The sequence below is a fragment of the Homo sapiens genome, chromosome 16 (genome assembly GCF_000001405.40).
Source record: "Homo sapiens chromosome 16, GRCh38.p14 Primary Assembly".
NCBI lineage: Eukaryota > Metazoa > Chordata > Mammalia > Primates > Hominidae > Homo > Homo sapiens.
The window spans coordinates 1,115,567-2,142,372 of NC_000016.10; the positions used below are offsets into that span (position 1 = coordinate 1,115,567).

Consider the following 1,026,806-nt stretch of genomic DNA (forward strand, 5'->3'; position numbering starts at 1 on the left):
AGGCTGTGGGCAGCGCCGAGCCTCTGTGGCTTCTGTCCTCCTGCTGCCGGCCTCTCGTTCTAGGGCCGCCTGAGGCTTGCTCAGCAGAACCATGGAGGAGACCCACACTCCCCCACAGGCTGGTGGTGGGGTCGGGGCCCCTGGGGGACCTGGGATGAGGAGTCCTTCTCTTGGGGTGTTGGGGGGCCTGACGCCCACCAGAGCTGGGCTATAACAAGGCATATGGCTGGGCAAGAGGGTGAGAGGCCAAGGCCAGAGGACAGTTTGAGCCCAGGACTTTGAGACCTGCCTGGGCAACATAGGGAGACCCCGTCTCTACAGAAAATTTCTAAAATTAAAAACTTTAGCCTGACGTGGTGGTGCACGCCCAGGGTCCCAGCTACTCGGGAGGCTGAGGCGGGAGGATGGCTTGAGCCCGGGAGGCCAAGGCTGCAGTGAGCCGAGATTGCACCACTGCACTCCAGCCTGGGCCACAGAGCGAGACTCTGTCTCAAAAAAAAAAAAAAAAAAAAAAATGGAAGAACTGTCGTCCATGTGCAGTGTGACCAGGCAGGGGGGTCCCTACACCCCAAACACACCCCCACACGGGGTCCCCTCAATCACCTTCCGGTGGCTTCCCAAGCCCCAGGGAGCCCCCCACACCATGTCCTACTCCCTACAGCAGTGACTGCCAACTGGGGTGACTCTGCCCCCACAAGGGACATGTGGGGGTGTCTGCAGAGGATCTCAGCTGTCATGACGCGGGGGCGGGGGAAGAGGCACTCCTGGTACCTGATGGGTAGAAGTCAGGAATGCGGCTTAGCTGCCTGCCACAGGGCCCAGGACTGCCCCACCATGGGGGTGAGCAGCCGGAATCCCGGCAGTGCCCAGGTGGGGAGGCCGCTCCGGGGACAGCCCCCTTTCCTGCTGGAGGTTGTGAGGAAACGGTGGGAAAGGAGCGTGTGCTCCCTAGAACTGGAGCACTCCCTGGGCTCAGCAGGCCCGAGGGCAACTCCAGTGCATCGGAGGGACGCCAGGTCTGCGGGCGGCAGGCAGATAGCCTGGCCAGGCCCTCACATGCCCACCGCCAGCACCAGCCTGGAAATGGACCTGGAGGGGCCGGGCTCCACCCGGCACTTAGACCAAAGAGCCCTGAAAATAGACGCAGAGAAAATCAGCCACGGCTCCCAGGCCCCAGAGGTCCTCCCGGGAGCAGGACGTGGCCTGGAGCCACTTAGCTGATGGAATGGGGCGTTCAGAGCTGTGCTGTGGTCTCCACCTCTCTACCGAGGAAGCAAACAGTCTGGGGTGCGGGGGTTAGCAAGGTCACCGCGCCTGGCCCCTTCCCCGCCCCCCTCTGCTCCCCCGGCCTCCCCCGTTCGCTCCCCCCGCCTACCCTCCCCAACTCAGGGTCCTCAACCCCCAGGATGCCCCCCCACAACCTCCAGCCCATGATCTGTGGTCCAGGGGACCCTCCCCGCCCCCACCTTCCTTTCCACAGGGGCGGCCTTGCCCTGGAGGCCCCACACCCTCCCCTCTCCCCTGCCTGGGTGCTGGATCACCCCTCACCCTGTCCCCACAGGCCCAGGATGGCTGAGGCCCTGCCCCCACCCCTGCCGAGGTGGGTCCCCCCAGCCTCCCACAGCTCCATGTGGTCACCATCGACCCCACAGACGAAATTGAAGCTGGAGTACGGGGAAGGGCCCCCCCAGCTGCGGAGCCTCCACCTGCAGGAGCTGCCAGGAGGGAGGGGCGGGGACGAGATCCCAGGCCGAGCCCAGCCATCCCGCGCCCCCGCCTTCCCCCAAGGCCCTGTCTGACCCTGCAGACGGACTCAATCTCCAATCCCTGCTTCCCTGGACAGATGCTTCTGGAAGGTTCCCTCAAGGAGGACAGCTGCCCCCTGTGCCTGGTGTTCCTGACTCTGAGCCAGGGCCGGGAGGGAGCCCCTCCCCTCCCTGAATGCTGGGGACGTCCCTGTCACAGGGTCTGCTGGAGGCTGCAGACTTCCCGAGGCCTCGTCTTCACCAGCCTGAGCCAGGGAGTTGGTCGGACGGGAGAGGGACAGAGGGGAAAGCAGGGAGGGACGCCAGGGAGGAGCCCCCGTGCCTCTGAGTGTGGCTTCTGGGGGCCCGGGCGGACCCCCACTCCCCACCGCAGGACAGGGAGGCGGTGCCACCTGGCCCTGGACCACCGAGGCCAAGGTCTCACAGGAAGCTCAGCCTCCAGCCCCTGCAGATCCGCACGGCAGCCGCAGACATCCTGAGGACGACGCGTCCTGGGGTCCCAGCTGCACGAGGCTCAGGACAGAGCTGGGGGTGTCAGCGACAATATTTCCCTCGCTCGTACATTCCTTGGTAATAAAAACACAAGCGGAACACAGTCTGATGACTCCTTTTGAGAATCAGGTCAGATTGTTCCCAAGGCCAAGAGCAAGGGAGGAAGGGAGCCCGGGGCCGCTCAGACGACCCGGCAGGAGAAGCCCCGGACACGGCTGGACACCGCGGCCACACAGGGAAGCAGGGGCTGGGTGGGGTCTTCCAGCTGGGAGAGGGGCCAGGTGCAAAGGTACGGAAGGGTGTCCCCGAGACCCCGGGGGCTGGGGCTACAGGGTCAGGAGGGCCTCCGGCCAAGGCTGTAGACCCGGCTGCGCCCACCTTCAGCCACCCCCACCGCCTGCACCCCCCCAGGCTCCCCCGCCTGTGCCCAGACCTCCAGAGCTGGCCAGGCCACGTGCCCGGCTCCACAGGCCCATGTGGGTCCATCGGGAAGGGACCAGGAGGGGTCAGACGGGCTCCTGCCCACCTGTGGGGGGGCCAGGAGTTCAGGTCACTGCGGTGCCCCCACCTCCTGGGGTCCCAGGGGAGGCCTGGGAAGGCGTGGCTGGCTGGGGGGCCTGGAACCTAACCGGAGGAGGAGGAGGAAAGATGAAGGCTCCACTCCCATCCCAGCCTGGCCTTGTTTCCCATCCGTAAGGGTCAGCTATCTCCAGCTGCTGTGCCGGCCCCTGCGTCAGATCCTCTGACGTGGGCTCAGGTGTGAACGCAGCCCCTGTGCGTGGATGCCTCTCCCGGCACGAGTCCTGGTGAGTCTCCACCTCCCCCAGGCTGGGTGGGGAAAAGGACCGAGAAGGCTTCCAGACACTGGGGCCCGGAGCAGAGCCTCCAGGGAGGCACAGGGAGGCCCAGTCTTGGGTCCTGAGCCCTCTGGAGGCCAAAAGGGCAGTGAGGAGGCGAGAGGGGTGCTCTCAGCCCTGGCCCCAGGGTCCCCAGGCCCCTCTGCCCAGCCTGGCACCTTCGCCAGCCCTGCCTGCTGAGCGTGGAGCAGCCTCCGCGGAAGGTGAGCTCTGCCCAGGTCCTGGAGGTGCGGCCTCTGCTCCATCGCGGCCTGGGGCCCAGGAGGCCAGGAAGGAGAGCGAGTGGGCGCTGGCAGACAGTGGGCAGGGCCAGGGCCTGCGGACAGGCTCCAGCACCAGCCTGTGAGCAGCTGCCCAGCCTCTTGGCCTGTGAGCCCTGAGCAGGTGTGAAGACGGAGTTGAGGTGGGGACCCCCACCCGTCACAGACACCAACGACAGTGATTGCAGCCAATTCTCTGAAACCGCTGGGCCCTCGACAGTGTCTCTGGGTGCCGCTGACCAGGTGCCTGGCTGGCGTTGGCCCTCTTGGGCCCTCGAGAGGTGCAGGGAGGGTTCTTGGAATTGGGGCCCTCTTTCCTGGGGGAGAGATGCAGGCATGGCCTCCCCAGTAGCCACCGGGGGAAGGTGAGGTCTCCCCATGGCCCTGCGGGCCGAGCAAGGCCAGAGTCGGGCCCCTCCCTCCAGGCCCCGGCGCGGCTCTGTGTGGATGTTAGTGAGGGATCGCCCCTTGCCCGCAGCCCACACAATGAGCCTGAGATGATGTGGCCGATATGGCCAGCAGGGTGGGAGCAGGCCCCTCCCACGGCGGTAACGCACTTCACGTTGTTATAAATCTTGATTTCCTTCACAAAAGAGGAAAGGGCACTCTGGGACCCCGCCTTGGCAAGGGACAGGCGTCTTGGTCTAACAGACAGCACTTACTCTGGGTGGACAGGAAATTCTTTCCCAGTAGGGCCACGGCTGGGCTCTGAGCCTACCCCCAGGGACCAGCCACACACCCCCAATCCCCACTCAGAATCCTGTCTCCCTCCTCCCATCTCTCTGGCATCTTCAGGCCCACCCAGGACCCCCTCCTGATGCATTCCACGGCTGCCCCAGCTCCCCGATGCCCCCCTGCTGCCCCCAGCTCCATCTTGTGCACCGAGCAGCCCCGCAAGGCACAGCTGAGCTCGCTCCTGACCAAGCAGAGGGTCCTCCAGGGCTTGGGGCGAGTGGCTGAGGGCCCCCCGCTGCAGCAGGCCTGGGGCCCTCCTCCAGGGCACGTCTTGATCACGGCCAGAGTCCCAGAAGTGCCACCACTCAGCCCTGGCGTGGGCATGAGGCACGTCAGGTCTGGAGGAGCTGCCTGCACACCCTGGCCTGGAGAGGCCTGGCCACCTGAGGCCACCAGACCCTGGACAGAGGCCCTGACGCCACCCACTTCCCCAAGGGCCGGCAGGAGTCATAGGATGGCAGCGGGGGCTGCGGGCCCATCTCATCGGAAGCGGGTGGGTTCCCTTGAGATAACAGCATTTGCATTTTTTCACATTTGCCATAAGCTGCCAGCCACCTGCTCTAAGGATTTCCCCGATAATCATTGCTCAGGGCAACAGATTAGCTTCCTAGGGCTGTCCTGACCGCAAGCCACAAACCTGGTGGCTAGAACAACAAACTGTCCTCCCAGGCGCTGGAGGCCGAGTCCGATCTGGGCATCGTCAGGGTGCGGCTTCCTCCAGAGGCTCCAGGGAGGATCCTTCCGGCCTCTGCCGGCCCCGGGGCCCCCAGTTCCCAGCCTTGTGGCTGTTTCCGGTGCTGGGGCCCAGAGGGGCTCAGGTGTGGCGTGTCCGGCCAGGGGCTGCAGCCGGCGCGGTACAAGGCTGTCGTGGGAGACCGGGTTGGGTGGAGCTGGGGCCACAAGATTTGATTTCCGTGCCGTGGGAGACGCACAGGTGGGGCCGGGTGCCCCCAGGGGCCTGACTCTGTTTGCCCGGTTAATAGACCTGAGGACGCAGGGGTCCCCACCCACCGCAGGCCCTGGCCAGAGAGGGACACAAATGGCCACGGTGTACTCTGGGAATGTGGCCTGTTTCTATGACGACGAGGCCCTCCTGATCTCAGCGGAGAAATGCTCGCCAGGCTGGGGGTGGGGGCCGAGCCGGACCCCCACTGCCAAGCAAGGGTCGGGGCTCCCACAGGGCCGCCTCCCTCCCGCCGGTGTCCGGGGCTGCCTGGGGTTCCTTGAGCTGGGGGGCCTGCCATGCAGTCCCGTCTCCCGCGGGTCCCCTCGCCCCGACATCCCCTCAACATGTCCCGCAGGCCCGGGGTCCTGTCAGGGGAAACCGGCTCCCCCGGCTCCCGGGTCTCAGTTCCGACATCACCTGCACCTCAGCCTCCCGGCTTGTGGGCTGGAATTCTCCATCTTGTCCTAAATGTTTCCCATGAAACTCCCTCCCATGCACAACAGGGAGGCCTAGAAGCTAAGCCCCTTTCCCCGGAGCCCCGAGCCCGGCCGGGGAAGGTGTCGAGTCAGTGGCAGAGTGGAGGTGAGGGCGCGTTTCAGGGGCGACACCCCTCCACGCACCCGTAGTGGCCAAGCCCACCTCCGGGGGTTCCCGGGCCCCAGAGTGGACACGAGTGCCCAGGGGGCTGGGCCCAAGCCAGGGAGGGTCTGTCGGCCCCTCCCCACCCCGGGGACCAAGCGTGCCTTTCCGAGGGCCAGATTCACACATCCCCCGGCCCGGGGGGTGACTTCTCCGTGCCCTGGGGTTCTTAACAAAGCGCCCGATGTCCTGCCTGAACTCTGGTCTGCGGTGTCGGTGATAAATTGATATTTTTAAACTCTTTAATGGTGTGCGAGTGACATAATGGCGCTCACCATCCCATAATTGTCCCGGATCAATAGGGACCATTCAGCTTCAGCCAGGCCGCCCCTCGGGGCCCCCGCCTATCCCCACAGCTCCGTCTGGATACCCCGGACGGCACCGGAGACTCAGAGGCCAGGAAAATCATTTCTGGGAGGACACAGTTGCTGGAGTCGAGAGAGGCCCAGGGAGGGTTTGGCTGGGCCTGGGTCCCCGAGGGGCTGGGGGCTGAGGGCCACAGCCCTGGGCAGGATGCATGTCCTCATCTGGCAGCCGGGGCCACCCCAAGGTCCAAGCTGAGGCAGGTTCCCGTGCAGCCCCGGGGGTCCCGCCTAGAGGCCCTGGTGAGAAAGCACTCTGTGTGTGAGGGGCACAGGGATGCTGGGGCCTGGGTGACCAGCCAGCCCCTCGCCGAGCCCTCTCGGGTCCCTGGGCCTGTCCCCAGCTCTCCTGGTGATGTCAAAGGCCTGAGTCATGCATGAGAGGCAGCCTGGAGCGAGAGGGGACTCCGTCCGCAGCCTCTGCTTCAGCCAAACATTGAAACAATCGCTCCTGAGGGTGACGTGTGAACACGCTCAGGCAGACAAGACATTGTTTGGGCCCCGATTATCTTCAAGAGAGAGAAACAGGGTACTCTGTGGGGCTGCTCTGACTGGACGGACATGAGAGGAGGTCCTGATGCCGGGCTGATGTACCCCACGCGCAGGCGTGAGGCGAGGACGTCCCAAAGCCAGGGGCCTCCTTGTGCTCCTCCCTGCCCACCTAGAGACACAGGTGCGTCTTGTGACCTGCCCACTGGCCAGCTGTTTCCCACAGTTCCAGGGTGGGCAGGGCCGTGTCTCAGCTCAGAAGGAAAAGTCCTAAATTCTCTGCCCCAAGTGGCAAAAGTCCTGGGCCCAGCTCTGCGGTACGGTGTGAGGGAGGGCAGGGGGCAGGGACCCCAGAGACCAGGGGAGTTTCTGCAGGGGGTTCCCCGGGAGGATTCCCAGAGAGGCACCAGGGTGGGTGCTGGGCGACTGGGGGAGGGCCGCCTCCGTGACACGGACATTGGGGAATGGAGGGAGAGCGTGTGGGGGGACGTCCCAGCCCTCTTGTTCGGGGTCTGAGATGGGGGAGGACTCGTCCCCACACGCCGCTGGACCCCCCTGCTTGCCCTCTCCATACCTGGACAGGCCCAGTCCCTGGGAGCTCGCAGCCTCCTTCAGGAATCAACTCCTGATCCCTTCACTCAAGGACCATCTATGGCTCCCCACTGCCCATAAGAAAAATGTGCCCTCCCCTTAGCTGGCACCCAAGCCCTTCGATGACCTGCAACAGCTCTTTCCCTGCTGAGGCCTCAGGGCTGCTGTCGCCCCGTCCCGCCTGATCAGTCTCCCCCCAGGCCTGAACAAGCATATCAGCCCTGGTCCTACCTCCATACCCACCCACAGCCCCTACCCAGCCTCCCCTGGCGCCCTCCCACACTCCTCAGCAGCGCGGCCCTGTCCTCTGAAGGCCCCTGGAGAGGCTGAGGTCCTGGGGTCTCCCCCATCAGTAGAGGGGGCCAGGCCAAGCAGGCTGGGAGGGTCCTGGGGATAGGGGGCTCAGCTCCCGCTGCCACAGGGCTGGGGGGCTGAGCCTGCGGGAGCCCCGTCCCTGGTTGCAGGTCAGCCAGTTGGGATGGGGGCCCAGGTCCCAGGCTGTGGGGCAGGCTCAGGGCCCTCCCTCTGCAGTCACCCCGCCCCCCAAGTTCTGAGCAGCCCCCGGCACCTGGGGCCGATCTACAGGTGCATTTTGTACATAGAATCTGACCCACAGGTTGTTTGTTGGATAAGGGGAAAATCCCGGAATCCAGGAGGCCCGTGCGCCTTCACCTCCGGCCTCCCGCGCGCCTTCACCTCCGGCCTCCCGTGTGCAGTTGAGGGTCTCGTCGGCCTGCAGGTCCAGCGGCTGCAACTGGGCAGCCCCTCCTCCTGGGAGTGGCGGGGACTGGCATTTGTGGTCTTCGGAAGCCCCTGGACCCTCTGCAGGAGCCTTGGCTTTGGGCTTCTGGGGTTCCCGGGTGCCCGGATTCCTGGCTGCCCTGTGCCTCCAGGACCCCAGGAGGGAGAGATGGCCTGACCCAGGCCTGGCCCCAGTGGGGAACCCAGCAGTGCCAGAGGGCGGGGGCAGGAGGTGCCCTGTGGGGCTGCCCTTTGAGCTGTGCCAGGCCTCTGGGCACTGCACGCCTGGGAAAGCCCCTCTGTTGCCCCCAGGACAGACCCTTGTACAAAGCTGGGACTTCCCTCCAGGGACCCCTCCCTGCCCGGCCAGGGGAGCCTCCCCCGACTGCCTGCGCTGCCCCCGGGACCCCAGCGTCCAAGGTGGGTCAGGCTGGACTGTGGGGCTGGGGGAAGCCGGGCAGCTCTTCTGATCGGCTCCTGGGCCAGCGCTGAGTTCAAGTTTAAGTTGCTGGAGCAGGCACTGCAGGCCTGGGGGAGGGGCTCGGCTCTGTTCTGTGGGTGAACCCTGGGCCCAAAGCTGTGACGTTTAGATTTAACAGCAGGAGGTGAGGGTGGTGGCGGGAGGAGCCCTGGCCATCTGGTGGATGGAAGGACAGGAGGCCACGGGGGCTCCAGGCACAGCTGTCCCTGCGTCGGCGGGTGGAGGGGCAGGGTGCAGAGGTCCCCATCCCTGGACGTAGAAACCAGGGCCAAGGGGTCACCATGCACCGACACCTTTCAAGCCCACCCCACCCCGTAATCCTCTCCGCCCCTCAGCATTTCCTGCCTCTCCCTAAAGCTCCCAGGCCAAGGGGAGAGAAGAGGGAGGCTGGGGCCAGTGTGGCCTGGGCCGAGCCCCCGTTGGGCTGGACGGGAGAACACAGTAGAGGGGTCTTGGTGCCAATGCCCCTCCGCCCTGCTGGCCGCCCCAGCTGGTACCTGAGCAGGGGACCCCCCCAGGCCCAGGAGGCCCTGGTTGGCACAAGGATTCGGAAGCACAGGTAGCGGCCCAGGTGGGCAACCAAAGCCCAGGCCACCGGGGGACCCGGGGGCTTCCCCTCGGGGCGGGCAGGTCGGGGCACCGGCCACTGGGCCACAGCTGTTTAGAGCGGGTTGGGCCCCCTGTTGCCAGGGAAGACTGAGGCTCAGCGTTGCCTGCAGCGTGGGGGGCTGGGGTCCCTCGAGGTCGTCCCATGGAAGGATGGGGCCACACCCAGAAGCCCCCACCCACATGGAGGCCTCCCCTCCACCCAGGCCCTGACCCTTCCGGGGGATCTGCAGGACTGACGTGCAGGGAGCACCCCACTCCTAGCCTGAATTGGCAGGAGGTCTGAGTTCAGGAGAAAATGGACCACGGAAGGTGCCGGAAGACCCTGCCCCCCACCCAGCAGGGTCCTGAGTGGGCCCAGCTGGGCGCTCCAGCTCCCCTGGCCAGGTGTGGGGCTCGGCCCTCAGGGAGTGCACCACGCTGGACCCCTGGCCAGCAGGATTGACATCCTGGGGCTCCCATGCCTGGCTGGAGGCCCCCACCGCCCTCACCACAGGAAGCCCTGGAACAGTGTCCCAGGACAGTGGGGACCTCCCGGGTGGGGCCGCCTCTGACACCCTGATGTTCCTCTCTGGGAGCCTGTGGGGCCCCCATCCTCTGGCCTGCAGGGCCTCTGGGCTGTGGTCACCCCGGACTGTCGGAGCACCGCCAGGCCACCCAGGATGACCACTGCACTTTTGGGGAAGCTGAGGCCTATGGAGATGGGGCTAAACCCTGGTAACCCCCCAACCCTGCTCTGCACAGCGGCCCATGGAGACCTGGCCTTGCCCGAAGTGGCCCAGGAGGGGCTGCACCCAGCACGGCCTCTCCTCACTGTGGCCCAGGCAGAGGGGACAGGCAGCTCCTGCTGTCATTTTGGGTCCAGCAGGAAGGTCCCCTACCACCCCCTGAGCCTGGAGTTCCACCATCGAAGCTGCTTGGCCTCTCAGCTCTAAGCCACAGCAGCCGCTGGGAGAACTGTCAGCCCCTCCCGGGAGCAGGACTGGGAGTGGGAGCCTGGAGCTCCCAGGGCCACCCCTTCCTCCAGGGCCGGCGGGCCACGCCTCCCTCTCCCAGCCATCCAGTGTTAACACCGCCTCGCCTTAGCAAGCGGCAAGACATAAATATTGGAACCTGGGTTCCTCCGCCCTACGGAGATGGTGACGCCGGATGCGCGAGGCAGTTGCCTGGCAACCCTGCTGCCGGCACCCACGCAGGCCCAGCCCTGCCTCCACTCAGCACCTCCTGCTCGGGGCTCCAGCTGGCCAGGCTCTGAGGGGACTGGGTGCAGACCCCCTCTGGAGATGGGCCAGGCTGACTCCCTGTCCCCTGGGGTGGGCTTCGGCCCATAGGCCCCAATGGTGGAGCAGAAGGGGGCCCTGGCCGAATCCCTCTGGACGGGTGGGGTGTCTGCCAGCCGACTCTCCTATCCACAGCGGCCTGTTGCCCCAGGGCACCTGCCCCCAAAAGACAAAGAGAAAGCCAGAGAGTCCCCACCAAGAGCACCCTGGCCCCACTCCAGCCTGAGTGACCTCTGGAGCTCCGGCCTCTTTGCCATCCTCGGATGAGGAACTGAGGCACAGAGGCTGGGCCAGCCCGTGGCCAGGTGGCGGGTTGGCCCCATCAGGGGCAGGACCGGCTGATTTGAGAAGTGGAAACCCAGTTTTAGACCGGAGGGTGATGTTGCCCGTCCCCGTGTGATGAGTGATCCGAGGCAGACCTGGGCGAGGGGAGGCTCCCAGTGAGACATCAGTGACATTGCAGCAGAGGCTGAGGGGCCCTCGGGCTCCAGCTCCCCGGTGCTGGAACCGACTCCATGGTCACCTGGTGAGGGAGGCCCAGGTGCTGAGAGCCACCTGCAATCATACGGCCGGGCCAGAGCTGGAACTGAGAGGCCCCTGCCCCTCTCCCCACCGCCTGCTGTCCGGAGGGGGCTCTGGGGACCGAGGAGCCCTCTCCCCACCCAGGACTCACCCACCTGGAGTCCCTTTGCTGTTTCATCTCTGCAGAGGCCTCTGCAGCCCCACAGCCCCACTTGCTCCCCCTCCCAGAGGGGCTCAGGGCCCTCCCCCCGCCCTCCCCCCACCACCCTCCCCCCTCCCCTTCAGGGCTCCGGGCCCCTCTGCAGCCAGTCTGGATGGTGAAGACACTGTGGGGACAGAGTAGGCAGAAAGCCCTGCAGGAGAGAGCTGGGGACGTAAATCTGGTGACAGACCCCAGGGACTGGTTCAGGGCAGGGAAGGAGGCGGCCAGGCATTGGGGGTGGGGCCGTCCTGAGCCAGGTAGCGGAGGCCCTGGGGAAGGTGCCCGAAGGTCCCCGAGGAGGGGGAATGGGCTGCATGGGGAGGGGATGGCGAGGGCAAAGGCACAGGGTAGCCTGAGCTCCCTGTGCAGGGGGTGGCCTGAGGCCAGTGCAGACGGGGCCACCCCATCTTCAGGAGGAGGCGGACATGAAGGGTGCAGGGCTGCTCCAGCTTTCTTGGGACAGGCCACCAGCAAGCTCAGCAGGCTCGGGGAGGGGCCGTTCCTCAGCTCTGCTTCCCACAGATAAAGCTGGACAGAGACCCCGCGCCACCCAGCTCCAGGGACAGAGCCGAGCTCCAGGCCCAACCGAAGCTCCAGGGCCCAGCAGAAGCCCCACCACACCAGGGCCTCCCCTCCCTTAACTTCCACGGCCCTGGGCGCCCTCCTGTAGCCCCCACTGCAGTCTGAGGCCCTCTGCTGTCGTCCCACCTCCAGCCCCCACTGCAGTCCGAGGCCCCCTGCTGTCGTCCCACCTGGACGGGGCACAGAGTCCAGCGTTTCCCTCCTCCTCCCAAAGCGATCGAAGTGGCCTTCTCAGCCCCGAGAGCCCTGTGTCCCCTGATCGAGGAGGCGCCCGGCCCTGTCCTCCTGAGACCCTGTGGCCCCGTCTGTAGGGTGGGGGGTGAGGGCCTGTGCTGGGCCCAGGCAGTGGTTGGTTCTCAGATCCTGAGCCTCTGTGCCCTCTACTGAGGTGGGGACGCACCACCCTCCCGTGTGGATGGAGCTGGGGCGGGGTCTGACGTCCACTGCATCCAGGCTTAGCCCCGGAATCTCAGGTGTCCACTGGAACCCGGAGCAGAGGCAGCTGGGGGCTGTGGGGATCACCCTGATGGACCCCCGTTCCCTACTGCAGGGCCCAGGTGCCCTCCCAGGACCCCCTCGTTTTGCCCAGGAGGTTGGCAGGGGCAGTGGCTCAGCCCAGGGTCGGGAGACAGCCTGTAGGGCCCCTCGATGCCCAGGACCCTTCCTGAGGCCAGCCTGGGACAGATGCCCCTGAGGGACCCTGCACAGCAGGCATGACCCTCCAGAAGCCCCTCCCTCCAGCCTGGAGAAGGCACAGGTGCGTGTGGGGGTCCGGGCAGTTCTGCAGTTAGGGTGGTGTGTCTCCATATGGGTCTTGCTGATTAGGAGGAAGCCACATCTTCCAGTCTCGGGTGGGCAGCAGCACCAGGCCCTGGTGACAAAAGGACCCACGATAGGCTTTGCAGATCTGACACTTGCCTGGGGACCCCTCCATCTTATTTGAGAAAGTGCTGTGGGCTTTGCCGGGAACCCCCCTGCTGTCCTGCACCTCTTCGGCGGAACATCTGAGCATCCAGCATGAGAACGTCACCAGGACCCTTGGAGTTGCCGCTCACTAGAGCACCACAGTTCTCCCAGTCCAGGAAGGCTTCCTGGAAGAGGAGGCGCTGAGCTGAGCAGGGTGGGGAGTGACAGTTGGGGGTCCTGGGGCTGGAGGGGGTGTTCATTCCTGGGCCACACCGCACACTCTGAGCACCTACTGAATGCGAGAACGGCTGGGCAGGGTGCAGGGAACGCTCCGGAATGGCCCGATTCAGGTGGGGGGAGGGACCGGACAAGACAATAGAGGAGGTGTTGATAAGGACTTGGGAGAGCGCAGGAAGGAAGACGATGGGATGAGAGGCGCCCCAGGCGGCCCCCGTGTCCCCAGGACACCCCCATCCCCACTGCTGTCCATGGGAGCCATCAGTGTCGCCGGGCTCTGGGTCCTGGGGGGCCCCTGCCGAGGTGCGTGGCTCTCCGTCCACGTGTTCTAGCCTCACCCGTGGTGACCAGGCCCCACGTCCCAGCCTCGCCGTAGCCTGGGCATCAGTTTCTTGCGGGTTCTGACTGTGAGGATGAGGGGTGGGGACACGGCTCTGGAAACACCCTCCAAGTAGGCCGCTGTGTCCCTCCCTGGTCTCCCATAGGGCCCCTCCTGAGAGCCTGGGGTCCTTGGGCAGACCCCAGGGAGCCCAGGCTGACCCCTAGAACCAGCCTTTTCCAAGGTCCTCCAGGGCCTCTGGGTCTGAGCCTGCATTTCTTCACCCATAACACGGGCAGTGGGGGCCACGCCCTGACTTCTGGGGTCCTCCACGCAGCAGCAGCAGATGAGATGCCCTGGCCTGGCTCATCGGGGGACGGGCACAGTGGATGTGGGAGGACGGGACAGTTACCCGGCCCAGGGATCCTGCACAGACGCCTCCCGGCCCAAAGAGGCGAGTTTTGGAAACAGAGGTGATATTTGCCTTTCAAGGCAGCAGCCCCGGAAGCCGAATGTTTTACTTTGGGATCAGGCTGCCCAGGCCACACCATGCCAAGTCCACCTCCAGCCTGTTTGCGGGGCGGGGGTGAGGACTGAACCCCACAGTCCTGAAGCCTTGGTGTGCCTGCCTGCCCCGAGGAGGCCGGGCGGGACTGGGGACACGTCGCTCATTAGCAGGGTAGTGCCCGGGGCCTTCCCCAAACCTCCTGTGCCCGCATGGTGAGCCCCAGGGCGCTGAGGGCCCTAGCCAGGGACCACTGGGGTGGGGTCTAAATATCCCAGCTCCCTCCTGAACAGACACGTGGGGAGGCCCGTGCCCACCGCTCTGGGGCCTCCTCTGTGGCCCTCGCACCCAGCCTGGCCGCCCTCCGCCCGGGCCTGCCCCTGCTGCGGGGTTTTCCTGGGAAGGCTGTACTGAGTCAGGATCTGCTTCCGGGAGGATCTGCTTCCGGGAGGATCTGCTTCCGGGAGACCGGCAGATACACCCAGGGACACTCAGCCTTCCTGCACTTCAGACTCCCCTCCCTCTGCTTGCCCCCGCTCCGTGCGGGCTGCCGCCCCTGCTGGTACCTGCACAGCGGCTGTTTGCAGCCCCCCACCCCAGGCTCCGGCTGAGTCCACAAGGCGGGTAGCGTGCTTCACCCTCAGGTGAACCCCGGGGGCCTCGTGCCTCGCTGCTGGGGCGTCTGCGCCATCGTGCGGGCTGAAGACGGTGTGCGTGGAGGGCTCCCAGCTGGTGTGTGTCTCCTTGCTGGGTTCTGCCTCGCCCACCATGCCCCGGGGCCCCTGCGGCCGCTGTGGAGAGGGCAGACCCCGGCAGCTAGCCCAGGGCCCAGCACCCGTGAGCGCACATTACGTGCCGGTGGACTGGGAGCCTCACTCCAATGCACCTGGGGTCCCTGTCTCATCCTGCCCCCGCCTTCCTCCAGGCTGCACGCCCTGCCCAACTCTGCTTGCGCCCCTGGGAAAGGGCTGGCCCTGCCCCCAACTCCCCGCGAGCTCGCCTCTGCCTCAGGGGACAGCTTTGCCCATTCCCTGCGGCACTGGATGGTGTTTCCTGGGGGCCAGAGGCACAGCTCATTTAATATGAACAAATGGATGGAGGGCCCTCAGGGACCCCTGCCCCTGTCCTCCAGGCCCCTAGCCCGCCCGAGGTGCCTCAGGGCCTGCGGTGGCCACAGCCGTCCCTCCTGGGCTGTGCACCCTCCCAAGGGACAACCCATGTGGAGGCTGGGGACGCCTTCACTTCGTGAGAGCTGGGGCCAGGCCAGGCTCCTCAGAGACCCCCAGAGGCTGCCCAGGAGGCTGGGGGAGAAAGACCAAGGGTGTGGTCTGGGGTCCATCTGGCGAGGGCCGGGGAAGGCTATGGCTGAGGGGCCAGAAGGTCCCCGGGGCAAGCACTGCCTCAGGCCCCTGCATCCCTCTCCTCTGAGGCCTGAGTGATGGGTGGCCCCACTCCCAGGTCACACTGCAATGACCTTTGACCCCCAGTTTATCCATCACCCCGATAATGCTGCCCCCCCAGGCCACCAGCACCCAGGAGGCTTTCCTGGGCCCACCTGTGGATGTGTCCCCCAGCCCCACACCAGGCAGGCCCTGGGAAAGACAGCGGATGGGGACGGCAGAGGGGGCCCGGTGCACGTCAGCTCCTTCCCAAAGTGCCTGGCCCCTCTCTTGCTGTCTGCACCTAAATCATCCTCCAAGCTGGGTGAGGCTCCCCTGGGTAGGCCGGGGGCAGATGCAGTGGGGGGGGCCGGAGGGTGCAGTGGGGGTGGGGGGGGCCGGGGGCCAGATGCAGTGGGGGGCCGGGGGTGCAGTGAGGGTGGGGGAGCAGGGATGCAGTGGGGGGGGGCCGGGGGTGCAGTGGCGGGGGAAAGCCAGGGGCCAGATGCAGTGGAGGTGGGGTGGACAGGGCACAGTGGGGGTGGGAGTCCCAGGGGCCAGATGTAGTGTGGGGGTGGGGGTGGACCGGGGACGCAGTGTGGGTGGGGGTCAGGGGATGAGCTACCCTTGTGCCCGCCCCTGGTCCACCATACCCAGCAACACCCTCTTCCTGGCATGGGGCTGTTCCTGGCTCCAGAGACTTCAGTATCGATCCCAAGACCGAGACTGCTGTCCGGGCCGCCTGCCCACTGCCTTGTGGGAACCTGGGGCCAGGTCCCTGTCATGTTCCCAGAGCCCGGCTCCAAGGAAGCTCTGAGGCCTAGGCAGCCTGGACAAATATGCCCCTCGGGTCTTCCCCAGGCCTGGGCCTGCCTGAGCTAGCGGCTGCAGAAAAGCCTTCCTGGGGGTGAGGTACCCATGGGGCAGCCCACCCAGCCTGCAGCCCCCAGACCAGGCTGCGGCACGGAGATCCCCAGACTCCCACCCACGCCCCCTGAGCCCATTCCTGGCCTCTGCTGACTGGCCGCCAACCGGTCCCTGGCCTCTCCTGCCCGTGCGCCGGCCGGTCCCTGGCCTCTCCTGCCCGGGCGCTGGCCCGTCCCTGGCCTCTCCTGCCCGTGCGCCGGCCCGTCCCTGGCCTCTCCTGCCCTTGCGCGTGCCCTTGGCGTGCTTCCCCTTGGGCAGGAGCGACACGCCACCTTCCAGTGCAGAAATCCAGGTGTCTCCGGGCGCTGGGTCCCCACCTTCCTTCCAGGCCTAGGGACGGTGTCCCACACAAGAGAAGGCACACGTCCCAGGTGAGGGTCCAAGTGCTAGGACCCCCCTGTGCACACCTGGACAGGCTTCGGGGCCTCCCTTGGCCCTGCTGGGGCCCACGAGCAGGGCTGTGGCTGCTGGTCGGGAAAGCTCTGCGCTCGGCCCGTGACTGGAAGCTCGGGCGATGTGTTGGGTTCCTGGGGCTCCGGTGACACAATGCCACCCCCGGGGGGTGTCAAACAGCAGAAGCATCCTCTCTCCCAGTGCTGGAGGCCAGAAGTCCAGCGTCGGGTGTGGGCACGGCCGCATGCCTTCCGGAGGCCGCAGGGGAGGTCCCTTCCTGCCTCTTCCAGCTCCGGAGGGCTCCTGGCGTCCTGGGCTCTGATCTCTGCTCTGACTTCTGAGGACGCCAGTGTGGGAGCGAAGGCCCATGTGGACGGTCCCACCTGGGCCTAGTCCTTGACTAGGCCGCGTCTGCAAAGATCCTTTTCCCAAGAATGTCGCCTCCACAGGCTCCAGCTGCAGGGTGTGCTCACGTTCTGGGGGGTCCACCGCCCACCCCTCCGCAGGTGACAGATCAGGACTGGTTTGCAAGAGAAGGCACAGCCCACAGAGAGAACAGCCCACAGCCCACATGCTGCTGCTGTGCCCCTCCCCAGGCTCCCCACCCCACCAGGACAAAACCCCCCAGCACTGGGACCACCTCGTGTCCCCTCCTGCTCCCCGTGGGGCAGAACCGCCGGGTCTGGGGCCACCTGCTTATTTCCAGAGCAGCTCCCTCCTCTGATCAAACAGGGGCGTGAGATCAAACAATTCATTAGGAACCCGTCCTGGGGGAGCGTCTGCTGCCGGGAACTGACTAGCCAGCGAGGGGCGGAGGCCAGGCTGGGGCCGGGAGACGCAGAGGGGACTCAGTGGGGATTTGGTGGGGGGTGTTGGGGCTTAGTGGGGCCGTGTGGGAGCCACTTGGTCTGCATGTGGAGGCTAGGAGGGGGCGCTTGGGGGCACATGGGATGCCATGTGGGGGCTGCATGTGATCTGCCTGGGATCTGCGTGGGGTCCCCATGGGGTCTGTGGGCCCACATGCTCAGCCACGCCTGCAGGACCACAGCACCCACTGCCCCATGTGCACGGCCACACGAGGTTAACACCTTCTAGCACATTCTGGGGCTCACCTCCTGTTGGCCCACGGCTGGGACAGACGCTGTGTCCACCACTAGCTCTACCCTCCCAGTGGGACCAGCGTCTGCCCAGGAAGGCCCCCAGGGAACCCAGCCTGGTGGGTCCACCTAAGCCCCTGAAGCCCCAAGGGCAACGGCCGCCCCTCCAGGCTTGGCTCAGAGCAGGCCCAGGCAGGCTGGGCCAGGGGTGCTGCTGGGAGACAGACCAGGGCGGAGGCCTCGGCGGCCTGGACAGGGACTCGGGCTGGCCTCTGGGTGCTGGGGGAGCTGACCGTTCCACTCTTGCTTACAAAACACAAGAAGGTCCGAGTAACAGGCTTCACACTGCCCGGGTCCCCTCTGCGTCCCCCTTCCCAGGCCTGCGTCCACCCCCAGGTGAAGGGAGTGAGGGCCAGTCCAGTCTAGCAGAGAGGAGACCCCGTCCTGCACCTTCCAGGCCACAGGCCCCCACCTCTGCTGTCCCTGTGGCCCTGGACGGCGGCTGTGCTGCCAGGACACCAAACCAGAGGCGTGGTCCCCTGGGAGGCTTGCGGCTTCCCCCAGCCCTGCGGGCCTGCTAGCGCGAAACCGGGTTGTCCAAACGCACCTTACCTGCTGGGTGTTCCCTGGGGGTGGGATGGGAAGACCCCCAACCGCAGGGCCTCGCTCCTTCCCGGGCTCTGCCCAGCTTCCCTCTGTCTGTCCTCCGGCAGGAAGGCCTCCAGAGATAACCAAGGCGTGGACACGCCAGGCACCCAGGTCTCAGCCAGGCACACGGTTCCCGTGTCTCACAGCCGTGGCCACCCTCTGCACAGGAACAATGACTACACCCCTGTCACAGGTGAGGAGACCAAGGCTCAGGAGGTAAGGACACCTGCCCAGGTCACGCAGGCAGGAAGGCCATCATGCCTCAGACCCAGATCACCTCTGAGCGGCCCAGAGAGGCCAGGGCCGGGGGTGCCTGGTCCCCGCGACGGTGGGGCTGTCAGAGCGTCCGTGAGGCTCGGGCTCCCGCTGTCTTGAGGTTTCTTCCTCCCTGCCCTGTTTCTCCTCCAGCCCTGGTCACGCCCTGAGGGCCAGCCCAGGGCCTCCAGACACAGGAGGCCTCAGGAAGCGCTGGGTCCACCTGGAAGGCAGCCACGGGCCTGGCCTGCGTGTGGGTTCTGTCTCCCGTTCCTGGGGCCGGCAAGACATCGGGAGGCCTGCTCACCTCTTACTTCCTCCAGGCTGATACTCTGCAGAGCCGACTCACCCCAGCCCTGGGGGCTCTGTGCCAGAAGCCACCCCACAGGGAGACCCAGAGCAAACACCCCAGGGACCCCATGGTCACGAGGGCCCGCCTGCCAGGCAGTTGGAGTGGGGACGCAGGACACCAGGACTGCAGGGCCCCCGAGGGGTTCCTGACACCACACAGCCTACCATGGCAGAGCCGGCCAGGCCACGCTGGGAGGGACTTGGCTGAGAGCACGGGGCATCCTAGGCCCAGGACGGGCATTGCCTCCCCTCAGTGTGTGGGCAGAAGCCCTGCTGGGCGGGGTCTTCAGGGATCACGGAGGGCAGGGGGACCAGGCACCTGCCCCACCCCACCCCACCCCGCTCTGCGTCCCTCTAGGAGTCCGCTCAGGAACACTTTTGGGGAAGGTGGGTGGGGCGGTGGCTGCCATCTGGAAATTCTAGGAGAGCCCCCACCCCCAGCCCTCTCCGGGGGCCAAAGATGCACCATTCCCAGGTGTGTGAGGGAGGATGAGAAGGGGCTGGTGGCTCATCTTCTCCTTGGGAGAGCACGGTGAGGGATGGTGTCTCTGAGGAGCTGACTAAGGTCTGGACCCTCCCCAGAAGGAAGCCCCAGCCTCTCCCGCCATCTCGGCTCCAAATTCAGGGGCCACACCCTCCCAATCCATCCATGGACTCTGACCAAGAACTTTGAGTGAGCCAGCCCCGCTGCCACCTGCACACAGAGACAGAGAATGAAGTCCTCCCCTCAAGCCCGCCCCTCTGAAGGGAGGTTGGGGAGCACCTGCTGTATGCCCGGTAGGCAGGGCCCGGGTGCCCCACACTGGCATCCCTCCTCCCAATTTCAGGGCCCGTCCCCGCCGCCTCCCTGGCCGCCGTGCTCCATCAACTCCTTCTGTTTAAATATTTAATCCAGTTAAATATTAAACCCCTTCCAAGTCCCAATTATAGCCAATCGATTCTCCACCACAGCTGTTGGGGCCAAGCTGGCACTCTGCCTCCCCGCCTGACGTCGGGGCAGCCTGGGGGATTGGGGTGGGGGGTGCCTGGAGGCGGGGGCTCCTGGCGTGGACCCATCGCAGCTCCGCCCCCCTATCCTTGACCTGTGAGACCCCCGCCCAGCACGGCTGCCCCACACACAGACGGCTGGGCAGGGCAGGTGAGCCGGGGTCCCAGCCCTAGGTCCCCTCTAGGTCCCAAGGACTCCATTGACTAGAAACACGAGAGAACCGTTCTCCGCAGCTCACTCCACGGTCTGCCCTGACCCCGGGGCCTGGGATCACCCGAATTATTCGCAGGGTTCCTGTTTTCGTAATCAGGGCCGGAGCTGGATGAAACCTTCCCTGGGGTGAGGCTGGGCCACAGAGGGGGGCCCTGAGAGCCAAGACTTATTTCTGTTCAAAATTGGTTTTTTTCTTTTCTTTTTCTCTTTTCCTTTTTTTTTTTTTTTTTTTTTTTTGAGCCAAGGTCTCACTGTGTCATCCAGGCTGGAGTGCAGTGGCGTAATCACAGCTCACCGAAGCCTCCACCTCCTGGGTTCAATTAATCCTCCCACCTCAGCCACCCAAGGAGCTGGGCCCACAGGTGCAGGCCACCATGCCTGGCTAATATTATTATTATTTATTATTATTATTATTATTGAGATGGGATCTTGCTTTGTTGCCCAGACTGGTCTCGAACTCCTGGCTTCAAACACTCCTCCTGCCTCCACCTGCCGAGGTGCTGGGATGACAGGTGTCAGCCCCTGCGTCCAGCCTCTAAGATCTTTTAAATATATTGAAAAGTACGGAAAACAACCGTACTAACCGTGCACCCCCTCCAAGGTCTAGGCCCCCATGGTGGGGCTTCAGGGGTGTTTAAATTCCCAGGAGCGGAAACCCTGGACTTCACCTGCCTTTCGCCGGCTGCCCTTCTCACCCTTCACGTGAGGGAGCCCCCCACAGGTGCATAAATGTGCGCATTTGTAGACGTGCAGCAGCTTATTGTTAAGCTTTACTGAGGTAAGGCATGTGTAGCACATGATTTACAAACAGTCATAAAATATGGGATAGGGCTCTGTCGTAAACCCCACATGGCTGATGGGTTCTGACGGGCGCCTCGGCTTGCTTCGGCCCGACTCTTAACGTTGCAGCCAGCCTGAGACTCCACAGCGCGAGGCTGCTCCCCACCTGCCGATTCTTGCCCCGATAAGTGTGTCATCCGTAAATCTGATCTGTGATCCACTGTTCAACTCTTTCTCACCCTGGTACAAGTGCTATTCGTGAAACGGAAGCTTCTTCCAGCTTCAACACTAATTGTAAGTGTATATGATTTAATTTTTAGTTGTAGCTGTTTAACAAGCAGCTCACTCATTTCTTAGGTATTTAACCACTGGCTCTTATGAACTGGTACATGTCGGCCCCACACGTGGTTGAGTCACCTGTGCAGACACCTGCTGGCCTGGCTCTCCCACGTCCCTGCACTGCGACCCTTCTGCTGGGGGTGTGGGGACGCCTGCCCAGCGTTAGTTCTGCCTCCTCCTCTCCTTGTCTGTTCCCCTGGTGTTTTCATGACTTTGGCTTGGCGGTAAGCCTTGAAATCTGCCCTTGTTATTCTTTGTTGAAATTGAAATTGGTGGTCGGGTGCGGTGGCTCACGCCTGTCATCCCAGCACTCTGGGAGGCCGAGGCGGGCGGATCACGAGGTCAGGAGATGAGACCATCCTGGCTAACACGGTGAAACCCCGTCTCTACTAAAAGAAAAATAAAAAAAAAATTAGCCGGGCGTGGTGGCTCACGCCTGTCATCCCAGCACTCCGGGAAGGCCCAGGCGGGCGGATCACGAGGTCAGGAGATCGAGACCATCCTGGCTAACACGGTGAAACCCTGTCTCTACTAAAAAAAATACAAAAAAATTAGCTGGGTGTGGTGGCGGGCGCCTGTAGTCCCAGCTACTCGGGAGGCTGAGGGAGGAGAATGGCATGAACCCGGGAGGCGGAGCTTGCAGCGGGCCGAGATCGCGCCACTGCACTCCAGCCTGGGCAACACAGCGAGACTCTGTTTCAAAAAAAAAGTGTGATGTATGGGCCGGGCACGGTGGCTCACGCCTATAATCCCAGCACTTTGGGAGGCTGAGGCAGGCAGGATCACCTGAGGTCAGGAGTTCAAGGCCAGCCTAATCAACATGGTGAAGCCCCATCTCTACTAAAAATACAAAATATTAGCTGGGCATGGTGGCGGGTGCCTGTAATCCCAGTTACTCGGGACGCTGAGGCAGGAGCATTGCTTGAACCCGGGAGGCGCAGGTTGCAGTCAGCCAAGATGGTGCCATTGCACTCCAGCCTGGGCAATAAGAGCAAAACTCCTTCTCAAAATAAAATAAAATAAAATAAAATAAATAAAGTGTGATGCATGTACATGCCTGTGAAACCACCACTCCACCAAGAGTGAAAACGTCCATTGCACTGAAAGCTGGAGCCCCTCGCTCCCCACCCCACCCCCAGAAGCGGCCCCCCTGCTCTCCATCACGGTGGGTGAATCCGAGGCCCCAGGATGGCGTGTGAGCGGGATCAGCCGCATGCGCTGTTTTCCTCTGGCTTCTCCCACCCGGCACAATGGCCTTGACATTCACCGCACTTCCGCGTCCGCAGCTCACTCATCCCTGGTGCGGTTGAGTCATGTCTCATGGTCTGAACGTCCGCGGTGGTTTAGCTGTTCTCCTGTCGGTGAACACGTGGGCCGTTTCCAGCTCGGGGCTACTGTAAGTCAAGCTGCCACGAGCACTGACGTAGGGAACAGCGTGTGACACATGCTTCCATTTATCCAGGGTCAACACCTACCCGTAGAGAGACGGGATCATGCACCCAATACACATTTTTTTTTTTTAGACAGAGTTTTGCTCTGTCACCCAGGCTGGAGTGCAGTGGCGCGATCTCGGCTCACTGCAGCCTCCGCCTCCTGGGTTCAAGCAATTCATCTGCCTCAGCCTCCCCAGCAGCTGGGATTACAGGCACGCGTCCCCACACCTGGTTTATTTTTGTATTTTTAGTAGAGACGGGGTTTCACCGTGTTAGCCAGGCTGGTCTCGAATTCCTGACCTCAGGTGATCCACTCGCCTCGGCCTCCCAAAGTGCTGGGATTACAGGCGTGAGCCACCGCGTCTGGCCAGTGGGAGCATATTTAACACTTTAAGGAATCCCAGCACTTTGGGAGGCCAAGGCAGGTGGATCACGAGGTCAGGGGTTCGAGAATAACCTGACCAACATGGTGAAAACCCATCTCTACTAAAAATACAAAAATTAGTCAGGTCTGGCTGCGGGCGCCTATAGTCCCAGCTACTGGGGAGGCTGAGGCCAGAGAATCGCTTGAACCTGGGAGGCGGAGGTTGCAGTGAGCTGAGATCGCACCACTGCACTCCAGCCTGGGCAACAGAGCAAGACTCAATCTCAAAAACAAAAACAAAGCTGGGCACGGTGGCTCATGCCTGTAATCCCAGCACTTTGGGAGGCCGAGGCAGGCAGATCATGAGGTCAGGAGATTGAGACCGTCCTGGCTAAGACGGTGAAACCCCATCTCTACTAAAAATACAAAAAAATTAGCCGGGTGTGGCGGCAGGCACCTGTAGTCCCACCTACTCGGAAGGCTGAGGCAGGAGAATGGCGTGAACCCGGGAGGCGGAGCTTGCAGTGAGCCGAGATCGCGCCACTGCACTCCAGCCTGGGCGACAGAGCAAGACTCCGTCTCAAAAACAAAAACAAAAACAAAAAACCACTTTAAGGAACTGCCGAACTGCTTTCCAAAGTGGTTGCACCATTTCACATTCCCAGCAGCCGTGCCAAGAGCTCCGCTTCCCACGTCCTCACCAACGCGTGGTGCCACCGTCCCACCCTTGAGCCCCTCCGACAGGCAGGAAGGGTCGTTGAGTTGTGGTTTCCCTGCGTTCTCCCCTCATGACCTGTGACGTGCAGTTTTGCTCCTGTGCTTATTTGCCATCTGTAAATCTTAGGTGGCATATTTATTTCAGTCTTCTGACCATTTTCAAATTGTGTTGTTGTCTTTTTAATATTAATTTTAAAGGGCCAGGTGCAGTGGCTCACGCCTGGAATCCCAGCACTTTGGGAGGCAGAGGCAAGAGGATCACTTGAGTCCAGGAGGTGGAGGCTGCTGGGAGCAGAGCTTGAACCGCTGCACTCCAGCCTGGGCAACAGTGGGAGACCTTGTCTCAAATGAATTTTTTTTTTTTAATTTCAGCAGTTTTTGGTACATTCTGAGTACAAGCCCTTTGCCATGGATCTGCACTGTGAATATTAACTCCCAATCTGTGGCTTGCGTTTTGAGTTTTTTTTTTTTTTTTGAGAGGAGTCTCACTTTGTCACCCAGGCTGGAGTGCAGTGGTGTGATCTCGGCTCACTGCAACCTCCGCCTCCTGGGTTCAAGCGATTCTTCTGCCTCAGCCTCCCGAGTAGCTGGGATTACAGGTGTGCACCACCACACCCAGCTAATTTTCGTATTTCTAGTAGAGACGGAGTTTCGCCATGTTGGCCAGGCTGGTCTTGAACTCCTGACCTTAAATGAATCCTCCCACCTCGGCCTCCCGAAGTGCTGGGATTCCAGGCCTGACCCACCGTGCCTGGCTTGATTTTGTGGGGTTTTTTTGTTTGTTTGTTGTTGTTGTTGTTTTGAGAGAGTCTCGTGTTTTTTTGTTTGTTTGTTTGAGAGAGTCTCATTCTATCACCCAGGCTGGAGTGCAGTGGCATGATGTCAGCTCTCCACAACCTCCACCTCCCAGGTTCAAGCGATTCTCATGACTGAGCCTAACGAATAGCTGGGATTACAGCATCGGCCACCACGCCCGGCTAATTTTTGTATTTTTAGAAGAGACGGGGTTTCGCCATGTTGGCTAGGCTGGTCTCGAACTCCTGACCTCAGGTGATCCACCTGCATTGGCCTCCCAAAGTGCTGGGATTACAGGTGTGAGCCGCCGCGCTCAGTCTGTGTTTTAAGAAATATTTGTCTCCACCAAGATCACACGGATATTCCCCTCTAATTTCCTATGGAAGCTTTGCTGGTTTTCCTCTGGTGGGCAGTTAAGAGCGTGTGTGTGGCGTGAGGCAGGGGTGGCAGCTCATTCCGGGTTATTCCGGTTTCCCCAGCACTGATTGCTGAGAAGCCTCCTCCTTCAGTGTCTGTAAGGCAGCTTTTCTTGCTCTCTGCTTTCAAGATTTTCTCTTTATTTTTAGATTTCAGAGGTTTGACTGAGTTGAGCCTGGGAGTGGTTTTCTCCGTATCGATCCCGGTTTGGGGTGGTTGAGCCTTTTGGATCCATAAATGCTGACTTTCCCGCACATTTGGGAAATCCAGGGCCTTGCTCTGAATTGCTTTTTCTGTCCTATTCTTGCTCCTCAGACTCTGAGGCTCCACCCACATGTGCATTAAACCACTTGAACCTCACAAATGTCTCTGAAACCCTATTTCCCTCCTGCCACTCTCCCACTCCAGGGCTGTCTACTGTCCCTCATGGCCTGACCACTGAGACTCAAATCCATTGCTCAAGGCTCTCGCGCATGCCAGAGTGTGAGGCCGAGACCCCCAGGGACGGCTGCCCTCAGACAGCCCGGCGCCTCCTTCTCCTGGCGGCACTCAGGCCTCCCACCTGCATGCCGCCCACGCCAGCTCCCACCTTCGCCAAACGCTGCTCACTCGCAGCCCCCACGTCAAGAGCCACCCCCCAACACTGGGCATCCGGCCTGAACGTCCGGGGTCTCCCCATCCCAGGCTCACCTGGCCTGGCTCTTGTCTCTGGTTACTGACATCTCACTGGGTCTGAGAGCAGGGGCTGCTTCTCACTTCTCGAGCCTGACACTCAGGTCCCGGCCAGCACGTCCTGGGCTCACGTGGGATGCTGGACCTCCCAGGAAGGTGCATCCTCCTTCCTGGCATCCCCAGACTGGGTGACTCCAGAGTCCTCTTTACAATGCAGCCTCAGCCCACCCAGATACGGCGGGCTCTGATGGCCAGTGGGGGTGAGGACAGCCAGGACCCTTGGACCTGTGGGCAGGGGCTGGACCGGGCTCTCCACCGCCTTGGCCCCTCTGCCGCCCTGGCCCCTCCTGAGGCCTGTTGGGCCGATCAAGGGGGCCAACAGACCCTGCCCCACTGGCCCAAGCCTGCAGATGCTCAGGGACCCTCCCAGGTGTCACCCAGTATGCCTGCCCAAGAACAAGAGGTGCCGCTGTTGATCTGCAAGCCATTCCACATCCCCGAGCAGCCCGATGGAGGGGGGCCCTTTCTGCTGTCCTTATCTCAGTAATAAAGCCACAGAAGAGGCTATAAATCCAGGAAAATTAAAGCTTCAGCATCTCCCGGGGAGAAATCTGTGTCGCCTGCAGCTGCTTTCTGACCAGGGGAGGGGCAGGAGCTGGAGGAAGGTCAAGGGAGGCAGGGCGGGTGGGGGGGGGGGTTCCTGAAGAGGACATCCTGTCATCGTCCCCAGGGCCTCCACACTGACCCCTGGGACTGGCCAGGGGTCCACCCCCACCCATCATCCACAAGGCCTGTCCAGCAAGCATTGCCTGTTCCCCAAGCGCCCAGCCTGTGCCTGGGACGGGGGCTCAGGACCCAAATGGAGGGCCAAGGGGTTGAACCTCCAGCACAGGCCCAAGGCTCAGCCCCGGGCTGGGCCCCCGGCTACACCCAGCACAGGCCCAGGTGTGCAGGTGCCCCCATACCCTCCTGAGACCCTGGCAGTGGGCAGGCTCATCCCAGAGCAAGCTCCACTTCAAGGTCCTCCTTCAAGTGGGCCCTGTACTCACCGTGGCCACTGCAGCTGGACCCTTGGCAGAGCCCACCCGTCCCTGCTGCCCCTGAGTCCTCACGCTCTGAAAGCATCCCCTGCAGGCCTGAACCCCCTGGTTCCACCAGCCCATCCCTCTGAGCTAAGGCCGTGCCTCCCTGGGGCTGGGCGGGGCTGTACGGGGCTGGGGGCAGCCTGCAGGCTGCTGAGATCTGCAGCCTTACTTTCCAACCCCAGCCCTGCGCCACGGCACTCACACTCCCAGATGACCCCGAAAGCACCTGCCGCCCCGTCCCATCCTCTTCCTCAGAACCCCTGCTCTCTGCTGTCAGTGGCAGGAGAGGGCCTGAGAAATTCATTCATGCTGCAACAGCCATGGCTGCTGCAGCGTGGTACACGGCCCCTCCTAGAAGGATGTGGCTTTTGAAAGGAAGAACCTAAGCCTGGGCAACGTATTGAGACCCGTCTCTACAAAAATGGAGAAAATTACTGAGTGTGGCGGGCGCCTGTGGTCCTCAGGAGCTACTCAGGAGGCTGAGGTGGGAGGATCACTTGAGCCCAGGAGGTCGAGGCTGCAGTGAACCGTGACTGCACCACTGGACTCCAGCCTGGATGACAGAACAAGAGCCTGACTTTAAAAAAAGAAAAAGGCGGCCGGGCGCGGTGGCTCACACCTGTAATCCCAGCACTTTGGGAGGCCAAGGTGGGCGGATCACGAGGTCAGGAGATCGAGACCATCCTGGCTAACACAGTGAAACCCCGTCTCTACTAAAAATACAAAAAATTAGCCGGGCATGGTGGCAGGTGCCTGTCGTCCCAGCTACTCGGGAGGCTGAGGCGGGAGAATGGCATGAACCCGGGAGGTGGAGCTTGCAGTGAGCCGAGATCATGCCACTGTACTCCAGCCTTGGCAACACAGCAAGACTCCGTCTTAAAAAAAAAAAAAAAAGAAAGAAAGAAGAAGAAAAGAAAGAAGAGCCCAGGTCGGCCACACTTAATACTTAACCTAAAGGAATGACGTACTAATGGTGGGGCGAGGGGAGTCTTCCCAATGCCAGCACAGCATGGCAGGAGTCCCGCCCTCCAGGCAAGAACGGAACACCCGCTGGCCCTCCAGGGGCCACAAGCTGGTGGCTCCACGGTGGTGTGGGCGTGATTGACTTAGCAAGGAGCATCCTGTGTGTCCCGCAGGCAGCTCTGCAGCCCACGAAGATAGAGACCAGATATACGAGGGGTCCGTGCACCCCAGGCGGCGGCCGGCTCGCTGAGCGAGGGGCCCTGCCAGCTCCACGACAGATGCTCGCCCCCCTCACTGCCACTGCTGCTGCTAGAACACTTAGATCCGCAAAAAGTTGCTGTTTTCTTTTACCTTCACCTCTGACAACAATTAGAAACTGATTTAGGGCCAGATACACCAGCTCGCACCTGTAATCCCAGCACTTTGGGAGGCTTAGGCGGGTGGATCACCTGAGGTTAGGAGTTTGAGACCAGCCTGGCCAACATGGTGAAACCCCATCTCTACTAAAAATACAAAAAAAAAAAAAAAAAAGGTATCTGGGTGTGGTGGCAGTGCTTGTAATCCCAGCGGCTGGGGAGGCTGAGGCAGGAGAATCACTGTGAACCTGGGAGGCGGAGGTTGTAGTGAGCCAAGATCGTGCCACTGCCCTCCAGCCTGGGTGACAGAGCAAGACTTCGTCTCAAAAAAAAGAAAACAAAAGCAAAAAACAAGAAATTAAAAAATGAAGCTGATTTACTAGCGCTAGAGGGAAGGAACAACAGCCTCTGTCCTCCCCTTGCTGTCTGAAGCCCAAAGGGAATGAGGGGGGAAATTATCAGGGCGCTTGATGCAGCCACGCAGCATGGAGGGGTGAACACGCTCGTCATCCTAGCTGGAGCAAGGGCTTGGCAGCTGTGCACATGCGCCAAAGCTCATCGAACTGCACGCTTTACACACGTGCGGCTTGTTGTGTCTCACAACATGGCACTGTTTCAAAGAATGCACGAGAATGGACAGACTCTGTGCAGTGAATCTGCAGGGTGGACTAGTCCTCAGCCCCGAAGAGGAAGTGCTGACCTACACTCCCAGGATGCACCTTGAAGCACCACGTCCAGAGAAAGAGGCCGGCCTTGCACACATCGCAGCCAGGCAGGGAGACAGGAGGCCAAGGCGGTTAGACAGCCAGGCGGGGAGACGGGAGGCCGGCCTTGCACACATCACAGCCAGGCAGGGAGACAGGAGGCCAGCCTTGCACACATCGCAGCCAGGCGGGGAGATGGGAGGCCAGCCTTGCACACATCGTAGCCAGGCGGGCAGACAGCCAGGCAGGGAGACGGGCGGCCCCCATTTCCCTGGGGTAGAGCAAGGCTGGTTTTGGAGGCTTGCAGGCATCCTCCAGGGCCTGGATGAGAGGAATCACCAGAGTCACTTGGGCTCAGACACCCCCACCCAGGATGGCCTGGACCTCATCCCACATGGGTGACGGGGGCCAAGGCCATCAGAGTGTGGCCCAGGCCCCAGCCGGGCCTGGGGTACAGGAAGGGTGACTCACCCAGAGAAGACCCCTGTGCCCTGGAGTCCACTGAGTGAAGCCACACGGCTGGACTGCCTTGCACCTGCCATCGGTCCGCACACCCCATCCTGCGCCAGCCTCCAGGACACAATGGCTTCCAGGAAGCGCCGGGGAGGGGAGAGAAAAGACTCGCAACAATGGCCCCGGCCGGCCTGTTCTGCCCTGTCCCGCCCCAGCCTGCCACGAGACCCTGCCGAGTCCCCTCTGAGGCCGCCACTGGCACCCCAAGTGGCCAAGGCCCCCGGAGACCCTTAAGGGCTGGGAACCCCAAGGCTCCCGAGGCTGGGGCTGCAGAGTCTCGGCCCCACGGCCAGTACCACGGCCCCCACTTCTGGGCCGGAATGGAAGGAACAGGCCTTCTCTTCAAGGCTCCCAGAGTGACCTGTCGTCACCCTCACACCTGAGGTGCTGCTGTGGCCAGCTCTGGCCCAGGTGGCCTCGTTGTCCCTGTGTGTCCTAGCTGTGGGAAGCGGGAGCAGAGAGAAGGTGTCTGTCCTGCCAGCTTCCTGCTGTCCGGTGCCGCCTCCCGGGGAACGAAGGTGCTGATCCGGGGTGCCGGCCATGTGGGGGTGCACAGGCTTGGGCAGGCAGCTGGGCAGGGACAGCCAGAGTGGTGTCTGGCGCTCAGGGCCGGACTACAGCTCTGGTGGGCTGATTGCCTGGCCTGGCAGCACCCTGCTGTCAGCCCTCCCTCCCTGAATGCGGTCAGCTGCCTGCGACATGGCCTGGCCGGCAAGCCCAGGAAGCCGGTATGAAGTGGAATCAGCAGAGCATTAAACAAGGTACAAATGATTTGCAATAAATTATATAAATGCTGTCGGAGCTGTCGGGTCGCGGCCTCCAGAGCCCGTGAGGTCTCCTCGGGCAGCCCGGGGGCACAGGCGTCCGGCACCCCCATGGCCATCCCCGGGGCAGCTACGCGGCCTTTGTGGATGCCAACCTTTGTCACAGCCAGGAGGGGGCCTCCCTCGGGAGGGGCTGTTTAAATATTGGCAGTTGACGACTTAACTCAGTTAACCGTAAAGATGAAAAACCTCCCGGGTGAGTACAAAAGGAGCAGGAGTCAGAGTGCCTGGCTGCACAGCTGGGGCCAAGCCTCTCTCTGCAGCCACTGCGTGCGGGGCCGGCCCCTCCACTGGCCACCTGGGGATCGTAGCTGGCTCCTGTCCAGTTCTCCCAGGTGACGCAAGCTGCGGTGTGGGGGCCGCCCCCCGTGCCTGACCCCGGCCCCTCCGCACAGGCCCCCGCCCCGGGTCTGGCTCAGCTGGTTCCTCAGATGTCCCTGGGCGGCCTGGCACCTTCTCTGAGGAGCCCCCGGGTGAAATTCCCCCAAAAACACACACTCTAGGCCCACGCGTGGTCATCTGTGGTTCCAAGGGCCTCGCCTGGCCGAGCCGAGAGCTGGGGCACCCGGCACCTGAGGGTTGGAGGGGTGACGGACCCGGGGCTGCCTGCAGACCCACGTTTCAGGGGCTCCTCTTGTGTGGATCTCCTTGGAGCTCCCGGGGCTGGGCCTGGGCTGGGGTAGGGCGAGGTGGGGGTGTTGAGGGTGGTCTGGTGGCCAGACCTGGGATCTGGGGGACCTGCTGCATTACCTCTTGAGGACTCCCTAAGAAAGGACCCCGTGACTCTGCACCAGCTCAGCCCTTCCTGCAAGCAGAGGGGCTGTGCAGAGCTGGGGGCTGGTGAGGGAACCAAGCAGGGGAGAGGGGCACCCATGTCTGCTTTGCGCCTTCCACGGCCCCTTGAAGTCTGTCTGGAAGCACCCGGCCTGGGCTCACCCCATCCTGTCACTTTCCCTCCCAGGTCAACCCCTCCTCCTTCCCACTCCACAGTGATCCGGGGGATTCAGCAGCTCAGGCAGAGTTGGGTGCTGCCAGGCACGTGCCCTCTGCCCACCCCCACACACCCCAGACTCAGCTCCCTGCCCCCCATGCCCTCGGAGGAGGCTTCCCTGACACATTTGGGTCCAGGAGACTGAACCAGACGTGTCCACCCCGGCCTCAAGGCCTTGGCCCAGGCCAGAGGCAGCCCCACCCCTAGGGCCTCCGAGATCCTGCGGACCCCAAGGGACAGGCTGAAGGCTCTGCTCCCCCAGCCCAGCTCCATCCTGGGTTCTGTCTCCTCCCATGAGGCCACGCCCTCTGGCTCCGCCCCCACAGGGAGCTGTTAAAAATGGCCTCCCTCTTTCTGAGCCTTTGTCACGTGCGGGCTCCCATCCTTCATGACTGCTTTCACAGCCTGAGGCGGAGCTCACACACGGACGGACGGCTCACCCACTTATGGGTGAGTTTTCAGTGCACCCAGCGGTGCAGCCGTCTCTGCAGGTCTCGCTCTGTCGCCCAGGCTGGAGTGCAGTGGCACAATCTCCACTCACTGCAGCCTCGACCCCTCAGAGTCAAGTGATCCTCCTACCTCAGCCTCTCGAGTAGCTGAGATCACAGGCACCACCACCACACCTGGCTAATTTTATTTCATTTTTTTTTTTTTTTTTTTTGTAGAGACGGGGTTGGGTCTCAGTATGTTGCCCAGGCTGGTCTCAAATTCTTGGGCTCAAATGATCTTCCTGCCTGGCCCCCATAAAAGCTTGGATTGCAGCTTTTATGGTGGTGTCAACTGTCACCGCCCTAAAATAAACCCCTTTCTGTGTTAGTCTGTTTCGTGTTGTTGTAAAGGAATGCTTGGGACTGGGTGATCTCTAAAGAAAAGAAGTTGATTTGGCTCACGGTCCTACAGGCTGTATAGGAAGTACAGCGCAGGTATCTGCTTCTGGGGAGGCCTCAGGAAGCTTCCAATCATGGCAGAAAGGAAGGAGAACCCAAAAGTCACATGGAGGGAGAGGGTGCCAGGGAGAGGAGGAGGTGCCAGCTGCTGTGTGAACTACTGGAGCAAGAAAGCACTCATCATCACTGGACAGCAGCAAGCCACTCCTGAGGAATCCGCCCCTGGTGCAGACACCTCCCACCAGGCCCACTTCCAACCCTGGAAGTCACGTTTCAACATGAGATTTGGAGGGGGGGCCACACATCCAAACCAAACAAACCCTCTGCTTGCTAGACGTCTCCCCTCCCCCACCCCCCCTCCCCCAGCCCTTGGCAGCCACCCCTCTTTGTTCTATGGATTTACCTGTGCTGAAAATCTCATCTAATGATCCTATGATGTTTGTCATTTTGTGTCTGGCTTATTTCACTTGGTGTGATGTCTTCAATGTTCATCCACGTGTGTCAGAATGTCATTTTTTTTGAGACAGAATGTTGCTCTGTTGCCCAGGCTGGAGCGCAACGGCGTGATCTCTACTCACTGCAAGCCCCACCTCCCGGGTTCAAGCGATTCTCCTGCCTCAACCTTCTGAGTAGCTGGGACTACAGGCGCCCACCACCATGCCCGGCTAATTTTTGTATTTTTAGTAGAGACAGAGTTTCTCCGTGTTGATCATGTTGATCAGGCCGGTCTCAAACTCCCAACCTCCTGATCTGCCTGCCTCAGCCTCCCAAAGTGCTGGGATTACAGGTGTGAGCCACCGCGCCCGGCTGTGTCATTCCTTTTCATGGCTGAATAATATTCCACCATATGAAGAGGCCACATTTTATCTGCTTATCTGTGGGATACTTGGGATGTCTACACCTTTGGCTTTTGTGAACGATGCTGCTGTGGACACCCGAGTCCACAGTTCTGTGTGGACACACATTTTCATTCCTCTTGGGCACACCCGGAACAGAAATTGCCAGGTTGCATGGTAATTCCATATTTAATCATTTGAGGAACTGCCTGTTCATGATCACTTTTTATTTGATGAAGCATTGATTTTCCAGAGAAGGAAATTTAAGGCTCAGAGAGGGTAAGACACATGTCCAAGGCCACACAGCCAGGAAGTGGTGGAGCTGGCATTTGAACCCAGGCCGTGCGTCTGCAGAGCCAGAGAAAGGCCCGGAGCTTCCCTCCCCAGGTCCCCAGGCGGCCTGCGGGCCCCTCCACAGCCCAGTGATCCTTCAAGCACTCCCAAGCCCAGCCTCCGCCTGCAGCCCCTCCACAGCCTGTCCAGGGCAGGGAAGGGCCACCTCACAGGCCACGGCCTCTTCCGCGCAGTGCCTGGGGGCCGGTCTTGGGGACAGTGGCGTGGTGCCCCTGCCTCTCCCGTCTTCCACACAGACAACTGCGAAGGTGAGAAGGGTGAGCGGCGTCTAGACGGCGCTGTCCACCCAGCGGCAATAAAATCGGATGTTTCCGCACACAGCACCGTCACAGGCTATCACCGTTTAACACGGCAACTCTTAAAATCATTGCTGCTGCGTCTAAACCGTCCTGAGCTCACAGCTGAGCCCAGGAAAGGGCTTGGGGTGCGCGCCAGCCGGCAGCCACCAGGCTCCCCATCCCACAGTGTGGGGTCATGCTTCCCGCCCAGCACGGTCTCGAGGGTGGTGGATCCCAAAATTCCTTGGGATGCCAGCGCAGTCCCTTCAGCCACCCAGTCAGCAGGTATTTATTGGCACCTACTGGATGCTAGGCAGGAGCAAAGGACACTCACCTGCTCCCCACTCCAGGGTCTCGTGTCTCTGACTCCATGGCAGGACAAAGGTGAGAGCCCGCCATGCTTCGGGGCGACCTACCGGGCTCCGTCCTGCCCTTGAGTCTGCGGCTCAATGGGGCCCCACCGAGGCTGCTCCCAGGGAAGAAGCATTCTGGCCAGGCAGGGCCCGAGCCTGTGTCAGTGAGAGGCCCTGTTGCCTGCCCTGGAGGCCGATCCCTGCAGGGGCCAGTCTAGGCAGGGACGCCCCTCTTGTCTGCATATTCCCGGGGCCTGGCTTCCTGGCCGCGTGGGCAGCCTCCTTGGTGGCGGTGACCTGGGTCCCCGGCTCACAGGCCACACGTAGCAGCAGAACCCAGAGCTGGCTGGGAGAAGGGGTCTCACTGGACACCAGGCAGTGACCGCCACGGCTGGCTCTCCAGGCTTTGCCAGGAGAGGACTCTGTCCACCAGCCCTTGGTCCAGATTCTGGCAGACCAGCCACGGGCCCCACTGCTACAGGGAGCTGAGGACCAGTCAGGGCGTGCCTGTCCCATCGCTGCCATGCCGGGCCCCACTGCCGACGTCCTCCTTCCCCTGGGCAGCGTGGGGGATGCTGAAATCCGTGGGAGACCCCGAGAAGCCCACCCCACCTTCTTGGGTTCCGCCACATGATGGCTGAGCTAGGAGGTCACTTGTACTCTCTCCCCGCAGCTCTTTGTCAAAGAAAAGCATTGCCCTTAAAAACAACCCCGGCCAAAAAAAGAAAAAAGGAAACAGCGAAAACCAGAAGCAAATTTTCCAGAGACCTGGAGGATTAGAAACAATACATCTGAACGTTCTGGAGTTGAATTAAACCATCTCAATGCCGGTTTCCAACCGTCCTGGGCTTCTCTCTGACGCTCAGCGAAGGGCGCGCATCACGGCATCACCGCTCTCAGGACGATTTCCCGTCTCGTCTCACTGGACCGTCTGCCGTTTATGTCCTTTCTCGGTGGAGGCCCTCACGTCGCGTTGAGGTGGTCCCCGCTCCGGCTGCGTGAACGCGGCCTCAGCTGCCTCATCTTCCGGCAGATGGATGTTCAGAGCAGGGAGCATCCATGTTCCAGGCGTGCGGGCACCTGTCCCGCCGGACGTGGAGCGTGCAAGTCAGTGGGCAGCAGCCCAGGGGACACAGAGCCCCCAAGGACAAGGTGGGCACGCCATCCGATGGGCTGGAGTGAACGGAAAGCGGTGGGAGGCAGCCTCCGTCCCAGACCTTGAGCTGGAAAATGCCCGCCCGGGTGCTGGAGAGGCTCCAACTGGTCTGCAAATTGTCCGTGGGATGCCTGGCGACTGCACGCTTTCTCAGATTACAGACACTTTCTTTAAAAAAAATCTGTGGGCCGGGCGCGGTGACTTACGCCTGTAATCCCCATACTTTCAGAGTCTGAGGCAGGCGGATCACGAGGTCAGGAGTTCAAGACCAGCCTGGCCAACATGGCAAAACCCCGTCTCTTCTAAAAATATGAAAATTAGCTGGGCATGGTAATTACATGCCTGTAATCCCAGCTACACGGGAGGCTGAGGCAGGAGAATCGCTTGAACTGACACCAGGAGGCGGAGTTTGCAGTGAGCCGAGATCACGCCACTACACTCCAGCCTGTGATACAGAGCGAAACTATGTCTCAAAAAAAAAAAAAAAAAAAAGTCTGTTATAGAAGTCCGTGGTCTTTTTCCCTTCTGCCGACATCTGGAGGACAGAGTGTGGCCGGGAGGGCAACAGCTGCTGTGTTCAGAATTCCAAGATGCTTCCCAGGCGCCCTCTGGGTCTTCCCGCTCCCCGGCTCCCTCCGGCCTGCCACAGGGCCTTTGCATGGGCTGCCGTTGCTGCTGGAAAGAGCCTCTGCTCCTCTTCCGGCTGCCGGCTTGTCCTCACAGAGGCCCCGCCCTCGTCTATCTGGGCGCCCCCTGGCACTTAGTTTGGAAACTGTTTTCTCCTCCCCATAAGACGGAAGCTGCAGGCATGAGAACCGGGTCTGTCTGGTCACAGCCAAGGCACCTCCACCCTCCAACCGGGCCCCGCGCACTGTCCACCCTCAACTACCATTTGTCCAGCAAATCAACGACAGCCCCCAGCTAGAATCTGGAGCTTCAGTCTGTGGCTTTGCCTTAGCTTTAATTAATTAATTAATTAACTTATTATTTTTTTGAGGCAGAGTCCACTCTGTCACCCAGGCTGGAGTGCAGTGGCGTGATCTCGGCTCACTGCAACCTCTGCCTCCTGGGTTCAAGTGATTCTCCTCCCTCAGCATCCCGAGTAGCGGGGATTACAGGCATATGTCACCATGCCTGGCTAATTTTTGTATTTTAGTAGAGACGGGATTTCACCATGTTGGTCAGGCTGGTCTCGAACTCCTGACCTCAAGTGATCCACACACCTCGGCCTCCCAAAGTGCTGGGATTACAGGCGTGAGCCACTGCACCTGGCCCACCCTAACTTTTAACGAGCAGGGTGTTGATAAAAAGATCAGAGGTTCCAAGTGCCCTCTGGACCGGACTCCGATTCAGCGTTTGTGTCTCCCCACCTGCTCCAGCCTCCCTCCACGGATGTGTCCAAAGCACGGGGCTCTCCTAGGTCCTGCTCCTCTGTGGCTGGAACCTTAATTGGACCTTTGAAGGCCTAATTCACCAGCTGTGGCCCTCCATCGCTGAGTAGTTGCATTAAAATAGACTGAATGTTTTCCTTTTCTTGAAAGTTCCCGTATACAGGAGGAGGTGCTGCTGAAAGGACCTGTACCCCAGCCAGGCCCCCACACTCCTGCCTTCCAGTTCCTCGGCCCACCCCAGGTGCTGTGTGTCCTTCCGGGCCCCAGCTGGGCAGGGCCTCTTCTTCACCCTGCACGATGTGGCCCACCCGGGGGAGGTCCTGCTTCTCTGCTGCTCACCCGCAGGTGGGAAGCCACAGCCGCCCCACAGCCTCTCCGGGTCTGGGGTCTCAGGGTGCGCCCTGGAGCAGGGCCTCTTTGTCTGGAGGGAGAAGGGGTCTCTCCCACTACCAGGGGCCCCTTGTTGGCGGGCGTGCTGAGGTGCACACCTGGGAGCTCAAGCTCCCTGGTGCACAAAGCAGTGGTCCCAGAAGCAAAACCACCCTTCCAGCCTGGAGGGGTGCCCTGGGGGGAGTCAGGAGCCTGGGCACCTGCCCCCACCTGCTGGCACCTCGAGGTGCGGCCAGCCCTCCCTGGGACAAGGGCCTGGCCATCCCCAATGTCTGAAGGGTCCACCCCTTCCCGACCAAACCACTTGCTCTGAGGGTCCAGGGGAAGGCCCTTCTGCTGGCCTGGCTGAAGGAGCAGCTGCTGGCAGGGGGAAGGGGCCTGCACTTCTCCTCGGGGGCCCCTGGGTGAGTCTCGCTGAGGCAGCGGGGTTGGAGGATGCAGGAGCACCAGGCTGCCGTCCCCAGGGTCCCCCAGATCCCCACGCGGGAGGGGACCGGAGACGAGGACAAGTTCGCGGAAACTGCCCGTGCGTGTCGGGGAGAGATGCGAGTGCAGGAGCGCCCAGCCGTAAAGCACACCCCCGCCCGCCCCCGCGCCCCATCACACACGCGCGCGCGGGCACACCCGGGACACACACGCGGCGGGGAAGGGGCACGCAGCCTCTCGCCTTCCACGCCCGCCCGGTCCCCGCCCCTCCGCCGACCCGGGCCCGCGTCGTAGTGGGGGTGGGGGTGGGGGCGGCGGCGGCGCGCGCGGCAGCGCGAAGGGGGAGGGGGAGCCGGAGCGGGAGGGGGAGGGGCGCGGCATCGGCGGCTCGGCCGCCCCCGCAGTTGGGGGCAGGGAAGGACGTAGGTGCTCCCCCTCCCACCCCGCCGGAGCCTCCCGCGAGCGCCCCCTGGTGCACCCCACGCCCGGCATTGTTGGGGAGCACGAAAAGCGGGGAGCCCAGTGCGGGGGCGTGGAGGGGGCGCGGGCGGGGTCCAACTTCCCGCACCCGGGGGGGGGCGGGGCGCCGGGCGGCGACAGGGAGGGGTCGCTCGGGCGCGCGCGTCTCGGGCCGGGGGCGGATCCTCCCCAGTACCCCCCCGCCCGCCCCGCCCCCGGCCCCGCCCCGGCCACGCTGGCCCCGCCCCGGTCGCGCCGGCCCCGCCCCGCCCCGCCCCCCGCCGCTCAGCCCGAAGTTTCCTGCGCCGCGCGCGGACGGGCTCGAGGCTCGCTCGCTGCCTCACCGGTCCCCGGCCCGCGCCCCGCGCCCCGCGCCCCGCGCCCCGGCCTCACCCGTCCGCTCAGCGGCCTCCACGCCGCGCCGAGGCCGCCGCCGTCGCCTCCGCCGGGCGAGCCGGAGCCGGAGTCGAGCCGCGGCCGGGAGCCGGGCGGGCTGGGGACGCGGGCCGGGGGCGGAGGCGCTGGGGGCCGGGGCCGGGGCCGGGGGCGGAGGCGCTGGGGGCCGGGGCCGGGGCCGGGCGCCGAGCGGGGTCCGCGGTGACCGCGCCGCCCGGGCGATGCCCGCGGGGACGCCGCCGGCCAGCAGAGCGAGGTGAGACGCGGCGAGGACGCGCGCCCGGGACCCTCTTCAACTTGCGCGAAGCGGGCCGGGGAGCCCCTCGGGGTGGGGGTGGGGCCGCTGGAGGGAGGGAGGGGGCGGGCGGGGGCGGGGGGCGCGTTTGTCTCTAATAAGAAAAGACAAAGACATCCCGGCGGCCGCGGCTGTTCCCGCAGCTCCGCGCCGCGGGAGGCAGGGCGGGGGCGTCGCCACCGGCCCCGGGTCACCCCCTGTCCTCTGCAGGTGCTGCCGGCCGCCACCATGACCGAGGGCGCACGGGCCGCCGACGAGGTCCGGGTGCCCCTGGGCGCGCCGCCCCCTGGCCCTGCGGCGTTGGTGGGGGCGTCCCCGGAGAGCCCCGGGGCGCCGGGACGCGAGGCGGAGCGGGGGTCCGAGCTCGGCGTGTCACCCTCCGAGAGCCCGGCGGCCGAGCGCGGCGCGGAGCTGGGTGCCGACGAGGAGCAGCGCGTCCCGTACCCGGCCTTGGCGGCCACGGTCTTCTTCTGCCTCGGTCAGACCACGCGGCCGCGCAGCTGGTGCCTCCGGCTGGTCTGCAACCCATATCCTTCCCGGCCGGCGGGGGGCGGGGGGCGGGGGGCGTGGGGAGGGTGGGGGCCCGGGGCGCGGGACTCCCTCGGCATGCGCCCCCGCGCGCCCCTGTTGGTGGGACCTGGCGTGGGCCGGGCGCGCGGGGGTGCAGGGCAGGGGCTGGAGGACCGCGCTCTAATTTCTGAGAGTGGCGGGCTTGGGGGGCCACCGGGCGCCTCCGGACTCCCTTCCCCAGGGCCGGCTCCGGACGGAGAAGGTGGAAGCGAAGCGGTGAGGCCCCCGCGGGCTTGGAGGGGAGAGGAGTCGGGGAGGGAGGGAAGGTCCTAACTCCTCGCGGCCCCAAGGGTGTTGGCCAGGACGGGAATTTCCCCCTTGCCCACCCCTCACTGTCTGAAGGTCCTGCCCGAGGCAGGCCCCTCGCGGGGGAGGGGGAGGCCAGAGGAGCTGGAGTCAGGGGCGCAAAGTTTTCAGCCGGCGCCTGGTGGTTCCGAGTGCGTGGGGAGACCCGTGGGGCCTGTGAGCGCCGCCAGGGCCTTTTCCGTGGAGAGAGGCGGTGACGTTGGTTGTGAACTCGCTTTTTCTGGCTGAACTCGGTGGCGGGGCTGACTTAAGTCATGCGCAGCTGAAGGGTAGGGGGCAGGGAGGCAATTGGCACTGCCAAGGGGGAGTCTCATCTCCCCAGCCCCTTCCCTGGCTGGAGAGGAAGAGGCAGCCTCTTCTACTCTCGGCCAGAGCGGCACAGACTGCAGAGAAGGTTCCAGAACAGAGTTGGGTCAGGGCCAGGGGCATTTGTGGGATGTACACGGAGGTCCAGGGGGCCCCCCAGCAGGTGGCCTTGGGGGCGGGTCTCCGCGTGCCCTGAGAAGGGCCTTGCGTGGTGCCTGTGTCAGGGCCGGGTCTCCCCACCGGCCCTTCTGAGCCGGCAGCTGGGGTGGCCAGGCCGTGGCTTCTGCTCCGGGCCTGGGGACGGGTGGAGAGACCCTGCCCGCAGACGTCCCCCGTCGGAGGTGGGGAGACAGGCTGGCAGCAGGAGCGGCCTGTGTACACTTCCCTACCTTGTGTGTTTAACTGTACAAATATTAAACACGAAAGAGGAATCTGTACAAAAAAAGTCATAAAGCCCGTGTTTCTCCTTTCTCAAATCCAAACATCGAGTGAGTCAGACTCATCTCTGCTTGTAGAGGAAGAGGAGGCTGCTGTGGTCCCGGGGGCAGCCGGCCCCGGCCAGAGGGCTGCCTCGGAGCCCCACACCCGCTGCCCGGGCGGCCTAGGCCTCTGTAGCCTCAGGGTGGTGTCTGCGAGTAGGTGGGTGTCCCCGGGAGCCGAGGTGCAGGCCCGGCCTTGAAGAGCGGTTGTAGGTTTGTCTCCTCTCTAGAACCAAGGCGGGAGGTGGTCATGCCCCTTTGTTCTGGTAGGAGGTGACTGGGTGTGGGGTTAGTCCGGCGGTGCCAGCAGGCCATGGGGAAGGGTCTGGAAGGGACTGCATGGGTTGGAATGGGAGGCTGGCCCCGAGCCAAGGCCTGCGTTCCTTGTTTCCCAACGTGTGCAGACCGGAGAAGGGAAAGAGTTGAGCAAGCCTGGACTCTCTCCTCACAGCCCCGGGCCTGGCTGCCCCATCCCCAAGCAGGGCATGGACTCTCTTCACAGCCCCGGGCCTGGCTGTCCTGTCCCCTCTCGGCTGAGAGAGTTTTGGAGCCTGGCCCCGGTGTTCTGGGCTGGCTGTGTGTCTCAGGACTTCCAAGGAGGTTGTTTGCGTTGCTGTGTGCAGGGAAGGTGTTGGCTGGGTGGCCTCATGCAGGTGGGATGAGCTCTCCAGGGGGAGAGGAGGGCTGGGGCCAGCGGCATCACGTGACCCAAGCGCTGTCCCCCGGTGTCCTGAGGAGCTGTCCTTTTGGGCTTTGTGACCTGACAGGAGTATGCTCTGGTAGCCCGAGAGGGACTTGGGTGCTGTCCTGGTCTCGGGGGCTGGATGGTGCTCTCAGCCTGGGAAGAACAGAGCATGCCCCATCCCTGGTGTCCCCAGGGCTCTCTGGGCTGGGAGAGAATGGGTGGTCGGCCTCCTGCCCTTCGATGGCATCCCTTGCTTGGAGCACTGGGTCTGCCTGCGGCACGGCAGGACCCCCCACCCTCCTCGCCGCCAGCACCTCTGGCACGCTTTGGCTCTCCCAGCTCCAAACGCAGTGATGGGGGGTGTCCCCACTCCAGGAGACATGGGAAGCAGAGCTTAGACCCCAAGCTTGGTTCATTCTTGGCCCCGTGGAAACGCCCGTCGGTCAGGTGGAGTGGGCTTGTGGAGGCCCCGGCTGCATGGGGGTGGGTGTGACCACCAGCAGATGCCTGGCCTGTAGCGAGGGTGTGTGTCCTGGCGTCAGAGAGAACCTAAAATAAGCTGGCAGGCCTGGACAGGTGGGGGGATTGGCTGAGCCGGGGAAGCCCATGTGGGCCATGGCTGAGGCTTTCCAGAGCGCTTCAGATTCCTGGGAGTTGGGAGGGGGAGGCTTTGCAGGAGGCGGCAGGGGCGGTGGGCGACTGGTGTGGCTGGGGTGTGTCCCGTAGCAAGAGGGTGCTTCCTGGGCCTCAGCCTCCCCTCCCTCCGCAGGGCCCCGCATCCCTCCTGAAGAGGGTGAACTCTGAGAGGGAGGGATAATCGGATTTGCTCAGGGAACCCACACTCAGTAAAGTGACTCCATGCTCCCGGGGGTTGGCAGAGCCCCAGCTGCTGTCCGCCGGGCCCAGCCTGAGCCGGGGTTCAGTCAGCACAGGAACCTGGGGGAGGGCCCGCGTTTATCCCTGAACCTCTCCTGAACCCCGGGGTAGACGCTCAGCACCAGGGAGCACATGCGTGCTGGCTCCATCTCCAGGGTGACTCCATCCCAGGCAAAGGAGCCTCCAAGGACGCCCTTATCCTTATTGATTGGTTTCTTAAAAATATAATTGTCTTAGAACTTTTGGGGCGAGCGCTGCTTCTCCTCCACAGGTTTATTTATAGAGAAAGGTGGGTGGGATCTGTGTGTTGTCGCCCGGCTGGGTTATGTGCTGCCCGGACTCCCGGGGTTCCTGACTCCGCGTTCGCCTGCGACACAGCTGCCGCCGTCCCGGCACACGGACGGGGCGGGGCCCCCGGGAATGCTTGGAGGCCAGGAAGGGGGACCCTGCTTCGGTCCCTGCGAGAGCGAGGGAGGCGGGCTGTGGGTGTGTAGGGACCAGAAGGTGACCAAGGGGTGCTTGGGGGCTGGGGGTTGGCAGGACCCCCTGGGAGGCGTCTCCCGGGGCCCAGGCTCCAAACACCCCGTGTCACGGAGCTCTGAGATGGGGAAGGATATATCAAGGTCATCGGGATGCTGAAGGACAGAGCTGGGTGAGCCCATCCTGGCTCTGAGGGCCACGTGTTTGGCAGAGCGCTGCCTGGGTGGGGACGAGCTGCGGGAGCCTGAGACAGCCCTTCATGGCATCTCTGAACACTCGGCGCTGGGGCTGTCACGCTGCTCCGCGGGCGTCCCCCGGGAGTGTGAGAGGGCACCCGTCTGGAAAGGGCCAGTCCCGCCTGCGCCCGCCTCCCCGGGCTCCACGTGCCCCGCAGGCCTCTCGTGGGCAGGACGGGGCTGGTCGTCCCCTACTGACCTTGCATCGTGGGGACCCTCTTGAACACTTTGTCTTAGCAGCGTCCGGACATCCGAACTGGTCTCAGAGGGGCTGCCTCAGTGGTCGGAAGTCACAGGCCCAGGAGGGCCCAAAGCTGTCCCTTGACCCCTGGGCCTGAACTCCAAGCTGGGGGTCACTCAGCAGGGTGGGGCTTGGCAGAGTCTCCGTTACAGACTGGACGTCCCGTCCCTTCTGCCTGGGTGGACCAGGGTGTGAACTCGGCCGTTGCGCCCGACCCACGGCCCGGCTTCTCTCGGCCGTGCTAGGGCGCGTGTCTCCCGGAGACCCTGGGCTGCCCGTGCCTTGCCCGTGGCGCCCTTGCCCGTGGCACCCTTGCCCGTGGCGCCCTTGCCCGCATTCTGACGGGAAGGAGAGTTGCAGGGATGGATCCATTAGTCTCTGAAGCCACCGACTGGCATTGCAGTGTTCCTGGGACAGGTGTGGGTTCCCACTGAGCCCTACGGCCTACCCACGAGAGGGCTGGATGTGTCCCTGCCTCCTGGGCTAGTACAGGGTGGGAGAGGCTGCCTCCCCACCCCCACAGCTGATCCTGCAAGGAAGCAGAGACACAGATGGGGCTGAGACTGGGAGCGTTGCAGGGCTCAGGGGGAGGGGCCTTCCCACTCACCAAGAGCTGGGGGAGCCGTGGGGGCAGCTCATCCTTCCTGGGGCGATGGGAAGAGAGGCCCCCGGGGGTGACGACAGGGTAGGGGGTCCGCCGAGCGCCTGGGGGCAGCTCATCCTTCCCGGGGTGATGGGAAGAGAGGCCCCCGGGGATGATGGCAGGGTAGGGGTCTGCCGAGCGCCTGTCGTAGTCATTCCCTCCCCTTCATGGAAGCATCAGGGCCGCACGCCCCGTGGGACGTCATCTTGTTCCCGCCAGGAAGTGGGCGTGACGCCAGCAGGCTGAGCTCACCCTCCGGGTCGGGGCTACCCCGATGGACTCGGGACTCAGGCCCCGCTGGGGAGGAGGGAGGAGATGGAGCCCAGAGCAGGCCGGGCCCTGGCAGGGACCGTGCGCCTCCCAGACCCGCTTCTGCGGCCGGGGCTGCCGGGCATGTGACCTTGGTGCTCTTGGGAACGAGTTTGCCGAGAGAGCTCTAGTTCCACAACCGCTCCTGCCCCGCCGCACCCCCGGCCCCGCAGGGCGCCACTCAGCCCGCACCCCCGGCCCCACAGGGCCCCGCTCAGCCCGCACCCCTGGCCCCGCAGGGCCCCCGCTCAGCCCGCACCCCTGGCCCCGCAGAGCCCCCCCGCTCAGCCCGCACCGCTGGGACCGGGCAGGGGTCTCGGGTTTCACCGTCCGTCTGTCGCCCGGATCCTTCATCGCTGGGATCGTCCTTGGCACTGACTGACCTCAGGGCCCCTGTTCGCCTGCCTGAGGCACTTCAGGGTGGAGGGAGTCCCTGAGCACAGCCTTCAGGCCCTGATGGGGGGACTTGGGGAGCCGTGCAGAGTGGGGAGAGCCTCTGAACGCCTTGGCAGACGTCTTCATGGCCAGTTCCCCGCAGAGTGCCCGGGTGTCCGTATCCCGGGGTAGAACGAGGCTGGCCTGAGCCCTGTGACCGAGGCATGGTCGGGGCCCCTCGGACGGTGGGGTGGGCCCGACAGGGGCAGAGTCCATGAGCCCGGTGGGCACAGGAGCCTGTGCGGGAGGAGGCGTTCGGACTGAGACCTGGATGGGGTGTGCCGAGGGAAGAACGTCCAGGCAGGGGGACAGTGCAGGCCTTGAGGTGGGGGGATGTCTGTATAGCAGATGAGAGGGAGGGTGAGGGGCAGGGTGGGCCGTGGGGAGGAGGTCTGGGCGCGTGGCGGTGGCACACCGGTGTGATGACCCAGTTCCCGAGCCTGCCCTCGGGAGCTTGAGGGCTGTGAGGAGGCAGAGTGCGGGTGGGGACAGCAGGTGGTGGGCTGGCCTGGGGGCCCAGGGCTCAGCTTGCCTCCAACTGGCGTCACAACTGCTCCTTAGGGAGGGGAGGCCTGGGGGCCGGGCTTAGCAGGAAGTCGATGAGAGAGACGGGGCTGGAAGGGCAGGTGAGGGCCGCACAGGGACAGAGGCTGGGAGTGGGGAGCACTGGTGTCCCACACACTCAGGCCCAGAGGGCGTGGCTGCTGCCAGCCCCTGAAGGAAGCTCTTGGACTCGTGGGCAACACGCTCCAAGCACCCGAACTTCATTCTTGCCGGGGCCAGCTGCGGGCACCCTCCCTGGCCTGGTGGAACGCTCAGGGGTGGTTCTGCATACTCCCCTCACCTCCCCCAAGGGCTGAGAGCCGAGGGCGATGCGGCCCCACCAGGCCGGGCTCCTGGAGCTGCAGAAGAGACGTCCCGTTCCGGGGTCAGGACAGGAGGAATGCGGGGGAGGGGCCAGCCTGTCAAACACTCCGGGGATGGATCCACAGCAGCTCTGCTGGCTGAGTCCAAGCCACGGTCGCACAGTCAAGGTCAGGCGAGGAACGCGTTACCTTTGTTTATGCAGATGTCGGCCAGGCCGTCCGTCCAGCCGCCTGTGCCGAGCCCGCTGTGGGAAGGGCGGGGACTGTCCCTGCCTGTCCTCGTCAGTGGGCATTCCCCTCCCTGGCACGGAAGAGGAGTCTCTCCTCAGTGGCTCATGTTGGCGTAACTTGGAACAACTCTAAGTCACGCGGGCCCAGGTTGAATTTCCAGGGTGGAGATTAAGGAGCGACCACTCACCCTGGGCAGATACAAGGGGTGAAGTCAGCCGGTCGCGCCCTGAGCAGTGATGGACGGCCGCCTCGGTCAGAGATGGTGGGGGCGGGGCTCGGGGAAGGAGCTCTGCTGGCTCTCAGCCCCTGCCCGGCTCAGGAGAGCTGGCAGCAGGTCTGGGCACCGTCCCCAGAGCACTGTGCCCGCCGAGGATGACAGATGGGGACGGAGTAGCAGCTTGCCGTGGTGCAGGGGGTGTGCCGCCACGTGGCCGCTGGTGTCCCTGGCCTCCGTGCACACTCCTCGCGGGGCGGAGGTGGGCCCGGGCTGACGGGAGAAGCGGGCCGTTGGCGGGGCCGTGAGAGCCCCCGGGTTTGATGAGCCGGACGGTTGATGAATGTGCTCCACGAGGCCTCCTTTGTCCTCTTGCTGCCGCCCGGTCGCTTGCCGGGAGCGGGAGCTGTGGGCAGAGAGATCCTTGGGTGGGTGTGGCCGCCGCCTGCGTTTGGAGGCCCCGTGCAGCGTCAACCCGGGACGCCAGAGCACCCCATCCTCGGGTGCGCGGCCGGCGAGGACCGAGGCATCAGCCCAGTGCGGCCCCCCCCCAGCCTCGGTGCAGCCCTGGGCTCTTTGCCCAAGTTGAGAGCAGGGCTGGCAGGGAGAGGATCCGGAGGCCCCCACGCTGCCTCGGGGTGAAGAGGCTCCTCTGACCCCCAAGGTGTGTAGACCTGACACAGTTGCACCCCCAGCCCTGCTTTGATGTCTGCAGAACTGGCTCCTGCAGAAAAGGCCTTGAGCGAGACCTCAGCGTCTGCTGGCCCTGCTGGACTCGTCTGACCCTGGGCTGCTGGTGGTGTGGGTGCTTCTGCCGTTGGCGACTGATGGGAGCGAAGCTGTTCCTTTGTGGATGGACCGTTAGGTGACACGGGATGTTGGCATTAATGAACGCTGTCAACTGAGCCGGTGGCAGAGGTGGGGGCAAGCCCTCGCCTCTGTTGACCGCCAGGCCGCCCTGTGTTCTCACCCCTTCTCCCCTCCCCAGCTGTCTGCACCTGGGCAGAGCCCCCTGGCCGGAGGTGGTTGTCTCTGGGCCCCTCACTGGCCTGAGGACTGAGGTGGGGATACCTTGAGGCCTTTTTTTGGGCAAGGTGGTCTTTAGTAGCCCCAGATGTTAAAGACTCAGCCTCAACTGGGTGGAGCCTCCTGGGATTCTGGGGTCTCCATGGCCACAGGAGGGGGGCTAGCGACCCCTGCCAGCCTGGGCAGTGCCTCCACGTGGGCCTCAGTTTCCCTGTCACACCACTTTGGTCTGTCATCTCGGTCACTGATGGAGTGAGGCTCCCAGCAGGCGGGTGAGAGAAGGGGCCAGATGCGGTCCCGGGAGATAGGCTGTCAGCCCCGTCCAGTCGGTGGGTGGCCAGTGCGGCGGCTGATGGGGGACAGACCGCTGGCCAGGCCCCACGCCAGCCCTGTCCCCATCTGTGAGCAGCACCCGGACCTCCTGGGTCCCCTTGCCGCAGCCTGCCTGTGGGGTGGGTCCGTGGGGTGGGCCTGGTCGGACGCGTTAATGGAGCTGCAGGCAAGGCTCGGGGCAGATCTTTCTAGAAGGCAGCAGAGCCATCACGGTGGGTCAGGCTGTGTCCCGTGAAGTCTGAAGTGGACTGGCAGAGGTGGGCACTGAGGTCCCTGCTCCGGACCCTGTCGGGGTCGTGTCACCTCCTGGGCGTTGGTTTTCTCATCTGTGAAATGGGCCTGCTGCCCTCCTGGCCTCTGGGTGTGTGGCGGGGACTCCTCGTCCCCACTCAGTCCCATGGGTGATGCAGGACATGGGATCCTGTCAGCCCCATGACCCCTCGCCCTGGGCCTCTGGCCTCCAGAGCCCCAAGAGGCCATTGCTGTCTGAGGCCCCTACCTGTGGCACTCTGTTACAGCTGCCTCCTGCCAGGGTGCCCCCACCTGCCCTCACAGCTGCGAGCAGGGGTGCAGGTGCCTGGGGGAGGCCCCCAGCACCTGCTTGGCCCTTTCCCCACCTCACCTGTGGGCCCCCCCGGAGGGAGAAAAATGGCCCATGAGCAGGAGGTGCTTGACGCAGTAACAGGAGTCAGCCCCTTTCAGGATGAATCGCGATTGGTCGCCCACTGTTGTCAGGCTCCTCCGATGAGGAGCAGCCCCCAGAGAGAGAGGACGCTTAGCCGTGAAGTGGGTCATTCGGAGCCTCGGTTGGCACGGGGGCTGGTGCTGCAGTTGTGTCTCTGTGCCCTGGTTAGAAGCTGCCCCGCACGGCCAGCTCCTGCGGACACCTGGAGTGGGGGGGGGGGGTCCATCCTAGGAGGAGCCGAGCGTCTTGGGACCCTGTGAAGGGGTCTGGGGGCCGCACTTGGCTCTGGTGAGCAGGGAACAAGATGGATGAGACCCGGGCCCCACTGACGCTGGGAGGACAGTGTCCAAGCTGGGGGACCATCCGCCAGGGCTGTGGCGTGAAGGCCGAGGGAGTATGAGCAGGGGGTGGGATAGTCCCAGGTGGCTGGAAACAGCTGTGGTCAGGTGGGCGAGCAGAGGTCAGTGGCCCCAGGTCCCTGGAACGCCTCTTCTCACGGCCACTCCACGGGTGCCTGGCCCTGCGGCCACGCGGAGCTATCCTTGGCTCCAGCCTCAAAGGCTGTGGGGGCACAGTGGCCGGTGCTCTGCCTGCCTGGACCTTGGGCTCGTCTGACTCTGTGTTTGCTGTGTGTCCCTCACTCGTCACCCAGCCTCTCTGTTCTGGGCAGGTGAGGCAGCCTGCAGAAAGGTGTAGGTGTGGGCCAGTCTGCCCTGGGGAGCCGATCCTGGGTCCGGAGAGGCGACAGCCACCTCCCCCAGCTCGGCCATGGACCTTGAGGCTTGAGACTGTGCCCTGGTGCCCGTCTGCAGGGCAGTGGGGGTGGCCTCGGCCCAGCAGGGCCAGGTGGGTGTCGGGCGTTGAGTGGGGCCCAGTTGGAGCAGGGCCTGGGAGGCCGGCGCCGGGGTACGGTGTGGAGCTACGAGTCTCCCCATGGCACCTCGTGCTCCCGGGAGGGGGTGCTGGTCTGGCCTGGGAGTGTCCAGTGAGCTGCCGGCCTGTGCCCAGCCCCCTCTGAAGCCGCAGCCACACACAGCCCGGCCTGCCTCAGAGGGGAAACCCGTGTCCAGATGGCCAGAGAGCAGCCACGACCTGCCGGGAAGGTGTGGAGGGGCGAGGGTCTCTCTCAGGGCCACACACACGGTCCCTGCCCTGGTCTTTGCGGGCAGCCGCCAGCCCTGGCTGTGGTCTGATGAGTCAGCCTGCATTAGCGCCTCATTGAAATGGATGGGAACTTGTCCCGGGCTGCTGGGGGAAGCTGGCCGCTGTGTCTGAGGATGGCTTAGGGTACTGCCTTGGCTGGTAGCTGGGACCACGCTTGCCCAAGCCCACTGGGCCACGGGCTCTTGTGCCAGTGCTGACCTCACACTTGGGTGCCAGGGTGAGAGGCCCCGGGATGCCACCTCCTCTCCCTGGGAAGCCTGGTCGTTGTGATGAGAAGCTGGGCTATGTGGCGGCCACCTCGAAGGCCAGGTCTGGGGACCCTCCCGCTTGTGACTCAGCGGCTCAGCTTCTTGGTTAGTGAAGAGGGGAGAGGCCGTGTCTGGCTCAGCCGCCCCTGCCCCAGCCGAGGAGCAGCCGATGGGTGCGGCCTGTTGGTGCTGCTGGGGTGTGAGACTGCCTGGCCGCCGGCCGGGTATGGAGGCCGGCACAGGTGTGGGGGCACTTTTGCCTCTCCCAGAAGCCACAGAAGCAAGGGCCCTGGGCCTGAGTCCCTGACACAGAAAACCCAGGATGCCCGTTCAGTTATGTTTGGATTTCAGTTAAGTAAGAATGTCTTAGGGTGAGGGGTGTCCATGCATGTTTGAGACGGGCGGCAGTGTCGTCAGTTGCAGGGGTGCAGTCCAAGGCCCCAGGAATACCCGAAGCCTCAGATCTGATGAACCCTGTCCTGTACGTACTGTTTTTTCTTTTCTTTTTTGAGACAAGGTCTCACCCTGTCGCCCAGGCTGAGTGCAGTGGTGCAGTCACCCCTCACTGCCACCTCGATCTCCTGGTTCAGGTGACCCTCCTGCCTCAGCCTCCCCAGGTGCCAGGATTACAGGTGTGAGCCACCACGCCGGGCCTCATACTCTGTTCTCTCAGCCTGATAACTGAGATGGCTGCTAAGTGGCCATCAGGTGGGCAGTGGCCTGCAGCGTGGGCACAGGGGCGATTTGGACCCCGGGCGGTGCCGAGCGTGGCTACACCAGGCTCACTGCTGCACAGAATGGGGCACAGTTAAAACCTGGGAGTGAGGCCTTTCCGTCGGAGACCCTTCGGATCTCCCTTCTGTGAGATCTTGGCCCTCAAGCCCCGCAGAGGGGCCTCCTGGGGTTCTGTCGGTGGAGCTGGGGTCTGGTGGTGCTGCCCTCACTGGCCGGGCTCCGGATATGCTGCTTGGGGTGGAGGGCGGCTGTCCACAGCCCTGGGGTCTGGAGGAGGTGTGGGTGAGCCCGTGGCCCCGTTTGGGTTTTTGGGGGTGGGTCGAGTCGCCCCTTTTGCTGGTCCCTGGCTTGGCAGATGTGTGTTTTCTCCTTGGGTGCAGCAGGTGGGGCCCCTCGGTCCAGCATGGGCTGACCTCAGGGTGATTTGTCTCCGTGGGGTTCTGGGGCGTGAAGGACACCTGTGCAGGGGTGGGAACAGTGGCGCTCACCTGACCGGGGCAAGGAGGGGGCTGATGGGGCAGGAGGAGCGGAGAAGGTGCTGGCATGTCTGGGCCCGGGAGTGGGTGGGGGTGCGGCAGGCACCAGCTGACCACCGTGGCGCGATTGCTGGGGAGACGGGGGGAAGAGCAGAGAGCACACGAGGCACAGGCCCCATTGGAGGAACATTCTAGAAGCCAGATGTAGCGTCACAGGAATGGCTTCAGCGGGCCTGGGGGCAAAGGCTCAGAATCGGCAGACCCAGACCCCAGTTGGTGTGTTTGAAAGCTGAGCCTGCTGGTCCTCCCGGGCCACGCTCTTTCGTGACAGCACAGAGTTTTTATTTTCTAACCTTCCGTGGAAATCTGGGTCACTCAAATAAGGAGGATGAGGCCTATGGTCTCAGGGAGCCGCGTGGGCCGAGCCCCCGTCCTGCGCACTCACAGCCGGGGAGCTCCAGGTGGAGAGAGAGGCGCCTGGGCCCCCCTCCCCACCTGGCCTCCGGTGCATCTGGGCATGGGAATTCAGGCAGCACAAGCCGGCCCGGAGCTGAGGCACCCTCCCTTTTCCCCGCCAGGCACAGCTGCGTCCCCCCGAGGCCATTGCCAGGTGGCTGCACGCTGGGGTCACCCCTCCTGAGGATGTAGAGGGGCTGCCTCCCTGCCCCCACCCCGGCTCACAGTGCGGGTGGCTCCCGGCTCTCCTGAGTTGTGCTGGCCACCTCACGTTCCCCACCAGATGAACCCATCAGCCCATGGTTTCCTTTCTCCCCAGGAGGTTTGGGGCTGGGAGCTGGTTCCTCTGCTCCCCTTGGGAGAGGGGTGGGTCCTCTGGCCCCTGCTTGGGTGGTGTGTGGGGCCCGGCCCGGCCGTGTGGGGCAAGAGTGGTGGGCACACCGGCCCGTGCATCTTTTAATTGTGGTGGCTCTTTCTGGGCTGAGGTCCCTTCTCGGTCCTCCTCGTCCTGTTGGCACCGTAGGGGGACACATTCCCATTTGTGACTTGGAATTGGGTGACTCTGAGAGCTGACGCCGAGATTTCTTGTTTGTGTTTTCTCACTCAGACTCAGAGGATGGTGAGGCCTGGGGAAGGGGCAGGCAGGCCTGAGAGGACAGTGGGTGTTGGGGTGAGGGTGCCTCTTGCCCCTGGGGGCAGGCAGAGTGTCCACGAGCAAATCCTTTGCGTCCGGAGTGGGGTCTTCACTGGCTGCTCCATTTGTCTGCGTGGGGAGCGGGAGACAGGAGCTCCCTGTGGCTCAGACCCTGCTCAGCTCCGTGGCTCCAGGCCAAGTAACGGTGCCCTGAATCCCGGCCCCTGCCTTCCTCTCAGCCCTGCAGAGGAGGCCGCGCAGCGTACAAGGCCCTCTGGCCAGCCCGGCACCAACTCATTCCTGTTGTTGGTCTTTTCCCAGTTTTATTGAGAGGTAATTTATCCACCACCTAACTCGCCAATGAAGGGTCCAATTCGGTCGTTCTCCCTGTATCCTCGCGGTGGTGCAGCCCCAGCAGCGATGGGTTCCAGAATGCTTTCCTCGCCCCGAGAGGAAACCCTGCAGTCAGCTGTCTCGGCGTCTCCCGCTGGCCTTTTCCGTCTCCGAGGTTGGCCTGTTCTGGACGTTCCCTGTATATGGGATCCCACGTGGTGTGGACTCCTGCACCGGCTTCTCTCGAGCTTTGTGCGGGCCGGTCGTCCATCCTCCCCGCAGAGCCCTGACCCTTCCACGGTTAGATGCGCCCTCATGTAGACGGGCTGCGGTGTTTATCTCTTCACCGCTGGTGGATGTCTGGGCCGTTTCACCCTTTGCTGCTGTTCATGGCGCTGCCGGGCCGTCCCTGCTCCAGGTTCGGGGGAAACCCTGGCTTCGTGTCTCTTGGACGTAAATCTGGGAGCAAAATTGCTGGGTCAGGCGGAAACAGTGTTGAGTCCTCGGAGGAATGGCCAGGCTGTTTTCCAAAGCGGTGCCCACCTGTTGACCCACCTCTCGCCCCCAGCTTTTGGGTCCCTGAGTGGTGGTTCAGCAGCAGTGAGTGCTGACAACCACACCCAGCCGGAGTCCAGGGCTGTGGGAGTGGACACGGCCCTTCCTTTCCTCGCCGACCCTTTGGGGCGTCTCCCATCGGGAAATGGCAGCCCCTGACCTGCCCCGTGGGGATGAAACGGGCTCTTTGCGGGGGGCCTGTGGGGTATGGGCCTCCTGTCAGCAGCCCGTCCCGGTGGGTGGGGCTTGCCGGCCGCCCGCGAATGTCAGGAACCTTGGATTCCTGACACACGGGTGCGGGGGCGATATCGGCGCGGAGCGGGCGGGGTGGCGCCCGGGCCGCGGGTGGGAGAATCTGGCGTGTGTGTTTGCACGGCATCCATCCCTCCATCCGTCCTCTGGAGAATTTCAACACCCACACTTGGAATAAAAAAAAAAATTATTAATGAGCTTGGTGCGGTTGCCATGGGAACCTGTTGCTAATGAATCTCTGGGGTTTCCTGTTACCTTTGCCAAGTCGAGGAAGGCTGGAGCCACACTCCTCACCGCGGCGGTGCCACTAATGGGGTTGCCGTGGCAACGCCTGTCACTAATCCCCAGCTGCTCCTGGTTGACCGGCCCGGCCTGTGTTACATAAAGCGGTTTGGCCCATGCAAGCCGGCTCCTGGCTAGGGACCCCGAGACCCCTCCTTTGCTTCCTGAAAGGAGCCCACCCCTCCTTCAGGGACACACCCAGACACGGGAAACGGGACACCTGGAGCTGTGGCGCTGGTGTGTGCTTAGAAAGTGCACCTGCGAGGTTGGGGCGTGGCCTGGCCGTCCGTCCGCGGGGCCCGGGCTGCCCATGGCAGCAGGTGCTCAGTAAGCACTCGCCCCACCAGTGCGTGGAGCACGTGGGGCCTCAGGAGCCAGGCCTGTTCCCCGGGGCTGCCTGGAGGCGGCCGCTTGTCCCCAAGGCCTGGTGACCGCACCTCTGTCTGCCCTAGGCCTTCGAGTTGGGGGACATTTTGTAAGGAGCCGCTGTGCCTAGGCCAGAGATGTTTTCGGAAGGGGTGCCTGTACCCCGAGAGGTGGACCAGAATTCCCCTGGGGCACGGTGGCGGGAGACCAGGGCGGCCTCTGGTGCCCCCGCCCCCTCCAGTTGGGGCGGTTGATGTGGGATCCCCCCCCCCAAGTGACAGTTTCTGCCCAGCTCACCCCGATGAGCCCACCATGTCCAGTCTGTTTGGACGCTGGCCATCCAGCAACCCCCATCTCCTCCCTCCTAGGGCCTGAGGCCTGCAGTTCCCAAAGCAGGAAGGTCTGAAGCTGGTAGAGTCCATGCAGTCCGACCACCCACCCCGGGGCGTGGTTCTAGGATGGGGCCAACGATGTGGGGAGGCTCCTGGGCAGGCGGGGAGGCTGCTGGACTTGTGATTGTGGCTCCTGCTTGGGCTGCTCTGGGGGACCCTCCAGCTTCCCTGCCGGGTGCCCAGGTCACCCCAGAGCTGGGGAGATGCACCCTGGAGGCAGGGAGGGCTCCCTGGAGGTGGTGACAGGTGGGGTCGTGGTGGGGAGGTTGATGATCCAGTGTGTCTGGTGGTCCTCAGTGTCCCCCGAGCCCCTCATGCATCGTGCTCGGCCGAGTTGGCCCTGTGTCAGGAGCCTGCTGGGCCCCACTCATTGCCCTCCAGACCCTTCCAGAGTCCCAGGGCACCATGCCCCACTCTGGGTGCCTTGTCCTAGGGGGATCATGGCGCCCCCCAGCCTTGCCCTCCAGGCCTCTCCTGGAGCCTGAGGCCCGAGGAGGGGTGAGGCTGTCTGCATCGGGTACTCCCTCCTCCTCAGCCCGCTCCCCACTTTAGGGGCCGCAGGGGGTGCCCCGCTCTGAAGTACCCTGGCCTGTGAGCCTCTAGGAGGTGGGCTGGGGCCGCCCCCTGCCCGCCTGGGGTGAGTCTGCCCACAGTGGAGTCTTAGGGTGATGCCAGGGCGTTCTCTGCCAGGGTTACGAGTGCGTGGGCTCGGGTGCTCCATAAGCATGCAGCCTTGGCAACAGGAGATGGAGGGAGGAAAGGTTCTGGACTGTTCCAGATACCAGAACGCTGGGTGTGCATCCCAGAGCCTGCCTGGCAGCGGCCAGTCTTCCTGCGGCGGGGTGGGGGTGGGGGTGGGGGTGGGGCTTGCTGGGGGTCTTAGCCTGGAACGTGGACGTGGACGTGGACGGGCTTCCTTTGCCGCTATGTTCACTGTGGGCGGCACCGTCGCTGGTGGCCGAATCTGCCCCAAACAGCACTTGGTGAAGGGCTGGCATCAGATGATGCATGGGCTGGCAGAACCCCCGACCTGCCCTCCCACCCTCTGACACAGGTGTCGTGGACTGGGCTGGTGGGTTGGGCCCCGAGAGGGTGGCAGGGGCATTCGCCTTGGTCCTCGCCAGCATGCCCGCGGCCCCCGCGACGTTCCCCCAAGAAGCAGCAGCAGGGCTTGGCGGGCACAGCGCGTGTCTCGGGTTCCCCGTGGGCAGCGACCCCAAGCTCCAGCCTCTCCCACCGAGAGACACTTCAGAGCTGTGCGGGCCGTGCTTTCGCCTCCGCCCATCAGCCGGCTCCCGGGCTCCCGGTGCTTCCCTCGGAGATCAGGGAGGCCCCAGCCCACTTGTCTGGGTCGGCCACAGGCCGCTGGGGGCAGCTGACACCACTGTGGCTGTGGGAGCTTCAGGCCAGCCGGCTGGTGCTTGTTCCCAGGAACGTTTGTCCGTCTGCCTCCCAGGCCTGGTCCCTGGCCCCTGGCCCCAGGGTGAGCAGGGCCCATCTAGAGCCCAGGACCGGCTTCCCCGTGAGGCCGGACATGGGCGTGTGCGACCGCCCAGCACTGCAGTCACGCTGGGAAGCTCGGGTTTGGAGCTGGGCGGCTGGGGTGTTTTTCTGAGCGTTTGAAATATGGCCTGCCCACGGGTCGGGATCAAGGATGTTTTAATTCCTAATTTAGACTGTTTATGTGCAGGGCTCAAGTCCCGGTGGGAAGAGACAGTGTGGGCTGAGCCCCCCTCCCCCGCTCGCCTCTCCAGGGCGGCCTCCCGGCTTACAGCGAGCTCCCAGCAGCTGGGGGGTGCAGGGTCTGCCTGCAGGTGTGCCAGGGGAGGGGCCTGACCTCTGCACCCTGACCCCAGCCCACCCGGGTGTGTCCCAACTGCAGGGTTACCGAGGCTCAGCCCACCCTGTTCCCACTCAGTGCAGAGCCTTCTTTGTGAGGGGCGGGCCCCTCCCCACGCCTTCGGGCCTTTCCCTGGGTTGGGGAGCTGAGGTCGCACCATGGCTATGGGGCAGCAGGGCTCCCTGGGACGGAGCCAGCGGGACAGGGCCCGAGGAATCCGGGGTAACACTGGGCAGAAGCAGCTGTCAGCATGGTTTCCCGTAAAAGAGACTGGGAGAGAGACAGAGGCAGGGGAGGGGAGCGGGTGGACGGGAGGAGATGGACCGTGAACAGTGAAAGACGTACCCCGACACCGGCCTGCGGACCCCCACAAGCCCAGTGGCCGTCAGCCTTGGGATTTTGGGGTTTTCCAACTTTAATCAGGGAATGTCTGTCTCCCCTGCATGAGTGATCTGTGGAGCCTGGTCGGCATCCTGATTGTCATGCCGACCGAGTTTGTGGGGCCCTCCTCGTGCCCCCACGATCTGGACAGGGATTTCGGGGTGAGGGAAGCTGGGCTGGGTTGGGCCCCCCCACCGCCGTGTGCAGGAGGAAGAGGCCAGGAGACCAGGGCATGATGGGGCAGCTCCCCACTGCACCCCTTCTTTCCTGTGGGCTGTGCAGGTTTTCTTTTTGTTTTGGGTGCTGGCCCCGGTCCTGTGGGTCAGGGTTCAAGGCGCCAACCCCGCATTGTCTGCTTGGCTCAGTGGTTCCCGTGTGGAGGGTTGGGGTGCCTGGTCTGGGGGCCTTCTGCTCCCCAGGGGGACAGGTACAGCCAGGTGTCAGGACAGGGCAGATCCTCTCTCTAGCTCTCCCCCCAACCACTGCACCCATAGCCCGTCCCTCCCTCTTCCTGCACACCCTTGGCTCCCTGTCCCACTCCACGGCCAGGCCTTTGTCCCTGCTGAGCCCCTCCCCTCCCCTAGTGCCTTCCCACCCGCACCCCTGGGGTGCTCTCTGGGGAGCCCTGGAAGTCCCTGCCCTGCCCAGCTGTCTGCTCACCCCCGCGCCGCCCAGGATCACCTCCTCGTGGGGAGGTCTCTCGGGCAGCCTGCTCTGTGGGGCCCTCCTGGGCGGGCTGGGCGTCTGGGGGGATCGTGGGGCTTTGGGGCTGTCAGCAGCCCAGGGGGGTAAGAGGACGAGGCCCAGATGGGCCAGTGGCCCTGGGGACAGGCTTTCCTTAGAAAGTCACTGGGTTCCCGGGCAGAGAACCCCCGCAGCCCACTTTTTGGCCCTGGGCTCTGACCACAGAGTCTGCAGAGCCTGGAGCCCGGAGGAGGCCCGCGGGAAGCTTCTGGAAACAAAGGTCGAATGGAGATGGGGGTCAGGGTGGGTTTTATTTTCCAGGCATTAAACTCCCTTGGCTGCCGCAGAAAACCAGAGGCGCCTCAGGCGGCTTTTGTCCCTCGGAGCTGTGGGGTTCCCTCATTTCCAGTTTGCCAAGGCCGCCTGGGGGCTGCCTCCGTCCTTCCCGCCTCCTGGGCCGTGCCTCGGCCCACAGAGACCACCACCCTCCCTCCCTCCTGGAGTCCCTGGAGCTCTGGGCAGCCTCCCACCGTCCACAACTTTGCCACCCTCTCAGGCTGGGCAGACACTACCCCCAACTCGGCTCCGTCTCCGAGCGCCAGCTGGGTCTGAGGCGTCTGTTCTGGGCTCTTCTCGCCCACAGACGAGAGGGTCAGGGCAGAGCCCAAGGCCAGGGAGCAGTGTCCACGGGTGGGGGCATGTTCACAGGCCAGGCGGGCGCCAGGACGGACGCTGGGGTCCAAGTGCGGCATGGGGTTCGCGTGGGCCCCCCGCCAGGTGCTGTGGAGTCCGAGTGGGTCGGCTCAAGGTCCTGGGGTCCCCAGCAGCCTTCACTGAACTCTGAAGCCAGCCTGCAGGTGTCAGACGTCACCGGGATGATGCTGGGGTGGACGGGGCCCCGGGCCGCAGGGCGTGGGCCGCACACGGTGGGTGTCAGGGGCGAGAGTGGCTGCGTGCCTCGATCCGGCTGGCCCAGGGCGAGTCTGCCTTTCCTGCCTGACCCCGCCCCTGGAGCTTGGCAGGGAGTTGGGGCTGGGGCTCCCCCCACAGTGCATCACCGCAGCCTTGCCTGTTGAGTAGAAAGGAGCTCGGGGAGCCAGGCCGTGCCATCCCCAATGTTCCAGGCTCTACCTGGGCCCCTCTCACGCCGTCCCTAGGCTGCCCCCAGGCGTCCTCCCCTCTTAGACGGTGGCAGCGCGGCTGCCCTCACCCTGCCCTGGGCCTGGCCCGCCTCCGTCTGGGGTGGTCGTGGGGTCCCCAGCAGGACACGTAAGTACCTGTGTGTTGTCCCGAGCATCACCCGCTCTGTGGAGGGAACCCCGAGGCGTGGGAGCAGTGGGTAGTCTGCACTCCACACCGCTGGATCCTAGCAGGAGCTCCCGGCTTCTGTAATTAAACGATTTATTATTAAAGCAGCCGCTTTCCCATAACCGGCTTCCTGTAGCCACAGGGGCAGAGCCACCCGCATGGGTGTGGGGCAGGGAGGTGCATGGGGTGAGCTGGGGCACCCTTCTCCCCGGGGCACCCAGGGGCGGAGTGGGCTGCTGCTGCCTGGGTGCCCCCGAGGGCTCCTGTCCAGGCCCAGGGCTGTGGGCTGGGAGGACTCACGGCTTTGCTCCTCCGAGGCGGGGCAGGGGCTGTGATCAGGGCCAGGACAGCCCCGTGGGGACTCTCGCAGTCACTGGCCCTAAGCCTTGTTGGTCCTCGGCAGCTGGCCCCAGGGACACCAGGTCCCTGCAGGTGGGTGCTGCCTGGGAGGGAGGGGAGGGGTGGGGCCAGAGTCCCAGGGCCGCAGACCTGCCCTGGGTGTGGCGTGGAGAGCCCTCTGTGTGGCCATGGGCCTGGGGAGCTGGGAAGCCCAAGTGTCCTTGTGGATATTGGGGTGTCGAGGTGTGGGGCAAGTTGGAGGTCCTAGCGTGTTTAAGCAGCTGACGGGCGCGAGGTGGAGGTGTCCAAAAGGCCGAGGCTGGAAGGGGGCAGTAGATGGGGTGCTGGTGGCCAGGCAGGGAGGAAAGGGGTGCGGAGCTTTGCAGGGGTTTGGGTGGGTGGCATCGGGAGGCCCAGCAGGCAAAAGGTGGCCAGAGCCCTGGGGTAGTGGGATGCCCTTCCGGAGTGTGGGATGAGGCGTGCTCCCCCACAACCTCCAGAACAGCGGCTGCGCCTCCAGGCCTCGGGCCCCTTCACGCTGGTGCGGACGGACGAAGCCCAAAGCCTCTGCTCCTGGGTTCTCTCTCTCGCTATTTACTTTTTTAGTATTTAACATGAAAAATTTTAAAAAATTGTTTACTAACTTAACCACAATAATAAGCCCTTTGTGTGTTAACATAACACGTCCTTTTATGGAAAAGGTTATATTTCTCAAAACGTTAAAAACTCAGTGAGAAGAGGGGCTGTGTTTTGCAGTTTTGCAAGACCCTCTGCCTGGCCTGGTGGAAGCATCCGGGAACGCCCGTCGGAGGGGTGAGGGAAGGAGGGTGGGGCTCCCCGGCCGCCGTGCTGAGAACCACTGGTCTAAACCAGCAGGCTCACCCCGGGAGAATTCCCCTACTCCTGAAAGGCTGTGGGTGTTGACCTGTGCACACAGTGGGGCCTCACACCACATGGGAGTTGTGGACATTAACCTGTGCACACAGTGGGACCTCACGTCACGTGGGGCTGTGGACATTTACCTGTGCACACAGTGGGGCCTCACACCACATGGGAGTTGTGGACATTAACCTGTGCACACAGTGGGACCTCACGTCACGTGGGGCTGTGGGCATTGACCTGCGTGCACAGTAGGGCCTCACATCATGCGGGCCTGTGGAAGTTGACCTGTGCATACAGTGGGCCTCCTGATACGGGGAGCTGTCACCTAGCTGGCCTCACAGTCCATGCAGCTCTGAGACCCACCACAGAGCCGTGGCCCCTCAGATGAGGGGACTGAAGCAGAGAGTCTCCAAGGAAGGGCAGAGGTCCTGGCGGCCTCAGTTTGCTCCTCCCTCTCATGGCACCCGGCTGAAGTCTCCTGTGGGGCTCCTGGGTTCAAGGCCACCCCATGGCCACGGGCCAGCTGCCTTTCTCTCATTTCTCCTGGAGCGCACCCTTGGTGGGAGCTAGACCCCAGAGCCCAGGATATGGAGGTAACTAATGTTTCACAGCAGCCAAGCATGAATTTAGCCCATTGCTGCCAGGATGGGGGGCTCCATCTCGGGGTGCTGGCATGAGGCTTTCAACAGCTGCGGTCAGCACAGCCCACCTGGCCCAGCCTGGACTCTGCAGGGTGGCAGCTGGGGTGTGGCCATGGGGAGGGAGGGAGGGAAGGAAGGATGGGGTCACTGTAGCTCTCGAAGGGAAGCCCCTGCCACGCTCAGGGCTGTCTGGGCCCCTCCCCAAGCAGGGGCAGAGGTACCTTCCAGAACACAGCAGAACAGCGTGTGTCCAGCCCCCAGCTGGGAGAGGAGAGGCGCCCAATGTTAGTTTAAAAAAAAATGACTCAGACAGTTCACAGAGCCTTCCTTTTCCTGCTGGCTTCCAAGAATTCCGATCTGACTTAATGGATCGAGTCGTTGGTGGATCGATTCAGACATGGACGAGAGCCAGGATGGCCGAGTTGGCGTGGCCCTGGCCTCGAGGCTCCCCGGGGCCCAGGTCTGCAGCCAGCTGGCGGTGGGCAGGCAGGGGGCCGGCGGGAGGCCCCCACCCGCACCTTCACCCCCAACCCCCACGTCCACCCCCCCACCCCCCACCTCCACCCCCACCAGCCGGGCCTGGCCATGGCTCCGTGGTGGGTCTCAGGGCTGCATGGACTGTGAGGCCAGCTAGGTGGTGGCTCCGTGTATCAGGAGTCCTACTCTACGCACAGGTCAACTTCCACAGGCCCGCGTGATGTGAGGCCCCACTGCGCGCGCAGGCCAACGCCCACTGCCCCACGTAATGCCCTACTGTGCGCGCGGGCCAACGCCCACTGCCCCACGTGACGTGAGGCCCTACTGTGCGCACAGGTTAATGTCCACAGCCCTTATGTGGTGTGAGGCTCTACTGTGTGTGTAGGTGTGCCTACCAAGGGAAGCCCTCCTGCATGTGGGGTCCCCTGCTGGGTTCTGGGGAGCCCCGGGAGGGCCACTCACCTTCCCCGCAGGTCCCTTTGGTAGTTTTGCATTATACAGGCTGGTTGTGGGGCAGGGCTTTGAGGGGGTTGACAGGAGACAGGGTCTGGGGCCCTCAGGACTCCCCACTGCTGTGTCGTCGCTCCTGCTGGGCCCTGGCCTGGGCTGGATGCACCCCTGCCCCTCCACCCTGTAGCCTCCAGCTCCTAAGCACCACCCACTCTAGGTCCCCGTCTGCTCGCCGTGTCCCGAGCTTGTCCTTCACTGTTGCCGTGCCCACTGCTGACAGCTGGCCCCGTCCATTTACTCTCATGTCCGAGAATCTGAAGCGGTCCCTGACACACACTAGTTACTCCGCAGATGCCGGAGGGAGGAGGAGGAGACCAGATCTCCTTCCTAGAGGAAGATCCTGGGAGTGGGTTTTGAGGGCTGCGTAGGAGTGTTCCCAGGCTGGGCAGGTAGGTGGGCAGTGGGCGTTGCAGGCCGCGGGCGAGTTGGGCTGGGCTTGGGATGGTGCGTTGAGGGGCGTGTGCCAGTGGCCCCTGCCCGTCTCGGGCAGACCTTGGGCTGCCATTCCTCCTGCCCGGACCCCCAGTGCAGGCTCTGCAACAGCCTGGAGTTTGACCCCAGTTCCTCCGTCTGGACCTGGCCTGGGGGCTGCCATGCTCCCAGGACATCCTGGTGGCTGCTGGGTCCCAACCCCGTTCGTGGAGGCGCCTCCCACTCCCATCGCCCAGTCACAGGACACACCGTGTCTAGCGGGCTCTGATCTTTACACCTCATCGCAGATTGGCTTGCATAATGGCTCAGCTGGGTTCTAGACTTTGGGAATTTCAGCCTAACCCATTAAACATAAACGCTGTGTGGTTACAGATGCTGTGTGGTTAGAGATGTTTGTGCTGGAGCTGCCCTGACTGTCGGTTCTGAGCTTGGAGCTCTAATTAGTGCCCGACGGGGCATCTCACCCACCACGGGAGGGCAGGGGCGAGGCGCAGCAGCAATGTCTCGGAGCTCCCCTGCCCATCCTTGGGTCCAGCTGTGAGGACAGCCAGGCATGGGTCTGGGAGGGCTGTCCCCGCAGAGTGGGGTCGGCCGCTCCTACTCTCGGCAGCACCAGGGTCTCTGCATGGACCCCAGCTGCCGTCTCTTTCTGCAGGTGGGCATGGCAATGACCTGTGGCTCGGGCTGAGGAGGCCTGGGGCCAGTACTTCCCCCCATGCTCAGAGGTGACGGGCCTGGGCTGCTGTGGGGATTCCGAGAATGGAATCTGGGTCTCAGGTGACCCCCCAACCAAGGGGTTCCGGGTTTGTCTGCACAGGCCCCGGGACCAGCCACTGTAGCAGTGAGCAGGGGGCTGATGGGGGTCCGGGGGCCGGCTGGGCACCAAGTCTCTGTGACCCACAGGGGATGCTCATGAAGCTCAGTTTATCAGCCCAGAAAATGATGGTGCTGGGAGGGGAGCGGGGCCGCCCCGCCGGGGAGCTGCCTCTGTCCTGCCTCCCCTCGGCCCTTCCCCCGCGTCTCTTCACCCCAGGGGACGGGGAGGGGGTCCTAAGGATGATGTGGCTTTCTGAGGGCTGAGTGTCTGCTACGGCTGCTGTGAGGATGTTCCGTGGACAGGGTGGCCTGGGTTTGGCTTAGGTGGGGGCAGAGTCCCCAGGCTGGGAGGAGGCGCTGGAAAAGGCCTGGGCAGCCTCACTCCCTCCCCCCAGGAGCTTCCCCCAGGCCCTCCGCACCTTCTCTGAACCCTACACTGAACCCCAAAGGTCACTGACTTCACAGGCTGCCACCTTCAGGTGTCTGTCCTGGGCGGCCCTTTTTGTCATTCCACTGACATTTACAAAGGACATCTCGGACTCTCGGACCCTTGGATTTCTAAGTGACACAGGCTGGATGGAGTTTGACTCCACCAGGGGCTGCTGTCCCCCAGGCCTCTCCCAGGGCCGATCCCCTCCAGGGCCGGGTCCCCTGCTGCCCGGGCCTCAGCCCCGGCTCTGACATTTACACACTGCAGCCGCCGGCACCCTCGGAGACAGCCTGAAGTTCAGGGCCGAGGGCCCTCCTCATGGTACGGTGCGGGGACGGCGTCTGACCGAGGCCCACCCTGCCGTCGCCCCGGAGTCCCCCAAGCTGGCACAGCTAGCGGCTCACGGTCACACGTCTGTCATAGGTTTGAGGGCTGAATTCTGACCGGGGCAGAGAGTGGAACGAGCTCCAAGTGAGAAATGGGGTGTTGGGGTGGAAGGGAAGGGGCCCCCCAGGACAGGCTTGGGAGGGGGCGTCCTAGTGTGCTTGGGCTGTGACAGAAATTCTGAGGACGTGGTGGCCGGGGACAGAGGGAGTGTGTTTCTCGGTTCTGGAGGCTGGACGTCCCAGGGAAGGGCTGGGCAGGATGGGGCTCCACGGGGGCCACTTCTGGGTGCAGACGCCTGCTTCTGCCTGTGTCCTCACCTGGTGGGAGGTGGAGGGGTCTCTCGGGGTCCTTGTTACAAGGGCATTAACCCCATTCCTGAGGGCTCCGCCGCTCCTGACCTCACCTCATCCCAGTCACCTCCCAAAGGCCCCACTGGGTCTCAGCGTCTGAACTCCATGGGGACACAAACTCTCCGTCCCCAGCAGGTGCCCGGGCTGCGGGCACCGCCCTTTCTCCCTGGGACCCCCGGGGTCTCTCCCGCCCCCTCTCCCTGAGGCCTCCCCCACTCCCTCTCCCTGGGGACCCCATGGTCCCTCCCCCACCCCGGAACCCCCCCCCCCATGGACTCTCCTGCCCCCTCTCCCTGGGGCCTCCCCCGCCCCCTCTCCCTGGGGACCCCATGGTCACTCCCCCACCCCGGAAACCGCCCCCCCATGGACTCTCCCGCCCCCTCTCCATGGGGCACCTCATGGTCCCTCCCGGCTCTGCCTGGGATCCCCCAACGGGCTCTCCTGCCCCGGCTCCTTGGATCCCTCCATGGTCCCTCCCGCCCCCTCTTTCTGGACCCTCCCCCACGGCCTCCCCAGCCGCCTCATTTACGGGCTTCTTCTGGTGCCCCCATATTCATATCTCAGAGTCCTAACCCACCCCCGAGTCCCCATATTCATATCTCAGAGTCCTAACCCACCCCCCCAAGTGCCTCAGAATGTGACTGTATTTGGAGATAAGGGCCCTTTCGAAGGGGGTTAGGACTAGGTGAGGCCACAGGAGGACACAGATGCAGAGGGGTGACAGTGGCGTCTACAGGCCAAGGACAGCAGCCGCAGGAGGAGCCGGCCCTGCCCACAGCATGGTCTCGGACTCCAGCCTCCAGGCTGTGGGAGAGTGAGCGTCTGTTGCTTCAGCCGCCGCCATCCAGCAGACCAGCATCCAGCCCCAAAGGGGCCACACTGTCCCTCGGGTCCCTCCCTGACCCCTGGCCAAACCTGGCTCACCCCCGGCCAGGAGCTCCTGGGCAGGTTGGGCCCAGATGCCCCTGCCCCTGTCTCCTCCAAGCTCCAGAAGTCGGGGTTGGGGTGAAGAGATGTGGCGGAGTGGCCGGGGCAGGCAGGTGTGGCTGCCAGGGCAGAGGAAGGACCGAACGGTGGCATCTCCCCAGCAGGGTGGCCCCGCGCCCTTGCCAGCCCCGGAGGACCAGATGGTGGCATCTCCCCAGCAGGCTGGCCCCGTGCCCCTCCCAGCCCCACCATTTTCCTCGGGATAAACTGAGGCTCTGTGACCTCTGTCAGGTCACAGAGACCCTGTTGGGTGGTGAATGGGTGACCCGTGGACACCAGGCTGTGGCGGGTGTAGGGTTCAGCCCTCCCTGCACACTGTTACTCAGACCTGCCTGGGAAGCAAAACCACAGCAGAGCCACCCCTGGCTGGGCCTGGCCGTCGTCTCCCCAGGAGTGAGAGCTGTGCTTTTATCTGACGCGCCTCCCGGGACTGGTGGAAGGGGTGTGTGGCGGCCCTGTGGGTGGGGTTTGGCCTCAGGGGCTCCTGGGTAGGGTGAGTTGGGGGTCCCTGACCTCAGTCACCAGGCTGTGGTGGACGGAAACCCTGGCTGACCAGGCATCGGGGATTGGGGGCCCCCCCATGGACTCTCCTGCCCCCGCGAGGTTGGGGAGGTGGGAGAGCCGACCGAGCCGCTGCTGAGTGGCTGTTCCGTCCTCCTCATTTATTTATTGATGTGTGTGTGTGTCGTTGTTGTTGCTGGTGTGATCTCGGCTCACCCCAATCTCCGCCTCCCGGGTTCAAGCGATTCTCCTGCCTCAGCCTCCTGAATAGCTGGGATTACAGGCGCCCGCCACCATGCCTGGCTAATTTTTGTATTGTTAGTAGAGACGGGATTTTATCATGTTGGCCAGGCTGGTCTTGAACTCCTGACCTCAAGTGATCCACCCGCCTCAGCCTCCCAAAGTGTTGGGATGACAGGTGTGAGCCACCACGCCCGGCCTCTTTTTTTTTTTTTTTTTTTTTTGAGATGGAGTCTTGCTCTGTCGCCCAGGTTGGAGTGCAGTGGCGTGATCTCCGCTCACTGCAACCTCTGCCTCACGTGTTCAAGCGATTCTCCTGCCTCAGCCTCCCACGTAGCTGGGATTACAGGCATGTGCCACCACGCCCAGCTAATTGTTTTGTATTTTTAGTAGAGACGGGGTTTCACCATCTTGGCCAGGCTGGTGTTGAACTCCTGACCTCATGATCCACCTGCCTCGGCCTCCAAAAGTGCTGGGATAACAGGCGTGAGCCACCATGCCCGGCCCGGCCTTGTTTTTTAATATACATCTGGTTGCCGGGTGATACTGAGGGGGCCGGGCTCTGCAGGCACAGGGCTGAGGGGCGTCGTGTGGATGGACGGCCAGCCCGTTGGGTGCCCTGGCTGGGTCCCTGTCCCTGCACACCGGGTCAGCCGGCTCCTGGGTGCACAGGCAGGTGGTGTGCGTCCGCATTGCAGAACACGGGGCGTTGCAGGCCGGAGCTGGGTTTTCACACAGATTGAGACCAGGCGTCGCCCACAGAGCATAATGTGAGGCGAGAGGGACTCGGGCTGCTGTGGGCTGGGGAGGACGGTCCCATAGCTGGGGGCAGAGCAGGGCAGGCTGGGTGAGGAGGGGGCACCCCAGGTGTCTGAACCCCAGGTCTGTGGAGGCCCGAGGTCTGAAGGGAAATCCCCAGTGGTGGGACTGGAGGTGCCGTGGAGGGTGGGCCTGTGTCCTGGTGTCCCTGGCGTCCCCATACCCCCTCCGAGGCACAGCCACAGTCTCTGGGTCCTGAGCAGGGGCTGCAGTCACAGCCAGGCCGTGGGGGGGCCAGGGAGGAGGGGCTGCTCTCCATAGTGTGTCGGGTGGGGAGTGGCCCACCTGGCCTTGGCTTTCCCGGGGCAGGTAGGGAGGGGCCTGGGCAGGGCGGGGCAGGGAGGGATGAGGTGCAGACTGGGGAGAGTGCAGGGTGTGCAGCGGGGGCTGGGATGCCGCCGAATAGGGGCCTGTGGCTCCCACAGGGAGGCCCCTTAGGTGAAGAGGACCAGAGTGAGGTCAGCCCTGGTCCACAGCCACCCCGCCCTGGACTCCCCGGGCCAGCACCCGACCTGGCCGCCAGCGTGCTGAGGACAGACCTGCTGGGCCGCGTTGGCAGGGGCTCACCCCGTCTTCCCGCAGGAAAGCGCCTTGGCGGGACTGCTTCCGCCAGCTTCCCGGCCAGACCCAAGGGTGGAGCTCCAGGCCACGTTCCCATGGAGGGAGCGCCTGGTCCCCTGGGGTGGTCTCTAATTTGGGCCACGGCAGCTGTGCAGTGGCGCTCAGGCAGTTATTTCTGGCCTGGAGAATTCCAGCTCGGAGCAGGCCCCACAGGCCCGTCCCAGGGGCAGGCGGCCGTCTTCCCCAAGGTCCCCTCCTGGCTGGGTTTCTGCTGCCCACGCCTTTCCCTTCCAAGCCTGGGGGCCCGCAGCACCCTCATATGGGGACCAAGATGGGCAAGGGTGAGGCCAGAGGAGAGGAGCTCTCACCCGGCATGGCCGGCCCCTCCACCTCCCACTCCACTGCCAGGACAAAGCCAGCCTGACCAGGTGGCCCTGACCGGGGACAGCTGCCGAGCCCCCGGCAACGGTGGGAGCTGAGCCAGCGCTTTGACGCCCGCGTCGGCCAGGAGAGTCTGGGGGTCTGCTCCAGTTCCGGCAGAACATCCTGGGTGGTCGTGCCCCCGAGGTCCTTGCCGGTGTGGCTGCACGCTGCCACCAAGTGGCTGGCAGGGCCTCAAGCTTCCCGCAGGCACGGAGAGGAGGGCTGGGATCAGGCACTTTTCCACTCAATTATGCCTTGAAAAGTTCCCAAATCAAGCTCTTTATTAGAGATAAATAGGTATATTAGGTCTCTTTCTAATTAGCATGGCTTTTAAAATTGTGCGCAGTTAGAGGGAGCTGTCCGCGTGTGCTCCAGCTCCGTGGTGGTGCTGCGAGCCAACCTCTCCTTTCATTCCTGGAGGTGGGGGACCCGCCCTCATCTCAGGCCTGAAGAGGGCTGTGTGTGAGTTCTCCACTTGTGTGTGGGGTGAGCCCGGCCCATGCACACAGCTACACACACATCACACACCCACACCCGGACACGCGCCTCAGGTCCCCACACTGCCCTTACACACATGCGCCCCTCACACATGCATGTCCCCTTTGCACACACGCCCCCTCGCACACGCATGCCCCCTCGCACACGCATGCACACAGGCTCACTCTGCTGCCTGTCCCTGGCTGCTGTGTGCTTCCGGCCCTCCCTGTCTCCCCACACAGATGGACACAACGCTCCCCAGGGTGAGAAGTGGCCGCCCAGGTGAGCCTGGTGTTTCCCCGGGCTGTGGCAGGGGCAGGAGCAGGGTCCGTGCCTGAGACAGCGCAGGTGATGTGATTGTTTTGGCCCCTCCGGTGGGTGGCAGGTGGGAGGCTCTGCGGGGTGGAGGAGGCGGGCCTCAGCCCACCTGGGTGCAGCCTGGCGGACATAGAGGCGGAGGCCAGGGCCGCTCTCTGTGGGGCCAGAGTCTCCCGAGGCCATTGCTCAGGGAGGAGCTCTGTTGAGATGGAATGTTCCGGCAGCCGGGAGTGAGCCGTCCACTCATGCATCAGTGATTTCAATCCCCCAGGTGGTGGCCTGTGGTGGGTGTGGGCTCCCCGCACCCCTGCGCTGGGGGCGGTGCTCTCCCACGGGCAGCCCAGCCCCCGTGCCCTCCTGTGACCCGCGGCGCCGGCTGGAGACAAACACTCCATGTTTGGCTGCTGCCCGGGCTCCCCACCCCCAACTGCCCGTGTGAGTCACGCAAGTCCAGGCGGCTGGCTCCGGCCACGTTCCCCTGGCCAGGCCCCTGGGGAGAGGGGCTCCCACATCGGGGGCCTGGCTGGGGTGAAAGCTCTGGGCAGGCTGCACATTGAGACTCAGAGCAGACTGGGGGTTGGCTGGGAGAGGCCAGGGTTGAGGACCAGGACAGAGGCCAGGAGAGCTCGCAGCCCCCCGACGAGGCTGTCAGTCACTGTGGCGGGGACCCCCACCCTGGCCCTCCTCTGACGTTGCCCAGACCCTCTGTTCCCTGCCTGGGATGGGGTGCAGGTGACCTCTCTGGAGCTGAGTCCTGAGTCCTGGGCCCAACCTGAGAGCTCCCCAGGTCAGGAGTCGGCCACAGGGTCCATGGGCACTGCAGGTTCTCAGGAGGGCAAGCCCACCTGTCCCATCTCTGGACAACTGGGTTTCCAGGGCTGGTACAGGTACCTGTGAAGGAGGTCTGGGCCCCACCCACCACCCCCGCCCCCACCCTCTGTGACCCGACACCCCCAGCAGCAGGGACTGGGGTGGGACACGGTGGGGCCCCAGGTGGCGGTTTCCAGGAAGTTCTGTGTCAGGCATGGAGCCCTGGAACCCGGTACCCTCCACCCCCGTGCGGCTGTGGGAATCCTGGGGCTGCCCTCGGGATCTGGCCTCTGGGACCCCTGACGGGTTCTATTGCGTCTGATGGCGCCGCGTTCCCCCAGTTTTCCCCCAGCACAGAGGGGTTCTTAGGACCTCACCCCTTCCTGAGTTAAAACCCTGCGGTGGCTTCTCCCGAGGAAGGAGACGGGCGTGGGGGCCGCCCTCAGCGTGGAGCCGGGAATCCCTCCTGGCCCCTCCCCCCAGCCCTGACCGGGCTTCCTCCTCCCTTGTCTCCATGGCAGCGGCCTCCGGGGAAGGAAGAGAAACCTCCTTCAGTCAGCGCATCCCCGGCAACCCTGATCCTGGATCGTGTGGCTGCCTTGCCCTCCCCCTTCCCACCCAGTTCCCTCCCGCTAAGAGGCCCCGCTGGAGAACAGGACACGTGCCTGTCGTGGCATTGGGGTCGGGGGTCCGGGGGAGGCGCCGCACTCAGGGCAGGCTCTGGAGCTCCCCGGGCACCGTCCCGTCCTGCAGGTTTGATGTACTTTCTGTCATCTACCCTGTGAGGCTGGGGGGCGGCCCTGGGGGGAGCGTGCAAGAGCACATGCGTATACACGGGTGAGCACGTGACCTGGCGTGTTGCTCCCCCAGTGGGGTCTGTCCCGTCCCACCTGCTGGGAGACTCCAAAGTCTGCAAACATCTGGCTCCAGAATTTCGCCACTGCAGAGGGAGACTGAATTAATTCCCTCCTGGATCGGTTAATTAACGACAGGTGCCCTGGAGCCGTGTCCATGCCGCCTGGGGAAGGTGCGTCTGCCTCGGCAGCTGTGGCTGCCCCGGTGCTTCATCGGATGCCAGGGACAGAAGAGTCAAGGCCAGCCGGGCTGTGCCTGGCCCATCAGGCCTAGGTGGAGCTGGTAGGGGAGATGGGACACCAGCCCATTGCACAGGGTGTAGGCGGGACTGCTCTAGACCCCAGGGCATCACTCCTGCCCACAGGGGGCTTCCGGTGCTTCAGGAATGGTCAGGCCCAGCCTGCCGCATGCATGGGGCCCCTCCCCGAGCCCTGAGACCAGGGAGCAGACCCTGGCCAAAGCTTCCCCTGCAGCAAGCACTGAGTCCTTGAAAGCTTTGGGCCTTACTGCCCGAGGCAGAGGCCAGAGGCCGGACTGTGGAGGCCGGCAAGCGTGGGACCGAGGCTCAGGGGTGAATGGGGCCAGCAGCCCCAGAGGACTCCAGGCGGCTTGGCCTGGGCACCTGCACACAGCAGCTGTCCTGTCTTTGAGAGGCATCCGTGGGGAGGGCTCATCACCTGCCGGCCTGGGCTGCTCGTTTCCCGGCCCTCACCCTCATCCTCTGTGAGCCTGGGAGGAGGCACGGATGCCGCATCAGCCTCCAGGCATCCCTGCCCTCTCGTAGGCATCCAGGCCCCCTGGTGGAAGGCAGGTCTCAAGGGGCTGGAGGGTGCCAGGAGTTGTCACGTGGCCGGGTGGGTCTGGGGCATGTGAGGGCCTTCTGCTCAGCGAGAGTGGAGGCCACGTGGCAGGAGGAGGAGACACCCCCACCAACCTATGCCTGCCCATGTGCCGGGTCTCAATTCCTGGTCCAAAGGGCGCCTTCAGTGGCGACTGCAGACAGGTGCGGGGCTCCAGCGAAGGGAAGCTGCCATTTAAAGGCAAAGCTGGGAACGCAGGCTGTGGTGATGACTGAAGTGAGGTTCACGTACCATGGGATTAGCCATTTTTTTTTTACTTGTTTATGTGACGACCAGCGGATTTTAAAGCGCACGGGTTAGCGACCTTCGTGTTGTTGAACCATCACCTCTGCCTAGTTCTGGAATGTTTCCCTCACTCCAGAAGGAAACCGCATCCCCATCAGCCCTCGCTGCCCAGCCCTGGTGGTCTCTACCCCGCTTTGTCTCTGGGTTTGCCTGTGCGGGACTTTCCGTGTGACATGTGGTCCTTCTGTGCCCAGTTCTTCCCAGCATCATGTTCCCGGGTTCACCTGTGTTGTGGCGTGTGGAGCTTTCTTCCTTTTCATGGCTGAGTAATATTCCAGCGTGTGACCAGACCACGTTCCGTTTGTTCACGGGTCTGTTGGTGAACACCAGGGCTGTTTCCATCACAGGCCATCGGGGTCAGTGCCGCTGTGGACACGTGTGGGCCCGTCTGTCGTGAGTGCCCGTTTCCTTTGTCCCTGGTGTAGGCAGGATTGGCGTTCATAGCCTCACCCACCGGTTATCCGGAGCTTAGACGTGCCCGGGTGGCAGCTGGACTCCTGGACGGTGTCTGTGGGTCCTGCCAGCGGCAGCCAGACTCCCACATGGACGCTGCCATCTGCAGAGTCCCCCCCCCCGCCGAGTCTGCTTTTCTGGGGAACCCTGGAGATGCTCAGAAAGCCTAGTGGGGCACGGGGGTCCATGGCGGGTGAGTAGACGGTCAGCGTGCGTAGGGGCCGGAGGCGGGGTACGTGGGGGGCGGGCGAGTAGACGGTCGGCATGCATAGGGGCCGGAGGCGGGGTGTGTACGGGGCGGGTGAGTAGACGGTCGGCGTGCGTAGGGGCCGGAGGCGGGGTGTGTACGTGGGCAGGTGAGTAGACGGTCGGCGTGCGTAGGGGCCGGAGGCGGGGTGTGTATGGGGCGGGTGAGTAGACGGTCGGCGTGCGTAGGGGCCGGAGGCGGGGCTGTGTACGGGGCGGGTGAGTAGACGGCGTAGGGGCCGGAGGCGGGGTGTGTACGGGGCGGGTGAGTAGACGGCGTAGGGGCCGGAGGCGGGGTGTGTACGGGGCGGGTGAGTAGACGGCGTGCGTAGGGGCCGGAGGCGGGGTGTGTACGGGGCAGGTGAGTAGACGGCGTGCGTAGGGGCCGGAGGCGGGGTGTGTACGGGGCGGGTGAGTAGACGGCGTAGGGGCCGGAGGCGGGGTGTGTACGGGGCAGGTGAGTAGACGGCGTGCGTAGGGGCCGGAGGCGGGGTGTGTACGGGGCGGGTGACTAGACGGTCGGCGTGCGTAGGGGCCGGAGGCGGGGTGTGTGCAGGGCCAGGGTGTACCGTGCTGGTCCTCCCAGGGCTGCTTGGGGAGAGCCTGTTTCCTTAGTGGTGTTTTGAATAAGAATGCGCGGCTCCCTCGAGGTGTCCCAGTGGGGCTGTTCAGAAGCTGGGCCCAGGGAGCCCTGAAGGCAGGGGTCCAGCCTGCCGTGACCGCACAGGCCCAGATTCCTGGACGTTTCGCTTTCGTAATTGCACACGCAGGGCCTGGATTCGCCGTGCAGAAAGCCGGACGATGCCGCGGCGTGGGGTGAACGTCAAAGGGTCACTGTGGACTCTGCCCACGTCCTGAGTGCCCTCGTCTTGTCCCTCTCCACGGCGTTCTCATCCTCCGGCGATTCCCTGGGAACGTCTCTGTACCTCTGCACACGTGCCCACACACATGCCCCTCGAGATGGCCTGCACTGTGGCTTCTGTCGTGAATGTGGTCACGTGTCCTCCGTGACTCGCTCCTCCTGCCCCGTGTGCCCTGGACCTGGCTCGGTCCCGATGCCCGTGGCACCACCGCCTCCTCAACGGGTGGCCACGTAATGCTTCCTGGCCGGTGAATGTGCCACGGCAGTGGAGATATTCTGCCCTTCTAGCTCTTCTGTATACAAGCAGTGCGCCCTGGTTCTCAGGGCCGTGACCACCACCATGACCGGCAGACTTCAGGGCGGTCCGTCCCACTCCCGTGGCCTCGAGGGTCCTTTGGAGCTGCCGCGGTTCTGAGTGGGGGTGGACACGGACACAGGGCTGGTTCCCGGGGATCTCCTGTACCACCCACTGACTCCCAGGGTCTGCGGCTGGCCCGGCCCCTCCTGGGTCTCTTGATGTGGGACCAAAGCTGTTGCTTCCTCTGCGGCAGAGGCGATGGAGTCCCTCAGAGCCCGCGACCGTCCCCTCCGCACTGCGGGCTGATAGCGCCTGTGGGAATGGGCTTCCCCGGTGAATACACATAGGTCGTCTTCTTGAGCAAATTGGAAAAGTAAGGTTGAGCGTTCCTGAGAATGAGGGGCCGGGAGGGGAGGAGGCGGCCAGCGCCGCGTGGGGCCGTGGGCAGAGCGGACAGGGAGGGAGCGGCCTCAGCCTTGGCACCCTCTACCCAGGGCAGGGAGGGGTTTGCCCAGCCAGGGGTGGGTACAGAGAGGGGAGCACGTGGCTAAGAGTCCTGGTTGCCTGTGACCTCAGCTGCAGTCTGTGCCCTGCAAGGCATGGGGTCCTGAGTGGGGGGCTGTGGCCCACCTTGCTCTGGGCTTCTCCTTCCTGCTGTGGGTGCCTTTCCCGCCCACACCCCTGCCCCTGGCTCAGGCCGCTTGTGCCCAGCTGTTGCAGATTTGGCCTAATGGGGCTCAGCTGGCTGAGCAGATTGCTCTAGGGGACAGCGGGTGGGGCAGGAACGGCCCAGCCTCCCGATCCTCCCAGCTGCAGAGCTCTGCCACCCCGGCACTGATGTCAGGATGCAGCCGAGCAGGGAGCCCTGCTGGGATCCCTGGAGGCCACAGCCCTGCTTGGGGGCCACTCTGACCATAGAGGAGGAGCCAGGCAGCAGCCGCACCTGGAGACGTCCATCCCTTCGCTGGGCTAGCGCTGCTACAGTCCCCTCCCTGGTGGTCTGAGGAGCTGAGGCTGGCCTGTGGCTTTGATGCCTTAACTATCTCTTGAGGAGGGGCACACAGCCCCGCCTCCGTCCCTCTGTAGAAACATCTGTCCTGACCTTCCTTCGGCAAACGTGGAGGTCTTGGTGTGGTGAGAACGTGTCCTCCAGGGCCAGCAGGAGCCAGGCCGAGCCGTGTCAGTCAGGAGAGTAGATGGAGGGGCTTGTTTTGCAGGAAGGTCTGCATAAAACCTGTCAGCGCCAGAAAGATGAAATAGCCCTTTTGTACAGATGGGGAAGCTGAGGCTTAGAAAGGGGGAGGCACAGGTGGAGGTAGAATTGGGGTCAGGCTCTTGCCCCATGGCCCTGGCCTGAGGATTAGTCACGGGGCAGGGTCGGGGAGGCCCTGGCCCCAGGATACGTGAGCCAGCGGGTCTGGGCGGTCCTGGGAGCTGATGTTACCTGGGATGTTAGCTGATGTTTCGGGTTGGGGTTGTCCAGGACCACCCTTTGGGCCACGCTGGTCCCACAGCACACGGGCTTCTGAGGAACCCCTGTCCCTACCCAGGACCCTGGAGACCGCTGGCTCTGGGGAGAGGGGTCCCACAGCACCTCAGGGCTCAGTCGGCACTGTTTGGGGGTCTGGCAGCCCCGACACTGGCTGAGCCGCCCTGAGACTGGCTCCTGGCCCCAAGAATCCCAGGTCTCCAGCATCTTCGGCGCAGAGATAGCAGCTGCCAGGGTTCCCGCCACTCGCAGACACTCCCCCTCACCCAGCCGCGGGAATGCAGGCCTTGCTGCCCCCCACACAACAGTCAGTGGCTCTGGGGCTGCCCACGCCCGCGCCCAGGGGCCGGGAGAAAACGGCGCCTTCAGAGCTATGCGCTTTCAAGCTGGGAAGAGCAGTTTGGGAGTCTTTTTCCTCCTCGACTACCCCCAGATGAGAAAACGGGGGTCAGTGGAGCAGCTCCACTGAAGCTCTGTGTTTCCGGCCAGGAGGCCGCTTCCTCGCCCCCTCCTGGATGTGTCCCCCCACACCTAACCCCGGCCCTCCCAGCCCTGGTACATCCAGGACAGGCCCAGGCGAGGCTGCTGATTCAGCACCATGGACAGCAGCCGCTGCAGCACTGCCCGCCCTGCGTCCACACCTCCTGGCCCGCCAGGGGCTGGCATCTGCGGTGCACTGGAGCTGGGCCCCTTGGAGGGCCCCCCCAGGTCCTGAGAGCTGAGGGGCTTCTGTGGACCTTGGTGTGAGCCACCATGGCCACAGGCGGTGCCCATGTGGGAAGGGGAGCGCTTACTGCCGCAGAAAGGAGGCTGGGGGGCTGCCTTTGTTCCAGGGTCCCGAGGGAAGTGGCGGTGTGCAACAGGAAGCCTGTAGGGGTGAGAAAAGCTGTTCTCCTCCCGGAGACTGAGGAGCTGGTGTCCCTGAAGCGTCCTGGGCGGGACTGGTTTTCTTCATGGGTGCCAGCTGGGGAGGCCCAGCCCCTGGCAGGGCTTCAGGAGTAGGAAGGGGGCTTAGCACCTGCCCAGCCCCTCAGAAGTGCACAGGCTTGGAGATGTGAGGAAGGGGAGGTGGCCAGGCTGTGCTGGACCTGGCAGGTGCCCTGAAGAGTGTCCTTTTTTTTTTTTTTTTTTTTTTTTTTTTTTTTTTTTTGATATGGGGTCTTGCTCCGTCACCCAGCCTGGAGTGCAGTGGCACGATCGTGGCTCACTGTAGCTTCCACCTCCTGGGGTCAAGCGATCCTCCCACTTCAGCCTCCCCGAGTAGCTGCCACCGCACCCCAAAATTTAATTTTTTTGTTAAATATTTGTTAAATATTTTGTAGCAATGGGGTCTCACTGTGTTGCCCAGGCTGGTCTCAGACTCCTGGGTTCCAAATGATCCTCCTGCCTCAGCCTCCCAAAGTGCTGGGATTATGGGTGTGAACCACCGGGCCCAGCCTGAGAGCACTGATTATAGAGTGTGGGGCTGAGGGACAGGATGGGTACTGTGCCTGAGGAGTATTTCAACAGACAGGGCCCCACCACCGAGGGGGTCTTCAGCCCTGTTCCCCTGTTCAGGCCTCTCTCTGGGGGGTTTTCATCGTTACGAGCCCCTGGCTCGTGAGCCCAGTCCAGTGGGGGCTGCCTGGGGAACATGTCATCCAGGCCAGACTCCAGGGGCTGGAGAAGGACAATGTGGTCCCCACAACCTTGGTCTGTCAGAAAAGAGGAGAATCACTGAGGTCCTGGGGCTTGGTCCAGGGAGATGAAGGAGGGAGGGTGAGTGGGTGCATTGCTGCTGGTTGGGCCTCAGGGTCTGGTGGAGGCTCCCTGCCTGAGGGAGACCCCGTAGCCAAGACCACCTCACTGCGCCACTGCCCGGCCCTTCCCTGGCTGGGTTCCCTGACCGTTCTGCCGCCCTGCAGCCAGCAGGCCCCCTCCCAGGGCTGTTCCCGGCTACGTTGGCCTGCTTCTCCGACCCGCAGTGGAAATTGATTCTAATTTATAGAAGTTGATTTGAAATCTAAAGGAATTTTTAATTAAAACCCAGAAAATCCATCTGTATGATTAAGCCTCCAGAAGTCACCAGGCTCCGTGCGACACAGCCGGCAGACACTGCCTGTCCTCAGCTGCCCACAGAAGTGTGACACATGAGGGCCAGCCTGCTCAGCCCAGAGCTGCCCGAGCCCCTGCTGGCCTGTGCGGGATGTGGGACCTCGGCTGACTGCTCCCCTCTCTAGGCAGAGCCCCAGGGGGGCACTGGGACCTGGTACATCTGGCAGTCCCTCTCCAGGGCAGGGAGGGCTGGTGGCTGGGGTGTGACCCGGTTGGGAGGCGCGCAATACGCCTGCCTGTCACGTCCTCTGTCGTGAGAGGCCTCCTTGGGGCCCCCCAGACCCTGCTATACCACCGTCCCCTCCAGAGCTGCCCCACAGGCACAGGGGTGGGGTCCTTGCCATTGGAGGAGCTCTCTGGGATTGTGGGGCTAATTTTGGGTGGGTGCTGGGGGAAGGGGAGGCAGAGGATCTACGATGGGTAGGGGCCCTGCAGACCCAAGAGCTGGGACCCGTCAGGCTGGCCTGGCTGTGTGGCCTCAGGCACACTCGGGGTCTCTCTGACCCAGCAGGCTGGCCTGGCTGTGTGGCCTCAGGCACACTCGGGGTTTCGCTGACCCAGCATGCTGGCCTGGTTGTGTGGCCTCAGGCACACTCGGGGTTTCGGTGACCCAGCAGGCTGCCCTGGCTGTGTGGCCTCAGGCACACTCGGGGTCTCTGACCCAGCAGGCTGGCCTGGCTGTGTGGCCTCAGGCACACTCGGGGTCTCTCTGACTCAGCAGGCTGGCCTGGCTGTGTGGCCTCAGGCACACTCGGGGTCTCTCTGACTCAGCAGGCTGGCCTGGCTGTGTGGCCTCAGGCACACTCGGGGTCTCTCTTACTCAGCAGGCTGGCCTGGCTGTGTGGCCTCAGGCACACTCGGGGTCTCTGACCCAGCAGGCTGGCCTGGCTGTGTGGCCTCAGGCACACTCGGGGTCTCTCTTACTCAGCAGGCTGGCCTGGCTGTGTGGCCTCCGGCACACTCGGGGTCTCTGACCCAGCAGGCTGGCCTGGCTGTGTGGCCTCAGGCACACTCGGGGTTTCGGTGACCCAGCAGGCTGGCCTGGCTGTGTGGCCTCAGGCACACTCAGGGTTTTGGTGACCCAGCAGGCTGGCCTGGCTGTGTGGCCTCAGGCACACTTGGGGTCTCTGACCCAGTAGGCTGGCCTGGCTGTGTGGCCTCAGGCACACTCGGGGTCTCTGACCCAGCAGGCTGGCCTGGCTGTGTGGCCTCAGGCACACTCGGGGTTTCGGTGACCCAGCAGGCTGGCCTGGTTGTGTGGCCTCAGGCACACTCAGGGTTTTGGTGACCCAGCAGGCTGGCCTGGCTGTGTGGCCTCAGGCACACTCGGGGTCTCTGACCCAGTAGGCTGGCCTGGCTGTGTGGCCTCAGGCACACTCGGGGTCTCTGACCCAGCAGGCTGGCCTGGCTGTGTGGCCTCAGGCACACTCGGGGTTTCGGTGACCCAGCAGGCTGGCCTGGTTGTGTGGCCTCAGGCACACTCAGGGTTTTGGTGACCCAGCAGGCTGGCCTGGCTGTGTGACCTCAGGCACACTCGGGGTCTCTGCGAGCCGTCACCTGTGCAGCACCGCAGGTCCGGGAGATTTGGGGTTCCATTGTCGCCAGGCTTAGCTCGGGAGGCCGTCTGCAGCTGGCGTGCCTGCAGGCCCAACCTTGCCCCTCTATGGTCTTCTGCTGTGTGTGTGATTTTGGCGGAGGGGGATGCACCTGGATGGGAGGGGCTCACTGGAGCCACACCCCTGCTTGGAAAAGACAGCACCCCATCCCCCACTAAACCAGACGGTCCGAGAGGTCGGGGAGGGGCACCCAGGCCCCCTCCTGGCTTCCCTCGCTGCCAGTCACAAAGGCTTGGGGTGGGTCTCAGTGGCATGGCAGAGGGGGCAAAGGTGTCCAGGTAGGACCCTGGCCTGGGGACCCCTAGTCAGCTGTCTTTGAGGAGTTGCTAGGCACTGGGTGCCACCCACCCCTGCCAGCCCCTCTGCCGTGGGCAGCTTTCATGGTGACTGGCACTGATGGGCCCTGGGCTCTGACACCATCCACTCCACTCTGCTGGCTGGACAGTCTTAGAGATGGCTGGTCAGGGGTGCTGGCCCCTTCCCTTCTGTCCCCATTGGGCCCTCCGCCTCAGGGTCTGGGCCGGGTCCAGAAGTCAGCATTCCCCTCAGTGCCAGGAAGGCCATGCCGTAGCTTTAGCTCAAAGTCCTGAGCTGGCTAGGGTGGCAGGAACTGCCAGGGTCAGGCAAGTGGCTGGGGGCCAGCTGGGGTACAGGGAGGGTGTGAAAGGCCTTGTGTCCAGGTAGCCCCCTAGCCTAGGGCACCCTCTGCTCCAGCCTGGACATTTCTGGGGGGTCTCCGGGGTGATCTGAGAGCAAACATGGGGCAGGCCTGGGAGAAATCGGGCAATGGCTGGAGACATCTGGAGGCGGGTCTCAGCCCTCAGTCCTGGAGTCCAGGGGTGGCTGGAAATTGCCTGCTTTGGTAGTGGAATGTGTGTGTGCTGGTTGGGAGCCGGCCCAACTTGAAGGAGAGTGTGGAGAGAGGAGACAGAAAGGCGGTCCGAGGCACCCACAGGACAAGCAGTCCCACCACCCCCCATTGGGTAGATGGGTAAACTGAGGCCTGGGATGCCCTGTGCCCAGGGAGAGGCAGTGCCACCTACAAGACCCCTGGCTCAGCCAGGCTGGGGTAGAGTGCCGTGGGGGCTCAGGTCAGGGAGCACCGTTCCCCACACCTGCCTGCTGTGTCCTGTTTGGGCCGGGTGTCTTTGAGCTCCTCCCCGCCAGCCTGTTCCGTTTACCCAAGAAAACCCCTCCCCTCGGGAAATGATGGCCCTCAGAGATGCACAAAGACAGTCCCCAGCCACCCCCGCAGAAAGGTGCTATTTGCGGCAGTTAGGGGACAAAGGTGCCCGAGGCTGGGGGCGGAGCCGCCATCCACCATCGCTCCCTTGCACTAGTGCCGGGTCAGGAGGCTGGGAGAGGCCAAGGGGCCTGGCACGGCTTCCACAGCAGGGCCTCGGCTCCTGCCCCCACCACCTTGACCAAGGCACGCAAACCCCACCCCCACCTCGTCCAGCAAGGACTGTGCTCTGAGGCTTGCCGTGAAGGCGCTCACACACTCTGGCCGCTGGGGTCGCAGTGGGTGCGTCATCGGTAGGCGGCAGTGCGTGCTGTGGCCTTGCCCACCTATGGGACAGCGCGTGGCTGTGCCAGCATGCCAGCTGCCTTGGCGGGAGGCTGATTTCGGCTTTCTTGCAGCAGTGTTACAGCAGAGGCGCCTGTTACCGCTGAACCCATTAAGTGTAATTACCGCACTCTTGGTGGGAATATGTAATTACATTGGTGGCCTGGAGCCGTGGCACTGGCATCAAATGCTGACCTGCTAGGAGGCTGGGCCCTGGCTTGGTGGGAGGGAGGGTTCCAGGATGAGCTGCTGGGGTCCCTGGGGGAGGGGCTCCAGGCTGGAGTGACAGGTGGGGGCAGGGAAGGCCCTCGTCACCAAGCCTGTTCCCCTCCTACCGTGGCAGCTGCCCTTCCTGTGATCCCTGAGAGTTTGAGACACTCAGACCCTGACCCCAGTGCTGCACGCAGCACCCAGGACCTCCGCTGTAGTGAGCGTGGCCCGTGTTGGGCAGGGGGCGCTGCTGCCACCATCATCCGGGTCCCAAGCAGGCCTGCCAGGGGTGAGGGGGAGCCGTGGGCGCTGAGGCCTGTGGTCTGCGCCAGGTGGGTGCTGGGAAGGGCGGCCCCCGAGAGTCAAGCACAGGCCCAAGTCCAGAGCCAGGGGTGGGGGCGGCCACCGGGCTGCCCCTGAATCAGCTGTGAGAGGATGCCCAGCTCTGTCTCCTCCTCGGTTCCCACGTGTTGGTGACGGCAGGGACTGTCAGAGCTGGTGCCTGACTTCCCAAGGCTGTTCGCTGACAAGTTGGTGCTTTCCAAATGCCGGCTTCTACCTTAAGGAAGGTCCCTCCTGGGTCCACAGTCAGCTGACGGATTGCCTCTCCCTCCTTCCTCTGGTTCCCTGGTCAGGGTGGGGCCGCGCAGCCCTGGGACAGGGGCCCTGGAAAGTCTGCCCCGAGTTGTGCCACCGTCCAGGCCTGGAGGGTGGGACGGGGAGTCCTGTCCGGTGGGTTGCATGGCGGTGCCCCGACATTCCCCCTGCCCTGGGGCCCTCCCAGTTGCACAGGGTGCCCTGCCTACAGCCCCCCAGCGCGGGAGCCCTATGCAACCTGGGCCCCATGTGGGCAGCTAGGCCCTGGGAGTCTGAGTGGCCCTCACTGGGGCCTCACTACCGATGCGGCCAGCCCACCGAGGGCTCCTGCACCCCGCTTTCCTGATGAGCCAACGCCGAGGGCCAGGGGGCCGGGCCTGGGACCCTCACGGAGCAGAGCCCGGCCAGGCGCAGGCCCCAGGCGCCACCTGGTGGCTGCTTTCAGGAGGGGCGGCCGTCGGTCCCGAGTCCCCCACCCCATCCTGGACACCCCCACGCGCGCACACCCGTGGCGGGGCTCCGGCTGACCGGGTGGGCATTTGGAGGGCCCCATGGGAGCGGGTCCCGGGCCGCGCCGGTGTGCTCCTTAACCCGCGGCGACACATGGTTCGAGCACGTGAGCATGCTGGTAATCATGCTCAACTGCGTGACCCTGGGCATGTTCCGGCCCTGTGAGGACGTTGAGTGCGGCTCCGAGCGCTGCAACATCCTGGAGGTGAGGGGCGTGGGTCGGGGTGGGGAAGGAGCGTGGGTCGCTACGAGGTTTATGGTTCAAGGCGGAGTGGGGCGGGGGCGGGGCAAGGTTCAAGGTGGGGCGTGGAGTGGGTCAGGGTCGGGGATCAGGGCGAGGTTCACGGCGGGGCGCGAGGTGGGGCTGGGGGTGGGGCAGGGCGAGAGGCGAGGTTCAAGGCGAGGCAGGGCTCAGTTCCTGGGGCTCAGGGCGGGGCAGGGGCGGGGCGAGGGGTGTGGCAAGACTGGGGGCCGGGCTCTTGCGGGGCTGGGGTTGGGGGTTGTGGGCTGAGCTGAGCTGTTCCACGGGCCCTCCTGATGCCTCCTCCCGCAGGCCTTTGACGCCTTCATTTTCGCCTTTTTTGCGGTGGAGATGGTCATCAAGATGGTGGCCTTGGGGCTGTTCGGGCAGAAGTGTTACCTGGGTGACACGTGGAACAGGCTGGATTTCTTCATCGTCGTGGCGGGGTAGGCCCCGCCTGGGAGAGGCCACAGCGCTGGCGAAGGGGCCCCGCCCACCCCACAGGGATCCCTGTGTCCCACCTGTAAAGAAAAATGGGAGGTGTGTTCTAGAGGGATCCAGGTAGAGCCAGGGACCCTGTCTGGGACTCCGGAGACCCTCCCTCCTGGGCACAGGTGAGGGAGGTGGCCTCCTGATGTGACCAAGCGTTGTGCTCCTGCTACCTCGGGGCCCTTCCTGGCCAGTACAAGGTCCTCCGGGTGCCGGGCTGGCCGGTTCTATGCCTGCCCACCCTACTTTGCACCCCAGCCCCACCCTGGACCACCTGGGCTCCTTGTTGAGCTGCTCCCCCTCGGCCCCGCCCCCAGCATGATGGAGTACTCGTTGGACGGACACAACGTGAGCCTCTCGGCTATCAGGACCGTGCGGGTGCTGCGGCCCCTCCGCGCCATCAACCGCGTGCCTAGTAAGTGACCGGCCCCGACTGGGCTTGAGATCAACAGGCTTGCGTGTCCGCCAGCCCTGCAGAGCTCTCAAAAGGGCCCCCAGGAGCACAGGACTGGGAAATGAAGGTTACCAGGCACTCCGGCCCCAGCCCAGACCCCAGCAGTGGGGTGGCCCCTGCCGCTATCCGTGGGCCTTGCATGTCAGGGGAGAATCAAGCTGCGGTGTGGTGGGCAGTCAGCATTCACAGGGTACCTGGCTCCCACACAGCCGAGTGACAGGGGCCACTCCGAACCTCCGGTTCCTTCTCTGCATGGCATCTGGGGCAAGGCTGGAGGCCGAGCAGATCCCTGGTGGCTTTGCTGTCTGGCGCATCCTGGTGTGGCTCGTGGTGGAGACACTCTTGTGGGTGTGGCTCAGCTCACCTGGGGGCTCTGTGAAGCCCCGCCTTCACACCCACACAAGTGAGGGGAGAGCCTGACACCTGTCCTGAGGACACCTCGCTCTCCCCACCCGCCACTGCTTCTGGCCCCTACTCTCCTGCCAGGATCCCCACCTAAGGAAAGGGGAAGTTGGCTGGCCAGGGCTGGGCCTCCGTGTCCCCTGCTGAGCAGCTGATTTTCTAGAAGGAAGGCTGGAAATCCTTCAGGATTTGGCCAGCAGGTGTGAGGAGGGGGCCTGGTGGAGAGGAGCTGCTGTGTGTCTGCTGTGCGCTGGGTGTGAGGGGAGGCGGAGGAAGAGCTTCCAGGAAGTCATATGCCTGCTTGTTTGGGAAACATCCTGTCAAATCCGGGCCACCCACCTGCATCAGGGGATGGGGTGGGATCGTTCTTTAAGCACTCAGGGCTACATTCAACTGCTCTGGTTCCTGGGGGTCGGCGCGGCCCCCACGAGGCCGTACCAGGCGCGAGTGCATACTGCGTGTAGATGTGGCCCCGTGTGTGCACGTGCGGGTGTAACACAGCCTTTCTGGCTGCCTGACCTGGGTCCTGGTGGCCTTGGCACTCAGGGCTTGACCTGCAGCAACCCCCCAAAGTCACAGACCCCCAAGGCTAGGCACTCCTTCCCATGGGGCCTCTGGCTTCCCGAAGGGCAGGTGGGTCATCCTCGTGCCGCTGGTCCCTGAGCCTGCCTTCCACCTGCCTGCCTTGGCTCTACTGTGTGGCTCAGATAGGGCTTGAATACTGTGTGACTCTGAGCAACTAGCTGAGCCTGAACCTCAGTTTCTCCTGGAATAGTGCAGTACAGGAGTAACCATGACCCCAAGGGTGGCTGAGCGTGCGGTGAGGGGACGCGTGTGTGGCTCTTGGCCCTTTGCCCGGCACCCACTGTACGTTCAGTCTGCACGCCGGCCTGGCCCCACCTGTTGAAGCGTGAAGCAACCCAGCACACACAGCCCCTTCCTTCCATGGATGTTTACTTTTCAGGTTAAATTGCCAGAGTGGCCCTAATTGTCGCCAGCAGCCTGGCCTCCTGGGGATCTGCTCCTGTCTCTAGGAGAGAACTAGGGAACTCTTCCAGACTGGATAATACGCTTCTCATAATGAGGACACGCTCAGGGCTGCATCCTGTTCTGTTGGCTAGGGGTCCACTCTGACCTCTGGGTCATCTGTGATCTTTGAGGCGGTTGCGGTCTGGCCAGGGCAGTGCTCACTGATTGTCTGCTCCGGTCGGCTCTTTTGACACTTCAGTGCTCCTCCTGGCTCTGACTCACCCTTGTGACCTGAGGGGCCCGTTTTGCCATTGATACCCCTGGGTGCTGGGTGAGAACTCAGCGTCCCCAGGTTCCTGGCCCAGGGCTTTACCTGCTGCCTTAGCCTGGCCCTTGATTAAATTTGAGGGAAAGGACGTCTTGGGGGAGCAGGCCCAGGATGGAGCGAGGGGCGCGTGGGGCTTGGCTGACCCACTTGCTGGATTAATCTGGAGTTCACGTAGCCCATAGCACCCAGGACCGATGGCTTCAGTGCTACCTCCTGAAAAGCCGCTGCCGGTCCTCCCCACCGCCTCCAGCAGCCTCTCTCTGAGATGGGGCTCTGTTCTGGCAGGATTCTCACTGGGAATCAGACAAAGTTTTCAGGATCCCAGACCTGCTGCAGAGACCCCCAGGAGGCAGCCCACCACCTGAGGTTCTGGGGCTCCCAAGGCTCCTGCTGCCTTGGTGGCAACTTCAGGGTGTCGCCAGACAAGCCTCGAGGGCCACTGGGCTCCGCCTGGTCATCCCGAGCCCGAGATGCCACGTGGTCAGACCTGCCGCAGCCAGTTCCCTGCCTCGGCCAGTCCCCTGCCTCCACTCCTGCCCCTCCACACCCCAGCCCTCCAAAAGCAGCAGACCTGCTGCCCTGGGATGGTTGGAGGTGGAGACCTGGCGCCCCGCTGGATGCACGTCAGACCCCAGGGTGTCAGTGTCCCTGGAGGCCGGTGGTGGTAGGAGGGGAGTCCCGATCACACTAGGGGTGCGGGAAAATCACCAGGGGGTGGCCCGAGTCAGTGTGCAGTGGGCGTGGACACCCACTGTGAACAGTGGACGGGGCTCGGGGGTCCCGGGAGGGGCTGCAGCCCCGAGGACACTCCTGCAGGGCTTAGCAGTGCCAATCCTGGCCCTGCTGCCCACAGGCATGCGGATCCTGGTCACTCTGCTGCTGGATACGCTGCCCATGCTCGGGAACGTCCTTCTGCTGTGCTTCTTCGTCTTCTTCATTTTCGGCATCGTTGGCGTCCAGCTCTGGGCTGGCCTCCTGCGGAACCGCTGCTTCCTGGACAGTGCCTTTGTCAGGTGCCCAGGCCCCACCCCCGTGAGGCCCCTGCCCAGATGGCCCTGCCCACCATGCAGATAACGCACCATGTGGCTCCACCGCCCCACGTGGCTCTGCCCACCGTGCAGTCACCCGCCCCGCCACTGCTGTCCCCGTCATGGCTCCGTCCACCATGCTGTCTCCCGCCCCCACCCCCCATCATGGCTCCGCCCAGCTGGCAGTCACCGCCCCACATGGCTCCGCCCACGGTGCAGTCGCTGCACATATGCCCCACCCCCCACCATGGCTCCGCCCACCGCGCAGTCGCTGCACATATGCCCCACCCCCCACCATGGCTCTGCCCACCACGCAGTCGCTGCACATATGCCCCACCCCCATCATGGCTCCGCCCACCGTGCGGTCGCTGCACATATGCCCCACCCCCATCATGGCTCCACCCACCGTGCGGTCGCTGCACATATGCCCCACCCCCATCATGGCTCCGCCCACCGTGCAGTCGCTGCACATATGCCCCACCCCCCACCATGGCTCCGCCCACCGCGCAGTCGCTGCACATATGCCCCACCCCCATCATGGCTCCGCCCACCGTGCGGTCGCTGCACATATGCCCCACCCCCATCATGGCTCCGCCCACGGTGCGGTCGCTGCACATATGCCCCACCCCCATCATGGCTCCGCCCACCGTGCGGTCGCTGCATATATGCCCCACCCCCATCATGGCTCCACCCACCGTGCGGTCATTGCACATATGTCCCACCCCCAGTGCTGCCACCTCTCAGCCCCCAAGACAGGTTAGTCCCAACACTTCATCCCCTCCCCACACCCCAGAGTCCGTCACACCTTACCCCAGGGTCTCCCCTCGGCCCTTGCTCTGCAGTCTCTCCTCAGCCCTCACCCCGGGGTCCCCTCAACCCTCACCCCGGGTTCTCCCCTCAATTCTCACCCCCGAGTCTCCCCTCAGCCTTCACCCCAGGGTCCCCTGAGCCCACACCCCGGGGTTCCCTGCCCTCAGCCCTCACCCCTGGATCCTCTCAGCCCTCACCCCAGGGCTGCCTCCTTTCCCTCACCCCAGGCTTCCCTCCCCTCGTCCCTTGCCCTTTGCCCCTCATCCGCTTCCAGGAGTTGCTGAGGTCTGAGCCTGGGTTTCTGGCTCTTGGGTCTCCCTCCCTGTTTGTCTGTGCTGTTCTTTGTTGATTTCTCTGTCCATCCCTGTTCTTTGTGTGTTTGTCTCTGTGGACTTGGGCTGAGGAGAGTGTGGTTTCTGCAGCACCACTGTGTTCTTGACCCTGGTCCTGGCTGTGTCCCCTGATCCGGGTCTTGACCCTCAGTCCTATCATGCCCCCTGACCCTAACCGTGCCTCCCTAACCATGATTAGTCCACTGGCCCTGACCCTGATCACGTCCCTGACCTTGATCACGTCCCTGATCACAATCGTGCCCCCGACTCTGACCGTCCCTGACCCTGATTGTACCTTTTGGCCCTGGCTGTGCCCATCCCCAGGAACAACAACCTGACCTTCCTGCGGCCGTACTACCAGACGGAGGAGGGCGAGGAGAACCCGTTCATCTGCTCCTCACGCCGAGACAACGGCATGCAGAAGTGCTCGCACATCCCCGGCCGCCGCGAGCTGCGCATGCCCTGCACCCTGGGCTGGGAGGCCTACACGCAGCCGCAGGCCGAGGGGGTGGGCGCTGCACGCAACGCCTGCATCAACTGGAACCAGTACTACAACGTGTGCCGCTCGGGTGACTCCAACCCCCACAACGGTGCCATCAACTTCGACAACATCGGCTACGCCTGGATTGCCATCTTCCAGGTGGGCGGCAAGATGGTGGGACGGGGACCCTGGGGCACGGCAGGGGAGCGGGTGCAGGACTCGCCCCCCCCAGCCCAGACCCCAGGGGCACGGGGAGGAGGAGGAGGGGTCGTGCGGGCCCAAGTCAAGCCACTGCCCCCCCAGGTGATCACGCTGGAAGGCTGGGTGGACATCATGTACTACGTCATGGACGCCCACTCATTCTACAACTTCATCTATTTCATCCTGCTCATCATCGTGAGTGTGGGCGGCAGTGTTCGCCATGATGGGCCCTGGTGTTAGCTGGCTGGGGGTGGGGTGGGGTACCTGGGTGGTCATAGGGGCTCCTGTCTGTCTTCCAGCTGAAGGGAGCACACAGGGGAGGGAGGCAGAGCTTGCGGGGGTGGGGAGGTGTGGCTGGGGACCCCAAGAGGCCATGGCATCACCTAGACAGGGTCCAGGCCTGTGGGTGCTGGCTCAGGGCTGAAGAGCCAGGAACACCCTGGGGAGTGCATAGCCTCCCAGCACCGCTTTCCACGGGCGTGTGTGGCCCCAGGTGTGCTCCTTAGCTGGTCCTCTCATAGGCCCCAGTGGGTCCTGGCAGAGTTGGGTTAATCAGGCCGCAGACGTCTGTGGGGTCCTAGGTATACCTAGAGCCACCCTGCGGGGACCTAGTAGGTAACAGAAGCAGACAGACGTCCCCAGCTTGTTCTGAGAGAGCAAGCGAAGCGAACGATTAGAGACTTGCTGCACGCTGGTCCATGCTAAGGAGGAAACGCACCTGGGGTGCTGGGGAGGGGAGAGTGGCCACCGTTGAGAGGGTCATCTCAAGGCCAGATCTGCAGGTAAAGGAGGGGCCGAGCCACATGGAGAAGCAGGAAAGAGGGTTCCAGGTCTTTTGTCCAGATAGGCACAAAGCAGCTACTGTATGCCGTCTGCTCCAGACGTGGGGGCTCAGCACTGAACACCGCAGCAGCCTGCCCATAGCAGGGCACCTCGCCCACTGTGCCTGTGACGCGGCCCCCACTCGAACAGGCAGCGCACAGTAGGGCTCAGTGGCGAATCAGAGACTCGCTCACTCACTGCCACTTACCCGCCCGCCCCCGTCACAGGTGGGCTCCTTCTTCATGATCAACCTGTGCCTGGTGGTGATTGCCACGCAGTTCTCGGAGACGAAGCAGCGGGAGAGTCAGCTGATGCGGGAGCAGCGGGCACGCCACCTGTCCAACGACAGCACGCTGGCCAGCTTCTCCGAGCCTGGCAGCTGCTACGAAGAGCTGCTGAAGTACGTGGGCCACATATTCCGCAAGGTCAAGCGGCGCAGCTTGCGCCTCTACGCCCGCTGGCAGAGCCGCTGGCGCAAGAAGGTGGACCCCAGTGCTGTGCAAGGCCAGGGTCCCGGGCACCGCCAGCGCCGGGCAGGCAGGCACACAGCCTCGGTGCACCACCTGGTCTACCACCACCATCACCACCACCACCACCACTACCATTTCAGCCATGGCAGCCCCCGCAGGCCCGGCCCCGAGCCAGGCGCCTGCGACACCAGGCTGGTCCGAGCTGGCGCGCCCCCCTCGCCACCTTCCCCAGGCCGCGGACCCCCCGACGCAGAGTCTGTGCACAGCATCTACCATGCCGACTGCCACATAGAGGGGCCGCAGGAGAGGGCCCGGGTGGCACATGCCGCAGCCACTGCCGCTGCCAGCCTCAGACTGGCCACAGGGCTGGGCACCATGAACTACCCCACGATCCTGCCCTCAGGGGTGGGCAGCGGCAAAGGCAGCACCAGCCCCGGACCCAAGGGGAAGTGGGCCGGTGGACCGCCAGGCACCGGGGGGCACGGCCCGTTGAGCTTGAACAGCCCTGATCCCTACGAGAAGATCCCGCATGTGGTCGGGGAGCATGGTGAGGACCCAGCCCCACCCCACGGAGGAGGCGGTGGGACCTAGGCAGGGCGGGCAGGGTCTCCGGTGTGTCATTCCCACACCCATTGTGGGCACTCTGATGAGCCCAGCTTTGACTTGTGAAACAGACCAGCTATGCCTCTGGAGCCCATAAGAAGGGGAAAGAGGCAGGTCCCGCCCCTGACAGCGCCAAAGCAAGCTCCCGGTGGCCCACAGCTCATGGCAGGAGTGGTAGCCGCGGAGGTGGGATTTTGAATCTGACAAGGCTTGTCAGACCCTCCTGGGGCAGCATCCCATTGCCCCTGCCTGGCCCCGAGAGGGACCGTATGCTTGTGTCCACAGCCTGGACGCTTCCCTGGAGGACGTGCAGCGTCCTTCGTGGCCATTGAGGCTGGCCCCCCTTCTAGGTGGGGACGCTGAGTGGGGGAGTGTGGGGGAGGCACCGTCGCAGAGTCACCGAGAGTCAGGAAGAGAGGCTGGCGTGGGGTTCTCCTATGCGGGGCCTGGGCCTCTGTCCACCAGGTGAATGGGAGACTCCAGGGCCCCCAGATGGTAGGGTTCCACACGGGCCTGGGGGCCCTTCCTGGTTCTGTACACAGATGTAGAGACGCAGGCGGGGGTGTGTCCCCCGTGGTGGGGAGAGGTGCGAGCGAGGGTGCCGAGGGTGCCGGGATGCTGTGTGCCCTCATGCGCTGGTACCCAGGGCGTGCAGACGAGTGTCGGGCGCATGCTCCTAGCCCTTGAATTGTGGGAGTCCAGCCGCTGTGTGTTATAAGAGGCACACGGGCTCCAAAGACAGCACGAAAACATCACAGGACGGCTCGATGGTCATTTTCATGTCAGTTTCGTGTTGGAGTAACCATGGTTTGCTCGCATCGAGTCAAACAGAATCCCGTAGCTAACTTCGCCTGTGTGCTGTGGCTGCTGGGAAGTGGCTGCTGTTATATTTCTGTGGATGGCACAGCCCAAGGCAGGCAAACGTCTCTGCACCTAAGTGTGTCCCTGCCCCAGTACGTGAGCAGGAATGCGGCTGTGGGGGTTGGGTGTGTGTGCCCAGGTGTGTGCCCAAATGTATGGTTTTTCTGATGTTTGTGGCTGCTGTACCCACGAACTAGTGGGTTTAGAACAGCGGAAAATCACTCAGCTCTGGAGGCCAGTGCTCCAAAATCCAGGCCTTGCAGGGTTGCTTCCTCTGGAGGCTCTAGGGGAGAACTCTCCTCGCCTCTCCTAAGTTCTGGCGGTTTTGCAAGTCCCCGGCTTGTCGACACGTCCCTGCGGTCTCTCTGTCTTCACATGGCTCTTTGGTTTCTTCTTATTGGAACAGTCGTGGCTCAGGGCCCTCCCTACTCCGGGATAGCTTCATTCCTCATTGTAACCCATGACACCTGCAAAGATCCTGCTTTCTGTGAAGTCCAGTCACAGGTTCTGGAGGTTGGACTCTGGATGGATCTTTCTGGGGGGGACACATTCACCCCACCGCTCCTGTGTGTGAGGGTTCCCGGGCCCTTGTGGCAGCACCACTGAGTGGGCCTGCCCCTGTCTGTGCCCTCTCCCGCAGGACTGGGCCAGGCCCCTGGCCATCTGTCGGGCCTCAGTGTGCCCTGCCCCCTGCCCAGCCCCCCAGCGGGCACACTGACCTGTGAGCTGAAGAGCTGCCCGTACTGCACCCGTGCCCTGGAGGACCCGGAGGGTGAGCTCAGCGGCTCGGAAAGTGGAGACTCAGATGGCCGTGGCGTCTATGAATTCACGCAGGACGTCCGGCACGGTGACCGCTGGGACCCCACGCGACCACCCCGTGCGACGGACACACCAGGCCCAGGCCCAGGCAGCCCCCAGCGGCGGGCACAGCAGAGGGCAGCCCCGGGCGAGCCAGGCTGGATGGGCCGCCTCTGGGTTACCTTCAGCGGCAAGCTGCGCCGCATCGTGGACAGCAAGTACTTCAGCCGTGGCATCATGATGGCCATCCTTGTCAACACGCTGAGCATGGGCGTGGAGTACCATGAGCAGGTGCGGGCTGGCCTGGCCACGGGGTGGGCTCCCTGTCAGGCTTGCAGGGCCTGGGGAGTCTCAGGAGGCTTCCAGCAGCCCCGATGCCTGACCTGATGGTAGGACGGTCAGGCAGGGCTCTAGAAAGCCGGGGATGGTGAGGATAGGAGACCAGGTGTGCCGAGCCTCCACTGGAGGGGATCTCCTTGGATTCCTGGCCTCCTCTCTAGACGGCAGCTGATTAGGCTCCTTTTGAGATGCTGCTGCAGCCCTCTTGACCCTTTGGGTCTTGATGCAGCCAAACCTGCTCCCAGATCAGTGCCGGGGAGGGGTGGGAGCCGTGGGTGGGGCCCCAGATCAGTGCCGGGGAGGGGTGGGAGCCGCGGGTGGGGCCCCAGATCAGTGCCGGGGAGGGGTGGGAGCCGCGGGTGGGGGCCCAGATCAGTGCCGGGGAGGGGTGGGAGCCGCGGGTGGGGCCCCAGATCAGTGCCGGGGAGGGGTGGGAGCCGCGGGTGGGGGCCCCGATCAGTGCCGGGGAGGGGTGGGAGCCGCGGGTGGGGCCCCAGATCAGTGCCGGGGAGGGGTGGGAGCCACGGGTGGGGGCCCCAGATCAGTGCCGGTGAGGGGTGGGAGCCGCGGGTGCGGCCTCCTGAACTGTCCCCACCTCTGCCTGCAGCCCGAGGAGCTGACTAATGCTCTGGAGATCAGCAACATCGTGTTCACCAGCATGTTTGCCCTGGAGATGCTGCTGAAGCTGCTGGCCTGCGGCCCTCTGGGCTACATCCGGAACCCGTACAACATCTTCGACGGCATCATCGTGGTCATCAGGTGGGTCCCCACCCTCTCCCCAGGAAGAGGGGCCCGGGAAGCTCCACTCTCTGGCAGAAATCCCACCTGCAGAGCAAAACCCAGAGCACAGGAGGAAGTACGACGATAGCTCTTTATGACAGGCCGTGGGAAGCAGGTGCTTGGTGACCCCAGTGGCCCAAGGGACCGTCCTGGGCAGAGTCCCCTCCCCAGACGCTATGCTTCCCTGCAGGCACTACGGGGTGCGCACCTGTTAGGTCAGCTGCGTCTCAGATGTTTCTAGAAACTAGCGGAGCTGTTTCCTGCAGGAACAAAGCAGGTGTGGGGTGGCCTCAGGGCCGAGCGAGAAAGACCAGCTTAAAAGGCTGAATCCTGCTTGCTGCTGGAGGAGCATTTGCTACAAGAAAATTAAACCAGAAAGGATTGGGAAAATTTGAGGGGAAACGCCCCCGGTCTTCCCCTAGGAGGACGCTCATCCCTCAAGAGTAGAGAGGGGTGCAGGGTCTCCCATCCTGGGGCGGGGAGGGAGTGAGCAGAACGGACAAGCCAGGTCTGGCTGTGGAAGGCCCAGGATAGGAGAGCGCCCTCGGCGAAGGAGCTTCCCTGCCCTGGCCAGAGCCAGGCTTCTTTCCCAGGGGGCACTGGGGGCCGGGTAGCCCCCGGGGCCATCAGCGGATAAGCGGCTTTTGAGGTGCTTCCGCAGCTGTTCATGCACCTTGATGCAGCCATACCCTCTCCCATCTGTGGGATGCAGCACAGGCCGCTGTGGCTCCCTGGCTGGTGACCCTGCTTCCAGTGGGACGAGGGCCTGGGGTCAGGGATCGTGGCCCCGCTGACCCTCGCCCCCACCTGTCCGCAGCGTCTGGGAGATCGTGGGGCAGGCGGACGGTGGCTTGTCTGTGCTGCGCACCTTCCGGCTGCTGCGTGTGCTGAAGCTGGTGCGCTTTCTGCCAGCCCTGCGGCGCCAGCTCGTGGTGCTGGTGAAGACCATGGACAACGTGGCTACCTTCTGCACGCTGCTCATGCTCTTCATTTTCATCTTCAGGTGGGCGCAACCCCCCTCCCGGCCCGCCCAGTGTCTCACCCCAGGGCAGCTGGGAGGCAAAGGCCCAGGGCACCCCCCGAAGGAGAAGGAGCCCTCCCACCAGCAGCCCCAGAGCATCTGCAGACACTCGGCCTCTGCTGCCTTCATTTGAGAAGCACTGATTGGGCCCCTACTGTGTGCCACGTGTTAGACATGCAGGGAGTCAGATGGCAGGGGTCAGAGATGGGCCGCCAGGTGGACAAGCTGGGGATTTACTCAAGAGCAGAATACCGGGGGTGGGGGCAGGCACCAGGCTCCAACTGGGGTGTTCTGAGCGCCTGCTGTGTGCCCGTCTAGCCTGGAGCTCAGGGTCAGGGTCGGCTGGAGGCTAGGCAGCCAGGCAGGCCGGGCTTTCACAGTCCAGAGAGGCTGAATGAGGCAGGTGTCCCAGGTTCCAGTTGCCACCCAAATCCAGAGTGGCTTCCCTCTGTCTGTCCCGCCTCTGGTCTTGGTTCTCTCGCCTGTGGAATGGACACTACTGAGTTGTAGGGCAGGAAGTCCCTTTTAAGCTAGAGAGCTCGGGCGCCCAGGGAGGGTAGGAGGCCAGGAGAGCCAAGACGGGCAGAGCCAGTCCTGCCCCTCCCTCCTCCCACCCCCCTCCCGCTCCCCCACCTTCTTCCGCTCAGCACACCCCTGCCTCCACCCTCAACACGCCCCTGCCCCCACCCTCAGCATCCTGGGCATGCACCTTTTCGGCTGCAAGTTCAGCCTGAAGACAGACACCGGAGACACCGTGCCTGACAGGAAGAACTTCGACTCCCTGCTGTGGGCCATCGTCACCGTGTTCCAGGTAGTGCCCGGGGTCCCCGCAGCAGTGTTGGGTGCTGAGTGTGGTCCCCAGAGAGGTGGAGGTGCCGTCCTGCGCATCCATAGCTGCCTCTGCCCCAAGGACTTGCCGGCATTTCGGGGCTGGGGTGACCACCCCAGGCCCCCTGCTATCCCCCAGATCCTGACCCAGGAGGACTGGAACGTGGTCCTGTACAACGGCATGGCCTCCACCTCCTCCTGGGCCGCCCTCTACTTCGTGGCCCTCATGACCTTCGGCAACTATGTGCTCTTCAACCTGCTGGTGGCCATCCTCGTGGAGGGCTTCCAGGCGGAGGTGAGGGGGCAGGGAGAGGGGCTGCCAGGAGGAGGGCGATGAGAAGAGAGACGGGCTTCAGGTCGAGGGGAGGGGTGTGGGGGGCCTGCCAAGAGGTGAGGGATAGAGAAGGGAAGCTGGCTGCCATGAGGAGAGGGGAGGCCAGGAGCCCAGCGGAGTGGGCAGGGGTCGGTCGGGAGAGGCAGATTCCTCACCTACCTGCCCACCCTGGCAGTGACATCATCCTCTGGGCCCTTCTGTCCACACCCCACCTCCCAGGCCAGCCCAGACTTCTGTCCGGCATGAAGGGTCCCCACTCACGGGGCCCCTCATGCCTGCCTTGTGCTTTGTTGGGTTTAGGGCGATGCCAACAGATCCGACACGGACGAGGACAAGACGTCGGTCCACTTCGAGGAGGACTTCCACAAGCTCAGAGAACTCCAGACCACAGGTGCGTGTGGTCGGTGGGTGGTCCGGGTTCTGGCGGGTGGAGTACGCTGGGCTGGCCGGGCAGGGCCCCCATAAGGCAATCCCTAGGTTGGGGGATTCCTGGTCCTGGGAGCCTGGCAGCTCTAGGGGCCCATTCCTCCCTCTGTCCCGCAGAGCTGAAGATGTGTTCCCTGGCCGTGACCCCCAACGGGCACCTGGAGGGACGAGGCAGCCTGTCCCCTCCCCTCATCATGTGCACAGCTGCCACGCCCATGCCTACCCCCAAGAGCTCACCATTCCTGGATGCAGCCCCCAGCCTCCCAGACTCTCGGCGTGGCAGCAGCAGCTCCGGGGACCCGCCACTGGGAGACCAGAAGCCTCCGGTAGGGACCATCTCCTGCCCCAGCTCTCAGGCCCCTTCAGGTTTTCCCTGCCTGGCTCCTTATGGCCTTCCCTGAAGATGAGTGAGGGCCGCACCCCCCACACCCTTGAAGTCCCAGCCTGTGCAGAGACTGAGAAAGAGTGTTCTGGTTTCCGGAAATGGAAGCTGTGGCTGCTGTTGTGTGAGGCCGGTGTGAAGGGGCAGACGCGGAAGCTCTGTGCGCCCAACAGTCTAGCAGAGTGCACAGCGCACAGCACAGAAAGACCGAAGCAAGCAGGGGCAGAAGCGTGCCCGGCAAGCAGACGGCAGGCCAGGCGGGGGTTCCGCTGCCACCAGAAGCAGCCCGATTCCCTTTACGGCCAGGGCATCTCTCTGGGTCCAGGGGGACTGGAGGGGAGCAGTTTTGAAACGAACTCCAGGCAGTACCACCCACAACAGACACGGAGGATGGGAGTGAGCCAGACGCCCTAGCAGGGGAGGAAGCGGGGCAGCTGTGAGGCAGAGCCGCAGGCCCAGTGTGCTCCTGGGGACACGGGGGCCACCCACACTTTGTCTGGTCCTGGGCTGGTTCTGGCCCCTGACCCAGCAGAGCCCAGGGCATCACCCCCGCGAGGCGGACACCCTGACCCTCATGAGCTACGCCTGTGGCTGGCTCGGTGTCCCCCTAAAATCACAGCCTCCACCGTGCCTCCCTGGCGGGGCTATGCATTAAATGATCCACGTGTGGCTTGCACACAGTGGGTGCTCCGTAATGACAGCGGTCGGTGCTAATAGTGATGCCACCAGGTCACTGACTCCCGCCACCCCCCAGGCCAGCCTCCGAAGTTCTCCCTGTGCCCCCTGGGGCCCCAGTGGCGCCTGGAGCAGCCGGCGCTCCAGCTGGAGCAGCCTGGGCCGTGCCCCCAGCCTCAAGCGCCGCGGCCAGTGTGGGGAACGTGAGTCCCTGCTGTCTGGCGAGGGCAAGGGCAGCACCGACGACGAAGCTGAGGACGGCAGGGCCGCGCCCGGGCCCCGTGCCACCCCACTGCGGCGGGCCGAGTCCCTGGACCCACGGCCCCTGCGGCCGGCCGCCCTCCCGCCTACCAAGTGCCGCGATCGCGACGGGCAGGTGGTGGCCCTGCCCAGCGACTTCTTCCTGCGCATCGACAGCCACCGTGAGGATGCAGCCGAGCTTGACGACGACTCGGAGGACGTGAGTGCGTGGCCCTGGGCCCACCGCCGACTCGCCTTCGTCTGTCTGGGGCAGGTTCCCTCAAGTGGGGTTTGAGATGGGATTCAGGGCGTGTTGTTGACTGAGGGGATTCAGAAGGGGAGAGAAGCAGGCCAGGCCAGGGAGGAATCCAGCAGTGTTCAGGGATTCAGCCACAGATGATCCCAGAGTCCCCCCTCTGCCGTCTAGGGGCTGTGAGCTAAACGCTCCACGCACGGCCTGCATACGGGGGCTGGGCTCTGCGCCGTGGGTCAGCCACTGGCCGAGAGCTGCTGCCGAGGCAGGGCCAGGCATCCGCTAGGCTCTCAGGCTTCCGTGGGTCAAGGACCACTCCCAGAGTCAGGGACCCAAGAGCACCCGCTCACCTGGCCCCGTGGACTCCAGCACGGGTCACTCTGCCGTCACCAGCGTAGGGAAGGGGGAGGCTCCACGGTATGGGCCCCAGAGGCCAGAAAGCCAGAGCCCAAAGGCCAGCGGGTGAGGAGTGAGGATGGAGAAGGCTGAGAAGGTGCTGGGAGGGGTGGCCGAGCTGAGCACAGAGGGCCCTGATGGGGGGCCGGGCAGGCAGGCGCAGGCTCTGAGAAGCCGCCGCCTCATCCCACAGAGCTGCTGCCTCCGCCTGCATAAAGTGCTGGAGCCCTACAAGCCCCAGTGGTGCCGGAGCCGCGAGGCCTGGGCCCTCTACCTCTTCTCCCCACAGAACCGGTGAGGCGGCCGGGTCAGGAGGCTGCATGGCTAGTTCCACCCCACGGGACCCCCGCCCCCAGGTCCCTCCTGGGTGGGGCTAGCACATGGTGGATATTTCCGAGTGGGCACCCCTTCTCACACCGCAGGGACCGGGGCTGAAGTGGAGGCGTGGCCAGGGCTGTCCTGCAACCCCCATCCACTCTGCCATCCACGCCGCCCCGCCCCACCTCTCACCCGCCCCCGCCCACCCAGGTTCCGCGTCTCCTGCCAGAAGGTCATCACACACAAGATGTTTGATCACGTGGTCCTCGTCTTCATCTTCCTCAACTGCGTCACCATCGCCCTGGAGAGGCCTGACATTGATCCCGGCAGCACCGTGAGTCAGCCAACCCCATCGTCCCGGGCCACCACGACCCCCAGGGAGGGGTGGAGTGGACACAGCCCCCCACCGTCCTCTCCCGGCAGGAGCGGGTCTTCCTCAGCGTCTCCAATTACATCTTCACGGCCATCTTCGTGGCGGAGATGATGGTGAAGGTACCGCGGGGCCCGGGGACTGCCCTTGTTCCCAGGTCCCCGTTCTGCCCTCATCCCCACCCCCACCCAGCAGCGCGCCAGCTCCCCAGACCCCCCACGCCTGAGCCTGAGCTCAGTGCCATTGGCCCTCCGCAGGTGGTGGCCCTGGGGCTGCTGTCCGGCGAGCACGCCTACCTGCAGAGCAGCTGGAACCTGCTGGATGGGCTGCTGGTGCTGGTGTCCCTGGTGGACATTGTCGTGGCCATGGCCTCGGCTGGTGGCGCCAAGATCCTGGGTGTTCTGCGCGTGCTGCGTCTGCTGCGGACCCTGCGGCCTCTGAGGTGGGGGGCTCCCCGTGGGCTCCCGGGGCAACCTGGAAGCACAGTCCCCTGACGCCACTGCCCATTACTCCTCCCGCAGTCCTGGGCTGTTCGCAGGCCGCCCACTCGGCCCCACCTTGGGACCTTTGCTGAGCTCTGCCGGCGCCTGGCAGCTGCTGCCATAGATGACTGCAGTGTATCCTTCACTCCCCTCCAGGGTCATCAGCCGGGCCCCGGGCCTCAAGCTGGTGGTGGAGACGCTGATATCATCACTCAGGCCCATTGGGAACATCGTCCTCATCTGCTGCGCCTTCTTCATCATTTTTGGCATTTTGGGTGTGCAGGTGTGTGGCCCCCACGTGCCCGGGGGTCTGCCCCGTCGCAGACAGGGTCTGCCTTCCCAGCGTGGCTCCCAGCAGCGCCGCTGCGGGACGGGGAGGGACAGCTCGGGCCTCACTCGCGCCCCAGGAAGTCCGGTGTGGGGTGGGGCACAGGCCAGGCCCTCCGCGGTGACCGTCGCACCCCGTCAGCTCTTCAAAGGGAAGTTCTACTACTGCGAGGGCCCCGACACCAGGAACATCTCCACCAAGGCACAGTGCCGGGCCGCCCACTACCGCTGGGTGCGACGCAAGTACAACTTCGACAACCTGGGCCAGGTGGGCTGGGCGGCCGGGCGGGAGCTGGGGGTCTCCAGGACACCCTGGAGCGAGAGGGCCGGCGACCCCAGCTCTAACCCTCGCCAGTGACCCTGGCTCTGGCCCTCAGGCCCTGATGTCGCTGTTCGTGCTGTCATCCAAGGATGGATGGGTGAACATCATGTACGACGGGCTGGATGCCGTGGGTGTCGACCAGCAGGTGCGCACAGGCGGGTCGAGCTGGGTCACCTCAGGGTCTCCCGCGAGCGGCTGCCTTGGCCTCTGGGGACTCGGGGGGCCATCCTGGGTAGGGCCCCTGGCGGGGCAGGCGGGCGGGGACCCACCGCCTCTGTGCCACAGCCTGTGCAGAACCACAACCCCTGGATGCTGCTGTACTTCATCTCCTTCCTGCTCATCGTCAGCTTCTTCGTGCTCAACATGTTCGTGGGCGTCGTGGTCGAGAACTTCCACAAGTGCCGGCAGCACCAGGAGGCGGAGGAGGCGCGGCGGCGAGAGGAGAAGCGGCTGCGGCGCCTAGAGAGGAGGCGCAGGAGTAAGGCGCTCCCGGTGGCGGTGGCGGTGGCGGGTCGGTACCTGTGTGCCCACCGGGCCCTCCAGCCCCTCCACTCCCGCCCCGGCCTCCCCGAATGGCTCTGCACGCCACCCGCCTTGCCTGGGCCTGCATGGGGGCTGGGCCTTGGAGGGGCTGGCCCGAGAGGGCCGTCGGGGAGCCCGCCATGGCAGGAGAGGAGGAGACACCCCCAACCCCATCCCCAGCGCCCAAGAGGCAGGTTCCCCACCGAGTCCTCACTCCACGAGGAGCCAGCACAGCCCCCGAGACACGGGGGCTGAGGGAGAGCAGGGAGGGCTCCAGGCCCGAGTGCGCCACGCCCTCGGCCCTCAGACCATCTCCTTGTCTTTCCAGGCACTTTCCCCAGCCCAGGTACCGGCCCTGTCCCGCATGCCTCAGGCCCCGCTTCTGCGGCCGCTGCTCGGGGAAGGGCGGGCATCCCAGGCCTGCTGGGGTCCTCCGCAGGGTGGGCACAGGCAGCCGGAGGTGCTGGGCGTGTGGCGTGAGGAGGGGCTGCGCTCGCCCGCCAGTGTCCGGGCTGCTGTGTGCGTGCACGCGTGCGGCTCTGCCCGGCTCACAGTCTGCCTGCATCTCCGCCGTGCGCCGGGACACCCAGAGCAACGAGGGGCCGCCCACACCCCTGCAGGCTTGTGGCTGTCCTGTGTCCTTGCTGGTCCAGCCTGACTGGCCGCGGGCCCTCTCCGGCTGCCCGGGCTGCGCTGAGTGCTTCAGTGACTGCATGCCGGCCGCAGAGCATGAGGGTCGGGTGGCGGGTGGATCCTGCTCTTCCAGGCCCTGGGCCAGCAGTCCCCACCCGTGTGTGGTTCTGTGGCCGAGGCAGGTCCTGGGGTGTGGTGGCAGCTCACGCCTTCACCCGCGGGAGCTCCTCCTCGTACGTGGAGGGGCCCTGGAGGCTGAGCATTCAGTGCACACCTGCCTGGGGGACACACGCAGATGGCGGGCGCCGACTTCAGATGGTCTGGAGTCCGGCAGACCCTAGACCACAGCCCATGGCCCCTTGGAGGATGGGGAGGGGAGGTACTTGGGCTGGTGGCCAGAGGAGGGCAGGTTACACTCTCGTCTCTGCTCCAGTGAGGCCTTGTGGGCCCAGACCCAGAGATGGAGTGGGGCTGCCCTGCCCAGCCCTTCATCAGTGTCTCAGCCTGAGGCCAGGCAAGGAGTAGACCACAGAGGCCCAGCCACGTGCTGCGCCAACTTGGGAGCTCCAGGGGGGCGGGCCCTGCCAGGCACCCAGTTGGGATGTGGGGGAGCCATCTCAGCTTCATACCCACTCCTGGGGGCTGCCTGGCGCAACCGCGTTGCTGAGGAGGAGGTTAGTCAGTGGCCTGCCCCGAAGGCCTGCTCCAGCCCAGGCCTCCTGGCCTAGCCAGCTCCCCAGGGAGCTGCATCTCACCTAGAACAGGGTCCTTTTCCTGAGAGAGTCCCCCTTCTCCAGTCTTATGTGAGCCCTGCCATGAGGCAGGGCCAGCCCCATCTTCACATGAGCCGTGGGCCCCCAACTTCTACCCTACACTTGGCCACCTAGGAGGAGAATGGAGTCTGCAGGAGCCAGGAGCGCCGGGCGGCCCTCCTGCCCGGCGCTCATGGCCGCCCTCCCCGCAGAGGCCCAGCGCCGGCCCTACTATGCCGACTACTCGCCCACGCGCCGCTCCATTCACTCGCTGTGCACCAGCCACTATCTCGACCTCTTCATCACCTTCATCATCTGTGTCAACGTCATCACCATGTCCATGGAGCACTATAACCAACCCAAGGTGGGTGCGAGGGGGCCGCGAGGGGCCCAGGGGCTGGGGCACCCCCAGTGGGGCAGCCAACACAGTGGGCACAACCCTGGACCGGCGCTCCGCTGAGCCCTCGCTGGGGTTTGCGTGGGGATGTGGGGTTTTGTGTGAACACGGGTCTTTTAATGTTGATTGAAACTCCCCTCCCCCTGTCCTTGGGGCCCCTCCCCAACCTGGCCGTGAGTGTCCCACCCAAGGAGGGGCTGGCGGGAGGTGAGTGTCCCACCCAAGGAGGGGCTGGCAGGACGTGAGCATCCGACCCATGGGGAGGGGCGGGAGCCAGGCAGGCCTGAGGTGGAGTTTTTCTTTATTCGGGTCCCCCTGCATCCTCTCCTTTCCTCAGCGGAAGGACTTCGTCCTCCCAGCCTTTTAGAAGAAGGAGGTAGCCTCTGGGTAGCAGTAAGCTTTTGAGGCTGAACAGACTCAGCTCTATGGAAAGCGTTTTGTGTGGAGCCGAGGATGGCCGTGGCCAGAGGCCAGGAGCCTGGGCTGGGAGGGGCAGGATCTTCCCTCTCCGGAGGTTCGTCCTCAGAGGGTGAGGGGCTCCCAGGTCCATCTGGGCAGTACCTCCCAGCCCAGCCCAGGCTGCATACCGTCGGTGCTCAGAGTTGGGCCCTGTGAGCCCATGTCCCCATGTCCCCGAGGTGCTCAAGTCAGTAGAAGACAGGGTGGGAGGTCAGGACACTGCCATCGGGGTGCACAGACGGCTGCAGGGTGTGAAATGGGCTGGGGGCTCAGGGTGGCTTCCTGGAGACAGTGGCATTCAGCTGGTCTTGTGGATGCTGGGAGGGTACCTTTCACTCATTCACCTGATCAGACACTTACGGAGCACTTCCTGTATGCTGGGCTGGAGGAGGGCCGAAGAGGCTCCCGGTGCCCAGGGAGGAGCTACTGAGCTGACCTGGGAGCCTCCAGGGCCGGCCAGCGGGGGCACTCGGGCGTGCAGAGTGGGAGCCAGGGGGAAGAGGGGTGGCCCCAGCCCCACCTCAGCCAGCCCGACCCTCCACCCCCAGTCGCTGGACGAGGCCCTCAAGTACTGCAACTACGTCTTCACCATCGTGTTTGTCTTCGAGGCTGCACTGAAGCTGGTAGCATTTGGGTTCCGTCGGTTCTTCAAGGACAGGTGTGTGTGGTGGGGCCGTCTTGGGTTCTGGGGGCCCCTCAGGGCTCTGGGGGCTGGGGGCAGGTGAGGCCGCAGGCTTTCCCACGGAGGTCTGCAGAAGCAACGCTGCTGAGCCGAGGCGGGGACCCCAGACGTGTGCGCTGAGCCTCCGGCCACACAGGTGGAACCAGCTGGACCTGGCCATCGTGCTGCTGTCACTCATGGGCATCACGCTGGAGGAGATAGAGATGAGCGCCGCGCTGCCCATCAACCCCACCATCATCCGCATCATGCGCGTGCTTCGCATTGCCCGTGGTAGGTGCCCGCGTGCCCGCCAGGTTCTCTCTGCGGGTGGAGGGTGGGGGCTCAGCCATGGGTGGGAGTGAGGGGCGGGGCGGCCAGGGTCCCCGCGCAGCAGGGAGGGTCCGCCCAGCCCTGCTGACGCTCAGCTCCCGGCCCTAGTGCTGAAGCTGCTGAAGATGGCTACGGGCATGCGCGCCCTGCTGGACACTGTGGTGCAAGCTCTCCCCCAGGTAGGTGGAGCCCGCGCCATCCTCAGCGCAGGCCCCCGGAAGACGGGGTTGCAGGGAGCGCCTCGCCGTCCCCCTCTCCCCCTCACTCGTTTCTCTGGTCCCTCGGTTGTGTGGTGGCTGAAGCTGCGTCCCTGCTGTGTGCAGTGCATGGCTTGGCTGGGCTGGCAGAGGTGGATCCAGCCGCTGCCCTCTGGCCTCAATCCTCTGGGCAAGACTCATAACCGGGGCCCCCTCCCCGGTGCACTTCCAGAGGCGGGGGCCGTGGAGAGCCAGAGGGATGCAGGCAGAGGGCAGCAGGTGGCCAAGGTGGGTGTGTGTGGGCACAGGAATACACCCAGGATGCAGGCGTCGGCTGCGGGCCCGGGGCCCCCTCGGAGCCCACATGGGCCCAGCCTCCCTGCTTCCTGTGCCCCTGGCCCCTGCCCAGATCCTTTCTGTCCTCCAAGGCCAAGAGACCCAACACGTTGTCCCGTCCGTAGCCTCTAGTCCACCTATCCAACCCCCGTGTGTCCGTCCATCCACCAGCCCAGCCATGTTCCCAGCCACCCCCAACCCCCACGGCTGCCTATGCACCCGGCACCTCCTCCTGTTCCCACCCATTTCCTGTCCCTGCGCCATCTGTCACTTGCCCCCTGCCTGTCTTCTGCCTCCCACCTCAGCTGTCCCCACTCACCCTGTCCTCAGCGGCGTGCCTAGCTTCGTCCAAGTAACACTCCCGAGGGCCAGGTACCACTCCACCAGGTGCTCAGCTGTGCAGAGAAGGGGCGTGGCGTAGGACAGGCCTGGCCAGCCTTGGAGGGTGCGCCGCCCAGCGGGGCAGTGTGTGCAAATGCTGGGGCTGGTGGGTGGCTCACAAGAGAGCCGTGGCAGGGGAGGGGTGAGGCCCAGGCCCACCTGCCGGGACCCCTCAGTCAGCTGCGTGCTGGCCTGGGCCCCGCCATGGGATCTCTGAGGTAGCCGCTGAACAGGGCGGGCCAGAGCCCCCAGGAAGAGCATGCTAGGCCTTGGGGAACCTGCTGGGCAGAGTGTGGAGTGGGCTCTGGGCCAGAGGCTGATGCTCAGGGGCAGGGCAGAGGAAGAGAGAAGCCAGTGCGGGCCAGCACAGAGGGGTGGGCTCTGTCTACCTGGTGAGGTCATGGTGCCCCGAGAGGGGCATGGGGCTGAGGAACAGGGGTCCCCGCCCAGCTCTGGGAACTTGCTTCCACTTGGCCGGGCCCGGAGCACCTGGAAGAAGGTGGGCAGGTGGGGTCTGGTGGCCGAGGCGCCGAGTGCCCTGCAGGGTGGGCTGAGGCCTCCCTGCCCGCCCGTCTGACCCAGCTCTGCTTCTCTCTTGTGTAGGTGGGGAACCTGGGCCTTCTTTTCATGCTCCTGTTTTTTATCTATGCTGCGCTGGGAGTGGAGCTGTTCGGGAGGCTGGGTGAGTGGCTCCTGCGCCCTCCTCCTGGCACACATGGGGTCCTGACAGGCGCCCCTGTGCCCATCCACTCACACGCAGGCACATGCTTGCAAATAGCGTGGGGCCTGATCAGGGCCACACGCCTCCTGGGCGTCCTCACCCGGCCCTGCTTCCGGAGCCTTTTCTGCACGAGGCCGAGTCTCGTGTTGACGCAGAGGCATGTGCCCAGGCTTGTGACACGTGTGCGGACGTGCACACAGCAACACAGACACAGGGATGCCTGCCACACGTGAGGGGAAGCAAGAACACCTAGAGACGTGCACACACAGACATCTGGAAACACACGCCATGCCCAACGTCACATGGTCCCAGGAGACAAATGTTGGCTGTCTCCCCTTACCTGGTGGCCGTAGCCTCCTGAGGCCCCCACCCAGGCCTCAGCCTCGGCCCAGGCTGGGCGGGGCAGGTGGGGACCCTCCTTAGACGGCCCAGCCCTGCCCCTGCCGGGTTCCACTTCAGGCAGCCCAGTCCCTGCAGGGCCCTCCCCCGGGCCCTGTCCCGACGGTGGGTGTGGCGTTGCCACAGTCCAGTGTCTGTCCACCAGGTAAGCTTGATTTTGGTCAGCCGGCGCCTACTCATCCCCCGCCACGCGCAGTCACAGACACACACAATAATGATTCTTCCATGGCAGCCGCCAGGCCTGATGAGCCCCAGCCCAGGTGCGGCAGCAGGGGCCTCGGCCCAGGGGCTCCGACCTCACACCCAGGGTCACCCTCTGCCAGGCAGGGCGAACCGCCAGGGCCTCGTCATCCACATCCTCCGGGCTATCCTGCCTCTGGGCTCCCCAAGGGGCATGTGGAGGCTGGGTGCATGTCCCGCCTCCACCCGGAGCGGGCTCGGCTGACCGGGCGGGGTCTCCCTCCCCGCAGAGTGCAGTGAAGACAACCCCTGCGAGGGCCTGAGCAGGCACGCCACCTTCAGCAACTTCGGCATGGCCTTCCTCACGCTGTTCCGCGTGTCCACGGGGGACAACTGGAACGGGATCATGAAGGTACCCGCCGCGGCCATGCCTCTGGCACCTGGCAGCCCCAGCGGTTTTTCAGGCTCTCCCAGGAACGGGTCGGATCCGTCCTTGCAGGGCAGGGGGAAGGGGACGGCACTGCCAGGGTGGCACCCGCGGGTGGGTGTGGACCCCGGCCCACAGCTGTCCCCCACCGCAGGACACGCTGCGCGAGTGCTCCCGTGAGGACAAGCACTGCCTGAGCTACCTGCCGGCCCTGTCGCCCGTCTACTTCGTGACCTTCGTGCTGGTGGCCCAGTTCGTGCTGGTGAACGTGGTGGTGGCCGTGCTCATGAAGCACCTGGAGGAGAGCAACAAGGAGGCACGGGAGGATGCGGAGCTGGACGCCGAGATCGAGCTGGAGATGGCGCAGGGCCCCGGGAGTGCACGCCGGGTGGACGCGGACAGGCCTCCCTTGCCCCAGGAGAGTCCGGGCGCCAGGGACGCCCCAAACCTGGTTGCACGCAAGGTGTCCGTGTCCAGGATGCTCTCGCTGCCCAACGACAGCTACATGTTCAGGCCCGTGGTGCCTGCCTCGGCGCCCCACCCCCGCCCGCTGCAGGAGGTGGAGATGGAGACCTATGGGGCCGGCACCCCCTTGGGTATGGTAGCCAGCAGGAAGATATGGGCTGGGTGGGAAGCAGGACAGGGAGGAAGATGGGGGCAGGTGGGAGGGAGGATGGGGTCAGGCCAGAGCAGGGCAAGAGGAAGGATGGGCGGGAAGGAGGATGGGGGCAGGCAGGAGGGAGGATGGAGGCCAGATTGAGGAGGCTGGGTGTGGGCAGGTGAGAGAGAGGACGGGTCGGGCTGGGGCTGGCCAGGAAGGAGGATGGTGGCAGGTTGGGGGAGGACGGGGGTGGGTGGCAGCTGGGCAGGAAGGCAGGGGCAGAGCTGCCAGCTTAGATTCTTCCCTGCCCCAGGCTCCGTTGCCTCTGTGCACTCTCCGCCCGCAGAGTCCTGTGCCTCCCTCCAGATCCCATTGGCTGTGTCGTCCCCAGCCAGGAGCGGCGAGCCCCTCCACGCCCTGTCCCCTCGGGGCACAGCCCGCTCCCCCAGTCTCAGCCGGCTGCTCTGCAGACAGGTAGGAGAAGCCGTTGGCCTGCAGCAGAGGCTGGCGGGGATGGGGGGCTTGCAGGGATGCCTCGTCTCATCTGAAGGACCAGCAGACGAGGACAAGGCAGGAGGAGGGTCGCACTGGGTCCTTGGGGCTCCGAAGGTTTCTGCCTGCTGCTTGGTGGATCTTGGAGCATTGGGCCCAGGTGCGTCTTCAGGCCTGTGAGCCTGTGGCTACAGAGCTCTTGGCTACAGGGACCTGAGTCTTCTTGGACCCACAGCTTCAGGCCCCACGGTGGGCAGACAGCGGTTTCTCAGGTCCCGTGGTGGGCAGACAGCAGTTTCCCAGGGCCCACGGCGGGCAGATGGCAGTTTCTCAGGCCCCATGTGGGCATGGGTCCCGTGGTGGGCAGACAGCGGCTTTTTCAGTCCTGGCTTGTGTTCAGATGTCCCAGCCTTGCCCACCTGCAGCCTCAGCTCCTCTTCCTGCCCTTTCCTACCTCTTGCTGCCCAGTACAAGACGCCTGTACCGCACAGGAGCAGTTAGGAGAGCCCCATCCTGGGGGTGCCCAGCTGGGCTGCTGATGTCCAGGGGTGGGGAGGTGGCCTCAGCCTCAGCTCTGTGCCCCTGGGGGCCATGGCATCTCTGCCCACAGAGCAGCGGGTACAGGCTTTCCCCGGGAGCCTCACAGGTCAGGAGTGAGACTAGGACGTCCACACCAGCGGCTTCCAGCCCCATCTCGAGGGTCAGGAGCCACCCAGGGGACCTGCCCAGTTTGGCCTCTCCAGTACCTGGATGGTGAGGGGTCTCCGAGCCCTGGCCACTGACAGGGCTCTCCCAGGGCCCCGCCCCTCACTTTGACTCTACGCCCCCACAGGAGGCTGTGCACACCGATTCCTTGGAAGGGAAGATTGACAGCCCTAGGGACACCCTGGATCCTGCAGAGCCTGGTGAGAAAACCCCGGTGAGGCCGGTGACCCAGGGGGGCTCCCTGCAGTCCCCACCACGCTCCCCACGGCCCGCCAGCGTCCGCACTCGTAAGCATACCTTCGGACAGCGCTGCGTCTCCAGCCGGCCGGCGGCCCCAGGCGGAGAGGAGGCCGAGGCCTCGGACCCAGCCGACGAGGAGGTCAGCCACATCACCAGCTCCGCCTGCCCCTGGCAGCCCACAGCCGAGCCCCATGGCCCCGAAGCCTCTCCGGTGGCCGGCGGCGAGCGGGACCTGCGCAGGCTCTACAGCGTGGATGCTCAGGGCTTCCTGGACAAGCCGGGCCGGGCAGACGAGCAGTGGCGGCCCTCGGCGGAGCTGGGCAGCGGGGAGCCTGGGGAGGCGAAGGCCTGGGGCCCTGAGGCCGAGCCCGCTCTGGGTGCGCGCAGAAAGAAGAAGATGAGCCCCCCCTGCATCTCGGTGGAACCCCCTGCGGAGGACGAGGGCTCTGCGCGGCCCTCCGCGGCAGAGGGCGGCAGCACCACACTGAGGCGCAGGACCCCGTCCTGTGAGGCCACGCCTCACAGGGACTCCCTGGAGCCCACAGAGGGCTCAGGCGCCGGGGGGGACCCTGCAGCCAAGGGGGAGCGCTGGGGCCAGGCCTCCTGCCGGGCTGAGCACCTGACCGTCCCCAGCTTTGCCTTTGAGCCGCTGGACCTCGGGGTCCCCAGTGGAGACCCTTTCTTGGACGGTAGCCACAGTGTGACCCCAGAATCCAGAGCTTCCTCTTCAGGGGCCATAGTGCCCCTGGAACCCCCAGAATCAGAGCCTCCCATGCCCGTCGGTGACCCCCCAGAGAAGAGGCGGGGGCTGTACCTCACAGTCCCCCAGTGTCCTCTGGAGAAACCAGGGTCCCCCTCAGCCACCCCTGCCCCAGGGGGTGGTGCAGATGACCCCGTGTAGCTCGGGGCTTGGTGCCGCCCACGGCTTTGGCCCTGGGGTCTGGGGGCCCCGCTGGGGTGGAGGCCCAGGCAGAACCCTGCATGGACCCTGACTTGGGTCCCGTCGTGAGCAGAAAGGCCCGGGGAGGATGACGGCCCAGGCCCTGGTTCTCTGCCCAGCGAAGCAGGAGTAGCTGCCGGGCCCCACGAGCCTCCGTCCGTTCTGGTTCGGGTTTCTCCGAGTTTTGCTACCAGCCGAGGCTGTGCGGGCAACTGGGTCAGCCTCCCGTCAGGAGAGAAGCCGCGTCTGTGGGACGAAGACCGGGCACCCGCCAGAGAGGGGAAGGTACCAGGTTGCGTCCTTTCAGGCCCCGCGTTGTTACAGGACACTCGCTGGGGGCCCTGTGCCCTTGCCGGCGGCAGGTTGCAGCCACCGCGGCCCAATGTCACCTTCACTCACAGTCTGAGTTCTTGTCCGCCTGTCACGCCCTCACCACCCTCCCCTTCCAGCCACCACCCTTTCCGTTCCGCTCGGGCCTTCCCAGAAGCGTCCTGTGACTCTGGGAGAGGTGACACCTCACTAAGGGGCCGACCCCATGGAGTAACGCGCCCGGCCCCGATGCGAATCAGGCCTCCCCTACATCTGGGGGCGTTGGCCGCGAGATTCCCATTGACACCTTTGTTTCGTGTGCTTTTAAATTCAGGTTAAATGTTGCAATAATCTGATGCAGAAGACTCAGCTTCTCAAGGGAGAGGGAGGGGGCGGAGCGGAATAAATAGTAACTTATTTAAGAAATGCACTTGGATTCCTGCCATCAGTCAGGGGCGGGGAAGGGAGTACCATCCGCAGATGGGTGCAGCAGGCACTTGGCCAGCAGGACACAGGAGACTAGCAGAAGGAAGAGGCCGGGGAGGAAGAAGCCAGCCAGGAGGGGGAGCCTGGGGTACCCAGACTCTGAGCCCCCTGATGCTGTGATGTGGCGGCGGATCCAGTTCACGTAGGCAGGGACACGAGTGTAGACTCCCGGCCTGTTGGGGCGGCCGCAGCCCTCACCCCAGCTCACAGTGCCAGCCTGCACCCAGGCACCGTTCACCTGGCAGACCAGAGGCCCCCCGGAGTCGTCCTGAGGACAGAGAAGGCGAGCATTGGGAGCCGAGAAGATGGGGAGCCCCTCCCTGGGCTTCAGCCGCCCCCATCCTCTGTCACGGCCTGGCAGGCTCACCTGGCAGGCATCCCCGGGGCCCCGGGCACACAGCATGTCGGGCTGAAGGATGCTGCCCCCGGGGCCGGGATAGTCCCGGCGGCAGGTCTCTGTGTCCACCACGGAGACTTTCACCTCCCGCAGGCTGTACGGGGGTGGCAGAGGCTCTGGGGTGGGGGGAACAGGCTTCAGAGAAGGTTGGGGCACCAGGCCCTGCACTGGGGGGATGGGAGACCTTGCCAGACACAAGTCCCATGCCACCACGACCCTCGTCACGGCACGTGGGTTGTGATCTGACGTTTGGCTGCTGCTTTGGATCCACACGACAGGCTTTGAAAAGGGACAGCCGATAGGGGCGGCCTTGGCTGGGTGTGGAAGCCACCAGGAGCAGGTGGTAGCATCAGCATCCCTCAAGCCAGCTCTCTTCCTGCCGCCCTTGCCTTCCTCCATCCCAGCATCCCCACGGGGGCTCCTCACCTCCCTCCCGCGTATAGCCCCAGCCGGTCACCCAGCACCGGATCCCAGGGCAGAAGTCATCTGAGGCCTCCGGGAGGCAGACGGGCAGGATCCGGCTGGAGAGGGTCACGGGGACACTGAGCTCCACCAGGGCGATGTCCCCGCTGGTCCCCGGCTGTCCTGAGGGGCTGGAGTGCAGGATGATCTGCCTCACGGTGGAGAAGTGGGGAGACAGAGTGATCTCCAGTTCCCCCAGGTGCACCTGGTAGTCGGATGAGTTCAGGGACCTGGGAGGGAAGGTGGCTGGGTGAGAGGGGCCAGCTGCGGAGGCTGGAGGTCAGTGTCGGCCCCGCCCAGACCCTACCCTTGCAGGCATCCGAAGCCCAGCTCTTCCCTCCTAGGCTTGGGACGCAGAAAGCCTGGGCAGTGGCCTCACCCTGCAGGGCCCAAGGACCACGGCAGCACCTTGGGGTTCCTGCCAGCCCCTGGAAAAGCCAGCAGCATGCCCGACACCAGCAGGGGCTGGTCAGGAGGCAGATTGCAAGCTCAGCTCCACGTGAAGAGACCGAGGGGAGGGAAGGAGGGAGGGAGCTGTCCATCCCTAGAGGTGAGCAAAGAGCTGCAGAACCTCACAGAAGGTGGGCAACCAGCTCCTCCCTTTCCATTGGAAGGAAGTAGGCTCAGAGTTCCCAAGCCTCGGAGTGAGTCAAGACCAAGTGGAGGCCTCTGCGCTGGCGCATGCCCCACTGGGGCCTGGACATTGAGACTGCCCCTGCCCACCCGGACACTCACCCGGAGAAGCAGTGGGCAGCTGTGAGCACCCACTGGGGGCTGAGCAGTGACCCGCCGCACACGTGCACCCTCCGCAGGCGGAGGCTGGCCTGCCATGGCCATGCGCCGGCCGGGGCAGCGTGACCCCCCACGATCCGGCCGCCTGCATCCGAAACCTGCGGCCGGCCACACCCTAAGTCGAAGGAGGAAGGGGTGCCTGGTGGGGATCCCAAGAAACCCACTGCACTTCCTCCATGAAGCCTTCCCTGACCACACCTCCCTGCCTTCTTGGGGACTTTGCTCTTCAGCTCTCTCGTCTGCCAGACTCTCCCCAGAAGCATCGTGGGTGCAGCAGAAATGACGTCTCAGGAGCAGTGAGCGCGCCTGGGGCTCAGGTCGTCCTTTCTAAGCACCATGCTCCACAAACTAACCAGGGCTCCCGGAGGCGGTGGAAAGGCTGCAGAGGGCCCCTAGGCGGCTAGAAAGGGGCTCAGAACGGTGGAGCCCCCGAGAAGGCCCGGGGTGCTGGGGGTGGCTGCCTAGTGGGCCCCGGTTTTCCTTCAGGGGTGGTGGAGATATTCGAAGCTGGATAAAATTCGGGGGGCGGGGGGCAGACAGCACTGTCCAAGGTGCTCGGGGCCTCTGAATTGGACGCTTGATAATGTAACTTTATCTTCTGTAAACTTCACCTCAGTAAGTTAAGAAGAAATTAAGAGGAAGTCAGCTGGAGACCCACTGGCCACACCTGGGTCTGCCTGAGCTGGATAATTGTGCTGGTGATGGAGTGTGGCCACTGGGCTGAATGGAAGGGAAGCTGGGATGTAGACAGACAGAGATGTTTATAGATAGGCAGCGGGTGTGGGGTGGGGCACCGGCTCTCCCACACGGCAAAGCCCCCAGCTGGTTCCAGGGCCACGGTGGGGACGCTGTGGGGAGAAAGTTCGAGGAGGGCCAGGTTGTTTCATGGCCTCAGAGCATCTCCCAAGGTACAGACTGACTACAGTGGTGGTGGGGGAGACAGCCCTGCAGCACACCCCGACCAGCCCCACTCAACCGAGAGATGCGAGCAGAAACCACGGCGACAAACTATGACCTCCCCGGGCCCCCATTGGGACCCCAGGGAAGGAGAGGGTCACCGAGGCCCTCCTGCCAGGCCTTGCCTGCACCCTCCCCCACACCCCACACCTGTCAGAGACGTACCTGGCTGCAAAGTCCTGAGGGACACACCTGTGGGAAAGACGAAGGGCCCAGGATGGAGGGGGCTGCCAAGGAGAGGGGTGTGCGGGCTCCAGAGGCCCCTGCCAGGCCTCAGGGCGGCACTGGGGTGGGGCCTGGTCCTGAGCAGAGGGGCCCGGCCTGGTGAGGCTGGGTCAACTGCTGTCTCACTGGCCCAGGGCTGGGTGGGACAAGCCACAGGCCATAAACGGCAGCTGGAGGCCGGGAGCTTGGCCTCAGGCCTGGGCCTCCTCCCCGCCCTCCAGGTCCTGCTCAGGAAAGAAATCACCAGTGTTCTAGGGCCTGGGACTCCTGGCACCCCCAACTCCCACCCGCACCCCCAACTACCACCCGCCCTGCCAACTCCTGCACCCCCAACTCCCACCCGCACATCCCTCCTGCCTCTCCCCAGCACGGACAGCTGGGCCTCCAGCCAGGGGTGCAGTCTCTTCAGAGGAGACACGGGGCCCCACAGGGTGGGGACTCAGCATGTTTCTCCGTCTCAGACCAGCCCCCAGTTTCACCCCCATCAGGGGTCCAGGCAGGAAGCAGATGCCCCCCCATCCCCACACCCAGGCCAGGTCACCCACCGGGCACAGCCAGGAGCAGCAGGAGGCCACAGGCCCCAAGGGCCATGGTGTCTGCCCACTGTAGGGAGAAGGAGGGCCAGCCTGACCCTTGGACCTGCTGGGCGTGGGGGATAGGGGTGGCCACACACCTGCTGTCAGGCAGGGCGGGAGGACGGAGGAGGAGGCCGGAGCTCCACAGACGGCCCCACCTGTTCCTTCTGCACCTCAGAGAAGGGTCGTCACCTCCATTTATCCCTGTGTGGACGCCACAGCCCTGGCACCAAGTGGCCGGCTCCGTCAAGGGAAAGCGGGGAAGGACAGAAGGCAAAAGTACTTCTCACCTTGTCTCTGCTCCGGGGCCAGGGCTGAGGGAGGGGTGAGTGTTCCTCTGAGTGCCGCCCCCTCCAAAAATTACTCCCTGGTTCCCTCGGGGCACGCCACCCCCTCTCCTTCATCCTCTGGGAGCCCAGTCCTGGGGGTTCTTCAGGAGGGTCCCAACTCAAGGCCCAGCAGCCCTTTGGAGACAGCTCAGGCCCTCGTGACAACCACTCTTTGAGAAGTCCCTGTCCCCACGTCCGGCAGCAGGTCCTGTGCTCGTGCGGCAGATCAGATGGGCACCACTTCACGGCCCAGCCTGGGTTGGCCCTTCCTAACCGTCCTGGCTGCCCCAGCCTGATGACTCAGCTGATTAGGGGCCCTGGGCAGCGCCCGGGACTTTCCTGCCGCCCTCCCCAGATCCAAATCACAGGCCAGGCTGGAGGGTCCAGCTGAGACCTTCTAGGTCAGGGATCCCCTCTTTGATGTGGGGAAACTCAGCCACGGGTTGGGGGGAGTTGCCTGACCACCCACCAGGATGTGGCCTCCCAGGCACAGACGTGGCCGCCTGCACGCCAGCACGTGGGGTAGCCAAGGCTCAGAACTGGAGGTTCAGTGTTTTTCCTGGTGACCAATAAGGACAACACCAGCATGCGGGGCCAGCAGTGCACCCACGGCCGGGCACCCTCCTCCCTCACGGCAGCCGCACACCTGGAGGGGGCGCCTCAGGGGAGGCAGGACAGTCCCACCCCACACAAGGGAGCGGGGTCTGAGCCACGAGTCCCCGGCCCAGGGTGCCCCTAACAGGGCGATGTCACCCAGTGGGGAGGGAGCCTGAGGGGCAGGGTCTTCATGGAACCAGGTCCTCTAGTCCTGACCTCTAGGGCTGTCCCCAGGTCCCCACAGGTGGGGACTTCAGGGCCCTCACCTGTCCCAACTCAATTCACCTGCAGCACTGGGGACCCCGTCTTTCTGCCTGTGCCCCAGCACGCCACTCCCCGCAGAGTGCTCCACACGACCCAGATTGCAGGCCTGCTGGGGAGGAAGAAGCTTCAGGCACCATCCCCTGAGCCCCAGCAGTCCTGTGACATGGTGCCGTTCACCCCCACCATTGGACAGGAGAGCCAACTGAGGAACCGGGAGGGGGGCCTGGCCCTGGTGATTGCCCCCAGCTTGGTGGGGTCTCCTGTTGTCCAGGACCCTGGGAGACCTGGGATTGCTTCTGTCTGCGGTGGCCTGGCCACCTGGGTGCCGTCCCCTCGGTGGGAACCCTGTCCCCCCCACTCGCCCTCCGCCTCACACCCCCCTGTGACGGGGAACCAGGGCCTCCTGCCGGCAGCCACGTGGGTGACCTTGGAGCAGGTGCCCCCGTCCCAGTCAAAACGCAGGTGGCTGCAGCCCTGGCCAGCAGCCTGCCTGCCACGTCCTGAGAGACCCTTCCTGCTGAAGCTGACGCTCACATCTGCCAGTGTCACTGGGCTGAGCTTCACTGAGCTTCCCAGGGATCTTAGATCTAATTTGGGAAGCTCTGGGGCTGGAGCCCGCCCTCCCCCTCCACCCAGTGACCGGCCCCTGCTGTCCACCTTTCCTTACACCGGCAGCCCTGTCCTGAGGGGCCGTCTTGCTTCCCTTCGGGGTCTCATCCCTCCGACTCCCACCCCGCAAAACCTCCAGTGGGCGTGTGGAAGTGCTTCTAGGGGCTCAGTGTTCCCTGGGGGTCACCCCGTGCTGTCTCTGTGATCCCTAGAAGGTGGGATGGGCCAGAGGGAGGAAGAAGGGCCCGAGTTCCAGGTCCATCTTCATTAACAAGACGCTGGGCCTGCAGAACAGGAGCCGAGGGATGGGCCTTCAGGGGCTGCAGAGGCAGAGGTCACGTGGGGCTGGAGAGGGCACTGGGAGTTGAGTCCACCCCTTGTGAGGACAGAGGTCATTTGCAGAGATTCGGGAGACTAAATGCACATCTCTGCATCTAACAGTTGGAAGGAAAGAGTGAATGTTTCTTTAGAGAGTTGTTTTCAACCAGAACAGCCCCGCATTTCATTCCTGAGTGTAATCATGTTCAAATATAAAATGCAAACAAGAGCCCGGGATAAAATGCAACACTCGCCAGACGCAGAGGGCTCACCTATTGATGTAGAGAAAGACCTCAAAATGAATTTGAAAATGTCAAACTCAGGCCGGGTGCGGTGGCTCACGCCTGTCATCCCAGCACTTTGGGAGGCCGAGGCGGGCGGATCACTTGAGGTCAGGAGTTCGAGACCAGACTGGCCAACATGGCGAAACCCCATCTCTACTGAAAATACAAAAATTAACTGGGCGTGGTGGCTCACTCCTGTGGCCCAGCTATATGGGAGGCCAAGATGGGAGGATCGCTTGAGCCCAGGAGTTAAGGCTGCAGTGAGCCCTGATCACACCACTGCACTTCAGCCTGGATGACACAGCGAGATCCCGTCTCAAAGCAAACAACTAGGCAAAGCACAAGCAGTGGACGGAGGGGCCGGGAGAAGAGCTCGTGGGAAGCGTGGGGTAGGGGCTCGTGATGGGCAGCCCTGGGGCTCCCGGTGACCATTCTCTGTCTTGACCCGGTTGCAGGGACCTGGCTGTCCTTTATAATCAACTGAGTTGCCCGAGTGGCTCTGTGTGACCCGAATGCTGGATGCATCGTGTGGGGAGAAGCCAGCCTCGGGGACCAGGGCTGCCCAGGAGGCCCCGTCCCACGGTGACTGGCTGTGCCTTGAGGGCTAGGACCTCACACTGTGGCAGGTGTCCTCAGCACACCTGGACCCCTTCTCTCCCAGTGACATCCACAACCAGAAACACAGCGATGCACACCAGTGATTTCCATGCACTTTAATGAGGTCCAGCACTCAGGAGGATTAGCGCCCACCACCAGCTGCCTGGGCAGGGGAGGGCCGGAGGGCCCGGTGCAGGCGTCAGGCTTAGGACAGGGAAGGGGGCTCAGGATGGGGAAGGGTCCTCAGGACAGGGGAAGGGGCTCAGAAGAGAGCAGGGGGCTTAGGACAGGAAGGGGCACTCAGGACGGGGCAGGGAAGGTGTGGGGGGCAGTCGCCACCTGGGTAGGAAGCAGTGGTGTTTTGAACAGGAGGGGCTGGCTCTCCAGTGACCCAGGTGGACACCCCAGGCCTGACTCACGGCTTTTTGGGGACATAGTGGTGGATCCAGTCCAAGTAGTAGGTGACACGGGTGTAGATGCCAGGCCGGTTGGGCTGGGCACAGCCCTCGCCCCAGCTGACCACGCCCGCCTGCAGCCAGGTGCCATTCACCTTGCACACCAGGGGCCCTCCGGAGTCGCCCTGGGAAGGTCAGAGGTCAGCGCTCGCCGAACAGGCCTGGGAGTGGGGGTTGGGGGGCGGGGGGCGGGGGACAGGCGGGGCCCACCTGGCATGAGTCCCTCCGGGTGTTCCCGGCACACAGCATGTCGTCACGGACGATGCGGACGTCGTCTCCCGTGTAGGCGCCAAGGTGGTATTTTGCGTCACAAATGTGGTTTTCCATTATGGGGACCTTCACCTGCTTCAGAGGAAATGGCGGTGGGAGGCGCTCTGCAGGTGGGGAAGAGGGTGCAGCCTCAGGAGGGGGCCGGGCAACCCCCACCTGGAGCCCAGAGGGAGCCCAGGGGCTGGGCTGTGGCTAAGACCCTGGCCCCACCTCCACTGTCCCCAGACCCACCATCATTGTCCACATCGCCCCAGCCAGTGACCCAGCACGGCATCCCCGGGGGGAAGGTCTCTGAGGCAGGGGGCAGGGTGACCGTGTGGACGTGGCTGGAGACGTTCACCGGCTCCTCCAGCTCCAGCAGGGCGATGTCCGCTCCGATCTGGGCGGTGTAGAACTGTGGGTGCACGATGATCCTGCTGACCGGCAGCAGCTGGTCCTGGTAGTAGAGGTGCTGCTCCCGCAGTTGCACCCTGAGGGCGGCCAGATCCTTGACGTCCCTGGGCAGCGGAGGATCCCACTCAGGGCCCTGGGCAGCCCCCAGGAGCACCCGGGAGCCAGGGCTCACATCCAGCCCTTCCCCACCCTTCCAGGCCCCGGGAGACTCACGGTCCCACGCAGTGCGCTGCGGTCAGCACCCACTGGGGGTGGATGAGGGAGCCCCCGCAGAAGTGCATCCAGTATCGGTCGCGGACTCTCAGGCTCACCTGCCAGGGCCACTTGCTCCTGGGGGCCTCCTGACCCCCAACGATGCCCACTCGCTGCAGGGCCTGGCCTGGGGCTGGGGCAGGTGCCAGGTCAGGACCAGGAAGCAGCCCCAGGCCTGGGCCCAGCCCTTCCCTGTGTGGGGGCCAGCCCGACCTCCCCAGAACCCACCCAGGCCCTGACCTGTGGAATGTGGTGAGGGGCAGGGTGGACCCCGGCTGGGACTCACCAGGGGCCGCGTAGGCGCGGCTCGCCAGGACGGGCAGCGCCAGCAGCAGCAGATTCAGCATCTGGGGAGCAAGGAGGAGCATCGTGGGCCTGGCCGGGCCTCACAGGGCAGGGCTGGGGGCTACAGATTGTGGGGTGAAGAATGGAGCTGGGACGGGGGGACCGGGGTGGGTCCAGGCCTGCAGGCCTGGGTCTTGGTGCTCTGAGTCTGAGGCTGGGCCACTCTGCTCCAGGTGACGCTGATGTCAGGGTCTCTGAGAGTGGGGACTTACCCTGGCCGCTCCCTGTTCCTTCTACCCAGTGGGCTCTCCCCTCCCCATTTATGCTTCCAGATCAGGAGGGGGCGGAGGAGGGGCGCTGGGTCCTCCCATCCAGACTCGGAGGAAGTGGATGACTCAGACCCAGGGCCCCCGTGTAACACGTGCCCCCGCCACCCCGATGCCCTCTGTGTGTGGGGCTGCCAGGCAGGCCCCGCTGAGGGCTGAGCACTGGAGACTGGCAGCTCCACCTGTCAGCTGGTGGATCCCAGCACTAGAACCCACCACCTTCCCGCTGGTGGGATCTGCTCCTGCCCCTGTCTCGGTGCCAGGAGGCCTTCAGGCATTGCTGCACCCAGGTGGCCTGGCTGTCCCAGGCTACAAGACCCATCGCTCCTGAAACCTGTTTCCCCAAGAGGGACACGGGGTGAGGAACTCATGTCCATGGGCCACCCTCCAAGAGACGGGAAGGTGCCCACGGGGTGGGGACATGACGGGTGACACCCCTCTTACGGACTCCGAATCCACGGGGGTGGCGCCAGCCCTCCTCGACTCACTTGGTGGGAGGCTCACATGAGACCCCTTTGTCAGATGGGGAAACAGCCTTGAGAGGGGACAGCACCAAGTGTCCTCAGCCAGGAAGGGGCCCTGCTCCCCACCCGCCGTATGAGACCCAAGTCCTCCTACGAGTCCTCAATGTCCACCTCTGGGGCTGTCCGTGCAGGACCCCTGGTCTGCAGGTGCCTCCTTATCATGGGATCTGAGCTTCATCGGCAGAGGGAAGGGCAGACAGGAGTGCAGGTGCAACCCCAGGAGACCCAGCCCAGCTCCCCATGGACTCACCCCCAACCCCAGCCCAGCTCCCCATGGACTCACCCCCAGCCCCAGCCCAGCTCCCCATGGACTCACCCCCAGCCCCAGCCCAGCTGCCCATGGACTAGTCCCAGCCCCAGCCCCAGCTCCCCATGGACTCACCCCCAGCCCCAGCCCAGCTCCCCATGGACTCACCCCCAGCCCCAGCCCAGCTCCCCATGGACTAGTCGCAGCCCCCGGCCCCAGCTCCCCATGGTCTCACCCCCAGCTCCAGACCCAGCTCCCCATGGACTAGTCCCAGCCCCAGCCCAGCTCCCCATGGTCTCACCCCCAGCCCCAGCCCAGCTCCCCATGGACTAGTCCCATCCCCCGGCCCCAGCTCCCCATGGTCTCACCCCCAGCCCCAGCCCAGCTCCCCATGGTCTCACCCCCAGCCCCAGCCCAGCTCCCCATGGACTCACCCCCAGCCCCAGCCCAGCTCCCCATGGACTAGTCCCAGCCCCCGGCCCCAGCTCCCCATGGTCTCACCCCCAGCCCCAGCCCAGCTCCCCATGGTCTCACCCCCGGCCCCAGCTCCCTGTGGACTTGCCCCCGGCCCCAGCTCCCTGTGCTCTCCATCCCATTCAGCGCTGACACTGTCCCTGCAGGTCCGTCCACCCCACCTCCTGACTCCCCTGGGCCTGTTGGTCACTGGGGCCTCCAGCCCACCTCCTCCGCTTCTGAGCCCCAGGACCCCCTGCCTGCCCCCCGACCCCCAACACAGGGCCACTCCAGGGCTCCTCCTGCCCCCACCCTGCCTGGGACCAGCCTGGTTTGGGGCTGACTCTGCACTGCGGGGCCATATGCATCTGGACTCCTTCCGGGCTGCACCCCCCGGGGGACAGGCAGGGGTGGCCCAGACCGCTCCTGCTCATGACCCTGCTTCTCCTCCATTCTCTGGACAAACTCCCCAGAGGCCTCCACCTGCCCCGTCCTGGTTCCATGAATGAGGCCCACAAGATGGGACCTTCAGGAGCCCAGGAGGTGAGGGGATGGGGTGACGGGGGACACCAGGGATGAGGGTGTGGCAGGGACACGGGAGACACCAGGGCTGACGGTGAAGAAGAGACTCAGGGGACACCAGGGCTGGGAGAACCCAGGGACACACGGGGACACCGGGGCTGTGGTGTGCAGAGGGCTCTGGGACCCCCGAGTCAGGGGCTCTGGGGCCGCTCCTCCTAGGAATGCTCCGATTGGGTCAGGCCTGGGAGGCGGACCAATCAGCACCATGGGGATGCGAGAGCCTTGATTGGCTAACACTGGGCCAATCAGGGCGCGTCCTGGGCACCCCGCCCCGATCCCCGGCCGCTCCCCTGGGGCTGCTGCAGGGCTGGGGTCCCAGGCCATTGACAGACACTGGGCAAGAGGCCACGTGGGGCAGTGTCCCCGAGAGAAGGGTGGGGAGTCGGGTGAGACGACAGTGGCCGCGCCCAGACTCAGGGCAGCGATGGGAAACTCAGCCCCAGGAGCTTGCTGGGCTGGGGAGACGCACCTGGCGCGTGCAGAGGCCCCGGCAGCCATGACTCACGAGGCGGAGAACTGCACGGAGAGCTCCGGGCATCCGCAGGGGGTTCCCCCCGGCGTCCTCGGCCGAGTGCCGGAGATGCAGAGAGACGTGGGAGCCGCGTCGGAAACGAGAACCACCAGATGAGAGGGGCGGAGTCCGGGAGTGCGCGCGGGGCTGGGGATATCGCGTGTTCCCAGCAGCTGAGTGGAGAAACCTTGTCAGAGGCAGGCACTGGAGAGTCCTCGGAAGGGTATGGAAGGGTACGAGGGGAGAAAGTAATCCCGAAACCAAAGGCTTCTCCGGACCCACCCTCACAAAGCTGAAAAGCAAAGCCCAGACGGATCCAAATGATTGCAAGTGACTTAACTGCCTGTGAGAACACATCTCAAAACGATGTCAAGGAATAGAACACAACCCAGCACGCAACAAAACACTCCAGAGAGTACTCACGAGATCCGGGGGCTAGTCAAGAACGAGCGGGTGGCCGGGCGCGGTGGCTCACGCCTGTCATCCCAGCACTTTGGGAGGCCGAGGTGGCAGATCGTGAGGTCAGGAGAACGAGACCAGCCTGGCCCACATGGTGAAACCCCGTCTCTACTAAAAATATAAAAATTAGCCGGGCGTGGTGGCACGTGCCTGTAATCCCAGCTACTCGGGAGGCTGAGGCAGGAGAATCGCTTGAACCAGGGAGTCAGAGGATGCAGTGAGCCGAGATCGTGCCACTGCACTCCAGTCTGGCAACAAAGCAATACCGTGTCTAAAAAAAAAAAAAAAAAAAAAAAAAAAAAAAAAGCAGGCATGAAAAAGGATGACCTCCCGATAAAAAAAATCAATCATGTTCGGGCGTGGTGGTTCACGCCTGTAATCCTAGCACTTTGGGAGGCCGAGGCGGCTGGGTCACCTGAGGTCAGGAGTTCAAGACCAGCCTGGCCAACGTGATGAAACCCCATCTCTACTAAAAATACAAAAATTAGCTGGGCGCGGTGGCTCACGCCTGTAATCCTAGCACTTCGGGAGGCCAAGGCGGGTGGATCACCTGAGGTCAGGAGTTCGAGACCCCCCTGGCTAACACAGTGAAACCCTGTCTCTACTAAAAATACAAAAAATTAGCCGGGCGTGGTGGCGGGCACCTGTAGTCCCAGCTACTCGGGAGGCTGAGGCAGGAGAATGGCGTGAACCCGGGAGGCGGAGCTTGCCGTGATCCGAGATGGCGCCACTGCACTCCAGCCTGGGCAATGAAGGAGACTCCGTCTCAAAAAAAAAAAAAAAAAAAAAAAAAAGAAATGTGAAAGGAAGTTCTGCAGGAAGAAGATGATAAGAGATGAACATCTAGACCTAGACTAAGGGAAGATAAACTCTGGAAATGGAAACAGCTGTGACTGTGTAAGACAGTTTTCTCTCTCAAAAAATATTTGAAAGAGAATTGGCAGTTTGAAGCAACAACAGCAAAGCGAGTGCAGGTATCGTGTGGTTTATGGAATACACAAGGGTGCGGCGTGTGCTACAGTAACAGAAGGATCCGGGGAGACTAAAAGCAGGCTGTTGCAAGTTGAAATTGCACGTGAAGTTGTGGTGTTTTGGAATTAATGCACTTTATTTTTTAGAGCAGTTTTAAGTTTACAGACAACTGGGCAGATAGTACAGATCGTATCCCCCCACACACACATCCCCACACACAGAGTTTCCTGTTATGAACATTTTGCATTACTGTGGGTGCATTGTTACAGCTGATGAACAATATTGATACATTATTACTAACGAACTCCCACAGTTTACATGAGGGTTCACTCTGTCTGTTGTACATTCTGTGGGTCGTGGCAAGTGCACAAGTCATGTGTCCACCATTACCGTATTATGCGGAATACATCCCCTGCCCTCAAAATCTCGTGCTCCACTGCCTCTCCCTCTCCCCATCCCCTGGAAACCACGGATATTTTCATTGTCTCTGAAGTTTTGACTTATCCACTATCAACGATACACTATTAACTTTTTCCGACTAGCTTCTTTCACTGAGTAGTAGGCAGTTATGGCCCCTGTATGTCTTTTCAAGGCTTGATAGCTCCTTGCTTTTATTTATTTATTTATTTATTTATTTATTTATTTATTTATTTATTTTGAGACAGAGTCTCGCTCTGTCTCCTAGGCTGGAGTGCAGTGGTGTGATCTCGGCTCACTGCAAGCTGCGCCTCCCGGGTTCACGCCATTCTCCTGCCTCAGCCTCCGAGTAGCTGGGACTACAGGCACCTGCCACCATGCCCAGCTGTTGTTTTTTTTTTTTTTTTTTAGAGATGGGTTTTCACTGTGTTAGCCAGGATGGTCTCAATCTCCTGACCACATGGTCCGCCCGCCTCAGCCTCCCAAAGTGCTGGGATTACAGGCATGAGACACCGCACCCGGCCAGCTCATTGCTTTTTGTCTCTGAATGATATTCCATTGTCTGGATGTACCACAGTTGTTCTACCCATTCGCCTTTTGAAGGACACTTTGGTTCCTTCAACTTTTTGGCAATTATGGGTAAAGATGCTATCAACATCATGTGCAGGTTTTTGTGTGGGCATAAGTTTTCAACTCCTTGGGTAAGTAAATACCTAGAAGCACAATTGCTAGATCATATAGTAAGAGTATGTTTAGCTTTGTAAGAAACTGCCAAACTGTCTTCCAAAGTGGCTGCGCCATTCTGCCTTCTCATCAGCAGTGGATGAGAGTTCCCGTTGCTCCACCTCCTTGTCAGCACTTGGTATTGTCTGTCTTGGGGACTTTAGTCATCCTAACGGGTGTGTAGTGGTATCTCATTGTTATTTTAATTTAATTAATAACGTTTGATGCTGAGCATCTTTTCAGGTGCTTATTTGACATCTCTATATCTTCTTTGGTGAAGTGTCTGTTCAGATCTTTTGCCTACTTTTTTTTTTCTTTTTAATTCTTTCAATCTCTTTGTTAGATTTATCTGATGCCCACTTTTTAATTGTGTTGCTTGTTTTCTTTTTCCTTTTTCTTTTTTTTTTTTTTTTGAGACGGAGTCTCACTCCGTCACCAGGCTGGAGAGCAGTGGCGTGAGCTTGGCTCACCACAACCTCCGACTCCCTGGTTCAGGTGATTCTCTTGCCTCAGCCTCCCAAGTAGCTGGGATAACAGGCGTGTGTCACCACACCCAGCTAATTTTTATATTTTTAGTAGAGACGGGGTTTCACCATGTGGGCCAGGATGGTCTCGATCTCCTGACCTCGTGATCCTCCCACCCTGGCCTCCCACAGTGCTGGGATGACAGGTGTGAGCCACCACACCCGGCCAGGTTGCTTGTGCTGGGATGACAGGTGTGACTCCCTGCCCGGCCGGGTTGCTTGTTCTCTTTAATGTTGACTTTAAGGGTTCTTGGTATATTTTGGATAATCATCCTTTATCAGATATGAGTTTTGCAGAGATATTCTCCCAGTCTGTGGCTTGTCTTTTCATTCTCTTAACAATGTCTCTTGTAAAGCAGAGTTTAAAAAAAATTTTTTTTTGAGATGGGGTCTTGCTCTGTTGCTCAGGCTGGAATGCAGGGGTGCAATCCTAGCTCGCTGAAGCTTCAACCTCCCAGGCTCAAGCGATCCTCCCACCTCAGCCTCCCGAGTAGCCACCGGTCTGTCCGGTTTGGGGGCAGTGCTTTGTCCCGTGAGCTCGGTTCTCAGAAGGCTGTTCAGCTGCGTTTCAGTTGGCCCAGCGTTTCCGATGTGGTTGTGAGGTTGGCTTCCAGTCCCTTCGTATGTCCGAGTGGGAACTGAATGTATAGATATATTTTTTTATTGAGAGCAAATTAAATAAACAGAATGCACAGACCTGAAATGTCCAGTCCAATGAATTGTGATGATTGCCAAACCTGTGTAACCATGGCCCAAAGCAAGACGTATCACCCTAGGGTGTCTACTCCCCGCCCCTTCAGGCAGGTGACCGAGAGGTGAGGAAACCTCTAGGGTGATGAAAATGGCCCGTGCTCCTGTCTCTCCACCTACGTAGGGCTTTGAAATCTCCTCCCAGCAATGTTTGTACTTTTTGGTGTAGAGATCTTGCATGCCTTCCCTTAAATGTATTCCTGGTGTTTGATTTTTTTATTCTGTAGCAAAGGGTATGGATGTTCGCGTTTATCGTCCAATATTCATGGCTGGCGTTTAGAAACACAGTAATCCTTTTGCATATTGGTTTTGTATGTCACAGCCCTGCTAAGTCCATTACTCCAGGGTCCATTATTCCTGGATTTTCTACGCAGCGATCACCGACTTTTCTCTCCCTCCGGAGCGCTGCACTTCCCCGCGTCTCCAGCAGAGGGGGCCCCTGACCATGCAAAGCGGAGCCCGGGCGCGGCCGAGGCAGGCGCTGGGAGGAAGGCGGGGCGTTTGCGGGAGGGCGGGGCGGGGGCGGGGAGGGGGCAGGGCAGGTGCGGGGAGGGGCGAGGAAGGGGCGGAGAGGAGTCAGCTGCCCCGCCCAGCCCACCTGCCCGCTGGGTCGGGTCTCAGAGCCCTGGAGCTTCCAGGGCTGGGATAGGCCTTGCGTGTGACCGTAGCAGGTCACGGCGCCCTCTCTGCCTCAGTTTCCCCACGGGGAGAAGAGGCTGCACTGGGGTGCGAGCCGGGGCTGTGCAGGCCTGGAGCGGGGTCTGCCTCCAGGCCTAGGCTGTGGCCATCGCCCTCCACTCCTCTGGGAGGAGGGAGCTGGAGGGGCTCATGCAGGTCAGGGGCCAAGGGTCAGAGGTCGGGGGAGGAAGAGCCACTGCGGCTGGCCCAGAGGTCACTTAGCCACCAGATGCAGGAGACAGCCAAGAGGAGGACGAGTTGGAGGAGGAGGAAGAAGTCCCCTGGGAGGGGGCCTGGGGAGCCGCCTGAGCCCCCGATGCTGGGATGCGGCGGTGGGGCCGGCTCACCCAGGCAGAGAGGAGGGTGTAGACCCCTGGCCAGCGCCCGCAGCTGTAGCTCTTGACCCAGCTCATGACGCCAACCTGCCCTCAGGAACCATGCGCCTGGCAGACCAGAGGCCCTCCCGAGTCACCCTGAGGGCAGAGAAGGCAAGGACTAGGAGGTGGGGGGTCCCGTTTCTGGGCTCCGGCACCCCCACGCTCCGTGGCCAGCCTGGCTCATCAGGTTGCTCTCGTCGGGGAACCGCAGAGTGAAGCCGCAGGGAGAACCCACTTCACACCCACCGAAACGGCCAGAAGCTTTTTAAACAGTCAAGCTCTGCTCACATCTCCACCCCACCCCTTCCCTTTCCCTCCAATAGATTCTGTCCTAAAGCCTAGCATGGGGCAGGTCCCAGGGTGGACCTGGGGCGCCACAGCCACACTGGCCCAGAGTGGGGGGCACACGGGGGATTGATGAGATCAGTGAATTGGGGGTGGAACCAGCTCCCCGCTGCTGGAGAAGGCAGCCCGATGGGAGAGGAGAAACGCAGAGTAAGCCCTGTGGGGTGGAATCACAGCTGAGGCACTGTGAGAGCTCATGGTTTTCATTATAGATATGGCCGTGTAGATGTGCACGTGGGAGTGTGTGTGTGTCAGTGTGTGAGTGTGCCTGTGTGTGAGTGTGCATGTGTTATGTGTGTGCATGGGTGAGTGTGAATGTGTGTGCATGTGTGTTCGTGTTTGCATATGAACATTCGTGTGTGCATATGTGCATGTGAGTGCACAGATGTGCATGTGTGAGTGCATGTGTGTGTGCATCAGGTACATGCATGTGTGTGCATATGTGTGCGTGTGTGCATGTGAACATTCGTGTGTGTGCATATGTGCATGAGTGTGCACACATGTGCGTGCATGTGAGTGCATTGTGAGTGTGCATGGATCAAGTGTGTGCAGGTGTGTGCATGTGTGAGTGTGCATCTGTGTGCACGTGTGAGTGCATGGATCAAGTGCGTGCACGCATGTGCATGTGTGTGAGTGCATGGATCAAGTTTGTGCATGCGTGTGCTCTGTCCCCTGAGGAGGGCTGTGAGCAGTAACACCCAAGAGCGATGGGCAATCCCTTCACCTACATCGTGGTCTCTAAATACCGTTTGCCACCGACAGGAGCTGGGCCTCCTGGAGGACTGCCTGGCGCAGAGGCGGATATGAGAGGAGCCCAGAAGAATCTTGTAGGAGGAAAAGTTCAAAGATGGAGACATGTCAGACGACACAGAAGCCAGCTCGCAGGAGCTCCCAGTGTCCGCATCAGGATGAGTTTGCATATTAGAAAAATGATTGGGAAAAAGAAAGAAATTAAAATAATTGAATAAAACAGGGGACCATGAGTCTATTCAGTTATAAATAAGCAAATGAATACATAGTCTGATGAGAACTTGGCTAGTTACAGGGTCTCAAGGAATCTTTATTCTGCGTCTTCATTCTGAACTGGATGGAACCTTCCTGAGCGCAGAGTCCTTTCCACTGTGAATTATGGGTTTGTTATCGTTTTTGTTCGTTGCTGGTTGTACGTGACGGGAGTTCAGCTTTTTGCTGCGGGACGGCAGAGATAGGATGCGGGGCTTCCTGAGAGGCGCCGGGGCAGGGCCGCACAGGTCCATCCACCTCCCCTGGGACCCCAGCCCTGCAGCAGCCCCAGGGGAGCGGCCGGGGATCGGGGCGGGGTGCCCAGGACGCGCCCTGATTGGCCCAGTGTTAGCCAATCAAAGCTCTCGCATCCCCATGGTGCTGATTGGTCCGCCTCCCAGGCCTGACCCAATCGGAGCATTCCTAGGAGGAGCGGCCCCAGAGCCCCTGACTCGGGGGTCCCAGAGCCCTCTGCACACCACAGCCCCGGTGTCCCCGTGTGTCCCTGGGTTCTCCCAGCCCTGGTGTCCCCTGAGTCTCTTCTTCACCGTCAGCCCTGGTGTCTCCCGTGTCCCTGCCACACCCTCATCCCTGGTGTCCCCCGTCACCCCATCCCCTCACCTCCTGGGCTCCTGAAGGTCCCATCTTGTGGGCCTCATTCATGGAACCAGGACGGGGCAGGTGGAGGCCTCTGGGGAGTTTGTCCAGAGAATGGAGGAGAAGCAGGGTCATGAGCAGGAGCGGTCTGGGCCACCCCTGCCTGTCCCCCGGGGGGTGCAGCCCGGAAGGAGTCCAGATGGATATGGCCCCGCAGTGCAGAGTCAGCCCCAAACCAGGCTGGTCCCAGGCAGGGTGGGGGCAGGAGGAGCCCCGGAGTGGCCCTGTGTTGGGGGTCGGGGGGCAGGCAGGGGGTCCTGGGGCTCAGAAGCGGAGGAGGTGGGCTGGAGGCCCCAGTGACCAACAGGCCCAGGGGAGTCGGGAGGTGGGGTGGACGGACCTGCAGGGACAGTGTCAGCGCTGAATGGGATGGAGAGCACAGGGAGCTGGGGCCGGGGATGAGACCATGGGGAGCTGGGGCTGGGGCTGGGACTAGTCCATGGGGAGCTGGGGCTGAAGTTGGGGGTGAGTCCATGGGGAGCTGGGCTGGGCCTCCTGGGGTTGCACCTGCACTCCTCTCTGCTCTTCCCTCTGCGTATGAAGCTCAGATCCCATGATAAGGAGGCACCTGCAGACCAGGGGACCTGCACGGACAGCCCCAGAGGTGGACATTGAGGACTCGTAGGAGGACTTGGGTCTCATACGGCGGGTGGGGAGCAGGGCCCCTTCCTGGCTGAGGACACTTGGTGCTGTCCCCTCTCAAGGCTGTTTCCCCATCTGACAAAGGGGTCTCACGTGAGCCCCCAACCAAGTGAGTCGAGGAGGGCTGGCCCCACCCCCGTGGATTCGGAGTCCGTAGGAGGGGTGTCACCCGTCATGTCCCCACCCCGTGGGCACCTTCCCGTCTCTTGGAGCGTGGCCCATGGACATGAGTTCCTCACCCGTGTCCCTCTTGGGGAAACAGGTTTCAGGAGCGACGGGTCTTGTAGCCTGGGGCAGCCAGGCCACCTGGGTGCAGCAATGCCTGAAGGCCTCCTGGCACCGAGACAGGGGCAGGAGCAGATCCCACCAGCGGGAAGGTGGTGGGTTCCAGTGCTGGGATCCACCAGCTGACAGGTGGAGCTGCCAGTCTCCAGTGCTCAGCCCTCAGCGGGGCCTGCCTGGCAGCCCCACACACAGAGGGCATCGGGGTGGCGGGGGCACGTGTTACACGGGGGCCCTGGGTCTGAGTCATCCACTTCCTCCGAGTCTGGATGGGAGGACCCAGCGCCCCTCCTCCGCCCCCTCCTGATCTGGAAGGATAAATGGGGAGGGGAGAGCCCACTGGGTAGAAGGAACAGGGAGCGGCCAGGGTAAGTCCCCACTCTCAGAGACCCTGACATCAGCGTCACCTGGAGCAGAGTGGCCCAGCCTCAGACTCAGAGCACCAAGACCCAGGCCCGCAGGCCTGGACCCACCCCGGTCCCCCCGTCCCAGCTCCATTCTTCACCCCACAATCTGTAGCCCCCAGCCCTGCCCTGTGAGGCCCGGCCAGGCCCACGATGCTCCTCCTTGCTCCCCAGATGCTGAATCTGCTGCTGCTGGCGCTGCCCGTCCTGGCGAGCCGCGCCTACGCGGCCCCTGGTGAGTCCCAGCCGGGGTCCACCCTGCCCCTCACCACATTCCACAGGTCAGGGCCTGGGTGGGTTCTGGGGAGGTCGGGCTGGCCCCCACACAGGGAAGGGCTGGGCCCAGGCCTGGGGCTGCTTCCTGGTCCTGACCTGGCACCTGCCCCAGCCCCAGGCCAGGCCCTGCAGCGAGTGGGCATCGTCGGGGGTCAGGAGGCCCCCAGGAGCAAGTGGCCCTGGCAGGTGAGCCTGAGAGTCCACGGCCCATACTGGATGCACTTCTGCGGGGGCTCCCTCATCCACCCCCAGTGGGTGCTGACCGCAGCGCACTGCGTGGGACCGTGAGTCTCCCGGGGCCTGGAGGGGTGGGGAAGGGCTGGATGTGAGCCCTGGCTCCCGGGTGCTCCTGGGGGCTGCCCAGGGCCCTGAGTGGGATCCTCCGCTGCCCAGGGACGTCAAGGATCTGGCCGCCCTCAGGGTGCAACTGCGGGAGCAGCACCTCTACTACCAGGACCAGCTGCTGCCGGTCAGCAGGATCATCGTGCACCCACAGTTCTACACCGCCCAGATCGGAGCGGACATCGCCCTGCTGGAGCTGGAGGAGCCGGTGAACGTCTCCAGCCACGTCCACACGGTCACCCTGCCCCCTGCCTCAGAGACCTTCCCCCCGGGGATGCCGTGCTGGGTCACTGGCTGGGGCGATGTGGACAATGATGGTGGGTCTGGGGACAGTGGAGGTGGGGCCAGGGTCTTAGCCACAGCCCAGCCCCTGGGCTCCCTCTGGGCTCCAGGTGGGGGTTGCCCGGCCCCCTCCTGAGGCTGCACCCTCTTCCCCACCTGCAGAGCGCCTCCCACCGCCATTTCCTCTGAAGCAGGTGAAGGTCCCCATAATGGAAAACCACATTTGTGACGCAAAATACCACCTTGGCGCCTACACGGGAGACGACGTCCGCATCGTCCGTGACGACATGCTGTGTGCCGGGAACACCCGGAGGGACTCATGCCAGGTGGGCCCCGCCTGTCCCCCGCCCCCCGCCCCCCAACCCCCACTCCCAGGCCTGTTCGGCGAGCGCTGACCTCTGACCTTCCCAGGGCGACTCCGGAGGGCCCCTGGTGTGCAAGGTGAATGGCACCTGGCTGCAGGCGGGCGTGGTCAGCTGGGGCGAGGGCTGTGCCCAGCCCAACCGGCCTGGCATCTACACCCGTGTCACCTACTACTTGGACTGGATCCACCACTATGTCCCCAAAAAGCCGTGAGTCAGGCCTGGGTTGGCCACCTGGGTCACTGGAGGACCAACCCCTGCTGTCCAAAACACCACTGCTTCCTACCCAGGTGGCGACTGCCCCCCACACCTTCCCTGCCCCGTCCTGAGTGCCCCTTCCTGTCCTAAGCCCCCTGCTCTCTTCTGAGCCCCTTCCCCTGTCCTGAGGACCCTTCCCTATCCTGAGCCCCCTTCCCTGTCCTAAGCCTGACGCCTGCACCGGGCCCTCCAGCCCTCCCCTGCCCAGATAGCTGGTGGTGGGCGCTAATCCTCCTGAGTGCTGGACCTCATTAAAGTGCATGGAAATCACTGGTGTGCATCGCTGTGTTTCTGGTTGTGGATGTCACTGGGAGAGAAGGGGTCCAGGTGTGCTGAGGACACCTGCCACAGTGTGAGGTCCTAGCCCTCAAGGCACAGCCAGTCACCGTGGGACGGGGCCTCCTGGGCAGCCCTGGTCCCCGAGGCTGGCTTCTCCCCACACGATGCATCCAGCATTCGGGTCACACAGAGCCACTCGGGCAACTCAGTTGATTATAAAGGACAGCCAGGTCCCTGCAACCGGGTCAAGACAGAGAATGGTCGCCGGGAGCCCCAGGGCTGCCCATCATGAGCCCCTACCCCACGCTTCCCACGAGCTCTTCTCCCGGCCCCTCTGTCCACTGCTTGTGCTTTGCCTAGTTGTTTGCTTTGAGACGGGATCTCGCTGTGTCATCCAGGCTGAAGTGCAGTGGTGTGATCAGGGCTCACTGCAGCCTTAACTCCTGGGCTCAAGCGATCCTCCCATCTTGGCCTCCCATATAGCTGGGCCACAGGCGTGAGCCACCACGCCCAGTTAATTTTTGTATTTTCAGTAGAGATGGGGTTTCGCCATGTTGGCCAGTCTGGTCTCGAACTCCTGACCTCAAGTGATCCGCCCGCCTCGGCCTCCCAAAGTGCTGGGATGACAGGCGTGAGCCACCGCACCCGGCCTGAGTTTGACATTTTCAAATTCATTTTGAGGTCTTTCTCTACATCAATAGGTGAGCCCTCTGCGTCTGGCGAGTGTTGCATTTTATCCCGGGCTCTTGTTTGCATTTTTTATTTGAACATGATTACACCCAGGAATGAAATGCGGGGCTGTTCTGGTTGAAAACAACTCTCTAAAGAAACATTCACTCTTTCCTTCCAACTGTCAGATGCAGAGATGTGCATTTAGTCTCTCCAATCTCTGCAAATGACCTCTGTCCTCACAAGGGGTGGACTCGACTCCCAGCGCCCTCTCCAGCCCCACGTGACCTCTGCCTCTGCAGCCCCTGAAGGCCCATCCCTCGGCTCCTGTTCTGCAGGCCCAGCGTCTTGTCTATGAAGATGGACCTGGAACTCGGGCCCTCCTTCCTCCCTCTGGCCCATCCCACCTTCTAGGGATCACAGAGACAGCACGGGGTGACCCCCAGGGAACACTGAGCCCCTAGAAGCACTTCCACACGCCCACTGGAGGTTTTGCGGGGTGGGAGTCGGAGGGATGAGACCCCGAAGGGAAGCAAGACGGCCCCTCAGGACAGGGCTGCCGGTGTAAGGAAAGGTGGACAGCAGGGGCCGGTCACTGGGTGGAGGGGGAGGGCGGGCTCCAGCCCCAGAGCTTCCCAAATTAGATCTAAGATCCCTGGGAAGCTCAGTGAAGCTCAGCGCAGTGACACTGGCAGATGTGAGCGTCAGCTTCAGCAGGAAGGGTCTCTCAGGACGTGACAGGCAGGCTGCTGGCCAGGGCTGCAGCCACCTGCGTTTTGACTGGGACGGGGACACCTGATCCAAGGTCACCCACGTGGCTGCCGGCAGGAGGCCCTGGTTCCCCGTCACAGGGGGGTGTGAGGGGGAGGGCGAGTGGTGGCGACAGGGTTCCCACCGAGAGGACAGTGCCCAGGTGGCCAGGCCACCGTGGACAGAAGCAATCCCAGGTCTCCCAGGGTCCTGGACAACAGGAGACCCCACCAAGCTGGGGGCAATCACCAGGGCCAGGCCCCCCTCCCGGTTCCTCAGTTGGCTCTCCTGTCCAATGGTGGGGGGGAACGGCACCATGTCACAGGACTGCTGGGGCTCAGGGGATGGTGCCTGGAGCTTCTTCCTCCCCAGCAGGCCTGCAATCTGGGTCGTGTGGAGCACTCTGCGGGGAGTGGCGTGCTGGGGCACAGGCAGAAAGACGGGGTCCCCAGTGCTGCAGGTGAATTGAGTTGGGACAGGTGAGGGCCCTGAAGTCCCCGCCTGTGGGGACCTGGGGACAGCCCTAGAGGTCAGGACTAGAGGACCTGGTTCCATGAAGACCCTGCCCCTCAGGCTCCCTCCCCACTGGTGACATCGCCCTGTGAGGGGCACCCTGGGCCGGAGACTTGTGACTCAGACCTCGCTCCCTTATGTGGGGTGGGACTGTCCTGCCTCCCCTGAGGCGCCCCCTCCAGGTGTGCGGCTGCCGTGAGGGAGGAGGGTGTCCGGCCGTGGGTGCACTGCTGGCCCCGCATGCTGGTGTTGTCCTTATTGGTCACCAGGAAAAACACTGAACCTCCAGTTCTGAGCCTTGGCTACCCCACGTGCTGGCGTGCAGACAGCCACGTCTGTGCCCGGGAGGCCACATCCTGGTGGGTGGTCAGGCAACTCCCCCCCACCAGTGCCTCAGTTTCCCCACATCAAAGAGGGATCCCTGACCTAGAGGGTCTCAGCCGGACCCTCCAGCCTGGCCTGTGATTTGGATCTGGGGAGGGCGGCAGGAAAGTCCTGGGCGCTGCCCAGGGCCCCTAATCAGCTGAGTCATCAGGCTGGGGCAGCCAGGACGGTTAGGAAGGGCCAACCCAGGCTGGGCCGTGAAGCGGTGCCCATCTGATCTGCCGCGCGACCACAGGACCTGCTGCCGGATGTGGGGACAGGGACTTCTCAAAGGGTGGTTGTCACGAGGGCCTGAGCTGTCTCCAAAGGGCTGCTGGGCCTGGAAGTATTTCTGTGTCTTTTTATTTAAAATACACTTATTATTTTAGGACAGGTTTAGATTTATGGAAAAGTTTCGAAGATAGTATAACAGAGCTACCCGCATGCCCCGGGCCCGCTTCCCATTCTTCCTCAGGAAAGGCTCATTGGCCATAACGGACGAACCAGCAGGATTCGTTACATTAACTGAAGCCCGGAGCTTACTTGGGTTTCCTTACTCTCCTTAACCTCCCGTTCCTGTCCCAGGACCTCACCCCGGATCCTCCTGTCTCCTCCGGCTCCTCTTGGCTGTGACCGTTTCTCTGGCTTCCCTTGCTTTTGACCATGTTGAGGAGGGTTGGTCAGCGATTTTGTAGAGTGCCAATCAATGGGGATTTGTCTGACGTTGTTCTCATGCTTGGCCTGAGGCCGTGGGTTTTAAAAGGAAGGGCACGGAGGTAAAGTGCCTTCCCGCCCGTGTGGTGGGGTCGCGTGGGGTTGCATGGCGTCGCGAGCCGTCAACCTGATTTACCCCCAGCTCAGGCGTAGCTGGTTCCTCACCGTGCAGCCCCTCCCTGCCAGCCTCAGTACCACAGTGCCCGTGGAGGTGGGGTCGCCAGCCATCAACCTGATTTACCCCTGCCTCAGGCGTAGCTGGTTCCTCACCGTGCAGCCCCTCCCTGCTGGCCTCAGTGCTTCAGTGTTTGGAAGGAAGTTCCCCTGAACAGCCAGGTGGGGGTTGGGGGTTCCACTGTGCCCTGCCTCCATGAGAGGGGAGGGCTGTGACATTATTTTGAATTCTGCGTGGAGATTTGTCTCTTCTCCCCACTTATTTACTTATTCAACTATTTATTTATATCAGCATTGACTCATGGATTTTTTTCTCTATCTTATTTTATTTATTTTTTGAGACAGAGTCTCACATTGTTGAGGCTGGAGTACAGTGGCACCATCTCAGCTCACTGCAACCTCTGCCTCCCGGGTTCAAGCGATTCTCCTGTCTCAGCTTCCTGAGTAACTGGGATTACAGGTGCCTGCGACCATGCCCGGCTAATTTTTGTATTTTTAATAGAGATAGGGTTTCACCCTGTTGGCCAGGTTGGTCTCGAACTCCTGACCTCAAATGATCCGCCTGCCTCAGCCTACAAAGTGCTGGGATTACAGGTGTGACGCCGGCCGGCTCATGGATATTTATCTTATACTTTGGTTATAATCCAGTAACATTTTATTTATTTGTTTAGAGACAGGGTCTCACTCTGTTGCCCAGGCTAGAGGGCAGTGGAGTGATCTCGGCTCACTGCAACCTCCACCTTCTGGACTCAAGCAATCCCCCTGCCTCAGTCCCCCAAGTAGCTGGGAGTAGAGGCATGAGCCAACACACCCAGCTAATTTTTGTATTTTTTATAGAGATGCGGTCTCACCACGTTGGCCAGGCTGGTCTTGAACTCCTGACCTCAGGTGACCCACCCGCCTCAGCCTCCCAAAGTGCTGAGATTACAGGCATCGGCCACTGTGCCCAGCCATAATCCAGTAAGATTTTATTTTTATTTTTCTAAGAGACAGGGTCTCACTCTGTCACCCAGGCTGGAGTGCAGTGGCGCAATCTCGGCTCACTGCAGCTTCAACCTCTTGGGCGAGAGGATTGCTTGAGCCCAGGGGGCCAAGGCTACAGTGAGCCCTTGACTCACAGCCAAGGCTGCAGTGAGTAAGACCCTGTCAAAAAAAAAAAAAGGAAGGAAGGAAGGAAAGAAGGAAGGAGGGAGGGAAAGAAAGAAGGAAGGAAGGAAGGAGAGAAAGAGAAAGGAAGGAAGGAAGGAAGGAAGGAAGGAAGGAAGGAAGGAAGGAAGGAAGGGAGAGGGGGTTATCCCGTAGCTCTGCCGTATAGCCAGTCAGCCCTGAAGTAGCTGTGGGCATCCTACTGACATGTAATTCTCAATCGCCAAATCCAAGTCCATCAGCTCTCCCAAAAATGTCCTTGGATGGAAAATGTCCTGCCTAGGATCAGGAGGCACGCTGGGCTCTGGAACGGGTCCTCGGTCTTTCCTCAGCTCCTCTGACCCTGAGACCCTTGAAGATTTCGGGCCATCGTTTTGTGGAGCGCTCCTCAAGCCGGGCTGATATTTTTTCACGATTAGATTGAGGGGATACCCGTTTGGCAGGAGCATCACAGGCCCGGCTCTGAGGTCCGCCTCCTGTCAAGGGCGTGCACGACCGACTTCTCCAGTTGCTGGGACATCCACTCTCATCTCTTGAGCAAGGGGCATCTGCCCGGCTTCTCCCCGGGAAGCCACTCCTTCCCCTTAGTGATGACTGCGTGTTTTGTGGGGAGATTCCTTGACACCCTGTAACTAGCCAAGTTCTCATCAGACTATGTATTCATTTGCTTATTTATAACTGTATAGACTCATGGTCCCCTGTTTTATTCAGTTATTTTAATTTCTTTCTTTTTCCCAATCATTTTATAATGTGCAAACTCGCTCTGATGCGGACACTGGGAGCTCCTGCGAGCTGGCTTCTGTGTCATCTGACATGTCTCCGTCTCTGAACTTTTCCTCCTACAAGATTCTTCTGGGCTCCTCTCATATCCGCCTCTGCGCCAGGCAGTCCTCCAGGAGGCCCAGCTCCTATCGATAGCAAACGGTATTTAGAGACCACGATCTAGGTGAAGGGATTGCCCATCGCTCTTGGGTGTTACTGCTCACAGCCCTCCTCAGGGGACAGAGCACACGCATGCACACACTTGATCCGTGCACTCACACACATGCACATGCATGCACACACTTGATCCATGCACTCACACGTGCACACAGATGCACACTCACACATGCACACACCTGTACACACTTGATCCATGCACACTCACAATGCACTCACATGCACACACACTCACATATACATGCACATGCACACACACGAATGTTCACATGCACACACGGACACACATGCACACTCACACATGTACACATGTGTGTGCACACACGCACACATATGCACACATGCATATACCTGATGCACACACACATGCACACACACGCACATCTGTGCACTCACATGCACATATGCACACACGGATGTACACATGCACACATTCACACACACACATGCACACACACATGCACACACACGCACATCTGTGCACTCACATGCACATATGCACACACGGATGTTCACATGCACACACGAACACATGCACACATTCACACACACACATGCACACTCACACAGGCACACTCACACACTGACACACACACACTCCCACGTGCACATCTACACGGCCATATCTATAATGAAAACCATGAGCTCTCACAGTGCCTCAGCTGTGATTCCACCCCACAGGGCTTACTCTGCGTTTCTCTTCTCCCATCGGGCTGCCTTCTCCAGCAGCGGGGAGCTGGTTCCACCCCCAATTCACTGATCTCATCAATCCCCCGTGTGCCCCCCACTCTGGGCCAGTGTGGCTGTGGCGCCCCAGGTCCACCCTGGGACCTGCCCCATGCTAGGCTTTAGGACAGAATCTATTGGAGGGAAAGGGAAGGGGTGGGGTGGAGATGTGAGCAGAGCTTGACTGTTTAAAAAGCTTCTGGCCGTTTCGGTGGGTGTGAAGTGGGTTCTCCCTGCGGCTTCACTCTGCGGTTCCCCGACGAGAGCAACCTGATGAGCCAGGCTGGCCACGGAGCGTGGGGGTGCCGGAGCCCAGAAACGGGACCCCCCACCTCCTAGTCCTTGCCTTCTCTGCCCTCAGGGTGACTCGGGAGGGCCTCTGGTCTGCCAGGCGCATGGTTCCTGAGGGCAGGTTGGCGTCATGAGCTGGGTCAAGAGCTACAGCTGCGGGCGCTGGCCAGGGGTCTACACCCTCCTCTCTGCCTGGGTGAGCCGGCCCCACCGCCGCATCCCAGCATCGGGGGCTCAGGCGGCTCCCCAGGCCCCCTCCCGGGGGACTTCTTCCTCCTCCTCCAACTCGTCCTCCTCTTGGCTGTCTCCTGCATCTGGTGGCTAAGTGACCTCTGGGCCAGCCGCAGTGGCTCTTCCTCCCCCGACCTCTGACCCTTGGCCCCTGACCTGCATGAGCCCCTCCAGCTCCCTCCTCCCAGAGGGGTGGAGGGCGATGGCCACAGCCTAGGCCTGGAGGCAGACCCCGCTCCAGGCCTGCACAGCCCCGGCTCGCACCCCAGTGCAGCCTCTTCTCCCCGTGGGGAAACTGAGGCAGAGAGGGCGCCGTGACCTGCTACGGTCACACGCAAGGCCTATCCCAGCCCTGGAAGCTCCAGGGCTCTGAGACCCGACCCAGCGGGCAGGTGGGCTGGGCGGGGCAGCTGACTCCTCTCCGCCCCTTCCTCGCCCCTCCCCGCACCTGCCCTGCCCCCTCCCCGCCCCCGCCCCGCCCTCCCGCAAACGCCCCGCCTTCCTCCCAGCGCCTGCCTCGGCCGCGCCCGGGCTCCGCTTTGCATGGTCAGGGGCCCCCTCTGCTGGAGACGCGGGGAAGTGCAGCGCTCCGGAGGGAGAGAAAAGTCGGTGATCGCTGCGTAGAAAATCCAGGAATAATGGACCCTGGAGTAATGGACTTAGCAGGGCTGTGACATACAAAACCAATATGCAAAAGGATTACTGTGTTTCTAAACGCCAGCCATGAATATTGGACGATAAACGCGAACATCCATACCCTTTGCTACAGAATAAAAAAATCAAACACCAGGAATACATTTAAGGGAAGGCATGCAAGATCTCTACACCAAAAAGTACAAACATTGCTGGGAGGAGATTTCAAAGCCCTACGTAGGTGGAGAGACAGGAGCACGGGCCATTTTCATCACCCTAGAGGTTTCCTCACCTCTCGGTCACCTGCCTGAAGGGGCGGGGAGTAGACACCCTAGGGTGATACGTCTTGCTTTGGGCCATGGTTACACAGGTTTGGCAATCATCACAATTCATTGGACTGGACATTTCAGGTCTGTGCATTCTGTTTATTTAATTTGCTCTCAATAAAAAAATATATCTATACATTCAGTTCCCACTCGGACATACGAAGGGACTGGAAGCCAACCTCACAACCACATCGGAAACGCTGGGCCAACTGAAACGCAGCTGAACAGCCTTCTGAGAACCGAGCTCACGGGACAAAGCACTGCCCCCAAACCGGACAGACCGGTGGCTACTCGGGAGGCTGAGGTGGGAGGATCGCTTGAGCCTGGGAGGTTGAAGCTTCAGCGAGCTAGGATTGCACCCCTGCATTCCAGCCTGGGCAACAGAGCAAGACCCCATCTCAAAAAAAATTTTTTTTAAAACTCTGCTTTACAAGAGACATTGTTAAGAGAATGAAAAGACAAGCCACAGACTGGGAGAATATCTCTGCAAAACTCATATCTGATAAAGGATGATTATCCAAAATATACCAAGAACCCTTAAAGTCAACATTAAAGAGAACAAGCAACCCGGCCGGGCAGGGAGTCACACCTGTCATCCCAGCACAAGCAACCTGGCCGGGTGTGGTGGCTCACACCTGTCGTCCCAGCACTGTGGGAGGCCAGGGTGGGAGGATCACGAGGTCAGGAGATCGAGACCATCCTGGCCCACATGGTGAAACCCCGTCTCTACTAAAAATATAAAAATTAGCTGGGTGTGGTGACACACGCCTGTTATCCCAGCTACTTGGGAGGCTGAGGCAAGAGAATCACCTGAACCAGGGAGTCGGAGGTTGTGGTGAGCCAAGCTCACGCCACTGCTCTCCAGCCTGGTGACGGAGTGAGACTCCGTCTCAAAAAAAAAAAAAAAAGAAAAAGGAAAAAGAAAACAAGCAACACAATTAAAAAGTGGGCATCAGATAAATCTAACAAAGAGATTGAAAGAATTAAAAAGAAAAAAAAAGTGGGCAAAAGATCTGAACAGACACTTCACCAAAGAAGATACAGAGATGTCAAATAAGCACCTGAAAAGATGCTCAGCATCAAACGTTATTAATTAAATTAAAATAACAATGAGATACCACTACACACCCGTTAGGATGACTAAAGTCCCCAAGACAGACAATACCAAGTGCTGACAAGGAGGTGGAGCAACGGGAACTCTCATCCACTGCTGATGAGAAGGCAGAATGGCGCAGCCACTTTGGAAGACAGTTTGGCAGTTTCTTACAAAGCTAAACATACTCTTACTATATGATCTAGCAATTGTGCTTCTAGGTATTTACTTACCCAAGGAGTTGAAAACTTATGCCCACACAAAAACCTGCACATGATGTTGATAGCATCTTTACCCATAATTGCCAAAAAGTTGAAGGAACCAAAGTGTCCTTCAAAAGGCGAATGGGTAGAACAACTGTGGTACATCCAGACAATGGAATATCATTCAGAGACAAAAAGCAATGAGCTGGCCGGGTGCGGTGTCTCATGCCGGTAATCCCAGCACTTTGGGAGGCTGAGGCGGGCGGACCATGTGGTCAGGAGATTGAGACCATCCTGGCTAACACAGTGAAAACCCATCTCTAAAAAAAAAAAAAAAAAAAAACAGCTGGGCATGGTGGCAGGTGCCTGTAGTCCCAGCTACTCGGAGGCTGAGGCAGGAGAATGGCGTGAACCCGGGAGGCGCAGCTTGCAGTGAGCCGAGATCACACCACTGCACTCCAGCCTAGGAGACAGAGCGAGACTCCGTCTCAAAATAAATAAATAAATAAATAAATAAATAAATAAATAAATAAAAGCAAGGAGCTATCAAGCCTTGAAAAGACATACAGGGGCCATAACTGCCTACTACTCAGTGAAAGAAGCTAGTCGGAAAAAGTTAATAGTGTATCGTTGATAGTGGATAAGTCAAAACTTCAGAGACAATGAAAATATCCGTGGTTTCCAGGGGATGGGGAGAGGGAGAGGCAGTGGAGCACGAGATTTTGAGGGCAGGGGATGTATTCCGCATAATACGGTAATGGTGGACACATGACTTGTGCACTTGCCACGACCCACAGAATGTACAACAGACAGAGTGAACCCTCATGTAAACTGTGGGAGTTCGTTAGTAATAATGTATCAATATTGTTCATCAGCTGTAACAATGCACCCACAGTAATGCAAAATGTTCATAACAGGAAACTCTGTGTGTGGGGATGTGTGTGTGGGGGGATACGATCTGTACTATCTGCCCAGTTGTCTGTAAACTTAAAACTGCTCTAAAAAATAAAGTGCATTAATTCCAAAACACCACAACTTCACGTGCAATTTCAACTTGCAACAGCCTGCTTTTAGTCTCCCCGGATCCTTCTGTTACTGTAGCACACGCCGCACCCTTGTGTATTCCATAAACCACACGATACCTGCACTCGCTTTGCTGTTGTTGCTTCAAACTGCCAATTCTCTTTCAAATATTTTTTGAGAGAGAAAACTGTCTTACACAGTCACAGCTGTTTCCATTTCCAGAGCTTATCTTCCCTTAGTCTAGGTCTAGATGTTCATCTCTTATCATCTTCTTCCTGCAGAACTTCCTTTCACATTTCTTTTTTTTTTTTTTTTTGAGACGGAGTCTCCTTCATTGCCCAGGCTGGAGTGCAGTGGCGCCATCTCGGATCACTGCAAGCTCCGCCTCCCGGGTTCACGCCATTCTCCTGCCTCAGCCTCCCGAGTAGCTGGGACTACAGGTGCCCGCCACCACGCCCGGCTAATTTTTTGTATTTTTAGTAGAGACAGGGTTTCACTGTGTTAGCCAGGGGGGTCTCGAACTCCTGACCTCAGGTGATCCACCCGCCTTGGCCTCCCGAAGTGCTGGGATTACAGGCGTGAGCCACCGCGCCCAGCTAATTTTTGTATTTTTAGTAGAGATGGGGTTTCATCACGTTGGCCAGGCTGGTCTTGAACTCCTGACCTCAGGTGATCCAGCCGCCTCGGCCTCCCAAAGTGCTAGGATTACAGGCGTGAACCACCACGCCCGAACATGATTGATTTTTTTTATTGGGAGGTCATCCTTTTTCATGCCTGCTTTTTTTTTTTTTTTTAAGACACGGTATTGCTCTGTCACCAGACTGGAGTGCAGTGGCACGATCTCGGCTCACTGCATCCTCTGACTCCCTGGTTCAAGCGATTCTCCTGCCTCAGCCTCCCGAGTAGCTGGGATTACAGGCACGTGCCACCACGCCCGGCTAATTTTTATATTTTTAGTAGAGACGGGGTTTCACCATGTGGGCCAGGCTGGTCTCGTTCTCCTGACCTCACGATCTGCCACCTCGGCCTCCCAAAGTGCTGGGATGACAGGCGTGAGCCACCGTGCCCGGCCACCCGCTCGTTCTTGACTAGCCCCCGGATCTCGTGAGTACTCTCTGGAGTGTTTTGTTGCGTGCTGGGTTGTGTTCTATTCCTTGACATCGTTTTGAGATGTGTTCTCACAGGCAGTTAAGTCACTTGCAATCATTTGGATCCGTCTGCGCTTTGCTTTTCAGCTTTGTGAGGGTGGGTCCGGAGAAGCCTTTGGTTTCGGGATTACTTTCTCCCCTCGTACCCTTCCATACCCTTCCGAGGACTCTCCAGTGCCTGCCTCTGACAAGGTTTCTCCACTCAGCTGCTGGGAACACGCGATATCCCCAGCCCCGCGCGCACTCCCGGACTCCGCCCCTCTCATCTGGTGGTTCTCGTTTCCGACGCGGCTCCCACGTCTCTCTGCATCTCCGGCACTCGGCCGAGGACGCCGGGGGGAACCCCCTGCGGATGCCCGGAGCTCTCCGTGCAGTTCTCCGCCTCGTGAGTCATGGCTGCCGGGGCCTCTGCACGCGCCAGGTGCGTCTCCCCAGCCCAGCAAGCTCCTGGGGCTGAGTTTCCCATCGCTGCCCTGAGTCTGGGCGCGGCCACTGTCGTCTCACCCGACTCCCCACCCTTCTCTCGGGGACACTGCCCCACGTGGCCTCTTGCCCAGTGTCTGTCAATGGCCTGGGACCCCAGCCCTGCAGCAGCCCCAGGGGAGCGGCCGGGGATCGGGGCGGGGTGCCCAGGACGCGCCCTGATTGGCCCAGTGTTAGCCAATCAAGGCTCTCGCATCCCCATGGTGCTGATTGGTCCGCCTCCCAGGCCTGACCCAATCGGAGCATTCCTAGGAGGAGCGGCCCCAGAGCCCCTGACTCGGGGGTCCCAGAGCCCTCTGCACACCACAGCCCCGGTGTCCCCGTGTGTCCCTGGGTTCTCCCAGCCCTGGTGTCCCCTGAGTCTCTTCTTCACCGTCAGCCCTGGTGTCTCCCGTGTCCCTGCCACACCCTCATCCCTGGTGTCCCCCGTCACCCCATCCCCTCACCTCCTGGGCTCCTGAAGGTCCCATCTTGTGGGCCTCATTCATGGAACCAGGACGGGGCAGGTGGAGGCCTCTGGGGAGTTTGTCCAGAGAATGGAGGAGAAGCAGGGTCATGAGCAGGAGCGGTCTGGGCCACCCCTGCCTGTCCCCCGGGGGGTGCAGCCCGGAAGGAGTCCAGATGGATATGGCCCCGCAGTGCAGAGTCAGCCTCAAACCAGGCTGGTCCCAGGCAGGGTGGGGGCAGGAGGAGCCCCGGAGTGGCCCTGTGTTGGGGGTCGGGGGGCAGGCAGGGGGTCCTGGGGCTCAGAAGCAGAGGAGGTGGGCTGGAGGCCCCAGTGACCAACAGGCCCAGGTGAGTCAGGAGGTGGGGTGGACGGAGCTGCAGGGACAGTGTCAGCGCTGAATGGGATGGAGAGCACAGGGAGCTGGGGCCGGGGGTGAGACCAAGGGGAGCTGGGCTGGGGCTGGGGGTGAGTCCATGGGGAGCTGGGGCCGGGGGCTGGGACTAGTCCATGGGGAGCTGGGCTGGGGCTGGGGGTGAGACCATGGGGAGCTGGGCTGGGGCTGGGACTAGTCCATGGGGAGCTGGGCTGGGGCTGGGACTAGTTCATGGGGAGCTGGGCTGGGGCTGGGGGTGAGTCCATGGGGAGCTGGGCTGGGGCTGGGGGTGAGTCCATGGGGAGCTGGACTGGGGCTGTGGGTGAGTCCATGGGGAGCTGGGGCTGGGGCTGGGACTACTCCATGGGGAGCTGGGGCTGGGGCTGGGACTAGTCCATGGGGAGCTGGGCTGGGGCTGTGGGTGAGTCCATGGGGAGCTGGGCTGGGGCTGGGGGTGAGTCCATGGGGAGCTGGGCTGGGTCTCCTGGGGTTGCACCTGCACTCCTGTCTGCCCTTCCCTCTGCGGATGAAGCTCAGATCCCATGATAAGAAGGCACCTGCAGACCAGGGGACCTGCACGGACAGCCCCAGAGGTGGACATTGAGGAATCGTTGGAGGACTTGGGTCTCATACGGGAGGTGGGGAGCAGGGCCCCTTCCTGGCTGAGGACACTTGGTGCTGTCCCCTCTCAAGGCTGTTTCCCCATCTGACAAAGGGGTCTCATGTGAGCCCCCAACCAAGTGAGTCGAGGAGGGCTGGCCCCACCCCCGTGGATTCGGAGTCCGTAGGAGGGGTGTCACCCGTCATGTCCCCACCCCGTGGGCACCTTCCCGTCTCTTGGAGGGTGGCCCATGGACATGAGTTCCTCACCCCGTGTCCCTCTTGGGGAAACAGGTTTCAGGAGCGACGGGTCTTGTAGCCTGGGGCAGCCAGGCCACCTGGGTGCAGCTATGCCTGAAGGCCTCCTGGCACCGAGACAGGGGCAGGAGCAGATCCCACCAGCGGGAAGGTGGTGGGTTCCAGTGCTGGGATCCACCAGCTGACAGGTGGAGCTGCGAGCCTCCAGTGCTCAGCCCTCGGCGGGGCCTGCCTGGCAGCCCCACACACAGAGGGCATCGGGGTGGCGGGGGCATGTGTTACACGGGGGCCCTGGGTCTGAGTCATCCACTTCCTCCGAGTCTGGATGGGAGGACCCAGCGCCCCTCCTCCGCCCCCTCCTGATCTGGAAGCATAAATGGGGAGGGGAGAGCCCGCTGGGTAGAAGGAACAGGGAGTGGCCAGGGTAAGTCCCTACTCTCAGAGACCCTGACATCAGCGTCACCTGGAGCAGAGTGGCCCAGCCTCAGACTCAGAGCACCAAGACCCAGGCCCGCAGGCCTGGACCCACCCCGGTCCCCCCGTCCCAGCTCCATTCTTCACCCCACAATCTGTAGCCCCCAGCCCTGCCCTGTGAGGCCCGGCCAGGCCCACGATGCTCCTCCTTGCTCCCCAGATGCTGAGCCTGCTGCTGCTGGCGCTGCCCGTCCTGGCGAGCCCGGCCTACGTGGCCCCTGGTGAGTCCCAGCCGGGGTCCACCCTGCCCCTCACCACATTCCACAGATCAGGGCCTGGGTGGGTTCTGGGGAGGCCGGGCTGGCCCCCACACAGGGAAGGGCTGGTCCCAGGCGTGGGGCGGCTTCTTGGTCCTGACCTGGCACCTGCCCCAGCCCCAGGCCAGGCCCTGCAGCAAACGGGCATTGTTGGGGGGCAGGAGGCCCCCAGGAGCAAGTGGCCCTGGCAGGTGAGCCTGAGAGTCCGCGGCCCATACTGGATGCACTTCTGCGGGGGCTCCCTCATCCACCCCCAGTGGGTGCTAACCGCGGCGCACTGCGTGGAACCGTGAGTCTCCTGGGGCCTGGAGGGGTGGGCAAGGGCTGGATGTGAGCCCTGGCTCCCGGGTGCTCCTGGGGGCTGCCCAGGGCCCTGAGTGGGATCCTCCGCTGCCCAGGGACATCAAGGATCTGGCCGCCCTCAGGGTGCAACTGCGGGAGCAGCACCTCTACTACCAGGACCAGCTGCTGCCGGTCAGCAGGATCATCGTGCACCCACAGTTCTACATCATCCAGACCGGGGCGGACATCGCCCTGCTGGAGCTGGAGGAGCCCGTGAACATCTCCAGCCACATCCACACGGTCACGCTGCCCCCTGCCTCGGAGACCTTCCCCCCGGGGATGCCGTGCTGGGTCACTGGCTGGGGCGACGTGGACAATAATGGTGGGTGTTGGGGACAGCGGGAGGCCGGGCCAGGTGGGCACCAAGTCACAGCCACAGGCCAGTCCGTGGGGTGACAGGGTCCCTCAGGGCGGCTCAGGGAGGGGGACTGTGGAGGCCAGGATGGATGGAGCAGGCGGTGGCGAGAGGCAGCAGGTGCCCTGAGCAGAGACGGTGAGTCCAAAGGGCCTGGGCGTCCCCCACCCCAGGGGTTTGGAGAGTCCCTTAGCACCTCCGTGCCTCGGTTTCCCCTTGCCTGAAAGGGTGCATCAAAAGTTTGTACGTCACGGACTTGCTATGTGGAGAGAGAAATCACACGGGGGTCTTGCTGGAAGGAGAGAGACCGGTGCTGGGATGAGACCTGCCTGCCCTCCATCCCTGTGCTACAGACAAGGCAGGGGCCTGGGAATCGGGGTCGTGGCAGTGCTGTGGGGGGCTGGACGAAGCTCACTGTGGCCCTCCACGAGGCACATTTTCACTTCTAGAAGGTCTTGTCCCCATTTTATCCACAATTCAGAGCAAAGCTTTGGGGTACAGCCTGAGCGGCAACCCTGGGCTGTGACCTCTGGGTCACTCAGAAGGGGCCTGAGCCACTGTCCCGCTATTCCGCCCCACACAGCGGGGAAGCTGAGCCCAGCGCCCTGTGTTCCCCTCGGCTAGGGCCAACCGTGGACCATGGGCCTAGCCCAGACGAAAGTCAGCTGAGCCCAGGGGGAGACACGGGTCGGGCTCTGCACCCCCGTGCCATGGAGCCCAGCTTGGCAACCTCCAGGGCCCTCCCCTCCCTTCCCCAGATGGGGCTTAAATGAGGCCAGGGACCCAGGACCAGCCTCAGCGGAGGGGCCTGGACTGCATTCACCGCCCCTTCCCCGGGGCTGCAGGCACAGAACAGCACTGGGCCCATGGTGCCATCTCCCCTGCCCGTGACTCTGCCACCAAGTCCACGAAGCAGCACCCAGCCGGCCCCAGACCCGGCTCCACGCCCCCCTCCGCCCCCAGTGCACCTGCCGCCGCCATACCCGCTGAAGGAGGTGGAAGTCCCCGTAGTGGAAAACCACCTTTGCAACGCGGAATATCACACCGGCCTCCATACGGGCCACAGCTTTCAAATCGTCCGCGATGACATGCTGTGTGCGGGGAGCGAAAATCACGACTCCTGCCAGGTGGGCCCTCGCGTCCCCCACCCCAATCCCCGGAGCCTGGCCAGCGAGCGCATCCCTCATCCTGACCCCCGAAGCCTGGCCAGCGAGCACTGACCTCTGACCTTCCCAGGGTGACTCTGGAGGGCCCCTGGTCTGCAAGGTGAATGGCACCTAACTGCAGGCGGGCGTGGTCAGCTGGGAGGAGAGCTGTGCCCAGCCCAACCGGCCTGGCATCTACACCCGTGTCACCTACTACTTGGACTGGATCCACCACTATGTCCCCAAGAAGCCCTGAGCCAGGCCTGGGGTGTCCACCCGGGTCACTGGAGGGCCAGCCCCTCCTGTCCAAACCACCACTGCTTCCTACCCAGGTGGTGACTGCCCCCCACACCTTCCCCCATCCTGAGTCCCCTCTCCCATCCTGAGCCCTGTCCCCTGTCCTGAGCCCCCTCCCCTTTCTTGATCCCCTCCCCCATCCTGAGCCCCTCCCCCACCCTGAGCCCCTTCCCCTTTCTTGAGCCCCCTCCCCCACCCTGAGCCCCCTCCCCTTTCTTGAGTCCCTCCTCCATCCTGAGCCCCCTCCCCTTTCTTGAGTCCCTCCTCCATCCTGAGCCCCCTCCCCTTTCTTGAGCCCCTCCTCCATCCTGAGCCCCCTCCTCCATCCTGCCCCCTCCTCCATCCTGAGCCTCCTCCCCAACCCTGAATCCGCCCCTCCCGGCCCCTCCGGCCCTCCCCTGCCCAGGCAGCTGGTGGTGGACGCCCATCCTCTCTAGTGCTGACTCTCATTAAAGTGCATGATGGAAAGCAGGTGTGGCCGTCACTGTGTTTCTGGTCGTGGGTGTCACGGGGGAGGAAGGGTCTAGGCATGTCTCGGGGCAGCTGCAGGAGCTGCGGGGTCCTGGACCCCGAGGCACAACTAGTCACTGTGGGGTGGGGCCTCCTCAGCTGCCCTGGTCGGCGAGTGGGGGCACAGGTGGCTCCCGGTTTGGAGGAGGAGCAATTAATTTCGGTCTCCTCCCGGCAGCGGGAGGTGATTTCTCCGTCAAACACGGAAGCCTGCCGTGGCCGCACTGAGGGTGTGAGTGCTCGGCTTCCCGTCTGGGTCTTGGTGTCCTGTGAGTCGCACAGATCAGGGGCTGCAAGGGAGGGACTCTGAACGCTGCCAGGGCAGAGCAGGGTCCAGCGGGGTCCGGCTGGGCGGGGACGTGGCTCGGAGGACTTGGGAATGGCACTGATCACTGCCCGCTGCCTGTCTTAGAAAGCCCAGGGAGCCAGGGCAGTGTGGGAGACCCAGGAGCCCCCTGGGAGGTGGCGGGGTGCAGCTGGACCCTGGACCCCCGCCGAGAGCGCCCTGGGACGCGGGCTGTGGTCACGTCCCCTGAGGCCCTGGGCTGTGTCCAGCAGGTCTCACCCTGGGTTTAGAGCAGCCGGCAACCTGGCCTGGGGCTCCCCGCTTTCTCCCAGGAAGGGAAGCATGAGGAGTGTCAGAGGCAGCCAGCTCCCCGGGAAAGAAAGGGCAGTGCCCTACCCGTCCACACCCCGGGAGTCTTTCCCCCACTGCCTTGAAGTGCAGTGACTCCCCCAGCTGGGGCGCCCCAACTGCTCTGCTCTGCCCCACTCTGGAAAGACCAGGGGCGTGGGAGAAAGTATAAACCCAGATGTGGTTTCTGCGCGGAGGCTCAGAGCCTGGGTTTGCCCTGAAGCCCTTGCCCTGTGGGGATCCTCCCGACCCTCATCCCCGGGAGTGACAGGCAGGGCGGGCGAGGGCAGGTGGGAGGGTGAAGGCCAGTCCCCGAGCCGCTCACCTGCAGAAACTTCTGCGGAGGAGCCAGGAGCCTCCCCAGACCCTCCCTTTTGACCTTCCACCTCTTCTCTGCCCTGCAGAGGTCCCGAAAGCACAGGGGCAGAGGAGGAAGCCCCTGGTTTTGGGGGCCCGGGGGAGCGGACGCCAGAACCACACATTGACCTGCAGCCTGGGGTCTGGGCGCTGAGTCTGCCTGGTCCAGGTGCAGAATGAACACGGGGCGGAGGAGGGACGGGGCCGTTCTGGGCGTCGCCTGCCCCTCAGAGCACTGCTCTCCCTGCCCACACTGGCCTGGCCCTTAGAGGAAGCGCCCCAGGAAGGCACCCCATGCGGAGGCTGGGCCTCTCGCGGCCGTCCACTCCCGTCTCGCCCTGCGTGGTGGTGTCTGAGCTCTGGGACCCATGGCGTCGCCCGGTACAGGAGGGAGTCGGGGCAGGAATCTAAACCTAACCACTGCCCTGGGAGGCCAGGGCCCGGGGACGCGGAGGCCCCAGCACAGGAGCAGCGTGCAGCGTGCCGGCCTGGGTCCCCCGAGCCCCAACCCACTGCGCCTCCATCTCCGGTGACTTTCCTGCCTCGGTTTCCTCATCTGGAACCTGGCATTGAAGCAGCACCTGTGAGTGTCGCCCCCAGAGGACAGGAAACACACTTCCACACAGAGCCCGGAGACGCACGTCCACACAGAGCCCGGAGACCCACGTCCACACACAGCCCGGAGACCCACATCCACACACAGCCCGGAGACCCACGTCCACATAGAGCCCAGAGACGCACGTCCACACAGAGCCCGGAGACGCATGTCCACACAGAGCCCGGAGACCCACGTCCACACACAGCCCGGAGACGCACGTCCACACAGAGCCCGGAGACCCACGTCCACACACAGCCCGGAGACGCACGTCTACACAGAGCCCAGAGACGCACGTCCACACAGAGCCCGGAGCATGAATGTTCTCAGCATCTTTATTACCATAGCCAAAATGTGGAGGCCTCCAACAGGAGGTGGCTGAGCAAACCGCACCTGGCTGCAGCTTGGAATGCAAATCCATCCCACAGAGACGCCACACACTCTGCTCTTGCTCTTTAATCAGACAGAGACGCAGCGAGGCCCCCACCCTCCCTTCCCCGGCCCCTTCCCCACCCCGGCATCAGGGAGGTCCTGGGCGCTGAGGAGCCAGAGAAGCCGGGCTCAAGACGGTGGCCTGCAGCGGAGGCCGAAGCGGAGATCGCTGGGAGGAGGAAGGTCCTGGTCCCTCCTCAGCCGACCCAGGTGGGAGCCCAGCCCAGCCTGCTCAGGGCAACTCCCCGACTTGCTGCAGGATCCAGAGCACGTAGATCTGGACGTGGGTGTAGACGCCGGGAAAGTCCCGCAGGGTACAGCCGTAGCCCCAGCTGACCACCCCCACCAGGCGCCAGGACCCCCGCAGCCTGCAGACCAGAGGGCCGCCGGAGTCACCCTGAGGAAGGGAAGGAAAGGGGTCACCGCTGAGCTCTGCGGTGGGAGCAGGGCAGGCAGGCAGGGCGGGCCGGGGGCACTCACGTAGCAGGAGTCTCGGCCCTCGCTGCCGGCACACAGCATGTCATCCAGGATGAGCTGCCGGTCGCCAGTGTGCCCTGAGGCGTTGCGGTAGGGCTGCTCACAGACGGCGTTCTCCAGCACCTGCACACTCGCCTGCTGCAGGCGGTAGGGCGGCGGCAGCGACTCTGGGGAGAGAGGTGACCCCGGCTGGCACAGCGGAGACGCCCCTGCCGTCAACCCAGCAGCCCCAGCACCTCCCCAGGTTGGGAAGGAAGGTGGCTCCCTTGTGGCCAAGGGCCCCTAGTCCCGGCCTGAACCTCCCAGCCTGAGCACGGTGTGTGGGACCCCAGGAGGTGGGAGGGCTCGTGTCTCCCTCTAAACTCCCAGGGCTCGCAGTCGGACGGACCAGAGAAAAGTGGAGGGATGAGTTTTTCTGTTTTTTTTCCTCCAAAAAATGCCTTTTGGTTTTGAGGTGTTTTCGTTTGCGGTGTTTTTTCTTTTCTTTTCTTTTTTAGAGATGGGGTCTTGCTATGTTGCCCAGGCTGGCCTCAAACTCCCCGGCTCAAGCCATTCTCCTGCCTCTGCCTCCCAAAGTGCTGGGATCACAGGTGTGAGCCACCGCACCCAGCAAAAAAATTTAAAAACCTTTCCTAAGTAGAAAAAAATGAGAAGTATTTTCCCCTCTGAATAATGAGTCTGGAGCTTGGTGTGGCCATTGGCACTCGCAGGACCCCCGAGTCTCTGGGCCCGGGCAGCACAGAGCTGTGGGGAAAAGCAGCCGGAGGTGCTGCATGGCGGTGAGCAGCTCCGTCTCTTCCCTTTCTGGAACTCACCCACCCCACCACCACCCCCGGAGCCCTGGAATGAGGCGTTTTGGGCCCACAGCCCGAGTCCTTCCCCAGCCTCCACCCAACACGCCCCGAACATCCTGATCGCTCCCCAGCCAGTCACCCAGCACTGGTCCTTCGGGGTGAGCTCCAGCGAGACCGGGGAGAGCTTGACCGTCCTGACATTAGCGGCTCAGATCATGGGGCTCACCAGCTGGAGCAGGGCCACATCCGCACCCAGCCCCGCAGTGACATAGTTGGGGTGGACGATGATCCGGCTGACGTTCAGCAGCCCCCGGCCCCCGTAGAGATACACGTCCCCAGCGTGGATCCGGTAGATGGACGGGTCGGTGTCCTTCCTGGGGGAGGACGGATCCAGGCTGCTCAGGGGTCCTGGTCTGGGGCGGCCCCACTCCCACCTCCCCTCATTGGGGTCCCAGGCCCGGGACTCACCAGAAAATGCAGTGGGCAGCAGTCAGCACCCACTGGGGGTGGATGAGGGAGCCCCCACAGATGTGCGCCCAGGAGGCCCAGTGGTAGCTGTAGACCCTCAGGCTGACCTGCCACGGCCACTTCCCCGGGGGGGCATTGTGGCCCCCCACAATGCCCACCAGGTCATTCTCTGGGACGGGCACTGGGAACAACCAAAGGAGGTCAGGGAGCCGGGCCCCACCCTCCTGCAATGCCAGGAGCTTCCAGGCCCTGCTCGACGAGGGGGTCAGCTCTCCGTCCTAGCCCAGTCCCTGAGGGTCCAGTGTGGGATTGGGCCAGGAGTCACCTGGGGTCTTGGACATGGAGCCCCCCCAGGCAGGGGAGGGTCAGGAATAGCAGCCACAGCATCTGCGCAGGGAGGAGAGGGCTGGCTGGAAAGAGCCAGGAGGGACCTGGGTCTGGAGGCCACAGGTGGCTGCCGGTGGTCAGTGTCCTCACCGTGGTCTGTGGCCACAGCTGCCCTCCCGGACCCTCCCGGAGCTGCTTTCTCTTCCTTGCAAAGGAAGTGGGTGGGGCTCAGTCAGACATTCTTTTCCCAGGGTGGGGGCAATAGCTCCTAGCCCAGGCTGTAAACAGGGTGACCATGAGGATAGGGGCCACCCCCAGCCCCTCGCATCCCCTCTGCTGGGCCAACAGAGGTCCTGTACCCGGGTTCCCTGTCTACACCAGTGGCTCCCACGGGTGACTATGTCCCCCAGGGGACATTTATGCTTGTCAGGGATATAGGGACACCACCCACATCTAGTGGGAAGAGGCCGGGGTTGGGGGGCTAAATGTCTACGGTGCACAGGATGGCCCCACTGCAGAGGGCCCCTGGCCCCAAATGCCCACAGTGCTCAGGTTGTCGCCATGCTACCCATTCTCATGGCCAGTGCCACAGAGGCCAAGGAAGCACCTAGTAACCAGCTCTCCCGCAGCCTCTCCTGCCACCCGGGACGGGACGGGCACTTGTACACACCTCCACGGGTGCAAAAGTATCAGCCAGAGGGCCTGCCAGAGGCACTTGGAGCCTGGGCCAGGGGACCCGCCTGCTCCATGGTGGCCGCCCCAGGCCCAGGCTCCAGTCCTTGGAGGGAGTTTGTGGAGCCCACACAGGGAGATCTTCTGGATGGGCTCCAGGAACCTGTTTTAATCAGTACAAACCTCAGGTTGCAGGAGGGGCACACTCTGCTCTGGGAGAGGGGCCGTCACCTGCTGGGAGTCTCAGAGGGTGGGGAGCTGCATTCTCAGGCCAGGGCCCAGCCCCCTGGGCCCCAGCTGCCCACTGCTGTGCCTTGGGGCTCCGGCAGCAAATGCCTGTTTCAGCCCAGGTGGCAGACACGTTCTGGGGCTGACAGGGGCAGCAGAGGCCGAGGCCCAACCCTACAGCCTCTCCTCCAGAAGTCTTGCTTTGCCATGAGATTGTAACCAGGGTGATTGTGGTGGTGTGGGAACACAAGGGAGCACTGTGAATGGGTGGGGGTGTGGGGGGTGCCTGTGTGTGTGTGCATACGTGTGTGGGCATGGGGTGTGCACATGCCTCTGTGTGCATGTATGTGTGTGCATGTGTGAGTATAAGTGTGTGCATGTGTGTAAGCATGTGAGTGTGCATGTGTGTGTGTGAGCATGTGTGTGCATGCATGTGTGCATGTATGTGTGGATGTGTGTGTGCCTGCATGTATGAGTGTGTGCATGTGTGTACGAGTGTGTGTGTATGAGTGTGTATATGGGTGTGTGCGTGTGTATATGTGTGTGTGCATGTGTGTATGAGTGTGTGCATGCTGCTGTTTGTGTTTGCGTGTGTGTGCGTGTGTTTGCATGTGTGTGAGTATAAGTGTAAGCATGTGTGTAAGTGTGGGTGTGTGCATGCGTGTATGAGTGTGTGTGTGCGTGTATGAGTGTGTGCATGTGTGTATGCGTGTGCATATGTAAGGATGTGTGCGTGTGTGCGCGTCAGTTTGCATGTGTTTGTGTGCCTGTGTGTGCGTATGAGTGTGCATGTGTGCATGTAAGCATGTGTGTGCATGCATGTATGTGTGTGCATGTGTATGAGTGTGCGCATGTGCGTGTGTGTGCATGTGAGTATGAAAGTGCGTGCATGTTTGAAAGCATGTGTGTGCGTGCATGTGAATGTGTGTGTGCATGTGTGTATGAATGTGTGCATGTAAGCATGTGCATACGTGATGTGTGCATGTGTGTGCATGTATGAGTGTGTGCATATGTGTGCATATGCATGTGTGTATGAGTGTGTGTCTGCATGCATGTGTGTGCATGCTTGTGAGTATGAGTGCATGTGTGCGTGTGTGCATGTATGTGTGTGCACGCATGTGTGTGCATGTGTGCATGCATCAGTGTGTGCATGCGTGTATGTGTGTGCATGCATGTATGAGTGAGTGTGCATTGAGTTTGTACATTGTGCGTGTGCATGTGTGTGTGCATGCGTGTATGAGTGTGTGTGTGTGCCCGCATGTCCTCCAGCTGGAGCAAATCCAGCCTTCTCCATGCTACCAGCAGCTTCCTGGTGATGCCTCAGGATTCCCCGGAGGCTGAGGGAGTGGGTCCCCGAGGCTGGGCCTGCAGCTGTGAAATCCTCTGCAGCCAGACTTCCACCTGCATGCCCAGCCCTGCACCTCCCTGCATGGGGAGGAGAGAAGCCCCAGGCTGCCCGAGATGGACTCCCAGCTGCCCCGTCCCTCCCTCCTGGCCGCATTCACCCATCATGGGCCAGGACCTCTGGCTCTGTGCCTTGGGAGCCGCTGCACCCCTCACTCCCAGAGGGCTTGGCCCACGCCCACTTCAAGCTGCTGCCCAGGCCCATGGAGTGGGCAGCTCCATCTGAAGATGCAAGAAGGAGACAGGAGAGCAGCTGGAGGATGGGAGGGCTGGGAGGCCAGCCAGGTGAGGCCAGGAGAGGCTGATGGGAGGGAAGCTCGGGTCTGGATCACCTGGGTTCCTTGTTTAGAGCCAGAGGGCCGAGGAGAAGAGAGGACAGCTGCTTAGCCTGGGGGCTTTCTTGGTGATTCCTCTCCCTCCCGGGACACGAGGATAATGTGGCAGCTGCGTCACGGGTGCAGGACTCTCCTGGTCCCCCACCCAGCTGCCGGGAGGCAGGGTCCAGGAGGCCCAGGTAAGGCGGGGACGGCACCAGCCTCGAACCAGCCAAGATCCGCGAAGCACAGCCAGTCTGAGGGCTGCGGGGCGAGCGTGGCCAGGGCTTCCAGGGAGGCCTGGAGCCTACAGTCAGGGGTCCTGGGCTGCGGGGGGCTGGGGGAGAGGCCGAGGACCCCTCGAGCCCCAGCTGAGTCCAGGTTGGGTGAACCAAGCTTGCCCGGGAGAGGCCAAGGAGCCCTTGGGCCCCAGCCGAGTCCAGGTTGGGTGAGCCAAGCTCGCCCTGTGCAGAGACAGGAACGTCGGATTCTCACGTGGAGGATGCAGGTGACACTTTCCTTTTATCTTTTATTCGGTGCTTTATACTTGGAATCAGATGTGAGGTCGGCCAAAATTGGGCATTGTTGTGTGGAGAAGGTTCTACAAGTTGCCCAGTGCTGTGTCTGCACAGGGAGGCTCCTACAGGACGTGCAGGTGAAGGAGGAAAATACCTCCGGGGTCAGGAGCCGGGTGCAGTGGTGAGTTGAACTGCATTTGCCGAAAAGATACGTTCAAGCCTGAGCCCCAGGAACTGTGAACGTCACTTGATTCCGAAATGAGGCTTTTGCAGACGTAATTGAGGATGTCAAGATGAGATCATTCTGGAATTAGAGTGGGCCCTAAATCCAATGACAGGCATCCTTATAAGAGAAAGGAGAGGGGGCCTGAGACCTAGAGCGGTGGAGGAAGGCCGGGGAAGGCAGGCAGGGATGGGAGTGATGTGGCTGCAAGCCAAGGACAGCCAGCAGCGCCGGACACGAGGAGACAGGCATGGAGCGGCCCCTCCCTCCAAGCCTCTGGAGCAAGCGGCCCTGCTGACACTCCAGGATTGAGAGAGAATAAAATTCTGCCCCTCAGTTTGCAGCACTTTGTGCAGCAGCCTCAGGACACTGATACGGGTGACAAGAGATGGGGCGCAGGCTGGGCACCGTGGCTCACGCCTGTCATCTCAACGCTTTGGGAGGCTGAGGCAGGCAGATAACTTGAGGTCAGGAGTTCGAGACCAGCCTGGCTAACATGGTGAAACCCCGTCTCTACTAAAAATACAAAAATTACCTGAGCATGGTGGCGCGTGCCTGTAGTCCCAGTTACTTGGGAGGCTGAGGCAGGAGAATCGCTTGAACGTGGGAGGTGGAGGTTGCAGTGAGCTGAAATGGTCCATTGCACTCCAGCCTGGGCAATGGAGCAAGACTCCATCTCAAAAAAAAAAAAAAAAGGAAAAAAAAATGAGGCAGAGTGGAAAAACGTCAGTAACACTTACTGTTGGGAGCCGGGAGCAGTGGCTCACGCCTGTAATCCCAGCACTTTGGGAGGCTGAGGCAGGAGGACCGCCTGAGGCCAGGAGTTCAAGACCAGCCTGGGCAACAAAGTGAGACTCCATCCCTACAAAAAATCAACAAAATTGGCCAGGTGTGGTGGCACACGCCTGTAGTCCCAGCTACTGGGGAGGCTGCCTCAGGAAGACCACTTGACCCCAGGAGGTTGAGCAGGGAGCTATGATCACACCACTGCACTCCAGCCTGAGTGACAGAGCAAGACCCTGTCTCAAAAAAAAAAAGTTAGGGGACCTGAATAAGGAACGAGATTCCAGTTGCATCTCTCAGGCCACTCATGGGCTCAGGCATCCTCTGTTCCCTCTGGGAGCTGCCTATGCTGCAGCTGTATGGAGACAGGCTCTATAACAGGAAGCAGGAACCAGACTCACTGTTTAAGCAGAAGAGAATTTAAGAGAAGGAATTTGATTTTTTTTTCTTTTTTTTTCTTTTTTGTTTTTTTGAAACGGAGTCTCACTCTGTCGCCCAGGCTGGAGTGCAATGGCGTGATCTCGGCTCACTGCAACCTCCGCCTCCCGGGTTCAAGTGATTCTGCTGCCTCAGCCTCCCAAGTAGCTAAGATTACAGGCATGCACCACCACGCCCGGCTAATTTTTTGTATCTTTAGTAGAGACAGGGTTTCACCGTGTTGGCCAGGCTGGTCTCAAATTCCTGACCTCAGGTGATCTGCCTGCCTTGGCCTCCCAAAGTGCTGGGATTATAGGCATGAGCCACCGTGCCCGGCGTTGTTGTTTTTTGTTTGTTTTGGGTTTTTTTTGTATTTTCAGTAGAGACAGGATTTCACCATGTTAGCCAGGATGGTGTCGATCTCCTGACCTCGTGATCCACCCACCTCGGCCTCCCAAAGTGCTGGGATTACAGGCATGAGCCACTGTGCCTGGCCGGATTTGATCTTTTAAACATCACTGGAGGCCAGGCCCAGTGGCTCACACCTATAATTCCAGCACTTTGGGAAGCCAAGGCAGGCAGATCACCTGAGGTCAGGAATTTGAGACCAGCCTGGCCAACACGGTGCAACCCCATCTCTGCTAAAAATATAAAAATTAGCCTGGGATGGTTGTGGGCGCCTGTAATCCCAGCTACTCGGGAGGCTGAGGCAGGAGAATCACTTGAACCCCGGAGGCGGAGGTTGCAGTAAACCAAGATTGTGCCATTGCACTCCAGCCTGGGTGACAGAGCGAGACTCTGTCTCAAAATAATAATAATAATTACTAATAATAAACATCACTGAGGCCGGGTGCGATGGCTCACTCTTGTAATCCCAGCACTTTGGGAGGCTGAGGTGGGTGGATCACGAGGTCAGGAGATAGAGACCATCCTGGCTAATATGGTGAAACCCCGTCTCTACTAAAAATACAAAAAAAAATTAGCCGGGCGTGGTGGCGGGCGCCTGTGGTCCCAGCTACTCAGGAGGCTGAGGCAGGAGAATGGTGTGAACCCGGGAGGCGGAGCTTGCAGTGAGCCGAGATCGCGCCACTGCACTCCAGCCTGGGTGACAGAGCAAGACTCTGTCTCAATAATAATAATAAATAATAATAAACATCACTGGAAATTGGGATGGGCTGGAATCGAGCCCCCGGGAGCCACAGTGGAGCCCAGGGCGGAGCCGGCTCTGGGGTTGGGGGCAGGTGGAATGTGGGGCCCAGCATGGGCGTGGTTTTCCATCCTTGGGCCAATGACAGATTCGTTGCCGCTTCTGGTGGGCGGGGCTCTCTTTTTTGTTTTTTTTTTTTTCCTCACATGGTCTTGGATATGGTGGCCCTTTCTCCTCTGAAATCATGAGACTTCATATTGTGCTTTCAACTTAAATCCGACAAAATCTGTTTCTTTCCCCTCCGCAGTGGTGTGGAGGCAAAACTAAACCAAGAGTTTCGGCGTCTTCCCAGCCAGCAAGACGATTTGCGTCTGGATGATATTCCTGCCGGGGAGCTCACGTGCAGGAGGTCCATGAGGGTGGTGAGTAGGTGAATCTTCAGAAGTTAGTGGGTAAGTTTCATTTCTGATGAGAAGTATTGCTTAGAGCTTTAAATGAACAAAAAGCAATTTTCTTCAACAAACACTGGAGCCAATACAATTGTTGATAAAAACGGTTTTTGGGGTTTGTTTTTTTTTTTTTTGGACACAGGGCCTTCCTCTGTTGCCCAGGCTGGAGTGCAGTGGCAAGATCTTGGCTCACTACAGCCTGAAATTCCTGGGCTCAAATGATCCTCCTGCCTCAGCCTCCTGAGTAACTGGGACTACAGGTGCACGCCACCACATCTGGCTAATTTTTGTATTTTTTGTAGAGATGGGGTCTTGCTGTGTTGCCCAGGCTCTGCATGGCTTAAAACAATGTTTTTATAGAGATAGACTCACTATGTTGCCCAGGCTGGTCTTGAACGCTTTGGCTCCATCCATCCTCCTGCCTCAGCCTCCCAAGGTGCTGGGATTACAGGCGTGACCACCGCGCCCGGCCTAGAAGCCCCGTGTATCACCAGCTGTTGGTCTTGCATTGGTGTGGATCAGCTGCCTTGCTGCGCTCGTGCCCTGACACTGTCTGCAGGTGACCTTGGATGGTCTATGAAGACCACTGCATTGTCAGCAGACACTGCAACCCCGTCCCTTTCTTTCCGACCCTGACACTTTTTATTCATTTCTCTTTGTTTTTTGTTTCATTTTGGTGTTTTTGTTTTTGTTTGAGACAGAGTCTCACTCTTCTCACCCAGGCTGGAATACAGTGGCACAATCTTGGCTCACCGTAACCTCCGCTCCTCCGGGTTCAAGTGATTCTCCTGTTTCAGCCTCCCAAGTAGCTGGGATTACAGGCATGTGCCACCAAGCCCGGCTAATTTTCATATTTTTAGTAGAGGCGGGGTTTTACCATGTTGGCCAGGCTGGTCTCAAACCCTTGACCTCAGGTGATCTGCCTGCCTCGGCCTCCCGAGTAGCTGGGATGACAGGCGTGAGGCACTGCACCTGGCCTGTTTCTCTTCATGTATGTGCTGCGCGGGGCTGCATGCACTGAGCTGGGCAGGGGGAGGGGTGGCTGTCCCTACCCATCCCTCACTCACAGAAGGGGCTTCCCGCGGTCCACTGTTAAGTAGAATGTTTGCCTTGAGCTTGGGTGAGATCTGCCAAATTTGCTAAGAGTTTTATTGCAGTTGGTGGTTGAATTGATCAACCCAGAGAATCAAATACTTATCGATTAGATTATCACATGGTTGTTTATCTCTGCTCCGTTAACTGGCAAATTAGACGGTTAGATTTCCCGAGCGTTAAACCCACCTGCTTTAGACCTGTTTAGGTTTTGTTGTAATTCTGAGCACATTTTCAGAGTCAGCTTGTTAATGATTTTGGATGTTTGAGTCAATGTTCGTGAGTTAATTCGGCCTGAAGTTTTCCTGCTCTCTATTAGTCCAGGCTTGCTCTGCAGGCGACGCTCATCGAATCTAATCAGTCAGGACATTCGTCTCTTTTTTCTAGTCTCTGGAAGAGTTTGTTTGAAATGGGGATTATTTGTTCCTTGAAGATTTAGTATAATTGTCACATAAAACCATGCAAGATAGATATATACACAACTACGTACCCACAACAATTAAAAAATTAAAAAAATTGAAGTAATTGGCTGGGTGCAGTGGCTCACGCCTGTAATCCCAACACTTTGGAAGGCCGAGTGGGGGACGATTGCTTGAGCTGAGAAGTATGAGACCAGCCTGGGCAACATAGTGAGACCAGGTCTCTACCAAAAATATAAGTATTAGCTGGGCATGGCGGTGTGGCCCAGAGCTTCACGAGATGAGGCTCAGGGCACATGTGGTAGACATGGGGAGCAGACAGATCCCAGGCCTTCCCGGCAGAGCAGTGGGAAGAATACAGTGGCAGACCCCCTCAGCCTGTCCCTGTGGGGCACGGCTCTGCCCAGGGGCTGTCCAGAGGCTGTCAGACCCAGGAGAGGGTGGGTCACAGCGTTGAGATGACCCAGGGACAGGTACAGGACGCATCCGTGGGCCTGCATCCTCTATGAGCGGGGGGGGGGGGGGGGGCGACGTCAGTGAGATTCCTGTCCCTCATCAGGGTGGCCCCTTTGTCCCTGTGGCAGGGCCTGAGAACAGCTATCGTGTAGCAGGTGACATGGGTGATGGGCCTGGGGACGGCCATCGTGTAGCAGGTGACGTGGGTGAGGGTGCTGGGGATGGCCGTCGTGTAGCAGGTGGCGTGGTTGAAGGCCTGGGGATGGCCATCGTGTAGCAGGTGATGTGGGTGAAGGGCCTGGGGATGGCCGTCGGGTGGCAGGTGACGTGGGTAAGGGTGCTGGGGACAGCCATTGGGTAGCAGGTGATGTGGGTAAAGGGCCTGGGGACGGCCATCATGTAGCAGGTGATGTGGGTGAGGGTGCTGGGGACAGCCATCAGGTAGCAGGTGACATGGGTGAAGGGCCTGGGGACGGCCGTCGGGTAGCAGGTGACGTGGGTGAGGGTGCTGGGGACAGCCATCAGGTAGCAGGTGACATGGGTGAAGGGCCTGGGGATGGCCGTCGGGTAGCAGGTGACGTGGGTGAAGGGCCTGCAGACCCACTCCTGGCCCTGGCCCATGTCTCTGGGCCTCTGCATGGTTGGCACCCTGCCAGCTGGTCTCTGGGCGTCTGCATGGTTGGCACCCTGCCAGCTGGTCTCTGGGCGTCTGCATGGTTGGCACCCTGCCAGCTGGTCTCTGGGCCTCTGCATGGTTGGCACCCTGCCAGCTGGTCCTGGGCCTCTGCATGGTTGGCACCCTGCCAGCTGGTCTCTGGGCCTCTGCATGGTTGGCACACTGCCAGCTGCCGCAGCACCCACCCCAGCACCTGCCCAGCTCTGCCTCCAACTGCAGTGCTGCAAAAGGGACCTGCGCGTAGTGGGCTCTGTGCCGTTGTCCAGGCTGCATCCTGCTTTAGGCACGGGGCCCTCACCACAGTTCTGATCTGTCCCTGATCTCCCCCCGCACCCCACTGTCTGAATACAGAGGCCCCCTCCTCTCTACTGGGGAGCCCAGACATCTAGCCCTTGCCCTGTGTGGTTCTCTCCGGGTGAGGTGGGAGGGACCTGCCGGGAGAGACAACATCCCTGCTGCTTCACTCACGGTGTGAAGCCGGAAGGGACCAGACTCAGACCCCCTCCCGGGCCAGCCTCTCCGTGAAGCCCCTTTCTCCAGCAGGAGAGTGTAGCTGCCCCTCTGGGTGCTCAGGGGCCTTCTCAGCCTCACCTGACCCTCACCTTGGGGGTGGGGGGTGCAAGAGAAAGGAGAATGAAGACTTCCCCATCTCAGGTTGAGGATGCCTGGTGCCCCGTCACAGCCCAGCAGCCTCCCTGACCCAGCCCTAGTCCCAGACCTTCTGCGAGGCGGGCACAGGGCGGCCATATGGGAAGTCTCAGTGCTAAATGCTCCAATGCCCCAGGGCAAACAGTGGCCCAGCAACTAGGGATGTAAACCGTGCTTGGGTTTCCTCAGAAGCCTCCTGTGCCACACCCTGGAGATGCCCTGGGCACTGGGCATGGCTGGGCAGGGCTGCAGGTGGGCACTGGGCAGGGCTGGGCAGAGCTGGGCAGGTTAGATGGGTGGGTGGGTGGACGGACAGATGGACAGATGGACGAGTGGATAGATTCGTGGGTGGGTGGATGGATGGGTAGATCAATAGATAGGTGGATGGATGGATGGATGGTTGGATGGATGGATGGATGGATGGATTGATTAATTAGTGGATAGGTGGGTGGATGGATGGATGGATGAATTGATGGCTGGATGAGTGGATGGATTTAGTACGGGTAGATGGGTAGACAGATGGTAGATGGTTGAAATTTGGTAATGAGGCTGACCTGTTCTTTTAGTGGAGGGCTGGGCTGGGAGCTGGGCCCCCAAGAGTAGAGTCATCACTGAGAATATTTCCCCTGATCTTACCACCCCATTCATCATTTCCCTCCACCACCAAAGAATGTCTGGTCTGGAGCAGCCATTTCTACAGTGCAACTGTCCAGAGCAGATGCACCCACGTCAGGAAGCCCCCGGTCACTGCCCGCCAGCCGCACCCACACTCAGGAACACACTGGCCACTTTCTGGTTTGCCTTGCTAACAGTTTAACGAGACGATACTGCAAACTGGCTCCAGGACTTCCATCCCTAACCTCACCCCCATTCAAAGCACCTTCCATGCCTCCTCCTCCCAGTGTGAGGGAGGAAGGTGATAGGTCTGAAAAGGTGGAGGGGAGTGAGGACCATGTGCGATGGAGGAGCAGAGAAGGTGGGTGCTGGAAGGCGCAGGGAGCGGAGGGGCCAGGACGAGGAAGGAACTGGATTCTTGGGGAGCTGGGAGGAGCCTGGGGCTTAGAGGTGCATTTGCTGCAGGATCCAGGGCACATAGGTCTGGACTCACGTGTAGACGCCAATGCTGGGCCGATCACTGTAAAATCCCCAGCTCACTACTCCCGCCTGGAGCCAGGTACCCTTCTTCTTGCAGACCAGGGGGCTGCCTGAGTCACCCTGTGGAGCAGAGAAGGCCCAGCTTGACCAGAGACCCAGGACCCTGCACATCCAAGTCCAGCATCGGAGCCGCAGACAGGAAAAGAGATGGCAGGAGAGAGGCGCCAGGTCTCACCTTCCAGGTGCGGCGGCCCGTGCGGCCGGCACAGATCATGTCATCCTGGATGAACTTTCTGTCTCCAGCACCAGGAAAAGCATCGTAGGTCTGCCGCTCACAGTCTGCATTGCTCAGTGTGAGGACCTTCACCTGCTGCGGGCGGTAAGGAGGCGGCAGCATATCTGCAGAGACAAGCCACGGGTGGCGGGAGCAGCTCAGGAGGGGCCCCCAACCAGCACCATGGCAGGACCCCTCCCTGCCCCCAGCCTCAGCTCAGGACCTGGGATGCTCAGCCTACACAGCCTAAGGTGGAGTCAAAGGGGCTCCACCTCTAAAGCTGCAGGAACCCAGAAGGGAAATGCCAGGGTAGGGTACAGTGGCATAATCATAGCTCCCTGCAGCCTCCGCCTCCCAGGCTCCAGCGATGCTCAAGCAATCCTCCAGCCTCAGCCTTCCAAGTAGCTGGGACCACAGGCCTACACCACCATGCCCAGCTAATTTTAATTTTTTTAAGATGGAGTCTCACCCTGTCGCCCAGACTGGAGTACAATGGCACAATCTCTGCTTAGTGCAACCTCTGCCTCCTGGGCTCAAGCAGTTCTCCTGCCTCAGCCTCCTGAGTAGCTGAGATTACAAGCACCCACCACCACGCCCAGCTAATTTTTGTGTTTTTAGTAGAGTCAGGGTTTCACCATGTTGGCCAGGCTGGTCTTGAACTCCTGATCTCAAATGATCCACTGGCCTCAGCCTCCCAAAGTGCTGGGATTACAGGTGCGAGCCACCATGCCTGGCCAATATATATATTTTTTAATTTTTTGTGGAGATGGGGTCTCCCTGTGTTGGCCAGGCTGGTCTTGAACTCCTAGGCTCAAGTGATCCTCCTACCTTGGCCTCCCAAAGTGCTGAGATTACAGGTGTGAGTCACCGCACACACTCCCCCACCACCCTACCACCCCCATCCACCAATACCTTTTAAATTGGGAGCAAAGGGAGATGGGACCCTACACACACACTCTAGAAAAGAGAGGCGGGACCTATGCACACACTCTAGAAAAGGGAGGCAGGACCTACGCACACACTCTAGAAAAGGGAGGCGGGACCTACACACACACTCTAGAAAAGGAAGACAGGACCCTACACACACACACACTCTAGAAAAGGGAGGCAGGACCTATGCACACACTCTAGAAAAGGGAGGCAGGACCTACGCACACACTGTAGAAAAGGGAGACGGGACCCCCACACACTCTAGAAAAGGGAGGCGGGATGTACACACACACTCTAGAAAAGGGAGACGGGACCACACACACACACACACACACACGCTCTAGAAAAGGGAGACGGGACCACACACACACACACACGCTCTAGAAAAGGGAGACGGGACCACACACACACACACACACTCTAGAAAAGGGAGGCAGGACCTACGCACACACTCTAGAAAAGGGAGGCAGGACCTACGCACACACTCTAGAAAAGGGAGGCGGGATGTACACACACACTCTAGAAAAGGGAGACGGGACCACACACACACACACACACACACTCTAGAAAAGGGAGATGGGACCACACACACACACTCTCTTTCTCCCTAGAAAAGGGAGGCAGGACCTACGCACACACTCTAGAAAAGGGAGGCGGGATCTACGCGCTCTAGAACAGCACCAGGTATTGCCTTTCAAAGAACAGAGGCCCGAAGCAGGAAAGGAAGAAAGCTTCAGGGTCTCTGCAGCCTTCAGTGGAGGGATGGACAGATGGATAAATTCGTGCCCTCTTTGAACCCATTTTCTTTTCCACAAAATGAAGAAAATGTCTTGCAATATGTCTATGGGTAAGATACGTGTTCCACACACACACGCACAGCACAGTCAGTGGCTCCTGCCACCCACCCCAAAGGCTCATTTTCTTTGCTCCCTGTTTTATGAGCTTGAATTCCCCAGGGCAGCTCACCTGAACCCTGCACCCCAACCCTAGCAAGAGAAACCCCAGAATGTGCAAACCAAGGGCTTGTCTTTCATGAGCCTTCCCAGGACCCCCCCGCACGCCCGCCCCACGTCCCTCTGGTTCTCACCCAACAGGCCGACCATGCCCCAGCCTGTGTTCCAGCAGTTGTCACTGTCAGTGAACTCCAGGGACTATGACGGCAGGGCGACTGCCGCGAGAGTGTTTGTTGTTCTCACACTGGTGGCCAGCTTCAGCAGGGCGATGTCTGCCCCCAGGAAGAAGACAGAGTAGTTGGGTGGACGACGATCTGGCTGACATTCAGCAGCCCCCGGCCCCCGTACAGATACACATCCCTGGTGTGAATCCGGTAGGTGGACGGGTCGGTGTCCTTCCTGGGGGAGGACAGACCCAGGCTACTCAAGGGACCTGGTATGGGGCGGCCCCACTCCCACCTCCCCTTGGTGGGGTCCCCGGCCCAGGACTCACCGGAAAATGCAGTGAGCGGCGGTCAGCACCCACTGGGGGTGGATGAGGGAGCCCCCGCAGATGGGCACCCAGGAGGCCCAGTGGTAGCTATAGATCCTCAGGCTGACCTGCCACGACCACTTCCCCTGGGGGTGTTGTGGCCCCCCACAATGCCCACCAGGTCATTCTCGGGGACGGGAGCTGGGAACAACAGAAGGAGGTCAGGGAGCCCGGCCTCTGCCACCCGAGCCTCACCCCACGCCTGCCCTCGGGCAGGAGCCGGGCCGTGCACGTGTCCCCTGGATCCTGGGGACGGGGTGGCAGAGCCCCTGGGAAGGGAGGGCTGTGTGGGGTCGGGACTCACCTGGACTCCCAGTGCTACAGCTCCCCAGGGAGGAGACAGCCAGGAACAGCAGCAGCAGCAGCTGCGGGGAGAGGGCGTGGAGTGCGGGCTGGGGGCTCAGACCCGGGGTCAGGGGTGGAGGGCGTGGGGTGCGGGCTGGGGGCTCAGACCCGGGGTCAGGGGTGGTGGGCATGGGGTGCGGGCTGGGGGCTCAGACCCGGGGTCAGGGGTGGAGGGCGTGGGGTGGGGGCTGGGGGCTCAGACCCGGGGTCAGGGGTGGGGGCCAGGAGCCGCCCGCAGGCATCAGGGAGGGGACGGTGCCCTTACGGTGCCGGGACTCAGCTGCTCTCTCCCCCGGCCCCTTGGAGCCCCTTTATCCTCAGCCACAGGAGGAGGGCAGCGGGAGGGTGGGGCCCTGTGGTGGCCTCAGGTCTCTTCACCCTCTCCTCCACTCTCTCTCCCACCCACCCTCCAAGTCTCCACCCACCCCGCAGCCTGGGCTGGCAGGACAGGGGTAAGAGGAGAGGGTGAGGGCAGAGAGCGGCCGGGGCGGGGTTGGGACCCTCCAGCCTGCCTGTTCCTCCACGAGGACGTCACAGCATCACAGGGCTGGTTTGGACGGCAGGGCCCTTGGAAAAATCTCAGATCTGGAGCTCAGGAAGGAGCCCGAGGCAGCGGCAAGCCTCTGCCTCCCACCATGGGGTCCCCAGGACAGTTTCCAGCAGTTCATGAGCTGCAGCACCCCATGAAGGTGACGGGTAGCCCCGTGCGGAGGTGCGGCTCGCTCCCGGGACAGGGGCCACAGGCCCAGCAGATTGTCCGAGCGAGGTACCCACCATGGTGGTGCCCACCACAACTGGCCAAGCCCACTCTGGCCAGATGTCCTCCGGCTGGCTCAGCCTGGGGTCTGCACGTGGAGACACCTCCGTGTTGGGTGTGGTTGGGGTGAGGTCCTCCGTCCTCAGAGCGGCCTTCGGGACACAATTGAGTCAGGGTCTGGCTCTGTCGCCCAGGCTGGAGTGTAGTGGCATGATCACAGCTCACTGCAGCCTCCACTTCCTGGGCTCAAGCGATCCTCCCACTCAGCTCTCCCAACTAGCTGGGACCATAGGAGCACTATGCCCCAGAGACAGGAGAGAGACCCGTGCAGTGCTGACCAGAGGGGCCTAGGGGCAGAAATGCCGTCCTGGACATGCCATGGCTGCACCCTGGGTCTTGGGCAAGAGCTTCGGAGGTGTGGTGGCTCCGAAGCCGTGATTCTCCAAGGGAGCAGGGGGCTTCGGGGACAGAGCCAGGACCGGCAACCACAGAGGCCGCCGGAAAGGCAGTGAGGGAAGGGACGGAGAGGAGAGATGTAGGGAGGAGGGAGGGAGGACCCAGGAGGAGACTGGGACTTGGCTGTCCCGTGCTGGAGGATTCAGCGTGCCCACGTCCTGCAGCCTGGGCCGTCTGTCCCCAGCCTCGGTGAGAGCTGCTCCTCCTCTGGGGCCCCTCCACCAAGAGGTCACAGGCACCCTGAGAAAGGCCTGGAGCTCCAGGCCCATCCCCCCACCGGCGGGTGCTGGGACCCCAGCCGGAGCTAATGAAAGGGGGCTCAGGGGCTCACATCCTGCCCAGAGTGTAGGGAGCCTGACCCTCGTGCTCCCTGAGGCTGCATGGTCCCTACTCCTCCCTCCCTCTCTGGCCTGGGCCCCCACCTGCCCCCAAACTCTTCCTAAATCCTTTTCTCCAGTCTTAAGCCTTAAGCCCCTCCCCCATCTCTGTGTGCCCCCCACCCCCACCGCACACCTCGGGCTTCCCAAGTTGGAGGCACATGTAGTTGGGGTGGGGCAGTTGGCACTAAAAGCCAGAAGTTCCTCTGCCGGAGGTGAGGTCAGTGATCCCCCGGCCCCTCGCCTGTCAGGAGGATGGACAGACGATCCCATCTGATACTCACAGCCACCGCAGGGCGGCGGGGCCTGAGAGCATCAGGCCACCCAGGGGGACCCTCCCGCTGAGGCCCAGGGGCGGAGGCAGCCACTCTCCGCACCCCCTGCCTCGTCCATCTCAGAATGAAGCCGTCCTGCCCCAGCCTGGAGGCTGGCGGGGGAGCTGACGAGGCAGCCAACTACCCAGAGCTGGAGAGAGGGCGCCACGGTGTTTTCCCAGGCGTTTCTTCACTGAACTTTCTCAGCCGTTTCTCCTCATGCCCCTGATAACAGAAACCTGATCTGATGTGCAGTCTGGGGACATCCAGGTCCACCCGGGGTCAAGGGCCCTGTAGCCCCATGCAGGCCCCCCTGGGGTCCCAGGAAGCCTGGGCTGTGAGAAGAATCCGGAATCCTGGTGGGGCCAAGAGGGGATGCAGAGAGACCCCCGAGGAAGCTGTCCTCAGGCCCCTATTGTGGAGGAGACCCTGGGGGAGGGGGTGGTCAGTGGATTCCGGGGGGAAGTGGATCCCTTGCTTCCGAGGGGCCCAGGGAGCAGGAGGGGCTCAGCAGGGTGAAGGCCGGGCCTCCCTGCGGCTCCAGGAAGCCCATGCAGTGGGGTGCTCCCGTCTCCCCCAAAAGTGGGGGACAGAGAATGTTGTTCCCAGATAAGTGGGAGTGGCCACAGCTCACCAGGCAGGGGCTTTGGGACCACGGGGCCTCGTGGTGCGCAGGCTGTGGCTGTGGCTGTGACAGGACCACTGTGTCCCGTTCAGGGTCTTAGGGGCAGCTGCGGGGACCCACGCCCACAGTGGCTCCTCTGCCTGGAGAGGAAGGGTGAGGGAGCAGCTGCTCAGGGGCAGAGCTGGGGTCCGCCAAATTCCAGGGCAGCCAGCTCCACGGAGACCCCACAGTTCAGGGAGGCTATGTCCTCAGCTGACCCCGAGACTCCAGGAGGTCCGAGGAGGAGGCACGGCCGAGGGAGCAGGCTCAGGCTGCTGGCCCCGCAGTGCGGCTCCGGGTCTGAACTGGGGTGCAGCGCGGCTGGGTTTGATGTCACAGATTTGGGGGAATGAGGGAAATGAGCAAACAACTGTCCAAACCAGGGATGGGTGTTGGGGAGAGGACAGCTAGCTCATCCGTGGGCTCTGGGAACCCGGGCGGGGAGGCTGAGCTGCCCAGGGGCTGCCTCCGGGAAGCGGAGCCCTCCCCACTGGCCCCCAACCAAGCGTGAAGGTGCAGTCACTCGAGGCTGGCCCTGAGCCCTCCAGAACCTTGAGATGTGTACCAGGAAGTCCCCACCACGGCCCAGGACACATCAGAGAATCAGAGACTCAGAGGCTGCTGTTCACACAGTTTAATAGCATGGCGGACCCAGGCAGGAGGCAAGGTCCCTGGGTGCATCCTCCCTCGCCCACATCCACGGGACACCAGCTTCTGAGTCTCCCCTGCCGCTGTGTCCTCACCCCCAGGTCAGGGAAGGACGGGGTACTTCAGGGGCCAGGCGGGGTGGGCAGGAACAGGGCCTGGAGGCGGGAGGAGGAGCAGAGGGGAGGCCCGCTCCCCAGCAATCAAAGCCTCCTCAACGCTCTAGCGGGACGTGCTGGCGGACCCAGGATGAATAGGTCATTACCCAGGTGTAGACACCAGGGTAGTCCCCATGCCTGGAGGCCACGCCCCAGCTCAGCACGCCAACCTGGAGCCAGGTGTCCAGCCGGTAACAGACCGGGGGGTCCCAGCATCACCCTGTATGGGGAGGACAGTCAGGGGACAGCCCCATGGCAAAGCAGCTCCCACAGCCGACGCCGAGGGCAGAGGGCCGGGGTCTCACCTGGCAGGAACCCTGCCCCTTCCTCCCTGCACACGGCGTGGCAGCCTTGATGATGGTGACCTGGCCGTGGGCAGTGGGGCCTTTGTGATACATCCTCTCGCAAGCTCGGGTCCTCATGATGGGGACCTCGGCCTCTTGCAGGTCGGGGGCCGGGGGCAGCGGCGCTGTGGGGAGGGACTGGGTGAGCATGGCTGGTCCTGGTGGGCTCAGGCCGTCCGTCCATCTGCCAGGGAGCCTGGGCTGGCAGCCCCTTTTGGGCTCATGGTCCCGCTCAGCAGAAACAACACACTCAAGCTCCAACGGAAGCCAGAAGGGAATCACAGGGCTGCAGTGCTATAGAACGTGACGTTCCCAAAATTAAAGACGGGAGCTCCAACAAATAGGAGAAAAAGCCATCTAGAAAAGAAGCAACAGCCACACTGAAGCCGTGGGTCACACTGAGAGCTGTGCCTTCTGTCCCAACCTGCGATGGGTGTTGGGGAGAGGACAGCTAGCTCATCCTTGGGCTATGGGAACCCCGGGGGGTCGGAGGCTGAGCTGCTCAGGGTTCTGGCTTTTGGAAGATCTCGCTACTTTATTACCAGTCAAGAAAAAAAGTTGCAACATTCTGGGCCTGGAGACAGCTGGCGAGGCACCTGCAGCTGGGAAGGCCTCCTGGAAGGGAGCCTCAAACCCAGACCTTTTTTTTTTTTTTTTTTTTTTGCAGCAGGGTCTCGCTCTTGCCCAGGCTGGAGTGCAGTGGCATGATCATAGCTCTCTGCAGCCTTGACCTCCTGGGCTCAAGCGATCCTCCCACCTCAGCCTCCCCAGTCACTAGGAATACAGGTGCTCCCCACCATGCCCTGCTAATTTTTTTTTTTTCTTAGAGACAGGGTCTTGCTATGTTGCTCAGTCTGGCCTGGAACTCCTGCGCTCAAGTGATCCTCCTGTCTGGACCTCCCAAAGTGCTGGGATTATGAGCATGAACCAGCGCACCTGGCTGCCAGACCTCTTTAAAAGAATAAGCCAGAACTGGCTCTGGCGGGGTCTTGTGATTCTGGGGAGCAGCGAGGTGCAGTGGCCTGTCTTTGACAACCGCCGTAAAGAGGATTTTTGGGAAGAGAAACCACATCGTGAAATTCTCATCATCGTACGTAAGTCCCAGAGGAAAACACTCAGAGCCCCGGCTCTTCATAGGGACTGAGGGGCCGAGTCCAGCATACGATTCCCCTGCGGTTACCAAGGTCGGAACTACGAGTGGCCAATGACACAGGTCAGGTCAGCAACAGCAGGTCCGGGAGCCAGGGCTGAGGGGGGAGCCTCTCTGAGAAGCACGGCGTGGCTCCGTGACCCTGGGCACGCCCTTCCCCCGCCCTCCAGCCTCAGTTTCCCCACCTCAACGCCAGGCATGTGGACAAAGGGAGTTCTCAGAACAAGCACGGACTCTACAGTTGAACAGCCTGAGAGCACAGGGCCAGGAAGTGAAACAGGAGCCCACTGTCCCCCAAGGATCTTCCATCGGAAAAGTACAGACACAGATGTGCCTGGGCAGCGAGGCCAGACAGCCATGGGCTGAAGGCACGGCCCTGGGTACAAATCTTTGGCCAGCCCCTGGGAGTCCTGCCATCCAAATGTATCACTTGCTTTGACAACTGCAAACCGAGGCCAGGCGCAGTGGCTTATGCCTGTAATCCCAGCACTTTGAGAGGTCGAAGCAGGTGGATCACCTGAGGTCAGGAGTTCGAGACCAGCCTGGCCAACATGGCGAAACCCTGTCTCTACTAAAAATACAAAAAATTAGCCGGGTGTGGTGGTGCACACCTGTGGTCCCAGCTACTTGGGAGGCTGAGGCAGGAGAATCACTTGAACCTGGGGGACGGAGGTTGCAGTGAGCTGAGATCGCACCACTGCATTCCAGCCTGGGCAACAGAGTGAGACTCCGTCTCAAAAGAAAAAAAAAAGGACTGTCACCATGACCGGAGGGAGTTCCCTGTTCCTGGGAGAGGCCTCCGATCACTGAACCTGGGAGGTGAGGGACCAGGGTGGAGGACGCCAGTGGGCGCCAGTGTCCTGGCCACGACCTGTGAGTGCCTTCCCTCGCTGCTGGGCCCCACCCACGCTGGGGTTCACGGGACCACACCCAAACCAGTGACGGCCTGAACAGAGAGACTCCACCCCTGCCAAGACCCCTCAGGGGGACTCCCCACACTCCAATAACCACACACACTCAGGATGGTCCTGCCGCAGGCCCTGCCTCGGGAGGACAGGGCCCTGGTGACTGTCCTTTGGAAGACCCTGGGGCCCAATGTACAGAGAGGGTTCCCCGGGAGGCTGGGCTGTGTGGGCGCATATGATCAGCAGGCCCCTCAAACACCCGATGTGCAGGGAGAGTGCCCGGGAGGCTGGGCTGTGTGTGGGCCCATGTGATCAGGAGACCTCTCAAGGGGTTCATGTTGTGGTTTTGCAGTTGTGAAAGAATTGGGGAAATGAGGACTTTTTTATTTTTATTTTATTTTATTTTTTTGAGACGGGGTTTTGCTCTTGTTGCCCAGGCTGGAGTGCAATAGCATGATCTCGGCTCACTGCAACCTCCACCTCCTGGGTTCAAGCAATTCTCCTGCCTCAGCCTCCTGAGTAGCTGGGATTACAGGCACGGGCCACCACGCCTGTATAATTTTGTATTTTTGGTACAGACGGGGTTTCTGCATGTTGGCCAGGCTGGTCTCGAACTCCCGACCTCAGGTGATCTGCCCGCCTCAGCCTCCCTAAGTGCTGGGATGACAGGTGTGAGCCACTGTGCCCGGCCTCTTTTTTATTTTTTCATATTTATCTGGGTTTTTTAAACAGCATTATTGAGATTGAGTTCACAAAAACCTACAATTCACCCATTTAAAGGGTTCAACAGCTTGCGGCTGTCACCATTCCCAATTTTACAACATTTTTATCGCCCTGAAAAGCCCACACCCTTCTGGTGGCTGTCGCTTCCCATCCCTGTCACCCCCTCCCCCGGGCCCCACAAATCTTCCGTCCGCCTCTGCGGATCTCCCTGTTCTCTCGACCTGTGGCCGTGGTGCCCGGCTCCTCTCATGGAGTGGGCGGGAGAATTTCGGGCTCTTTCCCTGTGTGGTGCCCTCCCCCGCCCCAGGAAGCCGGCTCAGCCCCAGGACTTCCTGTCACCAAAGACCTCCTGGAGACACCTCGCCTGGCCTGTGAGGAGGCCTGGGTCACCCGTGCCCAAAGGGGCTCCGGTGGCTGCAACAGCCCACAACCGGGCTATTTACACACAGCAGGGATTCATTCCTGATGACCCCAGAGAATGGAGGTCCAAGGTCAGGGAGCCAGCGTGGCTGGGGTCTGGGGAGGACCCATCTCCTGGTTCATAAACGGTGCCTTATCTCTGGGTCCTCCAGTACTAGGAGGGATGAGTGAACTCTCTGGGGGTCCCTTCTCTAAGGGCATGAGTGCCCTGTTCGCCTCCCGAAGCACCCACCTCCTGATCCCATCACACTGGGAGTTAGGGCTTCAACATCTGGATTTGGGGGGAGCACAAATCTTCGGACCACAGCAGGGGTCTGAGCTGAGGGGCATGGCCTGCAGGAGTGGGGAAGGGGCTTTCTTTCTCCCATGCCCAGGGTGTAGGGGGGTGTCTGTGCACCCCTCCGTGACCCACCTCTTCCCACTGAATCTGGAGGGAGTGGGGTGTGGAGCTGGGGAGGAAATGACCTGAGAGGCCCCCGGGAGCTGACTCTGGGCAGAAGCTCCAGCTGTCTCCAAGATTTCTCCGCATCATGGGAGGGAGATCAGCTGTTGAGCCTTCAGATTTTGAATGGCCGCGTGGCTCCCAAAGTGACATTTTGGCACTGATGGGAGGGGACTGAAGCATGGGGGCAGGTCCTGCCAAGCAGAGCTCTGCCTGAGATTCTTGGGGCCTGCACAGGAGGGCAGCCCCAGGATGCCCGCAGGGAATGCCAGCTCTGTGGGGCTGACCTCCAACAGGCCGTGCACAGATGGTGATGGGGGAGGGAGTGGCTCTCCGGCCCTGACGTGGCCCCCCGCCTGCCTTTCTGGACACCCCTGCTCTGCCGGCTCAGCAGCCCCAGCACCCGCTTCTGAGCTCTGGGTTCAAACAGAGATTAATCAGAGCGTCGCTCAACTGCACCCCAGCCCCAGGACCCGGCCACCATGTTGCATCACCGCAGAGCCAAGGAGCCACAACCAACCCCACCCAGCATGAGGCCAATGCAGCCCAAGATAGGGGGACAGGACCCCACGGCCCGACTCAGGACAGACAGCAGACTCTTTCCACTAAAGCTATTTGTCCCAGAGGTTCCCAGGGGACAAGGGGCCGGTGTGGAGCCTGGAGTCAGGTAGAGACCAGCCAGGTTACAGATGGGGGCCCTGAGCTGCCCACCCCTCCCCATTGTGCTGTCCCCATCCCAGGGCCCTCTCCACCACCCCCAGGAACCTCTCCACTATTGCAGGACCCTCTCCACCACTCCAGGGCCCTCTCCACCACTCCAGGGCCCTCTCCACTATTCCAGGGCCCTCTCCACCACTCCAGGGCCCTCTCCACTATTCCAGGGCCCTCTCCACCACCCCAGGGCCCTCTCCACCACTCCAGGGCCCTCTCCACCACCCCAGGGCCCTCTCCACCACCCCAGGGCCCTCTCCACTATTCCAGGGCCCTCTCCACCACCCCAGGGCCCTCTCCACCACCCCAGGGCCCTCTCCACCACCCCAGGGCCCTCTCCACTATTCCAGGGCCCTCTCCACCACCCCAGGGCCCTCTCCACTATTCCAGGGCCCTCTCCACCACCCCAGGGCCCTCTCCACCACCCCAGGGCCCTCTCCACTATTCCAGGGCCCTCTCCACCACTCCAGGGCCCTCTCCACTATTCCAGGGCCCTCTCCACCACTCCAGGGCCCTCTCCACTATTCCAGGGCCCTCTCCACCACCCCAGGGCCCTCTCCACTATTCCAGGACCCTCTCCACCACCCCAGGGCCCTCTCCACTATTCCAGGACCCTCTACTTCCACCAGCACCCCCAAGAATCTCAGGCTCCGGGCACTCAGAGGCACCTCCCTGTGCCCCAGGCCAGGTGTCCAGGGTGACCAGCAGGACGTGTCACAGCCAGAAAATCCGGAGGCACCCAGGGGACCCCTGCTTCCCAGGCCCACGCAGCCCCTGTAGGAAGCATGTCTGGGGTTGGGACTCTGGGGTCACATTTGCAGAACGCAAACCAGAGAATCTTGACTTACGACTTTTGAAATCCAAAAGAGAGGAGTTTGTGCCAGAAAAGGAGGAGGAAGTCTAGAGTTGACTGGAAACACTGTCCGGGAGTCGAGGGGCCCAGAGCAGCGGGAGAAAGAACCGGGCCCCATGGGCACCGGGACCCCCACACTGTGCCACCTGCTCTCAGGGCCACATCTTGTGGGACCAGGAGGACCCTGGTGGTGGGTCAGGACCCGGGGGTTCTAGGAGGAGGTGGCTCTGGAAAGCAGAGGGAGGGAGAAGTCCGCCAGCCTGGGACTGACACTCCAATGTCAATGGCGCTGACAGACCTGGGCCGTGGAGGGGGGGACGGAAGGAAGCCGTCCCCTCCCAGCCCTGGGGCCCATCCCTCTTCTCCTGCCTGGCCTGAGAGTGCCAGGACACTCTGTGACCCCCAGCTGCTCCCACAGTCCAGACACACACCACAGACCCGGAGCGGTTTCCACACTGTTTAATGGAGTCAAGTCACAAGCAGCCGTCTAGGATTTCTGGGATTCTGTTTCCACTCCCGACTCATCTTTGAGGGCCCCTACCCGGCTCCCCGAGCCCCCTGCTGGCAGGGAAACACAGAGCCTTGAGAGACCGAGAGGAGCAGAAGGGTCTCGGGGCAGGGATCTGCGGGAGGGTGAGGCTGAGACGGGGGAGCAGCAGGGGTGTCCACAAGGAAGACGGGCCCTCCTGGATCATGCAGACCCCACTGCACCCCAGCTAGCGTCTGGGGAACGGCGGGACGTACTGGCGGATCCAGGACACGTAGCTCGTCACGCGGGTGTACATGCCGGGATAGCCGCGAAGGCCGCAGAGTTTGCCCCAGCTCACCACCTCCACCTGGACCCAGGTGCAATTCCGCCTGCACAGGAGGGGGCCCCCGTTGTCGCCCTGTGGGGAGAGATGGCGCTCAGCGAGGGCTCCCCATGTGCCTCCCCATGTGTCCCCCCTAGGAGGGGAGAGACAGGTGGGTCTGGGGTCTCACTGGCCAGGAGCCGTGGTTCCCGTCCCCGGCACACAGCATGTCGTCCTTGATGAGCCGCTCAAACCGCTCAGTGTGGTTGGAAGGAAAGCGGCGGCGACAGGTCTGGTTACAGAGGACGTTGCTCCTGACCTTCACCGTCGCCTCCCACAAGCTGAGGGGCCAGGGCAGTAGTTCTGCAAGGAGATGCGAGGTGAGGCGCAGGGGCCTGGCGGGGACAAGGCTGCAGCTTCTCGTTTTGTCCAGAGCTGAGGCATACAATTCGCTCAGAGCTGGGCCTTCCCTGGCCAGGGGGTGAGCCCCAAGGCTGCAGTCCTGGGCACAGGAGCCTGGAACCTCAGGACTCACTCTTAGAAATGACTAGGGGCCGGGCGCGGTGGCGCACACCTGAAACCCCAGCACTTTGGGAGGCCGAGGCGGGTGGATCACTTGAGCCCAGGAGTTCCAGACCAGCCTGGCCAACATGGTGAAACCCCATCTCTACTAAAATACAAAAATTAGCCGAGCATGGTGGCTGACGCCTATAATCCCAGCTACTCAGGAGACTGAGGTAGGAGAATCACTTGAACCCAGGAGGCGGAGGTTGCAGTGAGCCAAGATCACACCACTGCACTCCAGCCTGGATGACAGAGAGAGACTCTGTCTCAAATAAAATAAAATAAAATAAAATTAGCCAGGCGTGGTGGCACACACTGGTAGTCCCAGCTATTAAACGCTTGGAGGACTGAGGTGGGAGGATCGCTTGAGCCCAGGAGTTTGAGACCGGCCTGGGCAACACAGCGAAACCTCATCCCTACAAAAAGAAAAAAAAGCCCGGCGTGGTGGCTCGCGCCTGTGGTTCCAGCCACTCGGGAGGCTGAGGTGGGAGGATCACTTGATCCTGGGGGTTCGAGGCTGTAGTGAGCTGTGATTGCACTATTGCACTCCAGCCTGGGTGACAGAGCAAGACCCTGCCTCAAAAACAAGTTTTTAAATAAAAAATTTTTTAAAAAAGAAACTATTTGGGAAAAGCATGGGACCAGGACTCCCCCTGGACTGTGTTGTGGTGGGAATGAGACGGTTCGCTCCAGGTGCTGATGCTGCGGGGCCCAGGAGTTCCCGACCTCCCTTAGTTCACGGTTTCTCTGATGCAAAGGAACAGCAGGCAACTGAGGGTGACGCTGAGGATGGAGTTAACTCACAAAGTGCCTGTTGGGAGGTGGGCAGGGGCACCCCTACGCCATAACCCCAGAACTTGTCACTGTGACCTTATCTGGAAAAGGACCTTTGCAGATGGAATTAAGATGAGGTCAGTTAGATTAGAGACACCATAAATACCATAAATACAGCACCCAGTGTCCGTAGAGGAGGAAGGAGAGGGGAACCTGGAGAAACACGACCGCAAGCCCAGGGGCATGGGGAAGGCATGGAACGGACCCTCCCTCAGGGCCTCTGAAAGGAACCAACCCTGCCCACGCCTGGAGTGTGGACGTTCCGCCTGCAGAGCCGTGAGATAGTACATTCCTGCTGCTCTGAGCCACCTGGCCTGTGGCCATCCGTCTCGGCAGCGGCAGGAAGCCATCCAGGACGCGTCTGGAGCCCAGGCCTGCACCGACATTCCGGGTCATCTCTCCACATCCCACCCAAGTGGTCCTGCTCCTGACCTCCACGTCCAATGACACCCCAGCCGGTCACCCAGCAGGTCTTCCCCGAGGGCACGTCCCGGGAGGCAGACGGGAGCGAGACCGGGTGGATGAGCTCAGACAGCGGCACCGGGGCCTCCAGCTTCAGCAGGGCGATGTCCGCACCGCCCTGGGCAGACAGGCTCTCGTTGTACTGGGGGTGACGGACGATCTCAACCACCTTCGTCCGCTGGTCGTCCTCATAGAGCCTCAGCTGCCCCACCTGCACTCTAAACGCGCAAGCCTCCAACTCCTCCCTGGAGAGAGGAACGGGCACCTCTCAAAGTAAGGCCAGATGCTCAGGACCGGGGCTTTCCCTGAATCCTGGGAGGGGCCCCCGGCACACAGGACACCTGCCCGTCCCCACCCCCACTCCCACCCGCCGAGGGGACAGCAGGCTCCACTCATGGCCCAAGGCAGTGGGCGGCGGTCAGCACCCACTCTGGGTGGATGAGGGAGCCCCCACAGATGGGCTCCCACAGACCCTTCTTCATGCTGTAGAACCTCAGGCTGACCTGCCAGGGGTGCCTCCTGGCCGAGACGTCGCAGCCCCCAGTGATGCCCACCAGCTCACGCCCCGTGCCGGGCTCATGAGGGGGACGGACGAGGGTCTTCCCAGAGCTCAGGGGCACCAGGAGAGACCGGCAATCAGATGGTCCCCACCCACCCCAGGGCTGGCACTCTGAGCCCGGGGCAGGGCAAGGAGGGGGTCCTGGGCAGCAGGGGCATTGGGTGGGGCGGACTCGCCTGGGTTCCTGGGCACAGAGCCCATCAGGCAGGGGAGGGTCAGGAGCAGTAGCCACAGCATATGTGGGGAGAAAGCCGGGGCCTGGGGTGAGGCGATCTGAGCCCCAGCTGGGGTCTGGGAATGGAGAGGGGGGTTCGGAGTGGGCGGCATACTCGTGCCCCAGGTCTCTCTGCCTCCTCCCTGGCATCTCTGGGAGCCCATTTATCTCTCATACAGAGGAAGTGGGTGGGCGGGGCAGCCCCCTCCTGGGCACATTCAGAGTGCTGACAGCAGGTGGGGCCAGGCGCTGAGTTCCACTGGGCGGGACTGGGTCTGGGGCTCAGAAGTGCAGTGTGTGAACCAGGGCCACCTGACCTGCAGGGGCGGGGGGAGGTCTGAGAAATGGTCAACACCACGAAGAGAAGCAGCAGCGACATCCCAGCTGGGAGTGGGGGGGAGGGGGGAGGGAGGGAGGGAGGGAGGGAGGGAGGGACACACGTGTTAAAGGACAGCCGTTCCGTTCTCCGGCCAGGTCTCCTCCCTCACCCTCACCTGGGACACCCACCGTCCTTGGGAATGAAGGGTTCACTTCTCGGTGCCTGGAGCCTGTTCTCCTCTTTGGCCCAAAACGTCCACCCCCCCGAAATAACCCCAAGTGCCCTTACCCCCGTGACGGCCTCGGCTGCAAGAACCAGCTCCAGGAGAGTGCAAGTCACCAGCCAGGGGGCAACAGACACAAGCCCAGGATGCAAGGAGCGGCCCCGGTCCCCGACCTCTCTCTGGACCTTCCGCTGCCCTGAGGTGCTGGGGTCGGGGCAAGAAAACATGACCCATTCTGGACTCGTCAGCAGCTCCAAGGAATGAGGACTTGACATCCCCTTTAGTCTGTTTCCAAGACCCCAAAGTGCCATGGTGTTTTGTGCTCACCCAAGGGAGAGGGTCATGAGGACCCAGGAGCCCTTCCCCACTGACCCCCCAGCACCAGTGTCCCCAGAACATCAGGATGCTGCTGGAGGTGACTGTCCCGGTGCCGGTTCCCCTGTGGAGACCCCCCTGGCTGCTCTCAGCCTCACCCAATGCCCTTCTTGGCCCTGCTGGACACAGAGCTGCAGACAGAGATGAAGGAGACAGCGGTAGCCGCAGGCATTACCCAATGCAACCCCCAGCCCCCGCCCCTGCCCACGTTGCATCACAGCCGACCCGAGGAGCCGCAGCTCCCAGAGGAAGACACGGTGGGGCCGATGCAGATGCAGCTGGAGATACAGCCTGGTCTCCCTCCTCTGGGTCAGGTCTCCGGCGCCCTCCCGCCGGCCTGCAGGGCTGCATTAGGATGGGGAGTTTGAGCTCAGTTAGAGACCAGCCCCAGAAACGCAGAGAGAGGGTGCAGCGCCGTCCACAGCCCTCTCCCCGCTCTCTCTCCTCCCCTGCCCGCACAGCCAGCAGCCTGGTCCAGCTCTCTGCGTCCCATCGCCAGGGTAGTATCCTCCAGGTCTGCGAGCGACAGCAAATGCACGCGGATCTGCAGCAATCTCAATTCTTGCCTCCTCAGAAGAAAAATTCAGCTGAGGGGCAGAAGGCAGAAGGAGAGACTGAGGCAAGTTTTAGAGCAGGAGTGAACGATTATTAAAAAGCTTTAGAGGCCGGGTGTGGTGGTTCATGCCTGTAATCCCAGCACTGTGAGAGGCCAAGGCGGGAAGACCACTTGAGGCCAGGAGTTCAAGACCAGCCTGGCCAATGTGGTAAAATCCTGTCTCTACTAAAAATACAAAAATTAGACGGGCGTGGTGGCGCATGCCTGTAATCCCAGCTACTCGGGAGGCTGAGGCAGGAGAATTGCTTGAACCCGGGAGGCGGAGGTTGCGGTGAGCCGAGATTGCGCCACTGCACTCCAGCCTGGGTAACGGAGTGAGAACCTATCTAAAAATAATAATAATAAATAAAAATAAGCAGCTTTAGAGCAGGAACAAAATGAAGGCAAGTACACTTGGAAAACGCCCAAGCAGGCAACTCGAAAGAGAAGTCTGCAGTTTGACCTTTGACTTGGGGCTGTTTGTTTTTTGAGACAGAGTCTTGTTCTGTCACCCAGGCTGGAGTGCAATGGCGGGATCTCAGCTCAGTGAAACCTCCACCTGCCGGATTCAAACGATTCAGGCATGCGCCACCACACCCAGCTATTTTTTGTATTTATAGCAGAGACAGGGTTTCACCATGTTGGCCAGACTGGTGTCAAACTCCTGACCTCGTGATCCGCCCACCTCGGCCTCCCAAAGTGCTGGGATTCCAGGCATGAGCCCTCGCGCCCAGCCTGACTTGGGTTCTTATAGGTTGGCATGCTTCCAGGGCCTCGCATCCCTTCTCCCGAGATTCCTCCCGTGAGTGGGCTGTCTGCGTGTGCCATGGCCTGCTGGCGCTCGGGAGGGGAGCGTGTGTGGTGCGTTTGCCGCAGTCGTGCGTGTGCTCACTTGAGGCGCTCTTCATGACCAGCCGCAGGTCCCTTGAAGGCCATAGACCAGTTAAACTCTGCCATTTTGCCTCTTAGTGTGCCTGCTCCAGCCCCCTCGCCCAGCTCCTGAGATCTTACCGGGAAGCTGCTGATCACCGGTTTCAGGTGTTTGCTGTCTATTGGGAGCCTGCCTTTCCCTGGTGCCAGCTGCAACAAGTATTATGTTACACAGGCAGTTAACAACCGCCTGACCATCGCCCGAAGGACGACTGATGCTCCCGGTGTGTGGGAGGGGAGCCCTCTCCTGCCCTGCCCGTGCCTGACCAGCTGCTGCTGTCATGGGCCCAGCAATCGTAAGTGACCAGCAGGACACGCTCCTGTGACGAACAGCCCCACCCGGTGAGTTTGTTTCCCACCCGAAATCTCCTTCCTCCTGAAACCTGGGTGGGCGCCGCTCAGCCCACTCGGTCTGGCTCTTGGTCCCTCTCGGTCCTTCTCTCTTGCTTCCTCCTTCACCGTGGGATACCCTGGCTCCCCCTTGGCCTTCCGCCACCACGGGAAGCTCCCGAGGCCTCCCCAGAAGCCAAGCAGATACTGATGCCGTGCCGTACAGCCTGCAGAACTACAAGCCTCTTTTCCCTCTCCTTTCCTCTTTTTTTTTTTTTTTTTTTTCAGATGGAGTCTCGCTCTGTCACCCATGCCGGAGTGCAGTGGCACGATCTCAGCTCGCTGCAACCTCTGCCTACTGGGTTCAAGTGATTCTCCTGCCTCAGCCTCCCAAGTAGTTGGGATTACAGCGCACGCCACCACACCTGGCTAATTTTGTATTTTTAGTAGAAACGAGGGTTTCACCATGTTGGTCAGGCTGGTCTCAAACTCCTGACCTCAAGTGATCTACCTGACTCGGCCTCCCAAAGTGCTGGGATTACAGGGGTGAGCCACCGCACCCAGCCTGACTTTCCTTTCTCCTCTCCTTTCCTCTCCCCTCTCCTTTCCTCTCCCCTCTCCTTTCCTCTCCCCTCTCCCCTCTACCGTCTCCTCTCTCCCCTCTCCTTTCCTCTCCCCTCTCCTCTCTCCACTCTCCTTTCCTCTCCCCTCTCCTTTCCTCTCCCCTCTCCTTTCCTCTCCCCTCTCCCCTCCCCTCTCCCCTCTCCTTTCCTCTCCCTTCTCCCCTCCTCCCTCTCCCCTCTCCCCCTCCCCCTCCCCCTCTCCCCTCTCTCCTCTCCCCTCTCCCCTCCCCCTCTCCCCTCTCCTTTCCTCTCCCCCCCCCCACTTCCCCCTCCCTCTCTCCTTTTCCCAGGCTATTGCTCTGTCGCCCAGTGGCCTGATCTCAGCTCACTCAACCTCCACCTCCCAGGCTCAAGCCATCCTGTCCTCAGCCTCCAGAATAGCTGGGACTACAGGCACATGCTATCACGCCCGGCTAATTTTCTTATTTTTAGCAAAGACAGGGTTTCACTGTGTCACCAAGGCTGGTCTTGAACTCCTCAGCTCAAGCAATTCTCCCACCTCAGCCTCCCAAAGTACTGGGATTACAGGTGTGAGTCACTGCCTGCACGGTGGGCTGGGTGTGGTGGCTCATGCCTGTAATCACAGCACTTCGGGAGGCTAAAGCGGGAGGATCACTTGAGGTCAGGAGTTCGAGACCAGCCTGGGTTACACAGTGAGACTCCATCTTTTTTTTTTTTTGAGACGGAGTCTCACTGTGCCCAGGCTGGAGTGCAATGGTGCCATCTCAGCTCACTGCAACCTCTGCCTCCCGGGTTCAATCAATTCTCCTGCCTCAGCCTCCCAAGTAGCTGGGACTACAAGCACCCGCCCCCATGCCCAGCTCATTTGTTTGTATATTTAGTAGAGACAGGGTTTTGCCATGTTGGTCAGGCTGGAGACCCTATCTCTTAAAAAAAAAAATTAAAAATTAGCCAGGCACGGTGGCACACACCCGTGGTCTTAGCTATTTGGGAGGCTAAGGTGGGAGAATGGCTTTGTTACAGGAAAGGGGTGCCAATCCAGACCCCAAGAGAGGGTTCTTGGATCTCTCACAAGAAAGAATTCAGGGCAAGTTCACAGAGTAAAGTGAAAGGAAGTTTATTAGGAAAGTAAAGGAGTAAAGAATGGCTACTCTGGCTGGGCACGGTGGTTCACACCGGTAATCCCAGTACTTTGGGAAGCTGAGGCAGGCAGGTCATGAGGTCAGGAGTTCGAGACCAGCCTGGCTAGTATAATGAAACCCTGGCTTTACTAAAAATACAAAAAATTAGCCGGGCATGGTGGTGGGTGCCTGTAAGCCCAGCTACTCAGCTCGGCTGAGGCAGGAGAATCACTTAAACCCAGGAGGCAGAGGTTGCAGTGAGCCAAGATCATGCCACCGCACTCCAGCCCAGGCAACAGAGCGAGACTCCATCTCGAAAAAAAAAAAAAGAATGGCTACTCCATAGACAAAGCAGCCCCGAGGACTGCTGGTTCTCCGTTTTTGTGGTTATTTCTTGATGATATGCTAAACAAGGGGTGGATTATTCATACCTCCCCTTTTTAGACCATATATGGTGACTTCCTGAGGTTGCCATGGCATCTGTAAACTGTCACGGCTGGTGGGAGTGTGGCAGTGAGGACGGCCAGAGGTCACTCTTGTCACCATCTTGGTTTTGGTGGGATTTGGACGGCTCCTTTGCTGCAACCTGTTTTATCAGCAAGGTCTTTATGACCTGTATCTTGTGCTGACCTCCTGTCTCACCCTGTGACTCAGAATGCCACAGCGGTCTGGGAATGCAGCCCCACAGGTCTCAGCTTCATTTTACGCAGCCCCATTCAAGATGGAGTTGCTCTGGTTCACACGCCTCTGACAACTTGAGCCCAGGAGGTTGAGGCTGCCATGAGGCTACACTCTATCTCAAAAAAAAAAAAAAAATTCCAGGAACATGAAGATAATGAGTGATGGTTACATTGTGCATCTTGTGGTAACATTTTAGGTAATTTATCAGCTAGTCTGAAACTACAGGGAAAGAAAGGCAAATTCCCTGAAACAGCTTCCCTCCTCGCACAGGCGCAGGGGCTTCACACGCCTCCTGCTCAGGTCTCTCTGGGCCTGATCCAGGTCACAGACCTCACGTTTCCCAGGCTCTCTGAGCCACATCCATGGGGTGGGCCTGGTGCACCTTCCAAACCTCACCCTGAGTATCTCTTCATCTGCCCGCTCATTTTTATCCTCTAAGACATCTGCAAAACAAAAATAAAATTATAAGCCCCCAACTGATGAAACAGACCCCTCCTCTCCTCCAAGGGGATTCGAAAGTGGCTCAAAACACTAGTTCAGGCCACGCTGGGAAGGGGGATTGGACATGCCTCATTACACCCTCCTCCCTTTGGGATTCAGGCCCCACTGACCAGCCTTAACATTAAAACAGATTTTTTTTTTTTTTTTTTTTTTTTTGAGAGGGAGTCTCGCTCTATTGCCCGGGCTACAGTGCAGTCACATGATCTCGGCTCACTGTAACATCCACCTCCCGGGTTCAAGTGATTCTCATGCCTTAGCCTCCTGAGTAGCTGGAATTACACGTGCCCACCATCATGCCTGGCTAATTTTTGTATTTTTAGTAGATATGGGGTCTCGCCATGTTGCCCAGGCTAGTCTCGAACTCCTGACCTCAAGTGATCTGCCCACCTTGGCCTCCCAAAGTGCTGAGATTATAGGCGTCAGCCACTATGTCCAGCCCCAAAATATATTTATTTGATATATTTTTAAATGGCCCTGCAAAGCTGCCTCTTGTGGGGGAAATTTACACTCTGCAGAGAATCGTCTTCCCTTAACAGGTCTCTTTTTTTTTTTTTTTTTTTGAGATGGAGTTTCACTCTTGTTGCCCAGGCTGGAGTGCAATGGCGCGATCTTGGCTCACTGCAACCTCTGCCTCCCAGGTTCAAGCAATTCTCCTGCCTCAGCCTCCGAAGTAGCTGGGATTACAGGCATGTGCCATCATGCCCAGCTGATTTTGTATTTTTAGTAGAGATGGGGTTTATCCATGTTTGTCAGGCTGGTCTCTAACTCCCAACCTCAGGTGATCCGCCTGCCTCAGCCTGCCAAAGTGCTGGGATTACAGGTGTGAGCCACCGTGCCCGGCCCTTACTAAGTATTTTCAGGAGAGTCTAGCACCTTTTAAGCTCTGGTAAGAGACATTTGCCATCTATTCTCTCTGAAGCCTGCTACCTGGATGCTTCATCTACATAACAAGAACCTTGGCTTCCACAATCCCCCCTGAATTTAGCCCCATTTTTTTCTGCAGACTTCAACTCTTTAGGCAAAACTTAAGTCTTTCAACCAACTACCAGCCCGGAAATCTTTGAATCCACCTATGACTGGGAAGCTCCCCTCAGACATTCCACCTTTCCAGACTGAACCAGCGTGCACCTTGCATGTATTGACTGATCTCTGCCTATAACTTTGGTCACCCTAAAATGTATAAAACCAAGCTGGAGGCCAGACGAGTGGCTCACACCTGTATCCCAGCACTTTGAGAGGCCGAGGCAGGCAGATCACTTGAGGTCAGGAGTTTGAGACCAGCCTGGCCAACATGGTGAAACCCCGTCTCTATTAAAAATACAAAAAAAGCTGGGCACAGTGGCTCACGCCGGTAATCCCAGCACTTTGGGAGGCTGAGGAGGGTGGATCACTTGAGGTCAGGAGTTCAAGACCAGCCTGGCCAATGTGGCAAAACCCCATCTCTACTAAAAATACAAAGATTAGCCAGGTGTGGTGGCAGGTGCAGGTAATCCCAGCTGCTTGGGAGGCTAAGGCAGGAGAATCGCTTGGACCTGGGAGGCAGACGTTGCAGTGAGCCGAGATTGCACCACTGCAATCCAGCCTGGGCAACAGAGAGCCAGACTCCATCTCAAAAAATAAAATAAAATAAAATAAATTGCCAGGCATGGTGGTAGGTGCTTGTAATCCCAGCTACTTGGGAGACTGAGGCAGGAGAATCACTTGAACATGGGAGGCAAAGGTTGCAGTTGTTAGAAACAAATGCTTGTTCCTTCATGCCAAAAAGAAGAACTAACACTCAGACCAAAAATTTTCTCACCAAGACAATTTACATTTTTTTTTTTTTTTTTTTTTGAGACAGAGTCTCGCTCTGTCACCCAGGCTGGAGTGCAGTGGTGTGATCTCGGCTCACTGCAGTCTCCACCTCCCGGGTTCAAGTGATTCTCCTGCCTCAGCCTCCTGAGTAGCAGGGATTACAGGTGCCCTCCACTACGCCCAGCTAATTTTTGTATTTTTACTACAGACGGGGTTTCACCATGTTGGTGAGGCTGGTCTCGAACTCCTGACCTCGTGATCCACCCGCCTCAGCCTCCCAAAGTGCTAGGATTACAGGTGTGAGCCACCATGCCCAGCCCCAAGACAATTTACTTCTATAGAAGGGTGCATCTCACGGATGGAGCAATGGCGAGAGCACACCTGGACAGGGGAGGGGAAGGGGTTCTTATCCCTGACGCCGGCAGCCCCTCCTGCTGTGTGGTTCCCCTATTGGCTAGGGTTGGACCACACAGTCTAAGCTAATTCCAATTGGCTATTTTAAAGAGAGCAGGGGTACGAGTCGGAGTGGCAGAGTGAGTAGTTTGGCAGGAAGGACAGTTATAGAACAGGTGACTCAGGATGTGTCAGGGCAGAGCAGGTGACAGGGTGACTCAGGGCAGAGCAGATGACCAGGGAAGAGATGTGAGCTACTGATTAGAACTGGTGGGAAAGTTGTTTACTGAAAGTAGAGGCAAGGGAGCAAAGAACCAGGAAGTTAAGCTTTAAAATGGAGAATCAAAGAATAAGAGAGCTGAACAAACTGACATGCTGATTCTTTGAAGAGAAACTCGGAGTTCACTATATTTAACACAGTGAGCTGATACAGTGCCACTGCATTCCAGCTGGCAACAGAGCAAGACTCTCTCTCCAGAAAAAAAAAAAAAACAGCTGTAGCCCAGACACCTTCACACATTCTCAGGACCTCCTAAGGCTGTGTCATGGCCAAATCCTTAACCCTGGCAAAATAAACTTCTAAATTGATTGAGACGTATCTCAAATACTTTTTGGCTTACATATCCTTTGTAATAAATCTGTAATAGTAAATAAAGCATTTCCCTGAGTCCTGTGAGCCACTCTAGCAAATTGTTGGGCTCAAGAGGTGGGTCCTGGGAATGGCCTATTTGTAGCCAGGTCAGACAGAAATCGTGGGTAACCTGTGGGTAACCACAGTCCAATGCCTGGCAGGTCAGCGTACCAATGCCAAGGGCTGTGGCAGGGAAGCGTTTTATTTTTATTATTTTTTTTAAGACAGAGTCTTGCTCTGTTGCCCAGGCTGGAGTACAGTGGCATGACCTCGGCTGACTGCAACCTCCACCTCCTGGGTTCAAGTGAGTCTGCTACCTCAGCCTCCTGAGTAGTTGGGATTACAGGTGCCCGCCACCACGCCCAGCTAATTTTTTTATTTTTACTAGAGATGGGGTTTCACCATGTTGGCCAGGATGGTCTCAATCTCTTGACCTCGTGGTCCACCCACCTCGGCCTCCCAAAGTGCTGGGATTATAGGCGTGAGCCACTGTGCCCGGCCTGAAATTCCTTATAGACGCATATCTCCCCCCACAAAAGATGGCTTTGCAGGGCCATTTCAAAATATAGCAAAGAAACATAATTCGGAGGCCAGGCACAGTGGCTCATGTCTGTGTCTTTTTAGTTTTTTGTAGAGATGGGATCTCACTGTGTTTCCCAGGCTGGTCTCAAACTCCTGGGCACAAATGATCCTCCCACCTGGGCCTCCCAAAGTGCTGGAATTATAGGTGTGAGCCACCGTGTCTAGCCTGAGAAAGGGGAACGCTTGTGTCCTAAAGATGGGTGTATTAATTTCCTGCCACTGCTGTAACAAATTACCACAAACATGGTAGTTTAAAACAGTGGAAATTATTTATGTGTTTAAGTCCTGTCTTTTCTTATTGTCATGATGGCTGTGCCACTCCCTGCTGCCTCCATGGCCACGCTGTCCCCTCCTGTTTGCGTCCCCTCTGTGGAACCCTCTTTTTTTTTTTCAGGTGAAGTTTCACTCTGTCACCCAGGCTGGAGTGCAATGGCGTGATCTCCACCTCCCGGGTTCAAGCGATTCTCAGGCCTCAGCCTCCGGAGTAGCTGGGATTACAGGCCACCACGCCTGGCTGATTTTTGTAGTTTTAGTAGAGACGGAGTTTCACCATGATGCCCAGGCTAGTTCCAAACTCCAGACCTCACGTGATTTGCCCGTCTTGGCCTCCCAAAGTGCTGGGATGATAGGCGTGAGCCCCCGCACCCGGTGAGCCCCTCTTATTAGAAAGATGCACAGGATCCCGGTGAACCCCTCTTATTAGAAAGATGCACAGGATACTGTTCAGAGCCCACCTGGATGATCTCCTCTCAGCATCCTTCACTTTTTCACATCATTGGCTACATGAGACCCAAAGGCTCCGGGAATTAGGACACGGACATATCTGTGGGGAGCCACCATTGAGCACGCCACCGTGGGGAGGGGACAAGCATGTACAGACACCCTGGAAGATAATTCAGCCACACTTAGTGAAATTAGGGGTACTCGTGTCCCCTCCTGGACAGACTGTGCCCAGAGAAAATTCTCACACAGAAGAAGATCAGGTACCATTCGAACAGGAGTGCATCCAGAGACGAGGTGGGAGGAAGCCACAGATGTTCACTCAGGGGTTCACTCAGCACCATCACTCGATTCCCAAAGCACGGTGCTGAGAGGAAGATGCCCCCGAACAAGAATCCTTGCCTCAGGCTCTGCTCCGGGGGAGCTGATGGGAGACCCAGACCTAGAGCAAACCCTGGGAAAAGTGCCCAGCTCACGCTGCATTCGAGTTCTGCCAGGGAGCACAGCAATGAAGGGTGTGATGGCCCCAAGTGGATTTCACAGCACTGGGGAATCCGAGAGGTTCCGTCCAATCGCCGGATCCTGGCCCAAGGAGCACGGGCCCTGGTTCTTTCCTCCAGGTCCCGAGGCCAGCAGGGTTTCTCCTTCGATGGTCCTTCTGTCTGTCCCCCAGGGCTCCCTCCTCCTCCCCCAGCTCCGCACAGCAGGCTGCCCCAGCTCCCTGCCCTCTTCACCGGGTCACCCCCCGCACCCGTCCCCCGGGGTGGGAGGACTACTGGACGGCCAGCGGCCAAACCTACGCATGTGACCTACAGCGTATTTCACCACGTCAGGTGAAACCTGAGAACCGCGGGGGCAAAGGTAGAACTTTTTTCTTTTTTCTTTTTTTTTTCCTTTCATGTCTAGTCCTGCAGAGATAACTTTTATTTTCTAAGTGAAATAATTTTTCCCTCTCAAGCTCTAAGTCTGTTTGATTCAGTCAATTGAATCCAGACATTTTCAGTCAACGGCCAGCAAGGTTCCGGCTGGTTCGTTCATTCATTCATTCATTCATTCATTGATTCATTCATTCATTGCACGGATAACTCACTAAGCACCCGCCACAGGTCAGGCACTGCTCCAGACACCAAGAATACGGCAGTGAACGCACAGGCAAATGTCCCTGCTCTCCTGGATCCGCAAGAGGGCACGACCCAGGGAACAGGTTTCAGAGCCAAATTACCCCAGCTTCCAAAAGGTTGAGAAATGCTGTGTAGCTAATGCCCCCCTGAAACGCCTGCACCTGTATACAGGTGCAGTGAACATGCCTGTGTACACCCGCTCCAGCGCACACACACTTACATAAGCGGGTGTAAAACGTGAGCGATTTCTGTAGCCCTGAAAGCCCGTCTAAGAAGCTGAAGTTTGTTTAAAAAAAAAAAAAATTTTAACAGTGCCAGGGTCGCGCGGGAGGCCGGGTGTGGTGGCTCACGCCTGTGATCCCAACACTTTGGGAGGCTGAGGCAGGCGGATCACCTGAGGTCAAGAGATGGAGACCAGCCCTGGCCAACATGGCAAAACCCCATCTCTACTAAAAATGCAAAAGATGAGCCAGGCCTGGTGGGCGCCTGTAATCCCAGCTACGTGGGAGGCTGAGGCACAAGAATCACTTGAACCCAGGAGGCAGAGATTGCAGTGAGCCGAGAACATGCCATTGCACTCCAGCCTGGTCCATAAGAGCGAAACTCAGTCTTAAAAAATAAAAAAAAGCATCAGTCTACCTTGCTAAGAAGCTGAAGTTTCACACGTCGGCTTCAGATGGCGGCTACAGCATCTGACCCACCGTCCACGCGCATGGGAATCCCAGGAGCCCAACCCCACCTGGCTGCAGCCCCATGTCAGGAGACCTGGTCCAACCCGCTGCCCCGCCTCCCCACGCCCTCCTGCTGGGTGGGGTGAGGGCTGAGAGCCCACACGCCCCGGTGTGCGACTCTGCAGAGGAGTGACTGCAGGTCTGCCTGCCCTGCCTCAAGCATCTTAGACACCAGTCAGTGCCCCACTGTCCTGGCCAAAGCGTGTCCTTCGTGCCCCAACACAAGCACAGCCCACTCTGCAGGCGCGGCTCTGGGCTCAGGCATCCGGTGTCCCTGGAGGGGTCTCCACAGGCTCAGGCAGAGCCCCTCCCGGGGGCGGCCCCACGGTGACACCCACTCCAGGGCCATGGCCGTGTCCCCTGAGGCACCAGCGTTTCACGGCAGGGCCAGCAGGGGGCGGCAGGCAGCCCAGGAGGCGGACGGACTCCCGGCAGCTCTGCCCGGCTGGCCGTCTGTGGAGCCCTGTTGACAAACCTCCCCTGGTCTCCTGCTCCAGCGTCCACCCCGCCGCAGGCCCCTCTGCTGACCCCTGCTGCCGTCGCTTGGGTCCCGGCACAGCCCTCTTGCCTCTGCCCGCCCCCTCCCGGGCCGCCTCCTCATGGGGCTTCACGCACCTGCCCAGCCGGGACAGCCAGGTCTGCACTCCACCGGGTCCCAGGCTCCGGGAGCCCAGCAGGACCCAACCTGAGCTCCCCCCTCGACCCTCGGCCACCCAGACCTGCGGACCCGGCATCCCCCAGCCACGCAAACGCTAGGCCAGGGGGTCACCCTGGACTCCCCCTGCCCTCCCACTCCCTGCAAGTCTGAGTCCCAGGTACCCCTCCATCCACCTCTCTGCGTGGCCCTGTCCACACCACCGAGCCCCCACACCCCAGATTTCTGCAGGAGTTCGGCTGAGAGGTTTCCCGCGAGGGTCCTGCCCCTCCCAGCTGCTCCACAGCTCTGATCCAAGCAGAATGCCAATCGCTTGTGTTATGAAGACCCTACTCTGGTGCCCCTCTGCCGGCAGGGGGGAGTCCGAATTCCTTGCTGGGCTCGATTCAGGCAGCCCCCACCCCTGAGCCCTCAGCCTGGCCATTCTGAACCACGCCCTGGCCCACTCTCTCTGACCTCACCCTTCACCGCTGCATCCCGGAAACTCCATGCCCACCTCAATGCCACCTCCTCTAGGAAGGCTGCCCGGACCTGTGAGGGTGTTGGGGCCTCTTTCACTGTCCTCACAATAGTGTGGCTCTGGCTCTGCAGCAACTCCCCCCTTGCTGACCATCTCCCCAGCGGCCTGTCAGCTCAGGACGGAGGTGGTGGCCGGAATGGATCCTCCTTTACCCCAGCACGGTGCTGGCCCAGCATGAACACACATTCAGGGAGCTTCTGCTGTCTTGAAAACAACAGAGAGTAAATATGAAGTTGGGTCGGGCACAGTGGCTCATATCTGTAATCCCAGCACTTTGGGAGGCCGAGGCGGGTGGATCACCTGAGGTTAGGAGTTCCAGACCAGCCTGGCCAACATGGTGAAACCCCGTCTTTACAAAAATACAAAAAGTAGCCGGGCATGATGGCAGGTGCCTGTCAACCCAGCTACTCGGGAGGCTGAGGCGGGAGAATCGCTTGAACCCAGGAGGCGGAGGTTGCAGTGAGCCAAGATTGCCTCACTGCACTCCAGCCTAGGCGAAAGAGCGAGACTCCATCTCAAAAAATAAAAAATAGGCCAGGCATGATGGCTCATGATAGCTCATGCCTGTAATCCCAGCACTTTGGGAGGCCAAGGCGGGTGGATCACCTGAGGTTAGGAGTTGGAGACCAACCTGGCCAACATGGTAAAAATACAAAATTAGCCAGGCGTGGTGGTGTGCGCCTGTAATCCCAGCTCCTCAGGAGGCTGAGGCAGGAGAATTGATTGTACCCAGGAGGAGGAGGTTGCAGTGGGCCGAGATTGCGCCGCTGCACTCCAGCCTGGGAACAGAGTGAGATTTTGTCTCAAAAAAAAAAAAAAAAAAACTAAAACAAACAATAATAAAAATGTTGAATTATAGAGTGGGCAGGGCACAGTGGCTCACGCTGCAATCCCAGCACTTTGGGAAGCTGAGGTGGGACGATCGCTTGAGCCCAGGAGTTACAGACCAGCCTGGACAACGTGGTAAAACCCAGTCTCTACAAAAGGTACAAAAATTAGCGGGGTGTGGATTAGTAGGGTGTGGTAGTTCACACCTGTAGTCCCAGCGACTTGGGAGGCTGTGGTGGGAGGATCGCTCGAGACTGGGGATGTCAAGGCTCCAGTGAGACAGGATTGCAGCACTGCGCTCTAGCCTGGGTGGCACAGTGAGACTCTGTCTCAAAATTAAATCAAATTACATTAAATTAGCCATGCATGGTGGCTCACACCTGTAATCCCAGCACTTTGGGAGGCCGAGGCAGGAGGGTCCCTTGGGCCCAGGAATTTGAGACCAGCCGGGGCAACACAGGGAGACCCTGTCTCTAAATGTATTATTTATTTATTTTTGAGACGGAGTCTCTCTCTGTCACCCAGGCTGGAGTGCAGTGGTGTGATCTCAGCTCACTGCAACCTCCACCCCCCCGGTTCAAGCAGTTCTCCTGCCTCAGCCTCCTGAGTAGCTGGGATTACAGGCGCCTGCCACCACACCTGGCTAATTTTTGTATTTTTAGTAGAGATGGGTTTTCACCATATTGGTCAGGCTAGTCTTGAACTCCTGACCTCAAGTGATCCGCCCACCTCGGCGTCCCAAAGTGCTGGGATTACAGGTTGTGAGTCACTGTGCCCGGCCAAGGGCTGCGATTTAGAGGAGGCCGGAAAGAGCCACCGGGCGGGTGAGGTGGGAGGGCGGGGCATGTGGGTGGGGCACTGCTCAGGGAAAGGCATGGAGGCAGGAAGCAGCCCAGGTGTGCAGGAGCCAGGCTTGGGCAGAGGGACGACGTGGAGGGAATACGGCATGGGCAGGCCACTCCTGCCCTATCCAAGGGCTCCTGGTCTTAGCAGCATCTATCAGAGGCAGAACAGGCTGCAGTCGGGGAGAGAGAGGAGGGTACCTGACCCGCCCACATGTACCAGGACAAGAATGCTGCACGCAGGGCCAGGTGGGAGGAGGAAAGGTCACGCCCCATGCACCCCGGTCTGTGGGCTTTTCCGTCTGTTTCAGAGGGTTGGGGGCCAAAAAGTCCTGGCTCCTGGCTGGACTCTCCCTGCATGGGTTTCCAGGGGCTGCCACGACTCCACCGGGCGCTCTCTTTATTCTCTGCAGTGCTCACGACGGTCATTCCAACTGTGCTGGCCACGACCAGGACTGGAGACCCATCCCTCACCCCAATCTGGTCCCGGCCTCTCTCTTCCGCGACAGAGGTGATCAATTTGGGGATTGGCAGTGACAGGCATCCAATGAGGCCCACCTCTTTGAGAGTGCAGAAAATCAAAGCTGTAGGTCACGGCACAGGGAAACAGAAACGGCCCCAGACTTTGCTCCTACCCCCACCATTCTTCTAGCGGATGGGGACCTGTGAGCCTGGTGACCACCACCAAGGAAGCGGCACAGTCAGGAGCGAGGGAGCGGGCTTTGCTCCTTCTCCCTACTGAGCCTCCCAGCCTGGGGAATTTGAGACTAGAAGACACCCCCTGCACTCTCTGGGGCCAGCCAGAGGCTGAGGGCCCAGGCCTCTACAGTTAGGGGGTTCCCCCAGGGAGCTCGGGAGGAGCCCTGCAGAGCACAGTAGGATCGGGGCACAGCTGGGTCACAGCCTCTGAGCAGTATCTTCTGAAACCCTCATCCTGGCTGGTTGAGCTGCAGGGGAGACCCCCAGAGAGTCGAGGGCGTGTCCTGAATTGGAGGAGGAAGTGAGGTACATCCGGGCTGGAGGGGCAGGAACCAGAGTCTTTTTTTGTTTGCTTGTTTTTTTTTTGTTGTTTTTTTTTGAGACGAGTCTCGCTCTGTCGCCCAGGCTGGAGTGCAGTGGCGAGATCTCCGCTCACTGCAAGCTCCGCCTCCTGGGTTCACGCCATTCTCCTGCCTCAGCCTCCCGAGTAGCTGCGACTACAGGCGCCCACCACCACATCCGGCTAATTTTTTGTATTTTTAGTAGAGACGGGGTTTCACCGTGTTAGTCAGGATGGTCTCGATCTCCTGACCTCATGATCTGCCTGCCTCGGCCTCCCAAAGTGCTGAGCCACCGCGCCCGGCCTTGTTTTGGTTTTTTTGAGACGGTGTCTCACTCTGTCACTCAGGCTAGAGTGCAATGGCATGATCTTGGCTCACTGCAACCTCTGCCTCCTGGGTTCAAGCGATTCTCCTGCCTCAGCCTCCCCAGTAGCTGGGATTACAGACGCCTGCCACCATGCTCAGCTAATTTTTGTATTTTTAGTAGAGATGGGGTTCCACCATGTTGGCCAGGCTGGTCTTGAACTCCTGACCTCAGGTGATCCACCTGCCTCAGCCTACCAAAGTGCTGGGATTACAGGCGTGAGCCACTGCGCCCGGCCCTCCAGAGCCATTTTCTTATTGATGTAGGGATTTTCTATATCCCAGATTTTTTTGTTATTTTTTTGAGACGAAGCTCATTCTGTCCCCCAGGCTGGAGTGCAGTGGTGCAATCTCAGCTCACCGCAACCTTCGCCTGCCGGGTTCAAGCGATTCTTGTGCCTCAGCCTCCCCAGGAGCTGGAGTGGTGTGCACAACCATACCCAGCTAACTTTAGTATTTTTTAGTAGAGACGGGGTTTCACCATGTTGTCCAGGCTGGTCTCGAACTTCTGACCTCAAGTGATCTGCCCACCTCAGCTTCCCAAAGTGCTGGGATTACAGGCGTGAGCCACCGCGCCCAGCCTATTATCCTGGATAATAACTCCTTCTCAGATATGTGAATTTTTTTTTCTTTTTATTTTTAAATGAAGTCTCGTTCTGTTGCCCAAGCTGGAGTGCAGTGACGCCATCTCGGCTCACTGCAACCTCTGCCTCCCGTGTTCAGGAGATTCTCCTGCCTCAGCCTTCGAAGTAGCTGGAATTACAGGCGTGCACCACCACACCCAACTAATTTTTGCATTTTTAGTAGAGACAGGGTTTCACCATGTTGGGCAGGCTGGTCTCAAACTCCTGAGCTCAAGCGATCTGCCCTACTCAGCCTCCCAAAGTCCTGGGATTACCAGCGTGAGCCACCGCGCCTGGCCCGAGGCTGACTTTTGAGCTGGTTTTTGTGCGTGCTCCGGGGTAAGGGTCCACCTTCACTCTACTGCAGAGGCCCTTATTCCTCTGGGGGAATCGGCCCTCAGTGAAGAGGCCTCTGCTCTCAAACCCCTGTGCAGAGCCTGGCCCCAGCAGGCCCCGGAGGGGGCACCCAGGGCACTGGAGGTCCCGCCCTACCGCAGGCAGCTCTGCATCACACTTCCTGCTCCCCTCCCAAGGGGACCAGGGCAAAGGTGGGCGCGTGCCTGGCACAGTCAGCCACAAGCCTTGCCCAGGATCTTATAGTTACTGATTCAAACCCCCCACCCTCTCCAAGCCTCAGTTTCTCCTTTGTACCCAGGGAGCTGGACCCAACAAGTCCCCTCTCCTTGAAAACGTGTGCCAGGTGCAGGCTGCTCAAAGGACACTTGTGGGCTGAGGATGCACAACTGAGGGAGCCTCTTCCCTCCCCCACCTGCTCCATGCCCCTCACCCCCACCTGCTCCATGACCCTCACCCCTACCTGCTCCATGTCCCTCACCCTCACCTGCCACAGCCTCCCCAAACCCCAGCCCCTCCTGGCACTACTTCCCACCAGGACAGGAATTCTCTAGATGCCTGAGCCATGTCTCCTCAGTCCCTCACCACACACACACAGGGAACCAGGGCCTTGTCTTACTTCTCCTGTTCCACAACCTTCTATGGCTCCCATGGCCCACAGGTTCAGGCCCAGGCCCTCCCCAGCCACACACCACATCCAGTCAGTCTCCCCAAGCCCCACTCATGACAAGCCCCCCACCTCACCAGCCCTGCCCTCTCTGTGCCTGAGGCTGCAGCGGGATCCACCGAGGCCCGTGGCTGTCTTGCTTTTCTTCAGCCACGGCTTTTACTGGCTGACGCCTCCCCACACAGCCCTGTGCTGGCATCTTCGCCAGAAAGATGGCGTTGGAACCTTAGCCCATGTCAGGAAGCCAAAGGGCCATATCCCTCTGCCAGGCTTGCCCAGGGGGCTGGTTAAGAATGCAGATTTCAGCTGGGCGTGGTGGTCCACACCTGTAATCCCAGCACTTTGGGAGGCCGAGGTGGGCGGATCACTTGAAGTCAGGAGTTTGAGACCAGCCTAGCCAACATGGTGAAACCCCGTCTCTATTAAAAATACAAAAATTAGCCGGGTGTGGTGGTGCACGCCTGTAATCCCAGCTACTCGGGAGGCTGAGGCAGGAGGATCGCTTGAACTCAGGAGGTGGAGGTTGCAGTAAGCCAAGATGGCGCCACTGCACTCTAGCCTGGGCAACACAGTGAGACTCCATCTCACAAAAAAAAGGAAAAAAAAAAAGCAGATTCCCAGGACCTCAAGGCTGGGGGCCAGGACAGCAGGTGTCTAGACAGGCCACGGAGGCTCTGAGCCTGGGAGTTGCAGCCAGGCCAGGCCCCCGCTGGTCTTGGTGGGACAGGGCTGTGCATGGCTTCCAGGGACTGGATTCTGGGGGAGGCTGCCCCTGCTGCCCTGGACCCACATCCCCACGGCTGCGCCTCCCAGGCAGGCAGACCCAGGGTGTGTGGCTGCCCCTCCTGCTGCAGGTGCCTGACAGGGAAATGCCCGCTGGGGACCCTGTGGGAGGTGGTGGGGGAATGAGTGAGGGAGGGAGGGAGTGAATGAGTGAAGGAGGGAATGAGTGAGTGAGGGAGGGAATTAATGCATGAGTGAGGGAGGGAATGAATGAATGAGGGAGGAAGGGAATGAGTGAGGGAGGGAATGAATGAGTGAGGGAGGGAATGAGTGAGGGAGGGAATGAATGAGGGAGGGAATGAATGAATGAGGGAGAGAGGGAGGGAATGAGGGAGGGAGGCAATGAGTGAGGGATGGAATAAATGAGTAAGGGAGGGAATGAGTGAGGGAGGGAGGGAATGAATGAATGAGGGAGGGAGTGAATGAATGAGTGAGGGAGGAAGTGAATGAGGGAGGAAGGGAATGAGTGAGGGATGGAATGAATAAGGGAGAGAATCAGTGAGGGAGGGAGGGAATGAATGAGTGAGGGAGGGAATGAGTGAGGGAGGCAGGGAATGAATGAGGGAGGGTGGGAATGAATGAGGGAGGGAATGAATGAATGAGGGAGGGAATGAATGAATGAGGGAGGGAGGGAATGAGGGAGGGAGGGAATGAATGAATGAGGGAGGGAATGAACGAATGAGGGAGGGAATGAATGAGGGAGGAATGAGTAAGTGAGGGAGGGAATGAGTTTGTGAGAGTGGGAATGAGTGAGGGAGGGAGGGAATGAATGAATGAGAGAGGAAATGAGTGAGGGAGGGAATGAGTGAGGGAAGGAATGAATGAGTGATGGAGGGAATGAATGAATCAGTGAGGGAGGGAATCAGTGAGGGAGGGAATGAGTGAGTGAGGGAGGGAGGGAATGAATGAGAGAGGGAATGAGTGAGGGAGGGAAGGAATGAATGAGGGTGGGAATGAATGAATGAGGGCGGGAATGAATGAATGAGGGCGGGAATGAGTGAGAGTGAGAATGAGTGAGTGAGGGAGGGAATGAATGAGTGAGGGAGGGAATGAGTGAGGGAGGGAATGAGTGAGTGAGGGAGGGAATGAGTGAGGGAGGGAATGAGTGAGTGAGGGAGGGAATGAGTGAGTGGGAATGAATGAGTAAGTGAGGGAGGGAATGAGTGAGTGAGGGTGGCAATGAATGAGTAAGTGAGGGAGGGAATGCGTGAGAGAGGGAAGGAATGATTGAGTGATGGAGGGATCGAATGAATGAGGGAGGGAGGGAATTAGTGAGGGAGGGAGGGAATTAGTGAGTGAGGGAGGGAATGACGGAGTAGGGGAGGGAATGAATGAATGAGTGAGGGAGGGAATGAATGAATGTGGTCACTCCCCGCGGTCCCCAAGCACCCGGACACCGTGACCTTGGCTGCGGCCCCGCCGTCGGCGAAATGCGGGCGGGGGGGCCGGGAGAGCCCGGGGGCCAGCACGGTCGCGCGTTGGCGAACGGACTGTCCCGCGCGCTCGCGGGTCTGGGGGCCTCCCGACCCGGTCCTGCTTGTTGCGTGGGCGGGAGGGGGGACCGGAAGCGCCCCTCCCCCACGGGCTCGCCCCGCCCCCGCCGCTCGCGGTCCCCCACGTCCCGCCCGCGCCCCGGCCCAGGGCCAGCCCCCGGTTTAGGGAGCATCCACACTTCTCCTCCCGTCGGTCATGCTCGCATTCGGCCTTTTGTACGGGGTCAGCTCATTGGGCGGATGAGAAGGTGTCCCCGCCTACCGCCCCGAACTGGCCAATTGCAAGGGGTTTCACAGGGCGCTGAACTCGCGGGAGCGTCACCGTCCTGCGACGCTTCAGAGGATCCTTAGGCCTCAGTGGTCTTTGACCCCCGGCCCCAGGACCTGACCCCAAGGAAACCTCCGGGACCTGTGGCTGGAGAGGTGACCGCCAGGCATCCGGGGAGCCTTTGGAGATCTCGGCTTCCTTTTTCCCCCGCTGCTTGCCGGCGTGTCCTCGGGTGGACGCGGGCAGCCCGAAGGGGAGTTTACAGACGCTCCCTCACATCGGGGACGCGGCTCCTTTAAGGGCGTAGGTGTCCAGGGCGCCGCCTGACTGGAAAGTCGCCCCCCGGCCGGGCTCCTGGGGCGGACCCGGGGCGCGGGCGCGCGGCGGCGGGGCGCGGGCAACGGGGAGCGCTCGGCGGCGCGGGAGGCGCTCGGGGCCGGGCGGCAGGAGCGGCGCGCGAGGCAGGCGTGCAGAGGGCAGCCCCGCGTTAGGCCCCGCCCCGCGCGCCCCGCCCGCGCCAGGGTCCTCGGAGCTGCTCTGGCTGCGCGCGGAGCGGGCTCCGGAGGGAAGTCCCGAGACAAAGGGAAGCGCCGCCGCCGCCGCCCCGCTCGGTCCTCCACCTGTCCGCTACGCTCGCCGGGGCTGCGGCCGCCCGAGGTGAGCGCGTGCGGGGGCCGGGCCGGGGCCGCGGGGCGGGGGTCGGGCCGAGGCCTCTACTCCTGTTGGGCCCGGGCCCCCGACTGCCCCGCGCCCCGCCCCGCCGAGCCGGGCCCCGCGCCGCGGCCGAGCTTTCCGGGGAGCCCGAGAGGCCCCGCGCTCGGCGCCGGCTCGGTCCGCGCTGCTGGCGCCGCTGGGCTGCGGCCCGAGCGGCCGGGCCGCCGCAGGCCTTCGGGGCCGGGGCTCCCCCACTTCGCCCCCGAGGTGCGCCTGGCGCGGGGCCGGGGCAGCCACCTGCAGCCGGGGCCCCGCGAGGCCGCGCCTTCCTCCTGCGCGGGGAGCGGCTTCCGGGGTCACGGTCGCCCCGCGGACGGATAGGATGGGCCGCGGGGGGAGAGTCTTGGATTGCAACATCGCTGGCTCGCGGGGGTGGGGGCCGGCGAGCGGGCTTGTTTTCGGTGCCTTAAAACCAAAACAAGTGTAAGTTTTCTTGTGCCTCTGAAGATGCTCCGCTGGCGCTTGCTGGGGCCCTGAACGTGAGCGCCTCGCTGGAGGGGGAGTTTTATTCTGTTTTGGACATCTCTTTTTATCGGTTGAATAGTAGTTGGTTCTGGTAGTTAACGTGCGTAGGAGGAATGTAAGGGAATGATTAGTTGGGCTTGTGATCGTGGCCTGTAGTCACGCTTGAATCGCAGAATGAAGTGGTTTTGTTTGTATAATTGGAAGTTACGCTTAGTTTCTCTGTTTGCAAAGTGCCTGTCTTTGGGGAGTTCGGTTTGTTTCCTTTTACAGGACCTACCCCAAGTGTTTCTTGCTCTTCAAGAAACGTTGCCTTTGGGTAGAGAACCTATGCAACGGAAGACGGGACGGATCCTCAGTTTGCCCTGATTGCTCATTCAGAGAGGTCCGTTCCCTAGGCCACTGGGTGATTGCTGGTGTGCGCTTGTATGGTGTCTCAGGGTTTGGGATCTTGCTTCAGAAACATTCTCGGGGCCTGGGGCAGATCAGGTGCGGCCAGGTAAGCGTCTCCCGACTGCAGGTGCTTGGGTCTTGCAGAAGGGAATACCTCCCCAAGCCTGGGAGAGTTTGCATTTGGGTGCAGGAGGGCCTTTAAAGGCTTCTTGTGCCAGCCTGTCGTGGCGACCACCCGTTGTGGAGATCAGTGCGGTGGAGTTGTGGGAGGTGAGTGCTTTGCTCACCCTCAGCCAGGAAGTTGCTCTGAAGTCGGTGCTGTCAACCAGCAGAGCAAGGCGGTGATCCGAGAAGCTAAAGCTCAGCCGGTTGCGGGCGCCCAGCAGGAGGACAGAAGGCAGACTTTCGGGCCGCTCCTGGAGTGCCCGGCCCTGTCCCCGTTTCTGCAGTGTCTGGGCCTTGCCTGGCTCTAATAGATGAGGGTTGTTTTTGTCTTTGCATCATAAAAGTTTCTTGCTCTGAAGCGTTTAGTAACTACTAGCCGTTCACTAAGTGCCTATCTGTGAATTTGGAAGGGCAAATTCGATTTTCAGCGGAATTTTGAACGCTTGATCTGTGTTGTGATTACATTGTAACAGATTGGCCGCTTTCTCCAGAAGGCCAGTAGGAGGGGGTGCAGGGGGAGGGGCCTGGCTTCTGTCTGGGACACGGTGGGTGTGCACCTGTGGCTCCTTGCCCTGGCGGTGCAGTGCCTGTGAGACCACCCCGTGGTGCTGAGTGCTTTGGGGCAGGGGACACAGCAGCAGCAGCCAGGTCTTGGCAGGAGGTCTCGCAGGACCACCCCTCACGACTTCTCACACCTGAGACAGCAATAGCTAGGTGCTGGGACGGGGGCCTCTAGGCGGCTCTGTCCAGTCCTCAGCAGGAGGGCTGCCTGTGGCAGGGTCCCAGGCCCGTCTGGCCTCTCTGTGGCCTGGCCTTGCCTGGCTGTGAGGATAGCCTTGCCCATGGTCCTTCAGTGTCTGGAGCACTGGCCTGAGGCTTCAGAGACTTGCCTGATGCCTGGCCTCGCTCAGACCCCGGGCACCTGGGAGGTCGTGCCTCCTTGAAATGGCCACTCGCCAGGCTGCTTTGCACCGCACCGGGCACAGGCTGCGGCCACTCAGGAAGCCCATCCTGGGGCTGGGGAAGCGAGAGCTGTGAGTCCTCAAGTCGCAGCTGGGCTGCTCCACGTGGGAGTGGAGGGTGGAGGAACGTGTGGAGTTTCGGAGTCCAGCCCAGTGCGGAGACAGCCTTGAAACCGTGGTTGGCGGGCGCTCCACTCCGCTCTGGGCTCGAACCCTGCCTGACCATAGCTGTGCCCCCCACTTTCTCCCTGTCTGGCCCCTGGCTCCCCCCCCCTCACTTAGAGGAGGGCACGGGGAAGGGCAAACGGTCCAGAGGGCGGGCGGCCTGCGGGCTCCTCTGCATCATGTGAGGAGGGCGTGGGGAAGGACATCCCGGTGGGGCCCGGTCTGGGGCTGCCTCCAGCCCGGGCTGCCTGTCTTGGACTTAGTCGTGGACCTGGAGGCCAGTGCCCGGCTGGCCCCTGTCACCCTCTCGCTGTGACGCCAGCGCCTGCTGACTGGAGGACCCAGGTTCCTTCGCCTGCTTTTTCTCAGGCTGCCCTGAGGATCTGTGTTTGGTGAAAAGGAGCCAAATTCACCTGCAGGGCAGGCGGCTCTAGCAGCTTCAGAAGCCTGGTGCCCTGGCGACACTGGACCTGCCTTGGCTTCTTTGATCCCAACCCCACCCCCGATTTCTGCTCTGCTGACTGGGGAAGTCATCGTGCCACCCAGAACCTGAGTGCGGGCCTCTCAGAGCTCCTTCGTCCGTGGGTCTGCCGGGGACTGGGCCTTGTCTCCCTAACGAGTGCCAGGTGAGGCTGCGGCGGCTCCGACGCAGGTGGAGCTGCTGACCTGGCCCCTTTCTGCGGCTGCGAGGTGTGTGAGGTTCGTGGGCCTCCACAGGTGTGGGAGCCATCCAGGTCCCCAGGGCCCTTGTGGCTATTCTAGGACAGCCCAAGCCGTAGTAGGGACGGCCCCCCACAGCTTAGAAGACCTGGCTCAGTCCCCCAGCTTTGTAGAGGTGGCTCTTGTTTGGTGTTGAGATATCAGACTTGGGGGTAGTAGCTTCAGTGTTCCCATGGACTTTGAAAACCAGCACACACTTAGGTTTGAATTCTTGGGCAAGTTTTGTATCTTGAGCGCTGTTTTTCGTGGGTAAAGGTGGCCACCAGTAGGGTGACAGTTGAGGGTGGCATTGAGGCTGCTGGCCCTGTCTGCCTGGTGTCCCCAGTGACAGTGCTGGCCGACAGGCTCCCGCCGAGAACGCAAAGGCGAAGGTGCCAAGCCCCCGAGGTCCCGTGCAGATGTGTGGAGCTGGAATCTGGCGTGTGTGCCGCTGCCTCTGATCAGGGACCTGGTCCCCTACCCCATGCTCCTGCCCTGCCCTGCAGGACCCGTCTGTCCCCTGAAGCCACAGGGACGTGGTAGTGGCTGCACGGTCTGGGAAGGGTGTCCCCGTGGAGGGCTCCTCTCTCAGTGAGGCTGAGCCTCTGCCCTGTGGTACTTGTTCTGCTCTGTCTTCAACATGGTGAAACCCTATCTCTACTAAAAATACAAAAATTAGCTGGGCGTGGTGGCACACGCCTGTAGTCTCAGCTACTCGGGAGGCTGAGGCAGGAGAATTGCTTGAACTCAGGAGGCGGAGGTTGCAGTGAGCCGAGATCGTGCCACTGCATTCCAGCCTGAGCAATAGAATGAGACTCTGTCTCAAAAAAAAAAAAAAAAAAAAAAAAAAAGAATAACAGGTGTCCCCTGGCCCAGCCTGAGTCTCAGTTCTGAGCGCCTGATACTAAGGCAGGGACCCAGCACCCCACATCCATCTGGGGCCCCAGCCCTGCCTAGTCCCCACCTGATGGTATGGTGAGGACCCTGCCATGTCAGCCACCACAGGGTGGCAGCTACCCCCCAGCCGCAGCGGCCCAGCCTCTGAACATCTGTCTCCTCACCTTCGAGCAGAGGCCGCAGCATGTGTCGCAGACCAGGGCTGGGTTGGGGCCATGGGGAGGGGTCCTACCTGCCCCCGCCTCCCGGTGATCTGGGCGCCGCTCACAAGGCCTCCCCTGGTAGACCCCCGGGGTCGGACGACGGCTTGCAAGAAGAGAGTCCCTGCTGGGCCAGGCCACCGTATGTTAGGAGCAAGCCTGCCTGCTGCGGGCCACGTGCGCGTGCTGGGGTGGCAGGAGCCCGCTCGCCTCTCCTGACCCCGTGCTCTGCCTCCTGTGTTCCAGGGACTTTGAACATGTCGGGGATCGCCCTCAGCAGACTCGCCCAGGAGAGGAAAGCATGGAGGAAAGACCACCCATTTGTAAGGAGGGCTTCATTTCTGTGTGCAGTGCCGCGGACAGGCTCCCTCGGCTGAAACCGCGCCCTCCCTACTGGGAGGGAGCTGGTCGCGTGCCTGGGCTGGGCCGGTGGGACTCGCAGGCCGGTTCTTGGTGGTTTTGCTCAAACTAGATGCCGCCACGCTGATATGCTTTTGTGGTTGTTTTCTTTTCTCTCAGGGTTTCGTGGCTGTCCCAACAAAAAATCCCGATGGCACGATGAACCTCATGAACTGGGAGTGCGCCATTCCAGGAAAGAAAGGGGTAAGGGGCGCTGCCGGCCTCCTGCCTGTCGGGGCTCAGCAGATGCGTGCGGCAGTGCCATGGGGATACTCCGCTCAGATCCCTGCCGTCCGTGACGGCCACCCTTGTCACAGGCCGCGGTCAACAGCTCAGATCCCCAGCTGTGGCCTGGCCCCCGCCCCGTGAGGACTTGAGCTCAGAAGGTGGTGCTGGCAAGGTTGGGGTGACAGCTGTGTCCCTACCGAGGGCATTTCTGGTTGAGAAGGAAGCAGGCTGGGCCTGGCCGGGCACAGGGCTGAGCTGTGGCAGAGGGGAAGGGGCTCTGATGTGTGTTGGGAGCAGGCCTGAGGGGCGGGCAGCCTTTGCGTGCTGGAACCCGGGATTCTGCTGTGTCCTTCCAGGTGTGGCTCAGGTCGCGGGAGCTGGGTTTGCAGGAGAGCCACCCCGGCCTAAAACCGTCTACTGGAGAACCTCCTGGGGCACAGGGACTGGCGGCAGCCACCTAGGATGCCTGCTTGGGGCCCCGTGTGTCTGTGGCAAGCAGGGCGGCCCATGTGCCTGTCCTCTTTGCCCGGCTCACATGAAGTGCTTGGCCAGGGACTCCAGGCCGGCTTGCACATAAGGTTCATGCTCGTGGACTCTGAAGGAAGGAGAGATCCCTGAGGTGTTGGTCCTGCCCGAGGCCTTGTTCCCTCCGGCCCATGCCAGCCTCTGGGTTTCGCTCTGAAACTCACAGCAGCTCCGGCCCCCTGAGCTGAGCAGTCCCAGCAGGACTCAGCTTTGCCCGAGACAGGATGTGGCTTGGATTTGTCACTTGTCTGAGGCTCTGCTGAGAACGTCCCTTGCCCTTCACATTACGGCGAGGCAGGTGCGCGCGCGGCCCCAAGGAAGACGGGAGTGGTGTCGGGTTGTGGGGTGGCAAAGGCGCCTCATCCAGGCGGGACCTGGGGCAGGGGCTTGCAGAACACCCTGGGGTGAGGGCACGGGTGTGCTCTTGGCGCTGCCGGCCCCAGTGTGCGGCACTCGTTGCCCCCCAGCCCAGCCCCCGACCCCCGTCTCCTCCTCTCCTTTCCAGGAGGGCCTTTCCGACTCACTCTCTGGGCATGGCAGAGGTCCTGACCGCCCCCTTGGTGGGGCTGGTCCAGGCTTCAGGCTGGTATGGGAGCCGCCTCTGTCGGGCCTCTGGCCCCCGGTGTCCTCGCAGTCCTGGAGGTTGTGTCCTAGAAGCGATCCCCTTCCTCCTGGGCCGGCCTGCGGCAGGCAAGCAGCCCATCTCACCACGGTTTATTTCCCCACAGACTCCGTGGGAAGGAGGCTTGTTTAAACTACGGATGCTTTTCAAAGATGATTATCCATCTTCGCCACCAAAATGTAAGTAGCTCCCTGTTCAGTGTCCTGGAAGTCGGCCTGTTCCTGCGGGGATTGGAGTCCTCTCCAAAGAGGCCCGTGGCTGTGGCCGTGGCGCCCTGGTCCGGGCGATCCATGGAGCTGGGAGGGAGTGAGATCACAGATTTGGAGGTCGGCTTTGATCCCTGATCCCCGCCTCAGGCTGCAGATGCGAGTCTGTTTCCAGCTCCACGGGTGGGCGGTGCACGTAATAGACTTAGTCTCTCATCCCAGCTAATTGGCTGGGAAGCTCCAGAGTCCTTTGCAGGGAGAGGCTGTGAGATCCAGGCTGGAGCTCCTGGGCTAGGAGTGCCTGGACCCTCAGTGATTGTTGGCGATGAAGACAGGATTTGGTGCCCACAAGACCCCAGCCCTGGATGGGATGGACGTGCAGAAGCGCCACCACTCCGAGTCTCACTGGAGGGTTTATCTTGCCCCACCTCACTGCTCTTCCTGTGGGCTCTCGCAGTCTCTCCCACCCGGGGCTGCGTCTGCAGCCGGGCAGGCATAGAGCAGGGGAGCAGCAGAGAAGGCGCGAGAAGAAAGGGCTGAGGCCAGGTTCGACTTTGAGCCTACAGCTAAGTTAGTGATCTCAGTCAGTTCAGCAAAACTCAGGAGAGGGAGGAGAGGGCCGCCACGTCCCTGCCGTCCCATAGCTGGAAATCGGCAGGCCCTTTCTGTGGTGAGTTCCACGCATTAACACGTGCCCAGCACCTAGACAGCGCCTGGCCACGGTGAGGCGAGAGTGCTGTGTAAAAGCTTCCACTGCAATTGTCACTCAAGACACACAAGTGTTTTCCACAGTGGCAGTGACCAGAGGAGCTTGAGGACTGCTGACAGCACCAGCTGGTCGAGACTTGCTTCATTTTTGGATTGTCCTTTGCTGTTTGATTTTTTTTTTAAACCATGAGCAGGTATTACTTAAGATGACTTATTTTAATTAAGAAAAATATAAGAATGAGACACAGTAGCTGCTTTCATTGATTCTGTTCAACCGTTGATTGGAATTCCAAGCAAATGCAGCAAGACAAGAAAAAGAAGTCACAACGGAAGAGGTGGGGAGGAAGGCCAGGACAACAGCTCAGTAAAGCTGAGGTGCAAGGCTGGGCACGGTGGCTCACACCTGGAATCCCAGCACTTTTGGAGGCCGAGGTGGGAGGATCACCTGAGGTGAAGACCAGCCTGGACAACATGGTGAAACCCTGTCTCTACTAAAAAAAACAAACAAACAAACAAAAATTAGCGGGTGTGGTGGTGGGTGCCTTTAATCCCAGCTGCTCGGGAGGCTGAGGCAGGAGAAGTGCTTGAATCCAGGAGGCGGGTCCAGTGAGCCGAGATCGCGCCACTACACTCCAGCCTGGGCAGCAGGGCAAGACCCTGTCTCAAAAAAAAAAAAAGAAAAGAAAAGTAGCACAGGACCTGGTAAAGGAAACAAAGCTAAATAATAAATATAAAAATGAAGTCGAGATTGAGGTACACAAATCTGCTTTTATATCATTTCAGCGAGCAAGGTTTTAAAACTGCCATTTATAGTAGCATGAAATACGTTGGAATAAATGCAATAAAAGATTGGTTCAGGACCTCTGTACCGAAAACTGTAGAATATTGCAAGGGAAACCAAGGCCGGCCTGAGCGGTAGCTGAGCTCTGCCGTGTGTGTGGAGGGGAACACACGACATTGTACAGACAGCCCTTCTCTCCAGGCTCGTCTGCAGATTCCATGTGATCCCAGTTGGAGTCAAGCACATCTTGTTGGAAACTGTCCCATGGACCCAGGAAATGCAGAAACGTGGAGGCCTTGGCTTCTTGGTGGGGTGGCGAGACCCAGGCTGAGGCTCCGTGGGTGCAGAGCACACCCACCCACCCCCCACTAGACCTGCCACGGGACACGGTGATGGAGACTGCAGGCTTGCTGAGAAGACAGGCAGGCAGACCCGCGGACAGAACGAGGAGTCCGGAGGCCACGCATGTGGTGGTTTGGGCTGTGACACCTGAGGGATATTCCAGCAGGAGAGACGAGCTCTGCCTCCCACCATAGAGAAACAGCTTCCAGATGGCTTGTGGTGCCCAAGCAGGACAGCGTGGAGAGGAAGACCCGGGATGGTGTCCGTGAGCCCTGGGCAGGCAGGGATCTCTTCACCAGGGATGCAGTGAAGTGCTGGCCGGAGGGAGATTGACGAGTTGACTAAGTTGAAATTAAGAATCTCTCTTTATCATAAAGACTGCAGTTGGCGCCGGGCAGGAGGGCACACTACAGTGTATGTACGTACCTCAGCCCTCACCCTGAATCTACCAAGAGCTCCTGGGAATCAGTAAGAAGGCTGCCATGACGTCCAGCGTGTCCCTCACAGGAAAGGCCTCCACCCAGCCAGCAAATGCGGCAGGGATGCCTGGCTTTGCCAAAGAGTGAAAGCCTCCCCAGTGGGATCTGCCGTAGCGCACAGGGGAGCAGACGGAGCCGCGGCGCAGGGCAGCGGGAGCCTCAGCCACCGCTGGAGAGAGCGGATGTTCTGAACGTTTCCCCTGGACGCTGCCTGCCACACCAGTGGAAGCTGAGCTCATGCTGTAGGACCTGGCTGTTCACTTGAGTCAGTCGAGATTCACAGAAGCACATACATGTGTCCACCAGAGGCACAGATGGGTGCCGGTGTCACCCCCACTTGCCCCAGCCCAGACGTCCTAGGATGACAGGTAGGGAAGAGTGAAGAGGCCACATGATGCCTGGCGGACAGTCCAGACAGGAGGGCACCCCCTTTGTGTTCCTTCTTTGAAGCGCGGGAGCGGCCAAGCCGGAGGCCATGAGGAAGTAGGAGGCAGCCTCTACCTTGGGAGGGACAGGTGGACCTGGCAGTGCTGGCATCCAGCATCTGTGCCTTTCTGCGGGTAAGTTGTGATCGGCAGAAGAAACGAGATTGAGAATCAGATTAAATTGAAATTAGGCAATTTTTGTTTTTGCCAAAAGATTCCCTTAGAAGAGGAAAAGGTCGGGCCGGGCGCGTTGGCTCACACCTGTGATCCCAGCACTTTGGGAGGCCAAGGCAAGTGAATCACTTAAGGTCAGGAGTTTGAGACCAGCCTGACCAACAGTGGAGGAACCCCGGTTCTAATAAAATAGAAAAATTGGCCAAGCTTGATGGCGGGTGCCTGTAACCTCAGCTACTCTGGAGGCCAAGGTGAGGCGGGAGAATCACTTGAGCCCGGGAGGTGAAGGCTGCAGTGAGCCGAGATCCAGCCTGGGCACCACAGTGAAACTCCATCTCAAAAAATTAAAAAAGCAAAAAGTCAAGCCCCAAGCAGAAGAGCCCTGTAAGACGTATCGCTTGAGGAACTTCTGCGAAGCAGTCGCCAGGAAGCAGCCTGGGCCGAAAGGGGCGCTCAGCGGTCACCAGCAGGCGCAGCGTAGCACCACGGAGTGGCTGCCGTGCACCTCACCCGGTGGCTGGAATCCGCCAGCGACGCAGCCTGCGTGAGCAGCCTGGAAGCAGCACGGCTTGAGGGCCAACACCGTCACCCCACATTCCACAGCAGCGCGCTCACGCGTGTTCGCACTCAGGACAGCCACGCAGCTGCTGGTGTCGCCCGTGTGCTCCTGCGGTGTGGGATGGTCGCGGTGTGGGACGGTCTGCGGTGGTGTCTTCGCGTTCCCCAGGGAGTGTGCCCTGTGCATCTCCATGGTACCTGAAGTCCAGGAAGCTGCCTGCGGATGTTGCAGTTGGGATTACGGGGCAGATGCAGTGGTCGGTAGGAGCGAGTGTTCGGGGAAGCTGTAGGTGTTCGTGGCGCGTTGGCTTTCTGGTAATTCCTCCGGCTGCACTAGACATGCCGCACTGTGTGTCCTTCCGTAGCATTGAGAGAGAAGAGGGAGGATGCCCAGGTAAAAGATGGGAAATAGCCTAGAATATCAACTGTGATGGTCCCTGGTGGGGCTAATGGTGGCAAACTTTTCTGCTTTTTTGTAAAGAAATAACACAGGGTCCTAAAAGCCCGTATATCCTGGAAGCAGAGGGTCTGCGTCGGAACAGCCGACTCTGGAAGGGCGTTGGCTATGTCCCTGGACGTCTCCTGCAGCTCCTCCCATCTCCCCTGAGTCTGGCCCAGCTGGAAAGGATGTGGGGGCCACAGGTTAAGTGGCCACCCTGGGGCCTGTGTTCCCAGACTGCCTGGCTGTGCTGGGAGTTCTGTCCTGGGAGAGACACAGCTTCGTCTCGGCTGCGGCCGTGTCCCCAAGGCTCTGTTCCCTGTGTGCAAAGGTGGATATGTCTTCCTTTAGTCTCCTCATGGCCACAATTTAATTTTTTTGAAAAGTTTTTGGCCAAATAACCTGGCTACCAACCCGGGGCCCCAGTGTTGGGAGGAGGGTGATGTGGGGAAGGACGTGACTCTGGGACAGTGCCTGCCTCCAAAAAGTGCTTCCTTTCTTCCTCTTCCTCCAGGTAAATTCGAACCACCATTATTTCACCCGAATGTGTACCCTTCGGGGACAGTGTGCCTGTCCATCTTAGAGGAGGACAAGGACTGGAGGCCAGCCATCACAATCAAACAGGTACGGGGCCTCCGCCTCTGGCACCGGCAGGGCTGCCTTAGTCTCCCCTCCGGACACGTGGGTCTGTGGTCATTCTCTGTGGCTGAGGCCGAGTCTCACGGTGTCTCCCTTTCAAACTGCTCACACCCGTCTTGTGTTTTTGTCTCTGGCACAGATCCTATTAGGAATACAGGAACTTCTAAATGAACCAAATATCCAAGACCCAGCTCAAGCAGAGGCCTACACGATTTACTGGTTAGTAGCAGCCCTGGCCCCGCTGGTGGCAGCTCCTCCCCGTCCCAGCCAAGGCCGCCTGGCAGGACGGGAGTGGAGGACACAGGCTCACCCTACGGACAGCCAGGGTCCACGCCTCTGTGGGGAAGGTCGGGGGGCATAAACCCTGTGGGCAGCAGGCACCGTTGCACACCGTCTGCGGTGGGCATGGATGGCGCCGGAGCCGTGTCCCGGGGAGGGAGCAGGCCAGGTGACGGGCTGTCTTGGGCCACTGCCCCAGTGAGTTGTGGCCAGCTAGGAGGGGAAGGACCCTGGGCGTGGGTGCCAGAGGAGGCCATGCTGAGAGGCCTCTCCACCGGCTCAGCCTCCCATGGACCCCAGCCTCCCGCGCCGCCCTTGCTGCTTGTCCCCATCCCCTCTACAACTTGGTTCCTTCTGTGGGGGGGCCCAGCCCAGCAGGGCTCAGTGACGTGATGCTGTCACACGGACCCTGGGCTTCCACCCTGTCCCTGTGAGGTGCTGCTGTGGCTAGAAGGGTCCCCGTGGGCCTGGGGTCCTGTCTGCACCGAGGAGGGCCTGGTGTGAGTTAGGATGCAGACGACAGCCAAACAGTGCTGGGGAAAGCAGGGAGGACCCTGCCCTGAGCAGAGGCCATGCGCCCGCCTGTCCTGTTCCCTCTGCAGCTGTTCTGGGCAGGTCCATAAGAAGGTGGGTTGGGGCCTCCGACCCCCCACTGCTCCGCCTGCAGCGTTGAGAAACCCAGCCCCATCTCACCACGGGTCCCCACACCTCTGAGGGGGTCTCAGGGCCCCCAATGGCCAGGGACCCAGAAGGCTCACCTGCAGCCACCCCACACATCCCTGCCACTGTGGGCATCAGAGGCCCTCTCCCTCCAGGGTGCATCTCCTGGTCAGGAGGGGGGAGGCTGAGGGGTCCCGGTTGCCTTAGGCCCGGCCTGCACAGGTCGTGAGGAAAAGCACCTGGTTTCGGCCGGGCGCAGTGGCTCACGCTTGTAATCCCAGCACTTTGGGAGGCCGAGGTGGGTGAATCATGCGGTCAGGAGTTCGAGACCAGCCTGGCCAACATGGCGAAACCCTCGTCCCTACTAAAAATACAAAAAATTAGTTGGGCGTAGTGGTGGGTGCCTCTAATCCCAGCTACCTGGGAGGCTGAGACAGGAGAATCACTTGAACCCGGGAGGCGGAAGTTGCAGTGAGCCGAGATCCTGCCACTGCTCTCCAGCCTGGCGACGGAGGAATGCTGTCTCAAAAAAAAAAAAAGCACGTGGTTTTGGAGAGATGTGTTTCTCCCTGGATGCGGGCCCAGCCCAGGTGTCTGCAAGGTGCCCTCCCTGGTGGCCGAGGGTGGCACAGAGGCCCCAGGCAGGGAGCAAGTATCACAGCAGCCACCCCAGGCTCAGCCTGGCTCCCCTGCATGGTGGTGCACACCTGTAGTCCCAGCTATTTGGGAGGCTGAGGTGGGAGGACTGCTTGAGCCCAGGAGGTTGATGCGCAGTGAGTTGAGATTGCAGCACCGCAATCCAGCCTGCTTGACAAAGCGAGACCCTGTCTCAAAAAAAAAAAAAAACTCATAGCCGCTCAGTCAGCCAAGCCATTGCTGGAAGTGGCTCGTGGGACGTGGCGTGACCTGGGTTTGTGTGCTGGCCTGCTGTGCCCTAGGAGTCCGTGAAATGCATTCCCTTGGACAGGAAGCCACAGTGCTCGTGGGTGTCCACATGGCCCTTGAGGCAGAAAATGTTTTCTTTTTTTTTTTTTTTTTTTTTTTTAAACAGAGTCTCACTCTGTCGCCCAGGCTGGAGTGCAGTGGTGTGATCTCAGCTCACTACAACCTCTGCCTCCTGGGTTCAAGTGATTCTCCTGCCTCAGCCTCCCAAGTAGCTGGGATTACAGGCACCCACCACCACACCTGACTAATTTTTGTATTTTTAGTAAAGACAGTGTTTCACCACGTTGGCCAGGCTGGTCTCGAACTTCTGACCTCAGGTGATCCACCCGCCTCGCCTCCCAAAGTGCCGGGATTATAGGCATGAGCCACCGTGCCTGGAAAATGATTTCTAGGCCAAGTGTGGTGGCCCAACACCTGTAATCTCAACACTTTGGGAGGCCAAGGTGGGCTGATTGCTTGAACTCAGGAGTTCATGACTAGACTGGGCAACATAGCGAGACCCTATCTCTACAAAAAATTAAAAAATTTGCCAGGGGTGGTGGCTCATGCCTGTAATCCCAGCACTTTGCAAGGCCACTGTGGGACGTTACCTGAGCCCAGGAGTTGGAGACCAGCCTGGGCCACATGGCAAGACCTGCTCTCTTTAAAAAAAAAAAAAAAAAAAAAATTAAGCCGGGGATGATGGTGCATGCCTGTAGTCCCAGCTATTTGGGAGGCTGAGGTGGGAGGACTGCTTGAGCCCAGGTGGTTGATGCTGCAGTGAGCCAAGATTGCAGCCTGGGTGACAAAGTGAGACCCTGTCTCAAAAAAAAAAAAAAAAGCATGCCGGGCGCGGTGGCTCACGCCTGTAATCCCAGCACTTTGGGAGGCCAAGGTGGGCAGATCACGAGGTCAGGAGATTGAGACCATCCTGGCTAACACGGTGAAACCCCATCTCTAGTAAAAATAAAAAAAATTAGCCGGGCGTGGTGGCGCACACCTGTAACCCCAGCTACTCGGGAGGCTGAGGCAGGAGAATGGCTTGAACCTGGGAGGCGGAGCTTACAGTGAGCCGAGATCACGCCACTGCACTCCAGCCTGGGCAACAGAGCCAGACTCTGTCTCAAAAAAACAAAACAAAAGGCAAATGTTTTCCTGCCTAGCCCTTAGATGGTCTGCCATCCCCAGCATGGTGTGGGCGTGAGCTCTGTCTGGCCTGCACCCCATTTGCCGACCATCTCCAGAGCTGGGCTGTGGCTCCCATCTGCGGCGTGGGCTGGGCAGGGTTGCAGTCCCCCGCCCCGTGTGACTCTCCCCAGCGTCTCCTGGGCTTGGTGCCTGCTGGGCTGCACTGTACACTTGCGTGCACGTAAACAAACGTTCTTTCTCCTACACACATCCGCTTGAAAAGCACCCTTTGTGAAGCATGTGTGCGGGTTTCAGATCGTTTTTCCTGGGTTTCCTGGAGGCCTTGGACCGTGTTCCTGCCCTGGCAGGTGCCTTTTCTCGGGGCCTCTGCTTGGTCAAGGAAGAGCTGGGACGTGTAGCCACCGCCTCTGGTTCCTTCCACGCCCACCCAGCTGAGCTGCTCTGCCCTGGGGCCGGCTGGTGGCCCAAGGAGGGCGCTGGGGTCTGGGCTGCGGTCCAGGCCCTTGGCGTGGGTGGGGGTGGCACCGGCGCTGCTGCCGTCCTGGGCTGTTCCACCATGCAGAGTGAGGCTCAGTGTCTCAGACCAGGTCCAATCCTGGCGAGACTGGCAGGACTGCGACCCCAGGAGCCACCTCCATAAATGTCATGGTGTTCCCCCATCCTCAGGGTCACACTGCACCCTGTGACCCATCAGCCCCTAGGTGCAGCCTCGGCCGCCCTCCCGCCCACCTGTTTTGCCCGGGCAGTGTGTGCCATGCCACTCTCCTGGGCAGCTGCTTGCAGGCTGAGCCTCACTCTACCCAGCTCCAGACCTGTTCGCTGATGCCCCTGCACTGCCCAGCTCGGGCACAACGCCTTCTCAACCAGGCCTGCCTTCCCACACCTTTGCCCCTGCGGCTGAGAGCCTCATGGAAAAACCCTCCAGAAATTGGTGTCTATTTTTGGGAATTAACAAAAACAGTGGCAAGCAGTCAGTGTTTTCAGTTTATTAGGACTGTCCCCAGACCTACAGAAAAGAGAAGCTGCTGATTACTAGTTAGGACCAGACTTGGCATCGGCAACGATGTTGCAGGCCCTGGCGTGGGCCCTCTGGGCCTGAGCCCTCCTCGCAGCCCTGCGGGACCCCTCTGTCCCCCTTGAACACCACGTTCACCCAGCGTGGGTTCCTCTCCTCCCTGCCCTTCTGCCCCCGTCAGACCACGGGACAGTCTCAGCCACGTCAGAGCCAGCATGGGCTCCCCACCACGCAGGCCTCCCTGCTTCTCCGGGCTTCTGCTTCTGTTACTATGACGAGCTCCACACTGCCCTCCCCCAGGAGGTCCCATCCTGCAGCCTGGTCTGCCCAGCTGGCTCCGGGGCGAGCGTGAGGGCCAGGCAGCTCAGCCCTCTAACACGTCTCTTCTCTTTTGACCTCCTCAGCCAAAACAGAGTGGAGTACGAGAAAAGGGTCCGAGCACAAGCCAAGAAGTTTGCGCCCTCATAAGCAGCGACCTTGTGGCATCGTCAAAAGGAAGGGATTGGTTTGGCAAGAACTTGTTTACAACATTTTTGCAAATCTAAAGTTGCTCCATACAATGACTAGTCACCTGGGGGGGTTGGGCGGGCGCCATCTTCCATTGCCGCCGCGGGTGTGCGGTCTCGATTCGCTGAATTGCCCGTTTCCATACAGGGTCTCTTCCTTCGGTCTTTTGTATTTTTGATTGTTATGTAAAACTCGCTTTTATTTTAATATTGATGTCAGTATTTCAACTGCTGTAAAATTATAAACTTTTATACTTGGGTAAGTCCCCCAGGGGCGAGTTCCTCGCTCTGGGATGCAGGCATGCTTCTCACCGTGCAGAGCTGCACTTGGCCTCAGCTGGCTGTATGGAAATGCACCCTCCCTCCTGCCGCTCCTCTCTAGAACCTTCTAGAACCTGGGCTGTGCTGCTTTTGAGCCTCAGACCCCAGGTCAGCATCTCGGTTCTGCGCCACTTCCTTTGTGTTTATATGGCGTTTTGTCTGTGTTGCTGTTTAGAGTAAATAAACTGTTTATATAAAGGTTTTGGTTGCATTATTATCATTGAAAGTGAGAGGAGGCGGCCTCCCAGTGCCCGGCCCTCCCCACCCACCTGCAGCCCCACCGCGGGCCAGGACCAGGCTCTCCATCTGCTTCGGATGCACGCAGGCTGTGAGGCTCTGTCTTGCCCTGGATCTTTGTAAACAGGGCTGTGTACAAAGTGCTGCTGAGGTTTCTGTGCTCCCCGCATCTGCGGGCTGTAGAGCGCTGGGCAGCTAAGATCTGCATAGGTCGGGATTGGCATCGAGACCCTGGCAACTGCACCGGTGCCAGCTGTCTTGGGGGCCACAAGGCCAGGTCCAGACCAGGGCTGGGGGCTGCCTGAGGACTCCTATCCGGGCAGCCTGCTGGCGGGGGTTCCCCTCTTCAGTGGCCAGGTCACAGGGATGGAGCTGCGCTGTGCATAGGGTGCCACCTCAGGTGTCTGTCCCTTGTGTCCTCAGGAGGCAGCCTTGCTACCACCCGTGGCAAACGCCAGGTGCTTTTTCTGGGAGAGCCCACAGCCGTGGCCCTCCAGGGCTTCCCCGACCCTTAGCGCCAGGTAGAGGGCCCTGGGCAGCCTGTGTCTGGAATTCTTCGTCCTGAGGCCACCTGAGTGTGGTCTGTCCTGGGGAGGCTGTGCGCCTCAGCAGCCGTCCTGACGCTGAGCCCTCTGCAAAGGTTGGGCCGGCCAGGCCTCTTGGGGCTGCCTGAGCCACTGCAGGAAGTGGCCTGGCTGGGAAGTTGGGTGCCGGTCACCTCCCAGCAGGAAGGCACAGTGGACAGAGATGGGAAGCCCTGGGGGACACAGCCCGGTGCTCCCAGCCCTCCAACCTCTGGCTCCCAACCCAGTCTCCCCATCCTAGCGAGCTTGGCCCTCCTCAGTTTCGTTTCAAGCCTTGGGGCTGGAGCTGGCCCTGCTGCCCTGGCACCCCCCGGTGGCTGGAGCTGGGTCCCCGTGGCCCAAGTGCAGGGTCCCAAGAGGGCAGGGCGGGGCTCCCCAAAGGAGCAAAGAATGCAGGGAGGGCGGTCCAGGGCCCTGGGAAGGGGAGCTCGGCACCCTCCAGGTCCGTGTGGGACTCCAGCCGCTGTTGGCTGGGAATCGAAGTTAGAGGTGACTTCCAAAGGCCCCCCGAGCCGGCAGTGCCCCCCACCACCCCTCCAGCGACTCTGCGGTGCCAGTGCCTTGTTGGCTTTTCCGGCTACGCACCCTGCAGTCACTGAGCTCTCGGTCTGACGTCTGATGTTTGTGGTTTGTTTATAACACGGGGCCTTACCTGGGGAATTCAGCTGGTTTGAATATTTGTAGCCCGCTCCCAGAATGTCTTATTTTGTAATGACTGAACTACATTTAGTAATAGTTACACATGTATATGGTTAATACATATGGAAATTCAATATATTTTGTAGTTAACGTATTCTGAAGTAACGGATGTTTCTCGCCAATCGTAGTGACTTCAGCTAACGAAATGTTCTTTTGTAGTACCACGGTCCTCGGCCTAACGAAGGACGTGAACCTTGTAAGAGGAGAGCTCTGAAACGCGGTCACCTTTGTTTAGTGGAAGGGAAAGTGTGTTCCCGGCATGAGGTGCCTCGGAATTAGTAAAGAATTGTGGGCAATGGATTAACCACTGTATCTAAGAATCCACCATTAAAGCATTTGCACAGACTGCGGCCTGCCGGGTGTGTCCTTTCCTGCCCTGTCCCTGGCTCCCCTGGGCTTTGGGGGTGGGAGCCCACTGGGGCCACAGGGCGTCCCCCGACCCCAAGGCCCAGCCCTACCCCCCAGGGCTTTGTTCTGGTCCTGCTTCCAGCCCCACGTCAGCCCCTCCGGGTGACATCCCCTCTAGCCAGCCTCGGGGTCTCTTCACCTGCACCTCCCTGGCCTGCTCTACGGGTCTCCTCCCTGGGACTCAAGGCTGCTCTTGCTGTCCCTGGCAGGGGACCTCCTTGGGGAGCAGGGACCCCAGGTGTCCAGAGAGCTCTCCTCACAGGGCCCATCCAGGGCTGGCTGGAGCCACCAGGTAGGAGTCTGGTGCACAGGTGCAGGGACCCCAGCCCCCTGCGGGACGGGCTAGCCAGGCCTGAGCTGGCGCCGGGGGAGACCTCCCTTGGCTTTGGCAGTCGGGCTAGCCACAGGTGCCCTCCGTCTCTCAGGTCCCTTGGGACCTGGGTCTGGCTGGGCCGGAGGAGGCTAGGAGACTTGGCCACCATGCTGGCCGCTGCCCGCAGGAATGCAGGCTCCTGGCCAGGCTGCTGGTCCCCAGGTCGCCTCACCTTCCTGGACCTGAGGCCTGGCCCCGCCATCACTCACTGGGATCCGCTGATGGGAAGCCTTCCTCATGATTACCATGACGACAAGTTGCCAGGTTGGAGGGCCTTGCACTGATTCGGACTGGCTGGAGCTGGTTTGAGCCAGCTCCAGCAGGGAGGGGCCTGGGAGTGCTGGGTTTGGGATCCATCCCCAGCCGACCCTGATTCTGGGTCTGGGAGTGTCCTGAAGCACCTGCTCAGGAGACACAGCCTGAGATCCCCAGGCACCACCTGGTCTGAGGAAGCCATTGGGCCCAGTTGGGGTGGGGGCTCCTGGCTTTGGCCCATTGGGTGGGAAGGGGCTGGGGCAACTGGTCCCATCCACCCTGCCTGTCTCTGGCCCAGCCTGGTCCAAAGGCTTCTGCACCTGCCAGGAGATCGGCTTATCCGGCTCTTAGGAAGAAATAGGAACAGGCACAAGAAAACCACCGAGCACGTGTGGCTTGGGCTCTTCCTTCCCTGGGCCTCTGCCCTTCCTCCAGGATGCCCTCCGCCGAATAAGGCAAGTTCCCACTCCTCGATGCGGGCTGTGCCTTATTTATTTATTTAGAGATGGAGTCTCACTCTCTCGCCCAGGCTGGAGAGCAGTGGCATGATCTCGGCTCACTGCAACCTCCGCCTCCCGGGTTCAAGCAGTTCTCCTGCCTCGGCCTCCCGAGCCTGGGCTGTGCGTTTAAGGAGGGACTCTGAGGCCGGGCGCGGTGGCTCACGCCTGTAATCTCAGCACTTTGGGAGGCCGAGTTGGGAGGATCACCTGAGGTCAGGAGTTCAAGACCAGCCTGGCCGACATGGCAAATGCCCATCTCCATTAAAGATACAAAAATTAGGCCGGGCGCGGTGGCTCATGCCTGTAATCCTAGCACCTTGGGAGGCTGATGCGGATGGATCACAAGGTCAGGAGTTCAAGACCAGCCTGACCAATATAGTGAAACCCTGTCTCTACTAAAAATACAAAAATTAGCCCTTTGAGGAAGACGTGGTGGTAGGTGCTGTGAATCGCTGATCCGCACGCTCCTGCTCCTGACTCACCACTGTCCGCTCTCGCCAAGGAACAAGCTGGTCAGGAAGCCACGCAGCAGCTATGGCTTTATTATTATTTTTTAAAAATTTATTTATTTTTTGAGACGAAGTCTAACACTGTCGCCCGGGCTGGTGTGTGGTGGGGCGATCTCGGCTCGCTGCGGCCTCCACCTCCCGGGTTCAAGCGATTCTTCTGCCTCAGCCTCCCGAGTGCCTGGGACTACAGGCACACGCCACCACACCTGGCTAATTTTTGTATTTTTAGTGGAGACGAGGTTTCACTATGTTGGCCAGGCTGGTCTCGAACTCCTGACCTCGTGATTCGCCCACCTCGGCCTCCTAAAGTGCTGGGATTACAGGTGTGAGCCACCACGCCCGGCCTAAAAAATTCTTTTGGCTTTTAAGGATACCAGAAAAACACCCAAGGAGCCGGAGATGGCAATTCACCAAAATTCACCAAATTCACCAAAATTCACCAAATTCGCCAAATTCACCAAATTCACCAAAATTCACCAAATCTGAATCACTCTAACGAGCTACAGCATAAAATCACTTGAAAAGGTGTGTGCTGACTTGATCAGAGGCACAAAGGAAAAGAATCTCAAAGTGAAAGGACCGGTTTGAATCCTACCAACACTTTGAGAATCACTACAAGAAAAACTCCAGATGAGGCCAGGTTACAGCTCACGCCGGTAATCCCAGCACTTTGGGAGGCCGAGGCGGGCAGATCACGAGGTCAGGAGATTGAGACCATCCTGGCTAACAGTGAAACCCCATCTCGACTAAAAATACAAACAAATTAGCTGGGCATGGTGGCAGGTGCCTGTAGTCCCAGCTACTTGGGAGGCTGAAGCAGGAGAATGGCGTGAACCTGGGAGGCAGAGCTTGCAGTGAGCCAATACCGCGCCACTGCAGTCCAGTCTGGGCGACGGAGCAAGACTCCATCTCAAAAAAAAACTTATAAAAAAAAAAACTCCAGATGAGCATCCATAAGCAACTCATTGACTTGCACAGTCCTTCTGAGATTGTTAAGCAGATTACTTCCATCAGTATTGAGCCAGGAGTTGAAGTGGAAGTCACCATTGCAGATGCTTAAGTCAACTATTTTAATAAATTGATTACCAGTTGAAAAAAAAAAACAAAAAAATACAAAAATCAGCTGGGCATGGTGGCGGGCGCCTGTAGTCCCAGCTACTCGGGAGGCTGAGGCAGGAGAATCACTTGAACCCAGGAGGCAGAGGTTACAGCCGAAATCACACCACTGCTCTCCAGCCTGGGCAACAGGGCAAGACTCCATCTCAAAAAAAAAAAAGAAAAGGAGGGACTCTGAAGCCCCCAGAGCTGGGAGGAGTCGCCTCCCAACCCCAGCTCTGCACAGAAGGATGCACACTGAGGGCCTGGCCTCTCCCTGCTGGGCCCCTAACCACAGTGAGCACAGAAGCCCATCTCGCTGGGAAGGGGCCTCTGACACCCCCACCCTCAGGCTGGTGGGAGGCGGGGCCAGGGGACAGGGTGCCATCCTCCCTGCCATCCAAGCCTCACCGCAGCAGGGGCTGTCCTGCCTGCAGGGCTCTGGCACACCAATGGCCTTTGTTTGGGGGCTTGGTAGGACCCTGTCTTGGGCCCACTTCTTTGTCCCTGCCCTGCCCTGGACCCCTCACAGATGCTGCTACTAGCACGGAGGCCTGAGAGAACTCCAGCGTGACACTGGGTGGTCACCTCCAGCCGGCCCCACCTGTGCACGCGTGGCAGCAGGACTCCCGGAGCTTCTGGTGTGGGATCTGGAGACCAGCATCTCAGGCATGAGGCCAGACTTGGGCTGAGGCCCTCCCACCCAGAGCCCCTCTCTTGATGGGGCAAGGAACAGGTTCTGGCAGTCTTCAGGGTCCTCCAGCTCCGGGGCAGGCAGGGTCCCTGGCCAGAGTCCCTGGGCTCTGACCCCACGAGCTCTCCAAGGACCCTGCCCTTCCTTGCTTGGGTCCTCAGAGGGAAGTTGGGGGCAGATTCTGGGAGGCTGTGCCTGCAATTTCTAGGGCTGCCACCAGAGGGTGGTAGCACTGGGCCCTGCGCTGTGCTCATGAGCGTGGAACAGGAGGGGCTGTCTAACTCTGCCATGGCCTCACCTGTGTGCTTCAGCGGCTTTGGCGCCTGCGTATCCAGAGCCTGGTGTTTTTACCTGCCCCCCCATCTCCGCCCCCCGCCACCGGCCCGGCCCTAAGGAGGAAAAGCTACTCTCCCTGCCTGCCAGACCCTTTCCAGCACAAAGTCCTGAGAATGTGAAAAGAGCCAGGCTTGAAAAATGGCTTTTCTCAGCTTTGCACAAGCAGCCCTGGTGCCCCAGCAGCCTCCTCAAGCTCTGACCCCGTCTGGGCAGGGGGTCTCGTGTCCCGACACATCGGTGGGAGGTGTTCCTGCACCTGCGCCATCCCCTCACTGTCCCCGGAGCACGGCAGCTGTCTGCACTCCGGTCCGAAGGCAGAGACGCCAGGGTAGCCCCTTCAGAGTGAGGCCTGGGGCTCAGGGTGGGGAGGGTGGGCGGCCCACTCTCCTGCCCTCTCTCTTAGTGGGAGGGGACTCACGCGAGGATGGGCTTCCAGCCCCAAGCTATGGAAAGGTAAATTGGGTCACTGGAGGGGCCGGAGTTCTGGCTGGGTGGCTGCAGTTCCCATCCCCACCAACTGGGACTGAGGCTGACCTGCTGTGAGTTGAGACTGGCTCACTGAGGTCCCCCAGCTGCACCCAAGGTGGGTGCTGCTGTTGTCCCCATTTTACAGAAGAGGGAAACTGAGGCCCGGGCAGTGGAGGGTCGCCCTGGGGCAGGGGTGAGCAGGGTGCTGGGACTTTGATCCAGGTCAGCCTGTCTTCAGCCTCAGAACAAGTTGGAGAATGAAGGCCTTGGTCACTGAGTGGGGTGTCGCTCGGATCGTTCATTCCTCGACTCCTCACCAAATGTTTGTGGAGGGGACAGTCCTAGTGACCGTCCTCTCCTGGGGAAACGGAGGCCCAGGGCTGGTTTGGGACTCAACCTATCACTATGTGGCCCTGGAAAAGCCCTTTCCCGTCTCCGGACTCCAGTCTCCCTACCTAGAAAAGAGTGGGGAGAGGTCTCCAAGGGTGCTCCCGCACCCAACGGACTGCAGTGTTGGTTTCAGGGTTGGTGCTCTCGTAGGGGCCGGAGCAGCGGCTGCCCCTCCCAACTTCCTGTTTACCGTAGCTGCAGAGCCTGTCCCTTCACTTAAAGCCAGTGTGATCACCATGGCAACCGGCCTGTGTTTGTTCCAACAGGTGGGCAGAACCTGGTGCAAGACCGCAGAGGCAGGGGCGTCACTCCCAGACCCGGTCTCCAGACCCACCAGCCCCTCAGGAGAACACTGCTACAGAGTGGGGCTGAGGGCCCAGGCCCCCTCCCCTGCTTCCCCCACCGCGTCCCTGTCCCAGCCAGTCCCTGCATTTCCTGCAAGCTCCCTGCCCTCCCCCACCGGCCTGGCTGTGCTGGGTCAGGATCCGGCAGAGCCTGGGCCGAGCGTCCCGAAGGAGAGCCCACCCAGGGGTCCTGCCCCCGATCCTGCACAGACAGGTGTGGGGCGGGCATGGATTTGAGTGAGTTGGGATCCAGAAGCCAAGACAGTTGTTGGCAGACGGGCCCCCTCCCTTTGAAGAGCTGTGTTCTGGAAGCCTGTCTGGCCTTGGGCTGCCCAGGTGCCCTTCGGGTGAAAACTCCAAAGTCTGACCACCCCCCACCCCTTGTCCCCAAAGGGCTGCGAGTGTCCAGCTGTATTCGACCAAGGGCAGGTGCGACCGGGGGGCCGCTGCGCCCTCGGCAAGTCTGAGAGCCTCAGGCCCCCGACAGGACCATGCTTAGCACGGACTTCTCAAAGTGTGGTCCCTGGACTGGCGGCAGCAGACTGGAGCTGGGAAGTGCAGGCGCTGGCTGGCGTGGGGACCACACCTGTGATCTCAGCGCCTTAGGAGGCCGGGGAAGGGGGATCCCTTGAGCCTGGGAGTTTGAGACCAGCCTGGGCAACATAGGGAGACCCCCATCTCCACAAAAGAAACCAAAAAACATTAGCCGGCGGGTGGTCCCAGCTACTGGGGAGGCTGAAGCGGGAGGACCACTTGAGCCGGAGAGTTCGAGGTTGCAGCGAGTGGAGATGGTGCCACTGCGCTCCAACCTGGTTGAGAGCTATTTTTGAGAGCTTTTTCGAGACTCTGTCTGAAAAAAAAAGGGAAAAAACGCAGATCGCGCCCCCACCCAGACTTCGGGACCAGCGGGTTGGGGACAGGACCCATCAATGCCTTAACAAACCCTGCAGGAGACCGCGGGCCCGCTGGGGTTCCAGGACAGCGCAGCGGAGGAAGAGCGGGGAGCCACCCGGGAGGGGCTGGCGGGGTCCAGTGCAGACCCCAGGGGCTCCGGGGGCTCTGGCCGGCTGTGACCCCACAAGCGCCAACTGGGCCCTCACCAGAGCCCCAGGGACGATCGCCCCACAGACCGTCCGCGTGGGCGTGGGGCGTCCCGAGTGGATCCCTGCAGGACGCATCCCCGCCCCGAGAAGAGAGCGGCGGGGCCCGCGAGGTGTCCCTGAGTCAGGCCCTTCCAGAAAGGTCTGCACCGCTGCTGGTCTTCGTGACCGTGGCTTCCCTGGGGTCCGCGGAGGAGACCCCGCCGACCACCCCCTTCTAGACCCCACGCGCCACGGGGAGGGCGCGCGCGGCCAGGCGGGGTCCCGAGGCAGCCAAGCCCGCTCCCCGTCCCGCAGCCACCTGTGGGTTGACTCACAGCCCCGCATCCCGGGGGAGGGGGCTCCGGCCCGGCTCAAGGCACGGAGACCCCGGCCGGGTCCCCTAAGGCGCCGTGGACGCGGGGGGCGGGGCGAGCGCGGTCAGGCCCCGCCCCGGTCAGGCCCGGCCCCGCCCCCAGTCAGACCCCGCCCCCGCAGCGGCGTCCGCCCAGCAGTTGCTCAGTCGTCGGCGCGCGCGGCTGGGAGCGGTAGCTGTGCCTCGGCGTCCCCGAGCTGGTGCCGAGCGCAGCGCCCCAGGAGCCCCCCCATCCCCGCGCCGGCCCACGGTAAGTGCCGCGGGCTGCGGCCAGTGCTGTTGGGCCGCCGTCTGGGCTCGGCCCCGCGCCCCAACCCGGACGGACCGACGGCCGCCGCCCCCTTGGTCCGGGTCCCCCAGGAGGCACGGGGGTGGCCTCCGAGGCGGGGGGCGGTGGGAAGGTCTCGACGTCCCCTCGGCCCTGGGGAAACTGAGGCCGCGCATGCTTGGAGGGGCGGGGTCTCGGGGGCATTTCCCCTCCGAACGCGCAGGAGAGGGTGCGGCGGTGGGGTCCGCACTGCGGAGCGGACGGGGAGGGTATCCGGGCGCTGGCGACGGCCTCCCCCGCACTTGAGCCGCCAAGCGAGGCTTCGACCCCCGCGCCTCCCTCCCCGGGGGAGCAGACGGGCCCGGGGCCTCCCAGCACCCCTCCCGGGCGGGCTGCACCCCCCAGCGTCCTCGTCCCTTCCCTCCTCCCGCAGGTCCTCGTAAGGCCCTTTAGTCCCCCCGAAATCCCTGCGAGTGCAAAGCGGCCCCTCCTTCAGCCCCACTCGGCAAAGGGCTGTGGGCTCTTGCCTGGGCCGGGGTCTCCGGGGGAGGAGTTTAAAGTGACACACTAGACCCGCCCCCAGACTCACCCCGGACCGCCCGCCCCCTCCGAGGGGAGAGACCCCCATAGAACTGGGGGTGTGGCTCCTGCGGGCGCCCGGGGCCCCGGGAAAGGGGGTGCCGCGAGGCGGGGCAGGGAGGGGGTCGGTGAGCAGAGGGAGGAGGGAGCGCTGCGCAGACACGGGCGAGGGGAGGAAGAAGGCGCCTCGGGCTCCGGTCTCCTGCGCTCCTGCTGGGCGCCAGCGGCTGGACCTTGGCAGCCGTCTGAGGCTTCGGGGAGCCCAAGGCCACCGGCAGCGCTTGTTAGAATGCAGATTCCCGGGGTTCGACTGGAATGAGACCCCGGGGAGCAGCGTTTGCAGCGGGCCCGCCAGGTGACCTGCACCTGGGCACCGCCATCGGCTTCGCAGGGGCCATCTGGAGGAGTCGGTGAGACCAGGGAGAGATTCCTGCGGGAAACCCCCAGGGCCTGGTGAAGGGGAGTCGGGGGGCTGAGGGAGGAAGAGCAGGGAAGCTGGAGAGAAGACCAAGAGGGCAGCGTGGAGAGCCAGCCTGTGGGGCAGATGTCCTGCCACCTCCCGCCCCAGGCACACACCCAGGGCACCATCAGCTAACCCCCTGCCCCAAATGTGGTAAGAAGGGCGCCCCCAACACGTTGAAGGCGTTTGTTCCTAGACAGCCTGCACTGGGGAGGAAGGCTGACCCAGCCTCTGCTCCGCTGCCCCCAGACTCAGCTGCCTCACTGCCCCCAACCCTGAGCCCCCAAATGGCCTGGCAGGAGACAGCTTGGCTTAAGAGTCCCAGGTTCACATCTGGGCTCTGGGCAAGTCGCCCCCACCCTGGGCTGTGAAATGAGATGTGCCATCCTCCTTGCAAAATGTCATTCCCCATTCAGCCCAGGCCTGGGGGACAGCCAGGGAGCAAGGTGGGATGGGCAGGTGTGGCTCAGCCCCAGTGCCACAAGGCAGGAGCTCCTTGGCGGTCCTCCCTCTGCTCACTGGACAGATGGGAGTGTGGTTCTGGTCCTGGCATCAGGCATGAGCAGAGTATGGGGGGGTTCATCCTGCCTCATGCTACTGTCCCAGGGTGAGAGACTGGGAAGGAGTTACATCACGTCTGGGCCCACGGGAAAGACGGGGGGTCCCCTGCACCTGGCTCACTCCTGCCCCGTAAGTGCTGAGAGCCACCCAGGCAGCCAGTGCTTCCTGTACTGGTCACAGACAGATGCATATGCCCACCATTCACAGCAGCTCCGGCCTCTGTGGCAGGTGGCTCCCAGGGCCCACGCAGTTGGCTGCAGCCAGGCTATCAGCTGCCCAGGAAGCCTGGGGTTTCCAGGGGAACCAAAGGGGTTTCTGCGCACCCAGGATGAGCCAAGTCTTCTGTACACCTGTGCCAAGACGCCATTATTGCACCCATCCTAGCAACGGGCAGTGGGAGGGGCAGGAGCTGCAGTTGGGGTCAGGGGGGCTGGCCTAGCTGGTTGCCCCAGGAGCTTAGCACTGGGGACACCAAAGAGACCTTGACTGCCGTCCCCAGCCCACTTGCTGGCTCTGGGACCTTGGGCGGGCTCCCAGCCCTGCGCCTCCGTTTGCCCATCTGAGATGCAGGGAGCAAAGGGCACCCCTCTCGGGCCGCTCTGGGGATGAGGAGGTGAATGTGGAGAGGAAAATGCAGGGAGGGTACCGAGCCCCCTTTTTCTGCCTGGAACATCTTGTTATCACAAAGACACCCCCTCCCCAACCCCGCAGTTCAGGCCACTTGGCTCCTGCGTCACATTTGTCTCCAGGACTGCGAGCCCCCATCGCCCCTGTCACACGCACATGCCGCGGCGGTTGCCCTGGCAACAGCTCCAGCAGCGGCTGCTCCACTGGCTTCGGGGGACAGCAGGGGGAGCAGCCTCTTCCACCCAGCAAGGGAGGGGAAGGGGGCTTGTGACTCCCAGGCCCCTGAGGATTTCACGACTGGCTGTGGGGGTGACAGCTTCCAGAAGCACTGTACCCAGCCTACCAAGCCCCCCCATCTTTTGGGGGGGAGGCTCACAGGGGAAGGCACTGATAGGTTTGAAGGAGGTGAGTCCCCCCCGCAAGCATTGCCTCTCACAGGGTGGGAGACGCAAACCCTCCTTCCTGTCCTCAGCTCTAGGGTCTGGTCCCGTAAGAGCCTGCACCCAGGGCTCGGGGGCTGGCAGGGACCCTGGAATCAAGACGAGATATCCGGGAATGGTGTCTGAGCTGGTGTGGGTATAGCTTGGGGCTGGTGACCCTGAACCCCCACAGACACAGCAGGGGCCCGGGAGCTGGCTCGACAAAGTCCGTTTGGAACCCACCACTGGCATGGTGTGCTCAGGCCCCCACGCTGCCCACTGAGCTTATGAGTCTAGTGCCACTGTGGGGAGCTGGCCTGGCATGCAGGGCCAACTGTCCGTGAGAGCCTGAGTGGGCGGTAGAACCTGCTGGTCTTCGTTTCCTCTCCTGTCCCGTGAGAATGACTATGCCCTTTGCGAGGGCCAGTGTGCCCAGCCCGGAGGCACCCTCCGCAGGTGGATGAGGGAGCACTGGCAAGGGAAGGGACCCAGACAGCAAGGCCAGGACCCCGGGGGGCTGGGGGAGCGCGGTGTCCTAGAAATCAGAGGCCGGCAAGGCTGGGACAGGAACCCAAGAGTGGGTACCTCTCTTGTGGTGGGGCAGAGGTGGCCTGGCTCTGGGACAGTTTCCATGGAGCGGGGAGGAGACCTCCCTGGGGCTGCTGGGGGGCAGAGGCAGTGCAGAGGTGGAGGGTCTGCACCTGCACCCATGCAGAGGAAGAGGGTCTCAGGAGGCTACGGTGTCTTAGCCATCATCCTACCCCTGTTGAAGGGGGTGTGCAGGGCAGGACCACCCGGCCTTCCTCCCTGACACAGGTGGGCTGGGCGGTGCTGGCTCATGCCTGTAATCCCAGCACTTTGGGAGGCCGAGGCTGGTGGATCACCTGAGGTCAGGAGTTCAAGACCAGCCTGGCCAACATAGCGAAACCCCGTCTCCACTGAAAGTACAAAAAAATCAGCTGGGCTTGGTGGCGGGCGCCTGTAATCCCAGTTACTTGGGAGGCTGAGGCAGGAGAATCGCTTGAACCTGGAAGGCGGAGGTTGCGGTGAGCGGAGACTGCGCCACTGCAACTCACTTGAACCTGGAGGTGGAGGCTGCAGTGAGCTGAGATCATGCCACTGCTCTCCAGCCTGGACTCCATCTCAACAAAACAAAACAAAAAGTGGGTGGGGCCTTCCAGGGGGCTTCCGGGTCTGCCTGGGCCCAGGCTCCGGGCCTTGGCAGAGGGCAGCTCTGTCCCAGCGGTGACATCTGGGCTGCTGCTGCTGCTGCTGCTCCAAGCAGGAGGCTGACAGGTTGGCTCAGTTGTCATGGCAACATGAGGGGAACTGACGCTGGATGGACTGGGAGGGAACTGTAGCCCCTACACCCGGCATTTTCCAGCGGGGCCCGGCTCGCTTCATGTTCTCGTTTGTACCAACTATGGGGAGCAGGCCCTGCTTTGTGGGGACACTGCCCCCCACCTTCTACTGTCCACCTCAGGTTTGCTGACCAGCTCCTGGGGTGAGGAGGGGGCATTGACCCCCGCTGTGCTTGGTGAGCGAGGACCCCCAGGCAGTCCCCTCCAGGGCCTCCTGGCCACATGGGCATCCTCCACCCAGGATGTCAGGGTTCTGGCGAGTTTTTACCTCCTACATAGGAGAGCTGGGTACCTGGCATCCGTCCTGGCCCCAGAGTCGGCACGGGGGCTGGGGGAGCTGAGTGCTGTGGCCCAGATCTTGGTCCTCTTGATGCAGCCCCAGGAAACAGGCGCCTCCTGCTGTGCTGTCGCGGGGAGGGGTGTGGGGGGCGAGTGTGGCAACCGCCTCCCTCGCCAGTGAGACCCCATAAGTCCCTGATGGACCCCCAGCTCTGGGTGGGCACCAGCCCCGCCTTTGACAGCATTTGCTACCTCCTCCCTGAAGCCGCCCTGCAGGGGGCGCAGGGACTTAGCCGGTCACCCAGCAGGTGTGGGGACAGGAGCCCTCACCGCCTGACCAGGTGCCCAGCGCCATCCAGGCTGTGGGTGAGCTCCCAGGCCTCTGCCCCACCTCTTCCCGCCCCACCCCCCCACCCCCCCGCCTGCTGTGGTGCACGGAGGGTTGAGTGGACGACCTGAGGCTGCGGGCTGTGCTCTCTGCTGTAGGTCACCCGCCATGTCGACCTTGCTGGACATTAAGAGCAGCGTGCTCAGGCAGGTGCAGGTGTGCCCGTCCTTCCGCCGCAGGACTGAGCAGGACCCAGGGAGTGCCAGCGCCGACCCGCAGGAGCCTGCCACGGGGGCCTGGTGGGTGCCGAGGGGCCCAGCCCCACACGCCCACAGGGCCATTTCCCGCCAGACTTCACACATGGCCGCCCCTGCCCCAGCACCCCTGGGCGGGAAGGAGGGTCTGCAGTTAGCTGTGCCACACTGTGGATGTCACATGGCCCTTCCTGCCCCTGGAGTCGAGGGTCCCAGGCAGGGGCCAGCGTGCTGAGAGCTGTGAGCTGACCCGGCTCTTTCTCCAGGAAACCCGGGGATGGCGTGGAGTTCTTTGCCCACATGCGCCTCATGCTGAAGAAGGGGGAAGGCAGACAGGGCTTGCCGTGCCTCGAGGTAAGGGTGCCACCCCCAGGGCCCGATACCACAGCCCAGCATGGGGCTCCCCCTTTGCTCCTCCCCGCTCCCTCCTGCCCTCGCTCCCACCTCCTGGGGCACCACCTGTCTTCCCTGCTGCAGGCCTGGGGCTCTCCCTGCCGTCAGAGCCCTCACCCTGGGCCCCACACACAGGTCCCCCTGCGCAGTGGCTCGCCAGCACCCCCGGAGCCTGTGGATCCCAGCCTCGGCCTGAGAGCCCTGGCCCCAGAGGAGGTAAAGGTGGGGGTCGGAACCAGGGGCAGTCGTCTGCAGCGGCTGCTCCCTCAGCCGTTTAGAGGCACCTACTGTGTGCACAGGGTCTGGTGATGGCAGAGAGCCAGGGTGAGTGGGTGGGTGAGTGAGGAGCGGAGGGGCTCCTGGTGCAAAGAGGCAGAGGTGGGGCCTGGGCTCAGGCAGACAGGAGGTGCTGCTGAGGGCTGGGGGCCTGGGACGCGGCACTGTGGCCGCCCTTCCCCCACCTGCAGGTGGAGATGCTCTACGAGGAGGCCCTGTACACGGTGCTTTACCGCGCGGGTACCATGGGCCCTGACCAGGTGGACGACGAGGAGGCCCTGCTCAGCTATCTCCAGCAGGTCAGCCCACCCTGACCCCGACCCAGACCCTGACAGCTTCCCCACCTCAACCCCTTCCCCACCCACTGACACCATCATCACCCAAACAGTATGCAGAATCTCCCCGATCCGTGCACAGCACACAGAGACGGCTGCAGGTGCACACACACACACGCACACAGGCTGCAGGTGCACACAGACACACGCACACAGGCTGCAGGTGCACACAGACACACACACAGGCTGCAGGTGCACACAGACACACGCACACAGGCTGCAGGTGCACACAGACACACGCACACAGGCTGCAGGTGCACACAGACACGCACACAGGCTGCAGGTGCACACAGACACGCACACAGGCTGCAGGTGCACACAGACGCACGCACACACACAGGCTGCAGGTGCATACAGATGCACACGCACACAGGCTGCAGGTGCACACAGACACACGCACACAGGCTGTAGGTGCACACAGACACGCACACACACAGGCTGCAGGTGCACACAGACACAGGCACACAGGCTGCAGGTGCACACAGATGCACAGGCACACAGGCTGCAGGTGCACACAGACACACGCACACAGGCTGCAGGTGCACACAGACACACGCACACAGGCTGCAGGTGCACACAGACACACACACAGGTTGCAGGTGCACACAGACGCATACGCACACAGGCTGCAGGTGCACACAGACACACACACAGGCTGCAGGTGCGCACAGATGCCCAGGCACACAGGCTGCAGGTGCACACAGACACACGCACACAGGCTGCAGGTGCACACAGACACGCACACAGGTTGCAGGTGCACACAGATGCACGCACATAGGCTGCAGGTGTACACAGACATGCACACAGGTTGCAGGTGCACACAGATGCACACGCACACAGGCTGCAGGTGTACACAGACACACGCACACAGGCTGCAGGTGCACACAGACACGCACACACACACACAGGCTGCAGGTGCACACAGACACACACAGGCTGCATGTCTACACAGACACACACACATACATGCACATAGGCTGACAGACGCACCTCGAAGGACGCTCCCGGCTTCCACCTGCATGTGCTCTGAACTCCCCTGTCCTCCCGTGGCCCCCATTCCCACGCATGCACTTGCGTGGCCCTCATCACACCCACCATCTCTGGGCATGCCCAGGCCCCTTGGCACAAACCCTCTGCCGCTGCCTCCCAGGCTTCCCCCAACCCTGCACCCGTGAGGACTGAGGTTGGGTGTCTGTGACGGGCTGAGCCCGAGGTCCCAGCACAGTGGCCAGCCTCGCTTCAGGGGTTGCCTAGGCCCTGCCAACCCAGCCACCCTCCACAGGTGTTTGGCACCAGCCTTGAGGAGCACACTGAGGCCATCGAGCGAGTGAGGAAGGCCAAGGTGAGGCCGCCACTGCCTGGGCAGGCACTGACCAGCACGTGCCTGCGTGGCGGGGGCACGGGGCAAGGCCCTGTCACCTCCATGCTAAGTAGGGCATCTGGGGGGCAGCTCAGCCTCACCAGGCCCCCCACGCCCCTCTGTCCACAGGCCCCCACGTATGCCCTGAAAGTCTCTGTCATGCGTGCCAAGAACCTTCTGGCCAAGGACCCCAACGGTGAGTGGGGACCCAGCAGACCTCGGCTGCGCCGAGGCCTGGCGGCCATGGAGGGCCAGAGGGCGTGGGGCCAGGGCTGAGACGCCTGCCGTGCCCAGGCTTCAGCGACCCATACTGCATGCTGGGCATCCTGCCTGCCTCGGACGCCACGCGGGAGCCCCGTGCACAGAAGGAGCAGCGCTTCGGCTTCCGCAAGGGCAGCAAGCGCGGTGGACCCCTGCCTGCCAAGTGCATCCAGGTCACCGAGGTGAAGAGCAGCACCCTGAACCCCGTCTGGAAGGAGCACTTCCTCTTGTGAGGCCCTCGCCCGTCTGGGTGCGGGAGGGGGGCTCTGCCTGGGGTCCAGAGCTGGGCTGTGCCTGGAGGGTGGTGGCTCGCAGCAGCTCCCGGTCTCTTTGGGGCCGTGTGCCCACTTTCCAGAGGAGAAAACTGAGGCCCAGAGATGGGCGTTGTGCCACCGGGGCCACACGGCTGGCAACACCTGGCGGGATCAGGATTTGGACCTGAACAGCCTGTCTGGAGAGCGGGTGCTTGTGGCCTGGTCCCTGCTGCTTCTGGACTCCCTGACCCCGGCCTGGGCAGAGCCTCGCCGGGGACCCTCATGGGCATCTCTGTTCTCCTTGTAGCGAGATTGAGGATGTGAGCACGGACCAGCTGCACCTGGACATCTGGTACAGGCCCCTGCGCCATGCAGGGCGGCGGGGATGCACACCTTTTGCGGGGGAGCAGGACGGACTCAGGGCCCGGCTGCGGGCTCCAGACAAGCCAGGTCCTCCCCTGTCCCCACCAGGGATCATGACGACGATGTATCCCTGGTAGAAGCGTGCAGGAAGCTGAATGAAGTCATCGGCCTGAAGGGCATGGGCAGGTATGACTGCTGGGACCTTTCTACCCATCACCCGTGCCCTCAGCTTGGTCATGGGGCCCGGCGGGCAGTGGCTCCCCAGGAGCCATCAGCGTGATGCTCACCACCTGTGGTGGCCAGGTACTTCAAACAGATCGTCAAGTCAGCCCGCGCAAACGGGACAGCAGGACCCACCGAGGACCACACCGATGACTTCCTGGGGTGCCTCAACATACCTGTCCGGGTGAGTGGGTGTGGGGTGGGGCTGGTGACACTTAGAGAAGGGCCTGGGGAGTGTCCCAGCCTTCAAGGGGCAGGGCACTGCCTGGAGAAGCTCCTGCTTTTGGGCCTCCACTGAGTGCGCTTGTCACCCTCATTCCCCGGAGAAGGGAAGCCCAGGCCATGTGGTCTCTCCAGGGTCTCACAGAGTCAGTGTGGAAGGGGAGGGGGAGGAGTCTGGTGGGCCTGACCCCCATGCTACCCCCAGGAGGTGCCTGTGGCTGGCGTCGACCGCTGGTTCAAGCTGGAGCCACGCTCCAGTGCCTCGCGTGTGCAGGGACACTGCCACCTGGTTCTCAAGCTGATCACTACGCAGGTGGGGAAAGTGGGCGTCCCCGTCCTCCACCCCCGTCCTTGGGGCGGGGGCAGAGCTGGTGACTGGGTGGGCTCTGCGTTGCAGAGGGATACGGCCATGAGCCAGCGCGGGCGATCCGGCTTCCTGTCCCACCTGCTGCTGCTCAGCCATCTGCTGCGGTTGGAGCACTCAGCAGAGGAGGTAGTGGGTGCGCCTAGGATTGGAACAGCCCGGCAGGGGGCCTGAGGAGGGGATGTGGGGCTGTCCCGCCTCCACCCACGACAGACCTCCTCCCCCAGCCCAACTCCAGCAGCTGGCGAGGAGAGCTCAGCACACCAGCCGCCACCATCCTCTGCCTGCACGGAGCCCAGAGCAACCTGTCACCCTTGCAGCTGGCCGTGCTGTGAGTGGGTGGAGCTACGAGTGGGCGGGGAATGTGGGCGGGCGTGAGCGAGTGGGGCATCGGGGGCCATGCGGTGAGTGGATGTCGTGGCTGGGAGGGTGGGGCAGGGAAAGGGGCGGTGCTGAGTAGGTGGGGCTGCGCTGATTGGGCGGGAAGGGAAGGGGGCGGTGCTACGGGTAGGTGAGGCAGCGAAAGGGGCGGTGCCATGAGTAGGTACGGCAGCGCTAATTGGAGGGCAGGGAAAGGGGCAGTGCTATGAGTAGGCGCGGCAGTGCTGATTGGGTGGGGCAGAGAAAGGGGTAGTGCTGTAGGCGGTGCTGAGTGGGCATGGCAGGGGCGGGGTTCATACCCTTTGACCATGGGCCGGGCCCCACAGGCACTGGCAGGTCAGCAGCCGCCACCATCAAACCTGCACGCTGGACTACAGCTACCTGCTGGGGCTGCTGGAGGACATGCAGGCACACTGGGAAGAGGCTCCTTCACTGCCCCAGGAGCAGGTGGGTGCAGCCGGGACCTTCTTGCCAGCCATGGCGAAGGGAGTGCTGGGGACTGGGGTCGCTCAGTGCCGGTCGGCGAGGGGCAGAGTCCTGCCCGCGTGGGGGTCAAAGACAAATGGACAAACTGTATGACGTGGGCGAGAGCCAGCGCTCTGCAGAAAGGAGACGGGAGACTCGTGGGAGTCACCTCGGGGGGCGGCCAGGACTTAGGACAGGGCTGGGGAAAGCCGCCAAGGTGGCGCCCATCTGAGCGACAGGAGGGAGCGGCCCTGGCAGGACGGACGTGGGAACTGCAGGGGCACAGGCCCTACGTGAGCTGCGTGGGTGGAAACCGAGGCTGGGACAGGCCGTCTGGGACAGGCCGACTGGGCCTGTGGAGGGTGCTGCTCAGAGCAGAGCTGGGCTGACCATGCCCGGGGAAGGGTGTTGCGGGCCAAGGCAGGGAGGATGTTTCTCCTCATCAGTGGCCGGTCGGGGCTGCTGGCACTGAAGGGCCCTGTCCCCACAGGAGGAGAGCCTGGCTGATAGCCTTTCCGCCTTCTCTGAGTTCGGGCTGCAGCTGCTGCGCCAGCTCCGAGACTACTTCCCTGCCACCAACAGCACCGCTGTCCACCGCCTGGAGCTGCTGCTGAAGTGGGTGCAGCGCCGCGTGTCAGCGTGGGTGGGGGCGGCTGGCAGGGCAGGCCCCACGTCAGCGTGCTGCCCCCACCCAGGTGTCTGGGCAAGCTGCAGCTCTTCCAACCCTCCTTTGAGATCTGCCCCTTCGAGTCGGAGCTGAACATGGACATTGCTGCGGCCCTGAAGGTGTGTTCCAAAGCCCAGTGGAGGCCGGCTGCTAAGCCCTCCCTTCCCCTTCCCTGCCTTCCCGTCCCCTGCACCTCTGCACCACGGTCTCTTGCCCACCTCTTCCTCTTCCCTGCAATCCACCATGCTGTCTTGGTGGTGTCTGTTGCAGAGAGGCAACCGTGAGTGGTACGACAGGATCCTGAATGACAAGAGTCCCCGAGAGCAGGTGCAGTTGTGGGGGACCCTGGCCATGAGGGGTACGGGCAGCCGAGAGGTGGGTACGAGCTAGGCTTCCTTGCAGCCAGGACCACAGCGCCTGCCTGGGCTGGTTGTGCTGGCTGACGCCGTCTATGATGACCTTCAGTTCTGCTACAGTGTGTACGCCAGCCTCTTCCACAGGTGGGCCTGGCCCCTCAGTGCTGTCCTGGGGCTGGGGTCGGAGCCAACAGGGCCTGCAGGTGGGGCGCAGGTGGATGAGGTGTGTCCCTTGCTCTGCAGCATCCTCAATGTGGACGTCTTCACCCTGACCTTCCGGCAGCTGGAGCGTCTGGTGAGGAGGGTCCCTGACCCCGGGTGCCTGCCAGGCATGGGGAAGTGGGCAGATGCCCTTGGCTAGGACGGTCCTGGGATTCCTTGCTGCTGGAGGCCTGATCCTGCTGTCCCGGACAGGTGGCTGAGGAGGCGTGGGTGCTGACGGAGGAGCTGAGCCCCAAGATGACCCTGGAGGTGGCCTCGGGGCTCTTTGAGCTCTACCTGACCCTGGCTGACCTCCAGCGCTTCTGGGATAGCATCCCTGGCCGGTGGGTGCCCCGTCCCTATCTCTTGCAGACAGACTTTGGGACCAGGGCCCCAGGACCTGTGAGGGGGACGGTCCTGGAGCTGTGAGCCTGGAACGTGCTGGTTAAGGTGTCTGAGTCAGGGCCGAGCCCTCACAACCCTCCCACCACAGGGACAGCCGCTCTCTGGCCCTGGCTGGCATCCACGCCCCCTTCCTGCCTGCTGTGAAGCTCTGGTTCCAAGTGCTGAGGGACCAGGCCAAGTGGAGGCTTCAGGGAGCCGTGGACATGGACACGGTGACAGCTGCCCTGGCCTGAGGACACTGGGGCTGGTCCAGGCCCCCAGCCTCCCCCGCCTCCCCAGCAACCCCAGCCTCCCCAGCAACCCCCAGCCTCCTCCGCCTCCCCAGCCTCCCCCTCAACCCCAGCCTCCCCGGCCTCCTCCGCAACCCCAGCCTCCCCAGCAACCCCAGCCTCCCCAGCAACCCCAGCCTCCTCAGCAACCCCAGCCTCCCCCGCAACCCCAGCCTCCTCAGCAACCCCAGCCTCCCCCACAACCCCAGCCTCCCCGGCCTCCTCCGCAACCCCAGCCTCCCCCACAACCCCCGCCTCCCCCACCTCCCCAGCCTCCCCTGCCTCCCCAGCAAACCCAGCCTCCCCTGCCTCCCTAGCTGGAGCCCGTGGACGCCTCCTCCAGGCACAGCAGCTCCGCAGCCACTGCTGGTCTCTGCCTCAGCCACATCCAGGAGTTGTGGGTGCGCCTGGCGTGGCCTGACCCTGCCCAGGCTCAGGGGCTGGGCACCCAGCTTGGCCAGGTGTGTGGGTGGGCCCTGGGGGTGAGGGGAACGGGTGGGAGAGGAGATGGGGCAGGGGAGGGCTCCATGGCTCCCCACCGCCATCCCCTCCTCAGGACGTGTGTGAGGCCACCCTCTTCTATACGGAGCTGCTTCGGAAGAAGGTGGACACTCAGCCAGGGGCGGCCGGTGAAGCAGTGAGCGAGGCGGTGAGTGACCAGCTGGGGAGGGGAGCCGGCAGGAGGTGGGGGGCCATCACCAGGCCCCGGACCCATCGTTGCCTGGCCACACCTCCTCCAGCTCTGCGTGGTCCTCAACAATGTGGAGCTCGTGCGCAAGGCTGCTGGGCAGGCCTTGAAGGGCCTGGCATGGCCAGAGGGGGCCACGGGGCCCGAGGGGGTGCTCCCCCGCCCTCTGCTCAGCTGCACACAGGCCCTGGACGATGATCTGCAACGGGAGGCCCACACGGTGACAGCGCACCTGACCTCTAAGGTGGGTGGGGCCTGGAGACCAAGGCGTGGAGGCAGTCCCTGGTGCCCCCTGCCCGTGCTGAGCACTGCTCCTGCCCTCAGATGGTGGGCGACATCCGCAAGTATGTACAGCACATCAGTCTCTCGCCTGACTCCATCCAGAACGATGAGGTGAGTGCCGGGGCGAGGGGCCGTGGAGGACTGTGTGTACTGGGGGTAGGGCAGAGGTGCGGGGTAAGCCTGGCCTGACCACCCCTGCCCGCAGGCCGTGGCCCCGCTCATGAAGTACCTGGATGAGAAGCTGGCCCTGCTGAACGCCTCGCTGGTGAAGGGGAACCTGAGCAGGTGCGGGCGGGTGGGGTGGGATGGGCTGGGCTGGCCCGTGGTCACTGAGGCCGCCCTGCAGGGTGCCGGAGGCCCTGTGGGAGCTACTCCTCCAGGCCATTCTGCAGGTGGGGCCAGCGGGGCAGGTGGGGCTGGCCCGTGGTCACTGATGCTGCCCTGCAGGGTGCTGGAGGCCCTGTGGGAGCTACTCCTCCAGGCCATTCTGCAGGCGCTGGGTGCAAACCGTGACGTCTCTGCTGATTTCTACAGCCGCTTCCATTTCACGCTGGAGGTAGAGCTCTGTGAAGGAGTCCTCCCCGCCGGCCCCCGCCTCAGGGCTGCTCTGATCCCTCCCTTTGTCCCCACTGGCCTGCCTGGTCTCCTGTGGCTGGAGAGCAGCCACTCCAGGGCTGTCCACAGCGCCTCCTCCCGTTAATGCCGAGGTGTGGCCTCTGGTGATGGCCTTTCCCCACGCTTCCTGGGAGCTTCCGATGCCCGCCAGGGTGTGAGAAAGGGCTCTGCCCTTGGCTGCTGAGCCCCCAGTGCTGCCTGGGCCCCTTTGTGCTGGGGGTCTCTACCTGTCCCCAGCACAAGCCAGGCTCCCTGACACCTCTGCCTTCTTTCCCTGCCCCAGGCCCTGGTCAGTTTTTTCCACGCAGAGGGTCAGGGTTTGCCCCTGGAGAGCCTGAGGGATGGAAGCTACAAGGTGAGGTGGGACCCTCTGTGGGGCGGGGGTGTGGATGAGGGGACTGAGTTCAAACTGCAGCCCCACACGGGCTGTGTCCTTGAGCATGAGGTGGCCCCACGGGCAGTCAGGTCTCCAAGTGCCAGCGCTGACCACCAGCACCCAGGGGCCCCTCCTGATGCGCTTCCCCCTGCAGAGGCTGAAGGAGGAGCTGCGGCTGCACAAATGTTCCACCCGCGAGTGCATCGAGCAGTTCTACCTGGACAAGCTCAAACAGGTAGGGAGGCGCCAGGGACAGGGTGCTGCCTCCGAGGCTCCCAGAGCCCAGCTGCGCTCACCCGCCTTTCCGCAGAGGACCCTGGAGCAGAACCGGTTTGGACGCCTGAGCGTCCGTTGCCATTACGAGGCGGCTGAGCAGCGGCTGGCCGTGGAGGTGCTGCACGCCGCGGACCTGCTCCCCCTGGACGCCAACGGTGAGTTGCAGCGGGGACGGGTCGGGTGGTGGTGGGATGGGGGCAGGGGGGCTCACGACTGTGCTCCTGCAGGCTTAAGTGACCCCTTTGTGATCGTGGAGCTGGGCCCACCGCATCTCTTTCCACTGGTCCGCAGCCAGAGGACCCAGGTGAAGACCCGGACGCTGCACCCTGTATACGACGAACTCTTCTACTTGTGAGTGTCCTAAGCCCCAGCCCCAGCCCCAGGCTCCAGGCTGCCGGAGCGAGACTCCCGACTGGCCTCTGTCCGCAGTTCCGTGCCTGCCGAGGCGTGCCGCCGCCGCGCGGCCTGTGTGTTGTTCACCGTCATGGACCACGACTGGCTGTCCACCAACGACTTCGCTGGGGAGGCGGCCCTCGGCCTAGGTGGCGTCACTGGTGTCGCCCGGCCCCAGGTGGGCGGGGGTGCAAGGGCTGGGCAGCCTGTCACCCTGCACCTGTGCCGGCCCAGAGCCCAGGGTGAGTGAGCATCTGGGTGGAGGCAGGGGCAGCGGGCCTGACCCCGGCCCCCACACACCTGCCCGCGCTGCTTGCAGTGAGATCTGCGCTGAGGAGGCTGGAAGGCCGCACCAGCAAGGAGGCGCAGGAGTTCGTGAAGAAACTCAAGGAGCTGGAGAAGTGCATGGAGGCGGACCCCTGAGTCCATCAGCTGCCAGCCCCGGCCCTGGCCCCCACCCCAAGTTCCCTGAAGCATCCTCCAGCTCACTGTGGCCAGCTTTGTGCAACCAGGGCCCACGGCGCCCCTCCTGTGCTGTGACGTGTGTGTCGTGGCTGGCCCCGCGGCGCCTACCGCCCTGGCCGTGTCTGTCTGGTGTGTGCTGTGAACCCCTGCACCCAACCCCACATCTGGGTGGCCAACTTGGCAGGACTTGGCCAGCAGCTGCCCAGGACACAGTGCAGGCCAGAGCGGGCTTGACCACCTGGTGGGCCTCCCTGCCCGCTTCCTTGGGCTCCCCGGCCCTGGGTGGGCGGTGGGCAGCTGGTCTCCAGGGACTCAGTGAGTGGCTGTGCTCTCTGCACAACGGGCAATGTGCAGACGCATTTTTGGTAATCACAGCTGGGGAGTGAAAAGGGTGCCACTGGCACCACTGGGTGGATGGTCCAGAGCCTCCACCCACAGAGGGGATGCAAAGGGCAGGTGAGTCAAGAACCGCATAGGTCTCCAGTCCCCACGGGGCTCCCAGGCCGGGGAAAGGTTCCCCTGAGGTCACTCTGAGGCCAGGGACGTCACCCAAGGCTGGTGGTCAGTGTGAAGGGCTCCGTGCCAACTGGTCAGCTGTCCTTCACGCACATATCCGTGGCCACCTGAGACCTGCTCCACGACCCTTCCAGGCAGAGCCGAGAGTTCGCCCCAACCCTTCCCCAGGCCCAGTGTGAAAAACAGACTCACAAGGGGCTTCTTGGCCTGCAGCTTCATTTGCGAGAGCGCCGAGGCAGGACACAGAGCACAGCTGTGCTGGAAGTGTGGGGAGAACCCGGACAGCTCAGTCCTGCCAGCAGCCGCAAAGAGCCGAGGCTGCCAGGCCCATTTATGTCCCTCATGTCTCTAGATTTTCTCGTCACCCAGCCTCAAAAATATATGTGTCTGCAACCCTCAGTCTCTCTGCCGTTTCTTGATTCCTTTCCAAACCTCAGCCGGGGCCCTGGCCTCAGCCCCCCGTCCCTGCGTCTGCTCCTCTTCACAGCAGCTGCTGCTGGCTCCTCCGCGCTCGGCGCCAGGCCCTGGGTCCTCAGACGCATCACTGTCATCAGTGTCCGAGGGCAGCCTGGGAGAGGAGGGGGAGCACGTTCCCAAATGACGTCCTCCCTGGCTAGCTGGAGTCAACGTCATCCACAAAAAGCCCCCAGCCGAGGACAGATTCCTCTTCCTCCCTGTGCTCTCCACACCCAAACCTCTCCAGTGGGACATGCACTGCAGGTTTTCTAGTCAGAAGACCATCGGGGTGTTGTTTACAACACCACCCCCAGGCAGCAGGAAGGGCTCAGGCCAGAGGTAGAAGAGAGCCCTGGGTCTGAGTGATCATGAAATTAAGCCCAAGGACCTACCGGGTGCTGGCCACAGGCCTGTTGGGGTTTCCAAACTCTCTCCCTGAATCCACATCGAAGGGATCTGAGCCGAGAGAGGAAAGTGGCCTCTAAGTGAGCTCAGAGCAGGACCAGGCCTCCCACCCCCCAGGCTTTGGAGGGCCTTGGTTCCCACCCCGCCAAGGCTCACCGATCTCCTCCTCCTGGGGGCTCTCCTTGGCATTGGCCAAGAACTCCTGCTCCGCCTGCAGCACCTCCTCCGGGCTGCCGCAGGCCGCGTACTTGTCCAGGAGCTGGCGGTTCAGGTCCAAGAAGCCCTTGCCCCATTTAAACTTCCGCAGCAAAATGACAGCAAGGTCTGGAAAGCCTGACGGTGTGAGAAACAGGAAACCCAAAGAAGTCGACGGTCCCCTCAAGTGCCTCCTGATCACCCTGCTGCCGGATGGCGGCGCTCTCCCAAGTAACCGCAGGGTCCCCAGCAAACATCAGCTCACAGTCCTGAGAACCCGTGCTGCCCCCAGCCTGCACCTCCCTTGCTACAGTCCACACCTCTGCAACCGACCAAGTCCCCCTCCTTTGCTGCGAAACAAACATTCCCACCAAGACTGCCCCACGCCTCATCAGGGCCTCTTTAGATCAGCAATTCAGTAAGGAGGACGTGGAGGATAAGGAGGATTCTCTGGGCAGTGGTGCCCTGATAATGAATGGCACCCCACACACCGGCCCTGATAGAACAGCGATCCCATTCTGCCTCTACTGCAACTCCACAGGCCGAAAACCTGAAGTGACAGTTGGGGCTGGAACCGTGGTCTGTCTGAACTGTTCCCCTGTCCGTCCCTTATGCTCCTCCTGGGGTCTGTCGGCAGGAAACATGATGCTGGGAGCATAGCAGGAACAGCAGGCCGCCGGGTCACACTGCTGTGGGGCCCCTGGACTCACCTACGATGCAGAAGGTGGCAGCAAACGCTTCCACGCAGGAAAGTCTGTAGGGCCGGCCATAGTTCACGGGGTTGGCGGCCACCAGGTAGGGCAACAGGCGCAAGTGGCTCCCTCGCATCTTCCCAAACGGTGTCTCGTCCAGCCTGGCCCAGGAGCAGTCGATGACGGCGACCCCAGACTGCGCCACCAGCTGTCTGCCAGGGACAGCATGGGATAAGTTCAGGAGCCAGCACTACCCAAGGTGGAGCATGCCCCGGAGAATGGCCTAGCTAAGGGATTCAGGGACATCATTCCGCCATCCCCAAACACCCTCAAACGGACTTCACGAGCAAGCTTTTGAGGCAGCTGCTTGGGGCACCTGGAGCATGTGTTTATTCACTCAACAAACGTTTATTACCCCAAAACCTCCTTTATCCCAGGCTCTGCGCTACGCAACGGAGGCAAACTAGACAGACGTTCCCTGCCCACGTGGGTGTGGATGTGGGTGCGACATACAAGTGCCACTAAACCATCCCTGAAGGGAACCACGCGCTGGAAATGAAGACGACCTCGGGCAGGCCTCCCGCGCCTACCTGTCTGCGGGGGACGCGTACTGCTTGCCCACGGGGCTCAGCACCAGACCGCCGAATCTGTGGCCCAGGCGCAGGCAGCGCACCAGCCCCAGGCGGGCCAGCTTGCGGCCCGTGCAGCGCCGGGGGTCGCAGTGGCCCAACTCCCACATGGCCAGCGTGCAGGGCAGCGCCGCCGGGCCCGGGCCGCCCTCGCCGTCAGCCGCCCCTGGCTCCACGGAAGCTGCACGAGAGAGAGAAGGGCACTCGGCCTCAGCGTGGGACCCCCGGGCAGGCCCTCAAACCCTGACCCGCTCTCCCCATCACGCCTCGCTCACCCTGCAGCGCGGCGCCGACCTCCTCGGCGAAGGCCTCCAGGGAGCGCGTCGGGAGGTGCCGAGGGCGGCCGCCTTCCGCCCCCGGCCCGCGCGCTGCCCTCCTGCGGCCCATGGCGCGGACCTGGGGTGCCGGGGACTCCCCACCCCACGGCCGCGCCCCTCGGCCTCCCAATGGGCTGTGCGGCTGCCAGCGCTTGCGCCGGACGCCACTTCCGGTCCCCGTGGTCACGTGACCGTCACTTCACGTGACCGCGCGGCGGCCGCTGCGGCGCGATGGCGGCGGGGCTGGCGCGGCTCCTGTTGCTCCTCGGGCTCTCGGCCGGCGGTGAGTGGCCCGGCCGTCCGCGTCCCCAGGCCCCGCGCGCGCTCTGCACCCCGGCCTCCCCGCTCACGGTCTCGCTCCCCGTAGGGCCCGCGCCGGCAGGTGCAGCGAAGATGAAGGTGGTGGAGGAGCCCAACGCGTTTGGGTGAGCAGCCTCGCGGGCTGGCGGCTCGAGCGGGGGACGGCCCGGGCCCGTTCCCCGCTGACCTTGCCGCTTCCCGTAGGGTGAACAACCCGTTCTTGCCTCAGGCCAGTCGCCTCCAGGCCAAGAGGGATCCTTCACCCGTGTCTGGTGAGTGAGGAGCGCTGTTGGCCGGCGCGGGGGTGGCCGCGGGGAGCAGCAACAGTGGAGGATGGATGAGTGACCCTGAGAGTTACGGCCCGGAGTCTAAAGCATTGGTTTGTCAGCCTTCTAAAATTAATGTGGAAGTACGAGAGAATATACCAGAACGTTCTTGTAGCGAATTAAATTATCTCCAGACTTAGTCCTTCCTTTCCTTTCCGAGAGGTAACTGCTGTTAATAGTCTGGTGACTTTGCAGACGCGTTTCTGTGCTTTTACGTGCGTGTCTATGCAACTGGAAAACGTATAGTTTTTGTAATCTAATCGCTTTTTTAAAAAATCATGCTGCGCGAGTATTTGGCTGATTTGTCGTTGTCACTCGCTGTATCTCTCGGGACGCTTCATGGTGATGATATAGGTCTTCGTTCTTTCTCTTGGTGCTCAGCACGCGATAGGATGGCACTGCACTCCCCGATTGTATTTAGGTTCTTGCCATTTTTTTGGCCATTAGAAATAGTTCTGTGGAGAACATGCTGTGTAGGTGCTTTGGTTTGCCCTCAGGTGAGCGGTTTCCCAGTGCAGGATTCCAGAAGTGGAATTGGTGGGTCATGAGTATATATATCATTTAAACGCTGAATGAGTATTAAATATAATAGACAAAAATCCAAGAATTTTTTTTTTTTTTTTTTTGAGACAAGAGTCTCGCTCTGTCGCCCAGGCTGGAGTGCAGTGGCACGATCTCGGCTCACTGCAACCTCCGCCTCCCAGGTTCAAGCGATCCTCATGCCTCAGCCTCCCGAGTAGCTGGGATCACAGGCATGCATCACCATCACGCCCAGCAAATTTTTGTATTTTTAGTAGAGATAGGGTTTATTTCACCGTATTGACCAGGCGGGTCTCGAACTCCTGACCTCAAGTGATCCGCCCATCTCGGCCTCCAAAAGTGCTGGGATTATAGGCGTGAGCCACCGCGCCCAGCTTTAGTAATTTTATTATCGAATACCTTTATGTGTTAGGGTCTGTGCTGGGGTTGCAGAAACGAACACAGATATACCAATGCTTGTCCTCATGGAGCTGACAGTCTAATGGGGAGGGATGGAGGAACAGGCACTGAGCCTGTAGAATTAGATAAAATACATAGAATGGCCAATGATGAAAAATGCCATGTAGATGTGTGAAGCAGAGGAGGGAGTGTGTGTATGTGTGTTAGAGTATTGTTTGGGGGATCGCTTTTTTTATTTTTTAGAGACGGGGTCTTGCTCTCTCACTCGGGCTGGAGTGCAGTAGTGCAATCATAGCTCACTGCATCCTTGAACTCCTGGGCTGAAGCAATCCACCAACCTCAGCTTCCTGAGTAGCTGGGACTACAGGTGCACGCCACCATGCCCGGCAAATGTTAAGTGTTCTTGTAGAGATGGAAGTCTCACTATGTTGCCCAGGCTGGCCCCAAACTCCCAGCGTCAAGCAATCCTCCTGTCTTGGTGGGGATTGCTTTAAATAGGGTGCTGAGGAAAAGTCTAAGAAGTGACATTTCAGCCAAAAGCTAAAGGAGAAAAGGGAGTAAAGCTGTGGCTATTTGGGGAAAGGGATCCAGGAAAGGGAGTGGCCAAAGGCCTTGAGCAGGACAGCCAGGGCCAGAGGGGATTCAGCTGGGGTAGCCACAGATCAGAGATAAAGGGGATCAGATGGTGCCGCACCGTGTTGGTAGGTTTGGTGGACTTTGACTCCAAACACATCTTTTTAAGTTTTTTGTTGTGTGGCTGGGCGTGATGGCGCACCTGGGGTTAGGCTCACTTCCCTGCGGCTCAGAAGCCATGGGATGGTGGCTTCCCAGGGCCTGAAGTGCTGGAGTCGGGCCACCACCTATCCCAAGAAGCTGGGGAGGAGGCAGGCCACTGTGTAACAGCGCAGTTCCCGACCGAACCCCTTCCAGTAGGAGAGAGGCAGCCTTGGCTAATGGGACCACGTCTTTTTGGAGGTGAGAGTCCTGGAAAGAAAACAGAATATGCTGGTCGTGGTGGTGCGTGCATGTTGCTCGGGAGCCTGAGGTGTGACGATCGCTTGAGGTCAGGAGTTCGAGACCAGCCTGGCCAACATGGTGAAACCCCGTCTCTACTAAAAAAAACCACAAAAACAAAAGTTAGCCGGGCATAGTGGTATCCTCCTGTAATCCCAGCTGCTTGGGAGGCCGAGGCTGGAGAATTGCTTGAATCCAGGAGGCGGAGGCTGCGGTGAGCTGAGATCATGCCCCTGCACTCCAGCCTGGGTGACAGAGCAAGACTTCGTCTCAAAAAAAAAAAAAAAAAAAAAAAACCCATAAAAATTTAGAAAAGAATACCTCTTCTAGTTTTCCCACCCCCATCCCCACATCAGGGCCAGTCAGGTTCACATGTGCATTTGGTTCATTATGTGTCTTTAGTGTTTTAATTTGGAACAGTTCTCTTCCCACCTTTGGATGTAAGTGGCACATTTGTTTCCCAGTTTCCTGATCTTTTTGTTTTGTTGATGGTGTTTTTCTCCAGACCATTTTTTCCTGCGCCTGTGGGGTCAGGCGTGGATAGTCCCCCGCGTCTGTAGGGCTGGGCGTGGATACTCCCCCGCGTCTGTAGGGCCGGGCGTGGATTGTCTCCCACGTCTGTGGGGTGGGGCCGGGCGTGGAAAGTCCCCCGCGTCTGTGGGGTGGGGCCTGGATACTCCCCCGCATCTGCGGGGTGGGGCGTGGATCGTCTCCCGCATGTGCGGGGTCGGGTGTGGATGGTCTGCCGCGTCTGCGGGGTCGGGTGTGGATGGTCTCCCGCGTCTGCGGGGTCGGGTGTGGATGGTCTCCCGCCTCTGCGGGGTCGGGTGTGGATGGTCTCCCGCGTCTGTGGGGTCGGGTGTGGATCGTCTCCCGCGTCTGTGGGGTCGGGTGTGGATCCTCTCCTGCGTCTGTGGGGTCGGGTGTGGATATTCTACTTGTTTTTTCTGTCTTTGATGTAGCGCTCCTTCAACATCAACGTGTGAGGCGGATTGTGTGCAGTGGGTAGGAGAGTGTGGTCTGTGGAATGAGCTGAGCAGAAAGATAATCAGGCTGAGAAACTCAGGGGCGTGGTGATTGTGGCCTAGGGCTCAGAAGGTCCCCGCAGAAGAGTGTCTGCCAAGGAGAAGGAAGGGGTGGGCTTGCCAGGGCCGAGGCTGGTGGGGCTGGGCTGGGCAGTGGGCAGCTCCATGGCCTCCACCAGATGAGTCGGGAGCCTCGTCCCTTGACAGCAGGAGGAGCAGAGGTTGGTAGGTCTGTGATTTGGAGACAGTGTCCCGCTGTGGCATGGAGAGGGAATGGGGCACGGTCAGTGTGGTGGTCCTGCCAGCGCCCAGCAGAGTCCAGCATAGCCCAGCACACTGTCCAGGAGGGAGCTCTGCCTCGGTGGCGGTGGGAGGGAGCGGCCAGCTGGGCAGGACTCTGGGGCCTTGGCAGGGTCCTGGATCTGGGGAGGGGGCGGGGGAGGAGTAGAGTGGCCCCGGGATCCTGGCTAGAGAAGCCATGGCAAGTGCGGCTCCCAGCATGTGAGTTGCAGGGGTCAGGCTGGGAGCTTGCTTTCGGCTGGGGCCGGGCTGGGTCTGCCAGGCAGTCCCTGGTGCTTGGAGAGGGTCACGGTGGGCACAGGACTCACCAGGGGGTGCGTGAGGCCGGAGGGTGAGGGTGAGGTCCCCGGTGAAGTTCTTGGTGGCGTGTGGGGGTTGTGGAGGTTGGGAGGGTACTGGGACCAGGTGTGGGGCCGGGCCAGGGAGCAGCGTGGGAGGGAGGACCACCCTTGAGAAGGGATTGTCACCAAGAGACGCAGCCCTAGGGGGAGTGCTGCCCACCGAAGCCTGACCGGGGCAGAGGGGAAACGGAGTCCAGGCTCAGCCAAGCTGATGGGCCTTGAGCTGTGGCCTCGGGTGCAGGGACAGCTGGCAGTAAGGCCACCTGGGCCCGCGGGAGCCAAGGGCACCGGCGAGTGTCCTGGCCATGCAGGCCGTGAACACGGAGCCTGCAGGGGACGTGCGGGTGAAGCAGGAGCAGAGGAGAAGCCTCCCGGCAGGGGTGGTGGCATTTGGGGGTGGTGGTATTTGGGGGTAGAGACTCCCGCTCAGGTATGGCTGTGTCTGGCCCAAGAGGCGTGGAGGGGCCAGCCCCCACCTGTCTCAGGAGGACAGGCTGCTGAAACCTGAGGGCCAGGCGGAGGGGAGGGGCCGTGGCCGGGGTTCTGGTGTGGGCCAGCAGCAGAGGACCTGGGGTACTGGGCACTGCCAGTTGGGGGCTTGTGGTACCATCCCCTGCGGGAGGCTGCACCTCAGCCAGTAGGAGTCCACTGAAGCTGTGGACAGCACCCAGGCAGAGGCCTCCTCCCAGCTGGGGAGCCAGGCCAGGCCCCGCTGCCCTCACACAGTCCTGTTTAGACGGATGGCCCTGCAGGTGCAGAGCTAAGCCCGGCGCCCACGCCCCTCCTGGGGTGTCTCCAAGCAGTGTCTGCCTGGGGCAAGCCTGGGAACGTGAGTTCCCAGGACACAGGAGCTTGACCAGCCACCCTCCCAGCGGGAGTGTGAGAGCGGGAATCTGCGGGCGGGGGTCTGCGGGCGGGAGTGTGCGGGCGAGAGTGTGCGGGCGGGGGTCTGCGGGCGGGAGTGTGCGGGTGGCGGTCTGCGGGCAGGAGTCTGAGTGGCAGATGGGTGAGGGACACATCAGGGTCTCTGGGATGGCTCCAAAGGCTTCCCTATGTGCCTGTTGGGCAGGGCCCTAGGGCCAGACTGGAGGGACCAAGCCCAAGCACCCCAGGCTGTGGGACAGCAGGTGTGACAGGGCTGAGGTAGAGCCCCCAGCGGTCAGGCTGGGAGGACAGTGGGTGAGCCTGGGAGTAGGGGCCACCCAGATGGTATTTGACAAGGAAGGACCAGGACCTTTCTATATCCACAGCCCCTGTCCCCTGAGCAGGGCAGCCTGGCCATCTTGGTCTCCATCTGTCTTGGGAGGGGACAGCCCCAGGGGTGAGTGGAATGTCAGGGAACAGAAGGCCAGGCCGGGCCAGCACCCCAGAGGTCTCAGTGGCATTAGCCTCTGCCCTCCGGGGGCGGGGGCCAGGCTGAGGGTGGCCCCAGTGTGGCATCTGGCTCCTGGGCTGGCCAGATTCCCAGGGAACAGTCACCCAGCACCTCGTGTGTATTTCGACTTTATTATTATTATTATTATTATTATTAGAGCCGAGTGTCGCTGTGTCGCCCAGGCTGGAGTGCTGTGTCGCCCAGGCTGGAGTGCAGTGGCGCGATCTCGGCTCAGTGCCAGCTCCGCCTCCCGGGTTCACGCCATTCTCCTGCCTCAGCCTCCTGAGTAGCTGGGACTACAGGCGCCCGCCACCATGCCCGGCTAATTTTTTGTGTTTTTAACAGAGACGGGGTTTCACCGTGTTAGCCAGGACGGTCTCGATCTCCTGACCTCGTGATCTGCCCGCCTCGGCCTCCCACAGTGCTGGGATGACAGTCATGAGCCACCGCGCCTGGCCTCGACTTTATTATTAATACGGTAAAACTACAGAGAGTTTGAAACATCAGTCTGGGGCGTCCTCCTCTAACCAGTGCACTTGCTGCTGCAGCGCAGGCCCTTCAGGGGACGGGGATGGGGGCCAGTCCCCTCCCTGCCTCCACGGCCCAAGCCCCAGCCTTCCCCACAGTCCTGGAGGATGGCCCGTGGCTGACAGTCTCGGTGGGCGCTGTGTTAAGGTGGCGTCCCCAGCCAGGTCCCGACTCCCCAGCTTAAAGAACAGGGTGGCTGCTGTGGCTTGACTCACGAGTTGCCACTGGCCTTGATGTGTACACGCCCTTGCTCTAGCACTGCCTGGGGCTGGCCTGGCTGGAGGGTAGGGACGCTGCACGCCTTCCCTCTTCCCCCAGGCGCTGGTGACACTGCCCTGCAACCGTCAGCACCATCATCTCCACAACTTGCTCTGTCCCCTTCAAACCCTGACTCCCAGCTGCCCCGCTCCCCCAGCCCCGGCACCCACCATTCTGCTGTCTCTGAACTTGGCTATTCATAGACGTCACATAGGTGACTCATAACTGTGTGCGACCTTTTGTGTCTGACCAACTCCTCTTGGCACAGTGTCCCCAAGGTCCCCCAGGCTGGAGGCTCTCAGTGCTTCCTTTTTATATGGCTGAGGACTGTTCCACTGCAAGGACAGACCACGTTGTTGTTTACCCGTCATCTGTCCATGGACACTGGAGTGGCTTCCACCCTCTGCCTGGGAATAGGCTGCTGTGAACTTGGGTGTAAATATTTGAGTCTCTGCTTCCAATTTCTGAGAGTAGCTTTGCTGGATCTTATTAGAATTCCATGTTTAGCTTTTTGAGGAACCACCAAACTGTTTGCATAGTGGCTGCACCGTTTCCCATTCCAGCCAGCATTGCACGAGGGGTCCAGTTTCTCCACATTTTCACCAACACTGTTTTTTGCTAACAGCCATCCTAGTGGGTGTGAAGCGGTACCTTAGGGTTGTTTTAATTTGCATTTCCCTAATGATCAGTCATGTGGGATCTTTTCAGTTGCTTATGGTGTTTGTCCTTTTTTTTTTTTGAGATGGAGTCTCACTCTGTGGCCCAGACTGGAGTACAGTGGCGCCATCTTGGCTCACTGCAAGCTCTGCCTCCCAGGCTCAGGCGATTCTCCTGCCTCAGCCTCTCAAGTAGCTGGGATTACAGGCGTGAGCCACCACACCTGGCTCATTTTTATTTAGTAGAGACGGGGTTTCACCATGTTGGCCAGGCTGGTCTCAAACTCCTGACCTCATGATCCGCCTGCCTCGGCCTCCCGAAGTGCTGGGATTCCCGGCTTCTCTGCCCATTTTTAACTTGAGTTTATTGTTGGGCTGTAGTTCTGTGTTCTGGATGTGAGTCTCTTACATACGTGGTTTGCCAGTGTTTATTTTCTCCCATTCTGTGGGTTGTCTTTTCACTCCCTTGATGGGTTTGTTTTTTTTTCCATATAGAGTCTAACTCTGTAGCCCAGGCTGGAGTGCAGTAGCACGATCTTGGCTCACGGCAACCTCTCCACCTCCCAGGCTCAAGGAATTCTCCTGCCTCAGCCTCCCGAGTAGCTGGGACTGCAGGCATCCGCCATCACGCCTGGCTAATTTTTTTGTACTTTATTAGAGATCAGGTTTCACCATGTTGGCCAGGATGGTCTCGATCTCCTGACTTCGTGATCCGTCTGCCTCGGCCTCCCAAAGCACTGGGATTACAGGCGTGAGACCCTGCGCCCGGCCTCTATGCCAGTCTTTATGCCAGTATCACACTGTTTTGATCATAACAGCTTTGAAGTAATTTTTGGAATCAGTATGTACGAGTCTCTCAACTCTGTCTTTAAGATTTGTTCGATGATTTGGGGTCCTCTGAGACTCCCTATGAACTTTAGGATGTGTTTTTCTATTTCTGCAAAAACTGTCATTGGGGTTTTGATGGGGTTGCATTGAATCTGCAGATCACTCTGGGTGGTATTGTCATCTTAAAAATATTGAATCCATCAGGCTGGGCGCTGGGGCTCACGCCTGTAATCCCAGTACTTTAGGAGGCTGAGGCAGGTGGATCACCTGAGGTCAGGAGTTTGAGACCATCCTGGCCAACATGGAGAAACCCCGTCTCTACAAAAATACAAAAATTAGCCAGCCGTGATGGCAGGCACCGGTAATCCTAGCTACTGGGGAGACTGAGGCGGGAAAATCGGTTGAACCCAGTGGTGGAGATTGTAGTGAGCCAAGATCGTGCCACTGCAATCCAGCCTGGCGACAATGCTAGACTCCGTCTCAAAAAAAAAAAAGTGGCGTATGGATGTCTCATGTCAGCTTTATGTAGTGGGTGGCACTGTTTGTGCGTGGATAATTGTGGTGTCTTGGCACATTGACCCTTTTATCAATGTATAACATCTTTGTCTCTTAAAATAGTTTCAGCCACTTCAGCTCTCTTTTGCCTGTTTATATGAATACTTTTCCATACCTTCACTTTCAACCTGTTTATGTCTTTAAATCTGAAGTTAGTCTTTCAGGCCGGGCATAGTGGCTCACACCTGTAATCCCAGCACTTGGGAGGCCAAGGTGGACGGATCACTTCAGGTCCACAGTTGCAGACCAGCCTGGCCAACACAGTGAAACCCCGCCTCTGCTGAAGATACAAAAATTAGCTGGGCGTGGTGGCGGGCACGTGGGATCCCAGCTACTCGGGAGGCTGAGGCAGGGGAATCACTTGAACCCAGGAGGCGGAGGTTGCAGTGAGCCGAGATCGCGCCACTGCATTTCACCTTGGGTGACAGAGTGAGACTGTCTCCAAAAGAAAAAAAAGAATCTAATGCCTGATGAGCTGAGGTGGAACAGTTTCATCCCCAAACCACCCATCCCCACCCCCGGCTGGTAGAAAAACTGCCTTCCATGAAACCAGTCCCTGGTGCCAAAAAGATTGGGGACCACTGGTTTAAGTCCTGTAGCTTTACAGACCATAGCTAGAAAGGCAACTGGTATTAATTCACCCTGCACGAGGACCTCCGTCTGCCTCCGCTGAGCTGCTGTCTGCTCACTTCCCCGGGTGGCACACCGGCCTGCATGTAACCAACTCCTGAAGCTTTTATCTGGGAATGTCCTCTTTTTTGGGGGGTGGGGAAGACAGGGTCTTGCTCTGTCACGCAGGCTGGAGTGCAGTGGTACGATCTCAGCTCACTGCACTCTCCACCTCCTGGGTTCAAGAGATTCTCCTGCCTCAGCCTCCTGAGTAGCTGGGATTACAGGTGCGCGCCACTACACTCAGCTCATTTTTTCTGTGTGCTTTTTGTGTAGACACGGGGTTCTCACAGTGTTGCCCAGGCTGGTGTCATACTCCTGGCCTCAAGCAATCTTCCCGCCTTGGCCTCCCAAAGTGCTGGGATTACAGGCATGAGCCACGATAGCAAGCCTTAACTCTAATTTTTGAAGGGCTATTTTTAGAATTCTCGGTTTTGTCAGTTTCTTCCATTGAATGGTACCTGTTTTCCTGTTTCTTTGAACGTCTTGTGCTTTTTGTTGAAAACTGGTCCTTGGCCGGGCGCGGTGGCTCAAACCTGTAATCCCAGCACTTTGGGAGGCCGAGGTGGGTGGATCACGAGGTCAGGAGATCGAGACCATCCTGGCTAACGCGGTGAAACCCCGTCTCTACTAAAAATACAAAAAATTAGCCGGGCATGGTGGCGGGCGCCTGTAGTCCCAGCTACTTGGGAGGCTGAGGCAGGAGAATGGCGTGAACATGGGAGGCGGAGCTTGAAGTGAGCCAAGATCATGCCACTGCACTCCAGCCTGGGTGACAGAGTGAGACTCCATCTCAAAAAAAAAGAAAACTGGTCCTTTGAAAACAGACTCTGCCAGTCTTTGCAGACAGGTTCTGTGCTTGGACCCTGGGGATCAGTGTGAGGTCTCTTCCAGGACCCGTGCATCTCTTCCGACTCTCGGGCAAGTGCTTCAGCCTGGTGGAGTCCACGTGAGTGCAGGGTGGGTGCGAGGGTGGGCTGGGGCGCAGCCTGCGGACCCCCCTCATGCCATCTGTGTCCCCAGGTACAAGTATGAGTTCTGCCCGTTCCACAACGTGACCCAGCACGAGCAGACCTTCCGCTGGAACGCCTACAGTGGGATCCTCGGGTGAGTGGGGCCGGGGCAGGGATCCCAAAGCAGCAGCGCAGCTCCCCACCCGGCCTCACGTGCCGTGCCCGTGTCTCCCCAGCATCTGGCACGAGTGGGAGATCGCCAACAACACCTTCACGGGCATGTGGATGAGGGACGGTGACGCCTGCCGTTCCCGGAGCCGGCAGAGCAAGGTGGGGCCTCAGACGGGAGCCCGGGAAGAGGGGCCCCAGTCTCCCCAACCCACCTACCCACGTTCCCTCCCCAGGTGGAGCTGGCGTGTGGAAAAAGCAACCGGCTGGCCCATGTGTCCGAGCCGAGCACCTGCGTCTACGCGCTGACGTTCGAGACCCCCCTCGTCTGCCACCCCCACGCCTTGCTAGGTAGGGGTGCGGGACGCAGTTGAGCCCAGTGGGGTCAGCCGCGCACGCAGCCCTGCTGGAGGCCCTGTAGTGCTGGGGGCCAGGGTTGGGACATGGGGTGCAGCTGAGCCTGGCTTCTCTTGGGTCCTCAGTGTACCCAACCCTGCCAGAGGCCCTGCAGCGGCAGTGGGACCAGGTAGAGCAGGACCTGGCCGATGAGCTGATCACCCCCCAGGTAAGCGTGCGCTCGGGGTGGCCCCTGGTGGGCCTGGCTGGGAGCTGGGTGCTGCCCCTGCATCCTCCACCTTCAGGGCCATGAGAAGTTGCTGAGGACACTTTTTGAGGATGCTGGCTACTTAAAGACCCCAGAAGAAAATGAACCCACCCAGCTGGAGGGAGGTCCTGACAGCTTGGGGTTTGAGACCCTGGAAAACTGCAGGAAGGTACCGTATTGGGGGGAGGTGGTGGCACGCAGTAGCCCTCCAGCACCTGGGCTTTCCCTTGAACTCTTTTTGTGGTTGGTAGGCTCATAAAGAACTCTCAAAGGAGATCAAAAGGCTGAAAGGTTTGCTCACCCAGCACGGCATCCCCTACACGAGGCCCACAGGTGAGTCACCTGTGGGGAGAGGGCCAGGCTCACCATCACACTCGCCACCTGTGGGTCCAGGTGAGGACTGGCCACCTGGTGTTTTGGCAGAAACTTCCAACTTGGAGCACTTGGGCCACGAGACGCCCAGAGCCAAGTCTCCAGAGCAGCTGCGGGGTGACCCAGGACTGCGTGGGAGTTTGTGACCTTGTGGTGGGAGAGCAGAGGTGGACGCGGCCGAGAGCCCTACAGAGAAGCTGGCTGGTAGGACCCGCAGGGACCAGCTGACCAGGCTTGTGCTCAGAGAAGCAGACAAAACAAAGATTCAAGGTTTTAATTAATTCCCATACTGATAAAAATAACTCCATGAATTCTGTAAACCATTGCATAAATGCTATAGTGTAAAAAAATTTAAACAAGTGTTAACTTTAAACAGTTCGCTACAAGTAAATGATTATAAATACTACCTTCTGGGTTAAGAAAATTCCATTCAAATAACATTCTCATGTAAATACTCAAACATACAGATTGAGGCTTCCAGAAATTAATCCACTTGAGGCGTCCACGCGGAACAAGGTCTGCTGACCACAGTTACACACGTCGTGACACCACTGTATCACGGCGAATGTCGAACACTAGAGTTACAGACGACAGGCAACAAGAACATGCAGAGCCGGCCGCCAGCCAGCTCCTACGCCCCGTGCCCGCCATGGCCACAGGGGGGAGCTGCTGGGCGCGCCTCCACCTCAGCCTCCACGGGGCACCTTCCAGCCACTGCTGTGCCTCAGCCACCTAGGAGCCATCCCTGAGGCCATGGCCACCAAGACAGGTGAGGGAGGCCCCAGGGCACACAGCCCCAGGATCTTGCCCCCATTTCCAACCCTGGCAGCGCTGCCAGCCATTCTTTGGTCTTCCCACTGCTCACCTGTCCTCAGAGCCAGTACTGATCTAGGGGAGCAGGTGCCACCTCCATCTCCCAGCTGTCCCCCCACCCCTGGGGCTCCCCAGCTCTACCACCCCGGAAGCTGAGCCCTGGAGACACCCTGAGGGGCGGGCGCCACCTCCTTCCCAGAAAGAGCAGAGCAGCTGGCAGACTAGAGCTCAGCTGCTCCTGACCACTGACAACCGGGAGATGTCTCGGCAGACACCACTTATCCCAGAAAAGACCAGAGGCTCCAAATGGGAACCAAGTGCATAAATACAAATAAAAACAGAGTTTACACATCGATGACAGTAGCACAAAATATACGTAATTTCTAGATACTGAGCTAATAAATCACTGTAGTTAAAAACAAAATAGATTCACTGAAACCAAGTCGATAGTTACCTTGGAGTAGTGGACTAGCTGCAGAATGTCACGGACCCACTTCCTTTAAAACAACAGAATGTTGCTATCAGTTTGTCTTACGTTAAAACAGTTCTTAAACCACCTACTATATTAAATACATTCTAATTTGGTCACTGATGATAAAGATTTTTACCTAGACGTTTTGCACTTAAAAAATGCTATTAAAAGTCTTTGGCAAAGCCACGGTCGGGGAGAAACACGTCGGTGCCGCTTCCCACTCGTGTGCCCTCACCACCCACGTGGCCCGCGGAGAGCCAGGTCGCCGTAAACCACAGATGCCTGTTCCTGCTCAACTCCTAGGGACAGTCCCAGCCCTGAGCAGAAGGGTCAGGTCATCGCGGGGATGCGTTCTCAGTCACGTTTCTGCTGCGGCCGAAACCACACTGTCGCTCCAGGGGCAGACGGGACAGGGGACCACAGCAGAGCCGGGACCTGGGGGGGGTCGCTTCCCCCGTGTGCTCCAGGCCACTGAGAGGCTGTGGCCGGGTCCTCTCCTGTGACCTCACTGGCCACATGGATGAGCTCCGATGATAACTGGCAGCGCGGGTCAGGTGACTGCCACATACACCCGGCACCCCGGACCCTGGCGCACACACGGCCCGAGCATCTCCCACACGAGCAGGACCAGGGTGGTCACGGGTGCTGGGGAGGCAACCACTCTCCCAGTTCACTGCCTGACCCCTGCCAGGACGCCCAGCGACATCTCCAAGGAGCTACAAAGCACCATTGCCTAGGACAGCTCTGAGTAATCAGAAAACAGCTTTTTTTTTTTTTTTTTGAGCCAGAGTCTCGCTCTGTCACCCGGGCTGGAGTGCGGTGGCGCGATCTCGGCTCACTGCAACCTCTGCCTCCCAGGTTCAAGCGATTCTCCTGCCTCAGCCTCCCGAGTAGCTGGGACTACAGGTGCCCGCTCTCACGCCAGGCCAATTTTTGTATTTTTACTAAGACGGGGTTGCACCATGTTGGCCAGGCTGGTCTTGAACTCCTGACCTTAGGTGATCCACCCGCCTCCCAAAGTGCTGGGATCACAGGCATGAGCCACCGCACCCAGCCAGAAGACAGCTGCTTAAAAAAGTAATTCTAAAAGCTCTGACGTCGGATCCCCTCTGCTGCGTTTTTTGTTAGTATCAAACTGTCTTTCAGAGGGTTAAGGGAGAAAACAAAACCCATGATGCTCCTTCACTTGCTCTCCGAGGCGCAGGCGCACAGAAACAGCGGCCACGGACCACAGAAATGCAGGACGGAGCTCTCCTGCTCCCACGCCACGAGGCTGGAACATCAGCCCCAGTGCCTGGTGCACACACAGGCTCAGGAAAACTAGCTCCTTCCATCAAGTTAAAAACATCTCAATCCATAATCACTCTGCTTATAAATACTATTTGCACTTAATTGGAAAATGTAAAAATCCTAGGTCTTACTACTAGATAAACACTCATTTCATAAGTACTAGTTTCAGAATATGAAATCTAATATATTTAGCATACTATGAATTGACAATAAACTGATATGAAATATTTAAGTTCACAGTACACATATAAAGCTTCATATTATCGCATATTAAAAAAAAACAGAAAGCAGCTTAGAGCAATTTATAACCTCTAACTAAATTCCTCGGTTTACAAAGTGCTTTGAAAGACCCCAGCTCCCAGTGGCCTAGTCACAGTAGTGTCAGGACCACAAACTGCTGTGATCACAGCGCCGCGTGGATCCCGGAGGCACCAGGCCCCTCAGGGACAGGCAGGCGGGTTCTGTGGGTTTGCATTTAAGGTTTTTGAGGAAAATACCTTGAAACCGTCGGTAGGACTAGATAGGTGACAACGTGTGACAGGAAAGGCTGTCAGGCCAAGCGCAGGCGGGGCTCCCAGCCTCATGATAACGTGTAACAGGAAGGGCTCCCAGCCTCGGTCCTCACGTCGGTGGCACCAGAAGCGAGTGACGACATGTCCGTGGTCAGGAGGAGCGCTGGAGCCAGGGTGCCCAGCAGGAGGTGGCTGTCCCCGCTGAGGTCACCACTGCAGGGGCTGGCCCTTGCAGTAGGGGCACTCAGGTGCGGTGGCCGCACACGGCTCACAGAGGATGTGGTGCTGACAGGGCCGCAGGACAGCACCGTGGGCCCGCTCCCGGCAGGCCACACACTGCTTGGCGCGGAGCTGGAAGATCACCTGCAGGGCCAGAACAATGACGGGCTCAGGAGGCCCCTGCCCAGGCTGGGCCAGCTGGGGAGCCGGAGGGCCTTCCGGGCAGGACTCAGCATCTCAGGCCGCCCGGCCACCAGCTACAGAGACAGGGTCAGGGAGACGCCCCAGCCAGGGCCACCTCAGGGAGAAGGCAGCTGCGGGGTCAGGGGGTATGCTCTGTCTTAAGAGCCCTGGGCAGAGGACAGCCTCCTGGGGCCACCACAGACACGGCAGTGGCCAGACAGGCCAGGCCCCTGAGGGCAGCTGGGTGCCCAGGATGTGGGCTACGCAGGACCCTCTGTCCTATAGCAGCGAGTCCAAGAGCCCACCCTTAGCAGGCGAGGTGAGGAGGGGCACGCCGAAGTGGAGGGGTCATGTGTGAGGGTCACAGCTGTGAACAGGGAGGGATGGGGCCACGGGGAGCAGTGTGGCATTCGCTGACAAGAGGGAGGGGTGAAAGGGCAAGGGCCAGCCTGACAGGAAAGGCGGCTCCCAGGGAGACAGGCAAGGAGGCCACAGGGGGCTGTGCTGGGGTGGGGCACCGTCTCCTCCTCCCTAGGCCCGGAGCAGACCCTGGGGCAGGGGAGGAAGGGGACACCGCACCAGCCAGGGCCCTCCCCAGACAGGGACAGCAGCCCTGCAGGCAGGCTGGCCCCTCACCCTGCCCAGAGCAGGACTCACGCCGTCCACCGCCTCCAGGTCCAGGCGCAGCTGACTCTGCAGCGAGTGCAGCTTCGGCAGGGGAATGGTGCCGATGTCCCCACAGCCCCGCAGCCCCGGCAGTGTGGAGGCTACGCCCAGGCCCTCCAGCTCCTCCTGCAGCTGCTTCACCTGTGCCTCCACCTCCTCCTTCTTCTGCAGCGCCAGCTGCCGGTCGCTATCGGCCACACGGGCACGCTCCTTGGCCTCCTGCGCCTCTCGCTGCCAGGCATCGCAGACCTGAAACCCAGGGCCCGTCTCAGCACCCCCCACCTCACCTGTGCCACCTGCAGACCCTCTTGCCTGTGTCACCAGCGATCCTCCCCTCCCCTCCCCAGCATCAGCTGTGGCCCCCTCACCTGAGACCCCTGCGGCCCTCCCTCCCTCCCTCCCTCCCTCCCTCCCCCTCCCGTCTCACCCCCCACACGCTCACCTGAGTCACCTGCGGCCCTCCCTCCCTCCCCTCCCATCTCACCCCCACACGCTCACCTGAGTCCCCTGCGGCCCTCCCTCCCCCTCACCTGTCTGGCCCCCCCACACACTCACCTGCTTCACCTGCTGCCAGGACTCCTCCCACTGCCGGATCTTCCTCTTGGCCTCGTCCAGCTGCCGCCTGACCCGGGCCAGCTCAGCTCCGTTTGGACTTGCACTCGAAGAGGATGGGGGGCCGGCACTCAGGATGGGGGAGGGGCTGGGGGAGAAGCTGCCGGAAACAAAGTCCCAGATGCTCCCGGGGACACCGTTCAAACCTGAGTGTGAAACGGTCGATGACGGCCCAGCCCTGCTGTGCTCGCGGCCTGGTGGGATTGGTGGGTGCTATGCCCCAGGCCCCACCGCTACGTGGGCACCCTCTGGGGCTCACCTGCCCTGGCAGCAGGGGTGCAGCCACGCCTGCCCCTTGCCCCACTCCTGGACCCCACCAGGCTCAGGAAGAGGCGCTGACAGTGACACCTGCCCCGGCCGGTCTCCCCACCAGATCTACGCCTTCCTGGCCACCTGAGGAGTCTAAACAGAGAGGAATTAAATTCAAGTTCCTGGGACCACACCATGAGGTGGGAGGGGCAGTGGTTCTCAGACTCCACTCCCAGGAACCCCTCACACACTGAGACTCTCAAAGACCCCACAGAGCTGTGTCCATGTGGTGACTGCCAATGTCTATGCAGCTTTAGAGACTATGACTGAAATAGTTTAAATGTTACTTAAAAAAAACAGGCCGGGCGCGGTGGCTCACGCCTGTAATCCCAGCACTTTGGGAGGCCGAGGCGGGTGGATCATGAGGTCAGGAGATCGAGACCATCCTGGCTAACAAGGTGAAACCCCGTCTCTACTAAAAATACAAAAAATTAGCCAGGCGTGGTGGCGGGCGCCTGTAGTCCCAGCTACTCGGGAGGCTGAGGCAGGAGAATGGCGTGAACCCGGGAAGCGGAGCTTGCAGTGAGCCGAGATTGCGCCACTGCAGTCCGCAGTCCGGCCTGGGCGACAGAATGAGACTCCGTCTCAAAAAAAAAAAAAAAAAAAAAAAAAAACAGGCCTGTCATCCCAGCACTTTGGGAGGTCGAGGCCAGCAGATCACTTGAGGTCAGGAGTTTGAGACCAGTATGGCCAACATGGTGAAACTCCATCTCTACTAAAAATACAAAAATTAGCCTGGCGTGGTAGCAGGTACCTGTGATCCCAGCTACTCGGGAGGCTGAGACATGACAATCATTTTAACCCGGAAGGCAGAGGCTGCAGTGAGCCAAGATTGCTGGAGCCTGGACGACAGAGTGAAACTTTGTTTTAAAAAAATAAAAACTTTTAAAATTTTGTATTTTTTTGTAGACTCAGGAGTCTCACTATGGTGCCTAGCCTGGTCTTGAACCCCTGGCCTCAAGTGACCACCCACCTCGACCTCCCAAAGTGCTGGGATTACAGGCTTGAGCCACTATGTTGGCCCAAAGTATTAGTTTTTTTTTTTTTTTTTTTTTTTTTTTTGAAATGGAGTCTAGCTCTATCGCCAGGCTGGATTGGAGTGCAGTGGCACAATCTCAGCTCACTGCGACCTCCGACTCCCGGGTTCAAGCGATTCTCCTGCCTTAGCCTCCCAAGTAGCTGGGATTACAGGCATGTGCCACCACGCCCGCCTAATTTTTGTATTTTTAGTAGAGACGGGGTTTCACCATGTTGGCCAGGATGGTCTCGATATCCTGACGTCGTGATCCGCCCACCTCGGCGCCCCAAGTGCTGGGATGACAGGCGTGAGCCACCACGCCGGGCCTTTTTCTCTTTTTTTTTTTTGAGATGGAGTTTCACTCTTGTTGCCCAGGCTGGAGCATAATGGCACAATCTCAGCTCACTGCAAACTCCACCTCCCAGGTTCAAGCAATTCTCCTGCCTCAGCCTCCCCAGTAGCTGGGGTTACAGGCATGCACCACCACACCCGGCTAATTTTGTATTTTTAGTAGAGATGGGGTTTCTCCATGTTGGTCAGGCTGGTCTTGAACTCCCAATCTCAGGTGATCCGCCTGCCTCAGCCTCCCAAAGTGCTGGGATTACAGGTGTGAGCCACTGCACCCGACCAAGTGTTAGTTCTTTTACAACGTAACAAATAGCCGGGCACGGTGGCTCACTGTCATCCCACACTTTGGGAAGCCAAGGCAGGCAGATCACGAGGTCAGGAGTTTGAGACCGGCCCGGCCAGCGTGATGAAACGCCATCTCTACTAAAAATACAAAAACTAGCTGGGCGTGGTGGCGCCCGCCTGTAGTCCCAGCTACTTGGGTGGCTGAGGCAGGAGAATTGCTTGAACCTGGGAGGCGGAGGTTGCGGCGAGCCGAGATCGTACCATTGCAGTCCAACCTGGGCGACAGAGCGAGACTCGGTCTGCGGCGTGGGGGAACCTGTGAGCAGCAGGTCATGTGGTTTGCCACCACAGATAGGGCACAAGGTTCCGTGTGAGGCCCCTCAGTCAGGACGGCATCTGGGAGGGAGCCCCACGGAGGCTTCACGGCAACGCCAGCATGGAGGGAGCCGGCACTCACCTAGGGGGCTGTAGGATGAGGCTGCAGAGCCCAGTGTGCCCGGCTCTGAACGCAGGGGTGGCGGCTGCTGGGGAGGCGTCATGGCTGAGGAGCCCACCGGCCCTGGGAGGGGCTGGGACAGCGAACCGAGCGGCGAGGTGGACGCAGAGGATGGCGAGTGTAGCGATGGTGCTCTGGGCAGGGAGCCGGGGATGGCGACAGGTGCAGAGCCGGCCAGCGACCTGGGACCTGGCGGGGGCGGACCAGTCAGCGAAGGGAGTACCGCCAGGCCTCTGCCCAAACATCTGCCATGGGCGGCAGCCGTGGAAGACGGACCCTGCAGGTGGTGGTGGTGGGGATATGGGGGGTGGGAATATAGGGGCCAGGCCAGCCACCACCATCTATGTGTTTGGAGCCACAGCGCCCCCGGTGGCCATGTCCAACACAGCTGGGCAAGCCATGGGCTCAAAGGGATTCCAACCAGAGGTGGGGAGACGGGGGTTTAACATGGGCCCCCCCCAAAGAGGCCGGACACCCACCAGGCCCTGCCGGCCAACTAAGCCATTGGCACGGTCCTCCCAGCACTTGTCCAGGCCCCCTGAAATGGTTTACTTTCTTTTAAAAGAAAGAAAAGATACACTTTTAGGCTGAATGAAAAGATGTTGTATACGATGTTAAGATACATTTGTATGGGGCCGGGCGCACTGGCTCACGCCTGTAATCCCAGCACTTTGGGAGGCCAAGGCGGGCAGATCACGGGGTCAGGAGATGGAGACCATCCTGGCTAACATGGTGAAACCCCGTCTCTATTAAAAATACAAAAAATTAGCTGGGCGTGGTGGCGGGCACCTGTAGTCCCAGCTACTCCGGAGGCTGAGGCAGGAGAATGGCGTGAACCCGGGAGGTGGAGCTTGCAGTGAGCGGAGATCGCGCCACTGCACTCCAGCCTGGGCGACAGAGCGAGGCTCTGTCTCAAAAAAAAAAAAAAAAAAAAAGATACATTTGTATGGATGTCAATCTTTTGTCTACAATGTGAATACATTTATCCTTCGGGGACCATCAAGACTTTCAGGAAAGGCCCCGCCTGTCTCTGCGCGGCCACTTTGCTGGGACAAAGGTCAACTGAAGAAGTGGGCAGGCCCGAGGCAGGAGAGATGCTGAGGAGTCCATGTGCAGGGGAGGGAAAGGGAGAGGCAGTCAGGGAGAGGAGGAGGAGGTACCGCCAGAAGGGGATCCTCCCGCTCCGAAAACCAGACACCGGGTCTTGCCCTGTGGTCCAGGCAGGAGTGCAGTGGTGCAACCTCAGCTCACTGCAGCCTTGACCTCCCCGGGCTCAAGCGATCCTCCGGCCACAGCACTTGGCTGTTCAGCGGCTGGAGGAGCAGGGCCCCAGGTCCTCCCCACCCTCACCTGCTGCTCCCAGGTCGTGGCCGTCTTGCTCTTCCAGGTCCTTCTCTAGGGATGCAATATTCACATTGCTAAGATGCAGGTCTAACGCAGAACCTGTCAACAGAGCCCCCCATCATCCACAGCCCACCCAGCGCTGCAGAGCTCAGGAAGCCTAGCTGAGGAGGACGACCGTCCCACCTGGGCTTAGAGTGAGACCAAGGGCAGAAGGCGTGGGAGTTGCTGGGGCAGCCAGGGAAGGACACCCCCAGCCCGTCCTCGCAGCCCCCCACAGGCAGTGTGAGGCTTGGCTGTTCCTCCGGCAAAACGAGCGTGCTCAGGTGGGACGCCCCGCACCACAGACCAGCAGCTGGGTCCTCGCCTCTGACACGCTGCTGCTGCCCCTCAGAGTTTAAATACCTAAGTGTGTGTTAGCATCTGTCCACGTGTGCACATTCGACTGTTTAAAAAACTTTCCAGGGCCGGGTGCGGTGGCTCACACCTGTAATCCCAGCACTTTGGGAGGCCGAGGTGGGCAGATCACAAGGTCAGGAGATCGAGACCATCCTGGCTAACACGGTGAAACCCCGTCTCAACCAAAAAAAAAAAAATACAAAAAATTAGCCAGGCGTGGTGGCGGGTGCCTGTAGTCCCAGCTACTCGGGAGGCTGAGGCGGAAGAATGGTGTGAACCCCAGAGGCGGAGCTTGCAGTGAGCCGAGATCGTGCCACTGCCCTCCAGCCTGGACGACAGAGCAAGATTCCATCTCAAAAAAAACAAAAACAAAAACAAAAAAAAAACTTTCTGTGAGGGTGATTTCAAGGAGCAGGTGTTCACGTGCAATTTCATGCCAAGCACCAAGACCTCAATTCCCAAGGCTCAAGACTGAGTGGGAAGGACCCGCCTCAGAGTGGCCTCACCCAGCCAGCCCTGCCTTCCAAGGCTGTCCCCACACATCCCTGCAGGCCGTGGGGCTGCCCTCCTGCACGGGCCCTTCCCTCCCAAGTCCCCACCCCCAACCCCGAATGGCAAGCAGGGACCCCACTGCCCCTTCCTAGAATTAGGAAGCCATCATGAGGAGGCTGAGCTCAGGCCACCAGCCCCTGAAGCCACAGCGTGTCTCAAACTCCCGCAGCCACTGCACAGAAGTTGGGTTGGGGGTGAGGGGTGACCAGAGGATCTGGGATCTGAGAGCCCACGTGCCACCTGGGGCAGACCAGAGGACCGCAGCGGCTGCAGGAGCTCTGGGATACACCCTGTGGGCCGGCGCCGCCTCCCCAGCCCAGCCCAGTGTTGTGGCCAACACCGCACAGAGACCTCAGCAGCGTGGGGCACACCGCACAGGGACTGCCGGCCTACACTGCACAGAGACCTCAGCAGCGTGGAGCACACCACACAGGGACTGCCGGCCAACACCGCACAGAGACCTCAGCAGCGTGGGGCACACCACACAGGGACTGCCGGCCAACACCGCACAGAGACCTCAGCAGCGTGGGGCACACCACACAGGGACTGCCGGCCAACACCGCAGAGACCTCAGCAGCGTGGAGCACACCACACAGGGACTGCCGGCCTACACCGCACAGAGACCTCAGCAGCATGGAACACACCACACAGGGACTGCCGGCCAACACCGCACAGAGACCTCAGCAGCATGGAACACACCGCACAGGGACTGCCGGCCAACACCGCACAGAGACCTCAGCAGCATGGAACACACCGCACAGGGACTGCCGGCCAACACCGCACAGAGACCTCAGCAGCGTGGAGCACACCGCACAGGGACTGCCGGCCAACACCGCACAGAGACCTCAGCAGCGTGGAGCACACCACACAGGGACTGCCGGCCAACACCGCACAGAGACCTCAGCAGCGTGGGGCACACCACACAGGGACTGCCGGCCAACACCGCACAGAGACCTCAGCAGCGTGGGGCACACCACACAGGGACTGCCGGCCAACACCGCACAGAGACCTCAGCAGCGTGGGGCACACCGCACAGGGACTGCCGGCCAACACCGCACAGAGACCTCAGCAGCGTGGAGCACACCGCACAGGGACTGCCGGCCAACACCGCACAGAGACCTCAGCAGCGTGGAGCACACCGCACAGGGACTGCCGGCCAACACCGCACAGAGACCTCAGCAGCGTGGAGCACACCGCACAGGGACTGCCGGCCAACACCGCACAGAGACCTCAGCAGCGTGGAGCACACCGCACAGGGACTGCCGGCCAACACCGCACAGAGACCTCAGCAGCGTGGGGCACACCGCACAGGGACTGCCGGCCTACACCGCACAGAGACCTCAGCAGCGTGGAGCACACCACACAGGGACTGCCGGCCAACACCGCACAGAGACCTCAGCAGCATGGAACACACCGCACAGGGACTGCCGGCCAACACCGCACAGAGACCTCAGCAGCGTGGAGCACACCGCACAGGGACTGCCGGCCAACACCGCACAGAGACCTCAGCAGCGTGGAGCACACCGCACAGGGACTGCCGGCCAACACCGCACAGAGACCTCAGCAGCGTGGAGCACACCGCACAGGGACTGCCGGCCAACACCGCACAGAGACCTCAGCAGCGTGGAGCACACCACACAGGGACTGCCGGCCAACACCGCACAGAGACCTCAGCAGCGTGGGGCACACCACACAGGGACTGCCGGCCAACACCGCACAGAGACCTCAGCAGCGTGGGGCACACCACACAGGGACTGTTGCGCAGGCGCCCTCCCCGCTGCCCACCTTTGGCATCCACTCTCCCATGTGCGCTGTGTGGGGTCTCTCCTGGGGGGCCCTGCCCTGTCGTCCCTGCTGGCTGCAAGTTCTTGGACCCTCACTGATGCCTGGTACTGGACAGTGTGCTGCTGAGGCCTGCTCTGAGACAGGCAAAGCCACCCCTGCCTGTCCCTGAAGGGCCCTAGACCCCCTTCCTCCTGTCCTCACCTGGGACCGATGGTCCCTCCATGGCCCCAGGCAACCGCACCCCGGGGAAACCTGTCAGACCCGACCGTGGGGGTCGGCGCGCCGGGAACCTCCACAGCCTGGCCAGCCCCTGCCTGGTGCTCGGTTCAGACAAGCTGGGGCCCAGCAGAAGCAAAGAGGCGGTCACTGCCCCACCTACCCGACATCGAGTCCCGCCCTCGCAGACCTCCTGCAGCCTCACTCCCCACAACCCACCCCACCCAGCAGGGAGCTGGCTGAGCCAGGCAGGGCTGACTCGTCAGGACTTGGTGGCCATGTCAGGGTGACAGCAGGTTCACCACACAGGGGGCATCCCAAAAAACAGCTGGAGAAACAAGGACTCGGCAGCCAAGGGGCCGCAGAGGGACAAAACCCCACTCTGCCGGGGAAGACAGCTGGGGCCTTTCCAGACATTTTCAGCATAATCAGCAGGAAAGGCAGGAGGGTGACTTCTGAAGAAGAACGCTGCCCTAGCCGCACATGAGATTTGTCGGGAACACAGCTGTGGGGCACGTGGCCTGCACCTCACCCCTCTGCCCAGGCCTCCGCTTCTCCTCCCTGGAAGCAGCTGGCACCAGTCAGCGCCACGGGGACCATGGGAGCAACCACAGGGTGGCGGGTGGCCCCTCGCCCGAGGCCTGGCGCTCGGCGGTCACACCCCCCGAGCCCCCCAGGGCAGCCGGAGTATCCTCGTGCCGCGGTGGTGGCCCCAGCGGAGCACAGGCAGAGGCTGGCGTGGACGTGGCGCAGCTGGCAGGTCCGGGCCTCTGAACTTCACCCCGAATCTGGCCGCGCTCAGCAGCCACACTGTGTGGAGACCGTGCTCCACCACCCAGAGCGGCAGGCGGGAGAGAAGCCTGGCTCGGGAGTGGACGGTGGACTCCAGAGGCCGCAAGGCAGAGGCCACCCCCACCCCACTCCACCGCACAGCACGACCCAGACTCAACCCTCGTCCACACGCCAGCCGTGAGGGAATTTCCGGGGCGTGGAGGCCGGGCTGTGGCGCCACCTGGCAACACTGTCCTTCCCCATCCCGTCACAGAGGCAGCAGGGCCCAGGGCAGAGAACCTGAACCCCTGGGGCGTCCGGGACGGCACACGGCGCATGCGGGAGTGGCCTCCACTCCCACGGAGACACCGTTCCAATGAAGCTTTTAGGGACTTTCGAAGGTCTTATCCAGAAACTAGAGTAACAGGTTGGGGGTCGGGGCAGCCAGGCCAAGACCCCCTGGGGACCAGGAACCCACAGTAGCATCCGAAAATGCCTCAGCCCTCAAGGATGCTCATCGGCGGAGCCAAAGGCAGGCCTTGGGCCAGCCGCACCCAGAGCCATTCACTCCTCTCCTTCCCATTCACAGGACGGTGGCGTCCCTGAGCGGACATCCACCCTGGCCTGCAGGGTGGGCCAGCCCTCCCGGTCGCTGTCATCCACTTGACGTTCTCAGGCCATGGCTGAAGAGGGCAAGACCTCAAAGCCTGACTGAAGTCGTGCTGAGCAGCAGAGCCGAGACACTGCAGGCAGTGGCAGAGGACCACGCACTGAGCGGCCTTGGACAGGTGGCTCCAAGGCTGAAAGTGAGATCTGTGGCGGGCAGGGCCTCTTCCCTCCTCCCTCCAGGGCTGGGGCGCTCCTCCTCCCTCACTCCAAGGCTGGGGCACGCTCCTCCCTCCTCCCTCCAGGGCTGGGGCGCTCCTCCTCCCTCAGTCCAAGGCTGGGGCATGCTCCTCCCTCCTCCCTCACTCCAAGGCTGGGGCATGCTCCTCCCTCCTCCCTCCAGGGCTGGGGCGCTCCTCCTCCCTCTCTCCAGGGCTGGGGCACGCTCCTCCTCCACTCTCCCTCCTCCCTCCAGGGCTGGGGCACTCCTCTTCCCTCCTCCCTCACTCTAGGGCTGGGGTGCTCCTCTTCCCTCCTCCCTCCAGGGCTGGGGCACTCCTCCTCCCTCCTCTGAGGGCTTGGGGATGCTCCTCCTCCCTCTTTCCAGGGCTGGCACACTCCTCCTCCCTCCAGGGCTGGGGTGCACTCCTCCTCCTGGCGTCCATCCTCCTTCATGGCTGGCAGCTGCGTGGCTCCAGTGTCTGCCTCTGCTCTGGGGGCCACCTCTTCCGAGTGTCTGTCCAAGTTTCTTCTTATAGGGAGACTGGTCACTGGCTCAGGGTCCCACCCTACCGGCCTCATTTTAACCTGGTTATGAGGACCCTGCAGTAGCACCCTGCGATCTGTAGCAGGGGGATACATTCCAAGACCCCCCCATGGACGCCTGATGCTGCGGATAGCACGGAACCCCTATATACCAAGCTTTTTCCTATACGAACGTCCTCATTTGCACGTCAGGCCCAGTAAGAGATTAACAAGATTAACTGGTAACATAGATTTCAGCACCGCACAGTAATAAAAGTTACCTGCGCAAATGCTGTACACTGCTGTCCTGAACCCAGACCTCGCACCAGCAAATGAGGCAGTGGACAGCGAACCCTGGGATAAGAGGACCTGCTGTGTTTCCCTGCAACGCCACGTACCTAGGTGCGACGCCTGGGGTTCAGGTGCATCTTCCCCCGCCACACCCAGCCCCCCCAACCGAGATAGAGTCTTGCTCTGTCACCCAGGCTGGAGTGCAATGGCGCGATCTCAGCTCACTGCAACCTCCGCCTCCCAGGTTCAAGCTATTCTCCTGCCTCAGCCTCCTGAGCAGCTGGGACTACAGGTGCCCTCCACCACCCCCAGCTAATTTTGCATTTTTAGTAGAGACAGGTTTTCTCTATGTTGGTCAGGCTGGTCATGAACTCCCCACCTCAGGTGATCTGCTTGCCTCATCTCCCAAAGTGCTGGGATTACAGGTGCAAGCCACCATGCCCAGCCTCAAATGCAACTTTCAGGGGACACAATTCAACCCAGGACATGGGGGCCCACCTGCAGATGCCCCTGTTGGTCCTGCCCGTCCTCCCCAGGCCCCTCAGGACTCTGTATCAACAGATCTGGCCCCTGCTGTGCACAGCCCTCCCTCCCTGAGTCCTCCCTCAGAAAGGAGACCCCCCCTCTGCCTCCACTCCCCCTGCAGCTGTTTTCTGGGGCCTCCTCACCACTCACTCTGCCCACCGCTGCCCCGGGCCCTTCCCTCCAGCCCTGCGCCTGTGCCCTGAACTGCCTCTTGTCATAGGCACCAGCTTCCCTCCCAGGCCCACCCTCCTCCCTGAGGGCTGGCAGCCTCTCCTGTGGCCTGGACCCGCCCAACACAGTGGCTCTGCAGCCCCGAGCCCAGATGTCCAGCAGGGGCCAAAGCCCTTCCTCCTCCCTGGCAAAGGATCCCTTGCTTGTTCCCATGGCCCCACTGCAGGCCCTTCCCAGACACCACGTGTGCAGGGGCTGCTGGAAGCTGGCACTGCAGGATCCCTTCCTCATGGGCTGCTCGCTCAACCCACACCCCCTGAGGCCCATGCCCAGCCTGCCTTCATGCATTGCAATAGTAACCTTCCTACCAAGAAAAGCCTCATTGCATCCTGAATCCTGACCTGCAAGAAAGGAGGAAGCTTGTGCCCTTGCGCGTGCCGGTCACCGCTTCCCAATGGGTCCTTTGCCGGGCTCCTAACCTGCTGTGCCACTGCAGGCTCAGCCTGGCTGTGCCTTCCATTCAGTAAGATCAGCCACACCAGTCCCCAGAAAGCTGCTCGGCCTCCAAGCCCTGCATGGAATGCCCCCCACTACATCCTTGCAGGTGTCAGCCTGAACCATGTCAGGGCCCTGGACAGACTCACTGAGGACAGGCACCGACCCCCCAACCCGCAGGCCTGCCCACAGCCCCCTCATGCTCCCATACGGGGGCTTGATGACGGGCAGGGCCAAGCGGTTTGCCCATAGTCAGGTCAGCCAGGCTCGGGAACCTGGACCTGCCCTCTGCACCCAAGTCCCAGGATCAGGATATGGCAGCCCCTTCAGAGCTCACCGCCCCTCACACCTGGCAGAGATCCAGAAACTCCTCATGAAAATCAAAGACGCAAAGAAGTTGGGGGACAGGAACGGAGGCGCCTTTTCTCCCCTTGGAGTGGGGTGATCCCACCAGGCTCCGTGCTAAGTCGGCAGAAGCTTCACCCACCAGCTGCAGAGTGCGCAGCATGTGGAGGGGCTAAGCTGCCTTCAATGCTCACCCGACAAACTACGGCTCGCACTCAACTCAGAGGGCGTCAGCCACCACCTACCTCAGCCAAGTCACCTGTGCTGAAGCCCGGGAAGCTGCCTGGAGAGGGGACGTTCAGGGAGCGTGTGGGTGCCCCCGAGAGACTCCGGCCCCGCTTCAAAGCCAAGTGCCCCTCATCCAAAGAGAGCACCGGAGAGGGTCCTGGAGGCTCCACCACCCCTAGGGTGCTATCTAGGGCTCACTCCCAGAAATCAAGGGGGGAGACGGCTGCTGCACCGTCCTGGCCCACTTTCTCACCCGCAGCTTCTCCCCCACCTCACCTCACTGTTTCAAGGTTAGACCCAGATCTTCTGAAACATTCTCAAAGAAAGAGCTGACCCTTGTGCAGAGGCAAAATCTAGGTGAGGCTGGTCACCTAAGCGAGTACAGCTGGGTCAGGCCAGGCTGCCTCAGCCCCGGGCGTTAGGAAACCACCGGCCCCGCTGAGTCACCGCGACACAGCCCGGCTCTGCCGTGACACAGCACATTCAAGGCGCCGCGGTCCCCCGGGGTCAGGGACACGCGAGGACAAGCTACAGACTGCTCGGAACTCAGGACAGGGCGGGGGAGCCGCCGACGCCAGGGAAATTCCCGTACCACGCGGGCTGAGTGCAGGCGGGCCAGGCCAGGACGCAGGGGTCGGCCCTCCCCCGCCCCGTTCCCCTGCCCTCTCCTGCCCCGCTCCGCTCCGCTCTCCTGCCCCGCTCCCCTGCCCTCCCTCGGGGCACCGACCCCGCCTAGCTAGGGGACGCAGGCGGCCCGAGCCCGCGCTGGGAAGCGGCGAGCGCCCGGCAGAGGCAGGTTCCGAGAAGGCGACGCCTTCGCCTCGCTCCGGGCCTCTGAGAAGCCCGGGCCCACCCCGCGGCTGTCACACCCGGCTCCGTGACGCGGGGGACGCACCTGGCGGGGGGCGCACCTAAGGGAGGGCCCGCTCCTGACCGCCGAGTAACGAGACCCGCACCTTGGCGGCGCACGGCTGCCACGCGCTGGGGCCGCCGCCAATGCTGACTCACGGTCCGCGGCCGCCCCGCGCCGCCGCCGGGGATTCAAACCCGGCCCGCGCCCCGCCCCCTCCGCGCTGGCCCCGCCCCGCAACGTGACTCGGCCCCGCCCCCGTCGCACTGGCCACGCCCCCCGCGCTGCCCTCCCCCAACCTTCCCCCCGACTCGGGCGCACCCGGTCCCCGCGGCTCCTGGCTACGAGCTGGGCGGGCAAGTGGGCGCGGGCAGCGGGGGCCAGAGGTCTTCAGGCAGAAAGCCCCAGAGCTGCCCCGCTGCCCGGCTCCTCCTGCCCTGCCCACCTGCACCTGCAGCTGCTCCGGGCGGACTCAGGTGAAACACGGTCGACCCAACAGGGGCGCTCGCGGGGCGGGGCGGCGTGAGCTGGGGCCGCTGCCTGCCCTGCAGGACCCTCCTCCCTCCCAAGTCCGCGTGCCTGCCCAGCCCCATCTAAACGCGGGGTACGGAGCTCGCAGGTCTCTCTTAATCTGAAACCTGTTCCTATGAAGTGTAAGATGAAGGAAAATGGAACCTATCAGATGGGTCTGAAATGATCCCACTAAAAATCCCTTAAATACAGAATCCGCTCATTTCTTCTATTCCGTGCTCCAGTCACAGTACACCTACAACCTGAAGGAAACTGTACTATTAACACAAGGAAAAAACGACCCAGTCTACACACCAGCTTTGTCCAAAACCCTCTACAACAGCTAATAAAATACACACGCAGCCAGGCGGGCCTACACCTGGGGCCAGACAGTCCCGGGAGCCATGGGCAGGGAGTCCCTGAGCCTGGGGCGCAGGAGTGCCCTGGGGTCAGCGGGCAGGACACTGCCTCCAGTGCCTGTGGCTAGTGCAGGGATGTAACTTTACAGCGATGTCTCAGACATGGACAGAGGAAAAAAGTGAGGCTGGCACTGGGTGGCAAAGCTCACAATTTCAGCCGCAGCAGCAGCAACAATACATTGCCTCTAACTAAGGCAGTGTCGATCCTGAAAAAAAAAAAAAATCCATCTCTTCACCTCTGAGTAGCTGGTTCAGGATTTTTTTTTTTTTTTTTTTGAGAACAAGTCTCGCTCTGTCACCCAGGCTGGAGTGCAGTGGCACGATCTCAGCTCACTACAACCTCCGCCTTTGCGGTCCAAGCAATTCTCGTGCCTCAACCACCTGAGTAGCTGGGATTACAGGAGCAAGCCACCACACCCAGCTAATTTTTGTATTTTTGGTAGAGATGGGGTTTCACCATGTTGGTCAGGCTAGTCTTGAACTCCTGACCTCAGGTGATCCACCCGCCCTGGCCTCCCAAAGTGCTGGGATTACAGGCGTGAGCCACTGCTCACGGCTCAGGAAATATTTAAGTAAATGAAAGAGTGTGCTTCAAGATCGCGAGTGACATACTAAAACAGGTCAAAAACGTACCTCAGATACGAAAGAATGGTTGGAAAAATGACTACAAATGTGCTAACTCCAGTCCATCTGAAGGTCAGCTACGCGGATGCAGCCACGCCTCTGTCAAGCACACAGGCACCTGGGTCGACTTTCCACCCGAGTGAGCACAGTCCAAGATGGTCTCTCTTGTTTGGGATTTAATTTTCCTAAATATTTTTCTGCTATGCTCAAATTCTAGCATTACTACTTTTAGGTTGGGGAAGAGAAACTTTATTTAAAAAGAATGTGTGCTTATTTGTTTAAAAGAAAAAAATAAGTGACCGGGTGTGGTGGCTCACGCCTGTAATCCCAGCATCTTGGGAGGCTGAGGTGGGCGGATCACCTGAGGTCAGGAGTTTGAGACCAGCCTGGCCAACATGGCAAAACCCCGTCTCTATTAAAAATACAAAAATTAGCCGGGCATGATGGCACACACCTGTAATCCCAGCTACTCCGGAGGCTGAGGAGGGAGAATCGCTTGAACCCGGAAGGCAGAGGTGGCAGTGAGGCAAGATTGTGCCATTGCACTCCAGCCTGCACAACAGAGCAAGAAAAAAAAAGAACCTGCTCAGAGGCCAGACCCTCATGGAGCTTTAGCCACTGTGTAGACTTCATCCCTGACCTCTGAGTTTCTGAAGGGGATGTGTGAATTTGAGGGTGTGATTTAGTAAGATCCAGGGCCCTGGATTATGCAACCCATGTATGATAGTGATCTCAAATTAAAACTAGCATGTTCTCACCGGGCCCGGTGGTGCCTGCCTGTGGTCTCAGCTCTACTTGAGAGGCTGATGCAGAAGCATCTCTGGAGCACAGGAGTTGGAGGCTGCAGCGAGCTGACTGTACCACTGCACTCCTGCCTGGGTGACAGGGCAAGACCCTGTCTTAAAAAATAAAACCCCAAAATGAACAAAAACAAACTCAGGGAAGGCCGTCACCTGTGGTGATCTCCAAGTGCTCTGTCCCTGGGCTGGGATGGAATGGGATGGGGGTGGGCACCCCAGCATATTCAACTCATGAGACCTCTCTGTTCAAGAGGAACAACATGTACGCCCTAGTTTCAAACTGAAAACACATGTGGGCTTGTTTCTGCCTGAGAGAAAGCTTAACACAGCACACAGCACTCCCACCCATGGAGTATTCACAGTTTTAAAAACCTACCCTTTACGGTGAAGCCCTAACAGGAGACATCCCACACCACATGCTTCCTCCTCCATAGAGGCTCCGAGAGAAGATGACTTCCAAAACAGGCCGGAGGGCGGAAGTTTGAGTCCTGTCCTGAAACCAGGTGAGCCCTCCATGGCAAGGCAGAAATGAGGAGCCCTTCCCTGGGCAGGGCAGCCCCATACTCCCAGCCAGTGAGGACGAAACAAACGCAAACACTGCTTGCGCCTGTGCCCCTGCCCCCGCCCCGACCAAGCCCCACCACTGGGCGCTGGGTCCATCCAGGATTCCCACTCTCCCCATGGCCTCCTGAGGGAGGGACTGGCCCTGGATTCTGGAGGGTTCTCCGGCAGGTGCACAACAGAGCCCACATAGGAACACCAGGGCTGCGAGGGGGAGATGCACACGGCCACAAAAGTTCCCAGTATTTGTGAAAGAGACCCTTTAAAAAATGCAGGTCGGGCACAATGGTTCACACCTGTAATCCCAGCACTTTGGGAGGCCGAGTTGGGAGGATCACCTGAGGTTGGGAGTTCAAGACCAGCCTGGCCAACGTGGTGAAACCTCATCTCTACTAAAAACACAAAAAACGGCCAGGTGTGGTGGCAGGCGCCTATAGTCCCAGCTACTCAGGAGGCTGAGGCAGGAGAATCACTTGAACCCAGGAGGTGGAGGTTGCAGTGAGCCAAGATTGTGCCACTGCCCTCCAGTCTGGGTGACAGAGCGAGACTCTGTCTCAAAAAAAACACACACACACATGCCGGGCACAGTGGCTCACACCTGCAACCCCAGCACTTTGGGAGGCCCAGGCGGGCAGATCACGAGGTCAGGAGATCAAGACCAGGCTGGCCAATATGGTAAAACCCGATCTCTACTAAAAATACAAAAAAAAAAAAAAAAAAATTAGCCGGGCGTAGTGGCAGGTGCCTGTAATCCCAGCTACTCTGGAGGCTGAGACAGGAGATTGGCGTGAAGTCGGGAGGCAGAGGTTGCAGTGAGCCAAGATCACGCCACTGCACTCCAGCCTGGGCAACAAGAGAGAAACTCCGTCTCAAAAAAAAAAAAAAAACAAAATCAAAACAAAACAAAACCCACACACACACAAAAGAAAAATGTAAAGGCCTGGGCTCAACCCCAAGCAGATGCAGGGATGGGACGGCCCAGCAGCAACACAGGCCAAGAGCTGTGCCCAGAAGATGCACCTGGTTGCAGAGGTGCTGAGAGCGGGGCCCTGGGTGCTTGGGGGACTGAGGACCGTCCTGGGGCCTCAGGAGCTGCACCTGGCTTTCCTCGCAGACACCACTCAGGATGGGACTGGTCTAGTGTCCTGCCGATGTGTGGTCTGTGGCCTAAGTGGCCGCTGGGAAGAGTCTCTCTCTCCTCGGCCTCCTTGGCCGGCATCGTCTAGGAGTTGCTGGGGGCTTGCAGCTGGGCCTGAGCAGTTCCGTGTGGGGCAACCACCAACGACCAGAAGCTGCGGCTCTCGGGCAAGAGTCATTGCGGGTCTGGCCGCCGGGCCGCCGCCCACATTGACGCGGGTCCTGATGGTGCTGGGGTCCCACTCCAAGTCCCCAGAGTGTGTCCAGGCAGGGACTGCAGCGAGGGCCCCCACCACGTGGCTCCAGCAGCCCTGTCCTCCTGATCCCATGCCCAGCTCCCCCGCCACACCCTGCACAGCAGAGGATGTAGGAGAGGAAGGGGTGGGCTCCAGGGCTGCAGCAGCAGAGGCCAGACCCGGGCTGAGCTGAGCAGGGCCCGGCCTCACTGTACCCCCAACCCCATCCCATTCCACCCCAGCCCAGGGACAGAGAACTTGGAGACCACCACAGGTGGCCTTCCCTGAGTCCCTCACTGTCACTGTCAGGACAGAGAGGCAGGTTTGGGTCCCTTGGGCGCTGGTGGCCATGGAACATGGGGCTTCAGCACATCCCATCACTCACCAAGCGTCTCTGCAAGCAAAGCCCTGCACGGGTGTGGCCAGGTGTCCCCCACCACCCCAACACGGTGGGTGTCCCCCACCACCCCAACACGGCAGGTGTCCCCACCACCCCAACACGGCCTTTCCCCAGGGGCTGAAAGGGACCAAGGACACACACAGCCCAGCTCCTGGCACTGTCTTGCCCCCAGCTCTGCCTGCTGCCCACTCCGGGCTTCTGGAAGAATCTGCCCCCCAGGGTCTGGGCTCCCAGCCAGGCCCCCACGGGTCCCCACAGCCCAGCACCATCACGTGTCTCAGTGCCCAGTGACTCCCTCCAACTAAAGGCCTCCCAAAGCTGCCAGCCCAGGTGCTCACAGCTGTGCCCCCGACTCCAAGCCTTCACTGGACTCCCCACCCCATCACTGTCCCCCACCCTCAGTGCCCTCACTGGCCCACAACCCCTACTTTCAATTTTTTTTTTGAGATGGTCTCACTCTCTCACCCAGGCTGGAGTACAGTGGTGTAATCACAGCTCACTGCAGCCTCGACCTCCTGGGTTCAAGGGATCCTCCCACCTCAGCCTCCCAAGTAGCTGGGACCACAGGTGCGCACCACCATGCTTGGCTAATTATTTTATTTTTAGTAGAGTCGGGGTCTCACTATGTTGCCCAGGCTGGTCTTCAACTTCTGGGCTCAAGTGATCCTCCTGCCTCGGCCTCCCACAGCGCTGGGAGCACAGGCGGCCAACTCCCACAACTCCCATCATCTGTCAACAACCTCCCCGTTCTCAGTCCCTGAGCCGGACGGCGCCTGCTCTGCCTGGCTCCTGGGAGGCTCCTCGTCCCCAGCGCCTGCGGCACCCAGGCCAGGAGCCTCTCTGAGTCAGGGCTTGTTTCCACAACCACACGTGCAACACAACCAAAGTGACAGATGACTGAAAATACGCGTCTGGCTTCTCTACAAAAATGACGATTCTGTAACATGTCCTGAAATAGAAGCGCTGTCCCTGAAAAGCTACAGCATGAACACAGAAGGAGGTCAGGGAGAAAGGAGGACGGTGCTGGACTTACCGAGGACGGCCTCCACAGTGCTGCTGGCGGGGCCGAGCGGGAGGGCACGGGCGGGGGGCGCGGGCAGCGCAGTGGGGGAGGAGCTGCCGGAGCCGGCGCTGGACGCCAGGCTGGACGCCACGCTGGAGCTCACGCTGGGGGCCGGCGGGTGGACCGCTGCAAACACGGCCAGGTGGTTCTGTTCAAAGACATAAACACCGTGAGCGCGCACCCCCTGCGTGGAGGAGGCAGCGCCACGTCGGCACCCTGCAGAAAGCACCGCGGGACGGCGGCCAACTTCTACGCCCTGGCGAGGCCCAGGGAGAGCTTCCCAGACCCGGAGGGACTCTGACCGCACCGAGGAGAAACACCAGGACGGCAGGGCAGCGGGCTACGGTGCACTTGGGACAGGCACAGACACCTCTGGGGAGTGTCTCGTGAGCTTTTCTGCAGAAAACGTTTCAGGAGTAGACATTTGCCAGTAAAAATCAATCTGGCACGTGCAGAAAGATGTGTCAGCGGCCAGGAGCCCGCCAGCCCGAGGGGCAAGCCGTGCAGCCTGCCTGCCCTTCTCCCCACACCTCCTGGGTGCCCCCGCCCCGGCTCTCGCCCAGGACTGGCTCCTGAGCACCTTGGGGGGCCCCCAGAGAAATGTCCTCCCAGGGACTTAAAAAGAGATCCAGCACCACTTCCAAAACATCCATAGCGTGGTCCTGTGACCTCGTCACCAGGGAAAGTAAAACACAGGGCAATTCACATGATCTGTATTTGGTGGATAATAGATCAAAAGAAAAAGAGCAACACACAGAGCAGTGCTGAATAAAAACCCAGTAACGGGGAGGGTGCTGCTCACAAGAAAACACCCGACACAAAAGACCCAGAGCCACCTACGAGGTCACTGCAAAACCAAGCATCAAAAGCTGGATTAGAATGAGTTTCTGGCTGGGCACAGTGGCTCATGCCTGTAATCCCAGCACTTTGGGAGGCCAAGGTGGGCAGATTACTGGAGGTCAGGAGTTCGAGACCAGCCTGGCCAACATGGCGAAACCCTGTCTCTACTAAAAATACAAAAAAAATTAGCCAAGGCCGGGCGCGGTGGCTCACACCTGTAATCGCAGCACTTTGGGAGGCCGAGGTGGGCAGATCACCTGAGATCAGGAGTTCGAGACCAGGCTGCCCAACATGGAGAAACCCCATCTCTACTAAAAATACAAAAAATTAGCCGGGCGTGGTGGTGGGCGCCTGTAATCCCAGCTACTTGGGAGGCTGAGGTAGGAGAATTGCTTGAATCCGGGAGGCAGTGGTTGTGGTGAGCCGAGATCGCACCAATGCACTGCAGCCCAGGCAACAGAGAGACTCTGTTTCCAAAAAAAATGAATTGCATCCTGAAATATTACAATTCAAATGGTATGATATCTGGGTTTTGCTGCAAAGTAATGCAGAAAAAGTTAACCTTGGGAGGTGTGATTTTACTAGTTTGTCTCCTTAAGTAAAACTGTCCATAATGAAGAAATTTTAATGTGCATTTCCTAAAGATCAGAAATCCCCGACAAGAACGCGCCTGGCTCCTGGCTTCTGTGACCTAAGGGTCCTGCTGCCTGCCCTGGCTTCCTTCTGGATACCAGATTTGCCCCTCAGCCCACGGCCCAGGAGGTGCACAGAGCCCCCCGTGACTGACTCTGAAAACAGTCCCCTCCAGCTGCAAAGTCTGGAGACAGCCACCAGAGCTCCCTGCCCAGGTGCGAGAAGGGGCCTGCCCCCTCGTCCATAATCCACTTCCTCTCCCTGGCCCAGAGACCACTTTTCCTCAAGCCATGAAAAAACGGACCACAGTCCACCCCGTGAGCATCAGGGACGGCGGTAACTCCTGCACCCTACACCGCAGACCCTCCCAGCCATGCAGCACCGGGGACCCTCCCAGCAATGCAGCACCGGGGACCCTCCCAGCCATGCAGCACCGGGGACCCTCCCAGCCATGCAGCACCGGGGACCCTCCCAGCCATGCAACACCGGGGACACTCCCAGCCATGCAACACCGGGGACACTCCCAGCCATGCATGGTGCTGCCAATACCCCCTATCAATCCCCCATGGTGAGCCTGGTGACAGGGTTGCTGGAAGCCTCATGTTCTCCAGCAAGCAGCCCAGAAACACTATGGGTGATTCGAGACCTGGTGCCATCTCAGTGGCAACCCGCCCCCTATCCCTTGCACTTCCTGTCCCTGCTTCAGACCCTCAGTGTGGCCCCAGGAAGGCTGAGAAGGACCTCTTGACAGACGTTCTGGTGACCAGACATCCAGGAGCAACGCACACCTGGGAGCTCCTTGTACCCCGATGGCTTGGATCGGGGAGGGAGCCGACCTTCTCTACCAGCAAAGGACAGGGCCACCTGGGCTGTGGGGCTGAGGAGGCAGGCACCAGCAAGGGGTGAGTGACGTGGGGCGGTCTGCTGAGCTCACCGCATCCAGCAGCTATCACTCAGAACCAAAAGCTCAGGATGGCAACGCACGGCCCTCCGGGGACGTGGACACTGCACAGCCGCACGGCTGCCCGGCCCTCCGGGGACGTGGACACTGCACCGCCGCACGGCTGCCCGGCCTGCGGAAGCCCTCCCCCACCCCCGCCTCATCCCATCTCTTGGCAGCCCACCCTGTGTCCCGGGGTCTGCCCAGGTCCGTGCTCTGGGGCACGGTCCCTACACACAAGCTGCCCCTGCTCAGTCAGGCTGAGGTTCCCCATGTCCTGACCCACCAGTAGCCTAGAGGCCACCGCCCGGGTCACAGTCACCCCTGTGGATGTCCTCTCAGCTCCATGACCCCTGTGGGCGTCTCAGTCCTTGCCTGAACCCAACTCCAGAGCATCACCCAGGCCCAGAGGCCACCTCCCATGTAAGGGAGAGCTGAGGGACTGTTGCCTGGAAGGGCCCCGGGCCCACCAAGAAGCCGTGGACGACGCTGGGGTTTGCAGAGCAGGCCTGCCCCGCCCTGGGTCGGACAGGGAGTCTGTGCCCCGCACCTGTGTCTGCATAGAGCCCAAGAATGCAGAAAGCCAGGAGGCACCACAGTGCAGGTGCCACGTTTGCCCCCAAAGCAGCACTGATCTGAGGGCTGGGCACGGGCTGACCCTCGGCTGGGACAGGCAGCCTCAGGCTCCCAAAGCGCTGCCCGGCCCAGGGTGAATGCAGCACCCTCAGAAGCCAAGGCCGCCTCCTTCCCGCCTGTCTGCAGGAGGGGACTCCACCCCGGAGGCCTTCCCCAGCCTACTGGAGGCCATAAACCAACAGGGACCAGAGAGGAAGCCTCAGCCCTGAGTGACCCCCCAGACCCCATGCTGACCCTGCCCGGGAGCTGGCCAGGGTGATGCGCACACTGTGACTTCAGCCCAAACGATCACCTGAAAATCATCAACATCCATGTCACTCCTTGTACCCCAAGGCACAATGGCCACAGATGACGGGCCTGGTGTGGGAGTCCATCCACATGAGGGATGGGCACAGTGAGAGGGGTCAGACGAGAGCTCCGTGAGGATCCCGCACCTTCACTAACACCGGCACCGTTCTCCCCGTGGGGACGCCACACCTCCGCTACCACCAGCACCGTTCACACCATGAGGACACCGCACCTCCGCTAACACCAGCACCGTTCGCCCCGTGGGGACAGCACACCCCAAGCTACCACCAGCACTGCCTGCCTGGTTTTTCTTCTCTGTATTATAGTGAAATATAATATAAAATTTGCTACAGTGGCCATGGTTTGGTGTAGTACGTGGCATGAATTCCATCCACACCGCTGTGCAGCCATCACCGCGTCCACCTCCAGAACTCCTCATCTTCCAGCCGGAAGCTCTGACCCCGTGAACACTTGCCCCCTCCCCCGGCCCCGGCCCCGGCCCCCACCATGCCACCTGCTGTCTGTGAATGTGACTCCACTAGAGACCTCCTGTGAGTGGAATCACGCAGGTTTTGCCTTTCGGTAACTGGCTCATTTCAGTCAGCACAGTGTCTTTGTTATGGACCAAACGTGTCCCCCCCAAATTCCTACGTGGAAGCCTTGACCCCCGGTGTGACTAAATTTGGAGATAGGGCCTGTGAGGAGTAATTAAGGTGAAATGAGTTCTTACTCCAGGCGTGGAGGCTCACACCTGTAATCCCAACACTTTGGGAGGTCAAAGCAGGAGGATTGCTTGAGCCTAGGAGTTCGAGAACAGGCTGGGCAACCCCATTTCTAAAAAAATACAAAAATTAGCCAAGCCTGGTGGTGTATGCCTGGGGTCCCAGCAACTCAGAAGGCTGAAGTGGGAGGACTGCTTCAAGCCTGGGAGTCCCGGGCTGCAGTGAGCTGGGACTTGGCCACTGCACTACACCTGGGTGACACAGCCAGACCCTGCCTCAAAAAATTTAAGAATCTGTAAAAACACAACAGCAACAATGAAATGAGGTGTGGGGGCAGGGCCCTACGCAGCCACTGTCCTCAGGAAGAGACCCCAGGGATGCCCACGCACAGAGGGGTGACCCCAGAGGACACGGAGGAGGCAGCATCTGCACCCGGGGGGCCTCAGGAGCCAGCTCTGGACAGCTCAAGCTCGGACTCAGCCCCCAGAACTGAGAGAGTCAAGTGCTGCTGCTTGGGGATTGGTTTTGGTTTGGTTTGAGACAGGGCCTCACTCTGTCGCCCAGGCTGGAGTGCTTGGCTCACTGCAACCTCCACCTCCTGGGCTCCAGCAATTCTCTTGCCTCAGCCTCCCAAAGTACTGGAACCACAGGTGTGAGCTACTGTGCCCAACTAAAACTACCTCATTCATTCATTCATTCATTCATTCAGAGACAGAGTCTCACAGTGTCACCCAGGATGCAGTGCAGTGGCACGATCTCGGCTCACTGCAATCTCCACCTCCCGGCTTCAAGCAATTCTCCTGCCTCAGCTTCCCGAGTAGCTGGGACTACAGGCACGTGCCACCATGCCTGGCTAATATTTTGTATTTTTAGTACAGATGGGGTTTCACCATGTTGGCCAGGCTGGTCCCGGACTCCTGACCTCGTGATCCGCCCACCTTGGCCTCTCAAAGTGCTGAGATTACAGGTGTGAGCCACCGTGCCCGGCAAGTTCTGCTGTTGGAACGGCCCCATCTGCATCCTTCCCTCGCAGCCCAAAAAAGTAACACAGATGGGCTCCAAAGGGCCCCTCTTATTTCCCCGAGCACGATGTTGTGGCTTTGTTTCCAAGGTATAACACGAACGTTTCAAACAGACAAACACGGGGGTACCAGGAAAGAGCTAATTCTACAACAAGCGGACGTCAACCAGATGGCTTTGCGAGCCGAGAGTGGGCGGGACCAAGGATGCATGAGCGCTGCCCTAACGCGATGCCACGGGTCAGGCACGAGGGCGGGAAGCCTCAGCCCTAACGCGACATCAGGCACGAGGGTGGGAAACCTTGGGGGCCTGTACCTGCTTGCTGTCTTGCTCGCTGCCCCTAGGGCCACCCTCGGCCGGCGAGTCTCTCCGCTTGGCCTGCAACATAAAAAACAGTCATATGTGGAAAAAGCAGGGAGGAAATGTAAATTAAAAACATACAATTCAGGCTGGGCACAGTGGCAGCACTTTGGGAGGCTGAGGCGGGCGGATCATCTGAGCTCAGGAGTTCGAGACCAGCCTGGCCAACATGGTGAAAACCTGTCTCTACTAAAAACACAAAAAATAGCCAGGCGTGGTGGCACATGCCTGTAGTTTCAGCTCCTCGAGAGGCTGAGGCAAGAAAATCGCTTGAACCCAGGAGGTGGAGGTTGCAGTGAGCCGAGATGGCACCATTGCACTCCAGCCTGGGCAACAAGAGTGAAACTCCGTCTCAAAAAATAGAATAAAAAATTTAAAAAAGGATATCGCTTGAACCCAGGAGGTGGAGGCTGCAGTGAGCCAAGGTCATACCACCGCACTGCAGGCTGGGTGATAGAGTGAGACTCTGTCTCCAAAAAAAAATACACACACACACACACACACACACACACACACACAATATATATGTACCTATTCAGCAGTACTCTTGGTCCCTTAAAGATACACACACACACACACACACACACACACACACACACACACACACATAAGCTCTGCTCAGAATTTAGACGAATGCTATTTTTGGTTTTGTTTTGTTTTGAGACAGGATCTCGCTCTGTCTCCCAGGCTGGAGTGCAGTGGCATGACCTCCCTGGCTAAAGCAATCCTCCTGTCTCAGCCTCCCAAGAAGCTGTGAGCACAGGCATTTGCCAGTGGACCCAGTTAATTTTTCAAAGCTTTCTGTAGAGACAGGGTCTTGTTATGTTGCCTAGGCGGGTCTCGAACTCCTGACCTCGAGCGATTGTCCCACCTCAGCCTCCCAAAGTGCCTGGTTTACAGGCGTGAGCCACTGCAACTGGCCAAAGATGCCAAATCTCGAAGGTCTCATGAAACAGAAGAGATGCCTGAACCTGCTGGCTCCCTGTCGGTTCTCCTGAGTTCCATTTCTTTTCTTTTCATTTTTTTTCTGAGACAAAGTCTCACTCTGTCATCCAGGCTGGAGTGCAGTGGCGCGATCTCAGCTCACTGCAAGCTCCACCTCCCGGGTTCAAGCAATTCTCCTGCCTCAGCCTCTGGAGTAGCTGGGATTACAGGCGCACGCCACCACGCCCGGCTAATTTGTGTATTTTTAGTAGAGATGGGGTTTCACCATGTTCATCAGGCCGGTCTCGAACTCCTGACCTCAGGTGATCCACCCGCCTTGGCCTCCCAAAGTGCTGGGATTACAGGCGTGAGCCACCGCGCCCGGCCCTGAGTTCCATTTCTTACATTTGAACGTGGCTCTCTGACCTTGGGTTGGTCCGTGTGAAGGCAGGGTGCCAGCTCTGCACTCCCTGAACCAACCATGGCATCAAACCCCAAACCGAGCCATTCACCTAAGGCAGAGGCTCAGGTGAAACTGTTAAGAAATATATGAAGGGAGTCAGAGTGTGCCACCCCAAAACATGCCACTCTTTGACAAAAAGATTATTTTGAGTTGAAGGCAGCTGAGAAACAGTAGATGCAGGAGCAGCTCTCTGCTTCCTTCCTGCCTCGAAGCCGGGCGTGAATTCCCTCTGTGAAGGTGTCCTCTCCCCTCTCCACACCAGGAGGAGAGACTGCAGATTGAGGCTGCATAACCAACCTCACTGAAGTTGCTCTTACCTTCCGCCAGTCTCCCCCATAGCCTTACCTTCCTAGAAGCCCAACCCCCTCTTCCCCCCTCTTTTTTTGTTTGAGATGGGGTCTTATTCTGTCACCCAGACTGAAGTGAAATGACGGGACCTCACCTCACCACAACCTCCGTCTCCTGGGTTCAAGTGATTCTCCCGCCTCAGCCTCCTGAGTAGCTGGGATTACAGGCACCCACCACCACACCTGGTTAATTTTTGTATTTTTAGTAGAGATGGAGTTTCACCATGTTGGCCAGGCTGGTCTTGAACTCCTGACCTCAGGTGATCCACCCGCCTCAGCCTCCCAAAGTGCTGGGATGACAGGCGTGAGCCACTGCCCCCAGCCTAGTGGCAAGGATTTTTCTAGACTCTTCTAGAAGAGCCACGAACTCCACAGACTGCCCACGACCACATTGCTGAAAACTCATATCCATCCACATCCCTAAGAGTTCAATTAAACCAAAGGACACTGGGCATTGTCCTGGGAAGGCCGTTCACTTACATTTCCCGGCTGGCCGCTGCCCGTGGAGGAAGGACTCGTGAGGTGGAGGTCGTGACAGCCCCATTCATTCACCATCCCCAGGCTCTCTGCAAGGACAGGGGAGCAGCAGACTCTGAGGGCCGCTGGTGGGCGACAGTGACACGCAGAAGTCTCCGCACCACACGTCAGGGCCGAGTGTGCGCAGCCTCGTCACAATCATCCCTCAGGGGTGCGGCAGAGGACGGCTGGGCAGTGGTGGGGACACTCAGGGCAACAGGACCCTCTGGTCTTAGACCAGTTTTTCATGTTTTTAACACTAAAAGCAATGTTTAAAACGTGAACAAGAATAGCTGCCCTCCCCACTAAAATAAAAAACAAAGGAAAATTTGAGCTTGTGACCACACACACAAAACCTGGAACCCAAATCCTAGGGCTGGGAGGAGGAGGCCGTGTGGGTTCCCACTGAACCCAAACCCCAGGGCTGCGAGGAGGAAACCCACTGCAGCGTGGAGGAGGCCGCATGGGTTCCCACTGAGTCCAAACCCCAGGGCTGCCAGGAAACCCACTGCAGCGTGGAGGAGGCCGCGTGGGTTCCCACTGAACCCAAACCCCAGGGCTGCCAGAAGGAAACCCACTGCAGCGTGGAGGAGGCCGCGTGGGTTCCCACTGGGGCTTGTTTCTGCTGCTGGGAACTTATTAGGGACCACATAATCGCCAAAGCTAAGCCCTCATCCCCTGGACAGCAAACGGGCTCTGGAAAGCACAGGGTCACCCTGAGCAACCCTGCTTGAGGGTCTCTGCTGTCTCCCCGAGCTGGGGCGGACAGACCCCCTCTCTCCACAAGGGAGGTGGTGCTCCTGGGTGGGTGCCTGGCAAGATGGCAGTCTCGGAGCAAGGCCCAGGCAGTGGGTGGCAGAAGGACCCAGCTTGGATGCCCAGGAGGCAGGTGGAGGTGCCAGCCAGCCCACACCAGGACTCAGCCTCCAGGCTCAGGGCCCCAGCGTGCCTGAAGACAGGGTCCCTGCAGATTCCACCAGGCCTGGCCCACGCCGGCGTGGAGGGAGCCCAGCCTCACATGGCACAAACACCCCAGGGAGCCTCCACGGGCATGTCAGGGACCCCCAGCCCCCAACCACGGTGCTGAGCTCCTGCCCGCCTTCCAGGTCCTCGTGGGCAGCTCCGGGTCATCGGTAACTCCAGTGAGGGCCTGCAGAGCCGCGGAACCTGCTAAGGTGAACCTGCCACAGGGACGGTTACTCACTCTCAACGTGTGCAAAGGCACAGAAGGGGCCGCGCGGGCAGTACCCGGTTTGGCGCATGTCGTTGCATTTTGTAGATTTGTAGATCTGGGGAAAAAAGTGAAATAAAGAGGTTGGATTGGAAATGGGATTCTGTGGAAAGACCACAGCTGGCATCATCCCAAGGGAGAGGATTAAGCTCCAAATCGTAACAAGACACCCCTGAAAAGGGGGGCGTGGGCCCTGCCCTCCTCCACGTGTGCCCTTGGTCCCCACATCCCTCCTCTCTGCAGAGCCGACCCACAGGGAACACGCACACATGTGGGGCCATTCCCGCAGCATCTGCCCTCCCATCACAGGCAAAGTCATTTCCCCGCTTGATATTTTCTGAAAGATGCACCAAATTCAGAGTCTGGTATGCAGCAGGTGCCTAATAAGTGCCTATTAAAAGGAACACGTGTGTCTGTTCCCTGATCAGACCCACTGACCCTTCACCTAGGGTGACAGCCCCTCTCATGAGGTCAACAACACTTAAGACCCGGCAAGGGACAGACCAGCCTGGAAGCCCCCAGTCGGCCTTGGGAGGCCTGGCCCAGCCCCTCCTGCTCCGTAGCTCTCCGTAAAGGACACGGCACCTGGCACGCCAGGCCTCCAGTGCCCACACCTGCCTGGGTCCCAGCAGGAAGCCTCTCTCCTGACCTCCGGCCTGGCCCCACCCCCCCATGGCCCTTCCACCACGTCGGGCACCCGGTGGGGTCCCGTTTGCTTGTTCATTTTGTTTGTTTTTTGAGAGAGAGTCTCGCTCTGTCACCCAGGCTGGAGTGCAGTCGCAAGATCTCGGCTCACTGCAACGTCCACCTCCCGAGTTCAAGTGATTCTCTTGCCTCAGCCTCCCAAGTAGCTGGGATTACAAGCATGTGCCACCACACCTGGCTAATTTTTGTAGTTTTAGTAGAGATGGGGTTTCGCCATGTTGGCCAGGCTGGTCTCAAACTCCTGACCTCGGCCCCACAAAGTGCCGGGATTACAGGCGTGAACCACCGTGCCCGGTCTGTTCATTTTTTTTTTTTTTTTTTTTGAGCCAGAGTCTGGCTCTGTCGCCCAGGCTGGAGTACAATGGTGCCATCTTGGCCCACTGCAACCTCTGCCTCCTGGATTCAAGCAATTCTCCTGCCTCAGCCTCCTGAGTAGCTGTGACTACAGCCATGAGCCACCAAACCTGGCTAATTTTTGTATTTTTAGTAGAGACGGGTTCACCATGTTGGCCAGGCTGGTCTCGAACTCCTGACCTCAGGTGATCTGCCTGCCTCGGCCTCCCAAAGTGCTGGGATTACAGGCGTGAGCCACTGTGCCTGGCCTGTTTGTTTTTAATACAAATCTGAGTATGGTCCCTTGGCAACTACACGGCTGGGTGTGAACACAGCCTCCCTGTACCGTCCATACCCTGCACCTTCTAGTGGAGGCACAGGCCTGGCTCCATCTCAGGCTGCCCCTTCCGCCCCAGGAACCTCCTGCCTCGGAAGAGTCCTTGTTTACCTGGGGCGGGGCCCAGGCGGGAGGGTTTATCTCCCTCAGGATTTATGGTGCGGCTGTGGCCCACGTGGTGCCAGCTCCACTCAGCTGGGTACCAGAGACTGGGGTCTGCAACCAGGCCTGCGTGACTGAACACAGAAAACGCCCCGGACACCGGACTCCCGACAGGCCCCTGGTGACACCATTGAGTGTGTGGTCACCGACACCCAGAAAGCATGATGCGCGTCTGTGACAACATGAGTCAAGAAACGACGGGAAGCAGCGCCTGGTCCTTCCCAGCCCCTGCACGCCTCCCCCTTGGCTGAGGATTTTACTTTTTTTAGATAGAGTCTTGCTCTATCCCCCAGGCTGGAGTGCAGTGGCGCACTCTTGGCTCACTGCAACCTCAGCCTCCCAGGTTCAAGTGATCCTCGCGCCTCAGCCTCCAAGTAGCTGAGACTATAGGCGCGCACCACTACACCTGGCTAATTTTTGTATTTTTAGTAGAGACAGGGTTTCACCATGTTGACCAGGCTGGTTTCGAACCCCTGACCTCAAGTGATGTGCCCACCTCAGCCTTCCAAAGTGCTGGGATTACAGTGTGAGCCACCGTGCCTGGCCTGAACATGTGTTTTGTTTTGTTTTTTTTCCTTGAGATGGAGTCTCGCTCTGTCCTCCAAGCTGGAGTGCAGTGGCGTGATCTCGGCTCACTCTAAGCTCTGCCTCCCGGGTTCAAGCGATCCTCACGTCTCAGCCTCCCAAGTTCAAGTGCTCCTCGCGTCTCAGCCTCCCGAGTAGCTAGGACTACAGGCGCGCACCACCACACCCAGCTAATTTTGGTATTTTTAGTACAGACATGTTGACCAGGCTGGTTTCGAACCCCTGACCTCAAGTGATTTGCCCGCCTCTGCCTCCCAAAGTGCTGAGATTACAGTGTGAGCCACCGTGCCTGGCCTGAATATATATATTTTTTTCTTTTTCTTTTTTTTCCTGAGGCAGAGTCTTGCTCTGTTGCCCAGGCCAGAGTGCAGTGGCACGATCTCAGCTCACTGCAAGCTCCGCCTCCTGGGTTCACGCCATTCTCCTGCCTCAGCCTCCTGAGTAGCTGGGACTACAGACGCCCGCCACCACGCCTGGCTGATTTTTTGCATTTTTAGTAGAAACGGGGTTTTGCCAGGATGGTCTTGATCTCTTGATCTCGTTATCCAGCTGCCTCAGCCTCCCAAAGTGCTGGGATTACAGGCGTGAGCTACTGCACCCAGACCTGAATATGTATGTTTTTAATTGACATTTTCTCTCTGCTTTTTTCCCACATGACTCTTTCTTCTGTTACAGGCCAAGTGGAGAGACTCGCTGGCTGAGGGCAGCCCGAAGGCCAGCAAGCAAGACAAGCAAGCAGGTACAGCCCTCATGCCTCCACCCCCAGGCTTCCCGACCTGTGCCAGCCCTCGGCCAAAGTTAATCACTGTTCCTTCTGTGTGATAACCACGCTGTGAACCCCACAGCTTCTCTGGGACCTTCCAGCGACCCCTACGCCTGGGGGGTTGGAGGGACGTACCTCGGGATGGAACTGCTGCTCCGTGCGGGAGTGGCAATACTGGCAGCCGTCGCCGCCATCGCAGCGTGAGGGTTCCCCCCACTCATCCCCGTGCTTCACACTGGGGCAGGGCGTGGACCTGGGGATGAGGAGGTGTCAGGGGGACACAGAGGACTTGGCTCCCCGCCCCCCACCCCCGTGCTTCACGCTGGGGCAGGGCGTGGACCTGGGGATGAGGAGGTGTCAGGAGGACACAGAGGACTTGGCTCCCTGCCCCCCACCCCCGTGCTTCACGCTGGGGCAGGGCGTGGACCTGGGGATGAGGAGGTGTCAGGAGGACACAGAGGACTTGGCTCCCCCACCCCGACCCCCGTGCTTCACGCTGGGGCAGGGCATGGACCTGGGGATGAGGAGGTGTCAGGGGGACACAGAGGACTTGGCTCCCCCACCCCGACCCCCGTGCTTCACGCTGGGGCAGGGCGTGGACCTGGGGATGAGGAGGTGTCAGGGGGACACAGAGGACTTGGCTCCCCCACCCCGACCCCCGTGCTTCACGCTGGGGCAGGGCATGGACCTGGGGATGAGGAGGTGTCAGGGGGACACAGAGGACTTGGCTCCCCCACCCCGACCCCCGTGCTTCACGCTGGGGCAGGGCGTGGACCTGGGGATGAGGAGGTGTCAGGGGGACACAGGAAAACATGGTTCCTCGTGTGCCCAGGGGTGTCTGCCTCCCACCAGGAGGGGCCTCGGGCATGGGGCCCTGGAGTGACAGGCAACGCAGCTCTGCGCTCACGGACACGCAGGCCCGGCCAGTGCCAGGATGGGGTCAGGAGCCCCGGGGCTGTTCTTCACAGAATTTAACTTGAGTCTCAGTCAGAGCCACCCTCACGGACGTGGAGAACGCAGGGGAGAAGCAGCCGAACCTCCTGGGGACAGTGAGGCCGGGCGCCCAGACAGCACGGGGCTGTCTCCTCGCCAACTTTCTATAAAATGGAAGCGAGAGTTTTGATCCCACAATTTAAAACTCCGCACCAATTTCAAATTACCTATGTTCCTACTGCAGTGAGCTGAGACTGCACCACCGCACTCCAGCCTGGGCCACAGAGTGAGACTCTGTCTCATAAAAAAACAAAATCCTCTACTCTTCGTGGAATCTCTAGCTGCTTTATTGTAACTGATTTGTATTTATGGGACACATTAAGTGCCTGTTGAAAAAATAATTTTTATTTTCTTTCCATGACGGGCGATGACAAAATCTCAGACACTAATTTGTGGTTTGTTCTACAGCCGTTCAGGTCCTTTACTCGGAAGCTGCTCAGAGGGAGACTGAACGTGGCATAACAACAAGGAGTGGGGCGTCCTTCCCAAAGGAAGCACAGGTGCTCTCCGGGGCATGCGAGGCAGCACCAGGTCATTCAAAAGAGGCGAGGGTGGCTCTCTGCTCAAAGGAAGAGCTGGACACAGACAGGGCCTCAGGGAGGCCAAGGCCATGGCCCAGGCATCCAGACACCCTGTGGGGTCTGCACCCCCCCACCCCCCTCTCAGGTGCAAACTGCAGACAGGAGGCAAGCCAGGCCAGGCACAACCAGAAGGCCGGGCTGGAGCAAGGAGGAGAAAGGGGCTTCAGAGGCAAGCAGGCTGCGAGGTGCCAAACCCACAAGCCAGACCCAGGGGACAGCTGGGGCTCAGGCGGTGGAGGAAGGTCCTGTGTGCACCCTGGGCAGGGCGACCCTTGGGTTGTTGGCCCTGGGACTCAGCCTAAGGACCCGGCGTCCCAGCTGCCAGCTGTGAAGACAAGATTGAGCCCAGGTGACGACAGTGCCTGAGCCCCTGGCAGCTTGGGTGAGGAGACAGCATGCAGCCCACAGGCTGGAGAGCGTGGCTGCAACCAGAGGCACGGGTGGGGCACACGGGGGTCCCAGCTGGGCTTGGGGTCCCTCCTGCAGTGCTCCGTCCCCTTGCCTGGCAGAGGGGCCCCGGTAGGGGACTGCATGGGAGACACTGAGCGTAGGTGGGGAGGCCCATCCCCAGGACAGACGCGTGGGCCTCCATGGCACCTCCCACAGCCACTGTGCTTGGAGATGCCCTCCCCTCCCGGGGATGATGGTGCCACAAGGGCAGCCCTCCCATTAGAACCCCGGGGTGGGCAACGCGAGCCACGGGCCGGGAAGGACGCCCACCAGCCGGAGTCCTCTGAGCACGGTCCCGCAGGCTCACCTGTACTGGAACCGCCGGGGGTTGCGCCGCCTGTCCCGGCTATTGTGGTAGTGTGGGCACGCATAGCCCTGGCGGCACAGGCGTGGCGGCTTCGGGCACTGCTCCGTCTTGTAGCTGCCCAGCACGAAGTTGGCATCTGAAAAATGGGCCACACGGTGCCTGAGCAGCGCGACTGGAAGCAATGCTGGGCAGAGGAGACCAAAGGTGGAAGGACCTGGCTGTCCCCCAAATGGAAGGGGCTGCAGGAGGACTTGGGGAGCGCAGACACACGCCACGGCACACGCTGATGTCAAAGGACTCGCGCTCCATGAGGGAAGCCGGGCCAGAAGGCCACGTGGTGTGATTCTGTTTATGTGAAAATGCCCAGAACTAGGGAACCCACAGAGACGGAGTGGAGCCGAGACCACCAGGGCTGGGAGGGAGTCCTGCTGTGGGTGTGCGGCTTCCTTGCTGGGGGATGAAAATGTTCTCCAACTAGAGAGAGGTGATGTGTGCACAGCTTTTGAGAATATGCTAAAATCCAGAGACATGCACACCCCGAAATGCCGCATGGTGAGCCTCATGCGCACCACAGCCTCTGGGTGACAAGCACACATCAGTGTGGGTTCACTGTTGGTAAAGAGCGTACCTCGCAGTGCAGGAGGTGCACGGCAGGGGAGGCTGAGGGGGCAGGGGGTGTTTGGGAAATCTATTTTTCTACTCAGTTTTGCTGTGAACCGGAAACCGCTCTAAAAAATAAAGCCTATTTTTAGAAGTCATTCACTGGGCCGGACGTGGTGGCTCACGCCTGTTATCCCAGCACTTTGGGAGGCCGAGGTGGGTGGATCACAAGGTCAGGAGTTCAAGACTTGCCTGGCCAACACAGTGAAACCCCGTCTCTACTAAAAATAAAAAATTAGCCGGGCATACTGGTGCCTGCCTGTAATCCCAGCTACTCAGGAGGCTGAGGCAGGAGAATTGCTTGAACCTGGCAGGCGGAGGTTGCAGTGAGCTGAGATTGTGCCACTGCACTCCAGCCTGGGTGACAGAGCGAGACTCCATCTCAAAAAAAAAAAAAAAAAAAAAAAAAAAAAAAAAAAAAATCGCTGCCATACGCAATGTCCAGAATACACAAATTCACAGAGATGGGATGCAGGCCAGTGAGTGCAGGGACCAGGGAGGGGATGGGGAGGAACTGCTCATAAGCAGGGGGGTTCCTTCTGCAGGGATGGAATGTTCTGGAACTAGAGAGAGGTGGCAGCTGCACAACACTGCAGACGTGCTAAATGCCACTGGACTGTACACTTAAAAATGGTGCATTTTATGTTGTGTGTATTTTACATTTTTTTTTTTGAAACGGAGTCTCACTCTGTCACCCACACTGGAGTGCAGTGGCGTGATCTTGGCTCACTGCAACCTTCACCCCCCGAGTTCAAGAGATTCTCCAGCCTCAGCCTCCCAAGTAGCTGGGATTACAGGCGCCCACCACCACAACCGGCTAATTTTTTGTATTTTTAGCAGAGACATGGTTTCACCATGTTGGCCAGGCTGGCCTCAAACTCCTGACCTCAAGTGATCTGCCCGCCTCGGCCTCCCAAAGTGCTGAGATTACAGGCGTGAGCCAGTGCTCCCAGCCTTACCACGTTTTTTTTCAAATCAAAATCTCCCCTGCATATAACCTCATCTGTGTGCCAGCCAGGAATGCAGGTCCCCCAGCCCCGAGGGACAGCCCCCTGGTCCATATGTTTCTGGCCAAGCTCAGGGATTTGAAAGCTGCTGTCTAGAGCACCACCCCAGAGAGGCGCAGGGCTGGGGGCTCTGCTGGGCATCCTGGTGGGTGCCTGGTGGGCTGGGGGCTCTGCTGAGCATCCTGGTGGGTGCCTGGTGGGCGCCCCGGCTCTGGGACAGGACGCCTCACGAGTTCCGGTGGGAGTTGTGCTACCTCCTCGGCCACTTGGTCAATGGCTGGCCCCACTGAGATGCCAGTTGCCGCAGAGATTCAGAGCAGGTGCGGGGGAAGGCGCCTGGGCCCAAATCCCACTCGGCACCCACCCCCTGTTGGGGAGGGCTTGGTATTGGACTCCACGAGCCTCGGTTTCCCCATCTGATCACCTTGCACGTAAACTGAAAGGCACAGGGAACCAAGTGGCCCGAGCTGTTCTCGCGCTGTGCCCGCCCCCCCCACCACCGCCCTCAGCTGCGGCCGTGGAGTTACCTTGCCACCGGGGGTCCTCGCTCAGGATCTTCTCAATCATGGCCTGGCTGGCCAAGACCCCAGGCTGCAGATCCGGGACCCCTTCCCCGCCGCCCAGCTGGCCGTTCTGCAAGGCTTCCTGGGCCTGCAGCTCCCTGCAAGCCGAGGACACAGTGGTCACAGCTCTGCATCTGGAGCCTCCAAAGCTGAAACGAGGTCACTGGAGGGCACGCTCCCCTCCCACCACTGCACAGAGAGGCTGCTGCCGAAGGGTTCAGGACGGAGTCTCAGTGTGTGGCGCTCCGCTGTCCTGGCCCGCAGTCCTCATCCAAATCCCAACCACTTCATTTTGTTTGCTTTGTCTTGTTTGAGACAGGGTCTGGCTCTGTCCCCCAGGCTGGAGTGCAGTGACGCAATCACAGCTCATTGCAGTCTCCATCTCCCGGGCTCAAGCGATCCTCCCACCTTGGCCTCCCAGAGCACTGGGATTACATGTATGGGCCACTATGCTCAGCCCCACCCAAGTAAGAGCGGAGTTTTGTGTGGGCAGGATTCGCTTTTCTGCAGCCCCAGACCATGTGCTGAGTTCGTTCTCCTGGAAAGCAGCAGTGCCTCACGGCCTCAACCCCAGTGAGCTGCCCTCCGGACCCAGAAGAGAAACACACAGTGAGAAGAGCTGAAGGACTGTCTGCCCCAGACTGTGTGCTGAGTTCGTTCTCCTGGAAAGCAGCAGTGCCTCACAGCCTCAACCCCAGTGAGCTGCCCTCCGGGCCCAGAAGAGAAACACACAGTGAGAAGAGCTGAAGGACTGTCTCATTAGAAATAACATCCAGAGGCCAGGTGCAGCGGCTCACGTCTGTAATCCCAGAATTTCAGGAGGCCGAGGCGGGCAGATCATGAGGTCAGGAGATGGAGACCATCCTGGCTAACACAGTAAAACCCTGTCTCTACTAAAAATACAACAAAATAACCCAGGCATGGTGGTGTGCGCCTGTAGTCCCAGCTACTCGGGAGGCTGAGGCACGAGAATGGCGTGAACCCAGGAGGTAGACGTTGCAGTGAGCCAAGATCACGCCACTGCACTCCAGCCTGGGTAACAGAGCGAGATTCCATCTCAAAAAACAAAAAAAGAAAAGAAAAGAAAGAAATAACATCCAGAGGCCAGGCGCAGTGGCTCACTGTAATCCCAGCACTTTGGGAAGCCAACGTGGGTGGATCACAAGGTCAGGAAATCGAGACCATCCTGACTAACATGGTGAAACCCCATCTCTACTAAACATACAAAAAAAAAAAAAATTAGCTGGGCGTGGTGGTGGTCACCTGTAGTCCCAGCTACTCGGGCAGCGGAGGCAGGAGAATGGTGTGAACCCAGGAGGCAGGGCTTGCAGTGAGCTGAGATCGCGCCGCTGCACTCCAGCCTGGGTGACAGAACGAGAATCCGTCTCAAAAAAAGCAAAAAAAGGACTAACATCCAGACTCAGAAAGAAATTCTGGAGGAGAGAGATTTGGGCCAGCAGAGCCTGCAGCAGCAGGGAGGCGAGCCACTTGCCGAGTTCCTGCTCATCCAGCAGAGCCCACAGCAGCAGGCAGGCCAAGTGCCCACTCGTGGATGCCCACTCACCTGACGTCACACACGGGCGGCCGCAGGTCCAGGGGGCCGTGCGCGAAGGCACAGTGCAGCCCATTCTTCACGCAGTGGCCACGTGCGTCTGTCTCGTGGATGCAGGTTCCTGTTTTGTAGTAACGCAGGTGGTACTTGCGTTCTGTGTCCCCCGTCGTCCGGTGCAGGTAGGGACACCTGGGGAGCAGAGAGGCACGCAATGCCTGGTTATCATGGACCCAGAGGCAGCCCTAAGCTCCCTGGGTCCACGCCCTGTCAGCACGTGGCAAGCAGTGAATTCCCTTCCCTTCTTCCAGATTCCTGTTCTAATCAGAAGGACGGACACACTGGACGCAGCACCTGTCCCCAAATGTGGAACCGCCCAGGTACACAGACCACCGCAAACCCCCAGTCAACCAGTCAAACACAGTAAGAAACACAGACCATCGCAAACCCCCAGTCAGCCAAACACAGCAGGAAACACAATGCTGAATTTCCACAAAGCTCATCCTTCCTAATGTTCCAAATAAACCTTTAAACCTGTGTGGGAATGAGAGTTCATGCCCTGCACGCAGGCTGCGTCACCTTCCTTACCCGTCGCAGTCACAAAGTGGGGGCCCCTCCTGCCCAGCGTCCTGCTGCTTTCAGGGACCCCAGGAGGGAGGTAGGGGAGGGAACAAGCACAGGGCCCTGGACGCGGCTTGGGGGACACGAGGGGGATGGGCAGAAGAGGCGGCAGATGGCGTGGTGGGGAACACAGGTGAGGTAGCATCACCATCCCATGGGCCACCTGCAGGCCCAGAGCCATGCTCCTGGGGAGTCACAGGCAGCTCCTGAAGCACGATGGGGTGCAGTGGAGAGGGGAAGCAGCTGCCAAGGCTCAAGTCATAGGCAGGCAGCAGCGACGGAGACAAGGAGACGACACAAACCGCTCTGGCATTCCTGGGCGCCTCCAGGTAGGTCACTCCAGAAGGAGGCAAAGGGACGCACAGAGGACCCTGAGTCATCAATGGTGTCGAGCCCTGGCTGGTCACAGAATCACCCTGAGTGGCCCAAGGGCCAAGGCAGAGGATGACATGGGCCGTCACTGCAGGCCCCCAAATGTAAGGACTGAAACCTTCACCTCCAGCTCCAACTGGGGAGCTCCGTGAGGGCCCCGCCCACCTCACTGTGCACAGGGCTGCAGCCTGGGCACTAGGAGCTCCAGCCAGGGATGGCTGGGGACCAAGAGCGATTCAGCAACACCAGGTCTAGCCCCATCCTCTAAGGTCAGGAAACAGAGACACAGAGTTCAGAGAGGCCGACCCAGGCTCCGCTGGGCACCTGTGATGTGCCAGACACTGAAAGCTGAGGGTCGACAGAGGCAGAAGAAGGGGTGCCTGGCTGGCTCTCAGGGTCCCCAGGAGCCAGCCAAGCAAAAGTCAAATTACAACGCTACCTTGGTACCCAGCGATCCTGCTCCTAAGTACACATCCAAAAAACCTGGAGGCAGGGTCTTCAGGAGACACCTGCACACCCATGTTCACAGCAGCGTCATTCGCAAGAGCCAAGAGGCAGAAACCACCCAAGTGGGCGCCAATGGAGTCAATAAGGAAAGCGCGGGCTTCCATCCACACAACATGGTTAATGCGGGCTTCCATCCACGTGACGGGGTACACGCAGGCTTCCGTCCACAAGACAGGGTAAACGTGGGCTTCTATCCACACAATGGGGTAAACGCGGGCTTCCAGCCACACAGTGGGGTATTTTTCAGACTTAGAAGGAAGGACTGGCACACTGGCTGACATCTGTAATCCCAGCACTTTGGGGGGCAGAGACAGGAGGATTGCTTGAGGCTAGGGGTTCAAGACTAGCCTGGGCAACATGGTGAGTCCCCATCTCTACAACAAATTTAAAAATTAGCCCGGCGTGGTGGTGGACACCTGTGGTCCCAGCTACTTGGGAGGCTGAGGAGGGAGGATCGCTTAAAGCCCAAAAGGCCAAGGCTGCAGTGAGTCGTGATTGTGCCACCACACTTCAGCATGGGCAACAGAGCAAGACCCTGTCTCAAAAAAAAAAAAAAAAAAAAAAAAAAAAAGGAGGCGAGGAAGGAAGGGAGGGAGGGAGAGGAAAGAAAGACAGGGAGGGAGGGAGGGAGAAAGGAAGGAAGGCAGGCAGCCAGCCAGGCAGCTGGGTACAGTGGCTCACGCCTGTGATCCCAGAACTTTGGAAGGCCAAGGCGGGTGGATCACGAGCTCAAGAGTTCAAGACCAGCCTGGCTGGTCTACTAAAAATACAAAATTTAGCCGGGCATGATAGCAGGCGCTTATAATCCCAGCTACTCGGGAGGCTGAGGCAGGGAATTACTTGAACCCGGGAGGCGGGGGTTGCAGTGAACCGAGATCGCGCCACTGTACTCCAGGCTGGGTGACAAGGGCAAAACTCCATCTCAAAAAAAAAAAAGAAACTGGAAAAAGTTTTAAGAAAATGCCTTACTCTTACGGACACCTAGGAGGTGAGAGGGAATACCTAAGAGAAAGCACAGAGCCATTGCTCACGGATGCCCAAGGAGGGGACGCACGAGCCCCCGGGGGTCGGGTGACAAACACGGTTCTCAAACTCATCCGAGACAATCAGTGAGCAGAGCCACGTGATTACACCCAGCACATGGGCACCGCTCTGCCTCACGCTCCAATGCCCTGGACCCACCGAGACCAGAGGATAGGAGGCAGCCAGATCCTGGAGTGCAAGAAGCTGCCCTTCCCTCAGGAAGCTCTCACCTGAACCCAAGGAGGGTCCACCAGACCCCCTTAACACATTCTCGAGACTGCGAGCCACATGCATCAAAATCACCTAGGAGGCCCGTGGCCCATGTGGTCCCCCCAGCTGGTGTGGACGAGGCCCGTGGATCTGCACTGCCGGCTGGTTCCCAGGGAACGTGCGAGAACCACCGGGCTTAGGAGACAGGCAGTGTACACGACTCCCTTCCAGCTTAAGGACGCAGGCATAGGTGGGGGGCCCAGAGCACAGCACTGAAACAGCTGGGGGTGATGGGAGGAACAGGCGTACTCCCATGCCGGGCTATATTGCTAATTTTTTTTTTTTTTGAGACAGAGTCTCACTGTTGCCCAGGCCGGAGTGCAGTGGCACAATCTCAGCTCACTGCAACCTCTGCCTCCTGCGTTTAAGCGATTCTCCTGCCTCAGCCTCCCGAGTAACTGGGATTACAGGCACCTGCCACCATGCCTGGCTAATTTTTGTATATTTAGTAGAGACAGGGTTTCACCATGTTGACCAGGCTGGTCTTGAACTCCTGACATCAGGTGATCCGCCTGCCTTGGCATCCCAAAGTGCTGGGATTACAGGCGTGAGCCACCGCGCCCGGCCTAATTTTTTTGTAGAGACAGAATCTTGCTGTTTCCCAGGCTGGTCCCAAACTCCTGGGCTCAAGCGATCCACTTGCCTAGGCCTCCTGAAGTATTTGGACTGCAGGTATGAGCCACTGCACCCGGATGCCTCTGAGTTTTAAAGACTGCTCGCACGTCCCAGGCCGGCCGTGGGCTTTCCTCTTGCTCCCAAAGCCCAAGCTCATCATGAGATCAGTTTAAACAGCAAATTCTACACACCCTGAAGTGAGTGGAACTTTCACCTACGCCTTAGGTCCTAAGGCATTCAACATTTTAAAATTAAATATTGCAAGAGGATCTTTTAATAGAAAGATCAGACTCCTGGCCGGGCACAGTGGCTCACGCCTGTCATTCCAGAACTTTGGGAGGCTGAGGCAGGTGGACCACCTGAGGTCAGGAGTTAAGAGATCAGCCTGGCCAACATGGTGAAACCCCATCTCTACTAAAAATACACACATACACAAAAATTAGTTGGGCATGGTGGCGCACGCCTGTAATCCCAGCTACTCGGGAGGTTGAGGCAGGAGAATCACTTGAACCCGGGAGGTGGATGCTGCAGTGAGCCGAGATCGTGTCACTGCACTCCAGCCTGGGTGACAGAGGGAGACTCGATCTCAAAAAAAAGAAAGAAAGAAAAAAAAAAGATCAGACTCCAGACCCGCCAGATACAAGCAGCAACAGTTAATCTTAGAAATGGATACTTGGAAAAGTTTCTCCTCCCACCAGTTACTCACAGAATGCACAGTGGAGACCCAGCTAGGCACACCCCGGACCCATCCAGACAGGAGTTCTGCACCTGCCGGACGACAGAGGCCTGGGGAGGCGCACAGGGCAAGCGGGAAGTGTCAGGTCTGTCAGGTGACACCGCCAAACAGAGCTCTGGAAAGAAGACAGAGGCCGGGCGCAGTGGCTCATTCCTGTAATCCCAGCACTTTGGGAGGAGAGGTGGGTGGATTACTTGAGCCCAGGAGTTCGAAACCAGCAAGACCCCACCCCTACAAAAAATACAAAAATTCAGCTGGGCGTGGTGGTGTGCGCCTATGGTCCCAGCTACTTTGGAGGCTGAGGTGGGAGGATCACTTGAGCTCAGGAGGTTGAGGTTGCACTGAGCCAAGATCACACCACTGCACTCCAGCCTGGGCGACAGAGTGAGGCCCTGTCAAAAAAAAAAAAAAAAGGACAAACCTGTGTCTGTGTGTCAATCTGGAAAAGTGGCACCACAGGAATGGGGCAAGCCTGTTTTTTCTGAGAACGAGACCCAGGGTGGCTGCAGGGCCACAGTGCAGGAGCGCTCTTCTGGACAGGGGTGGGCTGGCAGATGGCCACTCGTTCTGTGGCTACACAGCTGCAGGCCACGTGTATTTTTTTTTCCCAATGAAAATGGGCCTAGAGGCTGGGCATGGTGCCTCAGGCCTGTAATCTCAGGACTCTGGGAAGCCTAGGCATATGGATCGCTTGGGTACTCCGGAGGCTGAGGCACGAGGATCAGCTGAGTCCAGGAGGCAGAGGTTGCAGTGAGCCAAGATCGAGCCACGGCACTCCAGCCTGGGAGACAGAGCCAGACCCTGGCTCAAAAGAAAAACAAAAAAAAGATGGACCCTGGAGAGGCCCGGGGTCCCGCGGGGCGCCTTTTCTATTTCTTTACCGCAATCTGTTTAAAGAGAAAAGCAAGCGCCTGCCCCTCAGCTACACCCCCGGGGCCTCAAGGCCACGCCCACATGGGAGCTGCCCCCCCCCCCAACGACCAGGACGGTTCCCACGGGGGCGGGGCTTCACACGTGACCCGGGACAGCCAATCGCGGGCGCGCAGCGGAGGGGCGTGTCGCGCGGAACAAAAGGCCTTTCCCGAGCGGGGCGGGGCGGGGCCGAGATCACGCTGATGCCCACAGGACCGGCACGGCGTGGGGTGCAACAAGGGGCAGCCACCCACCTAGGAAAGGGTGCACAGTGGGGGCACCCACGGGGGCAGGCACCGGAGGGGGTGCCCACAGAGGATAGAGGACGCCGAGAAGTGACCTGGGGAGCCATAGGATGAGGAAGAGAGAAGAGATGACAGCAGGGGCTGTAGGAGGTCACCCTCCACGGAGGGAGGGGTGACGGCAGAGGCGTCCGCAGGAGCTGGTACCGGTGGGGCTGCCCCCAGGGGGGGCTGACAGAGGCAGCAACTGAGCAGGCAGGGGTGGAGCGAGGTGCCAGCCTGCCGTGGAAAGGAGACGCCAGCAGCGGGGGGCCCTCCTGGGGTCCCAGTCCTGCTCTGCCCCACAGCTCAGCCCCAGCACCTCCAGCCACAACCAAGAGCAACGCCTGATACGGGCTAAGGGTCTCTGCTCTCTGATACACATTCATGTGTAAAATAACAGGTTGGTAGTATCAACACCCAAAATAGAAATTTCTTTTTTTTTTTTTTTGAGTCTTGCTCTGTCGCCAAGGCTGGAGTGCAGTGGCGCGATCTCGGCTCACTGCAACCTCCGCCTCCCACGTTCACGCCATTCTCCTGCCTCAGCCTCCCAAGTAGCTGGGACTACAGGTGCCCGCCACCATGCCCAGCTAATTTTTCTGTATTTTTAGTAGAGACGGGGTTTCACCATGTAGGATGGTCTCGATCTCCCGACCTCGTGATCTGCCCGCCTCGGCCTCCCAAAGTGCTGGGATTACAGGCGTGAGCCACCGCGCCCAGCCAAAATAGAAATTTTAAAAACCAATGAACTAAAGAAAAGGAAGGCCCTGTCCTTATTCTGAACGTTCCTTTATTTACAAATTCCGAGGCAACCCTTAATGAGAACCAGAACGGGTACTTCAATAGGACAAACTGGCTATTCCCTTTGTTCAGCGATGAGAAAGTCCCACTCCCGTGGAATGAAGGATAATTATGGAGGAGAGATCTCAGGGGAGGCAGCCTGTCAGACACTTCCTAAAGGGCCGGTCGAAGCAAGTCATTCACACGCTACAAACAAAATCTTAAATAAAATAAGGAAATTTCCTTACTATGTGTGCATATACCCAGGTATCCAAAACAAAACACCAAACAGGCATCTTAGCCCCACTTACCACCCTCAATTATAAACTGTAAGCCATTCAGACAGCAGGCTAATATTTTTGTAATGATGTTATGGAACTGCTACTTGAGCACAGCTTGAAGTGACCACCTAGAGGCAGGCGCTTACTACAGCACTGTCCATCCCTGTAAGAACTGGATACCACCCTGTGCCTAGCAGTGAGGCTGAGTCCACACCAAGACACCCAGACTCCGCAACAAAAACTTATGAGGCCGGGCGCGGTGGCTCATGTCTGTAATCCCAGCACTTTTGGAGGCCAAGGCTAGCGGATCACCTGAGGTCAGGAGTTCAAGACCAGCCTGGCCAACATGGTGAAACCCATCTCTACTAAAAACACAAAAATTAGCCAGGCATGGTGGCACACGCCTGTAATCCCAGCTACTCAGGAGGCTGAGGTACAATAATTGCTTGAACCCAGGAGGCAGAGGATACAGGAGCCCAGATCGCACCACTTCACTCCAGTCTGGTAGATAAAGCGAGAGCGAGACTCCATCTCCAAAAAAAGAAACAGTTATGAAAAGATGCTTTCTCGCCGGGTGCAGGGCTGCACACCTGTAATCCCAGCACTTTGGGAGGCTAAGGTGGGAGGACTGCTTAAGTCCGGGAGGTCGAGGCTGCAGTGGGCTGTAATGGCACCACTGCACTCCAGCCTGGGTGACAAAGCAAGACCCTGTCTCAGAAAAAAAAAAAAAAGAGAGAAAAAGATGCTTTATCTTTATGCATTAAAAGCATCACCTGGCCAGGCACGGTGGCCCATGCCTGTAATCCCAGCACTTTGGGAGGCCGAGGCGGGTGGATCACCTGAGGTCAGGAGTTCGAGACCAGCCTGACCAACATGGAGAAACCCCATCTCTACTAAAAATACAAAATTAACCGGGCGTGGTGGCACATGCCTGTAATCCCAGCTACTTGGGAGGCTGAGGCAGGAGAATCGCTTGAACCCGGGAGGTAGAGGTTGCGGTGAGCCGAGATCACGCCACTGCACTCCAGCCTGGGTGACATAGAGTGCTGCCAATCAGTGCCCTGTATTCAACACTGGAGTGGGGTCAGACAGGCTGGGTGCTCGTCTTCACACTTCCAGGACCCCCACACCAGAGTTAAGCAGCAGTGGCCCTACTTGCAACTCAGGATCCCAGGTCTGGGCAGATAAGGGGCTTGACCAAGGGAAATCAGGGGCTGAGCCCAGACATCAACTAGACAAATACCTGCCTTTGAAAGCCCCATTTGCGGAAAACAGTGGCTTAAAAACCAATTCAATTATGCACTTTCAGAACCGCCTTGAAGTACATCACCATCCTAACCAAAATGGGCTGACTACATTATTTCAAGTTTAGGCATCAACCTGCCTTAACAACACTATGGCCGGGTGTGGTGGTTTGCACCTATAATCCCTGCACGTTGGAGAGGCCAAGGTGGGAAGATCGCTTGAGGCCGGGTAACACAGCGAGACTCCATCTCTACAAAAAAATTAAAAATGAGCCGAGGTGTGTGGTGGCTCACACCTGTAATCCTAGCACTCTGGGAGGCTGCGGTGGGAGGATCTCTTGGGTCCAGGAGTTTGAGACTGAGACCAGCCTGGACAATGTAGCAAAACCCCTTCTCTACTAAAAATACAAAAACAATTAGCCAGGCGTGGTGTAGAGAGTCTATAGCTCCAGAGGCTGAAGTGGGAGAATCACTTGAGCCCAGGAGGTAGAGGCTGCAATGAGCTGAGATCGTACCACTGCACTCCAGCCTGGGCAACCAGAGTGAGACTCGGTCTCAAAAACAAAATAATAAATAAAATAAAATAAATTAGCCAGGAGTGATAGAGCACTCCTGTGGTCCCAGCTGCTCAGGAGGCTGAGGCAGGAAGATGGTTTGAGCCCTGGAGGTTCAAGTTGCAGTGAGCCGTGTTCATGCCCCTGCACTCCAGCCCAGGGCACAGAGCAAGACCCTGTCTCAAAAAACAAAAACAGCCGGGCGCGGTGGCTCATGCCTGTAATCCCAGCACTTTGGGACGCCGAGGCGGGCAGATCACGAGGTCAGAAGTTCAAGACCAGCCTGACCAACATGTAGAAATCCCGTCTCTACTAAAAATACAAAAATTAGCTGGGCGTGGTGGCACGCGCCTGTAATCCCAGCTACTCGGGAGGCTGAGGCAGGAGAATCGCTTGAACCTGGGAGGCGGAGGTTGCAGTGAGCTGAGATGGCGCCACTGCACTCCAGCCTGGGTGACAGAGACTTCGTCTCAAAACAAAAACAAAACAAACACTATTTAACTAATGTACAATTAAAAACATTTCAGTATTTAAAGTTTCTAGCGTCCTTAAAAAAAATTTTTTTTAATTTATCGCCTAGGCTAAGCACTGTTGAAAAAATAAAGGAAAACAGACTTCACAAGGATCTCCGTGCTGAAAGCAGCCTTCAACAGGAAGGTCCCTGGAGAATCAGCTCCTTCCAAAAGATCAGGGGATGAAGACTTCAAGACCGCAACTGCTGCTGTCTCACCCCTAGGCAGGAATGGACCACCCTCCGCCCTCCACCCTCCGCCAGCAGCCCACAGGAAGCAAGTAGAACCTGATACCACCTCCCGCCAGTCTGTGAATATATAATCTGACTTGTATTTTCCCTGTTTTCCCATTTTGCATACTTCAGAATAAAGACATCTGTTCATAACACTATTAGGAACCTTGTAAAAAAAGAAAAAAATCAACCAAAACAAAACCTTGATTTCTTAACTTTAAAAGTGCTACATAGGGGCCAGGCGTGGTGGCTCACGCCTGTAATCCCAGCACTTTGGGAGGCCAAGGAGGGAGAATCACCTGAGGTCAGGAGTTCGAGACCAGCCTCGCCAACATGGCGAAACCTCAACTCTATTAAAAATACAAAAACTTAGCTAGGCGTGGTGGCGGGTGCCTGTAATCCCAGCTATTCAGGAGGCTGAGGCAGGTCACTTAAACCTGCACAAGGCAGAGGTTGCCGTGAGCCAAGATCAAGTCACTGCACTCCAACCTGGGTGACAGAGCGAGACTCAGTCTCGATGCTACATAAATGAGCCTGCACATAAAAACTTTACTGTCTTAAAATTAAAATAAATACGTAAACATCAAGAGACGAAACATCCCAGATATATTCTACAGCGTGAATATTCTAACAAGCTCTCTGTGTGGAAAGCAACCGACCACTACAAAACGCTTCAAAACCTGGCCGGGCGCAGTGGATCATGCCTGGAATCCCAGTACTTTGGGAGGCCAAGGAGGGAGGATCGCTGTGCCCAGGAGGTTGAGACCAGACCAGGCTACAGCAAGAACCCTGTCTCTATAGAAACACAAAACAAGGCACTTGGCCAGAGGTTGGTTCTCATGCAGGAACTGTGTCAAATCAGAGTGGGAAACAGCTAGGCACAGTGGCTCACACCTGGAATCCCAGCACTTTGGGAGGCTGAAGCAGGAGGATTGCTTGAGCCCAGAAGTTCAAGACCAGCCTGGGCAATGTAGTGAGACCCCATCCCTACAAAAACTATGCAAAATTAGCTGGCATGGCATGAGCCTGTAGTCCCAGCTACTTGGGAGGCTGAGAAGGGAAGATCACTTGAGCCTAGGAGTTGGTGGCTGCAGTGAGCCGTATCCTATCATTGCACTCCAGCCCCAGCGACAGAGCAAGACCCTGTCTCAAAAAAAAAAAAAAAAAAAAAAAAAAAAAAAAAAAAAAAGTGGGGCCGGGTACGGTGGCTCATGCCTGTCATCCCAGCACTTTGGGAGGCCGAGGTGGGTGGATCACCTGAGGTTGGGAGTTCGAGACAAGCCTAACCAACATGGAGAAACCCTGTCTCTACTAAAAATAAAAAATTAGCTGGGCATGGTGGCACATGCCTGTAATCCCAGCTACTCCGGAGGCTGAGGCAGGAGAATCACTTGAACCTGGGAGGTAGAGGCTGCAGTGAGCCGAGATCATGCCATTGCACTCCAGCCAGAGCAACAAGAGTGAAACTCCGTCTCAAAAAACAAACAAAAAAAAGTGGGAGGTGAAGCAAAATTGGTTTGAGTCACACAAGGGTTACCCCTAAAACACACATAATCCCTCGGGAACTGGCCTGAGAATAGGAAATGCCGCCCCAGCATCCCTGGTCACTAGAAAATTTCAGCGTATAATTACGACTCCCTCTGCAGGGGCCAGGTATGGACACTAAGGCGTCCGCTGAGGGTCCCGGCCGCATCCCCGGGTGGAGGCCCCCCACCTCCGCCCAGGCAGCGGCGCCCCCTCGCGGCCGCTTACTCGTCGCCGTCGGGGCACACGCCGGTGGCTTCGTTGTACTTGGAGCAGTACACGTCGGGGCTGTAGTTGAAGGTGCCGTCGCGCCTGCGGAGGGGCCTGCGGCGCCGCTGGTTGAGGAAGTGCCAGTGGAAGCAGGTGAACGGCCGGTGCTGCGCGCACTTGTGCTGTGAAAACAGGGGGCACTGCTCCGTCCTGAACTCCTTCAGGTACCTACAAACACAGACAGCGCCGCGGCTCGCTTCCGGCAGCACCTCCAGGGACTCGGACTCGTGGGCGGCGGGACCCACCGGCCTCAGGAGCCTCAACCCAGGGTCGACCCGTACTCACATTCCCGGCGGGCCCCAGGCGCTGCGCCCACCCCCATCCCGACTCCAGACGCGACCCTCACCCGACCTCGTAGCCCAGGCGCTGACCCTGGTCCCCAAGCCCAAGCGCCACCCCGGACCCTGGGCGACCCGCTGTGACCTCACGGTCGGCAGCCGGAGCAGAGGGTCCCGGTCCCCGAGCCCAGGCGCAACCCCCAACCCCGGGGCGTTCCTCCCTCCCCAGAGGCGCGTGGACCCCGGAACCAGGTGCCATCCCAGACCATGGGCGCCGCGCTCCGACCTCAGGCGGAGGCCGCCGAGAGCAGAGGGTCGTGGCCCCCCCAGCCCAGGCGCTGCGCGGAGGCCGGGGGGCGCGGGGGCGGCGGAGGCGGCGCGAGCCCCGGCGGGAGGCTCCGAGCTGCACCGGGCGCGGGCGGGGGGCCGCAGGCCGGACGGGCGCTGACCTGTAGTGGGTCGGCTTCTCAGTCTGCGGGGGGGACCCGCTCAGCGCCGCTGCCGCCGCTTTCGAAACCGACGGCATTTTCAGTCAAAACAATGCAGCGCGCATGCGCCGCGCCGGCGCCCCCGCCCCCGGATATCCCCGCGCGCCCCCGCGGCCACGCCCCCCGCGGCCCCGCCCCCAGCCCGCAGACCCCGGCCCCGCCCCAGCCCCGCGCCCCCCGCAGCCCCGCCCCCGGCCCGCAGACCCCGCCCCAGCCCCGCGCCCCGCCCTGCCCTGCCCTGCCCTGCCCTGCCCTGCCCTGCCCTGCCCTGCCCTGCAGCCCCCGGCCCGGGACGCTGGTCCTGCCCGGGGCCGCGCGTGGGACCCGCGATGGTCGCCCCTGCTGTGACATGACCCGACATAACCGTGTATTTTACATGAATTAATCACAAGAGTTGTATCTCAATAGAGCTGCTCTTCCACAAACGAACCAAGAGGCTGATGTCAGGGGGAGCCAGGCACCGGGCGGAAGGGCCAAGGGGTCCTGGCCTTTGTAGAAAGGAATTTGTTCCATTTCGAACCTTGACCTCAAAAACTTATACTCAGAGATTTATCTACAAAGGTAATTATCACAGTTATTTTGCAAACACTTGAGGTCCCCCTTCCCCCAACAGCGCAGTAGCTGAGAAAAGGGAAAACTCTAAGTGCTCTGCGTGATTTGAAACAGTGCTTCCGAAGAATTTTTAGTGGTAGGAGGCCGGGCGCGGTGTCTCACGCCTGTAATCCCAGCACTTTGGGAGGCCGAGGCCGGCGGATCAGCTGAGTTCGGGAGTTTGACAACAGCTTGGCCAACAGTGAAACCCCGTCTCTACTAAACATACAAAAATATTAGTGGGGTGTGGTGGCTTGCGCCTGTAATTCCTGCTACTCCGGAGGCTGAGGCAGGAGAATGGCGTGAACCCGGGAGGCGGAGGTTTAGTAGTGAGCCGAGATTGCGCCACTGCACTCCAGCCTGGGTGACAGAGTAACACCCTGTCTCAAAAAATAAAAAAGAAATTTTTAGTGATATGAAAAATGTGCCCATTGGCCGGGCGCGGTGGCTCACGCCTATAATCCCTGCACTTTGAGAGGCCGAGGTGGGCGGATCACGAGGTCAGAAGATCGAGACCATCCTGGCTAACACGGTGAAACCCCGTCTCTACTAAAAATACAAAAAAAAAAAAAAAAATTACCCGGGCGTGGTGGTGGGCACCTGTAGTCCCAGCTACTCAGGAGGCTAAGGCAGGAGAATCACTTGAACCCAGGAGGCGGAGCTTGCAGTGAGCCGAGATCGCGCCACTGCACTCCAGCCTGGGCAACAGAGCGAGACTCCGTCTCAAAAAAAAAAAAAAAAAAAAAAAAAAAAAACGAAAAGAAAAATGGGCCCATTTAGGTTGAAAGCAAATCACTTCCTACAGATTTGTTCCAAGTATCTCAGGGTTTTTTTTAATATTAATACTGTAAAACAACAAAAACTATCATTTGCTGGTAGGATAAATTTCTTCATAGGTTCACATTTTCTTTTTCTTTTGGCGGGGGGCGGGGGGAGGAAGGAGTTTTGCTCTTGTTGCCCAGAGTGGAGTGCAATGGCACGATCTCGGCTCACTGTTGCAACCTCCGCCTCCTAGGTTCAAGGAATTCTCCTACCTCAGCCTCCTGAGTAGCTGCGATTACAGGCATGCACCACCGCGCCCAGCTAATTTATTTTTCGTAGAGACGGGGTTTCTCCACATTAGTTAGGCTGATCTCGAACTCCCGACCTCAGGTGATCCACCTGCCTCAGCCTCCCAAAGTGCTGGGATTACAGGCGTGAGCTACCGCGCCAGCCAGGATCACATTTTCTTAATGAATTATCTCTACAAACATTACATTTAAATCTTAAAATGATAATGAAGAACATATTTTCAAGTGAAGTCAAGCAGGAAAATGAAGTCAAGCAGGAAGGGCAGGGCCTGCAAATTCTTCAGAGACGAATAAACAGATCTTGAAGACTCCCAAGGTGCTAGGAATGGAAAGGGAGTCTAGGGTGACGCCCAGGTCTCTCGCTTGCAAGGATACAGAGCAAGGGAGAAGAAACAGGTTTGGGGGAGATGAATTCCATTTTGGAGTTTAAGGAGCCTGTGAGCTGTCCAGCAGAGGTGTCTAGGGAGCCTGCTAAAGCTAGGAAACAGATTTGGAGCCTTAGGGTTTAGGAATTTGGGGATCTTTGCTGTAAAGGTATGAGTGAAGACACCTGCTGTTCCTCCACACCCTGGGGGCATCTTCCTTGAAGAAATCAAAGGAAACTGATGTAAGACTTAAGGATTGAAAGTATCATGTTTTTTCATGCTTTGGAAGAAATGTTCTTTAAAGTCTAGGGTGGTACCTGAGTTATATAGACAGTTCATCAGCTTAGACGTGACCATTTGGTTAACACCTTCCTTGAAAGAATTTTTTGTTTTTGTTTTTGAGATGGTTTGGTTAACATCTTCCTTGAAAGAATTTTTTTTTTTTTTTTTTTTTCTGAGACAGAGTCTCACTCTGTCGCCCAGCCTGGAGTGCAGTGGCATGATCTCAGCTCACTGCAAGCTCCACCTCCCGGGTTCAAGCCATTCTCCTGCCTCAGCCTCCTGAGTAGCTGGGACTACAGGCGCCCGCCACCACGCCTGGCTAATTTTTTCTATTTTTAGTAGAGACGGGGTTTCACCATGTTAGCCAGGATGGTCTCGATCTCCTGACCTTATGATCCGCCCGCCTCGGCCTCCCAAGGTGCTGGGATTACAGGCATGAGCCACTGCGCCCGTTCAAGAATTTTTGTTTTAAAACAATTTCCGGCTGGGTGCAGTGGCTCACACCTGTAATCCTAACACTTTGGGAGGCCAAGGTGGGTGGATTACCTGAGGTCAGGAGTTCAAGACCAGCCTGGCCAACATGGTGAAACCCCGTTTCTACTGAAAATACAAAAAAAAATTGCTGGGCGCAGTGGTGCACGCCTGTAATCCCAGCTACTCAGGAGGCTGAGGCAGGAGAATTGCTTGAACCCGGGAGGCAGAGGTTGCTGTGAGCCGCGATCGTGCCACCACACTCAAGCCTGGGTGACAGAGCGAGACTCCGTCTCAAAAAAAAAACAAAAAAACAAAAAACAATTTCCACCTCCTGCCCAGCCATTTGTCATCTTAGGAATCGCTGCAGCTGCGTCTGTTCTAGCATGCTTACAATGGTCTCCCTCTCAAATGCTTATCTGGGGAGGTCAGTGTGCCATGTACCCTGGGGAAAATAAAAGCTACAGCCCAGTTGGGAAAACAAGACAAACACACTACAAAAATAGTTAAATACAACTGGGCGCAGTGGCTCCTGCCTGTAATCCCAGCACTTTGGGAGGCCGAGGTGGGCAGATTGCCTAAGGTCAGGAGTTCAAGCCTGGCCAACATGGTGAAACCCTGTCTCTACTAAAAATAGAAAAATTAGCCGGGCATGGTGGTGCACGCCTGTAATCCCAGCTACTCAGGAGGCTGGGGCGGGAGAATTGCTTGAACCCCGGAGGCGGAGGTTGCAGTGAGCCAAGACTGTACCATTGCACTCCAGCCTGGGCAACAGAGCAAGACTCCATCTCAAAAAATAATAATAAATACTAACTGTACTGAATTAACTGTTCACCTATCAACCTGCTCTGTTGCCATCCTTTGAAAACTCCAGGAGTAGGGAAGATCCGCCCACCATCCCCAGCTGGCCTTGGGTCTGTCTACGGCACAGGTGTGAGGTCAGCAACTGGAAAAGCCCTCCCAGATCGCTGCCCTGGAGGCACTTGGGATCTGCTGCATGTCTCTGAAACATGTATAGGTATATATGTATGAAAACAATTGACCGGGCGCAGTGGCTCATGCCTATAATCCCAGAACTTTGGGAGGCCAAGGCGGGCAGATCACTTGAGGTCAGGAATCTGAGACCAGCCTGGCCAACATGGCGAAACCCCGTCTCTACTAAAAATACAAAAATTAGACGGGTGTGGCGGTGCGTGCCTGTAATCCCAGCTACCCTGGAGGCTGAGGCAGGAGAGTCGCTTGAACCCAGGAGGTGGAGGTTGCAGTGAGCCAAGATGGAGCCACTGTACTCTAGCCTAGGTGACAGAGCAAGACTCAATCTCAAAAAAAAAAAGAGAAAACAATCTGGGGCCGGGCGCGGTGGCTCCCATCTGTAATCCCAGCACTGTGAGAGGCCGAGGAGGAGAGATCACTTGAAGTCAGGAGTTTGAGACCAGCCTGGCCAACATGCCAAAAGCCCGTCTCTACTGAAAATTTAAAAATTATCCGGGTGTGGTGGCACAAGCCTGTAGTTCTAGCTACTCGGGAGGCTGAGGCAGAAGAACTGCTTGAACCCAGGAGACAAGAGGTTGCAGTGAGCCAAAATTGTGCCACTGCACTCCAGTCTGGGAGACAGAGTGAGACCCTGTCTCAAAAATAAAAACAAAACAAAACAAAACAAAAAAACAAAAAACAATCACTTAGGTAACCCAAAATAGTGCCCATCATTTGTGAAAAGAAATACTCACTAGTTGTATTCTACTCAGAAAATGGTTGCCTTGCTTAAAAAGTTTTGCAGAAAACTGCAAAAGTTCCTCATTTCTGGTACTATTCGGTAATATATATGTAGGTTTCTTTCCTCAGTTCCCACTCTGGAAAAAAAAAAAAAAAGGAAAACGAAACTTTTTTTTTTTTTTTGAGACGGAGTCTCGCTTTGTCGTGCAGGCTGGAGTGCAGTGGCGCGATCTCGACTCACTGCAAGCTTCGCCTCCAGGGTTCACGCCATTCTCCTGCCTCAGCCTCCGGAGTAGCTGGGACTCCAGGGGCCCGCCACCACGCCCGGCTAATTTTTTGTATTTTTTAGTAGACACAGGGTTTCACCGTGTTGGCCAGGATGGTCTCGATCTCCTGACCTCGTGATCCGCCCGCCTCAGCCTCCCAAAGTGCTGGGATTACAGGCGTCAGCCACCGCGCCCGACCGGAAAAGGAAACTTTTAAAAATAGCTGCTGGTGCAACTAACTTACGTGCTCTGGTAAACAAGAAGAGATTAAAATAAAAAACAATAGCTGCCCAAATACCCCCTTTTTAAAAACTAGATGCAAAAAAAGGGAATCATCTAATCCCATATTATAAAATTAAAATTTATTTTCATTTGTTGTTGTGTAAAACTCACATGTGGAAGTGTTCCTTGCACAGGCCGCAGCATGCAATACAGTTTCACACTTCTGCCAGATATTCTATCTCAGAAAGCAAATTACCTGCAAACTAACACTGGATGACAAGTGTCACCAGAAGTGCTTTGGAAACATGATTATGTTATACAAAGACTTGGCAAATCCAACAGCATACAGTGCAACTGAAACCTTCCCCAAGGATCTGAGAAGTCTTGCCGATGGAATCCTTGGACATCAAGAGCCAGGCGAGGAGCAGTTTCCGATCTGCTGAGATTCTGCTCCGCCTTCACGCGAATCAGCATAGCCAAGTGCCCCATCCACCAGCCAAGTCCTTCAGTGCTGAGGACGCACGCATAGCCAGGACAGTCACGGGCAAACGTGACATCAAATCCGAAGGGCGGCTGTCGGCTCCCTTCCTGCCAGCCCCAGCGGGCACCCCGTCAAGTTCTCGCTCTGTAGGCAGCTGGAGTCTCAGGCTCCTCAGAACGATCACTGGGCTCTGGCACCTCTCCCCACACCTGTCTCAACCACTGGTCCGCCTCGCTCTCCTCCCTCAGGTAGCACCAGATGATCAGCGCCACGAGGAAGCAGCTGAGGGGCAGCACCTTCCACCAGGGCCGCTGATGTCCCTTTCCCATGGTATGGCCCACCGACCAGCGGTGAGGGTTGGCTTTGCTGGAGGAAAACTCAATGGGGCGGTCAGGGTCGTCCTCTTCCTCGGCGGCAGGGTGGGCCCGATCCCGGGAACCGGGCAACGGATGAAGGCTTCGGGAAGCCCAGCCTATGAGCCTCAGCGCCCGGACGGCCCTGGAAGAGAGAGAGCAGTAAGCGCTCCGCCCGCCCGCCGGTGTCTGCCCTCGGCCCTCCGAGACCTTGAGGAGCTCACCCGGCCGCCGGGGCACACAAGACACGATTCATTGCTGCCTTGACTCCTCGACTGACGCCTTGGCGCGCCGTGATAGCGTCACTTCCGTCGCCGGAAACCGGAAACCGGGCGCCATACCAGGCCTCCGCTCACGACTACAGAACGTGGTCCCAGTAGCGCAGCGGAAATGACGTTCGGCTGCGAAGAGCTCTTTCCGTCGCAGGCCCGGAGTGCGCGATGGCATGCCGGGAAATGTAGTTCTCCGTCCCTTTCGAATAGGACCGACACCCCGGTCCCTGGCCCCGAAGAGAGGCGGGCGCCGCGGGGGCGGACGTTGTCCTCAGAGAGTTGTCTGAGTTTGCCTCGGAGCAGTTCTGAACCGTCATGAAGGTGCGCGGGGCCTGGTTGGGGATCCGCGCCCTCAGCCCTGCCCGCCTGCCCTGGGCTGGGCGCCCGCACCTCTCTGCCGGCTTCCCCGAAGGCCGTGGCACCGCCCTATTTTTTTTTTTTTTTTTTTTCCGTTTAGTTCTTTTCGTGAGACAGGGACTCTCTCTGTCGCCCAGGCTGGAGTGCAGTGGCGCGATCTCACGTCACTGCGGCCTCTGAAACCGCCTTTGCAAAAATTATCACTGAGGAAATGACAGTGGAAGAGATGAGACCTAAGGGGCTCCGTCGTGCTTCCCACCCTTAAGCTGTCCTGGTTCATTCCTGGGCGTGGGCAGAGCTAACTTTGGGAAGGATTTCAGTTCATGGTTTCACTCTGAATCAAAGTCAACAGCCCTTTCCAGAAAAAACCCCCGTCTTGCCTGAAGACCAGTCTGCCTTTGCAGGACTAATAAATCAGCTGCAAAATTAGAAATTGGCCGGGCGCCGTGGCTCACGCCTGTAATCCCAGCACTTTGGGAGGCCGAGGCGGGCAGATCATGAGGTCAGGAGATCGAGACCATCCTGGCTAATACGATGAAACCCTGTCTCTACTAAAAATACAAAAAATTAGCCGGGCGTGGTGGCGGGCGCCTGTAGTCCCAGCTACTCGGGAGGCTGAGGCAGGAGAATCGCTTGAACCTGGGAGGCAGAGGTTGCAGTGAGCCGAGATGGAGCCACTGTACTCCAGCCTGGGCGACAGAGCGAGGCTCAGTCTGAAAAAAAAAAAGAGTCTGAACCTCCCCAAATTGCTCCTGGGGATAACATCACTATTGTAAAATCTAAGATCAGGCCGGGTGTGGTGGCTCACGCCTGTAATCCCAGCACTTTGGGAGGCCAAGTCGGGTGGATCACGAGGTCAGGAGTTTGAGACCAGCCTGGCCAGTATGGTGAAACCCTGTCTCTACTAAAAATACAAAAAGTAGCCTGGGGTGGTGGCGCTCGCTTGTAGTTCCAGCTACTTGGGAAGCTGAAGGAGAAGAATCGCTTGTACCCTGGAGGTGGAAGTTGCAGTGAGCCAAGATCATGCCATTGTGCTCCAGCCTGGGTGACGGAGCAAGACTCTGTCTCAAAAAGCACAACAACAACAAAAACCTAAGCTCAAAGATCAGTGCCTGAAATATTTAGCAGAGCGTGCACTGGATGGATCAGCTGGTACCACCCAGACCGGTCATCTGGCCCAACCGGTTCTGCCATGCCCGCCAGGAACAGAAGAGTCTGAACGTGAGTCCATCTCCAACCTGACCAACCAGCACTCCCCACTTCCCAAGCCTCTACCCTCCAAATTATCTTTAAAAATTCCTATCCCCAAATGCTCCGGCTGACTGATTTGAGTAATAATAGAACTCCTGTGTCCCGCACAGCCAGCTCTGCGTGAATTACTCCTTCTCTATTGCACTCCCCCTGTCTTGATAAATTGGCTCTCTCTAGGCAGCAGGCAAGTTGAACCCATTCGGCACTTAGACCTCTGCCTCCCGGGCTCAAGTGATTCTCCCACCTCAGCTTCCTGACTGGCTGGGACCACAGGCGCCCACCACCAAGCCTGGCTAATTTTTGTATTTTTAGTAGAGACGGGGTTTCACCATGTTAGCCAGGCTAGTCTCGAACTCCTGACCTCAGGTGATCCGCCGGCCTTGGCTTCTAAAAGTGCTGGGATTATAGGCGTGAGCCACCACGCCCAGCCTTTATTTATTTACTTATTTATTTATTGAGGAGGAGTTTCATTCTCATCGCCAGGGTTGGAGTGCAATGGTGGGATCTAGGCTCACTGCAACTTCTGCCTCCCGGGTTCAAGCGATTCTCCGGCCTCAGCCTCCCAAGTAGCTGGGATTACATGTGGGCACCACCACACCCAACTAATTTTTTTGTGTTTTTAGTAGAGATGGGTTTTCCCCATGTTGGCCAGGCTGGTCTCAAACTCCTGACCTCAGGTGATCTGCCCACCTTGGCCTCCCAACGTGCTGGGAGGTGAGCCACTGCACTCCGCTAATTTTTTTGTATTTTTAGTAAAGACGGGGTTTCGCCATATTGCCCAGGCTGGCCTCGAACTCCTGGCATCAAGTGATCCACCCACCTCAGCCTCTCAGAGTGCTGGGATTATAGGCGTGAGCCACCATGCCCCTCTCTGTTTTAGGAGAGACTCTAATTCCCCTAAGTTGGGCCTCTACCCTACTCCCGTTCTTTATTTTTTATTTTATGTTTTTGAGACGGAGTCTTGCTCTGTCGCCCAGGCTGGAGTGCAGTGGCGCGATCTCAGCTCACTGTAAGCTCCACTTCCCGGGTTCATGCCATTCTCCTGCCTCAGCCTCCCGAGTAGTGGGACCACAGGTGCCTGCCACCACGCCTGGCTAATTTTTTTTGTATTTTTCAGTAGCGACGGGGTTTCACCGTGTTAGCCAGGCTAATTTTTTTTGTATTTTTTAGTAGCGACGGGGTTTCACCGTGTTAGCCAGGATGGTCTCGATCTCCTGACCTTGTGATCCGCCCACCTCGGCCTCCCAACGTGCTGGGATTACAGGTGTGAGCCACTGTGCCCCGGCCCCACTCCCATTCTTTACCGGAGACCTGCCACTTACCCAGAGTCGTCCAATCAGGGCTGCAGAGTCTTCTATTTCCTTTGGGTCTGGGGTCCCCTGAGTATTGTCCCTTCAGGGTTCACCAGAAAGATGTTACAGGACCCCAACACTTTCCCAAAGTTAGCCTTTGGGAAGGGGGCTTCCACACGACAGTCTCTTCTGTGGTTCCCCAGAAATATGTTACAGGAAAGGGGTCCTGATCCAGACCCCAAGAGAGGGTTCTTGGATCTCACGCAAGAAAGAAGTCACGTCAAGTCCATAGAGTAAAGTGAAAGCAAGTTTATTAGGCAAGTAAAGGAGTAAAAGAATGGCTACTCCAGGGCATGGTGGTGCGCGCCTGTAATCCCAGCTACTCCGGAGGCTGAGGCAGGAGAATCACTTGAACCTGGGAGGCGGAGGTTGCAGTGAGCCTAGATCGCACCATTAAACTCCAGCCTGGGCAACTCCATCTCAAAAAAAAAAAAAAAAAAGAATGGCTACTCCATAGACAGAGCAGCCTCACCAGTGCCTGAAAAGCCCGAACCTTGGCGCCTTTGGGGAGACTGATGTGTGTAATGACTCGTCTCCTGAGTGGCGGGGCCTGCCTCAAGTCAATTAAAGTCTTTCTTTACTGCAATGCTGTGGTCTCAGTGAATTGATTTTGTCTGTGCAGCAGGCGGGACGAAACCTTCCGGCGGCTGCATTAACCCCTCACCATGAAGGCTTGACAAGGAGCACCCCAAAGCAACGGGACCCCCCCGTTTTTTGTTTGAGACAAAGTCTTGTTCAAAAGACCAGGCTGGAGTGCAGAGGCGCCGTCATAGCTCACTGCAGCCTCGACCTCCTGGGCTCCCACCATCCTCCCACCTCAGCCTCTCAAGTAGCTGGGACTACAGGTGGGTGCCGTCATGCCTGGGTAATTTTTTTTTTTTTTGAGATGGAGTCTTGCTCTGTTGCCCAGGCTGGAGTGCAGTGGCGCAATCTGGGCTCACTGCAAGCTCTGCCTCCTGGGTTCAAGTGATTCTTCCTGCCTCAGCCTCCCAAGTAGCTGGGATTACAGGCACCCACCACCATGCCCAGCTAATTTTTGTATTTTTAGCAGAGACAGGGTTTCACCATAGTGGCCAGGCTGGTCTCGACCTCCTGACCTCGTGATCCTCCCGCCTTGGCCTCCCAAAGTGCTGGGATTACAGGCGTGAGTCACTGTGCCAGGCCTAATTTTTTTTTTTTTTAAATTTAGAAAATAAGGCCAGGCATGGTGGTTCACACCTGTAATCACAGCACTTTGGGAGGCCAAGGTGGGCAGATCACCTGAGGTCAGGAGTTCAAGACCAGCCTGGCCAACATGGTGAAACCCCGTCTCTACTGAAAATACAAACATTCGCCAGGCGTGGTGGCGCATGCCTGTAGTCCCAGCTACTAGGGAGGCTGAGGTGGGAGAACTGCTTGAACACGGGAGGTGGAGGTTGCAGTGAGCCAAGATCGCACCACTGCACTCCAGCCTAAGCGACAGAGCAAGACACTGTCTCAGGAAAAAAAAAAAAAAAAAAAGAAAACATGTCATTTCTGTGTGTGTGTGTGTTTCCATCTTTTAAAAATTTATTTTATTTATCTTTTTTGCAATGGAGTCTCGCTCTTGTCACCCAGGCTGGAGTGCAGTGGTGCAATCTCAACTCACTGCAACCTCTGCTTCCCGGGTTCAAGTGATTCTCCCACCTCAGCCTCCCGAGTAGCTGGGATTGCTGGCACCCACCACCATGCCCGGCTAATTTTTTTATTTTTAGTAGAGACATAGTTTCACCATGTTGGCCAGGCTGGTCTCGAACTCCTGACCTCAAGTGACCTGCCTGCCTCAGCTTCCCAAAGTGCTGGGATTACAGGCATGAGCCACCACACCCAATACATCTTTTTATTTTTTATTTTTGCAATATGTCTATGTAACAAAAACGTGTCATTTCTTATGCCCAGAGTTTGAGAGGAATTCACATTCATTCCCGTAGAGAGGTTAGTTGGAAGCCTGGACGTGCCTCCAATGAATGGGGAAAGGTGAAGTGCTTCTTTCCTCTCAGGATGGCCCTGGAGCTAGAAGGCCTGCTCCTGACTTCCGGTGCAGGTCACCCCTCCTGTCGCCCGGGTGGTGGCGGGGACCTCGGCCCATCTGCTGCACTGTGTGTGGCCGGATGGCCCTGGACAAGCCCCTTCCCCTGAGCCAGAATCTGCTCGCCTCTGGAGCACCGGCTCCTGCACGTGCTTCCCAGCAGAAGAAGCGCCAGATCTGGGACCAGTTCTGTTCCCCCAGGAACTCTTGGCATCAAGGCCAGGAAGGGGGGCTGGAGGTGTCCTGAGCTCAGCAACACCTGGGCGGCCTGGCCCCAGACTGTGTTTGGGGCTGCTGTGTCAACAGAGGCACCTGTTTGCCCAGGTCCTCCTCAACGGGCCCTGCCCCACCTGTTCTACCCCAGAACCCCACCTGGAATCACTGCCAAACCAGTCCCCCTGTAGGGACCTGGGAGCACCCACTGTTGTGGGAGGAGGGGGCTCAAAGTGTGGTTGGGGAGGACTGGTCAGCCTCATCCTGGTGTGCAGCCCAGGGGGGCTTCCTGAAGGAGGTGGAAATCGAAGGGCCCTCTGGTTAGCCATGGAGCCTTTGGGTTGGGCTGGTGCACCTTCCTGGTTGTTGTGGTTTTGGGCAGTTGCGCACAAGCTGCCCCAGGACAGCAGAGTCAGGGGCAGAGCTGGAAGGTACAGGCAGGGGCTGAGGCTTCACTCGGGGGGCGGGCCAGCCTCTGAGGGGCCAGGCCACCAAGTTAATCTCAGTCTCAAACAGAAATGAGACACCTGGGAAGAGTGTGAAATGGGCATCCCCCGTCCCACTCAGCCCACTGTGAGGACTGGAAGACGCCACCCCGGGTTCAGCAGTGCCCCAAATTCACGTCCCCTCAGAACACAAGAACTTGACCTTGTCTGGAAACAGGGTCTTTGCCAATGTCATTAGTTAAGACGAGGCCCTTCTGGACCAGGGTGGGCCCTAAATCTAACGACACTTCTACTAACGACTAAATCTACTATCTCTTCTAACGACTAAATCTAATGTAACACTTTGGAGGAGCTGGGACTCCAGGCGTGAGCGCACCGCCGGCTCCCGTGGTGCCCATCTGCCCCCAGTGGCCATTGACTGGTGGGCGTTGACTCCCTCCCGCCCCCCGAATGCTGTGTGTCTGCTTGACCCCGGGTGGGAAAAGCCACAGCCGGATGTGCCGGGGCGCCTGTGTCCCCGGGGCCCTGCTCTCCTTGGTGAGTCCATGTGGAGCTGGCACTGGCCCTGCCCAGAAAGCTGCTGTCATCCTCCCCCTCCCCCAGGGACGTAAACCAACACCTCGGCCTTCATTATCTCAAAGCACACAGAGAAATTTCGTGGGAGGCCTAATGTCCCGCTAATGGGCGGCGGAGGCTGCAGCCCTCGTGTGCCTAATGGCGGGTGACTAGCCGCAGAGCCTCTTGAGAGCTGGCATATTGGAGCTATTGATTTTCTCCAGGAAGATCAATCTGGGGTCCGTGGGCACAGCAGGCATGCTGCACTCGGAAGGGCAGCGCCTTCCTCCCAGGCCTGAGGCCCCACAGCAAGGGTGGGAGCCGGCGGGGCTGTGGGCCGGGAGCTCGGTTGGGCCCGATGCTGCCCCCCGACGAGAGGCGCGCTGGCCGCAGATGCTGGAAGACGCCCGGGCCCAGCCCCACTGCCGGGGCCTCCTGTGCTCCTCGGCCTGGCCCCGGCCGCCCCCCCCACCCCAGGCAGGACACAGGCAGGCAGTGGTGTGGGACGTGCATTTCTCCACCATCCCAGATGCCCCAGAGGCTGCTGCCCCACCCAGCCTCACCAGAAACCGCAGTCACCTCCTCCTGAAGGCCTCCTGAGTCTCAGAACTCAGGGGTAGGGGGCTAATTAGCGAGGAGCTAATTCATCCACCCGTCCCCCAGGGGGTCCCCATATCCCACCCTCGCCCCTCCGGCCACCCCTGGGTTCCCCTTCGCTGCCTGCTTGGACCGGTGCAGTGGCACTGTCACCCCTGAGCCTCAGGCCAGCTCCCCGGGTGTCCATGACAGTCCCACACTGCTCTGCCCCAGCACCTCCTCCCAAATGCCTGTCTGCTCCGGTTTGCGCCCACTCTAGAATTTTCCATTCCAGACTAGGGTTTTCTCTGTGGTCTCCTGTCAGGCAGAGACGAGCATCCAGACAGCTCCGGGACAGGTGGGGTCACGGGCGGGGTCACAGGCAGGCCCCCAGCACCCGAGTCAGAGGACAGCGGGAAAACCCAGGGCCCTGGGGCGGGAGAAGCGTGCGGCCTTGCTGGGGAAGCAGGTCACCCCTCTGAGGCTTTCTCTCCAGGGGCGGGGGAAGCGCCGAGGTTCAGGCAGCCACGGCTCACCCCCCTCCAGCATCCAGAGGCTCCCGCGTCCCGGCTCCTGGCCGCTGCCTCCAGCTCCAAAGCCAGCAGCGTGGCCTCTTCCATCCTCTCAGCCTCCTGCCTCCCTCCAACAAGGATCCACCAGGTGACCGCCTGTCTCCAGGTCCTTCGCTTAGCCACGCCCGCCGTCCCTCAGCTGTGTCGGTGCTGGGGGTTCGGGCGCGGACGTCCTGGGGCCATCACAGGGCCGGTGTTTCCAGGCTGTCCGCTCCGCGGGAACCCCTTCCGCTTCCCGAGGGCAATGCCCGCCGAGCCCCCGCACACGCCTCCTTCACGAGGGGCTGGGTCTCATTTCCTCACCCTTGGCGTCCAGGACAGTGACCAGCACCGACGAGGCCGAGCTGAGGTCCACCTGCGCCCGAAGCCTGGGCTGGCCATTTCCTGCCGCCCGCGCCTTTCAGGACAGAACACAGGGGCCCAGAGGCCCTTCTGGGTCCTCCACTGGAGTTCCCTCGGGGCCCCGGCTGACCCCATCCCTGCTGAGACCCGCAAGATGGAGGCCTGCAGTGCCCAGACCCCAGGCCGGGTTGGCTCCCGCCCTTCCCTCCGCAGGCCCCGGCCATTCCACAGCATGCGGCAGAGGGCGCCGCAGCCACTGCCAGGAGCGGCAGAACCCCCACCCTCTGCAGGTCCGGCCCCGGGGTTCTGAGCCACGAGGGCGGGCGCACCCAGGGCCCCCGGCCGGAAGCTCCCCGGGTCGGGAGGGCCAGGGGCTGTATCTGGTCAGAGATGGGGGCCTAGGGCCCTGAACCCCAGGCAGCCGCAGGTCCTCAGCCACAGCTGGATCAGAGGGGAGCTGGTGAGGCTGGCAAAGCCCCCCACAGCCAGGGCCTGGCCAAGCATCCTCAGACCCTGGAGTCTCAGGGCGGCCCCCATGAAGCCAGGGACAGAGGCCCCTACATGGTTTGGACACTCAGGGCTGAATACGGCCAGATGCACCTCACCTGGGGCATGGGCTCCCTGGGCTGTGGGCTCCCTGGGCTATGGGGTCACCTGGCTGTGGGTCACTGGGCTATGGGGTCACCTGGCTGTGGGGTCGCTGGGCTGTGGGCTCACTGGGCTATGGGGTCACCTGGGCTGTGAGCTCACCGGGGCGTCGGCTCGGCTTCTGCCTGTGAAGGAGCAGTAAGGAGAAGCCGTAACTGGTGGCTGTGCCGATGCTGTCCCTGTCCCCACTCCCAGCAGCCTTTCCTGGGACCTGCAGGTGACCCCACCCCTCACCATGAGACCCATGTGGAGGCCGCCGGCCTGCCCTCTGCAGAATCTTACTCTTAAGTTTGAACTTTTCGTTTCCTGTCCCTTCCCTGGAAGCTGGGGGTCCTGACTGCAGCCCCGGACACTGGGTGATTGCATTGACTGCCTGAGGCCCCCTGGGATCTCCTGCCCTCCGGGTGCCCAAGAAATCAAGGCGGGGCCAGAGGTCCCCAGGTGCAGACAAGGGCTGGGCCTGTGTCCAAATCTCTGTGTGTTGGATGTCACTGGGTGAGAGGAGCTGGTCTCCCATCTGACTGGGGGACGCCTGGAGCGTAGGGGTGAGGACCGGGGTGGGGGGTAGCATCCAGAACCCTCCTGGCCCCTGGAAGGTGAAGGCCCAGGAGCTGGGGGCTCGGGACAGGGGGTGCTGGGGCCAGGCCAGGCTGGGGGCTGCTGTCCCGTCCTCAGAGCCAGAGTCCCTGGGAAGGACACTGTGGAGTCCTCCCAACCTGGGCCACTTGGGGCTGCTCTGGGGAGTACAGTGCCAAGCGGGGGCACACCTGGCGAATGCCAAGGTCAGGGACAGTCACATGCGGGTGGCGCCTGTGCGACCTGAGCCATGTCCCCACAATGCGTGTCTACCTTGAGTCTCCGAATGGGACCTCATTTGGAAACGGGCACCCTGCAAGTGTAACTGGTGAAGCTGAGGGCACACTGGGTGGGCGTTGGCCCTAAATTCAGGGACGGGGTCCCCCTAGGAGGGCAGAGGACACACACAGGGAAGACCCCGTGAGGACAGAGGCAGAGACTGGGGAGACGCAACCACGAGGCAAGGAGCCACTCCTGGAGGCCCTGGACCAGGACCTCTGGCCTCCTGACCTGTGTTCCAGGCTGCCTGAGTTGTGGTCATTGTCACAGCAGTCCAAGGAAGCTAACATGGCCCCCACAGTGGACCAGCTGGGGCCACCCAGGAAGAGCCAGGGAGTCGGTGGGAGCGGCAGAAGCCCTTGGGGACGCTTCTGGGGGAGGCTTTCCTGGGAGCAGTAGGTGAAGGGAGGGTTCCCAGCCCCCCATTTCCCACCCCAGGGGTGGCTGCAGCTGAGGAAGGAAGGCCCCTGGGAAGAAGCCTGGGGAAGAAGGGGGTTCCGCCATTAAGGATCAATTGCAAACACCTCTGAGCTCTGGGCAGGTGGGCGGCAGCAGCCCAGCAGGCGTCCTGGTAACCACTGGGCCAGTGGAGATGGTCATGGCTGTCCGGGAGGTCCCGATGGCCGAGGGAGCTGGGCAGGTGCTCCAGGAGCCCCACCTGCAGCCCACACACCGGGCCCTGGCTGGGGGTCCCTGGGACCTCGCTTCCTTCCCCTCCCCCTTCCCCAGGGTCCTCCTGCGGCCGGGAGTGCTGTTCACCCCGCTGGCTGCAGAGGCAGGATGTCCTCTAGAGAGGCCTACTCCAGAACTCAAAATAGCATGAAATTTAATTTTCCGCTTATTTGACAAGGCTGGGTCCGGGCCCCAGTCCACAGCAGAGATAAGGGTCCCGGGGCCCGGGGGCGAGCCAGCTGCGCCTGCACAAACACTCCACGGTCCCCAGGCAGGCCGCGTGCAGGTGAGGCGGGGGGCGTGCTCCCCCCTCGGGGCCCTGGTTGCCGGGCGCTAAAGCAAACGGGCTCTATTTGCCCAGTCTGCGATGACAATGCTGTCGCCAAATATTTGCCAGCCCCTGGCGGCTGCAGAGCGCGGCTATAAATGCTTGTGTCCGGGTGAAGGTCTGCCTGTGGAGCAAGAGCTGTCGGCCCCGGCCAGGTAGGAGCCAGGGCCTGGGGGAGGCAGACGCTGCTGGGGACACCACAGCACTGGGGATCTGGAGTCTGTGAGTCCTGCCCAGGGCTCTGTGGGGAGCACCCACCCCTGGGAGAGACCCCCAGACCACTGGGCAGGCCCAGGACTGGGCCGGCATTGGGGCAGACAGGCCGCCATGGGAGGGCACCTGCATCTGGGCTGTCCGTGAGCAGTCAGCCCCAAAGTCCAGCGCTCAGGACACTGGATGCCTCCTGCGAGGGGGACCCCAGTACTTCAGTGAGATCAGGACCACAGCTGGGCAGGCCAGGGTCGGGAGGCCTCGCAGTTCACCTCCCCGACAGCCAGCGGGGAAACATCCTGACCCCGAGGAAAGCCTGTCCCAGAGCCGTGGATGCTCCCCACAGTCCTGCCCGCTCCCCACAGCCCTTCCTACTCCCCGCAACACCCCTCCCTCCCTGAAGCCCTCCCCCATCCCCAAAGCCCTCCTCCCTCCCTCCGCCCTCCTGCCACAGGCTCCGGACAAGATGGGTTCAGGCTACCTGACCCCAGGGGCACCCACGTGTCCCCTCGAGGAGGGGCTGGGCAGCCCTTGTCTGTGTGGTGGGCACTACCTGGCAGCTGGCCCAGAGGAGAGCTGCACCCACCCCACAGTCCCCATCCAGATACCCTCCTGCCAGGCCCCTGACCCAGATACCTCACTTGAGTCGTCCTGGCCAGGTGCAGTGGCCCCTGGAGCCCACCCCTGCAGGGACCTCCCACCCCAGCCGCCTTCACCATCGTGGAGACTTCCTAGTTAGGACCACTGGGGTGCTGCCTCCCGCTCCCTTGGGACTGTGATGGCCGGAAGAACCCCACGGGGGCTGCACGGGCTCTGGGCTCAGTTACAGTGACGCCTCCACTTTGATCAAGAGCCATGGAGCCCCTGGTTCTGACCCACAGCAGCCCCAGCCCGGGACCCAGCTCCGGCTCAGCAGCGCCAGCACCCCTGCCCTGGCCTGCAGGGATCCCTGTTCCCCTGCCTGGCTTCTCGAGGTCCCTTCCCCAGGGCCTGCCCTCTCCTGCCCAGCGTCCTCCCCTCCCAAGTGACCACAATTCTAGTGTCCCCACAATGTCCCCATGTCCCCAACTGCCCCCCACGACAGGACCCCACTGCTCCCACCCAGTCACCATCCTGGGCCAGCCGTCCAGCAGGTCTCACAGCACCCCCTGGCCGGCCATCCCCCTCATGCCACGGCCATGCGGCCACAGTGCCCACCCCATCTCTCTCCATGCCTCACTCCTGTGGCAATCCGTGCCCTCGACAAGCACAACTGGGCACCCAGGAGCGGAGGAAGGTCTCTGCGGGAGGCCACAGATGTGTGAGATCCGAGGGCAGCAGTCGAGGGCGGCGGGGGCATGGCCAGGCCTGACAGGGAACCTGCCCCTCTGTCTCCCTCCCCAGCCAGCGCCTGCTGCCCCGGAGGCCCCAGAAGCGTGGGACGCGCGGAGATGGCCGCCGGTGTGATCCGGCCCCTGTGCGACTTCCAGCTGCCCCTGCTGCGCCACCACCCCTTCCTGCCCTCAGATCCGGAGCCCCCAGAGACTTCGGAGGAGGAAGAGGAGGAGGAGGAGGAGGAGGAGGAGGAGGAGGGCGAGGGCGAGGGGCTGGGGGGCTGCGGCCGGATCCTCCCGAGCTCAGGCCGGGCAGAGGCCACGGAGGAAGCAGCCCCCGAGGGTCCCGGCAGCCCCGAGACCCCGCTGCAGCTGCTACGCTTTTCAGAGCTCATCAGCGACGACATCCGGCGGTACTTTGGCCGCAAGGATAAGGGGCAGGACCCAGATGCCTGCGACGTCTACGCCGACAGCCGCCCACCCCGCAGCACTGCCCGGGAGCTCTACTATGCGGACCTGGTGCGCCTGGCCCGTGGCGGGTCCCTGGAGGACGAGGACACCCCGGAGCCCAGGGTACCCCAAGGGCAGGTGTGCAGGCCGGGCCTCAGCGGGGACAGGGCGCAGCCCCTGGGACCCCTGGCCGAGCTCTTCGACTACGGGCTGCAGCAGTACTGGGGGTCCAGGGCAGCGGCCGGCTGGAGCCTGACGCTGGAGCGGAAGTACGGCCACATCACCCCCATGGCCCAGAGGAAGCTGCCCCCATCCTTCTGGAAGGAGCCGACCCCTAGCCCCCTGGGCCTGCTGCACCCTGGCACGCCGGACTTCAGCGACCTGCTGGCCAGCTGGTCAACCGAGGCCTGTCCTGAGCTGCCCGGCAGGGGAACCCCAGCCCTGGAAGGGGCACGGCCAGCCGAGGCCTAGCGAAGCGCCGGGGTCAGAGCTAGCTGGCGGCAGCAGGGCCACCCCTAAGGCACTGGACTCTCCTCCCATCCTCCTGGGAAGAGCCTCCTCCGTCCCTCGCGGCCACCACAGGGCAAACCCAGAGGTCACCAGGGCTGGGCTGCAGTGGGAGCAGCAAGGGTGGTGCCCAGACCTGGCCATGCCCTGGCCTTCAGCCCCAGCAGAGCCCCTGGAGGGGCACAGGGGCCCCCAGAGCCCTGCCCACAGAAAAGGGAGGCTTGAGCTCAAGGGGCTCCACCCACCAGGGCCCCCAGGTGAGGCTGAGGGCCCAGCCCCAGAGATTCCAGGTGAGCAGCAAGGGGCGGTGGAGGACAGAGCCCCCCGAGCCAGCCCTCCCACTGCCTGCCCATCCCACCGAACCCCTAGGACTAAGCGGCCCGGAACCTGTGGCCCCTCCCCTGAGCCCCCGGCAGCAGACGGCAGGGCCGGCGACCGCGGGATGAGCGAGGGCTTTCTTGGAGAGGCAGGAAGAGGGGCCCACTGCCCGACCGAGAGAGCAAACAAGGGCCGTCTCCTCCCCAGATGCCGGAAGGCTCTTCCACTGCAGGGCTGCTGGGCTGGAGGGGCTCTGAGGCAGAGCCAGGGAGCCCGAGTCCAGGGGGCTTCCCCGGGTCCTCCTCACAACCCGGGCAGGGGCAGCTCACAGCGGGTCCTGGCGGGGGCAGGCCTAGGTGCTTCTGCGCAGGCCCTAGCCAAGCCCCTTCCACCCCGGGGGGCTCTGGCAGCCCTAGGGGGCCTGGCAGGGAAGGAGAGAGGCTGCTAAAGTGCCATGGAAAGCAACAGCCTGAAGCCGGGCTGGGTTTGGGCAGGACAGGAAGAGTCATGGGGGTCAAGAGACTGGGTCCCTCCAAGCTTGGGCACCCCCGCTGCCAGGGACCTCGCCACCCCGCTCAGCCCCACAGGCCCTGGGTAGGCTGTCTCCCAGCACACATCAGGGAACCTCAGCTCTAATGAGTACAAAGCCAGCACGTTTATTTCTGGATAAACAGTGAGGGTGTGAGCTGCTGCACCTGCTCCTGGCTGTGGGGCTTCTCCAGGACCCCTCCTGGCCTCCGCAGGGCCCTGAGCTTTATGAGGGACGCCTTCCAGCGCAGCCACCTGTCCAGAGATGCGGCACATGGCCCCTGCACCCCCGCCCCACCCCCCATGGCCCACCTGCTGCCTGTGGGCCCCCAGCCCTGAACCCCGGCCCAAAGGCCCAGGAGGCCGCGCCGGGATCCCTGCTGCCCACCTCACAGCCTGGTACACGCCCCAGCAGTTCATGGGCACCACCTTGCCAGGCGCCATGTCCTTGATGAAGACCCGCGGCCTCACCAGGGATGGGAGCGCCTTCCAGCTGCCCAGCGGCGTCCGCGGGCCCTCCTCACTCCACAGCCGGAGCACACTCTCCCACAGGGTGGCCATCTCCTGCGTGCGCTGTGGGACGGGGATGCTGGTGTCACCCAGGAGCCAGACCTCCGGGCAGGGGATGGCAAACGGGGGCTTATCTCCCACCGGGAGCCTGGAAGCCATTTATCTTCAGGGAAACCCTGCCCATGGCCAGACACTTGGACAGACAGACACTGGCGCCTGCAGCAGGGCAGGCGGGGAGGCGGCAGGGCTGAGGGAGCGGGTGGGAGCTGGGCGGTGCCGGCCGGGCAAGGCCTCCTCACCAGCCGGGCCTCAGTGTTGAACCTGAGGTTCTGGATGGTCTTGTTGGCCTGGACGCAGTTTTCCAGCTTCATTATTTGGTTCTGAAACTAAACATGGCCCCCATTTGGGCACAGACAGGGCCAGTCTGCTGGCATCCTGCTGTCCCCACAGGCACCCCGATATCCACTGTTGAGTGCTTACAGCTTGGGCAGGGGCCACCTGCTGAAATGCTGGTCCTCGTCCCCACTGCAGGGCCCAGGACAAGCTCCGCTGAGGAAGCGGCAGCCTGAGAGTGGCCCTGCGGGGACCTGGCCAGGGCTCAGGGTTGTTCCGGCCCTCGTGGCTGCGGACGGCACCCCGGTGTGGGGGCTCCAGGCAGGTGCCTCCACTTAGAACTGCCAGAGGCTGAGACAAGCTGGGGTGGCCCAGGGACAGCTGTTTTTGTTTTTGTTTTTGTTTTGTTTTGTTTTGTTTGAGATGGAGTTTCACTCTTGTTGCCCAGGTTAGAATGCAATGGCGCGATCTTGGCTCACCGCAACCTCCACCTTCCAGGTTCGAGTGATTCTCCTGCCTCAGCCTCCCGAGTAACTGGGACTACAGGCATGCGCCACCATGCCTGGCTAATTTTTGTATTTTTAGTAGAGACAGGGTTTCTCCATGTTGGTCAGGCGGGTCTCAAACTCCTGACCTCAGGTGATCCACCCGCCTCGGCCTCCCAAAGTGCTGGAATTATGGGTGTAAGCCACCCCGCCTGGCCTCCGACAGGTGGTTTTCTGAGCGTCTCCTGCTGGCTGGAAAATGCCCCGTAGGCTGGGGGTCCTGCCTCTCCGCACGGCTGCCCCGTCTGAACCTGATGGCTCCCCCTCTCTCCCAGCTGGGTGCGGGCAGCCCCAGGACTACCGTGGCCAGCTTGCCCTGCATCTCCGCGATCTTCCGCCCAGGGTTGTCTTCCTTTAGCAGCTGCACGGATGATAGTAGCGTGGCCAGCTCCTGCCGCAGGGCCCCAACCTTGAACTCCCTATGGGCACCAGAGGCCGAGGCTGGCTGTCGGGTGTGCTCGGGGGTAGGGCCAGGACCGGGGACAAAGGCCACTCCCACAGCCACCACAGGGTTAAGGAGGCTCGAGGGGGCTCAGCCCTGTCACCCCTCCAGTGGGGAAGGTGGGGGTCCCCAACGGGGGGTAGAGGGAGGGGCTGGAGGCGCCTCAGAGGCTGCACCAGGGTGGCAGGGTGAGCCCGGTGCTGGGCCAGGCCCGGGCTCAGGGGGAACAGGTCTGTCACGATACCAGGGGATTGTGGAGAGTAGCGTGGGGACCGGCCCAGCCCAGTAACGGTCAGCAGAGCCCCTGCCCCTCTCCCAGGGCCTGGAGGCTGTACCTGGCCTTGCCTTCGGCGGAAATCCTGAGGTCTGAGTCGCTCTTATGAAGCAGGCACTTGTCGGAGACACTCTCTATCTGAACACAGAGCCGGGAGCGGCGGGCAGCCCCAGGGCGCCATCTAGGACCAGCCTTGGCCTCGACCCACACAGGGAGAGGGAGGAGGGGAGAGGACAAGGTGCAGGGAGAAGGGTCCCACGCCACCTCCAAGGCCCAAGTACACCAAGGCTGGCTGTGCCTTCGCCCACCTGCTGGGGGAGGCCATCCACCTTCTCCCGCACCCCTCGCAGGTGTTCGGTCACCTCCTTCCGCCACCTGGCCAGGTCCTCCAGGGACTTCCTCTCTGCACCTTCCCATTCGGTCTTTGCCTGGGGTACAGATGCCCAGTGAGGGACAAAGCCAAGAGAGGGGGGACAGACAGATGGAAAGACGGACACGGGGAGCTCTGGGGAGCAGGCGGCCCCCACCCCCACTTCCAGCTCTGAGACATTTGTGCACAGGCCTGCAGGCGGCTGGGATGGCCTGGCCGGGCACGCTCTGGAGACACACATGCCAAGGCAGGGCCTGGGCAGCCGAGGGCCCGTGGGGGCTGTTCCGACCACACAGGTGCCCGAGGGAGGCAGGGCAGGCCCCGGTGGGACCCAGCCCCGAAACGCAGGGTGTCGCCCACGTTTGCAGCCGCGCTCGCGTGTCGGTGGATGAGCGGGAACCGGGGGGCGGCGCCTACGCAATGCACGTTACGCCGCGGTGGAAGGGGTGAAGCTCTGCGCACGAGGCCCCGAGGAGCGGGAAACGGGATGCCCGTGGGTGTCACCGCCACAGCGGCCGCACCGTGCGTGGCTCTGTTTCCTGGAAACGTCCAGAACAGGCAGCCCCCGAGACAGGGAGGGGCCCAGCGGTCGCCAGGGGAAGTGGGGATGGGAATGAGTGCGGATGGGGCTGAGGTTCTTCCTGAAGGATGAATGCTCTGAAACTGTGAATAGACACACGGAACTGTGCACGTTCACGGGTGAACCGTGTGGGGAGTGAATCCATCTCAACAGAGCTGTTACACAGTGAACAAGAGCACGAGGGGTGGAGGCCGCTTGTCTGCCCCGCCGTGAGCTGCCCGCATGGCCGGGCCGTGGGCCGAGGCTCCAGCTCGGGCCTCACGGGCTGCAGATGCTGGGCCGAGGCTGCTCAGCGGCTGTCCTGCCCCACACAGGAGTCTCTGGGGCTCGGGGTCTCCCAGGCCCTGGGGACAGTCGCTGGGTGGGACGGGAGGCTTGGGACCGGCCTGTCAGGCCTCTACCCTGGGGGCAGTGGTGGGCTGAGAGCTGGAGGGGTGGGGACTCCCCATAGCCCCGCCTGCCCCCGCCCGCTGCCTGGCGCACCTCGGACAGCCTGAGGCCCAGCATCTGCTCCTGCAGATCGAGCCGGCTGCTCAGAGCCGGGAGATGGCCACTCAGCTCCTTTAACTGCCCGGCCAGCTGCGCCACGGATGCCTCCAGAGCCCGGCTCTTCTCTCGGAGCTGCAGGGGACAGGTGGGCACGGGGAGGCCTGGCTGAGCGCCCATCCCGTGTGCGTGGGAGACCCCGTTGGGGACATGTTGCGCTACCCCCTCACCAGCACCAGCTCTCCATGCATCTCCTGCCGGGCCAGCTCGCCAGCCAGCTGTGCGGCCTCCAGGTTCTCCTGCACATAGGCGGCCAGCTCCCCAGCCCGGCTTTCCTCCAAGCGCCCCTTGGCGTCCCTAGGGGTTGGGGACACATAGACACCCTCAGTGGAGCCTGCCCACCTCTCAGCCCTGGGCCAGGGAGGGGAGCTTGGCTGCTGGCTCCAGAACCTCCCAGGAGACCCTGGGATCGGAAGATGGGGTGCGGTCACAGTGCCACCAACACGGGTTCACTCCCCATGGCCACCAAGATGGGCGTTCACTCCCCACGGCCACCAAGACAGGGGTTCCCTCCCCATGGCCACAGCTGAGTGCCCCAGGGAGGGCAGGCTGGGTGAGGGACAGGAGGCCCCACAGGAGGGAGGAGGGTTCGCACCATCCAGCTGCAGCCCTCGGGGTCGAGCACTCTGCTCGGGGGAGGCAAGGTCATTCCCTGCTGAGTCGGCCACTGCGGCCCCCTCCTGAGTGGGACATCAGGGGTCCCCCCGCCTGACAGCACCTGAGGCCCCAGGACACCCACCAGGCTTTCTCCTCGGCCAGTAGGACACGGTTCAGCGACGCCTGGTTCTGCTGCACAAACTTGGTCAGCTGGGCCACGGCAGCATCCAGGCCCTGGCACTGCTCCAGGAGGTGGCTCTCCTGCCAGGGGGTGGAGGCCGCCCTGAGACCTGCACCCCGGCCCCGGCCCCACCTGCCCGCCGCCCGCCCGGCCCCACCTCATGCTGCCCCTGCAGGGCCCGCAGGCGCTCCTCCATCAGCCCCCGAAGCTTCTCCCACCGGCTCTCCAGCTCGCCCCGCAGGCTGCCCTCCAGCTTCAGCCGTGAGCTCTCCGAGGCCTTCATTCTCTGTGGGGAGACCCCACTGTCAGCTGCAGGTCTGCGTCTGGGAAGGGGGGCAGGGCAGGCCAGCCGCGGGCAGGCTCCCACCTTCTCCAGGGCCAGGAAGCTCTTCTGCAGGAAGCCGCACAGCTTGGCCTCCCTCTTCAGGAAGCGCAGGCTCACCTCTTCGCCGAGCTTGGTCACCTGGGCCTGGGGCGGAGGCACATTGTCCCGTGTGCAGCCTCTGCTGGACACGCAGCCGGTCCCCCTCCTGCCCATGGTCTCCATCAGAGTTGGAGTCCCCTGCTGTCCCCAAGCCCTGAGCCCGGCTGAGCTGGGCCTGCCACACCCTCAGCCGGAAGAAAGCCACGGCGGGCAGGACCACTCTGTACCCAGACGACCAACCAGGCATGGGTTTGTGAAGCATGAGAAGGCCACGCTCAGGTGGGGTCCAGACACACTTGGCACCCACCACCGAGGCTGCCCAGGGAAGGCCCCCCAGCCGCCACCAGGCCCGGCAGGGAAGCAGGAGTGTCGTGCAGGTGTCCCCATGCACGGGGAGCCAGGTGGGCTGGGCAGAGCCTTGGGGCCTTGTCTCCACACCAACAGCTGCTTTCCTGCCGCCCTGAAGGGGAGGGGAGGGGGGAGGCGCAGCCGGCCCCATCCCTGCATCTCATACACGCAAAGGGTAGGCAGGCGGCACAGGCCCTTCATCAGCCACGGAGAGGCGCCTCCCGGGAAACTTCCCCTCCACCCAAGCCCCTGCTGGCCTCCTGCCCCCCAGGAGGTCACCTTAGAGTAGATATTTTTCTGTAAAAAGCCAGATGGTACATGTTCCCACCTCATGGGATCTCTGTTGTAACCCTCTCAGCATGGCGGTTACAGCCCCCACAGTAGACATTGACAACATGTAAAAAATGTTCCTGTGTGCCAATAAAACTTTATTTACAAAAACAAGCAGTGACTGGCGCAATGACTCACTCCCACTTTGGGAGGCCGAGGCTGGTGGATCACCTGAGGTCAGAGGTTCAAGACCAGCCTGGCCAACATGGTGAAACCCTGTCTCTACTAAAACTACAGAAAGTAGCCAGACATGGACAGCTGTCTGTAATCCCAGCTACTCTGGAGGCTGAGGCAGGAGAATCGCTTGAACCCAGGAGATGGAGGTTGCAGTGAGCTGAGATCATGCCACTGTAACTCCAGCCTGGGCGACAGAGCGAGACTGTCAGAAAAAAAAAAAAAAAAAAAAATGGCCGGGCGAGGTGGCTCACGCCTGAAATCCCAACACTTTGGGAGGCCGAGGTGGGCGGATCATGAGGTCAGGAGATCAAGACTATCCTGGCTAACACGGTGAAATCCTGTCTCTGCTAAAAATACAAAAAATTTAGCTGGGCATGGTGATGCGTGCCTGTAGTCCCAGCTCCTTGGGAGGCTGAGGTAGGAGAATGGTGTGAACCCGGGAGGTGGGGCTTGTAGTAAGCTGAGATCACGCCACTGCACTCCAGCCTGGGCAACAGAGCGAGACTCCATCTCAGAAAAGAAAAGAGAAGGGAAGAGAAGAGAAGAGAAGAGAACAGAAAAGAGAAGAGAAGAGAAGAGAAGAGAAAAAAGAAAAGAAAGGAAAAGAGAAAAGAAAAGAAAACTTTTTGGGAGGCTGAGGCAGGAGGATCACTTGAGCCCAGGAGTTTGAGACTGGCCTGGGCAACACAGTGAGACCCCGTCTCTACAAAACATCAAAAAATTAGCCAGGCGGGCTGGGCGCAGTGGCTCACGCCTGTAATCCCAGCACTTTGGGAGGCCGAGATGGGCAGATCACGAGGTCAGGAGATCGAGACCATCCTAGCTAACACAGTGAAACCCCATCTCTACTAAAAATACAAAAAAATTAGCCGGGCGTGGTGGTGGGCGCCTGTAGTCCCAGCTACTCGGGAAGCTGAGGCAGGAGAATGGTGTGAACGTGGGAGGCGGAGCTTGTAGTGAGCCGAGATCGTGCCACTGCACTCCAGCCCAGGCAACAGAGGGAGACTCCGTCTTAAAAAAAAAAAAAAAAAAATTAGCCAGGCATGGTGGCATGCGCCCGCAGTCACAGCTACTGGGAAGGCTAAGGCAAGAGGATCACTTGAGCCTGGGGGGTTGAGGCTGCAGTGAGCTGTGATGGCACCACCACGCTCCAGCCTGAACAACCAGGCAATACCCTGTCTCAAAACAAAAAACGAGTGTCGGCCTGGCTTTGCTGCCTCTGGCCCTAGAGAGCACTCAGACACCCGGACTCAGGGAAAGGCAGACGCCCTCATGAGCGGCAGCTCCCCCACACCTGGCACCTTGGGAATCCTCAGCCCAGCACCCCTGCCTGCTCCACACGGCCACTCAGTAACTTCCTGAAGGGCAGTGAGAGGGAGGCTGCCGGCTCCGGGCAGTGGAGCTATGTGGGTGGCAGCTGGGTGCCCCGGCAGTCCTGGCCCCTCACCCAGCGTACTGCCTGATGCGCACGGGAGCTGGCTGCAGTCCCCGGTCTCTATTTGTGGAGCTCAGACCCGGGCTGCTGAAATGTGCAGCTGCCCGTTCCCTCCCCACCCACAGCGGAGGCCCCTGCTGAGGCCACAGCAGGAGGGGGAGCCACTCCAGCCCCGTGGGTGGGACCCTGGCTTCTAGGAACTCGTGTCCTCGAGGAAGGTGAACTCCGCTTTGTGTGCAGGGAAAGGTGGAGCCCGAGAGTGGCCGTGGAAGGGGCTTCGGGGCTGCGATCTGTGGACCCGGGCAGGCGCTGGCTGTGTGGGGAGGGGTGGAGGCGGCAGGACACAGGCAGCTTCCTGGGACGAAGAGCGCCCAGATCTGCAGCTGCCGGCCCCACGTGGCAACTGAGCTTTTTTTTGAGATGAGGTCTCGCTGTGTTGCCCAGGCTGGTCTTGACTTCCCAGGCTCAAGCGATCCTCCCGCCTCGGCCTCCCAAAAGTGCTGGGATTTACAGGCGTGTGCCACTGCACGTGGCCTGAGCTTTTGTTTTTTTGTTTTGTTTTGTTTTTTGAAATGGAGTCTCACTCTGTCACCAGGCTGGAGTGGCGCGATCTCAGCTCACTGTGACCTCCTCCTGCTGGATTCAAGCAATCCTCCTGCCTCAGCCTCCTCAGTAGCTGAGGCTACAGGTGCCCGCCACCACACCTGGCTAGTTTTTTGTATTTTTAGTAGAGATGGGGTTTCACCATGTTGGCCAGGCTGGTCTTGAACTCCTGACCTTGTGATCTGCCCGCCTCAGCCTCCCAAAGTGCTGGGATTACAGGCGTGAGCCACCGTGCCCAAACAACCTGAACTTTTGAAATGGGGCATGTGCGGCTGAGGAATTGAGTTTTACATTGTCTACAACTATAGCTGATTTCAGTGGACACAGATACATGGTGAACGGCCGCTGTATCGGATGGCACAGGCCGAGAGGGTTAGGGTCTCCTCCTCGGCCCTCTGGGCGGCCCCCCTGAAGCCTGGGCCTGGTGGTACCTGCATTCTGGCCACCTCCAGGTCCACCCTCCGGCTGCTGTCCTCTTGGTTCTTCTGCAGGGCGCCGCAGGCCACCTCCCGGCCCTGCTCCTCCTGCTGCAGCAAGTCGGTCAGCTTGGCCAGTCTAGAGAAGTCGGCTGTGGTCACACCAGCCCAGCTGGCCGGAGGGCCCAGCAGGGTGAGGCTGACCCACAGGCTGGCCAGGCAGGAGGTGTACGACCCCCGCCCCCTGCCCCACCAGAAAACAGAGGAATGGGAAACACAGCACCGGTGGCAGGGAAGGGCTGCTGCGAGTCTCTTCCCCACAGAGGGTCCGCAGCGGGCCCAGGCTTCCCAGCACGCTTGGCACCGAGGGCGGTGCCCCGCCGGGTTACTGGGGACACACGGCAGGGGGACCCGTGTCTTGGCTCAGCCAGGGACTCTCAAATGACCCCACGCAAGCTCCGGAGCCAGCCACGGGCGGTGGGCGCCCACCTGAGGCCGGCCTCTTGCTCGGCGCCCCTTCTCTCCGCCTCCTGTTGCACCTGCCTCCTCCTGAGCCGGGTCAAGGCTTCCCGGACCTCCACCAGCCTGGGACACAACAAGCCATTCCCGAGAGGCCCAGGCGGGCTGAGCAGCCTCGGCGGGCTGGGGGTCTGGCCAAGGGGCCCCTGTGGCCACCTCCCATGGCTTTCCTGGGCCTCTGAAGGCCGCCCAGGCACGTACAAACCCGGCCTTTTCTAGCTGGACCTGGATGTGTATCCCCCACTCCAGCGACACCCAGCGGGAGATGTGGACCCCCCACCACACCTGCCGCTGCTTTCTCGCCACCACCTCCCCGCCCTGGGCCTGTGCCCCTAGGTGTGTGGGGGGTACCTTTTGTCCAGGGCCTGCATCTGGTTCTGGAGACCAGAGAACTGCGAGGAGGAAGAGGAGGCTGTGGGCTGGACCTAGGCCCGGGTCTGGCACCTGCCCCTGGAGTCCACCCAGCTCCGGCACCACTGGCCCCTGGGAGCTCTGGGCCTGGGCAGCAGGGGTGAGCTGGGCTCCAGGCCCAGAAGCAGCTGCCCCCAACACCCAGGAAAGGGGCAGCTCGACCTGTGGGTGGGGGAGCCGCTCACCTCCGGCGCCTCCTTTTCGGGGGCCTGGGCTGCCGGCCGCGCCTCCTGCTGCAACTGCCTCAGCTCTGAGCCCTGCAGCTGCACGCGGGCCCGCACCTGGAGCAGCTCCCGCAGCAGGCTCCGCGTGGCGCGCTCACAGCGCTGCTTGTGCTCCCGCAGGCAGGCCACCTCGGCCTGCAGCTCCACCACCCTGGCCGGGGCGAGAGTGGGCGAGTCTGGCGGTGCCCGCCGTGGAGGCGGAGGCGGCGGCGACGTGGTCCTCCCCCGCCAGCACCCCCTGCAGGGCTCACCACTGCTCCAGCTGGTTCCAGTGCTTGGCGGTGTCCTGCTCGGGGACAGAGGCCGTGGATGTCGGATGGCTGGACTCATACCTCTCCGAGAGCTCCTCCAGGCTCAAGGGCTCGGGGCTGGCCAGGCCTCCTGCCAGGAGGAGCCCCAGGTCTTCCAGGGTGACGGCTCTCAGCTGGGAAGGGGCCGATGCCCCTGAGGGTCCACTGTCAGCCAACTCTACAAGGAGGCATCTTGGGAGCTTGCCCCTTGGGGCCCGGCCCCCACTGGAGCTTACGGGAACAAGGCCCCAAACCCCCGCAGGACCCTCGCCCACCACCCAGAGCTCAACGCGTCTCCTTGGGTCACACAGGATCCAGACGGGCTTGGCTCAGACAAGTCCAGGGCCCTGCCTGAAGACACACAGCACTGGGCGGCAGGAACAAGCGAGCTGGAGGGAGCCCGGGGTCAGAAGCAGAGCGGTCCCCACCCTCACACCTGTGGCAAGCCCCTCCCTGGGCCCCGCTCCTCCGCTCTGGTCACCTGACATGGCTGCTGGGCTGCACCGGCCACCCTGCCCTCGGCTGTAGCTTGGGCCTTGGGGCCTCTGAGGTTGCCCAGAGCTGGGCACAGGCCAGGGGGGTCAGGAGCCAGAGGAAGTCCCGTGAGAGCTCTGGGCCTTGAGGGACGAGCTGCTGCCCTCGTCTGGCTGCCTTCTCAGGGTCCCCAGGGAGGCAGGTGTGGGGCAGCGGGGCCGTTCCAGAACCTTCCTTCTCTCCCCAGAACCTCACGGCTTCACAGCCCAACTGCCAATGGAACTCTAGCCCTCAGCTCTCCCACTCCCGCAGGGCCCCCCAACTGCCTGCTTCTGGATGGATCTGAGGGGCCCCACTCCCGAGAGGGCGCAGACACGTGTCCTCTGGCAAAGGGGACTTCTTCAGCTGCCGAGGGAGGGGAAGGAGGCCCTGACGAGGCCTGGGCACGCCGGGAGGGACGCTGGGAGCAGGGAGGCCGAGAGCCCCAGGACACCCCGGACACAGCCAGGCCCACGTCCGAGCGGAGCCCGAGGCCTGGGCAGCGCCATCGGGGTGAGGGGCACAGCCGGGCTCCACGGGAACCCATCTTGCTCAGCAGCCCCATTAAAAGGCAAGAAGCAGCGATGTGAATCCTAACCGCTGATTTTATTTAACCGAATATATCCAAAATATGATCACTTCCAGGTCCTCAGTACACAACCACCACGAGGGAAACCCAGACCTAGGTTTCCGGCGCCGACTCTGAGGCCCGGGAGTTTTCTTCTTGCGTCACCCCAGCGTGGGCACCCCGGCCCGCCCCCCTCCACCTGGAGCGCCTCTGCCTTGCCCCCAGACCCACCAGCCAGGAGCCAGAGGAGGGAGGCTGAGGGGCGGGGACGAGGAAGAGGATGTGGCTGGTGCCCTGGGTGGCCGCAGCCGCTGTCTTTCACGCCTTTCTCACTCCACACGGTGCCCCGACCCCAGGGTCCCGAAAGTCCCAGGCTGTTGGACGTGGTCTGGGTGGGGTGGGAGGGACGACGCTGGCAAAGGCGGGCTGAGAGGATTTCTTTATTTCGCGTTCAGACCCAACACACTCGGACACCTTGGGGCCCTGTGAGGGCTAAGCAGGGTGGTGGCGTCAGCTCCCGGGGAGGCCCCACTCCCTGGGGAGGAAATACACGGCAGGGGGCCGCACCCAGCCCCCCACGGAGGGACCCGTGTTGCTCTAACAGGGACACTGAAGTTGCCTCTGCCGCCCCGTGAGGGGCCTGTGGCGGCCCCAGACCCAGCCCAGCCAGGCCAGAGGAGCCTCCCAGGGGCCCTCAGGTGGTGAGGTGGGGGCTTCCCGGCCCCGGTGCCCACCGGCCCTTCTAGCTGCCTGTGCTGGGCCAGGTGTCCTCTGAGGCCGGCAGGAGTCTGGCCCCCGCTGCACCTGCGCTTGGTGGCTGGCAGGGGCGGGGTAGGGAGGTCACCCTCGAGGCCGGGGTCCCCATGTGCTAGGGGAAGACCTGCCTTCCCAGCCAGTGTCCACAGGGCAGCAATTCCACGCTCTGAGGCTCAGGGACCAAGGCAGGGCTGGGTGTGGGGCCCAGACTCCAAGCTCTGGGGGTTGGGGGACCAAGGCAGGGCTGGGCATGGGGCTCAGGGCCTTGGAGGTTTTTCTCAGCTCTCAACATCACAGCACAGGGCCCGTGAGTCACCCCAGTCCTCTGGGCCTGTGTACCCAAGCCGGATGCAGGCCGGGGAGTGCACGTGGGGCTCCTCTGTGGCGCCAGTGTGAAGCTGCTCTCCGGGGCGGTCGCAGCCTCCAAACCCTGGTGCTACGAGTCCGTGCCTCAGGCCCAGGGACCACAGGCCGTCTGCTCATGGCTGAAAATGAGGCCAAGCAGCTCCCAAGTCTCGAAGACTCCACTGGTGTGGAGGCAGAGGGGCCCTTCCAGGGCAGGGCAGCCCTCGGGGCAGCAGCAGGGGCAAGGGCTCTGTCTCACGCACACGGGCACAGGCACGCAGGTGCCGGCCCTGCCGCTGGCTCCCAAGAGGCCGATAGCCCGGTAGGGAGGTCACACACACACAGCTGATCCCTGGAGGTAAAGAAACCTAGACGAGGAGAGTGGAGGCTGGGCCTGCGCAAGGAGGCGCCAAGGGGGGAGACCACTGCCCACAACAGGGTCAGTCCCGCGAGAGGGTCAGTTCCGCGCCTGCCGCCTGCCCGCCCAGCTGCAGGGTGCTCGCCATTGCCACTGCTGGGGAGCATGGTTTGGGCCGAGAAACCAGTGACTCCGGGAGGAAATGCAGAAGGGCCGGGGTGCCAGCGCCAGTGCCCATTATGGGCAGGGCTGGGCCTCACGTCTGGGCCAGCGAGAGCTCCTCCAAGCCTCTCTTTCCCAGGCGGTACCTGGCGAGGTCCTTCCTGGTCACCAACCCGACAACCTGCAGGACAAGTCCAGGCCACAGTGACACACGGGTCGGCTCCCGCCTGCCTGTGGAGCTCCCTGCCTTGTGTGTGGCTGGGGCAGCACAGGCAGGGGGCCCTGGGGGCTTCAGCACAGCCCCCGAGCTGAGCACGGGGCTGGGGAGGGGTGCAGCCATGGGGCATGGGCCGACTCGGTGCTGGGTCCTGTGCTTCCGTGTCCCCTGCCGGGAGCTGAGAGTAAGCACGGGCAGGAGGCAGAGGGGAGCCCTGCACGGCATGCCTGCACCCCCACCGCCCCCGCTCACCTGATTGCGGTTGTCCACCACCACCAGGTGCCGCAGGCCCAGGGCCCGGAACAGCTTGAACACCCGTGGGAGCGACGCCTCCTGCAGCAGGGGCACAGCTGTCAGTGCCCGCCCACACAGCAGAGGCAGGCGGGACCCTCACCCAAGCTGGCTCCCTGCACCCCCCACCACGGCGTCCAGGCACGTCCTGAGCCCCCACGCCCGTCTGGCCAGCCCCCTCAGCCCCTTGACTTCAGCTCTAAAGCCTGCCAGGCCCTTCACAGGAGACAGAGTCACCGAGTCCTCTCCGCTGTGGCCCCCCCCGGCTGCCCCTCCCCGAGGCTCTGGACCCCACCCCCTGCTGTTCAGTCCCAGGCCCCACGCCCATGCCCATGCCCTGCACATGCCTGGGGCACCGTGTAGGGGGAGGGGTTCATGAACTCGGAGAGGTCCATGGTGCACTCCCGCTCGTCCTGGGACACGTGGATGGACTGGATGGGTGGGAAGCGCGGGTAGGCGTCTCGGAAGTCCTTCAGCCTCAGGCGCCGCTGTACCAGGCCCAGGTTGGACCGCTCCACAAACACCTGCGGGCGGCAGAGCCCTGTGTCAGGCACCCAGGCAGCACCCCCGGGGCCCCCACCCGCCCAATGGCCCGGAGCCTGGCACGCACCTTGTGCTTTAGGAGAACGATGAGCTGGGAGCGCAGGATCAGGCCCTGGAGCCGGGCAGGCTGCAAGACAGGCCCGCGGTCAGGGCCACGGGCCCGAGGGTGGGAGGCTGCGCTGGAATGCTGTGTCGGGCCCCGCTCTGACCCTGTTCCGGCCAGATTTCCCATCTGGGCATGGGCCCCGTGTCGGTGGCTACCTGCTCACACCAGCCTCGCCATGGCATCCCACACGCACAATGCCACGGGACCCAAGGATCGGCGACAGGGTAGCGGGGCCTGACCGCGCACAGCAGAGAGCCAAGGGCCCAGGGATGGTGGCTTTGCTGCAGGGCAGATGCAGCCCCACTGGGTCCCAATAAAAACCAACCTCCAAACACCCAGTGTCCACGTCTAAAAGACACACAGCAGTGGCCGAGCTGTGTGTCCTGTCAGGGCCTCCTGACAAAGTCACGGCCCCCAGTGCCACGGCTCTCAGCCCAGCCTGGGTGCCAACCCCAAGACCCTGCCAGGCCGCAGCCCCCCCCACCAGCCTCAGCGTCCACACAGCCCTCCATGGCTGCACACTCAGCTTCCGGCACTCCTGGAACTGCCAGTGCACCCAAACGTGCAGCTTCCCCATCCTGCAAACCTTGCCGTGTGCTTCCCACCAATGGACTCGACAGAGGTCACATAGGCAGGACCCTGTCTATGGGGTGCCCGGTACCTGGGTGTCATCGGCATGCTCCACCACGGGGAAGCCGTTGTGATTGGACGCCGTGTCGCTCAGCACGTCCACAATGACGCCGACCTTCTCACGCCGCCTCAGGCAGGTCACTGGTGTGCTCATCACCTCCCTGCCGGAGGAGCCCGGCCACACATGCCCGTCACACGCCACCAACTCCCACAGTTACCTCTGCGGGCTGGTGAGGTGTGAAGCCGCTGGACAGGAAACGCGGGGCTGCCTGGAGCCCGCAAGCCGTGCACCCTGCCCCTGTGCAACAAGAGGCCGCTGGACACCCTCCCCACCCACAGGTGTCCTGGGCGCTGTACCTGGCAGTGAGTGAGTGTGAGGTGACCGGGGCCTCCCAGTGCAGGAAGGGCACACTCTGCAGCTGAATGTGCATGTCGTACAGGCCCTGCGGGCGGGGCGGGAACACAGGGCTTGAGGAGTCCACACCCACCCCTGGAGCCCCGAGCCTACCCCTGGGAGCCCAGAGGCCGCCCCCAGAAACCCTGAGCCTACCCCCCGGGACCGGCTGTTTGGAGGCTCACAGGGGCCCCTCCCCTATGGCAGCACCCACGCTCTCAGGGTGAGGCTTCGAGGCCCTGGCGCACCTCAATGAAGACGTCGCCCACGATCTTGGCGGTCATGAGCACCAGCATGATGGGGAAGCCGTAGGTCACGTTGCTGGTGGCCTCCATCATGATGACGGTCAGGCTCAGTGTCATCCGCACAATCCCGCCTGCGGGAGCCATCATGAACCCCAGCACGTCCACCCTCCTGGCTCAGGGTCACGTGGCCACTGCCTTCTCTGCAGCACCCATCCCATCCACCTGCTCCCAGACCCTAGCCCCGCAAGGACAGCCATGGCCCCCTCCAGACCCCGTGGAGCTCCCCACCCATCGGGCAAGAGCTGGGACATACCCAGCTGGGCAGCAGCTCCCATCAGGGCGTATTTGCCGGGGTCCGCCCAGATCTGTGGGAGGTGACACGGAGGAGGTGTCAGTGTGGTGGCAGGCCCAAACCCACCAAGATACACAGACGGAGGAGGCCCTGCCCAGGCCCAGCAGCCCCACAGCCAGGAACAAACCTCGTGGCCGCGTACATACACACAGAACAACCTAGCACAGTACACCCTGCTGCGGAGGCTGCATCCTTGGCCTGAACCAGGCGCTCAGCACCCGAGCAACAGGGGAGTGGCAGGCATGGAGGATGCAGAGGGCACAGTCACCACGCAGCAGCCCAGGCCAACTAGGGAGCACCGTCCAGCATGAGGAGTGAAACCCCGGCACACACGACACAGAGAGCCCCGGGAACATCAGGCTGGGCCACAGAACCCAGGCATGGAGGCTGCAGAAAGCGGGGCACGAGGGTCGGTGGGCACAGGGTTTCCATTCTGGGATGACGGAACATTCTAGAAGTGGTAGTGACGGCCGCACTGCCTCGTGAACGTGAGAAACGCCGCTGAACTGCCCTCTTTAAAACGATGAGTTTTACGGTATTTGAATCATGTTTCAATTTTAAAAACCAAACCAAACCCTTGTGCGGAGGGAGATGGGCAGAGCACACGGGCCTGGGGAGCAGGAGTGGGCGCTTCCTGCCGGGGATGAGAAGCATGGCCGGGGGCTTCCTGCCAGGGCCTCTTACAGGTTTTCAGTCTTATTTAAGCGACTGAAATGAGAAACAGAAGACACATAAGAGAACCCAGTCCCAGCAGAGGCAGGCAGAGAAGGAAGGCCTGCGGGGGCTGAGGTCTGGAGGGCAGTGTATGCCGCTCTGGCCCCCGGCCTCACAGAGAGCAGCCCTGGCCGGACATCCACCCCATGGAGTCTAGAAACAGCTCTGCAGCAGCCCACAATCACCTCTGCTTTTCATCACATTCTCAAGAATAAGGACACGAGCCTCCGCCCCCTACCTTCGCCTGGTCCAGACTCCACACATGGGCTGCGCTGCCACAGTACACGCTGCCACCACAGCAGGACAACGCCCACGGCCCGTGAACCACGCGAGGACAACGCCCACGGCCCGTGAACCACGTGAGGTGCGACACTTTTGTCCTGCCCTGGGACTTCTGCTCCGGCCCGCGATGCCGCAAGACCTGGCTCAGCTGCAGGGCCCCACAGCCTCCCCTCCGGCCCCACTCACCGCCGCCCCCGTGAGGTAGGACAGGGAGATCCCAAAGAGCCGGCCCCAGGCAGCCCCGATGAGCAGGGACGGGATGAAGACCCCGGCAGACACCGTGAGCCCGTAGGTCCAGCAGGCCAGGAAGAAGTAGACCAGCGTGAACAGGCCGAGGGTCAGGGGGTTGTAGGAGCCTAGGAGAGAAGAGGGGCTGACGGGGCCTCCACGACTCCCGCCTCCGCAGGACTGCCCTGCCCCGCTGCCCAGTCTCGGGCCTCACAGTCACCTTCCAGGAGCCCAGCAACCTGAGCTCCCGAGCCCAGCGGTCCCCAGAAGGCTCCCTGTTCTCAGCCTCCCTGGGAAGCAGAAAGGCTAAAAGGATCCCATGGGGAGGCCACAGGGGAAGAGGCTCTGCGGGGCCCTGATGCCAGCAGAAGCAGGAGCCGCGTCCAGCGGGGCGGCCCAGCTGGGTCTAGCAGCGCCAGGTCTACACTCCATGGGTGTGCACCGTGGTGCAGCTCGCAGCCTGGCTCCGGGAAGAGGGTGCCCCCCACAGCCTGGGGTTCCTTTCCTGGAGCAGGCAGCACTGTACTGCGTGCAGGGCGGGTGAGACCGCCAGGGACACAACTGCAGAGGTGAAAGGCCGGCACTCCAAGGTCGCGGTCTGCGCTTCCGTGAAACACTTGTGGTCGAGCGAGGCCAGGCCGTGGTCTTGGTGTGGGAGTCACCAGGCTGGGTTTTCTTTTGTTTTTTGAGAGAGGGTCTCGCTGTGTCACCCAGGCTGGTATGCAGTGATGTAATCACAGCTCATTGTGGCCTCAACCTTCTGGGCTCAAGCAATCCTCCCGGCCCAGCCTCCCAAGTACCTGGGACTGTGGGTGTACTACCGTAGCCAGATAATGTTGCTTTTTTGCAAAGACAGAGTCTCGCTAAGTTGCCCAGGCTGGTCTTAACCTCCTAGGCTCAAGTGATCCTCCTGCCTTGGTCTCTCCAAGTGCTGGGATTACAGGAGTGAGTCCCTGCTATGATCCATGCTAGGGATGACCCCCCAGCCCAGGGCTGCAACCTCAGCCCACAGGGGACACTCAGCCAGAAGGCATCACCCAGGCCCTGATCCCAGGGCCTGCCCAGCGGCACTGCCCACACACACCTGGCGGGTCGTGGAAGAGGCTCACCACGCTCTTCTCCGGGGTGTTGAAGAAGGCCGCAGCCATGGAGTTGTACTCGCCATCTGCACAAAAGAGCTGTGGGGTCGGGAGAGAGCACACGTTGGGAGGGGAGATGAGCTGGTGGGCTGCAGGCACAAACCTGGTGTCGCCGTGAGAGGCCGTGTACCCTGTGCCTGGCCAGCATCAGGCGCGAAACCACACGATCCTGCCATTGGGTCAGGGCCACGGTCACAGAGGGCAAGGAGGACACACAAGGCCCAAGCCATGGTCACGGAGGGAAAGGAGGACACACACGGCCTAGGCCCAGCAGGGGGCCGTGTCTAGCCCTGGGGGGTGGGTTAGCAGGACCATGGGCTGAGACGCTGTCCATCCCTGGTGCCGGGGAAGGTGGGCCCAGGCGCTCACATGAGCTCCTAGAAGAGGCTGTTGGCGCCCCGGTGCCACAGGCCCAGAGCCTCCTGGGCTCCAGCAGCACAGGGGGTGTTATCCACGGGGCTGGAGCAGAGTGTAGCAAGGCTGGTCAACCCCATGGCCCCGGGCCTCCCACGTCTCTAACGGTTCACACCTGACCCGTCCCATCCTGCCCACTCCCGCCGTGGCACCCACTGGTCTGCTGGGCCTCTAGGCTCTCCCTGTTCTGGATGTTTCATGTTAATGGGGCTACGTCGCGTGACCTCACGTGTGGTTCCTCTGAGCGTAGTGCTTTCCAGGGCAACCGTGTCACAGTGCAGATGGACGCACGGACGGCGGTGAGCCGTGAGCGCCAGGCACAGGTCCAGTTGTGGACGGAGGTTTGCATTTCTCCTGGGTCCACATCTATGGTGCCCCCATAGGGCGCCTGAGGCTCGCCCCGTCAGGCTGCCATTCTGGGAAGAGGACTGGGGGGAGCCTCTGGCCCCCATACCACCGCCCATTCCCCTGGCACCTCAGCAGACACCTGGCCTCCTCTGAGATCTGGGTGGACAGGACTAACCCTCTTTGAGACACGCCAGCCCATGCGCTTCTGGAACTCGGCGGGGTGGGCAGCCCTCCTCCCGTAGCCTAAGCGAGCCTCCTGGAGGCCGCCCTGTGGCTGCCCTGCCTGCTGGACCCCGCCCGGGCCCAGCCTCCCACCTGCAGCGGGTAGGACATGGAGCCCCCCTGCAGGGGCTGGCAATCCCGCGACGAGTAGATCAGCACGAAGGCAACTGTGGCCGTGACGGCGGCCACCAGCACGGCCTCAATCACCTGCAGGCAGGGCCGGTGGATGTACCTGGAACCAAGAATCAGGCTGCATGGCAGGCAGGACGGCAGCGCGGCCCCTCCGCAGGCCCCATGGCAACTCGAGTCCCTGATGGAGGACACTGGGCCCGTGGTGCTTTTTGTTTGTTTGTTTTTGTTTTTGAGACGGAGTTTTGCTCTTGTTGCCCAGGCTGGAGTGCAGTGCTGCGATCTTGGCTCACTGCAACCTCCACCTCCCAGGTTCAAGCAATTGTCTTGCCTCAGCCTCCCGAGTAGCTGGGATTACAGGCGCCCGGCTCTACATCTGGCTAATTTTTTTTTGAATTTTTTAGTAGAGACGGGGTTTCTCCATGTTGGTCAAGCTGGTCTAGAACTCCCGACCTCAGGTGATCCACCCGCCTCGGCCTCCCAAAGTGCTGGGATTATAGTCGTGAGGCACCGCGCCCGGCCAGGCCTGTGTTTAATCATCAATCAGGCACCCAAATGTCCTGGGGTCGTCCTCTTCCCTGGGGTAAAGACTCCTCGGCAGCAACTTCTCCAGATGTGTGGGAAGTGGCGCTACCCGTGCCCCGGCTGTACCCGACAGTATTGAAATCAGCACAGACCAAGAAGGAAGAAGCCGGGGGGCCCCGGTGTCCCAGGACAGCTGCGGTTGCTACCAGGCAGAGCCAGGCGGTGAAGGTTGGGCATGCCTCGCCCAGGCCCGATCCCACGCAGGGCCTCACTTCCTACCCAGGGGCCGTCCTCCAGGAGCCCTCGCACTCCTAGCCTTGGGCTAGTCCGTCACCCTCCAGGCCCCGGGACACATCTCTGACCAGCTCCACCGGGGAAACCATCAGGAAGGACGCTGCATACACAGCCTTTCTTTCGGCTGTGGCCTAGGAGTGTAAACCCCATTCCACCACGTCCGCTTTCAAAGGGCCTGTGTGGCCACGCCTGCCAACGCGATATGCAATGCGGTTTCTCCTCACCTGATTCGAAACATGGTCAGCCAGTAGTTCAAGGCATTGAACACTGCTCCAAGCACACCGCCTGCGAACAGGGGAAAGGCCAGTCAGCGACACCGGAGGAAAAGTGCGGGCCTCCGCCCGCCGGCTCCCAGATGGCAGGAGAAGCTGGAGGGTTTGCAGAGGGAAGGGGACGGCAGGGGGCTAGGGGGTCCTGGTAAGATGCTTCCTCCACATCATCACACCCTGAGGGCTGGGGGAGCTGTTTCTCAAAGGCTCTGCCTTCCTTCCAGGGCAAAGGTGTCCAGCAGAGCAATAAATACTGGTGGGAGCAATTCTATCTCTTACAGGAAATCCCATCCATCCCTGCAGCCCTGTGGTTTTTGCCAACAGAGATAAACAACGGGAAGCCACAGAAGCGAAGCTTTGGGCTCCCCACTCCCCACGTGTACTGCCCATGGAAGAATCTGGAGGCCCCCGGGTGGCCCTGGGATGAGGGCAGGCTCCAGGGAGCCACAGCCTCCAGTCCTCGTCTCTATGGCCACGTCACAGCTGAGCCAGGCCCGCAGGCCGTCCCTGCGGTGCTGGGAGAAGCCCTTACCCACCACGCCCATGGCGATGAAGACCGGGATCTCGTGGATCGTGTAGGCCATTTTCTGTGCAGAGAGAGGGAGAAGGCAGAGGATGTGAGGGAAAAGGCCCACAGCTCCTTTCTGCTGAAACTCAAGGACCACCATCTTAAGAGAGCTGTCCCCACAGAGAGCCTTCCCGCCCTTCCACGCAGGCTGCGGAAGTCCACAGGGGAGAAACACACTGGGTGTTCTGAGCAGGCCTGGCCCCTGCCTGGCGGGGTGGCCAGCGAGGCTCTCAGAGACCCTGCCACCCTCAGCACCCGGGGCGGGGAGGGCCCCAAGCACTGGGAACATAGCCCGTGGTCCCCCAGTTTCCTGCGCACAGAGCCGCCCTATCGATGGCACGGAGAGTCTCCCCAGCCCAGGCCCCAGGCTACCCTGGAAACTAGGCCTGAGCCCACCTGCCCCGAGAGCGGCTGCTGCACGTGCCCCCAGGCCGTGGGAGGCCCCATGCACGCAGCAACTGTGTGACATCCCAGGTGCCCTGCTGGTCACATGGTGCCCTGACCTGAGGGGCAGCTTGGGGTGTCTTCCTGCAGCCCCTCGGGGCCCTGGAGCTTACACAAGAGCTCTCAGCTCCACAGCTATCAACCAGAGTTTTCTAAAGGACCAAATTCTCAACCTGGGCCTTAAGCAAACAGGGTCCTGGACCAGGATACGAGGTGGGCGAGGTGGGCGATGGGGCAGGTTACCTCCGAGTCAAACCTTCCGAAGTTGATGAGGCCTGGGCTGGACAGGTCCCACATGTTCCCGTGGTAAATGCTCAGAACAAAATTCAGGGTGAACGTGGAGATCATGGAAGCAAAGAACTGCGGCAGAGGGCAGGAAACCAGCGCCCTCAGAGCCACGCTCCCAGCCCAGGGCTCACGGACCAGCAGGGACCATCGCCCCTCCTGTCAGCCCCGGGGCCAGGAGTCTGCAGACCCCGCCCAAGGCAGAAGGGAAGGGGCTGGAGCCAGGGGTGGGCGCACTGTGCGGGCAAGGAGCGGCCCAGCCCTCTCTGGACTTGCCAGTGGAGAGCAAGAGGGGAAGGTGGGGCAGGGCTGGGTTCCCGGCTGTTTGATCCCCTACCCGGGAGCCACCCAGGGCTGGCAATGGTGCCCAGGACCAAGGGCGAACTGGGCAGCAAAGGCAGGACCGCTGCTTTGGGCAGGACCAAGGCCTGACAGACCCACAGGGGGTCCAGCTCCAGCCGCAGCTCGATGGGTGGCCCCAAGGTGGACCCCATGGTGGGAAATGAGAGCGCAGCATGCACCCTGATCAGGAGGCAGCCATCAGCAGGAACTTACGATCCTCCAGGTCAGGAACTGGTTCCAGAAGGACGCACCCTCCTCCAAGCTGAACAGGACCCCACCTGGAAGGCAGGCGGCCGGCTCGGGTGCCAGCTGGACACAGGGCACCATGCCCACCACCAACTCCCTCCCCCAGGCTCCAGGGAACCCAGACCACGTCAGAAAGAAGCTAATGGGGTGGGCCCCAGCCACACAGAGAGGGACCCTGAGGGAGGTCTGAGGGCTGGACCCAAGTACACTGCCGGCCGCTTCCAAATGCCCCGGCCGTGACTCCAAGCCTCTGCCACCCTCAGCGGGCACTGGGCCTACAGAGAGGAGACCGTTCCTTCCAACACACAGGGCGAGGGCAAAGCATTGGACCCGGTGCGGCCCTCCTCACCCACGGGGGCTCCAAACGCCGCTGACACTCCGGCCGCAGCCCCTGCGGAGACGAAGTCCCGCTTCTCTGTGTCTCTGCGGAAGTACTCGAAGATCTGCAACAGGGACAGACCAGGGTCGGGGCAGGTTCCTTGAGGGCACGGCTCTCAGAAAGGGAGAGCAACTGCCAGGACAGGGGCTGTGCAGGGGAAGGGGCTTTCAGGACAACCGAGTCAGCAGCTCTGATTCCTGAAGAGCACCGTGCTGCAGACCACGGCAAGAGACAGCAGGGTCAGCACCACCACCGGCAGCCCAGGGAAACACGCAAACACCCAGCCAGGAGCTCCACTTTCCAGCGCACGCAAGATTCCAAAAACCTCTACCCTCTAACGAAAAGCGCACGGATGGAAACCCAGCCTTGCTGTTCTTTGTCCTGCGGGACGCTGCCTGCCTCTAAATTCACACATGGCCGGCGCGGTGCCTCACGCCTGTCATCCCAGCACTTTGGGAGGCCGAGGCAGGCGGATCACCTGAGGTCGGGAGTTTGAGACCAGCCCGGCCAACATGGCAAAACCCCATCTCTACTAAAAATACAAAAAACTTAGCCAGGCGTGGTGGCGGGCACCTATAATCCCAGCTACTCGGGATGCTGAGGCAGGAGAATTGCTTGAACCTGGGAGGTGGAGGCTGCAGTGAGCTGAGATTGTACCACTGCACTCCAGCCTGGGCAACAGAGAGACTCCATCTCAAAAAAAAAAAAAAAATACAATCACACACAAATGCAGCTCAATCCCCATCAACATGCTGGGGACTTTTTTGGGGAAAAAGTGTTCCAAAGTGTGTCTTGACAAATAAACAACAGGTGGGCACACTTGGTCTCAGGTTCTGCACTCCTCTGAGAAGCCGCTTGGAGCCACAGACCCTCCCACGGGAAACACTGATGCACGTGTGGCAGGGGACCCAAGGAGGGAAGCAGCGGGCCGTAGGGAGGCCTTGCCGGGCAGGGACTGTGCCCGCTGGCTCTGGGAGCCACCCGCCAGGCTGTCCTCAGATGGGGCTGGGGCTCTCGGCCTGGGGGTGCTGAGGGAAGCCCATCTCCCTGAGTGGTGCCCGTGCCCGTGCCCATGGCATCTGGAGCCCACCCACACAAGATTTCAACTCACCTTGAAATCTCGTTTCAGTGACGTTGACCTTCCCTGAGAGATCCCGGCGGCAATCACTGAACCTGAGTGGATCATCGGCCCTTCCTGGAGACCAGAAGGACCGGTGCTCAGAGACACGCGTGACGCGGCCCTTCCTGGAGACCAGAAGGACCGATGCTCAGAGACACGCGTGACGCGGCCCTTCCTGGAGACCAGAAGGACCGATGCTCAGAGACACGCGTGACGCGGCCCTTCCTGGAGACCAGAAGGACCGGTGCTCAGAGACACGCGTGACGCGGCCCTTCCTGGAGACCAGAAGGACCGGTGCTCAGAGACACGCGTGACGCGGCCCTTCCTGGAGACCAGAAGGACCGGTGCTCAGAGACACACATGGGCGTGGCGGCCCTCGCGGGCCCGGCGGCCTCAGGCTCCAGCTGGAGTGGCCATGTGCACTTTGTTACCTTTCCCACGGCCAGGCCCCCGACCACGGACAGGATCACACCGGACACTTTGATCACCAACGTCTGAAACACAGGGAGACGCATGGCCTCTGATGAAAAGGCAGGCGCTGTCTTTGGACCTGAGCCGTAAAACAGCACACACAGCCCCGATCAGGCAGAGTGGCTGGGACACGGGGCCTCCGGGAGGGGGCCAGCACCCCCAGGCTGGGTCTCCCCATGGCCACAGTGGAGCTAAACAGCAGCCAAGCGTCCCCCGCACTCACTCGGGGGACCTGCCCTCTGTGGCCTCAGCACTGAGCAGGCAAGGGGTTCTTTCGTTTCCTTCCTTCCTGAGGCAAAGCTGGGCCGCCCACCGCATCCTACAGGCACACCTGCCTCCGCCAGCGTGGCCAGCACAGGGGAGGTGTTCCCGCTAGCCCCGCCTAGCAAGGCTCCTCATACACCCCTGGCACTGGAAGGCTGGTCACCTGCGGCTCCACGATGCCCCCTCTCCCTTCGGCTGCTCCCCGCCCCCAGGGGCCTCATCCTCTCCACCTGAGAAGGTGTGTAAGGTGTTTATCAGCCTCCCTGCCCCAGGGCAGAACCCACAAGGGCGCAGACCCTAAACACAAGGGCGCTGAGTGTGTGGGGGAGGACTGTATGTTAAAGATGCCGAGCAAACTCAACCCTCAGCCAACAAAAGTTATAGAGCAACATCCAAGAAGGTTCAGGCCAGCCTGGCGCGGGTGACAGGCGGGTCGCCATTCCCAGCTGCTCCAGTAAACCTGATCTCCCACCACAGGGCAGGGGCACCCCAAGGTCACCTGGGAGCTTTCGCCAGAGGGGACACACTGGTCCCGCTCCTTGGCCACGGGGACCAGGCCCCGGAAGCACCCCCAGGGGGCAGCGGCCATGCTGCCCACCCATCCTCAGACGGGACGGGGCTGCGGCAAGTCTCAGGCTAAGGAACGATGGCGGCACAGACAGAAGCAACCACAGCGGAACTGGGTCAGGACTCCCAGCACCTCCAGAACCAGATGCTCTGATAACACCAAGTGTAAATGACCATGAGGCAAACTGAAAGCGGGAAACTGCTACACGCCCACTACCACGACAGCTTCCACGGTGAATCAGTCACCACCACGCAGCCCACAGTCACAGACGCGTCGCACAGCTGTGTCACACATGCACCACGCAAGCATTTCTGTATGACTACTCATTTCTTACGTAATTTAATATGTGCAAATACCAGTTGTTACCACTTTCAGAAAAAAAGGTGACCCCTTCACACCCAGCCAGCCCATCTGCACACAGTGCCACCAGTACACAGGGTGGCTGAGGCCAGTTCTGGAAGGCAGGCAGCCAAGAGAGCTGCTCCTGAACCAGCAAAGAGCGGGCGCCCACCCTGCCCAGCCAGGGCCACCGCACCCTCACCTTGAGCCGCACCACGTGGGGGATCTTCACCCCGTTGAGGAAGCACTTGATCTGGGGGATTCCGCTGCCAGCAGCCACCGGCTGAAAGAGGGGAAGCACGGCTGAGTGGGTCACGGCCAGGCTGAGACAGATGCAGCCCCTCAGCCCCAGGAGCCCCAGGAGCTGAGGAGAGCAGCAGACACGTCGGGGCCTCAGGGAAGGGGAGCTCAGCACACAAACGTCGGGGCCCCAGGGAAGGGAAGAGCAGCACACACGTCAGGGCCCCAGGGAAGGGGAGAGCAGCGCACACGTCGGGGCCCCAGGGAAGGGGAGCTCAGCACACACGTCGGGGCATCAGGGAAGGGGAGAGCAGCACACGCGTCGGGGCCTCAGGGAAGGGGAGAGCAGCACACATGTCGGGGCCTCAGGGAAGGGGAGCTCAGCACACACTTCGGGGCCCCAGGGAAGGGGAGAGCAGCACACATGTCGGGGCCTCAGGGAAGGGGAGCTCAGCACACACTTCGGGGCCCCAGGGAAGGGGAGCTCAGCACACACTTCGGGGCCCCAGGGAAGGGGAGAGCGGCACACACGTCGGGGCCTCAGGGAAGGGGAGCTCAGCACACATGTCGGGGCCTCAGGGAAGGGGAGCTCAGCACACACTTCGGGGCCCCAGGGAAGGGGAGCTCAGCACACACTTCGGGGCCCCAGGGAAGGGGAGAGCGGCACACACGTCGGGGCCTCAGGGAAGGGGAGCTCAGCACACACGTCGGGGCCCCAGGGAAGGGGAGCTCAGCACACATGTCGGGGCCTCAGGGAAGGGGAGAGCAGCACACACGTCGGGGCCTCAGGGAAGGGGAGAGCAGCACACACTTCGGGGCCCCAGGGAAGGGGAGCTCAGCACACACGTCGGGGCCTCAGGGAAGGGAAGAGCAGCACACACGTTGGGGCCCCAGGGAAGGGTCTCATGTCGTTGGGGTAGCTGCTCTCACTCTTCCCAGCCCAGACACAGATCAAGGACGTGGTGGAGGCGGAGGTGGAGATGGAAGGAGGGGAGGGCAGAGTGAGGAGATGGAAGGAGGGGCGGAGTGGGGTGAGGGTGCCCAGGCCTGTGCTGGTAGGTCAGGAGCAGCACCCCAGGGCTCTGGGGGTGAAGAGGCCCTGGTGTGTCTGCTCCTCCTGAGGTTGTGAGTCTGGACCACGTGATTCTAAAAGTGCCCGGGTTGTCAGCCAATGTGATGGTGGGGGTGGGTGAGCTGCAGGGGTTCCCGCCCATTCACCAAGACCCCCAATCCTTCATGGGGTCCGCCATAGCTGCGGCATCCTGCCACCCACCTCTATGAAAGCCACAATCACAGAGCCCACGAGCACGAAGGCGGCGTTCAGCGTGGCCCACAGCAACAGGGAGAAGGACAGTCCGCCCTTCTCTGTGAACTTGTCGATATCTGGGGCTCATCAAGGAGGGCTGGCTGCTTCCCCGTCATGACCACCCAGCCCAGACCTCAGCCCTGCCCCACAGACCAGCCTGGCAGATGCCACCCTGCTGGGTGGAGCCATGATGTTCACTGGACATCCCAGAGACGTCTCACGGCCCAACCATGACAGGGACACAGCCAGCCTGGCCGGGCCGCCTCCACCTGCACTGGAACACGCTGGGCTCAGGACTTCTGCCCGGGACTCGGCCCAGGCCACGCCCCCCTCCCAAGCTGCAGCGGCCGCACTGGGAAGGATACTGCCCTTGATGACCCTGTACTTGAGGCCAGCCAGGTTTTCCACCACGATGTCAATGAAGCAGGCCACGAGGCCCGTGAGGATCCCAATGAGGGCGCAGATGACCCAGCGCTTGATCTCCACCGTCCGGAAGGCCTGCAGGGCGCGGTCAGGGCGAGGGTCAGGCAGGGCCCTGGCGCAGTCACTCTGGCAGCAGCAGGACCGCCCAGACCGCCTGCAGGCCCCGGGATTATGAAGGGCCCAGTGTGCACGGTGCGCTGAGTCCCACAAAGGACAGTTTCTGGCCAACATCTGAGGCGCACCCGGGGCCCGAGGGTGACTCGGGGAGGTGGGTGAATTCCCAACAACTTCACAGCCAGCGGTTGTTATGCTGGGCACCGCATCTGGCGGCCGTAAGAGCAGCCTTCTTGGTTACGGTGACCGTGACCCTCCCACTGTCTCTAGAAACCAGACGAACCACAGGCCTCAGAGGCGGAGTCAGAGGAGGAGGGAGGAGGTGCGTCACCTCACCCCGGCAGAAGAGCAGCCCCAGGCCCGGCCGGCACCAGGCCCCGCACCGTGGGGCCCTGCAGGGAGCGGCGTCCAGCTCACCGTGTGATTGATCCGCCGCTCCTCCTCCAGGAACAGCTGGTTCTCACTGTTGTCATAGTCCAAGCTCTGCAGGCCGGGACAGCAAGGGCAGCACTCAGCACCGAACCCACGCTCTGGGTGCGGGCACAGGGGACCGGGAGTGGGCTGGCAGGGGGCAGAGGCCGGGTCTCAGGGTCAGGGGGACAGAAGGACGCCCACCTCATACTTGAGGGACAGGAGCTTCTCGTTGTGTGGGATCTCCTTGGGGAAGGGATGTGGAGGGTCCATATCCTGTGGCAGAAAAAGGCAAAGAGAGAAGCACAGTTGACAAGGCCACAAGGAGAGAGGCCCCTCTCAGCTCACACACGAGGCCATTATCATCCCGACACCAAGGACAAGGACACAGCAAGAGAACTGCACATGGGGCGCGGTGGCTGACACCTACAATCCCAGCACTTTGGGAGGCCGAGGCAAGTGGACCAGCTGCGGTCAGGAGTTCGAGACCAGCCTGGACAACAAGATGAAACCCTGTCGCTACTAAAAATACAAAAATTAGCTGGGCGTGGTGGTGGGCGCCTGTAATCCCAGCTACTCAGGAGGCTGAGGCAGGAGAATCGCTTGAACCCGGGATGCAGAGGTTGCAGTGAGCCGAGATTGCGCCGTTGCACTCCAGCCTGGGTGACAGAGCAAGACTCCGTCTCAAAGAAAAAAAAAAAAAAGAGAACTACAGACCAACACCCCTACAACCACGGATGCAAAGATCTTTGGTAAGACACAAGCAAAGTGATTCCAGCAATGCCAGGAGCAAGGTGAATTCAGCCTAGGAATACAAGTTAGTTTAACATCCAAAAATCAATCCATGAGGCCGGGTGCGGTGGCTCACACCTGTAATCCCAGCACTCTGGGAGGCAGAGGCAAGAGGATCAACTGAAGCCAGGAGTTCAAGACCAGCCTGGGCAACAGAGTAAAACCCTCATCTGTCTTTTTTTTTTTTTTTTTTTTTTTTTTTTTGAGATACAGTCACTCTTTTTGCCCAGGCTAGAGTGCAGTGACGCGATCTCAACTCACTGCAACCTCCGCCTTCCAGGTTAAAGCCATTCTCCTGCCTCAGCCTCCCAAGTAGCTGGGATTACAGGTGTGCACCACCACGCCTGGCTAATTTTTGTATCTTTAGTAGAGACGGGGTTTCACCATGTTGGCCAGGCTGGTCTCAAACTCTTGGCCTCAAGTGATCCACCCAGCCTGGGCAACACAGTGAGACCCCAACTCTTAAAAAAAAGCCAAAAAAAAAAAAAAAAAAAAAACCAGGCATGGTACTGGCATGAAGATGGCCACAAAAGAATGGAAGAGAATTGAGAGAGTCCAGAAAGAAATCCAAAACATGTACGATCAATTGATTTCCCACAACAGTGTCAAAACATTTCAACAGAGAAAGGTAGTGTTTTCAACAAATGGTGCTGGTACAACTGGATTTCCACATGCAAAAATGAAGCTGGGCCGGGCGCAATGGCTGACAGCTATAATCCCAGCACTCTGGGAGGCAGAGGCAGAAGGACTGCTTGAGGCCAGGAGTTTGTGATCAGCCTGGGCAACATAGTAAGACTCCATCTCTACAAAATATTAGCTGAGTATGGTGACATGCGCCTGAGTCCCAGCTACTTGGGAGACAGACAGGAGGCAGAGGCTGCAGTGAACCATGATTGCACCACTGCACTCCAGCCTGGGTGACAGTGAGACCCTGTCTCAAAAAAAGAGAGAGAGAGAGGGAGGGTATGACGTTGGACCCTTACCTCACACCACATCCAAAAATTAACTCAAAAGGGATGAAAGACCTAAAACTGTAAAATTCTTAGGAAAAAACGGGTCAGTCGTCATACTCTTGGGTGAGGCAATGGTTTCTTAGATTTGACACCAAAAGTACAAGCAACACAAGAAAAAACAGATTAGCTGAACCTCAGCAATACAACCTGTGCGGGGTGTGATGCACCTGTGGTCCCAGCTCCTCAGGAAGAAGCTGAAACGGGAGGATTGCTTGAGCCTGAGAGATGGAGTTCAGCCTGGGCCACACAGTGAGACCTCATCTCAAAGAATAGTAATAATTAATTTTTTTAGACAGGGTCCCGTCTGTCACGCAGGCTGAAGTACAATGGTGTGATCATGGCTCACTGCAGCCTCAACCTCCTGGGTTCGATCAATCCACCTGCCTCAGCGTCCTGAGTAGCTGGGACCACAGGCGCACACCACCACACCTGGCTAATTTTCGTTTTTGTTTTTGTTTTTTGTAGAGACAGGGTCTCACTGTGTTGTCTAGGCTGATCTCCAAATCCTGGGCTGCAGCCTTGGTTTCCCAAAGTGTTGGGATTACAGGTGTGAACCACCACACCTGCCCAGAAAAAAAAAAAAAAATTTGAGGCAGGATCTCACTCTGTCACCCAGGCTGAAGTGCAGTGGCACCATCTCAGCTCACTGAAACCTCCACCTCCTGGGCTCAAGTGATCCTCCAACCTCAGCCTCCCAAGTAGCTGGGACTACTGGTGCCTATCACCAGGCCCAGCTAATATTTATATTTTTTGTAGAGACAGGGTTTCACCATGTTGATCAGGCTGATCTTGAACTCCTGAGCTCAATGAATCCATCTGCTTCCCAAAGTACTAGGATTACAGGCACGAATCACCTCCCTTGGCCAAAACTTTTTTAATTAAATAAATTTGAGCAACAAAAGACACCACTGAGAAAGTGAACAGAAAACCCACTGAACGGGAGAAAACTTCTATAAATCATGTATTGGATGAGAGATTTGCATCTATGTATAAAGAACTCCTGCAGCTCAATTATAAAGACAACAAACCCAGTTTAAAAATGAGCATAACCAACACGCGTGTGGCCGGCCAGGCACCCGCTCCAGGGTTGAGACAGGAGAGGACTGATTGCTGAATCTCACGTGCTGGCTTTTTCCCTTCTCTCCCAACTCCTGCCCCTCCCAAAGCTGACACCAGAGCAAAGGCTTTGAAGTCCAAAAAGGCAGTGCCGAAGGCGCCCACGGCCACGAAACAGATCTTCCGAAGGCCTTGTGGCTCCAGAGGCAGCACAAACGTATCAGAAGGGCAGCCCCGGAAGAGGCGCTGCTGGCTGTACAGGACGGCATCTGAGCACGGCGCCGGCCTCGGGAGCGACTGCGGCAGAGCTCAAACGGACGCAAGGCCGAAGAGCACCCGGACAGGTGGACTGTGAGATGCCTCAGCCTCTGACGTGGCCCAGGGCAGAGCCAGGTGGGGCCTGATGGGGAGAAGGAGGACGCCCGGGGTGTTGCCAACATCAGGATCATCTCAACAGGAGTCCCGCACAGACATCTACCCAGAGACGATGAGTGAACGGCCAGCGGCAGCAGAGGACTCCCGGCCTCACCAGCGGCTGGGGGAAAAACCGAGGCCGGCGGGAGATGCCCCCGAGGGGAAGGAAGACGAGCACGCTGCCGCTGAGCTCAGGACTCCCAGGGCAGCCACTGGCACGGGAACATCTAAACCCCTGCCCTCTGAAGTCAGAGGCATCCGGCCCCCTCTCACTCTCCTGGGGCTCCTCACTGCCCCCCCAAGATCCCTGTCCTTGCCCTGTCCCAAAGCCAGGTCCAGCCCCCTCGCTGCCCATGCTGTCACTGCTGTCCTGACCGGCTTCCTGCGCCCTGCACTCCTCCGTCTGAGAGCACTTCTGCCCAGCTGCCTCTGCTCACTTGGCGTCAGGGACCATGTCCCCCCAAGGAAATCTTCCCTGAACCCCGGCCCTGGGGCCCCACTATCTCCCTGCCGCTCGGCCCGTGCCCATCCCTGTCACCCTCTGCTAAGATGCAGCTAGCTCTGCGGGAGGACGGGGAACACCCCCAACTCACCGGGTCCAAAAGTTCATCATCCAGCTCCACGCTGCTCATATGTCCGACTCGGAAAAGCGCAGAACGTGGTGACTAAAAGCAGAAGAGAAATCATGAGGGCGCTCAGGCGTCGCACGCTCTGCTCCGTGGATTCTCACTCCCGCCGCCGCACCCTGGCCTCGCCTGACCCTGCCCGGGAGCTCAGGAATGGGCTAGGCCAGGCCTGCCTGCTGGGTGGGGGCAGCAGGGCTGGGACGGGCCTCCCTGGGCCCTGGAAGCAGAACTGATCCGGCTGCCCCTCGGCCTGTCAGCGACACGTCCAGCCCGAGTCCAGGGCGCAAGCTCCCTGCTCTAGACTGAAAGCGAGGCACCTGCCACCCACCAGGAAAGAAGGGCTGGACAACACGCCGCCCCCAATGCAGTGCCCGCCACAGCACCCTGGGCCATCCTGCCCAACCCTGCTCCCGAGGCCCTGCTCAGCCACCTGCCACCTCCACAGAGTCACCTCCACTGCAGCCTCTCTGGGTCTTGAGACACAAACGGCTCCACAGTGTTCACGCTGCCCTCCCCACAGGACGCCCAGCTGTCAGGCAGAGCTGGGTGGGGTCTCAGCCACCTAAGGCTTTGCGGCCGCCCCAGCTCAGGGCAGGGGCAGGGCAGCGGGCCCTGGGTGGCGTGGTGCAGATGTGACTTACGGAGCTCCCACCCCAGTCTCCGGCTCCTTACTAGAGCCAAGGCGCTGAGGCCAGGCTAGGAGGAGCCAAGACCTCAGCCTCCTTTCCCCAAAGAGATCCTTTGGAGACGACTCCAATTTCCACTATCTCCTGAATCTTTAGCAACATCTGGGGACATGAAGGGAAGAAGGGCTGCCTTCCAGGTGGAGGGACCGCATGCGCAGGGCGCCCGCCATCTGCATCAGAGAGCCCGTGCGCCTGTCAGGAAAGTGTTGGCGGAGGAGTCCAGCGGCTGGTACCGGCCGTGGGAAGACCAACGAGGCTGCCGCCCGCCTTCCCTGGGAGCAGCCCTCCCGGCCCCCAACGCCGTCCCCTCCTCATCCCCCCATCTCTCCCTCCACCTTCCTCAGGCTCGGCCTCCCGCACCAGGTTTCAGCAGGGCCTGGAAGTGCTTCTTGGTGATAGAACGGCAGGTGATGGCGCCAGGAGCCCACAGGGCCGAGGTGGGGACGGGGAGACGTGCAGGAACGGCCTGCACTGGGGCCCAGTTTTCCCTCAACCTCCACCTATCCACGGGGATCACGATTACCACACACAGGCAAGGACACAGAAGCAGAGAAGGAAGGTTTGGGATCTGAGGTCACTGCGAGCCAGGGGTGGGGGTCCTGCTTTCTCTGGAGTGCTCACCCCTGAAGGAGACGGGCTCCCCAAACCGCCATCCCAGAAACTGCCTTCAGAACCAGACCTTCCCGGCGGGGTACAGTGGCTCATGCCTGTAATCCCAGCACTTTCAGAGGCTGAGGCGGGCAAATCACTTGAGGCCAGGAGTTCGAGACCAGCTGGGCCAACATGGCGAAACCCCATCTCTACTAAAAATACAAAAAGTAGGCGGGCTACTTGGGAGGCTAAGGCGGGAGAATCGCTTGAAGCCGGGAGGTGGAGTCTGCAGTGAGCTGAGATCGCACCACTGCACTCCAGCCTAGGTAACAGCAAGACTCTGTCTCAAAAAAAAAAAAAAAAAAAAAAAAAAAAAAAGAACCTGACCTTCCAGCCCACTGCCCTCCAGGGACCCCTTCCCCAACCATCGTCCTGTTACCAGCCACCGTCGCCCTTGCTGTACACCCCCCGTGTTGATGACCCGGTAAGTGGCCCTGGCAGGGGAAGGAACCTGGGCACGTGCCACTGGCCCTTGGCAGACACCAGTCAGAGCCTCCTCCTCTCCCCAGGCAAAGAGCACTCTCAGGCCATCCCCATCAAAAGCCAGGAGCAGAGGCCAGACAGACAGACAGACAGACTCGCAGGTGTCTGCCGTGGCATCTCCACGCCCAGGGGAGAGTGTGGGAGGGGCTAGAGTGCACAGGTCCTGCTGGACACAACCCTGAGTCACAGGGCGCCTGCCCCTCCTCTTCCCCCAGCCTTGCCACATGCCAGTGGCTCTCCCTGAGCCCTCAGTCACAGGCGAAACTCACAGCTTGAGTCTCCTGCCACACGGGCTGACGGTGGGAGGAGGAAGGTGCCACGGTCCAGGCATGATGGAAGCAGTGGCCTGGCCAGCTGCCCACTCCCTCTTGCTCACACTCACATCAAAGCCCCTGGACTCCAGGTCTCACCACCAGAAAACAGCCCTGGGACCAGCGCTGGGCCTCTGACCCCCACCTCCCAGGTGGACAGGTGCCCCGATGCCCCAAACAGAGACCACGGAACCCAAAAGACCCATTTCACCATGAGGAAGGACCCCACGTCCAAACAGGCACCCTGTGGGACACACCCTGCCCAGAGGGCCACCCTCTCCATCACTCAAGATGTCAGCACTTCTCTCTAACGCCACTCAAGGCCTGCCGTGCTTCTCAGGCTATTCCTTGCTGGAAATAACGGATCATTCTGGCCGGACGTGGTGGCTCACGCCTGTAATCCCAGCACTTTGGGAGGCTCAGGCAGGAGGATCGCTTGAGCCCAGGAGTTCAAAGCCAACCTGGACAACGTAGTGAGACCCTGTCTCTACAAAAAATCAAAATCAGCAAGGCATGGTGGCGTGTACCTGTGGCCCAAACTACTCAGGAGGCTGAGGCAAGAGGATCGCTTGAGCCTGGGAAGTCGAGGCTACAGTGAGCTATGGTTGCACCACTGCGCTCCAGCCTGGGCAACACGGCAAGACCCTATCTCTAAAATTAAAAAAAAAAACCCAAACAAAACGAAAACAGCCACAGTCACATGTCCTGGGCGCCAGGCCTGGGAGGCCTTGAGGAGGGCCACCGTCTACACCACGACAGCACTGTCCCACAGCAGCAGGCAGAGCCGCACATGCATTCAGGCCAAGGTGAAGGCTGCCGGTGCAGTATGTGACCAGCGGGCCACCCCCACCGCCGCCGCCTTGGCAGATCCGAGAGGGGTGAGGGGTGAGGGGTTGCCCCCCAGCAGGGCATCAGCTGCCCCTGCCCGGAGTGAAAGGATGGGGCTCCGGCGCCTTGCCTTCCCAGCATCTCTTTCCTTAACTCTGCCAGGACTTTGAGAAGGTGGCTTTCGTAATGGAAGAACACGACGTTTACTTCAAGTTCAGCAATGCATTCCGTGCGGTTACTTTCTTTTTTAAATGCAAGCTCTTATAAATTAAACACTAGATGCTGTTCCTCAAACTCCTGCCACACACGGCAACCTACACGGTCCCAAGCGCCGGACACTAACTAAAAACAGACAGGCTCAGGAACACGTGAGCCAACACTCCCGAGAGGCGAGACTCGGGCCGGACGGGAGGCGAGGTCATCAGGGTTGGGAGTGGGTGGGACTAGAAAGATGGGTCTGAAAATAGCCTGCACCCCCTTCCTGGTGCTTACGCGGATCTACACGCATTGCACCGACACTCTCTTGGTTTTGGGGCTGCGCTGTTACGGAAAGGTAAACATTGGGGGGAAACTCGGTGAAGGGTACACAAGCCCCCTGTGCTACCTTTGCTGCTTCCTGTGAATCCAGAGTGATTTAAAAGTCAAAAAAGGGCTGGGCACAGTGGCTCACGCCTGTAATCCCAGCGCTTTCGGAGGCCAAGGCGGGCAGATCACCCGAGGTCAGGAGTTCGAGACCAGCCTGGCCAACATGAAGCAACCCCGTCTCTACTTAAAAAAAACGAAAAAAAAAAAAAAAAATTAGCCGGGCATGGTGGTGCACACCTGTAATCCCAGCTACTCGGGAGGCTAAGGCAGGAGAACTGCTTGAACCCGGGAGGTGGAGGTTGCAGTGAGCCGAGATCCTGCCACTGTATTCCAGCCTGGGCAACAGAGCAAGACCCTGTCTCAAATAAATAAATAAAATAAAACAAAATAAAAGTCAAAATAATGTATAGAGGGGAACTACATCAAACTTTAAAACTTCTACACATCAAAGAAAACAACAGAGCAAAAGGTAACCTATGAAACGAGAAAATATTTGCAAATGTGATAAGGAATTAATATCTGATAAGGGATTAATATTCAGAATACATAAAAAAACTCAGGGTCAGGGGAGGTGGCTCACGTCTGTCATCCCAGCACTTTGGGAGGCTGAGGCGGGCTGATCACTTGAGGTCAGGAGTTCAAGACCAGCCTGACCAATGTGGCGAAACCCCAACTCTCCTAAAAATACAAAAATTAGCCGGGCATGGTGGTGGGCGCCTGTAATCCCAGCTACTCAGGAGGCTGAGGCAGGAGAATCACTTGAACCCAATAGGCAGAGGTCGTGGTAAGCTGAGATCACACCACTGCCCTTCAGCCTGGGCGACAGAGGGAGACTCCGTCAAAAACAAAAACAAAAATAAACAAAAAACCAAAAACCAAAAACAAACATAAAAAAGCAGCGTCTGAAAGTCCCACTTGCACGCCATGTTCACAGCAGCACCGTTCACAATGACCAAAATGCGGAAGCACCTGCTGTGCCGATGGATGAGTGAGTCAAGGAAATGCAGCCTCTCCCCGCAATGGAATAATTCAGCCATAAAGAGGAATGACCACCGACCCGTGCTGCAGCACGACGGGCCGGAGGACACTGTGCCCCGTGAAATAAGCCAGTCAGAAAAAGACAGCTCCCGCAGGTCCACTCGCAAGAGGGCCCTGGAGCCGTCAGGTCCCCTGAGGCAGATGGCAACGAGGGGGCTGGGCAGCAGGAGGAAGGGAGAGCGTTGAATGGGTGCAGTTTCAGTTTGGCAAGGAATGGGTTGTGTAACACTAAGAGCGTGCTCAACCCTACTGACTGCACTCACGGATGATTAAACGGTCATTAAACAAAATGTTTTTTAGAAACAAGGTCTTGCTATGTTGCCCAGGCTGGTCTCTAAGTCCTGGGCTCAAATAATCCTTCCGCCTTGGCCTCTCAAGTAGCTGGTATGAGAGGCGTGCACCACCATGCCTGGCTCAAAATGGTAAATTTATGGTATGTGTTCTTTACCACAGTTTTTTTTAAAACTTAAAGCAGGATTAAAGACCATTTGCTGTTCTGCTCGGCCTGTGTTGCGTCCTAACATTCAGCAGGCCTCTGCCAGGACCAGGCTAGACGCTAGGCACAGAGGATACAGCAGCTGCCCCGCGGGGGGATGGGGGTTACAGTCAAAGGAAACAAGGTGACACACAAAGGCCACAGAGACCAAGGAGAGGCCTTTGCTGTCCATGCAGTGTCCCCATGGCGTTAAGGCAGAGACCTAAAGCAAGACAGACACTGAACAGCAATGCTGGAGGGCAGGGAAGGGCAGGGGACAGCAGGGGAACCCTCCCAGGCTGGCAGAGGACTTCCTGGAGGCCAGAAAAGAACCAAGGGGCACTTCCTCAAGTACAGCAGAGCTCAAGGGGCCACTGGCGACGACCCCAGACCCTCCCCCGCAGCCTTGCTGCGCCCACAGTTCTTTCTCAGGCTGCGGTCTGTGGCTCCGGGTGCCCAGGCAGGACACAGTCCCACACTAACCCAGACCCCTGCCCTGCCAAGGTCTTATGTGGAGTGTCCCAACATGAGTTCCCAGGGATGTCCTGCAAATACCCACCTCCCCTCACTGCCCCCTGAGACCCAAGTGTTTCTGGCTCCAGCCGCTTTCCCTCTCAGTTCTCAAGGAGTTCTGCTTCCTGCCGCCCACACACGGCCAGGGCTGGCTGACCTCACCCTCGCCCTGTCCCAACACCACCAGATGAGCAGTGACTGGCTTGGTCAATTCACCACTACACCACACAAAGCAAGACCGGCCTGAGAACAGGAACAGCAACCCACAGGCAGCTCTGAAGGGCCTGGGCTTTCAGCGGGCACCCAGCCTCCAACAAGCCACTCCACAGTCTGCCCTGCCCAGGGCAGCCACCTCATAGTGTTTGGCCAGCTGTGCCCACGCTGAGGTGGCAACGACACCACCAGCCAACCTGAAAATCCTGCAACAAACCCTAAAGAGCCTGGAGGCAGCTAGGACCAGTTCTCATGTTCACTGGAACAGTCCCGTCAGCAGGGGATGGCCTGGGTTGATATTTTAGCTCAAAACAGCTCTGGAGGCCTTGAACCCAAGGGCAGCTTACAGTACCCCGTCTGTGGCCACACTGGGGTGCGCCTGAGCCTAACTGTGAGCTGTGCCCACCAGTCAGAGCAGACCCTCCCCCAGAAAAGCAGCACCAAGAAATCCAGTAGCTACTCAGGAAGTTGGACAGGAAAGTCACAACGAACACGAATCCCTCTTGTGTTGCTGGTTTTAACACGACCGGGCACGACTCACGTTTCTTCAGAGCGTAGTTTGTGACAGGCACCGTGCTCAGCGCTATGCATGCGTTAACTTTTTCGCAGACGGGAAAACTGGGCAACAGGGAGGCTACAGGCCTTGCAGGAGGCCATCGGCGAGTCCGATGCTCAGAGCACAAACGCCTGGCCTAAGAGGTGGTGTCTTGGCCTCTAGACTCCGCCTCTCCAGTCTGTCTGCAGGGGAAGGCTGGGGCCCTTCAGGAATGGGGTCCTAGCTTCCCATGGGCTCCCCTAGAGATGAGCCAAATTCAAAGCCTGTTCATGTGCGCAGCAGGGCTGACCTCCAGGCTCCACAGCGCATCCCAAACACACACTCCCTCTGTCCTTTCCCCCCGTCCGCCTGCCTGAAGATCTTGTGCTCTTCAAGCCCAAGCCTTGTGACTGCTCCTGCCCCAGGGGCCCTGCAGACCATCCGCACAGGGCACTGGGCCTGTCTCCAGCAGGAAGGAAGCAGCTTTATGCGCCTGCGTCCCAGGCAGCCACAGAGCAAGTGCACGATAAACTATTTTTTAAATTGCTTGTAAGCAGAGTATCCGCTGTTATTAAATGCAAACAAACAAATAAGCTTACAATGACTTTTAAGGGAATAGTTTTTTTATTTTTATTTTTGAGATGGAGTTTTGTTCTTGTTGCCCAGGCAATGGCGTGATCTCGGCTCAGTGCAACCTCTGCCTCCTGGGTTCAAGCGATTCTCCTGCCTCAGCCTCCTGACTAGCTAGGATTACAGGCGCTCACCACTATACTCGGCTAATTTTTCTATTTTTAGTAGACATGGGGTTTCACCATGTTGGCCAGGCTGGTCTCGAACTCCTGACCTCAGGTGATCCACCTGCCTCGGCCTCCCAAAGTGCTGGGATTACAGGCATGAGCCACCGTGCACAGCCGGGAATACTTTCTAAGGTTAAGAGATCAACAGATTATTTCCCAAAAAATCAACTCTTCTATTTGCAAAGACAGACAGGAAACCCCAAGCACATTCAGTCCCAAGAGAAACTCAAATTCAACCTCCATCAAGGTTCCTAATCTTTACCTTTCAGCCCTTAAAGTTGGGTTTATTCCTTCTACCTTGTGAACTTCAGATTTCTTTAATTAAAAAAATTTTTTTTAAATTTTTTGAGATAGGTTCTCAAACTCCAGCCTGGGCAAAAGAGTGACAAACTACCTCGGAAAAAAAAAAAAAAAAGCACCTCACTGCAGCTTCAACCTCCTGGGCTCATGCGACTCCTCTGCCTCAGCCTCCCGAGCCAGTAGCTGGGACTACAGATGCATATCACCACACCTGGCTAATTTTGTTTTTTTTTTTTTGAGACAGGGTTTCACTATTTTGCCCAGGCTGGTCTTGAACTTCTGGGCTCAAGTGATCCTCCCCTACCTTGGCCTCCCAAAGTGCTAGGATTACAGGCATGAGCCACCACACCTGGCCTTTCTTTTAAAACAGAAACACACACACACACACACAGAGGCATACACATACACACACAGGCATACACACAAATAACTAATCACCCATGGCCCCATCACTTCAAATTAACCCCTTCAGATCACTTTTCATGCAGACTACAGCACGGAGAGCAGGAGGGCCCACTTCAAAGGGAGCTGAGCTGCTGCTTCTTATCAGCAAAAGGCAGACTATGACCTTCTTTGTCTGGTGCGTTTCTAAGGAATTGGGAAAACCTAAATGTAGGTTCTATGGAAACAGGCTGATTTTCGTGTCCTTCCTAAACTTTTTTTTTTTTTTTTTTTTTTTTGAGACGGAGTCTCGCTCTGCCCAGGCTGGAGTGCAGTAGCGCCATCTCCGCTCACTGTAAGCTCCGCCTCCCGGGTTCAATTGATTCTCCTGCCTCAGCCTCCCGAGTAGCTGGGACTACAGGCGCCCGCCACCACGCCTGGCTAATTTTTTGTATTTTTAGTAGAGACGGGGTTTCACCATATTAGCCAGGATGGTCTCAATCTCCTGACCTCATGATCCACCCGCCTCGGCCTCCCAAAGTGCTGGGATTACAGATGTGAGCCACCGTGCCCTGCCGTCCTTCCTAATCTTTAAGCACAAGACAAGTGTTTAAAGGACTAGACAAGAGAAAATGTAAAGAATAACTGCAAAGCAGATTAAGACCCATCAACAAAACGGTCCATTAACTCAAAAGTAACACAATACGGCCAGGCGCAGTGGCTCACGCCTGTAATCCCAGCACTTTGGGAGGCTGAGGTGCGGGGGATCACGTGAGGTCGGGAGTTCGAGGCCAGCCTGACCAACACGGAGGAACCCCGTCTCTACTAAAAATACAAAATTAGCCGGGCGCGGTGGCGCACGCCTGTAATTCCAGCTACTCAGGAGGCTGAGGCAGGAGAGTCACTTAAACTCGGGAGGTGGGGGTTGCAGTGAGCCGAGATCGCGCCATTGCACTCCAGCCTGGGCAACTACAGTGAAACTCCGTCTCAAAAAAAAAAAAATATTAAGACAATACACAGACAGGGAAACAAATGTACCCGCAACGGTTCTCCAGACCTTAACACTGCTCAGACGCACGCTGCAGGGTGACATGCGGAACGCATTCCAACCTCTGACTTGCTGCTTATTGTGTTTGCCTGCACATTGCAAATTCAACTCGGTGCGAAGGGAGACTGAGTACAAATACTCGTCACTCCCAAGATCACCTGAAAGTCGGGACTGATCCCCACACAGAAAGATGGCAGATAAAGGCGCTCAGTCATTCTCACTGAAAGACAGTGACCCGGCTGCAATCTTAACTGTTTCCATCTCCCAGGGGGTCAAAAACGCAAACAAAATTAGTTGCTCGTGTAGGATGACAATTTTTAAAAGTCACCTGAACAGAAAGCCACTTGCACCCCTTTAGGGCCAGTCTGGGGGACACCGGAGGGAATGAACGTGCGCCACGGCTGCCCCGGCGCCCCTCAGCGCCCCACATTCCGCGGGGTCTGGCGAGCTCCGCCTCGCCCACGCAGCCCTCCCGGCCACCGAGCCCGGCGCGGCCTCCGAAGACTCCAGACCCCAGGCGCCCCCGCCAGCCCGGCCCCGCCGAGGAGCCCCGGGGCGCGTTCCCGAGTCCACCGCGCCTCGGTCGCCTCCAGGACCGAGACACGCGGCGCCGCCAGAAGGCTCACGAGGGCGCGGGCTGCGGGGCGCACGAGGGCTCAGTTTCCCCGCCTGCGCCCTGCCCGGCCTCACCTGGCGCGCAGCCCCAGGCCCAGCCCCGTTCAGCAGCGGCGTCCCCCCGCCGGGCCGCGCCGTCCTCCGCAGCAGCGGCGCCGCCTCCTCGTCGTCCCGGTCCCGGCCGGACCAGGACACCTTCTTAGAGACGTTGGCCATGGCCCGCCGCGGAGCGACACCGGCCGGGAAGCGCCGGCTGCCCCCGTGTTTGTTCTCGTGACCCGCGCCGGCGGCCACGTGACGCGCGACGGGGCCACGTGATGAGCGACGGCGACCATGTGACCTGCAACGGCAACCACCGAGGCCCGGTCGCGCGGGGGCTCCTGGGAGCCGCGCTCCCGGCGGGTCGTGGCGCCGCCCGCCCTAGAGAATCGCCGCGGCCCTGAGGACCCCGTTCTGCCCACGCGACTGCAAAGGCGGCCCCGTTGGGCTGAGCGCCGAGTGCTTGGGAGGCGAATGGCCGCCCCCGGGACCTCGGGCCCGGGAGTCGGGGCGAGGGAAGCGCCCGGGGCCTGAGGGCAGGAGCCGGCTGGAGGGGCTCCCCCAGGCCCGGTCGCCCGCGCCGATCGTGACGGAGCCGCGGTGGGGAAGGGAGGAGGGAGGCAGGGGCGAGGGCAGGCCTTTCCTTGCCATAGGCGGCGGCTAAAGACGTGAAGGATGAAATTAGAAGTCCCGAAGCATGCATCCGCCCTCGCAGTAGGCACTCGGGCGAGGGTCGGAGTGGAGGCTTCCTCCAGGCAGCCCCAGAGGGTCCTCCCGCCTAATGAGAAAAGAACAGAAGGCGAGTCCTCTTCAACGATCAGGCCCCAGAGACAGTACAGGAGGGTCGCCTCTGGAAACTGCCGGCTACTACGCAGATAGCTGTGAATTAGCCAAATAGCCGCCCGGACCCTGTACCCGCACCAGGGCACAGCCCATCACTAATCAATGGTATTTCCATAAACCAAAGAGAATTCTTGACAGCTTTACATCAGCCCCCACCCTGTCCCCACCTTCTGGGTCATTTATTTATTTATTTTGAGACAGGGTCTCCTTCTGTCGCCCAGGCTGGAGTGCGGTGGTGCGGTCACAGCTCAGTGCAGCCTTGACCTCCTGGACTCAAGCCATCCTCCCGCCTCAGCCTCTGGAGTAACAGGGACCACAGGCCTGCACCACCACACCCGGCTAATTTTTGCTGTGGAGCTCACAGTGTGTTGCCCAGGCTGTTCTCAAACTTCTGACCTCAAGTGATCCTTCCACGTTAGCCTCTAGAGTAAACTCTTTATATTTTGTGCCTCATCCTCTTCCTTTTAAAAGGTCGATATTTTTATTATTGAGACGGAGTCTCACTCTGTCGCCCAGGTTGGAGTGCAGTGGCCCAATCTCGGCTCACTGCCTCCCGGGTTCATGCCTCAGCCTCCCGAGTAGCCGGGACTACAGGCGCCCGTCACCATGGCCGGCTAATTTTTTGTATTTTTAGTACAGATGGGGTTTCACTGTGTTAGCCAGGATGGTCTCGATCTCCTGACCTCGTGATCCACCCGCCTCGGCCTCCCAAAGTGCTGAGATTACAGGCGTGAGTCACGGTGCCCGGCCTTTTTTTAAATTATTATTATTATTTTTTTATTTTTGAGACACAGTCTCACTTTGTCACCCAGGCTGAAGTACAATGACAAGATCATAGCTCACTGCAGCCTTGACCTCTTGGGTTCAAGGGATCCTCCTTCCTCAGCCTCCTGAGTTGCTAGGACTCTTCGTATGAGCCACCATGCCCGGCCATGGTTGGCATTTCTTTTTTCTTTTTCCTTCTTTTTTTTTTTTTTTTTTGAGACGGAGTTTCACTCTTGTCACCCAAGCTGTAGTGCAATGGCGCTATCTTGGATCACTGCAACCTCCGCCTCCTGGGTTCAAATGATTCTTCTGCCTCAGCCTCCCGAGTAGCTGAGATTACAGGCACCCGCCACCACACCTGGCTAATTTTTCTTTTTTTTGTTTCCTTTTGGTTTTTTTTGAGACAGAGTGTCGCTCTGTTGCCCAGGCTGGAGTGCAATGGCGTGATCTTGGCTCACTGCAAGCTCCGCCTCCCGGGTTCACGCCATTCTCCTGCCTCAGCCTCCCAAGTAGCTGGGACTACAGGCGCCCGCCACCACGCCCGGCTAATTTTTTGTATTTTTAGTAGACCCGGGGTTTCACCGTGTTAGCCAGGATGGTCTCAATCTCCTGACCTTGTGATCCGCCTGCCTTGGCCTCCCAAAGTGCTGGGATTACAGGCATGAGTCATGGCGCCAGGCCTAATTTTTGTATTTTTAGTAAAGATGGGATTTCTCCACGTTGGCCAGGCATGTCTTGAACTCCTGACCTCAGGTGATCCACCCACCTTGGCCTCCCAAAGTGCGGGGATTACAGGAATGAGGCACCGTGCCCGGCCCAGGGTCAGCATTTCTTAACGGTGAAGGGAAAAAAGAAACCTAGCAGGCGCCACCTGAACCAAGCAACCCAGTTCAGCATTGCTGGTGATGGGATAAGGTGGCATCGTGTGCCTCCTGATGTGATGCACCAGGAAGGACACAACGTCCCTTCCGGAGCATTCCTGCAAAACATGCTCACCTTGAGTCCACTCATAAAGGGGAAACACCAGATAATCCCACTTTGAGGGACAGCCTGCTGAACATCTAGGCCATCTTCTTCCACAATGTCAGTATTGTGAAAGAGACAAAGAGAGGCTGAGGAGACAACCTCACGTGGGTCTGGCATGGTTGAGACAATTGGCAAAGATTGGACATACACTGTATGAGCTAACGGTGTTGGAGCAGTAGTAAATCTCCCACGCGTGATCATTATATTGTGGTTACGTCAGGAAAGCTCCCCGATCTTAGGAGATACATACTGAAATACTTGGGACCTTGTGTTGCTATGTCTGCAGCTTACACTCGGACAATTCAAAACCTGACAATAATCATAATGAGTAGCAGCCTTCTGAGAGGGAGGGAAAATGGCAATGTTAACATCTGGCCCTTGGCTGTCTGCACCACCATGCAGCAGGCAAGAACGAGCACCTTAACCGAAGTGGCAGGAAGGGAGCCAAGAAGAAAGAGGTTGGTCCACTGTCTGAGAGAGACTGGCATGAGGCGAAAGCACCAGCTGTGCTTGGCATAAGGAGTATGGAAAACACCAGGCACAGGGACGTCAGGAACCAAAATCACACCCGATGGCCTCAAGGGCCGTGTTTTTGAAGTCAGTACTGCTCATCTGCAGAATGGTGAAGTTGCATCTGGAAAATTCAAGCTAATCACTGAGGATGTTCAGTGCAAAAACAGCCTGACCAGCTTTCATGGAAAAAAAAAAAGACCATGATTGAAGCTCATATGGTTGTCAAAACTACAGATGATCATTTGCCTCATCTGTTCTGTGCTGCTTTTACTAAAACAGTGCAGCAAGCAGATTGGGAAGACCTCTCACAGGCAGCACTGGCAGGCCCGTCAAATCCAGAAAAGATGGTGGAAATCATGGCCCAAGAGGTGCAGACAAATTACTCGAAAGAAGTGGCCCATGAATTGATGCTAGACAGCACTGGGAGAGACACAGAGAAGGTTCCCCAGTCTATCCAGGTATCCTCTCCAGGATGTCTTCCTTAGAAAAGTAAAAATGCTTGGGAAGCCCAGGCTTGCATTGGGAAAACTCAAGCTTTGTGGTGAAGGTCGCTGTCCTGGAAAAGCTACTGGGGATGAGACCAGTGCTAAATGTGAATGAGCTGACGGATATGAGCCCCCAGCCCAACAACCTGTTTAAAATTCAGGCTTTGAATGTTGATAACCAAACTAACATTTGACCCAGCAATCCCCTTACTGGGTGTATGCCCAAAGGAATATAAATTGTTCTATCATTAAAACACATGCAGGCCAGGCGCAGTGGCTCACACCTGTAATCCCAACACTTTGGGAGACTGAGGTAGGTAGATCACTTGAGGTCAGGAGTTTGAGACCAGCCTGGCCAACATAGTGAAACCCCATGTCTACTAAAAATACAAAAATTAGCCAGGTGTGGTGGCAGGCGCCTATAACCTGAGCTACTTGGGAGGCTAAGGCAGGAGAATCGCTTGAATCCAGGAGATGGAAGTTGCAGTGAACTGAGATTGCACCACCTCACTCCAGCCTGAGTGACAGAGCGAGACTCTGTCTCAGAAAAAAAGCAAAACCAAAAACACACGCACGCGTGTGTTGATTGCAGCACTATTCACAATAGCAAAGACATGGAATCAACCTAAATGCCCATCAGTGGTGGACTGGATAAAGAAAATGTGGTACATGTATACCATGAAATACTATGCAGCCATAAAAAAGAATGAGATCGTGTCCTTTGCAGGCACATGGATAGAGCTGGAGGCCATTACCCTTAGTAAACTGACCCAGGAACAGAAAAGCAAATACCGCATGTTCTCACATAAGTTGGAGCTAAACGATGAGAACACATGGACACAAAGGGAAAAAAACAGACACTGAGGCCTATTGAAGGGTGGAGGACGGGAGGAGGGAGAGGAGCCGAAAAAAATAACAAAATATTGGGCTGGGCGTGGTGGCTCACACCTGTAATCCCAGCACTTTGGGAGGCCGAGGTGGGTGGATCACTTGAGGTCAGGAGTTTAAGACCAGCCTGGCCAACATGGTGAAACCCTGTCTGTACTGAAGATACAAAAATTAGCTAGGTGTGGTGGCACACACCTGTAATCCCAGCTACTTGGGAGGCTGAGGCACAAGAATCACTTGAGCCCAGGAGGCGGAGGTTGCAGTGAGGGGAGATGGTGCGGCTGCACTCCGGCCTGGGCGACAGAGCGAAACTCCATCTCAAAAACAAATAAAAATAACTGTCCAGTACCAGGCTTAGTACTTGAGTGAGGAAATTATGTGTACAACAAACCCGCATGACATGAGTTTACCTATATAAAAAACCTGTACATGTACCCCTGAACCTAAAATAAAGTTTAAAAATAATAAATAAAGCCGGCCGGGTGCGGTGGCTCACGCCTATAATCCCAGCACTTTGGGAGGCCGAGGTGAGCGGATCACGAGATCAGGAGATGGAGACCACGGTGAAACCCCGTCTCTACCAAAAATACAAAAAAAAAAAAAAAAATTAGCTGGGCGCAGTGGCAGGCGCCTGTAGTCCCAGGTACTTGGGAGGCTGAGGCGGGAGAATGGTGTGAACACGGGAGTTGGAGCTTGTGGTGAGCCAAGATCACGCCACTGCACTCCAGCTTGGGTGACAGAGTGAGACTCTGTCTAATAAATAAATAAATAAATAAAATAATAATAAAGATAACACTTGAAGAGTCTAGAATAAATATATATGATGTGCAATGTATTCATCTGCAACTTTTTTTAGGCTTGAAATTTTTCCAAATCAAAAGTTTAAAAGTTCCTTAGAGGCCGGGCGCGGTGGCTCACGCCTGTAATCTCAGCACTTTGGGAGGCCGAGGCGGGTGGATCACGAGGTCAGGAGATTGAGACCATCCTGGCTAACACGATGAAACCCCATCTCTAGTAAAAATACAAAAAAATTAGCCAGGTATGGTGGCGGGCACCTGTACTCCCAGCTACCAAGGAGGCTGAGGCAGGAGAATGGTGTGAACCTGGGAGGCGGACCTTGCCGTGAGCCGAGATCGTGCCACTGCACTCCAGCCTGGGTGACAGAGCAAGACTCCGTCTCAAAAAAAAAAAAAAATAAATAAATAAATAAAAGTTCCTTAGAGCCTCTAAAGCTGAGAAGATAATGGAACCCTCCCTTGCTTATATCAAAATAAAACCAAAACTAAGCCCAAAATAAGAGGAAGGAAATCTAAAAGGGTTTTGAATTCCCCAGTGATTACACTACAATACTTTTTCTGAAATACCATGAACAACATTCTTTGAAAAAAGGTATTTTTCTCATGGGTGTGCCCTGCCTTTGTGCTTGTTTTGTTTTGTTTTGTTTTTGAGATGGAGTCTCGCTGTGTTGCCCCGGCTGGAATGCAGTGGCATGATCTCAGCTCACCGCAACCTCTGCCTCCCAGGTTCAAGCGATTCTCCTGCCTCAGCCTCCCGAGTAGCTGGGATTATAGGTGCGTGTCACCAAGCCTGGCTAATTTTTTGTATTTTCGGTAGAGACGGGGTTTTACCACGTTGGCTAGGCTGGTTTTGAACTTTTGACCTCAAGTGATCCACCTGCCTCAGCCTCCCAAAGTACTGGGAGTATAGGCGTGAGCCACCACGCCTGGCTGGCTTTGCCCTTTTGAGGGATGGTGACAAGGGCATTGCACCCCCATGTCATACAGGACAGCGAGCGTTAAAGATGAGAATGAAGCTGACTTTTCCAAGGCTCCCCACAAGCAGGCAGGAGTTGAACCTGGGTTAGTTTGATTTCAAAACTCTTGCTCTCAAATGCTTTGAGTCAAGGACTGACAGCAAGTCCCCTGGGGGGTTCAGAGGTGGGACAGTTCCCCTCCCCAGGCTTCTCAGAGGCAGGCACCATGTTGCCTGACCCAGTAGGAGTGCAGCACATTGTTGATTGAATTGAATGGATGGACTTGGGTCTTGTGGGTTGAGGAGGGTTTGGATGAAGATACCCAGGTGGGCAGAGAGCTGAGCAGAGTGCTGGAGTGGGGCATGGTGGGGCTGTATGCAGAACCCACAAGAACAGAGCTTGGGAAGAAGGGGTCATGCTGGGGAGGGGAAGCCAGGTCCCAAAGGCCATCCTTCTCAGCCCAGGGACCTAAGTGTGTCCTTTTCTGGGACAAGTGGCTGTTTCAGAAGAGGAATGGGCTGGGGGGTGGGTAGGGTGGGGGAGGGGCTCCTTGTCGGGAACTGACTTCCCCAGCAAGACAAGGGCCCCTGTAGGTTTTTTGTCTGTATTTTTTGTGGTTTGTCCTCCTCACCCGGAAACGTAACAGACTTGGTGAAAGGTGGGATTCAGTGGGCCTTAGAGGTGGGTGTGGTTCACACCTCAAAATGCACAGGTATGATTCTGCTGAGAAAGATCAAAAAATACAATGAGAAAGGAAAAAAGAAATGAGCAGGGGGCTTTGTTGCTGCTCCCAGTGGGGTTGGTGAGCCACATGAGATGGATGCCCAGACAGCCCTACTCCAAACCCAAGACTGGCCCCAAATCCCCACAATCCCCAAGCTGCCCCCATACTCCCAAGTCCAAGCCCTTGCTCTGCTGTTCTCCCACCTGGAGTGAGCTGAGCCCTCCCCGTGAAGCATCCTGAACGCCCACCTCTGCCGAGTCCCTGAGGCTTAGATTCTGTGGCCACGCAGCTGAATACCGCTGTGGCCCGGGCGACATCTTGGTCCCCCAGGGCGCTGGAAGCACCCGCAAGCTGGGGAGGGGCTGCACCCATCTGGGGGCCACTAGAGCCTTTGTCTCAAAGCCCTGCCCCAGTTCACCTTCTTGGGACCCTGGGCAAGACAACTGTGCTAAGGACATCACTGTCACAAGAAATATTTGTGACCCGAATGACCAATCTTTCCCCAAAAAAGACGTCCTATGGCTCCCTCCTCAAAGGCAGAGTGGGGTGGAGCAAGGGCGTTCCAGAAAGCATCTGAGGAGGCTGGGGAAAGAAAAAGGTTTGGGAAGGAGCTGCCGTCCATAGAGTTACACACTGTCATGCAGAAGCACAACTCGGTGAGTGACTCGGGGAACCGTCACGCCGGCATCCGCGGGGCTTTCCAGCTCTAAAATCCCATCTCTGACCTTGAGTCATGCACAGGTGGCACTGGGGGAGGCGGGCTGGGCTGATCTTGACCTGAAAGCCCAAACTTGCTGGGGTCCAGTTTGGGTCTACAGGCTGCTCTGCAGAGACATTGCTAGGAGACTCCAGGGACTGACTTAGGGCACTTTCCCCACGGTGCCAGCTGGGCAGGGTCCAGGCATCCGCAGAGCTGAAACCACCTACGCACTGGGCGGAGGGGCTCGGGCCCCTTGTGGATCTGCTAGTGAAGGCTGTGGGACCTCTCTCGTCGGCCTCCTCACTTTTCAGATAGGAAGAGGGAGAATGGGAGGGATTGGCAAATTCTGAGAACCAGGCCTGTTCTCTCGATCAGCGGATTTGGGCCCCTCCCCTGCCCCACCCCACCCCACGCCCCGCTTTCTCCTGTCTGCACCAGCTGACTTTTGGATTCTTGGAGATCTTGTGTTTGGGCCTTTCTTGGGAATCTCCAACATCATGAAGTCAATTTACACCAGACTGAAACTTCAGTACAAGTCTGTTCTAATGGTCAATGCAAATTTTGTTTTTTACCCTGCCGTGATTTGGAATTAAAAAAAAATTATCAAAAAGAGAGGCTGGGCACAGTGGCTCATGCCTGTAATCCCAGCACTTTGGGAGGCCGAGGCGGGTGGATCACCTGAGGTCAAGAGTTCAAGACTAGCCTGGCCAACATGGTGAAACCCAGTCTCTACTAAAAATACAAAAAAATTAGCCGGGCGTGGTGGTGGCAGCACCTGTGATCCCAGCTACTCGGGAGGCTGAGGCAGGAGAATTGCTTAAACCTGGGAGGTGGAGGTTGCAGTGAGCTGAGATTGCGCCATTGCACTCCAGCGTGGGCAACAGAGTGAGACTCTGTCTCAAAAAGAAAGAAAGAAAGAAAGAAAACACAAAACCAAGTGTGGACAAGGATGTGGAGAAACAGGAACCTTCATAGATTGCTGGCGGGAATGAAAAATGATGCAGCAACTTTGGAAAACAGTTGGGCAGTTTCTCTGAAAGCCTAGACATGGGCCGGGCCTTGGGGCTCACGCCTGTAATCCCAGCTACTCGGGAGGCTGAGGCAGGAGAATCGCTTGAACCCGGGAGGCGGAGCTTGCAGTGAGCTGAGATTGCGCCATTAACCCCAGCCTGGGCGACAAGAGTGAAACTCTGTCTCAAAACAACAGGAAGCCTAGACGTGAATTTACCATAAGACCGGCAATTGTACTGCTAGGTATCCACCAAAGCGAAAAAAATGCCCACACAAAGACTCGTCTGAGAGTGCTCAGAGCGACTTTATCCGCAGTAACCCCAGCTGGAAACTACCCAGATGTCCACCAGCGGATGAACAGATAAACGAACTGCGGTCCATCCATACAACGTGACATGCTTTGGCAACAACGCAGATGAAACGCTGAGACATGCCGCGGCGTGGACGAAGCTTGAAAACCTTGTGCTAATTAAAAGAAGCCAGACACAAACAGACAATTGCTTTTGGTTTATTTGTATGCAGTGTCCAGAACAGGCAAATCCATAGAGACAGAAAACAGGCAGGTGGCTGCCAGAGGCTGGGGAGGGTGCGGGGGACCCAGGAGCAATTGCTACACTTTTTAAGGAAGGGAACAGAAAGGTCCTAAAACTGGGTTGTTAACGATGGCTGTACAACTCTGTAAATTCACTACAAATCTTTGAACTATGCGCTTGAAACGTGAATTTTATGATATGTAAATTTTACCTCAATAAGGTTTTGTTTTGTTTTGTTTTTTGAGACAGGGTCTCACTCCGGTTGCCCTGGCTGGAGTGCGGTGGCGCGATCTCGGCTCACTGCAGCCTCAGCCTCCCAGGCTCAAGTGATTCTCCCACCTCAGCCTCCCAAGAAGCTGGAACTACAGGCACAGACCACCACACCTGGCTAAATTTTTTGTATTTTTTTTAAGTAGAGATGGGGTTTCCCCGTGTTAACCAGACTGGTCTCAAACTCCTGGACTCAAGCGATCCACCCGCCTCTGCCTCCCAAAGTGTTAGGATTACAGGCGTGAACCACGGCGCCAAGCCAATAAAGTTGTTTTAAAAGCATTGCCTGGGCCAGGCACCGTGGCTCACGCCTGCACTTTGGGAGGCCGAGGCAGGTGGATCACCTGAGGTCAGGAGTTCGAGACCAGCCTGACCAACAGGTTGAAACTCCATCTCTACTAAAAATACAAACATTAGAGCTGGGCATGGTGATGCACACCTATAGTCCCAGCTACTTGGAAGGCTAAGGCAGGAGAATCGCTTTATCCCAAAAGGTGGAGGTTGCAGTGAGCCAAGATTGCACTACTGCACTCCAGGCTGGGCAACAAGCAAGACCCCATCTCAAAAAAAAAGAAAGAAAAAGAAAAAAGAAATAAAAAATTTTCAGCCAGGCGCGTTAGTGTGTGCCTCTAGTCCCAGCTACTCAGGAGGCTGACGTGGGAGGATCAGCTGAGCTCGGGAGGTTGAGGCTGCAGTGAGCTATGATTGTGCCACTGTACTCCAGCCTGGGCGACAGTGTAAGACTCTGTCAGAAACAAAGAGAGAGAGAGATAAAGAGAGAAGAGAGAGAGAAAGAGGAAGAGGGAAGGAAGGAATGGAGGGAGGGAGGGAGGGAACGGGAAAGGAAGAAGGAAGGGAGGGAGGGAGGGGCCAGGCGTGGTGGCGGGCACCTGTAATCCCAGCTACTCAGGAGGCTGAGGCATGAGAATTGCTTGAATCTGGGAGGCGGAGGTTGCAGTGAGCCAAGATCATGCCATTGCCCTCCATCCTAGGAGACAGAGTGAGACTCCATCTCAAAAAAAAAAAAAAAAGATAAGAAAGAAAGGGGCCGGGCACAGTGGCTCACGCCTGTAATCCCAGCACTTTGGGAGGCCAAGGCTGGCAGACCACGAGGTCAGGAGATTGAGGCCATCCTGGCTAATATGGTGAAAACCCCTCTCTACTAAAAATACAAAAAAATTAGCCTGGCATGGTGGCAGGCGCTATAGTCCCAGCTACTTGGGAGGCTGAGGCAGGAGAATGGTGTGAACCCGGGAGGTGGAGCTTGCAGTGAGCTGAGATCGCGCCACTGCACTCTAGCCTGCACAACAAAGTGAGACTCCGTCTCAAAAAAAAAAAAAAAAAGAAAAAAAAGAAAGGAAGACAGTGCAGGAAGTAAGAATGCCGTGGTGATGGAAGAAACATGGGCTTGCAGGCCACCCTGACCCCAGGCTCTCTCTGTCTCTGTTCGCTCCCTGTCCACCTCCCCACTCCCCAGGATGGAATAGGCACCCCTATGTGAGGGCGCAGGTGTGCAAAGCCAGGACGGGTGGGGGTGGCCTTTGTAGAATGTGCTGGCGGGGAGGGCGGTGGCGGAATGTGGATGGGGGCATGCTGCCCTTGCTGGCCTCAGCCCCCGTGCGGCTCGGCCTCAGGGACAGCGTTCCAGGCAGGTGCAGTTGGCCCCCTGCACAAATCCGCCTGCTAGTGCAGCATTGGCCAGCGTCAGGATGGCACCTGTCGGGAACTCTTTCCCGATGGCAAGGTTTGCAACTTCCCCGGGAACCAGCGCCCGATCCCAGATAGCCAAGCCAGACATGCTCCCCACGAAGGCCTCGGAGCTGTCGAATCCGCCCCCCACGCTGTCTTGTTCCTGGCCCAGCACGAGGGACCCTCCGGGGGGGATCTCATAGCCCTCCCTGAAGCGGGAGCCGGTGGCCACCAGCCTGCGATCCACGTGGAGCCAGTACCTGCCCTGGGTGGACGTCCAGATGACACAGATGTGGTGCCACTGGCCGTCCAGCAGCAGCTGCAAGGGCAGCTCCCTGAAGGCCGGGTCCCCGATCACGAAGTGGATGGATCCGGGCAGCAGGGAGTCTCGGCCGTGCAGCACCAGCTTGTTGTCATTGTCCTCGGTGGCGTAGGACAGGAGGGTGCCCAGGCGGCCGGAGGCCGTGCGGACCCAGCTGCAGAAGGACAGGGCTCGCAGGGCAGTGACGAAACCAGGGCTGAGGAAGACCACGTTCCTGGTGGAGGCGTTTGGGAAAACGAGGGTGGGGCCCACGCCGCAAACTAGAAACAGAGGAGGGAGGGTCAACCCCTTGCAGGAGGCCGAGCAGAAGCATCCAGAAGCACACGTGCTGTGGGTGCCTGGCCTCCCACTCCCGGCTGCCACCCTTCACGGAGCACTGACTCTGCGCTGGCCCTGCCGATGGCTCCCCTGCAGCGTCTCCTTCACTCTCTTGATGGGATCACCCCAGTTCCACAGGCGGGAAGACTGAACATGAGGGCCGTACTCGGGAGTGGCGGGGTCCTGCTAGGAGCCCTAGCTGTCGGCCCACCCAGCTGAGCCAGCGCCCCTCACTGCCAGGGAGTCTCTGCAAATTTCATGACTCACAACAGCGCAGGTTTAGTGTTTCACATTTCTGGCGGTCACAAGGCCAACACGGTCTCCCAGGGCTCAAATCAGGTGTGGACAGGGCTGGTTCCTCTGGAGGCTCCAGGAGAAACCATCTCCCGCCCTTTCCAGCTTCCAGAGGCGCCTGCACCCTTCGGCGTGGGGCCTCCTCGTCTGTGCATCCCGCCACCTCTGCTTCTGCCCTCACGCCCTCCTCTGACTGTGTTCCTCCTGCCTCCCCTTAGAAAGCCTCTGTGATGACGGTGGGCCACCCCCCCCGATGATCCGAGACCCTCTCCCCATCTCCCGGCCCCTAACTGAACCTCTTTTGAGAAGCCTTTTCCAGGGGGCCTGGTCTAAGGAGGAGCTGGAGGGAAGCCTGGCCGTGAGCTGGGAGCCTGTGGTACTTACTCTCTCCTGGCACCTGGGGGGACCATGCCTGCTGCCGAGGGTCTTTTGGGGCAGTCCCACTGAGTACCCGATGGCTGCCTGAGGCTGGAGGCTCCCGCCTCCCTTGGAGAGGGGCCGAGGAGTCCTGTGGGGGGCCCCTGTGCTCAGAGGCAGCTCGGAGCTCCTGCCTGTCCCTCTGAAGCTTCAGGGAGGTCGGGCCCAGCTCCTCAGGCTGGGTTGGGGTTGGGACCAGGGCCGGCCCGAGGGCTGCAGTGCCAGGGTGGGCCACGGGCAGCCGCCCCTCCAGAGCAGCCAGCCTGGCGCCCTGGCTGTGGACGAGGCCCTCCAGGCGTGCCAGTGAGTCCTGCAGGGCGTCCCTCTGGGCCTTGTGTGCCTTCCTTTCCCGGGCCCGCTGCTGGCTCCTCTCGCCCAGGGTGAGGTCCAAGGCCCGCAGCCGCGTGTCTACTTTCCGGCCTCGGCGCTGCAGCTTCCTCACCCAGGCCTTGAGCTGCGCCAGCTCCCCCTGCACCGAGGCCTGTGACCGGTTGACTGCCTGAGCCACAGCCTGGCTCTCTTCCGCCAGGCTCCGGAACCGGACGTCAACGTTGTAGGACACGTTGTAGTTGCTGGCGATGTTCTGCAGGTGTGTCCAGGTCACCTCCTGGAATCTCCGGAACTGTAAGGAGGACACGGTGATGATGGGGCGGGCCGGGCCGGGCCGGCTGGGCGGGACGGGAAAGGCTTTGCCCTCTCAAGTTGGGAGCAGCGGCCGCGTGCCCGGGCCACGGCCAGCACTGGCTATCTGCCCACCGATTTGATCCCCACTGCGATGCCGTGAGATGTGGTGGGTGCCAGGGACTGACCCCAGGCCATGCAGCTGCACCACGTGGGGTGTGGACTCCAGGCCCACAGCTGGGGCTCTGATCCCCACCGCTCACCCCATAACCACCGGCAAGTCACTTTCCCTCGTGATTCCAGCTCCTGCCTGTGAGCAGGGGACGGCAGGGTGGCCTCATGAGTGCTTTACGAGGCCCAAACAGGAAGCACCCAGCGCAGGCCCGACAGGCCCACAGCACTCCGGAACTGTCCGTGGACCCCGCGTGGGAGTCCGGGAGGCCGTTCACACCGACTGCCACAAGGTGGACCTGTGACCTCCCAGTTTCCACTCCCCATGACACTACCCGGCCCCCATGGCCCCCAGTTCCCCTGACTCCCTTCCAGACCCCCTTCTAGCCTCTGGCCCCACCTGACCCCCACATGTTATGAGGCTTGTGTCCTGTGTGAGTGGAGCCCAGCTCAGCTCTTCCCTGGTGTCCAACTGCAGGTGAAATAATCTTCATGGATGGAAAGAGCGTCACACGCGGTGTTCGTGTCCGCCAAGCCCTGATGTTTACCAATCTGCTTCTGTAACATCCGTCTTCCATCTGCTGCCAATTTAAAAACCCGACTGCGCCATGTCAGGGGTATAACTTGCCTGTTCCTCCAGCCTACGGAGCCTCTCGAAAAACGGTTTCCTGGGCCCCACTGGGGCGGCTTCCTGCGATGAAGCCCCATGTAGATATATAGGCACAAAAACAAGGAAGAAAGACAAGGTCTTCCTCCACGAGCAACCCATCCGGAGAGACGGCAAGGCCCCAGCAGTCTCCCTCCAGCCGCAGGAGAGGGTGAAGGTGGCTCCGTGGGTCTGTCTTGTGTCTCGTCCCCCCAGCTCTCCTGTTGAGTGGTTTTCCTTCTTTGGCCCTGGCTGGATGTCAGGTTCTTCCTGCCGCCTCCATGAAAGGCATCTGCCTTCAAGCCAGTGGGCTCTGAGACTTGCAGGTTCCTAAGGAGACAAGCTTAAAACAGATGCAAACAGTTTCTTTGAAGAATCATTCAGCTGGGTGCAAGCCCGCGGGCAGGAGGCGATGGCTTTAACAGGAGCACATGGACTTGTGCTCCCGAGAAGTCGAAGCAAGACAGGGAACCCGACGGGGGCTGGGGAGTCAACAGAGCCAGGTCTGCACAGGCACCCATCACCCAGGCCGTGCACGGCTGCATCCTGGGAGGCCCCGTCTCTCTCAGTAAAGCAATGGAAATGTGACTGGGAGCCACCTTAATTAATTAATTATTATTATTATTTGAGATGGAGTCTCGTTCTGTTGCCTAGGCTAGAGTGCAATGGCGCAATCTCAGCTCACTGCAACCTCTGCCTCCCCGGCTCAAGCGATTCTCCTTCCTCAGCCTCCTGCCTCCTGAGGAGCTGGGATTACAGGCGTGCTTTACCATGCCCGGCTAATTTTAGTATTTTTAGTAGAGATGGGGTTTCACTATGTTGGTCAGGCTGGTCTCAAACTTCTGACCTCATGATTTGCCTGCCTCAGCCTCCCTAAGTGTTCGGATTACAGGCATGAGCCACTGCGCCTGGCCAATTAATTAATTTTTTTGACGGAGTCTTGCTCTGTCACCCAGGCTGGAGTGCAGTGGTGCGATCTCCGCTCACCACAAGCTCCGCCTCCTGGGTTTAACGGATTCTCCTGTCTCAGCCTCCCAAGTAGCTGGGATTACAGGTATGTGCCCCCACATCCGGCTAATTTTTGTATTTTTAGTAGAGACGGGGTTTCACCATGTGGGCCAGGCTGGTCTCAAACTCCCGACCTCAGGTGATCCACCCGCTGTAGCCTCCCGAAATGCTGGGATTACAGGCATGAGCCACCGCGCCCGGCCAATTTTTGTATTTGTAGTAGAGACGGGGTTGCCCCATGTGGGCCAGGCTGGTATTTTTGGTTACAGGTTGTGTACTGGCTTGAATGAGACCCTCCTAAAAACACACATAAGCCCCAGGCAGGGCCTTATGTGGAAAAGGTCTCTGCGGATGTCATGAAGGATTTTGAGATGAGACCATCCTGGATTATCCAGGTGGCCCTAAAGCCAATGACAGGGGTACAAGAGACAGAGGAGGAGGCACAGAGGACACGGCCTGTGAAGATGGGGCAGAGACTGGGGTGACGCTGCCACGAGGAACCCCCAGAGGCCCCAGAAGCTGGAAGAGGTAAAGTGGGAACCCCCAGCCCAGAGCCTTCGAGGGAGTGTGCACCTTCACTTCAAGACTTCCAGCCCCCAGAACTGTGATAGGACTCATTTCTGTTGTTTCAAGCCGCCCAGCTCATGGGAATAAGATCATCCACAAAGTTGTCCCACTGGGGGCATCCATCATTCCCAAGGTGGCATGAGCCAAGAGGGTGCCAGGCCAGGAAACCATCGGTGGCCCCCAGGCTCCCCTTGTCAAGCGTCAGAACACCATGGACATGGAGAAGATGCAGAAAGCATCGGAGAGAACATCCTGGGCACATGGACGGGGTTGGGGCCTTAGGCCCCGGGGGACTGGCAGCCACCAGGACAGCGACGCTGGTGCCACACACAGAGCGGCGGATCTCGCAGCTTCCAACTGACAGTGAGTTCCATTTATTTATGTATTTATTTTATTTCGGTAGAGAAGGGTCTTGCTATGTTGCCAGGCTGTTCTCAAACACTCCTGGGCTCAAGCAATCCTCCCAGCTCAGCCTAGCCAAAGTGCTGGGTTTACTGGCGTGAGCCACTGAGCCTGCCTGATTTCCATTTAAAGTTGTGGGTCGGGGCAGGGTGTGGTGGCTCTCTCCTGTAATCCCAGCACTTTGTGAGGTCAAGGTGGGCAGATCACTTGAGTCCAGGAGATCGAGACCAGGCTGGGCAACATGGCAAAACCCCGTCTCTACTAAAATTACAAAAATCAGCCAGACGTGGTGGTGTGCACCTGCAGTCCCAGCTACTTGGAAGGCTAAGGCGGGAGGATCGCCTGAGCCGGGGAGAAGGAGGTTGCAGTGAGCTGAAATCGCGCCACTACACTCCAGCCTGGGTGACAGAGCAAAGAATAAAGACATTTTCAGACACACAAAGGCTTGAGAAATTTGTCCTCCAAGCACCCACTGTTGGATGCGGGGCTTCAGGAAAAGAAGGGAATAGGGAAGGACGGAGCTGCCGTGGGCACTGGCGAGGGCTGGAACCCAGCAGCGGACGGAGGAGGAGTTTCCGGGATGATGGGATGCTGCCTGCCCCATATCCCATCCATCAGCTCTGCCTGCAGAGACATGCCCTGAGTTCAGCTGCTTCTCTACACCCCCATTCCGCCCCAAGCTCATCCTCACAATGGCCACCTAGTCCCCTCGTCCGTGTCGCCCCCCTACCGTCTGCTCTCCTAACTGCACCAGCATGGACCCGTGCCTTCAATGGCTCCAGGAGATGCCTGCCACACAAGCAAAATCTTAGTCCCTGCGAGGGCCTTCTGTGGCCTGGCCCACTGCCTCACTCCCTCCAGGCCTCACCCCTGCATATGCCTCCCTCGGCTCCACCTCCCGGGCAACAGTTGCGGCCTCAGGCCTTTGCACCTGCCGTTTTCCTGCCAGTGAGACTCTTCCCTGGCTGTCAACACATTCAGGGCTCTGCTCTAAGGTGTTCTGTTCAGAGCTCTCACCTTACGTAAGACAGCACCCACTGCTCTCTGGCTCTTTTCTTTTTTTTTTTTTTTGGAGGAGTCTCGCTCTGTCACCCAGGCTGGAGTTCAATGGCACAATCTCCACTCATTGCAACCTCTGCCTCCTGGGTTCAAGCAATTCTCCTGCCTCAGCCTCCCAAGTAGCTGGGATCACAGACACATGCCACCACGCCCAACTAATTTTTGTATTACTATTATTATTATTATTATTCTTTTTTTAGGAGAGACGGGGTTTCACCATGTTGGCCAGGCTGGTCTCGAACTCCTGAGCTTGTGACCCACCCGTCTCGGCCTCCCTAAGTGCTGGGATTAGAGGTGTGAACCACTGTGCCCGGCCACTGGCTCTTATTTTCTTACCCTACCGGTTTTTTATTTTGATTCCTTTTTTTTTTTTGAAACAGGGTCTTGCTCTGTTGTCCAGGCTGGAGTGCAGTGGCAGTGAACATGGCTCACTGCAGCCTCAACCTCCCGGGCTCAAGCCATCCTCCCACCTCAGCCTCCTGAGTAGCTGGGATCACAGGCTCATGACACCGTGCCTGGCTAATTTTTAAATTTTTTGTAGAGACAGGGTCTCACTATTTTTCCCATTCTTGAACTTCTGGGTGCAAACGATTCTCCCACCTCAGCTTCCCAGTGCTGGAATTACCGGCGTGAGCCACCGGGCCCGGCCTCTGCCAGTTTTTCTGCTCGAGGCCTGTCACCTGGCATATTTCGTATGTACTTTATCTGTTCCCCCGATAGGTGAGCAGGAACTTTGCATCATTTGTTGCTCAGAAGGCTTGGTGCACCAAGCAGGCATTTAATCAATGTTTGTTGAATGGATAACTGTTCCCCAGCTTTTCCCACATCCATCACTGCTGAAATGGCGCCTCTTTAGGTGTCTTCCTGGATTGCCCCCTCCACAAAGATGAAGCCCCCCACACTCCGCTGCGGTGTACAGAAGGCACTGCATGTTGTAAATGTTCAGTGTCCGGCTGTCCAGCCTGGCGGCCACAGCCAAAGGTAGTACCGAGCCCTTGAGATGGGGCTAGTGCTGCAAGGGAACTGGACTTATTTAACTTCAGTTAATTTACAGAGCCACATGCGTCTAGCGCTTACCCTACTGGTCGCAGTTTTTATTCCACGACCCGGCCTCATTTACGGAGCTGCAATTGTTCAGATCTGACATGATCTCAACTGCTCTTTTACTTCCTTGTGTACCGTGCGTTTCCCTTACTGGCCTCTGACCCTTGAAAGCAGAGCCTTACATCCGGGGAAGACGAGCCAGGCCTGTCTTGGTAAACATCTGCCTTAGAGCGAACGCTCGGCGTTCTGGAGAGAATGTGGGACCCGAGGCGGAGGGAAGAGACGGCTGACATCACTCCAGGGTAGGGACGACCGAGATGGGAGAAACTAAGGCGAGAACCCACCACCCGGGCGCAGCGAACCCAGCTCGCAGCCACGTGGGGAAGCGCGGCCCTGCCCTCAGGCCCCGCCCCACTCACGCGTCAGGCCCCGCCCACCCCACCGCCCCCCGCTCCCGCGTCCAGGCTCCGCCCCGTCCCCGCGCAGCGCAGGCGCAGATGCGCCCTCCCGCCTGGCGTCCTCCGCAGATTCGCGCTGAGAGGCCCGCGGAGACCCGCCCCAGAGGCTCAAGAAAACCCGCGGGAGCCTCGCCCGGACCCAGGAACTCGTGCTCGGGGCCAACCGGCTGGGCCGCGATCGCGTTTCGTCCGGGGCCGCGGCGGCCGTGGGGAATCGGCTGCAGCGAATCGGTGGCGCGCGGCGCCTGAGCGCGCTGCAGTCACCCGGGAGCCGGGTCCAGGTCGGGTTGGGGGTCGGGGATCGGGGATCGGGGGTCCGGTTGGGTCGGGTTGGGCTCCAGGTCTGGTTGGGTCGGGTCCAGGTCGGGTAGGAGTCCGGTCGGGGTCCGGGTACAGGTCGGGGTCCGGGCCTGGATCGGGGGCGGGTCCGCGTGCGGCTCCTCTAGCCCCGAACCCGTGTTCCCCGTAAGCTGTTGGTTTCTAAGGGGCGGAGGAATGGCGACTGGAGCCACCTCTCACCGCTCAGGGAGCCGGGAGGGCCGGCAGCTCCCGCGGGCCGAGTTTCCCGCCTTGGGTGCGAGGACGCGTGGGGCCGCGCTGTGCCCGGGGAACACTCACCAGCATCTCTAGCCTCCACCTCCCTCTCGCGCCAGTGGCACTCCCGGTTGAGACAACTGAGAATGTTCCCTGGGCACAGTGGCCCGGGTTGAGAAGCCCTGCAGTGGCTGGTAGCGTTGGGGTCCGAGCGGAGGAGCGAACTCTGGGTGGAAACCGGCAGGCACTGGAGGGGAAGGAGGCGGGACAGGGTTGGGTGGGACCAGGGTTGAGGGGTGTGGGGTCTCGGGGCGCTCACCGAGGGGCTTCCTGAGCTTGTGTGGATTATTTCCGTGCCCCAAGCTGAGCCCTGTGTCCATGTCACAGGTCGTCTTCCCGTGACGCCCAGATCTGTCCTGCAGGATGGAGCCAGCACCCTCAGAGGTTCGACTCGCCGTCCGGGAAGCCATTCATGCCCTCTCGTCTTCGGAGGATGGCGGCCACATCTTCTGCACCCTGGAGTCCCTGAAGCGGTATCTCGGTGAGATGGAGCCTCCAGCGCTCCCGAGGGAGAAGGAGGAGTTTGCCTCGGCCCACTTCTCGCCTGTCCTCAGATGTCTTGCCAGCAGGCTGAGCCCAGCCTGGCTGGAGCTGCTGCCCCATGGCCGCCTGGAGGAGCTGTGGGCCAGCTTCTTCCTGGAGGGCCCGGCGGACCAAGCCTTCCTGGTGTTGATGGAGACCATCGAGGGTGCTGCGGGGTGAGTGGGCTGGGCCCATCCTGGGGTTGCCGGTAGCCTCAGAAGTGATGAGAGTGGCTTGAAGGACTGGACCAAGAGCCTCTCTAGTCCCTGTGAGGGGCTAGAGAGAGAGCCTGCTCCTGGCTGAACCCCTGAACAGAAGAAGCGGTCTGTGTCTGTCTCCTTTGCGACGGGAGGCACCTGCTGTGTCTCACAAAGTCCCCCACTTGCTCCCCGTCCGGCTGTGTCAGAGAGGGATGGGGTGGGAGTGTTCACATCCCAGGCGGCAGAGGCAGCCCGTCAGCTGGGGACGTTCCAGGTTTTCCAGGGAAGCACAGCTGTCATCACTGACACGTGTCCCATGTGGACTCCCAGCCCCAGCCGGCTCCCAGGCTCAGCCTCAGATCACACTGCAGTCCTTGCCGGGACACTGCATCTTGAGAAGCTGGGTTTTCAGAGGTTGCTGTGATCAAAGCAAGCACTGAGTTATCCGCGTCAGCAGCAGGGGAGGGGTGTCCAGTGAGACTCCAGGTTGGGGAAGCCGCTCAGGGCCCCGAGAGCTCTCACACAGTAATCGCAGTTATTTAGGAATGGATTAACAGATTTTCCCATCCGGCTTGTGGTTTTGGACTTCACGCTGGTTATGTTGTTGGGGCTGCCCGTGTAATCCGGGCTGCTGGTTCCTTGTGGCAGGAAGGGGGCCCCGAGGATGGGGGTTGGCGGCTCTGCCCAACACGCCCGTATCTTCAGCCCCAGCTTCCGGCTGATGAAGATGGCGCGGCTGCTGGCCAGATTCCTGCGCGAGGGCCGGCTGGCAGTGCTGATGGAGGCGCAGTGTCGGCAGCAGACGCAGCCCGGCTTCATCCTGCTCCGGGAGACGCTGCTGGGCAAGGTGGTGGCCCTGCCCGATCACCTGGGCAACCGCCTGCAGCAGGAGAACTTGGCCGAGTTCTTCCCCCAGAACTACTTCCGCCTGCTCGGCGAGGAGGTCGTCCGGGTGCTGCAGGCGGTTGTGGACTCTCTCCAAGGTGAGGCCCTGCCTCGGGGACCCCCTTTGCCACCCGTCTTCTTGGGTCCTCGTCCCCTGCCACCCTCTGGTGCCTCACGGCCTCTGGAGACTTTGGAGTCTCTGGTTGATGCCGTCAGGCAGGTGGGGATGTCCCTGTCCCGCACAGTAGTGACCGGCAGGGCTCATCCGCTGTGGGCTGAAGTCCGCTGCCCTCCACGCGGGCTTCTCTTGTCCCTGCAGTCCCTTGGGTTTCCAGGGCCCAACTGTGCTGTGGTGGCCAGGTGGGGGATCTCGAGGTTCTCAGGTCTGGAGGCAGACGCTGGCGGTGCCCTGGAGAGGGGGTGCTGTGGGAACGGCCTTGCCCGCTGCTGGGCTGCAGGGCCCCGTGAGCGCCCATGCTCGCTCTGTTTTCCCTGGGGCGCCAGATGGCGGCTGCCGCGAGTGTGCGTTTCACTAGCGAGAAGGAGGCTGGGCCGGGGGCCTGCACAGCACCCGGAGCGTCTGCCTCTCCCTGCAGGGTGACCCCTTCCTTCTCTTGCCTTTCCCGAGCTCCAGGCGACAGCTCAGACGCAGGTCGAGCACCTGGGTCCGGACTCCACCCTCCACATGCTGCCCCGACCTCGTTCTGAAACTCCCTCCCTCGCTCAGGGGCACCCTGGGGTCCTGGAGCAGCTCGGCGCCCCCTCAGAGCCCAGGAGGAAGCCGGGCCCCTCGAGTCCCTGCGTGGGGCCTGTGTGGCCCAAGCCCCCTCGCCTCACCTGGGGGTTCCTGCAGCAACCTCCTGAGCCCCTCCTGTCTTTTCCGAACGTAGCCCTAGGCTTGCAGCTGCTGCTGTGCATGGGCCCATGTATTAAGGAGGCTTTGGGAACATCTCGGACACATGTGGAATGCGGCTTTTTCACGTGTTCGGGGTTGGCTGGGGCCGTCCTGGTCCCCACGCGGCTCTGTGCTTTCCGCTGCCCCGCGTCCCAGCTCTTCTGTGGGGCTGGTACAGCCCGGCCCCTCCCGGTTCCCCACGTTCCCTGGAGTGCGCTCCTTCCCTGTGGGCGGCCGTGGTGGTGGTGCTGCTCCAGGGTCTCATGCCCGGCTCAGGGCCCAGGCCTACCCTGCGTGGCTGACCCAACTTGGCCGGGCCCTATCGATGCTTTCTCTCCTTCCTCGGCAACATCATACCGGTCCCGACCTCCTACACCATCGTGACGATTAAGTGGGCTAAGATGGGTGAAGGTTTGAAAGGATTGTGATTTGCTTGTCAGGTTCCACGCACTCCTGTTCAGATTTGCTGGGTAGGCTGATGGGCACCAGCCGTTGTTTTGAGTGAGTTTTGCTGTCGGTTGGAGTCCGCCTGACCGAGAGCAGCTCTCCCCACACCTAGATGTTCTTTTGTGCCTTCCCGCCGGCTTCCTCATCAGGCCTCCCTTTCTGTCCCAGGTGGCCTGGATTCCTCCGTGTCCTTCGTGTCTCAGGTCCTTGGGAAAGCCTGTGTCCACGGGAGGCAGCGTGAGTAGAGCAGTGCCTTCCTGCCCATCCTGCCCCGACCCTCACAGCCCATCAGCCTTCTGCAGAAGGCCGAGAATCCCTCCTGACCCTGGCCCTCTGCAGGGTCCCCTTGCCCGGTCCTGTCCTGGGCCCGTGGGATCTGGGGCTCAGCTGTGCTTACTGGGGAGCTGTGGGACTGTCCTTGCTGGACCCACACAGCCCCAGACACCAGGTGGGTGCAGCTCCCCAGGCTCAGGTCCTCCGTCTGTCCCCTCAGAGGAGATCCTGGGCGTGCTGGTACCCCGGCTGGCAGCGCTCACCCAGGGCAGCTACCTGCACCAGCGCGTCTGCTGGCGCCTGGTGGAGCAAGTGCCGGACCGGGCCATGGAGGCTGTGCTGACCGGGCTGGTGGAGGCCGCACTGGGGTAAGCAGCCAGGCTGTCCTCCAGCTGCACTGGCTTCTGGGGTCTGGACCCCCAGAGGCTGCCATTCCTTCACGCTACTTCTCCTGGGCGCCGTGCTGCAGCTGGCACCCCCATGTAGGTGCCACAGGGTGTGGGTGGTGCCCTCTCAGTTCCCGCACGTGCTGATGGTGACCTCTGTATCAGAGGGTCCCTTTCTCTTATGAAATAGCATCGATGCTGTGAACAGCCCACACCGTAAAGGCGCCTGTACCTTGGGCCGTCCACCCGTCCTGCGCCTGTGGTCCCCCTCGCACACGTGTGCACCATGTCCAGGCTCTGACATGGTGATGGGCGGTGACTCACTTCCCCACGTCTTTGTGCAGGAGAATCAAGGTTGCATTTCTGGAAGCAGGACTGCCGGCCATTTACCCCCACAAACCCTGCCAGCTCACCTGCCTCAGATGTCTCCCCTCCCTTCAACGTGTGCAAGGACATACCTGTCTCTGCCCAAAGTATTTCCTCCTCTTTTTTTTTTTTTTTTCTTTTTGAGATGGAGTCTTGCTCTGTCACCCAGGCTGGACTGCAACGGTGCAATCGGCTCACTGCAACCTCCGTCTCCTGGGTTCAAGTGATTCTCCTGCCTCAGCCTCCTGAGTAGCTAGGACTACAGGCGCCCGCCACCACACCCGGCTAATTTTTGTATTTTTAGTATAGACGGGGTTTTGCCATGTTGGCCAGGCTGGTGTTGAACTCCTGGCCTCAAGCAATCCACCCACCTCGGCTTCCCAAAGTGTTGGGATTATAGGCGTGAGCCCCTGCACCCGGCTGACTTTGCATTCTTGATTCTGGGTGAGGGTGTGTGTGTGTTTAAGGCATTTGTATTCTTTTCTCTGTGAACTATATAATCATGTAATCACATTCTATTTTATAGTTTGTTTTGGTGTTGTTGTTGGGGGGGATTGTTTTTAGAGACAGGATCTTGCTCTGTCTCCCAGGCTGCAGTGCAGTGGTGTGATTATAGCTCACTGCAGCCTCGACCTCCTGGGCTCCAGCGATCTTCCCACCTCAGCCTCCTGAGTAGCGGGAACACAGGTGCGCGCTATCATACCCAGCTAATTTTTAAATTTTTTGTAGCGACGGGGCTCACTTTGTTGCCCGGCTGGTCTCAAACTCCTGGCCTTAAGTGATCCTCCTGCCTTGGCCTCCCAAATGTTTTTTTAACCGTTATTTCTTTGTGTGGAATTTTAAGTGATAAGTGAGGGAGAAATCCAGCCATATCTGTTTCCACACTGGCTGGATAGACTTGTGGGGCTCTTTCTGGAGACCCATAACCTCTCACCGGGAGGACTCTTTCAGTCTGGACCAGGGGCCTACAGGCTACTTGGACAAAATTTGGCCCGCTGCATGTTTTTGTAAATAAAATTTTTTTGGCACTGTCAAAGGAGGCCTTCGAGGGTGGACCCGCCTCCGCCCGGGCTGAGGTGCAGGGAAGGAGGCTGTCGGGGGTGGACCCGCCTCCGCCCGGGCTGCGGTGCACGCGCTCTCTGGGTTGTGGCATTTATGCCCCAGAGAAGGGAGGATGAAGGCCCAGCTCAGGCAGTCGGAGGATGGAACCAGAGGCTCGTGGCTAGGAATTGGCAGGCCGGGAGTCAGGCCGCCGTCTGTGGGCATCGGAGTTCACGCTCTCGCTCCTCCCTGTCTCCAGGCCGGCTTGCAGCTCTGGCCCCTGACTCTGTCTTGCAGGCCTGAGGTCCTTTCGAGACTGCTGGGGAACCTGGTGGTGAAGAACAAGAAGGCCCAGTTTGTGATGACCCAGAAGCTTCTGTTCTTACAGTCCCGGCTCACGGTGAGGACGCCACGGAGGGTGCAGGCTGCTGGCTGCCCCATCACAGCAAGAATGGCTGCAAAACATGGGGTCGGAGCGGTGTCTGCTGCCTGGGAGACCCTGCCTGTGATTTGGCAGTGGCTGGCAGGAGTTGGCGAGGCGGTGGGTGCCTCCCTGCCCTGATGACAGGCCCTGCTGTGACGGCTCTGAGTGAGGGCTTCTCATGTGTCAATCTTCTAGACTCCCGAGAAGCCACCCGCCCTAGCTGCGTTCTGTGCCAGGGGCCTGAGGGGGTGGGGTGGGGTGGGTGGGGGATAGGTGAGGACACAGAGGAGGTCGTGCATTTCCGGGACTTATGACTCCCGTCCCCATGGCCTGGAGCCCGGAGGGGGTGAGCCAGGTCCCCTGAGCCCAGAGTGGGTGAGCCGGGTCCCCTGACTCCCGGCCACATCTTGCTTCACCCTCCTCCTTTGCTCACACGAGAACTTAAGATGGCGAGGCCCTGCCCCAGCACGGCAGCAGCTGCATCCTACGTTTTTATATGGAACCGTTTTATCACGTTCAGTTCAAAGGAATAGAGGCGGGTGGGTCGCTTGAGCCCAGGGGGCAGCTTCTGCGGGAGGGGAGGGGTCCCGCATTCCAGGAGGCAGTGGCCGCCCCCATGCTTGTCCGTCTGCTGCCCTCAGTCTGGTCCCAGTCCTGGCATGGCTCTTGGCCTTGGGAGCCCCGGGCTGGCCAGGCGGCGGCCTCAGCCCAGTGGACAGGCATGTGCTTTTATTGCAGACGCCCATGCTGCAGAGCCTGCTGGGCCATCTGGCCATGGACAGCCAGCGGCGCCCGCTCCTGCTGCAGGTACGTGCCTCCTGGCTCTCCGTCCCTGCGAGGCCCTGGGAGAAGAGCCGTGCGGGGCTCACCTTTTGGGCGGCAGGGTGAGGCTGGCTGGGCTGGGGCGGAGCTCCCTCAGAGTGGCTGTGGGCCTGGCGGGGACAGACTGGCCCCGAGCCCCACACAGTCGTGGGCCATGCCACCTGCAGGTGCTGAAGGAGCTGTTGGAGACGTGGGGCAGCAGCAGTGCCATCCGCCACACTCCCCTGCCGCAGCAGCGCCACGTCAGCAAGGCTGTCCTCATCTGCCTGGCGCAACTCGGGGAGCCGGAACTGCGGGACAGCCGGGATGGTGAGCGGGTGGTTTGGGCTCCCCCCGGCCTCGGGCGCCCCGAGGTGCTCAGGGGGCCTGTCCGGTGCTTGCAGAACTGCTGGCCAGCATGATGGCGGGCGTGAAGTGCCGCCTGGACAGTAGCCTGCCCCCCGTGCGACGCCTGGGCATGATCGTGGCAGAGGTCGTTAGTGCCCGGATCCACCCCGAGGGGCCTCCCCTGAAATTCCAGGTGAGCGGGCCGTCCCCTCCGCGTCCCCGTGTGGCTGGCCCGGGTCTCCCGAGCGGCTGCCTCTCCAGCCCCAGGGTCACCGCCTCTTCCCGGGGTCCAGACTTGCGGAGCGTCCGTGTGGACTTCTCGCAGGGCTGAGGCTGGAAGCTGTGGCAGGTTCTCAGCCCTGAGCTCCTGGGGCCACACAGGGTCGGGTGAGCACAGGGCCCCCAGAAGGATTGCCTGGACACGTTCACAGACTCTCTCTAGACGGGGGCCCGAGGGAGGCTGGGGTTAAGGGGGCCACCCCCTGCAGTTTGTCCGGCCGGGGCTGCAGGGCAGCCAGGTCGCTCTGGGTCGGTGGCCGTGGGTGTCAGCCTCTCTGCTGCCGGCTGCCTGGCCATGGAGGAGCCCTGTCTGCCTTCAGGCTGTGGAGGTGACGGCCTGTCCTCTTATCTGCTGAGAACCTGGGATCTCTCTGGGGCATTGGCCTTGGGGGAGGCCCAGCTCCTTCGAGAGGGGCCACGGCCCCTCAGCTTTGAGCACTCCCAGTGCTACCCTTGGCCTGAGGTGGAATCTTAGAAAGTCGCTTTTAAAAAGACACCTGGCTATCCAGGGCCCAGCCACTGAGTGAGACCGGGCTGCGAGGGAGGCCACAGTGGGGAGTGGCTCCCGTGGCTCCGTCTCGGGGAGGGGCGCTGCAGCCTGGCGGATGCCGCTGAGCCTGCTCCCCTGCTGTAGTACGAAGAGGATGAACTGAGCCTCGAGCTGCTGGCCTTGGCCTCCCCCCAGCCTGCGGGTGACGGCGCCTCGGAGGCGGGGTGAGGGTCTCTGCCCCCCGGGACCCCACCGCGTGCACATCTTACTGCTCTGGATTCCGCTGCCGGGATGGGAGGGGGGAAACCCTTTCTTTCTGTCCTGTGAGTCCTGAGACCAGAGGCTCGAGGGGCCCCTAAAGGATTTTTGTTCCTTGTTTCCTTAAAGCACGTCCCTCGTTCCAGCCACGGCAGAGCCCCCTGCAGAGACCCCCGCAGAGATCGTGGATGGCGGCGTCCCCCAAGCACAGCTGGCGGGCTCTGACTCGGACCTGGACAGGTAGGGGCTCTGCCACCCCAGTGGGCAGCGTGCAGGAGGCCGGGAGGCGAACCCCTCACACTCCAAGCTGCGGCCCCGTGGGGGGCTCCCTGCCTGCTCCGTGCTTCTTCTCTTTCGTCCTCATGTGAGGGCCCGCAGCTCCCAGCTCCACCGTAGGCGCAGGGGCCGAGGCGTGAGCTCCGCATCTTGGGGAGGAGAGAGGGGCTGGCTCTGCCGTTGGGCACTTCCTGTCACAGGCCATGGGCTGCTCATGTCTGCTTTGCTCTCCCACAGCGATGATGAGTTTGTCCCCTACGACATGTCGGGGGACAGAGAGCTGAAGAGCAGCAAGGCTCCTGCCTACGTCCGGGACTGCGTGGAAGGTGGGCACGGGCCCCTGGAGGGCCTTGCTGGGCTGGGCATGGGTCCCGCTCACAGCCTGGTTCTGCCTCAAGGGGCCACCGGGAAGCCCTGGGCCCGGGGTGCCGCCCGTGCTGCTGGCTCTCATGGGTTCAGGGTCAGGGCTGAGGCTGACCGAGGCCTCTCTGGGTTCTGTGCAGCCCTGACCACGTCTGAGGACATAGAGCGCTGGGAGGCAGCCCTGCGGGCCCTTGAGGGCCTGGTCTACAGGAGCCCCACAGCCACTCGGGAGGTGAGTGGGGGGCGGGAGTGGGTGGGGAGGCCCAAGATGGTAGCTCCCTCAATGCCATCTGTGTCCTGGCCACTGAGGGTGACATATGGCTCCCGTGTGTGACAGGGCTGCTGCCTCTCCCGGGGGGCCTGCGGCCTGGGGCCTCTGCTGGGGTGGGTGGCTCCGGCCCTGTGAGCCTCGGTGAGGCCTCGGCGGGCAGCTGGGTCCGACAGGTTTCCCAGCCCTAACCCCTGCGTGCAGGTGAGCGTGGAGCTGGCCAAGGTGCTTCTGCATCTGGAGGAGAAGACCTGTGTGGTGGGATTTGCAGGGCTGCGCCAGAGAGCCCTGGTGGCCGTCACGGTCACAGACCCGGCCCCGGTGAGTTCCCGCACCCGTGGCCCTGGCCAGTGCAGGCACAGCGGGAAGCACTGGGAGCTGCGGTGCCTGAGTCTCGGTCCTGTGCTGGAGCTGGCTGTGAGGTGCCCGGAGGTCGCCCCGGGTGGCCCTCAGGTCCCGGACCACAGCAGCCTCTCCCCTGTGTCCTCAGGTGGCCGACTATCTGACCTCACAGTTCTATGCCCTCAACTACAGCCTCCGGCAGCGCATGGACATCCTGGATGTAAGTGCCTCCTGGGCCTCAGTCCCCCTGGTCTGGCCCAAGCTGCCCTAAGGTGGGGCTGCCAAAACCTGGGTCTCCTTGTTGCTGGGCCCCAAGGGCTCGTGCAGGCCTGTCCACTGCCTTCGTGAGTGTGTGACCCGGCAGGACTCAGCAGTGGGGGAGTCAGGGCTCCCGGGGCAGAGAGTTTTGTTTGTTTAAAATAACAGCTTTACTGATATAATTCACACGCCATAAAATTCACCGCTTTAGGGTAAAATGTGTGCTGCGCAGGTGAGGGAATATTATTTAGCAATGAAAAAGAAAAATTTGAATCCCAGCACTGGAAGGCTGAGGCGGGAGGATCGCTGGAGCCCAGGAGTTCGAGACCCGCTTGGGCACCACAATGAGACTCCATCTTTATTAGCCAAGTGTGGTGGTGGGCGACTGTGGTCCCAGTTACTCGGGAGGCTGGGGTGGGAGGATCCCTCGAACCCAGGAGGTGGAGGCCGCAGTGGAGCTGTTTGCACCACCGCACTCCCGTGTGGGTGAGAGAGGGAGACACTGTCTCAAAGATAATTCGACTCTGATACGCACTGCCACACGATGAGCCTTGAGAACATTTAGTTAAAGCAGCCCCAGGGCCTGTATATCGTTCGATTTCACTTAAGCGAGCCGTCCGGAGGAGCTAGTTCACGGAGAGCGGACGGGGCTGCCGGGGCTTGGGGAGGGGATGTGGAGTGAGGGTTTCACGGGGACAGTTTCAGCTTGGGAAGGCAAAAGAGTTCTGGCGAGGGCGGAGGTGATGGTTGCCCATCATGAACGTACTTATTAATGCCACGGAACTGTACACTTAAAGATGGGGAAAACGGGCTGGGCGCGGCGGCTCATGCCTGTCATCCCAGTGCTGTGGGAGACCAAAGTGGGAGGATTGCTCAAGCCCAGGAGTTTGAGATCAACCTGGTCAACATAGCAAGACCCTGTCATCTCCACCAGAAGAAAATTAGCTGGGAGTGGGGCGCCTGTGGTCCCTGCTACTCTTGAGGCTGAGGCAGGAGGATGGCTTGAGCCCAGAGGTTGAGGCTGTCGTGAGCCGTGATGGCACCACTGCCCTGCAGCCTGGGCAATAGAGCAAGACTCTGTCTCTTTAAAAAAAAAAAAAAAAAAAAAAAGCAGCCGGCCACGGCGGCTCACACCTGTAATCCCAGCACTTTGGGAGGCTAAGCCGGGCGGATCATGAGGTCAGGAGTTCAAGACCAGCCTCGCCAACATGGTGAAACCCTGTTTCTACTAAAAACACAAAAAATTAGCTGGGCATGGTGGTGCATGCCTGTAGTCCCAGTTACGTGGGAGGCTGAGGCAGGAGAATTGCTTGGACCTGGGAGGCGGAGGTTGTGGTGAGTCAAGATGGCGCCACTGCACTCCAGACTGGGCGACAGAGCGAGACTCCATCTCAAAAAAAAAAAAAAAAAAAAAAGGGAGGGGAGGGGTTAACGTGGTAAATCTTGTATATATTTTACCACAATAAAGCAAAAAAGACTGAGAACATGAGAACAACTCACCGTAACTGGTCTTTTTTTTTTTTTTTTTTTTTTTTGAGACAGAGTCTCGCTCTGTCGCCCAGGCTGGAGTGCAGTGGCGCGATCTTGACTCACTGCAAGCTCCCCCTCCCGGGTTCACGCCATTCTCCTGCCTCAGCCTCCCGAGTAGCTGGGACTACAGGCGCCCGCCACCACGCCCGGCTAATTTTGTGTATTTTTAGTAGAGACGGGGTTTCACTGTGTTAGCCAGGATGGTCTCAATCTCCTGACCTCGTGATCCGCCCGCCTCAGCCGTAACTGGTTCTAAGGTGCACACTTGGGTGGCGTTCGGAACATCCACAGTGTCACGCAGCCGCCTCTGTCTAGTCCCAGAGCGTCCTTATCACCCCAGAGGGAAACCCCATCCCTGTCAGCAGTCGCCCCGACCCTCCCAGCCTGGGAGCCTCCGGTCTGGCGCTGGCCTGTTGAGAAGGTGTCCTAGAGATGGAGGCGCACATGGGTCCTTGGTGCCTTCTCTGCAATGTTCTGAGGTCCCCCCGCCCGTGGCACGTGCCGCTGCAGCGTTGCTTTTGCTGTGAGGCCGACTTCCTGGGATAAGGGCATGTGGCTCTGGCGTGGCGGGACTGCGTGGCTTTAGGATGAGGCTGCGCTCGGCCCTGGGCGTGTTCTCATCTCCTGGAGCACGGTGCCCACCTTCCCCACCTTCCCGCCTACCAAGGCGCGGTTGCTGTGAGCTACGGGGAAGTGACTTTTCTCCTTGTTCCCAGAACACACCTTCTCCCAGGCTGGGCGGGCCCCCGGGCCCGTTTCTGGGGCTTTGGCTGACTTGACTCTTGGGAAATGTTCTTCCCTGGAGCAGTGGCGACGGCCCTGGGCCTGTCTCCCTCCAGGTGCTGACTCTGGCTGCCCAGGAGCTGTCTAGGCCTGGGTGCCTCGGGAGGACTCCCCAACCTGGCTCCCCAAGTCCCAACACCCCGTGCCTGCCAGAGGCAGCCGTCTCTCAGCCTGGCAGTGCCGTGGCGTCTGACTGGCGGGTGGTGGTGGAGGAGCGGATCAGAAGCAAGACCCAGCGGCTCTCCAAGGTTAGTGGCGCCTGGTCAGCTCCTCACGGGCATGGGGACCGTGGGTGGGTGGGAAGGGCGGTCAGACACCTCCAGGCGCTGTCTGCAGCGAGGGGCGGCCACATTCGCTGGGGATGGTGCCTTTGCCGGGATTCCTGAAAGGCAGGGTCCATGGTTTGCACCGAGGAACTGGATTTTGGCTGTAGGAGACCCAGACTGGGCTTGGGGACATGATAAGTGACAGGTGTCCTGGTGGTGCTCTGTCCTCAGAGCCCATCTAGGCCAGGGGTGGTGTTGCTCCACCTGAGGATGTTTAGGGGCGTCTGGAGATGTTTTTGGTTGTCACTAGGGGTGGGTTGGAGGCCACGGAGGCATCCTGCAGTGCCCAGGGCGGCCTCCCCAGGACGCTCCTCCAGCCTTGAATGTCCTGCCTGCAAGTTCGGGAACGCCTGGTCTGCTGTCCAGGCATTGGCCGCGGAGCCTGAGTCCCGTCACCAACCCCATGGGGCCTGGGAGCTGGGCGGGGCCGGAAGAGTAGCCCGGGGAGGCAAGGCGAGGCTGAGGTCCACGCTGCTTTGTGGGATCCTCTCGGGCTAGGGGTGCCGTGCCCGCTGCCCAAGCCTGCACCTCCGTGATCGCTGTAGTTGTGTCTGGCAGGGTGGCCCGAGGCAGGGCCCGGCAGGCAGCCCCAGCAGATTCAACTCCGTGGCCGGCCACTTCTTCTTCCCCCTCCTTCAGCGCTTTGACAGGTGAGTGGGTTTTCCGTGGGCCTGTGGACTTGGGGGACAGGGACCCTGGACGTACCACTGTGGCCAAGAAGTTCGGGCTGGGATCTGAGTGGGTTTGGGTGTGAACAGGGTCGTGCTTTGCTGTGGCTTTTTGTAAGCCTGTGTTAAATGGCAGGGAGCGTCCCGCAAGATTCCTCTGTGGTTGAGCTTTGCCATGAGGCACCAGGCATCTGCTCCGATGCTGGGCTTGTGGCATGGCCGGCAGTGCCGCCCGCACGTGCCCGACGCCATCACCTGCTGGGCCCTGCTCGCCTCCTCCTGCCTCAGCCGGCGCTGCACTGGCCCCACGTTCAGGGCGTGAGGCTCTCGAGATGGCAGAGAAGTGTGGGGCCTGGGTTGTGCTGCAGCAGGGGTGGGGGTCTCGGCGTTGGGAACTCCTGGCCCAGGTGGACTTGTGCCAGACAGCCCTGCAGGGGGAGTAGGCACCCGGAAATGTCTGCTCCTACGATCTCGGTGCAGGCAAGGCGGTGGGCACGGGAGGAGGGGCTGTGTGGGGCTCCCTCGGTCTCCCACGGTGGCCCAGGAGGTTGGGGACCTGGCCCTGAGGCACCCGCTGCACCTTGGGCTCCATCCTGTGCTCTAGGCCTCTGGTGACCTTCGACCTCTTGGGAGAAGACCAGCTGGTTCTCGGAAGGCTGGCGCACACCTTAGGGGCCCTGATGTGCCTGGCTGTTAACACCACGGTGAGCCGGGAGAGGTCGCCGGGCGCCGGCCTGTGCTAACCATGGATCAGGAGCGCTCCTCAGCCTCACCTGCGCCCAGGGATGGGTGTCTGAGGGAGGGGCTGCCTGTGTGGGCCCCCGGGCAGCGGGAGCATCCCCTCGGCTGTCAGGCAGGCCCTGTCCCTGCTGCTGCCCAGCAGCGGAAGCCGCCCATGGGTGCTGGGATGTGGGGACGGCGTCGGGACCCCACTGACTGTCCCTCTGCTGGTGTCCAGGTGGCTGTGGCCATGGGCAAGGCCCTGCTGGAATTCGTGTGGGCCCTTCGCTTCCACATCGATGCGTGAGTGGCCTGTGGGGCTGGGCCAGGCCAGGGGTGCAGGCAGACACAGGGGTCTTATTGTGGGGGCCCCGTGGAGCCTCGAGGTGGCTGACAGGCAGCCTGGCCTGGTACTTCCCAAATAGGAAGTGTGCCAGGCAGGGCCGCAGCGTGGGTGGTCTGCCACACTGAGGGGAGTGGGAGGTCTGGGGTGTGGTCCCTGCCGAGCTCAGCCCCCGCCTTCTTGCCGGCAGCTACGTGCGCCAGGGGCTGTTGTCGGCCGTCTCCTCCGTCCTGCTCAGCCTGCCTGCTGCGCGCCTGCTGGAGGACCTGATGGACGAGCTGCTGGAAGCCCGGTCCTGGCTGGCGGGTGAGTGTCGGCCTGCGGTGTGTGTGTGAGATGTGTGTCGGCCCGGGGTGTGTGTGTATGTGTGTGTGTGTGTGTGAGAGATGTGTCGGCCCGGGGTGTGTGTGTGTGTGTGTGTGATGTGTGTTGGCCCGGGGTGTGTGTGTGTGTGTGTGTGTGTGTGTGTGTGTGTGTGTGTGTGATGTGTGTCGGCCCGGGGTGTGTGTGTGTGTGTGGGTGTGTGTGTTGCAGCTCCTGCAGGCCAGGCTGCCATGACTCCTTGGGACCCACACAGGCAGAGTGTGCAGGCCGGAGGTGCAGCCACCCCAGCACTGGCCGTTTCCCTCCTTTGGTCCTGATCCTAGACCCTGTTGGGGTCCCTCTGTGACCCCGCCCACCCGCCTCCCTGGGCCCCTCCGGCCGGTGCAGTCCTGGCAACTTTTTGTTTGTTTGTTTTTTAGACAGAGTCTTGCTCTGTCGCCCAGGCTGGAGTGCCGTGGCACAATCTTGGCTCACTGCGACCTCCGCCTCCTGGGTTCAAGCAATTCTCCCGCCTCAGCCTCCTGAGTAGCTGGGATTACAGGTGCCCACCACTGCGCCCAGCCAATTTTTGTATTTTTAGTAGAGATGGGATTTCACCATGTTGGTCAGGATGGTCTCAATCTCCTGACCTCGTGATCCACCCGCCTCAGCCTCCCAAAGTGCTGGGATTACAGGCGTGAGCCACCGCGCCCGGCCAGTCCCAGCACCTTTTGTTGTTTGCTGGCCTTTGTGGTCCAGTGGTTGGTTTGTGGGGCCCTTAAGGTGGCTTCATGGATACCGCCTCGGTTTCCACGTTTGTCAGGAGGGTCCCGGGTGATACGGGTCCTTCCCAGGGACTTGTGCTCAGACCTCTGTGCTGGGGGGCGCTGGGGGATGCTTTTGGTGAGGTCACCTTTCCTTTCCCGTGGGGCTGGGCTGTGTGCCTCTTCTGCCCCAGCCATCTCCCCTCTCCCCACCTGGGCGCAGTGCCAGCCTGCTGGGTGTGAACGGGTGTTTCCCATGGGGAGTGGAGCCAACGAGTCCCCGGGGACGGGCTGAAGAGCAGGGCACGGTACCGATGGACACGGGAAGGGCAGGCCCAGCTCTGCCCTGTCCCTTCCCAGGACCTGTGCTCAGGGTGGCCGTGAATGTCTTCCCACGGAGCAGCTGGAGGGTCCTGGGCCCAAAGCGTGGGGAGTGCTGTGCTGGGCTTTGCTTCTTTCAAGGGGGGTGAGGCCCCCCAGACACCAGACCCTTGGAGCTGCTGCCCAACCCCTCCTCAGCATGCTGTCGCCCACTCGCCCTGCCTGGAGGAGGAGAGGTTCCCCTTTGGCCAGTGGAGCCACTGATGGGGCTGGGTGGGCGGGCACATTCCCTGCAGTTCCTGGCCCACCTCCTTCCCCAGAGACTCGGTACCTGCGACGTCATCATCTGGGGGCCTTGGGGGCCTGAAGCACCAGGAGGAGCAGGGGGGCCCTGTCCCTCAGCCGATCCCTTTCCACTCGGCTGGCGGGGTCCCGACAGGGTGTTCTCCTTTCACAGGCACCTCCCACAAGGGTCTACAGGTGCCTCCTCACCCTGCGATTCTAGCCCAATCTGGGGAGGAGCTGTGGCCAGCAGAGCCCCCCCAAGGCTCCCCGGGGCCCCAGGCTGCAGGAGGCCTTGGTGAGGGTCCCAGCACTGCGGGCAGCCAAGAGCTCTGGCAGTGTGCGGTCCCAGACACCCAAGAGGCCTCCCCACAGGCGGGTGGCACGCCCACCACCCGGATTCCTACGGTCTTCCACCTCCGACCACAGCCCTTGTCTGCCGTCCAGCAAGGAGCAGGCCCTGCTGGTGTTCCCGGGTTCCCCGGTTGTGCGCCCCACCCCAGGCCCCTTTCCCATGGCTGCCTGTCCCGCGGCTCAGGGCAGCCCTCCATGTACAGTGCTGCCTGCACAGAGCCTGTGGCATGCAGGCCCCAAGGCCGTGGGGAGAGTCCGGGGTCACTGCAGACCCGAGCCCCCTTTCTTCCATGGAGTCAGGCCTGGCGGGGCTGGTTCAGGCAGACTGAAGACAGGAGGAGGGAGAATACGCCCTCCACGCTGCCTCAGCTTTGCTTGTCACTCTCGTCTGGCAGACGTGGCTGAGAAAGACCCGGACGAGGACTGCAGGACGCTGGCACTGAGGGCCCTGCTGCTTCTGCAGAGACTCAAGAACAGGCTCCTCCCACCCGCGTCTCCCTAGTCCCTGGAGGCCTCCCCAGGACCACCCTCGCCGACAGCAAGGCAGGCGGCTGAGCAGCGGCCTGGAGCAGCAGAGCCAGGCTTTGTAGCGAGGCCAGGTCTTCGGCCGCATCCGGTACGGAGAGTGCAGATGCAGGAAGGCCCGGCCTGCCGCTATTTATAGTGCAGCCAGTCCGCTAAAAATACACTGGGCCTGGGCACTGCCCGCCGGGACATGGCAGCCTGGACGTGGGGCTGGGGCTGTGGGCGCTGCTGGCGGGGTTGACTCTTCCAGTGAGGGCAGAACCAGGCTGGCAGGAGGGGAGGACGGTGTACCTGCTGCTCAGAGCCCCCAAGGCTCTCCTCTGAGAGCCACCAAGCAGGACAGAGCAGCTCTTGTCCCAGGTCCCTCGGGCTGAGCGCCGTGTCACCAGGAGAATAGTGCTCACAGCCCAGGCAGGGTGTGTGGCTCCTGGATGGGCTCGTGGGGCGGGATGGGACAGGGCACGGGCTCTCAGAAAATAAACTGCTTTATTGGAATTACAGGAGTGTTGGTGGCCGGTGGGCAGAGCCTAGCAGGGGGTGCAGCCGCCAAGGCCCGGGTGTCCCAGCTGTTGCTCAGGAGCCGTGGGCCCTGCAGGAGTATGGGGAGGATATGATGTGTGGGGAGCAGGGGGGCAGGTGCCCCAGCCCTCCAGCTGCAGCTTCCTGAGGTTCTAGAAGTTTCTCAGGCTTTACAATGTGTAGTTGGGAGAATACGATGGAAGGGTGAACCCGACTCCCTTCAAAGGAATGAATCCAAAAATCTAGTGGAGCTGCCGGGCACCCAGAGGCAGGTGGGACAGAGCAAGGTGCAGACGGGTCACACCCTCCGCCGGCCCGGGCCGCTGCGTTCTCGCCCAGCTCTGTCGCGTATTCCAACACAGACATGTTTTTTCCCAGCAAAAATGCTGGCTTTGCCACAGCTGACAAAAAAATTCCAGAAGATGCCTTTCTGCAGCAGCACGCTGGTCCTGGGGCCCAGGCCCCTCAGGGGTCGTCATCTGCCTCTTCCACCACCTCCTCGTCCAGCTCCCTGGCGTCCTCCATGCTGTTGTGGCGGACCTGCTCGGGGACGGTGCGTGGCAGTGGGAGACCCAGCCCCCGGTGCACGGCGTCCACGGCCTGCGGGCTCACGTAGTAGGACATGTTGGCCAAGGGAAGCCGCCGCCGCATCTCCTCCAGGAATCTGTAGGCCTGGGGCAGAGGAGCAGACATTACTCAGCTTTCCTGAACAACCAGGCACGACCCTCTGCCTGCAGGCCAGGCACGTGCTGCTGCCCCTGGAGGCGGGTGGGGGTGCCTCCGCGCTGGAGGACACGGGGTGCACTGAGGCTTCCCATTGGTGATGGGGGAATGTGGTGATGAGGGGATGCGGTGCCCGCGGACCGCACACATGCCATGTGTGGACACTCAACAGGAAGCTTCGGTCAGCATTTCAGCTGGAAATGCAGAGCCAGGGCCCTGGAAAGTCCCTCAGCAGCTGTGCACAGGCCTGCTCACCGTGCGTGTGCGGGCAGAGCCTCCTGGGGAGGCAGAGGCCCCGCGTTCTGCACTCGAGTCTTGCGGGTGGACATGCATATGTCAGAGTGGAGGGCAGGCAGCGATATCTACTGGTTTGGCTTGGGTATTTTTTTTTTTTGAGATGGAGTCTCAGCTATGAAGATATAATAAGCTTGTTGGATGGCCCCTCCCATCACCTGGCAGTGGACCTGCGTTTAAGGAAGGCCTCAGCTGGGGTGGGCGCTGGTGGAGTGCAAGCCTTCCACACAGTCTCAAACGAGAGGCTGAGGGCAAACATCCACACCTGAAAAGATGCTGCCTTACATGCTGACAAACCACCTGCCATGTGCCAGGCGCTGTGCTGGGGACACAGGGGACACAGGACGTAAGGGCACAGAACAAGCTTGGGTAATGCTGTAGTGGGGAGCCAGGTCAGGCCGAGGTCCTGCAGTGGCAGAATTCAGAGAAGGGCTGGCACAGGGAGGGAGAGAGAGGAAGGAGCTGACCAGGGTCGAAGAGGGACCCTGTGGTCAGAAAGGGCCGGCGTCCTGATGCAACCAGGGCCTGGTGCGTGTGACTGCTCTGTGTGCAGAGCTAGCTTCGGAGAGGGCAATCAAGTGGTTTCCAGAAGGCAGGCAGAAGGTGCGGAGGGCGGGTGAGGGGTGGTGGGGGGCAGGACAGGCGGCATAGGTGGGTGAGGGGTGGTGGGGGGCAGGATGGGGGGCAGGACAGGCGGCATAGGTGGGTGGGGGGCAGGATGGGGGGCAGGACAGGCGGCGTAGGTGGGTGAGGGGCGGTGGAGGGCAGGACGTGGGGACAGAAATGTTGCCGGTCTCCAGCATCAGGAGGGTGTGTGCGGGCTGTGCTCAGATGATGGATGATGGCGGGAAAGCTGAGCGGATATAGGAGCTGTGGCCTGGGTGAGGTGGTGCACGTGACCCCGGGTGGCGCTACAGCAGCAGCCAGGGAGCGTGTGCCTGGGCATTCTCAGTTTAGCTGCGCTTCCCAGTTTCTTTTTTCTTTTGTATCTCGAGTTACTAAATTCCACAGGCTTCAAGCAACCATAGAGAGAATAAAGAAGTTGGCGAAATATTTAAAATGTGGATTTCCTGTTAATTTTGAGGATATAGCAGTCTGGGCATCTCTCTACTCCAATTTTGCTTTTATACGGAAAACTATAGTTCTCCTAGAAATAGAAACCCCGTTGGAGCAGGGCGCGGTGCTGCACACCAGCCACTCACGAGGATCCCTTGAACCCGGGAGGCTGAGGCTGCAGGGAGCTGTGATTGTGCCACCGCACTCCAGCCTGGGCGACAGAGCAAGACCTCGTCTCAAAACCAAACCAAGCAACAACAAAAAAGAAACCTTGTTAGGATTAGACTTGAGTTGTTTTTTCCAGCAGCAAAAGGGGTCAGTGAATGGAAGTGGAACGGCGCAGAGGGGAGTGAGCAACCGGGCCAGGAAGTCTGTGTCTCACGGAGCTGACCTTTCAGCCCTGAGGGAGAGCCACTGCCAAGGAGCTTTCCTGTGAATTCTGGAGGCTGCAGCCCAGCGAGCCCGACACGGTCGCCAGCATGTTTCCCAAGCTCATTTCTCGATACTCAGTTTGTGAGTCCCGGGAACTATCTAATAGGGCAACACAACTGGTGGGTGCAGAGGCCCTGCAGGCATCGGCATAGCTGCAGGGTCTGACGGATGCAGGCGCGTGCAATTCTCTATGTTGGCTACAACAGAATTATGGTTGAAAAAGAGGCCGGGCGCGGTGGCTCACGCCTGTAATCCCAGCACTTTGGGAGGCCGAGGTGGGCGGATCACGAGGTCAGGAGATCAAGACCATCCTGGCTAACACGGTGAAACCCCGTCTCTACTAAAAAATAAATAAATAAATACAAAAATTAGCTGGGCGTGGTGGCGGGAACCTGTAGTCCCAGCTACTTGGGAGGCTGAGGCAGGACAATTGCTTGAGCCCAGGAGGCGGAGGTTGCAGTGAGCCACGATCATGCCACTGCACTCCAGCTGGGCAACAGAGCAAGACTGTCTCAGAAAAGAAAAAAGAATGAGAAGAGAGGCTTCTGACAACAGCAGCACGACTCCTGTGAGAGCAGCCCTCCCCCTAATGACGACGGACACATGGAAAGGCACTGGGGGCAGCCGTGAGCAGGCTGATGCTGGGAGTGGGTGGCACTGGGCAGGCTTCCTGCTTCTCACAACTTTCTTTTTTTTTTTTTCTTTTTTGAGACGGAGTCTTGCTGTGTCGCCCAGGCTGGAGTGCAGTGGTGCGATCTCTGCTCACTGCAAGCTCCGCCTCCCGGGTTCACACCATTCTCCTGCCTCAGCCTCCCAAGTAGCTGGGACTACAGGCGCCCACCACCACACCCGGCTAATTTTTTGTATTTTTAGTAGAGACGGGGTTTCACCGTGTTAGCCAAGATGGTCTCCATCTCCTGACCTCATGATCTGCCCGCCTTGGCCTCCCAAAGTGCTGGGATTACAGGCGTGAGCCACTGCACCCGGCTGCTTCTCACAACTTTCTGCCTCAGGGTAGGCCCAAGTCAGGGCCAGTGTGGGCATCAGCCACCTCGAAGCCTGCCCTCTTCCAGGCTTAAAGAATCAGAATCAAGATTTTTGTTGGCCAGGTGCGGTACCTCACGCCTGTAATCCCAGCACTTTGGGAGGCCAAGGTGGGTGGATCACGAGGTCAGGAGATCGAGACCATCCTGGCTAACACGGTGAAACCCCGTCTCTACTAAAAATGCAAAAAAAATTAACTGGGCGTGGTGGCGGGCGCCTGTAGTCCCAGCTACTCGGGAGGCTGCAGCAGGAGAATGGCATGAACCAGGGAGGCGGAGCTTGCAGTGAGCCGAGATCACGCCACTGCACTCCAGCCTGGGCGATAGAGCGACACTCCATCTCAAATAAATAAATAAATAAATAAATAAAAGATTTTTGTTGACCACAGCAGCTGGAATGTGAAGGTGGAAACGTTGGGATGCAGCAGGCATAGAGGGGATCCCAAATCCTGAGCATATGCTGCCCTCGTCACTAGTTGCTCCCACACTACACATGAGGCAGGGGAGGTGCAGACTTTAAGCCAACTCACGCTACAAGCAGGGATTTCAGCTGCTATCCACCACAGGGGAAAGAGTTTCGGCTCTGAGCTGAGCAAAGGTGATTGCCTAATAAAATGAACCAAAAAAAAGCAATACTCTTTGGAGGAATGTAACAGAATCCAGAGTCTCTACAATGGATTATCCACAATGTCCATGATACAAAAAAATGACTAGACATAAGAAACAGGAAAATTTGACCCATACTCAAAAGGCAAGTAATGGAGATCAATCCTACATGACCCAGATATTGGAACCGGTAGCTAAGATTTTACAGCAGCAGTTACAACTCTGCTTTAGGATATAAATATAAAATATATTTTAAACAAATTAACAAATAGGGAATTTTAGCCAATAAATAATAAAAAGAACTAAGTGTAAATTCTAGGGCTGCAAAATACAAGCTCTAAAAAGATTGCTGGAGAGGTTAACAGCAGATTGAAGATAGCTAAAGAAAGTCTAGATAAATACAAATTAATCCAAAGGACAGAAAAAAAGAAAATAATGAGCAGTAATCACAAATGTGTGTCTACTAGATATGGAAGACCTAACATTTAATTGGAGTCCCAGAAGGAGAAAAAGAGCAAATTTCCCAAATTTGGCAAAACACAAATATAGATCCCAAAAGCCCAGGATAAATACAATGAAAACACCTAGGAACATCATTATCGCACTGCTGAAACACAAATTCAAGAAGAAAGTCATGACAGCAGCCAGTGCAGTGGGAGATGGAGAGACACATGACATGTAAGGGCCCCACAGACAGCCCATAGCTGACTCTTCCAGAAACAATGGAGGCCCAGACAGGGAAAACATTCAAGTGCTGAAAGGAAAAAAATCTGTCAAATCAGGATTTTTTTTGAATCAGGATCTTGCTTTGTCACCCAGGCTGGAGTGCAGTGGTGCTATCACAGCTCACTGCAGACTCAACCTCCTGGGCTCAAGCAGTCCTCCCACCTCAGCCTCCCAAGCAGCCAAGACTGCAGGTGCATGCCACCATGCCTTGCTATTTTTTTCAGAGATGGGGTCTCACTTGTTACCCAGGCTGGACTTGAACTCCTGGCCTCAAGAAATCCTCCCACCTTGGCCTCCCAAAGTGCTGAGATTACAGGCATGAGCCACTGTGCCTGGCCTCAGAATTCTCTATCTGATGAGAACAACCTTGAAGAATACAGGCAAAATAAATACATTTCAGATTAACGAAAAGTAAGAAAATTCATCATCAGGAGATCTGAACTAGAAGAAATGTTAAAGGGAGCTCAGGCTGAAGAGGAGTGATACCACATGCAAATCGGAATCATAGGGAAGAAGTAAGAACACCAGAAATGACGCTTTGGGAGGCCGAGGCAGGCAGATCACCTGAGGTTGGGAGTTTGAGACCAGCCTGACCAACATGGAGAAACCCCATCTCCCCTAAAAATACAAAATTAGCCAGGCGTGGTGGCGCATGCCTGTAATCCCAGCTACTCCGGAGGCTGAGGCAGGAGAATCACTTGAACCTGGAGGGTAGAGGTTGTGGTGAGCTGAGGTTTGTTGCCCACTCCAGCCTGGGCTACAAAGAGCAAAACTCTGTCTCAAAAAAAAAAAAAAAAAAAAAAAAAAAAAAAAAAAAAAACACCAGAAATGGATGGTAAATATGTAGGTAAATGTAAAAGACTATTTCTTTCCTTTTAATTTCTTCAAAATACATATGACTGTTGAAAGCAACAATTATAACACTATACTGTGTTTATAATACATGTACATGTTACACATACGACAAATACAGGTGGGGACACGGGTGGGAAATGGACCTACCTGCTAACTCTAGTGTGGTAAGTATGTTTATGGTAATCTCCAGGGCAAACACTAGAAATACAATGCAAAGAGGAGTAGAGATAAAAAGCTGATAGCTAAAATGAAATTATAAAAAATAGTCCACTAAGGCCAGGTGCGGTGGCTCACGCCTGTAATCCCAGCACTTTGGGAGGCCGAGGCGGGCGGATCATGAGGTCAGGAGATCGAGACCATCCTGGCTAACACGGTGAAACCCTGTCTCTACTAAAAATACAAAAAAATTATCTGGGCGTGGTGGCGGGCGCCTGTAGTCCCAGCTACTCGGGAGGCTGAGGTAGGAGAATGGCGTGAACCCGGGAGGCAGAGCTTGCAGTGAGCCGAGATTGCACCACCGCACTCCAGCCTGGGCGACAGAGCGACACTCTGTCTCAAAAAAAAAAAAAAAAAAAAATCAACTAAAAAGAAGGCAGGAAAAAAGGTTTAAAGTAACAATAATAAAAACTGGTAGAAAAAGTTGACTGGTAGAAAACTGACATGAAAAAGATGGATGGGATTACCATCAGAGTGAGACACTGCAGAAGGAAAGCTGGTAAACTTGAAGCAACAGAAATGGCAAATCCCTAAAATGAAAAACAGAAAAAGTCCTTGGGGGAGAAAAGAAGAGCATCAGTTGAGCTAGGGGATGGTACTGTATATACAAGTCATTGGAATTTCAGAAGCAGAGGAAAAAAGGAATAGAAGGGAACTTCGGCCAGGCGCGGTGGCTCACGCCTGTAATCCCAGCACTTTGGGAGGTGGAGGCGGGTGGATCACTTGAGGTCACGAGTTCAAGACCAGCCTGGCCAAATGGTGAAACCCCATCTCTACAGGCATGCTGATGCACACCTGTAGTCCCAGCTACTTGGGAGGCTGAGGCAGGAGAATGGCGTGAACCCAGGAGGCGGAGCTTGCAGTGAGCCGAGATCGCGCCACTGCGCTCCAGCCTGGGCAACAGAGTGAGACTCCGTCTCCAAAAAAAAAAAAAAAAAGTACAATAATAAGAAAACCCAATAAAATGATGAGAAGAGACTTGAAGCCTTCACAGAAGGTGTGTAAATGGATAATAAGCACATGAGAAGGAGCTGCACATCACTACTCATCCAGAAAATGTGAATTTAAACCTCAGCAAGGTACTGTTCACCCCCTAGGATGGCTACAGTTCGAAAGAATGATCAAATGTTGGTGGGGATGAGGAAAACGCTAGAACACTGCGGCTGAATAAGTGATTAGCTGGTCACTTTAAAGTGACTACACGCTGTCTCTAAAATTAAAAAATAAGCGACTAAAAAATGGAACACCATTTTCTTTTTTTGTGAAAATCCCTGAAAAAGAAATCGTGGTTATTCAGACTCGGGTACATGCAGACATTTCTTCACAAATAAAGTAAGTCTGTCGCTTTCCTGCGACACTGCTAGTAACAGCCAGTAACAGCGTGAGACTGTTACTTTTTGCTACCGACAGATTTTTTTTTTCTTTTGAGACAGGGTCTCGCTCTGTCACCCAGGCTGGAGTGCAGTGGCGCCATCAGATCTCACTGCAGCCTCAACCTCCTGGGCTCAAGGGATCCTCCCACCTCAGCCTCCCAAGCAGCTGGGACCCCAGGTGTGAGCCACCATGCCTGGCTAATTTTTCCCCTTTTTGTAGAGATGGGGTTTCACCATGTCGCCCAGGCTGCTCTTGAACTCCTGGGCTCAAGTCATTCTCCTGCCTCAGCCTCCCAAAGTGCTGGGATTACAGGAGTGAGCCGCCACACACAGCCTCAGTTTGAGCCGTTAAGCCTTCGTTTCAGGAGCCTTGTGTGGCGGGATGCTGCTAGTGAGCAGCACTCAGGCCTCACCGTCTGGTATTCCTCCTTCCGCACGTAGTGCTCCACCAGGAAGCCATAGACGTCCCCGATGCGGATGGTGCTGTCCAGGTCTGGTTCCTCCAGGAGCAGCTCACACTGCTTGATGGACTCCTTGGGGTCCTCTGTGTACGTCCTGCCGAGAGCAGAGATGAGGCCTGGGCCCCGAAGCCCTGAACACCTACTGCTATCAGAGGTCAGAGGAGACTCTTGGCCTGTAAGAGGAGCTCTCCGGAATGGCAGGAGGAAACTTTCTATGAAGTTAAATTCATTAATTCCTTAATTTGTTCATTCATAAATTAACTCATCCATGTAACATTCTTACTGATCACTTGAATGCTGGGTCCTATGCTTGGACTGAAGACCAAAGACTTCCGACCCCTAGTTCCTGCTCTATGGAACAGTCCAGAGGGGGCTAGAAACCTCTGCACAAAGCGTGACCCAGAGGGGATGTGGTGCATGTGGACAGGGTACACGGAGAGGCGCACGGCACCCCTTGCCCAAGGCCGCTGGGAAGAACCCTCCAAGCAGAGAGGCTGCCCGCACACAGGCTGCGTGTGTGACCTGGCGTGAGGGTCTGTGGCAGAGCAGGGTGTGTGGCCTGTGAGCTGGGGTGACACCAGGGAGGTGAGCCTGCTGGAACACAACATGGTCCAGGGCAGGTGACTGGAGCCGTGTGGAGCTCAGGCTCCCATGTCAGGAGGGTCCAGGGCCCATCTGGCCACCCACTGACTCGGCCATTCCAGACAGGCGCCTGGCCTGCCCTCTGACCCCTGGCCCATAGAAGGTTGCCCACCCTGGCCCTCACACGTCGTCTCCCCTCCACCCACGTCCTGTGCTATCCCTGATGACCAGCTGCTATCGATTCTCCTCCGCTCCTGCCCTGTGGCCTCAGCTCAGCAGACATCTGTGAGACGCTGATACCCCAGAATCGACACGTGCAGGTGGACCGTGCCCTTCCAAGGGGCACCGCTTTGTACGACCTTGTTCAAAGGACTTCTGGAACTCTTGTTTTGGAAAAGGTTCTCCGATAAGGAAAACAGCCCTGCCAGCTGAGACAGAAGCTGGGCCCTGAAGCGCACAGGCGAGTGCCCACCGTGGTGGCCACACAGCAGCTCTCTGAAAAGCTGAGTCACCTGCCCATAATAAAGATGGGGAGGTGTTCAAATAAACTTAGCATCTTGGCCTCTCCTGAAAACCGAGACCATCGGCTGGCTGCCTGGGTCTCCTCTCCACAAGCTTGGAGCTGGTGGCAGTTGACCTGTGGAGAGGCATGAGCCCTCTGGTCACCATGGTCCCCCAACCCCAGGTCACACAGCGGCACTCACTCAGGACTCCCCTGCCCGGCCCCTGCACACCCTCAGCAGGTCTGTGGCTCCCCAGACACACCCTCTCCTGCTCCACATCTGCCTCCTCCTCCCACTCCCCCACCAGGTTTCTCTCTCAGCGTCTCTGGTGTTTCCAGAACACCTTCCCAAGGCTGTGCCCGGGCTCTGAGGGCTCCCAGGAGGAGGTGGGGTGTGTCTTCAGCAGTAGTGCTGTCCCAAGTGAGCTCCCATCTGCTGTCCTGCCCTTTTGCTGGCTGGGGTTTCTCGTGGTCAGCCCCGGCCCTGTAGTCACATCTGCCCTGGCCTGTCCCCGCTGGCCCCGGGGGCACACCTGCGGGCCTGGATGAACCTCTTCACCAGTGCCATCCTGCTCTGCAGCTGCGCCAGCCTGGTCTCCTGGTCCAGGGGGCTCTTGGCCTTGGCCTTGGCCAGGCACTTGTAGGCCTCGGTCAGCGCCCCGTGGGCTTTGTCGTAGTTCTGGTATTCATCAATCTCCACCTGTACAGATGAAACCCGTCAAGACCTGCCGGGCTCCACAGCCCTCCCCGGGGCCCCGCTGGCATGCCAGGGAGGGCCTGCACCTGGGCACAAGCGTCATAAAAGCCAGCCAGGAGGTCCAGGGCCCGCCCCTTGGTGTAGAAGCCGATGATGTTCTTCATGATCTCCGGCTCCTTCCGCCAGTCCAGGGACTGCAGGTAGTTAGCAGCCATGATGTAGATTTCCTTCTGCCTGGACACGCTCGCGAAGAACGTGATTTTCTCCGTGTCTCCGGATTTGAGCAGCGCCCTCATGGCCTAGGCAGAGAGACAGCGGGGCTCAGGCAAGCAGGGGCTGGGCCGGGACAAGCACAAGGGACCCCGAGCAGGAGCTCTCACAAGAAGAGTGGCTCAGGGCTGCCCGGTAGAGAGAGATCTTAGTGGTTGTGCTCTTCCTGGCCAGAAAGGCTCAGCCCTAGCTTGGGGTCATCACGAAGGCAAATGGAGATGCGTGCAGGGGGCCCGCAGCCTAACTGCCTGTGAGGTAGCCGCGGGCTGGGGCCGGGAGAGGCTCACCTTCAGCTTGTTGCCGGCCTGCGTGTACTTCTTGGTGGCCAGGTGGTAGCTGCCCTGGCGCATGCAGCAGTCTGCTATCTGCTCCAGCAGCTCCCGCCGCGACTCCTCAGGCAGGTCCGAGGAGTCCTTGGCCACGGTCATCTTTTCCGCCATCTCCTCGGTGATGCTCATGTTCTGCCCCAGGCACAGCTGCAGGGCTTCCTGATACTGCAAAGGTGCAGAAATGGGACGGGGCTGCCGAGGGGGCCGGGAACTGAAGTGCGCCCCTCATCTGCCACCGCTTCAGAGGAAACCAGGCCCCTCGGCTCAGCGGCGGCTTCTGTCTAGCTGGGGTGGGTATGGAGGGGACAAGGATGTCTCCCCTGCCTCACCAACCTACAATCATTCACGTTACTTTCTCACGCTGTTAACATTCCAGAATGGAACGAAGGAAACAATAGTCTCAAGTGATATATGCTCAAGAGAATATTACGTTTGGGAGAAAAGGAAATTGGTAATTTTCTTCTATAATTCTGAATTTTTAAAGTTAAATTTTTGAGACAGGGTCTCACTCTGTCCCCCAGGCTGGAGTGCAGTGGTGCAGTCACGGCAGCCTCCACCTCCCCAGGGTCAGGTGATCTTCCTACCTCAGTTTTTGTATTTTCAGTAGAGACGGGGTTTTGCAATGTTGCCCAGGCTGGTCTTGAACTCCTGGGCTCAAGCAATCCGCCTGCCTTAGCCTCCCAAAGTGCTGGGATTGCAGGCACAAGCCACCGTGCCGGCCTGATTTTCCTAACATTTTAAGAAATATATATATTTTTTTCTGAGGTGGGGTTTTGCTCTTATTGCCCAGGCTGGAGTGCAGTGGCACAATCTTGGCTCACTGCAACCTCCACCTCCCGGGTTCAAGCCATTCTCCTGCCTCAGCCTACCAAGTAGCTGGGATTACAGGCGCCCGCCACCATGCCCGGCTAATTTTGTAATTTTTTTTAGTAGAGACAGGGTTTCTCCCTGTTGGTCAGGCTGGGCTCAAACTCCTGACCTCAGGTGATCCACCCACCTCGGCCTCCCAAAGTGCTGGGATTACAGGCGTGAGCCACCACACCCAGCCCTCATTTTAAGAAAAATTTTACATTCTTCACTTGAGAATATGTCTTAGGCCGGGCATGTTGGCTCATGCCTGTAATTCCAGCACTTTGGGAGGCCAAGGTGAGAGGATCACTTGGGCCTAGGAGTTTGAGACCAGCCTGGGCAACACAGTCAGACCCCCATCTCCACAAGAAAAAAAAACAGTAATAACCCACAAATATATATGAAGTAATAACACATTTATATTTAAAAAAAAAAAAAAAAAGAATATGGCTGAGCATGGTGGCTCACACCTGTAATCCCAGCACTTTGGGAGGCCGAGGTAGGTAAATCACCTGAGGTCAGGAGTTCGAGACCAGCCTGACCAACATGGAGAAACCCCGTCTCTACTAAAAATACAAAATTAGGCTGGATGCCATGGCTCATGCCTGTAATCTCAAGCACTTTGGGAGGCTGAGGAGGGTGGATCATGAGATCAGGAGATCGAGACCATCCTGGCCAACATGGTGAAACCTCGTCTCTACTAAACACAGAAAATTAACACAGGTGTGGTGGTGGGCGCCTGTAGTCCCAGCTACTCGGGAGGCTGAGGCAGGGGAATTGCTTGAACCCGGGAGGCTGAGGTTGCAGTAAGCCAAGATTGTGCCACTGGACTGCAGTCTGGGTGACAGAGAGAGACTCTGTCTCAAAATAAAAATAAAAATAAAAATACAAAATTAGCCGGGCGTGGTGGTGCATGCCTGTAATCCCAGCTACTGGGGAATCTGAGGCAGGAGAATCACTTGAACCCGGGAGGTGGAGGTTGCGGTGAGCTGAGATCGCCCCATTGCACTATAGCCTGGGCAACAAGAGTGAAACTCCATTTCAAAAAACAAAAAGAGAATATGTCGGCCAAGCATGGTGGCTCACGCCTGTAATCCCAGCAATTTGGGGGGCCGAGGCAGGCAGATCACGAGGTCAAGAGATCGAGACCATCCTGGCCAACGTGGTGGAACCCCATCTCTACTAAAATACAAAAATTAGCTGGGTGTGGTGGCAGGCACCTGTAGTCCCTGCTACTTGGGAGGCTGAAGCAGGAGAATCGCCTGAACCCAGGAAGTGGAGCTTGCAGTGAGCCGAGATTGCGCCACTGCACTCCAGCCTTTCCACCCTTAGTAGCCCAGTAAAAAATGGCATCTCCGTGAATTTTGATATGTATTTCTATCATGAATAAAGCTAAGCATTTTATATTTGGGAACCACCCATATTTCCATTTGAATAAACTGTTCCTGGCCAGTCACAGGGCTCACATCTACAGTCCCAGTGCTTTGGGAGGCTGAGGCAGGAGGATTGCTTGAGCCCAGGAGTTCAAGACCAGCCTGGGCAACACAGCAAGACCCTGAGTCTATGAAAAAAAATTTAAAAAATTAGCTGGGGATGGTGGCACACTCCTGTATTCCCGGCTACTCAGGAGGAAGGAGGATTGCTTGAGCCTGGGAAGTTGAGGCTGCAGTGAACCAAGATGGCACCACCACAGTCCAGCCTGGGCAACAGAGCGAGACCCTGTCTCAAAAAAAAAAAAAAAAAGGCTAAGATGGTAAATTTTGTGTTCTGTGTGTTTTTACCCCCCACCATAGGTGAGTGCACCATTCCCTGTGTATGATCAGATGCCAGCGTGAAGGATGGCGAGTCTACACTTGCGGACCTCCTGGGTGTGCCGTATGTGAAACCTAGGGCAGGGGGCACCCACCGCAGCCTTCCTGGAGAACTCATAACCAAGCAAGCAGCCATTCCCACAGCCTCTGGGGACAGGAGACCTGAGCCGTGGTGCCTGCGTGGAGCCGAGCCCAGGCCCCGCTGGCCCCGTACCTTCCTGGCAGCCAGCAGCAGCTCTACCGCCCTCTCGTACTGACTGTGCTCGATGAAGAAGTCGGAGCAGCGGGCCAGGAGCGCAGGGTCTGACGTCTCATCCAGGTCCTCTGCTATGAGCTGTAGGGCCACAAACTGCTGGGTGGCAAAGGCCAGCTCCAGGGCCTTGGAGAAGTGGCCAGCCTGCGGATACGGTGGGCTCTGAGCAGCTGCCCGAGGCCTGGGGGCCCGAGCACGGAGGCCTCGCACAGGCAAGGGCCCCCTGGCTTGCTGCCCCTCCCCCAGGTCCCCACCGGTGGCCAGCCCTCACCTTGTGGTACAGCATGACCGCCCTGTCCATCTGCACGCCCTTCTCCTCGTAGTATCGGGCCGCCTCGATCATGTCCTCGGGGGAGCTCAGCAGGGCCAAGTTCATGAGCTGGTCGTCCAGGCCGTTCTCCTGCAGGGAGGGAGGCAGGGCCCTGAAGCGGCTCCCACTGGCTTCCCCAGGTCCGCTGAGATTCTGGAATGTGGCCGGGTGCGAACCCGCCCCTTCACTTTGACACACTGCTCAGCGATCTCTGCGGTGATGGGTTTTAAGGAGCTGATGACTTACTGGGTTTGTCTACAAGGATTTTCCGATGCTCTGGGTTCTATTTCACAGAGCACTGCAAGAAATACCTGACACGGGAGATGCTTCTGGAAGCGAGAGCCCAGGTTGGGACATTTGTGTGGTGCAGAACGCCCAACAGCTATCTAGGAAGGGTCTGCCGTCTGCAAGGCCATAGGCCGTGAGCAGCCTCACCACCCACTCAGGAGCCCTGGAGCCTGGGAAACATCTGGGGACAATTCAGTGCTTTGCAAACAATGTCAGATGGAAGCGGCCAGGGGTGGGCAGAGGGGTGGGCGGGTGAGGCAGACGGGGTGAGCAGTGAGTGGCAGACACTGGCCGGACCACGTGTCACTGACACGATTCTCTCTGTCCACTTTTCCACTTGAAGCTCTCCTCAGGGGACCTCGAGAAGCGCCGGCTCCCCACCCCGGGCCCGTGGTACCTTGCACAGGCGGATGGCATTCTTGAAGGCCTGTGCCCGGGTGTAGAAGTGCACCGCCTGCCCGACCTCCTCCTGGCTCTCGTACTGGCGGGCGAGGTGGTAGGAGGCCGCCAGGTTTCCTGTCTCGTTGGCTATTTGCGCAGCCTAGAAAGACAAAGAACCCAAAGACGAGACACGGTGGCCTTGTGTCTGCCTCGTGTCCGCCTGGCCGGCTCCCCTGCGGGGACCTTACCTTCTGGACATTGCCCTGGAAGCAGTGGATGCGGACCAGGGAGAAGTGGTCCCGGGCCAGCTCGTAGTAGTGCAGCGCGGCGTCCATCTCGCCCTGGCTCTCCAGGTACTGCGCCCACCACCGCCACAGGGTCCTGCGGGCAGCCCAAGACCATGGATTCTCCACCCGAGCCCCGCTCCAACCCGGGACGGCCCCCACCCCGCCCCTGTGCCACCCTTAGAGTGCATGTCACCTGACCTGCAAACAGGCTGGGCCAAGAGTGAGGACCCCTGGCTTTGTCCAAAGGGAGGGCCTGGCTCAGGGCCCTGGCATGGCTCTGAGGAGCCGGGAGGACGCTGCCCACTCGTGCAGGAAGCACGGGAAAGGGAGCCGTCTCAGCAAGCCCTGGGGTCCCTGCAAACCTCCAGGATGGAGTGCGGTCCCACCAGCCCTGGTGGGGACACTCACTTATCCTTCATTTTATTCACGTAGAGCTCCAGGGACGGCAGGTCCTCCGACAGCATCCTGGGCACCTCGAAGCGGTGCGTGTCCGACTTCTCGTAGCTGTGAGAGAAGGAGACAGAGGTCCTCGTTCCCTCCCATCCCAGCCCCACGGGAACCGGGTGGGCTGAGGGGCAGCGTCGGTGAAACGCATCAGAGCGGTGGCCCTCGGGGTGTGTGCTCCTGGCCTGCAGCTCTGCAGACCCTGAGCACACGTGGCCAGGGGGCAGTGGGGGCTTCCTGCACTGTGGGGGCCCGGGAGGCGGGTCGCCCATCCACACCCCGGGAACGGGTCTAAGAGCAGCTCCTCCTCTGGAGAGGGTGACATGGGGTTTGTCTGTCCTCAGGAGACATCAGGCCCATCTGTGCTCGGCAACTGACACCACCAATGGGACAGACATCTTTCTGTCTCCTGCCTGGGAAGCTGGGTGGCCCAGGATGGAAGGGGCAACCCCACATCTCCGAGACTCCCAGAAGCTTCCTGCCGAGAAGGCTGCCACCACCCTGAGACAGACGCCTCCTCTAAGAACCTCCCTGGCCACCTCACCACAGCACACACAAGAGGCCTCACAAGCCAGGGCCATCCAGAGAGGCAGGGAAGAGGCCGCGAGGGCCGCACTCACTAACTGAGGGCCCGGCTGCAGTCGGCGCTGGCCTCCAGGTGCCCGGCATAGCGGTGGTAGGTGCTGCGCAGGTGCACGCGATCGTGGTGCTCGGCTACCTGGAGGGCCTCCTGCCACCGGCCCGCAGCCTGGTAGAACTTGTTCAGGAGGTCGTGGCGCTTGCACTTCCTGTACAGCTGCTCGGCGTCCTCCTGAGGAATGAGGATGGGCAGGTGTCGTGCAGCCTCCACACACCCACGTCTCAAACACACTGTTCCACGCCAGGCCACCGGTCACCGCACCTTCCCACACCGCCAAGCACACTGACACACGGGGCCGCTGTGGGCACAGCAAACGCCACACACCCACGGGGCATCCCCGTCCCACGGCTGGAGAGTGAGATGCACCACCAAGGGGTACCCCACCTCCCACAGCCCCCCTCCCACAGCCCCCCCTCCCACAGCCTCCCCAGAAGTCCCGTGCTCAGCCCTGCTGACCTGGGGGTCTCTCGGGCGCTCTGTTCCAGGCCCACACACCTGACAGGCACACACCCTGGAGAGCCGGCGGTCGCCTAGCCTCCACCCACCTCACCTCCACCGCCGCTGTCTGCCCAGCTCTCCTGGGTCATGCCTCTCGGCTCTGCCCACATCAGTGCAGGCTCAGGCCGGTGGGCGTGCCTCCTCCTTCCCCAGGGGGCCGTGGCTGTGGCAGGCGTGGTGCCTTCCCACCCACCCCATGGCGGGCGCCCCTCACCAGCATGCCCAGCTGCGTGGCCAGCACGGCCACGCGGGCCTCTAGCTCCGGCTCCTGCTCCGCCTCACGCAGCGCTCGGGCCCCGCGGGCATGGCCCATGTTCCCCAGGCACACCTTGGCCACGTCCAGCCGCTGGGTCTTCACGCACATGCGCGCCATGTTCTCCCAGACGGCCTCACTGTGGGCAGACGGGGGTCTGTGAGGCTCCTGCCCAGCACCTCAGGGCCCCCTGGCCCTACGGCCCCTTCTCCTGGGGCAAGTAGTCATCAGGCACAGCTGCCAAACGGGCATGAGGAGGGGCCTTCACCCATCGGCTCCGCCCCTGGGCAAGACTGCAGGCCATGCAGAGAGGTGCCCGTCACGAGTCCCACGGCCTTCCTAACCCCAAGAGGCAGGGGCCGGGTCCCATTAAAAGACAGAAGGATCTCTTATGCAGATCACCAGGCTCCTCCTCCTTTTTCCCTGCTCTAAGCGGCTGTCTGATCAGGAAATGTGGGCTTCCTGTGTTGCTTGCACACACAGGACCTGCTCTGAGACAAAGCCTCCTGCTCTCACCTGAGCCTGAGATTGCAGGGCCCCTGGTAAACCAGCCCTGCACAGCAGGGACCCTCACCCGACAGTCTGGCAGCCAAAGGGTGGAGCCTGGGGGACGGGGTACAGGGCCCAGACCCTGACCCAGCCCTGGAACCTGGAGACAGGCCTGTCTCCCCAGGAGACGGTGACCCAGCCCACGCAGGGTTCTGCAGAGCCCTGGAGGTCTGCCGAGCAGAGGGCCCTGGAGGCAGGCCTGCAGACGGGCTGACCAGTGGGTCACGGGGGACAGCACCTTCCACCCCAGCCCTGTGCCCCACTCTCGGGCAGTGAATTTTGTGTGTGTGAAGGAACAGGGTGCCAAGTGGGCAGAGCTGCGTCAGGGCACAGGTGCAGGGACGGTGGAAGTCACCCTGCCTCTTAGGGTTTTTTTGTTGTGTAAGACAGGGTCTCCCTCTGTTGCCTAGGCTGGAGTGCAGTGGCACAATCACAGCTCATTCCAGCCTCGACCTCCTGAGTTCAAGTGATCCTCCCACCTCAGCCTCCCAAATAGCTGGGACCACAGGTGTGTGCTACCACACCCAGCTAAGTTTTTGTATTTTTTGTAGAGACAGGGTTTCGCCATGTTACCCAGGCTGGTCTCGAACTTCTGAGCTCAAGTGATCCACCTGCCTTGGCCTCCCACACTGCTGGGATGACAGGCATGGGCCACCGCGCCCAGCCCCCCGCCTCTCCATGAGGTTTCCTGCATTCTTCCCCTGCTGGCGCTGATCCAGGCAGGACCAGAAATGACTGAGGACTTGGTTTGTGTCAGCTCCAGGGTAGGCAAAGGCTGCTGACAGCCACTCTAGGGACATGACGCTGCATGAGAACCGTGTGTCCGCATGTGTGTGGGGGCACTCAGCCAGGCCTCCTGGTGGGGCTGGGCGGGAGGTGGGTCCAAGGCCATCCAGGGAGATCCCGCCCCAAGGGCCTTGGGGCCGGGCTGGCCTGCGGCTTCAGCCCTGACGTGGGCTCAGGGCTTCAGACAAAGGCCCTGTTCCAAGACACAGCTCAGTGTGGTCACCGAGCAGGGACAGGCAGAGGACGCACTGGTCACTTCCTGAATCTCTCTCCTCTGCCACACGCGCCTCCCCTACAAGCCCCACCAAAGCCACACACACACGCACGCATGCACGCACGTGTGCACACACACGCATGCACGCACGTGTGCACACACACGCATGCACGCACGTGTGCACACACACGGATGCACACACATGGACGCACATGCACACACAGATGCACACACACATTCACATGCATGCACACACACATGGATGCACACACAAGCACATGCACTCACATACACACACATGCAGGCACACACACAGGCACACACAAGCACATGCACGCACATGCACACACACGCACACACATGCACGCACGTACTCCCACAAGCACAGGCAGCACACCCTGCAAGTGGCCTCGGAGCATCCCCACCCAGGGCCACCCTCGCATTCCAGGCTGCTCCCTGCAGATAAGCCTCAGTCCAGCCCACAGTCTTAGCAGGGCAGCAGCCCTGCAGCCTCCCCGCTGGCACGGTCACAGGCCGCTCTGAGGACTGGAGGGACCAGCCGCCCACAGAGCCCCGAGCCCGTGGTCCCGGTGAGTGAGCGGAGCTGTGCTGCGTGCAGCTGGGCGTTTTCCTAACGGCCCTGCCCCTGTGAGAAGGAGGGGCTCGGGAGGACAGCCAGGGAGCCCAGTCCCACGGTGGTACCTCCATCTCCGGGAGGTGTGGGCTGCCCACATCTCAGCTTCCCTGGCTCCCACAGAATCACAGGGCAATGGCTCCGAGATGGTAGCCCCGGGCAGGCTCGGTGCACTTGTGTCTGAGTCTAGGGGCTGGACGCAGGTTCCTGGGATGGGCCCTGCGGTGGTGTCTGTGGCTGCAACGCGGCATACCCAGGTGCCCGCTCCCGAAAGCCAGCAGGTACTTTGTGCCTGGTTTTACATGTACTCGGGTGAATTCCACGGACGCATTCCACCACCCAGGGACGCAGGGCGGGCAGGTGCATGTGTCTTAGCAGCAACCAACCTGGCAGCCCCTGCCATGTGGCACAGTCATGCCTGGAGCCAGGAGAGGGTGTGTCCAAACCCACGGGCCAGGCCCTCGTGGGGGTGCCAAGCGTCTGGGGGGCCGGGAAGTGAGCCTGCCTCCCTGCCACTGCCATTGCATGCGTGTCCTCTGATGGCCTCACATGGGGCTCCTCACAGCACCTGGGTGCACCCACTGGCAGCTTCCTGGACGCTCAGTCGGCGCTGCGGTGAAGGTGACACCGGGTGCATGGGACCCCAGGGAGGTGCCCCAGGCGCAGCGTCCTGATCTCCGATTCGCGCTCCTCAGTCTTTTGGGTTCGGAACTCTTGCCACCAACTCAGCACAGGGAGAGGCCTGAGCACCCGGCCCACCAGCCCCTCAGGCTGTGCTGCCCTCGGTCCTCTAGAGCTCCAGGCAGGAAGTCACATCTTTACAATGAAACTTCTTTCTAACAGCAGAAAACCAAGGCTTGTCTTTCTCCTTTATGCTGAGGTCCTGGGTAAAAATCCACGTGGAAGGACCCATGCGTGTAAAACTAGTTTATAAACGGCTCAGACACAGCTGCCCCGTGCTGAGACACGCCTCAAGACTGGGGGTCCAGGGCTCCCCAGAACGCTGCTGGGCCTCATCCGTCAGCAAATGATGCACGTGGAGTGCAGTGCAGGGGTCACATCTGAATCTCAAAAGAAACACTGTGTCCTCACTGCACAGCTTCCAGTCAGTTCTACAGATCGGATGGAAGGGATGCCACGGCTCCTCACAGACGTCTCACTTCTCTAACATCTGGGTGGTGGCAGCACTGGGGCCTCAGTGCGTGAGGCGTGATGGCCGCTTCGTAAACACCACGTTGTAAGACATGCAGTCTTTTTTACTCTCCTGTCCCAAAAGACTTCACGACGGGAATCTTTTTTTTTTTTTTTTTTTTTTTTGAGACAGAGTCTCACTCTGTCACCAGGCTGGAGTGTGGTGGCACGATCTTGGCTCACTGCAACCTCTGCCTCCCGAGTGATTCTCCTGCCTCAGCCTCCCGAGTAGTTGGGACTACAGGCATGCGCCACCACACCCAGCTAATTTTTGTATTTGTAGTAGAGATGGGGTTTCATCATGTTGGCCAGGATGGTCTCGATCTCTTGACCTTGTGATCTGCTCGCCTCGGTCTCCCAAAGTGCTTGGATTACAGGTGTGAGCCACTGCGCCCGGCCCACAACTGGAATCTTTAAAAAATCTCCCGATTGTGCACACCCTCTCCCGAGGCCCAGGTGTGGGGCTGGACAGGGCTGGGACCTGCCTCTACCTGCCCCGCGTGGCTCCTTTCCTCTCCCTTGTCCTGAAAACAACTGGTTCCTTCCGTCCACATCCAATTGCGGTGGAAAATCACAAACAAGCACAGGAATGTGGCAGCTGACTTGGGTCCCAGACGGGCTCCCCTGTGCTCTGAACGCCCCGTCTCTCCCACGCGGAGGCCACCCGTGGGGAGCGGGAGAGAGCCCGCCCGTGGGGAGCGGGAGAGAGCCCGCAGGCCGGCCCTGGTTTTGCTCTGGTTCCTGGGGCCCATGTGTGACCGAGGACCCAGCCAGCACACCGTCAGATGCCCGCACTTCCATGTGCCCTGTCCTGGGCATTAAGTCTGCACCATGCGGGCCTTGGAGAAGCATGTGCTGTATGTGCGGCCACCAGTGGAGGCTGGACACGCCCTCCTACAGGCCCCTGCCTGCCAGGCCGAGGCTGCTGGGAGAACCCACGGGAAGGGCGGTCACAGACCCGCCAGAAGCGTCCAGACCCAGGCGCTCTCTGCAAGCTCCTTCCACAGCCAGCCTCCTGCTCGAGGGCACCAGCCCCGCGTGATTCCCACATCCTCTCCGCGACGGCCGGCCAGGGCTCTCGGGACAGCCTCCACTCCGGTGTGGGGTTCTGGGGTTTGTGCATCTGACATAAATTCCAAGAAGTAAACACCCTCTTAGTTCCCATCCAAGTCTTGAGAATTTCCTGTTGTCCCGGCCAGTCTGTGGAGTCACCCACATCTGCACTTCATCAGCCCCGAGGCACTGGAACAAGAAGCAGATGGGCGGCAGGGGACGCAGCCTTCAAAGGTCCTGCAGAAGCTCTGCCGAGACCACTCTGTGTCAGGATGAGGGTGGCTGGCGAACAGCGGCTTGACGATCATGCTTGCCGAGGCCGCCCCCTCCCTCCGTGTCCCTGTTCTGTGCTAGGGCTCCCGCTCTGCTGGGTATATGGGAGCCGCAGGCACATATGTGGGAGGGGGCAGTGGGACTCCACCGTGACCAAGACCCCAAGCAACAGGGAGAGCAGGAGGGTGTGATGCACTGTGGGGGAAGCCCACCGCCCAGCTGCGAGTCCCCTTACTGGGAGTCACCCCCCGAGAGCCACAGATCCTCCCAGGAGGGTCGCTCTTAACTTACATGCTGCTCCCAGGCCTTCCGCCCTCCCGCGCCCAGCCTGCCATAGCGCGCAGGGTTAGAAGCGGCGTGACAGCTGAGGGCACAGGGACCTGGAGCACCCCAGAAGTGCCAGGAGAGTGGAGGCCGATGCTGGCCTCTGCGAACCAGGACTTCTGGGGGTGCTGCCGCTGTGTAGGAGTCTGGCCGTGGCCTCCTCCCCACTCAACCTGAGGAAAGGACCAGAGCGGGCCGCTGAGACAATCAAACGTGTCCTCTGGGCTCTGAAACCCAGCATTGGCTTTTTGTTGGAAGTTAGCCATTTGAAGACTCCCGAAAGATTAATGGTTTAGTTAATTAAGGAGGAAATAAATTCTTCCCCCATGGAAACTTTTGGGAGACTTCCCTTTCAAGGCCCCCTTCTGCACCGTGTGCTTAGGAACACTGAGTGTTTGAGACACTGCACCCCCGTCCACCTCCGAGGAGCAGGGCACAGGCAGGAAGGGCTGGGGACATCCCCCCAGGGCCTTCCGAGCCACCCGGGAGAGTGGGGGCCGGCAGCACCACTGTGCCCCGCACGCCCCGTCAGGTTCCGGGGGCTGAGAACAGAAATAGAAACAGCAGCTTTTCCCTGGGCACAAGCCAAGGAAGAGGGGAAAGGAGAAACCTGACGGACACGTCTGCGACAAATCCCCGGGGAAAATCCCCCCCAGGCACGTCCCTCAGGAAGCCAGTGGAGAAACGCTTCTCAGGACCCAGCACGCACCACGGGCTGGTGAGGACGGAGCTGCTGCCTTTCTGGAACAGACACAGGGCGTGTGTGGGGAACCTTGCTTCACCTGTGGATATACAGAGCCACATGCCAACGTGTGAATGGAGACTGGTCCCAGGAAGTGGCAGCTCTCGGGACCGCCCTGAGCCAGGGCCCAAGCACGGGCAGTGCAAGGACAGGAAACGGTCAAAGCTCTGCTGTTACCACAGGCTGGGAACAGGACTCTCTGTCCCAGCACTGTCTTGGGCGTGTGCCCATGAACAGTTTGCACGGATGTGGGACACCTGCATTCACGAAGCTTTGGAGCCTGGGTAGGCTGGGAATCCCATGCTGGGTTTCGGGTCTCTGGAGATGGGACAGAGTAGGAGACCCTCTCGTGGTGTCTGCCCAGCTGGGCAGAATAATTCTGAGCAGAATAGACGAAGATGCTTCTGAGCTCCCTGGCAGCATAAGCTCTGCCCGAGAGCCTGACCACTCACAAGGTGACCTGCCTAGTCCTGTCCCCAGCTGTGGGGGGTGACCGTTCCCATCAATAGCAGAGGTGGCCCAGGCCCCACGTGACATTCGCTCTGTCCCAGGCCCCGCTGAGAGCCCCACCCAGCACATCCAGAATCTTACCCTTCTTGCCACCTAAGAATGACCTGGCCTCGAGGTCCTCCAAGTACAGGTCCCTGGCCCCGAGGTCCTCCAAGTACAGGTCCCTGGCCCCAAGGCCCTCCAAGTACAGGTCCCTGGCCCCGAGGTCCTCCAAGTACAGGTCCCTGGCCCTGCAGGTCTGGGTGAACTTGCTCCCTCCAGGCACACGGGTCTCTCCCCTTCCCAGCAATCCTGTGATATCTGCCCCCCTTTTGAGGGCAGCATTCCCGTGGCGGGGGCAGGCCTGGAACACACGGGCGGGGGGAGGCTTGTGGTTCCTATGGTCCTGGGGGTACCTATGGTCCTGGGGGCAACTGGATGGCTGGGGGGTGTGAAGTCCCCAGGGCAGGCAATAGTCGCTCAGTACCAGCCTCCAGGCCCCGGGGGCCACCAGGCTTAAAAGCAACAGGCGAGACGAGGGATCTGTCCCGCACCCGGCATCCCTGGCCTCTCCTCTGGGACAGGAAGATGGGGAGGGGCGGCAGGAGGTGGGCCTGGAGCAGGGCCTCAGAAGTCTCCTGGCCTTTCCCATCAGGAAGCACATCCTGTTGGTGTCTGGCTGCCGCGGCAGGGCCGCTATTTGTTGCGGTTGGCTACGCCTTCCAGCTCACCAAAAACAGTCTCAAAAACAACCATTTCCTCTCTGCTGAGAGCCAGGGAAGGCGAGCTCTGCGCACACGGGCGTCCCTGCAGCAGCCACTCTGCTTTCCAGGACCGGCCAACTGCCCTGGAGGCATCCACACAGGGGCCCAGGCAGCACAGAGGAGCTGTGAACCCGCTCCACACCGGCCACCCTGCCCGGAGCCTGGCACTCACAGCAGGCCGGTGCTAAGGAGTGTGGCGCGGGCTCGACTCCCACTGCTGCCGGCCTCCCGAGTGACTCTGTTTTCCACTGCTGCAGGCGAGAAGAGGCACGCGCGGCACAGGCCGGCCTCCGCTTCCCGGGAAGACGGCGCACTCCTGGCCCTGGGTTCTTGCTGCTGCCCACCCTCTGCTCCCTGGGATGGGCCCCGAGGCGAGCAGCTTCAGCACAGGCCTGGCCCTGCTCCAGGTGCAGGAAGGAGGATAAGGCCGGGCCGAGAGGCGGCACACCTGGACCATCCCATGGGCCTCCGCCCGCGCCGCCCCGAGGATGAGTGGTGATGTCCTCTAGCCACCCCTAGCAGCGTCGGCTCTCCCTGGACGTGCGGCCGCGGACTGGGACTTGGCTTTCTCCGGATAAGCGGCGGCACCGGCGTCAGCGATGACCGTGCAGAGACTCGTGGCCGCGGCCGTGCTGGTGGCCCTGGTCTCACTCATCCTCAACAACGTGGCGGCCTTCACCTCCAACTGGGTGTGCCAGACGCTGGAGGATGGGCGCAGGCGCAGCGTGGGGCTGTGGAGGTCCTGCTGGCTGGTGGACAGGACCCGGGGAGGGCCGAGCCCTGGGGCCAGAGCCGGCCAGGTGGACGCACATGACTGTGAGGCGCTGGGCTGGGGCTCCGAGGCAGCCGGCTTCCAGGAGTCCCGAGGCACCGTCAAACGTAAGTCCAATTGTTTTCCTGATGCCTTCAGCGTGGCCGAGGCTCGAGGGCACATGGGAGATGTTAGGCGCGGACCTGGTGAGCGGGTGGGGAGGCCTGGCCCCTGCTCTGCCCTGAGCGTGGCCTCTGGGCAGGCAGGAGGGGGCACTGTGTCTCCCAGGGAACCAGGCCCCAAGGCCCCCTCTCCCTGGTGAGTGGTGGCCCCACACACTCCTCCTGCTCAGCACAGAATCTGCCTCCAGCTCTTTTACACAGGAATTCATCTCAGGCATTTGGGGGGCCTCTCTGCCGTTACACATAGTTAAGAGATGGGTACATTAATCAAATCAAGGAAAGGCATTTTTCCTTGGTTGAAAATAATTATTACGGCTGGGCGCAGTGGTTCACGTCTGTAATCCTAGCGCTTTGGGAGGCTGAGGCGGGAGGACTGCTTGAGGCCAAGAGTTCAAGACGAACCTAGCCTACATAGCGAGAGACCCTGTCTCTGAACATAAAAAAAAAATGAAAATGCTCTTTCTTTACTCATGAGTAAAATAAACAAGAAGTTTAAAAATACACGGGTGAGTTCTGGCTTTGTTCTCACGGTTGTTGGGGTCTTTGAGGCAGAGAGCAGCAGCAGGATCCCCAGGGATGAGCTTCAGATGGGACGCTGGAAAGGAGACAGGGAGGCCAGGACGCTCGGAAGGGGACAGGGATGCTCAGTGGTTGCAGAGGAGAGGAAGGGGCTCAGAATGATGCCACCGCACCGTGGGGTTTGAGTGGCAGGTGTGAGGCTGCATAAATAGGAAGGCGCTTACAGCCCATGGGGTCATCTCAACAGTCACGGCACAGGGACACAAGGTCTCCCAAAGGCCGACTCTCTGAAACTGTCAGCAAGGTTTTGACTCGCAGACACCCCAAGTCTCTGCTGCAGAGCCTCACAGACTCGGGGTTGGACGCTCCTTCTGCTCTGAAGATAATGCTGGTCTCTGAGGCAGTGCCTCTGCTCCAGGCTTCCGAGGGAGTCCCGGAGTACTGGGGTAACACACATCACGTGTGCCTCAACCACACAGCTCCATCCCCAACCTGCCGCGCTCAGAACCCTCAGCGGGGAATGTCATCCCCACTTCACAGGCAAAGAAACTGAGGCTTTGCAGAAGGCATGTGGCTTGGACAAGGTCCCACGAGGGAATTCAACCCCCTTGTCCACTCAAAGGCCCTCGGCTGCACCGCACAGCCTGGACTGCGCACTTCCTCTCGCATCCTTCACCAGCAGGGACCAACAGCCGTCTTTTAAAAAGATCAAAGCCTATGAATAACTTCAAAGCTTCCACCGGCTCTCAGAACTCGGTGTCTTATGGGAAGCCCGAGGCTTGGGTCTCCGCGTGACTCCGGCCAGGCGCCCTTCTTCCAGACTCTGCCTGCTCTGCTGAAGAAGGAGCCGCAGCCCCGTTACTGTGCTGAACCTCTCGCGGGGGCAGCGGCTTTAGGCCCCTGGAGGTGGGGCCGGGCGCTCATGTGCTTTGGGACCATCACTGGCGTCCAGCCCACAGAGCACCCCCGGGGGAGGGAGTTCCCAGCCGGCCCTTGGCCGCAGCTCTGCACCTCCAGGCCTCCTAACTGCTGCCACCAACACCCACAGGTGGCCCAGGCAGCCCAATCTCAGGGCAGCTGGAAGCCTTGGCGCCCCTCCCTGTTGCTACCTCTTGCGTTCCTCCAGTCACAGGGCCGCGTGTAGCCTCTGGCACGACCTATGCATCCGTCCCAGGCGCCCGGCTGTCCACTTGCTTAGGCCTGCTCACCTCAGGCCAGCAGGACACACGAGGCCCCTCACAGAGCCCCCTGGACTGCCTCCTGCTCACCTGCCTGCGTCCACTGCTCCTCCCTGAGCCCTGGTCAGCCCCTTGGACAATATTTACAACATCCTCCTGCAACTTGTATGGCATCTGCAGGTGGCTGACCCTCAGTGAACCTGAGCAGCGAAGGTTTGTCCACACAAGGGAAGCGTCACGGAAGCTCCTTGTAAACGGGACTCAGCTCAGGAAAAGGAACAGGCTCAACGGGTAACTTTTCTTTAATTTTAAAATTTATTTTAAGACAGAGTCTTGCTCTGTCACCCAGGCTGGAGTGCAGCCACCACATCCCCCAAGGCCCCAACACGGGGACGCGCCCAGAGTCTCCCTTGGCCGTGCTGGTGTCTTCCTCCTGCCTCTCTCGCCTTCTCCTTCACCGACGTCCATCTGCACTGGTGCCCACCTCTCCAAGCCCACGTGCTGCTCTCCCACGGGGTGGCCCCTCTGTCCACAGCAACATTCGCTGCCCCCACTCACGTGCACCCATGTCCCCAATCGGGTGAGGGGCTGCTACCTGCCACCACTGCACATCAAGCTAGCCTATGAACCTTTCTGCAAAATCCTGCCGTGTGACCTAGGCAGGCCTGGGAGTCAGCCCTGGCTGGGGGCAGCAGCTCTAGCCTGGCCACCCCACTGAGTCCAGCCAGCTCCTAGCGTCTTCCTTCCTGCCTTGGCCAGTGTTCCTTGTAAAATCACCCAGCACGTATGATGGGCTGCGACCGTCTGTGCTGTGAGGCTGGGTGCTGGTTTGCTCACAATTCCATCCCGAGAACCAGTCTAGGGTCGGGGTGGGGCAAGCCAGGGAAGACAACGTCACACCGCGTGCCTCCTCACGCAGGCCAGGGAAGACAACGCCACACCGCGTGCCTCCTCACGCACACCAGGCCACCCTCGGGGTTTCCGGATGTCGCTGAGGCCCGCGTGGATGTCTCCGGACGGCTCTGTGCCCTGAGGCCCTGCCCCATGGGGCACATGGAGTCAAAATCATCCAGCGCTCGTCACTCGCAAACATCACCAGGAGCCTGCCTGAGGGACAGGGGACGCGCCCCGGACATCCTGAACTCTGGTCAGGGCAAAGAGGGCTGGACCCAGGGCAGAGGAGCCCGGTCTCGACTTCATCCAGGTTCAGGCCCTCCCGTGCCCCTGCCAGGGGTGTCCTGTGGCCTGTGGTGAGTGGGACTTTCATTACGGATCAGGGGTGCTCTTTCCCTGTGAGGAGCTCGGGGGACCAGGGAGGCCTGAGGTCCACCTCACATGCCATGTCCAGAGGGGGTCTCAATTTCTCCTCCTCACTTCGTCTCGTTTTGGATATTTACGTCATCTCTCTGTATTTCGTGCGTTCTGTCAGGCATCTGAAACAAGGTGGCTTGGGAACAGATGACCGTGTGATTGAATCTCGAGGCAGGCGAGCCAGAGCCTGGCGCTAGCTGAGGGGGAGCCCCACCCCTCTCTCCGGTGGCTCCACGTGGCTCCGTCACCACGCATGCCCCGCCACACATCAAACGGGCACGTAAGACCCTGCCTGAATACAGGTGGAGGACAGAGCTCCCGGGCTTCACCCCCTGCTCGGCCAGGACCCAGCTGAACCACGTTCTCACCGACACCTTTAAAAGTCAGCTGCTACCACGCACAGCCACGCAGAGCCACGCAGAGCCACGCACACAGGCAGCACCCCAGGAACCCGTATAACACCCAAGCAGTGAACGCCAGCTCCAAACAGCTTTCTTGGGGCAGGCGGGAGCGTGGCTCAGACAGGAAGGCTCGGGCAGGAGTGCCTCCTTCCTGGCAGGGCGGTGGGTCTGTGGGTGCCCTTGTGGTGAGCCATGCACCCTGGGGACTTGGAGGCTGCAGAGTGGCTTGTGGGGCACGGCTGCTGCACAGAGCCCCTGCCATGGTGTGTGGCACAGGGCTGTGTGCCTGGAGCTGCGAGGAAGGAAGGCTGAGAGGCCAGGGCTGAGGGCGAGAGGACAGGTCAGGGGTGCGTCTGCTTATTCCCAGCTCCCAGGAACCTTGGTCACTCACCCTCACCACAACTACACGTGCAGCTGTGCCTGGTGCTCAAGCCCACCTCGGTCATGCCATTCTGGGCTATGCTCCTCCCAGGGCAGCTCTGCATCCCTCCTCCCCCTTCATTCTGGTCTTTCCTCCCCTCCAGGGCAGAGCGCAGAGCCCTGGGCAGGGAATCTGAGCTGCTCCTCTCTCGAACATGACCTTCTGCGTGATGTTTTAATGCCTCCCTCATTTTGCAATGTTTAGAGAAGCAGAGGCTTCTGAATGGAAGTCATTGCCAAGACAGTTAAGAGCAAAGATGGCACAGCACCGTGCCACAGATCCTGCTGGAAGGGGCCTCCAGAGCTCACACACGTCCCTAATGTGTGGACAGGACGCCCTCAAAATGCAGGCCTCACTCCGGTCCCTGCAGGCTGTACGTGGTCACTGCTTGGGGCTGGCTGTGGAGTCCGTTGGAGCAGTCAGGAAGGTCCTGCCAGTCAGCCAGGGCAGTGTCTGCCTCAACCCTGGCTCCTGCTGGTCCCATCTGCACAGGCCCTAGGGCAGGTGAGAAACCCAGGGCAAAAGCGCCCCCTACCTCAGGCCTCACCAAGCTGCACGGTGCCACGCGGCCCCCCACCTCAGGCCTCAGCAAGCTGCACAGTGCCAGATGGCCCCACGCCTCAGGCCTCAGCAAGCTGCACAGTGCCAGATGGCCCCCCACCTCAGGCCTCAGCAAGCTGCAGAGTGCCAGACGGCCCCACGCCTCAGGCCTCACCAAGCTGCACAGTGCCACGCCGCCCCACGCCTTGGGCCTCACCAAGCCACACGGTGCCAACGCCGACCCAAGCCTCAGGACTCACCAAGCCACACGGTGCCAAGCCACCCCACACCTTGGGCCTCACCAAGCCGCACAGTGCCAGTGACGTCCCATGCCTTGGGCCTCAGCAAGCCACATGGTGCAAATGCCGCCCCACGCCTTAGGCCTCAGCAAGTTGCACGGTGCCAGGCTGAGGTCAAGCACATCTCTGCTGTCCTCTGGCATTTCCAGTGCCCTGGGCTCTGCCCCTTCCTCCAAGCACTCTGGCCCCACGGCCACCTATGCCCATGCTGAGCCAGGTCCTCACCTGCTGCCAGGCTTTCCCGCTGTCCGTACGGGAACCCCTTGGCCACCAGGCTGGCTCTCAGCCCCCGCGTCTTCTGTTCCTTCTTTAGAGAGAACCTCGCGGGAGCGCTATGGTTTCTAACTCTGCAGTTACTTTGGAGATGAAGGAACGTGAGCTCTCAGTTACGTGGCAGTGACGCTCACTGGGGTGTCTGTTTTGCTGCGAGAAAAATGAGCGAGGGGCAGCTGCTGCCGCTTCCCATGGCCCTGTCAGTGGTGCCTGCCTGTCTGCGGGCAGGCAGCGTGCTCCGCTCTCCCCCTTGCCAGCGGAAGGCTCATGGTGCCATGTGCTGGCTGCTCAGACTCCTCAGCAGCCCGGGGACCCCGTGCCCCAGGGTCCTTCATGCCTCCACTCTCTGCGCACTGCCCTCACACCCTGGAGGTCTCAGGGCTGGGGGCGCCACCCAGGCCGGAGCGGGCACAGTGGAAAAGCCTGGCATCCAGGAAGGAGAGCTCCCTCCGCCCCGAGTGACAGGAGGGGACGCTGTGGAGGGAAGCAGCTTGAAATACAGTGGGTAGGACGGCGGGGGGACCCTCAGTGGCGAGGAGCAGTGTGCCTCCAGGGATGCTGGGACGCCGAAAGCCTAGACTGAGACGATCCCACACACCACCTCAGCCTGGGGCCGGGGCAGATGTGAGCGCTGGAGCAGCACCCAGCCCAAGGGCCAGGTGGGAAGCAGATGCCTCGGCTCCAGAGCTTTGAGGTTATTCTGTGAATCCAGATTGCATTTCAATAAATGTTGAGGTTGAACCGTGTGGAATTGCTAATACTGGCAATAGTGGTTCCAACGGATACTTCTAACCACGTAAACACTCACGAAGTAAAGCAGCCCGCATCCCCCACCACCCCTGAGCCTTGATGCCAGCGTGCCTGCCCCGTGCACGCGTGAACCTCGACAGCTTCCCCTGCTGGGCTGGCTTCCCACAGGCGTGCTCTGAGGAGGCAGCTTGAGGATCTCCCCATCCCCTCTCGGCCTCCACCCAGGACACACAGCAGTCACCCTAGAGGCCAGCACCTTCAGGGCTCTTGGGACATTCTGCTGCTCCCTGGATTCTGGTGTCTGTGATGAATGCGGGCACAGGGACCTGCTCCTGAGCCTGGATTCTGGTGTCTGTGATGGATGCGGGCGCGGGGACCCGCTCCTGAGTGGTGAGGCTGCTTCCCTCTTAGATTCCTGCATCAGTTACCTGAAGAGTGCCCTGAAATTTCAAGGCAAGTCATTTAAAAAGGTGCAACTGTTTATAACGACTTAGTTTTGGGAATCGAATTTCCCAAATATTGTTCAATAGAAAACAAGGCATGGCGATGACAGGCTAGGGACTCTGTGGGGCTGTTGCTTCACATGCAGTCCCTGACTCCAGGCTGAGTGTCTGTCAGCACACACATTGTCTGCTCTGCAGCGTGCAGGGGCCTGGGAACACACTGCTTCACCACCACCTCATTTGGGCCCCTGTGTAAGGTTTTATTTGCGGGAGAACATTTCTCTGCTACAGAAACGTGACGAGCCCTGGTCCCTGAGGGCAACAAACGCACCTCCCTCTGAAGTTCACTCACAGAAGGCTCCATCTGCCCCTGACCACGCATCCATGTGCCCTGCCCACCTGGCTCCTGCAACCAGGTGTAGGTGGGGGACAGAGAAGGCTGGGCACAGGCCTGCTGTGAGTGGGGAAGCAGGCCCTGACTTAAGCCACTGAGTGAAAGATTTGTGGCAGATGGGGTGACGGGGCCCCAGGAGGTGAGGGGGGCAGGTGGGGGGCACTGGTTCAGACCCATGTCTGACCCCTGCTCAGCCCCTTGCTGGTTATGAGGGGCCCAGATGAGCTGCTTCTCCTCGGTCCCAAGTCCCTCAGCTGCTGGGAGGAGGGAACACCACCATGAGCCGCTTGGGGGTCGGGCAGCTGAGCACGCAGGACAGCACGCCTGAGGAGCTGGCCCCCCGCGGAGTCTCCGGTCAGGCAGCGCCCTCGTCTTGGATGCTGTGAATTCAGTGACAGGGAAGCCGGTGTTGCTGGTGGGCTTCCCCTTCCCACCTCCACCCCCACGCCAGCGCCTTCAAGGGTCAAGTCAGGCAGAGAGGAACAGCTGTCTCAGGAAGACAGAAATAGCAGAGTAGGGCCCGTCCCTGCAGGGATACGACCACTGCAGCCAGGCCCGGCGGCTGGGATGAACCCTTCCCATCAGGAAGACATGGGACCCAGGGCTTGCAGGCAGGTGAGGGGGAGGGCGTGATGCTTCCCGAAGCCACTGCCCAATGGAGGCACAGCCTGTGCCGACCGCCCTTTCCGAGGCAAACAGAGACCACGAAAGTGGCGTGACGGCTGGCGTGGCCTCTGGAGCCCACCTGCACTCACCACTGCCTCTCTGCTCTTGGCCCACAGTGCAGTTCGACATGATGCGCGCCTGCAACCTGGTGGCCACGGCCGCGCTCACCGCAGGCCAGCTCACCTTCCTCCTGGGGCTGGTGGGCCTGCCCCTGCTGTCACCCGACGCCCCGTGCTGGGAGGAGGCCATGGCCGCTGCATTCCAACTGGCGAGTAAGTACCTGGGCGGGTGTGGCCACCGCGCCCTTGCCCCCTGTGGCCTTCTGGTGCCACAGGAGGGTCCTGAGGCCTTGGGTGGCCTGGGGGGAAGCTGCAGGCCATACCTCTCAACATGGCCACAGGCCACTGAGAAGCCCCATGGGGCATCCTCCCTCCCTCTTGCTGTAGGCAAGAATGATGAAAGACAGAAACACACCCAGGCCAAGGAGCAGGGAGGCTGCGACCACCTGGCGTGTCTGTCACACCCTTTTCCACTTTAAAGGCTGAGGCACTTTGCTTTCCTGAGTCTGTGGGGTCTGATTGCTGACTGGCCCTTGTGCAGTCCACATGGGGCAGCCTGGGTCCTGCCCCTTCCTCAATGCTGAGGCAGCTGGTGGGGAGCAGCCCCTGGGCAGAGGCAGAAGAGCCCATGCCTGGCCCTGACCTTCCCAGCTAAGAGGCCTAGAACAGGTCAGGCCTAGGAAGGCCAAGGCATGTGCTCTGTTATAAACGCAGCTTCCTAGGACCTGCCTGGGGTCAGCCTGGGGTCAGCGCAGGCCCTTTCCGTGAGCGGGACAAGACAGAGTGAGAACACGCTAGCACGTTCCACACTGCCTGAGCCGACAGTGAGGTGCCTGCACGAGCACATGCTGTGTGCCTGGCTCGGACACTGATGCAGACGGCAGGACCATCACGAGGCCCTGGCTTCCCCAAGCCGCCATGTGAGTTGGGGAGGAGGCCCGGCCTTGCAGGCGAGGGGCCATTGGTGCTCAGAGCCTCCTCTCAACGCTCTAGACCCAGCAACCTGGGACAGGTCTTGAGAAGACCTGGCGTCATAGAGGGTGACAGTGATGGAGTTGTCGTCAACGACCTATGGAAGGGTCCTGCGGTGTTCTAGACAAGTGCTTGAGCCACAGCAGTGTCCAGCCATGACCCCCAGCGACCCCAGGGGGCTCTGCTGGTCTTCTGTGGCTGACTGAGAGGTTTGAAGACTGTGGGCATCTGGGGCAGGCTCAGGTCTCCTGCTGCTCACTGGGACAGGTCAGCCCGGTGCCCGCAGAGACAGGGACACAGAGAAAGCGAGCATGTCGGCCCATGGCTGAGCATGACCAGCACGGAGCTGCCCGCACCCTCCTTCTCCTCCTCGAGGCCGGTGCAGCGTTCTGCAGGTTGCCCTGCAGTTCCCACAGAGGAAGTGGCAGGAAGTCCAGAGTGAATCATTCTAGGAATAATGATCCTGGGCCCTTATCTTTCTTAAGAAATACAATTTCCAGAAGGAGGCTGACAGACTGTGGGGGCAGGTATTCCTGTGCTGGAAAGTGCCCTGAGCGAGTCAGGCCGGGCTCTCTGAGCGCTATTAATAGCATGGCGTGGCCCTGGGCAAGTCACTTCCCCTGGCGGGTAGGGGCGGGAAGGGAGGGGCCTCGAGGCTTCAGTGGAAGAGCACAGGGCGTGGAGCCTGGAACTGGAGCTGTGTCTTGGCTCCATCACCATCGACGTGGGGTCAGGCAGATGACTAAACTAACGTGAGCCTCTGCATGCCCAACTTCGAAAAGGGTAATTTCTGCCCCCACCCAACTGACTGTAAGAACGAATGAGACAGGGATGTGGGACCTAGGACTGACTCCGCCTCCTCCCCTCCTGCATGACTGCAGGGAAAACATGAGACTCTCAACGAGGTACCCAGGCTAGGAAAGCTCCCACGGGGCCCTCTGCTGACCCGAGGGCCATAAAACAGAGAAGTGGTTTTCCTGTCTCACTGAAATGGCCAATCTCTACCGCGTGCAGGAATCGGAAATGCCGTGGCTTAAAGAAGGAAATGGAAGATTTTGAAAATGTAATTGGAAATGCTGGGTCAGAATAAAGATATTTTAGCGGCATAGAGAAAGCAAAAGCAATAGTTTTTGATTCTGAAAATAACTCCTTCTGTAAGATAACCCAATGGATCACTACATTTCTTTTTTTTTTTTTTTTGAGATGGAGTCTTGCTCTGTCACCCATGCTGGAGTGCAGTGGCGCAATCTCGGCTCACTGCAACCTCTGCCTCCTGGGTTCAAGCGATTCTCCTGCCTCAGCCTCCCGTGTAGGTGGGATTGCAGGCACCTGCCACCACGCCCCACTAATTTTTTTTTTTTTTTTTGAGACGAAGTCTCACTCTGTCACCCAGGCTGGAGTGCCGTGGCACAATCTCGGCTCACTGCAAGCTCCACCTCCCGGGTTCACGCCATTCTCCTGCCTCAGCCTCCTGAGCAGCTGGGACTACAGGCGCCCGCCACCATGCCCGGCTAATTTTTTTTGTATTTTTAGTAGAGATGGGGTTTCACTATGTTCGCCAGGATGGTCTCGATCTCCTGACCTCGTGATCCGCCCACCTTGGCCTCCCAAAGTGCTAGGATTATAGGCGTGAGCCACCGCGCCTGGCCACGCCCCACTAATTTTTGTGTTTTTAGTAGAGACGGGGTTTCACCATGTTGGTCCAGCTGGTCTCGAACTCCTGATCTCAGGTGATCCACCCACCTCAGCCTCCCAAAGTGCTGGAATTACAAACGTGTGCTACTGCGCCCAGCTGGATCACTGCATTTCTTTTTCTTTTTTTTCTTTTTTTGAGATGGAGTCTCGCCCTGTGGCCCAGGCTGGAGTGCAGTGGCGCGATCTCGGCTCACTGCAAGCTCCGCCTCCCGGGTTCACGCCATTCTCCTGCCTCAGCCTCCCGAGTAGCTGGGACTACAGGCACCCGCCACCACGCCTGGCTAATTTTTTGTATTTTTAGTAGAGACGGGGTTTCACCGTGTTAGCCAGGATGGTCTCGATCTCCTGACCTTGTGATCCGCCCGCCTCGGCCTCCCAAAGTGCTGGGATTACAAGCGTGAGCCACGGCACCCGGCCCAGATCACTGCATTTCTTAATAAATCTCCTTGAAACTCTTGTTTAGAATTATTAGGACTACTGTGGATTTGGCATGTCGAAAATGACAGCTTACTTCCTGCAAAATCTTATTTCAGGACAAGATAGTGTTTCTAAATGTATTTTAAAAAATCACACATGGGGGCGAGCACCCTGATGGACTAAACCGAGCTGTCTTACAGCATTCCCGGGGGACAGGGCTGGAGGCCTTCGGAGGCCTGTCCTGGTCAGGAGGGATGGTGGCGGGGGCGGGACTGTGCTCCAACACGACCTCTGACAAGGTTGGACCAGGCTCTGTTCAACAACCGCCAGAACGGCAGGCACCAGGGCGAGGGCCAGCAGCACCAAGAGGGCCCCTGGTGTCTCGGTGGCTTTTCTTGCCCCCACAGGCCACCTCTCCCCCTCAGTGTCCAACCATCACCCCTAACGGGTCTGTTTTGCCCAAAAAGGAAATGCATTTTGGCCCTGTTTAGACTTGTTTCATTGACAAACAGGACAGAAAGTAGCTATGTGCCTTTCTTCTATCATGTTGCTAATTTTAGAGTCGGGTTTTTTTTCCTGTACTCGCGTCTGTTTTAAACAGTCAGGGAGAGACTGAAGGGCGCCAGGATGTCCTGTCACAGGACAAGGAAACGCCTGCTATTACCTGTTATGCAAGTGAACCTCGATCCCAGGGCTCGGCAGAGGTGGGGTGGGCAGTGGGGAGAGAAGATGCTCATGAAAGGAGGAAAAGTACATGGAATTATGGGGAGGCTGGAATACCCTGGAAAGCCAGAGTGCAGCACACTGAAAGGAAGGCTCCTTGTCAGCTCCAAAGAGAGGCGATGGGGCCTGTGCTTTTGCTCTCGCTCCATGAATGTTTCTGGGCTCAGTGCCATGCTCAGCACGACGTCTGGGTCTGCAAAGGGACCACCCTCCTCGCCCCTCAAGGCTCCCTCTTCCCTGCTCTGACACCCAGAGAGAGCAGCTGAAATGTGCGGGGACCCCACTGTCCTGGCTTGGCTGCCGCTGCCCTTGGCATTCTATTCAGAGCTTGCATTCTGCTCACTCCACAGACCCCTAGCTTCTCCCCTCTCCTCCTCGTGGCCTCTTTTCTCTGCACTGCACCTCTGTTCTTTCACAGTCTGTGGTCTTGTTGATTTGTGCAGATAGGCACGGGCAGAGAGGGAAAGGAGTATTGAAGGGGGTCAGGGCAAGTTGCCAATGGAAGGTAAAAGGTCATTACAGCCTCTGATGGCTGCAGCCACAGCATGACCCTGGCACCTGACGCCTGAGTGGCACAAGGCTGAGGGCGACTTCTGCAGGCAGCCTAGGCCGGGAGGCTCCCTGGCACTCTCCGGTGCCTGAGGATGCTCCGAGCCCTCAGGTGTTTCCCAGCTGGATCGCTGGCTGGTTCTGCAGGAGCCCAGAGCAGGTGGCCTGGGTTCTGCTCCTGGCTCTGCCCCTGGTCAGCTGTGAGTGCCTGGACGAGCCCCCCTTCCCCTGGTGTGATCTGTGCAGTGGAGAGTGACCACTCCAGCGCACAGATGTGCCCTCGTCAGCAATGCTCGCAGCTGTTATTCCAGCGTCTCTCTGAAGCCCTGCTGGGTAACATGCATGCTGAGAAGCTTCAGGCCCGAGGCGCATCCCACGTGCTCCCTGGTGCAGCACCTGTGCTCCCCACCTAGGCCTGTCTCCCTCGGGGGCGCAAACTGTCCTCTTGGCAAGAACACTGCCAGGATCCGTTCATGGAGCAGGGCCCTCCCGCCCGCAGCTCTGGCTTTCACACAGGGCCCGGGCCTCAGGGTCTGCTGTCCTGAGCCCGGCCTGAAGAGAACACTTTTCGGTGGTTTGATCCAGCAGCCCTGCAGAGCTCTGTACTTGGGTTGAGTCATATCTTCAATGGGCAACTCCTCAGCTGTTGCTGGAGCCCCAGGGCAGCTGTGCTGTCTTACTTGGGCTAGCATGAGGAGGTCGTGGCCATGCAATGGGGTCAAGCCAGTGAAGTCCCCGCCGTCCCCCAGTCGGTGCTCACATGACACTCTCTGCATCCGTGTGGGGACCTGTGGCATCTTTGCTATAAGTATGCTGGGCTTAGCTGGGTTTCCCCTTGTTTTGGTGCCAGAGAGGTGGGCATGATGCCGAAGGCTTCTCGCCTGCTTCTTCCTTGAAACAGTCCCTCTTTCCCACTCCCCATTACCTTGTAATTTGTATAAATGACTTCCAATCCTTTTTGGAAAATGGTGGCATATAACCCAAAATTCCCTGGACATGACATCGGGGCACCAGAAGGACACTAGAAAGGGCACCATGGATGGCACTGGTCCGTCCCGATGCCCCGTGACACACTGAGAAGCTGACTTGTAGAAGTCCGCTCTTCGTGTTTTATTCTGAACTGCCTTCAAAATGGCATTTAGGTTTTCCTGGAGACGCTGACTTTATCAGTCCTTAAATGGCCAGCAGGGTTGATACTCACTGACATGGAATCTTGCTCGCTGGTGAGAAAGTCTGCTGTTCTCTTAGACTTGGGAATCGTCTCGTGGAAATATACACTTTTTTGTTATTTACAATAACCCGGTTCTTTGCTTGGTCTGGATTATTTATTTATTCGAGATAGGGTCTCACTCCGATACCCAGCCTGGAGTGCAGTGGTGCAATCTGGGTTCAATATAAGTTCCGCCTCCCAGGTTCAAGTGATTCTCCTGCCTCAGCCTCCCGAGTAGCTGGACTACAGGCATGAGCCACCATGCCCAGCTAATTTTTGTATTTTTGGTAGAGATGGGGTTTCACCATGTTGGCCAGGCTGGTCTCAAGCTTCTGACCTCAGGTGATCCACCCACCTTGGCCTCCCACAGCGCTGGGATTACAGGCGTGAGTCACTGTGCCTGGCAAATCATCTATTTATTTCTTAAAGCATAGATGGGGTCTTGCCACGTTGCCCAGGCTGGTCTCACACTCCTGGGCTCAAGTGATCCTCCCGCTTCAGCCTCTCAAAGTGCTAGGATGAAGGTGTGGGCCACTGCAATCAGCCTGGTCTGGATAGCTCGCTTGCCTGTCTTTGGTACCCACTCCCCAGGCATCAGTTTATGTCCCTTCGTCTCTTCTTTCCCTTCCAACTTTGGCTGTTGAGAGCTTCGGAGCCTCTCGCTCTTCCCTCCCAGGGCCTCTCCCTCTAGAGAGGATTGTTTGGGTCACCGTCATCTTGTTGCTCACAGGTGGGAAATGCCAGCCCCAGCAGGGACTTGAGGTGGCCAGGGGGCCGTCTGCTCCGCATAGATTCTCTTTAGAGCCAGTTGCACCCAGTTTGCTAGCTCTGCAGCTGTACGAAGAGCATCAGGGGTCAGCCCTGGGGTCTTTCCACTCTGCCACCTGTGTGCATGTGTGACAGCCATTCCAAAAGGAAGGCCTGTGACAGAAGCTGAAGCCCCAAGAAGCCGCAGGAAGGAAAGGAGAGGGGAAAGGGCTGGCTGGGCTGCAGAGCTGTAATTCACACTGTCCGGGCGGCTCACAGGAAGAGGTTGTTTGCTTTGGCAACACAACTTCATGAAATGGAATTGATTCCATGGGCAGAATTTCGTGTTTGCTAAAACTCTTCCCTTACATTTGTTTCTAGACAAACTGATGAACATGATTGAAGTTTTGGGAGAAAAGTCTTCAGGAAACAGGACAATGAGGAGAGAGGGAATCTTAATATAAAGATGGTGGGAGAATGGAAAACTCAAAGGTTTAGGGCCAGCCCCAGCCCTGTCTCCTTCCACCCCTTCCCATCTCCCCCACGTAGGGAAGGTGGGAAGGACAGAAGTAAAAGGCTTCAGAACGGCATCCACAGCGCAGTGCGATCATGCAGCTGACTCAGTCACCTTCTTACGCGCGTCTGGAGGCCAAGGTTAGAGCAGCACAGCGAGGCATGTAGCTACAGGCGCCTCTGCATTTCCGTGTATTTGTTGGCTTTTTACTGCTGACAGGTGGAACACACGGAAGGTTCCCTCATGCCAGGCATCTGTTCACGACGTGAACCTTTCTTCGTCAGGGTAGGATCTGGGCCACCGTCCTCCGCAGGAGCCACCTGGCGCTCTCCAGCAGCGGTGCCCCTGCCTGCTCTGGTGCTAGGACGAGGGCAACGTCCCGTTTTCACCGCATGCCTAGGGCCGCGCAGGTTCATGAGGTTCAGGGCCTGGTGGCGCCTCTGGGTCTCACTGGCGTCCGAGGGCGCTGTCCTAACCTTCCAAACCCCTCTCTACCCTAGTTGTGCTCCAAACAGAACCAAAGACAAACAAAAGCCGACGCTGCTCTCCACACAGAAGTCACGTAAATGCAAAATTTTACTTAGCCTTTTTTCACACAAGGTACAGACCTAGAATTTTCCCATCTGCTTCTGTGGCAACAAAAATGCCAAGTAAGCTCCAGCCTTGGAGCTGTACCACCAGCGAGTGAAGCGCGGCTCCCAGAACGCGGCTCCAGACGCACCCCAGGTGCTTTTCTTTCTTTCTTTGTTTTTTGAGACTGGCTTTCGCTCTTGTTGCCCAGGCTGGAGGGCAATGGCGTGCAATCTCGGCTCACCGCCGCAAGCTCTGCCTCCCGGGTTCAAGAAATTCTCCTGCCTCAGGCTCTTCAGTAGCTGGGATTACAGGTGCCCGCCACCACGCCCGGCTAATTTTTGTACCTTTAGTAGAGATGGGGTTTCCCCATGTTGGCCAGGCTGGTCTCAAACTCCTGACCTCAGGTGATCCACCTGCCTCGGCCTCCCAAAGTGCTGGGATTACAGGCATGAGCCACCACGCCTGGCCACTTGTTGCTAGATTTTCAAAGACACAGCTTTCTAGACTCATGACTCAGGGTTGGCCTGCCCTGTTCCCTCCTGCTTTGTGACGGTCCCTGCCTGTTAGGCTTGCTGTTTACACCTGATCTGCCACCTTGATTACTTTTCCACTCACACTTTTAGGATGTAGGGCCCATGTCCAGGTTGCGTGTGGACATGTGAACTCATACTTCTTTAATCAGTTTATCTACATTCTGAGTCTTTTTTTCTTTTTCTTCTTCTCTTTTTTGTCGCCCAGGCTGAGTGCAATGGTGCAATCACGGCTTACTGCAGACTCGACCTCCTGGGCTCAGCCTCCTGAATAGCTGAGGCTACAGGTGTGCACCACCACGCCCAGCTAATTATTTGTACTTTTTTGTAGAGGCAGGGTTTCACTATGTTGCCCAGGCTGGTCTCAAACTCCCGGGCTCAAGCAATCTGTCCACCTTGGCCTTCCAAAGTGCTGGGATTACAGGCTTGAGCCACCGCCCCAGCCCCTTCGTCTTCTATATTTAGAAACAGTGTTCTTGGAAGCAGACAGATGCTCTGAGGCCTGAGCTCGTGTTTATGGCAAGCAACACAGCCAACCATGCACAGGGAGGTCATGTCTGGATTAGAATGGTCGACCCATTCTAATGCTCTAAACGACGCATTTTCAAAAGCTATGACACTGATCTTAAGAAAATAAGTAAAACTCCTTTGTTACAAAAAGCACTTAAGAAAATAAATAACAATAAAACAACAGTTCAGGAAGCAGCGTGTGATGCTGGCCAGTGCCAGGCAGGCAGAGGGGCTTTCCAGGTGGGCCTCGAGGGACCCAGCGTCTCAGGGCTGGGGTGGCTCCACACTGCTAGGGCACCCGGCAGGCTGCCTCAGGGCAGGAGGCCGGGCTCAGTTCTGCCTACCCGCTCTGTGCTTTGCTCCATGGTTTAGCCTTCCCACTTTTAATTTAGAGTCTGGAGAGCCTTCCCTGCAAGCTTGACCCTCCACATAGGGCAAGGCCCTGCCAAATGCCACCCTCTGGGGACACAGAGATTAATGACTTCCCCATCTCTCTAAGAGGAATGCCAGTTCCCCAAGGAAAGTCAAGAGCGCCCTAGCCGTCTCTGTGGCTGACGCTGACCCTAGCGTGGTCCCCGGCGTGCCAGTGGAGGCTGAACAGGCCTGTTGAGTACAGGGCCACGTAGCCGATGCCAGTGGGTCCTTGGGAATCGTGCTGCCCCTCCGTGAGCATTCGAGGGCACCAGGGTAGCGGCATCTACGTGATCTGGCCAAAGGGCTCTGTCCCTTTGAGGGGTCCTGGTCACTCAACTGCCAAGGCTGCTGTTCCTCCTCGCCTTTCCCGCAGCTCCACACTGCATTCTGTTCTGTTTCACGTCTACTTTGGTCTCCTCAAACGATTAACTCAAAAAGTAATTGCGGAGAGACTTCTGGGAAGCTGTGGTCAATGGTGGGGCAAGTTCTGGCCCCGGGGAGCCTGCCCTGTGGCGGGGGAGAGCGGCCAGAGCCACCCATGGGTAAAGACACAATGACCACGGCTGGCAGGGGTGGGCAGGTGCAACTCTAAGCCGAGGCCCGAAGGATCAGCAGCAGGAGGGGCCCCTCCTCCCCAGGGCCAGTCAAGCCGGGGACAGTGGCACGAGGAGAAGCCCAGAGTAGGTGGACCCAGTGACTGAGAGGGGTGGAAAGGGCCACTGGGCCCCAGGGTGGCAGAAGGGCGGCCGCAGGTAGCAGGGGAGACCCTAAGGCGATGGGAGCCACAAGGGTGCTGAGTGCTGGGGAGACAGGATGTGAGTTTCATACAGATCAGGGTGCAGCGGTGGAGGGAGGGCCGCCTGCATCAGTATCCCCAGCAAGGTCACCCGGCACTGCTGCAGACACCTTGAAACGTCCAGCACATTCCTCACTGTCGAACCCAACTTCAGGACATGCTTGTTCACGGAAGAGCCTAAGATCAGCGGCACTTCAGTCTTCTACGGGGTTTTGTTGGGAGCTACCTATACAAAGGAGGCCACACCACACGTGCGTGGTCCGGCAGATCCGGCAAGATCAACTCTGCGGGACCTCCCACCCGGGCTGGTTGCCCTGTGTTGCCTTAGAGTTTTCTTCCCGAGGTTTTCCTAGAAAGCCACTGTAAATCCGAGCTGTGCACTCAGAAGCCTCCCGGGTGTGTCCCTGGTGATGTCCCCGGGGCCTCTCCCTGGTGACGTGTGGCCCGCGCTGTCCCCCTGCAATGACGGTACCTCCAGGTCCCCTATGTGTGGAAACTGACCCCCACGGCAACCGCAGACCGTGAGGGAGGTTGACCCTGGAAGCCATGGGGGGCACAATCCCTTTCCACTGTTCCATTCGGATGAATGATGTGTGGAACTAGAGGCCCCCTGAGATTTTAAACACGTTTCTGTAACACCCGCAAGTAGAAAGGAAGCCTGGTGAGGGGGAGAAACAGGCTGTGGCCATGGCGGGCTGGAGCCTGATGAAGGCCAGTTACTGCCGGTATAACCTCCTCCCGCCCTCGAGGGTCTCAGGGCTTGCATCGCCCCCCTGCTGGGCTGGGACTCTCCCCAAGGCTCCCACTGTCCCTGCCAAGAGCGCCCCACCCCTCCCGCTCGCCTCTGTCTCGGGTGTCCTGAGCTCTCCGCTGTGCCTGCCCTGCCTCCAGGACCACCTCCTCTGAGCCCTGACACCAGCACAACCCACACCCCACCGGCAGAAAGTGCCAGACCCCGTAAACATGAGTGGACGCTGTTCAAAGTGCCCTCATTTTCCTCACACACAACACAGGCTCATTCCTTCACCCCAGTAACACAAGCATCGATACCACACAATCGTGAGCAGAGGGCACATTCCGCACTGGTAGAAATGCCAGAAGTTTCCTTTGTTAGTATTCATTACAAAGAGAATGCTTTTTTTTTTTTTTTTTTGAAATGGAGTCTCGCTCTGTCGCCAAGGCTGGAGTGCAGTGGCGTGATCTCGGCTCACTGCAACCTCCGCCTCTTGGGTTCAAGCAATTCTCTGCTTCAGTCTCCTGAGTAACTGGGATTACAGGTGCCTGCCACCACACCTCACTAATTTTTTTTTTTTGTATTTTTAGTAGAGATAGGGTTTCACCATCTTGGCCAGGCTGGTCTTGAACTCGTGACCTCGTGATCCACCCGCCTCAGCCTCCCAAAGTGCTGCGATTATAGGCGTAAACCACTGTGCCTTGTCTAGAATGTTATTTTTAATAAAACAGAAGTATCCAGGAGCTACCCATGTATAAGAAGCTCCATGAAGTATTATAAAGAATGAACACAGAAACCAGTCACTGTCATTGTTCAGGACAAAATGGAGATAGATAAATGCTTAATTCATACTTTCTGGAGGGTACAGTGATGATGAAAAGATAATGCTTGGGTTTTTAGGAAAAACAAGGCTGGTTACCCATCTCTTGCTCTCTGTCTCTCCTTCCCTGTGTCTCTGTCTCTGTCTCTCTCTGTCTCCATCTGTCTCTGTGTCTGTCTCTGTCTCTCTGTATCTCTCTTGGTCTCTGTCTCTCTGTGTCTCTGCCTGTCTCTCTGTGTCTCTGTCTCTGTGTCTCTGTCCCTGTGTCTCTTTTTCTCCCATCCTCTCTCGATGCTGGGGCCACACAGGGCAGGGCATGATTTGGTTTCCTGGGGAATGCAGGGGAGGCGGTTGGGAGTGGAGAGACCGGCATGAACAGACGCACAGGTGTCAACATGCAGGCCAGGCGGAGGGACAGCAGTGGGGCTCGGCGTGGCCGGAGCCTGGGGAGGGACATGGACAAGTCCTCTATGGACAAGAGGGGCTGGAGAGTTTAATCTGGACCAGTGTAAGTTACAGAGAGTCTCTGGCACTTTGGGTACAAGAAACAGACTCACTCAGGTTACTGTAACAGAGAGGGAGGGGTGCTGGGTGGGCAGAAGCGGGGCTGGGGCTGAAGGCTGGCTGGAGGCCCCATGGCCTCCAGGACAATCTGTGGCCACATCCCCATGGCTGTAGGGGATGAGGAGGGGCAGGGCCATGTGGACAGCCTCTCCTCCATCCTAGAGCCTATGTTTCCAGCTGGATTAGGACGCCCGGCTCCATCGCTGCGGCCACAGTGTCCTGTTATCCTAGTTGGTAGACTCTAGTCACGAAACCCTGATTTTCCTGTTGTAAGAACTAAAAAGGTCTTTGGAGCTCCTCAAAGATAAAACTGTAAGTGAAACTGTAGCATCAGCGACTAACTAGACGGGAACAAGCTGCGCCAACCAAGGGTTGCTCACGGCCCACCTCTCCTTCTCTGGTTTCAGGCTCTGGAAAGAGAGGGGAAAGCATGGAAGGAAAATCTGCCAGGGAGGAGGGAGGGTCTAGAACGAGAAGCACTGACTCGGAAGTGAGGGAAGACACCAGATATAGCCAAGGAGCCCTAGACAAGGCCCTGGCCCCATCTCCGCCCTGCCTGAGCTGCAGACTCCAGGCCATCTGGAGTTCCCAAAGCAAAGGCCAAGAGCAAGAAAACTGTCAGAAGCATAGCTCTGGGCGCGATGAGCACCAAACTGACCTGTTTCCAGATAAGACTTAGAAAAGTCTTTTCTTTGAATGAATTAAGCATTTACAAAAGTCAGAGATGGATTTAACACAAAATTACTGCTGAGTCTGGGGGGCTAGGAAAGGCCCCCCCAAGTTGGTGTTGCAAGCATCAGTGCTGACCTGAAGAAAAGGCCTGCCGCCTGGCCAGGTCCCAGGAGCAGCACGCCAGGACAGAATTAAGCAGACACATACCACCCCTCCACAGCCGCCAGAGCCTGAAGTCCTAAGAGCCACAGAAGGGCTAATACAAGGTGGCTCAACACCAGGGCAGCCGCCCCGTAAAGCAGGAACCCGCTCTAGGACAGAGGGCTGGGGAAGGATAAAGCAGGCTGGAACCCGCTCTAGGACAGAGGGCTGGGGAAGGATAAAGCAGGCTGGAACCTGCTCTAGGACAGAGGGCTGGGGAAGGAGTGGAACCCGCCTTCCTCTCAGACAAGGCCTCTCAACCCTTCTCTCATCTGCAGGTTTTGTCCTGGTCATCGGGCTCGTGACTTTCTACAGAATTGGCCCATACACCAACCTGTCCTGGTCCTGCTACCTGAACATTGGCGCCTGCCTTCTGGCCACGCTGGCGGCAGCCATGCTCATCTGGAACATTCTCCACAAGAGGGAGGACTGCATGGCCCCCCGGGTGATTGTCATCAGCCGCTCCCTGACAGCGCGCTTTCGCCGTGGGCTGGACAATGACTACGTGGAGTCACCATGCTGAGTCGCCCTTCTCAGCGCTCCATCAACGCACACCTGCTATCGTGGAACAGCCTAGAAACCAAGGGACTCCACCACCAAGTCACTTCCCCTGCTCGTGCAGAGGCACGGGATGAGTCTGGGTGACCTCTGCGCCATGCGTGCGAGACACGTGTGCGTTTACTGTTATGTCGGTCATATGTCTGTACGTGTCGTGGGCCAACCTCGTTCTGCCTCCAGCTTTCCTGGTTAGCGCAACGCGGCTCCACGACCACACGCACTTCAGGGTGGAAGCTGGAAGCTGAGACACAGGTTAGGTGGCGCGAGGCTGCCCTGCGCTCCGCTTTGCTTTGGGATTAATTTATTCTGCATCTGCTGAGAGGGGCACCCCAGCCATATCTTACACTTTGGTAAAGCAGAAAACCAGGAAAATTTTCTTAAAATATCCACAATATTCCTTGAGTGAGTCAGAATCTATAGCCGGTTAGTGATGGTTTCAGACAGAATCGTGTTCGTGTCTGTTTTGCTCGATTCTTTTCCTAAGTTAAATAAATGCAAGCCTCTGAACTCTGTCTATAACTTGTGTTCTATCCATCTATACTGCGACATGGCTGAAAAACATTTGATCCACTTTTTTGTGATTTTTTGGGGGCTCACACTAAGGGTCAAAAAGACCTTTTCAGAGACCCCGTAGGCATACACACTCTTATCCACACTTCTGTTCAACCAAGTCTCAGAAGCCCAAGTCCTTACAGACTCTCTGATCAACAACTAGTAGAATAAAAGGGATGAGGTCTATTTGCTTAAAAACCTTCAGTCAGCCTGTGCGCGATGGCTCACACCTGTAATCCCAGCACTTTGGGAGGCTGAGGCGGGCAGATCATGAGGTCAGGAGTTCGAGAGCAGCCTGGCCAACATAGTGAAACCCTGTCTCTACTAAAAATCCAAAAAAAAATTAGCCAGGCGTGGTGGCGGGTGCCTGTAGTCCCAGCTGCTCGGGAGGCTGAGGCAGGAAAATTGCTTGAATCCGGGAGGTGGAGGTTGCAGTGAGCCGAGATTGTGCCATTGCACTCCAGCCTGGGTGACAGAGCAAGACTCCGTCTCAAAACAAAAAACAAAAACAAAAAACCTTCAGCCTATCTTTAGCGAAATGCTTGGTGGGCTACAAAATTCCTGCATGATGCTGCACTGGGTCCAAACAACCCCGTGTCCTAAATCTGTTAAGAGAGGAACAAGCTGTAAGTCCTTGAGTTGGGCAGAAAACATCTAACATCTACATCTGAGGGGTCAAAACCGGCCCATGCCCCCACCCAGAACCCAGAACCCAAGGCTGCCTGGCCACACTACAACCAGCGCTGCAACCACAGTCCTGGTGCCTGGCCTGGCGCCTCCTCTGCCTGGGTGCGGCACTGCCTGGCCTCATGCCCTGCTGGCATCGGCCAAAAGGAGAAACTGCTGTGACGTGTACGGTCGGGGCCGGGCCATCAGGCCACCCGCTGCTAATATAAATCTTTAGTTTGGCTGCTTCTGGCCTTCTAGCGAGTTGAGGGGATCAGTTTGGATTGTGAGGCCCGTATTGCTCCAGGAATTGGTCTTCAACTGCTAAAGACTGGAAAGCATTTACGGACTGACTGTCTATGACACACTCAGCACACAGCGTAGAAATACCAGATTCACGTCCACAGTACACACTAGCAGGGATAGTTGACTTTCATCTTCCCCTGCTCAACTTTTTTATGACAAGGAATTTTTATTTTTTATGACAAGGAATTTTTAAACCAGAGCAGGCTGAAAATAATTGTTTTTTGTTTTGTTTTGTTTTCTTTTGGACGGAGTCTCACTCTGTCACCCAGGCTGGAGTGCAGTGGCGTGATCTTGGCTCACGGCAACCTCCACCTCCCGGGTTCAAGCAATTCTCCCACCTCAGCCTTCTGAGTAGCTGGGACTTCAGGAACGCACCACAACTGCCTGGCTAGTTTTTGTATTTTTAGTAGAGATGGGGGGGCGGTTCTCCATGTTGGTCAGGCTGGTCTCGAACGAACTCCCGACCTCAGGTGATCCACCCACCTCAGCCTCCCAAAGTGCTGGGATTAAAGGCGTGAGCCACCGTGCCCCGGCCATATTGAAGGTTTAAACTGGCCACAGGGTCAATTATGGTCTGCGACTACCTTTATATGAAGTCAAAGTAATCCAGAGGGGCCGGGCGGTGCTGCTCAGCCTGTCCGGTGCATGTGCAAACCGGAAAGAGCTCATCTGCACAGCTAGTGTGGAAGGCCCGGCAGGGGGAATGAAGGATTGGCCATGCTGCTTCAGAAGGACGACAGCGGGCCGGGGTCCTGCACCCTCTCGGACACCTGTGTGACAGGCATTATCACTGCACGTTGAGGGAGGGCTTGCTCCGGCAACCTAAGGCCACACCCTCCTTTTACCTCTTTAGTTTCATTCTTCGATTTTCTACCCTTTGGACATTAAAATCTGTGAAATGCTCTTGTGAAGATGAAAGAATTTCTAGATTCTCTCAGGAATGGAGAAGAAGGTGCTTGCAGACAGCCCTTGATTGATACCCTCTTTCAGAGCATTTTTAATTGTGTTTCCACCTGGCTGTTTTTAGTGTTTACTTGTCCAAACTTCTGTTTAGGAGCAATTATTCCCAGAGGGATGGGTATTATAGATGTTTAGGAACGGCAGAACTTTCCACTAGGAAGCAGCTAAACAGCCCGAGAGGCTCCCAGCACCAGAGAGGCTGAGAGCTTCCCACGTGGCATCTGCAAGCTGGGCAGCATTTCATCGAGTGGGAAGACCATGAAATACACCATGACGCAGTCATGAGGAGTCAAATATTTCAACAGGCGAACCAAGAAGGCAAACAGGGAGAAAGGAAAGAGCCGTGAGCACGCGCTATCTCCCAACATCCCAGTGGTCGGGATCCTCACCTTTTGATGAGCTTGATGGATTTGAAGGCTTCGTCCATGTCTCCTATGGTGACAAAGAAGCTGAAGTGGAGCATGGCGTCCCGGGTGGCCTTGTCGCAGTCCTCCAGCCCCACAAAGTCTCGCAGGGGTCTCCTGGACACCATCTGAGGGATGTGGTGGCACCCAGGCTCCACCTCGTCTTCTCTGTCTGCTTCTTCGGGCTAAATGACAAAGGACCCATGTGTTTGTTAATTCATATGTAAAGCTGAAGCCCTCACCCAGACCTCGTCCTCTGGATTTAGCTCCCTTATGGGGGAGAAATCCCTCTGCAGACAGACAGATATTTACCAACAGGCCCAGTCCCTGCCAGATGCCCTGAAAACTTTTAGGGTCACTGGCAATGGTCAGAGCTTTTGGCTCTGGCTTCAGATAATGGGTAAGCAAAGGCTGCCCGTGCAGGAATTTGTTTTTTAAACTCTCTTAAAATTAAGTAACAGGAGCATGATTTCAGGTAGAATTTTCCAAAACAATAACCTGGATTGGCTGTGTACCCTCTACGGGTATTTTTCAGGAGAGCCCTCAGCCTGGGCAGTGAGGCCCCGCATGGCACAGGGAGGGACGCGGCTGTGGGCCCAGTGTGGGAGCACACTGCTATGGCTTGCTGGAGGCCCATCCTCACCTGGGCATCTTCTTACACCCAGTTCCTGGAAATCGGTGCTCCCGAGGGACCACTGGCCCTCCACGAGCCCCTCCAACTGCTTGCCTCTTCTTTAATCATGGGTCCCTTCCTCCGTGGGGCAGGGGCTCTGCACGCGCTCTCTGGGCTCTAGCCCTGCCCCTCATCTGGATCCCGTTTCTCTGAGAGCACACGCACTCCCCCGTGTGAAACGGATCACGACGCAGCCTTCTGGGGTCAGGCTTCCCTGGTCTTGTATCTGCTATTCTGTGACTTCCTGAAGGGTGACTCCAGCCACCTGCCTCCCCAGCTGCGCTCCCATCAGCTCACTGCTCCTGCAGAAACTGACTTGCGGCCCCGGTGAGTAGGCCTCATGGGCGAGACGGCACTTGGCCTGGGTCTCAAAGAAATCTGGGGGATTTGTCAGACGCAGTTGTGATGGGGAGGCCCTTCTTGGCACAGTGCAGAGCATAAGCAAAGGCCCCGAGGCCCTGCAGAGAGGCGATGGAGTGGAGGGCCTGAGGACGGATGTGACTGGGGCCCATCTGCAGGGTGCTGAGTGCTGAAGGGTTTGGACTGCTTCTGCCTTGAGTGGAAACTGTCAGAAAACGTACACGCACAAAAACAACAGGGAATTCCTGCCTGCTCTGGTTTAATAAACTGCAAGGAAGCGCCCTGACCTCTGATAACAATGTCAGCTTGGTGTGGACAGAATGGGTACCCAGTTCGCTGTGTGAATGGGAATTCTCATCATTCACCATGTCCTGCTCACAGCTCTGTGAGGGAGGGACTGTCTATCCCACGTCACAGCTGACCAGTCACACGGTGCAGAGGCAGGGTCCTAAGAGCTGCTGGACCCGGATCCACCCTCATACCTCGGAGAAACTAGGCCGAGCCGTTTGAAAATGTGAACAAGGGCAGCGTTAACAGACAAAAGACGTCATGGCTAGTCCTCACTAGACTTGAATGGCTGAGTTACGAAAACTCCCTCTATTGCAAATGTAGGTAAACTAAGTACTTCCTGTGTCCCACACAGCAGAGGAAAGAGCTGCTGTGTCACATGTCCCAGCCATGACCACAGCTGGCTCCTGATGAGCTTTGCTAGGTGAGAGGCATCCTGCTCAAATAAAGAGAGCTGACACTGAGTGTCTCAGGCTTCCAATAGACCTCGGTAAAGCGAACATGCAAGGTAAGCAGAAAGTATCGGTGCACAGACAATTGTACTGAAAATAAGGGAGGAAAAGGATCTCAGGAAAACAACCCGGTGAAGCAAATGACACACGACCTGGGCGTCTGTACTTACGACTGCGTCATACACGCCTGCTCTCTGGAACAACAACTATGAGGAGTGGACGCATGCGGGAAGGTGAGAAATGAGAGAGAAAAGAACAGATGCATGAGTGTGTGCAAGACACAAACGCCACCATGCAAAATTAATGGGGAAAAACTCAACAGAAATAATGTAAAACATTGTTAATGCTTTGAGTTCTGAAATAAAAGAGAAATTAAAGCACATAAGAAACGTAAAGCCAGCATGAAATTCGGAGGAACGCCAATCTGGTGACACTTGTCTATTAAAATACGGGAATTAAGGAAACATGCATTGACAGAGCAGGGAGCCCTCCATTTGGCGAATCACACGATGCTTTCCCAGTCTTCATGAAGCCAGACTGCCTCCACCGCAGGGAACAGTGTGACGCATAAACCAGCACCACGCCGGCCTCTGCTGGCTGTGCAGCCTGGCTCTACATGGTGACCAGGAACACGGCCGCCAACCGCACCCAGGTTCGCGTTTGTGTGAATGCTGTTAATTCATCACTGCACACAAGGTTCCAGCAGAGCCCGAGGACCAGAGGCCAGCACACACCTGGTCACGTCATTGTCACAAGTTAGGCAGTGCCCCACCCCACCACCACCGTGTCCTTTATGCCAGGTCCTATGAAGGTGAATGCCAGCTCAGGGGTGTGTGTGGAGCCGGTGCGCCCGCGGTCCACCGTGGTGGCTGCTGGTGCAGTAGCATCTGTGTTGGCTTCTGTGGCCATGCAGGGCTGCCTGTCCTTCCCCTTCTCGGAATGTCCCTCTGGGGTCTACGCTCCCTCTGTCCCAGTTTAAATGCTCCCTCGACCCACCTTGGGTTATAAAAGTAACACAGGCTTACTGAAGAAAATTAGAAAAGTACAGAGTTCATTCTTAACATCGATAAGCCACTGCATGTGGAAATTCAAAAGCAATCCAGGTCCGAGTCTACAGGGTTTAGTCCTTCCTCTGATTTGACAGTAAACAGGAAGAGGCAGAGAAGACTCTGTGCGTGTTGTTTGCTGACGGAGTGTGTAACAGGAGAGAAGCTTCCATGTTTCACAGAAATAAAAGCAGCAGCAGCTGGTGGCATCCTAGGTCCCGAAAGGTGGAAGCTGGTGGCCCCCTGCCTCCCGCCTGCAGAACCCCTGTGGGGCTCACAGGCCGGCGCCAGCTGGGACGTGAGTCTGAGCCTTAGGTCAGCCAGGCTCCTCTCTGAAAAATCCCCACACGTGACTCGGGATGCTCCCAGAGGCTGAGAACAACAGGTCAGTGAAGCGAGGGGAGCAGCTCTCTCAGAGCCAGGCACTCCACCGTGTCTCAGAATGCTCGTGGGGCACACATGGGCTGCTGTTCTGCAGAGAAGCTGCAGATCCTTTGATCAGCACGCCCTCTCAGAAGCAGAGAATGACTGTTTCAGGTCCAAAAGGGACCTTGGAGACACGGGGACCAAGTCGCAGAGAAGGAAATAACTTGTTCAAAAGAACCTACTGGGGTGTGTGTACTGATGACGATCCCATTCTCTCAGTAATTTAAAAACACGTCCATGCATGAGTCACACACGGACGGGTGTCCAGAAGCCAGAACCCTACTGAAAGGAGCCACCAGCCTGCCCACAGTGGCTGCCTCCAGGCTGGGATTATGGAGATTTGTACTATTTGGGTCTTTACTTCATTCTTTGTAGTTCCTAAGATCCCTACAGTGAATATAGAAATGCATAATTTTAAGAAGGCAGCTAGAATTTTAGAAAGACAGAAAAGCTAAAAAGGTGTTCAGCATTCGGGGAAAAGGCAAGGGGGAAGGGTGCAGAGTCCTGAGTCCTGCCCGAGAGCTCCTTCACCCGGAGACAGCACTCATTAGCACGAGTTCTCTCTATCCTGAGAGCAAAACCACTTCCAATTCTCCCCAGACAGACCGCAGTGTTTGCTGGAATTTCAGGCGACAAGTGAGACTGGATGGCTGATGCTGTCTACGGAGAGGGAAGCCCGGCAGAGCCACGAGGGCTAACTCACATTTCAGCTCCCTGGGACGCTTGCAAGAGCCCAGCCAGGCAAGGGGAGAGATCAGAAGACACCTGTGCGGATGTCGTGGCTTCGTACCTTTCTTGTGAAGTAGTAATAAGGCACTTCCATCCCCAGGAGACTGTGGGAGGTGGCAGGCCGGGGGAAGCTCTCATGAAGCAGGAAGCCGTGCTCTTCGGAAATGAAGAAGGACAGGATCAAAACATCTGCCTGGGAGAGAAAGAAAAGTACTGTTCTGTTTTTTTTTTTAACTTACATAAATTTCTGGGGTATGAGTGCCATTTTGCTACACACACTGCGTCACGGTGGGGTCGTTGCTACACACTGCGTCATGGTGGGGTCGGGTGCTTTGCTTTGATTACACCACCTTTTATCTGCTCCACTTGGGAAAAACCAACACGCCTACTGGAAGGACGCACCTCGTCCAGCTTGCGACCACTGGACTCTCCCAAGTGACTGATTTTCTTGCAGCAAAGGCTCATCATTCCCACCCTGAACTGGTGACTGCAACTCAAAAGAGCTTTCATGGTTTAAAAGTTCTCCCTCTTTGGCGGCTTTACTCTGATTTAAAAATCAACAGTAGCAGGCTGCGCACAGTGGCTCACGCCTGTAATCCCAGCACTTTGGGAGGCTGAGGTGGGCGGATCACGAGGTCAGGAGTTTGAGACCAGCCTGGCCAACGTGATGAAACCCCGTCTCTACTAAAAATACAAAAATTAGCCAGGCGTGGTGGTAGGCACTTGTAGTCCCAGCTACTTGGTAGTCTGAGGCAGGAGGATCGCTTGAACCCGGGAGGCAGAGGTTGCAGTGAGCTGAGATCATGCCAGTGCACTCCAGCCTGGGTGACAGAGCAGGACTCCATCTCAAAAATAAAAGAAGAAAAAAAAATCAACAGTGGCACCACCAACAAAGAGCCCCGACCCTGCTTTCAAGGAACAGGGAACACGCAGCACAGAAACCACATGCTCTGTGGGTCCATTGCACAGAAGCAGAACAAGCAACACCAGGACATGCGCCCATACCTGCAGCTGCTCTGGACAGGAAACCAGAAGAGGTGAAGGGAAGGCAAAGCCTTTCCTTGCTACCTGGTGTGAGTTCAGACAAGGGCGCATCATCACAGAGCAGACAAAGAGCCCTAGGATCAAACTGCCAGGAGACGGCCCTACCTCCCTGCCACGTCTCCATCTTCCCCGGGTGTCAGCCCGCCCATCCTCCCAACTGCCTGGGTCACCCCCACAGCCTGTATCTTGAAGTGGCGCCTCGGGCAGTGTCTTCCCCTCCCTGCTCTGGTGGTGGAGATGCCACCTGGACGTGTCCTCCCGCTCAGCGCCTGAGAACCAAGGGTGGATTTGCTTCTGAACTCAGGGTATCAACACTGACTGCAGATAACTTTTTTTTTTTCTTTTGAGACGGAGTCTCACTCTGTCGCCCAGGCTGGAGAGCAGTGGCGCGATCCCGGCTCACTCCGCCTGGGAGGCGGAGGTTGCAGTGAGCTGAGATTGCACCACTGCACTCCAACCTGGGCGACAGAGAGAGACTCAAAAAACAAACAAAACAAACAAACAAAAGATTTCTTTCCTAGAGAGAGAATCACATGTAGCAGTTGAGACAAGAGAACCAAAAAAATGCCATTCAGGTCAGACCAGACAGTAAGTGTGGAGCTGGCCCATGGGCATAAACCTCAAAGAGGAGACACCACACACCGTGGCTTTTCTGCATAGCTCAAAACAGACCTAGCAATGGCAAATCCATAGAGGTGGCATCGAGGTTACAGTGACGCTGCCATCAGTGGGAGCTGTGAGGCAGATGCTCTACTCCACGTGAACGAATTTTCAGGACCCCTTTCCCAGACCCCATGCTAGGAAGATTTTTTTTATTAATTCTTATTATTATTCTTTTTTAGAGACGAGGGTCTCAATATATTGCCCAGGCTGGTCTCGAACTCCTGGGCTCAAGCGTTCCCTCCCGCCTTGGCCTCCCACAGTGCCGGGATCACAGGCGTGAGCCACCGTGCCCAGCCCATGAAGATCTTAAGTCTGTCAAATGGCCACTGAGTGTGTCTAAACTCAAATACAACAGGCAGAGCGTACCGCAGGGCCAGCGCGCCCATCTTGGGGCTGCCCGTTTGCAGACTGAGGCTGGGAGCGCGGCGTCTCCTGCACGGCTTCGCATACAAACAGCCGGGGCTCACTCTGGTCCCAGAAGTGGTTCACGGGAACATAATTTTTCAGTCCCTCATCCACAAAGAGGTGGCTCCTAAAAGACAAAGGAAGACCCGTTTCAACCCCAGGGCGGGCACTCCTGCTACCAGTCTCCCTCCCACACACATTCCCGAAGCCTCCAGGTGCTGTCCCAGACCATGGTGTCCACGCGCTCAGCTCTGGGAGAACTTTTGGGGTCTCACTGCCATGCGCCCTACTGGAACATGTTCTCAGATTTTAACAACTGGGCTAAGGGTCCGAGCAAAGCCCAGTTTGAAAGAACCACAAAAAGATGACGCTTTGATTCTGGAGGCCTTATGGGGGCCCAGAAGAATCCCCAAAGCAAAAGGGACCCTTTTCCTTTTCCAGGACCAGCAGGCCAACCTCGAGGTGGGATGGCACCCCCTGCTGGGCGGGGTCGAGGCTTTGGCTCTGTGGTCATGCCGGGTTCCTTGTCCCCACCGGTCCCTGTGCCATGCTGCCCCTTGGACCCAGGTCCCTCCCATCTCTAAAGTTCTATGTTGGATGGGTCCAGAACTCAACAAAATGCTGTGGGGAAACACAATGATGTGCCGGCAGACGACACACAAGGTTTCAAGAGAGAGCAGGTGCCCAAGGTGAGGAGGCCTATGAGCCTCATTCGCCGCCCCCAGGGTGTCACGAACCCAGGCTGCAGAGTGGGACCCTGCCGGGCAGCACGACCCATGGCTGCTGAAGAAGGACAGGACCCGGTGCTGCAGGACATGAAGATCCCCTAGTAAGCCACTGCACCCAGCAATGGAGGTGCCCTCACAGCCACGTTCGGCACCAGTGCAGAGCAGAGCAGAAAGCAGGGCAGAGGGGCGAGTGCCATGCTCCAGACAAGGCGGCTCTGAGGCCCAGAGAGCCCGGGGACACAAGCTGGTTCCCGTGAGGTGAGACCGGCCTGGTACGGGACGGGAACGGACAGAAGGCAGGGGGCAAGATTCGAATGCAGAAAGGAACTCAGAGGCTCCCACAGCTCCCAGGGGAAGCCACACACGGCAGGCGCAGAGTCGAGAGGGAAAAGCATGAATGAAAAGACATTTTGGTATGAGAAACGCTGCGGACCTGGGTGACGGGCAGTGGGGACTAGAGGAAGGGTTCGAGGAGCGGCCCAAGAACAGTGGCAGCAGGGGGAGAGCTGGCACTTGGCCAAGTCAGGCATCATTGTCTGAGGTGGGAGAATGGGGCCTGCACTCGGTGAGCTGTGAAGATGGAGAGTTCCACAGGAAGTCACTGGCAGAGGGATGAAATGAGGCCACCAGGTGAAAGAAGGTTCCAGCACTGGATCTGAGGCGGAAGGTGTGTGGGAGAGGCAGGGGGAATCCAGGGGGGCTGGACAGAAGGGGTGTGTCTGATGGTGGTCAAGTAATGGAGGAGGGAAAAAAAAAGAGAGAAAACCACCCCCGAGCCCAGCCTTGTAACTGCTCTGCTCCTCTGTGAGCATATGCAGGCCCCAGGGTGCCCGTCCTGCTTTCCTGCCCTGCAGGCCTGGCTCACGCAGGCTGGGCGGGCTCAGCTCCGTGGCCCACTTTGCTTTTGTGCTTCACTTTGTGCAGAATCAGCCATGAACTGTGAGTGAACTATCATCAGCACTCAAAGTTCTCCAAATGCCCATTCAGTCACAGAAGGAACTCCAGATATAGTGAAGACAGACGATTGTTCTCCCCAGAAGTACATTCTTTAAACAGGCAAATGCCCCCCTACATGAGAGACGCGGATGGGTCTGAGGTCACCACATTTCTCTCCCTGCAGTGACTCATGGGCCACTTCTACAGATTCCCGGCCAGAACCCTTCCAGAAGTTCCAGTTTCCACTCAGCTAACTCCAGAACCTTCCACCTGAAGGACAGAGACTAAGAACTCCAATCTACCCACTGCCAGAGTGTGCTTCTGTTTTCCTCTTTCTTTTTCCTACTGGTGCCTGCTGGGGCCTTTTGAAGGCGCGTTAACTTAGCAACAACCCGCCCAGAAGCCGAGAAGTAACTGAACATCATTTTTTCCAACAAAATCCTCCTGAACCACAATCTTACTTATTAGTCTCTTGCTCATTAAAGGACAGCGTCTCTCTCCGATCAATTTGTCCAGTCTTGAAGTCAAAGACGGTCACTGTGTCCATTTCAACATCGTAGAAGCAGATTTTGGAATCAGGGCTGTTGTCAGCCTAGGAGAAGAGAAAACCAGAAAGCTCACGGAGCCTGCCCAGACCAGCGGGTTGGTGGGCTGTGCTAGGGGACTGACACAGCACATGTCAAGAGAAACACACCCAGTGTCACCAAGTCCACAGGCCACTCATCTTCCAAGGACTAGCATGCTTTCAATATTCATAATTTGTTGGTTTTGGTGTTTTTTGAGACAGGGTCTCGCTCTGTTGCCCAGGATGGAGTGCAGTGGTGCGATCTTAGCTCACTGCAGCCTCCGCCTCCCGGGCTCAGGTGATCCTCCCACCTCAGCCTCCCCAGCAGCTGGGATTGCAGGTGCGGGATAACCGTTCTCAGCTGAAACTCCTTTATTACAGCTGAACTTTTCCACTGCTTCCTTCTGCCATGGTCAAGTAGGCCCCTTCTGCCAGCCCCTGCCTCCTCCCAGCCCCGTGTTCTCCCCCATGGCACCTCCGGGACCCTGTGCTTTCTCTCTCTTTTGGGTCTTCCCGTCAGTGTTAACCCCTCAGAATGCACCCTCGACCTTTTTGAGGCTCCTGGCTGCCTCCTTCTCCCAGTGGCCCCACCTCCCTGGCGGCACCTGCTCACCTGGCTTCCCAGGCCCCATCTGGGTTCTCAGGGCCACAGTGGCCACTGTTTTTCCTCCTTGGGGACATCCTCTCGCCTGTCCCTTGAGCTCCGCCTGCAGCCCTGGCCCTCCCTTCTGACCAGGTGTGGGACTGCCCACTGGCTGCCTCCCAGGCACCTGCCCTTCTGCTCATCCACCTTTGCAGCAAACATCTCCTCACCCAGTTTCCTTTCCCACCTGGCTGCAAAGGTTAGAAACACCTTCTGCAGCCCTGTCCTGCCCTACCCCTCCGCCAGTCCATCGTCAAGCCCCACTGCAGCTGCTCGAGCCCTCCAGTGGCTGCCACGGGGACCAAGTAGGCATCTGCACCCACCGACCCTTTGATTCATCTTCTAGAAAGAACCCTCTAGAAAGATGATATTGACATTATCCTCATCCTTCTGCCCTGAGGTGAAAGTCCCACCTGCATCAGCCTTGGCCCTGCCCTTCACCACGAGTGCAGACCCTCGATGAGGACAGGCTTTGCCAATGCCGGCCTCTGCCCTCTGCCCTCTGCTGTCCCCACCAGTCCTCACCCGCTCACTCTCGCCCCAACCTTGGCTGGGCTGTCACCCCCTCAGCAGGCCTGGCCGGAGCTCCACAGCAGCGCAGTGCTGTGCAGTTCCACACCCTCCAAGCACACGTGCCTCCTTCCCTGCTCATCCACAGGCAGTGGGCGGGGTCCTTGTGCTCACCTGAGCACCTCTGTGTCCGTGGTGCCTAGCACAGCGTCTGGCCCACGGCAGGAGATCAGTCACGGCCCTTGAACAAGCGAATGAACAAGGGAACCCGCACCAGCGGAAGGGAAGGAACCAGGGAAGGAACCAACCGGCTCCAAACAGCGCTGCCATGCCCTGCCACCCCTGCCAGACCCTTCCATGTGGCTGCCGCTGGCCCTCTGCACACCAACATCACCCTGCCTCTCTGAGTGGGACGCCTGAGGGCTCTCCAACAGTCCTGTGCCTCCTCGCGTGCCAAAGAAAACTGAGTGGGATGAAGAAGGCAGGGATGAAGAGGAAGCGAGCAACTCTCCAACAAGGAATCGACTGTTTCGATGAAGGAGGACTTGGAGAAAGGCAGGGGACAGAAGATGGCAGGTCGGGGAGGAACAGAGGCTGGGTGAGGACCATGCTGGGGAGGTTCCCGGAGAAGGTGGGAGGGAGAGACCCGGGGAGACGAGGGGAAGGAGAGTGGGGCTGAACAGAACACAGGACAGGAAGACTTGCACAGGAGGAGAGAGGCACGAGCAGGCAGGAGGCCTGGCCTGGGAGGACAGAGGTGAGGAGGCGGAGTGGGCGAGTGGACGAGGGGTGGCCTCACCTTGCTGGGGAGGATGCTGATGGTGCTCCCGCTGCTGCTGCACCGCAGAGAAGCGATGCCCCCCACCCCAGGGACCAGCTCCGCCAGGCTCCTGCAGCTACAGTGTGCTTTGGCCTCTCTGCAGGGAGGAAGAGGGACCTCAGTGCCCGCCAGAGGCCCAGTTCCCAATTCTCCGCCCACCCTGAAACCTCTGTTCACCGGATGAGTGCTGCACAGCTCTTAGGCTGCTTCTCACCCTGGGTGGCGCGTGTGCACCATGAGGTGGGGCAAACGCAAAACACAGGGTGAGTTCTTCCACCTCAGGTACTCTTACGAACAAGGACGAATATGAGTGCTTCGTCCCCTTCCTCTTGTTCAAGTAGCTTATTAAAAATGCTGTTCTAGGCCAGGCGTGGTGGCTCACACCTGTAATCCCAGCACTTTGGGAGGGTGAGGCAGGCAGATTATTTGAGGGTTGAAGCCAGGAGGCGGAGGTTGCAGTGAACCGAGATCATGCCACTGCACTCCAGCCTGGGCGACAGAGTGAGACTCCATCTCAAAAACAAAAAACGAAAAAAAACAAAACAACGCTGCTGTACGCCGTTCTATACCTGGAGTTTGTGCCTTATGCTCTGTTTCCGCGATTTTTCGTAGCACGTGGGGACTGCTTCATCGCCCGCTGTGACAGCTGCACAGTTTCCCGTCATAGGGACACACTGAGCTATTTAACTCGTCCCCTGCCAGTGACATTTAGCTGTTTCTAGTTTGTTGCTGACATAATCAATACAAAGTATGTAGTGGTAGCTTGTTTTTTTTTTTTTTTTTTTGAGACGGAGTCTCGCCCTGTTGCCCAGGCTGGAGTGCAGTGGCGCCATCTCGGCTCACTGCAAGCTCCGCCTCCCGGGTTCACGCCATTCTCCTGCCTCAGCCTCCCGAGTAGCTGGGCCTACAGGCGCCCGCCACCGCGCCCGGCTAATTTATTTTTGTATTTTTAGTAGAGACGGGGTTTCACCGTGTTAGCCAAGATGGTCTCGATCTCCTTGACCTCGTGATCCGCCCGCCTCAGCCTCCCAAAGTGTTGGGATTACAGGCGTGAGCCACCGCGCTCGGCCGTGGAATTCTTTTCTATGGGACACCTGTCTCTTCTCCTCTATTTATTGACTTACTCATATCATTCGGACTCACACTAGTCATTTTTTTACTTTGGTATATAATTCAAGCTTCTTTCCTTCCTCCCTCCCTCCCTCTTCCCTTCCCTCCCCTCCCTTCCCTTCTCTCCTTCCTTCTTTCCCTCCTCCCTCCCTCCCTTCTTTCCCTTTTTTCTTTCTTTCTTTCTCTCTTTTTGTCTTTTCCCTCCACTCCCCTCCTCTCCCTCCCCTCCCCTTCCTTTTCTCTCTCCCTCTCTCTCTCTGAGACAGGATCTCTCACTCTGTCGCCCAGGCTGTAGTGCAGTGGTGTGATCTTGGCTCACTGCAGCCTTGACCTCCTGGGCTCAAGTGATCCTCCTGCCTCAGCCACCTGAGTAACTGGTACTATAGATGCAAGTCACCATGCCTGGCTAATTTTTTTTTTTTAAGAAATTGGGTTTCACCATGCTGCCCAGGCTGGTCTTGAACTCCTGGGCCTAAGCAATCCACCTCTCTTGGCCTCCCAATGTGCTGGGACTTGCAGGATGAAATGGGCCACCCAGAAAAAAAAAAAATAATAAATAAATAAAATGCTGGGACTACAGGCATGAGCCACCGCATCTGGCCTGCTTTATTTATTTTGTTGCTCCAATTATTCCAGCTTTGGCTATTAGGACCTCTTTTGGTGGGGTCTGTGTCTCTGTGACCCCCACCCTGCCATCTTTATGAGGTTTTTTGGTTTGCTTTGTTTTTAGCACTTCCTCACTTTCGGGCAGCACAGATGCTGCCAGCTCATTTGTACATTTCCTGTCCTGGTCCTAGAGTCAGCATCTCTCCAAGGATCCATAGCTCCTTTATTGGAGGATGGTGGTAGAAACCAAGGTCTGGGCACCAGGTGTGCCTGCTGGGACAGGGTTGTTGCTTCTAGGCCCTCTCAGCTGACAGAGTGAGGAAATATGTGTGTACCAACGGGTACATTGATACAGACCTACGATTCTGTGTATGGAGTCATCCCTACCTACATGAAGCCAGGGATTTGTTCATGCTGACACCTCTACCTCTGATCCACTCTCCCAGGGCCTATTCTAGTCCCTCCACTTGCTAATCTGTAACTCCCACTCCCACTCCCACCACGCGATGCCAGGCTCCTGCCATCTACCCTCCATTTGCTCAGCTGTCCAATTCCAGTGCACACGCATCACAGGATCAGCGTTGCTCATCCCAACCCCTGTGGGGAGCAGAATTCTCCACTAGAGAGCCGAGCTCCTGTGCAGTTCCTTCGGCCTAAGTGCTCGCCAGGGCCTCCCCTCACTCCCAGAGCCACTTAGGTCAGCACTTTCCCCCCACACCCTTTAGTGAAGCTGTTTCATACATTTGGTAACACAGTGAGACTGTTTTGTTACCTTCTGTGTTCCGTCCTGGGGTCCTCTAACATTCTAAGTGATTTTTTTGAGACAGGGTCTCACTCTGTGGCCCAGGCTGGAGTGCAGTGGCACAACCACAGCTCACCGCAACCTCGATCTCCGAGGCTCAAGCAATCCTCCCACCTCAGCCTCCCAAGCAGGTGGGACTACAGGTACGTGCCACCATGCCCAGCTAATTTTTAAAAGTTTTTGTAGAGACAGGGTTTTGCTATGTTGCCCAGGTTGGTCTCAAACTCCTGGGCTCAAGCAGTCTTCTCGCCTTGGCCTCCCAAAGTGCTGGAAATACAGGTGTGAGCTACCCTGCCCAGCCTGAATGATTTTTTAAACATTTGTATACATTAAGGTTCACACTTTGCACCATAAAGCGCTATGATTTCCAACAAATGTACAATGTCATGCACTCATCATATAGAAGCTTCCCCACCCTCACCACTCCCTGTGCTTCAACTATTCAAGCCTCCTCTCCCCGACACGGCTCCACCACCAGGCAAAGGCCAGGAACTGAGCCCCAACATGAGGCATTCGAGAGCACAAGTGGCATGTCGGTGTTAAAATGGGCACCTAAGGAGTCTTCTGGCTTCTAACTCACTTTCTACCCATCACACTGTCTCCTGACTGACTAAAAAAATGTTCACACTTCTATTTGGAAAAAAAATTTACCTTCGGGAAAGATCAAAGCTTTTAAAGTGAGCCAAGTCTGTCCCTACAACCAGGAAATTCCCACAGATGTCCAAGAAGCAGGGATTCCCCTCAGTCTCCGAGAAAAGGAGGAGTTGTTTGACAGTCCCCTGAGGAAAAGGAACAAGAAATGGATATATTTCATGTTAGTTACTGAACATTGTTCACAGATAACCTTGTACACACAAGAAATGGATATATTTCATGTGAGTTACTGAACATTGTTCACAGATAACCTTGTACACTCCACTCATTCACTCGCTCAGTGTTTACTGACGGCTCAGAGTGTGCCCAGCACTCTGCTGGACTCTAGTGCTGCGGGGGAAGGACGGGGCCCTGTCCTCAGGAGAGCTCTGGTGCCTCCAGTCTAGAGGGGAAAACAGACAGCAGTGCGGTCGACAAACAAATACATATGTAATCTCAGCTGAGTAAGTGCCATGTAGGTAAAGAATGGGATCTCAGGAAAGTGCCAGGCACGGAGAGAGGGCGAATTCCATCCACTGGGGAGCTCTGGGGGGCCCTGTCTGTGGAGGCCCTGTCATGTGAAAGCCGCAGGAATACTTGTTACGTTGTGTCACGTGAATGGTTACCCTGGGTGAGGCGGTGGGGGAGAGGAAGGATGCTAGTTACATGCTGGCAATGTCCCACCCGCGAAAAGCCCCTGCACCGTACGCTTAGGCACGACGCACCCACTCTTTCTAAGTGTGTGGGTATTTCAGTAAAATGTTTAAGAAGTCAGCCAGGTGGGCAGAGGCCACAGGGGCGTTCCTGCAGGCTGAGGGGAAGAGTGAGATTTCCTTCTAAGTGAAACTGGAAGACTGCAGGGTTTTGAGCTGGGAAGTGATTTCGCATCATTTATATTTTCAAAGCATCACCTTGGCCTTTCCAGCATGTTAGAAAGCACGTCCCACAGTCGGCACGTTAGAAAGCATGCCCCACAGGCCGGGCGCGGTGGCTCACGCCTGTAATCCCAGCACTTTGGGAGGCCAAGGCGCGTGGATCATGAGGTCAGGAGATCGAGACCATCCAGGCTAACACGGTGAAACCCCGTCTCTACTAAAAATACAAAAAATTAGCCGGGTGTGGCGGTGGGTGCCTGTAGTCCCAGCTACTCGGGAGGCTGAGGCAGGAGAATGGTGTGGACCCGGGAGGTGGAGCTTGCAGTGAGCCGAGAACATGCCACTGCACTCCAGCCTGGGCGACAGAGCAAGACTCCATCTCAAAGAAACAACAACAAAAAAGAAAGCATATACCCCACAGTCACCCCACAGTTGCGCTGGAGCAGACCTCATGCTTTGTGGTGTGTCTTTTAGGGACTAACCTTAATCCTCTGAGTTTCAAAGCGAAGCTCTTGGCTCAATTCAACCAATGCCCAGTGAATGCCTACACCCTGCCCAGCAGTGGGTTGGGGGAGGAGCATCACAAGTGAGTGGCACATCCCCAGGGCACTCCACGTGGGGGCAGCGAGTCAGATGCGAACGGCTGAATGCATCCTGGGGCCAAGACAGGCAGCAGGGAAGGCACAGATCTAGTGCATGGGAGCTGCACAGAATCTGAGTGGCAAGGCAGGCTGGAAGGTGGGCAGAGCTCCAGGAGAACTTAGTGGGCACGGAAATCTAAACACAGACTCCAAAAGCCAGCAAAGGGGCAGGAGCCTGCACAGTGTGTTTAGGAAACTGAGGGTGAGGGACGGATGGCTGGAGTCAGGGTGGGAGTATTCCAAGCTGAGGAAGCTCACTTCATTTTGATGTATCCAGTGGGAGCCTAATAAATGCTTATGGAATGAGCAAGTGGCTGCTTGAACACAGGATAAAAAGAGCAGGGGGAGCGGACTAGCTGATGGGGCCAGGGCTGACACTATTAATGATGACAGAGAGCACTGGAGGCTCCTCGGTGAGCTCACTCCCTGCCCTGCCCCTTACCTGCTGGGTCCCGGGTTCAGATCTGAGCTCAACTCTTTTACATTCTTTAACATCTCTATGTCAATACATTCCCAACTCCCAAAGTACTGTCTTCAGGGCACTGACCCAGCTCCTGACCTCCAGAGCTTGTATTTCCAACTGTCTCTTAGACACCCCTAAGGGCTCTCCAAGGCACCACGAACTCGAACTTGCATCCTGCCCTGCCCCCTATGCCAGCTCTGCCTCTGGAGTTCCTGTCTTAAAGGTGCCACGACAAACCCAACCTCTCAGGCTAGAAAACTCAGAACATCCTCAGTTCTATACTCTCTGTAGCCACCCATCATGCAACTAGTCACCCCCCTTATAAGAGCCACAGTGCCCCTCCACTCCAGCTCTGCTGGTGGCTGCTGCCTGGGGCCAGGCTGAGCTGCTCTCCTGCGGCGTCTCCCACAACTTCACTCTTCTCCACCCTTAAGCTTGGCTCCCCACTACGCTGGCACAGAAGTTACTTTCTAGGGAGAAAATAACACAAAGCCAAGAAAATAAGTCAAAATTGGGGAAAGGAAAGAACTGTTATCAGAGGAAGGTAAGTCCTTTTCAGGGATCAGGCCCCCAGAGACCTTAAATGAGGCAGCAGCCACGCCCTGCTCTCCCTTGAGCTGTGTTCTTCTCTGGAAACTGCCTGCTGCCGCCACAGGTAGCTGAGAACTAACCTGATAAGCTGCCGCAGACCATACCTGCACCAATGCTCAGCCCATTGCTAATCAATGGCATTTCCATCAACCAAAGAGGATTCCTGACCAACAACCTGACATTAGCCTGTGCCCGGTCCCTCTTTTCGGCCTTAAAAACCTGCCTGTAACAAACGTAAAATGGAGCCCAGGCCCAGTGTTCCTCGGGGCTGAGTTTTCTGGGCAGCTGCCTTTATCCTGGCTCAGGTAGACTACTCACTTAATTACTTATTTATTTTTGAGACAGTGTCTCACTCTGTTGCCCAGGCTGGAGTGTAGTTGTACAACCACAGCTCACTACAACCTCAACCTCCCTAGGCTCAGGTAATTGTCCCACCTAAGCCTCCCAAGTAGCTGGGACCATAGGTTTGCCACCATGCCTGGCTAATATTTTTGTATTTTTTTGCAGAGACGAGGTCTCACTATGTTGCCCAGGCTGGTCTGGAACTCCTGGGCTAAAGCAATCCTCCCACCTGGGCCTCCCAAAGTGCTGGGATTACCGTCATGAGCCACCATGCCCAGCCAAGTAGACTGTTTAAATCACATTTTGTGCTTCAGTCTCTTTTTGGTCAACAAAATGTACCCTGTCACTCCTAGCTTCAACCCCAACTGCCCTCAGGGTGACCAGCCCTCCTGCCTCCCTTCCCACCTCCCACCACCAACTGGTCCCATATCCCACCCCCTTCCATGGCACTTGACCTTTGCATGGGAGGCCCCTCCCTCAGGTTCTCCATGGGGCAGATGTGACTCCCTGAAACATACGCAGGGCTGGGGCCCCAAAGTTCTGGCCTAGGAAGCTGTCCTTTTAAGGACTGGAAGCTCCTAAGTGTCTGTAGTCACTGCGTCCCTGACACAAACACTAACAGCAGCCATGCATCTGCATCCTGAGGAGGGATAGTGACCTGGAAGGACATGCTGGGTGTCCAAGAAGGGTCATGAGGGATCACTAACCCACCCTTACTCACGCCAGAGCCACCTTACTAGTTACAACTGACATGTATTCCTTTTGTAACTTAATAAATTAGTGGCCAGGCATGGTGGCTCACACCTCTAATCCCAACACTTTGGGAGGCTGAGGCAGGAGGGTCACTTCAGCTTGGTTCAAGACCAGCCTGGGCAACATAGTGAGACCCCATGTCTACAAAAATATAATAATAATAATAACAAAATTAGCCAGGCATGGTGATTGGCACCTGTGGTCCCAGCTACTTGGGAGGCTGAGGCAGGAGGATGAATTGACCCCAGGAGTTTGAGGCTGCAGTGAGCTATGATGGCACCACTGCACTCTAGCCTGGGCGACAGGATGAGATCTTATCTGTAAAAAAATAAATAAAAATGAAAATAAAAAAGTAGCCAGGCATGGTGGTGCATACCTATGGTCCCACGCTCAGGAGGCTGAGGTGGGAGGATCGCTTGAGCCCAGGAGGTCAAGACTGCAGTGAGCTATGATTGCCACTGCAGTGCAGCCTGGGCAACAAAGTGAGACCCTGTTTCTGAAAATAAAATAAAATAAAAAATTAACAGAGGAATAAAAGGACCCAACTCCATGGCAACTGTTGTTAGGTATCTTCCCAAGCTCTACAAGTAGGACTTCTCAGTGGGCCCACTGTTATTTCCCATCATGCCACTAGTGTTCTCCCAGCAGGCCATTCACCCTTTCCCATCATGCCACTGGCCTCTCCCAGCAGGCCATTCACCCTTTCCCATCACACCACTGACCCTCTCCTAGCAGGCCATTCACTCTTTCCCATCATGCCACTGGCCCTCTCCCAGAAGCCCATTCACCCTTTCCCATCATGCCACTGGCCCTCTCCCTGCAGGCCACTGGTGCCTGCACAGCCCCACCTCTGGAGGTCTTTTCTTGGCAAACACAGGTCTTGAACAACACAGGTCTGATTTTCAAGGGCCCACTTACATGAACTTCTTTTTTCAATAAAGATATTTAAAGGCCAGGCGCAGTGGCTCACACCTGTAATCCCAGCACTTTGGGAGACTGAGGCGGGTGGATCACCTGAGGTCAGAAGTTTGAGACCAGTCTGACCAATATGGTGAAACCCCATCTCTACTAAAAATACAAAAACTAGCCAGGTGTGGTGGCACATGCCTGTAATCCCAGCTACTCGGGAGGCTGAGAAAGGAGAACTGCTTGAACCTGGGAGGTGGAGGTTGCAGTGAGCCGAGATCATGCCACTGCACTCTAGACTGGGCAACAGAGTGAGACTCTGTCTTTAAAAAAAAAAAAAAAAAAAGTATGGCCGGGTGCAGTGGCTCATGATTGTAATCCTAGCACTTTGGGAGGCCGAGGCGGGCAGATCATGAGGTCAAGAGATCGAGACCATCCTGGCTAACACGGTGAAACCCTGTCTCTACTAAAAATACAAAAAAAATAGCTGGGCGTGGTGGTGGGCGCCTGTAGTCCCAGCTACTCGGGAGGCTGAAGCAAGAGAATGGCGTGAACCCAGGAGGCGGAGCTTGCAGTGAGCCGAGATCGCACCACTCCACTCCAGCCTGGGTGACAGAGGGAAACTTCGTCTCAAAAAAAAAAAAAACAAATTTTGACTTTTTTTTGGAGATTTGTAACAATTTGAAAAAACTCAGACAAACTATGTAGCCTAGAAAGAACAAAAAAATTAACAGGTATGTCGCGTATGCATAAAATATAGGTAGATACTAGTCTTTTATCAGCCACGTCCATAAAGTATACACAAATGTGCACATGCTTCCAGAGATGGCACTATGTGCAGCTGAGCGAAGTGTAAACCAACAGAAAGATGCGATCTGCAATCATAACTGCAGACAGGGAGCTGTGGCCCACATCGTGCTCCTGTCGGCATTTCACAGCTGCCTCCTGTTGCCACTGTGCTCAGTTTCACTCAAGTGTTTCGAAGATCCCCTTAAAATGTTGTGCAGTGCTAATCACCTCCGAGTGGGCAGCTCCTCTCTCCAGCAAAATGCACATCACATTAAAAAGTGACCTCTCACGGTTCTAGAGGATTTTTCATGCATTTCGTGCAATACTGTAAAAGGTGAATAACCCCAGGGGGACCCATGTGACATGCCACTAGTGATGCTGGAAGTGCTCCCGAGAAGCAAGGGAAAGCCGTGACATTACAAGAAAACGTGGAATTGCTTGATATGGACAGTAGATTCAGGTCTGCAGATGTGGACGCCACCTGTGGATGCCACCATTTCAGAAAGATGATTCATCCTATAGACTTAGGGTATCGATAAACACAGTACAGTACTATGAATGTATTTCTCTTCCTCATGATTTCTTAGTAGCATTTTCTTTCCTCTAGCTTACTTTACTGTAAGAATGCACTATGTAATACATAGAACATATGAAATATGTGTTAATCGACTGTTCATGTTGTTGGTGAGGCTTCCAGTCAATGGTAGGCTGCGAGTACTGCAATTCTGGCAGAGTCAACAGTTATATGGGGATTTTCAACTGCTCAGGTGGTTGGCGCCCCTACCCCTGCATTGTTCAAGGGTCGTCTAAGCAGCTGCCCCTCATCTGTCCTTAAGAACACAGCCTGGCCGGGCCGGCACTTTGGGAGGCTGAGGCAGGTGGATCACCTGAGGTCAGGAGTTCGAGACTAGGCTGGCCAACATGGTGAAATCCCGTCTCTACCAAAAATACAAAAAATTAGCCGGGCGTGGTGGCGGGCACCTGTAATCCCAGCTACTAGGGAGGCTGAGGCAGGAGAATTGCTCGAGTCCCAGAGGCGGAGGTTGCAGTGAGCTGAGATTGTGCCACTGCACTCCAGCCTGGGTAAAAAAAGCAGAACCCCAACTTAAAAAAAAAAGCCTTGCTGTACCTCCCTTTATGTCCACAACAGATGCCCACATGCAATGGGAGGAGTCAGAGAGGCATAGGTAAAAAGACGGAGGGGTGGGCAGGGATGGCAGCAACAAGTGTGCTTGCTCTGGGCTTGGGATGCCCAGAAGGCTCTCAACTACTCCCTTCCAGCTTTACTGCCTCCCCTCGCACCCAACAGGCTGCAGGAAAACATGTGGTCGCGGCAGCTCCCTCTGCCCGTACTTCTCTCCCAGCTGGCACTGCAGCCATGCGGCTCCTCCCCATGTCTTCCCTCCACCTGATTCAGACAGAAGTCCTACACAGAGGGGCCCACCCGCTTCCGTCTTCTCCTTGGCACTTATCGCTGACTTGTCTCCCGTCTGGATGCCAACGAGAATTGACAATCCATGATGGGAGCACACAAGCACCATGTAAGGTACAAGGACAGGAATGTGGCCGCCCCAGGCAATCAGACGCTGGGTCCCAAGAAGGAACTTGGAGATGGATAAAAATCACAACGATAGCTAAAATCAGGCTCGTGACAAAAGCTCTCAACCTGGTCACAGAACCTTGCTGCACACAGTGGGCTGAATGGTGCCCCTCCCAAAGATATGTCCACTCAGACCTGTAGTCCCAGATGCTTGCAGGGCTAAGGCAGGACAATCACTGGAGCCAGGAGTTCAAGTCCAGCCTGGGTGACATAGTGAGATCCTGTCCCTTAAAAAAAAAAAAAAAAGACATGGCCGGGCGTGGTGGCTCACGCCTGTAATCCCAGCACTTTGGGAGGCAAAGGTGGGTGGATCACGAGGTCAGGAGTTCAAGACCAGCCTAGCCAATGTGGTGAAACCCCGTCTCTACTAAAAAGAAATACAAACATTAGCTGGGCTCCGTTGCCCAGGCTGGAGGACAGTGGTGCAATCATAGCTTACCGAAGCCTTGACTGCCCAGGCTCAAGCCACCCTCCTGCCTCAGTCTCCTGAGTAGCTGGCACTATAGGCGTGCGCCACCACACTCAGCCAATTTTTTTTTGTTCTTTAACAGATGGGTCTCAATATGCGGCCCAGGCTGGTTTCAAACCGCTGGGTTCAAGTGGTCCTCCCACCTCGCCCTCCCCAAAGTGCTCAGATTACAGATGTGAGTTACAGCGCTCGGCCTTTATATAACTTTTGACTTCCCCAAAACGTTAACTAGTAACAGCCTATTGTTGACAACAAGACTTACCAATAACGTAAGCAGTTGATTGACACATATGTATATGTTGTATGTATCATATACTGTTTTTCTCACAATAAAGTCACCCAGAAAAGGAAAATGTTATTAAGAAAATCGTAAGGAAGGGAAAATATGTTTACTATTTGTGAGGTGGAAGTGGGTCATTATCGAGCTCTTCATCCTCATCATCTTCACACTGAACAGGCAGAGGAGGTTGCTGATCTTGGTGTCTCGGGGTGGCAGAACCAGAAGAAATGTGCATCTAAGTGGCCCCTGCAGTTCAGACCTTGTGGTTCAAGGTCAAGTGCACAAGCCAAGGAACAGCAAAGCCTGCCAGCGCCACCTCATGCTGGAAGAGGCAAGGTGGAAGAGCTGGAGGCTCACCCTCAGAGCCTCCAGAAGGCACCAGCCTGGACAGCACCTGGATTGCAGACTTCTGGCTTCCAGAACTGTGAGAGAAAAAATGTCTGTGTCGGAAGCCCCTCGGTTTGTGGTAATTTGTTAGGGCAGCCACAGGAAATCAACACACTGTGTCTGCCCCCAGGTTCCAGCCAGTGTGTGTGGGATGCAGACGGGGCAGTGGATGCCTGACTTTACTCAGAAGGGAACCTCCTGGCCAGGCGTGGTGGCTCACGCCTGTAATCCCAGCACTTTGGGAGGCCAAGGTAGGCAGATCACGAGGTCAGGAGTTCGAGATCAGCCTGGCCAACATGGTGAAACCCTGTTTCTACCAAAAATACAAAATTAGTTGGGTGTGGTGGCGCACACCTGTAGTCCTAGCTACTCAGGAGGCTGAGGCAGGAGAATCGCTTGTACCTGGGAGGCGGAGATTGCAGCGAGCTGAGATCACGCCACTGTACTCCAGCCTGGGCGACAAAGCAAGACTCCATCTCAAAAAAAAAAAAAAAAAGAGAACCTCTTAGAGGTCGCCCTGGCCCTCCCACAAGACACATGCGGGAGACAGCCTGGCTAAGGACATTATGTCCTGAACTGGAGCCACCCAGCCAGCCGTCAGGGTGCACGTTAAGCCCAGCAAGGATTTATTTTCTTTTCATAGCCCCGTGTATTCAAAGTCCTGCAAAGTCATCCTTTTCACTGCAAAAGGTCCTTGCCTTGTCTCCCGATTTCTGAAGTGACAGCCACAGATTAAACAGCTGTCCTAGGATTCATTTTCACCATCAAGCACCTGACGCGGGAAATCCCATCTAGCGAGGTGATATGGTTTGGTTCTGTGTCCCCACCCAAATCTCACGATGAATTGTAATCTCCAATGTTGGAGGTGGGGCCTGGGGGGAGGCGACTGGATCATGGGGGTGGTTTCTCACAGTTTCCTAGTGTGTTCTGTGATAGAGATCTGACGAAATCTGGCTGTTTAGAGTGTGGCCCCTCCCGCTTCGCTCTCTCTTCCTCCTGCTCCGGCTATGTAGGATGTGCCTGCTTCCCATTCGCCTCCCACCAGGATTGTAAGTTTCCTGAGGCCTCCGCAGTCATGCTTCCTGTAAAGCCTGCAGTAATGTGAGTCAACAAAGCCTCTTTTCTTTATAAATTACCCGGTCTCAGGTAGTTCTTTACACAGTGTGAGAAAGGACTAATAACCTTAGGTGAAATCAATAAACAGGCTTTGTCTCAATTGAGAGGCAGGATTTCAAACTCTGCTCTGGTTTTCTTGCAGTGGAGCAGCAACTTACCTGCCAGGTTCGAACTTGAACTCGGTTTGACTCCACCGTGTAAACGTTTTCTTCATGCATTGCTAACACAGGCGTCTCACACAAGAAGGTCCCTAAAATGAAAGACGAACATCAGGATGGCGGCCGCTCATCCGCCAGACTTGCTGGGAGTTTCAGGAGCATTCCCACACACGATCCCTAATTAATCTCAGCCTCACCACAGCTTCATAGGGGTGCACTATCTGCACCTCGCAGATGAAGAAAATGAGGCTCTGAGGCACAGGGAACTGTCGTGGCCACGGCTAGCAGTGGCAGTGCGTGCGGGTCCTGGGCTGATGTGGAGACTCCATGCTGGGCTCTGGGCTCCCTGCCCTTCACCCCTCCCATCTGGCAGCTGGTGCTCCCAGCAGCACAGCATCTATGACAACACACCCAGTTAAGCAAATGTTTGCTCATTTTAGGTGGAACTCTGGTGGCCACAAGCCCTGGTCCCTGGACCTAACTATTAGGGTTGGTGCAAAAGCAGTTTTTGCCATCAACCACAATTACTTTTGCAGCAACATAATAGATAAGAATCTAGAGGCGGGCCTGGTGGCTCACACCTGTAATCCCAGCATTTAGGGAGGCTGAAGCAGGTGGATCACATGAGGTCAGGAGTTTGAAACCAGCCTGGCCAACATCGTGGAATGTTGTCTCTACTAAAAATACAAAAATTGGCCAGGTGTTGTGGTGCATGCCTGTAATCCCACCTACTTGGGAGGCTGAGGCATGAGAATCGCTTGAGCCCAGGAGATGGAGGCTGCAGTGAGCCGCCATCACACCACTGCACTCCAGCCTGGGTGACACAGCAAGACTGTCTCAGAAAGAATCTAGTTAGGGAGATGATAATATACACAAAACAAAAAATATCCCAGCACCTGCTGTGTTGGTTCTACTGGGGGAAATAAGAAGTTCACCCTTGCTCCTAGGGAGTCTACAGAGGAGAGGGGAGGGGAGGAGCGGGGGAGGGGAGGGGAGCGGGGGGTGGGGAGGGGAGGGGAGCGGAGGGGAGGGGAGGGGAGTGGAGGGGATGGGAGTGGAGGGGAGGGGAGGAGAGGGGATGTGAAGTGTCGGTACAATCCTGGACAGAGTGTGAAAAATGTTATGAGAGAACTTTAAGCAACAAAGTGTTAGCAGAGAAAAAAAAATGTGGGAAAGATCTGAGGGAGAGGCGGAAACTAGTGATGGATGTGCCTGAAGAGGTGGGGGCGTTCAAACACACGAGGGGGCAACCGCCCTGGGAAGAGCATGACACGCGGCCTCCTGTGTGGGCAGGCGGCTGAGGGGCAGGGTTGGTGAAGGTGATAACTGTGGAATGGGGGGAGCTGAGCTGCACATCCTGGTGGCGGGGCCACTGCAATGGGCTGGGAAAGGTTCCCTAAAGATGCCAGGTCCTGCTCCCTGGCATGTGTGAATATTACTTTATATGGCAGAAGATGGTAAGGTCTTGGGATGGGGAGATTATACTGAGTTATCCAGGTAGGCCCTAAATACACTCACGAGTGTCCCTGTAAGAGGGAGGGAGGCAGATTTCAGACCAGGGGCAATGTGACCAGAGAGACAGAGACTGGAGGTTTGTGACCACAAGCCAAAGACTGCTGGCAGCCACCAGAAGCTGAAACGGGTTCTCCCCTGGGGCTGCAGAGGAAGCGTGGCCCTGCTGACGCGATCACTTCTGTCCAGTGAAAAGTGAAACTGATTTGGGACCTCTGGCCTCCAGAACTATGGGAGAATACATTTCCCACATCTTTGTCTGAAGCCACCAAGTTTGTGGTCCTTTGCTACAGCTGCCTCAGGAAACTCCCATAGATGTGCTGAAGAGAGCAGGAAGAAAACAATGGCCAAGGCCGGGCGCGGAGGCGCACGCCTGTAATCACACCACTTTGGGAGGCCGAGGCAGGCAAATCACCTGAGGTCAGGAGTTCGAGACCAGCCTGGCCAACATGTTGAAACCCCGTCTCTACTAAAATATAAAAATTAGCCGGGTGTGGTGGCACGCACCTGTAATCCCAGCTACTGGGGAGACTGAGGCAGGACAACTGCTTGAGCCCGGGAGGCGGAGGGTGCAGTGAGGTGAGATTGCACCACTGCACTCCAGCCTGGGCAACAATGGCAAAACTAACCGCAGAGAGCTGGAGAGATCTTGGGGACCTAGAAGGGTGTTTGAGATTAACGGAGCATGTCTGAGGAGCCACCTTGAAGTTTCAGACAGAGGCTGGCCTTGGGTCAAGACACCACAGGTCTCACTGCTGTGCATGGTCTGGAAACATTTCAGAAGATGGGAGGCAGCCACCTCCTCCCTGGAAGGAACCCCACAAAAGCACGGTGGTTGTTTACGCCCACACAGCAGGCCCCAGGATGCACTGGCAGCACGGGGCCACAGCTGCAGCCCTGGCTCTGGAAGCGCAGGCAGTAGCACAAGGGTCTCCCCAGCCCCTGTGCCAGCCCTCAACTGCACCACAGTGGCCCTCTCATTAGGCAGGGAGGAAATAAAGCCAGGTAGTGGGAGTGCCTCTGTCCGGGTGAAAAGAACCCACCTGCACTCCGTATCGCGGCTCCAGAAAGCTCGAAGATCGCCACCTGCCTTCCGTTCCAGACTGCGACAGCATCCTGAAAAGAACCACGGACATTCGAGGCAAAGGGCGGGAAAAGTGAGGTGCAACTGTACACCCCACTGCACACCTCGAAAGCCTCCTCTAAACACTTCTGAACACTGCTGCTCCATCATCCTACGACTATGAGATCACTGGGTCCTCTGTGGACAGGCTGAGGCTGTTTTCCGTGTTATATAAGATATCCATGGGTTTTATTATGATTCTTTTCTGTTTTTTTTTTTCTTTTTTTTTTAGGTTTGGGGAATGGCAAAGAAAGTATCCCTCTCTTTCCTTTATTTACTTTTTAAATTTATTGTTTAACTGACATTTTTTTTAATTTATAAGGGTACATGGCAGGTGTATATATTTTTTATTATTATGTTCTTTTTTTTGAGACATGGTCTCACTCTGTCGTCCAGGCTGGAGTGCAGTGGCACGATCTCAGCTCACAGCAACCTCCACCTCCTGGGTTCAAGCGATTCTCCTGCCTCAGCCTCCCAGGTAGCTGGGATTACAGGCATACACCCCGACGCCTGGCTAATTTTTGTATTTTGGAGTTTTAGCATCTTGGCCAGGCTGGTCTCGAACTCCTGACCTCAAGTGATCTGCCCACCTCAGCCTCCCAAAGCGCTGGGATTACAGGCGTCAGCCACCGTGCCTGGCCTATATTCTTATTACGATTTTCTTTATGAATATAATGTACATGGATATCCAGGAAATAAGAGAATCTAGGATGGAACTGAGAGTGGCCTAACCTGCCATCTGGGGCCCTTGCTGCCCTGAACTACCTGGCCATGGGGCAGTTCTTCTGTCTGTGTCCCACCCACGGGTCCCCTCGGCAGTCACCTTGGTGGCAAACACTCCACTGATGTGCATGTCGGTGCGCAGGCTGTGTGCGACCCCCGTGGACAGGAAGCACACATTCAGCAGACTCGGGGAGACCTGCATGGCGGCCACTTGCTGGTGGAAGTGTGACGACATGGCCCGCTCGCTGAGGATGGCCACGGAGATGACGCTGTTCACTGCCAGCAGGTTCTTCCTGGAACCCCACTTCATTTCCAGGTTGCAAGAGAAAGAACCAGATGTGTGAACAGAGCAGGAGAAAGATGCGGTCAGGAGAATACTTACACACACGAGAACTCAGAAACCATTTCCAAGTACCATTGTTCCGGACTTAAAAAATGATCTTATAAGACATTATAAGAAAAGTCTTATAAAGGTAAAGAGTATGCTGTGTAGAAAGACTTCAAGATACTGATGCTCAAGGGTTGTGATTGGACAGGCAGCACTGGTATGTCTGTTCTGATGGGAAGAGCGTTTTCTAGAGTTTTTCTGAGTGGGACACACTTTTCTGAGTGTGACATAGGGATGTTTATGTTTTTTATAAACAGACAGGAAGTTTACATAATGGATTAAATTATCCAGCTTTCTTCTGCTGATGTGAAATGTTGGTTTCATAATTTTATATTAAACTTCTAAATCTATCTAAAAATAAATAAAGACCTATGCAAAATAGGAAAGTATAAATTCCATATAGGAAAAAACCCAGACATCAGAAACTGCTCTGAAAGGGCTCAGATGTTGGACTTAGCAAAGACTTCAAAGCAGCCACTGGAAACGTGGTGAAGGAGCTGAAGGAAACCAGCCTGGTGAAGTGAAGGAAGCTACAACGACAGTGTCTCATCAGGTAGAGAACAGGAACAGAGAGAAATCATAAGAAAGAACCAAATGCTGCAGAGAAATTAAAACATCCTCACACAAAAACGTGTACACAAGTGTTCGTAACAGCATTATTCAAATGTCCATCAACTGATGAATGGAGAAAGAAAACGTGGTCTGTTCACAGCAGAGAATGTGATTCAGCCATGAAAAGGAGCAAAGCATTGACACAGGCTACAATCTGGAGGGGCCTTGAAACCTCAGCTCAGTGGGAGCAGCCGGGCACAAAAGACCAGGTGTTGTGTGATTCCATTTCCATGAAACATCCAGAATGGGCAAATCCTTAGAGAGAGGAGGTAGATTAGTGGCTGCCAAGGGCTGGAGAGGGGAAAATAAGAGCGACCACTAAAAGGTACAGATTTTTTGTGGCGCTGAAACTGTTCTAGAATTCACTGCAGTGATGTTTGTAAAATTGTGAATATACCAAAAACCACTTTGTATATATCATGAGTTATATCTCAGTAAAGCTCTTTTTCATACAGATAGAGAGAGATGGAGAGGGAGGGATGGGTTCGTGGGTAGATACATATTATAACTAATACAGGTCCACAATCTCTTATCTGCAATTCTGAAATCCAAAAGGTCTTTTAAAATGTCTTATTATTGTTATTTTCACATAGTCTTAAGTTGAATAACTGATAAAAATAGGTTCAGAGTCATTTATGGCCTCCACTTTCTTTTTTTTTTTTTTTTTTTTTTGAGACGGAGTCTCACTCTGTCTCCCAGGCTGGAGTGCAGTGGCACAATCTCGGCTCACTGCAAGCTCCAGCTCCTGGGTTCACGACATTCTCCTGCCGCAGCCTCCTGAGTAGCTGAGGCTACAGGCGCCCGCCACCACGCCCGGCTAATTTTTTGTATTTTTTAGTAGAGACAGGGTTTCACCGTGTTAGCCAGGATGGTCTCGATCTCCTGACCTCATGATCCACCCGCCTTGGCCTCCCAAAGTGCTGGGATTACAGGCGTGAGCCACCGCGCCCGGCCATGGTCTCCACTTTCATGCAGCAGAAAATGAGTGCACCGAACACCCTTGGAGGCTGTACCTGGATTTGCGTGATGTTTCCTTGGAGCTCGGTAGGGGTCTGAAGGGCCCACCTGTCCTTGCCCTCTGCCCCGGGGCTGCCCAGGAAGTCTGGTACTTTCCTCCACATGGCTACTCGCCCTCTGTCGGTACCAGCGGCCAGAAGACCTACAGGTAGAAACAAACTGCATGTGAACAGAGTTAAAAAAAGGGAACAAAACAGCAACAAGCTCTGTTCTCTAACCCCCTTCTTCAAAGCATCAGCCCTCGCCCAGTCTGGTGCCTCTCCACCTCATCCCTGGCTGCATCTTTCTGCCCAGGTCCTTGCTGCCCTGACCTCACAGTGCCAGTGCGGGGGTGGTGGGGGATGCTGCTCTCCCAGCTTTCCTAGAGGCCAGTTGGCCTGGCTCGGGGCTGCCCCATGCTCAGCACTCAGCAGGCACTAGAGACGCGGCTCTGGCTCACCTCCTAGTCTCCTGTGCTCTGGATGTGCATATGCACACATACACACACATGCATGCACACACACACACACACACACACTTCCTGCACTGTCCTTCCCGTGGCATTTCAGGAGGGAACAGAGATCAATGAGCAGGAATCGGTTTGCTTCTTGTTAGATGGGGTCACGCTCTGTCACACAGACTGGAGTGCACTGGCACCATCTTAGGTCACTGCAGCCTCAACCTCCCAGGCTCAAGCAATCCTCCCACCTCAGCCTCCTGAGTAGATGGGACCACCGCTGTACACCATCACACCTGGCTAATTTTTGTATTTTTTGTGGAGACGGGGTCTCACTATGTAGCTCAGGCTGGTCTTGAACTCCTGGGCTCAAGTGATCCTCCCTCCTCAGCCTCCCCAAGTACTGGGATGCAGGTTGTCATGCTTCTAACCAAACCCCCTGGCCTTCATGTGGGATCACAAAGCTCTGCCGTTGCTTGCTTGCCCTTGCCCGACTATTTGAATGGCTGTGAGTTACCAAGTTACCATTGTGTGAGTAGCCTCCACGTTTCACTACCATTATTTTGCAGCCGGCGCACAATGCTTGTGGTTGGTTCTGTTTCTCTTGTGCCAGGCCAGGAAGCCTCACCTTTGACTTTACAGTAACACACACAGTTCATATTCTCTCCTTTCTCAAAGCCAAACTTCTCATCTGGACTCAGTATATAATTCTCTCCTCGTTCTATGTCCCAGAATCTACAACAGAAGAAAGCAAGCCCCATGGAGGGCCTGTGTTAGTGGCGTTTCCCTCTGAGGGGTTTTTGAACCTGTGGAGCAAACATTAAAAGTCAGGAAAAAGACATAGTTCATCAGACTCCTGATATGAAAACGAACACTGCTGTTACATTTGGGACATTTTATGTCCTGTTTCTAATGAAAGAAAGCCGTTGCCGATAGATGGTGGTTTGTATATGGCAGGAGGTCGCCAAGAGAACACAGGAATTGCAGCCCCACACAGAGCACGAGATGGCCCCGGACAGCACACTGAGCTAACGCAGCAGGCAGCAGAGACCACAACGACTGATTCTAGTTATGCCACACTCCGAAAAACCAGGCAAAGAGATTCCACGGGCAAACACCAAGGCAGGGCCACCTGGGGGTAAGGGGAGCCCCGAGGGAGTGCAGTGGGGCGGGCAGGGACTCTTGGGGTCTCTTAATGCTCAGCTCCTCAGTCTGGGAGCTGGTGAATGGGTACGTCCAGTATGAGAGCACTCAGCATCATATGTGCATTTTACATATGCTCCATTCCAACACAAAGCTGACTTAGAGGAGCCTGTTCCTCAGGGAACTCTCATCAAGGGGCACTGGAAAGGCAGACTCTCACCTGAGGGCAGCCTCCCCGACGGCCATCACGAGAAGGCTGCCTTCAATCAAAGCGATGTCTGCCCGGCGGCCGGTTTTCCCGCTCAGCTTGACCTGTGTGAGGAAACAACCGAGCAGAGGCACCGTGCTTGCTGAGACGGCCTGTCCCGGCTTCAGGAGCCTGGAGTCTCTGGTCCTCAGTGACTTCATGGAGACTCACCAAGTGGGGGAAACATGGGGACAAATGATAGAAACTCTGTGAGGTGGCTTTGGGTTTTGAGATGTAGGGGCCGAAGCAAACCACTACTCTTGTACATTAAATAATGGCTACTGGGCCGGCCGCAGTGGCTCATGCCTGTAATCCCAGCACTTTGGGAGGCCGAGGCAGGCGGATCATGAGGTCAGGAGATCAAGACCATCCTGGCTAACACAGTGAAACCCCATCTCTACTAAAAATACAAAAAATTAGCCGGGCATTGTGGCAGGCGCCTGTAGTCTCAGCTACTTGGGAGGCTGAGACAGGAGAATGGCGTGAACACGGGAGGCGGAGATTGCAGTCAGCTGAGATTGGGCCACTGCACTCCAGCCTGGGTGACAGAGCAAGACTCCGTCTCAAAAATAATAATAATAATAATAATAGTAATAATGGCTACTGAGCACAGGGTGTGGGCAGGTGGCCATCGGTGGACATGCTCTGGAGTGATCACTAAGTTGAGCTGGTGCTCCCTGTTCATCCAACCACACGCTCTGGGCAGGCCTATCATCCCTGTTTTGTAGAGAACAAACCTGGCCAGGGCCCACCGGCCAGTGAGGAACTGAGCAGGGTATTTAAAGCAAGGTCTGTGGACTGAACTGCATACCCCAAACTCATATGTGGGAGCCCTAACCCCCAGTGCAACTGTACTTGCCTTCAGGAGGTACTTAAGGTTAATGAGATCCTGGGGTGGATGAGCCCTGGCCTGGCAGGGCTGTGGCCGTGGAAGGAGACACCAGAGCTGGTGCTCCCTCTCCCTCCCTGCCCTGTGGGGACACCGGGAAGAGGCCCCTGCAGGCTGCTTAATGTGGGATATCAGCCTCTAGAACTGTGACAAATGTCTGCTGTCACGTCACGCAGTCCGTGGTAGGTTGTTACGGTGGCCCAAGCTGGCCCCTGGGACGAGGTCCCTGTGACTAGTGCCCATGTCCTCAGCCGCCCTTACAGGGCATGTAAAGGCCCGAATGAACACTGACTGAGAAAAAATCAGCTCTGTCATCTGCAAGAGCATCTTTAGGGAAAGTTCAGTGGCCTCCAAGGAGCAGGGATTCCTGTGGAACAAACCAGCTGGAAGACGGGGATACGGTCGCCTGCCCGCTGAGTTCTGCAGGTGGAATGAGAGGCTGTGCAGCGAGTGTGACTCTCTTACTTGCACCCCAGGTCATGAGGGGTGCAGCTTGGGGGTGGGCCCAGGCTGTCTCCCATCAGGCCTCACATCCACCCAAAGATGCAGGAGAATCTCCATCTCTTTTGTTTCCTTCACCTATGAATTGAATGTGGTATGATAAATAATGACACCGCTAGCTACGTTAGCCGCCCTAACTCAGTTGATAGGCTTTTTTTCAGTCTTGCTATCCAGAAGAGAAAGGGCCGTCAACGAGGCCAGAGAGAACCTGGCCCAAGATCCCCAGCGTGAGCCCCCAAGCCCACTCCCACTCACCTTCATCACTTCTTCTGCTTTGCCCTCAGGAGGCACCGTGTACAGGGACAGCCGGAGGTTCTCTGTGACCACCACCAGTGCCTCCCTCTTCTCCATGTAGAACAGCATCTGAATCGTGCTGTCTGCGGACACCACCTGAGTGGTCTTGCCCTTCTCATCCACATAGTGCACTGTCCCTGGGGACAAACGTGGGGTCACTACATGAGGAGGCCCTGGTTTATCTGCTTCCATGACCCTCACCAGCAGCCATTTCTATCAACTTAAGGACATTTTCAAAGCAAAGCATCTTCAGTATAAGAACTTAAAAATGGGCCGGGCAAAGTGGCTCATGCCTGTAATCCCAGCACTTTGGGAGGCCGAGGCTGGTAGATCACCTGGGGTCAGGATTTCAAGACCAGCCTGGCCAACGTAGTGAAATCCTGTCTATACTAAAAATACAAAAACTAGCCAGGCGGGCGTGGTGGTATGTGCCTGTAATCCCATCTACTTGGGAGACCTAGGCATGGGAATCACTTGAACCCCGGAGGTGGAGGTTGCAGTGAGCCAAGATTACGCCATTGCACTCCAGCCTAGGCGACAGAGCAAGACTCTGTCTCAAAAAAAAAAAAAAAAAAAAAATTAAAAATGAAGCATGTGACCTGACCTTACAGGCTGCAACCTCCACTTCATGGGTTCAGCTCAGCCTCAAGCTGTCTCTATGGATTCCTCCTCTGCCCCTGTCTTGGAGGGTTTCACATCCACACTGCTGACCCTGCAGATCTGGCAGCCTCGGAGCTCTGAGTCCACCTCATACCCTCCACACGCTGAGGCCCTAAATGACAAGCCCTCTCTGTGGCCACTACTCCCTGTCCTTTCTGCCCTGGGTGTCGCTGCTGTGCCGCCTGCCTCCTGCCAGGCTCTCTCTGGACCTCCCTCTCTCAACCTCCACAAGCTGCTCCTGGCCTAAGCTACAGGACTTAACTGTACCCAGCCTGGAATCCCCCTCTTCCTGCCCTGCCTGAGCCTGCTCCGGTGCTGGCCAGCCACTCTGTCTGCAGGCCCTGTGTGAGCTTGGGGACTCAGGCTCATTTTTGCTGCTCTGTGGAGACTCCTCTGGGAGCCTTCTCACCTGCCCCTCCCCTCTCATCTTTTTCCCGATGGATAATGAGTTCTTATTTTTATTATTAATTCTTTTTTCAAGAGACAGGTTCTCACTGTGTCAGCTAGGCTGGAGTAGAGTGACATGATCATAGCCCACTGCAGCCTCAGCCTCCTGGGTTCAAGTGATCCTCCCAACCAGGCCTCCCAGGTGACTGAGGCCACAGGCACCACCACACCCAGCACAAACTCTTACCCAGCTGAAGAGTTCAGGATCACCTAGAGGTGAATTGTGACACCAACTAGTATTTAATAAGTGCACAGTACGTGGCAGGCTCAGTTCTAAGCATCTTTACGATAACTGGGTAGACACCAGTATTACCCCCTTTTCCACATAAGGACGTGAGGCACAGCGATGAACTCACCCACAAAGCCTACAGCTCCCGGACAACCGGCAGGAATTCGCAGCCCACACGCCACCAGAGCCAGGCTCCTCCCTGGCACGCACCCCCTCCTCTAGGTGACCAGCGCTTCTTCCTTGTGGGCCTCATCTCTCCACCCCCTTCTCATTAGCCTTCCTGGGGGGCCCCATCCTGGCACGCCCCCTCCTTGCCATCTCACAGTGCTGTGCCCACTCGGATGTCCCCACTGGGATCTTCTCAATGTCCCCCCTCCATTAGCTCTATGTCTTCACCTTCTAAAATGAAAGATTTCCCTTATTTAAAAATTACAAAAACCACACAGCCCCGTCTGCTCTCATCTGCTCTCTTCTTCCTGTCAAGATCCGGCTGCTTGGTGAAACCGATAGCAAAAGCCTCCTTTCTCCCGAGACCCGGCCACCTCTGTGTGGCTCTCATCTCCTCAGCCACGCCAGCAACCCACACACCTGGGCTAGTGTCACATGGCTGTAAGAGATGCGCTTTTTCTTTTAACTTCATATTGCATTTATTCTGGCCTTGGCTGCGCAGCCTGTCCCCCTCGTACAGTGAGGAAGAACGGGCTGAACACCAGCCACACGGTGTCCAGCGCTGACCTCCCCATGAAGGCTGGCCGGGGGCCTCAGGCTGGAGTGAAACCCCCTGCCCTGCTCACACCTCATTCCCACACCCTAGCCAAGTACCTGGCATACAATAGGTGCTTGATAATTACACAGACTGAATACCAGGGGTGCCACCAAATAATTTTTCCAAAACTGTCTCTGGTGCCATGCAGTCAGCCTGTAAATGCTGATTAAAAGCCTCCTCATGAAAACCCTTCAAACACAAGCAAAACTCAACTTGTCTATCAGAACAAAGCGAGGGCAACATTTCAACACTGGATGGATGGCTGCAGAGAGTGGCTGCGGCACTCCGCCTGGCACACGTCATCTTTCTGTGCAGCCTGCTGCTATCACCGTTACTGTTCTATGCAGAAACGCCATCTGTGAGTTTAAAATCCCTACCAGACACCCCTAAAATGCTAGGACCCCTGAGAATCACAACCAAAGTTCCTCACCGTCCATCAGACTGACAAAGAACAACAGCCCCTCGTGAGACCCCATCTTCAGCAAACTTCCAGAACTGCTCTTCTTCCAGTTAAACATGTCCAGGGCTTTCTCATCACCGCTCACAGCTGCCTTTGCCAACTGAACCAGGTCCCTGAAAGCAAACACGACACGAAGCAAGATTCTTCTGCCACTCCTACAGCACCTCAGGGCTGGGGCCCCTCCTGGGTCAGGAGCAGCCCGCTTCCCACCTCCCCCGATGTAAACACACACACAGGTCACAGGGCAAGCCCCACACTTACTCGCCAGGAGGGGGGAGCCGGAAGATGCAGTGCGTGAGGTGTTTCCCATACTCGTGTTTCAGCAGAGGCGTCCCTTGCACTCGGCCCCTTTGGTCCAACCTCCACAAGAGCAAGACACCAAGCTGGAAAGACCCAACACCACGTGTTAGGACAGGTGTCCCGGCAGAGCGACTGGTGGAGGGACAGGTGTCCTGGCAGAGCGACTGGTGGTGGGACAGGTGTCCCGGCAGAGCGACTGGTGGAGGGACAGGTGTCCCGGCAGAGTGACTGGTGGAGGGACAGGTGTCCCGGCAGAGTGACTGGTGGAGGGACAGGTGAACACCAGCCACACGGTGCCCAGCACTGACCTCCCCATGAAGGCTGGCAAGGTACCCTGACGGAGTCACTGGCGGAGGGACAGGTGTCCTGGCAGAGTGACTGGTGGAAGGACAGGTGCCCTGGCAGAGTGACTGGTGGAGGGACAGGTGCCCCGGCAGAGTGACTGGTGGTGGGACAGGTGTCCCGGCAGAGTGACTGGTGGAGGGACAGGTGTCCTGGCAGAGTGACTGGTGGTGGGACAGGTGTCCTGGCAGAGTGACTGGTGGTGGGACAGGTGTCCTGGCAGAGTGACTGGTGGAGGGACAGGTGTCCTGGCAGAGTGACTGGTGGAAGGCAAAAGTTAAACTGTGCAACAGAACACATGCATATTCCTTTTTTAAAAAAGTTACAAAACTACTGTGTATACACGATGAAAATTTCAAACAATTCAAAAGTTTTTAAAGAAAGAACTGGAAACTCTTCTACAGAGCGTCTCCACATCTTCATGCCTAGAGTTAGCAACTGCTATATTTTCAACTTTTTAAAATAAACTTTTTTTTTTTTTTGAGATGGAGTCTCACTTTGTCACTCAGGCTGGAGTTCAGTGGTGTGGTCTCGGCTCACTGCAACCTCCGCCTCCTGGGTTCAAGCAATTCTCCTGCCTCAGCCTCCTGAGTAGCTGGGACGACAGGTGCATGCCACCACACCCAGCTAATTTTTGTATTTTTAGTAGAGACAGGGTTTCACCATGTTGGCCAGGCTGGGACCCCACGTGACATCTGGCCGCCGTGTCTCCTCAGGCTCCTCTGGGCTATGACAGGGTCTCAGGCTCTTTGTCTTAAGGCCCTGGACAGTGTGAGACCTGCTGGCTGGGTATATCATGGGATGCCCCTCCACTGGGATTGTTGATAGTTTTTCTCATAGTTGCCTGGGGTGGAGGACTTGGGGAGGAGGAGCATAAAGCTGAGGTGCCTTCTCTGCATGCTGCCGGCATTGTCACTGCCGGCATTGACCTCGACCACCTGGTGGAGGTTGTGCTTGTGGGGTCTCTCCACTGTGAAGCAGCTCTTCCCCGGATCCCCCTCCATCCCGTACTGTTCAGAAAGAAGTCACTCTCTGCAGCCTGTACTTGAGGAGTGGGAGATACACCCTACCCTCAGGGGTGGAGCATCCATGTAAACCACCCGGGCTTCTTCAGCATGGGAGACCTGCCTCTTCACCACCATTAACTCATTCATTCAATCCTGTGTTTGCATCAGGGTGGACACGTGGGTATTTACTTCCCATGCTGGGTTATCATCCAAGGCTGCTTCATGTATTCTGTTGCTCACATTGTGCCAGCTTTAAGCTCTCTAGTTGGCCTCTCTGTCCCTTTGATGTGCCCCCATTACCTGGGTTTGGTGAGCACTTCCTTTCTGGTGCCCTAAGATTACCTAGGTTCATTTTATAAAAAAAGTTTTTTGTTTTTTTTTTTTGAGACAGGGTCTCACTGTGTCGCCCAGGCTGGAATGGAGTGGTGCAATCACAGCTCACTGCAGCCTCTGCTTCCAGGGCTCCTGTGATCCTCCCACCTCAGCCTCCCGAGTAGCTGGGAATACAGATGCTCACCACCACAGCTGGCTAATTTTTGTATTTTCTGTACAGATGGGGTCGCACTATGTTGCCCAGGCTGGTATCAAACTCCAGGGCTCAAGCAATTTTCCCACCTCTGCCTTCCAAAGTGCTAGGATTACGGGTGTGAGCCACAGCGCCTGGCCTAGGCTCATTTTTGTATTCCAGTTCTGGAATCAGCCATTTCTCCGAGGAGCCACGGTTGTTTCCTGGAGAATGGGGTAAGAAGTGAAGTCCTCGTGCTTGGTGCGCTGCGTGCTCAATCTAAAACCATCACAGTCGCAACTGCGCGGCACAGACAGGTGCGAGTGGAGTTCGGGAAGGGGAGGACGGCTCCACAGGGACAGCCGGCGGGGCCTCCCGGGACGAGGGGATGCGGTTAGGCGGCACCCAGGGGCAGCATCTCAGTCTGAGTCCGTGTGCGTGGCTCTTCCGCTCAGACGCCAAGCACTCCCCAGGGGACGCTTCCTGGCCCAAAACTGGGGGCCCTTTAGCCCACAGTACGCTCTTCTTCCCACCGCCTTTTCAGGCAGCACCGACTCCAATCTCCCCAAATGCTGGATAACATGCTTTTTATTGTACACAGGAAGAGTATTTTCAAATAATGTCAGATTTAAAGGAAACTTGCAGGCCGGGCACGGTGGCTCACGCCTGTAATCCCAGCACTTTGGGAGGCCGAGGCGGGCGGATCACAAGGTCAGGAGATGGAGACCCTCCTGGCTAACACGGTGAAACCCTGTCTCTACTAAAAATACAAAAGATTAGCCGGGCGTGGCGGCGGGCGCCTGTAGTCCCAGCTACTCGGGAGGCTGAGGCAGGAGAATGGTGTGAACCCAGGAGGCGGAGCTTGCAGTGAGCCGAGATGGCGCCACTGCACTCCAGCCTGGGTGACAGAGTGAGACTTCGTCTCAAATAAACAAACAAACAAACAAACAAATAAATAAAATAAAGGAAACTTACAGACCAGGCTTGGTGGCTCACGCCTCTCATCCCAGTACTTTGGGAGGCCGAGGCAAGCAGATCACGAGGTCAGGATTTCGAGACCAGCCTGGCCAGCATGGTGAAACCTGGTCCCTACTAAAAATACAAAATTAGCCAGGCATGTTGGTGCACACCTGTAGTCCCAGCTACTCGGGAGGCTGAGGCAGGAGAATCACTTGAATCTGGGAGGTGGAGGTTGCAGTGCCATTGCACTCCAGCCTGGGCGACAGAGTGAGACTCCATCTCAGAAAAAAAAAAAAAAAGGAAACTTACACAAGGAACCTCTAAGAAAGGTTTTGCAAGATCTATTAAAATAGCATGTGGCATGTAAGTACACGTCATAGGAATAGTGTATATTATCATATGATTCTTGACTCTAACAGCTTGATGAAGACAAAAATAAAAACACTAGGCAGCCCAGGCACAATGGCTCATGCCTGTAATCCCAGCACTTTGGGAGACCGAGGTGAACAGATCACTTGAGGTCAGGAGTTCGAGGCCAGCCTGGCCAACATGGCGAAATCCTGTCTCTACTAAAAATATAAATATTAGCTGGGTGTGATGGTGCACGCCTGCTGTAATCCCAGCTACTTGGGAGGCTGAGGCACAAGAATTGCTTGAACCCAGGAGGCAGAGCTTGCAATGAGCCAAGATCCCGCCACTGCACTCCAGCCTGGGTGACAGAGTGAGGCTCCGTCTAAAACAAACAAAAACAAACAAACAAACAAAACCACTATTGGTGTATTTGTGTTTAGTAATTTTTAAAAAATATTTTAAAAATAATGCTTACATATTGAGAAAACCCCCCACCTAATGATAGAAATGAAAATGAATGACCCCCCCATCCCCCTCCCAGCCTCCTCCCTGGAGCCGAGGACCGCAGTGGCTCCCGTGTCTGCAAAGCATTTTATGCACACCACATCCTCAGAGGCATTCATTCCTGTGCCCTTCACATGTCATCTGCTAGTTTTTTGTTTTGCTTTGTTTTGTTTTGATTTTTTGCACAAGTGACTTTAGAAATCTTTATTAGCACATACGAGCTTCTAGCTGACCACTTAACCAGCATTCTCAACATCATCAGACAGGCTGATGTCCAAGTTTCCAGGCTGCCACCTGGAATGTCCAAGTTTCCAGGCTGCTGCTCTGGGGGAAGAGGTTGTTGGATGCAAAAGTTTAGAGCGCCTGCGCCCAAAAGCAGAGATCTCTGCTCAGGAGGATGAAAGCAAACCCTCGTTCTGAGAGAGGGACAGATGTCTACTATCAAGAGCTCAACTTCCACCAACTCAGGGGAAAGGAAATCACAGGACGCAATGAGTCAAATATTCCTGATCCTCAGGTTTCTGCCCAACGATCCTGGAATGTGAGCATGAAGTACAAGACGTAGAACTGAGCCCGAGGCGCCTCCACCTCCTCGGCTGCACCCTCTGCTCCTCACCCCTGACTCTAGCATTGAGCTGCCCCAGGGTCCAGGCTTGGGTCTCCTCCGCCTTCATTTTTTTGTACCCGTCACCACTCCTGAGGGGTGTCTCTCCACCATCTGTGAATTCTGCGTTATTTCACACGGTATAATTTTATACAGTAAGACCGTAAAGAAAAGCTACCCCAAAGGTGAGAAACCAGCTCTCCTTGTGAAGAGCCAGAGTTAAGTGGACTAAGGGGCTGATGGGAAAGTGGCGTGCGCTGGATGAGCGTCTTGGGGGTGCATCACGGCATCAGAGTGCGAGTTAAAGTGGTGGGTTCTCCAGCGGCACGTCACTGGGAAGCTTTGCTAAAGGCTGGCTGGCCCCACATCAGGGTGCGCGTCAGGTGAGGGTTTACTTGACCCTCAGACTTGGCTCGCAGGAGTTCCCCAGAAGGCGTGAGTGGCCTGGCCCGTCTAACGTGCTCTCCTCTTCTCTACTGATGGGACTTCTAAGGACACTTAGTGGGAAATCCCTTTCTAGGGATTGCCCGCCTCCCTGGTTACTGCTGATTGGTGCACTGTGGGCACTTGGCCCGAGCTGGACTTTGAGGCCCCTCCCTGAGTCTGGACTTGGGACAGGGAGCAGGAGCAGGCCGTCCTAACCTGGCCGTGCTCTCCTGGGAGACTGTGGGATACCCCAGCGGCCTCAGGTTAAGTGCACTTCTAACTTCAGCTGGTCTGGGCTGATTCCACGGGTAACCACAACAGGGTCTCTGGTGGAAGAGCAGGGAAGCGCCTTGCACCAAGTCTGGGGAAGAGATGTCTCTGCAGTGTAGAGTTCCGAGTGTTGTTCCCTCTTGATTACTTCTCTTCCTGCTTGAACTCATTACTAAATTAGTTCCAGCACAATCTTAGATTTTCTTAGAAGGATTAGGCATTTCTGCTCTTAAATATTCTGACTCACAAGACTTGATCAACTGATACCTGGGTTTCATTTTATGCCTGGATAATCTATTTTGCTAGCTGTTTCTATCTTTCTTTTATTCAAGAGATGGGGTCTTGCTATGTTGCCCAGGCTAGACTCAAACTCCTGGGCTCAAGTGATTCTCCTGACTCGGCCTCCCAAGTAGGTGGGACTACAGGTGCATGTCACCATGCCTGGCTTACTTGTTTCTCAACACAGTCAAGCTGAGAATTACAAAAGTCAATGATCCTGAGTTATTTTATACTAATGTGGGATTGGCAGATGGTTCCACTGCAGAAAGTAGGAAAGATCACCAAAGAAGTAGAAATCTGGGGACAGGCCAATGTCATTAGGTGGGAATTAAACAGAAAAATGGAAGAAAAATCATCCAGAAGAAGGGAACAACCTGATAAAAAAAAAACTTGGCGAATAATATGATTAGAAATAGAAATACAAGCCGGGTGCGGTGGCTCACGCCTGTAATCCCAGCACTGTGGGAGGCTGAGGCGGGCAGATCACGAGGTCAGGAGATCAAGACCATCCTGGCTAACACAGTGAAACCCCGTCTTTACTAAAAATACAAAAAATTAGCCAGGCGTGGTGGCGGGCACCTGTAGTCCCAGGTACTCGGGAGGCTGAGGCAGGAGAATGGCGTGAACCTAGGAGGCGGAGCTTGCAGGGAGCCGAGATGGCGCCACTGCACTCCAGCCTGAGCGACAGAGTGAGACTCTGTCTCAAAAAAAAAACAGAAACACAAATGGCTCCTATAAATGATATTCATCCTTGATAGCAAGAGAAACATAAATGAAAATTCTAAGAAACACTTAGACCCACCAGGGAGCTGTTCTGGATGAAAACACTCTGAGATACTACTTTCCTGAGCAGTTCTGCTACTCACACGCAACTCTCTAGGGAGAGAGGCTGGTGTGCACTATGAGCCGGCCCAGGCCCCAAGGACAGTGGTTTGGGCATCCGCTAAGCCACAGGGCATGCCCCGGGACCCATCTGCACCCCCTTCTTGGTGCTTTCTAAATGTACACAGGTGAGGGCAAGGAGCAGCCGCCTGCCTTGGCCTCCCAAAGTGCCGAGATTGCAGCCTCTGCCCGGCCGCCACCCCGTCTGGGAAGTGAGGAGTGTCTCTGCCTGGCCGCCCATCGTCTGGGATGTGAGGAGCCCCTCTGCCTGGTTGCCCAGTCTGGAAAGTGAGGAGCGTCTCCGCCCGGCCGCCATCCCATCTAGGAAGTGAGGAGCGCCTCTTCCCAGCCGCCATCACATCTAGGAAGTGAGGAGCGTCTCTGCCCGGCCGCCCATCGTCTGAGATGTGGGGAGCGCCTCTGCCCCGCCGCCCCATCTGGGATGTGAGGAGCGCCTCTGCCCGGCCGAGACCCCGTCTGGGAGGTGAGGAGCGTCTCTGCCCGGCCGCCCCGTCTGAGAAGTGAGGAGACCCTCTGCCTGGCAACCACCCCATCTGAGAAGTGAGGAGCCCCTCCGCCCGGCAGCTGCCCCGTCTGAGAAGTGAGGAGCCTCTCCGCCCAGCAGCCACCCCATCTGGGAAGTGAGGAGCATCTCCGCCCGGCAGCCACCCCGTCCGGGAGGGAGGTGGGGGGGGTCAGCCCCCGCCAGGCCAGCCGCCCCATCCGGGAGGGAGGTGGGGGGGTCAGCCCCCCGCCTGGCCAGCCGTGCCGTCCGGGAGGGAGGTGGGGGGGTCAGCCCCCCGCCTGGCCAGCCGTGCCGTCCGGGAGGGAGGTGGGGGGGTCGGCCCCCCGCCCGGCCAGCCGCCCCGTCCGGGAGGGAGGTGGGGGGGGGGTCAGCCCCCCTGCCCGGCCAGCCGCCCCGTCCGGGAGGTGAGGGGCGCCTCTGCCCGGCCGCCCCTACTGGGAAGTGAGGAGCCCCTCTGCCCGGCCAGCCGCCCCGTCCGGGAGGGAGGTGGGGGGGGTCAGCCCCCCCGCCCGGCCAGCCGCCCCGTCCGGGAGGTGAGGGGCGCCTCTGCCCGGCCGCCCCTACTGGGAAGTGAGGAGCCCCTCTGCCCGGCCAGCCGCCCCGTCCGGGAGGGAGGTGGGGGTGTCAGCCCCCCGCCCGGCCAGCCGCCCCGTCCAGGAGGGAGGTGGGGGGGTCAGCCCCCCTGCCCGGCCAGCCGCCCCGTCCGGGAGGTGAGGGGCGCCTCTGCCCGGCCGCCCCTACTGGGAAGTGAGGAGCCCCTCTGCCCGGCCACCACCCCGTCTGGGAGGTGTACCCAACAGCTCATTGAGAACGGGCCAGGATGACAATGGCGGCTTTGTGGAATAGAAAGGCGGGAAAGGTGGGGAAAAGATTGAGAAATCGGATGGTTGCCGTGTCTGTGTAGAAAGTAGAAGACATGGGAGACTTTTCATTTTGTTCTGCACTAAGAAAAATTCCTCTGCCTTGGGATCCTGTTGATCTGTGACCTTACCCCCAACCCTGTGCTCTCTGAAACATGTGCTGTGTCCACTCAGGGTTGAATGGATTAAGGGCGGTGCAAGATGTGCTTTGTTAAACAGATGCTTGAAGGCAGCATGCTCGTTAAGAGTCATCACCAATCCCTAATCTCAAGTAATCAGGGACACAAACACTGCGGAAGGCCGCAGGGTCCTCTGCCTAGGAAAACCAGAGACCTTTGTTCACTTGTTTATCTGCTGACCTTCCCTCCACTATTGTCCCATGACCCTGCCAAATCCCCCTCTGTGAGAAACACCCAAGAATTATCAATAAAAAAATAAATTTAAAAAAAAAAAAAATGTACACAGGTGCAAAATGGCAAAAGCATAAGGTTACTCACTGCACCATTGTCTAATTAGCAAAAGATTGAAAACCACCAAAATGTTAATCAACAGGGGGCTGGTTCAGTAAATTACAACATTCATATAAAGAAGAGCCGGTTTAAAGAAAACAAGGAAGTTTACTGTTTACCCATATGGAAGAATCACCAGGATACGCTGTAAAATGAAAAAGCAAGAGACATGACAGTGTGTATAGGATGCCACCACTGATGTGAAAAAGAATGAGGAAATCAGGAGACAATGTCCTCTACGTGATATTTCTGCCAAAAACGTTTGAAATGAAAGTATTATGAGGAGACAAACACAGCCAACTTGAGTGAGAGTCTATAAAACAACCAGTCTACATCCTCAAAATGTAAATTTCATGAAAGACCAAAAAAAAAAAAGGGAGGAAAAAAGGAAGGAATGCAGGCAACTAACCAACCAACTGACCAGGGAATTGTTCTTGATTAAAAAAAACTAGCCAGACGTGGTAGCTCACACCTGTAATCCCAGCACTTTGGGAGGCCGAGGCAGGCAGATCTCTTGACGTCAGCAGCTTGAAACCAGCCTGGCCCACATGGTGAAACCCCGTCTCTACTAAACATACCAAAAATTAGCTGGGCATGGTGGTGCATGCGTGTAATCCCAGCTACTCAGAAGGCTAAGGAGAGAGAATCGCTTGAACTCAGGATGTAGAGGTTGCAGTGAGCTGAGAACGTGCCACTGCACTCTAGCCTGGGCGACAGAGCAAGATTCCATCACAAAAAAAAAAAAAAAAGAGAGAGACTAGAGAGAAATAACAGAAATGCAACGTATGAGCCTTTACTGGATTCCTGCTCTAAAGGACATTCCTGGGACAGCTGGAGAAATGTGAACATAAACTGCATCTTGGATGTCAGCACTGTCACTGTTACATTTCCTGGAGTGTGAGAACTCTACTGTGCCTGGGTAGGGAATGCCCTAGGCCTCAGGAGAGTGGCGTCTAAGCATGTAGGGCTGAAGCATCGTTATCTGTGATAAACTCACAAATACTCAGGTAAAATACCCACGTAGCTGGAGGGAAAGCAGACCTGGCAGTGGGAACAGCGGGCGAATCGACATGGAGGGTGGATGCGTGTCCTTGCACTGTTCTTTCAACTCCTCTCATAATGTAGAAATTTCAAATCTCAAGTGAGAGAAAGAATGCACTTGTGTGTGCCTGAAGCAGCAGGATAGGTGGTAAGAATGCACTTGTGTGTGCTGGAAGGCAGCAGCCAGGGGACTGAGGAGACAGGACATGGCTCAGTCTTCACTCTAGATGCCTGTTACCCTTTTTGAATCTTGGAACATGTGAATGTGTTACCTGTGGTTATTTAAGTAAACACATTGTAACATTTCTGCCATATATTTGTGATTCAGTTGCCTCTGCACCATGTCGCTATGCTGTGGGTCTGTCCTGTGTACTGTGTGATGGTGGGCAGCATCCACCACCCACCCACAGGGGTCCAGCTGAATCCTCCCCCAAAATTGTGACAACAGAAAATGTGACTGGACACTGCCCCATGTCCCCTGGGGGGCAGAACCAACCCTGGTTAAGAAGCCCTGAGCTAGACAAACAGGCCTAGGGAAAAGTGACAGTATCTGGGCACGTATCTTTACGAATGCAGTTTCCCAGCAAAGTTCATTTATAAAGGTGCAGACACACCTTTGCCACAGAGTGGCAAATTTTCAAGCCTTGCTTCCAATATAAAACAAAATCTACAATTGCATCTGACAAGATCAACTGAATTTGGCAACAGCACGGTTCCCATATTTTGATCTTTCATACTCTCGAGCATGGTCAGAAAGGGTCAAGGTCTGAAAACAGCGTCTTGCGCGTGTTGACTCACCCTGTCCCCAGACAGCAGGCAGTTTCCACTGGGGCTCCAACGGAGCACGGTGATGTCGGCTGTGTGTGTCAGGGGCATCGTGTGCTGCTCCTTGTCCTGCTTGTTAAACACCGTCACTTCTCCAGTCTCCCAGCCCACAGCCAGCACCAGCCGCGTCGGGTGCCAGCACAGGGAAGCAACCCGGAACGGCCTCTCGACGTGTGTATCTGGCACGCACTCCCCCTGCATTGGATGAGAGGCAAATTCCCACAGTTCAGAGAGGGACAGCTACTTTTAAGAACTTCTGTCTAGGCCGGGCACGGCGGCTCACTCCTGTAATTACAGCACTTTGGGAGGCTGAGGTGGGTGGATCACAAAGTCAGGAGTTCGAGACCAGCTGGGCCAATTTGGTGAAACTCCGTCTCTACTAAAAATACAAAAATTAGCCAGGTGTGATGGCGGGCGTCTGTAGTCCCAGCTACTCGGGAGGCTAAGGCAGGAGAATTGCTTGAACCCAGGAGGCAGAGGTTGCAGCGAGCCCAGATCGCACCACTGCACTCCAGCCTGGGCGACAGAGCAAGACTCTGTCTCCAAAAACAAACAAACAAACAAACAAAACTTCTGTGTGATCTGTGGACTCCACATTGGCGACAAGGTACAAAAGCTATTAAGGCAATGGGGCAATGTTCTCAGTAGACTCTTTAATTTTTCATAAAAACGCACCAACCTTGCCCCTAGCTGAGCTACCAAAGCAGAAGGTAACTTGTGCTCAGCTGGCAACCCCGACCAGCTTCTCATGGAGTGCCACCTTGTCATGATGTGCCACCTCCTCCCCATGGCTGCTGGATGGCTGGCACGCATTTTAGTGCGTGGCTGGGTTCCCTAAAACCTTATCTACAAAAACCACCAGCGAGCCAGCAGGTGAGGTTTGTGGCCCCAGGGATCTCAAAGTGTTGTCCAGAGACCCCAGGACCCTTTCAGGGATCTGAAAGGTGAAAATTATTTTCAGAATAATAGTGACAGGTTAGTGCCATTCATACTCTCCTTCTTTCACGCGTCTACAGTGGAGCTTTTCAAAGGCTGTGTGATGTGGTGATGTCACTAATGACAGCTTGTGAGATATGTGCTGCGTTTCCTCTTTTTTTTTTTCTGAGATGGATTCTCACTCTGTAGCCCAGGCTGGAGTGCTGCAGTGGCATGATCTGAGCTCACCGCAACCTCCGCCTCCAAGGTTCAAGCGATTCTCCTGCCTCAGCCTCCCAAGTAGCTGAGACTACAGGCGCGCCACCAAGCCCAGCTAATTTTTGTATTTTTAGTAGAGACAGTGTTTCATCATATTGGCCAGGCTGGTCTCAAACTCCTGACTTCATGATCTGCCCGCCTCGGCCTCCCAAAGTGCAGGGATTACAGGCGTGAGCCACCGTGCCCGGCCATGTGCTGTGTTTTCTAAAATTTTCTAAAGCAGCAGCTTTGGGGAAGATATAAGTGCGTTTTCAGAGATTAACTTGGTTTGCCCCCAGTTGTTCCACTGGGCTTAGGAGCCATCTTCTGTGATCTCATCATTGTCCAATAGATCACTATTTTGAAATCCTGAAGTTTTCCTTGTGCCAACTGGAAACACAGAAATATGCTATTGACTAGTTTTATAATAGTATGCTTTAGATCTTCTAAATTTAAAAATTTTACCTAAAATTGCTATAACTTTGGAATTTAATAATATTTATTTTAAAAAATATCCCATTTACCATATATGTTATAGGCTCCTGCAAGGGAGAATCTACCCAAAAAAATGGGCAAAAGTGGGGTTGGTGCTGGGGCTGGACTGAGCCCTAAGTCTGGCACGGCCTTCGCAAAGCTGCCAGTATATGGAGGAGCCTGCTGGCAACAGGGGAGCCGCTGACCAGCGCTGCATCGCGCTGCAAGGGCGTGTGTGTGTGTGTGTGTGTGTGTGTGTGTGTGTGTGTGTGTGGAGGGGGGAGCAGTTCCTAAGGGGCCACTTAGCCACTTTCACCTGAAGGATTAATGCATTAATTACAAAAATGGATGAAGGAGTGTCTTCTTTGCAGGTGGCACAGCATGTGCAGGGCTGGAAGGCCGAGGAAGGCTGTGCAAGGCTGTGTCAGCATCAAGGAAGGTGAGCCTGATGTGACAGGTGACAGAGCCAGACCTGGGAGGCGCTAGGGGCCACATCAGGGACTCCATGTTCACCCAAAGAGCAGCACAGGGCCGGGGAGGTGGGAGCAGGGAGTGATTCCATCTGTGATGCCAAGACAGGCCAGGCCTGGTTGCCGTGTAAAGTAGAGGAGGCCTGTGAGGGCACAGCTGCCACAGTAGGAAGCTGTACTGGTGTCCAGGAGAGGGGGATGGGAACCTGGAGGAGGGAAGGGCGGTTGGAAGGGCAAGCAGCAGCAGACTCGCCAGAGGTTCCGGGGGAGAAACTGGGAGGATCTAGTGATGGATTACAAGGTAGGGGAGTGGGAAATGTCAACAGTCATGCCCAGGTTCTTGTTCTAGAAACCAGGATAAAGGGGGTGACTTTCATTGAGATGGGAGGTGCCCATCTCAGTGAGCAGGAGATATGAGGCAGGGGAAGGGTGGGGGACAATTTCAGTTCAGTTTTGTACAGTCTGAGGTCTCCTTGAAACACCCTAGAGATGTCAGGAAGGCAGCTGGGTCCCTAAGCTTACAGCTCAGAGGGAACTTCTAGGCAGGAGATGTATGTCTGCAAGCCACTGGGGATGCTCAGATCACAGGAGAAGGAAGAAATGGAGAGGAGCCCTGACCAAGCTCTGCAGAAGGCCATGGTGCTCACAAGCTGGAAATGGAGGAAGAGCTGGCAAAGCCATGGAGGCCGGGCAGGGAACGCCCTACCCCTGCGCTCTCGGGCATGTTTCCCAGAGGACTTCACAGGAGTGTGGTACAGACAAGGACCCCAAAACACTCAGGGGGTGACACCTAGAAGCAACTGATGACTGTCGCTGCTTGGGTGAAGTTGTGGTGGCAATAGGGAGCCTGCAGAGGGCTGAAGAGTGAGTAGAGGAGGAAACCTCATTTTCTTATTTATTTATATTTTTTGAGATGGAGTCTCACTCTGTTGCCCAGGCTGGAGTGCAGTGGCGTGATCTCGGCTCACAGCAAGCTCTGCCTCCTGGGTTCATGCCATTCTCCTGCCTCAGCCTCCTGAGTAGCTGGGACTACAGGTGCCCGCCACCACGCCCGGCTAATTCTTGTATTTTTAGTGGAGACGGGGTTTCACCGTGTTAGCCAGGATGGTCTTGATCTCCTGACCTCATGATCCACCCACCCCGGCCTCCCAAAGTGTTGGGATTACAGGCGTGAGCCACCGCACCTGGCACCTCATTTTCTTTATGGAATATGAGGTGCACTGGGCACCGAGAGGGTGATTATCGAAGTCTGAGGAGCTTGGGGAACGTTTCTGTTAGGGGGTGAATTGTGTCCCCACAAAGATATGTGGAAGTCCTATCCCTGGTCCTTGTGACATGGCGTCCTTTGGAAACAGGGTCTTTGCAGATGTGGGTAAGCTCAGGTGAGGTCATTAGAGCAGGCCCTAGTTACATATGCCTGATGTCCTTTTAGGAAGAGGAGAAGAGACGCAGACATACAGAAGGGAAGGCCGGATGACACCAGAGGCAGGGCTGGAGCAGCGCATCTGCCAGCCAGGGAGCACCAAGGCTTGCTGGGAACAGCAGGAGCAGGACAGCAGCTCGGGGCAGACACTCCCCTCAGCCTTCAGAGCCAGCGGGCCCTGCTGACACCTGATTTTGGAGTTCTCGCCTCCAGAGCTGCCAGAATACCTTCCTGTTGTTTAAAGCCACCCAGTTTGTGGAAATGATTAGAGTTCCAAATGGCCCCTATGGAGCGTGCAGGAGGGCACTGACAGAGGAAGATGCCTCAGGATCCACAAACAGCACTGTGGGGACATTTCTGGTGATGACTGTGAACTGATAGTGGCTTAATGCTGATAAGCATGAAGGATTCCTAAACATGTCCCCAAGCCACCAAAATAGCCAGCGTGAAAGAACTGCCCACATACTAGGGCTTTTATAACCCTGGGATTTGGCCTCTGTGAAAACTGATGACGGATGTCGTTTTCTTTTTTTTCTTTTCTGAGACAGAGTTTTGCTTTTGTTGCCCAGGCTGGAGCGCAATGGCGTGATCGCCGCTCACTGCAACCCCTGCCTCCTGGGTTCAAGCGATTCTCCTGCCTCAGCCTCCCGAGTAGCTGGGATTACAAGCATGAGCCACCATGCCCGGCTAATTTTGTATTTTTAGTAGAGATGGGGTTTCTCCATGTTGATCAGGCTGGTCTCGAACCCCTAACCTCAAGTGATCCACCCACCTCGGCCTCCCAAAGTGCTGGGATTACAGGCGTGAGCCACTGCGCCTGGCCTCATAGATGTCGTTTTCTTCATGAATAAGCTAGAGTAGAGTTCGTTTGAAAATACACACACGCACCACACGCACACACACACACGTGTGCACACACACGCATACACCCCCCCACATACAAGCATACAGATGCACACACACACCCATATGCACACACCCACGTGTGCGCACACACACACAGATGCAGACATACATATGCGCATACACACACCAATACACATACACGCACACACAGATGCATGTATACACACACACACCCATAGGCACACACACACATGTGCACACACACAAGGACAACAGCAACACAAACAACATGAGCCAGAAGCTACCACAGTCAGGCTCCTTGCTTCTGAGCACTCACTTGCTCCAGGTAAATATCCACGCTGCCTGTTGAGGTTGTGCTGATGTAAGCAACTGCCAAGAATGGATGGACAGGGTGCCAGCTGATAAATGAGGGTGACCCTGCTGCATCCGGGGCTTCTATCTGGTGGTCATAATAGAGGGCCATGACGGAACTCAGGCCTCCTCAGCGCTGAAACCTGCAGGGAAAAAAAAATGACCAAGTCCAATCAGTTTTAAATAAAACAAACAATATGACTGTACATGGAATGACGAAAAGGAAGCATCCCAAAGCCACCATCGGAAGACCATCGGCAACTTGAAAATGCCTTGCGGACTGAGCAGGCAACCTGATGCGAGGAGATCTCCAACAGGGAGACATGCAGAAGAGAAGCAGTTAGACCCGGAATCACCCAGGCTGTGACAGAAACGAATACAACTCATGGCCATCAAAGGAGGAAAGAAAGAAAAGGCCTGCAGCCTAACTACACACGCAATCCTCAGTAACTTTCATTCCAGTCACAATAAGGACAAGTTCTATTTCTGTAGTTCCCTTTAACTTTTTAGACCAAGTCTTGCTCTGTCACCCAGGCTGGAGTGCAGTGGTGTGATCACGGCTCACTGCAGCCTCAAACTCCTGGGCTCAAGTGATCCTCCCACCTCAGCCTCTCAAGTAGCTGGGACTACAGACATGCACTACCATGCCCAGCTAATTTTTAAGTAATTTGTGTAGACACAAGGTTTTACTATGTTGCCCAGGCTGGTCTTGAACCCCTGGCTCAGGTAATCCTCCTGCCTTGGCCTCCCAAAGTGCTGGGATTACAGCCGTGGGCCACCACTGCCTTTTAAACAACATTTTCAAACAAAATAAATGCAAACTGCTCCAGAAAAGAGTACTGGTACAGAAAAAAAACCAGTACTGAATTTCCAATAAAGCATAAAATCAAAGACTGTCTTTTACCTCTGACTCACAGGTGGTAGAAGACAGAAGTCTTCCTCTATTAGAGAGTCAAGAATGCACAGCCGCAGCAGCTGTGAGAAGTTGAGCTTGATCACTTACGTGAACTTAATCTCTCTCTTTCATTCTTCCTTTCAGATCTGGAAAAGATATACACATCGTCCCTTTTCAGGCGGGTTAGGGTGATAAATAAAGTGACGGTCTGGTTACTGCTCACTTTTTTACACCTCAGTCAATTTGGGGAAGTTAACTGGCAGAGAAGAACATACTTGTAGCCGGGTTTGCCACCATTTAAAATTATACAGGCTCATGCCTGTAATCCTAGCAATTTGGGAGGCCGAGGTGGGCAGATTGCCTGAGCTTAGGAGTTCGAGACCAGCCTGGGCAAAATGGCGAACGCCACCCGCCTCTACTAAAAATACAAAAGGTTATCCAGGTGTGGTGGCAGGCACCTGTAATTCCAGCTACTCCGGAGCCTAAGACAGGAGAATCACTTGAACCTGGGAGGCAGAGGTTGCGGTAAGCTGAGATCGCGCCACTGTACTCCAGCCTGGCAACAGAATAGGACTCCGCCTCAAAAAAAAAAAAAAAAAAAAGAAACCCGAACAACAAACAAACACTCCAGATCAAAACCTGGGCAATTTAAAATAGCAAAAGAAACCTTTAAATTAAAAAATATATATTGTTTAGAGACAGGGCCCCCAGGCTGGAGAGCAGTGGTGTGATCATGGCTCACTGTAGCCTTGAACTCCTGGGCTCAAGTGATCCTCCTGCCTCAGTCTCCCAAGTAGCTGGGATTACCTCTTAAAATGAGTTTTGGCCAGGCATGGTGGCTCATGCCTGTAATCCCAGCACTTTGGGAGGCCGAGGCGGGTGGATCACAAGGTCAGAAGATCGAGACCATCCTGGACAACATGATGAAACCTCTTCTCTACTAAAAAATACAAAAATTAGCTGGGTGTGGTGGTGCCTGCCTGTAATCCCAGCTACTCAGGAGGCTGAGACATGAGAATCGCTTGAATCCAGGAGGCGGAGGTTGCAGTGAGCCGAGATCTTGCCACTGCACTCCAGTCTGGGCGACAGAGCAAAACTGTTTAAAAAAAAAAGGGGGTTTTAACATGTTGCAGCCAGCCCCAAGGTTACAAATCCTGGGCTAAGGGAAATTAGGATCTAATAAGTTTACTCTGTGAAAATATTTCTCTGAAAAATGAGTGATACATTAATACGACACTGTGCAATAACTATGAAGGCAAACGGCCCTAATTGCTTTCTTTCCTGCCTGGGGTTTTTCAAGGTTCCCCCCGGCTTTGGGTAAGGGAGCTCTCTCAGGGCTTGATGGCTTTACCTTTGTCGTGTGCTTCTTGCCCAGTGTCCCCACACAACGTTGCGCTTCTCCGTGGCTGCATTTAGACTTTACCGTAAATGTGAGTTTCACTGCTCACACATTGCCCCCCATATTATCTTCCCCAGAGAGCAGGAGGCACCCAGTATTCCCACCTCCTTACAACAGTGCCTTGCACAGAACAGGCCCTGCGCGGATGAAACTTAGCAAGGAGAGAGATTCTTCCTGTTGTATCAATATAAGAAACGGGTTCCAGGCCTGCCTGAATGAGTTCCATACACAATGCATTAATATAATTGTTCATAGTTCCTTTCAACGGCCTCTTAACAAGTTCCCAAAATGAGTATTATCAGTATAATTTAAAAAGTTAACACAAGGAGGAGAGATGGCTGACAATAAAATAGTTATGTACTTGATGACAATCTGTAATAGCTTCAGGTCGGAAACAAGTACCTTTCCTTTTCTTGAAACAAAGTTCCAGTCTCTGGAACATAAAACCGGGAAATACATCAACTTTGGGGAACAGGAGAAAAACTGTATTTATTCTAACCGAAGTACTCCTCTCACTTTCAGGCGTCCAGCGTCTCCAGAGCCTCTACAAGTGCCTCCATCAAACCAGCTTTTGGGAAAGAATCTGTTAAGCCCATTCAGCTAAGCGGCACGGGGTCACAGGGCTTTGAGTAGCCTTCCTCGGTGACGCTGAGTAGGGAACTCCGGGATGGGGCTCCACGGTGGACTCTCGGGGACAGGCACCCGGGGCCACCCTACAAAGCCTCGCCCTCCAGGCCACAGTCCAGAGCCTTCGGCCTGCGCAGGGTCCTCGCTGCATCCAGCGGACGGTACTGAGAAGCCATGCGCTGGCGGTTTGATGCAACACGACCCTCAGGGCCGACCCAGCGAGTGACCAAACATAGCATGTTTTTGTTTTGCATCTCTCGTTTGTCCCGTTTCGCCTCGGGGGTGTGATGGCGCCGCCCACCTCCCCACCCCGCCCATTCCAAAGGGACTCTCCCAGCTACCGGAATCAGCCGCGATTCGAGGCCGGGCGGGGGCGACAGCCATAGTCCGACGAGCGACCTGGACCCCGCGCCAAGCCCGCCCCAGCCTCGATGGGACTCGCGAGGGGCCGCGGGGACTCGGCGGCGCCGGGATCGTGGGAGGAGACGGGAGGGTCCCGACGCCCGCCACCGGTCACATCCTCGGCCCCAAACCCCGGCCTGGCTCCTAAGGACCTGGGTCGGCCGCCCTAGCCCTAAGGCCACTCACCTCTGCCAGGCCGCTGAGCCGCCGCGCGTTGCCGGGACAACGGCGCGCCAGGAACGCGGAAATAGCCGAAGGTGAGCGAGGCGGCCCCGAGGACTCCCGAAGCGCCCCGAGCGGCCGGAAAGAGCCGAAGGCGATCGGGCACGCACGTGCAGCTCCGAGGCCCGAGCGTCGGGGGCCAGGTTATTCCGCTCTGCAAGAGAGAAGCGGGACGAGCTTTTTCTAGGAGAGACGGCGGCGCAGGGCCGGCGTCTGGGTCCCCTTTGTGTGGAGGGCGCGCTGTCACAGCCCCGATCAACCGCGGCATCCTCCCCTCCTGGGCGTGTTCCCTTCCCGTGCATCCCGAGGCGGAGCCTTTCCAGCACGCGGCGGTCTCGGCCCAGGCCTTCCCTGGGCTCCGCTTTTCTAGTTTCGGAGCGGAGGGCGTGGGTCAAGCGTTTCTGGGAAAGTCGATGCGCTCGGCAGTGTCCTGAGGTGTTGGGTGACTGAGGGCCTGTTCCATCGCCGGGCCCCGGACTCCACAGAGCCAAGCGAGGCAGGGAGCGCCCCCAAGAAAGCAGCTGGCGGCCGGACGCGGGGCTCGCGCTTGGGCTTCCAGCTCTTGGGGGCTGGGGCGGGCGGATCGTTGGAGCCCAGGAGTTCGAGACCAGCCTTGGCAACAAGGCGAGATCCTGTCTCTAAAAAATTACAAAAATTAGCCGGGCGCGGTGGCGCCTCTAGTCTCGGCTACAGGAGGCTGAGGGAGGAGAATCGCCTGAGCCCCGGGAGGCGGAGACTGCAGCGAGCCGAGATCGGGCCACTGCACTCCAGCCTGGGCGACAGAGCGAGTCAAAAAAAAAAAAAAAGAAAAGAAAAAGAAACACTGGAATTTGAGCCGGGCGCGGTGGCTCACGCCTGCAAACCCAGTACTTTGGGAGGCTGAGACGAGCGGATCACTTGAGGTCAGGAGTTCGAGACTAGCTTGGCCAACATGGTGAAACCCCGTATGTACTAAAAACACACAAATTAGCGAGTATGGTGGCGCGCGCCTGTAATTCCAACTACTCGGGAGGCTGAGGCAGGAGAATCGCTTGAACCTGGGAGGCGGAGCTTGCAGTGAGCCAAGATTGCGCCACTGCACTCCAGCCTGGGCGACAGAGCGAAACTCCGTCTCAAAAAAAAAAAAAAAGAAAGAAAGAAACACTGGAATTTGAAAAACACCCCTCTGCTTTCTTGCTATGAAGAAAATGACCAAGTGCCCAGCGCCGCTCGGCTACGCTAACGTAGCGCAGAAGCACATACTCCACCCAGGAAAGGGTGCGCTTAACTGCCTCAGACGTGCTTCCACACTTCTCAGAACTCAGGTTCGCGCCCGATTCCACACTCCGAGCTACCACGCCGTTTTCTTCTCACGTATCCGTCAACACTGCTGCGGCCAATCACAGCACGGGCCCTGGCCTATTGGCTGTCTGTCCACCAATCCAAAGAGACGCACAGTCCGCAAGGTCGCGAGGCTGGCGTCACAACACTACTGGCGCCGCGGGCTCGCCCCCGACGCCCACCGGGCTCGTACGTGCGAGCGCGCCCGCCCAGCGCTAGCCAATGGGAGCGCCGTTTTGGGGAGACGGGCCCGAAGAAACATTGGGGGTGCTCGCCCCCGCGTTCGTCGCCCCGCCCCGCGCGCCCGCGCACCCCGGCCCCGCCCCCGCGCGCCGTCCGTGAGGTCCCCACCGGCCGCCGTAGCCGGAACTGCTGCTGAGGGCGGCGGGCCGGCTTCGCTAGGGTGAGTGGCGGCAGTATCTGCGTCCGCAGCCCCCGCAGCCGCGCGCCGGCCCGCGGAGGGGACGTGCCGGGGCTAGCGCCGCTCGACCAGTCGCTTCCGAGGCGGACGACCAGCCCGGCGTTGCGGCCTCCCTGCAGCCGGCGCTCGGGGGCCGGGGCTGCCCGGCCCGGCTGGTTCTGCGGGCACCCGGGGAGGCCCCGGGAAGCCAGGCTGCCGCCCGGCGTTGATGAAAAAGGTGACCAAGGCTGGGCGGCGGGGCTGTCATGGCGAGGCCCGGCCGGGGGGTCCTGTCGGGCGGCGCGGGAGAGCGCGGGGGGGGCGTCGCTTCCACAGCGCCCGGTACAGCCACAACTGGCCTCAGGGCGAGGAGGCTTCTGCGTCCCCATCCCGAGACGCGAGCCGGTGCGGAGCGGGACGGGGCTGGAGGAGACTGCGCCTCCGAGAAAAGTCCGGTCTCGTTGGAGGTTCTCGCGAAAAGGAGGCCATCCCCCTGCTTGTTGGCCCTTAGGGTAAAGTCTGGACGGCGTCGGTCCTTTCAGTGGCGAAAAGCGCTTCCCCGTGCTCGGTCGGCGTCTTGGGTGTGGAGCCCGGCGAGCGGGCGAGTTCACTCTGGTGGCCGAGTTTGTTTTGCTTGGGTCCCGGGTGGCCTGCGGGCGGACAGGTCCCTGGGCAGCGGGGTTCTCAGCCCGAGACGAGGTCTTTGGGGGTTTAGGTTTCTTGAGTGGAAAGAGGTGGGTTGAGGGGGAAGAGTGGGAAGTCTTGCCACGAAATCCCTTAAGTTGGGGTGTTTGTCGTGGGTGGTTTTGTTCTTTGGCAGAGTTTTTTTTAAAACTAGCATGAACTCGAGATTCCCTAGACCAATTCCGACAGGAGAAAACGGCCACGGATCCTTGTGTGATCTGCACCTCAGGGTGGGGGCATCATTGCGACTTTGAAGCCATTTCCCGATCTCTCGGAAAGAGAGGTCCTCGCCCGCGTCCCTGTATTTCGTGGTTGGTGTTGGTGCCTCGATCGTGTGTTCCTTTGAAGTGGAAATGCCCCCGTTCTCAACAGTTGAGTTGAACGCAGGGTCAGTATCTGCTGAGGAATCTAATCTTCAGCGTTTTTGCTTCCTCACACGTGCCCGTCCCGGACTGTTTCTGGGCTGCAGCTCTTGCTGTGTACCTGATTGTCTGAGTTTATTTTTGAGTGGCTCTGCTTTCTGGGCTGCAGCATTTTTAGTCACTGCACTTTGTTGTTGACATTTTACAGGGCGGTGGGTAGCAAAGTTGATGCAATAATTTTATTAATTGTTGCCAAGAGTTTTAACACCATTGTCTTCTACCGCTTCTTGCACCTGGACCCGGACATAACTGGGCTGTCACTTTCCCGGGTGGTTCCAACCTGTTCCATGCAACAGGCTCCTTTGTTGCAAAAGCATTTTTAACTAGTAAATCCCCGCAGCAGCTCACATTTCCCACCCTGGGAAGAAGATTCCCAGAGACCCGGAGCTGATTATTCTTTATGTGTGTTTTAAAATAAGCAGGCGGGCCGGCGGCATTGGGCCACCATGGAGTTCCCCGTGCGGGCAGGCGAGCCCGCGCTTCTCCCGTCCCGGGGTGGATCCGGCCTCCTCTGTCCTCCTCCAGGGCCAGCTCTGGGGGCCGGCGCGTGGGGCAGGTGCGCGGGGCCCGGGAGCCCCGCGCCTTTCGGGGGGCGGGGAGGGGGTGGGACGAGGGGCTAGGGCTGGGGCTGCGGCCCGGCCGGCCGAGGCGGCGCAGGGAGCGAGGCCGGCGCGCAGGGCCAGGCCATGAGCCGCGGCCCCGCCGGGTAGGTGGCTGTGGGCGGGGCAGCGGCCCGGACCCGCAACCGTGCCCAGACCCGCGCCCGCGCCGGGGCTCCCATAGACCCCGGGGCCGGGGCCGGGGCCGGGGCCGGGCAGGGTCCGCCGAGCTGTCGCGCCCTCCCGCCGCCGGCCCGGGCGTCTGGACGCGAGCCTCGGCCAGGGGGCGTCCGGGGAGGCCCGGGAGGGTCCCGGGCTGGTGGGCAGGGCCGGGGGCGGCGGCGTGGGGGCGGCAGGGGCCGCGGCGGGCTCGGGCGGGCTCGGGCGGGCCGGGCCGAGCCGCCGAGAGGGGATTTGGAACAAACAACGGCGGCCATGTTGAGAGCGCGTCGGGGCCGCTAAACTTCCCGGCCTGCGCCCGCCTCACCGGCCGCCTCCCCTCTCCCGGCCGCAGGATGACAGTGAAGTTGGGCGACGGCGGCAGCGGGGAGGACGGGCTCAAGAAGCTGGGCAAGCGGGCGGCCGATGAGGAGTCCCTGGAAGGAGAAGGGGCCGGCGGCGCAGACGCGGCCGAGGAGAGCAGCGGCACAAAGAGGGACGAGAAGACCCCCCGGGCCGGCGCCGACGGCCCCCCCGCGCCCCCCGGCGCGCCGCAGGCGCCGTCCCCGCCGCAGGGCAGCCCCCAGGACCAGCACCACTTCCTCCGGTCCAGCGTGCGGCCGCAGAGCAAGAGGCCCAGGAAGGATCCTCCGAGCGCTGTGGGGAGCGGCAACGCCGGTGGCTCGGGGCCCCGCGGAAAAGGTAGGGCGGCCCGTCCCCTTGGGAGACCCCAGCCCCTCTCCGGGGTGTGCCGCGGGGGAGAGGAACCCCTCGCCCCAGCCGGGCTCCACCCTAGCTCACCCATCCCGCGGCCTACACTGAGGCTCTCAATTTGGGTGGCACTTATGGGGCATGTGTCCCCTCTCTCCTTCGAAGAGGCTGCGACTTTCTATATTTAAACTCTTTGAAGAGGCAGTGAGTATCCTTTTTTGGGGGGGAGTCGAAGAGATCCCTTAAAGCTGTTTCCTTTCCAAAGGATCACTGATGGTTTTCTATGGTTTTGTGTTTCAAACAGCGGACAATAGTTCGGAAACGGGAAGAGAAAAAAATACCTGCTGTATCTCTTTCCCAGACATCAGGCGGTGGAAATGCACCAAGGGAGCAGGCTTTTGAAACTCATTGGGGGGAAGATGGGTAAGAAGCGGAGAAAGGATCCTTGGGGTCTGACTTGGACCCATTGTCCTCTCCTTCAAGTGCTCCTGGGTTGAGAGTAGGAAGGGCATAGAGATGGGGCCCTTTGAGTTGCAACTGGGGTTTACTTCTGTGCCAAAGAAAGGAAAGAGTGGTGAAAACGATTGACATGAACAAGCAGCAGCTTGTAGTGTTCGCCCTTGTATTCTGAGGTGATGGAGAATGTTGCTACTTAGCTGGGGTCTCTTACCAAGATAGTAAGAAAACGGCATGTTAGTTTCGTTCTCCATGTGCCAGTGCTTCATTGTTGTCTGCTCTTATTTCTATTTCAGTCTTGTGCTTTTCCTTACGCAGGTGAATGACTCTGATTCTTTTTGTTTCCGACCATGTTCGCAGCACTTTGTATAAATAGCAAATATAACATCAGCTTCCAGTGAGTTTCACGTGAAAAAAAAATCTTTCACTTCCTTCCTTGGGAAATGCTCGTTTACATTTAGTGAATGGTCCTGGTAGTTTTGACAAGGAAATATATTACGAACTAATGGAGAACCTGCTTTGGAGATCTGTGCCACATGTGTTCCATTAAGCCCACTTCTCCTGCCGCATTCTCAACCGAAGAAGGCTGGCCTCCGGAATCATGGCCTTACTCATTGGTAAAGAATTCTGATATAAGTATACTTATTTAAAGATGTAAATAGAAGGTAACTTAGCATGTTTCAGAATTTAAAACTTGCCTCATATGAATTTATTTTGATGTGAAAGTTGCTGATCAATTTGGAAAACATGAGTGGCTTTGCTTGTTACTAGTTTTTTATTGCTAGTTACAGGTATGTCTAAGCTCATATAAGCTCCATGGTTCCTTCAAAGGTTTGTTGTTCATGGTTCAGAAGCCCTGGACCTTGAATCCAGCCGGCATTCGTCCCCCATGTCCCTGGCCTCCAACCTTGCTCTGCCCCTTCACCCTCTTGGAGATGCTTTTCTGTCGGGTGTCCTCACCTGTGAGGCAAGGAATGAGAGCAGCTACTTCACCCCGTTGAAGTGCGGCTGCTAAAATGAAATAGTGCATTGGTGTGAAAGCACTCTCAGACGTGTACGTGGCTACTTGTATGTATAAGTGAAGTGCTGCTGAGACGTTAGTGATCAGGTCAATTTTTGGCAGTTGGGACGAGGGGAGGCTTGCTTTTGTTTGTATAGTTGAGAGTGGCTTGCTAAGGTGCAGAAGGTTTCCTGAGCTTGGCTCACACTTAGGTTGCTGGCACTTCTTTCTTTGCTTCTTGTCCCATTGTGTGGCTTGGAGAAGCGTGGGACTTTTCATTAAGTTTTAATATTAATAAAATGCAAATTTATTAGAATTTGTGCTCCTCGTGACATATCCATTATCCCACTTTAGCAAGCAAATATATCTTTTTTTTTTTTTTGAGACTGAGTCTCACTCTGTCACCCAGGCTGGAGTGCAGTGGTGCGATCTCAGCTCATTGCAAGCTCTGCCTCCCAGGTTCACACCATTCTCTTGCCTCAGCCTCCCAGGTGGCTGGGACTACAGGCGCCTGCCACCACACCCAGCTAATTTTTTTTTTTTTTTGGTATTTTTAGTTGAGACGGGGTTTCACCGTGTTAGCCAGGATGGTCTCGATCTCCTGACCTTGTGATCCTCCCGCCTCAGCCCCCCAAAGTGCTGGGATTACAGGCATGAGCCACCGCTCCTGGCCACAAGCAAATATATCTTTAAGCAAATAATAAGCTAAGCTGTGATGGTGGCTTTTAGGAGAGGAGTAGGAAGTGGGTCTCCTTTGCATCACAGAACTTCTCGGCCACTGTCTGCCTTGGAGCTTCCCGGGAAGGAAGGCTGCCTGTCCGCTGCTCTCTGCTTTCAGGTTCCTCAGTGCTTTGGGAGGCACTTCACTGTGCCCAGGACATCCTCTGACACCAGTCTTTGGAGAGACCTCTGCTCAGTCGTTGCTTCCATTACCCGTCAGAAAAGAAGGCCAGGTGGTGGCAGTTGCCCCGCAACAGTCTTTAGCTCACCTTCCAGAAAGATGCTCAGAGGAGAATCCTCTTACATTCTGGAGAAATCTGCATCTGGAGTGGTGAGCATCTGTCAGGGAGGAAACGATCAATACTTCATGTTTCAATTTTTCACTTGGAAATGATGTAACTTCTATTATGCCTAAGGAATACTTAGCTCAATCACTGGCAGTTCCTTTGGTTGATTACTTACTGCCCTGGCCAGTTTCAATCTCAGTGGGCCTGAGACTCTTACAGTGAATTTGGAAGAAAGGACTTGTGGAGAAAAGGAAAGTCTGCTTGTTTGGCTTTTCTGCATGCAAGTGTGTTTTCTTTCTCTGAAGAAGACACTCTTATTGACTTCAATGAAAAATGCTTTTTTTTCTAGTTCAGTTTCAAATTTAAATCTTCTTGCATTGATAAAGCGATGGTAGCTGGGATTTAGTGCCTGTTTGCCAGGCATCTTGCATGTCTGTAATTTTGCTTTTAAATGAGTGCAGAACCTGAAGTAGATTGTTTAAGTCACATGCTCAACCTAAACTCAAGGTAAGCTGCAGACCAGAAATCCCAAAACAGACATTCCTGCAGCTCTAATACACCACCCACGTGACCCTGGGACGCACTGGAGATTTCGGCTTAGAGCCGCAGAAACCATCTGAAAGACATAAGTCAGGAGACAGAGTCCTGATACCTTTCCCTATTTGGCCAGTTCATGATCCAGCTAGCCCTGGGCAAACTAGTCCATCTTTTGGATAAAATAAACACCTGCCTCAGAATCGCTTGAACCCGGGAGGCGGAGGTTGCAGTGAGCCAAGATTGCGCCATTGCACTCCAGCCTGGGCAACAAGGGTGAGACTTAGTCTCTAAATAAATAAATAAATATAAAAATAAACACCTGCCTTAAGTCACAAGGTGTTTTACAGGCACCTGGTGTTTCTGCCATGAAAAATGCATGCAGCTTCAAGATTACAGGACTGCAGGAGGAGGCTGCACAGGCTGGCGGGGTGGGGAGCCTACCTGTGGGGTGAGTAGAAGTCCGGGAATGCTGGTGCTCTGCTGGGGCAGATGGGATGAGAGAACACTGGGGGTGGGGACAGAGAGCCTCTGCTTATTTTGGTCCCCCTCTCACCCCGAAGAACTTCAGTTCCATCAAGGATGGGGAAATGCACCATCTCCAGAATAGGGTAATGTAGTCTGAAGTGACAGTCGTTTGTGTGTAGGAATCGGTAAACGACTGTGCACAATTTACTCTTTATATTTTGTATAATCTGTGGACTGTTTGTAGTTTCTAGATGTTTCAAAAAGATGTCTCATAAGAGATTGTACCTGTAGTCCTAGCTACTCAGGAGGCTGAGGTGGGAGGATCACCTGAGGCTGCTGGTTGGAGGCTGCAGTGAGCTGTGGACATTGCACTCCAGCCTGGGTGACACAACAAGACCCTGTTTCAAAAACAAAACAAAACCAAAAAAGATAAAGTAGGTAAGGCAAAATTTGAACATTGGTTTGAAGGCTGAGCTGCTTTTCAAATACCTGTATACTTTTGGTATTAAAACTAGTTTCTGTGGTGTCTGTTGTTGTGAAGTTGTCTAATGAGGTAGACTTTTCGATTTTCATTTTTGTATCTTATTGTGGCTTATGTAAGGATATAACAGGGAGATGATTCATGATTGCAAAGTCAGAAATGTGAAAATTAACATCGTTGTATAAAGTGGTGTGTAGAAGCTCTTTGTCACATAAGTAACAACAGCGGGGTTTTGTTTTTTGTTTTTGTTTTGTTTTTGAGACGGAGTCTCATTCTGTCGCCTGGGCTTGAGTGCAGTGCTGCGATCTCAACTCACTGCAATCTCCGCCTCACAGGTTCAAGCAATTCTCCTGTCTCAGCCTCCTGAGGAGCTGGGACTACAGGCGCATGCTGCTACACCCGACTAATTTTTTTTATTTTAGTAGAGATGGGGTTTTACCGTATGGCCCAGGCTGGTCTCGAACTCCTGAGCTCAGGTGATCCGCCTGCCTCGGCCTCCCAAAGTGCTAGGATTTCAGGCGTGAGCCACTGCGCCCGGCACAACAGCGTTTTTAACACTAAAGAACCACGTTAGAAACACTGAAAAAAGGAGACATTTCCAGGAGTTTGTAGTTTAGTTGGGATATCTTGCAATACCTACAGGATACAATTAGAAAATCTGCTGGTATTTCATGAAGAGGGCATACGCTTTTATACAAACAGTGGAGTTCTAGTTGTATTTCTCTCAAATATTTGTAGGAGGGGAAAGGGAGAATCTTCAAGAGAGACAGCGCTGGTCAGAGCATGCAGGAGGACGCTGAGCCTTGCAGGCACTGAGGGTGGGAGTCCCGGCAGAGAAGGGGACAGTATGAGTGACTCCCAGAGGGTGTCGTGGAGACCATTAGGTTTTAGGTCAGCTTCAGAACCTGGAAGAGGACATCTCAGAGTCTGGCGACCCTGACCAGGGCTCTTGCAGGCACGCCTGGAGTGTGGACCAGATCTTTAGATTGATGGGACAATGCGAGGTCAGGAGGGGTCCCGGTTTGCTCACCGACTGCCTGTCGTATAGGATGGAGCGACACCACTGCGTGTGCATGACGATGGAGCTGGGTAGGGGAGGCTCAGAACTCATCCGAGATGACACCTTGCCTGCGGCTTGGCTTGCTTGAAGGGTCCCCCCATGTGACCTTGGAGATGGTATCCACCAAGCCCTCACCCACAACTCTGGCTCCAAGACCAGAGCTGCTGGCACCAGCATCTGATGCGATGTCTTGTGTTAGGAGAGGCACGGAATGCCTCAGGAGACTTGGAGGTGGACGCGTTGGACCTCTGCAGTTTCTGCGCCATCCTTGGCCTCCTGGGAAGGGTCCCTGCTGTCTTATGCTGCAGACGTAGGCCATGAGGACGTTTCCCGGTGCTGGGGTTGGGGCACGGTCAAGTCTGGAGATGCCCTTCCACGAGCGGGTGTCGCCAGTGCCTTTCTAGCTGAGAAATGAGTGAAGCATGGGGGAGACGGGTGTGTTCACTGCAGTCCTCTCACCTCCAGACCAGACGCTGACTCCCTCGCAGTTGGTGTTCTGTCACTCTTGATTTTACTATTCCTAACCCTCTGAAGGAAGTTCACCAAACCACAGAAAGAGTGCTCCAGGACAGTGAATTGATGTTAGAGATGATGACAGGGTGTCACTGGGCTTCTGCGTCTGACCTCTCACGTCCAGACAGACATCTTCCAAAGGCCCAGCTCTGGCTGTCTATTAGCCGCGTGCCTTTCGGTGAGTCATTTAACTTCTCACCTTTCCCAGGCTGAGGGAGGGACTTTGAGGTTGGTTTCCCCCACCACGACCCTGATCCTCCAGCTCTGTGACAGGACAGTGTGCGCTGCTTGGCTTTCAGAGCTGTTCTGACGGCACGGCATGGGAAACGCCTGGGTTTGGAGTGAGAAGGTTGCGTGGTTCTTGCTGCCTGGTGACTTCGGGGCTTCTAAAGCCTCAGTTTCCCCCATTTCATTTTTTTTTTTACATGACATAATGCTATTAATAATTTCTGAAAGTTTCCCCATTTCTAAAATGGAGATAACTACCCATTGCGAGGACAGGAAGAAGCAGGGCATTTGAATGCATTTTAAGGTGCCATTTAAATACAGGTTCTGTTACTTCCAGGCCTGCTGGGCACTGAGCAGCTGTGTGGCTTTGTGGGTGACCTACTCAGCCCGTGCCTCAGCTTCCCCAGTTGAAAGATATGGATACTTTTTCTTCTTAAGGTGATATGAAGGGGTGCAGGTGGTGGCATTCCAGACCAACCCAGGACATGTGATGGGGAAGAGGACGTGTTGCAAAGAATAGGTGGTAGGGCCTGTCTGGAGCTAGGTAGAGGGGCCAGCAGCTGGGAGGGTGCGCTGGGGCCACATGGCTGTGCCCTCACTGCACCGTCTGCACAGCAGGCTGTGGCAGGTGCTAGGGGTTTGGGAGACCTGAGAAGAGGCTGTTGAAATTGTCTTACTTGGGCGGCAGAGAGCTGGCTTGGGAAACAGGCGGTGCGGATGGGAAGGGGAAAGCAGGTGGCAGTGTGGCCTCTGGAGAACTGTGGCGCTGACACGGGCTAAGCAGGAAGGTGGGTTCCATTTGGGAGGACCTGGGTCCCAGCAGCCTGGGGTGTGCTGTCTGGGGCTGCCGAGGGGCAGAGGGAGCTTGGGGAGGCCCTTTATCTAGGCTCCGTGGGACCCTGTGCTGTCACTGAGCACTTGCTGTGTGTGAGGCCTGGGACCAGGCTTGGGTGTGGGGAAGTTCCACACGGTTCTTGCTTTCAAAGAGTGCACTGTTGGCGATCCTGCTTCTGCACCCCACTTCCCTGCAGGCTTCTCGATGGTTCTCCTCATTGTGCAGACCACACTCAGCCTCTGTGGGCTCAGCAACAGTCACAGATGGACCTGGCTTTGGCCTTCTGCTTTTCGCTGGGTGTCCTGCACCCAGAGAAGCCCACCTAGTTTTGTTTACATCATCTTACCTTTCCGTCTCTTGCCTTTCTCCTCCCATTTTTCTTGTTGCTTCTCTGTCTTCCCCTTCAGTCATCACCTTCTGTTTTCATCTGAATTTCTCTGAGCTGAGTCAGGTGGCCTCACACAGGCTGTCATCGTATTCTACCAGGTGTCTCTGGTCCCACTTTCTATTTCATTTCGCTTGAGCTGTACTCAGTGAGCCGAGGTCAAGCAGTGAAGCCACTTCTGCATCTGAAATTTTAGGGGTGAACCAGAGGCCACCTTCAGTTTCTGCTCTGAAGTTTGTGATTGTTTTTTAAAAAGCATTCCAAGTTTAGGCCGGGCGCAGTGGCCCATGCCTGTAACCCTAGCACTTTGAGAGGCTGAGGCGGGAGGATTATCTGAGTTCAGGAGCTCGTGACCAGCCTGAGCAACATGGTGAAACCCCGTCTCTACTAAAGTACAAAAAAATTAGCCATTGTGGTGGTGTGCACCCATAATCCCAGCTACTCGAGAGGCTGGGTGCCGGAATTGACTGCCTGGGAGGCAGAGCTTGCAGTAAGCCAGGATTGCACCACTGCACTCCAGCCTGGGTGACAGAGCAAGACTCCTTACACAACAGCAACCAAAAAAGCACTCCAAGTCTAGAATAATGGGCACCAAATATTAGAAAAGGTTACTTGGGGCGATTTGCTTTCTTGTCTGTTTTTTGGGGTTTTCTGTCTGTTTTGTTTTGTAGAGACAAGGTCTCCCTGTGTGGCCCAGGCTGGTCTTGAACTCATGGACTCAAGCAGTCTTCCTACCTCAGCCACCCAAGTAGCTGGGACTGCAGGTGTGTGCCACCACGCCCGGCAGTCTACTTTTTTTTTTTTTTTTTTTCTTTTTTGAGACAGTCTCTCACTCTGTCACCCAGGCTGGAGTGCAGTGGCTAGATCTCAGCTCACTGCAACCTCTGCCTCCCGGTTTCAAGTGATTCTTCTGTCTCAGTATCTGGAGTAGCTGGGACTACTGGTGCACGCCACCACATGGGGCTAATTTTGTATATTTAGTAGAGACAGGGTTTCACCACATTGGCCAGACTGATCTCGAATTCCTGACCTCAAGAGATCCGCCTGCCTCGGCCTCCCAAAGTAGCTGTGATTACAGGCGCCCACCACCACGCCCGGTTAATTTTTGTATTTTTAGTAGAGACAGGGTTTCACCATGTTGTCCAGGCTTGTCTTGAACTCCCAACCTCAGGCCTGCCTTCTTTTCTGAATGTTCATCTTGCTTTACTTTCCTCTACTGAGGATGTGTCATTTTTAAAACATCAGAAGGAAAGGGTGAACCCCTCACACCCAGCCTTGGGCTGCTGGGAGGTGGCCTGCTCCTCTGAGGAGTGAGTGCCGCTTCACCAGCCTCATCAGAGCTGCCTTTACTGTTGTGCCTTCTTTTCACATCTCCTGTGTGCCTTTGCCTCCTCTCCACCTCTGAGAGCCCGTCCAGCTCAGACACTCCATTCTGTTAGCCTTTACTGTTTCACTCTCCTTGTCTTGGATCACCAGTGCTGTGATCCACTAAGATTTAGCAAGACATGTGGATTATGGAATTTTAGGAAATTTATGTCTGTTACTTTTTCAAATATACCTAATGCCAACATGGGCTAGCAAAAATAAACCTGATACGTAACGGCAGGGCTGGTTAGCAAGTTGTGGTCTTGGAAGATGATAGTTTAGCGAGTGTTTCTTAGGAACCTGAAAATGGCTCTGAAAGCCTTTGTTGTGGGTGGTGCAGAGGTGGACAGGCAGTCCTTGCTGAAGTGACTCCACGTGAGGAATCCAGGCTCCTAGTGAGCCAGAGTGCCCTGTATTGAAAAGTTAAGTTTCAAATGGCATCTGTACCTGTCCATCATCTGCGGAAGCACCAGGTTCTGGGGAACCACCTGGTTGATTAAGTCCAGGTTTGGTGAGGAATGGGCAGGGCCAGATAACATGTCAGGCATTTGATTAGCCTGGTTGGTAGCACAGAGCATATGCATACCTGAGTTTTGTTTCTGTTGTCTGTGCAGGCTGGGAATGGAGCAGCCGGAAAGCGGCCTGGGTGGGACACACTTGGAACTCATTGTTTATTCCATGCCAGTGTGTTTTGGGCTGTGAGTGCTGGACATTCAGGTGCAGCACCGTCTGGTAGCTCTCTCTGCAACGATGGCCGCATGTGGACATTGACTACTAGAAATGGGGCTGGCGTGACTGAGAGGCTGAGTTTTTTTTTTTTCTTTTTTAAGTTCTTTTTTTTTTTAAGCCTGAGTCTCACTCTGTTGCCCAGACTGGTGTGCAATGGCACGATCTCTGCTCACTGCAACCTCCACCTCCAAATTTGGAGACAGACCCCCCACCGGGTGAGGCACTGAGCCTCTAGCCTGCGTGTGGCTGCCCAGGCAGGGCCCCCTTCTGGGTCGATGAAGAAGCAGATCTGGATGGAAAAGCCTGTGATTATCTCATTAGGAAATCATTTTTACAATAATCTACATTTGCTTGGCTTTTGCTTTTTTTTTTTTTGGAGACAGGGTCTCGCTCTGCCATCCAGGCTGGAGTGCAGTGGTGCGATCTCGGCTCACTGCAACCTCCACTACCTGGGTTCAAGCAATTCAGTTCTCCTGCCTCAGTCTCCCAAGTAGCTAGGACTACAGGCGTGCACCACCACACCTGGCTAATTTTTTCTTTTTTAGACGCAGTCTTGCTCTGTAGCCAGGCTGGAGTGCAGTGGCGCGATCTCGGCTCACTGCAACCACTGCCTCCCAGGTTCAAACGATTCTCCTGCCTCAGCCCCTCCCGAGTAGCTGGGACTACAGGCGTGTGCCACCATGCCCAGCTAATATTTTTTGTGTTTTTAGTAGAGACGGGGTTTCACAATGTTGGCCAGGTTGGTCTCGATCTCTTGACCTCGTGATCTGCCCACCTCAGCCTCCCACAGTGCTGGGATGACAGGCGTGAGCCACTGCACCTGGCCACGCCTGGCTAATTTTTATATTTTTAGTGGAGATGGGATTTCATCATGTTGCGCATGCTGGTCTCGAACTTTTGGCCTCAAGTGATCCACCCGCCTCAGCCTCCCAAAGTGCTGGGATTACAGGAGTGAGCCACCACGCCTAGCCAGTTTTTGATTTTTAAAGCATTTTTGTTTCAGAGTTTGAAGGTTTCCCAGCTTTTTATGGTCCTGCAGTTCCATAAAAAGAGAACCCTGGTTATCACAGGGATATGCTGACAGTTCCCGCTCCCTCTGCGAGGAGGAACTGAAATGGGTGGGAGGAATGTGTTAGGCCATGAAAAGTTTTTATCTGTGGTCTTTTGACTCCTGCCACATCTCTGCCTCCGGTCTCGGAGGAGCCTGGCCAGGGTTCTCGGTCCACAGCTGGGGAATGAAGCCTCCTCGGGGTCGTCTTGGGCTTTTCCCTCCTTGGTCTCAGAGGACTTGGCATGAGATTGGGAACTGATGCTATAATAGGATTTGCAAGGTTATCAGGTCATTCTCAGAACACTACGTTTTTTTGGTGGACATTGATTGAGGGTAAGGAATTTTAAGACTAAAGATTCTTAGGCGTTGGACAGTTCATATTCTGAAGCACTGATTTTATCTAAAAGAAGGTGGTGTTTTACACGTTTGTTTCCTTGAGTTTGAATCTCAACCTACTTATTTGAAAAGATGTTAAGAATATTTAACCAAAAACCTCATTTACAAAAGAAATACGCATGAAATGTGATGTGAGGCTTCATTTTGCAGAGGGAAGGGATCTCTGTCTCCATTGTGGACAGGGCGTCTTAGGCTGCAGCGTCATTGTGCTGTTACATGGTTCCACATAAAATCTTGCTCCTTTTCTAACTGTAAAAACATTTGAGGGTCATTTGGCCAGGTAAAGATCCTGGCAGTCCTAAGCAGCCTCGCTGGTGCCGTGGGTCCTGGGTGCTGCCTGCCAGCATCCTCGGTTGAGGAGTGTGGAGTGGGACCTCAGGGCAGTGGGCCCTTCCCTCCCACCGGCCCTCTACCCTGCCCAGCCCGCCAGCTTTCTGGAACAGATCACTGTACGGTGCTTTCTCTCCAAGGAGCTGAAGGTGGTGGATCATCGTCTGGAAATGTGTCTGGGGTTGCCCCTGCTGCCCCTGCAGGGGGCTCGCGCTCCTCCTCCCGGAACTTAGGGTCTTCTGGTGGCGAGAAGGAAGAAGGCAAAAAGGTCCGGCGGCAGTGGGAGTCGTGGAGCACAGAGGACAAGAACACCTTCTTCGAGGGGCTGTACGAGGTGAGTAGGCTGTGGAGGCACGGCCAGGCAGCCTGGGCGTCCCTCTCGGATCCCTGCCCTCCGTTCCCCGTGCTTCCTCTTTGCTGTTAGATTCTAGAACGCAGATTCCTGGGCGACCCCCGCAGTGGCGGAGGCTGATGTGGGCTCTAGCCTTGCCCACTGACCTTGGCTGTTTTATCTCCTCATTGAGATTTTAGAAGCTAGTACTGGTGAGGTGTCTGTGAGGAGGTGTTTTTGTGTGTTTCCTTCATTTCCTTTTGGATATTCTCACCCCTTGTCTCTCAAAGATGTTCTTGACTGAAGGCCCTCTTGTTTCAGGGCTTTCCCTTTGTGCTGAGTGGGCTGATTTAGGCGGGATGGCCTCTTGAGGGGAGGCACAAGGCGGTGCTTGTCTCGGGGGTCAGTGTAGCTGAGAAACCTCACGAGATGTTGCTGCTGACTTGGGACAAAATGGAAAGTCCTAAAAATAGAGAGAAGCCACTCCCTGACCCCACCGCCCAGTGAATGCCCGTGCTCCCTGCTGGCCAGTTTCACCTGCATTATTGTTTTCTAAATCCTTGTAATTATTGTGAGCATACTTTTTAATTAACATTGCTTGCATTTTTCACGGTGTTTCATAGCTCTTTTGCTCTGTATTTTTTTTTAACGCCTGTAAATATTCTCCTTGCCTGTGTGCTCACTGTGTGCTTTTGTAAAAACATCATATTGGAGCACAGCCATGGCCAGGGTCGATGTACTGTCTGCGGCTGATGCCACTGCAGTGGCATAGTTGAAGAGCTGCACCAGACAGGGTGGCCCTTGAGGCCCTGGCCAGCCACTGCTCTGCTTGGCCATTCCTGTGTGGTCAAGGATGACTGAGATCCTTCCAGATTCTGTTGTCGTAAGTAACGCTGTGGTGAACATCGGTGTGCACGCTTCATACTTTAGACTGCTTCTTTGGCATACAGTATTAGAATTAGGTTCGTGATCGGTGAGCCTTGTTCTTTTTTTTTTTTTGGAGATGGAATCTCACTCTGTTGCCCAGGCTGGAGCGCAGTGGTGCAATCTGGGCTCACTGCAACCCCCGCCTCCTTGGTTCAAGCAATTCTCGTGCCTCAGCCTCCTGAGTAACTGAGACTATAGGCACACGCCGCCACACCCAGCTAATTTTTTGTATTTTAGTTGAGACGGAGTTTCACCGTGTTGCCTGGGCTGGTCTCGAACTCCTGAGCTCAGGCAATCTGCCCACTTTGGCCTCCCAGGAGCCTTGTTCTTTTAATAGCTAATTAATTGGGGTGATGGAGAAGTCTTGTCAAGCCTGGGAAGCAGAATGCTCAAGAAAGAAATGGAGGCTCTGGAATGAGATGTTTAGAGAGGCATTAGAAAAGGAGACACTCGTAAATGTGGGCATGAGACTTGAGTACGGTGCATGCTGTGGCCAGGGTCGCTCCCGCCCTGGGCTGCAGGTTAGGTTCTGCCCACCCCAGGTGGACCGGACTGCCGTGGCAGTGTGGCTTGATTCTGATTGTCCAAAGAGAAGTGTGCATGAGTCCCATTGCAGTAGATATGAAGCCATTTAAACACATTCGTGTGTTCCTTTTCTTCCCTTGGAGGGTTCTAGAGTACAGCAAGGAGGCTGGTTTTGTGTAGATTCAAGCCCCAAATCGTGCCTTTAAGCTGTTTGTTGGTCTTGGAGGACCTGCGATTCCTGGAATGTTTTCAGAATCAGCAACCATTGCTGATTTTTGCCTGAAACAATTACTCCTGTGGTGTGGCCCTTCCTCCTTGGCAAGACTGTAGCCTCTGCAAGAGGGTCTGGGTGCCTGGGAGCAGGAGATGTGGTTGTCCATTAAAGGTAGCAGAGGAGGAGTTCCTTGTTAATGATCCACCCTTTACCCTTATTCAAGCAGTTCAGTTCGTGTCCTTCCCATTGGGTTAAGCTGCTCATTAGAGTTTTTCTATCGGGTAGATGCTTTTTGAGGATTCTGAAATCCTGAATTAGTAATAATAATTAATAGTTGGCTGTTCTGATCATGTAATGCTTTCTGCTGTGGGTTCTCTGTATCTGAGTTTGTATATGAGAAAGAGCGAGGGCAAGAGAAAGGACTTTTTGTTTGTTTGTTTTGAAACGGAGTTTCGCTCTTGTTGCTCAGGCTGGAGCGCAGTGGCACGATCTTGGCTAAATGCAGCCTCCACCTCCTGGGTTAAAGCGATTCTCCTGCTTCAGCCTCCTGAGTAGCTGGGATCACAGGTGCCCGCCACCACACCCGGCTAATTTTTGTATTTTTATTACAGACCGAGTTTCGCCACGTTGGTCAGGCTGGTCTTGAACTCCTGACCTCGGGTGATCCACCTGCCCCAGCCTCCTGAAGTGCTGGGATTACAGGCATGAGTCACCGCACCTGGCCTAACACGTTTCATTTCTGCATTGTGTGTCTCATCAAAACTAGGTGGCCTTCTGGTGGGGTCTTGATGTGTGGCTGACTGGCCGGTGGCAGGTGTGACTGTGAACCCTCAAGCTGTGGGGTGACGGTGACTGGGCACAGGCCTCTGCTCTGAGAAGTGCGGCTTCTGCCATGTTGTCATGGCCACCGCTGCCTTTTTGATGCCTCCCTGGGAGGGGTGCAGCAAGGCTGGCTGGGGCCTGATTGGATGCAGGGACCCCACCGCCATCACTGGGCCTCAGTTGGTCACTCCTGATCATGGGCTGAATTCTCTCCTGCTTCAGCTGCTCCTCAGGCGAGAGTGCTGCCCCTGCACACCCTACTTTGGGCAGTGCTGGGCATGCTCAGATTCGCGCCCGTCCAGTTATGGCCCGTCCAGACTTCTCCCTCTGGCAGGGCGGGCATTCACCTGTGGCAGGGCACTCGCCTCCTTCCTCTGAATACCCTTCCATTTCTGTGGCAGGTCTGCACAGACCCAGCCCTGACTTCATTTCAAGTTCCTGTTCCTGCTTATATCCGTCCATCATCCATGCTTGTTTTTGCCATACAGTTCTTGATTTCCTACCTGACAGCCACACAGCCAGCGTCCTGTGCTTCCTTCTCCCTCTCTGCATAATGGCTGCGGCCTCAGCTCTGGCCTCTGTGCTTCGCAGTGTTCCCCTTCTCTGTCCCCACCTAGGCCCTCCCTGTCTCTGCACAGGCAGCCGGGGGCATCCTCAGCCTGTTACCATCTCCACAGCTCTGTGGACGCTGCAGGTTTCTATCTCTTCACCCCAGACAGCTCTCTCAGACTTTCAGCCCTGCCCATCTTTTGTTCTCATTGCCGTTACCGTGTGTATATCTGGTTCTTGACTCAGGACAGAGCACTCTCGCCACACTGAGAATACAGAAAAGCTTCTGTCTGGTGGGGCTTGCTGCCTTGGAGACACACGGCAGGCGCGACACAGATGCCCTGGGACTTTAGGAGGCAGCAGAGGTTAAGAACACGTGAGCAGGAGGCCTGGAACTCAGGTTCTCAGGGAACCTCTTGAGTAGACGACCCCGCAGTGACATGCAGAGGCCGTCAAGTTGCTTCATCGTGGTTCTTGCCGAGGCCCAGGGAGCGTGGGGAGGGCTGGGCCTGCCTGGACCTTGCAGGAAGGCCTTTCACGTGCTGCTTCGCCTCTTTATGCTTTATCTGCCATTCCTTTTGAAAACAATGAACACGTTTTACTTTTTCTAAAGTTTTTAATTTTTCATTTCATTTTTGCACCCAGACTGGGGTGCCAGCCTTCCAGCCCCACCCGCCAGCCCACAGCAGCTTCTGTCTTCACCTCCCTCAGCCCCTGTGTTGCTGGGAGTTACAGATCCTAAAATGTGTCAGTGTGTCAAGCACAATGCCACCTCCCCTCTGGCCCCTCCAGGTCACCTCACGGTCCCCCAGCTGCCAAGAGTCTTCTGAGGTGGACAGGGTTGGGGGCCAGCACCCCAGCAGTCCCCAGGTTCTCATTTCCCTGAGGATCTTGCTCCCCAGTTACTACCCCTTACCCCCCATCAGCATGTTTTTTATTTTTTTGATTTAAAAAACATCTTTTTTTGAGAGTCAGTCTTGCTTTGTCACCTAGGCTGGAGTGCAGGGCTGCCATCTTAGTTCACTACAACCTTGACCTCCTGGGCTCAAGTGACGATCCTCCTGCCTCAGCCTCCCACGTAGCTAGGACTACAGGCATGTGCCACCATGCCTGGCTAATTTTTAAGTTTTTTGTGGAGATGGGGTTTCACTATGTTGCTCAAACTGGTCTCAAACTCCTGGGCTCAAGCAATTCTCTCACCTCAGCCTCCTAAAGTGCTGGGATTACAGGCACGAGCCACCACCTGGCTCCCTTAACTTTTTGTTTTGAAATGTTTCAGACTTTTTAAAAGTTGCAAAAACAGCACAAAGCAGGTCCCCTCCACCCTGCCTCCACAGCATTAGGGCAGCCGCACTGTGAGGGTATGAGCACAGACATGGCCCTGCCTGCTCATTTGCAGGCGGTATTCAGATTAACAAGGGTCCCACTCAGGTCCATCCTGGCCAGGACGCTGCGCCGCACTCGGCTGCCCAAACTCCTCAGTCTCTTGTAACCTGGGACAGCTCCTGGGTTTTTGTTTTTTGTTTGCATGTTTTTTTGTCGTTGATGACCTCAACACTTGTGGAGACTCACAGCATGTTGGTTTGTAGAATGTCCCTTGTGTCAGTTTGGGTTGATCTGCAGTTTCCTCATGATTCTATGTTACGCATTTCTGTCAAGAATTCCACAGCAGTGATACCGTGTCCTTCTTGGCGCATCCAGTTGGCGGCCCGTGGTGTTCTTTCTGTCTCCGTCCTGGTGGTGTTTGCCTTGGTCGCTGCCCTCAGGCAGCGTCTGCCAGGTCTCACCGTGGCTGGGTCATGGCTTGGCTTTGAGGCTGTGTAAATACCGTGTTTCTCATCATTCTTTGCTCCCACTGATTTCAGCAGCCATCGCTGCCTTTTCCCTGAAGCAGTTGTTACTGTGCTGTTTGCTCCCAGTGAGGACCTTCTGTTTCCTTTATTCTTTCTGTGTTTGCTGATTGGAAGTCCTGTGCCAAGAAGAGCCCTGCGTTCTCCCCCACACGTGCAGTTATTCTGTTACCTACACCCATGTAGACTCACAGATGTTGGCTTTATTCTGGGGGTCATGGTCCACCATGCCATTGTCGGCTTTCTCGCCCCGTTGGTTCCCCATTTGGCCACTGGGGAGCCTCATGCTGGCTCCTGCATCCTCTTCTCACGTCCCCATCGCCTGCCAGTGTATTCTCGTGTGCTGGTGCCGTCAGGCATTCCAGACTCAGTGGCTGCTTGCTGCTCTGCAGTTGGCTGTTTTTCCTGGGAGCCCAGCTTCCCTTTGCAAAGTGGTATTTAGAAACCAAGACCTGGGCGCTAAGGATGCTGGTTACTGCTGAGCCCTTCCAGTACTTAGGAGCTTGGCTTTGATGAGATGATCGAACACTAGGTTCTCTATGGCAGTGCCTGAAGCAGCACTGAGGTGAGGCTGTTCTGTGGAACACAAGTTCTCTTCTGAAAATCTAAGTCACACTCAGCTTTTGCAAAGAAGCGTTCCAAGAAGGGTTGGCCTCCACGTATAATCAGAGTATAGTCTGTGCGGTTCACTTACTAAATGCTCACGTTTGCTGTCCTCGTTTGAATATGGAATATATTTTGTCAGATTAAAGCAGTGAGGATGTTTCTGATCTGTTCTTTAAGATGCCATAACTGCTTCTCTTCCAGAGCTTTTCTTCATGGAGGTGTCTCATTTCATTATCTGTGAAGAACTCTAGCAATTAAGGCATTTGTCCAAGTGATGAGCTTTATGTTTCTCCTGTCTGGGGTGCTTGCCTCTTTGGTATCCATGTGCTCTGATGGTTCTGTTCCTGGTTCCATTGCTCCTTTATCCTGATTAAAACCTAAGGTTCCAGGGAGTCGAAGTTCAAGTTCATACACAGATAAGAGCTTGGAAGGGCTGCTTGTTTGACTACAGCCTGTCTCCTTTCTCCTTTCTCGGAACCTTGGAAAGGGTCCAGTTAACACAGAAAGCTGCATTGTTTTAACCCCTCTACATTTATCATGGAATTTATTTTCCAGCATGGGAAAGACTTTGAAGCGATTCAGAACAACATTGCGCTGAAGTACAAGAAGAAAGGCAAGCCAGCAAGCATGGTGAAGAACAAGGAGCAGGTCCGCCACTTCTACTACCGCACCTGGCACAAGATCACCAAGTACATCGACTTTGATCATGGTGAGTGTGCCACGGGCCAGGCTCGGGGGTGCCCACAGGCAGGGCCGGCTTCTGCTCAGAGCGCAGCTTCCAGCAAGCCCGCCGGACCTGCTTTCTGGCATTTTCTCACCAGCCGCTTGGCCTGGGGCTCCTCGCCTTGCAGCGCTTTGGCTGATTGTGTGCTGTCTAACTCGGTCAAACCAAGTTGCCAGGAAGTGGCCCGTATCCCATGCTCCAGGGTTCTTACCACTGCTTTTCTGAGCTATGGTTTGTGTGTTTCCAGTGGCTCTGAGTGTGCGTGAGTTCTGGGTCCCTGGCTCACCTGAAGCCTGTGGTCTCCACTGCAAATGATAGCACCATGGTCCAGCGAGGGGCTTGGGCCGCAGGCACCGTGCCTGGCGCTGGTCTTCCTGGGGGACGGCCAGCCTTCCCAGGCCTCTCGCCCTCTACACTGGGACCCAGGTCTGCGTCGGCCCTCGTTCAGTCACGGGACCAAGTCATCCCCAGGTAGAATTCTGGCTTCTGGCTCAGAGCACCCTTTGGCTACTGGTGGCTTCTCCGGATGATGCTTTGTCCATCACCATCTCTGTCCTTGGGAGTCTTAGCTGCCTCCTGCCTCCGCCTATGAGAACTACCTCTCCAGCAGCGCACCTGTGCTGGGCCCTGCTCTTCATTCCTGTAGCTTCACACACAGCTTGGTCCTTCCAGATGTACCCCCAGAGCACCCCTCTGCCTTCTGAGCCTTCTTTCAGATGTCTCACATTCTGACCCAGGGTACCTGGACTGTGGCCACACTGCCACTCTTTGTGCCCTTGCCTGTGCCTCGTGGTGACCTAAAGTCCTTCGCCTTGGCCATTCCTGTGGTGTCCTCTGGGTGGGTTATGGCATCTTGACCATGGTGCATCAGCTTTGCCCGGAGCTTTGGGAAGAGCCAGGACCCAGCTCCCCTGTGTGACTGGGCAGAGCCCTGAGGGCCGCAGACACCCCCTGCCCACCACGCAGCTAGCTTCTCCACTGAAGAACCTCCACTGGGAGATTGTCACCGTTTCTGGAGATCCATGGAAACGGCTGTTGGTCTCTGCACATTAGGGGTACCCCTTGATTCGGGTCTGCCGCCGATGCGGTTTTGTTTGTTTGCTTTTGGTATCCACGTGACCATTCATGTAAGATTTTCTGCTGACTTCACCTATTTATAGCACATCAGTTCCGTTTTGTCCTATATTTGATGCCTGTGCTGGTCTTCTCATGTTCAGCTCACTTGTTTATTTGAAATCTCAGCACTGGTCAGATCCCGTCATCCAAGGCTGTTGTGGTTAATGTCAGGTTGTGGTGAGTGGCCTTGTGCCTTCCAGAGTGGCACGCAGCACCGACTTTTCATTGTCGGCCTCTTCCTGTGTCGTCTGTCCTTTGCATCGTTCATTAGTGCCTTTTTGAAAGACAGTCCAGGCTGCGCGCGGTGGCTCATGCCTGTAATCAGCACTTTGGGAGGCAGAGGCGGGCGGATCACGAGGTCAAGAGATCAAGACCATCCTGGCCAACATGGTGAAACCGCATCTCTACTAAAAATACAAAAATTAGCTGGGCATGGTGGTGCACACCTGTACTCCCAGCTACTCGGGAGGCTGAGGCAGGAGAATTGCACCACTGCACTCCAGCTTGGCCACAGAGCAAGACTCCGTCTCAAAAAAAAAAAAAGAAAGAAAGTCAGTCCATGAGAGCAGATCTGCCATCCACTGTGGCTGGTCTTGAAAAGCTCTCTATGGGGGAAGCTGGCCAGCAGCGGAGGGGACTGGGCAGCTGTTTAGTAGATGAGGTATAGAGAGAGGGATGGGATTCCAGGAGCTTCGGTCTAGTGTGCTTTGCTTGAACCATCTGCGGGCAGGGTGGGAAGCGTCTTTGGACCCTCAGGCTCCTGGCGTAGACTTATCTCCTCTTCTGAGGTTCAAATGCACATTCTACTTGCCAACCCAGGCTCTCTCCCATGTCAATTTCAGAAGGCAGTCAAAGCAAACATTTCTTTTCTAATTGTGTCACCTTTCCCTGTTAAACAACCTCCTAATCCTAAACTTGCTGGTGCGAGGAGGCCTCATTCCTCTTTGGCCCTTCTGTCCATCTAGGGTGAAGGGTAAATGCTCCCTCACACCTCTCGGTGGGGGGTCACACCCAACACAGGTCCTTTTCCCTTCTCCGTGTGGGCCCCTGTGCTTCCCTCTCTTCCTGACCTGGCACAGCAGGCTCCTACAGCCTTGGTGTCTCCTGTTCGTGCATCTTTGGTGTGACCCCACATGATGTGCCTTCTTCCTGTTGAGCTCACCGTTCTCCCGTGTTCTCCCGGGTTCTCTGATGGCCCTGACTGTCTCTTCAGCAGGGCTGTCTGCCTCCGTGCCAGCGGGCAGCGGCATTGGGGCACCCGATGCTGACTTGCCCAACAGGAGCATGAGGCTGGAGGCCACTAGGACACTGCGAAGTGACTGGCCCCATGGACTGTCATTGCGCATCAAACAGAGTGGCAACTTTTTCACGTTACATGTATTTTTGGCGTGCTTTGGAGTTTTGTTTTGTTTTGTTTTTTGAGCCAGAGTCTTGCTCTGTTGCCCAGGCTAGAGTGCCATGGCGCACTCTCAGCTCACTGTAACCTCCATCTCCCAGTTTCAAGCGATTCTCATGCCTCAGCCTCCCGAGTAGCTGGGATTACAGGTGTGCACCACCACACCCAGCTAATTTTATATTTTTTAGGAGAGATGAGGTTTCACTATGTTGCCAAGCTGGTCTTGAACTCCTGAGCTCAGGAAATCCACCTGCCTCGGCCTCCCAAAGTGCAAGGATTACAGGCGTGAGCCACCACGCCTGGCCTGTGCTTTGGAGTTTTGAAGAGCACACCGTGTGCACTTTATCATGGGTTTGTCTGACTCATCTTGTGGCGTGAGACACAGAGTGGTGGCAAGCGAGCGTGGAAGGGACTGACTCCGCCCCCAGCTTGGGGGCCTTGCGTGTGTGTTCGTCTTACTAATCTCCCGTGGTTTCCATGCACATCTGCGTTTCCTTGCTGCTGTCCATTGCTCAGTGGAGATTTTGCTTCACGAACTCAAAGTTGGATGAGGTGAGCTTGGTTCCTGTCCCTGAGTGTGTAATAAAACATGAGGTGCCACCTAGGAGGCCGTGGGGCCAGGCGGGGCATCAGGGACACCTCCCGGAAGCCCTGCTTCGTCCCAGGGTCCCACCTCCCCTGGGGTCCCTTGTCTGCAGTGTCTTGCTCTTGGTGCTACTTTCTTGTTTCTGGGTTGTGGGTTTTTTTCTTTTTGCCATTTCAAATAGTGGACTTTAAAATATATATTTTAGAAATGGGGATATTATTCACCCTTTTAAAGCATACAACTTAGTGGTTCTTAATGTACTTACAAGGTTATGCAGCCATTGCCACTCTCTAGTTGCAGAATATGTCCATTGCCCAGGAGGAAACCCTGTGCCCCGGTGCTGGGAGCCCTCAGTTTACTACCTCCTGTCTCTATGGATCGTTCTACTCTGGATGTTTCATAGAAATGGGATCACGTGCTATGTGTCCTTCTGTGCCTGGTTTCCTTCACTCAGCGTCAGGTTTCAGGGTTTGTCTGTGTTGTAGCGTGTGCCAGTCCTTTGTATGGCTGGATTATTTTCCTTTGGGTGGATGGCCACATTTTGCTTGTCTACTGAATAGTGGATCTTAAAGCTTTCCGAGTCATGGGCTCCTTTAAGAAAGTCTGATGAGGCCAGGCGTGGTGGCTCACGCCTGTAATCCCAACATTTTGGGAGGCCGAGGTGGGCGGATCACCTGAGGTCAAGAGTTTGAGACCAGCCTGACTAACGTGGTGAAACCCCGTCTCTACTAAAAATACAAACATTAGCAGGGCGTGGTGGCGCATGCCTGTAATCCCAGCTACTTGGGAGGCTGAGGCAGGAGAATCCCTTGAACCTGGGAGGCGGAGGTTGCAGTGAGCTGAGATCGCGTCACCGCACTCCAGCCTGGGCAACAAGAGCGAAACTCTGTCTCAAAAAAAAAAAAAGAAAGAAAGAAAAAAAGAAAGTCTGATGAGCCCTTAGGTCTTAGGTCTTTCTCTCAGAAGAGCCTTTGAGAGCAGTTGGCCTGTGCTTAGCCGTGTCCGAGACCCATGGTCCAGAATCCTCCTCATATCTTGAAAGCCTGCTTCTCCATTTACCAGTCTTAGGGCCTTGAGAACAGGTCTCTGAGGAGAGAACTAGAGAGGACAATTGTGAGAGTAGAGGGGACAAATGGCCTTCACCCCTGCTCTGTGAAGTGACCCAAAGGGGCCTGGACTGTGTTGTCACTTGGTTTCCCTAGCAGGATTAGGTCTGGTGTAATACAGTAACAAAATGCAAAATAGCAGTGGCCCAAGCGCCTCAGAATTCACTGTCTCGTGGCAGAGACGCCTAGAGGCTGGCGCCCAGGGCAGGCAGGACCCAGGTGCCTCCCATTCTTGTGCTTGGCTGTCCTTGGTGACAGCTCCAGGCAGTGGCTCTTGAGGAAAGAGGGGTGGGAAAAGGGGAACCCTCCTGCCCAAATCAGGCTCTTTAAGGAGGCTTCTGGAAGTCTCCACTACTTCCAGTGGTGTAGCCATGACCAGCTGTCCATGTCTCAGCCTGTTTGCCTCCCAAATAAAACAGGGGCCTTGGCTGGGCACGGTGGCTCATGCCTGTAATCCCAGCACTTTGGGAGGTTGAGACAGGTAGATCATTTGAGGTCAGGAGTTCGAGACCAGCCTGGCCCACATGGTGAAACCCTGTCTCTACTAAAAATACAAAAATTAGCCAGGCCATAATGGTGTGCACCTGTAATCTCAGCTACTTGGGAGGCTGAGGCAGGAGAATCTCTTGAGCCTGGGAGGCAGAGGTTGCGGTGAGCCGAGATCATGCCACTGCACTCCAGTCTGGGCGAGAGAGTGAGACCCTGTCTCCAAGAAAAGAAAAAAAAAAAAAACAGGGCCTCTTACTGAGGAAGGAGAATGGGCCTCAGGCAGGGGTGAGCACCTGTCCTTGGCTCCTCCTCCCGCCTGGGCCCGGGCTATGCAGATCCACTGTCCTGGGAGGGCACAGGTGAGGCAGGAAGGCAGCATCCAGGTTTCAGGGCTGCTGGCCTCACCTGTGTGCAGAGATGGATGACAGGTTTAGTGCTGGCCACATCTGCCACCTTCACGAGTACCAGCTGTTCTGAGTGTTGTGTTTTCTCCTCCAGGGGACATTTCCTCTGCCTATTGGGGTAAATTTCTAACGCCCCACTTTGGTTTAACTTTTTATTTTGAAAATCGCAGACACAGCACCGTGTTCTATACACTCTGCCCAGTGTCCCCTGTGGTTGACAGCTTGCATGACAAAGGTACAGGGAGGAGATCCAAGAAACCACGTGAGCCTGGTGTGGCTCTCACACCCAAGCCAGGCAGCGCCTCCTGTTCCCCTCTCTAAAGCCGCCTTCTCTTCTGTTTCTCAGTGTTCTCTCGAGGCCTGAAGAAGTCATCCCAGGAACTGTATGGCCTGATCTGCTATGGCGAGCTGCGCAAGAAGATTGGGGGCTGTGAGTACGCTGACTGTGGGGTTGCCCACGGCTCCTCCTGTCCTTTGTCACCTTTGGGCTTTAGTGCTCAGAGTTGTTTCTAGTTTCCCTCTAACTTTTATCTTGAAAAAATTTTACTAGAAGAGGTGAAGAATATGATGGCGGCCGTGCTCTTTAGCTTAGATGGACCTGTTGCTGACGTTGGCTACATTTGCTCTCTTTCTCCATGCACATGCACACATGCTCGCGTGCACACATGTGTTCACACACTCTGCATTCCACTCGACTGTAAGATGTCACGCCACAGCCCAGAATACCTCCACCGGCATCACCTCAGAGAACATTTCTCCTATATAGCCTTGATACCATGGTCGCACCTAGACTTTTAGCATTTACCAAACAGGTGTAGTGATCTTACCTAATTTCCTGCCCATATTCAGATTTTCTAAAACATCCCAAAATATCAGTCAGGGCTTCTGTCAAGGGCCGTTGCCCTGCATGTGACTGTGGAGTCTCCCTTGGGTGTCTTTGACTTAGAGCGGCCGCACTGCCTGGGCTTCTGAGACATTGCAACGCGCTCAGGCCTTCCTCACGCAGGCCCTTGCTTGGATTTGTTCCGATCGTCTCCTCGGGACCAGATTCCCTTGAGACATTTTTGACACGACCTCTAGGTAGGGACATTGTAGACTTACCAGGCGCTTGTGCCCAGCGCCCCTCAGCCCTGCTTCTTCTGCCTGACTTCATAAGAAGAGAGCATGCCTGGGCTGTCCAGTGGGCACTGTAGGGGATCCCCCCCTCTTCAGTGGGATACTGCACGACCACGCCAGCTAGCATGTCACAGCTCAGGGCGGGTGGTGGGGCTGAGAGGACAGATACGGAGCAGTCGCCCTGTCTGTGCCAGGCCTGCACCACACTCTGTCCCCTTGCTGCCCCTCCATGCCTTGCTGTGTCCTGCGGGGTGGCTGCTGCAATCTAGTGTGGCATTTGTGTGTGGGAGGCCCTGCCCTCCTGCACTTCCCCACTGGGTCTGTCCCCTGTGGGCCCAGCCACTCCTCTTACCTCCTCCAGCCTGCCTCTCCAGCCCGCACTCATGTCCGTGGGCCTCGTGTCCCAGCTCTTCATGCCTGTTCCTGCCGCCTCTCATCTGCCCTCTCTCAGCCTTGGGAAGCATCCCAGGCCCCAAGGAGTTTACGCCACAGCTCTCCCAGCTCTCATCTTCCCCAGATAAAGGAAAACCCCATCTTGACCATGTGTTCCCACTCCTTGTTGCCTGGTCCTTTTGCACCACTGCTTGTTCTGGTTTCCTCCCTAGAAGCTTCTGAGAGGTGGAGGGTGTCCAGGTTCTTGGCATTTCGAACAAAGAATTGTACAAAATGCACAAACAAAGCAAGGGAAGAATGAAGCAACAAAAGCAGAGATTTATTGAAAACCAAAGTACACTCCACAGGGTGGGAGTGGGCCCGGACGTAGGGGCTCAAGAGCCCTTTTACAGAAGTTTCCCCCTCTAGAGGGGGAAACCTCTAGAGGTTTCCCATTGGCTGCTTGGTGTACACCCTATGTAAATGAAGTAGTGGCCAGCAATCAGAGACTGAAGTGAGGTTACAAAGGTTACACTCTATGCAAGCATCTGATTGGTTGTGGAAAACAACCAATCAGAAGCTAAACTGGTTACAAAGTTACACTTCTTTGCAAAGGAAGACTTGGCCCCAGTCTTGGGGAAGACTTTTTAGACTTTTTCAAACCTAGCAGAAGCAACCAGTCAGGCTGAAGTGAAGTTCCAAAGTTGTACTCCTATGTAAATGTCCGATTGCTTTCTGCTTTCTGCAACCAATCAGAGATACTTTCAATTTCCCATCTGCCATGAAGAAAGAAGGGGAGGGGGCGTTGCAAAGGGAATAGCGTGTCTGGTCCGTTTGTTACTTAGGTGTGGAAAGTTGGGGTTTTCCTTTTGATTTAGTTCTAGGAAGTCAGCGTGAATTGGCCTTAGGTTCCCTACCTCTAGACCCTATTCTCCTGCCTCATGAGGATGCTCAAGTTTGATGAAAATAAATGACTTGATTGCTGAGTGAGGGGCACACTGCTCCCAGGCTTCCAACCCTTCATCCGGGAGCAGGAGAGGTGGGGCACGGTGACCCTGTGGCATGCCATGCCTGGCCGGTTTCCGCAACCGGTTCCTTTCTTGGTGCCTCGCCTGGCGACAAGAGCCCTTTCCGGTGCTTTTCATTCCTTCCTGAAGTTCCGTTTCCATCTGGCTTTGTTTCCTTTCTTTCTGAAAAACCTCCTGTATTTTTTTCCGTGCAGTTGTGCCGGCTGTGAATTCTTAGTTATTATTAATCTGAAAATTCTTTATTTCATCTTCATTCTTAAAAGATGTATTTGCCGGATAGAGAATTCTGATCTGACGGGTTCATTCTTTCATCACATTGACACCGTTGTCTGCTGCCTCTTGGCCTGTGCTGCTCTGATGAGAGGGGTCAGTGGTCATCTATGCCCTCATTCCTCCGTGCGAGGTGCATTGTCTGTCTGTGGCTGCTTTGACAATTTTGTCTTTGGTTTTGGTTTTCAGCCTGGTCGTTCGTTTGTGGAGTTTTTTTCCCTAAAACATGCAGAAGAATTCAAAGAATTTTACAGTGAACAGCCAAGTACCCAGCACCTAGTCTCTCCCGTTAACGTACTGTAGCTGCTTTCTTGCACATCTTGAAGATAGTGAAGAGTCCCGAGCAGGTCACAGGAAATGGGGCGTCTGCTCCAGGAAACTCAGAGGGTGTCGGAGTCTTCATTCTGTGGACCCTGGGTGCCTTGGGGGTTCCACACTGTGGGCCGGAAGGTCAACACCGGACACTGTCAGTACGAGCCCAGCAGGAAGTGTGCGTGGGCAGGTGTGGTGCCTGCAGGAAGCAGCTGTTGAGCCAGGCAGATAGGGATGAGTGGAAGGCCGGCGCTGGGGGACCTAGGAGGGAGCTCTTGGGAGGACAGATCAACTGGTCAGAGGCTGGGTAGTGGGCCTGCCTGAGGAGGGGGCCAGGCAGGGGCGTGCCAGGCTTTCAGGTGAGCGGGGGCGACCAGGGCAGCTGACTCGAAGGTGTGACTTTGAGGGAGGGGCTGCAGCTACTGTAGGGCTTTTATTCCAGAGGAACTTTAATATTCGGTAATGGGATTTGAGTCTATATTGAGCGGAATTGTATGGGAATCTTCAGTGGCTTTGCTCCTAACTACATTGTGGTCTCATTTATTTATTTTTTCCATTTAAAGGTATGGATGACAAGAATGCAACAAAGCTGAATGAACTCATTCAGGTTGGGTAAGTCCCAGTTTCCATGTGAAACATCACTTCTCTGGGTGTTTTGTGTTTATTCTCTAAAATACAGAAGCTGAAATGCTCTCAGTGAGGACCTTCCGAGTTAAAACTTCATAACCTCTCAGTTACGTGTTCAGTCCCAACAAAAGGTGCTTGGTCCAGGGAGCAGTGACTGCGCCCAGAGCCTGTGCCTGCCCCGGGGAGGGAAGGAAGTGCCGTCTTTGGCCTCCTCCTTCCCGAGGGTCTCTGGCTGGGCGTTGTGGTCTCGACGCAGCACTCAGGGCCCTGCTTTTTGTGCTCCTTTTCCTCCACCTTTGTGCCTGCTGTGGGGCTGGTCCCCGGCTTCTAGGGCCTCTCCTTTCCATTGCATTTTTGTCGTGTCCTGGGCCACTTCTGACAGCTTCCCTGCCTTCTTGTGCCCTGGATGCTTCTGTCTCCAACTGGCCGCTCTCCTCCCCTCACACACCTGACTCCCAGAGGGCACATGCTCTCCTGGCCACACAAACAACCGGGCCCCTGATGGTCCAGTTGACATCTGCCCAGTTGCTGCTGTTGGGCTGCACTTCAGGGCAGGGCCCCGCCACCCTACTCCACAGCCTGGGGGTTCCCTGCTTTACAGCTTGGGGAAGGTCCCCACGCCACAGCCTGGGGGGGTTCCCCACTCCGCAGCCTGGGGGTCTCCACTCCGCAGCCTGGGGGGTCCCCACTCTGGAGCCTGGGGGGGGGTCCCCGTTCCACAGCCTGGGGGTTCCCAGTGCACAGCCTGGTGGGGTTCTGTGCATGTACATTTCTCACCTGGTGTGGGTCCTCATGGGTAGCCATCCCATCTTACATCCATCCCGCCCACTGACCACACCAGAGCTATCCCGGCAGCCTGGCTGACTGCTCTCAGTTCACTGAACCACAGATATTGGGTCTGCACAACCAGCCCCGATCCTTGTGGGTATGCCACCCGCACCCAAGAGCCCTGCCCTTGCAGCCACTCCTGAACAGTCCTTACCCATCTCTCTTCCGTCCATAGCACTTCACCCTTGGACCTCTGGTTGCTTTTCCCCTTGGCCCTTCTCCCCCAGGCTTGTGTCTGATGACCTGGGAACCCTCCCTGCCCCAGTGGGAGCAGTGCCTGCTGGGCCAGCACAGGCCTTCCCTCCAGTCCCAGCACAGCAGGTGTTGGGCATGATTCCCAGGCTGTGTGTGAGCTGCCACCAGCCTGCAGCCAACGACTGTAACTGGGTGACCACAGCCACCAGAAAGTGCAGCCAGCTTGCCCCAACACTGGACAGACTTCCCAGAGTGGGTCTGGGGTACAGCCAGGGGCCGCCAGCCATAGGGAGGGTGTTCACCGCCTTGCCCAGGCGCCCCTCCCAGCTTCAGAGCCCTGCTTCCTTCCCACTCTTGCTCCTGCTCTACCTCCATCAGGCAGTATCTGGCTTATCCTGAGCAGCACTGGGCACATTGGAGGAACCGTCTTGAGAAGGCCCAAGATCCAAGGCTTGGTTGGTTTCTGATGTCAGCTGACCAGTAGGCAAGGGGCTGTCCCATGAGGGAAAACACTGCCGCAGGATCCATACTTGGGGCAAATCTTACTTCACCTTTTATTTCATTTCCTCCATGATTGATGGAATGAAGCCAGAGTTCCAGACTCTTTGCTGTATGCTTGAGGACGGTGCACAGAGTGGCCTGTCCGATGAGCGTTCCTTTTGCCAAAACACAGATGTGCTGCCCAGCGGGGGCGTGGTGGGCACCTGCAGCGCCATCCGCGGGAGAACTTATGTAAGAAATAGATTCCTTCTGACCACACGGGCACAGGGAGTTCCCAGGGACTGGAGACACTTGACAAACAAATGCAGGTAGTAGCTTTGTGGAGGTCTTGGGCCTTTAAAAAAAACCAAGGAAGGAGAAGGAAAGAAATGGTTACAAAGAGTATTCTAGGGACAACTCGGGGGGCTTTGATTATGGGCTGCGTGATAGAGTGTAGTCTCCCGAGTGATGACAGGGTTGTGGCTTGCAGGACTAGAGGTGCTGGCTAAAGTGTGCAGAGGGAAAGTGCCTTCTGGTATAAAGAACCCTCAGGTTGCCCAGGCGTAGTGGCTCACGCCTGAAATCCCAGCACTTTGGGAGGCCAAGGAGGGTGGATCACAAGGTCAAGAGTTCGAAACCAGCATGACCAACATGATGAAACCCCGTCTCTGCTAAAAATACAAAAATTAGCTGGGTGTGGTGGTGCATGCCTGTAATCCCAGCTACTTGGGAGGCTGAGGCAGGAGAATCGCTTGAACCCGAGAGGCGGAGGTTGCAGTGAACCAAGATCCCTCCACTGTGCTCCAGCCTGGGTGACAGAGGAAGACTTTGTCTAGGGGAAAGAAAAAAAAAAAAAACCCTCAGGTGGTTCTGCCGAGGGAAGGGCAAGAAGCAGGCATGGGCCTGGGCCATGTCTGTACTCAGTAGCATGTGTGCTAGCGCCCCTCCAGCCTCATCCTCCCGGGCAGCAGGTGCGTGGACAGCGGAATCGAAATGTGTCATGAGCTTATGCAGCACGCTTGGTGCCATTTACAGTCATGCCATCTGCCACTCTGAGAACCAAATGAAGAGGGAGCCTGGCATGGGTCCCCAGCTCCTCCAGGCCGCGTGTTGGGCATGTTGGCCAGAAGGCGGCATGGCTGAATGTCGGCTGTCATCCTCTGCTGTGCTCCTGCAGTGGAGGGGCTCTGAGATGACTGACTGTGGGCCTAGGCGGTGGGCCTGTCAGCAGGATGGCAAGATTGATTGTCCTTTTTCTTAAGGAAGCTAGTGTTGAGGTAGCTCACCTGGCTACCAGCTTGTCTGGAAAAGACTGGGCAGGTGGCAAAAGAAAAGGTGAGCTCAGGTGTGGGCGCTGATGGGGAATTTGCCCGTGTAGCCAAGGATTTTGGCAAATGGCAGGTGAAGGCAGTGCTGACTCCTGGACCGAGTGCTGGGTGAGGCCGCAGCGAGAGTGGGAGCCTGCGCTAAGGGACTTGGCCGTTCTCACCTGACTCTCTGGGCCCCAGCCTCACCTGTCGTATTGTCATCCTCCAGAGAGGTGTGAGACACGGAGAAAAGGTTTGGAACAGCATGGTACCAGCAAGGAAAGATTTCTGTCTGCACCCATGGAGAGATCTGAGGCAGAACGGCTGCTGAATAGTGTGTTCATTGGTTCTGGAAATGTCTGGGTGCCTGTGTGTGCCTGGCACAGGAATGGGTGCTCGTTATGCAGTGGTGACAGCTGTGGTGTGGCAGCTGATGCATGTCCATTGAACAGGTCACCTTAGCATGTGGTGTAGACATGTACAGTAACTGGGGATGAAAGTTACTGTGAAACTGACGTGGCAGGTGGGTGCAGACATGGCAACTGGCAGGAAGGGAACCTGCCTGGGGCGTTTAGGGAAGCGATCAGGGGCCACACAAAGAGTTGGGGAATCACCTGGCCCAGGGAAAGGAAGGTGGGAAGGAGGAACTGGGTCATGGAAGCCTCAGGAGGGGAGGGGAGAGGAAGAGTGCAGAGCTGAGGCTGGAGGGCTGGGCCAGGCCCAGCTCTGAGCACAGGAGGGTTTGCAGCAGGAGAGCCCCTCGTTCTGGGTAAAACTGTGCCTCTCGTTCCCTGTGGAGAAGAGATGGGGACGCTGTTGGAGGTGGTGTGGTGTGGTGTGTACATTCTTTTTCTTTCTTTCCTTTTTTAAATAGAGGCGGGGTTTCGCCATGTTGCCCAGGCTGATCTCAAACTCCTGGGCTCAAGTGATCCTCCCGTCTTGGCCTCCCAAAGCACTGATATTACAGGCATGATCCTTCACACCTGACCCATTTTTTGCTTTAATATTTTTACTTTTGTTCTTTTTTTTTTGCTTTTTGTCATAGTTATAGAAGTTTGTTTTAAAACATTTTAGTTTTTAGAGCAGTTTTAAGTTGACAGAAAAACTGTGTACAGAGCTACGCCCCTCCCCTGCCCCACACGATTTCCCCCATTATTAACACTTCGTTGGTTTATTTTCTTTTGTTTTGTTTGAGATGGAGTCTTGCTCTGTTGCCCAGGCTGGAGTGCACTGGCGCGATCTTGGCTCACTGCAACCTCTGTCTCCCAGGTTTAAGCGATTCTCGTGCCTCAGCTTCCCGACTAGCTGGGATTACAGGCGCCCACCACCACGCCCGGCTAATTTTTTATATTTTTAGTACAGACGGAGTTTCACCATGTTGGCCAGGCTGGTCTTGAACTCTCGACCTCAGGTTATCCTCCCACCTTGGCCTCCCAAAGTGCTGGGATTACAGGTATAATTAACACTTTGCATTCGCGTGGTCCTTTTATCACAACTCATGAGGTTTCCTTGACCCTTCTTCATCACTCAGAGTCCATAGTTTACTTACAGGCCCACTCAGCGTTGTGCCTTCTGTGGTTTTGGACAGATGGGTAATGACATGTGCCCACCCTTCTGGCATCACACGGGGGCAGTTCACTGCCCTGAACACCCTGTGCTCTGCCTGTCACTTCGTAGTGCCCCCAGAAGCCACTGGTCTCACTCTCTCTAGCTTCACCCCAGCAGCCTCTAGTCTCCCGCTCTCTCTAGCTGCACCTTTCCCGGAGTGTCGTCGTCACATTGGAATCATCCTGGGCTTAGTTTTGTAGATTGGCCTCTTCACTTACAGTTCTAGAAGTTTTCACAAATTTGTAGAGTTGTGTAGCTGCCACCACTGTCAAGATATGGAACGCTGCCAGCAACCCCCAAGTCCCCTTCTGTCCCTCCCCCACACCTTGCCCCAAGCACCCTTTGCGCCACTCTCCGTTCCCTGTAATTTTGCCTTTTCCAGAAAGCCATCTAAAGGGAATCGTGGTGTGCAGCCTTCTGAGATGGGCGTCCCCACTCAGCAGTATGCCCTCGAGGCTCTTCCGTGTTGACTTGTGGATCTGCAGCTTATACTTTCACCTGCTGAGTCATGTTCCACAGTGTTGACATGCTGCACTGTGTTATCCCTTCCAAGTGGAGGGACCCAGGGCTATTTGCAGTGTTTTAGTGTTGATGAAGAAGTGCCCAGGCTTTGCCTCCAGGTTTTTGTGTGAGCGTGGTTTTCGGTCCCCAGGAGGAGGAGGAGGTGGGAGTGTGTGTTTGGCTTTACATGGAGCTGCCAGACTCTTCCAAGAGAGTTGCAGTTGCTTCCCACACTCCCCAGCACTCAGCGTGTTCGGGGTGTTTGTCTTTCTAAAGTCACCCTAGTAGGTGTGGAGTGGCATCATGCTGTGGTTTTGATGCGTTTCCCTGATGACTCATGACACCGAGTGTCTTTCTCGTGCTTATTTGCTGTGTGTCTTTGGTGAAGTACCTGTTTTCTTCTTCTTGAGTTTAGAGAATTCTTTGTATATTGTAGACACAAGTCTTCTGTTGGATACTCCATCTGCAAATACTTTCTCCTAGACTGTGGCCTGTCTTTTTGTTCACTTACTGTCCTGCACAGAGTGAAAGTCCTTCGCTTTGATGAAGTCAAGTCTGTCACTGTTTTCTTCTATGGTTTATGCTTTTAATATGACATCTAAGAACTCTTTGCCTAACCCAAGGTCACAGAGATGTGCCCCTGTGTTTTCTTCTAGAAGTTTTCTAGTTTTACATTTAAATCCATGATCTGCTTTGAATTAACTTTTGTGTACCATGTGAAGTTTAGGAGGAGCTTTGCTTTTTGTCTGTGGGTGTCAAGCTGTGCCATCTGAAAGGACTGTCTCTCCTCCATTGAGTGGCCTTTGCATCCTTGTCAAACATCAGTTGACTGTACCGTGTGGTTCCATTCTGGACCTTCTGTTCTGTCAACTTTTGTGACCGTTCTTTGACCAGCAGACATTCGTATTTACAAACAAACAGGAAACCTGTCAAGGTGAGAGATTGGGAAAATGACTGAGGTGCCTGTGGGAGGCTACCCCTGGATTTCAGCCCAAAAGCGATTGGGGTATTTGACTTGCTGTCGCCTCTACCTCTCATGCAGACCTGTTTCAATTAACTGTGAATCTTCTTTGGTTTTAGAATTGTAAAATTAAATTAAAGACTAAATGAATTGAGTAAAGCTCTAAACTAAAGTGAAAGCTTACTACGTGGTTCGCAGACCCAGAGGCCTAAGTTTATCACGTGCTTATTAGATTTATCAAGTGGTTTTGCAGAGAAGAGAATAAATGTATCCGAAACGAAAGCCAGGCTCCCATGTACATAGAGGGATTACTCTGTTTTCGATTCAGAAATGCTGTTCTGTTCTGCAATGATATTTCTATTCTGAAATGCTATTCACCTAGGCGTGGTGGCTCACGTTTGTAATCCCAGCACTTTGGGAGGCCGAGGCGGGTGGATCACTTGAGGCCAGGAGTTCGAGACCAGCCTGGCCAACATGGTGAAATCCCGTCTGTATTAAAAATACAAAATTAGCCGGGTGTATGTTGGTGTATGCCTGTAGTCCCACCTACTCGGGAGGCTGGGGCATGAGAATCGCCTAAGGCCCTGGATTGGGAGGCAGAGGTTTTAGTGAGCTGAGATGGCACCACTGCACTCCAGCCTGGGCGACAGAGTGAGACTCTGCCTTAAAAAAAAAAAAAAAAAAAAAAAAAGCTACTCATGGAGGGGTGTAAATAGAGCCTCTGTTTGAGGGCTCACTTAGAGGTCAGCTTGTGATTCTTCTCTTATAGCCCTGTGCCGGGCCTATCTGGGAAGTCTTAGCCTGTCTTACAGCTTCCAGGCTGGTGCGAGGATGGGGAGGTATGGACCCACGTCCCGGAACTGTGACCAGGCCTAAGCGTCACCCTGGCTTTCGCACTTGAACATGGCTTTTCATCGTGTTCAGTGTCGCAGCCTCAAGTCGGTCGCAGAACTTCCATTTGAGAGAAAAAGACGGAGGACTGTAACCTCAGAATGGTTCCATATGAATGCAGAAGGGTGCACTTAGTTTGATTGAAGGAAAAAAAAAAAGGAAGTCACAAAATAGCAGTTTAACGGAAAATGTGATTATTGAAAACACAGGTGCCACATGACACAGCTCCGCCAGCTGTTTAAATCTTGCCTACTACTGTTGTTTTGGGGCAGATGGAATAAAAAATGGTGAGTGGAAACGTCCATTTGTTTCCAGAGCACTTCATTGGAGGAGATTATTTTAGAATTGACTTGAGCCGGGTACAGTGGCTCACGCCTGTAATCCCAGCACTTTGGGAGGCCGCGGCTGGCGAATCATTTGAGGTTAGGAGTTCCAGCCTGGCCAACATGGAGAAACCCCGTCTCTACTAAAAATACAAAAAATTAGCCAGGGGTGGTGGTGGGCGCCTGTAGTCCCAGCTACTTGGGAGGCTGCGGCAGGAGGATCACTTGAGCCCAGGAGGTGGAGCTTGCAGTGAGCCGAGATTGCACCGCTGCACTCCAGGCTGGGCAACACAATGAGACTCTGTCTCAAAAAAAAAAAAAAAGAATTGACTCCATGCTTAATGACTGCTTTTGACCAATGTTTCCCCTGGTTCCTTCTGCTGCCGCCCTACTCTGACATCATTAATGTTCATAAAACTGCTGTGGCACTTAGATCTGTGTATTTCAGCTGGGTTAAGGTGGTTTAAGAATTTTGTCTCAGGCCGGGCGCGGTGGCTCACGCCTGTAATCCCAACACTTTGGGAGGCCGAGGCGGGCGGATCACGAGGTCAGGAGATCGAGACCATCCTGGCTAACGTGGTGAAACCCTGTCTCCACTAAAAATACAAAAAAATTAGCTGGGCGTGGTGGCAGGCGCCTGTAGTCCCAGCTACTTGGGATGCTGAGGTAGGAGAATGGTGTGAACCCGGCAGGCGGAGCTTGCAGTGAGCTGAGATCATGCCACTGCAGTCCAGCCTGGGCAATAGAGCAAGACTCCATCTAAAAAAAAAAAAAAGAAGTTTGTCTCAGTACAACATGTTGTTCTCTGGGGACTCATCCTCTCTAAATTATCCCTCAAGACAGAAAATCTGTACAGACAGAAAGGGGGTGAGGGCATGGAAGTTTTTTTTCTACCGTCTTGACTCTTTGGTCAGGCTTTCCAAGGCTCAGCTCTGTCCTTTGGTATCCTGTGTTTGATTCCCAGCACTGAAGGCACTCAGTCAGTAGTTGGGTGGGTGGACAGACGGACACGTGAGTGGATGGATGGATGGACACATGAGTGGGTGGGTAGAGGCATGGTCAATGGATAGATAGAAGAGTAGCTGCCATGCATGAGGGATTGTTGAGCTTTCCATAGCTACTGAAACCCAGCTGCTGCTCCTGCCTTTCTGCCAATTGGGACCTCACTGTTTGGCCTTATTTATTTCTATTTTTATTTTTTTATTTTTTTTGAGACGGAGTCTCACTCTGTTGCTCAGGCTGGAGTGAAGTGGTGCCATCTCAGCTCACTGCAAGCTCCGCCTCCTGGGTTCACACCATTCTCCTGCCTCAGCCTCCCGAGTAGCTGGGCCTACAGGCACCCACCACCACGCCTGGCTAATTTTTTATATTTTTAGTAGAGACGGGGTTTCACCGTGTTAACCAGGATGGTCTCGAGCTCCTGACCTCGTGATCTGCCTGCCTCGGCCTCCCAAAGAGCTGAGCCTACAACAGTAGGCATGAGCCACTATTTTTTTTTTTTTTTTTTTTTTTTTGAGATGGAGTTTCACTCTTGTTGCCCAGGCTGGAGTGCAGTGGCGCAATCTCAGCTCACTACAACCTCTGCCTCCTGGGTTCGAGTGATTCTCCTGTCTCAGTCTCCCGAGTAGCTGGGAGTACAGGTGCATGCCACCATGCCCGGCTAATTTTTGTATTTTTTGTAGAGACAGGGTTTCGTCATATTGGTCAGGCTGGTCTCGAACTCCTGACCTCAGCTGATCTGCCCACCTTGGCCTCCCAAAGTGCTGGGATGACAGGCGTGAGCCACCGTGCCCGGCTTGTTTGGCCCTAAACACTTGATTAAAGCCTTAGGTTTTTGGGGTGATGGTAAAATCTTTGTGGGGTATTGAGACTGCATAATGCTGAAATTAGAGCTAGGACCCTTTTAAAAGGATGGGGATTGCAGCTTTGTTTACTGGGATGTGGAGATTGTGGTGTCACCCTTTTTGCCTGTCTGAGGTTGCCAGAACTGGCTGTCTCCATTAGACGCCCTCAGCAGAGGCTGCTTTTCAGCCAAACTGCGGGAGTCATCTGGAGAGTCCCTCCCACGCAGCACTCGCTTCAGACTCTTGTTCACATTTTGATCTCTAATTTTGGTCAGCATTGTATTGGAATAAGATTTTTTAAAAACTATACAAGTAATGCATAAATATAAGTCTTAAGCAATTTTCAAACAATACACAGATAAAATATAAGACCCTCTTCACCACCCCATCCTGCTCATCTCATCGAAGCTAACCACTTACAGTCATTTCATGTGTGTCTTTCTGAATTTTTTTCTTAGTGAATTTACATAAGTAAGTGTACAGGTACAAATATAGATACATATAGAGATGAAGATGTAATTTTTTACGCATCCTTAGAATCACGCTCTGTTCTGTAGCTTTTTTCATAGACTGTTTCTTAGAAATTGAATAGCAACAGCAAATATAGAAGCAGCAACTCTCCTACCTGACGTGTGCAACTGGGAGTTGGTGAATTCCTAAAATTGGTTAAGGCAGAAAGCCGTAAAAACAAGATACACATGCCCTGAGCATTTTGTAAAACACAAGCCCATTGTCGTTCACCAGCCAGTGGGCCGCTGCCCAGAGCCATGTCTTGACTGGGGTCCACTCCTTGGAATTCAAGTTGGTTTTTCTCTCAGATCAGAAACTCCTCACAGGGAGGTCACATAGAGGTGGACTGAGAAGTCACAGAGGTAGACTGAGCTCACACAGAGGTCATGGAGAGGTGGATTGAGGTCACACAGAGGTCACGGAGAAGTGGACTGAGAGGTCACAGAGAGGAGGACTCAGAGGCCACAGGTCATGGAAAGGTAGATTGAGGTCACAGAGGTCACGAAAAGGTGGACTGAGGTCACGGAGAGGTGGACTGAGGTCACACAGGTCACAAAAAGGTGGACTCAGAGGTCACAGAGTTGGACAGGTTACACAGAGGTCACACGGTGGACTGAGATCACGGAGAGCTGGACTGAGGTCACACACAGGTTATGGAGAGGTCGACTGAGAGGTCACACAGAGGTCATCTAGGGGTGGATTTAGGTCACGCACAGGTCACGGAAAGGTGGACTGAGAGGTCACGGAGAGGTGGACTGAGGTCACAGAGGTCACCTAGAGGTGAATTGTCACACAGAGGTCATGTTGAGGTGGACTGAGGTCACACACAGGTCATCTAGAGGTGGATTGAGGTCACACACAGGTCATCTAGAGGTGGACTGAGGTCACACAGGTCATTTAGAGGTGGATTGAGGTCACACAGTTCACGGAGAGGTGGGCTGAGGTCACACAGAGGTCATGGGGAGGTGGACTGAGAGGTCACCTAGAGGTGGATTGAAGTCACACAGAGGTAACCTAGAGGTGGACTGAGAGGTCACGGAGAGGTGGACTGAGGTCACACAGAGGTCACCTAGAGGTGGATTGAGGTCACACAGAGGTCATAGAGAGGTGGACTGAGGTCACACAGGTCACAGAGAGGTGGACTGAGAGGTCACACAGAGGTCACAGAAAGGTGGATTGAGGTCACACAGAGGTCACAGAAAGGTGGACTGAGGTCACACAGGTCATCTAGAGATGGATTGAGGTCACATGGAGGTCACGGGGAGGTGAACTGAGGTCACAGAGAGGTCACGTAGAAGTGGATTGAGGTCACACAGAGGTCATGGGGAGGTGGACTGAGGTCACAGGTCATGTAGAGCTGGATTTAGGTCACACAGAGGTCACAGGGAGGTGGACTGAGAGGTCACGGAGAGGTAGACTGAGAGGTCATGGGGAGGAGGACTGAGAGCTTCTGCTCTGAGGGCCCAAAGTGGGAGGACTGCACAGAGCTGGGGCAGTGGAGAGAGGGGTGGCCATCTGAGGGGACCCCAGGATAGTGGCTTTTCCAGGGATGGGACATCAGCTTGTGCCAGGCCAGTCACCAAGGCAGGAGGGCACAGCACATTTTCTGTAAACAGCAGGTGTCCCTTGGAGTGTGAGGTGTGGTCAGGAAAGTAGCAGGATGTGCAGAGTCACCACTTCTTGTTTGTCACTGTGTCCTCCCACTGTCCTACGCGGGCTCGAGAGGCTGGGGTGGATGCTTGGCCAGGCCCCACCTGGCCTGGCTCAGCGCCTCTCCGTGTGCTGGCCCTTCCGTCCTTCTGTTCACTCACAGGCCTCAGCGTTCCTTCAAAACTCTTTTCCCAGGGCCACCACTGTACGTTACAAAGGGCGGAACCTGCGGATCAAAGCGCCCATGTGCCGGGCCCTGAAGAAGCTGTGCGATCCAGATGGTAAGTGAATGGGGCGCTCCCGGGACCAGAGGCGGTGCCCATGGTGTCCCATTCAATGATGGGCAGGCTGAGCTACCGGGTTGCTGCCACAGTTGCTTTGTGTCTGACCCTGCTTAATCCCAGGGCTGCACATGGACCACTCTTGAACTTGAAATGCTCCCTACGACCACTCAGTCAAGTTGAGCTCAGAGCCATGGCAGCAGTCAGCAGAGTGGTCGGAGGTTGTCAGGATCGAGTCTCCTATGGCCTCTCTGGACCAGTCTGTGGCCTTTGCAAACCCCTGAGCAGCTACATTGGAGTTTCTTCTTCGCTGGGGTTTCTCTGCTCTCCTTGCCTCTGTTTGCAAGGCCATCTGCTCACAGCTGATTTCACTGGTTTTTCTGGCCCAGCCCTTGGTTTTCTACCTTAAGGTTGGGCTGCACTAAACTTTCATGGTTCTTCTGCATTGCAGGCTTGAGTGATGAAGAGGACCAGAAGCCAGTGCGCCTGCCTCTGAAAGTCCCTATAGAGCTACAGCCGCGGAACAACCACGCCTGGGCCCGTGTGCAGAGCCTTGCCCAGAACCCACGCCTCAGGTAACATGGCCCTTGGCACGCAGAGGGGTCCCAACTGCTTGAGCAGGACTGGAAGCAACGTGTGTGAGTTTCCCTCAAGGAACTTCCAGGAGAAGCAGGTCCACCCCTATGCTCTGTCATCACACGAGGACGCAGCAGTGTGGAGGCGACTGGAGTCCAGGGAGCACTGGGCTGCAGTCCTGTATCTGGGCAGGGATCGCCCAACCTGTGTTCAGGCCGTGGAGGGGATGTCGCGGTGAGAAGAGGAGCTGCAGAGCCTTCCTTTCGTCCCCCACTAAGGCCCATACAGTTCCTCTCCCACCCGCTTCTTGGAGACTCGTGGCTCGCATATGCACAAGGCGCCATCGTGGAAATGGACCCTTTTTCATTTGTACATTTTAAAAAATGAGGTGACCGGGTGCAGAGGCTCACGCCTATAATCCCAGCGCTTTGGGAGGCCAGGGCGGGTGGATCACGAGGTCAGGAGATCGAGACCTTTCTGGCTAACGCCGTGAAACCCCATCTCTACTAAAAATACAAAAAAAAAAGGTGGCAGGCGCCTGTAGTCCCAGCTACTCGGGAGGCTGAGGCAGGAGAATGACGTGAACCCGGGAGGCGGAGCTTGCAGTGAGCCGAGATCGCGCCACTGCACTCCAGCCTGGGTGATAGAGCAAGACTCTGTCTCAAAAAAAAAAAAAAAAACAAACAAAAAAGAAATTGAGGTGACTGGGTGTGGAGGCTCACGCCTGTAATCCCAGCACTTTGGGAGGCCAAGGCAGGTGGATCACGAGGTTAGGAGTTTGAGACCAGCCTGGCCAAGATGGTGAAACCCTGTCTCTACTAAAAATACAAAAAAAATTAGCCGGGCGTGGTGGTGGGTGCTTGTAATTCCAGCTACTCGGGAGGCTGAGGCAGGAGAATCACTTGAACGCAGGAGGCAGAGGTTGCAGTGAGCCAAGATTGCGCCCCTGCCCTCCAGCCTGGGCCACAGAGCAAGATTCCATCTCAAAAAAAAAAAAAAGAAAAAATTGAGGTAAAATTCACATATCATAAAATGAACTTAGCCTTTTTTTATTTTTTCTTTTTTTTTTCCGAGATGGAGTCTTGCTCTGTGGCTCAGGCTGGAGTGCAAATGGCGCAGTCTCGGCTCACTGCAACCTCCGTCTCCCACGTTTAAGTGATTCTCCTGCCTCAGCCTCCCGAGCAGCTGGGATTACATGCGCGTGCCACCACGCCTGGCTAATTTTTGTATTTTTAGTAGAAACGGGGTTTCACCATGTTGGTCAGGCTGGTCTCGAACTCCTGATCTCAGGTGATCTGCCTGCTTCGGCCTCCCAAAGTGTTGGGATTCCAGGCGTGTGCCGCCGTGCCCGGTGAACTTAGCCATTTCTAAGTTTGCAGTTCAGGGGCATTTAACACGATCACATTGTTCTGTGGCCACCGTCTCTGTCCAGCTCCAGAGCATTTTCATGACGCTAGAAGAGGCCCTGTGCACCTCAGCACTCACTCCTCTATTCTCCATTCTCACCCTCCCACGGCCGCCGGCACCTCCCAGTCCGCCTTGTGTCTCAGTGGACTTGCCTGCTCTGAACGTTTCATAGAAACGGAATCACACGCAGAGGCCTCCGGGCCTGGCATCTTTCACTGGGCGTGATGCTTTTGAGGTTCACCCATCATAGCGCATCAGTACTTCATTCCTTCCGCTCATGTACTTCTCCCTCAGAATGTATTAACACTGTCCAGGCCCGCCCGCCCTTGAAGCCAGAAGGAGCTGGTAGACTAGGCAGAGGCTGTGCGCCAGCACCCACGCCCACGCCCTGGCGGAGACCTTTTGCTGGCAAAGAATACTTGGGATCTCTGTGTTGTTTTCTTTAGCTCTGTGTGAATCTCTGGCCATCGCAGCTGGAAAGGCTGGTTTTTAGCCACAGGAGCCAAGGGCCCTGCAGACGCCCGCTCCCGGGTGCCTCTCCAGAGGTCCCTTGTCTCTTTTGGCACCCTCCTGCTGTAAGCAGCCTCGGGACTCTTCAGATGGTTTCCTTCCTGTTCTGCGAACCTCACTTCCTCCTGTCTGTCGTCTCCGTAGGATGATCGTGGAGCTACATCGAAAGGTCTCCAGCCTCATCGAATTCTTGAAGCAGAAGTGGGCGCTCCATGAGGTGCGAGTTGTATCCTTTTCCAGCTAAAGCAAACCATCCAGGCTGCGCTGCCTCTGCTGCCCAGAGATGGACCACGCCTCCCTGTGCCTGTCATCGTCATGGTCCCCGTGGGCAGAACAGCCATGCTGTGACATGGTGTACATCTGGAACCATAACCTGGAGCCCCTTATTCCCTGGGTGTGGAGCCCCCTCTGTGGCCTTGCAGTGCTAGAACTCAGTCACAGCCAGCCCTCCACGATGTCAGTGGCCTGTGTCTGGCCCACGGGGTGTGGCCAAAGCATTCCTACCAGCAGGTTGAGCAAAACGACCAAGGGTCAGCCCAGCCTTCTTCACATCCATGGCTGGCTCCCGGCCCTGCCTGCTCCCCACATAGGCGTGGTGCGTGTCAGGTGTGAATTTCCTGAAGGTACTAAGTGCCCGGGTCAGCATTGTTGGGTAGTGGTGTGAGGAAAGCCACGGGTGGTGGCATGATTTATACCCTGGGGGATGCCAGTGGGGAGCGTGGCTCGTGTCTGTACCCATGTGCCTGGTCAGCATCCCGACCTCAGTGCTAGCCAGTGTGGGCCTTCCTTGACGGGCACTCAGCGGAAGACACTCGAGGAGCGGCAGCTGCAGGACTCATGCTCCGCACCGATGCAGGAGAAGGTGACACTGCACTTGTTCCCAGGCGAGAACTGTACACTGACACCGCTGCCGGGCGTGGCTCGCGTGGTGCACTCCAAGGCCTTCTGCACAGTGCACTGGCAGGAGGGCGGCCGGTGCAAGCAGAGTGCCAAGGACGCCCACGTGCTGCCCCCAGCCCAGATCCTGGGCATCCAGAGTGGGCAGGGCACGGCCCGGGGCCAGGTGAAATGCCCGCGGAGCGGAGCTGAGGGCAAGGGTGTGGGGCGGCCCCCTCCTGCGGCTGACGCCTTGCAGAGCTCCGGAGAGAGTTCCCCCGAAAGCGCCCCCGGGGAGGGGGCTGCCCTAAGCTTGAGCAGCCCGGACGCTCCTGACAGGCCTCCTCCCAGGCACCAGGACACTGGGCCATGTCTTGAGAAGACCCCTGCAGAAGGCAGGGACAGTCCCACCCGGGAGCCAGGGGCCTTGCCGTGTGCCTGTGGCCAGCTCCCAGACCTGGAGGACGAGCTCTCGCTTCTAGACCCCTTGCCCCGCTACCTAAAGTCCTGTCAGGACCTCATTGTCCCCGAGCAGTGCCGCTGTGCGGACACACGGCCTGGGAGCGAGCAGCCCCCTCTGGGCGGGGCGGCCTCCCCAGAGGTGCTGGCTCCTGTCAGCAAGGAGGCTGCTGACCTTGCTCCCACTGGCCCATCCCCGAGGCCCGGCCCCGGGCTCCTGCTGGATGTTTGCACTAAAGACTTGGCAGATGCACCTGCGGAGGAGCTCCAGGAGAAGGGGAGCCCCGCGGGGCCTCCGCCGTCTCAGGGACAGCCTGCCGCCAGGCCCCCGAAGGAGGTCCCCGCCAGCCGGCTGGCTCAGCAGCTCCGTGAGGAGGGCTGGAACCTGCAGACCTCCGAAAGCCTCACGCTGGCCGAAGTCTACCTCATGATGGGCAAGCCCAGCAAGCTGCAGCTGGAGTACGACTGGCTGGGGCCCGGCCGCCAGGACCCCCGCCCCGGCTCCCTACCCACCGCCCTCCACAAGCAGCGCCTCCTCAGCTGCCTCCTGAAGCTCATTTCCACCGAGGTCAACCCCAAGCTGGTGAGTGGGTTGGAGCCCAGCCCCTCTGGCGGCCCAAGGGAAGCCAGGCCCAGCCTTGGAGGGCTCCCTGCTGGGTAGCTAGGGCCAGCACGGTTGGGGTCCAGATGAGAGAGACAGGGTCCTGTGGCAGGGGGCCAGGAGCCTTCAGGACCTCAAGGAAGTGGGAGAGGCAGGGACCCAAATGGTCCGGGAGACAGAGGCTCTCCACAGACTACTTTCCTCTCCCTCGAGGAGGGATCCTCGGGCACTTGATGAGTGTCCCCACTTACGTGCACGGTTCCAGAAGTGCAGTGATGAGTGGCCTGGGTGCTCCCTTCTGTGTGGGACATGGAAGAAGACGGCCAACAGGCAGGCAGTACCTTGTGAGCCGCCTCGTGTTCCTGGGAGTCTGCCAAGCCCAATCATGCAGCTGAAGGGACAGTGTGCACAGGACCCAGGGTGACAGAGTGAGGCCTGGAGCCGAGCTAGCCTTCTGGCTTATCTAATCACTGTTAACAGGTTTCCACAGAGGGAACGATGGGTGTAGTTCTTGCTCTGGAAAGACCATCCCAGCTGCTGTGCAGATGTGGCAAAGTCAGAGGCTGTCACAGAAGAGCAGGGATGCGGTGCCGCAGCAGAATAGTGGAGCTGGGGACCAGACAGGACGGTCCCTGCAGGGTGTGGGTGGACCCTGAGCCTAGGGAAGGGTCCCTTACCACAGGGAGGCCAGTTGGTGGAGCCGACAGATGGGGTGCAGAAGGCACTGCTGCCAGGAGTAATCCTACCCCACAGCCCCAAGTCCGATAGGATCTCTGGGTGCAAGAGAGCAAGGTCCCACGGCAGGTCCATCCTGAAATGGCACGTTTAGGGGCTGGCGAGCTGCTGGACATGGGCGAGGGGCTCAAAGGATGGACTGGGCAGGAGCTGCAGGTCACTGTGGACCCCTTAGCGCTGTTTCATGGTCAGAATGTGTGTGAGGCTCACATGTCCCTGTGCTGGGGGGACTCGGGACTCGGGCGCTCACGAGCCCCCACACACCCACTGCTCCACACAGGCCGTCTTACAGCTTCTGAGTGATGCTCACTTCTGCCTGCATTCCCCACGCCTCCCGCTTTTTTTCCGCTCCCACCCCCAGCCGGTGCAGGGCTTGCCCCGGAGAGTTGGTCCATCAGCAGGTGGCAGGAATGTGCAGATTTGCCTGGGGAGCATCAAGGGGGCTGGAGGAAAGAAAGTTCTTCCAGGGGTGGTGGAGACTGAGCCCAACCCTCAGGCACCTCTGAGGCCAAGCCTGAGGGTGAAAGTGGCTCGGGGGTCGCATAGCAGGGACACCAGGGTGAGTAAGCGGGGACCAGAAAGACAGTGTCTTTAGAAGGCTTTTCAGGTTTGGCTTTTGGTGGGCTCATGGGAGGGGCTGAGGAGAGACATGGCGCCTGTGTTTGGGTGCCCCAGGGAAGGGGCCAGGGTGGGCTCCTGAGAGGGCAGGCAGCAGTTCTGGGACACAGAGCAGGTAGGAATCCCACATGGAAAGGCATCCCCATCCCCTGGGAGCTAGTTAGGGAGGCTGACTTGGGGTGGGCCTGGCAGACTGGACAGACAGACAGACAGGTGCCTGATGCAGCTCAGGTGTGGGGCCAGGTGGCCCTGTGCTGTCTCTTGCCTGGTGGAGCTGTGACAAGCACCCCAAAAGGCCCGAGCCCCAGAGATCAGGAGATGCCGGAGGCTGCTGAGCCGCTGTCGCAGGTGGAATGAGTAGCATAGGAAGGGTCATGAGGTGGGAGGGGTCCTGGGGAAAGCCTGTAGTATGGGGCTAGGGCCTGAAGGCTCTGAGTGAGCAGACGGGCAGGGCTGTGCTGAGAGCACGGGGTGGAGGGCTTCTTAGTCCATAGGGAGGTTGCCCCGGGTGGGATGTGTGGGGTGTTCAGGAGAGTGAGGAGAAGGAAGAGAGCCGAGAGGCTGGGGTGCTGGCCGAGTCTTCCCAGCGGTGGTGGCGTTTCTGTGGTGAGCCAGACAGGGACCCCAGGACTCGGCAGCAGGCTCTGCAGGCTGTGGCGTGGGCCTGCACATCCCCTGGGGTTGGGCTCTGTGGGCCTGCACAACCCCCAAAGTTGGGCTTCATCCCTGCAGAGTGCTCTTCAGCTGTGCTTGTGTCTGATTCTAGAAAGTCAGCCTATATTTCCTTCCTCTGACTCACAAGCAGAGAGGCTGCTGCAGTCTCATGTTGACTTTTTAATATAGCTTTGAGCTCTTGACACTTGTCACTTGCCATCCGGCACCTCTTCCTGCAGCCTGTGCTGGCACTTCGGGCTGGTTCCCTCCCTCCCACCTCTGCCCGTAGCACGTGGAAAGGTACTTGTGAGGAAGGGAGTGGTTTTCATTACTTACCTGACCAGTGACTTTTATTGATTGATTGATTGATTGATTTTTTTCTTTTTTTTTTGAGACGGAATCTTGCTCTGTAGTCCAGGCTGGAGTGCAGTGGTGCGATCTCGGCCCACTGCAAGCTCCACCTCCCAGGTTCACACCATTCTGCCTCAGCCTCCAGAGTAGCTGAGACTACGGGCGCCCACCACCACACCCGGCTAATTTTTTGTATTTTTAGTAGAGACAGCGTTTCACCGTGTTAGCCAGGATGGTCTCGATCTCCTGACCTCATGATCCGCTCGTCTCGGCCTCCCAAAGTGCTGGGATTACAGGCGTGAGCCACCGCACCTGGCCGACCAGTAACTTTTAAAACTGGCAAGCTGCCAAGCGACTCTGGGGACACTGAGGTTGGGCGTCTCTGGCCCTGGCCTTTGCCGTCATGACACTGTGCTTTCTGAGCTCGATGATTTTCTTGTGCCTCCTACTCCAGGGCACGCAAGAGCCATTTCTCATGTGCTGAGTTTGGACATTGTTTGGCCCATTTCTGTCCTAGGCTCTGGAAGCAAACACCATCTCTACAGCCTCAGTAAGGCCCGCCCAGGAGGAGCAGTCGATGACGCCCCCAGGGAAGGTGGTGACCGTCAGCTCTCGCAGCCCCCGCTGCCCTCGGAACCAGGCCTCCCTCCGCAGCAGCAAGACCTTCCCGCCCAGCTCTGCACCCTGCTCCTCAGGTGAGGCTGTGGCAGCCACACTCCTTGTGCCTGGGCTGCCCTGATGGCACCTCAGGCTTCAGGGGCCGTGCCGAAGCTGAGAGCACAGGTGTGCCTGAGGCCGGACCCCACTGGCCAGCTCGCCACTATCCAGATGACAGGGTGAAGGTGCAGAATCACTGCCTCCTCATGGGGAGGGTGATGCCAGGGCTTGTCGTGAAGGACTTTGGGGTCCCAGGGCGTAGAAGCTGGTGAGAAGCCAGCCTTTGCCAGTCTGGTGACTTTGGGGTCTGCTTCATGGGGCCAGCAAAAGCCTTGCTAATGTGCTGAGTTGGTGGTTCAAAGTCCCTGAGAAGGTTGTTTTTTTTCTGTTTTTCTTTACATGTAAAACCTCAGAATAGAGAATCCTTCAGTTAGGGGAGGTGCCAGTAGGTTAACACAAGTCCCGGAAAGAATGATGGAGCAATCTCCAAGTCCACAGTCTACCCCAGCTGCGTATAGGAAATAATTTAAATTCAGGGATCATAAATTGTGTTCCTGGTACATAAAACCCCAAGACAAGCATGAACAGTTTCCCGAGGCATCAGTTTCACTGGCTTTCAACCCATAGTATTTTTAGAATAAAGCAGAGATTATCATGGTTAGAATGGTGAATTTTTAAGTGTAAAAATGGTGAGTTTTAGACTGGGCACAGTGGCTGATGCCTGTAATCCCAGCACTTTGGGAGGCCAAGGCTGGTGGATCACCTGAGGTCAGGAGTTCCATACCAGCCTGGCCAACATGGCGAAACCCTGTCTCTACTAAAAATACAAAAAACTAGTCTGACGTGGTGGTGCGCGCCTGTTAATCCCAGCTACTCCGAAGGCTGAGGCAGGAGAATCACTTGAACCCGGAAGGCGGAGGTTGCAATAAGCCAAGATCGCGCCACTGCACTCCAGCTCGGGCAACGGAGCGAGACTCCATCTCAAAAACAAAAAAAAACAATGAGTTTTCAACGTAAAATAAGGCCCGGAACAGTGGCTCATGCCTATAATCCCAGCACCTTGGGAAACCAAGGCAAGAGGATCACTTGAGGCCAGCCTGGGCAACATAGCAAGACCCCATCTCTACAAAATATAAAAATAAAAAAAGTAGTTGAATGTTGGGGCTCATACCTGTGGTCCCAGCTACTCGGGAGGCTGAGGTGGGAGGATCACTTGAACCCAGGAGTTCAAGGCCGCACTGAGCCGTGATTGTGCCACTGCACTCCAGCCTGGGTGACAGAGGGGGCCGGGTGAGAGGTCCTGGCCTCCTGGGTGACGGAGGGGGCCGGGTGAGGGGTCCTGGCCTCCTGGGTGACGGAGGGGGCCGGGTGAGGGGTCCTGGCCTCCTGGGTGACGGAGGGGGCCGGGTGAGGGGTCCTGGCCTCCTGGGTGACGGAGGGGGCCGGGTGAGGGGTCCTGGCCTCCTGGGTGACGGAGGGGGCCGGGTGAGGGGTCCTGGCCTCCTGGGTGACGGAGGGGGTCGGGTGAGGGGTCCTGTGAGAGGGGGCCAGTCCCTACTATGAAAGAATTTTTTTTTTTTTTTTTTTTGAGATGGAGTCTCGCTCTGTCGCCCAGGCTGGAGTGCAGTGGCGTGATCTCAGCTCACTGCAACCCCCACCTCCTGGGTTCAAGCGAGTCTCCTGCCTCAGCCACCCGAGTAGTTGGGATTACAGGCATGTGCCACCATGCTCGGGTAATTTTTGTTTTCAGTAGAGACAGGGTTTCGCTATGTTGGCCAGGCTGGCCTACCATGAATTCACAGGGTGATTTACAGCAGCACTGACAGTGATGAAAACATTTAGCAGGGTCCCACAATACTAACTCTCAAATATTTCCTGTTCTTTTACCTCTGGGTCTGTTTTCTAAAAACTAGAGATTTACACCAGGGAGCAGCAAGCTATAGGCCTGCAGCCCAGATCCAGCTCACTGCCTGCTGTTTATAAATAAAGTTTTATTGGCACACAGCCACACTCATTTGCTCACCTGTTGTCTGTAGTTGCTATTGTGCACGGCTGAGTTGCCCCAGAGACGGTGTGGTCTACAGAGTGGACATTGGTTTTCTGGCCCTTCACCAGGAAAGTTGACTGACTTCTGGTCTCCCCTGGAGACACTGAAGGCTCTTCTAGCCCTGGAACATCTTTGGTGTCTTATCTGCCCTTACCCCTGAGCACTGAGCGAAGTGGTGAAGTGCTTTTGTCCTATCCAGGAGACCAGTGGTCTGCTCAAAATGGGAACAAGAATTTCAGTGAGAAGGATAGAAAATCAGTCTTTATGTGGGACTGAGATAGAGGTGTCTCCTTTCAAGGCAGCCGAACGGGTTGCCAAGAGAATGTCTTTCTGACTTTCTTCCCAACGGAATTCCGTGACCCTGGACCTGTTGCTAGGTGAATGCTGTCACACTGATTCTCTCCTCTCCTCTCCCAGGTTTGAGAAACCCTCCAAGACCCCTCTTGGTGCCTGGTCCCTCCAGCACAGGAAGCAATGACTCAGATGGAGGCCTTTTTGCTGTCCCGACAACCTTGCCACCCAACAGCCGACACGGGAAGCTCTTCTCTCCCAGTAAAGAAGCAGAGCTGACTTTCCGCCAGCATCTGAACTCCATCAGTGTGAGTGTGTGGGGCCGGGCCGCCCGCGTGCGAGCGTCCCCGTGGTCTGGAGAGTGCACCTTCAGGTGCCGGACGCTGCTCCCTTACAGATGCAGTCGGATTTCTTCCTGCCAAAGCCCCGGAAGCTGCGGAACCGGCACCTGCGGAAGCCACTGGTGGTCCAGGTCAGGGTCTTCTCAAGTCTGAACGTGTGGCCTCGTGGCTGGGCCAACCAGGACACAGGGCTTCTTCCCTCTCTCACATTTTCATGGTGTAAAATGTGGGAAATTCCTGCCCCTTCCTTCCCTCTTGTGAGTAGGGTAAAAATACAAGTAATAACAGTGAACTTAATGGTACCCAGAAGTAAAGGTAATCTTTCAATAACATGGAAATCCACTTGCAAAAAAGACAATTATAGGGATTCAAGTCCAAAGAATGTCCCAGATTGGGATGTATTTATGGAATCTCAACACCTATTTATAAACATTTAGTCTGTGGGAGCAGTTGCCAGGGCATGTGGGTCAGCCAGAGCCCAGGCCTCTCATGAGCTCCCCAGGAGTCCCCGAGGATGCCGTATGCAAGCCTGGGGGACAGCCAGGGACTCAGAGGCACCTCAGAAGAAGAGCTTGGCATTCTGACGCATAAAAATACAGAAAGTGAGGTGGGAAGTCTGAGGTAATTATGGCCTCAGAAATGTATGGATGTGTGTTATTTTGGATTCATGCACAGGTTTCCTTTTGTTAGACTCTTAGAAATCTCTTTCTCCCTTGAGATTAGTATATTTACAAATGAGACATTGCATGAACGGTCTTAGGAAGAAAGTGCCTGCTAAATCTTAGGTGTTCTTTGTTCAAACTAAGATCAGGGTTGAAAACTATGGCCCAGGGACCACTTCCAGCCTGACTGTTGTTTTGTTTAATTTAAAACAACTTTATAGATAGAGAATTCACATATCATAATGTTTGCCCATTTGAACTTTATGACTCAGTGGTCACAAGGTGTACGACGACCATCACCATGGTCTAATCCCAGAACGTTACCACCCAGAAAGGAAACCCTGCTCCTATGAACTCACGTTGCCTTCTCCCGCCAGCCCTTGGCAACCACGGATCCGCTTTCTGTCTCTATGGATTTGTCTGTTCTGGGCATTTCCTATAAATGGGATCATACAATTTGTGTTCTTTTCCACATAATATTTTTGTAAATAAAGTTTACTGGCACACAGCCGTGATTATTCATTTCTGTACTATCTACTGTTTTCCACACGGGCAGGTATATGGCCCCAAAACCTAAAATATTTCCTGCCTGGCCCTTTACAGAAAAAGTGTGTCAATCTCTGCTACAAAAAGTGTAGCCTTTGGAGTGAAAGCTCCCGCTACTAGGCTGCAGCCTACTGCTGTCCCTAGTAGTGCCTCCTCTCTAGTCTCTCCGACGCCAGTGTCCTGGGGCATTTCAAAGGGTCAGAACTGCAGCGGCACCCCCAGAGGCGGAAGCGCCTCAGACACTTGTAGGTCGAGAGACACTTTTTTGTTCATGTTTTATCTGGATTACTAGCAGTTTCAGTGATGAACACGGTTTCTCAGATGGTAGTCCTTGTCACTCAAACCTGCCGTAGCACATTCAGCCTAATTGTTCACACACAAAAGCCCTGGAAAGGAGCACTTCATGCCCTTTGGTGCCTGTGTGTTACAAGCAGTGACTTTATTTTACTCACCCCATGTGTGAGGAAGCCCAGAATGGGAGGTGTCACTCCTAAAAGTCCATGTCCAGTGGTTATAAACAGGTTTGTATAACTAGTTGCATTCCAGTCAAATCCAGAAGAAAGTTCTGGATTAAAAGTGGATCAGGCCAGGCACGGTGGCTCGCACCTGTAATCCCAGCACTTTGGGAGGCCGAGGCAGGTGGATCACCTGAGGTCAGGAGTTCAAGACCAGCCTGGCCAACGTGGAGAAACCCCGTCTCTACTAAAAATACAAAAACTAGCTGGGCGTGATGGCGAGTGCCTATAATCCCAGCTACTCGGGAGGCTGAGGCAGGAGAATCACTTGAACCCAGGAGGCAGAGGTTTCAGTGAGCCGAAATTGCACCACTGCACTCTAGCCTGGCTGACAGAGCAAGACACCGTCTCAAAAAAAAAAAAAAAAAGTGGATGACTCTGACATTCCTCCAGTTTCCCTGGGGAGGGTTTGATTACCTGGGTTTGTTTGAGAGAGGACCTAACTGGAGCTTGGGGTACATGGGTCCTAACTGTCTGAGCAGTCCCAGGTACCCTGTGTCATCGGCTCTGGAAAAAGCCCCACCTGGCTATGCTGGGCACCCTCTTACTTGGGACATTCCTTTGTAACTGGGAGTGATTTTTTGGTATGGGAGTTTCATCACCTTGATTGTTGACCATTTTCCCCACAGAGAACACTGCTCCCTAGACCATCGGAAAACCAGTCCCACAACGTTTGTTCCTTCTCCATCCTGTCTAACTCTTCCGTAACTGGTAAGGACCCTGAGCTTTTCTGGGGTAGCTTGTCCCTCCTCCTCACAGGAGGGCCTTGGCTTTGGAGACAATGGGTGCTTATTTCCATGGCCTATCTTCAGGCATTCCTTTGTCCATTCTACCGACAAATACCTAATGTGCCCTATGTGCTGGGCTGCAGGCTGCGGTGGCGGGCGAGGCAGCTAGTCCAGCGAGGCAGCTAGTCCAAAGGGTGCCCTTCGTCTGTGGCCTCAGATGGCCCTGTGTGAGGCGCTTGGCTTGGTTAGAGTTGTGTCTCTTGTCTGCTCTCTCTGTGTAATGTCTTGTCAGCCGTTTTATGGGATGGATGTGTTCTTGGGGTGTATGGATTATGCTTCCATCAGTCTGTACATTTAGTGGGGGCCTTGGCTCCTTGCGGTAGATATTACACAGGGAGAAGCCTCTAGTGAAACACATACTCTGTGACTTCCCTTTTCTACCAGTGTTGACTTCCACGTCTCTCACTGACTTATTGCAAGACCCTTAACAGCTGTCAATTGCTTTTTCTCTTGCCTACTTGTCAATTTTCAACTGTGGGAAGCCTGGCAAGATAAAACCAAATTGCAGTGGCAGCATCTTAGTCCAGAATCTGATGCTCTGACTGCCCTGGGGCCTGTACCTCAGCTTGGGGGCTTGTCACCCTTCAAGAGCCATTTCCGCAGGATGACAGTGGTGACCGCAGCCTTCCAGTAGCTCCTGGGAGGCACAGTGGTGGGTGCCAGAGCTTGTGTCACGTTGGGGGCCTGTGTGACCTCTGACTCCTCATGTTAGCATTTGGAATGTTCAGTGGCTTCCAGCTTGGCTCGGCTCCCACACTCCCAACAGTGGCTGTAAAGGAAGCCCCCTGCGGCCACATCCTGCTGTGAGGGCATGGCGGGCGGGCTCGACATGTCTGCTTTTGCCCTCGCCCTCGCAGGGAGAGGTTCGTTCCGGCCCATCCAGTCTTCTCTGACCAAAGCAGCTCTGTCTCGGCCGATCGTGCCCAAGGTCCTTCCACCCCAGGCCACGAGTCACCTGGCCAGTAAGTCTGTACCTGCATGGCCACAGCCACTGAGTGAGCCTCTGAGGGATGTTTTTGTGACCAGGTTTTTTGAATGTTTTCTTCTCCAAATCATAATGTCTCATTACCCTTCACCAAGAACATCTAAGCCCTTGGCTCTTGCATTGACATGAGGTGCGAGGGAGAAGCTGTTCCCCGAGCCCTCTTGGGACATCTTATGGGTTGTCAGTAGAGCAGAGATGTGCAGCGTCCTTTTTGTTGCCAGGTGCTATCGACTTAGCAGCTACAAGTGCCGGCATCCTTTCCGGGAACCCCCTCCCTGCCTTGGACACCGAGGGCTTGTCTGGCATCTCTCCACTGTCTTCAGACGAGGTGACGGGTGCCATCTCGGGGCAGGACTCTACTGGAACTCACCAGGATGGAGACACCCTCCCCACCGTGGGGGTGAGTATGTTTAGAAGGGCTTTTCAGCATTACCACCAACTTCTGGTGTGGACGCCAAAGCCATGGGGCTGAGATCACGCTGGACTCCAGCTCTGCCTTTGGAGGAGAGTCTCTGGACCAGGGGTGCCATGGCATAAGCAAACTCTGTGTAGTACAGAGCAGGAGAGGCCTCCGGAGCCACTGACGAAAGGTGGGGACAGGCTTGCCATGTGGCACTGGAGAACTCAGAGCTAAGACGGTGTGGAAACATAGCTCCATCTGAGAGTGACCATAACCAAGGTGGCAGCCCACAGCGCTGTGCTCGGACACCACTGAGCATCTCTTTCATCTGGGAAGAGAGCAGCCTGTATGGCCTTGGCCATTGCTCCTTTCCAAGGCTCTGAGCACCTGGTTTCTCTGGCCTCCCACGGCCACTTCAGAGCTGCCCCAAGGAGGGTGGGGTGGGCTGATGCTGTTAAGACTCCAGGGAGCCCAGCCCTGCCTGCCACAAGGTTGACTTCCTGATAGGACTTTACTTCACTCTTGGAAGCAACAAAAAATTGGAAGTACACGGTCCACACCTGAAAGTAGCCTTTCAGTGTTCTCGACCTTAGACCCCTGTCCATTTACTGTCCCTCTGCTGTTAGGAGGCCAGGGGGATGGAACGCCTCTTTTTCTGGAACTCTGTCGCGGGTGAGGGTATGGGTGGCATCTGGTGCACCCTGCGGCTGCTCATGGGCGTGCTCTTCCTGCAGGGCTCCGACCCATTTGTCAGCATCCCTTCGAGGCCTGAGCAGGAGCCAGTGGCAGACAGTTTCCAGGTAGAGTGTGCTCTTGGGCTGCTGAGCAAAGCAGCTGCCCCAGGACTCCCTCCAGTGCCCTGAGCTGCCACCTGCAGTCTTGGAGTGGCCCGGCTTCTCTCCTAGACTGTGCAGTGGCTTTGCTGTTCTTCCACCTGCTGTGCCGACTGCCCAGGGTGGATAAATGAATATGGCTGTCCGCCACCTCAGACTTCCCTCCTCCCCTCTCCAAGGTGGGCTGTTTCAGACCCAGCTCTGGAAGAACTTAGCGCTCTGGAAGAACTCAGCTTTCTGGGAGGAGGAGGCTGTCAGCTAGTAACTCCCCCAGCCCCCACTCTCTTTCTGGCAGCAGTCAAAGCAGGTCCAGGCCACTGCAGCCTGACTTTCTGACTCTGCCATAGTGAGTGTTTTTGGGAGAAATAAATTCCCCGAGTGTGTTCCTGAGTTGGAAGGATGAGGTGACTGCAGCGCTCATCACCCTATTGATTTGCCTGCAAGCTAGGAGAGTAAGCTGGTGTTTCTTCCCTTGTCATGGGTTCTGATAGACCTGGTTGTGTCTGAAAAATACCTGTCTCCCAGCAGGGCTCATCTGTTCTCTCCTTATCTGAGCTGCCCAAGGCCCCTCTCCAGAATGGCCTCTCCATACCGCTGTCCTCGTCAGAGAGCTCCAGCACCCGGCTGTCTCCACCAGACGTCTCTGCTCTGCTCGACATCTCCCTGCCCGGCCCACCTGAGGATGCGCTGTCACAGGGCGAGCCTGCCACACACATTAGCGACTCCATCATTGAGATCGCCATCAGCTCCGGTCAGTACGGTAAGGGCAGGGCGGCCTCACAGCCCTTCCTGTCATCAGGTGTTGATCTCCTGCCCCAATGTTTGCCACACTTCCTGGGGATATTCCAGTTTTGTGATTTTTACGAATTGAAAACCTGTCACCTACAAGGTGCTGCCTGTCTCCAGCAGGGACCTTGCAGGTGGATAAGGTACCTGTGGGACCTGAGGCAGCTGATGGCCTGGTAGGCTTGCTCCTGACCTTCAGGCGAGACAGTGGAATGGCCCCCAGGTGCTCTTCAGCCTGGGGATCACAGAGTGTTTTCCTAGTTGATCTTGAACCTGAGCAGGCGGCCTGGGGTCTTGCACAGCTTGTGAAGCAGTTGGGCTGGGCCCTGTGGGCTTTGGTCTCACCTGCTGTCTGGGACAAAGCTCCTGGGGGCAGTGGTTTGTTGTTCACTGGCGCGACCCAGGCTGTGGGCTGAGAGAGATATGAGTTCACAGTGTGCTAGCATGTAGCCTTGGGCAGCTCACCACCTTGCTGAGCCTCCCTTTCCTAAGCGGTAAATTGAGAATAAGGTACAGCTCCTAGGGCTGCTGTGGGTGCCGTGAGATGACTCATGTGCAACCCGTGGTGGCTACTGCCGTCGCCTTCACTCCGCTGCGCCCTGCCTCCCTGCAGAGCTGTTCTGCGGTGCTGCGCTCCTTACCTGCCGAGCCATGCCATCCATCTGGTTCAGCAGGGTAGAGCCCTGCGGCCCTGCTGCCTTCTCCGTGGTGGGCTGGAGAAGTGAGTTGCTGTTCACCACCCCGCAACAAGGCGTTTCTGATCTGGGATCTTGGTTGGCAGGTGAAGGAGTCCCTCTTTCTCCAGCAAAACTGAATGGCAGTGACAGTTCCAAGAGCCTTCCCTCCCCGTCCAGCAGCCCCCAGCCACACTGGATCGCCTCTCCCACCCACGACCCCCAGTGGTACCCCAGTGACTCCACCGACTCCTCGCTCAGCAGCCTGTTTGGTGAGTGTATGGGGAGGGCTCCCATCTCCTTTTCCAGGGCAGCAGGGGCTGGGGTCTGCGGGACACTGGATTCTCATTCTACTCAAACTCCCACTAGGACTGTTGGCTTGTTCGCTTCTCAAGTGTTTGTATTTTTCTGAGTTAATATTTTTGGGTGTAATTTACATGTAGGAAAATGTACACATTTTTAGTGTACAGTTCACCAAGCTTTGGCAAGCATGTATAGCCTGGTAACCCACAAGCCAATGGAGACCTAGAACATTCCCGTGACCCCAGATGCTGGGTTCTGTGTGCCTTCCCAGTCTGTTCAGCTAGCCCGGCCCCTCCCGACTGGGTTCTCTTGAGGGGAGAAAAGGAAACTGGTGTCTTGGCACTCTCTTGGCTCTTCTCTTTCTGTGGTCAGTAAGGTATTCAGAAGTGGATGGTCCAGCTGCCACCTGGCACATTCTTGAATATAGATCGGAGAGTTCAGAGGACGTGTCCATCCTCCTCCCCCACTGCCCGTTTGCCCACTGGGTAGCAAGTGTGGCAGGAAGGGGGTGTATCAGGGAAAGGCACACCCTGCTGCTGTTGCCTGCCCAGAGAGAGCTCCCATTTGGATGTCTGGGGTCTTCCCGCCCACAGTTGTACGGGGCCAGGGCTTGTGGCTGGGCACATCAGGCATGGCGGGTACCATGCCTGACAGCTCTGAACCAGTTGGGCGACCTGGGTCTGGGAGGTGCTGAGGGACCCAGCACCCTGCAGGCGTTTCCTTTTGTCTCATGTAGCAGTGCAGATGTTTGGAAAGTCACACGTAAATCTTGAAAAACTGGAAACAGGCCAGGCGTGGTGGCTCATGTCTGTAATCCCAGCACTTTGGGAGGCCAAGGTAGGAGGACTGCTTGAGGCCAGGAGTTTGAGACCAGCCTTGGCAGCATAGAGAGACCTTGTCTCTACAGAAAATTTTAAAACTAGCCAGGTGTGGGGGGTGCATGCCTGTAGTCCCAGCAACTCGGGAGGCTGAGGTGGGAGGATTGCTTGAGCCTAGGAATTCGAGGCTGCAGTGAGCCATGATCACCACTGCACTGCAGCCTGGGCAAGAGCGAGACCCTGCCTTTAAAAAAAATTAAAAGCAAAGTTGGAAACAACCTGCATGAGACTAGTCACAGAGAAGAAAGTATGGGGGTGGGGATGGCAGTGAGGGTGGGAGAGCATGATGGGGGTGGGGGATGGCAGCGAGGGTGGGAGACCGTGATGGGGGTGGGGGATGGCAGTGAGGGTGGGAGACCGTGGGACTCGTGGAAAACAAGGTGCATGTCTGTATGCACGAAGGCCTGTTAAACGAGAAGAGCTCGTCACGGCGTGTTGAGTCCCTCGGAAGCTCTTCGCACAAGTCTGGATTGGGGCCGGGGCCGGGGCTAGGGCTTGGGCTGGCTGCCCCCAGCCTCAGGACCCTTCCGCTGGACTGGTCCAGACCAAGCAGGGTTCAGGGTGTTTTCCTCTGGCCTTTTCTCCGCAGCAAGCTTCATCTCCCCAGAGAAGAGCCGGAAGATGTTGCCGACTCCCATTGGGACCAACAGTGGCACTTCCTTGCTTGGCCCCAGCTTGTTGGATGGAAACTCGCGGGACTCATTTGTGTCCAGGTCCCTGGCTGACGTTGCAGAGGTGAGTGCATTGACCTCACAGCTGCACCTGACCACCAACCCTCGTGCCAGAGGTTGCCAGCACTCTCCTGCACACCTGTGGGTTAGTAAGAGCTGTTTGCCAAGAGTAGAAGAACAGGAGACAGCACGTCCACACTCAGGTCCCTGACTACTGAGAATGGAGAGATCTGGGGACGCTGGGCCGGCTCTCGTCCCCACATGCAGAATGACAGACTTAGTCATAGCTGAGCTCTGCAGGCCTCTGAACTGGAAACCCTGGTCTGGGGCGCAGAGCAGGGTCTCTGAAGGCAGCCAGAGCCGAGTGGGGATGTTACCTCTCCTTCCCTGGCTGTGAGGTGCTGAGGTGCGGGGAGTGTTGTGGAGGGAGGAGTAAGGGGTGGTGGCAGCAGTTGTGTTGTCAGTGCTCCCATCCTAACAGCAGGACCTTTGAGTGGCATCTCCCTGTCATGTTGAGCTGCGGTGCAGGGGAACTGGGATGGGCTCTGCTGTCCTCATGCTTCTCCCACGCCCAGGGTAGTGATAGGAGGAGTCACTGGGGCAGGTTCTTGAGGGGAAGGCGAAACGTGGTTTGTGACTCTCCACTTTTGACGAGATGCAGCGTCCCTCTTTGTTGGCCAGGCCATCTGGTTGTAGCCCTCAAGGCGTCCACCACATGGTTTGTGTGGCATTCGTGGGCAGGTCAGGCTTGCAGGGTGAAGACAGGCCCGTTTCACTGTGACGTAAAGTGCAGAGTGGCAGGTGTGTGGGCAGTCGGGTGAGGGCTCTATGGACAGGGAGGGAACTCCAGGTCCAGGAGATCATCCGCATGGGCTTAGCCCATGTGAAAGTCCTGGAGCAGCATTCCCCGAATCTAGTCCCCACAATGTTGAGACATTGGCAGGTGTTCCTTGAGGATTTTGTGGGTAGATACTTGAGGGACACCCTGGATCCAAAAAAGCTCAAAACAGCTGTTTCTCACGGACACCTCCGCTACCCAGTATCCGAATGTGAATCGTGACTCTTGAGATGATGAACTCATGGGCAGGCTTTGGAGAATTCCAAGCCAAGCCATGATATGACTGGAAATTTTAGCCAAATATACACATAGACACAATTAATAGCGTAGACCTCCATCTCACAGTGTGTGGCGTTTCTCAAACCTGTTTGGCCCCAGAATCATTATTCAGGGCACACCTTGGACTCTGATGTTTCCCGAGAAGCCAGTCTCTGTCTCTTCCCCTGTTTGTGCGCATGTTCCTAAGTGCTGGGCTCTGTGGAGATGGGCGCTGCGTACGTGCCCTGAGGCAGCATGCTCACGCCATGCTGTTGAAAGGACGGGCCACAGCCCAGTGACAGGAGCCCCTTGGAGTCAGAAATCCAGAGTGTTAGCCTCACCCCAATCAGAATTTGCACCTTTAATAAAATCCTGGGCAACAGATGGCACTTGGGAGTGAGTAGCAGAGAAAGGGTGCAGTTAGTATTTGTGAAACGCTGCCCGTCGCGAGTAATGCAAACGTGTTCACCTTCAGAAAGAGCAGATCAGCGTTTAGCATGAGATTTTCCCGAGAGCCCTCCACTCAGAACGTGAGTATGTTTCTCAGCAGGTCCTCGTCATCTGGAAGGATGGGCTGAGGCATTTGTGGATGAAAGGGTCTGGTGGTAGGGCTAGCATGAAGGGGGCGGGGGTGGAGCTGGGTGGCCCTGGGATGAAACGGGTGGGAGCTGCTGATGGACATACAGGGGAAGGAGAATTACTCTTTGCTCTGCTTTTGAAAACAAATTTTAATTTGTCTGACATTTCCCATAATCAAAGCATAAAATTTCATTTACGCCATAGCTCTATTCAGAATTTTCCAGACTTCTTGCATTCACAGTGTCATGCAGTTCATTAAGGGATATTTCTGCAGGGTCTGCTGTGTGCAAACAATGGCCCCTGTCCTCATGAGGCTTCTACTCTAGAGCAGGACGCAGACAATAAGCGCTGAAAACGGCACATTCTACGTATTTGCTCATGGGACAAGATCCCGGTGCCGAGGCCCTCCCGTCCTCCGTCTCCTCAGCTCTGTGCTGCCTCACTCACTCTGTCATGGCCACCACCTTGGTCGTGCTTTTCAGTCAAAGCCTCTTCCTGTCTCAGGGAACATGCCTGTTGCTTCTTTAAAAAGGAACGTACTCCCCATGTGTCCTCATGTCTCTGACGGGAACGTGCTCCCCACATGTCCTCAGGACTGATGGGAACGTGCCCTCACCACATGTCCTTGGGATTCTGACGGGATCGTGCCCTCCACCTGTCCTCATTTCTCTGACGGGAACGTGCCCCCAGCTCTCCTCATGTCTCTGATGGGAACGTGCCCCCAGCTGTCCTCATGTCTATGACGGGAACGTGTCCCCCACCTGTCCTCATGTCTATGATGGGAACGTGTCCCCCACCTGTCCTCATGTCTGTGATGGGAACGTGCCCCCCACCTGTCCTCATGTCTCTTGACGGGAACGTGTCCCCCACCTGTCCTCATGTCTATGACAGGAACGTGTCCCCCACCTGTCCTCATGTCTGTGACGGGAACGTGTCCCCCACCTGTCCTCATGTCTATGATGGGAATGTGTCCCCCACCTGTCCTCATGTCTATGATGGAAACGTGTCCCCCACGTATCCTCGGGTTTTACCCCACCTCCCGCTCAGGTCCCAGTCCTTGGAGCACCCTCTCTGGCCTCCTTTTCCCGGCACTCTCTGTCCCCTCACTCTGCATCTGTTTCTGCAGGCTGCCCCCAGTGCCTGTGTCTGCTGCATACAGTCTGTCTACCTGTTGGGTGTCTTCCCCCATAGGTCTCATGGCGGGCGGGGGGACCAGCACCCTCACCCCAGCCATCAGATGTGCCAGGCACATCATAGGCTCTCTGCGAGCACTTATCTAAAGAGTGTGCGGGCAGACGACAGGTGATTGTGATTCTGCACAGAGCCCTGGGCTGCCATCCCTAGCTTAGCTTCCTGCAGCGGGAGTCGATAGGAGCTTCTCGTCCTGTTTCAGGACCCGCCCTCCACTGAAGGGCCAGCAGGTCGCGGTGACTTGTTCTTCCTGTCTCCTCTTCCTGCAGGTTGTGGATTCCCAGCTGGTGTGCATGATGAACGAAAACAGCATTGATTACATTTCTCGGTTCAATGACCTGGCCCAAGAGCTGTCCATCGCTGAGCCTGGCCGCCGAGAAGCTCTGTTTGATGGTGGTGGAGGCGGCCCCGCTGTCAGTGACCTGTCCCAGTGACCACACGTCCTGGTGGCGGATGAAGCCCTCTTCGAGCTAGAGAAAAATAGATAAGCCCAGCAGCCCCAGAAGATGGTCTGAACAGAGGCATCTCCGCACCCAAGACTGTGCAACGGGCAGGAACGTGGTCACAGAGCTGCTTCCCCACGAGCAGCAGGCAACGGCGTCCAAGGAGACTAGGATGAGTTCTTGGCAAGGGCCAGCGTTAGAAATCACTGTGGTACTAGAGCCGTTCTTCACCACGCCTGGGCCCATGTTAGGGTCTGCATAATGATCCCATTTCAGCCTGTGCTCTGCCTCGATTGTTGTGTTGGACATTCCGGTGGCATTTCCTTCTGAGACAAGGGAGTATGTGTGCCTTGGTGTAGTTGCTGTGCACTAGGAGCTGTGATCTCCCTCTCTGCAGGGAGGCCCCAGCCCCTGCTGCTTGCTTTCTGCCAAACCTGTGCTATGCATCAGCTGTGCCCTCTGTGGACTGTAACGGGCAGGACAGTTGGGTGTGGCCTGGGCTCATGCCTGGTGGTGTCACATCCCAAGGCAGCAAGAGCATGGATACCGATCACAGGGCTGCTGCGGAGTCGTGGGGCCCTGGGCTGGTGCCTCCCCTCCCTAGAGGTTTTGTTCGTACTCTTAACAGGGAGTGGGGGCAGGAAGAGTCCTGTACTATGCAGGTTGTGTGGACTTTACATGGGACCCTGCTAAGCTGGTTGAAAATGTTTTTCTTGTGTTTTAAGAATTAGGAGACATGGAAGAGGAAGAACAAAGTCCCCTCTGTAGTTGGTTTCCTTCCTGTGTCCCTTTGCAAGCTTCCAGGCGATCTAAGGTGTCATTTCTCCCTCCTGGGGTGACCCTTAGGCGCTAATATGATTACAGCGAAGACTTTCCTGATAAGTTCTCAAACTCGATGTGTGACTGTTTGGCACTTGAGACAAACCTGCCTTTGCAGGGAAAGTGTCTCTCACGGGCATTGGTGTGGGCGTGCCTGACATACGTGTTCAGTCCCTTGCATACCTTTGCCTTGAGACTTCTGTGTCTCCTTCCCATTTGGGACACCCAGGTGAGGGCCCAGACATCTGGATGTGGTCAGACCTCACCAAATATATGCCTTCGTGGTGGTCTCCCTCCTTGCGCCCTCTTGGGTGGCCAGCGTTCCTACTGCAGACGGCCCAACATCCAGTCTTTCCCCAGGACAGAGCTAACAAGGGCCCCTTTGCCTTCTCATCCTCAGGAGTTCCAGGCACATGAGTCACCGTCCATCCACATCCAGTGTGGCCTGGAGCTGCTACAGAGGTGTTGGGCAGGCCATGCCTGTGCCGCCATCTCTCCCTTCCTGCCTCATTTCATCCCCCGCAGCAGCCGGGATTGATTGTGCTTTCCTAACCCCCTTGGACCTACTCTCCCTCCTCCCCACCATTCCTCTTCCCCCACATGTGTGGCACGCTGCAGCCCTCAAGGCCAGCCCTGGCCCCTCCACTGCTTCTCTCCCCATCCACAATGGAGAAGGTGAAAAGAGGAGGGAAAGGCCTTTGGTGTGGACAAGCATGTGGACGCCCTCCGTCCTGCAGTCTTGCCAGCCCACCACAGCCACTGTAGACCACAGGCAGGCCGTGTACTGCACCACTGGGAGGACGTGGAGAGGACAGTGAACTTCCAGGCAAGAGCTTCCTTCTTTTGTCTCACGAGTTTTTCTTAGAGCTCTTGCCTGAGCTGGCTTCCCTCCTTCAGACATTGACATGAGATCTTAAGCAAACAGTCCCAAACCTCTTAGGGGTGAAAAAAGAAACATGCCACTTGATTAGGAGAGAGACAGCAGTGTTTGAACTACAGCATCTTTACACTAGCTTGTGTTTTGTGCTACGTATACCAGCTTCCAAAATTAGCATCTCATTGAGCCAGAGAAGACAAGGAGATCTCCCTCTGGGCATCTGGCTTTGCTGCGTCTCTAGAGGGTTAGGATACCAGGCCGAGTTCAGGCCACTGCTAGCTTTCTCATACTCCCACAGGCTAGACCAGAGATGCCAAGTCCCAACAGCACTGAGCTGTGTGCACTGTGCCAGGGACAGGAGGGTTTGTGAACTGCCTGTCAGGGTACCTGTTAGCCCCTGACAACTCAGTGGGGTGAAGTTTTGGAGGTCAGAGTCTGCTTTCGTAGGCTCTTTAGACAGCACCTACCACTTGGTTCTCCAGCGTAGACTCCTGGGAGCAGCCAACTGCAGCCATTGCCATCCAGTGGGGAGATGGGTTAGGGAGGAGGACGGGCTGACTCCTCTCCTGTAATAAAGCTGACAAGAGTTCTAGAGGATTCTGCTTCTCTAGTAACTAGACAGGTGATACGCATTTGCTTGCCACATTAAGGGAAAATGGTGTCATTTGTTGCAGAAAAACAATGGATACATTTTCTTCTGGCCTAAATGAATATTTATGTGCAAACATAGGCAACTGTTAAAGGCTGGAATTTTCAAAAGATCCAAACAGAGACTTCCTGCATCTTCTGCCTTTCCAACAGAAGCGGTGATCGTCTAAGTATGAGCCTGTGGCTTCCTTTGTGCATTTGAGCATGCTGTAATTAAGATGAGATCAGTTTCTTAGAAAAAGCTTTCCTGAATCCCTCTGACGTTGCCTGGGATCTTTCTGTTGATTCGTCTTTTCTGGAGATTGGGACAGAGCATCTGTGGTCCAGGGAAGTTAGTCCTCTGGCCTCAATTCTGTTGTGGATGTGCAGTGATAAGCGGGCATTGCGTGCCTCGGGGGATGCCTAGTTCGTGGCTTCCTGGCTGTTTTGTCCTTCTGTGTCTTGTAGCTGTAGGGTGCCAGCTCAGGGAGTGGGGTGTTGGCGGCGTTTCCGCGGTTGGCCTCCTTGCTTTGCCGCACCTCCAGGTTCTGGGCATGAGAGGCCGTGGCCTCATTTCTGGTGGATAACCTTTTTAGTTTAATAGCATCTTTAATTAGATCACAGCATTGAATTCAAAATTTCTTCTGCAAAGAAAGTTGTGGGGCATAAGACACCGGGAATGAGGGAGGAGGAAGACAGTTGTGTTTTCTCTTTAAACCTTGAGCTCTAGCCGATGCATTTGTCAGGAAATACAGCACTTTGTCTTAAGAAAACAAGGAAGGAGGCCGGGCGCAGTGGCTCACGCCTGTAATCCCAGCACTTTGGGAGGCCGAGGCGGGCGGATCACCTGAGGTGGGGAGTATGAGACCACCCTGACTAACATGGAGAGACCCTGTCTCTACTAAAAGTACAGAATTAGCCGGGCGTGGTGGCGCATGCCCATAATCCCAGCTACTGAGGAGACTTGAGGTAGGAGAATCACTTGAACCTCAGCGGCGGAGGTTGCAGTGAGTCGAGATCGCGCCAGTGCACTCCAGCCTGGGCAAGAAGAGCGAAACTGGGTCTCAAGTTAAAAAAAGAAAGCAAGGAAAGAGTAATTTACAACGAAGGAAAAAAACCCACAGCACACCCTTCGCGGCTGTCAGCGCTCTCCTGATGTCACAGTGGCTGCGTGTCCTTGGGGTGGGTGAGGTGTGGGGAGCCCAGCCCCTGGCCCTGCCTCCCGCGCCCCGCTCCCCTTCTCTCTCTTACTCGGTTAAGCCATAGCGAGGCCTCCGCTCGTTTCAGATATGAATTTGTTTTATAGATTATAAATATGCATATACAGTGTATGTATAAAGCAGAATGCCTGCCTTTCCTGGTTATTTTTTGTACCATATTGTAAATTATATTATTTATTCTTTACCAATTTTGGGAATAAAAGGTGTTTTGGTTATTTAATATAATAAGAGCTGTTAAACTTCTGTTTAAATTTCCAGTTCAACTTGTAAATGTTTTTATTGTGCATAAATACATACTAATGTTGATCTAAGGACTGTCGTTTGTGCCTGTTCTTCAGGGCCGCGCGCCCATGCCCGCAGTCCCTGGTCGGGCAGGTGCGGCCCAGGTGCGGCCCCGCGGTCGGCTCGCGGGCTCCCGCAGACCGGGCTTCCTCCCGAGGGCGCGGCCGTCCCAGGGCCCGCCCGGCCCGCCGCCCAATGCGAGCTCCCACCTCCGCGAGCGGCGTCGCCTTCCCCAATCGGCTGCGGGCGCGGCGCCGACCGTTCAAAGCCTAAGTCGTCGGGGGTGGGCGTGAGGGGCGGTGGCCGCGCTGAGATAGGCTGCGGAGGGATGATTGGCGTCTTGGCGCCCAATGGGCGCTGGCGGGCGGCCTTGAGTACCTGCGCTGGGCGGGCGGGAACGGCGCGCGGCGAGCTGAGGGTGGCGGCGGTCGACATGTTCCAGGTCCCGGATAGCGAGGGCGGCCGCGCCGGCTCCAGGTGCGGCGCGGGGCACACGGGAGGCGGGCGGATAGCGCGACCACGTGGCGGGAGCGGGCCAGCCCAGGGCGTCCACCAGCCGTGTGGGGTTGGGGTGGGGTTGGGGGGCAGGGCGACCTCACAGAGGCCCTCGGGGCCGCCGCCCGCCTTTCTGCGCCGCCGCCAGACCGAGGCCCGAAGCCCGAGGGGCCGCTCGCTGAGGCCCGGGCTGTGGAGAGCTGCCCGCGACCGAGGCCGAGGGCGGGGAGGGGCGCCCGGGCTCTGGGAACAAAGCTGTGTGGAGGGCGGGCTGCGCTCCCTCGCGCCTGGGCGCCCGCGTTCCGTGTGGTGCGTTCCGTGGGGGGTTTCCTGGGGGCGGGGTGTGCCCGTGGGTGCGGCCCATTTTGTCTGTGGGATGCGTGTCCATGTTCCCGGGGGGGTGTCCCTAAGGGGTGTGCGGCGATGTGTTCGTGGGGGGTGTCTGGCCATGCCCCCGCTCCTGTGCGTGTGGCCGTGTGCCCGTGTCCCTGGTGTGTGTGTGGCCTGTGCCCTGCCCATGGCCGCGCTTCCACTAGTTCATGTGAGTCCACTTCCTTTGGAAAGTGCCAGGGCGTCTGGGGAAGAGTCAGTTCTATCTCCTGGGAAGGTGGATGGCGCTCCTGGGCTTCGCTGTAGGAAGAAGTGGATTGGGACGAAGATATCCTGACTCAGCTTTAATAGCCAGGAACACTGAGCACACTTTTCTTATGTTTTTGAACTTTTAAAGCACTCTTTGGGTATTGGGACTCGCATGAATTAGAGGGACAGAGCTTACAAGGTCTTTCGTGCCACTTGAGCAGTAAACTTGCATTGTGAAGTTTGGGTCTTCAGATGCCTGAGGTTTTCTGTATGATGAGCCCCTCTGTGGCACAGCCTCGCCAGAGAAGTAGAAGAGAATATGTGTGCCATGACTGTTAAGACCAATACTATATTGCTTCTCAGCCTTTTGGCTATGATCAAGTGAAGACAAATACTATATTGAATAAATACTAAGTAAAAGAATTGCTCCAACTTGCTAAAAATAAAAACCCTTTAGATTGGCCGGGCGTGGTGGCTCACACCTGTAATCACGGCACTTTGGGAGGCTGAGGTGGGCGAGTCACGTGAGGTCAAGAGTTCGAGACCAGCCTGGCCAACATGGTGAAACCCCCGTCTCTACTAAAAATGCAAAAATTAGCCAGGCGTGGTGGTGTGTGCCTGTAGTCCCAGCTACTTGGAGAGGCTGAGACAGGAGAATCACTTGAACCCAGAGGCAGAGGTGGCAGCGAGCCAAGATAATGCCACTGCACTCCAGCCTGTACGACAGAGCAAGACTCCGTCTCAAAAAAAAAAAAAACCCTTTAGATTTGAGGGAGTTAGGTCAGTATTCAGTAATACTTGTAACCAAATAATTACCCGTGGCAGGGTGCAGTGACTCAACGGCTGTAATCCCGGCACTTGGGGAGGCCGAGGCAGGTGGACCACGAGATCAGGAGATCGAGACCATCCTGGCCAACACGGTGAAACCCCGTCTCTACTAAAAATACGAAAAAATTAGCCGGGTGTGGGGTGGCGGGTGCCTGTAGTCCCAGTTCCTTGAGAGGCTGAGGCAGGAGAATGGTGTGAACCCGGGAGGCGGAGCTTGCAGTGAGCCGAGATCACACCACTGCACTCCAGCCTGGATGACAGAGCAAGACTCCGTCTCAAAGAAACAGCCCTTCATCCATGGAACAGTGATTATTATGCCTAGGTCTGCACCGATGTGGGACCAGGAGTTTAAACTAGTGCTCAGAGCGAATCCGGTTTCTGGTTCCTGGTGGCCAGAGTTTTGCACCACCCACATCAGTGGGGGGAGGGACTGCATCCCCAGCCCTGTCCCAGTTGTGTGCATTTAGTACGTTTCCTTTTTGTTTGTGCTGCCTGGCACTGGCTGCCCGGTAAATGATGGTGTTTATTATCACCCTGAGCGACGCCGATGTTTTTATATTGACTTTCACGCTCCAGAAGTTAGCTGCACAGGGCCGCACTAAAGTCATACTCACACTACCCTGGGGGACTGGTTTCTGGACAAGGTGTTGAGAAAGGGAGAAAACTCTTCCTTTTAGGATGGTGAGGAAGGAAAGCCGGTCTGAACTGGATGATGAGGTATCACTGGAAGCTTCTGCTTGGGGTCCACCAGACGCTGCACATTTGCCACTCATCTGAACGGGGTCGAGTCGCAGGGCGGGCGCCTTGTAAGCGTCACATTTAGTTTTGCTGTGAAGCGAGTCAGGTGGTGGCTGTAAGATTACCTAGCCAGGTTTTCCTCTCCTGAGACCTCACATCTCTCCTTTCCTTGCTGAGGGATTGTCTTGTGTTAAAGGGGTTTCGTAAAAGCGTTATGCTTTAGCCGCGATTAACCTGAGGTCTTCCTTCAAGCTGGAACATTTCTATTTGTAAGGAATTTAATCCAAGTTTATTTCTCACTGCTTCTCTCTAAGCCTGACCAGTCCCCTCATCCTTTCTGAAACTCGGGGACAAACTATTAGAGAGGGTCAGGAGCATGGAGACCCCCGAGGAGGGTCACACAGCTTTTCCCTACCTCTCCAGTGCTGCAGTCCACTCCAGCTGTGTGAGGTTTTTCTTCTCCTGTGCGCTTGAGTTTCTCTTGTGTGTTTTGAATATCTTCACTGAAATATATGGAAGGGGTACCACAAAAGGCAAAAAATAATTGGGAAGCACCCCCCACTCACATTGTGAATTTGTCCCCAAATGTGTGAGCTCTAGCGTTCCCCCTCCCCCTATTAGTGTCATAGTGGTAAGTGCCTGTAGCCTAGAGAAAGCCACACTGCGCCATTGTTGTCGGGCTGTTTTTGTTGAAAGGTCTATTGAACGCTCAGTTCCATTCATCCGAGACCCCTTTGAGGCAGCCCAGCCCTGCGGTCTGTGTGAAACCTGCAGTGGGACCTGTTGCCTTTGTGACCGAGATAGCCGCTGCCCCTTGCCTGGGGCTGGGCCTGTGTGCGCCATAATTTCTGCTAAAACCGTCTTTGGTACCACTTTTTTTTCTTTGCTTGTTTTCAAATAAAATTCAGAAAAGCACATAGAACAATATTAAATATTGTGTTTCCATCACCCCAAAGTAACACTGGTCATTGCAAGTAACTACCACTCACCTCCTGCGCCCATTGGTCCCCATTCCACATGGAGGCCACAGACTCAATTTGGGTTTCACCTCTTCCAAATTTTGGAGTCCCGATGGCACTAGGCGTCTGTCACGTCACTCACACAGACACTGAAACCACCTGTGCAGAGCTCTAGCTTTCCTGTTTAAACTTGAAGCTCCTCCGGGGTAAGGACTTGCTTTCCTCTATCTACGGCGTCTGGGGAAGGATTGCCAATGATAGGTGCTCGAGAGATGTGCAAGTTGAACTGAAGCAAGGGTGAAAGGCAGAGGAGACAGGAGACTGTGAATGTAGGGAATGTGGGGTCGGGAAAGAGTCCTACAGAGCTTGCAGTCAAGGCGAGTCTACCTGGAATCAGATCTGACAGTTTGTAGCACCTTGAGGGCTTGAGAGAAAAGCCATATTTGAAATAAGTCAGTAAAAGGAATTATAGCTCATGCTCAGCTCACATAAGACTTGATAAATTCAGTTCAGTTCGAAAGATTGCAGGCCTTCATCCCTTATTTCCAAAGAGAGAACTGTAGAGACCCGTGCATGTTTAGACCTGCTACACTATCCAAGAAAAATCGCAGAATTGGCTGGGCACAGTGGCTCACGCCTGTAATCCCAGCACTTTGGGAGGCCGAGGCGGGCGGATCACTTGAGGTCAGGAGTTTGAGACCAGCCTGGCCGACGTGGTGAAACCCCGTCTGTACTAAAAATACAAAAAAATAGCCAAGCACGGTGACGCACACCTGTAATCCCAGCTACTCGGAAGGCTGAGGCGGGAGAATTGCTTGAACCTGGGAGGTGGAGGTTGCGGTGAGCTGAGATCGCGTCACTGTATTCCAGCCTGGTAACAGAGTGAGACTCCATCTCAAAAAAATAAAATAGGCCGGACACAGTGGCTCATGCCTGTAATCCCAGCACTTTGGGAGGCTGAGGTGGGCGGATCACCTGAGGTCAGAAGTTCAAGACCAGCCTGGCCAACATGGTGAAACCCCGTCTCTACTAAAAATAGAAAAATTAGCTGGGCATGGTGGCGGGCATCTGTAATCCCAGCTACTCAGGAGCCTGAGGCAGGAGAATCGCCTGAACCCAGGAGGTGGAGATTGCAGTGAGCCGAGATTGTGCCATTGCACTCTGGCCTGGGCAACAAGAGCGAGATTTCGTCTCAAAAAAAAAAAAAAATGTAGAATTAGGAGGGCTGCGTGATTCAAAAATGGATATGGAAGTCAGATGGCCTTATGGCCACTCTAAGAGCACCTCACCTAAAATCTTGTTAAGCCACGCCCTCCCACCCACCACCCTTTATTTTTTTTCCTTTTGGTGAAACAAGTCCTCACTCTTTCGTCCAGGCTGGTGTACAGTGATGCAATCATGGTTCACTGCAGCTTTGACCTCCTGGGCTCAAGCCAGCCTTAGCCTCCCGAATAACTGGGACAACAGGCGCATACCACCACACCCAGCTAATTTTTTGTTTGTTTGTTTGTTTTTTTGAGACGGAATCTCGCTCTGTCACCCAGGCTGGAATGCAGTGGCGCATCTTGGTTCACTGCAAGCTCCGCCTCCCGGGTTCACGCCATTCTCCTGCCCCAGCCTCCTGAGTAGCTGGGACTACAGGCGTCCGCCACCACGCCCGGCTAATTTTTTGTATTTTTAGTAGAGACGGGATTTCACCGTGTTAGCCAGGATGGTCTCGATCTCCTGACCTCGTGATCCGCCCACCTCGGCCTCCCAAGGTGCTGGGATTACAGGCGTGAGCCACCACGCCTGGCCTTATTTTTGTATTTTTTGTAGAGACAGGGTCTCCCCATATGCCCAGGCGTGTCTCGAACTCCTGGGCTCAAACAGTCCTCCCACCTCGGCCTCCCAAGGTGCTGGGATTACAGGTGCCAGGTACTGCTCCCGGACAGCCCTTTCTCATTTAAGCTTGGTTATTGGTTATTTTTAAAAAATAATTTTTCTTAAGTGCACCTGTCTTTTTTTTTCTCCCTCCTCAAATCCTCCAGGAAATGGCAACTGCTGACAGGAAGTTTGGCATCCACCTCCCCCAGCCTCCTGAGTGGACAGGGGCCCTGGGCACCACTTCAGAGGTCGGCCAGCACACGCTTGGTTTCTGGGGTACAGTAGCCAGCCCGTGGGTCTCTGCAGGCGGAGACTGAAGCACTCTCTGCCTTCCTGCTTTATAGCAGGAGATCTGAGAACTCCATTCACATCCAGTCACAAGGAGCCCTCAGCGCTCTTTCTAGATCTTTTGAGGAGAAACTGTTATTTTTGTTAACCAAACCTTGAGTGGTCAGTGTTTGCAAAGCTTTCCAGTGAGATCTAACCTCATATCATAGTTTTTGTGTGATGTTGAGCCCTGTAATTTCAAGTATGGTCATCCTTGGTATCCTGCGGGAGTTGGTTCCAGGACCCCCAGGATGCCAAAATCCAAGGATGTGTAAGTCCTTGATATAAAGTGGTGTAATGTTTGCATATAACCTATGCACATCCTCCATATGCTTTTAAATCATCTCTAGGTTACAAGGTTACATATAATACCTAATACTATGCACATAGTTGTTACACCGTATCACCTGGGGAATAATGACAGAAAAGAAGTCTGTAGATGTTCAGTACAGATGCAACCATCCTTTTATTTCTGACATTTTGATCTGAGGTTGGTTGAATCCATGGAAGCAGAGCCCGTGGATACAGAGGGCTGACTTCGTTTCTAAACGTCTGGGATCACAGACAGTCCCATTGCTTAGGACTAGTGAGAGAGCATGTGCCACTCACTGGTTTAAATCTCAATTTCAGTAAGCCTCTCTCTCAAATGCATTTAAAAGTTTTTCCAGTTGTTATGAATTCAGCGTTTCACCGGTTTTTAATGTAGATAGTGCTCTAGAAATAGAGCTTTGTGGCAATTCCTTATTAGTTCTTAAGTTTAAGTTTTTACAATAAAAAGTGATTCAAGAGCCAGGTGCGATGGCCCACACCTGTAATCCCAGCACTTTGGGAGGCCGAGGCAGGTGGATCACCCCAGGTCAGGAGTTCGAGACCAACCTGACCAACATGGCGAAACCCCGTCTCTACTAAAAATACAAAATTAGCTGGGTGTGGTGGCGCATACCTGTAATCCTAGCTACGTGGGAGGCTGAGGCAGAAGAATTGCTTGAACCCAGGAGGCGGAGGTTGTGGTGAGCTGAGATTGCGCCATTGCATTCCTCCAGCCTGGGCAACAAGAGTAAAACTCCGTCTCAAAAAAAACAAACAAAAGTTAGCCAGGTGTTGTGGCAGGCACCTGTAATCTGAGCTACTCAGGAGACTGAGGCTGGAGAATCACTTGAACCCAGGAGGCAGAGGTTGCAGTGAGCTGAGATCGTGCCACTGCACTCCAGCCTGGGCGACAGAGCGAGACTCCATCTCAAAAAAAAAAAAAAAAGAATACTTTTAAGGGAAACTAAAGAGCAGCAGAAGTAGTCTGGCGTCTGTAAACTAGTCATACCAGTATTAACTAATGGTGGTATGTGATTTCTCAGTAGATGTTAAGAAAATACTTTTGCTGGGTATGGTGGCTCATACCTGTAATCACAGCACTTTGGGACGCCAAGGTGGGCAGATCACTTGAGCTTAGGGGTTCAAGACCAACTTTGGCAACATGGCAAAACCCTGTCTCTACCAAAAATACAAAAAATTAGCCAGCTGTGGTGGTGGGTGCCTGTAATCCCAGCTACTCAGGAGGCTGAGGTGGGAGGATCACTTGAGCCCAGGAGGCAGAGGTTGCAGTGAGCCAAAATCACGTCACTGCGCTCCAGCCTGGGTGACAGAATGAGACCTTGTCTCAAAAAGAAAAAAACAAAATACTTTTACCCTGTCTAGTTGTGCCAAAATCCTTGCACAGTGACAAGCTTTCAGGTCTGCCATCAGTAATTGGCATGTACTCTGTGCTTGTAGGGCCATGAAGCCCCCAGGAGGAGAATCGAGCAATCTTTTTGGAAGTCCAGAAGAAGCTACTCCTTCCAGCAGGCCTAATAGGATGGCATCTAATATTTTTGGACCAACAGAAGAACCTCAGAACATACCCAAGAGGACAAATCCCCCAGGTATGGGCCTTTGGAAATCCTTAATCCTTTGGCCTCCACGATTCTCTTTTGAAAATATTTTCTGTTTCTTTATACTGATCCTTTCCCATATTGTCTGGTTCAGGTAATCACTTGTTATCAGAGTTCTTCCAAAATGAAAACGTTCTGATTTGTACTTTCTCTCTTGAAGGTGACTTGAGTAGTCTTGAATTCTCCATCTGTTCTGGAGACTTTGGTTGAATACAGGCACTGAGGACACAAAAGTGGACGGGGGCTTCTGGTTCCTGCCAGGGAGCTGCTCCCAATTGTTCCACGGACCCCCATGAGATTCCTGAAATTGCGTGCAAATTATTGTGCATTTAAACATTTTTCCTAGGGAGGGAGAGTGTTTTTATTCAGATCGTCAGTGGGATTGAAACTCTTAACAAGGAAGAATTGATCTAGCACACATCTACATAGTTCTTCAGTATTTACCCAACCTCCTAGTGGTTACAGTAGGAGGGACTCTTTGAAAAAGGTTTCTTGGCCAGGCGCGGTGGCTCATGCCTGTAATCCCAGCACTTTGGGAGGCCAAGGTGTGCAGATCACGAGGTCAGGAGATCGAGACCATCCTGGCTAACACAGTGAAACCCCATCTCTACTAAAAAAGAAAAAAAATTAGCCGGGCGTGGTGGCGGGCACCTGTAGTCCCAGCTACTCAGGAGGCTGAGGCAGGAGAATGGCATGAACCCAGGAGGCGGAGCTTGCAGTGAGCCGGGATCGCACCACTGCATTCTAGCCTGGGTGACAGAGCGAGACTCCGTCTCAAAAAAAAAAAGAAAAAGAAAAAGAAAAAGGTTTCTCAGCCGGGCGTGGTGGCTCATGCCTGTAATCCTAGCACTTTGGGAGGCCAAGGCAGGTGATCATGAGGTCAAGAGTTTGAGACCAGCCTGGCCGACATGGCAAAACTCCATCTGTACTAAAAATACAAAAATTAGCTGGGTGTGGTGGTGCACGCCTATAATCCCAGCTACTCAGGAGGCTGAGGCAGGAGAATCACTTGAACCCGGGAGGTGGAGGTGGCAGTGAGCCAAATTCATGCCACTGCACTCCAGCCTGGGTGACAGCTAGACTCCATCTCAAAAAGAAAAAAAAAAAAAAATAGAAAAAGGTTTCTCTTGGCTGATAGACTGTCCAGTTGAATAACCACCCAGTGGAGGTTACCTGAGTCGCTTTCCCCCGTCTGTACAAGAGGGGAAAGCATGGTCTCTTCCATCCTTAGAAGGTTTGAGAGGCCGTGCTTAGGTGTCACTGTGTCAGGCAGGTCATGAATCAGAGCCAGATCCACTCCCGACCTCACTCCGTTTTGGGGTACCAATATTTATTGACCAAATGTAGAGGAAAAAAAGCAGTAGATCCAGAAACTAGTTTTTTCTTTTGTTTTTAGTCTGTTTTGAGACGGGGTCTCACTCTGTCGCCCAGGCTGGAGTGCAGTGTCACCACCATGACTCACTGCAGCCTTGACTTCCCAGGCTCAGGTGACCCTTTTTCCTCAGCCTCCTGAGTGGCTGGGACTACGGGCGTATGCCACCATGCTTAGGTAATTTTTTTTTGTATTTTTTGTGGAGACAGGGTTTAACCATGTTGCCTAGGCTGGTCTCGAACTCCTGGGCTCAAGCCATCTGCCCACCTCGGCCTCTCAAATTGCTGAGATTACAGACATGCACCCTTGTGCCCGGCCGAAGCTAGGTTTGCTGCTTGCCTTTTTTTGGTCTGTTTGGTTGCTTTTTTGGTTGTTAGAGAAATGAGTGTTTCTTATTAAGTGACTAACATTCTCGTTGTTTCCGGTTTATGAATTTAGGCCCAGGGACTCCTGCATGTCCTTTTTAGCAAGGATAGCAGAATAATATATCGCATGCAAGATAGAATCCTATCTGAGCCATTTCCAGGTGTATGAATCTGCTCATTTGGCCCCTACTCAGCAGAGTCATGTCTGGAGCTGTTCCTAGAGCACTCCATGGAAGGCAGGCGGTACCACTTTGCCCGTTCCACATGGTCTCATGCCCAGTGGGGAGCCCGGCCCCTTGCGGTTAGTGAGCCAGCCTCTACTCCTGGTCACAGTGTGTGGTGCCAGCCATCATGGCTCCCCATGCCAGGTTCCTGCTTCTCATGGTCCTTCTCACGGTTGTTGGGAGTTTTCCTATCTCTCCAGTGCTCTTGGAAGACGGTTTATGGTATATTATCAAGGGAAGCCTGAAAGGGAAACTGCTAGTTGTGTTCACCACCCAACGAGATCTGGAGTCCTGCCTTCTTTCTACACTTAGTCACACAGACCTAGCCCCACAGCCCTCTAGTTGCAGGGCTTGATTGAGAAAAGTATGCAGAGGCCGAGAGTGTGTGTGACCGACCACATCATAGCCATCGAATGTTTATCAATTCCCATTCAGTGTTTCAGTGAATCTTCAGTAGTCTCTGTGTTCTTTGTTAGTCACCTGGTTTAGATGTTCCATGAATTGTTCTTCCTCTTCTAGCAATGATGACCAACGTCTATGAATTGTTAATATTTACCGGGGACTGTGCTAAGTGCTTTGCATGTGTATTTTTCATTTGGTGTTCGCTATAACTAGGAGTAGGTTGTTTTGCTCCTTTCACAGAGGAGGAAACAGGCTTGGAAAAGGTCACTGGCATGCATAAATCCCAAGCTAGTCAGTAGCAGAGCTAGTCGGTAGCAGAACTAGTCCGTAGCAGAGCTAGTCGGTAGCAGACCTAGCCGGTAGCAGTGCTAGTCGGTGGCAGAGCTAGCCTTTGAATTGAGGTTTTTCTGACTCCAGATTCCATGCCTTAAACTGACTTCCTGAATGTATCCACTGGGATAAATTTCTCAAAATGGAATTGGTAGATCAGATGATATATGAGTTTAAAATATGGATAGATAGTTCCAACCGGTTTTTCAGGGCATTGCCTGGTGTTTACCATTCTTGTGTATGTGCTTATTTGCACCAGCAGTATTTATCTTTTAGTTTTGCTTTTAAAAACAAATCTTGTAGGCCAGGTGCGGTGGCTCACGCCTGTAATCCCAGCATTTTGGGAGGCCGAGGTGGGAGGATTGCCTGAGCCCAGGAGTTTGAAACTGGCTTGGGCAACATAGCGAGGCCCAATCTCCCAAATAAATAAATGATATTTTTAAAAACAAAATAACACAGAGCCCTTGGAAATCAAAAATCTAGCAGGAGGAAAAAACATCTCTCGAGTTTATCTTCAATTATTAGTGAATTTAAGCATGTTTTCTTGCTTCAAAGCTGAATTTATTTTTCAAGTAAAATGGTAATAGACATATGTGGTATGACTACCTAGTTATGAAGGTTAAAAGCAGAGGTACATTGTTTAGTACCTATTGCACGTATACGTGGTAAAAATGTTTGTGGTTTCCAAAAAATTCAGGAGTGTGGTAACCTTGGGTGAGAGTGAAGGAACACAGGAGTTTCTGGGAACGGGCACTGTTCTCGATGACTTTGGCAGTGGTTACCTGGTGTCTGCCTTGTAGTTATTTGTGATAGTTAATGTCTTACAGACTTTTCTGTTATGTTTCACAGTTTAACTATTTTTTAAAAATGAGTGATGTCTTTGGCCAAAAACTTCAAATTGAGTTACTTTTATCTTCTATTTTAAAAAGCTGGAGTCACATTAAAAAAAAAAAAAGTCAGCCGTTATAGCACAGCCAGGAACATTGCAGTGGGGGCTGGGGGTTGCACACACAGTTTTATCCGCCCCGTGGTCCTGACGTGCTTGTTGACACAGCCCTGCAGCATTGCTGAGGGCTTACTCAGCAGGCCAGGACTATTCTAACCACGTCACCTGAGTTAACTTGTTTAGCCTCACCAGTGACCCTAGGTAGGTATGATTATTTATTACCTTTTTTTTGTTTTGTTGGTTTTTTGAGACAGGATCTTAGTCTGTCACCCAGGCTACAGTGCAGTGGCACCATCACAGCTCACCGCCTCCAACTTCTGAGCTCAGGCAGTCCTCTCACCTCAACCTTCTGAGGAGCGGGACCAGAGGCTAATTTTAAAATATTTTTGTAGAGACAAGGTCTCACTTGTTTCCCACGCTAGTATTGAACTCCTGGACTCAAGCAGTCCTCCCACCTTGGCCTCCCACCGTGCTAAGATTACAGGTGTGAGCCAGTGCACTTGGACTGTTTGTTACCTTTTTAAAGTTAAGAAGATGGATATGAAGGAAGGTTGACATAACTTGTCCAAGGTCTCACAGTTAGTGAGCAGCTGAGCAGAGACTCCCTGACCCAGGCAGTCTGGCCACAGGACACTCTCCCCACCGTGCTGTGCTGCTCTCCCTGGCCAGGGGTGTCAAGCTTGGGGACTGTGGGTCCCTGGGAGGTCCATGGCTGAGGTTCAGAAGGTTTATCACCCTGAAGTCATGTGAAAAATGTACACATTTCTCTGCAGGGCGAGTCCCGCATATCCCCAGGTGTTCTGTTACCACCTGCAAAAGGTAGACACGCCCGCCCGACCCCCCACTTGCTGTGCTCTGTTATAGTCCTCCTTGTCGCTGCACTCTGGGCCCCTAGAACTGGTGTCCCAGAAAGCCACCCTGCTTTAGGCCCCGCCGCAGCAGTGGGGCCCTCAAGCGGGTCTGAAGACGAGCAGGTGCACAGACCCCCAGCCGAGCCTCATCTCCACGCAAGCACACGTGGGCTCTTCATCCGGTTGCTTCTGTGGAGCAGTGTGGATTGTTAACACTAGGAATTAACTGTTGAATATGTGGTTTTTTCCTGTAACCAAATTGCTGTAACTGTACACTAACCTTGTGTGAGAAAAGTTTGTAGTCCTGCTAAAAGCTCCTCTGTCTCTGCCTATATAAATGAAACCCTAATGTCCCTACTTCAGAACACTGACTCCATTCCTTTGGAGTTGGTGTTTCCAGGTGGGCTATACTCAAGCATTACACATGAATAAACTCTCTTTAAGTTAAATAAATCAATTTACAAAATGTAATTTTTCGAGAACAGAAAATGCAAAAGATCAAAACTCTGTAAACAAAAAAAGGAGACCATGTTAAGCAGTGTGGAGCCCCTGCATTTCCCCAGTCCTGTTTCTTCACACGTGTAGGCATCCCCCACAGGTAACTGCTTTTCTTCAGATAAAAGCAAATAAGAACACTTCCCCTTTTACATGAAAACACTGCATGCTATATGGATTGTTTGCACCCTTGTGTTTTCACTGGATGATATGTATAGATACCTCTTTATCATTGCATAGAAAATAGAGTTGACATGTTTATTTCCATCCCAGACACTGTTGTAAGCATTTGACATATGAGCTACAGTAACTCACTGAGCTTTCTTCCAGTCCTGTGAGGGAGTTCTTTTATTATCCCCATTCTACAGATGAGGACTGTGGGACACAGAAAGGCCAAGTAACTTCCATAGGATCACACAGCAAGTTAGCAGAATGCATCTTCTTTCCTCTTAGATTATAAGTTCTTGGTGCACCAGGGCCATGATTTTAATGACACCAACCTCCATTTAGCATAGCACTTTGTCAAAAGTGGGTGCTTGGTGTCTGCTGAGTGAAGAGATGATCAGTTGGTCCCACAGGGTAGCCATCTTTCTGTGGAATGTTAGGCACGGGCATTTATGCTGAGCATCTAGCCTTTAGTCACCTGCTACTAGGAAGTTACCTCTTAGACGCACATTTTCATTATGGCTTATCAAGTCACTTATAGTTGGCAACAAAGATGTTACATGTGTCTAATTTGCTGACATATCTAGTCACTGGAAGTACCAGCCAGAATGAGGTCAGAAGAATGACTAATAAATATTTTCAGGATGGCAGGTTTCCCTTGAATAGGGCATGTTATTAAATTCAGAACTCTTATCTGTGTGACTTAAACATTTAGCTGTTTATTTTTAATCTACTGAAGAACTTTTCATGGGTTTTGTGAGCAGACACTTCAACAGGAAAGCATGAAATGTTCAGGGTTAAAGAAATTCTAGAGGGAAAATCTGCAGTTTGATGCCATCTCACCTCTAGAGGCCAGCCTAGATCAGCTCAGTTCTAGACATAAGGGCTGCAGGCAGGCCCCTGATCCAGCCATGGTTTTCAGGGGTTTCATGGATCTTCAGGGGTTTCAGTCTGAGCATCCTGCCCTGTTGGCCTGGAGCTCAGGGCTGGCACTCGGGGTTCCTATGAGAGGAGGTCTCCAAAGCACTGCGGGGGTGGGGTGGGGTGGGGTCCGGTGGACGTCTGGTTGCTCAGTGTTCTGTGATCGTTTCTGCAGGGGGTAAAGGAAGTGGTATCTTTGACGAATCAACCCCCGTGCAGACTCGACAGCACCTGAACCCACCTGGAGGGAAGACCAGCGACATTTTTGGGTCTCCGGTCACTGCCACTTCACGCTTGGCACACCCAAACAAACCCAAGGTATGGACTGCATTCAGACGTGACAGCGCAGCAGCGGGTATGCCAGGTGCTCTTTCCAAAAAGGCTCCAAGGCAGATGCGACATGTTTTTAGGGAGAATCATGGTGGGTGCCGTAGATTATCCTGGATGCAAGCATTAGTCATCGAGTTTGGAAGTTCCCCTGAGTCACCCAGGAAACAGTCCAGCCTTGTGCTGACTGAAGCCGTGGGGGAAGCTCTTCTGTGCTGGTGGCGGACGCCCACTGCAGACGGGCTGTGGCGGCTCCTCACTGCAGTGCTGCGGGGCGCGGAGAAGCGGTGGGGAGCGGAACGTGCCGCAGACGAGCTGGGCCCTTGTCCGTCTTCCACTCTTCCTGTTTCACCTTGCAGAGGAAAAGTGACAGTTCTTTTCTGATGGGCTTTTCCCCGCACAGTCAAGGTCCTCGGCTGGTTACCTGTGGAGATTGTCAGCACTTGACTGAAGCGTAGCTGACGCCTCTGACCCAGTAATGGCATCAGTAGGATAAGACAAGTGGCCTGGAAAGGAGAGGAATGCCTACACGATGCGACCTCGGGCATGGCCTTAGCAGGGATTGATCAGAGCTGCAGCCTCCCTGGGCTATGGTGGAGGGCTTGCCTAAGGCCAGTCTCGGCTTTCGTGAGGACCAGAGCCTGCACTACCCTAGCTTGGACATTTGTTTGAATGGTGGCAGAACATTTCTAGGGTTTACTGCAGCCACCGTTCATCAGTAAGAAAGACCAGGATTTATTACTAACATAATTAGCGATATTTTTTCATCTATTCACTTTTCTACCTTTTTTGTGGTTAAAAGATATGGTCTGGTTCCTTAAAGTGGAAAATTCTTAACCATTTCTGGAGTTACTTAACGCCTAGAAAACTGCTGCATGTTTATTGGTTTATATGCTGGAAGATGGCCCATTGCAGAATTAAAATGGAAATGTAGACAGAAAGGAGAGGACATGAGTGGATGAGGGCATTGATCGCGGCCAGCCTGGTTTGGATTGCCCTACATCTCTCTTGTGCTGGCATCTCTGCAGCGACATCTCTTTCCAGTGTATAGAGTCTTATATAGGACCTGTTAGACTCTGCTGAGGTTTGGTCGTGTTTTTTCGTTTTATTTTGTTTTTTCTTTGAAATAGAGTCTCATTCTGTTGCCCAGGCTGGAGTGCAGTGGCACGATCTCAACTCACTGCAGCCACTATCTCCTGGGTTCAAGCAATTCTGCCTCAGCGTCCCGAGTAGCCAGTGTTACATGCATGCACCACCACGTCCGGCTAATTTTTGTATTTTTAGAAGAGACAGGGTTTCACCATGTTGGCCAGGCTGGTCTTGAACTCCTGTCCTCCAGTGATCCACCCGCTTCAGCCTCCCAAAGTGCTGGGATTACAAATGTGAGCCACTGTGCCCTGCCATGCTGTCTGAGTTATTTTCAAGAGAGCATCTATTTGGGAAGTATCTTTGGGGGCTTTACTACAAGGTGAACTTTGGCAAGACCAGAAATGTCCCAAAAGTCAGCAATTCCTCTACTACGTAAAGCACTCGAATTAGCCGGACACGAGAGCAAGGTGCTTCCTGCTGAGACTCACACTTTCCAGTGAACGTAGATCAGGTAGAGGACTGTAGGACATCAGTACAACTGGGCATAGAACAAGTGGAAACAGAGTAGAGCTTTCTTTGATTTTCTAATAAAGTTCTTTTGGTCCAGGACCATTGGACATCGCTAGCATCACCAGAGAAATGACTAATTCCAGGTCAGGGTCAGGGAATATACAAAATAAGCGTAGAATATCTCGTAATGCCAGAAAATGAGGAAGCCCTTACAGGCTGCTAGGGTGGTGTCAGAGGACTTGGGGAACAAGGTGAAGAGCAGCCATGGGGCCAGAGATGGGACCATTTGATTATCAAAAAGTGAAATAATTGCAGTGGATTTAAATTCACCAACTGTTCAGAATTCCCGGCTTCCTATTGATACTAAAAGTAATGTAATTTACGACCTTGGGAGAATGCTGGAGGACCGGCTCGTCACTGCGAAAGCGGGCAGATGACAGAAGGGGGCATTTAGCCAGCATTTCCTGCATGAAGTGTGTGTTAGGATAGCAGCTGTTGAAAGAAAGTTCCCTTTTATAAAAGTTTCTGGGATGTAAGTGAAGAAGGAATAAAGGAATTAGAATATCACTGTTTTATAAACTTGTACTGAAATCGTGGATCTGAGAAAATGTTCATCAGTGGCCGTTAACATCACAAAATGAGAGAGAACCAACACTTATGGGCCTGGGAATGGAAATCCACCATGGGCCCCCATTGACGCTGTTTCGTCAAAAAAATCAAGCTCAAATCAGACCAAGCCACATATTAATTAACACCACAGAGCTGCGCTCAGAACAATGGCTTACATAGGAAACAACATGACGAGAATAGAGGGAGGTCCTGAGGATTAAAGAGAGACAAGAATGTAGCCCTATAAGAGTCCTAATGGTGTTTTATTCTGTAATGGGAAAAAAGTCCTATAATTCATATGGAATTTCATGGTACCCCAAGTATCCAAAAATAATAATAATTGAAAAAGATGTTGGAGCTCTTACTTCCTGCTCTCAAATCTTACTGCAAAGCAACGGTAATCCAAACAGCATGGCACTGGCATGAAGACAGACACACTGACCAGTGGAGTCAAGTTGAGAACTGAGAAATAAAGCCTTCCAAAGGGCTTTTTTTTTTTTCACAAGGGTGCCAAGATCATCCAGTGGGGAAAGAACAGTCTCTTTAGCAAATGGCATTGGTACAATTGCATATGCACATGCAGAAGGATAAAAGCTTACTCTTTCTTACACCATACACAAGAATGAACTCAAAATGGATCGAAGACCTAAAGTTAAGGGCAAAAACTATAAAATTCTTAGAAGAAAATATAGGGACAAATCTTCATGACCCTGGATTTGGCAATGGAGGTTTAGATATGACACCAAAAACAGAGGCAACAAAATTAAAAATAAATTGGGCCGTGCATGGTGTCTCACACTTGTAATCCCAGTACTTTGGAAGGCCAAGGTGGGAGAATCACTTGAGCCCAGGAGTTCCAGACCAGCCTGGACAACATAGAGAGACCTCAACTCTAAAAAAACTTTTTTTTAACTAGCTGGGGGCTGGGTACAGTGGCTCATGCCTGTAATCCCAGCACCTTGGGAGGCCGAGGCAGGCGGATCACCTGAGGCCGGGAGTTCGAGACCAGCCTGACCAACATGGAGAAACCCCGTCTCTACTAAAAGTATAAAATTAGCCGGGCCTGGTGGCACATGCTTGTAATCTCAGCTACTCGGGAGGCTGAGGCAGGAGAATCGCTTGAACCCAGGAGGTGGAGGTTGCAGTGAGCTGAGATCGTGCTATTGCACTCCAGCCTGGGCAACAAGAGCGAAACTCCGTCCCAAAAAAAAAAAAAAAAATCAGTTGCGTATGGTTGCGTGCACCTGTGGTCCTAGTTACCTGGGAGGCTGAGGTGGGAAGATTGCTTGAGCCCAGTTGTTCAAGGCTGCAGAGAGCAGTGATTTTGCCATTTGCACTCCAGCCTGGGTGACAGAATGAGATCCTGTCTCAAAAAAATTATAAAAAGCCTAGGCATAGTGGCTCATGCCTATAACCCCAGCACTTTGGGAGGCTGAAGCAGGCAGATTGCTTGAGCCTAGGATTTTGAGACCAGCCTGGGCAGCATGACAAAACCCCTTCTCCACAAAAATACAAAAAATTACCCGGGCATGGTGGTGCACACCTGTGGTCCCAGCTGTTCAGGAGGCTGAGTTGGGAGGATCACTTGAGCCCAGGAGGCAGAGGTTGCAGTGAGCTAAGATCATGCAACTGCACTCCAGCATGGGCAACAAGCAAGACTGTCTGAAAAAATAAGTAAATAAATAGGTCTTCATTAAAGTTATAAACTTCTGTGCATCAAAGGACACTATAAAGAATGAAAACAGGCCAGGCACAGTGGCTAACACCTGTAATCCCATCACTTTGGGAGGCCGAGGTGGGCAGATCACCTGAGGTCAAGAGTTCGAGACCAGCCTAGCCAACATGGTGAAACCCCATGTCTACTAAAAATACGAAAACTAGCCGGGCATGATGGTGGATGCCTGTAATCCCAGGTACTCGGAAGACTGAGGCAGAAGAATCAACTGAACCTGGGAGGCTGAGGTTGCAATGAGTTGAGACTGCGCCATTGCACTCCAACCTGAGTGACAGAATGAGACTCTGTCTCAAAAAAACAAAAAACAAACAAAAAAGCCTGGGCACAGTGGCTCACACCTGTAATCCCAGCAATTTGGGAGGCTGAGGCAGGCGGATCACGAGGTCAGATCAAGACCATCCTGGCTAACATGGTGAAACCCCGTCTCTACTAAAAATACAAAAAAAGTAGCTGGGCGCCTGTACTCCCAGCTACTCTGGAGGCTGAGGCAAGAGAATTGCTTGAACCCAGAAGGCAAAGGGCGCAGTGAGCCGAGATTGCGCCACTGCACTCCAGCCTGGGCAACAGAGTGAGACTCCGTGTCAAAAAAAAAAAAAAGTGAAAAGATAACTCGCAGAATGGGAGGAAATATTTGCAAATCATTTCTGATAAGGAGTTACTATCCAGAATACATAAAGAATGCCTACAACTCAACAACGAAATAACAAACCCAATTCAAAAATGGTAGTGGACTTGAATATACATTTCTCCAAAGAAGAGATACAAGCAGCCAAAAACCACCCGAAAAGATGGTCAGTGTTATTAATAACTGGGGACATGCACATCAGAAACCCGTGAGATGCCAGTGCATGCCTGTTCGGATGGTGTGATGTAAAAATGGAAAATACGAGTTGGTGAGGATGCAGAGAAACTGGAGCCCTCGTGCATTGCTAGTGGGATTGGAAGATGGTGCAGTGGCTGTGGATACTGCCAGTTCCTCAGAGTTAAACAGGATTACCATATGACCGAATAATTCCACTCTTAAGTACGTACTCACAAGATTTGAAAACAAGGAGTCAAACACTAGATCCTTGCACCAGGATTATTCACAGTAGCCCAAGGGCGGGAATGACTCATTTGTCCATCAACAGATGAATGGGTAAACAACATGTGGTCTGTCCATACAATGGAATATTACTCAGCCATAGAAAGGAATGGAGCATTGACACACGCTACAGCATGGATGAAATTATTATGGATGAAATATTACAGCATGGATGAAATATTATGCCAGTATTTAAAAATTTGACTTTGAGGCTGGGCACAGTGGCTCACGCCTATAATCCCAGCACTTTGGGAGGCTGAGGCACGCAGATCACTTGAGTCCAGGAGTTTGAGATGAGCTGGGCAACGTGGCAAAACCCTGTCTCTACAAAAAATAGAAAAATTAGCCAGGTGTGGTGGCTCACGCCTGTAGTCCCCACTACTCGGGAGGCTGAGATGTGAGGATCGCTTCAGCCCAGGAGGCAGAGGCTGCAGTGAGCCAAGATCATGCCACCGCACTCTAGCCTGAATGACTGAACAAGACTCTTGTCTCCAAAAAAAAAAAAAAAATTGACTTTGATATTTAAGGAATCATTAATATTCGCAGTTTTGAGGGTGCTACTGTTATTTTTTAAAGGATGTTTTAAGAGCTACATCTTGAAATATGTATGGATAAATGAAATATCAGGTTTGTTTCAGAATAGTCTGTAGAGGATTGGGGGGGTCCTGAGGTCAGATATACAAGCATTTTTGTAAATTAAAAGGTTATATGGTCCTGATTTTCATTGTCCATTTGAATGAGGGTAAAATTTTCTGAGTGAGTCCTGATTTGGTGGTTTGCCTTGTTGCAGGATCATGTTTTCTTATGTGAAGGAGAAGAACCAAAATCGGATCTTAAAGGTGAGCTTTTGTTTTCTTTCCCTTCTCCTGAGTGGCCTCATTATTTCTGGAAGAGTTGCTAGTCTCTCCTCTGGGAATGAAAAGGAGTCTTTCTTTGCACCTTCTGGGCCACCTGATTAAAACGAGCTCAGGTGTATCCACTGCAAGAGGATTCAGCATTTGAAGAAGGCTAGGGTGAAACCCTGGGACTTGGTTGTCTTGCTCATCAGCCTAGGCCCAGGGCCATGGGGTCGTCTCCTAGAAGCTCATCTGTGTAGTGATGGGCAGGGATCCCAAACCTTCAGTGAACTCATGACCAAGCATAGAGCTGGCAGAACTAATCGAGAAGAGAGGGGCACAAGAGAGGGATGGAGGATGGGGAGGCGGGTGTCTCCATGGTGAGTCACCCCGGGGGAGTGAGCCACTGCTCAGGTTGAGCGGCAGACTTCGACTCTCCCCACGGCTCTTTAGCCTGACCATGGGCATCGGTTTCTGCCTTTGGGTCTCCATTTCCCTTAACTAATGACCAAGATTTGTGGGATTTCATTCACCTTTGAAAAGCCCAGGGTAACAGCAACAGAGCCTGCCTTTGCCTTGCTAAGCCCTCACCTAGGATGCATTCCCTCGCCGCCTCATGGTCACTCTCAGGGGCTTGCTTTCTATACTTGAGATGGAAGAAATGGGAGTGGTGTCTAACAAGCAATATAAAGAAACAATTCACTTAGGAAGAAATCAAGGAGTATTTACAGTAGCAAGCCCCAACTTTATGCCCATTTCAAAACTGCATCTGCTAATTACAGTGAGTTGTTTTGGTACCAGATGAAAAGCCTGTCTATATTGTCTTCTCTTTCCCAGTTACAGCATGAATTTCTTGCAGGTTGCTCTATGACACACTTTTTATTTCCACAGCCTGCCTGTCAGGGTCATGGGTTGCCTCTAATGGGATGTTGTTCTAACTTTGTGTCCCACAGCTGCAAGGAGCATCCCGGCTGGAGCAGAGCCAGGTGAGAAAGGCAGCGCCAGAAAAGCAGGCCCCGCCAAGGAGCAGGAGCCCATGCCCACAGTCGACAGCCATGAGCCCCGGCTGGGGCCGCGGCCTCGCTCTCACAACAAGGTCCTGAACCCACCGGGAGGCAAATCCAGCATCTCCTTCTACTAAGAGAAGCCACTGCTCCACCCGGAGCCAGACCAGAAACTCAAGAGATAGGGTAGCCATGTTTTCATTTCCTTTTGCCCAAATGAGCGGGGTGGGAAGAGGGTTAGTCTTATGTGAGCCTGGCTGCTCAGCGTCTCCTGGCCGTCATGACAGCTGCTTGGAGACCCGTGCCTTCCAGATGGCTGGGAGATGCCTCTGTGGGGATGAAATGGGGCACCCCTGGCCATCACTCATGTGTAGTCCAGGTTTGAGAGGAACTGGAAGGGGGGTGAGGGTGGGGAGGTGGGGCAGGGCATGGTCCTTGGATCAACAGCCCGCCAGCTGATTGGATGTCTAGGAATGACTGAAAGAAACCAAAACAGCCTGTCCACTGCTGCTGTGGGATGGAGGAGGCGTAAGCAGAAACACTAACAGTATATTGACCTCTTAGCAGAACCGCTTCCATTCTGGAGATCACGGCTGCTAAATCCAGCATCCCCACTTCATTTTACCCCCAGCATATTGTTCTGTAGTCTTTTCTTGAAACATCTTGATTGCTTTTCCTCGGCAGCTTTCAAAAAACCAAATAATAATAGTTATCCGTCTTCTACTTCATGGAAGATTGTTTTGGTGCCCTGACCCTCTGAAGTGCCCAGTTCCTGCCATCTGAAACCTCGGCCTGATCTGATCTCATGTTGGAATCTGCCTGTCTTTCACACAGGGCTGGTCTTGGTCCTTTACATGCCAGTTTTGCTTGTGAATTCTTGCTTTTTTCCTCTCATCAGCCTTAAGTTTAGGCGTTTGTTGTTCTCCAGTGATGTAGACAGTTCCCTTCACAAGTCACAGTTCTTCCCATAAATGAGGCCCGCTGACCTCTGCGGGACTTTAAAAATCTATTCAGATATTTCCGAGTAAGTGGCTTGTTTAAATTCTTCCTGTGTCTTTCTTTATTCCTTAATTGGTTGGTGGAAAGAAGAGATGCTTGGGAACCTTGGGTTCTTAGGTTTGGATTCTTTAATAATATCTAAAAAGCTAAATTTTAAATACCAGCTTTACATAAATGATTGTTGACTCTGGTCTGTTTCTGACACCTTTCCAGAAAAAAGTCAATTGTTCAGGTACACCAAAGAGGAAGAAGAGCTGTGGAGGCCACCCTCTACAAAGCTTTATAGAACTTCTGGATCTAACTCACAAACAAGCTTCCAGAAGAGACTAGAGACCTTAGGCCAGGAGATGAAGGAGTTCAGTAGCAAAGTCACACCTGTCCAATTCCCTGAGCTTTGCTCACTCAGCTAATGGGATGGCAAAGGTGGTGGTGCTTTCATCTTCAGGCAGAAGCCTCTGCCCATCCCCCTCAAGGGCTGCAGGCCCAGTTCTCATGCTGCCCTTGGGTGGGCATCTGTTAACAGAGGAGAACGTCTGGGTGGCGGCAGCAGCTTTGCTCTGAGTGCCTACAAAGCTAATGCTTGGTGCTAGAAACATCATCATTATTAAACTTCAGAAAAGCAGCAGCCATGTTCAGTCAGGCTCATGCTGCCTCACTGCTTAAGTGCCTGCAGGAGCCGCCTGCCAAGCTCCCCTTCCTACACCTGGCACACTGGGGTCTGCACAAGGCTTTGTCAACCAAAGACAGCTTCCCCCTTTTGATTGCCTGTAGACTTTGGAGCCAAGAAACACTCTGTGTGACTCTACACACACTTCAGGTGGTTTGTGCTTCAAAGTCATTGATGCAACTTGAAAGGAAACAGTTTAATGGTGGAAATGAACTACCATTTATAACTTCTGTTTTTTTATTGAGAAAATGATTCACGAATTCCAAATCAGATTGCCAGGAAGAAATAGGACGTGACGGTACTGGGCCCTGTGATTCTCCCAGCCCTTGCAGTCCGCTAGGTGAGAGGAAAAGCTCTTTACTTCCGCCCCTGGCAGGGACTTCTGGGTTATGGGAGAAACCAGAGATGGGAATGAGGAAAATATGAACTACAGCAGAAGCCCCTGGGCAGCTGTGATGGAGCCCCTGACATTACTCTTCTTGCATCTGTCCTGCCTTCTTTCCCTCTGCGAGGCAGTGGGGTGGGATTCAGAGTGCTTAGTCTGCTCACTGGGAGAAGAAGAGTTCCTGCGCATGCAAGCCCTGCTGTGTGGCTGTCGTTTACATTTGGGAGGTGTCCTGTATGTCTGTACGTTGGGGACTGCCTGTATTTGGAAGATTTAAAAACCTAGCATCCTGTTCTCACCCTCTAAGCTGCATTGAGAAATGACTCGTCTCTGTATTTGTATTAAGCCTTAACACTTTTCTTAAGTGCATTCGGTGCCAACATTTTTTAGAGCTGTACCAAAACAAAAAGCCTGTACTCACATCACAATGTCATTTTGATAGGAGCGTTTTGTTATTTTTACAAGGCAGAATGGGGTGTAACAGTTGAATTAAACTTAGCAATCACGTGCTCAGAGCTTTTGCCTGTCAGTTGTGTGTGTCCCTTATAGTCCCTTCCCCCACAGCTCTTGCTGAAAGAGTTTGCCTTGTTTTGTTTTGTTGTTTTGTATTTAGCCAGAGGATGCCAAAATTAGTCTTCTCAAAGCTTTGAGTAGAGTAAGTGTGGGAATAAGCCAGTTTTTTTTTTTCTGTTTCTGTAACTTAAATGAACGGGTTTTTTTCCCTTGTATGCCACTTGTCCTAACATGTCCTTAAGGTGTTTAACCTGCCTCTGACCTGGCTTGCAATGCATAGGTGAGGAGAAGCAGAGAGCTTGTCATATGCAAGTCCTGTCAAGAAAACAGGTGGGCATGGTGGCTCAGGTCTGTAGTCTTTGGGTCTTTGGGAGGCCAGGGTGGGAGGATCACTTGAGCTCAGGAGTTTGAGACCAGCCTAGACAACATACTACGACCCTGTCTATACAAAAAAAAACTTCTCTAAATTAGCCGGATGTGGTGGTGCATGCCTGTAGTCCCAGCTACTCGGGAGGCTGAGTGAGGCAGGAGGATCACTTGAGACCAGGAGGTTGTGGCTGTAGTGAGTGATGATCATGCCACTGCACTTCAGCCTGGACCACAGAGCAAGACCCTGTGTAAAAAAATAAAATAAAAAACAGATTGGATGTCTTTCTTCTGATGTATTAGCTATTTTCATATGTTTTCTAACATACTTAATATCCTTACAGGCATTATGTGGATTCAGGGTAAACTTCTCAGACTGTGAGCCTGAGAGTTCCTCTCTAGGAGGCTCCACACCATTCTGCCTGCTAGATCGGGGCCAGATGAGATGAAAGTCAACGCTTGAGAAAGAAAACCAACATGCATTAACTGAAACACCGTCTTCACTTGTTCATCCACAGGGTATAGAGCGAGTTCCAAGAACCAGGCTAGGAAATGACACGCTAAGTTTCCTATTTCTAGCAGCTGCCAAGGCCACCAGCAAGCATGGGAACCTCTGGGAGTCACAGCTCCTCCGTCTCCAGAGGCCTGGCAGTGGCCAAGTCTAGAAGGACGCGGGTGCCACCTGGTACAGGGTGAGGGTGTGAATAACAGACCCCGAAGGGTTGCCACCTCGAGCCCCGTGCCTTGTCCAGGAATACACAGGCTCTTTTGATGTCAGGTAACTTTGCCATATGATCTTTGTGGTGTACCTGGTAGGTCACACCCTGTGAGTGTGTAGATGCCTCCTCCCGTGCTGGCTGCTTAATTTCTTCTGCACTCATAATCCTGACCATCTTGAAGATCATCACTGAAATACTCCTGTGTAATGTGTGGCTACAAAGTGCTATCTAAAGATGCTCTCTCAAACTCAGCTCATGAAGATGAGAGGAACATCACAGGGAACTGTGTGGCTTCTTAGCAGGCATCAGGGCAGATACTTAGAAATTAAAGTTGAATTTTAGAAACTTACATTTTATATTTTAATGCCCATCTTACATTTTAAGGTATTTTAGTGAGAAAAAGTTGCATCCCAAATAGTATTTCTGAATCTGAAAGGAAGTCAACTCCTCTGTTACTAGAAGTTCGTTCTTCTTTTTTTTTAGACAGAGCCATTCTGTCACCCAGGCTGGAGTGCAGTGGCACAATCTGCTCACTGCAGCCTCAACCTCCCAGGCTCAAGTGATCCTCCCACCTCAGCCTCCCAAGTAGCTGGGACTGCAGGCATGCACCACCACGCCTGGCTGATTTTTTTTTTTTTTTGGTAGAGTCTGGGTTTCACTATGTTGCCCGGGCTGGTCTCAAGCTTCTGGATTCAAGCGATCCTCCCTCCTTGGCCTCCCAAAGTGCTGGGATTACTGGTGTAAGCCACTATGCCCAGCTGTAAGCAGTTCTAATTCAGCACCAACTTTCAGGAGAAGACCAGTTGTATGATTCCATAAGTGTCAAGAATTATCCAGCACCTTGTTAAAATTTCATTTTAACCAACTTAAAGTAACAAATCTGTGCAATCATGGTAGTGATAATTAATCAATTGAGTTGATGGCCAAGTCTGTTGGCCTCTCCCTGTGGTAGCATTGTTCCTACTGTAGTGTGCTACCTCAGGAATTCAAAGGGCTCAAGTTTCTCAAAGGTATAAAGCAGAAGCTTTAAACATCCCCCAAAATGCAAGCTTGCTCTAACTTGTTCACCAGGAAGAATTATAGATTACATCTGTTTGCCCAGCCTTATCATTTTCACTTTATGGAACCTCACAACTCTCCGTAACCTTTATCGCACGTTATTTGCTGGAGATGGCGCCATGCTCCTTTCATGGATTAGCTGACATTCCTAATAGGCTGGATATTTTAGGCTGTTTTGCAGGCTTAGAAACAGAGATTTGGGGCCAGGCACGGTGGCTCATGCCTGTAATCCCAACACTGGGAGGCTGAGGTGGGTGGATCACCTGAGGTCAGGAGTTTGAGACCGGCCTGACCAGTATGGTGAAACCCCCATCTCTACTAAAAATTACAAAAATTAGCCAGGCGTGGTAGCACATGCCTGTAGTCCCAGCTACTCGGGAGGCTGAGGCAGGAGAATGGCTTGAACACGGGGGGCGGAAGTAACAGTGAGCTGAGATGGTGCCACTGCACTCCAGCCTGGGCCACAGACTGAGACTCCATCTCAGGAAAAAAAAAAAAAGAAAAGAAAAGAAATGGAGATTTGGCAAAATTAAGTCACTTGGGATCCCAGGAAATTGGAATCTGAGGCTGAATGAAACCTCTTAGTGGGATGGTTGAACATGTATACGGCAAATTATGTTGCAAGTGGAAAATGTGAAAAACACAATAGAGCCTGGCATGGTGGCTCACACCTGTCATCTAAGCACTTTGGGAGGCCAAGGGGGAGGATCGCTTGAGGCCAGGAGTTCAAGACCAGCCAGAGTAACAGTGAGACCTCTGTCTCTACAAAAATGTTTTTAAAATTGGCCAAGCAGTGGTGGCTTACACCTGTAGACCCAACTACTTAGGAGGCTGAGGTGGGATCACTTGAGCCTAAGAGTTCAAGTGAGCCCTGATCATGCCAGTGCCTCCAGCCTGAGCAACAGGGTGAGACCCTGCCTCTAAAAACTGAACAACAAAAAAAATCAGTAGGGTGTCAGCTACGGGAGTTACTGTTTCGGTGCAATCAGATTAGGATGAGAGGATCTGAACTGATGAGCATTGCAGTAGGTGAAAGACGGTAAGTGGCCATTTCTATTAGCATTAAATAGTCACTGATGTGGTTTCATCAGGATTCACAATACATGTGTGGCTCCCAAATTGAGTTTCAAAGTCTTGGGTTCATGGTGTCCCCTGCCCAGCAAAATAAAGTGCAAATCTTACGGAGCAACACATTTTAAGTTCAGGCCTCAAGTACTTCCAGAGACAAAAGTCCTGGGGACACTGGCTCAGAATGGGGGAAAGGGGACCCTGGGCCAAGAGTCAACCAGGATGACATGCAGAATCAGACCTGCAAGGGCTGCAGATACTGTAGTTATGAGGCACACCCAACGCTTAAAGATAAATATGTGGTTGGAAGTATAAGAGCCTATTAAAACTGCTAGAATATAAGAAATCAAATAGGACAAAAACAGAATCATTGGCAGGGTGCAGTGGCTCACGCCTGTAATCCCAGCACTTTGGGACGCCGAGGGAGGCGGGTGGATCACTTGAGGTCAGCAGTTCAAGACCAGCCTGGCCAACATGGTGAAACCCCGTCTCTACTAAAAATACAAAAAAATGAGCCGGGCGTTAATAGCGCGTGTCTGTAGTCCCAGCTACTCAGGAGGCTGAGGCAGGAGAATCGCTTGGACCCAGGAGGCGAAGGTTGCAGTGAGCCGAGATCGCGCCATCACACTCCAGCCTGGGCGACAAGAGCGAAACACCGTCTCAAAAAAAAAAAAATCGGTGCAATTAATAACCCAGTGGATGGGTTAAACAGATTGCACGTAGCTGAAAAGTAACCGAAAATCTGGACTGGCGCGGTGGCTCACGCCTGTCATCCCAGCACTCTGGGAGGTCGAGGCGGGCGGATCACTTGAGATCAGAAATTTGAGACCAGCCTGGCCAACATGGCGAAACCCCGTCTCTACTAAAAATACAAAATTAGCTGGTCTGTAATCCCAGCTACTCCGGAGGCTGAGGGAGAAGAATCACTTGAACCCAGAAGGCGGAGCTTGCAGTGAGCCAGGATCGCGCCACCGCACTCCAGCCTGGGCGACAGAGCAAGACTCCATCTCAAAAAAAAAAAAAAAAAAGAAAATCTGAAGCAGTCAGTGCAGTAGGGAGAAGTGGGCGAAAGGAAGGAGGCCACGCTGCTGGGTTTCAGGATGAGATGGGCGTTGAGGGTGCATTCACAGAATCCCGGGAGGAGCCAGCTGAGCGGGGAAGGCATCAGGAGAGGGGAGGCACTGAGCGGGGCGCGGTGCTGTAGGGAACGGAGGCTCATCAGGGCGGCCGGGATTGAGGCGCAGGCGCTGAGCCTTCACCTAAGTCCGCCGAAGTGTGCAGAGCCTGGAGACGGGATCGAGGTCACCGGAAGCCCACGGTTGCGGGGACATGATCAAGCTACAGCGCGCTGGGGGAAGCGACCACTGCCGCCCCGCGGATCCCACCGGCCTGGCCGGGAGCTCCCTCTGCCCGGCTCACCCGCGCTTCCGGCCCGAAGCCCGGCTTCCTCTGACGTCACGGCCCCTGCGCCCCCTGGCGGCGCGGCTGCGGCGGGACGCGCGGGCACCGCCCCCTCCGGCTGGAGGGCGGGACTTCCGGTGAGTGAGTGACGGGCGCAGCCTCGGCAGCGGCGGCGGCGGAGCCCTGAGGCGACAGCAGCTGCGGGAGGCGACGGGCTGCGGCCTGCGGAACCTGAGGCAGCTGGGGAGGGCCGGGCGCGCCGGCCGGATAGCGAGCCGCGCTGGCGGCGGCGGTGGCCGCGATGATGGAGATCCAGATGGACGAGGGCGGCGGCGTGGTGGTGTACCAGGACGACTACTGCTCCGGCTCGGTGATGTCGGAGCGGGTGTCGGGCCTGGCGGGCTCCATCTACCGCGAGTTCGAGCGCCTCATCCACTGCTACGACGAGGAGGTGGTCAAGGAGCTCATGCCGCTGGTGGTGAACGTGCTGGAGAACCTAGACTCGGTGCTCAGCGAGAACCAGGAGCACGAGGTGGAGCTGGAGCTGCTGCGCGAGGACAACGAGCAGCTGCTCACCCAGTACGAGCGTGAGAAGGCGCTGCGCAGGCAGGCGGAGGAGGTGCGTGGGCCGCGGGACCCGCCCGCATCCCCGTCCCGGACCCCCAGCCAGCCCCGGGCCCCGGACCCAACACCCGTCCCGACCCCAGACCCCGCTCCGGCACCCCGGACCGCGGGACCCCTGGACCCCCAGACCCCGCCCCGAGACCCGCCTGGACCCCATATCCCCCGCCCCGGGACTTCCCCACCCCCTCTGCCCGCCGTGAGACACCTCCCTAGAGCACTCCCCCGCCTGCCCCGGGACCCCACCCCGACTCCCGGGGACCCCCTTTTCCGCCCAGGCCTGGGCCCTGGCCCCCTCCTCCGTGCCCCCAGCCCTGAATCTTCAGCCCCAAACCCGATGTGCCTGGCGTCATCCCCGGGGAGCTCAGCTTCAAAGCCAGGCCTCACTCTCCCCTCCCCACCCACCTCTGCATGACAATTGCCTTTGCTTTCGTGCGTGTGTTCAGTCAAAACCGTTTCCCGACCCCAAGTGCTACCTCTGTTGGCTGCCATTCTAAACCCATCTAGAAAAGGAATCTTTTGGTGTTCTTAGGGGGCTGCAGCCGTCTGTGGATGATGTTGGAGACCTTTCCCTTGTCCCTAATCCCGTATTTTGAAGGTCTGTGACACGGGTGAATTGGGTGGTTGATGTAAACACAGAACAAGGCCGCAGGCGGGCTGCTCCTCTGTCAGCAGAAGGAACACTCGAGTTTCTGGAGGTGATGTCTTTGCCCCCTTGGTTCCTTGCTTGGCGAGATTGTTAGCTGATGTAGCCAGGGCTGAGAAACTCCACTCTGGCTTCTGAGGAGTTAACAGTCTGAGTTTGAAGCGTTTAATTCTGTGCTAGGATGTCTCCATAACCTGGAAATCGCTTGTCTGTGAAGCAGTTACAAGAGCCGGGCCCTGTGGGGAGCACCACTTAGCTTCATTCATTCACCGTCAGATACTGAGCTCGGCCTGCCTGTGTGTGGGCCCAGAACCTCGCCCTTTGTCAGAAACAGGTTCAGGGAGGCTGGTTCCCATCCCTGCTTTGCCTCTGTGACCTTGGCCTGTCGCCTGCCTGGGGTTCGATTTTCCATCAAAGGAGTGAATTGCACTAGGCGATCTCCAAGCCCAGAAATTCTCTCATTCTAGGAGTTAGGTAATGCTGTTTGACTTATGAATAGAAGTGTCTTAGGAAATGAGCTTCAATTCCTTTTCAATTAATTCGGCTTAACACATTCTTGACTTTAATAGGAAAATAAAAGATTGTGTCAGTATTTTGGCTTTTTCTGAAACCAAGGTGATTTATGGCCTAGTTTGGTTTAAAGCGTGTTTATAAAAATCATAACAGTATGTTGTATCATTCCTCCTTTCCTGTGGTTTCTATTGCGTTTGGGCTTCGTGTCTGTCGCGAGGTGGTTATGCATTGATTGGAATGCCCCGGTTCCAGCAAAGCTGAGTTAAAGCTCTCAACCTAAGGGAACGCAAAGGTTCATGGATTTTGGAGCTCAGGGTGACTATAGGCATTTTACTGGGAAGGAAACTTGTCCTGAGAAGTGGAGGGGCTGAACCAAGGTCACCCACCCCAGAAGTGCCCAGCCAGGATGCAGAGTGAACCCGACACCGGCCTGGGCACTTGCTTCCATGTCAGGCAGCTGCAGGCACCGGAGGGCTGCTCCCCAGAAGCCTGGAGTGCCAGGGCTGCCCTCGCTCAGCTGTGGAGCTGTGGCTGCCCCCTGTGCTGGGCACCGCCCTCCACTGCTCTCCCACACTCAGTGGCCTGACCTGGATTTCAGGTGGGTTTCTTTTTTTCACCTTGTACCTGTGTGGTCAGTATAGTGGACGAGAAGGAACTGAAAGGAGAAAATCAAGATGGACAACGTTAAGGCTAGGAATTATAACCTTGCCGCTTAAAAATGAGCTGTGCACAGGATAGGCGCTGCCCAGCTCTGTGCGGTTCACATGCAAGCTGCTGTGAGTGCATCTGCCCTCCCCCAGGGCTCCTGCTGAACCAAGCTGGCGGGTGTGCGTGTGGTTTGCAAAGCTATCACCTTTAGTCTGAGACCCACCATTGCCCCAGCGCTTTAGAGAAGCTGCACCGAGAGCTTCGGGAGCCGAGCCCCGAAGCCAGCCAATGCTTGGCCAGCATGGAGGCTATGATTAAACGCTAACGGGGCGCCCTTGGAAAGACCTCAGGGCTTTACAACTAAGGAAGAGGGCTCGATGCTGTCAACATTTGGCATGCCTACTCCTCTACTGAATCAAGCAGACCTTCATTTCCAACTTTGTAGACCATTGTGCCCTGTGGGTCGGCGTCTTTTCTAGGCAGGGACTTGTGATCACATAGACGTGTGTCTGATAAGAGGGGAGCGGGACGTCACACGCTGCAGGCGTGTCTTGTTGCAGAGGAGCTCCTGGGTGAGCTGTCAGCAGAAGCTCCGTCCCCAGCCACTCTGCTCAAGAAGGCTTAGTCAGAGATGGGTAACCTGAGCCACTGCAGCTTCTGAGCAGACAGAATCCGCAGGGTTTTATAAAAACCTGAGCAGAGCAGACATCCCTGTTCCCATCTTCTTGCCGGTCATTACCACAGTGACTCCCAATGTGCTCTGATAACAGGCAGCTGAGTGTATGAGAGTGACAGGAGCTAGAGAGGGTGGGGTCTCCCGAGAGACTGACCCAAGCCGTGGAGTCTGCAGACCCCAGCCTGAGTGTCAGCCCGGCCCTCAGGAGCCACACACCCTGGGTCCATCCTCTTCCCCTCGCTGGGCTGCAGTGGCCGCGGACTTTGCAAGTCAGTTTCATCTCAAGATCCAAGCACCATCACTGGCTGTTGGTTGCCTGGAGAATTGTGGGCAGGCAGATGTAGCAGAGTCAGGGCAGAACCCTTGACGGGTTCTCAGGGCCGCCGTGGACGGCAGGCACCGGACATTGCTAGCCGCCTACCAGACAGTGCAGTTTCTGGTTGTGCAGGCTCTGATACAAAGTTTTTTAAAACCCTCAAGTTATTTCCCAGTGGAAAAGAAGAAGGTGGGAAACAGCAGCTGAACGGGGTGGGGGCTGGCAAGGAGCAGATGCTGCCTCCACACGCACCGTCCGGTGCAGCTCCAGAGGAGGGCCGGGCAGAGCCACCACGTTTGCCGGGCTTACCCGGGCAGCAAAGAGCCCTTCTCCCATAGTGATCAACTGCTTAGCTTACAAGAGGAAAAATAAGGTGTGAGAGATGACATGTGAATATTAGTGGTCATTATTTGCCTTAAAATCTTCTTAACCCTAAAGAAACTGCTGCTGGTAACACCCCCCAGGCTCATGGCAGGCAGCTGGAGTGGGTGTTCTCTCAACAAGCCCAGATGGTGATGTTTGCTGATCATTCGGCATTTGATGCTATGTAAGGAAAGGATGCAAGGGAAGACAGTTTTATCCAAAACTTATTTTTTCCGAGTTAAATAAAAGTTACCGGCCAGGCGCAGCGACTCTCACATGTGTAATCCCAGCACTTTGGGAGGCTGAGGCAGGCGAGAGATGAGGTCACGCTATGTTGCCCAGGCTGGTCTCAAACTCCTGGACTCAAGCAATCCTCCCACCTCAGCCTCCCAACATTTGACATTGAACTCCTGACCTCCTCATCTCAGGTCAGGAGTTTGAGACCAGCCTGGCGAACCTGGCGAAACCCTGTCTCTACTAAAGAAAAAAAAAAGAAAAAAAAATTAGCCAGGTGTGGCGGCAGGCCCCTGTAGTCCCAGCACTCGGGAGGCTGAGGCAGGAGAATCACTTGAACCCAGGAGGCAGATGTTGTGGTGAACCAAGATCATACCACTGCACTCCAGCCTGGGCAACAAGAGTGAGACTCTGTCTCAAAATAAATAAATAGATAAAAATAAATAAATAAATGTCATCCATTTCATAGACTATTTGGGTAGGATTCAGCTGGAGAAAACAAACACCATAATCCCGCTCTACAGAGATGATCAGTCTGCCATTTTTCCTTCTTTTTTTCTCCTCTGCGCCAGACGATCTGCAGGAAGTCTTTTCCATCAATGAATTAAGATGCTGAATCAGAAATTTTTATTTTTGTTTTTCATATGACAAATAGTAAATCCACCACTGCTTGGCCAGAGTATGCGATTTCTTTTCCTGCCATGTTATGATATTAAGAACAGTTTTTTAAAAAATGTTTTTTAAATGAAGCTATCAAGATGGGGCTGCCAGAGCTGCCTTTCCTAGGTGCCTCTGAAAGCTGGCCTGGTGTAGCTGTACCACTCACCAGGAGTACAGCAGTCTCCCTAAAAAGTGGAGCAAATACATGTAGGAACCATGGAGAAGGAGGTACCTGCCAGCCAGAGAGAACACGGGACAGAGGCCGAAGTGGCCCGGAGGCCGCTGGGCGCAGCCTGCCCCTCTGCCGCTCCGCTGCGGGAGCCCCCGGGCCACGCTGGCAGCAGTCAGACAGGGCCGAGAGCTGAGAGAAGTCAGTTCTTCCAAAATTAAGATTTCTAAATGAAATATCTGTTTCATTTTTACGTTTTTAAAAACCATTTTGAAATATGTACAGAAAGGTTGCAGAATTAACACTCCTCACCCAGCTTCCCAAGTGCAGGCGTCTTCCCACGCTGCTTTCTCTGGCTGTGTAAGGGGCTCAGGGGTCCCTGTGTCCTTGTTGTGTCCTGTGTTCTGCGGTGGCCCCTCGTTCTCTGCTCTTATTGACCTTGACCATTGCGACAACACAGTTCAGTCACTTTGCAGCTGTGCCTCAGTCTGGCTCATGGGCCCTGGGGACCAGATATGGAGCATGTCCTCAGGCCTCAGCAGGAAGACCCATGGCATGCAGAGCCTCCTAGATCCTTAATCTGTGCCAGATGGGCATCAGGTGAGGGGCACAAGATTTTTGGATGGGCCCCTTTCCCAGGTTCCCATTTATTACCAGGGCTGGAGGATGAGCTGTTAGTGCATGAAAATCACTACAGAAGCTTGCCCAGGAGCTGCATGGGGTGCCGGCTCTCCGGACTTGTTTTCCTTTGCCCTGTTGAAAGTTGGGGTCCCAACGCTGGGCGCAGTGGCTCACGCCCGTAATCCCAACACTTTGAAAGGCCGAGGCGGGTGGATCATGAGGTAAGGAGTTCGAGACCAGCCTGGCCAATATGGTGAAACCCCGTCTCTACTAAAAATACAAAAATTAGCTGGGCATGGTGATGCACACCTGTACTCCCAGCTACTTGGAAGGCTGAAGCAGGAGAATCGCTTGAACACAGGAGGTAGAGCTTGCAGTGAGCCGAGATTGCAACGCTACTGCACTCCAGCCTGGGCAATTGAGGGAGACTCCGTCTCAAAAAAAAAAAAAAAGAAAAAAAAAGAAAACTGAGGTCCCGAGCTCCCCTTGTCACCCCAAGTATCTAGCCGCCACTAGGTCCTGGTGTTCTTTTGGCCTCAGGAGTTCTTTTTTTTTTTTTTTTTTTTTCTTTTTTGAGATGGAGTCTCGCTCTGTCACCCATGCTGGAGTACAGTGGCGCAATCTCGGCTCACTGCAAGCTCCACCTCCCAGGTTTATGCCATTCTTCTGCCTCAGCCTCCCGAGTAGCTGAGACTACAGGTGCCCGCCAACACGCCCGGCTAATTTTTTGTATTTTTAGTAGAGATGGGGTTTCACCGTGTTAGCCAGGATGGTCTCGATCTGCTGACCTCGTGATCCACCCATCTCGGCCTCCCAAAGTGCTGGGATTACAGGCATGAGCCATCGCGCCCGGCCAGCCTCAGGAGTTCTTTAATGTCCCCACTTTTCATCTCCTTTGCTGCCTTCTGCTTCCAGTCACCACCATCCCAGGGTCTCCCGGCCACTCCCACCGCCGCCACTTTGCCAGCCCAGAGAACCCTCACAAAGCATATCTGGTCTCTGAGTGCTAGGGTGAATTCCAGGCAGGGGGATTAGCTGATTGCTCTCCTGGGGCAGACTGGACATCTCAGGTGGTGATAACATGAGGGGATCTGAGTGACAAGGTGGGCCAGGACACTGGGTGGACAGAGTGAGGCTGTCTTCCCCAGGTGGCCCCCCACTGGGCCCACCTCTCACCAGCCTCATCTGCCTCTGGTCTTCTGGCTGCCCCCCATTCTGCAGACCTGCAGTTCCTGCCTCCTAGACCACCTGCCCCCACCCCTCCCTCGGGGTTTATCTGGCTAGTTCCCGTCTCTGCCGGATTCGCTGGTGTCTGCCTCCGCAGTGCACCTGCAGAGAAGCCCCCATCACCCACTCTGCCGCCCCTGCCTGGGGAGCTGGGCCCCCACCAGGCCTCTCTCCCGGCTTCCGCAAGTTAAGCTGCTCCCTGCCAACAAGGGGCCGGCACCCTTTGGTTCATTCAGCCTGAGCCTGTTGTTTCCTTTTCTCGGCACACCCGGAGATGCTGGCCATCTGTGTGTGTGGATAAAGGGAAGCCGGCTTTCCTCTGTCTCTGCACACATCTCACCAAACTGTGCAGTTCCGGAAGGTCAAGGACTGTCTCTTTGGAGCAGCCTTTCTGACAGAACGTTCTGGGATGATGGAAATGTTGTATTTGGTGCTGTCCACTTCAGTAGCTGCTGGCCACATAGGGCCGTTGAGCATTTTAGGCATGACTCATGGAACTGAGGAACTGGATTTTTAGTTGTATTTACTTGTTTCGGAGATGAGGTCTCGCCACGTTGCCCAGGCTGGTCTCAAACTTCTGGACCGAAGCAATCCTCCCATCTCAGCCTCCCGAATAGCTGGGACTACAGGCTCGTGCCACCATGCCCGGCTGTGTTTTATTTTAATTAATGTAAACATGTGGCCAGGGCTTCCATACTGGACAGTGTGGCTGTGGGCAGTCTAGCTGAGCTGCCTGGAAGCAAGGGCAGATGGTGAGTTACTCAGCTTCATGCAAGAAAGGAAGATGCTTAAAGGGTGGGTTTGTTTCCTGTTTAATGAACATTTTCCAGAAAGAGGGGAGATCCCGTAGCAGTGGGTTTCAGATACAGGAGACCAGACAGGAGAAAATATTGTGAGATGGGAAAGTGGATGCCAGCAACAGGAAACAGCAGAGAGGGGCTGAAGTTCTCGAAAGGCCAAGAAGAGCCTGGTGGGAAACCGCTCGCACCTCAGGACTGCCTGTGCTCAGGGCACAGGATCGACTTTTTCGCCTTGGGCTGCTTTTTGTTTTCTTTCTGTGGGTAACAATTTTATTGCAGTATCATTGACATACACTGAACTGTACATACTTAAAGAGTACAATTTGATGAGTTTTGAAATACGTATAAACACCAGAAGCCATCCCTGCAGTCCAAGCAGCGTAGACGCCCGGACCCCAGAGTTCCCTGTGTCCTATGTAATCCCCCTCCGACCCCTCCTTGCCCCACCTGTCCCCAGGTAACCACTGACCTGCCTTCAGTCACTGTAGGTTAATTTGCATCTTCTAGAGCTTTGCATAATGGCCTCCTGCAGTGCGTACGTGGTTTCCTCTGACATCTTCCACTCGGTACAGTGATTCGGGGACTCACCCAGGCTGTGTGTGTCCTTCCCCCATGGCCAAGCAGGGTCCCAGCAGTGCCGTTTGTCCATCCGCCTGCCTGCAGGGGAGCTGGGCGGCTTGTTTTTACGTAACCTTCACGCATGAGCGGTTTGTAAGCCCGCTCACCCCGTTGGCAGGGTGTTGGGCCAAGCACTGCTCTGGGGCAGGCTGGCAGTGAAACCCAGAGACTAGAATCCGCTTATGAGGGGGGTGCGTCTTTGCGGAGACCCTTAGAGCCCACAGCATCATTACTCTGGTGCATTTTCTTTTGAGCCACTGTTACGGCAAGAGATCCAGGGCGTGCCACGTGAAACGCGACAGGGCCTTTCCTCAAGACCTCTCCTCCGTGTGGTGCGTTTCTCACACAGGGTCTAGGACATTTCAATTCTTGTTATCAACAACCAGATTCAAAACTTGCCTTTTGTTAAAGTTTCGGGGGGCCCCTTCCTCCCCAGGCCTCTGGGGAGTTTGGGGCTCCTGTTCCCTAACCTTTCCTCAGCCAGCCTGCCCATCACCTTTCCTTCTCCCCAGGAAATGAATTCCCAGATATACGCACAGTCCCAGTGGGCCCTTGCACACGTGTGTCTCTATGTCCCTGCCTCGGGTTAGAGCATTCATGTTTTGAGAGCAGGGACCCTTTGGCTACTGAGAAGAGTGAACTGAGGCACGGTTAGCAGGCCTCTCGTTCAGTGGAACCAGAGGGAGTCGGAGGTTGGGGCTGATTAGGAAGTTTCAGAAGCCAATGTAAACTCCTAAGAATGCACCAGAGAATAAAAGTTTACTTGAGAATAATTTTTCCCAGGGAGATGTTTCATAGGATGGGACACTTAACTTGAGGTTTTGGTTTTATCTTCATTTTTCTTCCGCTGGTACCAACCATATAAATTTATATATATATTTCCCAATACAAATGTATATGTACTAGTAAGACAGATGGGAAATATATATATATCTATTTCCCATCTGTCTTACCCATTCTTGAAATCAGTTCGTATTCAACCAGTTGGGATTTGTTTTACGTGGACACTGAACCCAGCCATCCCTTTCACAGAACGTGAGGAAGCCTTGCTTTTCAACCTGGTTTTTGGAGTCCCGAGCTAGTGGCCAGCTCTCTCAGCCCCACACGTAATACCTGAATGGAGAAATGTCCTTCCCTCGACCCGTGTCCCGTCCAGCAGGCTTCAGGGGCAGCTTTGTAACTCCAGAGCCACCCCCTGCACGTCCTCTCTCTGCATTTTAGACCTAGGTGGCCAGGCAATTGTGGGAAATGGAAAGAGCTCTGACTGCCCCCTGCCAGCCCAGGGTAACCACAGCCATGCGAGGTCCCTGCCCGTACCTGGGAACTAGCCATGAAGGGCATCTGCCAGGCACGTGCCCGGCACCTGTCTGCCTGCTTAAGATAAAAGACCAAAAATGAGCGTTTTTCCTTTGGAAATTCATACTACACCCTCATTCCCAGGGAAGGAAATAAATTGATCGGTATTGCACAAGAACGAGATCTTTGATTCGTGTCAAGATTCGTTTCTAACCAACCAGCCAGAGCTGAATTGTTTCTCGCTGGTGAGCCTGGCCTAACAAACGTATGAGAGGAGAGGTTTGGATTTTTTTTTTTTTTGAGATGGAGTCTCACTCTGTCGCCTAGGCTGGAGTGCAATGGCGTGATCTCTACTCACTGCAAGCTCTGCCTCCCGGGTTCAAGCGATTCTGCCTCAGCCTCCTGAGTACCTGGGATCACAGGCGCCCACCACCACACCCAGCTGATTTTTTGTATTTTTAGTAGAGATGGGGTTTCACCATGTTCGCTAGGCTGGTCTTGAACTCCTGACCTCACGTGATCTGCCCACCTCAGCCTCCCAAAGTGCTGGGATTTCAGGCGGGAGCCACTGCACCGGCCGAGGTTTGGATTTAATGTATTACTTTACTCAGCAGGAAAGTGTCCATGGGTTGTGAAAGTTACCAAAAGCCTGTTGATCGCCCTGTGAAAGAACTTTCCTGGCCATTGCTCTGACATTCTGAGTCCAGAATACTGTCATCTTGATTTTATATTGGACATTAAAAGTCAGTCACTGCGTTAACTTTGTTTACATATAAAAGGAAGGATGATATCATTCTATGGAATACTGAAAAAACTGGCTTGGATTACTAGATTTTCGAAGACCCTATGCTCTCAGGTCATTTCTTTTTTTTTTTTTTTTTGAGACAGAGTCTCCCTCTGTCATGCAGTGGCGCGATCTCGGCTCACTGCAACCTCTGCCTCCTGAGTTCAAGAGATTCTCCTGCCTCAGCCTCCTGAGTAGCTGGGATTACAGGTACGCACCACCACGCCTGGCTAATTTTGGTATTTTTAGTAGAGATGGGGTTTCACACGTTGGTCAGGCTGGTCTCAAACTCCTGACCTCGTGATCCTCCCACCTCGGCCTCCCAAAATGCTGGGATTACAGGAGTAAGCCACTGTGCCCAGCCAGGTTATTTCAATATGTATCTTGAAATTCACCGAAAATGCTGGGCATGGTGGCTCACGGCTCTAATCCCAGCACTTTGGGAGGCTGAGGTGGGTGGATGACCTGAGGTTAGGAGTTTGAGACCAGCCTGGCCAACATGGCGAAACCCCGTATCTACCAAAAATACAAAAATTAGCCAGGTATGACCAGGCGCAGTGGTTCACGCCTGTAATCCCAACACTTTGGGAGGCTGAGGCAGGCGGATCACGAGGTCAAGGAGATCGAGACCATCCTGGCTAACACAGTGAAGTCCCATCTTTACTAAAAATAAAAAAAATTAGCCGCGTGTGGTGGTGGGCGCCTGTGATCCCATCTACTCAGGATGCTGAGGCAGGAGAAACAGTTGAACCTGGGAGGCAGAGGTTGCAGTAAGCTGAGATTGTGCTACTGCACTCCAGCCTGGGCAACAGAGCGAGATGCCGTCTCAAAAAAAAATAAAATAAAAATTAGCCAGGTGTGGTGGTGGGTGCCTATAATCCTAGCTACTCAGGAGACTGGGAGGCTGAGGCAAGAGAATCACTTGAACCCAGGAGGCGGAGGTTGCAGTGAGCCAAGATCGTGCCACTGCATTCCAGCCTGGGTGACGGAGTAAAACTCCATCTCAAAAAAAAAAAAAAAAAAAGAAAGAAAGAAATTCACCAAAAAGCAAATTCTGAAAACATAAGTTGAATTTAATTTTCAAGCAGAGCCCTTTGGTCGTGGGAGGGATGGGGAAGTACATCTTAAAAACATGTCTAAAAAGGGAATCCTGTGGCATATTGGTACCTAGATGTGAGAGTTGTTTCGTGTCTCGACTGAGGAACGACACCCATGTTTTCCTTCATTTTGTAATCTCAAGTCATTGCTCCTTGGGATGCTCAAAGGTGACCCATAGGTGGCCTCTCATGTCCAGATGCCACACAGCATTTCACTAGACTCGGTTAGATAGGTGGTCGTGTCAAATACACGCTGCCCTGCAGCATGGATCACGAGCACGTGTACAGAAACCTTTCACTTTGCTATTGTCACACCTTCAGTAGGTCTCTGGGACCAAGATACTACCGTGCTGTATTCTGGGTAGTTCTTTTATTTTTTTATAATCTAGTACTATGCAGGCCCATTCAAAAAAAATGCTGATAGTTAAAACTTTATTTTTCTCAGCTCCGTTTATATTTTGTAATCGTGCTTTATAGACTTAAATTCATCTCTATTCCCCAAGTCCCCACCACTGAAAATTCTTGGTTCTCTTTTTTTTTTTGAGATGGAGTCTCGCTCTATCGCCCAGGCTGGAGTGCAGTGGCACGATCTCAGCTCACTGCAAGCTCCGCCTCCCAGGTTCCTGCCATTCTCCTGCCTCAGCCTCCTGAGTAGCTGGGACTACAGGCGCCCGCCACCACACCCGGCTAATCTTTTTTGTATTTTTAGTAGAGATGGGGTTTCACCTTGTTAGCCAGGATGGTCTCGATCTCCTGACCTCAAGGTTCGCCCGCCTCGGACTCCCAAAGTGCTGGGATTACAGGTGTGAGCCACCAAGCCCGGCTGAAAATTCTTGGTTCTCTTAAATCAGAAGTAAATGATTTTTTTTTTTTTGAAGCAGAGTTTCACTCTTGTCACTCGGGCTGGAGTGCAATGTCATGGCCTCGGCTCACTGCAACCTCTGCCTCCCGTGTTCAAGAGATTCTCCTGCCTCAGCCTCCTGAGTAGCTGGGATTACAGGCATGCATCACCATGCCTGGCTAATTTTGTATTTTTAGTAGAGACGGGGTTTCACCAAGTTGGCCAGGCTGCTCTGGAACTCCTGACCTCAGGTGATCCCCCCACCTCGGCCTCCTAAAGTGCTGGGATTACAGGCATGAGTCACCGCGCCCGGCTAATGATCTTTAAATAAAAATATTTTCTAGGCCGGGTACGGTGGCTCTCGCCTGTAATACCAGCACTTTGGGAACCCAAGGCAGGCAGATTCCTTGAGGTCAGGAGTTCAAGAGCAGCCTGGCCAACATGGTGAAACCCTGTCTCTACTAAGAATACAAAAATTAGCCGGGCATGGTGGTGGGCACCTGTAATCCCAGCTAGTCAGAGGCCGAGGCAGGAGAATCGCTTGAACCTGGGAGATGGAGGTTGCAGTGAGCCAAGATCGCACCACTGCACACCAGCCTGGGCAACAGAACCATCTCAAAAAAAAAAAAAAGAATGTTCCAGCATCCACCCCCAGAAGCCCCATCAGAGGACTCTTCACTTCCTCAAGATGAGTTTTCTCTCACCCCAAGTCTAGCCCTAGCATCTTCTCACTGAAAACGACTCAACATTAGGGGCTGGGCGAGGTGGCTCACGCCTGTAGTGCCTGTGGTTCAGGAGGCTGTGGCAGGAGGATTGCTTGAGCCCAGTAGGTAGGTCAAGGCTGTAGTGAGCCTTGGTCATGCTGCTGTACTCCAGTCTGGATAACAGAGCAAGACCCCGTCTCAAGCAATCTTCCTGCCTCAGCCTCCCAAGTAGCTGGGACTATGGGCATGCAACACTGTGCCCAGCTAATTATTTTTTGTAGAGGTAAGGTCTTGTTATATTGCCCAGGCTGGGCTCGAACTCTTGGCCTCAAGTGACACTCCTGCCTCAGCAACCCAAAGTGCTGGGATTACAGCTGTGAGCCACTGTGCCCAGCCTGAGACCCAATCTTTAAAAAGAAAAAAAAAAAATGGCCCCTTCCTAAGGGACAGAGACCTGGTGCTTTCAGACAGGTGAAATGCATAACCAAAAAATAAATATGTATGTCGGTGATTCAAAATGATTCTCAAATCAATCTAGAAGGAGAAATTAGGAATAACCAGGAAAATGTTGAAAAGGAAGATGTAAGAGGGAGAGCAGATATTAGATACTAGAAAGTACCATAACACCACAACACCAGTTTAAAAACCTGTGGTGCTGGCTCAGAAACAGACTAAAATGTAGCCAGGCACAGTGGCTCATGCCTGTAATCCCAATACTCTGGGAGGCTGAGGGGGGATCGCTTGAGCCCAGGAGTTTGAGATCAGCCTGGGTAACATAGGGAGACCCCATCTCTACAAAAAAAAAAAAAAAAAAACCACAAAAATTAGCCCAATGTGGTGGCACGTGCCTGTGGGCCCAGCTACTCAGGAGACTGAGATGGGAGGATCGCTTGAGCCCGCGAGGTCAAGGCTGCAGTGGGTGACAGAGGGAGACCCTGTCCCCAAAAAATTGAAAAATAAAAGTAAAAGAAAAAAAGCCTCAAAAACAAACCAAAAAGTATAAAAGAAAGAAATGTTGAGAGTTCTACAAAAGGGCACTGTCCCACTTTTTAGGGGGAAGTGTAAGTTGGGACACCCTCTGAAGAGTCACTTAGCAGTGCATGACCGCAGCCTCAGAGAGCAGGAAGCCAGCAGGTGAATATACAAAGACGTGTGTGCACACAGCTTTTGTTTGTTTGTTTTTCTTTTGAGATGGAATCTCGCTCTTGTTGCCCAGGCTGGAGTGCAATGGCGCAATCTTGGCTCACTGCAACCTGGGTTCAAGCAATTCTCCTGCCTCAGCCTCCTGAGTAGCTGGGATTACAGGCGCACGCCACCACGCCCAGCTGATTTTTTGTGTTTTTAGTAGAGATGGGGTTTCACCGTGTTGGCCAGGCTGGTCTTGAACTCCTGACCTCAGGTGATCCACCCGCCTTGGCCTCCCAAAGTGCTGGGATTACAGGCATGAGCCACCGTGCCCGGCCAGCTTTTTATAGTAGCAAACATTTTAAAGCAACCTGAAAGTCCATAAAGAGATAATGGATTGAGCAAACTGTGCTCTACACACACACTCCCAGCAGAACACACACCTGCCAAAAATGGAAGTGGTCGAGTACGCCTGTTGGTGTTGAAAGGCATTTCAGTATAAATCAGTGAATAAATCAGGTTACAAAACACTGTGTACAAGATGATCGTACATCTGCTCTACACACACACATACAAATCCAGAAGCACGTCACACAATTTTAACCGACCCTATAGACCGAGACTCATAATTTAAAATTTTTTCTGTTTTTACCTAACACTGATTTTCCTGCAGAAACATACATTGTTTATATAATTATTTTCATTTTTTATATAACAGGAAATAAACTTACCTACTTTAAAAAATATCCAGGCCAGGCCGGGTGCAGCGGCTCACGCCTGTAATCCCAGCACTTTGGGAGGCAGAAGCAGGCGGATCACGAGGTCAGGGGATCAAGACCATCCTGGCTAACACGGTGAAACCCCGTTTCTACTAAAAATACAAAGAATTAGCTGGGCGTGGTGGTGGGTGCCTGTAATCCCAGCTACTTGGGAGGCTGAGGCAGGAGAATTGCTTGCACCCAGGGGGCGGAGGTTGCAGTGAGCTGAGTCATGTCATTGCACTCCAACCTAGGCAACAAGAGCAAAACTTTGTCTCAAAAAAAAAAAAAACAAAACAAGGCTGGGCATGGGGGCTCATGCCTGTAATCCCAGCACTTGGGAAGGCCGAGGCGGGTGGATCACCTAAGGTCAAGAGTTTGAGACCAGCGTGACCAACATGGAAAACACCATCTCTACTAAAAATACATTAGCTGGATGTGGTGGCGCATGCCTGTAATCCCAACTACTCGGGAGGCTGAGGCAGGAGAATCACTTGAACCCGGGAGGCGGAGGTTGCGGTGAGCTGAGATCGTGCCATTGCACTCTATCTCAAAAAAAAAAAAAAAAAAATCCTTTGCTCATGCCTGTAATCCCAGCACTTTGGAAGGCCAAGGCAGGAGGATTGCTTGAGCCCAGGAGTTTGAGACCAGCCTGGGCAATATAGTGAGATCCTATCTCTACAAAACCTTTTTTTTTAGAGAGAGGATCTCACTGTCATCTGGGAGTGCAGTGGTGCCAGCCTCAGGGCTCACTGCAGCCCCGACCTCCTGGGGTCACTGCAGCACCGACCTCCTGGGCTCAGGTGATCCTCCCACCACAGCCTCCCAGCTCACTGGAACTACAGGCACATGCCATCGTGTCCAGCTAATTTTTTTGTAGAGACGGAATTTCACCATGTTGCATCTAACTCCTGGAGTCAATCAATCCACTCGCCTCGGCCTCCCAAAGTACTGGGATTACAGGCATGAGCCACCGCTCCGGGCCTATAAAAACTTTGTTTTTTCGTTTTGTTTTGTTTTGTTTTGTTTTTGGAGACTGAGTCTTGCTCTGTCGCCCAGGCTGGAGTGCAGTGGCGTGATCTCAGCTCCCTGCAACCTCCGCCTCCCGGGTTCAAGTGATTCTCCTGCCTCGCCCTCCCGAGTAGCTGGGACTACAGGCGCCCGCCACCACGCCCAGCTAATTTTTTTTATTTTTAGTAGAAACGGGGTTTCACCATGTTAGCCAGGAAGGTCTCCATCTCCTGACCTCGTCATCCCCCCCGCCTCGGCCTCCCAGAGTGCTGGGATTACAGGCGTGAGCCACCGCACCCAGACAACTTTTTGTTAAAAATTCTTATCAGTCGATTAATAGCATGTGTGTGTTCTTCATATGCTAGTTAGCCACAGTTAATTCAAAATCACTTATTTTTATTTTTTGTACCGCCGCACAAAAAAGTCATGCATTTTCTCAGCTGTGGAGTGTTTGTTTTTCTTCCTTTTCCTTAAGTTGCATGTGATGCCCATAACACAGACTCTTCCTGCTGCCTCCTGCTCCCTGCCTGCCCCTCCCGCCTCTGTGGTTTTCTGCCCTCTCAGTAACTGCACAGAATGAGTCACCTCTTGGGCAGAGCCCCAGTGGTTTCAACACAAAGACCTTTTTAGAAGCTGCTGCTATAGGAAGAAGCGTCGAGGAGCCTAGTATCCGGGTGGGAGAGTGGGTAGAGTTATTATAGGGAACACAGCTGTGGCCACTACCCATGGATCTTCCAGATCCCAAAAGATGAAATCCACCACCCGGTTTATATTCCCATCTTCTGAGAAACTCTTTTGTCTTCAGAACCCAGCTGAGGCTGGGTGCAGTCGCTCAGGCCTATAATCCCAGCGCTTTGGGAGGCTGAGGTGGGAGGATCGCTTGAGCCCAGGAGTTTGAGACCAACCTGGGAACCATAGCAAGACCCCATCTCAAAAAAAAAAAAAATCTTTTTTTTGAGATGGAGTCTCGCTCTGTCGCCCAGGCTGGAGTGCGGTGGCGCTATCTTGGCTCACTACAAGCTCTGCCTCCCAGGTTCACGCCATTCTGCCTCAGCCTCCCAAGTAGCTGGGACTACAGGCGCCTGCCACCACGCCTGGCTAATTTGTTGTATTTTTAGTAGAGATGGGGTTTCGCCGTGTTAGCCAGGATGGACTCGATCTCCTGACCTCGTGATCCGCCTGCCTCAGCCTCCCAAAGTGCTGAGATTACAGGCGTGAGCCACCGTGCCTGGCCAATTTTTTTTGTTTGTTTGTTTTTGTTTTTGTTTTTGTTTTTGTTTTTTGAGATGGAGTCTTGCTCTGTCTCCCAGGCTGGAGTACAGTGGTGGGGTGATCTGGGCTCACTGCAATCTCCACCTCCCAGGTTCAAGCGATTCTCCGCCTCAGCCTCCCAAGTAGCTGAGATTATAGGTGTGTGCCACCACACCCGGCTAATTTTTGTATTTTTTAGTAGAAACAGAGTTTCACCATGTTGGTCAGGCTGGTCTCGAACTCCTGAGCTCACATGATCCATCTGCCTCAGCCTCCCAAAGTTCTGGGATGAGGCAGGAGAATCGCTTGAACCCGGGAGGCAGAGGTTGCAGTGTATTTTTTAGTAGAAACAGGGTTTTACCATGTTGGTCAGGCTGGTCTCAAACACTCACTCAGGCTGGTGGCTCACAGCGTGAGCCACTGTGCCCGGCCTCTACAAAAACTTCTTTAAAATTAGCCAGGCATGGTGACACATGCCTGTAGTCCCAGCTGCTCAGGAGGTGGAGGCAGGAGGATCATTTGAGCCCAGGTGCTCAAGGCTGCAGTGAGTTGTGATCGCACCACTGCAGTCCAGCCTCAGAGACAGAGCGAGACTCTCTCTTAAAACAAAACAAAACAAAACAAAACAAAAGGCCAGTTGATATTTATACTTCTTCCAGTGAAATTTCTTGATAATATTCCCCAGTTTTCTACTCTGTAAAAATGAGGTGTTAACAGCTCCCTCTCTGGGCTGCTGTAGGAACTACACTTATGGCATCGATGCCCGGCCACACCTGGGGCCTCACTGGCCCCCAGGCTCCTCAGACCTTTTATGAGCTGCTTTTATTTTGCAAAATGTTTTCTTTTCACTTGGTTTGATAATAATTTTGTCCTGAAACTTACCACATAAGGTTAAGATTCCAAACCTAGACCAATCCCCCTGCCTTTTTATTTAATGACTAGGAGCAAGACTGTGTTGCTGGTTATCCCAGTAACGATGGTGTCCTGAGCTGAGCTGCAACTGACATGCAGAAAAGTAGGCTCAACCTTGTTCTTAGGCGTGGAGTTGAGGGGAGTCAGATGACTCCATTGCAAACAGGACTGGCTGTGTGCTCATGGATCCCAGTGTAAAAATGGAAACACAGGGCTCTATGTTCAAAAATTAGCAACATTTCAAGATGGCAGCAGCCAAGCCAAGCATTGGGCCTTCTGAGTGCAGGGCCCCGCATTGCTGCCCGGGTCTCATGCAGCCACGAAGGCAGCCGTAATTGGAAACAACAGGCTCCCTTCACAGCAAATCCTCCCGGGAGAGGAGGGTGCAATCATGCAGTCCTGGAGGGCTCTCCCGCCCTGCCCTCATGGCTCCTCACTGTGCCTGAGGAGGGTGGTGGCCACAGCCACGTGGCGGGAAGCCCCCATTCCGGCCTGGCCATGGGCCAGCTTGTGGCCCTGGGGACATCTTTGGCCCCTGGGCCCTCAAAGCCTGCGGCCCTTCAAGTGAAAGGCGGCTGCTCCACACTCACTCCTGATGACTGCTCTTTCCCTCCCTTCCATGCACAGAAATTCATTGAGTTTGAAGATGCTCTGGAACAAGAGAAGAAAGAGCTGCAAATCCAGGTGGAGCACTACGAGTTCCAGACGCGCCAGCTGGAGCTGAAGGCCAAGAACTATGCCGATCAGAGTAAGTGGCTGGCGGGAGCCTGGAGGCGCGCTTGATGGGCGCTGCTCTGGGACGGCTCTGGTTGGGGTGGGCATGGAGCGCCTTCCACACAAGGGGACGAGAGGAAGCCCAGTGGGAGCCTCAGCCATGTATTCCAGCTCTTTGTACTGCTGCCTGTTTCTGTAATGGGCCCCAGATTGTGTGTGGAAATAAGTAAATCAGGCCACTGTGGCCCCATAGCACTTTTGCTTCAGAGTGAATTCTGACCCCCAGATCACAAGTCTGTGGTCCTGAAGGTCCTTCCTGAATCTTTTGAACAGAGCTCCTGCAGCCCCTGGGGTCCCCACCTCTTCACACTGCTGAGGAGTGATGGCTCCTTCTCAGGCAGGAGGGTGGGCCCGCTGGTGTAGCCCCATTGAAGTGACAGCGCCTAGGTGGGGGGCACAGCTGATCAGGGTGTCTGTCCCCTGCAAGGCGAAGTAGCAGAAAGGGTTTATTATTATTATTATTATTATTATTATTATTATTATAAGAACAGTTGGTTTACTTACCTTTAAAAGTCTTTGCTTAAACTCTACTGTCAATGTTTTAGGCCAGGCGTGATGGCATGCGCCTGTGGTCTCAGCTGGGCTGAGGTTGATACTGCCGTGTGGGCACACAGAGACCTCATCTCTTAAAAAAAAAAAAAAGGCCGGGCATGGTGGCTCACACCTGTAATCCCAGCACTTTGGGAGGCCAAGGCGGGTGGATCACCTGAGCTTAGGAGTTTAAAACCAGCCTGGCCAACATGGCGAAACCCCGTCTCTATAAAAATATAAAAATTACCCGGGCATGGTGGCGGGCGCCTGTAGTCCCAGCTACTCGGGCAACTGAGGCAGGAAGATCGCTTGAACCCAAGAGGCGGAGGTTGCAGTGAGCCAAGATCGTGCCACTGCACTCTAGCCTGGGCGACAGAGTGAGACTCCATCTCAAAAAAAAAAGAAAAAATTTAAAAAAGAAGAAGTGATGATTTCCTGTGTAATTTTCCTTTTCTGTAATTAGATGTTTTGTTTTGTTTGGAGACAGAGTTTCGCTGTTTTTGCCCAGGCTGGAGTGCAATGGTGCGATCTCAGCTCACTGCAACCTCTGCCTCCCGGGTTCAAGTGATTCTCCTGCCTCAGCTTCCCAAGTAGCTGGGACTACAGGTGCCCGCCACCACACCCAGCTAATTTTTTGTATTTTTAGTAGAGATGGGGTTTCACTGTGTTAGCCAGGATGGTCTCGATCTTCTGACCTCGTGATCCTCCCAAAGTGCTGGGATTACAGGCGCGAGCCACCGCGCCTGGCCCCAGATGTTTTAATGATTGAAACCAATCGGCTGCGGTTTCCCTAGCTACCTCAACAGCAGGTTCCTTTATCTCTAAAAAGTTAAGATCAAATTTGGGAAAGAAACTGTTTTGATATGTTAGACTTACTCCTATCCCCAGCCAAGGCCTAAAGGCTGCTGTGCTGACAATGACCTGCTGACGAGTCTGGGGGCCAGAGGGTGACCACGGTGGCAGCTTCCACACACATGGAAACACACTGGCATTCACAATGCAAAGCAAACCTAAGACCCGTGCTGAGCATACCTAGGTAATGCCTTTCCATAATTACAGAGTCTCTCCTGGTCCCTCGGCTTTCAGTACATTTCATGTGTGAAACATTCTCAGCTCTCTTCTTAGAAGGAGAAAAACATAAGCTCAAATTACAGGCAAGGCTGGGAACAGTGGCTCACACCCATAACTTCCACACTTTGGGAGGCTGAGGGGGAAGGATCCCTTGAGCTCAAGAGTTCAAGACCAGCCTGGGCAACCTGGTGAAACCCCATCTCTACAAAAAATACAAAAATTAGCCAGGCACGGTGGCTCACAGACTTGTGGGCCCAGCTACTCGGGAGGCTGAGGTAGAGGATTGCTCAAACCCAGGAGGGAGAGGCTGCAGTAAGCCTTGATCACGCCACTGCACCCCAGCCTGGGTGACAGAGTGAGACCCTGTCTCAAAAAAAATCAAATTACAGGCTGAGGCTGTTCACTGGGCCAGCACCAGGAGTTGGGGCCAGATGAGTGCAGAGAGCAGGCCCCGGGCTCCCTCCAGGTGGTGGCTATACTCTGCCCCAGCGGGAGCTCACAGAGAGGCTGTGGGGCTCTGACCTCACACAGACAGGTAGCCTCTCCCGGGGCCACAGCCGTTGCCGGGGTCAGCACAAGCCTGGGATGGCTGGTTGGCTCCCTCCTGCAGCAGCCAGTTACATGTGTGCAGCGTGCAGTGTCTATAACTCGTGTGCTGTGTGCAGTGTCTGTGTGTTGTGTGCTGTGTGCAGCGTCTGTGTGTCATGTGCTGTGTGCGGCATCTGTGTGAGTCATGTGCTGTGTGCTGTGTATGAGTGTTGTGTGCTGTGTGTGGCGTCTGAGTTGTGTGCCGTGTGGAGCGTCTGTGTGAGTGTCATGTGCTGTGTGCGGCACCTGAGTTGTGTGCTGTGTGGAGGGTCTGTGAGTGTCGTGTGCTGTGTGCGGCATCTGAGTTGTGTGCTGTGTGCGGCGTCTGAGTGACGTGTGCTATGTGCGGGTCTGTGTGACTCTGCTGTGTGTAGCGTCTGTGAGTTGTGTGCTGTGTGCAGCGTCTGTGTGAGTGTCGTGTGCTGTGTGCGGCGTCTGTGTGAGTCGTGTGCTGTGTGCAGCGTCTGTGAGCCGTGTGTTATTTACCATGTGTGTTAGTCACATTTGCTGCATGCAGCGTCTGTGAGTCACATGTGTCACGTGTCATGTCTGTAAGTCTTGTGTTGTGTGCGGTGTCTGTACATCGTGTGTCAGGTGCAGCGTCTGTAAGTTATGCATGTTTGGTGCTGTGTCTAAGTCGTGCGTGTGAGGTGCTGTGTCTAAGTCGTGTGTGTGAGGTGCTGTGTCTAAGTCGTGCGTGTGAGGTGCTGTGTCTAAGTCGTGCATGTGAGGTGCTGTATCTGAGTCACGCGTGTCAGGTGTGATGTCTGTAAGCACCTCAGGCTCCTTAGGGAAGACCAGACTGACTGCTGGCGCTGACGCCTATGCTGCTCCTCGGGGTGAGATCCCCGCGCCAGCAGTGCAGCTTCCCTGGGTGCCTGGTAGAGATGCGAGAGCCCAGCGTAGGCCGCCGCGGCCTCCAAGGATGTGCCAGGCCAGTTACCCCCCAGATCACAGAGCAGGATGGCCAAAGTGAGATGTTGAGCCACATAATCTGTGGAGTCATTTCTAAACAGACACCAGAAAGCTGGGGAGGATGGGAGGGCACCACGCCGAGGACAGGGCACAAGCTGGTGGAGCACCTTACCAGCTGAGTCCCGGCCACGCACTCCCTGGGGCTGTCTCTCACCTCGTGGCGTCAGCCCTCCCCATTGGTGGGCTGCAGGACAGAGCTGAGGTTTGAACACAGCTGTGGAGGCGGCCATCAGGCCGGGGGCACGCATGCACCATTGGCGGGACATAGAGTGGGGTCCCCTGGCTGCGGCTGCCCGTCGGCCTGTCATGCTGCTTCTGTGTCTCTTGGGCAGATCACGTCTGGGGCCAGAGAGGCCCGTGTTGGTGTCACGGGGGGCCTCCCGTTTAAGGGAGACATGACTGTCAGCCCAGAAGGCACATAGTCATGATTGGCCTCCCCAGCCCTCGGCGTGTGTGAGGGACCTCGCTGCTTGTTCTGCCAGACACGACCCTTTGACGTGTCCAGGAGGTTACTCACTTTGAATCCCGCCTCCTCCCGCAAGCTTCTTGTGCACCTGTTGCCTGTGCCTGGCGTGCCTGGGTTTTGCCTGCATCTCAGAAGCTTGTGGCTGACTTTAGCACAGAGAGCGCCTGTGGGTTTCCCCACCCCCATATTTAACTCCCAACAGAGCTGAGTGTTTTCCCATGGCACAGGGCACACACAGCAGCCCCCCAGACGGCCTTCACAGAGCTGAGTGTTCTCCCATGGCACAGCACACACAGCAGCCCCCCAGACGGCCTTCACAGAGCTGAGTGTTCTCCCATGGTACAGGGCACAGCAGCCCCCCAGACGGCCTTCACAGAGCTGAGTGTTCTCCCCTCGCACAACGCACGCAGCAGCCCCCCAGACGGCCTTCACAGAGCTGAGTGTTCTCCCATGGCACAGCGCACACAGCAGCCCCCCAGACGGCTTTAACAGAGCTGAGTGTTCTCCCATGGCACAGCACACACAGCAGCCCCCCAGACGGCCTTCACAGAGCTGAGTGTTCTCCCATGGTACAGGGCACAGCAGCCCCCAAGACGGCCTTCACAGAGCTGAGTGTTCTCCCATCGCACAACGCACACAGCAGTCTCCCAGACGGCCTTGCACTTGCCGGGCTGCTGCTGGTTGCCTCAGGACCCAGAGTCCCAGCCTTGTCCTGGAACCCCCTCCCTCTGTGGTTACAACCCAAGAGTTCAGGGCCATGGAGAAGCGTCTTGTGCGGCTCAGACAGTGATTGTGTTTTCCAGTTTCCCGGTTGGAGGAGCGGGAGTCGGAGATGAAGAAGGAGTACAATGCCCTGCACCAGCGGCACACAGAGGTGGGCGCCCAGAGGCAAGCGCGGAGACGAGGGTTGGAGACAGGGCCGCGGCCTGACGCCTGCGACTCTTGCGGACCGTGGTTTTCTTCCCTGGCATGTCCCTTTTCTAGCATTTGCTGCCAGGCTTGAAGGCTGTCAGCCCCAGGCTGGTTAGATTCCCCTCCAGGACGCTGTCTTGATTTCTGCCTGCACAGGGCAGCCGGAAAAGCCTCACAGGTTAGAGGGGACGGAGACAGCCCCCCACGGCAGCGCTAATGCAGGCGTTTCCCTCCTCGCAGATGATACAGACCTACGTGGAGCACATTGAGAGGTCCAAGATGCAGCAGGTCGGAGGAAACAGCCAGACCGAGAGCAGCCTGCCGGGGCGGAGGTACGCGGGGCGCGGCGGGGTGGAGGTACGCGGGGCGCGGCGGGGCGGAGGTACGCAGGACGCGGCACATGCCAGGGTCGTAGTGCTTGTTATGGCCCGCGCTCTGGGCTCAGGACGACAGGGAACACTCTGGAGACCCAGGAGGAGGGAGCTGGTTGGAGCGTGGCTGAGCAGGGATGTGGGGGGGCGGCCCTGGGCGACGGACATGTGTCGAGCCCGTGTGTCCCTTCTGCTCGGTCCACAATTCAGTCAGGGAGGCCCCGGGCAGCTTGCGCATATTTAACCCTTACTATCCACAGATTCTGTGTTTGCAAATGTATCTACTCGCTAAAATATATCTGTGACCTCAGCCGGGCACAGTGACTTATGCCTGTAATCCTAGAACTTTGGGAGGCCAAGGCAGGAGGATTACTTGAGCCCAGGAGTTCGAGCTCAGCTTGGGCAACCAGCAAGATCTTGTCTCTACAAAAAAAAAAAAAAAAAAAAAAAAAAAAATTGTTTAAAAATTAGCTAAGCATGAGGTGGCACTTCTAGGACATACTGCCTCAAATAACTACCTGTAGTCCCAGCTACTCAGGAGGCTGAGAGAGGAGGATAGCTTGAGCCCAGGGGCTGGAGGCTGCAGTGATCTACAGTCGCGCCCCTGCACTCCCACCTGGGCAGCAGAGTGAGCCCCGTCTCTAAAAAAATAAAAAAAGAAAATCATCTGCTCATGTGAGGTCAAAGAATAAACAACAAAAAAGAGGCTGGTATGGTGGCTCACGCCTGTAATCCCAGCACTTTGGGAGGCCGAGGTGGGTGGATCACTTGAGGTCAGGAGCTCGAGACTAGCTTGGCCAATGTGGTGAAACCCCATCTCTATTAAAAATACAAAAATTAAGCCGGGCTCAGTGGCTCACGCCTGTCATTCCAGCACTTTGGGAGGCCGAGGTGGGCAGATCACGAGATCAGGAGATCAAGACCATCCTGGCTAACATGGTGAAACCCCATCTCTACGAAACACTCCTGTAATCCCAGCACTTTGGGAGGGCAAGGAGGGCGGATCATGAGGTCAGGAGATCGAGACCATCCTGGCTAACATGTTGAAACCCCATCTCTACTAAAAATATAAAAAATTAGCCGGGTGTGGTGGCGGGCGCCTGTAGTTCCAGCTATTCTGGAGGCTGAGGCAGGAGAATCACTTGAACCCGGGAGGCAGAGGTTGCAGTGAGCCAAGATCGCACCACTGCACTCCAGCCTGGGCGACAGAGTGAGACTCTGTCAAAAAAAAAAAAAAAAAGGGTAGGCACAGTGGCTCACACCTGTAATCCCGGCACTTTGGAAGGCTGAGGCCGGCAGATCACTTGAGGTCAGGAGTTTGAGACCAGCCTGGCCAACACGGTGAAACCCCGTCTCTACTAAAAATACAAAAATTAGCTGGGTGTGGTGGCACATGCCTGTAGTCCCAGCTACTAGAGAGGCTGAGGCAGGAGAATTGCTTGAGCTTGGGAGGCGGAGACTGCAGTGAGCTGAGATCACGCCACAGCACTCCAGCCTGGGCGACAGAGAGTCCATCTCAAAAATAAATACATAAATAAATAATAAATCATAAAAATAACAAAATTAGCCAGTGTGATGGTGCATGCCTGTGGTCCCAGCTACTCTGGAGGCTGAGGCAGGAGAATCACCTGAACCCCAGGGGCGGAGGTGGCAGCGAGCCAAGATTGCGCACTGCACTCCAGCCTGGGTGGTAGAGTGAGAGCCTGTCTCAAAAAAGAAAGAAAGGGAATCAGTACTCAGAGCACTTAACAGTCCTTTGCAGACAGGCACACATTAGGGAGAAACGGGAGTCCCTGTGCTGGCTCCCCACAGAGGTGGGACAAGGCGATGCTCTGCCCTCCTCTTCACCTCCTACCCAGATGCCCGGAGAGGAGACAGGAGGGCCAGGCAGTGTCACGTGTCACGCATGAGGCCAGTTCTAGGGTTAGTTCCAGGGGCTCCAAGCCCAGCTGTGGCACCTGTTAGTGGGGTGGCTAGTCACCCTATATTTCCAACTTCCTTTAAAATAAAGGAAATAGAACTGACCAGGATGCATTGCTTTGAGGATTTCCTGTTAGTAGGGTGGCCAGCCACCCTATATTTCCAACCTCCTTTTCGTTTTTGTAAAATAAAGGAAGTAGAACTGACCGGAATGCATGGCTTTGAGGATTTGAGATCACAATCTTATACGCGTACCTGCATGTGTACATATTTTTCCCCTAGGGGCAATGGTTTAGTGTTTGAGGGACTTTCTAGAACATACTGCCTCAAATACTGTGTGGATGAGCCCAGGAGCCTTGGCCAGCCCTGCACTGAGTCTTATTCCTTCCACAGGGTGGGGGTACCGGTGGGTTTCCAGGGCTCGGTGCTGGTTTTCCTCAGAGAGTCGGGGGAGCCTGCCTAGAATGGGTTCCTCTCCGTTTTCTGTGCCCTTTGAATCAGGAGAAAGCCGGGCTGCAGGCCCCAGGGAGCAGAGCATCAGAGATCTTGCCAGGGTATTGCAGCTCCAGGGGACCGGCCATGGGAGACCAGAGACGCGACCTGGGCTGGGGAGGTTGGCGCTCTCGTTCTGAGTCTCCAGCAGCGGGGAGGAAGGGCCTGAAGTCAGAAGCTGCCGTCCTACAGAGCTGGGGCAGCTGGAAGGGGGGAAGCCTGTTTCTGCCCCCAAGCCTCCCACAGCCAGGGCTGCGATGGCAAAAGCCTCCCTCACACCCCATCAAGGCCTGGCCAGCTGCGAAAGCTGCATCGTGCCTGCCTGTTCTGGGGGTTACACCTGCAAACGAGAAGGGTCAGAACGTCCAGCTCTGGGCTTCATGGGTCACGTTCTGGATGATACAGAAGAAGCTGTCAGACTCTGCTTCCGAGTCTCTGGACGTGAGAGCAAATGCACGGTGTGCGCAAAGGCCCAGCTGGCCAGGGGCGTGCCGTGGAGCCTGCAGCAGCAGGTCCTCAGGCAGTCTCGCTGCTCTCAGCTGGAGCAGGGACCTGCAGTTCTCAGGGACTTGCCCTGAGAACGGGCGGCGCCGGCCATCTGCCCACCCAGAGCACCATGAGAACTACGCCAGGGCGTGTGGATGCCAGCTTGCCCCGAGAACAGGTGGTGCCAGCCATCCGCCCACCTGGAGCACCATGAGAACTACGCCAGGGCGTGTGGATGCCAGCTTGCCCCGAGAACGGGTGGTGCCAGCCATCCGCCCACCTGGAGCACCATGAGAACTACGCCAGGGCGTGTGGATGCCAGCTTGCCCCAAGAATGGGCAGCGCCAGCCATCCGCCCACCTGGAGCACCATGAGAACTACACCGGGGCGTGTGGATGCCAGCTTGGCAAGCTGTGAAAGCCTTGCAGGTGTTTCCATCAGATCCCACAGTGGGAGATTCTCATTCGCAGCTCCCGTCTCGTGGCATGCACGCTGGGACATCCTCACCTCTGGCTCTCGGCAGTTGGAAGAGGATTCCAAGCTAACTGGAATTAAAATCGAACCTGGACCCGGGATCTTTGTGTTGTTTTTCAGGGGAGCTGGGGGCAGAGGCAGGCAGTTTGGCCATCCCCTGGGAGCTGCAGCATTCCAGAACCTTCAGCTGCCTCCTTGCCAGCGCAGCCTCAGACAGGAGTGCCTCTGAGGCTGTGTCGGAGGGCGCCTGGGCAGGAGGAGCCCAGCAACAGTGTGCCCAGCTCATCCCAGATCCCAGAGGTGTGACGTGTGAACTCAGGACGCCGGCCGAGAGCCCAGGTTCCGAGTTGCAGTGATCCCCACCCCAGGCCCACAGACAACACCCGAGAGGTCCTGAGAGCCCCAGGGCCATGTGAGCTCAGCCAAGAGCAGAGGCTGCCCCAGCTCCAGAGCCGCCTGATGCTGCCGTCGTCATGGGCCAGGCCAGGCCTACCTGGAAGAGGCGCGTGGCTGCGGGGCAAGGAGTACTTCGTCCTGCATGTTTCTCTCATGGTGTGGGGCAGAAGGTGGCCCAGGAACCTGCTGTCGAGGTGTCCCCGCGGGACCCAGGGACCTGAGCTGAGTCTGGGCTGGGCGCCGCCCCCGTCCCTTGGCTCGTCCTGGCGCCGAGAGTTCAGTGGGAAGCCCCATGGTGGTGCACCTCGTCCTTGTCAGGGCCCCACTGCTGGGGTCCCCTCTGCAGCTCTGCCACGGCTCCTGAAGGCTATGTCAGGGCTGCTGCACTCCCCTCAGGGAACCAGACGGTGCCCTCTGGAAGAAGCCCCTCGATCATTTTGTAAGGGATGGATCTGGGGTGCTCTCTTGTCAGCGCTGCCACAACCAGGTCCTTCTGCCTGACCTGGCCCCAGCCATTCACTTCTTCTGGGCACACAGGACCTTTGGCACCGGCCGTGGGAGCAACGCCAGCAGCAGTGGCTGTGTGGTAGGGGCCTTCCCCAGCCACGGACCCCAGGAAGCCTCCATTTGTGAAACAGGACCCCTGCACCTCTGTGGGAGAGGGAGGGGTCTCATCCAGGTTTACACCAAAGCCTTGGTTGCCATGACTGGATCCAGCCAGAAGGCACCCTGCAGTGGGGTCTGCGCAGCTACATTACTCTGGCCCCTGGGCCTCCTTGCCAGATCTCCACAGCACGTGAGAAGACGTTGGCCCTGCGGGAAGAAGGCGCTGGGGCTGGCGGCCCTGTCTCCCTGAGCATGCCGAGGCCCTGACGGGAGCATGCTCCATGGGGGCGACAGAGGGGCAGGGCTATGGCTGGGCTACCCCTGCCTCCCTCCCTGGCCGGCGGTGGTACTGAGCCGCATCACCAGCGCACGGAATCGGTCACGCCTGCTGTTGCGGTGGTGGCATTAAGAGCCACCTCCGGGCTCGTGTGTCCCCTGCCTCCCCAGGCCGAGACCCTGGCCAGGAAGGAGAGGGTGGGGCTCACGTGCTGTCTGCCACCTGCCTGCAGGCGTGGATGGCAGCCACAGCCTTGTGCCTCTGAAGGCATGAGCCAGCTAAAGGAGGAAGGCACGGCCCCCCTCCCCTGTCCCGAGTGCTTGCCTTTGTGGGGTCAGGGGTGCTGGGACAGGCCTTGGTGATGTATGCTGTTGCTGGGCAGTTGAGCTGGAAGGAGCCCGTCCCTGCTGGACACCTGCTCTCTCTTCTCTGGTGTGGATTCTGTCCTGCCACAACCTTTGGTCCCTTGGGGGACACATATTTGAGTCAGTCCCATCTGCTCAGCCAAAACCCCTTGATTCACCATGAGGGCGCCGTCCATCCTCAGCGCTGGGCGCCCTCCTTCCTGACCCAGATGGACATTTTCCTTCACGCCTGGCGTGGCTTAGTGAGTGTGTGTCTGGAATGCAGTCGGTGTGAGTGCAAACGCCAGGCAGTGTTCTCGGGCCACTGCTGCAGAGTGTGTGTGTGTCTGTGTGGCCACATGTGTGCCGTCACCACGTGCCATGTGTACACACGTGCCAGGCGCTGTCTTGAGACATTCGCGCAGTGCACGGCACTGGGGACACGTGGCACTGGCTGAACTGCCACACAGCCCCGTTCCAGGGCCTCTTGTCAAAGCCAAGAGGGCTCGTGTGTCGCATGTCTGTCCCTCTTGGGTGCCTGTGTGTGGCTTCTGTCTCATCGGGGTACGGCCGCCCTGCGTGTCTCACATCACCACATCCTGGCCGTCCGTGTGAGCGTCCATGTGACCATCGGTGTGAGCATCCGTGTGAGCATGTGACCGTCTGTGAGTGTGCGACGGTCCATGTGACTGTCCGTGTTTCCGTGTGTGTCCATGTGAGTGAGCGTCCATGTGAGCGTGTGAGCGTCCATGTGAGCATCCACGTGAGCGTTCGTGTGGAACGTGTGACCGTCCATGTGAGCGTCCGTGTGACCATCCGTGTGAGCATCCGTGTGACCGTCCGTGTGAGCGTCCGTGTGAGAGTGTGACCGTCCATGTGAGCGTCCGTGTGACCATCCGTGTGAGCAGCCGTGTGACCGTCCGTGTGAGCGTCCGTGTGAGAGTGTGACCGTCCATGTGAGAGTCCGTGTGACCATCCGTGTGAGCATCCGTGTGACCATCCGTGTGAGCATCCGTGTGACTGTCCATGTGAGTGTGACCATCCATGTGAGCATCCGTGTGACCGTCCGTGTGAGCGTCTGTGTGCCTGTCCGTGTGAGCATCCGTGTGACCGTCCATGTGAGAGTGTGACCGTCCATGTGAGCATCCGTGTGACCGTCCATGTGAGAGTGTGACCGTCCATGTGAGCATCTGTGTGACCATCCGTGTGACCGTCCGTGTGAGAGCGTGACCGCCCGTGTGAGCATCCATATGACCGTCCATGGAGCATCTGTGTGACTGTCCATGTGAGCATCCGTGTGACCATCCGTGAGCATCCGTGTGACCGTCTGTGTGAGTGTGACCGCCCATGTGAGCATCCGTGTGACCGTCCATGTGAGCATCCGTGTGACCGTCCATGTGAGAGTGTGACCGTCCATGTGAGCATCCGTGTGAGCGTGTGACCGTCCGTGTGTGTGACCATCCGTGTGAGAGTGTGACCGTCCATGTGAGCATCCGTGTGACCGTCCGTGTGTGTGACCATCCATGTGAGCATCTGTGTGACCGTCCGTGTGAGCGTCCGTGTGAGCGTGTGACCGTCCGTGTGAGCATGTGTGACCATCCGTGTGAGCGTCCGTGTAAGCATCCGTGTGAGCGTGTGACTGTCCGTGTGAGCGTGTGACCATCCATGTGAGCATCCGTGTGACCGTGAGCGTCCGTGTGAGCGTGTGACCGTGTGAGCATCCGTGTGAGCGTGTGACCGTCCGTGTGTGACCGTCCGTGTGAGCATCCGTGTGAGCGTGACCGTCCGTGTGTGACCGTCCGTGTAAGCATCCGTGTGAGCGTGTGACTGTCCGTGTGAGCGTGTGACCATCCATGTGAGCATCCGTGTGACCGTGAGCGTCCGTGTGAGCGTGTGACCGTCCGTGTGTGACCGTCCGTGTGAGCATCCGTGTGAGCGTGTGACTGTCCGTGTGTGACCGTCCGTGTGAGCGTGTGACCATCCATGTGAGCATCCGTGTGACCGTCCGTGTGAGCGTCCGTGTGAGCGTGTGACCGTCCGTGTGAGCGTGTGACCGTCCGTGTGAGCATCCGTGTGACCGACCGTGTGAGCGTCCGTGTGAGCGTGTGACCGTCCGTGTGAGCGTGTGACCATCCATGTGAGCATCCGTGTGACCGTCTGTGTGACCATCCGTGTGTGACCGTCCGTGTGAGCGTGTGACCGTCCGTGTGAGCGTCCGTGTGAGCGTGTGACCGTCCGTGTGTGACCGTCCATGTGAGCATCCGTGAGCGTGTGACCGTCCGTGTGTGACCGTCTGTGTGAGTGACCATCCATGTGAGCATCCGTGACCGTCCATGTGAGCGTGTGACCGTCCGTGTGACCGTCCGTGTGAGCATCCGTGTGAGCGTGTGACCGTCCGTGTGAGAGTGTGACCATCCATGTGAGCATCCGTGTGACCGTCCGTGTGAGCGTCCGTGTGAGCGTGTGACCGTCCGTGTGAGTGTGACCATCCATGTGAGCATCTGTGTGACCGTCCGTGTGAGCATGTGACCATCCGTGACCGTCCGTGTGAGCATCCGTGTGAGCGTGTGACCGTCCGTGTGAGCGTGTGACCATCCGTGAGAGTGTGACCATCCATGTAAGCATCCGTGTGACCGTGTGAGCGTCCGTGTGAGCGTGTGAGCGTCCGTGTGAGTGTGACCATCCATGTGAGCATCTGTGTGACCGTCCGTGTGAGCATCCGTGTGAGCGTGACCGTCCGTGAGTGTGTGACCGTCCGTGTGAGAGTGTGACCATCCATGTGAGCATCTGTGTGACCGTCCGTGTGAGCGTCCGTGTGAGTGTGTGAGCGTCCGTGTGAGTGTGACCACCCATGTGAGCATCTGTGTGACCGTCCGTGTGAGCGTCCGTGTGAGCGTGTGACCGTCCGTGTGAGTGTGTGACCATTCGTGTGAGAGTGTGACCATCCATGTGAGCATCTGTGTGACCGTCCGTGAGCATCCGTGTGAGCGTGTGACCGTCCGTGTGTGTGACCATCCATGTGAGCATCCGTGTGACTGTCCGTGTGAGCGTCCGTGTGAGCGTGTGACCGTCCGTGTGTGACCATCCATGTGAGCATCTGTGTGACCGTCCGTGTGAGCATCCGTGTGAGCGTGACCATCCGTGTGTGTGACCATCCGTGTGAGTGACCATCCATGTGAGCATCCATGTGACCGTCCGTGTGAGCGTCCGTGTGAGCGTGACTGTCCGTGTGTGTGACCATCCATGTGAGCATCTGTGTGACCGTCCGTGTGAGCATCCGTGTGAGCGTGTGACCGTCCGTGTGTGTGACCATCCATGTGAGCATCCGTGTGACTGTCCGTGTGAGCGTCCGTGTGAGCGTGTGACCGTCCGTGTGACCATCCATGTGAGCATCTGTGTGACCGTCCGTGTGAGCATCCGTGTGAGCGTGTGACCGTCCGTGTGAGTGTGTGACCATCCGTGTGAGAGTGTGACCATCCATGTGAGCATCCATGTGACCGTCCGTGTGAGCGTGACTGTCCGTGTGTGTGACCATCCATGTGAGCATCTGTGTGACCGTCCGTGTGAGCGTCCGTGAGCGTGTGACCGTCCGTGTGTGTGACCATCCGTGTGAGAGTGTGACCATCCATTTGAGCATCCGTGTGAGCGTGTGACCGTCCGTGTGAGTGTGACCATCCATGTGAGCATCTGTGTGACCGTCCGTGTGAGCATCCGTGAGCGTGTGACCGTCCGTGTGTGTGACCATCCGTGTGAGTGTGACCATCCATGTGAGCATCCGTGTGACCGTGTGAGCGTCCGTGTGAGCGTGTGACCGTGTGAGAGAGTGACCATCCATGTGAGCATGTGTGACCGTCCGTGTGAGCATCCGTGTGAGCGTGTGACCGTCCGTGTGTGTGACCATCCATGTGAGCATCTGTGTGACTGTCCGTGTGAGCATCCGTGTGAGCGTGTGAGCATCCGTGTGAGTGTGACCATCCATGTGAGCATCTGTGTGACCGTCCGTGTGAGCATCGGTGTGAGCGTGTGAGCGTCCGTGTGAGTGTGACCATCCATGTGAGCATGTGTGACCGTCCGTGTAGCATCCATGTGAGCGTGTGAGCATCCGTGTGAGTGTGACCACCCATGTGAGCATCTGTGACCGTCCGTGTGAGCGTCCGTGTGAGCGTGTGAGCGTCCGTGTGAGTGTGACCACCCATGTGAGCATCTGTGTGACCGTCCGTGTGAGCGTCCGTGTGAGCGTGTGAGCGTCCGTGTGAGTGTGACCATCCATGTGAGCATCTGTGTGACCATCCGTGTAGCATCCATGTGTGTGAGCGTCCGTGTGAGAGTGTGACCACCCATGTGAGCATCTGTGTGACCGTCCGTGTGAGCATGTGAGCATCCGTGTGTGTGACCATCCATGTGAGCATCTGTGTGAGCGTCCGTGTGAGCGTCCGTGTGAGCGTGTGAGCGTCCGTGTGAGTGTGACCATCCATGTGAGCATCTGTGTGACCGTCTGTGTGAGCATCCGTGTGAGCGTGTGACCGTCCGTGTGTGTGACCATCCGTGTGAGTGTGACCATCCATGTGAGCATCCGTGTGACCGTCCGTGTGAGCGTCCGTGTGAGCGTGTGACCGTCCGTGAGAGTGTGACCATCCATGTGAGCATCTGTGTGACCGTCCGTGTGAGCATCCATGTGAGCCTGTGACCGTCCGTGTGAGTGTGTGACCATCCGTGTGAGAGTGTGACCATCCATGTGAGCATCCGTGTGAGCATCCGTGTGACCGTCCGTGTGAGCATCCGTGTGACCGTCCATGTGAGCATCCCTGTGACCGTCCGTGTGAGCCTCCGTGTGACCGTCCGTGTGAGCTTCCGTGTGACCGTCCGTGTGAGCATGTGTGACCGTTCGTGTGAGTGTGTGACCGTCCGTGTGAGCTTCCGTGTGACCATCCGTGTGAGCATCTGTGTGACCGTTCGTGTGTGTGTGACCGTCCGTGTGTGACCGTCCGTGTGAGCTTCCGTGTGACCGTCCGTGTGAGCTTCCGTGTGACCGTCCGTGTGAGCATCTGTGTGACCGTTCGTGTGAGTGACCGTCCGTGTGAGCTTCCGTGTGACCGTCCGTGTGAGCATCTGTGTGACCGTGTGTGTGTGACCGTCCGTGTGTGACCGTCCATGTGAGCGTGTCACCGTCCATGTGAGCATCCGTGTGACCATCCGTGTGAGCGTGTGAGCATCCGTGTGACCGTCCGTGTGAGCATCCGTGTGACCGTGTGAGCCTGTGAGCATCCGTGTGACCGTCCGTGTGAGCATCCCTGTGACCGTCCGTGTGAGCTTCCGTGTGACTGTCCGTGTGAGCATCCGTGTGACCGTCCGTGTGAGCGTGTGACCGTCCGTGTGAGCATCCGTGTGACCATCCGTGTGAGCGTGTGAGCATCCGTGTGACCGTCCGTGTGAGCATCCGTGTGACTGTCCGTGTGAGCGTGAGCATCCGTGTGACCGTCCGTGTGAGCATCCCTGTGACCGTCCGTGTGAGCGTGTGACTGTCCGTGTGAGCTTCCGTGTGACCGTCCGTGTGAGCATCTGTGTGACCGTTCGTGTGAGTGTGTGACCGTCCGTGTGAGCTTCCGTGTGACCGTCCGTGTGAGCATCTGTGTGACCGTTCGTGTGAGTGTGTGACCGTCCGTGTGAGTGTCCGCATAACCGTGTGAGCATCCGTGTGATCATCCGTAACCGTGTAGGCGTCCTTGTGAGCCTCCGTGTGAGCGTGCAACCGTCTGTGTGACCGTCCGTGTAAGCGTGTGACCGTCCGTGTGAGCGTGTGCACACGCTGCTGCCCACACCCTCTAACACCTGTCTCCTTATCGTCACATGCTGACCGTCCGTGTGAGCATCTGTGTGACCGTCCATATGAGCGTGTGCGCACGCTGTGGCCCACGCCCTCTAACACCTGTCTCCTTGTCTCGCCCTCTGTGCCATCACCACATGCTGACCATCCATGTGGCGTGTGCGCATTCTGCTGCCCACGCCTTCTAACGCCTGTCTCCTTGTCTTGCCCTCTGTGCTGTCGCTGCCGTGTGCTGCCGTGTCTGTCGCTGCCCTGCAGTCCTCGTCAGTCGTGGAGGAAAAGGTAAAACCCAAGAGGTGTGTCCACTGTGGTGCTGGGGGACGACCAGCAGGCACATTAGGGCATCAGTTACCAGCCCAGGGCGGCTGCTTGGTCTGCTGTGAGGTGTTTCCTGTGGCAGATGTGAGAGGTCGGAAGGGCCATCTGGCCACATTCACGAGACTGACACTGAGAAGGTGGCGACCACTGGGTCCCCTGCACAGCCATGCAGCTGGGCAGCGCCGTCCAGGTCGCCCACACTCTGCCCTCGCTCCACAAGCACTGCCTTGGTCACAGACGAAGGCACGGCGCCGACTCCTGCTAAGGAGGGGTGTGCATCAGGTGGGGCTGGTGCTGACTCGGGGGGCGACGGGCCAAGGAAGGGCCCCTCTCTGCATCAGTCGGACCTGGACTCATAGCCCAGCTCCCTCACTCACCAGCCTGTGTCAGAGCCGGTGACACACCCATGACCCCCAAGGGCAGCGTGACCCCCGAGGGTGGCGTGACCCCTGGGGGTGGTGGTCTCTGAACTAGGGAGCATCTGCATCCCCTGAGGGAGCTGCGAGGACAAATCGGGAGGACGGGGTCAGTCGGCAAACGCTCACGAGCCTGAGGCCAGGGCCTGGGGGCCGGTGGGGAGGAGCAAAGGAAAGAGTGAAGGCAGCTCCTGATCCTGGGTGATTTCTGTCGGAGGTGGTGGCCTGGCTGAGCCGTGGCCCAGCATGGAGCTGTGTGGGTGGGAGAGCCGTACATGCATTCCCTTGGCCTCCTGGGAGACCAGAGGCCCCTCTGACCCTGCTGTCCCCTGTAGCATCTGGTGACAGCCAGGACCGCATCGGCTTCGGTCTAGGGACTGAGACGTGTCTGATGGCGTCAGAACTGGGCCTCAGCAGAGGCGCTCCCCGCACCAGCGTTGGGAGCGCAGTGGAAGTGGGGCCAGGAGGCCCCTGGTGCAGACAGGGCGGTTGAAGCCCAGCCTCCCACTGGGGTCATGCTCCCTGGGCCTGGTGGCTGGCTGCCTTCACGGTGGCCAGGGAACCTCATGGCTGTTGTCACAACAGCTTGAGTGCCATGGACCAGCAGCCAAGATGGCACAGCCCAGTCCCAGCCGGCCCTGGTTCCCTCGTGCTACAGGATACGGTGTTGTCCTGAACATAACAGAGCAGGCGGCCAGTCCCCAGAGCTGTATGCACCCCACAAAGAGACCCCTTCCCAGGGTCATTCTTCATAGCTCCCCACCCAGGTAGCGGAGCTCCTGGTCAGCGGCGGCTGCTGCGTTCCCCTGTCGCCGTCTGCATCCTCCAGGCATGGCCAGAGCAGGTTCCTTGAACCCCTGAGGAAGCTCCCTTCCCTCCTACAGTCTCAGGGCTGAGATGTAAGCAGCTGAGGCTGTGGTGCAAGCAGACTCTTAATTCTTGTCCTGAATAGCCCTGAGCAGTGTGGGCTCCAGCATCTGACCACGTGGCCTGCCCCCCAGACCTGAGGAGGTGAGGAGCCAGCCTGGCCTCTGGGACCTCTGGGCTGTTGACTGGAAACCTCCCGCGGAGGAGGACGTAAAGGGAGACCTTGGGCTCCATCCCTGCTCTTGCTTATGGCCCACAGGAGGTCATCCCTAGGGACTGAGCCCACAGCAGGGGGCACTGAGCACTGTCCTGACAGCTCCAGCTCCCAGGCGCTCCCACTGTCTTGCCAGGCTGTCCGAGGCCAGGCTGTCCCAGGGTCCGTCTTCAGGTTCGGGGCTCCCTGACAGCAGAGAGGACACGTGGGGAGGGAGAAGACGCCCCTCAGGCTCAGGCTCCGGCTGCAGCAGATGAGACGGGGTCAGTCCTTACTCTGGATGTGTCGTGTTCAGATATTTTGCAGTGAGGCAGCCTCATGAACAGGAGTAATGAGGATGGGCAGGAGGGGCCAAGGAACAAGGCACAGGGGCAGGAAGGCTGGATTCCCTCTGCTGGCGCCAGGGGAACAGGCAGGGCTGGCAGTAACACCACAGGGAGGCAGGGCTGGGCACACATAAGACAATGGTCCTAAAAGGCATTGCTCATGGTGGCCGTGCAGCGCTGACCGTGATGCCAAGTCCCGTGGCTGGCTCTGCTGTGGGGTGTCTAAAGCACACCCGGCTTGTGTCTGTTTAAAATTGAACTTAGGCCGGGCGCGGTGGCTCACGCCTGTAATCCCAGCACTGTGGGAGGCCGAGGCAGGCGGATCATCAGGTCAGGAGATCGAGACCATCCTGGCTAACACGGTGAAACCCCGTCTCTACTAAAAATACAAAAAAAAATTAGCCAGGCGTGGGAGGCTGAGGCAGGAGAATGGCGTGAACCTGGGAGGTGGAACTTGCAGTGAGCCAAGTTCGTGCCACTGCACTCCAGCCTGGGTGACAGAGCGAGACTCCGCCTCAAAAAAAATAAAATAAAATAAAATAAAATAAAATTGAACTTAATAAAAATGAGAAACTGCAGCATCATGGGAGGGGAAGCGCCACGTAGGATCATAACTGAGTAGCTGCTCGAGCTGGGCTGCTGGCTGGCATGGAGCGGCCCCATCACTCGAGGTCTGCTTGCCCTGGGAGGGCTTGGGAAATCTTCACGGCCACCCTCTAACCATCGCTTCCTCTCCTCTCGCCCCCCATTTCAGCAGGAAGGAGCGCCCCACCTCCCTGAACGTGTTCCCCCTGGCTGACGGCACGGTACGTGCACAGATCGGGGGCAAGCTCGTGCCTGCGGGGGACCACTGGCACCTGAGTGACCTCGGCCAGCTGCAGTCCAGCTCCAGCTACCAGGTTTTGTAGCCGTGCCGTGGAGTGAGAGGCTCCTCCCTGTTGCTGGTGTTCCCCGTTCACTGGGGCGGGAGCCTCGTCTGCAGGCAGCCCTTCACGGCTCTCTGGGCCACTCGCCCTCTCCCTTCGTGTGTGGCAGGATGGAGAAACCCAGCCAGGGTGTCAGGGGCTCAGGCTGCCCAGCAGGCCCTGTGTGGCTGTGGCTGTTCCACGCGGCCTCGTGTCGGCACCTGCTAGTCCAGGCTAGACCTCCCTGCCCTTGGATAGACCGCTCTGTAGCCAGGGGTGTACAGTGCCTGTCAGGGTTGAGCTTAGTGATCCTCTCTCAAACCACACCCCCACATAAAGCCTCATGCTCACCCGGGCTCCAGCCAGACACATCCTGCCCCTGAGAGCCACGCCTCTACTCTCGGAGGAACGTCAGTGTCTAGAGTGTGGGGTTTGCCCTCCGTTGGCAGAAAGGTGAGGAGAAAGCTCCTCTTCTCTGGGCCCCTCCCTGCCTGTCCCTGGTAACGCCTCCTGGGTCCTGAGTTTGAGAAAGCAGAGCCTCGCCCCAGCAGGTACTCACAGCCAGAGTGCGGGGGCCCCAGCAGGTTCTCACAGCCAGCCGGTGAGTGCACCTCAGAGCACAGGGGCCCAGAGCCAGGCCACTCCTTCAGGGCCCCAGGTCGCTTGCTGCCAGTTTTGGCCTGTGAGCTCACTGGCCTCAGTGCCAGGTAAGGACAGCCACCTTCCTGGGAAGAAGAGGTGACCCCGGGTCTGGTGGATTTCCCACAGGGGCCGTCAGAGGATGTCCACAGAGGCAGAGCCCTTGGGGCCTGTGGGCTGGGTTGGGCTGGTGGATGTGGGGCCTGGGACTTCTCCAGAAGCTTACTTCCTGCTGCATGCTTTGCCGACTGTCCTTCCACCTCTAAGTGTCCATCGTGCCTGTGGGGGCTGCTGCAGGCTCCTGCTCCGTCAGCCCACCTGCTGCTGCGCTGCTCTGGGAGCGAGCTCCCTCATGGCATCTGGAACGCTCTCCTGTCCTCCCTGTGCTCAGGGCTGGAGAGAGGGTGGCGGGGCTGCGGGCTCCCCGGGCCTTCTGGGCCCAGCCCTGCCACCTGGGCCCACCTCCTCTCACTGTCTCTGGCTCACGCTTCCCGGGCCTGGAGCTGGGACCTGCCCATAGGCATCTGAAGACACGTCAGCCTCAGCCGGGGGGAGCCCTTGCTTGACGCTCTCTGGCCTCCGGGCTGCCTCTCGCGCCCGCTCTGGGCCCGCTCTTCTTCTCATGATGTCTTTCCTTTCACCTCCTGCGTTGTCTGACATCGTCGCTCTCTTCATAAATTGTAGCGTTTTATGTTTTCGTTCATAGGAGTGTTTTATTTGATTTTTCTTTATTTTAAATTATTACATTTAAGTTCTTTTTATTTTATGCTCTAGGTTTTGAAGTTTTTCTAATTTCTTAATTTTTTTGTTGTTTTTTGTTTTGTTTTGTTTTTGTTTTTATGTACTGTATTTTCAGTGTTTTAACCAAACAGTTGTGGCTACTCATGGTGAGGAATGACCGCTAAGAGTTTGGGTTCTTTCAGTGCATTTGGAGGTCACTGCTACACGTTGATGTTTAGGAGGTTGAGAGGTTTGCCTTTAGGTAAGTTGTGGCCAGGGGGAGTGTCCCATGGGTAAGTGGTGGCCCTGTAGGGTGACGGAGAGCTAGGGGAGGCGCAATCAGACTGCAGAATTCCCCGCAGCCACCATGAGGGTCAGGAGCAGGCCGGGGACCCAGCGTGGAGGAAGGTGGCCCAGAAGCGTTTGTCTGATGTGCACAGCTACACCCTGCCTGGCCACATGGGGTTCCCTGTTTTCTCTCTGCCGGGTGGTGGCAGAGTCGGTGAGACACCAGGTGCCTGTGACACATTGGGTAGACAGGTTCTTTGAGAACGTCAGCACAGACTTCTTGCATGAGCGGTACTCGCTTCCTCCAGCGTGGGGAGTGACATGAAGAGCAAGGGTTTTCCTTTCAAACTGGGCATAGCTGCAGAGCCACAGGCCGTCTCAGACATTTCTACAAAGCCACTCCGGGAGGCGGGCTGCGCCCGTGTGAGGGCTCTCCCTCGGCACTGCTCATCTTTTGGGGCTGGACATGCATGGCCTGGGCCGCTGGGACGCGGTGGGTGTGGAGCAGCATCCCTGGCTTCCACCCACGAAAGCCAGGAGCACCCCCTTCATTTGTGACCACAAAAATGTCTCTGGACTTTGCAAGCATCCCCTCGGGGCAGTCAGCCCAACTGAGAATAGCTACTATAGAGGAAGGTGTGTCATTTTGAGATTCCTTCTAGAGAAACTTAGGAGCCTGGTAGATGAAGCAGAAATGTGTCCTCTGAGTGAGTGGCCGTGTCCGGTACTGAGAGGCCCCGTGCCCTGAGTCTGGCGGTGACCAGAGAGGCTGGGCAGAGGCAGAGGTCAGCACTGGCCATGACTTCTGGAAGTCCCGTCTGCCCTGGTCACTTAAAGGCCAGTATAAGTCAGCTGTGGAGAGGGCTGGATACCCCCTCGACAGCTCCTCCCTGGGTGAGATCCTTAGCATTAGAGTCCCCCACGGTGCGCCCTCTGAGAGACCACGGGAACCCACCCAGCGGCTGCCTGGGACAGGCACAGGAGCCACCTGGGTGCCTCTGAGGCCTTGCACTTTCCCACACCTCAAGGAGGGCCGGGGGCCACGGGCAAGCTCTGCCATAGCGGGTGATCAGGTCAGCTAAGACGAGAACGTTTGGGGCTCTTTTTCTCCAGCTGGTTCAGTATCTTTGTTAGGAAAGACCATTGGAAAGAATGTTTGTTTCGCATTCCGCATTAGTCACATAGAATGCGCTCCTCCCTAGCGAGCTTCCTGAGGTAGACGGCTGGTTGCGGTTTCTCGTAATCCGGGCTGCCCCCACCCTCCAGAATGTCTTGGTGGCGTCCCTTTCTGTGAGCAGGGATTGTGGTTTCTTTGCGCTTGCTCATGTTCAGGGGTGAGCTCTGGTCCAGTCAAGCCACAGGGTCAGCACCTTCTGGTCACTCCCTGGCCCTGACCTGAGCCCGGGGAGGAACGTGGGGCAGGCGCGGGTGGGCCCAGCCTCGAGCTCTTCAGCACAGTGATGGTGACGGGGCAGCGGTGGCGGCACAGCCAGCCCTTCTTGGGTCCCCAGTCAGAGCCCTCTGCCCTACCTGGGCTGGACTTGTTTCTGAACAGCCACAAGCTACAGGGGGCTGCCGCTGTGTCCCTGGCGAGGCACTGGCCCATTACAAGCAATCGTCTGGGGAGGGCACCAGTGGAAAGCCCCGTTCCAAGCCATTTCAGGAGGGTGGCCCTGCTTCCGAGGAGCCGGAGTCAGTGGCCGGATAAGCAGAGCCACTCGGGAGTGGTGAGGCCCGGAAGGGTTAGCCCGGTGGGCGGCAGAGGAGCTCTGGCCCGCAGGGTGTCGGGCGAGGCAAAGTGCAAAGCATTGGTGCGCGGGGCCTCAGGCAGCCACGGCGGAGCCGCAGGCCAGGGACCTGCAGTGACTCGCTCTCCCTCCTCCCTGTGTTTGGCCTTAGTGTCCACAGGATGAAATGTCCGAGTCAGGCCAGTCCTCGGCGGCCGCCACACCCAGCACCACAGGCACCAAGTCCAACACGCCCACATCCTCCGTGCCCTCGGCCGCCGTCACACCCCTCAACGAGAGCCTGCAGCCCCTGGGGGACTATGGCGTGGGCTCCAAGAACAGCAAGCGTGCCCGGGAGAAGCGCGACAGCCGCAACATGGAAGTACAGGTCACCCAGGAGATGCGCAACGTCAGTATAGGTGGGTGCCCACCTCCGGGACTCTGGGCTCCCTCGGGCAGGAGGCAGGGCTTGGTTTGGGTAGATGTGAAACTAATGCACCAGGCGGGCAGTGCAGGCAGCAGAGACGTGTTCCTCACAGCCCGGAGGCTGGGGTCCAAGATCAAGGCGCTGGCAGGGTAGGTTCCTCCTGCGGCCACTCCTTGGCTTGTAGACACCACCTTCTCCCTGTGTCCTCAACAGGCATCCCCTGGGTGTGTCTGTGTCCTCATCTCCAGCTCCTACAAGGACATAGCCCCATTGGATTAGAGCCACCACGTGACCTCATTTTACCATAATCACCTCTTGAAAGGCCCAGCCTCCAAATACAGTCATGCTAGGGGGTATCTATTAACATATGGATTTGGGGAGACACAACTAAGGCAGTAGCCTGCGTCACCCCACGGCACACAGCCCCACTAACCAGTAACCTGCATCGCCCCACGGCACACAGCCCCACTAACCAGTAACCTGCATCGCCCCACGGCACACAGCCCCACTAACCAGTAACCTGCATCGCCCCACGGCACACAGTCCCACTAACCAGTAGCCTACGTCACCCCATGGCACACAGCCCCACTAACCAGTAACCTGCGTTGCCCCACGGCACACAGGCCAGTGAGGGAAAGAGAAGAGGGGAATGAGGGCCGAGAGGAGGTCCAGCCACTGGCTTGCTTGGACGTGGGATCTCTGGGGACTGGGCTTACTGCTGACACTCCCATGCAGAGAGGCTGCTGCAACCCACCCCGCTCCAGGCCCCGCCTCAGACGTCTACTGTGCTGGGGTTCGACCTCTGCCCAGTCAGCCTGGGAAGAGCTGTTTTCTGATCATCCCCACCTAGCAGGTGGTCCAGCTCCAGCCCACCAGACTCAGGTTCCGAGGGCAGCCGTGAGCAGGGCAGAGGCTGCCAGACCCTCTCCTGACCCCAGGTGCCCCTGTGCTCTCCCCTAGGCATGGGCAGCAGTGACGAGTGGTCTGATGTTCAAGACATTATTGACTCCACGCCAGAGCTGGACATGTGTCCAGAGACCCGCCTGGACCGCACAGGAAGCAGGTACTGGCTCAGCCCAGGCCCTGGGGTCCTGGGGGCTCAGTATTTATCCAAGTCGGTGTCTTTGGTGAAGTCTTCCTCTGCCACCACTGGGAGAACCATCAAGGCTGTGGCCTACCGCCTCCATCCACGACCGGCCTGCAGGGCAGTGTGGGCATTGAATGGCCACGGTGGGAGGTGTTGGAAGAGTCTGCAGACGCAGCCACTCCGGGCTGCCCACTGACTCTGCTCTCTCTCCCGACCTGTGGATCCCAACAGCCCAACCCAGGGCATCGTGAACAAAGCTTTCGGCATCAACACCGACTCCCTGTACCATGAGCTGTCGACGGCAGGGTCTGAGGTCATCGGGGATGTGGACGAAGGGGCCGACCTCCTAGGTAAGCGCAAGCCTTCCCCCGCACCGCTGTGCCTGCACAATGCTGGGGCTTTCTGCTGTTGGTTTTGTTTGTAATGAAAGGAAAGTCCTCTGTCAGCTGTGAGCTAGGAACCTTTTTTTTTCCAGCTTTGTTGAGTTGCGTTTCACATGGAATTGTCCCTCCATCTCCACAGGGGATTGGTTTCTGGACTGCCCCAAGGATGCCAAAATCTGAGGCTTCTCAAGTCCCTGCTCTGAAGTGGTGTAGTGTTTGCACCCTCCCGTGTACTCTAAATCACCTCTAGGTTATGTTGTAGATGCTGTGTAAGTAGTTGCTGTTATGCTGTGTCGTTTAGGGAATAATGACAGGAAAAAAGTGTACACGTCAGTACAGACACGGCCACCACAGGCCTGTACATTTTCTGTGAGGCTGGTTGAATCCACACATGCAGAACTCGTGGGTATTGAGGGTCGACTGTATCATAAAATTCACCCGCTTCGAGTGCACGGTGCGGTGGGTTACAGCGTACTCACAGGTGGGGCAGCCACCCCCATGATCTCAGTTTAGAATGTTCCGCCATCCCTAAAAGAAATCCATGCCTGTTAGCCTCGCCCCATCTTCTGCACACACCCTCAGGGCTGCCAACTCTCCAGGAGGTTGGGAGGGTGCCCGCTTCTCTGCTCTGTGCCCATTAGCCTCGCCGCACACCCTAGGACCATTGACTTTGGAGGAGGTTGGGAGGGTGCCCACTTGCCCACTCCTCCGCAGACAGCCCTGGCTTCACCTCAGCGCCACAGGTCTACACCGGACCCCTGTGCCTAGGTCTGTGGCGGCTGCAAACATCAGGACCTGCTTCCTGTCAGCACGTGGAGTCTCCTGTGCTCATGGCATCTGCTGGCAGCTGAGCACTGGCCATGTGGCTCTGAGCCCCAGGCTTTCAGGCATGACAGGCGGGCAGTAGGACAGCGCAGTCTGTCCCCTTGCACGCGTCAGGGTCCGAGCCTTTCGCCATGGCCTTGCTTCCCCCAGCCCGCAGGGTGAGAAGCTCCTGGATCCCAGGCTGCCTCCTGGTGTACTCCTGAGCTGATTGTCTTATCTGGGGCAGGGGGACCTCCAGGGAGCAGAGTAATGTGGGGTGCTGAGCACCAGCAGGGCCTCACCCTGACAGGGAGGCCTGTCTCATCCTGGCTTGAGTCAGAAAGTGCCCCAGTAGAGGCCATGTATGAGTAACATAATATTCACCATGTTAACCGAGTTGAAGTGTTCAGTTCAGTAGTGTTGGACACACTGTACTTGGTGGTGAAAGATGGAATGCTCCCCGAGATCAGGACGGCGGTGAGGGCGCACTTTGGTGCTGTGAATTTTCTGTGGAACTTTTCTCATGTGTTGCAAAAATATATATAAAAAATCCAAAGGAGATTAATCTTCAGAAAAATCCTGCTAAATAGGGGTAATCTCTTTTAATATTTTGCTATCCTTCCACTCTACATAATTCAGATAATGTTTATTTATTTATTTATTTATTTATTTCTTAGACAAAGTCCCGCTCTGTCGCCAGGCTGGAATGCAGTGGCGCCATCTTGGCTCACTGCAACCTCCGCCTCCCAGGTTCAAGCAATTCTCCTGTCTCCGCCTCCCAAGTAGCTGGAATTAGAGGCACGCGCCACCACGCCCGGCTAATTTTTGTATTTTTAGTGCAGACGGGGTTTCACAATATTTGCCAGGCTGGTCTTGAACTCCTGACCTCCGGTGATCCACCCGCCTCAGGCTCCCAAAGTACTGGGATTACAAGTGTGAGCCACCATGCCCGGCCGATAATGTATATTTTTTAGCTATTTTTTTTATTTTTTGAAAAAATTATATATGCTTATAATAATATTTAAATAATATCAGCAAATGCCAAGAAGAGAGTAAAAACCAGAGGGAACCTCCCCACCATGCTATAATGATTTTTTTTTTTTTTGAGACGGAGTCCCACTTTGTGGGCCAGGCTGGAGTGCAGTGGTGCGATCTCGGCTCACTGCAACCTCTGCCTTCCCGGGTTGAAGCAATTCTCCTGCCTCAGCCTCGTGAGTAGCTGTGATTACAGGCATGCACCACCATGCCCAGGTAATTTTTGTATTTTTAGTAGAGATGGGGTTTCACAGTGTTGGTCAGGCTGGTTTTGATCTCCTGACCTTGTGATCCACCCGCCTCGGCCTCCCAGAGTGCTGGGATTACAGGCGTGAGCCACCACTCCTGGCCGATTGTTTTAATGTCTTGGTGACACCTACCAGACACCATGGCCCATGGCCCACAGAGGTATGACACATGTGTACGCAGAACACACAGTGTCAGGTCGCAGCTGCCCTTCTCATTGTGGGCGGTGTCATTTCCGTGGGTGGCAGCACTGACGGGCACGGCCACCGTCGGTCCTTACTGCAGCATCAAGCCGCCCTCCTGCCAGTGTCCCCATTTATAGATGAAGAAACTGAGGCCGGGCACAGTGGCTCATGCCCGTAATCCCAGCACTTTGGGAGGCCGAGGCGGGTGGATTGCTTGAAGTCAGGAGTTTGAGACCAGCCTGGCCAACATGGTGAAACCCATCTCTACTAAAAATACAAAAAGAAATTAGCTGGGCCTGGTGGCGGGCACCTGTAATCCCAGCTACTCGGGAGACTGAGGCAGAAGAATTGTTTGAACCCAGGAAGCGGAGATTGCAGTGAGCTGAGATCGCACCATTGCACTCCAGCCTGGGTGACAGGGAGAGGGACTCTGTCTCAAAAAAAAAACTGAGGTCAGGGAGGGTGAGATGACGGTGAGAGCTCGGACTTGAACGCAGGTCCCACCCAGAACAGCAGCCCTAACTCTGAGCAAGGTCTGTGCTGTTCAGTAGCTCTATTGAGATGTGATTTCCACACTGTGTAATTCATTCACTTACGGTGTACAGTCCAGTGGGTCTTAGCATGCTCGGTGTTGACAGTCACATCGTCTTCACCCCCAAAAGGAAACCCCGTGCCCATGAGCAGTCGCTTTGTCTGCCCCTCGTCCCCAGCCCCAGGCAACCACAAATCCATGCTCTGTCTCTGTAGATTTGCCTGTTCCAGACGTTTCACAGCAATGGGCCTTTTCTGCCTGGCTTCTTTAACGTTGCATCACATCTTCAAGGTCCATCCCAGCTGCAGCGTGTCAGTGCCTCCTGGCTTTTCACTGCTGAGTAGTGCCCGTTGCATGGACAGACCACGTTGTGCTCACCTGTTTGCCCTAATGGGCCCCTGCTTGGTGCTTTCCACCTTTGGGAGGCTGTGAATCGTGCTCCAGCCACACTCTGACCCCCGCCCGGCTCCAAGAGATGACCAGGATTGGCAGCTTCCTCACCAACCAGGGACTCTGTGGCCTGCGCATCCGCCCATCCTGTTGGCTGTGGTACCCTGTGCTCAACCCGTGGCCTTTGTGCTGCCTCGCCCTGCTGCACAGCCACCCCCTGCAGCACCCACCTAGAGGGCACTGGCCAGGAGTCTGCTTTCCCACGAGACCGTGAGGCAGTCCTTTTCTCATACCACGATGGAGGCCGAGTCACTGTGCGCTCCACGATGAGGCTGCAAGTCACTATGCGTTCCACGCCCTCCGTGCACTCTGGGCTCTGCCACCCTACTCTGCAGGGTGCTGGTCATCTGGGCATCGCCGAGCTCAGGCTGGCACGACAGGCTGCTCTTGGGAGTAACAGACCTTTTGGTGCCTTTCCAGAGCCTTAAACGTAATGCGTATAAGAAAGGCAGGGAGGCCAGGCACAGTCACTCACACCTGTAATCCCAGAGCTTTGGGAGGCCAGGGCAGGAGGATCACCTGCGCCTAGGAGTTCAAGACCAGCCTGGTCAACATAGCGAGACCCCATCTCTACAAAACATTTTATAAAAAAATTAGGCAGGCATGGTGGTGTGCACCTGTAAGTCCCAGCTACTTGGGAAGCTGAAGTGGGAAGATCACTTCAGCCTGGGAGTTTGAGGCTGCAGTGAGCTGTGAGCACACCACTGCACTCCAGCCTGGGTGACAGAGTGAGGCCCTGTCTCTTAAAAAAAAAAAAAAAAAGAGAGAAGGAAAAGAAAAAGTCAGGCAGTCCTGATGAGTGGGGACCTCCTGCTGCTGCAATCTGTTGATGGAAGGTTTTTGAAACAGAGGAGCCTGCTCTCTGGCAACCAGGATGGACAAATGAGCTGGGACCTGCGCCCCTCTGCCCTAATCAACTCGCCCCATGTCCAGCTCAGCTGCAGAATGGGCATGAACTCCTGAAGACAGCAGGAAAAGGAGTACGCCCTTGTGTGGCTGCCAAGCAGGGGAGAGCCTGGAGCCTGCACAGATCTGGGAAAGAGCATCATTTCAGAAACACGTCAGCTTTGCACGTGACGGGAGGGTGCTTCTGCCAAAAGTCGGCAGGTGGAGAGCGACATCCCTCCGTCCAGCGTCTACGTGGGCGGCCCTGCACCTCTCTCAGCATTTTTACTCTGAGTTCCTTTGGTGATGGAGAAATAAAAAGAGCCCAGGTCGGGCATCTGTTGTATTCCATCGAATCTCAGACAACACCAATTTTAAGACTTTTTTGTTTGTTCGTTCGTTTGTTTCCTATAGAGGTAGGCTGTTGCTGTGTTGCCAGGGCTGGTCTCAAACTCCTAGACTCAAGTGATCCTCCCACTTTGGCCTCCCAAATCACACTGGAATTACAGGTGTGAGCCACTGCACCCAGCCCACATACCATTATTTATTTATTTATTTATTTATTTTTGAGACGGAGTCTTGCTCTGTTGCCCAGGCTGGAGTGCAGTGACACGATATCAGCTCACTGCAAGCTCCGCCTCCTGGGTTCACGCCATTCTCCTGCCTCAGCCTCCCGAGTAGCTGGGACTACAGGTGCCTGCCACCATGCCCGGCTAATTTTTTGTATTTTTTAGTAGAGACGGGGTTTCACCATGTTAGCCAGGATGGTCTCGATCTCCTGACCTCATGATCCGCCCACCTCGGCCTCCCAAAGTGCTGGGATTACAGGCGTGAGCCACCGTGCCCAGCCCCACGTACCATTATTTTAGGAATCTTCAAGAAAGAAAAAACTGCTGCAAATTAAACTATAATGTGACAGTGATTGTTTAAGACCTACTGAAATTTCAGAAATGTTAACATGAGGAAAAAAATGTACGTCTTAGAATTGGTATACTAGGACCGGCCGGGCACAGTGGCTCACGCCTATAATCCCAGCACTCTGGGAGGCCGAGGCGGGTGGGTCATGAGGTCAGGAGTTCAAGACCAGCCTGGCCAAGATAGTGAACCCCATCTCTACTAAAAATACAAAAGAATTAACTGAGTGCAGTGGCAGGTACCTGTAATCCCAGCTACTTGGGAGACTGAGGCAGGAGAATTGCTTGAACCTGGGAGGCAGAGGTTGCAGTGAGCCGAGATCGCACCACCGCACTGCAGCCTGGGCAGTAAGAGCGAAACTCTGTCTCAAAAAAAAAAAAAAATTGGCCTAATAGGGAGTAAGGGAATTAATACTCACTGAGTATGTCGCTGGTGCTGGGAGCTGTACCAGCTATTACCGCACTACCTGGTGGGAATTTCACAGCAAATATTCACTAAGGAACTTATTTTTCTGTTTCACAAATGACTAATACTCAGAGAAGTTATACTATGTGCCTTGCATTGCTGAGCGGAATCTGGAATCCACGCAGCTGATCTTTCTCTCCGCTCTGCTCTGCATGGACGAGGCAGCCCTCAGGAGAGATTCCACCGATGTAGTAGCCAGATGTAGAAACTGTCCACAAATAGGCCGGGCACAGTGGTTCATGCCTGTCATCCCAGCACTGTGGGAGGCCAGGGTGGGCGGATCACAAGGTCAGGAGTTCGAGACCACTCTGGCCGACGTGGTGAAACCCCATCTCTACTAAAAATACAAAAATTACCCGGGTGTGGTGGCGGGCCCTGTAGTCCCAGCTACTCAGGAGGCTGAGACAGGAGAATCACTTGAACCTGGGAGGCGGGGGTTGCAGTGAACTGAGATCATGCCACTGCACTCCAGAGCGAGACTCCGTCTCAAAAAAAAAAAAAAAGAAGAAGAAAATATCCACAAATAACCTTGAGAAAAGACAAGCCTGTGTAAGATTCAGAAGCACCATTGAAAGACATAAAAGAAGCTGTACACGCAGAGGGTGTTGCCACGTGCCCGGACCTGAAGACACACCCTGTGAGCTGTCTGCTGACATGACAGGCAGCCCCACCGTTCCCACAGGAATCCGTTCATTACCAGTAAAAATACCCACATGCTTGTTGGAGATTTTTCTGGAACTCTATGAATGGATCTGAAGTTGATCCAGTAGAGGAAACATGTGAGAATATCCCAGAAAATGTGGGGAGAGAAAAAGCTTGCAGGATTCCACATAAAGCTGCGGCAGTTGAGGCAGGCAGCAACAAACCTGTGATACGAGCTCATGAGCTCAGGGCCAAGAGCCAAGACAGACCTGGAGCCATGGGGAATTCATCTATGTATGACAAGTATGGCATCTCAAACCGTGGAAAACGGGCAGATGAGTCAGTAAATGTACTGCCTTAGTTGCTGCTGGTGTAAAATGAAGTCTAAGCCTGACCTCCCCGTAAACAGCAGTGATTTCCAGGTGGATTAAAGATCTAAGTACACAATTACGAGGACAACAGAATGCAGCCGGGTGTGCTGGCACCTGTGGTCCTAGCTACTTGGGCGTCTGAAGTGGGAGGATCACTTGAGCCTGGGAGTTCAAGGATATAGTGAGCCATGATTGTGCCACTGCACTCCAGCGTGGGGGACAGAGCAAGACCCTGTCTCAGAAAAATAAGAACGTCAACAAAGGATAGTAGAACTGGAAAAGGGGCCGGGTGCGGTGGCTCATGCCTGTAATCCCAGCACATTGGGAGGCCAAGGTGGGCGGATCACGAGGTCAAGAGATCGAGACCATCTTGGCCAACATGGTGAAACCCCATCTCTACTAAAAATACAAAAATTACCTGGGCCTGGTGACACATGCCTGTAATCCCAGCTACTCAGAAGACTAAGGCAAGTGAATCGCTTGAACCCGAGACGTGGAGGTTGCAGTGAAGTGAGCCAAGATCGCGCCGTTGCACTCCAGCCTGGTGACAGAGTGAGAGTCTTTCTCAAAAAAAAAAAAAAAAAAGGAAAAGGAAGTTTATAGGCTATACCAATAAACATCTGAAAAGATGCTCAATTTCGGAAATAATAAAGAAATAAAGAGAAAATCAAGAAAACTTTTTCCCTAAAAGATTGAAAATAAGACAATCGAGGCTGACTAGGGTGGAGCAGGTGCTGCCCTACGTGCCAGCCAGGGGTGATGGGTGCAGCCCCACCGAGCACTGGCGGGTGGTAATGGTGGTGGACCAGCAGCTGGAGATGCTCCTTCGAGGGAGCAGTCGGGCAGTCACAGGGCTGAAAAGTACCTCAAGCCCTCACACAGGGACCCCAAGTCTTGGGGGAGCGGGTACAGTGACAGATGATGAGATATTCCCATAGAGAAACACTACAGGGCATTGAAAGCAACCAGGCCAGGGGCGGTGGCTCATGCCTGCCAAGGCAGGTGGATCATTTGAGCTGAGAAGTTCAAGACCAGCCTGGGCAACATGGCAAAACCCCGTCTCTACCAAATACTTAGCTGGGCATGGTGGTGTGCACCCATGGCCCCAGCTACTTGGGAGGCTGATGGGGAGGATTGCTTAAGCCTGGGAGGTGGATCGCGCCACTTCACTCCAACGTGGGTGACAGAACGAGACCCCATCTAAAAAAAGCAACCGGGGTCAGGCACAGTGGCTCACACCCGTAATCCCAGCACTTTGGGAGGCCAAGGTGGGCAGATTGCTTGAGCCCAGGAGTTGAAGACCAGCCTGGGCAACATAGTGAGACCTCATTTTTACTAAAACACACACACACACACACACACACACACACACACACACACACACACAAATTAGCCGGGCGTGGTGGCATGTACCTGTAGACTCAGCTACTCAGGAGGCTGAGGTGGGAGGATCTCTTGAGCCTGGGAGGTCAACGTTGCAGTAAGCTATGATAGTGCCACTGCACTCCAGCCTGAGCAACAGAGTGAGACCCCGTCTCAAAAAATAAATAAAGGCATCCAGGAACCTCAGCACAGGAAAGTCCCATAAAAGTGCTGAGTGGAACACAGGAAGCCTCCCAGAGAGATGGATAATGGGGTCCCGTTTTTGTTCTTTGAAACCTGTTGCTTATCTAGAAGGAAACCTGAGAGGAGAATATTGGCCGTGAGCAGTGGTTGCCCTGGGAAGCCGAGATGAGAGAGAAGGACATCTGCTCTCGAATTGGGAATTGCTTTATTATTGGAATTCCGATAACAAACAGCCGTTTTGTCATCTAAATCAAGTGACATTTTTTTTTTAATTGAGGCGGAGTCTTGCTCTGTCGCCCAGGCTGGAGTGCAGTGGCGTGATCTCAGCTCACTGCAAGCTCTGCCTCCCGGGTTCAGCCACTCTCCTGCCTCAGCCGCCCGAGTAGCTGGGACTACAGGTGCCCGCTACCAGGTCTGGCTGATTTTTTGTATTTTTAGTAGAGACGGGGTTTCACCGCATTAGCCAGGATGGTCTCAATCTCCTGACCTTGTGATCCGCCCGCCTCGGCCTCCTAAAGTGCTGGGATTACAGGCGTGAGCCACCACGCCCTGCTCAAGTGACTTTTTAATGCCATTTTCCTTTCTGTGTGAAACAACCAAGTAGAAGAGAACCGCGTCCTCACCTCTGTTGGAGGAAGTGGTGTTTTCCCGCAGAGCGTTTCCCTCGCCAGCCTCCTGTGCAGGGAGGGGCCAGGACCCAGTGAGGATGCCTCGCCCGCCCCACGCTCCCCAGCCCTCCTCTGCTTTCTGGCATGTTCTCTCTGCCCTCCACAGTGGGGCCCTTGCTCCCATTGTGACTTCAGTCATCCTTCACCGAGGTCCTGCCCTACCCAGGCTGACCCAGAAGCCTAGGAGTCCAGCTCCAGGCCTGCGTCTGCGGTGTCTCCCTCGCCGCTCTCTCCCTCGCCCACGCTGGGGGGCTTTTGGAGACTGGGTACCTGCCACACCCTGCCACACACACTCTCCTCTTCACAGGCCTGCATCATGGGGGCTGCGGGGGGCCTGCCCTCCTGATGGGCGATGGGAGCAGAGGGCAGCAGGCTTCCGGGTCAGGGCTCGGCAACACAGCCCTGGGCTGGACCACGGCGCCTGGGCCTGGTTCCCTGCAGGCCTCTGCCTGGGCACACGGGGCACCGGGACCTGCTGGAGGCTGCTCCCTCTCTCTCCTGCCCTGCAACATGGGAGCAGCCGAATCATTGCTGGGTTTTCTGTAATAAGAATGTATTGTTAGTTCCAGTCCCTAATTGACCTTTGTCCCTTCCTTCCCCTGCCTCTCTGTGCGTCGCTGGACTCGCCAGGGGAGTTCTCAGGTGAGTATCTCACTCTCCTGTCTGTCTCCCCTCTGTGTGACGGGGGGAGTGGGTGGACGGGGGATGCCCCGAGCTATCCCGTCACCGTGGCTGTGTGGACTGCCCCCCACGTCGCCGCAGCGCCTCTGCTTCTGCTCGCAGCCACCGCCGCTCGGAAGCTTGTTCGGTTTGCTCCACCAGCCACTTGACAATGACCTGGATATCCAACCCCCCCAGCCTGAGGAGTCCCCCGCGGGCCATTTCTGAAGGCCCTGCGGAGCCCTAAGCCACGCACGGCAGTGACTGGACATGGCCAAGGCCAGCTCTGGGGCCTCCCCTGCTGTCAGGCACACCCCAGAAGTCAGGGGTCCTTGAAGCCCCTACGAAGCCCAGCCCGGGGTCCCCTCCCCACGTGGGTGGACAGGCCGAGTCCTGCTCTCTGGCTGCACAGCAGGAGGCTCCGAGGCCCCACCCAGAGGCTGTCCAGATGCAGCCCCCCAGCCTCCAGGCACAGCCCATCCCCACAGGGGTGCCTTCTGCCCTCAGCCCCACCCAGCCCAGAATTTGGGGTGAGATGTTAGCTTCCTGCTCCACAGGTGACACTGGCCTGGCAGTCTTCATGTAACCCCAAGGATAAACTTTCCAGAAGGAATAGCTGGCTCCATCCCATCTCCTGCCCTCCTAACTCCCTCCTGCACCCACCCTAACCCAGCAGACCCAGCTCTGAATTCCTCCCAGCCTGCTGTCCACACGGGCTTAACGCGCTTCTCTTCTCTCCCTTTCTCCCTCTCCTCCCGCCCTGGTTGCCCATCTCCTGTGGGACGGGGACGGCTCCCTAGTGCGCGATGATTTCTTTGGTAAGGCTGAGGCCCCGTTCCAGCGTGCGTCGCTCCTCCACCCCGACATGGTCTCCTGCTTCATGAGCCGTTTGCTTTGTTCTGCATGATGGGGACAGTGTTGGGGCCGCCGGGGTCAGGGGGGCAGCCCTGAGTGAAGCTCGCTCTGTCCAGGCTGCCTCTGGGCTGTGGGAGGTGGCGACTTCCCCAAGGGACAGACTTGAAGGCCCGAGGAGGGCAGCCCCAGCCTCTCTGAACCCCACAAGCGCCGGGCAGACCCTGCCTGTGGGGAGGAAGGCCCATGTTTGAGGCAAGGGAGGTCATAATAGAGACAGCAGGCAGGACCCCTGAGCCCAGGCACAGAGGCGTGTGATGCTGTTTCATGACTGCATACACAGTGGGGGAGTGTGTGGGAGGGCAGGACCTTGGAGTTTCTTTCCATCCTTTTGGGGTTTCTGGGGCATGCTTGCAGGGAGATCAGTCCAGGTCCACTTGGGGCCTCGTGGTAGAGGAGCCTTCAGTCCTGCCAGGGAGCCCTGTCCTCACAGCCGCGCCCCATCGCCGCACCCCAGCCCTGCTGGCCCTGCCGTGAGGGCCAGGCCTCTCCTTGCCCACCTGTCCCCTCACCGCAGCTCCAACATCACTCGCCTAGGGTGGTGGCTCCGAGAGGGCCTGCCTGGTGACAGACCTGCTGGGGGCACTGAGATGGCAGCCCAGCGGCCATTCAGGGGCCTGCGTCCGGCCAGCTGGCCTGTGACATTGGTCGGACATGAGAACCACCCCAAGGCCTGGGAGCCTGCTCTGTGCACAGACTGCGGGCCCAGCATGAGCCCCGCCCTTCACGGCCCCCGCTCCCTGTAGATCGGGCGTCATCCCCAGCCAGGCTACCCTCTTTGGAAGCGTTGTTGCCCTGAGGCAGGTGCGGCGGCATCAGTGACCTGTTTTGAAGGGCACAGGTGAAACCTCCGCACCTTCTGTTTCAGGAATGGGCAAAGAAGTGGGGAATCTGCTACTGGAAAACTCACAGCTTCTGGAAACCAAGTAAGAGTGCCCTTCTCCTGTGTGGTGGGGCTGAGGCAGCCCTCCTTGTCAGGGCTGGGAGAGTGAGCCGGGCCAGAGGGCGCCTTGGGGAGCACCTGGCTCCAACGCCAGCAGCTGTCCTCATCTCTGGCGGGAGGAACTTGGAGCAGGACTCTGCCTGGTTTCTTTACGAAGCTTGTCTCCAGGAGCCTCTAACAAGGGTGCTATAGGGTTTAGCTAAGATGGGGATGGGGTCTCCCATTCAGCCACCTTCCTAACCAGGCTGTGCCTTCTCCAGGGCGGAAGTGCAGGCGCCCCTGGCAAGGCCCCTTCACGTACCTGTATGCCGCGCCCGTGGCACTCCCATCTTTCTGCTTTTTCAAAGAAACGCCTTGAATGTGGTGAAGAATGACCTGATTGCCAAGGTCGACCAGCTGTCCGGGGAGCAGGAGGTGCTGAGGGGCGAGTTGGAGGCTGCTAAGCAGGCCAAAGTCAAGCTGGAAAACCGTATCAAGGAGCTGGAAGAGGAACTGAAAAGGTGAGGGCAGGGCATGGAAAGCTGGTCAGAGAGGGACCCCGGCCTCAGGGCTCTGGAGTGGCTGCCTCCTCCAGTGCCTGCTCTCCAGCCTGAGCGGCTCTGTGCATAGCCTACCTACCTCCAGCTCCAGCTCACAGCCACTCCACCCCAACCAGCAGAGTGGGGCCGTGGTCTCCTCCTGAGCCTCCTACAGCACACGCTGGGCCTGTCTCACGCGTTCCTTCTCTGCACAGCTCCCACCATCCCACTCCTCCAGCCCTTTGATCAGCCAAGGTTTGGCCACGGCCCCCGGAGAGCTGTATGTTGGGGCTCCAGCCCTTCTCTGATGGACAGAGGAGGTGTGGGCGCTCCGAGACCATGCCTCTGCCTAAGAAGGGACCCAGATCTGCTCTGGGTTTGCCAAAGCCAGGGCCCCTCTGCTTTGCTCCCCCTCCGCATTCCCGGGCAGCCAGGATGGACGGCTGGGCTTCAGAGCACTCATGCAGCAGTGGCTCAGGGCCACCTGTCCCCAGGGAACTGGAAGAAGCGTTCAGGGCCCTGAACCAAACGGCTGCTGAAGGGGTCCCTGTGGGGAGAGCCCCCAGCCCTGCACAGAGGCAAGGACACAGGTTCGGGGCGGGCACTGCCCGCTATGTGTTCCCGAGGCCCCTGGGAGGCCCTCACCCTCCCTGCCTCCTTCCCCTTCCCACAGAGTGAAGTCCGAGGCCATCATCGCCCGCCGTGAACCCAAAGAAGAGGCGGAGGATGTAAGCAGCTATCTCTGTACAGAATCGGTACATCCACTCTTCACTCTTCACATGCGGGGCGTCCACCATTCACTTTTCACAGGCGGGGCGGCCACCGTTCACCATTCACACACAGGGTGACCACCATTCACCATTCACAGGCAGAGCGGCCACCATTCACCATTCACAGGCAGAGCGGCCACCATTCACCATTCACAGGCGGGGCGGCCACCATTCACCATTCACAGGCGGGGCGGCCACCATTCACCATTCACAGGCAGGGCGGCCGCCATTCACCATTCACACACAGGGCGACCACCATTCACCATTCACAGGCAGAGCGGCCACCATTCACCATTCACAGGCGGGGCGGCCACCATTCACCATTCACAGGCGGGGCGGCCACCATTCACCATTCACAGGCGGGGCGGCCACCATTCACCATTCCCAGGCGGGGCGGCCACTGTTCCCACACATTCACACGCCGGGTGACCACTGTTCATACGCATTCACACGTGGGGCAGCCATCATTCCCACACATTCACACGCTGGGCGGCCACCATTCACCATTCACCATTCACACACAGTATATCCTACTATTCACACTCGGGGCATGGGGATGCGGGGTGCCTCCCGGGGACTCACCGGCGCTTCTGTCTCTGTACAGAATCAGTATATCCCACAATTCACATGCAGGGCTGGGGTGGGCACGGGCAGGGGGCCCAGGCGGGCTCCTGGGGACTCGCCGGCTGTTCTGGGCTGACAGCTCTCCCACCCCTCCTGGGTGACACCTGACCCCAGCGGCATCATCTGCCACCCCACTCCTGAGACCACATGGAGTCAGAATCAGGCCCTTGGGCAGGACCACAGCCCTGGCAGGATGCCGGGTCCCCTGTCAGCACCCAAGTCCTGGTGCATGCCTTTTGTATGGTTCCCCTCCCCGCTTGCCGACACCCCTCCACACCGCTTCTTGCCTGAGGATCTGAAGGAAATTGGCACTGAGATCCACCTATACGTGTAGGCACCCCAGGAGGAAGCAGGTGTCACCCGGCCTCCGAGGGCTGGCTGAGCCTCTGTGCCCCTCCCTCCGCAGGACAAAATCCCCATGGCCCAGCGCCGCCGCTTCACGCGGGTGGAGATGGCCCGTGTGCTCATGGAGCGGAACCAGTACAAGGAGCGGCTGATGGAGCTGCAGGAGGCTGTGCGGTGGACTGAGATGATCAGGTGGGAGTTGCGGCCACCCCAGGAGGGGCTGCGGGATCATCCCTGACGGCAGGACTGCGGCTCCCTCCTCTGCACCTCCCTGTCTTCTGGGGGGACTGAAGTGCGCTGGGTGCTTCCTGGCGGGAGCCAGAGAGTCGCAGGTAAGGGAGGCGTGAGGGCACTAGCAGGTTGCTCCCTGTGCCCTCCCCTGCAGAGCGTCCCGAGAGCACCCATCCGTCCAGGAGAAGAAGAAGTCGACCATCTGGCAGTTGTAAGCTGGGGGCCCCTGGGGGATGTGGGCAGCAGCTGCAGGGGAAGGGGCAGGGAGGTTCCCTGGTCCTCTGCCCACCCCTCACCTCCCTGTGCCTCTGGCAGCTTCAGCCGCCTCTTCAGCTCTTCCTCCAGCCCCCCTCCGGCCAAGCGCCCCTATCCCTCGGTGAACATCCACTACAAGTCACCCACCACTGCCGGCTTCAGCCAGCGCCGCAACCATGCCATGTGCCCGATCTCGGCAGGCAGCCGGCCCCTGGAATTCTTCCCTGACGAGTGAGTGTCCCGCAGCCCCCACTTGTGGCCTGCAATGGGGTTGGGGAGGCCCTGTCCTGAGGCTCCTCCCCTCCAGGCCCTGAAGCGGGACTTTGAGGGCAGCCTCCACCTTGCTGGCCACATGCCAGGGGCCGTGACCTCTCCCTGCACACTGCCTGCCCCTCCCTGCAGCGGGGAGCTGGGCTGCTTTGGCTCCACGGTATTTGGTTCAGGATGTCCCTTGGCAGAGGCTGTGCCCACCAACAGTCAGGGGGCTGTGCTGGGCTCCACGGTGGCCTCTGCAGCAAGGAGCCGTTTCAGGCGTCTGTCCAGCAGGGAGTCGCTGGTCATGCCTGTGCCCCGGCGGCACTCCAGGTCCCGGTCTGTGGAACCCTCAGTGACTGTGGCAGCAGAGCAGCCTCTGGGTCGAGCAGGGGCCAGCTGTGGCCTCCAAGCCCAGGGGCATAGCCGGTGCCAGGAAAGCCACCCTTCCCAGCTGGGCACCCAGTGCCGGGAAAGCCACCCTTCCCAGCTGGGCACCCGGTGGCCGGGAAAAGGCGAGGATGGGCCCAGGCGGGCCTCCCTGCCGTGACCTCCCCCAGGACAAGCCTGGGGCACTGTGGGGGCCGCTCACCCTGGACAGAGACATCACCCATCATTCTTCCACTCAGCGACTGCACGTCCTCCGCCCGTCGAGAGCAGAAGCGCGAGCAGTACCGCCAGGTGCGTGAGCACGTGCGTAACGACGACGGCCGTCTGCAGGCCTGCGGCTGGAGCCTGCCCGCCAAGTACAAGCAGGTGCGGGCGGGCGCTGCGGGGACCGGGCGGGGCCCCGCAGAGGCGGGGCGGGGGTAAGGGGCGGGGCGCTGTGGGGCGGGGAGAGGGCGGGGCAGTGCTAGGGGGTGGGAGAGGACGGCGGGTGGGGCGGGGCCTGGCAGGTTCCTAGTGAGCCTCCTGGGCAGGGGTCTGGAGGGTCGGAGAAGGAGCCCCGCGGCTCCCACGCCCCCACCTGCCTCCAGTCTTGAAGTGGCTGTGCCGCCAGAAGCTGGCAGCCCTACCTGTCTCAGATTTCTGGAGGGATGGGTAGGAGCCAGGGTTCGTGCCCACGGCGCCTCCCTGCTCCCTGCAGCTGAGTCCCAACGGGGGCCAGGAGGACACGCGGATGAAGAACGTGCCGGTGCCGGTGTACTGCCGCCCTCTGGTGGAGAAGGACCCCACCATGAAGGTGAGCCCGCGAGGACCCCGCTCAGGCTGGCTGGGCGAGCGGGAGGCTGGGGAGTGCCGGTGACACCCGACCTCGGCCCTGCCCTTGCAGCTGTGGTGTGCCGCGGGCGTCAACCTGAGCGGGTGGAGGCCCAATGAGGACGACGCTGGGAATGGAGTCAAGCCAGCGCCAGGCCGCGATCCCCTGACCTGCGACCGCGAAGGAGACGGCGAGCCCAAGAGCGCCCACACGTCTCCCGAGAAGAAGAAGGTGAGCATGGCCGAGGCCACCGGGCACCCTCCCTGGCTTAGTCTCAGGACAGCTCAGCTGCAGAGCATGCTGGGAGTGAGACACAGGACAGCTGGGGACAGCACCCGGAAGCAGGGCAGCGCAGGGGCTCCTAGACTGCGGGAAGCAGTGTCTTCCCTCACCAGGACTGAGCCGCCTTCTGGGTTTTCAGTTTTCACCCCCCAGGTGGCCTGGAGTGGGCCTGCACTGGGCTGCAGGGGTCAGGCAGGCAGCAGGCACAGAGGAGCCCAGGAGCGGCAGAGCTTGCCTCCCAGTGGTGGGAGGCTTAGTTTTATGCCCAGCTTGGGCCTCTTGGAGCTCAGGGGCCTCTTCTGTGGAGGCGAAACCGTGTCTGTGAGTGCTTTAGAGTGCAGTCCTGAGTCCGCATTGTTCTGGTCCTGGGGGAGGACAGCCATGTCCCCTCAAGCTGTAGTCAAGGCTGGATCCTGACAGATTCTGGGAGCCCCATGGCCCTGTGCTGCCACCGGGTAGCCTCAAGCTCGGGCTCTGACCTTGATCCCGTGCCCTGAAACAGGCCAAGGAGCTCCCTGAAATGGACGCCACCTCCAGCCGGGTGTGGATCCTGACCAGCACCCTGACCACCAGCAAGGTGGTGATCATCGACGCCAACCAGCCGGGCACGGTGGTGGACCAGTTCACCGTCTGCAACGCGCACGTGCTGTGCATCTCCAGCATCCCCGGTGAGCAGCTGGAGTGGGCGTTTCCACTCGGGCGCCACTCCCTTTTACTAGCAAGCTAAGTAAAAGCCCTGCCACACAGCAGCTGCCTTCTCGGGGTGTCCTGTGGACACGGGAATGTGGCAGTGGACGGTGGGAGGGGCAGCACCCAGTCAAGTGAGGCCCTGGGCCCTGTTTCTGGGAGGAAGCTCGCGGCAGCCTCGGCCTCTTCTCCCTACCTACTCAGGACCCCACGCTTACCTGGTTAGAGGGTGACGGGTGGGCACGGCCTGCAGCTTGAAGCATCACTCGGAGACCACAGGAAAACATTTCCTCATGCTGAATGTGAAACCTCCAGTTGGGCCGAAGGGGCTATGGGGGTGTGGGTGAGGAGCTTCGTGTCACCCCTGTGGGCAGTAGCCTTGGTGATGTTCTGGGCCAGCCCCAACACTGGGAGGACGAAGGGGTGCCGAGGGCTCTGCCAGGTCTCTGGTGTGAAACCACAGGGCCGTCTGGGGTCCTGAGGGTCTGCCACAGGATCACAGGTTGTTTGCTCCCAGAACCAGAGTCTTACTACTCAGCTCCCCTTGGCCCAGGGGCCTACCCAACAGAGCAGGCTTGCTGGAGTCCCAGACCTCCAGGCAGAGGGTCGTGGGTGGGCTGTGGGTGGAGCATGTGTGGAAGCTGGGTCTGCTGGGAAAGTGGAAGGCCAGCCCCGGCTTCCTCTGCCCCTGTGTAAGTGCTGGGCACGCCCTTGCAGTAGTGGGTTCCCCCGCACAGGCTGACGGGCCGTCCCTCTCCCCAGCGGCCAGCGACAGCGACTACCCTCCCGGGGAGATGTTCCTGGACAGCGACGTGAACCCAGAGGACCCGGGCGCAGATGGCGTGCTGGCCGGTATCACCCTGGTGGGCTGTGCCACCCGCTGCAACGTGCCGCGGAGCAACTGCTCCTCCCGAGGGGACACCCCAGTGCTAGACAAGGGGCAGGGTGAGTCCTGGGCGAGTTTCCCCCATCCCCTCATTCCCACGTTTCTGCCCAGCCCAAGCTCACCTCTCCTAACACAGGGGAGGTGGCCACCATCGCCAACGGGAAGGTCAACCCGTCCCAGTCCACAGAGGAGGCCACAGAGGCCACGGAGGTGCCAGACCCTGGGCCCAGCGAGCCAGAGACAGCCACATTGCGGCCCGGGCCTCTCACAGAGCACGTCTTCACTGACCCAGCCCCGACCCCGTCCTCTGGCCCCCAGCCTGGCAGGTGAGCTCTTGGGCTGGGGCAGGAGCAGAGGGAAGGCTTGCAGAGGTGGGAAGGGCCTCGGGGTCTTGGGGCAGGTGCGTGCTCCGTGGCCCCCCCTGGAGCCACCGTTCTTCCTGCAGCGAGAACGGGCCAGAGCCTGACAGCAGCAGCACACGGCCAGAGCCAGAGCCCAGCGGGGACCCCACGGGAGCAGGCAGCAGTGCTGCACCCACCATGTGGCTGGGAGCCCAGAACGGCTGGTAGGAAGGGCCCGGGGCAAGGTGGAGGGAGGGTCCTGGGTGAGCCCCTCGCCCATCGCCGCTTCCTTCCCTAGGCTCTATGTGCACTCGGCTGTGGCCAACTGGAAGAAGTGCCTGCACTCCATCAAGCTGAAGGATTCTGTGCTGAGCCTGGTGTGGGTGACCCCAGACCGAGGGCCGGGCGGCGCGGGGGAACGGGGCGGAGGGGGCTGGCACAGCCTGGCCCAAACCAGGCTCACCGCATTCCTGTTTCAGGCATGTCAAAGGCCGTGTGCTGGTGGCTCTGGCGGACGGGACCCTGGCCATCTTCCACCGTGGTGAAGGTGGGGCCTGGCAGCACGGGGTGTGTGGGTGGCAGCTGATGGCCCTGGCATTGTTTAGCCAAGGGGCTCCCGGGGTTCCAGGCCTCTCCTTAGTCTGGCAGTGGGTGTCTCAACCCGATGCCCTGAGCAGAGGTGGGGCCTGGCCAGGCCTGAGCAGGTGTCCGGGGCTCCCTCCAGATGGCCAGTGGGATCTGAGCAACTATCACCTAATGGACCTGGGCCACCCGCACCACTCCATCCGCTGCATGGCTGTTGTGTACGACCGCGTGTGGTGTGGCTACAAGAACAAGGTGCACGTCATCCAGCCCAAGACCATGCAGATAGAGGCGAGTGCCGGCCAGGGCCCCGGGGAGGGGAAGAGGCTCCTGCTGGCCAGCAGCTCTCCCGCATCTTCCATACGGAAGTCCACGAGGCCCTACGTGGGTCCCATCTCCCCTGTACCACCTATGACTCAGGCTCGAACAGGCGCAAAGCAGGCGCTGGCTGGGAGGTCTGAGGGGACTGCAGGTGGCCCTGGAGCTGTGGCAGGTTTGGGGCTCCCCACTTCCTCTCCTCTCCCCAGCCCTGTTGATGGGCAGCCATGACTCCACAGAAGTCATTTGACGCCCACCCGCGGCGGGAGAGCCAGGTGCGGCAGCTGGCGTGGATCGGCGATGGCGTATGGGTGTCCATCCGCCTGGACTCCACCCTGAGGCTCTACCATGCACACACGCACCAGCATCTACAGGACGTGGACATTGAGCCCTACGTCAGCAAGATGCTAGGTGAGGGGCCACGCCAGATGGGGTGGTGGGGTGCTCAAGGCCAGCCACCCTGACCGCTCTCCCCCACAGGCACTGGCAAGCTGGGTTTCTCCTTCGTACGCATCACGGCCCTGCTTGTCGCGGGCAGCCGGCTCTGGGTGGGCACCGGCAACGGAGTGGTCATCTCCATCCCCCTGACAGAGAGTGAGTGGCCTGCACACCTGCAGGGGCAGTGGTGCTGCCAGAGGTGTACGTGGGTTCACGGGGTGGCTCTGCAGGGCCACCTTGGAGGGTGCCTTGCTGCCCCTACGCTGACCGCTCTCCTCTTCTCCCATGCTCCTCCCATGTCCCCAGCTGTGGTCCTGCACCGAGGCCAGCTCCTGGGGCTCCGAGGTAAGCCCAGCCACCTCGTGTCCCCTCACGGGAGCCTCTCCCACTCTCCACCTGTATGCGGGCTCAGCGCCTCTGGGTTCTCTCCCTGCAGCCAATAAGACATCCCCCACCTCTGGGGAGGGCGCCCGTCCCGGGGGCATCATCCACGTGTATGGCGATGACAGCAGTGACAGGGCGGCCAGCAGCTTCATCCCCTACTGCTCCATGGCCCAGGCCCAGCTATGCTTCCATGGGCACCGCGATGCCGTGAAGTTCTTTGTCTCGGTGCCAGGTGAGGCTGGGCCCCTCCTGCCATCCACATCCCCTGCATGCCAGTGGCCGCCGCCTCCCCCAGGAGGCCGCTGTCCTGAATCGCTTCTGCCATCCCAGGGAACGTGCTGGCCACCCTGAATGGGAGTGTGCTGGACAGCCCAGCCGAGGGCCCTGGGCCAGCTGCCCCTGCCTCGGAGGTCGAGGGCCAGAAGCTGCGGAACGTGCTGGTGCTGAGCGGCGGGGAGGGCTACATCGACTTCCGCATTGGTGAGCGGGGCCCAGGGACAGGGCTGAGGTTGGGCGCGGGGGGAGCCTGGCCGTCACTCTGCTGCTTTGCCCGCAGGAGACGGAGAGGACGACGAGACGGAGGAGGGCGCAGGGGACATGAGCCAGGTGAAGCCCGTGCTGTCCAAGGCAGAGCGCAGTCACATCATCGTGTGGCAGGTGTCCTACACCCCCGAGTGAAGCTGCTGCCCTGCCTGGCCCGACCTGTACATAGGACCCCCGACCACCTGACCCCCGCCCGGCCCGCGGGGTAGCCAGCCAGGCGCCGCCGCCCCTCTTCTAACCTCTCAACCTGCAGCTTTCACCTGAGTCTGGCCCCTCCAGCGGGCAGGGAGTGCGGGGATGCGGATCAGCTGGGAGGAGGAGGGGAGGGGAACTTCCACCCGAGGGGAAGATGCTCTCGGGACAGTTTCCCGGGCAGCTCCTGGCCAGCTTCCAGCCCAGAGTCCTCAAGTCCAGGGCACCTTGGGCCCAGCGCAGGCAGAATCCGAGGTGGTCCTGGCTCTACCCTGGGCCTCCTACTCCCCAGCACCCCTGGAGGAGGCAGGGGCTCCCCGCCGCCGAGGCTGCCTGCCCTGGGCCCACCTCTGCATGCTGCTCATGGGGCCACCCTGCCTCCTGGGCCCTCACTCTGCCTAGGGGAGCTGGGCCAGGCACTAGCCTTTGCCCAGGGAGGTGGGCCTCAGGCTGCCCAGGTGCCTGCACCCCAGCCGGCCTTCTCTGGGGCCTCCCCGTCGTCAAGCCTCTATCCTGTCTGTCCCCACCCCAGCTGTCCCCTGCCCAGGGAGCTGGCATAAAAGCACGAGGCCCGGCTCCCTGGGGCAGCTGCTTGAGAACAGAGACTGCTACCCCATCCTGCCCATGCAGGCAGGCTCTTGCCAGCCCCGTTCTGACCCGTGTCCCCCCAGGCTCTGCCTGGGCAGAAGACTCACCTTGGAGGAGTGGGCCCTGGAGTCCTGTCCCTCCCAGAAGCCCCCAGGGTGGGATTTCTCAGGCTGCCAGGGCAGGCCCAGGCCTCAGGAAGAAGGGGAGGCCCCTGGCCTCTCCGGGATCAGTCCTAGGACACAGGCTCAGCCTCAGGTTGATGGGGGATGATGTGCTCCCGGGGCCTGCCTCCTGCACGGGGCTCCACGGAGCCCAGCTCCCAGACACGCTACTAAGTGCCTAGGGTTGCCCGCTGTGGCCTGCTTCCAGGGAGCAACAGAGAGGCCACCAAGCAGAGGCCCGTGGGGCTGAGGATGGAGCCGCCCCCAGCCGACTCCAAGCCCGCAGAGGGCAGACGCCACCCTGGACTGCTCTCCCTGCCCAGCTGGGCCTCTCTGGCCTATTCCTACCTTCCAGGCCCACTGCACTCCTGTCTGGGAGGCCCTTATGAGGGCAGCCCAGCCCCCGCACCCACCCCCAACCAGAGAAGCACAGATCTTGGGGAGCTGCCCCACAAGCCCCGCTGGCCACCGAGGGCTGCAGCCGCTGCGCTGCCGGCTTCTCCCCACCACCCTGCCACCTCCACTGTGATGTATGTCCGCTCCCTCGTCTGTTCCCCCAGGATCTCGAAGTGACTCCGGGCTGAGCAGTGGGGCGGCTGGGGGAGGGGTGACGATTCTCCTCAGGCTTTGGCCCTGCAAGCAAACCCACATATCTGCTCTGTATGTAATAAATGTCTTAACGTCGTAGCTGCCTGTTCCTGGGCCCAAATCGAAACGAAAACGAGGACTTTATTATAAAAAAACGTTGGACCACGTTGGGCTGGGCACCAGGACAGTGTCCTGGCACGTTTCCAGGCGAGCCGCGCAGGCTCCTGGAGCAGCTCCTCGGGCAGGAAACCCTGTACGCCAGGGATTGGAGAGGCCTGCGCCACCCTCCATGCAACGTCCAGACAGGTGGATGTTCAGCAGCCCGTCCAAAGGGATGCTCCAAGCGCTGTGGGGTGGGGCCAGAAGCCCGCCCACCTGGGCCCTGGAGGAGGCTGGAGTGTGAGAGCCTCTGTGACGCGCATCTGCCGGGCTACTCATACAGCCAGTGCCCAGCGCTGTCCTCCCAGCAGAGGAGCTCGTCTGCGCGGAACCAGAGAGCGATCTCGCGGCGGGCACTCTCCACCGAGTCGCTGCCGTGAATCAGGTTCCTGCGCGGAAGAGGCGCGTGTGAGCGTGGGAAAGAGACCTCCGGCACGGGTACCACGCAGGCTGAACAGGGGGAGGCCGGACGGGGCTGGGACCGTCCCCGGGGCGGGCCTTACTTGCCAACCTCGATGCAGAAATCCCCGCGGATGGTGCCGGGCGGGGCGTCGGCCGGGTTCGTGGCTCCGATGAGCGCCCGCGAGGTGCGCACCACGTCCAGCCCCTGCCATACCTGTGCGGAGGAACGGGCGCGGTATCACGCGGGGGTGGGGGTCCCGGAGCCGCCCGCCCGCTTCCCGGATACTCACCATGGCCACCACCGGCCCGGAGGCCATATACTTGACAAGGCGGCCGTAGAACGGGCGTTCACGCAGCTCGGCGTAGTGCTCACGCAGCAGCTCCTCGGAGGCCTGCGGAAGGGTCAGGCCGCCTGCGCCCGCACCCGGCACCTAGGCGTCCCCAGGTCCCCGCTCCCCTTCCCCCCACACCGCGCCCCCGCTCGCTCACCGCGCCCCCACCTGCACCAGCTTCAGCGCCACCAACTTGAAGCCCTTCCTCTCGAAGCGCCGCACAATCTCGCCCACCAGCCGCCGCTGCACGCCGTCCGGCTTCACGGCCAGGAAGGTGCGTTCGTGTGCGCCGGTGCAGGCTGCGGGGCAGGCGGGGACGGGCCGTCAGGCCGGCCCAGCACCGGCCACCCGCCCCCGGCCCGCGCCGCGCGGCTCACCCGCGGGGAAGAGGTTAGCGAAGATGGTCAGCACCAGGCAGATCATGATGGCGGTGCGGGAGCGGGATCCGCGGGGCGGGGCGGTGGCGCCCGGGGCGGGGCCTGCGCTTAAAGAGGCCTGGTCGGGGCGCTGCGGCCTCCGCGGGGAGGCTGCTTCACTTGCACCCCGGAACCCGGCAGCCGTGGGGGGCCGGAGGGCAGCTGCGGAGGCCAAGTCTCCTCCAGCAGCTCGGACACTAACTGTATCCCCCACAACCCGCCCAGGTGGTTCCACCCACGCGGCGCCCTGCTCCGCACCGCCCGAACCCCGCCCCCCCCGCGCCCCCCCGGCCAGGGCCACGACCACAGCGTCAGCCCTTCTCTCCCCGGTCCTAAAGACAGAGCGCAAAGACACCACGACCCTGGGTACTTCTTTTCTCTTTATTCCCTTTCATAGCTTCTGCCGGGATCCAGGCAGAGAGAGCACTAATGGGGGAAAGGGAGCGAGCGCTTCCCGCTTTCCCCAGCGTGGGCCCTCGGAGTTGGGTGTGGGGGCAGCAGGGCCAGAGGAAAGGCACAGGTGGCGATTTGCCCCAGCCCTCCCCCCTAAGATGCAGACCCTCAGAACACGTCGCGGAAGGTGAGCTCCCTGCTCCGAGAGGCAGACTCGGGTGTAACGCAAAGACGGTTTCTTTCATCAATAAGGTCCCCACTGCCTCACAGCCCCTAAGGCCACCCGCTGGTTCTGGCATTCTAGACGGGGGTGCCCTTGGCCCTTCCTTTGTCTTCCTGTTTTGCAGGGTAATCCCAGGGTTCCATGCGTATCCTCTGCACATTCAGCATGGGCTCCTCGGTGCTTGTGTCTCCATTTTTCTGTCGTTCTGCGATAATCATGGCCCGGAGGAGAGGCGGGTACGGCACGGAGGCCAGGCTGTCTTCCGGCGCCGGCGTGAACGCGGTGAAGGCCTCCTCCTCGTGCTTGGGCACCAGCCGCCAGTCATGGTACATGACGTGTTCGATCTCCCGCGCCTCGCTCTCAGTCTTCCCTGATGAAGAAAAAGAGGCGTCTGCACACACTTGCTGTGCCGTCGGCGGTCGGCATCGAACTGCCGGGCACCCGCTCTCCCGAGCCTTACCTTTGAAGGTCAGGATGCCCCAGGCCTTCCCGTGGTCCAAGTTCTGCAAAGCCAGAAGGAAGCGGGGTCAGCTCGCAAAGCTCTCGGCCCCCGAGGTCAGGAGGTGGGAGCCTCAGCCACGCAAACCTGCAGGGAGGAGGGGAGGCGGGGAGACCAGGCGGCTGCAGGGGCGGGGTGCGGACGGGGTGCACGCACCTGCGCCGTGTAGTCGGGCCGCACCCGCGTGAGGCGCCAGTAGCACGGCTCGTCGTGCTGCCACAGCCAGGACTTGCGCGTGACCAGGCGGCCCAGGCCGAAGAGCGGGAGGCGGCCGAGCAGCTGCAAGAGGCGGCTCTCGCGGCGCACGTCGGCCCAGGCCCGGACCGGCAGCCGGCGTCCAGAGAACGGCCGCGTCAAGGTCTCGTAGTCCACCGCGTAGAGCTGGGAGTCGCGCGGCCTGTTCAGTTGCTCCCGCAGGGCGCGCACGCGGCGGGCCAGCTCCGCGATCAGCCGCGGACGCACCTTCTTCCGCGCCATGGCGGGTCCGCGTCCTCAGCGGTCCGGCCGGAAGTCACCGGAAGAGGCCGGTGTCCCAGGCTAAAGTGTTCGGTCGCGGCCGGAAGCGAGGAAGAGGTCGGTCCGGCCATGGCGCGGGTTGGACCCGGGAGGGCGGGGGTCTCTTGCCAGGGCCGGGGCCGGGGACGGGGCGGGAGCGGTCAGCGGCGACCTCCAACCTGGGAGATCTCAGACTCCGACGCTGAGGACTCCGCCGGCTCGGAGGCCGCCGCGAGAGCCCGGGACCCAGCGGGTGAGCGCAGGGCGGCTGCCGAGGCGTTGCGGCTGCTGCGGCCGGAGCAGGTCCTGAAGCGCCTCGCGGTGTGCGTGGACACAGGTGCGGCGGAGGGCACGGGCGATACTCGGGGTAGGAAAGGCCTTTCTCCGCCAGGCGGCGCCCTCTGTCCGACTGGGCGGGGCGCGCGTGCCGAGGGGCCTGGGGCCGGGCCCGCCTCCCAGTCGGGGGTTTGTGCCGAATGGAGACTCCCCGGTCCGGCCACCCGCCCAGGTAGGGCGCTCGCGAGGGTGGAAGGAAGCAGTGACCGCGCTCCTCTCCCCCGGTCCCAGCCATCCTGGAAGACGCCGGTGCCGACGTCCTGATGGAGGCCCTGGAGGCCCTGGGCTGCGAGTGCCGCATCGAGCCCCAGCGCCCGGCCCGCAGCCTGCGGTGGACCCGAGCGAGTCCCGACCCCTGCCCCCGCAGCGTGAGTGGTCGCGGGTTCCCGAGGGCCAGCCGCGAGTTGGCTGTTTTGCTTCCATGATTTCAGCCCTGGAGCTGTCCCTGAGGCAGCTGCCCTGGGCCGTGCGCGTCTCGCGGATGGGTAAAGCAAGGATGGAGAACGGGAAGTGGAGGTGCCCAAGCCGTTCTGCTGGTATAGAGCCGAGCTGGCTGGAGAAGGTTCCGTCTCGATTCAGGCTGTGGTCTGGATTCCTGCCAGCCACAGAGACCTGGCCTGAGCTTGGCCTTGGCAGGAAAGGGAACACTGGGCTTCTGTAGAGCAGGCCTGTCAGGGCCTGGGCTTGGCTGGGGCCACGAACCGCTTTGCTGCTGGACTGCCCAGGCAGGGCCCCTGGGGCACCCGGGGTTGAGACAGGCAGCAGCGCGTCCCCATGTCCCCACAGCTGCCTCCTGAAGTGTGGGCTGCAGGTGAACAGGAATTGCTGCTGCTGCTGGAGCCCGAGGAGTTTCTGCAGGGCGTCGCCACACTGACCCAGGTGCTCGGGTGGTGGCAGTAGTCCCTCTCTAATCAGGAGGGGTGGGTTCCCAGCCGGGAGGCGCCTGCTCCGCCGGTCCCTGCCCCTGTAGACGGGGCTGGAGGGGGCATGGGGCAGGCCAGGACTCCTCTCTGATCCAAAGCCGTAGAGGTTTCTAGGGTGAGATGGAGAAAGCTCCTGGGCACCTGCGGAGGCTACAGCTGCTCCTAGAGGATCCTGAGAAGTGTCAGGAGGCCGGGGTCCGGGCAGTAGGCTGCAGGCTTCGTCCTCTGACAGCAGACAGCCTGGCCCCTGCCTGCGGGGAGCAGTGCTCAGGTGCTGTGGTGCCAGGTAGCGTGGGGTTAGGCTAGACCCCCTGCCAGGTCCCTGTGTCCCAGGATCAGTGTCTCTCAAGCTGCTGCTTTGTGCTAGGTCAAAGCTAGGCTGGAGTACAGAGGTGGACCAGGATGAGGGGCTCAATGGAACTGACATGTGCCCGAGCAGCCACTCCAGGGTCTCCTTAGCCTCTTTGGCCTCGTGGGAGGCACAGAGCTGGTTTTCTCAGAAGGGGTAACGGAACAGAGGCTCCTCTCGGCACCACTGGCTCTTTTTCAGGCTTGCTGTTCTGCAAACCAGCTGTGGCCTGGTGGCCCATGGCCATAGGCCGCAGCCTCCTGTGAACAACTGTGCCACACGTTCTCATCTTCAGATCTCTGGCCCAACCCACTGGGTGCCCTGGATCTCCCCCGAGACCACCGCCCGGCCCCACCTGGCTGTCATCGGGCTGGATGCCTACCTGTGGTACCGCTCACTCTCATGCCCACAGCAGGGCTGGCTGGGACGGGGGTTCAGGGGAGGTGGGCACACTTCTGGGGTTGCTGTGGCACAGCTGATCCCACTTCTCCAGGTGGGCTCTGGCAGAGGCCAAGCTCGGGCAGGGCAGGCCCCATGGGGAGCGGGGAGGAATGGTCACCTCTGCTCAGGTCTCGCCAGCACGTTTCCCGGGGGACACAGCAGCCAGAGAGCCCGAAGGTGGCCGGTGCCGAGGTGGCCGTCAGCTGGCCGGAGGTGGAAGAGGTGAGGGCCTGTCTGAGCTGGGTGAGTCAGGTGGCCTGGGTCCCAGTGATTGGGCTGCTGGCTGGGTTTGGTTCCCAGCGTGGTACATGGGGCAGCTATCAGCTGTGTGTCCCGGGTAGCCTTCCTCTGGCTCGTGCCCATCAGCTTGCCTCCTCCCCAGGCCCTGGTACTCCTGCAGCTCTGGGCAAACCTGGACGTGCTACTGGTGGCCTCTTGGCAGGAGCTGAGTCGGCACGTGTGCGCCGTTACCAAGGCTCTCGCCCAGTATCCCCTCAAGTGCGTGATGCCAAGGCTGAAGGGGGGCAGGATCACCTCAAGGTAGTGGTGCCTCCCCGGCCTTTTGGGAGCTGCTCACATGAGGTTCTAAAAGGCTTCTCTCTGTCCCCAGGCAGTACCGGGAATCCCAGGCCTTCTCCTTCTGCACAGCAGGGCGCTGGGCAGCCGGCGAGCCAGTGGCAAGAGACGGCGCAGGGCTGCAGGCGGCCTGGCGGAGGCAGATCAGGCAGTTCAGTCGGGTCAGCCCAGCCGTGGCTGATGCAGTTGTCACAGCCTTCCCCTCCCCCCGCCTTCTGCAGCAGGTGGGCCCCTGCCTCCTCCAAGCCCTCCAGGTGCAGAAGCCCCGTCCCCAGGCGCCCTCTCATGCCTTTGCCTGCTCCTAGGCGCTGGAGGCCTGCAGCACGGAGCGGGAGCGCATGGGCCTCCTGGCCGACCTTCCTGTGCCGCCCAGTGAAGGCGGGCGTCCCCGCAGGGTGGGGCCTGACCTCTCCCGCCGCATCTGCCTCTTCCTGACCACAGCCAACCCTGATCTCCTGCTGGACCTGGGCTCCTGACCACACGTGGGACCACCAGGACAGCATGCAGCCTTGGGGACAGACCAGACACCCTGGGCGGTGGGGGAGGACCCCCAGCCACATGTGGACCCTCAGCCTGGGTGGGTTCTCTGGCTGAGCAGGTCTGACCTCAGGGGAAGGGTGGGTGGTTGCAGGGGAAGTTTTAGGTAGCTGGGAGAAGAGGGGCTTCTGGCTGGCAGATGGCTGGCGGTTCCTGTGCTGAGTCCTGAACACGTAGGCCCCAGGGGAGGCCTCAGCAGCAGGGCTGTGCCCCCCCAACACACACACACACTCGGCAGGGACCAGAAGGCAGCTCCAGGGCCCCACTGCCACCTGGAGGCTTGGGGTGTGGCACCCTCAGCCAGAAGCAGTAGGGGACTCCCAAGGATGTGGAGGGGCAGTGAGGCCTGGGAGAAGGCCCAGGCTGCTCGCAAGCCCGGCCTCTGCACGGATACGTTTCAGCTCACGCCATGTGGGTGTTAGACATCAACTCTACATTTATTGCAGTCCTTTAAGTCTATGACGGCGGGGCAGCCGCTGACAGCATGCAGAGCAAGTTAGGAAAAACCGAGGCCCTGTGGGAACAGCAACGCGGGCTCCAGCCAGGCTCTCGTCCTCGCAGCCTCCCACAAGACCTGGGGCTCAGGGCAGCCGCTTCCCCACCCAGCACAGCAGCAGAGGGGCCCTAGAGCCCCCACAGAAAGGACTGTCCCAGCCTCGGGAGCAAGAGATGGCTCCCTCCGGACGGGCCTCATCCAACTCCGCCCTGGAGTGTGGCTGGAAGGAAGGGACAGAGAAAGAAGGGACAGAGGAAAGGGGCTGTCCCAGCCCAAGAAGGCAGTTCCACTGGGAAGTCAGTCAGGTCCGGCGGCAGCGCTTCCTCTGGCAGGGCCGAGGCTCGCGACTGCTGGGGTGGGCGGAGGTCGCTGCCTGGGGATCGGACACTGGAGCCTTGCGGCGGCTGCAACTCATGCTCAGGACCCAGCCCAGCTTGTTGTGTAGCACCTGCTTGAGGCCCGGCGGCAGCGGCAGACCCTCCAGCGTGTCTCCCGAGTCTGGCCGCAGCTGGCGCAGGCGGTGGCAGCACAGGTACTGGAGGGAAGTGGCGCTGGCACAGGAGCGGGTGACCTTCATGCTGCTCCGGGCCGCCGTGGAGCACACCATCGGGTAGAATCTCTTGTTCTGCAGCTTGGTGGCTGCCACACCTGGAAGGGAGGGGCCCAGCCTGAACCCCAGGCAGGGAAGGGGCCAGCTACTGGGCGCAGCCCCTCAGACCTCACGCTACAGTCACCCGGGTGGGCAGCTGGCACAGCTGAGGCAAGGCAGGGTGCACGCGCTGGCCCTGCCACTCCAGCCTGGCCTCACTGTCCCACCCCCTGGGACCCTGGGGCCTCAGGCTTCTGGGAGGAACCCTTTCAGAAAACCTCAGTGTCCCCTGGGCTGGGGCGGGGTGGCTGCCTCCCTCGGGGTGACAGCTGAGAGGAGCTCAAGTCCTGTGACGGCCTCACCTATACACTTCCTGTTCTTGAAAAAGGTGAGTGTGCCGTGCCAGGTGTCCAGGTGCACGCCAATGATGGAGCCCTGGCCGAACCGCGATGAGAAGCTGGTCTTGTCGCCCTTGTGGTGGAGGAGGCCTGGGGGCAGCCAGGGTCGCAGTGAGCCCGGGAGCTCCAGGCTCGGCCCCGCCCCACCCTGGGCCTCACGCACCCGTGTAGGAGAGGCCCCAGCTGTCCTCATCCCTGCCCAGCAGGCTGCAGAACGTGTGGCGGTATTTGTCCAGGTCCACATCCGACGTCCCGATGCCCACCATCTAGGAACAGGGGCCAGGCAGAGGGCGCGGGGCTGGGCTGCCGGAGCCAGGTTCCCCAGAAGCACCCTGGGCCGAAGCAACTTACCATGTCGGTGCCGTAGACGGGAGAGGTCATCTTGATCTCCCAGAAGTGCTGGCCCTCCCCCAGCTCCTTGGTGCCCCGGATGGCCGCTGTGCCGCAGCTGTACTCCATGTGGAAGCTGACCTTACGGTTGTCACAGCTCAGCAGGGTGGCTGATGACTTATTTAAGTCATCCCAGACCCAGTCGAAATCTGCAAGAGAGGCCCAGGCTGGGGCAGCCCTGAGAGCTCCATGGGGCTCTGCCCTGCCCACCCCCAGGCCCGCCCGCAGTGCAGTCCCAGCAGGGGCTGGGCCCCACGCTCACACTCGTCTTCCTCTCCGCAGCGGCAGTCCCTGCCCCGGTGGGCCGAGTGCAGGCTGCTACAGAAGGAGGCCTCGCTCTGCCCAGCACAGTCACAGAAGGACTCGCCGGTCACGGGCACCGCACTGGGGATGGATGGCGGCAGCGTGGAGTACTCGGGGTCGGAGTCCGAGTCGCTGTGCTGGGAGAGAAGGGCCGGCTGTTACTACCTGTTGCCCGCTCTCTACCCTCTCACCCTTGCCCTCTGTCCCTGTCCCACCCTGTCCCTGACCCACCCAGGAAAGGATGGGGGTCCAGGCCTCCAGGGACTTCACAGTACCCCGAGCGCACAGCCCAGGCTCCCTCCCAACGGGCTCCGGCTCTGCCCCATTCTGCATGACCAGGAGGGCCCTGGAGGCCCAGCCACAGAGCAGTAGCCAAGGCTGCCTGGCCTCCAAGTGGTTTCTAGACGGTGGATAAGCCCCAGGTCCACCCCACCTGCCCAGAGCTGAGATGGTGTGGACACCTTCCCTGCTAGGCCAGCCCTGCAGGGGCCCCCAGGCAAGGCCACCACCCCCACACCAGGCCCAGCTGCAGCCACCCGGCCTCAGGGCAGTCCCCACCACACTGTGGCCCAACGACCTTCCTGTTACCTGAGCAGACCTGGCTCACCACAGGGTCCTACTGCCCAGTGCCCACTACAGGCCCCGCCCCTCCTGGTGCAGGTTTCAGCTGTCACCTCCCTGAGGCTTCTCCAGCCCCTTCACCCCTGTTCCATTTTTCTTCTTTTGCTTCACTGAAGTTCTCCTTGGTCCTGATTCTTGGCCTCCTCCCACCAGAACGTGAGCTCCTTGTGGGAGGCAGTGCCCCTCCCAGCCTCCTCCCTGTCACAGACTGTGTGGGGGCCACCCAGGGGCTGAATGGACCAGGGGGTCAGCAGGGAGAGTGCTAAGTGGTGGCGGGGGGCCTGTGGCAGAGGCCTTGTGACAGTGAGGGTTGAGGGCTGGTCCAGAGAGATGATGTGATCCCCAGGAGAAGCCACAGGGGACCATGACATGGGCGCCACCAGCTTCCAGGTGAACGTGGACCTATCGAAAGCCAGCTTCAGGGCAGGACACTGTCCTTTCTGGAGGGGATGGCCCCACCCCACAGACAAGGCAGGCCCAGACAACTCTACCCCACTGCCTAGAAGTGCGGGTCCCCAGAGCCAGGGTAGACCCCCTGAGTCAGGAGCCCGGGCACAGAACTGAGCACCTGCACTGCAGGCCCAGGGCCGGGTTCCCTGGAGAAGGAGAAAGACTGAAGCCACTGCCTACCTCCTGCCCACAACAGACTGCAGGCCCATTTGGTGACACAGGACAAGCAGCACATGTGTCGAACACTGCCGAGCCCGCAGGCACGCCTGCATCCCACAGCCACGAGCCTGTGAGGCTCAGGCATGTGACCTGCAGGAGCTGGAGGCGGGCGGGAAGGCAGGTGGGGGCCTCTCCCTGGCTGGAGCAGGGAGCTCCAGGAGACCTCAGGACGGCCCCCACCCGGTGGGTAAGGACCCTGTTTCCCAATTTGCCCCCAAGGCCTAATGGACCCACCGGGCTTAGGGAGTCCTCACTCAGAGGAGAGGAGCCCACCCCTCCCAGGACACCTGGCTGAGCCGGAACAGCAGCGCAGGGGAGCTGTGACAGCAGAGAGCAGCACCAGGTCACACAAGCAGCCGCCCCGGAAGGACACGGCCCATGGTGACAGAGGACAAGCAGCATGCGTGTGTCAGACACTGGCCTGGCCTGTGGACACGCCCGCGTCCCACAGCCATGACCCTGCGAGGCCAGGAGAGACTGCTCCAGGGCACATGACCTGTGGTAGCTGGAAGTGGGGCAGGGAGGCGCAGCCACACTCCTGCTCTGGTCCGAGGGAGATCTCAGGAAACCGACTGGGAAATCACCCCCCACAGGGACCCCCACCCCTCCCAGCCTCACTGCGCCCGTCAGGCCAGGCAGCTGCCCTCAGGGTCTGCCAAGGTGGGGGTCAGGGGCCATGGGGGCAGGTAGCTCTGCCTGCAAAGCCCACAAGCATGTCAGATCACCTGGGCTGCAGACAGACAAACACCTGAGCTGTTCTGAATACCTTCAGGTTCCTGGCCTCCCTGAGCAAGTGCAGAAATTTTTACCTTCAAGGATCAGGGTTTTTCTGTTTGTTTGTTTTTTAACACACATATATGTGAACAAAGAGTATGCGTTTGTACTGGCAGAAGAAGCGTCTGGTAAGACAACCAGCAAGTTAACAATGGTCACCTCCAGAAATGGGCTGGGTAAACCAAAGAATTTTTTTGTTTTTGTTTTTTTTGAGTCAGGGTCTAGCTCTGTCACCCAGGCTGGAACGCACTGGTGTGATCACGGCTCACTGCAGCCTTGACCTCCCTGGCTCAAGCAATCCTCCCAGCTCAGCCTCCTGAGTCGTTGGGACTACAGGCACGTGCCACCACGCCTGACACATTTTTTAAATTTTTGTAGAGACAGTGTTTCACCATGTTGCCCAGGCAGGTCTCAAACTCCTGGGCTCAAGTGGTCCTCCAGCTTCAGCCTCCCAAAGTGCTAGGATTATAGGTGTGAGCCACAGTGCCCAGCCCCGTAGTGGAGAATTTCTGTTGAATGAACCAAAAGCAACTGCCAACCTCTCCATGCACCATGTGTTTCAGAGGAGAAAGCACAGTGAAGAATGCAGTGTGTTCTGAGGTCCTGTCACCCCTGAGGCTGTGTGTGTCCTTTGCCAAATTAAAGAGTCTTACTGAATGCGGTGCATCCAGGAGACAGGCCCAGGTTTGGACTGGTCCTCTAGCCTCAGAAGCATCTTTTTCTCCGACTGATTCCGTGTTCAGGTAATGTCTGCCTGCCTGCCTAGGGCATCTCCACACCTTAGGCCAGCCACGTCCGCCTCGCCCGCTGGAACCTACCTGCCCATCAGAGTCGTAGCCCCAGTTAGTGGAGCCTGCTAGAGCCACGGCCCGGGCATCTGCGTCTCGGCGGGCTGCACTCAGGACGAAGTGCCAGGCCCTGCTGTTCCGGGGGCGTCTGGCCATGGTGGAAAGAATCTAGAAGAAAACACAGGCTCTGGGCAAAGGAAGACTCACAGCACTCCCAGCCCTGAGCTTCCAGGCTGGGCCACGGACCCACTCAAAGTGGGGACTGCAGGGGCCGCACCGGTGCCCAGCCAGGGCTCCAGAACGCTTCAGGAGCCCGTACCTCACTCCAGGATCTGAGCAGCTCAATAAAACCCAGGTAGATCCTGTGAAACGCCACCCAGACACCCATGACTCCGGAATGCGAATCCCAGCCCCTCTCTCCGGTTCCACCTCACGAACCTGGCTGCCCCGCCCGCCTGTCCCGCAGGCATCTAAAACCTCCACTCGCTCCTCCTCTGTCGTCCGGTTTGACAAATGGCATCTCCGGCCTCCCAGTTCCTCATGCCAGAAGCACCGTGACCGCTCCCCGACACCTTCCCCTCACGCCCGGCCCGACCGCCGCACCCGCCTGCATCCTCCTCCCGCCACCGTCTCCTGGGCCGCGCAGCTCGCCTTCCCCTCCGCTCGCTACCGCCAGGGCTCCTCGTGAAACACAAATCTTAAAACCTGCTCAGCGCTGGCCGCTGTTATGGTATAAAATGCAAAAGGCTGCGAGGGCCAGGTCTGCGCTTCCCAGGCCACCTGCCTGGCACCTCCCTCGCCAGCTCCGGGGTTCCCGCCTAGCCTTCCAGGGCCGACCCCTGCGCCGGGCTCGCGGCTGGCAACGCCCGCTGGGCCCCGGGTGGGGTTCCAGGGAGGCCGGGGCGGATCGCGGCGCCCGGACCGCCGAACCCTGCCCAGCCCCAGGCGAGCGCGTGTGCAGCGGGAGCCGCCCTCCCCGGCGGCAGCCCGGCCTGGCTGTTCCCTCCCGCGGGCGCGCGGGTTCCGGAGTCGGCGGCACCGGGGAAGCCTCTCTCGGGCGCGGCCCTCCGGAGAGGAACAAAGGCGGCGCCCTGGCCGCGCTGCTACCGCCGCGCCCGCAAGGTCAGCGCGCCCGCCCAGAGCCCGAGACGTCGGCCCGTGCCCCGCCACTCACCTGCAGCCCCCGCTGCGCGCTCCGCCGGCCCGGCCCTGACCCACTTTCCGCCCCGGAGCGAGACGTAAACAATCCCCGCCCCCTGCGCCCATTGGCTCCGGCGGCGAGGGGCGGGCACACCTGTCTCGGAGCTTCGGGAGAGGGGGCGGGAGTCGGGTGACAAAGCTATTGCCGAGAGGTTTCAGGAACTGTCAGTCCTAATCCAACGTTCCTATTGGTCAGTTCCCAAGCGGTTGGAGACAAAGCTCGCGCGCACATTGGACCCGGGTGGGAGGTGGTACCGCAGGCCGCGTTGACCGGAAAGTAGGTCCGTGTCATCGTCTGCGCCGGAACCTGCGGGACCGGATCGAGAGCTCCTCCGGCAAGCTGATTGGCTGGGACAGCAGGATTAGGCCTGTCAAGAAGAGCCACGGGCGGGCACGCACTGCCCATTGGTTGGAAGGCCCTTCGCTCTAGCTGGGAGGCTGACGGCCCGCGGGCGTAAGCGGACTGCAGCCGCGAGCTCCTGGAGGCGGCGGGATGGAGGCGGCGGCCGGTGAGTGGCGGGCCAGGGTGCGGAGCCGCTCCAGGGCCTCGCTTGGGGCCCCGCCGCGTCCCTTCCCGGGGCGGCCTCGCTGCGTCGCGCGCCTCCGGTGCGACCATCACCGGCCGGCGTGGCTGGGCCGGGCCAGAGGCCGCGGCGCGGGCATTTTCTAAACAGGGTCGTTTCCCGCGTGCTCCTGCTTCGATGTGGAAGCTCCGTGATCTCGGAGGGCCTGAGTCGTGGAGTTGGGGGAGCTTTTAAAGTTAACTTTGTTGAGCACCGCGTTGTAGGCGGGCGCGGTGGCGCCTGTGGGCCCCGCTATCCTGGAGGTCGCGGTTGCAACTGCACCGCAGCCCGGGCAAGAGCGAGACCCTGTCTCTAAATAAATCACACGCGCGCAGTCATGAAAGTAAGACGGACGCCAGAATCTCACATGCTTTTAAGTTCTTTGTGGAAGTGGCGCTCTCAGTGTTCAGAAAAGTGTAAGTTGCGCGGGACAGAATTCACACCAGTGGGGACGATCCGTTCGCCAGATCAGCGCCGTGGGCCCTCCTGAGTAGTGGGAGCCGCATTTATCTTCTAAGAGACCTCGAGTCCGATACCAAAAGGAAAACATTCCTCGGACAGCAAGGTCTTGCAGCACAACTCTGACAGATTAGAAACCGAGTGCTGGAGTCTTTTGTTTTTGAGACGGAGTCTCGTTCTGTCGCCCAGGCTGGAGTGCAGTGGCGCGGTCTCGGCTCACTGCCAGCTCCGCCTCCCGGGTTCACGCCATTCTCCTGCCGCAGCCTCCCGAGTAGCTGTGACTACAGGCGCCCGCCACCACGCCCGGCTAATTTTTTGTATTTTTAGTAGAGACGGGGTTTCACCGTGTTAGCCAGGATGGTCTCGATCTCCTGACCTCGTGATCCGCCCGTCTCAGCCTCCCAAAGTGCTGGGATTACAGGCGTGAGCCACGGCGCCTGGCCCAGTGCTGGAGTCTTATTCCAGAGGAGAAGCCTGGAAAAGCCTGTCCTTATTATCAGGACGGATTTACTACAAAGTAAGGATATTACTGAGATTGATAGAAGCTTTTTTTTTTTTTTGAGACAGGGTCTTAACTGTCGCCAAGGCTGAAGTGCAGTGGCACGATCATAACTCACTGCAGCCTTGACCTCCTGGGCTCAAGCGACCCTCCCACCTCAGCCTCCTGAGCACCTGGGACCACAGGATGCACCACCCCGCTTGGCTACATTTTTAATGTGTAGACATGGGGTCTGAATACGTTATTGAGAGTGGTGCGGAACTCCTCCTGGACCGAAATGATCCTTCCACTTTGGCCTCTCAGAGTGCTGGGATTACTGGCGTGAGTCACTGCACCTAGTCCAAGCTTTCGTTTTTTTGTTGGGGGGAGACGGAGACTCGCTCCGTTGCCCAGGCTGGAGTGCAGTGGCACAATCTCGATGACGGCTCACTGCAATCTCCACCTCCCAAGTTCAAGCAGTTCTCCTGCCTCAGCCTCCCAAATAGCTGGGATAACAGGCACACGCCACCACGCCTGGCTAATTTTTTTTGTATTTTTAGTAGAGACAGGGTTTCGCCATGTTGGCCAGGCTGGTCTCGAACTCCTGACCTCAGGTGATCCACCCACCTCGGCCTCCCAAAGTGCTGGGATTACAGGCGTGAGACACCGCGCCCGGCCCCAAGCTTTCTTTAAACGGGGAAAATATGCACATAAAAATTCAAAAGGCCTAGGCTGGGCAAGTTGGCTCATGCCTGTAATCCCAGCACTTTGGGAGGCCGAGGCGGGCAGATCACTTGAGGTCAGATTTGAGACCAGCATGGCCAACATAGAGAAACAGTCTCTACGAAAAAAATAAAAAATTAGCTGGGCATGGTGGCGCACGCCTGTGGTCCCAGGTACTCTGGAAGCTGAGGCGTGGGAGGCTGAGGCACGAGAATTGCTTGGACCCAGGAGGCGGAGGTTGCAGTGAGCCGAGATTGCGCCACTGTACTCCAGCCTGGGCGACAGAATGAGACCCCCTCTCAAAATAAAAATATACATTTACTGTAAAAATATATTTGTCCACCACGTGGAATGATCTGGATTTGCTAACCCATAAAGCTGACCGGGACTCATTGTCCATGGAGAGCGCACTCGCCTTCCTCGGGGAGATGGTGCTTCGCCTCCTTCCTGCACTTCCAGCCCCACTGCCCCACCCGGCAGGCTCATGCTGACTGTGCTTTGCTGACAATCTGCTTAGGAGCTGCCTCAGTTTGCTGAGAAGTGAAATGTTCTTGGGGGAACCCTCAGGGTTGTTGTCCCGGTTCCTGACACTAAGGCCTGCATTTACCATGGTGCTCAGCCCAACACACCAGACAGGCACCATTCCCCCACCTCTGCCAACGAGGAGAGCCCCTGGGGGTTAACACTGCCGCTGGTGCCAGCACTGATGGCAGCATGGCAGTCAGGACCCAGGCCTGACAGAGTCCCCGGCAGCTACAGAAGTGCATGCTCCCTCTCTGCACGGGCCACTTCTGGTACCTCTTGGTGTTGAAGTAATTTAAGTCAGAACCCCTTTTATTGCCCCAGGGGTGACCGGGAGGCCGTGGTCTCGGGGCTTTGTGTTTGCAGGAGTGTGGGGCTGGGGCTGCCTTTTCCGCGTCCCCTGGAGGAGACCTCAGGCAGCCTCTGTAGGTCTGAGGACCCGCCTGCATGCCAGGTTCTCCGGGAGGCTTTGGACTTGGGAGCCTTTGAACGTGCCCTTGAGAGGCGGATCAGAAGGGGGCAGGTTTTACGCATCATGTGTTGAGCCCCTCACATGCACCCTCCAAGGACCTGTCGGGGATGGAGCAGCTTGCTGGAGACAAGGGGCATGGCCTCAGCGGTGGCGCCGGGGTGAGAATGCAGGGGTTTTGCCAAGGTATCTGCACACAGCAGCCCCTGCCGTGTGGCAGGGACAGGATGGGACCCTGGAAGGAAGAGGAGCTGGAGCTGTGCTGGAAGCAGCCGGCTCCCCTCACTTACCGCACATTGCAGGGACCGAGAGCCGGGGACGCTGGTGTGTGACAACGCGTGGTTGTTGCCACCCACCCTGGGCCCTCTGCTGCCTCTGCCGAGCCCAGGTGCACTGGCTGGGGAAAGAGTGGAGTCTGGTTCCCGTTAGAAATAGCAGGGGGCTGGCAGTTTCATGATCATGTGACCCACGTGTGTGTTTGCACACGCGCACGAAGGAACGCATGCACCCTTCCACACAGCGAGAGGAGTTGGGCAGTTTCCACTCTCAGCAGCGCCGCCTCAGGCAGGTGCAGGGAGTGCCGTGGTCTTAGAGGGTCCCCCCGGGTCTGGGGCTGCAGGGGACCTGCCTGGAGGTCTTTACATCGGGGCGAAGTGGGGCACGGGCTGCCTCTGGGTCTGGCGATTCACCACTGCCCCGCTCAGAACGTGGGTGCAAGAGGCAGTGGGTGACCCCGCGTGTGTGGGCACAGTGGGCACCAGGAGCCCTGACCTTCTCTGTCGTGTTTCCGCCCAGAGCCTGGAAACCTGGCCGGCGTCAGGCACATCATCCTGGTCCTCTCAGGAAAGGGGGGCGTTGGGAAAAGCACCATCTCCACGGAGCTGGCCCTGGCACTGCGCCATGCAGGCAAGAAGGTGAGCGCCCTACCCCTCACTGGGCGGAGCCCCGGGCAGCTGCCCGCATCCCGGTGGAGGCCTGGCGGTGCCCCCGGCCTAGGCTGTGCCGCTCCTTGCAGGTGGGAATCCTGGATGTGGACCTGTGTGGCCCCAGTATCCCCCGCATGCTCGGGGCGCAGGGCAGGGCTGTGCACCAGTGCGACCGCGGCTGGGCACCCGTCTTCCTGGACCGGGAGCAGAGCATCTCGCTCATGTCTGTGGGCTTCCTGCTGGAGAAGCCGGACGAGGCCGTGGTGTGGAGAGGCCCCAAGAAAAACGGTAACGGCCGGGCGGCGCGTCCGCCGTCCTGGTGAAGGGGGTTAGCGTCCGTGCCGGCCTCTCCTGTGGAAATGTTCCTCTTCAGCAGCCAGGCCTGTTCCTGGGGACCTGCACATGACACCCACGACCAGGCACAGGGCTCAGGCTGGCGGTGTGTCTCCAGTTGGGTCCGTGCTGCCACACAGCTGTCCCCAACTCCCGGTCAGAGGGAGTGGGGTCTGCTGAGACCCTGGCCATGGCATGCAGGGACCTGAGGCCCCAGTGTGGCAGGTCATAGGGGCAGAGCTGAGGGGGTTCTGGTGCCTCTGGAGCAGGTGGCATTAGACGCCCCCAAAGGCAGGGAGAGGCTGGTGGGAGTGAGGCGCAGGCTGTGGGTGCACCAGTGGGGCATCCACCACGGAGAATGTGGGTGCTCCCATGTGTGGGTACAGACGCCTGGAGGGTCCTGGCTCCGTGTTCTGATTTGGGGCCTCGGGGAGTCAGCGGGGGCTCTGTGGGCAGGGGCCAGACACTGCAGAAAGGGACGCTGTAATGGCCCCGGCCCCATCTTTGCACTCCTGCAGCGGGCCAGGGCCTCCCGAGAGCCTGTGATGGAGGCTGGTGGCAAGTGACACCTGATGGACTGCAGCCCCTCGGCCTGACCTGGCTGGTTCTTAGTGGCGCAGGGCCACGTGTGCAGACCTGCCCTGCCCTGACCGCCCCGTCTGCCCCGTCTTTGCAGCGCTGATAAAGCAGTTTGTGTCCGACGTGGCCTGGGGGGAGCTGGACTACCTGGTGGTGGACACGCCCCCGGGGACCTCCGATGAGCACATGGCCACCATAGAAGCCCTGCGTCCCTACCAGCCCCTGGGGGCCCTCGTGGTCACCACGCCCCAGGTAGCGCTGCGGCACCTTCCCGAGTCCCTGTGGGTGGCTTCCCAGAGGGCTGGGCGGGTGTCCCTGCTGGTGCGCCTGGCTGACCGTGGCCTCGGCTCCTGCCCCGCAGGCGGTGTCCGTGGGGGACGTGAGGCGCGAGCTGACCTTCTGTAGGAAGACGGGCTTGCGGGTGATGGGAATCGTGGAGAATATGAGCGGCTTCACCTGCCCACACTGCACGGTGAGTCCCGGGGGTTGCAGAGGGGGCGAGGCAGCACCTGGCCGGTGGGGGCTTTGGGCAGTGCTGGGCTCACCACCGTCTCCTAGGAGTGCACCAGCGTCTTCTCCAGGGGCGGCGGAGAGGAGCTGGCCCAGCTCGCCGGGGTGCCCTTCTTAGGTGAGTGTCCCAAGCTGGTGCTGGGGTCGCGGCCTCCCATTCCATCTCTGCCCTGGGCGGGTTTGACCTCCATGCCCCCAGTGCCCAAGGGAGAGGAGGGGACGGGAGCGGTTTCCTCCTCTCTTCTCGGGCCACACGCCATGCCGCTGAGACCTGCAGGTCATTCGCCCGCGCCCTTCTCAGGGCCCTCTCGGGTGGCAGGACCCAGCCTGCTGGGAGGGCCGCGGGTCTGGAGGTGGAAATCGTCTGGCAGCGCCTCAATCCCCTCTAAGGCCACGGGTGGTTCGGGTGCGTCCAGCTGAGCCAATGGTGGGAGTGGAAGGTGCGGACATGGCGCCACCGCCTCCACTGTGCCCTGCAGGCTCCGTGCCCCTGGACCCTGCGCTCATGAGGACCCTGGAGGAGGGCCACGACTTCATCCAGGAGTTCCCTGGGAGCCCCGCCTTCGCTGCACTCACCTCCATAGCCCAGAAGATTCTGGACGCGACGCCCGCGTGCCTCCCCTGACTAAGGCCACCTTGCAGCCGCTTTCCAGGGCCACCAAGGGCTCTGCTCCAGCCTCTCAGAGAAACAGAGGCCTGGGCTCGGTTCCCGGGCCCTGCAGGGGCAGGCCCAGGCAGCGTCAGCCGGAGAGCTTCTCCCCGACCAGCCCAGCCCCAGGATGTGTCGCACCAGCAGCTCTGCCTGGTTGGCCTGCAGTGCCGTGGTCTGCGTGCTCTGCAGCTGTGAGACGGGGGCGGCCTGGGCTCTCTTCCCATCCATGTTGCCTACCTGTGCCCCTGGCAGCCGCGTGTCCACACAGTTAGCGGAGCGCGGGACTTCTGCAGTCCTCAGGTGACCCCGGGCCTCCAGCACCCTGGGTCGCTGTCATCTGTGTTTAGCTCGGGGAGTGCCCCCTAAGGGGGCGAACTGACCTCAGGCATGTTTTGTAACTGTAGAGGCGCCTGCCATTAAACGTGTCCGCTGCTGTGGCGACAGATCTGATGTTTCTAGAGTCTTCTGTCCTTCGGGGTCAGACAGCACCTGCTTCTGTAAGTTTCTGGGCTGGACTGGGCCAGGCCGGCAGGTTCGTTCGTTCCGTTGTCAACAAGCCCCTGGGCCCAGGTGCTGATGTGTTTGCATCTTATTTGGTGGGAATTCGGGGAGATTTTGTGATAAACCTGACAGCTGGCCCCTTCGCCGTGGAAGAATGGCCTCCCTGGGACACTAAAGGGGCCCCTCCCGGGACAGAGACCAGAAGTCAGGTTGAGAAGGGAGCTCCAATCCCAGGGGTCCCCTGCACCTCTTCCCAGTGAGACCCGAAAGGAAAGCCCTTCCAGAAAGCAGAACGCGCCATTTTTCCCAAAGGAAGAGCTCAGCCTTCAGCAGGGGAGGACCCTGGAGGTGGGGGCCCGGAACCAACCCGGGCGGCCTCTGGGTGGGTGAGAGGGCACCAGGAGCACCTGGGCTGACGATGCCGGTGCCTGGGGGGGGCAGAGACAAACGCCCACGGCATCTGCAGGGGGTGCGGCTTCCCACGCAAGGCGGACGGCCCGCCCCGCGCTCCCTCCTCACCCCACCTCAGCCGCGCCCTGGCTGCCTGGACCACACCCCTCGGGGACACTGCCTGGTCCTCAGGGCGATCCCTCAAAGAGGAGGGGTGAGACGCAGAGCCCCTGGGGATTCGAGTTGGTGCCATCATTCCTGGAGGATGTTCTGGGGAGCCCGAGGGGCAGCCACGGGGACCAGGAAGACACATGGGTGTGGGGCAGTTGGCCAGGGCGGTGGCGGGGCAGGATCCAGGCGGGGGCCCTGGGCGTGGCCAAGCCGGGGAGGAGAGAGGTGAGGAGACCAAGGCGTACCCAGGCAACACCATCCTCCCCTCCCCTGAGCCAGGTGGGTTTTTTTGAGACAGGGTGTTGCTCTGCCGCCCAGGCTGGAGTGCAGTGGTGCAGTCTTGGCTCACGGCAGCCTCTACCTCCCAGGCTCCAGTAGTCCTCCTGCCTCGGCCTCCCTAGGACCACAGGCATGGGCCACCATGCTATGCTAATTTTTTTTATTTTTTGTAGAGACGGGGTCTCTCTTGTGTTGCCCAGGACGGTCTCTCAAACTCCTGGGCTCAAGCGATCCGCCCGCCTCGGCCTCCCAAAGCTCTGAGACCACAGCTGCGCGCCGAGCCCCCAGCCCCCTCCCTGGTTTCACGTTCGCAGTCACCCACTGTGCCTGTTAGATTCGATTGCCTTTGCCTTTAATTGATGACAGCTGGGGGGGCCGCCATGCCTTCCACCCCATCAGGCCCTTGCGTCTTCCAGCAAGTGCACTGGGCAGGCCCCTGAGGACACTGAGGACCTGTCCCCAGCACAAGGTGAGCCAGGTGGGGGCCTGAGTCCGGGGCTTGAGTCCGGGGACCTGGTCAGCAGGGAGCAAAGTGGGCCTCGCTGAGGTCCCGCAGGTCGAGCCCCACGACCTCGGGCGGGCTGGCACAGGTGATGTTGTTGTAGGTGTACGCGGGCGGCTGGCAATCGTCCCCCTCACAGATGGCCTGGACGAAGCGGGGCACAGCACTGGGGTTCTGCAGGGCGAAGTCCCGCAGCGCCTTGAGAGGGCAGCCACAGTCCCAGGGGTTACCCTCCAGCCACAGGCGCTCCAGGCCCGGGGGCTGCGGCGTGAAGGTCCGCAGTGAGTTGTTCCTGAGGCTGAGGTAGCGCAGCCGCCCCAGTGGTGCCAAGAGGCTGTTGGGCAATGCCTCCAGGCGGTTGTGCGAGACGTCCAGCCAGAAGGCCCGCTGCAGGGGGCCCAGGGCGTCCGCCGGCAGCTCTGCCAGGCGGTTGCGGGAGAGCAGCAGGTACTCCAGCTTGCCCAGGCCCTGGAAGAGGCGGTGGGGCAGGTGCGTGAGCTGGTTGGAGGTCAGGTCGAGCTCCAGCAGCTCCGCCAGCCCCCACAGGCTCTGCTCCTCAATGCCCACGAGGCCGTTGTCCTTGAGGAAGAGTCGGCGGAGCCCCGAGAGGCCGGTGAAGGTGTGCGGGCGGATGCGTCCCAGGCAGCTGCCCTCCAGGTGCAGGCTGTGCAGCTTGCCCAGGCCCCGGAACACCTGCTCCGGAAGGTTCCGGAGACAGTTCCCAGAGAGGTTCATGACCGCCACGTTGGTGAGGCCGAGGAAAGCGCCCGCCTTGACCTCCTGGAGCTGGTTGTGGTCTAGCGTGAGCACCTCAAGCTGCCCCAGGCCCTCAAAGCTGCGCTCAGCCAGCTGCCGGATGCGGTTGTGGCCCAGCTGCAGCTCCTCCAGGAAGTGCAGGTCCTTGAAGGTGCGGGGCCGCAGGCTGGCGATGGCGTTGTGGGACAGCCGCAGCACACGCAGGCCCAGCAGACCGGGGAACGTGTCCTCCAGGAGGCCAGCCACGCGGTTGTGGGACAGGTCCAGCCATCGCAGCGCCTTCAGGCCCAGGAAGGCGCCCGGGGCCACGGCAGCGATGAGGTTGCGGTCCAGGTAGAGTTTCTGGAGCCGGGGCAGCTGCACGAACACGTTTGCCTTGATGGCCCGCAGCGCGTTCCTGCTCAGGTCCAGCTCCCGGAGCTCGGCCAGGCCGCTGAAGAGCGCGGGCTGCAGGTAGGCCAGCCTGTTGCCCGCCAGCACCAGCTCGCGCAGGCTGCCCAGGCCGCGGAACGCCGCATCGGGGAGCACCGCCAGGCTATTCCAGCCGAGGTTGAGGTCCCAGAGGCTGCCGAGGCCCTCGAAGAGCCCGTCCTCCAGCCTGCTCAGACGGTTGTTGCTGAGGCCGAGCGAGGCCAGCGCGGGCGTGTGTGCAAACGTGCCGAGTGCCAGGCTGCGCAGCTGGTTCCGCTCCAGGTGCAGGTGGCACAGGTTCTCTAGGCCCAGCAGCGCCTGTGGCTCCAGGCTGCCCAGCTGGCCGCCCTGCAGGTTGAGGAAGCCCAGGCTGGAGAGGTTCTGGAAGGCTGCCGGGGGGACGGACGAGAGGTTGTTGCCGTCCAGCCACAGGGCTTGGGTGCCGCCCGGGACTCCATCAGGCAGGCGCGTGAGGTTCCTGGAGCTGCAGAAGACGCTGAGCTCATCCGCGTCGTCATCGTAGCTGCAGACACAGGCGGCCGGGCACGCTGGGCCCTCGGCTTCCCCCGGCGTTCCGGGGTCTGCTCCCTCCAGGCTGCGGGGGCCCAGTGCCACCCAGGACAGCAGCAGCAGCGCCAGGGCCAGGCCTCCTGCGGGGGGAGAGGCTTGGGGAGGCGGCCCGAGGAGGGCTCTGCCCGAGTGAGCCTGATACCAGCACAGCCGGAAGCGGCGCTCAGGTGTGAACTGAGGCTCGAGGTCACCCGCTGAGATGCGAAGAAGCCGGTGAGCCCCACAGGTCCTCCGGCTCAAAAGCTGACACTGCGCTTCCCACCCCATGGGACAGAGGAGTGGCCGCCCCGCCCCGCTGCACAGACGCTCAGGGCTTGGCTCTCCAGCTGTGCGCAGGCCACGTGGGCTCGGCCAGGCTGGGTCTCGGGCTGTCTGGCCATGTGGCAGCCGCACCCCCAAGGCAGGCGCTTGAGCCAGGCCAGTCTGCCACGTTGGCCTAGAGGAAGGGGAGGGAACTGAGCCATTGGCCAAGGTCCGGCCATTTTCAGAATATTCTGCAGCAGGTCTTGGTGGGCACTCGCTCACTGCCCTCAGAGGCTGGACAGGGAGCTGGGCACCTCCTGCCCCAGTTAGGCCCCCCAGCGGGGTCTCACCTGCCTGCATCCAGGCCTTGGTCGGGTGCTGCGGGAGGGGACCGGGGCACCGCCGTCGGGGGACAGGTAGGAACCCTGGACCGTCGGCCACCAAAGCTCACATTGCCTTTCAGGACAAGGGGCCACAGGCCCCACAGACCCAGCCAGCAGGCTCCCAAGCAGCGATGACCCAAAACCTCTACTGTATGGCCCCCCCATCCTCAGAGAGTGTGGAATTGCTGGGATGGTGGCAGGGGCGAGGTGGGGCCCCCCCGACTGCCCTTCTGTCACGATGGGTTGGGAGTGGCCTGAGCCAGCTCTGGAGCTCAGCTCAGGCTTGGGGGTGGCCGAAGCTGCAAGGGGTCACCCCACAGAGACAATGGGGTGTGAGCCAACGTCTCCTGCCTGGGCCGGGCCCACAACGCGGGCCGTGCGGGGCACTTCCCGCCGCTGTGCTGGGAGCTGAAGGGTCCGGCCTGCACCTGGCCCTCCTCCCCTGTGCCGCCGCCAGCGCCCTTAGGGTGGAGGACGGGACAGAGACCCCTGGTGCCAGGCACAGCTGTGTCCCCCTGCCAACCCCAGCAGCCGCATTTCCGACTGTGGGCTCCCCAGAGTCCCCCGCAGACCCCCAGAGCTGAGCCCCCCAGAGCTTCCTTGGGGGCTACCCCGGCCTCTCCCCAGCGGGCTCAGGGTCACAGACTGGCCACCCCTAGAGTGGGTGGCGGGGCACTCGGGGGCCTCACCTTTCCTCAGGGCCATCCTGCATGCAGGGCAGGCTGCAGGCAGGCAGCGAGGGAGGGTACGTCTGCTGTGCCGGCCACCCCTGCCCTCTGGATTTCCCCACTGCGGGGCAGCCCGCGCCTGTCACCTGGCTGGCCCAACCCAGCTGGCCCTGGCTCTGTTAACCCCCTCGTGCCGGGCGGCCGGCATCAGCCCGGAGCCCTGGGGTGCAGACAGTGCAGGGGGTGAGGGAGCTTCAGTCGGGGCCCGAGGTAGCCGTAATGCGGCCCTGGGGGCTGACGGCCAGTGCCCGGGCCCCCTGCAGGGCTGACTGGGGAGGGCTGGGCAGCCAGGTTGGGGTGGGGACCCCTTGCAGCAGCCTGGGAGGGGCTGGGGCTTGAGGCCGGTTTGGGGAGCCCAGGGTTTTACCAGGTCCTGTTGCGGGCAGGGGGCTCCTCGGGCAGCTCCTGGGGTCTTGAGCCCACCCCTGGCCTGAGTAGCCAGCCGTGTGGGGCTAAGGGGCTGCCGCCCCTTCCCCGTGCCCCACCCAGCCATCCACCCGCCCTCCCGGGGGTTCCCTACAGCCTGGGTGGGAGCTGCCGTTTGGGCTTCAGGCCCACGGTGCTGTCCAGGGCCCAAGCTCACCCTGCCTCTCCCGTGACCCCAGGGGCGCTGGTGTCTGGCCACTGCCCCGCCCCCAGCCTCTTCTAGGAATGCCTGGCAGGGCTGCAGGCGCCTGTTTGCTTTTGCCCTGCGCCATCCTCGGGGAGTGTGTGGGGGTGGCCTGGCCATGGGAGCCAGGTCTTGTGCCTCAGACAAGCCTCACCTGCCCCTTGCTGTCCCCCAAGGCTCTGGTGAGGGCCTGGCCGCCCCACAGTCACCGCTTGTGTGCAGAGAGGCCACAGGAATGTGTGCCCAGCCATGTCCAAGGCCACCCCTGGGCTCCGTCTCCACCTGCCTCCAGAGGCCCCTGGTTCCCCTCCACCTGCTCAAACCACTTCCCAACCAGTCGCTCTCTCCCCCAGGGCCTGAGCAGGTGCAGCCCCTCCCCTCCAGGTCCCTGCAGGCCCCTCCCCTGGCTGTCAGTGGGGCCTGCCCACCAGTCCCTCGGCAGTGGGAAAGTGTGCAGGGAAGCAGCCGGAAGGGGTGCAGGCGGGGGCACAGCCAGGGCTCGGGGAGACCACAGTTTTCCAGGGCCCTACCCCATCCTCAGCTCCGGCCTCACCTGGCAGGCCCCGTGCAGAGCTGTGGGAAGCCGCCGGCCCACTGTCATCGTCTTCCCTTTATCGAGAATTGATCATTTTCCAGGTGGCGTCTCGGCTCCTCTTCTGAGAAATTATAGATCCACGGGGAGAAAGTCCACACCCAGAAAGACCCACGATCCGTTTACTCAGCAGAAAACGCAGACTCAGCAGGGGCCTGGGGCCTGAGGCCAGCAGACCCGGGCGGCCTCCTCTCAGGAGAGGTCCCCGTGGGGGCCCCGGCCTCCGTCAGGCCGCGCACCCCACCTGGGAGCCCCACACATTCCAGGTGGGAAGGGAGAATCTGTCCCTGTTCTCTTCCTTTGGGAGGGGCCGGGTGTCGCGGGCGGGCAGAGCCTCACCAGGGTTGCGGCAGCCGCGTAAGGGGGCTCCAGGCCTCTTTGATTCCTGTGGTAACGCAGAGGCCTACACACACATTCAGCCCATTGAGTTCCAGAGGCCCCCATCACTGCCGCCACCCCCAATGGCCCCACTCCCCGTGGCCTCTCCCAGCTCAAGGCCGGTGGCCTCCCAGGCTCCTCCATGAGCCGCATTCTGCCTGTCTTCAGGCCGCACAGGGCCTGGCTTTCTGTAGGACAGGACCCGAGGGAGGTGAGGCCATGTCTAGGTCACGTCCTGGAATACATCTGTCCCTGTCCTTCTCACTGTTTCCAGCAATGCCACCGAGCCCTGTGGCTCTGCATCCTGTGGGTGCATACCTGTCTACACTCAGGCCAGTGGCGAGTGGACGGTGGCCATCACCTGGGAGACCGAGCATCTTGTCCAGCACACAGCCACAGGGTCATCTGGCCTCAGCCACTGCTGGTTTCGGTCTCTTGCCGATTTTCTAGTTAGCTGGCTGATTTCTGATTTGCAAGATACAAGAAAAAACAAAAGCATTCAGCACGCACACTCAGGTGTGTGGCCTTTCTGTCCTCTCGTTAGGATTCTGGTGAGTTTTTTTTTTTTTTTTTTTTTTGAGATGGAGTTTTGCTCGTTGCCCAGGCTGGAGTGTAATGGTGCGATCTCAGCTCACTGCAACCTCTGCCTCCTGGGTTCAAGCAGTTCTCCTGCCTCAGCCTCCCAAGTAGCTGGGATTATAGGCATGAACCACCACACCTGGCTAATTTTTATTTTATTTTATTTATTTATTTTTTGAGATGGAGTCTCAGTCTGTTACCAGGGCTGGAGTCCAGTGGTGTGATCTCCGCTCACTGCAACCTCCACCTCCCATGTTCAAGCGAGTCTTCTGCCTCAGCCTCCCAAGTAGCTGGGATTACAGGCATGAGCCACCACGCCTGGCTAATGTTTTGTATTTTTAGTAGAGACAGGGTTTCACCATGTTGGCCAAGCTGGTCTCAAACTCCCGACCTCGGGTGATTTGCCGGCCTCGGCCTCCCAAAGTGCTGGGATTACAGGTGTGAGCCACCGTGCCCAGCCCCTAATTTTGTATTTTTAGTAGAGACAGGGTTTCTCCATGTTAGTCAGGCTGGTCTCAAACTCCTGACCTCAGGTGATTTGCCTGCCTTGGCCTCCCAAAGCTCTGGGATTACAAGCGTGAGCCACCGGGCCGGCGAGAGTTCTTAATTTTAATTGAGATGATATCCCTTAAATGTTGAGGTTGATTCCTCAGATACCAACAACAAAGATGATTTGGTTTGGCCTCACATCCCCACCCAAATCTCACCTTGAACTGTAATAATTCCCATGTGTCAAGGGCAGGGACAGGTGGAAACAACTCAATCAGGGGGCAGTTTTCCCCATACTGTTGTGGTAGTAACTCTCATGAGACCTGATGGTTGTTTTTGTTTTTTGTGTGTTTGTTTGAGATGGAGTCTTGCTCTGTCTCCCAGGCTGGAGTGCAGTGGCACAATCTCGGCTCACGGCAAGCTCCACCTTCCAGGTTCATGCCATTCTCCTGCCTCAGCCTCCCAAATAGCTGGGACTACAGGTGCCCACCACTACGCCCGGCTAATTTTTTGTATTTTCAGTAGAGATGGGGTTTCACCGTGTTAACCACGATGGTCTCGATCTCCTGACCTCGTGATCCACCCGCCTCAGCCTCCCAAAGTGCTGGGATTACAGGCGTGAGCCACTGCGCCTGGCTGAGACCTGATGGTTTTATAAATGGGAGTTCCCCTGCAGACGCTCTCTTGCCTGCCGCCGTGTAAGACCCTCTGCCTTCCGCCATGATTGTGAGGCCTCCCCAGCCATGTGGAACTGTGAGTCCATTAAACCTCTTTCCTTTATAAATTACCCAGTCTCAGGTATGTCTTTATCAGCAGCATGAGAAAAGACTAATACAGTAAATTATTACTGTAATAATTATTATTACAGTGGGACACTGCTGTAAAGATACCCAAAAATGTGGAAGTGACTTTGGAACTGGGTAGCAGGCAGAGGTTGGAACCGTTTGGAGGGCTCAGAAAAGGACAGGAAGATGTGGGAAAGTCTGGCGCTTCCTAGACTTGCTGAATGCCTTTGACCAAAATCCTGATAGTGATATGGCCAACAAAGTCCAGGCTGAGGTGGTCTCGGAGAAGAGGAACTTGTAGGAAACTGGAATAAAGGTGACTCTTGCTATGTTTTAGCAGAGACTGGTGGCATGTTGCCCCTGCTCTAGAGATTTGTGGAACTTTGAACTTGTGAGAGATGATTTAGGGCATCTAGTGAAATAAATTTTTTTTTTTTTTTCTGAGATGGAGTCTCACTTTGTCACCCAGGCTGGAGTGCAGTGGCGCAATCTCGGCTCACTGCAACCACTGCCTCCCATGTTCAAGCGATTCTCCTGTCTCAGCTTCCTGAGTAGCTGGAACTACAGAAGCACGCTGTCACACCCAGCTAATTTTTGTATTTTTAGTAGAGACAGGGTCTCACCATGTTGGCCAGGAGCGTCTTGATCTCCTGACCTTGTGATCTGCCCGCCTTGGCCTCCCAAAGTGCTGGGATTACAGGCATGAGCCACTGCGCCCAGCCAGTGAAAGAAATTTCTAAGCAGCAAACTGTTCAAAATGTGACCTGGATGCTGTTAAAAGCATTCAGTTTTATGTATTCACAAAGATATGGTTTGGAATTGGAACTTATGTTTAAAAGGGAAGCCAACCATAAAAGACTGAAAAATTTGCAGCGTGATGATGCCATAAAACAGAAAAGCCCATTTTCTGAGGAGAAATTTAAGCTGGCTGCAGAAATTTGCATAACAAGGAGCCAAATGTTAATCACCAAGACAGTGGGGAAAATGTCTCCAGGGCATGTCAGACGTCTTCAGGGCAGCCCCTCCCATCACAGGCCCCGAGGCCTAGGAGGAAAAAATGGTTTAGTGGACCAGACCCAGGGCCTTGCTGCTTTGTGTAGTCTCGGGTGCCCTGCCTCCCAGCCATGGCTAAAGGAGCCAAGGTACAGCTCAGACTGTTGCTTCAGAGGGTGCAAGCCCCAAGCCTTGGCAGTTTCCATGTGGTATTGGGCCTGCAGATGCCCAGAAGTCAAGAATTGAGGTTTGGGAGCTAGGTGCAATGGCTCACGCCTGTAATCCCAACACTTTGGGAGGCCGAGGCAAGTGGATCACCTGAGGTCAGGAGTTTGAGACCAGCCTGGCCAACATGGTGAAACCGTGTCCCTACTAAAAATACAAAAATTAGCCAAGCATGGTGGTGCACGCCTCTAGTCCCAGCTACCTGGGAGGCTGAGGTGGGAGAATCACTTGAACCTGGGAGGCAGAAGTTGCAGTGAGCCAAGATCATGCCACTGCACTCCAGCCTGGGTGACAGAGCAAGACGCCATCTCAAACATAAATAAATTAATAAATTAAAAATTCAGGTTTAGGAACCTCTGCCTGGATTTCAGAGGATGTATAGGAACTACTGGATGTCCAGGCAGAAGTGTGCTGCAGGGGTAGAGTCTTCACAGAGAACCTCTGCTAGGGCAATACGGAAGGGAAATGTGGGGTTGGATCCCTCCACAGGGTCCCTACTAGGGCACTGCCTAGTGGAGCTGTGAGAAAAGGGCCACCATCCTCCAGACCCCAGAATGGTAGATCCACCGACAACAGCTTGCACCATGGACCTGGAAAAGCCACAGACACTTGTCACAAGCCTGTGAAAGCAGCTGGGAGGGGGGCTGTACCCTGCATAGCCACAGGGGTGGAGCTGCCCAAGGCCTTGGGAACCCAGCTCTTGCATCAGTGTGATCTGGATGTGAGACATGGAGTCAAAGGAGATCATTTTGGAGCTTTAAGATTTGACTGCCCTGTTGGATTTCAGATTTGCCTGGGGCCTGTAGCCCCTTTGTTTTGGCCAATTTCTCCCATTTGGAATAGGTGTATTTACCCAATGCCTGTACCCCCACTGTATCTAGGAAGTAACTCACTTGGCTTTTGATTTTACAGGCTTATAGGCAGAAGGGACTTGCTTTGTCTCAGATGAGACTCTGGACTTGGACTTTTGGGTTAATGCTGGAATGAGTTAAGACTTTGGGGGATGGCTGGAAGGGCATGATTGTGTTTTGAATTGTGAGGACATGCGGTTTAGGAGGGGCCAGAGGTGGAATGATATGGTTGGGCTGTGTCCCCACCCAAATCTTATCTTGAATTGTAGTTCCCATAATCCCCACATGTTGTGCACGGGACCCAGTGGAATGGCCGAATCATGGGCGTGGTTCCTGCCATCCTGTTCTCTTGAAAGTGAGTTCTCATGAGATCTGATGGTTTTATAAGGGGCTTCCCCCTTCACTGGGCACTAATTTCTCTCTCCTGCTGCCATGTGAAGAAGCACATGTTTGCGTCCTTACCCACCATGATTGTAAGTTTCCTGAGGCCTCGCCAGCCTTGTGGAACTGCAAGTCAATTAAACCTCTTTTCTTTATAAATTACCCACTCTCAGGCAGTCCTTTATAGCAATGTGAGAATGGACTAATGCAGATGGGAAAACGGCAAAATTCTTAATGTCCTCTATTTTATTTTTACGGTTTCAAGTACTATTTTGTGCCAACACTGTCCTGTTTTCCCTTCTAATCGGCCTCTTAAGAGGGAGAGGCCAGGCTCAGGGTTAACTGTTCCCGTGTGGTGGTTACCATCAGCCTCTGTGCCGTTTGGTGGAAGGGGTGTCACTGCCCATCATAAACCAAGCCCATCTAAGCCTGGGCCCCTTTCTGGATTCTTGGCCCCCTTTGTCTGTCCACTGCCATGCTCTCTGCACAGTGGTGGCTTTTTGGTAAGCTGGAGTTTTTTTTCTTTCTTTCTTTCTTTTTGGAGACACTGTCTTGCTCTGTTTCCCAGGCTGGAGTGCAGTGGCGCCATCTTGGCTCACTGCAGCCTCAACCTCCCAGGCTCAGGTGATCCTCCCGCCTCAGCCTCCCAAGTAGCTGGGACTCACAGGTGTGCTGTGTGCCACCATGCTCAGCTAATTTTTATTTTTTTGTAGAGATGGGGTCTCCCTGTTATTTTCAGGAAATTCTCACATCTGGTAGAGTAGGGCCTCATTGTTTAAGAGCATCTTGGCTCTTCCCAGTCCTTTGCGTTTCCATATAAACCTTGGAAGCAGCTGTTGAGTCTCTAAAACAAAACCAAATTCTGAGTAGCCCTGCAGTCTGTGACGTCTTCCTGTACTGAGCCTTCCCACCTGGGGACATGCAGTATTTCCTCCTTTACCTAGGACTTGCGTCTCTTGTGTTTTTGTAGATTTTCTATGTTGTGCTCTTGCATGTATTTTTTTCGGTTCTTTTTATATATGATTGTTGCTTTTATACTATTATGCATTATCATTTTCTCTCCTCAATTTCATTTGCTGTCTGTCAGGGTTGGAATTGTTTTCTAGACAGGCTGAGATAACTAAGTATGAAGTAATGTGTTCCCTTTACTCTATGATTCTGTTTCTAAAACAGTTTTATTGATTTATAATTTATAGAGCATAAAATTCTCTCACTGTTAAGTGTGCAAGTCGGTGACAGGAAATGCGTGTTGTGCAGCCAGCACTGCCCTCCGCCTTTCCCACATGAGCTGTACACTCTGCATCTGGTTTCTTCCCTGGATGCGGTGTTTTGGAGGCTCATCCATGCCGTGACACGGAGTAATGCTTCGTGCTTTGCAGCTGAACGATGCTCCGCTCTGTGGCCACATTTGTTCATGGCGCCTCCTTAGTTGCTGGAGGCTTGGACTGTTTCCATTTGGGGTTACTGTGAAAAATGCTACTCTATTTGTGTGCAAGTCTTTGGACACAGGTTTCATTTTTCTTGGGTACAGTCTTAGGAGTGGAGTTGCTGGTTCATAGTGTTGTATCTCCTTTAAAAAACTGTTTTCTAGTGTGGGCATAATTTTTTTTTTTTTTGAGACAGAGTCTTGCTCTGTCCCCCAGGCTGAAGTGCAGTGGCGTGATCTTGGCTCACTGCAAGCTCTGCCTCCTGGGTTCATGCCATTCTCCACCCTCAGCCTCCTGAGTAGCTGGGACTACAGGCACCCACCACCACGCCTGGCTAATTTTTTGTATTTTTAGTAGAGATGGGGTTTCACCGTGTTAGCCAGGATGGTCTCGATCTCCTGACCTCGTGATCCATCTGCCTCGGCCTCCCAAAGTGCTGGGATTACAGGCGTGAGCCACCACACCCGGCCCCCATATTTTTTTAGACAGAATCTCACTCTTATCGCCCAGGCTGGAGTGCAGTGGCACAATCTCGGCTCACTGCAACCTCCACCTCCTGGGTTCAAGCGATTCTCTTGCCTCAGCCTCCTGAGTAGCTGGGATTACAGGCACCCACCATCATGCCCAGCTAATTGTTTTATTTTTAGTGGAGATGGAGTTTCACCACGTTGGCCAGGCTGCTCTCGAACTCCTGACCTCAGGTGATCTGCCCACCTTGGCCTCCCAGAGTGCTGGGATTACAGGTGTGAGCCCCCACGCCCAGTCGAGTGTACTGTTTTACAAAGTATGCAAGTTGCAGTTGTCCCACATTCTCACCAGCATTTGGTATGTTCCTGTAAACTATTCTAACTCATGTTTTTCTGTTAACTAGTGATGTCAAACCTCTTCATGTGTTTATTGGCCATTCTTATGTCAGTCTTTGGTGACATAATCTAAGTCAATCTTTTTGTTTTTATTTTTTTAACATGTACAAAGCTGCTGGTTACCCATTTTTAATTGGGTATGTTCTTGAGTTGTAAGACTTTGTATATTACTTATAACTCTTAGTGATGGATCAACAAGCGGGAAAAAAAAAAGACTGGCAAATATTTTTCCCAGCCTGTAGCTTCTCTATTTTTTTAAAAAAAGCTGTCTTTTGGCCCAGTGTGGTGGCTCACATCTATAATCCCAGCACTTTGGGAGGCTGAGGCTGGAGGGTTGCTTAAGCCCAAGATTTCAAGACTGGCCTAGGCAACATAGCAAGACCCCATCTCTACAAAAAATACAAAAATTAGCCACACATGGTGGTATGCACCTGTGGTCCCAGCTACTCGGGAGGCTTAGGCTGGATCTGGAGGATTGCTTGAGGCTGCAGTGAGCCACGATCATGCCACTACACTCCAGCCTGGGTAACGGGGCAAAGCCTCATCTCAAAAAGAAAAAAAAAAAGTTGTCTTTTTAAAGTACAAAAGTTTTTCACTGTGACAAGTTCCAACTGATTTTTTCTTTCCTATAACAACTCTTTGCCTAACCCAAGATGACAGAGATGTTCTCCTGCAGCTGCTTCTGAAAGTCTGATGGCTTCAGCTATTGCATTTAGGTCTGTGATCCGTTTTGAGTTAGTTTATGAGGATATGAGGAAGGGTCTCGAGTCACTTCTTCCACAGATACCTAATTGTCCCAACACCATGTGTTAGACTCTCCTTTTCCCAACTGAAATGTCTTGGCATCTTTGTTGAAAAATCAGATGGCCTCGAATACAAGGATTTATTCTAGACTCCGACCTGCTGGTCTCCATGCCCTTCCTTGTACCACTGTCACACTTTATTTTTGAGATGGAGTCTTGCTCTTGTGGCCCAGGCTGGAGCGCAGTGGCACAATCTCAGCTCACTGCAACCTCCACCTCCTGGTTCAAGCGATTCTCCTGCCTCAGCCTCCCGATTAGCTGGGATTACAGGCATGCACCACCACACCCGGCTAAATTTTGTATTTTTAGTAGAGACAGGATTTCAGCATGTTGGCCAGGCTGGTCTCAAACTCCTGACCTGAGGTGATCCACCCACCTTGGCCTCCCAAAGTACTGGGATTGCAGAGTGTGAGCCACTGTGCCCGGCCCACACTTTTTTTTTTTTTTTTTTGAGACAGAGTCTCACTCTGTCACCCAGGCTGAAGTGCAGTGGCATGATCTCAGCTCACTGCAACCTTCGCCTTTTGGGTTCAAGCAGTTCTTCTGCTTCAGCCTCCTGAGTAGCTGGGACTACAGACACCCGCCACCACACCTGGCTAATTTTTGTACTTTTAGTAGAGACGGGATTTCAGCATATTGCCCAGGCTGGTTTTGAACTCCTGACCTTGTGATCTCCCTGCCTCGGCCTCCCAAAGTGCTGGGATTACAGGTGTGAGCCACCATGCCTGGCCTGCCACTCACACTTTATAGTGAGTTTTGAAATCAGGCAGCCTGAGCCCTCCAACTCATCCTGTTTCAAACCTGTTGTGGCTTGTCTAGATTCTTGTATTTCCATATAAATTTAGAATCTGCTTGTCTGCTTGTCACTTTCTCCAAAATACCTGGTGGGATTTTTTTTTTTTTTTTTTTTTTTTTTTTGAGACAGAGTCTCGCTCTGTTGCCCAGGCTGGAATGCAGTGGCGCAATCTTGGTTCGCTGCAAGCTCTGCCTCCCAGGTTCACGCTGTTCTCCTGCCTCAGCCTCTGGAGTAGCTGGGATTACAGGCGCCTGCCACCACACCCAGCTAATTTTTTTTTTTTTTTTTTTTTGATTTTTAGTAGAGCTGCGGTTTCACCGTGTTAGCCAGGATGATCTCTATCTATCTCCTGACCTTGTGATTCGCCCTCCTCTGCCTCCCAAAGTGCTGGGATTACAGGTGTGAGCCACTGTGTCTGGCCCCTGATGGGATCTTAATAGGGACTTCATGGGATCTATGGGCCCATCTGGGGAGACAGAAATCTTAATAGGAGTCTCCTACCCAATGAACATGGGCTGTCTTTCCATTTCTCTCAGCAATGTCTCGTATTTTCAGTGTATAAATCTTCAGTTTCCTTCACCAAGGTGGCCCCTAAGTGTGTGTTCTCGTTTCCATGCTAGTGAATGGCGTCTTAGTTTTGTTTGGATTGTTCGTAGTCTATAGAAAGGCAATGAATCTGTTAACTCTGGGTCCCGGGGCCCAGCTGAACTTCCTTGTTCCGGTTGTGTGTGTCCCGTAGGCCTTGCTATGTAGAGGATCCTCGTGCTATGAACAGACACTTTTACCTTTTCCTTTCCTCTATATATATATATATATATATATATATATATATATATATATATATTTAGCATCTTATTAAACCCCTTGTTCCTGCCTTTAGAGGGAACCATCGTCACCCACCATGAATTACGCTGCCAGCTGTGTTTCTCACGGATGCTATGGGAGGCAGAATAGTGCTCACCGCAAAGATGGCCACATTCTAACCCCTGGGCCCTGGGATGATGTGAGGCCACACCAACAAGAGGCGGTGCCAATTTCAGGTCAGTTCCCCAAAATGGAGTAGCATGGCTTTTCCAGATGAACCTAGGGAGCTGCGCGGTCCTTAAAAGCAGAGGAGGAGTTGCCTTGAGGCACGGAGGACTCGACCTGCTGTTGCTGGCTTTGAAGATGGCAGGAAGGGCCACGAGCCAAGGGTGCCTGTGGAAAGGATGGGGATACAGAGCCTCCCCCAGGGCCTCTGCAGGGAACGCAACCCTGCCCACACCTTCCTTTTAGTCCCATGAGACCCATGTCAAACTACCGACCTCCAAACCGCAAGGTACACTTGGGTTTTGGTTTTTGGGTTTGTTTTTTTTTTTGAGATGGAGTATTGCTCTGTCACCCAGGCTGGAAGTGCAGTGGCACGATCTTGGGTCACTGCAACCTCCACCTCCTGGGTTCAGGCACTTCTCTGGTCTCAGCCTCCCAAGTAGCTGGGATTACAGGCATGTGCCACCACACCTGGATAATTTTTGTATTTTTAGTAGAGATGGGGTTTCGCCATGTTGGCCAGGCTTGTCGTGAACTCCTGACCTCAAGTGATTCAGCCGCCTCAGCATCCCAAAGTGTTGGGATGACAGGTGTGAGCCATACCTGGCCTAAACTTGTGTTGTTTTAAATCACTGAGGTGGCGGTGACCTATCCCAGCAGCAATTGGAACCTAACACAGATGGCCTTTTCCAGCTGGGGACTTCCCCTTCTGTTCCTGGGTTGTGAGAGTCTTTATCAGGAACAGGTGTGGGACTTTTGTGCTGTGCTTTTCTGCATTGATTGAGATGTATCTTGTGGGTGCCTTTTTTTTTTTTTTTTTTTTTGGAAACAGGCTCTGGCTGTTTCCCAGGCTAGAGTGCAGTGGCACGATCTCAGCTCACTGGACTTGCACCTCCTGGGCGCAAATGATCCTCTGGTTTCAGCCTTGTGAGTAGCTAAGACCATAAGCATGCCCTCCCATCCATGCCTGGCTAATTTTTGTTTTTTTTGTTTGTTTATTTTGGTAGAGACAGGGTTTCGCTATATTGCCCAGGCTAGTCTTGAACTCCTGGGCTCAAGCAATCCGCCCACCTCAGCCTCCCAAAGTGTTGGGATTACAGGCATCTGTTTTTCTATTAATGTGGCTTATGACGTTAAGTGCTTCGTAGATGTTTAAGCAACCTCACTTTGCTGTGATACACCCACGTGGTCGTGGTGTATGATGTTGCCGAGTTTGGGTTGCTAATATTTTGTTAAGGATCTTTATGTCTGTATTCATGATGGACATTGTTCTGTGGGGTGGGGGCGCGGATCATGATGCCTTTCGCTGCCTTTAGCCTCTTAGACTCAGATGGGCGTGTCTCATCCTCCACATTCTGAAGATTGTGAATGGTTGGTGTTATTGACAGTATACAGTGGCAGCCACGTGGGCACAGGCTTTCTGTAGGAAGACTCAGGACTTTTCATTACTATAATTTCTTGTTATAGGTCTATTTAGATTTTCTATTAAATTTCTCAGATTTCTGAGCCAATTTAAGTGATTTGTGTCCCTCTAGGAGTTTGTCAGTTTCACCTAATTTGTTGGTACAGAGTTTTCCTAGTATTCCAAGTCCTGTTCATTTCTTTTTCTTTCTTTTTTTTCTTTTTTTGAGACGGAGTCTTGCTCTTTTGCCCCGGCTGGAGTGCAGTGGTGCGATCTCAGCTCACTGCAAGCTCCACCTCCCAGGTTCATGCCATTCTCCTGCCTCAGCCTCTCTAGTAGCTGGGACTACAGGCGCCCACCACCATGCCCGGCTAATTTTTTGTAGTTTTAGTAGAGACGGGGTTTCACCATGTTAGCCAGGATGAGTCTGGATCTCCTGATCTCGTGATCCACCTGCCTCAGCCTTCCAAAGTGCTGGGATTACAGGCGTGAGCCACTCTGCCCGGCCAAGTCCTGTTCATTTCTGTAGGATTGGTAGTGATGTCCCCTCTTTCATGCTTTTGGTAGTCAGTCTAGCTAAGAGTTTGCCAATTTTGTTGATCTTTTCAAGGAACCAACTTTTGGTTTTTCTGCTTTCTAGTTTACTAATTTCCTCTCTAATCTTTCTTTAGGTTTCATTTGTTCTTCTTTCTAATTTAAGGTAGAATTGTACTTTTTTTCTTTTTTGAGACAAAGTCTCACTCTGTCACTCAGGCTGGAGTGCAATGGCATGATCTTGGCTCACTGCAACCTCTGCTTCCCATGTTCAAGCGATTCTCGTGCCTCAGCTTCCAGAGTAGCTGGGACTACAGGCACATGCCACCACGCCCAGCTAATTTTTGTATTTTTAGTAGAGATCAGGTTTCTCCATGTTGACCAGGCTGGTCTCAAACTCCTGACCTCATGTGATTTGTCCAGCTCGGCCTCCCAAAGTGCTGCGATTACAGGTATGAGCCACTGCACCTGGTTGAAGACATTTTTTTTTTTGAGACAACAGTCTTGTTCGTTGCCCAGGCTGGAGTGCAGTGGCATGATCTCGGTTTACTGCAAGCTCCACCTCCCAAGTTTACGCCTGGCTAATTTTTTGTATTTTTAATAGAGACAGGGTTTCACCATGTTAGCCAGGATGGTATCGATCTCCTGACCTCATGATCCGCCTGCCTCAGCCTCTCAAAGTGCTGGGATTACAGGCATGAGCCACCGTACCCTGCCCAACATTTTTTATTTGAGACCCCCTTTTATTACATAGGTGGTTAAAGCTATAAATTTCCCTCTAAGCACTGTCAACTCCCACAACTACTGCCTGCCCCACCACCCCTACCATTCAGATCAGACATCAAGGCCAGGTGCAGTGCCTTCCACCTGTAATCCCAGCACTTTGGGAGGCAGAGGTGGGTGGATCACCTGAGGTCAGGAGTTCAAGACCAGCCTGGCCAACGTGGCGAAACCCCATCTCTACTAAAAATACAAAAATGTAGCCGGGCATGGTGGTGCACACCTGTAATCCCAGCTACTCAGGCGGCTGAGGCAAGAGAATCACTTGAGCCCAGGAGGCAGAGGCTGCAGTGAGCCGAGATTGCACCACGGCACCCCAGCCTGGGCAACAGAGCGAGATCCTGTCTCAAGAAAATAAAAGATCAGATGTTCAGGCATTTGTTGCATCCAAAGAGGGCTGTTAAAATTACTTATTGGTTGACAAATGAGCACAGTGTTTGTTATAGAATGGAAACATTTAAGATTCTGGCCTAAGAATATTTGCTGAACAATAGAACAAACTCTTTGCGCTGGGGCGGGGGTAGTGGGAGAAGAAAGCCGGAGAAGCAGTCTGCCCTGCCTCCTCACACACGCCTGGCTTCCGTGGCATCCCAGAGGGGTCTGCGAGTATGCGAACAGACCAGTGACCCCTCCGGGGGGAGGGCATGCATGTGGTCTGAAGTGCAGTGCCAGCCTTCCTCTTCAATCCACAAGCCTCGGGCCAGGCTTGCTCCTAGGTCCCAGGGCCGCTCTGCCCCTCCACTCAGAAGAGTCTGTCTATAGGACCAGGTGGCAGAGGGTGTGGGCCCCACACAGAGTCACCTCCCCTCACAGCTCACTGACAGAGCAGTCAGTCAGTCAGTGAATAGGTCAAATGTTTCAGAACACGCGAGAGGCGGCTGCAGCATTGTGAATGGACTAAATACCACTCAACTGCATGATTAATTAATTTCTTTGAGACAGGGTCTCCCTGTTCCCCAAGCCAGAATGCAGTGGCACAAGCAATGCTCACTGCAGCCTTGGACTCCCGGGCTCAAGCGATCCTCCTGCCTCAGCCTCCTGAGTAGCTAGGACTACAGCTGCACACCACCCTGCCCAGGTAACTTTTTAAAAAGATTATTATTAAATTTCATATTTTTTTTTTTTTGAGACAGAGTCTTGCTCTGTCTCCCAGGCTGGAGTGCAGTGGCGCTATCTCGGCTCACTGCAAGCCCCGCCTCCTGGGTTCACACCATTCTCCTGCCTTAGCCTCCCGAGTAGCCGGGACTACAGGTGTCTGCCACCACACCTGGCTAATTTTTTGTATTTTTAGTAGAGACGGGGTTTCACCATGTTAGCCAGGATGGACTCGATCTCCTGACCTCGTGATCCACCCGCCTCGGCCTCCCAAAGTGCTGGGATCACAGGCTTAGCCACCACGCCCAGCCCTAAATTTCAGATTAGCCTTAGGGGTTGCCTTTGTCCTGCCCTTCCCTCATAGACCCTCTGCCACCAGCCACACCCAGAGCCGGGGCAGGACATGTGGCCACCTACCCAGCCCTCCCGGGGTCACAGGCCGAGAGCACTCCCCAGCTGGCTGCTTCCCCAGAGGGCGGTTTGTGCTTTCTCAAGCAGAGGCAGGTGGGTGCTGCCGAGTAGGAGCACTGCCTGGAGGTCGCGCGATCTGGCCGCCTCCAGGAAGAAGACGCGGCCACCTCTCCCTGCCGGGGGCCTGAGCAGATCAGACCACAAGCACAGGCTGCAAAGGTACCGACCGCAGCAGTGGGCCTGACAGTCCCATCAGCACCCAGCCAAGGCCACAGCAAAGGCACCGGCTCACGCCTGACCTGAAGCGTGGGTGGGGGGACTGCAGTGGCTCACGGAGGAGGAAGGAGGCCCGAGGGGACAAGCAGAGGCCTAAAGGCCAGAAGAAAACAGTCTGCAAGGGGAAGTTATGGGAATAAATACTTGTTAAACTTCTCTTATAAATATGCATTAGAATGTCCGATAACACAAGCCAAGGGCTGTAAAATTAAGGTTAAATCAAGACTGAATTTCCCGCACGGACCAGCAGGAAAGCCAGTTACCTAAAAGAGCCTAATCCCCAAATCCGCTGAAGGTGCAGGGCGGCCTCAGTCCCGGGGCATCTTGAACTGGTCCTTCTCCCTGCGCACGGCCCGCATGGTGGTCACCGGGTCCGTCTCACCTGCGTGCTGCTGCACCGTCTTCTCCCTGCGGAGGCCAGCACCGGGCTGCAGGCTGTGCCGAGCCACGCCCACCGGAGGAGCCAGGGCCACTGCAGAGGAAGGCGACTCGTGCTGGCCGAGCCCAGCCCTCAGAGGACACGGAGGGCGGGGAGGCGGCAGCCACTCCCCTTCTGACAGGTTCTGAACTCCAGGGTCCAGAAGGACTCACACCCCGGCCAAGGTGCCAGGAAAGGCCGGACCCCCCTCAAGAAGAGTGCTCGGGCTCTGCGGCTGCACCTGTGACAGCTCCCCAAGGCAGCCTCAGCCATCTGGGGTCTCGGACGTACCGGCTGTGTGTGCAGCAGTGGGACTGCCAGAGGGGAGGGGCCCGCGCCCACCACCTGCCCTGGGCCTCACCTCACTCTCATGAAGGGGTTGTAGGTAAACTCCTCTGCCAGGGTGGATGGCACTGTGGGCTCCCCGATGCTGTACTTCTCCTGCAAGAGAAACGCACCACTTTATCACGGGAACTTCACAGGATGGCAGACCAGGCACGGAGGCTCACGTCTGTGATACCAGCACTTTGGGAGGCTAAGGCAGATGGATCACTTGAGCCCTGGAGTTTGAGACCAGCCTGGACAACATGGCGAGACCCTGTGTCTACTAAAAATACAAAAAACTAGCCAGGCATGGTGGCAGGCACCTGTGGTCCCAGCTACTCAGGGGGCTGAGGTGGGAGGATCGCTTGAGCACAGGTCGAGGCTACAGTGAGCCAAGACTGTGCTACTGCCCTCCAGCCTGGGTGACAGCGACATCACGTCTCAAAAAATGCTTCAGAACACCTCCTGGTAACCTTAGGACACTGCCCGACTGACAAGGCTGAGAAGGCAAGGTGAGCAGAGCCCGGCGGGTGTGCGCGTGTGGAAGAGGGAAGAGAAGCCAGCGTCCGGGATGAGCCACACATCCGCCTTCCCGCACCGGCCTGGAGAGGACGACAGGGACGGAGCTTCCTTTTCATTCACATGGTTTACATTTCACATTATGGAGGTAACAGCAATGCAGGAGACACAGAAAAGAAACCGCCACAGCTGCAGCCTCACAGCAAGCACGGGGAGGAGGGGCACAGGGACCAGCAGCAGGGGAGGCCACCCAAGCCCCTGCAGGCAGGCAGCTGGTCACCTCCTCTCGAGATGGAGATGGTCTCCCTTCCGACCAGCACTGACCAGGGCAGATGGGGTGGGGGCGGGGGGAGGAGAATGCAAACCCAGCCACGGGGCCAACAGTTAGCAGGAAAACACAGGGCGGCAACAGCGGGGTCTCCACACAGCCCCGGCCCTTCTACCGCAGCCGCACCAGGAGGGCCTCAGGGCAGAGCTCTGACAGAAGCTGCTGGTGCCCACGCACAGGCTCAAGACCACCGCGCCTCACCCCCGAGGTTCCCCACCCGCTATGGGCAGTGGTGTCGGTGAGTGACTCTTCAGCTGGTAGAGCTGCACCAAGCGGGGGTCTGGTAGATGCCAAGATGGTTTCTCACTAATCTGTTCTTCCCTTCTGGCGAAAAGAATCTGAGAATGTTTTAAAATATTCCCTGTGTTCCCACCAACATTCTCAATCCTAAGAAATCTCCCTCTGCCTCCTACGAGGGAAGCAAAGTTAACACTTCTAAGGAGACCTTTAAAACAGAGGAAGTACAAATTGTCATAAGCTTTTAGGTTACCTATTAAAACGAGTTTTAATGTTCTAGCTATTTTTCCTACAAAGTACGAAGCATTTAAAGACAAAAATAAGGTCAGTCAGCCGAGCGCAGTGGCTCACGCCTGTAATCCTAACACTTTGGGAGGCCGAGGTGGGTGGATTGCCTGAACTCAGGAGTTCGAGACCAGCCTGGGCAACACGGTGAAACCCCATCTCTACTAAAATAGAAAAAATCAGCCGGGTGTGGTGGCGGGTGCCTGTAATCCCAGCTACTGGAGAAGCTGAGGCAGGAGAATCACTTGAACCCAGGAGGTGGAGGCTGCAGCGAGCCAAGACCATGCCACTGCACTCCAGCCTGGGCAGCAGAGCAAGACACTGTCTCCCAAAGAAAGAACAACAGGCCGGGCGCGGTTGCTCACACCTGTAATCCCAGCACTGGGGGAGGCTGAGGCAGGTGGATCACCTGAGGTCAGGAGTTTGAGACCGGCCTGGCCAACATGGTGAAACCCCGTCTCTACTAAAAATACAAAAATTAGCCAGACGTGGTGGCACATGTCTGTAATTCCAGCTACTTGGGAGGCTGAGGCAGGAGAATCGCTTGAACCCGGGAGGCGGAGGCTGCAGTAGTGAGCCGAGATCGCACCACTGCACTCCAGCTTGGGTGACAGAGTGAGACTCTGCCTCAAAAAAATAAAAATAAAAAAATAAGGTCAGTCCTTGCAGCACAGCTCAGAAGAGCTCCACCTCGTGTGGGTTCTGGACTCCAGGGTGCAAAAGGAGTTGAAAACTCTCAACGTCCCTCCTATGGGGATTGGTAAAATGATTTATGGGTGACACCCACGCAATAGTATATTTTACACCTATCAAAAAGAATGAGGCCGGGTGTGGTTGGCACATGCCTGTAATCCCAGCACTTTGGGAGGCCAAGGCAGGAGGATCACTTGAGCCCAGAAGTTCAAGACCAGCCTAGGCAACATCGTGTAAACCCCCTCTCTACCAAAAATACAAAAATTAACCAAGCATGATGGCACAGGCCTGTAGTCCCAGGTACGGGAGACTGAGGCAGCAGAATCGCCTGAACCCAGGAGGCGGAGGTTGCAGTGAGCCGAGATTGTGCCACTGCACTCCAGCCTGGGCAGCAGAGCAAGACGCTGTCTCTCCCCAACCAAAAAAAAAAAAAAAAAGAATGACAGGCCAGGCACAGTGGCTCACGCCTGTAATCCCAGCACTTTGGGAGGCTGAGGCGGGCAGATCACGAAGTCAGGAGTTTGAGATCAGCCTGGCCAACATGGTAAAACCCCATCTCTACTAAAAATATAAAAATTACCCAGGCATGGTGGCACATGCCTGTAGTCCCAGCTACTTGGGAGGCTGAGGCATGAGAATCGCTTGAACCCGGGAGGCAGGGGTTGCGGTGAGCCGAGATCGCGCCATTGCACTCCAGCCTGGGCGGCAAGAGCGAAACGCTGTCTCAAAAAAAAAAAAAAACAAAAAAAAAACACACAAATTGTCAAAATCAGGAATGAAAGCAGGAATATCATTACAGATCCAGCAGACATTTGGGGGGTGGGAGTTCATACTAAGTTTTAAAACTATACAAATTCCAAAAATAAAATACAGGAGAAAATTTTTTGACCTTGGGATAAACAAAGATTTCTTAGATGGGAGACAAAAAAGAATGAAGCATAAAAGAATCTATTGGACTTCATTAAAATTAAAAATGTTGGCTCAAAAGATACTGCTAAGAAAACCAGAGGCCGCAGAATGGGAGGCGCCCTGCAGGAGGCGGCCTCTCACCAGGGACTGGGCTCCAGCACCTCCTTTCAAACGGCTGGCTCCACCGCGTGGGCTGGCTCCACCGTGTGGTGTGCCGAAAGACACGGACCAGCTGGTGTGCCCACGCCTTCCCAGCAGGAAAGCAAACACCACAAGCACCGGGGAAGGGGAGTTTGGCAGTTTCTTTAAAAGTCAAACACACCTCCCGTCCAGCCCGGCCACTCCCTTCTCCTGGGTGTTCACACGGGGCTGCGGCTGGGATGTCCATCCCTCCAAACGCATGCTCAAATCTGATCCCCAATTAATGGAGGTGTTTGGATCATGGGGGGAATCCTTTGTGAACGGCTTGGTGCCCTGCTCCAAGTGCGAGTTTTTGCTGTTAGTTCCCACAGGATCTGGTTGTTTAAAAGAAACTTTTGCCTCCCCCACTCTCTCCTTCCTCTGGCCACATGCTTCACACCCACCAGCTCCTTTCGCCTTCTGCCATGAGCAGAAGCAGCCTGAGGCCTCACCAGGTGCAGACGCCCAGGCCATGCTGCTTATATAGCCTGCATAACCATGAGCCACATAAACCTCCTTTTATAAGTCACCCGGCCTCAAGTATTCCTTTATAGCAACACCACACAGACTAAGACACCCAGGAAGTTAATACGCATCCACTGTATTTATAACTAGTATCAACAAATAATCATGACCAGAAGTGCTTAGGGATCCATTTAGTAACACGTGCAAGACCTTGAACACGCAAATTTCAAAACACTGCTGAGAAAAGCTAAAGACATTCATAGATGGAAAGCTCACAGAAACACTCAATGTTAAGATCGCAATTCTCGCCACATCAGTTATCACAACAGTCCCAATCAGCAGCCAGGCTAGCTTTTCTGATAGAAGTTCACGAGATGATTCTGAAAACGGAAATGTAAAAGGCTTAAAACAACTAAAACCATTTTGAAAAAGAACACTGGAGGATTCACACATACCAGTGCCAAGACTCAGCACAGAGTTACAGTCATCAAGGTGCTGTCCTCGGACACCGTGGCAAGTCATAGAGACCAACGAAACAGAGCAGAGACCAGAAGCAGACTCGGGCATAGAGGGCCCATTCTTTTCAGAAAGGTGCCAAGGCAATCCAGGGAGGAAAGGACAGTCCTTCGACAGACAGCCCTGAACACCTCGGGATCACACTGCGAGAGGGTGAACCTCTACCCTCACCTCGCACCACACACAAACACCATCTTGAAAGGGAACACTGTAAATTGTTTGTAAATATAAAAGCTAAGACTTTAAAACTTCTAGGAAGAAACACAGGAGAAAGTCTTTGTGAGCTAAGGGTATGCAAAGATATCTTAGAAAGGGCACAAGAAACATAAAAGAAAAATTGAGTAGGCCGGGCGCAGTGGCTCACATCTGTAATCCCAGCACTTTTGGAGCCCAAGGTGGGCAGATCACCTGAGGTCAGGAGTTCGAGTCCAGCCTGATCAACATGGAGAAACCCCATCTCTACTAAAAATACAAAATTAACCGGGTGTGGTGGTGCATGCCTGTAATCCCAGCTACTCGGGAGGCTGAGGCAGGAGAATCGCTTAAACCCAGGAGGTGGATGTTGCGGTGAGCTGAGATCGCGCCGCTGCACTCCAGCCTGGGCAACAAGAGTGAAACTCCGTCTCAAAAAAAAAAAAAAGAAACAAACAAAAAATAAGTAAATGGAACTTCACCAAAACTATAAACTATTTTCCAAAAGACAATGTTAAGAAAATGAAAAGGCAAGCCATGAGCTGGGAGAGAAAAACATCTTTTAAATATATATCTCAGCTGGGCGTGGTGGGTCACGCCTGTAATCCCAGCACTTTGGGAGGCCGAGGCGGGTGGATCACGAGGTCAGGAGATCGAGACCTTCCTGGATAACACGGTGAAACCCATCTCTACTAAAAATACAAAAAATTAGCTGGGCGTGGTGACGGGCACCTGTAGTCCCAGCTACTTGGGAGGCTGAGGCAGGAGAATGGCTTGAACCCGGGAGGCAGAGCTTGCAGTGAGATGAGATCACACCACTGCACTCCAGCCTGGGCGACAGAGCAAGACTTTGTCTCAAAAAACAAACAAATAAATATATATATGTATATACACACACACACACACACACACACACATATATATATATATCTCACAAAGACTTGTTTCCAGATGATATAAGGAACTCTTACAAGAGCAGCCCAACAGGCCAAACCCAATATTTAAAATGGACAAAAGATTGAACATAAACTTCATGAGAAGGCATCCAAAGGCCGACACACATGAAAAGATGGTCACATGGGGAAATCCACATTTTAAAGGCAGTGAGACGCCACCACAGGCAAGTTAGAATGGCAAAAATTGGAGAGACCGACAACACCAAGCAGTGCTGGCACAGCATGGAGGCCCCGGAACTCAAGCATTGGTGGGGGACTGTAGAACAGTACAACCATTTTTGGAAAACGGTTCACACCTTTAACCACACAACACAGCAATTCCACTCTTAGGTAGTATCCAAGAGCAATAAAAACATGTTCACAAAAGACTTGTACACAAATGTCCATAGCAGCTTTATTCAAATAGCAAAAAACTGGAAACAGACAAATGCATAAACAAATTGTAGCATTTCCACACAATGGGCTACTCAGAAGCAAAGAGCGTGGCTGACCCTCACCAACATCAGCGGGGCCGAGAATGCCACAGAGATGACGGAGCAATGAGATTCTGTTCATGGGAAACTAGAAAGTGACCTGAGGTCACAGCAGAGCAACAGCTGGCGGGGACGCCACATGGGAGGGACACAGGAGCCTTTGGGGTAGTGGTAAGTTCCACATCTGGACTGTGGAGGGGATTACACAAGTGCAAACATCATCAACATTCCTCAAACTGCAATCTGTCCACTCAAGACAGACACACGGGCCAGGTGACGTGGCTCACGCCTGTAATCTCAGCACTTTGGGAGGCCAAGGCAGGCGGATTACCTGAAGTCAGGAGTTCAAGACGAGCCTGGCCAACATGGCAAAACCCTATCTCTACTAAAAGTAGAAAAATTAGCTGGGCGTGTTGGCTGGCGCCTGTAATCCCAGCTACTCAAGAGGCTGAGGCAGGGAGAATTTTTTTTTTTTTTTTTTTTTTTTTTTGAGACGGAGTCTCGCTCTGTCACCAGGCTGGAGCGCAGTGGAGCGATCTTGGCTCACTGCAACCTCTGCCTCCTGGGTTCAAGCGATTCTCCTGCCTCAGCCTCCTGAGTAGTTGGGATTACAAGCGTGAGCCACCACGCCCGGCCAGCAGGGAGAATTTCTTGAACCCGGGAGGTGCTGGTTGCAGTGAGCCGAGATTACGCCACTGTACTCCAGCCTGGGCGACAGAGGGAGACTCCGTCTCAAAAAAAAATTAAAAAAAAAAAAAAGATGAGTATTTATGATTCATCTGATTTAGAGTTGGAATTTGCATGAGTAAATACTGTAAAATAATGTTAACCTCTACTCTAAGAAATTGAAAAAGATGCTCAAAAAACCGGGTGATTTATTTAAAACAACCCTGTCAGAGGCAGCGACTCTCACTCCACTCAGCAGAGGGAGCCCACGCCTGAGACCACCCAGGCGTGCGTGCTTGTGACACCGTTTCCAGTGAATTCGGGGAAACACACCCCTGGAGAACCCCGTCCTGCTCCTGGCAGACTTTGGCCCAGCTGGCCTGGGCTACGCCATGGAGGCTCACGTGGGGCCACCGTGGAGATAAGAGTCCTTTGGACACAGAGCCACGTTCTGTGGCCTGGAGAGCCAGCAGAGCCACGTGCTGCCAGCCTGACCCTACTGCTCAGAATGTGGGAACAGGCTGGGCGCTTTTTACACACGCAGCGTCTGAGGCCTACTCCAGACCCTCCGAGGCAGAGGGATCTCCATAGAACCCCTGGGTTTGCCGTGCAGGGCGAGCTGGGCCACACTGGCCTGAATCCCAGGCCTGCTCTCTGGGCTCAGAGTGTGAGTGTCTACCCACTCTGGCGACCCCGCTGTGCACAGCGGCCCTGAGCAGCCCACAGGAAGGCACTGCGCAGTGACGGCCCCACTCACCTTGGCCCAGGCCAGCTTCTCCCGGATGGCGGCATTGCCGGGCTCCACGTGGCGTGCAAACTTGAGGTTGTTGATGGTGTACTCGTGGCCACAGTAGACTCTCTGAGGAGAGAGGTGACAGGTGAGCTCGGAAGGCTGTTACCACCTGTGAAAGTCCTCAGGGACGGGACCTGGATGCCCCCGGGGGGTGTCCGGTGAGAGGGTGCCAGGAGGGAGAGCAGCCCCGCCCTGGTTAAGGCCCCCCACACCCCGGCCCGCAGGGAGGCGCTGCCTACTGTGTCCGGGGGGAGCCGGCCCAAGACCTCCAGCAGAGCTTTACACATCTCATCCGCAGTCCCTTCATAGAACTTCCCGCAGCCAGCCACAAACAAGGTGTCACCTGGAAACAAGGACAGCCACGAGGTGGGGGCCACTTGAGGCTGGTGGCTAGGACTCAGGAGGGGGCCAGGAGCAGGGTGACACTCACCGGCAAGGCCCAGGCCCCGAACCCTGGCTGCCCTCCGGCCACGGCTGCCCAGACTCAGCCCCCCTGCATTCCGGCTCCCACATCTCCTTCCAAGTCTCAGCTGACAGTCCAACCACCCAACTGGCCGAGCAGACCCGAAACCCAAGTCACTCCTCCCTCACTGCCCCCAATCCCACCAACTGTGGCTCTGAGACCCTCACAAATCCAGCCCTCTCCCCAAACACGCAGCAGCCCCTCTCAGGCCCATGCCTGGCTCCCATCTTCCCTTGGCCCCAGCAGCCAGCGCCACCCTGTGACCAAGGTCTCACCACCCTGGCTGAGCTGAGCGGGACCACCTCTCACCCATGGCGGAAGATGCGGCCCACACCGCTGGGCACCTCAGGCGCACCCAGGCTCCTTCCGGCCTCGGCCTCAGGACGGCATCCCCACCCCATCACTGCCCAGGCCTCTGTCCCCGCTTGCCCTCCTCTTGCTGCTTCGCGGCTGTCCTGGCCTCGCTGACCTCACGTGGCCGTCTGCCCCAGAAACAGGGCAGTCCCCTGAGAGGAGGGTGCCCAGCACCCAGCACAGTGGAGGCCGCCCCACTTCTCACCACCTGGGGCAGAGAAGCATGCAGCGGTGCTGGGCACAGGCCAAGGCCAGGAGTCCTTCTGGGCACGAGAGATGGGAATGGACGGTGGGGAGCCTGTTCCCCTGAAGGGCCCTAGACCTCGAGTCTGAGGACCAGCAGGAGGCCATGGAGTCCCCAGAGATAGGGAAGGGCAGACAGAGGCGAACTTGGGGCCTGGGGCTTCTGCTCCACAGGGCTGTCCTTGCGCCAGGCACACAGCCCAGGAGGCACAGGTGAGACCCAGGGACTCCGTGCTCGCTGCCCTGAGAAGAATCCTAAATCTGAGGTCCCCAACTCCATCCCTCCCACACCGGCACCACCCAGGCTCATCCCCCAGCCCTGCGCACTGCAGCCTGAAGGCACCTTATCCCTCACAGCGAGGCGCCCGTCCCTCCCGCCATGCCCTCCGCCCTCCTCTGGGGCTCCCTGGCCACACCTTCTCCCTGCACCCCTGGTTTGACTCCACCCAGGGGTCCGAGTGTGGCCCTGGGTCACTCCCACCTGGGTTCAAGGCTGGGGCTGCCACCTCCCACCAGGAGGCCTCCCAGCCGTACAAGGCCCACATCGAGTCACCGGGTGAAACCCCGCACTGTGAGGCCAGTCGGGACAAGGCCACAGTAACAAGCACGGGAGGCAGCCCCCACCACCAGCAGCCTCCGCACCGCCTTAGAAGGCCGCAGCCATGAAGGGCCCGGCCTACAGTGAGGCCGTCCCCCGGCCATATGACCTCCACAGGTGGCTCCACAGGTCTGCAACCACCCTGGGAGGCAGGCAGGGCCCCCAGACTAGCACAGGTCCCTGAGTCCACACTACGGCATCAAGGAACACAGCCCCAGGGCTGAGCCACCCCTCGCCCTGCTGGAAGAAACTGACTCCTTTCCCGTGGGACCCGCCCGGACCCCAGCTGTCCAGCAGTCTCCGCCAGCACAGCCCTTGCTGCAAGCGTAACTTCCTTCCAGACCACGATCCAAACCCATCATGGGAGGAATCGGCCAGCCCCACCATGAGGCTCCCCAGCACCCACCCCTGGGCCCCCTCACACCGGTGCAACAGAGAAGGCCACGAAGCTGCCCCGTGAGCCTGCCTGGCAGGAGACACAGGGTCTTCACGAAGAACCCCCGCCCCCACCCACACTCGAACACGCACCTGTGAACACGGCAGGGGGCTCCGAGCCTCCGGGCTTGCTCACGAAGTAACAAATGTGTCCTGAAGTGTGGCACGGGGTCGCCAGGCACTTGACGTTCAGAGACCCCACCTTCAACAAAGCAGGCGACCGCGTGTGCTCCCAGACACCCTGGAGAGCCATCTCCCGGGGTCACGGCGCGCCGCCTGGGCCCTACTGGGCCTCCTCAGCTCTGAGGGAAATGCCCGTGAAGGTGGGGCAGGTGCTCCCCACCACGGGACTGGGGGACTCGCTCACTCCATGGGTGCGCCCCAAGTGCAGGGCCACCCTGGAACAAGAGCGTGTAAAAAACCAAGGGGCTTGTTTCCTCCTTCAAAACTGGGCCAAATCCACGCTCGCCGTCTGGCTAGGAAAGACGGCTTTCCTTCCCACACATGGCCTTTTGTTTTCCTGTCCCCATCTGCCCCAATTCTTTACTTCAAAAATGTTCACACCCTCAAAAAGGCTGAAGACACCCTCGCAGGGCCCTCCCACCTGTGTGCTGTGCTCTGGCACCAAGACCCTGCCCACATGGCCCGCTCCCCAGGGTCTCAGAGCCCTGCTTCACAGCCCCGCACACAGCCGCGTTTTGCACACTCCTCTCCTTGTGCCTAGACAGAGAAGACCATCCACGCTGCCACAGAGGACCACTGAGAGCACTCCCGGGTCACTGGGGTAAGGGAGCAGAGAGAATGCGGGGAGGGACCCCCCTCCCCCACGCTCCTGACAGGGCCACGCTGGAGCACCTCCAGGGCTCACTCCTTACCTGCAGTGTGGACAGGTGAGTGATCTTGTGAGTCAGGGCCCCGATACGGTCGTCACCCCCGTACACCTTCAGTCCCGACTCCAGCTTGACCAGTTTCTCATTCCCGCCAGCATGGTCCCTAGAAGTCAAACAGGAGACCTGGGCTGCCTGCTGAGCTGAGGGGGCTGCCTGCTGAGCTGAGGGGGCTGCCTGCTGAGCTGAGGGGCTGCCTGCTGCTCTTAAACCCTAGTCAAACGCAACACTTATTTTCCACTCACAAAGGAAACCGAGGAAGCAAATCACAGACACCTGGATGATCCTGTGGCCAGGGTTCCGAGCGTGGGGGCCTGGGGTTACCACCTGCACGTCTTTACAAAGCACCACCTGGTTCCCACCCCCACATCCTAGGGCAGTGGGTCTGGGGCGTGGCCTGGGGGTGGATTTCTTGTCCTGGTGCAGTGGGTCTGGGGAGAGGCCTGGGGTGGATTTCTTGTCCTGGTGCAGTGGGTCCAGGGCATGGCCTGGGGGTGGATTTTTGATTTTTGAAGGCCCCCAGGTGATCCTGATGTGCTGCCCAGTTTGTGGCCCGACACTCTGGCAGGAGATCAAACTGTTCAGCATGGGAATCACCTGGGTGCGTCTGGGATGAGCAGCTGGCCCTAGACGCGGCCTGTCTGCAGGGGAGGCCAGCCTGGGCCAGCTCCAGCAGGTGGAGGTGCCTCCTACGCGCCCAGGTTTCCCCAGGGGAGCCTGCCTGACCCGCAGTTCAGAAAGGGGCGGTTGAAGGGGCCCTTCCCGGGTCTCACATGATATCACAGACTCCTTCGTGTGCCTCCCATGAAGACTCCAGCAACCACACCAGAAACCGCCTGCCTTGGCACCACTGGGCCCCAAGATAACAGGGTGGAGTGGTGGCCGCTGCCCTCTGCCCCTCCCACCCTTCAGGAGGGCGCGGCACCACAGGCCTTGGTCTGCCCATCACCACCCACCATCGGTGAGCAAACCCCACCCCGCTGAAGCTATGGCCTGGCTTAGGACTTCACGTGTCGGCATGAATGTTAGAGGGGCCGGGGAACTAAAAAGCACCACAGTGTTAGAAAGAGACGTCTGCGGCGAGGCCGGGAGAGGCAGGGAGCTGCAGCAAGCTGTGATGTGCCAGGCAGCCACACAGAGGCCACCACCAGGGTCCCCAGGAGGAGGCATGGTGGCAGCAAGGGCCTCGCACGACAGGCAGGCCAACGTGCTGAGAGACAGCAGCTCAGCCACACAGGACAAGGGCCAGGGAGGCTGCAGGCACCGCCCCTCAAGCCCAGGTCCCTGCACGGACACCTCTGATGACCCCGAAGAGGCTCGAGGGGCCCAACTCACAGAGCCTGAGACTCTCCAGGCCTAAGTCCAGCTGCGTGTGAACCATGACGCTTCCATCAAACCTTGGCCAAGCCACCAGCACAGCGCTCCCACCACCAAGGAGAGGACCAAAGGCTTCATTTCACCCCAACACAGAGGCTGGGGAAGCCACAGCTGAGAGGCCCTAGGGCAGTGCCAGACGGGTCCTGGCTCAGGAGAAAGGTGCCGGTTGCCCTCGGGCGCTTGCTTGGCAAAAAGAAGTAAGTCTCTCTAGCTTTGAAGAGCCTCAAAAATTTCTAAAAGCCAAACAACGGCCTTGAGCAGGCAATGCCAGCCCTAGAACCCAGACAGGGCATTTTATTCATCCATTTTCAAGGATTTTTAAAAACCCAACCTCTCCAGATATGGCTGCTTGTCTTTGTTTTTTTTGAGACGGAGTCTCGCTCTGTCACCCAGGCTGGAGTGCAATGCCACGATCTTGGCTCACGGCAACCTCCGCCTCCCGGGTTCAAGTGATTCTCCTGCTTCAGCCTCCCGAGTAGCTGAGATTACAGGCGCCCACCACCACGCCCAGTTAATTTTTGTATTTTCGGTAGAGACTGGGTTTCACCGTGTTGGCCAGGCTGGTCCTGACCTCAAGTGACCCAACTACCTCAGCCTCCCAAAGTGCTGGGATTATAGGCATGAGCCACCGTGCCCGGCTGGCTGCTTGTTTTTTTTTGTTTTTTTGTTTTTTTTTTTTTTAAAAACCACTCACCTGTAGACTCATTTCCTCCCCAACATTGAGGCCAACGTGCCAGGGCACAAACCCGCATGGCCCAGGAGAGAGCCGGGGGGTGGGGCCTGAGGGTAAGGCTGTAACCTTCTCCCCTCACCCTCGGGGCCTCAGAGTCACTGAGCACCAGACTTGCCCCTTGGGGGCTACGGTGAGTCCCGGGTCTTTCTCAGAAGTCTGCTGGGGGCTTGTCCTCACAAAGCAGACAGAGCCGTGGGGGGAGACAGGCCTTGATGTCCCTAAACCCACCGGGGCGAGAAGTGAGCCAGGTCCCACACCCCCAGGTGAGACGCGGCACTTACCAGTGGTGGTGGGTGGTGAGCACTGTGGTCAGTTTCACCCCGTGCTTTCTCGCCGCGTCCACGACCTGCAGTGGCCCCGGGGAAGGACAAAGGCCTGTCACACTCCTAGGCCTGGCTTGCTGGCCTATATGGTAGGGTGCCCAGCAGAACCCAGGACACGCCATGAGGGGCCGCTGACATGGCCCGTCCTGACCCTGCCAGCTTGCCCTGCTCCAGGAGAGCCAGTGAAAGCACCTTCTCCTTCCTGCTCAGCCTGACACTCTTGCAACCACCTACGACCGCTCCAAGCCCCTCCAGCTCTGAGGGCACCACCCCCAGAGGCAGCATGCAGGGGCAGAAAGCCCCCAAGAAGACTCAAGTGCCCAGGATTGTACTGCACAGCGCTTTCTGTGTCACTGCCTCTCGCCTCCACCCTTCTTGGAGCCCTGTTAACAGAGTGGCCGGAGACTAATTTCCATTTAGCTTAGGCAAAGTTGCAAGGACACTGCGGTTAGGAAACCCATCGGGGGTGAGGACTCCGAGCTGGGTGACCAGGGCAGGGAGAGCCAGGCACAGCCATGCGCACCTTCTGGGGCTGCACCGGATCCACAATGGCAGCCTCCTTGGTCTCATCATCAATGACCAGGTACATGTAGTTGTCGGTCAGGGCAGGCAGCACCTCTACCTTCATGGTGCCCTCGTCCACGGTCAGGTTCTTCCGCAAATCTGTGTGGCAGAAAACTCCCAGCAGGGCTGGACCTGCAGACACAGAGCACAACTCAGCGGGCAGCCGCGCCAGGCCCTCCACGACAGGACGCGCAAGCTGCAGTGCTTCCCAGCCTTTCTAGGTTCCTTTGAAAAGGAATATTCTGGCCAGGTATGGTGGTTCTTGCCGGGAATCCCAGCGCTTTAAGAGACTGAGATGGGAGGACTGCTTGAGGGCAGGAGTTTGAGACCAGCCTGGGCAACATAGCAAGACCTTGTCTTTTTTTTTTTCTTTTTTTTTTGAGACGGAGTCTCGCTCTGTCGCCCAGGCTGGAGTGCAGTGGCGCGATCTCGGCTCACTGCAAGCTCCGCCTCCCAGGTTCACGCCGTTCTCCTGTCTCAGCCTCCTGAGTAGCTGGGACTACAGACGCCCGCCACCATACCCGGCTAATTTTTTGTATTTTTTAGTAGAGACGGGTTTCATGGTGTTAGCCAGGATGGTCTCGATCTCCTGACCTTGTGATCCGCCCACCTCGGCCTCCCAAAGTGCTGGGATGACAGGTGTGAGCCACCGCGACCAGCCAAGACCTTGTCTTTGCAAATTTAAAAATTAGCCAGGCATGGTGGTGCATGCCTGTGGTCCCAGCTACTCCGGAGGCTGAGGCAGGAGGATCACTTGAGCCCAGGAGTTTGAGGCTGCAGTGAGCTATGACTGTGCCACTGCACTCCAGCCTGGGTGACAAGACAATAACCTGTTCCTTAAAAAAAAAAAAAAAAAAAAAAAAAAAAAGGAATATCTTCATATATCCCTGAGGAGAACACAGGAACTAACTCATGCTCACATTCATGGAAATCAATTGTTTCAGACTTACGATCTCTATTTTCTTTTTTGAGAACTCTAAAAGGACAGGAAGGCCAGCTTGTGATTGTGAGGCGAACCACTGCCAGTGCTGGATTATTCACACCCCGGACTCAGGGACAGAATGTGAAGAAGGGAACACAGACTAGGGGTGCCCCCGCCTGGCCATCTGCCCTCCAGCAAGCTGTGCTGCCACCACTGACTAAGCGAGCCTGCGTTCCATGCAGTTACAGCCCTTCTCAGCCTCTAGCCAGAAAGAACCAATACTTGACGGCAGGCTGAGGCAGGAGAATTGCTTGAATCCGGGAGGTGAAAGTTTCAGTGAGCCAAGATCGCCCTACTGCACTCCAGCCTGGGCAACAGAGTGAGACAGTCTCAAAAAAAAAAAAAAACAAACAAACAATACTTGCTCTTGAACAGCACGAATCTGAGATATGCACAAAAATCAGCAGTTCCTTTGAGACGGAAAGTTGGCCACAACTGCCCCCAGATTCAAGTGTGGAGGACACAAAACCACCATCCAACTGACCCAAAGGACTCTGCCACAGGGGCCCAGAAGGCCCAAGAGCTGGGAGGAGTGGGTGACCAAGGGACAAAAGTGTCTGCCACCCAGTCGACCAATGCAAAAATATTTTCAGCAATGAAACTCCTACTAAATCTAAAAATACCTGGGGGCCCCGACAATACCTTCAGTTCCGCTCTACACGGGGAAGAAACCACAGAAGGTGGCAGAGGACAGTGCAGTCCTGGGGTAGGTGCCACGGCAGGGGCTTCTCCCAAAAGGGATCCAGAAATGGGCAGCAGCCACCAACTGACAGACACACGCGTCTCCAGGGCCCACCGAAATGCGGAATCCGACCTTATTTCCACAGCCGGGGAAACTGCCCAAACTATAGTTTCAATCACTGCACAAAGATATCCTATTACCCGCCTGACAACCAGCTGGGCATTTTCCAGATCATTCTCCTCAGGAACAATAATACCAAGATTTCTATATGAGCAGCTTCCTGTGTTATTCCCCTTCCCCTTAGCCTCAGCACCACCCCAGCCCAAGGAGCACAACAAGCAGAGTGTGGGTGCTGGGGGCTGCAGGTGGGGTGCAGAAGGGTTGTGACAGGATTCCGAGTGCCGGGCGTCCTCCTGGAAAGGAGCTCCATTACAAACAAGGAGCAGAACATTACAAACAAAAATACTGCCCACGTGCGGTGGCTCACGCCTGTCATCCCAGCACTTTGGGAGGCCGAGGCGGGCGGATCGCGGGGTCAGGAGTTCGAGACCAGCCTGACCAATATGGTGAAACCCTGTCTCTACTAAAAAATACAAAAATTAGCTGGGCGTGGTGGCGAGCGCCTGTAGTCCCAGCTACTCAGGAGGCTGAGGCAGGAGACTCGCTTGAGCCCGGGAGGCAGAGGTTGCAGTGAGCCGAGATTGGCCACTGCACTGCCCAGGCGAAGAAAATGTCATTTACAACTGGTGCTCAGCCTCCCCTGGAGACCATCACAGCCTCCTGAAGAAGCTGACAACCCAGGGAGGTGCCTTTATTTCTGAGGAAAGACGCAGCTGGTGCCAACACCAGCAGAAACCGTATTCCCTTTCCATATCACTCAGCCCAGCACTGCCTGGCAAATGTTCCCGGCTTGCTGTTTTGTAACTGTAATACTTTGTACAAACAGGTCAAGGACCTGCAGCCTGGGGCCTGGACCAAGTCCAGAAACATGTTCGGTTTGGCCCCAAAAACAAAAAAAAATTGAGATATGGTCTCACTCTGTCCCCTAGGCTACAGTGCAGTGGTGCGATCAAGGGTCACTGCAGCCTCGACCTCCTGGACTCAAGCGATCCTCCCACCTCAGCCTCCAAAGTGACTGAGACTACAGTTGTGTGCCACCACGCCCGGCTGATTTTGTTTAGTTTTTGTAGCGATGAGGTCTCAACATGTTGCCAGGCTGGTCTGGAACTCCTGGACTCAAGCGATCCTCCCGCCTCGGCCTCCCAAAGTGCTGGGATGACAGGCGTGCGTCACTGCACTTCTTTTTTAAATCAGGAAGTTTCACAGCATCTTGCTTCCCTTGAACTGGGCGGCACCAAATACGGGGGCTGGGGCCTCCCTTAGAATGGGGTACGCACGCCCTGCCGATGCACACAGTCCCGCTGGAACTCTCTGCCTGGACCCTTATGAATGTCCCTAAAACTGTAATTCTGAGGACCTCAAAATCCATGTCCTTTCCTTAGCAATGGCGACATTCTACCCCCTGCAGAGCCTTGACAGCTTTCGGCGAGATCTGGAAACCGCCAGGGACGCCTCCCTGTCTGCGCCTCCGCCCGCCCAGTGCCCTGCGCTGCGCACCCGCCCGGGGCGCTGGCCTGGCCCGGCCGCGCGACCACCTCGGGCGAATGACACGCCGGGTCCCCAGACGGGGGCTCCGGCGCCGGGCGGGCAGCTCCACCACCGCAGGCGGCGCCGCGAGACCGCGGTCCTTGCAGCGGGGCAGCAGGTGCGGGGTGGGCCAGGCGTCCCGGGGCCCTGCCCGCTGCGCCTCAGAGCCGCGCCCCAGGCTCTCCTCGGCGCCGGCCCGGGCAGGACGCGATGCCCTGGAGGCGTCAGGGGCGCGGCCGGCCCAGCCCGAGCGTGGAGGCCGCGGCGGACGCAGGCCTGGCCCTGCTTACCTAGCGCTTTCCGCACCCGCGGCCCCGCGCCCGCTCCGCGCCAGCCTCAGCGCCTGCGCCGCCTCCGCTCGAGCCCGGCAGCGCGGCCTTAGGCACCTGCGCAACAGACACCGCGTCAGCGGTCGCCAAACGACGGCCCGGCGCCGCCCGCTGCCCGCCCCGCCAGGCCCGCGTCCCCCGGCCCGCACCGCCCCGCCGCACCCACCGAGGCCTCGGCGGGCGCAGGCGGCTCCCAGCGCGGCGAGGCTGCGGCGGCCGAGCAGCCCTCGGCCCACCACCATGACCCGGGCCGGGCTGGACTGCCGAGCTGCCCAGGACTGCAAAACACCGGCGTCGGCGCGTCGCAGCCAATCAGCGCCCGCCTCGCGCTGCCCTCAGCCAATCAGCGTCCACCTCGCACCGTCCGCCAACCAATCAACGCGCTCGCGCTCAACTTGTTTTGTCCGCGAGCCCCGACTGCCACGGGCCGGGAGACGGGCCTGGGAGCGGCGGCGGCGGCCCGAGAGCTGCGCCGGGAGAGCTGTGCCGCGAGCCTCCGCCTCTTTTTTGGCACCGCACAGTGGATCCCTGGAGGCCGAGCGCCACGCCGCCCGGGTACCCGGCAGATCGCGAGGTGGAACGGGCCGTCGCTGCGGGGGACAGCGTTCCGAGGCAGTTGGTCCTCTCCGGGATGCCGTAGGCATCAGCTGACCGGCCCAGCCCACGTGACTACAGGGGCACTTGATGGGAATCATGGCAGCATCCAGGCCATTGTCCCGCTTCTGGGAGTGGGGAAAGAACATCGTCTGCGTGGGGAGGAACTACGCGGACCACGTCAGGGAGATGCGCAGCGCGGTGTTGAGCGAGCCCGTGCTGTTCCTGAAGCCGTCCACGGCCTACGCGCCCGAGGGCTCGCCCATCCTCATGCCCGCGTACACTCGCAACCTGCACCACGAGCTGGAGCTGGGCGTGGTGATGGGCAAGCGCTGCCGCGCAGTCCCCGAGGCTGCGGCCATGGACTACGTGGGCGGCTATGCCCTGTGCCTGGATATGACCGCCCGGGACGTGCAGGACGAGTGCAAGAAGAAGGGGCTGCCCTGGACTCTGGCGAAGAGCTTCACGGCGTCCTGCCCGGTCAGCGCGTTCGTGCCCAAGGAGAAGATCCCTGACCCTCACAAGCTGAAGCTCTGGCTCAAGGTCAACGGCGAACTCAGACAGGAGGGTGAGACATCCTCCATGATTTTTTCCATCCCCTACATCATCAGCTATGTTTCTAAGATCATAACCTTGGAAGAAGGAGATATTATCTTGACTGGGACGCCAAAGGGAGTTGGACCGGTTAAAGAAAACGATGAGATCGAGGCTGGCATACACGGGCTGGTCAGTATGACATTTAAAGTGGAAAAGCCAGAATATTGAGTTATTTCTTAACAAGTTTCGAGAGAGAAGGGAGCAAGACAAGAGCAAGCAACGGCTATTAAATGTCACAATCCTTTAATTAGAAACCATTTATTGGCCGGACGCGGTGGCTCACGCCTGTAATCGCAGCACTTTGGGAGGCCGAGGCGGGCGGCTCACGACGTCAGGAGATCCAGACCATCTTGGCTAACAGGGTGAAACCCCGTCTCTACTAAAAATACAAAAAATTAGCCGGGCGTGGTGGCGGGCGCCTGTAGTCCCAGCTACTCTGGAGGCTGAGGCAGGAGAATCAATTGAACCCGGGAGGCGGAGCTTACAGTGAGCTGAGATTGCGCCACTGTACTCCTGGGCAACAGCGAGACTCCGTCTCAAAAAAAAAAAAAAAAAAAGAAACCATTTATTTTAAAAATGATTAGATTGCTATGCCTCAACTCATAGAAGATGAACCCTTCAAGAAAACGTGAAGTAGAACGGGTGGGCCAGAAATGAAAACAGGCAAGTAAAGTATTTCTTCGGAAAACATTTTATCAAACCAAATGTTAAAAAGACTTTCCTTTTGTAAAACTGGATTAGAGAAGACTTTTCAGTGGGTTATCTCTAGGATGATCAGTAGTTCAGCACTTAAAAACTGCAGAGAAAACTGAAAGTTATGTTCCAGATAACTTTCCGTTGTTTACCAAATTTTCTTAGATTTGGTCATCATCAGGAAGCATTTGTAAAAATAAAAATCTCCACAAATTACTGGCCCATCTCGGACTTGCTGAATCAATTTGATAGGATTAATCTCCAGTGAAGCTGTGTTTACAGGGCATTCCAAGTGATTCTTATCAGGAAATGTGAAAAACACTCCTGTACATAATCGGTTAATTTAAAATTTTACTTAATAAGTGAACAAGTAATGAAGATTTCACCTGTTTACTTAGGGTATCTACCCAGACCCATCGATTCTGAGTTCGGGAGATGATTTTGAAATTACTGTTTTCCAAATAAAGGTGCTCCCTTCTAAGTGGCTTACAAGGGTAATTTTTTTCCCCCCAGTAATGACGAGGAGGGATATTTCCTCCTTGTGGGGCTTCAGACCTTAGTCTTTGACCTTTGGCCTTCTGAGCACTGTGCTGTGTTAACACAGTTAATCAGCAACTGTACTTCCCAACCGGAGATAAGGAGGCTTTGTGGAAGTTGAATAGCCTGGGACTGCTGCTTTTGCTCTTGCCTGCACCCTCCTCTGAAAAAACATCCAGGCAAGATGCACAGCATAGCTGTCAATGCCTGGAGGAGTCCTTTGGGCTTCGGCAGGGGTTCCTGTTCGCGTTCACATCATCTGCTGGCCCCTGAAGAAAGCCTAGGACATCTGATTGAGTAGTAACGGTCCCCATGTATTGAACACAGTACTGTTAGGCACCATGCCAAGCAGTTTATTCTGTATTTCCACGTGTTATGTAACCAGCAACCAAGCCATAAGCTTAGTATGATCACTACCATCCCCATTACTCAGATGAAGACAGATCTAGAGGCTGCGAAGGCTGGCTAAAGTCACTCAGCTTAGTGGCAGAGCCGAGATGTAACCCAGCTCCCCCAAGACCAGAACGTGAAGTTTTGACCACAATGCAGGCTGCATCTTGTAAGTAGATACATAAGAAGAATCAGACACTTAGGTATGCTGCAACCCCATGCTTAAATTATAATATAGTATGAGGAAGTGCCATAATTGGATTTCTTTATTAAGTATCATGCTATCTTAACTACTTTTAGTATTATTTTTTCATTGCTTGGCAATGCATGTAATTACAGAAGAGTCAGAAAATAGAGATTAGCAATTAGAACAAAACACCAAAAATTTCATCTACCCAGAGACAGCCAAAGTTAAGCATTTATTGCAAGTTCTTCCAAGTCTGTGGATATAATTGTAATTTTTTAAATAGAGTTTGCTCATACCATACAATTTTCTTTTTTTTCTTTCTTTCTTTTTTCTTTTTGAGATGGCGTTTAACTCTTTTTGCCCAGGCTGGAGTGCAGTGGCACAATCTCGGCTCACTGCAACCTCTGCCTCCCAGGTTCAAGTGATTCTCCTGCCTCAGCCTCCCAAGTAGCTCAGATTACAGGCATACGCCACCACACCCGGCTAATTTTGTATTTTTAGTAGAGACAGGGTTTCACCATGTTGGTCAAGCTGGTCTCGAACTCCTGACCTCAAGTGATCCACCCGCCTGGGCGTCCCAAAGTGCTGGGATTACAGGCATGAGCCACCGTGCCCAGCTATACCATACAATTATTTAACTTGCTTATTTCACTGTATATTGTGACCATCTTTTTCCTTGTTAGCTGACACATTTCTGCAGTACAACTTTCATGGATTGCATAAGATTCTGAAGTCAAGCCTCCATTTTTGGACCTTGAGATTGTCTCTAATGATTTGCTAGTATCAGCACATGTGCTGTTTTTTCCTTTGGCTAGGTTCCCATAAGTGGAAGAGTTGGATCAAAGGGCGTGCTCATGCTGGAAGTGTATTATTAGTCTGCTACCAGGTACACGGTTCAGCTGAGATATAGCTACCAAGTTGACAGACTATTAAAGTCAAAGTTATAAAGTAGAAGCAGTGCTCACATGCAGCCCTAGTAGGTGGCACAAGCCAGCACCGAGTACAGTGCCCCTGGGGTCAGTGTTCACCACAGTGGTAGAACAAGCTTTGTCACAAACATTGACATCAGCATTGCAGGTGTAGGCACACAAAGTCCTTAGATGCAAGAATCAAAAACAGAGACACCAAGTCCGACAATTCCTGATATTGCTAAAATCATAGTAATCCTAGCATTCAGAAGATAACGTTTTTCCACGTTTTGAATACATTTAAACCTATGAAAAAGTTTAAAAACCAATACAATGAACTCCATATGCCCTTTAATAGTTTCAACAATTACCAGCATTCACTATGTTTGTCCTCTGGTCCTACGTCTCTCCCTTCCTCCCCGCCATATATGTGTATATATGCAGACATGCACCTCTCTCTCTCTATACACACACACACACACACACACACACACCCATATTTTGGAAATGCGTCGGGATGGTGACTGCAGAAAGACTCTTCCCTTTCAGCATACATCTCCCAAGAATCAGGATATTCTCCTACATGGAAATGAGACCATTATCACGCTTAAGAAAATAATTCCACAGTGTATTAGTCTGTACAGAATATATGGTTTGACATCTGTTCTTCTGTTGTGTTTTTAAAACATGTTGATTGGCCTTTTATAAAAAAATGAGTATTACACATCCACTTAATATATCACGAACATATTTCCAGGTCAGTGAATATAAGTACAGGTACCCCTTTTTAATGGCTGTATCTCAGATCATGTACCCCAGAAGCACAGCCTAAGATGGGGATTCTTGTTCCCGTGATTTGCTGAAGGAGTGCTCTCAGGAGAAGAGAAGCGTAATGAAGCAGAAAGGGCAGGGAGCAAACTCCAAGGAAGAAAGTGGTCTCTGGGCTGGATATCAGCTTCAGTCAGCTGGTGAACCCAAGGGGAAGCTCTGGAGCGAGGAGTCTGTTGGCACCAGAATCTGCTCTCCCCGCCCTTTCCATAGCTTCCTCAGGTAATTTTCTGACCCTCATAGAAGCTGAGGGACTTCAGCAAGTGAAGATTTTCTGGGTGGAGCATCCCCGACAGATTGCACACTTTTCAGATGCTCTGCTATTAGAAACAATGATGCAAGGGGCATCCTCCATATACTCTACAGCAAGGGTCCCCCAACCTCCAGGCCACTGACTGCTACCAGCCCGTGGCCTGTTACAAACGGAGCCACACAGTAGGAGGCAAGTGAGCATTCCCGCCCGAGTTCTGCTTCCCGTCAGATCAGTGGTGGCATGAGATTCTCACAGGAGCGTGAACCCTTTTGTAAACTGCACATGCGAGGGATCTAGGTTGCGCACTCCTTATGAGTATCTAATGCCTGGATCTGAGGTGGAACTGTTTCATCCTGAAACCATCCCCGCCCCCCGACCCGGCAATCCGTGGAAAAACTGTCTTCCACCAAACCATTCCCAGGTGCCAAAAAGTTTGGGCCGCTGCTCTACATCATTGGCACTTGTTTGTTTCCTTAGGGAAGTCTTAGAAGTGAAATCAATGAAATGGTTTGCACTTTGAAATTTTGACACTTTTTGCCAAATTGCAGAGGAAAAAAAACTACCATGTTGCACTTGACAAGACTGTTTAAGAATACCTTTACACCGACACCCCAGCTAAGGCTGGGCATCATGGCTATGGTCATTCTTTTTTTTTTTTTTTGAGACAAAGTCTTGCTCTGTTGCCCACGCTGCAGTGGCATGATCTCGGCTCACTGCAAGCTCCGCCTCCCGGGTTCACGCCATTCTCCTGCCTCAGCCTCCCGAGTAGCTGGGACTACAGGCGCCCTCCACCACACCCGGCTAATTTTTTTGTATTTTTAGTAGAGACAGGGCTTCACCGTGTTAGCCAGGATGGTCTACATCTCCGGACCTCGTGATCCACCCACCTCAGCCTCCCAAAGTGCTGGGATTACAGGCGTGAGCCACCGCGCCTGGCCTATTTTCCTCTTTTTCTTAAAAATATAAGTGTCAGCTGGGCACGGTGGCTCACGCCTGTAATCCCAGCACTTTGGGAGGCCGAGGTGGGTGGATCACTTGAGCCCAGGAATTCAAGACCAGCCTGGGCAAAATGCCAAGATCACTGTCTCTACAAAATGTTTTAAAATTAACCGAGTAAGGTGGCTTCTCCTGAGCTCCTGGACACGGGGCTCAGTGGAGGGGGCACCATACCCACTCTTGCTGAACCAACAGTGGGAGCCAAGCCAGCACCAACCACGACACCCTCACTTCTCTCCTCTCCTTCCTTCCCTGTCCACCCTCCCCATTCACCTGGCTTCACAAACCCCCCAGTTCTCCCCAAGGGAGGATGGAAGGCCTGTTCTGCACAACTAGGTCAAGTCGTTCATTACCTTATCACCACAATTTGGACACTTAGGGGTGAACCTGCATCCCTCCTCTGTGGCTGCACATGGTAAAAGCCAGATAAAACATGACTGACGATGGTTTATCTCCCAACACCAGCCTTAGGAAACAGTTTCATATACTCACTTTTTCCTTTTTTTTCAATCCTGTGGTGGAGGGCATGTAGCCTTCTAAAGTACCAGGTCAAACCTCCCAGGCCGTGGGTCAACACTGACCTTAGCGGTGGGTCTTCACAGCTGGAGTCTGCGCCCTGAAGCAAGTGACTCTCAATGGTGTGCAGTTGAGCCGTTTACTTTGTGGCTGCTGCAAAGCAAACAGATAAAGTGGCAGCTGTCGTCCTCATGTCCTGAGTAGGTCCCCCTCAGAGTTCTGAGACCCAGGCATGCTCATGAACCTTTTGAAGTTGGTCTCCTCCCAGTTGATTCAGACTCAGTCATGTCAGCCCTGAGCCAGCAAGCCTCCACAAGCACTGGGCACTCCAGTGTGTCACCAGAGAAGACCAGGGACTAGAAGAGCCCCAGGTGCTCAAAGCAGTCGCACAGGATTGCCCACGACTTTGGCTATTCCCACCCAGCACCAAGAGCCCCTTGCCCTCATCCTGTCAGATCTGTCAGATGACGAGTCACCACCCAGCTCTCAGAAAGTAGTCTTTAGAGGTACTTTTTTTTTTTTTTTTTTTTTTTTTAAGACAGAGTCTCGCTCTGTCGCCCAGGCTGGAGTGCAGTGGCTGGATCTCAGCTCACTACAACCTCCTCATCCCAGGTTCAAGAGATTCTCCTGCCTCAGCCTCCCGAGTAGCTGGGACAACAGGCACGTGCCACCACACCCAGCTAATTTTTTGTATTTTTAGTAGAGATGGGGTTTCACTGTGTTAGCCAGGATGGTCTCGATCTCCTGACTGCCTTGGCATCCCAAAGTGCTGGGATTACAGGCATGAGCCACCGTGCCCAGCCCTTGAGGTCCTACTCTTTTTCCAGGGAACCAAGACAAATAATAAACTGGCTTAAGAAAATAAATCATTCACTCAGGATTAAGAAACTCACTCAAAGCCGTTCAACTACATGGAAAAGAAAATAAATCATTCAAATCTGTAGAAGATTAAATCTGTTTATTAATTCATGTAAACATTTTCCAACTTGGGAGGAGACAAGGCAAAGACAGTAGGAGGCCTTCTAAGAAGGGAGGTCAGATGAGAGAGGCCTTCAGACTCACCCAGACCACCTCCACCATAACAATTTCTAGAAACATGTTCACCACATGTAAACAAAATGCAATTTTCCCCATAATTTTCAAATTAATATTCCATTTTAAAGGGAGTTAAAACTCTTATACTTTTCCAGAGTTCAAAATGATAGACCGTTTTAAACATGTTTTTGTCCAGACAAGTTTCTGCTTGCCTCAGTAGGATCTGCAAGCTTGCACGAGAGTACACTAATTTTCAATCCACTCCTTGCTCTGTGTGATAGAACGAACTGCGAGGAGAAACAGAAAAAGAGACAAAAGGTTAATTTTTAAAATCCCCTTGTATATCAAGTTGAAAAATCAATGATCACGAATAGAGAACTGCAATGAAAGTTTTGTTTACAGATACTAATATAAACTTCCATTAGAGCTGTAAGATGATGGGAAGAGTTCCAGTCTCGGAGTACAGTTAATTTACAGGCCCAGCTTCTGACTGATTTTGTAAAAATTTTGTCACTTTTCATGCTATTTCTCTCAGGTAGGAAAGTTGGGATTAAAAGTCTAATGTGGCCGGGTGCTGGTGCAGTGGCTCACGCCTGTAATCCCAGCACTTTGGGAGGCCAAGGCGGGTGGATCACCTGAGGTCAGGAGTTCGAGACCAGCCTGGCTAACATGGTGAAACTCCCATTTCTACTAAAAATACAAAAAATTAGCCGGGCATGGTGGCACACACCTGTTATCCCAGCTACTCAGAAGGCTGAGGCAGGAGAATCCCTTGAACCCGGGAGGCAGAGGTTGCAGTGAGCAGAGATTGTGCCATTGCACTCCAGCTTGGGCAACTAGAGCGAAACTCTGTCCCCCCCACCCCCCCCCACTAAAAAAAATGTCTAATGCAGGGCTGGGTGAGGTGGCTCATGCCTGTAATCCCAGCACTTTGGGAGGCCAAGGCAGGTAGATCACTTGAGGCCTGAAGTTCAAGACCAGCCTGGCCAATAAAGTGAAACCCTGTCTCTACTAAAAATATAAAAATTAGCCAGGTGTGGTGGTGCACACCTGTGGTCCCAGCTACTCGGTGGCTGAGGCGGGAGGATCACTTGAGCCTGGGAAGGTTGAGGCTGCAGTAAGCTGTGATCGCACCACGTGCTCCAGCCTGTGTGACAGAGCGAGCAGAGTGAGACTGTGTCTCAAAAAAAAAAAAAAGTATAACATATGAAAAAGGGCTTAATGTGTGTTCAAACTACCAACTGTGATAGACTTTAAGCTGTAGCAGGGACTCAATCTGTGAGACTACAGGAATATGATGACATAATTTAATAATAGTCTTATTTTAATAGTCTTATTTTTTATAATTTATACAGCACTTTAACCAACATTTTATTTAATATAGAGTGGAAGGACATATCAACCACTTTAATTTCAAGACTGAGAGAAAAAAAAGTACCAACATCAGGGAAAACTGGGAAAGACTTTAAGTGGGCAATAACAATAAGTGGGTACCCTTTCAATGGAATGTTGTGGTAGTCTGACATTGGCTAGAACACGTTCAGAGCTGTCTGATTCTACAGGGGCTACACCTCCCATTGCACGGACTGAGCTGTTTTAGAACTAGGTTGTAGAAAGCTGACAGTGATTCGAATGACCCTGCTCATGGAATCCCCATGAAGTCTGTCTGAGTGAAGATGCACTGCTTCTGCCCTATAGAGGAGCCCAGAGGTTCATCTACAAGCAAACCCATTCAGCATTTTGCATTGCCTGCCTATGTATCTATTCTTCCAATTCCTTTTTCTTTTTTTTTTTTTTTGAGACACAGTCTCACTCTGTCACCCAGGCTGGAGTGCAGTGGTGAGATCTCGGCTCACTGCAACCTCTGCCTCCCAGGTTCAAGCAATTCTACTGCCTCAGCCTCCTGAGTAGCTGGGATGACAGGCACCTGCCACCATGCCTGGCTAATTTTTGTAGTTTTAGCAGAGATGGGGTTTCACCATCTTGGACAGGCTGGTCATGAACCAATTCCCCTTTGAATCCTTCTTCTCCCCTATATCTTACTGGTCCCCTCATTAATTAATGAGTTAAATCTTCAACATGTGTTATTTTTGTATGCATCATGGTTTTTGGATTTTGGTTTTGGATTTTACATCTTTTTATTTGTAAAATACTGTGTTACCTAATGCACGAAGCAGCTTGTCCATAATTATGAATATTTGTTAAAGCCACCTGGAACATCTGTTACACACATTCTCTGGGAAAGTGCAGTATCCACTTGAGGGTCATTCATTGTTGTATTTGAATCAAATTTAGAAAACTCTTAAGTTCCCATGAACTTAAGTTGATCAGACTCATTAGCAAGTGGTGCCTCCTGTCTGGAGGGAAAGTATACAGGGTCGGTCAAGGACCTAAGCATGCCCTGACTTGCAAAGAGACAGTATTTAGGGGCCCATGCTAACTGTTGAAGAGATGCAGCATCTTACTGCAACTTTACTGCCTTTGGCCTGGTAGTGAAGAGGCCTCAAGCCGAGGTCCTAGAAATATTGCTAAGGCCACTGGAGACTCCATGTCTGCAAACTATTCAGATGTGTTGGTGGCCATGGAAAATGGGAAAACCTGCTTATGAGGCTGAGATGGAGGAGATGCAGCATTCACAAATGCTCCTGCAGGATGTCCATGAGATGAAAACTAATTTCATAATAACACTAATTCTCTCATCAGCACGCAATGTTTTCTAGAGGCTCCATGATACCATTAGTCTGACACAAATGGAATGTGTGCTCTAGAATGTTTTAAAATTTTTTCAGTATTAAGCTGCAGTACAGCAAGTATCAGTAGATATAACCACACAAACGGGAGCACATTAACTTGCGGGAGAATACAAGAGAAAAGAGTTGAGAACCATGAAGTGAAGCAACTAGGCTGGCTGGGTCCAGTCTCACCTGTGACCCAGTGCAAGTGGCAACACTTCTTGGTCCCACTTTTCTCATCTGCAATAGGGGAGTTTGTCTCACTGCACTTTTCCTCCTCTGACACCTTGAACACAAAGACTCGAGGATCCTCCAACACTGAAGTGCCTCAGGAGGCAACTGTGGCCCTTCAGGGTTGGAGGATCATGGAATTTTGCAGGTTAGCAAATTTAATTAACCTCTGCAGGGTCTCACAGGCTGAGGTGTGGTGGGATTAGGATTCAGACCAAATCTGTCTCCCCGCAACAACCCAAGCACTTAATTGTGCTATCTTACACTGCCTCACTAACTGAAGGGAACACCACAGGGTGGGTGGGGGTGGGGACAACCTAGTCTGACCTTTTGGGGTTCAGGGGCCAAGAGAGGGGTCTCACTATGTTGCCCAGGCTGGCCTCAAACTCCTGGGTTCAGGTGATCCTCCCACCTCAGCCTACCAAGTAGCTGGGATTACAGGTGTGTACTATTGCACCCATCAGCTCTGATTTTAAAGCCCTTTCCCCTGTTTTGGATTTAACCTTAAAGGATATTTTCTTTGTTGGTCTATTTTCTTTGATGTCTTTGGTAACTCCTTTATACAATATGAAAAAACCCCTGGCTATTTCCTTTGCTTTTAGGATAGCTGAATCCTTATGCACATCTGGGAACTGGGCATTAGAAATAATAAATTCTCGAATTTATCTAGGTTTTTCTTATGGTTTGAATATACAGAATAATAAATATATAGAATAATATGGGACTATAAAATGCACTAACTTTTAAATAAATTTTGCTTCTTTCCAAGAGAAATTGCCACTTTAATGCTGTTTTCTGTTCATCTGTCATTGCAAGAAACTCATGTACCTGGTTAAAAAAAAAATATGAGACAAATATATTTGAAGTTTACAAAGAAAATTCATTTTTGACAACAGTGTGAAACAAACTTTCTCATTAGAAATGAAATTTTATTTGCAGTAATTACAGCTCAATCGTTTGTTTTTGTTTGTAGAGACAGGGTCTCACTCTGTCGCCCAAGCTGGAGTGCAGCAGTGCTATCACAGCTCACTGCAGCCTCGAACTCCCGGGGTCAAGCAATCCTCCCTCAGCTTCCCGTTTCTGAGGTTACAGGTATGCACTACTCTTCTCTGGCTAATTGTTTTATGTTTTATGTTTTGTAGAGACAGGGTCTCACTATGTTGCCCAGGGTGATCTTGAACTCCTGGCCTCAAGTGATCCTCCTGCCTCAGCCTCCCAAAGTGGTAGGATTACAGGTGTGACCCACTATGCCCAGCCAACTCAACTGTTTTGATAGAGAAGATAAGGCAGGAAAGGCTATATAAGCAAAATCTCCAAAGGTAATCAGGTATCTCAGCAAGGAAAAATCCCCTCAATAAAGTGGAAGCAGAATTTGGAACTAAAGTCTAATGGTAAATTTCATGAGCTGGTTTTAACAATAAAAAACAGGTGCCTATTGCCAAATGCACATGCTAATCCCTAAGTATCTGCTGCTGTTGTATAGCTGCAAATCAAGGAGAAAACGTGTAGCTGACTTTATGTAACTGAGTAGGTGAAACACAGCCAAATCTTCCTAGAAAAACCACCTTATGACTGATCAACATCTCCGACTTGTTGTTTTACCCATCGTTACTTGACTATATCAAACATCATGTTTCCTTAGTGTTTTGTTTTTTTTTTAATTATTTGGAGACAAGTCTTGCTCTATCACTCAGGCTGGAGTGCAGTGGCGTGATCTTGGCTCACTGCAACTTCCACATCCTGGGCTCAAGTGATTCTCGTGCCCCAGCCTCCTGAGTAGCTAGGATTACAAGTGCACGTCACCACACCCAGCTAATTTTTGTATTTTTAGTAGAAATGGGGTTTCGCCATATTGGCCAGGCTGGTCTCAAACTCCTGACCTCAAGTGATCCGCCCTCCTTGGCCTCCCAAAGTGCTGAGATTACAGGCGTGAGCCACGGTGCCCAGCCCTAAAACATCATGTTTATTTATCCATTTAGGCTAATGGCCTCAGTCATTACTCATAATAGTAAATATTAGCTAGGATTTTGATATAAAATATGTAACATTTGTTCATCAAAGCAATGTGTGTTTAAAGCAAGATGATTTTTTCCCAGGCTGTTTATTAGTGAATCAATTTCTATCAAATGTTTGACAAAACAACCTATATTTTTTTGGGAAAAAGCATTCACTTTGGAAATATTCTAAACATTTCTTCCTTTTTGCTATTTACCGTGCAGCCCAAAGTCTCCTCAGCAACACTTCCTGTGAGACTACAGGAATGAAGGGTGCCTGTGTGATCAGTCAGATCAATCAGCACATGGAAACTGAGAAAGACAGATTTAAAGTCCAAGGAGTTTTTGTTGCAAGTTGTGCACATGTTAGATGCTTCATTTACAATATAACCACAGCTGGAACTGAAAAGAAACAAAGACAATGATAAAATGTGATGCCCTAAGCTACAAATTTCATCTGTAGCAGAAAAAGAATTGTCACTAAAAACTCTACGACAGTGTGTGGAAAACTTACTGAGTGTTCAGTGCTATGCGGTCTACAAGACAGTCGTAAAAAACAGTAAAACACACTTTCTACGCAGCCATTCTCAGGAGTCATCTGAAACTGCGTACACCAGTCCTCTGCCTGCCCTCCTTCCCTCCCTCTGCCAAGCCCTCGAGGTCCATCCCAGTCTCATTTCCTTGCTGGGGCCCTCCCTTCTCGTATCCCAGCCTGCAGCCTTTCTCTCTTGGAACAGCAGCAGAGTGCACGCCTCAGGACTGACTGGTGCTGTTGCATCAGCTCCTTATTCTCACCTCCCTGGCTGGGAGTTCTGAGGGCAGGAACTGTGTCTTGTGCCTGGAAAGCACGAGTTCAACAGCTGCTCACTGGATGGGCCTGCACGGGGCCTTCTCTACAAATACAGAAAGCCTTGCAAGGCTGGCCGGGTAGCACCCAGATGCTATTAACACTGCTGGTGATACACTCTCCTCTCTTTCAGTGATTTATGCTATTCCATATTTCTGAAGCAAGCCTTACTTTAGCAATTTTAAACAGGGAAACTAATTCAAATTTCTCAAATAGGGGAAATGAACTGAAGATAGTGGTTTCTTATCTAGCCACAGATCACTTGGTCTAGCAAATTTTAGATGCTTTTCCTCAGATATCAATAATAAATGTACAGGAAAAAAATTAGTTTTTCAATTTTTGAAAACTATTTTTCAAAAAATGAATACAAGGCCTTACACAGCATCCTCCACATTACTTTTTTCAACTTTAATACCACATCATAAAATGTTTTAAAAATTCAGAGGTCAATATCTTGACTGTGGCAATAGATACACAAACTTACAAGTGTGATAAAACTAATGAGAACACACACACACGACTGCATGTGAACCTGGAGGAATCTGAATACGACCAGTGGATTGAATGGTGTTGATATCCTGGCTGTGACATGGTACTATCACTTGCAAAATGGTAACACTGGGGGAAACGGGGCAAAAGCCACAAGGGATCTCTCTTATTATTATTTTTTTTTTTTTTGAGACACAGTCTCGCTCTGTCGCCCAGGATGGAGTGCAGTGCAGTGGCGCAATCTCGGCTCGCTGCAAGCTCTGCCTCCCAGGTCCACGCCATTCTCCTGCCTCATCCTCTCGAGTAGCTGGGACTACAGGCGCCCACCACCATGCCCGGCTAATTTTTTTGTATTTTTTAGTAGAGACAGGGTTTCACCGTGTTAGCCAGGATGGTCTCAATCTCCTGACCTCGTGATCCACCTGCCTTGGCCTCCCAAAGTGCTGGGATTACAGGCGTGAGCCACCACGCCCAGCCCTCTTATTATTTCTTATACATCCATGTGAATCTAGGATTATCTCAATGAAAATTCAGTTATAAAAATCCATAGAGAGACTTTCCTAATAATATTACACATTTCTTGCCAAGCATCTTTTAGCTAAGAGTATTAAATCTACTGGAGTTTACTTTCTTTTCTTTCTTTTTTTTTTTTTTTTTTTTTGAGACAGAGTTTCACTCTTCTCGCCCAGGCTGGAGTGCAATGGTGCAATCTCGGCTCACCGCGACCTCCGCCTCCTGGGTTCAAGCAATTCTCATGCCTCAGCCTCCAAAGTAGCTGGCATTACAGGTGCCCGCCACCACACCCAGCTAATTTTTTGTATTTTTAGTAGAGATGGTGTTTCGCTATATTGGCCAGGCTGATCTCAAACTCCTGACCTCAGGTGATCCACCTGCCTCGACCTCCCATAGTGCTGGGATTACAGGCGTGAGCCACCGTGCCCGGCCTGCAGTTTACTTTCTATGCAAGTAAATACTAACTTCGATCTACAAGAGGTTTGATGTTTCCTAGGCTGGACTCAAACTCTTCAAACTCCTGGGCTCAACCGATCCTCCCACCTCAGCCTCCTGAGTAGCTGAGACTACAGGCGCATGCTACTGCACCTGGCTTGAAAATAATTTTTTTTTAATGCTGTCACTACATTGCTATAGGGCCTAGCAACCAAAATAGCTTTCTGCCAAATCATTAGACAAGTTTGTCAAAAGTTTCTCACATTATATCTTTATATGTTAGAATTATGGAAATACAGATTATATTTTAAAAGGCAATTATAATATTTTAATCTGGTTTGCTATGGAAACTTTTCAGTACAGTTTTTTACACATTTATCTCCAATACATAACCCCTGTTACATCAACAAACAGCTTTAACTTTTAGAGAGCTTAAAATTTATTAACAATAATTATTTCTTACAAAAATGAATTTGCTAAAAGTGACACGGATCCTTACCATCTATTTCGAACTACTTTTGTAGTTTCATCATCAATGTTGAGTGTGGAAATGTAGGCATAAAGGATGCCATAGGAAGGATCAGCTTTTCCTTCATTCTTCAAAGCTTTTCCCTTTAATTGTTCAACTGTGTAGACATCAACTATTGTACTTACTAAAAACAGAAAGAAGTATTACAGTTCTGTATATATTCTAAAAAATATAAAAGGTTACATCCGAATGGAAAGCTATGACAAATGAGAACATGCAGTAGCTTAAGTAACAGAAAAATTACTATGTTGGCTATATAAACACTGATTCTATAAATGGACATAAAAGCAAAACATAAGGAAAAAAAGGAAATGAAATTAGTCTTCATTAAAATGAAGAATTTCTGTTCATCAAAAGACACCATTAAAAAGTGAAAAGGCAAGCCACAGAGTGGGAGATGCTAGCAGTCTACAATGAGATAAAGGACTCATCCAGAATTATCTAAAGAATTCTTAAATATCAATTAGAAAAAGACAGTGACTCAGCTGGGCACAGTGGCTCATGCCTGTAATCCCAGCAATTTGGGAGGTCGAGGTGGGCAGATCACCTGAGGTTGGGAGATCGAGAGCAGCCTGACCAACATGGAGAAACACTGTCTCTACTTAAAAAAAAAAAAAAAAAAAATTAGCCAGGCATGGTGGTGCATGCCTGTAATCCCAGCTACTCAGGAGGCTAAGGCAGGAGAATCGCTTGAATCCAGGAAGTGGAGGTTGTGGTGAGCCAAGATGGCGCCATTGCACTCCAGTCTGGGCAACAAGAGCAAAACTCCATCTCAAAAAGACAGTGACTCGATTTTTTTTATTATTATTTTCATTTTTATTTTTTATTTTTTGAGACAGAGTCTCACTCTGTCGCCCAGGCGGTAGTGCAGTGGCGCGATCTCGGCTCACTGCAAGCTCCGCCTCCCAGGTTCATGCCATTCTCCTGCCTCAGCCTCCCGAGTAGCTGGCACTACGGGCGCCCGCCACCACGGCTAATTTTTTTTTGTATTTTTAGTAGAGACGGGTTTTCACCGTGTTAGCCAGGATGGTTTCCATCTCCTGACCTCGTGATCCGCCCGCCTCGGCCTCCCAAAGTGCTGGGATTACAGGCGTGAGCCACCGCGCCCGGCGACACTGACTCAATTTTTTAAATGGGGAAGAGAATTTAAAAGTACATCACACAGCCAGGCGCAGTGGCTCACGCCTGTAATCCTAGCACTTTGGGAAGCCGAGGCAGGTGGATCACGAGGTCAGGAGATCGCGACCATCCTGGCTAACATGGTGAAACCCTGTCTCTACTAAAAATACAAAGAATTAGCCGGGCGTGGGGTGGGCGCCTGTCGTCCCACCTACTCCAGAGGCTGAGGCAGGAGAATGGCGTGAACCCGGGAGGCGGAGCTTGCAGTGAGCCGAGATCGCGCCACTGCACTCCAACCCGGGCGACAGAGCGAGACTCCATCTCAAAAAATAAAATAAAAAAAAATAATAAATAAATAAAGTACATCACAAAACAAAAGTTATCAAAATGGCCAATACACGTACTGGGCCTCAATAATCATCAGGAAAATACAAATTAAACAAGAGTAGGCCGGATGTGGTGGCTCATGCCTGTAATTCTAACACTTTGAGAGGTTGAGACTGGTCGATCGCTTGAGGTCAGGGGTTTGAGACCAGCCTGGCCAACATAGCAAAACCCTGTCTCTACTAAAAATAAAAAATTAGCTGGGTGTAGCAGTGTGTGCCCGTAATCCCAGCTACTTGGGAGGCTAAGGAAGGAGAATCGCTTGAACCCAGGAGGTGGAGGTTGCACTCAACCGAGATCGCGGCTTTGCATCCCAGCCTGGGTGACAGAGCCAGACTCCATCTCAAAAAAAAAAAAAAAGAGAATTCCACTAAACACCTAACATTTAAAAGAGTAATAACACAACATTAGTGAGGATGTGAAGCAACAACAAAAATAAACTTTACAAAACTAAAGACAATAACCTATTATTCATTTTTATTTTTCTTTATCTTAGAAGAATCTTCCAGGAACTAATATTACTTGGGTTAGAAAACTTTTATGAGAACTTATCCGGTTCCTTCAGCACTTCATTGGTTTCTTTTCTTTTGTTGATGTCTAGTGCATGAAATTTAATTTTCTTCAATAAAAAGATGGTGATGTGTATCTATTTATCTATAATATTTTTATGTCTTTATCCTTCTATTAGTATATATGCACAAAAAGATAGATTAAAAGATGTTAACCAAATAACTATTTGGGGCTCTTTGTTGCATTCTGTATTATGTTTCTTTTTTTTTTTTTTTTTTGAGACGGGGTCTCGCTCTGTTGCCCAGACTGGAGTACAGTGGTGTGATCTTGGCTCACTGCAACCTCCGCCTCCTGGGTTCAAGCAATTCTCCTGCCTCAGCCTCCTGAGTATCTGGGATTACAGGTGCCCCCTACCATGCCTGGCTCATTTTTTGTATTTTTAGTAGAGACGGGATTTCACCATGTTGGCCAGGCTGGTCTCAAACTCCTGACCTCAAGTGATCCCTCCACCTTGGTTTCCCAAAGTGCTGGGATTACAGGCGTGAGCTACCACACCTGGCCAAGCATTCTGTATTGTGTTTCTTTTATTTTTTTATTTTTTGAGATACAGTCTTGTTCTGACACCCAGGCTGGAGTGTAGCCTCGCTCTGTCACCCAGGCTGGATCTCAGCTCACTGCAACCTCCACCTCCCAGGTTCAAGGGATTCTCCTGCCTCAGCCTCCTGAGCAGCTGGGATTACAGGCACATCCCATGATACCTGGCTAATTTTTGTGTTTTTAGTAGAGACGGCGTTTTGCCATGTTGGCCAGGCTGGTCTCATGAACTCCTGGGCTCAAAAGAAAAAGAAAAAGATGCCCACTATTTTAAGCTACCTTTAGAAAGTAGAAATATAGTAGTTACAGAATAGGAATCTGGTATCTTTTACCATGTCAAACAAACCTTTACAGGCCCAATTTCGGCCTTTAAAAAAATCCAAATATATTTAAACGGTCACTTACAATTTATGGATTCTTTGAAATAACTGTCAATTTCATCATCCAGAACATTCGTTTCTTTATTTTCTCGTATAAAATTCAGCAGAATGTTAGCTTCTGGTATATCTTAAATTGAAAATGCATAATAAGTAAAAAGCAAACTGATTATCATTTAAATCACATTTAAATCATCCAAAATCATTTTAATAGTAAAAAGTGAAGACATGTAAGAATACAATCAAATAGAATATTACGTGGCCATTAACAATGTGATGTAGAATTCTGTAAACATAGAGAGATGTACACCACATTACATCTAAAACAGATGTTAGTGAAAAGAGCAGCTTACTAACCTATGTGGTTCAATACCCTTTTAATTAAAAAATCTACATATATAAGGGACCGGGCGCAGTGGCTCACGCCTGTAATCCCAGCACTTTGGGAGGCTGAAGCAGGTGAATCACAAGGTCAGGAGATGGAGACCATCCTGGCTAACATGGTGACACCCCACCTCTACTAAAAATACAAAAAAATTAACCAGGCGTGGTGGTGGGCGCCTGTAGTCCCAGCTAGTTGGGAGGCTGAGGCAGGAGACTGGCATGAACCTGGGAGGTGGAGCTTGCAGTAAACTGAGATAGCGCCACTGCACTCCAGCCTGGGCAACAGAGCAAGACTCTGTCTAAAAAAAAAAATACATATATAAATGCAAAATTATCTGGAAGAATATATACGAAAAAATGATTCTCTCTAGACAGTGGGATTGTAGGTGATCTTTGTTTTCCTTGTTTATGTTTCTATATATTTTTTCTGAATTTTATACGTATTTCTTTACTTATCATAAAAAAAAGGTTTTCAAAAGGCAATTGAAATATATAAAATAGGCTCTATAAAAAGCCTAGCTCCCCACATTGGCACATGAGTGTGCTCAAGGGTCAGGGGTGCTGTGCCAGAAGGCAGGAACGCGAGTTTGGAAAGAGCTCCCCCATGATGCCCTTGGACCCCAGGACCCCAGCCTCCGGCATATGATTAAGTACCCCAGGCCCCCCTGAATATTTTACAAATTGTCCTGACAATGTCTGTACTTCCTAACTCCCCTGGGAAGATCTGGGCATTTCTTCCTCCTTGCTCCCAGAATACAAGTCTCCTACCTGTTCTTTCTCAGAACTAGGTTGTCAAATCCTTGCCAGCACGCAGTGTCCCACGTGATGACTATCCTCACATCCATCTGACCAGCCACTCATCTCCTTCCTTGTTCCAGAAATGTATATTATCTCAATTCTTGGCAAGTAAAAGGCATTCAAAAATACTGATAAGGTCATGGGCGAATGAATGAATGCAGAACTCTATTAACTTGGAGAGATATGCATCATGAATTGCTGTGCTTCAGATGGGAACATCTGCTGGAGTGAGGCCACAGAAATCCAGCCAATGAGCTTCCTGTGATGGGGGCTGGCAGGGATGGGTGGGTACCAGCACTGCAGGTCCTCACTGACAATAGCGTTATCCTGACTGTCAGAGAAAGGCAGGAATTGTGCCCTCCCTATCTGATAAGCACTCTCAGGGCAGAGAAAGAAACAAGGGAATCTGGACACCTGGCTAGGATGAACACAAGCCATTTAGAGCTTCTTAATTTCTATAAGGCAGGTGTAGCCCAGGAAATTAAAAGTAAAACTGATATAACTATTTACAATAGCAAAGACATGGAACCAGCCCAAATGACCATCAGTGGTAGACTGGATAAAGAAAATGTGGTACATGTATACCATGGAATACAATGCAACCATAAAAAGGAATGAGATCATGTCCTTTGCAGAGACATGGATAAAGCTGAAAGCCGCCATTCTCAGCAAACTAACACAGGAACAGAAAGCCAAATACCATATGTTCTCACTCATAAGTGGGAGCTGAACAATGAGATAACATGGACACAGGGAGGGGAACAACACACACTGGGGCCTGTTGGGGAATGGGGGGTGAGGGGAGGGAGAGCATCAGGACAAATAGCTAATGCATGTGGGGCTTAAAACCTAGATGATGGGCTGGGCGTGGTGGTTCACGCCTATAATCCCAGCACTTTGGGAGGGTGAGGCGGGCGGATCACGAGGTCAGGAGATCAAGACCATCCTGGCCAACATGGTGAAACCCCGTCTCTACTAAAATACAAAAAATTAGCCAGGCATGGTGGCACACACCTGTAGTCCCAGCTACTCAGGAGGCTCAGGCAGGGGAATAACTTGAACCCAGGAGGCAGAGACTGCAGTAAGCCGAGATCACGCCACTGCACTCCAGCCTGGGCGACATAGCAAGACTCCATTTCAAAAAAAGAGAAAAAGCTATTTTTGGGCCGGGCGCTGTGGCTCACGCCTGTAATCCCAGAACTGTGGGAGGCTGAGGCAGGTGGATCACCTGAGGTCAGGAGTTCAAGACCAGGCTGGCCAACATTGTGAAACCCCGTCTCTACTAAAAATGTAAAAATTAGCCATGTGTGGTGGTGCGCGCCTGTAATCCCAGCTACTTGGGGGGCTGAGACAGGAGAATTGCTTGAACCCTGGAGGCGGAGGTTGCAGTGAGCTGAGCACATGCCACTGCACTCCAGCCTAGGTGACACAGCAAGACTCCATCTCAAAAAACAAACAAACAAAAAAAGCCTATTTTAGGGCCAAGCAAGGTGGCTCACACCTGTAATCCTTCAGGAGGCTGAGGCAGGAGGATTTCTTGAGGTCAGGAGTTTGAGACCCCCCAAAAAAAAGAAGAAAAGAGAAGAGGGGAGGGGAGGGGAGGGGAGAAAGAAAAAACAGAGAAAGAAAGAGAGAGAAAGAAGGAACTACTTTGTGATTACTTTAATATGACCTACTGATCAGAAAACAAAGTTCCCATATAAATCGGGCTGCCCTTGAGTAGCCTAAAAACGGCTGTAGACACTATCATTCCTGTCCCCGTTTTAGGGTTGTGTGGCAGGGCAGGGACTGAAATACACTCTATCAAGTTTACCTCACAGCTCGCTGAATGCCTGTGTGCTCTCTCAAGTTTCCTGAAATGGCATTATCTACAAATGATAATGCCAACATTTTAAAAAATGTTTCCAAAGTAACAATCATGGCTTTATTTTATTATTATTATTATTTTTTGAGACAGGGTCTTGCTCTGTCACCGAGGCTGCAGTGCAGTGGCATGAACACAGCTCACTGCAGTCTCTACCTCCAGGGTTCAAGCGGTCCTCCTATCTCAGCCTCCTGAGTAGCTGAGATCACAGGCACGCGCCACCATGCCCAGCTATTTTTTTTTAATTTTTTGTAGAGATGGAGTCTCACTTATGGCTTGTCCCTTCTTGTAGGCAAAAAGATGATAAATTTTGATCCAGTAGTATCTTTTTCTATCAGTGACTGCTACTGATATTAAACACATTAAATATCCTCCACAAAAGCAATAGCAAAATTCCTCTTCCACACAATGTAATGTGGCTTGCAGAATACATTATTTCATGCTAAATTCCATTGTTACTCTCTTCATCTCTTCAGGTGAATTAAGCATCATCTATGATAACTAGGTAACTCATCTCCTAGAACTATGTTACAGAACATGCCTTCAGGGAGTGATCTAAAACTTCCCTCTTTTCCTCCTGGTCCCTCCCGCATGTCTGGCATAAGCCAGCAATAGCAATAAGGAGAATCCTATCATCTTATCCCTTCTCCTTTTTTTTTTTTTCCTTTTTTTTTTTTTTTGGAGACAGAGTCTCACTCTGTTGCCCAGGCTGGGATGCAGTGGCATGATCTCGACTCACTACAACATCCACCTCCCCGGCTGAAGCGATCCTCCTGCCTTAGCCTCCCTAGTAGCTGGGACTATAGGCACCATACCACCACGCCCGGCTAATTTTTGTATTTTTAGTAGAGATGATATTTCACCATGTTGACCGGGCTGGTCTTGAACTCCTAACCTCAAGTGATCCGCCCACCTCGGCCTCCCAAAGTGTTGGGATTACAGGCATGAGCCACTGCGCCTGGCCGGCAAAATCCTTTTAAAAGAAGAGCCTCAGCCTAGGCTTCATGGATTTCGGGTCCAGGAATATGACAGTTTATGCAAATTCTACACATGGGAATAGCACTTCTCAGGGGAGAGGGTCATAAGCTCCCATCAGATAGGCAAAAGGTATATAAGATGCTCAGGTGGGGCATGGTGGCTCAGGCCTGTAATCCCAGCACTTTGGGAGGCCAAGACCAGTGGATCACTTGAGCCCAGCAGTTTGAGACCAGCCTGAGAAACACTGCAAAACCCCGTCTCTACGAAAAGTACAAAAATTAGGCTGGGCACAGTGGCTCACACCTGTAATCCCAACACTTTGGGAGGCCAAGGTGGGTGGATCACGAGGTCAAGAAATCAAGACCATCCTGGCCAACATGGTGAAACCCCATGTCTACTAAAAATACAAAAAAGGCTGGGCGCGGTGGCTCACACTTGTAATCCCAGCACTTTGGGAGGCCAAGGCAGGCAGATCACGAGATCAAGACCATCCTGGCTAACATGGTGAAACCCCGTCTCTACTAAAAAATACAAAAAAATTAGCTGGGTGTGGTGGCGGGCACCTGTCGTCCCAGCTACTCGGGAGGCTGAGGCAGGAGAATGCTGTGAACCCGGGAGGCGAAGCTTGCAGTGAGCCAAGATCGCGCCACTGCACTCCAGCCTGGGTGACAGAGTGAGACTCCGTCTCAAAAAAAAAAAACACCTAGATGACAGGTTGATAGATGTAGCAAACCATCATGGGACATGTATACCTATGTAACAAACCTGCATGTTCGGCACATGTATGCCAGAACTTAAAGTAAAACTAAAAAAAAAAGTAAAGCTGATATAAACAAGCACACAAATTCGTGCATTCTCGCGAGTATTCTCCTTTAAATCTGTTTCCTTGACAGAATAAATCCAAGAAATCTAGATCTGCTGTACAACGTAGTAGCTATGATCAGTAACAACGTATGACATTCTTGAAAAGTACTGAGAACAGATTTTACGTGTTCTCACCACAAAAAAAATGATAAGTATGTGAAGTAGCACATATGTTAATTAGCTTGATTTAGCCATTCTGTAATGTATACATATTTCAAAACAACATAGTGTATAAAATGTATTCAATTTTTTGTCAATTAAAAAGTTAAGCAATAAATAATAAATTTTAAAAATGTGTCTCCTTGAGAAAGATGGCATTTTTTCTAATGATGTTGGTTATTGCTCAAAATACTTTGACATTTTTTTCTTTGAATCTGTCATCAGAGCCAAATGCACAACATCCTATAATATCTGTCTCATTAATGAGATCTTGAGTTTTTTATACCATTGTACAGTCAAGCTTGATCATCTTTTCCATCAGACAAATCTGTCTTTTAGAAACTTTTCCAGCTCAAATTTGCCCTTAGAGGATGAAGATTTTACTATCACTGGTATTACTAAATGTAAAAATAACAGGCCGGGCGTGGTGGCTCATGCCTGTAATCCCAGCACTTTGGGAGGCCGAGGCGGGCGGATCACTGGAGCCCAGAAGTTCAAGACCAGCCTGGCCAATATGGTGAAACCCCGTCTCTACTAAAAGCATAAAAATTAGCTGGGCATGGTAGCGGGCACCTGGGCAACCAACCCAGGAGGCTGGAACAGGAGAATCGCTTGAACCCAGGAGGCGGAGGCTGCAGTGAGCCGAGATTGTGCCACTGCACTCCAGCCTGGGGACAGAGCAAGACTCCATTTAAAAAAAAAAAAGAATAATAAACTATTTTTATTAATAAGTTATTTCTAATAATAAACCATACATAGGCCAGGTGCAGTGGCTCACACCTGTAATCCCAGCACTTTGGGAGGCTGAGGCAGGCAGATCACACGGTCAGGAGATTGAGACCATCCTGGTTAACACAGTGAAACCCCATCTCTAATAAAAAATACAAAAAATTAGCCAGGCATGGTGGCGGGCGCCTGTAGTCCCAGCTACTCGGGAGGCTGAGGCAGGAGAATGGCGTGAACCCGGGAGGCGGAGCTTGCAGTGAGCCGAGATCACGCCACTGCACTCCAGCCTGGGCAACAGAGTGAGACTGTCTCAAAAAAAATAAAATAAATAAAATTAAATTAAAATAAATAAACCATACATAGTACCTCCCTCCAGGAAAGAAAAAACTGAAGAGTGTTGCACTGTTGTCCTAAGTGTTGATAATAGACTATCGTGTGTCACCATCAATTTCCAACAGAGCAGTCAGAGCAAACCTCTCAGAGCCGAGTCAGATGCTGTCACCGCTCTGCTCCAAACCCCAGCCTGCTACCCCATCCAGAGCAGAAGCCAGTGCACTCTAACAGCCTCCGAGGCCTTCTTCCTGGGTGCCCCATCTCTTCTCAGAACAGCTCCTGCTGGCCTTGAACTCCTGGGCTCCAGCCACACCAGCCCCTGGGTGTTCCTCCCACACATAGGCACAGGGCTTTCCCTTGGTTATCCCTTTAGCCTCCTCATCAAGTCTTTGCTCAAACGTCACTCTCCCATGCAGCGTGCCCGACCACCTTGTGGCTCTCTAGGTCCTCCTGACTCTGTTCCACCTGTTCTCCTTAAATATTTCATAATTCACGGACATATTATCTTCATTATTTATTCTCTGTCTCTCCCTGCTGGAGGGTAAACTCCATGAGGGTGGAAATATTTATCCATTTTGTCGTTGCACCCCAGAACAGCACCCAGCATACAGCACATGCTCAGTAAATTAGTTCAGTGAAGAGCAATTCGGGGCATGCACATCTCCTCCCATGGTGCTGCCTTCAAGGAGACAACATCCATGTGTTGGATGTGCAAGATTCAGAGTACTCATATAAAAACCAGAGTCTCAGTATTTTACACCATTCCTCATAGTAATTCTATCTTTTAAAAATGCTGATAATGGTTTGGTCAAAAGCACACATTGCTTTATAATTCTGTCACTGCTGATGCTTTGTTACAGACCAGCAGCGTGAGCGTATGTTTTAAATGATACACTACATACTGTACTCATAGCTTCATGAGATGGCAAAGGATTGATTACTCCATTTCTTTAGCAGTACTGGCTTGACGGTTATGTCTGCACTATAAAGCACCCTGGGAATGCTCACAGGCACTAATCCCTCATCTCCCCAATCTGGCTTCCTTGATTTCATGCTGTAATAAACTGTAACTCCTTCAACAACCACTCCAGGGGATCATCTGGGCATTTAATGTGCAGTTATGAGCTAATGATACTACACAGAGAGTACTGTGTGCACGCATGCATGTGTTATCAATGTCCTAGCAGTAAAAGTTATTTGAATGTAGCAAAACTGAATTTACCTATTAGTCAATAATTTAGCATCCAAGCAATAAAATCGATCTCTCAAAAATTATCACAATGAATTATACTTTAAAATTAATCTGGTTTTTCACTTTTTTTTTTTTTTTTTTTTTTTTTTTGAGACGGAGTCTCGCTCTGTCGCCAGGCTGGAGCGCAGTGGTGCAATCTCGGCTCACTGCAACCTCCACCTCCTGGGTTGAAGTGATTCTCCTGCCTTAGCTTCCCGAGTAGCTGGTACTACAGGCGCACACTTTTACGCTCGGCTAATTTTTCTATTTTTAGTAGAAACAGGGTTTCACCATGTTGGCCAGGATGGTCTCAATCTCTTGACCTCGTGAGCAGCCCACCTTGGCCTCCCAAAGTGCTGGAATTACAGGTGTGAGCCACCGCGCCAGCCTTGTTTTTTTTTTAAGACGGGGTCTTGCTCTTGTGGCCTAGGCTGGAGTACAATGGCGCGATTTCAGCTCACTGCAATTTCTGCCTCCTGGGTTCAAGTGATTCTCCTGCCTCAGTCTCCCGAGTAGCTGGGATTACAGGCGCCCACCACCAAGCCCAGCTAATTTTTATATTTTTAGTAGAGACTGGGTTTCACCATGTTGGCCAGTCTGGTCTTGAACTCCTGACCTCAGGTGATCCACCTGCCTTGGCCTCCCAAAGTGCTGGGATTACAGGCATGAGCCACCACGTCCGACCTCACATTTCTTTAGTAAAGATATCAAAGTTCATTGTAAGTTTTTAAAAAAGTTATATAAAGCAATTTTTACTTCTAATTTGAATTAAATCCAGGCTGAATTTTCATTCTTAAATATACTGTATAAATATTGAAATGTGTTCAGTCATTTCCAAAGGGATAAAAGGTTTCACAAAGTTTTTTACCTGGATTAGTTGTAATAATGGTTTTTGAGATTACAGTTGCTGTCATGCAGTTCCGAAATTTGTCAAAATTTATTCTTACATCTGAGGCAAATATTACTGTTTGGGAAAAAAGCCATTTAAAATTATTACATGGGAGGATATAAATGACAAATATTGGACACAATCATTGAATGATAATACCTGTTTCTCGTGGCATCCAGCTCTGTGCAAGTAGAATGGATTCATTATCCCAACTGCATTTGTTTAAAAAGAAGTAATACAAATTGAATACACTAGAAAAAACTGATAGTGACATATTATTTACAACAATAAAAGAAAGCTTCAGTGGCTGGGGTCAGCCATCCCCAAGGTGGTCAAAGACCTCCTAGTCTTAAGCATGCCAGCTTCCTCCTAGGGAGAATTTAACAACTCCATGAGAGAACATTCCTTCAACACACACTCTCCTCTAGTAATACTCTGCTCTGCCAATTCTTAATTTATTTTTCCAACACTTAATCACTCCAGGCTAGTTAGAACTAAAGCCTGAAGACTTTAAACTCACACTTTCAGACCATGAAGGTGAGTGTCCCCCAGTGGATAAACTGCTCAGGGGCCTTGATGGGTTGAAGACATTTTTGAAATCAGTTCCTTTGGTACCCAGGCATCAGAGGTCTAGACAATGCCTTGTTGTACCTGGCAGTGCTTCAGGGTGCAGTCCCCACCCTGGCCCACGTGCCCCTGTGTCCTGCCCTGCTCCAGGATACTTCCCAGGAAGCACAGAGGGAAACTCTGGCTTGTTCCATGGGACCTAATAAAACATCATTTGTTACACGACAGAATTCAATAATAAAACTGGGCACGGTGGAGTCCCCCTAAGCAATTCCATGCCATCTAAAGACCTCATTTTAAGGTGGTATCCATAACAACTCAACATTCAAGAGTGAGATTTATTTTTTAAAATATCATTCATCTCCTATCATTATCCTCTCTTGATATGAAGTCCATCATATTTTTGATAAAATGAAAATGTCCTGGTGATAACTACAGGGATTTCACAGTTTGGAACAGACATCGGTGTTTACCATGTCATCGCAAAAGACGACTCTGTTTCATCATAGAGTCTAACTTCACACCTCTGGCCTTTTCTCCGGTCTGAAGTTGTAAAGTATTTTGGCTCTCCAACCTTAGAAATGGAAATAAATCATTACTCTTCACCTATATGTAGAAGTTCTTAAGTATTTGTTGATGAAAATACTCAAATGTTCACCTTTTAAACACCAAATTAGAAATATTAAACTAGCAAGAACCAGTAATATATAGTTGATTATTTTAAAGCATCTATCTCTAAACTACATGTACGTAGCTGAAGTTGTAAGTCACACAACACTTTGAAGAGACACAGGGAGACAGGTGCTTGAAGTAGAGACTGAAAGTCTTTTTAACATGTCACAACAAAGCTCCATGACAGGCCCCTCTGGGGCATCTACGTGGACTCCTCGAGGGCAGGGACTGTGTTTCCAGCACCTTTGTATCCCCATGGCTCAGCGTGGAACTCATGTGACTGAATGAACTCAGGCTCTCTGGGGCTCAGCACCTCCGTCTTCTTAGTGAACATCAAATACAGCATATCTGTGGTATAAAAAGTGTCCACAGGAAACAAACAAATATAGGATATGTCCTTTGCCTTCTCCACAGGGCTACCATGGTGAGAGCCACATGCGAGATACACAGGAAACTTTGACACTGTCCAATTCTGTCCATTGTGGGGTAAGATGATCAAAGAAGTGGAAATCCTCTTGCCCATTAAAGCAAGTTAAAAAAAAAAAAAAAGAAGAGTTGAAACTAGGACCCTTCTCTCCACCCAGTGGCTTCTCATGTGGGAACGGCAGGCACCTCTGAGAGATGCACAGCAGCAGGCCCAGCATGGACAGTCACTGGCCACCCCCACCTCTGCCACCACTGCATCTGTGGTGCCCAGAGAAAGGGACCTAGAAAGGACAGCCAGAGGCTGAGAGGTCAGCCTAACATCTGGGGTTGGGAAGGTGGAGAACACTGTATTAAAAAGGAGTTTTAAAGTGAAACGCCAGTGGGGGTGAGAGGAAGAAACAACAGGTTAAATGAAAGTGTGAAGAGTGGCCGGGAGGGGTGGCTCACGCCTGTAATCCCAGCACTTTGGGAGGCCGAGGTGGGTGAATCACGAGGTCAGGAGTTCAAGACTAGCCTGGCCAATATGGTGAAACCTTGTCTCTACTAAAAATACAAAAATTAGCTGGGCATGGTGGTACACGCCTGTAGTCCTGGCTACTCGGGAGGCTGAGGCAGGAGAATTGCTTGAACCCGGGAGGTGGAGGTTGCAGTGAGCCAAGATCACGCCACTGCACTCTGCACTCCAGCCTGGGTGACAGAGCAAGACTCCATCTCAAAAAGAAAAAAAAAGTATGAAGAAAAGAAAATGTAAGAGGGCTGAAAGCCAAAGGGGAGATGAAAGGCATGAGAAGAAGTGACGTGACACATGAAAGGTTCCAGACTCACTGAGGGGGTGGGAAAGCTGCCGCAGTTTCCTGCTTATACTACTATATTCATTCAGGGTTGTAGACAATTCTTACTTCATTATAAACGTAATAGCACTGTCTAGAATTTGGGGAAATCGCAAACAATTGAGCACTCCTTTGAACAACTGAATAGGATTGAACATAAACTGCCTACAAAGTGACTTCTCCTGTTTTTCAAGATGATCATATAGCGGGCTTATTCCTTCTCCCTAAAGTATACAGATGCTCCCCAGGTGGCAGGCATGTCCTCCACAGCCAGGGCCCTGCCATCTGAAAGGGTCACGTTCTCTCAGTCACCATTTAATATAACAAGCAATTCACATTTACTTACATGAACTATCATAAGCATGTGTGTTTTTTCCTTTTTTTTTTTTTTTGTCTCTTGACTATCATCCCTCTCTATATTAAGAAATTACTCTTGCCTCTTTATTTATTTATTTATCAACCCAGAATCTCGCTCTGTCGCCCAGGCTGGAGTGCAGTGGCGCCATCTCAGCTCATTGCAACCTCTGTCTCCTGGGTTCAAGTAATTCTCCTGCCTCAGCCTCCTGAGTAGCTGGGACTCCAGGTACCTGCCACCATGCCCAGCTAATTTTTTTTTTTTGAGACGGAGTCTCGTTCTGTCGCCCAGACTGGAGGGCAGTGGTACGATCTCGGCTCACTGCAACCTCCACCTTCCAGGTTCAAGTGATTCTCCTGACTCAGCCTCCCAAGTAGCTGGGACTGCAGGAACCTGTCACCATGCCCAGCTAATTTTTTTTTTTTTTTGAGTCGGAGTCTCGCTCTGTCGCCCAGGCTGGAGTGCAGTGGCGCAATCTTGGCTCACTGCAAGCTCTGCCTCCCGGGTTCACGCCATTCTCCTGCCTCAGCCTCCTGAGTAGCTGGGACTACAGGCGCCCACCACCTCACCTGGCTAATTTTTTGTATTTTTAGTAGAGACGGGGTTTCACCGTGTTAGCCAGGATGGTCTCGATCTCCTGACCTCGTGATCCTCCCGCCTCAGCCACCCAAAGTGCTGGGATTACAGGCGTGAGCCACCGCACCAGGCCACCCAGCTAATTTTTGTATTTTTAGTGGCGATGGTGTTTCACCATATTGGCCAGGCTGGTCTCGAACTCCTGACCTTGTGATCCACCCGCCTCAGCCTCCCAAAGTGCTAGGATTACAGGCATGAGCCACCACGCCAGGCCTTTTTTTTTTTTTTTTTTTTTTGAGACAGGGTCTCCCTCTATTGCCCAGGCTGGAGTGCAGTGGCATGATTTTGGCTCACTGCAACCTCAACCTCCCAGGCTCAGGTGATCCTCCCACTTCAGCCTCCCAAGCAGCTGAGATTACAGGTACACACCACCACATCCGGCTAATTTTTGTATTTTTTGTAGAGATGGAGTTTCACCATGTTGCCCCAGGCTGGTCTTGAACTGGGCTCAAGTGATCCCTCTGCCTTGGTCTCCCAAAGTGCTAGGATCACAGGTGTAAGCCACTGTGCCTGGACTAATTTTCATGTACTTTATTTTGTGAAACTTTACCGTTGAGGTCTACATCTCAATCTCCGCCTTGTGGCTCTGGTCTGTCCAACTACAGAGCTCAGAACTTGCTACAGTAATTCAGACAGACGCTGATGCACCAGAAGGGAACACCCCCCTGGTGCCCCACGGAGGGCCATCCTCCCGTGCACCTCACCAGCATGGTCCCACTGCACCTATTAGACCATGGAGCCCTACAGCAGGGCAGCGTGTATTCCCACTCCCTCCCTGGTTGCTGGGCAGCTCTGAGCACAAAGGCACAGAACTGATCCCTTAACTTATTCAACTACGCCCCTTCAAGGAAGGTCATGGAGATTTTCGAGTCAATAAGCTTACCCTTTCCATTTACATCTTTGTTTAAGCAATGTATAAAAAGTTCTCCTATAGTTAGCAGATCATTTACGAGCAGAGTGGAACACTGCATTTAGCATTCAAATACAATTTTATTTTACTACTCATCCACAGATAAAAAGCTAGTTTCCCTTTAATGAGAAGTGTTACTGTTTTCTTAATTCAGCATACTACCAAGATAGAGAAGAAAAGTTACCCCAGCTGATCGTGACCACTCCATCCCAAACACAGATCAAGTGACTGCACCTCCCCTGCCAGATTGCACTTGGCTTTGTCGGGGTTTTAACTTACCGATTTCACAGCTGCAAGCACGTTAATAATCCTCCCATTAAGACTGTGTCCATTTGCAACAATGTCACCCAGTGAATAATAATCATGAGACTCTTTAACAGGTAAATGTATCAAAGAAAGTAACTTTGTGTCCACTTCATAACTGGAACAAACTTTTACTGTTGAGTGATTCTCACTGAGCAACAGTTTACAGTTGCTAAATTGCAAAAACACAAGAAAGTTATTTGAAAGTGATCTTTGGAAAGAAAAATATTTCCAGGTCCACATTTAAACTACATTTTTCATTGAAATTTAGACAATACTAATATATACTTTTTACTCTTAGAAACATTGAATAATACAGCAAAACATTTTTTGTTTACAGTGCACTTTCATTAAGGAAATGTTTTGAGAATTGATTCGTGTCGGGGTTCTAAACATACCATTTGTCTGATCTTGCCCAAGACTCTGCGCTTGTTTCCTTCTCCAAAAAAATAGGAGCAAAAAAGCGCTCTGAAACTTTCAGGGGTTATACAAACCCAAGGACTGGTTGTTTCTCTCTCTTATGGACCTGGCTGTTCTGCCTTAGTGCCTCAGGTCAGGGACTGTGTTTTTCCTACCCCTACTGAGCTCTGCATGGAGCAGACGCAGAACACTGGCACAGTGAGCCCGAACTGAGGAGCTCTCCCTCCTGCACCGAGTCCCTCCCGGCCCTTGCACTCTGTGCCCCAGCAGTCCTCTAACCCAGCCCCACCTCCTCCCCACTGCTCGGCCTCACTTACCTACCTCATCACTTCTCTCCCAAGCCACTGCCTTGCTATCCTAACTAAGCTTCATTCCCCTACAGTCCATCCTCCATAAGCAAAGTGATCTTCCTAAACCACAAATATGAAAATATTATTTCCCAGCTCAAAGACCATCATTGTGGCTACCAGTCACAAAGGAAATAACTCAGTATGAAAGCAAAGCTGTCTGTAAAATATCTCTGCTTCCACCTTAAGCTTCTCCTCCTGCCCGTGCCCTGCATTCCAGCCGTATCAGACTATTACATTATGAAATTGGTATTTCTAGATGAAAAATAGTAAAACATCAGCAGTTTCATATGGCTCAAACTAATATTAACTGTTCTGGAAAAGACAGGAGGTTTCCTGTTTCTTCCCTCTACCAAGAATATTCTCTCCATCTAACCATCCATCCATCACTTCCATGAATACTGAGAATCTGTTATATACCAGACCCTATGCTAGGCACAAGGGATATGGTGGTGAAGAAGGCAGACAAGACCTTTGATCTCATGAGGCTCACATATGTGAGGGGGAGACCCAAGAACAATGAATCAAACAATCTCAGACGGTGACTTGGGTTATGCTGACAAAAGCCAGGGCAAAATCCCAGTAATTGACCATTAGCGCTACCACAAACAGAGTAGATGGGGAAGGTTGAAGAAGATGACATTTAAGCTGTGAGTCAATAACCCAAAGAAGCAAATAGTCAAACAGATGGGAGAAAGTTCTATGCAGAGAGAGAATAGAAAATACAAAAGTTTGGCCAGGCGCGGTGGCTCACGCCTGTAATCCCAGCCCTTTGGGAGGCCGAGGCGGGCGGATCACTTGAGGTCAGGAGTTCGACACCAGCCTGGCCAACATAGCAAAACCCCGCCTCTACTAAAAATACAAAAATTAGCTGGGTGTGGGGCGTGTGCCTGTAATCACAGCTACTTGGGAGGCTGAGGTGGGAGAATGGTTTGAACCCAGGAGTTAGAGGTTACAGTGAGCCGAGATCGTGCCACTGCACTCCAGCCTGGGCAACAGAGTGGGACTCTGTCTCAGTAAAAAATAAAAAATAAAAATAAAAGGAAATACAAACGTTCTTAGTGCAGAATGAGTTCACGGTGTTCATGAAATATAAAGAAATTCACTGTGGCTACAGAGAAATGAGGCTTGAGAGTCTGGCATAAGATGAGGTCAGAAAAGAAGGTGGGAACGGGTCACAGTTGATGCGAGTGTAAATGCTGTAGACTGCTGTGCCCACCAAGAGCCCTTTACAGGCTGGTACAGGGCACAGCTACACCCTTCTCTCCAGAACTGCCAGACCCGCCTTTGAGCTGATGCCCCGCCCCATCCTGCGGGTTTGGGGAGTGGATGGACTACAGCCAGGGCACTGCTCTAAGGGGCCACTCCCACTCCAGAGCTCCCTCCCGGCTCCTGCTGAGGCTCCAGGTGAACCCACTTCTCTGCTCAGCTGCTTCCTGGTCTATCCTCGCAGGGTTCCCCTGAGAGCTCACCCTCAACCAACCACTCCCACAAGAGTCCTCCTCTCAAGCTCTGCTTCGAAGGAATCTGCCCTAAGATGGTAAGCCTGTGAGTAGAAGGATACCTTGACATGAAAAAAGACAGATGTAATTTCCAAAGTTTATCTTTTCTCCTCATTCAGTTTTAACATGACAAAGTCAAATTTTTGTAAATCTAAGAATGAGAATCAAAGTACTAAAACCAAAGCCATTTATCATGTGACTCTGTATCAAAGTAAATTATGTCATAATCAAAGATGAATTTTGTAAGAGAAAATTAAACTCCTCATTTTTATTGAAATAGAAACAGAACACTTTTAGTAAGATCTCTGCTAATCTGATACAACATTATTAGTAATGATCATTCTCGCACAATCTCTGTGCTAGACAGATGCTTACCTAGGAGTTGCAGGGCTGAATTTTTCTTCTCTTTCTATTTCCTTTCTTTGGATCAGAGGATTTTCAATTATCACTAAAACAGAGGGCAAAGTATGATGATATTACAAAACAGTAACAAGATAAACACTAACATCCTAAATAACATCCTGTTTAATTTATGATCATCATCGACTCTAGGCTTTAAAAATTCCTCACCTCATTCATCTTCTCCATCATCAACATATAACATATTTTGATACTGAGATGTCAAAATTGAAATCTTTATCTCCATATGTAACTAATATTCCAGCATTTATTCAAGGGATGTCTATAGCTATACTGGGCCCTATGAAGTTTGTGAAGCTTTCTGCCTTCATAGTCCATATGTTCAATGACCCTATTATTCAACTAGAGAGATACCATACATTGTCCTGAAAGTTAACAATACAAGGCAATATATGATTAGGTTCTAAATAACCGGTATGGGGAGTCAGCTGCTTGAGACCACAGTATTAAAGAGGAGTGTTTTCATTACCTGCATTACTCTTTTCTCTTTTTCTATCGTGAAGAACTAGTATACATGCTTTCTTGTTCCTTTTATGAGGCTAGGGCTCATAAAAGTTATCTGTTGAGTGACTAAGTTCCACACGTTATACTAGGTACACCATCTCATTTAATATTTACAAGAACCTAATGAGGTATTATTTCATAGTTGAGACCCAACAAGATTAAGAAATTTTCTCAAAGCCATGATGTAAGTCAATGTTGGAACTGGGATTTGAATCTAGACCTCTGTGTTTTCAAAGTCTCCTGTTCTTCCTACTATATGAGGCTGTTCTGTCAAAGAGATACTGGGGTGAGTAGATGTAAAAGATTTGGTATTTCAACTAAAAGTAAAGTTCCTTAAAATCCCATTAACAATTTAAATATCAGTTTTTATCAAAATCTATTCAGTGGTCAAATGTCAACTTTTATCAAAATATATTCAGTGGCTGTATTATATGTCTATAGAAAGATAACCAATTATAACAATAAAATGGGTTGGTGCAAATTGAAATATGTAATAAACCAAAGACAGTAAGGTTATTTAGTAAAAATATAACTATCACATTTGTATGCTTCAAATAACATTCTGAATGCCTCGCATTGCAGTCTTTTTTTTTTTTTTTTTTTTTTTTTGAGACAGGGTCTTACTCTGTGACTCAGGCTGGAGTGCAGAGGTACGATGTTGGCTCGCTGCAACCTCCACCTCCAGGGCTCAAGCCACCCTCCTGCTTCAGCCTCCTTAGTAGCTGGTACTACAGGCCCACGCCACCACACCCAGCTAATTTTTTGTAGAAATGGGGTCTTGCCATGTTGCTCAGGCTGGTCTCGAACTCCTGAACTCACGCAATCCACCCACCTCAGCCTCCCAAAGTGTTGGGATTACAGGCATGAGCCACCGTGCCCCACTGCATTATACTCTTAACACTTGACTTTTTCTGATAAAGTTCTTGAGAATTACGAACTGTGTCTCATTTCAACTCCTTCAGTATAGTTACCATAAACATACCACAGGAATAACACTATGATGGAAAAAGTTTAAGAATCAATGCCAACTTACCACAGTCACCAACCCTAAAGCTGTCAGAAAGAGACTTGATGTAATCTTCATTGCCCCAGGAAGCTGCATTTACAAAATGTGCTGGTGAATCCCGAATGGTGAAGCTGAAAGTGTACCTTTCTGATCCAATATCTAAGGGAAAACCAATGCTTTTATTTTTCAAATGAAGAGTTTCAATCGCTTCTCTGCCTTTTGATAAGTGTTACATGAAAAGTTTCATTTCAATTATAAACAAATGATTATTTGTTTAATCAAATAACTATTGATTATGATAATAAAAATACTCAAATACATAGTACAAAATGTTCTTTCAGATGTATATTCTATAACATGCTTCTATGAATTTCAAGCTGAAGTGGTAACAGGTTGCCCCCTTGCTCCCTTCCCTGGTGATCTGTGTATTTGGAGGGAAAAACATGTAAACTTGAGCCATCCAGGTATTACCTTAGGTTCTCCTTTTCTCTCTTACTGTTGTTTCAACCTAAGTCATAATTCAGATCTAAATAGTTATTTCAGTCCCAGCTACTTAGGAGGATGAAGCAGAATGACTGCTTAAGCCCAAAAGTTCAAGGCTTCAGCGAACTGTGATTGCCCCACTGCTCTCCAGCCTGGGCAACAGAGCAAGACCCCGTCCCAAAAATAAAAGTAAAAATAGGCCGGGCGCAATGGCTCACGCCTGTAATCCTAACACTTTGGGAGCCCGAGGCGGGTGGATCACCTGAGGTTAGTTCAAGACCAGTCTGGCCAACATGGTGAAACCCTGTCTCTGCTAAAAATACAAAACTTAGCCAGGCGTGGTGGTGGGCGCCTGTAATCCCAGCTACTCGGGAGGCTGAGGCAGGAGAATCGCTTGAACCCAGGAGGCGGAGGTTGCAGTGAGCCGAGATCCAGCCTGGGTGACAAGAGAAAAACTCTTGTCTCAAAAATAAATAAATAAATAATAATAAAATAAAAATAAAAATTGGCCAGGCACAACAGCTTACCCCTGTGATCCCAGGACTTTGGGAGGTGAGGTAGGAGAATCACTTGAGGCCTGGAGTTCAAAACCAGCCTGGGCAACATAGAAGGACACCATCTCTACAGAAAATTTTAAAATTAGTGGTGGCACTCATCTTTAGTCTCAGCTACTTGGGAGGCTGAGGAGGAAAGGTTGCTTGAGCCCAGTTTAAGTGTGCGGTGAGCTTTGAATGCACCACTGCACTCCAGCCTGGGAAGAATGAGTTCAGGGTGTTCATGAAATGTACACCCAGGCTGGAGTTCAGTGACGCGATCTCTCGGCTCACTGCAACCCCTGCCTCCCAGCAGCTGGGACTCAGCCTCCTGAGCAGCTGGGGCTACAGACGCACACCACCATGCCAGGCTAATTTTTGTTTTTTGTTTTTTTTTTAGTAAAAACGGGTTTCGTTTTTGTTTGTTTTTGAGACGGAGTTTCGCTCTTGTTACCCAGGCTGGAGTGCAATGGCGCGATCTCAGCTCACAGCAACCTCTGCCTCCTGGGTTCAAGCAATTCTCCTGCCTCACCCTCCCAAGTAGCTGGGACTACAGGCGCCTGCCACCATGCCTGGCTAATTTTGTACTTTTAGTAGAGACGGGGTTTCACCATGTTGGCCATGCTGGTCTCGAACTCCTGACCTCGTGATCTGCCTGCCTCAGCCTCCCAAAGTGCTGGCATGAGCCACCGTGCCTGATGAGACAAGGTTTTTTAGTAGAGGTGGGGAAGAACAGAGTGAGACCCTGTCTCAAAAAAAAAAAAAATAAATTTTAAAAATAATTAAAATAAGTTATTTCAAAACAAATTATGTGCTACTTAATGAGGACCACTAGGGGTCAGCAAATACTTTTTTTCCAAAATAGAAATTTCATATTGGTTTTGCTAATTAAAAATTACAACCTGGCTGGGCGCAGTTGCTCCTGCCTATAATCCCGGCACCTTGGGAGGCCAAGGGGGTAAGATTGCTTCAGCCAAGGAGTTCGAGACTGGGCAACAAAGTGAGACCCTCTGTCTCTACAAAAACTCCAAAAATTATTCAGGCATAGTAGCATGGACCTGTCTGGGCTACATGCGAGGCTGAGGCAGGAAGACCACTTGAGCCCAGGGTTGAGGCTGCAGTGAGCTGTATTCACATTGCTGCACTCCAGGCTGAGTGACAGAGCAAGACCCTATCTCAAATTTTTAAAAAAAGTAATATAACTCAACATACATGTAAATTATAGACATATTCTGAACTGTCTATTAGTGTTTACCTCTGGGGAGAGGACTAGGATGGCAAGAGTGAGGAGCTGAAAGGGGAATTTCACTTTTCAAATCTGTGACCTTTGGTACTGCTGGAATTTTTGATACAAATATAATGTTATATGTACAATGTTTTAAGTCAGTAAGCATACTTCTTCCAAAAAAGGAATACCACAGATGTCATCATAAAAAGAAGTCAAACAACACAGAAGTTTTTCTCCTTCCCTCACAGTCTGATAGGTGAAAAACTGTGAATTTCTTTTTCTTTTCTTTTTTTTTTTTTTTTTTGAGACAGAGTTTCACTCTTGCTGCCCAGGCTGGAGTGCAATGGCGTGATCTTGGCTCACTGCAACCTGCGCCTCCCAGGTTCAAGCGATTCTCCTGCCTCAGCCTCCCGAGTAGCTGGGAATACAAGCGCCTGCCACCATGCCTGACTAATTTTGTATTTTTAGTAGAGAGGGGGTTTCTACATGTTGGTTAGGCTGGTCCCAAACTCCTGACCTCAGGTGATCCGCCCACCTCAGCCTCCCAAACTGCTGGGATTACAGGCGTGACCACTGTGCCTGGCAAAAAACCGTGTATTTCATTTTTATAATTTTAGCAAGTATTTTAATAACTACTTTTTTCTAATTCACACATTTTAAGTGATGCCTTCTGAAATTTGGTAAAAGGAGATATAGACTTCCTCAAACTATTTATTTAGTATTTCTGATCTAATTAGTTAAGATGAAATAAAGTGCAGGCACAAATGATATGGGTACCAGATGACAGCTTGGTTATTTACCTTAAAGATAAAAGCATCATGCCTGTAATCTGATCACTCTAGGAGGATGAGGTGGGATGATCACTTGAGCCCAGGAGTTTGAGACCAGCCTGGGCAACAGAGCAAGACTCTGTCTCTACAAATTTTTGTTTTTTTTAAATCAACCAGGGGCTGGGCATGGTGGCTCACACCTGTAATTCCAGCACTTTGGGAGGCCGAGGCAGGGAGATCACTTGAGGTCAGGAGTTCAAGACCAGCCTGGCCAAAATGGTGAAACCCCATCTCTACTAAAAATACAAAAATTAGCTGGGCATGATGGCATGTGCCTGTAATTCCAGCTACTCGGGAGGTTGAAGCAGGAGAATCGATTGAACCCAGGAGGCAGAGGTTGCAGTGAGTCGAGATCGTGCCATTGCACTCCAGCCTGAGTGACAGAGCGAGCCTCCATCTCAAAAAAAAAAAGAGAGAACACATGTACTCAAATATACATATATACACACACGTGTACACACATACACACACATACACATGCACACACATACACACGTGTGTGTATACACATAAACATATATACACATATGTGTGTATGTATACATATATATAGAGAGAGAGAGAGAATGTGGGAGGGAGGGAGAGAGAAAGCCTTGAATCAGGTACTTGACCATCCAATAGAGAGCATGACCATTGCTCTTAAGGAGTTAAACAGGCATAGAAAAATTAATCACTTCAATATACTTTGTTGTAGTCATAAGCCAAAGTTGATGAAAAATGAAACCAAGAGTTAAACAGAACTCAGCTTTTTCTGTCTGGAAAGCCTTTGACATCTGTTTTCCCAATAACTATACCGATAACTTTCTGAAAAACAAAAAGGTCACAGAAGACCAATATTAAACACAGATGTACTTGATAAATTTAATTTCATGGGCTTGTTATACTTTACTGGCTCTAACAAACATTTCTGACTAGGAACCATTTAAATGTATTTATTCCAGGCAAACATCTAAAAGAAGTTCATAAATGTTCAATTCCACAAGGAATAGTATAAAGTAATCCAAAAGTTAACTACTATTACAAATATAATCATTTAATACTTAGCATATTTCTACTTTATTTTCAATCACCAGATGGAGCATAATAACTGCCCTATGCTATCAATCCTTACTGAATTCATCCAAAGCACATGTATAATGCAATTTAATTTGCCACAGTCTTCAAAGCTTTCCTTTATATAGGGTTTTCTAACAATCCACATAAAATCACTTAGCTTCTTAATCCAAACATGCTGGACAGTAATATAAATTAGACTGTAACAAAACTTATATTTTGCTGCTAATAAATCTAAATTCTAAAGTCCTAGATCTTAAAACTTAGAGATATTAACATCTCCTCAAAATGTTTAATGTTCTCTTTAGTGACTACTGAAGAAAAATTTTAAATGTGTTTTAAGAAATAAAAATGGGCCGGGTGTGTTGGCTCACACGTGTAATCCCAGCACTCTGGGAGGCTGAGGCGGGTGGGTCACCTGAGGTCATGAGTTTGAGACCAGTCTGACCAACATGGTGAAACTCCATCTCTACTAAAAATACAAAAAATTAGCCAGGTGTGGTGGTGGGTGCCTGTAATCCCAGCTACTCGCGAGGCTGAGGCAGGAGAATCGCTTGAACCCAGAGGCACAGGTTGCAGTGAGCTTAGATCCCACTATTGCACTTCAGCCTGGGCAACAGAGCAGGACTCCATCGCAAAAAATAAAAATAAAAAAAAAATAATAAAAAATAAAAATGAATACCTTTTCTGAAAGGAAAAAAACTAAACTTATTTTGCTAATTGCAGCAACTGATTTTAACCTTACAATAATCTTGACATTTAAATTACAATCAGGCTTTTAAGACTCCTACATTCTAGCTGAGCTATTAGCTAGCTTTATTGCTTATTTAGACACATTGATATTATTTCTTCAATTCCTTATACTTGCAGATCTCACTGAATTTTGTTGGAAAATCCAATTAATGGAAATGTTGAGTAAAACTTTCTATCTGAAGAGACCATTATTAGCAAATAGTTTACCTTTCAAGAAAAACTATAACAACAATTGTTATTTTTTAATATTTTAAAATTTTAAATTATTAAAGTTATATGTAAATGTATCCCATTGTAAGAAATCTAGTTTGCAAAAGCAAAATATAAATAGCAGAGTGCTCAGGGGCAGGGAAGGTAAGGGTGTGTGGTAGCTGCTTTACAATAAGTTCTTTAACTTATAAGATGATTCCACTTAGTTTTCTTTTAAGTAAGTAACAGTCGAGATGTGTTCAAAATCATTGAATTCCCCTATAACTCCTACTCAAAGAGTCAATTTTCACATCATCATTGTAGAAAACACACATGTTATAAACCTATATCATAAAAGCAGCATAATGTCAAGTACTTAGACCATAAATTGGATAATTTGGTCAGAAAATTGCTACTGCTGAACAAAATGGTTTAATTTTTTTTTTTTTTTTTTTTTTTTTTTTTTTCAGAAGAGTTTTGCTCTTGTTGCCCAGGCTGGAGTGCAATGGTGCGATCTCGGCTCACTGAGACCGCCTTCTGGCTTCAAGCGATTCTCCTGCCTCAGCCTCCTGAGTACCTGGGATTACAGGCATGAGCCACCACACCCAGCTAATTTTGTATTTTTAGTAGAGATGGGGTTTCTCCATGTTGATCAGGCTGGTCTCAAACTCCCAACCTCAGGTGATCCAGCTGCCTCAGCCTCCCAAAGTGCTGGGATTACAGACATGAGCCACTGTGCCTGGCCTGGTTTAATTTTACAATGCTAAATTTGAGCATTTATTAAATTTTTCACTTTATAAAATATTAAGTAAAATAATACATCTATTGATCATTTTGAACAATTACTAGTCAAATCTACAATCATATCTTCTACTCTACACACAAAGATTAATTTTCATCTAGGTGGCATAAATACAAAGAAATTTAGGTATACTTAATATCTAACAATTATACCAATGCAATGAGTATCTATATACTTGCCAATTATAAAAGCATGTGTTGAATGAATCAATAACATTGATGTAATGTTATCACATAAAATGTCATCAGTAAGCAAATCACCACATTATTGAAACCTACCAGATTAGCCATATTTGTCTGCAGATCTGAAAGGGTAGTGAAAATCCTCGCTGCAAAGGAGTTTGCCATTTTTTTAATCTGCATTTTAGAAAATATAATTTAGATATATAAATTGAATAAATGAAATAAATCATTTAAAAAATTCCAAGAGTTTAAAATCTTATTTAGGGCCGGACATGGTGGCTCATACCTGTAATCCCAGCACTTTGGGAGGCTGAAGTGGATGGATCACCTGAGGTCAGGAGTTCAAGACCAGCCTGGCCATCATGGCGAAACCTCACGTGGTAGCGGGCACCAGTAATCCCAGCTACTCAGGAGGCTGAGGCAGGAAGAAGTGCTTGAACCTGGGAGGCAGAGGTTGCACTGAGCCGAGATCGCACTACTGCACTCCAGCCTGGGCAACAGAGCGAGACTCTGTCTCAAAAATAAATAAAACAAAATAAAATAAAATAAAATAAAATATTATTGGCCAGGTGCGGTGGCTCATGCCTATTATCCCAGCACTTTTGGAGGCCGAGGAGGGCGGATCACAGGGTCAGGAGATCGAGACCATCCCGGCTAACATGCTGAAACCCCGTCTCTACTAAAAATACAAAAAATTAGCTGGGCTTGGTGGCAGGCACCTGTAGGCCCAGCTACTCGGGAGGCTGAGGCAGGAGAATGGCGTGAACCCGGGAGGCGGAGCTTGCAGTGAGCTGAGATGGCACCACTGCACTCCAGCCTGGATGACAGAGCGACACTCCATCTCAAAGAATAAATAAATAAAATAAAATAAAATATTATTTAGGAAAGCACTGGATAGTTTACTGCTTTGGAAAATTTTTATTATAATGGTAAAATGTAAATTAATATCGATTAAACCTATAAAAAACATGTTCAGAATGTCCTTTTATAATTTTGAATGATATAGCTATTATAGGTTTCAATTTTTAACTTTCATTTCTAAAACCATGTAAAATTTAGTAGTTTTTGAGCACCATGTAAATTTAGTTTTATTTTATTTTTTAATTTTGTTTTAACTTTTTTTCTTTTTTTGAGACATCAGTCTCACTCTGTGCCCCAGGGTGGAGTGCAGTGGCACAATCTCAGTTCACCACAACATCCGCCTCCCAGGCTCAAGCGATTCTTCTGCCTCAGCCTCCCAAATAGCTGGGATTACAGGCGCCTGCCACCATGCCCAGCCAATTTTTGTATTTTTAGTAGAGACGAGGTTTCACCATGTTGGCCAGGCTGGTCTTGAACTCCTGATCTCAAGTGATCCGGCCGCCCCCAAAGTGCTGGATTACAGGCGTGAGCCACCAAGCCCAGCCAAATTTAGAGTTTTACATGCAAGATGATTCAATAGGACATTTTTTTTTTGAGATGGAGTTTCACTCTGTTGCCTAGGCTGGAGTGCAGTGGTGCAATCTCAGCTCACTGCAAGCTCCACCTCCTGGGTTCACGCCATTCTCCCACCTCAGCCTCCCGAGTAGCTGGGATTACAGGCACCTGCCACCACGCCTGGCTAATTTTGTTTTTGCATTTTTAGTAGAGACGGGGTTTCACCGTGTTAGCCAGGATGGTCTCCATCTCCTGACCTCGTGATCCGCCCACCTCGGCCTCCCAAAGTGCTGGGATTACAGGCATGAGCCACCACGCCCGGCCTCAGTGGGACATTTAAGGATTTAAATATATATTAGCATCAAGCTTACCTCAAAAAATACAGCAAAAATCTACGTAAACACCTCATATTGAGCATTTGATTATACTGTGTGAAGGGAAAGGTAGTGATTTTTTTTTTTTTGAGACGGAGTCTCGCTCTGTCGCCCAGGATGGAGTGCAGTGGCACGATCTCAGCTCACTGCAACCTCTACCTCCCAGGTTCAAGCGATTCTCCTGCCTCAGCCTCCCGAGTAGCTGGGACTACAGGCATGTGTCACCTCACCCAGCTAATTTTTTTGTATTTTTAGTAGAGATGGGGTTTCACTGTGTTAGCCAGGATGGTCTCGATCTCCTGACCTGATGATCCACCCGCATCAGCCTCCCAAAGTGCTGGGATTACAGGCGTGAGCCACTGAGCCCAGCCCGGGAAAATTATTGATTTTAAACACACCTCTACATAGTAAAACTACATGAGGGCAGAGGTGGCATCTTACGTATTTTTATGTATGTATTTCATAACTGAAAACCATAAATATCAGATGAACGAAATGGTGGTTTGTCCCTCAACATCATCACTCTAAAAGGTTCTATTGTAGAAAAATTGTAAGCTACACCAAACAGATTGACTTCACTTTATAATCCAGGGCCTCTTTAACTCTGGGAATGCCCACACCCACCCGCTCCAGTTCAAGGACGTGTCTCATGACACCTGAATTTCAGGCAGCCTGTGGAGTTAGTCAAATATGATTTTGAATTGCAACACCACTAGTTTGTAGTCGTGTGTTTTAACATTACTAAACATTAATTTCCTCATCCTTAAATTGTGGATAACATCCACCTGGCAGTGAAAAGTAGAAACAGTGTATACAAGATGCCTCGATGTTCACAGGCTCACAGTCAATGATGGCCCTGCTTGTCAATATTATCCAATGTACCAGTTTTTGTATTCAAGGCCTTTCAGTGCCAGAAGAAACATTTGGGAATTAAGCTGTGTCAAGTTTTTCATTCGTTCTTTGGCCTGGTCTGATGTGGCTCACAATGCAGTGTCACTATCTAAAACACTTGCCGAACTGTGACAAATTCATTCACTCATTCAACCATTCAACTAATATTTATTTACAGCCCAAAGTGCCAGACATGTGAGTCGAGAGGATGAGTCAGACATTTGACTCAGTGGCTGAATATTCTGTACAAACACAACTACCTACACACCAAGGGATTTCTCCACATTTTTACCCCTTAGCATCTCTTGGTGGGACATGGTATCCTATTATCTCTCTGAATTCCCTTATTTGTCTGCTACCGTTAGAGGTATATGGTAATAGACGTTAGTGTCTGCCCACAAAAAATATGACTTGCTTCTCTACCTGGTCACTTTAACAGATACAAAATTAACATGAACTAAAGAGCTCAATCTGAGAATTCAGAGATGACTTCATTCAACAACTACTGTCTCTTTTACCCTACAATTTTGTTTTGTTTTGTTTTTTGAGACAGAGTCTTGCTCTGTCGCCCAGGCTGGAGCGCAGTGGCGCAATCTCGGCTCACTACAAGCTCCGCCTCCCGGGTTCACGCCATTCTCCTGCCTCAGCCTCCCGAGTAGCTGGGACTACAGGCACTCGCCGCCACGCCTGGCTAATTTTTTGTATTTTTAGTAGAGACGGGGTTTCACCGTGTTAGCCAGGATGGTCTCGATCTCCTGACCTCGTGATCCACCCGCCTCGGCCTCCCAAAGTGCTGGGATTACAGGCTTGAGCCACCGCGCCCGGCCCTTTTTTTTTTTTTTTTTTTTTTTTTGACAGAGTCTTGCTCTGTTGCCCAGACCGGAGTGCAATGGTGCGATCTTGGTTCACTGCAACCTCCACCTCCCGGGTTCTAGCGAGTCTCCTGGTTCAGCCTCCACAGTAGCTGGGATTACAGAAGCCTGCTACCACACCTGGCTAATTTTTGTATTTTTTGTAGAGATGGGGTTGCACCTGAGGTGGGCAGATCGCGAGGTCAGGAATTTGAGACCAGCTTGGCCAACATGGTGAAACCCCGTCTATACTAAAAATACAAAAAAAATTAGCCAGGTATGGTGGCGCACGCCTCTAATCCCTGCTACTCGGGAGGCTGAGGCAGGGGAATCCTTGAACCAGGGAGGAGGAGCCGGGCCCTGACCCGCGCGGGCTCCCTTCCTCGGACGCCGCCCCACAGCTGGAGGCCTGGCCCGCGTCGCCACCTGGCCGTCCACGCCGCTGCTTACCCGAGGCTCGCCCGGCCGGCTGCTCCCCGGGCCTGCACAGCTGCCGCCGCGGCCTCGCGGACCTGGCCCGCCCGACCCCCGGGTCGCCCGCGCTTCGCGGCTTCTCCACAGGACGCTCGGGCCACAGCCTCGTGCAGGTGCGACGGCCGCGCGACCGTTAGCGCGAGGCCCCGCCCCGTCCTCAGCGACTCCGCCCCCACCGCTCACTGACTCCGCCCCCACCGCTCACTGGCTCCGCCCCCACCGCTCACTGGCTCCGCCCCCAACGCGCTCAGACTCAGCCCTCGGGGGAGGGGAGGGGAGCCCGGTTCCCGTTTCCTCCTTCTTGGGAGTTAGAGGGACAAGACAGCCGCAGGCGCGGGGAGGGGTCTCCGTGCGCTCTCACAGCCGCGTGTGGCTCTGTGGTCGCTGGATTCCAAAAGACGGTGCGCCGGAAAAAAATAAACATATCTCTCTATCTATAATATTATGAAGGGCGGGCGCGGTGGCTCACGCGTGTAATCCCAGCACTTTGGGAGGCAGAGACGGGCGGATCACCTGAGCTCAGGAGTTCAAGACCAGCCTGGCCAACATGGTGAAACCCCGTCTTTACTAAAAATACGAAAGAAATTAGCCAGGCGTGGTGGTGAGTGCCTGGTTGTCTTGTGGCGCCGCCCGCCCACCCGAGTAGTCCCAGCTACTCAGGAGGCTGAGGTATGAAAATCGCTTGAACCCGGGAGAGGTCGCTTGAACCCAGGAGAGGAAGGTTGCAGTGAGCCGAGACTGTACTACTGCACTCCAGCCTGGGCAACAGAGTGAGACTCTGTCTCCAAAAAAAAAAAAAAAGAAAAAATGAGCCAGGCACGACGATGCATGCCTGTAGTCCCAGCTACTGGGGAAGCTGAGGGGGGAGAATCGCTTGAGCCCAGGAGTTCAAGGCTGTGGTGAGCTATGATGGCGCTACTGCACTCCAGCCTGGGCAAGAGTAAGACCCTGTCTCTACAAAATTAATTAATTAATTAATTAATTAATATATCTACATCTAATGATAGATTTGGCATGTAGTACATCAAGAAAATACCCATAGATGGGCTGGGCGCGGTGGCTCACGCCTGTAATCCCAGCACTTTGGGAGGCCGAGGCGGGCGGATCACGAGGTCAGGAGATGGAGACCATCCTGACTAACAAGATGAAACCCCATCTCTACTAAAAATACAAAAAATTAGCCGGGCGTGGTGGCGGGTGCCTGTAGTCGCAGCTACTCCGGAGGCTGAGGCAGGAGAATGGCGTGAACCCGGGAGGCGGAGCTGGCAGTGAGCTGAGACCGCGCCACTGCACTCCAGCCTGGGTGACAGAGCGAGACTCCGTCTCAAAAGAAAAGAAAAAAGAAAAAGAAAGAAAAAACCCTAGATGTGTATATCTATGTATGAAAAATATATATATAATTAGATGTGCTAAGGATTGGACTTAGGTGAATCTGACAAAAATTTTCTCAGCTCTTCATGTTTTTAATTACTTCCATTTAGAAATCTTTTTAGTTTAATGACTTATACTAATTTTTGTTAACAGAGTACCAACCCAGGGCAAGTAAGATCCAAAAACTAAGTCCATTAAATTTGTCACCTACTACTGTCCACATGTAGCATTATTTAAGTTTCTCTTTAAAAAGAGAAGAACAACTTTGGTGCATATAACACACACATATTATAAAAGAAAAATACCACTGTAGAACCAAGTTTTATGTTATTATTAAAATACAGTTTTTCTTTTCCTCATTTTTTTTTAATTTCCCAAATAATACTGGGAAGCAAAATAAAGTACCTGCATTTCACCATTTCAAATATAATGGGAAGAGTTGGGTTTTTAAATCGTCCCTATTCCTTTCCAGTCTCTGCCTTTAAAAGAAGATATTTTTGGCCGGGGTTGGTAGCTCATGCCTGTAATCCCAGCACTTTGGGAGGCTGAGGAGGGCAGATTGCCTGAGCTCAGGCGTTCGAGGCCAGACTGGCCCAACGTGGTGAAACCCCATCTCTACTAAAAATACAAAAATTAGCCAGGCATGGTGGCGGGAGCCTGTAATCCCAGCTACTCGGGAGGCTGAGGCAGGAGAATCGCTTAAACCTGGGAGGCAAAGGTTGCAGTGAGCCAAGATTACGCCACTGCACTCCAGCCTGGGTGACAGATGGAGACTCCATCTCAAAAAAAAAAAAAAAAAAAAAACAAAAAAAAAAAACCTATCTTTATCTTTCCAAAAGAATAAACTAGTGGCCGGGGGCAGTGGCTCACGTCTGTAATCCCAGCACTTTGGGAGGCCAAGGTGGGCGGATTGCCTGAGCTCAGGAGTTGGCCACCAGCCTGGGCAACACGGTGAAACCCCATCTCTACTAAAACACAAAAAATTAGCCAGGCGTGGTGGCATGCGCCTTTAGTCCCAGCTACTCGGGAGGCTGAGGCAGGAGAATTGCTTGAACCCAGGAGGTGGAGGTTGCATTGAACCAAGATCGGGCCACTGCACTCCAGCCTGGGCAACAGAGAGAGACTCTGTCTCAAAAAAAAAAACACAAAATAACAAAATAAAATAAACTAGCATTTTAAGTCCATCTTAAAGGAGAGGAAAAAATATAAAAATAGTTTTCATGCATTTTTCATTTGAGCCTCAGTGAAGCAATAATATTCTAAAATTTTTTAAATTTTGTCACGTTTTAGTAAATTAATTTTTGCAGAAAGCTACATAAGGTTAAGCAAACAGTGTCAGCCTTGCCAGGACACAACAGGCTTCTCATAAGCCACGATGCTTCAAAATACAAGCCTAAAAGAGTGGAATTGCTTCACGCTCGTGAAATTAAGTCTCCCTTGTTGTGTACGGAATTTGTTTCTTCCATTTTTTATAGCAGTTCTGTGAAATTGGCTTGCTCTTAACAATAGGATTGACTTGTCAATATATTTTGGATGTACACGAACAGAAATAAGGACTAGAAATGCTAGCTTGCCCTTGCCGCTTGATGCAGAAGTCAAGGGTGAGCGAACAAGGGTCAGAGCTGAAATAGCTCACATGTCTGGCTAAAGAAACGGTAGTTGGCTACATGGTCAGCTCCCCAGAGCATGCCAGCTGTCAAAACATCTAGGAGCTGTCACAAAGGAGTGACAGGCAAAATATATAGTCATAAACTTTACACGTTCTAATCAGTAGAAACGTTGACAGTTATTTTAATGAATTACAAGATAGAAATTCATTAAAAATTGACAGTTATTTTAATGAATTACAAGATAAGCTTTTATTTATTTAACAAAACTATAACTTTTCCAGCATTGATCCCGTGACTATGGTCTTCCTCCCAGGAGCTGAAATACTAATAGATCAGTTACTGGCATAATTAGTCTCACCCCCACTCGTCACTCCATCAAAGGACTGATCATCTTTTTTGTTTTTCTCCCAAAACAGGGTCTCACTCTGTCACCCAGGCTGGAGTGCAGTGGCACGATCACAGTTCACTGCAGCCTCGACCTCCCTGGGCTCAGGTGATCCTCCCACCTCAGCCTCCCGTGGGACCGTAGGTGCACACCACCACGCCGGCTAAGTTTTGTATTTTTTTGTAGAGATGGGGTCTCGCTATATTGCCCAAGCTGGTCTTGAACTCCTGGACTCAAGCAATCTTCCTGCCTCAGCCTCCCAAAGCACTGGGATTATAGGCATGAACCACTGTGCCTGGCCTAATCATGTTTTAAATAGATTGTAGGCCAGGCGTGGTGGCTCACCCCTGTAATCCTAGCATTTTGACAGACTGAGGCGGGTGGATCACCTGAGGTCAGGAGTTCGAGACCAGCCTGGCCAAGATGGTGAAACCCCATCTCTACTAAAAATACAAAAATTAGCCGGCATGGTGGCACATGCCTGTAATCCCAGCTACTTGGGAGGCTGAGGCAGGAGAATCACTTGAACCCGAGAGGCGGAGGTTGCACTGAGCCAAGATTGCGCCATTGCACTGCAGCCTGGGCAACAAGAGTGAAACTCCATCTCAGAAAAAATAATAATAATAAATAAATAAATAAATAGGTTGTAGATACACTAACATTTACAGATTTTTTGTAAACTTTTGCAGAAGTTTATGTAGAGAAGAGGAGTGAGGTAACCTGCAAAAGGGACTGGAAGAACTAGATGTGGAAATCGTGTTTAGGGCCAAAAAGAAGCAATTTAAGAGCTACTGGAGGCCGGGCGTGGTGGCTCACACCTATAATCCCAGCACTTTGGGAGGCCAATGTGGGCGGATCACCTGAGGTCAGGAGCTGGATACCTACCTGGGCAACGTGGCGAAACCCCGTCTCTACTGAAAACACAAAAATGTATTGTGGTGGCAGGTGCCCGTAATCCCAGTTACTCGAGAGGCTGAAGCAGGAGAATTGCTTGAACCTGGGAGGTGGAGGTTGCAGTGAGCCGAGATCGCGCCACTGCGCTCCAGCCATTTGCAGCATTGCCAAGTATGTAAAGCTCAGCTCCTAAGCTCTTTTAAGACTCCGTCTCAAAAAAATAAATAAATAAATAAAAATTTTAAAAAAGGTTGAACGGTGAATTGAAACTGGAACTGAAAGCCTCAGGACAAGGTGAGAGGTGCTGAGCTGAAGTGAGTAACGTGCTGGGCTTGAAATAACTCAGCATCCGTAGTCCGTGCCCAGGGACCTGGAGTGGTTCCTGCGTGCTGCATGTCTGGCACCCCGTACTAGAGGGAGCAGAAGAGGGCATGAGCACACAAGGCACAGGCTTTGACCTTTGGAAGCCTATCCCATGGGAAATTTACTGAGGTGACAACAGAAGGAAGGGCCCATGTCTTGGGAGTGCTGTCATGGCCATGTTTCAGCACCATTTATATTAAACACACACACACACACACACACACACACACACACACATATATTTTTTTTTTTTTTTTTGAGATAGAGTCTCGCTCTGTCACAAAGGCTGGAGTGCAGTGGCACAATCCTGACTCACTGCAACCTCCACCTCCCGGGTTCCAGCGATTCTCCTGTCTTGGCCTTCCAAGTAGCTGGGATTACAGGTGCGCGCCACCACACCCAGCTAATTTTTGTATTTTCAGCAGAGACAGGGTTTCACCACGTTGGCCAGGCTGCTCTTGAACTCCTGATCTCAAATAATCTGCCCTCCTCAGCCTCCCAAAGTGCTGGGATTACAGGCATAAGCCACCGCGTTCAGCCATAAACACATATAATTTTTTAAACCCTCCTAAATCATTGCAGCGTACCTTTGCCAGCTATGTGGCCATTAACAACATCTCTGACCGAGCTGTTCCAGCCCCACCTTGCCAGCCGTCTGCAGCATTGCCAAGTATCTAAAGTTCAGCTCCTAGGCTCACCCCAAGCCAGCTCAGAACCTTCCAATTCTATGGAAAACACCTGGTAACTGAAGCTCAGCGTCTCAAAGGCAGCCTTGAATCCTCCCTTCTCCTCCACTGTCATCATCAGGAGCCAGGTTCTGTTTTTCCTTAGCACCTGCCCTTGTCTCTCCACGTCTGTTGCTGCCACCCTCCTGCGGCTCTGGCAGTGTTGTCAGGGGATGGAGCAGCACGCTGCAGGGGCTCTCATCTCCCCTGCCCCAGCCCATCTCATGCCCTCAGAGGGATGAATCTTACCACATGACGCTTCTCAGGGCTGCACCACAGCTTTCCCTAGGCGGAAACCTCCAATGCTATCTATCACAGGGGCACAAATTCTTCTGTAAGTTGCTATATGTAAAGGGCTTTGTGGGCCAGACAGTATCTGTTGCAATGAACCAACTCTACTCTACTTTTATTTATTTTATTTTATGTATTTATGTATGTATTTATTTATTTGTGTTTTGAGACAGGGTCTTGCTCTGTCACCCAGGCTGGAGTCCAGTGATGTAATCACAGCTCACTGCGACCTGAAACTCCCAGGTTCAAGTGATCCTCCCACGTCAGCCTCCCGAGTAGCTGGGACTACGGGCGTGCCCCCACCACACCCAGCTAATTTACTGTATTTTTTGTAGAGACAGGATCTCCCTAGGTTCCCCAGGCTGGTCTCGAACTCCTGGGCTGAAGCGATCCTCCCACCTCTGCCTCCCAAAGTGCTGGTGTTATAGGCGTGAGCCACCGCACCCGGCCAGGCTTTGTTCTTTATGGGGCTTATTTACATGGTTAAGGGTTTGCTCAGAGCTTGAGAACCTATTTATATTGTTCTCATATTTCGCAAATGTTTAAGGAAGCAAGAGAAAACTGCGAGTGCAAAAGACCAATTTCAGTTTTTAAAATTATCACTCTGAGAAAAGGACAATAGATATTTCTTAACCTGCTTAATTTCAGTGTTTATTAATCAGAGTGCTTTTATCTTAGCAGTGTTATTGCGCAGTTGTCTGAAATGAGAAAATAAATGGGGTTTAGGAGGAGTTAACATGCATGGTAGAAACTAAAAGTCAGGCTGTCTGGTCAAAAGTCTCAGCCTTGCCACTAATTAGCTGTGTCACTCAAGCATCTGAACTTCATTTTCCTTATCTGTCAAAAATGAAAAGTTTGGACAGATCCAGTGGGACGAAGATGAACACAAAATACGCGCCCTGTGGGAAACGTGATGTATTTATTTGCTTATATGTCCCACTCTCCTCCCAGACTGAAGCTCCTATTGCTAAGGTAGCACCTCCTGCATAGCTGGTGTTTACTGAGGGGATCATTCAATACTCGTAAGTAATATCCGCGTCTGATATGTAACAAAGCTGCAAAAAAAGGGGAGAAGGCATTAAATTCACTTGATAGGGCATATCTAGGTTGCTGCATGCTATGACAGGGAGACTGGCAGATTGGTACCATAGCGCTTGCTGCTAGTTTTAGCCCTTAATTTAATTTGCTGTATGATCAGCTGGGTGTGGTGGCTCATGTCTATAATCCCAGTACTTTGGGAGGCCGAGACTTGAGCCCAGGACTTCGAGACCAACCTGGGCAACCCAGTGAGACCCCATCTCTACAAAAAAAAAAAAAAAAAATTAGCCAGACGTGGTGGTGCACGCATGTAGTCCCAGCTACTCTGGAGGCTGAGGTGGGAAGATCACTTGAGCTGGGGAGGTTGAGGCTGCAGTGAGCTGTGATCGCACCACTGAACTCCAGCCTGGGTGACAGAGCAACACCCTGTCTGAAAAAATAACAGTAATAATAATTTGGCCAGGCGCAGTGGCTCGAGCCTGTAATCGCAGCACTTTGGGGGGCCAAGGTGAGCAGATCACCTGAGGTCAGGAGTTCGAGACCAGCCTGACCAACATGGTGAAACCCCATCTCTACTAAAAATACAAAATTAGCCGGGCGTGGTGGCCCACGTCTGTAATCTCAGTTACTAAGGAGGCTGAGGCAGGAGAATCGCTTGAACCTGGGAGGCGCAGGTTGCAATGAGCTGAGATCACACCATTGCACTCCAGCCTGGGCCACAAGAGCAAAACTCCATCTCAAAAAAATAAATATAAATAAAATAATAATAATAATAATAATTTGCTGTAAGATCTTAGAAGTTACTTCCCTAGAACCTTAAAACAATGTGTAAAATGTAGATAAACATAACTCCCTTAAAAAGCTCATAAAGGTCAAAGTTAGCATACTCTGAAATAATGGATGGGAAAATATGAAAGGCTACATTCTGTGGATAACTGTTACTAACATGGGTTGCATAAGACTGTACCTGCTGAACTGGCTTTACCATTCATTCCCCTCTTTCAGTTCATATTTTCCTTCAATTAAGTAGGGAAAAAAAAACAAAAGAAGCAGAGAATAGTCACTGTTAATAGACCAGCTTCCTCGGTGTGTCCATTCCTCCCACCACCTTCCTTCTTGGGGCTCACATGCAAATGGCCCCAGAGGGCTCATGGCCACAGCAGCGTTCTATAGGTGTCCTAGTTCCACTCAAGGGACACCCACAGCTCACAAAGTGGGAAATTCTTTCCCTTGTATTGGTTTCTAACACTTTTAACATCACATTTTCGCCAGGCATGCCAGCGCTGTAATCCCAGCACTGTGAGAGGCCAAGGCGGGAAGATTGCTTGATCCCAGGAGTTCGAGACCAGCCTTGGCAACATGGCAAAACACCATCTCCACAAAATCAAAAAATTAGCTGGGTGTGGTGTGTGTGCCTGTAATCCCAGCACTTTGGGAGGCTGCAGTGGGAGGATCCCCAGAGCCCAGCAGTTCAAGGTTGCAGCGAGCCGTGATCGCAGCACTGCACTCCAGCCTGGGCCACACAGCAACATCCTGTCTCAAAAAAAAAAAAAAATTTATTTTTCTCCACCTTTTTCTTTTTTTCAGGAGGCATCTCAATTGTTTCTTTCTTTTTTTTTTTTTTTTTTTTTTTTGAGACGGAGTCTCGCTCTCTCGCCAGGCTGGAATGCAATGGCGAGATCTCGGCTCACTGCAACCTCCGCCTCCCGGGTTCACATCATTCTCCTACCTCAGCCTCCCGAGTAGCTGGGATTACAGGCATGGGTCACCACACCCAGCTAATTTTTGTATTTTTAGTACAGACAGGGTTTCACCATGTTGGCCAGAATGGTCTCGATCTCTTGACCTCGTGATCCGCCTGCCTTGGCCTCTCAAAGTGCTGGGATTACAGGCGTGAGCCACCACGCCCAGCCACTTTTTTCTTAAAAAACCAGAAAAGCTTCCTCAGTATATAGTAGTCCCAGCTACTCAGGAGGCTGAGGCAGGAGAATCGCTTGAACCCGGGAGGCAGAGGTTGCAGTGAGCCAAGATCAGGTCATTGCACTCCAGCCTGGGCGACAGAGTGAGATTCCGCCTCAAAAAAAAAAAAATTAAATTACGAGTCCTCTCATTTCACTTTGTAAATTCTCGTTTGAAGTGTAGACAAGTGTCAAAGTATTTCACCAGCACATGAGGCAAATACAACTTTGTAATGTGACTTTGATCAACCTTTGAGGTTAAAATTTTACTTGGTAACGTTTCCTAAATAATTAAAATATATTTTCTAAGAGGCAGAATAAACAGGTGAATAAAATTCTTGCCTGCAAAGTGTGCAGTGTGGATGACAGCAACGTGAGCTCCCGTGGGAACATGGTGCTAATCTTGAAAAAATTACTTTGTGAATTACTGGATGCTATTGGGACCCTGTATTTGTGTTATCAGCAAATAAAGAAGTGATTCTCTCTGGGAATATTAGCCACAGTAAAATGTTCTAGACATCTCTTTATTAATTAAACAAGAGAAAAGGTAATTATAGTCTCTGCTAGGTCCCTTAAATCATTTCCTTTTTTAAAATGTCTTTTTATTTTGAGACAGGGTCTCATTCTGTTGTCCAGGCTGGAGTGCAGTGGCACGAACATGGCTCATTGTAGCCTTGAACTCCTGGGCTCAGGTGATCCTCCGACCTTGGCCTCCCGAGTAGCTGAAATTACAGGCATGCACCACCATGCCCGGCTAAGTTTTTTTAATTGAGATGGAGTCTCGCTTTGTCACCCAGGGTGGAGTGCAGTGGCGTGATCTCTGCTCACTGCAACCTCTGCAGCCTGAGTTCAAGCGATTCTCGTGCCTCAGCCTCCCAAGTAGCTGGGACGACAGGCATGCACCAACACACTCAGTTATTATTTTTGTGTGTGTGTATTTTTAGTAGAAAGGGGGTTTCGTCATGTTGATCAGGTCATTCTCAAACTCCTGACCTCAGGTGATCTGCCCGCCTCGGCCTCCCAGCATGCTGGGATCACAGGTGTGAGCCACTGCGCCCGGCTGTGCCTGGCTGTACCCGGCTAATTTTTGTATTTTTTTGTACAGACAGGGTTTTGTCATGTTGCCTGGGCTAGTCTCAAACTCCTGGGCTCAAGCAATCTGCCTGCCTTGGCCTCCCAAAGTGCTGGGATTTCAGGTGTGAGCCACTGCAGTGGCCTACTATTGTTATTTTTAGTAGAGATAAGGCATTGCTACGTTGCCCAGGCTGGTCTCAAACTCCTGGCTCAAGCGATCCTCCCACATCAGCCTCCCAAAGCTCTGGGATTATAGGCGTGAGCCACTCCACCTGGCCTCGGCATCCTGTATTTTATCTTGCAACTGTGAGGCAGGTGCAGTGGCTGTTGGGAGAAGGTAGTGATGTGGGGGAGAAATAGAACACTAAAACGAACCCCACGGGGAGCGAAAGCGGCCACTGATTCACAAACTATCTAAGGATCAGAGATAATTTCTTTCTTTCCTTTTCTTTTTTTTTTTTTTTGAGACCGAGTCTCGCTCTGTCGCCCAGGCTGGAGTGCAATGGCATGATCTTGGCTCACTGCAACCTCTGCCTCCTAGGTTCAAGCAATTCTCCTGCCTCAGCCTCCTGAGTAGCTGGGATTACAGGTGCCCGCCACCACGCCCAGCTAATTTTTTTGTATTTTTAGTAGAGATAGGGTTTCACCATCTTGGCCAGGCTGGTCTTGAACTCCTGACCTCAGGTGATCTACCCGCCTCAGCCTCCCAAAGTGCTGGGATTACAGGCGTGAGCCACCATGCCCAGCCACCTGGCCTTTATTTTTAAATTGTGATAAAATATGCTAACATGCTTGAGCCCAGGAGTTTGAGACCAGCCTGGGAAACATTAGTGAGACCCTGTCGCTACCAAAAAAAAAAAAAAAAGCATAACAAAATGTACCACTGAAACTTTTTTTTTTTTTTTTTTGAGATGGAATCTCACTCTGTCACCCAGGCTGGAGTACAGTGGCGCGATCTCGGCTCACTGCAACCTCCACCTCCGGGGTTCAAGCGATTCTCCTGCCTCAACCTCCCGAGTAGCTGGGATTACAGGTACATACCACCACGCCCGGCTAATTTTTTGTATTTTTAGTATAGACGGGATTTTACCATGTTGGCCAGCCTGGTCTCGACCTCCTGACCTCAGGTGATCCACCCGCCTCGGTCTCCCAAAGTGCTGGGATGACAGGCGTGAGCCACCGCGCCCGACTGGCCTAAACCATTTTTAAGGGCGTAAGTCAGTGCCACTATGTACATTAATAAGGTTGTATCACCATCATCATTGTCTATTTCCAGAATGTTTCCATCATCCCAAATAGAATTCAATCTTTAATACTCAAATATTTTAAAATTAAAATAAAGAACACTGAGACGAAGATAAACTAAATCCAGCTGGGCAACTTTTTCTTCTGAATAGGCAGACTCTCACTATCATATCAAACTTATATTCGTGGACATATATTCGTGTTGCAAACTCTGGAAGCACTCACCGAAGCAGATAAAGGCTTTTCAGAGGTTAATGGCCTGTGATGAGTCTTGCAACTAGACCGTGAATCCATCATTCCTGATTCTCACTCCTAATGACATTTTACTGGGTTGTCCAATGAGTTAATAAATGAAAAATTATATTAAAACTTATAAATGCAACATGTACCCTCTATCAGTATTTCCCATCATAAAATAATACTTTAAAAGTGAATTTGAGCCAGCTGCAGTGGCTCACACCTGTAATCCCAGCACTTTGGGAGACCGAGGTGGGTGGATCACCTGAGATCAGGAGTTGGAGATCAGCCTGGCCAACATGGTGAAACCCCATCTCTACTAAAAATACAAAAAATTAGCTGGGCATGGCGGCGCATGCCTGTAATCCCAGCTACTCAGGAGGGTGAGGCAGGAGAATCGCTTGAACCCGGGAGGTGGAGGTTACAGTGAGCCAAGATCAAGCCATTGCACTCCAGCCTGGGCAACAAGAGCAAAACTCCATCTCAAGAAAAAAGAAAAACAAGGTGAATTTGGGCTGAATGCGGCGGCTCATGCCTGTAATCCCAGCACTTTGGAAAGCCAAGGAGGGAGGATCAGTTGAGCCCAGGAGCTTGAGTTCCACCTGGGCAACAGAGTGAGACCCCGTCTCTATAAAAAAAATGCAAAAATTAGCCTGGTGTGATGGAGCTTGTCTGTAGTCCCAGCTACTCAGGAGGCTGAGGTAGGAGGATCGCTTGAGCCCAGGAGGTCGAGGCTACAGTTAGCTGAAATTGCGCCACTGCACTCCAGCCTGGGCAACACAATGAGATCCTGTCTCAAAAAAAAAAAAAAAAAAGAAACTGAATTTATATGGAATCACTGTTGTGACATTTTAACATCTTTTCTCTATAGTTATTGTACAAAGAATACCTTTTTTTTCAAAAAAATTTTCAAGAAAAAAATACTTTCAGGTTTTTCCACGGACTTACAAATATGAGACCGCTACAACAAATGTATCTAGCCTAGCAAAACATGAATGAAACGTTGTATGCAGTCTCTTTTTCTATTAGTCAGTGGCTGAAAGCCTTTGAAACAACCTGATGGGCGGTTGGTATTGTGTAAGACGGTGACCTAAAAACAGCCTGTCAGTTCCCTGCCATCCCATTTTTCAACAGCAGGGTGTGATCATAATGGGCTTTATTGACATCATAAATCTGAGAGCATGGATGGTATCCATTTCCAGTTGTTTAATTGAAGAAACGAAAGATCTTGTAATGTGGAGTTGATATGGAGAGTTTGTCGAGCTACAGTAAAATTTTGCAAGAGCTGTGACCTTGGGTCAGAAAATGACTGATCAAGACGGAACCTTTTGTCATACTGTGGAAGCGACTGTATTGACTTATTTTATTCTTAGCGCTAATGCCAACAGAGAGCACGAATTGCTTCTGACTGCTTTCTGTCTCAACCCAGAGTGACTCTGTGGGCAAATCAATACAAGTATCGTCTAAATAAGCTATGACTAAATAATAAAATATGATAAACTTTTATTATTTATTTTGAGACAGAGTTTCGCGCTTGTGGCCCAGGCTGGATTGCAATGGCACGATCTCTGCTCACTGCAACTTCTGCCTCCCGGGTTCAAGCGATTTTCCTGCCTCAGCCTCCCGAGTAGCTGGGATTCCAGCCATGTGCTACCACGCCCGGCTAATTTTTGTTTTTTCAGTAGAGATGGAATTTCGCCATGTTGGCCATGCTGGTCTTGAACTCCTGGTCTCAAGTGATCCTGGCCTGAGCTTTTCAAAGTGCTAGGATTACAGGCATGAGCCACTGCACCCGGCCTGTTTTCCATCTTCTTAATGTGATGGGTTCTCATAAGGGTGAACAGGTGGGCGTGAGCAACCTGGACCCATACAGGTGAAGCCACAGCAAATCATAGACGGTCCCTGGGTTTCATGGGTTTGGGAACAGCAAATCGCAGACAGTCCCTGGCTTTCCTGGGTTTGGGAACTTTATTTAGGATGTTTGACACAGTTGAGTGTAAAAGAATGATACATTTTCTCACAACTTGTAAGATTTGAGAAGTGCTGAAAGCCCTAGAGAGGAGAAAGAGAATGGTGGTGTCTATTAAAATGCAGTGTGAGATCATCTATGATTCATTTACATAAGATTTAAAAATAAGCAGAACAAATACATAGCTTTACAAGGTCCAGTCGTGGTTACTCTTGCTGAGGAGGGGTAGGCAGAGGAAGGGGAGTGAGGGGGGTTCTGGGGTGCTGGTTACCTTCTGTTCCTTGGTCTGAGCAATGGTAAATGGTCACCTTTGTGAAAATTCATTGAGTTGTACACTGATGGCTTGGGCACTTCTATGTGTATAATATTCAATACATTTTTTGAAAATGTAAAAATGGGCCAGACACAGTGGTTCACACCTGTAATCCCAGCACTTTGGGAGGTGGAAGCGGATGGATTGCTTGAGCTCAGGAGTTTGAGACTAGCCTGGGCAACATGGTGAAATCCCATCTCTACAAAAAATAGCCAGGGGTGGTGGCTCACCTGTAGTCCCAGCTACTTGGGAGCCTGAGGTGGGACAATCACCTGAGCCCAGGGAAGTTGAGGCTGCAGTGAGCTGTGATTGTGCCGCTGCACTCCAGCCTGGGTGACAGAGCGAGACCTTGTCTCAAAAAAAAAAAAAAAAAAAAAGGGCTGGGCACGGTGGCGGCTCGTGCCTGTCATCGCAGCACTTTGGGAGGCTGAGCCGGGTGGATCACCTGAGATCAGGAGTTTGAGACCAGCCTGGCCAACATGGAGAAACCCCGTCTCTACTAAAAATACAATATTAGCCAGGAGTTGTGGTGCATGGTGCTCACACCTGTAATCCCAGCTACCCGGAGGCTGAGGCAGGAGAATTGCTTGAACCCAGGAGGCAGAGGTTGTGGTGAGCCGAGATCGTGCCATTGCACTCCACTGGGCAACAAGAGCAAAACTCCGTCTCAAAAAAAAAAAAAAAAAAAAAGTAAAAATGTAGTATAGAAGAATCTTTGTCAGTCCTTTACAGAAAGTTGATATGAGAATTGTCTAATAGAATTTTAAAAATAGATGTTATTTTTTAGAAGAGTTTTAGATTTATAGAAAAATTGAGAAGCTAGTTCAGGGAGTTTCTATATGCCCTATGCCCAGTTTCCCCTATTATTAACATATTAGTGTGGGCCAGGCACAGTGGCTCACGCCTGTCGTCCCACCACTTTGGGAGGCTGAGGCGGGGGGATCACCTGAGGTCAGGAGTTCGACTATCCTGACCAACATGGTGAAACCCTATCTCTAGTAAAAATACAAAAATTAGCTCGGTATGGTGGCATGCACCTGTAATCCCAGCTACTCCAGAGGCTGAGGCAGGAGAATCACTTGAACCCAGGAGGCAGAGGTTGCAGTGAACCGAGATCGAGCCACTGCACTCCAGCCTGGGCGACAGAGCAAGGCTCAGTCTCAAAAATAAATAAATAAATAAAATAAAAAAAAAATATATTAGTATGGTACATTTATTACAATGAATAAACCCATATTGCTACATTAGTACTAACCAAAGTCGGTAGTTGATTCAGGTTTGCTTACTCTTCCCCTAATTTTCTTTTCTGCTCCAGGCCCCCACATCGCCTTTGGTCACCATGTCTCACTGGGCTCCTCTGGGCTGTGACAGTGTTTCTGGTGACCTGGACGGTTTTGAGGAATGCTGGTGTGGGATCGTATAGGAGTTCGAGACCAGCCTGGCCAACATGGTGAGATCCTGTCTCCACTAAAAATACAAAAATTAACTGGGCCTGGTGGTGTGTGCCTGTAATCCCAGTTCAGGCGATTCTCCTGCCTCAGTCTCCCAAGTAGCTGGGATTACAGGCACCCGCCACCACGCCCGGCTAATTTTTGTATTTTTAGTAAAGACAGGGTTTCACCATGTTGTTCAGGCTGGTCTCAAACTCCCGACCTCAGGTGATCCACCCGGCCTTGGCCTTTAAAGTGCTGGGATTACAGGCGTGAGCCACCCCGCCCAGTTTGTAATTAAATTTTTTTCAGTCCACGTAGAAGACGGTGGTGCTGTCAGATGAAGCTGTCCTATGCAGGGGTGCTGTTTTTTGTTTTTTGTGTTTTGTTTTGTTTTGAGATGGAGTCTTGCTCTTGTTGCCTAGGCTGGCTGGAGTGCAGTGAGCCAAGATGGCACCACTGCTTTCCAGCCTGGGTGACAGAGTGAGACCCTGTCTCAAAAGAAAAAAAAAAACTTCTAAAAGAACATCATGGGGGAATAACTACGTTTTATTCAACTTCTCTACATGTAAAGTACCATTTAATGTTTTTAAAATTTTGAGTTGTCCGGGTGTGGTGGCTCACGCCTGTAATCCCAGCACTTTGGGAAGCCGAGGCGGGCAGATCATCTGAGGTCAGGAGTTCAAGACCAGCCTGATCAACATGACAAAACCCTATCTCTATAAAAATACAAAAAAATAGCCAGGCGTGGTGGTGGGTGCCTGTAATCCCAGCTGCTTGGGAGGCTGAGGCGGGAGAATCGCTTGAACCTGGGATGCAGTGGTTGTAGTGAGCCAAGATCTCGCCACTGCACTCCAGCCTGGGTGACAGAGTAAGACTCTGTCTCAAAAAAAAAAAAATTTAACTGGGAGCCCTACATTTTATCCGACAACCTGGGCTCAGGACCTCCCCCAGCAAGGCCTGGGACGCCCTGCCTCTGTGACTTCCTCACCAAAGCTCAGCAAGCCCAGCATTCTGGATTTCTTCCAGTGCTGGCAACAATTCAAGTTCTTTCCCGGCCCGGGGCCTTTGGGCAGCATGTTCTGTATTGCTGGAACCCTCTTCACATGCCTGGCTGCTTCTCACTCACAAGGTTTCAGCTTAAATGTCTCCTCCTTAGAACGCCCTTTCCTGAGCCAGCTGTGGTGGCGCCCTGTAGTTCCAGCTACTTGGGAGGCTGAGGCGGGAAGATTGCTTGAGCATAGGAGTTCCAGGCTGCAGTGACCCATGATTGCATCACTACACTCCAGCCTGAGTGATAGAGCGAGACCCTGTCTCTAAAAATAAAAAATAATAATTAATTAACTAAAAATTAAAAAGGGCCGGGCAAGGTGGCTCACGCCTATAATCCTAGCACTTTGGAAGGCCGAGGTGGGGGAGAACACTTAAGCCCAGGAGTTTGAGACCAACCTAGGCAACATAGCGAGACCCCATCTCTACAAAATAAGATGTGAAGTTTTCATTTAACATCATCAGTGGATCTTTGGAAACTGACTTTAAGCAAAACAAAGTAAAACAGGTCTTCAGATTAGGTTGTTTGTTGTTTCATTATAATGTTAACAAGGAAAAAAAATAGTTTTTGTTACATGTCGTTTTCCTTAAAGTTGCAGTTTCCAAAAGCCTATAGTGAGGACTGGCTGTAATTAGTGAAGAAGAGGACGTGCTGGATTCGAGCGGGCTCTGCCGCCAACGGCTGATGCTTTAGAAGAAGGACGTGCGAGGTCCAGCGTGGTGGCTCACGCCTGTAATCCCAGCACTTTGGGAGGCTGAGGTGGGTGGATCACCTGAGGTCGGGAGTTCGAGACCAGCCTGACCAACATGGTGAAACCCCGTCTCTACTAAAAATACCAAAATTAACCAGGTGTGGTGGCGCGTGCCTGTAATCCCAGCTACTCAGGAGGCTAAGGCAGAAAATCGCTTGAACCTGGGAGGCGGAGGTTGCAGTAAGCTGAGATTGCACCATTGCACTCCAGCCTGGGTGACAGAGCAAGACTCCATCTCAAAAACAAACAAAAAAATTAAGTTATGTCGAATTATATTTTCCTAGGCATCCAGAACCTTCCAACATGAATTCATGGTAAAGGAAACACCTAAATATTGTTTCTGGCAATCTCCTGTTTTGTAAAGTCTGTGTTAAACTTTTATTCCCCGACTAGCATTGGAATCACTGTAGAACACATAGATTTGGCGTGAGATGGCTTCATTGTGAACGAGTTCCCGTTTATTGTGTCAAAGTCAAGCCATTGAGCAGCCAGGTACGGATGGGCCAACTGCCGAGCCACGGTGGAGAAGGTGGAGAAGAGCGATGGAGTTCTCAGCGAAATCAGAGCTGCCTCGGTGGGTTTCGAATCAGAAATTCCTAAGGGTAACCCTACAGTGAGTGCATAAAGCCACTCAGTGTAATCAGTAGCGTACGACGTCTGTACAATTTGCATAAGATGCACAAGTTGCAATTTGGTTTCAGACTTTTTGTTTCTTTCTTTTTTTTTTTTTTTTTTTTTGAGTCAGGGTCTGGCTCTGTTGCCCAGGCTGGAGTGCACTGGTGTGATCTCGGCTCACTGCAACCTCTGCCTCCTGGGCTCAAGCCATCCTCCCATCTCAGCCTCTCAAGTAGCGGGGACTACAGGCACACACCACCACACCTGGCTAATTTTTGTATTTTTTGCAAAGAAAGGATTTTGCCATGTTGCCCAGGTTGGTCTTGAACCATTGAGCTCAAGCTATCCTCCGGCCTCAACCTCCCAAAGTGCTGGGATTACAGGCATGAGCCACCACGCCCAGCCTGGTTTCAGACTTTTATAAATAACGTGTGTATTATTTCCTCTAAATAGCTTGATTGTTTTTCTTTCCTTTTTTTTTTTTTTTTTTGAGACGGAGTCTCACTTTGTCACCCAGGCTGGAGTGCAGTGGCGCGATCTTGGCTCACTGCAGCCTCAACCCCACAAGCTCAAGCAATCCTCCTGCCTCAGCCACCTGAGTAGCTGAGACTACAGGCATGCGCCATCACACCCGGCTAAGTTTTATATTTTTAGTAGAGACAGGGGCTTCACTATGTTGGCCAGGCTGGTCTCGATCTCCTCACCTCAAGTGATCCACCCACCTCGGCCTCCGAAAGTGCTGGGATTACAGGTGTGAGCCACTGCACACAGCCCTAAATTGGGTTTTTTGTTACAGGTGGATGGAGCTGAATTCCTGAGGAAAAGCTCAACTCAGTTATGGACGGATCTTGTTCCTCCCTATCAGGGGATCCCCAAGGAGAACGCTTGGCGTGTCCTCCTTTGGTCCAGCCTGGGTTGCAGCTTCGATGCTCCCTCTGTGCAGGGGGGAAGGTACCTGCAGATTGCCCATCTGTACCCCAGGATTTAGGGGACACCTGATGAGGTATTTGTGTTTAATCATCATCTTGATGCGGACGCTTTTAGGAACAAGGACTGAGACTGGGAGGGATTATAAATAAACACTCAAATGACAGGAAATCTTCAGCTGTCTTCCACCATCACTCTTCTAAAACATTAGTGCTTCATCTCGATAACGAAACAATGTCAGTGCATCCTGAGAGCATGTGGCTCACGTCTGCATTCGAGGCTGTGCACATTTAACCAGGCTGTTTTGAATATTAGACTCTTTTATCAGATCTTCCGACCATCCGCTTTCTGCTGCTCACAGACCTTAGGTTTCAGAGAAAAGGCTCCTGGATTTCAACGCAATCCATTATCTTCTGTGGACACATGAGGCAAGCAACCTATGGGAGACTTTTTTCTCTTTTTTCTTTTTTCTTTGCCTTAAAAAAAATCTTTTGTTGGAGCTTGCTTCACTAGTAGGAAAGCTGACACCTGTGTAGACAGGTTGTCTGCACCCACTCACAAATTCATTCATGCGTCATGTGCTTTTTGGAGCCGGCATTGCCCTCATCTTTGAGGAGCTCACAATTGGAAGGGAGGGGAGTATCCACACGGTGGAGGTCCCCAGTGGCTTAGTTACATTTGGTTGGGGGTTAGGAAGTAGAGCAAACACAGGGCTTGGCTTAGCACTGCTCCCAAGTTGCTGACATTTATTTTTACTAATCGTCCCTTAAAAAAAGAATCAGGAGGCTGGGTGCAGTGGCTCATGCCTGTAATCCCAGCACTTTGGGAGGCTGAGGCGGGCAGATCACCTGAGGTCAGGAGTTCAAGACTAGCCTGGCCAACATGGTGAAACCCCGTCTCTACTAAAATATAAAATTAGCCAGGCGTGGTGGTGCACACCTGTAATCCCAGTTACTCAAGAGGCTGAGGCAGGAGAATCGCTTGAACCCAGGAGGCAGAGATTGCAGTGAGCCAAGATCACGCCATTGCACTCAAGCCTAGGCAACAGAGCAAGACTCGGTCTAAAAAATAAAAAAATAAGAATTACACTGGGTATGGTGGCTCACACCTATAATCCCAGCACCTTGGGAAGCCAAGACAAGAGGATCACTTGAGCCCAGGAGTTTGAGACCAACCTGGGCAACATAGCAAGCCCTCATCTCTTAAAAAAAGTTAAACTTTAGCCAGGCATGGTGGTGCACACTTGTAGTCCCAGCTACTTGGGAGGGTGAAGTGAGAGAATCGTTTGAGCCCATGATTTCGAATTCCACATGATCAATTGCAAACTGACTTTTTTTTTTTTTTTTAGATGGAGTCTCACTCTGTCTCCCAGGCTGGAGTGCAGTGGCGCGATCTCAGCTCAATGCAACTTCCGCCTTCTGGGATCAAGCGATTCTCCTGCCTCAGCCTCACCAGTAGCTAGGATTACAGGCACCCGCTACCACAGCCGGCTAATTTTTGTATTTTTAGTACAGATGGGGTTTCACCATATTGACCAGGCTGGTCTCGAATTCCTGACCTTGTGATCCGCCTCCCTCGGCTTCCCAAAGGGCTGGGATTACAGGCGTGAGCCACTGCGCCCGGCCACTGATTTGTTGTTGATGTTGTTGTTGTTATCAGTGTTTTCTTTTTTTTCATTATTATTATTATTTATTTTATTTTATTTTATCATGCTTTAAGTTTTAGGGTACTGTACTGATTTTATACCCAACTCATTCCAGGATTCTTGCAACACACTATGCTGATGTACAAAGATGAATAAGACATGGTCTCGGCCGGGCACGGTGGCTCACGCCTGTCATCCCAGCACTTTGGGAGGCTGAGATGGGCAGATCAGGAGGTCAGGAGATCGAGACCATCCTGGCTAACACGGTGCAACCCCGTCTCTATTAAAAATACAAAAAATTAGCCAGATGTGGTGGCACATGCCTGTAGTCCCAGCTACTCGGGAGGCTGAGGCAGGAGAATCACTTGAACCCAGGAGGCAGAGGTTGCAGTGAGCCGAGATTGTGCCACTGCACTCCAGTCTGGGCGACAGAGCGAGACTCCATCTCAAAAAAAAAAAAAAAAAAGACATGGTCTTACTGATCAGAGGGTAAAGCAGGGAAAATTTGGGTTGCCCCATCATCGAGCATCAAGTAGCATTCCTGGGACTTGTATGCAAAGACGAGAAAGCCTGGGAGATGTGATGTGCAGATACAGTATGGGCTGTGCTGGCTTGTGGAAAAAGACAGAATAGCTGGGTGCAGTGGCTCACATCTGTAATCCCAGCACTTTGGGAGGCCGAGGTGGGCAGATCACCTGAGGCCAGGAGTTTGAGACCAGCCTGGCCAACATGGCAAAACCCCATCTCTACTAAAAATACAAAAATTAGCCTGCGTGGTGACGAGTGCCTGTAATCCCAGCTATTCGGGAGGCTGAGGCAGGAGAATCAATTGAACCCGGGAGGTGGAGGTTGCAGTGAGCCAAGATCGTGCCACTGCACCCCAGCCTGGGCAACAGAGCGAGACTCTGTCTCAAAAAAAGAAAATGAAAAAGACATGCTTAAATTTTAGCTTCCATTTCTCATCTTCTAAAGCCATGCTTCTCAAACATGAGTGAGCAGACCCAGGAATCTTGTTAAAATGCGGATTCCGATTCAAGGGGCCTGGGAGGAGCCTGAGGTCCTGCCTTTCAAACCAGCTCCCAGATGGGGCTGATGCTGACACCAGTAAACTCCCTTTGCACACAAGCCTGTTTAGGCTGGGTCTTCTCCAATTTGCACACACAGTATCCCAGCTATGACATTCAGAAACATCAAGCTTGTTCTTTCCTGCCCCTTGATGCTGCTTTTTGTTCTGTGTCTTCTCTTGAGCCCCTTGGTGGTGCTTTTTGTTCTGTGCCTTCTCTTAAGCCCTGCCCTCTGCTTGGAATGCTCTCTGCCACCTCTTCACTCCTCCTCCAGGAAACCTTCCTTGACTGCCTGCTCTCTGCCCTGCGAGGACTCTCGGGAGCAGACTTTGAGGAGCAGGCTCCAGGGCAGAGGTTCTTGGCCTTGGCTACAAATTAGAATCACCTGGGAGCTTTAAACCACCCACTGTCACACCCCAGACCAATAGAACCAGAATTTCTAGGAGTGGGACCCAGCACCGGTGTGAGAAGTAGGTCACAGGTGTCTCTCATGCACAACATTTACAAAGTATCGACGGCATCTGATGTCTCCAAACCAGTTGGTAAAATTCACTGTAGCAGTTCATCACAGTCAGGTGCCGCGGCTCATGCCTATAATCCCAGCACTTTGGGAGGCTGAGGCAGGTGGATCACTTGGAGCCCAGGAGTTCAAGACCAGCCTGGGCAACATGGTGAGACTCCCATCTCTACAAAAAACACAGAAATTAGCCAGGCGTGGTGGTGCACGCCTATTGTCCCAGCTACTCAGGAAGCTGAGGTGGGAGAATTGCTTGAGCTTGGGAGGTGGAGGCTGCAATGAGCCGAGACTGCACCACTGCACTCCAGACTGGGTGACAGAGCAAGACCCTGTCTCAGAAAATAAAATAAAATTTAATTTTTTTAAAAAAAGGCCAAGTGTGGTGGCTTACACCTGTAATTCCAGCACTTTGGGAGGCTAAGGCAGGCAGATCACTTGAGGTCAGGAGTTTGAGACCAGCCTGGCCAACATGGCAAAACTCTGTCTCTACCAAAAATATAAAAAATTAGGCAGGCGGCTGGGCGTGGTGGCTTATGCCTGTAGTCCCAGCACTTTGGGAGGCCAAGGCAGGCGGATCAGGAGGTCAGGAAATCGAGACCATCCTGTCTAATATGGTGAAACCCCATCTCTACTAAAAATACAAACCATTAGCCAGGTGTGGTGGCTCGTGCCTGTAGTCCCAGTTACACGGGAGGCTGAGGCAGGAGAATCGCTCGAACCCGGGAGGTGGAGGTTGCAGTGAGTCGAGATCATGCCACTGCACTCAAGCTTGGGTGACAGGCAAGACTCCGTCTCAAAAAAAAAAAAAAAGGCCCCAAGGCCCTCATCTGCCCCTTCTGCCATGCGAGGACAGTGAAAAGATGGCCATCGAGGAGGGGGCCCTCACCAGACACGGACCTGCCTGTCCTGGAGTGTGGGTGTCTGGCCTCCAGAGCGTGAGAAAGGCATTTCTGTTGCTTACATACCCCTCAGTTGATCTTGAAACAAGGAATTGTTTAAGGAAGGAATTAGGGCTGGGCACAGTGGGTCACACCTGTAATCCCAGCACTTTGGGAAGCCGGGGTGGGAGGATCACTTAAGCTCAGGGTTTCAAGGCCAGCCTGGGCAACGTAGGGAGACCTCACCTCTACAAAAAATTTAAAAATTAACTGGGTGCAATGGTGCATGCTGTGATCCCAGCTACATGGGAGGCAGAGGCAGGAGGATTGTTTGATCCCAGGAGGTGGTGGCTGCAGTGAGCTGTGTTTGCTCCACTGCACTCCAGCCTGGGCAACAGAGAAAGAGCCAGTCTTTTTTTTTTTGAGACGGAGTCTCACTCCGTCACCCAGGCTGGAGTGCAGTGGCACAATCTTGGCTCACTGCAAACTCCGCCTCCCAGGTTCAAGCCATTCTCCTGCCTCAGCCTCCTGAGTAGCTGGGACTACAGGCACCCCCCACCACGCCCAGCTAATTGTTTTTGGATTTTTGGTAGAGACAGGGTTTTACTGTGTTAGCCAGGATGGTCTCGATCTCCTGACCTCGTGGTCCGCCTGCCTCGGCCTCCCAAAGCGCTGGGATTACAGGCGTGAGCCACTGTGCCCAGCCAGAAAGAGCCAATCTTAAAAAAAAAAAAAAAAAAGTAATTTCCTATCTTTATAAAGGCCATAAAGGTAGGCCTTTATCAGTAGGAAGGAGGCAGAAGAGCCAAGGTCCAAGGGGAGCTGAAGACAGAAGTGCCCCTTTACTCTGATGGTCCTGAAATTAGCCCAGGAGCTCTGGCCAGCAACATGCTTTGGTTCAGGTGCAGACGACTGGGCCCAGCCTGGCGAAAGGGAACTCCCAATGCAGTGAGTAGACTCTGGTGGTGGCCTGCTACCACAGTGGCCTAGCTGGGTTCTAGGCCTGCTCTACCGTGAGCCTCTCCAGTCCACGGAAGGGAGGGGCACAGCTCTCCCTCCACACCCGTCCCAGGAACATCAACTCATTCCATCAACTAATTCGAAAAATGTTCTGGACAATCCGCAGTGGCTCACACCTGTAAGCCCAGCACTTTGGGAGGCTGAGGTGGGTGGCTCACCTGAGGTCAAGAGTTCGAGACCAGCCTGGCCAACATGGTGAAACCCCATCTCTACTAAAAATACAAAAATTAGCTGGGTGTGGTGGTGGCATCTATGATCCCAGCTACTCAGGAGGCTGAGGCAGGAGAATCGCTTGAACCCAGGAGGTGGAGGTTGCAGTGAGCCGAGATCGCACCACTGCACTCCAGCCTGTGCGACAGAGCAAAAACTCCATCTCAAAAAAAAAGAAAAAAAGAAAGAAAGAAAAGAAAAATGTTCTGGCCCCTCCCCTGAAAGCCGCCTGGAAGAACATCTGCCATTTGCTCTAATTAGATTAAGACACATGCAAGTGTCCTAGTCCCTGGAATAACCGCTGTTAAGAGTTCCCTTTGACATTTGCAAGGGAAGAATCCACACCCACATGTTCAGCCCGACCTGCTCTCAATGGTTTCCCTCCCGTGGGGCCTGTGTCTGGCCTGTCCTGGCCCCACAGGTAATGCCCCCGACCCGGAAGGCATTGTGGACCCAGATGTGCAACTGACCTGGAACACAGCTGAGTGATATCAGACTCAACATCAGGTGCAGAGCTGTTTGTTCTGTTGGAGAACATTCCAGAGGTTCCAGAAGCTGGCAGGGCTTGGGGCTCACCCGTGTTTCTGTGCCAGGAGCTCTCCCCAAGCACCTGCTGTGACTCAACAAAGCTGCACTGAGCACAAGCTTGGGTCAGGCCCCGCAAGGGGATCCAGGGAGGAAACACACAGACAGGGGGTCGCTGCCGTGGGGCAGAGAACAAACTGGTGCTGCCTGTGCCTGGTGGGCAGAGCCCGGGTTGTCGGAGGCACGTTCAGAAGCTGGGTTCACTCAGTCTGTTCCGTCATGGGATCAATGGGCCCCCTTGGAAAGTTCTGGAGTGAGGGAACCATCACTGAGGGTGTGCTAGTGGCAGTCCCGCTCTGTCCCCCAGGCTGGGTGCGTGGCGGTGGCAGTCCCGCTCTGTCCCCCAGGCTGGGTGCGTGGCGGTGGCAGTCCCGCTCTGTCCCCCAGGCTGTGAGTGCAGTGGCACGATCTCGGTTCACTGCACCCTCCTCCTCGCAGGTTCAAGCGATTCTCCGGCCTCAGCCTCCTGAGCGGCTGGGATGACAGGCGTGCGCCGCTGCACCTGGCCTACACGGCTTTTAAATCTTACATTGTGCACCAGAGAAGAGTCAAACAAAGCAAAATTAGCGGCAGAAAGCACCCCCTTGCTTCTCTGTACACACGACCCAGGTGTATCGCAGAGCAAACACAGTGAAAGTGTGCACGCTCGGGAAAGGCGCAGGAACTGACATTTTACCAAGGTCTCTGAAGGGGCAGAAAACAGGCCCCGAGAGGCACAGATGCCAACAATGATTGTCAGGAATCAATGGGAAAGCGTGTTTGTGCAGCGCTATTGGCATCTGATGTGTTTGTTATAATTGGCTCCCGCCAGCCCTGTCTCCTTTATTAATTGCACATATTCCTCTTGACGAAAGTGACATGCCGATGGCAGCGTTGTGGGCTTGAAGACGAGGGTGCCTTTCGATCTAAGCCTAAAGTCACATTTGTGACCCGAACCTAAGACAGAGAGGAGCCCAAAGGTCACTTCTCCTCCAGGAATGTCTGGATGGGTGACTTATTGGAGCCGCTCGCTTAATTGTACCACCTTGAGGTAGCCACATAGTGACAGTTTTCCTGGGTCCCTTAAACCATGATGTTCCATAGGATGACTCTGCCTGAAGCCCTCTGGCAGCTGGAGTTTCATTCTGCAGACGAGGAAAACAAGGCCATTCCGAGAACTTCCAGAATTCAACCACTCAATCCACCAATGAATGCTAAGATCGTGGGCTCAAGTTCAAGGAGAAACACGATGTGCACCTGATACCAAAGTATCAAAACAGAAACAGTGATCTGGCCGGGGGCGGTGGCTCACACCTGTAATCCCAGCACTTTGGGAGGCTGAGGTGGGCGGATCACCTGAGGCCAGGAGTTCGAGACCAGCTTGGCCAACAAGGCAAAACCCTGTCTCTACTAAAAATACAAAAATTAGCTGGGCGTGGTGGCGCATGCCTGTAATTTCAGCTACTCAGGAGGCTGAGGCAGGAGAATTCCTTGAACCCGGGAGGCGGAAGTTGCAGTGAGCCGAGACTGCGCCACTGCACTCCAGCCTGGGTGACACAGCAAGACTGTGTCTCAAAACAAAAACAAACAAAAAAGACATTGATCTTCTTTGAGGCTGGGCACAGTTGCTCATGCCTATAATCCCAACACTTTGGGAAGCCAAGGCAGGAAGATTGCTTGAAGCCAGGAGTTCAGGACCAGCCTGGACAATGTAGCAAGACCCTGTCACCACAAAAAATACAAAAGTGAGCTGGGTGTAGTGGCAGGTGCCTATAGTCCCAGCTACTTGGGAGGCTGAGGTGGGAGGATTGCCTGAGCCCAGGGAAGTCGAGGCTGCAGTGAGCTGAGATTGCACCACTGCACTCTAGCCTGGGGCACAAGGAGAGCTTGTCTCAAAAAAAAAAAAAAAGAAGAAGAAGAAAAGAAAAGAAAAAGTGTGACTGGGCACAGTGACTCACGCCTGTAATCCCAGCACTTTGGAGGCCACAGCAGGCAGATCATCCGAGGTCAGGAGTTCGAGACCAGCCCGGCCAACATGGCGAAACCCATCTCTACTAAAAATACAAAAATTAGCTGGGCATGGTGGTGGGTGCCTGTAATCTCAGCTACTCGGGAGGCTGAACGGGGAGAATCACTTGAATCTGGGAGTTGGAGGTTGCAGTGAGCCGAGATTGTGCTACTACACTCCAGCCTACGTGACAGAGCGAGACTCTGTCTCAAAAAAAAAAAAAAAAGAAAGAAAGAAAAGAAACAACGCTATGTCTAAGTGGACCCAGGCACTTCAAACCTGTGTTGGTCACAGGTCAACTGCACTGCATAAGAAAAAGGTTTTTTGATTTTGTTTTGAGACGCAGTCTCACTCTGTTGCGCAGGCTGGAGTGCAGTGGCGCGATCTCAGCTCACTGCAACCTCCGCCTCCCAGGTTCAAGCGATTCTCCTGCCTCAGCCTCCTGAGTAGCTGGGATTACAGGCGCGAGCCACCACGCCCGGCTAATTTTTGCATTTTTAGTAGAGATGGGTTTCCCATGTTGGTCAGGCTGGTCTTGAAGTTCCGACCTCGGGTGATCCGCCTGCCTTGGCTTCCCAAAGTGCTGGGATTACAGGCATGAGCCTCTGCGCCTGGCCAGAAAAAGGTTTTAAAATGTTTACAAAAGAGAAAGAAAAACAGCTAGGCTTTCCCATCACCTTCTGGAGAAAGCAGGCCACCTGATGTCAGTGCCTTCCTGCACTTCATCCTCATAACTGCTCAATCGATACTACGTCTTTATAGTAAATAATTGTGTCCATGGGGCTTTATTGGTCTCCGGCACAGGAGTTGTCCGGACCACTTTCATCAGCAGAGCAAAACCATTGATTTTTCTGCCCACCCGTCCAGGGCACAAACTGACCAGTTGCCGGTCGGTGGCCAGGATCAGAACTGGAGGGACCAGCCCCAGAACCCAGAACCCCTCCCAGCACTGGTCCCAGCCAGGGTGGATGAAACGTTCTCTCCCCAGTGAATCGCATTCCGGTGCAGTGTAACTTCCAAGAAAGAGGCCAGGCAAGGCCAGGCGTGGTGGCTCACGCCTGTAATCCCAGCACTTTACGAGGCTGAGGCGGGCGGATCACTTGAGGTCAGGAGTTCAAGACCAGCCTGTCCAACCAACATGGTGAAACCCCGTCTCCACTAAAAATACAAAAATTAGCCGGCGTGGTGGCGCACGCCTATAATCCCAGCTACTCGGAAGTCTGAGGCAGGAAAATCTCTTGAACCTGGGAGGTGAAGGTTGCAGTGAGCCAAGATTGCACCACTGCACTCCAGCCTGGGCAATAGCGTGGGACTCAATCTCAAAAAAAAAAAAAAAAAAGGCCGTGCATGGTGGCTCATTCCTGTAATCCCAGCACTTTATGAGACCGAGGCAGGTGGATCACTTGAGGTCAGGAGTTCAAGACCAGCCTGGCCAACATGATGAAACCCTGTCTCTACTAAAAATACAAAAAAAAATTATCCGGCGTGGTGGCAGGCGCCTGTAATCCCAGCTACTTGGGAGGCTGAGGCAGAGAATTGCTTGAATCCAGGGGGCGGAAGTTGCAGTCAGCTGAGATTGCGCCACTGCACTCCAGCCTAGCAACAGACCAAGACTCCATCTCAAAAAAAGAAAAAAAAAAAAGAGGCCAGGCACAGTAGCTCATGTCTGTAATCCCAGCAGTTTGGGAGCCTGAGGCAGGTGAACTGCTTGAGCCCAGGAGTTTGAGGCTAGCCTGGGCAACACAGTGAGACCCTATCTCTACCAAAAATGTAAAAATTAGTCAGGCATGGTGTCGCAAGCCTGTGGTCCCAGCTACCCAGGAGGCTGAGGTGGGAGGATTGCTTGAACCTGGGAGGCAGAGGCTGAAGTAAACCGAGATCGCACCACTGCACTCCAGCCTGGGCAATAGAGTGAGACCCTGTTTCAAAAAAAAGAAAACGAAGGAAAGAAAGGGTAAAGCACCTTTGGTCCAAAGAGGATCTCAGGGAATCACAGGAGGGTTGTTTTGCCATTTTGGGGGGGCCTGAGCCCTGGAGGCCAGTGAGCACCAGAACACCGGGCGGGGCAGCAGCCGGCTGTGCTGCTGGCTGGAAGCACCAGGTGAGGCTGCAACCCACGTGTGCACTGAAAGCTCCTGGCTGGCAAACGCACACTCTCATGACTGACTGTGAACCATTCCTGACAGTTGTGATGTGTTCCTGATTGCACTGTGTTGTTCTTAGTCGCTTTGTAAATAGAACCTGTGTGTGCGTGCTGTGCAGGTGAACATAGATGGTGCCTGTCCCTGCGGAGAGCAAAAGAATTAAACCTCGGAGTTTGAGAGACATGCTCTTCTCCAGAACGCAGCCCCGGCGGCAACCCCAGGCGGCCGAAGGGACATGGCAGCAGCAGGCTGGGCTGACCACAAATATTTGCACAGGTGAACACTTTAGAAAAGGAAGTCAAATGTAGCATGCGGGTGGCTGGGGAGGAGAGGATGAGCCTCATGGAGCCCCACACCCTGAGCTTTTGCAGGGAGCAGCCACAGCCTGTGTTCACACACAGACCCAGCAGCCAGCCCCTGTTCACCCCACAAACCAGCCACAGACAGGCCAAGGTCACCCGTGGCCTTGTGGCGTGGAGCCCGGGGTTAATTCAGACCCAATGGCCAGGCACAGTGGCTCACGCCTGTAAATCCAGCCCTTTGGAAGGGCAAGGCAGGAGGATCACTTAAACCAAGGGGTTCCAGACCAGCCTGGGCAACATAGTGAGACCCCATCTCTATAAAAATTAAAATTAAAAAGTAGCCAGGCTGGGGTGCAGTGGCTCACACCTGTAATCCTGGCACTTTGGGAAGCTGAGGTGGGCAGATCACCTGAGGTCAGGAGTTCAAGACCAGCCTGCCCAACAACATGGTGAAACCCCATCTCTACAAAAATACAAAAATTAGCCAGGCGTGATGGCAGGTTCCCATAATCCCAGCTACCTGGGAGGCTGAGGCGAGAGAATCGCTTGAACCGGGGAGGCAGAGGTTGCAGTGAGCTGAGATCACGCCATTGCACTCTAGCCTAGGCGACAGAGTGAGAGTCCGTCTCAAAAAAAAAAAAAAAAAAAAGGGTGCTGGGCGTGGTGACGTGCGCCTGTAGTCCCAGCTACTCAGGAGGCTGACGTAGGAGGATCGCTTGAGCCCAGGAGGCCAATGCCATAGTGAGCTGAGTTTGCGCCACTGCACTCCAGCCCAGGTGACAGAGTGAAACCCTGTCTCAAAAAAACAAAACAAAAAAAGGATGGGCCAGGCGAGGTGGCTCACGCCTGTAATCCCAGCACTTTGGGAGGCCAAGGCGGGTGGATCACCTGAGGTCAGCAGATCGAGACCATCCTGGCTAACACGGTGAAACCCCATCTTTACTAAAAATACAAAAAATTAGCTGGATGCGGTGGTGCGCACCTGTAGTCCCAGCCACTCAGGAGGCCGAGGCAGGAGAATGGCGTGAACCCGGAAGGTGGAGGCTGCAGTGAGCCAGTAAGCCAACATCACGCCACTGCACTCCAGCCTGGGCAACAGAGCAAGACTCCATCTCAAAAAAAAAAAAAAAAAAAAAAGGCTGGGCATGGTAGCCCATGCCTGTAATCCCAGCACTTTGGGAGGCCGAGGAGGGTGGATCATGAGGTCAGGAATTCGAGACCAGCCTGGCCAAGATGGTGAAACCCTGTCTCTACTAAAAAATACAAAAATTAGCCTGGCGTGGTGGCAGGCGCCTGTAATCCCATCTACTTGGGAGGCTGAGGCAGGAGAATCGCTTGAACCCGGGAGGCAGAGTCTGCAGTGAGCCAAGATCGCGCCACTGTACTCCAGCGTGGGTGACAGAGCAAGACTCCGCCTCAAAAAAAAAATGAATTGTAAAGTGTTTGTTAATATTTTAAATGTTTATTTTTCTTTACTTAGAATGACATTAAGTAGCAAACAGAACCACCATGACAAGCTGAGAGAGGAAGGAGAGAAGGAAAAAGGGATCATGGAAAAAGGGCAAAGCTTTCTGTTAGCACCTTTCACAGCAGTTTTTTTTCTTTCATTTTGTGCTAGGCCCTGAAGATTATTTATGTAGCCAGCCTTGGATATAATTCACACACAAAAGCTCTTTGGGGCTTCCAGTAATTTTTTTTCTTTTCTGTTTTTTTTTTTTTTTTTTTGAGACAGAGTCTCACTCTGTTGCCCAGACTGGAGTGCAGTGGCACAATCTCAGCTCGCTGCAACCTCCGTCTCCCAGATTCAGGTGATTCTTGTGCCTCAGCCTCCTACGTAGCTGGGATTACTGGTGCATACCACCACGCCCAACTAAATTTTGTATTTTTAGTTTCACCATGTTGGCCAGGCTGGTCTCGAGCTCCTGACCTCAAGTGATCCACCCACCTTGGCCTCCCAAAGTGCTGGGATTACGGGTGTGAGTCACCACACCTGGCCATTCTGGGCTCTTTCTGAGCTCACCGAGAGTCAGGCAGTGACCTCCCCGAGACCAGGGGAGTCCTGAATATGCGTCCTTTGGCTCGTCCAAGGCTTGCCAGCAATTCTGGGCCCTTTGCCGTGCTCTCCCCAGGCCTGCATGCGTCCCCCAACTGTGCACCCCAACAGGGCCAGCCAGTGATGGACGCCCTAGAACCTCTGATCACTCCCACAAAAGGGGGCTGCCCCCCTTCCCAACCAGAGTCCAGACTGTGAAACCAGGGGCCAGTCTCCAGATGCTTCTCCCCAAAAACTCCGCATGCTTGACAGGAGTCCCCTCCCCTGCTGCACAGCTGCGCATCCATCCTCAGCAGGAGACTGGCTTTCCATCAGATAGGCCGTCGTCCTCCCTTGTGGGAGACAGAAAAGATGATAGTATCTGACCGTGTGAGGCTGTCAGGTCTGGCCAGCAATCCCCCTGCACGCGGGGCCCGCTCACGGAGTGCTGGGAGCAGAGACCAGGAGAACAAGATCCACAATTGTTCTCTGCGGCCCCACGGTGGAGCTTGCCTCCCGTCATCAGAACACTTGAGTATGGCATCCTTCTGGCAATAGTTTTGTGTTAACTGTTTTGGTTGACCGACTGTTTTCGGGGGCTTCTCCAGTGAAAACCATACACAATGTGGCTGAGATTAGGCAGCATGAAAGGAATTCCTCTGCCTCCGAGCCAGAGCCTGGCTTTGAGAGGGAGGATCTTGTCCTGTATGTCCCTGGAAGCCTCAGCAGCGCTCGTTGTTGGCGACTGCATCAGAAGAGTCTCATCGTTCCTCAAGAGGTGGGGCTGGCCCGCTCACGCCTGTAATCACAACACTTTGGGAGGCCGAGGTGGGCGGATCACTTGAGGTCAGGAGGTCGAGACCAGCCTGGACAACATGGTGAAACACCGTCTCTACTGAAAATACAAAAATTATCCAGACATGGTGGCGGGCGCCTGTAATCTCAGCTACTCGGGAGGCTGAGGCAGGAGAATCGTTTGAACCCAGGAAGCAGAGGTTGCAGTGAGCCGAGATCGCGCCACTGCACTCCAGCTTGGGCGACAGAGTGAGACCCTGTCTCAAAAAAAAAAAGAGGTGGGGCTGAACGTCCAGGCCCCAGGGCTCCAGAGCAGGGTATCGTCTGCAGGTGGCACATGCACCTGAGGGTCTCCGTGGCCTCGGTGGTCTGCTCTTTGTCCTGTTTCCCCAGTGGCCGCCATGCCGGAGTCCTCTGAGAGCCAAGACCTACCCCCAGCCCAGGTGGAGATGCAGGGCTTGGCACCCTGGTCCAGAGGGTGGAGCCCTGCCTGTGAACCCCAGCAGACAGGCAGCCTCCAGGGACCACCGTGGGCCCTGCCTGGCATATCCATCCTCACCCACCCAGGGTTTTGACCAAACCTCTTTTACCCAGGCCAGCGTGCTCGGCACAAGCCATGCCCCCAACTCACCCACGGTCTTCCCTGGACTCCCTGCCCCCGCCCTGGGAGACCACCAGTGGGATGGGGTATGGCAGGACCAGCCCTGCTCAGGGAGGGGCCGCCCCCTACCAACATGGGCCCAGCCCTGGGACCAGAATGAACCTGAGCACAGTTCACATCTGAGACGCGTCCCCGGGACGGGGGCTGCGGTCCATGGTTTGGCAAGGGGCCGGGGCTACAGAGGGAATGGCTTCCGGTACAGAGCCTTGGACACAAGCCTGGTGTTGTGTGTTTTCTCAGATGCGGCATTTGTCCATTTGGCATCCATTAATCACAGGGCCGAACTAACAGCTACATTGTTTCTATCTTCCCTGCCCTCCAGAACCTGCCTCTGAACCACCTCCTTATCTAACTCTCACACCACAAGCTCATGTCCCCTGCCCTCAGTCACCAAGGGCCAAGCACCAAACAAGTAGGGAGAGCCGAGGTCCCAGAGCCCACCGGAATTACTCAGACTGACCAGGCCCAAGCTATTTCCCCGCCCTGCCCTGCCTTTCCCCTGGAAACCCCTGGAAAGGCTCTGACCTTGGCTTGCCTGGCTCGTGTCTGCTCCTGACCAGCCCTGGAGCTCCCTGCACTGGCCCCGGGCAGCCCAGCCCAGCATGCACCCTCCTCCAATTAAGTGCCTCACACCTCACACACCCTCCTCCAATTAAGTGCCTCACACACCCTCCTCCAATTAAGTGCCTCACTTAACGACAGGTTATGGTCTGAAAAATGCATCATGAGGTGACTTTGTGTCATGAAAACATCACAGAGTTCACTGGCATGAATTTAGATGGCCAGGCACAGCGGCTCACGCCTGCAATCCCAGCGCTTTGGGAGACTTCAGGCAGGAGAATCACTTGAGCCCAGGAGTTTGAGACCAGCCTGAGCAACAGAGCGAGACCCCATTTCTACAAAAAGAAACAAATAGAAAAAATTAGCCAGGCGTGGTAGCACGTGCCTGTAGCCCCAACTCTCAGAAAGCTGAGGCAGGAAGATTGCTTGAACCCAGGACTTCAAGGCTGCACTGAGCTGCGATAGCACCACTGCACTCCAGCCTGGGCGGCAGAGCAAGACCCTGTCTCTACAGAGAAAAAAGAAAAGGCCAGACGCAGTGGCTCACCCTGTAATCACAACATTTTGGGAGGCCAAGGCGGGTGGATCACCTGAGGTCTTGAGTTCTAGACCAGCATGACCAACATGGCCAAACCCTGTCTCTACTAAAAATACAAAAATTAGCTGGGCATGGTGGTGGGCGCCTGTAATCCCAGCTACTCGGGAGGCTGAGGCAAGAAAATCGCTTGAACCTGGGAGGCAGAGGTTGCAGTGAGCCAAGATCACGCCACTGCACTCACAGCCTGGGCAACAAGAACGAAACTCCTCAGAAAAAGAAAAAGAAAAAGAAAAACCAAAAATCCTATATGGCATAGCCTACTACACACCTTGGCTACATAAATTAAAATCTGGAGGGTGCATTTTGAGATCCTGGTTTTTAACCTAGGTCTCTGGCCCTCATTCCCTCATTTTGGGCCCAGGATCTTCACTGTCAGATGGATAGTCCTGAGAAAGAACCATCTTGAGGCAGTATCTGCAGAGAATTCTAAGTCAGGAAACAAAACTCTTGCCTTCAGAAATACTAAGTGCCCCAGCAGCGCAGTGGGGCTCAGATGTGCCCTATCCAGCGTGCTGGAAAAGTGGGTCCCTTATGCCACCTGGGCCAGCCCTTCCGTCCCCACTTTGCTTTTTTTTTTTCTGAGATGGAGTCTGACTCTGTTGCCCAGGCTAAAGTGCAGTGGTGCGATCTCGGCTCACTGCAACCTCTGCCTCCTGGGTTCAAGCGATTCTGCCTCAGGCTCCCAAGTAGCTGGGATTACCGGCACAGGCCACCATGCCCGGCTAATGTTTGTATTTTTAGTAGAGAGGGAGTTTCGCCATGTTGGCCAGGCTGGTCTCGAACCCCTGACCTCAAGTGATCCGCCCGCCTCAACCTCCCAAGGTGCTGAGATGACAGGCGTGAGCCACCGCGCCCGGCCCAGAATGTTTCTTAGCCAGCCTCCATCACCCCACCCCATTTGTCCGTCTCCCCGGCACCTTGATGCACTGGCAGTCTGCCTGACCGTCATGGCTGGTCCCACTCCAGGGTGCAGGTAAACGTCATCTCTGCACCAGGCTCTCCTGCCGGGGCTCTTCCCAGCTTCAGCTCCCCGCCCCAGCCCTGTGCCGTGTCCCTCTGCAGTTCATGCTTTGCTTTCTTGGCAGCTGGGCGGTTCGCTCGTCTCGCCAATGCTGGGCCTCCGTGTGGTCCCCCCAGCTTGCCCTGTGAGTTCTCAGAAGCACACACTCTAGCCCTGGGTGCCTGTTGGTGGAAGGAAGTCCACTGTGGGGCTCTCTCAGCCACTGTCCCTGAGCCTCCTCCTCTTTCTCCAGACCCTCAGTCGGGCTCCACCCCGACTCCTAGAGCCTCAGCGCTGCACCCGGGAGCACAGACGGAGGAGGGGCTCACGTGCCAGCCAAGGGAATAAGGCAGGCATGCAGGACACAGGAAGGGCAAGCTCAGAACCCGAGAGCCCCTGAGGACACGAAAGGAGTCTGGGCCTCAGGAGTGGGGACTTCCTGCAGGGGCGCTGGCGCTGGCCCTGCCCAGGGGCACTGATGGCTCCCGGCTGCCCAGAGCTGCCCCCAGGGCTACAATGGATAAAGCAGAATAAAACGGATTCATCCAGGAACCCGAGGCTGCTCCTGCACCCCTGCCTTCCACCTCACCCTCCAGCATAAGTGTTGGTCCCAATGACAGAGACCTCAGAAGTCAGCCCTTGCCAGTTTGAGAGGAACCTTCTAGAAAGGGAGCATCTCGCAGAAATGAAACACCACATTCCTGAGGTCAGCAAATTTGCAGCCCCTCCCTGCATAGCTTCTGCAGGGACAGAGACTAGTGTAGCAGCGGGCTGCTGTGGCCGCCCTGGAGAAAGCATCTCAGGCCTTCATGGGGTCCCTGGCCTCTCCTGGGCCATGGCCGAGCCCCTGCAGAGGGACCCATGTGGAAATCACAACCCCGCAGCTCCTTAGGGGAACAAGGCGCCCGGGACAGTCTGGCAGATAGGAGAAGGGGCTCAGGCCTGGGGAGCCAGGAAAGGAGTGAGGACAGGAGCTCCAAGGGGACTCAATTCATTTTAAGTCACTCAAGCCCCTCTCACCTGTGGCCCGGCCCCCTCCTGGAGCCTGGGATCTAGACCATCTCAGGCTTGTGAGGGGCCTCTAGATCTGGCCACATGGCCCAGGGGAAACACGCCTTTCCCCAAAGCACCCCTCCTCCTGGACAAAGGGGACTCACAGGCGCTGCCCACATGGCACCCCATAATCCAGGCTTCACCCCGGAGGCCGGCTTCCCCTTCCCTTCCCTGGCTCTGCCCTGCACGGCCACACTGAGGAGCCCGGGAGGGAGGAAGCCAGAGCCCGCCTCACCCTGACCCTCCAGCCCCATGCCCCGGGCAGAGAGGCATGCCCCAGGCAGAGAGGCCGTCCAGAACCAGGGGCCCCAGGCCTGTCCCCCCACAGAGGGCAGGGGTCAGCAGCCCCAACTGAGCTCTGAGGACCCCCCAGTCAGGCGATCAACCCAGTGAGGACCCCTGCCCCAGGGGAGGGAGGGAGCCAGGTTGCCCCCACGTGCCGACTCCCTGCACACGGGGGATCTCAGAGCTCCCCAGGGTTGGGCCTCGCAGGAAGCGCTGGTGCAGTGAGAGGCGGGCAAGCTGCTGGCCCTCTCTAGTCTCCTCTCTTCCTCTACGACGGGGCTTCATAAATATTTTCAGGCCTGTGGAGAGGGTGGGTGCAGGGGCTGACCCTTCCCTGTGTCCCCTTTGGGGCTGGGCTGCTGGGACCAGGGCATGCTCAGGGCTTCCATGCCCGTGTGTGCAAGGCTTAGGGCGGAGAGCACGGCCACCTGGTCCCACCCACCCATCCCAGCAGGCCAGGAGGGCAGGGGCTTTGTGAGAACCCTCGAGGCGGAAGCAGCCTCCTCCCCAGGCTTCTCCGAGCCCCTTCCTGGACTCCCAGGGCTGTGAGGACCCCAACCCGTGGCCCACGCCATCCTGGTCTGGCTGGGGTAGGAGGGCTGGAGATGGGCTCCCAGGCCCCTTCCCCTCCACCGGGCGGAACAGGAAGAGGGTAATTGAATCAGCGCTTCTCGCCCCATCTGGAACATTCCAACATGGAAAACCCACGGAGCGGCTGGGGAAGCAATTTAGGGACTTTAATTAAAGGCTGATGACTCTCCCAGGGAGCGCCTCCCTGCACGCAGCCCGTAGGTCCCCACCGACATCTGCCCTCCGTGTGTTCGGAGGCCCAGCTGGGCACCTCACCCGCATTGAGTGCTGGTGGTTAGGCGGAGTTCCTGCTCAGCGGGTGCAGAATACGCCAGCCCACCCCTCGCTGCTTCCAGAGTCTGCCCCCCCAGGCCCTGGGTTCAGGCCCCAAAGCCAGCCAAACCAGTGCCCCACCCCTCACAGCTCTGTGTCGGGACGGAAACAATGGGGTCATTTGGTGGACTCAGAAAAGGAACTCTAAACGGAGGGAGGAAAGTAGCAGAGCCTCAGTGAGAGCAGCTGCCCCTCCATCCCGTCAGCACCTTCTGCAGGGAAAGGCATTCCAGACAGAGGGAATAGCACATGCAAAGCCCATGAGGTTGGACAGGCCACGGCAGGTGGAAGGAGCTGGCAGGTGCCAGTGTGGTGGGCGTGCTGGAATAAGGAGCGCATGTAGGACGGAGGGGCAAGCCGTAGAGGGCTGTAACAGCTGTGATCTGGAGTTTGGTTTTCATCCTAGAAGCAATAAGGGGAAAAGGTGGGGATCAGAGAGTTTTAAAACAATAGGATCTGGTTTATTCCGCGACGGCCCTCCAGCTGCCATGCGGAGAGCTCACTGTAGAACAAAAGAGGTGGTGGGATGATGGTGAGCAGCCCCTGAAACGGCCCAGGCATGAGAAGGGTGTGTCCAGGAAGAAGAAATCCACATGCACCGGGCTGGGAACTGGGTCACCAGGGGCCAGGGGCTGTCCTGTATTCCTTCCCACCCCCAGGCCTGGGGCAGGCAGTTGGCCCGGTCTTCACAGAGGGCACCCGTGCAGGGGGTGGGGACAGAGCAGCCCAGCCCAGTGATCCCCTCCTGGCAGGGATCCGAGGTGGAGTCTGTTCCCTCTTCCCAAAGCTGCTGTCAGTCGGGGGGGCCCTTTCCCCTCCACCCACATCAGAGCTTCGAGGTAGGACGGAGGCTGTGCCTGTGACTTGTCCACATCTGGGCCCACATCTGCCCACCATGTTGCCACTGCAGTCTCTGGGTGGGTGCTCGGAGGGGAGCTCAGAACCGGCCTCCAGCCCTGCCTCTGTCCTGGCCTGGGATGGAGAGGCCTGTGGGAAGTGCCTGCCCCTCAGGGCAGCTGCAGAGCAGAGTGTCCACTGGGCCCAGAAACTAGCAGGAGGCGGGGTGGGTGTCCAGACGCAGCCCCTCCTGCAAATCCTTCCTCACTGCCTGCATTCCCAAAACAGGGAGTGGCTCCAAGTAGCTGAGAGGCAGAAAGACCATATCAGGGCCTGTGGGACTCAGCGGGGCTGTGGAGACCACAGCTAGGCCTTGCGACAGACCTGGGGCTAAGCCCAAGCAGCCCCGGAGGTCATCGTCAGGGCAGCTGGTGGGCACCTGGCAGACAGCACGTGGCCACAAGCAGGTGAGGGTCATTACTGAGGAGTCCCTCCTACTCCCAGGACACAGGGGCGGACAGGGCACCCCAGCCTGCCTGAGTCTGGCCTCAGTTATGAGCGGGCAGCTGGACTGCAGATGGCCACTGATCCCAGCCCTATCCCCAGGGGAGGGCACAGAACAAATACCACGGAACTGGGGCAGCAGGGGCCTGGGGGAGTGGGTGGGGCCAGAGAGTGGGTGGTGCCTGAATGGGTGGGCCTCTACAGGGAAGGCTAAGAGGCTATTAATCCGTCTCCCTGTGCACACACCCAACACTCGCTGACCTCACCAACACTCAGGCAATTCCACAAGGCTCCAGAAGGAAGCGTCCACTGCGCACCTGGATTCCGGATGAGCCAAGGTGGTGGGTGCGGACCCGACTTTAATCCTGCCCCACCACTCCACAGCGAGGCCTGCAGCCTCACTTTCCTCATCCTGAACATGAGGACAGCCCTGCCCAGCCTCCCAGGGCTGAGAAGAGAGCCTGAGCATGGCCCCCAGCATCACTAGGGCTAAGCTGCATGTCGCTGGGCGGGCCCTACGCCTCTCCGAGCTCACAGGCTAGACCTGACCAGGCGCACTGCCCACCTCTGAGGGTGTATAAAGAATGAGTTTTGGGCCAGGTGTGGTGGCTCCTGCCTGTAATCCCAGCACTTTGGGAAGCCAAGATGGGCGGATCACTTGAGGTCAGGAGTTCGAGACCAGCCTGGCCAACATGGTGAAACCCCATCTCTACTAAAAATACCAAAAAAAATTAGCTGGGCATGTTGGCGCATGCCTGTAATCCCAGCTACCTGGGAGGCTGAGGTAGGAAAATCGCTGGAACCCAGGAGGTGGAGGCTGCAGTGAGCTGAGATCACACCACTGCACTCCAGCCTGGGCCACAGAGGGTGACTCTGTCCTAAGAAAAAATTAAAATTGGCTGGGTGTGGTGGTTCACGCCTGTAATCCCAGCACTTTGGGAGGCCAAGGCGAGTGGATCACCAGGTCAGGAGATACAGACCATCCTGGCTAACATGGTGAAACCCTGTCTGTACTAAAAAAAAAAAAAAAAAAAAAAAAAACACAAAATTACCCAGGTGTGGTGGCACACGCCTGTAATCCCAGCTACTTGGGAGGCTGAGACAGGAGAATTGCTTGAACCTGGGAGGCGGAGGTTGCAATGAGCTGAGATCACACCACTGCACTCCAGCATGGTGACAGAGCAAGACTCCATCTCAAAAAAAAAAAAAAAAAAAAAATAGCTGGGTGCGGTGGCTCACGCCTGTAATCCCAGCACTTTGGGAGGCTGAGGCGGGTAGATCACGAGGTCAGGAGATCGTAGCCATCCTGGCTAACACGGTGAAACCCCGTCTCTACTAAAAATACAAAAAGAAATTAGCTGGGCGTGGTGGTGGGCGCCTGTAGTCCCAGCTACTCGGGAGGCTGAGGCAGGAGAATGGCGTGAACCCGGGAGGTGGAGCTTGCAGTGAGTCGAGATCACGCCACTGCACTCCAGCCTGGGCGACAGAGCGAGACTCGATCTCAAAAAAAAAAAAAAAAAAAAAGTGCGACACGAGGCACACAGTCAGTGCCCAGTGGAGTTCGCTGATATGGTTACCACATCCCTGGGGACAGCGCCTCCACCCTCCAACCTCGAGGTTTGTGGAAAAATCTGGGTCCAAGCTTTATTTCTTAAATATTCCTCTCTGCCCAGCATGTGCACGCAGCCCGCTCTGGCCAGGCGAGCGGGTGTCAATCAAGGTGCTGAGCATCCCCAGGGTGCCGCTCAGCCCCAGCCGAAGTCCTGGCCCGTCATCTGGTAGAACCTGCGGTTGAAGGGCCGGTAGAACTCCTGCAGGCGCCGGACCAGGGCCTGGGGCACGCGTGGGTGTGGCCGGCCCTTGGACTTGCCCAGGCAGCGGGGACGGCTGCCGCCCTGGGCCTTCTTGAGGCAGGGGAAGCCCTTGGTGGCGTTGAAGTAGAAGTGCTTGTCCGTGACGACCCGTTTCAGGCCCAGGAAGTCCTGCACGCGGCCGACCTCTCCGGCCGGGTCGCTGACCAGACGCTCCCCGCTGACGAACAGGAAGTGGGACAGGGGGAAGTAGCGCAGCCAGTGGTCCAGGTGCTGGGCGTACAGGCCGATGCGGACGGCGCTCCAGGCTGTGTCCACGGGGCCCAGGCCGTGGCGGAAGGCCAGGGCGCGGAAGCTGGGCAGGCCCGGGGTCTTGGAGAGCGTCTGGGCGTAGTCGGAGATGGCCCGGGTCACGGGGTTCCGCACCACCACGATCAGCTTCGTGTCCGGGGACATGGCGTGGATGCGGCGGGGGGCCTCTCGCGTCACGAAGTAGCTGGGGGTCTTCTCCATGGTGATCTGCCCATCCAGGGTTCGGGGCATCAGACTCCTGCGGGACGGGTGCAAGGAGAGGGGGCCTGAGCCTCCCCAGCCCTAGACCGGCCCCCAGGGGCCCGGGACCAAGGCCCCCTTATGCCCGGGAAGCCCAGGCCTCCAGGGCGAGCAAGTCTTCCTCCCTGCTCGGGCCCACCCCTGCTAGCGTGCGCGGCTGGGCAGCCTGGAACATGGACTGTGAGGGTGCCCAGCCCGGCACCTGCCTGCAGCCCGGCCTGTTCCGCCGGCCTGCCCCGCCTGCTGCTGCACTGAGGATTAGGGTGACGGTCGCTGGTCGGGAGGCCCAAATGCTCCTCACCACCCACATATCTTCCCTGTGCAATCCCTGCCGTCCTCGCTTCCAGAGCCAGCTCCCTCCCACCGGACCCACACTTTCCTGGAACTAGGCTGCCCCCAGCTCCTTTCTCATCCCAGACCAAGTACCCCGAGGCCCGCCCGCCTAGATCACTTGAGGTCACCCGTTCACTCAGTGGCTGACAGCATCCCCTAAATCAGCCCTTCACCAATTATTGACAGTGTGTCCTCAACCAAAAGTAGTCCTCCCTGCTCCCTCCCTCCCCTGATGTAATTACATCTCTTCCCATCTTTATTTATTTTTTGAGACGGAGTCTTGCTCTGTCACCCAGGCTGGAGTGTAGTGGTGCAATCTCGGCTCACTGCAACCTCTGCCTCCCGGGTTCAAGCGATTTTCCTGCCTCAGCCCCCGGAGTAGCTGGGATTACAGGTGCCCGCCACCACACCCAGCTAATTTTTGTATTTTTAGTAGAGACGGGGTTTCGCCATGTTGGCCAGGCTGGTCTCGAACTCCTGACCTCAGGTGATCCGCCTGCCTCAGCCTCCCAAAGTGCTGGGATTACAGACGTGAGCCACTGCGGCTGGCCTCTCTCCCCGTCTTTAACTGTAGCCCTGTGAATTCTCATCAGCCTGGGCCTGGACTCAGCAGGCCAAAAAGTTACCAGCAGAGCCCAGCACATGTGAGGAAAGTCGGAGACGTGGCGGCGCCGGCCGGAGGATCCTTCCCAAGACCCTGGGCCGCTGTGGCCCCCTAGATCTTGCAGGTTGCCAGGGTGCCAGGCCAGGGAGGGGGCCTTTCTGAGATTCTCCTCATTCTGACACAGGAGAGGAGGGCACTGACCCAGTCCCAAGGTCCCGGGGGAATCAGCCGACCACAGCCCAGGACTGTCCCACCTGGGCAGAGAGCCCATTCTGGGTGCCCAGCCCGGGCAGGCCCAGGCACCCCCAGCAGTGCCCCGGGCAGCACCTGCCAGCCAGGTAGTGCAGGGTGAGGTTGGGCAGGGCAGGGCGTGGTAGGTCAGCTGAGCAAACAGCTCGGAGGGAGAGCTGGGGAGGGCTGGGAACTAGGTCGATAGAAACACAGGGACTGTGTTAGGGAGGGGATGCCTTGCCAGTCACGCCCAGCCCTGACTCCTGCCCTCTGAGGGGGCTTCCCCCACCCCTGCTGACAGCCCCAGGACCGGCCCCTGCCAGGAGGCTGACCTGCCAGGAGTGACCGCCCCAGACTTGAGCCCTTGGGAGGCAGGTTCTGAGTCCCCTTTTCCTGCTCAGACCCCCAGGGAAACGCAGGCTGGGCCAGAGGCAGCTGCACAGACCCCTGCAGTGGGGTGCTCGGTGGAGAGCGCTGGAGGTGGGAGGGAGGATGTGTGAGGCAGCGGGAGAGAATCCAGGCTTCCCCCACAACACCCACCATGAGCGGTGCAGAGTAGGGGTGGGCGGCACGGGAGCCTTCCCACCCCGCAGAACCAGGCCCTGGGCAGAGCTGGCCTACAGACGATACCGGACAAGTCCTCCTCCGTCTTGGTGACAGAGGGAGCTGGGACTCCCTCCACCCACCCACTGCCACTTCAGAAGCAGCCACAGGGAGACTGGGAGGGGCAGGGGTGCTGGGGATGAGCGTGGGGCTCAGCCCTCCCTCTTCCCACCCTGGAGGGCTGCCTCCTTCCAGCCCACCTGGAAGGGTGGTGTCAGTCCCAGAGCCCCTGCACTCCCCGCCCCACCTCCTGCAGCTGGAACCCGCGTGGGAGCCGCACCCAGCGTCCCAGGGACAAACACAGAGGCCTTGGGTGGTGGCGGTACCAAGGTCTGAGGCCTGGCAGCTCAGGGGCACCCCCGTCCCTGAGAGAGGTCAAGAAGGGGAGGCACCACCCCCCACCACGGGACCTCGCTGACGATGCCCATAGAGAGAAACCAGGCCAGTGCTGGGAGGGGAAAGACCCCAGGCCTCATGAGAAGTCACTGCCTGCTTTTCCCCTCGGCCAGGAAGGAAGCCCCAGGCCCTTCCCTCCCGTCTCGGGCATACTGACCCCAGGCACCAAGCGAGACCAGGAGCCCACCCCTTTCCTTTCCCAGATGGCACACCAGTGACTCTGAATATCCTCCTCTTCCTGCCTGCTGGAGGGACCAGCACCAAAACAGGAAAGTTCACCCTGCCAGGCCTTCTCTCCAAAGAGTCAGAGGGAGCTCCGTAGGGGGATGGGGTTCCCGGACCCCCTGCCGTGGAAGGGGAGTGGGAACACAGACAGGCGGCAAGGGCTTTCGAGGCCCCCTCTTGCACAAACCAGCTCAGAGATCGGAGATCTTTGGGATCAATTACTTTCCCTCCCCAGGCATCCGAAGCCTATCCTAGCCCAGGTGTGGATGAGGGTGGGAGAGACGGGGGAGGAGGGAGAGGAGCAGGACTGGACCCCCGTGTGACAAACATCTGACAAGTTGCTCTGAGGACTGCCCCCCTCCTTGTGGAGCCCACCTCATCTGGTGTGCATTTCCCTGCGGCTTTCATCCAGCCCTGGGCGACCCTCCCTCCTCCATCTCAGCCTCCCTCCTCCTGCCCCACACCTCAGGCCTGGGACTCGCAGATGCCAAAAGGGCCTGGCAGATGCCAAAGCCAGAAAGTGCAGGGGGACTGCATCCCCCACAGGAGACCGGGTTCTTCCCCACTACATACTCAGACCCCACTCCCTGCACCCACTGCTCTTGCAAACCAGGAACTAAGGGGTTCCCCTACCCACCCCGCTCCTTGCCTCCTCTTGCTTTTCTTTTGTTTTGTTTGTTTTTGAGACAGAGCTGCACTCCAGCTGACTCTTGTCGCCCAGGCTGGAGTGCAGTGGCACAATCTCAGCTCACTACAACCTCTGCCTCCCGGGTTCAAGCGATTCTCCTGCCTCAGCCTCCCAAGTAGCTGGGAATACAGGCACCCATCACCACGCCTGGCTAATTTTTGTATTTTTAGTAGAGATGGGGTTTCACCATGTTAGTCAGGCTGGTCTCAAACTCCTGACCTCAGGTAATCTGCCCACCTCAGCCTCCCAAAGGGCTGGGATTACAGGCGTGAGCCACTGTGCCCCACCCTCCTCTTGCTTTTCTAAAAGATGATGGTCAAAGTACAGCCCCCATTTGCCCCCAGACAGGGCACCCTTCCCAGATCGAGACCTTGGGGAGTCTGCGTGACCCCCACACCTGGCAGACACAGGTGCTTCACTAGTGGGGGAACGGCTGAGCATGTGCTGAGCTCGGGGGCACTAGTGGGCTACAGTCCCCAAGTGGGAGGCCCCTCAAGAGCCTGGATGAGCTGACTGACGGTGGAGAGGAGGGAAGGAGGGCCTATGGCCAAAGTCAATCCAGGACCCAACTGCCGAGGCCACAGGAAGGCCGGGTCACCGCCTGGAACTAGGTCGGTCACAGCCCAGTGGGAGCCGTGGCCCGGAGACTCAACTGGGGGCCCTGGTTACTCTGCTCGCCTCCCCGCGTCGGCACCCAGAACAGAGCTTGCAGGCACTGGGGGCCCAGTCCAGGGTCTCAAGAGCAGACAATGCTGCCTTGCAGTTGGGGAAACTGAGACAGGGTGAGAACTTTCAGAGGCTCATTGCAGGCTCCTAGCAGGCTGAAAGGACGGAGGCACAGGCACCTAGGAGCACACCAGCCCCACGTGGCCACGGCCCCTCGGAGAGCATGAGGACACTTGCAATGCGGAAGCTCAGCAGGCCCAGCTCTACTGGCTCTGCACCGCCCAGTGAGGGGTCAGCACAGTTGGTCCAAGGGACAATACCAGATTAATGAGGCAGAAGCCACGGGACTGACCCCTTGGAATTCTCCACACCCACCCCTCCCCCTTCTAAAAAATGAGGACGTCAAGAATCTACCAGAGCAGTCACTCTCCTGTACCCCCCTCCAACCCTGGGCACGTCAGTGTCCCCGGAACCCCACCCCCAGGCTAAGGAGCTGACTCCCAAGTTGGGCCTGGCCTTGGCTGCCTCTCATCCTCCCCAAACTGATCCCCCAGCGCTGGACACATGCCCAGGGCGGGCCTGGACTGGCCTCAGGAGCCTGGGCTCTTCCAGAACCCTTTAGGGCTAAACCCAACCCTAGCTTCCCCTGTGGCTCCTCACGGCCCAGCTCAGATCCCACCCCCAGTCTCTTGCTGTCAAAGCTCATGGGGCTCAGGGGTGGCTCTGAAGTGTTTACTCCAGTTAACTGTGCATCCTTAACCCAAAGCCCTTTCTCCCCTTCCCCCTCCCGCCTCTCCCCTCCTCCCCCGTCTCGCCACTCCCCTCCTCCCCAGCTTCTAGCTTGGTAGCCCCTCCTACCCTCCTCCCTGCAGCAGGGATTAGGGATGCATTCTGACCCCTGCCTGCCGTCAGGGGAGTGAGGTCTCTCCCTGGAGCCTGAGCTGAGGATGCCCAATTCAGCCAGGTGAGCCCCGGGATGGACTCCATGTCCCCTAGCCACCACCTGACTTCCCCAGCACCCCACACTGGCACCAGCCCTTCAGATCTCAGAAGCGAGCCACCCTATTCTCACGGAGCCCCTTCCTGCCTGCCCTCCAAACCCAAGAGTAGTTTTAGTACAAAAGGCAAAGTTAACAAATAGGGGTAGGCGTCAGGGAAGGAAGAGGATCAGAGGATCGGGAACGGAGAAACTGGAGCACCTGGAGAAGCGTCTGGGTCCTGCCACCCCCACTGACTCCCCAACTGGCCTTGGGCAGGGTCCTCTCTGCAGGCGCTGGGTCCAAGCTTGGGGATGAGCAGCCACCAGCGCGGGCTGCTTCAGCTGAGGCTGCCGCACCCCCACGTCCATCCTGGGTAGAGGCAGGACAGCCACAGAGCCCCATGCACGGGGCTGGACTCACCCTGGGCACTCACCTAAAGGCAGTCTCCTCCTTTCCAAAGCCCAGACTTTCTCCGGACTCCCAGGACCACCAACAAGGGTTCCTGTGCGCAGACTCGGGGGTCTTGGGGAGGAAGGACGCTTTCTAGGTGGCTGCCTGGAACCTGGAGGCCCCTTTCTACAGTACCTGGCCAGCGGTCGGTCACACCTGAGTGCCCAGAGTGAGCGGGCGGCAGAGGCATTTCTGACGCTGCCAGGTAATCCCACGGGCTGGAAACGACCTCTGGGCTGGGAAGCCACCGCCTCCCCCAGTCCTGCTGGGTCCCTCAGCAGAGAGAACGGAACCGGGGCTTTCCCCACAGTTTTCAAAGTTTCAGGGAATCCTAGCCAAGTATCATTCCTTCTTCCGGAGCCGGGACCCCAGGTCAAGCCTGGGGCCCCCACAGGGCGGTCCCAACCCCACTGCCCGGAGCGCACCCCTGCTCCCTGGGAGGCAGGATATCGTGCCGCTGCTCCCTGGGGCGCACGATACCCTCCCCAGGAAGGCGCCGGTCAGGGCGGACGGGCCAGGGTGCTCACCGGTACCAGGCGAGGCCGCGCTCGTAGCACCTGTCGAAGAAGTGGGGCTCAGAGCCCAGCGCGCGGACGTCGGGGTGCAGCCGCAGAAACTCCAGCAGGGCGCGCGTGCCGCCCTTCTTCACGCCAACGATGAGCGCTTGCGGGAAGCGCCGGCGGCCGGGACCGCTGGCCAAAGGCAGGCCGGGTGCTCCCGGGCGGTGGACGGAGCTGGACGGCTCGGAGGGCGCGGGGGCCGGCGCGGGGGCGCGGGCGGCCGGCGGGCAGCGGCCGGGGAGGGCGCAGAGGCAGTAGGCGCCGAGCACCAGGGCCACGAGCAGCATCGGCGCGCGGGACGCCCGCAGAGCGGCCCCTTGCCCGGCCCCTGCGCCCTGGCCGCCCCCGGCCCCGCCGCCCAGGCCGCCGCTACCTGCCATGGGGTCGCGCCGCTCCAGGCCCGGGAGCGGGGGCAGCAGGCGGGCGCGCATCTCGGCCCGCGCGCCGCTCAGTCCGTGGGTGCCCGGCTTGTGCTCTGCGCCCGGCGGTCCCGCAGCCTGGGAGCGGGCGCGGGGCGGGACCGGGGGCGGGGTCTGGACGCCCTCCCCCCTCCCCCTCCCCCGCCCACTCCGCCTCCGAGGCCACTGCCTGGGCTGGACCCGCCGGCAGCCGCCACCACCCGGGCGCGACTCGAGCTGCCGGGACCACCAGGACGCTCCTGCTCCGAGATCCCAGGCCCTGGCTCGCTTGACTCCGGCATCTTCACCTCTGCGCGGGGAGGATGCGGCGGCGGTGGCCGTTCGGGACGCAGGGCAGGGACAGGGCGGCGCGCGGGCCTCGGGACCCTCTGTTTGAAGACCGATCCCCTTCCCCCCCCACCCCACTCCGGGACGTGCGCGGCAGGTGCATAGGCCAAGCCTTGGCCTGCAGGAGCGGGAGCCTCATCGCCAGGCCAAGGGGACCCAGGAAAAGCGTCGATCCGGGCACTCGGCCTGCCAAGGGAGAAAGAGGCCGGGACAGCACCCTAGTGTGCAGAGAGGGATCCCAGAACGTGTGGGGGGAGTCTGCGGCCGGGAATGGCGTGCGTCCTGCACTCCCAGCTGACAGTCACACATCGGGTCACAGCCTGGCCGCTGAGAGGTCAAGTCACCTCTGGTTACTGTTTTAGAATGGAGGGGACAGGCTCAGAGAAAATAGGTTTCCCTCCCAGGGGCCCAGTGGTGAACTGAATTCAGGCCTGAGACATACTCTGTCTACTAAGTCACCCCATCTGCCCAGCCTTGGTCCACCTGGCACTGCCCAGAGACATCAGTGATGCATTTCGGAAGCTGGCAAAGTGGACCCCACTGGAGTACAAAGGACTCAGGGACCCCTGTGCTGGGGAAGAGAAGGAGCCCAGGACCTCCCCCAGGGGCTGCCTCTGAGGGGCGTGAGATTCAGGGGCCTCTCGGGTGGGACCTGCGGGGGCCGCTAGACACTGCGGGAACTTCACATCCCCAACGCCCAGCAGCAGCCTGCAGGGAAGGCAGGGGAGGCGAGCCGGGCTCAGAGAGGGCGAGCAACTTGCCCCATCCGAAGGCAAAGGTGGTATGAGACCCGGGTCCTCTCTCCACCTCTGCCCCAGCCTTCCTGGCCACAGGGCTGGCGCCAGGCAGGCACGGCACAGGCTCCCGGCAGAGGCCCAGCCTCTTCCCAGCCAAGGGCTTGCGGCCCCTGTCCTGGGCTCTGCTGCGTTAATGAGCCGTTCCAGCCCTGATGGCATCTGGACAAGTCCCAGCAGCCGGGCTGCCTCAAGGGGCCGAAGGCCTCCACGACCCACAGACATTCCGGAGCTCCTACCCAGCAGCAGCCCTGGCCAGAGGGGGCCACACGGGGCTGACGGGGTGAAGACCACTGACCAGTCCCCCAGCCCCGGCTCCAGACATGCGGGCTGCACCTGCTCATCTGGGCAAGCCTCTGCAGGAGCCCCGTGGGCAGGCAGCGGGCACAATGCGAGGAGAGCATGCTGGCTTATGCTGGGTCACAGGAAATTCTTCTTCTGGTCTAGCTTGAAACGGTATTGTTCCCAACGGGCTGGCTCGGGGTGGGGGCTGGGGTCCCACCCTGCAGCATCCACCCCACAGTCTCAGCAGTCCCCACGGTCTCAGGAGTCCTCACGGTCTCAGGAGTCCCCACGGTCTCAGCATCCCCATGGTCTCAGCTGTCCCCAGGGTCTCAGGAGTCCCCACGGTCTCAGCCGTCCCCATGGTCTCAGCCGTCCCCAGGGTCTCAGGAGTCCCCACGGTCTCAGCCGTCCCCACGGTCTCAGCAGTCCCCACGGTCTCAGGAGCCCCCACGGTCTCAGCCATCCCCACGGTCTCAGGAGTCCCCACGGTCTCAGCAGTCCCCACGGTCTCAGGAGCCCCCACGGTCTCAGCCATCCCCACGGTCTCAGGAGTCCCCACGGTCTCAGCCGTCCCCACGGTCTGAGTCCCCACGGTCTCAGCTGTTCCCACGGTCTCAGGAGTCCCCACAGGTTCAGCAGTCCCCACGGTCTCAGCCATCCCCACGGTCTCAGCCGTCCCCACAGTCTCAGCCATCCCCACGGTCTCAGCAGTCCCTACTCAGGACTTGAAATTCCAGCACTGGTTCCGTGATGGCTCCTCCAGCCCCCTGCCCAGCCCAGCATGGTCATTTCCATCTCCTGGCCTTTCCGCTGCCGTCTCTCTGCTGGATGCTTTATCCTTAGTCCCCGCTGAGGGCAGAAGGACTTTCCAGGAGGAATTGACCAGAACGCAGAACAGCAGGATGTGGAATGGACTGGGGACAGGGAGAGAGAGATGCAGGGACCAGGAGTCGGCTCGGAGGGTTCTCCTGGAAGCTGACCCCTCCCTCCATCAGGCACTCGGCTGACGGTGGCTACACACCTCGGGGCGCCCAGGATGGCAGCACTGGGGCTGTTCATTCACCAGTGGATCCCCAGCACCTAACAGAGCCTGGCACGCAGTGGACATTCCATTAATGTCGCTCAGTGGAAGGGTATACGTGGGAGGAGAGGTCGGGAAGGCTTTCTGGAGGTGACGGCCAGGTGAAGACGAGGAGAACAGCATTCCAGGCCAAGGAACCGTGTGGGTGAAGGCTCAGCAGCAGAGAGCCCGGGCAGTAGAGGATGGGGTGGAGCTTAAGGCCCTGCGGGAACAGGGGCGGGGCTTAGAGTCTGGCCTGAGGCTGGTCCAGCCCCGCCTCCTCCTCAGGCTCCCACCAACTCTGAGCCACCAGACCCTCCTTTGTAAAATGAAGACCTCAGTCATGACTCGCATGAGTCTCTGAAGAGTAACAGCTTTATTGTGATGTAATTCACACACCACTCAATCCAGCCATTTGTCGCATGCAAATCAATGGTTTTCAGTATATTCATAGTCGTGCAATCACAATCAATTTTAGAACATTTCTATCACCCCAAAAAGAAATCCTGTGTCCATTAGCAATGACGCCCTCTTCTCCCCTTCCCACAGCCCCTGGCAACCACGAATCTACTTTCTGTCTCTATGGGTTTGCCTATTCTGGACATTTCACAAAAAGAGAATCATTGCTTGAAGCCAGGAGTTCAAGACCAACCTGGGCAACAAAGCGAGAACCCCGTCTGTACAAAATATTTTAAATTTAGCCAGGCACAGTGGCGCACACCAGTAGTCCCAGCACTTTGGAAGTCTGAGGCAGGAGGTTCACTTGAGGCGGGGAATTCAAAACCAGCCTGGGCAACATAGGGAGTACCAGTCTCTACAAAAAATTTCAAAATTTGCCAAGCGTGATGGTATGCACCTATAGTCCTAGCTTACTCAGGAGGCTGAGGTGGGAGGATCGCTTGAGCCCAGGAGTACGAGGCTGCAGTGAGCCATGATCATACCACTGCATTCCAGCCTGGGCGACAGAGTGAGAGCCCATCTCTAAAACAGAAAGAAAGAAAGAAAGAAATATGGCCAGTCACAGTGGCTCATGCCTGTAATCCCAGCATTTTGGGAGGCCAAGGCAGGTGGATCACTTGAGGTCAGGAGTTCGAGACCAGCCTGGCCAACATGGTGAAACCCTGTCTCTACCAAAAATACATAAATTAGCCAGGTGTGGGCCAGGCGCCATGGCTTACACTTGTAATCCCAGCACTTTGGGAGGCCGAGGTGGGCAGATCACCTGAGGTTGAGAGTTCGAGACCAGCCTGACCAACATGAAGAAACCCTGTCTCTACTAAAAATACAAAAAATTAGCTGGGTGTGGTGGTGCATGCCTGTAATCTCAGCTACTTGGGAGGCTGAGGAAGGAGAATGGCTTGAACCCGGGAGGCAGAGGTTGTGGTGAGCCGAGATCGCGCGATTGCACTCCAGCCTGGGCAACAACAGCAAAACTCCATCTCAAATAATAATAATAATAAATTAGCCAGGTGTGGTGGTGCACGCCTGTAGTCCCAGCTACTCGGGAGGCTGAGGCACAAGAAACCCTTGAACCCGGGAGGCAGAGGTTGCAGTGAAGCTGAAATTGCACCATTCCACTCCAGCCTGGGAGACAGAGTGAGACACCATCTCTAAAATGAAAAAAAAAAAAGAGAATCATACAATGTTCGTCCTTTTGTGTCTGGGTCTCTTACTCAGCATGTTCTCCAGGTTCATCAACACTGTGGCATGTGCCAGTACCTCCTTCCTCTTCCTGACTGAGTAATACTCCATCGTATGGATGGACCACCTTTTGTTGATTCCCTCATTCGTTGATGGACATCTAGGTTGTTTCCACTGCGGGGTTCTTATGAATAACGCTGCCATGAACATTCAGGTATACGGTTTTGAGTGGACATACGTTTCATGTCTCTAGGGAATATACCTAGGAGTGAAATTGCTCAATCATATGGTAACTCTGTGTTGAGTGCCTTATGAAGGTTAAATCTGATAATTTCAGGAACTTCTTCTCCATGCTCCTCACACACAAACTTCCTTCCCTCTGCCCCAGGACACCTGAGCAACCAGACTGTAGGGACAAAGGGTGTGGGCTGTCCCTGCACCCTGAGAGGGTCCCTCGCCTCCTGCTCTCTGTCTGAATGTCCTCCTCCGCCAAGAAACAGACATCAACAAGTTCCTTCTGCCTAGCCGGATCTCCCAAGGCCCCAGGGGTTTTGAGGGTCCACACTGCCCGAGCTCATCTTGACCCCTGTATAAGCCAGACAGCCAGGCAGATGGTCTGTCCACCCTCCAGCTGACGAACATGTGGATGGTCGGCCTGATGTAGTGGCTGGGAGGAGAGGATCTGGGAGGGGAGATGGGCTGTGCTGCCCCAGCTGCTGGGCCCAGTAAACGTTGTCCCTTGGAGAGGTGACAAGGAGGGCCAGGGCAGGAGGGGATGGAGAGGGGAAGAGGTGGGGAGTCCTGGGGAGCAAGGCCGTGCTAGGAGGAATGCCCTGCCCGGCGTCAGATCCTCAACCAGCGTCCTGGCTACATTTGTGCCCCCTTCACAGTCTGTAACTATTTCTTTGTGGGTGATTTTGATCCCTGTCTCCACCTACCCATGATCTCTACAAGGGCAGAGACGGGGTCAGTCTTGATCCCTTTTGTGGCTCCACGCCTGACCAGGATGACAGCTCATGTTTGTTGAGCAACTAAGTGACTGTGTGTGTGTGTCTGTGTGTGTCCCTCCCTGACACCCCTCTCCACCTCTTTCCCAGTCTGTCCCCTCCCCGGGGTGGGCAGCCCCAGCCTGGGCCCTCACAAGCGAGGGCAGGACCGCGGCCCCACTCTGGAAAGTGATTAGCGGCCCCGCCCTCCGCCGAAGACAGCTAGGGTAGATTTCACACAGCCAGGAGGAGCTCCAGGAACTCCCTCCCTGAGAACCACACCCTTCATCCCTGAGACTGGCTCTGCCCCGCTCCGTGCCTCCTGCCAGGATTCCTGCGAGGGGAGCAAGCGGAGGGGGCTGCCGCCAGAGGGCGGGCCCAGCTGTCCTTGATTTGTGTGGGGTTTTTCCACTTCAGATGCCTGATTTGCCCGAGCTCATAAAGGATGTGGTTCCCTCCCAGGGAGGGGCCCCTCAGAGAGGCCAGTCCCCCATCCTACCCTCCCCGAGGGCCCGCTGTTCCCAGTTCACCCTGGTGGGGACCGAGGCGGGGCAGGAGCCCCTTGCTAGGATGGGGCAACGGTAACAGCAAAGGCTGTAGGGACCTTCAAGGCTGATTCAAGGCCAGCACTGTGGCCGGGCGTGGTGGCTCACGCTTGTAATTCCAGCACTTTGGGAAGCTGAGGTAGAAGGATTACTTGAGCCCAGGAGTTTGACACCTGCTTGGGCAACATAGGGAGATCTCATCTCTAAAGAAAAAAAACTATTTTAATTGGCCAGGCATGGTGGTGCACACCCGCGGTCCCAGCTACTCAGGAGGCTGAGGTGGGAGGAACTCTTGAGCCCAGGAGGTCAAGGCTGCAGTGAACTATAATTGCACCACTGCACTCCAGCTTGGGCCACAGAGCAAGACCCAATCTCAAAAAAAACCAGCCAGCTCTGCCCCCTCCTAGCGGGTGACCTTAGCAGGAGTCCAGGCCTGTGATCCTCACTTCCCTACTGTATTAAACAAAGTTGACACTCACCCCCACCTCCCTTTGTACCCAGCTCCTAAGTGCTTGGTGAATGTTCTTTACGACAAGGACCCAGAGAACGTGCGGCAGGGGCCACAGAAGGGGTGCTCGGAGGCTGCTCCCGCGCTGGGGAAACTGAGGACCTATCTCATAATTCCGTCTTCCCTGCAGACAAGGCTGGAGCACAAAGGCATCACTGGCCTCACGGTGGCAAGCAAGCCTGGCTTGCCGAACCCTGGATCTTGTTCCTGGTGACCCAGGGACACTGTGACAGAGAAGGGTTGTGGGGCTTCCCAGGATTTGCCAAGGCAGACCAGATTCCCAGCATCGGGAAGGACGCTTCCCCACTGTCTTCAGTCCCCTGCCTGCTGGGAGCCTGCCTGGGGTTGCAGGGTTTGCCAGAGGAGCCAGAATCCTCTCCTGCAGAGGGGTGGCCCCAGCCTGCTTCCAGCCACCCTCAATCCTCTCCCTTGGGTCTTCCTGGAGGAATCAGCACAGAGAGAAGGCGATTTGCTACTCTTTCCTGTTCCCTCCCCCAACCTCCATGAATAACTGGGCCCTGCAAACTGCCTCTTGCCCACCAGCCTGGCCAGTTCAATTTATAAAAATGTAGCAATCAGGCCGGGCACAGTGGCTCACACCTGTAATCCCAGTACTTTGGGAGGCTGAGGCGGGTGATCATCTGAGGTCGAGAGTTCAAGACCAACCTGGCCAACATGGCGAAACCCCGTCTCTACTAAAAATACAAAAATTAGCTGGGCACAGTGGCTCGTGCATGTAATCCCAGCCCCTTGGGAGGCTGAGGCAGGAGAATCGCTTGAACCTGGGAGGCAGAGGTTGCAATAAGCCAAGATTGCACCATTGCACTCCAGCCTGGGTGACAGAGCTAGACACTGTCTCCAAAAAAACAAAACAAAAAACAATGTAGCAATCCTTCTTCCAGGCTGGTAGTCCCATTTGTGCCTCTATCTCCAGGGTGGATCTGAACAGGACAAGAGGAGGGTCCCACAGAAACAGGGCTCTCCTTGCCCTCCCCCAGCCCCACCTCCTCCAGTTTCATAGCCCTAAGCCAGGCCTTTGGGCATGGAAGTCTCCCAGCCCTGTGGGGAGGGCAGAGCAGCGTTCAATCAACCCCAAGAGAGTCCTCTGTGGCCAGGTCTGTCCAGCCCTGTCGATGGTCTCCATGGACTGGAAGGCCACCAGGAGCATGTTCGTCAGGAGCAAGGGGACTGGACACAGGCCCAGGAGTCCCATGCGCTGCACAGGAGATGGGACTCTGTGTGCCTGTCTGTGGACCCTGGTGAGTGTACACATCTTCTGTGAGTGTGCACGTGGGCACAGGTGGAGGGGGGTTCAGAGGCCTGCAGCCAGGCCCCAGGCACCTTCACACAGTGTGGAAAGCCCCAAGTGACACCCCACACCACTTTTGGAGCCTGTAAGCCCCCTTCTGTTTTTTGTTTGTTTGTTTGTTTTTGAGAGGGAGTCTCGCTCTGTTGCCCAGGCTTGAGTGCAATGGCGCGATCTCGGCTCACTGCAACCTCCGCCTTCCAGGTTCAAGTGAATCTCCTGCCTCAGCCTCCCGAGTAGCTGGGATTACAGGCATGTGCCACCATGTCCAGCTAATTTTTTGTATTTTTAGTAGAGATGGGGTTTCACCATGTTGGCCAGGATGGTCTCGATCTCATGACCTCAGGTGATCCGTCTGCCTCGGCCTCCCAAAGTGCTGGGATTACAGGCACGAGCCACCGTGCGCGCCTGCCTGTAAGCCCCTTTTGAAGAGTTAGTCCCCCCTGGCCAGCAGACAGGATCCCCAGCAAGGGCACCTCCATTTGCCCTACTTCCGGGGGCAGCACCTCACCCCCGCAGTGGACCAGACAGGCATGTGGCCTGTCTTACTCGGTTCAACGCTCAGGAGGACTCAGAACCTGCAGTCAGGCCGAGAGCTCTAAATTCCTCTTCCCAACCCCCACCCCTGCCTCGCCCCTCTTAGGCTTCACAGCCTTCAAAGTCAACCCCTCCCCCTCCCCCCACCCCTCTGGCCGAGAGCCAGGACTCCATCCCTCATCTCCCAGGCTGGTCACTGCTGTCCTCTCTCTGACTCCAGTTGCCCTCCCTCGCCTTAGACCTGGATACACACCAGGGGCTCCCCGGCTTGGAGTTCTGGGGCCCAGCAAAGAATCATACTCCGAGAGAGACTTCGAGACCAAAAAGGCCATGGAGTTGAGGTGGAAGGGGAAGCCCAGGGCCAGCAGGCCTAGTCCATGGCTGGAAGCAGACCCCAGGGGTCCTGGCACCCAGCCCACCTGGTTCTGGCCACCCTCTCCTCCCCTCTCCTGCATTGCAGCCACCAAACCCTTCGAAGCCAAGAGTAGCTTATAAATGTCCTGGAGATGAAACTCGGTAAGACAGGAAGTCAGGGGCTGAACCATGAATAACCTCCAAGGTTTTACAAGGAGACAGGGAGTGGAGGGCCGTGAGGGGTTGGAAGTGGAGAAAGCTTATCCACAGGTAACCCTGAGCCCCTCCCCAGCCGCCTCCTGGCCCTCTGTCACTGAAGCCCCACCAACCTTCTTCCCAGGGCTTCTTACCCCAAGCTCTGTTAACCACAGCCTTAGTGCCCAGGCCCTGGAGAGGGTGATAGGTGGCTTGAGGACCCTGCATTCCCCAGACCGCCAACACATCCATGTAGATGTGGGGTACACATCTGGCACCCCTCCCAAGATTGTGCAACCCTGAAGGGGAGTACGGAGCAGGTGGTGTGAGTGGGTGAACATTTCTTCATCTGCTGCTGCCGTACGCAGCACCCCGAGGGCTCAGCATTTAAGAAACAGAATGAGGGCCAGACATGGTGGCTCACGCCTGTAATCCCAGCACTTTGGGAGACCGAACTACTGCGCCTGGCCCGAATCAACTAGGTTCTAAACCAGGTTATCACAGTACTGAAGGTGAGGAATGACTGAGCCTTGGGCTGGGGAGGTGGCATTGGTGATAGAGAAAAGGAGACACTTAAAATATATTTGGGGCTGAGTGTGGAGGCTCATGCCTGTAATCCCAGTACTTTGGGAGGCTGAGGCAGGCGGATCACCTAAGGTCAGGAGTTCAAGACCAGCCTGGTCAACATGGCGAACCCCATCTCTGATAAAAATACAAAAAAAAAAAAATTAGCTGGATGTAGTGGTGCATGCCTGTAGTCCCAGCTACTCGAGATGCTGAGGCAGAAGAATCACTTGAACCCGGGGGAGGCACAGGTTGCAGTGAGCCGAGATTGTGCCACTGTACTCCAGCCTGGGCAAAAGAGCAAGACTCCATCTCAAAAAAAAAAAAAAAAAAAAAAGACTGGGCATGGTGGCTCACGCCTGTAATCCCAGCACTTTGGGAGGCCAAGGCAGGCAGATCACGAGGTCAAGAGACCAAGACCATCCTGGCGAACATGGTGAAACCCCCTCTCTACTAAAAATACAAAAATTAGCCGGCGTGATGGCGCGCGCCTGTAATCCCAGCTACTCAGGAGGCTGAGGCAGGAGAATCGCTTGAATCTGGGAGGCGGAGGTTGCAGTGAGCCGAGATTGTGCCACTGCACTCCAGCCTGGGCGACAGAGCAAGACTCCATCTCAAAAAAAAAAAGAGAGAGAGAGAATGAGATGAAGGTGCTGTGGTTGATGGCTTTGAGGAGCTCCTTGACCTAGGATGGGTGAGGCCTGCAAGAGGGTAACAGGGGCCCAGTCTGCATGCACAGAGGAGGCCCACCCAGGCCCCTGCTGTGGGGGAAGGAGAGGACCACTGGGGCAGAGCCCCCAAGAAAAGCTTCTAGAAGGGTTGTGATGCGTGTGGAAGGACAAAACAGAAGAAGGAAAAACAAACTCTAGGAATGCAAGGATGTGTTTCTAGAGTGGGGTCTGGTTTGCCTGGAGGTGCAGGTGAAAGGGTTTGGGTTCAGGTGATGCGGGCAGTAACAACAACATAATTGACTGGGCTGAGGAGCTCACACCTATAATCCCAGCATTCTGGGAAGCCGAGGTGGGGGATCCCTTGAGCCCAGGAATTCAAGATCAGCCTGGGCAACAAAGCCAGAGCACGTCTCTACAAAAAGTTTTTTTAAAAAATTAGCCAGGCACAGTGGCTCATGCCTGTAATCCCAGCACTTTGGGAGACCAAAGCGGGAGTGTCACTTGAGCCCAGGCGTTCCAGACTAGCCTGGACAACATGGCAAAACCCTGTCTCTACTAAAAATACAAAAATTAGCGGGGCGTAGTAGCACACCTGTAGTCCTAGCTATTCGGGAGGTTGACCTGGGAGGATCGCTTGAGTCCAGGAATTCAAGGCTGCAGTGATCCATGGTCATGCCACTGCACTCCAGCCCAGGCAACAGAGAAACCCCCTTCTCAAGAAGAAACAACCAGGCCCGGCGCGGTAGCTCATGCCTGTAATCCCAGCACTTTGGGAGGCCCTGCTGGGCGGATCATGAGGTCAGGAGATCGAGACCATCCTGGCTAACACAGTGAAACCCCGGCTCTACCAAAAATACAAAAAAATTAGCCGGGCGCAGTGGTGGGCGCCTGTAGTCCCAGCTACTCGGGAGGCTGAGGCACGAGAATGGCGTGAACCCGGGAGGCGGAGCTTGCAGTGAGCCGAGATCGCGCCACTGCACTCCAGCCTGGGCGGCAGTGCCAGACTCCGTCTCAAAAAAAAAAAAAAAAAGAAACAACCCCAAACTGTAATTATGATAAACAACACCGATCTCATTTATGGAGTAGGAAATCAAGCTGGAGAGGTGGGGTCAGCCTAGGTCAGAGCAGGCAAGGACTGTGGGAACCTCTGAGGGAGGGACCTGGTCTGGTTATTATTTTGCAGAGAGGACTCTGGTTGGGGGAAGGCAGCCAGGAGCTGCCTGGGTTGTAGCGGGGAGAGGTGGGCGGAGGAAAGAGGCCTGGGATGTGGAACCCTAGGATCTAGCCCTGAGGGCGGGCCAGGTCCGGGCAGCCTGGGTCCCACGCAGCTGCCCTGAAGAAGGGGCTGGGGGCGTCCTGCCTCCACCCGCGCCCCCAACCACGCCTGCCGTTCCCACCGGCCGCGCCACCCCCGCCCCCGCCCCTGGCTCTGTCCTCCGGTGACCCTGGAAGGGGCACCCGTGGCTGCGACTGCACTCCCTGTAGCGGTCACTTCGTGAAGCCCGGCAAACCCCCTGCAGCTGCCCCTGGCACCCTCAGACGACCAGAGGCCTCGGCCTGGGTCCCCAGCACCGGCCCAAGGGCGGGCGTGGCCGAGGCGGTTTCTCTGCGCGGACGCTCGCTGCCTCCGCCGCAACCCCCGCGGCCACCCGGGGAACTGCAGCGCCGTCAGGCCCCCCGCCGCGCCTGCGCACGCAGACCACCCGGCCTGGCAGCACCGAGCGAGCGTGCCCCCTGCTGGTCAGTCCTGCGCACGGTCCCGCGCCCGGGCCCGGGAGGCCGCCTCGAGGGCCGGGGCTTGCACGTGGCCTCGGCGCCTTCGCCGACCCTACCGGACGCCCCCTCCTCCCACCTGCCGACCCGTCCGCGGGTAGGAGCCTCCCGGGAGCTGCCCACGGCCCCCACCCCCACCAGGGGCCACAGCCCCACCAGGGCCAGGCTCTGCGCGGCACCTGCCACTGAGAGAGCGGAAAGCGGTGGTTGAGCAAGGGTCTGAAGTATGGTCTGTTCCCCCATACGGGCCGCAGACGCTTCCTGGTGGCTGCTCTGAGCCAGGCCTGGGCCCCGGCGAGGGATCACGGTGTCTCAGACAGAGTTCCTTTTTATTCCCCATCCCTCGCCCGAGGTGACGGCCCAGCCGTGCCCAGGCCTGCCCGCTGCCCCTGAACCCAACCCTTGAGGGGCAAGGCCGTGCCCTGGGGAGGAAGGGGCTGCCCCCTCAGAGTCTGCTGTTCCTCAAGGAAGACGCGGGGGCAGCCGCAAGGATGGGGTATCACCCAGCAGGAGCGGGAGGGTAAGGTGACTGATTCCACACCAGACGCTCCATTGCTGGAAACACCACCCCCTCCTCCGGTGACCTGGCATACAGACCTTGCCCACAGCCATCCCTCCCTGGACTCTCAATGTGAGGGGGCCTTGGGGTCCTGCGGTTCACCCGTCTCCCCACTCAAGCAGTCTGCTTGCCGGCACCCCCCCCACCTCCTGAGCCCACTTGCCCCCTCCCACCCCCACCTCCCTACCACATCTTTTTTTTTTTTTTTTTCCTGAGACGGAGATTTGCTCTTGTTGCCCAGGCTGGAGTACAATGGTGTCATCTCGGCTCACCACAACCTCCCTGAGCCTCAGCCTCCCAGGCTGAGCCTGAGCCTCCCAGGTTCAAGCGATTCTCCTGCCTCAGCCTCCCGAGTAGCTGGTGTAGGGAAAAGAAAGAGAGATCAGACTGTTACTGTGTCTATGTAGAAAGGGAAGACATAAGAGACTCCATTTGAAAAAGACCTGTACTTTAAATAATTGCTTTGCTGAGATGTTGTTAATTTGTAGCTTTGCCCCAGCCACTTTGACCCAACCACTTTGATCCAATCTGGAGCTCACAAAAACATGTGCTGTATGAAATCAAGGTTTAAGGGATGTAGGGCTGTGCAGGACGTGCCTTGTTAACAAAATGCTTACAAGCAGTATACTTGGTAAAAGTCATTGCCATTCTCCAGTCTCAATAAACCAGGGGCACAATGCACTGTGGAAAGCTGCAGGGACCTCTGCCCTTGAAAGCAGGGTATTGTCCAAGGTTTCTCCCCATGTGATAGTCTGAAATATGGCCTCGTGGTATGAGAAAGACCTGACCGTCCCCGAGCCCGACACCTGTAAAGGGTCTGTGCTGAGGTGGATTAGTCAAAGAGGAAAGCCTCTTGTAGTTGAGATAGAGGAAGGCCACTGTCTCCTGCCTGCCCCTGGGAACTGAATGTCTCGGTATAAAACCCAATTGTACATTTGTTCAGTTCTGAGATAGGAGAAAAACCACCCTATGGTGGGAGGTGAGACATGTTTGCAGTAATGCTGCCTTGTTATTCTTTACTCTGCTGAGATGTTTGGGTGGAGAGAAACATAAATCTGGCCTACGTGCACATCCAGGCATAGTACCTTCCCTTGAACTTAATTATGATATAGATTCTTTTGTTCACATGTTTTTTGCTGACCTTCTCCTTATGATCATCCTGCTCTCCTACTACATTCCTTTTTACTGAAATAACGAAAATAATAATCAATAAAAACTGAGGGAACTCAGAGACCGGTGCCAGTGCAGGTCCTTAGTATGCTGAGCGCCGGTCCCCTGGGCCCACTGTTGTTTCTCTATACTTTGTCTCTGTGTCTTATTTCTTTTCTCAGTCTCTCGTCCCACCCGACTGGAAATACCCACAGGTGTGGAGGGGCAGTCCTCCCCTTCAGCTGGGATTACAGGCATGGGTCACCACGCCCGGGTAATCCGGGTAATTCTGTATTTTAGTAGAGATGGGGTTTCTCCATGTTGGTCAGGCTGGTCTAGAACTCATAACCTCAGGTGATCCACCTGCCTCGGCCTCCCAAAGTGCTGGGATTACAGGCGTGAGCCACTGTGTCCGGCCCACCACCTTAACATGGATGTTTGGATGAGCCTGGGGCCCTGGGATGCAGGCAGGAGGCACTACTCCCCAGCCCCCACCAGGATCACCACCCCTGCACTGCTGTGGCTGAGATCCCCAGGCGCCAGCAGGCCTCCAGCCACCCAGCTACCGGCCTGAGCCTGGTAGACAGCCCTGGGGACAAAACCCTGCACACAGGGGCCCAGTTTGCAGGCGAAGGCCAGTCTGCTCTTGGGCCTGAGTCCACTCTCGGGGAAACACTGGCCCCAGGTGCAGAGCTGGGAGTGCTGGGAGAAGGCAGCACAGCCCAGGCCCCTGCCTGGCCCTGTGCCTGGGAAGCCTGCTGCCCATTCAGCAGCTCCCTCCCTGCCGCAGCAGAGCCGCCTTCCACAGGACCTGCCCACAGAGCCCTTCCCAGAGCCACTGCTCCTCCTGCAGGGAGAAGCAGAAAGGGACAGGTGTGGGCATAGAGGACCTGAACTGGCTGCCTAGAACAGTATTGGGAGCCCTGTGCACCCCCTGCCAGACCCGCCATCACCAAATGACTCAGCATGGCAGGACAAGGACCCTGATCAGAGGCCACTGGCAGCCGGCCACATGTGGCCTGGAGTGGCTCAGGTCCCTGGCGGCAGAGGACACAGGGCTTCTCCCAGCTGTGTGGCCTCAGACTAATCGCGTTCTCTGAGTCCCCCTTGTCTCCCCAGAAGAATGAGGCTAAGGAGAGTACCTGCTGCACTGGGGTCAGTCGCTGCAGCGGGCCTGCTCTCACCTGCTGGACTAGGGGGTGGGCAGGCCACAGGCTGGGCTAGGACAGTGCCCGAGAGCCAACGAAGACACTGGGTGGCCAGGGCAGCCCCAGAGCGGGCTCCACTTTAGCTGGTGGCCAGCGTCGGACACACTGGGGTCCAGGTGTAAAAAAATCAGGGCATGGGTGGGAGCTGGAATCAGGGGTTGAGAGACACCCCCCTGCTCTCCGCAGCTCCAGGGAGATTCTGGCAGCTAGCCTCAGTTCTGGCCCCCAGCAGGGCAGAGATGGAGACATTTGCTAGAACAGGAGGCTGCCACAGCACATGCTGGGGGAGGGGCAAGCAGCAGGAAGCCCCTTCTGGGTACGGTCCTCCCCGAAGGGCCCTTGGTGCTTTCATCAACACTGACTCTTCCCAGCACCCGCCCCACGCGCCCCTACCTCTAGACGGAGAGCCCACTGGCCAGCAGCGCCAGGAGTCAGGCCTCTGACCCACAGGGCAGTGCACACAGCACCCATTCAACTGTAGCATCCCCTGCCCGCCCCGGGTGGCTCTCCTGTGCCCTCATCCAACCGGAAGACAGGCTGGGTGCCACTAAGGGAGGCACAAAGAGAGGAAAGTCGAATGTCCCGCCCAAGATCAGGGTCACGCAAGCAGTCCGAGGCCAGCAAGGGAGACAGCGGCCTCTGCCACGGCACTGACTCCACGTCAGAGCAGGGACTGCTAGACCGGGCTGCGGAGGGGCTGGCAGGTGACAGAGTCAGCTCCGTGAGGGGTGAGCAGGCTGAAGGGGCTGGCAGCACGGCTGGCCTCTCCCCGGTCTCCACTGTGGCCTGTACTGCAGGCACTGCCCCTCCTGTGGGGGGACGCTGCCTTCCATTGAGGGTGCCTCTTCCAATTGTACACCCGGAACCGGGGATGACCACGGGACAGGTCCACTGGGATCGGACCCGAGCCAACGCTCCCTCAGTCACTGGGCCTTCATAAGCCCCTACTCTGACCCAGTGACGTCTGACTCCAGAGTTAGCATCGGTTCAGAGCCAGCATCCAGGAGTCCCCAGAAGGTCTCATGATCTCCTTTTCCCCAGTGCACTGCCATAGAGATCCCTTTGGAGAAGGCTGGGAAAAGACGAACAGGATAAATTTGGGGGGTCCTTCCTCAAGGCACCCTGGTCCCCTCCATACAGCGGTGTGGGTCTGAATGGAGGTTTTAGGTCTGTGACCTGGCTCCAGTCTGGGAATTCACTGAGGGCCGTGGTTCTGGTTTTTCTCGGGAGATGGGTTTTTTGTTTGTTTGATTGGTTGGGGTTTTTTTTTTTTTTTTTTTTTTTTGAGACGGAGTCCCGCTCTGTTGCCCAGGCTGGAGTGCGGTGGCGCGATCTCCGCTCACTGCAAGCTCCGCCTCCCGGGTTCACGCCATCCTCCTGCCTCAGCCTCCGGAGTAGCTGGGACTACAGGCGCCCGCCACCACGCCCGGCTAATTTTTTTGTATTTTTAGTACAGATGGGGTTTCACCGTGTTAGCCAGGATGGTCTCGATCTCCTGACCTCGTGATCCACCTGCTTCAGCCTCCCAAAGTGCTGGGATTACAGGCGTGAGCCACCGCGCCTGGATGTTTTGTTGTTGTTGTTGTTGTTTTTGTTTTTGTTTTTGACGGAGTCTCGCTCTTGTTCCCCAGGCTGGAGTGCAATGGCGCAACCTCAGCTCACTGCAACCTCCACCTCCCAGCTTCAAGCAATTCTCTTGCCTCAGCCTCCCGAGTAGCTGGGATTACAGGCACCCGCCACCACGCCCGGCTAATTTTTGTATTTTTAGTAGAGACTGGGTTTCACCATTTTGGCCAGGCTGGTCTAGAACTCCTAACTTCAGGTGATCCTCCCACCTTGGCCTCCCAAAGTGCTGGGATTACAGGGGTGAGCCACCACGTCCGGCTGGAGGGTTGTTTTTTTTTGAGACAGGGTCTCACTCTGTCACCCAGGCTGGACTGCAGTGGCATGATCAAGGCTCACTGCAGCCTCAGCCTCCTGGGCTCAAGCAATTCTCCTGCCTCAGCCTCCTGAGTAGCTGGGACTACAGGTGTGTGCCACCGTGCCTAGTTAATTTTTGTATTTTTTGTAGAGATGGCAGGGGTGGGGGTCTCAGTATGTTGCCTAGGCCGGTCTCAAGCTCCTGGGCTCAAGTGATCCTCCTTCCCCGGCCTCCCAAAGTGCTGAGATTACAGGCGTGAGCCACCATGCCCAGCCTAACTCTGGGTTTTTTATTTGTCTTAGACTTTTGTTCACTTGACCTAGAACTCTTCTGCTTACACAGATTAAGTAAGATTCAGTCAGCCTGGTGCGGTGGCTCATGTAATCCCTGCACTTTGGGAGGCCGAGGCAGGAGGATCACCTGAGGTCAGGAGTTCGAGACCAGCCTGGCCAACTTGGTGAAACCGCGTCTCTACTAAAAATACAAGAATTAGCCGGGAGTGGTGGCGCATTCCTGTAGTCCCAGCTACTCCGGAGGCTGAGGCAGGAGAATTGCTTGAACCCGGGAGGCAGAGGTTGCAGTGAGCGAAGATCGCGCCCCTACACTCCAGCCAGGGCGACAGAGTGAGAATCTGTCTCCAGGAAAAAAAAAAAAAAAAAAAAAGAGTTCAGTCGGCTTCTGTCTATTTCACTTCTGGGAACACCATGATCCACAAGTCAACGCTGTGGGTCTCTGTGAGTCAGACTATTGTGATCGCTGGTTCACCTCTGCTGTGCACTGCAGCGGCCACGCCCACCTTGTTTTGAGCCTTTGAGCCCTGCCACCTGGCCCCTGCCCCCCAGGGGATCCACTTATTCCCCTGCACGTAGGTTTCCCAACCCAGGGACTGCAGTTGCCACTGTAATTCCAGATCTGCTGGAGAAAGGCCATCACAGAGCTCATGAAGGAGGAGTGTTCCCCTCACAAATTTATTTCTCGTGGGGGTGGTAAGAGGTGTGTCCTCTCTCCTCTCCAGGGGTGGGTGAGTAGGTCTCAAAAGATAAATCCACTCTGACACTCCAACCTCCCCAAGCCTTTGAGTCCCATCCTCTGCCACGCAGAGAGGCAGGCCTGGCATTTCAGCCTCACTTTGTGTAGGTCACTTTTTGGTCTGTGTTGTAGCTCACCAACCAACCAGTCAAACCCCAGCAGTGGTAGCACGAGGTCCAGAACCTCTGCTTAGTGGGCCCGTATCAATAAACGCAACCTGACCCAATTTTTTGTTCCTTTCCCCATTATCCCTACTGTAGGGTCTCCTGGTTCCCCCTGCTTTTTTTTTCTTTTCTTTTCTTTTTTTTTTTTTTTTGAGACAGAGTCTCGCTCTGTCGCCCAGGCTGGAGTGCAGTGGTGTAATCTCAGCTCACTGCAACCTCCACCTCCCAGATTCAAGTGATTCTCATCCCTCAGCCTCCCAAGTAGCTGGGATTACAGGCATGCGCCACCACACCCAGCTAATTTTTGTATTTTTAGTAGAGATAGGGTTTCACCGTGTTGGCCAGGCTGGTCTTGAACTCCCGACCTCAGGTGATCCACCCATCTCAGCCTCCCAAAGTGCTGGGATGACGGGCATGAGCCACCACACCTGGCCTCCCCTGCTTTCTTTCTGTGTCCTGACCAAGAATCACAAAGTGCAGCCAGGCATGTGGCTCACGCCTGTAATCCCAGCACTTTGGGGGACTGAGGCAGGAGGATTGTTTGAGCCTAGGAATTCAAGACCAGCCTGGGTGAGATGGTAAGGCCCTATCTCTAATTTTTTAAAAATTAAATTAAAAAATTCTAGGCTGGGTGCAGTGTTCGAGATCAGCCTCGCCAACATGGCGAAACCCTATCTCTACTAAAAATACAAAAATTAGCCAGGCATACTGGCGAGCGCCTGTAATCCCAGCTACTCAAGAGGCTGAGGCACAAGAATTGCTTGAACCCAGGCGTGAGACGGAGGCTGCAGTGAGCCGAGATCTCACCACTGCACTCCAGCCTAAATGACAGACCAAGACTCTGTCTCCAAAAAAAAAAAAAAAAAAAAAAATCTAGGTTGTGGGCTAAAACACTGAAAGAAACTGGCCCAGCCCTGAGCCAAATCCCTTAAACTTCCATATCCACTCCACACCGTGTCCCCTTGCTGCAGAGATATCAAGGGAGGGCACCTCTTCTCTCTCGCTTTTGTTGCAAGGATACGCTGCGGCCTTCTGTAAGTCCCCCTAATAAATGCTCTGGAGTGCTCACCCTGGCGTTTAGCGTTCCTTAGTTCAGATCCCAACTGGCCCCATCTTGCAATGCTTTGGGGCCATCCTGTGCCCTTTGGGGCACTCCTGGCCACCGCTTTTGGGGCGATGCCAGCTGTGGGTTCTGCAGGGTGAAACATCCACCCTTAAAATCCACTCCCACATGCTCCCCGGATTTCTGTGGGTATAAATTGGGAAAATGGTGCATTTCTTGTGGAGCCTTGTTCCGTGCCCTCCAGGGCCTGGGGCAGGCCCCATGTGTGCTGAGCCTGTGCACATGCTGTGCCCATCACTGCTGAGCTAAGCCCTCCTGAGTCCCCCTCCCTGACCCCTGGAGCTTCCTCCACACATCCTAGCATCATTACTCTGCTGCAGTTGCTCCCAGCCCTATCATCTTCTGACACTACCTCACTACCAGGTCTCCCCAGCTATGCTGTGAGACCTTGAGCGCGGGGTCTCACCTATCTCGTTCACAGCTGCACCCCCAGCCATATTTTTTTTTGCAAATATTTACTGAAAGGATACTCAGTAAATATTTGCAAAAAAAGGTTTTTGGGGGGTTTTTTTTGGAGGCACAGTCTCTGTTGCCCAGGCTGGAATGCAGTGGCAGGATCTCATGTCACTGCAACCTCTGCCTCCTGGGTTCAAGCCATTCTCCCACCTCAGCCTCCCGAGTAGCCAGGATTACAGGTGTGTGCCACCACGCCTGGCTAATTTTCATATTTTTTAAGTAGAGACGGGGTTTCCTCATGTTGGCCAGGCTGGTTTTGAACCCCTGACCTCAGGTGATCCTCCTGCCTCGGCCTCCCGAAGTGCTAGGATTACAGGCGTGAGCCACCATGCCTGCCTTTTTTAACTATATAAAGGCCTGACACTCATGTCCTGGCATCTCTGATGTTGTTAATAAAGACAGCAGGGCCGGGGCAAGGTGGCTTACATGTGTAATCCTAGCATTTTGGGAGGCCAAGGTGAGAGGATCATTTGAGTCCAGGAGTTCAAGACCAGCCTCGGCAACATAGTGAGACCCCATCTCTACAGAAAAATGTAAAAATTATCCAGCATGGTGGTGCCCACCTGTGGTCCCAGCTACTTGGGAGGCTGAGGTGGGAGAATCACTTGAACCTGCGAGGTCAGTGCTGCAGTGAGCCACGCTGCACCACTGTACTCCAGCCTGGATGTCAGAGCAAGACCCCACCCCATCTCAAAACAAAAAAAAAGACAGTACATCTGAATGTTTCATTTGTCTATGGATTTCCACCTGATTACTCCAGAAAGTAATTACTTAAGATGGGGGGTGATTTCAGCATCACCCACCCTCCTATATGGCCAGGCCTCCGAGCATGTACAGTAAGGCACAGTCACCACACCTTGGGAAGGGCCTCCCTGCAGGTGTGCACTGCAGGCCTCAGCCCTGTGCTGGTTAGAGTTATGGAGCAACAGCCGCTTTCCTAAGCAGAAGTGAGGCAAGCTACTTCCGCACAGATTGTGAAACAGGGTTTAGGTTTCTCCCCTCGTGGACGAGAGGCCAAGGGTGTGCCCCATCAGCCTGCCTTCCCAGCAGGTCACAGACCATCCCCACTCTGGCTGGCCTGGAAGGGTTTGACCAGAGCGGATCATGCAGTGACCAGGGCCAGGGCGGCTGGCAGGGGCGGCCTCCGTTTCCATTCTGTCTCCTAAGCAGCCTGGGAGATGTGGGCCTAAGCTTCGGTGAGGACGAGAGTCTGTCTTGGAATTGGGCCTCACAGGGGAGAGTCCAGAGACAGGGCCAGGAAAAGAAGGTGAGGGTGTAACGTCATTCAGAGACCAGCTGCACCCAGGGCTCACCTCCTGGAGGCACCTAGAGTGAGCAGGGGGCTAAGTCAGCCGACAGTGTGGCTGCACAGCCCAGGCCTGTCCCAGCAGAAGGCATGAACCATCAGCAAATGAGTCTCTTTTCCAAGAAACGAAAAGGTCTTGTTCAGAGCCGGGGCCTTGGGAGTGTCCTGATGTTTCAACCACTGCGCCCTGCCTTCCTGTCTCGACGCCCAGGGTTCCAACTCCAAGGTGGAATGGCCAACGTGTGGCCTCAGTGTGGTGGCCGTCTGGGGTGGGTGTGGGCTGCCCGCCTAGTGACCCTGGGAGGCAGAAGTTTCTTTGCCTGAAAGAGAGGAGAGGGGGCGGAAAGTATGCGGGGACAGAAAGCAAGCAGGGGCGGAAAGCCGGGCGCGGGGGCGGTGGAAAGCCAGGGTAGGGGCAGAAAGCAAGTCACTGCAAGGCAGAGCTTCAGGTGCCGTTCCCTGCGCTTTCACACTCTGCCCTGGCCTGCAGGCCACAGGGGAGCTGAAAAGACCAGATGCCCGACTCAGGGGAGTCTGTGTACCCCATTTTGTTCTGACATCCACAGGAGAACCCAGAATCTCTTCTCCCTCCACTCACACGGAGGACAAATAACAACAAAAGGACGAAAACATCGCAGGTTTACCACGCACCAGATCCTGACAGGCTGCTCGCTCAACCCCACAGCACGGTGATGGCCACAAGCGTGTGCTGTTAACAGCCCCATTTCAGGCGAGGCAGTGGCTCAAGCCTGTAATCCCAGCACCTTGGGAGGCCAAGGCCCAGAGGAGTTCAAGACCAGCCTGGGCCACATAGTGAGACCCCCATCTCTATAAAAATTTTAAAAATTGGCTGGGTGCGGTAGCTCACGCCTATAATCCCGGCACTTTGGGAGGTTGAGACAGGCAGATCACCTCAGGTCAGGAGTTCCAGACCAGCCTGGCTAACATGGTGAAACCCCGTCTCTACTAAAAAATCAAAAATTAGCCAGGCGCGGTAGTGGGAGCCTGTAATCCCAGCTACTCGGGAGGCTGAGGCAGAAGAATCACTTGAACCTGGGAAGCAGAGGCTACATTGAGCTGAGATTGGCCATTGCACTCCAGCCTGGGTGACAGAACAAGACTCTGTCACCAAAAAAAAAAAAAAAATTAAAAATTAACCAGGTGTGGGCTGGGCGTGGTGGCTCATGCCTATAATTCGAGCACTTTGAGAGGCCAAGGTGGGCAGATCACCTGAGGTCAGGAGTTTAAGACCAGCCTGGCCACCATGGTGAAACCCCGTATCTACTAAAAATACAAAAATTAGCTGGGCGTGGTGATGCGTGCCTGCAATCCCAGCTACTTGGGAGGCCAAGACAGGAGAATTGCTTGAACCAGGAGGCAGAGGTTGCAGTGAGCTGAGATCGCGCCACTGCACACCAGCCTGCACGACAGAGCAAGACTCCATCTCAGAAAAAAAAAAAAAAAGGATGAGGATTCATCAAGCTATTATTGTGTGCCAGGCCCAGGTGCACGTGACACGCAGCTGTCCTCACAGCCCTGCTACCACCGCCACTCTGCAGAGGAGGAGGCAGGCTCTGAGCGGCTAAGAAGCAAGGCCACAGTCCTAGCCAGTGGGAGACACAGCCGCACAGACTGGGGCCTCAGGCTCTGCCTGCCCCGCCCCTGACTCTAGCCTCTGGGAAAGGCCAGGCCTCTGAGGAAAACCATTTGCCACATTCTCACGCTGAAGCCCCTTTTTGGGACAGTCATGATCAACCAAGCGAGGAAGCGGAACACCAGCTCCTTTGCCCCTGCGCTGCAGCCACCTTTCTGGGGGATCCTGGACAGTTCCCAGGCAGCGTGACTTGGTGGCCCCATACCTTGTCATGGTAAGTGGACAAGCACAAACACTGGGCCCCCCAGCCTGGGCTCAAAGGCCAACAGGCCTGGCCCCAGCTGTGCAAAGCAAGCTCACCTTTAGGGACAAACTTCAGCGAGCTGCTGAATATTCAGAATCGGGACTGCCCCGGCTTGGGGCCGTCGTTCAGGAACTCGTGGCCCAACCCATTGCCACACTTGCCACAGGACACCTGGAAAGATCACAAGGCAGCTGGGTGAGCTTCTGGCCATGATACAGCCACAGTGAAGGCCCTTACTGGGGCTGGCAGATGGTGTTTCTTCCCACACGCCTATTTCCCAAGCTGACCGCCGACATAAGAGGTTGACCTTTGTCCTGGAGCCCGTACAGGAAACCTGTCCTGTTTCCCACATTTGCACCAGAAGGCCAGGCTCTCCCGATAGCCTGGGGTGGCAGCTCCCTGGCAGAGGCAACAGGCCTGGAATAGACGCCTCTAAGCCCCTGGAGCTGTGGGGCAAGCAGAGGGAGGAAGGTGGGACTGGCTCTCTGCTCTCCCTGGCCGCCCCCGTCCCTCCCCCACCCCTGTGGCCTCTCACCTTCAAGGCTTCAGATCTATTGTGCTCCGGACGCTTGGCCACGCTGTCGGCGTGAATGGTCTCGGTGAACGCCGGCCATGGAGACGAGTGTGCATACTTCGAGCGGCTGGAGAACAGCTCATAGCCACACTTGGCACACACGTAAACGCCTGTGGTGGAAGGAGAGGCAAATGTGGAGTCATCAGCTCCCGCCTTTCCGGGGTCAAGCTCCCAAATCCACCAACCCAGGCAAAGACAGCGCTGCCCCCGTTCCGAGGGTAGGCTGTGCTCCTTCCCCAGGCACCCGCCACGGGAGGCGCTGTGCTGAGCTCACGTTTAGTAGATGTGCCAGAGACCAGGGGAGTCACCTTTCACAATTATCTCCTTGATTCTTCTCATAGCCCCGTGACGGGGCATATCCTAACATTTCCATCTTTGCTTGGTGATGCAGACACTCAGCTACAAGTGTGTGCAGCGTGAAGGAACCTGGGTAGTCCAATGAGGACACGGAGCTCCCCCTCGCCCCCCTAGTTCCCCCAGGAACATAGAGGGCAGGGGCCCTGATGTGGCCCAACCACCTGGTCCCTCTCCTTTCTCAAGTGGTCCTCCCTGCTGCCCAACGAGGCCCTAAGCTGGATACCCAGGCACTGCTCTGCTCTCCAGGCAGGAAGAGAACAGTCCCAGAGAAAAGGCCTCCAGGCCACACAGGAGCCCAGGAAGAAAGAGGGCTGGGGACAACAGATTTCAGCCTACCCACAAAGGATCCCTTTGGAGTGGAGGGGGTGGGAAAGTTGCAAAACTGACTTGCAGAACTGTTTTAAGGACTGAAAACAGGAACCTCCAGGGGTGCTGAGTCACCTCTCACCCATCACCTGGGGACAGCCTCCCCTGGAGACTGTAAACTACCCAGCCTTTTCCAGGAACTGGAGAAAAAAGCAAAGAGAAGCCAGCAGCTGCTGTGGAAGTGGAGTTTCTGGCTTGGCAGAGCAGCCTGAGGACAACTGGGATCTAAAGCCAGAGAGTCTTGCTGGGGGAGGCTTTGCCGGGATGGTCCTGTGTCACAGCCCAACCCGCTACAGGGGTGCCACCCAGCAGATCCGCCCAAGGAGACCAGTGCACTCAGACTTGCCTGTGGATGTGTTTTTACCAAATTAGTCCACTACCAGGCGAGCCCAGCCCAGAAGGGATTCATCAGGGCCAGTGTGGAGGGCTGGCCATGCCCCAAACCACCCCATCCTGCCTGCCTGGTCAAACTTCACGGGCTGTTGGCAGGTGCCTGGTGGCACTCCTGGTTCCCCAATTTGGAGTCCCTGGGCAGGTGGGGAGGCACCTGGGCCGGCACATTAGGATCTGAAGGGGACATTCTATGCTTGCCAGACTCCTCCCAGAGATCCCGGACTCGGGGGAATGGGAAGGGCCAGGGTAACACCTGCGGGATGACCCGCGAAGGGGCGCCCCGGCCACAGGAGCTGGCCCTGGACAAGAACCTGGCCTCTCCGAAGCCCCGACCCTAACCCGAATTCCCCCAGCGCCATCACTTTGGAGTGTAGGGGGTAGGGAAGGGGTACCACCCCCACGTATCCCGATCCCTTAGACCCACCCCCGAAACGGCACGTTCACACTCGAGGCCTGCCCCCTCCAGGACGGTGAGCCCCAAGGCCCCCTCTCCTCGGGTACCCCACTCTCCTCGCCCCCAGGCTCCCCACTCCTCCGCAGTCCTTTTGACCCCTGTTCGCTTCTCCCCGGCAGCCACATTCGCCCCCATTCCCGGCTTGGGAGAGACATCACCCCCGGACGACGGCGGCGCCCCCGCTAATGCGCGCCCCCCGCCGCGCTGCCCTCCCAGCGAGAGGCCGCAGGACCAACCAGGTTCAAAGTGATTCTGGAAAACCTCGCCCCCGAAGAAGCTGCAGAACGACATGGCGCCACCGGAACCGCAGCGCGCTTGCCGCTGCCAACTGACCAAAGGCTGCCGACCCGACGACCGCCGGTACCCGCGTCCACCTCCCCGCCCCTCCCGAGGACCAATCGCTCCCCGGAGGGCGAATCCCGGCTTCCGCCTCCGGGAGGCCCCGCCCCTCCTCAGGGCTGGTCCAATACGATCTTCCCAGCTGGCCCCGCCCACGTTGACTCCTTGGGACCACTCCTGGGCCACTTCCCCAAGGCCCCGCCCCCCGGTGCCAGTCCAATCGCATCTCCCCAGCAGGCCCCGCCCATGGAAACTCCCAGGGACCACCCCTAGGCCGCTTCCCCAAGGCCCCGCCCCTGCCGCCCCTCGCGCCCTGGTGGCTAGGGGCGCACATGGGGCCTGGCCAGGTGGGCGACGGCGCGAATCCGTAGGGTCGTGTCCCCCCAGTCCAGTCCCTGGTACTAAGCCCGGAGCTGCCGGAGGTCATGCAGCCTTTCCGCGCCCAGGTGAAACCGCCTTTGCAAAATGATGACTGAAACAGTGAAAGAGATCTAACTCAGCCGACTCTATCTTGCTTCTAACCTCCAAGCTGTCCTTATTCATCCCTGCTGGTAGGTTGAAATAACTTTGGGAGAAACTCAGTTTATAGTTTTTTGTTTTTTTCTTTCTTTCTTTCTTTCTTTTGAGACGGAGTCTTACTCTGTTTCCAGGCTGGAGTGCAGTAGCGCGATCTCAGCTCACTGCAACCTCCAACTCGCTGGTTCAAGCAATTCTCCTGCCTCAGCCTCCCGAGTAGATGGGATTACAATCATGCGCCACCACGCCCAGCTAATTTTGTATTTTTAATAGAGACGAGGTTTCTCGATGTTGGCCAGGCTGGTCTTGAACTCCCGACCTCAGGTGATCCGCCCATCTTGGCCTCCCAAAGTGCTGGGATTACAGGCGTGAGCCACCGCGCCCAGCCAGTTTATAGTTTAAAACAAAGACAGTAACAGCCCTTTCCCAAAGCAGACCACCTCCTTGCCTGGGGACTAGATTGCATTTTTAGGACTAACATTAGCCACAATATTGGGAATTATGGTTTAGGAGTCGTGCATCTGGAGGCTACAAGATTCTGACCCTCCCTAAGCTGCCCCTAAGATCAGTGCTTGAGATATTTTGCCGACCCTGCAACTTGATGGATCTGCTGGCACCAACCAGATTGATAAACTGGCTCATCTGATCTTGTGGCCACCACCCAGGAGCTGACTCAGCGCAAGAAGACAGCTGACTCCCTGTGATTTCCTCCCTGACCAATCGGCTCTCCTGGCTCACTGGCTCTCCCCACCCGCCAAGTTATCCTTAAAAACTCTGCTCCCCGGCACTCCAGCAGCCTGGGCGACAAGATCAAGACTCTCTCAAAAAAAAAAAAAAAAAAAACCTCTGCTCCGCAAATGCTCAAAGAGATCGATTTGAGTAATAATAAAACATAAAACTCCGGTCTCCCGCACAGCCAGCTCTGTGTGAATTACTCTTTCTCTATTGCAATTCCCCTGTCTTAATGAATCGGCTTTGTCTAGGCAGCAGGCAAGGTGAACCCCTTGGGCGGTTACACAGCGCTCTGAGACCTCGCAGGAAGAGTCGCCTCCGGCCTTTGTTAGACATTGGGGCAGACAGTGCGGTGCGCTTCAGGGTTCATCCACCCCACACAGCCTACAAGTCTCCCGAGGTCTCCGGCGTTTCCTTCTCCAGATGCTTCTTTTGGGGGCCCTGGTTGAGAGGGTGGTGCAGGAGGAGCCTTAGTCACTCTGGCCAGAAACACGCCCTCCCCCAGCCAGGCTCTAGATCACTCAGGGCCGGCCCTACTGCCCCCCTAAGGCTGCTTCCTCCCCCACCTTCTCTTCTAAAGAATCAGTGCCCAGGGATAGACCCTTAAGAGTCTCTCCTGCAGGCCGGGCACGGTGGCTCATGTCTGTAATCCCAGCACTTTGGGAGGCCGAGGCGGTCGGATCATGAGGTCAGGAGATAGAGACCATCCTGGCTAATACGATGAAACCCCATCCCTACTAAAAATACAGAAAATTAGCCTGGCGTGGTGGCACGTGCCTGTAGTACCAACGACTGGGTAGGCTGAATCTGGAGAATTGCTTGAACCCAGGAGGTGGAGGTGGCAGTGAGCCAAGATCACGGCACAGCACTCCAGCCTGGGTGACAGAGCGAGACTCCATCTCAAAAAATAAAATAAATAAAAAAAAAAGAGTCTCTCCTGCAGTTGAGCTCAGGGGAGTCCCTGCCAGCTCCAGCTCCCTACTCGGGCAGGCTGGATGTGGAGCTGGAGCCCCAGAGAAGAACAAGGATGGGGGCGGTGAGCTCACCATGAAGGCCCTCTTCTCTTGGGCTGTCTGGAAGCGGCCATGGCCGAACTTGGAGGTGGTGTCAATGAACTTGAGCTCAATATTCTCCACGGCTTGGCGACTGTGATGCACCAGGAGGGACTGGGGAATCCATGGTAAAGTAAACATCAAGTGTGGGGATCCCCCACACCCTGCTGTGAACCTCCAAGCCCCACCAGGAAGGTCTTGCTCACCTAGTTCCTACCAGAGCCCTCCCCTTCTGCTCCCACCACTCCATCCCGCTCGTAGCAGGCCGCAGGGCAGGACAGGCTGGCAGCCCTCGGGCACCCACTCCCCAGCCCACCCAGCACTGCCAACCTTTCTCAGCGTAATGACCCGCTTCTTGGTACCAGCAATACAACCCTTCAGCATGACGAAGTCGTTGTTCACTTCCCCGTAGTGGGGGAAGCCACCCTGCAGAGGACACAGGTCAGAGGCCAGGCCCGGAAAGGGCTTCTGAGTTAGTGGGTGGCTGGGGGCCCTAGCAGAACCCCCAGAGGGGGCAGTGATAGGCAGGAGCCCCGTGCCCAGCCCCCAGATGTAGGGGTGACTATCACGCCGCCCCTACTGAGGGCAGCATCTGAGTCACAAGCTAAGTCCTTTTCATGCATTATCTCACTTGACAGTCTGCATTTTTGTTGGGGGAGACTGAGGATCAGAGGAGTGGAGTCACTTGCTCCAGCCTCTACAGCTGCTAAGTCCTGGAGATGCGGTTTGAGCCCAGGTGGCCTGACTCCCAGGCCACAGTAGGAGCTGCCGCACTCCACACCCACATGACAGCAGCTGGAGTGGAAGCTGCCTCCAGAGGAGGCTCGGAGGATGTGGGACGCAGCAGAGATTTCTTGCTTGTGACTATATCCAAATGTTTTGGACAGCCAAGGCAAGGGTCCCACATCACTGCCCAGCTGTCAAGGTCTTCTGTCCAGTGTGCCTGGCGGGGCAGCGTCCAGCTGTGGGGCAAAAATCTTGAGCCCTTGGGGCAGGGAGCGTCCAGCTGAGGCTGGGGCATGCCCCCTACATGTATACCAGGCCCCCCGGCCAGCCTGACCCCACTCCAGCCATCATCAGCGGTGTGATGGGCCTGGCAGTCGCCCCCTCCCAGCCTCACCAGCGGTGTGATGGACTTGGCAGTCACGTCGTAGCTGGTGGATGCATTGTTCTTCACCAGCTTCCCGTCCTCCATGTGCGGGCCCCTGCCGATGCGGAAGATCTGCCAGAAGGGGGCACATGCCAGGGGCAGGAAGTGGCCTCTGAGGCCAGCAGCCCATCCAGGCCCATCCGCCCACATGCTCAGACTCAGTGCTGGTGGGGGCATCTTGTGTCCCCGGCAGTGTCTGGGTCATGCACCCCACCCACTGAGGCCAGTACTGAGGGCTGGGGTCCGACCACACAGTGTCCCCGTACCCCGGCTGAGGACGCACCTTCTTGTTGAGCTCCGTGCGGTGGTGATAGCCCTTCTGCCCGGCCCGAGCAATGGAGCAGCCCACGCGGGCGGGGTGCCAGGCGCCAATGCAGGCCACCTTGCGCAGGCCCTTATGGGTCTTCCGCGGCAGCTTCTTGGTATGCCAGCGGCTTGTGACCCCTGTGAGTGAGAGGGGCTGGTGGCTGAGAGGCCAGGCTGGTCCCCACTGCCTCCAGGCAGCCTGCCCTGGAGCTGCCATCCTCACTGAGCCCTACCTTTGACGCCTCGACCCTTGGTGACAGCAATGACATCAATGACCTCACTCTGGCTGAACACGCTGTGCACGGGCACCTGCTTCTCCAGCCGGGCCTGGGCCCAGGCCACCTTCTCGGCCACCGTGCCACCGTTCAGCTGGATCTCCATGATGTGGGCCTTCTTCTGCCGGAAGGGCAGCAGTTTCATCTGCAGGACATGGCCGGAGGTCACGCCACGGCCCACGGGATCACACCCCCACCTGAAACATGGCATGGCCAGCAGTGACCCCTGCCGCCTTCCACGCATGCATTCATTCACAGGTGTTCCCAGGATCAGGTTGCAACCCATGTGTTGTGCTAGGCACTGCGGATCCGGTGCAGAATGAGGCAGACAGAGTCCCACACCTCGGGAGCCACCATCTCACTGGGGGACAGAAGGAAACCAAGTAACTCTTGGAGAGGACAGAGTGCTCTGATGGGCTATGGGGGCTGGTGTTTCAGATACAGTGGTCAGGGCAGAGAGGGCTTCTCTGAGAAGGTGCCGCTGCTAACAAGTAGGAGCCACGAGGCAAACATTGGAGAGGCTCTGGGCAGCAGGACCCCGCATTTGCACAGGCCTGGTGGCAGAGGAGGCCTTGGAAAGTTGGTGGGACAGAGAGGAGACCAGTGTGGGCAGACGGTGGGGAGCAAGGGGCGTGGGCCAGCACCTGGGAGTGGGGAGCTCGGACTTTCTTCCAAGTGCAGGCTGCGATGTGATCTGATTGGATTTTTTTTTTTTTTTTTTTTTTTGAGTCTCGCTCTATCGCCCAGGCTGGAGTGCAATGGCATGATCTCGGCTCACTGCAAGCTCTGCCTCCCGGGTTCACGCCATTCCCCTGCCTCAGCCTCCTGAGTAGCTGGGACTACAGGTGCCCGCCACCTCGACCAGCTAATTTTTTGTATTTTTAGTTGAGACAGGGTTTCACTGTGTTGGCCCGGATGGTCTGCATCTCCTGACCTCATGATCCGCCCGCCTCAGCCTCCCAAAGTGCTGGGATTACAGGCGTGAGCCACCACGCCCGGCCTTTTTTTAATGGAGTCTCGCTCTGTTGCCCAGACTGGAGTACAGTGGGGCGATCTCGGCTCACTGCAACCTCTGCCTCCCTGAATCAAGTGATTCTCCTGCCTCAGCTTCTTGAGTAACTGGGATTACAGGTGTGTGCCACCATGCCCGGCTAATTTTTTTGTATTTTTAGTACAGTTGGGGTTTCCCATGTTGGCCAGGCTGGTTTCAAACTCCTGACTTCAAGCGATCCACCCACCTTGACCTCCCAAAGTGCTAGGGTTCAGGCATGAGCCACTGCACCTGGCCTGATTTTTATTTTTTTATATTTTTATTTTGAGACAGGGTCTCGCTCTGTCACCCAGGCTGGAGTGCAGTGGCATGATCAAGGCTCACTGCAGCCTCAGCCTCCCGGGCCGAAGCAATCCTCCCACCTTAGCCTCCTGAGTAGCTGGGATGACAGGCACTCACCACCATGCCCAGTTGTTTTTTTTTTGTTTGTTTGTTTGTTTGTTTTTTGAGACGGAGTTTTGCTCTGTCGCCCAGGCTGGAGTGCAGTGGCGCAATCTCGGCTCACTGCAAGCTCTGCCTCCTGGGTTCACGCCATTCTCCTACCTCAGCCTCCCGAGTAGCTGGGACTACAGGTTGTGCCACTACGCCTGGCTAATTTTTTGTATTTTTAGTAGAGACGGGGTTTCACCGCGTTAGCTAGGATGGTCTCAATCTCCTGACCTGATCTGCCTGCCTCGGCCTCCCAAAGTGCTGGAATTACAGACGTGAGCCACCGCGCCTGGCTTTTTTTTTTTTTTTTTGTAGAGATGGGGATCTCCCTATGTTGCCAAGACTGGTCTCGAAGTCCTCCTGCCTCAGCACCCCTCTCCAAGTAGCTGGAACTACAGGCATGCACCACCATGCCCAGCCAATTTTTAATTTTTTTGTAGAGATGAGGTCTCGTTAAGTTGCCCGGGCTGCCACCTTGTCCTCCCACAGTGCTAGGATCACTGGTGTAAGCCACTGGGCCTGATTTTTGTTTTTTTTTTTTTTCTTTTTTTTTTTTTTTTTTTTTTGAGACTCTATCGCCCGGGCTGGAGTGCCATGGTGCGATCTTGGCTCACTGCAACCTCCACCTCCCAGTTTCAAGTGATTCTCCTGCCTCAGTCTCCCAAGTAGCTGGGATTGCAGGCGCCCACCATGCCCAGCTAATTTGTTTGTATTTTTACTAGAGATGGGGTTTTGCCATGTTGGCCAGGCTGGTCTCGAACTCCTGACCTCAGGTGATCCGCCTGCCTTGGCCTCCCAAAGTGCTGGGGTTACAGGCGTGATCCACCATGTCTGGCTTGATTTTTTTTTTTTTTTTTTGGTAAGGTCTCTGGCTGGTGCTGTGTGAAGCACAGGCTGTGCAATGTAGAGGTGGAGACAGAGAGGCCAGCGGGGAACACATAGTGACCCATAGGTATGTATGGGGCAGGTATGTATGAGGCAGGTATGTACGGGGCAGGTATGGACGGGGCAGTATGTACGGGGCAGGTATGTACGGGGCAGGTATGTAGGGGGCAGGTATGTAGGGGGCAGGTATGGACGGGGCAGGTATGGACGGGGCAGGTATGGACGGGGCAGGTATGGACGGGGTAGGTATGGACGGGGTAGGTATGTAGGGGGCAGGTATGTAGGGGGCAGGTATGTAGGGGGCAGGTATGTAGGGGGCAGGTATGTAAGGGGCAGGTATGTAAGGGGCAGGTATGTAAGGGGCAGGTATGGACGGGGCAGGTATGGACAGGGCAGGTATGTAGGGGGCAGGTATGTAGGGAGCAGGTATGGACGGGGCAGGTATAGACAGAGCAGGTATGTAGGGGGCAGGTATGGACGGGGCAGGTATGTAGGGGGCAGGTATGGACGGGGCAGGTATGTAGGGGGCAGGTATGGACAGGGCAGGTATGTATGGGGTGGGTATGTATGGGGTGGGTATGTATGGGGCGGGTATGTATGGGGCAGGTATTTACAGAGCACCTCCTGCATACCAGGCTCTTGGTGGCAGCTGTGGCCCCGCCCAGGGCCTCTGCCTGCCTGGAGTCTGTCCAGGGAGATGAACACACACCAGTGACTGGCCCAGGCATGGTGTACAAGTGTGCGAGCAGCTGGGGGCAGTGTGGGGGCTGTGGGAAGCTCAGGGTCGGGGGCACTGCTCTAGGGCCTCGGGAAGCCTTCCCTGAGGACAAAGATGCCAAAGAGTGTTCCAGAATAAGCTGGAGGGTGCCGCCTGCCTGTCAGCCTACAGCAAGCCAGACCCATGTACAAACACGGATTCCTGTGCACACTTACGCTGGAAACCGAAGAGAGGTGACCAGCCCTCCACACAGCACACTTGGCTGGGGACCCGGCTCTTCAGGGCGTGCCAGGGTCTTAGTTGACTAGCCGGCGTGGCTGATGCCCCTGGCACCCCAGAAGGCACCGATGCCTTTCAGCAGCCATGCCTGGGGCTGCACGTGGCCAGCGAGGCTGGTCAGCCGCTCCTCTGGGTCTGTGCCGAGGCTCGGGTATTTTTAGGCTGACATTTGCCACAGCTCCTGGAAGCTGGGGTGAGGGAGCGTGGTCCTAGGGACTGACCGACAGCGGAGGGCCGGGGGCTGACCTGAGTGTGGACAATGACCCGAATGACCTTGCAGTACTTCTTCATGGCGGCGAAGTCCTTCTGTAGCTGCTTTTTCCCGTCTGTGTCCCGCCACCTCTTGCAGGCCTTGGTGAAGGCTTTCTTCTTGCTCTTGTGCCTGAGCCATGCACAGGAGGGTGCTCAGAAGCCCCCAACCGGGGCAGCTCCCCAGGCCTATCCTGCCCCCACCTCACCCCCAGCCCACCAAGCAGGGGTCCTACCTCTGGGACCGCCCCCCACCCGGAGGCCTCTGAGCTGGTTCCAGCCACCATCTTTGAACATAGACTGTCTCTCCCCCTCTAGGCCCCGGTTTCCTCCTCTGTAAAGTAGGTACCCTCCCTGTTTCCCGGGGCCTGAGAGTGAGTGGCAGAGGTGCAGAAGCTCAGAGAAGGCGGCTGGCCAGCCCTGCAGTCCAGGCACCTAGAGACCACCCCACCTGCCACATGGCTCAGACTGCTGGTCCCACTTCTCAAGGGTGCAGTGGGTGCCATGGCCAGGCACCTCGGGCTTGGGAGCCATCCTTTCTTTTTTGTTTTTGGAGATAGGGTCTCACTTTCTCTCCCAGGCTGGAGTGCAGTGGCACAAACACAGCTCACTGCAGCCTGGAGCTCCCAGACTCAAGCAATCCTCCCACCTCACCCCCCATGTAGCTGAGACCACAGGCATGCGCCACCGTGCCCGGCTAATTTTTTGTATTTTTTTGTAGAGACGGGTTTCGTCATGTTGCCCAGGCTGGTCTCGAAGCCCTGAGCTCAAACGGTCTGCCTGCCTTAGCCTCCCAAAGTGCTGGAATTATAGGAATGAACCATTGTGCCCAGCCAGAAGCCATAGTTTCTAACCCTCAGCAGAGTTCTGGGAGGTGGACATTATTATTATTATTATTATTATTATTATTATTATTATTATTATTCCCATTCTATAGGTGAAGAAACCAAGGTTTCTTTCAGGACTTACTGCCAGGGAAGATTTGAGGCCCGAGAATACCTTTCTATGTGTAAGAGCTTCTCAGCTGGCTATTTCACTTTTCACAATGGCTGCTAGGAAACTCAGAGCCAATGCTAACATTCCATCAAATTAGCCTTTTGGTTTTTTGTTTGTTTGTTTTTTGACAGGGTCTCACTCTGTCGCTCACACTGGAGTGCAGCGGCACAATCTCAGCTCACTACAATCTCCACCTCCCAGGCTCAAGCGATTCTCCTGCCTCAGCCTCCCAAGTAGCTGGGATTACAGGTGTCTGCCACCACGCCCAGCTTATTTTTTTATTTTTATTTTTTTTTTTGTATTTTTAGTAGAGACGGGTTTTCACCATGTTGGCCAGGCTGGTCTCGAACTCCTGACCTCAAATGAGCCACCCGCCTTGGCCTCCCAAAGTGCTGGGACTACTACAGTCGTGAGCCACCACAAGCCGCCCAAATTAGCCTTTTAATTAACCCTGAGGATTAGAATATTTGTTTCCTCTTTTTCCTCCATCCTGATTTCATCTCCAGCCTTCTAGTACTCATGTTTTTTGTTTTTTGTGTTTTTCTTGAGATTGAGACAGGGTTTCACTCTGCCACCCAGGCTGCAGTGCAGTGGCACGATCTCAGCTCACTGCAACCTTCACCTCCCAGTTCAAGTGATTCTCCCACCTCAGCCTCCTGAGTAGCTGGACTACAGGTGCGCACCACCCCAGCCAGCTAATTTTTGTATTTTTTGGTAGAGATGGGGTTTCACCATGTTGGCCAAGCTGGTCTCAAACTCCTGACCTCAAGTGATCCACCCGCCTCGGCCTCCCAAAGTGCTGGGATTACAGGCGTGAGCCAGCACGCCCAGCCTACTCATCTTTTATTGAAATGAAGGCAACCACACAACACACACACACACACACACAGACACTCCTACCTCCCACAGACGGTTGAGACTTCGCTTCCTACTCACCCACACCTATCATTTCAGCAAGAGCTAGAGCCTCAGGCACCCAACTTCTGTGGTCCCAGCAGCCCTTGGACGGCCCAGCCAAGGGCGGTGCTCACCAGTCCTTGTAGAATCGGCGCCGGCACTCATCACTGAGGTGTTCTGCAAAGATGGTCTTGAAGCTCCGGAGACCTCGAGGGGTGGCCACGTAGCCCACCACGCCCACCACCACTAGGGGCGGCGTTTCTACAATTGTCACCGCCTCCACCTCCTCCCGTTTGGAAATTTCTGGATGAGACACAGGGATGGGGCATGAAGGGGGACCTCCTGAGGCCTGTGGGGGAGGGAGTGGAGAGCCGCCCACATAGGGGCAGGACAGGAGAGTGTGGGGCCAGCCAGGACAGCATTCCCCAGAGGGTGGGGCTGAGCCCAAATGAGCATTTGTTATTCTAATGATTACAATGGATTTCTTTTTCTGTTTTTGAGACAGGGTCTCACTCTGTCACCCAGGCTGCAATGCAGTGGTGCAATCATAGCTCACTGCAGCCTTGACTTCCCAAGCTCAAGTGATCCTCCCACCTCAGCCTCCCAAGTAGCTGCGACTACAGGCACTCGCCACAACGCCCAGCTAATTTTTGTATTTTTTGTAGAGATAGGGTTTCACGATGCCGTCCAGGTTGGTCTGCAACTCCTGGCCTCAAATGATCCTCCTGCCTCGGCCTCCCAAAGTGCTGGGATTACAGGCGTGAGCCACCATGCCCGGCCTGCATTATTTCTTACAACTACTTGTGAATCTACGATTAAAACAACAAAAACTAACTATATACATAGGCGTACATATGAAATAATGGTACATGAAATAGACCCGAAATGGCCAAAAAGTGCAGATGTCCTGGCAGGTGGTTTGAACCGAGGGCTTGGGGCGCTGGCCTTTGAATCCTAGCTCCTGCGCTTACCGCCCCGGTGACTGGACCAGGTTCCTCACTGCTTTGTGCCTCAATGTCCTCATCTGCGAGCTGGGGCCATGACAGAACCCGCCCGGAAGCCCTGCCTGTGCTCAGCGTCCACCCCAATTCCCGGGGGCGAGGCCTGGTGCTCCCTGGGACTGTGGCCCTGTCTGGACCAAAAGCGTGAGTTCTGGCTCCGAGCATCTGGAAGGTTCAGCCCTCCCCCTCCCCCAAGGGTCCCAACTGTGACTCACTGAGCCCCGGCCGGTGCACCTCCCGCAGGGTGTGGGTCATGCCCGCCTTGTAGCCCAGGAAGGCCGTGAGGTGCACGGGCTGGCTGGGGTCATCCCGCGGCCACGTCTTCACCTTGCCCCGGTGCCGGTGGCTCCTCTTATGGGGCAGGAAGCCCAGGTGTCCGTGCCGAGGGGCGGAAAACTTCCGGTGGGACTGGGGGGCAGGAAGGAAGGAGGTCAGACCTGGGGTGTCCCTGGTGGTAGAGCTGGATGGTCCCAGAACCCATACCTGGAGAAATGGACTACAGGCTTCAGACTGAGGCCTGTGCTCAGCACCTCCCCTGTCTGCCTACAGGAGGGGAGAGGAAGGTTCACCAAGGGGCAGCGTCTTTGGGATGGGGTCTCCATAGCCACAGGCTTCCTGCCTCTGTGGGCTCAGCCTGGGGCCCAGGAGGGTCGCACCCATACTGCAGCCAAGGGCTCCTGGGGCAGGTGGCCGCTGCCATCTGTTCATCTCCAGGGCCCTCCCAGGCCCAGGAGCCCAGCCCTCGTCCCCTTGTTTCCCCCTCCAGCCTCCCATCCCCTCACAGGCTGGGAGACTGTCCCTCTGAGGGAGCATCCAGAAGCCCAGCTGTCCCACCCCCCCAGAGTTCCAGCTCCAACCCCAGCCCACCCTCACCCTGGTCCCACCAACCATGGTGGCCGATCCCTGAAGGTCAGGAAGGGGCCTCGCCGCTAGCCGCCAGAGGTCGAGTGGCAGGGCCAGGACTCACAGCTGCCAGTTCCCAGATTAGCCCCTGGCACAGTCAGCAGGGTCTCCGGTGCCAGGAGCAGGCAGGGGCGGGGCAGTGTTGGGGGCATCAGATAGACAGCCTGAGTGGGGCACCCGGAGCCAGGGCTGGCACTCCTTTCCTCGATGGCCCTGGGGCTGGGTCATGACCCTCCCAGGACAGGACTGGCCAGGCAAGGTGGGGGCCAAGGTAGCCGGTGGGGGCCTTCTCCCAGGCAGCGGCCAAGAGGAGGGGTCTGGAGCAGTTTGCCGACTTGGAGGCAGAGGGGGTTCCTGTCCTGAGGGCTGGGAGACAGCTGGATAAACAGCGGGGAGCAGGGCTGGGGACAGGGCAGACGAGGGGGAGGGCTGACTGCACCTTGAGGATCACCAGAGCTGTGCTTCCAGATTGAGATCCCTGGCTGAGTGCAGTGGCTCATGCCTGTAATCCCAGCACTTTGGGAGGCTGAGGCAGGAGGATCACTTGAGCCCAGGATGTCAGGCCGCAGTGAACCTTGACTGCACTCCAGCCTGCGTGACTGAGCGAGACACTGTCTTAAAAACAAAAAAAAAGCCAGCCTGGCCAACATGGTGAAACCCCATCTCTACTAAAAATATAAAAATTAGCCGGGCGTGGTGGTGTGGGCCTGTTAATTCCAGCTACTTGGGAGGCTGAGGCAGGAGAATCACTTGAACCTGGGAGGCAGAGGTTGCAGGTTGCAGTGAGGCGAGATCGCGCCGCTGCACTCCAGCCTGGGCAATAGGGTAAGACTCCGTCTCAAAAAAAAAAAAAAAATCAAGATCTGACTCCTGTCATTCACAATCATTGAAATACTTTTATGAATTTATCTTTTTTATTTTTTTGAGATGGAGTCGCTCTGTTGCCCAGGCTGGAGTGCAGAGGCGTGATCTCGGCTCACTGCAAGCTCCCCCTCCCGGGTTCACACCATTCTCCTGCCTCAGCCTCCCAAGTAGCTGGGACTACAGGCGCCTGCCACCACACCCGGCTACCTTTTTGTATTTTTGGTAGAGACGAGGTTTCACTGTGTTAGCCAGGATGTTCTCGATCTCCTGACCTTGTGATCTGCCTACCTCAGCCTCCCAAAGTGCTGGGATTACAGGCATGAGCCACCGCGCCTGGCCTTATTTAAAGAGACAATGTCTCATTCCATGGCTCAGGCTGGAATGCAGCGGTGTGATCATACCTCACTTGCAGCCTCAACCTTTTGGGCTTAAGTGGTCCTTCTGCCTCAGCAGGACCTAATTTTTAAATGTGTCTTGTTGTAGAGGCGGGCGTCTCACCATGTTGCCTAGGCTGGTCTGAAACTCCTGGCCTCAAGTGATTCTCCTGCCTCAGCCTCTCAAAGTGCTGAGATTACAGGTATAAGCCACAGCACCTGGCCAAATTTAAATTTTGAATTTAAGTTTTGAATGAAGAGGGGGTTGAAATCTTATTTTTTTTTCTTTTTTTTTTTTTTTTTTTGAGACAGGGTTTCTCTCTGGTGCCCAGGCTAAAATGTAGTGGCACAGTAATAGCTCACTGCAGCCTCAGTCTCCTGGGTTCAAGCAATCCTCCTGCCTTCATCCCCCTGAGTAGCTGAGACCACAGGCACTTACCACCATGCCTCACTAATTTTTGTATTGTTTATAGAGATGGGGATCTCATTATGTTGCCCAGGCTGGTCTCGAACTCCTGAGCTCAAGCAATCTGCCTGCCTTGGCCTCCTAGAGTGCTAGGATTACAGATGTGAGCCACTGCGCCCCTCAAAATCTTTTTCAATTCAAAGATTCTATGGTTGTAAAGTTTTGTTTTTTTTGTTTTTGTTTTGAGATGGAGTCTCATTCTGTTGCCCAGGCTGGAGTTCAGTGGCACAATCTCGGCTCACTGTAACCTCTGCTTCCTGGGTTCAAGCTATCCTCCTGCCTCAGCCCCACTAGTAACTGGGATTACAGGTGTGTGCCACCATGCCCAGCTGATTTTTGTATTTTTAGTAGAGATGGGGTTTTGCCATGTTGGCCAGGCTGGTCTTAAACTCCTGACCTCAGGTGATCCACCCGCCTCGGCCTCCCAAAGTGCTGGGATTACAGGTGTGAGCCACCCCGCCCAGCCAGTTGTAAAGTTCTATAGCAGTGGAATTCTAGAGTTTTTCAGGCCTATGACATCTCTAAGATACGTGGTTCTTACATCAATAGATACTAAGATTCTAGGCTACTAAAATGTCAAGATTGTTTGGGTCTCATGGTTCATATTTCTTTCCAAGACTTTGGCCAGGCACAGTGGCTCATGTCTGTAATCTCAGAACTTTGGGAGGCCGAGGTGGGCAGATCACGTAAGGTCAGGAGTTTGAGACCAGAAACATGGTGAAACCCTGTCTCTACTAAAAATACAAAAAATTAGCCGGGCGTAGTGGCAGACACCTGTAGTCTCAGCTACTCAGGAGGCTGAGACAGGAGAATCACTTGAAACTGGGAGGAGGAGGAGGTTGCAGTGAGCCGAGATTACGCGCTGCACTCCAGCCTGGGCAACAGAGCGAGAGAACTGTCTCAAAAAAAAAAAAACAAAAACAAAAACAAAAAAAGAAAAAAAAGTTCATAATGTGAAGACCGAACGTTTCTGTGACCGTAGATCCTGTTGTGTCCGGAATTGGTGAGTTCTTGGTCTCACTGACTTCAAGAATGAAGCCACGGACCCTCGCGGTGAGTGTTGCAGTTCCTAAAGGCGGGGTGTCCGGAGTTTGCTCGTTCTGATGTTCCGATGTGTTCGGAGTTTCTTCCTTCTGGTAGGTTCGCGCTCTCGCTAGCTCAGGAATGAAGCTACAGACCTTCGCGGTGTTACAGCTCTTAAGGCGCCGCGCGTCTGGAGTTGTTCATCCTGCCAGTGGGCTCGTAATCTCACTGGCTTCAGGAGTGAAGCTGCAAATCTTCGCGGTTGAGTGTTACAGCTCATAAAGGCACTGTGACCCCAAAGAGTGAGCAGCAGCAAGACTTACTGGAAAGAGAGAAAGAACAAAGCTTCCACACTGTGGAAGGGGACCTGAGTGAGTTACCACTGCTGGCTCCCGCAGCCTGCTTTTATTCTCTTATCTGGCCCCACCCACATCCTGCTGATTGGTAGAGTCCAGTGGTCTGTTTTGACAGGGCGCTGATTGGTGCGTTTACAATCCCTGAGCTAGACACAAAGCTTCTCCACATCCTCACCAGATTAGCTAGATACAGAGTGTCCACACAAAGGTTCTCCAAGTCCCCACCAGAGTAGCTAGATACAAAGTGTCGATTGGTGCATTCACAAACCCTGAGCTAGACACAGAGTGCTGATTGGTGTGTTTACAAACCTTGTGCTAGATACAGAGTGCCGATTGGTGTATTTACAATCCCTGAGCTAGACATAAAGGTTCTCCACGTCTCCACCAGACTCAGGAGCCCAGCTGGCTTCACCCGGTGGATCCCGCACGGGGGCTGCAGGTGGAGCTGCCTGCCAGTCCCGCGCCGTACGCCCGCACTCCTCAGCCCTTGGGTGGTTGATGGGATTGGGCGCCCTGGAGCAGGGGGCGGCGCTCGTCGGGGAGGTTCGGGCCGCACAGGAGCCCACGGAGTGGGGGAGGCTCAGGCATGGCGGGCTGTAGGTCCCGAGCCCTGCCCCGCGGGGAGGCAGCTAAGGCCTGGCGAGAGAAATCGAGCGCAGCGCCGGTGGGCCGGCCTGCTGGGGGACCCAGCACACCCTCCGCAGCCGCTGGCCCGGGTGCTAAGCCCCTCATTGCCCAGGGCCGGCAGGGCCGGCCAGGCTCTCCGAGTGCGGGGCCCGCCGAGCCCACACCCACCTGGAATTCGCGCTGGCCCGCAAAGCACCGCGCGCAGCCCCGGTTCCCGCCTGCGCCTCTCCCTCCACACCTCCCCGCAAGCTGAGGGAGCCCGCTCTGGCCTTGGCCAGCCCAGAAAGGGGCTCCTCAAGTGCCGCCAAAGTGGGAGCCCAGGCAGAGGAGGCGCCGAGAGCGAGCGAGGGCTCTGAGGACTGCCAGCACGCTGTCACCTCTCACTGTTTGTCTGTAGGGTTGATGGTTCTGTGTCGCTGGCCTCAACCTCAGGACAGGACATGACCAGTGTCCCCCCTGGATAGCAGCCAGGGGCCGTGCCAGGTGTGGAGACTGAAGATGTGGCCAGCAGGACCCTGCTCAGTGGAGCTGCCTAGAAGCACCAGAGTGCCCCAGGGCCAGGATGGAACCATCAAAGCCGGCCAGAGGGCCCTGTGCCCAGGGTAGGTGCCTTCTCCCTATGAGCCGCCTAAGGGCAAGCCCTGCCTCCTGGTCTGCTCCCTGCCCTCCCCCAGACAGGCTCCCAAGTTAACTGGCACCAGCCAGTCCATGAGGGGCCCTTGTAGAGAGCGGGGCCCAGAGAAGTCTGTAGGGACTAGGCAATCCAGGAAAGCTTCCTGGAGGAGTAGGGTGTTTGGAATCGCGTGCTATTTGTTCACTTTGTCGTGTGCGCTCTAACGGCCTGTGTTCTCCATCACAGTTTATCTTATTCCCTGCTGCACTCAGCACAGTGCCTGGCGCGCAGTGGGAACCGAATGACCCCCTCCTATTCCTTATGTCAGTTGCCTTTTGTCTGTTTCTTTCATCGTAAGCAGGAATCTGTCCGGTTCGCGGCTGCTTCCCAGGCGCCCAGACCAGCGACCAGCACCGCGTAGGCGCTCGGCACAGACCGAGAACGGAGGCCCCACGCGGGGGCGCCCTGCGGCGAGGCGGGTCCCGGCCGCGCCCGGCGGAGCCGGGGAACTACAAGTCCCATGGTGCATCGCGGCGCCAGCGCGCAGACGCAGCCGCCCTCGGCGTCCTCTGTAGCGGGCGACCTAGGCCGCGGGACCCGGACGGAGGTAGAGGCCAGGGCAGCGCGTCCGGGAGCGGAGTCCGCGCCCGCCGCCGCCATGCCGGACAGCTGGGACAAGGATGTGTACCCTGAGCCCCCGCGCCGCACGCCGGTGCAGCCCAATCCCATCGTCTACATGATGAAAGCGTTCGACCTCATCGTGGACCGACCCGTGACCCTCGTGAGAGGTACGAAGCCCCAGCCCGGGGCTCCCTCGCCGGCCTCTGGGGACCCCTGGATCCCACACCCTGCCTGGATCCTCCAATGCCTCCGGGGTCCCGTCTGCCTGAGACCGCCCCCCGCTGCACCCCGGGGACAACTCCCCACCCCCGGAGACCTCCGAGCTCCGTCGCCTCCTTTGGCCTCCCACTGCACCCCGGACCTCACCTCCCAGGATCCCTTACTCTCCCCTGCACCCCGGGATGCCCCGCTTCTTCCCAGGACTCTTCCCTCCCTGCCGCACCCAGCGCCCACTGCCCCAGGACCCCGCACTGCTCTCCGCCCCCCGCCGCCCCGGGCACCCCTCCACTGCACCGCTGGCCTCAGGCCTCTCTCAAATGTCTCTCTGCCGGATGACCAAGTGTCGGGGTGATGGCCGAGATGCCCAAATTCAGCATCTCTGGAACGAACCGGGAAAATGCCCAGTTCAGTTTTTGTTGTTTTTTTTTTTCCTGAGACAGTCTCACTCTGTTGCCCAGGCTGGAGTGCAGTGGCGCGATCTCGGCTCACTGCAACCTCTGCCCCACCCCGGGTTCAAGCGATTCTCCTGCCTCAGCCTCCCCAGTACTAGGATTACAGGCGCACCACCACCACGCCCAGCTAATTTTTATATTTTTAGTAGACACGGGGTTTCACCATGTTGGCCAGGCTGGTCTCGAACTCCTGACCTCAGGTGATCCTCCCACCTTGGCCCCCAGGTGCTGGGATTACAGGCCTGAGCCACCGTGTCCAGCCTGGTTCAGTTCTTTTTGAACACTTGGGGTGCATAGCATGCTCTGGTGGTTCTTCCGTAAGAGGGTGAAGTCTCCAAATCAAACCCCCAAAGATCTGGAAACCGTGCAACAGCGGACCCAGCTCCCTCTCTTTTGTAGCAGTTGTAGAGCATGTCTGTCCTATGTGTCTGGATGTTCGAGCTCTCCTTTTAGCTCGTTCATTTCCCAGTGAGGAAGCTGAGGCCGTAAGGTGGTAAGTTCTGCTTGCTGGAGGCTCCCTGTTGGAGCCTCTTTGCGCACCCAGCAGGGTCCCTGTGCAGCTGGGGGAGGTGCACTGGCAGAGCTGCGTCCCAGTCCTTGCCATCTGTGAGAAGCAGCTGCCTGTAGGCTTGTGTGGGGGACAGAGTAAGGTAATGCATGTGGAACTCTGAGGATGATGCCTGGTACTCGGGAGCTCTCCATCAGCTGTAGCCTAGGCCTTCACAGGCCTGCCTGGCTGGCCACATCCCTTAGAGAGACGAATTGCTGTTTTCTAAACGCTGGAACACTCAGGAAGTTCTCCTCTCTCCCCTCCAAAGGGCTTATGAGAAATAAGAAAGCTAAAAGCCTGTCCAAACCGATGAGGCATTTGAGTCTGTGGCTTTGTCTTTGCAGAATTTATAGAGCGGCAGCACGCAAAGAACAGGTATTACTACTACCACCGGCAGTACCGCCGCGTGCCAGACATCACTGAGTGCAAGGAGGAGGACATCATGTGCATGTATGAAGCCGAAATGCAGTGGAAGAGGGACTAGTACGTGAGCCATGCTGGGAGTGTGGAGATCTGCACCGTGTGCTGCTGGGACACTAGTCCCTGGGATGCCACAGGGTGGCATGCCCAGATTTTAGGGGTGACATGGGAGGAGCCAGACCCCAGGGCTCTTGCTTTCAATTGTTCTCACAGGGTACAGGAAAAGGATTCCTTGTGATTAGCCTCTCTTGCTCCTTTTCTCCACCAGCAAAGTCGACCAAGAAATTATCAACATTATGCAGGATCGGCTCAAAGCCTGTCAGCAGAGGGAAGGACAGAACTACCAGCAGAACTGTATCAAGGAAGTGGAGCAGTTCACCCAGGTGGCCAAGGCCTACCAGGACCGCTGTGCGTGCCCCACCCACCCCCAACCCCCCACCATCCTCCTGAGGCCTGGGGGCCAGAACCATTGCAAATCTTCCCTCCCCTCCCTTGTGCTCACTTGACTTTGCCCCCTTTGCATGTAGCAGAGGCCTCGGTTCCCAGCTTGTTTCCATTGCTTCCCCAGATCAGGACCTGGGGGCCTACAGTTCTGCCAGGAAGTGCCTGGCCAAACAGAGGCAGAGGATGCTGCAAGAGAGAAAAGCTGCAAAAGAGGCCGCCGCTGCCACCTCCTGAGGCAGCTGTGGGTGCCCCTGCTGTGTGGCTCTGTATGACTGTTGCTGAAATATAAAGCCCTGCAACCTGCCTGTGTGTCTGGTGTGATCTATTGGCCCCACGCCCCAGATTCAAACCACCACTAACCATGCAGGACACGGGAAAAAAACAGTAACACGCTTAATTCACTTTATTTTTCTTGTATAAAAACCCTATGTTGTAGCCACAGCTGGAGCCTGAGTCCGCTGCACGGAGACTCTGGTGTGGGTCTTGACGAGGTGGTCAGTGAACTCCTGATAGGGAGACTTGGTGAATACAGTCTCCTTCCAGAGGTCGGGGGTCAGGTAGCTGTAGGTCTTAGAAATGGCATCAAAGGTGGCCTTGGCTGCAAAACAAAAGAACCCCAGGAGGGTCAGTGGTGTGCTTGAGGCAAGTCCCCCAACCCAAAAATTGTCGCACTCCTAGGAACAGAGAGGCCATTCTGGGCGGGTCTGTCGTGCATTAGGAGAGCCTTTCTCTGCCTCCCTGAAAACACGCCAAGCACACACTGGACCCGTGTGGTTAAGCGGAGCTGAGAGACCATGGCTATGCCCCATGTGTGGACCACCTACCGAAGTTGCCCAGGGTGGCAGTGCAGCCCCGGGCTGAGGTGTAGCAGTCATCGATACCAGCCATCATGAGCAGCTTCTTAGGCACAGGTGCGGAGACGATGCCAGTGCCCCTGGGTGCAGGGATGAGGCGTACCAGCACAGAGCCGCAGCGGCCTGTCACCTGGTGAGGGAAGGAGTCAGGAGACGGGGGCCCGAGGGAGCCTGCCCCACGGCAGGCCCATCACCTGCCACCAGCCTACCTTGCAAGGGACAGTGTGGGGCTTGCCGATCTTGTTCCCCCAGTAGCCTCTGCGCACGGGGACGATGGAGAGCTTGGCCAGGATGATGGCCCCACGGATGGCGGTGGCCACCTCCTTGGAGCACTTAACACCCAGACCGACGTGGCCATTGTAGTCCCCGATAGCAACAAATGCCTGCGAAAAGATGTGTGTGAGGCAGCTGGTGGCCCTACACCCAATCACTGCCCACCGCCCAGGGCCTGTTGCACCCCTCAAGGAAAGAGAGGCCACAGTAAGGCCCATCCGAGGTCCTGAGGAGATCTTTTCTCTCTCTCCCCGTTACGAAAGTCACACGGGTGAAGCCAAGTGCAACTATGCAGAGCCGAGAGAGTCCCGGCAAGCCCAGCGCAGCCCCCTCCAGGACAGCCGGGTACCTTGAACCTGGTGCGCTGGCCGGCACGGGTCTGCTTCTGCACTGGCATAATCTTCAAAACCTCATCCTTGAGAGAGGCCCCCAGGAAGAAATCAATGATCTCTGATTCCTGAAACAAACAAGAAAATTGTAGGGAGAGCATTAAAAAAAAACTTAATACCATTATGATATTCAAGAACCAAAGTCACGGCCGGGGGCGGTGGCTCAAGCCTGTAATCCCAGCACTTTGGGAGACTGAGGTGGGCGGATCACAAGGTCAGGAGTCCGATACCAGCCTGGCCACATGGTGAAACCCCACCTCTATTAAAGACACAAAAAATTAGCCGGGCATGGTGGAGTGCGCCTGTAACCCCAGCTATTCAGGAGGCTGAGGCAGGAGAATCGCTTGAACCTGGGAGGTGGAGGTTGCAGTGAGCCGAGATCACGCCAGCCTAGGCGATAGGGCGAAACTGTGTAACCGCCCACCCCGCCCAAAAAAAACCGAAGAAGTCATGAACCCCCTCACCTGGCTTCCCCCCGATCTGTCCCCTTCGTTTCGTTTTTGGAAGCTTGTATGTAAGGTTACCCTATTTCTGCATCTCAATCGTTTCTTCCTATTTGCCCTTTTTCTCTTGTTTGGTGAGATGTGGCTTTCCACTCAGATTTCCTTTTGCTTTGTCCAGCTTTGGCCTAGCCATGACCACCGTACCTTGCTAGGGCGAACGCTCACATGACAAATATGCCATTAGCCTTTCCCCACTGCACCCGCTGGATGCAGATGACAGCTGTCCCGTACACGCGGACTATGACAGTTTGCTAACCCTTACAGTGTCCTCCCACAACCTGAACTTCATCATCCTCTCGGATGGCATGAACCAAGCGCTGCTTCTCTTTCAGTTCTTTCGAAATGAATTCGCTGCGAATGTGGGAAGATGCGCTGAAATGCCTTTTGTGGCTCTGGCTTCGCTCAGGTATCCATCCAACCTCTAAGTGGAATCCTCTCCTCAGCCAGCCCGCAACACAACCTCAACCTCTCACGCGAGACGCTGGGCCCTTTAATGCGAGTCAATGGCAGATGCTAATCCTCCAACCCCAGCCCAAATGACTCCGGGGTCGCACTTGCTCAACGCCCCAACGACCGACGCGTACCTTAATAGGCAGGGAGAAGAGATAGATCTCCTCCAGGGACTTGATCTTCATGTCCTTGACCAAGCGGCCCAACTTGGTGACGGGCATCCACTAAAGGGAGAAAAGGCGCCAGTGACCAGGACCGCTCTCCGGCGCCGCCCAGGGGCCCGACCCCGAGCGTGGCTGATACCTACCTCCTTATCCTCGGCCTTGCCTCCGCGAGCTCCGCGGCCTCGGCCCCGGCCCCGTCCACGGCCGCGACCCCGGCCCCGGATGCCACTGCCGAAACCTCCGCGGAAGCCACCGCGGTTCCCCATCCCAGGGCCACCAGGGCCCCCGGGCCCCCCCGCTGCACCGGCGTCATCCGCCATTTGCTGGGAAAAGCGACAAGAAGGAACTAGTCAGTGTGGCCTACGCATCTGGCAGCCCCCCGCGAGACCCAGACAAGGGCTCCCGCCCAGGAGCGCGGACTCGGGAGCCTAGACCCGACCCGATGTCCGCGGATTCCCGCCGCCCACGCAGAGGCCCGCTGCAGCGACCAACAGGACTCACGTGTTTTGTCGGAAAAGAAGAACGAGACCTACTGGGAAGCAGCTTTTATAGCACGCCAAGCGCCGCGAGATCTCCGCAGCCCCGCCCCAAGCGGGAGCGGGCCGAGCTCCTATAAGACAACCTGTGATTGGCTCCGCGGTGCCCCGCCCTCACCGGGCTCTGAGTGCTCTTGCCCGTCCGGCCCCAGCCGCGGCCCGGGAATCTACGTCACCCGAAAAGCGACTATAAACGCCGGCGCCTCCGTCCCCAGCCGCGGCTCGGGAATCCACCCGAAGAGTGGCTATAAACGTCCGCGCCTCCATTGCGCTCTCCTCTTCACTTAGGTAGGTCCTGCCGCGTTGACCACTGGCGTCTCGCTGGTGGTCTTCGAGACCGGCGTTGGTTGAAAATCGCCCCCGGCTTTGGCCGTGGCCGCGGGTGAGATTCGGCGCCCAGAGCCCCCGGGGGCCTCAGCTCACCGCGCGCTGCCCCATGTGCGGCGGTGAAACCCAGGCCCCGACAGGCGCTGCCGCCTCCCCCCCGGGTGCGGTCGCTCGCGAGGTCTGGCCCCTGACTCCTGACCCCGACTGCAGACCCCTAACCTTGTTCTTTCTCCGCAGGACACTGGTCCTCCCACGCCTGACACCGACGTCGCCAGGACCGCGGGGTTGGGGGAACTTGGCTGTCCCACGTCTTTCAAATAAAGCTGTTTTGTCTAACTCACTGCATGCGGGTGTTCTTGGGGCCCCGACTCGCCTATCAGCCTGGCGGCAAGTGCATATGTTCACGCTGTGGCGGGGAGAACCCTAGCGAGATGCCTCCTCTTCTTTCCTGGCTTTGGACACAAGGGTAGGATATGGGAGGTTGGCAGGTGATGTGTAAGGTCCGACGCCTCTTAAGTGGAGGAGCCAGACTACGAACAGTCTTGTGGCCATGCGCATCTCAAGTGAACTACACTGGCAGGTAAAATGCCTTGGTCCAAAGGGCTCCAGGTGGAGCCAGCAGAGCACTAGCAAGGATGGGAAGCTCAGAGGCTTCCAGTGGCTTCCTTGTGAGACCAGGTGAGATTCTAAAGGATTTGACCAACTAGGCCTAGATGAACTCAGCGCCCCCGTGGTGCTAGGCTGGAGTGGATCAGACACCTGGTTTGGGAGGCTGGGCCCCCTGCTCTGGGGCGGCAGGTTACCCGGGAGTTTAGTTGTCACTGCCGTGGAGCTAGCACCTGAGTATCAGATCCTAAGTGAAGACCCCCAGTGAGTCAATGCCTAAAACCCCTAAGCCTTAGGATCTCCAGCCACCTGGGCCGCAGTATTGGAGAGAAGAGGGTGGCAATCCCTGTGATCCCACTGAAGCCCTGGCCTGGGGGAGACAGCTCCATGAAGCTTGGTTCTGACCCAGTGCTTCTGGGGAAACGCTGTCAGCCACTCTCAAGCCCCAGGCGCTTCATAGACCTATCTCAGGTCAAGAGCTGCTCTCTTTTATTTTTATTTTATTTTATTTATTTTTTTGAGACGGAGTCTCGCTGTCACCCAGGCTGGAGTGCAGTGACACCATCTCAGCTTACTACAACTTCCGCCTCCCGGGTTCAAGCAATTCTGCCTCAGCCTCCCAAGTAGCTGGGACTACAAGCAACTGCCACCACACTTGGCTAATTTTCTTGTATTTTTAGTAGCGATGGGGTTTCACCATGTTGGCCAGGCTGGTTCGAACTCCTGACCTTAAGTGATCTGCCTGCCTCGGCCTCCCAAAGTGTTAGGCTTACAGGCATGAGCCACTGCAGCTAGCCGTATGGCTTTTTTTTTTTTTAAGAGGTGGGGTCTCACTGAGTTGCCCAGGCTGGTCTCCTGGGCTCAAGTGATCCTCCTGCCTTGGCCTCCCAAACTGCTGGGATTACAGGTGTGAGCCACCGCGCCTGGCTACCTGTGATCCTTCAGAGAAGGGGGCAAGGGCTGGGCTGTACGGGGTCTCTGGGTCCTGAACCAGGGTTGTGACTGGCTTGAGCTGGACAATGCTATTGTGATGTCAGCCCACACCCACTGTGAAATGCAGGCTCCTGAGCTCTGGGGGCCTGTGGAGCTGCTGTCTAGACGCAGATCATGGTGAGCCTGGGGCCCTCTTGCTTCCAGCCCTGAGATGTGTGCCCAACTCCAGAAACCTGCCCAGTTGTCCAGGGATCGACCCCACTCCACTCGGAAAGGGTGGGCAATGGGTTGCAGACCCCCATATGGTACAAGGAAACCTTCTGGAAGGCTCTGGCTAGGTCTAATTCCAGGCTAAGGCCCCCGTCTCCAGCCAGAGATTAGTAGTCCTGGGGTGGGGGGCCCTAACCCCCACAGCTGCCCCCTCAAAGTGGGCGCTGAGCCAACCCCTTTACTTGAAGTTCTGTGGCCCACCTCCCTGCCAAAAGCTTGCTGGGCTCTCTTGCTCGGTATGTGGACCAGGGACTGGATCACTGTCCCAGCCAGGTGCTGACACCTGGCCTTTGCAGGGTGGCGGGTATGATCTCAACCTCTTCGCCAGCCCTCCTGACAGCAACTTCGTGTGCTCCGTCTGCCATGGGGTTCTCAAGAGGCCAGCAAGGTTGCCATGCAGCCACATCTTCTGCAAAAAGTGCATCCTCCGGTGGCTAGCCAGGTGCCAGCGGGTACCCAAGGGGCTGGGAGGGCAGGAGTGAGACTGGGGGCCATTGCTGTGGCCCAGAACAGAGGGGAAAGTCAGCCAAAAGACTCAGCCACCAAATCTCCCTAAACTAAAATGTGTGTACCCTCACTCAGTAGTGTCTGCAGACCCCGGCCCCACCCTCAGAGCTGAGAGCGCCCTGTAATATGCCCTAATGCCTCATCCAGCTAATGAAGGGACCACCTGGGTCACCGAGTGAGGGCTTGACCAGGGCTCCCTTCCCACTCCCAACACTCACCCCTACTCATGCCTCCTTCCAGACAAAAGACCTGTCCGTGCTGTAGGAAAGAGGTGAAAAGGAAAAAGGTTGTCCACATGAATAAACTCCGGAAAACCATTGGCCGCCTGGAAGTCAAGGTAGCTCAAAGTACCCACTCCCCTGACCCTCAACCCTTCTCACCCTTGTAGGGGTGGGGCAGGGCTAGGAGAGAAGGCAGGAGAATCCCATCTTCAGAGAGAAACAAGTGCAGCCTTGGGACGACCAGACATAGCTGAGTTTGGATCGTGGCTCTACTGCTTAGTTGCTGTGTGACTTTAGGCAAGTCACCTAACTTTTCCAAGCCCCTGGGTTAGAAAATGGAGATTTTAGAGGACTTTTAAAATGGAGATTACAGAGGATTTTTAGAGGATCAAGTGCCCAGTGTGCCTGCCACTACTCTCTAGTCCCCTAGTTTTACAGATGGGTAAACCGAGGTTAAAAAGGAAAGCCTGGCATCCATACCACTCACCAGACCAACCCAACTGTGTACCTTCCAGTTCCCCAAGACTCAGGCCTCACCCTCTCCCCTGGAACTTCTAGCTTCTTCCCACGTCTAGGCATTTGCCCCAGTGTTCTCTCCACCAACTCACCAGAGTCAGAAAAGCGTGGGAGGCTCCCGGTTCCCTGGTTCCTGGCGAATGGAAAGCCAGGGGTGGGGGATTCCGTGGGTGTCCTGCCCGGTTTCTTCACACGTTCTCCTTCACCCTCAGTGCAAGAACGCCGACGCTGGCTGCATAGTGACATGCCCCCTGGCCCATCGCAAGGGGCACCAGGACTCATGCCCCTTTGAGCTAACGGCCTGCCCCAACGAGGGCTGCACCTCGCAGGTGCCGCGTGGGACCCTGGCAGAGCACCGGCAGCATTGCCAGCAAGGGTCCCAGCAGCGCTGCCCCCTGGGCTGCGGGGCCACCCTGGACCCGGCCGAGCGTGCTCGCCACAACTGCTACCGGGAGCTGCACAACGCCTGGAGCGTGCGCCAGGAGCGCCGTCGGCCCCTGCTGCTGTCCCTCCTGCGGCGTGTGCGCTGGCTGGACCAAGCCACCAGTGTCGTTCGTAGAGAGCTGGCGGAGCTCAGCAACTTCCTGGAGGAAGACACCGCTCTGCTGGAGGGTGCCCCACAGGAGGAGGCCGAGGCTGCCCCAGAAGGCAACGTTGGGGCTGAGGTGGTGGGGGAGCCCAGGGCCAACATACCTTGTAAATAGGTAAATAAAAGCAGACCCCCGGCCTGCCTGCCTCTGTGCCTGCGGCCCTCACAACTGTCACCGGTGCATCCCTGCTGCCCTCTCCAGGCATTTGCCTGCTCTCTTTCATCTTTTCTTTTTCAAAGGAAGGAGGCCGGGCGTGGGTGGCTCACGCCTGTAATCCCAGCACTTTGGGAGGCTGAGGTGGGTGGATCACCTGAGGTCAGGAGTTCGAGACCAACCTGACCAACATGGCGACACCCCGTCTCTACTAAAAATACAAAAATTAGCTGGGCGTGGTGGCAGGCGCCTGTAGTCCCAGCTACTCGGGAGGCTGAGGCAGGAGAATGGTGTGAACCCGGGAGGTGGAGGTTGCAGTGAGCCAAGATCACACCACTTCACTCCAGCCTGGGCGACAAGAGTGAGACTCCGTCTCATAAAAATAAATCAATAAATAGGCCAGGCGCGGTGGCTCACGCCTATAATCCCAGCACTTTGGGAGGCCGAGGCAGGCGGATCACAAGGTCAGGAGATCAAGACCATCCTGGCTAACACAGTGAAATCCCGTCTTTACTAAAAAATACAAAAAATTAGTCAGGCATGGTGGCGGGCGCCTGTAGCCCCAGCTACTCGCGAGGCTGAGGTAGGAGAATGGCCTGAACCCGGGAGGCGGAGCTTCCAGTGAGCGGAAACCGTGCCACTGCACTCCAGCCTGGGCGACAGAGCAAGATTCCGTCTCAAAAAACGAGGCCGGGCGCGGGGGCTCACGCCTGTAATCCCAGCACTTTGGGAGGCCGAGGTGGGCCGATCACGAGGTCAGGAGATTGAGACCATCCTGGATAACACAGTGAAACCCCGTCTCTACTAAAAAATACAAAAAATTAGCCAGACGTGGTGGCAGGCGCCTGTAGTCCCAGCTACTCGGGAGGCTGAGGCAGGAGAATGGTGTGAACCCGGGAGGCGGAGCTTGCAGTGAGCCGAGATCACGCCACTGCATTCCAGCCTGGGCAACAGACCCAGACTGTCTCAAAAAATAAATAAATAAAAATAAATAAATAAGGGGAATACAAGAATGGCTACTCCATAGACAGAATACCTTTTTCTTCTTTTTTGAGACTGGGTCTTGCTCTGGCACCCAGGCTGGAGTGCAGTCACGTGATTACGGCTCACTGCAGCCTCAACCTCCCTGGGCTCAAGCAATCCTCCCACCTCAGCCTCCTGAGTAGCTGGGACTACAGGCACGCACCACGACTGCCGGCTAATTTTTGTGTTTATTTTAGAGATGGGGTTTCACTGTGTTATCCAGACTGGTCTCAAACTTCTGGGCTCAAGTGATCCTCCTGCCTCCAAAGTGTTGGGATCACAGGTGTGAGCCACCATGATGGCCTACTTTCTTTCCCTCAAATATCTCTCCTCTCAGAGATTTTCCCTGATCATACTTCTCAGTTCTCCTTCTCAGTTACTTTCGTTTTTTCATTTTTTTCTTTTCTATTTTTTGAGATAGGGTCTCTGTTGCCCAGGCTGGAGTGCAGAGGCCCAATCACAGCTCACTAGAAACTCAGCTTCCCAGGCTCAAGCAGCCCTCTCACCTCAGCCTCCAGAGTAGCTGGGACTACAGGCACACCACCACCCCTACTAAATTTTCTGTGTGTGTGTGTGTGTATGTGGAGACAGGGTCTCGCCATGATGCCCAGACTGGCCCAGTTACTTTTTTTTTTTTCTCTGAGACAGTCTTGCTCTATCGCCCAGGCTGGAGTGCAGTGACGTTGCGATCTTGGCTCACTGCAACCTCCGCCTCCGGGTTCAAGCGATTCTCCTACCTCAGCCTCCCGAGTAGCTGGGATTACAGGCACCCGCCACCACACCAGGCTAATTTTTGTATTTTTAGCAGAGACTGGGTTTCACCATGCTGGCCAGGCTGGTCTCGAACTCCTGACCTCGTGATCCACCGGCCTCGGCCACCCAAAGTGCTAGGATTACAGGCGTGAGCCATCGCGCCCGGCCTGGCTGTTACTTTCTACCAGCTTCAGAGCCAGTAGCACAAATGGCTCAAAACCTTGAACTCAGAGTAAAAGCTAACTCCTCGCCACGGCGCACAGGCAACTGCATGCCCTCTGCCCTCTGCACCCACTCCCTGCAGCCACCCGGCTTGTTGCTACTCAATGCTTGGCACCCCCAGTCCTAGGCCTGTGCCCTGGCTGTTCTCAACACCATTCGTTCCACAGGGCTCCCTGCTTCGCGAACTTGTGTCTGCTCAGGCGTCACCTTCTCAATACAGCCTCCTCCTTCCTCCCTTCCGCTCCCTCCCTTCTGTTTTTTTTTCTTTCTTTCTTTCTTTTTTTCTGAGACGGAGTCTCACGCTGTCACCCAGGCTGGAGTCCAGTGGCGCAATCTCAGCTCACTGCAGCCTCCGCCTCCGGGGTTCAAGCGATTCTCCTGCCTCAGCCTCCCAAGTAGCTGGGATTACAGGCATGTGCCACCACGCCCAGCTAATTTTTTTTTTCTGTTTTTAGTAGAGACGGGGTTTCTCCACGTTGGTCAGGCTGGTCTCGAACTTCCGACCTCAGGTGATCCACCCGCCTCGGCCTCCCAAAGTGCTGGGACTACTGGCGTGAGCCAACGCGCCCGGCCCTCCTCCTTTTTCCATCGCGCTCAGCAACTATCACTCGTCGCCCGTTCTGTTTCTTCTCTGGTGTCCGCCAAGTGCCGATTACAGTGCTTTGCACACAGAAGGTGCTCAATACATGAATGCCTTTGAGATTACCCGGTTTATTCATTTACCTACGTTATTTATCAAGAGCCACACTGCGAGCCCAGGGGCAGGGTCAGGTTGACGGCTCTACGCACGGACCGCACCCGACAGCTGGTACCCCCACATCCCAGAACGCCGAAAAGCAGGAGTAAACGCTGGCTACAAATGCCTTTTTATACTGGTATCAAAGAGCCAGGCCACCAGCGATGCCACATCCGCCGGTCTACCCCCACCGACCCGCGAAGCACCCTCACAGCTCACGGCCCTCCCTCCAGGCCGGAAACGTCTCCGCCCGCTTCCGCTTCCCGATGCAGCCGCCACTGCCCGAAGCAAAGATGGCGCCAAGTGCGCGGCGCCGGCGGGGACGTCACAGTGGTCGCGCGCGGTGACGCCATCGCAGCGCGCCGGGAGTGTGGCGTTCTGTGAAGAGTTCGGTGCTAACCTCCCTCACGCGGCGGTGGCTGCCGGGACCCTAGCAGGTTTCAGCTGGAGCGGCGGCGGCGGCAACATGGCAGAGACCGCGGCCGGAGTGGGCCGCTTCAAGACCAAGTGAGCCCGGAGCTCTGGGGCCGTGCGGGGAGGGAGCTGGGTTTGCAGCCGGCATAGCGGAGGCGCGCGTGGGGTGGGCACGCATTGGGGTCCGTGGAGGCGAGAGGCTGTGTGTGCGCCGGCCCGCGGGGTCGCGGAGGCTGCGGTGATACTAGGCGGGAGAGCCGGCCCCGGCTGCTCTCGGGGAGGACGGCGATCGGAGCCCGGCCGCCGGGAGCAGCAGCGTGGGCTCATCGAGAAGCCGGCTATGGGGTGGAGTGGGGACCAGAAGTCCCGATGAGGGGAGGAGAGGGCTGAGCCTAGGTCGGGGCTGGTCCCGGGAGGCGGCGGGGGCGAAGAACCACCTCTGAGCAGTCGGCCTGGGGACCTTTCATCCGCGATCCGTCTTCTCCAGGGAGCAGGGAGAATGCAGGAGAGGGGCGGGTCCGCAGAAGCCCAGGAGGCCCTGAGTGCTGTGCCCCGTCACTCCCCAAGCCTTTGCCGAACAGCAGTGCTGGTGCCCCCGCCCTGGCAGCGCAGCCTCATGGGATTATCGTTTCCACTGGCGGCTGTGGGGCTTTGGTTGTGCCAAGCACTGGTAAAGGAAAGTCCCAGGCTGGCAGCACCGTCGTGGGAGGGTCAACTGGGTGCGGGGGCTGAGGGGCCGCTTTCGTTTTGGCAGTCAGGCTTCCAGAAGCGCAGTGAGCCAGGCCTTGACATCTGGGAAGAGAAGCCCAGGCCGCGTACAGGGAATAGGGGGAAGATAGGAAACCCGTCCCAGAGGCTGGGACAGGAGCAGTGGGGTGCACTGTGGGCCATGAGAAGGAAAGAAAGCAGAGGCAAGGGTGGCAGAGGCTCTTCTGGGCAAGGTCTGGGAGGTGTGTGGGCAGAAGGGAGGGGCTAACGCAGGGCAGTGACATCTTCAGTTATGTTCTGAAAGGTACCTGGCAGCAGGGTTAAGAGGTAGGTAGGGGAGGCCGGGCGCGGTGGCTCACGCCTGTAATCCCAGCGCTTTTGGAGGCCGAAGCGGGCGGATCACGAGGTCAGGAGATTGAGACCACGGTGAAACCCCGTCTCTACTAAAAATACAAAAAATTAGCTGGGCGCAGTGGCGGGCACCTGTAGTCCCAGCTACTCGGAGAGGCTGAGGCAGGAGAATGGCGTGAACCCGGGAGGTGGAGCTTGCAGTGAGCTGAGATCGTGCCACTGCACTCCAGCCTGGGCTGGAGACCCCTTCTCAGATCGAGACCCCTTCTCAAAAAATAAATAAGTAAAAAGAGGTAGGTAGGGGGTCCAGTGAAGAGGCCAGAGTGGCTGGCCAGAGACTGTGATGGGCTGGACCAGGTGGAGGCAGTGGAGAAGGAAGGAGAAGGGGCACGAGTGAGGTCACAGAAATGACAGCTGCTCGTGGGACCCGGGCTCTGGGCAAGCCTGGGGATGGAGAGAGGAGTCAGGGAGGGGAAGAGGTATGCCAGACCTCAGGGATGAAGACACTGGGAGGATGTGCTCTGGGCTGGCTACCCAGGCCTGGCCACCCACCGCCGGCAGGGGTGTTCCCAAGGAGCCCCCTGGCTCTCACTGGGGAATCCCTGGAAGCCCTGGGCTGTTGGGCTGACTCCACCTGACACAGGCCCACCCCCTACTGCCTCAGGGATCACCAGCCAGCTGCGGGTCTCTACTTCTCAGTGACGACGGTAGCTACAGCCCCCTGCAGTACTGCTGGTTCCACCCCATGCCCTGTCCCTGCTGTTGCCCAGAAACTCAAGGGCAGGGGCCATTGGGGTCACTTGGAGAGGAGCACCTAGCACAGGGCGGGGCCCTGGGGACTGAGGGGGTGGGTGGTGCTCATTCGCCTCCCGCTCTCCTTCCAGCTATGCTGTGGAGCGCAAAATTGAGCCTTTCTACAAGGGCGGAAAAGCACAGGTACCAGCCTGGGGAAGGGCAGTGGGGCGGGCAGCCAGAGGCCGCGGGGGGTGCTGAATGTTGCCTGGCTGAGACCTCTCTGTCCCCAGCTGGACCAGACTGGCCAGCACCTCTTCTGCGTCTGTGGCACCAGAGTCAACATTCTGGAAGTGGCCTCGGGGGCCGTGCTGCGGAGTCTGGAGCAGGTGAGGGCAGCCTGGGTGGGTGAGGGGCAAGTGGAGAGGGCAGCCCACTCACACCGTGCTCGGCACACCACTCTTTCTCCTAGGAGGACCAGGAGGACATCACTGCCTTTGACCTCAGCCCTGACAACGAGGTATGTGGGGCGGGGCCTGGAGGGGACCCGCTCCAGCGCCTCCCTCCCAGACTGAGTCCAGGAAGATGTGAGCAGGGTATTGCTGCCCCTCTGCTGACCTGTACCCTCCCCCAGGTGCTGGTGACAGCCAGTCGGGCATTGCTGCTGGCTCAGTGGGCCTGGCAAGAGGGCAGCGTTACCCGCCTGTGGAAGGCGATACACACGGCCCCCGTGGCCACCATGGCCTTCGACCCCACCTCCACTCTGCTAGCCACAGGTAGGGCCCTGCCGTGCAGGTGGGTCGTGGGCACAGATGCAGGGGCTTTGGGCATTCCACCCCCTCACCTTGCTTCCCCGCAGGTGGCTGTGATGGGGCCGTGCGCGTCTGGGACATCGTGCGGCACTACGGGACACACCACTTCCGAGGCTCGCCCGGTGTCGTGCAGTGAGTTGGAAGGTGGAGGGGGAGGGCAGAGGCACCACCCAGGCTGCACAGCTCACCCATCCTGTCCCGTCCGCCCACAGCCTAGTGGCCTTCCACCCGGACCCTACACGCCTGCTGCTCTTCTCCTCGGCCACGGATGCCGCCATCCGCGTGTGGTCACTGCAGGACCGGTCATGCCTGGCTGTGCTGACTGCCCACTACAGCGCCGTCACCTCACTGGCCTTCAGCGCCGACGGCCACACCATGCTCAGGTCAGCAGTGGGCCCTGGTAGGAGGGGGAGGCTTGGAAAGTGGGGGCTGAGGCTAAGACTTGACCTGAGGTTGCCGTTGCTCCTTCAGCTCCGGCCGTGACAAGATATGTATCATCTGGGACCTTCAGAGCTGCCAGGCCACGAGGACCGTGCCTGTGTTTGAGGTGGGGATGCCTGGAGGCCAGGGCTGGTTGAGTTGGGTGGGGAGGGGGCATGATAGCAGCCTGTGACCCAATTCGTCTCCAGAGCGTGGAGGCTGCTGTGCTGTTGCCAGAGGAGCCAGTGTCCCAGCTGGGTGTGAAGTCCCCAGGGCTGTACTTTCTGACAGCTGGCGACCAAGGTGTGTTGGGCCGGGACATGGGCAGGCGGTAGGGGCTGGGGAAGGCCTGTGGACCTGAGAGTCTCAGCAGCCCTGTCCCCACCCACACAGGCACTCTGCGCGTGTGGGAGGCAGCTTCTGGGCAGTGTGTGTACACGCAGGCCCAGCCGCCGGGCCCTGGGCAGGAGCTGACCCACTGCACCCTGGCACACACCGCCGGCGTGGTCCTCACCGCCACCGCCGACCACAACCTGTTGCTCTACGAGGCTCGCTCCCTGCGGCTGCAGAAACAGGTGCACACCTGCCCTTGCTCAGTCTGGAGGCTGCGGGCACCAGCCCTCCTCTTACACAGGTCCTGGCTCACATCTCCTGCTCCCTGCCACCCCGCAGTTCGCTGGCTACAGTGAGGAGGTTTTGGATGTCCGGTTTCTTGGGCCCGAGGACTCCCACGTTGTCGTGGCCTCCAATAGCCCCTGCCTAAAAGTGTTTGAGCTGCAGACGTCAGCCTGCCAGATCCTCCACGGCCACACGGGTGAGTGGGGCCAGCCCACCTGACACCCTGGGAGCCGCCTCGGTCCCTTGCTTGCTTCCCTTCCCCCGTCTTGCTGTGTGACCTATACCTCCCCACAACATCTCAGATATCGTCCTGGCCCTGGATGTGTTCCGGAAGGGGTGGCTCTTTGCCAGCTGTGCCAAGGTGAGGCACCCTGAGAGGTAGGGGCAGGGGCACCAGGCGGGGAGGCCACGCAGTAGGCCCATGGACCAGCCTCTCTCCTCAACTCCCTGTCCCCAGGATCAGAGCGTCCGTATCTGGAGAATGAACAAGGCTGGCCAGGTGATGTGCGTGGCTCAGGGTTCCGGTCACACACACAGTGTGGGCACCGTCTGCTGCTCTAGGTAGTGAGTCGGGGCTGGGCCCAGGGGTGTCAGGGAGGTGGAGGCCCAGGCCTGCCAGCAGGGCTGCCGCTCAGGGAGCTGGGGAGGCAGTGGCAGCTTTGGCTTGCTCTGAGGCTCCAGCCCAAAGATGTGGAACAGAACAGGACAGGAGAGTCCCTAGGTGCCTCGGGGTCAGTCCTCAGAAGTAGCCCTGGTGAAGTGGTTAAAGGGGGAAGGGCATTAGGCAGAGAGAATGACCCTGCACGAGGCCCAGGTGGAGAGGTGACCCCTGCATGTAGGCACAGGGTCCTGTGGCTAGGGCTGAGCCACCCGGTGCTGCGGGTGGACAATGTAGACAGGGCTTGATCCTACAGGTGCCTGGGGGTGACCCAGGCCAACCCGCATCCTGGGACAGGCCCCGTGGTCTGGACCGTGGGCTCCCAGCCTGGCCCTGTGGGGAGCTGGCCATCAGGGCTGGCTGGGGCTCAGCTGTGTCTCCTCCTCTCCTGTTGGGTCACAGGCTGAAGGAGTCCTTCCTGGTGACAGGCAGCCAGGACTGCACTGTGAAGCTGTGGCCTCTTCCCAAAGCCTTGCTGTCCAAGAACACAGCCCCAGACAACGGCCCTATCCTCCTGCAGGCCCAGACCACTCAGCGCTGCCATGATAAGGTGACTCCATAGCCACTGGGGTGGGGGTGTGGCCAAGCCCTTGCTGGGGGAAGATGGGGGATTGCTGAGCCACCACCTTCTCCCATTGCCAGGACATCAACAGCGTGGCTATTGCCCCCAACGACAAGCTGCTGGCCACAGGCTCACAGGACCGCACGGCCAAGCTCTGGGCCCTGCCACAGTGCCAGCTGCTGGGTGTCTTCTCAGGCCACCGGCGTGGCCTCTGGTGCGTCCAGTTCTCTCCCATGGACCAGGTGCTGGCCACGGCCTCAGCTGATGGCACCATCAAGCTCTGGGCACTCCAGGACTTCAGCTGTCTCAAGGTAAGTGGCGCTCCAGACCCTCCCCACTTCCCGCCCTGGTGACATCTCATGCCCTACCCCCCACCTTGCAGACATTTGAGGGGCACGATGCTTCTGTGCTGAAGGTGGCCTTTGTGAGCCGTGGCACGCAGCTGCTGTCCAGGTGAGTGGGCTGGGGTGGGGCAGCGATGGAGTGGGGGGTGGCGGGGGGACCTGCCTGACGCTGAGCCTCTCCCCACCCCAAACCCAGCGGTTCGGATGGCCTCGTGAAGCTCTGGACCATCAAGAACAACGAGTGTGTGCGGACGCTGGATGCCCACGAGGACAAGGTCTGGGGGCTGCACTGCAGCCGGCTGGACGACCACGCCCTCACTGGGGCCAGTGACTCCCGAGTCATCCTCTGGAAGGTTGTGGGCCCCAAGGGCAGGGAAGAGTCGGGGTGGAGTGGAGGCCCCATCTGACCCTAGTCTAACCCCAGGATGTGACCGAGGCGGAGCAGGCAGAGGAGCAGGCCAGGCAAGAGGAGCAGGTGGTCAGGTAAGGCCAGGGCAGTGGCGCCCCTCCCCGCATCAGCCCTGCTCTGTGCTGTAGGGAAAACGAGGCTGAGTGCCAGGCTCCCTGCCTGCTGACTCCGATGGCTCTGCCTGCAGCCCCAGCCAGCGGCCCTCAGTGGCCTCTCCTCCCCTCCCCACAGGCAGCAAGAGCTGGACAACCTGCTGCATGAGAAGCGGTACCTGCGGGCGCTGGGCCTGGCCATCTCCCTGGATCGGCCCCACACCGTGCTGACTGTCATCCAGGGTCAGTGCCCACCCCGGGGGGCGAGGGGCTGGGTCTTCGGACCACTGGGCTCTGCTTTCCCCAGCTCAGCCTTCCCTTCTCCCACAGCCATCCGGAGGGACCCTGAGGCCTGCGAGAAGCTGGAAGCCACCATGCTCCGACTGCGGCGCGACCAGAAAGGTTGGCGGCCAGTCAGGGTGGGTGGCCCGGTGGGCAAGGGCCAGTCATGGCAGATTGGCTGGGCAAGACGATGAGGGTCCTGTTGCCCACAGAGGCCCTGCTGCGCTTCTGCGTCACGTGGAACACCAACTCGCGGCACTGCCACGAGGCCCAGGCCGTGCTGGGTGTGCTCTTGAGGCGAGAGGCCCCCGAGGAGCTGCTGGCCTACGAAGGCGTGCGGGCAGCGCTTGAGGCCCTGCTGCCCTACACTGGTATGTGGGCACAGCCTGGGGTTGGGGGATCCTGGTGGGCGTGTGGACCACCCCCCTGACCTCCCTCTGTCCAACCCCAGAGCGGCACTTTCAGCGGCTCAGCAGGACCCTCCAGGCCGCCGCTTTCTTGGACTTCCTGTGGCACAACATGAAGCTCCCTGTGCCGGCCGCCGCCCCCACCCCCTGGGAAACCCATAAAGGCGCACTGCCCTAGCCGGTCCGGCCTCTCTCCAGTCCATCCTGAACCCCTGGAAAACCCATAAAGGCCGCTCTCCTGGCCGGCTCTGTCTCTCTGGACTGCAGTCCAGCCCCCCACCCTGGCCAACACCCTACCTAGCCAGCCAGAAGGGCACTGGAGCTGATGGTCTCGGCCCTGCCACGCCCATCCCGCACCCTGGCCTGGCAGAGATCCAGCCCGCGGCTCCGCACGCTTAGACGGTGGGGGTCATGCAGAACAAGCTTTACTCAGAGGAACAGCAAATGGCCCCCTCCCATCCCTGCTGGCCAGGGAGATCCGCCCTCCCCGCTCCTCCCCAGCCCTGGGATGGCGCGGTCCATCCCCTCATCGGGATCCTCGCGCTCACTGCTCCGTCGTGGGGTGCGGCACAGAGTCCACGCACCCTCGAGGGCGGCCCTGGCGCCGTGGGCGCCGCTCCAGGGCCCTGCGTGTGACGGTGCAGCAGCGGCTCTGGATGGCGCCCGGCGAAGGTCGGGTGGGCACGGTGGGGGGAGGGGCGGTGGCCTGGGAGGGTTCAGGGAAGCCCCGGGCCTCACCCGCCGGGTCGTCTCCTCCACGGAACCCCGTCCCGCTCAGGAGAGCGCCCAGCCCTTCCGGCCGCAGCAGCACCGCGGGGAGTAGGCCCGCCCGGTCGCCGTACCTGCGAGGGGCGGGGTGTGGTTAGGGCCCCGCCCGCCTCGGCTAGCCTGCCCTGCCCACGCCCGCTCCCGCGTACCTGCATAGCCACCAGCCGCGGTCTGACGTTTCCAACACGCGCACGCGCGCCCCCGCGGGCACGGACAGCTCATCTGCGCGGCTGCTCTCGTAGGCGCGGGAAGCACAGAACTGGGGACCTGGTGGGAGTGGGTGTTTGGAGTCACCGCGGGGCCACAGAGGACGAGGCCCGCCCGCACCCTTCTCCACATTCTCCTTGCTTGAGTCTGCTGACGGCGGGGCCGCTCTAAGACCGGTTCGGGGCTTCCTCTAGGTGCGGAGACCAAGCACGGGCTCCTGGCCCGCCCTGCCCGCGGTGCTTCTGGCCCAGTCTTGCCACACGGTCAAGCCGCAGTGGTGGCGTGAGGGGTGGGGTTAGGCGCATACCGCTGCTCCCTAGGGACGGGCCTCCCTCCCGGCCTTGGCCCGGGGCCGCCTCCTCCAGGTAGGGCGCTGGAAACCAGGCGGTCTGCCGGTCTTCGTTCTCCACCAGCCACCAGCCTGTGCGCAAGAAGCGGGCAGGGACTCAAATCTCGAGGCTCCCTCGGGTCCAGGAGCAGAGGAGCAAATCCCTGGGTTCTTGGGGGGCCCTACCTGAGGGGTGCCGCAGCAGCACGTCCAGGCTCTCCTGGGCCTGCGCCTGAAAAGGCCTATCCCGCGTGTCCTGGGTACAGAAGGGCTGCAGGCAGCGCAGGCTCTGAGCCTCCAGACTGTGGATGGAGAGGCGGCCCGCAGCGCGAGAAAGAGGCTGCTCCTCTGGGGTGGGCAGGATCACCCGGCTGGGAAGGGCAGCCCGTACGAGTGAGAGGTAGGCGGATGGGGAGGGTGAAACTGGGGGCGCCACCCCGGCAAGACCGCCAGCCTCCCACTCTCTGCCCCTATTCGCTGGCTGTTCCCCCCCACCCTGGACCTCTCCCAGCTCCAAACGCCGCTGCATGCTGGGAGTTTGGGGCGAGTCAGGCACCTGCCGGGTGGCAGCGCGGGCTCCAGGTCCAGGGGTTGCGGTGCGAAGAAGCCAGTGATCGTCGGGCTCCGTGCCACGCGCTCTGCAGTCGCCAGCAGCCTCCGAGAATAGGTTTCCAACAGCTGCAGGCGCGCCAGGCCGCGGCTCGTGCGCCCCACGCGTCCCAACAGTGGTGCATCTTAAGGCACCACAAAAACGTACTGTGATACGCCGCTTTGGGCTTCACTGGTCCCTGGCGCCCCCAGGCAAGCCACCGCCTTCCCCGCTCCCGTACCCAGGCTGGCCTGACCGAGAAGCTTTGGGAGAACGCGGTCAGATCTCCGCAGCAGGCCCGCCTCCACCGGGAAGGTCTCCTTGAGGGTCTTCTGAGGGCGGGAACCAGGGCATTGGTCTTCCAGAGCCCACTGTGCACCCTTGAGAGGGCGGGGTCCCTCACCCGGATGGCAGGGGCTGGGAGCTTCAGCAGGGACGAAGGGCCTCCAGTGGGAGTCACTGATGGGAGGCAGTCCAGTGGGAGGCAGCCGCGTGGGGAAGCCGCCACCGCGGCATCAGGGTGGCCCAGGGTCACTCACCTTGAGCTGCCTGAATTCGTCCCAACTCCTGCGCACGAAGGTGTCGCTGCCGTCTGACCAGCGCACAGAGAAGGCAAACGTCTGGGGGACAAAAAGTTGGGAGTGCCGTGGAGGTGCTGGTCCAGGCACCCCCTTCCTATCCCTTGGGGCCACTAAGGACCCAGCCAGGTCTTACTTGGAGCCTCTTGATCTGCACCAGGGCTGCCCCTTGCACTGAAACTGGGTATCGGGGGCCTGCCATGGCTGTGGCTTCCAGGCTGCAGATTCCTGAAATGGGCGAGGACCCTTCTGCCTCCCCGTGCTTGAGAGGGCTCTGGGGGACCCAGAAAACCCCCTGGGATAGAATCCTGGCAACACCTCAAGCCTGTGGGGTCCTTGTGGAGCCGCCCCAGCTGAGTCCTTTGCAGCTTTCTTGCTGTCCCCCAAGCCCACGATCTGGGGGCAGGAGCACAGGGATTGGGGGACTTCCAGGCAGAGCTGCTGGGAGGAAGAAGAAGAATGAGCTTTCCAGCCCTGGAGGCGTGCAAGACTGAAGAAGGGGCGAAGGGTAGGCGGGACTGCTGCCTGGGGCCCTCCTGCCTGCCTCTGGCCACAGGAGGAGGGAGGAGAAGGCAGGGCTAATCAAAGCGCCACCTGTCCTGCCCACCTCTCTGGATTCCCCTACCCTGTGAGGTAATTGCCCTGCCAGGGTGCGCCCAACAACTTTGAACTGGCCTGGGGATTTCTGTGCAGAACCAAGGACTCAGTGCTTACAGCTTTAAGTGCTTTGTCTGACTTAATCCTAATGCTGGAGGAAAGGTCTCTTAATGTCCCCAACTCATAGAGGAGGAAATGTGTGTTAAATGCGTAATTATTGTGAGCTGTTCTATACATGCTGGGGGAGGGGCAGACCTCACAGGCTCACCCCAGGGGTTCCCCTGCAGTGAGGAGACTTGGGGTAGGAGAAAGAGGGCCCATCTGTGCAGTCACTGGCATTTGGTGGGTGGGGGTGGTGGTCAGGGAAGTGGTCACTAGGGCTGTTTTGAGAACCACCTCTCAATTCACGATTTGCCATGACTTACTGCAAACATGGCCTGGGCAGAGGCTCGCCCAGGTGCCCCACCTCTCTGGCTGCTTCCTTATAGTTCGGGCTTCGGAAGCCACATTCAACCCTGGCACACAGTGGTTTTTCCTCGTGCTGGGGCCACCAGTTCTGTGTTGGGATGCACCTACTCCAGCCCCTTCAGGGAGCAGTCAGCCTCTAAGGCATCCCTCCAGGAAGCTGCCCTGGCTGCAACAAAGGGCCTTTGTGTGTCTGTCCCACCAGCACTCTCTCTCATGCCCTCAAGCTGTCCCTGGTCTTGGCATGGGCAATGAACACCTGCTCACATAGGGCTGATTTGCAGGGTTCCCCCAGCCAGCTGTCACCTTCTCCCTGTCTCAGCTGAGGGCCCAGCTGACCTGGTGGGGTCCAGCGTGTGAACCCAGGGGAGACCTTGCTCCCCTGGAAGACAGGAGAAGCTGGGGAGGATTTATTCACAAGCAGAGGCCTAGAGGGATTCTGAGGCCACCTGCCTACCCCAGCTGACAGCTCCTGCCCCACACCCCATCAGCCCTGCATGGTTTCCACTTTTTCCTCCCCTACCCTCTTTTCTTGCCTGAATAGTACACCCCACCCTCCATCTGTATGCTCCTCACTTGCCCCTACAAAATCCACTCCAAGGACAGACACAGTGCCTCACCTGTAATCCAAGTACTTTGGGAGGCCGAGGCAGGGGGATTGCTTGAGCTCAGGAGTTCGAGACCAGTCTGGGCAACATGTTGAGACCTCCATCTGTGCCCCCCAAAAATACAAAAATTAGCTGGGCGTGGTGGCGTGTGCCTGTAGTCTACTTGGGAGGCTGAGGTGGGAGATCACTTGAGCCTAAGCAGTCGCGGCTGCAGTGAACAAGATCGCGCCACTGCACTCCACCCTGGGTAACGGAACAAGACCCTGTCTCAAAAAAAAAAAAGAAATCCACTCCCCATATGATAGCCAGCGGAATCTGCAGCAAACTGAAATGGGATCAGATTGGGTAACCTTGCCCAAAACTGTCTAGCATCTTCCCTCCTACCGTTATAATAAATTCCCAATCCCCGAAGCTGCCGACCAAGTCTTTGGTGGGCCCCTGTCCGTCCCTGGATCTCCCCTCCCACCTTACAACCCTCCCTAGCGTCCCACTGGCGTTTTTGTTCCTGCAAAATGCCAAGACCCTGCCACCTTGGGCTTGGTCTCGAAGGCGCTCCTCAGCTGATTCCTCATCCTTCAGAAAGGGTCACCTCCTCAAGGAGGCCTTCCAGATTTACTACACCCTTGCATGGACCCACCAGTTTGTACGTGAACATTTATGAGTGTGAGTCCTTGTTTTTTTTTCCTGTCTTGACCACTGGATTATGAACAGAGAAGGTCAGGGAACAGAATTGTGTTCCCTGCTCTGCCCAGCACTTGGAACAGCGCTTGGAACAGAGCGGTCACTGCGCAAATAATAGCGGAATGGATAAATGAACGCAAGGAGGCACAGGAATCCCAGAGGCCGCTCCAACCGGGAGCCCGACCCCTCATCCCAGGCTCTAGGATCCGCGACAGCCGGCGAGGGGCGCCAGGGAGCCCAAGGCACGCGCCAACCCTCTGCGGCCGCGCCGCGCCCTGCGTTGCCAGACGCCCGTTGCCATGGCGCCAGGGAGGGGACAAGAGCCCAGGACCCTAGCGCGCGCCGCAATCTGTGCGGTCACGCCCGGCCCGCGTTGAGAGAGCGCTTGGCAGCCAGCGGGTGGACGCGCCCCTCAGCGGAGGGCACAAAGCCTGGCCGCAGGCACGCAGGACACTCAGAACGGAGCGATGGGGACGTCGCGGGCCGCAACACGGACTTTGCCTGGGTGTCAGCTCGGGTCCACAGCGCGGCCGAGGCGCACCTTGCGCCACACACTGCTCTTTTACTGGAGAAAGCGGGACGGCCGCCACGGACGGCGCAACCCCTGCGTGCGCCGCGGATCGACGCCTGAGGGCGCCAGCAGGGTCCGACCCTCCTGCTCCGTCCCCGCCCCTGTCCTCGGGCCCGGCCAGCGCCGCGGCCTCTGGCTCCGCCTCCACACGGGCCCGCAAGCAGGCACCGCCCCCGACTCTGCCCCCAGCCCCGGCTCGGGCCCGGCCCCCGCGAGCACGGCGCGCGCCTCCGGCTCCTGTGGCCGCGCGCTGGCCTGGAGGCTGACCTGGAGGCTCATCTGGAGGCCGAGCTGACCCGGCAGGCCTTGCGCGGGCAACATGGCGGCGCCCGGCGAGCGGGGCCGCTTCCACGGCGGGAACCTCTTCTTCCTGCCGGGGGGCGCGCGCTCCGAGATGATGGACGACCTGGCGACCGACGCGCGGGGCCGGGGCGCGGGGCGGAGAGACGCGGCCGCCTCGGCCTCGACGCCAGCCCAGGCGCCGACCTCCGATTCTCCTGTCGCCGAGGACGCCTCCCGGAGGCGGCCGTGCCGGGCCTGCGTCGACTTCAAGACGTGGATGCGGACGCAGCAGAAGGTGCAGTTCCCTGCCCGATTTCTCCCAGCCCCGCGCAGCCCCTGTCCCCGCCCCCGCCCAGGTACCCCGGCAGAGCTTCCCAGGGTTGCCTGTCCCTGAACCTTGCCCCCCGGGTAGGCCCGGCCTTACAGCCTTCATCCGCGCGTGGGTTGGATCGTCTGCAGGACTTTGGCCGGAGTCCAGTGGGCCACCGGCTGGGCCGTACAGTGGGGAGCTTTGGGCGCCTTTGTTCGGAGAATGAACTCACTCTCGGTCGGCCTGCTTCCGCAGCGGGACACCAAGTTTAGGGAGGACTGCCCGCCGGATCGCGAGGAACTGGGCCGCCACAGCTGGGCTGTCCTCCACACCCTGGCCGCCTACTACCCCGACCTGCCCACCCCAGAACAGCAGCAAGACATGGCCCAGTTCATACATTTATTTTCTAAGTTTTACCCCTGTGAGGAGTGTGCTGAAGACCTAAGAAAAAGGTAAGATGTGTTTGCACGCAGCAGAGCTTTGCACTGGAGCCTGGGCCTGGGGCTCCTGGCTGACGTTATAGCGGGGAACGTAGAGAAACGGATGCAGAGGTGGCAGAAGTTTGCTGAGGAGCAGGGACCTCCAACAGGTGAGGACTGGGGCTATCTGAGCCTCCTCCTCTCGTCTCAGAAGCCAAGCTGTCGGGATCTGCTGCTGGGTACTGCTCCTGCCACAGCCACAGGGCTTCCAGGAAGGGATTCCCTGCCTTGTCTGGCACTGAAGGCGGTTTCCCGCAAGTTAGGGAAGACTCCACTTTGCCTGACTTCTAGAGTAGGACTTCTGGTTTTAAAATCTTGGAAATCCACTGCTTTTGCTCCCAAGAGCCATCTCTTCCTCACTGAGGGATCCAAGAGCCAGCACTGGCCCTTGCAGGTGTTTCTAGGCCAGATGTATAGGGTAGAGCCGCCATTGTTGCTATAAGGCTGGTCAGTTAGAATGAAGTCTCTTGCTGAACTGACGCACCAGGGCCTGCCCTCAGATGCTAAGAAACAAGTCCAGTTTTCAGTTACAAGGCTGTGCCCAGCCCCACCCAGGCCACACTCTGCCTGAGGCCAGGGACACTGGATGCCGCTTCCTGGGTGTTAGGAGCTTATAAAATTGCCAGGTCTGTGCTGTAATGTGTTGCCTTGAGGCCTCGTTGGAGTTTGCCAAGCTGTCCAGGTGGGTGTTTGCGCAGCCCTGGGAGTTCATCACACCCGGGGAGCTGCAGGGTCAGCCCTGTTCTGGGAGTGCCTGTACCTTGGAGCATAAGGGCACTCCCAGGTGTAGTTCACAGCAGTGCCCCAGCTCTCCTTCCTTGACAGCAGACAGGGAACTGGCAGGGGCAGTGGAGCCGCTGCGTCCTCTCATTCTTTACCTGCTCTCCCTACACAGGCTGTGCAGGAACCACCCAGACACCCGCACCCGGGCATGCTTCACACAGTGGCTGTGCCACCTGCACAATGAAGTGAACCGCAAGCTGGGCAAGCCTGACTTCGACTGCTCAAAAGTGGATGAGCGCTGGCGCGACGGCTGGAAGGATGGCTCCTGTGACTAGAGGGTGGTCAGCCAGAGCTCATGGGACAGCTAGCCAGGCATGGTTGGATAGGGGCAGGGCACTCATTAAAGTGCATCACAGCCAGAGCCTGTTGTGTCTCAGTTGGGTGGTCCCCAGGACACTGCCTGTGGGGACCTGCCCTGCCCCTCTTAGGTTTGGAGCAGAAGTGGAGGTGCCCACAGCAGGTACCCACTGGCCCCCTCCTCAGTGGAGACCCCAAGGAGCTGCAGCTGAACTGCAGGGGAGGGAAGGAGGAGCAGCCTGGGCTGCCCCTTGACATTCAGGATGTAGCTTCCTGCCCACCGCATACCCTGGCGCCTCACTCCTCACACGGGAAGACAGCGGGCCTGGCTGGGCATCCCTGTGCCTGTCCCTGGCGGCCAGGCCATTGCCTTCCCACTATGCAGCCAGGGATGCCCCTGCCCCCCATGGCTCTGTGCTGCTCACTTTAGGGGGCTCAATTCTCCACTCTGCTCAGTCCCTACAGGGAAAGCTCAGGTCGGGTCTTTCTGAGGGTCCACCAGCCATCCTACCCTCTCCCTGCCTGGCACATGCCTGCCAGCGTTGTGTCATGCCTGTCCACAGGGGATTCGTGGGGCTCACTTCATCAGAGTTTGAAGCCCAAATGAAACGCTGAAGTGACTGAGAACCTGGCTTCAGTATATTTTCTGCTGGGGCTTAATAAAGCAGTAGACAGGGCTTGTTCCATCCCTCTGTGCTCAGCTGCATTTCCTGCTGGGGTCCTGGTTCCTCAGGAGAGAGAGACCACAGGGTGAGAGTGAGCCAGGAACAGCAAGGACGTTGATTGGTTGGGGCAGGGGGGCCAGAGTAGCTGATGTAGGAGTACTGGGAGGCCAGACGGCACGAGGTCTCCAAGGCCCCAGCAAAGCCATGGCTTCTACCCCTAGTTCCCCTGACAGGAAGTTCTTGGCGGGTTTGGAGCCAGGGGATGGCATGGAGTGATGTGGCTTTGAAGGGTCCTCTGGCTGCTGAGCTGGGATGAGGCAGGTAAGGGTGGAACAGGAGGGGTGGGGAGGAAGCCGGGGCAGTCACCGAGTGACCACCAAGAGGAAGACCCACCCCACGGCGGGGACAGATGCGGGGTACGTTAAAGGGAGAGCCAGAGAACTCATGGGGTGAGGATGGAGTCCGAGGAGACTGCTGGGAGCCGCCGTGTGGGTCAGAGATGGAGAAGGCTGAGTGCAGCAAGGTGGGGGGTGACTGGGACCCAGCCTTTGGGCCTCCCCAGCCAGAGCAGCCCAGCAACAGTGTGTCCTGTGGTCATAAAACTCCAGGGACCTCTATCCTCCAGGAGTCTCAGCCTTTCCCTGGGCGCAGGCCCACCTTGGCATGGCCGCCTCAGGCCTCCATGGAGGGAGCTGCTATGTCCCCACCAGATTGGCCCCGTGCGGCTGCTGGCTTCTGTAGAGGCTGCCCAGAGGGGCCAGGTGGCACAAATAAGAGAGGGGAGATGGGGGGCAGCCAGGAGAGGAGGTGTCCCTTCCTCGCCCAGACACAGCGCGCTTCTCTCTGGCCTTTCCCGAGGCCTGTGAGTGCCTCAGGAAGCAGCTGGGCCCTCTGGGAAGGCTGTGTTCAGCTTAGGAACATACCGCCTGTATCTGCTGTCCCTCCCCTGCCCCCCTGCCCCCCCCACCGCCTTCCCTTTTTCCCTGTCTTCCTTAAAGTTTCACTCCTGAATAAAACTTCACTTTGCCTTAGAATCTGTTTTTCTTTTTGTTGTTGTTTTGTTTTTCTGAGACAGAGTCTAGCTCTGTCGCCCAGGCTGGAGTGCAGTGGAGCAGTCTCGGCTCACTGCAACCTCCATCTCCCGGGTTCAAGCAATTTCTCCTGCCTCAGCCTCCCGAGCAGCTGGGATCACAGGCGCCCACCACCACCCCCTGCTAATTTTTGTATTTTTAGTAGAGACAGGGTTTCACTGTGTTGGCCAGGCTGGTCTTGAACTCCTGACCTCATGAACCACCCACCTCAGCTTCCCAAGGTGCTGAGATTACAAGCGTGAGCCACTGCGCCAGGCCAGAGTCTGTTTTTGAAGGCATCCAGGCCAGTGGAACTCTAGTGCAAGGAAAAGTTCTGGCTTGAGCTGGTGTTCCAGAGCTGTTGACACGCAGACCAAAGGAGTTAGCACAGAGGGAGAGACCTCCCCAGGATCGCGCCCTGGGCTCCTAAGGCTCACAGGTCACAGAGGAAGGACCCATGAGGGAGGAGGACCTCCAGGAGGGGCATAGTGGCTCACGCCTGTAATCCCAGCACTTTGGGAAACCAAGGTGGGCAGATCACTTGAAGTCAGGAGTTCGAGACCAGCCTGGTCAACATGGCGAAACCCCGTCTCTACTAAAAATACAAAAAAAAAAAAAAAAAAAATTAGCTGGGTGCGGTGGCACACCTGGAATCCCAGCTACTCCAGTGGCTGAGGTAGGAGAATCACTTGAGCCCCTGAGGCAAAGCTTGCAGTGAGCCAAGATTGCGCCACTGCACTCCAGCCTGGGTAACAGAGTGCGACTGTAACTCAAAAAATAAATAAATAACTAAAGAAATAAATGAGTCGACAGCAGCATCAGACTTGCCCTTGGGATTGGCACGGAGAGGTCAGTGGCAACCTTGAGTTTAGGTGGCGGTGGGAGCTGATTCTGCCGGGTCAGAGGGAGAGAGAGGAGGGTGTTGCAGGCAGAGTTTGCTGCTAAAGGAAGCAGTAACGTAAGGCAGCTGGAGGGGAGGTGGGGTCAACAGTGTTTGGCTTTTAGGAGAAAGTGCAGCATGTCTGGGTGCTGATGTTAGTGATGAAGTAGAGAATGAATGACACAGAGGGGAGGTCTGTGGCCAACAGGTGAGAGGGGTTGTGATCGGACGCACAGTGTGATGGACTTGGAACACAGTGAGTAGCGCCTCTGGCAACACCTGCTCTGCCCACCTGTGCCCAGCAAGGCTGAAGAATGAGCTCCAGGGGGGCTGGGCCACGCAGCACCATCTGTGCACCCGGCTCGTGTAGCAGGGACCTGGGTTGCTTATTATCTGAAGTACAGGGTGGTAACAGTCTCCGCCACTACACAGGTCAAGCGCTTGGCGCTGTAAATGTCAGTGCAGACATCTCAGTGCTCTAGACAGAAACCTAGGAGTCATCTGAACTTCCAGCCTGCTAGGAACATGAGGAGAGGGACCTTGTTGCACCCAAGGCTGGGGTCTGTGGAGGGGACTCAGCGGGACACAGGGCAGCCAGGCACCACCCCCACCCGACTCCTAGTCTCTGATGCCGCTCCCTGCCCTCCATTCCAGACTAGGCGCCGCAAGTACGCTGGGGAGACCCAGGAGTAGGGAGGGCATTGGGAGCACCACCACCTGGCCACGGGCAAGGAGCGGAGACACCGAAACCAACACTCCCAGCGGCGCTGGCCACGGTGGCTCTGTCCCCTCCCTCAACAGGTGCTCCTGGGGCCAACGCCTTTCTTCCCACCAGATCCTCCCCGCCAGAGGCTAGAAGCTGTGATAGCAGCTAGAGCACAGTGGGGGGCCATGAGAAAGACCCCAGTTATCCATCTGGTCTTCTTGGGACCAGGGCCAGGGAGCCGGTCCCCTCTCCCGTGGGTTGGGGGAAGATGCTGCAGCCCGTGGACCTCCTACCCCTTTACTCCCTCACCCAAGTGCCCTTCCCAGAGGAGCGGACTCCTCCTGTCTGTCCTCCCGGCTCTAGCAAAGTCTGCGCCCAGCACCCGAGCCCCACCCTGCCCCCGGGGACCTGGCTGGTGGGTTCCTGAGGATGGTCTCCATCTCGGGACCGGGGCAGGCAGGTGAGGGTGGGGGATGGGAGGTGGGCGCGGCGGAGGGAGAGGAGGGACCCGGCCCCGCGCGCATGGACCCAGTGGGGGGCGCGGGCGCGGCCCCGCCCCGTCCCGCGCGTCCCCGCCGCGGCCGGCGCGCGCTCCCGGGAGGCGGCAGCGGCTGCAGCGTTGGTAGCATCAGCATCAGCATCAGCGGCAGCGGCAGCGGCCTCGGGCGGGGCCGGCCGGACGGACAGGCGGACAGAAGGCGCCAGGGGCGCGCGTCCCGCCCGGGCCGGCCATGGAGGGCGCCTCCTTCGGCGCGGGCCGCGCAGGGGCCGCCCTGGACCCCGTGAGCTTTGCGCGGCGGCCCCAGACCCTGCTCCGGGTCGCGTCCTGGGTGAGTGGTCCCTGCCCGGGCCCCCGCTCCCGCCCCTGCCTCGCGACCTTCAGGCCCCTACCAGCCCCCTGCCCCCTACCCCCTGCCCCCTGCTTCTCGCCCCCCGACCTCACTCACTCTCATCCTCGCCGGCCCCTCCCCCGCCGGCCTCAGGTTGGGGTGACGTCACCGGGCAGGGCGCGCCCACCTGCGGGCGGAGGAGGGGCCGGCGGCGCCGGAGAGGGACCTTGAGAGGTCACCGCCGGTCGCCTCTACCCCTACCTCCTCCCCGGGTCTAATTTCAGTCCCTTTCCGCAGCCCTTACTCCGTTTTTCCTGTTCTCGTGACCTGGAAGCAGGGACGGGGTGGGGACGGAATTCTCCGAGGGGCAGGAGGGGGCTACGGGAACCGAGAAGCGCCTCCCCTTCCCCCGCACACACACCCTCGGGTCTCCTTGGCAGGGAGCCTGTCCCCTGGCCCCCAGTTCCAGCTGTGAGTTGAGGGAGGAGAGGCTCTGGGCTGGGAGGGCTTCCTGGCGGCGGTGTGGAAGGCAGGTTTGGGAGCAGCCTAGCCCACTGGGGCGTCCCTGGGAGGGCCCTGCTGCTCCTTCCCTCCGGCAGGGGAGGTGGCAGTTGGGTGCCGAGCTCTGGGTTTTGTCCAGGTGGCAACCTCTGGGCCAGCCGCACCTCGGCGCCTGTCTTGGAGGAGGGCGGTGCCCACGGTGGGGCAGGGGCTTTGGCCTCCCCTGCGGAGTGGCTCTGACCAGACCGGGAGGCAGGACGCTGCGTTTTGGTCCGAGCGCACGTCCCGACTTGTGGCCCACTCTTGGGGACAAGTGCATGTCCCGGCTTCCCCCTTGGCTCCACTCTCGGAGCTGGAGCGGGAAAGGAGCGAAGGGATGAGGTTGAGGCTGGAGGTCGTTTCTTGGAAACACAGGGCTGCCCCGTGCAGCGCTGGTTAAAATGACTGCGGTCCCCCTCATGCCTGTCTCCCGGAACTGGTGGGCAGGAGGCATTGAGGTTTGACGGAACCTCAGAGGTCAACGGTGTCATCTTTTCAGCCCAAACACTTACAGGTGATATTAATAATCAGTCACGTGGGGGCTGTCATCCCTCGGGTACCCACCACGTGCAGGAAGCTGGGTGGACATGTCTGTCCCAGCACTGCATGAGCTGTGCCCGTCACCCTATTTGCATGCTAGAAAACAGGCCAGACAGTTCCCAACCGCGCAGGAAGCAACAGCTCCGCTGCCTCCATACCCTCCCTCCCGCCCCGCTCTGCCTGCTGCACTCTCACCTCCCCTTCGCCGTTCCGGCTCCAGCCTGGGAATCGCGGGCCCAGGTGAAGGCTCCTGTTCCCACACTCTTGAGTGGGCTCTGAGGGGACTCCACGGGCCCACGCGGTGCAGAGTACCTGGCTTGAATCAACCCCGGCTTTTGTCAGCCATGTGATCCCGGACAAGTCACTTCACCTGTTGGGGTCCCAATGTCCCCCGCATTTATAAAGAGAATAAGAACAATGGCGATCCCACGGGGACTTTCTGAGGATTTGGTGAGGGGACGCATGTAAAGTGGCTGTTTAACACAATGTCTGGGCATAGTAGATGCTCACTAAACGGCCCGTGTTGTCAATAATTACTAAATACGCGAGGGTTCGGGAAAGAAAGAGGTGACACCGCCCCCCACCCAGATACGGGCCTGGGAACGCAGGGACAGGCCCAGGGGCGTGGGCGCTCGAGGCGGGCTCGCAGAGGTCGGGTCGCCGCAGGGCCCTGAGCGCCGCGCCGCACGCAGGTGTTCTCCATCGCCGTCTTCGGGCCCATCGTCAACGAGGGCTACGTGAACACCGACAGCGGCCCCGAGCTGCGCTGCGTGTTCAACGGGAACGCGGGCGCCTGCCGCTTCGGCGTCGCGCTGGGCCTCGGAGCCTTCCTCGCCTGCGCCGCCTTCCTGCTGCTCGATGTGCGCTTCCAGCAAATCAGCAGCGTCCGCGACCGCCGGCGCGCGGTGTTGCTGGACCTGGGCTTCTCAGGTGGGCGGGGCCGGGGCGGTGAGCGCGGAGAGCCTTCCGGGTGGGCGGGGAGGGGGCGGGGCCTGGGCGGGGAACACCGCTGGAGTTTCCAGCTGGGCGTGGCCGTGACGAGGGGCGGGGACTGAGGCAGGGAGTGTCAATGGGCCTCCCGGGTGGGCGGGGAGGGGGCGGAGCCTGGACGGGGAGCGCCGCGGGACTTTCTAGGTAGGCGGGGCCCGGGTCTGGGCGGAGCCTGGGCGCGGAACGGGTCTGGCGCTCCCGGGTGGGCGGGGTCAGCGCAGGAGAGGGAGGCGGGACCTCGCGCCACGCGGCGAGCCCAGGCGAGGCGCCCCAAGCCTCGGGCCCACCGACCTTTCCTCCTCCGGGCGAGGCCGCCGTGGGCCACCGCGTGGAGCGTCGCCCTGACGCGCCGCACTGTTCGCAGGACTCTGGTCCTTCCTGTGGTTCGTGGGCTTCTGCTTCCTCACCAATCAGTGGCAGCGCACGGCGCCAGGGCCGGCCACGACGCAGGCGGGGGACGCGGCGCGGGCCGCCATCGCCTTCAGCTTCTTCTCCATCCTCAGCTGGGTGAGTGCGGGGCCCGGGAGGGCGGGGCGAAGGGGCGGGCGCTCGGCTGATCCCGGCTGACCCCGCTGACCCCGCCCCGCGCAGGTGGCGCTCACCGTGAAGGCCCTGCAGCGGTTCCGCCTGGGCACCGACATGTCACTCTTCGCCACCGAACAGCTGAGCACCGGGGCGAGCCAGGCCTACCCCGGCTATCCGGTGGGCAGCGGCGTGGAGGGCACCGAGACCTACCAGAGCCCGCCCTTCACCGAGACCCTGGACACCAGCCCCAAAGGGTACCAGGTGCCCGCCTACTAGCGGCTGGCAGGCACAGACCAGGGCTCCAAGGCCACCCCACCAACGCAGGCCCCAGGGTCTCCGGGACCTCCCTTGGGTCCTTCCAGCTCAGTGCCGCGGACAGAGTAGGTGGCCGCTTTGCGCCATCCGGGGCCAAGAGGGGGTGGACCCGCGTGTCTGGGCTGCCCCTGCCAAGTTCCCCCAGTCCCTCAGCACCTGGCCCCAGGACTGAGGTCCTGAGAAGGGGATAGCACTGCCCAGGACGTGTGTCCCTAGCCTGGAATGGACTGGCCTGGGGAAGGCTTTCCCCTCTTGGGCCACACCTGCTCACTCTGGGGTTGGGGGTCCAGCTGCCCTCTACGATCAGGTGCAGGGGCTGCCCAGGACAAAGCGGGGGCAGGGGAAAGACACCACCCTCGCCCCAAGACTGGGGATCCTGGCCACTGTTCCCATCCCATGTCCCTGTGGGTAGTGACTGTCTCGTTTCTGTCATGGTGGTGCGTCCCGTCCGGAGCCACTCTCCACTTTCTCTCACAGGCTGCTAGAACAGCCCAGCCCTGTCAGTGTTGTGATCATGGTCCAGTCTTCGGGTTTCACCTCCTAGTACTCCACAAGCTGCTCCTCTCTCTGTGGCCCCGGCCCCTGCCCAGGTGTGGGTGGTTCTGGCCAGGAAGGCACAAGGTAGCTGTGGGCCAAGACACCAGCCCTGTCCTAGCCCTTCAGTAAGACCTTGCCAGGAGAGGAGAAGGATGCCTGGGTGCCAGGCAAGACAAGCCCCTCAGCAGGAGAGAGGCCCAGAGGCTCCAGCTGGCCACCGTGCCCCACAAGATGGCCCCTGTGTGGTTCCCTTTACCTTGGCTTCCTGGCCCAGTCCCTGCCTCTCCACCTGCACCCTGCTTCCTGGCCCAGTCCCAGGTTGGAGTCCCTCTGCATAGCTGACTACTCATGCATTGCTCAAAGCTGGCTTTTCACATTAAGTCAACACCAAACGTGGTTGCCACATTTCATCAGACAGACACCTCCCTCTGGAGATGCAGTTGAGTGACAACCTTGTTACATTGTAGCCTAGACCAATTCTGTGTGGATATTTAAGTGAACATGTTTACAATTTTTGTATATATCACTCTCTCCCTCTCCTGAAAGACCAGAGATTGTGTATTTTCAGTGTCCCATGTTCCGACTGCACCTTCTTTACAATAAAGACTGTAACTGAGCTGACTGTGACCTGGACGCTCCTGGAATCATTTCTACCCCTTCCCTTCTGGTGCCAGGGATTGGTATCTGAGAGGCACCAGGGCCCCACAGGAGGGGACGGGGAGGTAGAGGCCAGGCTGACCCCCAGGCTCTGGGGGCTCCAGGTCCATAGGTCCCCACCACCACGTATCCCACTAGTCTGGTTCTCTGAAATGCTGCGAGACCCCTTGTTTTTTTTGTTTGTTTGTTTTTGTTTTTGTTTTTGAGATGGAGGTTCACTCTGTCGCCCAAGCTGGAGTGCAGTCGTGCAATCTCGGCTCACTGCAACCTCTGCCTCCCGGGTTCAAGCAATTCTCCTGCCTCAGCCTCCAGAGTAGCTGGGATTACAGGTGCCCGCCACCACGCCTGGCTAATTTTTGTATTTTTAGTAGAGACAGGGTTTTGCCATGGTGGCCAGGCTGGTCTCAAACTCCTCACCTCAAGTGATCCACCCACCTTGGTGTCTCTCAAAGTGCTGGGATTATAGGCATGAGCCACAGCGCCCGGCCTGTTTTTTTTTTGTTTTTTTTTTTAAGACGGAGTTTCACTCTTATTGCCCAGGCTGGAGTGCAATGGCGTGATCCCGGCTAACCGCAACCTCTGCCTCCCAGGTTCAAGTGATTCTCCTGCCTCAGCCTCCCAAGTAGCTGGGATTACAGGCATGCACCACCATGCCCGGATAATTTTGTATTTTTAGTAGAGATGAGGTTTCTCCATGTTGGTCAGGCTGGTCTCAAACTCCCGACCTCAGGTGATCCACCCACCTCGGCCTCCCAAAGCGCTGGGATTACAGGCGTGAGCCACCACAACGGGCCTAGAGTGAACCTGTTTTTTTTTTTGTTTGTTTTTTTGAGGGATAAATAAATAAATAAATAAATAAATGCCTAGGCTAGAGTGCAGTGGCAAAATCTTGGCTTACTTTAACCTCTGGCTGGCTGCAACATCCACCTCCTGGGCTCATGTGATCCTCCCTGCTCAGCCTCCTGAGTAGCTGGGACCACAGGCATGTGCCACCATGCCCAGCTAATTTTAAAGTTTTTTGTAGAGATGGAGTCTCCTTATATTGCTTGGGCTGGTCTTGAACTCCTGAGCTCAAGTGATCCTCCCACCTTGGTCTCCTAAAATGCTGGGATTTCAGGCATAAGCCACCGCGTCCGACCCTGATGATTTCACTCTTATGTTCTAGCATTCTATAACGCTGATGAGAGTGATGCTAATGGTACCATTTGCATTGTTTGTAAGTGATCTTGTTGGTAATGATTTGTAGGGTTCTTTTCTGTAAATCCTTGTCTAGATAAGAATTTCTTATCGTTGATCCTGTTTGGTCCTTGATGGTTTGTTTTCTCTCTTGGTGTTGGGGTGAGCAGTCACGGTTTTTCGCATGTCCTCTTCTCGCCACCTTCTATTCCTGGGACTCCTGTAAGATTTGCCGTGAAGCCTCCAGTACCAGGTCCCTATTCCATGGCCTTCCATGGCCACACCCTTCCCCACTTCTCACTGCTACCTTTTGCAGTTACATCCCCCAGCTTGGGTTTACTTTTGAACCCATCTATTGGGGTTTTTATCTCAATTACTTTTTCATTCCTAGGATTTTTGAGACAGAGTCTCACTCTGTCACCCAGACTGGAGTGCAGTGGTGAGATCTCAGCTCACTGCAACCTCCACCTGCCAGGCTCAAGTAATTCTTGTGTCTCAGCCTCCCAAGTAGCTGGGATTACAGGCATGCACCACTACACCTGGCTCATTTTTTGTATTTTTAGTAGAGATGGGGTTTCACCATGTTGGCCAGGCTGGTCTCGAACTCTTGACCTCAGGTTATCCACCTGCCTCAGCCTCCCAAAGTGCTAGGATTACAGGCATGAGCGACTGCACCCAACCTCATTCCTAGGATTTCTAACTGTTTTTTTTTTCATAACTTCCTGGTTGAATGAAGCACAGCTAAGAACCATCTCTGGAGCCAAAATGCTGGCTTTGCCCCTTTCTAGCTCAGTCATCCTGGGTAAGTCTCTCAACCTGTCTGTGCCTCAGGTTCTCCTTCTGTAAAAGGGCCATCGTGGTTCCTGTGGCGTGGGAGGGTGACAATTACTGTGGTGAGGGGTGTGGAGCTTGCAGCAGTGCTTGTCACAGCAACTGCCACTCAAGTGTTGCCCCATATTCCTCTAGCTCTTGCTCCTTCTTTAAGAAGTCATTTTTTAGCCAGGGGCGGTGGCTCATGCCTGTAATCCCAACACTTTGGGAGGCCGAGGTGGGTGGATCACCTGAGGTTGGGAGTTCCAGACCAGCCTGACCAACATGGAGAAACCCCATCTCTACTAAAAGTACAAAAAATTAGCCAGGCATGGTGGCGTATGCCTGTAGTCCCAGCTACTCGGGAGGCTGAGACAGAATCGCTTGAACCCGGGAGGCGGACGTTGTGGTGAGCCGAGATCACGCTTTCGCACTCCAGCCCGGGCAAGAAGAGCGAATCTCCCTCTCAAAACAAAAGTCATTTTTAGCCGAACACAGTGGCTCATTCCTGTAACCTGGCACTTTGAGAGGCCGAGGCAGGAGGATTGTTGGAGCCCAGGAGGTCAAGGCGAGCCTTGGCAACATAGCAAGACCCCTTCTCTACAAAAAATATCAGCTGGGCATGGTGGCGCACACTTGTAGTTCCAACTACTCAGGAGGCTGAGGTGGGTCACCTGAGCCTCAGGAGGTCAAGACTGCACTGAGCTGAGATCACACCACTGCACTCCAGCCTGGGTGACAGGGCCAGACCCGGAAAGAGAAGTTCTTTCCAATAACCTTAAGGAAACAGCCCATTTCTCAGACTGCTCTACTCTTCTGTGGAGCTGGTCTTGCTTAGGAACCTACCATCCCCTGCCAAGTGGGCATCAGCTGTGAGGCGCCTCTGGTGTGGGGGGAATGCAGGTGGCCCCTACCCAGCCTCTCATCTCCTAGCCAGCCCCAGCATGGCCATCACCCAGGGGACACAGTTGAGTCCCAGTGTCCAAGTCCTCAGCTACAGGGGGGCAGTGCCAATGCCGCCACATGGCTGACCCAGCCCCTCTGCAGCCACTGACCTTGGCTCTTCATCACCATGGGAGCCCCTTTCTGCTTGCTTTAGAGAAATTTCCCCACTTTCTCTGATCTGAGGACATATTCTTGGCCTTATTTGAATGTGGCTGTGTTTAGAGCATTTTTCCTACTTCTATGTGCTGGAAGCAGAAAGTGATTACCGTATGTGTCTGGTCTCCCTCCAAAAACACCAGATCCAGATAATTACGCTCAAATTATTTCGCTGCAGTATTTCAGATGTCCCCTCCACCCTGTTTCTAAATTTGGCTTCAGGGTATACTCAGAAGACAGAGAAGCTCAGAACACCAGCTATGCGTGGTATTGCAAAATAAATTTATTTGAAGATAAACTGTCTTATAAAAGGTCAGAGGCAATTTGAGATCCCAGATTCAGCTTGTCTCATAAAAAGATTCAACTTCAAGTAGCACAATTTCTTGTCTGCTTTTAATCCTGAACATTCTTGAAGCATGAAACAGCCAACTGTTTACACAACACATCTGTGACATCTGACTCTGGCACCAGTGGCGCCGCAGCTTTCAGCTCTGAGGCCCCACGGGCTGCAGCCCTCAGCTTTGGGAGGGCCCAGATCAGGCCACTGTGACCTCTGGCTTTGCCAGCAACAACAGGTCCCAGCATCCCAGCCCTTCCCTCCCCTGGCACCTCCCAAAAGCACAAGAATGCAAACCGAGACTGGCCCACCACTGAGGCAGGGGTGGACTCCCGCTTGAGTGTGCCAACAGGGCGGGTGGACTGTCCTGGTGACTTCCTGGTGGGCCTGGCCAACCAAGAGGCCAAGTGGCCTCACCAGGCCTTACCTGGCTGCCTGGCAGCCCGGAGAGGAAGGAGGAAGGACGCTCACGGTGCGACAGCTCTGGCCACGCTGGCGGGAGCTACGTGATGATCCTGGCGATGGCTTGCAGGGAGGGGAAGTCGTCGTCCCGGGCAGCATGCAGCGCCTGGTGGCTGCTGGCATCGCCATGCGCGAGCACCTGCTGGCAGGTGGGGCACACACGGCAGTCCAGGCCCGCCTGCTGGGTGGTGGCCTGCCACGCGCTCTTCTTGTTCTTCTTGGACTTGGTGCTCAGAGGCTTCTCGCGGTTGCAGAAGTCCGTGTGTGCAGACAGGAGCTCCTGCTGCTTGGCCGTGTCGGGCAGCAGGACCAGCAGCTCATTAAAGACCTTCTGGAAATTCTCCCCCAGCAGGTCCCGGCAACTCTTGTAATACTGGGCTGCGGAGATCAGGCCCTGCCACCGGAGAGCCGGACTCAGTCATCCCCTCTGGCCCGGGCCCTGGATGAAGACGGGCTGGCACCCCGCCCCGGGCCCGCCTGACCCATCTGGACTCCCCGGGCCCGCCTGACCTGTCTGAACTCCCCTGAGTGGCTCTTGAACTCGCTGAAGCGGGCCTCGTCGCTCTGCAGGAAGTCCCTGATGGACTGGATGAGCTGAAGGTTCCTCTCCCGGAAGTTCTCGGGGACTAGGTACGCCCGTGGGGCAGGCAGCAGCCTGGGTCTGGGGGTCAGAAGGTAAAGAGGAGGTGGAGGCTTCAGCCTTCACAGTGGCCCAAGGGGAGGGTACCGTTCCTCCACCCCCGGTGGACACCAGGCAGCTCACCCACACTTACGCTTTTGTGGTGGTGGTGGTGGCGGGGCTGGGGACACAGGCCGGGTGGGGGCTAGGCAGAAGGCCAGAGAAGCCAGGGGGCGGCTTGCTGATTGGGGGCACCAGGCCCGGCGGGGGTGGGGGAGGCGTGCCCTTCAGGAGCACCACAGCGCTGAAGCCTGAGGGGTGGCAGGACAAGACCCAGAGAGGACCCTCGCTGACTGCGGGCTGCCTGGCCTCCAGGGCCAGCTTCTGTCTACAGCCACCCCTTCCCTGCAGGGCAGGTGCAGGGCCAGCACCCACACCACTGCTGCTGGTGTGGCAGGCCCAGCCCACACAAGCTCACGCACCCTCAGACCTGGGAGGCGCCATGAGGGCCGGTCTCACAGAGGCAAGGAACACAGGGTGGTTAACGGGAGGCTGGAGGTCATGTGGGTGGCCGATGGCATCACACAGGGGTCCCCACCACCCAGATGCAGACTGTGCCTGCGGCTCCAGCCTGACCCCGGCCCCTCCCGACACCCAGGGAGCAGGCCTGAGCCAGCACGCGTACCTGGGGGCGGCGGCATCCGGGGTGGGCAGGGGCCGCCGAGCGCTGGGAAGTCCTCCTGTGGCGTGGGGCAGGGGAAGGACCCCAGGGGCCTTGGGAGCCCAGGGGGTTCCTTGGGGGCACTCCGAGCAGGGGCCGGGCCCTCCATGTGTCCATTAACGACGACGGCAACTGGCCCCTCGGCTCTGCTGGCAGGAGCTTCCGGGGCCTGCAAAGCCCCTGGGGGACAGGTAGCGGGCGGGGGCTGTGGCAATGTGGTGCCTGGCTTCTCCGAGCCCACTTTCTTCTTCTTCCCAACTTTAGAGGGTTGGATGGAGGCCAGCCCCAGTGTGGAGGAGACGGAGCCCGTGGGGCGTGTGCTCAGAAGCTCCTGCAGGGCCGGGCCGCCGTCCTCCTCCTCCTCCTGTGTGAAGGGCGGGCCGCCCTTCCTGCCGCCCCTGCTCCCCTTCCCAGCCTTCCTGGTGGGCTGGCCGCTGCCGGTAGCCTGCGCCGAGAGTGGGGGCTGTGCTACCTTCTTGCTGCTACTGCTGCTGTTCCAGGCAGAGACAAGGCTGGTGGGGGCGGTGCCAGGCTTGGGCACCGAGGACACCAGGGCGGGGAAGTCCTCCTCCTGGAAGGCACTCCTGCCTCTGGCAGGGATGGCGTACGGCAGCGCCAACCCCACAGGGCCCGGGGTTGCTGCAGTGGAGCAGGAGGAGGAAGTGGAGGCAGAGAGGCTGGGGAAGTCTTCGTCCTTGAGCTTCGGGCTGGGTGGTGGGAGGGCGCTGGGTGCAGGGAAGCACAGCTGGTCAACAGCTATCAGGCCCCGTGGCTCCATACCTGCCCTCCCGGCACCCACCTGTGGCTGCCCGCACCCGCCCACCATGCACCATTCACCCCTGGGCGCCCATACTCTCACCCTGGCACCCCCACACACCCTGGGGCGGCTGGGCCTGTCACCGAGAAGGCTTCTTGGCTTACAGGACCATTTGTCGAGGTTTCCTTGGGGCCTATGAAGAACACAAGGCCCCCAGGTCAGGTCAGGGTGTGGGGACAGGCCCTCTGGGGACTGGCAGTGCAGGGTGCTCTTCAACCTCCCAGGTGAAGGCCTGGAGCGTCCCAGGCACCGTGCCCATCAAGAGCTGGCCACTAAGCTGGACATCGTGGCTTACACCTATAATCCCAGCACTCTGGGAGGCTGAGGTGGGCGGATCACCTGAGGTCAGGAGTTTGAGACCAGCCTGGCCAACATGGTGAAACCCCATCTCTACTAAAAATAGAAAAACAAGCCAGGCGTGGGGGCAGGCACCTGTCATCCCAGCTACTCGGGAGGCTGAGGCAGGAGAATCACTTGAACCCGGGAGGCAGAAGTTGCACTGAGCCAAGATTCCGCCACTGCACCAGCCTGGGCAACAGAGTGAGACTCTGTCTGTCTCACAAAAAACAAACAAACAAACAAACAAACAAAAAAAAAGAGCTAGCCACTGACCTCCTAGCCCGGGCAGAGCTGCCACCAGGTAGGGCTTACTCACCTGGGCCTTCGCCCTGAGTCCGGGGTGAGCGCCGGGGGCCACGGGGATCCTCAGGTCCCCGCGCCGCTGCCTCCTCCTTCTTGGGCCTACCGCCTTCCTCCTGATCCTCACTCCTGCGAGCCTCCTCCTGCTGCTGTGCGGCCACGGAGGCCCGGACAGCAGCTGCTACTTCTCGGTCCTCTTCTTCCCTGGGACAAGGAGGCCAGCCTTCAGGCTGAGCATGGCCCGAGACCAATGCCTCAGGCGGGCAGTGCCTGGGCCCAGTGTGTGGGGCGATCATCTGGGGTCTGATGCCTCTGCCCTGCAGGGCTGCCGGGGCGGTGCTTCCTCGTACAGCTGCGGTGACCGCCCAATTGACACAGGCCCCTTTCACCCACCCCAACCCTGGGATCTGTGGCTGTGGCTAGAACTGGAGAAAAGAGAGAGAAACTTGTGCCCACCAAGGACCCTCAACAGACCCTACTGCCACTCAGGACCCCAGGAACTCTGGCCACAATCCCTGACCCCATCCCCACTCCCAGCTTGGCCACTGGCCACGGTCACCACAGGAGAATGTCAGCGGCACGCAAGGTCCCCCACCTTTTGTACCTCCAGCTTCCTCGGCGGCTCTGCTGGGCTCCGCGAGTGCCAGCCCGGGCCACTCGGCCCTGGCGGCTGTACCTGTCCACCTCCTCGTAGTCTTCGCCACCAACGACCCCTGCGGCCAGCAGACAGCCCGTCACTTCCCGGGACCCCGGGACGACAATAGGAGGAACAGGCCTGCCGTCAAGGCCACACCCGGCCAATGCTCAGGCCTGGATGGCAGAGGCTTTCCTACCCACAGTGCACATGAGCCCGGGAGTGGCACAGGAGCCTCGCAGGGTCCACGCCAGCCACGGGCCTCTACGACCTGGGTGCCAAGCCACAGGAGCAGTGGGAAGGGAGAGGAGGAGGGTCCCCGAGCCCCAGGTGGGATCTGCATACAGCAGATGCTCAGTAAAAGCCTCCTGGTCCAGGGAAGGGCCCCGGGCACCCAGGGCAGCAGACCCGAGACCCTGAGGGAGCAAGAGCTCCTGGCACACAAGGGGTGCTCGGGCGCTCCAGCCTGGCCGGAGGGTGGGAGGTCAGCTCCTGCACCCACAGCTCGGTCTCATCTCAGGCTCCAGAGCAGGGCATGGTCATGCGGCCCCACCTGGGGGCATCCAGGCCAGGTGCCTGCTCACCCTCGTTCCGGCGCGAGTGCCGTGGCGCGTAGCTGAACTGCAGGTCGATGTGGCGGTTCTGGCGTGCCTCGGCGCGGCTGCGACTGTGGCAGGCCGTCCTGTGGGCCTTGAGGTCGATCTCGGTGCGGAAGGCGTGGGTGAACTGCTCCGTGCTGCAGCGGCCTTCCTCACACAGAAAGTGCTTCTCCCGGAAGTGCTCACGCAGGTAGGCATAGTCGCTGGCAGGAGATGGGGTGTCGGTAGGAGGGCTGCAGCCCGGTTAGCCCCACGCCCTCGGGGAGGGAGGGTCATCTGTCTGTCTGCTGCCCGGCCCACCTGTAGTAGTCCTGGGCCCCGTCCGAGTCGCAGAAGTGGCAGAAGTAGTGGTCGCGGCGCAGGTGCTTAAGCAGCTCATCATTGTCCAGGTAGCGCTCGTCACAGAACTTGCAGAGCGGGTGCCCACGGTGCGACGTGTCATCGGGGTCACCCTGCATGCGATGCCGGGCCAGGTCCTTGCGCGAGTACCACTTGCGCTCATATGTGAAGATCTACAAGGCACAGGAGGCTGGGCACAGGCTGGGGGACCCCAAGCCTCCTGCCTCTTCCCACAGGCCAGTGGCGGAGCAGCAAGGGGCGGGAGAGGGCCCCGCCAGCAGCCAGAGGCCTCCCTGCCACGTGCAGCCTGACCCTCAGGGGGCCATCCGGGGCCAGAAGCAGCAGGTGGACAAGCCCCTCCCAGCCGTGTGGCCACATCCCTTGCACCACCCACCGCCTAGGCTCTCTCCGGGGTCGCTGGGGGGGCACACCTGGAGGTGCTGGAGGCACAGACGGCAGCAGAAGAGCTCATGCTGCCTCCGCATGTGCTGCTCCAGGTCCCCGAAGAGGCTGAAAGGTGGCAGCTCGGGGCACCGCGGGCACTCGTGCTGCAGCAGCTGCCTAGGAAGACACCGAGAGCCGCCCACGGCCCCAGGACATTCAGTGTCACCGCCGGGAGCAGGGCCACTCACCAGGCCCCAGGCCCGTGACCCAGGACAGATGCAAGGCCATGGCTGTGCACATGGCCTGGGTCAGAAGCCTGGCTCTAGCCCTGAGCCCATGAGCTGCCCCTCCTCTGAGAGACCAGCCCTGGGACAGCTGTACCCTTTATAGGATTTTCAGGCCACGGGCCTGGCTCACACACCTCGTGTGCCCCTCAAGGTGCCCCCGAGGCAGGTGCTGCACCACCTGGGCATGCCTTTCCCCAGCACAACCACCAGCTCTACCCCCAGGAGGGCCTGGTAAGCCTCCCCAGTCACAGGATGGAAACCCAGGTGCCTGGCCCCAGCATTGGTGCACCAGGTGGCCCCCGAAGTGCCTCCGGTTGTGAGGAGAGTGGGACGTGAAGGGCCACAACCACAGGGAGGCCAGGACCCAGGGAGAGGCCCTGCTCACCTGTACAATGCGTACACCTTTCCATCTGCAAAGTAGATATCATATTTCTTCTCATGCTGCAGCTGGTGGATGGGGATGGTGGCAAAGGCAGGAAGCTTCTTCCCAAAGACCACCTAGAGCCAAAAACCAGAGGGGTGGTGAGCAGGACTGGGATGGGACCCCCACCTGGGATGCAACGGAGGCTCAGAGGCAAGGGAGCCCTCACAGACCCTCTAAGAAGGAGTGAGGCATAAAGGGTCCTCCTAGGAGGCCCCAGCAGGCAGCGGCCCCTGGCACCCTGGCCTAGGCCTCCCCTCCTCACCCCAACCCGCTTGCCTAGGGTCAGGGGCAGAGGACAGAGACACAACGCCAGGCCTCTCCACCAGGGGGCGGCAAGGCCAGTCCCTAAGCAGCCACGCCCCACCGGCCGGGGCCCTCACCCGGTGGCTCCACCCTGCGGGGAACAGAGCAGCTGTCGCTCTGCGGAGCTTTCCAGGACAGAGAAGAAACGTGTTCCAAGCAGCTGCTAAGGGAATACCAATGGCCGCCAGCCGGGGATGCATCAGGTGACAAGGCCCGGCTACCCTGTCCGGCGCCCCCGCCCCCACGTTTCCATGGCGCCTTCACGGCACGAGGCTCAAGCCGACCACCTCAGCTCCGTGCATCCTCAGCAGGCGCTGCAGAGCCTCTGCGTGGGCCCCTTCCCAGGGGTCTCTGGCACCTGCAAAGCTGGCTGCCAGAGGACTTGCCCGTCTGCCCTGTGCCCTCCACAGACGGCCCCGGCATCCCTGCTCAGCTCAGCACCCCTGCTCTCCACGAAGCTCTGCTGGGGAGGACCCTCGCTGCCCCCATGCCAGCAGAGATTGGTGCCACCCACCCCTTGGGTTGGTCAAGCCCCCTTCTGGCTCCATCACTGTCCCAAGCCTGGCACTGGTCACTCGCCTCGGCTCTGGGCCCTTAGAGCAGCTCAAGGCCTCAAGCGCACATCCAGGGCAGGGGGACGTCCTCACCCGGGCAAGGGTCATGCCAAGGTCATGTTAAGTTTACCTTAGCCCCTTAGCCAAAGAGAATGTCGGGCTGGAACGGCCGTGAAGCTGGGAAACCTGAGGCTTGGCAGGAAGAGCCAGTCCCACACGTGCTCAGGGGGTCCTGGGGTGTCTCTGTCCCCCAGAGCAGGTGGTTAAATCTGACTCCCCAGGAGGGTCAGGAGCGCCAGGAGAGCTCAGCCCCCACCCCACCGACAGGAGCCGCTTCCACCAGGGGCGGGGTGGGCGGTACGGGCTGCAGGAGCAGCAGCCCAGGCCTTTCCTCCCCTGGTCACATCAGGCAAGGCTGGGCAGGATGAACTCGGCCGCCTCTGCGTCCCCGTCACATGCTGGGCTCAGATGGGCACTTCATCACAGCTGCCTCCCACGCGCGACGTCTTCAGATGGGAGTCGCAGCCCCACCCAGAGCCCCATTACAAAGGCTGCCAGTCACTGCGGGCCACACCACCCTGACCTGTCCCCTGGCTCCCCTCCCCTGGAGCAGCCTCTCTGCACACCCCAAACACAGGGAAAGGCCCTGGGCCTTGTGCGGCCTCTTTTCACAGCAGCTGCCCTCGCGGCAGCTGGCACCCAGCCCTACCTTCCACTCACTCCCAAGGGCGCCTCTCCAGCCCGACCCTCACAGGCGCAATCTGTGCAGCCACTCAGGGTGCTGCTGGGACCCAGAGCACGAGCCTCCTCGGGGAGCTGAGCGGAGCCACTCAGGGTGCTGCTGGGACGCAGAGCGCGAGCCTCCTCGGGGAGCTGAGTACCTGGACTCCCGGGAACCAGACAGGGCCACTTCCCCACCACAGCTCCCGAAGCAGCAGGCAGGCGGGCGAGGAAGCCAGTGTCTGCCTGTGAGGTGGCCAGGCGAGCAGCCTGTGAGGGAGGCCCCAAGGCTGCCAAAAAGCATCCAAGCCCATCAGACTCCGAGGAGAAACGACTTCCTTCCCCAGAGGAAACCCGTGCCAGGGGCGTCCCCAGCCCCACCTCCCCACTTTGGCACCCCTCCTTTCAGCCGCACGCCCTCATCCACCGTGGGTGGCGGCGACTCAGACTGCGGGCACAGGGGCATCCCAGGCACCCCTAACACGCAGCCAACCTCCACTGGTGCGTCCCCCGAGTGCCACCCGTGTGCGGGCACAGGGCCAGGCCCCGCTGAGGAGCACATACACTCCTCTGTCCTTGCCGCCTGGGGGCACCCATGCTCCATGCGATGCTAGCACATCGCAAGTCCCAAGAAACCTATGTGGGACGGCACTGGTGGGGCTGGCGGACTCGGTCAAGGCAGCCTCTCTGAGGCCAGGGAGCAGCTGGGGGTGGAGGAGCTGCGGGGAGCTGGGCAGAGGCAGGGCCAGGCCGGGCGGATCCCAGGTGCACTGACAGCACCCAGATGAAGGACCCAGGGTGGGCCAGCACGGGAGGGCTACATGCCCCATATGGAGTCTAGATGGGCATCCATCTGCACAGCAGCTAAGGCAGGTACTCCGAGCACCAGGGGTAGCAAGACCCAGAGTATTCGTCCCTCCTGAACAGCTGGGAGGGGTCACCTAGGCAGGGCACCTAAGCGGAGCAACGAGACAGGGGAAAGGAGACACTGGGTGGGCTCAGGAACAGGAAGAGGCTTGTGAAAGAACAATGGCTGTGAGCAAGGTGGGCCCAAGGCCACAATCACTGGAGCAGGAGGGCGTGCAGGTTTGGGGCCGGAGTGAGAAATACCACCTGATAGTGGGGGCCTGAGGCTGCCCATCCTCAGACAGGCAGGGAGACCAGGACTGGCTGCCCAGACCTCAGGAGCGGGCAGTGGGACAGCAGTGCAGCCTGGCATGGCCAGCATCGCCCTCCCTGAGGGTGAGGAGGGGGCTGGACAAGGCTGCGCCCCGCAGCACAGTGGCCAGGGTGGAGTCAGGCACGGTCCACTAAGGAGCCAAACAGCAAGACCCTCCCCCGCCTGATGGTTCCAGCACAGCCAGGCTGGGAGTAGGGGACGTAGGGGACATGGAGGCCAGGGGAAGATGGCTATGGGTAGGGGACTTGGGGGCCTGGGGGAGATGCCTGGGGTGGGACTTGGTGGCTGGAGGGAAATGGCTGGGTTGGGACGTGGGGGCAGGGGGGAGATGGCTGGGGCTACAGAGGGAGACAACAGGTCTAGGTCGCCCCAGCAGGAGAGGGTCACGTGTCTGAGGACAGAAGTACAGAACCCATGGGGAGAGGCTTGGGGATGGGCTATGCAGCAAATGATGAGGGGAAGGGCACTCTACGTGAGCCCTGGAGACGGCCAAGCTAGGCCCCAAGGAGAGCAAGAGGCAAATGGGGTGAGGCCTGCTTAGGAACAGGAGGCCCCCAAGACCCCCCACAGGGACAGGTGTGGTGTCTGCCTGGGGCCTTGCTGCTCTACACTCCCCAGCATGTCATGGGCACACAAAAGGACAGCGGTGAGGGCCTGCCCACACGTGGGGAGGGGGACCCTGGGGTTGGCTCCCAGGGCCATCTAGAGAGTCTAGACCTCCAAGGAGCCCAGATGGGGACAGCAGCAGCAGGGAGCATCTTACAGAGGGCCAGGGCCATGGGGGACGGGAGCGGGGTGGGGGGACAGCAGAAGCAGGGAGCATTTTACAGATAGGGCCAGGGCCACGGGGGACGGGAGCAGGGCGGAGGGGGAGCAGTAGGAGTAGGAAAGCATGACCCAAGCCAGCATGTCACCCTCCTGACCTGGGACCTTGGGTAACTGTGGGCTGGCCCTCTGCGCCCCCTCCCACTGCCTGCCTGTAAGGTGCAGGTGGGCTGCCCTGGGGGGCTTGCAGCCTCATCAGGACTCCTGCAGTAACACCAGGGACCAGAGCAAGCTGGAGAGCAAGATGCAAACAGCAGGAACCGGCCCTTGAGAAAGACGCAGCCAGGAAAGAGGCCCAGAACGTGGGGCTCCACCACCCCAGGACCTCTGTCAGCCATGGCCAAGACCAGCGCCCCCACCTCCCACGGAGGGGAGCCTGCCTCGGCTTCCACCCTGAGCACCTGCCAGGGGTCAGGCCCATCTGGCTCCTGGCCTGAGCAGCAGCTGCAGCCTCCACAGGGAAGGCCTGGGTCCAGGTGTGTGGAACTAACAAGCACATGGAGCCAGCCGATTCCACACGGCATCCTGGACACTTTCCTCACAATTTTCGCAAAACCTTAGTCCCATAAGGGAGGCCAAGGCAACGCCAGGGTTCAGGAGTTGAGGGTTGCAGTGGGAATTCCTGAGCACGCATGGGACACAGAATATATTCAGGGGATGGTGCTGAACTCAGTAAGGAAAAAGGAGACTAGAGTGAGGCGGCAAGCTCAAGATGGGAAGAAAATAGAACGAATGCAAAGGAGAGGAGACCAGCAAACAGCAAACTTTCCAGGAGCCCCTCCTTCAGCCCAGTAAGGCGGGGTAGGCCCTAGAGGAAGCCGGCTGGGGGCACCCAGTGCCAAACCACACCCCGGCTGACAGCTCATGTCCGCAGCCCCCAGCCACAGAGCTCCTGGAGGGCGTGGGGCCTACAAGGAATGAGAGCGGGCAGAGGCTGCCACAGTAAGCATACGCAGATGTTCACTCATGTCTTGCATCAGACCTGCAGCCTGGGTCGGGACCTCACGTGCCAAGAACTCCTTAGCGTCTTCTTTCCGGAAGGAAGCTACAGGTGTGCTGGGAAACCTAGCTGTTGGAGAGTGAGGTCATGCTATGCAGGACTGGCTGGCAAGGCAGGCCCTGGCAAAGCCAGGAAGCGCCCTGAGGAAGCCACGGGCCAAGGTCCTCTGTGACTGTTCCTGCACCCCAGATCTCCCCGGGGTCTGGGTCGGCCTCCTCCTGTCACATGACAGACTGATAGAATCTCCAAATGTCTTTTTCCAAAAAGGGCACAGACTATAAGCCCACAAATTGCTCAGAGAATTGCAGCATCTCTTCAACTCCTTTGATGTAAACGTCTACTTAAAGAAAGAAAAGGAAAAAAAGAAAGAACCTACACCTCAATACTGCTCTGCATCACTTCTGGGGAGAAGAAAGTTAGATTCCTGGCAGATGTCACCAGCCGAAGCCTTCTATGAACAAACCGGGGGAATTTCACAATGCTGGAAGCAAACAAATCTCTAAGCTCAGCAAACCAACGGGCTCCAGCCAGGTGCCCACAGCCAGCAGCTGGCAGTGCAGTGAGGGTGGAGGAACGCTGCATGGTACCCTCTGACCCCTCCACGGCTTCCAAGTCTGTACAGTCAAAAACGTCTCCCATTCACTGCGGAGATGAGCGCCAAAGGCGGGGGGCGGCGGCGAGGAGGAGGACAACTTCCTAACACTTTTCTCCCTTCCCGCCAAGAAGCGCGAGGGGGCCTTCCCCTCCGACGGGCAGGTCTCCTTCCGAGGCTAGTGTCACCTCCACTCCACAGAGGAAAACGTCAGTCTCGGAAGGAGTTTGCTCAGGGTCATCCAATGGGGGCCCAGAAACACAGCTGGGCTGAGAATGCCCAGAGTTTGACGCCCTGCTTCCAGGACGGATGGCCTCCGCAGAGTCCCCCTTGCCTTGTTTCCTCGAATGGAGGACCCTGGAAAATAAACTCCTGAAGACGAGCAGGTCACCGAGTTCTCCATCTGATCAGGACCCTTCCTGAGGCCCGGCAGGAACCCCCGGGACACGGGGGAAGTCCCCAGGCTGTCCCCACAGGGCTTGCCCCCTCCTGCAACCCGCTCGGCCGCCTCCGGCCTCCAAGCCCCAACGCCCCGCCGTCAGCCGCACGGCCGGGACCCCGCCCTGGGTGGCCCCACCAGGCCTCTCTCGGAAGCCGGCGCCGCCGGGCCCACGGCCGGACCTCAGTGAGGCAAAGTCCCCATCCGGTCGCCGGGAGCCCCGCTGCCCCCGGGCCGCGCCCCCGGCGCCCCGCACCTGGCGCAGCTCCTCGCGGCACACGGCGCAGTAGCGCTGCTCGCAGAGCACCCGCATCTTGGTAGAGCAGCGGTAGCACACCGGGTGGTCGCAGCGGCCCCAGCGCCGTGGCCTCCAGGTCTCCGCAGCACAGCACGCAGCTCCCGCCTCCCCGCTCAGGAGCTGCCGCCGCCTCCGCCTCCATGTCCGCGCGCCGCCCCTCGGCGCCCCCCGGCCGCCGCCATGGTCCGGGATCCGGCCCCCCTCTCGGCCGGTCGTGGCGCCGAGCGGCCTGGCTCCCGGCGGGCCCGCCCCTTCCGGGCAAACGTCACCGCCCCACCCAGCAACGGGCCCGCCCGGCGCAAGTGCGCGTCGCGACTTCCGCCTCAGCGCGGCGCCGGCTAGAGCGGTGGCCCTGATAGAGGCCGCTCTACCATGAGCCGACCGCTCGAAGGTCCGCGCGGCCACGCGGCCAGCCCCGGGCTCCTCTGGGCCACGCGTGTCACGTCAACACTCGCCGGGCTCCACGAACTGGCGTTGTCAGATGAAACACGGCACAACTGGTTTGCATCTCAGATGAACAAGGGGTCATGTCTTAGTGTAAGTATAGCCCAAATATTGATGGGCTAGGCTCATACTAAAATGCTGCTCCTTATCTGAAATTGACATTTAAGTGGACCTGCCGTATTTGTATTTGCTAAATCTGGCCACCTTATTAGGAAACCGGTCTCTGGTATTTGGAACACACACAAGCGTGGTCCCGCCTCCACTTCCCTAATGCCCTGTTTAAATCCCTACATGAAAGACAACGTGAAAGGCAGCACGTGGTGACGTCCATCTCGCAGCCCAGGGCAGTCTCGCCAGGCCTGCCCAGAAGGGGCCTCTGGAAGGCACGAACGGAACCTGTCCTCTTTACGCTGGGCCCAGCACAGGACGTGTTTGGATGGATGCTGCAGTAACAGGGCCTCCTCCCTACCCTTGAGGGCCAGGCACACTCAGGACCTCCCTCCCTCTGCCATCCAGAAGGCAGGTCCAGATCTAAACCCTACTGGAAAAGAGGCAGTAAATTGTATCAATGAGCCTGAACTTTACTTACTTTATTTGAGACCGGGTCTTGCTCTTGCTGTAACACAGTGGTACGATCACAGCACACTGAGGCCTCAACCTCCTGGGCTCAAGTGATCCATGCCCAGTGAACTTGGACTTTAGAAACAGACACAAATGGGCTTGAAACCCCAATTTTGCCACTTGAAAAAAGCTGTCAGGCACAGTGGCTCAAGCCTGTAATCCCAGCAGTTTGGGAGGCTGGGTGGCCCGGATTGCTGGAGCCTGGGAATTTGAGACCAGCCTGGCCTACACAGTCAGGCTCCATCTCCACAAAAAAAATTTTTAGGCCGGGCGTGGTGGCTCACGCCTGTAATCCCAGCACTTTGGGAGGTTGGGATCACCTGAGGTCAGGAATTGGAGACAAGCCTGACCAAAATGGTGAAACCCCATCTCTACTAAAAATACAAAAATTAGCCGGGCGTGGTGACATGTGCCTGTAGTCCCAGCTACTCGGCAGCCTGAGGCAGTAGAATCTCTTGAAACCGTGAGGCAGAGGTTGCAGTGAGCCGAGATCACGACAATCACGCCACTGCACTCCAGCCTTGGCAACAGAGCGAGACTCCATCTCAAAAAAAAAAAAAAAAACACACACGACTAGAGTGCAGTGGCGTGATCTCGGCTCACTGCAAGCTCCGCCTCCCGGGTTCACGCCATTCTCCTGCCTCAGCCTCCTGAGTAGCTGGGACTACAGGCACCCGCCACCACGCCCTGCTAATTTTTTTTTTTTATTTTTAGTAGAGACAGGATTTCACCATGTTCGCCAGGATGGTCTCGATCTCCTGACCTCTTGATCCACCTGCCTTGGCCTCCCAAAGTGCTGGGATTACAGGCATGAGCCACTGTGCCTGGCCAAAACACACAAAAATTAACGGGGCGTGGTGACATGCGCCTGTAGTCACAGCTTCTCGGGAGGCTGAGGCACGAGAAACGCTTGATCCCAGGAGGCAGAGGTTTCAATGAGCAGAGATTGCGCCCCTGCACTCCAACCTGGGCCACAGAGTGAGACTCCATCTCAAAAAAAAAAAAAGAAAACTGGGAAAAGTTATTGTAAGGATGTAAGAAGTTCAACATCTTGGCTGGGCGCGGTGGCTCACACCTGTAATCCCAGCTTGAAATTGGCACTTTGTGAGGCTGAGGCAGGTGGATCACGAGGTCAGGAGATCAAGACCATCATGACTAACGCGGTGAAACCCCATGTCTACTAAAAATACAAAAAGAAATTAGCCTGGTGTGGTGGCGGGCGCCTGTAGTCCCACCTACTCCGGAGGCTGAGGTAGGAGAATGGTGTGAACCCGGGAGGTGGAGCTTGCAGTGAGCCAAGATTGCGCCACTGCATTCCAGCATGGGCAACAGAGTGAGACTCCATCTCAAAAAAAAAAAAAAAAAAAAAGGCCACAAACTTGGCTTAAAACACACAAATGTATTATCTTTAGTTCTGGAGTCCAGACTCTAACGTGGGTCACACTGAGCTAAAATCAGGGTGTCAGTATCACTGCATTCCTATTTGGAGGCTCCAGGGGAGAATCTGCTTCCTTGCCTTTTCCAGCTGTTAGAGGCTGCCCGAACTCCTTGGCTCATGGCTGCTTTCTGTCTTTCAGAGTTGACTCTGGGGGAGGCCAGTGGTCCAATCTTTTTTTTTTCTTTGAGATGGAGTCTCTGTCGCCCAGGCTGAAGTGCAGTGGCACAGTCTTGGCTCACTGCAACCTCCACTTCCCAGGTTCAAGCAATTCTCCTGCCTCAGCCTCCCGAGTAGCTGGGACTACAGGCACCCGCCACAACACCCGGCTAATTTCTTTTTGTATTTTTAGTAGAGACAGGGTTTCACCGTGTTAGCCAGGATGGTCTCCATCTCCTGCCCTCATGATCCACCCGCCTCGGCCTCCCAAAGTGCTGGGATTACAGGCGTGAGCCACCCCGCCCAGCTTTTTTTTTTTTAGGTGGAGTTTCGCTCTTGTTGTCCAGGCTGGAGTGCAATGGCACAATCTCGGCTCACTGCAAACTCCGCCTCCCGGTTCGAGCAATTCTCCTGCCTCAGCCTCCTCAGTAGCTGGGATTACAGGCATGCGCCACCACGCCCGGCTAATTTTGTATTTTTAGTGGAGACGGGGTTTCTCCATGTTGGTCAGGCTGGTCTTGAACTTCTGACCTCAGGTGATCCGCCTGCATTGGCCTCCCAAAGTGCTGGGATTACAGGCGTGAGCCACCACGCCCAGCCGCTAATCTCCTATTAAAGCCAGCTGGCCTGATGTGGTGGCTCAGGCCTGTAATCTCAGCACTTTGGGAGGCTGAGGCAGGCAGATCACTGGAGGTCAAGAGTTCGAGGCCAGCCTGGCCAACATGGTGAAACCCCATCTCTACTAAAAATACAAAAATTAGCCGGGCATGGTGGTGGGCGCCTATAATTCCAGCTACTTGGGAACCTAAGGCAGGAGAATCGCTTTGAACCCGGGAGGCAGAGGTTGTAGTGAGCGGAGATCATGCCACTGTACTCCAGCCTGGGTGACAGAGCAAGACTCTGTTTCAAATAAAATAAAATAAAGCCAGCTAATTAGCAACCTTAATTTTATATTCCCTGGTGTGGTGGTGCGCACGTGTAGTCTCAGCTACTCGGGAGGCCGAGGCAGGAGGATTGTGTCAGTCCAGGAGTTCTGAGGATATAGTGGGCTGTGTCAGTCAGGTGTCTGCACTAAGTTTGGCATCGACTTGGTGACCTCCTGGGAGCAGGGGACCACCAGGTTGCCTCAGGAGGGGTGAACTGGGCCAGTTTGGAAAGAGAGCAGGTCAAAACTCCTGTGATCAGTAGTGGGATCACGCCTGTGAATAGCCACTAGACATCAGCCTGGGCAACATAGTGAGACCCTGCCTCTAATCAACCATTTTATCTACAGCCTAATTCCCTCCTACTATGTGGCATAAATATTCACAGGTTGCAGGGATTGGGGGCGAACATCTTTGGGGGGCTACTGTTCTGCGTACACACATGGGTGAAGGCCAGGGATGCTACTAAAGATTCTCAGTGCACAGGATGGCAAAGGTCAGTAGTGCTGCAGCTACGAGTTTTTCTGTTTCTGGCCGGGCGCAGGGGCGCATGCCTGTAATCCCAGCACTATGGGAGGCCGAGGCGGGCGGATCCCCTGAGGTCAGGAGTTCGGGACCGGCCTGGCCAACATGGCGAAACCCTGTCTCTACTAAAAATACAGAAATTAGCTGAGCGTTTTGGCAGGCACCTATAATCCCAGCTACTTGGGAGGCTGAGTCAGGAGAATCTCTTGAGCACAGGAGGCGGAGGTTGCAGTGAGCAGAGATCGCACCATTGCACTCTAGCCTGGGTGACAGAGTGAGACTCTGTCTCAAAAACAAAACAAACAAAACAAAACAAAATAGTAGTTATGCTTATGATTCAAACATTTGGAGATAAATACTAGAAGAAACAGCTAACAGCTAAAAGAGTTGGAAGTAGCTGTCTCTGGAGAGTAGGAGCAGGGTGTGAAGGGTGGGCAGGGATAGCTTTGTTCTCTTCCTTATAGCAAGCAGCCTTTGATTTATAATGTATACTGCCTTGACAACATTAATTATTTTATTTTATTTATTTATTTATTTATTTTTTATTTTTTTGAGACGGAGTCTTGCTCTGTTGCCCAGGCTGGAGTGTAGTGGCACCATCTCGGCCCACTGCAACCTCTGCCTCCCGGGTTCAAGCAATTCTGCCTCAGCCTCCCGAATAGTTGGGATTACAGGCATGCAACACCATGGCTGGCTAATTTTTGTATTCTTAGTAGAGATGGGGTTTCACCATGTTGGCCAGGCTGGTCTCGAATTCTTAACCTTGTGATCCACCTGTCTCAGCCTCCCAAAGTGCTGGGATTATAGGCGTGAGCCACCAGGCGCAGCCCTAATTATTATTATTATTTTTTTTTTTCCTTTTTTTTCTTTTTCTTTTCTTTCTTTCTTTTTTTTCTAATTTTTTTTTTTTTGAGGTGGTCTCTTGCTCTGTCGCCCTGGCTGAAGTGCAGTGACATGATCTTGGCTCACTGCAACCTCCGCCTCCCGGGTTCAAGTGATTCTCCTGCCTCAGCCTCCCAGGTAGCTGGGATTACAGGTGCCTGCCACCACGCCCAGCTAATTTTTGTATTTTTAGTAGAGACAAAGTTTCACTGTGTTGGCCAGGCTGGTCTCAAACTCCTGACCTCATGATCCGCCCGCCTCGGCCTCCCAAAGTGCTGGGATTACAAGCGTGAGCCACCACACCCGGGCAATTTTTTGTATTTTTAGTAGACACGGGGTTTCACCGTGTTAGCCAGGATGGTCTCGATCGCCTGACCTTGTGATCTGCCCACCTCGGCCTCCCAAAGTGCTGGGATTACAGGTGTGAGCCACTGAGCCTAGCCAATTATTTAATATATTTACTGTTTTGGTTTTTTTTTTCATTTTTTGTGAGATGGAGTCTCGCTCTGACGCCCATGCTGGAATGCAGTGGCATAATCTCGGCTCACTGAAACCTCCGCCTTCTAGGTTCAAGCAATTCTTATACCTCAGCCTCCCGAGTAGCTGGGATTACAGGCGTGCACCACAACACCCAGCTAATTTTTTTGTATTTTTAGTAAAGATGGAGTTTCACCGTGTTGGCCAGGCTGGTCTTGAACTCCTGAGCTTAAGTGATCCGCCCACCTCGGCCTCCCAAACTGTTGGGATTATAGGCATGAGCCACTGAGCCCGAGCTATGTATTTACTTTTTGAGACAGGGTCTGTCGCCCAGGCTGGAGTGCAGTGGCAAGATCGCGACTCACTGCAGCCTTGCGAACTCCAGGCCTCAAGGGAACTTTCTACCTCGGACTTCAGGCACACACCACCACACCCAGCTAATATATATATATATTTCGTCATTGTTTGTTTTGGTAGAGATGGGGTTTCGCCATATGGCCCAGGCTGGTCTCTAACTCCGCCTCAGCCTCCCAAAGTGTTGGGATTGCAGGCGTGAGCCACTGTGCCACGCCCTGGCCAATAATTTTAAAGATGACAAAACAGATTTGCTCATTAATCTCCTCCTTACCAGGGCGTTCCTGTTCGGGGCCAGGCTTTGTGCCTGCGGCAGGCGTGGTCCTGGCCTTAAGCAAGTGTCTCACGGGTTTCTAGGCCGGACACTGGTGTCAAGGAACTGAGATGTGAGCCTCAAGAAGCAGGGCTGGCTCTCGTCACCTCCTCCCCAAGGAGAGTTGTGACTCCAGACCCCTGGAGGTGGGGAGAAGGAAGCCTTTGTCACCAGGTCCTGTTCCTGGGCACCAGGCTGGGCAGGACACAGAGGCCTTCCTCCTGCCGCCTGAAAAGGGAGCCCACAGACACCCTTAAGGTTCTGTGTTTTGCTCCTCTAACCCAGTCCTGGTCTCCCCCTGCCACGTGTTCCGGACACTCCACCCAACAGACGCCTCCCCGTGCCTCTGTTCCCAGTGACCTTTCCCTGCGTCCTGCGACTCTCACTCCCTTGGGCCACAGCAATAAACAAGGTAGAGGAGCCACTGCTGGTTTTTTTGTTGTTGTGGTTCTGTTTTGTTTTGTTTTTTTTGAGATAGAGTCTTGCTCTGTCGCCCAGGCTGGAGTGCAGTGGTGTGATTTTGGTTCACTGCAACCTCTGCCTCGCGGGTTCAAGTGATTCTCCTGCCTCAGCCTCCCGAGTAGCTGGGACTACAGGCACCCATCACCACGCCTGGCTAATTTTTGTATTTTTAGTAGAGACGAGGTTTCACTGTGTTGGCCAGGCTGGTCTCAAACTCCTGACCTCATGATCTACCTGCCTTGGCCTCCCAAAGTGCTAGGATTACAAGCATGAGCCACCATGTCCAGCTGTTTTTTTTTTGTTTGTTTGTTTTGTTTTTTTTTTTCTTGAGAGAGAAGGAGTCTTCCTCTGTTGCCCAGGCTGGAGTGCAGTGGCGCAATCTCCACTGCTTCTATTTGCTGTCACAGGGACTTCCATCCCAGCATAGACTTTCATTGATCAGTTTCCACAGTTCCCCCTGCAGAAGCTCCCCGGGCCACCTCCAGGGGGCGTCCTGGACCCTCCCCTGACTGGCTGGAGTCCCCCCAGGGGTCCAGAGACACCCACGTCCTCTTAGCCAGGAGCGGGTGGCAGCGCCAAGGGACCCTGATGGGGCCTGGCTCTGGCCCATGTCGTGCTGCACTACCCGCCCACCACACACTCCAGGCAGCTGTCAAGGACAAGGGGCCCTGGGGGAGCGTGGCGGGGATAGCTTCTTGCAGGGCCTCTGGTCCCCGTGGTCCTCCAGGCGGCGCAGACAGCTCCATCTGCATCCCCCATTCTGCCCCTGTCACAGTGTTTTCCTGACAGGCTGGGGGTGGTCAGCCTCTGGTGCAGCAAGGATAGGTCCTAGCCACAGCGTTCATTGAGTGCTTACTGGGTACCAGGCACGGTTCAGCTCCCAGACCCACCACTGGATTATCAGTGCCAACAAGATGATGAAGTGGCCACTTTTTTTACCCCCAGTTTACAGATGAGGAAACTGAGGCAGGAGAGGCCGAGGTCCTTATCCTCTTCCCCTCAGCTGCGACTATCAAGCAGGGCTGGCGTCTCGCCACTTCAGTGTGGCCTTCCTGGAGAGGGCTGCTGCTTCTAACCCTCGTCAGGCTCACCAGACTCACCGGGGACCCTCACGCCTCAGGAGTGGGAGTCTGGCTCTGCCCCCAGACCTTCTGTTTTGTTTGTTTGTTTGTTTGTTTTTTGAGATGGAGTCTTGCTCTGTCACCCAGGCTGGAGTACAGTGGTCCCATCGTGGCTCACTGCAACCTCTGCCTCCCGAGTTCAAGTGATTCTCCTCCCTCAGCCTCCCGAGCAGCTGGGACTACAGGTGTGTGCCACCATGCCCGGCTAAGTTTTTTTTTTTTTTTTTTTGAGATGGAGTCTCACTCTGTCACCCAGGCTGGAGTGCAATGGCACAGTCTTGGCTCACTGCAACCTCCGCCTCCGAGGACCAAGCAATTCTCCCGCCTCAGCCTCCTGAGTAGCTGGGACTACAGGCGCATGCCACCACACCCGGCTAATTTTTGTATTTTTAGTAGAGATGGGATTTCACTATGTTGGTCAGGTTGGTCTGAAATTCTTGACCTCGTGACATGCCTGCCTCGACCTCCCAAAGTGCTGAGATTACAGGCATGAGCCACTGTGCCTGGCAAGTTTTGTATTTTTAATAGAGATGGGGTTTTGCCATGTTGGCCAGGCTGGTCTTGAACTCCTGGCCTCAAGTAATCCACCTGCCTCAGCCTCCTGAAGTGCTGGGATTACAGGCATGAGCCACTGTGCCCAGCCTGCCCCCAGCCTTTCTGTGCCCTTCTGGACAGGAGTACCCTGTTCCCCCAAGCTGAGGCTCTTGGGCTCAGGTGCTAGGATGTATCTCACCTCCACCATTTACCCAACATGATCTGGGGCAGGTCAGTTCTCCCTGGGCCTCAGTTTACTCGTTGGTGAGTGGAGTCAATAATAGTTCCACTCATGACATTGTCTGGAGGTCAAGATGAGATAGTTCATGATGACCCAAAACGAGATCCCTGGTGTCTGGGACCCAGGGGCTGCCCCATGACTGACATGGTTGCTGAGGGAGGGCTGGATTCACCCTTGCTGGGAGGTCAGGAAAGACTGTGTCAGGCTCTGCCCTCTGGGAGGGGGTTGTTAAGCCCAGATGGCCACAGAGGGAAATTCTGAGGGACTGTCTGGCCCTGCGCCTTTTTTTTTTTTTAAGATGCAGTTTCGGCCGGGCACAGTGGCTCACGCCTATAATCCCAGCACTTTGGGAGGCCGAGGCGGGCGGATCACAAGTCACAAGGTCAGGAGATCAAGACCATCCTGGCTAACGTGGTGAAACCCCGTCTCTACTAAAAATACAAAAAATTAGCCGGGCGTAGTGGCGGGCACCTGTAGTCTCAGCTACTCGGGAGGCTGAGGCAGGAAAATGGCGTGAACCTAGGAGGCGGAGCTTGCAGTGAGCCGAGATCGCGCCACTGCACTCCAGCCTGGGCAACAGAGCCAGAATCCGTCTCAAAAAAAAAAAAAAAGATGCAGTTTCGCTCTTGTTGCCCAGGCTGGAGTGCAATGATGCAATCTTGGCTCGCTGCAACCTCCGCCTCCCGGGTTCAAGCGATTCTCCTGCCTTAGCTTCTCAAGTAGCTGGGATTACAGGTGCCTGCCACCATACCCAGCTAATTTTTTGTGTTTTTCGTAGAGATGGGGTTTCACCACGTTGGCCAGGCTGGTCTTGAATTCATGACCTTAGGTGATCCGCCCGCCTCGGCCTCCCAAAGTGCTGGGATTACAGGTGTGAGCCACCGCGCCCGGCCAAGGATCTGGGCCATTTAAGTGGAGTCTTGAAGGATGAGTAGGTGTTAGGCACAGACGCACAGAGGCAGGCAAAGCCACAGGCTGTTGGTTTAGGCAAAAATTGAGACTGGCTGGATAAAGTGGTCTTGGGGGACCATCACCAGAGAGGAGGCGCTGGAGGTCTGCAAGGCCTTGTCCTGCCCCTCCAGGGGTAGAGGTTCCAGGAGGGGCTGACTTTTTCTCCTGGAAGCCTCACAGAACTGCAGACCCCACGGATGGCTTGGTGTTGCCAACATGAGGCTTCTAAGGCTTCTGCGGGGAGATGGGTTGGTGGGGAGAAGCTGGGGGTGGCAGTGGACAGGACAGGGTGTGGGGACAGCTTTGGGAGCTATGCTAGGCAAGGACAAGGGACAACTCTTGGGGGGACTCACCCAGAGGGGTCTTGAATGGTGCTGAAGGCCCCCGACAGCCCTCCTGCAATAGCCACTGTAGCTCTGCCTGCACCTGGGCCTTCGCTCTGCTGTCGTCCCACCGGCAGGAGTCTGGCTAAAGGGGCATCCCTCAGCCCTACTCCCTCATCAGTGTTCCCAGTACCCACTCCCTGGCACTTCCACTCCTAGAGGGAGGAGGCTGAGCAGGCAGAGAATGGGACGTGTCCCCTCAGAGGAGCCTCGAGCCCAGTTCCAGCCAGCGGCCCACTCAGTGAGGTGCTCAAGTACCCACGTCCCCCGCCAGCTGCCAGGGTTCCCTCTCCTCCCTCCGTCCCTCCCCCCATCTGGGGAGCCCAGCGGTACTGAGGGGGCGGAACGAGGCGGGGCCACCGAGCGGTTATAGCTGGGCCTGCAGGGGACCCACGGCTCGCCTCCAGCCTCCTGCGCTCCGGTACCTGGGCGTCCCAACTCCACTGCGCGCCCAAACCCAGCCGAGCCGGTTCGTGGCCCGCCCCGCCGGGCGGCCGTCGACGCGAGCGCCCTGGCGTGGCGCCCAGGGGAGCGGGGGGCTCCCGCGAGCCGGCCGCGGCTGGCACTGCTGCTGCTTCTGCTCCTGCTGCCGCTGCCCTCCGGCGCGTGGTACAAGCACGTGGCGAGTCCCCGCTACCACACGGTGGGCCGCGCCGCTGGCCTGCTCATGGGGCTGCGTCGCTCACCCTATCTGTGGCGCCGCGCGCTGCGCGCGGCCGCCGGGCCCCTGGCCAGGGACACCCTCTCCCCCGAACCCGCAGCCCGCGAGGCTCCTCTCCTGCTGCCCTCGTGGGTTCAGGAGCTGTGGGAGACGCGACGCAGGAGCTCCCAGGCAGGGATCCCCGTCCGTGCGCCCCGGAGCCCGCGCGCCCCAGAGCCTGCGCTGGAACCGGAGTCCCTGGACTTCAGCGGAGCTGGCCAGGTACGTGAGAGGGGAGAGGCCTGGACCGCCGCGGGCAAGGGGGTCTCGGGAGGTCTGAGCCGGAGCACGGAGCCGCGCGTTCAGGGGGCACCCTCGGGCCCTTCCATTCCCTGCTCCGCGCCCAGAAGAGCTTTCCCTGGGCAGGCTCGACCCTGGCACCCGGGGGCGGTGGTTGGAGGGCCACAGCCTCCTCCCCACGGCCTTGCTGTGTTCTCGTTAGAGACTTCGGAGAGACGTCTCCCGCCCAGCGGTGGACCCCGCAGCAAACCGCCTTGGCCTGCCCTGCCTGGCCCCCGGACCGTTCTGACAGCGTCCCCCGCCCGCCCGTGGCGCCTCCGCGCCTGACCCAGGAGGAGTGGCCGCGCGCTTCCAGGAGCCGCTCATAGACCCCGCCTGCCGTCCGGTCAATAAAATCCGCCTGACTCCTGCGCCCCCGCATGCGACCCCTTCGTCTGCTTGTGTACTTTGCCGTCTAGCTCAGGGCGCAGACAGGCGCGCCCACGCCCTGGCAAATGTCAGGGGCCCCTCCCTCGCCGACCAGGGGAAGCGCCGGGCACTCAGCATTCATTTCAAACCTGGATCTCCCGGCACCCCCTCCCTCCCTTAGCCAAAGGCTTCCGCAGATTGATTAAGAACCCCTGGTCCCCTTCTTCTGGGTCATGCCCCGGGAGGAGGGGCCCCTCCACCTGAGCCCCACCTTGCTTCTTGCTTTTTTTTTTTTTTTTTTTTGAGATGCAGTCTCTCTTTGTTGTCCAGGCTGGAGTGCAATGGCGCGATCTCGGGTTACTGCAACCTCCACTTCCCAGGTTCAAGCGATTCTCCCGCCTCAGCCTCCTGAGTAGCTGGGATTACAGGCACCCACCATGATGCCCAGCTAATTTTTGTATTTTTGTAGAGACAGGGTTTCACCATGTTGGACGTGCTGGTCTTGAACTCCTGACCTCAGGTGATCCGCCCACCTCAGCCTCCCTCCCAAAGTGCTGGGATTACAGGCATGAGCCACTGCCCCTGGCTGCTCCTCTGCCTTTTTTTTTTTTTTTGAGACGGAGTCTGGCTATGTCGCCCAGGCTGGAGTGCAGTGGCGCAATCTCGGCTCACTGAAAGCTCCGCCTCCCGGTTTCACGCCATTCTCCTGCCTCAGCCTCCCGAGTAGCTGGGACTACAGGCGCCCGTCACCTCGCCCAGCTAATTTTTTGTATTTTTAGTTGAGACGGGGTTTCACCATGTTAGCCACGATGGTCTCGATCACCTGACCTCGTGATCCGCCCGCCTCAGCCTCCCAAAGTGCTGGGATTACAGGTGTGAGCCACCGCACCCGGCCTGCTTCTCTGCCTTTTATCCCCCTCTGCATGCACTTCTGGTCACTGGCTCCAGCCCCCCCACATAAATGTGCCCTGCCATCTTGAACACCGAGGACCTCCATCCACCAGGCCCCCTCCAGTTCCCTTCCCAAGGGTCTGGGCCCCTCCTCCCTCCCGCTGCCTCTTCAACCCTCTCTAATCTTCCCTGGGACTCCAATGACTGTCCTGGACCCCAAACCACCAAGGTCACATGCCCTGATGCAGCCCACCCTTGGAGCCCTCCTGTGGCCATGTGGCAGGGTCCCCCCTTGGGGCCACCCAGCAAGCATTGGGGGAGAGGTGGTCCTGGGCCTGGCTCCAGGATGCCTCTGTGGAACCAGCTCCCCACCCCCACTTCTAGAAGCCCCCCTCCCCTCACTGGTAGGTCCTTTCCATCTCCAAGGTGTGTCTGTCTCCCAAATGTGGGTGCTTTTTATCTCCACCCCTTCAATTCTTTTTCTTTTCTTTTTTTTTTTTTTTTTTTTGAGACGGAGTCTCCAGCCCATGCTGAAGAGGCACTATCTCGGCTCACTGCAACCTCCGCCTCTCTGCCTCCCCGGCTCAGATGATTCTCCCACCTCAGCCTCCCCAGTAGCTGGGATTACAGGTGCCCACTACCACGCCCAGCTAATTTTTGTTTTTTTTTTTTTTGAGACAGAGTCTTGCACTGTTGCCCAGGCTGGAGTGCAGTGGCATGATCTCCGCTCACTGCAAGCTCCGCCTCCCGGGTTCACACCATTCTCCTGCCTCAGCCTCCCGAGTAGCTGGGACTACAGGCGCCCACCACCACGCCCAGCTAATTTTTGTATTTTTAGTAGAGACGGGGTTTCACCATGTTGGCCAAGATGGTCTCGATCTCCTGACCTCGTGATCCGCCCGCCTTGGCCTCCCAAAGTACTGGGATTACAGGCGTGAGCCACCGCGCCCGGCCAACAGCCAATTCTTATGGAGCCCTTGGTTCCATCTAGCCCTCCCTCCGGCTCTGTGCTGGGTGAAGAGGTGGTCACACACCTCACAGGGCAACTCATTCTCCTGCGAGCTCATTCCTTCCCACTCCTGCCCCTGTTCCTCACTGAACCTGACCTCTAAGAACATGGATGTCCTGACCTCGTCACCACCACACCACGCCTCAAGGGCTCCCCACTGCCTATGGGACGATACCCGTGCTCTGGCAGGGCTGGCTCTGTCTGCTCTCACCGCCCCTCCCACTGCCTCCTCCCCCTTCCCCACCGCCTGCTCCAGACTGCAGATTCCAGGACAGCCCGGGACCTCCCCCGCCGAAGGAGGACTCCAGGGCCCCAGGCTGGGTTAAATGTTCTTCCTGGGGCTGCTTCAGCTCTGGCCTCCCCTTGCGCAGGCCAAGGTGCTCAAAGCTCTGTTCTCGCGGGGCTGGCGGGGGGGCGTTCAGTGATGTTCCCTGGTGCTTGCCTGGTCCAAGATGGGGAGACAGAGCCCATGAGAGGCTTCTCTGCCTCCCCCACTCCACACCCTTATTCCCCTGCAGCGCAACCAGGCCTAGGGCGCCAGCCTCACCCCAGTCCCCACCCCACAGGACTGGATCGAGTGGAAGGAAGCCAGATGGGCAGGATCCTGGGGCAACTCCTCGCACGATGCAATGCCACCAGTTCCGGCCAGGTGGCGCTGCGCGGCTACTGTTCCGGGCGGTAGCGTCCGACTCGCGCCTCCAGCAACGGGCGGGGCTAGAGCCGCAGTGGGCGGGGCCACGACGGGTGGGCGGGGTCGCCCCGTCGGCGGCAGCGGTTTCCTGCCTCTCCCCACTCTTGGGTCGTCGCAGTCCCCCGGCCTTCTCTCTCTGTCTGGTCTGTGGGTCTCTGTTGGTCACCTCCTTCTGTCGCGCTGGCTCCGCCTGCTCCAGTTTCAGAATGTAAAGAGAGGCATGGTGCAGCCTGAGGGAAGAGGCCCTAGGCGCGGTCTGGTTATGCTTGAAGGGCCATTAATGTCCATTAGGAAGCCCCGCCTGCCTGAGCAGCTCTGGACCATTACCGGGAGTCGGAATAGTGGCCCCACCCCCAGACAGGGCCCCAGGCCACGGCCACACCCCGGAGCCCCGGTCCAGGTCCAGGCTCGGGCTCCCTGAGATCGCTGGGACCTTGCTGGAGGGATGCGGGTTCAAGGCCCGAAGGAAAGGTCCTGCCAAAACAGGAGTGCACGGGCGGCCCCCACCCCGGTGGACCCCCCACCGACAGCCCAGGGGAACGGCTGAGACCTGCTCTCCCTCTGCTGGATAGGACCCACGCCTGGGTAGCATGCTGGCAGGCGTGGGTTAAGGGGGTTGGGTGGAGAGTTGGGGGATCTCCCAAGCCTCTGATTGCCTCTGCCTTGACTTTCTTCCCTCCTGCTGGGGCCCGGGGAGCCCACGTCACCCACACCCCATCTGCACCCCACAGAACCAGGAAAATAAAGTCCACCCTCCTCTCGATGCTGACCCTACTCCCTCCCGCCCACCTCCCTAGCCCTTTCTTCGAGACACCAAGCACTTTGCGGCCCCTGAACACCTTTGCCCAGGTGCTTCCCTTCGCCTTTCTCTGCCTCCAGCGCAGCACCCATACGGGCCAAGGTCAGCCTCGGACCAGGGCTGAGAGCTTCCGGAGGCTGGCTGGAGAAGAGGCCTGGGAGGGTTTGCCCCCGAGAGCTTCTAGGTCACCCTTCCTCGCCTGTTCCTCCAGGCCCCTGGACTCACTGTCCCCTCTCACTGACTCTGCACCTCCTCTGAAATCGTGACCTCTGGTTCCTCTCTGGCTGCCTCATTCCTCCTGCTCCCTGCTTTGCTAGGCCCACTTCCTTTGTTGCCCGGCCCTTTGCTACTCTGTTACCCTCCTCAGCTCCTTCATGGCTTTGGGGACTCTTTTGTTAACTCTGTAGCAGCAGTGTGTCCGGTGATATTTCCTTGGTTCCTGGCCCTGGTTGTGACCTCATGTCCCTTGTGGCCCCTCCCTCTGCCATGCTGTTCTCCATCCCATCTTTTTTTTTTTATTTGTTTTTAAATTATTTATTTATTGTTTTTGAGATGGTGTCTAGCTCTGTTGCCCAGGCTGGAGTGCAGTGACGCAATCTCAGCTCACTGCAACCTCCGCCTCCTGGGTTCAAGCGATTCTCCTGCCTCAACCTCCCCAGTAGCTGGGATTACAGATGCCCACCACCACGCCTGGCTAATTTTTTTTGTATTTTCAGTAGAGACGGGGTTTCGCCACATTGGCCAGGCTGGTCTCGAACTCCTGACCTCAGGTGATCCACCCACCTCGGCCTCCCAGAGTGTTGGGATTACAGGCGTGAGCCACTGCTCCGGCCCCTCAGCCCATCTTCAGTCACTGGGAGTAGGAATCAGCTGAGTCCTGGGCCAGGGAAGGATGGTGTATGCCCAAGGCTGATCAGGCGTCTGCCCCACCCAGGGCGGGTAAGGTCTGCAAGCCCCCTTACCCAGGGGACCTGGGGCTGCTGGAGTCTCCCATCCAGCCACCTCCCTCGACTCTAGTGTGGCCAGGAAGCTACAGCCTGCCAGGTTTTGGGTGGACCTGGTTGGTGTGGGATGACCCCCTAAGCCCAAACAGGTGTGGTATGTGGGGTGCGTGGTGGTGGGTCACACTGCCCACAGCCATCTTCACAGACTCCAAGGGTGGCAGCACCAGGCTGTGTCCAGGGAGGCCAGCCACAGGCCAGACAGGCAGCCTCTGGACATGCAGACAGAGAGATGGAAGCGGCCGGCCGGGCGGGAGCCTGAAGCAGCCTTACCCAGGAATTGCAGGGGTTGGGGTGGCGAGCAGTCGCGGCGCCTCAGCCTAAGTGGCTTTTAGGGGCAGCTGCCGGGATATGGGCACCCAGGGGGCCATGGCCCAGGAGGCTGCCCAGAGGCGAGCCCTGTGCTTGGGTGGGGGCAGGGGAGCCCAGCCCAGGGCCCCGGAGAGACGAGAGGGAGAGGAGGACTGCGCCAAGCCTGCTTCTACGGCTCACATGGGGAATTGCCTGGGCTGGCTGTGCCTGACCCCTGGGAACCAGGTATGTGCAAGGGGGCCTGGCTGGGCTGGGGAGGAGGGCAGACTGGGGCTGTGCCTGGACTCAGCTACCTTCCTATATTGGAGACAGAGGAAGAGCTGGGTGGTGAAGATAGCATGGACTCCGAATCTCACATCCCTGGGCCCAAATGGAGCTGAGGAGGCTTCGTGGGTCTTTTCCCTCTCCAGGCCTGTTTGCAGGTCTGTGAAGTGGCCGGTCCCCTAGGGTTGTTCCAGGTAAAATGCACTTAGGCCTAAATGATTTCACTGTGGTGGTGACTGTCCTGTTGGGGAAGGAGGGACACTCGTGCTTCAGGTAGAGGCTGAGGGACGTGGACGGCTGTGGGCAGGGGAGGGGAGGCCTGCTGCCTGCCTGTGGACACTGTGGAGCAGCGCCTGTGCACACCCAGAGCTTAGAGCCCAAATAATTCAGTGGAGTGTAGCCCATGTCAGGAGGTGGGTAGCAGGGACCCTCGAGACTCATATCCTTTTGTCACCCTGCAAAGTCACAGTCCAGGCCTGGGGTGGGCTGGGACACAAGTGAGGGGGCCGGCCCGGCCAAGGGAAAGAATGGCAGCAGGGCGTGGGAACCGACGCGGTGCAGATAGGCCGAACACGGTGGGTAGGCCAGGGAGTCTCCCAGCCACTGGCCCCCAGGATGCAGGGAGGGGCTGCTGCGTGTCACTTTTAAAGCCCTTTTTGCCTCCTGGGCCCTCCTGAGACTCTGCCCTGGGCCAGGGAGTCTCCCAGCCACTGGCTGGGAGGGATCCAGGTGAGACACAGCCGAGAGGAGACAGGCAAGGGGGTCCGGAAGGGCTTCCCGGGGAGGGTGGGGAGGGCTGTGGCCCTTGTTCTTACCCTTTGGCCCCTTTGTCGGGGTCCCTTGGCCTGGAGACCCTTTGTCCAACCCGTCGCCCACCTCAAGACCTGCCTCGATGCTGCGCATACAGTAGGTATCCAATAAATGTTCCTGGGATAGAAGGCAAAGGCGCTGGCACCAAGGCGGCTGCCCAGAGTAGGGGCGAGACAGAGAGGTCCCGGTGGTTAAGGGGTCCCCTAGCCCTGCCGCCTCCCCCTGCCCCGCCTCGGGCTGGCCGGGCGCGGAGGTAGGGGCCTGGCCGGGACGGCTGGGACTGGAGGCGGGGGCGGCCGGGCGGCGGGGGCGGGGAAGGGGCGGGCGCGGAGGCGGTGCCGCAGCCCGAGCCGGAGCCCGAGCCGGATCCCGAGGCGACGGGAGCCGAACAGGAGCCGCCGCTGAAGCCACCGCCGGGTGCCCAGCGCCGCCGCCGCCCCCGAGCTCCCCCGCGCCCCTGCCCGCGGGCGGCCGGTGGGCAGCGGGCGCCATGGCCGCGCCGGAGCCGCTGCGGCCGCGCCTGTGCCGCTTGGTGCGCGGAGAGCAGGGCTACGGCTTCCACCTGCACGGCGAGAAGGGCCGCCGCGGGCAGTTCATCCGGCGCGTGGAACCCGGTTCCCCCGCCGAGGCCGCCGCGCTGCGCGCTGGGGACCGCCTGGTCGAGGTCAACGGCGTCAACGTGGAGGGCGAGACGCACCACCAGGTGGGGGCCAGCGCTCGCCCCCGGCCCGCCGCCCCCTCCCCGAGCGCGTCCCCCTGGGGCGAGCAGGGGTCGCACGGGGGCCCGAGGGGGCTCCCGCGGGGAGGACGCGGACGTTGTCGGGAGGCAGCGGCCCGGCGCCTTCGGAGTCCCGGCGCAGGAAGCTCAGTCCTGCACGGGGGTGGGGGGGGGCATCCTGGCAGGGAGGGGCCCGCACTGCGGCTCCTGGCCGCTGGCCTCGCCCTTTGGTCGCGTTTTGGCCTCAGTGTGCCGTGAAGGAGGGTGTTGGGCCGCCTGGAGCCCCTCCGGAAAGGTGAAGACCTGGGTGCTTTTGCCTGGGTGTGTGTGTACACGTGTGCGTGTGAACACAGCTGGGCGTGTGTATGCAGGTCCCTTTGGGGTCAGCCATGTGTGCATGCGCCTGCCTGTGCGTACCCAGGAGGGGTCGCAGTAAAGGCATCAGTGTGTCTGCACCTGTGTGTGCTGTAGTGTGTGTGTGAGTATACAGGTCTGCACGTGTGCCTGTGTGTGTGCAGGTCTGGACTCCTGGGCGTATGGGAGCTGGGCTCTGTGTGTGTGCACGCCTGGCTAGTGTACTCATCACTGTCTGCAGGCCGGTGAGTCTTTGTGTCTGTACTCTAGTGTGTCCCAGCTGGTGTGTCTGGGACCGGGCTGAGTTGGTCATTGCTGGCAACCACATTCCTTAGCTACAAAGGCACTACTCCTCCTCAGAGGCTGCCTAGCCTGGCTGGGGTTACTGGCCGAAGCCTCCTGCCTCCTGGCTAAGGAGAACAGAGCCTTTTCTCTGTGGGTTCTGACCCCTGAGGTGTGTCTGTCTCCCACAGGCCAGGGACTCCCTCCAGACCCTGGTTGGGGTCCAGCGTCCACACACCCCTTTTCCTCCAGGTCCCCTGTCCCTCACAGCACCGATGAATCCATAACCTGTCTACATGGCTGGTCCTGGAACCTAGAGATTAGCAGGTTGGTTCAGCTGGACCTGGAGCTGGTCTCCTGTTTACCTGGTGCCTTGTCTGTCACTCTGTCGGCCGGCCCCATGCCTTCCACCCAGAGTGTCTGCTGTGTAAGGTTGTTTGCTGAAGAATGTGGGGATCAGGCCAGGGGCCTGGACCTGAGGGATTGAGGGTAGGGCTGCCAGGGCTGGGGCCAGGCTGCTGTTGGATAGTCACTGCCACCCTCGCCCTGGGAACACCTGCTTTTCCAAGGCCCTGTGGGGCTGGTCTCTGAGGACTGGACACACAGACCATGGTGGACTCTCCCCACTGCCCCAGGAGGGCAAGAGGGGCAGTTACTGCCCCATTTGACAGTTGAGGAAACTGATGCCAGAGATTGAGGGTAACTTGTCTGGGACACATAGTCAAGAAGCAGCTGGGCACTGGGTTCCTCTTGTCTCACTCTGGGTCATGGGGAGAGAGGAGGGCTGGGGGAAGATGGGCCTGGCTCAGTCCCTCCTATCTGTTCACCACCCCTGCTGAGCCCGGCAGCTGGTGGGGAGCCTTGTCCACCCTCCCCCAGGCCGCAGGTGGGAGTAGGGCTGCCCCTCTTCCTGCCCACTTCCCAGTGGGCACTGCTTTCTCTCCGCGGGTGTGCGCTGGCCCCCCGCGTGGTCCAGACACTTCACAGGCACCTGCACGCACACACCGACGGCCACCAAGCCACAGCTGTCCACAGGTGCACCTGCCTCTCCCCCTCGCCGGCTGCACCTGAATCCTGCTTCCCTGGCTGTGTGTGGGTGCCCGAGCCAGGAGCCCAGCCCTTCCCCTCTCTGCAGATCCAGAGGGAATGGGCCCATGGCCATGGCCTGGAGGTAGATATAAGGCCTAGGGTCAGGAGTTTAGACTCCCACACTGCACGGCAGAGAATGACGGGAATGGGCACAGACACACTCAAACTGGGGCCCAGGGAGACACACCTCTCCTTCAAACCTGGACGGAGACACAGACTTTGAAACAGATGGATGCATGCGCGCACAGGGACAGGCAGACTGAAAACCTGAAGGTCCACTGTGCACCATTTTTGTCACTTCCAGACAGGACTTACCCAGCGGCCCTATCCTGCAGCCCCTTCCCAGCCCCGCCTGGAGAAGACCCTGGGCTAAGGGCAAGGCTCTGGGAGCACCCTGAAGCCCTCACAGCCTGGGCCTCAGTGTCCGGAGCCTGAGTGCAGAGGGAGGGAGCCGCTGGAGTCCGGGGGTGGGGGGCGGGGCCGGCAGGCCTCTTGGTGCAGCCACCCGCCCATGCAGACCAGCCGCCTGTCCGCACGCCTGGGCCAGCCCAGAGTGGTGCCACTGCCCATGTGCTGCCCGGAATGTGGGCCACTGACCCGCTCCTATCGCCCATTCGCCCCAGGTGGTGCAAAGGATCAAGGCTGTGGAGGGGCAGACTCGGCTGCTGGTGGTGGACCAGGAGACAGATGAGGAGCTCCGCCGGCGGCAGCTGACCTGTACCGAGGAGATGGCCCAGCGAGGGCTCCCACCCGCCCACGACCCCTGGGAGCCGAAGCCAGACTGGGCACACACCGGCAGCCACAGCTCCGAAGCTGGCAAGAAGGTATGGCGGGCTTGGCCCACAGGGACCACCCTAGCCTCTCCCAGAGGCTCTCTCAGCTTTTGACGACGATCTTTGCCTTTGGTCACCTCCAGAAGTCTTGGTCTCTTCTGCCTTTTGGGGCTCCTTTTCTGCCCCAGGGACCATCTTGTTGGCCACTGGGGGCCACTGTTTCTACCCTCAGCCTGTGTTTTAAACTGGGTAGGGTCAGGGCAGCCTGGCCTGTTCCTCTTCTCCAGGATGCTCCAGAGCCACTTGCCCTATCGAGGGGTCACTCTGACAAGCTGCCGCCTCCCCAGCCCCCAGCCTCGTGGCTGAGGAACCCTGGGAAGAGGCATTCCAGGTCTGCGTGTGCGCAGCTCTGTGCCTGTGCTGGGTGTCATCCGTGGCTCTGTCTTTGTCTCTGTTGAAGGCGCCTGCATGCTGGGAAGGCCTGGGAGAGGGCCGGCCTTCTCCACAGGCAGCGCCGTGGTTGGGGAAGCCTAGGAGGCCACTCTGCCAGGCCTGGCGTAGGTGGGGCTGGGAGCATGGGAGTGGAGTTGGGGGTCCAGGAGGCTCCAGGGTGAGCCCACTCCTCCCCCTAGATACAAGGGAGGGCCCTGGGACCCTGTCTGCTGTTCCTCCTGGACTCCTGCTGGGTAGTACTTCCTCCTTCCCCTGCCCTTGCTCCCAGCCAGGAGACCCAGAAAAGTACAGGGGCGGCCTGCTCCACCTCCTGCTAGGTGGCCGACTGGGAGGGGCGGCCTGGCAGGCCTTGGGGACCAGGAGGAACAGCCTGAAGCTGTCTGTCTTATCTTCCTGGAGGCCCTGATGGCATTATCTCCATGTTCTCTCCTACCTTTTTTTTTTTTTTTTTTTCATTTTCAAAGAGAACCCTGGCCGGGTGCGGTGGCTCACGCCTGTAATCCCAACACTTCGGGAGGCTGAGATGGGTGGATCACCTGAGGTCAGGAATTTTGAGACCAGCTTGACTAATGTGGTGAAACCCCCGTCTCTACTAAAAATACAAAAATCAGTTGGGCATGGTGGGGCACGCCTATAGTCCCAGCTACTTGGGAGGCTGAGGCAGGAGAGTCGCTTGAACCCGGCAGGCGGAGGTTTCAGTGAGCCGAGATCCCGCCATAGCACTCCAGCCTAGGCGACAGAGTGAGACTGTCTCAAAAAAAAACAAAAAAAGGAAAAGAAAGAAATCCCTTCAGGGGATATGAGTCCAGGGGTTGGCCAGACCCCACTGTGAGAACCGCGCTTGGGGCAGGGGTGTGGGATCTGGAGTTCTGAGGGTGCAGGGGATATACACATTCACTTTCTCCCTTTCCCAGACGTCACTGCTGAAGCTGGCTGCCCCTAGGAGCTGAGCCCGGGGGGAGCGGCTTGGCAGGGAGACAGCATTCCCTGTGGGGAGCCCAGCCTGGGCGCAGGCCTGCCCGTGGGACCTGTGGGACCCGTTTTGTTCCTGGGGCTTGAGGGCGGGCCACAGTGGTGCTCAGGGCCAAGGTGCCCAGCCCAGGGCTGGTGGGGGGGCTGGCCTTGCAGGGGGGCTGGCTGGTCCTAAGCCCCTGTCTCCAGGCTGAGGGTTGGGGCCTCCCTCTTTCCCAGCCACCTTCCCTCCCCCAGGAGGAAGCTCCCCCTCTGCCTCAGGCGTTTGTCCATTGATTTGGACACAAACGCATGGTTCACCTTCCTGTGGAAAAATCCGGCCCTCGGACTTTATCTGGAGGGTGCAGTGGCCCAGGCACCTTGCCTTGGGTGGGACCTTCCCCCTCTGCTATTTCAGGCTCTGGGGGCTGCAGGAAGCCCTAGGAGGGGCTTCCTCTGGGTGTATTTTTAGAGGAACAAAGGGTGGCCTGAGTGGCAGGTCCCTTTGTGCATGAGTCTGGCTGGGGACAGGGGCTCCAGGAGGTCAGGGGGCACCCAAGGAACAGGGTCTCCCCTTCTCTCTTCTGGCATCAAGACCTGAGGTTTCTTTTTCTTTTTCTTTCTTGGCTCACTACAACCTCCGCTGTCTGGGTTCAAGCGATTCTCTTGCCTCACCCTCCCCAGTAGCTGGGATTACAGGCGCGCACCACCACACCTGACTAATTTTTGTGTTTTTAGTAGAGACGGGGTTTCACCATGTTGCTCAAGCTGGTCTCGAACTCCTGATCTCAGGTGATCTGCCCTCCTCGACCTCCCAAAGTTCTGGGATTACAGGTGTGAGCCACTGTACCCGGCCCCTGAGGTCTGAGGTTTCATTTCTTTCTTTCTTTTTTTTTTTTTTTGAGACGGAGTTTCACTCTGTCGCCCAGGCTGGAGTGCTGTGGTGCGATCTCGGCTCACTGCAAGCTCCGCCTCCTGGGTTCAAGCAATTCTTATGTCTCAGCCTGCTGAGTAGCTGGGATTACAGGCGTGTACCACCACACCTGGCTAATTTTTGTGTTTTTGGTAGAGACAGGGTTTCACCGTGTTGGCCAGGCTGGTCTCAAACTCTTGGGCTCAAGTGATCCGCCTGCCTCAGCCTCCCAAAGTGCTGGGATTACAGGTGTGAGCCCCTGCGCCTGGCTCAGGACCTGAGGTTTCTTCACCTGAGCTCCCAGCATGGGCAGGAAGAGGTGGGCCTCACCTGACCTCCACAGAGCAGGCTCAGATCCTGCCCTTCTCAGCCTGGGTTCAGGGCATGCCTCAGATGGTCAGGGAGCCCAGGAGGGCAAAGCTTACCTTGCGGGGATGGCTCCAGTGGGGGCACTGGTGGCAGAGAGGCAGAGCTCTGGAAGGGATGTGTGTAGTTTGTCTTTGGTGAAGGATGGAGAGGGCCCAACTTTGGGTGCCCCCTGGGAGCTAAGGGTGGCTCTCAGTGTCCTCTGTCCTGGCTGGGGATAGGGGAGGTGGGCAGGGGAGGACACTGATGTGGTTGGCCCCTCCTTTTGGGGGCCGTGAAGGCCTAGTTAGTGATGACTCAGCCCTGGGCCACACCAGGCTGGGGGTGGCCGCAGCTGCAGTGCAGCTGATCCTAGTAGTGACGACAGGGGACAGCCCCCAAACAGAGACGGGGTGGCCAGCGGTGCCAGGCCCTGGAGGTGGTGGCAGACCCTGAGCCCTCTGCCCCCTGCCCCTAGCCCATGTCTCCACCCCCATCTGGAGGGCCTTGGGGGCTAAGAGCAGGTGTGAGGGGTGACAGTTCTGCGGGAGGCGGCTGTGTGGTTGGGGCGCGGTGCCTGCGGGGGCTTCCGGGCTTCCCTGGCTCTTGCTCCTCTGGAGCCTCAACAGGACCGTCCTGTGTTCTGGGGCCGGGACTCCTCCCTGTCCCCTCAGCCCTGGGTCCTGGGGCAGGGCAGGGCCTTCCAGCAGCTTCCTTCCTTCCTTTCTTGGGACGGAAGCCTAGCTGGGTGGGGGGCGCCAGGCTGGAGCCTTCGCAGGGGAGCGGGCTCAGTCATCACCCTGCTCCCCAGAGTGACTCAGCCCCCACGTCCCCACCCATCCCCGGGGAGCCAGGGCCGCAGAGGGAGGTAGATAAGTGGGGTGGCAGCCTGGGTCGGCCAGAGAGTTCAGGCCACCCCGGCCGGACGCCTGCCACTTGCTGTCACTGTGCCGCTGTCATGGCACGCTCCGGGAGTGCCACGCCACCTGCCCGGGCTCCGGGAGCCCCTCCACGGAGCCCACCCCAGAGGCTGGTACAGGTCAGGTGGGGTGGGAGGAAGGGAGGGCTAGGAGGAACCGGCAGCCGCTCAGCCTCCCGGGGTGGAAGGAGGGGACTCCGGGACCTTGATGTAAGCAGGCTGGTCGCTGAGCAACAATGAAGGCCTTTCTCTGCCAGGGCTGGTGCGTCACCATCTGGGGGGGTGCCCAGGGTACCCCCATGCCAGCCTCTTTGTCCGGACACAGGCATGGCTGGGGGACCAGGGATGGTCCAGCTCTGTGCTGGCCGCCGGCAGGGAGGGAGCCTGGAGCCCGTGGGAGCCCGAGGGCCTGGCGGGAGGCGGCAGGAAGTGTGTGCTGAGCCAGGGCAGGGAGGAGGAATGTGAGCTATGAACGCCGCCCGAGCTCCTCGGCTCTCTGGGCCCCCCTTCCCCACGAGCCCATGTGCTGCCAGCAGCCCACCCTGGCCCCTCCATTGCAGCCCCTCCACCTGAGGTTTTAGTGCTGTGCCTGGCGCCACTGGGACCCTGCTGACAATGAAGGGGTTTAGGTTTGATAGGCAGAACTTCTTGCCTTGTAGAGTGAAAGACGGCTGCTTCTGGACAGAGGCAGAGGGGTGGCCAGAATGACCCTGAGAACACTGAGGGGTCCTTGGCCTGGCCTCAGGGCCCCAGACACCCACCAGATCCTGCTTCCTGTCTGGTGCCCTGAGAAACCCTGCCCCGCAGGCCGCTGTGCAGGCGTGGGAAGGGCTGCCGGGCCAGCACTGTGGGGCTGGCCGCATGTGTGGGCTGCTGTGCGTGTTTGCAGGTGTGTGTGGACGTCTTGTGTCTGTGGCTGTGTGATGTGTCTTTGCGGACTGGGCCCATATCACGCTCCCACCTCCTCCACTGAATTGGGCTCCTGTCCCCACGCCTTCCCTGCGTCCCAGGCCAGCCTGGGGGCCGTGCTCCACCTCCCCTCCCGAACTGGACTCCTGTCCCCACGCCTTCCCTCCGTCCCAGGCCAGCCTGGGGGCCGTGCTCCACCTCCCCTCCCGAACTGGACTCCTGTCCCCACGCCTTCCCTCCGTCCCAGGCCAGCCTGGGGGCCGTGCTCCACCTCCCCTCCCGAACTGGACTCCTGTCCCCACGCCTTCCCTCCGTCCCAGGCCAGCCTGGGGGCCGTGCTCCACCTCCCCTCCCGAACTGGGCTCCTGTCCCCACGCCTTCCCTCCGTCCCAGGCCAGCCTGGGGGCCGTGCTCCACCTCCCCTCCCGAACTGGACTCCTGTCCCCACGCCTTCCCTCCGTCCCAGGCCAGCCTGGGGGCCGTGCTCCACCTCCCCTCCCGAACTGGGCTCCTGTCCCCACGCCTTCCCTCCGTCCCAGGCCAGCCTGGGGGCTGTGCTCCACTTCCCCTCCCGAACTGGACTCCTGTCCCCACGCCTTCCCTGCGTCCCAGGCCAGCCTGGGGGCCGTGCTGTGACTGCATCCCTGAGGGGCACTTTGGTGGGCAGGTGTCAGGGTCAGCCTTGAAGCCCCACGCCTGTGCCACCAGGTGTGTCTGGGGGAGGAGTGAGTCTATGTGGTGGGGCCCTGGAGATTTTGGGGGTCTTGCACCCTCTAATTCAGCCCATGTGGCCCAGCTGAGCCCCTGTGGGGCCAGGGAGCCACAGGCTTGTCCCTGGAGTTTCTGGTGTGACGGGCTGGGTGGTGGCCATGCAGAGAGGGTTCAGAGGGTGGGCAGGAGGCTTCAGATGAGGCATCTGGCAGGCTGGACAGGAGAAGGGTGTTCCAGACCAAGGGCAGGTCCTGAGCCCAGGGGACAGAGCACTAGCTGTGTGGAGAAGGACCCCCTTGCTCCCTTGGCGGGGCGGTCCCCCCCGCTGACATGGCCGTTTCTGGTCCATTGGGGTTTGGAGCGAGCTTGAAGGTGGGTGGCTGGAGGGGTTGGGGGTGTCTGAGGCCTGGAGACCTGCCCTCCTGAGGTCTGAGCGCCCCCTTGCCATGCCGCCCCAGCCCTGGCCTGGCCTGGCCTGTGGTCCCTCAGGGACACACAGGGAGGTAGGAGGTGAGGGAAGGGCCCTGGCAGCCCCCAGCCCGCCTGCACAGTCTCCCCTGCGCACGCCCTCAAGCTTGGCGCTCCCTGGAAACCTGAGCTGCCTCCTGCCTGCTCCGGCCACCGCCATGTTTAACTGAGCACGGGCAGCCGCTGGCCACCGCCGCCGCACCCTGGCCCACCCCCTGGCTGGGAGGTGGTCATTGGGCCTGGCCTTGCCTGCATGGTCCCCTGGCCCAGAGCCCTACCGCAGGATGCCAGAGGTAACATGGGGCAGGGCCTGGGATGGTAGCGGGGGGTCCTTCCGGGCACCAGGAGGCCCTCTGTGCCCTGTCCACACTAAGCTCCTGCCCCAGCCCCTGCTTGCTGGGCCCACGGGGGTGGGGCGGCTCATTTTCCTGGAATGTGAAAGCAAACAGAGCCGCCACCGCAGCCAGCCCCACGGAGGCCTCTGGAGAGAAAACAAAACTGCTGGCCTAGGAGCGCCTGCCCCACGCTCTGGAGGAGAGCCCGGGGCAGGGGGACGCACAGGCAGAGCCCTCAGGGACAACCGCCCCAGGAGGCCAACGGCGACAGTTCATCCCACCTGGTGCTTCCTCCCACCCTGCCTGTGCGCCACGCTGGCCTCGAGCCAAAGGAATTCTCCCAGCAACCCGGGAAGGCGGCTGGGCCCGTCGGGGAGGCTTCTGGGTTTGAAAACAGGCTTTGCCCAAGTTCCCACAGCTAAAGCTCTGTCACAGGCAGCCTGGGTGCCCGGAGTGTTTGCCACTGAGACCTGGGCCTGCCCGTGGGGGGCACGGTACCGAGTTTGGGCAGTGGCGGCACCACCGGGGAGTGGCCTCTGGAGGCGGGAGGCTGGAGCAAGAGACTGACCCTGTCCGTTGGGCCTGCAGGATGTCAGTGGGCCCCTGAGGGAGCTGCGCCCTCGGCTCTGCCACCTGCGAAAGGGACCTCAGGGCTATGGGTTCAACCTGCATAGTGACAAGTCCCGGCCCGGCCAGTACATCCGCTCTGTGGACCCGGGCTCACCTGCCGCCCGCTCTGGCCTCCGCGCCCAGGACCGGCTCATTGAGGTACCGGCCCACCAGGGCTGCGGGGTGCCGAGTGCCCCGCACCTGTCCACACTGGGGCCCTGGGTCCTTGCAGGGAGGAGGGAGACGCTGGGAACCTGAGCTGGTGCGCCTCCTGCTGCCTCGGTGGGCGGTGGCTGTGATGAATATTTGATGCCACACCTGGCCACGCGGCGTTGGGGGCTGTCTGGGCCCATGGCGGGGCTGATACATGCTGGTGGCGGCAGGTGAACGGGCAGAATGTGGAGGGACTGCGCCATGCTGAGGTGGTGGCCAGCATCAAGGCACGGGAGGACGAGGCCCGGCTGCTGGTCGTGGACCCCGAGACAGATGAACACTTCAAGCGGCTTCGGGTCACACCCACCGAGGAGCACGTGGAAGGTGGGCCACGGCCCAGGGCACAGGGTGGGTGCGGTGTGGTGGCTGAGCAGCCACTGACACGCTGTCCCCACAGGTCCTCTGCCGTCACCCGTCACCAATGGAACCAGCCCTGCCCAGGTAAGAGGGTGGGGTGCCCATGAGACACAGGGTGCCTCTGGGGGTACCCAGGCCCGACAGAGGCCCCCTTCTCCCTGGAGATCCGTCCTCGAGGTGTGCTAGTGACACCCGATTTTAGCCCTGTCACCTCCCTTTAATGCCCCTGTGGGTCTCATCCTGGGTCGTGCCACACACAAGCCACGTGGGGCCCCTGGGGTCGGGGCCACTGCCTTCTGTCCTCTCCTGGGCACCACCTGGTAAGGAGTTGCCCTCCAGTCTCTGCCTCCTCAGGGAGCTGGCGGTGGCCTCACCCCAGGCGTTGCTCACGCCGGCCATTCCTGCACCTGAACCCCCTCTGCACCATGAGCCGGCCAGGCCACCTGCCTGTCACTGCCAGGCGCCCGGTGCCTGCCCCGCCGCATCTGGAGTCCACCAGAGGCCCGAGGCCCCCTGCCGAGTGGAGGAGCACACACTGGGGGGGGGTGTGCCTCTGTGCACATGTGTGCGTGTGCAGGTGTTGTGTGTGTCTGTGAAACCACAATCTGCCCTTGGTTTCCCAGCTCAATGGTGGCTCTGCGTGCTCGTCCCGAAGTGACCTGCCTGGTTCCGACAAGGACACTGAGGTATGGATGTTCTCCACTCCTGAGCTCACACGTGGGGTTGCTAGAGGCCTTGGGGTAGGCGTCTGTGGAGATGTCAGCCCGGGCAGTGGGGTCTCTGTTCAGGAAGTCCTCGTGAGCCCCAGCCCCAGCAGGCAGCCTCTGTTGGTTGCTCCCTAGGAGGGGCCACCGTCTGGGGTGTGGGACTAGGGCTCACTCCAGACACCCCACCCACCGTGCTCACCCCAGGATGGCAGTGCCTGGAAGCAAGATCCCTTCCAGGAGAGCGGCCTCCACCTGAGCCCCACGGCGGCCGAGGCCAAGGAGAAGGCTCGAGCCATGCGAGTCAACAAGCGCGCGCCACAGATGGACTGGAACAGGAAGCGTGAAATCTTCAGCAACTTCTGAGCCCCTTCCTGCCTGTCTCGGGACCCTGGGACCCCTCCCGCACGGACCTTGGGCCTCAGCCTGCCCCGAGCTCCCCCAGCCTCAGTGGACTGGAGGGTGGTCCTGCCATTGCCCAGAAATCAGCCCCAGCCCCGGTGAGCCCCCATCCTGCCCCTGCCCACCAGGTACTGGGGGCCTGTGGCAGCAAGATAGGGGGAGAGAGACCCAGAGATGTGAGAGAGAGTCAGAGACAGAGACAGAGAGAGAGAGAGAGAGACACAGAGAGAGACAGAGAGAGAGCGAGCGAGCGCGCGGCAGCCGCGGGGCGAGGGCCTTTGCTGCTCTGCCGGGGCCTGCTGACTGAAAGGAATTTGTGTTTTTGCTTTTTTTCCAAAAAGATCTCCAGCTCCACACATGTTTCCACTTAATACCAGAGACCCCCCCCCTTCCCCTCCCCCTTCCCCTCCCCCTTGGGACGCGCTCTAAATAATTGCAATAAAACAAACCTTTCTCTGCAAACCATTTCCTCCCCGCCCCCTCCCCTCAGCAGCGGCCGTCCTGAGTGGGAGTCCCTGGGACTTCCCAGTGGCCAAGTTGGGGCGCCCAGCCTCTTCGTGGGGACCTTGGGTAAGGCCAGGGAGGCCTGATGTGGCCGTAGGAGCTGCCCCTGCCCACCTGCCCTGGTGTGGGGGTCCCTAGGCCACACCCTGCTCCCCACCCAGCTACCCTGTGCGCCTGTGCCCTGCTGGGGGCCTGGGCTCTCCGAGGGGCCTGAGGATGGAGGCCCCACGTCCCCGAGGAGGGCGGCCTCTGGACAGGCCCCTCATTCCGCGCGGCAGCTCCCAGGCCTGGGGAACGTAGGTGTGTGAGAGCGGCACCCGGGAAGGACGCCTGGCCTCTGGCTCAGCCCTGCTTGGCGGGCTCCCCCGTGGACACCCTGTTGACTTTGCACTTCCCTCCCGGGCCCCGCACCCCCGAACCGACCACCGATCGACCGGCACCGCTGTTGCCTCGTAAGCCATAGCGCATGCGCGCTCTCAGGATAAACAGGCCCTGCCTGGGACCCACACGCCTCTGTCTTTTCTGAGCCTCCTCCCCGTGGGGTGAGAGGGGTGGAGGGATGAGGCTGTTTCAGGGAGCCCCCTCCCCGAGTCTCAGCAGCTGGAAACGGTCTCGTTCCTGAGCCCGTGCCCTGCATCCATCTGCTCCCAGCCCTGCTCCATCTCCCCCGCTGACCCCCATGGGACCCCCTGCTGTGTGGCACATCCTGGGCCCATGCCCATCTCTCTTATTTGGCAGACTCAGCCTCCCACCTTCACCTTCCCTGTGAAGCCATCCGGCCCCACACAACACCCACACGGGCCACCCTTTGCCCAATTCACCCTGCGACCTCTAGCAGTCACAGGTCAAGCTTTGTACCCTGTGGCGCCCTGCCTGGGTCCCCAGTGTCCCTTTCAAGGCCGGGTAGCTCTGTAAACAGGGGTGGGACCCTGGCAGAGGCTGGGCTTTGAGGGCATGAAAGTTCAGGAGCTGGCGGTGTCCGGGCTGGGAAGCTGGGGGGCCGGCGGTGGATAGCATGAGGGGCCAGGGTCCCCAGCCAGCTGCCCGGGGGCTGCTTGCTTCCCCAGCGGACTTCCAACAGCTGGCTGCAGCTGGCTCTCCCCACTTCCTCCCTCCCAGGTTCATGCACACCCCCTCCCCCTCCCTGAGTACATAGCAAAGATTGTCACGTCCCCAGCCGGCCTCCCAGGCAGCCCTGCTCCAGACACGCGAGCACGGGTGTGTACGAACACATCCTTGTATGCGATTCCCAGGCTCTCTGCCCCCTCAGGGACAGACATCAGCCAGATCCCATCTGCAAACACACCAAAGCTTTATTCAACAGGCGTGGCTTCCTGAAGCGTAAAGCCACTTCACAGACGGTGGCCACAGCGGCACCTCGGCCAGAGCCATGCGGCCATCAGAGACCCTGGGCGGCCGGGCAGAGGGCTTGGTTGAGGCAGGCGTGGCAGCGAGGGTGCACAGGCAGACAGGTCTGCTGGCCGAAGCCCACCAAGAGTCCATTGATCTCGTGCCACAGCTCCCTGTGGGGGTGGGGGCTGGGTCAGTGCTGACAGAGGGCGGGCGGGGTGAGCTCTTCTCCCTAGGAAGCCCCCCACATACTCATACCTAGGCAGCCACTCCTCCAGGGCGGCGCGGGTCTCCTCTGGGGACTTGGTTGCCTTCTTGGTCCACCTCAGCCTGTTGGCGATTCTGTGCACATGCGTGTCCACTGCTGCTGGGAGGCCAAGCGGGGTGAACAGGGGCACACTCCACCAGCCTAGCCCGTGCCCCTCCCCGCCCAGAGGCGAGTCTGCCACCACCCCCGTGGCCCTCCAGTTAGACATTGGAACCGCAAAGCCCTGGCTGCAAGCCTACATGTGACCATCTTGGCTGCCCCTGAGGTGCTGGGGCAGGGGCTGAGCCCTCTGTTGGGGTGCAGGCCTCTCTCCCATCACCTGAGCCAGCCTGGGGGGCTCTGTTCTGGGCTGCCCACTCCCAACACTGGTGCTAGTTGGATGTGTGGGTGGTGGGGTCTCTGCTTTGGGCAGGGCCTGGGGGTGATGACTCGGCTCTGCTTGGAGCTCTATTCCCCACAATAACAGCGACAGCTCGCTTGGACAAACGCTTGCTGGGGGCCAGACCCTGCCAGAGAGATTGGCCAGCTCAGTGAGTCCTCATGAGGTCCTACGGATGCTGAAACCGAGGCCCGGCAGGATCCCGACTCCGAAGCACCTCTCAGCCCTCAGCCTCCCCAGGAACGTGGCCCTGTCCCCGGAAGGGTCCATCCAGGCTTCCCTCTGTCTGTCTCCTGTGGCCTGAGGCTCCTCTCGGCATAAGCACTGGCTCTGGGCACCAGGCTGGGTGGCAACAGCTCTGCCTGGCAGGCCGGCATGAGGTCACTGCCTGCAGACCTAGCACCTGCCACTGCAGCGGTCAGGGACACAGCGGGAGCATGCCCTGGCCGGCCGCAGCTGCTGTCCACCTGGGTTCTGGCTCCTGCTCCCCTCAGCTGGCCACCCCAGGCGTCTGCTCACTGGGGCTCCCTTCTCCCACCCGGTGGCCCCGGCCAGCTGCAGCCCCAGCCCTGCCTCCTCCTCCCGTGTTTCCCAAAGAGAAAGCCGAGGCCTGCACCAGCTCCTTCGCTGCTGCCTAGAAAAAGGTGTCCGAGGGTGTGGGGAGACCACAAGGCCTGAGGGGTCACACCCCTGGGGCTCTGAGCCTCAGTTTCCTCCTCTGTAACACGGAAGTGGCCATGCTTCAAGGCTGAGTCAGGCCACGTCACGTTGTGTGAGCCTCCTGCCCACCTGGACAGTGAATGACGAGGACTGCCTCACCCACTTTGTGGCCAGAGCTTAGAGAAGCCAAGGGCCTGGCCCAGAGTCACCCAGCCAGGAGGTGCAGAGCTGGGACCGGAGCCAGCAATCTATGGCTGTGGCATTTTTTTTTTTTTTTAAACGGAGTCTTGCTCTGTCACCCAGGCTGGATACAGACAATGGTGCGATCTCCACTCACTGCAACTTTCGCCTCTGGGTTTCAAGCGATTCTCCTGCCTCAGCCTCCCGAGGAGCTGGAATTACAGGCTCCTGCCACCACGCCCGGCTAATTTTTTTTTTTTTGGTGAGACGGAGTCACGCTTTGTCGCCCAGGCTGGAGTACACTGGCGCGATCTCAGCTCACTGCAAGCCCCACCTCCCAGGTTCACACTATTCTCCTGCCTCAGCCTCCCGAGTAGCTGGGACAACAGGCGCCTGACACAATGCCTGGCTAATTTTTTGTGTTTTTTAGTAGAGACGGGGTTTCACCATCTTAGCCTGGATGGTCTTGATCTCCTGACCTCGTGATCTGCCTGCCTCGGCCTCCCAAAGTGCTGGGATTACAGGCGTGAGCCACCACGCCTGGCCACACCCGGCTAATTTTTGTATTTTTAGTAGAGAGCGGGTTTCACCACGTTGGCCAGGCTGATCTTGAACTCCTGACCTCAGGTGATCCACATACCTCGGCCTTCCAAAGTGCTGGGATTACAGGCTTGAGCCCTTGTACCCAGCCAGCTCTGACATTTTAACTGAGAGCGTTTCTCTTTCGGGGAACCCCTAGGAGGCAGCCCTGGGGTCTCCTTGCAGGTGGTCAGGCCCACAGACACCTGGAGAGGGAGGTATTTCCACATGGCTGTCTCTTGTGCCCGCTGCTCCCAAAGCCCGTTCCCTGCCTGGCTGCGGGCAGGGACCTTCCCCCACAGCCCTGCCCAACCACGATGCAGCACCCCAGGGACACGGGCAGCTGAGGACAGCCGCCCAGATAAGCTCAAGTGTCCACTGAGAGGCTGGCAGGTGGTGACGCTGGGAGTCTCAGTCGGGAGGAGGCCCTGCCCCGGCGCACCTGGCCTGGCTCTGGCTCTTTGGGGCTGCTGTGGCTGTTCAGCCTCACCAGGTGGCCCCGGCTCAGAATAGAGGCCCCCGGCCCTTGGTGGCCCTCTTGCCCACCAGAAAGTGCTGCAAGCCCCCCGCCTCCGGCACAGGCCCCCTGCAGGAGTCCCAAAGGGGCCTGGGATGGGGGCACACAGAGGGCAGGGCCAAGCCCTGGTTTCTGGACTGGCTGGGCCCGGCTGCGTGTGGCCTTAGGAGCCCCAAATCCTCTGGACAAAGCCGAGGAGGAGGCAGCCCCACCCCAAACCCAGGGGTCTGTCTGCACCCAACTGCCAAGAAGCCTCCGGTGCTAGGAAGAGACACCAGGACCTGGGAAAAGGATTCAAGGAGGGCCCTCCCCCCAGTGCCTCCCTCCCCACCCTCCCCTCTTCTCCCTCTCAACCCTCCCCTCTTCTCCCCGCAGCACCTCCCTCTCCACCCTCCCCCCATCCTCCCAGCGCCTCCCTCCCCACCCTCCTCCCCCATTCCCCCAGCGCCTCCCTCCCTACCATTCCCCTCCTGTCCCCGCAGAGCCTCCCTCCCCACCCTCCCCCTTTCTCCCCCCAGCACCTCCCTCCCCACCCCACCTGCTGAGGGGATACTCTTCCTCCTCCCTCCTCAGTCCTTACCTCCCCACTCTGCCCTCATCTCATTCCAGAACTTCCTGCTCCTGGCCCTCTCTCTCGCATCATGGTTTTACAGATGCTGTTCCTTCTGCTGGGAACACACTTCCTCCTCTTGGCCTGGCTCACCCCACCTTGCTCTGCAGCTCTCAGGTGAAGGATGACCTTGGGGGCCTTCCCAGAGGCCCTGGGCCCAAGCCAGGCCCCAAGAGCACCCTGCACAACCATCAGGGTTTCCACTCCACGAGTGGGGAATTCCTCGCTCCACATTTCTCCCGAATACAACGCAGATGGAGTCCAGCTCCGGGGCCTCTCTCAGAGCCCTGCACGGAGCAGGTGCTCAGCCCATGTGACCTCCTGCCCCAGCACCTGTCTCTGAGTGGGGCTGGCCTGGCTCCACCCTGGGAGCACCTTTCTGACTCTATGGGCTGGGTGGAGGACCAGCATGCTGGAAGTGGAGTCACAGGTCACAAGGATGTGGGGAATCCCAAGAGCAGCCAGTGGGCTGGAGCCAGCCCCGCCCTCCTCTACTCACCAATGCCTGACACAGTGCCCCAGGCCACAGCCATAGCCAGGTGTGCCATCTTGGGCCCAACACCCGGCAGCGCCACCAGCTCGGCCACAGAGGCTGGGATGTCCCCACCGTAGTGCTGCTGCAGGATGGCGCTGGTCTGCTTGATGTATTTCACCTTGCTCTGAAAGACAGGGGTGGGTTCAGCCTTGGAGGCAAGGGCACAGCCCAACCTGGGAGGATGCAGCCCCCAGGAGACCCACAGGTGGCCAGAGCTACCTGCACCTGCTGAGGACGTGTGCAAGCTCAGCCCCCGCCCCCCAGGAGGCGGGAACAAGCGGAGGGCAGCAGGGAGGCCCAAGGTAGGCCTGACCCCCTCCTCCCACCCGTGTGGGCCAATGATGCACGTGTAGGCTCTGGCTGGGGTTCCCCTGCCCGTCATTCCCTGCCAGCACCCAGGCCAGGCCAAGCAGGCCAGCCGCTCCCAGGAGTGGGGCTTGGCTGCACCTGCGCCTTCAGGAAGGAGGGCTGGAGCTGGGGCTTCCCCACCAGCTGCCAGGCCTGCCGGGTGGTTCCCATCCTGTGCCTGAGTGGAGAGGGCTATTTAAAACCCATCTGAGAAACTGCGGCCCACGCGGGTGCCAAGGGGAAGCGGCCCCACCCACCAAGCTGCTTTCAACAGATCCGCCCACCACCATCCAGTGCTCGGCGGGGTTGGGGAGCAGCCTCCCCAGGGCTCCTGGAGGGTGAGGGGCTCTGGACAGGAGGGGGTGACACACCGGGAGAGGCTAGCAGTAAACAAAGGGAAAGGCGGGTGGGCAGGCAGCCTTGGCGGTGAGGAAGGGTGGGCAGGCGGCGAGGCGGGGAAGCAGAGGAAGGAAGGGAGGATGCGAACAGGAAGGCCAAGGAGCTGCTGGGACTGGGCGTCAGGCCTCAGGGCCCCACGGCCTGGGGGGGGCTTCAGGGGGACCCCCCGAGCCTGAGATGCTTGACCCTCACTTCCTGCACCGTCGCCACCCCCCTCAGCCTTCTGAGGTCTCTCTCAGGCCACTGCCACCCGGCCCCCGTTGCCACAGGCAGGGCTCACCCTCCAGAAACCGACGGGGTAGATGAGCTTGCCCAGCGTGGCATCATCTGTCTGCAGGATGCTGTCCACCGTCAGGCCCCGCGCCCGCAGTCGCTGCATGGCGCCCGCCGTCACCTGGTCTTTGGTTTGGCTGGAGAGCATCAGTGACAGCAGCACCTGGTACCTGCGTACCTGCTTGTGCAGTGACAGGGACCGGGGTGGCGGCGGGTCCTGGGTGATTCCCTGGCCAGGCTCCGCCCCCCGCCCTCGACACACCCTGGTTTGTTGCCCTGGGCCACACTTGAGGCATCAGCCTCCCCCTGTGGGGTGGGGAGGTCTGGTTTGGGTATGTTTGGTCATCTACAACACCAGGACAATAATAGTACCTGACTCACTGGAGTAATGTGAAGCTTAAATGAATTATCTCAGTGCTTAGAATCGTATGTGGCCGGGCGTGGTGGCTCGCACCCGTCATCCCAGCACTTCGGGAGGCCAAGGCAGGCGGATCACCTGAAGTCAGGAGTTTGAGACCAGCCTGATCAACGTGGTGAAACCCCGTCTCTACTAAAAATACAAACATTAGCTGGGTGCGGTGGTGCATGCCTGTAATCCCAGCTACTCGGGAGGCCGAGGCAGGAGAATAATTTGAACCTCGGAGGCGAAGGTTGCAGTGAGCTAAGATTTCACCACTGCACTCCAGCCTGGGCAACAAGAGCAAGACTTGGTCTCAAAAAAAAACCCAACACGATCGTATCTGGCCCATCACTACTGAACAGCCATTGGCCACTACTATTATGATTGCTTCGTGAATCATCACACTACCCTTTAAAACAAATTTTTTTTTTTGAGATGCAGTATCACTCTTTCACCCAGGCTGAAGTGTGGTGGTGCCATCTTGGCTCACTGCAACCTCCGCCTCCGGGGTTCAAGCGATTTTCCTGCCTCGCCCTCCTAAGTAGCTGGGGTTACAGGTGCCTGCCACCACACCTGGCTAATTTTTGTATTTTTAGTAGAGACGTGGTTTCGCCACATTGGCCAGGCTGGTCTCGAACTCCTGACCTCAGGTGATCCACCCGCCTTGGCCTCCCGAAGTGCTGGGATTACAGGCCTGAACCACCATGCCTGGCCCATACTACCCATTTTACAGACAAGCAAACTGAGGCTCAGAGAGGCCTGTATCCAAGCCACCTGGTAGCAGAATAGGGATTAGAACTCAGCTTGGTCTAAGGGTTTCAGGCCCTGGGACCGTGAAGCAAAAGGAACTCTTCCTTCCTGATATCACACAAAGCCCAGGTCACGCCTGCACTGGGCAGAAGTTCGAGCACGAGGCCCTAAACCACTGGTGTCCTGACCTGCTGAGTGGCTACAGTGATGCAGGCGATGCTCTGGGGCACCGGGTGTCCATCCTCCCAAGGTGCTGTCTGCAGGGGAGGGTGCCAGCCAAAAGCCACCGGGTAGAAAGAAAACAAGGACCTTGCTAAGATGGGGGGTCATCTGGGCAGATGGGGCCCCTGCCTACCTTTGGGGGGGCACTGGAGTCATAGCAGTGCTCAGTCCCCAGATGGTCCACAGGTGCATCCTTTTTGTTCCTCATGGCACGGATGTTGACCAGCTGTTGCTGCCAGTCCTGGGGCTCCCAGACTGGCACCTTGAGGGGCTCAGCCCCCTCACCTTTCTCACTGTCCGAGCCCTCATAGGCCACACGCAGTCTCTGTGCTTTCCGCGGACGCTTCACGGGGCTGTGGCTTTTCCTCGCTTCTGCAAAAAGCACCACGCAGTCCCTCTGGTGGGGCCACAGGTGAAGGTAGGGTAGGGGTGCCATCCCGCCTGCTAGCTCACCCCTCACTCGTTCATGCCACAACTGTCCATCATCTAATACACTTGGGGTGCTCTGCCCTCTGCAGTCTGGGGTATGTGGGCCCTCCTTATGCCAGCGACCCTGACAAGGTCCATGTTAGCTCATGAGGACTCTAGCAACAGCCTGTACCAAGGTGCCCCCAATACATCTTCTATACTGCACCAGAGACAGTCTGCTAACACCCACATCAGGTTGTGTCACTCCCTTTTAAAAAATCCTGGCCGGCCGGGCGCGGTGGATCAAGCCTGTAATCCCAGCACTTTGGGAGGCCGAGGTGGGTGGATCACTTGAGGTCAGGAGTTCAAGACCAGCCTGGCCAATATGGCAAAACCCCATCTCTACTAAAAATACAAAAGTTAGCCGGGTGTGGTGGCAGGGGCCTATAGTCTCAGCTACTTGGGAGGCTGAGGCAGGAGAACTGCTTGAACCTGGGGGGCGGAGGTTGCAGTGAGCTGAGATCACAACACTCCACTACAGCCTGGGTGACAGAGCAAGACCCGATCTCAAAACAAACAACAAAACCTCCTAATTGACTTCCGTTTACTGTCATAATAAACTCCAAACTCTATCCTGGCATCAAAGCTCCTGCCACCCTGGCTGGCATCACCACCTGCCTGCTCCCAGCTGCACCAGTTCCTCCTGACATAGTCTGGACTACCCCTGGGGTCCCTGGGTGCCTATGGGAATCCAGCTCTGGCCAATTCTGCAGAAGTCCCAGCGGGACTAGCGCAGAGGCCCTGTCCGTGTCCCTCACTGCTCACTGCAGTGCTTGGCCCCCAGCAGGTCCTCAACGGCTGCAGGATAAATATAATAAGTGCCATGCCCTTTCCTGTTTTCCCTCAGAGGCACCCTCCCCCGAGCTGGGGGAGCAGGCTTCTGGCTGCGTGTGTCCTTGGCACCCAGCCTCTCCGAGGACAGCAAGTTCACTGCAGGAGGGCGGGGATGGGACCCACAGAGCCTGGAGTGGAGAGTCCCGGACAGAGTGGTGGGAAAGGAAGCGTTTTCTTGCTTGGGGCGAAAGGGGGCAGCGGAGCGGAGCGCCCGAAACCCAGCCCCTGCGGACCGCAATCTTTGGGAAAAAGGCGCAAGGTGGGAACGCAGGGCCGCACGTGGGAACCGTTCGCGGCTGCCGGGTTTGCAGCCCCTGCCCGCGCAGCTGGGAGCCGCAGGAGGCGGCCCGGGACTCCAGCCTGCAGCCCCTATCCCGCCTCCTCCCACGCTCCAGCCACGGCGCGGCGCTACCTGCTGCAGCCTCTCTTCTCCGGAGAGGCCCGGGCTCCTCCCTACACCCCCGCGGCCCAGCCCCGGGTCCCAGGCTCCGGCTCCGGGTCAGCATCCTCGCGCTCAAGGCGGTCATGCCGGACTCCTGCGGACTACACATCCCGGCGGCCCATGCGGCCCCGTCACGTGATGCAAGGATCGCCGGCCTTTCCGCCAGAGGGCGGCACAGAACTACAACTCCCAGCAAGCTCCCAAGGCGGCCCTCCGCGCAATGCCGCTACCGGAAGTGCGGGTCGCGCTTCCGGCGGCGTCCCGGGGCCAGGGGGGTGCGCCTTTCTCCGCGTCGGGGCGGCCCGGAGCGCGGTGGCGCGGCGCGGGGTAAGTGGCGGTCCCCACGGGGCAAGTGGCGGTCCCCACGGGGCAGCGGCCTAGAGAGGCGGACCCCGCAGTGTCCGGGTCCCGGGCCCTCACCCGCGCCCACTGCAACCCGACTCCGGAGCTCCGAGCATCCCTTAGTTTTAAGTCATGGCGGGTGCGAACGGGTCTCTGCTGCAGGCGGCTCCGTGACAGCTCCTGCTTCACATGGGTAGAGGAGAGACGGCAAACGTCGGGGCTCCCAGGACTTCGCGGCGGCAGTCCTAACCCGTGCACTGAGTCGGGCGGGGCGGGCGGCAGCGTCTGAGTAGAGAGCTCTCTAGACCAGGCCTGGTGTCTCCCGGGCTTTCCTAGGTGCCTGTTTGCGAGCTGGTCAGCTGGGCTGTAGTTGAGTTCTCCCAGGGAGTGTGGGAGGAAAGGTTATGCCCACCAGAGACCCAGGGTCCTGACGGCTGGAGGTCCGCAGTGGGGAAGGTGGGCAGAGGTGTTGCTCAGATGTCCCCATTCCTGTTTCGTTTGCACAGAGGGGTTTTCTGGTGCGTCCTGGTCCACCATGGCCAAACCAACAAGCAAAGATTCAGGCTTGAAGGAGAAGTTTAAGATTCTGTTGGGACTGGGAACACCGAGGCCAAATCCCAGGTCTGCAGAGGGTAAACAGACGGAGTTTATCATCACCGCGGAAATACTGAGAGTGAGTGAGCTACCTGTGTCTTTGCTAGGCTAGAGGGAAATGCAGAGAAGGCTGGGTTTGGTCTTGCACCAGGTTCTGTGGGAGACGGGTTGCTGGCAACTGTCTACACAGGAATGCTGTCTCCAGTACTTGGAGGCCGACATGTCCTTCCTCAGGAGACTTCGAAAGTCAGGATCTTGGTGACCTGGTTCAGGCACACTTGAGTTACTATTCAGATGTTGATGAAAGAAAGCCCATCTTATAGATGAGGCCTGAGTATCATCATCTTCACAGGTAAGGATATGTCCAGGTGTTACATGATAAGATGTGAGTTCCTGGGAGAAGTAGGTTCTTTATTTTATTTTTTTTTTGAGACTGAGTCTTGCTCTGTTGCCTAGGCTGGAGTGCAGTGGCACAATCTCTGCTCGCTGCTACCTCTGCCTCCCAGTTTCAAGTGGTTCTCCTGCCTCAGCCTCCTGAGTAGCTGGGACTACAGACACGTGCCACCACACCCATTTAATTTTTGTATTTTTAGTAGAGATGGAGTTTCACTATCTTGGCCAGGCTGGTCTTGAACTGCTGACCTCAGGTGATCTGCCCGCTTTGGCCTCCCAAAGTGCTGGGATTACAGGCATGAGCCATCGCACATGGGCTAGGTCGTTATCTTTTATGTGTGTTTGTGTCTTTGTCACACATGCCTGGCATTGTGTTTTGCCCATGAGTAAATGCTGAATTTTTGCACTTGTAAAGTTTTCTACTTAGAAACAACTAAAACGTTCATCAACTGATGAATAAAATATAGTCCATCCTGGCTGGGTGCGGTGGCTCACGCCTGTCATCCCAGCACTTTGGGAGGCCGAGGCGGGTGGATCACCTGAGGTCAGGAGTTTGAGACCAGCCTGGCCAACATGGCGAAACCCCGTCTCTACTAAAAATACCAAAAATTAGCCGGTCATAGTGGTGGGCGCCTGTAATTCCAGCTACTCGGGGGGCTGAGACGAGAATTGCTTGAACCCGGGAGGCGGAGGTTTCAGTGAGCCGTGATCGCGCCACTGCACTCCATCCTGGGGAAGAAGAGCAAAACTCCGTCTAAAAAAAAATTGTGCAGTTTGAAATTGTATTTCATGTTATGTTTTATCTCAATACAACATTTGCAGTTGTGAAAAAAAATTGCACATTCTCAACTCCTCGGGATGGAGCAGTAAAGCCCCTCAGTAAATCTTTTTTTTTTTTTTTTTTTGAGACCGAGTTTCGCTCTTGTCACCCAGGCTGGAGCGCAGGGGCGCGATCTCGGCTCACTGCAATCTCCGCCTCCTGGGTTCAAGGGATTCTCCTGCCTCACTCTCCCGAGTAGCTGGGATTATAGACGCCCACCACCACGCCCAGCAAATTTTTTGTATTTTTAGTAGAGACAGGGTTTCATCATGTTGGGCAGGCTGGTCTCAAACTCCTGACCTCTGGTGATCCACCTGCCTTGGCCCCCCAAAGTGCAGGGATTACAGGCCTGAGCCACCGCGGCTCGTCAAGTGAATCTTGATTCCAGAAAGATCTGTTTTAAGTCTCTAGTCTGGAAAATGCAGTGGGAGTCTTTAGGTGGTTTGTGACTTGCAGTTAAGGAGACCGTGGCCTGAGCACTGGCCCCTTTTTCTTCTTTCATCTCTCTCCAGGAACTGAGCATGGAATGTGGCCTCAACAATCGCATCCGGATGATAGGGCAGATTTGTGAAGTCGCAAAAACCAAGAAATTTGAAGAGGTAGGTTTATCCAGTTGAGCTACTAGAGAGAGGCACGTAGACTATTCAGAGCCTGAGTTTGCTTTTTTTAGGAACATGGTTGACAGCTGACTGCCGATGATCTGGTTTGCACTTTTTTTTTTTTTTTTTTTTTGAGATGGAGTCTTGCTCTGTCGCCCAGGCTGGCACAATCTTGGCTCACTGCAGCCTCTGCCTCCTGGGTTCAAGCAGTTCTCCTGCCTCAGCCTCCTGAGTAGCTGGGATTACAGGCACGCGCCACCACACCCGGCTTTTTGTATTTTTAGTAGAGACGGGGTTTCGCCATGTTGGCCAGGCTGGTCTTGAACTCCTGACCTCGTGAACCATATGCCTCAGCCTCCCAAAGTGCTGGGATTACAGGCGTGAGCCACTGCGCCCAGCCAGTTTGCACTGTTTTAGGGGAATTTAGCTTTCATCGTAGTGATGGGGAAGCTACTGGAAATGCCCCGAATACAACCTTGAGGGACCAATCAAGCGTGGAAATGGGGAGCAAAGGGATTAGGCTTTTCTAGCAACACCAGAAAGGATTTCTATGCCGAGCGGGGGTGCGGGGGCTTATGCCTGTAATCCTAGGACTTTGGGAGGCCGAGGTGGGTGGATCACGAGGTCAGGAGTTCAAGACCACTCTGGCCAACATGGCGAAACCCCGTCTGTACTAAAAGATGATGAGCCGGGCATGGTGGCACATGCCTGTAATCCCAGCTACTTGGGAGGCTGAGGCAGGAGAATCGCTTGAACCCGGGAGGCACAGGTTGCAGTGAGCCGAGATCGCCCCACTGCACTCCAGTCTGGGTGACGGAGCAAGACTCTGTCTCAAAAAAAAAAAAAAGGAAGAGTTTGTAGTGGCTGATAGAAACGCATGCTCACTCGCTCTCTCCTGTTACAAGTTCAGGCCAAGAAAAATCAAGAAAGGGTTTGTTCCACAGAGAACAATCCTAGGCACGCTGGTCTTGGTGCCATTTTGGGAGGGTGACTGGTCGGTGGTATTGGGCGACCTCACGGACATAGAAATATTTATTTTGGGCAAACATTGCCAGACTTTCCTGATGACTTGTGGACAGGACAGGAAGTGGTCATTTTGGGAGTGCAGGTTGCTGGTAGAGCACCTGAGGGCTCTGCCCTTGCCTTGCCCAGCATTTGTGTGTGGGAGAGCAGTGAGACCTGGACCTCTCATGCTCAGATCTGCTAAGAGGAGAGTGATTGCTACCTCTGCAGCAGCTCATCTGAAACGTGCTGGCCGTACGCTACCAAAGATAGGTGTAAAGAACAGGTGTCCTTAGCCGGGCGCAGTGGTTCACGCCTGTAATCCCAGCACTTTGGGAGGCCAAGGTGGATGGATCACCTGAGGTGAGGAGTTCGAGACCCGCCTGGCCAATGTGGCAAAACCCTGTTTCTACTAAAGATACAAAAATTAGCTGGGCATGGTGTCGGGCACCTGTAATCCCAGCTACTTGGGAGGCTGAGGGAGGAGAATCGCTTAAACTCAGGAGGCAGAGGTTGTGGTGAGCTGAGATTGTGCCATTGCACTGCAGCCTGGGCAACAGAGCAAGACTGTCTCAGAAAACAAAAAAAAGAACAAGCGTCCTGCATCCTGTTCTGAAAGTTGTTTGTGTGGGTACGGGGCAGCCTGTGAGTGGATAAATAGGCCTCCGAGGCTGGGATGGTCCCGGGCCCTGTGTCCACGGATCTTTGCAGCTCAGGTTGCAACGGTAAGAGTATTGTCAATGAGACAAAGGAGGTGAGAGTGCCAGTTGTCTGAATTGGTTGGGATGTTGGTCAGATGACATCTAAAAGAACACGGCCATTTTGTTATTATTTGGTTAGAGACAAGGTCTCACTCTGTCACCCAGGCCGGGGTGCAGTGTCACAATCATGGCTCACTACAGCCTCAACCTGCCAGGCTCACGTGATCCTCCTACTTTAGCCTCTCAAGTAGCTGGGACTACAGGCATGCAGCACCACGCCTGGCTAAGTTTTGTATTTTTTGTCGTGACAGGGTCTCACTGTGTTGCCCAGGCTAGTCTGAAACTCCTGGGCTGACGTGACCCTCTCCCCTCTGCCACCCGAAGTGCTGAGATTACAGGTGTGAGCCACCGCACTTGGCCAGAACACGGCCATTTTAGTTCCCCTCCTTAGAGGAGTAAGGCCAGGAATGAGCCTGTGGTCTGAAAGCCGTGGCTGTTGGTTAATGTGGAGAAGGGAAGGTGGTGAGAGCCAGCCCAAACCCCTGCCGAGTGAGACTGATTCTGGCAGCTTTAGGGAGCAGGGATGAGCCCCTCACAGGCTGGGTGGTAGTTAGAGGAGGCAGATTTCAGAAGGCCACGCAGCGCTCTTTCTCAGCAGGTCAGGCAGGCAGCAGAGGTCGGGCAGGGGCATGGGGTCGAGGGCCCGATGCTGGTGTGTTCACTAGAGGAGAGCCACAAGCAGGGATTCTGGGTCAGGTGCAGGCCTAGGGCTTAGTGTGCACTTGTGGTTCTGAGACTGTCCCATGACTTCCTGCCAGCATTCCGGCAGCTCTAGTGGGACTCCCTCCTGGTCCAGGTGAGGCCACCATTGCTGCCCTGGCTTGCTGCTGTCCTCTCAGCCCCCAGTCTGTCACCTGGTGGGAGTTAAAGGGACCTGCTGGGGTTTGAGGAAGCTCTGAGCCGTTCCCTGTACGAAGCCTGTGGTCATCTCAGGCTGCAGGAGACACAGGAGATACGAGCTTTGGAGGTGGGGCTCTCAGTCACAAGCCCCCGTTGTTCCTCCCTGTCCTCCGCTCACGGCACTGCTCCAGTTGCCGGGGCCAGGGTTCTTGGAGAGCACATCCTCACCGCTGTCCCCTCTGCTGGTGACAGCACGCAGTGGAAGCACTCTGGAAGGCGGTCGCGGATCTGTTGCAGCCGGAGCGGCCGCTGGAGGCCCGGCACGCGGTGCTGGCTCTGCTGAAGGCCATCGTGCAGGGGCAGGTAAGGCCCAGGGCGACGCTGGGATGGGTGACGTCAGGCTGCCCACTGACTGTCCTGTCCCTGCTGGGCCGTGTTTGGACTCCTGCCTCGGTGAGTTGCTGGGCACAGGGTCTAGGGGCTGATGGGCTCTGGAGCTGGATGGCCTGTGGGGTCTCCTGGTGTCATGAGGTCTGTGTGACCGTAGGCACTGCCTCCTCGCCTGTAAACAGATGGTCACTGCACCTTCCTCTTATGGGATGTTCTGGGGATCATATGAGGCAGTTCTCGCAGAGTGCTGAGATCGTACCTGGCAGCTGGTGTGGGGCTACGGTGTTGTTTTGCCCTTGCACCCTTTCGGGGCCACTCCCCTGCTCACTGCATTCCATCTGTGCTGGTCTTGGCTGACCCTGAACACCCAGGCCTCTTGGTGTTCCTGCCTCCCCTGGTCGGCCACTTCTACTCCTTCATGTCCCAGCTGCTCAGAAGGGCCGTCCACTCTCACAGGCTCTCCTGGGTTTCCCCCACTCAGGCCTTGTCCTCAGTCTCTGAGCACAAGGCTGTCTGCCCTGCACCGAGTGCAGGGGTCGGGCAGGAGCTGTGTCATCCCCTGCTCTGCGCCACCCGCTGTGCCAGGTCCCGACACACAGCAGTTGCTCCCCATACGCCGCTCTGCGGTCGGCCGGTGCATCCGGCCCCCTGCCCTGTACAATGCTGATGCTGCAGACCTGTCTCTTGCAGGGCGCCTCTGTGGGAAGGAGAGGGGTCCAGGGCTGGAGTCCGGGTGCCCCTGCACTTCAGGGACTTCTTGGCAGCCGTGTGGGCGACGCTGGCAGGCTCTGCTGATCCTGTGGCTTTTGTCTTTAGGGCGAGCGTTTGGGGGTCCTCAGAGCCCTCTTCTTTAAGGTCATCAAGGATTACCCTTCCAACGAAGACCTTCACGAAAGGCTGGAGGTTTTCAAGGCCCTCACAGACAATGGGAGACACATCACCTACTTGGAGGAAGAGCTGGGTGGGTGCCACCTTGGGTTGGAGGTTTCTCTGGCCTTGACGATCAAGTGTAACCTGGATGGGAAGGACCTGGGGCTGGGGAGGGGCTGCCGTTCTCAGGGATGGCCTGCAGCGGGTATGCCCACCCTGCTTCATGCACCTGGGCTCACCTGCGTGGCCGGAGTGCCCCTGAGGCACGTGTTAAAAATGCAGAGTCCTGGCCTTCACCCCAGACCTGCTGACTGTGAGTCTCTGGGGCTTGGGGCCTCCGAACACCTCTGCAACGGCAGGAGCTGGGCGAGTTCTGTCACTGGGAGGTGGTGCTGCTGACTTGGTCTCAACCGGAGCGTACTGGTCCCGTCTTCCTCCTCCTTTCTCCACTTTGTGGACCTTCCTCCTGCCATCCTGTGGTGGGAGGTTTCCATTAGTCTTGGGTCTCTGTGTCATGATTCTGGGAAGTAGAGAAAGAGGAGGAAGAGATCGGTCTGACTCTGGCTTTGCTGTTCTGTCGCCCAGAAAAGGGCCTCAGTGGCTGGGCTGCCTGCAGGACAGGTGCCGGCCAGGTGCCTACCGTCAGGTTTCCTGTCTGAGGTGACGTGGCCGGCAGCCAAGTGTGCACACGTCTCCTCCGAGCCACTCTCTGCTGGGGGTGGGGAACGCCCAGGAGTCTGGTGATGTCGGCGTCTCCCAGCCTCGGGTTGGGCCCTGAGTGTACGGCATACACACTTCTGCTGCCGCCTCGGCACAGACCCTCTGTGCAGCCCCAGGGGCGGTAGATCCTAGTGTCCGTGCGTAGCCGGCCTGCCCTGGGCTCCCCTGAGCCTCTTCGGGCCCAGTGCGTGGTCTGTCTGTTGCTGCCGGGGGACTGATGATGGGGTTTCTGGCAGTGACGGGTTTGGACACACTGTCCTGCGGCGGGAGGGGGAGGTGAGTGGGAGATGTAGATTCGGCGTCCTCGCAAACTGCCGCCGCTTCTCCCCCAGCTGACTTTGTCCTGCAGTGGATGGATGTTGGCTTGTCCTCGGAATTCCTTCTGGTGCTGGTGAACTTGGTCAAATTCAATAGCTGTTACCTCGACGAGTACATCGCAAGGATGGTTCAGTAAGAAAAGAATTGAGATCCTGTTCTGATAATGGTCCTAAGTTCAGCTCCGCAGTGAATAAAGTTGAAACCACCAAAAAAATAGAGGTTGGGCTGGGCACAATGGCTCACGCCTGTAATCTCAGCACTTTGGGAGGCCGAGGCAGGCGGATCACGAGGTCAGGAGTTCGAGACCAGCCTGGCCAACATGGTGAAACCCTGTCTCTACTAAAAATACAAAAATTAGCCGGGCATGGTGGTGGGAGCCTGTAATCCCAGCTACTCAGGAGGCTGAGGCAGGAGAATTGCTTGAAACCGGAAGGCAGAGGTTGCAGTGAGCGGAGATCGTGCCACTGCACTCCAGCCTGGGTGAAAGAGCAAAACTCCATCTCAAAAAAAAAAAAAAAAAAAGAGAAGTACGTAGCTATCTTCTGTTTAGCTCTCATCTGATGTCTTGGTTATCTTTTTGTTGTTTGTTTAGAATGTTGCATGAGCTCTGTCTCACTCATGCTGAACACCCAGCACCGAGAGCAGTGGCTGGCGCACAGCAGGCACCTGAGTGCTTGTTGGGTGGGTGGGACCCCCAGGGAGGATGAGCCATGCGTGTTATTGACGTCATAGAGTGACTAGACCACAGCCCGTGGTGGCTCGGCCATCCAGGCAGTGCTGCCGGGACTGAGCTCGGTGCTCCCTGCAGGATGATCTGTCTGCTGTGCGTCCGGACCGCGTCCTCTGTGGACATAGAGGTCAGTGCCTCCCCTCCCCAGGGCCGGCCCATTTCACCCTGGTTTCTGGGAGGCTGGGGCTTGGGGGTTGAGCCCTGTGTGCCACCTGCTGGCTGTGTAGCCCTGGGCAAGCTGCTCGGTCTCTCTGAGCCTCAGGAGTCCCCCATGTAAGTCAGGATAGCCGGGCGCCTCCATGTGGAGATGTAGCTCAGGGTGGATGACAGCATCAATGACCCACAGTGACAGGGACGTCAGGTGCTTCCCACATGCCCGCTTGCCCTGTGGCTTGGAGAGAGGGTGCCATGGCAGCGGGGAGAGGTGGCAGCGCAGGCTGAAGGAGGTGGGAAGGAAGCCTGGGTGTCCTCTCCTGTGGGGAGGAGCTGGGGTAGGACGGGCGTGAGCCGTCTCCCTCTCCACCAGGTCTCCCTGCAGGTGCTGGACGCCGTGGTCTGCTACAACTGCCTGCCGGCTGAGAGCCTCCCGCTGTTCATCGTTACCCTCTGTCGCACCATCAACGTCAAGGAGCTCTGCGAGCCTTGCTGGAAGGTGGGGTTTCTGAAACTGCTCTGGAAGGTTCCTGAGAGCACATGGATGGGACAAGGGCCATCCTGTCTCCCATGAATGGTTGTCTGATTCTTGGGGTGGCCAGACAATGGCCTGTTGAGGGACGGCCAGTGTCATTTTCCCAGGCAGTTGAGCTGAGGTCAGGGTTTTGGTGGCATTTTGAGAACCCTGCTGCCTCTGTCTTTGGGAGGAGATGGTGGCGAGCTGGCCGGACCTTGGGTGGCTATAGGGCAGCAGCCAGGCGGGGCCAGCAGCGGGACTGGGGCTGGGGGCAGGGCTTATGCCTGCCAGCCCCTGACACGCATTGTGTCTCGCAGCTGATGCGGAACCTCCTTGGCACCCACCTGGGCCACAGCGCCATCTACAACATGTGCCACCTCATGGAGGACAGGTGAGTGTGGTGGGTGGGGCGCAGGGCAGTGGAGGCCAGCACAGCCCTCGGGGCAGCTCCAGTGTCCCTTGCCAAGCACACACTGGCTTAGAGAGTCCTTGTCCTCTCGGGCAGCTGTTCCAGAGGCTGCCACTAGAGCGAGGCCCATGACTTCTAGGATCCAGCCCCTGTCCTCTCCTTCCTCTGTCAGTTCAACAGAATATCCACACCCAGCTCAGTGCCTGCCCCATGCTCGGACGTCCTCCAGCGGTGCTCCCCAACTACTTAGCCTGTTACAAGGCGAGGCTCGGGGTCTTGGCTTGACGTTGCCCTTGCCCTCACCCCCACAGCCAGGCTGTGGCCACTTTTGTTGCTTTAGCCATTAGAGATGGCTCAGCTCTGCCCACACCCTGGCCTCCCACCCATGCTGCCAGCTCCCCCTCCTGCTCTCCTGTATCCATCCGCGCCTCCTGAAGCCCACTCCATGCAGCACCCGGGTGGCCTTTTTCTGACACAGATATGTCGGTGTCACCCTTTGCTGGAAGCCAGGTGGTTCCCAGCGCCCTTGGGATGTAGGCTTCTCCTATGGAACCAGGCCCTGGGGCCAGCCCTGCCTCAGCCCTGCATCTCTCCCAGCCCTGCCTCGGCCCCTGCATCTCTCCCAGCCCTGCCTCGGCCCCTGCATCTCTCCCAGCCCTGCCTCGGCCCCTGCATCTCTCCCAGCCCTGCCTCGGCCCCTGCATCTCTCCCAGCCCTGCCTCGGCCCCTGCATCTCTCCCAGCCCTGCCTCGGCCCCTGCATCTCTCCCAGCCCTGCCTCGGCCCCTGCATCTCTCCCAGCCCTGCCTCGGCCCCTGCATCTCTCCCAGCCCTGCCTCGGCCCTGCATCTTTCCTTCCCTCCATCCTTGGAACCAGGCCCTGGGGCCCAGCCCTGCCTCAGCCCTGCATCTCTCCTAGCCCTGCCTCAGCCCCTGCATCTCTCCCTCCCTCCTCCCGTAGAACCAGGCCCTGGGGGCCAGCCCTGCCTCAGCCTGCATCTCTCCCAGCCCTGCCCCACCCCCTGCATCTCTCCTTTCCTCCATCTTGCCTTCTCCCCTCCACCAAGGGCTTGTGCATGCCCTGATTCCTCTTGCCAGCAGGTTCTTCCACCTTTGCCGAGTTACTCTGTTTACTGAGGTCTTAGCGTGGTCACTGACTCCCCCACCTCCCTGAGTAGTTTTTGCTGTGGCTTTCCTTCTTGGCTGTGATTGGAGGAAGAGATTTTGCGTTTACCTGGGAGATTATGTGGCTGGCGCCTGTCTCCCCCAGACTGCGAGGCTGTGGGCCATCCCTCTTGCCTGCTTCCTGTCCCTGGCATGACCTGTAGCTCACAGCGTGGTCAGCAGTGATGGGCTGCCGCCTGTGCGCAGGAGTGAACAAGAGTGTTACTGCTGGCCTCTGTTCCCTGCCCTTCCCCAGCGGTGCTCCTGCCCCCCCCAAGCACAGGGACCTCTGGGGCTGCTGCAGGAGCCTCGGCAACCTCACACATCCATGGCGGACCCTGGGACAGGGCCCTGCTCACATTCCGTCTCTCTGGGGAACACTTTTAGAGCCTACATGGAGGACGCGCCCCTGCTGAGAGGAGCCGTGTTTTTTGTGGGCATGGCTCTCTGGGGAGCCCACCGGCTCTATTCTCTCAGGAACTCGCCGACATCTGTGTTGCCATCATTTTACCAGGTAAGGCGGTTTCTGTGTGCAGTGAGCTGGCAGGAACGGGAGAGCTCCCCTCACGCCTGCCCACCCATCCCACTGGGGGTCCTGCTGCGGGGGCTGCGGTGGCATTTCTAGGCCTTTCCAGGCAGTTGCTTTGCAGCTGGGGGTGAGGTTTGGGGCCCTTTGTAGGCTTTAGTCTTTTTTTTTTTTTTGAGAAGGAGTTCTGCTCTTTCTGCTTGGCTGACTGCAATCTCCGCCTCCCGGATTCAAGTGATTCTATTGCCTCAGACTCCTGAGTAGCTGGGATTACAGGTGCCTGGTACCATGCCTGGCTAATTTTGTGTTTTTAGTAGAGACGGGGTTTCGCCATGTTGGCCAGGCTGGTCTCGAATTCCTGACCTGAAGTGATCCACCCATCTCAGACTCCCAAAGTGCTAGGATTACAGGCGTGAGCCACCATGCCTGGCCAAAGGCTTTTTTCTCTCTCTCTTTTTTTTTTTTTTTTTTTTTGAGACAGAGTTTTACTCTTGTTGCCCAGGGTGGAGTGCAATGGTGCGATCTCGGCTCACTGCAACCTCTGCCTCCCCAGTTCAAGCCATTCTGCCTCAGCCTCCTGAGTAGCTGGGATTACAGGTGCCTGCCACAGTGCCTGGCTAATGGTTTTTTTTTTTTTTTTTTTTTTTTAATGGGACAGAGTTTCGCTCTTATTGCCCAGGCTGGAGTGCAATGGCGCGATCTTGGCTCAGCGCAACCTCCGCCTCCCAGGTTCAAGCCATTCTCCTGCCTCAGCCTCCTGAGTAGCTGGGATTATAGGCATGGGCCACTACACACAGCTAATTTTTTATTTTTAGTAGAGACTGGGTTTCTCCACATTGGTCAGGCTGGTCTCAAACTCCCGACCTCAGGTGATCCGCCAGCCTCAGCCTCCCAAAGTGCTGGAATTATAGGTATGAGTCACCGTGCCCGGCCAAGGCTAATGTTTTGTATTTTTATTAGAGATGGGGTTTCACCATGTTGGTCAGGCTGGTCTTGAACTCCTGACCTCAGGTGATCCACCCGCCTTGGTCTCCCAAAGTGCTGAGATTATAGGCATGAGCCACTGCGCGCAGCCCAAAGGCTTTATTCTCAAGCAAACCTTACATCTTGCGAGTTTCACCTTCTGGAGTTGGCAGTGGAGGGGTGAACGCTGCCTCGGGGGTAGCCGTTCTCTTGCTGTTGGCGGCTCTGTTTTGTCAAGTGCTGGTCTTGTCCTGTCTCTGCAATGACGCCGTGGCACAGACGCTGGTGGTACAGCTTCAGTTTCCGCAGTGCCCCGTGATGACAGCGCTTTTTGTGTCCGTCCTCGTTCTGTGCTCACAGCTCCCTGGAGGGTGGGGCGATCACGTCGTCCTGGTTTTATAGTGATGAGCTGCGGTGTGGGTCACAGGGCTCTCCTGATCCTCTGCTCTTCCTGCTACCCCCCTCCCCGTAGGGGCGGTGGGGGGATGTTGTCTTTGTGCACAGCTTGCAGCCGAACTCAGGGCAGCTTTCAGTTGCTGCTGGGCTGGCCCACCGGGTGCCCAGGATTCAGTTGCTGGTCTGTCCGAGTCAGGGACTTTGCAGGCAGGCATGGGGGTGGGGCCCGTCTGGGTCCTGACTGTGCTGGAGCATGTAGAAACCCCTCCTGGGCGCCCCACCTGCTGTTTCTGCGGCCCCTGATAAACGTGTGGTGGGCACTGCGCGCTCAGGCGTGCTACTCTCGGTCCCAAGGGTGACTGGGAGGGCGTCCCACAGCAAGCAAGCAGCTCTGACCCTGTGTGCTGGCCGGGCTCGTGTTCCAGGCCATGGCATGTCCGAACGAGGTGGTGTCCTATGAGATCGTCCTGTCCATCACCAGGCTCATCAAGAAGTATAGGAAGGAGCTCCAGGTGGTGGCGTGGGACATTCTGCTGAACATCATCGAACGGCTCCTTCAGCAGCTCCAGGTGGGGTGGGGGCAGGAGCTCCGGGGAGCACCGGGAACCCAGACAGGCAGGCTCGGCCCACTCAGAAGATGGTACCTTGGGCCCCATCTCTGGGGGTCCCGCAGAGACTGCCAGAACCGTGTTCTCTGGTGATTCGCAGTGGCGCTCATCCACCTTCCACCGGAGACAGGTCTGATTTTTCCAGACGTGGTGCATCGTTTAGGCCCCAGACAGGAATATGCAGTAGGTGAGCCGGGGCTGGGCCAGTGCTGTCCACAGTCCGCAGAGTGACCTGCAGGCCGCCTTCGTGGCCTGAGTGGGCCCCGGCACAGTTCCCAGAGGGATGCCAGTGTGGCTTCCGCATGACTTTGGAGGACCGCATTAGTCGAGTCTGTTAACCACAGCTTTAAGGAGGACTCCACGGCCACACGGGCTCATCAGCATAGGGGCCCTGGGGAGGCGAGGCTAGTATCCAGCAGCCTCAGGGCTGTGCCTTTTCCTGGAGCCTGGGGCGGGTGATGTACAGGAGGCCAGGCAGCAGAAGGGAGGCCGGGACTTCGCCGGGACTTAGCAGGGACTGAAGTCCTCTCAGAGCCTGTCGCTGGGCCAGAGCATTGCCCCCGACCGCTGGTGGCAGTGGCAGAGGTCATAGCCTGGGGCTTCTAAAAGAGGCTGGACCTGGGAGAGGCAAGAAAGGCTTGTAGTTGTGGCTACTCTTGGCCCTCCTGCCCGAGCTTCCTTCTTGGCCCAGCTGCATGGGCACAGCCAAGATTCCTTGGGGGGTGGGGTACGGGCAGGAACAGCAGCTGCCATCACAGCCACTGTGGCCCCTTGAGAGGATCTGGGGGGTGTCCTGGGCCACGTGGGTCAGGGTGGCCCCTGGAGAGGATCTGGGGGTGTCTCAACCCATGAGGCCCGGAGCGGCCTCAGAGGGCTGGGGGCGTCTGTCCCCATGCGGCCCAGAGCGGCCTGAGAGGGCTGAGGGTGTCTCCATGCGGTGGGTGTGTAGCGAGGCCTCTGGTGCCAAGTCCATGTGGGGAGTGGAAGTCAGCCTGTGTCATCGTGCCTGGTACTGCAGACCTTGGACAGCCCGGAGCTCAGGACCATCGTCCATGACCTGTTGACCACGGTGGAGGAGCTGTGTGACCAGAACGAGTTCCACGGGTCTCAGGAGAGATACTTTGAACTGGTGGAGAGATGTGCGGACCAGAGGCCTGTGAGACCCCCTCCTGGGTGGGGCCTTTGGGCTTTGGCTGGTGGGGAGGGGCCGGGTGCTGGGTGAAGTGCAGCTTTCTGAGCCTCAGAAGCCAAGGGCCAGGTGGGCGCCTGCTTTCCAGGTTTCTGCACTCGGCAGGGAAGGCTGGCAGGCACAGCACGTGTTTGGTAACAAGCTCGGGGCTAGCCCACCCATCAGTTTCCTCCCACCTGTGTGGAGCAAGCTTCCATCCGGCTCTGTAGAGTCCTGTGGCTCCCAGGCGGCCGCAGTCATTTTGCCAGGAACACTCAGCTTAGGGCCCAGGCTTTTCCATGGGTTTGGACACAAGTCTTCCCCGCTGCCAGGAGTGCCTTTGTGTCTGGGCTGTGGGCTGCAGGCTGTGAGGCGGCTGGGCTCTGACAGCAAACCAGCCTCTCGACCAGCAGCCCAGTGTGGAGAAGGAGAGCGCCGGAGGGGCAGAGGGGCAACACCGGCTCTTCTTTTGACAGGAGTCCTCCCTCCTGAACCTGATCTCCTATAGAGCGCAGTCCATCCACCCGGCCAAGGACGGCTGGATTCAGAACCTGCAGGCGCTGATGGAGAGATTCTTCAGGTAGGGGGTCCTCTGTAGCCTTGCCTGGCACCTGGAGCCTGGCCCTGTCTCTGTCTGGGGCCCACCCGGGCTGGGTCTCAGGATGCCCGATGAGCAGGGCCCTCCCCTCTGCCTCTGGAGAGCCCTGGCTCTGGGTGAGCAGGTGCTAGCTTGCTTTCCAGTCCAGCAGGACAGGTCCTCTCATGACGCCACTGGGCTCCCTCTTTTCGGGGGTCGTCTGGAGAGATGCTCCCTGGGAAGCAGAGCTCTGTGCCCTGTGTGCCTGGCCGCGGGAGGACCCAGAGTCGGGCTGGCCTGCGCCAGGCAGACGGGCTGGTGTGGGGCTGTGGCCGGGCACTCCCCACCCGCCCCAGCAGGCTGCCGTCCCGCAGGAGCGAGTCCCGAGGCGCCGTGCGCATCAAGGTGCTGGACGTGCTGTCCTTTGTGCTGCTCATCAACAGGCAGTTCTATGAGGTGCGTGTCCAGGCGGCCGCAGCTGGGGGCTCAGGGCTATTTCTCCGTGGGCGGGCTGTCTCTGTTGTGCACGTGCTCCCGCAGAGCCGGGCTCTGCCTGGGACTTCGGTCCTGCCGGACCCTCTGCAGCCCCCAGCGTGGTCTGTTTACCCCTGTTCATTCACTGGCTTGCTCGTCCTGGGTGCCTCTGCCAGGCCTTGACACGTGGCCAAGTAGCAAGGAAGGCACAGTGCCTGCCCTCAGGGAGCTCCGGCCGGTTTTCACCCAACACAGGAGCCTCTTAAAAATTCTGTGTGAGTTCGTTTCAGCCAGTCTTGCATGGGGACATTGTCTTCCGTTTCAGTCCTGACGTTCACCCTGTGCACCTGCGTGATCGCCAGCCCTGCCTGGTCTCTCCTCTGCGGGCTCTCCCTCTCCACTCCCTCCTCTGGGAGCTCTGTGGCCCCAGGCCCACCTTCCTTGAGAGACATTTGTGTGCCTGCCAGTCATACCCCTTTCCCAGGAGGCGCAGCTTAGGCTCTGAGGCTGTCCCTTCCCACCGAACTCCTCCCTGCAGCCTCGCAGTCCTGCCCTCCTGAGAGCTGCCCACTCTGCTCCTCTCCCCAGCGTCCACTGTCCTTGAATTGCCCTTTGCTGGGCATTGCGATCCCGCATTCTGTCTGAGGGAGCTAAGGGCCTCCTGGAAGTTCCTCTGGGTCCTCTGGCTTCTCCCATCAGGGCTGGTCTTGTCCTGGTCTCTGTTCCTGTGGAACTTTTTACCTGCTTCTGTGAAAACTCACGCTGTCCTCAGCACAGCACGCACACACACGCATATTCACGCATGCACAGGCACACACGTGCACATGCCCACGCGTGCACACAGCCACACACACCCTCACGCACACACGCACAGCACCATGTGGGAGGGGTTCTCGGCTGTGACAGTGAAGGGCAGGGCCTCACCTCGGCTGCTCCTTGTGAGTTGTGGGCCCCGTGTCTGTGCCCGGCCGCCCTGCGGTGCTCACCAGCCTTCTGAACGAGGAGCTGGACAGGATCCCTGGAAGGGGCCCCGGGGTCTCTGAGTCGCGCTCAGCGGGTGCTTGTGCTCTCTGCCCAGCTGTGCTGAAGTCCCGAGGGACATGTCCGCTGCTTGCGGGTCGGTTCCTGAGGAATTGGAAGTGTCACGAGATGTGGCCCTCGTTGGGCTGGCGCTCATTGGCCTCCCTTGTGCCTGTGCAGGAGGAGCTGATTAACTCAGTGGTCATCTCGCAGCTCTCCCACATCCCCGAGGATAAAGACCACCAGGTCCGAAAGCTGGCCACCCAGTTGCTGGTGGACCTGGCAGAGGGCTGCCACACACACCACTTCAACAGCCTGCTGGACATCATCGAGAAGGTGAGAGCCGTTGTACCCGGGGCCGGGTGCTAGCGTGCCAGAGCTCCGTGGGCAGCAATGGCCTCTGGGCCCTCTGTCCTCCTCTTCGAGTGACCGGATGGCTGTGTCCGTAGGTGAGGCTCCCCTCCCTGCAGGGTGGGTGTCCCGAGGCCTGTGCAGGGCCTGCCACTGCTGGATTTGTGTCCTGACTGAAAGTCCTGGACATGGGTGTCCTGTCACACTCTGGGACAGCTGGGCTGGGCCTCCTGGACCGACGCTGGAGCCCAGACCTGGGGCTGGGGCTTTGGCCTGCCGTCCTCCCTGCCCAGCCAACAGCTTTGCTCTTTGATTTTCAGATGCATTTTGGTTTCTGCACAGTCACTCGGGTATAAAGGGCATCTTTGCTTTTGAGCAATAAAGATGAAGGCCGGGCACAGTGGCTCACGCCTGTAATCCCAGCATTTTGGGAGGCTGAGGCAGGTGGATTGCTTGAGTTCAGGAGTTCAAGACCAGCCTGGCCAACATGGTGAAATCCTGTCTCTACTAAAAATATAAAAATTAGCTGCACGTGGTGGCGGGCACCTGCAATCCCAGCTGCTCAGGAGGCTGAGGCAGGAGAATCGCTTGAACCTAGGAGGTGAAGGTTGCAGTGAGCCAAGATTCTGCCACTGCACTCCAGCCTGGACGACAGAGCAAGACTCTGTCTCAAAAAGAAAAAAAAAAAGGGCCGGGCACGGTGGCTCATGCCTGTAATCCCAGCACTTTGGGAGGCCAAGGCAGGCGGATCATGAGGTCAGGAGATCAAGACCATCCTGGCTAACACGGTGAAACCCCATCTCTACTAAAAATACAAAAAATTAGCTGGGCGTGGTGGCGGGCGCCTGTAGTCCTAGCTACTGGGGAGGCTGAGGCAGGAGAATGGCGTGAACCTGGGAGGCGGAGCTTGTAGTGAGCTGAGATTGTGCCACCGCACTCCAGCCTGGGCGACAGAGCAAGACTCGATCTCAAAAAAAAAAAAAAAAAAAAAAAAGGTGTTTGTGGTAGAAAGTGTTCTCACGGCTGCTGACTCAGAACCATGAGCCTGTGTGTAAGTCCTGGCCTTCTCTTCAAAGGTGATGGCCCGCTCCCTCTCCCCACCCCCGGAGCTGGAAGAAAGGGATGTGGCCGCATACTCGGCCTCCTTGGAGGATGTGAAGACAGCCGTCCTGGGGCTTCTGGTCATCCTTCAGGTGGGTGTTCTGCACGAGGCCTCTGCTCCCGGGGCGCGCATGGCTAGCGTCCACCAGCTGCATCTGCGTTGTGTTGGAGTCTGTTCCCCAGCGGGACCCACACCCTCCCTGGATTTGCTGAGGGTGCGGTGGTCTCAGCAGGCAGCAGAACCTTCCTCCTGCTCTTGTGGAGGGATGGATGCAAGAGGCCCCGTTGTACGCCCTGACCAGAGCTTGTCTCTGTGCTCCTGAGTCAGGGCCGGAACCATGTACCATCCTCAGCGTGGCGCTTGCCCTCGTCACCCAGCACAGCACCTGGGAAGTAAGGGTGGCCCTCCATTCCTGCCCTGCAGTCCGTTTAATATTTGCAGCTGTTTTGTTGAGATTTAATTTACATATCATGCAATTTACCCATTCACAGTGAACAGTTCAGTGGTTTTCAGTAAATTCACAGAGCTCTGCAGCCAACCCCACAGTCAGCTTGAGAACCTCCTGAGCATACCAGTAGCACACGCTCCCATCCCCCGTTGCTCCCGTACCCCCGGGTACCATCAAGCTGCTTCCTGTCTCTGTGGATTTACCTACTCTCAACATTTCATGGAAGTGGAATCACACAAAATTCATCCATAAGATGTTGGATGGTAGAACAGTTTCCTGTCTGCTGACTGGATTGTTCCACCCAGCGCCATGTGTCCAGGCCCGTCCAGGCTGTGGCAGCTGTTGGTGCTCCCCTCCTTTTCATGGCTGAGTAGTATTCCATCATCTGGAAGGAGCACATTTTGTCTGTCCGTTCCTCCATTGGTGGACATTTGGCCTGTGTCCGCCTTGCAGCTGCGGTGAGTGGTGCTGCTGTGAACCTTCTCCTACGAGGGCTCCGCCGGGCCTGCATTTTCACTTTTGGGTCTGCACCTAGGAGTGAATTGTTGGGCCCTAGGTTTAGTCTGCATTTGGTGTTTCAAGGCGATACCAGGCTGTTTTCCACTGGTGCTGTGCCATTTTCCATCCACTCGAGCAGCATGTAAGGGTTCTGATTTATCTTTTTTTTTTTTTTTTTTTTTTTTGATACAGTCTCACTCTGTCGCCCAGGCTGGAGTGGAGTGCAGTGGCGCGATCTTGGCTCACTGCAACCTTCGCCTCTTGGGTTCAGGCGATTCTCCTACCTCAGCCTCCTGAGCATCTCGTATTACAGGCACCTGCCAACATACTCGGCTAATTTTTTGTATTATTAGTAGAAACTGGGTTTCACCATGTTGGCCAGGCTGGTCTTGAACTCCTGACCTCAGGTGATCCTCCCGCCTTGGCCTCCCAAAGTGCTGGGATTACAGGTGTGAGCCACCACGCCCGGCCTGCCTCTACTTTTCAAAGCCTCACAGCATCACTTACGTGTGACTGTCAGTGTCAGTATCGTGTAAAATATAATGTATGAATCAGTTTGCTCAAAAGCTCATCCTTAAGATGTTGGATGGTAGAACAATTTCCTGTCATGTTTATATGTCATGGGTTTTTATTTCTTGCCATGGAAGTTGAAAGTGGTGATGATTTTTTTTTTTAATTAATTTTTTGAGACAAGATCTCACTCTGTCGCCCAGGCTGGGGTGCAGTGCTGTGACCATAGCTCAGTGCAGCCTTGAACTCCTGTGACCAAGTGATCGTCCTGCCTCGGAGGCCTCCCAAGTAGCTGGGACCATAGGCACACGTCACCACACCTGGCTAATTTTTTCATTTTTTGTAGAGATGGGGTCTTTATATGTTGCCCAGCCTGGCATCAACCTCCTGGCCTCAAGCAGTTCTCCCACCATAGCCTCCCAAAGTGCTGGGATTACAGGCATGAGCCACCACACCTGGCCGTGGTGTTTGATTAAAAACCAGGCATCAGCCGGGTGTGGTGGCTCATGCCCGTAATCCCAGCACTTTGGGAGGCTGAGGTGGGTGGATCACCTGAGGTTGGGAGTTCAAGACCAGCCTGACCAACATGGAGAAACCCCGTCTCTACTAAAAATACAAAATTAGCCGGGCGTGGTGGCGCATGCCTGTAGTCCCAGCTACTCGGGAGGCTGAGGCAGGAGAATCACTTGAACCCATGAGGCAGAGGGTACAGTAAGCCCAGATCACGCCATTGCACTCCAGCCTAGGCAACAAGAATGAAACAACGTCTCAAAAACAAAACAAAGCAAAAACAGGCATCACCTCCTTGGTGTCTCATCCACATGAGCACCATGCTCTTTACTGACTGGTTGGGAAGGGGTGTGCTGGGCTGTGGGGGCCTATGGCCTGGGAGAACTGAGAACCTTTCTGCTTCTGCAGAGGGAAGGAAAGAGGTTCTGTTGCCCTTACTTGGAACTCCAGCCCTGGAGGCCTGAGGGTCTGGGCTGCAGAACTGAGATATTTCCTAGTTGAGGCAGAGTCCTGGTTCTGGCTGCTTTCATTTCTTTATTTTTTTGAGATAGAGTCTCACCACTATGTCACCCAGGCTGGAGTGCAGCGGCACGATCTCACCTCACTGCAACCTCCGCCTCCCAGGTTCAAGCAATTCTCTTGCCTCAGCCTCCTGAGTAGCTGAGATGACAGGTGCGCACCACCACACCTGGCTAATTTTTGTATTTTTAGTAGTGACATGGTTTCACCATGTTGGCCAGGCTGGTCTCAATCTCCTGACCTCAAGTGATCCACCCACCCCAGACCCCCAAAGTGTTGGGATTACAGGCGTGAGCCATCGTGCCTGGCCTGTTTTCATTTCTTTTGTTATAATTGAAAAGTAACACAGTTGACTCTTGAACAGTATGGGGCTGGGAGTGCCAGCCCCTGTGCAGGTGAAAATCCCCATCTAACTTTTAACTCCCCAGAAACTTTACCAACAGCCCTCTGTTGACTAGAAGCCTTGCTGATAGCAGACAGTCTATTAATGTACAGCTCGTGTGTTTTATGTATTCTGTGTTTTTACAGTGAAGTAAGCTAGAGAAAAGCAAATGCTGTTAAGATGCTAGGCATGGTGACTCACGCCTGTAATCCTGGCAGTTTGGGAGGCCGAGGCGGGCAGATCATGAGGCCAGGAGTTCGAGACCAGCCTGACCAACATGGTGAAACCCCGTCTCTACTAAAAATACAAAAATTAGCTGGATGCGGTGGTGCGCACCTGTAATCCCAGCTACTCGGGAGGCTGAGGTAGGAGAATCACTTGAACCTGGGAGGTGGAGGTTGCAGTGACCTGAGATCGTGCCATAGCACTCCAGCCTGGGCGACAGAGAAAGACTCCGTCTCAAAAAAAAAAAAAAAAAAAAATCATAAGGAAGCGAAAATACATTTCCTGTTCCTTAAGTGGAAGTGGCTCATCACCAAGGTCTTCATTGTTGTCATCCTCATGTTGAGGGGACTGAGGAGGAAGGAGAGGAGACACATGGTCTTGCTCTCTCGGGTGGGAGAGGCGGAAGAAAATTGGCATGTAAGTGACCCATGAAGGCCAGCCTCGTGCTGTTCGAGGGTCAGAGAGTTTGCACAATGGACACGGTGACAAGTTTGATTCCCCTTTTCCTGCCTGCCTAGTGGGCCCGGCAGGGCGGCAGCTGCTGTTGGTTCCATGTGGCCTTCCCAGAATGGGGGGTGCCAGGCACTGTGTGAACCCCCACCTCCACCTCTTTTTTGTCCGAGGAAGGGATGTTGCTTTTATGTCATAATATTTTGAGATGAGGAGAAACTGTTAATCATTTAATCATCTTTTTTTTTGAGATGGAGTCTCGCTCTGTCGCCCCAGCTGGAGTGCAGTGGCGCAATCTTGGTTCACTGCAACCTCCGCCTCCTGGGTTCAAGCGATTCTCCTGCCTCAGTCTCCTGAGTAGCTGGGATTTACAGGCATGCACCACCACACCTGGCTAATTTTTTTTTTTTTTTGAGACAGTCTTGCTCTGTCGCCCAGGCTGGAGTGCAGTGGCACGATCTCGGCTCACTGCAAGCTCTGCCTCCTGGGTTCACGCCATTCTCCTGCCTCAGCCTCCCAAGTAGCTGGGACTACAGGTGCCCACCACCACGCCCGGCTAATTTTTTTGTGTTTTTAGTAGAGACAGGGTTTCACCATGTTAGCCAGGATGGTCTTGATCTCCTGACCTCATGATCCACCCGCCTCGGCTTCCCAAAGTGCTGGGATTACAGGCGTGAGCCACTGTGCCCGGCCTAATTTTGTATTTTTAGTAGAGATGGGCTTTCTCCATGTAGGTCAGGCTGGTCTTGAACTCCTAACTTCGTGATCCACCCACTTCAGCCTCCCAAAGTGCTGGGATTACAGGCGTGAGCCACCACACCTGGCCTCAGTCATTTCTTTCAATGATTTTTTAATCATTTAAAGGTGTTAATCATTTCTTTAAAAGAATAACAGTGTAACCACTTACCTCCAGAGTGCTGCAAAGGGTCCCTCAGGCCAGATTTCCCCTGGCTCCTGCTGGCCTCGGCCCCAGGGTTGCTGGAGGCAACAGATGCTCTTCACACCTTGCCACACGTGTCTGGGAGGTGCCCTTGACCTTTTGGGAGGGGCTGCCTACACCTGGGATCGCCCTGCAGCACACACTCCCCGCCCCATTCTGCCCTGTCTGCCACGCAGCTGGAGCTTCTCCATTGAATGGACTCTTCCTCACCTGTTGATGACTGCCCTGATGATGAGATGGGCACGAGGTTGGGTTTTACTTTTTGCTGCTGTGGAGAGAGAGTCCTGGTGGTCCTGGGTTTGAAGGTCGTGTGTTTTGAAGCACGCACTCTAGAGCAGCCGCCCCGGCCCCTGCTCCGGGACAAGGGTGCTGTCTTAGGACTGCGTTTTCACCTCCTGCGCCGTGGTGAGCTGCGTCCTCTCTCTGCAGACCAAGCTGTACACCCTGCCTGCAAGCCACGCCACGCGTGTGTATGAGATGCTGGTCAGCCACATTCAGCTCCACTACAAGCACAGCTACACCCTGCCAATCGCGAGCAGCATCCGGCTGCAGGTATGGTGGCTGGGGTTGCGCAGCCAGTTCCTGGGGGCCCAGCCAGGTATCCCCGTCTCGGCAGGTGTGGTTCCTGGAAGCTGCAGAGACGGCCCCAGGATGGGGCCTCAGCTGACCGTCCCTCCTCTGCACCCACTGTGGCCGCAGCCTCCCCAGTCCTGGTGTCCTTCCCTCTGCCTGCAGTCCACACATCTGTGGCTTGTCGCTCTAAGCCGCACGGTGACATGGGTTGGGGCAGAGAAAAGGACGCACGGCGACTTCCGGGGCAGTGCATGGCCCTGACGCTCCTGGTGCTGCAGAATCTGTGAAGGACCTGCAGCAGAGGGCTGGGCAGGTGGGCGGCACAGGGCAGAGCTGAGAGGGCAGAGCTGAGACGGCAGGGCAGGGCTGGAGAGGGCAGAGCTGAGAGGGCAGGGCAGGGATGGGCAGAACAGGGCTGGAGGAGTTTCGCTGAGTTTGCGCTATAGATGTTGGCACCAGGCTGAGCAGAGGTGACTGGGATGGGAGCCCTCCCTCCTAGAGCAGGTGCTCTCTGGGGCCACCCCTGTGGCCTCAGAGTCCTGTTCAGCCTGTCGATGGAAGAAGTGGCAGGGCTGGGAGCTGAGCTCCGCTTTCTGGCAGTTGGGGGCGTGTGGTGCTGCCAGAGGAGCGAGGCGCCCATCCCTTCCATCCCAGGCGGGCCCAGCTGTGGTGGTGGGGACACCAGGCTCTGTGAGCTCCGAGGCAAGGGAGGGAGGAGGCTGTGGGTGCTGGGCCTCCGGTGTCACCAGGACAGAGCCTGTGTCTGTGTTGGGATGTGGGTGTGTGCACATCAGCAGGTGGCCTTTTCTGAGTGCCTGTGGTGCTGGACGTGGGTCTGAGCAGGTGGGACGCCGCCTGTCCTGGGCCTGCACGAGCTTGGCTCTGGCTTTCACCATCCTCTTCCTGACAGGCCTTTGACTTCCTGTTGCTGCTGCGGGCCGACTCACTGCACCGCCTGGGCCTGCCCAACAAGGATGGAGTCGTGCGGTTCAGCCCCTACTGCGTCTGCGACTACATGTACGCGGGACCTCGCCCACGGCCCATGAGGCTCAGGGCGTCAGAGGCGCTGGGGCTGTGGTGGCGCTGTTTGCATGTCTGAGGGATGTCCCAGGGTTGGGAAGAGCCAAGTCTGTTCCGTTCCTGCTGCGGGGACTTGGCCTCAGCTGCTTCTCTTGCTTCTGCAGGGAGCCAGAGAGAGGCTCTGAGAAGAAGACCAGCGGCCCCCTTTCTCCTCCCACAGGGCCTCCTGGCCCGGCGCCTGCAGGCCCCGCCGTGCGGCTGGGGTCCGTGCCCTACTCCCTGCTCTTCCGCGTCCTGCTGCAGTGCTTGAAGCAGGTGAGTGGGGCCGGGCAGGGACCATCCGTCCCACGTTGGGCCAGGAGGACAGGGAGCTGCCACCTGCCTGCTGGGCCTCCCTCCCTGTCTGGCCTGTGGAGGGCAGCCCTCCCTCAGAGCTGAGCCTTCCCCCTTCCCCGAGCAGCTGCAGGGACAGAGGCCTGCGCTGGGCAGGCTCCCCCGGCTGAGAACAGGGCTCCATAGCCCTTGACGCTGTGCAGCCACAAAGCAGAGCCTCAGATGCTAGCTTCCGCCTCTGTCTCTAGGGTCCAGAAGGCCCTGTCCTGACGCCTCCTCTCCTCGCAGGAGTCTGACTGGAAGGTGCTGAAGCTGGTTCTGGGCAGGCTGCCTGAGTCCCTGCGCTATAAAGTGCTCATCTTTACTTCCCCTTGCAGTGTGGACCAGCTGTGCTCTGCTCTCTGCTCCATGGTACCATGGCCGGCCTGGGGTTGGGGTGGGGGACCCAGTAGGGTTTTTCCCCAAAAGACTGCGAGCCTCTGGGCAGAGCGAGTGAGACCCTTCGGGCTCGGGCTCCATTTCCCTCAAACTCAGCTGCACTCTGGAGCGCAGATTGTGCCTTGGGCAGGGTGGAGGGACCCCTGCCCCAGCTCGCAGCTTTTGGGACTGACGTCAGAGGTCCCCAGCCAAGGGCATGTCACTGAATGTGGATGTCTCCCATCTGTGCTTTTCCTAAGTGGGGCTCCCGTGCCGTTCACCTCACATTCCTGGTGTGTTACTTGGCAGGCACTCCCACCACTCCGAAAGGGAGGCCCTTCCTGGGAGGGAGGCAAGAAGGCTCCCCAGCCCCTTTGCCCCCTTTCCTGGGCCTGCGTTCCCAGGGCCTCCCCAGCCCCTCTGGCTACCCCGTGACCTGGCCGCTGGGGAGAGGTTTCATGCCTGGATTTGGTCATCAGCTTTCAGGCCCAAAGACACTGGAGCGGCTCCGAGGCGCCCCAGAAGGCTTCTCCAGAACTGACTTGCACCTGGCCGTGGTTCCAGTGCTGACAGCATTAATCTCTTACCATAACTACCTGGACAAAACCAAACAGGTAGGAGGTCAGAGCAGGACAGGCGAGCTTGATGGGGCCTGGGATTCGAGGGCCTGGCCCAGGTAGGCCCCACATTTTTCTCATAAACGAGTTTCTGCCAGGCCAGGGATGAGTGAGTTGGCTCTGCTTCCCTGGGTGGCTGCCAGATGCCCAGAGTGGGGACATCCGATTCCCTGGTGCTTCTAGCTCTCTTTGGGGCCTGGGAGCCATCCAGTGTTCCCTGTCCACCCCGGACAGCATCTCTGCTCTCTGTAGAGCGTTGCCTGGCTTGTTCCTGCTGTCCCAAGGGGGAGGTGGCCATGCCGGTTGGTGGAGCTGGGCTGGTTCTGAGGCGCAGGGTGGGCAGGCCAGAGAGTCTGGCTTCTGCCTCCCTCCACGCCCCATCAGGTGCCGGAAACTGTCCCTTCACCTGCGATCTGCCTCGCCCCCGTCCCAGTCGCATTCTTCCACACCTCTCTTTGACATGGCCCTCCGGGACGAGGAGCTGGTGTCCTAGAGATTCTGGCCTCCGCTCAGGGCCATGCCCGCCAGGAGATGCTGACTCTGAGGCTTGGCCCATCTGTGCCCCGGGCCTCAGCTTCTGATGGTGGCCCTGTAGGGAGCTGTTGTTGGGTTCCCATCCCTCAGGCTCAGCCCCACCCTGTTGGGCCCCTTCAGCCCCTCTGAGAGGCTCACTGGGTCCTCATGGGTCTTGCCTCAAAGCATAGCCAGCCTTGCTGGGCTGCAGGTTCTGAGGCCTTACTGGCCCACAGTGTATCCGAGGGGTGAGGCCGGCTTTGGGAAATGGAAGCTGTTCCCGGGACACTGCCTGGCAGGCCATCTGGCCCCGGGCTCTGCCTGAGCTCCGCTCATCTTCTGCTGTCCTCATGGAAGACACTGCCCAGGGTTGGTGTGGGATCTGGTGGCTTGGCCACTTCAGGCAGCACTGCCCCTTGCAACAGAGCCAGCCTGTGAAGGGCCCAGAACCAGGGGATGAGAGCCCAGCATGTCTGGGTTCTGTTGGCCTGTGGGATCGTGTCGGAATGCAACTGACCGGAGCAGTCTGCTGTGCAGAGTCTGCTCGGGTAGCTCAGCACTGCTGGCTCTGCCCCACAGGCATTCAGGGACTTGCTAAGCCTCGGCTGTTCTCCCGGTGGAGCACTCGAGGTTGGCGAGGGGTAGGCGAGGCTGCCTCTGCTGCAAGCGGGTGGGGCCTGAGGTGTCCTGTCTCCTGCAGCGCGAGATGGTCTACTGCCTGGAGCAGGGCCTCATCCACCGCTGTGCCAGCCAGTGCGTCGTGGCCTTGTCCATCTGCAGCGTGGAGATGCCTGACATCATCATCAAGGCGCTGCCTGTTCTGGTGGTGAAGCTCACGCACATCTCAGCCACAGCCAGCATGGCCGTCCCACTGCTGGAGTTCCTGTCCAGTGAGTCCCCGCCCTGCCTGCGCATGCACCCGAGAGGTTCGGGCTGTGTAACCTGTGCGGGCTTCTCTGGTGCCCTCTCTCAGGACTCCTTGGGGAACCTGGGTGTCTCGCCTTCTGCTGCCTCAGGGCCTGGGCGTCTCTGCCCGGCTGCCATGAGTGCTCTCCTTCCTGGCTTTGAGGGGCGGCTCCTCTCACCCCTCTAGTGTCCATGTGAACGCTCCTCCTTGAAGAAGCCTCTTCCCCCCCGAGCAGTGGCCCTCCCCTGGTTTTGGGCCTCCTCTCTGTCCAACAGAGCACACGCCGCTTCAGGGGGGCTTTGTTCGCTTCCCCCAGACTGTGACTTCAGGAGCTCAGGTGCCTGTCCCTTCCCCTCACCGCCTGTGCGCATCTGGGCAGGCCCTCAATGTTGAGATGGCAGAAGGGCACTGCTGGGCCCGCACTTGGTGTAGAGGCTGGAGAGAAGATCGTGTGTGCTTTGTGGGCCACATGCAGGTCCTGTCGGTCTTTCTGTTTTGTTGATAACCCTTTAGAAGTGTAGAAGCCTGGCCAGGCGCGGTGGCTCAGGCCTGTCATCCCAGCACTGTGGGAGGCCGAGGCGGGTGGATCACCTGAGGTCAGGAGTTCGAGACCAGCCTGGCCAACCTGGCGAAACCCTGTCTCTACTAAGAATACAAAAATTAGCCGGGTGTGGTGGCGGGTGCCTGTAGTCCCAGCTACTCAGGAGGCTAAGGCAGGAGGCAGGAGAATCTCATGAACCCAGGAGGTGGAGCTTCTAGTGAGCTGAGATCACGCCACCGCACTCCAGCCTGGGCAACAGAGCGAGACACCGTCTCAAAAAAAAAAAAGAGAGAAGTGAGGCCGGGCACGGTGGCTCACGCCTGTAATCCCAGCACTTTCGGAGGCCGAGGCAGGCGGATCATGAGGTCAGGAGATCGAGACCATCTGGCGAACACGGTGAAACCCCGTCTCTAATAAAAATACAAAAAAACTAGCCAGGCGTGGTGGCGGGCGCCTGTAGTCCCAGCTACTTGGGAGGCTGAGGCAGGAGAATGGCGTGAACCCAGGGGGTGGAGCTTGCAGTGAGCCGGGATCGCGCCACTGCACTCCAGCCTGGGCGACAGAGCCAGACTCATCTCAAAAAAAAAAAAAAAAAAAAAAAAAGAGGTGCGGAAGCCTTTCCTCACGGATCACACAAATGGTAGGCGACAGCTCGAATTGGCCCAGAAGCTGTGGTTGGCTGGCCATGGGACCGAGAGTTGAGGCCAGGGTCGGGAAAGCCACGTCCGTGTGGCCGTGGCCTTCTCTCCTCTGCAGCACCCCATCGCTGCCGTGGGCAGAGCAGCCGTGTTGGCCTTCAGAGGCGCTGCACGGGACCCCGGCTCCCCTGACCACCCTCTCCATTACCGCAGCTCTGGCCAGGCTGCCGCACCTCTACAGGAACTTTGCCGCGGAGCAGTATGCCAGTGTGTTCGCCATCTCCCTGCCGTACACCAACCCCTCCAAGTGAGTGGTCGCCCCAGGCCCTGTGCCTCCCAGCCGTGGCCCCCGCTAGGCCTTGCGGCAGAAAGCCCCGGCAGCCTTTGTCCCCAAGGCCTGAGCGCCTCGGTTTTTTGCACTTCATGCCCTGGGGATGTTTCCCTGCTGCCAGGATGGAGTGCCAGCCCCCTTCTCATCTCAGGTTTAATCAGTACATCGTGTGTCTGGCCCATCACGTCATAGCCATGTGGTTCATCAGGTGCCGCCTGCCCTTCCGGAAGGATTTTGTCCCTTTCATCACTAAGGTGGGCTCAGGGCCGGTGAAGGCTGTGTCTCTCGGTAGGCCAGGGCTTGCTTTGCCCTTGGCTGTCCATGGTCGGGCAGAGTGACAGGCAGGTGGAGGGCAGTGGGAGGGTGTTTGGGGCTGTGCCTGTGGCGCTGGGGGCTCTGCTGGGCAGCCTGCAGGGCTTTGATGCGCGGCAGGCATTGAGGGGTGGGAGCTGGGTGCCGCCGCCTTGCCCCTAGCCTGCAGCTTGTCCCTGGCCAGGGGGCACCCGGCAGGCCTGGTGAGGGCCTCCAGCCCCCATTGCCACCCCTCACTGTCTGGGTGTGCTCACTCTGCCAGGGCCTGCGGTCCAATGTCCTCTTGTCTTTTGATGACACCCCCGAGAAGGACAGCTTCAGGGCCCGGAGTACTAGTCTCAACGAGAGACCCAAGAGGTACGGCCTGCGGGGGTGTGCCTGGAGTCGGTGTGGGGTGGGGAAGGACATGGGGCTGTGGCCTGCCTGACGGTGCCTCCAAGTCAGTGAGTGGAAATGGGTCCTGTGTGCCCTGGAGTATGTGAGGCAGGGCAGGACCTGCAAGGGCCGCTAACACCCCTCAGCCCCTCAGCAGGTTGGCCGTGGTGGCCTGGGTCCGGGCTGCGTGTGCCACGGGCACCTACTTGTGGAATTGGGGGTTGGGGTGCAAGCTTTAGGCGCCTGAGCCCCTCGAAGGAGCCGGCCTTGTCTGGGGCTGCCCCCTCCTCTGCAGCCCCCAGCCTGCTGCTAGCCGGGGACTCTGCTTCATCACCGCCGCCTTGCCGGACCGCAAAGAGCTGAGCCAGCCTCTGTGTTCTTGTTTGCATTTCATTTGAACGGCTTTCTCCTCCTGTCCCCCACCTTCCTGCCCGAGCTATTTTGGCTTTCCCTAGATGGGAATACGGCATTTTCCAGCGTGACCTCAACTCGGAAGCTGTTGTCTCCAGCCCCTGGGGGCCGGGGGCCAAGCTCGGCCATTACGGCCAGAGACTACTTTCTGGGGTCTTGGTCTCTTTTCCTAGTGACCTTCAGGGCCTGGCCACTGAGGCCTCAGTGCCGCCTCGGTCAGAGCTGGGCGGTGCCTGCCTTCCGCGGGTGGGTGGGATTGCCTGGCCAGCACAGCCTGGAATCTGCCGTGGGGGTGACCCACACACGTTTAATTTGCACTGACGTTGTTTGTTTTGGTGTCATGCGTGAAGCCTTACTTGTTCTCAGTCATGTTTACCAGACGTATTATCATGCATTTTTGTTTTCTGTCTCTTCCCCGCTAACTGCCCTTTGGCATGGCTCTTTTTGCTCATCTCACCCGCGGGATCTCTCCATCCTGACCCTGTGGCCTGGGACCTTTCCTCCTCACCCCTCCACTGGCTTGTTCTCCCCTTCCCGGGAGCTGGGCTCTCTGGGGCGTTGGGGCTCCTTCCTCACCCGATAGTCTGAGGATAGCCAGACCCCCCAAACAAGGCTTGAATAACTCTCCACCCGTGAAAGAATTCAAGGAGAGCTCTGCAGCCGAGGCCTTCCGGTGCCGCAGCATCAGTGTGTCTGAACATGTGGTCCGCAGGTAGCGGGACTGTCGGGTGGGGGGCACGGACCCTGGAGCTTGGCCCCGTGAGCACCTGGGTGGCAGTGCATGGGGCTGCTTGCATGACCTCATCGTCTGCCCGTGTCCTCCCTGGCCAGCCCAGGGGGAGCCGGTGACGAGGGGTGGAAAGGTTGCATTCTGTCCCCAGGCCCCGTATGAGCACGGGCTGGTTGCACGCATCCCCAGGCCCCCTCGGGGTGCCGCTCCGAGAGAGCCAGGCGTGCCGGGCAGCAGCCTCCCCAGGCTGTCCCCAAGGGCCGCAGTGTGGGTTGGGGGAGACACCACTCCTGGTTTTGGCCTTTTCGTATTCTCTAGAATGGACGTTTTTCTTCGGGCTTTCTTCTCAACAAGGTTTATTTTTTGTTGTAGCTGAAAGGGAACAAGGGGCATTTGTGGAGGGTGCTGGGGTGGGGCAGCCTGGGAGGGCCTGGGTGGGGGCTAGGATCCTGCAGGGCATGGGCATGGGCCTGGGCCCCAGGCCATGGTCTTAGTTCTCCCCGCAGTGTCTGGGTGCAGGTGTGGGCTCTCGGGCTCTCGGCTGTCACCTGCCTGTGGGTCATCGCTGCTGGCACTGGCAGAGGGGATACCTGTCTCCTCCTGGAAGCCCGTTGCAGGCCAAGGGGTCCCATGGCCCTCAGTCCATCCACCTCCTCACCTCAGGCCGGCCTCTGCTGGGTGGGACTTGGCCAGGGGTTGGGGTGGTAGAGGTGCTCGGTGAGGCTTAAAGCCATTTTCTAGCACATTCTGTATCATGAGCAAAATATTGCCTAGGGGCTATGAAATTTGTATCAGAATGAACTCCCATAAGCCTCTTCCCTGTCACTGGGTGTGGAGCTCAGGCAGCCGCTCGCCTGCCTGAGGGTGACGGTGGAAGGCCACATGGGGATCCCAGACCTCTGTGTGCTTGCCGGAGGCAGCCTGCGGGCAGAATGCAATCTGGGCCTGTCTGTGTGGCCTCCGCCTCTCTGCATGACTACACCGTTTCGCCAGGAGGCCGTAACCTAGTGCTCCCGTGGGCTTCGGTGAGGGGGATGTCGGTCTCTAGCCTCCTGAGTCTGCTCCGACCAGTAGGCCTGGTCTTCCCCACCCAGCGTCTCCCCGTTCTCTGGGACAATGTGGTCCACGTGATTCTCAAGCTGAGGCTCGCTGGGCCGCCCACGCCCTGTTGGGGTCTTTCCGAGCGAGGTCCTCAGCCGTGCATGCGTTGAGCTTTGGCCCTTGGTGATAGGTGGCTCGGCCCGCCCTACCTGGCACCCTGACCCTGGTCACGGCCTCTCCCTCCAGCAGGATACAGACGTCCCTCACCAGTGCCAGCTTGGGGTCTGCAGATGAGAACTCCGTGGCCCAGGCTGACGATAGCCTGAAAAACCTCCACCTGGAGCTCACGGAAACCTGTCTGGACATGATGGCTCGATACGTCTTCTCCAACTTCACGGCTGTCCCGAAGAGGTCCAGGCGGCACTACAGGGCTGGGCGGGCCTGCGGGAGCTCCACGGGCAAGCTGGGTTTCACGCTCCCTGTCTTCTAGGTCTCCTGTGGGCGAGTTCCTCCTAGCGGGTGGCAGGACCAAAACCTGGCTGGTTGGGAACAAGCTTGTCACTGTGACGACAAGCGTGGGAACCGGGACCCGGTCGTTACTAGGCCTGGACTCGGGGGAGCTGCAGTCCGGCCCGGAGTCGAGGTGACTGCACCTTCCTTTCCTCCGCGCCTGCCAGCCTCGACACCGGCTGTCCCGAGCCCAGGCCCACGTGGCACCCTCGTACCAGCCTGGGGACTAAGTCCACCCTGTGCGTGGGATTCTCTTCTCAGCTCCAGCCCCGGGGTGCATGTGAGACAGACCAAGGAGGCGCCGGCCAAGCTGGAGTCCCAGGCTGGGCAGCAGGTGTCCCGTGGGGCCCGGGATCGGGTCCGTTCCATGTCGGGTGAGCCTTGGCCCCAGCCACCTCCACACAGGCACCGGGGCTCCCTCAGTTGCTGCTGGTCCCAGTGTTCAGGAAGGCCCCGAGCCCAGGGGCCGGGGTGGCTGGCTTCAGGCCCGGCCCACGTCCTGACTCTGGGGTGAGCCTTCCACAGCTCACCCCAGAGCCGTGGAGTGGTGGAGTGTGGCCCGCTTGCTGCAGAGGGGCCTGCTCTGGGTGCTGGTGTTTCCTGCGGGTTTTCAGCTCGGCTCAGTCCTGGAGCCCTTCTCTGCTCCAGCGAGCCGTGGTCTGACTGCAGGACAGGTTCTGGGTCCCTCCCTGTGGCCCTGGGTTCACTGAGGCCAGCACTGTGGTGGGCCGTGCCCCAAGGGCAGAGCTGCCACCGTCTCTGGCTGCCTGTGGCACTAGCTTGCCAGGCTCGGGGGGAGCATTCAGCTTGAGGCTGGTGGTTTTGCATCAGGTAAGTGGTGGTCACCAGTCCTCTGCCCTCTTCTTCAGGGGGCCATGGTCTTCGAGTTGGCGCCCTGGACGTGCCGGCCTCCCAGTTCCTGGGCAGTGCCACTTCTCCAGGACCACGGACTGCACCAGCCGCGAAACCTGAGAAGGCCTCAGCTGGCACCCGGGTTCCTGTGCAGGAGAAGACGAACCTGGCGGCCTATGTGCCCCTGCTGACCCAGGGCTGGGCGGAGATCCTGGTCCGGAGGCCCACAGGTACTGGGCGGGGCTGGCCTGAGCGCCATCTTTCTGCCAGTCACCCACAGAGCTGTGGACACTCAGGGGCGATTGCAGACTTGGCCCTCTTGGGATATTTGGGGGTAACTTTTGTTTTTTTTTTGAGACAGAGTCTTGCTCTGTGGCCCACGCTGGAACGCAGTGGCGCAATCTCGGCTCACTGCAAGCTCCACCTCCCGGGTTCACGCCATTCTCCTGCCTCAGCCTCCCGAGTAGCTGGGACCACAGGCGCCCGCCACCACGCCTGGCCAATTTTTTTGTATTTCTAGTAGAGATGGGGTTTCACTGTGTTAGCCAGGATGGTCTCAATCTCCTGACCTCGTGATCCGCCCGCCTTGGCCTCCCAAAGTGCTGGGATTACAGGCGTGAGCCACCGCGCCCAGCCATTTGGGGGTAACTTGTAAGTCTCCAGAGGTGAGCTGTGAGGGGCGATCCAGGTGGCTGAGGTGGGGCAGGGGCCTGTGGCGAACCAAGTGACTTCCATGGCAGAGAGTTGCCCTCCCCGCCTGGAGGCTGCAAGTCCGAGACCAAGGTGCTCCTCGGCAGGAGGTGCTCCTCAGAGGCCTCAATCCTTGGCATGCAGTTGGTTTTTTCCCTGTGTCCTCACAGGCTCTTTCCTGGATGTCTGCGTGTTAATCTCCTCTTGGGAGGAAACCGGTCATGGCTTAGGGTCCGCTCTGGTCCCTTGCTAGCCGTAATTAGCTTTCTGAAACCCAGTCTCCAGAGACAGTCCCGTTCTGAGTTCCTGGGGTTGGGACTAAAGCATACCAACATGGGGGCACAGCTCAGCCTGTTCCCAGGGGCAGAGGGAGCCCCCGCAGAGGCCCAGAGCCCAGGGACAGAGGGAGGCCTTTGCAGAGGCCCAGAGCCCAGGGGCGCCTGGGTGTGCCGTGGCTGAGGGGTGCAAAGAGTAGGGGTTCCAGCCCTCGTGGAGGCCTTGGGTCCGGACTGTGAGGCTGTGGGCTGGAGGCCGCTGCTCTGAGGTGCCTGGCGGAGCCTGGCCTCGAGGCAGGGGCTGAGCGGGGCAGCAGGGTGGGTGGCCGTCAGAGCAGCGCTGGCTCCGACATCGTGGTCCTGAGGATTGTGGGAGGGAGCATGAGGGCAAAACCAGGGCCCAGGCCAGGAGGCCCCTGGGGGGCCAGAGATGGGTAAGGGGAGGTACTGGCCTCAGGCCAAAGGTGCTGCCGCCTCCGCAGGGAACACCAGCTGGCTGATGAGCCTGGAGAACCCGCTCAGCCCTTTCTCCTCGGACATCAACAACATGCCCCTGCAGGAGCTGTCTAACGCCCTCATGGCGGCTGAGCGCTTCAAGGAGCACCGGGACACAGCCCTGTACAAGTCACTGTCGGTGCCGGCAGCCAGCACGGCCAAACCCCCTCCTCTGCCTCGCTCCAACACAGGTGAGTGGCATGGCGGGCCTTGGCACGGGCTCTGCTCCCACTGGCCTGGTGCTCCCGGTGACGGCAATGTGGCTCCTCTCTGCTGAGGGCGCCCACACGGCTGGGAGTGGTCCCTGGCCTGCCTCAGCACCATTGTTCTCCGGTGTTTGGGAGGAGGCTGACCCGTGGGAGGTGTCTGCCCTGCTCAGGAAGCTGGGGCTGGCAGCTTCAGAAGCAGTAGGGGCCCTGTGGAGCCTCTGCCCAGCATCCTCCGTGGGGAGTCCAGCACTGCGGGCTCCAGGAGGCTCTGCGGCAGCCTCCCTCCCTGCCTGGGCCCAGGTTTGGACACCTGAGCCCGCCTGCGCACTCTGGGCCCCCACCCCACTCGGCACCGTGCTTCTCGCCAGGCCCTCTGGCTCTTCCCTGTGGCTGCAGATGGCACTTAGCGGCCTAGGACGTCTATTCACGGGAGGAGGGAGGCACTGCCCTCCTCAGGTCTGCCCAAGCAGCTTGTAGCTAGCACTGGGCCCCGTGCGCGCCCCTGCCGGCCGCTGGCCCTGCCCTCTCTCCTCTGCAGGCACGGGGCCTGTGCTCTCTGCTCGACCTGTGTGTAGCCCCTCCTCCTGCTGACGTGGCCGCACACGGCCTTCCCTTGCAGTGGCCTCTTTCTCCTCCCTGTACCAGTCCAGCTGCCAAGGACAGCTGCACAGGAGCGTTTCCTGGGCAGGTATCGCCTCTCAGAGGGAAGCGGTTGGCTGCAGAGCGCCACTCTGCCTCATAGGTGCTGTGCTCGTCGCCTCATCCGCCCACCCCCATGGTCCGTCTGCCTCCATTGCCCTGGGGAGCAGGTCCCGACTCGCATGAGGACGTCTGTGCAGAATGTCTTTGGCTTGGCCAGCGGGATCCCCTTGACTTGGTCCCTTTGTGGCTGAGCCCTGTTCCCACGCTGTGCGAGCACTCCCGGCCCAGCTTCAGGCCTGAGGGGTGGGGGTGGCCTGAGTCTCCATGGTGACATCAGCTGAGCTGCAGACTCTGATGGGTGGCAGCTGTTTAGGGGGAAGCCCACCCCTGGGCCTGCACCGAGCGGGCCTTGCCCTGGCCTTTGGTGGCTCCCCTGGCCTCTGGAACCCACAGATGGGGCTGCCTCAAGTCCCAGGTTGACCAGGGGCCCTGCAGACCGACCTCTGCCTGTTGCCCCCAAGCCCTGGTGGGGAGTGCTGTGACCTGCATGGTGCTCCCCTGCCAGGTCTCCACGTGCAGACGAGCTGGTTTGGAAGGGCTGCGTGGGACGGGCCCTGGGGTGGCTGACTGCGCGTGTGCAGGGCTGTGGGGCGCCCGGGGGCTGTGATGGTCCCCTCTGTTGCTGCTTCTACTTCCTCTCCCCCTGTCCTGACGCTGGCACAGGAAATGCTGCTTTGGGACCTCCCACCCTCTCTCCTTAGCGTCCCCAGCTGTGGGTCTGGCTTGGAGTTGGAGGGTGAGCCTCTGCTCTTGGGAGCAGTCTGTTTGCAAACAGGGACTTCCCCCACGTCACGGAGTCTCCGCAGCTCTCCTCGGTTACGAGGGCTGGTTTCAGGCTCCCGCTCTTTTAGAGCTGAGGCCCGTCGGGCGGAGAGCGTCTTGCCCCTGCCTACCTGGAGGCACAGGGGTGGCTGCTGGTGGACACTAGGGTGGGCAGAGCCGATTGCCTGCCCAACCCCCGGGCACTCATGCAGGAGAGGCCTGTGTCGGGGTCACGTGCAGGCCTTCCCAGCGTCCTCCCTGCCCGCTCGGTGGATGGCAGCAGTAAGCAGAGCCCTGGGGAGGCTCGCAGGGCTGCTGTCCCTCTGGTCAGGAGAAGGCTGGTTCTCGGAGGCCACGTCAGGGCCAGGGCCTGGCCCAGCCCCACATCCAGCAGCCCCGTCTGTGTCCTCCCAGACTCCGCCGTGGTCATGGAGGAGGGAAGTCCGGGCGAGGTTCCTGTGCTGGTGGAGCCCCCAGGGTTGGAGGACGTTGAGGCAGCGCTAGGCATGGACAGGCGCACGGATGCCTACAGCAGGGTGAGTGTGGCTCAGAGCCTGGACCCTGCTGACCTCGGGGGGCTCCTTAGGGGAGGCAGGGCTCTGCGTGGGTGTGCCTGCACCCTGGGAACTGGCTCTGAACTTGGGGGAGATGTTCTTCCACATCCCTCGTGCACAGACGGTCTGCACTTTGCAGCCATCCACCTGGGCCGGCCCTGGCTGCTGGGCAGCCTGTGGTCTCAGGGGATGCTGATACCTCTGCTCACGCAGTGTGGGGCACAGCTGGTGGCAGTGCTGCTGCGTCAACGGGCGGGGGCCGTAGCCTGGTGCTCGGGCTGGTCTGTGGCCCTGGGATGGAGGACAGATAGGGCCTCACCACCTCCAGGTCAACCCCAGGTGGGCTCGAGGGTGCCTGCTGACAGGGGTTCTCTTTGGGATGGTCCTTTCTAGTCGTCCTCAGTCTCCAGCCAGGAGGAGAAGTCGCTCCACGCGGAGGAGCTGGTTGGCAGGGGCATCCCCATCGAGCGAGTCGTCTCCTCGGAGGGTGGCCGGCCCTCTGTGGACCTCTCCTTCCAGCCCTCGCAGCCCCTGAGCAAGTCCAGCTCCTCTCCCGAGCTGCAGACTCTGCAGGACATCCTCGGGGACCCTGGGGACAAGGCCGACGTGGGCCGGCTGAGCCCTGAGGTTAAGGCCCGGTCACAGTCAGGGACCCTGGACGGGGAAAGTGCTGCCTGGTCGGCCTCGGGCGAAGACAGTCGGGGCCAGCCCGAGGGTCCCTTGCCTTCCAGCTCCCCCCGCTCGCCCAGTGGCCTCCGGCCCCGAGGTTACACCATCTCCGACTCGGCCCCATCACGCAGGGGCAAGAGAGTAGAGAGGGACGCCTTAAAGAGCAGAGCCACAGCCTCCAATGCAGAGAAAGTGCCAGGCATCAACCCCAGGTGGGCCTCTTGCTTCCGGGCGGGGCTCCTGACACCTCTCCTGCGGGAACCTGGTGCCTCACTTGCCCCAGGCCGAGCGGGCTGGGGTGGGGTCCTCGCCTGTGCCCTAGGGCTGGCTGGAACCCCTGGGAGGGCGGTGGAGTGGGAGATGGCCAGGCTCTGTGTTCCTCCCTGTGGGCTGTGGCTGCCCTGGCCAGGCCCTCACCTGGGTGCCCACCATCCCCTCCCTGTGCAGTTTCGTGTTCCTGCAGCTCTACCATTCCCCCTTCTTTGGCGACGAGTCAAACAAGCCAATCCTGCTGCCCAATGAGGTAGGCGTGGCCTCCCTCTCCTGCATCCGCTGGAGCTGTGTGGCTCGGGTGAATGGTGGGGGGCCCAGCTCTGCTGCTGGGAGCTCAGGCTTGCAGAGGGCTCTGGCCTAAGCTCCCTGTGGCAGCCTGCCGTGACCGGCCTGGGTGGGGCGGCCTCCTGTGGACGGGCGTCTGGGGCTCAGGCAGGGCTCTGTGTGCCACAGTCACAGTCCTTTGAGCGGTCGGTGCAGCTCCTCGACCAGATCCCATCATACGACACCCACAAGATCGCCGTCCTGTATGTTGGAGAAGGCCAGGTGAGGCTGCGGGGCCGGCCTAGGTGCCTGGACAGGGCCAGCTGGGCCTCAGCCTGCAGTGGGTAGGGAGTCTGGGCCCCCAACGCCCCACAGAGCTCAACACTGCCGGGTCCCCTACAGCATGAAGTGCTCATTGAGCTCTGTGCCAGGTGCTGCTCTGAGTGCTGGGGACCCCGGTGCGAGTGACAGGTTAGCGTGGGAGCACCCGGCACACCAAGGAGTGGGAAGGACTGGGCGGGTGGCACCGGTCGCAGGGCTGGGGAGGGCGCTGTTGGTCAGTGAGCTGACAGCTGAGTGGTGAGGGAGCGGGCAGGGGGAGCCTGCATAAGGGGTGGGGGCATCCCACACACCAGCAGCGGGGGCCGGGCGCACCCTGCCCAGCTTGAGCACTGGTGCTGGGCGAGCACGGGAGCCGACAGGATGGGCAGCCTCAGCGCCCTATAGGCTGCACCTTCATCCCAAGGGAAAGGGCAGGGCCTGGGCTGCTTCTGAGCAGAGGGCACATGGCCTGACTCCGCCCAGTCTCAGTGAGTCCCTCCTGCTGTGTGGCTCGAGGAGGTGGGTGGTGATGGTTCCCGTGGGAGTGGGGTAGGCCCCTGGGGGCAGGCTGCTGAGGGGCCAGGGCCCCGGGTGTGCTTTGAGTGTGGAGCTCCCTGATTTTGCCGGCCAGGCACACACGGGGCTGAGGGAAGAGAGGGAGTCAAGGATGACACCCGATGTCTGGCCTGGGTGGCTGCTGGAATGGATGGTCTTGTCTGCCTCAGGGATCAGAGTGGGGCTCCCGGCAGAGCCTGCTGGGCACCCCCACCCTCTGCGGGGCAGGGCCCGGCCCGGGAGTGATGCCACCCTGCCTCTCCCCTCTCCCCACAGAGCAACAGCGAGCTCGCCATCCTGTCCAATGAGCATGGCTCCTACAGGTACACGGAGTTCCTGACGGGCCTGGGCCGGCTCATCGAGCTGAAGGACTGCCAGCCGGACAAGGTGTACCTGGGAGGCCTGGACGTGTGTGGTGAGGACGGCCAGTTCACCTACTGCTGGCACGATGACATCATGCAAGGTACGGCCTGGCGCCTACCCGCTCCTGCTGCCCCAGGCCTCAGGGCACGGCTCCCATCCAGTCCTGCTACCCCACGCCCTGGGGCATGGCCCTGGCACCCCCACCTGCTCCAGCTCCCCACGCCTCAGGTTCCGAGCCTAACAGCGTGGGCATGGAGGCAGTGATGGGGCTGGTGGCTTTGCGTCCCAAAGCCCTGCCCCTGGGGAGAGCCGAGGACCACTGGCCAGGCACCAGAGGACGTGGTCCCCGCAGGCCCCCAGAGCCCCTGGAGTAATCAGGAGGTGCCCCAGTGCAAGGCACAGAGGGCCTCAGCACTGGCCCCACAAACCCATCCGGCCCTGCTCACCCTCAGCCGTCTTCCACATCGCCACCCTGATGCCCACCAAGGACGTGGACAAGCACCGCTGCGACAAGAAGCGCCACCTGGGCAACGACTTTGTGTCCATTGTCTACAATGACTCCGGTGAGGACTTCAAGCTTGGCACCATCAAGGTGAGTGAGGGGCCGTCAGTGAGGCTGGGCCCCAGGCAGGTGCCCACTGCTGTGTCCCGGGTTGGTGGCAGGTCCTCCTCCCTGAGCTTCGGTCACGAGGAGCAGGAGGAGAGGCCGCAGTGCTCAGGGCCCCGTGGGCACGAGCTTCACCCCGAGCCTGCGTTGTGTCCTCTGTGCCCTGAAGCCTGTGGCGCCTGCTGCTGAGTGTCTGTCAGGAGTAACTGGCAAGTGCAGACTGGGTGTGCTGGGTGGGCACAGTGTAGTTGGTGCTTCCTGTCTGTCCGGCGCGGCCCTTGGGCCCCCACCATCTCCCCAGTGGCAGCTGTCAGGCTGCTCAGTTGGTTATCGCCACGCACCACTAGGCAGCAACCAGCGTCACCCTCTTCCTGGAGGTGGGCTGGGTCGGCCAGTGTCACAGCACGGTCCGGGTGAGCCCCAGCATGGCGGGGAGAGCTGGCATGGCCCAGGCAGGGCAGATAGGCTGGAGGCCTCACTCCAAGGGCCCCAGGATGCTGAGGCAGCCACTGAACCAAAACCCCGGGGCTGGTAGTCAGAGTCCAGGAGGGGCAGGAGCATAGGGAGGTGGGCTCTGCTAGATGCCAAGACAACCAGTTGGGGGGGGGGGGGCACCTGGGCGGCTGAGGAGGGTGTGGTGGTGCCGAGATGGGGTGCACGGCTCACTTCATGGCTGGGCAGACGGATTCGGACGTGTGGCTGCAGACACCCTGGGGGCCCCAGTGAGTGGAGGTGCCCCAGCAATTAGAGGTGTCTTGCCTGTGGCTGCAGCATATGTGGGTGCTGCGCCCAGATGTGGAGGGGGCTTGGCCTGGGGGAGGCCAGACAAACACAGCCCCGCTGCCAGAGGGGAAAGTTCAGGGGCAGATGCTGCCCATGGAGCTGACAGGTGTCTAGCAGTGCAACCAGGCAGTAGCCGAGATCAGCCTTCAGCACACGCTGTGTGCGGGGATGACCCTTTCTCTTGTCCGGGCAGGGCCAGTTCAACTTTGTCCACGTGATCGTCACCCCGCTGGACTACGAGTGCAACCTGGTGTCCCTGCAGTGCAGGAAAGGTAGGGCCGGGTGGGGCCCTGCAGTGCAGGAAAGGTAGGGCCGGGTGGGGCCCTGCAGTGTGGCGCCAAGAGCCCTGGGCCTGGCGTGACCACCAAGTCTCCCCAGACATGGAGGGCCTTGTGGACACCAGCGTGGCCAAGATCGTGTCTGACCGCAACCTGCCCTTCGTGGCCCGCCAGATGGCCCTGCACGCAAATGTGAGTGGGGGTGGGTCCAGGCGTGAGCTGGTGGGACAGGCCCAGGTGCCACCTGATAGTGAGCTCACCCCCTGCCTACGTCCCCAGATGGCCTCACAGGTGCATCATAGCCGCTCCAACCCCACCGATATCTACCCCTCCAAGTGGATTGCCCGGCTCCGCCACATCAAGCGGCTCCGCCAGCGGGTAGGGAATATGGGGCTCCCTCAGCGGGGTGTGCTGGCTGCCCAAGCTGTGGGGCGGGTGTGTGGGCAGAGCGGTTGCCACGCCTCCCAGACTTACTGCCCAAGCCGCCTCTGCCTTCAGATCTGCGAGGAAGCCGCCTACTCCAACCCCAGCCTACCTCTGGTGCACCCTCCGTCCCATAGCAAAGCCCCTGCACAGACTCCAGCCGAGCCCACACCTGGCTATGAGGTGGGCCAGCGGAAGCGCCTCATCTCCTCGGTGGAGGACTTCACCGAGTTTGTGTGAGGCCGGGGCCCTCCCTCCTGCACTGGCCTTGGACGGTATTGCCTGTCAGTGAAATAAATAAAGTCCTGACCCCAGTGCACAGACATAGAGGCACAGATTGCAGTCAGACAGCTCTTTTATTGACTTTGTCTGCTTGGTGCGGGGGTTGGGGGGGTGTCGAGGCTCTAGAAGCGGCCATGCCCACAGAAGTGGTACACAGAAGCAGGCACAGCCAGCTCCGAGGGCCTTGAGGCTGCCTGGGCCATACAGCACACTCGCGCGTGCGCGCGCGCACACACACACACACACAGTCACCTTCCTCCACCCTGGGAGCCAGCCCCCAGGAGGAGTCTTTTCCTCTAACCACCCTGGGGTCCTCTGACATGCCTAGTCCTGCTACTTGCCCAGACCTGATGCCAGCAGGCCTGGGCGCTGCTCTCTTGCTACCTGGCCTGGGGCAAGGGAGGATGACAAGGCCTCTGGGGTGATGAGAGTGCCTGGCAGACAGCTGTGCCCCCAGCACCGGCCCAAGGCCAAGCTCGCATCCAAGCAGCAGCCGGGCTGCCATAACGCCACCACACCTACCAAGCGCAGCAGGTGTTGGGGGAGGCCAGCTCTGGGCGCAGGCCCCTCAGCCCTAGTGAAAATAGTGACATACAAAAATATACACATTTTAACACCATATAAATTACTGACACGAGACACACAGTGAGACGGTGCAGGGAGTACGGTAGGAACTGGAGAGGTAATAACTTAGGGGCAGGGTGGCGGCGGTGCAGGCTAACCCTCCCTGAAGCCAGCAGCCTTAGCAGTGGGGGACATCTGCCCAGGGGGTGGGGCCGGGCACAGCCCGCTGTACCTGAGGACTCGGGGAAATAAATTAGCATCTCAGAGGCTAGAAACCGTCCAATACTGCTGTGTCCTTCCCAAGGGAGCTGGGGAGGGGACCCTGGGTCCTGGTTGGCCACACAGCCTCTTTAAAGTGCTGAAGCCCACAGACAGACAGATGCCCCTGCCTGCTCTCTGGGGAACCTACGTGCAGCCATTCTGCCTGGCCCTCGGCCTTGACAGCGGCAGAAAGTAATACTGAGCGGTGTCCACTCCGACTCCACGGCCCACCCCCGCCAGGAAGGAGGACTAAGTGCTGCTGGGGTGGACCTTGTTCTTGGCCCGAAGGGGTGTCCTGCTGGGGCCAGTGGCCAGGTCCACACCCCGACTGGCCCGGGCAAGGCGGCTGGGCAGTGCTGGCCGCAGGCCCGGGGATGGGCCACGGGAAGATCCGGCGGGCGCCCGGCTGCTCCTGCGGCCTTGCAGGCTGTGCAGCTGCTGCTCCAGCTGGTAGACGTCCTCTGTGGCCTGGTTGAGTCGGTCAAACTGGGTGAGCAGGGCCTCGAACACGGCTTGGAGGCGGGAGGGCTCAGGCTCACACCTTGTCCCCAGCCGGCCCAGGCTCACGCTCAGCCCATCCAGCTGGCTGGAGGAGGTGGAGGGGTGCGAGGCATCGGAGCCAGCGCTGGGTGGGGGCACATCCGGGGATACCTTGGAGCCCCTGGAGGAGCGAGAGGGCAGCGGCTCCATCCCTTCAAAGCGGACTTTGTGGCGGAACTGGGGGCGGCACAGGGGCTCAGTCAGTCCGGCTGCACCCTGGGCAGAGCCCAGGGCGTGTCCCTCTCCCCCCCACTGGGCCGTACCCACCTCCTTGACCTTGCTGAGGCCCATCCAGAGGCGCAGCCTGCGCAGGAACAACTCCACCATCTCGTAGTCCTGGGGCTCCCAGGCCGGCCGGTACAGCTCTCCACGCAAGGCGTGGTAGCGCCAGCGGAGAATAACAGCCCCCAGCCGTAGGGCGCCCCACAGCCGCAGTGCCCAGAGCCCCACACACAGCAGGGGTGACAGGTGCCAGGACTCGGCAGGACACAGGGTAGAGAGCCCAGTCCCAGGGCACAGCACCAACAGGGCCTGGGCCACGCTCCAGAGGGAGTCCACACAGGAAGACACGAGCTGCGGGGAAGGCGACACCAGTGAGGGCGTACAGCTGAGCTGAGCTGAGCTAAGACGCCCTCCCCGGCCGCGCAGTCACCTACCAGGATGGCCAGCTGGGCGTAGGCTACCCCGAGCACCACCAGGCCCAAGGTGACCCCCAGGAGCTCTGGCAGAGCTCGGCATAATGTCTTGCCAAAGACGGACCACTGGCGCACGAAGCGTAGCTGCTGGGCAGCCTGCGGACGAGAAATCTGTCTGCTTGCAGCCCTGGGGTGTGCGCCCAGCCCCGCGCCCACCGGCCCAGCCCTCACCTTGACCAAAAGCAGGAAGAGCAGCGAGGCCGCCAGGCCACGGGCTGCGGAGCTCAGCTGCGCCACCTGGTCGAAGCTAGTGAAGCGGCGCGGGCGGCCGCGCACGAAACGGGTCCACTGGCGGTCAGCGGCACCCAGCTGGGCGAGGCGTACCAGTGCCGTGGCCGCCGTCAGCGCCACCAGCAGCCACCGCGCCCAGGCTCCGAGCCGCAGCACGCGCCAGCGCCCTTCCCTGTGCCAAGTACGGGCCTCGGCCACGGCGAAGTGCACGGCGAACAGCAGCAGGCACACCTGTGGGGGGCGCGGTCAGGAGGGCGGGAGGGACGCTGCCGGGGCGGGGCCCTGCGAGGGGGCGGGACGCTGCCGGGGCGGGGCCCTACGAGGGGGCGGGACGCTGCCGGGGCGGGGCCCTGCGAGGGGGCGGGACGCTGCGAGGGGGCGGGGCGCTGCGAGGGGTGAGACGCTGCCGGGGCGGGGCCCCGCGAGGGGGCGGGACGCTGCCGGTGGGAGGCGCGGGGTCTGGCCGGGGACGGGCGTACCGAGGTGAGCAGAGGCAGCGAGAGGCCCGCGCTGAGGCGGCGCAGCGCAAAGGGGCGGACGCTGAGGGCGGCCAGGGCGCGGCCGGCCGCCGGGAACTCGAGGCGCAGCGTGACGGCGGCGTGCAGCCCCACGGCCGGGCTGTAGCGCGTGAGCTCCAGGAACACAGCGCGGCTCCTGCGCAGAGGGTGCGGGTCAGTAGGAGCGGGTGGCAGGGCGGGAGCTGCGGGGACCGCGCAGTGCAGGCGTGGCTGAGGGGCTGTGGAAGCCGCCTAGGCCAGCGGGGGCCGGAGGAGTGAGGGTGGGCTCCTGGCTGGTGACTGCGGCCACCCCGGAGAGGGCAGGGGAGGGAGCTCCCACCTGTTGTCCAGCCAGTTGTGCAGCTGCAGGAAGCGCAGCCGGTCGCGGCTCTCCTCCAGGCTCAGGCCCAGCTCCTGCACGTAGCCCCCGCTGTCATACACGGCACAGGAGCCCCAGGACCATGCCCTGCCGGAGAGGGGTGGCGTGGGTGCCGCACCCCAGCCCTTCCGGCACCCCGGAGCCAGGCTGGTCAGGAGGCCGCGGCACTCCTGGAGAACTACTCCCTTGTCCTTGGCGTAGACGCCCGGGGCCCTCGCTCTGCTCACCCCAGCAGATCCGGCGCTGAATAGGCCCACGTCCCCGAGCCATTGTGAGGACTCTCCCAGCCAACGTCGTAATCGCTGGTGCTGAAGCCTCCTGCGGCCGAGCACGTGTGGACCCTGGGGCCGGGAGGGTCTGGGTAGAGTGCTGAAACACACAGAGCCCCAGGCCGGGGCCAGGGCCTCATCAAAACCCAACAGGAGTGTTTCCTGCTGGCCAGCTCGCCTGAGCTCTGGTTCGGCGCCACCCCAGGGAACCCTCCCAGCAGCCATCAATTAGACAACGTTACCATCTCTCATATACAGAGAAGGAAACGGCGGTGTTAAGAGGGCAAAGGTCACACAGCTAGGGAGCAGGGCTGATGCCAGAGCTCCGCTAAAGGCTGCTCTCTCAACAAGAGGAACGATTTAAGTCTTGGGGCACGCCCTGCCAGCTCACCTTCCTGCAGCCGCACCTGCCGCAGCCGTGGGGGCCCCAGCTCTGGGCTGGACTGGTTCCCGTGGACGTAGGGCAGCAGCACGTGGGCCATCCATGGCCAGAGCTCCTCAGACCTGCCACAGCATCAGTCACACGCTCCAGCCCCTACTGCCCCATGCCCGCCTCGAGTGAGCGGCCACCAGAGACCCAGGGAACATGGCTCCCACTGCCCTGCTGGCCACGGCTAGACCTGGGCTTCTCAGCCTTATCCTGGGGATGTTCTGGGGCAGACAGTTGTCTGTCATGGGCCCGTCCTGTGCACTGCAAGACACGGACCTGTGTCCCTCCCCTCTGCCTACTGATGCCAGCAGCACCTACCTCCAGTTCTAGCAGCCACAAAGGTATCTACACATGTCCACATGTCCCCTAGGGTCTGGCTGGACTAAAGGCAAAACTAAAGCCCAGAAGACAGACCAGTGCACCGGATGCCCGTACCGCGTGATGGCCAGGAAGGCCCGGCTGTGCAGCTCCTGCTTGATGGCGCTTTGCAGACGGTAGGCGTGCCCATGGCATGAGGCATCCCCATAGCTGGCCAGCAGGGTCACCAGCAGAAAAAGCATGTACACCAGGAGGCTCTGGTGGACGGGGGGGCCCTGTGGTCAGCCTGGCCCCAGCCCACAGTGACAGCAGGGCTTTGGCAACGGCTGGAGCCATGGCTGCGGCAGGTGTGGCTGCAGGAAGGTGAGCTGGCAGGGGGCGCCCCAAGACTCTACCTGGCCAGGGTAATGGCAGCACACACCCTGCCCGGAACCCCACCTGGGGGCAGACACACAGGCCACTGCAGTGGTGCTTAGGGGCCTTCAGGGCCAGGCAGGAGTGGGCATTGGAGCTGGGCCCTGGCAGGGACTGGGGCAGCAAGTGGGGGGCGTGGGGTAGGAGGGAGACCGGGCAAAGGCTGCAGAGCATTGAACCCCTAAGGGCCTTCTGAGGTGAGGAAAGGGGGACAGGAGTGTCCTGCGTGCATGGGTGGGAGGTGGGAGACAAGAGACGGAGGTGGCAGGGGCACAGGCCGCACCCAGGCTCACCCGCAGCATGCCATGTAGCCTCTTGACCTTGCGGGCTTCTTCCTTGGCCAGGAAGAGTGCAAAGCCGTGGGGTGGCCGTACGCGGGGCACACGTGCGCTCACAGGCGTCACAGCCGGGCTCTCTACCAGGGTGTCATCTTCATCCGGGTGCAGCCGCTTGGCCACCAGTGAGAAGTACAGGGCTTCCAGCAAGACCTGGGGAGGGGGTGGCTTCAGAGGGGTCCCCCGTGATGGAGGCCTGTAGCCTACCCCTGGCAGCCCCCTCACCTTCAGTGGCTCCCAGCCGAGGAATGAGGCCAGGAAGCTGGCGCTGCTGGACAGGAGCCACGCAACACTCACGCCCGGGGGGAAGCTCGCACCCACCCACCCTGAGACAGCCACAGCCACAGCCACCAGGAGCAGGCTGAGCCCGTGGGCCAGGGAGGCACACCAGGCCGGCAGCAGGCGCTTCCGCAGACCCTCCACCAGTCCTGGGGAAGCAGAGACAGACCTGTGAGAGGCAGCTCACAGGGAGGGGCTAGGGGCATCCCGGGGCTACGCAAGCACACCTGTCCTGGACAGCCTCGCTGCCTGGGGCTGTTCCCAGTTCAGGCCTGGGCTGGGTGGCCCCAGCTCCCCCAGCCTCTGCAGCGCCAGCGTCTCTGTCTTCTCCCCAGGAGTGCTGGACCTGAGGGACATGGTAGGCTGTGAATTCATCCCGGCCTCCAGGAGGCAGTTGCAGCCAAGCCCATGTTAACCTGGGCGGGCAGTTTCTTGAGCCTCTTGGGTCACAGGGTCCCCCCGACAAAAAGCCGGAAGACCCTACCCCAAACGAGAGTGGGAGTGGTGCTGGGAGCCAGGGAACCAAGAGCCACTCCAGGCACCGAAGTCAGGCGTCCGCCTGCGTCCCTCTCCCGCCCGCTTGCTGCTGATAAACCCATCGCCCACAGCCTGACCAGCTGCCCTTACAGCAGTGCACAGTCTCTCAGGGTGCAATGAGCCCCCCTTCAACCCTGCAAACTATGATTGGGTCTCAACCATCCAACAAGCATCTCTACAATCTAGAGACGCCAGTGTGTCTGTCCCATGCAGGTTTATGGCCTAAAATTAACTTCTGGACAAGGAAACATATGAATGCCTTTCAAATCCCAACAGTGTGTAGGGCTCCCTGAGGCCAGAGATCTGCTTGTGTCTCCAGGAGCCAGTGACCACCGAGGCTGTGCCACTGCATCGGGCCACCATGCTGATATGCCCGGTCCCAGAGCTGCTAGAGAAGAGGTACAGAGGCAGCGAAGACACGTTGAGGGGGAGGACGAGACCAACTGCGAGACGCCGAGTCCCGGGCTCTCAGGACGCTCTCCCGTACCTGCGCCCTCGTCAGCCCATCACCGAAAGAACGGCCTGACCCAGGGTCACACTGCACTGAATGCTTCCTGTTTTGCTGTCTCTCGGAGGATAAAAGACACTCTTGGCTGGGCGCAGTGTCTCAAGCCTGTAATCCCAGCACTTCAGGAGGCTGAGGCAGGAGGATCACTTGAGCTCAGGAGTTGGAGACAGTGAGACCCTGTCTTTACAAAAAATTAAAAAATGACCTAGCCTCAACTTGGTCAGGCGTGGTGGCTCACGCCTGTAATCTCAGCATTTTGGGAGGCTGAGATGGGTGGATCACGAGGTCAGGAGTTCAAGACCAGCCTGGCTAAGATGGTGAAACCTCCTCTCTACTAAAACACACACACAAAAAATTAGCCGGCTGTGGCGGCGGGCGCCTGTAATCTTAGCTACTTGGGAGGCTGAGGCAGATAACTGCTTGAACGTGGGAGGCAGACTTTGCAGTGAGCCGAGATCATGCGACTGCACTCCAGTCTGGGCAACAGAGACTCCATCTCAAAAAAATAAATAAAAATAAAAAATAACCCAGCCTCAACTATTCCTTTATAGCAACACAAATGACTCAGGGTCTGACTCAGGGAGCAGGCTCTCGCTGGCAGAGACGGAGAATGGCCAATAGGGAGGCATGGAGTGGCAGGGAATGCCAGGGCAGAGGCGCCGCCAGGACGGAGGGTGCAGGCTCAGGCGCAGGGAAGGCCGTGCTCTGCGTTGGGAAAGGAGCCACGGGACGCGCTGGAGGCTGCAGTGAGGAAGGACGCAGAGGGGTCCAGGACAAACCCAAGCCTCCGACCTGGTCAGCCCGAAGCACTGTCCGAGCAAGGGACGGCCAAGGGTTGAGGAAGCCGGGAGGGTGAGGGCCACGCGCTCTGTGTGGATGCGGAGTCTGAGCTGCCGTCAGAAATCCCCGCGGAAGCACTGAATCTGGATTTCACAGAGCTTTGGGCCGGAGATACCTGGGGCTGGTCAGCATGTAGTGACTACCCCTGGATTTCCCCATACTCTGTATTTTTAAAACCAACCAGCAATTTATTCATAAAGATGCCCTCATGTGATGGTTATCTGCCTTTTGTAAATCAGGAAGTTTTCCTTTTTGTTTGAGTCCAGGGGCAGTTCATACCTCTTTAGTTCTTGGTTGCTTAACAATGAGAAGCACTCAAAGGAATAACACACAAATCAAACTAGATGTGGATGCAAAAGCAGCAGTCACGCACCACTTAGTGCCAGGGATGTGTTCTGAGAAATGCGTCATTAGGTAATTCTGTTGCTGTGCAAATGTCACAGGGCGTAGTTACCCAAACCCAGACACCGCAGCCCCTGTGCATGCAGGCCCTGTGGTGTGGCCTGTGGCTCCGGGGCACCGCACCTGCACTGCATGCCACTGCACTGAATCCTGCAGGCAGCTGCAGTGCAACGGCAGGGCCGTGTGGACCTCAGCACACCTGAGCATAGGAGGGCATGGCAGAGCCCGGGGTCACACGCGTGGGAACACGCCGTGGGTGCGCTCCGCCGCCGGCTGCCATGTGCGTGACTATGTGCGTGACTACATACAAGGTAACCTCTATATGACCATTTGTTGATAAGTTACAAAACAACCAAGAAATTGAGGAATTTTTTTGTTTTTGAGACGGAGTTTCGCTCTTGTTGCCCAGGCTGGAGTGCAGTGGCGCGATCTCGGCTCACTACAACCTTCACCTACCAGGTTCAATCGATTCTCCTACCTCAGTCTCCCGAGTAACTGGGACTACAGGCGCCTGCCAGCATGCCCGGCTAATTTTTTGTATTTTTAGTAGAGACGGGGTTTCGCCATGTTGGCCAGGCTGGTCTCGAACTGCTGACCTCAGGTCATCTGCCCACCTCGGCCTCCCAAAGTGCTGGGATTACACGTGTGAGCCACCGCGCCCGGCCAAAAATGGGGTATTTAAAAACCCGCCCATAATTTCTCACTGCTCTGAGACCAAGATAAAAACGTGGCCCCGGCCAGCCTCACACAGGAGCCTTTCTGCTCCTACAAAGCCCCATGAGCCTGCTCCCTCCCTAGAGGGAAGGTTCTGGGGCCCTGGGGATCCCATGAGGCTCTTTCCACAGACAACAGAGGTTCAGAGAAGTGAAGTGGTGCAGCCACAGCCCTGCCCTGGCACCCCACCCCACCCTACCCCAGGCGGGAACCACGGCTGCCTGGCCTGAGTCCCGGCCCCTCCTCTGGCAATCCCCCCTCCCCCGAGAGCCGGACACTCACAGGCTGCTGAGCAGGTCCGTTTCCATGTGGGTGTCTTGGGTAGGGGCTGGGCTGCTGACCCCCTCGGCAAGGACCTGCTGGATCAGGTCTTCATCTAGAGGTACAGGAGGCATAGGGTGGGCCCAGCTGCAAGGGTGAGCTTCAGAGCCCCCTCCTCTCACCCCAGCTCACCTGATGCTGAGAAGGATTTGGCAGGCGAGTAGGGGCTGGCCAGGGAGAAGCCGTCCTCCTCTGGGCCCAGCCCATGGCCCGCCTGGCCCCGTGCCAGCTGCCGCAGATTGCTACCCACAATGGACGGGTCACTGAGCAGGTCCGGCCAACTGAGCGTTCCCTCGCCGGAGGGCCAGCACACCAGACTGCAGGTGGCGCGGGTCAGCAAGGTACCAGGGGATGTGTCACACACACAGCCCACCCCCGTCCAGTCACGCACGGACACCCTGGGCTTCCGAGCAAACCTGCTCCCGGGTGGTGTGACCACATGGAGCCACAGACACCCAGCAAGGACACGCAGCCCGCACACCCCCGGCACCCCAGACACAGTGACCTGCACCAGGGCTCGAGGTTTCTCTAGGGAACCCACCTCTTAGAATCATCCAGAAACAAGTCACTCTTCATCTGTCCAACAAAGGCCTGCTGAGAGGTGCACAGTGTCTTGAGTCCAAGCTGCGCCAAGGCGGCAGGACCCCCAGCCCAGCCCAGGACCCCCAGTAGAGTCCTCACCTCAGCGTGGAGGCCTGAGAACGTGAGGAAGGAGCTGTCCAGCACGGACGAGTCCAGGCAGCTGTCGATGTCCAGCACCTGCTGCCCGGCAGGTGTGGGGCTCGGGCTCCCAGCCACCTGCAGGACGAGGGCAGTGGTCAGCGGGCGGCAGCTCAGACCTGCTCAGGACAGGGATGAGAAGCCACCTCCTCAGCAGACAGGACAGAGCCCGGTGCCATCTGACAGAATGTCCTAGAATGCTGGATATATGGGACATCTGCACCGTCCGTGATGGCAGCCCCTCGCGACGTGTGCCACTGAACACTTGACAGCAGACTGGTGCAGCTAAGGAACAGAGTTTTAAATTTCATATTTTCTTTTTTAGATGGAGTCTCGCTGTCACCCAGGCTGGAGTGCAATGGCGCAATCTCAGCTCACTGCAACCTCCACCTCCCGCGTTCAGGCGATTGTCCTGGCTCAGCCTCCTGAGTAGCTGGGATTACAGGTGCCTGCCACCATGCCCAGCTAATTTTTTGTATTTTTAGTAGAGACGGGGTTTCACTGTGTTGGCCAGGCTGGTCTTGGAACTCCTGACCTCAAGTGATCTGCCCGCCTCCGCCTCCCAAAGTGCTGGGATTACAGGTGTGAGCCACCACACCCGGCCATCGTTCCATTTTAATTAACTTAAATACGAGCAGCCACATGTGGCCTCTGGTTCCTGCCACGGACTCGGGAGCAACCCCTCCTGGTCGCGGCTTATGCGCCTTCTCTGTGTGCTGCTGGGGTTAGTTTGCATGTAACCTCTTGAGGACCCCACGTGTGCATTCCTAAGGGGTGCGGCCTCCCGTTTCCGTATGAATGGGAAGCGTTCCCACCTGCTGTATTCTTGGAAAGAGTCTGTGAAGGATTGGTGTTAATTCTTCCTTAACTGCTTAGAAAAATTCTATCGTGAAGGCTCTGAGCCTGAGCTTTTCTTTGTGGGATTTTTTTTTTTTTTTTTTGGAGATGGAGTCTTGCTCCGTTGCCCAGGATGGAGTGCAGTGGCGCAATCTCGGCTCACTGCAAGCTCCGCCTCCTGGGTTCATGCCATTCTCCTGCCTCAGCCTCTCGAGTAGCTGGGACTACAGGCGCCCGCCACCATGCCCAGCTAAGTTTTTGTATTTGTAGTAGAGTCGGGGTTTCATTGTGTTGGCCAGGCTGGTCTCGAACTCCTGACCTCAAGTGATCTGCCCGCCTCGGCCTCCCAAAGTGCTGGGATTACAGGCGTGAGCCACCGCGCCTGGCCCTTTTTAATGTTTTATATAGATGGGGTCTTGCTATGTTGCCCAGGCTGGTCTCAAACTCCTGGACTCAGATCCGCCCACCTCGGCCACCTGAAGTGTTGGGATTACAGGCGTGAGCCACCACACCCGGCCCGGCCACTGGGACGTTTCTAAGGGACTAACTCAGCCTCTTCACTTCCTATAGATGTACTGAGATTTTCTTCTGGAGTGCATTTCGGAAGCGTGCACAGCCGCGTGCTTGCTTCTTCTGAGTTATCTGGCGTGCTGCTGTGCAGTCGTCCGTGGCGTCTGCTTAGCAAAGTGCCCTCGTTCTTTCACCATTCTGGCTTCTGAGTCTTCTCTCTTTCTCCCTGGTCAGTCTAGCTAAGGCTGCTCAAGTGTGTTGACCCTTCCCGAGCAGCCTTTGGTGGACGCCTTTCCCTCTGGCTGCAGCACTGGAAAGTGGCGGCCCTAGGCATGGTGCCGAGGCCCAGGCTCCATTCCCAGTACTCCCGGGTCCCCAGCCCCAGCCCACCTTGCTCCGGGACATCCGGAAGAGAAAAAGGATGGCCAGGTAGACGGGATAGACAACCACGCTGGACACCAGGCCAACAGCGACTGTGTCGACGCTCAGCGGGCTCAGCCTGGACACATGCCCCGTGCTGTGTGGAGGAGAGGAGGCCACACAGGTGAGGCTGAGGGGCAGGAAGGGCTGGGCAGGAAGAGGCTGCCCCGACCCCTACGGCACCCACCTGTAGGCAGAGTCGCCAACAGCCCCGTACCACACGGCGTTGGCGCCCAGGAAGAGGCAGATGAGGAGAACGCAGCAGGTGGCCCTCTGGATGCGAGTGAAACGGCTACGAGGCGGCCGGTCCCATATGGAGAGCCAGATGTGCTTGTCAAAGAAGCCACGCTGCAGCTCAGCCACCAGCAGGCGCCGGAAGCGCAAAAGGGCTGCGTCGCCTAGAAGGCAGGGAGGGCCGCACTGCAGGAGGCCACGGGGCAGGACCACCCTGCCCAACCTCCCACGGAGTGGGAACATGGAACGAGGCCTTACTCGCGGCCAGCACCTCCTTCTCCACCAGGCCCCCGTTGGCCTCCGTCTCCACCGAAAGCCAGTCATTGACCAGGAAGAAGGCGCTGCGTGCCGTCTGCAGGTCCCTGACGATGACGTGCTGCAGGAACCAGGCAGGGCTGAGCCCTGCAGAGGCGCAGGAGGGAGGTCAGGCTCGCAGGGCGCCCCAATGCGGGGGCAGAGGGGCAGAGCTTGGCAGGGTCCGCACAAACCTTTGTTGTCGTGCCACACTCGGATCTTCCACACGCTACCCAGGCTGTGCGGGGTGGCGATCCGGAAGATGTCCAGGCTGTTGCGGTGGAAGGCTCTGTCGCCGTCCAGGTGCCGGTGGCCGCTCCGGCTGTCCACCCCATACAGCATGATGCCCACGTGGGCCGTGGTACCTGGGAGGCAAGAGGGAGGGGTGGGAGGCTCGGTCTGCTGCCCAACACGTGTGGCATCCCAGGCAAGTCATCTCAGCTTTGGCCTGTGCGCACTCAAGGAGCCACACAGGCAGTCCCGGCTTTGCACGGCTCTGCCATACACAAGGAGCTGCGGTTACTGCAATTTGTCCAATTAACAGCAGGACCTCAAGGACATGATTAAGTTACATGGAAAGAACTGTAACTTGTGACATGCAAACATGGCTGCACACGCCTCAGTCCACACCACAACCAGTGACCCGCACTGCACACCTGTCCACGCCTCAGTCATGCCACAACCGGTGACCCGCACCACACACCCGTCCCTCAGTTCATGCACAGACTGCAAAGCGTGAAGCTGTGTCACCTCCTCTCCCAGTGACAGACCCAGGTGACAGTATTTTTTTTCTTTTTTTTTTGAGATGGAGTCTTGCTGTGTCACCCAGGCTGGAGTGCAGTGGCGCAATCTCAGCTCACTGCAAGCTCCGCCTCCCGGGTTCACGCCATTCTCCTGCCTCAGTCTCCCAAGGAGCTGGGACTACAGGCGCCTGCCACTACGCCGGGCTAATTTTTTTGTACTTTTTATTAGAGACAGGGTTTCACCGTTAGCCAGGATGGTCTCGATCTCCTGACCCCGTGATTTGCCTGCCTGGCCTCCCAAAGTGCTCGGATTACAGGTGTGAGCCACCGCGCCCGGCCGACAGTTTTTAAAAGTAGGTAATCAAAAGAAAGAACTGGGCAATGAAGAGGAAAGCAGCACAGAGATAAAAAATGGGAACACAGCCAGGTGTGGTGGCTCACACCTGTCATCCCAGCACTCTGGCAGGCCGAGGCAGGCGGATCACCTGAGGTCAGGAGTTCGCCTGGCTGACATGGTGAAAAATTAACTGGGTGTGGTGGTGTGCACCTGTACTCCCAGCTACTCAGGAGAATCGCTTAAGGGGAATGGCTTAAACCCGGGAGCTGGAAGTTGCTGTGAGCCAAGATCATGCCATTGCACTCCAGCCTGGGCAACAGAGTGAGACTCCGTCTCTAAAAAAAGAAAAACGAAAACAAAAAGGGAATGCCAGAAGGGCAATTCCAATGAAAGGAAAATGGAGGTACTGAAGAAACAGCCACGGGGAGGGTGCTGGCGCCTCCGTCTGAGAGACGAGCTATGCAGTCAGGATCGCGGGTGGATGCACAGTCTCCCACAGTGGTAGCGATGCTCACGTCACTTGTGGGGCCACGCTACTGTGCAGAACGTGGGCTGCCCACCCTGACTGACTGGCACCTACTTCCAGCTAGGAGCTGTCCTAGTCCTCAGGGACAGTGAGTGCTCACGAGGTCATTCCCAGGATGAACACACGAGCCCTTCACACAGCACTGCAAAAACTGCCTTGTTCTGACGCCTGCGACGAGACTCACTCCCAGAGGGTGCAACCAGCACAGCCAGTGAGAGCAGGGGAGGCCCTGCCACCCCGCTGCGCCCCTCACCTGAGCCCCGGCCCCAGCCTGTCTTGACGAGGATCTCGTACTTGAAGCGGCCCCGCTGCCCACAGAAAGGGATGGCGCGGCCCCGGCTGGCATCCAACTGGTCCAGCTTGTGCAGGATGGCGGCCATGACCATGTAGGTCACCAGGCACACAGCACATGTCAGCATGACGATGTAGTTTACATCCGCTGTCGGCTCCTGTGAGGACACAGCCGCCGGGCCCAGGAGGTCACGTGCAAGCTGTGCCTTCTCAGGATAGAGCCGAGCCCACCCAGGCCCTCCTCGACTCTGCAGAGGCTCCCAGGAGCACAGGGTCACTCACAGGAAACACAAAGCGGACATGGCTTGGGGGCACGAAGAGGCTGGCGCCGAAGGCGGTGAGGTGGCGGGTGAGGCAGACGGCCTGGCGGGGCGAGGTCTCCTCCAGGGGCAGCAGCCCCTCTGTCCGCCACACCATGTCCTCCTCGCTGAAGTACTGGCACAGGGACGTGTACAGGCCCACGGACACCTGCAGCGCCGACCAGCGGAAGTGGCTGGAGAGGTTCAGATGGTAACTCCCCGCTGGGTCTCTGCTCCTGGGCAGGGAAGGGGTAGCGGACGTGAGCCCAGGCTCCGCCAGGTTGGATGTCGCAGTCTCAGAGCCCATACCCGGTCCAGTCCCCTCGCTGCCTGCCGTCCCCATGGGGCCAGTAACCCAGGCAATGCTGACCCATGATGCCCTGCCCTGCCCTGCCAGGCTGGCCCGCAGAGCTCACCCCGGGGAAATGAAGAAGGTGTAGGGCCGGTGGTCAGCACCCTGGAGTGACTCTGGGCGGATCCTCCTGCTAGCCGAGCAGTTGTGCTCATTGGGCCGGGGCTCCGAGTGTAGGTAGACTGCCAGGTAGGGCTCAGGTTCCTCAGACAGGTAGTGGCCTGGGGCAGAACGCGCAGGTCACACGCCTGCCGGGAAGCTCAACCACCCGGGGGACACCCACGATGGCCCTCCTGAGCCCACCCTCTGCCACGGGCCTGAAAGGCCATAGGAGCCTCTGCACCAGAGCTGGCACCTGCTTCTCCGTGGCCCCCAGCTCCTCTCTGGCCAGGCCCCCAGCAGCCCATGAAACAGAAAGCAAATTTCACCAGAGACACCCATGGAAGCCCTACGAGAAACGCCTTCCCCCCAAGAACAAGGCCAGGGGGCCGCGTGTGCCCCACCCGCTGCACGCACCGTCCAGCAGCGTATAGTTGAGCTGCAGATGCAGCCCGGCCGCAGGGTTGCTGCTGTCCAGGGTGACCACAGCACCGACGGAGGCCTGGGGCTGGACCACAACGGAGTTGGCGGAGTTGGCGGAGCTGCGGTGGCCCCGGGCAGCCCAGTCCGAGTTGTTGGGCACCTTCACGGTGATGGCGCGCTCTGAGGCCAGCCGCTCGATGGGGATCTGGGCGCCGGCCTGTGTCTGGAATGCCATCGAGGCCACCTTGGTGGAGACGGTGTAGTTGCTGATATAGCCAAAGGGAAAGGGATTGGAGTCCACCAGAAAGATGAGCTGCACCACGTCACTGAGGTTGGCCAGGGCCCCGCTGAAAGCCTCGGGGATGGAGAAGTGGCAGCCAGGCCCTGGGGCGCCGCCATAGCACAGCAGGCTCCGCGGGTCCGAGCGCTTGCCCTGGGCCACGATCTCCTCGCCCGCCAGCGTCAGGGGCTCCTCGTTGAGCACGCGGGAGCGCATGAGGATGCGCATGAGGGCAGAGGTCAGGTTGTAGGCCTGGGACGCCACCATCCGAGATGGTGACTCGGCTCCCAGCTCTGAGGGCTGTGGTGCCCGCACGTCCGAGCTGGCCAGGTGGATGAGGTCTCCTGCAGACATGCGTGAGGTCAGTGCAGAGACAGGGAGGTAGAGGGAGGGTGGGGGCAGGCAAAAAGGGGGAGCCGGAGGGTGGGGGCTGGGAGAAAGGGGGAACCTGAGGGGGCAGAGAGCGAGGTGCAGGCAGAAGGAAGGGGGAAGCTGGAGAGAGAGTGGTGGAGGGGGGAGGGGGAAGGTGATGGGGATGAGGACGAAGATGAGGGGGATGATGGGGAGAGGGAGGAAAAAGGAAGGAAAAGGGTAGAGAAAAGAGAAGGGAGAAGAAGAGGAGCAGGGGGAAAGGGAGGGGAAGGGGGATAAGGGAGGGGAAGGGGGATGAGGGGGATGAGGAAGATGAGGGGAATGGACAAAAGGACGGGGAGGACGGGGGGGGAAATGGAGAAAAGGGGAGAGAGATGGAGAAAAGGGATGGTAATAGGGAAGGGGGAGGGGGAGGAGAATGGGAATTGGGGGAGGGGGATGAGGATGGGAATTGGGGGGAGGGGAGGGGGACGAAGATGGGATGGGGCAAAGGCGACGCGGTTGGGGGGAGGAGGGAGGCAGAGGAAAGGGCCGCACGGGGCGGGCGGGTGGCATGGGGCACGGGCCGCGGCACCTGTGATGTTGAGGATGCTGTCTCCGATGGCGGTGGGCGTCACGGTGCCCGCGGTGGTCTCTGCCTGCAGGATGAGCATCATGGCCTCCAGCTTGTGCAGCGTCTGCTTCAGGCACGAGCGGCATACGAGCTCCCTGCTGGGCCCCTGTGTGGAGCCAGCAGTGTCCAGCCCCGCTCCTGGCCCCACTCCTTGCACACGCCCTCCTCTCTACACGGGTCCTCACCTGGCTCCCACCCCCAGCCCTGCAGCTGGAGAGCCCACTTGACTGGACCCCCACAGCCTCCTCACTAAGCATTTTCTGTGGCTCTGCATGACCCAGGGCCTCCACCTGGGGACCACGTGATGCAGCCCACCGACCACACAAGGCACCTCTTCACATGAGAGCGGAGGAGGAGGGGAGAGAGGAGAGGGGAGTGGAGAAAAAGGGGAGGGGAGGAGGGGAAGGGCTGGGGGGGAAGAAGGGAAAGGGCTAGGGGAGGGGAGGAGGGGAAGGGCTAGGGGAGGGGAGGAGGGGAGGGGCTAGGGGAGGGAAGGGGGAGGGGAGGGGAGGGGAGAGTGGAGGGCACAGAGCAGCATCTTCTTAGTCCCTCCCCACATCTGGGCCCCTCTTTACACCCTGGGTCCCCCGAGAGGCACCCTGCGTTCACACAGGACAGAACGGCTGAGGCTACTGAAGCAGGTCAGAGACCGAGGAACGCCATGGCAGGAAGGAGCCCAGGCTGGAGGCTCAGCTCCTCGGCCAAGCTGCCCGTCTGCCCTGGGGGGCTGAACCCAGTGCCCTGGCAGGCATGCGGGGCAGGGTGAGCAGGTGGGGCCATCCTACCATGCACTGGGCCAGCGCAGCAGCGATCTGCTGGATGTCATCCACAGTGTGGACCCTCAGGGACACCAGAGTCTCCGTGATGTTCTTGCGTATCTGGGCTCGGTGCTGCCGCTCGTGCTTGGGCTCTGCCGCCACGTCCAGGGCCCGCTCGTACTGGGGCAGGCAGGGGGCACAGCAAGCTGTCAGCAGCGCAGGAGGCCGGCAGGAGGCCAGCAGATGCCCACGACTCCCGGGGTGCAGTTACGTGCTAGACGCTGTGTGATGCGGGCACTGACCCACAACACTGAGCTGTTTCTTCATGGGCAAAACAGGGTAAGCACATGGGCCCTCCTGGGCGGGGGCTGCATTGTGGAAAGCAGACGCCGGAGAGGGCCCGGTGGGTGTGGCTGCTGGGAGCGGAAGGTCGGGGTGCTGCTTCAGGGTCACTGGGATTTATCTCTGGGGCCCGGGATGAGCCCTCTGCAAAGCTCCAGGCAGGGGTACAGGTCTTGGTCCCAAGCACGCATGCAGCAGATGTGACGTCCCCTCCCAGGCTGCACTCACCTCGTTCAGCACGGTGACCAGGGCCAACGAGTACTCGATGACGTGCTGGGGATCGGCCTGCCGCAGCAGCCCTGGGAGCACACTAGCGGTGAGCCCGTGCAGCCAGACTGTGAGCCCCGTTGCGCTGCCGTTGGGCTCTGGGAGGGTGATGGCCAAAGACCTACGAGCAGAGGGGGGTGGTGAGCAGGTGGCAGTCTCGGGGGCGCCCTCCCACGGCCTGGCTCACCTGTTGAGGGCGACCACAGCGGCTCCCAGCTGGTCCTGCACCACCACGGCCAGGCCCACCTCGAAGTGTGGCCTGAAACCCGGGGGCAGCACGGCTCCGTAGCTGGAGAGGCTGCCCTTGTAGACACAGAACTCCTCGCAGTGGCCCTGGCGACAGCGCCGCAGCAGCAGGGCGTACACCAGCGGGGCGCCAGCATCCTCCGCGTCATGCCAGCCTGAGGGACGGTCCCCACGGCATCACGGGAGGGCTCCGTGACGTCACAGAGTCGGGGGATCCCGCTGCTCCCCCCACGCAGGCCTGCACTCACCCGTGCATTCGAAGTGCACCTTGGTGGTGAGGGCGTGCACAGCGCCCAGTGGGAAGAGGCGGCAAGAGCCCCCCAGCGGCGGGCGGTTGGGGGACAGGCGGATGGAGGCGCAGCCCTCCTCCTCGCCAGAGCGGCCCAGCACCGTGAGCGTGAAGGTGTATCCCTCGCCGTCCCGCAGCACGCCCCGCCGCAGCACCAGTCGCATGCCTGCACTGCCCGTGGATGTGGTGGTCTCATCCAGCACCAGCGTCTTGTTGCTGAACGTACGTGCAGCCCACCGCTGCAGGCAGAAGGGGTGGTGAGGGGGCGCAACCCTCTGCCCTGTCAGCCCCACTTCTGCCTGCAGGCCCCGTCCCCTCGGCCATGGGACCCATCCCCAGCCCGCCCACACCCCGCTCAACACTCACCCCTCGCTTGGAGCCGCTGCTGCAATTGAGGCAGCGGCCCTCCAAGTACACGTAGGAGCTGCGGCTCACTTCGTACACGGCCTGTGCCTTGCAGGACACACACTCCAAGGACACAATGGGCACCCGGCCACTCCGGATCAGCACCTGGCGTGGGAGTGGGGTTACCTCCAACACAGGTCTATTTGGCCTGCTGGAAGGACTGGGGGACCCATGGAGGATGCTGCTCCCAAACTCCAGGTTTCCCAGGGGCCTGGCCACTGCCGGTGAGCTCACTCCCTCCCAGGATACTCATCCGGTTTGCCACCTTCCAACTTGGACGGCGGAAGGGCATACACAGGGCAGAGGACACTGGAGTGTGCGTTCTGGTGTACTGGACCCAGCTGGACCCTAGCAGGAGGCAGGCAATGCTCACTGAGGGCCCCTGGGGGGATGCGTGTGAGAAGAGACGTATGTGTGGGTGTGAGGACCGCAGCTGCCACGTAGGCCTGACTCACAGACTCCTGCAGCCCTTAGCCAGGGCCTGGGTCAGGAGGCTGAGCTGGGATGGAACCTGCTCCCACACCCTCCCCTCAGACGACCCCTCTGGGAAGACCCCCAATCAGGCCAGCTGAGGAAAGCAGGGACTGGGGAACAGACGCCCACTCTGGGGCACCAGCAGGCCCCGCCTGACAGCAGCAGGAGCAGCCACCACGGGCTCAGGGTCACCAAGCCTCCTGGCCGGTCCAGAGAGGGGAGCGTGAGGGTGAGAACCGGCCCACCACATCCAGCAACAGGGACATGGGCTGGGGACAGTGGCTACCTCTGGGGTGGGAAGGGGCTCTTCCTCACTGTTGGTATTGCTAGGGGACTGTGTAGCTTTTGCCACTAGAGCATATGTGGCTTGAAGACTGTACGTGGAACTGTGGCAGGTTTGGAAGGAAGCAAAGCTGAAGCAGGCTGTCGTGTTACATAGAATTTGCATCAGAAACAGAGAGGGGAGAGCGTGCGGCCTCCACCAGCACTAAAACACGGAAAACAGTAGATGACCAGGGAGGCTGGGCTGTCCAAGGCAAGTGGCCGAGGGGCGGGCGGCACCCACCGTCTGGTTGGTGGCCTCCTCCTTGCGGCCGGCCTTCCACACGGTCAGGCTGAAGGTGTACTCCACGCCAGCCGCCAGCCGCTCCCGTGGAATGGTGACCGTGCTGCTCCCGCGGGGCCCAAAGTTCAGCGCACACCCGCCAGCCTCCCTCTGCAGGCCGAGAACAAGGGGCGACGTGGCCTGAGAGCCCCATCCAGTTTTAAAGCAGAGCCCGGCCCAGGAGACAGCGCGGGAGACCCCCTCCCCATGCTGGGACGGGGCCCACCAGGCACTGAGGACGGGCCAGCCCTGGTGGCAAGCTGGGTGTTCTCTGGGCTCATGGGTGTGGACGGGTGAGGGGCATGGAGGACGGCCCTGCCACGCACTGACCTGTGTCGAAGCCACACAGGCCCAGTGGAAACTGAGCGGCGTCTGGTCGCCGTCCTCCAGGTTGGGGTCGTAGGACTCGCTCCCATCCAGCACCAGGTCCCGTGTGTCTGACCACACGCGGTATGAGCCACCCTCAATGATGGGCACCAGGCGCTCGGGGGCCACCGTCACATTGGCCTGGATGCTCTGTGTCAGTGGCGTGTCCCCAAATGACACGACAAACACAAAGCAGTAGTGCCCCACAGGCAGCGCCAGCCGCGGCAGCACCAGCCGAGGCCGGCTCACGTCCACGCCGGGCAGGGCCACACGCGCTGGGCGCCCCGGCCGCTGGCAGCTGGCGGTGCGATACACCTCCCAGCGGTACTCAGTCTGGTAGGTGACGCAGTCGCGCAGGTCAACGTGGGCCTCCAAGTAGTTGCGCTGTGATCGCCGCATCAGCACCTGCAGGGGCAGGACCACGTCCACCTCCGGCTCCCGGCAGGCCAGCACCTGGACGGTCACCGTGGCCTGCGCCACGAAGAAGCTCACCAGGTTGGAGGCGTTCACCTGCACGCGGTAGTCCCCAGGCCTCAGGTAGGAGTGCTCGGCCCTGGGCTCATCTGTGTCCTGCCCTGGCGACCCATCCCCAAAGTCCCAGTGGTAGGCCACACGCCGGGGGCTGGGGCTGGTGGCGGCCTCAAACTGCGCCGAGCGGTTGGTGAAGCAGGGGCCGCTCTGCAGGGCCACATACTGGACGGCGTCCTGAACCTCCAGCACCAGCGTGCGGTTCTCACTGCCCAGGGCGTTGAAGGCGCGCACCTGGATCTCCAACAGCCCCGCGGCCACGGGCGTGTAGGTGACGTCGCGGCCCGACAGGATGACCAGCGAGTCGCCCTGGACCTTCTGCAGCGAGAAGTACCAGGCGTAGGCGACCCGAGAGCCGCGCTGCACGCGGGCTGTGAAGTTCCTCTCAGTGCCCGTGGCGATGCCAGGCTCGCAGCAGTTGGGCACCTGCAGCCCACTCACGGCCTCCAGCACCACGATGCGCACCTGCGCCTGGGCCCAGCTCACGTGGTTTTTGCCCCGCACGCTCACCACGTGGTCTCCGACGCGGGGGAAGCTGTGGGAGAAACGGGGCCCGGGGAGCACCTCGGGGTTGGCCCCGCCGACCTGCAGGCGGAAGGTGACAGCTGAGCCGGCAGCCAGCAGGATCTGAAAATGGACCAGCTGCCCGGGCGCCACCACCTTGCTGCTGGCCCACAGCACCAGGCCCACGATGGGCTCCTCCGCCGTGAGGTTGTACGTGGCTGAGACCCAGCTGACTGCGTTGGAGGCATTGAGCCGGATGGAGAAGGTGCCAGCATCCGGGAAGACCATGGTGACATGAGGGCCACGCTTGCTGCTGCCGCCGGGCACAGCCCAGCACCAGCTCACATTGGTGCCCGTGGCCAGCTGCCCCCAAAAGGGCACAGAGGACCCGGCCGCCACGAAGCTGCCTCCGGGCTCGCTGGCCCTGATGCTGAGGCCACTCACAGGCACCTGCACATCCACTTCCACGGTGGCGTTGGCTGAGCCCAGCGGGTTCCCTGCCGTCATGGTGACCAAGTGCAGGCCGGGTGTGGGGAAGCTATGGGTGGTAAATGGCTCGGAGGTCTCCCAGCTCAGCCCCTCCTCCAAGGACCAAGTGTATACGACACCACTGCCACCAGCCAGCTCGGCACTGAGGGTGACGCTTGTGTTGACGGCAGCTGGGTTCGGGGAGGCGGCCACCATCAGCCACCCCACAGGCTCCACGAAGTCCATGGTGCAGTCGGCCCAGGCGCTGCCCAGCATGTTGGTGGCCCGCAGCTGCACATGGTAGGTGCCGGCCTCGAGCACGGTGAGCGAGAAGCCTTTGCCGCTGCCGGCCAGGGCCGGGCCCCTGTCCCTCCAGGCAGTCCAGCTGTAGGAGACGTTGGTGCCATCCCTAACCACGGCCTGCAGCTGTACCGTGTGGTTGGTGGGGAAGTAGCGGCCACCGCCCACCACCTGCAGCCCCTCTATGAGCTGCAGGACATAGACGAAGATGCTGTCCTGGGCGGAGCCCACCTCGTTCTCAGCCGTGACGATGATATTGAAGGTGCCCACGGAGCGGAAGGTGTAAGAGATGGTAGGACCCCCAGGGATGGGCGTGCAGCGGTCACAGAGCACCCAGGAATAGCGCACATCACTGCCGGCCTCCAGCGACGTGCTGAAGCTCACGCTCCCATTCAGGGGCACCACCGTGCGGCTTGCATTGACGACGAGCCCCCGCACGCGCCGCTTCACCGTCACATTGAGCCAGGCCTCGCTGCGGCTCACCTCATTCCAGCCGGCCACCCTAACGGTGAAGTCACCTGTGCTGTTGTAAGCGTGGGTGACCTCCGGACCCTCGAGCCACCCACCGTCCCCCAGATCCCACAGGTAGCTGGCGGGGCGCCCACGGCCCACAGCAGAGAACAGGTACGGCTGCTGCAGCTCCAGCCCAAGGGAGCCATTGACCTTGATGCTGGTGACCAGCACGGGCTCCTGCACCTCCACCAGGGCTGAGTCATTGGCAGCAGAGATGTTGTTGGACGCGGTGACTGTCACAAGATAGGAGCCTGGGTCTCGGTAGATGAACGTCACCTCAGGGCCCCTGGCACGGGTGGGGGCGGCTTCCTCGGTGCCAAAGTCCCAGGTGTAGCGGTAGGGGAACGGGGGCCAGGCACATGCCACCAGCCAGGCCTCGTCCCCGAGCTGCACAAACTGCCTCTCTGGCTGCAGGGTGACGTTGCCCACCTCTGGCTCCACGCAGATGCTGGTGAAGTAATGCGCCCTGTTCACGCGGCTGGACAGCACCAGCGCCAGGGGGAACGTGCCGCTCCGCGTGAAGTTGTGTGTCACCGTCGGGCACCCCCGCACGGTCGTGTTGGAGGAGCCATCCCCGAAGGTCCAGTCGAAGAGGTAGTGGGCCGGGTTCCCGGTGACGTAGGCCGTGAGCCGCGCGTCAGGCTGCGTGGGGATGCAGGCGGCGGGTTCAACGCGCAGCACCTCCAGGACGAAGACCAGCACGTGCAGGCTCCGGGCCAGGTGGCCGGCGGGGCTGGCCGCACCCACGGTCACTGTGCAGTTCTGTGCCCGCAGGTACACATGCTCCACTGTTGCCTCCGGGCCCGACAGCACGGTGCCGTCCCCCATGTCGAAGGTCCACGTGATGTTGTCGCCCGTCTGCACCGCGGCGCTGACCACCACGGGGGCGCCCTGCTCCACGGCCAGGCTCATGTCCACGCTGAGTCCGCGGAGCTCCTCAAAGACGCGCACATCCGCCTGGGCCGCCGCACCGCTCACCGTGTTGTTGACCTCCAGGCGCACGTGGTAGGTGCCCCTCGAGGCATAGGTGTGGTTGGCAGCCGGCTGGCTCTGGGTCAGGACAGGGGAGCCGTCCCCGAAGTCCCACGTGTAAAGAACACCCCCAGGCGAGGGCAGCGGGTGCGGGTAGAAGGTGACGGGCCGGCCGGCCACCAGGACGCCGTCACTCACACCCACAGCCACGGAGGGCAGGGAGGCGCGCACGCTCACAGGCACCTGCTGCGTCAGGTTCTCGAAGGCATTAGATGCCAGCACGGTCAGGAGGTACTCACCTGTGGGGACAGGCCCGAGTGGGGCAGCCGCGGCACCCCCACCTGCTCCCCACCCGCTCGGCAGAAGCCCCCCGCCTGAGGAGCCCGGGGTGAACGGCTGCACCTGCGGCCCAGCCTTAAGGGTCCCAGGCTCCCAAGCCACGTGCGGGACGGAGCACAGGTGTAGCAGCACTGAGGGCTGCCTGGCGAGGACGGCACCGCCTCCAAGTGCAGCTGCACTCGGGGCAGCAGAGCAGCAAGAGCCAGGCCCGGGGAGGGCGGGGGGCGCAGTTCAGGGGCCCAGCTTCCCTGTCCACTCCCCCCACGCCTGGCCCCTCCCTCACCCCAGTAGGGGCCTAAGCCATCAGCCCAGGTGAGGTCACAGTGAGGGCTGTTGGGGAGGAAGGGGGGCAGCTTGACTGGGGAGCTGGGGGGACCCCGTGCTCAGAGCCTGAAAGGCAGTGGCCCCCTCACCCCCTCATCCCTCACCTGGGGCAGCGTAGGTGTGCATGACATTGTGCTCCACCAGCACCTGGGCCACCGAGGGGTCTGGAACCGGGAAGGACTCGTTGTACGGAGGCTGGAACTGGTGGAGGGCCTGCTCCCCATCCCCAAAGGTCCACCTGCCGGGGCGGTGGGACGCAGTGAGTGAACCGGGACAGGGGTGGGCGGTGGCGGGGCAGGGGGTGCTTGGGACCCAGCCGAGGCTCCACTCTGCAGTCACGCCCCGGGCCTCCATTCAGGGCCCACCCGGCTGTGCTGAGGCCTCTCCCGGCTCCCGTGCAGCCTCAGGGCTCCTGTGCACCCAGTTACCTCCCAACAGACAGGGAAACCGAGGCTCAGAAAAGCAACCCCGTGATGTGGGGGTCCCTCGGCTGAGGCTGGGGCTGGGACAAGAGCCTGGTGCCCACCCCAAACCGGCCCCCGAGTCACTCACAGGAAGGCCACCTCCACGGCCGAGTCCACCAGCACGCCCGCCGTCAGTGCTAGCGTGGCATTGGGGGACAGCACGGCCGGCACTGTGGAGACCTGCAGACCCTGCATCCTGTTCATCCGCTCCACGGTTACGTTGTAGTTCACGGTGACGTTGCTCACGTGGTTGGAGGCCGTCAGCTGCAGGGACAGGCGTCAGTGAGCCCAGGTGGCAGGTGAGAGGCCTGGCCCTGATTGGCGTCCCTCCCTCCACTCACCCACAGCCATGGCAGCGTCCTCGGGCAGCATGAAGCAGAGCAGAAGGCAGAGGTGAAGGTGGAGCCCGCCCCCGCCCTGCCCCGCCCCATCCCCTCCCCTCCCCACCCCCGCCCACCTACTGAGAGCTTGAAGACCGCCGCGCTCTGATAAATGACATTGAAGACCACGTTCTGGAAGGTCAGGGACTGCTTGTCGTTGATGGTCCACCGGAAGACCATGTCCGAGCCGGCCTCCACCACGGGGCTGTACCTCTGCGGGGGGAATGGTGTCAGCCTGGGCTCTGTGGAGGACTCTGCCCTTAGCCTGTCGCCTCCTGGACACACCTCCCGTCGGGCTGGAGAGTCCCACGCGGGGCACAGAGGAGAGGAGGTGCCCGGGGCTCTGCATGCCATGGGAGCCAAGCCCGGGCTGGGACACTCACTGTCCGGCTCTCCAGCCAGCCATGTAGTACTACTAATGCCTCAACCTCTCTGTGCCTCAGTTTCCCCATCTGTAAAGCAAACCTAGTACCAGCTACAAAGAGTCCACCTCTCTCTGAGTCTTCTCAGACCCTCCCGGCGCTCTTGCCCCAGCTCCTCACCCAGAGAGCTCGGAGCAGTGAGGGGAGGCACCTACACTGGCTTACAGAACCCAGGACAGGCTGCACAGGTCACGCCATTTCTGATGGCCCCTCCCAAGGCCCCTGGTGAAGAGGCAGGTACCCGCAAGATGGAGACAGCCCTGTCCCCCATGTACCCAGCATGGTGGCACCGCGGGCAGCCCGCAGTTTCCCATCAGGGGTTCAGACTCCACCTCAAAAGCCACTCGCTTTAGCCAGGCGAGAACACAGCAGAGGGCGTGAGAGACTCACGGGGGCTCGTGTGAGGTCAGGGAGCAGAGTTTTAAATTCATTTTGTGAAATGAGACAGTGGAATGAGTTAGCGGAGCCACTGTCAGAGCCGTGACTTTCCAGGAATTTAAAGCCCACCAGGTAGCCCGAGGAGCCAGCCAGCAGGACCTGCCCGGGGCCGACGTCCCCAGTAACTGGGCTGCTGCCCTCACTGGGAAGCCAGGCCTCACGCCCTGTGTGAGCACCCTGTCTGCAGGCACCTGCCTGGGGGCTGGTGGTGGAGCCTCGGCCATACTCACCACTAGGACTCCCTGCAGTACACGGGCCTCGGGGCTGGGCGTGGCGCGGAGGCCACAGATGGGCTCCTCCGCCGTCACCCGCAGGCTGAGGTTGGCCCGGCTGGCGCTGTTTTCCACCACCACGTCCACCACGTGCTCCCCCTCACTGAGCCACGGCAGTGCTACCACTGAGAACAGGGTATCGTTGGTCTCCCAGGGGCAGCCGGGCACGAAGGTGGCCACCAGGGCAGGGCAGACATTCTCAAAGCGGGCGCTGACACTGCCCCCAGGCCAGCGAGCCGTGGCCGTGGCGTTGGCACCAGAGTCCACCTGGAGCACCAAGGCTGAGCCGTTGGTGGGCACGTAGAGGCGGCCGTCGCGGGGGGCAGGGTAGATGACCCGCAGCCCAGCCACTGGGGAGACCACGTCAAAGCTGCAGGAGAGGTTGTGCCTGGACACGCCATTGCCCACCTCTGCCCGGACCTCATAGCGCCCAGGCAGCCGCAGTCCAGGGTTGGGCCTCAAGCCCAGCAGCACGGTGAGCTGTTCCGTGGCTGCAAGCAGCCGCAGGGCACAGGCAGGGCAGGCCCAAGTGCCCTCCAGCTGGGCTGGCAAGTGGGGCAGCCATGACGAGGCGTTGGCGGAGAGGTACGGGGCCCGGGGACCAGGGTGGCCGGGAGCCGGCGAGCAGTGCAGGAGGGCGCCAGGGCCAGCGTCGTGCTGCAAGCCAACGAGGTCACCAGGGAGCATGAGGACATCCTGGCCGTGGAGGGTGACCTGTGGAGAGGGAGGCAGGGCTGCATCACGTCCTCACGGTCATGGCCCGTGGACCCCCGCACGACGGATGAGGGTGGACACGCAGGGCTCCCCGCTTCGTCAGCCACACCTCAAGGAGCCTCCCCACAGTGCTCGTGACAAGGACAGGCAGGACAGTTGCAGACCGGGGGACACACGGGGAGAGGACACAGGCCAAGACCTGGCAGACAGGAAGGAGCAGCTGTGCTGGGAGAGAGGAAGAGGAGGCACAGCTCGTGCCAAGGGCCCAGGCGAGAGCTTCTCCCACTGGGAGAGGGCCGAGGGCACTGCAGAGGTCGGAGGTCAGAGGTGGCAAGGACGTGGGAGGGGCCTGCAGGCTGGGTGTGTCTGGTGCACAGACCCAGACCCTGGGCAGCAGACAGGAAGGTGGCCTGAGGAGATGCAGGGAACAGACCCAGGTCAGGGCCACACACCGAGTACTGCGCGGGGGGCCCCGCGGGAACGGAGAAGAGGAACTCTCTCCATAGCGCATAGGGGGCCCCGGGTAGCCCTGGCCCTGACGTGCAGCCATTGGCGCAGGCCTGGGGGTGGCAGGAGGCGTCCAGCGGCAAGCAGATGTTGGCTCCAGGGCACCAGCGTCCCCCTGGCATGCACGCGGGGGCCAGCTGGGTCCTGTTGTCCGGGGACCTGCTCTCAGGCTCGCTGCCGTTCTCCGGGGTCCCTGTGAGGAGGGGAGGGTGTTGGGGCCCTGATTTGCCCACAGGCCACCGTCAGAGATGCCCAACTGCCTGCACCAGCAATCCTGGCCTTGCTGTGAGGACAGGTCTCCCCACCTGGGCAGCACTCCCAGCCCAGTGCTGCGTCCGTCTCCGGCCAGCCGACTGACCCAGGCCGGCCCCCAGGCAGGCCCCACCCAATCCACCCCCAGGACACCTGGAATGAGCTGGTGTCTCTGGAACCCCTGCTCTGTCCACCTAAGACTGGGAACCACTCTGGTGGCCACAGGACCAGCAGACGTGAAAGCTCAGAGAGGCCACCCCGAGTCCTGCGGCGCCCACCACCCACCACCCACCACCCAGAGTCCCACCTGCTGTGCTGAGGAGCCGGTACACCTGCAGCCGCAGCTGGGCGGGCCGCCGGAGCTCCTGGGTCCCAAATTCGGCCGTGGTGAGGAAGGCTTCACGGCTCAGACGCAGGCCCGGGAATACCATGACCTGGTGGGCAGGGGGCCGCCTCAGCTCCACAGACCCCATCCCAGCCTGAAGCCCAGACTCCCCCTACCCGAACTTCCCAGGAAGAGGGGAGGGAAGGAGAGCGAGCCATCAGACCCCCACAGGCCTGGCTCCTGTCGCTCGAGAGGAAGACTCCGGTGGAAACTGTCCATGGGGGGCAGGACCCCTGACCTGCCTTTCAGGAATAACTCACACACGCTCAGAGAAAAGGCCTGGAGGTAATGTGAGTAAACGCTTTCCTCTCTGCACTCTGGATTTTCCCAACCATCTTCACTGGGCACAAGCAACATTAAGGCCCCCAAGTTTTTTGGCGAGACCCACAGTGGGCAGGGCAGGCAAGGCCTCCAGGGGCAGGCAGGAGGGCAGGTTGTAGAACGTGGGGGGCCGACTACCTCCACGGGCTCGTGCGGGGCTGAGAGGCCGTCCTGCTGTGCCAGAGGCGTCAGGGGTCCCTGCAGGTCCCCACTGGGCGCTCCCACGAGGAGGTTCTCGGCATCCTGCACTGGGCCTGGGGTGGCGAGTGCACAGTGAGGCGCCGGGCCAGGGCCCAGGACACCAGGACGAACAGACTGGGGACCGAGCCGCCCGAAAACCCCCCCACCAGCCCCTCCTCCTCAGCCCAGGCTCCACCGCGGGCGCTCGGCAGGCCCCTAACCACAGCCAGCGTCTCAGGCCCCTGCCTGGCCCCCCGCACACCTCCGGGCTGCAGCTCGCAGACGTAGCTGTGCGGCGCTGAGCACAGGTCGGTGTTACACCACCCGGTGGGCCCGAGCCGGACGCAGTGCTCGGCTGTGGCTGGGTGTGGCTCCCCGGGCAGCCAGTTCTGGCAGCTCTCCAGGCTGAAGGCCTCGCCCTGCGGCGCTGGGCCCACCTCCACCCCCTGCACAGTCGAGAAGCCGATCCACACGTCTAGGCTCCTGGGGGCGGGTGTGGGATGGCAGGGGGCTCAGGGCACTCCTCCATCCTCCCACCCTCACAGCAGCCCGCTGGGAGCCCCATCACTGTCCCCCTTTCCAGATGGGGAAACTGAGGCTCAGAGCCCGGAGACCAGGGCCCACCAGCCCAGGCTCACAGCAGCACCCACCCACGGGGCCTGTGGGTACCGGCAGGGATCCCCGTGCAGGCCACCTCCCGTATGGCGTGCCCAGGAGTGTCCGGAGGCTGCCCCCAGCTCATGTCCACCTCTGCATCTGCAGAGCTGACAGGAACGGCCCCACCGGCCGGCGCCACCTGCTCACCAGGGCCGGCCCAGCTCCCACCTCCTTCCTCCTGAGACTCCCCAGCCGCAGGCTCTGCCCCAGTGCTTCAGAGATCTCCCAACCTATGGCCCCTCGGGGGGTGGGGGCAGGCACCTGGTGACCCGGGAGACCAGGAAGCGCTGCACGGCGGGACTGTCCACCATTGCCAGGGCGGCCCCGGCCCAGGCCTGACACTGCTCCTGCGCCTGCAGCCAGGCCGCCTTCTCCACCACCAGGCGGTAGCAGTGCCCGTTGCCAGGGAAGATCTCCGTGTCCGAGGGGCAGAGCGGGTGCACCGCTGGAGACCGGTGGGAACGAGGGTGTCAACGGTCAGTGTGGGCCCAAGACGGGGGTACCAGGCTCTGCCCCATCTGGATGGCCCTGGGGAGGAAGGGGAGTGGGCAGCAGACACTCACCTCGGGCCGGCTCCTCGCCCAGGGCCACGATGCTGTAGGCGGCCTCCAGGCCTGAACCACCGCGGTTCTGGATGCTGAGGTCGAGGCTCTCGTCACTCTGCACCGAGGACGGGCACACGAGCTCCAGGGCGGCAGGTGCCGCTTCCACCTGCACGTCTGTCCCCAGCAGGGCTGAGCCGGCCCCCAGGGCCAGCACGGCCGTCACGTGATAGCGCCCAGGCAGCACATAGCGATGCGAGGCAGCCGGCCCAGCGGCATCCACCTCGGCGGAGCCGTCTCCGAAGTCCCAGCGTGTGGCAGTGACAGGGAGCGGGGCAGCGATGTGGAAGGCTGCTAGCTGGCCAGAGGCCAGAGGTCCGTGGGGCCCCACCAGGGTGGCCCCTGGGGAGGCAGGGAAGACGTGCTGGAGGAGGGTGGGGCCCCTACAGGTGGGGGCAGGAGGTGGCGGGGGGCCGGAGCAGAGGGACAGGCAGGCAAAGGAGGCACTGGAGGGCTGGGCCGCCCCACACAGGCACCAGCCCTGCTCCGAGAGGGCTGCGAGGCCCTGGCCGGTGGAGAAGCAGAAGGCGCTGCAGGCCTCTGGCTGAAGCAGGCCTTCGTGGGCAGCTGAAAAGGACACTGCTGCCACGGTGCCTGAGCTGTTGTCAGGGAGGCAGGCGACATACTCCTCACCTAGAAGAGGCAGCCACTGGACCCCGGGTTCTGCTCCTCCTGGCTCCACCCCACGCCCCCACATCCGCCCGCCGCACTCACAGGCTCCCATGCTGTTCCCTTGGCCCGGAGGCCCCCCCCAGAGAGGCCTTCCTGAGCCCTGCCCAGTGTCTGCAGGGCCCAGGTCCCACCTGGCTGGGAAGGACAGAGCTGGCCCCACCCACCGGCACTCACCACAGCCACTGTCCAGCAAGGGGATGCCAAGCAGAGGCTGGCCAGCCAGGGAGCCAGGCCCAGCACACGTGGCTGCCTCGGGCTGCACCACCCGCACCTGCTGCTCCTCCGCCCATCGCGGCAGCCACGCCAGGCCACAGTCACACTCAAACGGGTTCCCACTCAGGTTTCTGCAGGGCAGGGGCAGGTGTTGGGGACCAGGTCTGGTGGGAAGGGTCTATGCCAGCCCCCCACTGGCAACCAGGCCCTGGAGCCACCCTGACAGCACCGCCTCCCCTGCCCCAACCAAGCCGGCACTGGGGGGCTCCAAGCAGGCAGTGAACTGCCCCCAGGATCTGGTCTCAAGCCTGGAAGGGGACACGGACCAACTGGGAGGGCAGAAGGGATATTGGGGGCCTGGGGTCCAGCCAGGACCCCACCCAAAGAACCACAACTTACATTTCACTTAAATTAAATAAATTAGCAAATATTCCTTCTTCTAACGTAGAAATCTTGTTGTTGCTTATATCCCTGGAAGAGACGGGGGATTCGGCAAAGCTGATGGAAGCCCCCACAGCTGAGCAGCAAGAGGCGGTGCCGCCAGCCCACCCGGAGTGAGCCCCGCATGCTGGCACGACTGGGGGACACTCACAGCTCTGCCAGCGCCGAGAGGTTCGCCAGGAGCCCAACGTCCAGCGCCCGGAGCAGGTTGTGGGAGACGTCTCTGAGGAGTGAGTGGCCGTGGGTCAGGGCCAGAGCCCCTAGTAGGCCAGAGGCCATCCCTGGGCCCATCCCACACATTGCCAGCATCCCCAAGCTATGGCCTCCCACCCTTGAGCTCCCCACTCCCAGAGGTCAGGAGGGGACTTTCTGATGGAAGACCCAAATGAACACTCATCTGGGGAAACCAAGCCAGGAGAGGCCTGGGGGCCTCAGCCCTCTGCACCCATCTCAGCCCTATGCCGAGTGCCACATGGACCTGTCCACCCAGGGCCAGGAAGGGCACGGACCCCCAACCCATCCCACGCAGGGCCAAGGCCCCCCATCCCCTGTCCACAGTCCCCCACAGAGCCAAGGTCTCCCAACCCTGTCCACAGCCCCCACACAGACTCGAGGGGCCCCCATCTCCTGTTCTGAACCCAACAGGGTGGTCCCACTGTGGGACCACAACCAGGTATGACTGTGTGAGAAGCAGGCTCACTACCAGGCTACCAGGGAGCACAGGGGAGCAGGCGCCACCTCGAGGCATAAACCCAGAGAAACAAGACCTCCAAGACGGCCAGGCACTGGGGCACACGCCGGTAACACAGCACCGTGGGAGCTGAGACGGAAGGATCGCCTGGGCCCAGGATTTTGAAACCACCCTGGGCAACACAGTGAGACCCCGTATCTACAAAAAATACACATTAGCCAGGCATGGCGGCATGCGCCTGGGGTCCCAAGTACTCGGGAGGTAGAGGAGAGAAAAATCACTTGAGCCCAGAGAGGTCAAGGCTACAGGGAGCTGAGATCGCATCACTGTACTCCAGCCTGGGTGAAACGGCGAGACTCTACCTCAAAAATAAATAAATACATACATAATTAATAAATAAAACATCAAAGACCAGCCGACCTAACTCCATCTAAAATACACAACTTCTACGCAAAATATAAATAAAATTAGAAAACAAACTACAATCTCAGAAAAGCACTAGCAACTTACACGACATACTAAAGGCCAAAAATACCCTCCTGACACACAGCTAATAAAGAAAACGTCAACTATTCCAGTTAAAAAGAAGAAAAGGAAACTGGGTGTGGTGGCTTATGCCTGTAAACCCAGTGCTTTGGGAAGGCCAGGAGTTTGAGACCAGGATGGACAGCATAGCAAGACCCCATCTCTACAAGGAAAAAAAGAATCAGCCAGGCATGGTAGTGTGTAACTGTAGTTCCAGCTACTCGGGGGGCTGAGGAGGAAGGATCGCTTGAGCCAGGGAAGTCGAGGCTGCAGTGAGCTATGATTGTGCCACTGCAGTCCAGCCTGGGCGACAGAGCAAGACCCGGTCTCGAAAGAAAACAAAGAGAAAGCAAGGAAAGAAAGATGGCCGGGCACGGTGGCTCACTCCTGTAATGCCAGAACTTTGGGAGGCCAAGGTGGGTGGATCATGAGATCAAGAGATCGAGACCATCCTGGCCAACAGGGTGAAACCCTGTCTCTACTAAAAATGCAAAAATTAGCCGGGCATGGCGGCGGGAGCCTGTAGTGCCAGCCACTCAGGAGGCTGAGGCAGGAGAATCACGTGAACCCGGGAGGCGAAGGTTGCAGTGAGCCAAGATCACGCCACTGCAATCCAGCCTGGTGACAGAGCGAGACTCCATCTCAAAAGAAAAAAAAAAGAAAAGAAAAGAAAGAAAGGGAGGAGAGAGAGAAGAAAAGGAGAAGGGGAAAGAGCCGGGTGCAATGGCTCCTGCCTGTAATCCCAGCACTTTGGGAGGCTGAGGCGGGCGCATCACCTGAGGTCAGGAGTTCAAGACCAGACCGACCAACACGGAGACACCCTGTCTCTACCAAAACTACAGAATTAGTCGGGCGTGGTGGCAAGCACCTGTAATTCCAGCTACTCAGGAGGCTTAGGCAGGAGAATCACTTGAACCCGCGAGGCAGAGGTTGCAGTGAGCTGAGATCGCACCCCTGCACTCCAGCACCCCATCCTGCAAGAGTGAAGCTCCATCTCAAAAAATAAAAATAAAAAAAAAAAGGATGGAGGGTGAGAGGGAGGGAGGAAAGAAAGAGAAAACTCCAAAAACAAAAAAAGAAAAACCAGGCAATTAGAAGAAGCACAATTGGTCACAGCCGTAGGAAAAACATCCCATGTCAGTAGTCAGTGAAGAAAAAGCAACAGAAACCACAGGGCGGCAGCATGTCTCTCTTTTCAGAGCTGCCCGAGTTACAAACCAGGTCCTGGAGCTGGTGATGCGGAGGTGAGTAGACAGAGAGCTGGGGCAAACCGAGAACTCCACCTCCCCTCGGCCTCAAGCACCTCGGGGGTCACTCTGCCGCCCACCCTGGGCACCCCTCCTGGTCCCACGCACTCCCAGTAGTGCTCCTGGCACAGGACTATGGCTCCGCAGGTCTGCACACCACCCCCCTGCTCCCCAGGACCCCGAGGCCTCACCTCCTGCCACGGGCCTCTACTTCCCCAGGTGTCACCCTCCCCACGAGTGACCCAGCAGGTGCCTCCGCCTAGACTTGCTCTTCCCAGCAATGACCACCCGGCAGCCAGCCCCAAGCCGGGGCGGCCTCCATCCCTGAACACCCGCCCAGCCCCTGCCAGCCTCCAGCCCTGCTCCTCCCACCGGAGCTCCGCTCCCACAGGAGCCTACCCGGCGCAGGAGAGACGCACACACAGGCTGCCCGGTGGGGCCCGGGGCCAGGGCAAGAGCTTGAGAAGGGAACCAACAAAGAAGGGGACCAGAGGCCACCCCAGCTGAGGGGACAGAGCAGCCGAGGCCTTCTCCGTGCCAGGAAGCAGCACCAGCCACGGACGGTGGAGCCAGGCCCTCACCTGGGCTGGGTGCCCAGACAGATGAGACGCTGGGCACTGGCTCCCGGAGCTTCTCGTTCCATCTGCGGATGGAGGGCACGGTTGGGGGTGCAGTTCCCTTCCCCCAGGGGCTGTGGGACACTCAGAGAGCCTATGCCTGTGCCCTGGGCTCCGGGAGGGGAGAGGATCTGGGGGCCAGGCACACAGGGAACGGCCCCTCCGGCAGGGCCACCACTTCCCCCCTAACTGAACCCTGCTTCTCTGCCGTCCCCTCCTCTACACCAAGGTAGGGACACGGGCTGAGGTGCTCCCCACTGCCCATAAGGATGGGTGGGCCCACAGCCGCGCTGCTAGGCATCCACACCATCCCCGCCGTGGGGTGGGACAGGGTGGTGGCTGGGAGACCAGCAAGAGGCCATTCTCGAGACAGGGTGAGGCAGCTGGACTCACACCCACTGCCCAAGCACCATGCCCGAGGGGGAACACTGTGCCGTGAGGAACTGCAGTTAGACCTGAGGAGGGACTTTCCAGCGGCTGCGGCGGCAGCAGAACCAATGCTTTAGGGAGAAATGAGGCACCGGGACCCGAGGCGCAGGAGCCCTAAGGGGCGAGAGGTGCTGCAGAGGCCACGGTGAACACAGGCAGGCCCCCTGGAAGGGACACAGCTGTGAAACTGCCCCAGGGAGGGGCACAGGCTCTCGCACCTGCCCCCAGGCATGGGGAGCAGCTCCCACCCAGGCCACGGGAGAAAGGAAAGAAGGAAAAGCCTGAAGATGTTTGGCCACACCTCATTTTCTGGAAAATCCATCAAGAGTGGCTGCTGCTGGGAGCTGACAAGCCAGGGCAGGGGTGGGGGCAGGTCAGCCGAGGACCCCAGAGCCCCCCGGCTCCCCGCCCATCCCACTGTGAACCAGGCCTGGGGGTGCCATGGACACTTCTTCCACGCCAGCAGGCAGCCCTGCCTGTCACCGGTTCTGGCCATGCACTCCCTGCGTGCCAGGCTCCAGGCTGGCTCCTTCTCCCGGCCCTCACCCCAGCCCAAGGCCCAGAAATGCAGCAAGGTCTTGGGGACCCCGCTCGGCCGAGCTCCCAGGGCCCAGGGCAGTGGAATGAAGCTGGGGCCCAGACAGGAGCCAGGTGCAGTCCCCCAGCCCCCAGGGTGTGGAAGCGTCTGCCCTGGGTAGGACTCAGGTGCCCCCTGGGTGTGGAAGCATCTGCCCTGGGCAGGACTCAGGTGTGGGCTTCAGGGACAGGGAACAGCACAGGGGTCCCCGTGGAGTCCTCACCTCGCTTGCTCCCGTACTTTTTCACGTCTCCATCTGCTTTTGCCATCGCCGTTCTGGGGGAACGCCAAGGCCTAGCCAGGCAGCCTCGCGCCAGCCCCCCCACCCCGCCCCTCGGGCTTCCTCTGCACCCGCCAGGTGACATCATCGCCGCTGTCTGATGCCCTGCCCCCACGTTCTGGTTCCCTGCAAGGATGGGGGACACAGCAGGGCCCAGGCATCTGGCAGCAGGACCACCGAGCGGCCCTAAGCCCAGGCAAGAGCACAGAGCAGAGTGCAGGGTCCTCTGGGGTCCCAGGCCCTTGCTGCCCCACGCACTCCTCACCCCAGTTCCTGCTATGAGCTGGAAGGGTGGGAGCCAGGTGCACAGGGACAGCCTGATGGGTGCCCGAGGGCCAGGATGTGCTCCCAGGGAAGCTGAAGCCAAGCTTGTCGGGAGGAGTACACCCCCATGGGGGGCAGGACGGTGCCCCAGCCCCGGGACACAAGGGGTCCCCAGCGCCGAGCGTCCGATCTGGAAGGCGGGAGGAGTTAGGACCATCCTAGCGTGGGACCCAGCGGGCTCCTTAGCGGCTGCTGGGGCACCACTGGGTGGAGAAGGAAGTCCCAGGTGTGTGGCCACAGTACGGGTCTTCACCCCTTCCCAGCACCCTTGCCAATCCTGGAGCAGGAGCAGCAACAGCAGAGGGTGTGGCCAGGCCTGGAGGCTGCCCCTCCACACCCGTCACAGGTGGGGCCACGTCCCAGGGCTGTGGGCAGCAGGGCCAGCCTGCCGGCCCGAGGTAGCTGACACGTGTCTCATGCTGCAGCGGGTCTGCCCGCCACCCGGGCGTGTGAACCCCAGGTCGGGCCCCCTCGCCCTGGAGCCTCGGCCCCTCAGGGGTGTTCCCAGCCAGGCGCTGGCTCTCCTGCCCTCCCCCTGGGCTCTGCCCACAGTTGGCGCGAGGGTGGGTGAAGCCTGAGGCTGGCAGGGCCGGGAAGTCTTGGGGCTGGGCCTTCTGCCCCACAGGCGCTCCTGGGCCGGGGGAGCCGGGGTCGGGGAATGCAACAGTGGGACTGAGGAGAACTTCCCTGGGTGTGGGGCAGCTCCCGGGGCCCTCCCAATCCACAGCAGAGGGAATGGCCCCAGACAAACCAGACCTGCCTCAGAGTCTCACACTCAGAGCTGAGTGCCCCAGGCGCCCACTCCCCAGACCAGATGCTGAGTGGGGTCTGGGGGCCGGACGGAGCCCCCAAAGAAACATCTGCACATTCCAGACACGTGTGGTCAGCAGCGGGTGTGCGCCAGGCCCGGCACCCCCGCCCGCGCTGGCCGCCTCACTGGAAACTGGGCTGGGGGGACCGGCTCGGAGGGGCCGCCTGCGGAGCTTATGTAACCGCTCCTCCCTCGGCAGGGGCAGGACAGGACGCCAGACCCAGGGAGGCCCCATGCCCCCTGCCAGGCCCCGTCCTCTCCTGGAGGAGCTGGTTCCCCTCCGCCCAGCAAGAGGACCCCCAGGCCCGTCCCTCCCGAGAGCAGGCCCAGGGTGAGGAAATGGGCTGCAGTGTGGGCGCTGGAGAGGACAGGGGACAGGCGGCAGTGCCACCCCCACTGCGGCCCCTTCCTCGCTGGGCCAGCCGAGCCATGACCTCATCTGTTTCCCTCTGCGCTGTGCTCCTTTCTATTTAAGGAGAGTGAGGCGGCTTCCAGGGCCGGAAATGATCCTGTTTAAATTAACGGGCTGCAGTTTGGGACGGTGCTCATTTGAAAAAAAACAGTGCAGCCCCGGGCTGGGCAGATGGCTGCTGGCTCCGCCTACCACTTCCATGGGGAGGGCCAGGGAGGCCGGCCACAACCCTGGCCCCACGAGGGGTGGGGGTGGCAGCCTCTGATACAGGACGAGGCTGCCAGGCCCCAAGCAACAGAGCCCTGCACGAGGGTCTCTGGGTCCCAGACACGGGGTGTGAGACTAGCTGGGGAGCCCCAGGCTCAGCGGCATTCTGTCCTTACAGATCCCTCCCACGGCTGAACTGTCCCCAGGATGAGATGCCGGGGGTGACATGGGCAGCCTCAGGTCCTCCCGGGACCCACAGGCAGGCACAGGGATGGAGACTCCGGCCTCGGAGGCTGAACGAGGGAGATGAGAAAGGGGAGTCTGCGATGTCCTTGCCTACACAGATGGAAAAACACAGCCAGCTCAAAAAGGGCCGTCTGGAGACGAGCCCACCTGTGGGGTGTAGGAAGGAGAGCGCTTCATACGTATGCTACCTGCCGCTGGGGTCGGGGCCACCCTTCCAGTTCAAGGGGAGAATGAGGGCCGGCTCCTGGTGCCCCTGCACGCAGCTGACATGGAGCCAGGCGTTGTGACCCCCTTGCATCCCTCTCCACTCCCACCCTTCACAGCCTGTGTGGGCAGGTGCTGCACTGACCTTACGCTCCTGATGGGCACACTGAGGCTCAAGGGGCCCTCCTCCTCCCCCAACACCATCCCCCAAACACCTCCCCGGGCAGCCAGCAGGGTCCAGTGTGTCAATGGAGGAAGCCAAGGTAGGAAGAGGATGGTGGGGGGGGGGGCAAGCAAACTGGCCATCTGCGCCCGGCTGTGCGGGCACAGCAGTGCCCTGGAGAGGGCAGCAGCACAGATCCAGCGGGGCAGCCGGAATCCCATCACCCACTCGGCTGTGGGCACAGCCAATGATGGTACGAGCCATCCTGAGGCCAGGGCCACGATGCACAGTGGACGGGCTCAGAACCCGGAGCCCCTGTACTCCCACAGCTGTGACGTTCCCTGGGCATGGGCTTGCCCCAGCGCTGGCCTCATTCCTGCCTCAACCAGAAGGAAGAGCTGGCTTCCGCCTCTGCCTGGGCACAAAGCCCTTTCTGAGGTGGCCTCACAGAAGCCAGCCTGTCTTCAGATCATGGCGCTGCTAAGGTCAGGAATGCCAGGCTGGGCCAGGGCTGGGCCTCGGGAGCTGCAGGGAGAAAAGGACCCAGCCCGCCTCAGCCCCAGATGTAGCCCTTCTCCTGCCACCAGTGCCTGGGCACCCTGGCCCCTAGGCAAGGACAGCTGCCAAGCCATGAAGAGCGAGGTGTTCTGGGAAAGGGCGTGAGCTGCATTTTCCAGCTGCGCTCACTCTGCAGGGAGACTGTGGCGCCCCCGCTGCTGTGCCCGCAGACGTGCCCGGCCTCAGCCAGCTGGAGCGCAGGCAGCAGAGTGCAGGCCAGGCCCAGACAGCAGCGGGATGTTTTCATTCCAGGGTGCTTGGCGGGCTGGGCTGCCGTGGCCACTGCAGAGCTCCAGAAAAGAACATGTGTGTCTCCCTCCAAAGTATATTCCTTGCTGGAAAGCAGATCCCAGGCAGGGTCTCCCCCACGAGCAGGGGGAGAGGCACCCCAAGGTGGGGGAGCGAGGGCAGTGGCAGAACCACCCCATACCCTAGGGGACCCAGGGAGGGGCTTGCAGATGCGGGACCCACATTTGGCAGCGGTGCCCGGCCACTGTCACCAGATGGTGGCCAGCGCATCACCCACTCATGGGCCAGGATGGCAGAGGAGATCCACAGAGACGGCTCCAGCAGGAGGCCCTCATAGAGATGCCCTGGCCTCAGAAGAGCCAACAGAAAGCCGGGAAGGGGGACGTCGAGGCTCAGGCTTGGCACAACCTCCCCAAAGCTCCCAAAGACTCTCGGTGCCCACCAGCGACAGCGCACACCGCCACCACCTAACAGCAAGAATGCAGCGGGGTCCGCACATCAGGGCGGGCACTGAGCGGAACTCAGGCAGTGCCACTCGCCAGCTTACGTCAAAAGAACAAAAGGAGTGAGGACGGTACTCGCGGCTCTGCCAACACTTCCCAGCCCCGCACGTCTCACACACACCAGAACGCGTCAAAAGGCACCAATGGGCAAACACCCAGATGTAGGCACAAGCAGGAGTGGGCCGGGTCTTGTGAGCCCCCACAGCCACGCGGCCCTGCGCTGAAGGCACCGAGGCTGGGTGCTGAGGGGTCCATAGGAGTCCACCCGCCCAGGCTGCACTGGCTCCCGTCGTCCAGTGTCTGGTCTAAGCACAGGCACAGTGTCTGGCTCTCACCCTCAGGCTGTTACACTCTGCTCTGTGGCAGGGCAGGTCTCACAGTGCATGGAGGACAGGGGAATGGGCCCCCGGAACCCCTGAGGGAACCGACAGAGCTACTTTAACAAGGTATGATTGTTGGGGCTGCCAGTGGCTGAGCCAGGTCACTGCTACACTGCCCTGCAGGGTGCATCTAATCATGGAGCCCACTTTACAGGTGAGGAAACTGAGGCTGAGAGACTGGACCAAGGTCACACCAGAGGTGGAGGCGCTGGGACGTGAACCCAGGTCTGACTCCAGGGCGCAAATTCCCTACATCTGGGTTCCCAGCCTCCTTCCTGAAACTGAACAGGAAACTAGAGAGAAGGGACACAGCAGGGATGAGCCAGGGAGGGAGAGGTGGGAGGGGCTGGCAGGGAGGGAGAGGTGGGAGGGGCTGGCAGGGAGGGAGAGGTGGGAGGGGCTGGCAGGGAGGGAGAGGTGGGAGGGGCTGGCAGGGAGGGAGAGGTGGGAGGGGCTGGCAGGGAGGGAGAGGTGGGAGGGGCTGGCAGGGAGGGAGAGGTGGGAGGGGCTGGAGGGAGGGAGAGGTGGGAGGGGCTGGCAGGGAGGGAGAGGTGGGAGGGGCTGGCAGGGAGGGAGAGGTGGGAGGGGCTGGCAGGGAGGGAGAGGTGGGAGGGGCTGGCAGGGAGGGAGAGGTGGGAGGGGCTGGCAGGGAGGGAGAGGTGGGAGGGGCTGGCAGGGAGGGAGAGGTGGGAGGGGCTGGCAGGGAGGGAGAGGTGGGAGGGGCTGGCAGGGAGGGAGAGGTGGGAGGGGCTGGCAGGGAGGGAGAGGTGGGAGGGGCTGGCAGCACCCAAGCAGCTGCACCTGGGCGCAGGGCCCCTCAGCCCCTCGGGGAGTGCAAGCACATCGCAGCCCGACTCGGAAGCGCCACTGCCACCTCTGTCTGTCTATAAACCAGGGCACTAGTGTGGGCCCCAGGCACCCTGTGCGGCTGCAGGGGTCTGCCCCAGAGCATGCTGATGAAATCATCACCACGGCTTCTCAAAGAGCCTCAATTTCCTGGTGTGTAAAATGAGACCAGGAGTGGCTGCAACCCTGCGGTGCCGTGATGAGGTATGGAGAGACAAGAACACAGAGGGCTCAGCGCGGAGCCCGGCGTGGCCACCGCGGGGAGAGGGTGCGGACTCTTCCTAGACCTTTTCTTTTTGAGACAGAGTTTCACTCTGTCTCCCAGGCTGGAGTGCAATGGTGCAATCTTGCCTCACTGCGACCTCTGCCTCCCAGGTTCAAGCGATTCTCCTGCCTCAGCCCCCAAAGTAGCTGAGACTACAGGCATGCGCCACCACGCTCAGCATTTTTTTTTTTTGAGACAGAGTCTCGCTCTGTTGACCAGGCTAGAGTGCAGTGGTGTGATATTGGCTCACTGCAACCTCCGCCTCCCGGGTTCAAGTGATTCTCCTGCCTCAGCCTCCTAATTAGCTGGGATTACAGGCGCCCACGACCACACCTCGCTAATTTTTGTATTTTTAGTAGAACGGGGTTTCACCATGTTGGTCAGGCTGGTCACAAACTCCTGACCTTGTGATCCCCCCACCTTGGCCTCCCAAAGTGCTGAGATTACAGGCGTGAACCACCGCGCCCACCCTGTTTTTTTTTTTTTTTTTTAAAGACCGTTTCCTAGTCGCCCAGGCTGGAGTGCAGTGGCACCATCACAGCTAACTGCAGTCTCAACCTCATAGACTCAGGGAATCCTCCCCCCTCAGCCTCCCAACTAGCTGGGACTACAGGCGCCACCACTAATATCTATTTATTGGTCTCGCTATGTTGCCCAGGCTGGCCTCAAACTCCTGGCCTCAAGCCATCTGCTCTCCTAAAGTGCTGGGATTACAGGCGTGAGGCACCGCGCCCGGCTGGACAGTGGTTTTGATTTACGTTTCCCTCATGACTAATGAGGCCGACCATCTTCTCACACGCTGTTGGCCATCTGTGCGTCTTCTTTGGAGAAATCTCTGTTCAGATCCTGTGATTTTTTTTTTTTTTTTTTTTTTTTTTTGAGACAGGGTCTTGCTCTGTGACCCAGCCTGGAGTGCAGTGGTGTGATCACAGCTCACTGCAGCCTTGACCTCCTCGGCTCAAGTGATGTCCCACCTCAGTCTCCTGAATAGCTGGGACCACAGATGCATACCACCACGCCCGGCCAATGTTCTTTTATTTTTTAGAGACCGGGGTCTCACCCTGTTGCCCAGGCTGGTGTCAAACTCCTGGGCTCAAGCGATCCACCCACCCTGGCCTCCCAAACTGCTGGGATTCCAGGCGTGAGTGACCCCTTGTCCATGTTTAAACGGGGTCCCTGTCTGTTGTTGAATCATAGTGTTCCCTGTATGATCTGGATGCAAGCCGATACTGCATGGATGACCTGCAGGTGCTCTCTGTCTCCACAGTCGCCTCTGCAGTGGGAGCTCGGGTGCCCCACATTCCCAACTGCTGCAGACACAACCAAAGCCTCCCCATCCCTTCCCCCACCCCTGCCGGCAATCGCGTACAGGAGTGAGCGTGTGACTTCTTGTCCACATTTTTGTCCACAAGTTTGGCGAGTTTGCATCCGCGTCTAATAAAGAAACTACCGTTTCTCACGCAGGCACGTTCTGAACGCCCGAGTGCGGGAGCCACGTAAGACCCGGCTCAGGGACCCCGGGTGAGGCCAGCTGGACATGCAGGATGCAGGTCCTCACCACTGCCTCCGCTCGGCTGCCAGGGCTCTTCCTAGAAGACACAGGCCTCTCCTAGGCTCTCCTGACAGAGGCCCTACCCCTGCCCCCGAGTCACCTTGCCCCTTGGGGACTCTCTCTGGGCAGCTCCCTGTGGGAGCTTTGAAACCTGGCTTCAATGTCACCTGCACTGGGGGTCCTTCCAGGCCAGCCCCCTCCCCATCATCCATCTCTGTCCTTGGAGAATCATCTGCGTGTTGGTTGAACGCGGGCTCCAGTGATAACGGAGCCCTCGAGGGTGGCCCTCCTTCTGCTGAGGGCTCATGGAGGCCTTGGTGACAATCCCTAGTCCTCGCTCTCAGGATCCAGGGACCAGAAATGGGAGCCAGGGGCCCCTCCGTGGCCTGGCCAGCCCCCCAAGGAAGCTGTGTCTCTGGCAGTTGCGCTCTAAGGCATCAGGCCTAGGGGTCGCTCCAGAATGCCTGTCTTCCCCGACGCCAATCCCAGGCAGGGGCCCCGGGGTCTGCGCCTGCTGTCCCTACACTCTCCCACACTCTCCTGTCATTCAGGGATGCAGGTGGGAAAGGGCAAGGCCCCGGGTGCTCCTATATTTTACATCAGTGAACCAAGCACCTACCAAGTCCCTCGATGTGCCCAGTCCTGGACCCCAGCATTTGCGAGACAGCAGCAGACCCAGGTGACCCCCAGCCAGGGTGAGTGGCAACCAGCACCAGAAGTGGCCTTTAGAGCAGGGGGCCCTGAGCTGATGACATCTACACCTAGGCCAGTGCCAGCCAGGACAACCTCTGGGACAATGGGATGTCGGCTCCAACGACCAATTTACAAGAAACACAAAGCACACACTCACAGCACCACGGAGGTGACACCATGGAGGTGGCACCCCCAAGACACAGCGAGAAATCCAGGCTGCAGGAGCCAGTTTCTTCAACAAATTGCACAAGGAAAAAGAGAGGAAGGGAAGCTCCTAGACATCATCGGACATTTAAAAGACAGGCGGTGGCTCAAGCCTGTAATCCCAGCACTTTGGGAGGCTGAGGCGGGAGGATCACGAGGTCAGGAGATCCAGACCATCCTGGCTAACACGGTGAAACCCCGTCTCTACTAAAAATACAAAAAATTAGCTGGGCATGGTGGCGGGCACCAGTCCAGGCTACTCAGGAGGCTGAGGCAGGAGAATGGCGTGAACCCAGGAGGCGGAGCTTGCAGTGAGCTGAGATGGCACTGCTGCACTCCAGCCTGGGCAACAGAGTGAGACTCCATCTCAAATAATAAAAATAAATAAATAAATAAATAAATAAAATACATCACTCACACCTGTAATCCCAGCACTTTGGGAGGCCGAGGCAAGCAGATCACCTAAGGCCAAGAGTTCAAGACCAGCCTGACCAACATGGTGAAACCCCATCTCTACTAAAAATATTTTTAAAAATTAGCCGGGCGTGGTGGCGCGCGCCTCTAATCCCAGCTACTCAGGAGGCTGAGGCAGGAGAATCGCTTGAACCCGGGAGATGGAGGCTGCAGTGAGCCGAGATCACACCATTGTCCTCCAGCCTGGGTGACAGAGCCAGACTCCGTCTCAAACAAAACAAAACAAAAGACATCAGCTAGCTGGTCCAAGCACAGTGGTGTTCACAACGAATTGATCACAGCCAGGTAGAATTCTTCATTCTTTCTCCAGTCCTACTGCTTTGCTTGACCAGCCTTAAAGACACACATATATTTTTGTCTGGGCGCGTTGGCTCACACCTGTAATCCCAACACTTTGGGAGGCCAAGGCAGGCGGATCACCTGAGGTCAGGAGTTTGAGACCAGCCTGACCAACGTGGAGAAACCCCGTCTCTCCTAAAAATACAAAATTAGCCAGGCATGGTGGCACATGCCTGTAATCCCAGCTACTGGAGAGGCTGAGGCAGGAGAATCACTTGAACCCGGGAGGCGGAGGTTGCCGTGAGGTGAGATCGCGCCACTGCACTCCAGCCTGGGCAACAAGAGCGAAACTCCGTCTCAAAAAAAAAAAAAAAGTATATATTTTTAAAAGACATTGGCCGGGTGCGGTGGCTCACGCCTGTAATCCCAGCACTTTGGGAGGCCGAGGTGGGCAGATCACGAGGTCAGGAGATCGAGACCATCCTGGCCAACACAGTAAAACCCCGTCTCTACTAAAAATACAAAAATTAGCTGGGCACGGTGGTGCATGCCTGTAAACCCAGCTACCAGGTACTCGGGAGGCTGAGGCAGGAGAATCGCTTGAACCAGGGAGTCGGAGGTTGCGGTGAGCTGAGATCATGCCACTGCACTGCGGCCTGGAGACAAGAGCAAGACTCCGTCTCAAAAAAAAAAAAAAAAAGAAAAAAAAAAAGACATCAACTAATTGCAGTGTGTGGACCTTATTTGGCTCTTAATTCAAACTATTAAACCAAAAATGTGAACACACCAGGCCTTCGGTGGCATGAAGGAACTGTCTGTTGTGTTAGGTGGGTCTGCAGTATTGCGATGCCCTCCAAAATGCTTGCAGATAAAAGGGTGGCTGGAATTTGGTTCAAAACATGGGTCAGGGCTGGGCGTGGTGGCTCATGCCTGTAATCCCAGCACTTTGGGAGGCCGAGGCGGGCGGATCATCTGAGGTCAGGAGTTCAAGACCAGCCTGACCAATATGGAGAAACCCTGTCTCTACTAAAAATACAAAATTAGCCAGGCATGGTGGTGCACGCCTGTAATCCCAGCTACTCGGGAGGCTGAGGCAGGAAAAAGCGCTTGAACCCAGGAGGCGGAGGTTGCCATGAGCCGAGATCGTGCCATTGCACTCCAGCCTTGGCAACAAGAGTGAACTCTGTCTCAAAAAAAAAAAAAAAAAAAAAAAACACATGGGTCAGGAGGGAGAAGGGTCGGGGCAGGGAGGGCAGGGCAGGCTCTGGGGTGGGGGGTCTGTGAGTCAGCCACGGCTCTGCCCACGTCTCCCCACGAAGCTTCGAGCCACGCAGAGCAGCACGTTTTGCAGTACGCCATCTTTTCCAAAAGCCACCACCTCTCGGCAGCATCATTAACCCAAGGCAGGCTGTGGCCTCAGAAGCCCCGGCTGTCCTCCACCTGGAACTGGACACAGCTGTCCCTGCTGAGCTTCAGCAGCCAGGGAGCCACAAGTGGAGAGGCACCTGCGTGAGCCCCCCAGGAAGGCTACTGGTGACACCCAGACAGCAACGCTCTTGGACCCTTGAACACCTGCCAGCAGCTGTGATCTGTGTCCTTCACCTCTCCCAGCTTGACCCCTCTTCCCTGGGGAAAACCCAGCCGTCTCCCCGAGGAGGAGTTTGCAGGGTAGACAGCAAAATGGCTGGGCTGCCCCACAGCACAGAGGGTGGCCTGGGGGGCCAGCCAGGGCCTTCACATCCTTCCTAAGGCCCTAGTTTGCCATGGGTCCCCTCACCCCACCTTCCAGAACTCTCCCAGCGGCGGCCCCAGGTGTGTACAGAACAGCACCCACCTGCCCACATGAGGTCACCCTGTGCCCTGTTGCACACTTGGGGGGCCTGGCATTCGGAATCTTGCCAGCTCAGGCTGGGACAGGCCACCAACTCCCAGGGTCCCCCTCCTCCAAACCCCAGGACCAGAGCCTAAGAGGACAACACAAGGCAGGGGCGGGGGCTCCACTGCTGTGCCAAGGGCCTGGAGAACACGGGCCTTGCTCTCCGCTCAGCAGCCACCAGCGCCCTTCTCTCCCGGACAGCTCCTGAGGGGCTGCTCTCATGGACACCATCAGGTGCTGGGAAGCAGGAACCACCAGGCCCTGGACAGAGTCCCCAGTGACCGGCCTGGCAGACAGAGGAGCCCTCAGCTACAGCATCACAAACAACGGGTGGGGTAGGTCTGATGCAATTCTGTGGGTGCTGTTGCCAGGCAGGAGGAGGCCATCTCCACAGAGACAGCCGCGAGACACACGCGTCCGCAGTCAGGGAGCGCAGGAGCAATGTGGCCCCGAGGGGCACGGGCTCCATTGGTCCAGGAGAACCCATTCTTCTCCCACCCTCGAGACCACCCAGCAAAGCCCCAAGGACACACGGCTCCCCTAAGGAAGGGTGGCCACAGGCGGGAGTGACCCAGAAACGTTACAAAACCAAATGCCAGAACCCACCCAATGTTTAGCAAGCCTGGGGATGTGCCACGTCCCCCAGGGATCCAGCACGCACCCAAGGAGACACTGTCCCGGCGAGGAGCCTGGAGCCTGGGAAATACAAGGCATCAGACTGGTCCCAAGACTCTCCCCAGCGCTGGGGACAACTGTCTGCTTATCTTAGTCCCCTCCGCCCTTTTCAATCCAACCCTGGGTCCTGGGCACCTCATAGTTCCAAACCCCTGCTATGCACATCCCGGCTGTGATGCCTGGGACAGGTCGTGTCACCTCTCCAAACCTGTTTCCTCATCTGTGAAATGCAAATCTCCACGGTCCCTATGCCTCGGATGGTCAGAGTCAGGATTCCGCATGACGACCCCCAACAGGAGCCTGGCACAGACCTGGCTCTGGGCAGCGTCTCCATAAAGGCCACCTGTTGTTTTTATCTCCCGAAAGCGAACATGACAAGGCTTTAACCCCCCACGGCAATCCCCCCTCACCCCTGTTCTCAGGATAGCCTTGGAACCCAATAGCAGAGCGCCTGAGGCCCTTCATGACCCCAGCCCACCCGCGAGCCCACCTCCCACCCTGCCCCTACCCCTCACACCTCCCGTGGCCAGCCTCCAGCCTCACGGTCTTTGCTCACACCGTTCACCCCCCTTCTTCTGGACCCACCTCATCGCCCCTTCCTAAGCATCAGCCCAATTCTTGCACATCCATCAAATCCTTTTCCAGACACCTCCTGGAACTCTTCCCTGCCGCCCCCTACAGCCATCCCCACCTCTCCGGGTACCCCGCAGCCCCAGGCCGCATCCCAATTCCTCTCCAATTAGCGACTGTTTGTCCTCCCAGCTGAGCGCGGCCTCCGCGCCCCGCCCCCGCTGGCGTCTGCAGAGCCCCCGGGTGGGACGTCTGTCTCCAGACCCGGGGTTTTTCGGCTCCCCGGGGCCGTGCCAACCGCGGCTCCAGGCGTTCCTTATTTAGCAGGGCCGCCGTGCCGCGCCGGAGCCTCGCCCTGGGAGCGTCCTGGCCCGCGTCCTGCTTCCCGTCCCGGGCCAGGGAACGCGCCCACGCCCGCCCGTCCCGCGGCCTCTCCCGGGTGCCGCTGGGCCCGCTACTCACAGCGCTGTGGCGTCCGCGGGGATGCGCAGCGCGGGACCGAGCGTCCGCAGCCCGCGGCCCGAGCAGTTGACGCGGCAGGCGGCGCCGGGCGCTGGGCCGCAGAGGCAGGGGGGCTCGCAGGGCCCGCAGCCGCGCCCGGGGCCCCCCGCCAGCGCCCCGAGCCACAGGCCCAGGCCCAGGGCCAGCGCCAGGCGGGCGGGCGCGGCGGGCGGCATCGTTAGGGCAGCGCGCGCATGGCCCCGCCGTCCCCAGGCCCGCCCGCGCGCGGAGGCCGCAGCTCAGGCGGGGCCCGCGGACGGCATGGCGGGCGCGGGGCTGGATGGGGCTGCGGCCGCGACCTGCTGCTGAGCGACGCCCGCTCGGGGCTCGGGGCCAGGCCGCTCCGGGAGCTCGGCCGCCCGCTCGGACGCTGGCGCTGCAGTGCGGGCCCCGCCGCGGCTCCTCCTCCTCCTCCCCGCGCGGCGCGGGGCGGACGGGGCGAGGGGGGGCGGGGCGGGTGCAGGCTCCGCCCCCTTCGCCACAGCGCGACCGGGCCAGCGATGAGGGACTGGCATCCGGAGGCTTCACCCTCCGCTCCACAGGGTCGGCAGCAGGGCGGGGCCTCCGGAAGCTCCGCCCCACGCGTTCCCGGGGCGCATGCGACGTGGGGCGGAGCGTCTGGAAGCTCCGCCCGTCGCACTGCAGAGTCGGCCGAGGCGCACGAGCTATTTTTCACGCTCCGCCCCGCTGCAGGCTAAAGTGCGTGGGCGGGAAGCGGTGGGCAGGGTGCCATCTGGCTCCGCCCTTCTCCTGTGGTGTGGGCCAGGCGGCGGGTTCCTCCTCCTGCAGCAGCCACAGGCTCCACCCTGATCCTTCTTCCGCGGTGTGGATCCTTCTCCCGCAATCTCCGTGCGCGGCCCGAGTCAGTACCCGCAGCCTCCCGACGCACCCGCTGGCTCCAAGCCTCCCTACCCCAGGTTTCCTGGCTGAGAGAGAGACAGAGGGAGAGAGGGGGAAGAGAGAGAACAGGCAATGGGAGGTTGATGGTGAGAGCTTATTGAAAGACAAGAGGGAGGAAACCCACATCCTTCATTCCCCATCCATTCATTTATTGCCTTATTTATTCCATTGAATCTTCACAGCTCTAGAAAAAGTGTGCTACAATTATTCCCTTTATTAAATGAGGTCACTGAGGCACAGACAGTTTAAGAAATTTGCCAGCAGGGCACAGTGGCTCACTCCGGTAATCCCAGAACTTTGAGAGGGGGAGGAAGGTGGATCCCTTGAGTCCAGGAGTTGGAGACCAGCCTGGCCAACATGGCGAGACCCCGTTTCTACAAAAATTAGCCAAAATTAGCCAAACTGGCTCACGCTTGTAGTCCCAGGTACTCGAGAGGCTGAGGCCGGAGGAGCGTGTGAGCCCAGTAGGCAGTGGCTGCGCTGAGCCGTGATTGTGCCACTGCACTCCCGCCTGGGCAAAAGAGTAAGATCCTGTCTCGAAAAAAAAAAAAATGGAAAAAAGAAAAAAAGAACTGGCTGGGAGTGGTGGCTCATGCCTGTAATCCCAGCACTTTGGGAGGCCGAGGCGGGCAGATCACAAGATCAGAAGTTCGAGACCAGCCTAGCCAACATGGTGAAACCTCATCTCTACTAAAAATACAAAAATCAGCTGGGCATGGTGGCAGGCACCTATAATCCCAGCTACTAGGGAGCCTGAGGCAATAGAATCGCTTGAACCTGGGAGGCAGAGGTTGTGCCACTGCACTCCAGCCTGGGCAACAGAGCAAGACTCCGTCTCAAAAAAAAAAAAAGAAATTTACCAGGTCACACAGCAGGTGGATGGTAAGGCTGCGATTGTATTCCAAACCCAGCTTTTAATTGCAGTCAAATGACAGACTTAAGATTCAAGGACTCCAGTGGAGGGAAGAAACAGCCACAAGAAACTGCTGCCAAATGAGCAAAACAGATTAACCAAGTCTCAATGATTGTTTGAAGGCGGTTGTGGAATAAAATGCAATTGTTTAGAAAGGATTTCTTAAATAGAAAAGACATATGTTTAAAGAAGCAAATTAGTTACCTGGAAATGAAATTCTAAACTATTTGAAAAACCATGGGGGCCGGGCGTGGTGGCTCATGCCTGTAATCCCAGCACTTTGGGAGGCCAAGGTGGGCAGATCACAAGGTCAGGAGTTCGAGACCAGCCTGACCAACATGGTGAAACCCCGTCTCTACTAAAAATACAAAAATTAGCTGGGGGTGGTGCCACGCGCCTGTAATCCCAGCTACTCAGGAGGCTGAGACAGGAGAATCGCTTGAACCCAGGAGGTGGAGGTTGCAGTGAGCTGAGATTGTGCCATGGCACTCCAGCCTGGGCAACAAGAGTGAGACTCCATCTCAAAAAACAAAGAAACAAAAAAACAAAATCCATGTGGTGAGACAGAGCAAATAAAATGTGCCAGAGATCTTGTTTGGTTCAGGGAAGAAGACGTGAGGGAAATGTTTCTTGATAAAATACAGACCTGAGGGTTTTTATTAACAGTGAATAATTGTTAGCCTAAAAGGGGGAAACTAGAAGAGGAGAAAAGAAACAAGAAAGCCAGGCCAGGCACAGTGGCTCACACCTGTAATCCCAGCACTTTGGGAGGCCAAGGCAGGCGGGTCACATGAGGCCAAGAGTTCGAGACCAACCTGGCCAACGTGGCAAAACCCCGTCTCTACTAAAAATACAAAAATTAGCCAGGCATGGTGGTGGGTGCCTGTAATCCCAGCTACTCGGGAGGCTGAGGCAGGAGAATCACTGGAACCCGGGAGGCGGAGGTCGCAGTGACCTGAGGTTACCCCACTGCACTCCAGCCTGGGTGACAGAGTGAGACTCCATCTCAAAAAGAAAAAAAAAGGCCAGGCACAGTGGCTCATGCCTGTAATCCCAGCACTTTGGGAGGCGGAGGCAGGTGGATCACGAGGTCAAGAGATTGAGCCATCCTGGCCAGTATGGTGAAACCCCGTGTCTACTAAAAATACAAAAATTGGCTGGGCATGGTGGCACACAGTTGTGGTCTCAGCTATTCGGGAAGCTGAGGCAGGAGAATCGCATGAACCCAGGAGGTAGAGGTTGCAGTGAGCCGAGATCCCGCCACTTCACTCCAGCCTGGGTGACAGAGTGAGACTCTGTCTCAAAAAAAAAAAAAAAAAAAAAAAAGACAGGAAACTGCAAACAAAGTAAGTGTGCCAGTATTGATACCAGAAAAATAAACCTAAGGCAAAAGGTGTTAAATGGGAAAAGAGTCTGTTTATCTACACATAACAGGTATGGTCTATGTAGAATATATTATGAACTGTTGTGTTCTCAAAAATAGAACATTGGCCAGGTGCGGTGACTCACGCCTGTAATCCCAGCATTTTGGGAGGCTGAGGTGGGCGGATCACCTGAGGTCGGGAGTTTGAGACCAGCCTGACCAATATGGAGAAACCCCATCTCTACTAAAAATACAAAATTAGCGGGGTGTGGTGGCGGCGCCTGTAATCCTAGCTACTCGGAAGGCTGAGGCAGGAGAATCTCTTGAACCCAAGAGGTGGAAGTTGCAGTGAGCCAAGATCACACCATTGCACTCCAGCCTGGGCAACAAGAGCAAGACTGTGTCTCAAAAAAAAACACAAAACACACACACACACACACAAAAACAAAATAGAACATCAACCCACGAAGCTAAACTGTGAAATACAAAGATTTTGAAAAACAAAGACATTGCAGGAGGGTTTATTACACCTTCCCTCGAAGAAGGATCAAGTAGACCCAGGAGGTTGACGCTGCAGTGAGCCATGATCACACCACTGCACTCCAGCCTGGGGAACAGGGTGAGATGCTGTCTCAAAAAGTTTACAGATCAATTTTTGTCTGGACACAGTGGTTCATGCCTGTAATCCCAGAACTTTGGGAGGCCAAGGAAGGAGGATCACTGAGGCCAGCCTGGACAACACAGAGAGACCCCATTTCTTTTTTTTTGTTTGTTGTTTTTTCTTTTTTTGAGACGGAGTCTCGCTCTGCCACCCAGGCTGGAGTGCAGTGGCGCGATTTCGGCTCACTGCAAGCTCCGCCTCCCGGGCGCACGCCGTTCTCCTGCCTCGCCTCCCGAGTAGATGGGACTACAGGCGCCCGCCACCACGCCCGGAGAATTTTTTGTATTTTTAGTAGAGACAGAGTTTCACCGTGTTAGCCAGGATGGTCTCGATCTCCTGACCTCGTGATCCACCCGCCTTGGCCTCCCAAAGTGCTGGGATTACAGGTGTGAGCCACCGCGCCCAGCCAAGAGACCCCATTTCTACAAAAAATACAAACAAAAAATTAGCCAGGCATAGCGGAGCTCGCCTGTGGTCCCAGTTATTTGGGAGGATGAGGTGGGAGGCTCACTTGAGCCCAGAAGGTCAAGGCTGCAGTAAGCCATGATGGCACCACTGCACTCCAGCCTACATGACAGAGTGAGATCCTGTCTAAAAAAAAAAAGAAAGAGAGAGAGACAATTTTTTTTTTCTTTTGAAACAGAATCTCGCTCTGTTGCCCAGGATGTTGGAGTGCAGTGGCACGATCTCAGCTCACCACAACATCTGCCTCCCAGGTTCAAGTGATTCTCGTGCCTCAGCCTCCTGAGTAGCTGAGATTACAGGCGTGCACCACCACACCTGGCTAATTTTTGTAATTTTAGTAGAGACAGGGTTTCACCATGCTGGCCAGGTTGGTCTCTAACTCCTGGCTTCAAGTGATCCACCTGCCTCGGCCTTCCAAAGTGCTGGGATTACAAGCGTGAGCCACCGTACCCGGCCAAAGAGACAATTTTTTTATGTCAGTAAAGATATAGAGACTTTGAGTAGCACAGTTAATAAGCTGTATTGTACACAAAACAGGGCGTGTTAACTATTTTGGCATTACAGATGTTAGGCAAGGTCAGAGGAAAAGCTTAGATAAGAACGTGGCCTTTGGCCGGACGCGGTGGCTCACGCCTGTAATCCCAGTACTTTGGGAGGCCGAGGTGAGTGGATCACCAGGTCAGGGGATGGAGACCATCCTGGCCAACGTGGTGAAACCCTGTCTCTACTAAAAATACAAAAATTAGCTGGGTGTGGCGGTGTGTGCCTGTAATCCCAGCTACTCGGGAGGCTGAGGCAGGAGAATAGCTTGAACCCAGGAGGTGGAGGTTGCAGTGAGCCGAGATCGCGCCACTGCGCTCCAGTCTGGTGACAAAGGTAGACTCCATCTCAAAAAAAAAAAGAAAAGAAAAGAAAAGAAAAAAAAGAACGTGGCCTTAAACACCACCGCCCCCTAGAGGCTCTCTTGGGTACTTTCACTTGCTCACTGCATCAAATCTTGAAACCAGATCAAAACTGAAGCTCCCACAAGCACAGCCTAATTCAGGGACTCCCACCTGAGTAGAGAGGCCGGAAGAACCATCCGCAGAGGGTCACAGGACAGCTGGACACCCTGACAGCCCAGATCACTGAAAGGTAAAGATGGAAATCATGGACTGGGTGCGGTGGCTCACGCCTGTAATCCCAGCACTACAGGAGGCCGAGGTGGGTGGATCACTTGAGGTCAGGAGTTCAAGACCAGCCTGGCCAACATCGCAAAACCCCATCTCTACCAAAAATACAAAAATTAGCTGGGTGTGGGGATGCAGGCCTGTATTCCCAGCTACTTGGGAGGCTGAGGCAGGAGAATCGCTTGAACCCGGGATGGGGAGGTTGCAGTGTGCTGAGATCGTGCCACTGCACTCCAACCTGGGCAACAGAGTGAGACCGTGTCTCAAAAAATAAATAAATAAAAAGTAGAGCATATAGAAATGAATAGGCTGGGTGGGGTGGCTCATGACTGTAATCCTAGCACTTTGGGAGGCCAAGCCAGGCGGATCACCAGAGGTCAGGAGTTCAAGACCAACCTGGCCAACATGGTGAGACCCTGTCTCTACTAAAAATACAAAAATTAGCAGAGCGTGGGGGCACATGCCTGTAATCCCAGCTTCTAGGGAGGCTGAGGCAGGAGAATTACTTGAACCCTGGAAGTGGAGGTTGCAGTGAGCTGAGATCATGCCACTGCACTCCAGCCTGGGTGACAGAGCGAGACTCTGTCTCAAAAAAGAAGGAAAAAAAAAAAAAGGAAATGAATAGTAATGAGCAAACATCATAGAAAATCTATGGGGATGCAGTCAAAGTTATACATGGAGAGAAACGGATAACTTCACTTGTTTTTATTAGTTAGCATGAAGAATCAAACCAATATATAAATTAAGTATTTATTTCAACATTCTAGAAAAACACCTGTAAAATAAACCCCCCAAAAAAGATGGAAGGAAATTAGAAAGTAAAGAGCAGAAATTAGTTACTTTAAAAGAAAGAGTAGGCTGGGCCTCAAAAAAAAAAAAAAAAAGAAAGAGTAGAATTGATGAATAAAATCGAGCTATTTAATAGATATAGTTGCTAAGATTTTTCTAGGAAAAACTTCTGGTAAGTGTGACTGAGAGAAAAGGAGAGAGAAAAAGAAAATATGGGACATTCAGATGAAGAATGAAGGTTTATTCACAGAGATGAAAAAAGTTAAAAATTATAAAAGAAAATTATGTGCAATTGTTTGCCTACATTTTTGAAATCTATATGGGATGCTTATATGTTACAAACTGTAAAAACCAATTCTAGAAAAAATTAAAACCCCAAATAGACCAATAACAAAAGAACACATTGAAAACGTATCAAAAGCCATGTCAGGAAAAGACACTTAATCCAGATCTTTTTGTGGACAAGTTCTATCAAATGTGGAAGAATCAGATAATTGTGATTTAATTTAGACTCTTACAAAACAAGGCTGGGCGCGGTGGCTGACGCCTGTAATCCCAACATCTTGGGAGGCTAAGGCGGGAGGATCCCTTGAGCCCAG

At 57.6% G+C, this 1,026,806-nt stretch overlaps 47 protein-coding genes, 14 long non-coding RNA genes, 8 other non-coding genes and 7 pseudogenes across 308 annotated transcripts, besides 225 other annotated features; 38 read left to right on the forward strand and 38 right to left on the reverse strand.

Annotated features, from left to right (window-relative positions):
* Positions 1,719-2,287: an enhancer, noted in NCBI's record as "H3K4me1 hESC enhancer chr16:1167285-1167853 (GRCh37/hg19 assembly coordinates)". NCBI's record gives its function as "activates a minimal SCP1, AML or CMV promoter by ChIP-STARR-seq in primed H9 embryonic stem cells {active_cell/tissue: H9 hESC(primed)}" and the evidence as "EXISTENCE:reporter gene assay evidence [ECO:0000049][PMID:30033119]".
* Positions 10,024-12,109: a meiotic recombination region, noted in NCBI's record as "meiotic double-strand break mapped by DNA meiotic recombinase 1 chromatin immunoprecipitation followed by single-stranded DNA enrichment and sequencing in the germ cells of some male individuals with the PRDM9 A/A, PRDM9 A/B and PRDM9 A/C genotypes". NCBI's record gives the evidence for it as "EXISTENCE:chromatin immunoprecipitation-seq evidence [ECO:0000229][PMID:25395542]".
* Positions 10,024-13,464: a biological region, named in NCBI's record as "16p subtelomeric meiotic recombination hotspot".
* Positions 10,649-13,464: a meiotic recombination region, noted in NCBI's record as "MboII-BspHI interval". NCBI's record gives the evidence for it as "EXISTENCE:polymerase chain reaction evidence [ECO:0000082][PMID:10767349]".
* Positions 11,016-11,028: a nucleotide motif, noted in NCBI's record as "nucleotide motif; similarity to the predicted 13-mer PRDM9 A binding motif (LD hotspot motif), CCNCCNTNNCCNC".
* Positions 11,030-11,042: a nucleotide motif, noted in NCBI's record as "nucleotide motif; similarity to the predicted 13-mer PRDM9 A binding motif (LD hotspot motif), CCNCCNTNNCCNC".
* On the reverse strand, positions 11,058-18,735 carry LOC105371042 (uncharacterized). Of its 3 annotated transcripts, none has more exons than XR_932993.2 (4): positions 18,240-18,735; positions 17,927-18,146; positions 12,540-12,642; positions 11,058-12,422 (listed from the first exon to the last, which is right to left on the reverse strand). It is a non-coding gene; the product is annotated as an uncharacterized LOC105371042 (long non-coding RNA). The 3 variants fall into 3 exon arrangements; XR_932992.2 differs by having other exon boundaries at positions 17,922-18,146; XR_932994.2 differs by lacking the exons at positions 17,927-18,146; positions 18,240-18,735 and adding an exon at positions 12,751-13,741.
* Positions 12,439-12,454: a nucleotide motif, noted in NCBI's record as "nucleotide motif; similarity to the predicted 16-mer PRDM9 C binding motif, CCNCNNTNNNCNTNNC".
* Positions 12,906-12,918: a nucleotide motif, noted in NCBI's record as "nucleotide motif; similarity to the predicted 13-mer PRDM9 A binding motif (LD hotspot motif), CCNCCNTNNCCNC".
* Positions 12,925-12,937: a nucleotide motif, noted in NCBI's record as "nucleotide motif; similarity to the predicted 13-mer PRDM9 A binding motif (LD hotspot motif), CCNCCNTNNCCNC".
* Positions 13,151-13,166: a nucleotide motif, noted in NCBI's record as "nucleotide motif; similarity to the predicted 16-mer PRDM9 C binding motif, CCNCNNTNNNCNTNNC".
* Positions 22,443-22,943: an enhancer, noted in NCBI's record as "H3K4me1 hESC enhancer chr16:1188009-1188509 (GRCh37/hg19 assembly coordinates)". NCBI's record gives its function as "activates a minimal SCP1, AML or CMV promoter by ChIP-STARR-seq in primed H9 embryonic stem cells {active_cell/tissue: H9 hESC(primed)}" and the evidence as "EXISTENCE:reporter gene assay evidence [ECO:0000049][PMID:30033119]".
* Positions 28,566-29,382: an enhancer, noted in NCBI's record as "H3K27ac-H3K4me1 hESC enhancer chr16:1194132-1194948 (GRCh37/hg19 assembly coordinates)". NCBI's record gives its function as "activates a minimal SCP1, AML or CMV promoter by ChIP-STARR-seq in naive H9 embryonic stem cells {active_cell/tissue: H9 hESC(naive)}" and the evidence as "EXISTENCE:reporter gene assay evidence [ECO:0000049][PMID:30033119]".
* Positions 29,383-30,197: an enhancer, noted in NCBI's record as "H3K27ac-H3K4me1 hESC enhancer chr16:1194949-1195763 (GRCh37/hg19 assembly coordinates)". NCBI's record gives its function as "activates a minimal SCP1, AML or CMV promoter by ChIP-STARR-seq in naive H9 embryonic stem cells {active_cell/tissue: H9 hESC(naive)}" and the evidence as "EXISTENCE:reporter gene assay evidence [ECO:0000049][PMID:30033119]".
* Positions 36,439-37,019: an enhancer, noted in NCBI's record as "H3K27ac-H3K4me1 hESC enhancer chr16:1202005-1202585 (GRCh37/hg19 assembly coordinates)". NCBI's record gives its function as "activates a minimal SCP1, AML or CMV promoter by ChIP-STARR-seq in primed H9 embryonic stem cells {active_cell/tissue: H9 hESC(primed)}" and the evidence as "EXISTENCE:reporter gene assay evidence [ECO:0000049][PMID:30033119]".
* Positions 37,540-106,202, forward strand: CACNA1H (calcium voltage-gated channel subunit alpha1 H). 15 transcript variants are annotated; one of them, NM_021098.3, is made up of 35 exons: positions 37,540-37,904; positions 38,154-38,470; positions 79,406-79,517; positions 79,866-79,999; positions 80,360-80,457; positions 83,049-83,208; positions 84,690-85,005; positions 85,150-85,242; positions 86,097-86,886; positions 88,444-88,892; positions 89,548-89,699; positions 90,538-90,723; positions 91,435-91,552; positions 91,709-91,864; positions 92,204-92,294; positions 92,447-92,655; positions 93,466-93,846; positions 94,469-94,569; positions 94,804-94,927; positions 95,017-95,085; positions 95,221-95,405; positions 95,602-95,728; positions 95,915-96,040; positions 96,150-96,239; positions 96,380-96,572; positions 96,945-96,962; positions 98,214-98,365; positions 99,406-99,515; positions 99,676-99,809; positions 99,957-100,027; positions 101,366-101,444; positions 102,353-102,474; positions 102,644-103,085; positions 103,404-103,564; positions 104,415-106,202. In NM_021098.3, the coding sequence occupies exons 2-35, from the start codon at positions 38,172-38,174 to the stop codon at positions 105,426-105,428; spliced, it is 7,062 nt and encodes a 2,353-aa protein (NP_066921.2). In that variant the 5' UTR covers positions 37,540-37,904; positions 38,154-38,171; the 3' UTR covers positions 105,429-106,202. The 15 variants fall into 15 exon arrangements, 14 of the variants coding, with proteins under 14 accessions (NP_066921.2, XP_006721027.1, XP_047290792.1 ...); XM_006720964.4 differs by having other exon boundaries at positions 103,437-103,564; XM_047434836.1 differs by lacking the exon at positions 96,945-96,962 and having other exon boundaries at positions 96,380-96,605; positions 103,404-103,742.
* Positions 38,394-39,161: an enhancer, noted in NCBI's record as "H3K27ac-H3K4me1 hESC enhancer chr16:1203960-1204727 (GRCh37/hg19 assembly coordinates)". NCBI's record gives its function as "activates a minimal SCP1, AML or CMV promoter by ChIP-STARR-seq in naive H9 embryonic stem cells {active_cell/tissue: H9 hESC(naive)}" and the evidence as "EXISTENCE:reporter gene assay evidence [ECO:0000049][PMID:30033119]".
* On the reverse strand, positions 41,406-43,044 carry LOC124903622 (uncharacterized). The gene is made up of 2 exons (XR_007064937.1): positions 42,081-43,044; positions 41,406-41,623 (listed from the first exon to the last, which is right to left on the reverse strand). It is a non-coding gene; the product is annotated as an uncharacterized LOC124903622 (long non-coding RNA).
* Positions 43,145-43,864: an enhancer, noted in NCBI's record as "H3K27ac-H3K4me1 hESC enhancer chr16:1208711-1209430 (GRCh37/hg19 assembly coordinates)". NCBI's record gives its function as "activates a minimal SCP1, AML or CMV promoter by ChIP-STARR-seq in primed H9 embryonic stem cells {active_cell/tissue: H9 hESC(primed)}" and the evidence as "EXISTENCE:reporter gene assay evidence [ECO:0000049][PMID:30033119]".
* Positions 47,792-48,348: an enhancer, noted in NCBI's record as "H3K4me1 hESC enhancer chr16:1213358-1213914 (GRCh37/hg19 assembly coordinates)". NCBI's record gives its function as "activates a minimal SCP1, AML or CMV promoter by ChIP-STARR-seq in naive H9 embryonic stem cells {active_cell/tissue: H9 hESC(naive)}" and the evidence as "EXISTENCE:reporter gene assay evidence [ECO:0000049][PMID:30033119]".
* Positions 57,221-57,722: an enhancer, noted in NCBI's record as "H3K4me1 hESC enhancer chr16:1222787-1223288 (GRCh37/hg19 assembly coordinates)". NCBI's record gives its function as "activates a minimal SCP1, AML or CMV promoter by ChIP-STARR-seq in naive H9 embryonic stem cells {active_cell/tissue: H9 hESC(naive)}" and the evidence as "EXISTENCE:reporter gene assay evidence [ECO:0000049][PMID:30033119]".
* Positions 68,980-70,818: a meiotic recombination region, noted in NCBI's record as "meiotic double-strand break mapped by DNA meiotic recombinase 1 chromatin immunoprecipitation followed by single-stranded DNA enrichment and sequencing in the germ cells of some male individuals with the PRDM9 A/A, PRDM9 A/B and PRDM9 A/C genotypes". NCBI's record gives the evidence for it as "EXISTENCE:chromatin immunoprecipitation-seq evidence [ECO:0000229][PMID:25395542]".
* Positions 69,893-70,796: a repeat instability region, noted in NCBI's record as "repeat instability region; instability of the MS205 VNTR region has been observed". NCBI's record gives the evidence for it as "EXISTENCE:polymerase chain reaction evidence [ECO:0000082][PMID:8923012]".
* Positions 70,012-70,621: a minisatellite, noted in NCBI's record as "MS205 VNTR, 49-54 nucleotide repeat".
* Positions 82,453-83,012: an enhancer, noted in NCBI's record as "H3K4me1 hESC enhancer chr16:1248019-1248578 (GRCh37/hg19 assembly coordinates)". NCBI's record gives its function as "activates a minimal SCP1, AML or CMV promoter by ChIP-STARR-seq in naive H9 embryonic stem cells {active_cell/tissue: H9 hESC(naive)}" and the evidence as "EXISTENCE:reporter gene assay evidence [ECO:0000049][PMID:30033119]".
* Positions 83,013-83,570: an enhancer, noted in NCBI's record as "H3K4me1 hESC enhancer chr16:1248579-1249136 (GRCh37/hg19 assembly coordinates)". NCBI's record gives its function as "activates a minimal SCP1, AML or CMV promoter by ChIP-STARR-seq in naive H9 embryonic stem cells {active_cell/tissue: H9 hESC(naive)}" and the evidence as "EXISTENCE:reporter gene assay evidence [ECO:0000049][PMID:30033119]".
* On the reverse strand, positions 85,240-86,145 carry LOC124903623 (uncharacterized). The gene is made up of 3 exons (XR_007064938.1): positions 86,078-86,145; positions 85,766-85,823; positions 85,240-85,655 (listed from the first exon to the last, which is right to left on the reverse strand). It is a non-coding gene; the product is annotated as an uncharacterized LOC124903623 (long non-coding RNA).
* Positions 106,085-109,702, reverse strand: TPSG1 (tryptase gamma 1). The gene is made up of 6 exons (NM_012467.4): positions 109,641-109,702; positions 109,036-109,062; positions 107,857-108,028; positions 107,086-107,351; positions 106,630-106,775; positions 106,085-106,530 (listed from the first exon to the last, which is right to left on the reverse strand). The coding sequence occupies exons 1-6, from the start codon at positions 109,684-109,686 to the stop codon at positions 106,222-106,224; spliced, it is 966 nt and encodes a 321-aa protein (NP_036599.4). The 5' UTR covers positions 109,687-109,702; the 3' UTR covers positions 106,085-106,221.
* Positions 108,554-108,740: a silencer, noted in NCBI's record as "fragment chr16:1274120-1274306 (GRCh37/hg19 assembly coordinates)". NCBI's record gives its function as "represses an EF-1alpha promoter that drives an FKBP-Casp9 reporter gene in an ReSE screen in HepG2 liver carcinoma cells and K562 erythroleukemia cells {active_cell/tissue: HepG2 | K562}" and the evidence as "EXISTENCE:reporter gene assay evidence [ECO:0000049][PMID:32094911]".
* On the forward strand, positions 109,685-111,674 carry LOC124903621 (uncharacterized). The gene is made up of 2 exons (XM_047434997.1): positions 109,685-109,995; positions 110,888-111,674. Exons 1-2 carry the CDS (start codon positions 109,685-109,687, stop codon positions 111,672-111,674), a joined length of 1,098 nt encoding a protein of 365 aa, XP_047290953.1.
* TPSB2 (tryptase beta 2) lies at positions 112,770-114,618 on the reverse strand. The gene is made up of 6 exons (NM_024164.6): positions 114,596-114,618; positions 114,325-114,385; positions 114,000-114,171; positions 113,625-113,890; positions 113,334-113,497; positions 112,770-113,248 (listed from the first exon to the last, which is right to left on the reverse strand). Exons 2-6 carry the CDS (start codon positions 114,383-114,385, stop codon positions 113,084-113,086), a joined length of 828 nt encoding a protein of 275 aa, NP_077078.5. The 5' UTR covers positions 114,596-114,618; the 3' UTR covers positions 112,770-113,083.
* Positions 123,001-123,583: an enhancer, noted in NCBI's record as "H3K4me1 hESC enhancer chr16:1288568-1289150 (GRCh37/hg19 assembly coordinates)". NCBI's record gives its function as "activates a minimal SCP1, AML or CMV promoter by ChIP-STARR-seq in primed H9 embryonic stem cells {active_cell/tissue: H9 hESC(primed)}" and the evidence as "EXISTENCE:reporter gene assay evidence [ECO:0000049][PMID:30033119]".
* Positions 123,584-124,164: an enhancer, noted in NCBI's record as "H3K4me1 hESC enhancer chr16:1289151-1289731 (GRCh37/hg19 assembly coordinates)". NCBI's record gives its function as "activates a minimal SCP1, AML or CMV promoter by ChIP-STARR-seq in primed H9 embryonic stem cells {active_cell/tissue: H9 hESC(primed)}" and the evidence as "EXISTENCE:reporter gene assay evidence [ECO:0000049][PMID:30033119]".
* On the forward strand, positions 125,139-126,988 carry TPSAB1 (tryptase alpha/beta 1). Its single transcript, NM_003294.4, has 6 exons — positions 125,139-125,162; positions 125,373-125,433; positions 125,587-125,758; positions 125,868-126,133; positions 126,261-126,424; positions 126,510-126,988. The coding sequence occupies exons 2-6, from the start codon at positions 125,373-125,375 to the stop codon at positions 126,672-126,674; spliced, it is 828 nt and encodes a 275-aa protein (NP_003285.2). The 5' UTR covers positions 125,139-125,162; the 3' UTR covers positions 126,675-126,988.
* Positions 133,594-134,125: an enhancer, noted in NCBI's record as "H3K27ac-H3K4me1 hESC enhancer chr16:1299161-1299692 (GRCh37/hg19 assembly coordinates)". NCBI's record gives its function as "activates a minimal SCP1, AML or CMV promoter by ChIP-STARR-seq in naive H9 embryonic stem cells {active_cell/tissue: H9 hESC(naive)}" and the evidence as "EXISTENCE:reporter gene assay evidence [ECO:0000049][PMID:30033119]".
* Positions 140,503-143,442, forward strand: TPSD1 (tryptase delta 1). Its single transcript, NM_012217.3, has 5 exons — positions 140,503-140,796; positions 140,950-141,121; positions 141,231-141,496; positions 142,493-142,656; positions 142,766-143,442. Exons 1-5 carry the CDS (start codon positions 140,715-140,717, stop codon positions 142,808-142,810), a joined length of 729 nt encoding a protein of 242 aa, NP_036349.1. The 5' UTR covers positions 140,503-140,714; the 3' UTR covers positions 142,811-143,442.
* On the reverse strand, positions 145,437-148,438 carry PRSS29P (serine protease 29, pseudogene; annotated as a pseudogene).
* On the reverse strand, positions 158,158-160,829 carry TPSP1 (tryptase pseudogene 1; annotated as a pseudogene).
* Positions 170,264-170,858: an enhancer, noted in NCBI's record as "H3K4me1 hESC enhancer chr16:1335831-1336425 (GRCh37/hg19 assembly coordinates)". NCBI's record gives its function as "activates a minimal SCP1, AML or CMV promoter by ChIP-STARR-seq in naive H9 embryonic stem cells {active_cell/tissue: H9 hESC(naive)}" and the evidence as "EXISTENCE:reporter gene assay evidence [ECO:0000049][PMID:30033119]".
* Positions 170,777-173,507, reverse strand: TPSP2 (tryptase pseudogene 2; annotated as a pseudogene).
* Positions 173,673-173,802: an enhancer, noted in NCBI's record as "active region_10217". NCBI's record gives its function as "activates an Ori minimal core promoter by ATAC-STARR-seq in GM12878 lymphoblastoid cells {active_cell/tissue: GM12878}" and the evidence as "EXISTENCE:reporter gene assay evidence [ECO:0000049][PMID:35858748]".
* Positions 177,941-184,039, reverse strand: UBE2I-AS1 (UBE2I antisense RNA 1). 3 transcript variants are annotated; one of them, NR_198995.1, is made up of 3 exons: positions 183,530-184,039; positions 183,277-183,425; positions 177,941-179,084 (listed from the first exon to the last, which is right to left on the reverse strand). It is a non-coding gene; the product is annotated as a UBE2I antisense RNA 1 (long non-coding RNA). The 3 variants fall into 3 exon arrangements; NR_198996.1 differs by lacking the exon at positions 183,277-183,425; NR_198997.1 differs by lacking the exon at positions 177,941-179,084 and having other exon boundaries at positions 182,790-183,425.
* Positions 180,089-180,289: a silencer, noted in NCBI's record as "peak2468 fragment used in MPRA reporter construct". NCBI's record gives its function as "represses an SCP1 promoter by STARR-seq MPRAs in K562 erythroleukemia cells {active_cell/tissue: K562}" and the evidence as "EXISTENCE:reporter gene assay evidence [ECO:0000049][PMID:32103011]".
* Positions 185,411-185,560: a silencer, noted in NCBI's record as "silent region_6965". NCBI's record gives its function as "represses an Ori minimal core promoter by ATAC-STARR-seq in GM12878 lymphoblastoid cells {active_cell/tissue: GM12878}" and the evidence as "EXISTENCE:reporter gene assay evidence [ECO:0000049][PMID:35858748]".
* Positions 185,731-185,780: a silencer, noted in NCBI's record as "silent region_6966". NCBI's record gives its function as "represses an Ori minimal core promoter by ATAC-STARR-seq in GM12878 lymphoblastoid cells {active_cell/tissue: GM12878}" and the evidence as "EXISTENCE:reporter gene assay evidence [ECO:0000049][PMID:35858748]".
* Positions 193,139-193,428: a silencer, noted in NCBI's record as "silent region_6967". NCBI's record gives its function as "represses an Ori minimal core promoter by ATAC-STARR-seq in GM12878 lymphoblastoid cells {active_cell/tissue: GM12878}" and the evidence as "EXISTENCE:reporter gene assay evidence [ECO:0000049][PMID:35858748]".
* UBE2I (ubiquitin conjugating enzyme E2 I) lies at positions 193,586-211,451 on the forward strand. 9 transcript variants are annotated; one of them, NM_194259.3, is made up of 8 exons: positions 194,070-194,207; positions 196,781-197,037; positions 198,454-198,530; positions 198,727-198,810; positions 200,088-200,160; positions 204,608-204,717; positions 204,872-204,951; positions 209,164-211,451. In NM_194259.3, the coding sequence occupies exons 3-8, from the start codon at positions 198,465-198,467 to the stop codon at positions 209,225-209,227; spliced, it is 477 nt and encodes a 158-aa protein (NP_919235.1). In that variant the 5' UTR covers positions 194,070-194,207; positions 196,781-197,037; positions 198,454-198,464; the 3' UTR covers positions 209,228-211,451. The 9 variants fall into 9 exon arrangements, with proteins under 9 accessions (NP_919236.1, NP_919237.1, XP_047290541.1 ...); NM_194260.3 differs by lacking the exons at positions 194,070-194,207; positions 196,781-197,037 and adding an exon at positions 193,586-193,853; NM_194261.3 differs by lacking the exons at positions 194,070-194,207; positions 196,781-197,037 and adding an exon at positions 193,586-193,705.
* Positions 193,639-193,878: an enhancer, noted in NCBI's record as "active region_10218". NCBI's record gives its function as "activates an Ori minimal core promoter by ATAC-STARR-seq in GM12878 lymphoblastoid cells {active_cell/tissue: GM12878}" and the evidence as "EXISTENCE:reporter gene assay evidence [ECO:0000049][PMID:35858748]".
* Positions 193,919-194,218: a silencer, noted in NCBI's record as "silent region_6968". NCBI's record gives its function as "represses an Ori minimal core promoter by ATAC-STARR-seq in GM12878 lymphoblastoid cells {active_cell/tissue: GM12878}" and the evidence as "EXISTENCE:reporter gene assay evidence [ECO:0000049][PMID:35858748]".
* Positions 194,419-194,608: a silencer, noted in NCBI's record as "silent region_6969". NCBI's record gives its function as "represses an Ori minimal core promoter by ATAC-STARR-seq in GM12878 lymphoblastoid cells {active_cell/tissue: GM12878}" and the evidence as "EXISTENCE:reporter gene assay evidence [ECO:0000049][PMID:35858748]".
* Positions 194,580-195,191: an enhancer, noted in NCBI's record as "H3K27ac hESC enhancer chr16:1360147-1360758 (GRCh37/hg19 assembly coordinates)". NCBI's record gives its function as "activates a minimal SCP1, AML or CMV promoter by ChIP-STARR-seq in primed H9 embryonic stem cells {active_cell/tissue: H9 hESC(primed)}" and the evidence as "EXISTENCE:reporter gene assay evidence [ECO:0000049][PMID:30033119]".
* Positions 196,624-196,673: an enhancer, noted in NCBI's record as "active region_10219". NCBI's record gives its function as "activates an Ori minimal core promoter by ATAC-STARR-seq in GM12878 lymphoblastoid cells {active_cell/tissue: GM12878}" and the evidence as "EXISTENCE:reporter gene assay evidence [ECO:0000049][PMID:35858748]".
* Positions 210,076-210,245: an enhancer, noted in NCBI's record as "active region_10220". NCBI's record gives its function as "activates an Ori minimal core promoter by ATAC-STARR-seq in GM12878 lymphoblastoid cells {active_cell/tissue: GM12878}" and the evidence as "EXISTENCE:reporter gene assay evidence [ECO:0000049][PMID:35858748]".
* RPS20P2 (ribosomal protein S20 pseudogene 2) lies at positions 213,060-214,243 on the forward strand (annotated as a pseudogene).
* Positions 216,207-216,256: an enhancer, noted in NCBI's record as "active region_10221". NCBI's record gives its function as "activates an Ori minimal core promoter by ATAC-STARR-seq in GM12878 lymphoblastoid cells {active_cell/tissue: GM12878}" and the evidence as "EXISTENCE:reporter gene assay evidence [ECO:0000049][PMID:35858748]".
* Positions 217,033-217,233: a silencer, noted in NCBI's record as "fragment chr16:1382600-1382800 (GRCh37/hg19 assembly coordinates)". NCBI's record gives its function as "represses an EF-1alpha promoter that drives an FKBP-Casp9 reporter gene in an ReSE screen in K562 erythroleukemia cells {active_cell/tissue: K562}" and the evidence as "EXISTENCE:reporter gene assay evidence [ECO:0000049][PMID:32094911]".
* Positions 217,969-218,128: a silencer, noted in NCBI's record as "silent region_6970". NCBI's record gives its function as "represses an Ori minimal core promoter by ATAC-STARR-seq in GM12878 lymphoblastoid cells {active_cell/tissue: GM12878}" and the evidence as "EXISTENCE:reporter gene assay evidence [ECO:0000049][PMID:35858748]".
* Positions 218,079-233,873, forward strand: BAIAP3 (BAI1 associated protein 3). Of its 9 annotated transcripts, none has more exons than NM_001286464.2 (34): positions 218,079-218,183; positions 222,974-223,114; positions 223,336-223,423; positions 223,547-223,678; positions 223,930-224,037; positions 225,356-225,415; positions 225,563-225,629; positions 225,728-225,923; positions 226,256-226,300; positions 226,420-226,497; positions 226,615-226,717; positions 226,961-227,068; positions 227,153-227,248; positions 227,347-227,450; positions 227,827-227,947; positions 228,456-228,580; positions 228,661-228,751; positions 228,903-228,959; positions 229,035-229,132; positions 229,232-229,283; positions 229,403-229,533; positions 229,683-229,806; positions 230,181-230,324; positions 230,420-230,512; positions 230,604-230,795; positions 230,876-230,944; positions 231,039-231,118; positions 231,281-231,389; positions 231,732-231,803; positions 231,979-232,059; positions 232,135-232,255; positions 232,328-232,451; positions 232,530-232,735; positions 232,813-233,873. In NM_001286464.2, exons 2-34 carry the CDS (start codon positions 222,984-222,986, stop codon positions 232,914-232,916), a joined length of 3,510 nt encoding a protein of 1,169 aa, NP_001273393.2. In that variant the 5' UTR covers positions 218,079-218,183; positions 222,974-222,983; the 3' UTR covers positions 232,917-233,873. The 9 variants fall into 9 exon arrangements, with proteins under 9 accessions (NP_001273393.2, NP_001186026.1, NP_001186027.1 ...); NM_001199097.2 differs by having other exon boundaries at positions 223,598-223,678; NM_001199098.2 differs by having other exon boundaries at positions 223,598-223,678; positions 223,999-224,037.
* Positions 222,803-223,652: an enhancer, noted in NCBI's record as "H3K4me1 hESC enhancer chr16:1388370-1389219 (GRCh37/hg19 assembly coordinates)". NCBI's record gives its function as "activates a minimal SCP1, AML or CMV promoter by ChIP-STARR-seq in primed H9 embryonic stem cells {active_cell/tissue: H9 hESC(primed)}" and the evidence as "EXISTENCE:reporter gene assay evidence [ECO:0000049][PMID:30033119]".
* Positions 226,543-227,091: an enhancer, noted in NCBI's record as "H3K27ac-H3K4me1 hESC enhancer chr16:1392110-1392658 (GRCh37/hg19 assembly coordinates)". NCBI's record gives its function as "activates a minimal SCP1, AML or CMV promoter by ChIP-STARR-seq in primed H9 embryonic stem cells {active_cell/tissue: H9 hESC(primed)}" and the evidence as "EXISTENCE:reporter gene assay evidence [ECO:0000049][PMID:30033119]".
* Positions 227,348-227,807: a silencer, noted in NCBI's record as "silent region_6971". NCBI's record gives its function as "represses an Ori minimal core promoter by ATAC-STARR-seq in GM12878 lymphoblastoid cells {active_cell/tissue: GM12878}" and the evidence as "EXISTENCE:reporter gene assay evidence [ECO:0000049][PMID:35858748]".
* Positions 227,998-228,047: an enhancer, noted in NCBI's record as "active region_10222". NCBI's record gives its function as "activates an Ori minimal core promoter by ATAC-STARR-seq in GM12878 lymphoblastoid cells {active_cell/tissue: GM12878}" and the evidence as "EXISTENCE:reporter gene assay evidence [ECO:0000049][PMID:35858748]".
* Positions 233,674-236,312, reverse strand: TSR3 (TSR3 ribosome maturation factor). The gene is made up of 6 exons (NM_001001410.3): positions 236,127-236,312; positions 235,813-236,032; positions 235,241-235,434; positions 234,492-234,668; positions 234,323-234,386; positions 233,674-234,042 (listed from the first exon to the last, which is right to left on the reverse strand). Exons 1-6 carry the CDS (start codon positions 236,236-236,238, stop codon positions 233,871-233,873), a joined length of 939 nt encoding a protein of 312 aa, NP_001001410.1. The 5' UTR covers positions 236,239-236,312; the 3' UTR covers positions 233,674-233,870.
* Positions 235,890-236,589: a silencer, noted in NCBI's record as "silent region_6972". NCBI's record gives its function as "represses an Ori minimal core promoter by ATAC-STARR-seq in GM12878 lymphoblastoid cells {active_cell/tissue: GM12878}" and the evidence as "EXISTENCE:reporter gene assay evidence [ECO:0000049][PMID:35858748]".
* GNPTG (N-acetylglucosamine-1-phosphate transferase subunit gamma) lies at positions 236,365-248,547 on the forward strand. Its single transcript, NM_032520.5, has 11 exons — positions 236,365-236,451; positions 236,536-236,593; positions 236,673-236,740; positions 246,177-246,231; positions 246,306-246,389; positions 246,472-246,565; positions 246,640-246,754; positions 246,886-246,968; positions 247,045-247,176; positions 247,259-247,340; positions 247,431-248,547. Exons 1-11 carry the CDS (start codon positions 236,400-236,402, stop codon positions 247,523-247,525), a joined length of 918 nt encoding a protein of 305 aa, NP_115909.1. The 5' UTR covers positions 236,365-236,399; the 3' UTR covers positions 247,526-248,547.
* Positions 247,639-299,138, reverse strand: UNKL (unk like zinc finger). 33 transcript variants are annotated; one of them, XR_007064896.1, is made up of 17 exons: positions 299,049-299,138; positions 298,280-298,489; positions 287,602-287,778; positions 286,002-286,135; positions 283,808-283,943; positions 282,514-282,573; positions 281,612-281,729; positions 278,565-278,649; positions 277,325-277,410; positions 275,066-275,128; positions 269,642-269,819; positions 255,953-256,045; positions 254,564-254,791; positions 252,090-252,292; positions 251,676-251,783; positions 250,452-250,829; positions 247,639-248,689 (listed from the first exon to the last, which is right to left on the reverse strand). XR_007064896.1 is itself a non-coding variant. In XM_011522611.2 (16 exons), the coding sequence occupies exons 1-16, from the start codon at positions 299,123-299,125 to the stop codon at positions 250,674-250,676; spliced, it is 2,112 nt and encodes a 703-aa protein (XP_011520913.1). In that variant the 5' UTR covers positions 299,126-299,138; the 3' UTR covers positions 247,639-250,673. The 33 variants fall into 33 exon arrangements, 20 of the variants coding, with proteins under 20 accessions (XP_011520913.1, XP_011520912.1, XP_011520914.1 ...); XR_932901.2 differs by having other exon boundaries at positions 251,526-251,783; XR_007064898.1 differs by lacking the exon at positions 298,280-298,489 and having other exon boundaries at positions 251,526-251,783.
* Positions 255,547-256,317, forward strand: TJP1P1 (tight junction protein 1 pseudogene 1; annotated as a pseudogene).
* Positions 259,606-260,105: an enhancer, noted in NCBI's record as "H3K4me1 hESC enhancer chr16:1425173-1425672 (GRCh37/hg19 assembly coordinates)". NCBI's record gives its function as "activates a minimal SCP1, AML or CMV promoter by ChIP-STARR-seq in primed H9 embryonic stem cells {active_cell/tissue: H9 hESC(primed)}" and the evidence as "EXISTENCE:reporter gene assay evidence [ECO:0000049][PMID:30033119]".
* Positions 263,727-263,796: a silencer, noted in NCBI's record as "silent region_6973". NCBI's record gives its function as "represses an Ori minimal core promoter by ATAC-STARR-seq in GM12878 lymphoblastoid cells {active_cell/tissue: GM12878}" and the evidence as "EXISTENCE:reporter gene assay evidence [ECO:0000049][PMID:35858748]".
* Positions 263,867-263,916: a silencer, noted in NCBI's record as "silent region_6974". NCBI's record gives its function as "represses an Ori minimal core promoter by ATAC-STARR-seq in GM12878 lymphoblastoid cells {active_cell/tissue: GM12878}" and the evidence as "EXISTENCE:reporter gene assay evidence [ECO:0000049][PMID:35858748]".
* Positions 263,957-264,036: a silencer, noted in NCBI's record as "silent region_6975". NCBI's record gives its function as "represses an Ori minimal core promoter by ATAC-STARR-seq in GM12878 lymphoblastoid cells {active_cell/tissue: GM12878}" and the evidence as "EXISTENCE:reporter gene assay evidence [ECO:0000049][PMID:35858748]".
* Positions 264,067-264,206: a silencer, noted in NCBI's record as "silent region_6976". NCBI's record gives its function as "represses an Ori minimal core promoter by ATAC-STARR-seq in GM12878 lymphoblastoid cells {active_cell/tissue: GM12878}" and the evidence as "EXISTENCE:reporter gene assay evidence [ECO:0000049][PMID:35858748]".
* Positions 292,606-292,783: a silencer, noted in NCBI's record as "fragment chr16:1458173-1458350 (GRCh37/hg19 assembly coordinates)". NCBI's record gives its function as "represses an EF-1alpha promoter that drives an FKBP-Casp9 reporter gene in an ReSE screen in K562 erythroleukemia cells {active_cell/tissue: K562}" and the evidence as "EXISTENCE:reporter gene assay evidence [ECO:0000049][PMID:32094911]".
* Positions 292,606-292,831: a biological region, named in NCBI's record as "ReSE screen-validated silencer GRCh37_chr16:1458173-1458350".
* Positions 292,662-292,711: a silencer, noted in NCBI's record as "silent region_6977". NCBI's record gives its function as "represses an Ori minimal core promoter by ATAC-STARR-seq in GM12878 lymphoblastoid cells {active_cell/tissue: GM12878}" and the evidence as "EXISTENCE:reporter gene assay evidence [ECO:0000049][PMID:35858748]".
* Positions 292,762-292,831: a silencer, noted in NCBI's record as "silent region_6978". NCBI's record gives its function as "represses an Ori minimal core promoter by ATAC-STARR-seq in GM12878 lymphoblastoid cells {active_cell/tissue: GM12878}" and the evidence as "EXISTENCE:reporter gene assay evidence [ECO:0000049][PMID:35858748]".
* On the forward strand, positions 292,828-296,685 carry UNKL-AS1 (UNKL antisense RNA 1). The gene is made up of 2 exons (NR_188570.1): positions 292,828-293,326; positions 296,363-296,685. It is a non-coding gene; the product is annotated as an UNKL antisense RNA 1 (long non-coding RNA).
* Positions 293,102-293,251: a silencer, noted in NCBI's record as "silent region_6979". NCBI's record gives its function as "represses an Ori minimal core promoter by ATAC-STARR-seq in GM12878 lymphoblastoid cells {active_cell/tissue: GM12878}" and the evidence as "EXISTENCE:reporter gene assay evidence [ECO:0000049][PMID:35858748]".
* Positions 298,039-298,613: an enhancer, noted in NCBI's record as "H3K27ac-H3K4me1 hESC enhancer chr16:1463606-1464180 (GRCh37/hg19 assembly coordinates)". NCBI's record gives its function as "activates a minimal SCP1, AML or CMV promoter by ChIP-STARR-seq in naive H9 embryonic stem cells {active_cell/tissue: H9 hESC(naive)}" and the evidence as "EXISTENCE:reporter gene assay evidence [ECO:0000049][PMID:30033119]".
* Positions 298,133-298,282: a silencer, noted in NCBI's record as "silent region_6980". NCBI's record gives its function as "represses an Ori minimal core promoter by ATAC-STARR-seq in GM12878 lymphoblastoid cells {active_cell/tissue: GM12878}" and the evidence as "EXISTENCE:reporter gene assay evidence [ECO:0000049][PMID:35858748]".
* Positions 298,614-299,188: an enhancer, noted in NCBI's record as "H3K27ac-H3K4me1 hESC enhancer chr16:1464181-1464755 (GRCh37/hg19 assembly coordinates)". NCBI's record gives its function as "activates a minimal SCP1, AML or CMV promoter by ChIP-STARR-seq in primed H9 embryonic stem cells {active_cell/tissue: H9 hESC(primed)}" and the evidence as "EXISTENCE:reporter gene assay evidence [ECO:0000049][PMID:30033119]".
* Positions 298,713-298,762: a silencer, noted in NCBI's record as "silent region_6981". NCBI's record gives its function as "represses an Ori minimal core promoter by ATAC-STARR-seq in GM12878 lymphoblastoid cells {active_cell/tissue: GM12878}" and the evidence as "EXISTENCE:reporter gene assay evidence [ECO:0000049][PMID:35858748]".
* Positions 299,189-299,763: an enhancer, noted in NCBI's record as "H3K27ac-H3K4me1 hESC enhancer chr16:1464756-1465330 (GRCh37/hg19 assembly coordinates)". NCBI's record gives its function as "activates a minimal SCP1, AML or CMV promoter by ChIP-STARR-seq in primed H9 embryonic stem cells {active_cell/tissue: H9 hESC(primed)}" and the evidence as "EXISTENCE:reporter gene assay evidence [ECO:0000049][PMID:30033119]".
* Positions 299,303-299,422: a silencer, noted in NCBI's record as "silent region_6982". NCBI's record gives its function as "represses an Ori minimal core promoter by ATAC-STARR-seq in GM12878 lymphoblastoid cells {active_cell/tissue: GM12878}" and the evidence as "EXISTENCE:reporter gene assay evidence [ECO:0000049][PMID:35858748]".
* Positions 299,473-299,542: a silencer, noted in NCBI's record as "silent region_6983". NCBI's record gives its function as "represses an Ori minimal core promoter by ATAC-STARR-seq in GM12878 lymphoblastoid cells {active_cell/tissue: GM12878}" and the evidence as "EXISTENCE:reporter gene assay evidence [ECO:0000049][PMID:35858748]".
* Positions 299,764-300,337: an enhancer, noted in NCBI's record as "H3K4me1 hESC enhancer chr16:1465331-1465904 (GRCh37/hg19 assembly coordinates)". NCBI's record gives its function as "activates a minimal SCP1, AML or CMV promoter by ChIP-STARR-seq in primed H9 embryonic stem cells {active_cell/tissue: H9 hESC(primed)}" and the evidence as "EXISTENCE:reporter gene assay evidence [ECO:0000049][PMID:30033119]".
* Positions 304,186-305,181, reverse strand: UQCC4 (ubiquinol-cytochrome c reductase complex assembly factor 4). The gene is made up of 2 exons (NM_001272051.2): positions 305,126-305,181; positions 304,186-305,046 (listed from the first exon to the last, which is right to left on the reverse strand). The coding sequence occupies exons 1-2, from the start codon at positions 305,155-305,157 to the stop codon at positions 304,680-304,682; spliced, it is 399 nt and encodes a 132-aa protein (NP_001258980.1). The 5' UTR covers positions 305,158-305,181; the 3' UTR covers positions 304,186-304,679.
* Positions 304,472-305,327: an enhancer, noted in NCBI's record as "H3K27ac hESC enhancer chr16:1470039-1470894 (GRCh37/hg19 assembly coordinates)". NCBI's record gives its function as "activates a minimal SCP1, AML or CMV promoter by ChIP-STARR-seq in primed H9 embryonic stem cells {active_cell/tissue: H9 hESC(primed)}" and the evidence as "EXISTENCE:reporter gene assay evidence [ECO:0000049][PMID:30033119]".
* Positions 304,472-305,354: a biological region, named in NCBI's record as "H3K27ac hESC enhancer GRCh37_chr16:1470039-1470894".
* Positions 304,815-304,884: an enhancer, noted in NCBI's record as "active region_10223". NCBI's record gives its function as "activates an Ori minimal core promoter by ATAC-STARR-seq in GM12878 lymphoblastoid cells {active_cell/tissue: GM12878}" and the evidence as "EXISTENCE:reporter gene assay evidence [ECO:0000049][PMID:35858748]".
* Positions 304,895-304,944: an enhancer, noted in NCBI's record as "active region_10224". NCBI's record gives its function as "activates an Ori minimal core promoter by ATAC-STARR-seq in GM12878 lymphoblastoid cells {active_cell/tissue: GM12878}" and the evidence as "EXISTENCE:reporter gene assay evidence [ECO:0000049][PMID:35858748]".
* Positions 305,195-305,354: an enhancer, noted in NCBI's record as "active region_10225". NCBI's record gives its function as "activates an Ori minimal core promoter by ATAC-STARR-seq in GM12878 lymphoblastoid cells {active_cell/tissue: GM12878}" and the evidence as "EXISTENCE:reporter gene assay evidence [ECO:0000049][PMID:35858748]".
* Positions 305,328-306,181: an enhancer, noted in NCBI's record as "H3K27ac hESC enhancer chr16:1470895-1471748 (GRCh37/hg19 assembly coordinates)". NCBI's record gives its function as "activates a minimal SCP1, AML or CMV promoter by ChIP-STARR-seq in primed H9 embryonic stem cells {active_cell/tissue: H9 hESC(primed)}" and the evidence as "EXISTENCE:reporter gene assay evidence [ECO:0000049][PMID:30033119]".
* Positions 305,471-305,873: an enhancer, noted in NCBI's record as "nonconserved acetylation island sequence 122". NCBI's record gives its function as "activates a minimal heat-shock promoter by reporter assays in Jurkat T cells {active_cell/tissue: Jurkat}" and the evidence as "EXISTENCE:reporter gene assay evidence [ECO:0000049][PMID:17135569]".
* On the reverse strand, positions 309,985-313,193 carry LOC105371044 (uncharacterized). The gene is made up of 2 exons (XR_932996.3): positions 312,846-313,193; positions 309,985-312,715 (listed from the first exon to the last, which is right to left on the reverse strand). It is a non-coding gene; the product is annotated as an uncharacterized LOC105371044 (long non-coding RNA).
* Positions 313,116-313,275: a silencer, noted in NCBI's record as "silent region_6984". NCBI's record gives its function as "represses an Ori minimal core promoter by ATAC-STARR-seq in GM12878 lymphoblastoid cells {active_cell/tissue: GM12878}" and the evidence as "EXISTENCE:reporter gene assay evidence [ECO:0000049][PMID:35858748]".
* Positions 313,306-313,355: a silencer, noted in NCBI's record as "silent region_6985". NCBI's record gives its function as "represses an Ori minimal core promoter by ATAC-STARR-seq in GM12878 lymphoblastoid cells {active_cell/tissue: GM12878}" and the evidence as "EXISTENCE:reporter gene assay evidence [ECO:0000049][PMID:35858748]".
* Positions 314,308-315,425: an enhancer, noted in NCBI's record as "ICR fragment uses in the reporter transgene". NCBI's record gives its function as "activates a minimal Hsp68 promoter in the stomach, pancreas and duodenum of E11.5-E14.5 transgenic mice" and the evidence as "EXISTENCE:transgenic organism evidence [ECO:0001131][PMID:31217582]".
* Positions 315,512-318,875, forward strand: PERCC1 (proline and glutamate rich with coiled coil 1). The gene is made up of 2 exons (NM_001365310.2): positions 315,512-315,542; positions 316,981-318,875. Exon 2 carries the CDS (start codon positions 317,028-317,030, stop codon positions 317,829-317,831), a length of 804 nt encoding a protein of 267 aa, NP_001352239.1. The 5' UTR covers positions 315,512-315,542; positions 316,981-317,027; the 3' UTR covers positions 317,832-318,875.
* Positions 318,817-328,990, reverse strand: CCDC154 (coiled-coil domain containing 154). The gene is made up of 17 exons (NM_001143980.3): positions 328,750-328,990; positions 328,230-328,446; positions 327,940-328,129; positions 327,695-327,735; positions 327,314-327,409; positions 326,840-326,963; positions 323,459-323,560; positions 323,249-323,377; positions 323,053-323,171; positions 322,484-322,610; positions 322,251-322,388; positions 321,126-321,245; positions 320,879-320,955; positions 320,403-320,520; positions 319,523-319,609; positions 319,102-319,286; positions 318,817-318,968 (listed from the first exon to the last, which is right to left on the reverse strand). Exons 1-17 carry the CDS (start codon positions 328,754-328,756, stop codon positions 318,842-318,844), a joined length of 2,004 nt encoding a protein of 667 aa, NP_001137452.1. The 5' UTR covers positions 328,757-328,990; the 3' UTR covers positions 318,817-318,841.
* On the reverse strand, positions 329,369-359,462 carry CLCN7 (chloride voltage-gated channel 7). 3 transcript variants are annotated; one of them, NM_001287.6, is made up of 25 exons: positions 359,268-359,462; positions 349,701-349,772; positions 346,037-346,108; positions 345,839-345,904; positions 345,250-345,382; positions 344,852-344,961; positions 343,541-343,621; positions 342,128-342,190; positions 341,688-341,771; positions 340,547-340,640; positions 340,165-340,229; positions 339,568-339,684; positions 338,845-338,899; positions 338,268-338,328; positions 337,189-337,327; positions 336,057-336,150; positions 334,931-335,100; positions 333,710-333,761; positions 333,400-333,527; positions 333,115-333,200; positions 332,789-332,918; positions 332,089-332,148; positions 331,826-332,002; positions 331,440-331,520; positions 329,369-331,151 (listed from the first exon to the last, which is right to left on the reverse strand). In NM_001287.6, the coding sequence occupies exons 1-25, from the start codon at positions 359,406-359,408 to the stop codon at positions 331,065-331,067; spliced, it is 2,418 nt and encodes an 805-aa protein (NP_001278.1). In that variant the 5' UTR covers positions 359,409-359,462; the 3' UTR covers positions 329,369-331,064. The 3 variants fall into 3 exon arrangements, with proteins under 3 accessions (NP_001278.1, XP_011520656.1, NP_001107803.1); XM_011522354.2 differs by lacking the exon at positions 359,268-359,462 and adding an exon at positions 356,058-356,197; NM_001114331.3 differs by lacking the exon at positions 349,701-349,772.
* Positions 359,205-359,414: a silencer, noted in NCBI's record as "silent region_6986". NCBI's record gives its function as "represses an Ori minimal core promoter by ATAC-STARR-seq in GM12878 lymphoblastoid cells {active_cell/tissue: GM12878}" and the evidence as "EXISTENCE:reporter gene assay evidence [ECO:0000049][PMID:35858748]".
* Positions 359,422-359,965: an enhancer, noted in NCBI's record as "H3K27ac hESC enhancer chr16:1524989-1525532 (GRCh37/hg19 assembly coordinates)". NCBI's record gives its function as "activates a minimal SCP1, AML or CMV promoter by ChIP-STARR-seq in naive H9 embryonic stem cells {active_cell/tissue: H9 hESC(naive)}" and the evidence as "EXISTENCE:reporter gene assay evidence [ECO:0000049][PMID:30033119]".
* Positions 359,535-359,884: a silencer, noted in NCBI's record as "silent region_6987". NCBI's record gives its function as "represses an Ori minimal core promoter by ATAC-STARR-seq in GM12878 lymphoblastoid cells {active_cell/tissue: GM12878}" and the evidence as "EXISTENCE:reporter gene assay evidence [ECO:0000049][PMID:35858748]".
* On the forward strand, positions 362,417-363,024 carry RPS3AP2 (RPS3A pseudogene 2; annotated as a pseudogene).
* Positions 368,702-368,904: a silencer, noted in NCBI's record as "fragment chr16:1534269-1534471 (GRCh37/hg19 assembly coordinates)". NCBI's record gives its function as "represses an EF-1alpha promoter that drives an FKBP-Casp9 reporter gene in an ReSE screen in K562 erythroleukemia cells {active_cell/tissue: K562}" and the evidence as "EXISTENCE:reporter gene assay evidence [ECO:0000049][PMID:32094911]".
* PTX4 (pentraxin 4) lies at positions 370,320-373,378 on the reverse strand. 2 transcript variants are annotated; one of them, NM_001328608.2, is made up of 3 exons: positions 373,203-373,378; positions 371,750-372,404; positions 370,320-371,013 (listed from the first exon to the last, which is right to left on the reverse strand). In NM_001328608.2, the coding sequence occupies exons 1-3, from the start codon at positions 373,341-373,343 to the stop codon at positions 370,373-370,375; spliced, it is 1,437 nt and encodes a 478-aa protein (NP_001315537.1). In that variant the 5' UTR covers positions 373,344-373,378; the 3' UTR covers positions 370,320-370,372. The 2 variants fall into 2 exon arrangements, with proteins under 2 accessions (NP_001315537.1, NP_001013680.1); NM_001013658.1 differs by lacking the exon at positions 373,203-373,378 and adding an exon at positions 372,776-372,901 and having other exon boundaries at positions 370,373-371,013.
* Positions 377,452-377,501: an enhancer, noted in NCBI's record as "active region_10226". NCBI's record gives its function as "activates an Ori minimal core promoter by ATAC-STARR-seq in GM12878 lymphoblastoid cells {active_cell/tissue: GM12878}" and the evidence as "EXISTENCE:reporter gene assay evidence [ECO:0000049][PMID:35858748]".
* Positions 377,599-378,499: an enhancer, noted in NCBI's record as "H3K27ac-H3K4me1 hESC enhancer chr16:1543166-1544066 (GRCh37/hg19 assembly coordinates)". NCBI's record gives its function as "activates a minimal SCP1, AML or CMV promoter by ChIP-STARR-seq in naive H9 embryonic stem cells {active_cell/tissue: H9 hESC(naive)}" and the evidence as "EXISTENCE:reporter gene assay evidence [ECO:0000049][PMID:30033119]".
* Positions 377,712-377,801: a silencer, noted in NCBI's record as "silent region_6988". NCBI's record gives its function as "represses an Ori minimal core promoter by ATAC-STARR-seq in GM12878 lymphoblastoid cells {active_cell/tissue: GM12878}" and the evidence as "EXISTENCE:reporter gene assay evidence [ECO:0000049][PMID:35858748]".
* Positions 377,794-394,888, forward strand: TELO2 (telomere maintenance 2). 15 transcript variants are annotated; one of them, XM_011522773.4, is made up of 22 exons: positions 377,794-378,039; positions 378,680-379,050; positions 379,780-380,057; positions 381,470-381,538; positions 381,795-381,942; positions 383,665-383,767; positions 384,530-384,598; positions 384,781-384,922; positions 384,997-385,133; positions 385,854-385,933; positions 386,097-386,207; positions 386,481-386,569; positions 386,747-386,838; positions 387,079-387,195; positions 387,365-387,436; positions 389,844-390,035; positions 390,672-390,763; positions 390,914-391,099; positions 391,386-391,485; positions 391,740-391,804; positions 392,035-392,150; positions 394,264-394,888. In XM_011522773.4, the coding sequence occupies exons 2-22, from the start codon at positions 378,716-378,718 to the stop codon at positions 394,368-394,370; spliced, it is 2,700 nt and encodes an 899-aa protein (XP_011521075.1). In that variant the 5' UTR covers positions 377,794-378,039; positions 378,680-378,715; the 3' UTR covers positions 394,371-394,888. The 15 variants fall into 15 exon arrangements, with proteins under 15 accessions (XP_011521075.1, XP_011521077.1, XP_047290943.1 ...); XM_011522775.4 differs by having other exon boundaries at positions 378,715-379,050; XM_011522774.3 differs by having other exon boundaries at positions 377,989-378,486.
* Positions 377,972-378,021: a silencer, noted in NCBI's record as "silent region_6989". NCBI's record gives its function as "represses an Ori minimal core promoter by ATAC-STARR-seq in GM12878 lymphoblastoid cells {active_cell/tissue: GM12878}" and the evidence as "EXISTENCE:reporter gene assay evidence [ECO:0000049][PMID:35858748]".
* Positions 378,032-378,231: a silencer, noted in NCBI's record as "silent region_6990". NCBI's record gives its function as "represses an Ori minimal core promoter by ATAC-STARR-seq in GM12878 lymphoblastoid cells {active_cell/tissue: GM12878}" and the evidence as "EXISTENCE:reporter gene assay evidence [ECO:0000049][PMID:35858748]".
* Positions 379,401-380,301: an enhancer, noted in NCBI's record as "H3K27ac-H3K4me1 hESC enhancer chr16:1544968-1545868 (GRCh37/hg19 assembly coordinates)". NCBI's record gives its function as "activates a minimal SCP1, AML or CMV promoter by ChIP-STARR-seq in naive and primed H9 embryonic stem cells {active_cell/tissue: H9 hESC(naive and primed)}" and the evidence as "EXISTENCE:reporter gene assay evidence [ECO:0000049][PMID:30033119]".
* Positions 380,302-381,201: an enhancer, noted in NCBI's record as "H3K27ac-H3K4me1 hESC enhancer chr16:1545869-1546768 (GRCh37/hg19 assembly coordinates)". NCBI's record gives its function as "activates a minimal SCP1, AML or CMV promoter by ChIP-STARR-seq in naive and primed H9 embryonic stem cells {active_cell/tissue: H9 hESC(naive and primed)}" and the evidence as "EXISTENCE:reporter gene assay evidence [ECO:0000049][PMID:30033119]".
* Positions 390,321-390,490: an enhancer, noted in NCBI's record as "experimental_42864 CRE fragment used in MPRA reporter constructs". NCBI's record gives its function as "activates a minimal promoter by MPRAs in K562 erythroleukemia cells, with activity observed for both the introgressed and non-introgressed 16:1555973 variant alleles {active_cell/tissue: K562}" and the evidence as "EXISTENCE:reporter gene assay evidence [ECO:0000049][PMID:34662402]".
* On the reverse strand, positions 394,861-496,506 carry IFT140 (intraflagellar transport 140). 26 transcript variants are annotated; one of them, NM_014714.4, is made up of 31 exons: positions 496,402-496,506; positions 495,098-495,287; positions 491,554-491,731; positions 486,804-487,025; positions 476,901-477,022; positions 476,610-476,752; positions 474,039-474,214; positions 472,367-472,458; positions 471,632-471,738; positions 470,564-470,709; positions 468,651-468,854; positions 467,748-467,820; positions 465,193-465,284; positions 455,841-455,968; positions 452,651-452,768; positions 450,595-450,725; positions 448,431-448,596; positions 446,419-446,550; positions 442,369-442,568; positions 411,053-411,230; positions 410,321-410,511; positions 409,665-409,760; positions 409,218-409,350; positions 408,986-409,129; positions 408,262-408,390; positions 407,952-408,134; positions 405,036-405,242; positions 404,565-404,777; positions 404,315-404,481; positions 402,650-402,791; positions 394,861-395,584 (listed from the first exon to the last, which is right to left on the reverse strand). In NM_014714.4, the coding sequence occupies exons 3-31, from the start codon at positions 491,698-491,700 to the stop codon at positions 395,378-395,380; spliced, it is 4,389 nt and encodes a 1,462-aa protein (NP_055529.2). In that variant the 5' UTR covers positions 491,701-491,731; positions 495,098-495,287; positions 496,402-496,506; the 3' UTR covers positions 394,861-395,377. The 26 variants fall into 26 exon arrangements, with proteins under 26 accessions (NP_055529.2, XP_047290923.1, XP_047290924.1 ...); XM_047434967.1 differs by lacking the exon at positions 496,402-496,506 and adding an exon at positions 492,504-492,629 and having other exon boundaries at positions 493,835-495,135; XM_047434968.1 differs by lacking the exon at positions 496,402-496,506 and adding an exon at positions 492,493-492,629 and having other exon boundaries at positions 493,835-495,135.
* Positions 408,941-410,140: an enhancer, noted in NCBI's record as "CDK7 strongly-dependent group 2 enhancer chr16:1574508-1575707 (GRCh37/hg19 assembly coordinates)". NCBI's record gives its function as "activates an origin of replication core promoter dependent on BRD2, BRD4, P300/CBP, MED14 and CDK7 cofactors, with strong dependence on CDK7, by STARR-seq in HCT116 cells {active_cell/tissue: HCT116}" and the evidence as "EXISTENCE:reporter gene assay evidence [ECO:0000049][PMID:35650434]".
* Positions 413,112-440,002, forward strand: TMEM204 (transmembrane protein 204). 2 transcript variants are annotated; one of them, NM_001256541.2, is made up of 4 exons: positions 413,112-413,230; positions 418,368-418,989; positions 426,355-426,510; positions 439,216-440,002. In NM_001256541.2, the coding sequence occupies exons 2-4, from the start codon at positions 418,710-418,712 to the stop codon at positions 439,458-439,460; spliced, it is 681 nt and encodes a 226-aa protein (NP_001243470.1). In that variant the 5' UTR covers positions 413,112-413,230; positions 418,368-418,709; the 3' UTR covers positions 439,461-440,002. The 2 variants fall into 2 exon arrangements, with proteins under 2 accessions (NP_001243470.1, NP_078876.2); NM_024600.6 differs by lacking the exon at positions 413,112-413,230 and having other exon boundaries at positions 418,100-418,989.
* Positions 417,426-418,129: an enhancer, noted in NCBI's record as "H3K27ac-H3K4me1 hESC enhancer chr16:1582993-1583696 (GRCh37/hg19 assembly coordinates)". NCBI's record gives its function as "activates a minimal SCP1, AML or CMV promoter by ChIP-STARR-seq in naive H9 embryonic stem cells {active_cell/tissue: H9 hESC(naive)}" and the evidence as "EXISTENCE:reporter gene assay evidence [ECO:0000049][PMID:30033119]".
* Positions 418,130-418,833: an enhancer, noted in NCBI's record as "H3K27ac-H3K4me1 hESC enhancer chr16:1583697-1584400 (GRCh37/hg19 assembly coordinates)". NCBI's record gives its function as "activates a minimal SCP1, AML or CMV promoter by ChIP-STARR-seq in naive H9 embryonic stem cells {active_cell/tissue: H9 hESC(naive)}" and the evidence as "EXISTENCE:reporter gene assay evidence [ECO:0000049][PMID:30033119]".
* Positions 426,855-427,557: an enhancer, noted in NCBI's record as "H3K4me1 hESC enhancer chr16:1592422-1593124 (GRCh37/hg19 assembly coordinates)". NCBI's record gives its function as "activates a minimal SCP1, AML or CMV promoter by ChIP-STARR-seq in primed H9 embryonic stem cells {active_cell/tissue: H9 hESC(primed)}" and the evidence as "EXISTENCE:reporter gene assay evidence [ECO:0000049][PMID:30033119]".
* Positions 439,548-440,047: an enhancer, noted in NCBI's record as "H3K4me1 hESC enhancer chr16:1605115-1605614 (GRCh37/hg19 assembly coordinates)". NCBI's record gives its function as "activates a minimal SCP1, AML or CMV promoter by ChIP-STARR-seq in primed H9 embryonic stem cells {active_cell/tissue: H9 hESC(primed)}" and the evidence as "EXISTENCE:reporter gene assay evidence [ECO:0000049][PMID:30033119]".
* Positions 444,087-444,272: a silencer, noted in NCBI's record as "fragment chr16:1609654-1609839 (GRCh37/hg19 assembly coordinates)". NCBI's record gives its function as "represses an EF-1alpha promoter that drives an FKBP-Casp9 reporter gene in an ReSE screen in K562 erythroleukemia cells {active_cell/tissue: K562}" and the evidence as "EXISTENCE:reporter gene assay evidence [ECO:0000049][PMID:32094911]".
* Positions 446,239-446,848: an enhancer, noted in NCBI's record as "H3K4me1 hESC enhancer chr16:1611806-1612415 (GRCh37/hg19 assembly coordinates)". NCBI's record gives its function as "activates a minimal SCP1, AML or CMV promoter by ChIP-STARR-seq in naive H9 embryonic stem cells {active_cell/tissue: H9 hESC(naive)}" and the evidence as "EXISTENCE:reporter gene assay evidence [ECO:0000049][PMID:30033119]".
* On the forward strand, positions 464,961-494,762 carry LOC105371046 (uncharacterized). Its single transcript, NR_135176.1, has 3 exons — positions 464,961-465,019; positions 488,849-488,916; positions 494,405-494,762. It is a non-coding gene; the product is annotated as an uncharacterized LOC105371046 (long non-coding RNA).
* Positions 494,833-495,212: a silencer, noted in NCBI's record as "silent region_6991". NCBI's record gives its function as "represses an Ori minimal core promoter by ATAC-STARR-seq in GM12878 lymphoblastoid cells {active_cell/tissue: GM12878}" and the evidence as "EXISTENCE:reporter gene assay evidence [ECO:0000049][PMID:35858748]".
* Positions 496,241-496,300: an enhancer, noted in NCBI's record as "active region_10227". NCBI's record gives its function as "activates an Ori minimal core promoter by ATAC-STARR-seq in GM12878 lymphoblastoid cells {active_cell/tissue: GM12878}" and the evidence as "EXISTENCE:reporter gene assay evidence [ECO:0000049][PMID:35858748]".
* Positions 496,451-496,980: a silencer, noted in NCBI's record as "silent region_6992". NCBI's record gives its function as "represses an Ori minimal core promoter by ATAC-STARR-seq in GM12878 lymphoblastoid cells {active_cell/tissue: GM12878}" and the evidence as "EXISTENCE:reporter gene assay evidence [ECO:0000049][PMID:35858748]".
* Positions 496,451-497,189: a biological region, named in NCBI's record as "H3K27ac hESC enhancer GRCh37_chr16:1662256-1662756".
* Positions 496,689-497,189: an enhancer, noted in NCBI's record as "H3K27ac hESC enhancer chr16:1662256-1662756 (GRCh37/hg19 assembly coordinates)". NCBI's record gives its function as "activates a minimal SCP1, AML or CMV promoter by ChIP-STARR-seq in naive H9 embryonic stem cells {active_cell/tissue: H9 hESC(naive)}" and the evidence as "EXISTENCE:reporter gene assay evidence [ECO:0000049][PMID:30033119]".
* On the forward strand, positions 496,794-562,342 carry CRAMP1 (cramped chromatin regulator 1). The gene is made up of 21 exons (NM_020825.4): positions 496,794-497,091; positions 499,073-499,419; positions 510,407-510,600; positions 516,646-516,799; positions 522,258-522,341; positions 525,573-525,621; positions 536,930-537,015; positions 537,467-537,590; positions 539,653-539,734; positions 540,311-541,426; positions 544,320-544,497; positions 546,924-547,105; positions 547,195-547,269; positions 549,491-549,572; positions 550,507-550,611; positions 550,856-551,034; positions 551,769-551,834; positions 552,396-552,627; positions 553,435-553,599; positions 555,098-555,243; positions 558,315-562,342. Exons 2-21 carry the CDS (start codon positions 499,074-499,076, stop codon positions 558,477-558,479), a joined length of 3,810 nt encoding a protein of 1,269 aa, NP_065876.3. The 5' UTR covers positions 496,794-497,091; position 499,073; the 3' UTR covers positions 558,480-562,342.
* Positions 497,001-497,120: a silencer, noted in NCBI's record as "silent region_6993". NCBI's record gives its function as "represses an Ori minimal core promoter by ATAC-STARR-seq in GM12878 lymphoblastoid cells {active_cell/tissue: GM12878}" and the evidence as "EXISTENCE:reporter gene assay evidence [ECO:0000049][PMID:35858748]".
* Positions 497,151-497,310: a silencer, noted in NCBI's record as "silent region_6994". NCBI's record gives its function as "represses an Ori minimal core promoter by ATAC-STARR-seq in GM12878 lymphoblastoid cells {active_cell/tissue: GM12878}" and the evidence as "EXISTENCE:reporter gene assay evidence [ECO:0000049][PMID:35858748]".
* Positions 497,151-497,690: a biological region, named in NCBI's record as "H3K27ac hESC enhancer GRCh37_chr16:1662757-1663257".
* Positions 497,190-497,690: an enhancer, noted in NCBI's record as "H3K27ac hESC enhancer chr16:1662757-1663257 (GRCh37/hg19 assembly coordinates)". NCBI's record gives its function as "activates a minimal SCP1, AML or CMV promoter by ChIP-STARR-seq in naive H9 embryonic stem cells {active_cell/tissue: H9 hESC(naive)}" and the evidence as "EXISTENCE:reporter gene assay evidence [ECO:0000049][PMID:30033119]".
* Positions 504,856-504,935: an enhancer, noted in NCBI's record as "active region_10228". NCBI's record gives its function as "activates an Ori minimal core promoter by ATAC-STARR-seq in GM12878 lymphoblastoid cells {active_cell/tissue: GM12878}" and the evidence as "EXISTENCE:reporter gene assay evidence [ECO:0000049][PMID:35858748]".
* Positions 506,362-506,531: an enhancer, noted in NCBI's record as "active region_10229". NCBI's record gives its function as "activates an Ori minimal core promoter by ATAC-STARR-seq in GM12878 lymphoblastoid cells {active_cell/tissue: GM12878}" and the evidence as "EXISTENCE:reporter gene assay evidence [ECO:0000049][PMID:35858748]".
* Positions 507,247-507,396: an enhancer, noted in NCBI's record as "active region_10230". NCBI's record gives its function as "activates an Ori minimal core promoter by ATAC-STARR-seq in GM12878 lymphoblastoid cells {active_cell/tissue: GM12878}" and the evidence as "EXISTENCE:reporter gene assay evidence [ECO:0000049][PMID:35858748]".
* Positions 530,482-530,701: a silencer, noted in NCBI's record as "fragment chr16:1696049-1696268 (GRCh37/hg19 assembly coordinates)". NCBI's record gives its function as "represses an EF-1alpha promoter that drives an FKBP-Casp9 reporter gene in an ReSE screen in K562 erythroleukemia cells {active_cell/tissue: K562}" and the evidence as "EXISTENCE:reporter gene assay evidence [ECO:0000049][PMID:32094911]".
* Positions 535,723-535,897: a silencer, noted in NCBI's record as "fragment chr16:1701290-1701464 (GRCh37/hg19 assembly coordinates)". NCBI's record gives its function as "represses an EF-1alpha promoter that drives an FKBP-Casp9 reporter gene in an ReSE screen in phorbol 12-myristate 13-acetate-treated (for megakaryocytic differentiation) K562 erythroleukemia cells {active_cell/tissue: K562(+PMA)}" and the evidence as "EXISTENCE:reporter gene assay evidence [ECO:0000049][PMID:32094911]".
* Positions 562,340-562,739: a silencer, noted in NCBI's record as "silent region_6995". NCBI's record gives its function as "represses an Ori minimal core promoter by ATAC-STARR-seq in GM12878 lymphoblastoid cells {active_cell/tissue: GM12878}" and the evidence as "EXISTENCE:reporter gene assay evidence [ECO:0000049][PMID:35858748]".
* Positions 562,340-563,205: a biological region, named in NCBI's record as "NANOG-H3K27ac-H3K4me1 hESC enhancer GRCh37_chr16:1728137-1728772".
* Positions 562,570-563,205: an enhancer, noted in NCBI's record as "NANOG-H3K27ac-H3K4me1 hESC enhancer chr16:1728137-1728772 (GRCh37/hg19 assembly coordinates)". NCBI's record gives its function as "activates a minimal SCP1, AML or CMV promoter by ChIP-STARR-seq in naive H9 embryonic stem cells {active_cell/tissue: H9 hESC(naive)}" and the evidence as "EXISTENCE:reporter gene assay evidence [ECO:0000049][PMID:30033119]".
* Positions 562,713-587,293, forward strand: JPT2 (Jupiter microtubule associated homolog 2). Of its 6 annotated transcripts, NM_001434664.1 has the most exons (7): positions 562,713-562,790; positions 567,943-568,026; positions 569,873-570,021; positions 576,277-576,419; positions 582,246-582,294; positions 583,245-583,277; positions 584,508-586,520. In NM_001434664.1, exons 1-7 carry the CDS (start codon positions 562,747-562,749, stop codon positions 584,702-584,704), a joined length of 699 nt encoding a protein of 232 aa, NP_001421593.1. In that variant the 5' UTR covers positions 562,713-562,746; the 3' UTR covers positions 584,705-586,520. The 6 variants fall into 6 exon arrangements, with proteins under 6 accessions (NP_001421593.1, NP_001421597.1, NP_001421594.1 ...); NM_001434668.1 differs by lacking the exons at positions 567,943-568,026; positions 584,508-586,520 and adding an exon at positions 586,570-587,293; NM_001434665.1 differs by having other exon boundaries at positions 583,245-586,520.
* Positions 562,770-563,129: a silencer, noted in NCBI's record as "silent region_6996". NCBI's record gives its function as "represses an Ori minimal core promoter by ATAC-STARR-seq in GM12878 lymphoblastoid cells {active_cell/tissue: GM12878}" and the evidence as "EXISTENCE:reporter gene assay evidence [ECO:0000049][PMID:35858748]".
* Positions 574,256-574,952: an enhancer, noted in NCBI's record as "H3K27ac-H3K4me1 hESC enhancer chr16:1739823-1740519 (GRCh37/hg19 assembly coordinates)". NCBI's record gives its function as "activates a minimal SCP1, AML or CMV promoter by ChIP-STARR-seq in primed H9 embryonic stem cells {active_cell/tissue: H9 hESC(primed)}" and the evidence as "EXISTENCE:reporter gene assay evidence [ECO:0000049][PMID:30033119]".
* Positions 576,522-576,816: an enhancer, noted in NCBI's record as "tiled region #11614; HepG2 Activating DNase matched - State 15:Elon, and K562 Activating non-DNase unmatched - State 17:Gen3'". NCBI's record gives its function as "activates a minimal TATA promoter and a strong SV40 promoter by Sharpr-MPRA in HepG2 and K562 cells {active_cell/tissue: HepG2 | K562}" and the evidence as "EXISTENCE:reporter gene assay evidence [ECO:0000049][PMID:27701403]".
* Positions 589,182-589,476: a silencer, noted in NCBI's record as "tiled region #3989; K562 Repressive DNase matched - State 1:Tss". NCBI's record gives its function as "represses a minimal TATA promoter and a strong SV40 promoter by Sharpr-MPRA in K562 cells {active_cell/tissue: K562}" and the evidence as "EXISTENCE:reporter gene assay evidence [ECO:0000049][PMID:27701403]".
* Positions 589,960-590,824: an enhancer, noted in NCBI's record as "H3K27ac-H3K4me1 hESC enhancer chr16:1755527-1756391 (GRCh37/hg19 assembly coordinates)". NCBI's record gives its function as "activates a minimal SCP1, AML or CMV promoter by ChIP-STARR-seq in naive H9 embryonic stem cells {active_cell/tissue: H9 hESC(naive)}" and the evidence as "EXISTENCE:reporter gene assay evidence [ECO:0000049][PMID:30033119]".
* Positions 590,383-590,722: a silencer, noted in NCBI's record as "silent region_6997". NCBI's record gives its function as "represses an Ori minimal core promoter by ATAC-STARR-seq in GM12878 lymphoblastoid cells {active_cell/tissue: GM12878}" and the evidence as "EXISTENCE:reporter gene assay evidence [ECO:0000049][PMID:35858748]".
* Positions 590,629-654,785, forward strand: MAPK8IP3 (mitogen-activated protein kinase 8 interacting protein 3). Of its 12 annotated transcripts, none has more exons than XM_011522429.3 (33): positions 590,629-591,091; positions 608,991-609,111; positions 613,572-613,642; positions 613,921-614,012; positions 625,129-625,152; positions 627,766-627,910; positions 631,463-631,709; positions 632,678-632,780; positions 633,036-633,154; positions 642,582-642,593; positions 643,412-643,429; positions 644,392-644,449; positions 644,814-644,966; positions 645,658-645,739; positions 646,785-646,915; positions 647,109-647,165; positions 647,270-647,440; positions 648,091-648,217; positions 648,549-648,644; positions 648,735-648,893; positions 649,447-649,612; positions 650,394-650,576; positions 650,654-650,843; positions 650,963-651,082; positions 651,157-651,237; positions 651,338-651,405; positions 651,583-651,731; positions 651,998-652,169; positions 652,239-652,352; positions 652,503-652,541; positions 652,633-652,812; positions 652,911-653,060; positions 653,137-654,785. In XM_011522429.3, the coding sequence occupies exons 1-33, from the start codon at positions 590,774-590,776 to the stop codon at positions 653,256-653,258; spliced, it is 4,038 nt and encodes a 1,345-aa protein (XP_011520731.1). In that variant the 5' UTR covers positions 590,629-590,773; the 3' UTR covers positions 653,259-654,785. The 12 variants fall into 12 exon arrangements, with proteins under 12 accessions (XP_011520731.1, XP_047289768.1, XP_011520732.1 ...); XM_047433812.1 differs by having other exon boundaries at positions 645,658-645,712; XM_011522430.3 differs by lacking the exon at positions 643,412-643,429.
* Positions 590,993-591,102: a silencer, noted in NCBI's record as "silent region_6998". NCBI's record gives its function as "represses an Ori minimal core promoter by ATAC-STARR-seq in GM12878 lymphoblastoid cells {active_cell/tissue: GM12878}" and the evidence as "EXISTENCE:reporter gene assay evidence [ECO:0000049][PMID:35858748]".
* Positions 591,123-591,172: a silencer, noted in NCBI's record as "silent region_6999". NCBI's record gives its function as "represses an Ori minimal core promoter by ATAC-STARR-seq in GM12878 lymphoblastoid cells {active_cell/tissue: GM12878}" and the evidence as "EXISTENCE:reporter gene assay evidence [ECO:0000049][PMID:35858748]".
* On the reverse strand, positions 597,963-598,625 carry MAPK8IP3-AS1 (MAPK8IP3 antisense RNA 1). Its single transcript, NR_184234.1, has 2 exons — positions 598,436-598,625; positions 597,963-598,221 (listed from the first exon to the last, which is right to left on the reverse strand). It is a non-coding gene; the product is annotated as an MAPK8IP3 antisense RNA 1 (long non-coding RNA).
* Positions 598,372-598,421: an enhancer, noted in NCBI's record as "active region_10231". NCBI's record gives its function as "activates an Ori minimal core promoter by ATAC-STARR-seq in GM12878 lymphoblastoid cells {active_cell/tissue: GM12878}" and the evidence as "EXISTENCE:reporter gene assay evidence [ECO:0000049][PMID:35858748]".
* Positions 603,150-603,319: an enhancer, noted in NCBI's record as "active region_10232". NCBI's record gives its function as "activates an Ori minimal core promoter by ATAC-STARR-seq in GM12878 lymphoblastoid cells {active_cell/tissue: GM12878}" and the evidence as "EXISTENCE:reporter gene assay evidence [ECO:0000049][PMID:35858748]".
* Positions 604,560-604,679: an enhancer, noted in NCBI's record as "active region_10233". NCBI's record gives its function as "activates an Ori minimal core promoter by ATAC-STARR-seq in GM12878 lymphoblastoid cells {active_cell/tissue: GM12878}" and the evidence as "EXISTENCE:reporter gene assay evidence [ECO:0000049][PMID:35858748]".
* Positions 607,934-607,983: an enhancer, noted in NCBI's record as "active region_10234". NCBI's record gives its function as "activates an Ori minimal core promoter by ATAC-STARR-seq in GM12878 lymphoblastoid cells {active_cell/tissue: GM12878}" and the evidence as "EXISTENCE:reporter gene assay evidence [ECO:0000049][PMID:35858748]".
* Positions 619,398-619,899: an enhancer, noted in NCBI's record as "H3K4me1 hESC enhancer chr16:1784965-1785466 (GRCh37/hg19 assembly coordinates)". NCBI's record gives its function as "activates a minimal SCP1, AML or CMV promoter by ChIP-STARR-seq in naive H9 embryonic stem cells {active_cell/tissue: H9 hESC(naive)}" and the evidence as "EXISTENCE:reporter gene assay evidence [ECO:0000049][PMID:30033119]".
* On the forward strand, positions 619,419-619,500 carry MIR3177 (microRNA 3177). Its single transcript, NR_036138.1, has one exon. It is a non-coding gene; the product is annotated as a microRNA 3177 (primary transcript).
* Positions 619,900-620,399: an enhancer, noted in NCBI's record as "H3K4me1 hESC enhancer chr16:1785467-1785966 (GRCh37/hg19 assembly coordinates)". NCBI's record gives its function as "activates a minimal SCP1, AML or CMV promoter by ChIP-STARR-seq in naive H9 embryonic stem cells {active_cell/tissue: H9 hESC(naive)}" and the evidence as "EXISTENCE:reporter gene assay evidence [ECO:0000049][PMID:30033119]".
* Positions 623,712-624,290: an enhancer, noted in NCBI's record as "H3K4me1 hESC enhancer chr16:1789279-1789857 (GRCh37/hg19 assembly coordinates)". NCBI's record gives its function as "activates a minimal SCP1, AML or CMV promoter by ChIP-STARR-seq in naive H9 embryonic stem cells {active_cell/tissue: H9 hESC(naive)}" and the evidence as "EXISTENCE:reporter gene assay evidence [ECO:0000049][PMID:30033119]".
* Positions 624,291-624,868: an enhancer, noted in NCBI's record as "H3K4me1 hESC enhancer chr16:1789858-1790435 (GRCh37/hg19 assembly coordinates)". NCBI's record gives its function as "activates a minimal SCP1, AML or CMV promoter by ChIP-STARR-seq in naive H9 embryonic stem cells {active_cell/tissue: H9 hESC(naive)}" and the evidence as "EXISTENCE:reporter gene assay evidence [ECO:0000049][PMID:30033119]".
* Positions 635,350-635,562: a silencer, noted in NCBI's record as "fragment chr16:1800917-1801129 (GRCh37/hg19 assembly coordinates)". NCBI's record gives its function as "represses an EF-1alpha promoter that drives an FKBP-Casp9 reporter gene in an ReSE screen in K562 erythroleukemia cells {active_cell/tissue: K562}" and the evidence as "EXISTENCE:reporter gene assay evidence [ECO:0000049][PMID:32094911]".
* Positions 636,606-637,106: an enhancer, noted in NCBI's record as "H3K4me1 hESC enhancer chr16:1802173-1802673 (GRCh37/hg19 assembly coordinates)". NCBI's record gives its function as "activates a minimal SCP1, AML or CMV promoter by ChIP-STARR-seq in primed H9 embryonic stem cells {active_cell/tissue: H9 hESC(primed)}" and the evidence as "EXISTENCE:reporter gene assay evidence [ECO:0000049][PMID:30033119]".
* Positions 644,927-645,097: a silencer, noted in NCBI's record as "fragment chr16:1810494-1810664 (GRCh37/hg19 assembly coordinates)". NCBI's record gives its function as "represses an EF-1alpha promoter that drives an FKBP-Casp9 reporter gene in an ReSE screen in HepG2 liver carcinoma cells {active_cell/tissue: HepG2}" and the evidence as "EXISTENCE:reporter gene assay evidence [ECO:0000049][PMID:32094911]".
* Positions 648,561-649,275: an enhancer, noted in NCBI's record as "H3K27ac-H3K4me1 hESC enhancer chr16:1814128-1814842 (GRCh37/hg19 assembly coordinates)". NCBI's record gives its function as "activates a minimal SCP1, AML or CMV promoter by ChIP-STARR-seq in naive H9 embryonic stem cells {active_cell/tissue: H9 hESC(naive)}" and the evidence as "EXISTENCE:reporter gene assay evidence [ECO:0000049][PMID:30033119]".
* Positions 653,053-653,102: an enhancer, noted in NCBI's record as "active region_10235". NCBI's record gives its function as "activates an Ori minimal core promoter by ATAC-STARR-seq in GM12878 lymphoblastoid cells {active_cell/tissue: GM12878}" and the evidence as "EXISTENCE:reporter gene assay evidence [ECO:0000049][PMID:35858748]".
* NME3 (NME/NM23 nucleoside diphosphate kinase 3) lies at positions 654,754-655,977 on the reverse strand. 4 transcript variants are annotated; one of them, XM_005255332.5, is made up of 5 exons: positions 655,923-655,977; positions 655,714-655,844; positions 655,504-655,605; positions 655,323-655,427; positions 654,754-655,200 (listed from the first exon to the last, which is right to left on the reverse strand). In XM_005255332.5, exons 1-5 carry the CDS (start codon positions 655,966-655,968, stop codon positions 655,087-655,089), a joined length of 498 nt encoding a protein of 165 aa, XP_005255389.1. In that variant the 5' UTR covers positions 655,969-655,977; the 3' UTR covers positions 654,754-655,086. The 4 variants fall into 4 exon arrangements, with proteins under 4 accessions (XP_005255389.1, NP_002504.2, XP_011520805.1 ...); NM_002513.3 differs by having other exon boundaries at positions 655,315-655,427; XM_011522503.3 differs by having other exon boundaries at positions 655,703-655,844.
* Positions 655,213-655,412: a silencer, noted in NCBI's record as "silent region_7000". NCBI's record gives its function as "represses an Ori minimal core promoter by ATAC-STARR-seq in GM12878 lymphoblastoid cells {active_cell/tissue: GM12878}" and the evidence as "EXISTENCE:reporter gene assay evidence [ECO:0000049][PMID:35858748]".
* Positions 655,723-656,312: a silencer, noted in NCBI's record as "silent region_7001". NCBI's record gives its function as "represses an Ori minimal core promoter by ATAC-STARR-seq in GM12878 lymphoblastoid cells {active_cell/tissue: GM12878}" and the evidence as "EXISTENCE:reporter gene assay evidence [ECO:0000049][PMID:35858748]".
* On the reverse strand, positions 656,329-657,568 carry MRPS34 (mitochondrial ribosomal protein S34). 2 transcript variants are annotated; one of them, NM_023936.2, is made up of 3 exons: positions 657,233-657,568; positions 657,038-657,080; positions 656,329-656,947 (listed from the first exon to the last, which is right to left on the reverse strand). In NM_023936.2, exons 1-3 carry the CDS (start codon positions 657,551-657,553, stop codon positions 656,655-656,657), a joined length of 657 nt encoding a protein of 218 aa, NP_076425.1. In that variant the 5' UTR covers positions 657,554-657,568; the 3' UTR covers positions 656,329-656,654. The 2 variants fall into 2 exon arrangements, with proteins under 2 accessions (NP_076425.1, NP_001287829.1); NM_001300900.2 differs by having other exon boundaries at positions 656,329-656,968.
* Positions 656,613-656,702: an enhancer, noted in NCBI's record as "active region_10236". NCBI's record gives its function as "activates an Ori minimal core promoter by ATAC-STARR-seq in GM12878 lymphoblastoid cells {active_cell/tissue: GM12878}" and the evidence as "EXISTENCE:reporter gene assay evidence [ECO:0000049][PMID:35858748]".
* Positions 657,183-657,322: a silencer, noted in NCBI's record as "silent region_7002". NCBI's record gives its function as "represses an Ori minimal core promoter by ATAC-STARR-seq in GM12878 lymphoblastoid cells {active_cell/tissue: GM12878}" and the evidence as "EXISTENCE:reporter gene assay evidence [ECO:0000049][PMID:35858748]".
* Positions 657,244-666,136, forward strand: EME2 (essential meiotic structure-specific endonuclease subunit 2). The gene is made up of 8 exons (NM_001257370.2): positions 657,244-657,908; positions 658,139-658,275; positions 658,694-658,786; positions 659,475-659,566; positions 659,749-659,842; positions 660,003-660,118; positions 660,231-660,420; positions 660,502-666,136. Exons 1-8 carry the CDS (start codon positions 657,662-657,664, stop codon positions 660,670-660,672), a joined length of 1,140 nt encoding a protein of 379 aa, NP_001244299.1. The 5' UTR covers positions 657,244-657,661; the 3' UTR covers positions 660,673-666,136.
* Positions 657,493-657,632: an enhancer, noted in NCBI's record as "active region_10237". NCBI's record gives its function as "activates an Ori minimal core promoter by ATAC-STARR-seq in GM12878 lymphoblastoid cells {active_cell/tissue: GM12878}" and the evidence as "EXISTENCE:reporter gene assay evidence [ECO:0000049][PMID:35858748]".
* Positions 657,683-657,782: a silencer, noted in NCBI's record as "silent region_7003". NCBI's record gives its function as "represses an Ori minimal core promoter by ATAC-STARR-seq in GM12878 lymphoblastoid cells {active_cell/tissue: GM12878}" and the evidence as "EXISTENCE:reporter gene assay evidence [ECO:0000049][PMID:35858748]".
* Positions 657,813-658,122: a silencer, noted in NCBI's record as "silent region_7004". NCBI's record gives its function as "represses an Ori minimal core promoter by ATAC-STARR-seq in GM12878 lymphoblastoid cells {active_cell/tissue: GM12878}" and the evidence as "EXISTENCE:reporter gene assay evidence [ECO:0000049][PMID:35858748]".
* Positions 658,133-658,242: a silencer, noted in NCBI's record as "silent region_7005". NCBI's record gives its function as "represses an Ori minimal core promoter by ATAC-STARR-seq in GM12878 lymphoblastoid cells {active_cell/tissue: GM12878}" and the evidence as "EXISTENCE:reporter gene assay evidence [ECO:0000049][PMID:35858748]".
* Positions 658,253-658,312: a silencer, noted in NCBI's record as "silent region_7006". NCBI's record gives its function as "represses an Ori minimal core promoter by ATAC-STARR-seq in GM12878 lymphoblastoid cells {active_cell/tissue: GM12878}" and the evidence as "EXISTENCE:reporter gene assay evidence [ECO:0000049][PMID:35858748]".
* Positions 658,490-659,278: an enhancer, noted in NCBI's record as "H3K27ac-H3K4me1 hESC enhancer chr16:1824057-1824845 (GRCh37/hg19 assembly coordinates)". NCBI's record gives its function as "activates a minimal SCP1, AML or CMV promoter by ChIP-STARR-seq in naive and primed H9 embryonic stem cells {active_cell/tissue: H9 hESC(naive and primed)}" and the evidence as "EXISTENCE:reporter gene assay evidence [ECO:0000049][PMID:30033119]".
* Positions 660,114-660,614: an enhancer, noted in NCBI's record as "H3K4me1 hESC enhancer chr16:1825681-1826181 (GRCh37/hg19 assembly coordinates)". NCBI's record gives its function as "activates a minimal SCP1, AML or CMV promoter by ChIP-STARR-seq in primed H9 embryonic stem cells {active_cell/tissue: H9 hESC(primed)}" and the evidence as "EXISTENCE:reporter gene assay evidence [ECO:0000049][PMID:30033119]".
* Positions 661,146-667,005, reverse strand: SPSB3 (splA/ryanodine receptor domain and SOCS box containing 3). Of its 5 annotated transcripts, none has more exons than NM_080861.4 (7): positions 666,936-667,005; positions 665,792-665,929; positions 662,869-663,046; positions 662,568-662,755; positions 662,380-662,482; positions 662,181-662,306; positions 661,146-661,877 (listed from the first exon to the last, which is right to left on the reverse strand). In NM_080861.4, the coding sequence occupies exons 2-7, from the start codon at positions 665,915-665,917 to the stop codon at positions 661,531-661,533; spliced, it is 1,068 nt and encodes a 355-aa protein (NP_543137.2). In that variant the 5' UTR covers positions 665,918-665,929; positions 666,936-667,005; the 3' UTR covers positions 661,146-661,530. The 5 variants fall into 5 exon arrangements, with proteins under 5 accessions (NP_543137.2, XP_005255730.1, XP_047290822.1 ...); XM_005255673.6 differs by having other exon boundaries at positions 665,627-665,929; XM_047434866.1 differs by having other exon boundaries at positions 666,467-667,005.
* Positions 666,613-666,972: a silencer, noted in NCBI's record as "silent region_7007". NCBI's record gives its function as "represses an Ori minimal core promoter by ATAC-STARR-seq in GM12878 lymphoblastoid cells {active_cell/tissue: GM12878}" and the evidence as "EXISTENCE:reporter gene assay evidence [ECO:0000049][PMID:35858748]".
* Positions 667,183-667,332: an enhancer, noted in NCBI's record as "active region_10238". NCBI's record gives its function as "activates an Ori minimal core promoter by ATAC-STARR-seq in GM12878 lymphoblastoid cells {active_cell/tissue: GM12878}" and the evidence as "EXISTENCE:reporter gene assay evidence [ECO:0000049][PMID:35858748]".
* On the forward strand, positions 667,394-673,620 carry NUBP2 (NUBP iron-sulfur cluster assembly factor 2, cytosolic). 7 transcript variants are annotated; one of them, NM_001284501.2, is made up of 8 exons: positions 667,394-667,470; positions 668,311-668,500; positions 670,971-671,089; positions 671,191-671,389; positions 672,111-672,265; positions 672,375-672,485; positions 672,572-672,641; positions 673,003-673,620. In NM_001284501.2, exons 4-8 carry the CDS (start codon positions 671,236-671,238, stop codon positions 673,146-673,148), a joined length of 636 nt encoding a protein of 211 aa, NP_001271430.1. In that variant the 5' UTR covers positions 667,394-667,470; positions 668,311-668,500; positions 670,971-671,089; positions 671,191-671,235; the 3' UTR covers positions 673,149-673,620. The 7 variants fall into 7 exon arrangements, 6 of the variants coding, with proteins under 6 accessions (NP_001271430.1, NP_036357.1, NP_001271431.1 ...); NM_012225.4 differs by lacking the exon at positions 668,311-668,500; XM_005255027.4 differs by lacking the exons at positions 667,394-667,470; positions 668,311-668,500 and adding an exon at positions 669,458-670,336.
* Positions 667,473-667,682: a silencer, noted in NCBI's record as "silent region_7008". NCBI's record gives its function as "represses an Ori minimal core promoter by ATAC-STARR-seq in GM12878 lymphoblastoid cells {active_cell/tissue: GM12878}" and the evidence as "EXISTENCE:reporter gene assay evidence [ECO:0000049][PMID:35858748]".
* Positions 668,110-668,336: a silencer, noted in NCBI's record as "fragment chr16:1833677-1833903 (GRCh37/hg19 assembly coordinates)". NCBI's record gives its function as "represses an EF-1alpha promoter that drives an FKBP-Casp9 reporter gene in an ReSE screen in K562 erythroleukemia cells {active_cell/tissue: K562}" and the evidence as "EXISTENCE:reporter gene assay evidence [ECO:0000049][PMID:32094911]".
* Positions 671,401-671,569: a silencer, noted in NCBI's record as "fragment chr16:1836968-1837136 (GRCh37/hg19 assembly coordinates)". NCBI's record gives its function as "represses an EF-1alpha promoter that drives an FKBP-Casp9 reporter gene in an ReSE screen in HepG2 liver carcinoma cells {active_cell/tissue: HepG2}" and the evidence as "EXISTENCE:reporter gene assay evidence [ECO:0000049][PMID:32094911]".
* Positions 674,847-679,342, reverse strand: IGFALS (insulin like growth factor binding protein acid labile subunit). Of its 3 annotated transcripts, none has more exons than NR_027389.1 (2): positions 679,273-679,342; positions 674,847-676,835 (listed from the first exon to the last, which is right to left on the reverse strand). NR_027389.1 is itself a non-coding variant. In NM_004970.3 (2 exons), the coding sequence occupies exons 1-2, from the start codon at positions 678,084-678,086 to the stop codon at positions 675,034-675,036; spliced, it is 1,818 nt and encodes a 605-aa protein (NP_004961.1). In that variant the 5' UTR covers positions 678,087-678,139; the 3' UTR covers positions 674,847-675,033. The 3 variants fall into 3 exon arrangements, 2 of the variants coding, with proteins under 2 accessions (NP_004961.1, NP_001139478.1); NM_004970.3 differs by lacking the exon at positions 679,273-679,342 and adding an exon at positions 678,071-678,139; NM_001146006.2 differs by lacking the exon at positions 679,273-679,342 and adding an exon at positions 678,071-678,139 and having other exon boundaries at positions 674,847-676,949.
* On the reverse strand, positions 692,063-711,628 carry HAGH (hydroxyacylglutathione hydrolase). 6 transcript variants are annotated; one of them, NM_001040427.2, is made up of 10 exons: positions 711,146-711,628; positions 710,941-711,036; positions 707,299-707,471; positions 706,734-706,798; positions 704,331-704,448; positions 703,549-703,657; positions 701,602-701,705; positions 701,327-701,428; positions 694,188-694,267; positions 693,532-693,816 (listed from the first exon to the last, which is right to left on the reverse strand). In NM_001040427.2, exons 3-10 carry the CDS (start codon positions 707,401-707,403, stop codon positions 693,717-693,719), a joined length of 783 nt encoding a protein of 260 aa, NP_001035517.1. In that variant the 5' UTR covers positions 707,404-707,471; positions 710,941-711,036; positions 711,146-711,628; the 3' UTR covers positions 693,532-693,716. The 6 variants fall into 6 exon arrangements, with proteins under 6 accessions (NP_005317.2, NP_001035517.1, NP_001350843.1 ...); NM_001363914.1 differs by having other exon boundaries at positions 693,532-693,880; NM_005326.6 differs by lacking the exon at positions 710,941-711,036 and having other exon boundaries at positions 692,063-693,816; positions 711,146-711,259.
* Positions 693,856-694,018: a silencer, noted in NCBI's record as "fragment chr16:1859423-1859585 (GRCh37/hg19 assembly coordinates)". NCBI's record gives its function as "represses an EF-1alpha promoter that drives an FKBP-Casp9 reporter gene in an ReSE screen in K562 erythroleukemia cells {active_cell/tissue: K562}" and the evidence as "EXISTENCE:reporter gene assay evidence [ECO:0000049][PMID:32094911]".
* Positions 708,336-708,405: an enhancer, noted in NCBI's record as "active region_10239". NCBI's record gives its function as "activates an Ori minimal core promoter by ATAC-STARR-seq in GM12878 lymphoblastoid cells {active_cell/tissue: GM12878}" and the evidence as "EXISTENCE:reporter gene assay evidence [ECO:0000049][PMID:35858748]".
* Positions 710,610-711,579: a silencer, noted in NCBI's record as "silent region_7009". NCBI's record gives its function as "represses an Ori minimal core promoter by ATAC-STARR-seq in GM12878 lymphoblastoid cells {active_cell/tissue: GM12878}" and the evidence as "EXISTENCE:reporter gene assay evidence [ECO:0000049][PMID:35858748]".
* Positions 711,640-724,641, forward strand: FAHD1 (fumarylacetoacetate hydrolase domain containing 1). Of its 5 annotated transcripts, none has more exons than NM_001018104.3 (3): positions 711,640-712,299; positions 722,450-722,568; positions 723,696-724,641. In NM_001018104.3, the coding sequence occupies exons 1-2, from the start codon at positions 711,673-711,675 to the stop codon at positions 722,558-722,560; spliced, it is 738 nt and encodes a 245-aa protein (NP_001018114.2). In that variant the 5' UTR covers positions 711,640-711,672; the 3' UTR covers positions 722,561-722,568; positions 723,696-724,641. The 5 variants fall into 5 exon arrangements, with proteins under 5 accessions (NP_001018114.2, NP_001135870.2, NP_112485.2 ...); XM_047434729.1 differs by having other exon boundaries at positions 711,657-713,959; NM_001142398.2 differs by lacking the exon at positions 722,450-722,568.
* Positions 711,670-711,859: an enhancer, noted in NCBI's record as "active region_10240". NCBI's record gives its function as "activates an Ori minimal core promoter by ATAC-STARR-seq in GM12878 lymphoblastoid cells {active_cell/tissue: GM12878}" and the evidence as "EXISTENCE:reporter gene assay evidence [ECO:0000049][PMID:35858748]".
* Positions 717,282-717,576: a silencer, noted in NCBI's record as "tiled region #12541; HepG2 Repressive non-DNase unmatched - State 2:TssF". NCBI's record gives its function as "represses a minimal TATA promoter and a strong SV40 promoter by Sharpr-MPRA in HepG2 cells {active_cell/tissue: HepG2}" and the evidence as "EXISTENCE:reporter gene assay evidence [ECO:0000049][PMID:27701403]".
* MEIOB (meiosis specific with OB-fold) lies at positions 718,420-756,598 on the reverse strand. 2 transcript variants are annotated; one of them, NM_001163560.3, is made up of 14 exons: positions 756,427-756,598; positions 752,541-752,618; positions 750,212-750,269; positions 746,419-746,550; positions 744,837-744,909; positions 742,169-742,364; positions 738,534-738,634; positions 737,653-737,705; positions 737,473-737,568; positions 729,296-729,397; positions 726,254-726,407; positions 723,689-723,872; positions 722,218-722,304; positions 718,420-718,800 (listed from the first exon to the last, which is right to left on the reverse strand). In NM_001163560.3, the coding sequence occupies exons 2-14, from the start codon at positions 752,607-752,609 to the stop codon at positions 718,690-718,692; spliced, it is 1,416 nt and encodes a 471-aa protein (NP_001157032.1). In that variant the 5' UTR covers positions 752,610-752,618; positions 756,427-756,598; the 3' UTR covers positions 718,420-718,689. The 2 variants fall into 2 exon arrangements, with proteins under 2 accessions (NP_001157032.1, NP_689977.2); NM_152764.3 differs by lacking the exon at positions 722,218-722,304.
* Positions 756,599-762,718: 6,120 nt separating this feature from the next.
* On the reverse strand, positions 762,719-768,665 carry LINC00254 (long intergenic non-protein coding RNA 254). Its single transcript, NR_033914.1, has 3 exons — positions 768,531-768,665; positions 767,630-767,730; positions 762,719-763,144 (listed from the first exon to the last, which is right to left on the reverse strand). It is a non-coding gene; the product is annotated as a long intergenic non-protein coding RNA 254 (long non-coding RNA).
* Positions 768,666-773,547: 4,882 nt separating this feature from the next.
* LINC02124 (long intergenic non-protein coding RNA 2124) lies at positions 773,548-774,868 on the forward strand. Its single transcript, NR_146568.1, has 2 exons — positions 773,548-773,729; positions 774,567-774,868. It is a non-coding gene; the product is annotated as a long intergenic non-protein coding RNA 2124 (long non-coding RNA).
* Positions 780,432-780,933: an enhancer, noted in NCBI's record as "H3K4me1 hESC enhancer chr16:1945999-1946500 (GRCh37/hg19 assembly coordinates)". NCBI's record gives its function as "activates a minimal SCP1, AML or CMV promoter by ChIP-STARR-seq in naive H9 embryonic stem cells {active_cell/tissue: H9 hESC(naive)}" and the evidence as "EXISTENCE:reporter gene assay evidence [ECO:0000049][PMID:30033119]".
* HS3ST6 (heparan sulfate-glucosamine 3-sulfotransferase 6) lies at positions 795,909-805,374 on the reverse strand. Of its 4 annotated transcripts, none has more exons than XM_011522608.3 (2): positions 805,224-805,374; positions 795,909-796,639 (listed from the first exon to the last, which is right to left on the reverse strand). In XM_011522608.3, the coding sequence occupies exons 1-2, from the start codon at positions 805,259-805,261 to the stop codon at positions 796,024-796,026; spliced, it is 654 nt and encodes a 217-aa protein (XP_011520910.1). In that variant the 5' UTR covers positions 805,262-805,374; the 3' UTR covers positions 795,909-796,023. The 4 variants fall into 4 exon arrangements, with proteins under 4 accessions (XP_011520910.1, NP_001009606.3, XP_047290443.1 ...); NM_001009606.4 differs by lacking the exon at positions 805,224-805,374 and adding an exon at positions 802,345-802,849; XM_047434487.1 differs by lacking the exon at positions 805,224-805,374 and adding an exon at positions 801,801-801,912.
* Positions 796,268-796,825: an enhancer, noted in NCBI's record as "H3K27ac-H3K4me1 hESC enhancer chr16:1961835-1962392 (GRCh37/hg19 assembly coordinates)". NCBI's record gives its function as "activates a minimal SCP1, AML or CMV promoter by ChIP-STARR-seq in primed H9 embryonic stem cells {active_cell/tissue: H9 hESC(primed)}" and the evidence as "EXISTENCE:reporter gene assay evidence [ECO:0000049][PMID:30033119]".
* Positions 802,942-803,503: an enhancer, noted in NCBI's record as "H3K4me1 hESC enhancer chr16:1968509-1969070 (GRCh37/hg19 assembly coordinates)". NCBI's record gives its function as "activates a minimal SCP1, AML or CMV promoter by ChIP-STARR-seq in primed H9 embryonic stem cells {active_cell/tissue: H9 hESC(primed)}" and the evidence as "EXISTENCE:reporter gene assay evidence [ECO:0000049][PMID:30033119]".
* Positions 803,504-804,067: an enhancer, noted in NCBI's record as "H3K4me1 hESC enhancer chr16:1969071-1969634 (GRCh37/hg19 assembly coordinates)". NCBI's record gives its function as "activates a minimal SCP1, AML or CMV promoter by ChIP-STARR-seq in naive H9 embryonic stem cells {active_cell/tissue: H9 hESC(naive)}" and the evidence as "EXISTENCE:reporter gene assay evidence [ECO:0000049][PMID:30033119]".
* Positions 804,068-804,629: an enhancer, noted in NCBI's record as "H3K27ac-H3K4me1 hESC enhancer chr16:1969635-1970196 (GRCh37/hg19 assembly coordinates)". NCBI's record gives its function as "activates a minimal SCP1, AML or CMV promoter by ChIP-STARR-seq in naive H9 embryonic stem cells {active_cell/tissue: H9 hESC(naive)}" and the evidence as "EXISTENCE:reporter gene assay evidence [ECO:0000049][PMID:30033119]".
* Positions 804,630-805,193: an enhancer, noted in NCBI's record as "H3K27ac-H3K4me1 hESC enhancer chr16:1970197-1970760 (GRCh37/hg19 assembly coordinates)". NCBI's record gives its function as "activates a minimal SCP1, AML or CMV promoter by ChIP-STARR-seq in naive H9 embryonic stem cells {active_cell/tissue: H9 hESC(naive)}" and the evidence as "EXISTENCE:reporter gene assay evidence [ECO:0000049][PMID:30033119]".
* Positions 805,342-805,636: an enhancer, noted in NCBI's record as "tiled region #1858; HepG2 Activating DNase unmatched - State 20:ReprD, and K562 Activating DNase unmatched - State 8:EnhW". NCBI's record gives its function as "activates a minimal TATA promoter and a strong SV40 promoter by Sharpr-MPRA in HepG2 and K562 cells {active_cell/tissue: HepG2 | K562}" and the evidence as "EXISTENCE:reporter gene assay evidence [ECO:0000049][PMID:27701403]".
* MSRB1 (methionine sulfoxide reductase B1) lies at positions 822,663-827,633 on the reverse strand. 3 transcript variants are annotated; one of them, NM_001382264.1, is made up of 4 exons: positions 827,536-827,633; positions 825,723-825,839; positions 825,212-825,326; positions 822,663-823,577 (listed from the first exon to the last, which is right to left on the reverse strand). In NM_001382264.1, the coding sequence occupies exons 1-3, from the start codon at positions 827,588-827,590 to the stop codon at positions 825,214-825,216; spliced, it is 285 nt and encodes a 94-aa protein (NP_001369193.1). In that variant the 5' UTR covers positions 827,591-827,633; the 3' UTR covers positions 822,663-823,577; positions 825,212-825,213. The 3 variants fall into 3 exon arrangements, with proteins under 3 accessions (NP_001369193.1, NP_057416.1, NP_001369194.1); NM_016332.4 differs by having other exon boundaries at positions 825,691-825,839; NM_001382265.1 differs by lacking the exon at positions 825,212-825,326 and having other exon boundaries at positions 825,691-825,839.
* Positions 825,533-826,422: an enhancer, noted in NCBI's record as "H3K4me1 hESC enhancer chr16:1991100-1991989 (GRCh37/hg19 assembly coordinates)". NCBI's record gives its function as "activates a minimal SCP1, AML or CMV promoter by ChIP-STARR-seq in naive H9 embryonic stem cells {active_cell/tissue: H9 hESC(naive)}" and the evidence as "EXISTENCE:reporter gene assay evidence [ECO:0000049][PMID:30033119]".
* LOC124903625 (uncharacterized) lies at positions 827,228-829,067 on the forward strand. The gene is made up of 2 exons (XR_007064940.1): positions 827,228-827,315; positions 827,419-829,067. It is a non-coding gene; the product is annotated as an uncharacterized LOC124903625 (long non-coding RNA).
* Positions 827,607-828,106: a silencer, noted in NCBI's record as "silent region_7010". NCBI's record gives its function as "represses an Ori minimal core promoter by ATAC-STARR-seq in GM12878 lymphoblastoid cells {active_cell/tissue: GM12878}" and the evidence as "EXISTENCE:reporter gene assay evidence [ECO:0000049][PMID:35858748]".
* On the reverse strand, positions 828,408-839,123 carry RPL3L (ribosomal protein L3 like). Of its 2 annotated transcripts, none has more exons than NM_005061.3 (10): positions 839,063-839,123; positions 838,390-838,582; positions 837,308-837,476; positions 835,278-835,413; positions 831,628-831,814; positions 831,372-831,532; positions 831,059-831,160; positions 830,269-830,364; positions 829,933-830,052; positions 828,408-829,327 (listed from the first exon to the last, which is right to left on the reverse strand). In NM_005061.3, the coding sequence occupies exons 1-10, from the start codon at positions 839,063-839,065 to the stop codon at positions 829,271-829,273; spliced, it is 1,224 nt and encodes a 407-aa protein (NP_005052.1). In that variant the 5' UTR covers positions 839,066-839,123; the 3' UTR covers positions 828,408-829,270. The 2 variants fall into 2 exon arrangements, with proteins under 2 accessions (NP_005052.1, XP_011520873.1); XM_011522571.3 differs by having other exon boundaries at positions 839,048-839,123.
* Positions 837,838-838,827: an enhancer, noted in NCBI's record as "H3K27ac-H3K4me1 hESC enhancer chr16:2003405-2004394 (GRCh37/hg19 assembly coordinates)". NCBI's record gives its function as "activates a minimal SCP1, AML or CMV promoter by ChIP-STARR-seq in primed H9 embryonic stem cells {active_cell/tissue: H9 hESC(primed)}" and the evidence as "EXISTENCE:reporter gene assay evidence [ECO:0000049][PMID:30033119]".
* Positions 842,188-843,029: an enhancer, noted in NCBI's record as "H3K27ac-H3K4me1 hESC enhancer chr16:2007755-2008596 (GRCh37/hg19 assembly coordinates)". NCBI's record gives its function as "activates a minimal SCP1, AML or CMV promoter by ChIP-STARR-seq in primed H9 embryonic stem cells {active_cell/tissue: H9 hESC(primed)}" and the evidence as "EXISTENCE:reporter gene assay evidence [ECO:0000049][PMID:30033119]".
* Positions 843,752-844,061: a silencer, noted in NCBI's record as "silent region_7011". NCBI's record gives its function as "represses an Ori minimal core promoter by ATAC-STARR-seq in GM12878 lymphoblastoid cells {active_cell/tissue: GM12878}" and the evidence as "EXISTENCE:reporter gene assay evidence [ECO:0000049][PMID:35858748]".
* NDUFB10 (NADH:ubiquinone oxidoreductase subunit B10) lies at positions 843,972-846,409 on the forward strand. Its single transcript, NM_004548.3, has 4 exons — positions 843,972-844,188; positions 845,587-845,725; positions 845,931-846,070; positions 846,231-846,409. Exons 1-4 carry the CDS (start codon positions 844,059-844,061, stop codon positions 846,338-846,340), a joined length of 519 nt encoding a protein of 172 aa, NP_004539.1. The 5' UTR covers positions 843,972-844,058; the 3' UTR covers positions 846,341-846,409.
* Positions 844,492-844,601: a silencer, noted in NCBI's record as "silent region_7012". NCBI's record gives its function as "represses an Ori minimal core promoter by ATAC-STARR-seq in GM12878 lymphoblastoid cells {active_cell/tissue: GM12878}" and the evidence as "EXISTENCE:reporter gene assay evidence [ECO:0000049][PMID:35858748]".
* Positions 845,802-846,081: an enhancer, noted in NCBI's record as "active region_10241". NCBI's record gives its function as "activates an Ori minimal core promoter by ATAC-STARR-seq in GM12878 lymphoblastoid cells {active_cell/tissue: GM12878}" and the evidence as "EXISTENCE:reporter gene assay evidence [ECO:0000049][PMID:35858748]".
* Positions 846,122-846,171: an enhancer, noted in NCBI's record as "active region_10242". NCBI's record gives its function as "activates an Ori minimal core promoter by ATAC-STARR-seq in GM12878 lymphoblastoid cells {active_cell/tissue: GM12878}" and the evidence as "EXISTENCE:reporter gene assay evidence [ECO:0000049][PMID:35858748]".
* An 82-nt stretch (positions 846,410-846,491) lies between the features above and the next one.
* On the reverse strand, positions 846,492-849,260 carry RPS2 (ribosomal protein S2). Its single transcript, NM_002952.4, has 7 exons — positions 849,241-849,260; positions 848,883-849,062; positions 848,710-848,799; positions 847,583-847,690; positions 847,170-847,343; positions 846,931-847,090; positions 846,492-846,704 (listed from the first exon to the last, which is right to left on the reverse strand). The coding sequence occupies exons 2-7, from the start codon at positions 849,057-849,059 to the stop codon at positions 846,532-846,534; spliced, it is 882 nt and encodes a 293-aa protein (NP_002943.2). The 5' UTR covers positions 849,060-849,062; positions 849,241-849,260; the 3' UTR covers positions 846,492-846,531.
* Positions 846,605-847,550: an enhancer, noted in NCBI's record as "H3K27ac-H3K4me1 hESC enhancer chr16:2012172-2013117 (GRCh37/hg19 assembly coordinates)". NCBI's record gives its function as "activates a minimal SCP1, AML or CMV promoter by ChIP-STARR-seq in primed H9 embryonic stem cells {active_cell/tissue: H9 hESC(primed)}" and the evidence as "EXISTENCE:reporter gene assay evidence [ECO:0000049][PMID:30033119]".
* Positions 846,605-847,601: a biological region, named in NCBI's record as "H3K27ac-H3K4me1 hESC enhancer GRCh37_chr16:2012172-2013117".
* Positions 846,768-846,900, reverse strand: SNORA10 (small nucleolar RNA, H/ACA box 10). Its single transcript, NR_002327.1, has one exon. It is a non-coding gene; the product is annotated as a small nucleolar RNA, H/ACA box 10 (small nucleolar RNA).
* Positions 847,062-847,131: an enhancer, noted in NCBI's record as "active region_10243". NCBI's record gives its function as "activates an Ori minimal core promoter by ATAC-STARR-seq in GM12878 lymphoblastoid cells {active_cell/tissue: GM12878}" and the evidence as "EXISTENCE:reporter gene assay evidence [ECO:0000049][PMID:35858748]".
* Positions 847,182-847,231: an enhancer, noted in NCBI's record as "active region_10244". NCBI's record gives its function as "activates an Ori minimal core promoter by ATAC-STARR-seq in GM12878 lymphoblastoid cells {active_cell/tissue: GM12878}" and the evidence as "EXISTENCE:reporter gene assay evidence [ECO:0000049][PMID:35858748]".
* Positions 847,262-847,371: an enhancer, noted in NCBI's record as "active region_10245". NCBI's record gives its function as "activates an Ori minimal core promoter by ATAC-STARR-seq in GM12878 lymphoblastoid cells {active_cell/tissue: GM12878}" and the evidence as "EXISTENCE:reporter gene assay evidence [ECO:0000049][PMID:35858748]".
* SNORA64 (small nucleolar RNA, H/ACA box 64) lies at positions 847,407-847,540 on the reverse strand. The gene has a single exon (NR_002326.1). It is a non-coding gene; the product is annotated as a small nucleolar RNA, H/ACA box 64 (small nucleolar RNA).
* Positions 847,512-847,601: an enhancer, noted in NCBI's record as "active region_10246". NCBI's record gives its function as "activates an Ori minimal core promoter by ATAC-STARR-seq in GM12878 lymphoblastoid cells {active_cell/tissue: GM12878}" and the evidence as "EXISTENCE:reporter gene assay evidence [ECO:0000049][PMID:35858748]".
* Positions 848,496-849,441: an enhancer, noted in NCBI's record as "H3K27ac hESC enhancer chr16:2014063-2015008 (GRCh37/hg19 assembly coordinates)". NCBI's record gives its function as "activates a minimal SCP1, AML or CMV promoter by ChIP-STARR-seq in primed H9 embryonic stem cells {active_cell/tissue: H9 hESC(primed)}" and the evidence as "EXISTENCE:reporter gene assay evidence [ECO:0000049][PMID:30033119]".
* Positions 848,592-848,861: an enhancer, noted in NCBI's record as "active region_10247". NCBI's record gives its function as "activates an Ori minimal core promoter by ATAC-STARR-seq in GM12878 lymphoblastoid cells {active_cell/tissue: GM12878}" and the evidence as "EXISTENCE:reporter gene assay evidence [ECO:0000049][PMID:35858748]".
* Positions 848,662-848,956: a silencer, noted in NCBI's record as "tiled region #9904; HepG2 Repressive DNase matched - State 1:Tss, and K562 Repressive DNase unmatched - State 2:TssF". NCBI's record gives its function as "represses a minimal TATA promoter and a strong SV40 promoter by Sharpr-MPRA in HepG2 and K562 cells {active_cell/tissue: HepG2 | K562}" and the evidence as "EXISTENCE:reporter gene assay evidence [ECO:0000049][PMID:27701403]".
* On the forward strand, positions 849,430-849,938 carry SNHG9 (small nucleolar RNA host gene 9). Its single transcript, NR_003142.2, has 2 exons — positions 849,430-849,563; positions 849,840-849,938. It is a non-coding gene; the product is annotated as a small nucleolar RNA host gene 9 (long non-coding RNA).
* On the forward strand, positions 849,618-849,744 carry SNORA78 (small nucleolar RNA, H/ACA box 78). The gene has a single exon (NR_003020.1). It is a non-coding gene; the product is annotated as a small nucleolar RNA, H/ACA box 78 (small nucleolar RNA).
* A 1,351-nt stretch (positions 849,939-851,289) lies between the features above and the next one.
* RNF151 (ring finger protein 151) lies at positions 851,290-853,383 on the forward strand. Of its 3 annotated transcripts, none has more exons than XM_005255129.5 (4): positions 851,290-851,318; positions 851,681-851,853; positions 852,159-852,255; positions 852,868-853,383. In XM_005255129.5, the coding sequence occupies exons 1-4, from the start codon at positions 851,316-851,318 to the stop codon at positions 853,357-853,359; spliced, it is 765 nt and encodes a 254-aa protein (XP_005255186.1). In that variant the 5' UTR covers positions 851,290-851,315; the 3' UTR covers positions 853,360-853,383. The 3 variants fall into 3 exon arrangements, with proteins under 3 accessions (XP_005255186.1, NP_777563.2, NP_001335640.1); NM_174903.6 differs by having other exon boundaries at positions 851,708-851,853; NM_001348711.2 differs by lacking the exon at positions 852,159-852,255 and adding an exon at positions 852,307-852,436 and having other exon boundaries at positions 851,708-851,853.
* Positions 856,273-856,612: an enhancer, noted in NCBI's record as "active region_10248". NCBI's record gives its function as "activates an Ori minimal core promoter by ATAC-STARR-seq in GM12878 lymphoblastoid cells {active_cell/tissue: GM12878}" and the evidence as "EXISTENCE:reporter gene assay evidence [ECO:0000049][PMID:35858748]".
* On the forward strand, positions 856,487-867,363 carry TBL3 (transducin beta like 3). The gene is made up of 22 exons (NM_006453.3): positions 856,487-856,639; positions 858,490-858,541; positions 858,631-858,726; positions 858,810-858,857; positions 858,972-859,113; positions 859,197-859,281; positions 859,362-859,532; positions 859,621-859,696; positions 859,779-859,872; positions 859,963-860,144; positions 860,242-860,383; positions 860,490-860,548; positions 860,645-860,748; positions 861,248-861,395; positions 861,488-861,718; positions 861,790-861,860; positions 861,948-862,104; positions 862,176-862,234; positions 862,392-862,495; positions 862,583-862,654; positions 862,747-862,905; positions 862,986-867,363. The coding sequence occupies exons 1-22, from the start codon at positions 856,599-856,601 to the stop codon at positions 863,117-863,119; spliced, it is 2,427 nt and encodes an 808-aa protein (NP_006444.2). The 5' UTR covers positions 856,487-856,598; the 3' UTR covers positions 863,120-867,363.
* Positions 856,673-856,812: an enhancer, noted in NCBI's record as "active region_10249". NCBI's record gives its function as "activates an Ori minimal core promoter by ATAC-STARR-seq in GM12878 lymphoblastoid cells {active_cell/tissue: GM12878}" and the evidence as "EXISTENCE:reporter gene assay evidence [ECO:0000049][PMID:35858748]".
* Positions 862,446-863,025: an enhancer, noted in NCBI's record as "H3K27ac-H3K4me1 hESC enhancer chr16:2028013-2028592 (GRCh37/hg19 assembly coordinates)". NCBI's record gives its function as "activates a minimal SCP1, AML or CMV promoter by ChIP-STARR-seq in primed H9 embryonic stem cells {active_cell/tissue: H9 hESC(primed)}" and the evidence as "EXISTENCE:reporter gene assay evidence [ECO:0000049][PMID:30033119]".
* Positions 863,026-863,605: an enhancer, noted in NCBI's record as "H3K27ac-H3K4me1 hESC enhancer chr16:2028593-2029172 (GRCh37/hg19 assembly coordinates)". NCBI's record gives its function as "activates a minimal SCP1, AML or CMV promoter by ChIP-STARR-seq in primed H9 embryonic stem cells {active_cell/tissue: H9 hESC(primed)}" and the evidence as "EXISTENCE:reporter gene assay evidence [ECO:0000049][PMID:30033119]".
* NOXO1 (NADPH oxidase organizer 1) lies at positions 863,351-865,903 on the reverse strand. Of its 4 annotated transcripts, none has more exons than NM_144603.4 (8): positions 865,548-865,903; positions 865,373-865,453; positions 865,090-865,162; positions 864,801-864,978; positions 864,431-864,615; positions 864,224-864,337; positions 863,859-863,976; positions 863,351-863,783 (listed from the first exon to the last, which is right to left on the reverse strand). In NM_144603.4, exons 1-8 carry the CDS (start codon positions 865,611-865,613, stop codon positions 863,486-863,488), a joined length of 1,113 nt encoding a protein of 370 aa, NP_653204.1. In that variant the 5' UTR covers positions 865,614-865,903; the 3' UTR covers positions 863,351-863,485. The 4 variants fall into 4 exon arrangements, with proteins under 4 accessions (NP_653204.1, NP_001254650.1, NP_751907.1 ...); NM_001267721.2 differs by having other exon boundaries at positions 865,075-865,162; NM_172167.3 differs by having other exon boundaries at positions 865,090-865,165.
* Positions 863,606-864,185: an enhancer, noted in NCBI's record as "H3K27ac-H3K4me1 hESC enhancer chr16:2029173-2029752 (GRCh37/hg19 assembly coordinates)". NCBI's record gives its function as "activates a minimal SCP1, AML or CMV promoter by ChIP-STARR-seq in naive H9 embryonic stem cells {active_cell/tissue: H9 hESC(naive)}" and the evidence as "EXISTENCE:reporter gene assay evidence [ECO:0000049][PMID:30033119]".
* Positions 863,750-863,869: a silencer, noted in NCBI's record as "silent region_7013". NCBI's record gives its function as "represses an Ori minimal core promoter by ATAC-STARR-seq in GM12878 lymphoblastoid cells {active_cell/tissue: GM12878}" and the evidence as "EXISTENCE:reporter gene assay evidence [ECO:0000049][PMID:35858748]".
* Positions 864,186-864,763: an enhancer, noted in NCBI's record as "H3K27ac-H3K4me1 hESC enhancer chr16:2029753-2030330 (GRCh37/hg19 assembly coordinates)". NCBI's record gives its function as "activates a minimal SCP1, AML or CMV promoter by ChIP-STARR-seq in naive H9 embryonic stem cells {active_cell/tissue: H9 hESC(naive)}" and the evidence as "EXISTENCE:reporter gene assay evidence [ECO:0000049][PMID:30033119]".
* Positions 864,186-865,343: a biological region, named in NCBI's record as "H3K27ac-H3K4me1 hESC enhancers GRCh37_chr16:2029753-2030330 and GRCh37_chr16:2030331-2030910".
* Positions 864,662-864,956: a silencer, noted in NCBI's record as "tiled region #200; K562 Repressive non-DNase unmatched - State 14:Gen5'". NCBI's record gives its function as "represses a minimal TATA promoter and a strong SV40 promoter by Sharpr-MPRA in K562 cells {active_cell/tissue: K562}" and the evidence as "EXISTENCE:reporter gene assay evidence [ECO:0000049][PMID:27701403]".
* Positions 864,764-865,343: an enhancer, noted in NCBI's record as "H3K27ac-H3K4me1 hESC enhancer chr16:2030331-2030910 (GRCh37/hg19 assembly coordinates)". NCBI's record gives its function as "activates a minimal SCP1, AML or CMV promoter by ChIP-STARR-seq in naive H9 embryonic stem cells {active_cell/tissue: H9 hESC(naive)}" and the evidence as "EXISTENCE:reporter gene assay evidence [ECO:0000049][PMID:30033119]".
* Positions 865,820-865,879: an enhancer, noted in NCBI's record as "active region_10250". NCBI's record gives its function as "activates an Ori minimal core promoter by ATAC-STARR-seq in GM12878 lymphoblastoid cells {active_cell/tissue: GM12878}" and the evidence as "EXISTENCE:reporter gene assay evidence [ECO:0000049][PMID:35858748]".
* Positions 867,166-867,358: a silencer, noted in NCBI's record as "fragment chr16:2032733-2032925 (GRCh37/hg19 assembly coordinates)". NCBI's record gives its function as "represses an EF-1alpha promoter that drives an FKBP-Casp9 reporter gene in an ReSE screen in K562 erythroleukemia cells {active_cell/tissue: K562}" and the evidence as "EXISTENCE:reporter gene assay evidence [ECO:0000049][PMID:32094911]".
* Positions 868,379-868,918: a silencer, noted in NCBI's record as "silent region_7014". NCBI's record gives its function as "represses an Ori minimal core promoter by ATAC-STARR-seq in GM12878 lymphoblastoid cells {active_cell/tissue: GM12878}" and the evidence as "EXISTENCE:reporter gene assay evidence [ECO:0000049][PMID:35858748]".
* Positions 868,627-872,183, forward strand: GFER (growth factor, augmenter of liver regeneration). The gene is made up of 3 exons (NM_005262.3): positions 868,627-868,910; positions 869,181-869,377; positions 870,300-872,183. Exons 1-3 carry the CDS (start codon positions 868,653-868,655, stop codon positions 870,460-870,462), a joined length of 618 nt encoding a protein of 205 aa, NP_005253.3. The 5' UTR covers positions 868,627-868,652; the 3' UTR covers positions 870,463-872,183.
* Positions 873,362-873,941: an enhancer, noted in NCBI's record as "H3K4me1 hESC enhancer chr16:2038929-2039508 (GRCh37/hg19 assembly coordinates)". NCBI's record gives its function as "activates a minimal SCP1, AML or CMV promoter by ChIP-STARR-seq in primed H9 embryonic stem cells {active_cell/tissue: H9 hESC(primed)}" and the evidence as "EXISTENCE:reporter gene assay evidence [ECO:0000049][PMID:30033119]".
* SYNGR3 (synaptogyrin 3) lies at positions 874,404-878,709 on the forward strand. The gene is made up of 4 exons (NM_004209.6): positions 874,404-874,635; positions 876,408-876,645; positions 877,070-877,212; positions 877,297-878,709. The coding sequence occupies exons 1-4, from the start codon at positions 874,537-874,539 to the stop codon at positions 877,504-877,506; spliced, it is 690 nt and encodes a 229-aa protein (NP_004200.2). The 5' UTR covers positions 874,404-874,536; the 3' UTR covers positions 877,507-878,709.
* Positions 874,534-874,623: a silencer, noted in NCBI's record as "silent region_7015". NCBI's record gives its function as "represses an Ori minimal core promoter by ATAC-STARR-seq in GM12878 lymphoblastoid cells {active_cell/tissue: GM12878}" and the evidence as "EXISTENCE:reporter gene assay evidence [ECO:0000049][PMID:35858748]".
* Positions 874,704-874,823: a silencer, noted in NCBI's record as "silent region_7016". NCBI's record gives its function as "represses an Ori minimal core promoter by ATAC-STARR-seq in GM12878 lymphoblastoid cells {active_cell/tissue: GM12878}" and the evidence as "EXISTENCE:reporter gene assay evidence [ECO:0000049][PMID:35858748]".
* Positions 875,864-875,943: a silencer, noted in NCBI's record as "silent region_7017". NCBI's record gives its function as "represses an Ori minimal core promoter by ATAC-STARR-seq in GM12878 lymphoblastoid cells {active_cell/tissue: GM12878}" and the evidence as "EXISTENCE:reporter gene assay evidence [ECO:0000049][PMID:35858748]".
* Positions 876,260-876,837: an enhancer, noted in NCBI's record as "H3K27ac-H3K4me1 hESC enhancer chr16:2041827-2042404 (GRCh37/hg19 assembly coordinates)". NCBI's record gives its function as "activates a minimal SCP1, AML or CMV promoter by ChIP-STARR-seq in naive H9 embryonic stem cells {active_cell/tissue: H9 hESC(naive)}" and the evidence as "EXISTENCE:reporter gene assay evidence [ECO:0000049][PMID:30033119]".
* Positions 876,260-877,035: a biological region, named in NCBI's record as "H3K27ac-H3K4me1 hESC enhancer GRCh37_chr16:2041827-2042404".
* Positions 876,666-877,035: a silencer, noted in NCBI's record as "silent region_7018". NCBI's record gives its function as "represses an Ori minimal core promoter by ATAC-STARR-seq in GM12878 lymphoblastoid cells {active_cell/tissue: GM12878}" and the evidence as "EXISTENCE:reporter gene assay evidence [ECO:0000049][PMID:35858748]".
* Positions 877,418-877,995: an enhancer, noted in NCBI's record as "H3K27ac-H3K4me1 hESC enhancer chr16:2042985-2043562 (GRCh37/hg19 assembly coordinates)". NCBI's record gives its function as "activates a minimal SCP1, AML or CMV promoter by ChIP-STARR-seq in primed H9 embryonic stem cells {active_cell/tissue: H9 hESC(primed)}" and the evidence as "EXISTENCE:reporter gene assay evidence [ECO:0000049][PMID:30033119]".
* ZNF598 (zinc finger protein 598, E3 ubiquitin ligase) lies at positions 882,088-894,255 on the reverse strand. Of its 3 annotated transcripts, none has more exon segments than NM_001405665.1 (14): positions 882,088-883,019; positions 883,136-883,286; positions 883,399-883,555; positions 883,930-884,690; positions 884,843-884,915; positions 885,438-885,625; positions 886,017-886,134; positions 886,640-886,857; positions 886,955-887,166; positions 887,425-887,554; positions 888,050-888,162; positions 893,958-894,057; positions 894,059-894,170; positions 894,172-894,255. In NM_001405665.1, coding segments are annotated over 14 exon segments (2,697 nt in total). In that variant the 5' UTR covers positions 894,182-894,255; the 3' UTR covers positions 882,088-882,665.
* Positions 888,475-888,544: a silencer, noted in NCBI's record as "silent region_7019". NCBI's record gives its function as "represses an Ori minimal core promoter by ATAC-STARR-seq in GM12878 lymphoblastoid cells {active_cell/tissue: GM12878}" and the evidence as "EXISTENCE:reporter gene assay evidence [ECO:0000049][PMID:35858748]".
* Positions 890,042-890,336: a silencer, noted in NCBI's record as "tiled region #7653; HepG2 Repressive non-DNase unmatched - State 18:Pol2, and K562 Repressive non-DNase unmatched - State 14:Gen5'". NCBI's record gives its function as "represses a minimal TATA promoter and a strong SV40 promoter by Sharpr-MPRA in HepG2 and K562 cells {active_cell/tissue: HepG2 | K562}" and the evidence as "EXISTENCE:reporter gene assay evidence [ECO:0000049][PMID:27701403]".
* Positions 891,134-892,081: an enhancer, noted in NCBI's record as "H3K27ac-H3K4me1 hESC enhancer chr16:2056701-2057648 (GRCh37/hg19 assembly coordinates)". NCBI's record gives its function as "activates a minimal SCP1, AML or CMV promoter by ChIP-STARR-seq in naive H9 embryonic stem cells {active_cell/tissue: H9 hESC(naive)}" and the evidence as "EXISTENCE:reporter gene assay evidence [ECO:0000049][PMID:30033119]".
* Positions 893,554-893,623: a silencer, noted in NCBI's record as "silent region_7020". NCBI's record gives its function as "represses an Ori minimal core promoter by ATAC-STARR-seq in GM12878 lymphoblastoid cells {active_cell/tissue: GM12878}" and the evidence as "EXISTENCE:reporter gene assay evidence [ECO:0000049][PMID:35858748]".
* Positions 893,634-894,063: a silencer, noted in NCBI's record as "silent region_7021". NCBI's record gives its function as "represses an Ori minimal core promoter by ATAC-STARR-seq in GM12878 lymphoblastoid cells {active_cell/tissue: GM12878}" and the evidence as "EXISTENCE:reporter gene assay evidence [ECO:0000049][PMID:35858748]".
* Positions 893,634-894,929: a biological region, named in NCBI's record as "H3K27ac-H3K4me1 hESC enhancer GRCh37_chr16:2059548-2060496".
* Positions 893,981-894,929: an enhancer, noted in NCBI's record as "H3K27ac-H3K4me1 hESC enhancer chr16:2059548-2060496 (GRCh37/hg19 assembly coordinates)". NCBI's record gives its function as "activates a minimal SCP1, AML or CMV promoter by ChIP-STARR-seq in naive H9 embryonic stem cells {active_cell/tissue: H9 hESC(naive)}" and the evidence as "EXISTENCE:reporter gene assay evidence [ECO:0000049][PMID:30033119]".
* Positions 894,154-894,373: a silencer, noted in NCBI's record as "silent region_7022". NCBI's record gives its function as "represses an Ori minimal core promoter by ATAC-STARR-seq in GM12878 lymphoblastoid cells {active_cell/tissue: GM12878}" and the evidence as "EXISTENCE:reporter gene assay evidence [ECO:0000049][PMID:35858748]".
* On the forward strand, positions 894,319-895,022 carry LOC124903626 (uncharacterized). The gene is made up of 2 exons (XR_007064941.1): positions 894,319-894,536; positions 894,742-895,022. It is a non-coding gene; the product is annotated as an uncharacterized LOC124903626 (long non-coding RNA).
* Positions 894,454-894,613: an enhancer, noted in NCBI's record as "active region_10251". NCBI's record gives its function as "activates an Ori minimal core promoter by ATAC-STARR-seq in GM12878 lymphoblastoid cells {active_cell/tissue: GM12878}" and the evidence as "EXISTENCE:reporter gene assay evidence [ECO:0000049][PMID:35858748]".
* Positions 896,464-896,659: a silencer, noted in NCBI's record as "fragment chr16:2062031-2062226 (GRCh37/hg19 assembly coordinates)". NCBI's record gives its function as "represses an EF-1alpha promoter that drives an FKBP-Casp9 reporter gene in an ReSE screen in phorbol 12-myristate 13-acetate-treated (for megakaryocytic differentiation) K562 erythroleukemia cells {active_cell/tissue: K562(+PMA)}" and the evidence as "EXISTENCE:reporter gene assay evidence [ECO:0000049][PMID:32094911]".
* Positions 897,615-897,910, forward strand: RN7SL219P (RNA, 7SL, cytoplasmic 219, pseudogene; annotated as a pseudogene).
* Positions 904,219-905,189, forward strand: NPW (neuropeptide W). Its single transcript, NM_001099456.3, has 2 exons — positions 904,219-904,746; positions 904,967-905,189. Exons 1-2 carry the CDS (start codon positions 904,336-904,338, stop codon positions 905,051-905,053), a joined length of 498 nt encoding a protein of 165 aa, NP_001092926.2. The 5' UTR covers positions 904,219-904,335; the 3' UTR covers positions 905,054-905,189.
* Positions 904,962-905,256: a silencer, noted in NCBI's record as "tiled region #2092; HepG2 Repressive DNase matched - State 3:PromF". NCBI's record gives its function as "represses a minimal TATA promoter and a strong SV40 promoter by Sharpr-MPRA in HepG2 cells {active_cell/tissue: HepG2}" and the evidence as "EXISTENCE:reporter gene assay evidence [ECO:0000049][PMID:27701403]".
* Positions 907,042-908,731: a transcriptional cis regulatory region, noted in NCBI's record as "candidate enhancer chr16.496 targeted for multiplex CRISPR interference". NCBI's record gives its function as "positively regulates NPW gene expression with high confidence in K562 cells {active_cell/tissue: K562}" and the evidence as "EXISTENCE:mutant phenotype evidence [ECO:0000015][PMID:30612741]".
* Positions 907,731-907,910: a silencer, noted in NCBI's record as "silent region_7023". NCBI's record gives its function as "represses an Ori minimal core promoter by ATAC-STARR-seq in GM12878 lymphoblastoid cells {active_cell/tissue: GM12878}" and the evidence as "EXISTENCE:reporter gene assay evidence [ECO:0000049][PMID:35858748]".
* Positions 911,336-923,460, forward strand: NHERF2 (NHERF family PDZ scaffold protein 2). Of its 11 annotated transcripts, none has more exons than NM_001130012.3 (7): positions 911,336-911,652; positions 914,016-914,216; positions 920,758-920,937; positions 921,162-921,315; positions 921,389-921,432; positions 921,972-922,034; positions 922,260-923,460. In NM_001130012.3, the coding sequence occupies exons 1-7, from the start codon at positions 911,440-911,442 to the stop codon at positions 922,416-922,418; spliced, it is 1,014 nt and encodes a 337-aa protein (NP_001123484.1). In that variant the 5' UTR covers positions 911,336-911,439; the 3' UTR covers positions 922,419-923,460. The 11 variants fall into 11 exon arrangements, with proteins under 11 accessions (NP_001123484.1, NP_004776.3, XP_047290879.1 ...); NM_004785.6 differs by having other exon boundaries at positions 922,293-923,460; XM_047434923.1 differs by having other exon boundaries at positions 922,191-922,916.
* Positions 916,993-917,577: an enhancer, noted in NCBI's record as "H3K4me1 hESC enhancer chr16:2082560-2083144 (GRCh37/hg19 assembly coordinates)". NCBI's record gives its function as "activates a minimal SCP1, AML or CMV promoter by ChIP-STARR-seq in naive H9 embryonic stem cells {active_cell/tissue: H9 hESC(naive)}" and the evidence as "EXISTENCE:reporter gene assay evidence [ECO:0000049][PMID:30033119]".
* Positions 921,082-921,664: an enhancer, noted in NCBI's record as "H3K4me1 hESC enhancer chr16:2086649-2087231 (GRCh37/hg19 assembly coordinates)". NCBI's record gives its function as "activates a minimal SCP1, AML or CMV promoter by ChIP-STARR-seq in naive H9 embryonic stem cells {active_cell/tissue: H9 hESC(naive)}" and the evidence as "EXISTENCE:reporter gene assay evidence [ECO:0000049][PMID:30033119]".
* NTHL1 (nth like DNA glycosylase 1) lies at positions 924,254-932,268 on the reverse strand. Of its 4 annotated transcripts, none has more exons than NM_001318194.2 (6): positions 932,143-932,268; positions 930,714-930,800; positions 929,064-929,234; positions 928,001-928,160; positions 924,567-924,672; positions 924,254-924,481 (listed from the first exon to the last, which is right to left on the reverse strand). In NM_001318194.2, exons 2-6 carry the CDS (start codon positions 930,735-930,737, stop codon positions 924,358-924,360), a joined length of 585 nt encoding a protein of 194 aa, NP_001305123.1. In that variant the 5' UTR covers positions 930,738-930,800; positions 932,143-932,268; the 3' UTR covers positions 924,254-924,357. The 4 variants fall into 4 exon arrangements, with proteins under 4 accessions (NP_001305123.1, NP_002519.2, XP_047290127.1 ...); NM_002528.7 differs by having other exon boundaries at positions 930,562-930,800; XM_047434171.1 differs by having other exon boundaries at positions 930,562-930,825.
* Positions 931,672-932,171: an enhancer, noted in NCBI's record as "H3K4me1 hESC enhancer chr16:2097239-2097738 (GRCh37/hg19 assembly coordinates)". NCBI's record gives its function as "activates a minimal SCP1, AML or CMV promoter by ChIP-STARR-seq in naive H9 embryonic stem cells {active_cell/tissue: H9 hESC(naive)}" and the evidence as "EXISTENCE:reporter gene assay evidence [ECO:0000049][PMID:30033119]".
* Positions 931,763-931,822: an enhancer, noted in NCBI's record as "active region_10252". NCBI's record gives its function as "activates an Ori minimal core promoter by ATAC-STARR-seq in GM12878 lymphoblastoid cells {active_cell/tissue: GM12878}" and the evidence as "EXISTENCE:reporter gene assay evidence [ECO:0000049][PMID:35858748]".
* Positions 932,273-932,362: an enhancer, noted in NCBI's record as "active region_10253". NCBI's record gives its function as "activates an Ori minimal core promoter by ATAC-STARR-seq in GM12878 lymphoblastoid cells {active_cell/tissue: GM12878}" and the evidence as "EXISTENCE:reporter gene assay evidence [ECO:0000049][PMID:35858748]".
* Positions 932,419-973,925, forward strand: TSC2 (TSC complex subunit 2). Of its 52 annotated transcripts, none has more exons than NR_176226.1 (42): positions 932,419-932,499; positions 933,021-933,187; positions 934,834-934,920; positions 937,776-937,886; positions 938,730-938,874; positions 939,836-939,953; positions 940,630-940,678; positions 941,078-941,203; positions 941,539-941,612; positions 943,181-943,307; positions 945,104-945,247; positions 946,305-946,442; positions 946,931-947,034; positions 947,406-947,487; positions 948,706-948,861; positions 949,953-950,069; positions 952,992-953,210; positions 954,890-955,012; positions 955,944-956,050; positions 956,218-956,368; positions 956,675-956,797; positions 957,283-957,417; positions 958,634-958,823; positions 960,233-960,326; positions 960,502-960,604; positions 960,925-961,019; positions 963,466-963,630; positions 963,710-963,862; positions 963,991-964,103; positions 964,599-964,811; positions 966,029-966,232; positions 966,870-966,938; positions 968,129-968,250; positions 968,662-969,149; positions 969,385-969,460; positions 969,664-969,756; positions 970,627-970,813; positions 971,166-971,305; positions 972,297-972,375; positions 972,482-972,573; positions 972,661-972,759; positions 972,880-973,925. NR_176226.1 is itself a non-coding variant. In NM_001406680.1 (42 exons), exons 7-42 carry the CDS (start codon positions 940,631-940,633, stop codon positions 973,042-973,044), a joined length of 4,824 nt encoding a protein of 1,607 aa, NP_001393609.1. In that variant the 5' UTR covers positions 932,419-932,499; positions 933,021-933,187; positions 934,834-934,920; positions 937,776-937,886; positions 938,730-938,874; positions 939,836-939,953; positions 940,414-940,630; the 3' UTR covers positions 973,045-973,925. The 52 variants fall into 52 exon arrangements, 47 of the variants coding, with proteins under 47 accessions (NP_001393609.1, NP_001393618.1, NP_001393619.1 ...); NM_001406680.1 differs by lacking the exon at positions 952,992-953,210 and adding an exon at positions 962,032-962,160 and having other exon boundaries at positions 940,414-940,678; NM_001406689.1 differs by lacking the exons at positions 952,992-953,210; positions 966,870-966,938 and adding exons at positions 945,387-945,473; positions 962,032-962,160.
* Positions 932,453-932,682: a silencer, noted in NCBI's record as "silent region_7024". NCBI's record gives its function as "represses an Ori minimal core promoter by ATAC-STARR-seq in GM12878 lymphoblastoid cells {active_cell/tissue: GM12878}" and the evidence as "EXISTENCE:reporter gene assay evidence [ECO:0000049][PMID:35858748]".
* Positions 953,488-953,719: a silencer, noted in NCBI's record as "fragment chr16:2119055-2119286 (GRCh37/hg19 assembly coordinates)". NCBI's record gives its function as "represses an EF-1alpha promoter that drives an FKBP-Casp9 reporter gene in an ReSE screen in HepG2 liver carcinoma cells {active_cell/tissue: HepG2}" and the evidence as "EXISTENCE:reporter gene assay evidence [ECO:0000049][PMID:32094911]".
* Positions 962,856-963,565: an enhancer, noted in NCBI's record as "H3K27ac-H3K4me1 hESC enhancer chr16:2128423-2129132 (GRCh37/hg19 assembly coordinates)". NCBI's record gives its function as "activates a minimal SCP1, AML or CMV promoter by ChIP-STARR-seq in naive H9 embryonic stem cells {active_cell/tissue: H9 hESC(naive)}" and the evidence as "EXISTENCE:reporter gene assay evidence [ECO:0000049][PMID:30033119]".
* Positions 973,142-1,020,332, reverse strand: PKD1 (polycystin 1, transient receptor potential channel interacting). Of its 12 annotated transcripts, none has more exons than XM_047434208.1 (48): positions 1,019,909-1,020,332; positions 1,003,741-1,003,812; positions 1,003,548-1,003,619; positions 1,003,110-1,003,279; positions 1,002,225-1,002,896; positions 1,001,923-1,002,106; positions 1,001,267-1,001,487; positions 1,000,963-1,001,078; positions 1,000,426-1,000,552; positions 999,812-1,000,059; positions 999,469-999,579; positions 998,604-999,359; positions 997,595-997,726; positions 997,476-997,499; positions 997,222-997,397; positions 996,774-996,907; positions 992,686-996,305; positions 992,317-992,466; positions 991,239-991,382; positions 990,832-991,111; positions 990,525-990,738; positions 990,299-990,458; positions 989,756-989,908; positions 988,932-989,076; positions 987,700-988,329; positions 987,248-987,404; positions 986,815-987,067; positions 986,495-986,690; positions 984,830-985,000; positions 984,600-984,743; positions 984,295-984,505; positions 984,078-984,204; positions 982,302-982,418; positions 982,162-982,214; positions 981,753-981,937; positions 981,582-981,675; positions 978,526-978,644; positions 978,245-978,447; positions 977,978-978,172; positions 977,388-977,527; positions 976,914-977,026; positions 976,481-976,622; positions 976,215-976,340; positions 975,857-976,031; positions 975,318-975,608; positions 975,108-975,242; positions 974,719-975,024; positions 973,142-974,628 (listed from the first exon to the last, which is right to left on the reverse strand). In XM_047434208.1, the coding sequence occupies exons 1-48, from the start codon at positions 1,020,121-1,020,123 to the stop codon at positions 974,161-974,163; spliced, it is 13,047 nt and encodes a 4,348-aa protein (XP_047290164.1). In that variant the 5' UTR covers positions 1,020,124-1,020,332; the 3' UTR covers positions 973,142-974,160. The 12 variants fall into 12 exon arrangements, with proteins under 12 accessions (XP_047290164.1, XP_047290167.1, XP_047290166.1 ...); XM_047434211.1 differs by lacking the exon at positions 1,019,909-1,020,332 and adding an exon at positions 1,019,462-1,019,685; XM_047434210.1 differs by lacking the exon at positions 1,019,909-1,020,332 and adding an exon at positions 1,006,634-1,007,953.
* Positions 974,629-974,718, reverse strand: MIR1225 (microRNA 1225). The gene has a single exon (NR_030646.1). It is a non-coding gene; the product is annotated as a microRNA 1225 (primary transcript).
* Positions 975,870-979,451, forward strand: PKD1-AS1 (PKD1 antisense RNA 1). Its single transcript, NR_135175.1, has 3 exons — positions 975,870-976,048; positions 977,323-977,446; positions 979,155-979,451. It is a non-coding gene; the product is annotated as a PKD1 antisense RNA 1 (long non-coding RNA).
* Positions 991,103-991,187, reverse strand: MIR6511B1 (microRNA 6511b-1). Its single transcript, NR_106775.1, has one exon. It is a non-coding gene; the product is annotated as a microRNA 6511b-1 (primary transcript).
* Positions 1,008,306-1,009,147: an enhancer, noted in NCBI's record as "H3K27ac-H3K4me1 hESC enhancer chr16:2173873-2174714 (GRCh37/hg19 assembly coordinates)". NCBI's record gives its function as "activates a minimal SCP1, AML or CMV promoter by ChIP-STARR-seq in primed H9 embryonic stem cells {active_cell/tissue: H9 hESC(primed)}" and the evidence as "EXISTENCE:reporter gene assay evidence [ECO:0000049][PMID:30033119]".
* Positions 1,009,990-1,010,831: an enhancer, noted in NCBI's record as "H3K27ac-H3K4me1 hESC enhancer chr16:2175557-2176398 (GRCh37/hg19 assembly coordinates)". NCBI's record gives its function as "activates a minimal SCP1, AML or CMV promoter by ChIP-STARR-seq in primed H9 embryonic stem cells {active_cell/tissue: H9 hESC(primed)}" and the evidence as "EXISTENCE:reporter gene assay evidence [ECO:0000049][PMID:30033119]".
* Positions 1,013,016-1,013,125: an enhancer, noted in NCBI's record as "active region_10254". NCBI's record gives its function as "activates an Ori minimal core promoter by ATAC-STARR-seq in GM12878 lymphoblastoid cells {active_cell/tissue: GM12878}" and the evidence as "EXISTENCE:reporter gene assay evidence [ECO:0000049][PMID:35858748]".
* Positions 1,017,553-1,017,638, forward strand: MIR4516 (microRNA 4516). Its single transcript, NR_039741.1, has one exon. It is a non-coding gene; the product is annotated as a microRNA 4516 (primary transcript).
* Positions 1,017,715-1,018,483: an enhancer, noted in NCBI's record as "H3K27ac-H3K4me1 hESC enhancer chr16:2183282-2184050 (GRCh37/hg19 assembly coordinates)". NCBI's record gives its function as "activates a minimal SCP1, AML or CMV promoter by ChIP-STARR-seq in naive H9 embryonic stem cells {active_cell/tissue: H9 hESC(naive)}" and the evidence as "EXISTENCE:reporter gene assay evidence [ECO:0000049][PMID:30033119]".
* Positions 1,020,261-1,020,430: a silencer, noted in NCBI's record as "silent region_7025". NCBI's record gives its function as "represses an Ori minimal core promoter by ATAC-STARR-seq in GM12878 lymphoblastoid cells {active_cell/tissue: GM12878}" and the evidence as "EXISTENCE:reporter gene assay evidence [ECO:0000049][PMID:35858748]".
* On the reverse strand, positions 1,020,411-1,020,563 carry MIR3180-5 (microRNA 3180-5). The gene has a single exon (NR_037467.1). It is a non-coding gene; the product is annotated as a microRNA 3180-5 (primary transcript).
* Positions 1,020,441-1,020,700: a silencer, noted in NCBI's record as "silent region_7026". NCBI's record gives its function as "represses an Ori minimal core promoter by ATAC-STARR-seq in GM12878 lymphoblastoid cells {active_cell/tissue: GM12878}" and the evidence as "EXISTENCE:reporter gene assay evidence [ECO:0000049][PMID:35858748]".

Excerpts from the sequence above, each read along its gene's own strand:
- TSC2 (XM_011522636.3), top strand. The coding sequence starts at position 933,050 with ATGGCCAAACCAACAAGCAAAGATTCAGGCTTGAAGGAGAAGTTTAAG. Across the intron at positions 955,013-955,943 it reads CGAGCAGCATCCGGCTGCAG|GCCTTTGACTTCCTGTTGCT; the intron begins GTATGGTGGCTG and ends TCTTCCTGACAG. Across the intron at positions 958,824-960,232 it reads ACTGCTGGAGTTCCTGTCCA|CTCTGGCCAGGCTGCCGCAC; the intron begins GTGAGTCCCCGC and ends CCATTACCGCAG.
- HAGH (NM_005326.6), bottom strand. The coding sequence starts at position 711,221 with ATGGTGGTGGGCCGAGGGCTGCTCGGCCGCCGCAGCCTCGCCGCGCTG. Across the intron at positions 703,658-704,330 it reads CTCACCTGTCCACACTGCAG|GTGGGGTCTCTGAACGTCAA; the intron begins GTAAGGAGTGAG and ends GCTTTGTTGAAG. Across the intron at positions 693,817-694,187 it reads AACCCCTTCATGAGAGTGAG|GGAGAAGACGGTGCAGCAGC; the intron begins GTGAGGCCCAGG and ends TGGCCTCCGCAG.
- GNPTG (NM_032520.5), top strand. The coding sequence starts at position 236,400 with ATGGCGGCGGGGCTGGCGCGGCTCCTGTTGCTCCTCGGGCTCTCGGCC. Across the intron at positions 246,566-246,639 it reads CCCGGAGCCGGCAGAGCAAG|GTGGAGCTGGCGTGTGGAAA; the intron begins GTGGGGCCTCAG and ends TTCCCTCCCCAG. Across the intron at positions 247,341-247,430 it reads CCCCTACACGAGGCCCACAG|AAACTTCCAACTTGGAGCAC; the intron begins GTGAGTCACCTG and ends GTGTTTTGGCAG.
- LOC124903621 (XM_047434997.1), top strand. The coding sequence starts at position 109,685 with ATGGTGTCTGCCCACTGTAGGGAGAAGGAGGGCCAGCCTGACCCTTGG. Across the intron at positions 109,996-110,887 it reads GGGCCAGGGCTGAGGGAGGG|CACTGGGGACCCCGTCTTTC; the intron begins GTGAGTGTTCCT and ends ATTCACCTGCAG.
- MSRB1 (NM_001382264.1), bottom strand. The coding sequence starts at position 827,590 with ATGTCGTTCTGCAGCTTCTTCGGGGGCGAGGTTTTCCAGAATCACTTT. Across the intron at positions 825,840-827,535 it reads CCAGAATCACTTTGAACCTG|GCGTTTACGTGTGTGCCAAG; the intron begins GTTGGTCCTGCG and ends CTTCCACCACAG. Across the intron at positions 825,327-825,722 it reads CGCCGACAGCGTGGCCAAGC|GTGTCCTGTGGCAAGTGTGG; the intron begins GTCCGGAGCACA and ends TGATCTTTCCAG.
- TELO2 (XM_011522773.4), top strand. The coding sequence starts at position 378,716 with ATGGAGCCAGCACCCTCAGAGGTTCGACTCGCCGTCCGGGAAGCCATT. Across the intron at positions 380,058-381,469 it reads GGTTGTGGACTCTCTCCAAG|GTGGCCTGGATTCCTCCGTG; the intron begins GTGAGGCCCTGC and ends TTTCTGTCCCAG. Across the intron at positions 391,486-391,739 it reads GCCTGGCTGTTAACACCACG|GTGGCTGTGGCCATGGGCAA; the intron begins GTGAGCCGGGAG and ends GCTGGTGTCCAG.
- MEIOB (NM_001163560.3), bottom strand. The coding sequence starts at position 752,609 with ATGGCAAACTCCTTTGCAGCGAGGATTTTCACTACCCTTTCAGATCTG. Across the intron at positions 738,635-742,168 it reads TGCTTGCAGCTGTGAAATCG|GTTGGAGAGCCAAAATACTT; the intron begins GTAAGTTAAAAC and ends TCCATTTCTAAG. Across the intron at positions 723,873-726,253 it reads AAAGTAGTTCGAAATAGATG|TTCCAGCTGTGGTTATATTG; the intron begins GTAAGGATCCGT and ends GTTTCTTTTCAG.
- TSR3 (NM_001001410.3), bottom strand. The coding sequence starts at position 236,238 with ATGGGCCGCAGGAGGGCAGCGCGCGGGCCGGGGGCGGAAGGCGGCCGC. Across the intron at positions 236,033-236,126 it reads GGTCGGCGCCGCGCTGCAGG|CTTCCGTGGAGCCAGGGGCG; the intron begins GTGAGCGAGGCG and ends TCTCTCGTGCAG. Across the intron at positions 234,387-234,491 it reads CCCCCAGGAGGAGGAGATCG|ATCCCTTCGATGTGGATTCA; the intron begins GTGAGCCTTGGC and ends CTCTCGGCTCAG.
- CACNA1H (XM_006720963.4), top strand. The coding sequence starts at position 38,172 with ATGACCGAGGGCGCACGGGCCGCCGACGAGGTCCGGGTGCCCCTGGGC. Across the intron at positions 83,209-84,689 it reads CTGGACAGTGCCTTTGTCAG|GAACAACAACCTGACCTTCC; the intron begins GTGCCCAGGCCC and ends GCCCATCCCCAG. Across the intron at positions 95,729-95,914 it reads TTGGCATTTTGGGTGTGCAG|CTCTTCAAAGGGAAGTTCTA; the intron begins GTGTGTGGCCCC and ends GCACCCCGTCAG.
- JPT2 (NM_001434664.1), top strand. The coding sequence starts at position 562,747 with ATGTTCCAGGTCCCGGATAGCGAGGGCGGCCGCGCCGGCTCCAG. Across the intron at positions 568,027-569,872 it reads CCCTGGGCACCACTTCAGAG|GGCCATGAAGCCCCCAGGAG; the intron begins GTCGGCCAGCAC and ends CTGTGCTTGTAG. Across the intron at positions 570,022-576,276 it reads CAAGAGGACAAATCCCCCAG|GGGGTAAAGGAAGTGGTATC; the intron begins GTATGGGCCTTT and ends TCGTTTCTGCAG.
- IFT140 (NM_014714.4), bottom strand. The coding sequence starts at position 491,700 with ATGGCCCTCTATTATGACCACCAGATAGAAGCCCCGGATGCAGCAGGG. Across the intron at positions 402,792-404,314 it reads AGGTTCATCCAGGCCCGCAG|GACGTACACAGAGGACCCCA; the intron begins GTGTGCCCCCGG and ends TGCTCTCGGCAG. Across the intron at positions 395,585-402,649 it reads GGAAGGAGGAATACCAGACG|GCCTACAGATTCCTGGAGGA; the intron begins GTGAGGCCTGAG and ends CCTCTGCCCCAG.
- UNKL (XM_011522610.2), bottom strand. The coding sequence starts at position 299,125 with ATGCCGTCGGTTTCGAAAGCGGCGGCAGCGGCGCTGAGCGGGTCCCCC. Across the intron at positions 277,411-278,564 it reads TGCCTTTGCACACGTTGAGA|AGAGCCTGGGGATGGTGAAT; the intron begins GTGAGTAACCGT and ends CTGTCCTTGCAG. Across the intron at positions 254,792-255,952 it reads CCACGACCTGGGAGCAGCAG|GTCCCAGGTCGCTGGCCGGC; the intron begins GTGAGGGTGGGG and ends CGCCCCCGCCAG.
- BAIAP3 (XM_011522728.2), top strand. The coding sequence starts at position 219,096 with ATGAGACCCCGGGGAGCAGCGTTTGCAGCGGGCCCGCCAGGTGACCTG. Across the intron at positions 229,807-230,180 it reads GAGCCGTGGACATGGACACG|CTGGAGCCCGTGGACGCCTC; the intron begins GTGACAGCTGCC and ends CTGCCTCCCTAG. Across the intron at positions 232,736-232,812 it reads GTGCCGGCCCAGAGCCCAGG|TGAGATCTGCGCTGAGGAGG; the intron begins GTGAGTGAGCAT and ends CGCTGCTTGCAG.
- MAPK8IP3 (XM_011522429.3), top strand. The coding sequence starts at position 590,774 with ATGATGGAGATCCAGATGGACGAGGGCGGCGGCGTGGTGGTGTACCAG. Across the intron at positions 614,013-625,128 it reads AGCAGCCTGCCGGGGCGGAG|TCCTCGTCAGTCGTGGAGGA; the intron begins GTACGCGGGGCG and ends GCTGCCCTGCAG. Across the intron at positions 627,911-631,462 it reads AGTCCAGCTCCAGCTACCAG|TGTCCACAGGATGAAATGTC; the intron begins GTTTTGTAGCCG and ends GTTTGGCCTTAG.
- SPSB3 (XM_005255673.6), bottom strand. The coding sequence starts at position 665,917 with ATGGCCAGACGCCCCCGGAACAGCAGGGCCTGGCACTTCGTCCTGAGT. Across the intron at positions 663,047-665,626 it reads TCCTGGATGCACCGCATTCA|CACAGCGACTCGGACTCCGA; the intron begins GTAAGACTCTTT and ends CTTCTCTCCCAG. Across the intron at positions 662,756-662,868 it reads CTGCGGAGAGGAAGACGAGT|ATTTCGACTGGGTCTGGGAT; the intron begins GTGAGCGTGGGG and ends CCTCTCTTGCAG.
- TPSG1 (NM_012467.4), bottom strand. The coding sequence starts at position 109,686 with ATGGCCCTTGGGGCCTGTGGCCTCCTGCTGCTCCTGGCTGTGCCCG. Across the intron at positions 108,029-109,035 it reads CCTCAGGACTTTGCAGCCAG|GGTGTGGCCGGCCGCAGGTT; the intron begins GTACGTCTCTGA and ends CCTTCGACTTAG. Across the intron at positions 107,352-107,856 it reads GCTGCCCACTGCTTCTCCGG|GTCCCTGAACTCATCCGACT; the intron begins GTGAGTGTCCGG and ends CTTCCCTCCCAG.
- CCDC154 (NM_001143980.3), bottom strand. Across the intron at positions 323,172-323,248 it reads CCCTGCAGGGGCAGCATGAG|GAGAGCCACCTCCTGGAGCA; the intron begins GTGGGGCCGGGC and ends ACCCCCTGGCAG. Across the intron at positions 318,969-319,101 it reads GGCGTGTACCAGGCTGTGAG|GTGGCTGCGCTGGAAGGCGT; the intron begins GTGGGCAGCAGG and ends ATCTCTGGACAG.
- UQCC4 (NM_001272051.2), bottom strand. The coding sequence starts at position 305,157 with ATGAATCGTGTCTTGTGTGCCCCGGCGGCCGG. Across the intron at positions 305,047-305,125 it reads TTGTGTGCCCCGGCGGCCGG|GGCCGTCCGGGCGCTGAGGC; the intron begins GTGAGCTCCTCA and ends TCTCTCTTCCAG.
- EME2 (NM_001257370.2), top strand. The coding sequence starts at position 657,662 with ATGGCGCGGGTTGGACCCGGGAGGGCGGGGGTCTCTTGCCAGGGCCGG. Across the intron at positions 658,787-659,474 it reads GCGTCGCCACACTGACCCAG|ATCTCTGGCCCAACCCACTG; the intron begins GTGCTCGGGTGG and ends TCTCATCTTCAG. Across the intron at positions 660,119-660,230 it reads CTCGCCCAGTATCCCCTCAA|GCAGTACCGGGAATCCCAGG; the intron begins GTGCGTGATGCC and ends CTCTGTCCCCAG.
- PKD1 (XM_047434208.1), bottom strand. The coding sequence starts at position 1,020,123 with ATGCCGCCCGCCGCGCCCGCCCGCCTGGCGCTGGCCCTGGGCCTGGGC. Across the intron at positions 987,405-987,699 it reads CAACTATACGCTGCTGGACG|GCCACTACCTGTCTGAGGAA; the intron begins GTGCGTGCAGCG and ends GTTCTGCCCCAG. Across the intron at positions 977,027-977,387 it reads GCCTTCCTGGCCATCACGCG|GTCTGAGGAGCTCTGGCCAT; the intron begins GTACGGGCATCC and ends ATGCTGTGGCAG.
- PTX4 (NM_001328608.2), bottom strand. The coding sequence starts at position 373,343 with ATGGGTTGCTCGTGGAGGAAGACCTTGTCTTTCTTCCTTGTTTTTGTG. Across the intron at positions 372,405-373,202 it reads TCCGTAGGCTGGAGGAACAG|TTCCGGAGATTCCAGGAGGT; the intron begins GCAAGTTATACC and ends TCCTCCTTACAG. Across the intron at positions 371,014-371,749 it reads CCCCCAGGTGCCAGGAGAGA|TTTGCGGCGTGGGCCCCACC; the intron begins GTAAGTACCACA and ends CTCTGTTTCTAG.
- HS3ST6 (NM_001009606.4), bottom strand. The coding sequence starts at position 802,757 with ATGGCAGGTAGCGGCGGCCTGGGCGGCGGGGCCGGGGGCGGCCAGGGC. Across the intron at positions 796,640-802,344 it reads CGCGGCCTCGCCTGGTACCG|GAGTCTGATGCCCCGAACCC; the intron begins GTGAGCACCCTG and ends CCCGTCCCGCAG.
- MRPS34 (NM_001300900.2), bottom strand. The coding sequence starts at position 657,553 with ATGGCGCGGAAGAAGGTGCGTCCGCGGCTGATCGCGGAGCTGGCCCGC. Across the intron at positions 657,081-657,232 it reads GGCCCGACTACACGGCGCAG|AACTTGGACCACGGGAAGGC; the intron begins GTGCGTGCACCC and ends CTGGCTTTGCAG. Across the intron at positions 656,969-657,037 it reads GGGCATCCTGACCTTCAAAG|ACGCCTCTTTTTCTTCATCA; the intron begins GTAAGGCTCGGG and ends AAGTGTGTGCAG.
- PERCC1 (NM_001365310.2), top strand. The coding sequence starts at position 317,028 with ATGGCCGCCGGTGTGATCCGGCCCCTGTGCGACTTCCAGCTGCCCCTG.
- NME3 (XM_011522503.3), bottom strand. The coding sequence starts at position 655,968 with ATGATCTGCCTGGTGCTGACCATCTTCGCTAACCTCTTCCCCGCGG. Across the intron at positions 655,845-655,922 it reads CGCTAACCTCTTCCCCGCGG|CCTGCACCGGCGCACACGAA; the intron begins GTGAGCCGCGCG and ends CCTGCCCCGCAG. Across the intron at positions 655,201-655,322 it reads GCGGGGATTTCTGCATCGAG|GAACCTGATTCACGGCAGCG; the intron begins GTTGGCAAGTAA and ends TCTTCCGCGCAG.
- RPS2 (NM_002952.4), bottom strand. The coding sequence starts at position 849,059 with ATGGCGGATGACGCCGGTGCAGCGGGGGGGCCCGGGGGCCCTGGTGGC. Across the intron at positions 847,691-848,709 it reads TCTTCTCCCTGCCTATTAAG|GAATCAGAGATCATTGATTT; the intron begins GTACGCGTCGGT and ends TGTTTGTTTCAG. Across the intron at positions 847,344-847,582 it reads GCCAGCGCACCAGGTTCAAG|GCATTTGTTGCTATCGGGGA; the intron begins GTACCCGGCTGT and ends ATCTTTTCGCAG.
- NUBP2 (NM_012225.4), top strand. Across the intron at positions 671,390-672,110 it reads GAGAGGCCCCAAGAAAAACG|CGCTGATAAAGCAGTTTGTG; the intron begins GTAACGGCCGGG and ends CCGTCTTTGCAG. Across the intron at positions 672,266-672,374 it reads TCGTGGTCACCACGCCCCAG|GCGGTGTCCGTGGGGGACGT; the intron begins GTAGCGCTGCGG and ends CCTGCCCCGCAG.
- NTHL1 (NM_002528.7), bottom strand. The coding sequence starts at position 932,257 with ATGACCGCCTTGAGCGCGAGGATGCTGACCCGGAGCCGGAGCCTGGGA. Across the intron at positions 928,161-929,063 it reads ACCCCGTCGGTTTCTGGAGG|AGCAAGGTGAAATACATCAA; the intron begins GTGAGCCCTGCC and ends CCTGTCTTTCAG. Across the intron at positions 924,482-924,566 it reads CTGGAGGAGTGGCTGCCTAG|GGAGCTGTGGCACGAGATCA; the intron begins GTATGAGTATGT and ends CCACCCCCACAG.
- TPSD1 (NM_012217.3), top strand. The coding sequence starts at position 140,715 with ATGCTCCTCCTTGCTCCCCAGATGCTGAGCCTGCTGCTGCTGGCGCTG. Across the intron at positions 141,122-141,230 it reads GCGGCGCACTGCGTGGAACC|GGACATCAAGGATCTGGCCG; the intron begins GTGAGTCTCCTG and ends TCCGCTGCCCAG. Across the intron at positions 142,657-142,765 it reads AAAATCACGACTCCTGCCAG|GGTGACTCTGGAGGGCCCCT; the intron begins GTGGGCCCTCGC and ends TGACCTTCCCAG.
- RPL3L (XM_011522571.3), bottom strand. Across the intron at positions 837,477-838,389 it reads GGTGCACCGGCCGGGGCTCA|AAATTTCCAAACGGGAGGAG; the intron begins GTGAGTCACAGT and ends TGTCTCATCCAG. Across the intron at positions 830,365-831,058 it reads CCAAGTCCATCACACCGCTG|GGTGGCTTCCCCCACTACGG; the intron begins GTGAGGCTGGGA and ends TGTCCTCTGCAG.
- NOXO1 (NM_172168.3), bottom strand. The coding sequence starts at position 865,613 with ATGGCAGGCCCCCGATACCCAGTTTCAGTGCAAGGGGCAGCCCTGGTG. Across the intron at positions 863,977-864,223 it reads CCCGTCCCTAGGGAGCAGCG|GTCCCCAGTTCTGTGCTTCC; the intron begins GTATGCGCCTAA and ends CACTCCCACCAG. Across the intron at positions 863,784-863,858 it reads CGCGGCTGGTGGCTATGCAG|GTACGGCGACCGGGCGGGCC; the intron begins GTACGCGGGAGC and ends CGCCCCTCGCAG.
- TPSB2 (NM_024164.6), bottom strand. The coding sequence starts at position 114,385 with ATGCTGAATCTGCTGCTGCTGGCGCTGCCCGTCCTGGCGAGCCGCGCC. Across the intron at positions 113,891-113,999 it reads GCAGCGCACTGCGTGGGACC|GGACGTCAAGGATCTGGCCG; the intron begins GTGAGTCTCCCG and ends TCCGCTGCCCAG. Across the intron at positions 113,498-113,624 it reads GGGCGATGTGGACAATGATG|AGCGCCTCCCACCGCCATTT; the intron begins GTGGGTCTGGGG and ends CCCCACCTGCAG.
- SYNGR3 (NM_004209.6), top strand. The coding sequence starts at position 874,537 with ATGGAGGGCGCCTCCTTCGGCGCGGGCCGCGCAGGGGCCGCCCTGGAC. Across the intron at positions 874,636-876,407 it reads TGCTCCGGGTCGCGTCCTGG|GTGTTCTCCATCGCCGTCTT; the intron begins GTGAGTGGTCCC and ends CGCCGCACGCAG. Across the intron at positions 877,213-877,296 it reads TCTTCTCCATCCTCAGCTGG|GTGGCGCTCACCGTGAAGGC; the intron begins GTGAGTGCGGGG and ends CGCCCCGCGCAG.
- TBL3 (NM_006453.3), top strand. The coding sequence starts at position 856,599 with ATGGCAGAGACCGCGGCCGGAGTGGGCCGCTTCAAGACCAA. Across the intron at positions 860,145-860,241 it reads CCCTGCGGCTGCAGAAACAG|TTCGCTGGCTACAGTGAGGA; the intron begins GTGCACACCTGC and ends GCCACCCCGCAG. Across the intron at positions 862,906-862,985 it reads GGCCCTGCTGCCCTACACTG|AGCGGCACTTTCAGCGGCTC; the intron begins GTATGTGGGCAC and ends GTCCAACCCCAG.
- CRAMP1 (NM_020825.4), top strand. The coding sequence starts at position 499,074 with ATGACAGTGAAGTTGGGCGACGGCGGCAGCGGGGAGGACGGGCTCAAG. Across the intron at positions 510,601-516,645 it reads TCTTCGAGGGGCTGTACGAG|CATGGGAAAGACTTTGAAGC; the intron begins GTGAGTAGGCTG and ends TTTATTTTCCAG. Across the intron at positions 549,573-550,506 it reads GTCTAACTCTTCCGTAACTG|GGAGAGGTTCGTTCCGGCCC; the intron begins GTAAGGACCCTG and ends TCGCCCTCGCAG.
- TPSAB1 (NM_003294.4), top strand. The coding sequence starts at position 125,373 with ATGCTGAATCTGCTGCTGCTGGCGCTGCCCGTCCTGGCGAGCCGCGCC. Across the intron at positions 125,434-125,586 it reads CCGCGCCTACGCGGCCCCTG|CCCCAGGCCAGGCCCTGCAG; the intron begins GTGAGTCCCAGC and ends CACCTGCCCCAG. Across the intron at positions 125,759-125,867 it reads GCAGCGCACTGCGTGGGACC|GGACGTCAAGGATCTGGCCG; the intron begins GTGAGTCTCCCG and ends TCCGCTGCCCAG.
- NHERF2 (NM_001130012.3), top strand. The coding sequence starts at position 911,440 with ATGGCCGCGCCGGAGCCGCTGCGGCCGCGCCTGTGCCGCTTGGTGCGC. Across the intron at positions 914,217-920,757 it reads GCTCCGAAGCTGGCAAGAAG|GATGTCAGTGGGCCCCTGAG; the intron begins GTATGGCGGGCT and ends TTGGGCCTGCAG. Across the intron at positions 922,035-922,259 it reads GTTCCGACAAGGACACTGAG|GATGGCAGTGCCTGGAAGCA; the intron begins GTATGGATGTTC and ends TGCTCACCCCAG.
- UBE2I (XM_047434585.1), top strand. The coding sequence starts at position 198,465 with ATGTCGGGGATCGCCCTCAGCAGACTCGCCCAGGAGAGGAAAGCATGG. Across the intron at positions 198,531-198,726 it reads GGAGGAAAGACCACCCATTT|GGTTTCGTGGCTGTCCCAAC; the intron begins GTAAGGAGGGCT and ends CTTTTCTCTCAG. Across the intron at positions 200,161-204,607 it reads TCCATCTTCGCCACCAAAAT|GTAAATTCGAACCACCATTA; the intron begins GTAAGTAGCTCC and ends CTCTTCCTCCAG.
- FAHD1 (NM_001018104.3), top strand. The coding sequence starts at position 711,673 with ATGGCAGCATCCAGGCCATTGTCCCGCTTCTGGGAGTGGGGAAAGAAC. Across the intron at positions 712,300-722,449 it reads AGGCTGGCATACACGGGCTG|AGACAGGGTCTCACTCTGTC; the intron begins GTCAGTATGACA and ends TTTTGTTTGTAG.
- TMEM204 (NM_001256541.2), top strand. The coding sequence starts at position 418,710 with ATGACCGTGCAGAGACTCGTGGCCGCGGCCGTGCTGGTGGCCCTGGTC. Across the intron at positions 418,990-426,354 it reads GTCCCGAGGCACCGTCAAAC|TGCAGTTCGACATGATGCGC; the intron begins GTAAGTCCAATT and ends CTTGGCCCACAG. Across the intron at positions 426,511-439,215 it reads CGCTGCATTCCAACTGGCGA|GTTTTGTCCTGGTCATCGGG; the intron begins GTAAGTACCTGG and ends TCTCATCTGCAG.
- GFER (NM_005262.3), top strand. The coding sequence starts at position 868,653 with ATGGCGGCGCCCGGCGAGCGGGGCCGCTTCCACGGCGGGAACCTCTTC. Across the intron at positions 868,911-869,180 it reads GGATGCGGACGCAGCAGAAG|CGGGACACCAAGTTTAGGGA; the intron begins GTGCAGTTCCCT and ends CTGCTTCCGCAG. Across the intron at positions 869,378-870,299 it reads GCTGAAGACCTAAGAAAAAG|GCTGTGCAGGAACCACCCAG; the intron begins GTAAGATGTGTT and ends CTCCCTACACAG.
- CLCN7 (NM_001287.6), bottom strand. The coding sequence starts at position 359,408 with ATGGCCAACGTCTCTAAGAAGGTGTCCTGGTCCGGCCGGGACCGGGAC. Across the intron at positions 337,328-338,267 it reads CTGACCATGTTTCGAATCAG|GTACATCCACCGGCCCTGCC; the intron begins GTGAGGAGAAAC and ends TCTTGGTTCCAG. Across the intron at positions 336,151-337,188 it reads CCATGTCCTACCCGCTGCAG|CTCTTTTGTGCAGATGGCGA; the intron begins GTGGGAGGCTGG and ends CCGACCCCACAG.
- NDUFB10 (NM_004548.3), top strand. The coding sequence starts at position 844,059 with ATGCCGGACAGCTGGGACAAGGATGTGTACCCTGAGCCCCCGCGCCGC. Across the intron at positions 845,726-845,930 it reads ATGCAGTGGAAGAGGGACTA|CAAAGTCGACCAAGAAATTA; the intron begins GTACGTGAGCCA and ends TTTCTCCACCAG. Across the intron at positions 846,071-846,230 it reads CAAGGCCTACCAGGACCGCT|ATCAGGACCTGGGGGCCTAC; the intron begins GTGCGTGCCCCA and ends TTGCTTCCCCAG.
- RNF151 (XM_005255129.5), top strand. Across the intron at positions 851,854-852,158 it reads ATCCTCCGGTGGCTAGCCAG|ACAAAAGACCTGTCCGTGCT; the intron begins GTGCCAGCGGGT and ends GCCTCCTTCCAG. Across the intron at positions 852,256-852,867 it reads TTGGCCGCCTGGAAGTCAAG|TGCAAGAACGCCGACGCTGG; the intron begins GTAGCTCAAAGT and ends CTTCACCCTCAG.